Genomic DNA, 1,058,937 nt, shown 5'->3' with positions numbered 1-1,058,937 from the left:
TTAAATTAATAATATAAGCGCCTAAGGCGACTAAGTTACTATAAGTGCTTATAAGCTTAATTAGGACTAGTATATAAAATAAAAGTAAGTCTGGTTTTTTTATATTATATAAGGTATATTAGAGAGCTTACTAAAAGCTTTAATAATACTAAGGATACTAAGGATACTAAGGATACTAAGGATACTAAGGATACTAAGGATACTAATAAGAGTATACCTTATAAGGGGTATTATTAGGCTTATATCGCCTGATTAGGCAAGGTGGCGGCTTACTCTTATATAGAATTTACCTGAATTAAATTATAAGCTTATTAGCGATTTTTTAGCGTAGATATTTATAGTATTAAAGGCTTAGCGAGACTAGTTTTAAAGATATATATAGAAAGTATAGATCTTTTTAAATTCTTAGTTAAAATATATACTAGTCTAACTATTTTTAATTAGTTTAAAATCTAAAAATAAACTTGACTTTTAATTTGTAATTCTAATTAAAAATATTATATCTTTCCTAATTAAGTCTAGCTTATATATAAAAATAGGTCTTATAAAAGACGCCTAGGGTATATAAGGCGGCTTTTTATTATTTAAGGCTGATATATAATAACTTCTTATATTTTAAGGCGCTGTAAGTGTAAAAAGTAAATATTTAATAAAAACAGCGAAAATAGCAGGTAGTATATATACCTAGCGCTAGAATTTTTTACTAATATAAGTATTATACTTTATAAACTTAAAGGTTTTTATTTTATTAATTATAGATTCTATTAATAATTACTTTATTTAAAATACTAGTTATAAATAAATATATACTTAGTCTCTTCGCACTTACTAAATATAAATTAATAAATAGACTAGTAAAAGCTATATAATAAAAACTACTCTACTATTAGTACTACTTTACTTTCTTAGTACTATATTATAGCTTATATATATAAAGATAAATCATACTTATATATATTACTATATATTAAAGGAGTTACTATAGTACTTAAGACTTAAAATTCTTATTTAATACGATCTAAGTATTAGATAATATATCTTAACTTAAACTTTTATAAAGTATCTCTTATTTAGATATCTAGAACCTTACTAGTATCTAGTTTAAAAAATATAATTAAACTTATTAAGTTAATAGTATAAGATAAGTAAATAGTAGATCCTATCTTATATAACTATATAAAGACTAAGCTCTAAGAGTTAGAACTTATATAAAGTAAGAACCTTAAGTTTAGATATTATAATAAGAGAGTTTTTACTAAAGTACTTTAAGCTCTCTTTTCTTTAGTTAAATAATTATTTATATAATTTATACTTAAGAGTCGTTTCTTTACTTAACTTATTATAATAATCTCGCTTAATATTTTAAAAACTTATATATATAAATACCTTAGTAACTAATAGCGCGTAGCTTCTAAAGCTACTTAGTTAGATTATAAATTATAAGTTTATACTAACTTTATAGCTAAAGTAAAGTATAAATTAAAATATTAAACTACTAATAGATATATTAATCTCTTACTTAGTAATTCTTATTATAGATCTTATATATATATAATATTTCTTTTCTTATTAAAGATAATTAATTTAAATACTAACTATCTTTTTAAACTTACTAATAATAAGTTTCTTAGATTAATAACTAATTATATAAATCTAAATACTAATAGTATTATCTTCTTACTATTTTTCTATGCTAGTAAGCTAAGTAATCTATTCTTTAATAATATATAAGTAATTTATATATCATCTAATAAGATAAATATTTAATAGAATAACCTCTAGAAGTATTAATTACTTTTTTATAATAGTAAGAATACGCTATCTAGATATATTATTATAAGTTATTTTCTTATTATTATTTATATTTAGTTAATAATATATTATTAAACTAACTTCTTATTAGCTTTATACTTATAAGACTATAAACTAATATTAATTCTTAGTAGCTATAATATATAAAGGTAAAAAATACTAAAGATATTATTATTATTATATCTTATATAAGTAAGAAGTAGTACTAAAGCGCTATTACGCTTTTATATTATCCTTAAAAGAATAAAAGCTAAGATCCCTATTAAGAAGTAATTTCTTACTTAATTTATTATTATAATAAGCTTAGTAATCGCGATTAGTCTTACTTTAGTTAAAGTAATTATTATAATATTTATAGAAGTAGATTATAATACTTATATAATAGACTAAGGATTTTATATTACTATTATTAAAGTAATAAGAACTAGAAAGTCGAATTATAGCTACTTATTAATAAAAAGAATATAATAAAGTAATAAATTCTAAAGATTAATAGTTTATAAAAGAGAATCTAGTAAGTATAGGATTATAAGAAAGTTAAAGTAAAGCTAATATTAATTCTTCTTAATATAACTCCTAACTTAGCTAAATAGTATTTAATATAATAAGTAAAAAGTAGTAGAAGTTAAAAGTATATCTATTAGATACTTAGCTAAAATTAACTTATAAACTTATTATATAAAATATTCTACTAAAATAATCTATTCTACTAGAAATAATCTAAGAAGTTATTATATAAAGTAGTTAATTAAAGCTGCTTACTAATCTATCTAGCTAGAAATAGCTTATAAAGATATTATATAAAGTAGCTAGCTAAAGCAGCTTATTATAAAGTAAGTAGTTAAAGTAGCTTAGTATAAAGTAGGTAGCTAAAGTAGCCTCTGAAGTTATTATATAAAGTAGTTAGCTAAAGTAATCTAGTATAAAGTAAGTAGCTAAAGTAGTTTAGTATAAAGTAAATAGCTAGAGTAGCTTCTAAGGTTATTATATAAAGTAGTTAGCTAAAGTAGTTTACTATAAAATAGTTAGTTAAAGTAGCTTATTAGTAATTAGTATATTAGCTAAATAATATATATACTTAATACTAAATCTAGTACTCTATAGATTTAATAAATATATCAATTATAAGTATTATTATCTAAGTATATTTATACTCTTAAGATATTTTATTACTTTCTAATTACTTATATAAGTTATTATCTCTTTAAGTTTACTAGTTATATACTTAATCTGCTTTATAATACTTATATAATTAAAAGTTATTTTATATATAATTAAAACTCTTTTATATTATTTCTAAGTTTTATTTATCTATTTATCATTATAAAAGAATTATCTTAAAGTCCTAGTCTCGCTTATTTATACTAATATATATATATATATATAATAATCTATACGCTTATTAGAAATTATTCTTATTTTTAATTTCTATTACTAGCTTTTTACTTCCTTAACCTAAGAGTTTATAAATAAGTTTATATTACTTATTTAAATTATTATATAAATCTTCCTTAATATAATATAATAAGTTTATATTACTAAGTACTTAATACAACTTATACTAGCTTAAATACTTAAGCTATATATTAATACTCGTTTTTTTCTTATATCTATCTTCTACTATTATATACATCTTTATAATAAGAGTATCTCTCGGACTATAACTTTCTCTCTTAATCTCTATTATAATATTATATTATATAAAAGTAGTCTTTAATATTATTTTATATATAAACTTAGCTATTAGCTTATTTATCTCTATTATATAACTTCTATCTAACTTATTATCTTTACTCTTATATTTTTTAGCTATTTTTTTCTTTTCTACTTTAGTATTACTTATATAAAAGAAGCTAAGCTTTATAACTTTAGTTAAAGACTTAGGAGATATATTTATTTATACTAAACGCTTATAGTAACTAGATTATATTAGTATATATCTTCTACTTTAAGGTAATAATATTATATTCTTACTTATAATTACTAAAGCTAATAATAATATTTACTTTAACTTAGCCTTAGTTTAGCTATTATTATCTCTAAGATCCTTAGTATTAATCTTTCAAAGCTTTTATTTAAAGATATATACTACTTTTTAAGTATATATAATTAAGTATAGAATAGCTTAATTAGTTTTAACTTATAATTAAGAAGCATTATCTTACTCTTAGATTAAGTTTATTATTATTTATCTAATCTTACTTTAATTTACCTTATTAATCTATTCCTTAGTATTAATTATCTTCTTAGCTTAGTATTATTTATAAGAATTAATCTATAAGTTAATTAATATAAAAAGCTTTAAGTCAAATATAGTTTATATTAGAATATCTATATTTAAGTAATTACTCTTATATTATATTATAATAGCTTTCTATACTTTAAATTAAGTACTATTAATATCTTAAAACTAATTATCTTATTTAGCTTTATTATTTATAAGAAAATATATAAACTTAAGAAGCTAGTCCTTAGGGTTTAAGTTTATTAGATATAGAACCTATTAATAAAGTATAGCTATATAAAAGAGAGTAGTTACTTTACTTTTTATACTAATACTTACTATTATATATAAATAGCTAAGCTAAGTATCTTAGTAACTATAGATAATCTATTAAATTCTAAAGTAGAAGTATAAATATAATTAATTATTATACTTTTAGTAAAGCTTCCTTTAACTATATAAGTATTTAGATATCTTAAGCTTCAGCTTAAAGAATATTTACTAAATATTAAGCTTATTAGAAAGTTTTACTAAGTATAGTTAGATTATAATATTTATAATTAAAAATATAAATCTATAGTAATATAAGTTTAGTAGTTTATATATTATTAAGATAAATATATTTATATTCTTAAAAAAAGATACTATATTAACTTAGATTAACCAAGAATTATTTATTATCTTACCTTATTTAGATTAGAAATTCTTACTTAAAGTACTTTTACTAATAGAACTTAACTAAGCTATCTTTTAAAATATTCTTTAGATCTTAACTATCTTACTAAGTTATATACTATAATATTCTTCTTAATTTTACTTTTTTAATTAACTACTTTATTATATTTACCTCTGACTAAACTACTTTAATAAACTACTCTTCTATATCCTATTTTAACTAAACTACTTTAATAAACTACTTTAATAAACTACTTTAATAAACTACTTTAATAAACTACTTTAATAAACTACTTTTTTATATCTTTCCTTAACTAAATTACTTTAATAGATTACTCTCTTATATCTTTCTCTTTCTAAACTACTTTAATAAACTATTTTCTTATATTTTTCTTCTTTTAAATTACTTTAATAAACTACTTTCTTATATCCTTTTTTTTACTAAACTACTTTACTAAGTATAATCTTTATATTCTTCTCTTATTAAACTACTTTACTAAGCGTGCTCTTAGTATTTTTCTTTAACTAAACTACTTTATTAAATATACTTTTTATATATTATTTTAACTAAACTACTTTACTAAGTATGTTTTTTATATATTATTTTAACTAGATTACCTTACTAAATTACTTTCTTATATACTCTTATAACTAGATTACTTTATTAGATTATCTTTAAGTATAAAGTTTAAATTAAAATTACTTCTTAAGATTATTTTTTTAGTAGGTTATTTACTTTAGGATTATATTAGTAAGCTACTTTATTTATAAGTTATCTACCTTAAGGCTAATTTAAGAGACTACTTATATATAAGAGTTACTTATATAAAGCTACTTTAGTAGAAATTCAAGTATAAGCTTATAGTTTAAAAGGAGTATTGCTAAAAGAAAGACTTTTTAAATTTTATATTATATAAAAGAAGTTAGCTCTAAGGATTTAATATACTAATAGTAATTTCTAAGAAGTATAATTATTTAAAGTAATCTTATTTAAAGATAAAGCTTTAAACTTAGACTATTTAGTAGAGTTATCTTTAGTAGTAAGCTATAACTTCATTATCTTAATAAGGAAAGTAGAGTTAAATACGCTAGTAGATATAGCTTAAAAGCCTAAGTATTACACTAGATAGCCCTACTTAATAATTATATATATAACTTAGTTTAGAGATTATTTCTTATAAAATTACTATAACTAATATTAAAGCTACTATTAGTTCTCTACTAAATAATAATACTATTATAAATAATATAAGCTACCTTATATCTATAGATTTTAACTAATATACTTTAGATATTAATTCCTTTACTTAAGTTATTTAATCTTAGTTAGAAGACTTATTTCTTCTAAACTATATATATATAGTTAAATATCTTAAATATTTAATATACTAACTTATTATAATATATCTATAAGAAGACCTAGATATAGCTATTATAGACTATTATATAAAGTATAAGTAATTAATTCTTAGTACTTTAGTAAAGAAAAGTTACTAGGATCTCGAAATAAATAAAATCTACACTTACTATCTTAATTATAATCTATTTAAGTATTTTATAATAAAGAGCTTTTATATAAATATAAACTCTTATAAAGTTAAACTAAGTTAAGTATATAAAGTATCTAAGGATATTTTAGTAGCTTATTTTATTATTAATAGTAAGCTTACTTTCTATTCTACTACTAGTATCTTATTTAATAATATATGACTATATAACTATATCTTCTTCTTAGACTTTTACTTATAATACTCTTTTTCTTATAATATCTTACTTAAGGAGATTAAAAGGTCTATTATACTTACTATTAGAAAGTGTAAAATTATTATTTTTATAAATTATAATTATATACTATAAGATTAAAGTATTATAACTAGCTCTTAGTAACTTATAGAGCTTTCTCTAGTTATAAACTTAGCTTAACTTACTCTAATAAAACTTAATATACTAGAATTACTTAGAAAAGAAGATTCTAAGAATAATTCTAATAAAAGAGCTTCTACTAATACTAAAATAAAAGACTTTTATAACTCTAATAACTTAGAGGATTTTAAAAAAGAGCTTTTAATATTTAAACTAAAGAAAAATAGATATATTAAAAAGCTAGAAATAGATAAAAAATAATAATATTAATATTAATAATATAAATCTAATAAATACAAAGAAAGAAAAGCTATTATAAGAGGATTTCCCTAATAAAGAGTTATATACTACTACTTATTAAGATTTTAAAAAGCGCTAGCTAATATAGTATATATAGTAATATATTTAATTCTATATTATTAAGTATTTATTATCTAACTTTTTTATATAAGTAACTACTAGATATATTAATAGTTATATTATACTTATAAAATTCTAAGGTCTTTATTCTATTTATAAGCGATTTAATTAAAACGCGCTTCTTAGAATCTGAAGAGAATATCTATTTTTATTTATAGTACATTAAGCTATATAAGGGGAAAAAAAGAGATAGTACTTATAAAGTTATTAATTCTAAACCTATTAAGTATATAAGCTTACTTTTCTAATATATAATAGTAGCTAAGATCTTTAAAAATAAAAGCTACTTATATATAAGTTCTTATATAACTAAGATTAAAGTTATAATCTCTACTTAAAACTATAGATTAAAGTAATTTATATTCTAATAGTAGTTCCTTAATTAAACTTTCTATAAAGTATCTTATATTTAGATATCTAGTACTTTATTAGTATCTAGTCCTTTAGATATTATTAAGTTTATTAAATTAATAATATAAAATAAGTAAGTAGTAGACTTTATCTTATATAATTAAATAGAAGATAAGCTTAAAGTACTTAGAGATTAATAGAATAAGAATTTAAAAGCTAGTTATTATTATATAAAAGTCTTTATAATAATTATTAATTCTATTACTTCTTTTATTTAAAGACTCTTCTTACGCTTTATAATAAAAAGTAAGTTCTTTAGTTATATAATTATTAAACTACTTCTAAATAAATTCCTAACTTATAAGTATACTTACTTTAAGAAGTAGTAATAAATTACTTCTAATATAGCTTTTACTAATTATAAATTATAGTATAAACTAAATAAAAATACTAAGTAGAAGTATATTAAGAAATTTAAGATAGTAGATAAATATACTTTTATTTTAGTAAGTAATATATACTACTAGTTCTATATTTATATAATATTTCCTTTTCTTACTAAAATAATTAATCCTGAAATAAAGTAGCCTTTTAAATTAATAAATAAAGAATTTCTTAAGTTAATTATATTAAAAATAAGCTTAGATAATAAAATTATTATACTTACTTTTATAATTAGAAAGAAAAGTAACTTATTTTATAATAACTTATAAGAAATCTATATATCTTTAAATAAATTAGAAATATAGTAAATAAATTATTAGAGGTATAATATACTTTTCCTTAATAGTAATAGTAAGTTATTAAGATATGTTATAATATTATTTCTATATTATAATATATATCTAGTTAATAGTATATAAAGATAATACCTCTCTAAACCTTAGCTATACCAAAGTATATTTATTAATTATAATCTATAGTAGCTTAAGTATATTAAAAACTAGCTTAAGTAAGACATTATTAAAATTACCTCTTATATAAGTAAAAAAAAGTATTCTTATAAGCTTACTTATTTCTACGCTAATCTTAAAAGTAAGACTATAGTTAAAAATTAATACTTAGTATAGTTTATTATAGCTATTAGTTTAGTAGTTACTACAAGTTTTACTCTTATAAAAGTAGTTATAGTAATATTTATAAAGCTAGATTATAATTCTTAAATAATAGAGTAAAGTTATTATAAGTACTAGTAGTAAGGTAATAAGAATAAGTTAGTTAAGTTATAGCTACTATATAATTAAGGGAATAAGATTAAAGAATAGATTATTAAAATTAATAGATTTCAGAAAATTATCTAATAAGTATAAGGTCAGAAAAAGGTTATAGAACTAAAAGTAAAGCTTAGTCTAACTATTAAGATATCTCTAGATACTATTAGTATTATAAGCTCTTAATAATATATTATAGAGATTACTTATTCTTATATATAAATTAAAATTTTATATAATTATATTATTTCTACGCTTATCTTTAAATTAATATATAAAAAGTAGCTTACTAGATTAATAAGGAAAGTAGTCTAGTAAAGCTATAAAAAAAGTAGTTTAGCTAAAAGTAACTTATTAAGTTACTAATAAAAGTAGTTTAGTAAAGCTATAAGAAAAGTAATCTAGCTATAAGTAGTTTACTAAGTTATATATTCTAAATGACTTTATCTTTAGTTATTTTATAAAATTTAGCTATTAATTTATTAAGATAAATAGCTTTTAATTTTATAAGAGCTATACTTATATTAGGAGTTAAACTTACTAGTAGATTTTCTCTTTTAAGATAGCTTTTAATATTATCTTATAAGATTCTAAACTTTATAGCTTATTCTACTAAGCTATAGAACTTAATATAAGCTATATATACCTTAGTAGAATTATAAGATTAATTATAACTAAGTTTAACTACAGTTAATATACTAGCTCTTATTCTATTTATTAGTAAAAGAGCTTCCTTATTAATAAGAGTATTAATTAGGCTAGACTTCCTAGACTTAGTATAGCTAAGAAGACTAATAGAAATACGCGGAAGCTAACTTAAAATATTAATATCATTTATAATAAATATTAGTTATTATTCTAAGGAAGCTAAAGAAGTATATTTAATAAGATTATAGTAGTAACTTACTTATATACTTTAACTATAACTTATATTCTAAGTATATATCTTTATCTCTTTAAATTAGTACTTTAAGCTATTAAAGTATAGCTTTCTCTAGCTCTATAATCTATTTCTTATACTTAACTTAAAGTTTAGTATAACTATTATTAGCTTAAGATATTAATTAGATTATTTACTTTTATTTAATATTAAATATAAATATACTTAGTAATACAGATCTTATAGAAGTAATAATACTTTAATATAATCTTTAGCTTCTACTTTAACCTTAGATTAACTAGCTTTAGCTTTTATATAATAAGATTTAGATAAAGAATTACGAGCTATCTTATACTTAATAATAGTATTAGTATTATACTAGTAAATAAATAATAAGTATATATTAATATATATTAAAATCTAAGGTTTAGTTTAAAAGTATTTAAAAGTATATATTATAAAGAATATCTAAGGGTTAGAATATATACTATTTTCTAAATAACTCTTAGTTTATATCTGAAAAAGGTCTACTCTTTAACTAAGATTACTTATACCTCTTAATTACTTCTTATATTTCTATAGTATAAGTCTATAGATTAATACTAGTAAAACTTCTTTTAGAAATAAAAGGTTTTTAATAACTATAAAAGAAATAAAATAAAGAATATAGATATAATAAAAAGAACTAAAGATATAATAAAATAATAAATATCTAACTCTTATATATTAGTAGCTAGAATATCTCTAGTTATTATCTAAAAGCACTTCTTCTATTAAGCGAGGATATAAATAAATTATAATCTACTACTAAATAATATCTTAGAATATAAAGAATATATATAAACTTATAAAGAATTAAATAATAATATTATTAAGTTAATATAAAGTTCTAGAGAGTCAGAGAATTAATATTCTATCTAGTAGTAGTTAATAATATAAAAGTAGAAGATAATAGTAATAGCTAAGTAATAATAGTAAATAATATTATATTATATCCGAATTAAGCCCGAATTAAGTAAGTATATCTATTTATATAAAAATAACCTCTCCTTAGAAACTTTCTCTTTTCTCTATTAAATAATAATAATAATAATAACTATAAGTTTAGAATTAGTAGTATTTATCTTAGAGATTCTTATTAATTATAAGATTTCTTTAAAAGATATTAAATAAATTAAGTAATTTAAGAGTAAATATATCTTATTCTAAGAGCTAGCGTAGTAGTAGAGCTCTTTACTAATACTAATTAGTACTAATTCCCTGCTCTTCTAGTACTTTCTTAGCTATATTTCATATATAATACTGTAGATATATTAATTATTAAAAGAAAAGCGACTTAATATTATATGAATACCTTAGTCTTATAAGATTAAAATACTAGTATTATACTAAGAATAAAGACGAATATAAACTTATAAGTATCTCTTATCTGAATTACTATTATAACTCCTTTAATAATAACTCTCTATAACTAACGGAAATAGATCTTAGTATATATAACTACTAAATATTATACTTTTACTAATACCTTTACTAGTAAAGATAAAGATATCCTTAAAAAAGCTAGTACTACTTTTTAGAATATTCTTACTATTACTAACGCTCTTATACTAAAAGATATACTATTAGCTATAGAAATTATATTAGTAGAGATATATATTATATATAAGGAGATAGCTAGAATTATAGAATAAAATACTATAAGTATTTCCTTTTCCTTAACTAAATCTCCTTACTTTTCTCTATTAGATATAATCTAATAGCTTATATTATAAGAGATACTTATAGTACTATAATAGTTAAAGACTATAAATAAGAAGTAGAAAGCTTTATTAAAGAATCCGGATTTATTAAAATATTATAAGAGGATAAGTACTTATAATACTTCTAGAGATAGTTTAAAAAAGAGTTTAACTAGTAGTCCTAGTAGTTCTAGTTCTAACTCTAGTTTTAATAATAGTTCTAACTTAAGTAATAGCTCTTCTAACTTTATAGTAATTAATTAGCCTCTTAAGATAAAAAAAGATAATAATAATATTATAGTACTTAATCTAACTCTTTTACTTTCTTCTTCTTAGAGGGAAGAAGAAACTACTAATAGTAGTTTTAAAGAGAATAGTATATAGAAGTAGAGAGTTCTAACTCTATTTTAGATTAGTTTTATAGTTAGTTCTTTATAATAGTACTTTCTTTATACTTTTATATAAGAGTAGCTCTCTATAGTAAAACTAGTAATTAGTTCTTATTAAGGTATTATTATAAAGCTACTTATTAGCGCTTTAAATCAGAAAGTAATTATTTTAAAATAAAAGTTATTCTTATTATTATATTTTACTTAATTATAAAGAAATAAATAAGTAATAAAAAAGAGTTATAAGGAAATTAATATAAGAAAAATAAGTAAATATATTAAAATATCTCTGCTATAAGTCCGAATTAACCTTAGTTAACTTCTCTACTTATCTCTTTACTTTTACTATTAACTAGTTAGTATTAATAAACTCTTAGAGAGCTTTATTTAAATTAGCTTTTATTATAGTATTAGTAGAGTTACTTACTTTATTAATCTATTATATCTCTATTAATTCTTTATACTTATATAATTAACGAATTATTATAATATTAATTATTAAACACTTCTTCTTTGTAATACTAAGTTTAATAATACATTTATAAAAAGATAGAGAATTAGTATAAATTATAGTAAGAAGCTTTAAGAGATCTAGCTTATTAGTTATTATATTAACTATAGTTACTAGAGATATTAATATATTAATCCTTATTACTATAGTATATAATTCCGAAGTAAGTACTACTTAAGTAACTCTCTTATACTTTATAGAACTTATATATATTAAGTTATTAGATAAAGAGAACTTTTAAAACTTCTTTAATTTAGTTTTAATTATTAGTATAAAACTAATCTAAGAGCTAAGGTTTTTATTATTTATAAAAGATCTATTAATAAAAGTATAGATTTTTATAAAACTTAAGTTTATAAGAATATATTATAAATCTCTTCTTTAGTTCTTTATTTACTACTTAAGATATAAATTTAGAGTCTTAATATTATTAAGTATTAGATTTTAGTACTATACTACTACTAATAAGTTAAACGTAGCTTCTAGCTAATAGATTATTATAAGATAAGCTCTATAAGCTTATTACTTTATATAAGCTTTCTTATAATCTCTCTTAGTAATATTAACTTATTTAAGCCTTATACCTTAACTCTTCTAAAATATATAGAAGCTATTCTCTTCTATATAAATAGTATACTTATTAAATATTAGTAATTTAAATTAGTTTAAGACTTATATTAGCTTAATTATAAAGCTAACTTAATTAATCACTTTTTATTCCTTTACTAAGAATATCTTATCTCTTAGAATAAGAGTATTATCTATTTATATTCTTATAATTCCGAACTTATTAATTCCCTTAGTACTTACTAAGAAGTACGAGTTATAAGTTAATATTTCTATTTAAAAGCTCTTTATATAATACTTATAATATATATTAAAGTAGTAGTTTCTAGACTTAAGTATATTATATAATAGAAGTACTATTATAAATATTATTTTAAGTAGAAACTTATTAGTAATCTCTTCTAGTAGCTATATAAATATCTTATAAAGAAGCTTTATTATTACCTAAGTATAAGCTTAAGTAATATCTTATATTCCTAGCTTCGATTTAGAGTTATTCTAAATATATTCCGAATAGCTAAGTCCTATAGTTAAGTATATAATAAGTCTTTAACTAATTCGTTAGATTATTAGTAATTAAGTTAAGATCTCTTATTTACTTTTATTATTAAAGTATTAAATAATAAGCCTAGATTTCTTATATAAGCTTATTATCTCTTTATTTTTAACTTTATCTACTATTCTAGACTTAAAGATACACTAGTCTTTTACTCTAAGGTTATTTTTATAAATAAGGATAAAAATACCTCTTTTAATAAGAGCTTTATATTTCACTTAATAAGATCTTTAGAATAGTAGTCCTAGAGTTATAATCTTACTCTTTAATTATAGCTTAATAGAAAGCTCTCGATCTCTTATCTCTTTCTTTATTAAGAATACCTTAGTATTATATACTATATATATCTTAGTATTATAATTATTATTAATTATTAATAGTTTATCGATTTATTTTATAAATAAGATCTTAATATAAATAAGTTTTAGTACTAATTCAGATATCTTCTAAGTTAACTATTCTTAATATTAAGTATTCTCTAGTAACTTTTCTTTTTATAGCTTAATATTAGAGTTATCTATAGTAAATAGTTAAATAGAGGTAGAATAGAATATATATATTCTATTATTCTTTATATTAATCTTATAATTCTTATTATTTATTCTTAAGAAATTATAGAGTCTCTTCTACTTCTTAAATTTCTCTCTTTAGATAAGTGTAATAGCACGGTTTAGCGTTAGCTAGTATATAAGCGAAATAACCACGGATCAGGTAATAACTTCTCTATTAGCGCGAATATTAAGCTAAGGAGCCCTTAATTCCGTAGAAGGTGCTTAAGCTTATATAGATAAATTCACCGGGCTATTCCTGATTAAGCTTAATTATATTTAATATAAAGCTTAATATAAACTTCTATAGTAGTGTAGAGCTATTTCCTCTTATATATAACTAAGTAAGTAACTATTAATAAACCCTTTCTAAGTTAACTAAGCTCTATTAAGTCTTATTAAGCTCTAAACTTTTTCTAATCAGATATAGTAAAGAAGTAATTATTACTATCTTTATATTACCTCTTCTCTTAAAGAAATCAAGTTATAAGCTTTAAAGTATAATAAAATAATTAAAAAAACAAAGTAGAAGTAATTATTAAATATTATAATAAAAATCAAGTAAAATATAATAAATAAATAAATAAAAGTAAGTACTTTTTTTTAATACTAGTAGTATTATAACTGTAAATAATATATATTCACTAGGTATTCCTAGACCGCTTATTTCTTATTAGGATTAGCTCTTCGCTAAGTCTTTTCTATTTGTATAATAATATAAGTAATTTTAATAAGCTTTCGGTTCCAGGCTTATAAGTAAGTTATAATACGCTCTCTATTAGGCTTTAAGCCTTATAGCTTATAATTAGACTTATAAGCGTCTAGCGTTAAGAGCTTTTCGTTAAATACTTAATAAAAGAGGTTCGCTATATTATCTAGCTTAGTAAAGAATCGAGCTATAGGCTTAGTAAGATAAAGTAAATACGCTAGTAATAAAAAAGCTAATTCGCTAGCTTCTAAAGCCTATTATAGTGTAAGTTTTAAAGCAGGGAATCTAGGCTCTAGTTTATTAATATTAATCGAGTCGTTAACTAGGGTTATAGCTATAATAAGCTATTCTAGCTAATCCTTAGCCTCTGATTCGCTTATAAGATCGTTACTTATAAAAGTAAAATCGTTGTTTTATAATAAAGCGTTAAAGGTAAGCTTTAATTAGCTAAGAAGTCTTCCGCTATTTATTTTATAATAGTTATATATAGCTTTAGCTAAATTACCGAAGCTATTTATATTATACTACATGTTATCAGGAAAGTAGTCTCTTTACTTCACTTAATATTATAACATATTATTATAATAATAATAAGCTAGTATACGAACTAGCTCATATTTATCTTTATTATATTCTACGTTATCTATAGCATTAGTAATATTTAATTCGCTATTATCTTACTTATATACTTTCTATAATTAAAAGGAGTTAATAATAAAGTGAATTTTTATTAAAAGAGGTAATTCCAACTTATAAGCGTAGCTTACTTATCGTATAACCTTATAAAGACCTCGCTTAATAAAGTCTAGCTTCTTTAAGGGCTGTATTAACTTAAGGTTTTTTATATATAACTACACGTGATCTCTTATAGTAAAATCGATATCTTATCTCGAATAATTTATATACTCTTTTTAAGAGGCCTACGCTTTACTTATATATACCTTCGCACGCTCTATTATATTATATATATACTATAAGGTATTTATTATATTACTTCTTTAAGTACGTTTGTATTATATAACTATATTATTATCTTTAGTATATTATATATTAGCGTTAAATAGTAGTAGAGCTAAGCGAGGTTTATTATTAGATCCGGATCCTAGAATTAATATATGAATTACTATATTTTAGTATAGAATTAATATCTAAGTAGAATCTGATAACCTAATATCACTCTTATTATATAATATAGAGCTATTTTCTCTTATACTTCAGTTACTCTTTCACACGGTAGAGCTACCCTTTAGCTCTTACACTAGTGTATAACTAATCCTACTTAGTATAGAATCTAGTCTAGATATTTATTTACCTTAAGGTTCCTTACTTAAGTATTAAGTAGTTAACTTTAATACTTAACGATTATTTAAGCTAGCGTTATTACTAGTGTCTAAATTTAAGGACTTTAATAAGGTTTTAGATCTAGTTATAGTAGTTATATTATTTTTCCGATATTATTAGTAGCTTCACTAGATAATCGCTTCTAATTAAAGGATATCTTAAGCTTATAGCTATTAAGTACCTTAAAAGGACTTAGTTACCTTAGGCTAGCGTATAGTAATATTAACTACATGTAGTCTAATAAAAGTAGTATTTCAGACTAGTTATCTTAATAGTAGTTTAAGAATACTTATAATCGCTATTTTAAGTAGCGATTATAGTTCTCTATTTAACTATCAGTTTACAAGTAATATATTGTAGAAAGCTTTAATTTAGTTCTTAATAAGTAATATAGTTCTTACTAATATTTAGAAATAAATTAAGAGCCTCTATCGCTTATAATCGTATTAGAAGCGCTATAGTATTAGTAGACGTATTTTATAAATAATATAGCTATTTACTTAGCGTTTATTCGTCTATTATAAGTAATAGAAATCGATTACTTTGTAAAATAGTCTATAATAACTATTATATAATTGTAGCTATATCGATCCTTTAGTAGCTCCGTAAAATCTATACTAATATCACGCTAAGGCTTCTTAGGAATTAGTAAAAGTTATAATAACTCTAGCGTTTTATCTGTCGATTTCTTAGTTCTTTAATAATCTTAGTACCTATTAACGTAGTTAGTGATATTAACTAGTATATTAGACTAATAATATTAAGCCTTTATAAGCTGATAAGTCTTATCTCTACCGAGGTACGCTATAGAGATCTGATTATAAGCCTTCTTAATTAGCTAATATCGTAAATTAGTAATATTAGAGACTAATAGTCTTCCTTTATATAATAATAACTTGTTTTTAAGCGAGAAGTTATTATTAAGCTTCTCTTTAGCTTTTATCTTTAAAAGCTTATAGGACTTTTCTCATCTATTAGCTCTTAAAAGCTTATCGACGAAGTAGAAGTTATCTATAATAGTGCTTATAAGAGCTAGCTATAAATCCTCTTTTATAGCCTCTTCTACTTAATCGGGTTATAATAATGATTTTAGATGATACTTTACTTTTATAGTATCTTAATTTTTAGTATTTTTTTATCCCTTATAAGAATATTAGCTTTAGCGTTTTCAGAACCTTTATAATAGCTAATAATAAAGTAATAATTAGCTAGCGCCTTAACTTAACGCGCTTATCTACTAGTTAGAGCTTTAGTTATTATAAAATACTTTAGCGCTTTATAATTAGTATAGATCTTTATATATTAGTAAGTACGCTCTAAGTTAGATCTCTAGTTTTTAGGCGATTTTATAATTACTAATAACTCCTTATTATATATCTCGTAATTATACTTAGTAAGGGCTATAGTCTTAGAGTAGAAAGCTATAAGGTAAAATTCGCTATTTAGGTGTTTTTAAGATAATATCCCTGCTATTACGCTATCGCTAGCGTCGGTTTCGATTATAGTTTCTAATTCCGAGTTGTAGTAATATAGTATAAGTACTGTAATTAAGCTCTTTTTAAGCTTCTTAAACACGTCTTTATAGCTATTATCGAACTTAAATTATACTTCCTTTGTTATAAGATTAATAAGCGGCTTAGCGATTTTACTATAATCCGCTATAAATCATTAATAGAAGTTACAGAAGCTTAAAAAGCTTTATATTCCGTGTACTAAGCTAAGGTCTTTCTAGTCTCTTATTATAGAGATTTTATCTTAATTAACTTCTATTCCTTTAGTCATAATTATATTAGTCCGCAGACCTTTACTATAGAATTATAAGAGGAATCAGAGGGTATAAGTAATCCTAGTTAGAGGGTAGACCCTTTTCATATATAAACTAGGGGTTATTCGGGAGGTAGTATATATTCTAACCCTTAGATACTCTTTATAATATATACTTTTAAACCCCTTTAAACTAAACCTTTAATTTTAATATATATTAATATATACTTATTATTTATTTACTAGTATAATACTAATACTAATTAGTAATTACCTTATACTATAGAATAGATAAGTTAAATATAATAGAGTTAACTCTTAGGATATAATACTAAATTAATATTAGTAAGCTCTTATTAAAACTAAGTAAAGTAAGTCTTATAGAGTAACTAAAGAACTCTTATTAAAATTAAGTAAAGTAAGTTTTATATTACTAAAGAATAATAGCTACTCTCTAATAGTTATTAAGATATTTCTAAAGCTATTTAGTTAGATATTTCCGAGATATAAAAGATATATCTGAAATACTTATAAATCGCCTTTAGTATAATAGTAACTTTAATAGACTAAGTTATTAAATAACCTAAAGTAGAAGTTAGAAGTAGCGGAACCTTAATATAAGATAGAACACTAGTTCCTAGAGTACTTTTAGCTAATCTTATAAGAGCTAATATTAATAGTCTAATTCGAGGATTTATAGATTATTTTATAAGAAAAGGTATTAGAAAAGAGATATTATTCTAGGACTTTTAAGAATACTTTCTGGATTAAATAGTAGATAATTTTAAGAAGATAATAGGTAAGTAATAATAAAAGCTTTAAGACTATCTCTTAAAGAATTAAGTCTATATTTAGTATTAAAAGGGATTATAAATTTCCTAGGCTCTTATAGTAGTAGTTTAAGTATAAGAGAATACTTAGCTAGATAAATAAGAAACTAAACTATTACTAGACTTACTATTTAGCTTTTTTTTAGATAAGATTTAGATTTATAATTAAAGAAAGAACTAAGTATAATAAATACTTTATTAGAACTTACTTAATATATTATCTTTATCTATAGAGATTATAGCTCTTAATAATATAGAAATAAGATATTAGAATAACTAAGGGAGGATATAGATAAGTGATCCCCTAAGAAGATAAGTTTTATTTTAGTATCCGGACTCCTAAGGACTTTTATATATTAAACTTTCTATAGAAAGTGAAGATCTTTATAAAGCTTCTCCCTTTATTAATATTAAGAGAAAGGAATTATTTCTAATAAAACTAGAGAGATAGCACGCTAATTAGCTTTTAGTATAAAGACTAAGGGATAATAGTTTACTAGATCCTACTCTAACTCTTATAATATATCTAAAGAATAGAATATTACCTCTTTTTTAAGTACTTAGCTAAAATAGATTATATTTAGAGCTTATTTATCTAAGTTAGTATATTATAGAACTAATCTCTTTAGAATAAGTAAAATTACTAGTAAGCCTTAGTAAAATATATACTAAAGAGCTTTAATATAGTAGAGCTAGAGATTATCTTAATAAAAAGCTCTATATTTTTACTAATCTTTATTAATAAGTATTAGTAGAGTTTATACTATAGTATAAGGTATTTCTATTTATACTCTGGGATAAAGCTTTATTATACTACTACTAGTACCTCTAGAATAAGAGGTACTTATTTAATAAGCTAGTATAAGCTACTTGTAATAACTATAAGATAAAGGAAAAAGCTAATTAATACTTAAGTTAGTAGTTTAGTATAACTTTTTCTATATTTTAGAATAAGCTACTTTAGAAAAGTAAATTAGCTCTAATATAATTAGAAAGCTTTATAAGAGAACTATAAAGTATCTAATTAAGTCTTAAGGATAATAGTATATAGAATAATGAAATATTATATAATAAGCTAGTATAGGGAGGTTTAAGGAATCTCTTATTTAAGATAGCTCTATTTAAGCTACTTCTAATGTTTCTTATATTAATAGATAGCTTTTACGTAGCTATAAGTATAGAAATAATATAGGATTCCGGATTTAGATCTAGGAGATACTTCGGGAATAATCCGAATTAGTACTAAGTATATATTATAGATAATAATACTTATTACTTAGACTAAAAGATAAAGTTCTCCCTAGGAAATAAACGTAGGGATAGATTTAAGGTACTCCTTAGCTATATAAGTTATATCGTTTATAAGAAGATAGATTACTATAGTAGCTATTACTCCGACTAAGAATAAGTAGCTTTAAAGATAAAATATTTTATAGAATAGAAAGCTAAAGGTATAAAGCTTATAGAAAAGTCCTATAAGGTATATATAATATACCTTAAAGGGGAGGAGTTAGATTTAGAGCTTAATTAAGACTAGTTTAAGGGACCTGGTAAAGACTATAAAAAAGACGATTCTAACGCTTCTATAGAAGATAATAATAATTATTCTAATAATATTAAAGCAGATATAGAGGATAGAGATAAAGTAATATACTTTATTACTACGTTCTATATATTAGAAATAGAGTATAATATAAAGTAAGTTCTTTAGTACTTTAAGGAATATAGAGCTATTTATATCCTCTAAAGTATAATCGAATAACTTAAGCTTAAGATAATAATAGAAGCTTTTATTACTTAGTAGTCTAAGATAGTTTTTTAAAGCCTTTTAATTAATATAAGAGTATTAAAGAGAAATATAAGTAGTCTTAACTAGTTATAAGCTTTATAACGAATTCAGAAAGTTATATTTAATAAAAGAGAGGTAGGATATTATTAGATCTAATTCAGAGCTAGTATAAGAGTTATATTAGGAACTATTATAATCGATATACTTATTAGATAGATAGAATTTATAATTATAGATACTAATATACTATTCTTAATATACTTTTAATAGCTCGACTAGCTAAGGATCTACTATAATAATCTTACTAATACCTTAGTTTAAGGGGATATTAAGTACTTAATTATTCGGAAAAGCAGGTATATATAGCTTCTTTTAGATTAATATTACTAATTATTAAAGTATTTAGATAGAGATATATTAGCCTATTACTTTATAGAAACAGAGATTCATAGGCTCTATAGGCGATTTAGTTACCTATTAGTATAACGTTTATAATATCTTTTAGACTAAGTAGGTTATATACTAGATTCTGATATTATATAATAGATAAAAGAGATATATAAGTACTACTAGAAGTATATAGACACTCTATATCAGTTCCGATTCAGACTCTATAATAATATTAACTTTAACTATATAATCTATATTAATATTATAATATTTAGTAATTAATATACCTTTTATATAATTAATAAGATAATAGGATTTAAGGTAATAAGATAGCTCTGAAAAAAGTCCGGTTTAGTATCTGCTTAATCTATATTTAATATATTTAAAGCTATATAGATTAATATATATTTAGAACTACTTAACTTCATAGTTTATAACTATAGAATAAACTTTAACTCTAAGGAGTTTCAGAGCTTACTTAAGTTAGTTAGAACTATCTCTAAACTTATTCCGGTAGAAGTATATTATTCTATTAGTAAAGTAAAGAGATATTATTATCTACTCTACTATACTTATAAAATTATTACAGAAGAATATAAAGATCTTAATACTAAAGAACACTTATAAATAGCTATTAAAGCTATAAATAATATAGCTAGACCTAATAGCTTGGTTCTTATATTATTAATCTTTAAAGTATACTCTAAGATAATAGAATTAGATCCCCTTAATTTATTAGTTAAATAATAGGTAGTTACTATTAAGAAAGCTATAGAAGCTATATATAAGCTTTATATTATATATAAAGTTAATAATATATTAGCTACTTAAAATAGCTCTGGAACTACTTATATTTATAATCTTCGGATTAATAATAAAGTACTTATCTAAAGAAAGAAATCTAAGAAGTAAGAGAGACTTTATAATTTCTTAAGAATAAATAATAAGGATTATAAGATTAATATAAAGAATAGTAGAATACGTATATTCCGTTCTACCTTTATATAATTATTTATTATAGATAACTCTAGTGTTAAGCTATAAAAAGAAAAGTTATTAAAGGATACCTAATATTAGAAATAGCTAACTTAAAAGATATCTAAATTAATACTAAAACTTATCTATAATAAGATCCTATTTATAAAGCAGATTAATAAACTACTAATAATTAATAATAATTATAATACTAAGATATATATAATATATAATACTAAAGCGTTCTTAATAAAGAAAAAGATAAGAGATTAAGAGCTTTCTATTTAGCTATAATTAGAAAGTAAGATTATAACCCTAGGACTATTATTCTAAAGATCCTATTAAGTAGAATATAAAGCCCTTATTAAAAGAAGTGTTTTTATCCTTATTTATAAGGATAATCCTAGAGTAAAAAGCTAATATATCTTTAAGTCTAGAATAATAGATAAAGTTAAAAGTAAAGAAATAGTAAGCTTATATAAGAAATCTAAGCTTATTATTTAATACTTTAATAATAAGAGTAAACAAGAGATCTTAACTTAATTACTAATAATCTAATAAGTAAGTTAAAGACTTATTATATACTTAGCTATAATATTTAGTTATCCGGAATATATCCGGAACAACTCTGAATTAAAGCTAGTAATATAGGATATTACTTAGGCTTATACCTAAGTAGTAATAAAGCTTCTTTATAAGATATTTATATAGCTACTAGAAGAAATTACTAATAAGTTTCTACTCGGAATAATATTTATAGTAGTACTTCTATTATATAATATACTTAAGTCTAGAAACTACTAGTTTAATATATATTATAAGTATTATATAAGAAGCCTTTAAATAGAAATATTAACTTATAACTTATATCTCTTAATAAGTACTATAAGAACTAATAAGTTCAGAATTATAAGAATATAAATAAATAATACTCTTATTCTAAAAGATAAGATATTCCTAGTAAGGGAATAAGAAGCGATTAATTAAGCCGGCTTTATAATTAAACTAATATAAGTTCTAAACTAATCTGAATCGCTAATATTTAATAAATATATTATTTATATAGAAGAAAGTAGCTTCTATATATCTTAGAAGAGTTAAGGTATAAGGCTTAAATAAGTTAATATTACTAAGGGAGATTATAAGAAAGCTTATATAGAGTAATAAGCTCGTAAAGCTTACCTTATGATAATCTATTAGCCGGAAGCTATATTTAACTTATTAGTAATAGTATAGTACTAAAATCTAATACTTAATAATATTAAGGCCCTGAATTTATATCTTAAGTAGCAGATAAAGAACCTAAGGAGAGGTCTATAGTATATTCCTATAGACCTAAGTTCTACGAAGATTTATACCTTTATTAATAGATCTTTTATAAATAATAAAGACCTTAGCTCTTAGATCAGTTTTATACTAGTAATCGAAACTAAATCAGAGGGGTTTCAAGGGTTCTCTCTTTTTAGTAACTTAATATATATAAGTTCTATAAAGTATAAAAAAGTTACTTAAGTAGTACTCGCTTTAGAATTATATACTATAGTAGTAGGGATTAATATATTAATATCTCTAGTAATTATAGTTAATATAGTAACTAATAAGCTAAGCTTCCTAAGGCTTCTTACTATAATTTATACTAATTCTCTGTTTCTTTATAAATATATTATTAAACTTAGTACTATAAAGAAGAAGTGTTTAATAATTAATATTATAGTAATTTATTAATTATACGAGCGTAAAGAACTAATAGAGATATAATAGATCGATAGAGTAAGTAACCCTGCTAACGCTATAATAAAGGCTAGTCTAAATAAGGCTCTCTAAGAGTTTATTAATACTAACTAGTTAATAGTAAAGGTTGAGAGATAAGTAGAAAAGTTAGATAAAGTTAATTCGGACTTGTAGTAGAGATATTCTAATATATTTACTTATTTTTCCTATATTAATTTCCTTACGACTCTCTTTTATTACTTATTTATTTCTTTATAATTAAGTAAGATATTATAATAATAATAACTTTTATTTTAAGATAATTACCCTTTAATTTAAAGCGCTAATAAGTAGCCTTATAATAATACCTTAATAAGGACTAATTACCGGTTTTACTATAGAGAGCTACTTTTATATAAAAGTATAAAGAAGATACTACTATAAAGAACTAGTTATAAAACTAATCTAAAATAGAGCCGGAAAACTCTTACTATTACGCGCTATTCTCTCTAAGACTACTATTAATAATTTCTCTCTCTCCCTAGGGAGAAGAAAGTAAAGAGGTTAAGTTAAGTGCTAAAGTACTATTACTACCTTCCCTTACCCTAGAGAGCTAATTAATTATAGTAAAGCTAGAAAAGTAAGTACTTAAGCTACTTCTATTACTAGAACTACTACTAGAACTAGAACTATTAAGACTACTATTTAAACTCTCCTTTAAATTACCTCCGGGAGTATTATAAGTACTTATCCTTATATAGTATTTTAACGGACTTAAGCTATTTAGTAGAGCTTTCCGCTTCCCTAATATAATTCCTAACTTCTATAGTACTATAAGTATCTCTTATAATATAAGCTATTAGACTATATCTAATAAAAGGAGGTAAGGGAGTTAGTTAAGAAAGAGGAAATACTTATAGTATTCTATTCTGTAATTCTAGCTATTTTACTATATATAATATAGATCTCCGCTAATACGATTCCTATAGCTAATACTATATCTTTTAGTATATTAGTATTAGTAATAAAGATAACGTTCTAGAGAGTAGTACTAGCTTTAAGAAAAAGGTCTTTATCTCTACTAGTAAGGATATTAGTAAAGGTATAATATTTAGTAGCTATATATACTAGGATCTACTTCCGTTAATTATAAAGGGTTATTATCAGAGGAGTTATAGAAGAGATTCAGGTAAAAGATACTTATAAGTTCATATTTATCCTTATTCTTAGTATAATACTAGTATTTCAAGCTTATAGAACTCTGGAATTTATATAGTTTTAAATTACTTTTCTTCTAATAATTAACGTATCTATAGTATTATATATAAAACGTAGCTAGAAGGGTACTAGAAGAGCAGGGAATTAGTATTAATTAGTGTTAGTAAAGAGCTCTACTACTATACTAGCTCTTAGAATAAAATATATTTACTCTTAAATTACTTAATTTATTTAATATCTTTTAAAGAAATCTCTTAGTTAGCGAGAATCTCTAAGGTAAATACTATCGATTCTAAACTTATAGTTATTATTATTATTATTATTTAATAGAGAAAAGAGAAGGTTTTAAAAGAGAAGGCTATCTTTATATAAATAGATATATATGATTCAGGCCTAATTCAGATATAATACGATATTATTTACTATTATCGCTTAGCTTTTACTATTGTTTTCTACCTCTGTATTATTAACTACTACTAGATAGAATATTAACCCTTTAACTCCCTAGAATATTATATTAACTTAATAATAATATTATTTAATTCTCTACGAGTTTATATATATTCTCTATATTCTAAGATATATTTTAGTTATAGATTACGATTTATTTATATCCTTATATAATAGGAGAAGTACTTTCAGATAGTAACCGGAGATATTCTAGCTACTAATATATATAAGTCAGATATTTATTACTTTATTATATCTTTAGTTCCTCTTATTATATCTATATTCTCTCTTTTATTTCCTTTATAGTTATTAGAAACCTTTTATTTCCAAAAGAAGTTTTACTAGTATTAGTCTATAAACTTTTACTATAGAATTATAAGAGGAATCAGGAGGTATAAGTAATCCCGGTTAAAGGGTAGACTCCTTTTATATATGAACCAGGGGTTATTCAGGAGGTAGTATATATTCTAACCCTTAAATACTTTTTATAATATATACTTTTAAACCCCTTTAAACTAAACCTTTAATTTTAATATATATCGATATACACTTGTTATTTATTTACCGGTACGATACCAACAAATTATAAAGCTCAAGTATTTAGTTCACTTAACTAAAAACTTACTCTTTTTAATATCGATTTATAAGCCGGTGTCTTTTAGCCTTTTAATAACTTTACGTATATAATCTTTATACTTATTAATATTTTCAGAATATATAAGAATATTATTAAGGTAAGTAGTATAAAAATCGTCTAAATAGTCTAATAAGATATTATTTATATACCTTTAGAAAGTAGTAAGTCCGTTCGTAAAACTAAAAAGTAGTACTTTACACTTATACGCTTTGTAATATGTTCTAAATATAGTTAGCTCCTCGCTATTAGAGTCTATTTTAATTTAATAAAAAGCTTATTGAATATCTAGCTTCGTAAATATCTTAGCTTTACTAATATAAGCTAGTATCTTATTAATTAGAGGAATCAGGTAGCGATCTCTTTATATAATCTTATTTAGCTTCCTAAAATTAATATCAAAGTATAAGCTACCCCTTAGTTTTTTAATAAATAAGACTAGTAAAGTGAAGAGAGCGTTTAAAGGCTCTATAAAGCTTTTATATAAATTATCCTTTAAGTACTCTTTAGTTAGGACTAGTTCCTCTTATAATATATTATACAAAGGATTATATTTTAAGTTATAAAGTTTATTAAGAACTATCTTATAATCGTAGTCTTTATACGAAAGTAACTTATTAAACTCTTATTTACTAAAAGTATTATATAAGTCTTTTAAAAACTTAAATACTTTTACTATTATTTTATTTTAATCCTTAAAAGAAAGCTTAGCTATTAGCTAATTAATTTTATATAAGCTAGTTATAAATAGCTTAGTTCCTTTCCCTTTATCTCTATTTATTATTCGACTAAAAGTAGTAGTACTAATAGTAAAAATACCTAGAGAAGAGCTAGTAGGATTTCTTAATTTTAATAAAGTAAGTAAGTTATAATATAAAGTAACTAGTTTATAAGAGCTAGAATTAGAAAATCCTAATAACTCTTATTCTATAGTTTTAAGCTATTTATATAGCTTACTTTTAAATGAATTTTTAGCTACTAATTTAAAGCGATTTACTTTTCGCTTCCTTTTCTTACTTATAATAATAAGTACTAGCTTAAGCTTTTAGCCTTCTAAGCCCTTAGATATTAATTAATATTATCTTAATAATTTTTATTAATTAGCTTCTTTTTAAGTTACTCTTATCTAATTAATATTTCCTTATAAAAAGATCTAACGCTCTTAAGAAGCTTACTAAGCTAAATCAAGGCTTTTCCTATTATATCTAGTAATACTTTAAAATACTTTAACTAAATATAATCTAAAATAAAGTTATAATTATCTAATTCTAGTAAAAAGAAAGGTATATTAATTATTCTATACTTATTAATTATAAAAAAGAGATAGAGATAAGATATAATTTAATTATTAGCGATTCTATTATAGCTTTTTATTATAATAAGCTATAATAACTATTAAGGTATAATACTAAAGAGATATTATAATTTCTTAGTAAAAGGCTTATTTAGAAAAGCGAAGCTATTAGCGCCTATATTAATTAAAAAGTATAATTAGATAGAATATCTATTTTTACTAAGGTAATAAGAGTAAGTAAAGTATAGACTACTTATTAGCTTTAATAGGTCTAAGTTAGTGAGATCTATTATATTACTATATTTACTTAAAAGAAAGTCTTATTTTAAGCTTCTTCTTTTAAATTAGCTTTACTCTCTAATTAGCTGATTTTATTAATTTCCTTTTAATCTAGCTTTTTAAGATTACTTGATTTAAGCTTAAGATATTAAAGTAATAAATACCTTACTTTATTATACTTATAATAGTATACTTCCTAATTAGGCTTTATAGCTATAATAGCTATAGTTTTTTTAGTAGTCTTTTTTATATAATTATTATTATAACGATTTTATATTCTTTACTCTCTATAAGCTAATCCAGAGGTTCTAAAGCCGCTAGTTATAATAACAGACTCTCTTCTTCTTTAATTAGCTATTAGCCTCTCTTATTTATACGATTTTAGTGTAGCTTAGTAAAATTTATTAAATCTATTAATAAAGTTTACTACGAGTTTTATAGTAGCTTTAAGATCAGGGTATAACTTTAAGTAAAAGTAGTTTTTTAAGTGATCCTTAGGCTTTCTAGCTTTATTAGTAAGACATAGGAATTTAGCTTTAAAATTACTAAATTATTAGTAGATAATATATATAAGCTATTATATTTAGCTTTATATATTAGTATTTACTTTATAATAAAGATCTTATATAAATCAGCTATTAGCTCTATATAGTATATATAAGGATCCCTGCTATATATATTATACCTTATAAATAAGGCTTCTTATATTTTACTCTTTATTATATTATATATATAAGTTATATAAGTAAACTTATTATTAAAGTAGTTCTAATTTACTTTTAGCTTAGAAATAATCGATAATTCCTATCGCTTAAATATAAGGTTTATACTATCTATAAGTAGCTTCGGATTATATTTTTTTCCAGTTTTATACCGCTTATTATTATATCTAGGAAACTTATTAAAAGCTCTTATAATAGTAGCTCTAATTATATCTCTAATAAAAGAGGAATTTATAGAGGAAATCAGAGGTAGAGATACTCTAAGAAGCTCTCTTTAAATTTAAGTTATAAAGTAAGTTATAGTATTCACTTCTCTAATTAGTTAATTAAGCGATAGAATAGTAATACATATTATAAGTGTTTTTTCCTTATCTCTTTACTTACTCTTAGTATATTTTATAATATTTATTCTAAGTATATTTTTATAAATATACCTTAAGAGGCTTTTATCTCTTACTTAATTAAAGTTAGAGTTAGAGCTTTTTAGCTCTTATAGTTCTTATTATAATAAGTGATTCTCTTTAGCTTACTCTTATATTATATTATATAGTTCAGCGATTTAGTTTACTAAACTCTTATTAGCTAAATCCCTTTATTATAAGTAAGACTTAGATCTAGCTATAGAAGCTTCTTCTACTTTTAATTAATCTATATTATTAGCGCTAAGTATTTATACTTTAGTAAGAGTACTTTAAACTAAGAAGAATAACTTAGTTTTATTATTAACTCTTAATTAATTCGATTTATTTTAATTTTTTATAGAAGTTATATTTCTATATAAAGAGCTATTATTATAACTACCCTAAGTATTATATTAAGAACTTATAGTTTATACTATTAATTAGCTACTAAAATCGCGGAAATTAGTTAATATTTAACTAAGATATTATTAAGTAATAATATAAGGTTTTTAAAGAGTAAGTTAATTATATAAGCGACCCCTTTAGTATATAAGTCTAATAAAAGCTTTTTTTACTATTATAATATAGAATAGTAATTATTATATTATATACTAGTATATCTTATCTTATTATAAAATAATAACTATTATAATAAGTACTAAAATAACTCTTTATAGCGTTTTATATATATAAGTTAAATATATATTTAAACTTAAGGATTTAATTAGTTCTTTTAGAGAGCTATATGTATTAAAGAATAGAAGCTATAAAAATAGTCTTTTCTACTATTACTAAGAGTACGCTAGTAGACTTACTTAGCTCTCTGAAGTAGCTCTTATTCGCTATTATAATATAATAATATTTCTAAGAGAGATATTAGCTCTTATAATAGCTAATAGCAAATAAGATATTAGTCCGAGTTAGAAGTATTCTTAATAACTAGTATAACACTTAGTAGTTAGATTATATAGCTAAGTCCTGTAACTTAGTTAGATATTTAAGGTTAATATAAGAGTATTAAGTAATAATAAGTACTTATCTGCTTTTAGCTAGCCTTGTAATTATAACTAATAGTAAAGCTAAGTGATTCTAGCTTTTAAATAATACTAAGCTAAGTATAGTCTTATAACTTCGTATAAGTAATCTATTATTATATAACTAAGTAAGTAGTACTAGTAAGATAGTAATAATAAGAGTTGAAAAACAAAGGCTCGCTTAAGTAATAAGTATAAGTTATCGAGATATTATTACGCTATCACCGGTAGTATAATTTAAGCTTAATATAATATAATAGTATAGTTTAGTGTTAGCTAGTATGTAAGCGAAATAACTACGGATTAGGTGATACCTCTTTATTAGCGCGAATATTAAGCTAAGAAGCTCTCGATTCCATGGAAGGCGTCCGAGCCTATATAGATAAATTCACTAGACTATTCCTGATTAGGCCTAATTATATTTAATATAAAGCTTAACGTAAACTCCTATAGTAGCGTAGAGCTATTTTCTCTTATATATAATTAAGTAAGTAACTATTAGTAAACCTCTTTTAAGTTAACTAAGCTTTACTAAGTCTTATTAAGCTCTAGACTTTTCCTAATCAGATATAGTAAAGAAGTAGTTACTACTACCTTTATAATAAGAACCTTATTATTAATCTGAAGATTATAAATATAAGTAGTTCTAAGGCTATTTTAAGTAACTAATATATTATTAACTTTATATATAATATAGAGCTTATATATAGCTTTTATAGCTTTCTTAATAGTAACTACCTATTATTTAATTAATAGATTAAAAGGATCTAATTCTGTTATCTTAAGTTATATACTAAAGACTAGTAATATAAGAACTAAGCTATTAGGTTTAGTTATATTATTTATAGCTTTAGTAGCTATTTATAAGTGTTTCTTAGTATTAAGATCTTTATAATTTTTTATAATAATTTTATAAGTATAGTAAAGTAAATAGTAATATCTCTTTACTTTACTAATAAAATAATATACTTTTATTAGAATAAGTTTAAAGATAGTTCTAACTAACTTAAGTAAGCTCTAAAACTCTTTAGAGTTAAAGTTTATTCTATAGTTATAAACTATAAAGTTAAGTAGTCTTAAGTATATATTAATCTATATAGCTTTAAATATATTAAATATAGATTAAGTAGATACTAAACCGGACTCTTTTTAAAACTATCTTACTACCTTAAATCCTATTATCTTATTAACTATATAAAAAGTATACTAATTACTAAATATTATAATATTAATATAAACTATATAATTAAAGTTAATATTATCTTAGAGTTTAAATTAGAACTAATATAAAGTATTTATATACTTCTAGTAATACTTATAATCTTCTTTACTTATTATATAATATTAGAATCTAGTATATAACTTACTTAGTCTAAAAGATATTATAAATATCGTACTAATAAGTATCTAAATTACTTATAGAGTCTATAAATCTCTGTTTTTATAAGATAATAAGCTAATATATCTCTATCTAAATACTTTAATAATCAATAATATTAATTTAAAAGAAGCTATATATACTTACTTTTCCGAATAATTAAGTACTTAATATTCCTTTAAACTAAGGTATTAGTAAGATTATTATAGTAGATTCTTAGTTAATCGAGCTATTAAAAGTATATTAAGAATAGTATATTAGTATCTATAATTATAAATTCTATTTATCTAATAAGTATATTAATTATAATAGTTTCTAATATAATTCTTATACTAGCTCTGAATTAGATCTAATAATATCTCACTTCTCTTTTATTAAATGTAACTTTCCGGATTTATTATAAAGCTCGTAATTAATTAAAACCGCTTATATTTCTCTTTAATACTTTAGTATTAATTAAAAGACTTTAAAAAACTATCTTAAACTATTAAGTAATAAAAGCTTTTATTATTATCTTAAGCTTAAGTTACTTAATTATACTCTAAAGGATATAAATAGTTCTACGCTTCTTAAGATACTAGAGAATTTACTTTATATTATACTTTATTTCTAATATATAAAATATAATAATAAAATATATTACTTTATCTTTATCCTTTATATCTACTTTTGTATTATTAGTATAGTTATTATTATCTTCTATTAAAGTATTAGAATTATTCTTTTTATAATCTTTACTAAGTCTTTTAAACTAGTTCTAATTAAGCTCTAAGTTTAACTCTTTTCTCTTAAGATATATTATATATACTTTATAAGACTTTTCTATAAGCTTAATACTTTCAGCTTTCTATTCTATAAAATACTTTATTTTTAAAGTTACTTATTCTTAGTCGGAGTAATAGTTATTATAATAGTTTATCTTCTTATAGATAATATATCCTATATAACTTAAGAAAGCTTTAAATTTATTCTTTTATTTATTTCTTAAAGAGAACTTTATTCTTTAGTCTAAATAATAAGTATTATTATTTATAATATATACTTAAGACTAATTTAGATTATTCCTAGAATATCTTATAAACTTAGATCCGGAATCTTATATAGTTTCTACGCTTATAGCTATATAAAGGCTATCTATTAATATAGAGAATATTAAAAGCGGCTTAAATAAAGTTATTTTAAATAGGAGATTCCCTGAAACTCTTTATACTAGCTTATTATATAATATTTTATTATTCTGTATATTATTATCCTTAAGACTTAATTAGATACTTTATAGCTCTCTTATAAAGCTTTCTAATTATATTAGAGCTAATTTACTTTTCTGAAGTAGCTTATTTTAAAATATAGAAAAAGTTATACTAAACTATTAACTTAAGTATTAATTAGCTCTCTCCTTTATCTTATAGTTATTATAAGTAGCTTATACTAGCTTATTAAATAAGTACTCTTTATTCTAGAAGTACTAGTAGTAATATAATAAAGCTTTATCTCGAAGTATAGATAGAAATACCTTATATTATAATATAAGCTCTATTAATACCTATTAATAAAGATTAGTAAAGACATAGAGCTTCTTATTAATATAATCTCTAGCTTTATTATATTAAAGCTTCTTAGTATATATCTTATTAAAGCTTATAAGTAATTTTACTTATTCTAGAGAGATTAGTTCTATAATATATTAACTTAGCTAAATAAGCTCTAAATATAAACTATTTTAGCTAAGTATCTAAAAAAGAAGTAATATCTTATTCCTTAGGTATATTATAAGAGCTAAAGTAAGATCTAGTAAACTATTATCCTTTAGTCTTTATATTAGAAGCTAATTAGTATACTATCTCTCTAGTCTTATTAGAAATAATTCCTCTCTCTTAATATTAATAAAAGAAGAAGCTCTATAGAGATCTTTATCTTCTATAGAGAGTTTAATATATAAAGGTCCTTAAGAGCTTAGATACTAAAATAAAACTTAGCTCCTTAGAGGATCGCTTATTTATATCTTTCCTTAGCTATCTTAATACTTTATTTCTATATTATTAGGGGTTATAATCTTTATAGATAGAGATAATATATTAGGTAAGTTCTAATAAAGTATTTATTATATCTAATTCTGTTTTTAATTATAATTTTAAATCTTATTTAAAAAAGAATTAAATTATATATCTAGTAGTAGCTTAGTTTCCTATTTATCTAGCTAAGTATTCTCTTATACCTGAACTATTATTGCTAAAGCGCTAGTAATATATAGTTCCTTTTAATATTAAATATAAACTTAGTTCTTTAAAAGGTAGTTTTATAGCTCTTATTATTAATTATTTATTAACTTCTTAAAGTCTTCTGCTATTTAATCTAGAAAGTACTCTTAAAAGTCCTAGAATAATATCTCTCTTTAGATACTTTTCTTTATAGAATAATCTATAAATCCTTAAATTAGACTATTAATATCAGCTTCTATAAGACTTACTAAAAGTACTTTAAGAGCTAGTGTTTTATCTTATATTAAAGTTCCGCTACTTCTAACTTCTACTCTAAGTTATTTTATAACTTAGTTTATTAGAGTTACTATTATATTAAAGGCGATTTATAAGTATTCCGAAGGTATTCTTTATATTTTAGAAATATCTAACTAAATAGCTCTAGAGATATCTTAATAACTATTATAAAGTAATTATTATTCTTTAGTAGTATAAAACTTACTCTACTTATTAATAAGAGTTCGCTAGTTGCTTTATAAGACTTACTCTACTTATTAATAAGAGCTTATTAATATAGATTTAGTATTTTATCTTAAGAGTTAACTTTATTATATTTAACTTATATGTTTTATAATATAAAGTAACTACTAATTAGTATTAATATTATATTAGTAAATAAATAATAAGTATATATTAATATATATTAAAATCTAAGGTTCAGTTTAAAGGTATTTAAAAGTATATATTATAAAGAATATCTAAGAGTTAAAATATATACTACTTTCCGAATAACTCTTAGTTTATATCCGAAAAGGGTCTATCTCTTAACTAAGATTACCTATACTCTTTAATTACCTCTTATATTTCTATAGTATAAGTCTGCAGACTAATAAATAGCTAATTATTTAGCTATTTATAAAATATCTATTCTGAATATTTACTCTTAAATTATAAAGAAAATACTAATTAGATAGATTAAATATAATAATATATAGAGTTACTATTAGAGCTTTAGTAGTAGATTAAGAAATATATATTCTCTTTTAATTAAGTATATAAAGATTTATAAATATTATAATATATAAGAGAGATATAAAGAATATATATATATAAAGCTAATATATATAGCTTTTAGAGTAAGTAATTATTATAAAGTTAAATTAGAAAGTGAATTCTAATAAAAGTAGTTTAGTAAAGCTATAAGAAAAGTAGTCTAGCTAAAAGTAACTTATTAGGCTACTAATAAAAGTAGTCTAGTAAAGCTATAATAAAAGTAGTTTAACTAAAAGCAGCTTACTAAGCTATTAATAAAAGTAATCTAGCTGAAAGTAGCTTACTAGGCTACTAATAAAAGCAGTCTAATAAAGCTATAAGAAAAGTAGTCTAGCTAAAAGTAACTTACTAAGTTACTAATAAAAGTAATCCCTACGAATAGTAGTAATACTTACTATTATATCTATAGTCTATAGTCCTATAAGATTACTTAACTTAATAAAATTATTTTATAAGATTAGTTTAATACTCTTCTAAGCTATCTAATTCTATTATATATATTACTACTAGTATTATACTATTTAAGTAATTAATTTTTAAGTTAATACGAACTTAAAAGATAATATATATTAGCTATATAGAAAAGTAGCTACTTAAAAAGTAGCTTACTAAAAAGCTATTAAGAAGAGATAGTCTAGTAGAAGAGGCTATTAGAAATATAAGGATTATAAGTATAGACTTAGTACTATAAGCTATACTATTAAGTATACTACCTCTTTATATAAGAGATTCTCTCTCTTTATAATAGTTATATATATTACTAAAATTCTAATAAAGATAGAAGAGTAGAAAGTAGCTAATTAAAAAGTAGCTAAGTAAGAAGTAGTTAAATAAAAAGTAGTTAGTTAAAAAGTCATACTTATATAATAGCTCTATTAAGTAGAATATCTTAAAGCTAATATAAGCTATATAGCTAGTAGTAAAGAAAGAGATATATAAAAAAGATATAATAAGAAGAACTAGAATAAGAACTAAGTAATTATTAATAGTAGCTTACTTTACTATTAGATTAATAGAATACTTATAGTATATTAAATAACTTATATTATTATTACTATTTATATCTATTAACTAGCTTAAGTAGCTTCTTAAGGTATAAATATAAAGTAGTAGAAATCCGGAATATATAATAGTAATAATTAATAAGATATATATTAATACTATTACTAGATCTACTAGAATAAGTAAAAATAGCAGATTAAGATAAAAGTTATATACTAATAGATATTAAAGATAATACTAAAGCGCTTACTTATAAGATAAAACCCTAGGTTTTTAGTTATAAGCTAAGTATCCTATAGCTCTAAGTTATAAAGTTAATTATAAAGAGGTTAATAGTCTTAATACTTATACTCTTATTATAAACTAAGCTACTAAATAGTTTATTAACTAAGCTATTAAATAGTATCCGGATATATAAATAAAAGTTAGAAATAATAAACTTATAAGTATTTAAAAAGATCTAGATCTGGAATTAAGTAATATACTAATAGAAGTAATATACTTAGAGTATTTTCTTTATAAAAATAAGAGAATTAAGGCTAATAAACTATTAACTAATAAAGACTTAGCTAAGTTAAAGCTAGAAAATTAATTACTATATATTTATTCTATTTTAAATAAAGGTATATATAATTTATTAGATTCCGTATAGTATCTTAAGAGATAATTAATAGTATTATAAAACTATATATATAAATTCTTAAGTAATAAGTTTAAAAAAAGCACTAGCTTATCTACTATCTAATTAAAAACTATCTAGAGTTCTTACTAAGATACTACTTATTTATACTTAATATATTATAAGCTCTTATAAAGAAATTATATAAGCTATAAGAATAGTGAGTTTATAATAAGATAAATATAGGAATATAATAATAAGAGATATAAAATAAGCTTATTTTAAAAATAATATTAGTTTTAGTAATCTTAGCTACTAATAAGATACTATTAACTTAACTAAGTAAAGATAAAGTAATCTAGCTAATATATCTTTAAATAAGTAATTATAAGAGAAAGCTTAAGCGGATATAATAAGTACTAGTAATTTTACTATTAGAACTACTCCTAATATCTAAAAGTATATCTTATATAATAGATAATACCTTAGCTACTAAGATTAAATTAGAGCTCTACTATTAAAGTATAAATATTATATTAGAAAGTATATACTAAGTTTTAAATCTACTTTAGTTTTAGCTAATTAGTTTAGATATAAAAGAGTTAATAGAAGAAAAGTAATATATTCGCTATACTAATAATAAGATATAATACTATTTTCTTATTCTAAGCTTAATATATATTAACTATAAAGAAGTATACTTTATTTATAGTATTAAGTATAATTAATAATATACTAAATATAAGGTTAAATATGATTATCTATAAGATATTATAAATTAATAGCTAAGTAAGTTAGAGTCTAATATAAAGTAATAAGTAGTAACTTAAGAGCGAGATTAAATTCCTTAGACTTATTTATAATAAGTTTACTTTATTAAACCTTTCTTTTAGAGCTATAAGTTCTTAGATATATATTAAAATATTATTATTAATATACTTTATAAGCATTAGAAAAGCGTTTTTTAAAACTTAGTTAACTTAACTTAGTTACTTATTAAGAAGATATATCCTAAGATATAATAGATACTAGTATAAGTACTTTCTATAGGAAAGTGTAAGTATTATTAATTACTAAGATTAGTATAACTAGATTTTTATTTTAATTATATATTATATTACTTAAGTCTAAAGTATTTTATTAAATTTATATAAATAATATAATAAACTAGTAATAAAGAATAGGATCTAATATATATTTAGATAGCTATACTAGTACTACTACTTATATAAAGCGCTTCTATTAAACTTATATTTATACTAGTAGTTATTAATTGTATTATAATAATATAATCTTATACTTATAATAAAGATATATTATATTATCTAAAGTTAGCTTTATACTATATTAATAAACTTAAAGATATCTTCTTAGTTTATTAGCTATTACTTAAGGAAGATACTAATTAGAATACTCTGAAATTTCATATACTTAGTTATTATATTAACTTTATTCAGCTATTTAAAGTACTAAACAGATTTAATACTAAATACCTCGAAGCTTCGTATAAGTTCCTACTTAAATAGTTTTATAATAGGATAAATAAGAATAATAGATACTTAGATTAGATTATAAACTATAATACTAGAGATACTAATCTAAGAGCTATAAGCTATTAGATCTAGTATTATATATTTATAACTTTATTTACTAATATAAAGGTTCCTATATAAGTTACTATAGCTACTACTACTCTATTAGCGCCTGATTTATTTAACTATCTAAGTCTAGATATTAATACTCTACTATTATATCGGAGTTTATATTATATATACTTTATAGTAAAAAGTATAATATTAGTCGTATAAGCTGCTAAAGGTATAAGATTAAGTAAGTTTATAGAAGTATTAGTATTATTTATACTCGAAGAGCGATAATAAGCTACCGGATAACTTATTATTTATAATTATATATATACTTCTTCTAAAGATATATTATAGTTATTATAATATTTATTAGTATTTCTTTTTATAATTAAGTATTAGAAGTATTCTAATTCTAATAAAAGTAATTCTAAAGTAATAAAAGAAAAGATTCTATAATATAATCTTAATTAGTAAAATAAGAGAGAAAGAGGTAATTTTTACTAAGTCTAAGTATATTTATATTCTAATCTAGTAACTAACTCTAGATCTTAAAGAATAAATCTATAGAATAGAACTTATATTAAGTAGTTATATTTAATTATTATTATATTAGATATTAGAAGTATAATTATAGAACTATTTAAGAAAACCTAGTATACTATAGCGCTTTAATTAATATCTATTTATTTAAAAGAGAAACTATAAATTCGAAAGATTAGTACTCTTCTCTTAATTAGCTTTATATACTTTATAAGATAATTAAAGTTACTCGCGCTTTTATACTTATAGTATAAAAACTAGAGAAGCTATAAAGTTAGTATTTTTTCTATATAATTAATATTTATTAAAGTATATATATAATTAATATTATATATATAGAAAGACTAGAGCTAAATAATATTTTTTAATAAATAATTATATAAATTAGAACTAATTTTAGACTCATAATTAAGTTAACTAAGAGAAAAATAATAGAAAGTAAGTAGATAAATTTTAAAAGTAACTTAAGTAAGAAAGTAAGTAGATTATTTATTTATAATATAATACTATAATTATATTATATATTATATTTAATTAAAGTTAATAAATAAAGAAATAGAAAGTAGCTTAATTATAAACTAAAGTTTAATAGATTAGATACGCGCTAAAGTAACTTAAAATATCTAACTAAACCAGAGAAGTAGCTTATATATAAAAGGAAAGTAATTATACTAGAATAAAAAAGTAGCTTATATATAAAAGAAAAGTAGTTATAATAAGCTAAAAAGTAGCTTATATATAGAAGGAAAGTAGTTATACTAAGCTAAAAAGTAACTTATATTTAAAGTAAGAAGTAGTTTAACTAAACTAAAAAGTAGCTTATATATAAAGCGAGAAATAATTTAATCTTAAACTAAAGAAAGAAAGTAGTCTACTAGTAAGATAGTTAGCTATACTCAAATACTAAAGATCTATATAAGGCTTAGAGAGCTAATAAAAGGCAGTTAAAGATATAATAATTAATAGATTATTATAAATATAAGATATCTAGAGATATAATAATATTAAAAAGAGTTTAATAGTAGTATAAGTCCTAAGGGGATTATACTAATAATTATACAGAAATCTAAAGTAATACTAAGAACTATATATCCTTATAAGCTAAGGGTATTAAAAGAGATACGTTAAGTTTATATAAGCTAAATATAGTTAGTATTTATAAACGTATATTAGTAGTTATAATGATATACTAAAGTAGTTAATACTTTTAATATTTTCTATCTAATATATCCTAATAGAATCTACTATTTAATAAAGTATTTAACTAACTCTACTTACTTTTCTATATATTCAAATATATGATATTTTAAAAAAATAATAAAAGAAAGAGATCTAAATTAACTTTAATTATAAAAACTACTCTCTTTTCTACTATTTAAGTAACTAAACTTCTAGATATTTATATAATTAAATAACTTAAGTTTAAATATAGATATAAAAAGCGTTACTAAGTTTATAAATAGTAGTATACTCTTCCCTTAAAGTATTATAAAATACTATTAAGAAAGATATAATCTAGTTATCTAAGGACTTATAATATATAGTAAATAAGAGATCTAAGTAATATTAGTATTAATATCCTTAGTATAAATTATAGAGATATATAGGATTAAATATATATTCTAGCTTAAAGAAAATAAGTAGAAACTAAGTTAAGTAATTATAGTGTACTAGGAATTAACTTATTAATAAGAGTATACTAATAATTTTAAATTATATAAGTTAGAAAATTTTATAATATAAAAAATAAGTCTACTATTTACTAAATATAAGAAATAAAACTAATAAGAGGTAGATAGAAGACTATATTAGTAAGTATAGATCAGATTTACTTAAGTCTATTAAGTAGATAGTTTAATAAGTATTTAGTAATTATACTAATATAAAAGATCTTAATACTTAAGTAAAATTCTAGAAGAGATTAATATAAAACTATATTATATTATTACTAGATCTTAAAAATATATTTTCTAAATTATTAAGTAAAAGCTATAACTAATATCTAAGTAAGCTAGATTAAATAAAATAAATAAGTAAAGTTATAATAAAGTATTTAGTTTTACTCTACTAATAGAAGAAATACTTTACTTATATAATATATAATATAATTAAATCTTAGTTTACCTTTATTAATAGTTCTACTATAGTAGTAGTTAGTACTATAATTATATTAGCTTATTATAAATAGAGTTATAGTACTAAAGTAGTACTATATACTCTTATAAATAATAGTTATAAGTTTAGATATAAGTAATAGTTACTAGTTAATACTAAGGTATAATAACTTTATTTTATTTTATTTATATAAGTTAGTAAAAGATAAATAATAAAAAGTAAAGAGTGATTTTTACTAAGCTTTATAAGAAAGTTACTAGAGTAGTTAAAGCTACTTATACTAAAGTAATAAAGAAACTTATTAAGACTCCTTTTAATACTAATCTAAATAATTTATTAGATAACTTAGATTTTATAAAGATATATTTTTATAGAAATAAGTAGTATATATTTTTTAATATAAAGTAAATAAATTAAAAGTTTAAATATTAATAATCTTACTAATAATATAAGAGAGTAAAATATATAAGTATATATTATATTAAAAGTAGATATCGATTTATACTAAGTTATAAGTAAGATAATAACTTATATTCTTTTCTACTATTTTTACTACTATTTAAAATAATCTAAGATAAGAGAATAATAAAGAAAGTAAAGGACTTAAAGCTTTCTAATAAAGATTATTAAGAAAATATAATTAATCTAGACTTAGAGAGTTTACTAGAGTTTATAAATATTCTCTCTTAGAATATATTAAGAAGATAGCTTAAAGCTATAGTAATAGTAAAAGATACTATTAAGAGTTAAGCTTAGTTTTTAAAGTATATATTAGATATAGTAAGTATATTTTAAAAGAGATAATATAAAAGCTAATTAAAAATAGCCTCCTAAGGATCTTTTAACTTATTCTAATAAACGAATTAGTAAGTTATATACTTAATATTTATACTGTTTTAATTAATATTAAACTATTAGTAAAAAGAAAGAAAGTAATAAAGAAAAGTAAATATTAAGCTATTTATAAGTAAATAAGATAAATTAATTAATATATATAAGATATGGTTCTAAACTCTTCTACTATTAAAGCTATAATTATTAAAGCTAAGTAAGTTAGCTCTAGTTTAGTTCTTCTAGATAAAGATTAATTTAAGATTATAAAAAATACTAATTAAGAAACTCTTATAAGTTATATTAGTTTAGATAGAAATAGTAGTATCTTTATCTAAAGAGTAAAAGATTAAACTAAGTCTTTATATAACTTAAGAGATAAATATATATTAAATACTTTTAATCTAGCTAAATAGAAAGCTAATATTAAATAAGATCTAATATAGCGGAATTATTACTTTTATAATAATTCTAATTAGTTCATAGATAATTAAGAATAATAAGAAAGCTATAATTAATTTAGTTAAAGTATAGTAAGTAGTTATCTTATAATATATTATATTACTAATAGACTAATAAGAATATAGCTCTAGAGTTAATTATATTCTAGAGAATAACTATAAAACGCAAATTAGTTAATAAGTAGTTTATTTTTTAAGGATTACTTTTATATAGGAAAAATAGTTACTTAGTTAATTAACTACTTCTTATAAAGCTTAGACTACTTTAGATACTTAGCTATAAACTACTTTATAAGTTAATTACTTTAAAGAAAGCTTTAACTACTTTTTATAAATCTTAGATTACTTTAAATACTTATTTATAAACTACTTTACTAGTATAAGTTAGCTACTTTAAGAAGAACTTTAACTACTTTTTATAAATCTTAGATTACTTTAGATACTTAGCTATAAGCTATCTTATAAGTTAGCTACTTTAAGGAAAACTTTAACTACTCTAAGTACTTAGCTATAAGCTATATTATAAGTTAACTACTTTTTAGTATTCATTAACTACCTTATAACTTATAATTTTATTACTTAAAAGTATTACTAAGCTTATATTAAGTTTTTAAGGCTTTCTGCTTCGTCGGAAGTAAGATAGCTTATAAGGTAATATAAAATATTTACTATATTATAAGTATATAAGATTAAAAGAGAAAGCAGCTTAGTAATACTTAAGGAGATTATAAGCTAGGCGAAAGGCTAGTAGGAATTATATAATTTAGAGCTTATTAGGGCTTATAAGTAAGGTATCTTTAAGTAATAGCCAGACTATTACTATAAGTTAATAGTATTAAGTATAAAGTAAAGAACTAAAAAAAGAGAAATATAAGAAAGAGATCTAGAATAAAGCTAAATAATTATATAACTATACTAGTAATATTAACTTATAAGTAATAATTAGTATATATATAGTTGATAGTATAAATAGCGCTAGAGTACTAGATAGTACTAGAAGAGCTTATAGCACTTTAAGCTATCTTTTTAGTATAAGTATAATAAATATTATATATTATAAAAGCGATTATAATAATAATAGTATCTAGAATAATATATATATTAATAGCTCTAAAGGAGAGAAGTATATATCTAGTATAGAATAGAAAGGTAGTATATTAATAAAGAAAGTAGTTAATAGTAGTAAGTAAAGCTATAAAGTATAGAAAAGCTAAGGATAGTAGAAGTAAGTTAAAAGTTAGAACTATTCTAGTTATTTAAGAAGATAATATAGTTAGAAGTATTAAAGTCGCTAATATAGCTTTTAGTATATATTTAATTTAATATAATATAAAACTATCCTTAAATTTTTTAATATATAACTTTAGCTAAAATAGTAGAAATAGCGCTAAGAGCAGATTACTAGCTACTACCCGGAGCTAGAACTTTTTACTAATAGACTTAAAAAGGCAAGTATTATCCTTCTTAAGTATATAAGTAATTCCTCTAATATAAACGTAATTAAAGAGGTTTAAATACTTATCTAAATAATAATTACTCGAGATTAGAATGCTCTTTATATAATTAAGTGAACTAAAAGAGTATAAAGAGCTAAATAAGATAGTTTCCCTTAAGAGAGAATTCGAGCTTTAGTTACTAGGTAAGCTATAATTAATACTCTTATTATAAAGTATAAAGGTGGAAATGAATTTCATAATTAGTACTCTTAATTTAATATAAATTATATAGCGAGGTAAATATTTCTAATACTTAAGATTTTAGTGTTCCTCGGCTCGCGTAGCGGACTAATCGGCGAAATGAACGGATTTCATTTCGGCTCGCCTTCGTAAACTATTAATTACATTGTCGACGGGGCTAGTAACGAACTCGCCGCTGATAATCAAATCTCGCCGAATAAATATATTCACTACAGATAGGCATTAATCGTCTCATCTATTGGATTGCAACTTTTAAGCCTCTAGGTGTGTTTTAGTGCACTCACTTATAAGCACATGATCTAGGCAATGTCACGATGCCATGTGATGGAGTCAAAGTATGATCTGTTTATACTCTTCTGACACTCTATAAAGAATAACAGCATATAAATTACAGGTCAGATGGCTTTAATATACTATCTTGCAGCGGCTGAGCTTCAAGCTCTCTATACTGCATATCGATCATGTAACACCCAATCAGAATCGAAATCTGAATCTCCTTGGCCTTAATCAGGGAACCGAAGAAATTCGCTCACCCCCTAAAAATACGCCTGAATCATCCGGGAAACAGGATCTGATTATCGATACCTGATTACGGGGGAAACCCGGCGATGCTTTCTCTCCTTAGATACAAAGGTCCTAAAGTAAATTTTACGAAAATCATCAAGTCGGCTAAATACTGGGGCTGTACTTAGACTGGGATACTCTCTTAAACGCCTAGAAATCTAAATTGAGCGATTTCACCTTCTTACTAAACTGGCCTCAAAGATAAGAAGAAATGAGTGCAACGTGGAAGGGCGAAAGGGAGAAAATCAGCTAAAATAGAGGCAGCACCAGCATCAACACAACTAAGTTAGTCACAGCCACTTATGCTTCCTGCACTCGTACTTGGGTAGAATCGGTAGAGTTGTTTAGGCTTCTTGACCCCGCCAAAAACGTGCCACTCCATTGACACCAACACCTTACCAACACCAACACGACACAAACAATCGCACTTCCCAAGACTCACAATGGCCAAGACGCCACCAAATGAAGATACGAGCATGTCAGGAGCGTCAGAAACCTGTAATGCGTGTCGTCGGCGTGAGCAAATAGCCAAGAAGAATAAGAAGAATAAGAAGAAGAAGAATAAGAAGAAGAAGAAGAAGAAGAAGAAGACGAAGAAGGCTCTCCCTCACCACCGTGTCAACCACACCAACCCCGCCCCTCAGGCTTCAGCTCCTACACCAGCTCCTAGACCTCAAATCAGCAAACCACAAATCGCCAAACCAGTAATAACTTTCGGTCTTAAAGTCTTGGATCTCATCATTCGCGATACGATGCAACTTCAAGCTCCTAAATATCCAGATGGTGACCGCAATGGCCTTGCAAAGCACGAGAAAATGTCCAAGCTGGTGCTCTTCCAGGCTGGCATCCCCCAACGACAACTTCACGCTCTCAACGAAACCCCAGCCGTGAAGAAGCCTAGAATGCAGATCAAAACTAAAGGCCCTATGATTCCAACAGAGTACAACGTCAGCAGTACATTCAAATTCACCAAGCTGCCCGCAGAATTGCGAATCATGATTGAGCAATCGGTGTTCATAGAGAGCAGTGGCAAGAAACCGAAGTTGTTCTGGCGCTGAAGGGAAACAAGGAGTTATATGCCGAGGCGAATGTGGTGTGGTGCAAAGTCAATGAGTTCGGCTTCACGTATCACGAGAGTACGCTGAACAATGCCAGGCAAAAGATGGAGAGCGCTGAGAAGAGTTTGGTAAAGAGAGCAGTACTTACTGTGCCGTAAGCCTTTCCTTCGCAATCGTCTCCATATCTAGTTCTACTTCAGCAAGTGTAATGTTTAGAGACATTGCTAATGGATGGAAAAACAGGAAAGAAATCCAAGCCTGCACAATCTTCTCCCCCACCATTCTGCTCTTCCCCAGCCTCACCCACCTCACCTTCCACGTCCACACAACCAGTGGCTTCTCTCTCGCCATCCACCACGTCATCCCCAAATTGACGAAACTCCAACATATCACCGTGCAAATCCAAGGCCCCAAACGCATTGTCCAAGCACACACCTCACTCGATAGTGCTGAGTTCTTCAGATCATTCCTCAAGACGCGGATTATGTTGGACAACATGCTGAATCGGGATTGTAAGTGTGTGCATGTGGGACACAGGATGCAGGAGTGGGTTTGGAACATTGAGGAGAAGGATGAAGTTTTTAAGCCAAGGATTAAAAAGTTGCATATAAAATTCCACGATCATGCTCAGGAAGCTGCGTCGAAGATGGTGCAGGATTGAAGTTGGCAAGGATCATGAGGAGACGCCGACTGCATAGACTAGATCGGGGCGGGCGGTGACGATTGCCTGCGATGCCAGCATACTTGTTGCTAGCTCCCGTAATAAAATTGCCATCCAAAGTCCTTTGAAGCAGTCATTGGAACCTTGCACGTGCAGAGACATACATGTAACTCTTGGGACTTCAAAAGCGCTCTATAGGTGGTGGGACGTAGAAGTTACAATGGGGACTGCCGAGAAGAGAGATGCAAGCGTGACAAACTCGACAGAGGAGCTCTCTTACGTAACGTGCTCTCAGCTTACTACATATGTATCCTTGAGGTAATTCGACCATTGTGGCCCAGTCTTGCCGAGACGGTGTAAGGTGTTAGCTCGTCAATGGTCTTTCGATGGTTTTGAGACCCGGGTCGTTGGAGGGAGGGTTTGCGACACAATATCATGCAACTCAAACAAATGAGGCTAACCATGACAAGTCGCAGAGCAAGAACTAGGTTTGTGATGGAAAATGTTTATGCTTATAATGCCATTTTCACCATTGTACTTGCGAGCCAGTACACCTAACCGACATATAACATATTTCACGCACGCAAACCATGCATGAGGCACTATTAACAAAAGGAATAGCAGGCAACCTAATAACAACCTAGAATGACTCATCGTGAGCAAGGAAATAACCGCATAATGACAAGACCAAGGCACCAAGCAATAAGGAAAGCCTTTACCCAACGCAGCATAGTACAATAAATTGCTCATAAGGTCATGCGAAACCAGCTCATATTCATAAGAATCCCAAGACTCCATTCCCGGTTAGTATGAGACCTCATACTACTCGAGAGCGTCGTATCGTACCTCGTACCAATTTAGTTGTTCGTTTCCCTGCATTCCTTTCTAGAAACATCACCCTCGCATTTAGAATCCTCCAATAGTATCATAGGACTTTACTTGGTTGGGGATTTTTATGTAGCGACCAAGGGCTCGTCCACAACAGCAGGTGCTGAGGACTTGAACTCCTCCTTTGGTGCAATCGGAAAATCCTCGCTCTTGTAAGCTGGGATGTTCTCCTTGACGTCGAGAGGCTCAGTCTTAGGGGGCTTCACGGAAGCAATTGGTGAGGTCGAACGTCCCCGGGCGCCACCAATCAAATCTTGTGCCTTGGCGGAGTAGTCACCAACAAGCGATTTGGTTGTCTCAGTGGCGCGCGCGGCTTGCTGGCTGGCAAGTTGCTTCACTTGCTCAGTTTGCTGGTTGATGACGGATGAGGCTTTGGAAAGGTTCGCATCGATCAACTCTTTATTGGTTTTGTAGATCAATGGGCTGAGAAAGAGAACGGAAGTTCCAATGAGAGAAAGACCCCAGAAAGGAACGACCTTGATGAGGTAGTAGGAGAGGAAAGCTCCGATAAATGCCTGTCATATGTTAGGTGGGCTTGCCCAGTGAAATGCGCAGTCACTTACAGCACCAGACACGAAGAGATTCTCGGCAAAGACAATCTGCTGAGCCTCAATGACGAAGAAGTTGATAAGCTCGTGAACGTCTCCGATAACTGAGTTCAAGGTCTCCTTGGAAACAGTGTAGTACTTCTTAGGGCGGACCTGGGAGGTGAAACCAGTAGAGAAGAGACTTTTACCAACAGCCTCGGCCAAAACAGTGATACCCAAAACCATATATGTAACCTTGAAGCTGTATCGGATGATATCAAGGTATCGAGCGGCGAAGATGAAGAGGACGGTTGCGAGGTATGCGATCCCGGACGCGCGGGGATGCTCCCAGGACAGGAGGCTCGAGAAGAACGAGTGGTAGTGTGTGAGAGGTTGGCCAGTGGCAGCTGGAGTAGCTGGAGTTGTGCGAGAGGCAGCAAGGTTGGAGAACTCGGCTGAAGTCTTTGCAGTCTGGTCCTTGACATTCTCTGCAACTGGACCTACTGACAATCAGCACTGACCCCCATCAGAAAATTTCGAACAAAATCATACCGTTGGTGATATTCTGAGTTATGGGGTGGTTCTTGACAGCATCGGCGGCAGCAGAAGCATCTGTTGGTAGGTTAGTTGGAAATGGGAGAGCTGCGAAGCTTCGGCGCACTGTGTCAAAGTCAGCTTTGAACTAAGATGCCGCGTACAAGGCAGAAGTTACGCACCTCACTGTTGACGACTGAAGCCTTTGCGTTCTGCAGACCGGAGCCAGGCTCAGTCTCGGTGGATGGGACCACGTGGTCGTTGTGGTTAGTGAAGTCGGACATCTTGAACAAGCTCTTGATGGAGGGGATGCTGATGGAGAAAGTTGGCAGGTCTGTGAGTGCTACAGCTAGCAATCCTTTGTTGAGACTGCGAGGTGGATATGTAAAAGGCGGAAGAAGGGATCGAAATAGGATCAGGATAGGAGAGGAACACGATGGTGATGGTGATGGTGAGGTGAGATTGAGCTTGGGCTTGAGGCTGAGCTTTCCTGTTCGAGAGACAGAGAGACGACGACGACCAGTTGTGGATGTGAATTTGTTGGAGAAGGGCAAGGAGGGAGGGGAGGAGGAGCAGGAACAGGGACAGGAGCAGCAGTGACGAATTCTGGCTAGTGTGGTGTCGCGTGCGAGCTCAGACAGGGATTTTCTTGGTTGCAGGTGCAGGTGCAGGTACAGGTGCAGCTCTACAAGAGGTACGTAGGTAGGTAGGTACCTTAGGTACCTTGGGTGTTTAACGCTGACGCTGACGCTAACACTGACACTGACGCTGACACCCTCTTTTGCTGGGACTGGTCTGTGGCTGGAACTTGGATCGGATCTTCTAAGGTACCTTAGGTACCTACGGCTACTTGTACAGTAATTTACTTGCGCTGCAGGTTACAACAGGTGTAAATTTTAGCTTAGTAAGAGTGAGTACAAGTGTACCCAAGTATACCTAGGTAGGTACCTTAGGTACCTTATGGGCATACCTTATGGCCACGCTACGGCTATGACGTGTGGCGGCGGGAGGCAAGAGCCAGGCCAGTACAGTACAGCACAGCACAATAACGCAGCATGCTACAGTACCACCTGTTTGCCTGCTTTCTCTGCTTCTTGAACTGAACATACCTTACCTTGTGTAGGTACCTTACCTATCCACTTCGGCCACTTCGGCCGCTTCTATGACGCTTTCTTCTGTCGTCCGTCTGGAACGGTTTGAATTGTACTCCTCCCCTCCCCTCCCCTTAGAAACCAGCTAAGTCTGTATATTCTTAATTTAGCGTAGGCTTAGTGTAAAATTCGTATATATAGACTCTAAATCAATAGTATAAGCGCGACTCGATTACTACTTAACGCTAGTCTAAGTTAGTACTTTTTACTATAGTAATATTAAACTTTCCTTAAAACTATTATTAGATAGTATAGTTACTATAGTATTATCACGATATAAATATTAAGATTTTAATTATAGTAAATTAGTAATAATACTAAACTAATCTACTTACGTGGCCTTACTTAATCGATTACTTATTACTATTATATAGTTAAGTTTACTATTCTATCTAGAACTTTCTTTCTTCTATACCTTACTTTTTTCTACTTACACTAGAGGTTTATATATACTATACTATAGTTAACTCCTAATCGATTAAGACCTAATAAATCTTCTATTAATATAAATTAAAGTTAACGCCTAATTAATTATAAGTTATTCTTTATATAGTAAGGATAATATCTAACTATTATATAGTTAAATAGATCTAAATATTCAGACTCCTACTAAGGCTTAAAAATCTAATCTAATTATAATTATAAGTATTATATATATATATTTAAAGATTGATTTTTAATTAATTATAATCTAATAATAAAGCAGATAATCTAGCTCTAGGTTCTAATAAGAAAGAACCTAAGAGTTCTACTCGTAAGCGTTATTACAAGGCTAAGGTTAATTATTATTTTCACTATTAATATATATTTAATTTCTAATTGATTATAGACTATATCTTAAGAAATACTAACTAAATCTAGCTAAAAGTAAGTATATATATATCTTCTAGATAAAATCTAATTAATTACTAATCGATTATAGTCTCGATCTATAACTACCTCTTATAAGAGAAGTAAAGTACCTACTACTATAGCTACGAAAGCTATAAGAGTTTTAAAGGTTACGAAAGCTAAAGCTATAAAAGCTATACTAGTTCCTAAGGAGTACCCTAAGCTTAATATAAGTATAACTAGAAAGAATTCCTAATCGATTACTAATTAATTATAAGTCTAATAGGATAAAGAACTAAGTGGATTTATTAGAAAAACTCTTAAAGAAGAACTTAATACTTTCTATAATAAAGTAAATACTCTTAAAGTATCCTAATAAAAGTTAATTACTAATTGATTAGCTTAACTAAACTAAGATATATCTTAAAGCTTATATCCTAAAGACTTTTAAGTATCACTTATATATTAATACTAGTAAGTAGAAATATATTATAATACTTATTAAATTAACTACTAATCGATTATAGATTAATCTTATCCTGATCTAGTATATATTAGTAAAGACTATTAGGAAACTAACTAAGCCTAAGCTGATTATTAATTAGTAAAGCTCTTTACCTCTCTCGAGCTAGATATAAGTAGCTCTAAAAGTAATAGTAATAATAAGAAGGAAGAGGAACTCAACCTTAACTCAGATAGTTCTAAAAAGAAACCTAACTTAAACTCAGATAGTCCTAAAAAGGAACCTAGCTTAAACCCGAGTAGTCTTAAAGTCGAATCTAACCTTAACCTCTATAAGATTAAAGATCTTATATAACTTCTAGAATATACTAATCCCTAATCGACTTCTAATTAATTCTATATTAATATATATATTACTTCTTTTAAAGTTTTTATAGCCGGATCTTTTTCGATTTCTAATTAATTAAGAGCTAGTTTAGTTATAATAATTTAAAATAGGTCTTTTCCTTTATTTTGTACAAGTTAGAGATTTTATAGTTTTTAAATCTAGTTAGTTTTCTATTCGACTTATAATCGATTAAAACTAAATTTATCACTATAGGCTATATATTAAGCTATATTAAGCGCAGATACTCAAATTAAATTAATTTCTTAATACCTTATACCCTTATATAAGTGTATTCCTTATATTATAGTTATATTAAAAGTCTTAAAGCTAATTAATATTAACTAAATAGTATAAAGTTAATTATTATTACAATATAATCGACTTCTAATTAATTAAGATATAATAGATAAGTATATAAAAGGGAACTATCTAGTTTATAGATACCGGACTCTAACTTTACTTATATTACCTTCTCTACCTCTCTTTAAACTCTTATATATCTGTTACGAATGTACTTAGAAAGAGTATTATATATATCTTAGCCCTGAGGCTTAGTAGCTTTATTATATAAAGAAGCTAAGAACTAGGAATAGAATCATAAGACTATATATTATATAATAGTATAAAGCTTTTAGAACTATAGGATCTAAGGTTCTTAGAGCCTTAGGATTATAGGATCTATAGGGATTCTTAGAGAATAAAGGTTCTATATAAGACTAATATATCTACTATTAGATAAGAGCTTTATACTTAACTTAAAATAATATTTTAATACTTAGTAACTATCTTCCTATCTATATAATATACTTACTTCTCGATTATTAGAGATTAAACTATAGCCTTCTGTATTTATAGCGAGTAAATACCGGACTATTATAATATCTTACTATTAACTTTTTATTACCTAATTAAATCTATTAGAAGAACTATCTATATCTTATAGTAGAATTAACTTAGAGCTAATTAAGGATCTATTAACTCTTAAGATAAGCTAGTTACTCTCTCTTAGTTTTCTAAGCTCTAAGGTACTTTAAGTAAGCTTAAACTCTCTTATCTCTGATTTGAAAAAGTTAAGCTTATAACCTAAATAGTAAAAGTCTTTTATAATTAATTCTAAAGAGTTTTTCTTTTAAATATATAAAGTACTCTTAAATAAACCTTTATTAACTCTTTTAGATAATATCTAACTAAAGCTATTTAAGTTTATAATCGAATTACTTTAACTATTATAAAAGTATAATATTATATATTAAAATAATATCTATTATAAGGTACTCTATAATAAAAAGCTAAGATAAAGATCTAATCGATTATAAAGCGACTTTTACTTTATTATTATTAATATATAGTAAAGAAGAAGAAAAACCTTACTAACTAGTAGTCGATTAGGAGCTAGTTAAAGTAGTAGTAACTAAACTAATAGCTAAAATACTTTATCTAACTTCTTCCTATTAAAGAAACTAACTGTTAATTAATATTAGATTTAAGTAGATAAACTTTAATAGTTAAAAACTTTTATACGAAATAAGTATATCTTAAGATAATTTGAAAAAAATATAAGGTATAGTTAAGTTACTAAATATTTAAAATTATAACTATAAAGTAACTAAATGAGCTAATTAATTCAATAGAAGTAATATATTATCCTAAGATAGCTGTAATTCTTATTTAGTCCTATCTCTAAGTTATATAGTATTATTAGGATATTATAACTCGTTCTATAAGTTAATACTAGAAACGCTTCTAGTAGAGATTAAATAACTTAATTAAATTAAACTAGAGTTAAAAGTTATAACTTAACTCGTAATTAATTATAAGTCGGTCTTAATATACTTAGTTATACCTGAAGATATTAGTATTAATATAATTCACTAAATTAGAAGTAAAGAGGTTATAATTACCTTAAGATAGCGCTTCTTATATTAAATCCGCTTTTTCCTAGTAGTAGTAAACTTATCTTTATTAATACTACTAATATCGATATTCTAAGCCTTAAGTTCAGTAAGTATAGAATCTCTTTATTAAGAAAGATAGTAATCCTTTACTTTACTTAATTAAATATTAGTTAAATAAAACTCTAGATATATAAGTAAAACTTACTTTTAATAGTAATTACACGCTTTATTCTTCCTATGCTACTTATATTACTATATAACACCTTAACACTAAAAATTAACCGGTTATCACGTTATCTCTATTATTATATATTAATACTCTTAGCACTAAAGGGTAGTTTTAGTTTATAATTAACTAAGAATTTAATATAAACTAACTTTTTAATAGCTCTATAGATATCTAAATTTATCCTATATATATTACTAAATTAATAACTTACTTCTACTATATAAGATAGTTTTTAAGTCTAATCCTAAGCTTCTTAATTACCTTTCTAATATATTTAATTAAGTCTAGGAAAGATCTATTCTTAGGTTTTATATTCTACTTAAGCTTTTATATTTAAATCTAAACAGCCTGAGATAATCTTATTATAAAGAGTATAAATTACTTATTAATCGATTAGTATCTAAATAATCTATAGTCTAAAGCTATATATAAACTTATAGATAATAAATCCGCTTCTAGTAGTAATAATATAGTATCTTAAGTAGGGCTATCACGAAATCGCCTTATAAGAATACCTCTTTTAAAGTATACCTTATAATAAATATAAAAGCTAGCTAATTACTAATCTTATAGGCGACGTTAAGGATCTATTATAGTTATTATATAACCTTACCTTAAATAGTTAGTATATAATCGATTATAATCTAATTCAAATAATTACTAGCTACTTATTTTAAATATATATTTAATACTATTACTTTAATACTAATATTCTCTGTATTATATCATACGAATTATACTTAATAACTAGTTAATTTAAAAGTAATCTAAAAAAGCTGTAAGAATATATTAAAATACTCCTTAATATATTCTAATACCTTATTATAAATAATACAAGTAAAAATCTTAACTATAAATCATATTAGAATCAATTACAAGCTTAAGTCCTTTAACTTACTTTACTCTAAGTTATTAGTATAAGAATAAATTAATAGTTTATTTAAGTTACCTAATAGTCGCTTATATAATATATTAACTTCAATAGAAGTTACGTTTAATAAGTCTTTAGCTATTTATTTAGTTATTAAGATAACTATCTCTTTCCCTAGGGTACTATTTATATATTAAATATATATCGATTTCTCTAAGTCAGATTAAGTTTTCTCTTATTCTATAATCTATAAGAAGATAAGGCTTATATAATATTAGTATAAAATTCTAGTTAATTAGAAATCGATTCAACTTATATTCCTAAGTATTTTAAGAACTATAGGTAGTAAGTTTATAAATATTAATTATCACTTAAACCTTACTTATATTTCCTAAAGTAATATCAAGTTTAACTAAAGTTATAACTCTAAACTATAATATAAATTTAAGAAAGATCTAGTTTATATTTATTTTATTTATATTTAATTAGTAATTAGTTTTATATAGAAAAGAAATATATATACGAGAAGTTAACTCGCTAAGTCTTATCCGAAGAATTAACTAAAGTAAGAGGTATATTAGTAAAAAGATCTAGCTCTAGGCAGCCGCCGGCTAGCCGCTAAAGGCGCTATTTTCGCGATTTTTAGCCTAAGTTATATATCGATTAATTTAATAGCTAGCGACCCTTAAAGCGGTATATACTAATTTAAATTAATAATATAGGCGCCTAGAGCGACTAAGGCGCTATAGGTGCTTATAAGCCTAATTAGGACTAGCGTATAAAATAAAAGTAAGTCCGATTTTTTTATATTATATAAGGTATATTAGTAAGCTTACTAAAAGCTTTAATACTAATACTAAGAATACTAAGAATACTAAGGATACTAATAAGAGTATATCTTATAAGAAGGTATTATTAGGCTTATATCGCTCGATTAGGCAAGGCGGCAGCTTACTCTTATATAGAATTTACCCGAATCGAATTATAAGTACGCTAGCGATTTTTTAGCGTGGATATTCATAGCGTTAAAGGCTTAGCGAGATTAGTTTTAAGGACGTGCGTAGAAAGTGCAGGTCTTTTTAAATTCTCAGTTAAAATCTACGCTAATCTAACTGTTTTTAGTTAGTTTAAAATCTAAAAATAAACTTAACTTTTAATTTTTAATTCTAATTAAAAATATTATATCTTTTCTAATTAGGTCTAGCTTATATATAAAAGTAGGTCTTATAAAAGGCGCCTAGGGCGTATAAGGCGGCCTTTTATTATTTAAGGCTGATATACGACAGCCTCTTATATTTTAAGGCGCCTTAAGTGTAAAAAGCGACTATTCAGCGAAAATAGCGAAAATAGCGGGTGGCATATGCACCCAGCGCCAGAATTTTTTACTAATATAGTAGATATATTATACTATTAAAAATAGTATATATAGTTAATAGTTATATATACTATATATATATATTAGCAAGTACAGACATTCTTCTTAATTAACTGGTTATATAATTAATATATATACACTATAGTTAATAGTTTTTAGCTAGCTATAGCCTTACGAATAATTAATTACTATTATAATTAGAATTAACTATAAATTAACTATAAAGGAATACGTATTATATCTTCTACTCTTTTTCTTATTATAATATAACTTATAGTACTTAGATATAAGACCTTAATAACTATTTACTAATAGACTAGTAAAGAACTTAGGATTAAATAAGTAATCTATAAGAATAGAGAAGAAAAGGTATTCTTCTTATTCTTTATAAGAACTTAATAAGTAAGAAATATAGTATCTTATTTAACTATCCGGATACTAATCGATTAGTAGTTAGTTAACTATATAATATAATAGTAGAAGTATACCTATTACTTTAATACTCTTAACATTAGCTAACTTAGATAATACACTTAATAAAGATATTATATTCTTATACTATTAAATAACTCCTTAATTATATTAAAGTACCTAATTCGATTAAGTATTAATTTAGTTTTAATTAGAAAGTACTTATAATAATATTATCTTTAATTAAGTATTTTATCTTTTAGTAATTTAAAAGGAAGCTTTTTTAGCTTTAACTCTCTTCTGCTTTTACTTCTAATCCTTAGTAGACTACTCGTAATAATACTTATATACTATTAGATAAGAGTATTTATAATATTAACCTCTTATATAATTATAAGTCGATATATAAACAATTCTACCTCCTAAGAGTTTATATTATTTAACTCTTAGATCTTATTAAAAGTTCTTATTTTATCCTAATATATCTCCCTTTAGCTTTTTTATAGAATAAGAGTATTAAATCTAGTAAGACTTAGTATTTAATCGATTAAAACCTAAATACTACTTATATTAAAATAAAATAGCTTTACCTTATCTTCACTTATACTAGTTAAGTTTACTAAATACGTATAACTAAGAGAATAAGATACTAAGTAAGATAGAATAATAAAGTAACTCCGAACCTCCTTAACCTTTATACTATTAACTCTACTATTAAAAATATTAATTAATCTAGTCGACTATAAGTCTAATAGAAGCTCGGATACTATTAGTATTTATAATCGATTAAATACTATATACTCTATAACTTATAAGTAGTTATAACTCGCTCTTAATATCTTCTTATTCTTTTCTAAACATATTTAACGTGTTAATTCTAGTTATAAAAGTTATATCTATCTAGTCTAGCTTTAATTACTTTTAATTATCTCTAATCGACTTTAAATTATTATATAAATAAATCGTCTAGTTATTATAAAACCTAGTAGCTAAATTAGTCTTAGTATAAGATAAAAATATATTATGTTCTTTAGATATTAATAGCTTAATATTATCTTTTTTAATCTCATAAGTTAATAAAGAAGAGATAAGTAATTAATTACTAGTTAAATTATTAAACTAATTATAAGTAATACTACTAGCTTAATAAGATATTATAAAAAGCTCTTCTAATTGATTTATAGTTAATTCTAGTAAAATATCGAAATATAGAAAGAAAGAGAATATTATCTTATAGTAAAAGACTCACTTATACTTTAAATATATATTTATTTACTTATTTACTTAATTATTTATTTACTTACTTCTAATTAAATATAAAACAAATAATAGTCTTATAATAAATTATATAAATAAGTCTAATTAGATTTAGTTAAAATCCAGCCCTTTAATAGTATATAATAGTATAAGCTAGTGTATTTTAATATCTATATATAGAAGGTTCACACTAGAGGCTCGGCATTCTATCTAGACTAAAATAACTCCTATAAGCGCGAAGGAAATAATATAATTCCACTAGTTTCCTTTAGTAACATGCAGACTCAGCTATGTTCTCCCTCCCCTCTCCTCTCCTCACTTCCAAGCTCCAGCCACACACCACCAACCTGGCGGTGCCCCTTTGCGCCCCTTTGTTTACTTCCCATTTTAGCATGTGATCGGGTCACTCCTGTCTGATGACACCTGACAGCACGGTGCAGGCGCCTGCACCCCGAGTTACCTTGCCCCCACCGTTTGCTAAGGTACACTCCAAATAAGAGGTTACGGTATCTTACCTAAGCTTGAACACACTCTCTCATTATTAAGATCAGGTTGCACGCAAGATGCCTGATTGTTCGCTTTCGGTCAAGATTAAATTCGGCTGTAAAAGGAATGCAAACGCATGTGGTGGTGGGGCAGAGCAGAGGCGTGCCCAGATATACACGACGCCGGGCCGGGCGGGACAGCTAGGAAACACCCGCAAGCCCGTTGCTGATCACTCCAAATGTGTCGAGTCGTTCCAGCCTCCAGCTAGGCAAGTAGCTGCTAAACCCGTCCTCGCTTGTTATTGATCTTGTATTTTCAGCCCCCTTGGAAGCCCTTGGGAAAATTCACGAAGCTCTTCTATTTAGTGTTATTATGTAACTCCGCAAGAAAAAAGCGTCAATAGCAGGCTGTCGAGCCTTGTATAGCAACCTTGGCTTCTGATGAGGAAGAGAAGTCCCAGAAAGCTGTTCGTCGCCTCCAGAAAGAGAAGCAGCGACAGCGCAGTTTCAGAGTTACTAGGTACCGAGACTCTTTACTCTAAGTCGGTGTACATGGAGAGTGTCTCACTACTATACGTTCTATAAAAGAGCTGTTTTTCCTGTTTTCTTTTATGTTGCGACTGTTTTCTGGTTGTGAGATACATATATGTATATTTAAATAAGTAAAAGTATGTACATGCGCTATTACTAAACTCGCGTATCTCTGTTTATGAAGGTTATCTGCAAACGTGGCCACATACAAGAGACACTCTCTCTCGCTATCGATTGCTTACGGAAACATCGTCCAGGTAAATCACTACTTTCTGCAGCTGGTTACCACACACCACGCTCCACACAATTGTCATGTCTGGGCCGCCCGCCACGAAATCCAGCTTTGACTCAGTCCACACATCGTACGCGTTCACGATGTCCTGATTGTTCTCGCCCGTGAAGTAGGCGTATGTGTTGAAGGTGCACTGGATTCCCTTGTAGGCCTTGGGGATGAAGTACCACACGCGGAAGGTGTACTTTGTGCCAACGCAGGCGGAAAAATTGTTCATAAAGCTCACGCCGTTGTTGATCTTGGGCAGGGTCAGGACGGCGCTTTTGTTGCCCGTACGTGGCTTGGCGGATGTGATGGCGAAGGATTCGTCGCCCTGGAAGAAGCCCGCATTCCAGATAGCGGTATTGCCGCTTTCGAACCCACCCTCCGGGATGGAGGGCGTGACGCCGCAGACTGGGGCGGGACCGTATTGAAAATTATCGATTAGCACGATCATCTCGCTGGGGTTATCGCAGAAGGCGCTGATGTGGATGTCTAGGAAAGGATTGGTGGTGTCGGACTCGTCGACCAGGAAGATGAGCTCCATCTTCTCCCAGTTACCGGCGCGAGAGACGCTGAAGAGATCGCTGGCGCCAGTGATCCCGAGGCGGAACTGGCATAGGGTATGGTCGTAACCTTCTGGAATATAGAGCCACACGCTAGCCGTGTAGGCTTGGTCGGCGCAGAACCCCGAGGTATACTGACTCAAGGAGACGCTCTGGTAAGGTGGTAACTGGACTACTGCCACCGCGTCACCATCATGCGGAGGACCGTATGTAGATTCGGTATCGGGATATATCATAACATCACCATTGCTCTGGACCCAGTTGTTCATGTTGTCATTGAGTTCCATCGAAGGATCTGGGACGGATGGAAAGCCGGTGCATGGCCCAGAAGTTGGAGTCGCGGTTGGCTCGGTCACGACGGTAGTTGTTGCCGGGGGGGAAGATCGGTCGACTCCGAAGTATATGTCATCTATGTAGATAATCGGGTAGGTATCTGCTCTGCACCCGGCAATTTCAATTCTAAAATCGTCAAGGGAATCGGGCTCAATGTCTTTGACCTCAAACTTTGTCCACTTGGTGGTCAAGCCGCTAAGATCAACAGCGTAAAGATAATAGCCAGTTCTGGTAGCCATAAACAACTCGCAACCGATGACGTTCTTGGCGGTGGCATCGACAGACAACCAGAATGATGCCTTCATGAAGCGTCTGGTCATGTCTCCTGGAATATCGATTTGGACCATGTGCATTCCAGTGAATGCAGCGGGCTGACTACTGTCGAAAATGAAAGCACCCATGCTGTATGGACCATTTAGTAGTGTAATTTATTGAAAGTAGATATTAGTACTTACCCCTTTCCAGAATGAGGTTGATTTTTCTTCTGTGGCCCGTATTGCACCAGGGCATCCGTCCCCCCTGAGAAGGACTGCGTTAGCCATGCTGTTATGCCGTCCGGACACTCGAATCCCGGATTGACAATGAGATTGTCAGATCGCTGGAGGACTTGACACTCGGGGTCAGGGTTTTTTGGAACACAGGCTTTGGCACTGACGTCGTCCATATAAATTGAGACTGGCGTCTCCAAAAAGTCGCACTGTAAGACAAAGTGAAGTACCTGTGCCCGGCCAAACCCCGGAACCTCAAAACTGTACTTTGTCCACTTGGGCTTCAAGGTCACCTCAAGGCCACCATCGAATCCTCGAACAGACCAAAAACCGTAGCAGCTGCCAACATCCGCCGGCTCTTCGTAGCGCATCCACATCGAGATGGTGATGGCATTGCCGTACTCTACTGCGGGGAGTCTGGTGTCAAAATCAATGATAGCTGGTCCGCGATTCATGAAGATATAAGCCTGCCCAGCACCAGAATGTGCAGGTCGCCTCTTGGAGTGCGCAACCCAGAACAGTGTCGCCAGGCCCGAAGCACCAGAATACGACGTCCAGCCCCTGGCGTTCTTATCGAAATCACCATTTCTGAGGAGTTCGGTGGTGGTGCAGCCCTTGGCATGTTTAGTGGGCCATTTCACCTTCCTCGAAGGCTTTCTCGTGTACTTTCGACGTTTGGGCACGTCTCGGGATTGCACCTGGAGATCAGAGGAGGATTTCGGAGCTGCGGTGATGGTCGGCGGCAAGGGCTCGGCAGTCACGTCGGCACGTGTTGATTTAACGACAAAGGCAAGAGAGCTGGAAGTGAAGGATAGCAGGGCGACTCCAGCAGTAAACGCGCTTGCGAAATGCATGCTGTGCAACGCACAAAAAAGCCGATATATCACGACGTTACGAGGGAGTGTACCAAGTGAGCAAGAAGAAAATCTCGCATCTAGGGAGGCGAACCACATCTTTAAATGCGATTTCTCTTTTCACAAGGGCGGGAGGTGGCATTAACGATCCTTGATGGGAGGCGTATATGGCGTTGAGCCAGAACGAGGTCTGGATTACCCATATCTCCGCTGGCGTGCATTACCAAGAAATGCGGCTGATTCGTCTAAAGTAGGAAACATTTTTGGAATATCTTTTAATCAAACAGAATTTTTAAAAATAACTTAATAATTACATATCATAGCGTGTTATCAAATAGTATATATAATTCTTAACGGTCTATTACTTCCCTAGTATTATAATAAATAGTAGTTTAGCTATTAGTAGAAAGAAGAGGTAATAATATAATATAATAAGAGAAAATTCTTTTTAATAAAGTATTTTTATAACGCTTGCCCTATAGAAGGCCGGTATCACGTAGTAATAGCGGTCTTATATATTAATAATATTAAGTGAAGGTAATTAAGATTCTCTTAGAATCTATAACTGAGGTAGAAAGAAGGTAAAGGAGATAAAGAAGTAATATATAAGAGGTTAGAGAAGGTAATCTCGCTTAGCTCGGGTTATACTTTCCCTATTAGGAATAGCTAAGCGAGCTATCTGAACTATAGAAATACCTCTGAATTGTTATATTACTCCTCTCTTCTGAAAAAGCTCGTCTTTAAGCGTCTATCTATTTTCTTATCTCTATCTAAGTAATTATAATTATGAATACCCTTGTTAAAGGCTTTCAGCTAAACTAGAAGGTTTTTTAATAATAGACTAGCTTATGTTAGGTCATTAAGGTAGAAACGTGATAGCTTATATAAGCTATGTTTAACGTTAAAAGCGTTATACTATATTAAATCGATATCTTAGTTTAGCTAAGACACTTAATAAGAGAGGTTTCCTTATAGTTTATAATAAGCGAGTATATCTTTGATTTCCTACTTATCGTTTCTAGTAATATTAATAAAGGGAGGTAGTTCGATTACTTAACCTAGCAGGGGGTTATAATAGCACAGTTTAGCGTTAGCTAGCACGTAAGCGAAATAACCACGGATAAGGTGATAACCTCTCTATTAGCGTGAATATCAAGCTAAGGAGCTCTCGATTCTGTAGAAGGCACTTTAGCTTAATATTCGCGCTAATAAAGAGGTTATCACTTAATCTGTAGTTATTTCACTTACGTGCTAGCTAACGTTAAACTGTGCTATTATATTATATTAAGCTTAAATCATACTGCTAGTAATAGCGTAATAATATCCTAATGACTTATACGTGTTATTTAAGCGAGCCTTTGTTTTTCGACTCTTATTATTATTACTTTACTAGCGCTACTTACTTAGTTATATGATAATAGACTACTTATATGAAGTTATAAGACTACGCTTAGCTTAGTATTATTTAAAAGCTAGAATCGCCTAGCTTTACTATTAGTTAGAATTATGCAGCTAGTTAAAAGTAGATAAGTGCTTATTATTACTTAATACTCTTATATTAACTTTAAACGTCTAACTAGGTTACGAGACTTAGCTATATAATCCGACTACTAAGTGTTATACTAGTTATTAAGAATACTCCTAACTCGGACTAGTGTCTTATTCGCTATTAGCTATTATAAGAGCTAATATCTCTCTTAGAAACGTTATTATATTATAATAGCGAATAAGAGCTACTTTAGAGAGCTAAGCGAGCTTACTAGCGTGCTCCTAGTAGTAGTAGAAAAGACTGTTTTTATAGCTCTTATTCTTTAATACGTGTAGCTCTCTAAAAGAACTAATTAAATCCTTAAGTTTAAATATATATTTAACTTATATATATAAAACGCTATAAAGAGTTATTTTAGTACTTATTATAATAGTTATTATTCTATAATAGGATAAGATACGCTAGTACGTAATATAATAGTTACTATTTTATATTATAATAGTAAAAAGAGCTTTTATTAGGCTTATATACTAAAGGGGTCACTTATATAATCGACTTACTCTTTAAAAACCTTATATTATTACTTAATAATATCTTAGTTAAATATTAACTAATTTCCGCGATTTTAGTAGCTAATTAATAGTATGAACTATAAGTTCTTAATATAATACTCGGAGTAATTATAATAATAGCTCTTTAAGTAAAAATATAACTTCTATAGAAAATTAAAACGAATTAAACTAATTAAGAGTTAATAATAAAGCTAAGTTATTCTCCTCGGTTTAAAGTACCCCTACTAAAGTATAAATACCCGGCGCTAGTAATATAGACTAATTAGAGGTAGAAGAAGCTTTTATAACTAGACCTAGGTCTTACTTATAATAGAGAGATTTAGCTAATAAGAGTCTAATAAACTAAATCGCTGAATTACGTAGTATAATATAAGAGTAAGCTAAAGAGAATCGCTTATTATAGTAAGAATTATAAGAGCTAAAAAGCTCTAACTCTAACCTTAATCAGGTAAGAGATAAAAGCCTCTTAAAGTATATTTATGAAAATACGCTTAGAACGAATATTATAGAATATATTAGAAGTAAGTAAAGAGATAAAGAAAAAACGCCTATAACACGTATTACTACTCTATCGCCTAATCGACTAATTAGAGAAGTAAACGCTATAACTCGCTTTATAACTTAAATTTAAAGAGAGCTTCTTAGAGTATCTCTACCTCTGATTTCCTCTATAAATTCCTCTTTTATTAGAGATATAATTAGAGCTACTATTATAAGAGCTTTTAATAAGTTTCCTAGATATAATAATAAGCGGTATAAAACTGGAAAAAAATATAATCCGAAGCTACTTATAGATAGTATAGACCTTATATTTAAGCGATAGGAATTATCGATTATTTCTAAGCTAAAAGTAAATTAGAACTACTTTAATAATAAGTTTACTTATATAACTTATATATATAATATAATAAAGAGTAAAATATAAGAAGCCTTATTTATAAGGTATAATATATATAGCAGGGATCCTTATATATACTATATAGAGCTAATAGCTGATTTATATAAGATCTTTATTATAAAGTAAATACTAATATATAAAGCTAAATATAATAGCTTATATATATTATCTACTAATAATTTTAGTAATTTTAAAGCTAAATTCCTATGTCTTACTAATAAAGCTAGAAAACCTAAGGATCACTTAAAAAACTACTTTTACTTAAAGTTATACCCTGATCTTAAAGCTACTATAAAACTCGTAGTAAACTTTATTAATAGATTTAATAAATTTTACTAAGCTACACTAAAATCGTATAAATAAGAGAGGCTAATAGCTAATTAAAGAAGAAGAGAGTCTGTTATTATAACTAGCGGCTTTAGAACCTCTGGATTAGCTTATAGAGAGTAAAGAATATAAAATCGTTATAATAATAATTATATAAAAAAGACTACTAAAAAAACTATAGCTATTATAGCTATAAAGCCTAATTAGGAAGTATACTATTATAAGTATAATAAAGTAAGGTATTTATTACTTTAATATCTTAAGCTTAAATCAAGTAATCTTAAAAAGCTAGATTAAAAGGAAATTAATAAAATCAGCTAATTAGAGAGTAAAGCTAATTTAAAAGAAGAAGCTTAAAATAAGACTTTCTTTTAAGTAAATATAGTAATATAATAGATCTCACTAACTTAGACCTATTAAAGCTAATAAGTAGTCTATACTTTACTTACTCTTATTACCTTAGTAAAAATAGATATTCTATCTAATTATACTTTTTAATTAATATAGGCGCTAATAGCTTCGCTTTTCTAAATAAGCCTTTTACTAAGAAATTATAATATCTCTTTAGTATTATACCTTAATAGTTATTATAGCTTATTATAATAAAAAGCTATAATAGAATCGCTAATAATTAAATTATATCTTATCTCTATCTCTTTTTTATAATTAATAAGTATAGAATAATTAATATACCTTTCTTTTTACTAGAATTAGATAATTATAACTTTATTTTAGATTATATTTAGTTAAAGTATTTTAAAGTATTACTAGATATAATAGGAAAAGCCTTGATTTAGCTTAGTAAGCTTCTTAAGAGCGTTAGATCTTTTTATAAGGAAATATTAATTAGATAAGAGTAACTTAAAAAGAAGCTAATTAATAAAAATTATTAAGATAATATTAATTAATATCTAAGGGCTTAGAAGGCTAAAAGCTTAAGCTAGTACTTATTATTATAAGTAAGAAAAGGAAGCGAAAAGTAAATCGCTTTAAATTAGTAGCTAAAAATTCATTTAAAAGTAAGCTATATAAATAGCTTAAAACTATAGAATAAGAGTTATTAGGATTTTCTAATTCTAGCTCTTATAAACTAGTTACTTTATATTATAACTTACTTACTTTATTAAAATTAAGAAATCCTACTAGCTCTTCTCTAGGTATTTTTACTATTAGTACTACTACTTTTAGTCGAATAATAAATAGAGATAAAGGGAAAGGAACTAAGCTATTTATAACTAGCTTATATAAAATTAATTAGCTAATAGCTAAGCTTTCTTTTAAGGATTAAAATAAAATAATAGTAAAAGTATTTAAGTTTTTAAAAGACTTATATAATACTTTTAGTAAATAAGAGTTTAATAAGTTACTTTCGTATAAAGACTACGATTATAAGATAGTTCTTAATAAACTTTATAACTTAAAATATAATCCTTTATATAATATATTATAAGAGGAACTAGTCCTAACTAAAGAGTACTTAAAGGATAATTTATATAAAAGCTTTATAGAGCCTTTAAACACTCTCTTCACTTTACTAGTCTTATTTATTAAAAAACTAAGGGGTAGCTTATACTTTGATATTAATTTTAGGAAGCTAAATAAGATTATATAAAGAGATCGCTACCTAATTCCTTTAATTAATAAGATATTAACTCGTATTAGTAAAGCTAAAATATTTATAAAGCTAGATATTCGATAAGCTTTCTATTAAATTAGAATAAACTCTAATAGCGAGGAGCTAACTATATTTAGAATATATTACAGAGTATATAAGTATAAAGTGTTACCTTTTAATCTTATAAATAGACCTACTACTTTCTAAAGGTATATAAATAATATCTTATTAGATTATTTAAACGATTTTTATACTACCTACCTTAATAATATTCTTATATATTCTGAAAATATTAATAAGTATAAAGATTATATATATAAGGTTATTAAAAGGCTAAAAGATACTAATTTATAAATCGATATTAAAAAAAGTAAGTTTTTAGTTAAGCGAACTAAATACTTAGGCTTTATAATTATAACTAAAGGAATAGAAGTCGATTAAGATAAAATCTTTATAATAAAAGACTAGAAAGACCTTAGCTTAGTATATAGAATATAAAGCTTTTTAAGCTTCTATAACTTCTATTAATAATTTATAGCAGACTATAGTAAAATCGCTAAGCTACTTATTAATCTTATAAAAAAGGAAGTATAATTTAAGTTTAATAATAGCTATAAAAATATATTTAAGAAGCTTAAAAAGAGCTTAATTATAGTACTTATACTATATTACTATAACTCGGAATTAGAAACTATAATTGAAACCGACGCTAGTGATAGTGTAATAGTAGAGATATTATCTTAAAAACACTTAGATAGTGAAATTTATCTTATAACTTTCTACTTTAAGACTATAGCCCTTACTAAGTATAATTATAAGATATATAATAAGGAGTTACTAGCGATTATAAAATCGCTTAAAAACTAGAAATCCGACTTAGAGTATACTTACTAATATATAAAGATCTATACTAATTATAAGGCGCTAAAGTATTTTATAATAACTAAAGCTCTAACTAGTAGATAAGTGTGTTAAGCTGAGGCGCTAGCTGATTATTACTTTATTATTAGCTATTATAAAAGTTCTGAAAATACTAAAGTTAATATTCTTATAAAAGATAAAAATAATACTAAAAATTAAGATATTATAAAAGTAAAGTATTATCTAAAATTATTATTATAACCTGATTAAGTAGAAGAGGCTATAAAAGAGGATTTATAACTAGCTCTTATAAGTACTATTATAAATAACTCCTACTTTATTAATAGGCTTTTAAGAGCTAATAGATAAGAAAAGTCCTATAAGCCTCTAAAGATAGAAGCTAAAGAAAAGCCTAATAATAACTTCTTACTTAAAAACGAGTTATTATTATATAAAGGAAGATTATTAGTCTCTAACGTTACTAATTTATAATATTAACTAATTAAAGAGGCTTATAATCAGATCTCTATAATGTACCCCGGTAAAGATAAGACTTATCAGCTTATAAAGGCTTAATATTATTAGTCTAATATACTAGTTAATATCACTAACTACGTTAATAGGTACTAAGATTATTAAAGAACTAAGAAATCGACAGATAAAACGCTAGAGTTATTATAACTTTTACTAATTCCTAAGAAGCCTTAGCGCGATATTAGTATAGATTTTATAAAGCTACTAAAGAATTAATATAGCTATAACTACGTAATAGTTATTATAAACTATTTTATAAAGTAATCGATTTCTATTACTTATAATAAATAAATAAACACTAAGTAAATAGCTATATTATTTATAAAATATATCTATTAATACTATAGCGCCCTTAATACGATTATAAGCGATAGAGGCTTTTAATTCGTTTCTAAATATTAGTAAGAACTATATTACTTATTAGGAACTAAATTAAAGCTTTCTATAATATATTACTTATAAACTGATAGTTAAATAAAGAATTATAATCGCTACTTAAAATAGTAACTATAAGTGTTCTTAAACTACTACTGAGATAACTAGTCTGAAATATTACTCTTATTAGACTATATATAATTAATATTACTACACGCTAGCCTAAGGTAGCTAAGTCCTTTTAAAGTACTTAATAGCTATAAGCTTAAGATATTCTTTAATTAGAAGCGATTATCTAGTGAAGTTACTAATAATATTAGAAAAAATAATATAGCTGTTATAACTAGATTTAAAACCCTATTAAAGTCCTTAAATTTAGATACTAGTAATAACACTAGCTCGAATAATCGTTAAGTATTAAAGTCGATTACTTAACGCTTAAGTAAGGAACCTTAAAGTAAATAAATATCTAAACTAGATTTTACACTAAGTAGAACTAGTTATACGCTAGTATAAGAGCTAAAGGGTAGCTCTACTATATAAAAGAGTAACTAAAGTATAAGGGAAAATAGCTTTATACTATATAATAAGAGTGATATTAGGTTATCAGATTCTACTTAGATATTAATTTTATATTAAAATATAGTAATTCCCGCGCTAATTCTAGGATCCGGATCTAATAATAAACCTTACTTAGCTTTACTACTATTTAACGCTAATACGTAGTATACTAAAGATAATAACGTAGTTACGTAATATAAGCGCACTTAAAGAAGTGATATAATAAATACCTTATAGTATATATATAATATAATAGAGCGTGTAAAGGTATATATAAGTAAAGCATAGGCTTTTTAAAGAGAGTATATAAATCGTTTAAGATAAAATATCGATTTTACTATAAGAGATTATATATAGTTATATACGGAAAATCTTAAGTCGATATAGCTCTTAAAGAAGCTAGACTTTATTAAGCGAGGTCCTTATAAGATTATATAATAAGTAAGCTATACCTACGAGTTAGAATTACCTCCTTTAATAAAAATTCACTTTATTATTAACTTCTCTCGATTATAGAAAGCGTATAAGCGAGCTAATAACGAATTAAATATTACTAATACTATAACTAATATAGAATATAATAAAGATAAATACAAGCTAGTTTATATACTAGCTTATTATTATTATAATGATATAATATAATATTAAGTGAAGTAGAGAGATTACTTTTCTAATAACACGTAGTATAATATAAATAGCTTTAGTAATTTAGCTAAAGCTATATATAACTATTATAAAATTAATAGCAGAAGATCTCTTAGCTAATTAAAGCTTACTTTTAATACTCTATTATAAAACGATAATTTTACTTTTATAAGTAATAATCTTATAAGTGAATTAGAGGCTAAGGATTAGCTAGAACAGCTTATTATAGCTATAACCCTAGTTAATAATTCAACTAATATTAATAAACTAGAGCCTAGATTCCCTGCTCTAGAGCTTACGCTATAATAAGCTTTAGAAGCTAGCGAATTAGCTTCTTTATTACTAGCGTATTTACTTTACCTTACTAAGCTTATAGCTCGATTCTTTACTAAGCTAGATAGTATAATAAACCTCTTTTATTAGATATTTAATAAAAAGCTCTTAACGTTAGACGCTTATAAGTCTAATTATAAGTTATAAAGCTTAAAGCTTAATATAAAGCGTATTATAACCTACTTATAAGCTTAGAACTAAAAGCTTATTAAAATTACTTATATTATTATATAGATAGAAAAGACTTAGTAAAGAGCTAATTCTAATAAGGAATAAGTAGTCTAGGAATACCTAGTAAATATATACTATTTATAGTTATAATACTACTAGTATTAAAAAAGTACTTACTTTTATTCGCTTATTTATTATATTTTACTTAATTTTTATTATAATATTTAATAATTATTTCTACTTTATTTTTTTAATTATTTTATTATACTTTAAAGCTTATAACTTAATTTTTTTAAGAAAGGAGGTAATATAAAAGTAGTAGTAACTACTTCTTTATTATACTTAAATAGAAAGAGTCTAGAGCTTAGTAAGACTTAGTAAAGCTTAGTTAACTTAGAAGAGGTTTACTAATAGTTACCTACTTAGTTATATATAAGAGGAAATAACTTTATACTACTATAAGAGTTTATATTAAGCTTTATATTAAATATAATTAAGCTTAATCAGAAATAGCCTAGTGAATTTATTTATATAAGCTTAAGTACTCTCTATAGAATTAAAGGCTCCTTAGCTTAATATTCGCGCTAATAGAGAAGTTATCACCTGATCTGTAGTTATTTCACTTACGTGCTAGCTAACGCTAAACCGTGCTATTACAGGGGTTGTTTAAGTTCTTATATAGCTTTACCGCGAGGAATATATTATATACTTTTATACTAGTAAGTAACTTAAGTATATAAGAGCTTCTAATCTTCTTAATAATATAGAAAGGACCGTTAGTAGGGAAGTTAAGCTTTTTAGAAGGTCTAGAGGTAGTAAAGTAATATATATTAAGCTATACTTAATTATCTAGCTTAAAATCTATAGGGTAGCGAGAGCGGTTATAAGAGCGAGTTATTTTCTATTAGGCCTTAATAAAGCTAGATCTCGTTATATCTTATATATCGCGCTATCGCGTAGCGTAGTTAATAGCTTATTAAGCGTTAAGCTTATTAGTTAGCGTAGAACTATCTAGTAAGTTAATCTTCTAGTCTTAATCTATACGCAGAGCGTAGTTATAAACTACCTTAAAGAGTAAGAGGCCTCTAAAGGAGTTATAAAGAAGCGTTATTTAAGTATAGTCTATTATAAAAAGGAAGTTAGATTAATTATCTTAGTAGTAAGAGATAAAGAGTCTAAGCCTTTATTAGAGATACTAGTTATATATCTTTATCTAGCTATCTATCTAAGAGTAGTTAGCTATAAAAAGTTACCTTTTAGTACTTATAATTTACGTAAAGGTATTTTAAAAGTATAATATAAACTATAATCTTCTATTAGAAGTAATTATAAGAGGTACTCTAAAATATTAGTAGATATAATACAAGTAAAGCTTTACTAGGTCTTAAGTGTCTAAAGTCTTCTAGTAAGAGATACTAATTACCTATTTACTAAAGCGGTTAATAAAAATAAGCACGTTATTATAGCTATATTTATCTTTATTAAAGCTATAGTAATCTATAGTAATTTATTCCTAAGGTTAAGACGAAATAGAAAGAGGCTAAAAGAAGCCGAGTTTCTTATCCTAAGAGACTTAAATATATTAATAAGTATAATAGTTATAATAATATTACTAGACTATTAACACTATTCTATACTACTAGTACTAAGAAGAGAGAAGTTAATAAGTCTTCTTAGTACTAAGGTAAGTAGTCTAAATAAAGTTATATACTTCTCGAATAAGAAGAGTATAAAAGTAAAAGATATTAAGTACTATAAGGTATCTATTATAAAGCAGTAAGTCGCCTTATAACGCGAACTTCCCTAAAGTATTAAAGATAGCTTACTTTTATAAGGCTTAAAGGAAGAGAGCTATTCAGCTAGCTTCTAGTACTTAGTATACTATAGAGAATATAAGAGAGAGGTCTACGATCTTAATATAAGAAACTAGAACTAGAGAGTTACTAAAGATACGAAAGCTATTTATAATAAGCTTAAGGTCGATTTAATTATCTTATAAAAGTTATTAGAAGCGTTAGATCTTTTTAGTAGTAATCCTCTTATTAAGCTTATCTAGTCTCCTTAATAAGGTATTAGTAAGAGAGTTATCTTTACTAAGCTAGTAGGTAATTATAAAGTTATAATCAGCTAATAGCTCTACCTATTTAGCTTACTAGGCGTTTAACTACTTAAAGGTTATAAAGTATTCTAAGGCCTTATAGTCTATAATAACTCGCACTTAGTAGGAAGTACCTATAAGTTTAGCTCTCTAGTAGCTAAAGAAGTATATAATAGTAAGTATCTCTTTATTATAAATAGTATAATTAAGCTTTATAAGAAGTATACTTTTAAAAAAGAAAGCGATAGAGAACTAGTTCTTATTATATTTTTAAGAAAGAATACTCGTAATAATACTATTACTTATATTTATCTTTAGTATATAAGATAAGTCTTACTAGTAGTACTAGAAGAGAAAGGCAGATATAAGGATATACTTTAAGTAGTTAAAAGCGTCTTTATATTTATAAGTAAAGCTGAATTATATATTATTTTTATAAGATAAATAAGAGGTTTAGTTATTATCTTATAATATTTAATAAAGTGTTAGTAGAAGTTATAAAAACCTAAGAAGAACTAAATTCCTTTTATAGAACTAAGATAAGTCTATAAACTAATAACTACTATCTTCTTAGAGTTAACCTTTAACTCTGAGGTTAATATAATAAAACTGAGGTATTTAGTACAAGTAACTTTAAACTTATACTTCTTAAGGTCTACTTAGAGGCCTATATCTTAAAGGCGCCTTAGCACTTTCTTAATATAGATTTAATACTCTAGGAGGTTCTCTAAGTAAATAAGAATATTATTAAGGTAAGCTATACAGAAATTATTAAGATAGTCGAATAGGATATTATTTATATACTATTAGTATATAGTAAGGCTATTTATTAATCTAAAGGGTAATACCTTATACTTATAAGCTTTATATCTTATATAGAATATTATATATTCTTCAGAAGCTAGATCTATTCAGATATAATAAAAGGCTTAACAAATATCTAACTTAATAAAGATATAAGCGTTTATAATACGAGCTAAAGTCTTATCAATTAATAGAAGAGGATATCGATCTTTATAAGTAAGGGAGTTTAATACGCGGAAATCGATATAAAATCTCAAGCTTTTATTAGGCTTCTTAATAAATAGGATAAGTGTAGTAAAAAGTACTTACAAAGGTTTAATAAATCTCTTTACTAGATTCTTAATAATATATTTCTTAACTACCTTAAGCTCTTTAGTTAATATCTTATAAAAAGATAAGTACTTAAGGCTCTTCTCTTTATCCTTAGTTAAGTTAATCTTATAATTATATAAAGTAGAATCGAGCTCGTTTAGTCGGATAGTAAACTATTAGGCTATTTAATAACACTTAGCGAGTTTAATAATTAGACTAGAAATAGTAATAGTCTATTAATATTATTCTTTTTAATTACTAATTAAAGCTTCGACTTTATAGAGAGTAGTAGAAAATATCTTATCTTTAGACTTATGTTTATATAATAAGTAGAAGGCTATACTACTAATTAAGTAGATTTCTATAATAAGTCTCTTTTCTATTACTTTAAGTTAATAAGAGAGTCTTTAATCTAAGGAGCGCTAGACCTTACGAGTATATATAGTAAGAAGAAATAAGAGAGGTAGCTCCGTCTTTTTATATTAGTCTAAAGAGAGTAAAGCTTCTATTTTACAAAGTAAAGTTATATAATCTTTGATATACGTCTTTCTTACTTAATTCACTAAAAAAATAATAATTAATAGTTTTAGCTTTATATTACGAGAGTATAAGAAAGTTATTTTTCAGTTCTTAAACTCTCTTAATATTATAGTCTCTAGTTATCCTTAAGAATAATATACTAAACTTAACGTAAGTAAGTTTATATCTATTAAATCCGGGATTTAAGTAGAACTATATATTCTTAAAGATAATTCTTATACTTTTCTAGGCTTTAAGAAAGGTTTATTCCGCGTGTTTTATATTAATTTTAAGGTACTTTAGGTAAGATTTAAATTAATAGTAGAAATACTAGTAATAGCAGAAGTTATAAATAGTAGAGATAGATATATAGAAGCGTTAGAACTATTAATAAGATTTATAGATAAGTCTAATAGGTTTAGAGTTAACTTTATATTTCCTATAAGAGAAGATAAATTAATATCTAATATTCTATCTCTTATCTTATCCTTTATATGTTATAATATAGATAAATAATTATCTAGTAGTTATTAAGGTATAAAAGAGAGAGTTAGAGACTAGTTTATATAAATAGAAGAGATAAGGCTATATAGTAAAAGAACAGAAAGCTTACTAGCTCGATTAGAAGGTGAATTTAAAAGATTTAAATATAAAAGAGGACCTTTTAATACTTTAAGATACTTCTCTTTAATACTAGTAATAAAAGAAGATAATATAGAGTATATATATTATAAGAGAGTCTTCGCGTTAGTTTATAGTTCTACTTATTTAACTTATTCTTAATAAGCTCCCTTAACTTTCTCTTATCCTTATCTTATTATCTCTAGGCTTTTATTACTATTTTTACTAGGTTTAGTATAGAGGTTAATAGTAGTAATAGAATTAATAGTAGTAAGTCTTTCTATAAGGTATAAAATAGAATCCTTCTTATATTAGAGATAAGAGTATAAGAGTATTTATCTAAGGAGAGAAGTAGAATCTACTTTAGTATTATCTTTACGATAAGGCTTATTATTTAATAACTATTTCTTAGGAGAGTATATAATATCTTCTAATAGTTACTATTATAGAGTCCCTTTATAAGCGTTAAAAAAGGAAGAAGAAAGAAGAATTAAATCAATCGTCGCCTTACGTATCAGTTAGTCTTATTTACTTTAGAATTAATTTAGCTAGTAATCTCTTTAGTTAAAATCATACTAATAGCGTTAGTTAACCTTATTTTATTAAAGGTCTTTAATTTTAATCAGCTAGCTAAATAAAGCAGCCAGTAGAGTGTTCTTAGGCTATATAATATACTATTAAGCTATATTAATTAATACTTTATACTTTATATACTATATTCTTCTAAGTATAATTCTACAGTTTATAAGCTTAGTAATAAAGAAAGAGATAAATAATTATATTGTCTTATTAATAGTTATATTTAAGGTAGTATAATAAGTGATTCGTCTAGTAGATATACTATTAAAGCCTTTAACTAGAATTAAATTTAGAAGAGAGTAAAGTAAAGGTTTTAAAACTAAAGAAAAAGACTTTAAAAGAGTATAATTAATAAAATAATAACTATTAGCTCTAGAATCGAAAAATACAAGTATATTATATAAGAGTCTATTCTTAGTAAGTATTATAACTATAGTAAGAGCTGGACTACTAAGAAGCTTTATAAGGTTAAAGTATTATATATCTTAGACTAAGTCTAGGAAAGAGCCTTTACTTAAGTTAGATCTTTTATTTAAAGAGTTTTAAACTCTTTAGAAGTATCTTTATATATATTAGTACTATTATCTTCCTTTTTACTATTAGATATAATACCTTTATTAATCTTATTAATATAATAAGATATTATTTATTTTTAAGAGAGCTAAGATAAATAGTATTAGAGTATATTAGATAGAGTTTAAGCGCGAGAGAAGTTAGAATATATAGTAGAGTTTATAGGAGAAGTACTATAATAGTTCCTTAGTGATATTATACCTCTAGTAGTAATATTTAACTTAGTTATTAAAAGAGAGTTATAATTCACGTATAAAGGTTATGAAACTTTTATAATATATTAGGAAGTAGCTTTAGGAGCTATTAAATCACTTACTTTAAAGAAAGTTTATTCTACTAATTATCTTTAGTCTTTCACTTAAATTACTTCTATATATTCTTTTAAAATACGCGATTTATAGTACTCTTAGTAGAGCTTCTTACGAAGCTAGCTAAGGAGTTTCTTAGATAAGTCTATTTTAAGTACAGATTTATTAGTAATTCCGGCTTTATAAGTAAGAGTTCTAAATTTATAGTAGAAGGTTTAGAAAGTATACTTAGGGTCTATTATAAGCGTGGAGTAATTAGTTCTAGCGGTTTACTTCTTATAAAGGTTAATAAGGAACTTAATAAGTTATTACACTAGGTCTAAAGCGTTTACTTCTTATCTTTCTTTATTATATTTAGTCTCTAAAAAAGTAAGCTTAAGGAATATTCTAGTTATTCCCTTACTTTAATTTAGTAGCTAGTCTTTTTAGTAATCCTTATTAATAAAGTAGTTATTATAGTAGTATAATACGTTCTAGACTTAAGCTTCTTAAAGTTTCGAGAAGTACTTTATACTATTAGAGAGTTAAGTAAGTAAGTTCAGAATCTTCTTAATATAAATAGCGATTAATATATTTAATATACTACTAAGAGAGGCTTTATAATTATTCTAGTAGAAATATAGAATATATAAGAAGTAGGAATTATTATAGTAATTACTATATAAGCTTAAATCGTTACTATTATTATTATCTCTAAGGTTAGAACCTAGGGCTACTACTTAGCTTTACTCTTTAAGTAAGTAACTAGAATAGTCTTAATTAAAGGGATTAGTTCTATAGTAGAAGTATTAGATCTAAAGGATATAAACTTAGATATCTAAAGGCAGTTAATAAAATACTTTATCTGCTCTAATTTATCTATTAAGCTTTAGTTCTCTTATCTTATAGCCTCTACTTCCTTACTAAGCTCTTTTACTTAATTATCTTATATTTATATTATTTCTAAAGTAGAGAGGCTAGTATTAGTAGCTAGAGTAGAAGTTAAGAGCGTTAAGCTACTAGCAATATTTAAGGAAGCTAAAGATATATTAGTATTATTAGTTAAAGATTACTTAATATTTTAAGAGGTTATAAGCTTAGTTTCTTTTAAAAGAGATAAGCTAGAGAGAAAGAGTTATTAGTTATAGCGAGTTAATCGAGTTATTATAATAGAAAGAAGAGAAGAAGTAATTAGTACTTTTCTCTTTAAGTTATTAGTTTTAAGAGGTACTATTTATTAATAGAAGTTAATATAAGCTATTCTTATATAGATTTCTCTCTATAGTAAGAGGTCTTAAGGGAATTTAAGATATTTAGATATTTATTATTTTCCTAGATAATATATAATAAGTTATAGATAATATAACACTTACCTTATAAAAGGCTAGTATTATATAGTAATAATAGTTTTATATATTAATAATATTAAGTAAAGATAATTAAGATTCTCTTAGAATCTATAACTAAGGTAGAAAGAAAGTAAAGAAGATAAAGAAGTAATATATAAGAGATTAAAGAAAGTAATCTTACTTAGCTTAGGTTATACTTTCTCTATTAGGAATAGCTAACCGAGCTATCTGAATCATGGAAATACCTCTGAATCATTATAATTTTAACTTAAAGTATTAGTATTATACTAATAAATAAATAATAAGTATATATTAATATATATTATAATTAAAGGTTTAGTTTAAAGGTATTTAAAAGTATATATTATAAAAATTATTTAAAAGTTAAAATATATATTACCTTTTAAATAACTTTTAGTTAGTATTTAAAAGAAGTCTATTTTTGAACTAAAATTACTTATACCTTTTAATTACTTCTTATATTTCTATAATATAAGTTTATAAACTAATACTAGTAAAACTTCTTTTAGAAATAAAAGGCTTCTAATAACTATAAAAGAAATAAAATAAAGAATATAAATATAATAAAAGAAACTAAAAATATAATAAAGTAATAAATATTTAACTTATAAGAGTTAATAACTAGAATAGCTCTAGTTATTATTTAAAAAATACTTCTACTAATAAGTAAAGATATAAATAAATTATTATCTATTATTAAATAATATTTTAAAATATAAAAAATATATATAAACTTATAAAAATTAAACGATATTATTATTAAGTTATTATAAGGCTTTAAAAAGTCAGAGAGTTATTATTATATTTAGTAGTAAAAGATAATAATAATAACTAAATAATAATAGTAAATACTATTATGTTATATCTAAATTAAACTTAAATCTAGTATATCTATTTATATAAAGATAACCTTCTTTTAAAAACTTTCTCTTTTTCTTATTAAATAATAATAATAATAACTCTTATAAATTTAAAATTAATACTATTTATTTTAAAGATTCTTATTAACTAGGAGATTTCTTTAAAAAAAAATATTAAATATATTAAGTAATTTAAAAGTAAATATATCTTATTTTAAGAGATTATATAATAGTAGAGTTTTTTTATTAATATAAATTAGTATTAATTCTCTACTCTTTTAGTGCTTTCTTAGCTATATTTTATATATAGTAATATAAATATATTAACTATTAAAAGAAAATTAATAAGAGATTATATAAATTTAAAAGTTCTAATAGCTTAAAGTACTAGTATTATACTAAGAATAAAAATAAAAATAAACTTATAAGTATCTCTTTTTTAAATCTCTTTTATAATTCTTTTAATTAGAATTCTTAGTTATTAATAAAAGTAAATATTATATAATAGTAAAGTAGACTTTTATTTAGTAGAAAGCTTACTCGATTAAGTAGAAGTTATAGTATTAAAAGATATATTTAAAAGAATATTACTTCTTAGAATTAGAGGCTAAGAGTATACTATATATATATAGTATACTTACTAAGTATATACTAAACCTAAGATAAGCTTATATAGTATTAGTATTTAATATACTCTTATAATATATTTAAATCTATAAGAGCTTACTATTAAATATACTAAATATAAAGTTAAGTCTAATATAGTAAGTATTTTATATACTAATTATATCTCTTAGATAAGTATAGTAGTAACTATTCTATATTTAGCTACTTATATACTTAGTAATAAAAGAAATATATTATAGTTATATATAATAGTAGACACGCTTAGAAGTAAAGTATTACTTAATTAAGTAAGTTTATAAATAAATAAAATCTAAATATTAAGACGCGCTTAAAAGCTATATATAGTCTAATTAAACTAAATAAATATATAGAGATCTAAGTATAAGATTCTTAAAAGAAATTATTCTAGTATCTAAATTTAAGTAATATATATATATTCTATATATAAAGTATTATTAAATTAGAGTAAGACTCTATAGCTATTATATAGTATCTACTACGCTATAAGTATACTAATTAGCTAGATTAAGTAATTATATATAAGTTTAGAAAGTATATAGTAAGTAATTATTATTATATTTAAAGGAGTCTCTTAATTAGCTAGTTTAAGTAATCTAGTTAGTAATTTACTTATAAGTTAAGTAATTACAATTATATATATATAAATAAATATAGTCTTCCTTTTATAACCCTATAACTTTAAGCTTATTATATATTATATACTTATACCTATATTCTACTTTTACTTTCTTTCTCTTTTTTATTATTATTTATTTCTAATACCTTTTTAAATAATCGATCCTTTTATTATATTATTATATTTTATTAACTTACTTCTAAATTTACTAAGAAGAAGTTTATATTTAAAAACCCTCTTACTAAGTATTCTTTTATTATTTCTATTTTAACTAAAAGACTTAGAGAGTATTTAGCTACTTAAGTAAGTAATTTATATTTTATCTTTATTCTTTAATATTTACTTCTTCATATAATTATTACTAGTAGAGATATATGTTTCTTATATATATATAAAGTTTACTTTAGTTAACTTATATATAGAAAGCTAATAAAGAATATAAAAATCCTACTTCTAATAAAGAAGTTATTATATAATCTAATAAAAAAGATAATAATAAGCTCTTTACTTAGTTCTCTTTTACTCTTACTTTACTTTTATATTCTAGTTCTTCTTAGGATAAGCTTAGTAAAGCTAATAATAATACTAATAATAATAATAAAGATAATAATAAGCTTTCCTTTTCTTCTAAGATTATATCTTATACTTATACTTATTTATCTACTTTCTTATTAAGTCGTTTATACTATTTTTCTCTTATTAATAATCTCTTATTAATTATTATATCTAAATATAATAAGCTAAAGAGAACTACTATTACTTTAGAGTTCTTTTATAAGTCTATAATTACTTTTACTACTATTAAACTTCTAATAGAGTTTAAGTTATATAAGAAGATTAGTTTTATAAAAAGAGCTAAAAAGTAAGTGATTATTCTATTTACTTCTTAAATAATTATTTCTTAGAATCTCTATTATTAATATATATTAATAATACTTATAGGAAATAAGTTTACTCGCTTATACTTTAAATATATCTAATTTATACTCTCTAGTAAAAGTAATAAAAGTTATTACTATATTAATACTACTTTAAGTAGCGATCGCTATTATAATTATATATCTAGCTATATATATACTCTTATATTTAATATAATTACTTCTATTATCATATATCTAATTACTACTATTAATAAGAATAATAAGATTATAAGTTCACCTTTTCTTAGTATTTAAGATCTTATAATTAATATATAATAGAACTAAAAAGAATACTATTAAACTCTATAAGTTACTTTTAAGACTAAGTATCTTAAGAAAAATAAGAAAAATAATAATCTATCTTATAAAATCTTAATATATCTTAGATATTCTTTTTATAAGTATAAAAAAGATAATAATAATAATAATAATAATAATAATAATAATAATAATAATAATAATAATAATAATAATAATAATAATAATAATAATAATAATAATAATAATAATAATAATAATAATAATAATAATAATAATAATAATAATAATAATAATAATAATAATAATAATAATAATAATAGACTTAGTAGATTTAGTAGGATATTTATATTAGATTAGAAGTAAGTATAATATAGATACTCTTAGTACTCTTATATCTTTATTAACTAGTAGATAGTTAAGCTTATATAAGCTAAAGTATAGATTTCTTTAAGTTTTTCTTATATCTTTTCTTTACTTTATAAGATTTATATTAGATTTTTATTTTAGTTTATATAGTTTATAATAGATCTTTATACTAGATTAATAGATTTTTATTAGAGTTCTACTAAGTTTTAAGTAGATTTACTTAAGCTTATAATAAGATTAAGTAAATCTTTTAGTATTTTAAAGGAAATATACTTATTTTATTTAAAGTATAAATAAAAAGTTTATATAACTTTTTTAAACTATGGCTTAAAATAGTTATAATTAAAGCTTTTCTATTATTAATATATAATCTTTAAAGTTAAGAAGAGCTTTAAAGTACTTAAACTTTTAGTAAGATAGATTCTTTATAAGCTTATTAGTAAATATATTAGTAGTTAGAACATAAGTTATTTTAAATAATCTATAAGTATACTCTTATTTTAATTATATATTTTAAATATCTATATAATAAAGCTTTATTATAATTCTTTTATTCTTATTTATAACTAGCTTAATTATCTATTAATTATTATAAAAGATCTCTTATATCTTACTAATTTTAAGTACTAGATCTCTAAAGAATTATTATAAAGCTATTACTTCTTTACTTATATATTTTAATAAAAGTAATTTAGCTTCTATTATTAAAGTAGTTATTATAGCTTATAGACTTACTTTTTAGATTATTAAACTACTAAATATTATAATTATATATCTTTATAATAAGTATTATATTTCTATATTATTAGTAAAAGATATATTAGATATATATATAAGAGAGCTTTTATATTTTCTATTATATATAATACTTAAGAAACGTATTTTAAAGAGATAATATATAAGTTAATAAATAATAGTAAAGTACTTAAGTCTTAGGTTTATTATAAACCTTAAGAGTATAATAATAGTGAAAGCTATATTTAATCTTATAATAATTATTATATATAAGACTAAGCTTATATATTCTTAAAATACTTTAATCTACTTCTTCGTAGCTTATTTTAAATATTTTTAAAGATTAATAAGTAAAATTAGTATACTTAAGTACTTTTTATCTATTAACTTAAACTTATAAGTAATCTTTTTAATATATTAGTTATAAATAAAAGTAATTATCTTATACTTTCTATCTTATATTACTTTAATTCTAAGGAATTACTAAATATCTTTAAGATTATATATATTATATATTTTCTTTAGCTTACTAATAATCTACTTATTAAGTAAATAATTATTATAATAATAAAGTACTTAGATATTATTTATATAAAATAAGATAAGTACTTTATACTTTTTATTTATAAATATATAAGGTTTCTTTAAGTATAAAAAAAGCTTTAGATTTATTAAAGTATTACTAATATATTTATACTAAAAGTATAATAAGTCTTTTATTCTATAGAGAGCTTAATTAACTTATAGTATAAAGCTAAGCTTTTAAAACTTAGAAAAGAACTAATAGTATATAGTTTTACTATTAATATTTTTAAAATTATTAATAAAAGTATTAATTATATTAAAGTACTTAATTTATAAGTTAAATTTTATTATAAACGCTGTAGTTATATAAAATAACTTTATTAAGAGTATACTTATATATATTAATATAATTATATTCTTATTCTAGAGATTTTTATAAATAATAATATAAGATTAATATCTACTTATATATTTATTATTACTTACTTTATACTTAAATACTTATATTAAAGGAATAAGTAAGCTTATTAGCTTAGAGTTATATACTTCTAGCTTTTAATACTTATATTTATTTATATTTCTTATTTCGAAATAAGTATCTTAAATAAACTATTTCTTTATTAGATAATTCTTAAGATCTATTTATTATTTTAACTTTAATAATAAGTCTTAAACCTTAACTTTAAGAAATAAGATCTTCTTATTTAATACTAGATAGCTTACTTAAATTATTATTATAATTATTAAATATACTATTTATATTATATATTTAAGCTTTTTTTACTTTTTAATTATCTTATACTAATTAAGTATAAAAGTAATAAGAAGCTAATCTAGCTTATATAATAGATCTATATATATACTTTTAGAAGGATTACTTTTAATATTTAAGTTACTCTTATATATTTTTTAAAAGATAATATTAAGTATTATAAATACTTCTTCTTCTTTTTTATATCTTTATTTAGCTCTTATATTACTTCTAGTATTTAAGCTTAGCGGACTATTATTTAATAAGCTCTTAGCGCGCTTTTATATATATATATATATTAACTTTTAATATTCCTATTATTTTAGTTTATAATTATTCTCTTAATACTTTTATTATAGCTAGTACTAATAATATAAGTTCTTTTATTATTATTAAAAGTAGTTTAATTAAGATTTATATTTTAATTCTTATTAAATAAGATAAACTTCTTACTTAATCTTATAATATACTTATTTCTAAATCTATAAGTTACTTATACTTACTTTAGCTTAATTCTTTAAGATTCTACTTTATACTTAAAGTAAGTCTTAGATTACATATACTTATTAATAACTACTTATTATCTTTCTAATTACTAAATATATATTCTAGTTCAAGGATATTTTCTAGAGTTAGAAGTCTAATTATAATATTTAAATTTCTAATATAATCTTTTACTCTTAAGTTCTAACTCTTATTATTAATAATTATAGATTAAGCTTACTTTAAGAGCTTATAAAGATTAAATAGAATCCTTTTATCTAATACAATTATATACTTAGTTTATATATTACTAAGAATACTTTTTATATTACTTAAGATATATTTTATCTATTTATTTTCTTATAAAAGCTTAGTAAGTAATTAAGTTTCTTAAATAGAGATCTTTACTTTTTCTTCTTTAGAGATATAAAAGCTTCTTTTATTAAAGTAAATATTCTATATAATAATAATATAATTAAGCTATAATACTTAGATCTTATAGATATTAAAAGTATAAAAACTTATAAAGTAACTTATATATATATATATATATATATATATATTAACTTTAAACGCTTTTTTTTCTTTTCTAAGTACTTATTTTATTATTAGTAAGTATACTTTATATTTATATATATAGATTCTATTTTAGTTAAGTTTAAAATCTATAGTTATATAAGTTATAATCGTAAGATTATATTACTAAAAGTAGTTATAAAATTATTAGTTATTACCTTTAAGTAATAATCTTTAATTTTATACTTTACTAAGGTACTTATTATAAAAGTAGATACTTATTAAAGTATATTCTAATCTAAGTTCTTTAGAGAGATTTATAGATAATTATATTTTTCCTACTTATATAATTACTTCTTAGTTAGCTTATTCTATTATATTATTTAGTTTATATATAATAGTAAAAAAGAGCTTAAGCTTAATACTAAGCTTATTTACTTATATCTTATATCTTATAAATCCTTAAATTATAATAACTACTTTCTTTTAATTATATTTAAATTTATAAATTAAAAGCTTAAATTAAGTATATATTTAGTACTTAAAGCTTTTAATACTTTTAAATACTTTATTATAAGAATTTAATTAAAGTATATAGCTAATAAGTAATCTATTATACTTATATTTAAATACTAAAAGCTAAGAGTAGTTTCTAAGGTATTCTAAGAAATTAAATAAATCTTAACTAATCCTCTAGAATAGCTTTATTAATCTTTACTTTAGTAAGTAATAAAATATAACTTAAGTAGTATATATAAGTATATAGTACTTATACTTTAAGTATCTTATAGTATTAGTTATTTTTACTTCTCTTAAAGCTTCTACTAGCTTTTAAAGAGTATCTAGATCTAAGTATTTTAATTATAAATATTATACTATTTCTAAATCTAAGTAGGATTTATTATAATTATAAATTAAGTAGAATACTTAACTCCTTAGATAATTTATACTTATAAATATTATAATACTAGTTTTATTAAATAAGATCTTATAAAAGTTAAAGAAGTAATTTAAATACTTATTATATTTAAAGAATATAAGATTAAGTTTATAAATAAGCTATTAGATTACTAGATAATCTCTTATAAGTTAACTATTATTATATTATTTAAGTATATAATTTATTTTATAATACTATAAGCTTATATTCTAAAGATAAGCTTCTAAAATAATATTTATATAAAATCCCTTAACTATAATTATATCTGTAAGTATAAAGTTAAAAGTATTCTTATTTATTCTAATAAGTATATTTCTAAGTATATAAGTACTATATCTAATAATTAGTAACTAAGAGCTTTTATACTCTATAGTATTATATAAGTTTACTTTTATAACTAAGCTTAGTTCTAATAAGAAATTATTATTAATAAGATTAATAGTTTTATAATTATTTAGAAAAGTACTTACTAATAGAGAGTAATACTTATAAGCTTCTTAACTAAAGTAAACTCTAAGCTAGAATACTTAGTTTAAGTTTAAAAGTATAATAATATAATTATTACTAAGCTATTTTTCTCTTTTATTTATTAGATTTCTAAGAAAAGAGCTCTTTAGCTTATTTAAGGATTTACTTAATCTTTACTTCTATAGAATACTTTTAATTTTTAATAGAAGTAATAAATTAATACTTCTTTTAAACTTTACTTTAAGTAGCTTTTAGTATTTACTTATAAAGTACTTATAGATCTCTTTTAGCTTTTTATTACTTAAGTTTAGTTTATACTTATTAGTATTAGTAAAGAGCTTTTAATATACTACTAGCTAAGGCTTATTATAATTTTTAAAAGCTTACTTATATATTCTATCTTAAGAGTATAAGTATCTTTTTCTAAATATTTAATCTACTTTATTATTAGATTCTAGAGTAAGAGAACTTTATTTTTATTACTCTTTCCTTTAAAGGTAATAAAATAACTATATCTCTTACTTTTACTACTTATAAGCTTATAATATTATATATTAACTTCTTTTATATAAAATAATTATATAAGTTATAAAAAAGTATATAGCTACTTTTTTCTAAGATTATTAGCTTTCTTAAATTAAAAGTAATACTTATAAGATTATATATAATTAAAGTTACTTATAGTAATTAAAAAGTCTATAATTCTAAGCGCTTTATTTATATCTGAAATATAATATAAGATACTCTTATATATAAGCTTCTAATAAGATATAATCTAAGTCCTAAGGTTAAGCTTAGTTTTTTTTACTAACTTAAGTAATAATTAGTATTTACTTCTAATTAAGGTTTAAATAGTACTATTTATTTAATTTGAAATATATTTAAGTAATTAAAAAAGTACTTAGATATTAAAGCTCTTATTAGTTATAATTTCTATACTTATAATCTTAAAGTGTTACTTAGCTATTATTTTCTTAATCTATTTATAAAGCTTTTAGTACTAAGTTATTTAAAGTTATTAAATCTTAGTATTTATTTTATATAGCTTTTACTTAGCTTTTATTATTACTTTATAATCTAAAGCTCTTATTAGTATAACTTATATTAAAGCTTTTAAAGTAACTTAAAGAGAACTAGAGCTTTTACTTAAAGAGCTCTATAGAGTTCTTAAATCTTATATTATTACCTAGCTTATAAGTTCTATTTTATACTTAGTATAAGAGATTTTATATAATTCTATCTTATAAGTTATTATATTAGTTATAATTTACTTTATAATCTAAGGGAGCTTATTAAGGATTTAAGTAAAAGAAAGAGTATCTAAAGCTTCTAAATTAATATAAAGCTAAAGTCTTAAAATATTTATACTTAGTATTAAGTACTTTATTTAAGTAAGAAAATCTTTTAGTTTTAAGTATATAATATTAGTATTAAGTAATTATCTAGATTCTAGATCTATTAGGAAAGTAGATATAATTATAAAAAATTATAAAAATTTAAGAATTAAAGATTAATTAAAAGGTTCTAGTTAAAAGCTTAATTAAAATAATAGAATTATATACATACTAAGTACTTAAGAGATAAATATAATTCTTAACTATTATATAATAGTAGAGTAAGCTTCTATTTAGTAGAAAGCTTACTTAATTAAGTAGAAGTTATAATATTAAAAAATATATTTAAAAGAATATTACTTCTTAGAATTAGAGGCTAAGAGTATACTATATATATATATATTATACTTACTAAGTATACACTAAACCTAGGATAAGCTTATACGGCGTTAGTATTTAATAACATACTTATAGTATTTTATTTTATAATTTTAGTTATCTTCATATATATAGTATATATCTTAACTAATATAACTTCTATAGCTAATAGTATATCTTTTAGTATAAGAGCTTTAGTAATAGTAATAATATTTTAGAAAGTAGTACTAACTTTTTTAAAAATAGTCTTATCTTTATTAATAAAAGTATTAGTAAGAATATAATATTTAGTAGCTATATATATTAAGATCTACTTTTATTAATAATAGAAAATTATAATTAAAAGAGATATAAAGGGGATTTAAATAAAAAATACTTATAACTTTATATTTATCTTTATTTTTAGTATAATACTAGTACTTTAAGCTTTTAGAACTCTAGAATTTATATAATTAATTATTACTCTTTTTATATTAGTTAATATATTTATAATATTACATATAAAATATAATTAGAAAAGTACTTAAAAGGCAGGGAATTAGTACTAATTAGTATTAATAAAAAGCTTTACTATTATATTATCTTTTAAGATAAAATATATTTACTTTTAAATTACTTAATTTATTTAATATCTTTTAAAGAAATCTCTTACTTAGTAAGAATCTCTAAAGTAAATAGTATTAATTCTAAACTTATAATTATTTTCTTATTATTATTTAATAGGAAAAAAGAAGGTTTTTTAAAAAAGATTATTTTTATATAGATAAATATACTTAAATTTAAGCTTAATTTAAATATAATATAATATTATTTACTATTATTACTTAACTATTATTATTATCTTCTACGTTTATATTATTAACTACTACTAGATAAAATATGAACTTTTTAACTCTTTAGAACCTTATATTATCTTAATAATAATAATATTTAATTTTTTATAAGTTTATATATATTCTTTATATTTTAAGATATTATTTAATAGTAGATTATAATTTATTTATATCTTTACTTAATAAAAAAAGTACTTTTAGATAGTAAATAGAGATATTTTAGTTATTAATATATATAAGTTAGATATTTATTACTTTATTATATCTTTAGTTTCTTTTATTATATTTATATTCTTTATTTTATTTCCTTTATAATTATTAAAAACTTTTTATTTCTAAAAGAAGTTTTACTAGTACTAGTTTATAAACTTATATAATAGAGATTTAAGAGATAATTAAAGAGAGTAAGTTATCTTAGTTAAAAGTAGAACCTTCTTTAAATATAAACTAAAGGTTATTTAAAGGGTAGTATATAATCTTACTTTTAGATACTTTTTATAATATATACTTTTAAATACCTTTAAACTAAACCTTAGATTTTAATATAGTTTAATATATACTTATTATTTATTTATTAATATAATATTAATACTAAATAATAATTACCTTATATTATAAAATAAATATATTAAATATAATAAAGTTAACTCTTAAAATATAATACTAAATTTATTAGTATTATACTAGTAAATAAATAATAAGTATATATTAATATATATTAAAATCTAAGGTTTAGTTTAAAGGTATTTAAAAGTATATATTATAAAAAGTATTTAAAAGTTATAATATATATACTAGCTCTTAAATAACCCTTAGCTCGCATTTAAAAAGAGTCTACCTCTTAACTAGAATTACTTATACCTCTTAATTACCTCTTATATTTCTATAATATAAGTCTACGAACTAATAAATAATAATAGCTTCTTTATTTTTTTCTTTACTTAATTTTAGTAGAGAGCTTAAATCTTAGTATTACTTTTATATCTTACTTAAAAATCCGATATAGCTAGACTATATATTATTACTTTAGAAAGTAATATAAAGTATTAGTTCTAATCTAAACAGGCCCTTAAGAAATATTACTTAAAGATCACTAGAAGATTAAGGTACTACCTAGTAAATTTAAAAGTGTTTCTAGAGATAGAATTCAAGTTTTATTACTATATATTCTGAAAGTGATATTTTTCTCCTTTGAATCGGCGAAACTCTGTAGCCGATAGCCTACCTACGTAGTAGGTACCTAGTTACTAACATGCCCTGGCTCGCCTGGCTGTAGTAGAAATAAAGTGGATCGGCTTGGGTAGCAGTTCCAATTTAGTGCTTAGGTGGTATCCTAACGCGCTTCTATAGTCCCCTCCCCCGGTTTAATTGTCTAGCGCTTTACTTTAACCTCTAGTAGCTCTACTAGCTGCTTTTACAGTTAAAATCAGCTCTTAAGGCTTTAAGGCTTCAAATATCGTTACTTTGGTAATAAATCAATAGAGCCGCTATTAATTATACGCTAAGTAAGGCTCGAAATCTAATAATATTATATTATTATTATTTTATATCTACTACCTTTGTAAATATCTTATAAATACTTTATAAATAAGATATTAAGACGCCTACGATCTTAAAGTAAGTGTAATTACTTTTATTTTTTAATAAAAGATCGTTTTAAATCGACTTAATAATATAAAGCTATCTAAAGAAGGTTTTAGAACTAAGGATAATAATAATACCGTATTATTTTAATAAGGAACTAGAGTATTTCAATACTATAAATATAAGGGTTTTATATAAGAAATACTACTAGAAACTAGAAATCAAATAGCTTAATAATAATATTATAAATACTATAGATATTAAAGTAAAGTTAAGCTCTTAAGAGTAGTTAAAATTAAGTATAAAGCTAACTGAATCTCTAGTTAAAAGAATACTTAGATTAGTATTAAATAGTACTCTTTTATAAGTAAAAGCTAGTATTTAAATACTTACTTTTTTTATATCTTTCTTCTTATATTAAGATATTTCGGATTTATCTAAATAAATAATTTCTAGCTTAAAAATAAGATAATCATAGTACCTCGGCTTTTTAATAAGACTAATAGCTCGTACTACTAGTATATTATATTAATCTGTAAAAAGAGAACTCCCTTTAATACTTAGTTAATAACTTACCTTAGTTAGCTATTACTAAGTTAGCTAACTATATAAGAGTTACTTAACTTAAACCTATTAAAAGACGTTCAAGTTAGCTAGCTATTATTATATAATTATTTGACTTAGGAACTCTTAAATTAGCGCTAAAAACTACTATCTAAGACTCTAGCGTATCTACTAACCCTAAGATTAAGTCTATAGCCTTACTAAAAGTATTAGAGCGTTAATTTAAGTACTTAGTTATTAAACAGGACGCGCTAAGAGACTCATATTAGAAGAAGTATTAATTAAAAACTTAAAAAGTAGTAAGGCTTTTAGTAAAAGAAAGTCGAATACTTAAGTTAGATAAAAAGACCTTTATAAGTAAGCGGAAAGAGCTTTAATAGAGGTTTTATTAATAAGAGCTTTAGAAACGTGATTTTAGTGAAAATAAGCTATTAAGTAACTATTAAAAATAAGCGTTTTTTTTATAAGAGATCTTACTTAAGTTATATTAACTTTCAATGGATATCGAAGAGAGCGAAGATAATAGTAATAACCTTAACTTACTCTCTTCTTTATAATAATATAACCTTCGATTAAGTACTTAATAAGCTTACGCTAAGTCTTTAAAAGAGACTACACCTCTTACAGCTTCACTTTTAGACTAAGAAACAGATAATAATAATAATAATTTAGCTGAAAGTTTAGTATTAATATAGCTAAAATACTAGCTATAAGAGTATATACTATTAATAAGAGATAAACACGTAGAGATTCAATTATTATAGGAGCTAGGGTAGAGATATTATACTATTATAAAAAAGGTAAAGTGCTTTATTTAATAAGTCTTATATTCTATATAAAAATAGCGTCTTAACTTAAATATCTCTTCTACTTAGAATAAAGAGTCTTATATAGTTTAACCTTATTATAGCGTTAGACCTTATTCCTATAACTCTCGAGGCTATAGATCTCTTTTTAATATACTAAAATATTATTAGCTTATTTCCTAGCTTTAAGAATTAAAGGCGAATTATTATATACGCTAGGAGCTTATATTATATATTCTTAACCTTCGTATTAAATATAGAATTTATATATTAACTACAGTTATAAATAAAGAGGGTTTTTACTATTATTAAGCTTAAATCAGTCTTAAACATACTATATATATTAAAGCCTTATAACTAAGGTTTACTCTTAAATATTAACACTAGGAGTATAAAGACTAGTTGAAAATCTTATAGTCTAATAAGACGTAGTTTATAAGAGGTTAATATAATATAGTATAAGTTACGAGATAAGAGAGTAAAGATAAAAAGTAAGAAGAGACTAATATACGAGAGATAGCTCTTTATAAGCTTAGATAGATATTTTAGGCTTGTTTTATAAGAAGAACTAAAGGTCTAGCTATTATATAAGAGAAGGATTAAGGTAAGATTAACTTAGAGACTTATTACTAGTATATCGTACCTCTTATTAACAGCTAGCTAAGACTTTATAGCGATAATAACTTGATTTTTATATATAATAACGCCTTTAGCTATAAAGTAGAAGTTACTTAATAAGAGCTTTAAGAGCGTGAAATAAGATACTTTAAATAGCCTCTATTTTCTCTTAATCTTAATTTAATCGAGTATATTTAAAAAGTGTTAAAGGACTAGATTAAGCTAAATATATCTAAGCGCCTCTTATATAACTATTTAAAAGTAAAAATACTTAAGGGATAGAAGTTAATTAATCCTAACTATTTAAGGCTTTTAATAGAGAGTATACTAATACAAATTCAAGCTATAATTAATACTAAAGGAGGCTATATAAAGTATTAATATTTAAAGGTTTAAAGGTTTCTTTTTTATTTATATAATTCTTATCTTTCTTATTAATTATCTTTTAATAGTTTTTAAGTAGTAAAATAGTTATAATAAGCTACTTATAGTTATATATAGAGTTCTTATATATTTAACTCTCTTTTACTATATTAAAGTTATATTATAAAAAGTCTTATAAGTATTAATATAAGACTTTTTAGTTCTAGCTTTTAAGTAGCTAAAAGTCTGTATTTACGCTTATATTTACCTTAATTAGCTGCCTTTAGGCGGTATAATAATAATCCTATTATAGTAATTCAGCCGAGGTTACAGGGGAGCGTCTTAGTATAGAGCTAGACAATTAAACCGGGGGGAGAGGGACTATACAGTCCCCCCCCCGGCTCCAATGTAAAAAGTGGGGCAGGCGTGAGCTAGCCGCTTTTGTGTTACTATCTGTTCCCCTTACAGTTGCTATATAAATATAGTACTAAATTTAGTGAAGAGTGACATGATTAACACCAGATTTCAGGGCTACAACTTAACCTGATTCTCTAGAGCAGCGCTGGATTCTTACTATACACAGCTAGAGGAAATGTGCCGCCCGACCCACTTTTTACATTGGAGCCGGGGGGGGGGGACAGTATTAATTTCTCATGTCTTATTCTTTCCCTTTCCTCCCTCACTCTTCTTTGCCGTCGCTTTCACCTTGACCTCCTCCACCCTCTCATCCTTGAAGCCACCCTTCATCAGTGGCGCGATACACTGCGCCGGCCTGGCATCGGAACTTCCAAGGCTGCACGCAGCACGAACTGCACTGCTCTGGCCGTTTTGGAGTATTCCATTCACTCGTTGCCAAACCGACTGCAGCACCGCAGACCAGCCCCCCACCAACGGAGGAACCTTCATTCAACAACACGGCTTTTGATAGAAGCAGCAAAGAGGCAGCTATGGCGATCATAGAGAATGTTACTTTTGCCTCCACTCTAGCAGATGCTAAATTTGCGCACATGGCCAGCAGTCCTCGCATCAATGGTCTCTTGGCAACTCTTTCAGAACTCAGCGGCTGGACAATTGCCCTGACCCTACTTGCCGTGATGGTTGCATATGATCAATGTCAGCACCCGAATTTTCTCTATACTCTGCCCAACAGCTTACCATCTCACAGGCAGCTATCTTTGGCAGAAGGGCTCAATTCCTGGTCCGGCATGGAAGATACCGTTCATTGGCCCTTTTCTGGAGTCCGTGAATCCAAAATTCGACGAGTACAAGGCGAAGTGGGCTAGTGGTGAGCTCAGCTGTGTGTCTGTATTCCACAAGTAGGTTTCAACAGCACATATAGGCAAAACAGGATTGATATGTTTTAGATTCGTCGTCATTGCCTCAACCCGCGACATGTCTAGAAAGGTCTTCAATTCTCCAGGATTCGTCAAACCATGCGTGGTAGATGTGGCCCACAAGCTACTTGGCAAGACAAACTGGGTTTTTCTTGACGGAAAGGCTCACGTTGATTTCCGAAAAGGCCTGAATGGCCTTTTTACACGGAAGGCTCTCGAAACATACCTGCCCGGACAGGACGCTGTTTACAATGCCTATTTTGAGAGGTTTCTAAAGGTCACGGAAGATGCAAAGGGAAAACCAGTGCCATACATGGCCGAGTTTCGTGAAGTCATGTGTGCTGTCTCGTGCCGAACTTTCGTTGGCTACTACATATCGGATGAAGCTATCAAGAAGATCGCCGATGATTACTATAACATCACAGCAGCCCTGGAGCTAGTCAACTTCCCTATAATGATACCATTCACGAAGACCTGGTACGGCAAAAAGGCAGCTGATATGGTGCTCGAAGAATTTGCCAAATGTGCTGCAAAGAGCAAGGTTCGCATGGCTGCTGGAGGTGACATAACCTGCATTATGGATGGCTGGGTCAAGGCTCAACTCGACTCGGCCAAATATCGCGAACGCCAAGAGAAAGGCTTGTCAATGGAAGGAATCGAGAAGCCGTCGCCCATGCTTCGCGACTTCACGGACTATGAGATCTCCCAGACTGTCTTCACGTTTTTATTTGCGTCCCAAGATGCTACGAGTAGCGCAGCCACATGGTTATTCCAAACTATGGCCCAGAGACCTGACGTACTCGATAAAGTTCGCGAGGAGAACCTTCGCGTTCGCGGTGGCGATCGCAACAAGCCTGTAACGATGGATATTCTGGACGAGATGGTCTACACTCGTGCTGCTGTCAAGGAACTGCTCAGATATCGACCCCCAGTCTTAATGGTACCATATCTTGCAAAGAAAGCCTTTCCAATTAGCGACACCTACACTGTTCCTAAAGGTATGTCTGGGTCTTATGTACTGTGTTGATGCTGCTAACTTCCTGTAGGTGCCATGATCATCCCAACGGTTTACCCAGCGCTTCGCGACCCCGAAATCTACACAAACCCTGATATCTATGACCCAGATAGATACGTCACGGGAGATGCAGAAATCAAAGGCGCAAAGAATTTCTTGGTCTTCGGAACTGGACCTCATTACTGTCTAGGTCAAGTGTATGCACAGCTCAACCTGGCTCTCATGATTGGGAAAGCAGCAATGCATCTTGACTGGGTTCACCACCCAACACCACTTTCCGAAGAGATCAAGGTCTTTGCCACAATATTTCCCATGGTACGTCGTTTTAAGCTCTCCTTCATCATCTAGCCCACTGCTAATATATATAGGATGATTGTCCTTTGACTTTCTCGAAACGATCTTGAAAGACTGATTTCAAATCGCCCCTTTACCGCACCTGAGTTTTCAGGTCAATCCTGCACGGCCATGCGATCCTTTACAGCATTTGCAAATGAGGATGAGTTCTCAAGGCGTTTTGGAGCATTGGAAATTAATAGTCGCCAGGAGAGTAATAATCCTTTGTAACATCATATCTAATACAAATGCCTCAAGTCGACTTCCTTAAACAATACGTTCGTATACCTGTGCTTGTCTCACCTTAGCACTATTGACACAGGATGAGGCACGACCTCTGTATGTACATACTTAGACTGGTGCTTCAAATTCTGGACTTACATCGAGAAATAAACGCATGCCTGCATAGTTGAGAGGGAAGCCACTCGTGCATCACTTCCGCGAAACCGGTGAACCGCATTGCCAGAATGCTTGGGAGTCTTTGCATTTGGATTTTTGCTTGACTGTTTGTTATTCCGAGACGGAGATATACATGAAGCCCGCAAAGCGAACAGCTGGGCTTTGACCAGACTGGCTCAAATCGTAAGTATCTCTGCCTGCTTCCTCGGTGGAGAATCAACATCTGCAATTGCCAGCTCTTGACGCGGGGAACACCAGTTGAAGACTCCACTTCTCAAAAGATGATTTGTTGCCCAAATTCGGACTATACCAGAGGCTAGAGGCGGAGTTGTGCACGGAGTCGTTGGTACTGTCGGCATCTTTATTTACGCCGTTATTTTGTCATTACTTTGGACACTTGCAATGACGTGATTTCTGTTGTCACCGTAGTTGTGACTTAGAAGCATAACGACGTTCAGATCAACACGAGGTAGTACCTGCACTATCACTTTGACAGGAAACCCATGCAGCTTAACAATAATGTGGACTTAGGATCTGAGAGCTATGTACAAAAGAGCCCGGAGTTTAACTCGTTACGCAAGCTTTCCAACAGTAACCCGCATGCGGAGTAAAACCGCGTGGTAGAGACTCATTACCTACGGTCGATGCTTCCAGTGTCACAACGATATTCGTCGTTTGATGGCGAGTTTGAGGATTCGGGATTGAGTCGAGTGTCGGATGAATACAGTCGATATGGGCTTGGTTAAACCTGACAGAGCCACAAGGACAACAGCAAGCAATGCTCCATAGATCTGGAGGCTGTACCTAGACGACGCAAACCAGAAACAAACCAGTGGACAACTCGACATGTCTCAACTTCCAGCTCTCCCAGAACCAAGCCACATTTAACTCACCAGACCTACTACAGTAGCTTGATTATAGGTGAAAGTCAAGACAAACAGGGCGTTTCTTACAACAGCTTGAGTCACACCGGTGGAATTCCTCTTGGTGCTTACTTGGGTATTATGTGGTTGATGCGGAATTGGCGGAGCTCGCTTACTGACCCATTCGGCGTTCCCCTTATACCTACCCACCTACCCTTTCAACAGAAAGGGGTCCTGAACGGATGCAGAGTGCGATTCCGGACAACACATTTCAAGAGGCCGGCGAGGACATGTCGGAGTAATGATGCAAGAAGGTAAGAGTAGATCGATGACTCGAAATGAGGATCTATATAAGTGCTGCTTCCACCCAGAGAAGCGTTTTCCTCATGACCAAAGCACCGCAACTTCTAGACAAACTACGTCTCCTTCCAAACCACATCTCACCGGTCAGGTAGTCATAGCAAGGCCAGGTAGATAGGCCTACTAAAACCCCAAAGCCTATGCAAAATGTCGAGCGGTTTCTCTGTTTCTCCAAAGAGCAGTATGTTACAGTCTGCTCAGAAAACATCAATTTACCTAGACCTGATATGAAATTAGCATTTCCCGACGAGGAGCCTCCGACCCTATTCCACCCTGCGTCACCAAGAATGAAGCCCGTCAAGCAGCCCCTTGACGACGGGGACAGAGCGTCCATCTCTACTTCTTCGACGTTCTCATCAAAGATCGGCTTGCTCAAAGATACCGTAAAGAGCAAGATCCCTAGTCCGTACAAGGATTACCGAAGTCGTAAAGAAGCAGCAGCCCGATCTACTGTCACGTCGAGGGAAGTTAAGAGGCTACCGTCTGAAATGAAAACTCGTAAGTCCTTACCAGACTATGGTGGTGAATGTGAATTAGGAGTGTGTAGCTGAAAGACTGGGAAGATAGCATTTGCTAACCGGAGCGCAGCTAGGCAGGCTACCGCCGAAGCTTACATGATCTGGGCTGCGATACGATGAGCTTGGCGGTCGGAGATTTGTTTATTCCATATTTCTCACTATATGAAAATTAGCAATTGAAATCTGGGCACAGATTTGGGAGACATGGGAGTTCGTGTTTGGGACCGACAACCCCGGTACAATCGATGCTTGCTCACCGACGGACCGATGTTGACTTCTGGGACCAAATCTTAGCACAATCTTGTATTTGATAATTTAAGAACATGCAATAGTTTTATCAAAAGCTATCATCAAGCCCATCCTTTACTGCCACCATGCTGGGGCTGTCCTCCAGATCGTCTGTTCCGTCGAATCCGGCCCCGGCAGTAGTGAGCAAATCTTCCACAATACGTTTACTGGCCTCCCTTGCTACGAAAAGTTAGCATTGGAAACTGAGTTTGAAAGGGAATTTACCTGGTGTTTGAAGAAGTCTCGACTGTGGTAAGGAGAACTGTATAGTCTTGGGCGGACTCATGCCTAACTCCCTGTAGACGCCTTCCGCATCTTCATCGCTGTCGCTCTCCCAGCTGATCTCATCCTTCTTCGCCGGCCCAGAAACCAGCTGTTTCTTGGCAGGAGTTTGGACACTAACACCAGGAGTTCTTGGCACATTTGGCCGGCTGTACTGCTGGCGGAAGGGAGAACTAAAGATCTCCGCATGAAGCTGCGGCACGGCTGCAGGCGGCGATGACATGGGCGAAGTCGTGTCTTGCCATGATGGCTTATTTGCAGGCGTCTTCTGTTCCTTGCGACTGGTATGAGGCGTAGCCTGGATGCGGTAATTCTTGTCCAGAACTCTGTGCAATAATGGATCTGCCGCCTTGCGATTGGCAGTAGACTGAAGATACGACGTTGGGTCGAATGGGGAAGACATCGGCGTCATTGACATGTCTGGAATTCTGGACTTGGCTCCTGGGGTTGAAGGCAACTCAGTCTCGTCTCCTCTACCCTGCCACTGAGACCCTCCCTTCAACTCCTGCTTTAGTTCTTCGTATGGAGAAGGGTACTCTGCGAATCTTGACTTATTAGAAGAAGAGCTCTTGGGACGTGTAGCCCGAGGTGTGCTGCCACTAATGTCGGCATCATCGAGCAGAGAGTCATCAGTTTGATCATAGACATCGTGTTGACGGCTTGGGTATCTAGCGCTATCGTCTCCTTGCTGCAAGGTTGCATAGGTACTGATGTCTCCATGGGATTGAGTATAAGAAGCGTCCTCCTCCTCTTCTCGCTCCTCGACCCCTGATAGGGACACGTTGGCGCTGGCTTCGAAGAATTGCTTCCAAAACTACCCCGATATCAGGGGGTATCTATCTCTGTGATGGTGGCCATTTACTAACCTTTGAACCTTCCCAAACTGCACTTGAGCGTTCTACATACTGTTCAACGACTGGCAAGATGCTCGATGTTACAATTCGATGGGCTCGGCTGAAGTTGTGGTCGATTTCTAGGACCGTTAGACTGCTCCGTTACTAGATTTGAAGGAGGTGGTGGCTGTTTTGACCTTGTAATGTTAGCGTAATAGATTGCTCGAGTTTCTCGAGCTCTTCAGTCAGGGACAAAGGTCGAACGGTAGAGGTCGGACGAGACATTTTGCTCGGTGGGGTAGAAGAGTTGGGCTAGGAAGGGGGCAGATGTGGAAATCAAGTCGACTTTTCTCCCGATTGAGGCGACGCGGAAGCTCAAGCGCGTTTTTTGGGTTGCATGCTCTGGACCGCTTCAAGCCCCAGTGCCACAGCTGCCTGCAGAGAATAGAAGTCTGTCCAGGCTATATCTTCTGGATATATGAAACCCCATTTGGCTGTAGCTTGGATGAGCAATAGCTACTAGGACAGTTTACAGTACAAGAGCCTACTATAATTTCAGTAAGGTAAGATTATTGGCTGCGGAGCTCGTGCGAGTCTAAAGGCATGATGTTGTTTGTACTTCTATGCGATTTCGCCTTGCCGGCCTCCCGTGTGAAGGGGAGCGGAGGCGCCAGCGAGAGGGGTTGTCGATCGCTGGTGATGTGGAGCTGTTCCTCTATGCTTCATGTCAACACCCGCTCGCCTCAAGGTATTGTACCAGCAACATGAGTACGCTTCAAGCTGCGACCTCTATTGTTCTTCGGACATCACGATGCTCAAATTTACAAGCAGCTCGACAAATTAGAGTGCAACCACACCTCTTTTCCAGAGTTTTTCCTGACGTTAGTCAGCCTTCATACTCAAGATTCTCCTCGCAGACATCACCTAGTAGCAAAATTTACTCCTTCGAAGATGTAAGGTATCGGCCTCCCTTCTGGGTTTCCGTGTTGACAGACATTAGGTCAAATCTTTCATCGAGAAACCGAATACAAATCGCATCTTAATCGACAGTCGGGAACCAGGAGAACTGCAGGCTACCGGTACAATTCCTGGATCTATTAACATACCTATCACTTCGAAGCCAGATTCGTTTTTCATTACCGCAGAAGAGTTCGAGGACAGATTCGGATTTGAGAGACCAAGCAAGGAGCAGGAGGTCATCTTCTACTGCAAGTCAGGGGTAAGAAGTCGTGCTGCGGCAGCATTGGCGCGGCAAGCTGGCTGGGATAATGTTGCAGAGTATCAGGGAAGCTGGCTGGATTGGGATAAGAAAGGAGGTGTAAAGGAGGGTGCAAGGTAGTAGCATAGATGTGGGTTTGGCCTGATAGCCGCTGGTCAAATATCTTAATGAAGGCATCTGGTCAAGGACAGTGGGTGGCATACTACGAGAAATTTGGGCTCATAGGTGTCAGCGAGATGCAGATCCTAGTAGCTTTTGGCTGTCTTGAGCCTTCCCAAAATTATGTGGACTTGGGAGACCTACAAAGGCTGCTTGATTGAACGTAAAAGAATTTCCATAGGAATCGCGAATCTCCTGTCACTATATTCTATCATACACTTCAGGTACACTATTGTAATGCCCTATCAATACATGAATAGGCGTGTTGCTCCTTCTCTTGCCTCTGGCGCATCTTTTGGGGTCTTCGCAACGGGACTGCCATGAGCGAAGAACAAGACTTTGATGGCAATAGCTAATCCAGCATGGAGGCAAACCACAAGGATTAATAGAGCTTTGCTTGTCTGCTTGTCCGTTGCGCTCAAGATTGGATACAGGTTCCTGAGGAGAAAGGCCACACTGAGACCGAATCCAACAGCAACAAAGACCCAGTTCAGTGTTGTAATAGGGGACCAGGAGATCAATGCAACGGGGATCCAGATGAGATTTGAGTATCCATATAGAGCCCAGCATTCGAGTAGATTGGCGGATTCGCTCCCAAAGTACTTCAGAGCGAGGAAGAGTGCGATGGGGATGATGAGGGTGTAGCCGTAGATGAGGCCGGCGGCACCTTTTGAACAATCAGTGCATTCTCTAGGGACAATTTCGGAACTATACCTACCGCTCAAAAGTCTGAAGTCGTAGACGAAATGTTCACTCCCAGTCTCTGCCAAGTATTTGCTGATTGTGCCCCCCAAGAAGAGTATAAACACCACAGTGGTCGCGATCCAGATCGGCCCGTAGAGATCAGCGTTGCCCTCGAGGACATCGAGGAAGTTTGCTCGTGGATATAAGGCCGCCCAGCACCTTGAAAGGACAGAGCTGGTATCAACATCGAAGAACTGCGCGTAGAAGGATAGTGTCCAGAGGTAGCGTTTGGAGGAACCACTTCCAGATGTCACAGGCGCAGGGAGACCGCTTGATGAGCCTGGCAGCTTTCTTGAGTTGGTAGGATTATCCGTATTAAAATTGGAAGAATGAAACTCAAGATCTTCTTGAAGATCGGTGTGACCAAGCTGATGTAGTTAGCAGTGCACGTAATGCCATTCGTGTTAAAAGCAGGAGAGCATACATCCCCCTCCTCGTCGACATCGACCACCACATCGTAACCGGTACCTGGACCTGGACCAGACATCGTCTTACGGTTTGAAGCTTGGAGTGGTATCGGATAGGTGAATTGTCTTATGTTGCGCTTTGCGGGTTCAAGCTGTATGCCCTTACGTGTGAGAGCCTCGGAGTGTCTGGTTGTGGCAGTTCAGTTTGACAGCTACAAGTATTTACACTAGCTGACAACCCCTGAACACGAATATATACCCACCCTGCGGTCCTCACGCAACATATCCATGCCATAAGAAGCCACCCCACCATTGGACATTTGGTATCAGCAAAGCCGCATATTTCTTTGCCAATTTCACTTCGAACCTTGAGAGGTATAGGTTCACATGACTACAAGCGTGTAAAGACAAGTATGGACACCGGATCCCCAATAATGGCTGAGAAGGCATTCCCACTGGGCAAAAAGCACACGTTGTAGTATGCCACAGGAGGAACATGGTAGAGAGCAGCTAGATTTCGAGTGGACAAGAACCCCATCCGACGACATGTCATGGAGCGGATGATCTGTGTCGTTACAGAGGATGTGGTTCCCGGCTTCTCTCGATGCGAAGTGCGAGCAGAGGCTGCTCCTAAAGCACTACAGAAGCTCTAAAGCACATCATTCCTCTAGCAAAACCCAAAATGCATCGAGATACCCCTCTGCAATTCCTAGGATGTCACATTGTTTCATTGCAGGCCATTTTTGGTCATTGTCCTTCGTATTGCGTGCTCATGCTATTGTGAGACTAATACAGCTTGCAAGCTCACGAAGCCCCAATTTCCTGACCATCTGACCGTCTTCCAGAGCCTCCAAACGCCAAATGAGCGAACCGTTTACTTCAGCTTCTTCTTTGGTCGGAGTTGGTTGGTGTGACCGCACTTCTTCTTTCTGCAGTTGGTGGCACGGGGAGGGAGACGGGCCTGTAGAAAGTTAGTTTGACGGACAACCTGTTGTCGAAGGAATGCGTACATAGCACTTTCGGCAGATCATCTTATCGCAGTTGAACTTTGAAGCGAGGGCTTTGAGCGATGGCTCAATGATACCACCACGGAGACGGAGGACTAGGTGAAGAGTGGACTCCTATTGAATCGTTCTTGTCAGCTACCACTGACGCACTTAGAAACCTTTGCTGCAGCCCAGTAACTCCCCAATCCATCATATTTACGCTGAATCAGAACCATGGGTGCATACCTTCTGGATGTTGTAATCGGAAAGGGTTCGGCCATCCTCAAGTTGCTTTCCCGCGAAGATCAAACGCTGCTGGTCGGGTGGAATTCCTTCCTTGTCTTGGATCTTGCTCTTGACATTGTCGATGGTATCAGAGGACTCTACTTCAAGAGTAATAGTCTTTCCAGTGAGGGTTTTTACGAAGCTTGAAGGTAGATGTCAGTCTTTCTTCGATTCCAGAGTCGTTTTTGCATTTGCGGTACTTGGTGGACGTGTGGGAGGTTTTTCGAGGACTTACATCTGCACTAGAAAGAGGGAAAAGTTAGCGATCATGTCATTATGGGCAACAGCCAAACATTGGCAAGTAGGAGGAACTTATACATACTCTTGGCGGTTTCGTAAGGCCGTCGTCGTTGTTGTCGCGATATTAAGATCTCGAACAGACGAAAGTGACGAATATTCGTCTGCCGCCATTGTGGGCACAAGCGAGTTGCCCCACTTTACCTATGTAAGGTAGGTAGTACGAGTAGGTAGGCTCTTGATTGTTTTCACGTGATTCAACCCGGCAGGGGCGTTTCATACCTAAATGGGACTGATGAATCTAATGGGGACTGCGCTTCTATGATTTCACCTTTTGATTACTTTTTGACATTTCCGAAGTCTCGCTTGCTTCTTGATTTTGATTCTGTGTGGCTTGCGTCATGAGCCAGTACCCATTGCAGTGCATGCACTGGGTAGCGCGAATCTTCCTTAAATAATAGTAAAGACGCTGGCGTTGCTGATGTCTTCCCATATCGAGTATCAACGTTTCCACCGAGGTGAAAGCTGCACCGAAGAGGGATGTCGAGCCCGTAAGTTCTATATCGAGGACGGGAAGAAATTCTGTCAAACGGGCCATGAGCAGGCGGTTCGTTCTTCACCTACCTACGCCAGTTTGACTGGACTTGCGATCACATGCCTGACACAATTGCAGGGATTTACTCAAACTCAGCAAGATGAGGATGATTGGAATGCACAGGGCAAAAGGTCTCGGAAGAGGAAAGAAGAGAGAGAACGCGTCGAAACAATCCTTAATGGCAGAGAGGCAAGGGAATTGTATCTGCAATGTTACCAGTTGATTTTGTGGAAACAATGCCATTGGCTGGTAACTGACTTGGGTTTACCAGAGGACCTTCGGATCATCATCCGAGACCTTTGGGAGCTGAGACTAATGGTCCTCGAATTGCCTAGAGATGAGAAGAGTGGTTACGGCTCTGGGACAGGAACGATGCTCTTCAGCTCTGCAAGTGAAGGAAACAATACTGATACTGACGGCATGACACACCAAAGTATAGGGTCAAGAAGGAGCAGAACGAGTGTGATGATGGGAGAGAAGCTTCCCAGGCTAATTGGAACGCTGGCTCTATGCTACTTAGGAACGCTGATGCTCAACGTTCCTATTAGCATAGGGGACTTCCACAAATGGGCACTTCATGGTAGAATAATCTATAACCGTGCAGTAAGTACAGCTCAGGCTTGTAGACTCTTACGCTGACTATCACTTAGATCAAGGAAGTTCCCAGCGAGATGAGATCTAAGCTTCCAGCACACTTCCATGCTGCACTCGAAATCAGGGCGCCTTTGGATGGCATGAAGCTTCACAATAGTATAGCGCAATTGGCCGAGTTCTTTAATATTGAGTACGAGATGCAGTTCCCAAAATTAAACGTACCCTTACTCTTATTCCGATACATGAAAGAGTTGTGTCTTCCTGGTGAGTCAAGAATTCTTGAGCCTACGAATTCCTGCTAAATCAACAGTCGAGTTGTATCCTGCGATTCGTCGATTGGAAACCTTGCTCCAAGTGGACTTTACATACCCTACGGTCCACAATACGGCGCGGCGTGGCACTGCTCATCCAGAGATACAGCTGATGAGCCTGATCGTGATAGCAACAAAGCTAGCACACCCATTCGACAATGTTGATCGGACTCCCGAGAGCTATTCCGATCCCTCAGTAGTCAAGATAGACTGGTCCCAATGGACCAAAGCAACTGCTCAAGAATCCCTGCGATGTGTGGAGAAGGGTGAGGTATTCAAAGTCACCGATGCGAATGTCTGGAACATGAGTGCCCGGAAGCTGGATGATTATCTCGACTGGTATGAAAACACCTGGATCGACAACAGAGACGCGAAAAGTGAGTTCTCGCTGTTTAGAGCATTCCAGTCCACTAACATGCTTTGTAGTATCAGAACAAATTCTTCAGATATTTCCTATGTATAAATCGTCTCCCCATCCACGCAAGGATAATTCACACCACGAGGATGCCACAGCTAGGCTTCGGTCTATGCAGCAAACTCTTATACTGCAAGAACCAAGGCCAATCGAAGGGGATAGTGGCTGTGGGGAAGTTCTGCGAGCTGGTGAGCTCTACAAGCGATACCGAATGGACGAGGAACTTCCAGACGAAGCTAGTGCCTTCTTTGAGTTAGCTGGTACGTTGTATGACTCGCAAATACTTCCGCGGTGCTAATCTAGTACAGCATCAATTGTGTGCATCTCCTCGGAACAGCTTCTCAGAAATGTCTTTCGTCTTGAAGTCCATTTAGAGACATGGCGACTTGCAGACATTAGGAGACGGTCCTTACTGGAATCAGAGAATGGATAACAGAATTATAGCAGGTATACCTGTTGCGAGTCTTGAATGGACTCTCTCTGAGGCAATGCTCTCGTGGGAACATTTATCAAAGGCGTTAACTTGAAAGTGTCCCTGAAACGTCAGCAAATTCTGGCGCTATTCTGTGCTTGTTAATGGTTGAACATCCAGGTGAGTAACTGAATCAGTTCGTACTTGCCTAGCTTATGTTGAAGCTCTTGTCGTTGTCCAAGGCCTGGCATAACACAAGTGCAACTTCTGGCATATGTAATTTTACGTATTTATTCTCGAAGACATAGCTGCACTCCTATGAATATACATATATATGTGTTCATTCACGTTATCCCACACTAGTGATCTGAGGCTGGCTCAAGACCTGCTTACTGCTGGAACATGTAGATTGGGAGCAAACATCGAGAGGGACTAGCACCTGGAACTCAGGAATACTCAACGGCGTTGGAAGCCTGATTCGCAATGCCCGAGGAGGCAGGGCTTTGTTGCAGAAGATGTAGTGTTAGGTAACAAAACAAGTGGCGAAGACAGAGATACTAGAGATTCGACCATGTGCCTTACTCCAATGAGTCAATAAACTTCACATTGGAGCAGCATCAGGCAAGCTCCTTTCACAAAACCATCGATTTCTACGGATATGCTATCTACACATCCCGAACGTCCATTTTTTGACTACGCCGGCCAAATAGTGGTCATGTAGCACCGATCAAAGACAAAAGGAAGAAGATGATTTGCAAAGCCCAGGAAGTATAACCAGTGTAGTGCCAATGTGTCCAGATAGCCTCCCACGCAACGACTACTAGACTGCAGGTACCATAGCCTCGAGATATTTCTTGATTCAGCATTTCAAAGCCACGAGTCCGCAGACAGAAGGTACGTCACTGCTGGCAACAAGGTCGAAGTCAAAGTAGTGGCTAGAAGTCATTTAACCGCGAGGAGCTTCCTTGGCTTCAATGGCAGCTTGTTCACCCATGGCAGTAAGAACGATAACGTCTAAATGGAATCAGTTATTTTCCTTTTTCCAATTGGAGTGGCAAAACTCACTGGTGTCCTTCTCCTCGGTAGTGAAAAGCTTCTCAATCTTCTCGCCAACTTCTCCATCGGGAACCTTGACATCATCCTTGGTCTCGCCATCATCGGCCATCAGGGAGAGGAAACCATCGTCAGAGACGTCGAGCTACAAGGGCAGTTTTAGCAACGCAAATGAGAGAGTGTGTATGCCCACGACCTACCAACTGGTATTCCTTGCGGGTGACGTTAGGGACATCCATGTTGTGGGTGGACGGGCAAAGTTCTTCGAGCTTCTTGCCAGTGAAGATGTCGATGGCGACGAGATGGACCTTGGCGTGACCATGCTTGCCAGTCTTGGAGGTAGACATGTCGACGATCTTGCAAGGGCGGTTCTTGATCACGACGAAACCGTTCTTTCTCAAGGCAGAGCACTGCATTGGGAAAGTGGCAGATGCGCCAGCGTCCGCGACGGCATCGAAAGTATGATCATGCTGCAAAGACATACAGTTAGCATTACCCCCCTGATAGACTCCTTGTGGTGTCGTGCTTGTGACGGGCGATTCGAGGTCGCTGCGCCGATATTGTGGTTTTGGTCTGAATGGTGGGGCGTGTGTGGTGCGGGGTGTATGCTGGATAAATTCTTGCTCTGTGTGTCTCTCTCTCTCTCCTCCACGCCACGTCTCTTTAAAAGGGCATGAACGTACCTGGGCATCGTTGTCCGCCATCTTGAATGAGGGTGAGGCGAAGTGAGTGAGGTTGCGAAGTAAGGATGGAGTGGGCGCAGGAGGTGTGGGATCGCAGGTGAAAAACTTGGAGGAGTAAAGTGAAGTGAAGTGGTTGAGAACGAGGCGAGGAGCACAGAGGATTCGGCGTGCGGTGCAGAGCAGACCTGAACAGAGCAGAAGTCTAGTCTTTTCCGAGTGGGTGTGGGTGTGGGTGTGGCACTGTGGGCACAGGTGAGGAAACAGAGTGGAAGTGGAACCCAGCCGAGAGAGGAAGCGAGCCAGTCAGAAAGAGCATTGCTTGAGGTTGTGCGAAAGAGCGGGTCTTACTTGCAAGCCTAGCCAATCAGGCAGGTCGCGGTGCAAGCCCTCGAGCGGACGGCAGCGACCATTCCTTTCAGGCTCCCTTCCATCCAGCTCCACTCCCGCCATGGACACGGACGGGGCAAGGCCAAAGACCGCGGGCGCAGGCGCAATCGAGCCTCTCTACAGTACAGCGTAGCTACCTACACTCGCTACAGTGAGGAACTCATTACCGCCCATGGTACCCTGCCTGCCTGCCCTGCACGGCACTACACCGTACTAAGGTATTATAGTATTTGTGCAGCACTGTGCTGTGCCTGCTGCGCAGGCGTACTGGACTGCACCTACTGTACCTACTGTACCTAGCTGCCAGCTGCACTGTACAGTAGCTCCGGGCAGACATATCTCCATCTTCTCTCTCGTCCTCCCATGTCCTCCGTTCACTCCTCACTGCAATTCTACTTCCACGCCTAATACCGACCCCCCAAGCCAACCCACCCCAACCCCTAAATCAGCAACATTGGACTCGATTGAACTCATCGGCGCCTCGCCCTGACACCAATTACCTACCTATCAGGTCTCCCGGCCCTTCGACCTGTACTAGTCGGCAGTTGAGTCATTCTCCGGTGCGCTCTGTCAAGTGCTACAGCGATAGCGATTACCAGAGCTTGACGCCACGCCCTACAGTCCTGGGCAGCACGAACACGATCATGTCCCAGGTAATCATACTCCTATGGGCATAAGAGCTCTCAGAGCTTGTCTCATCTTATCTTCCCACTAAGTCGCCAATCTAGAAAGCCTCCAGTTTGAAAGGGGATTGGCACCACAAAGTTGGAGGACAACACACGTCGTTCAGGGAATACAGCGACGTTGTGGTCGATTTTCACTTAGCTCGTCACCCGCATCTCTTCTCCAAAGGCAAACATGTCATATTCTCCAGTACCAAGGAGGCCGAGTCACCTTGGTCCAGTATCTGCTGTACAAAGACCCGGATTCAGTCCACGCTCGTCTTCGCTGTCCATAAATTCCAATGACTCCACAACGTCGTTATTAGCATCCTCTCGCAGAACCAATGGGTCAGGACTGAAGAAGTCATCGACAGTGCCTGATTTGCCTGGCCCCTTGGATGCGCTGGAGAGTTTACTGAGCTCTGAGGGTAGTGGTTTGGCAGTCTATGCGGGGAATACAGGTCTGGATGGGTATGAGAGCGAACTAGATTTTGAAGGCCTCAACCTGCGACAATTGATTTCTCCACCTGCAATGGATGCCGAAGAGCATCTATACACTACGCAGACAACGGAGCAGTGTATGTTGCATCTGCCGCTTTGTTTTCGTATACTCAGCTGATCATATTGGTAGTCGAGCAGGACAAGGCCAAATTCGAAAATCTTCACCATTCAATTCGTGCTTGTGACGACATACTCAACTCAGTCGAGATCAACTTGACGAGTTTTCAGAACGACCTTGCTGCAGTGTCAGCAGAGATAGACACATTGCAGGCTAGGTCGTCCGCGCTGAGCGTCAGGTTGGGGAATCGAAAGGTCGTGGAGAATGGATTGGGTCCGATAGTAGAAGAGATCAGTGTTTCCCCTGCAGTTGTAACGAAGATCGTTGAAGGCGCAATTGATGAGGCTTGGGTTCAGGGTCTCGCCGAGGTTGAGAAAAGATCCAGATCCATAGAGCTTAAGTCCAAAGAGAATCGCAACATCAAAGGCATCAACGATCTGAGGCCTTTACTTGCAAATCTGGTTGACAAGGTAAAGGAAGTCGATATCCTTGGCAGCTTTTATTAACACCCCACTCAGGCGCTCGAACGAATCCGGGACTTCATGGTAGCCCAAATCAAAGCATTGCGATCGCCGAACATTAATGCCCAGATTATACAGCAACAGCACTTCATCCGATACAAAGACCTGTTTGCTTTCTTACATAAACACCATCCTCAGCTGGCCGAACAGATTGGCCAGGCTTACATGAACACCATGCGGTGGTACTTTTTGAACCAGTTCACGCGCTACCACAAAGCTCTTGAAAAGATCAAGCTCCATAGCATTGATAAGCACGACGTGCTCGGCCAAGATGACACAAGTCGGAAGTCGAATATCCTGTCAGGTGCCAAATCAGCCGCACCTCATGATGCTTTCAATTTGGGGCGTCGAATCGATATGCTGAAGACGTGGAGTCAAACCGCCCTCTCTTCATTTAACGCAGAGGAAGACAAATCGACTCATTATATGGAAGTCCCCTTTAGGAACTTTAACCTTGCGCTGGTTGACAACGCGTCTGCCGAGTACTCCTTTCTCACGACCTTTTTTGCACCCTCGTTGTCCTATTCTACCATCTCGCGGCATTTCAACTATATATTCGAGCCCACATTTTCCCTGGGCCAAAGTTTCACGAAATTTTTGACGCACGACACGTTCGACTGTCTCGGCCTTCTACTCTGTGTAAGATTGAACCAGCATTTCGCATTTGAGCTTCAACGTCGGAAAATACCCGCTGTCGATGGATACATCAATGGTACCAGCATGTCCCTGTGGCCTCGCTTCCAAGTAGTGATGGATCATCATTGTGAGTCTGTTCGGGCAGTCATCAATGGTGTGTCAACCAGAAAACCGTCTACGTCTGAGCAAGCCAAACAATCTGCTGCCCCTCACTTCATGACTCAGCGATTTGGCCAGTTCATGGCAGGGATCTTGGCCTTGAGCACGGAAGCAGGAGACGATGAACCGGTCTCGGCAAGTTTAATGAGACTTCGAAGTGAGACCGAGGCATTTTTGACTAAAACTAGTAAAGTCATTGGGGACTCAAGGAAGAGGGAAAGGTTTCTGTATAATAACTACTCCTTGATTCTGACAATCATTGGTGACGTTGAGGGTAAGCTGGCGTTGGAACAGCAGGAGCATTTCGAAGGACTCAAAACGGCGTTTGGAGAGGATGGGTAGTGATGCTAATTTTATAAGCTTTGATGCACAGGATAATATCTACCATATTTAGGCTATCTGTAATTCGTCCAGATTGATTTGAAACAATTCAGTGACCGTGATGACCCGAGAATTGTCTCCATACCATTCCGAGGATCCCATACGGGCGCCCAGATTTCTTCAACCAGAAGGAAACGACCTCGATAAGAACAGCTAGCGCGACGGCAGAGGCGGGTCCTCGATATTTCCACAAAGTTTTCAGCATCTGCTTACGCCGCTCAGCCCACTCAAGTTCTTTGGACTGCTTCATAAAATAACGCTGTCCTTCCTCCATACTTTGACTGGACAGTTGGTCATGCCAACGAGCGGTCTTCAGTACGCTTGAGCTTGAGATCGACCACCACATCCTCAAAGATTCAGGTGGATGATCTTGGAACAATTGGATCGTGTTCGCTATTAGTGCCTCGATATCCAAAGGCGCTGGTAGTTTTGAGAGAATAGAATGAAGCATTTCCGGTTCGTCCGCTGGAGTCTCAAATAGCTCACGAGATCGTTGCAGAATGATTTGAGTGAACATGTAGACCGAGAAGACTGCCTCCCGTGCAAGGAGGACATCAAACATACGTGCTATCTCACCATATTCTTGGATATCATGTGCGTACATGGTAAGCGTACCAGAAAGTGCGAAGAAGGGCTGGGTCAGCGACAGATGGTCCCGAAGCTTGGGACTGGCGGTGCTGAGAATAGCTGGAATCATGTGCAGTTGGGTCAGTGCATGTGCGAATGTAGGTAACATGAAGTCCCTTATTCGTAACGCAGAAAGTCGTGCTACAGCCTGTGCACGGATTTCTGGTTGGAGGACTAAGAGGAAGACCTGGCAGATGTCATGGTATCCTTGAAAGTAGGAGAGATACGGTTGCCGGCGAAGAACCTCGGTGATGAGGTCCAACAACTCTGCTTTGCGGAGTTCGAGATCTCGAGGGGTTTGGTCTGTGCAATAGTATCAGTAGATAACACACTACGATGCCGAAAAATCGTAAAAGTGCGCACTACGTACCTTTGGGGTAAAATATGAAAGACCTGTCCACGTCCAGCTGGACTTGATCTTCGTCCCGGTGTTTGGGCAGTAACTTCCAATGCCTACATTCAGATTTCTTCGCAGTAATGTTGTCTTGGTCCTTGCAACCAAGGAGCAGAGGCCCTGTTGTGATAGTCAGCCATTGCCCAGGCGCCTCCCTAAATGATACTAACATGCCTGCTGGCGAAGCTCGTCCGAGACTAGTCCTCCTTCAGAAGCTGCCAGTAGCCTCAGCGTCTCTACGTCCATCCGTTTGCAGGAGTTTAGAATCTGTCCAGCCTTCGCACTGTATTTGGTCTGCGCTGTATGCTTTAGAGACGAGGGCATGGCCAAGCTGGCTGCTCTACTCTCGATATCTGTAGACACGGTTCCGCTTGGCTCCATTTCAAACGACACTTATGGAAACGCTGCGCCCTTCATGGCCACACAAGCTGCGGCGTGGAAGACAAAGGCTCGGCACGATTTGTTGGGTGTAAGAAGAGGGATGAAGTCTGCTGAAGGATGAGAGCAAGCGCTGGTACTTGCAAATAACGTGACACGAGTGGAGAGTATGTTAGGTAAGGTAACTAGATATAGTAAGGTATGTTTTCTCAATCTAAAGTAGGTAGGTATGATGTCTTCGTCAGCCGTGCGGTAAGGTACAGGTACTTATGCCGCAATAATGGGAAGCTGCCCTGCCCTGCGTAGGTATCGTACAGTAACTTTAAACCACCCACGCGCCCTCCCTGTTTGTTCTCTTAGCCGCAACCGCAACCGCAACCGCAACCGCAGCGGCAACTGCAGGCTATTCTCGCCTTGTGTCAGCGCGCTGATGTGATGGAACATGGCCCACGGCCCACGGCTTGACAGCCTCGCGCGTCAAGGCTGCAGCACCCTTCAACCCACCCGACCACAACCTCCACACGAGGCTGGCAGGCTGGCTTCCATTCCATTCAAATCCCACTCCACCCCACCCCACCACACTCCACTCCACTCCACTCCACATCCTCTTCTCGGTCTCCTCTCGCTGCGTGAGCATCCAGGGTGGCAATCAGATATGGCGCGATAGACCATTTGAGATCTGCATAGCTCCTTCCCCCCCTTTTCTTTTCATACAGTACGTCTCGCCACTAGTTCGAAGTTTGACTCGGGGCTGGCTCAGAGGCATTTGGTACCTTACCTTAGCCATCATCGTTTGCCGACTCAACCCAAACTCGCCTCTGACTCATGGCATCAGCCTGAATCCTCTTTCAGGTGTGCCAGAATGGCTCTCGCAACCAACACACTGATCGATGGACAGTGGGTGACCAGGACTCTTGATGTCAACACTGTCCTTCGACACTACGACCAACAAGACAAGGATGCGGCGACAACACTTAGGGAAGTTGAAAAGGCACCGAAGCTTGGCCTTCTGACCCAAACGGTTATTCGCAGCCCTCTAGTGCACTGGATACTACCAGCACGACTCAGAGACAATCGCAAGAATGACGTGGCTTTCATTGGGGTAAGACTAGTTCGTTTCAATTCAAAAGTCATCTTTTTCCAACCTCGCAATGCTTTGGGGGTTCGAGGGATCTCCTTGGTTTGTTTATGGTTTCACATTTCCAATAAATTATCGTGACAGCCGACAGCTCTCACTATCTGCCGGATCGCTGACTGCAACAGGATGACTTCGTGCAGATAAAGGAGCTTCGATGCGACGGGCTCCTGTGGGATGTTATTCGGAAAGAAGATTTTGGAGCTCGTATCCGAAACGCTCGTGTCATTGGATCTGTCAAAGCATATGAGGCCGATGCGGACGATTGTGCTCATTCTAGTAGGGTGACGAGTGAGCGTTGTGATGACGACACTCCCATGAGCGACGACAATACTGGCCCCAACACATCTCCGCCGTCTGACCAGCACTTACTTCCGCCCCAGTGCCTCTTGTTGCAACTCGATACAGGTGATTCGGTGTTCCTGACCTTGCGCCGGTTAGAGAATGGCAGAGTCGAGTTTGTTTCGAGCAGATATCGCGTATCGAAGCCGATGTTGAAGTTGCAGCCAGGTATGCAACTTGCGGTGGATCCAAGTTCTCGCTACATGGTTGTTGGTTGCTCTGAGGGTGTCTTTGCAATTTATTCATTGCATCCAAGGAGCAGTCTCGCCAAACACTACACGCAGACGTCAAGCTTGAACCATGTTGAGTCAGAAACGCAAATATACCCTAGAGGAGTCATTCTTAAGTTGGAGTTCTTGTACCCTGCAACCGATGATGAACAACATATCATTTTGTTGGTCCTGGTAATTCTCAAGGGCAAGATCCGAATGCTTCTTTATGAATGGGAGGCTGGTAGTGACCTTAAAAAAGTCACAGCGAGAAGCTCCAGGGGTTACCTGCTGGAGAAGTCGCGCCAGGTACCTCTCTTACTCATCCCATTGACGATCAAATCATCTTTTATCTTAGTGTACGAAAGTTTCATGGCTGTCTGCCAAGGGATCCTTCATGGCACTCCCAAGTTGATATACTTCAACGAAAGCGTTGACAGCCCAACAGCTTTTCACCATGGCCTGGGTAATCCGCTGTGGACCTCGTGGACTCGCCCGTCCCGGCTCGAGAGCCACAAGGTGACTCGAGATGACCTGTTCATAGCCAGAGAGGACGGACTTGTTAAGTTTCTCGAAATTGACTCGGAGGATGACGATGTTGTGACTGCTGATAACAATATTGGCGAGCTCGGAGCAAACTGCGGCATGGCATTGGCAAGTCTTGACTATCCAAGGAAGAATGCAAAGAGTGGTGATTTGTTCATCATGGGCGGAGATGCATCCTCAGGTGGAACTTATTTGGTGAGATCCTTGGGGTGATTATTTTATCGATGTTCTTTATTTCGCGTAGCAAATTCTGCACCTGGCTTGGAGTTTCAATACTGACATATTTGCCTAGCTCCAAGCGAGACAACATCCAGTTTTGACCGAGCCACTCCCAAATTGGTCTCCAGCGCACGACTTTGTAACTACACACAGGCCCCGTTCTTCGGAACTCGTCACAAATGGAGCTACTGGGAAACAAGACGTCGAGTTGATCCCACAACCTGACCGAGTCTTTGTTTGTGTGGGGAAAGGTTCAGGAGGGGGAATCGCTGAGCTCAGACATGGGTATGAGGCAAGCATTGGCCTGGAGGTTGACTATGACAACACTATCATGAGTGCTTGGGCACTGTGGCCTACTTTAAACGTCTTCACTGAAGCTGACCCATACCTTTTCCTACTTTCTACGGGAGATCGCTCCGCAGTTCTCCAGCTCTCGGGAGATGCTGCTGAGATTGTGGAGCTGGAAGAAGAGGCGACAAGACTAGACTTGGTCCATCGAACGATTACGGCAGTCACCCACGGGCAATACATCATTCAGGTGACCGAGAAGACCATCGTGGTGACAGATATTTACACGAAGTAAGTGCCAAAATCATTGAGATAATACTAGATGTAATTCACTAAATAGCTCTTAGTGGCCGCGTGTACACAGTGGAGGACCTCCTCCAACTCAAACAGGGAGAAGCTTCGGTTGAGCATGCAGCTGTTGAGGATGGTCATATCTTTTTAACGACCCGCTTGAAAAGTTCAAAAACGCCGACGCTTCTTCAGGTTTCGAACCTTGTCTTGCCACTCATGAGTATGGACGTCAGCACGGGCACAGGCTCAGGCCTTACCGCCTACACCCTGTGCCAAATTGATCATGATATCAGTACTATCACTGCCGAGCGAATTTCAGGCAGTCTTTACGCAATCATGGCTGGATGGAGCAAGGAAGGGTTAGTTATTTTCACATTCCAGCCCCTTGGCGGAGGTCCAAAGTCAGACGTAGTTGTGCCGCCCCCGTCCGATGATAAGCCCAGCCGCTTCGACACAATAGCTAGCATCGCAGTTATACCATCCTCTAACGGCATCTTTCAACTTCTCTGTGGAACTCGCAATGGTATGGTAGCACTTTTCGGTATCTCAGAAGCTAGCTTCCGCATCCTTTCAGCAAAGTACACACGCATCGGTGCTACTCCCGCTATGGTTGTCAGAGATGAGTTTTCCATTTCTGGCAATACGTTCTTCGTGAACTGCGATCTGAAATGCTATCGCCTGTCCTTAGAGGCCCGAGAACCTTCTCTCACGCCTGGCGATTCCCTCACCATCAATCAGATATGGCTGTCTGATGCGTTGAAGCCTGGTATGTGTCAGCCGAAGATAAATTCGATCGTAAAGATGCGCCCACCCTGCTCTGGGTCCACAAGTGGGAGTCTTCTCGTTATATCTGGCTCCCAGCTGTTGATTACTAGCTTGAGCAAACAAGCAAAGCCGGTCACTCGGCACATGGCCATTGGCGGAACCCCAACTCGCTTGTTGTATTCTCATACTTTGGATCTCATTGTCGTGGCGGCCTCCGTAAATGGGAGATCTACCCTCATGTTCATCGATCCTACGAGCGGGGAGGATATCTCTCACCCTCTTGACGAAAAAACAAAGGACATTGTCAATTTCGCGTCAGGTCTTGGAAATTTCAACGAGAGGATTTTCAGGCTATTCGAGTGGTCCTTTATGAAAGATAGTAAGACCTGGAATTTTATCATTGCAGCTACAAGTACAGGGCGTCTCTTGATCATCTCTTTTGAAGAACGTCGAGTGTCAACGATTGACACCCAATCCAATCAGAACCTTCAACGGGATGAGGCTGGCAACCAACGACAGATAGCTTACTATACACGTCACAAATTTAAGTCTACCGACCCCGTCTATTCCGCAACTGGTCTCTCGGATGGTCTCCTGTGGTGTGCTGGAACCACATTGGCATATGATACTCTTGACTTGACCGAGAAGAAATTCAAACGTATGACTGATTACGAGCTTCCATCCCCAGCTACGGACATTATCTACGAGGATGGAACCATATACGCACTGACCACTTGTCATTCCTTGGAAATTCTAAAATTAGTTCACAGTGGCTCTGGGGGATGTCGAATTGTTCGCACTCATGGCGACCAACTTGCCCGTGATAGCCTACATCAGTTGCTATTGGAAAGAATCTCACAACGTCCAATACATCTGGTTTCCGATAAACTCTCTTCGGTTGTTGGTCTCTGGCCAACCCATAATACCAGAGCCGATACCCTGGAGCCAGTGTTCGAAGCAGCACTTCACTCCTCAATCCTCCGGTTTCGGTTTGGGCAGTGTCGCCCAATGTGGGATCCTGTGTGGCCACAACGCAATAATAGATCAATATCAACTTCGCTGACCAAACGTGAGGCATTAGGCTTGTCTATAACTGGATCACTCAGCCACTTTACAGTCCTTGACTTCAAGACCTGGAGACTGCTGAGACTTATCATGGACTTGGCGAATCGCTCACCAAAGATCTGTGAGTTTACCTACAGGGATGATCCAATGCCATTGGACACCATGACCGAGCCAAAGACCATGATGCATATTGATGGCGATGTACTGAAGACGATCTTACATGGACGCGGTTTGAAGCAGTTACTGGGAACCGATTTAGAGACGGACGAGTCTCGACGCACTCTCCAGAGGTTCATAGGGCTCCTCCAAGACGTCCATGAGGGGACACTGGATCAGGATGGCACGATCGCATATTACATTGGCCAGACATACACCGACCTTGAGTTCTATCTACGACCTGTGATGTAAGGATGGAGAGAGATCTTCCGAGCTAGGTTTTATAGGCACCGCGGGCCAGGGAGGGTCGTACCCACCAATCTGCCGCTGAAGTGACGAGGATGTATCAAGTGTGTACGGTACAGGTATATTTGGTCATAATTCCCTTGCACGGGATGTGGGAAGGCAGTAATACTATCCGAGGAGAACTTTGTAGTGTTGAACACCACCTGACTGAGCATCCAACATGGGCAAGCGGCTGCGAGCTGTCTTTTCGGTATTGTCCTACCATGACACAGACCGATGTAGATGGAGAGCTACGACCAAGAACAAATATGAATAAAACAACTCGCGCGTAGGTACTGTCAATGATACAAACCAAAAGGTTATGGAAATGCACCTATCTGGATACCCATTATGCTACTCTTCCGTACAAATCTTGCTTCTTAAGTACTGGCTCAGTCGGAACAAGACACTGGAACTGGAAGATGAGAGGACGGAGAGGGGGCGGGGCTGAGGGGCTGGTGCACGTGCCCCTCGCTTAGTTGGCTGACATTAAACTCATTGCCCCGCAGCTCAGAGGTCAACACTTGGGAATAATCTCAAAATCAATCCACGTACCTTTCTTCGTGTGACCAATCCACCGCGACTGCAGCAACAGTACAGGTAGATTTCAACCACAACAGTACGGAGAATTTCGAAGATTCAAGTCATCTTGGGCCCATTTGAGTCGCATCATAGGCGCTACGCAACGCCTAGATTTAAAACTCAACTACCCAGCCCATCCCAGGCAGTCAGCTTCTGCCTTCACACCCCACTTGCCACCAAGGTATCCTGCTGGCAGGTCGATATATTCTCTTCACACATACGCAACAAGCCACGGCACATCTCAAGGCCTTCTAATCTACACTATTTATAATGCCGCCAAAGAAGAAGTCGAATAAGAAGGGTGACGACTGGGAGTCGGAGTTGGGAGAACCAGCTGCCACAGCGCCGCCACAAGATAACGCCGACACACCTGCAGAAGCAGATGCTGAGGAGGAGTTCCCAGCAGGAGGCCTCATGGCCATGATGAGGAAAAGACAAAAAAAGAAGAAGGGGGCCCAGCAAGAGGACTCTTTCCAGGGAGAGGATGCGCCAATGGAGGAACCAGACCTGGCCGAGAAAGCGCCCGTTGAAGCTTCATTAGAAGACGAGTTCGCTCTTCCTGATAAGAAAGGGAAGGGGAAATCTGCATTGGATAAAGCAGCAAAAGCAGCAAGAGCAGATGACGACGACGACGAGAGGGGGGCTGATGGCAAGGTCCTAACCAAAGCTCAGAAGGAAAAGCTTAAAAAAGAGCGCGAAAAACAAAGAAAGAAGGAAAACGTACGTTTTTGTCCCGGTATACATATTTCTTGCAAGCTCTAACGATCTGACAACAGGCCGCTAAAAAGAAGACTCCTGCAACCAGTGCAAAAGCTCCTGAAAGTGTCAAGCCAATCCCAGATGTAAATGTCGATGAGCAAGGTCCTATAAAGACCCCTGGTGGTGGGGTAAAAGGGAAGAAACTTCCTGCTGCGTTAGCCAAGCTTCAGCAACAGCAAGAAGAATTGAAACGTCGTGAGGAGGAGAAAGCTAGAGCTCTGGCAGAGGAGAAAGCCCGGATCGAGGAGGAAGAGAGACGAGAAGCAGAAGAGGAGAAACGAAAAGAGGAGGCTAAGGCGCTGAAGAAACAAAAGGAGAAAGAGAGAATTGAGCAACAGAAGAAAGATGGCACTTATCTCACCAAGGCGCAGCGGGAGGAGAAGCTCAGAAACGAAATGAAGCTGAAGCAGATGATTGCTGCTGGTGTTAAAGTTGGCGGCCCCGAAGGTGGAGAAAAAAAGAAGGCTGTTTATGACAAAAAGAAGAAGGGTGGGCGGAAAAACCCTGAAGAAGCTAAGGTATGTTGTCTTTTCTGAGCTGACATGAACTGCCTCTAACGCCACAAAGCTAGAAGAAGAGAAGGCTCTTGCGGAAGCTGCTGAACGGGCACGCAAAGAAGCTGAACAAAAAATTGCAGAAGCTGCTGCAAAGGCTGAAAAGGAGGCTGCTGAAGCAGCTGCGGTCGCCGCAAAGAAGGGCGACCAAAGTGACCTGGATGATGATTGGGAGGTAGCGGCTGCAGAGAGTGAGGACGATATCAAAGACAGCTGGGATGCCGAATCCGATGTCGAGCGAGAGAAGGCTGTTGCTAAGAAAGCTGCTTCGGCAGGTTCTGGGTCAAAAGAACTGCCAGTCCGTGAGGCCAAGGCCGAGGAATCAGAGACTGAGTCGGACTCGGAATCAGATGAATCTTCTGAGGACGAGGAAGCTACAGCTGCTCAGCTTGCTGCTGCTCAGAAGAAGAAAGAGGCCGCCGAACGACGTGAGAAGGCGCACGAAGCAGCAATGGCTGCTAGGTCAAAGGACAATCTTCGCTCTCCCATATGCTGTATCCTCGGACACGTCGATACAGGCAAGACTAAGCTACTGGACAAGATTCGACAGACCAACGTTCAGGAGGGAGAGGCAGGAGGTATTACACAACAAATTGGTGCTACGTACTTCCCTGTTGAGGCCATACGACAAAAAACACAAGTTGTGAATCGAGACAACAGCTTTGATTTCAAGGTGCCTGGTCTTTTGGTCATCGACACACCAGGTCACGAGTCTTTCTCCAACCTGAGATCCCGAGGGTCGTCACTCTGTAACATCGCAATTTTGGTAGTCGACATCATGCATGGACTGGAGCCACAAACGCTGGAATCTATGAAGCTGTTGCGCGATCGAAAGACTCCTTTCATTGTTGCCCTCAACAAGATCGATCGTCTTTACGGTTGGAAAAAGGTCGACAATAACGGATTTCAGGAGAGTCTGGCTTTACAGAATAAAGGTGTTCAGAACGAATTCAACAAGCGGTTGACTGACACCAAGGTCGCTTTTGCCGAGCAAGGATTCAACTCCGAGTTATTTTACGAGAATAAATCCATGGCGAAGTTTGTTTCCCTGGTACCCACATCTGCACACACTGGTGAAGGCATCCCTGATATGCTCAAATTAATCCTCCAACTCACCCAAGAGAGAATGGTTGGCTCTTTGATGTATCTTTCCGAGGTACAGGCAACTGTCCTCGAAGTCAAGGCCATTGAAGGGTTTGGCATGACAATCGACGTCATTCTCTCCAACGGTATATTGCGAGAGGGTGATCGTATAGTTCTCTGCGGTGTAGAAGGAGCTATCACAACAAATATTCGCGCTCTCTTAACCCCGGCGCCCCTGAAGGAGTTGCGTCTCAAATCACAGTACGTCCACAACAAGGAAGTGAAAGCCGCTCTGGGAGTTAAGATCAGTGCACCTGGACTGGAGGGCGCAATTGCAGGATCGAGATTGATGGTCGTTGGTCCGGATGATGATGAATCTGATATCGAAGAAGAGGTGTTATCAGATCTGGGTGCGCTCTTCAAGCGTGTGGAAAAATCAGGTCGCGGTGTCACCGTCCAAGCATCCACTCTTGGCTCTCTCGAAGCACTGCTCGATTTCTTGAAGGTATCCAAAATACCTGTCGCCAACGTCGGTATTGGTCCGGTCTTTAAACGAGATGTCATGAATTGTGGAACCATGCTCGAGAAGAACAAGGAATACGCCGTTATGCTGTGCTTCGATGTGAAGATCGATAAGGAAGCACAGCTTTACGCGGATGAGCAAGGAATTAAGATTTTCACCGCCGATATTATTTACCACCTTTTCGATGCTTTTACGGCACACATGGCGCTTATCGCGGAGAAGAAAAAGGAAGAGTCCAAGCACGACGCCGTATTTCCGTGCGTTCTCAACACAGTAGCTGTGTTTAACAAGACTGGCCCTATCGTGGTGGGTGTGGATGTCGTCGACGGTAATCTTAGGATGCACACTCCAATCGCTGCGGTCAAGCAGAATGCTATCACCGGAATAAAGGAGATCGTTGGCATTGGTAGAGTGTAAGTTGTTGACGCATTCCAAGAAAAAGTAGACAGCTGTTAACATGCAGTAGTACCGGCATTGAGCGCGACCATAAGCAGATCCAGATATGCAAGAAAGGACAGCCATCTGTTGCCGTGAAGATCGAAATGTCTGGCCACCAGCCAACATATGGCCGACATTTAGAGGAGAAAGATACCTTGTACTCTCTCATTTCCAGAAAGAGTATCGACGTACTGAAGGAGTTCTACAGGACGGATGTATCAAATGAGGAGTGGCTGCTGATCAAGAAGCTGAAGCCATTATTTGATATTCCTTAAGTGCGATTCGGCCTGGCGGAGATGATTCTACGACGGGGACATTGTACACATAGCGAGATTTGATCAATTATCTGTTTATTGTTTCCTTTCTGCATCGCATGGCACAATAAAAGCTGTAGATAGACATCGTTTCGGTGGTCAGAAAGACAATTTCATACTCGTAGCCAGTCAAGCCTGCCCGAGCCTTTCATCACAGCAAGGCTGCCGGCGTATCTTGATCTTGACTGCAGAGCTTGAGCAGACAGTTCCTCGGGGCTGTATCGCATGTGCCTGGACCTATGAGCGGTCCTACCATGTTGAGCCTCTGTGCTCTTTCCTATACGGGCATGGCAAGTAGAGGTACCTTAAGTATGTGTATGAGTTGGCTGGGCAGATCTTGCCAATGGTCCAACTTTGCGAGCCCAGTGTGTTACGCTCGACTGGTGATATTTTTCATTCGATACCCATCACACAGGTTGCCTGAAATATCCTTATCACGCAATCCCTATACCCTATGAAAATACTCTCTTGCGCCTGGGTATTCCGACCCATATTTTGGATATCGTACTGGAGCGCCCATCGCGTTCAAAACACCAAACGTCATGAGAAACAACGACCTCGTTCCACCTCCAAGGACAACCCCCGTGGAAGCTAAGAATCGAGAGCTCGACCTCTCAGCATATTTCCTCGTAAGGCGAGCATCCACCGAGTCTGATGCAGTATCGCCCAAATTTGGGGGTTCTAGAGCTCCATCGTATCGAAAATCGCCAAAATCGCCAAAATCAAAGTCGCAGAAGTCAGGCTGCTCAAGTCATGGGCCTCGTACGAAGAGAAACTCCATCAGTTCGGCACAATCCATTATCGCAAAGAACCAAGCCATTCGAGACTGGAACGACAAGAGCATAGGGGTGACCAGCCCATCGTCTGCAGGCTGCTTATCGAGCCATTCCGTAGATCCACCTCGTCCACCAAGAGCAGGCTGTGAGTGGGTATGGTTCCCGGAAGGTTATTGGGCGGAGCGTGAGGTCACTCTTCCAAGGAAGGCCGGATCGCGACAGAAATGGTGGAGTCGGTCTCCTGAACGGAAGAGCAAGAGTTCGACGACGACACAGCCCAGCGAAAGAGCCCACCCTTCAACCGAGCTGCCAACAATCAAAATTGGGAGTCTAATGTCGAGAAAGTCGTCAACGACAAAGAGCCCAAAGGTCGAGCATTCGTCTTCGACGTCCCGGAAAAGTAGCGGTATTCGTATACAAAGCATCAGACACCAATTTAATGTTCAGTCGAAGAAACCCGTGCCGGCATATTATGGCATTCCTCCAGATGAGCACTTGGGCCTGTATTGCAGAGCGAAAAAAACAGTTCGGTCAAGGTTTATGCAAAAGGCAACTACTGTAAGTCACAAGATTGCTATACGACTTGCTCCAAGCTTAAGGAAATACAGGTTGATGACTCGGGTATCGTCGACGTGAACAGGATAACCTCGCGGACAACAATGCTACTGCAAGGGACTTCTCAATACCTGGACCGAGCAGAGCAAGAAAGCTGCCAAGCTTCAAAACCATGCCTGCCTCCAGAGGCTCCGCAAACGCCAGGTTCGTCCAGTCTCAGATCATTTCGGCGATTTGGTCTGGCACCATGGCACCGTAAAACCTCCCACGAGTCCATTCTGTCTGCTTCAAGTTCTGTCTTCAAGTTGCTACTTGGCAAAGCTCCTGCAGTAACACCGAATCCTGACTATCAATACGAAGGAACAGATGGGAAAACGTACCTAAAAGGTCAGTCGGATTCTGGAATCGGGTCAGACTTGCAGTGCTACTGACACATAGTACACAGTGGACATAGCAAGCCCCGATCCAATAGAGCCCACATTCCTCCCATCTGTGAGTATAACGGGTACATTCGTGTTGGTCAAGTAGATGATCCAGAGTGTATGATGAAGATGAAGTGTATCTCAACGAAATCCCATGCTGCAGCTCTTGCATGTAGATTACAGGCGTAAACTAACTACGACTCTGTATAATAGGAAGCAAAACGTGTCAACACACCACCAATGTTTCCTGGTACCCCAGACCTCCAGCCCCGTGGCTTTTTCTTTGATTTGAAACCGCGGGGAGAAGGCAGTATAAGTACAAGCCCAGTATCGAGCAGCAGCAACGCTGCAGCGAAGAACCGATCGAACGGTACCTCGCCAAGCATTGAGTGGTGGGAAGCCGACACTCAACATGCAAGCACGGGCAATAAATCGGCGCGCCTTCTCAACATAGAAATAGATGCACCTATGAACCAATCACCCCGGGCCTCTTTCGAGCTGAATCTACCAGAACACCTCCCAAATAGCCCTCTCTGCCCAAAAAACCCTATGAATGAGAGTGGAGGAACCGTTATATGTCCGTACCATGGGCGCAAGAGGAGAAACCACTTGATGAATATCAACCAGTCAGAGTTGGAGTCGCAGGACAGCAGCACCACTCCAAGTGGAAAAACCTCGACAAGGAACATCATTGGCTAGGTTTATGGAGCCAGGGACGATGGAACAGAGAGGAAGGAGGCGTCTAGCACAGAAGCGCGAAGCTCGAAGGGTGAAGGTTGAACGTCGAGGCATGAAGAATGGATAGAAGACATAGCAGGGCTGGGGTTGTTGACGCGAAAATCAGATAGTGCAGAGAAAGTGGCGGGAGTCGTTGACATCCATTGCAAACCGACAACCGGAATCAAAATCATCAGCTGATTGCGTCTTCAAACATGAAAGGGTTATGTTGTAGTGTGAGAGGAGTGATATGCTTTGTATGGAGAGAAGCGGGAACCCGGAATATCGATGTTGACGGGATGTTGTGAGTTCATTGCAGTGTCGCAAGCAGTTGTAGGTACGCAGCTGCCTGCCTAACTTACCTGTAGGTTAGATAGGTACCTACCTTAAAGGAAAAGGCAGTTGTAAATGAACCGTCCTGTTACAATTCTAGGACGTTTCTCTGAAAGAACAGCCCTTAACTGAGAAAACGTTCCTCGGATCGCCTCGGGACGGTTTCTTCGCTTAGGGGCAGCCGCCTAGATAATCCCTTACAGTAATCTGATTACTGCCCTGTAGCAACCCTTTCATACCTAGCTCACATGTTCCAACATGAACTTTTCCTGATACATCGATTGATGTTAGTATCGTACCGGTAGGGGAATTAGGTAATTTACAGAACAGACCAGTACAGTGCAGTACCTCCCACCTTACCTAGGTAGTAGGTCAAGAGGGCGGCCACAGATTTCCGAACCCTACCTAAGGTACCTTAGCATTTGTAGAAAGTTAAATATTTAGTTCTGTAAATAAACAGAATCGCCAGGTTTTGCAGTAGACTTCTTGATTGTGGCTTTATTCTATTTATATGATTAGAAGATCGTACCTAAATCATTTAACCAATTAGAAGTGAAATAAAGCTTAATGGAGCGGAGTTAGCTGAAATCAGCGAATCGTATCTGACGATATAGACCAAGTTATGAAGTCTCTAACTTACCTTAAGCAACAGAATAGCAACGGGCGTCCAACGGGCATCAAACCCCTCGACGGCTCGGAAATCTGTGGCCACTCTCTTTCCATTACTTAGGTAGTCGTAGGTACATTGAAATAATAGGTACCTACCAAGATACCTACTACCTTACCTTCGGTACACGAGGCACAGTCCCAAGTACCCTGGCACCCTACCAACTCGCCCACAGCCTCCAGCCTGGCTACCCTGGACTACTGTACAATTTCAGCCGCTTAACACATCGCAGCCTCACCTCACCACCTCACCTCACCTGCTGCCTCCAACAACCTTGCGCGTTTCGACAACAACTTTGTCGCACACAGTCGGCAACATGGCGACAACTGGTGGCGGAGGTCTGCATGACCCATTGCTGCTCTTGAAACAATCGATAGCGGCCGGCAGTCCTATCATACCGACAACCGCTGCGGATGCATCTTCTGCTTCTGCAGTTGATCTCAGCCTGGCCAAAGCTACATTCCTTCACTTCTCGTCGCCAGCCCAGGTCTCAATCGAACTCACGACACCCACACGTTTCTTCTCCTCCGAGAGACCCGTGGACCTCCGAAGCATCTTTTTTGCCTGGGAGAAACGGGAGACTGCGATCCCGGAGTACAATGGGGCGGCCCAGGAATTGAATGAGCAGCTCCGGGCTGGCGACGGTGCAGGAGGGGAGGTGCAGAATTTGGCTTTCGTTGAACGATTGGATTTGATTACTTGGCTGGAAGGCGCTTCCGAGGAATCTGAGTATATCAAGCCTCTGGCATCAGATACGTCAAGCGCAACATCATCAGCGCAAGTCGCTTCTGGGGTCAAAGGTGGTATTGTGCCAGTTACCAGTGGTAACCAGATCCGTCCAGGCAAGACCATTGATCCTCGACTGGCGGAAATCTACAATGGTGAAAGACGTACGGGAGACAGGAACAGTGTCCTTAGGGGCATCAAACCTACGGTACGTGTCTACCGTCACATGAAGTCATCTTTACCCAGAATCTGAATTTCAGTAGGATTTCTCGCACGTCCGCAAGCTGGCAGCACCCTTCAATGCAGGCAAGGCTGCACAGGCGGCAGCAGCAGCAGCGGCGGCAGCATCAGTGAATAATTCCATATTGGTACATAATCCAAAAGCCTCTGTCCGACGCCCGGATCCCATCATCCTGCTTTCACCATCTGCCTCCTCTCTCCTCCGGCTTTCAAACATCAAGGCTTTCCTCGAGAACGGAATATATGTCCCACCCGAGTCTGTCAGCGCATCGTCTAGCTCTTCTTCCACACTTCTGCATACCCAACGCTTGATCACCTCCATCGACGCGACTCGCCCGATTCGCTTTATTCTCGTGGATACACCGGAGCAATTCAAGCCGGAGTACTGGAGTCGGGTTGTGGCTGTCTTCACAACAGGCCAGGCCTGGCAGTTCAAGACCTATAAGTGGCAGCAGCCTACCGAGCTGTTCAAGCATACATTGGGTATTTATGTTGGGTGGAGAGGAGATAGCCCGCCAGATACAGTCAGAGGATGGGGAAGGGGCGTATTTTCTACTCAAGTTGACAAGTACAGCGCAGGTGCACCACCATCGAGTCGATGGCGAGACAGAGAAGTTGTGGAGAGTATTTGGAAGGGGATCGAGGATAACATGCGGCAGAAGGGGTGGAGGAGAGATTCCGGGCCCATGAATATCTAAGCAGACAGGGCTCGAGGAAAATCGTGCTAAGCGAAAGGCAATGGCGTATGGTGTTTTCAGACTTAGGTGCGAATTTGACGGATATTTGGAGATAAACATGGCCTGGCCACACAAAGGTCCAAATTTGATATCCAGGAACTCGGGCTTTCCGAAATGCCTGCAAAAACTTATGCCCGCTGACTTGTCTTGGAAGTAGTCAACGGTTCGGCTCCTAGGGCATTTACACCCGTTGTATACATGCATCGTTTCTGCGTGTTTGCGGCCAAGCGAACATGATCATACCTGAATCTCATGGAGCACAATGGAAGCACCTCTTGCTCAGGATTGCTGCTCTTAGATAATGACATGTTACCTCTACCTCCTTCGCCCTTCTCTCCATGTCACCTGGTCGGGCTAAGAAGGTGGCGATACCAGTACATGGATGGGGTGGTAACTGACCCCTAATTTCACATCACACTAGTTACGATCATGGAAACGTTCCTCCTGAGAACCTGAGATTTTGTGAGATTCTAGATACTCTTAACAGCCTACACATTTACTCCTCGTTGTTTAAAGGAACATCTGTTGGTGATAAAGGTTGTTCCATGTTTGTATTTGCCGAAGCTCTTTGGAATTCCCAGAATGATGATCAGGTGGGCATTATGATTCAGCCAAGTCTGTGACGCGGGGGTAGGAGTGCTGAGATGCTCCCCGACGCCAGATTATTCCAGAAGGCTAACGACTAACTGTTAAGGTTTCCCGTCCGTACCTCTCCTTTTCTTCCGAGTTTCGAATCGCAGTGAGACTTCTCGCGCCGTGACACTGAGGTCATCTTCAGTCTGTCAACTCTGTACAGACACATATCGGCGCAGTCAAGTCTAGACTATGTAAATCTGATCAACTCTACTGTATGTCTGCTTGCTTCACTAGATCTCCAGGCTCTCGGACAATGCCGGACATTCATCAGCACACCCGTAGCTTCTAGTTTTGTTTGGAGGCATGGGCCCAAAATTTGCTCTGAATAACGCCTGAAAATAAAGGAAGAGCCCCCAGTATTGCAAATGTTTCCTAGAACTTGAAGCCACAATCACAAAAGGTTTCGGCGAGACGATACACAACACAGCGTGACTGGAAGGTACCGGCGCACATTGGTAGCCACGCCCACCACCTCTTGGACTTAGTCTCGTGGGAGGGACGCCTGCGGATGGCGGTAGCTAAAGGGTGGAAGCGGGCTGAAATGCATGCTGAAGCCGATAACGATGTTTTGACTGTGACACTTGGCGCTGACTGCGGTGGCAAATTTTTACGCTGCCGGACGCACAACATCTTGATCCGAGGAAGACGTCAAATTTAGTGACAAAAAAGTAGCAGAGAAATGCTCGCAGTCAGTGAACTTGGTCATCTACAACGAGAAAACCAATAACTAGGCAAGTCTTGAGACATTGTACCGCTATTTTGTGTCCAATGCTGCTGACCTTGACGTCTAGACCTGGATGATGGTTGAGACTACCTTCAAACTCCAAGCGCGATGTCCGGGCCGGCGGTCAGAGGAAACCAACTAATGTACTGTAATAGCAACAGCAACGTGGCACTGGAACAATCGCATCTCGGGAGCGAGATTGAGTTTGTCTGATTTGCCCGAGTTGCCCTCAGCGGTGGACGAGTAGGGTAGGGTGGAGTTCGGCAAAGCAGAGAAAAGGAGGCTAAGGAGCTAAGGATGTCTCGATGAAAACTTCTGGAAACGCCTCGGAATGGCTGTGGAAGGAGCGAAGAAGAAAAGAAGGAAATGAAAAGGCTTGAGAGGTGGAGATGTGTGGATAAGCGGCGAATTTCTGGCGATCATACCGGGATGGTTCCTTGCCATTACTGTATTACTCGCAGCCAAGGACTGTCGTGGAGGGTTCAATGGGAAGAAAGGGGCAAATGACAGCCACGGTCGTTCGTAATCTACGAGAAGTGCAGCGCAGCGTCAACCTCAAGGGCCGCGACTAGATTCTGTCATCACCAGTCGGAGATGGTGGGTACTGTACAGTAATTTACGTGGAGGTGCGAGGCTAAGGGTGCAATTTGGTACCCTGTGTGGAACTACAGTAATGTGGACATCTACTCCGCCAGGATAACACACAACTTCCGGCCTTCTAGAAGGTTGATAGAACAATTCCAATATTCTTGGACGATGGAGACTCGTTAGCCCTTATCATTACCTGGTCTGGGCAGCCAAGAGTGACTTCTCAGCAAGGTGGACCAGTAAATTAGTCCGTGTTTGCTAATGTAGTCAGGACATTTGATAGCTGGGAGTTGAGGGTGGAATGTTGAAATGTTTCAGGACCCGTGAATCTTTCATTGGATGGAGATACTTGCACTCCACATCAAGATTCGCCCTGCTGCGTTCTGCTCCTGCTTCGTTTTGCAATGTAATTTACTAATCTAAATGATTTGACATGTACTATCATAGCTAGATACCTAGGAGGGAAAGGATTGCTGGTTATGAAATGAGGCCGAATTGAGGCAAAGTAAATTATTCTGGGATGCACCAGGGATGATACCCGTACATATTTTTTAGACACAGAGGTAAGTTATCTGAGGTTATGTACAGGGCGACAGTACTGTACTGTAGTAATTTAGTTTGCGTCGCTTCGTTTCAGCCCTAGGACGGGGACAAGCAATGCAAATAGAGCCATAGGTTCGCTGGCATGGGCCTCCTGGTTGCGGCACCACGGTCTGTCCGCCATGCGAGAATGCAATTGGAGTTAATCAGCGTTCCATTTCGACTGGATGTTCGGGACGCACCAGGTTTCGGAGATATGTGGTGGGAGGTGAAGATGCAGGTGAGATGAGGAGAGCAGAAGGAGAAGGAAGAGGTATGGCGAGGAAAAGGCATGCCCTCAATCCCACGCAATAAAAGGGTGGCTAGTAGGTAAGTTACCTACAGTGTACAGTGTACAGAGGTAGCTGGGTAGTCGAGGGAGCAGAGGAGGTAAGGTAAGGTAGGTATAGCTCGGGTAGGTAAATTTACTTCAGGTAGGTAATTTATCTCGATCCCTGGCTGCATCGTGACAAAGAAAATGACTAGAGGCTTCGCTGGCCAATGATAATCCTGACCTTCCATGTGGTCTGACAGAGAGAGCGCACCTCATGGCATTGCATGGGTCCTGGGTCCTGGGTCGTGGTTCCTGGCTGATGGCTGATGGCTGGTGGCCGATGGCTGATGGCTCCCCACTTCGAATCGCCCACAACGTGGCAAGTGGTCACATCGGAAACAAGGCTTCGCCGCCGCCTCAGCTGCCCTCTAAGTTACCCACTGGCCACTTCCCACGTCGGCTAAAGCTAAAGCTAAAGCTAAAGCTAAAGCTCTTTTAGTTCCCAGTTGTCGTGCGTGCTCAGTGCTGTGCTGTGCTTTGCAGTAGTGTTCTGTTCTGCTCTGCTCTGTTCTGTTCTGTATCGTGGGATGCCGGTGCTTTGTGCCGCCGCCCTTGCACACGTGGGATCGTTCTCCAACGATGCTTTATTTCCAACTCCAACTCTAATCCTCTCTTCTCTTCGCTTCCCTTCTCTTCTCTTCTCTTCTCACACCACAGGGTCTTTACTCGGTTGAGGCGTGTATTGTTGCAGTGAACGGTCTATTTTAGCAGTAGCAGCAGTCTCGCTAGCCCTTTCACACCGCAATTTCAACACCAGGCTTCTCGGCATTATTCTATGACGCGACGTGGCGGCATCGCCTGTCGCGACTCGCGAGTACCCTACTGCTTGCAAGCGGAGTACCAAAGTACGGATTATTAAGGCAGGTCAGCGAGGAGTCGAGGACAGGTGGCTGAGAGTTCGTTTGGTGGTGGAGTTAGCTACCTGACGGCAACGGTAACGGCAACGTATGGAAGCTGGCCGCCTCAACTGCGGAGCGGAAACATCCTCGGGCGCGCGCGAGTAATGCAAAAGTTAACATCTCGTTTAATGATTCGTGACGTGTGCTCACCGTGTTGTCCGTCCATGCCAGCGTCGCATGTGCTCACTTGCTACCTTAGTATAAGGTAAACTCACTTCTGGCATTGTCAGGATGAGTTCTCTTTAAAAGATCGAGCTTTTTCTTGCGCTTGACATCCTCCCCATCTTGGTACACTGGAGCTGCGTAAGACACGAATGACCTCAGATGAACGAGCCATATCATCTGAAGAAGAAAAGTGGTGTTTCAATCTGACCCTTCGGATATCGTAGAGGGGGGATTCTTTTAGAAGCGAGCGAGTATTTTCGCCCTCGTCCAAGTCCAAGGCCTCCAAGGGTACGCTTCGAGCACGGTAGCTTCCTGCACAGTATGACGTAAATCACAAATATGGCCCGCATTTCAATGTGTACGCGTTTGCGTGGCTCTCAGAGCTGCCAAGCAAAGACTGTCTTACAGATGAAAGCATCTGCAGCATACCACAGTTCCGCTGGATAGAGCTGTTCTCGCTGTTGTGAATTGACAGTTTTTCTGGAGCCCCTGTCAAGGGACAAGGATCACTAAGTATGCACCTACGGGTTTTTTCACACCAGAAACACAAACACAATCGATCCCTTGCCCGGTTGTGAGACATTTATGCCATTTCTCCTCAGCCCTGTCATCCAACGCTTCTAGAAGAAAAAGGATCGACATGTAGTTGAGCTTGATACTTTCCGAAGCTCAATACGGATGTGGATTTCAAGCTTCATCATTATCTTTACGAGTGTTCTGTGAATAGAGATGAGAGTCGGGAGTATTTCATGTTCTTTCCACCAAATTCGTCTGCTGGCTTGTGGCCATTCTTATTCTCTCTGTAATTTACAACAATGAGGCTTCTCGTTCCGCGCTAATGTCAGTTGACATGGCATGGATGCGGAGATTTGAAGAAAGGTATGGAACAGGGAGGATGAAAGGCTTTTTGTTTGTCTAGTCAAAGGACCAAGTGGTCTCACATATCTTTTGCGGTGGTCTCCAGTAGGTCGTTTGCACGAGACCATTCATCGAACAGGATGGTAATATACCTGTCACGGAGACGAAAGGTCCTCACTTCGGCGTGCCTCAACCGAGCTGTCGGAGTATACCTACAGTAGGTATGTTGTACGGCAGGAGAATGCGACTCAAGCTATGAGTGCAAATGCCTTGGGCGATGTAGGCAAAAAGTCCCCAGAAGTACCTGCACCACAGACCAACCTGTCACATACATATACGAGTTTGAGCTTGGGGCTGGTCGATCCAAAGCAATTCCCTTGGCTCCATGTTCTTTCGAACCGCACTTATACACCAAGACTGGAGTGCAAGAAAACCGCCCTCAGTTTGTCGCAGGGCTCGGAGCCAGCCACGAAGGCCAATAGTGAGAATCAATAGATAAGACCTGTGTTGAAGTGAGCTTCAAGGGAGCTTCGTGGGGACTTCACGACAAGAGGCGATGCGCACCCTACCACACTAGGAGATGTCGGTAGTTCCTGAGATGTCAAGAAACCTGTTGCGTAGAAGGTTCGAGGGCAGTGCTACAGTATGTCAATTTTATCCTCCCGAAGCTTGAGGCCGTCCCGTCCTTTCTCTCCGACGTAAATTCACCAGCCCCTGCATAAATACATGCATGCATGGCCCCCTTCCTTTCATTCATTTATTCATCACGTCCACGTCGACCCATATCCAGGTCCTTGTCCAAATCCAAGTTCATGCCCATGCCATGCCACGCACACGCGCACGCGCACGCTCACGCTCTCGCACAACCTCACGCACTGGGTAGTGGGCTGTTGTCCGGTAGGCTAAATCGTGGGTGGCAGCGTGGCATTTCTGACTTGGCATGCAGATAGAAGGTCCTCCGAACAATTCCATTCGAGAAATCCAAACGTCAGGGGCCTGGGCGTATTGAAGCGGACGAAGAGACCGCAGGGGTGTAGCAAATAGCAAGACATGAGTGGATCGGTTAGAGATAGGGTCCACGGTGGCGCGACCTGCAAGTTACGGGGGTATTCCCTGCTGCCACGAGCACGCTCGATCTGCATAATCGCCCTGCCCCCCTGCCTTGTCCATGTCCAGGTCCGTCCTGCGTTGGAGGACGGAGAGGAGAGGAGAGGAGAGGAGAGGAGAGGAGAGGAGAGGAGAGGAGAGGAGAGGAGAGGAGAGGAGAGGAGAGGAGAGGACGGGAGAGGAGAGGAGTGGAGAGGAGTGGAGAGGGGACCAGAGGAGAGGAGCGCACGACAAGTTTATTATTTCTTGTACCTAAAGTACAGCACTGTAGGGCGGCGAGCCAGCAGCCAAAGGCAGGCAGGGACGTGATGTACTCCGGACAGTACTGTAGGTAGGGGCCATCCGAGCCAGAGCAGGGCATGTCCATTAAGGGGAGGGGAAGGGAGGGGAAGGGAGGGGAAGGGAGGGGGCGCCTGGCAGGGACGAGAGAGAGAAGACACTCGCTCATTCACTGGTGCAGGAGCTGGTTCTGGTGCCGGTGCCGGTGCTTGTGCTTGCTTGTGCTTGTGCTCGTGCTCGTGCTGTTGCTCACACTACCTTATGCGGGCTCTGCGCGGCGGCCGGCCGAAAGCAGCTCCCCGTCGCTCTGGACGACATCGCAGGACACTTGATGATATCTTTCTATCCTGTCCTGTGCCTGCGAGTGGTAAAGTCGAGCTGAATGCCTGCCGACCATCCCCTCCAGTTCCAATCCCCCTTTTCCCCTCTGCTTCTCCTTCTCGCATCCAGTTTGCCTCCAGACTGCACTGGTGGTGGACCTACCTCCTTTACCCTAAACTTCCATAAATCTCCTTCCACGCCAGACTAGCACGCCGCTCGCTCGCTCGCACTCCGGCCTGAACCTATGAGCCTCCTCTCCCTTCTCCTCTCCTCTCGTCTGCCTTCTATTCCCTGCCGATTGCACCTGTATTAGTCACCTCTATCCACCCACCCACTCCAGGACATCAAGACAAGCATTGCCTCTTTCTCAGCTGCAATAATAATTGCTCCATTCCATTCCCGCGCCTGCAGGGAGGAGACAGTAGCAGGAGACAGGATTCGCACCAGACACAACAGAATACTTCGACCACAGGAGAGCAAAGTAAAATTTGCCTACAGTGCATGCCCTGCCTGCCCTGCCCTGCCCTGCCCTGCCCTACCCGGCCTTGCCCGGCCCTGCCATGCTCCATACCTACTCTACTTTACTACTGTACCTAAATCACGTCTGGCCCGACCTGGTGGATACTTCTACTTCAACTTCAACTTCAACCCCCCCCGTCTCCATCCTCGTCCTCGTCCCCGTCCCCGTCTCGTCTCGTCTCGTCTCGACGTCGTCCTTGTCCTTCGATCCTACGCTTACCCTCCTTCCCCCTACAGTACGGTCCTCCTCAGAGTCTCAGACAGACTCTTCCCGTTAGGCCCACCATCCATGTGCATCATTCTCCACGCTAAACGCTAGGTAGGATCTTCACTTGCTTGCTTTACTTTGCTCTGCTTTTGGTGCTCTGCTACTGCTTGGCGTCCTTCCTCGTAAAACATCCTTTCACCCCAACCAACCTACGCTTCCACCTCCTTGTCCCAGGACCTTAGATGGCCGCCATCTCTCAGTCCACACAACCTACCACTACTCCTCACTCGCTTCCTCAAGCATCCGCCGACCACCTAACATCTCTCAAGCGCCCCTCCTCGTCTTCATCTAAGGACTCTGCAGCCGTCCAATCCACTCATTCGATCGCAGATCCAGCTACATCCCCTCCTGCTACAGCAGTACTCCTCAACACCCCCAATCGCCTGAGCACCTTCAGCAAGAATCGCCAGTCGACGCTCTCCCCCGTGTCGTCCAAACAGAATCGCGGTGGGCTGTTCTCGTTGGCAGCATTGGCTCTAGACAAGACCTCGAGTGCCATTGCAAGCTTCTCCGAACCGTCGATCCGAAATCGAGCTTCGACCGGAAGTCTATATCGTACCGCACAGAATTCTCCTACACGCGAACCGAACAATAGCAGCACATCTGCGCACACAGCTACGCGGCACAATAGCACCAGGGACAATAGCAACCCGTCAACGAGCCACCACGATATTTCTACCCCGACCGCATTTCACAACAGATCAGAAACGTTGAATACAGTCACAACTCGAAAGTCTTTGCTTGAGACTAATCCCCCTTCTCAGGCGTATTCAAATACAGCCTCTGATACCCCTGCTCCCATCGTTCTACCACAATCAAACTTCAACAAGATGCACCAAACTTCCTCGCGCTTGTTGCGCATGACGTCTGATGACAGACCGTTTACAAGAGTAAGGGAGATCAGATACAGGCTGTTTATGGGGCGCAGGTGCTAATTTGCGTGTAGGATTTCAAGGACCTTTTTGCAACTCTAGTTGTCAGCCTTCCACTTGCTCCTCATCGCGTACGTCTAACGCGAGTTGAACACTCGTTCTTGTCAGAAGAAGCAATAAACAACCTGGGATCCCTCAAGTTCTCCCAGTCAAACCGCATGCCAGATCCTAAAGATCCCTCCCGAATCGTCACGACCACGACTACGACTACATTTTCTATGGCCCGTGAGATGGCACGTTCTGTATGCCAAAGATTTTTGGATGCAAGATTCATCGAGTCTGCGGATGGCAAGCAAGCAAAGGAATTTACAATGAAAAGTTCGGTCTGGCAGTTAACCCCCAAAGGCATTCATGTCTTGGAGAGATTCTGTGCGAAGAATGGAATTCAGCAGAAGCATGTCACCGAACTCGTGAACTCTTCTAGGAACACAATGCAACTAGTTATTCTTGAGCGAGACTCGACGACAGATAAACTCTCTTCCGACCGTAGTACGATCGAAGTCATTTTTCGAAGATTTGTCGGTCAAAATGGTCCAAACATTAAGAGCAGCACTAGCTCTGCTGATTCAGACTCGCTCAGTGAGTACAAGGATGGAATTGCAGGCGTGAGAATGGCCAACGAGCGCAAAATTGGGTCGCCTCCACGGACCATGTATCAAACATTCACTGGAAAGGCTGCTACAGACTGGCTGATGGATTGTTGCACAACTGTGGACCGTAGAGAAACAGCCGAAATTGCGACTCTCTTTCTGGAACAGGAGTTGATTTGGTGTGTTCAGCAGGATAGAGCTTATCTGGCTCAATTCTCGCCACAGGAAAGAGACAAGTCGGCAATTTTTCAGCCAACGAAGCATGGAATTTACCAGATGACACAAAAGGGGAAGGACGTCGTCAATATGACATCTCGGGAGCGCACTTCTGAGGGCGGAGAAGGCTTGAACACAGCCGCGAGAGCTGGTGTATCTCGGGACTCTAATACTCAGAAGCTTGATAAGATATTGAACGACCCCTCGCTCCGCTTACTCTTCCGAGAGAACCTGCGGGACACCCATTGTGAGGAGAATCTCTCATTCTACCTTGACGTTGACGAATTCCTTAAGTCGTGCAAAATCGCGATCAAGTCCAATTCTCCATCGAGAGGCAGTTCGGGAGGCAACCTAGACTCTGTCAAGGAGACCATGGCCTCTGCATATGGCATCTACAATGCATTTCTGGCCCCTGGTTCCCCTTGCGAGCTCAACATCGACCACCTCTTGCGAAACCAGTTGGCAACCAGAATGACCAAGGCAGTAGGACAGGACTCTGCGATGATCGAAAGTCTGAAGGAAGTCACCAAACTTTTCGAAGAAGCACAGTTATCTGTTTTCAAGCTGATGGCTAGCGTGCGTGCTCCTTGATTTCCCGTCCTCTACCTGCCTGCTAACCGATACATAGGACTCCGTTCCCAAGTTCATGAAGAGCTCGAAGTACGAGCAGACGCTCAAGACTTACGACTTCGATTCCATCGCCCCCCGCAACAATGCCTCCGGGGCACCCGAACGTAGCATGAGCAGATCAAATCGGTAAAGCCCAGAACGGCCATAATCCTCACTTTTACAAAAGTTTTTCTTGTCTATTCACGGGCAGCCAAGATTGTCAATTCCCTCTATTGGAAGACTCCTCGATCGGTATCATATCATGGCCATAACGACTTTGTTTAGCGATTGCATAGATTCCCCATGCCTTTATTACCACACCGCCAAGGAGCGACTTCTTTAATGACTTCCAAGGCGGAACACTCTGGATACACTTGCATCTGGAGGTCTCACTGGATACTCTATCCTGGCTTTGTACATGCATTTTCGGCGTTCTGGATTTCGAAAGGGTTCGGCATTAGACAGAGACCCCCATTCATTTACACGATTGTTTTGACCTCTCGTGATAAAGATGCCGGATTGTCAATGGAGGAGCATAGAGAGGGTCAATGACCCGTTGGAGGCTGGGAGCATGCAATTGGTGCCTCAAGTACCTACTCTTGTTTGTACTTAAATTCATCGGCGCAAGATCGCATTATCGAATGAAACCACGCATGCAACCAAAGCCGCGTCGTCGGCGCGTCATATGGACATCGTCATCAAGTCTGAGAAGTCTGAGAAGTCTAGACTGCTGCTTCATTCCTTTTAGCGGGTTGTAATTTCGATATGTGCGTGTTTCGGCCCTGTGACGGCTTTGCTGGCGTTCACATTCCGTAGACTAACAACAACAACCATAAAGACAAGCTTAAAGTAAGATTAGATCGCTGAGGAACGCGCCACAGATCATTCCTTTCCGAGATTGGCTGGTGTCTGTGATTGGCTGCTGGCTGGTAGGACAAGTCACAAAAGCCGGCTACTGGCATTGGTGTTTGTGGCTAGCACACTTAGATGAACTTGACCAAACGCCTATCGAGCAGTGATCCGGATCCGAGATGAGAGCAGCAAAGGAATGAGGACTCCTAATCCATTCTTTAAAATCAGTACTTCCCCCACCCTCCTCTTTTTCTTTCGTGTTCGTCTCATACTCTTGTCTACTGCCACCGGTCACTCTTTTTTCCCAGGTCAATTTTGACTACCACGCTCTCTTTATCCTTACATTTCCTCATCCACCATCATGAAGTACGCAGCAGCTATTTTGGCTCTTGCCACTGGTTCTATCGCCGCCTCCTACGGCGAGTACTATCCGAGAAACGGCACTGTCTATGAGACAATCACCACCACAGCAATCACTACCTACTGTCCATACCCGACCGAGATTGTGCACAACTCCAAGACGTACACCGTCACCAAAGCTACCACTTTGACCATTACCGACTGCCCTTGCACAGTCACCAAAGTCAGTCTCCTTTGTCCTTCTCTTCCACCCCAACATACTCACATTACTCTAGGCCGTCTTATATCCAACAGCCTCGACTGTCCTGTACACATCTTGCCCACCTGGAGCTTCGTCTAGATCACAAGCTCCTTACCCAGAGCCACCCAAGCCAGCTCCACCGACCTACAGCAACCCATTGACCGTGGTCTATCCAACTCCCACCGAGAAGAAGTCGGAGGGCGTTCCCGTCCCCACTGCTTCCTACACACCAACTATGCCCACATACCCAGCAGAATTTACCGGCGCTGCTTCCGCCAATAAGATAAGCTTTATTGTCGGTGCAGCAGCCCTCGCTGCTTTGGCTCTGTGAAGGACTTTCATCCTCCGTGAGGACTTGGGCTGGAAGCAATGGATAAAGAGATGATTTCCATGCCTAGTTCCATTCGCAGTGTAGATGGAGACTTTGCGTATCCAATCTGGCGAACCTTTTTGGTACATTGAATCCGAATGATGTGTTTAGTTTGTGCCATCGATGGTATTATTATGAGCGGGGCACGTTTCTTGTCGTTGTATATAGCCACTCGGATCTAGTTATAGGCCGGCTTGTTTCTTTCTGTATATGGATGCCGAGGATTGCTAATAAAGCCTGGATGCCAAAGACCAATTGAAGAGCTTCTCCCCGCCGCCACTTACGGCTCAATCACTGTTGGATTCCATGCTGGTGATTCTTATTCAAAGCTTAATAATCGTTTTGCATTGGCAATGGCGTTACCAGATTGCATTATTGTCCGAGATGCCTTGAGATGTTTGGTGAGTCTAACACAAAGCTCCTTTGGGCAACAGCACCAATATATCTATGGCTGGCACCCCCGTGGCACAAGATTGAGGATATATTGAGGGCGTACGTGAATCAATAATGGTTCCTTCGCCCATGGGATGATCAAAGGTAAAGACAATCCATTCAACTCAATGATTCGTCAGTCGACAACTCATGAGCGTGGGCAACAAATAAAAAGTACTCCACACTCTCATCCAGAGTTTCAGGTTCGCAATAAACCTGTCTCGGCCTTAGTTCTGGACACGAAGATCGCCCTGATGATAAAGCAGATGGACCGACATCATGGGATCCAGTTCTGCAGCTTCTCATCATTCACCTTACAGCTGGTAAGTATAAGCTGCGGCTTTGAGACAGGGTGAGCTTCCCGAGACTTAATGATTCCCTTGGTTGTAGTAGTGAGGCTGAGACTTGTTCGTATTGGCACTGATTGGAATAAAGTGCAATTGTGCTGGAGCTGATACTATTCTTGGCTTCGTGCTACCAAATCGAAGGCTTCTTGAGGTTGTCACTTTCTTTAAGAGCATCGTAGATAAGTAATGAGAACATCTTGTCTATAGCTCTGATCCGATAATTGGTTTTCGTATCATTATAGACATCAGCCCCGGATTATAATTAAGATTGCTCGCCTTATCGGTCAGCTGGCACTTAGCCCTGCATAATTCACAATTACTGTTAACAATGTTGGCGGTGTGAGCACTTCGCCCGAATCGGGTTTTCCTTGATGCGAGAGAAGAACGTGGCATTTGTCTAGTCGAAGCATGGTTTGATTGCGAGTGTCTCCTTGGGTCCAATCTAGATTGAAGACCGAGGGACTCCCAGTGGAAACACACCCTATCTCAAACTCAACGATCAAGCGATCAAAAGTGACTCGAGAAATTCCGGGTATGCCGCTTTCCTTTCGCAATATCACCGATCGTGGTCACTTTCTTGAAGGTCATGGCAATTTGCGGAGGTAGTAGTAGCAGCAACTTGGGGGCAGGCCGATAAGAATAACAGCTTTTGGTATAGGGGCGAGCATCTTCCAGGTACCTATAAACATCCAATCACACTGACATTACTGAGAACAGGTAGCACATGTCTTCATGTTATCGCAACAACCATTACTGTACAGATGGCCCAGCTCCACAACCAGATTGTACACCACATGAGACCATCAGTAAGAGTTACAGATTTTGCGAATCCGGGGTGAATGGGCCCAGAATGGTGTCTAAAACGTTGGTGTATTAGTATAGCAAAGTTGTCTATAGAAACGACTCTGCCTGGTTTGACTTACGTAGTAATTGCTGGAAGTCTCCTAGCTCATTTTCTAGCAGCAGAACCAAACGGCTTCTAGAGTTTTAAAGTTCAAGAAAGGTTTCTGTGATCTTCTAGCACATGTGTTTGAACACATTCGCCATATGGTAGATAATGATGGTATGATGCAACGCGAGAGGGAGATGGTTACTACGCGAGTGAGGCACAGTGGGATCGGACTTGGCAAACAATGTTGACGTTCGACAAGCGAACCCTTTTTCTTAGTCCAGAAGCGAAAGTGCATGGGCACAATACACCACACCATCTTGAGCGATCTTTAAACTTTCTCACATGAAATGCCTATCTTCCTTCACTTGACGCACATGCTTCTACTTTCTCGTACTTGAAAGTGCCAATAGCCATAGCCATATAACTCGTTCCCCGAAACAAACCAATGATGATGTCTTGACTGCGAAGAACTTCAAAACATCGATAACCGCGAGACTTGACCTGAGTAATTTCAAAGTCGAAAAGCAACGTCTCCGGAAGAAGATCGCGAGGATGGTTCTAGAGATTAAGCGTCGTCAGCGGCAGCGCCCAAAGCCATAATCTGCCCTGAAAAGAGAAAGCACCACACCGTTCCCGTAACGTACCTACGAAGTCTTTGAAGCATCCTTGATCTTCTTGGCTCCGAACTAACAGCACTCTCGCTTGAGACATGAATATAGCACGTATTGTATTGCTTGCCCCCGGGAAATGATACTTTCAGATTCGGCCTCCTCAGAACAATGAGCCAGATGTTGTAAAGCCAGATATTGAACATGGACAGACGGCGAACTCGGAATGAAGACTAGCTTCATGAATAAGATGTAACAGCTCACTTACGATGGTGCGTGGGGAACAGAGTACAGTTTCTTTCCAACGTCTTTCCTGGTTACTGAGGCCCATCATCAGTCGAATGGACTTCGCAGCTTCCTTAATACCATCATCCAGTATAAGAGAAACCGCTATGCAGCTGAGAGACCTATGGGCTGGTATCGATAGGACCTAGAAGCCGGACTGCTAGATTATGGACTCGGGCTGTCGCACTTGAACTTTGACAGCATTGCTAATGCTTCCTCCACTTCCTTTGCGGCAACTTTGATTACAAGCTTCCCTAGCCATTCAGACGCCGAGAAAATCTTCACGAGCACCTCTGTCTCTATCACTGCTGGATCGGTGGTCAGTGCGAGTAGTGCGGCGACTTCAGCAAAAGTTCCTAGTTTCTTCATTCATCACGGGAGGGTCGGCAAGATCAGCAGCACCTGTGACCGCCAGTTTGAGCAGCTACGGGGAAACCATGCAGTACGAGCATCGGTTCCATGGACGTCGCTTCTCACGCAGGCTCGATGGATGTTTGGTGCAGGCCGATAAGGCCATCCCCTCAAATGCCGAAAACACACTTTTCCATGGGCAACCCTGAAGCGGGGCAACACATTTGTTTACCTATCCTACCAGACATGGGCGTACTTTAGGCGTGCCATACTTACTTAGTTAGTTATAGGGCGTTCATTCAGGCCATCCATCCCATTGCGCCTATGTGGAACGCGTGTTTCGTTTGGCAGTTGAGGGGATAGGGAACACCTCTGCGAAGCTTGCCTCATATCAATAAAAGTTACGCCCAGAAGTATATCTATACTCAAAATTGGGTTGCTGCAGAATACCTGAAACAACCAGAGTGAGGAGAACTGGAAATCGTGGATCACTACCAACCAAGCGTCTTTATAGTATCTTTCAACAGCTCAAGTCGTGAGCTAGCTTCTATTCAACGAGCTTACTGGTGAAACTTGGAGTTGCGAAGGAAATTCGGTTCTGGAAGCCAACGAAAAGTAAATGTATGCCTGGCTCGCTGGCTGTCTTCCCTCTCCGCCTCTTCTCTTGAACGTGGGATGCGATGATTTTCCGTCGCTTGGGGATCGCTCAGTTGTCACGCGACAGTCCAGAAACACCAACAGCCGTGCCGGACATCGATGATCTCAGCTCGGCTCTGCACCGAAACCAGGTTGCAAAGGGGTGTGGTGGAGGTAGAGGTGGAGGTGGAGGTGGAGGTGGGATAAGTTACCTGGGAAGGAGAGTGAGTGTTACGGGAGTTTAGGTATGGACGAACACAGGTAGGTGGTACCTTAGTGATATAATATACGATAGTAAATACCTTACCTTACCTTACTTCGTTAGCCTGTCTCGCCTGTCCACCGTTACTGTACTATTGTATTGTTCTCCACTCCTTGGCAATGCAACGCCCGGTCATCACTTCTCGTAAACTAAGGAAACCGTGCATTTGATCCTTTGTCGCTGTGGACGCAGTGTAGTTATACGTATTTCTTTTACAAGCCACATACAACAGCCTCTTCTCCCTTCGAACTTGCTTCCTTGTCTATATTTGCAATTTTATTTGTCTCTTATTACCTGCCACTTACGATAGGTACATCCTGACGTCCAATCTCCAAATCACCCCACACCTTTCCGCGATACCAAAATGTCGAGAAGAACGGTCTTCACAACACTTACTCCTTTGCCTTCAGGAATCGGTCGTGACGTGGTCATGGAAACACTGAGAAGCCACACGGAGATGATAGATCTGAATCCCCTCGTCATAGAGAGACATCCGATCAAGCCACCGCCAAATGCGACCCCCGAGGAGTACCATTGCGACTGGTACTCATTGACGGACCGCGTCCAGTATCTTCCTGGGGGATTAGCATCGGGCCAAGTTACCTATACATGTTGCTTTCACGACCTGAAAGATGGGTTGCAGACGCACTGCTATGCGCCGATGGGACTGGACATAAAAGGGAAATGGACTCTTGGAGGATCACTTCCTGGTGAACCTATCGCACCGGTGGAACTTGGGTTAGGAGCGCCTTTGCAGGGACTGTGGTTACGAGAGGACGTGGATGTAAATGCTCTTCACACGTCTACACTTTGGCTAGTGCTGATAATCTTCTTCAGATGCGTTGCAATATCATGATGGGTGGGTTTGTGAAGAAGACGCTTAAGAAGGCCCATTCGTCGCTCGTTGGACGTCTGTTAGTGAAGTCGCAAATCCAGGAAGAAGCTGCCAAAACCGGTGCCCTGAAGGAGCACACCCTCAGTGACTCTTATACCGACTCCCACGCATCCACCGAATACACCTCGAGCGATAATGGCTCACAAAGCATGGCGGGCGGCTGGAAGCCCCAAGACAATGCACTTTCCGGGTCGCAAAAGTCTCCAATATTTCCCCTCCAGAGCATCTCCAGCTACCGCCCCGATCAGTCAGGCTCGCGGACTAGCTATGAAAGCAAATTACATCCCACAGCGCTTAATATACGGAAGTCGGGCAGTTCAGGCGCATCGCAGAAAAGCTCATATTCAGGCCCAGAAGTCGCAAGTCAACAGCCAGGAAACAGAGGATCAGAGCAGATTTTGAGTTCTAGCCAAAGTCCTCGCACGGAAACCGTCGAAGCGGCCTACCTACCATCTAGTACAAGTCGACAATCACAATCACAGCGTCATACTGAGCTGCTGACACAACACGCACAGGATGAAAGGCAAATTTCGCCGATGTATGGACAAGGACAAGGACAAGGGCAGGGTTGGAACCAGGCTCAGAAATCCCCGCATGGGCTTGCGGAGCTGGAGTAACAGACATTAGAAATAGAGGTAGGTACCCCGTTTCGCACTATGATACCCAGGAAATACGGAAGAACTTGGGGATGTTCGAGAATTTCGGTTTGTAGCGATGTGCTTTGGCGTCCATCATACATCTGCTCCTACGAGCAATGTTCTTTCAATCCAAATACAGAACGATCTACGCAGTACTATCTATGCAGTATCGGTCGCCAGTAATTTTATTTGCTGTAGGACTGACTTCGAGGGACTGTTACTTGAGAAAGTTAGTGTATAATTCGAGGGCCGTATGATTCCGAGATTGAAAGATTCATTGTTTGGGTATCTACGTACAGTGTTTAGATTACAGGTTCTATGCAACATCACATCATGACCCTTCTATTTCCTGTCCATCGTCCACCTTCTCAGAACCTGCCTTCCCAACCTGACCCTCTTCCGTCACCAGCCCCTCCTCCAGCCCCTGCTCGTCCCCAAGCTTCTCAAGTACGGTCTCCTCAACACCCTTTTCTGGAACCTGGCGGTCATCCTGCTCAGCAACCAACGAAATCAGGGCGTCTTCATGAAACTCATCCAAAGTTTCTGCATCTCGGTCTTGCTCTTCTCTGTCTTCCAGGGTTTGCTGCCTCGGCTCTGACTTCTCTTCTAATTCGGAAGACATGCTGTCCCATGACGAAGTTGATTCGGCAGGGCACTCAGGCTTTCGCTCCACGTCTTCGGCTGGTGCCGGAACTGGCTCCTCTTCTCGTGCCTGTTGAGGTTCAGCCTCCTCAAAAGACTCTACTATGACTGGAATTTCAGTCGCCTCCTCATCTTCGTCCTCCTCCGTGATCTGCAAAGCTCCGAGCGTTTGAGTGACGTCACCCTCTTCCTCGTCGGATTCCAGTACAGTTGTTACTGCCGATCCAACGGAAGGAGATTGTCTGATATGACGCCTGGTATTTTTCCGACTAGAGTCATCGTCGGCCATAAATATGGTGCTTGGAGTAGGCGCAGCTTTCATTATCGATGGAACGGGAGCTCGAAGATCCTCTGCAGGCTCCAATCCTTCCGCTTCAGGGGGCAATTTGTAGTTCTCCGCTGGGAGTAGGTCATACGTATCGCACACAGTCTTGAACAGAACATACAAGCCAGTCTGACCTTCCACTTGCCAGAACACCCCCCGATGCTGGAACCATCCATGTGCAAAAATTCGATGCAGGCGTCGAAATATGTTCGTCAAATGTTTTACGCCAGCTCCTCGTTCATCCACGGCATCTCCTGCACCCAAGCTCAATCGACTTGGAAATATCTTCTGGCTTGTGACAATATTGGTAGCCCAGTCAAGTGTATGGCAGCAATAATCAATAGCACAACAGCTTTTTGGAGATTCGTGTACAGCGCAAAGGAATTGCCACTCACTGGCTCGCATCTCGGGGCATGTTGTAGCGGAACACGGGGGATTGTCAAACAAGAAACCGATAATAAGATCATTACACTTGTTTATGAGAAAGCGACAGAGTTCGTAAAGCCATAGAGCACGGTCGACGCCTTCAGGCTGTGTAGCAATGAGGATTGCTGTCTGACGGGAGATGGGAATCGTATTTTCGCTGTCTAAAGGCTTAGAATAGTGGTAGTGTAAAGCCTTCAGGTGTTCTTGAAGTTGGAAGGCGGAATCGAGCTTTGGAAAGGAAGTGGTTAGTGTTATGCCAAACACTGGAGAGTCGCAAAGACTGACCTCGTTGAGGGGGATAAGTGGAGGACCAGCTGCCATATCGGCAGACTTGGTACCTGGGTGTATTCTTCGTTTCGCATTTGCATCTATGATACTCTGCTCAATGGTGGGTTCTGACATCAAGCCACCCGCAGATGGTGATTTGGGACCAATCTGAATCTCCGTTGGCGGAGGAGGGGAAGGGAGTCGAGGTGAGCTCGGTGGTAGCGCCATAGCAACAACCCGTCCTTCAGCATATGCTACCCACAGTGAGCATTGAGTGTTCGCAGACCTGCTCTTTCGAGCTCCGTTAGAGTCAAGGGCGTTGTTGGAATTGTGCAGCGTTGAGGTTGGGCAGAGTTGACGTTCGCACCCCCCTACATTGCTAGCTTGCTTGTGACTTCGCGTCAGGCTTTCGGGGCCACTGAAAGGCGCTAGGTAAGCTGTGCCTGGCGCCTTGCCCCAAGGCTGGCGAGGTGTTTGCACGCCGCCTGACCCAACTCAACCAAACAACATCCGACAATCAAGTCGCAAATCTCAAAATGGACTTTGACGACGAAGAACCTCCTATGTTGGTAGACATCAAAGAGCATGAAGCCAAACATGCTCTCGAAGACTCCAAACCCATTAAAGTCCCTATAACTATCGTGACAGGCATGTCAAACCCAAAGCCATCAAGAATGCTTCATTGACAACAGGTCAGGGTATCTAGGCGCGGGAAAGACAACTCTGATGAACTATATTCTGAACGAACAACATGGAAAAAAGATAGCCGTGATCTTGAATGGTAGATATGTGCTTGTCATGGCGTCGAAAACAATAGCTAACTTTTCGTTTCAGAATTTGGTGACAGTGAGTGATACGTTGTGGTCTAGTGAAGAAACTCAACTGATTGTGCAGCGATTGATATCGAGAAATCTCTGACAGTCAACAAAGGTGGTGAGAAAGTCGAAGAGTGGCTTGAAGTTGGCAATGGCTGCATATGCTGTTCAGTGAAGTATATTTCCTCACATGTGTGCCGGTACACTGCTTACTTCTGGTTAGAGACTCCGGAGTTAATGCAATTGAATCCTTGATGGAGAAGAGGGGTGCTTTTGACTATATCCTTCTTGAAACCACGGGCCTGGCTGATCCAGGGAACATTGCTCCCCTTTTCTGGGTTGACGAAGGCCTCGGCAGTACCATCTATCTTGATGGGATTGTCACTCTTGTTGACGCCAAGAACATCCTGACAAGTCTCGATGAACCTATTCAAGACACTATTCAGCATGAAGAGCATGAGGGCCATCATGGGCCTGCTTTGACAACAGCACATCTGCAAATCTCACATGCAGACGTTCTTGTCATCAACAAATCAGACCTCGTTAGCGAGGAGGAGTTGAAGGCCGCCAAAGAACGAGTACAGGCTATCAACGGCCTCGCAAATCTCTACATAACCTCCCAGGGAAAGGTACCGCGACTGGAAGGCTTCTTGTTAGATCTCCATGCATATGACGATGTGGGAGCTTTGGACGTGGCGGTTAAAGGTCACAGCCACCTGGACCAAGTAAGTTACAGCTTACCCGTTGGGGAAAATGACCAGTCTTTAACAATGATCAAGACGATTGCAACCATTACCATCTCCGTTCCAGTACTTAAGCCTGAACAACTACCTCGTATTGATGAGTGGCTTAGATCAATCCTGTGGGATTCTAAATTGCCATTTCCTGGCGCAGGCGAAGAAGATTTCGACATCCACCGGCTGAAAGCACGATTGCCACTCACAAACGGAGATGTCAAGATTGTTCAAGGTGTTCGGGATGTCTTCGAAATTGTGGATGCGCCCAATGCTAGCGAGTCAAAAGGAGCAGGCCCAAATCTGGGTGGAAAGATTGTATTGATTGGACGGAATCTTGTTGATAAACCATTCGAGGAGTGCTTGATCAGTATAATTGGTTTATGATACTTTCTTCGTTCCGGTTGTGACGGAGCTATTCGGCGGACACGCAGCGGATCCCTCTTTGACTGGAGGTGAGTAGAAGCTTTGGCTCTCTAACTCGTTTTCAGATGTGTAGATTGTGCAGGAAGGGATTGGCAAGAATTCAACGTGTGAAGTCCTAGTATGCCGCAGTATTTGCTTCTAGGTATGTTCTGGCCAATTCTTCGGCGCCATAATAACAGAATAGCGCATTTCAACCTGGGGATCGATGCTTCAAGCAGCCAAGGACACTGCTACCCGACAGTCTCACTTTACAGGAAGGTGTTCAAGTAGAGAACAAATATTGCCTGGCCGTACATAACCACATATATACCTACCTACCTAGACATGAAGTATTTCGAAATGTTGAAATTTTGATAGGATTGCATTTTCACTTATCTGCATTTGTACAATTGGCCCGACCCACCTGTATCGTCATCCTGCCCACCTCACCTCCGAGAATACCTTAGCAGCGGCCTTCGCCAACGCCGCCCCAGCTCAGCGAGGGGCAAAGTAACCCCACGCCACGTGACTCGCGAGTTGTTGCAACTGCCCAGGTGAGGCGAGGGGAGGGAAGGGGAGGGAAAAGAAGAGAAGAAGAGAAGAAGAGAAGAAGAGAAGAAGAGAAGAAGAGAAGAAGAGAAGAAGGGAAGAAGGGAAGAGAGGAAGAGGGCAGAGGGCAGAAGGTAGAGGAGAGGAGAGGAGAGGAGAGGAGAGGAGAGGAGAGGAGAGGAGAGGAGAGGAGAGTTAGATTCTTTGCTCGTTCCAGAAGTGTTCAGCTACTTAGAAAGGAGGCCGAAAGCCAAACAGGCACAGGCATAATCCATAGGTAAAATCTTTCCTGCCTTGCCTTTGTTCTGCCCTGACTGTGCCCTGCCTTGCACTGCGTTGCGTTGCCTTGCGTTGCTCTGTCCAGCCAGACGCTGTGCCGTGCTGTGCTGCACTGCACTGCACTGCTGAAGTGACGAGCGCTTTCTAGAAACTAATAGTCGTTAAACGAAAAAAATCGTGTTGCCGCATTCAGCGCAAAACACCAAAACACGCAAAACACAAAACTCCCTCCGAAAGCACTTCAGCATTACATCCCTCTTAAACACCTGTATCGCAACCGCAGATATCCCCCCTCTACCAAGAAAGTTTCCCAAGACCTCTATTCTGCCCTGCAAGCCGCAAGCTACCGCAAAAATGAGTGGTAAGTCAATGTCCATCCCACCACAGCCTGTCTTTGAGTCCTGCTAACAGCTATCTTCTCTGCAGTCGTCGGTGTAGACTTCGGAACGGTTAATACTGTCATTGCCGTCGCTCGGAATCGCGGAGTGGACGTCGTATGTGCTCCTCCTCCCCTCTTCCAACCTGTGAAAATACTAATGGTGGGCAGATCACAAATGAAGTTTCCAATCGAGCCACACCGTAAGTTGCACACTCTCTACTCACTCGATTGCCCCACTAACACAATCGGCAGGTCCCTGGTTGGTTTTGGTCCTAAATCTAGATATCTCGGCGAGCCTGCAAAGACACAGGAAATCTCCAACCTCAAGAACACCGTTGGCTCCCTCAAGCGATTAGCAGGCCGGTCATTCAGCGATCCAGATGTTTTAATCGAGCAAGATTTTGTCTCTGCCCCTCTCGTCGACATCAGTGGCCAAGTTGGCGCGGAGGTTACATATTTGGGAAAGAAGGAGAAGTTCACCGCTACGCAGCTGATATCTATGTTCCTTAGCAAGGTCAAGCAAACCGCCTCTGCAGAGTTGAAGCTCCCAGTCTCCGACCTGGTTATGAGTGTTCCAGCCTGGTTCACCGATGCCCAAAGAAGAGCTCTAATGGATGCTGCTGAGATCTCTGGCCTCAAGCTTCTTCGCCTCATGAACGATACCACTGCGGCCGCTCTTGGTTACGGAATCACAAAAACCGACCTCCCTACTGGTGACGAGAAGTCCAGACGCGTGGCATTCGTCGATATCGGTCACAGCAATTACACAGTCTCTATCGTTGAGTTCAGAAAGGGCGAGTTGACCGTGAAGTCTACTGCCTATGATCGCCATTTTGGTGGACGGGATTTTGATAAGGCTATCGTGGATCACCTTGCCGCAGAATTCAAGGAGAAATATAAGATCGATATTAAGAGTCACCCCAAGGCCCTGGTTCGTGTTCATGCTGCGGCTGAGAAGATGAAGAAGATCTTGTCTGCCAATCAACAAGCCCCGGTCAACATCGAATCTCTCATGAATGATGTCGATGTTTCAACCATGATGACCCGGGAAGAGCTTGAGAATCTTGTTGAGCCCCTCCTCAAGCGTGTTCAAATCCCTTTGGAGCAGGCTTTGGCTGAGGCTAAGTTGAAGGTTGAGGATATTGATATCATTGAGTTAGTTGGTGGATGCACCCGCGTTCCTGCTCTCAAAGAGCGAATTCAGAAGTTCTTCGGTAAAACGCTCTCCTTCACCCTCAACCAAGACGAGGCTATTGCGCGAGGTTGTGCTTTCAGCTGCGCCATTCTGTCACCCGTCTTCCGTGTCCGTGATTTCGCCATCCATGACATTGTCAACTACCCAATCGAGTTCACTTGGGAGAAATCGCCGGACATTCCAGATGAGGATACCAGTTTGACCGTCTTCAATAAGGGCAATGTTATGCCATCCACCAAGATTCTCACCTTCTACCGGAAGGAGACTTTCAACTTGGAGGCCAGATATGCGAAGCCCGACCTCCTCCCTGGAAAAGTCAATCCCTGGATTGGTCGATTTACCGTCAAGGGGGTCAAGGCCGACTCAAAGGATGACTTCATGATCTGCAAACTGAAGGCACGTCTGAATTTGCATGGTATCTTAAACGTGGAGCAGGGTTACTACGTGGAAGACGTTGAAGTAGAGGAGCCTATTCCTGAGGATAAAGACACAGAGAAGAAAGACCCGGATGCGATGGATACTGAGGAAAAGCCAAAGACGCGAAAGGTCAAGAAGCAGGTCCGAAAGGGCGATCTTCCTATTGTTTCCGGCACATCATCCCTCGATGAAACGATCAAGGTAGCGGCGGCTGAGCAGGAATCCAGCATGATCATGGAGGACAAACTTGTCGCTGATACTGAGGACAAGAAGAACGAGCTTGAGACCTACATTTACGATATGAGAAACAAGATCGATGACGCCTACGCCGGCTTCGCTAGCGACGATGAGAAGAACAAGTTGAAGGCAAAGCTTGAGTCCAGTGAGGTAATTATCCTACAGTTCATCAAGAATGACAGCAGTAAGCTAATATTCTGACAGGACTGGCTCTACGATGAGGGTGATGATGCTACCAAGGCCGTCTACCAAGCCAAGTACGACGAGATCCGTGCGTTGGCTGGCCCAATTGCCCAACGCTACTTCGACAAGGTCGAGGAGGAGCGTGCTGCTGCTCAGGCTATTGCGGATGCCGAAGCAGCCAAGAAGCGAGAGATGGCTGAGGCTGCAAAGAAGGCTGCGATGGCTCAAGAGGCTGCCACCAAGGATGAGGAAATGACTGACGCCGAGACGATCAAGCCGGATGACGTTGTTGAGCCTGAGGAGAAGAAGTAAATTGTTTGCATCAACGAAATTAATGATATGATGATGGTGGGTGGTACATTTTGGGTGAGCTCGGCCGAATTATTATGCTCGGGTATGCTCTGGCTTGGCGATTCCCACTGTGGCCGCTTCATCTCTTGCGAGAATAGCTTCTCTTGGTTTGGTGCGCGTTATAGAAGGCGATGCAACAAGGATAGAAATCAAAGTCGTAAAATTGTCTAGCCTACATCTTTGGCATGGCATTGCCTTTCACACAGGCTTTGTCCGCTTTATCACGAGTGTCTTGTTTTCGGTCGACCCCCTTCTGAATTTCTCCTTTTACTTCTTGCGGCTCATTGATCTCCAGCAGATGAACACAGGTGTGATCAACATTGGAACTGAGAAATATTTGGCTAGCCTCCTGTTTCAATAGGAACTTTCACATCAGTTGCTTGACCCAGCGTTCTGGCAAATGGGCACATAGTTCCATCGCTCATGCAGGCGGAACCACAGGTAAAGCCAAGCACCGGGCAATGCCCCAGGCGATTGTAACACCCAAAACCCCAAGTCTCGCTCTAGATGTTTATGTTTACTAGACGAAATGGGGTCATTCAATGCCTAATTACTTAGATTCAACGTATGGAATTGCCATCGGTAACCTCTTTGCCAGGAAAGCGATCCAGCACCTGTTCACTCTTCATCGCAGCTGCAGTCCCGGTAGGCACGAACAGCTTCCGACTTCACAGTCCGATCTGAAGCCAGCTTAGCTGCATTCGTTGGCGATCCAACATCACCCGTGGACCAACTCTACGAAGGTAGATGGTCCAGCAAATCACACTCAGTAAATCTGGACCGAAAGCCTTCGCCACAGGAACCAATCCCGCATCCGAAATTGCCATAGAACCTCTTCACTCGGGTTGAGACTGGGAGATTTCTTTCTCTATTGCCGAGCATCGGTTGAGAGGACATGCATTCCCAGAATGGTTTGACTGGATGTGGTTGAGCCATATGTCCTTGCAAATAAAGACCTTGTGACACTTCTCACATTTTAGGATATTGGCAGCGGAGGTGGGCTTGTTCACCAAAATGGGTTCGTAAGTGACGTTTCAAATCAAAGTTGCTCCTGGATGGTGTCCTATGAGGACAACGTGAAAAGCTGCAAAGTAGAGGGCATACATGGCTATTTTCAAGACGGGTCTGGAGTATCCGCTGTGACTTGAAGAGAGCCTTGGAGGGGCATGTTGGCCACGAACAACGGCAAGGCTGGCTACTCGTGCAATTGCCAAGAACTTGGACTGCGTGGTTTTTGAGATGACTTTCGGAGTCACACATCTTGCAAAATGGGTCGGAAGTGAAACCAGAGTAGGCGCAAGGGAGGAGCTGTGGAATTGGCTTTTAAGTGGAGAGAATCACTAAGTTGTTAGGAAGCCTTCTCCCGAAGCCGAGAGCGTCCGTAAACTGATCATCCTCTGTAGTTAGGCAAGCCATGCCTTGTTGGTAGTCCACGGGCTCATTAAATATACATGCATCTCTAATGATGGAGTCTGCTGGCCATGTGGCGTCAAAGGAGGAGGGCAGTGACCTGAATAGCGGAATGCCCTCCCCTTCGCCTTGTCTAGGGATAGCGCGGAGATGGCTCACCTGTTACCAACAGCCTCGTCCAAGCCAGCCTCGTCGAAGTCAGCCTCGCAGATGGTATTGGAAAGCTGTGTATACGCGTAGAGCCCAAATATGGAAGGCTCCAGAATGGTACAGTCCAAGCTGTCGGATCTAAACATCCAGGAGTTGGCCGGCCTGGTCCATCTCTTTCGAAGGACACAGATTGACTTCTTCTCGAGAGTAAGGACAGACTGATTGCAAGGCAGAGCATAAAGAGGCGAATGTGAACTGGTCAGTGAGACTGTTTTGTGATGGTGGAAGGGGGAGAGGGTAATATACCCAAAGTGCGCCACCTCTTCCTGGGTAGACCCCTCCCTTGACCCGGCCAATATGATCCTGTCGTCATGTCTACGCCCAGCTGTCTCTACGCCCGAGACACCGAGCGGAAACTTTGCGATGTTGTGTCATGAGAACTTCTTTGAGGTTAACCGCTGGTTGCGTTGAGGTGATTAGACTTCCGGACAGAGGCAACCCGGAAGTTCGGGGTTGGTTAACAAATTGTTGACCAAGCTCGAATGGAGATTTACTTGAAGCCTTGGTGACTTGCTGGGATTTTGAATAACAACAAGAACTCATTTAATGAATGTCGTGCATAACCATCTGAATGAAGAGCCAAACATTATGTTCTTTCATCGTGTTATCATCATACACATATTAATGACATAATTCATCGAAGCACTCGTCTCAGCTTAGCCACTGGGTTTCCGCAACCCATAGGAGAAACACAAGCAAACACGATACATCTGCAGAGTGTATAAAGGTAATCAACTGAGCTCATGACATCCATCCAAGAAAGCAATCGCAGGTATCAAGTCATCGTCAATCTAACCATTGCTGGAAAACCGAGCATCTACTCTACCACGGTACTTGGTGTTACAACTCATCGGGTACTGAACAAAGAATATAAAGAGGCGGGCGGAAATGCTTTACAACGTAGACTCGTCAGTCGGACAAGATAAGTACGAAAAGTAGCCATTACGAAAAGGGAAATAGCCCCAGAACTATCATCATTACGCTCAACTATCGGCGGTAACCTGTTTTGTGTTCGTATACTGGGCAACTTCTCTGAAAGATTCGAATAAAAGAGGGCAATAGAAGCAGTTGTATGGAGCATGATACTTTCCTTCGTGCTCCTTCAGCTTATCCTTTCTTCTGAACGCCGTAATTCGAGCAGCGCAACCTTCCTTTGAGCATATGAGCGGCTTGTCAGATTTGTTACCATGCCTGGTCATGATGGAACGCTTCCAATCGGGTATGTTGCCAAAGGTTCGAAAATGCGGGCACGACGGAAAGTTGAAGAATATATTTTTTGACTGTCGAGAGATGCGCTCGAAAGGACAGAAAGGTACTGAGTATGTAGCCCTTACTGCACCCATCTATATAGCACGCACCAGGCTGATGCATGCGTCGAAATCGATAATCGTCCTTGACGGCGGATGTTCTTCAATAACAGTTGCTGTGCTGATGTCATCGTAATCTATGCCGCCACTAGTAACGTTCATGTCATGAAAATATTGTGTTTCCATGGAAATGGATTCACCGAATAGCGCGGTGGAATCTGGGGTGAGGTCAGTGACAGTTTCTCTGGCAGTCCAAAAATCCATTCACTCTGGGAAGGAGACTCCTTACTGTGTACAATTATTGGTTTATCTCTCCTACACTGCTACGTCAGCGATGTGTTCAACTGAATCTAGCTCTTTGCATCCTCGAAACCAAGTATCTCGATGCTTGAAGCAAAACAAAGGACGAAGAACTCAATCTCATAAACTGAGGCATCGTTCATATCTTGTCTGCAAACTTTTACCCTCCCTGTGTCATCGTGGTACCCAGCCCGTTCAGAGTATTCTGTGGATTGCCTTGAAAACTTTTTTTTCAGGTATAAAGCCTGATCTGAACAAGTATTCGCCCCTTGGAAATTTGCTGGGCTGTTGGTTCCACGAGCTGGTATGCGTCCCTGTGACCAATAGTTGAATGCCTCGGACCCAGTGCAGATAATCTTGGGCTTAGAGGGAAGGTAAGGCCTTGGATCGGAAGCTGAAGATGCAACAGGCTGTTGTGCAGAATCAAAGAATCGTTGATTCATACTGCGGATTGAAAGCCAGTATCGAGCTCTTCGGGCAAGGGCAGACAATATTTGAGCGATGTGGATCTATGGCGGGCTTTTGACGATGCCATCTCATTAGCAGTGGCCACGATTGGAAAGCAAAGTACTTATTTAGCAATACGCTTGCTGAAACCAGCTGGGGTTCTAGGGGAGGCAGCTGTTGATTCGATACACTTACGCTACAAAACAAAAATGCAATCCTCTGCTTGATACTGTTATGCGCCAGGGAATCTAACGGAAGATCTAGCTTTGACAGGTGTTATAAATATTGAGTTGGTTACGAGAGGCACTGCTAATCGGTGAATCTGGAAAATCGCCATCATAAAGCTTTCCTGGCCTCAGGAACGTAGCAGCAGTACTAATAACAAGCTTGTAACTGCCTAATTATCTGGAGAGAAGCTTGCAGGACACCCGGATGACAGAAAGTAGAATCAATGAAGAAAATGCACCGCCATAAAGCCAGGCCGAGCGGGAATGACCCGTGTCCTTGTAAGCCCGTAGCAGGCTGACGCCTACCCAGAACCCGAAGAATGTTTGCTGTTGACACTGACTGAAGCAATGGAGAGACGGTGGACATCCAAGGCGGTCAAATCAGAGGAGTCCAAAGCCAGTCACCAGGGACGCCACGCCGAGAACAGCACAAAATAAGTCTACTGCTTCTTAACATCAGTACCGCCGACACTGCTGGGTGATGTAGGGCGGCGGATGAGTATTGGCTAGATTGGCTAGCTCAACCCCAAAGGACCACATGTATATTGACAGAATATGCTAAGACTTTTGTAAGACGAAGATCATCTATATCACATGATAGCCTGTTAAGTATGGCACCCATGATGTGATTTTTGTCTGCTTGATCGCCGAAACGAATCGATCTACTGCTTCTAATGTTCGGCCTATGTGTTCACTGCTCAATTTGTTTTGGCCCCCTCTTGAAGGGAGCGTAAGAAGCGAAGCATGGTATGTGGAGGTAATGCTTCCTCGTGGGAGAGCTTATCAGCAGTGTCCCTAAAGGGTTCCAACTTTGGTAGACCTACAGTGTCAACGCGACGTCGACAGGTTCTCCCGAGACATGCATACCAAAGCAGGGCAGACAGCAAGCCAAGCTGATGAGAAGGCACTCTGGCAAGGCTCTAAATGCCCCGCTGAGGGTGGCGCGTAGTGGTTACCGAGAGCTCAGGCTATTAGTGAATAGCCAGAGCCCCCGAACGAGCTTCAGAAAGAAGGAGAAGTTTCGGTATTTCTGCGAGGCAAAGCACCTTCCTTATCGCACAAGAACGGGGCGCTTTCACAGCCAGCTCATAAGGCCTCTATCAGCTACGGATGAAGTGTGGTTGGCAAAAGCGGTATGATTGGCTGACTTTGAAATCAATAAAACACACCTCGCCTCAGAGTTATGCTGTGATTGGTTGAGAAGCGAGGTGAGAGGATGTTGGTGCAAGGTGAAGTCAGCTGGAACAGAGGCCCAAATCAACTGAATACAAAACTGATGGGGATGGGGAGGATGAGCATCCTTAAATATGACTAAAACTCCGGAACGCTAGGCTGTCTGTCGGTCCACCGCGGTTGAAGCTTCTCAACCGCAGTAATCTTCTCATGCCTAACAATCAGTATGGCGTTGTCACTACGGTGGTAACAGCTCTCCATTCCAATGGAAATATTCTCTATAAATAGGGAGGTATTTTATAGAAAATCTTTTTATAGGAATGGAGAGTCGTCACCTATAACTATAGAGAATATTTCTATGATTATAGATTTCATGCCATACAAAATGAAACATGGAAATATCTATAAATCTATAAATCCATAATTACGGATTTTCCTCTATTTTTATATATTCAGTTCTATGGATAATATTTATAGTTTCCTACTCCCCCCTTACCCCGCCCCCTCCACCTTCTTACCTTAGCCTCCCACCTTCTTACCATAGAGAGACCTACCGTGGCGAGACCTACCGTGGAGAGACCTACTGTGAGACCTACTGTGAGAGACCTACCGTGAGACCTACCGTGGAGAGATTGGAGAGACCTACCGTGGAGAGAGACCTACCGTAAAGAGACCTACTGTAAAGAGAGATAAAGAGAGAGAAAGAAAAGGAGGGGGGGGGAGGGGATGATATGGAAGGATTAAAATTTAAGTATAAAACACGCTTTGACAGAGAAAGTAGGTTCTATAGGTATGGAAAGAATCTCCATGGGTATGGAAAGAAACTCTATAAGGATAGAAATTATCCTTAGGTATAAAGGGAATCTCTATAATTATGGAATAATCTCCATAGGGATGGAGATTCTTTCCATGCCAATGGAGATTCTTTCCATGCCAATGGAGATTCTTTCCATGCCAATGGAGATTCTTTCCATGCCAATGGAGATTCTTTCCATGCCAATGGAGCTGTTGCCACCGCAGTGTGTGGCAACTGAATAACCGACCGACTTTAAGTGAGCTTGATGGTGAGCCAATTGATGCGTAGTGCCAAGAGGAAAGTTGGAATCAACGGGAATGTTACCGTCGCAGCACCGAAAAGATTGCCAGGAATGACTGACTGGGTCTTGGATGTCACATAGCGGTATAGCTCAGAGACGATTGAGCCATAACCCTGGCACGCTGACGCTTTGGAGGCTCCAGTGGTGTCAATGTTGCATTCTCTGCCATTACTCGGATATCCAACGGCTACAGACCACAGAGAAAGTCCAGGAGGCAAATTGAGTAAGAACTGCACGTTACCTGGCTGACGTCCACGTACGGTTTCGCATATTATCCTACGCTACAAGTCAGCACCTGGACGGCCTGCTGGCCAGTCTTTGCGAATCCATATTACTTCGAAACTGTCCCAAAGGATGTTCCAACAGTTCCAACAAAGATTGACCCTCGAAGTGAGTTGGGAGATGCCACAGAAAACAGAAAACAGCGAGGAGGAGTGTCGTGGAGCCTCTATGCCATTGGTGATCACACAGATATAGAAAGGAGGGATCATGCTTACTAACGTATACTCGAAGCATGGTATGCAAGGACAATTGCTGGAAAGAATCTGCCGTGTGGCATCTCAATCTACGGTTGATACAGCAGCCCGTTTCATGATAGACAAAGCTACTTGGGGACTACACACTGCAAGCTCCTGAATGCTTTTCATAGACCATGTTGAATTCAATGGGTTATTCTGCCTGCGCTCCATTTGCAGTTTCAGCCGCTAGTTTTGCTTCCATCTTCTTTCTCGCTGCCATGATCATTTCTTCTCTCCTCCTCTGTAACAATGCCTGTCTCTCTCCCTTATTCGCACTCCAAGCCTGGCCTTGCTTTTGCTTCGCTGTGGGCGCAGACATTCCTTCTTCCGCTGATGTCTCCGACTTACTAGCCTCTTCTGCAAGTTTCGCTTTAAGGTTGTATCGTGTGATGAGATCTGGCTGAAGTGGCTTTGCTTGTGCTGGAGTTGCAGTAGATGCCGCTGAAGAAGCGGCAACTGGTAGAGGAGGTTGAAACGATTGCGGAGGCTAGCAGTTCAGACGTAAGCATAGGTTCTTCAACATGTATACATACACCTGGTGCCGGTCCAAGGCTGTGCAATGTTTCCGCTGCCAGTTTGCCCACACAGAACAGACCTACCACTTCCAAGCCCCTTCCACTTAGTATCCTCTCCGTCGTAGCTACGACATTCCCTCCGTTCCGCTGCAGATCCCACATAATACTTCGCCGTGATACCTGTGGGAACATCTGCTGTATTCTCTCTACATCTGCCTCTCTTGCGCGGACATTACTCGCAGAGTTCGAATTGCGACTTTGCGACGCGGAATTTGTTGAAGAAAAGAAGAAGAAGCGGATGGCCAGACCACCGAGCAGCAGTATGAGGACCAGTTGCGGGATATTGATCGTCTGGTCGGTCATTTTGTCTTATTGATAAAATGGTGCAAGTCAGTGATGTATGTTGAGGCGTTCTTGGATGTCTGAGGGCAGACTGATGACAATGGAAGTTGATTTGGCAGGCGCGTCGGCGACCTCCACCTCCAGTTCAAGGCGCGGACTTTAGAAGTGGACGAGATAAGGTGGGAAGCCGCGCACAGATCGGTGTTATGCGGATAAGATTTGACGATTATATGGATACACTATGGGGTCGTGAACGTCGATAGATCTTGAAGAGAAGGATTGGCGCGCGCCTGTGCATGAATTCAAGATTGTCACGTGTCATTGTCTATCAGGTATCAAACGAAGTAGGTAGACCAGCAAGAGGAGTTCACAACACTTCATTAAGCTGCGCTGGCCATTTACTTCCAATCATTATGATCTCGAATACACTCATAATCGATCTCGTTAGCAACTAGGATGCAAACCTCGCCGGGTTACAAAGACGCCCCCAAAAAGACACGATTTTGCTCAACCATCCTTGGGCTGTCGACTCCATTGCCAGCCTGTGAATGAACGCCGCCTGTCAGGACTATGCATCATCGTTGAACTTCGACCCAGGACAGCTTCCGATAGCTCTGCAAAGTAGGCCCCCGAAAGTTCTGCGAGAGTTTTGCGATCAACAGCGCTAGCTGAGACGCAAAGAATGTTTATACAAGAGCACGAGGAAGTGCGTTAGGTAGGGAAGGGTTCTCAAGATCGTCATAGATGAGGGTGAACTCCCGCTATCGCAGCGTTAGTTTCAATGAAACAGATGGGTTCGGTGAGAATAGGATGTACTCACTCGCTCGCGGTGCCACTGCTTGATGTCGAAGAAGATATAATAGCCACGCTCGGTACCGTTGCCCATGGATTGTGGAACCATCATCTCATCCTTTGTCAGCCAGAGCTGTAACTTCTTGTGGTAGCGCCAATTGCGATTGTGACTGCGAACCGTTAGCCTTGGAAATGGCCAGCTTGGGCTTGTTATTTCCTTACAGCTCTGACGCCGCCATTAGCTGCTGAACATCTCCTGGATTGCTGTAGAACATGAAGATCAACGCCTCATCATTGAAATTAGACATCTTAGTCTCCAGAGCGGCGACATTTCCAACGGTGTAGCATTCTGGCAATGTGAATCTTGGCACAGTTGGTCGAGGAGGTTCGTTCTCCCACAAAGAGTAGAGTTGCGATGAGATATTCCTACAGACTGTCAGCACGTGATTCACGTCAAGGTCGTACTTGCTTAACGCACTCGTTGGAGTTCAGATCGAATCCGAAGTTAGCCATGTCCGCTCCAGTGACAAGTGCAGCATAGTCGGGAAAGTTATTCATCATGACAGAAAAGCCTTTTAGACCCCATCTATCCATCTCGTTCATGCCAGGCAGGGGATCTTGAACCTCGAGGCTCGACTCGTCAGCATTGCTCTGTGTAGAGACAGTAGATTCCATGGTTTGCGAGCGTGCCGGATCCTGTTGTGGTGGTCCGTCTGTTCTCGACATGACGGAATGCGTTATCGCGTCTTCACGTTGGGGATGTTGTGTTGAGGAGACGAATTGTGCACCAGAGAATGACTGGAAGTTTTAGCCTCGCGATGACCGGTAGACGCACATGCACTCACATTCGTGTCGCTCTCAGGCACACCACCGGAAGCTTGGCGGTTCCCTTCAGCTGAAGATCTCGACGCTGAAAGACCTTGATAGATTGTTAGTGCCAAGTGACCTTGAATAGAGCCGATTCACTTCTCACCTGATACGCTTCCCGGTGACGCGACGCGAGTTCCTGTTCCTACTCGATTGCTCCCTGACAATGCATTGAGCAAGCCGTTGTTTCGATTCGGCTGAGGTGGATTTGCCGTACCAAAGCCTAATCCATTCGACTGAGCTCCAAAGCCAACGTTAGGTATTATGTTGGCGCTTCGGTCCTGACCGATTTCCCCATTCGCGTTCCTGTTGAGAGGTGGGAAGTCGTCCACAGGGTTAGTCTGTGAGGATTGGCCAACAGCATTTTGGCTACCAAATCTGAATCTACCCTGACTACTTGGTAACTGGGAGGATGAACTGAACAGGTCCTCCTGCTGTTGCTGGGTTTGCTGCTGGTTATTCAGTTGTTGCTGTGATGACAGTCCTGACTGTTGTTGCAGCCGCACATTGGTTGACGGGCCCAGATTTCGAGTTCCAGATGCAGCCCACGCTGACTGGCTTGGCTGAGGTTGATTATTGGATAACGATGGAAACTCGCTGGTGAGGTAAAGTAAGCAGCTTGTCAAAGTTGCGATTGCAAGAGAGCTTGAAATTCTGGCTGCAATTGCACTTTTTCTGGACAGCAGAAGTCCAGCGTATGGACTCAATCACTTACGAGAGGTCTAGGGCTGTTGTAGGCTGAGATGAACCACCAATTGTCTGTGCAAAGCTCGTCATGGGAGGATTACCAGGACGTGAGTTTCCTAGACCTGCACTTCCCATGGGCACTCCACCGCCAAATCCCCAAGTTGCCCCATTACCAGCTATGTCACCACGCAGTCAGCACACCTCGGCTTCGATGTCTAGGATCTTTATAAGGGGTTCGCACCCATCTTTCCGCTGGGCGGTAGCCTGCTCGATACGCTCCGATTTTGCGGTATCTGCTGCTGCGCTTGGAAGCCATTTGGCATACCTCGCAGAGACTGGGGTCCGACGGCTTGAATAAAGAGTCAGCGTGAGATTCTCATGGGACCACGATTCTTGACAGAACAACAGCCAGCATATCCAGGAGAGGAAAAGAAAGAAGTCGGCAGTGCGATGGCCACCAAATACTCCAGCCCGGGTACAGTCTCGTAGGTACTCTCTTCCAACTTCACGTATGAAGTGAATTAAGCTACCAGCAGTTCAAGTAGAGCAGGAGATATGCCATGGATTCGCAGAGTAATGGCATGCCAGCCTGCAGAGGGTCTGCTGGCGGTGCGCCTCTCCCTCCCTCCATACATTTTTGGACAGGACAGCATTCGCATGTTCCCAGCACGGCAGATGTACCACAGAGATTCCAGGTTTTCTGTGTATGATGCGACCCTTTCCTCCTCCAAATAGGCCCAGCAGACAGGTTGGCAGCCAGTAGTTCGCATGCGGCGGGGCTGTTTGTGGAGAAGAAGGAGCATTCAAATCCATACCTGGTCGATTCATTGTGGGTTGAAGTGTCTGCCCGGCTATCAGATCCAGAACGGCGGGCTTTGCGAGCAGGATGGTCAACCGAAGGTGTCTTATTCTGATGCTTGTTGTTGGTTCTGTAGAGGCGAGTTGCCCAGGGCTGCTGGGCCAAGTACGAGGCAGGTAGGTAATTCTAGGTCAACCTTTCCTAGTTCGCTTACTAAGCCGCTTGCAACGACCACCAGGACCAGCACCTTACCTTCCCAGGATGCTTGGACACGCATGAATGTGTATGTATTTGTAGTTGTATTTCAACGCAGCGAAAGCTAGCCTCGACAAGCAAGACAGTGCAGTGTGACTCTTCTACAAAGACTGAAGTGCGCATACCGTAGTGTGCTCTTAATTTCTTGTCCATGAATGAGCAACTCCCACGGGATGTCAGCTCTCGCACCTTGGTAACAAAGAGAAAAAAAGCTGGCCCAGTACCAGCCTCTTCATCTAATCATTGCCGTCAATATTTGAGTATATCTCTGGTAGTGTTTTAAATTCATCTTCATAATATCGTCATATTCTCAAAGGATCCACAAACGCAGGCCAGATCCGGTGATCCTCCGATTATGATGTTGCCTTGCGGACGGTGCCACCTTCATTCCCTGCTTGAGTGTGCACATTCCGGTCGCTACCACTGTCGTTCTTCCAATACCTGCAGAGCAATCATGGCACAGAAACAACTCATCAACTTCTGTCATATTTCTTGCAATCGTCTCATATCCTACGTTCTATTTCATAGACTCGTGCTCTTTAGGTAGTACAATCTGACTCGCCCTTGGACAGTCACCACATTCCCTCCATGGTAAGTTAAGGTTCAAACCAAGACATTCTCAGGCATGAGAAGCCAAAGCGACCAACATTGTGCTAGTATGACTAACCAAAGTAGCCTGAAAGTTGTATCGAAAAGCTTGTCGATATCATGGAGTCGATCCGGTAAGGTCACTTTTGGTAGAATTTGGCGGGTGGTGTACTTTCACTGCATGTTTACCTCATCATCGTTAGGGTTCGCTGAAATCTATTGATACTCCGGTTGCCTAGGGAGCCCATAATTTTGTCGATCCTGACCTTCAGCCCAATATCCCTGACTGTCATCAAAGCCCAGAGAGTACGGGCCGTCTTGTCTTGTGTTAGGGCTGATGCTACTCAAGCGCTCCTGACGGACGGACGAGTCCTGATGAGAGACAAGGGCTGAATCGGTTGACAAACACTTCTCTTCATCAGTTATTGGAGGGAAGCTGGAGTCATCGTCGTTAAGCTTCAGCGATGCAAATATCGCCTTCATGTCTCGCAGGTCCTCGGCTGGCTCGTTCTTTGCTTGCGATGTGCGTTCTTCCACGAATTTTCGAATTGAGCGTACGATTGGTGGGTAGTTCTCATCGTTAGGAAGCCACCAGTGCATACATGATCGGTCTTGAAACAGGTCGGCCATCTTGGTCCGAAAAGTGTAAGGATATATGTATCTGGTCGCCCGTGTTAGCAAAAGAATGACCATAAACATGGCAGAAAATACCCGTTCGATTCAATCGCCGCCAGCTTCCTGCGAGCCCACATTGAATGTGTTTTATCTCTCGGCAGAAATAAACAGGCTATTCCGAGACTTGCCTGACAAGCTATTACCGTACCAGGAGGGCTCTGAGGCCAGAATTCAACAGCTTCAAATAATTGGCAGCTTGCATACGCTATCAAGCCGAGGTCAGGGCTTGGTTGGGTCTTCATCGTAAGAGCTGTCTGATATTTGTGCATCATGTCAATGGCATACCAGTCAATGATGGCTACATTCATCACCCATAAAGGACCACTATATATGATACCGGGTACGTATGGGTTGACGATGTCTTCAGGGTCGAGTGGCCGTGCTCCCGAGAAATCTGTAACGAGGTAACGGGGATCCTGCAGAGCCGGATCCATTTTGTTCTTCCATTCTTCGATTCTTCTCGCAATTATATCATTCTCAGCAACAAATTGTTCATCTGACAGATCACCCTTCCCTCTCCTCGCGAAAAGCAGGGACATGTCTGTTGCAACAAGACGGTGTTGTGCGATTGCCGACTCAATTTTCCAGTCCAGTCTATCAGGCTCGATCGAAACTCGCTGTTGAAAAAAGTCCTGGGCATAGGAAAACCATTCCCTGGACAATACGGTCTCAAACCCACCCATCAGGCCAGCAAAGACGTCAAATCGCATATACCACCCCAGAATTACACGTGTCATCGGGTCTTCCATGGCCGTTTCTGGTGTATGTAACTCGGTTAGAATCTCATACGCTGCTTTTTGATGCCCCAGCAAGTTTATCCAATCTCCCAGGAATTCCTGCGCAATCAGTTCGAGTCATTTGTTCATCGCGGCAAACAAACTCACTTCTATTGTTGCGAGCTGGAGAATAGCCAGTATAGTACCATTCGTATGTCGCTCGCCTCGCTTCAACGAGTTTAACAGCAAAGACACGGATTTGTTGTAATACCTAAGGGGCCAAGGGATCAGCTAGCCGGCAAGAGCTGTGTAACATTTGAGGAAGATGCGCACTATTCTCTGTGTGCGCAGAGAGATGGTGGGACTGGAATGGCAACTTACTGAAGGAAGTCTTGCATCCTACCTCGAGACGTCTGCAATGTTCTCTGAAATGCTGAAAACCCAACAACTGCAAATAGCAGGGACTCGTTTCTCAGCGCAGCGTCTAGGAAAGTCGTTCGAAGAAAATTGCCTGAGTCGAACTTCAATGAATAGTGGAGGTGCGTTATATTTTCGTAAAAATAAGTCAGATAAAATTGCAGATCGAGAGGCAGATGCGACCAGTCGGTTCTGAGGGCACCTGGGTTGGAGGAAGTTAAAGGAGCTCTCATTCTTTTCTGTCTCGACATTGCCATTGCGTCGTGTGCAGAGTAGCCGATGGACCCTTCAGTCGATGGTGTTGGAGAGGCGCCTTTATCCTGGATTAATGAAGGAGTCTCGGAATCGTGTCTAGTACCACCTTTCTGGCCGCTCATGAATTGACTATTGCTGCCATGTCGCATCCCATACTTCGACAAACTGTTGGAGCGAGCATAGTCACTTGAGGTTCCGTCCTCATCTGGTATCGCCTCCAAATGCTCTTCGGCAGCCTCTTCATCACCAAACTCGTCAGATGAAGAACCGGGGCTTTCTTGCGAAGAGGGATTCACTGTTCCGGAGGCTGTGCTCCTCGAGGCTTTCGCGGTCGTTGACGTCTCTGGATAAACGCATTCTCGGCCTCCTTTCTTGCATCCTAATGGAAGAATCAGTACCCAGGAAAGGACTTCAGCGCTTTTTACATACTCTCGCAAAGAGGGCGGTGCTCATCACACTATAAGATATAAGCATTCAACACATCAAGCCAACGCAGGTGATGCTATGTTCTACGCACCTTGACACGACGAGACCGACAAGTGTAGCAACCACTCCTGGTCCGGCGGTGTTTGGTTTGGTCAGGATTCGCGTTGGATTTGCGTCTATTCCTGTTTGTTTTGGGAGTGTTCATCGTTGTGTCTTGAACGCCGAAGAGATATTGGAGATCTGCGTACGAACTTGCAGAGCTCAGGTGCAGTGATGGAGGAGAATCCCGTAACAATGGGATTTCAGATGATGACACCTTCGGGCGCGAACTGGCTCTTTCTGCTGGATACTCACTGTTGTAGTAGGTCATGACGGCCTAGCGGAGAAAAGGAGCGCCTTAGAGATGATTCAATCAACAAGTCAAAGGTCCTTGAGCTTCGATTCTCTTGTGAGGAGGGATACTGGTAGTCCTTAGACGCACGTTCCACATGGGACATGGGACCCCACTCACACAAGGTACAGATATGTCGGGCAGCAGCCGGGCCGTTTGGCTCCTTGATCGTACAAGCAAGTCTAGACGGGACCAGAGGACAAGTAAGGGATAGTTGCTTAAGAATGATCGACTAGTAACGGACAGCCCAGAAGAAGAAGGGCCCTGCTTGAGGGCGTGAAAAATCTCTGCCGGGACTATAGTTGAGGACAACCTTCTTGGCTTTGGCCAGAAAAGGCAGTATAGCCTTCAGTGGCTTTCACTTATCCAGCGCCTTCCTGTAAGAGTTTCAAGAGCTTACCGATATTCGTTGTTTTGGGAACAAATAGCCGGCTTGCCTCGGGGTTCTGAAAGGTGGCCCAACACCTGTCTCGAAGGTGGACGTTCCTAATGAATGTATCTGGTGCTTTTAGGAACAGGGGACGTATGGAATTTCTGAACTCGCCGGATGTCTCTTTGATTGGAACGACGAAGATTGTTACCAGAAAGGGATTCTTCTAGGAATTATGATCTCATACCATGATCCTGGACAGCACGGAAGTTGGCAAGTGGGACGGACAGTGGCGTCGTTGAACCCCAGTGCCTTCGAGGAAGGTAGTGGTGCTCAGCCAGTCGTTGAAGGCGTCAATTTCCCGGCAAGATTCTTCGCAGCAAGGTGGTATCCGGCTTCTGGAAATTTGATACGTACGACGGAAGGCTTGCGAGTCTTGTATGGCAAGTTGGGTACAAGCTGCTCAACGCGCTGTTCTGATCCCTGATGGTCAGATGGCAAGGATCTCGTCGGATCTCTCAGGGCATGGATCGCGGTGTGTGCGCAGGATGCAGATCAGCCAGGAGTACGGAGGGAGGGTTTCTGGTCCTGGTGGGTGAAGATGCATTTATCTTCTGTTCACTAAAGATGGCCTGGATTAACAGTGGAGCCTATCAGAGAATTTTCAGATGACACCTCAACATTAAGAGCACTACAGTACAGACTTGGTGCTACGTAGTGCAGCTGGGAGCACCAAGAAGGGCGATGATGCTCTCAGGGATGCCGAACAGGCCTGGAAGTGGAAGTGGAAGCAATAACAACAATGGGAGAAGACAGAAGAAGTGTTGACAAGGTCGTATGCAGAACCACTTGGAGGGTGGAGATGCTCCAGGGTTTTTGACGGAGAAGGGCTGTCTGTGCAGACAGCGGCAAGGTCAGGGGCGCTAGCCCATGATCAGCAAGACATCTGGTCTCAAACCGAAATAATCTCCTAACTTATGATGAGAGACTACTACTGTACTACTACTGTGAGGCGTTTTCATTCAATTCAGAAACCAGACGAGGCTGCATGTCTCAGTCGGGGCCTTTTTTGAGACAGCGAAAGGACCTCACCTCTTCAGACTTCAGTCTTCGAGCTTCACCCACCAATCCACCCCAACCCACCCCACCCCACCCCACGGGGTCCTATCAAGCTGTCAAGGGCAAACCCACCGCCAAAGGCTGCTTCGAACTCTCCGCTTCACTTCTTGGTCCTGCAGTCACCCAAGTAGTAGTTGTAGTAGTAGTCATCGTCTTTTCCTGCGGAAGAGTCACCGAGCTGATCCTCGAACAGGATAGTCCATGGCAGGCAAGCAGGGACGGCACCGTCCAGGGTCCCTGATCCAAGCAAGCTGGAAGGGCGAGGGCGAGTAGTAGAGTAGTACGACGACTCGGCGAGAAGGGGGAGAAGGGGAAGGCTCCCAGCTTGCAGCAAACCGATCATGATGATGCCTGTCGATAGGCGGCGGAATATAACCTTCTCCCGGCAAGTCTGTGATGGGGCCTGGATGGGCACTGATGGCGAATGGATGGTTCCACCAGATCGGTGGAGCAGGGGAGCTACAGAGGCAATCGGAGCTTGGTTTGTTGGGGTTGTCTGGTTCTGGTTCTGGTTCTGGTTCTGGGACTGGTTCTGGGGCTGGGGCTGGGCTGGGGCTGGGATGGAGTACGGAGATACTGAAGTAGTCTCGAGCGTGCGGTGTGTGCGGTGCGGTGCGGTGCGGTGTGTGCTGGGAAGCCTGGTCCTGGTCCTGGTTCTGGTCCTGGTCCTGCGGCGCAAGGAGGGAAGGGATGGAAGAAGGGAAGGGAAGGGAAGGGAAGGGAAGGGAAGGGAAGGGAAGTGATAGGGATAGGGACGGGGAGGGGGACGGGGACGGGGACGGGGACGGGGACGGGGAAGCCGTCCAGATTCGGCACGGCTGATGATTGCCAAAGCCAAAGGCGGCCCAAAAGGACTGACTGACACTGACTCTCAGTCTGCCAGTCTCCTTTCCTTTTCTTTTCTTTCCTTTCCTTTCCACTGCTTCCAGTCTCGATTCCGCCAGACTAGGTATTGTATTGTATTGTAATTTAAAGTAAATCATCTCGCTTCGTCCGCCATAGCGTTTGTTGTCTCCTTTGCAGCTTTGCAGGCTTTCCTTCAAATGCAAACCATGCTGTGGTGAGCTGCGCGGCGGAGCAGATAAATTACTGTACAGTACAGTACTGAACTGTCCTGTACTGTCCTGTACTGTCTTGTATGGTTATGCATGCCATGCTCCGACGGTGCTGAGTTATTGGGAACTAGGTACCTACAGGCGAAGCAATGTCAGTTGTACCTACAGTACAGCCCTATTCGGGAACCGGGCATGGTAATTCAATACTGCTGCACGGTAACTCTCCCACCCCCTGAGCATTGCATTGCATAGGCAGGCAGGCAGGTAGGTAAATCAATGACCTTACCCAGGAAAGAGAAGAAACTTGTATTAGCCGCGGTCCTGGGGGCCGAGAATTCGGCTTTGTTGAGCTTCACCGCCAGCCTCATTACAGCAAATAATCCAGTCGTGAATTTTGCAATTTCCATTTTGCATTTCGCATTTCGCATTTTGCCTCCGGGCGGACAGCCGTGTTGTTCTGGCATACCATACCTAAGGGCCCGTTTGGATCGGAAGTGATACTTAGGAAGTGATACTAAAACTCGAAATAATAAAATCGTTACTTTTATCACTTTAAGAAATAATAAATAAGTAATAATTATGTTTAGCTCGATTTTATTACTTCTAGAAATATCTGTTATTTCTATTAACTTTAGTTATTTATTATAGTTCTTACTAAAAGTAGAAATCCTATAAAAAGTATTACTTTACTACTTTATATAGCTCTACAGTTCTATAGCTCTATAGCTCTACCCCCTTTTACTACTACTACTACTATAATATACGCTATATTACTATTAATTGCTCTATTAATACAGCACTAGTATAGGAACTAAAGAATCGCTTATTTTACTAATATTCTAGTTATATTTATAATATTTATTTACTACTAGAATAACTTTAAATAGTAATAATAATACGATTCTAAGCTCTCTAGGAAGAAATAAATAGAGAAGCTTTTAGAGGGCTATAATATACGTATTCGAGATAATTTAGGCGTTTCTAAAGATAGCTTTTACTATATTAAAGACTTCCTGATTTAAAAAGGTAGCTAATAGCGTATATATTATATAAGAACTATAGAATAACTAGAAATCTTCTTATACGTAGTAGTTACGGATTTATTAATAAGGAAGCTTATAGAACAATTCTAATATAATATAGAGATAATTAATCGGACTTATTATAAGATTATATATTGTTTTTATTATAAAGACGTGTTTAAATTAATAGTTTTATTAGTAACTAATATAACGCTTATTCTATCTTAGATACTCTATAACTATTAATATAAAAACTATTTTAAGTATTATATAGGAGTAATTAATAGTATATATATTCTAATATCTCCTCTATCTAGTAAAAGAGCCTCTTTTAGAGATAAGTCTAGAAACCTTACTTAAAACGTACTTATTATATATAACTTTAATATAAGGTTTACTAATCTTTTAACTACCTAAAAAAGTAATATAGTAGATTTAGTACTATAGATTAAGGCTTAACATAGTAATATTATAAAGATTCTAATAAGGAGATATACTCTTAAAGATACTAGTTTTATAAATTACGACTTAATATTAATACTATATTAAGCGGTTTAATATTACTTAAAGGAATTGTTAGTATCGTACCGGTAAATAAATAATAAGTGTATATTAATATATATTAAAACCTAAGGTTCAGTTTAAAAGTATTTAAAAGTGTGTATTATAAAGAGTGTCTATAGGTTAAAATATATATACTACTATCTGAATAACTCTTAGTTCGTATCTGAAAGGGGTTTATCCCTTAACTGGGATTACTTATACTCCCTGATTTCCCCTTATATTTCTATAGTAAAAGTCTGCGGACTAATAGGAATAAGAAAAAGCGAATCGTTATCCCTAAAATAAAGAAGAGCTCTTTAACTTATATTATTTAGCTTTAAGGAATGTTATTAAGTGTACCTTTAGAGTACTTAAAGCTCGGTTTAAAATCCTTATAAGACTAAGAGCTTTTAAAGTTATAGTATAAGTTCGAGTTATTATTATATTATATATATTATATAATATCCTTTTAGATATTAAAGAGATTAAAGAGGTAGTTAAAGAAGAAACTTATAAGTTAGAATTATAAGTTAAGAGTTATAATTTAGGATTAGGTTATTATATTTCTAGAAGAGAAACTATAAGAGCTAACTAATATAAAGATAATATTACTACTTAAATATAAGAGGATTATATATTATATATAACTAAGGACTAGAGATCTACTTTATCTTAGATAATTCCTAATTAATCTAATACTATTTAATTATATCTTTTAAACTATTAAAACTTAACTAAATCTTACGCTTTAGCTACTGAATATAAAGCTTATTTACTTTTAAAGTAAGATATATTCAAGTAGTATTTTTAATAGTTTTAAAAATAGTAATAAAATAAAATATTCCCTCTTATATAAGGTATATTTTCTCTTATATTTTTATAATTACCTACTACATCAGCAAAAAGATCTGGCTCCAGGTAGCCGCCGGCTAACCGCTGTAGGCGCTATTTTCGCTATTCTAGCCTAAGTTGCATGTCGATTAATTTAACAGCTAGCGACCCCTAAGGCCGTATATAGTAATTTTAGCCGGCGCCCCTAGCGCCCTAGGCGCCTTCGACGCTAGTAGTGCTTATAACGCTAGATTAGGACTAGCGTATAAAATAAAAGTGAGTCCGATTTTTTATTTATTATATAAGATATATTAGTAAGCTTAGAAAGCTTAGTAATACTAAGAATACTAAAGATATTAAAGATACTTATAAAGGTATACCTTATAAGGGGGTATTATTAGGCTTATATCGCCCGATTAGGCAAGGCGGCAGCTCACTCTTACATAGAATTTACCCGAATCGAATTATAAGTACGCTAGCGATTTTTTAGTATAGATATTCATAGTATTAAAGGCTTAGCGAGACTAGTTTTAAGGATATACGTAGAAAGTATAAGTCTTTTTAAATTCTCAGTTAAAATCCACGCTAGTCTAACTGTTTTTAGTTAGTTTAAAATCTAAAAATAAACTTAACTTTTAATTTTTAATTCTAATTAAAAATATTATATCTTTCCTAATTAGGTCTAGCTTATATATAAAAGTGAGTCTTATAAAAAGCGCTTAGAGCGTATAACGCGGCCTCTTATTTTTTAAGCTGACGTATAGCGGCCCCTTATATTTTAAGGCCGCTTTAGGCGTAAGAGGCTGTCGAATAGCGAAAATAGCGAGTAGCACGTGCACCCGGCGCCAGAATTTTTTATTGATATATATTACTCTTATTTTGTATATCTAACTCTCTATTAATATTATCTATAAAGTCTTTATAGCCTCTGTAAAAGCTATATTTACTAACTAATAAGCTATCTCTTATAATTTTTAAGAAGTTATTAAACTAAGGGAAAGGTTCTATCTACTAATATAACTTCTTAGGATAAACTTATTATAGTTAGATATTATAATAACTTATAAAAGCTTCCTAATACTATAGAAATTTACTCTTAGACCTCTAGCCTTATAGTCGGAATATATAAGTTATTATCTTATCTAAAGCTAGAGAGCTCTTAGAGTGTTTTTACCTCCTTATAAGCCTTCTTTAAATAGCTCTATTTTAACCGGCAGATTTAAAGCTTTAATAGAGGCTTAAATAACTTCCTAATAGCTATAAATACTAAGTCTTTAAAGCCTTCTTCTAAGGAGGCTTTATTAATTATTACTTAGATAAGTTATAATACTATTAAATTAATATCTTACTTTTTTTATTTTATATTAGATATATATATTTGTATTATAATACTAACTTCTCTTAAAGGATTAGTAAGTAGAACTCTCTTTAGTAGTATAAGAAGTAGTTAAGGTATTTAAATTAAAGTAGTTTATTAATAATTATACTTAGATATAGCTATTAATAATAATAATAGCTTCTTTATTTTTTTCTCTACTTAATTTTAGTAGGGAGTTTAAATCTTAGCGTTACTTCTGTATCTCGCTTAAAAATCTGATATAACTAGACTATGCGTTATTACTTCAGGAAGTAACACGAAGTATCACTTCCGATCTAAACGGGCCCTAAGGTACCTAAGCAGCAGCAAACTTCCCGCTGCAGTACTATCACCGCCCACCACCGCCGGCACTGTCGGGGCAATGCCCGCCCGCACGCCGTTGAAGGCAAAAAGGGGGGAGATTCGCCAAGTTGGGGTAAATAAATGAAGTGAGGTGAAGTTCTTTTCAGCTCAAAAAAGACGCCTCAGCCATCCATGCCTATGTCTGCTGCAAGGGGCGGGCTGATAGCTAGCTGTGGCTTTGTTGTTAAGTTACATACCAGAATCTACCATGTTCTGCATGTCCTGGCTGTGCGAATGTTCTGCTACGTCTCGGGCCACACGTAGGAGTTGGCGAAAGGCTTGTTGACACAACAATCAGAATCAAATCAGAATCAAAATCAGAGTCGGAGAGGAGATGCAGTCAGAGTCAGAGACAGACACAGGGCAGAGAGCTTCACAAGTTTCGAAGAAGCAGTACTGTACATCCCCCCTTGGAAGGCTGACGAGTTGCGCGGACGTTGGTCTTTGGCGACAGAAGCAAAAGAAACCGCCAAGTCAACCATAGTATCACCAGCCGGCCAGTGGTACTGTATTGTAAGCAGGTAGATCTACGTTATGTGCGTCGTCTCATTGAGCTTGCAAACTGTGACCCCAAATGCAGCCAGGTGCTTTGCTCGCAGTAGGATGCAGCATTGGTAGGTAAATGATATTACATAGGTAGGTCCCTACCTAGGTACGCGTTTGAGATGCGGTCTCTCTTTTGGGCTATTCAGACCCATGCCATGTCATGTCATCACTGGCCTGCTCCTTTCTTGTCTTCCGTCGTTCTCCTCTGCCTCTGCCTCCTCCTTCTTGTCTTATTGTTTTCTCGTCTTGTCTTGGTGGGCTTACTCCTGCAGTCGTCCCCTACTGGTGCCGTTATGAACAATATCAACCCCCATAGATTTACCTACCTCACCCGAGCACAGGAAGGCATGAAGGGCCTGCGGTGGGTGGATGTGGAGTGCTATCCTCTCGGGACCAAACCAAACCTTCCAGAAAGACGGATGTATTCCACCACAAAAGTAGTGGATGCGTTGCAATACAATGCATGCCCGTAGCCCAAACCAAGCTGCGGGACGATGTAAACAAATAAAGTCAAATCTTGCTATTAAACCCCGCTTGACTTTGGCTGATTATTGCAGCGGTGTTGCTTGCCGCTTTGGTGTCTGCCAAAGCCAAAGCCAAAGCCAAAGCCAAAACTCATCCTCTCATATCCTATCCCATCCTCAAACAGGCAGCTCCAGCTCCAGCTCCGAGCTGACTGATTCATCTGATCGAGTCGGGTCTACTGTAGGAGCGCACGGCACTCGAAGCCCAAGTCCCACGACCTAAGTCTACCGTTCCGTCCCTATTCGCACGAATCGCATCTCAGGGACTGCGACAGCCATGCAGCTAGCCGTTCCGTCTGCTCATGACAATCGCTTCAAGCTTTGACATGCCGCAACTCAACTCCACTCCACACCCGCCACTTGACCCCCGACAAGCAATGACACATGATGAGTATTCTTTGGGCCGTTTCTTTGTCTGGATGAGATAACCTACACAATATTGTACTGCGCTCAGCCTGCAAGCCAGGTGTCCCTGGATGACCGCCGTCCTTGATGTATCTCGAATTCAGAGAACGAACAGTACGAAGCTATAACATATTTGGCTTCGTTGACAAGTAAGTTTGCAGCATCTAGCAGGCCAGGGAGAGCTTTAGTCGACGAATCTCGAGTTTGCTTTAACTCTTCGTCCGAACTCCGAACCGTTAGAGCGTGGTCTGTTTGAAGCTAGGTCGACGGGGCATCTTCGTCTGACACTCGTTCGGTATACGCCACAAAACTCTATTGGAACCAGTCAATGAGTAGCCCCTCGCCGATGTAATGCTACCTAGCGGGGTAGTCTTAGCCTATTCGACTACAGTACAGCATTTTGGATAGAAATGGCAACCTCAAGCGACAGTCTTTGGCAAATGGAGCAAATTATTGAATAAATAGTCTGATCCATTCTGCCTGAATGTCGATCACTGCACGCCTCCCAGTTCAGTATGATGATTTCAACTACTAGTTCTAGCTGAAGCATGAGATGGCACAATTTGGATGCCAAAACTCAAAGCTCAGTGATCTCTCCTCCCTGGCATACGTCGTCACAAACTCTATTCGCGATCGTAGCATGAGTCTAGGTCTTCATTGTACTTCTCGTTTCGCAAACAATCCCCTTTTGCGAACAAAGTATAGTTATTGATGGAAGCTAAAGCTTATGAGTTTCTGAATAGCTGACACGAGTATCAGATCAAAAACTAGTGCCGATGCACGAATATGGCGTAGGTTTATGAACGTGGGTGAGATGGATGCATGAGGCAATCGGACAATTGCTGATGGTACTACAAGGATTTGCCTTTGACGAGATCCTTGGGTGCTTTTCGACCAGGGCCCAAATAGAAGCAAGACTGGTCTGATCAGTGGGTTCGAGATGGCTCAGATAGGGGCTTGAAAGCAAAAACACCAATAGGCTGCTTTTCCGTACTTTCATCGAGACATTTCGGTGTTACTTAATTGATTTGCAGCGCCAGATATCCTCAGAACTGAAGTTGGCGCTCAAATGGTGCAGGATGACTGATCGATACTCAAGATAATGCCCCAGCGAGCTGAAATGACATGATAAGTGCTATCGTTTCTCTCCGAGAAGAGTATTATCCAACGCCGTACGTGCATGTCACGATCGAACAAAGACCGTCTTTGCCGCAACGTCGGCAAGCATAGCAGCAGTATTGGTCATACAGTGCCTTACTAGCTGTCAGCTCGGTCCTATCAGGACATCTACTGTACATATATCTACCTAGCCACAATTGGATGTACTCGCCCCAAGATCATGAGCTGATCGAAAGATCGATCTAACAATTATGGTTCCGGGAAGCTTCGCCTGTTGACTCCTTCTGTAGTGGATCGTCTGTCCAGCTCATCTATCCTTGCTGGTTCTTCCTGAAATCTCCAACTGCTGGGACATAACGTGGCCAAACCCGATACAGGTGGTTGTTTAAAAGTATGTCCCTTGAGACTGGGAGACTCGCAATCATTAGTGTCTGCGATCTGGGGAACATGAGCCTGAATACTTTTACCCTAGCTTCTCGATGATGTCGGGATATGTGCATTTCTGTCTCCCATGCGACCGAGCGTGTTTAGATTGGGGTTTTCGAGGTGTTTTCGGATTTGGAACGATTCGGGGCCTTCTGCGGACCGTGCTCGCTCTGGTCACGGGTAGCCCAAGGGCTGAATTGTAAAAATTTCATAGCCGTGTATTGAAATCGGCCCCCATGATGCCTTTCTAACTTTCAAGCTAGTCCTTCCCTCGTTCTTTCTTGATAGCAACTTCAGAACATGTAGCAAATCCACACACCTATGGTCGTCGGCAGAACAAAGCAGGCTGTAGCACGCGGCTGCTACTACACAGCAGCCGTAACATGGAGGAGCTCTACGTCTAGTGACTAACGGCAAGGAGATTAGCATTTGTGATAGACATCCTGTAAACGTCTTCGTAGGCTTTCTTCAGAGGGGCCCGAAACACGCCACGTGCCCGATTTGACTTGCTGAGCATTACAGCAATGTGTGGCTGATTTTGGCGCTTTGCCTGAAGGTGAATGTGTCGTGTTTCCCTTAACTGCATATAAATAATGGGTAGAATAAATTTTAGTTGATATAAATATGGTGTTTTCGAAAATCCCAAAGACGAAAAATCGTCTGTATTCTTATGTGTGGTAGAAATTATTTTCAATGCTTTGACTTTAGTGTTCCGCATATGCCGCAATCGGTCATACACTTCTGTCTTACCTAGTCACATTGATTGGCACCTTAATTTCAAGCCAGCGTTAAACGCCACAGGATTTCAGCTTTTCTTTGAAAACTTATTGAGTGGCCCGAATATAGAATGATTTCCGGCCATATTTGATCAGTAAGTAGTATGCAGTTTGCGCGAAGAAATCTACTCAGAGTAGATTACGATAACCGTGGAAATAAGTGAAGGCAGAGGCACTCGAAACCACTCAAGTGTGGTAGCAACAGACTAACCAGAATCCTATTCACCCAGGCTATACAGATACCTCGAGCTCCTGGGCGAGCAGAATTTGTTCGCTACTGAAACTGAGCAGTTCAGAAACACCGTCAATCTCTTCCCGCAGTGGAGACCTTCACCTTGACGACGCTGCTTCTCTACCTATACAAGATACTCTGATGTATCACTGTAAACATAAGTCAGCATATCCTACAAACGTATTATGATACCTTGTCGTGCACATTCAAGTGTTCTGGGACATTGTTTTCAAACACGGTCTAAGGAAAGGGACACTAAGCGAATCTCGCTTACATCTCGTTTTCGAGGCCTTTTCACAACTTCATACTTGTCACTGAAGTGGCCCTCGAGCGACAACGATTTACTGTGCAAACAGCATCTAAGACATATGACCTTCAACTCTGGTGTATCGAGCAAAATCTATCGGTAAACCTGGTAATGTATCTTCGTGGAAGAATAGTTGTTGTGGAATGGGCAGAAGCCGTACCACAAAGTTGCGACTTATCATCGAGTCCAATAACTACTCTGAACAGCTTCGCTCCTCTGTATAAGACGGCACAGGGGCGTATTATGTGCCTCTCCCCGAAATGGTCTTCATCTCGACCCAATGGCGCAAGAGGACGGCGCAACTACACAGCCACGAATCAACCGAGCTTCAACTCCACGCCTTACCGAGATTTGTTTCTCTAATCTTGATCAGCACCAATATCCCTATTGACCGCAAGTGATTTTAAGATATGGTGCACGGCTGGTCGACCATGTACAATATGTTCCTTGATGATTCACTTCGGTTGCACAGAGACAGGAACCAAAAAAAATAACCCGGTGGAATTTACAAAGGAGCTCTCGTGCCAGGAGAAATTTCTGATTCTCTTCACAAGAGAAAGCATTGGCGAAAATCTCCAAGGAAAATCCACTTCGCCCTATAAAAATTCGGACATCGTATCCGCTGTCGGAGACACCAATAAGTAACAAACGAAAGGCAAATAGGCAAGGAACAAGAGCTTAATGCCTCGTTTCCCCCCCATCAGAAGCACGACAAAACCAAATTGCACCCGTGCGGCAGACTTCCACTCCACCCAACAGCTCAAAAGGGCGCCGGAGCACGCCGGGTCTATCGTGACTCGTGACAAGACACTGGGACCAAAGCAGACTCGACAAAGCGCAGAAACATCACTAAAGGACCAAAAGACGCTGGGAGTGGCCGCCGCGGGCGATGATAAGAGCGCAATCGATGATAGGGCAGAGGCATCCAAAAGACAGCGGAAGGCGAGCCGCGGGGTTGTTTTCTCACAATGCTATTTGATCTCGCACACCTATCGCATGCGCTCCCCGCTCATCGGTACCAGCCGCCTCGGTGGGCTCCCACCCAAGCGACGTTCATTCGCGATGTCTGTCTACGTGAAGTGCTTTTTTTCTTTGTTTCGCCGCATCTGTGTGGACGGAGGCTGGTGGAGCCTAAGCTTTGGCTGCGACTAGAATGGCCGGCTGGGGCTTGGGAATGTTTGGTTTGCGGCGATCGAGATAAGGAAGGCAGAGATTGGGATAACGGAGAAGAACTATATATGATCTCGTCGTGCTGGCAATTCGATGCTGGTCTTGGGCGATATCACCACATCATCACATTGGCAACCATCATCCTCAGCCGGTTGGATATCAGCCGATTGGATTTCTGCGTCTCATTCCTTTCCAGCAAAGGTCCACCTTTCGAGCCAAGTCTTAATCAGGTTCCACTCAACCCTAAAAAGTTCAACACCACGATTTGTTTCCTTTCTCCGGTACCAGACACCACCAGAAAGTAGTGTAAACGTCACTGCAATGGCTTACACAGCGAACGACGGGCCTCAGGACCTCCCTGACAGAATTGGTGAGGAGTCTTCTCCCCAGCGATCTATCGGGCAGCATGTCTCGCACATTACCAAGGCATTTACGACAAAACAGGGTTTGATTGGAACATATGATTATGGTGAGAATTGACCACTCCCTGGAAATTCGAAACAACAGCTAACAAATGCCTAGCCTTCCTTTTCAAGCCCAATTTGCCATTCATGAAGAAACCCACCCGTCGAGCTCCTTTCTTCGGACTTCAGGATAGCATGCCAGTTGTTCTGGCGCTCTTGCTTGGGTTCCAGCACGCTTTGGCGATGCTGGCTGGTGTTAGTAAGTCTCCCAGAACTGGATGTTGATGTTGGCGGTTGTGGTCTGACAGGTACTCTAGTAACTCCTCCGATCATTATTTCCAGCTCTGCAAACTTCACTGCAGCTACGACTCAGTATTTGATTTCCACATCTTTGATTGTATGCGGTATCCTGTCTTCGATCCAGATTACCAGAGTATGTATATATTCCTCCTTCTAGATCTGCATTCAGTGGCCTCCTTGAGTGCCATGGATATTTAAGCGAGACTGGAAAGGAACGGTTTTTTAATTTGAATGACAAGTCAAAATCACCGCTAACCGCTCTTACTCGCAGTTCCACATCTACAAAACTCCTTACTATATCGGCACTGGTTTGATCTCTGTTGTCGGTACCAGTTTTGCCATCATTCCTATCGCAACCAATGGCCTCGCGCAGATGTATACGAATGGTATGTGCCCAACTGCAGCTGATGGCACAAAACTCCCATGCCCGGAAGGTTACGGTGCAATCCTCGGGACGGCATCTCTGTGCGCCTTGCTCGAGATTGGACTTTCTTTCATGAGTCCAAACTTGCTCAAAAAGCTCTTCCCACCAATAGTCACAGGTCCAACTGTCATGCTTATTGGTGTAAACTTGATTGAGAGCGGCTTCAAGGGATGGGCTGGCGGCTCTGGAGCCTGCTATGGTCGTCCTGAAACTGGACCTTTCATGCTCTGCCCTTCTAACTCTGCCCCCAACGCGCTGCCTTGGGGCTCTGCTGAGTTCATTGGACTTGGTTTCTCCGTTTTCGTTACCATCATCCTTTGCGAACGCTTCGGGTCGCCAATCATGAAGTCCTGTAAGCTTCTCGGTTCATTGAAAATAGAAAGACTCAAACTGACATGTATCCAGTGAGTGTTGTCGTTGGTCTTTTGGTTGGTTGCATCATCGCAGCTTCCACTGGTTACTTCTCCAAGTCTGGCATCAACGCAGCACCAGTTGCATCGTTCATCTGGGTGAAAACATTCCCTCTTTCTGTGTATGGGCCCATGATACTGCCTCTAATGGCTGTGTATCTCATCCTCATGATGGAAGCCATTGGTGACATTACCGCCACCTGCGATGTATCCCGTCTCCAAGTCGAAGGAAAGCTTTTTGATTCCCGTATCCAGGGTGGCGTCCTTGCCGATGGCCTTAACGGAATGTTGGCTGGTCTCTGCACTATCACTCCCATGTCAACCTTCGCCCAGAACAACGGTGTCATTGCCTTGACGCGATGCGCTAACCGAAAAGCCGGATACGCCTGCTGCTTCTTCCTCATCGTTATGGGTGTTTTCTCTAAGTTCGCCGCGGCTCTTACTTCGATTCCAGCATCAGTCCTTGGTGGAATGACTACCTTCCTTTTCTCCAGCGTGGCAGTGTCAGGTATGCGCATCGTGTCCACCGTTCCTTTCACGCGACGCACACGTTTCATCCTCACTGCCGCTCTGTCCCTCGGATTCGGTGCCATTCTGGTACCAAACTGGTTCTCGTATGTGTTCACTTATGAGGGGAATAACAAGGCCAAGAAGGGATTCTTCGATGCCATTGCCTTGGTCATGGAGACTGGTTTCGCGCTCACGGCTTTCGTTGCCCTAGCTTTGAATCTTTCCTTGCCGGATGAGGATGCAGGAGAGGAGACAGAAAGCCTCGCTGGTGATGAGCAACGGAGTGATGATGAGGTCAACAGTGCCGAAAGTCAGACATACACTGGCAAGCAGGCTGAGGGAAGCGCAGGGCCCGGTAGAGCTAGTGGAAGTGCTGCTGACGAGGCAAAGCTATGATTGACGAATCGAAGCCACAAGTATATATTTGACTTATGAATTTGGAATTGTGAAGTGAGTCGAAGAAACGTTATACCACTATCACTAGAAATCAATGTGAATGTTTTGTCGTGCTTAGAAGACAATCCCCTACGGCACTCGAGTAACCAGTGAACTTCCCTCACCCAGGCCACGTACACCTCAAGAGCATTCTCTGGCACTCCTTCGCAAACCCACTTGAAGTTATGGCTGTGCCGTCGGAATTGGAAAATCAAATTTTCAAACCATCAGGTAGGATTAGACAATCTAAAGCTCCAAACTTATATGAGGGAACATGAGCTTTGGAAATTGACAGCCCATGGCGGTGCCTCACAGCGTACCTAGACAGCAAACAAACACTCTCAGGAAGAGTTGCTGTCCTTGAAGAGTGACAAACAAAAGGCTCGATCGGAATGGGTATGGCGAGGGGCAAGGGGGAGACATGAGTTTTTGAGAACTTCTATGCTCTTTTTGTCAGAGAAGTCGTAACTTTATGGGTGCCCTGGGCGCCCTGGTTCGGGGAGAGTGGGAAGCGCAAGATCAAGAGCAAGAGCCAAAAGTACGGTACTACACGTGCTTCTGCATGGGTACCTACCTACTCACGAAGTACCTCCCTCGCCTGGCGATCTGAGGCGGAAAGCTTGAAGATGGGAGCTGATGCAGGTACAAACCTCTGTCCCACCAAGGCGACGCTGTTGACTTCGGGACGTCTCGTCTATTCCGCTCCGTCCCGTGCCGTCCTCCCAAGGTACCTGAGGTAGGTAGGTATCTTCGGTAGGTACCACCTACCTTAAGGTAAGTACTCTCGCTGAGGGCCTCTTCGCACAACATGGGGGGTGGGGGACGGAAAGGTGCGAAAGGTGCGAAAGTTGCGAAAAGTGGCAAACTCTCCTGTTAGATACAGTATGTTACAAGTACAGGAAGGAATTCAGCCACGGCGCAAAGTATGGGGGTGGCGTACGGGCGAGGGCGCAGGGAACTGGAGCGAGAGGCGGACACTGAGACACTCCCACCACCAACATACATTTGACCATGTATCTTTTCCTTTACCTTTCAATCTATATTGAATTGTAAGTTGGCTAAACTTTAATTGAGAAGTACTTTCCTACTTTTCCTTCTGCTCATGCTTCTCATTACTATAATATTTTAATTCAGGAAAGTAGTGACGCTCCGCTGGCCCTCCGGGGGCTGCTCCCGCAGGGGGCGGACGTAGAACAACATGTCTGTCTTACTCCTTACCCATACCTTAAGCAGGTTTGCAGAGGAATTAATAATTCGCTTGGAATGTTCTCTGCAGTTTTAAGTGAACATTATTACTTAGCTACCTAGCCAGGTAAGGTAAGGTATCAAAATTAGGTACTGACCTTATGTCATGTGCGCCACTCCAGCTCCAACTCCTCCAGAGTTGTTGGGGCAAGCCAAGCCCAGAGTAGTTAGATTTTCAAGGCCAGAGTTCGCTGCGGGGCATGCTGTCCGATGGGGGTCGAGGGGGTGAGGTGAGGGGTGAGGTGGGCCGAGACTTCCATTCCATTCCATCAGGTGCAGGTGTGCAACATGTTGGTACCTTAGGTATCAATCAATAATGTCCAATTGGCAGCGGCCAGAAACGATAAAATACCTTAAGGTACCTCCGTACCTTAGCTATCAACATGTGCATCTCCCGCCTGCCTATAGTAGGTAGGCGAGGTAGGTACGAGTTGATGCGAGATCTAGGGAGGTAAGGTAGTTTACTCTCGTACAGTAAATTACCTAGGTAAGCCGAGAGCAGGCAGGCGATGCCACACAGCTACCTAAGATACCCGGGTCATACGTGGTGAGCCTGTGGCAATCTCATCTGTCTCTATCACATGGATGGAAGGACGAGGACGACACTCCTCTCCGTCGCGCACGCTCGCTCGCACGCACTCAGGGACGTGAGGGTGGCTAAGCGGATGCCTTAGGCAAATTTCCCTTACGGTACAGGACAGAGGACCCCTAAATGCACGAGTGAGCCTATCTTGGAATAGATTACCTACCTAGATCCCGGCGGTTCCTTCATCTAGTGGCGAGCTTACCGTTCGGTTGGGCGCACCCACGCACCCACCAGATCAGACGAGCAGACGAGACGAGACGAGACGAGGCGAGACGACAATATCTGTGCGAATAAATCCACGAACGTCATTATTGTGAAGTGAAGTTGCAGTCGCAGGTCTGCTTTGATCCGGAAATCCAGTAGATTGTGTCATGGTCATGATCATGATCGTAGTCGTGTCGACCAGGATAGATTTACCTTACCTGTTTTCGCGACGTTCCGAATAGGGGAACGAGCGATCAGAGCTTTGGCCAATGAGATCGCTTTGATATTCTGTTGGGAATTTTGAGAGTCGAACCCCTTCCCATTCCCTTGCCTTTCTCATCCCATCCCCCCATCCCCATCATTCATTGTTCCTCGGCACAAAATTTACTGACACGTTTGCTTGTGAGAGAGCACCATCCGTTGTTTACAATAATTTGTCGTCTTTCAATTGGCGGAACTCGAGGTCGCGACGGAAACTAGACCTCGAATTGCACTCTGATTTTCCGATCCGCAAAGCAAAGCATAGCAAAGCAATATCGCGAGCTAGCCCAAACCTATCCCATCCCACCCGGATTCTCAAGACGCAAGACGTCCTCGACCGAGCCCCTCCAAAACTCCACCGGACCCAGTGCCAGCCCTGCAAAAGTCTTCTTTTCCCCACGCCATTTTGCCGACGGGTCCTGCTGGTCCCGCTAGTGCACCTGCGAAACACATACAGGTATATATTGCCGCCATCCTGCTCTTCCTTCTTCTTCCTCCTTCACGACACAACTTGCACACCGCCATCACTCACCATGGCCTCTCAAACACAGCAACCACCGTCTGGCATGGCGAAGCCACCGACCAAGAAGTTCGATCCGAAGAAACCTCACATCACCGAGGAGCCCATCACTAGGGCAAACTGGTACAAGCATGTTAACTGGCTCAATGTCACATTGATTGTGGGAGTACCAATCTATGGTCTCATTGCCGCATACTGGACACCGCTCCAGCTCAAGACTGCCATCTGGGCCATCTCATATTACTTCATGACTGGTCTGGGTATCACAGCTGGTAAGTAAATCGCAAATTCGTCCTGGCTGCAAACACGTCACTGACCCCAACTCGCTCTAGGCTACCACAGACTCTGGGCACACACATCCTACTCGGCCCGTCTTCCTCTCAAGATTTTCCTTGCAGCAGTTGGAGGTGGAGCTGTCGAAGGTTCAATCAGATGGTGGTCGAGAGACCACCGTGCTCATCACAGATACACCGATACCGACAAGGACCCATATTCTGTTCGAAAGGGTCTGCTCTACTCGCATATTGGATGGATGATCATGAAGCAGAACCCAAAGCGTATCGGCCGTACCGATATCTCCGATTTGAACGATGATCCGGTTGTCGTCTGGCAGCACCGGAATTACATCAAGACCGTTATATTCATGGGGATGGTCTTCCCCTGCCTTGTCAGCGGACTCGGCTGGGGAGACTGGAAGGGAGGATTCATTTACGCTGGAATTCTCCGAATTTTCTTTGTCCAACAAGCTACATTCTGCGTCAATTCATTGGCGCACTGGCTCGGTGATCAGCCATTCGACGATCGGAACTCTCCAAGAGATCACGTCATTACCGCTCTCGTCACTCTTGGTGAGGGTTACCACAACTTTCATCACGAGTTCCCTTCCGACTACCGCAATGCCATCGAATGGCATCAATATGATCCTACCAAGTGGTCAATTTGGTTGTGGAAGCAAATGGGACTCGCATACGACCTGAAGCAGTTCAAGCAAAACGAGATCGAGAAGGGCCGACTCCAACAGCTTCAGAAGAAGCTCGACCAGAAGAGACAGACTCTTGACTGGGGTATTCCTCTTGAGCAATTGCCAATTATCGACTGGGACTCTTATCAAGCTGAGGCTAAGAACGGTCGCGCCCTCGTCGCTGTTGCCGGCGTTGTCCATGATGTCAGCGACTTCATCAAGGACCATCCAGGTGGGAAGGCTCTGATTACCTCCGGTATTGGAAAAGACGCTACCGCCATCTTCAACGGTGGTATTTACAACCACTCTAACGCTGCACACAACTTGTTGTCGACGATGCGTGTTGGTGTTATCCGAGGTGGATGTGAAGTCGAGATTTGGAAGCGAGCCCAACGGGAAAATAAGGACATCTCCTTTGTCTCCGACTCTGCAGGGAAAAAGATAATTCGTGCTGGCAGTCAAGTCACTCGGATAGCCGAGCCTGTAGCATCAGCCGATGCTGCATAAGCTATCTCTCCAGTGCTGTGCTACCATGCACATTCATTAGTCGATGACAAGTGCTGTCTGTCTGGCTTAGAAAAAAAATTGCATTTTGCTGTCTCTGAGCGTGGGCTTGTTTATTAGATCGGAAGGCGTTATTGGCGGGGGCTGAGAATTGGTCTTCCGTAATTGAAGAGAGTGAATTACATTCGGGCACTCATTGTAAGGTTGGCTCTCCATCAGTACAAGATGCGAGTTTTACGCCTGCGGGCAAAGAAATATGAAAATATACATACATCATCCAAACGAATCTCATACCTCAACGGTATTGTGTAGGAATAATTGAGTGAAGTGTCGAAGGTCAACCGCTCTTTGCCACCATGTAATACATCAAAACCACCCAATATACAACTGATCAGGAACAACCTTCACATTCGTACACCACTGATGCCCCAGACTAACATCCAGCAAAGCCGCGGCGAACTATCAGAAGCAGACCCGTATTCACATGTCGATTCTCCTACGCTTGCCCTTCAGGACTGATCGAATGCCACGTACCACAATCTCGTCTTCCTCCCAATCGGTCCCCCCCTCAACGGAAACCATATCATATACGTCATGATGATATGACCAAAGACCCCTGAATATTTGTCTATTGAAACCGAGAACAACGATTATGGCTACCGCTTGTGGCAAATTGCTTTTTCAACGTTTCAGGGTTGCATGATTGAGACATGTGGAGATGGAATTCTTACTCAACAGTTTTATTTCCTGGGATTTAGATTTGAAGCTGGAACAAGCATTTAGGAATTGGCATGTGATTTCCAGTGAGGTTTAGTAGGCATTGCTGGTAGGTAGGTTGTACAAGCTATTGCAGTGAGGTATATGTTCTTTGTCATGAGTTGTGATATGATTTAAAGAGTGATACAAAATAACATATGGACGCTAAGAATACTTGAGCGTTTGCCAGGATAAAAGACTTTGGCGTACAAATCAGTCCAGAATTTGACATCGTATACGGCTTCAGCGTATACTCTGATAGCGAAACCATGCAAGCAGCTGATTACCAGGAAGAATGATTCGAAATACTAGAGCGTGGTAGGGACTAACTATCGCTCCAATAATAGGGGCCAGTCTATCGTCACATCTCTAGCATTTCTATATGCACAGTGTATCTCCATTCTTCACACCCATGGTCGTCTTCCCATGCTCCGAAGCAACTCTCTGTACTTGCGCACCAGAAACGCCAAGCAGCTGCCGACCCAGAATCTCATATTTTTGCCACTGGTGGATCAATACTGACCTTTCCATGCTCACAGGTGGCCAAAACGGCACCATCACTGGCCCTCTTGATCGTCCCCATCAAGCTACACAACCGCTTTCCCGCATGTACCACCTCACTCTCGATCAACACCTTCTCGCCTAATGGCACCGGCCTGATATACGTGACATTCAACGTCCTCGACACGCCTGCATAGGCCCAGAATCCTGGCTTGGCAATGGGTGCCAGTGTTGCGGTAGTGCAGAAGTCGAAGATCGTGGATGTGCACCCACCGTGTAGGTTACCGAGGCGGTTGCAGTGGGAGGGTTGGACTGTGTAGGAGAATACTGTACGGCCAGGGTTCGAGGAAGCGGATTCGAGTACGAGGTTATCGCGGAGGAGGGACGCAGCCCATCCCTAGCAGAAAATTAGATGAATATGTACAATCGAGGAGTTGAGAAAACAATTTGGGATTAGAGGACGCAAATGGGAAAGTGAGACGTGGATGATCGTCTGGGTGGAACGAAAGGAAGGCTTGACTCCCGGTATGGGAACATTACTCGGACCTGCACCAAAATGGAACATTGAATCGAGATAGAGACGGAATTGACAGCAAACGTAAACACAGCAGTTAGAAATCAGATATTATAGCGATGCAATGCAAGACTCACTTGGTAAATGTCAGCAGCCATTGACCCAGTAAACAATGCTTTAACTCTATCCTCTGCTGACACATCGTCGCCTGTCGGTACTCCAACCAATTCGTGATCGTCCGCTACTCCTGGCATAGAAATTTTCGTTCTTGTAGGAGCCATTGTATCTCTGTTGAGTTGACAGAAGAGAAACACTGAGGTGAGGGAGGTCATCACTCCCAAATCTGGGGTATCTCGTTACCGAGTGATGACAGATGCCGAGGTCCCAATCACGCTGATTATGCATGAATGCCTTAGATAATGTTGATGCCTTATCAACTACCCAGCGCGTTACCAATGTTTACTTCGCGTTGCGCAAACCAAAATAATCGACAATATCGACCAACAACGACAACGGCCACCCCATACCGCCAAAATGAGGATCGTAGAGGTTATTATAGACGTATGTTTCCCTTACGCTAGCTCTCTTATATCTCCTCACATTAGCAGGGTTTCAAATCGTATGCTGTACGGACGGTCATTTCAGGATGGTAAATAAACAATGGCAACCACCACTTCCCCGTTGCAGAACTGACCCTGCAAATTAGGGACGAGTCTTTCAACTCCATTACAGGTCTAAACGGAAGTGGAAAATCCAATATTCTGGATTCAATATGTTTTGTCTTGGGTATTACGAACATGACGACGGTCCGCGCACAGAATTTGCAGGTATGTTTGTTTTTATAACCACAGAGCTGCATAGTACTGACTCTGTCCGAAGGATCTCATTTACAAGCGCGGGCAAGCCGGGGTAACGAAAGCCAGTGTCACAATCGTCTTCGATAACCGCGACAAGAAGAAGTCTCCCATTGGCTTCGAAGAATATGCGCAAATCAGTGTCACCCGACAGATTGTACTGGGAGGAACGAGTAAATATCTGATCAATGGCCACCGGGCCCAGCAACAAACAGTGCAGAACCTCTTCCAGTCTGTCCAACTAAATATCAACAACCCCAACTTCTTGATCATGCAGGGTCGCATCACGAAGGTTTTGAACATGAAGGCGGTCGAGATTCTGGCCATGATCGAGGAGGCTGCCGGTACGCGCATGTTTGAGGATCGGAGAGACAAAGCTTTCAAGACTATGGCGAAGAAGGAAATGAAGGTTACAGAGATTACGGAGCTGTTAAAGGATGAGATTGAGCCAAAATTGGAGAAGCTCCGTACAGAGAAGAGAGCTTTCCTCGATTTCCAACAGACACAGAACGACCTTGAGCGGTTGACGAGAGTAGTGGTAGCACACGACTACGTCAAACATCAAGAAAAGCTCAAGCAATCGGCTGGTGACCTCGAGCTCAAGAAACAACGACAAAAGGATCTGGAAGAGAATGCGGCGAAGTTGAAGAACGAAATCGAGTTTCTCGCCGAGGATGTCAAGAAAGTTAAGGCACAACGTGAGAAGGAGCTCAAGAAGGGGGGCAAAGCACAAGCTCTCGAGGCAGAGGTGAAGCAGCACTCCAATGAGATGGTACGATTGGCTACTGTAACGGATCTCAAGAAGTCCAGTTTGGCCGAGGAAAAAGAACGAAAGTCAACCATCCAGAAAAACGTCAAGGAACTCGAGGCTCTACTAAAGCAAAAGACTAAAGTCTATGAGAAGCTGCAAGCTCAATACGATACAGCGAAAGAGGAGTTGGAAAAGCAAAGTCAGGAAGCCGAGATCAAGGAGGAGCTTCTCCAAACTCTCCAGACTGGTGTTGCATCGAAAGAAGGACAAGAGAGCGGTTACCAGGGACAGCTCCAGGATGCGAGGAATCGTGCTAGTGTAGCATCGACTGAGCAAGAGCAGGCCAAGCTGAAGACGGCGCATCTCGAGAAACGTATCAAAGAAGAGGAGCCTCGGGCCAAGAAAGCCAAGGAACAAAATGCTGGTCTGCTTAACGATCTCGAGGGACTCAGGTCACAGGCCCAGAAACTCGAAAAGGAATTGGGTAGATTGGGCTTCGAGCCCGGAAAGGAGGATGATATGTACAAGCAAGAGTCAATATTGCAGCAAACTATTCGGAAGCTGCGTGAACAGTCCGATGGACTGAAGCGGAAGGTCGCCAACATCGATTTCAATTATGCAGATCCTACGCCTAATTTCGACCGCTCGAAGGTCAAGGGCCTGGTTGCTTCTCTTTTCACACTTGACGAAGAACGAACCGATGCTGGAACTGCTCTTGAGATCTGTGCTGGAGGTCGGTTGTACAATGTTGTGGTCGATACTGAAGTCACTGGTACTCAGCTACTGCAGAAAGGTAAACTACGAAAGCGAGTCACCATAATCCCTTTGAACAAGATCGCGGCATTCAGAGCCTCTTCTGAGAAGATTGGCGCCGCGCAAAGGATTGCTCCAGGGAGGGTCGACCTTGCACTGTCACTTATCGGTTACGATGATGAGGTGTCTACAGCTATGGACTATGTCTTTGGCAACACGTTGATCTGCGCCGATGCAGCCACGGCCAAGAGAGTTACTTTCGATCCAGCGGTTCGAATGAAGAGTATCACGCTAGAAGGAGACTCATATGATCCATCTGGAACTCTCTCTGGTGGTAGCTCTCCTAATTCAAGCGGCGTCCTAGTTACTCTTCAGAAGCTCAACGAGCTGACCAAGGAATTGGGTATCCAAGAACGGACACTGGCAGAGCTACACGCTACGATGGCACGTGAGAAGAAGAAGCTTGATCAGGTAAAGAAGATCAAACAGGAACTTGACCTCAAGTCTCACGAAATCAAGCTTACCGAGGAGCAAATCGGAGGCAATTCCTCGTCATCCATTATCCAGGAGGTTGAGAACATGAAAGCGTCCATTATTCAGCTGAAAATGGATCTCGTAGAGGCTAAGAAGCGTCAAGACGAGGCAAACAAGGATATCAAGCGCATCGAGAAGGACATGAAGGACTTCGACAGTAACAAGGATGGCAAGCTTGTTGAGCTACAAAGTTCTCTCGATTCTCTCAGGAAGGCTCTCACCAAGAGCTCGGCATCTGTTAAGGTCTTGCAAAAGGAGCTTCAAGGCGCGAGATTGGATTCTGAGCAGGTTGGCGGTGACCTCGCTGCCGCCCAAGAACAACTTCAGGAGGTTGAGGTGACGTTGAATGGCTATTCGGAAGAGATTTCCGCTCTCGTGGCAGAACAAGCTCAAGCCAAGGTGAGTAGTCTCACTACCATGTCGAGTACCATTGCTGACAACTCAGGATACACACGACAATGCCCAAGCACATCTCGATGACGAACGTGCGAAGCTGACTGGCTTTGATGATGAACTTCGCTCCCTTGAGGAAGCTTCTAGATCCAAATCGTCTCGGATCACTGAAGAGGGCCTTGAGATGCAGAAACTTGGCCACCAAGTTGAAAAGTTCCACAAAGAACAGCAAGCAGCAGTTCAGACAGTCGCTCACATGGAGAAGGAACATGAATGGATTGCTGATGAAAAGGACAATTTTGGCCGAACAGGAACGCCGTATGACTTTAAAGGTCAGAACATCGCCGAGTGCAAAGCGACCCTTCGAAACCTCACAGAGCGATTCCAGGGTATGAAGAAGAAGATCAACCCCAAGGTTATGAACATGATTGATAGTGTGGAGAAAAAAGAAGTCGCCCTCAAGAACATGATGAAAACTGTCATCAGGGACAAGAAGAAGATTGAGGAGACTATTGTCACTTTGGACGAGTACAAGAAGAAGGCCCTGCACGAGACTTGGTCCAAAGTCAATGGTGATTTCGGACAGATCTTCGCAGAGCTCCTTCCAGGAAGTTTCGCTAAGCTCGATCCTCCAGAAGGCAAAACAATAAATGAAGGTCTAGAGGTCAAAGTTTCACTAGGTTCGTAAATCCCCAAGATATCCGGCTGGCCGCAGCCTGCACTGGAAACAGAAAGGCACTCCCACTAACTCTGAATGAATGAATGAATAGGCAAAGTCTGGAAACAGAGTTTGACAGAATTGTCCGGAGGTCAGCGGTCACTGATTGCCATCTCGCTCATCATGGCGCTGCTGCAATTCAAGCCGGCGCCGATGTACATTTTGGACGAGGTGGATGCGGCTCTAGATCTCTCTCATACACAGAATATCGGACGGCTCATCAAGAATCGCTTTAAAGGTAGCCAGTTCATCGTTGTCAGTCTGAAGGATGGTATGTTTCAGAATGCGAATCGGATCTTCCGGACTAGGTTCTCGGAAGGCACTTCGGTGGTTCAAGCACTTACCGCGGCGGATTTCGACAAGTAATCGTTGTCATGGACGGCTAGGGATCGTGGTGGATGATGTATGCGCTGCATTTTATCTGATTACGGAGATGGAGTCTGGTCTGGTTTGGCATGGGGTGGGGTGGTCGTTTTCGAATTTTGGGTATTGGGGAATGACATACCTGGGCAGGCTTAATGACTGTATGAACATGGAGCAATGAACACTTTGACGACTGTTACGTCGAAGCAGTTACTCGCGAGAATGAATGGTCACACGTGATCCTGGACGTTCAAAGTACCTAGGTACCTTACCTATCACGAATCAGTTGACCTCTCAACTGACAGTAACTTCAGAGCAGATTTCAAGTCGAGAGGTCGCAAGGGCAGATCGTCCACACCAAGGAGAGAAGCATGGCATTTAGAAAATCCCCTCTCCCAAAGCGCTGAAATGCAATATCTCAATACCCAGCAAGCCCAAAGCAAGCAGACTCTCCAGATCATTGGCCAAGGATCCTGTCACGAGCCAAAATTCGAAGTCAAACCGGCGCTCAAGCTGCTTTGGGTGTGCCACCACCGATGCGTGAAGGGGGACGGGCTCCATCTCCGGAGATTTGGGCGCGATGGACCGCATTCTAGAAGAAGTAGCAATTGGAAGGCAGGTCGGATTGCATGCAGATAGGGGCGGGCGGGCGCAACATGGAATTGTGGGATGTTAAGGTAGTTCTCTCGACGGGTGGCGGGGGGGGGGGGAATGATAAGGTCATTTAAGATGCACGGAAAACGCAATTCAAGCGGTAGATTGGGTGATGTTTGCTTGGCTTTGGCTTTGGCTTTGGCATTGGCGTTGTATGGGTGCTTCTTACCTAGGTACTTGCGCGCTCAACTGTCCTGCCCTCGGCTTTGCTTTTGCTGTGCCGGTCGTAGGTAGCGCTTGTCGCATTGCCGTATCGCTTGTCGTATAGATAAATTACTTAAGTATACTCATACCGTAGGAATATTTGAAAGTCGGGTGCATCGTATTTCATAAACCTGGGGTTTGGACGCAATCAAGGTATTGTTAGTGATCTGGGTGAGTTCGAGCTGTGACAAGTAAAATGATGAATTCGGAAGTGCCTGAGAGGCCGTAAGCTTAGCTAGCTTAAGTGCTTGATAAAGGTATCGTATCGTATCGTATCGTATCCATGGATGGCTGTAGCAAGCCAGTTGGTGGCAATGGGGCCTTTCACCACGAGGAAAGAGGTATGAAGTATGAAGTATGAAGCATGGAGCATGGAGCATGGAGCATGGTGACCGAGGGTGAGTGGTGAGTGGTGAGTGGTGAGTGGTGACTTAAGTTGACTTGCATCTGCATCCTGTCTGCAGCCAGGGACCCCGAGAAACTCCAGGGTCCACACCACGCCACACCAGTGACACCAGTGCACCACACTGCACCGTCTCAACCCCCCTGGATCACTGGCACTGGCACCGAACATGGATCAATGATCGATGTGAGACCCCTAAATTCCAGAACGCGCGTGTGCGTGTGCACAGCACAGCACAACACAGTACCTTCGTACAGCACGATGGACAAGTCGCTACCACTGTGGTTGGGATCGAGGAAGGGAAGGAGGCTGCCGTCATATTGCTGCATCGAGGCCTGGATGGCTCGGGCAGGGCAGGGCAGGGCAGGGCAGGCAAAATTTCTGTATTCCATCCGGGGCATTTGCCTCGAGGATACCTTACCGTACCTTGGTAAATCTACCTACATATCCTCTTCCCTCTTTCCTCTTTCTTCCCACCTCATTGGTACTTGAGGCCACCACACCACAGCGCAGCGCGCCTCCTTCCTTGCTCTGGCTCTGGCTCTTGCGTTGCTTTGCTTTGCTTTGCTCTGCTGCGCTGAGTTGTCTCCCACCCGGTGCCATCTTAGCAAGTGGCTGGCTGGCTGGCAATCTGGCTTTCGTCATATGTGAAGGTATGCTGTGTGTGGCATCATGGCATGCCTTATGTAGACTCACCTGGGTGGACAACGCAGAGCGGGACTGAGCAGGACAGCCCCGGGCGTCTTTCCACGCGCCGTTCTGCGTTCTGCTCAAGCTGCCCACGCTGCCCTCGCCGGCCAAATGTCATTGTCTTCCTCACTTACCTAAGGTAATTTACAATTGTTGTCATGGGCTATCCGGATGCATCGACGCTGTGGCCACGCTGTAGGAAATCTGATTGCCTTGGTCTGGGTTCTCTTCTTGATCTGATCTGATTTGACCCGGGCTCGGGCTCGGGAACTAAACTTTTGGCTGCAGTCACTAACAGCTTCCCCTGTTGCCCCAATCCCAAAGGGGTATCGAGAATCGACGTCCCCTGCTGCGCTTGCCCCCTTAGGCCCTGGCTCGCCTAGCTAGTTAGGCCCGGCCCAAATATTCCTCGAACTGCGACAGCACTGCACTGCACTGCACTGCATTGCACTACACTACACTGTACAACCATCTCCACAGACGCATTTCCTCACCTCACCTCACCTCATCTCACCTCACTTGACTGTCAGGAAACCAGTTCATCACGTGTGTTCTTGACTCCTCTTTTCTTGTTCTCTGTCTTATTTCCTACCCGCCCTCTGCTCTTCTTAGGCTCGTTCGGATCTACTTCATGTACATTGTTAGGTACGTCTGGCCCCCATCCCGTGTCTTGATACACAAGAAAGGAGGCTAACATTTCTTGCGACGTCAGCAGATAAATAGCACTTCTGGTGCTCTTCTTTCCTCTCCCACGTCACCCAACATGTCAGCCTACATAGAGAAATATCGAGAGCTCCTCGAAGAATACTACGACCTATACTACGAGCAATTGCTCGACCAGATCCCTGTCATCTCCACCCAAACCTACGTTCTGACAGTCTTTGCCATCTGCATACCTCCAATAATCGCTCTGATATTTTACGAGCGAGAACAAGCAAGGCTCCGCGCTGAGGAGCCCAAGGGGTGCAGAAAACTTGGCTTGAAGATCGAGTCGAATTTGCTCAATGAATTCGACAAGAAGTTCTCCGAGGGACGACCGCCGTCTACCGAAGAGACATCAGCAGAATGGTGGCGGCTGAAGAGCTTATGGATCTACCCAGTGAAGAGCTGCAGAGGTGTAGAGTTGAATCGAGGCTCAGTGATTGCGACTGGTATGGAATACGATCGCCAATTCACATTTGCTCAACTGAAAAGCCCCTTTCCCGTCAATGCTGCCACCCCTGAGAAGGAAAAGGCGGCACACAAATGGGAGTTCATCACCCAAAGACAGTTCCCTCTGCTGGCCAAAATACGGACCGAGATGTGGGTTCCGGATCAGTCTGTGGATACATACACACCCCATGCTGAGGATGTTGAGTCTGGGGGTGTCATAATTTTGAGCTTCCCATACCAAGAGGCTGGCTGGAGAGGTATCATGGCAAAATGGGGAGCTTCGGTGAAGGGCACGTATCCCGAAAAGCAGTTTCGCATTCCATTCGACCCATCTCCAGTACAGATCGAGAAAGCTGGCTACTCCTACGAGAAGATGACGATCTGGAAGGACACAGTGACGGCGCTGAATTTAGAAATCGAAATCCCAGACGAATTGAGATACTACCTCGGCATCAGCAACAAACTTGGACTCTTCAGGATCGACAACTCGAAGTTACGGGAGGTACACAGGAATGCGCCAACGAAGGCAGAGTTGGGATATCAACCAGTGACCGGTTTTCAAGATGCTGTGAGTTGAACGGAACTTGGCTATAATCCAGTGCTAATAATAACAGTATCCCCTCCACCTAATCAACCTTGCCAGTGTCCGCGACGTTGAAAGCCAAATGCCTAAAGTCAAGGGTGCCCCACGCCTCTCCGCTGCCCGGTTCCGCGCCAATCTAATCATTACCGGTCCAGATGCCTACCACGAAGATACTTGGCGGCGTATCAAGATTGGGTACTACGAATATGACGTATCATGCCGGACTGCTCGCTGTAAGATGCCAAATGTAGACCAGATTACTGGCGAAAGACATCCCAGCGAGCCTGATAATACCCTACGAAGTTTCCGAGCCGTAGACGCAGGTACTGGACCAAATATCGGCTGCTTAGGCATGCAAATGGTACCAGTCGCCAAGGAGAGCAGTCTGCGCGTTGGAGATGAGATAACAGTTCTGGAAGTCGGAGACCATGAGTATATCAAGCAATAACGGAACTTGCTTTAGATACACATTACGTCTCCGATTTGCCAGAGAGAATAAACAAGTTCAATTAGGTTTTCTTTGTTTGTGAATGAGGATACCCCATAGCTCTTGTCTGTTTGTCTGTTTATCTATCTGTCTGATGAAGATGAAGCGAGTTTGAGCGGCCAAAAGAAACACACATGAGGGAATGACTGGGACAATTAACAACTTTGTAATAGAGAAACAACGGGCCGGAATGATCAAGGTCTCTTTGTTGGGAACGGGTATAAGTCCTGCTTGTTGTTTATAGTATTTCGTTTCTTACTTCCTAGATTTTGCATTTTCGCGGATCATACATACATACAGGGAAGGGAGGCAGAGGGTGTTCCTATTTCGTTCTGTTATATCATTGTTCGTGTATTATTGTCCTGCAATGTTGGGAGCAATGGGTTGGAGTTGGTAGATTGTGGCTGCATAAATGGAATGGCATCGTCTGTATCTTTGAACATATAGCTGGCTCTTACTCTGGGTGATTTGATACGATGTTGTTTTATGTCATGGTTCTTGGCCTTGGCTTTATGTCATCAGCGGGTACGACAATCAGCACATGCTCAGGTTCACTAAGGATTCCGTCCTCAACAGACATAATAACCAGAAAGACACAGTAAAAGTGCACTCCTTCGATCAACAAGCTCAACAACCAAAGAAGATCAAAAAGAATGACGTGAGGAGAATGCAAAGAAATCGGGGTCGGATGGTCATCTCTAGCGCTCAACCTCGACTTCCTTGGAATAGGGAAAATCAAAAGCTGCGGGAGTTTACTGGTCCCTATTCAAATAACACACTCGTCTACCATCTCACACCGCTCTAGACCAATTCCAAAGAAATGGTGCTGGGTTGGTTGAGAATGGATTTGTTATTTCGTCATGTGAAGATGATGGTGCTTGATGCGACTGGGCTTGATGTCAACATGAAGAAGATGTACTTGTGAAGGAGTGGAGGTCTATTTGCAGATTATGCTCCCCTAAGTCTAGCCCCGGCCCTAGATTCCGATCTTCTCCAAGTCTCTATGGCAGTACCGTACCAATTGATACCCGGCTCACTCACACGACAAACGTCGCGAACGCCTCAAAAGGCCTCAACGACAGTACCCCATCCATTTCCATCACGCCCCCGTAACCACTAACCAGAACACCCTCTTTTACCAACTCCACTCCCCCAGGGAGTTTCCATTGCACGTTCTCCGCCCTGAAATTAGCCACCACCAACACAGTCTCCTTCCCAAAAGAGCGTGTATAAGCAAACACATTATCGTTCTCCATGTCAAGCATGTGGAAGTTGCCGTAGATGAAAACTTCTTTATGCTTCTTTCGCAGACGTAGTATTGCGGCCCAATGTTCGAAGACACTGTTAGAGACACCGACTTGAGATGCGGCGTTGATGCTGGTGTAGGATTCATTTTCGCGCTGCCATGGGGTCGCGGTTGAGAATCCTGCGTGAGGTTCGTCGCTCCACTGTTTGAATGTAAGTAATGTACCATTTTATGGCGAACCATTTAATCTGTGAATTGCGTACCTGCATGGGTGTTCGTGCATTATCTCGAGACTTGAGATTGATCTCTCTCTTTGTGATGCGGTGAAGTTCTTCGTCATCGGGGAATTCAGCCATCATGCTTGACAATTGTCAGTACAATACTGTGACGGTGTGAATTGAACGTACTCTCTCCAAGCGTTAAGCGTCTCCAGATCTCTATACTCCGATATGTCTCGCTCAAGAGGCACGTTGATCATTCCCAGCTCCTGGCCCTGATATACAAATACAGTCCCACTCTGCAAAGCCAGGAAAGTCGCGAACATCTTCGCAGCAACAGCTCTATACTCGGGCAAATCCGATCCCCAGCGCGAGACTGTTCGGCTCTGATCGTGATTCTCGAGATACAGGGCGTTCCATCCATCGTTCTCGATCATGAAGTGTTGCCATTTGTTGACAATACTCTTCAATGTCGACATCTCCCACTTTCGAGGAGAAAACTTGCCTTTGTCGCCAATATCCATGTTCACACTCCATAATTATCAGTTGGAAGTTCTGTACGATTTGGCAGAAGGGCTCACATCTCAAAATGGAAGATCATGTTCAACTCTCCACGATCGAATCCAACTGCATCCAGAATATCCTTCGGATCATCCACTCCAGGCATCTCACCAACAGAAAAGGCATTGTACTCTTTCAAGATCTTGCCCATGTCGAGCAGGTACTCATGGAGTCTGGGACCGCATGCAAAGTACTTGTGGCCAGACTGGAATTCCGTATCTGGTCTGGTGATTTCGGCATCGGGAAGTCCTGGGACCTTGCTGATGAAGTTGATGACATCCATCCTAGTAATATGTAAGATGATGCTAACTTGCAGCATTTACAAGGAACTCACCTGAACCCATCAACACCTTTGTCCAGCCAGAACCGCATTATGTCATGGACGGCAGTTCGAACTTTAGGGTTCTCCCAGTTTAGATCTGGTTGCTCCGGGGCAAAAACATGTAGATAATACTCATCTGAAGCTTCGTCGTATTCCCAAGCACTTCCTGAAGACTTTCTTAATACATTGCTTATCATGTCCAGAACTCATGGACACTCACCTCCCCAAGCCGCGGCCCAATTGTTGGGTGGCTGTCTCCTCCCTTGTGCATCATACTTGGGTTTCTTCCACATGTAGTAGTCACGATATGGATTGTCCTTGGAAGACTTCGCCTCCAGGAACCACTTATGCTACTCACATACATCAATGAGTATAAATTCCATCGATCACATGACAATTTGCTTTCCCTGCAGATGAGACTTACCTGATCACTGGAATGGTTGACCACCAGATCCATCACAAACTTCATGCCTCTCTTATGACACCCATCAATCAACTCATCCACATCCTTTAGCGTGCCATACGGAGCATGGATGTCTCTGTAATCGGAAATATCATATCCCATATCAACCTGAGGAGATTTGTAGATAGGGCATACCCAGACTATGTCGATACCTAGAGCTTTGATGTAGTCCAGTTTGGAGGTGATGCCTGGGATGTCGCCAAGTCCATCGCCATTGGAGTCTTTGAAGGATGAAGGGTAGATTTGGTAGACCGAGGACTCTTTCCACCAGGCTCTTTTCGGGGCGGAGAGCGCTGTCATGCTGCTGAGAAATCCGGTTATGTCCTGGGGAATTGAAGAATGATCGAAGTGAAGGACCCTTCGAAAATATTGGCGGGCGAAGGGCTTATATCTGTATTGGTAGCACGAGTGTCGATCTTCCACTAGTCAGCTGCCAGTTGGGTGCATCATAAATAAAAGAAATGCGGACAAGGTGCTGCCTCAAGTGGTCTAAATTATCATTTATGAACCCCCACCTTGCTTGCGAGGTAGGTCAAACTGGGCAAACCAGTATTGATTTGGAGCTCATGCAGTAGACAGACGATCGTGAGATTAGACGAAGGGAGGTTTATGGTACAATGTTGATTCGCTCGTTTGCGACGCAAGTGGATTGAGGGGTAAAGCACATGTGGTACAGCATGATGGCCGGGACAATGTTCGCTCAATTAACCATGTTGGTCTGGTTCCATCTTATTCCACATAAGGTATGACTTTTTACAACCAATCTTTGAACGAGTCAGTAAAATATCGACTTCCATTAGTCAGCGGCAGTTAAAGGATTCGCAAATTCGAAAGGAGTGTCTGCATTTCACAAACACTCGTGGACGTCTTGGAGCTTCCTGAGGAGCTTATATCGACAGCGAGACCTGTGGGAATTGATATCTCCTGACGACCGATGTTTACACATGAAGACAGCACATAAGAGAGCTGGATGTTGAAAGAGAGATTTCATTTTCTACCACCGGTCAACGTTTGTCGAGCTTATAACTCAGGAGTTATTGCAGTGCTCGAGAGAGGTGATACATAGACTATGCAATGTTGATCTCAAACTAAAGTTGGATTGGTAACAACATCTACTACTAATGACTGGCAAGACAGAGTAAGAAAGTATCAAGAGTATACATCAGTGTCCTTCGAAGACTGGGAAATGAGAAACAATGACCAGTAACAGAGACATAAAGATACTGTGGTAAGTGATGCCCAGACTCATCAATTGTTGTACCCTTACTTAATATCCACGACCAGCCAGCCAATTGTGAGCAACCTCAAACCCTCCTTGTGCTGAGTATTGATGCTGCCAGCAATGTCCGGAATTGGGGACGGCGTACCAGGAGTAGTTGCTGGCACGAGGGTATAGAGTCTGGGTTTGTGCAAGAATGCTGTATGCACCTGAGCCACAATTTCCAGGTCCGCCTCCTTCGAACCCAAATGAACCACAGAAAACGACATCTTGTTGTCCAGTCATTACGAATACCGCGCCGGTGTATCGATTTGCTGTCGGGATCAGAGCACTTGAAGCAGCCTCACCGACAGTGAGAGTACCTCTTCTCTGGTAGTCTTGTTGTATGAAAGCAGGATCATAATTGATCCCAGGAGGACCATAGAAAAGCAAATACTCAATGCCCGATTCTGAAGTCGCTTGAAGATATCCAGGCGGCAGCGAAATACTGGGCTGGACGAGTTGTGCAGGTAACAGACCAGCAGTAAGTGTAAATCCTGGAATGACAGTTACCCACTACGCACCGAATTAGTATCGTATTTCCCAGTAGAGCAGATGAAGGAGTATTCTCCGAGTGACGGTGACAAGAGATTGGATCCGGCATACCTGCTTGCTGAACCCTGTAAGAATCGTCGCATCTACATCTGTCGGATACTCAACATTAAGAACGTTGGCCATCAGTGATCCCATACTGCAGCCGACATGGATAATCTTGTTGAATGTATGCGGGAAAGGTGACATGCTTGCTGGGCCACCACGAGCAAGCTTGATAATCTCATGCACAGTTGCAGCTTGAGCTGGCATCTGGACGACCGCAACTCCATCAGGCTTGGTGGAGTTGCCATTACCCAAGCGGTCAAAAGCAAATGTCGGATAGCCCTGCTTGGAAGCATACGAGACCCAGCTGTATCGCTCTCCATCGAATCCCAGTCCTGGGTAGTCGCCGCCGGACCACTTCAAAGGTTAGCAGATATCTAACCAACTTGTGCCAAGCAATCGATATCCCTCGAAGTTGTGCTGAGCCTGAATGGGATTACCTACGTAGTTACGATCATATGTCGCTGGGTGTGCCAGGAGTTGGAGAGTGTTTCTCCGAGACGGGATGTTGACTTCAGGTTCGCAATATCGACCAGCAATATTGTAGGTACCACGAACAGGTACAGAGAATATTAGGGTAATGACACTTGAGAGAAGGCCAAACAAGGAGCTAAGGTCTATGGTTGGATGAACGACCTGTAATCCTAGTTAGCAGAGGCATGCATATCTATGGAGGAGCTTACGGCATTTTGAGTATCTATTGTAACAGGAATAACGATTTCCTGGCAAGTCGGTCCTCGTTTCTCCAATGGCGACGATTCAATGGGCAAGGCCATACCAAAGACCACGAGAGCTAGAGTCTGGACGAGATGAGCGGGGAGGACCATGGCGATGAGAGGTTTGGTGTTATGATAGCAATTGCTACTTGAAAAAGAAGTGGTGTATGCAAATCCAAAACTGTGCAGTGATGATAAGAAGGGAAGAATCGTTTGGGCGGGAGAGGGAATATATATTCACGACTACCTCTTCGCTCCTGCCATTCCTGGTACCGTTGTTGCTACCGCCTCCTTGACGATGAATTCATTGCCCGCAACCCGCCTGGCACCATTAAGTGGTGGTGTCGAAGGAGTCACAGGAAAAGCTGCACATCGAACCCATTCATGAAGTGTTATTGACCGACGATACAGCGGATAGTGCTAGCACTCCTTCATCACATGCCCTTCTTTCAGCCAGTAAACACAGTAAACACAGTTTTACATCCCTTGATTGTCTCAGCTCTGACAAAAATGAGGCTGGAGGATTTCTTCCCTTGGACCAAGCATGGAGTCGATCGTGATGTTTAGCGCCATGGTTCAAGATCTTGTCTGACCCAGCATCATCCAAGGCCCTTACTGAAGACCCGATCCTTGGACCGGGCTGATACCAGATCATCTGGTCATCTGGGGCTTGAAAAATAAGAAAATGATTGCATAGATATTTGGGGGGCTTGAAGGACATCGAGAAAGTTTTTACCTGTATTACCCGAAGAACGAGTGGTTGGTACGGTACACGCACTCCATCCCATGTACATCTGAGGAACAGACTACTGGATCTGATGCATCATATTGTAAGAATGAACTTTCAAAACCCATGCCACTATCATTTCCTGTGCTTGCAAGTCCTCATGGCTCCTTTGCAGAGGCAGTGGCATCTCCTGCCTGTTCTCTCTAATCCTGTACCTTTGAAGAAGCTGAGGAGAGTGATGCTTTCTTGGTAACCCTCAAAGCAAATGTACCAGTTCCCTCTATCATCTTGCAATATGGGGAGCATTCCCGAAGGTGAAGTGGATCGTATACCGACAACTTCACTCCACTTGATCTGAGTATGGCTCCAGATCATCGCGAGCTCACTCTGATTACGAATCTTGGTAGCTGGCTATTCCACATGCTCAACAGTAGAATGTCTACAACCGCAATTCACCAAGGCTGACATCACTTTTCTATTAGAACACATGCTTGGATTCGGGTAGGTTCCAGGACCTACAGAATAAGACAACATATCAAGTGAAGCAAAGCCACTGAGTGCTACGACTTGGACCAACACGCGTACGGCGTTGCTCGCAGCTAGATTTCTGAGGATACAGAAACCCCCATCGCCACCGGAAATAACCAATGATAAACTCCGTCAAAATGGCTCGTCATGAGGACAAAATTTACAGATGGAAAGCAAACGCTGAAATATTATTGGAAGCTTGGCACAATCCACAGCTGCGCTTATAGTCTCGAGGTGTTTGAATACCTCAACGTGAAGTTGAAAGCCCGAGGGTGAAACAGCGAGCTTAATTTGTTCATGAACTTACAAGAGTGGTTTCAAAACATGCCACTTGGAATTCGTGTCCGAGAATCCCAGCACGAGAATGTTCCTGGAGATGTTCCCTCCATGCTCTGCTAAGGTTCCTTAAGCCACTTCCTCTTCTCTCTCGCCCCGAAGGACACTCAAGCTCTCTCTGCATCTAGTTTCTAAACTGCATTGCCAAACAAGCAAATACGTAAACATATCAACAAACGACAGCAATCGAAGCTGAAACTTGATCCGGTGACCAAGTTTCACCACTTTTGAACTCCTCTATAGCAAGAAATCGAGTATAGGCTCGACTATCTCACATCGTTTCAATACATATGACTTATATTCTCCTTTACGGTGGCTTATTTAACACCGAACACTCCAGTACACTCGGTATGGCGCTTCAAGACCAGAACACCAGCCTCGCAGCCCTGTTTGCTCAATACGGATCTATCAGATTTCAGCTTTAACTCTCAGAATACCTGCAAAATTCACCATACACCAATGATCATCTTGCAAGGACAATTCCAAATTTCTCCTTGGCCACAATTTTCTCGGGTTTCTGTAGTGTTACCACACCATTTTGATCCTTTCCCCCGAACACGGCTCGACGACATGCCTGAATCCAGACCTTCTTAACCAGGACCTATGCTCTCAAAGTCCCCACACCATCTTTTCTGTTACTGGCGTTTTCGTGCAGCACTGCTTCTTGTCTTGGCGCATGCTCTGCTTGGAGAGAGCTTCGTTTTCCAGCTCGTGAAACAAAACAAGGCGATCAAAAACCTGGCACGCAGTAATACGTACAGCACCATTCATGTACACCCATGTTCTTAGTAACATGTTTCTCTAAGATGCGAAGACGGAGTGGCGGCTCGCGCTCTTCCCACTGCATTTGTCAGGCTCGAGTGGCTCACTCAGTCACGTAGTAGGAATAGCAACATCAATAATTCCATTTGCTACCGTGGCTGGCCCGGTCAGAAATTATGAATAGATATTGGCGAGGAACTTCGCCAGGTAAATGTACCGCCCACAGACTAAGAGAGTCTTACCTAGAACCTTGTAAGGGCGTCGAGATTAGATTGTACGACGTAGAGTATCAAACGAAAGTTCGTCCGTGCCGATAATTGGCCCAAATTCTATACAAAGCAATTCCGATACTCTCACAGCTTCGGCACTATGGCCCCGGAAGAGCCAAAGACGGAATGATAGTTCGTTGGCGCATGTAAAGTCACGAAATGTGCGTACAGAAAACCGTGACAATTTCACATGGAGAAGAACACCCCTTCAAGCCCGCAGCAAGGAAAGTTGATGAAATTGTGGACGAGATATAGCTGTGGACTTGAAGCCTGTCAAACATTACACCTCAAGGCTATTCGGAGATTTTGCATACCTCATTTCCTTATACCCCGTCACTTTATCTGTGGGAATTCCCTTCTATTTGCGGCTTTTTGCTTGAATCGACGGAATTCACAAGATCATCAAGGACAAGAGGCGATGGACTCGTGTCACGCCTCATCCTCTTCGCATATTTACATATGGTGACACACGTTTGGGCGTACCTCAGTGGAGATCTAGGGTCCTTTGAAGCTATAGTTTCTTGAAGCTCTCCATTGGCCGTTGATAGCAATAGAAAGGTATCCGCATCCGAGAAAACGAGACGAGCTGGGCAGGAAACGTAAGCTCTCTCAAGTACTTCTGGCATGTGAGGCATTGAAGTGCTCTCTCATACCAGTAGTCCGTCCCACATGTGTACTTAGTGCCTTCTCGAGCTCCCCTGGCCCCTGGTCACCTATACACCAATCTGCATATTTACCTTCGGAGGGAGATCGAAGTGCTCATTTACTTAGGATAAATCCATCATTCGAAGGACTTATAATAACGACGCCCGATTCCCGCCACCTCGAACTATGCAGTATTTGTTCCTCCTGAAATGAAGTGAGCACCTTGTTCCACTTTTGAGACTCAAAGCACTTTACAAATATTGAACGAGGCTTGATTGAGTTGTATGGCGCTATGCTTGAAGCAAACATGTCGTTGCTAGCTGCTCCATGTGACCTGCAAGCTACAGTGGCACCACATCCCGACGTCCATCTCATCTAGACTCGGATATGACTGGTGGACCCGCTAGAAAAAGCTGGCCAAAGCAAGCTTACTTCACCAAGAATGTTTTTCAGTTGGAACGAATGGGCTCGATAGAGTTCGGAATATGGCATAGACAACCAGCAGAAGATGAGCCCAGGGATGGCAGCAATCTCACGATCCTCGCCGAAGGGGACGAGAGACCGGGGCTGCCAGTGGGGCTCTGGGGCCGCCACTGTTTGAAGTAAACAGAAGCTGGAGATTGGATATGTCCTCACCGCAGTGAGAAAAAGCTTGTTTCTATATAATTACTGTCCTTGTTCTGTGAACCTGCTTTCTTTTTATTCTTCTCTTTATCTAACTTCTTTGGCTATTTCACTCGTTTCCACACGCTCCTCCTACCTCACCACTGCTCTTTCAGCACCCTGCTCCTAGTTGAGCTCGACACTCTTTTCAACTGCACGTATCAGTCTTTGCGGTCGTGCGTAGCGCCTTTTCGGTTCTACTTCGAAGTCCAAAGTCCAAAACAAGCCCTACCGGTTTTTCAAGATGCAACTCCCAACCAGAACCCTCCTCGCTCTTTTGCCATTCTTCGTCCAAATCCAAGCACTTGCTTCCGGGACAGGAACCACGACTAGATACTGGGATTGCTGCAAGCCATCTTGCGCCTGGCCTGGAAAAGCCGAGCTTGCTTCGGGATCAAATCCTGTCACAACTTGTGATATCAAGGACAGCCCACTTACAGACTACAACACTGGTATGTAGTTATAACTCGTTTCTGTTGAATGCGCAACAGAACGCTGAAACGCATTATAGCAAGTGGATGTAATGGGGGAGGAGCATATCAGTGTTCGAACGAGTCGCCATGGGCAATAAGCGATGACCTCGCCTATGGCTATGCGGCTATGCAGCAGTCAACATTGCTGGCGGCTCGGAGTCAAGCTGGTGCTGCGCTTGTTACGAGTTGACTTTCACCAGCGGCCCAGTCGCTGGGAAGAAGATGGTCGTCCAAGCTACCAACACGGGTGGTGACTTGTCCGGAAATCAGTTCGACATCAGCATGCCTGGTGGAGGAGTCGGAATCTTCAATGGATGTACGCAGGAGTGGAGCGCTCCATCTTCAGGATGGGGTGCACAATATGGTGGTATCTCTGCAGCATCGTCGTGTGCAGGCTTTCCTGCCGCCCTCCAAGCTGGTTGCAACTGGCGCTTTGAGTGGTTCAAGGTTCGCATTCCTGCCTCGTCTTTTCGAGGCCTGTGGAGTTCGAATCAAGTCAGTACTGATTCCTTACTAGGGCGCTGACAACCCAACCGTCTCCTTCAAGCAGGTTGCCTGTCCTGCTGCCATTACAGCAAAGAGTGGCTGCACCCGAGCAGACGACTCGTCTGCTCCCAAGGCTGCCACCGGAAGTGGCAACGCTGTTGAGGCTTCATCTTCCCCTGTCGCTCAAGCAACTCCAGTTGCTACTTCAACTGCTACCCCAGAAGCTGCTGAGAGCTCTTCCCCAGCTCTTTCAAGCGTTGCTCCCATTATTAATAGCCCTGCTCCTACAACCGCAACTGAGTCCACCACTTCATCAGCTCTAGAAGTCGAGACACCATCCGCTGAATCCACAAGTGTACCAATTATTGTTAGCCCGATGACCTCAATTGCTGCCTCTGCAAGCCCCGACATTACATACTCGAGAACAAGCAGCGTTGCGAGCGTGAGCCCGACCGCAGCCCCGGTGGATGATGAAGATGATGCTTGTGAATTATAGATGAGTGCTCATGGATGAGATTTTGAAATGGGCTGGAGAAAATATTGACTGTGTATTCTTATGTATATATATTATTATTGAATGGATGTGGACATCAGTGTCATGTTGATGCATTCTCAGATGAAGGATTGCCCTACTTGCAGTACTTTAGGTTCTCAAATAGATGATTGATGACGCGAAGCTACTTAACATAGTTCACCAAGCTAGTGGAGCGTTTCCTATATATGAAGTGAACGCAGCGCAAATGACTTGTCATGAAATCCAATTAACCAACATATAATATTCATTGCATATAGACCGAGAATGATGCCTGGGTATTGTGAGCAAAAAGCCAGAAGAAGTAGAACCTGCGCCTTGTGTAAATTTTGACAAGCCCCAACAGTGCCAGTATCGATATAGATATACAACAAGCAAGAATATATCAGATATAACACTAATCATGTACACATTATCGTATCATCTTTCAAGACTGTCCCCCAATGAGGGAGATGCAGTTGTTAAGGAGGAGTGCTGCTTCGTGAAGAAGCTCCCATCTCGTCTTCTCGAATACCGTGCGGAGGACCATCAACATGCCACTGCAGCCGTTGAAACCTCGCAGAGATTTGAGCTCCTCTGGTGATGGGACACTACTGAGTTTCCGGAGGTATGCTCGCATGTCACTGACCTGACCCTCGAAGTCGTATGCGGCTGGAATAGGCGCTGTCGAGGGGCCTTCTAATGCAAAGCCGTAGGACCAAACAATCAGAGCGGCGAAATACATGACCCACGGTCTATTGAGCAGCACATCATCGCGAGCGGAATAGTCAAATGGCGGATCCTTGTAGCCACCGCGGACGGTGGATGAAGCAGATTCTTCTGGTAGGAGAACCGTGCACAGAAATCGTAGAGCGTACCAGGTGGCATCTCGCGCTTTGGCTGTAGGAGCCCACGTATCTTTCATGCGACGCTGAGCGCTGTTCAGATCCTGAGAGCCGATGGTACGGCCCAGTAAGCGCTTGGCTCTGGCAAAAATCTGGCAATCGACAATATCAACGTGCATAGCCATATGGGCTAAGTGGTGGAGTACGGTTCTTCCCTGGAATACCACATTGTCCTCCTTCTTATCAGTATATATGTACGGGCCAGGAATCGTATCGGAATTTCGGCCCAAAGACCTGTCGAAATCTGCCATCCATAAGTCAAAAGCTCTGGTAAGCGAGCCTCTCCATTTGTCTCTCCCACCAAGGGCTTGTGAAACGCCGAGGGAATTTACTTGGAGATCACGCTGGTTCATGTGCCAGCTAACGCTGAGGAGACCAGCCATAAGAATGGTCCTGCCAAACGAGTTTGTACGAACTTCCTGGGCATTGAGAGTTCTTTTGAGACCTTCCAAAAACGAGATTGGCTTGACACCATTGGCCTGGAGACTAGCTTCGATTCTGCCGACTTCTGCACTGTTTGTAGCAGACCATAATGCTTCGTCGCATGGGAGCGGAAGCCGCATTTCATGAGCAACCATGACTGTTGAGTGACCAAACATGGTAGCGTGAGTCGAGTCAATGACGAACGCGGCAAATGCAGCTCGTCGCGTTGCCTCGTTCGTGATCCAATGGTTCCACCATTCATCAGGTGTATTCGCCCCGGAAGTGGAGGACTGCCGAGACCCGTTCTGTCCCTGCTTGTCATCCCGAATGCTAGGAGGCGAGTCCAAAGCCGACCTTCCAATGAGAGAGCTGCCACGGCGCATCAGCGTTATGGTGGTAGCATGATGAATATGGGCTCTTTCGTGCAACGCTCTGGTCGAATACATCTTCTCATACAGCTCCAAAAGTAGAAGGGCTTGGAAAACCCACAGCTTCGCCGGAGGTCGGAAGTGATAATCGCTAAAAATTTCCCACCTCAAATGCCAGGCTAAGAAGTTGGAAAGCTCAGCGCCTGCTTGGGTCACGTCGTAGCCATGAACCTTATCGAGACAGGATGCTCCGATGGCCATCATAGCTATCAAGAGAAGATTTGGAGTCTTGTCCGGAGAGAAGGTAGGCTTGTGCACTAGTTTGTCCATTAGTAGCCATTGTTGAAGTTCCAAGAAGAATAAGCTTACAAATAGGTACTTGCTCACTGAAGTGATACCAATAGCTACCGATGTAGGTTTGCATCATTTTACGGCTTAGGAGATGATTGTCATCGCTGCGGTCACCTTCCAACAGTGCTTCCTTCTGCCTTGCAACTGGCGCGTGATCGGTTTCGTTGAAGCGTTCCTTGATCAGGTCCACTATTTGCTGGCTCTTCTCTTCCGATAGGATAGTCTCTGGCAGAGTAGTGTCGAGCAAGCTAGTCACGGCCATAGGATGATGAGATTGCTGATTAGTCGGGAAAAAGCCACCAAGATTGATGTCATTAGGATAGAATTGTGCGAAGTACTGATTTTGAGAGTCGGGATAGCTAGACAAATTAGTACTAGATAAAAGAGGAGGGGATTCACCTACTTCGCGTAACCCTGCTGTCCCATCTGACCCATTGGTGAAGAGTTCTCCATTTGCTGACCGCTGAACAGGTATGCAACAAAATCTTCGGGAATCGCAAACGGTGATCGATTGTAGCCCTCACCACCGAATACAGGCATTGTATTAGGCACTGCCATTTGATCTAGCAGCATCATATCCGGACCAGACTGGGAGTGATGAGTAGTTTCGCTTGGATAATCTGTTGACATTGAAGTCGGGTAGGATGGGTCTGACTCGCGTGTTGACGAAATAGCGGTTGGCGCAGTAGAGAACCCTGGAGGAGGTAATGTAAAGGGCGTGAAATTTTGTTGGCTCACGTACGGCTGTGGACTTGATTGACTATGCCGAAAATTTGAGTTGCCTGGAGCAGAAGACAACAGTCCATACGGGCCTACACTGCTTTGCAGATGTGGTCTCGAGAAATCAACAGACTTTGAATCAGAAATTCCAAAGCTTGCATGGCGTTGAGTTCTCCCTCCTGGAGTCATGTTTGGAGTCTCGTTCCGAGGGAGGCTGTCGCTATTTGATCTCTTAACCCCCCCCCCTTGAAAGTTGTCGGCTCCGTTAGAGGAAGCAGCGCCAGAGTAAGTCCCAGAAGAGGGGTTGGTAGCTGGTGAATAAGAGCTAGGATTTTGTTCCTGTGGTGACTGGTACTGGATCTGGGTGGCCCGTGACTTGATTCCTGAGAGGTTTGGTCTCATGATCTCAGGAGAATTAGAACCGTGATTAGACACCGGTCTGCCCGATTCTGTCCCTGGTGAAGAAGCATGGGCGTGCCCAAGCATAGAGTCTTTTCGATGCAATTGGGATCCCTTAGCAGTGTGTCTGTCTTTGTGGCGGTTGCATAAGTCCTGGCGAACAAATGTACGGAGGCAATCAGGGAAATCACAATTATATATCTGTTTGGGCGTATGATTCAGTTGATGGCGATACCTGGGCTACGTTAGGCGCCATGTTGCGCTTGAAGAAGATCTGAGGCTCTTACAGATGCTCGGCTCTTGAATAACTCTTCCCACAGCCTTCTTGGGGACATTCGAATTTCTTATCAAGGCCTTTACGGCTCCTCCGGCGTTTCCGTGAGGGGCCATCGGTTCCAGACGAGTGCCCATCTGCAACTTCCCCTGGTGACCCGTCTGCGCTACCTTCTTTGTCCTTGTCCTGACGACTTCTTCCCCGACCACGGACTTTGTCTTCACCTGCAGTCTTGGCCTTCTCGTGCTGGGAAGGATTACGCGCCTGAGCCCTTCCGGGGTCGTCCATTTGAGTCATGACGTTGTTCGTCGGAAACGAGAGAGGTTGAGCTGCCAATACTGAAGTCATATTCCCAAGCCAGTCGGAGGTTGCCTGTGGAAGTGTATCTAATTCTGGCTTGAAGTTCACATCGACCTTTCTGCGGCGCACTGGCGGACGCGCAGATCACATCTGCAGCAGAGGGAATATTAGAGGTTGCTTCTGAGAAATGCCAAAGCAAGACAACATGCGCCGACTTACACTATTCTGCTCACAAGAAGTGATATCTACTTAGGTTGGACGGACACTTGCGTAGAAATACGAAGCGGAACAACGAGCGACTTCTAATCGGCAGTACGAATGAATCGGTAATCAGTCATGCCGAACAACCTGCTCAGCGCAATAAAAGATGAATGGGCAGACGGTGGTTCTCGCGTTGGCAGCACGGTGATGCCGTATCGAGGGGCGGCGCACGTTGCACGCGGAAGCTAATTGCGAATCGTGGAGAATCCAGGAGGGGAGGGTTATGGTTGTGGAGAAAGATGAGGTGGAGCGTCAGGTAAGGTTTGACGTCCTGGAAGTTTACTGCTGCGGTGGAAGGCCGAGTGACATGAAGTGAAGTGAAGTGAGGTAAGGTGAGGTGAGGTGAGGTGAGGTGAGGTGAGGTGAGTAAATGGCAGCCAGGTGCAGTGATGCAGTGAGGTTGACACTGACAGTGGGGGTTTGTTCTATCAATGCCAGTAGTTCCGCGACGGACGCGGGATCTCGAGATACTTATGGGGCCCCAAGCACGCCAGCCAGGCCAGCCGGCCAGCTAGAGCAGAGGCGTAGGGATAAGTGATGTGGTGTGCATGCCTGTCAGGGATGTGCATTGTGCAGTGCTCCTCTCCTCTCCTGTAGGTAAGGTATGCTCGGTATGGTAACGAAAGGTAGGTAAGGTATGGATGGACTCTGCAATATATGGGGCTACGGGGTGAGCTAGTCGTGGAGTAGAGTAGAGTAGAGTGGAGTGGAGAAGGACAGGGCAGATGGTAGGCTCGGTAGGTAAGGCACGCATGCTGTGTGGCTACCCTAACATCCAAACCCGACTACGGGGAGATGGGAGGGATAGCTCGGATAGGCACAATACAGTAGCGCGAAGCGGGAGGTGGAAGCAGAACAGAAGATGGGGAGAAGCCGTGGAAGAGTATGAGTATGACCTCTTGATGGCGCAGGCGCAGACGACATGCACTGCTACTGTACTGTACAGTACAGTAAATTTACCTCAGGTAGGCCGTAGAGCTGAGAGCCCAGAGCCCAGAGCCAGCAGTCAGCAACGAATCAGTGTCTGTACTCTGTTGCTGGCCGTCGTTCAAGGCCGAGATCTTTGTCGAGTCCAGCCAGCCAGCCAGCCAACCCGACCCCCCAACTGCATCATCGTCCCGGATTCTCTGTCTGTGTGATTATTATTATTTTATTTGACCATGCGCCGCTGCAGCGCGCGCGGTTGGCTCCGAGAGACGAGTGAGTAGTGCTTTGGTAGGTACTCTTGCCTTCTGCAACATGAAAGCCCAGGTTAGCACCGAAAAGAGGGGGTAAAAAGCAAGCCACTTTCGCCTGGTTAAAACCCGCAAGCATCAGCAGATTCTCCCATGCCGCGTGTCTCAAAATACTGGCTACTTTCTGTTCGCAGAATTGTCCACCCTTAGCCAGATGTAGCCCCTCTGAATCTCGAGCGGACCTATCCTAGCCAGTGACCCCCATGTGGAGATAGATCCATCCCACTCCGCATCGTGGCATTACCTCCAGACACTTAGTCCATCGGCCCCCTCAAGTAATGTCTGATACACATGGCAAACGCAAAGGGTTTGACTCTCCCTTTCTTGTAGCACCGTTGGGGTCTTCCCCATGCCCTCGTCTTCGAGTGACAACCGGTGGTAACACTGGCCTTAGCACCTGAACAGTGGGTTGCATCCCCGGCTTGTGTGGAGAAGATCTTCCCATGTCATGTGCTTCTCAGTCTTGTCGACCCAGTCTGTTCTTTCCAGAGCAGTCTGAAGACAAGCCCAATATTTTCCACGCCGATGATCGATGAGACTAGCACATTTCTTCTTCGTCCATGAACCTTTGCACTTTGAATCAGCACCTCATTGCGGATGGTTCCAGTTCTCAGTGTAGAAGGTTGAGAAAGATGTCATCAAGCTACTCCATGGTGAGTCTAGTATGATGACAGGGTCCAGGTGGGTATCATTAGCTGAACATCACGGAGAATAATGGGAAAGCATAGCTTGTCGATCCAGCCATGGGAAGTGCATTAATATTTCCCAGCTTGAAGACAACAACAGAGGCTTGACCTTGGGGAGAAAACTGACAGGGAAGAAATTGCTGTTGAAGATTTGATTCTCCGGATCGGTCCACACCGCGCCCACAAATGGGGCATGCCGCCCCAAGACAGCTCCCGTGCAGGACTTGCTTTTGGGGAAAATCCTTTCTTGATGGCCCCCTTGCTCTTCGTCAGCAACCCGCACCTTGACCGTTCTAAGGCTTACCCCCGTAGGTGAACAGGCGGCGGCGGCAGCATCGGCTCTCTTCCCTCGCCTGGACCTGCACCAGAGGTCCTGCGCTAAAGCCTCTGGGGAGAGGCGGCATGGGGAAAAGTCTTCACAAGCTTCTTCATCTGACCACAATGTGCTAGCGGTGATAGGCCAGGTGTTGACAGCATCTCGTCAGGGCCACTTGGCATATGCATGAGCGACAGGATCCGGAAGGCTGAGACAGCGCGGGACGCCTCAAAAACCGCATTCCCCAAAAGTCGGGGTGCTAGGCAGGGTTAATGATCATTCTCATTGCCTCATGAATGAGAAATTATTACAACAAATGGCAACGAAGATCTGTTTTGAGGATGGGACAGTAAGCTGAATGGGCGATTTGAAAAGATGCTCTGAAGTGCCTTTGGGGCTTCTCAGCGGGAGGGGAGTTCGGCTTCGGGTGGCGATCGGAAGGAAAAACTACCCGGATAAGCGAACGACTCCAGTCCTTCCCTTTGGAGCTCACTCGGAATTACCTATCTCCTAGCGTGTCATGGACGCGTGAGGTCACCACACGTTTCCAGCCGCCTCCATTATCTCTCAATTGCAATGGTTTAAACCCGACCACGAATCTGAAGTTCACACTCTCACGCAGATACGCGGCTATTGAATTCAAGTATCAATCTATATTACGATTCTGCATGGCCCCTCCAAGATCAAAACCTCAGCCAGACGATTCGAGGTCTGAAGCGTCAAGTACGAAGGAGAAGGCCACCACAAGCACTGCGAATGCCACGAATGGCAAAGGTCGACGCGTTGCTGGCAATGCAGCTGGCGGAAGCTCTTTGAGAGATGTTGTGACTGCAGGGCCTAGTAGCACAGCTGCAGGAGCTTCCATGACAGCCGTTGCAGAAAACGCTCCCGGTGTAGGTTGCCGAATTGGCGATGGATATATGCCACTCTGCTAACATAGCTCTTCAGCTTCAATGGTCTACCTTTGATGCTGCAGTTCTACACGGTTACCGATTTGATTATCATTTGAATACGCCCGCCGCATTCAACAACCCCTACAATCAACTTGTTCTCTCCCGATCTCCTATTGGTCATATGTCACCTTCAATGTCACGTCGGAAAGAGCAGCGCAGGCAGAGCAAGGAACAGTTAGCGAATACCGTAAGAAAGCACTTCAACAGTATGGGTATCGCCGAGAATGAAGTCGTTGTGGACTTTCTGTACAAGGTTCGATGGCAGGGTAAGTCTTTAACGGCCAAGCGTCTAGCACAAAATTCCAGAATTATGGGACTAATAGAAGGTAGACAAGAATTTTCGTATGAGATTCTATCCCCAGCGACCTCGATGAAGCAGAACTGTATATTCGTCACGTTCGGTCATTGTCATGGCGTAAGTTTTCTGGATGGCGGCGTTGGAACCGGGGCGATGAAATAGATTATGATACCCTACTGTGGAATCCAAAGAATTGTATGGAATTCCTTCAGATAGCACACAACCACCTTACACACAGAAAAGTTTGTTTGCGACCAATCCTTAAGGTATTCTTGGTAGACCGACGCTGTGTGTATTAGCCCTGTACTCATATGCAGGATTAGAAACCTCTTCACTACAATATGACTTACGCATTTGGCGGGGGGGGGGAGTCAACTAAAAAATTGCCATACCACACCTTTTGCTACCACAATTTGGTGAGGTTGTGAAGCAAGCCCATCTCGTGTTAACAGAAGCTTCGTGCTTCATCTCGGCATTTCGGTGGACTAGCCCCCAGCCAATCAGAGCCGTTGCGAAATGGTGACTGTCAAAAAAAGTTCAGAACACAACCACAGCCGAGCTCAACACAGCAGTATTCTCAACCAAAAATCAGTGACCCGAAACATCAGACTTCCTGCACGAACTGAAGCCCGACCTAGACTCTTGTTTCAATGATCTATTATAACATACCATCATGAACGCTGGGACAACAACTATACTCAGCAGGGCCGCCACAACAAGTCGAGTACTGTGCCCTGCCAACGCCTCCAGACAAAATCGATTTCAGAACGAGGTCTCGAAGAGACAACCATCACGGGCACTATGTTCAACGGTGTCGCAGCAGTCAAGGAGGCCCGGTGCTGCTGCAAGACGGTCGAAATCTCTAAATGCGGTCTCGCAGAGAAGAGTAGGCTGTGTTTGAATCAAGAAGACTTGGAATTCTACTAACTTCCACAGGCTTTCCATCCAACTTCGAGCCTACACGCCACCAAGAACCCATATACTGTCCTAGGCGTCGACAAAAATGCTTCAGCGGCCGACATTAAGAAGGCTTACTACGGATTGGCGAAGAAATACCATCCGGATACAAATAAGGATCCGACGGCAAAGGATAGATTTGCAGAGGCACAATCCGCGTATGAGCTTTTGACGGATGCTCAGAAGAAAGCTGCATGGGATCAATTTGGAGCGGCAGCTTTTGACCAAGGCGGGAACCCAGCGGGACCTGGAGCTGGTGGTGGAAGTCCGTTTGGAGGTGGTTTTGGCGGTGGATTTGGTGGGGGTGCAGGGGCTGGTGGATTTCCTGGTGGGTTTGGAGGAGGATTTGGAGCCGATTTCAATTTCGAGGACCTGTTCAAAGGATTTACTGGAGGAAGAAGAGGCCGCTCGTCGCCAGGTCGAAATCCATTTCAGGAGGAGATTCTCGTCGGAGAGAACATCGAAACGCAAGTCAATATATCTTTTATGGAGGCCGCGAAAGGTACAAGTAAGGCCATAAACTTGACGCCATTGTCGACTTGCAAGACATGCTCTGGAAATGGACTGAAAGCTGGAGCGAAGCGATCCGAATGCAGATCTTGTGGTGGTACCGGAACTCGGGTTCATTTTGTACAGGGTGGATTTCAAATGGCGTCGACGTGTAGTGCCTGTGGTGGGCAAGGAGTCACAATCCCCAAGGGAGGAGAGTGTAGGACATGTTCTGGGAATGGTGTAGTGAGAGAACGGAAGACTGTCACTATTGATATTCCAGGTGGCATTGAAGACGGGATGCGACTTCGACTCGACCGTGAAGGAGATGCAGCGGCAACTGGAAATGCTGCCAACCCAGACCAAAGATCCATGCGAGGAGATCTGTACGTACTTGTGAGAGTCGCAACGGATCCAAAATATCGCCGTTCCGGATCCGATATTCTCTACACAGCCACGATTCCTCTGACTACTGGCTTGCTTGGTGGGGAAGTCAAAATTCCTACTCTGGATGGTGATGTCAACGTCAAAGTAGCTACTGGAACTGGAACTGGAGACAAGATCACTTTGGGGGGTAAGGGCATGAAGAGGCTGGACGGGAGAAGAGGTGCTGGCGATCTAAAGGTTGAGTTTAAAGTGAACGTGCCGAAGTATCTCAGTGCCAATCAGCGCACAATTGTTGAGATGCTTGCTGACGAGTTGGGCGACAAAACCGCCAAGCGAATCATGAACGTCGGTCGAGCCAGGTGAGCATCATGACTGAGCTTCGGAACAGAATGACGCTAACTGTTTCAGCTCTTCCGACTCTGGATCATCTCTAAAGCATGACGGATTTCTCAAGTCGGTTTGGAACAAGTTGACTGACAATGTTTCTCATCCTAAGGATGGAAACGAAGAAATGTCAACAGATGTCTCCAAAAAAGGGACGATCAAAGATGAGAAGGACCCCAAGAAAGCATCCGGCACTGGTGCTTAGTCCACTGTACAACATTATTGATTCTGTGTTTGAGTATGTACTGCATCAGCGTGGTTGGAGATCGTGGTCGTGGGAGGGAACGGAGCAATGGCGTCTGTATGATAGAAAAGCTAAGGGTTGTCCACATATCCAGCATGTACAACTAGAATTAGGCCAATGAGAGGAGACTCTGCTCAACTAATCAAGCAAAAGGAGGAATCTCCTCACGCAATCTATCAAAATACTTGTCTGGAAGTACTGGTTATGTTTATGTCGATGAACTATTGATTGATGCATTGTTTTCTTACAGAAGCCATGAAATGGTTGGTGGAATCATGATTTCAATAAACTTTGCTCCTCGTCCTCCATTCATTAGTGAAAGTCTCTTTCTCATCGAAGCCTCTCCAGCCACCCGTTCATTGGTGAAGCCACGCACTGTTTCTCGTTCGTTGAGCTTGATCCAAGAGCTCTCTCTACTATCGGCATCTTTGCCCGAGGCTGGTTCAAGTACTTACTTGACCGCGTGCTCGTCAGCCTTGCACAAAGATCATGTTGACCCTCCTTCTGGATCAACCTCTGACTGGTATTTGGGGGCTGAGATCGGCATATTTGTCCTCGGATATCCCCCGACAAGAACAGCAGATGCCGTGCGTATGGTTGAAATCGATCACTGCACAGACAGCGGCCTGCTGCCGGCCCTCTCAACCCAGCCTGTTTCCCGCCCATCAACTCTCGCCCAATAACATGGTGAAAAAGGCCTGAGGCTATACTACTGGCTCGCAGTGAAGTTCCAGCACCCGCATATGCCTTTGTACTGGGTACCGGGTACAGACAGACGGACGTACAGTCGCTATTGAGACGCCTTTCACAGCACAGGAGACAGCCACCAGTGGACGAAGCTCCAGCAGCTGATTGCTGAAAGCGGAAAATCACACAATTTCTGTGTCGGGCGGCTACAGGAGAATGCTCCTGCTCTGTCCAGCAACCATAAAATTGAAGTGAATACACCTATGCACTGCGACTTTGTGACTGAATGAGTCCGCGTATCTACCAGCGCTTATCTCTCTGGCCCTCCCTCGTGCTGGTCGGAGTCGGCACTGCACTCGAGCTGGAGCCTGGATCCCAGGCCGTTCAAGGGGCCGCCCTGCTGCAGGCCTGCCGCAACCAGAGGGCTTCAGATTTAATCATTGGCTTCCGGTATGGGCTTGAGAGGCAACTCTACGTAGGAGCTAACACTACCACTACCTTACCTACCTACATCCTACGTCCGCCTTGCCTCACGTTTCGACAGTATTCTTCAACCGACCCCAACTTCCAACCGCCCCCGGGCATCCTGCTGGCAACCTACCCGATCATGAATGATGCATCGCATGCGTGAACCTGGCCCATCGCTAACACCAGTTGAACACTGACCGTGTTGCACAAACAAGACCACCCCTCCTCCGCATTTCGCAACAACACGCCAGAACGCTCAGGGATCCCCCACCACCAGCTCACAGGAACACGACAGGACCACGACACCCTGAGAACCATTTGAGAACTGCGCTTGGAGAGAGATATCTCCTTAGGAAGATAGACATACGAAGTGGTAGGACAGTGGAAGGCACCGTGAAGGAGGACAGGATGCAGGCACCCATGATATCAGCGCCTCTGAAGGCGACAAACGAAATAGACTGGATCCAGCCCCTGAAGCAGTATATCCGGCAGACATATGGAGATGATCCAGAGCGCTATGCAGAAGAGTGCGCAACTTTGAACAGGTTACGGCAGGACATGAGGGGGGCGGGGAAGGATAGTGCTGCTGGACGAGACTTGTTATACAGATACTATGGGCAGTTGGAACTACTCGACCTTCGATTCCCGGTTGATGAGAACCACATAAAGATATCCTTCACATGGTATGGATACCCGGCCAAGGTGGACATTGTAATCAGCTAATAAGCCCCCAAAGGTTTGATGCGTTTACACACAAACCAACTTCGCAATATTCCCTGGCATACGAAAAGGCTTCTATAATCTTCAACATTTCTGCTGTACTGTCATGCCATGCAGCGCATCAGACTCGTTCCGAAGACTCTGGCCTGAAGACGGCATATCATTCATTCCAAGCATCGGCGGGCATGTTCACATATATCAACGAGAATTTCTTACATGCCCCATCTACGGATCTTAGCCGGGATACTGTCAAGACTCTCATACAGATTATGCTTGCACAGGGCCAGGAGGTCTTCTTAGAAAAGCAGATTGCTGATGGTAAGAAGGTTGGGCTATTGGCGAAGCTCGCAAGTCAAGCGGCATATCTCTACGCACAAGCTGTCGAAGGAACTCAGGAAAACGTTAATAAGGCTATTTTTGAGAAAGTTTGGCTTTTGGTTGTTCAGGTAAGGATCATTCGGCCCTTTCTGGCCCAAGAAGTAGGGGCGTGATGTCCAGCAATGCTGGCCCAGCTCTCCTTATGTGTTTTGGATGCGTCTGATACCCCACTGACACAATTCGTAGATCAAATCCAACTACATGGCTTCATTAGCCCAGTTCTACCAGGCGATGGCTGATGATGATGCAAATTCCCATGGAACGGCCATTGCGCGACTACAAGCTGCCGAGACTGGTGCGAAAGAAGCTCATAAGCTGGCTAATAGCTTTCCTGGAAATGTGCCTGCAAACTCAAACTTGACATCAGAAACGGGTACCGCCTTGGTTGAGATCACCAAACGTCAGCTTACAAATGTCCAAGAAAAGCTCACAGAGGTCATCAAGGACAACGACTACATTTACCACCAGACTGTTCCCGCAGAAGCTGCTCTTGCTGTCATTCCAAAACTTCCGGCTGCAAAAGCAATACCAGTTAGTGAGTTGTATGCTGGTCAGGATATTCAAAGAATCACAGGACCCGACATTTTCCAAAAGATTGTGCCCATGTCTGTAACTGAATCAGCAAGTTTATACGATGAAGAGAAAGCAAAGCTGGTACGGGCCGAGGCGGAGCGGGTGGAGACAGCTAATAGCGAGATGGCTGCCAGCCTCGACTATTTAAGGTTGCCTAATGCTTTACAGGTACTCAAGGGCGGGTTTGATCAAGAGTTGACAGCGGATGACGAATTCCGAGGCTGGTGTGACGATGTGGCAAATCATGATGGACCGGCTTCGACGTTTGATTTCTTGAAGTCAAGTAAAGAAGGTATTGTGACTGTCCTAGACAGAAGTACGAGGCAGTTGGACATGGAGGAGAGCGTGTGTGAGAAAATGCGGTCCAAGTACGAGGGAGACTGGACCCAGCAACCGAGTTCTCGTTTGACTTCGACCCTGAAGAGCGACATTCGGAACTATCGAGATGCTTTGGATGAAGCTGCCCGAAGCGACAATCAACTATACTCCAAAATGCGGCAGCATGAAGTTGACTTTGACGAGATGCGGTCAGCTGGTGAGATTGGTGAAGCGGATGTGCTGTTCCAGAAAGCCTTGATACAGGTGGGTGGCAAATCGAAGAACGTTGGAAGTCCAATAGGGGGAGAGGGCAATCTGCTAGATGATGATTTCGAAGATCGAGGTCTGAGTGTGATGGACCAGATAGCAAAAGTGGAGGAGATTCTGAAAAAGTTGAACTTGATCAAGCGTGAACGGGCTCAAGTGTTGAAGGATTTGAAAGAGAAGGTTCGTCTATTTAAGGTTACTCGGATACAAGAAATCACTAACGAAGATCAGATTCATAACGACGATATTTCACAGGTGCTGATATTGAACAAAAAGTCAATTTCAAATTATGAGAATCAACTATTTCAGGCAGAGCTGGAAAAATTCAGACCACACCAAAGCCGCCTCTTATCAGCGAACCACAAGCAGTCATCTCTCATGAAGGAGCTCACTTCAACCTTCAACACATTACTGCAGGACAAGCGTGTCCGATCAGAACAGAGCAAATACGAAAGCATAACCAGGCAAAGATCTTCCGTAATGTCCAAGTACAAGCGAGTGTATCAGGAATTTCTCGATCTTGAGGCCGGACTTCAGGCGGCCAAGCAATGGTACAGCGAGATGAAAGATACGGTGGATAGCCTAGATAAAAATGTTGAGACGTTCGTCAATAATCGACGATCCGAAGGAGCTCAGCTTCTTAGCCAAATCGAGCAGGACCGAAATCGGAATGCTAGTGGCGAGGCAGAAAGGGAACGCGAACGTCTGAGGGGACTCATGGAACGCATGTCAATGGATCCATCCACATCACCGTCAACAAACAAACCTCCTCGAGCACAGTCAGTCTCCTACAACTCTTCCTCTCCATCTGCCAGATATCCCCAAACCAATCTCGCTGGGCAGTACCAAGTTCCAACCTCACCGCCACCACAATCGGCACACCCTCAGTCGGCCCACCCATCATTTGGTGGTCCGCAAAATGGTTCTTTCTATCCCACGCAACAACAAGCAAGGCCAGATCCATATGCTCAGAAGCCAACACCACAGCCTCAAGATGGCTATAACCCTGGCATGTACCCACCGGTATCGCCACCTCCAACTCAAACATCCTTTTCGCAGAGCCAAACAAACTTTCGACCGATGCATCAGCCACAAGGTCAGCAGCAATATCTTCCCCAAGGATACATTCCGCCACCACCCCCTCGCGGCCCTCCACCCCTTGGCCCACAGCAAACTTTCCAGCAACCTGGAGCGCCTCAAGGCGATTATGGGTATGGTAACCAGCAACGACCTAATCAGCCACAGCAGCAACAGAGCTCTAGTGATCCATGGGCAGGACTGAATGCGTGGAAATAAATGGGGTGACAAGGTCAGAAACGCATACAAGCATCACAAGGAGCAAAGGTTGTTTTGGGGACCACATCGTTCATTCTCTAGCGGTGATTGAAATCAGGGTATTTAGACAATAGCTTAGGTTAATGGAACTCTGGGGTGAAAGAATGGATGCGAGTATACCAAATGTGACTCGCTGAGTCTACGAATAAATCTGGAGTGATCGAGCACTTTGCGGGCGTTGGAATAGTATTCATTATCTAGTAAATGAGGGGAGCCGCTCTTTCCGAAACTTCATTAATCAGCTGACAAAAGAATGAGTTGTCGCGAGTGTAAAGCCTGGTTTCTACATAAATGCTCGTCACTTCGGTTGTTGACAAAGAGGGGGCAGGGCGAATCTTAACCGACGCGCTAAAGGTTCCATCGGCCTTTAAAGCGCCGGCGTTTGAAAGCGATGATGACAATTCGACTCGGGAGCTTGCGAAGTGTTGATGCCTCGACTTTTCGACATTTTTAACCCTCGGCTTCAACAATCTTTTACGCGGCCATTCACCCTTCACATCAGACTACCTCAGTCAAGACCCGATCAAACATTGCTTCTCTGAAGCGAGATTCCGTTCAGAGTACGATTTCCCTCTCGAAAAGGTCCCGAAGTTATGCTGTACAGCCAGAATCTACCATGGCGGCTTGCGTTCCGCAACACGACAAGAGGAGCTTCTAGGCGCAGTTCGAATGTTTCTAGCAGATTATATACTACATCGCAAAGGAGTCGCATTCCTGCCGCTACTTCTCCTTCCTTACGACCGTTACTTCCAATCCAACCATTATGGGCAAACTCAAGATTCTCGACGTCTCCTGCGCGGAGGAAAGACGCAAGCAAGCCGGCAAAGGATGCGGTAGAGGAGGTCACAGAAGAGCATGCAAAGGATAAAATCGAGGAGCCCAAGGAAGTCAGTGGAGACAATGTTGCAGAGACCAAGACCAAGAGCCCGGAATCGATACCTTCAGGTGGTAATGCCTCATCCGGTAGTGCGGCAGATGGCAAAGGGAGTGCCGCAGCGTCAGGAGCAGCCGGGGACTCTGGGAGCGGAGATGGGGGAAAGAAGGGGCGGAAGCCATCTGCTGAGAAAGCATTGCAGAAACCCACAGTTCCAGATGTCTATCCACAGGTCATGGCACTCCCAATATCAAAACGGCCCCTCTTCCCTGGGTTTTACAAAGCGATCACGGTTCGAGATCCCAATGTTGTCGCCGCAATACAAGATATGATCAAAAGGGGCCAACCATATATTGGGGCATTCTTGTTCAAGGACGAGAATGCGGATGGGGACATAATCGAGAATGTGGACCAAGTGCATGATGTTGGAGTTTTCGCGCAGATCACAAGTGCATTCCCAGTTCATGGAGATGAAACTGCCCTGACTGCTGTTTTCTACCCTCACCGCAGGATAAAGATGTCTGCCCTGATAAGCAACGTCGATGGAACCACATCCGTTGAGGTTAAAAAGGGGGATGGGTCAACCCCAGATCCCCCGGTGGTGCCAGATATCATTCCACCAAAGCCAACCAAAGAGGAGGGATCACAGGAAAAGAAAGGTGATGTTGTGGCTAGTTTCGAGGAGGGAGCAGTTGTGCCAAAGCCCGCCGAGGTACCAACTCCCTATGACCCTACGTCTTTCCTCCGAAAATATCCAGTCAGTCTAGCCAAGGTAGAGAACCTGACGGAAGAGCCTCACGATCCTAAAAGCGCTATGATTCGGGCTCTCACGAATGAAATTATCAATGTGTTTAAAGAAGTTGCGGCCATGAATACTCTTTTCCGCGATCAGATTTCGAGTTTCTCTATGAGCCAATCTGCCGGAAATGTTATGCAAGAACCAGCCAAACTTGCAGATTTCGCTGCCGCGGTGTCAGCTGGCGAAGTTGCTGAGCTACAAGAAGTCCTTGAGACCTTGAATGTCGAAGACAGGCTACAAAAGGCCCTCGTTGTGTTGAAAAAAGAGCTCATGAATGCTCAACTACAGTCCAAGATTACTAAGGATGTCGAGAAGTCGATCCAGAAGAGACAACGAGAGTACTGGCTCATGGAGCAGATGAAGGGTATCCGAAGGGAACTTGGCATCGAATCTGATGGTAAAGACAAGCTCGTAGAGAAGTTCAGAGAGAGGGGCCAGAAACTGGCAATGCCAGAGCCTGTTAAGAAGGTCTTTGACGAAGAGCTGAACAAGCTAGCCCATTTGGAACCAGCTGCTTCCGAATTTAACGTAACAAGGAACTACCTAGACTGGTTGACACAAATTCCCTGGGGCCAGCGCAGTGCTGAGAACTTTGGAATAAGCAATGCCATGACGGTCCTAGACGAAGATCATCACGGATTGAAAGATGTGAAAGATCGCATTCTGGAATTCATCGCCGTTGGAAAGCTACGAGGCACGGTCGAGGGCAAGATCTTATGTTTTGTGGGTCCTCCGGGGGTTGGAAAGACAAGTATTGGAAAGAGTATTGCAAGGGCGCTCAACAGACAATATTACAGATTCAGTGTTGGAGGTCTCACAGATGTTGCAGAGATCAAGGGTCACCGAAGGACGTACGTCGGTGCTCTCCCTGGGCGAATTATCCAGGCTCTGAAGAAATGCCAGACCGAAAACCCTTTGATCTTGATCGACGAGATTGATAAGATCGGACGAGGCCATCAAGGCGATCCAGCATCTGCCTTGTTGGAATTGCTTGATCCCGAGCAAAACAATTCATTCTTGGATCATTATTTGGATGTGCCTGTTGACCTTTCCAAGGTCCTCTTTGTTTGTACCGCCAACATGACTGACACCATTCCCCGACCACTTCTTGACCGAATGGAGATGATCGAATTATCTGGATACGTCGCTGACGAGAAGATGGCAATCGCAGAACGGTACCTAGGACCGGCAGCGAAGGACTTGGCAGGCCTGAAGGACGTCGATGTCAACCTCAGCAAGGGTGCCATAGAAGAATTGATCAACAAGTATTGCCGGGAGTCGGGAGTTCGAAATCTGAAGAAGCAGATTGAGAAAGTGTATCGCAAGTCTGCTTTGAAGATTGTGCAAGAACTTGGCGAGTCCGTCCTGCCTGAAGCAGAGGCTTTGACCGAGGAAGGCAAAGCGGCACAGGAAGAGTCGAAGAAGGACGAGACTGATGTCAAGGTGACATCGGAGAATATCGAGAAGGAAACCACAGAAGTGCCACGAGTCAGTCTTAAAGTTCCTGAGACCGTTCACGTAACTATCGACAAGGAGAACCTTAAGGATTATGTTGGTCCTCCAGTGTTTACCTCTGATCGATTATATGATATAACACCCCCAGGAGTTGCCATGGGTCTCGCGTGGACACAGATGGGAGGAGCTGCGCTATACGTCGAATCCATTTTGGAGAGCGCACTCAGTCGAGATTCTCGTCCTGGACTTGCAACGACAGGAAATTTGAAAGCTGTCATGAAAGAGTCGACCTCCATCGCATACTCTTTTGCAAAGTCAGTAATGGCGAAGCAATTCCCTGACAACCGTTTCTTCGATAAAGCTAAGGTACATCTCCATTGCCCAGAGGGTGCTGTCCAAAAGGACGGACCTTCGGCGGGTATCACTATGGCAACTTCGTTATTATCTCTGGCTTTAAATCAGCCGCTTGACCCTACGATTGCGATGACTGGCGAGCTCACTGTCACCGGCAAAGTTCTGAGAATTGGTGGTCTTCGAGAGAAGACTGTGGCAGCTCGCCGAGCTGGGTCAAAGACAATCATTTTCCCAGCAGACAACATGTCAGACTGGCTAGAGCTCCCAGATGTAAGTATCGCTTCCCCTTGTGTCTCAGACAGAGGTTGACATTGAACAGAACATCAAAGATGGAATCGAAGGTCATCCAGCGAAATGGTACTCGGACGTCTTCGATTTGGTCTTTCCACACATCGACAACAAGAAAGCCAACAAGCTATGGAAAGACCAGCTTTCGAAAAAGAAGGACAAAGATGAAGAAGAAGACGATGATTGATTGAATAGCCCGTGTTATAGATACCTTATTCACCACTGTCTTTCAAACTGGATCGGAGCATTAGAACAGGTGGGGCGTTCTGGCGTTGAGCTTATGGGACGCGATGATGACCCTCAGGATTCTCTCCTCTCCACATGCATCAAGACAGACAGATAGCCATCATGAGACGTCACGGAATTGCATCATGTAAATTAGCCAGCCAATGTACAATTCATTTGAGGGGCCTGAACGCGAAGCCAGACAGGTGAGCTCGCCTAGCCCTCGCCCCCTTCATACCAAGCGAGATGTCTTCCCTTCCCAGTCTTGCTTCGGGTCAGATCCTCCTCCTGGAATCCCAACTCCTCCATCCTGCAGCAACTGAGAAGTGAAGCTTGAACGTGCACTAGCGACTGTAACGGAGCCTAACTGAGGATTAGGGCCGCATGGCATAGAATAGCATGCGCAGACGTTTAGCGGGCCCTGACATCCAACGACAACCACTGGGTTTCTAGGGCTTGACCTTCTGATGCACGTCTCGACGCGGCGGGCTGGAGAGTGAGCGGCCAAACGGGAATACCCTCTAGCTTGTCCATCCAGTCCTCCAATCGTCCAGTCTCGTAGCGGCCTGGCAGTAAGCCCAACCAACCCAGGTAGCTGCTGACCTAGCCGTGCATGCGTTCAACTGCACATGCAGCAAGGAAGACGCAGAGCCCGCCTGCACACAAATCCCCAACTCATCAAGTTCGTAAGTCTGTGTCCCCGGCTGCGGAACCAGCTGCGAAATAAGCCGAAGAGAACACCGTTGGGCGGGCGGGGGAAGGCGGAGGAGCACGAGCTTATAGATGATGGATACGTGTAACACGCAGCGTGGACTTTCGGTCACCAGCCTCACTGTACCCAAAAGAAGGGATGGGATGGGCATGAGGATGAGGTTGTGGTTGATGCCCGATGGAAGAGTGAGTTGTTCCATTCTCAGTTTTGCTCTGGTCGCTATGCCAGTTTGTTGCTTGGAAGCGAAGTGAACTTTACCTACCAAGCAGGACAGGTCATATCTGTTGCGAGCGTGGGCACCTATTATTGTTGCGGGTAGGTAGGCGAGGGCTAGGGCGAGGGCGAGGCGAGGATTTGAGGAAGCGAGGACTGATGAGTTGGCATTGGGAGATATGTTGCCGGTGAGGAAAAAGCAACGAGCAATGCGGTCGATTCATGTGAGTGCTAAAGAGATTCGAGAGAAGTGCAAGCGATATATAAGTCCAAGGTTTGTAGGAGACTGTGCAGTGCAGAGTGCGATTGTGTGCGAACTGTATGAAGAATGAGCCGAGCGGCAGGGTGAGGTCGCATGTTGACATTCATGCCCCGGAGCATGGGTACAATCCATATACCATCTGCGCTGAGCTGCTGACAGAGATCTCTACGGCGAGTGGTAAAGTAAAGCAGTACAGTAAGTGCTACGGAGATGCTTCCTTTTTACAGTACTTAAGCCCCCTCCTTTCCACCTCGCGACCCGAACAAGACCGATTATCTACAGTCCGATGACTTGGGGTGCAAACATGACTGTCCGGCTCAAAAAAGGGGCCGGTGGAGGGCACTGCGCTCATCACTTTTACTCTCGTCGACCGTGTGTCTCTCACAATGCACTGAGATCCAAATGTGGTAGCTGGGAGGGAGACGGATGCAAATCTGAACAATAAGAAATATGATGGTGCAATTGTGCCCGTCACGCGGGGGTACCTTAAGGGCCCGTTTGGCTCGGAAGTGACACTTGGGAGTGACACTAAAGCTCGAAATAACAAAATCGTCACTTCCGTCACTTTGAGAAATAACAAATAAGTGACAATTCTGTTTAGCTCGATTTTGTTACTTTTAGAAATAACTGTCACTTCTGTCAACTTTAGTTATTCGCTGTAGTTAATACCAAAAGTCGAAATCACGTTAAAAGTGTCACTTTATCATGTCCTTTGAAGCTCAACTAAAGGACGTTCTTTTGAATTAAATATAACTTTTTAAGTACAATATTTAAAAATAATCTGTTTAATACAAATGATTTAAAACGTTTTAATAACTAAGTGCATCTAAGAAAGTTTTTTTTAAAACACGTAAATTACAAGATTTGCGATTATATTAAAACGAAGTAAGAAAGTACCCTAAAACTTAAGTAGTTACCTCCCTGAAAGTGAGTTTGTACTACCCTAATAAGGTACTCACTACAGGGCCTTTAGGAGCCCTTCTAGCGCACCCTCTAGCGTATAATCCACTGGAACTAGTACCTATCAAAATCGGCATCAATGCCTTGATGACACGACTTAATTTCTATTCTTAATCCCTACTAAATTTCAGTGGGACAAAGGAATCTTAGCGTTACTTTTGCATCTCGGTTAAGAATCCGACATAGCTGGACCGTGCCTTGTCACTTCAGGAAGTAACACGAAGTGTCACTTCCGAGCCAAACGGGCCCTAATAAGGTAATGTAATGCGGAGAAGTGGTGTGTGGCCCAGTCCCAGTGCCCGACAGTAAATTTACCTTACAATCTCGTAAGATGGCATCGCCGCGTTTTCACGTTGCCCTGCCCGACATGCACTCACTGCCAATGATGAGATGGAAGTGAAGAAGGGTTAGGTTAGGTTAGGTTAGGTATTCATGCTTCTGCCAATGGGACAATTTGTCCATTGTTCAGTTCTTATAATTTACCAGACCCAGCCCAAATCAGATATGACTCCAATTGAGACAGGACAGGTGAAAGCAAAAGTACAACTATGGATGGATGGATACCTTGGTAGGGTAGGGTAGGGTAGGTACTCTAGGGAGCCAAGTAGCCAACGAAGGTACGGAGTAAACAATAAAACCTCCAGGCTGCCCGACCCCCCCCCGACCCTCCCGCTGCCGGCACCATCCTGGCCAATATTATATTGTATGTATGTCTCTCCTTCTGCCGTCATAAAGTAGATTGTTTAGCTCCAATATTAGGGGAGCAGCTCGAGCCCGTCTTCATTACATTACATTACATTACATTACACTACACTACACCACATTACATGACATTACAGTGCATTACATTGCATTGCATTGCATTGCAGCCTCTCCCATCTTCAACCCAATCTTCAACCCAATCTTCCACCCTCCCCTCCATTCGCTGCTCACTCCCATCTGCGCCTCCGCACACTCGCGCCCACCCCCCCTTGCCAGTTTGCCTTACCTTGCCTTATCTTGCCTTGCCTTGCCTTCCTTCCCTCCCCTTTGTCCTCCCTGCGACCTGCACTGCCTGCCCGTGTCACCTCCAACCCCACGAAAAGACAGCTGAGGCGACCAACGAAAGGATGCCTTGGCCTTGGCCCAGCCTGCATTTGCGTTGCGTTGTTCGTCCGCCTGAAAGAGAATAGCGTGGATCTCTGACCGACCACCCTCCAACCTCACCAGTCACTCAGTCAGTCAATCAACCAGTCAATCCTCGACGCCAAATAGCCTCGAGGCGTTCATATACCCTTGCCGGCCCTGGACACGTCCGCCTTGTTATCGATTTTGCAATCCTTCGTAGTCACCGTCCCAATGCAATGGTCCGGCCATACAAGAGCATGAGAGTGCCGTTGCCCTCGACTGTATATGAACGAGAAGGGTAGCTGCATGAGCCTTACTCGTACCGCGACTCGCTGATCATCTCGCTGAACTTCAACATCGTGCAAGCGATCCCAGACTGGTGGCAAAAGCACGCTCAATGTTAGTGCTCCCTGCAATTCAGAGCAGTGCTGCTGGCAGGTACTGAAGCTGACGATCCACCAGGTCACCTAGGATCTCCCTGCCACCACAATGACACAAACGGAAAAGACCCATGCGAGGACCCCATCTACAGATCAGCGAACCTCATGGTCCTGGAGAAAGCTTTTTGGGAAAGAGGACACCACTCCAGTGGCTCCATTGACCCCGCCTCCAGAAGAGGTACAAAGACCTGGCATCGCTCGAAGGCTATCGCGAAAGGTTGTGCCAGGCCTGCCTCGACCAGGAACCTTCAAGAGACAACAGTCGGAACTTCGAGATAGACTCGAACCCTCCAAACCCAACGCAGACGAACGACGAACTGTATCAGTAGATCGCCGCCGTAATGCTCCCATACGAAACTCCTCGATCGCAGTCTCACCGCCTCCCAGGCTCAGTGCGCCAGAGCTTCTGGACAATGCAGCTACAATTGATGCGGTGTTGGAATCCTCGAACACAGCGGCTGCAAGTGATTTGGAAGTGAAGGATGAATATGTTCAGGTCTCGAAAGAGCCATCTTGTGTGGATGCACAGTCAATATCCACGGAAGCATTCGATGAGATGATACTGGAAGAGCTAGAAAAGCGGTGGATTCTGAACCTGAGTATGCACTTTAGGGATAAGTCTAAGAGAGAGAAGTTCTTTGTCACATATGCACAAACTCCTACTCATTGGAGACGAGTCACGATTTCTCTAGACTATAGGCAAGCTCCCGAAGGATCCTTGGAAGAAGAACTGCAGCGTACCCGGTTTCAGAGAGACAAGAGTGCTCGTATTTATGAAGCTATTCGCGATTCGTTGGCCGACATTCAGTTTTACGACACAGTCACGAACCTCAAACTCCAAACAGAAAACGAGAGACTTCACGTCCACGTGGTTGAGGATGTTTCAGAGATTATCCAATATCCGCCGATCAAGGCTATCAATCATCTGAGTTGCAGGAGAGTCCGTGAAGATGCACTTGTGTTTGATTCCCATCTATCAGGTTTCGTCTACAAAGTGAGGGTTGATGGTCAGGTGTTTATCAAGAAGGAGATCCCTGGTCCGGATACAGTGGATGAATTCCTATACGAGATAAATGCGTTGCACCAATTATCTGGCTCTAATAGCGTGATCCAATTCGGTGGAGTGGTTCTCGACAACCGAGGCGAGTTCGTGAAAGGGCTTCTCATCAGCTTTGCAGAGCAGGGAGCCTTGATCGACGTAATCTATGATGGCGAGGGTAGAATTCCCTGGAGACTCCGCGAGCGATGGGCGAAGCAAATCGTGCAAGGTCTCTCTGAAATTCACGAGGCCGGCTTCGTTCAAGGCGATTTTACTCTGTCCAACATCGTCATAGACGGAGACGACAACGCGAAGATCATAGATATCAACAGGCGCGGATGCCCCGTTGGTTGGGAACCTCCTGAAGTTGCTGCACTAATCGAGAGCAATCAGCGGATTTCGATGTACATCGGAGTCAAGTCAGATTTGTATCAGTTGGGCATGGTCTTATATGCATTGGCAACTCAGCAAGACGAGCCAGAGAATCATCGCCCGCTGGAAATTTCATGCTTTCCCAGAGAAGTTCCGGACTATTTCTTGGACTTGTGCAGTCGATGCTTGGATGACGATCCAAGGCGAAGATCCCAAGCGTCAACACTTCTTACATTGTTTCCAGCTGTAGGAGAAAGCCACCAGCAGAACGGTCAACCGATTCCAATCGTGGTGGATGCTTGCTACAATGAGATAAGGGCCCTACCAAATGGACACCAATTCGCGGGTCACTTGACATTGCATCCAAAATACGCCCATGGGGGCCAACTGGAGCAGCCCAAATATTTGTATGATTATGCAATAACAGATACTTCGGAAGAGCCTGATTATCCAAGTCGGGGTAGATCCCCACCAGCGCATTTTCGACCGGATAGGGCTCCTTCAACAATCCCACTGCCGGAATCCAGCCTGACATCCGACCACTACAACAACAGTAATGATGGTGAAACACCTACTGCAGATAAAATGGTTGAGCCATCAGTCCTAAATCTTAATCCAGCGTCAATATCGAACAGAGGTGTCGACCCGTCAACGGTACCTTTACCACAATCCAGCGCTGGGTCCGAAAATCTAAGCACGGAAAATCCAAAAACTCCCACCAATGAAGTGATCGAACCCGAACCATCAGTCCTCGCTACGAAGGGCTCAACCGTCGATCCGAAATCCACATCTGATATGGAAAAGCAGACCATAACAGACACCCCAGAGCCGCGAACAACAGCAGCGGCAAGCAATATACCACCGACAGGATACCCAGATCTCGCAGGCATTGGTACTGCTCACGCAGGATCTCCTTTTGAAATTCCATCAGCGAATTTAGATGACGATTTGACGACTGATACGCATAATGACAGATATGTTCTTGAGAGTTCAGCAACAGCGGTGGAGGTTTGAAGGCGTTTGATCATTACCTTTCGTTCTTTGCATGGCGTGGAAGTGTAGGTCTCGTTGAGCTTGAGGAGGGAGTAATATAGCGATGATCGGGGTTGGTCCTGGTAACAGGATGGGTGGAGGGCTGGAGTAAGTGCACTTTGTTGGAATATGATGGAGATGGTCGTGTCTCTAATGTAAAATAAACTTCTCAACAATGCCCATCAGAAATTGCCGAACACTTTGGATCTGCACGGTGCGTGCTTGATGTTCTGCTTGCAAAGGGGCAGTGTTGCCGGCTTTGTTTGGACTTTTCAGCAATTCCAAGGTGTGAAACACACAAGTGACGCGAAGTGATATGGTCATCATTCTTACAAAGAGTTCACCTGTTTGAATGGGTAGAAGACATCGGGTCTTTCAAAAAGGACAAATAACATATTCCGAGGCTCTCAATGGTGTATTCTCAAGCACGCACCCAATATCATGACAATGTCTTTAATCACGACAACACTAGTTCGATACGAGTATCGAGAAGATGTATTATTACATCAACAGTCATATGTCCCTGAAGGATTACAATCCCTGACCCTGAACCCGCCCGCCCAGCCAAATTTACCTTCCCGAACCGACCTGGGTGGTAGGTACCCCACCTACAGCCTCACTCCTTCGGCCTCGTGCACGTCCCACCCCGCCTTAACCTCACTTCACTTCACTTCATTATCTCTTGGGTCTCCCTGGGTCCCCGAATCAAAATACTCGCCCCCTTCATCACTAACTAACCACAATAATGCCGCCGCTCTCAGACGCTGACCCGATAGATAGCTCATATGATGGCTTCTCCCTCCTGCAGCACGGCCACAAAGATATGGTGCAAGCGACAGCCTTCAATGCGTATGGAGATCGATTCGCTTCGAGCTCGGTCGATGGGAAGATAAAGGTGTATAATAGACATAAAGACGGGACGTGGAATCTGTGCGATACTTGGGGAGCGCATACCGCTGAGATATTACAGGTCGGTTCTTTCCTAGCTTCTGTACCTTTTTCCTGCAGGTGAAGTTCAATAGAGTTACCTTCAAATTGGTTTCGTCAATTTGTTTCGATCTACCTCCATTCTGTATCCCAGAGACCAAGTGAAGTTTCGTATAACGACTTAATTACTGACATCCCCACAGATCCAATGGCTCCCTCCCACAATCCACCCCCACCTCATTGCCTCCATCGGAACTGATGGACGCTTCAAGCTCTGGGTGGAAGACCCTACACTTCCCCCCTCCAAAGGCCGCCGCTTCAACTCTCACAGCAACAAACCAGTCTACGAACTACGCTCCCAGTCCCGCGCCCCCTACCTCTCCTTTGCCATAACACACAACCCCGAGACCAGGCACACTTATCTCGCACTCATCGATCGTAACGCCGTACTGACAGTCTACGAGAACGACGAGCCCGAGAACCTAGAAAGCTGGAACGATTTAGATCGTGTAAATGTGTGTGAGAAGCCAGCTAGGGGCGAAGAGGTCAGTTTCAAAGTGGCATTCGATCCGAATCTGGAACCATGTTATATGGGGATTCGGCAGGGTGTGGCGAGGGATGCGTTGGGCGTAATAGTGGCTAGTATGAACCGCGCCAGTATCTGGCGGACGAAGGAGATCAGCCACAACGTCAGTCTTGGCTCTTCGACAACGAAAGAGTTCTATCTCGCTGCGGAACTGAAGGGCCATAAAGGACTCGTGAGGGACGTGGCGTGGGCACCGGGCAATATCCGCGGCTTCGACATAGTCGCTACAGCTTGCAAAGATGGGTTCATCCGTGTGTTCCAGGTCACGACTCCGGGTAAGGGCGGCCGATCGTCAACATCTTCCTTGCTGCGCAGTAGAGATTTCTCGAAAACCCCAGAGAAGGTCGTCGTACAGCAGCGGTCAGCAGAGAACGGTAGCGGGTCTCGGGTAACGCCCAGCGGGATTGGCGCTGGACTACAGTATACGCGACCGAGGAATCCGGATGGCGCGCAGGTCAGGGAGGGTGAGGTGCTCCACGTTGCTAAAGAGGTCTCGAGGTTGGAGGCAAATCGGAATCCCGTTTGGAGGGTTGAGTTCGATGCTGATGGGCAGCTGTTGGGGAGTACGGGTGATGATGGGAAGCTGATGTTATGGAGGAGGGAACCGAGTGGGGTTTGGAGTAAGAGTTCAGAGTTGGCGATGACAAGGACTGCTGTTTCTTGAGAGAGGGATAATAGCCGGTTCCCCTCCTCAACCTTCGAGGACTCAGGTAGAGTCGGTGAAAGCAAGTGTCACGGGAAAGTAAGTGTCACGCTACGATTAAAAACCTTAATAACTTTACAAGTACTTCTGTTATAATAATAAAAATTAGTTTTATGAAAAGCCCTACTTTTAAACTTTAATATTATAATAATTTTATTAGTATATCTAAAAAAGCGCAAAAGTTATAAGTAAAATAGTAAAAATTAAGAAAAGTTCCTAATTCTCGCTTAATTTTACTAGTACAACTATAGGAAAATTAAAATCTTAGAATTAAATTTTAAATATAATATATTCTATTTTTAATTAATATAATAAATCTAAAAATATAATAGTAAATAATAAATAGTATAAATAATATATATTACTAACTTAAAATTTAAAAAACTAATAAGTAGTTATATAATTAGAAGTTTTCTATTTAATTTCTAGCGTGACACTTGCTTTCCCGTGACACTTGCTTTCACCGACTGTAAGCGAGAGCTCGCAGCCTCACAAAGGGGAACCGACTATTAGAGATGGAAGAAAAGGTGGAACTGGATTAAGCGAGGTTCGGATCACCTAGAGAAGGACGGCGCTATGGAGTTCTCTGTTGGCATATGTCACATATCAGATAGATACCCCTGTAATTTAATGTACGAGACCAATCTGATTCTCGTTCTGGTCAGAAAAACAAGCTACCAAGGCTTTCCATGCCTTCCTTGTACTCCAAAAAGCCCACGAGTAGACTTCAAAACCAGCCGTCCGATGCAAACCAGTCCTTCCCGAGTCCGATCCAAATGCAATCCCCCTAACCAAGCCCAAGAAAAAAACACAAGTGATTACCCAATCATTCAACAAGTCCCTCAACCAGTGCATCAAAAATCTGCCCACAGTCCGGCATCCTCCACTGCCACCCCCGCCCATCCCACCAGCCCTTCTCCCCTCCACTGATCCACTTCTCCTCCAATACCTTCCTAATCTTCTCATCGCCACCCAAATTGCCTCCTTCTTTCTCCATCCATCTCCTCTCGGCCTCCTCCTTCGCCTTCCTAACCACCACCTCGTCATCTTCACAACGGTAAAGATCGCACTTCGAACACTCTGTGCATCCTCTCCCTCCATTGGGGCGGAAATGCTCACAGAAGTGCCGGTATCCTTCACCGTTGCCAATGTCCTTCCGGCACACATAGCACATCTGGTAGCCACAGACACAGGTAAGTTTGTTGCAGCCAGACGACTTGACGAAGGAGGTATTGCAGCGCGGACATGTCCGTTTGATGGCTAGGGACATAGCGAGCTCGACTTGTGTTCTTAAAGCTTGGAGCGAGGACTCATGGCAGATATGGATATCCGTCCAAGCTTTAGAGCATGAAATGCAGGATGCTCGTGCGCATTCTTCATTCTGGCATGTGAATTTTAGGCCGAGTCTTTTACGCCGAAGGCGAATGACAGAGGCGTTGAAGTGCCCAAAGGCGAAATCGCCGAATGTCTGCCGTGAGGACACAAGCAGAAAGAGAAAGGAAAAGAACAAGAAAATTGGTAAAAGAAAGGGTATCATGCCAACGCCTAAAGTCAAAATTACAAGTGTGTATAGGTCAGAAGCTCCAACTCGTTTCAGTCTCCAAGAATGGTGAGCTTCGGGTAGGTACAGCTCGTCAACTTCCGCGTAGGGGCAGAAGGGGCAGCGAATCAGTGGGAGTTGGGTCTTAAGAAGGTTGTCCTCCGCGAGACGTTCGTCTAGTTTACGTAGGACGTCTTTGCCGGATTTTTCTTCGAGAAAGGCTCGTCGGACGAGCGCTTGAGGGATGCAGCCTTGACAGTCATCGGCCATGGCAGCTACACAGCGTAATGTGCCGATTTTGAGGTCGATGTTTCGTTGCCATCCTTGTCCGAAGACTGCCTCATTAACTGCATGACGTACGCACTGGAAACAAATGAAATGTCCTCCATCACAAGCCGAGAGCTCCTCGAATGCTGTAGACGTATAGCAACATTCGCAATCACTTAAAGCCTCATTTGCTTCTGCCTCAGTATTATTCAGCTCCAAAGCCAGCACATGATCCCTCTCCTCTCTCTCTGCAAGCATCCGTTCTTTGAGCGGCCGTATGAGAGATTCAAAAAGCTCCTTGTCCAGCTCTGGAGACCCAGTGGTTTTTAGTGTAGGGACTATAGATCCTTGACCCGAAGACTGCCAAATAACCAAAGGATGATGTTCTGCTTCCGAAGAAGACATCGGTTTCCGCCGCAAAAAGAGCGATGATAGAGAGAAGCGCCATGATTTCGAGGATAGAGCAATAAGCGTTGGTCGTGACAGGGTATAAGAATGGTTGAACTCGGCAAGGACAGCATTAATCGTAGATCTCGACAGACCCTTGAACTCATGATAAGCCACCACCTTAACAGCCTTCTTGTAGTCTACGCTCCTGAACTTCTCTTCCTGAGAAACAAGTGCCTCCCCATCAGTCTGTATAGACATATCCGCAAACGGTTTCGTCGTCTGCTGGGCTTTCTCCTTGCATGTAACTCTGTATCTGCCTCGCACCCACTTCATCTTATGCTTGAGCAGTGTCTCCGTCACAACTGCAAGTCTAGATTCCTCATCGAAACTCGCCAGCATCTCCCGGAAGACCTCAACCTGCACATCGGGGAAGATAGCAGCCAGAGCGGCGAGGCTGTTGTTCAGCTCTCGCAAGTCCGGATCCTCGGGCTTGGGTATAGAGATATAAGTTTCCTCGCGGATGAAGCGCTCTACAGGAGGTTCTTTCGAGGGGCTTGCTTCGGAGCTCTGGTCGGACGAGGTTGCTGGCGTGGAGACCAGTGCGGAGGCGCGGCTGTTGCGTCGAGGTTGTTTGGGGCTGGATGGTTTGAGGAGCCCTGAAAATGCCATCATGGTGGGCTGCTGGTGATGAGAATCATTGTTCTCCTTTCTCCCAATTCTTATTTACTCCCCAGGGACGAACGATATCGATCCGACGCGTGGTTGTTGTGTTTGTAAGGATGACTGGAAGAAGCGTTAAGATGACGCCCGAAGTTGGTGCATCGGCGAAGGATTCCAGTAAAGGGTCCGTGCATTTAGAACCACCCCACCTGCACTTGACTCAAAATCTGCCCCCCTTTACTGGTCCACCTTCGCTTCTGACTCGAGGGATACATTGGAGAAGACAAGGTTCACCTATGTATTCAAAGGAAAGTATAGACATATCTCAAACAATCCTCTGTGCACAAGTCGTTTCCCATTCATAAGACTCTCAATCACCATGAACATAAGTTTGAAAGGAATGGCAGGAAAAATTTATTATTCTACCGATTTTGCGGTCCACTATGTCCCTACAGTCACCGACGTGTTATCTAGCTCATGCAAGACTATGATCTAAGCCCTAACGTCCAAAGGTAAAATTTCTCCCAGCTTTCAGTACGCCAGGCTATGCAGTTTGTATACATAAGCAAAGGAAATAAAATGCCTGAAAGGCGGGTATAGTAAACACCGAATTCTTTAGCTCCATGTTCATATCGGCAAATCCATTGTAAGAAAGGGAAAGACCGTGTGAGCAAAGTCAACGACTCACGAAGCACGAGATCTCCGCGGCTCCTGGGGCGATCGACTCGGTGATTGTGATGTTGTTTGAGGTTGTTGATCGTCGAGCTCGATGGCAGATCCTGCACTAGAAGGAGTTCTGATCAGGCTGACCCTAGCCAAAGGACTTCTCCCACTTCGTCTATTCTGACCGGTGGTTGGTGGAATCATCAATGATCCTGAAAGGGGTGCAGTCTCTGAAGTCGATGCCAGTTCTGGAGGGGATTTTGCGCCATCATGATATGAGCTCAAGGACTCAATAGAGGATTTCCACTCCCCCTTTTTGAGCTCCGCTTCTGTGAGCTCGTACACCTGGCCCGACGGCCCAGCGGCTCCTGTCATATATGCACCGCCAGCAAGCTTTTGACTTGCTTGTGCCATGGCATACTTTTTCTTGTCTTCTTCTCCCATAATACTCTCAACACGGCGTGGCATGTACACAGAATTCGTGTACGTTCCAATGGAGACAGTACTGTCAAAAGAGTCTCTAGGGTGGAGGTAAGGTCTGCCTCCTAAGCCACCAATGCCACCTGGTGCCATGCTGACCAAAGAATCATTCAATTGCTGATACCATCCGCCTGGTAGCCTTTCAGGTGCAGTGAAGCGACCTTCGACCCGATCAGGTGGCTGTAAAGGTAGGGTGATCCGGGTAGGCTGGTTATGTTGAGCTTCAGCAGCCGGCTTGAAGGTCTCTGGAACGATATTGAGATCATCGCCTTGTGCTGCCGCTTTTTCAATGACCTCTTGAGGGCTTGTGGAAGCATCTGCCGCACCAGCATCTGCTCGTGGGCCTCCCCATGTTCGTTGACCTGCGGTGAAAATTCCGTACACCATGTAGTACCAGTTGAAGAACGGATTGACAATGAACATTAGTGGATAGAGCCAGATTTTGTACCGTTTCAATTTGATGCCAAAGTAAATCATCATGAGCCAATTCAGACCCAAAGAGATGGCAATGAAGCCGACCGGGAGATTTTGAATCTTCTTCGAGGTACTAATAATGGAGATAAACATGATGAAAAAGAGTAAAGCTGTCGTCCGAATGGTGTTCTGCATGAATCGGACCAGCGCCAAGATCGGGTAACGCTTCCAAATTCTCATGTCTGTCAGCATGCATACTTCGTTCGTGATAAACCCTAAGAACCATCGACGACGTTGTTTGACAAGTGATGTGTAGGTTTGAACTGCCTCAGTTTTGCAGAATGCAGAAGTACACATCTGAATCTGGTACCTCTTCTTCGCACCTATCATGAAGAGATGAGTGAGCCACCTGTCTTCTCCGAGGTGGCACTTTCCATAGTCGAATAGATCCTCACATTGTTCTGCCTTGTCCGCAAAGTAATATTTGGCCATTCTTCGGAAAGCCGAGAATCGCAACATCGTCAAGGCTCCAGGCAAACAAGTGACAGCTCCACATCCAGACTCGACTGTTCGTTCAAACAGCTGCCCGTGAATGTATTCCATATCTTGCAGAAGAGTAATCAGACTATGCTTTTTGGTGGTAGCTGTGATCACTCCCGTCATTGCAAGCATATCCCGAGCATTGCCTGGGCTCAACTCCATGTCATAGACGAAGTTTTGTAAACAAACGCGATCCAGGATGCAGTCCGAGTCGATGAACAGGATAAAGAGGTTATCGTTTCGCTTCAGATACTCGGTGTATACTCTGTCAATGAGCTTGAATGTTGCCTTTTGGCAGTGTCTCTTTCCACCGTGAGGGAACCGGGAAACCGTGACGCGAGCAGTTCGGTAGGTTACATCGATACTCTTCGGGTAGGAGTCGAGTGATAGCGGAACTCCGAGCTTCTCGATGGTGTTGAGATACAGCTCATCTTCCTGGTCGCCGTCGAAAGAGAGAAAAACATGGATACATGAAGGGGGATAGTCACAATCAACAACTGAGTCAACAGCTGTCACCAAGACATCGGGGTCCTCCTTGTAGCATGGCATGACAATGACCACCTTGGGTGCTGAGTGTTCATCCAAGACCTGTTTTATACGCTTCGTTCGTCCAAGGGAGTGCGTGACCAGCTGATACACACAGAACAGCCATGGGACTGTCAAGAGCCCTGCGAACGACCAGAAACCGAACCATTGGAAGAAGGACACCATCGACTTTGGGAAATATTGAGTGATCTTATCGGGTAAGGGAAGGGTCACTACCATGATAGGGAGGAATATGAGCCTGAAAATCTAGTATCAGTACGGCCCGAAGTCTTTAGGAGCCAAAGACGTACCTCAGTGAAGTGAATGCAACGGCAATCAGGACGGCTAGAACCTTGACCGACCAATGCTCAGCCTTCTGGTAGACTTTCACTAGGCAGTACATGAACGCTGCCAGCCAGAGAAACCATTCTAGAAAAGCAGCTATCATGACCGAGCCCACAATCGAAGTGTATGCAATCTATACCAGTGTTAGTAATTCCCAGACATAGTGAGGCTGGGTGCCACACGTCTTTGGCCGGCCATGGTGAAGTGTCATATTGCATGTTGGGCGATACTGTGCCGAACGAGTGTGGTGTTGGAAAAGTAATACGAAAGCACTCCCAGAGCGTCTCTCAAGATTTCGACTTCCTCAAAGTGCGTGCTTTGAGTGACTTGAAACCTGCAGCTTCCCGCAAAAGAAGATCTGGAGTAGTGGGTAGCTGCATTTACACGCGTCAGTACCCTGATCCAGGATTGGTTCTAAAAGCATCTCAGGGTCGTAATAAGCTGGGACCCGCTTACAGATTATTCGCAGACGAAGCTCCCATTCGTCCAACAGAATCTGGTTGGTGGTTGGTGCCAGGGTGAATCAGCCAAAAGAAAACAAGCTGTGAAGCAGAGTATGTTGTCAAGCCTTTGTTGCTTCCAATACTTGATTCCTTTAGGTTGCAAAGATAAACCAGTGGACGGCGTCGTTGTAAAGAATCCACAGCGGCTGTTGGTGAAGTTGTGTGATGAGGCGAGTGTTGAAACCTGAAGGTGAAATTCCGGCCTGCAGGTGGTAGAAGGTTCAGGTATATCAGCCGGATCAGAATGATTGCTACAAATGGAAAGTACGATTCTTGGTCTGAGCAAAGTCGGCCTGAACGAAATAGCGCGAGGTCAAGTGACTGAAGCGGATGTCGATGGATGCAACAAAGCTATATGAGGAGGGGAAAAGACGTTTATGACACAGATGACATGTTGTTTGGTAGATACACGGGACGAAGACGGAAATGCAAGTCGATGTGGGAGAAGTAGAGGCAGAGAAGTAGGTAAGGGAAGAGAGAAAGAGAAGAGAAGAGAAGAGAAGAGAAGAGAAGAGAAGAAGTGAGATGTAGAGGAAGGAGGAAAGCAGGTGAAGGTAAGTGCGAGCACCAGCACCAGCGCGCGGGGGATATTGGGTGTGCACTAATCGAATTCACACCTGCTTGAAGGGAGAGAAGAGAAGAAACTTGCCTGCATCCGTGCTACTTCCTGACAATCGTACTTTACTACTACAGTAATTTACATTACAGCGACGCAGGATGCCACGAACGACTGGAGCCAGATCGACTTCGAGGCTACAGAAGTTTGAGAAACGCCTGGATGCTTGGCACCCTTGTGGCCATGCCCCTATAGGAATGGGGTCGGATGGGATGGGATGGGCGACGGAATTAGAAAGTTGCAGTTCCTCTCTGGGTAACGGTACCGGTACCTTGGGTAGATTTCGATTTAGTTTAGGTGGAGGTGGTGGTGATGGTGGGAAAGAGAAGAAACAGACCAGACGGGAAGAGAGAGGTCCATGCCATGCCATGCCATGCCATGCCCTGCCCTGCCCTGCCACGCCCATACAGCACAGTTACTGTAAATTACTACGGAGGTAGTACACCCACACCCACCCACCCCCTCTGCCCCTGTCTTTCTCGGAAGCACCCAGGCACCCGAGGCACCTCACCTCACCTACAGCCTCCTAACTTAAGCGAAGCGCGTTCCCGTTCCCTCCCCGTTCCCTCTCCCTCTCCCTCTCCCTCTCCCTCTCCCTCTCCCTCTCCCTCTCCCTCCCTTCCCTCTCCCTCCCTTCCCTCCACAGTGTAGTGCCCAACCCGAGCCAACCCAACTCACTACTACTGGCACTACTGCTGGACCCTGGCAGCACATCGAAGTCCACATCTGCCCGCAACCCAGGCCAGTTCCAGTTCCAGTTCCAGTTCCAGTTCCAGTTCCACTTATACATACGGCCAATGCATATTGCGGCCATTAAGACCTGATACTGCATTACATTATGGCCATCACGACATCAGTCCCAGTCGACGACCAAATTTCAGCTGCATGTCGCCGTCCGCCATCTCAACTCTCCACCCCACCTGTGCAGATGGCCAGTCTGTGCAGTACTGTGCCCAGATGCACCGGCGATGCTTCGCTCTTTTGCATCCTTGATACTCGGGTCGATACAACGTAATCGTCTCCCCGTCTCTTCGACAGGGACACAATCCAGCCATAATCTGGCATGGTTGCCACGATCTTTCATTTCTCCTAGTTCAGCCTCAACACACCGTCACTGCCGTAGTGTGCAGACGGGCTCTATCATGGCCGCCGTCGCGAACTAATTCAGGGGCATCAAACTTAAAACAAATGATCGCAAGTCAACCTCGGAGTATTTTTTCCACTCGTGAAGAATCGGAAACATTATTCTTCAGGAAGATACCAGGCCAAGCCGGGATGACTCCCCTAGGGTTCTGGAGAACATCTTCTCGAGAGTCGAGACCGAACCGGAAGTCAGACATTTTGCGACGAGGAAGAGAGCGGTAATTCCTGCATAACTCTCCACTGGTCCAACTATGCAACGGACAACAAGATGCAGAATTTAGTTCCTCAACCCTTCACTGATTCACAGACCACGCAAAAGTCAATAACAGAATCTATTTTCACATTCAATCAAAAGGCAACATACGTCACGAGACTACATGCACTGCCATTGTTGACTGATACTCGCCACGTCCACTCAAAACCTCCTAGGTCCAGTATTGCAACATGAAGCTGCAGCCAACAAGCACACCCGCCCCAAAGGCTTCCCTAGATAAAAATGCAGTATAACAGATCCCGACCCCAAAAAAGAACAGAAAAAACCCTCAAGTACAACCTTCTTAAATGTACAAAGACCAAAACTGCGCCTCGCCCTACAACCTTGACGGTATTCACCCCTCGCTAAAATTCCCAAGCATAGCCCCAACCTCCACCACATCCTCCGCACCAAAGCCAATGACGATCTCCTTTCCCGTTACCTGTCCAAATTCAATAATGGCCCATCAAATCAGCAAAAACCCCAGGAACCAACATCACATCATCCGGCCCAGGTCCGAAACGAAACACGGGGCTCGGTTGGGTTGGTTATGTCTGTGCTTTCCCATAATTAGACACCACCACTTGAGACATGAGAAGCAAGCAAGACAAACGGCAGCCACGGCACATGTGGGTTGAAACAACACGACAGCGAGCCTGAGGGGGCTTTCACCCTGATACTGGCAGTTGTGGCTTTTCTTTTCTGGTTGCAACACCAGCTGTGGTGAGATCAATCAGTTAGGAAGTGGCAAATTTTGAATGTTCTGATGCGTTTGCATTGCATTGCGTTTTCAGGTCATGACTTGTGTTTTCAGCTTTGAATTGCACCTCGATCTTCTACCTTAGCAGAGACTGAGATGCAATTACGACGCAGTGAGTGAGTGAGTGGGTGACTGGGTGAGTGGGTGAGTGAGTGAGTGAGTGAGTGTTTTTGCTAGCAACTCCCAGGACGTCCCTCTACATGTGATCCTTCAAGAAATTCCTATTATTTGATGCAGCTCAGCGAGAGTAAGCTAATCCCACCGTCTCTCATCTTTCCCATCAACAATTTTGTAGACCAGATTCGTTTTCTCCATTTCAGTCACGCCATCTACCACGCATCATCTATTGGCATGACCGACACATGGACAGGCTCACTATTCCTCCTGCGTCCTCCCAAAATAAATCAACAGCTGCCAGCTTTCGACTTCTACATTCCCTTCCTCGTTCGCAGATAGCAAGATAGTGGGGCGTGATCGATGTGCGTTTCACGAGTGGACTCTCCTCTGCGATGAAGTAGGCTGTGTCCACAGATCTCATCGTCATCCGGATCCGTCTATGAGGTGAGTGGGCGGGCTCGTACTCTAGACAGTCCTCGTGTCCATGAGAATAAAATCTCAGACGATGGTTGTCATTGAATCGAGCTTAGAAGCATTGCTGGTGATGAAACCAGATCCCAAGAGACGAGAAAGCTCTCCGGACCTGCATAACAAGATTTGTCTAATCATGACCTAGGGAACCCCCCGAAGGAGGTCGTTATCAGCACTGATACTTCATCTACAAAAGAATTACAAGACAATAGTAAACAAAGAGAATCGGACTGGTCTAGGAGGCGCCTCGGAGCAAGAAGGCTACTTCTTGTTATCAAGATTCCTGCCAGCGGCTCGTGAAGCGTGTTCAGCCAGCATGGCCTTTCGAGTGAGTCTGCCAGCTGGGCCTGTGACTCGTGCTGCTGGAACCACAAGCGAATGACTGCCCAGAGGAGCAGAGCTCTGCCCAGGTCTGTTCCCAGGCCCTGGAGTCAAGCAGCTGCCCTTCTTTGCGGAAGATTTGTTGTCAACATGGGAAAAGGTTGGTTTGTCATACCAGTCGACATCACTGAGTTGTAATTTCCTGGTGCGTTGCGCGGCGCGAGTGTTGCCAGACCTATCGGCCCTAGCAAAATTCATCCCGGCTGTGTTGTCGAGACCTATGTTGATTCCGTGAATATTGTAATTTGGGTTGAGGGGAGCCAGTGTAGAATCACCATCTTGTTCCTCTCCTTCACGAATCTCATAATTGAGAACGAGATCTTTGATTCGCTTCTGTTCTTCGCGATCAGCAGCCTGTTTGGATTTCATGGCTATGGCAAAGTTAGAGTCCGAGGGTAAAGCCACTGTGCGAGTCTGTGAGAGGCCGTCAGCAGATTTCCGTCCAAATTGGTTCGACCATGTTTACCTGTTGGCGATTTCCACGCTTGGTGAGTAGAGAGAATGCCATAGTGTTTGACGTAGCGTTGCTACTAGTCGAGTCATCTGTCCACGACTCATTTCCAGGTAATCCGGGATTTGGAGCGTTTTCTTTGCGTCTCATGGGCAGAGGTACGTCAAAGGTTGGCTTGCGCTCGTGCTTTCTGGAATCTAGACTTTCAGCCATCAGCTTCGCCAACTCACGGTCAAAGTCTGCTTCATCTTCGGGGTCAACTTCCTCCTCCTCGCGCGTGACCACAATGGATTCTTCTTCTGAGTCCGTGCCAGGGGCAGACAGGGCATTGTCCCCATTCTCGCCGTTCACGGTGGCCTTCAGCTTGAAGTTAATTCTTGTCCTATTGAGAGCAAGGGGACTCTTACGTCAACTTCATCATCCGATTCCGAATCTCCGTCAACTTCGGCAGGGGGAAGACCAATATCACCCATCTCATCATCTGAGGACTCGCTATCGTCCGCCTCAGCTTCAGCCTCGAGAACCTTGTCCATACCAGAAGTCTTTTGGTCTTGCGCCATAGCAAGTTGGAAAGCTTTGCTGGCTTCTTCTATGTTTGATGCAAGCTTCCACTGAGGTCGCGTTAAGGCGAAAACATCTTGGACAATAAATTCGATATCCATCGGTAGGGGGTCTTTCGTGTAGATGTAGTACTGATAAGACAGGTTAGAAGCGAGTAGAGCCAAGCAGTTTTCTCAGTCTTACTTGGAGGAAAGAGAGGAAGTAATCCAACTTCTTGCCAGACGCGCCACGGTTGAAGTATACACCGCATGATTCTAGAATAGTTGCTACAAGACGAATCCGGAAAAAATCGTCTGGCATGTCAAATGAATTTAGCCGACCTGGAATAGGAGGTCCACCTGCACAGTGATTAACAAGGATCAGCTTCAAGAATTTGGCTCCTACTCACCATGACCAAATGTCAAGATTCTATAAAGAGTGTCGAAAATCACAGGATGATCAACCATGCGATAGTTGTAAAGCTCGCCGAGGTACTTGACTTCGGCAATTCGCCGCTGGTTGAACTTAAAGTCATTCTGCTCCAAGCCGAGCACGATAGATTCCATAACATTGTCGATGACAGTAATGACGAAATCTTGGTAGTAGCGGTACAGAGCACTGGCCAGGATAGCAAGCAGATGAATGTTGCCATATTTTACTTTGCCAGGCTTCGAAAATACTTTTTCAAGGATTGCAACAACCTTTAACGTTAGCAGTGTGTCCAGCGAAATTGGTAAATGATTTTACCTCTGTCTCCTCCCAGTGAAGCTTTTTGATCTGTTTGAGTATTTTGGTATAGTTCCGGGTGTTCATATCAAGATACACGAGCTTACGAATGAACAAATCGATCGGTGTTCGCTCTTTCTGCTGAATGGCGGCTCTGATTGGAGGATCAACATAATATACAGCATTTTCGATGAGCATACGCTCTTGTTGACCAATGTGCTGAACAGACTTCTTACGCTTCAGGGTCTCAAGGAAGGAAGCCATTCGGGGAGAAGTCTCGGGATTTCGGAGCAGATACCGTCCACAGTTTTCCAAGAGGTTGCAGATGATCTCGATATTCATTCTTGAAAAGTCGTCAAGACTGACTTTGAGGCAGTGGAATATGACATGCTCAGGGACAACTCCAAATTTCGTAAGTTCGGCAAGATAGCGAATGTTCCCAAGCCGAGCTTGGCCAAGAAACTCCTTTTCCTTTCGGCGCTGAAGGCTGCGAAATTCTTGATCCAAATGGTCAACAAGTCCCTTGGTAACATCAGGCATGTACTTTCCAAGAGTTGCTACGAGTCGAGAATATGCAGGTAGTAAGTCGCTGCGGCCTTTAGGTATTTCCTGGACCGCCTTCACAAGACGGTTTCGGGATGCCTTTGAGTTGAGAAAGCAGAAGTCAATAGCAGCTTGATCGATCAAATCTTTACTGGTGAGATCGGGCAGACGCGCTAGAAGTGCGTCAACCTGTGCACCGATCGTCTTGTTGGCAATTGCTGTAGACATGTCGTCTTCTTTGGTACTCTGAGAGTTGGCATCGGCAGTAGCAGCATCAGCTGGATCAATCTTCTTGCCAACCTGCTCATCTGTATCTACTTTCTTCTTCTTGCCATCTTCAAGGAGCATTCCCGGAACTTTGCCCTTCAGATCTACAAGATTTTCGTAGAATCTGCGTTCCTCTTCGTCTTCCCAGATCCCGGCACCGTCACCTTCGCCCCGCAGGTACTCACCAGTCTTGACCAGACCGATACCTCCATTCGTAGTGCCTGAATTGTCCTCGGAATCTTTCAAATCTGGCATCTCTCCACCAATAGCTTCGGCAAGGACCTGTGCATTTGCGACCAATCGTTCTTGTGCCTTGACAACTTTTTCGTAGTTTGCTTGTCGATCCTCGAAAACCTGGCCAGATTTGACGTAGGCTTCAGCATCCTTACGTGCTTGTTTACTGAGTGCCTTTTGGTCGCGAAGTAGATGGGCTTTAACGTCCTCGAAGTAGCGCTTTAAGATATTCCGGAATCGTTCCTGGAGTTCTGCCGAAGCAAGAGGTGGATCGTCACTTGCTACCTCAACGGGACCATCTTCGCCAGAGTCATCATCTCCGTCACCATCACTGTTTGCTTCCTTCGTAGCTCCGTCTGCCGCTACGGTCTTTCGGCCTTCGGATCCAGCTTCCTTCACACCTAGTATGTCCCAGCCAAAAGCTTTTACGAAAATGACAAGTAGAGGTAAGTTTGCATGCTCTCGGTCATGACCTAGCAGGTCTTTCAGAACCTCCAGAGGGAAGGGTTCCGCGCCGCCACCCTTGGCTGTCGTACTAGTTTTCGCCTTCACATCAGCTGCCTTTCCCGAAGCTCCCGACAGAGACTCCTTGCCCCGAGAAGTATCATCGGGACGGCTGACATCATCCAGTGTTCTAAGAACTCCAACCAGCCATAGCTCCGTGACAACTCTCAAAAGCACTCTTTGGCGTGTGATCCGCTCCTTCTCTTCCTTCTCTCTTGCCTCAGCCGCAAGACTTTTCAGTATCGATTTCTCCGGTGTAGCCAGTCCCTTGCCCACTAGCCAACCCAAGAACTCCGTGAACTCTGCAGGTCCAAACCGCTGGTGCAGCGCGCTGACGATTTCTACTCCAGCTTCGATCTCTCCCGGCGACTTCAACTTGCATAGTCCTTCATAGCATGCAGATATGATCTCCGATAGGTACTTGTGGAGACTGAGTGTGCGAATCTCTTGCAGGAAGGTGCTCAAAGTAGCTGCGGAAACTGCAGTTCGAAGTCGTTTGATGAACGCGGTATTCTTCTTCAGAGATGAGTCGAGGGATTTGTTCACTTCGTAGACTCCTGCCATAACCAATCAGTATATTGCCCTTCCACATGATCCATCATCTGGCCACTAACCCTTCTCTCCATTCCAAGCACGGCTGTTCAATTCGCGCAACTCGCCTGCGAGCCACAATTTTAGTAACTTTTCATGCGCGAAGGGCCATCTGCCTGAACTTACGCTTCCTCTTGCGATCCATGAAGAGCAGCCTGAGCCTGCCCGGACCGGACCGTGGTAATGTAGTGAGATATGTGTACCTTGTGCCCCCACATTCGCGACTTCTAAGGGAACATGAAGGTGCAGTGGAAGTAAGATTTTGTCGAGGCAGTGAGATGCATCGGTATCGGGGAGCGTCTTCAACGGAGAACTCTGCTGACTGACGTGCAATATGTCCAAGTAGGTTGTGAAGTCTTTGTCGCTGTATCCTGCAAAAGTTTGGGCAAGATGATAATGAGCTACCTATCTCCCAAGGTAAGTATCGACGTAGGGGCAGGCTTTAGCGCGGTGCCTTTCCGCTAAGGTTAGCGTTTGATCCATAGCTTTCCCTCGCTCTTTCATCAACCACAGCCCTGTCAATGCATGGGAGTCACGGACAAAATCAAGATCAAAATTTCCTCGTCAATTTATCAGGTGTCGAGGCTATTTTGGAAATCTCTCCTCTTATCAATAATGTTCCCCAACACAGCCGCAGCCTTGCCAAGGTCTGTTAGCCCCTCCTCTTGGCTGCCGCAGACGACCAGCCAGGCCAGGCCATCGGGGCCCTGCATAAACATTTGCTGAAATCAGCTTTCCTAACCCAGTTTGCTTCTGGTGTCTTTGTCTTGATGTCCGAGTGAATTACCAACCAGTTCAATTTATGGCTGGCAAAAGTTGCTGCTGGTATGGCTCGTTTGCTAGCCACTCTTCCAGACATGTAGTGCTTTGAATCAGTGTCGCTGTTCCACGACAGTAGATTTCTAGAACTATGGAAGCATGTCTACCGCACTCTCAAAGAATTTTGAATTGCCATGGCAAACTGTTGTCCACAATCACTGACCATCAAGAAACTCTCATCTTTCGTGGAAGCTTTTGATGCCTTTCCTGGCACGTCTCTTCAACCTCCATCCTGGTGTAACTAGCTTTTGCCCAGTAGAAACGTACTTATTATGCTCTTTGTCCCAGTGACGGAGCTATATCTGATCAAATTTTACGAGTGTGTATATCTCTGGACACGGTTGAAAACTACGAGGTTAGGAATCCGTAGCCTATCCGAGCTACACATTGAGAATTATTCTCCACCATTTTGAAAACAGTCATGTCTCCCTGGCTATTCTTTTTCCTTGTGAAGTTTTGTCTCTGGTGCAAGAAAGAGATATGCCGCGCAATCATCTTCTATAACATGGGGACCGAAATTTCAGGGGTTTATACCTCATCACCAGGATGAACTGCTGGCAACTTCCATTCTGATTTTTGGGTATGAAATCATCAAGAGATTCTCCATGGTATCTGAAAGTGAAGAATCTCACGGTATACAGAGGCATCTGGATAGTTCCAGACCGTAGCCTGTAGCTCGCTGGATCACTGCTCCAAAAAAACGTACTTTCCTCATTCAAACCCCCTATGCAGATAGGGATTCAATCAGGCAAGTACTTCAAGCTCACAGCCTCTCCAGGATGCATAAGCATAGCTGAAATCTGGCACTGTGGTATGACCGTATGGTTTCTCCAAAATCCTGCATTCTACTGCTTTAAATATGACAAGAAAGCTCTTAATCGAACCCGTGGCCCAGGAAATTTTGAGGTAAGGGTCGGCTATGGGAAATGTAAATTGTCTCATGTGCTCAGCCTCCGATGGCATCTTCATATGTTGCCAAGTTCCGAAGAAGTATCGCATATTTTGACTTTGCCACTCATTTCCAAGGTAGACTTACTGAATATACCCTGGAGATCAGGGAATCGTCCTTGACAGCGATACTTGTTTGACTAGAGCCCCCTTCCAAAAAAAAAGACCAATTCCGAGTCCTCAAACATTTCCGGGGTATCGAGTGACACATTTTGCAAGTCAACAAAGCAGGGGATCAACACTAGGTACACGAAAAGTACCAATCGGCAGCGGGTCGACCAGGATGTTTTCTCGGATATCAAGAGCACAGCACATATTGTTTTTGCCATCACTTACAACCCAAAGACAACTTTGCAATAGCACGAATACCGGAGATCTCTAGACATCTTGACGACACCAGTTTGAATGCTTCTTCAGTCCATGGATTACATTAGTTTACCGAGTAGCCAAAGATAAGACTGCGTGATGCTGGCTTTAGCGAGTGCCGCCCGGAGAAGTCTGTACCTCACCACGGGATCGTAGTGGGCCCCTAGACCAGCAGACCAATGAAAAGCCTCTGCCCACAACTTTCTTGCTGATAAGAAACCTCGTCGACTCCAGCTTGCCCGTTCCACTGCCAGATATCAAAGCCAGCCGAATCCCCATCTGATGGAGATCCGCGGAAGTGGCTGTTACGATGCAGCACTGCATAGCCCAACCAGCATCCTATCTGCATTCTGAGAGTCCCAGGCCCACCGGTCACAGTCCTCCCACGAGACCCCAGTTCCGCGCAGATAATCGTCACTACCTGGGTAGGTCATGTTGTAAACCGACTCCCATTATTGGTAGGATCCCATCTTGGCTCAGATGGGAGTTTTCCTTTCTCTATCTATTTCTCCACACATGTCTGAACTCCTCAATCCTTCTCCAGCTTGTTTTTGGTCCCGAACGTGTTGAACTTGTTTTCGAGGTTCAATAACACTCTCCTTTCGCCCCTGGTCATATTGCATTCACTGTTTATCTCGAACATTTGGTCTCCAAAGTGCTCACGCCATAGTCGGACTTCCCTCACCACAACGTGACAGCAACAACATCAACAGGCCATTTCTCGATACTCTCGCGTTATGTCTATCAACATGGTCCCAATAGACGTTTTGACACCTCTCTCGACGGCTCCCCCATCTCCAACTCTACAGACCAGAAAGCCAGTTCGAAACTTATCGTCCATATCCTTCCAAATCCCACCGACACCACCCAAATCAGAACATAGTGGAAGTGAAGTCTCTGACGAATCATCACCCAATTCAAGAAGGCCTAGTTCGGCAGTACAACCCCGATACCCACTTCCTCCACCGTCCACTGCACCAACCGAGATCCTCAAGGACGATCTCAAGACTCCAGATAACCATGTCCCGAGAGATCCTCGACTTATACGCCTCACTGGCATACATCCATTTAATGTCGAAGCACCACTTAGTGCTCTGTATGATGAAGGATTTCTAACCTCTCCGGAGCTCTTCTATGTTCGGAATCATGGAGCAGTACCACAAGTCGACGATGCCTCCATTCCAGACTGGGAGTTCTCGATAGAGGGATTAGTGAAGCATCCAATCACTATGTCTCTCAAGCAACTCATCACAGAATACGAGCAGATCACAGTACCAATCACCCTTGTCTGTGCTGGCAATCGACGGAAAGAACAGAACCAAGTTCGAAAGTCCAAAGGATTCTCATGGGGAGCTGCTGGTGTTTCTACCGCGCTGTGGACAGGTGTAGCTATGGGAGAGCTTCTTAAACGAGCAGCACCACTACGAGGAGCGAAATATGTCTGCATGGAGGGGGCCGACAAGCTTCCAAATGGATATTACGGAACGTCAGTAAAGCTCAACTGGGCTATGGATCCAAACCGAGGGATCATGGTAGCTCACAAAATGAATGGAGAGATGCTGCGACCAGATCATGGAAAGCCATTACGGGTAGTCGTTCCGGGCCAGATCGGCGGCCGAAGTGTGAAGTGGTTGAAGAGACTGATTGTTACTGCTGCGCCAAGTGACAACTGGTACCATATCTACGATAACCGAGTTCTCCCTACGATGATCAGCCCTGAGCAAAGTGCAAATGAGCCGAAATGGTGGATGGATGAGCGATATGCCATCTATGATCTGAGCACCAACAGTGCCACAGCATATCCAGCTCACGATGAAAAACTGTCTCTCATAAACCCACCAGAGACGTACAAAGCCCGCGGTTACGCATATGGCGGAGGTGGCCGACGGGTCACGAGAGTTGAAGTGACTCTGGACAAGGGAAAATCCTGGGCTCTCGCAGACATCAGATACCATGAAGACGATTACAGGGATCAGGCAGACGAAGACGAGATGCTATTCGGTGGGAGACTAGATATGGGCTGGCGAGAAACATGCTTCACTTGGTGTTTCTGGGAGATCGATCTGAAGGTTGCTGACCTTGCGCTCGCTGCAGATGTCATGGTGAGAGGCATGGACGAGAGCATGAATGTGCAACCACGGGATATGTACTGGAGTGTTCTTGGCATGATGAACAACCCATGGTATCGGGTGACGATCACTAAAGAAGCCGATTCGCTTCATTTTGAGCATCCCACCCAGCCAGCTCTGACTCCTGGAGGGTGGATGGAGAAAGTAAAAGCCAGAGGTGGGAATCTCGCCAATGGTTTCTGGGGAGAGAGTACGGGCGGCGAGGAAGAAAGTGGTGTTGCTGAGCCGAAGAAGGAGATCAAGATGATCAAAGATGGGCTCCGTAGGAACATCACCATCAACGAGCTGCGCAAGCATGACGAAGATACAAGCCCCTGGTTCGTAGTCAATGGTGAAGTGTACGACGGTACAGCATTTCTCGAAGGTCATCCTGGTGGAGCCACAAGTATCATCGGTGCAGCAGGTCAAGATGCTACCGATGAATTCATGGCGATCCGTATGTCCCCACCCAGTTCAAAATCTAGCCTTTATCCCATCTAACAGAATCATAGACTCCGAAACCGCCAAAGAAATGATGCAACACTACCACGTTGGCTACCTCGACGAAGCATCTCGCGCTATCCTCCTAGACGGCATTGAAGAAGCTCCTACAGAGTCCTCCGCACCTCGTGAAGTCTTCCTCCAATCCAAAGTCTGGACCAAAGCTCTTCTCTCAGCCAAAAAATCGGTCTCATCCGACACGCGAATCTTTACCTTTACTCTCGAGCACGAGAACCAAACCATTGGTCTTCCCATCGGCCAACATCTCATGATGCGTCTCCGAGATCCTGTTACACGGGAAGCCATCATACGCTCTTACACGCCCATCTCAGAAGGTGCTGACAAAGGAACGTTGCAAGTCCTGGTCAAAGTCTACTTTGATACCGTTGAGCGCGCTGGAGGTAAGATGACGAAGGCACTAGATGCCATCCCCGTCGGACACTTTGTGGATTTCAAAGGCCCGATTGGGAAATTCGAATACCTCAAGAATGGCCACTGCACTATTGGCGGCAAGCCAAGATTCGTAAAGAGATTTATTATGATCTGTGCTGGCAGTGGCATCACGCCTATTTTCCAGGTCCTCCGAGCTGTACTGAGCGACCCTGATGACACGACGAAGTGTCTGGTGTTGGATGGCAATAGGCTTGAGGCCGATATTCTATGCCGAGAAGAGATGGACAGTCTCGTCAAGGATCAAGAAGAGAGATGCAGGTTGCTCTATGCATTGACGAAACCAGATGAGAGCTGGACGGGTTTGAGTGGTCGTGTGGGCAAGGAGTTACTGGAGAAAGAGGTTGGAAAATGTAAGTCGAACGATGGGGAAGAGTTGGTACTGATCTGTGGGCCCGAGGCGTTAGAGAAGAGCGTGCACGGGTACTTGAATGAGATGGGTTGGAAAGATCAGGATATGTTGTTCTTCTAGTTTATTCTTTAGAGCTTGAGCAGTTTGTACATAATGTTGCCACAAAATCGTAGGCGATGGAGTTAAATGCGATGAATTAGCTGCAATTCATGACTTATGCCAATTGTCCTGCTCTATAGCAATTTACTATAGTATTTTGCTGCCATGGATGATTTTCAGTACATGTCACGGCTCCTAAGATGCAAAAAGCCAGTTGATATCAGCAACATGTAGTATGATTCCGAGACTATCTGCCGAAACCAAACCATCCTTTCTTCTGCTGCGGAGCCTGTTCAGTCGTTTGACCCTTGATGAACGGCTCCGGTACAGAGTTGCTCTCGACCTTATCCTGAATCTCTCTTCCTGGATACTCGATATAATTCCACGCCGCATCAAAGAACAGCGGCTTTACAGGGATAGGCTCGAGTTTTGGCGGGTACGTCACGAGATTCTCAAAGTCCACGTCCTTTACTGGAAATTCGTGGAGCTTCTCAACCAGAGGTCGGCGACTGGCTTGCTCCTCAGACTTGATCGTGCTTTCATTGAGATTGGATAGTTCGACGAGGGCACGGTAGTGTTGCAGCTCGCCGTCTAGAAGGCTGTTCAAGCATTGAACTTCGCTTGGAGAGATAGTAATGTTTGGCGGTGAGGAGTCCGTTGTGTCCATGGTGAATTCGAGCTGTGAGTACGCAGCATTGCACTTTTCCGAGGCGCGGGCGAGAAGAGCCAAGGCGTTCTTGGGATTCGAGAGTAAAGCGTGTGAGCGGGCTATCGTGAGGCATCTGAGCGTGTCAGTAAAGATTTCACTGGTAATTAGATATTGTGGAAACCGTACTTCAAAGCTGAGAAGTAGCTATACTTTCCATCGAGCTCTCTCAGAAATTCTGTATCTGCAGCTACTCCAGGCAGTTCCTTGATCGAATCCAGACTCTGCAAGATGGAATCATAGAGGACCGCTTTCTCGCGCAGGTGTGCAAGCTTGCGGCCTGTTCCTTCTTCCTGAACTGGTTTCTTAGTCTTTTTCTTTCCTTGCTGTACTGGTGTACTTTCGACCACTGCTCCGTCTTGCTGTCCAACCAATACTCTATTTCGTCCTATTCGCCAGCTGACCATGTCGTAGCTAACCGCTGTCCGAGTAATTTGTAGGCTCTGCATCCGTCTATCACCTTGGCCAACCCCTTCTCCTGCTAGTTCGTCAATAGCATGCTTCGTGGCATCTACAGTGTCTTGACTTGCGATGAGAATCTCGTCATATGCAGACGCTCTTTCTCTCGCCTGTGCAGCTGTAACAGATGCCAGTGTCTCTTCCAACTTCTGAGCTGCACTATTCACGGAAGCCAAGGCAGTTGCAATGGCAGCATCCTCCAAATCCACTGTTCGCGACCTCCAAGTTATGGTCTTGGGAATGGTACCGGTTTCTGCAGTCGTTGCCTTCGCTCTTGTTGGTCTTTCACTCAGGACATCGGGATCTAACTTCTCGACTTGGGAGACTAGTTTGTCATCAGAGGTTGGGAAGTATTTCCGTGCTATAGCTTCAATGGCAACGGTTCGTGGTAGTCGCATCTGGTATGCTCCATAGCGTATACTTGGATCAATGGGGTCCGTCAGTAGATCCCTGAAGACATCGTTCGTCGTAGATGTAGCTAGCGCGCTGTATATGATCCTAGCTTCCGAGTAGCTCTTCACACAAGGCTCCCAGTTCTGCTTCTCGAATGCAGTTGCTCCGGAGAGGGAAGCTGCATATGCACGTGCTTCCAAAACATCCTCGTCGACTGCTCCGGATGTCGCTTGGTCGGCAAGAAGTTGGAACAGATGATTCGCGTATATGGTAGCTTTGTGTAGACGGGAAATGATATGTGTGCGAGTCGAGCCCGTGATGCCTTTCTTCTCTGTGGAATGGATCTCCCTCATGGACATCGCATGTGCCCATGCTCGCTCAGAGGTAAGTAACAAGAGACGGACGAACCTGGCAGCATATCAGTACAGAGAAGTCGTATAGCGGACTCGTGGAACATGTTAGCATACTCCTTGTTGCGCGCAATGTCCTCAACTGACACTGTCGCCTTGCTGGAATCGTACTTCCCGCGGGGTTTCTGTGCGGTCCCAAGCTTCGTTCGTAGATTATGGATCCGGTTTGACAAGCCTTTTCGATACGATGCATAGTCACCCTCAAGCTTCGCCTTCTCGCGCCCGGATGCGACGAATTTGGTGACCTCCATCTGTGGTTGTGGAGGTGAGGTGTTGTTCAAATCGCCAGCACCCTTCAGATCAATTGCAATAGCGGGTGGGTGTTCAAGTTGTTGGTGGGGTTGAGAGTTTGTGGTTGGCTAAGTTTGCCGAAGGAGCCCCAGCCTGCCAGCCTGATCCGAGCCCAAGCCCAGGCGGAAAGCTCCAACTCGTACAGGGGGTTAAAGTGCGCTAAAAATGTTGTGGTCCAGGACCTCTCATGGACCTTTTGCCTCCTATCCATCAACAAACCTTTCTCGCCGCTCTCGAGAATTCTCGCACATCTGGAAAGCCGACTGTGCAAGGGTAGCTGCCAGGGCGCATATCAAATATCCTATCAGTTTCAAAGCATGTTCTGCAGTATGTTTGAATGGTGCTTGTCGTCTTCTCCGTGGCGTCTCTTGCTGACCTATTTGCAGAACCATTTTACTCGTTCGATTCCTTAAGGTGACACTACTTGCGACGAAATCTTTGACCTGGAAGCTTCGTTGGCGCAAATAGGGCATGCTGGAGCGTACGGCAGGATGTCTAGAATCAGGCAGTCTCCGGCGCCTGCTACCAGCATCCAAGAAGGCGATGAAGAGTCGCCGAACACTCCACTCCTCTTTTTGGACTCACGGTGCTAGCGATCTGGAGACGTCTTCATTGTGGACTGCTTTAGTCCAGATAGCAGCTCCTGCCGAGCAGCTTGGAGGACGAGATGTGCAACAACAACAACGACCAGCTGCATTGGGAAATGCAGGCTTGCTTCTGGACTTTCTATACCCGGCTGGAACATTGAATTTATTGCGGCAGTACTCGGGATGGGGGCTCGACAGAACAGGTGGTAGACTTGCCAGGAATGGGCTGGAGAAGTTCGGCCACCGCCGATTTACGTCCTCCGCACAGGATACGACCACGACTTCGAATTCGCATTCTTCATCTCGGAAAGCGGTGGCAGTAGAGGATGAGACAGGTGCCGAAAATAGAAGCATGGCTCTGCTCTATGAGAAGCTTGGGCTGACCAGAAACTACGATTTCGAAGAAGCTTGGCGGCAGTACTCTTTGCTAGAAGACGAAGAGCAGCAAAACCTCCTTCGAATGCCTCTCATGCGCTATCTTTCAATCTCAGAACGACTTGTTGATGCTGAAAGAACAATACAGCTATTTGGAGTCTTGGAAGAGGAGCAAAAGACACCTGTAATATATCGGCATACTATCAGAGCGTACCTCAAGATGCGCAACCTTGCAGATGCGATGAGATTGTATGCCATGGCTCTCAATGAGGAATCGCCGGCAGGAGCCGAAGAATTGTTGGCATATTTGATCAAGAACTCATCATGGGGCCGGGCATTCTCTGTATGGAACGAGTTCAACAATTTCAGAGCTCAGACACCGGGTCTGAGTTACAACATATTTGAAGTCCTCGACACGGATCCCACTATCGGAAGTCAGGCCATTGAGTTGGCAGGATATGTGAACAGAAAACTTGATAACCAATCCCCTGATTCTGCGTCGGACGTACCCCCAGAGCTTTTGAACTTTGCCTCACGGATTGTCCGACGAGCTTTACTGAGCACTCAAGCTTTCAATTCTGCAAGGTTCACTAGTCTTTTGACGATTCTGGAGGACTGGAAGTTGATTAGTCCCGCGCTTTATGAGCAAGTAAACTTCATGCTCTTACGTCTGAATGAGACAAAACTGGCAATCAAGTGCTATCGTAGGATACGACACTCTAAGGAATTCCGATTCACACGTCCAACACTTCACTCGCTCTTGAAGATTTGCTGTGACTATCACAGCGTTCTTGGCATGCAACAAATCCTGGACGACTTCTTTCGAATCTACTCGAGGCCAACGCGGACAGCTTATAGGATGTGTATGAGCGAATTTGCTGCTCAAGGCGATGCTGAAACGGTCCACGCTCTTTTTGATCAATTACTCGAACGAGACGACCAACAGAGATTGACCAGCGTTAGCGAGATCACACCAGTACTACACGTACATGCAAAAAGAGGCGAGGTTCGAGAGGTCGTCACATATTTCGACCAAATCCAAGACATTTACCGCTTGCAGCCAAACCTACTTTGCTGGAACATTCTTATAAACGCATATGGCAAAGTTCATGACGTAGATCGTGCTTATGATTGTTTCGAGCAGCTCATTAGCGACGGAAATCTTCAGCCCGATCACTACACCTTCGGCACTATGATGGGTATTTGTACCACTCGTGGTGATATTGATCGTGTCATTGGCCTTTACATGTTCGCTCAGGAGCAGAAGATTGAGATCAGCGCTGCCATGCTTGATTGTTTGGTCTTGGCCCATGTGCAGGCGAGGAACCTTCAGAAAGCTGAAGCCATTTGCGAAGACGCTCTTAAAATGGATATCAAAGGTTCTCGGACTCGAATGTGGAATTACCTTCTCACGGGACATGCGTTGAATCGTAATCTCGTTGATGTCAATCGCCTACTTCAACGTATGTCAGAGGCAGATATAGAATACGATACATACACATATTCGGCATTAATGCAGTCATTAGTAATGGTCAAGCAACCAGACAGAGCGTTTGCGGTCATGACTGATGTAATGCCGCCGGCAGGAGTCCAGGCAACAGATTTTCACTACGCCATCATCATGGGAGGCTACCTTGCCAATGGAGAGATTGACAAGGTCTTCAAGCTTCAAAGACGAATGGAAAAGCGTAATGTCAGAACCTCAGCCAGCACGAAACTCTTGACTTTGAAAGCCACCGTCGCTGATGACGAAAAATTGCTAGAGGACGGCAGTAGTGAAGAAAAATTGAACCGCGCTTTGGAGATGTTTCAAGAGATTGTGACTTCTATGGACCCGCAGGATATCGCCAGCCCAGCCAGGAAAGGTATCAACCGACTGCCTGCAGACATCGCGTACTCGACCATGTTCAACCGATATATGATTTTCATCCTCGGCCGTTACGCGGAGTTTTCAACGGCGGACAGCATCTATGAAGCCTATCTGAGATTTCTCCCTGCATCGCGAAAGAATCAGGTCCCTCTTGATATGTTGCGGACTATCATGGAGATCAAGTCGCGAGAAGGGGACCACGAGACAGTCCGCCAGTGCTGGGAAGCTTCCCTTGCGCAAGCCAAGCGACTTGGTAAGCCAATCGAGGCTGAGTTTGGAAAACTGCCCGAAGATCATCTCATTCAGAACGAAAGGCATGCTATTGACCCAGCTCGGCAAATGGATCTAGCAAGACATCTGGGCCTATATATGCAATCACTCCATACCCAGCGAATGACCGATAAGATGATTGCAACCGTAAATGGCCTTCTGAACGACGGATTCGCGCTCGACAATCACAACTGGAACTCTTACATTGAGTTCTTGACCAAAAGAAACAAATACCAGCTCGCTTTCCGACTTTGTGAAACCTATCTCATGGACCAGTGGACCGGCTGGGCTCGCATTCGATGGACACTTCCAGAGCGCAACCGACTCCCGACAGACCTTCGGGCAAAGAGGAAAGACCCTCTGCACTTACGACCTAAGTATCTCACTATTTTGCATCTGGCAAGGGGATACCTGGAACTTCAGTCGATGGCAGCAGAGTCAGTACACAGCGGAACTCTTCTCACCGAGCTGGAGCGGGATTGTCCTAGGGTCGTGAGAGCCATTACGACGATGCAGCGCGTTGATGATTATCTCGAACGAACTGTACTTAGAGGATATTGAGTGTACTTTTGGATGATGAAATGTTTAGACTGTACTATATTGTATCTCATATCCTTAGATGTTCTCTAGAGTGGGAACTGAATTACCTTTCTCTTCGGATCTCCACCTGTAATGTCCTTTTCCCTTTTCACAATCCTGGTTCCATCTTAAAACCAAATATTATTTACAATAATACACATATCTCGCCCTTTTCACTCCAAAAGCAGAAGTGGGCAGTTTGCGTTGCACATCCCCGCAACAAAACCTCGCTTGATCGCTGACATTTCTTTCCTTCCTTCGTTCCAAAATTAACACTGCACCACTCCACCACTCATCCCTCAATCCCGCTCTCATCCATCCTCATACTCGAGATCCCCAACTGCGCCACACTCCCCATCGCCCACATCGCCGCGCTCCTCGCATCCTTCGCATACGTCAAATGATCTTTTAGTACCGCCTCTCCACCCTTACATATGATATCGGCAGCATGGCAAAACGTCCTTATCCTCGCGCTCTCCACGCCTTGAATTGTAGTCCCGTTCTTCGGGTCGCCAAAGAGAATTATGGATGCTATCTTTGAGGCAGTATCAGAAGGGAGCATCGACGTTGCGAGGTGGACGAGTTGTGCGCCTTGGGAGTATCCTGAGAGGAGCAGAGGGGTGCTGGGACAGGTGACAAGGGTGCTGTTTATCAAACTTGCCCTAGACAATTAGGGTAATGTCAGGTATGCTTTATGGGAAGTAAATTACGTGAAGGAAGGAGAGAAACACCAACATCATTGTAGCCCCTTTGACTGATCCACCGGCAAGGAAACCAGCTGCTTGTGCTTCGTAGTTCACACCCTGGATAGCCAGTTGATTTGTGCCGTTCATATACTCTGCGATAGCTGCAAAGAAGGGTGGACCAGCTAGGATACCAACATTGCCTGTTTATTGTTCATTAGCAAAGTGATTTCTTCAACCGAACCAGCAAAGTAGCAAGTGTTCCCAAAAGCGCCAGGATCAAATGCCAACTCTACAAGGACAAGATTCCCGTCACTCCATCCCCGATCTCTCGAAGAGGCTTTTCCAAAGCTTTTGCATGCAATGGTTGAGAAAGCAATGAAGACAATACCAACCAGGCTCACTAGCCCCCTTCGCAAAAATAACAGCCATCCTAGGACAATGCCTCGTCGTTCGGTTTGTCTTCTCATCCATCAAGCCATTCTGAAATATAACTGATCCATGATCGCCCAACAAAGCCGTCAGTCCAGCAGCCAGGCTGGAGTTAGTCGTACCTAGTAGACCTTCGATCGTATCTAAAATTCCTGAGCCGATGAATGGAGCAGCTCCTGTTAGGGTTGGGAGGAGAAGAAATAGTAGTGCTTGCAATAGGAAATGTGGAAGTCTTCGATTATGCATTTTCGGGAGTCCGAGACTTTGCATCTGTGTCTTTGACTCTGCCAGATACTAGAGAGTCTGCAAATGTGACAACATGGACGGCATGGCAGAGCGTTCATGACACGGACTGTACTCCTCAATATGTGCATAGCCGCATCGTGATTGAGGCGCTTGAAACAGAACATCCAAACATTTCAAGCTTCAGGCGACGTCATGCATCTGGCGGTCCAGACCGAAACTCGACCATTGCACATCGAAACATTTCGTCTGATCTCGAGAACCAGACGACTATCATGCGAACAGTTTAGAGATAGACGACAATCTGTAATTGGCTAGGTAGAGTTCGGAATGCAGGGGTATGGCAACTTCACCATGTAGCAAGGGAGAGCGACGTCCATGATTTGTGAAAGGAAACCGCAGAAGAGTGTAGAGGTTGAATGATGGAAGATTTTGACATTGTATGTAGAGGTTATGTGCAAGTAAACAAGAAAACTCCAGATCAGCCAATGCGACTGCACTTAACCAGACCAATAGTACCCCAATCCTTGCCGTATATCCAGGCCCCATGCTCCAAACTAATTCCGGGTATTCCTATAAACAATTTACTCCGGCAATAACTCATATACCATCCAAATCATCCTGGGGAGCTTTCAACCCCACGCCGAGGTCCCTCAACTTCTTTGCCAGCAGCCCTTCAGCTACCACTCTGCCGTCAGGCGATCCAGTGAGGAAATTGCCACCATATCCAGCATCGCCTTTGCTGAGCTTGTCATAGCCACCAATTCCAGTATTGTTACTGTCGCTGTTCCAAGACATGGCGGTCCCTGAACCTCGCGACCTCGGCGGCTGACTACTCTTACTCGACGACGGGGATTGGACATCAGAAGGTCCTTCAAGTACAGTATCCCCATTTCCTCGAGTAGCTTTGCTGCGCAGACTGAATGGAATGGGCTGAACAGGCGTAGTGCTTGCACCACGGCCAAATTCAAATGCGGATCCGCCCCCAAACCCCTTCTCTAAAGCCAACGCAATTCCATCCATTGAGTCAAGTGCTCGATTGGACTGGCCGAGAGGGAAACCTGACGACCTCCTTCTATATGCTTTGTCGGCTGCCAGACTTGCGCCTGCGCCGCCATTAAGAGCAAGGCCAAGACTAGAGTCTCGACCAGGCTTGTATATACTGAATCGTGGTTCGGGTAATGAGACCTCGTTCCTTAACTTTTCCTTTCCGTCTGGTACGCGATTCGCAAAAACAACTCTAATACTTTTGTAAAGATAAAATCTTCCGCGACATGGTGAACATATGTGCAGATGTATTAGGTAGCGGAGTGTTGGTCTGTCTAATGGGTTCGACTGTACGGCTGAAATTGGCATGTCAATGATTGGGCCAGCAGAGTAGCTTCGCTGGCGGATGAATGTTTTCGTTCCCGGTTCCATCCCAGTGAGATCGTAGGGTACAAGAAACAATTTGACAGCGGTCTTGTTCGGGTTCTTAATAATGATTTGAAGCTGGCCTGTCTCAGGGATTCTGTAACTGCCTCCTGGTGGCGCTCTGGGTGATGTCGATCTTCTTTTCTGCTTCTCAGCCCTCCGTATTTCACGTTCCGTAGACTGAATTGTACTTGGACCGTCGATCATATCAATATCCTCAGCACGGGTGCGAGATGAATTGCTGTGTCGTTTCCGTTTTACGTCTCGCGCCTCGTCCGGATTTGGTAGGCTGTTCTCGAGATCTATTTGGCCAACATATGGACTTGGCCCATCTTCGGATTTTGGTGTGCGGCCATGGCTCGTAGTTTCATAGCTGTAGAATACTGCGGGGAATGGTATCGTCACATGAGCCGGGCAGCGAAGATTCGACTTACACTTGCCGAGACCCAGAACACCGATCTGAGCCACGAAGTCCAAAGGTCTCGATGGAGTTGTTGACATTCGACCACGAAGAATACTCTCCTCATAGGATCCTACCATTGATGCATGATGAAGTGGCGAGCTGTCCGACGTATATGATGGTCGTCTGGACCGCAGGAATTGTGGTGTTTGGGGAGAGGATGTGGGATGGGGCATTTGACTGGAAGTGAGTGATCTTCTGGGTTGGTGAGCTTGATAGGGGTATGTGTTGTCCCTCTTAAAATGTGGCGGGGGTCGGCTAAAAGAAGCTGACGTTGGGACAGAAGGTATGGAGTGGATCGAGTGTGAGGCTTGCAAAGTATGTCGTCGATGATATCTCTGTGAAGGTGGTGTGATATCGATCGGATTCATACCGGAAGAAAAGTCCAAATCGTCGTTACTTTCTGATTGGACTAAAGGGCTCGTCGGCGGCTTCAGTACGAAGCTAGAGGAGTACGATGAGGACAGTGAAGGGGCTCGAGACCGTGGCCTGTCAAGTAGATCTGGAGGAGGAAATCTTGGATCGAGTTGGAAAGGTGAGAAGTGTCGAGGAGGCGAGGTTGCAATCCAGGATGTTTGTTCCAGCCTATTCAAAGCAGACTGTGGTTGCAGCAAGCTTGTGTCATTTGATTGTCGTATGCCTTCTGTAAAGTCACCACTATGTAATGCCGAGCGCGGCCGCTCAATCTGCAATCCTGCCTGGTTCCTTTCTCTCTCGGTTGTAGAAGGACGCTTCGAATCAGAAATGTCTGGCGAGGGTAATAATGGCGAACAGTTCGAAGCAGTGGGGGACGGCTTTCGAGGAGTTTGGTCATAGTCTTGAATAAGAGACTCCAACTAAAATTACTTGTTAGTAACGGCACCTAGAGTAGTCGGGGTACCAAACTCTTCATACATTGCGATTTGGTAACCAAGTCGGGCTTTCTCCTCGCTTCAATCTCTCGATAAGCTCGACTCTGTCCGACGTTCCAGTTTTGGGGAATTTGAAGTTGGATGCCAGGCCAGCTGTTGCAAACTGTCTCTCGTCTTCTGGACTATCCGCGACCGGTCCTTCGCATAATTCCGTGCGTATGCTCTCTTCCGAGACCTTCCTCTCCATCAAACTTCCACCCTCGGGCGACTTCGATGGTCGAGGTACTGTCATTTTGGGGGGCGGCGGGGTGCCTCGGCGGCTGCCGAAATCATCTTGGAAGATGGGCATTCTGAAATTGGTTCAAAATGCTCCTTTTACTGTCATACATACATCGCGTTGAAATAGAAGGTTGGGAGCAGGAGGTCGGTGAAGCAGTAAGTACAGCAGACGCTGGTCGTGTTGTTATAAAGCGGGGGGGACGGCTGGGGCGGTCCTTTGTGATTGCTCGTGCAGCTGCAAGCCCTTCCCAAAATGACTCAACCAATCGTCTCAGTTCCTGGAGGAATAGTAAGATATATATACATATGTATATAGAGACGAGATATGTGCAAATGAATTAGATCGCGCTCATAGACTGGTAGCAAAGAACGATAGCGAGTGAGTGTCAGGACGTTGCGGAAAGGAATGATGTCCTGGTCAGGTCAGGTCAGGTCCGTAGATGTGAGCGAGTGACTTATCTTTATCGGAGAAAGTCGTCACTCGGTACAGTACTAGAGAGAGACAGCGCTTGCAGGGATACTATCGATTTCTTCCCGGCATCGGTGTGTGTCTAGCGGCCGCATCAGATCAGATCTGATCCTGATACTGTACCCCAGCAGCCAGCAGCCAGCCTGCCAGCCCAGCAAACCTTGAACAATTTGCTCCGCTCCCAGTCGCCTCTACATTCAGCCTTGAAGCTAACGACGACGAAGCGCTACCACGCTTGCTCGCAGCTGCAGTACATCTACTCTCACACGAATCTGACAATGGCTCCTAAAAGACCTGCAGAAGATGGGGCATCAGAACCTAGGCCCAAGAAGCACCGTCCAGGCTTCAAAGTTGGACCAGACAATCTTCCTGATGGAGTACACAGGCGCAAAGGTAGACTTTTTTTCTTCAGCAATCTATTCAGCTTCTATAGAACAATTAAGCATACTGATCCATCTCCCCAGTCATCAAAATCAAAAAAGACCTTATCCAAAAAGCCAAAATCAAGAAGTCCTACGCCAAAATAAAAGCCCAAACCGCTCTCCCTCCCGACCCAATTCCATATACGCCCCTCGAGCCAGCCTCCCAAGAACTGCACCCTGACCGTCAAGCCATGCTCGATGCCCCCGAAAAGCCCTCCCTCCTCCCCAGCCAAGAACAATCATATTCGCAGCGGCCACAGCAGCAGCAGAGAAGAGGGAAGAAACCCGCATATTTTGAGAAAGAACAGGCGTTTGCGGAGCAGAAGAAGGCCGAGGCTGAGGCGAAGAGGGCGGAGTTTGAGAGAAGAGAGAAGGAGAAGAAGGAGAAGATAGAGGAGAGGGAGAGGTTTAGGAGGACGATGGCAAAGGCGAGGACGGGTGGGAAGAATGGTCAGAGGAAGTTAGGGAAGGAGAGTCAGGTTTTGTTGGAGAAGGTGAAGAGGATGATTGGGAGTTGATGAATATGTGTTCCCTGATATGAAAATCATAATAAGCTCTTCCTTTTAGCTGGGAGATGGACATCAAACCTTCCAAGGAAAGTCATACTGTGGGAGAGGGAAATATTGGGATTGTTTGCTGCAGCCCTAGCAACGAGATGCCGCAGGATACTGGGGGAGCACAGAGGCAGGAAACCGATGGTAACTTGACTCGTTGGGCTTCAATGTCATGACATTACTATCAACCGCTTACTACAAGCATAATATGACACAAATTCAAGTGCCGGACCGTTCTGATAAGTGCCGTGCAAATACCTGCACTGAGTCATTTTATCTCGGCTACTATCTTGTACATACAGAAAGCAAAGTTGGTTTTCAACGAAAATTACCGCAACTAGGTGTACCAGATTTCCGCCTCCATCTATCTTACAATCAGCCCCATAGCGGGACTGCAAATATGCTTCTGCAGACCAGAAGTACCATATTTGGTAGTGCCTCTGATATCTCTCAATGTCATATCATGAAGCCACCATCCTAGAGTTCACAAATCTCCTAGACCTCATCCGAAATTGCTGCCTTCAGATCTGTCAAAGCCTTCGCAATTTGGGCCTTTCTGTTTCCGAGGATCTGAATACGGCCCGCGTGCCGAGACAGATTTGCCTGTTTCTGCTCCCTAGTAGTAACTGCTACATCCTTCTGGTCTTGAATTTCTCTGATTCGACGATCGAATTCATTGATTTCTGCCTCGACGTTCTGTATCGCAGCCGATTCTTCTTCACTCTTCCTCATCAGGCTTGCCATCTCCTCGTCGATGCTGCTGACTTTCGTTGCCAAGATGCTCTCCATCAATTGATCGTCAGCGGGAACGTTACCAGCGTTTGGCAGTGAAGTGTTCGCTGAAGTAGACGATGTAGGAGCTGTGCTTGGAACATTAGAGGCTTCACGTAGCGACGAGTTTGTTGGATCCAAAGACAGCCGGGAACTCGACGATCTGGGTGGCTCTGATTGACGAGGGCGTGACAGGTGAGGTGGAGGAGGATTAAGCGGAGAACCGTATGGATTTGGAGATGCCTTCAGCATCGAGTCCTCGTAGCTGGGTGGTGGCAATAGTGGTAATGAAGGGTCTCTCATGGGTGCTTTTCGTTTGAGCATGCCTGGACGGCTCTGTTGCTTGTTAGCAATAGTCAAGAGGGGCGGTGAGCAGACACATACGCCGTAAATCTTGTCGTCTGGGCTTACATCGACATCTGCAGCTGGTTCATAAGACTGCTTCACAGAAGGTTCCACTACTAGGGGTTCATCGTCAGATCCGAGTGATACCATGGATGAACGCTTGCGCTTCCTGGATCGTCTCGTCTTCACACCAATGTCTGGGGTGATATCTGCCATGACTAAAGACGGCTCCTCGGAATCGAATGCCTCTTCCCCACCGACATCCTTGGTACCATTCAACTTCAATTCTGCTTTCCTGGCCTTGAATCGAGCATTGCCAAAGTAACCCTGGCAGAATTAGTCACAGTATTCTACATGCATGAGCGTGTCACAACTTACCGAGACCTGCTGTCCAGTCAAGCCAAGCTCCTGTACAAGGCGTGCTCGAGTCTCAGCATCTGGGTTGAGGCCATTCTCCGCCTCCCTTGCAAGACCTGCCTTTTGGGCCGGGGTAAACTTGCGACCAAGCTTAGGTGACTGAGCTCTAGGGGGTGCCTTTGGGGAAGGAGGTTCGGCTTGAGGTTGTGGTTGTGAGTGAAGGCTGTTCTGTAAACGTTTCGACTTCGTAGGAGTTTCTCGCAGCGTCATAGTTGGTGTATCATCGAAGGGTTTCGCAATAGAGTTCCTACCGCCGGTAGTTGCGACAAGCTTTGTAGACTCATTTCCAGAGCCAAATCCGCACGTGCCAGCGATATTCCTTCTCCAGAAGATCATACAGGAACTTTTCGTTCTATCGATTCCGTAACGGCGCTGCAACTCGGATGAAGCCCATTCGAAAAGCTGGCCAGAATTAAACTCTGGTTGAGAGTTGTCACTCCTTTCTAGCTCCCTCCGCTCCTTGACAACCTCCACGAGCGCGTCGCGCTCTCTATCTTCCCAGCGAACTAGATTTCTGTGACTAGTAGAAGTGGCCCCTTCGCCATCGATGTTGTCATCGCCATTAGTAAAGCCTTCATCCCCTACGAAGCTTGAGTCCAAGCCTTCGTCGAGGTCCTCGGGCTCCTCAACCTCGAGCTTATCCTCTCCAAAAGTGCCATGCTTTGACCTTCCCCTGGTAAAGTTGAAAAGCGACTCATTTTCAGCCCGGTCACTCATGCGGTACCACTTATCTTTACATTGTGTAGAAGATTTCGTGATACCTAAATCAGCGAGCCGTTGGGACGCCAAGTCAAAGAGTTGCGCATAGCTGGTCGGAGCACCAGCCTCGCCGGCTGTACTACCAATCGAAGAGATGATCTCCTGATACTTCTCCTTATCGTCATCGGTCCACGATGGGCCCTTGGTTCTTGGACTCTCAGTCTTAGGAGACAATAGCTCAGATGCGACGTCCATAGTAGCTGCCACCGGCGACCGAGAGGTTTGAGGATCACGCGGCGCCGACGTTGTTCTGTTAATAGGAACGAACATGAGTTTGCAAGAGCCACGAGTGCGGTACAGTGGACCCCGTACTAATTGTGTGGCGTATGGCGTATGGCGTATGACGGGTGTTGAGGTGGGATGGGAGTGCAGATGCGCGAGCAATCTGATGCGCGAGGGTGTCAGTCAGCCTTTATGTCGAATTGATAGTCGTAGCGGCGGGTTCCCGAATTAGCACCAAAGCGCAATGCGAACGTGACAGGTTATAGCATTGTAGTATGGGAATGAGAACAACCCATGACACAAGTTTCAATGACACTTCGCGATGCAATCTCCTTAATGTGCGCCTGAATCAATATTTTCAATATCATTATCAACTAAATTGCTTTTTCTATGACTTCTATATGACACGTGACCAAAATATAATCAGGTACGGAAATGATGAGCCGAATATTTTCCCTCCCATTTCTCGTAGTGAAACCCAGCGCATGACAAATACGACATCCTCGCACGATATCTCACTACTAGTGCCATAATAACTTTTTCTTCCGCTCAGCTTTGGCCAGTGCCTCTCCAAGCTCTACTAACTCCCTACGATTCCCCAACTTCTGCTCAGGGGTCAAGGCATCTCGGATGTTGTTGGTTCCCTTGCCTCCAACATCCGGGAAATAATCGTGTAGCGTTGTACCCCAATGCCCTGTAGTCTTTGTAGCAGGGCGTTTGTAAGTTTTTCCAATCCGCAATCTTTCCTCGCCGTCCAGATCGTTGTCAGTGTGCTGTCGATTGCGCTTCAGGGTACTTCTCTGGCGAAACTATAAATGGTTAGACAACGGACGAGCGCAATGGGAAAATTCAACTTACTTCAGGCCCTGCAACTGCCTTGGATATTTTCTCTGCCTTGATCTTCAGCTTTCTCGCATCTTCGTGTCCGAGAGCCCACAAGTTCTTTAAAGTTTCGTCCATAGTCACTACACATTATTGTCAGAGCAGAACGACTTGACATGTCAAGGAGGGTCCCTACATTTTAGTCGCTTCACTTTTCTATTTTTCTCCTCAGCTTCAAGAGCCGATATTCTTCGAACGAGAGCTCTCTTTTGGTTTCGCATGGCCAATTTCTCATCCGCGGTAGCCTCGTCCTCTCGTCTCACGAGTTCCTCCAGCTCCTTCCTCGTCTCCTCCAAGGCGGGGATCTCTGCATGTTCGGTATTTTGTGCCACATTCTTGCGTTGAACACCTTGCGAGAGCAATCGTCGCAATTTTTCTTGGCGCTCCTCCTCCACGGTCTTCTCCTCGACTATTGGCTCTCCAAATAGGGTGTCTGTCTCAGAGTTGGGACATTCATTTTCGTTTTCAGTGGTAATTTCCTCCATGAGAGGGTCAAACTTATGAGGTTCTTCGAGTGGTGCTTTTGTAGTCGCACTTGAAGTTATCTTTGAGTAAGATCGGGTACTTCTTTCAAGTGGAGCAGTTGAAAATCTGCTGCGAAGGATATCTTTGCGAAGGAAATTTCTGAGGCTGATCTTTGGAGGCATCTTTCCTTTCCCCAATCACGAAAAACGTGGGACTGGAATGAAGTCCATGAACTCTAAGAATAATTATTCATGCCGAGAGGCAGCCTTATCTGGTGGAAGGGTGTCAAAGATCAAAGTGTCTTGAATGGAACAAGTGAATACATCAGTTTTCCTCACCTAGCACCGAAGGAACGTCACTCAATAGAGGCGTATTTTTTCTATGTATGAGAAGTGTAGTTCAGATGAGATTATACTTGAATCTGTCAGCCGAGACAAGATAGTGAAGCCACCATCACCGTACCAGTCTATGGCCACAACGATGCCGTATTCATACCACATATAAAATGATTTCAATAGTTCTAGTCGCACCCCCAAGTCAGTGTAATTCATGTCAACGAAGATTGAGTTTGAAAGTTGTTTCTGATCATGCCGGGCCCCTGTAGTATCAGCTGGATCCTTCCGGGATAAGTAAATTACATTCCCATTCTCCTCAACCTACCAATATACGACCACATATTCCAAACTGCTCAAAGGGTTTTCGATTCTCGCATCCGTCCAGTCATAGAATCAGCCTACCCCACCATTGCAGTTCTCTGAAGGTATTACGTCAATATTCTCTTTCAACATAAAGTAAAAGTACCAAGACAGCGCTCTAGCTTTCGCCTTACCTTCAGTCAATTCTCGACTGCATGTATTGCGTGTTCATTATTATCTGACTCTACTTGTGATAAGGGCTTGCTATGTAAAAACATACGAGTGCAGTTGTTGACAAAAGTGAATCTATGGCGGCACTATGTCTCTGACATTTGACTGTGGAGACTTAGTCTGGACAATGTTTTACTCACCACCAAACGGAAAACAGTGAATCTCCAGGGCTACAACCTCGTATCATGATAAGAAGAGCAATTTCCATCATCCGATGCACCAAAATTTGACTGCAAACGCCACAGCGCAAAGAACAAAAGCTTATCATGCAGGAACCAAGAGTTCCGGTCATATCATTCATCATCAACCGCTAAAGAATACCAAAAATATCTACTACAATGATGCTAAGGGGTCAAAGGTCCGCTGGCCTCTGTTCCTGCCTGTCTTTCATCCCACATGTCCCAAGCAGGAGCAAGGCCACTTTCACCACCGTCACGAACGTAAGTCGAATCGAATGATCGAAGCGAAGCGAGGTGGACTATGACCTTCAGCATCATGATAAATACATATCCCTTTCCCACCTCAAGGAATGATAGAAGACCCGGCGATTTCGTCCTCAACGCCTTCCCGCGCCTCCAAGTCGGGCCTCTATCATCTCCCGCCACTGTCTCTATATGACCACCTGCAGCAAATATCTCCCTCAATCGCGGAACTGAAAATGGATATCAATTTAGGAAACAACTCGCAAGCCCTTCCGGGCCCCACCAAGGTTTAGGAAGGAAGAGGAATGAAGACCCATGCACAAAAACAGCAGAGCAAGAAGGGCCATGAACGCCAAAGTATATGAGGGTTTGGAAACAAAAAGCCGCCATTTGCAAAGCCCGCTGAAGTTAATCCAAACGTAACGCCTGCCTGCCCCCGTGGTCAATCGAATGGCATTGGCGAACAGAGAGCGTAAAATGTACAAGTCGGAGGCAAAATAGTTGCTCCGATTTAAAGTGGAGTGAGGTCGCTTATTGTGAGAAAATTTCTTGGCTGTGCTCGATAATGAATTGCATGGCAGTGTTCTTGGAGTGCATATCAGTCATCTCGCGCTCGAGGCTGTGGTCGCGCATGATTGTTGGCGCAAAAACCACCGCCAGATTCTTGGTAGTCATCTGAAGGTTGTTAGAAAGTAACCTCTGGGTATTGTAAGTCGGGCTTACCAGATTCTCGCCCTCTCGAGTTGCAACTCGAGACAGATGGAACATTAGAAATTCGAGACAGTCGCGATGCTTGTCAGGAAGCATGGAGAATGTCTTCTTCAAATGAGCACATCTCTCCGAGTCATTTTCAATAGCTATAATTGTGTTAGCGTTTTTGCAGAATCGAAATGAGATGGGTTCCTTACTGATAGACTCCAAGATCCGATCATAGACGTCAAAGGTCAAAAGTGGTGTGGGAAGTTTCCTGAAGTATTGCTTGAGAACACTGGTGACAGCCGTGATATCCAATTCGGGGTCAGAAATATCGAAATCTTCAATTCTCTCAAATCCTTCCTGCACGATCTTCTGCTGACCACTTCCACCAGTCTTCCTGTAAATGCCCTCGGTATCCATTCCTCGTAGCTCGACTTCCTCAATGCAACGAGTGACTACGCTTGGGATTTGTCGGCGCTCGTAATCGGCTCTCTCTACTAACTCGGATCCAAAGAGTGTCGACGGAGGCTCTGCCAAGGCAATGCTGCCATTCGACACGGATTTCGGCAAGGCATTTGATTTCTTGAACAGCCCAAATCCTCCTTGCTTGGGATCGTTGGAACCATTTCGAGGAAGACTGCCAGATTGGGGAGCGCCGGCTGGCGCTTCAACTGCCTGGACTGTCATGTTGTACGGTAAGCCAATGCTGTCGCCAGTCTGCCCTTGCCATTGTTGACCTCTCTCCTGCTGTACTGAAGCAAACGCACCCTTGAAGCCCTTGGATACGCCCTTAGCCACAGTCTGACCACCCTTCTTCCAGTTGAATTTTTTGGCCTGGCCCTTACGGATATTTACCACATGTGGTGCTGAAAGAACAGTCGCGGGTTCCATGCTTGGGTCCTGGTCCATAGCTTGCGGGTAGTTGCTGACTGAGCCGAATAATGTAGTACTCGTCGACGGTCGAAGGCTAGCATCATCCAAGTGGACTGATACATTTGACTTGTCTTTGCTGTGGTGTGTGTAAATGCCCAGACCATTCATGGGAGGTCTTGGACTCTCCATCCCAGGGCCACTCTGTGCCTTGAAACGTTCTTGGATTTGGTGGGTCAAATCGTTGTTCATATCGGCAAGCTGAGCATTCTTGGAAGAAAGTTGCTCGAATTCCACCAGTGCTCTGTCGCGGTCCGCAATGATTTGGTTCTTCTCCTCCAGAAGTTCGTTACGCTCCTCATACAACGACTCCACTGCACCAGACATGGTCTGCTTGAGGCGTTCTAATTTTTGTACGAATTCTTTGATGGCCGAGTCCTCCAATTCCGCAATATTGATCGGCTCTTTCGAACCTTTCGCTCTCTCAACGTACCCAGCCAGAACCTCCAGCTGCTGAATCATGATTTCTGTCTGCGAATCCAACACCGACACAGTCTTGCGCTTCTCGATCAGTTTCTTGTTGAGATTTTTGAGATCCTTCTCGCTAATGAATTGACGCTCAAGTTCCGCGACTCGCTGTTCTGAATTTCGTAGTTGCCGACGAAGCAGTGCCGGGTCATCCCCGGATTGAGGAGAGGCAATTGAGATTGGGCTGCTGATATCCTTGGGGGCTGCATCTTCTGCGATGGGTGTTTTGGGCCATCGCGGCGATGCTGTCGTCCGGGTAGTCTCACTCACACTCCGGCCATGGCCTGGCTGGCGTCCGTTGCTCTGTTCGCTGGCGGTTCGGCCATGGCGTACAGCATTCGAAACGCGTCGAAGAATTGACTGCGAGCTTTCATCCGTTCCACCTAAAATCCGTGCCATATCTTCATCCATGGTAAAATCCCCACCAGCACTCCATCTCGGTAGCTTGGGCGATGATGGCTGACCAGACGAGGAACCATTTGAGTCTTTCGGCGTAAGCCCTGAGGCCGTTGGGGGAGCTGGGGGAGCTCGAGGGGTCATGTATGAATCGCTCAGCTTCTGTTGAGGAGCAGGAGGTCGATTCGGTGCACGGGATGGAAGGGCCAGTTCATCTTTCATAGGTGATTGTAGTGACAAAGGTGCTGAGATCGACTTGCCATTCAGTGTTGGTGTAACCCCAGGGGTATCCGAAGAAGAGGCGGAAGATGGAGACGTATCTGCTCCTGAGGATGAGCTCATCGAGCTCATAGTACTCTTCAAAGCTCCTGAAGCTATCTCCTTACGGGGAATTGACCTTGCAGTGCCACCAGAATCCATCCGGCCGATTTGTGGTGGAGAATTGCTTGACTCTAACGATTTCCTCGAGTCCAATTCTTCTCTTATCCTCGAATCTATGGAAGATCGAGGTGTTGACTTGTCTGCATTAAGCATTTGCTTAGGCGAGTCGCTTCGCGGAATGCTAGATGGACCTTCTTTCCGTGGTGGGGCAGACAACCCTCCAGACCCAGATCGAGCATTGTTATTGTCACTTATTTCAGATTGTGAGTTCGTGCTCGAAGTGCCAGACTTCTTTCCCTTGGGTACATCACCTAAGCGAAATTTCTCGCTTCCACTTTGGCCTTTGTTGTTTCCACTCGATGTTTTGGGGGATTGGGCAGCATGCTGAACTCGAATATCATCGCTGCCAATAGCTGGTGACGCCTTAGCAGAGGAAGACTTGCCTCCTGCGGCAGCCTTGCGCAAGCTGTCCCTAATCTGTGCGGATTCTTCCGCAGAAGGCTGGCGACCTTTCTCTTGGAAGGCGATATGTGGAGTCGATGACTCTCTCTGTTTCTGCGTTTCAGTCTGTTGTCTACCAATGCTCTTGGCCCCAAAGTAATCCTTCTCAGGAGGCTTATTCTCCTTTGTTTTCTTTCCTGAATCCGTCCATGTTTCTGAAGTTGAACGTGGAGTCATGGTCGGAGCAGGAGTCGGATCCAAGGCAAGAGGGATAAAGAAGCTCTCGCCATCACCACCGTTGATGTCGGAGGCCTGAGATATAGCAGAATGCCTGTTGTTCCGGTACGTCGTAGTTGGCAGAGTTAAGCCATCTCTGGTCTGTGTGTCACTGGAATTACGCTCTGGTGATTGCTCACGAGGACGTCTTGAGCTACTCCGGGACGAGGAGTCATTTTGTGCGTAGCCCTGGCGCGGTCTTGGTGACAGCTCAGTTGGAGTATCTGTATCTAACGAATCTGGTGTTTCTCGATCAGGAGAAAAAGCACTCTGTAGAATGGCGTTTGGTGGGAGAGCAGGTAAAGATTTGTCCACAAGCATCGGAGACTGGTCGTCTTTTTTCATTTTGGCTGCAGCTCTTGATTTTTTCCGCCGCCGTGCCATTAATGATTCATGACAACTCATGCAAAATATCCCTTGTGATGTTCGTGCATATCTGAGGTTTTCGATTTTGCGCTTACAGTTGCGGCATCGAAAGCAGGTAGCGCAGAACGCTTGATCGCCGGTGAGAATAGCTAGGTCTTCGATTTTGTTGCCACAGGCACTGCAGCTATATGTACAGTTATTGCAGATGAGGGAGCCATCGCCGAGTAGAAGGAGGTTGGCATCTGAATCGAGGAGGGTGCCACAGGTATTGCATCGGAAGCAGTTCAAATGCCATCGATTGCCAGCTACAGACTCATTAGATTTGTTTAATTTCGATATTGGGGACTCCATCATGAAAGGTGGAAAGGGACCATGTTTCGAAATCCCAAAGGATAGCAGCTATTAAAGGATCACCAGAGTTCACTTACCAAGTTCGAATGCTTTGCCTTCCTCGAGAATCTGTGAATCAGGGTCAGTATCACCATGAACCGCAATGACCTCAGCTCAGTCCGAGTGAACGTACGTCTCCGCATCCTTTGCACGGATATGCCACATCATCACCATCCATCGGAGAATCGAGATAATCGGCCGGCGACTCCATGATTGTCAGGTCGTCCTCGAGGACCTTATGTTCTCCCTGGCCTCTCCAGTATCTTTCTCAATGTGTCCAACAGCTCTGCCTCCTCAGTCCTTGGCGTGGCAGACGTTCAGAACATGGAAGTGGAAGATGCGATCCCTCGAAGTCTCCGTGTGTGGGAAGAGGACGCACGGTCGCAGGAGGATCGAGTAGGCAGGTCGCAGGGGAGGAAGCTAGTCGAGGGATCTCCAATCGAGTGGAGTGGAGATGCGCGGGCCGAAAAATGAGCGATGTTGATTAAAAAAGAAACGTTCGGAGAGGAATAAGTATGTTACAGGAGGATATCCAGGGCATAGGGCTGTCGGCCGTGAAAGAGGTTGAGGAGGGTGCGCGCGGAGGAGGATGGGTGACAGCGAGTGGAGTGGGGAGTTGTTCGAAGGATGGAGGTTGACGAGACAAGAGCAGTTCGGTCCGTGGTCGATCGAGCGAGCGAGTGAGTGAGTGAGTGCGTGAGTGCGTGAGTGAGTGAGTGAGAGAGAGTGGGCGAGATGTGCAGAGGCTGATGGATCCTGGTCACAACATTCCAGACGGGCCAAGCCTCAAGGGGTGGAGGAGAGGTGAGAGGAGAGCAGCGCAGCGAAGTGCAGTGCAGTGCAGTCTCACTCGCAAACTAATGGGTAAAATGTCTTTCAAAAGTCGCCAGTGAGGGACGCAGACGCAGCAGCCAGTAGCAGAGTCCGCGAGTGGTGCCTGCTGCTGCACCTACGGGACGCCTACACTCTGGAGTGAGGTTGGATCGCTGCGCGAGTGGGAGTGGGAGTGGGAGTGGGAGTGGGAGTGGGCCCAGGGGGCTGGATAAGGTAAGGTAAGGTAAGGTACCTAAGGTAGGGTAGCTACTAGCTACTACCTACCTTAGCTAGCTGTACCCGTACCCGCAGCGGTGACTGCCCTGGGCAATGGGCATCTATGGTCTATGGAGGTGGTCTGCGAATACTGTAGCCTCTTCTGCTTCTTCTAGATGTCCGGCATCGAAGTGAGAGTAATAAATCGCAGTCAGTGTCGCCATGCTAGGGCAAGGCCTCGACGTCGACACCTTGAGTTTGCACCACTACTGCGCCGGTCCAACAAAGATAGACTCGGTAGGGTGCTGGAAGGAGCAAAGTGATCTGTAACTTCGTAAACTGTAAACTAACTCAGACGTCTACCTACTCATCTCGGCATGAAGCATGCGAAAACCTAGGTAAGAATAAACACCTACAGTAGAACGCCAACACAAGTCTACTGTAAATTTACTTGACCCCTGAAGCAAGTCCAGTCAAGTCCACGTCCACCTCTTCCTTCCGCCAGGATGTTGACGTCCAAACACAGTTAAGAGGTTGGTGGCGTACACACCTGGTTTCAGGTTGAGTACCGAAGAGCATGCGCCAGAGGACGATACAGTCCGCTCTACCTCCGTACCTACCTCCGCACACCACATAACGTGAATCATCCAGCTGCAACGACTTTGCTTCAATTTTGTTTATAGTCAGTCATTGATAATCCTCAATCTTCATGAAGTATCAGTTCCAGGGAGTATCTTATCTTTGGGAATGCCACCCTGTCAACCTGCCGCTGCGACGGTGCGATGCCGATGCCTTTATCCCGATTCTCCCTCACTAATGCGGGATCTAAGAAAATTGGATACACCTAAACTCCATTCAACATTTGTAAATTTGGACCGATCCCTGGCACCATGAGTTCGACAGACATAAAGGCTCGTGTTCTTCGTATCACAAGATGAATTTTACCCCTTGACCGCCTACCAACTCAAGGAACACCGTGACTTACAAGGTTCGGAGGATACAATGTCTTTGTACTCTGAGGTCGCATCGGAGACTTGTCAGGAGGCAGGATGAGATGCCAACAGTACCTGTGGTTGCACCTGTCTGTACGTTCCCCTCAAGCAGGAGTTCGTGGAAGCCACACTCGATAATGTATGGCTCGACACATGGCAAATTGCTGTGCGCAACGGTTCCAGAGGTGCATGCGTCTTAGGCTACGATTCTCAGAATCCTCAAGTCCAACGTCTGTCCATTCTTCAGCGGCTTGTTCAATATTTATTTGGGCGTATATAGACCTGAGACCTCCTGAGTCTGATCTGATCACGCCAGACTCTTACAGCCCAGTCACCGCAAGATTGGAAGAAGCGAAAAGAGAACCAAACGACCCGATGATCATGCTGGTCGCACCTGTTTCCACTGATTAAGAGAAGGGCAGTTGAAGCCTGCGCCCCGGCTCCGCTTTCCTTCTCAACACGAAGATGTTCGCTCCAGCGTCTGAGCATTTCTTGACAGCTGGCTCCTGTGTGACCTGATACCAAACATGCCGCCTATCAAAAACCGGAACTTCGCTCCGTTTTCAAATGGTGCAAGTGCTGAAGAAACACAGGATCTCGGATTAGAGTTGAGACACGCCCTATTTCCATTCATTCATCTGAATCCTCCGCGCCACTGCAACTCGAACACAACCTCAAACTCAAACTCAAACTCAAATCCAATTCACTCAATTCGTCTCCAAACACCTTGGCTTGGCCAGCCATACCACACCCAATGAGTGCGCCCAAATCCGAAACACCATGACTCGAGACATCCACGAACAGGTTCAACTAAAACCCATCCATACACACAACTCAAAGGTTCACAAGCGCCCCTTGCGCGCATTATTAAGTTTCAGGATCTCCAATTCCCAGAATCGTCTAATCCGACCAACCACAGCATCGGCTTGTACCATCTCCAACTAGCCTAGCCTAGCCTAGCCTAGCCTAGCCTAGCCCATCACCTCGAGCGCCCCGTTTGTCGATCACTGCCTCCCTTCCCGCACCCCCTCGTCGTCAAATCTTACTGTAAAACTCCAGCCGTCACGTGGGGTCTAGTTCAATTTCTTCGTGTTGCTCCACGGGCATCACCACCTGCAGTGAGCCAGTGCAGCGGTCCACTCAGCGAGGCAGGTTTGATCAGTCCAAGGCAAGGCAAAGAGCACAGATGATTCCATCCGTGCAGAGAACCAATATCTCCTCAGCATCTTATCTCATCTCATCTCATCTGCACAGAATACAGGACGATCGATCTCAGGTCAGAGCGTCATCCGTTCTTCCCATCCATCTATCAAAACCCTTCTCAAGATCTCCCGAGGCCGGCCAGCTCGGAGGTCGCAGCACAGGTCTCCCATCTGGACCACCTCATATCGGGACTTAAATATCGCGGGGTTGGCGAACATGCCAAGGGCTTGTCCCTTTCTGTTCAATATCCCCTGGTCGACATCTCATCTTGTGCCGCCCCCATAAGTTAACCAAGATGAGATGAGAAGGTAAAGTTAGTTAGTTAATTTACTTGTGATGCATACCGAAAGGCAGACTTAGAGCACAGCCATTCAAAAGGCATTAATAATGAACATTGCCAGTGTCCTGGTTCATGCCTACCAAGAAAGGTACGCTGATTGTACCGGTCCAGTAGTCGGTTCTGCGTACCTGAGATGACCAGGGCGTGATCATAGCCCCTGAACCTAGGTACTTTAGATCTCCACTAGGATATGAAGCTCGCATAAAAGCTATCCAAAAGTTCACGAAAAATGTTACCGCCACGATACGCAAGCCTGCCGCTGAATTTCGATGTAAATGCTCATCGTCATTCATTCTCCTGGCCTCTCAAAGGTTATAGCTTAGAACTAAAATAAATTGACATGCCTCTTCATTATCCGTTACATCGTCATGCCACACTATCCTCGCTTGTCTGAGAATAGAGAGAGCACCGCTAATTCAGGGGTTCGGCTCGGTACTAGCACAGAACGCGTTGGCCAACAACACCGCACCACATCAGCATTTCATCGATTGAAGATAGCCAGCCACCAGCGCGTTCGACCAGCTTACATGTTATATCCTCCCAGTAGCGAATACACATGTCTCGAATTCCCTTTGGATCTATATTTAAAAATGATGACTGGTTGAGTGGTCGACCCTCTTATCAAATCCATTTTGCTTGTCAAAAGGTGAGATGGTTGCTCAGCCCGCCTCAAGCAAGATGTTCAGCTAAAAGGAGTGCAGACCTAAACGAACGCCCATCCAGTCACTCACTCACTGTCTTCGCTTCCGCTTGCTATAGCGATTGATAGGTGTGCATGTCAAGTGAGGTGGGCCTCTGCCAAATATTTGAGGAGGGTTGTTTGGGTAGATAAAGTATTTAGCATTACAGTTACTATGAAGCTCATCTAGTAAAGGCAGAAGCTCTCCCTACCTCATAAACAAGCAGCCACGAACGAAAGGACTACCGAACAAGGGCCAGAGTCGATGGCCAAAAAGAACCTCAGTCTCCTCATTCAAACCCCAACTCCAACTGCCGAACACCACTCAGCACATCTGACAAAAATAACCCGATAGCCAAGAATCTATACTCGTTCAACCAAGAAGAGAAACTCCGGCCTTGCCATCCGACCAATATGCTCACTCATACACTCTATGATAATCACGAAGTCGCAGCCAACTCTCTTTGTCGTTTCACGATGTAATAAGTAATCAAGCTCTTCGGATCATCCTTCACGCCACCCAATGCGCTCCAAAACCGTGACTCTCCAACGCGCGCATGCACACTGACGCACAACTGCACAGCATCCATGCGCACGCCGCTCTCCGAGCTTTCAAGACATCGCGCAGCCAGCTTGCACATCTCTTCAACTTCCAAGTCGTTTGGCGCGAAATCCTTCTTGACTTCTAGAAGCTCCTTCAGAACGTGTAGACCCATGCTGAGAGTTCTGCACCCTTCAAGAGTCATCTCTTCGTTCTGGAGATGCGTTGTGATGGTTTCGCTTGTATGCTGGGGGTTGGAGAGAGTGACAAGTTCGTCGGCGAGCAGCTCGAGTCCGCTGACGATGTGCGTGCGAGCATCATAGCAGCTTCGCGTTGCTAGAATAGCTTCCAGTCCTTTGGTCACGTAGGGTCGAAAAGCCTCGCGGTCCTTTTTGTACATAAGTTTGACTGTGGCTAGAATTTGCGCTTTGACGTCTTGGTCCTTTTCAGGGGTGAGATTGGTCAAGCGAGCCTCAAGGTAGTCAAACAAACCAACAAGGAGGGCGTCAAACTTGTCGTCAGACCAAGCTGCTTTGTTATCTCTGATTAAGCCTTGAAGTTTTCGGAAGCCATGAACATCAAGAGATTTAGCTTTGATCTTTGCAATACCGCTATCCAGTAGTCTCGAGCTCTGCTTCAATCGTTCTGGTGACAGTGCTGGAGCCTTCGGAGAATCTGTCATCTCGATTCCATTACGTGCTAAGTTAGCAGCATCTTCGTTGACAGGAACCTCTTCCAGGACAGGCGCAATCATGACTGGCCGAGGCGTCGTATTGTCATTGATGCTCGAAAAGGGATCCTCATAAACTTTCAGGGACTTCAATGGTGTGACAATCTCATCTTCATCTGACGACTCAGGCTCAAGAGGCACACTTTGAGGGTGTGACTCAGAAAGCCCAGAGAGCGTAGGGACGACCATGGTGAAATCCTCATCTGCTTTTGATGGACTCGATGAATTAAAATGCTTGCTCGTAGGCTTCGGTCTTGCTGGACTTGAGCGAGGCGATGGCGCAACTCTACTAATGGTACTCTTAGCAGGACTTGTATGACTAGAGCTTGCGTGGCTAGAGTGGCTAGTATTTGGCCTGGCGATCGGCTTCTTGGGAGGACTCGTACTACTAACGCTTGGTGTTCTTGTCTTTACTGGTCTCATGGATGGACTTGTGTGGGAATCACTGTTGGAAGGGCCATGTCCCGGTCGTCGAACGGAATAAGGGCCAGCAGTTGCGGGTCTTGCGACAAGCTCTGGTCGTGGAGCAGGTCGAAATTTTGTGGGCCGCATTGGAGCTACGGACAATCCACCGTGAGCCACAGTAGTTGACTCTGATCGTTCTTTATTAGATGTGGTGCTGGATTTGTTAGACGATGTGGATGATGATGAGACTGTGCGCGTAGGAGAAAAGGAAGACATGGCTGATCCAGGCCGAGCCGGAAGATTCCTATTTGCCATGGCAGCTTTCTTTTGAGCTAACATCGTCTCCCGAAGTGACGGTTTTGGAGGGCCAGTCGTGCTCTTGCTGAATCCCAAACCTGGCCGGGCAGCCACAGGGTCGGGCTTTTTCGGAGAATTCGGGTTATCAGGGGCGTTTTCTAAAAGTCTTTGCTGCGTAGCGTCCAATGTGGCCAGGATGCTGTCTCTATATCAGTCTTGCCAACCCAAAAATGCTGAATTTGGACTTACGATTCCGCTCTAGCTGGCCAGATCAGAGCGAAGGCCCAATAAGTCGATCTCATGTTCTCTCGGACAGTTGGGTTTGCATCTGCCAATCCTTTCTTCAGACACTTCTCAATCAGGTCCAGCCCGCCTGTATGCTCAACATGACTTTTGTGGTGGGCTTCCTTCTTCAGTAGAGTCTTGAGCCAGCCCGTCGCATACATTCTTGGCTGCACATTCTTGTCCTGACACGCTAGCCATATGTGCTGCATGATCCGTATATTGTATGTAACTCTTCCAATGATGATATCGACGGTCAAGTTTCCGTTCTGCGAGCTGATTTTTTTGGTTCCGCCACACAGCTTGATCAAATTTTGAAGAAGAATCTCAACCATGGGATCCAAACCTGGGCCAGCGGTTCTGGCGACTTCTTGGATAACACTGCAGCCCTCTTTGGAAAGACTCGTTCTCAGGGAGTTCACCGCTTTTAAAATGCCATCTAGGAGACCCTTAATTCCAGCGAGAAAAGTGTCATGGAAGTCGCTTGGTGCGTTTCCAGCATTAAGTCTCCGTAATTTTGTGCAGCTTTGCTCTCTCTTCAACCAATTCGCTTCAGACTCCTTGCCTTCAAAATGTGGGTGCATTTCTCTGAAGGTGTCCTCCAATTCCCTATTCGTGTTGACGTATGAAGGCTCCACGTGCTCGATTTTTGCCTCCTGGACTGGTGTAGATGGTCTAATGCTGGACATGGACGATACGCTATTGGAGAAAGTTGGCCGCGGTGGTATGTCTACTACTTCCGATTCGGCTGGTTCTGGGGGTCCTCCTGGACCAAGGTGGGGTACGATAGCTGCAACAATTGCCGGACGGACATTGAAATTCTTCAATTGCTTTTTCAAGTCGGACTTCGCAGCATTTGGGGCGTTTCTATTGACCGATTAGCTCGTGCTCTCACTTCTTCTTTAGCCCAAACATACTGGAAGAGTGCAATGACCGAATTCCGAGCAGTATCTCGGACCATCCCGTCTGCATCTTCAAGAAGCTCCATCAATGTGGAAACAAAGCTTTTGAAAGGCATGCCATTTTCTTGGTGCATCTGTAGGCTGTTAGTACAGCACCAGAGTGTAGTCTGAGCAGATTAGGCCAGCTTACCTGTACGACCCAGGTCATACATGCTTCCTTCATCCTCGAATTCTTGCCCGCGAGACCAGAATTCTTGACTATTCTTTCCACATCCAGCGGAGTAATTCTCCAGAACGTCGTTAAGCATTGCGCCGCAAGCTGTCTATATTTCTCCTTCAGATCGCCCATTTTCTCGATCACCAAGGGTAAGGTTCGCCCAGCCTCCTTGACAACATATTTTGGCTCCTGTCGTGACAACCGTGTGAGGAGATGGTTCAAAGTAGAGAAGCCAGCATTGACAATTGCAGCGTGCGACGAAGTCATTGATATTCGTGTAGCTTCGAAGAGGGGGAGTATACACGGCTCGGGGACATTGTTCTGCTTGATGCCGGATTTGACATTGTTGATTTGACTAACTTTCGCATCGATCGAGGTATCGGTTCGCAGGACAGCGAGCAGGTTTGCGACCTGCTCTTCATTGATCTTTTCGCCCATCTTGTCGGGGGAGGGGAAAGGCTGCTACGATGTTGAGAGTGTCTGTCGGGCTGTGAGGAACAGCTAGGAGAAAGGCTTCGAAAGCCGAGATCATCCGGCGTGCGAATTAACAACACGAAGAGGCACTTACCAAAAGACAGAAATTGAGGGGGAGAAAAGAGTGTCGGTGTTTGGAGTAAACAAAAGTGTCGTTGCTATTGCGGGCTGTCGTCTGCGCGAACGCGACTAGCGGCACTAGTGGCCGGGGTGCCCACAAGACCCGCATCCCTGACCAGGACCTGCCAGAGATGGTCCCAGCGCCCGAGGGGCCAGAAGACGTGCCGGGCTCGCCGGGCAAACATTATATTCGCTTTGAGACATCTCCGGTTGCACAGTTAAACCCAACTCAATACAACACAGTTCCGCCCTCGTTTTGTATTTGGCAGCACAATATATTCTTTCCGTCGGGACTCTCATTAACAGGTCAGCACGTTTCTTCAACTCATAAGCTGGTTTTATAATGGTCGACATTTCACCGATCCCTCCTCTGGTCTTCATGCCTCCACAGTCATCCCGGACCTCAGAGCCTCCCCCCACCTCAACTTCGATTGCCTCGCCTTCACAGAAACCTCTGTACTCGAAGCCGGAGAAGAAAGTTGACGAATCTGCTTCGAAAAGTGCCAAATTCCCTCTGCCAAAGCTTCGCCTCGAGATTCGCGACCTAAACCATGAAGGATCCCTGACGTTCTTGAAGGCTGTCATCGCCAGCGAAGCGCTCGAGGAATCCGTCCAGAGTGTTCTCTCCCTCCTATACCATTCGCCAGACTCGCAGACAACGACTGTGCCAACGACGCGGTCCGTAACGCTGATCCTAAGGTCTATGCCTGGCGTTGCATACACGACTGGGAGCGACCTTGACGACGACCACAAGGAAATCCATTTTTCCTTGGACTACATACATGGGATATCAAAGTCGCGGAAGAAAGATGAGATCATGGGAGTTCTAACACACGAGATGGTCCATTGCTACCAATATAACGCTTTTGGCACATGTCCAGGTGGTCTTATTGAAGGAATCGCTGACTGGGTACGGCTGAATTCTGGCCTTAGCCCTCCTCATTGGCGACAAGAGGCAGGTGGGAAATGGGACGCTGGATATCAACACACTGGCTATTTCTTGGAGTATCTCGAGCACAGATTTGGTAAGGGGACCATACGGAGACTAAACGAGAAGCTGCGGATTGAGAACTACCATGAGAAACGATTCTGGACCGAACTAGTCGGGCGTCCAGTCGAGCAGCTATGGGGTGATTATTCTGATGTTTTGGAGAAGGAGAAGAGAAAGGCGGAAGACGATGAGTGTGTGTTAGTTGAGAAGGAGGATGCAAGCACTCCAAAAGCAGCCGACGGTTCTTTGACCCCGACTTCGACCTAAGATGACGCAATCACGCTTCTGGATTTCCATCTCATCTTGTTTGGGAGTCGGCGTTTTGGATTGCATATTCTATTGAGCGATATCAGCGCATTTCTCAGGCACGATACCCGGCGCTGTGGTGCCATTCAAAGTCTAGTGCATCTCAATCATTGTTGATCGTCCCCATTTGACTTCACAATTGTCACGAGCAACTCATTTCCTCGTTCAGATGTCCATAGCCTCATCACTGTTTATGCGCAAAAGCTTCACTCGCCTGTTTAACAGCAATAGCCTCCTTTTCCTACTTTTCCCGGCACTGCTACTACTTTCTCGGACATAGGAATCAAGCAGTTTTCGGCAGCCATCATGGTTCAACTGAGAATCCCGCCTACAAGCCTTGGTACTCAGTGCACCGTACACTCGAGCACTCACAGAACTTTATCGTATTGCAACGTAGCTTGATACTTGGTAACAACAGCGATAGTTCGAGAAAGCACTATTGGATAGTCCATGTGAGCTCTCGTATCTGGTCCTCGAGACGTGCGTGGGAGGGGGAGGGGTTAACTACAAATCTGAATATATCTGAAGATAAGCTTATGAGGATGCAATGTTGGACCCAGACAGTAGAAGGCATTTTCTATGGCAAACGTGGTGTTGTCTCGGTACTGAAGGCCGCTCGGTTGAATTCGCATAGAGTTGAAGAAGAGGTCGGTTGGCAAAGTCACTGACAGATCAATGATTTGGCTTATCAGCTGTCTCTATACCTCCTTTTGTTGGAGTTCCCAACACTTTGAATCCATTCGATGAGAACGTTTGGGGCTGATTCTATTGCTTTGCGAGTCTTGGGACATTCTGTTCTCACACCTTCCAAAATATGCTCGACATCCAGACTTTTGCACTACTTGCTCAAAGGCTTATGCCGGTCGGGAACGATCAGTTGCAGCATTTGAGAAGTTTCAATCCACGACCTGAGCGCAAAAAGCATGCGACTTCCAGCACAGATCAACCATCCAGACAGGCAAGCACAACCTCTGCTGTGGTGACATAGCACGGCGATGTCATCAATGTCAACGCGATCCATTCAAACATGCACGCCTAGAACATTTTGGAGGATATGCCTCATCTTCTCTGATCCAGCTGTCTTGGAAGAGGCGCGAGCAGTTGTACTTCCTCTTGTCAATTCGAAGAAAGGTGTGCAAGGCTTGATACAGGAATTTGACATCCGCAAGGTGACAGTGGTCTCCTCTCCTCAGTGCCTCACAAAAGCTTGCGATCCTACGGATCCAGCGCAGAAACTCGGATTGTAGAGGAGGTCACTTTACTGCACAACAAAGTCCTACTCAAGAAGCCGTCTTCGTCTTCATGCCCAACATATCCTAATACTTTAGCCCGTCCGCATGGGGGATTCACGGTCGACGACTTCGGCCCCACCATTTCATGTCATCCAAGAGACGACCAGGATTGATTTGAGGATTCTGAGGAGGCGAGAATCTCTGTTCGGGACGATATTCGGCGATGTATGAGACTCTGGCGATGTGTGCAATGTCTGCGATTCAGTCTGGGATTGAAGCCAGGAGGGCGAGATTAAAACATATACGGCTGTATGTGTCAACTTGTTGTTGCTCGTTAGATTCGCTGACGGAGAAGGTATTTGTCGATCTGGTCTCGAGGCAAGAATGGGAAAGTGGTCGCTGTGCGACGTCAAGATATAGATAGGACCTAAACAGATCTGTATGCTCGACGCAGGCGTAGTGTCCTAACAAAGAGATTCTATAGCCATTCTACAAGATGAACCTCATATCTCAAGTGGCTAACTGTTTGACTGCATGTCCGAAATAGCAGACACATAAGCAAATGAGTTCGGTGGAGATGACTTGGGTCAGGACCCGTTTCGATTCCGATCGGTCTCCGAACCGGGAAATCGCAGTATTATAGCCACATCGATCAGAGGTCAAGATGAATACTCTTTCATTCCATCGCCCTGGTCTTTGAGTTTGCACAGGAAATACGTCCTCGTAGACGCGGGACATGGCCAATCAGCTTCGTCTGTCTGTCAGCCGGCTCAGCAGCGTTCCAATTGATACCCTGTCTGTGAACCTGGTCCTAGTGTAAGCACTACAACAAACTTTCGGCGGCACAGTTTCATAACAACTTCAACGACGAACTCTGCATCTGATGGCTCCTTCACCTTGAAATTATTTCCGCACACTCTTTTGCAAAAGTGCCTGGACAGTCCTCTCTTCCAACCCACCACCTCGTGAGCCTCGGTTCTGCAGGTCCGAGTTTCCTCGCACCCGCTGCAGACCTCTTTTCAACAACCCCAAACTCTACATCTCGGTCCTGAATGCTACGGAAGTAACTATGTCTACCTCCGGTGTTTCCGATGTTTTACTTCAAGGTTACACGCCTTCAATCATCCTTGGTGTTGCGGCTGTTCTGCTCATCTGTTGGCAACGACTATCTGTACAGTGTGATCCTCGCGAGCCCCCTCTGTTGAAACCAAGTATACCATATATCGGCCACATTATCGGACTGTTCCGATACAATGGCGAGTATTTCGAGAAGCTGAAGTATGTAATGTACACTTCGTCGATTTTGTCATTGTTCTAAAGTACCATAGTGCCAAAAAGCCCTTACCGATTGCCACTCTGCCAATGATCAATGGCAAATTGTACATCATCACACAGCCGACATTGATCCAAAGTGCTTATCGGAACAAAAACTTATCGTTCGATCCATTCATGGTTGATTTTGCGCAGCGTATGCTTGAGCTATCTGAGGTACGTCAATTTCCAGATCATTTGTTCTCTCTCCATTCGTTTCTGGTCCCGTCGGTGCATTGGGAGGTCATTTGGTAGAGTTCATTTTCCTTTTTTGCAACCTCATAAAATGGAGAATGAATACTAAGACGCATTCAGGAGGTGATGGTACCGATTCGAGATAAGCCAGAATTTATCCCAGACCTGGTCAAAGAGATCCACGGCTCTATGCTGGGTGAACATCTGTACAAGATGAACGCCGATGCTTTGAACGATGTAGCCGTCACTATCAACGGTCTCTCAGACACATTCAGGCCAGACAGCCTGTATCTTTGGATTCGGGAAACCTTGACTATGGCCACGTGCAACGCTCTTCTCGGGTCACATAACCCATTAAAGGACGACTTGAGCTTGGTTGATGCTCTGTGGGACTTTGAGGCAGGAATGCTTCCGCTTGTCCTGGGTATCATGCCATCATTCGTTGCTCCAAAAGCCTACAAAGCCAGAGCAACCGTCCAAGCGGCACTGCAGAAATATTACGCGAAGAAATATGATCTCGAGCCTGATGTTGCTAAGATGACAAAGGTAAAAAGACCCCAATGCCTGATCATAGCTCTATAGCTGCCGAAGTACTTGATTATGGACACTGACTCTTCGAACGCAGGCCCGTGCAGGAGTCTACAGACGATACAACATCTCATCAGATGACATTGGGAAATTGGAGCTTGCATTATTGCACGTGTCGACCGCCAATGCAATCCCGACTCTATTTTGGCTCGTCGCCTTCATTGCCTCAGACCCTGCTCTTACGGCCAGTCTTAGAGAAGAACTGCCCTGCGTCATCACAATCTCAAAATCCAAAGATGGCAAACGTGAGGCCCGAGTCGATATTACAAAATTTGATCCAGATTGCCCCCTCCTAGTATCCTGCTATCGCGAGGTCATCCGTCTTGTGAACTCACAGCTTGGCAGTCGACGTGTCATGGCAGATACGACCATCTCTGATGGCAAGTCAACATATTTGCTTCGCAAAGGCTGGGATGTAAACATGCCATCCGGTGTAACACATCTTTTGCCTGGATCTTGGGGTCCAAATGCTTCCTCCTTCGACGCAAGACGATTCATGAAGCTGGACACCAAGGGTGCGGCGAGTGAGAAGGAGAAGGAGGAGAAGCGAGCGTATATTCCTTTCGGGGGTGGGAAACATCTCTGTCCTGGTCGGAACTTTGCATTTGCAGAGATCCTGGGCTTTGCCGCTGTGCTTCTGATGGGGTTCGATGTGAAGAAGGATGATGGTAAGTTGATTGAGGTGCCGAAGATTAGGAGGGCCAAGCTTGGAGAGGCAGTTTCGAAGCCTTTTGGGAAGGGGCTTACGATGGGAGCTAACATCACGAGAAGAGAGGGCTGGGAGGACGTTTCATGGCACTTCACTACTTGATTGTGTTCTTGGTTGCGGGTCTATTATGGCCGACTCACAGTTTCCGTCTGTTATATTGACATGATGGTATGTGTTTCAGAGATAAGAATATACAGTCCGGTAGAACCCCAAGAACAACACCCCATGAATGGGTCGGGTTGAGAATAGGATGCATCTGTCACCATCCCTACTTTCGATGGCCAACGAGTGATCACAATACCCACGTCTAGCTGCATATCTGATGGCTGGTAAAAACACAGACTACCGTGAGATATCTAAAGGCGTTGGTCTGGAAATGAGATCCCTTATGTGAGGGTAGTTATTGGCTTCCAAATCAATTGGCAAACATGGGGCTCAAGCGAGGATCCGTAGATAAACAATCAACAATACTTCGAGGGAAATGGAAACTTCGCCGAGCTAGTGCGTGCTTCTAATGAATTGTCAGCCTTTAATGTATCTATATTGCTATATAATCAACAAGTTTTCCCTTACCTTCCACTGCATTCGGATATAGTAATATACTGTGGACAACGAGTAGCCGAACACTCTGCTTCTTTCATTTCGTATGTGTTTGGAGCTGTCAACTTTAGGCTTGTGACGAAAGCTCTTCTCGTTATAACACTCGTTCGATATCTCTAGTGACTGCTGATCATCGTATTCGAAGGCAACACAAGTTTCTTTATTTCCAAGAGATGCAATCTTCTAGTGAATCATGAGGGCAAAGTTTTCAGTGAAATTGAGGATCTGACTCACGATCCTCCTAGCTTCCCCTCTATTACGTTTCATTCAACCTCCTCAGCTAACAGGTTCTTCCCCTCTTCCACATCATAGACAGTCATCCTTTCATGCTTTGACTCGCCAATTTTCTGCCATTGCAGCAATCAGTACCCCCAAGGCCACACTCAACAGCTCCATTTCAATCAACCAACACCTAACCTCTTCTCCAACGACCTCACGGTTTCACGTCTCACTATTAATTGCAATGGCGGCGCGTCACAATTTCAACTTCATTACACCTCTACTCGCCATTCTCAATCTGATTCTGTCGGTCACCAGCGTTCCTGTCACATCATTGCCTTCCGATCTGTTTCCCGAGGATGATAATAAGGCTAGTGCTGAGAGTTTTCAGCTGCTCAGTGGAGAGAATTTTCCATGGGCTCGATTTGTCAACGAGAGGCCAACTGGGGTTCATGACTTTGAGTTGTTGAATGGAGGTGATGTTTCATGGACAAGATTAGCTAAGAACACTCATACTGAAGATTCTGAGTTGCGCCATGGAGGGGATGACCCATGGGCTCGCGCTATCAGGGATGACAAGGCTGCTCGTTCCGGGAATTTCGATTTGAGTACGGCAACGGACGGCCCATGGTCTCGCTCAATCGACAACAGTGCCCTCGTCCCAGCGTCCTCGTCCCCTTCCCTCAGCACCCGCGGCGAACCAGACTGGCTCGTCCAACTCCGTGGTAGATCCTATCATCCACCACCATACTGCATGCAACAAATCCTAGGCTGGTGCTCCCTCACATCCGTGGTCCGTAACGATGGCAAGACTGCCGATTACCTCGTCTTCGATGACCGCTGCACCGCCAAAGGACACAACAAGGCTGAGTTGCCCGTCAAAGCTTTTAAGTTTGGGTCTCTCAACGGGGGGGAGATCATGCTTCAGCAGTTCAGCAATGCAGAACCTCATTCGTATACGTTCCATAACCGTGGATATGGGTGGGGTTTCACGAATTCTTGGTGCTGGAATGCAGGCGTCTCGAATAATTATCCTGGCTTTAGAATGGCGTGTACCAGTGGTTTTGATTGCAGTACACCAGAGGCTTCTGCTGGGAAGGTAGCCCGTGCAGAGGACTTCGAGACGAGTACAGGTGGCGATGTTCCTTGAGCTGTAGGTCTTTGATGACTGGGGGGCATATGATGCTTGAGATGGATCTCCAAGTTCAGAGGAAGACTAACGACTAGACTTAATATTGTCACAGCTTCTATGGAGCTTTATAGAAGTTGAGACACCGGTTTGGGATAGTTGACTATGGGGAGCAATTGCCTGGCTTTTAAGCAAATCTTTCTCGTTTCCTTAAGCATGAGAACTTAAGCATGAGATATTCGGATCGGATCGTACACATTGCTTCGTATAAACAATAAAGTAGCAATTCATTCACACAACCAGACTTTAAAGCCATGTACGACATTCCCAATTTGTAGTCTGAAATATGTCCAGTCCTGTCATAATCGTGCCTTTCGTAAGTCTGTCCTGGACACGTCCAGGGATCGCGACTACTATGCTAATAGGGTACCACTCACGCTTAGAGCAAGCAAGTGTATCTTCGAAATCGTCAAAAATTGCTTTTACAGCTAGGGATTAGAAGTCTAAACAGTGTGGTGATAACACTGGTAGCTCAGGACAGTCCTTGTTATTAGCTAATGATTAGCGAAGCGAGCGACGAGTCAACAATAATATCCCCACACGCGGGTCCATACTATGTACAAACAGCATGATAAACTGTTCAGATCAGAATGCTATTTACAGGTAATGTAAATTTAAAGTGCACAAAGAATGTATAAGTAGAATTTAAGGAAGACCTCCAGAGAAATCAGACTTTCTCAAGATAGACGCCACCTGATATCGAGAAACATCTGTTTCATCAGCTAGTTGACGCCGATATTGAAGTGCAATATCTTATAGATAAATCGAGGGATTTTGCAACTCTAACCCGAATCTCTTGATAGTCTCCCGCTATCGGCAATCGCATGTGAGGCGATGGAAGGAAACTCGCTTAATCAAAACAAACATCAATACTGGGGGCCGGACAGAACTCATCATGTCAAAGAACGGTGACTTCCGCTTCTTCCCCCTGAGTGAATACTTCATCGCTTATAGAGACCGAATCACTCTTGCTACGCTACTCTAACCAGTCAAGCAGGAATAGTAAAGTCACGCAGTGACTGGTACACTCGTCAGATGTAGAAACAGGAGCAATCGAGTTCATCCCTGTAACAGAACCACATTGAAAAAGTATCTCGCTTGCCACACTATGCTATTTTCCGAACTCGGCGACGTGCATGGGAGAACCGCATCGTGGATTGATCTAGCACTGCAGATCTAACCGTCTGCATCAGCTCACATCTGGACGCACTTGCATCGTCAAGAATCCGGATCGCATTCTCAGCTCCCTGCATTCTCCAACACCCGACGGAGATGTCTCCTCTTGACATTTGTCACATATTCTTGATGCCTACCTTCGAATACCTCGGAGCCTAACCAGCTCCCAAGTTCCTCATCTTATGTTCCTGTGTTCTCTTTCTGTCAATTCCCCAAACCTTCATCGCGTACGGAGGATTCCCCCAGATCCGAATAGCCAATTTCGTACCTTGGTTATCACATCTCATATTATCGTAATGAATACCGGATCTGTTCCCGAATAGCATCAATAACCTCGGCACACGTGACCCTCCTCAGTATTGTTTCCATCTCATCCGATCCGGCTGTATCAACCTCGGATGCCACATCCTCACGAAGCGCAACCGGCAGCGACCCACCACGGCATCACCCCGGCATAAACACCCATTGCTTCAACCCCAAGCAACACCCAAGCGAGCCTTCCAAGCGGGCCCCATCAACAATCGTCATTCACGCCTCAAGTCCCATCATACATCCCTCCATTCTTCCCTACCCCATCAAAATCCGCTCCCCCGTAAATAACAGATGAAGGGACTAGACTAAAGCGGACGAAGGAAAAAACTCTCTCCCACCAAAAATACGGGGCCGAAAAGATGGAGTCCTTAAAATTTCCCCGTAAGAAGCACCGTCGCCCCATCGCATCATATCCCACGGTATCGAAAATTCCACCTTACCTCGTCTCCGTCCTTGCCTCTGTTGTGCCATGCCATGTGAATCAAGTCAAGCGAATTTCGCCCTGGCATTAGTGCCGCGGCCTTCCAGACCATGATCCCTCCCCTCTTTCCCCTCTCTCCAAGATTCTATCATCTTGGCAGCTACTTGTAAAGATAAGGCCGCATTGGAATTCCGCCACGGCGTCACCTGGCGCTGCTCGTCCGCATTGTCTTGCCGCTTGCCTCCTTCCTAATAATGTTCTCTTTCCCCTGATGCAGCTGCTGTGCCATGGGGAGCAAAGAGAGGGGCAAGTCTGACACCAAAATCTCAGACAATTCTCTCCCTACCTAAGTCGAAAAGCGGAGACGAAGCCGGGTTGGTCGGCCCTTCAGCCCCGCCAAAAAAAACACCACGTCCGCATGGAATCTTCCTTTTCGGTATCCCTTGCCATGAACAGCACAAGAAGGGAGAAAGAAAGAGACAGGGAAAAGTGGCCTGATGATGCGCTAGAGGACGCTTATGCGGCTATTCATTCTCAATTCTATGTGATACTTAGCGCCGATAACGAGATGTTGCGCTGACTTTGACGACTTTTCCCACCTTGACGATGAGGTGGTTGCTCTCGCTCGCCCTCACCAGGGAAGAAGCCTGCCTTAGCTGGTTAGCCAAGGAGAAGCTAGAATTCTGAAAGAAGGGCCAAGGAAAATGGCATGGAAGGAAGCGGGCCAATTGGATGTTTTATTCGTCTGGTGCGATCTGGGGAAATGGACGATGGCGTCGGGCTTCGTCGGTTCGGTTTGTTGGACTCGGTAGAACGGATACAGGCTCAACTAAATTTTTCTTATCGCCGATGCATACGTGGAGCTTTCGCCATCAAGTGTGAGTTTCGAAAGTACGAATCCTAGTTATTTTGCATATGACGATGATGTTGGATGAGGCGATTTTCATGATATGCAATTGTGAACGAGTCAGTTTAAGTAGAAGAGTTGGCTCCGTTGTCTGCTTCTGGCGCTGTGCAGGGCAGAATGGGTCCAGTCATGATGTCAGGGACGAAATCTGCAAACCTAATTGCAACGCAGCTCGATGAATGTGTAACAGAACAGACAAGTCGGGAGTCATTATTTCGAGTCGCCTTTCGAGACTTTCTGGAACTGTTGAGGACAGTCATCGTCATCATCATATCATACCATGGGGATTGTTCGGCGGCCGCCGAGGCAGCGCCGGCTCTTGATGTGTTTTCTGGGGTCGAAGAATTTGTTTTCAAATGGGAATTGTCCGAACAGCCGACGCATTTCTTTGGAAATTGGAATCAATATCTCGGCCTATTTCCAGAAGCACCGCGAGCTAGAATGAAGTAGTGAAATATCCTTCACTTTCACATGTGCATCCATTTCATTTTGGGATTATGTCGGGGAAGCCGATCGAGAGGTTCGAGAACAAGTGGGGAAGATAAGCTTTGTGGTTGAAAGATGGGGTTGGAAGGAAATTGAGGCTGATTGGAATTTCACATGTCAAACATGATCCATCCCACGGTAGGTAGGGTACGGTGCTCGCGGGTGATGCCCACTCCCCCAAAGCCCGCCCCCTTCGTTTCTCGCTTCGGGTCCTCTTCTGGAAGAGGACATCGAAGTTCGTCAAGTTCGGGACGGCCGACCGAGAGATACCCAAGGGGAAGGTAAGGTGTACCAGTTCCTGCATGGTTTCATAGGCGCGCATGCAGGTCTTGGTACTTGGAACCTTGGTTCCCCTCGCGTTGTACGGAGCTTTGTACCAGCTGGGTCAAGCTGATGAGGAAGGGAGAGTCGCAGGAGCTGGACTTGATGCCTCGGGTGAATTCGGAGCTTGTGGAGTCACTGCTCTCGGTCAAATAGACTGCGAAATGTGGAGGGTGGATGGGAGGATGGATATGTTTACTGAGACACGTGAGAAAGTATCTCCGCACCCGAGCCCCCTTTTCTTGGTACTCAAGCATGCGGATAAACTCAGCCCACGTGTTTCTCCTTTCTCAACCGACCCCCCGTGTTGTGAAAATGCATCAGTGAGGGAACGGACGCCATCTACTGTATTTGCATGGATAGCGATAACATGCTGCAATTTGCAAATGAGCGAATGGCCGTGGCGCCACTGTTGCTTTTCCTACCACAATCTTACTCAGGGTTCGAGGGTCCCATGGTACGATGGTAGGCGTGCCTGTTCAGGTGCATATAATTCGTGATATGATAGGGAGCTTTCGCCCCCCACGCCCGCCAATCCAGCACACGTAACACTCACGCAGAATGTGGTCGGATTCCTATCGCATCACACTCATCCCATGTTGTGCGTTACTCTGCTGGATTGCGACTGTGCCATGTCCCATGCACGGAAGGCTAGGCTCCGAAACCGAATAGGCTTTTGTCTTGGTTTCAAGGCAATTCCAAGCCAGTAGTTTTAGACCTACAAACCGAGAGAACCAAGCTGAGGTGAGCAAGCAAGGAGACTTTGGCGTTTGACAACCAATTGACCATCCTCGAGCCATCTCGCATTACCGCTTTCAAATTCTTCCGGCCGGACGTTGGTTTCCATGGCCGCGTTACCGAATGGAACATGCAGTTTGAATTCCCGTGAACCCCTGTCAAGAAAGGAGGTCTTCTCCACATTCCAGAGTCTGATCGTCCGTCGTCTCCGCATTCGAGATGATCAATTCGTGGAGTCGCGAGTTGAAGAGTTCTCATCCAGACGCCGCGCCAACCAGATCAAACTACTCGTACGGGGTGCTTTTGGGCAGGTTGGGTAGCGTGTAAGAGCATTCCAAATGTGCATACAGCATCGGACAAGTCGACCGTTTAGGCATGTGTCAAATCCAGCGTATTGCTTCTGCACTATTCTGTGCTTGGCATGATAAAGGAACCTGGTCGTCGGACTCGGATGGGTCTCGCCTGCGAACATGTTTGGAGATTTGTACTTTGCATTGATCTCCGGTGCATCGCGAAGCGCCTGTTTCCCCTTCCACTTAGGCTGCTTGTCCTGGGACAAATTAATTGCATTTCCGTACGGTAAGAAGTAAATTTACATGAGTACGGGAAGCCAAGGGAGATGTCCTTGCGTAATGTGATGAACATGCTTTGCGGCTGATGATTCGTTGGCTCGTGGCTTTGACGGCTTCAGTCCTGTCCTGACGATCAAGCCATCTCGATGCTTTGCTTTGCTTTTCCTGCTGTGCTTTGCTGGCCATCCGGTGCATGAGATGATCTCGATAAAAAGCAAAAAACGGCGTTGCGCTGGACGAGACGGGCCGTCGTTGGCTGACCCCACAGGTGCCACATTTCCCCAGCTCACCACTGCGCAACCCCCACGCACCAGACCCCTTTAGTCCATTATTATCGCGGAGAGCCGTCGTGAGACAGGGCTTTGTTCATCAGGAAAGCAACAAAAACCCTGGTCCTGTTCCAAGCTGGCGGATCGTCCAGGCCTGTGAATGGAAATGGTTCAGTGATAGGTTCACGACGGGGCGCATAGCAAAACACACGACAGATTTCGGGGGTTCGATATGTGATGAGGCGTCGTGCTCAGCCTCAGCCCCGGATTCCTGTCAGAAACGCAACCATTGCTGACACAACTGGCCACGACATCAATATCTGGGGCAGGAATGCCAGGGCGGACAACCTCCGAGACAAAGGCTGGAAGGATGATACATTCGGAAGCTATCCGCATCGAGCGAGTCAGCTTCGTGATCTTCATTATTCAAGACTCTCATAAACATTTTGAACGAGGGGAACCCCCTATTTCTCCACACCTTGCGCCATGGTCAGGGGATCAGATAAGAGACGAGACATCTTGAGTAGGGATTTCGACGATCAAGAATCAGACAGCGGCTGTTGGCTAGACGCCTGGAAGTGCGGATGTCGAACTCCATTCCGTCCGTACCGTACCGTTCCGTCCTGTTAAGCTCCACCTGATACAATCGCCTCGAAGTAGATGTTGTCCAGGACTATTGAAGTTGAGTCGTACTTCGTAGCCGCGCTCAGATCCTGAAGGGGAAGCTGTAAAGCCTGAGAAAACAAAACTCCGCTCCAGCATTTCGGCGAAACTAAAGCCTCCAATCCCGCGCCCTAGCAAGAAATCCACCGATGTATGAAATCCAGGGGCTTTAGCGAGGGCCAAGCTGCGGAGCGGAGCGCTGCTCAGGTGCCTATGAAATGCTTCTGGAAGATCCATCGAAGGAATTGGCAATAGGCAAAGTCACGATGTTCCTTTTTGATATCGATTCCAGTTCTGGAATTTCCAAGCGTATGCTGCACTTCCCATGCAGTGTGCAGTGCGATCATGCGAAATCTCGATTTGATCCGCCGGATACCATCGATGGATAGAGACACCTAGCGCAAAGGGCAGCGCAGGGTGCAAATCCTCCCTGGGCAACAGTATCAAGAATTCTTTCTTCGTGGCCCCCACTGTCGGCCCATACTGAAGCGTACCAAAGCGCTTCTGAGCGCAGATTGGGTGCTCAACAAAGGATGTCCAAGGCCTCATTTCATTAATTTTCCTATCTCTGCTCTTCTTCGAGTGCGCATAAGGAGGTCTTACTCAGCGCTGTACCGCTTTACCACTGCAACGTGCCAACAGAAGTTGAGTACATCCCGACCAGAGTGCTGCTTACTGGGCTACCTTGTCTGACATCTCCAGATACACATGTGGAGTTACGCTTCATCCTAGGTATGGTTTTCACCTTCCTACGTCCGTAAGTACCGTAACGGCGTAAACACTACACTCAAAGTCGTATTCGCTTCGCTGGCTCTTAATGAAACGACGTTCTCATCCTCATCCTCATCTCCTTCAAAGGCCGACCTGGAGAAGGAGAGTAGTATTGGATCCAAAAATAGTCGGGAGTTCTCGACGGCAAGCTCTCATGAGACGGCGCGACTGTCACGAATATGTTACGGAATGGGCAAGTAAGGCGAGCCTCAGACCTCCAAGACAGTCCCGATTCTTTTTCTCGCGCTTGGCTTTTGAGGGGTTCTTTCTCCAGAGTGGAGCGACCCCATCGCATCGCATTATTGTTGCATTCAGAAAAGAACCGAGAAACAGGGCCTTCTTCGGGCCGGATGTCCCTTCTGAAATTCATGAAGGGCCCAGAAAAGTGAGGGACTGCGAAATTTGTGATAACGAAATTTTTCTTTCTTTGCTGTCTGTTTGTCCTCTACTGTCTAGATCATATAGTTTGTCACGGTCATGGCGGTCAGGCGGGAGTGATGTCAGTCGAGCGAGGAGCGACGAGAAAAAAAATTGCCAGCTAGCAGGCGCTTGAGGCGGTCAGGAAGATTCCGAGATTTCTCCAGAGTCTGTCTCTCTGGCATCACTCACCCAGCTGAAAGCTTGTCTTGCCATCATGGGCGGGCGTGGAGTCTCCAGAAAGATGACGTTTTGTCCTCTCCTCGAATTCTTCACCTCCGTAAATCGAAAGTCATCTATCCGGTTTCGAAGCACGTGGGTTGGTTACAGCTTCTCTCTTTAGGCGCACGAGTCAGCGGTATCTAGGGGTTTCTTGATGGACCCGCCGTAACCACAAGATCGCACTCTGGGATCCGCAAGATTAAATGGATTCCAGCGCTGCGGCCTCCAGATCTGACAACGGTAAGTAAGAAACTCATTTGTGGGCCTGGTGGATTGACGACATGGTCATGGTTGGTTATGCGTCCAGGGAATCTCTACTCTGGAGATGTGGCGGTGGTGGATTGGATATTGATTCCATCCACCACCTGTGTCTTTTTGGAGGTGAAGATGGAGTCAATAGAACTTGTATTGTATCAATGGTCATTGAAAATTCTTGCGAGCTCAAGGAGAAATTCTATCTGATCTTCTGTTTTTTGACAACGACGGCTTATCCGAGAGGTTACACGATATATCTGGGCAGTCATCAGCCTCACTTCAGGCCTGTCGGAAGTGACCCGCTTGTTCTTCATCTCTGACGCGAAACACGGCAGTCAAAACCTTACCATGATCAACCCAGGAACGCTTGACCGTATCAATTTTGTATCACGGCTTTCTCTCCGCGATGGCCATGCGGAGATAAAGTTAACAAGACACATCCTCAAGGAGAGATGTGATGCACTCCCCAGATTCCGACTAAGTCATGCACACATCTCCCGATATGCGCATCGGCATTGAGAGGTGTGTGCTTGCATAATCTGATCTCCAGGTTGAAGGCGAGGGAGGCGGTCAACTCCCGAGCCTATTCGAGATTGATGCACTCACTCCCCTTCCACAATGCCAGATTCTAGATTTTCGAAGAAGAAGTTGGAAGAAAAGAAAAGAACAACATGATGTGTTGTCATCGTTACCCACAGAGGAAGACCCTTGTTTACAACCTCATGCGCGCGTATCAACTTGTTCTGCTTGCGTGCCCTTCGTAGTTATCTACGTAGATGATTGTCCCCATGATGTGTCTAGAACCAGCTCCCTTTGCTCTTGAAATCGTGATCTGTCACCTCATTTCCAAGCTGAATATCCGCCTTGCTCTGAAGAAAATAATGGCAAGGTGACATTCTTCGCGCACCAATCATAACTCCTCCTTCCAGCTTTCCAAGCGGTGGAGGTGAAGGAGCTGGCACTAACGTAACTATCAGTTGCTGCTAACCCCACATTCCGCCATCTGCTTTACCTAGTGTACCCGGTATGATTTCCTTTGCTTCCGATTTATGGCTCTGCTACATGATTCATATCGTATTTCAGAAAATAAACAATTTGACATACGCGATTGTCTGTCGGATGTGGGATGATTGAACAAAGCAAAGCAGACGGCCGCGGTTAGGATTTCATGCGATTGTGGGGTATTGTTACTTTCCAACCAAGAGCTGACTCGAATTTCTCCGCACAGTGGAGAAAGAGATAGCAAAAGAGAGCTAAACCCCATTCTTTTTCTCTTGGAGAGGAGCGACATGAGATGAAATGAGATGGTATCCATGGCGAGATAGGAACAGGGCTTACTCCGGACTGCATAGAGATAAACAGTACTGTGGGGTAGGAGGTTGACGCTATCACGTTGTCAGTGAATGACTTGCCTTTTTGGGATTTTGATGTACCCCACGGCTCGGCGGACCCCAGATAACGAAAATGAGAGAGGATCTGGTCTGGCCAGATGAGGTAGACGGGGAGGTTAGGATCGGATAGCATGATTAGCTTCCTTCTGGATGGTTCATTGGTTGGTTGGCTCGCTTTAATCGATTTAGCATTTTATTCTATTATGCGTGATGGAGAGATCGAGGAGGTGTGTGTCACATCGAGGAATAAGAAAGGTGTGATGTGGTGATGTGTTCGATGCTGGATTGGTTTTGTGAAGCGCTGGCTGTACTTCTGGCTGGTCGACCGGAGTGGACATCGGAGTGAGGGGCGAATTTTGGGAAATCGAGCATGGTCTATCATGCCGATTCCGGGGTGCATGTTGACGGCATGATATGATACGTAGTACTGTACATACCTAGACGTGAGATGTTGGGGTACAGATGCTAGAGGGGGCGTTGTCATGTCAAGTTGATTGGCTTGCTTACAGTACATCTTACATACTTCATTTACCATGGACTAGGAGATATGGATAGAGGTGTTGAAGGGAGGGAAAGCCGAACCAAAAAAAAAGACGGAATATTGGAGGAGAATGGAAGACACGACTCGTCTGTCGTCCAGATACCGTTTGATAGACATCCACAAACGGTAAGACAGGGGCGAGATAAGAATGGCTTGATATGGCATGGACGACGTCTGTTCTGGGAAGCATGTAGATTAAACTCGGCGGGCATTATCATTTGGGAGACCTTGTTGGTACTGTAAATTTACCAGCAGATTCGTCGCCATGGCATCAGATCACGCCTTCCTGGCGCTTGAAATTAACGTTCCTGTTCCCCGCGTTACTCTCTCAGTCTGGTAGCCCCCACACGGAGCGATGTTGACCGAGTTAACCCGACCAGCATACTGTAGCATCTTGTCTCCAATCCCCAAAATCTCCACGACCCCAGTTGTTGGCTGAGCCATGCCATCATCACCCCAGACGCCGCCCGATTACAGGCTTATGGCCCTAACTTGCTGTATCGTGCTAGAAATTACTGGACAGCTGGACTCGGGGTATTATTTGTCGGTGCCTACCGCCGTCAGCGTACAGTCAGGTTTACGAGGGTCTGATAGGTGTAACAGAGGCAAATGGGGTGCTAAGTACGCTTGTTTGGATGGCTGCAAGACGAAATATATACAAGCTGAGCAGGACGTTTATGCATTATTCAGCTGAAGAGGGAGGCCGAGTCATCAAAGCCTGACGAGGAAGTACCCGAAGACTTGGGTGGGATATCGATGAATGAGGATGGATGAGGAGACTGGAGAGAGACGAATGTCGGGACGGATCAACAGTTGGGACAGCCGGCTTAGGGAAATGTGACGCGATGAAAATGGCTCTTCTAGGACGTTAGCGAGATACATGTACGAACAGAGGGAATTGGAGACGCAATTTTGAATCGAAAATGAAGTTGTGTTGATCTGCTTTTGACGCATGTATCAGGACACTTTTACCAGTCCCGTACTGTGGATGTTGTCTGCGACGGCTTTCATTCCGTGAGGATAAAAAAGGAATATCAAACACCAGCTTGTTGTTGTCCTTGTCCTTCTAACATCTCATCTCCATTCAGCTCATCTTGCCTGCTCTCTCAGCCCAGCCCATCTCACGAAATCCAATCTCGACCTTGCATCTGCATCTCAGCGTGCAGCGAACCTGCCGGCTTTGTGAAATAGTGCCACGTTAGGCTTAGATCATGCAAACTTGAGCTGCGGATTTTCCGTTAGTGTTTCCCCACTATCAGCTCTCCCCACCAGAAAAAGGACGACGGGTGAAAAAAAAGAAAATAAATGGCTTGAAAAGGCAAGGAAAGTATCCACTGGTGATGATGCGATCTTGATAGAGATTGGGGAAAGGGGCCAGGTATGCGATAGAATTATGCCGCCAGGCCTATGATATGCCAAATGCAAATGCGAAGAAGCATTGAAAGGATATTGTGATCGAGGCAAGTAACTGGCAAGATCCCTCAATATTCTGCTCGCCACAGGTTCTATATTGTACGAGCATCGTTTGGTGCAACGCGTCAGTCAAGAGAAGACGCAAAAAACAAGCCCGGTTGATTCAAATTGAGACTTGGAGTCAGGCCGAGTCATCATCATCAGCATCATCATCAAACGTTAATATCCCTTGTTTTCTTCCAATAATAGTGACATCGACCTCACCTCCAACCATACCGCCTGGTTGCGAACAGCAAAGCAAGCAAGCAATCAAGCAGATCTTCCATCCAGACGCCGAGATTCTTCCCCAGGCGGCCCCCATTCGTTGCCCACAATCCAAGCCAACTTAGACATCAGGGTGCAGTTCCATATCGTGAGCGAGCGGCAGCCCAAGGAAGCATTCCATTCGATTCGATCGAGTATCTCGCAACGCAGAGCTCGCACGCGGTAACACTTCCAAGAGCGCTGGATGTGAGGCTCTTACACCACAAGAGCGAAGTCATACACGGACAAGACTGATCAGCCAGCGACGAGCAAAGATAAGCTCTCAAAACAATGTGCATCAAACACCCAAGAAGTGGAAGCAGGCTTCAAATATACACGGAATCCACCCAGGACAAACACAAGGTGCAAGATAACGAACCGGGCTGCACAGTCGGCCCACAGTTCCAGCACTGCTGTGAGAATATCATTGGAGCTGAAGCACGCAGGCAGTTGAAGCAGAGGCTGAAGCACCAACGAGAGGTAAGAATAGGAGAAACAGAAACAATTTTGTTTCTATTTCGACAATCTCGCAGTCGGATCCGTTCAGACCTCTCGTCTTGGGTGCTCTTGGAGTTGGTCTTGTCCGTCTTGTATGCTGAAAGGCTCAGATCATGGGCACGTTTCCCTCCCCCACTTGGACCAGGGCCTGACTCTCTCTCACACTGCAGTGCAGTAGTGCAGGGCAGTAGTGCAGGGCAGGGCAGGGCAGCAGAACTCTGTCCCCAGCAAGCAGCGTTCTCCACAGTTGCTAGTTCGAAGTGGATTTTTATTTAATCCCTTCACACCCCGTCTTGTGCCCTCTTCCGACCCCCGATTCCCCGAGCCTCCAGCACTACTCCAACTCCAGCGCAGGCAGCCCAGACAGAGCAGAGCCACAGCCACAGCCAGATCCAGCATCCCTCCAGTATCGCCTAGGGCACGCTAAGCGGCGCTAGAAGCCAACCCACCAAAATATTCGCATCCCAGCACTCCAGCAAGCCCCCCCTCCACCCTCCCCCCCCGCCAGCGTATTGCGCCTAAGCCTACGCCTCGTTTCCCACTTCCGCCCTCCCCTCGTCCCTCCACTGTTTTTCCTCCCACGCCCGCACCCGCACCCACACCCACACCCACACCCACACCCACACCCACACCCACACTCACACTCACGCCCACGCCCACGCCCACGCCCACCCACGCTCAAACCCGCCCTGCGCTGCCTGTCTGTCCTGCCCTGGCTTGTCCACCCACACCAAGCCCACCCACGCCCACACTTTTTTGTTCCCTTCTTCTCCCTTCTCCCTTCTCCCTTCTCCCCTCCACTTTCTGCTGGGCTGCCCTGCCTGCCCTGCCTGCCCTGCCTGCCCTGCCCTTGCCTTCCCTTCCCTTCCCTGACTCCGACTCTTCCCCCCCTAAACCTACACACCCAAGCAGCCCTGACTGTTCGTATAAGACCCCGACCCCCCTCGGTACTCTCCTCCTCCGCTGCCGTCAGAAGATTTGGACACTCAATACCACCCACCCACGCTGCATCCCACCACATCATTACCACAACCACAACCACTCCCACAACCACTCTATCAACTCTCGACTTCCGTCATCCGACGTCCTCGTTGCGGATTACTCGACTACCACACATACCCTGACAATCCACCACTCATTGCCACCAACCGCCATCTCCATATTGCAACTGCTATTGAGGAGAAAATAATTCCTCCCCGCCACACTCCGCATTCCACCGAAAAGACTTAAAGTGCGGGATCCCCAACGCTGCGGCGGCAATCACATGCAACGCGCGCAGACTTCAGTAGATCTTCTACTGAATCCACAAACGCCCCTCGAGAAGGAACAGGAAGCTGCCCGCAGGAAATTGGCAGAGATTCAGGCGCAACAGCAGCGACAACACGAAGAAGAAATGGCAGCCGTTATGATGCAACCGAATATGATGAGCGGCCATGGCGAGGACCGACAAGATCTCCCTCGCCCATACAAGTGCCCCCTATGCGATAAGGCTTTCCACCGTCTCGAACATCAGACCAGACATATCAGAACCCATACTGGCGAGAAGCCCCACGCCTGCCAGTTCCCCGGCTGCACAAAGCGATTCTCAAGATCAGACGAGTTGACTCGACACTCGAGGATACACAACAACCCCAACTCCCGCAGGAGTAACAAGATGCATCAAGGTGGAATTGAGCACACCGGAGCTATGGCTACCATGATGCCACCACCAAACAAGAGCATGTCGAGATCTGCACCAACTTCAGCCGTTGGCTCTCCCAACGTGTCCCCTCCTCACTCCTACGCTTCATACTCGACTCCCCACTCAGTTCTCAACCCGACATTCCGCAGTCTCGGAGGAAGCCCAAACAACGGCTCGAGTCTCGACATCAATCTCCTGGCTACAGCTGCAACCCAAGTTGAGCGAGAGAGCACCTCTGCTATACACCACCCTCACCATAGCAGCTCAAGACACCACCCATACTACAGCCACAGCAGTCACAGCAGCAGAAACCACTTGCCTTCGTTGTCAGCCTACGCCATGTCGAGATCACATTCCCATGACGACGACGACCACTACGCCCATCGACATGCCAAGCGTTCCCGTCCCAATTCTCCAAACAGCACTGCTCCCTCTTCCCCTACTTTCTCCCACGACTCCTTGTCGCCTACACCCGACCACACTCCTCTCGCTACTCCAGCCCACTCTCCACGTCTTCGTCCTTACGGTGGTGGCTACGATCTGCCCACGATCCGGAACTTGACTCTTCAGCATACCCCAGCGCTCGCACCTATGGAGCCACAAAACGTTGAGGGCCAATACCACCCAAATAACACCGCAACTTCAGCTCCAAGAACTGGTCTGTCAATCAGCGACATCATGTCAAAAACCGACGGCACACAGAGAAAGCTTCCAGTTCCGCAAGTTCCGAAAGTAGCAGTGCAAGACTTGATCAGCTCCGGTGAGAACGGCTTCAGCACAAGTGGACACAGCAGCACAACGGGTAGTGTTGCAGGAGATCCGATGGACAGATAGACAATTTTCCCTGTTAGGGGAAAGGGCAGGAGAATGGGATTGTCTGGACTTTCTGGCGCGATATAGAGGATTTGCTTGACGGCAGAGGAGGGAGTACTGGTACTTGCACGAACACACCCAACTTCGATAATTCACTCGACGACTCGACTCGGAGCAATAAACGCAACGTTTTGGACTCGAGATCTCCACTTTTACGGCTGTTACGGGCGATGACCCATTTGATTTATCTTCTTTCCACGGTGTATGTATAGAACAGCGCGCGCGCAGTATAGAATTGGCTTTTAACCTTTCCCTTTCTAATCTGTTCTTCTCCACTCAAGAAGACAGAAGTCATTTTAGGGGAAGAAGGGCGGTTCAAGAGGAATTTGGTTTCATGACCTGGTGTACTTGAAAGTCGCCAAGGATCTGCTTATGTCTTTGTCCTTTGCTTTGATAGACGGGTTTGCTGTGCGCAGCGAGGCTGGGATTATGATATGATGACGACGGGGTCTTCTCATCATGGAAATTGGAGTACAGCGTTTCTCCTCTTTATTTTTACTTGCTTTAGCTACAATATCCATGAGGTAGTTTCACTGGCTCTGCCGAATGAGAAAATTATACAAAGTCTGGCTCCCTTACTACATCTATCACATGCTATGTACATCGTGATACCTTTCTCACTTCAAACTCAGCCAGCAAATGAGACATGTGAACAGCACCTACCCATCGCATGTGACAACCACCTCGATCATCCACCAATCCATGGATCGCAATGTTTAACTTTTCCCTCAAGATAAAGCAAGTAGCAGCACAAAGCCAGAGTCAAACAGCCCCTCGCCCTGCCTTGCACCCTCCCGCCCCCATCCCCCACATTCTCTCCACACACCGCTGAGTCGCTGACGCCGCAGAAACGCTGATCCCTTGACAACACAAACTCACGGCTGGACGGCGCGGTGAAACCTTATCCCACTATCATGTGAAGCTGGGACAGGAGGGGGGAGACTGGAGAAATTCCTTTCCCTTCACATGTTTTAGATATTGGAGACACCGACTTCCTATGTTGGGTAGGTACATTTCACCTCCGTACCTGGACCTGGCTGGGGCTCGGGAGATCGTGCGGAGTACGGGGTCGGTTGCAAGTGAGGGGGAAAGGAGTATTTACTCAGTAAAGCTAGAGTCTATCGAAGCCCCTGCAACCAGGTAGGTTCGTTTCAGTACAGTACTCGTTCTGGCTTATGAGTTTGCAACCCAAGTCGTGTAGATGCATACAACTACGTAGAGATCTAGGTATCTTCCTGCAATTCACCACACAAGCTCTCACCACGCGTGTCAACGTCGCAGCACATGTACATATCGGCTCCGGGCTTCATCCAAACTCGGAAAGAAGCGAAGCACGCACACACACGCACGCACGCATGCAGAGGAGGAAAAGAAAAAGAAGGGGGGGGAAAGTTCGCGAGGATGCACGACTCCTGCTTCCGGGGCAGGGGAAGCGAGTTTTGCCGCTGCAGGCGGATCTGGTTTCGGCTTTCGGATCGAGAGGTAGCGCTGGCGAGGGTTAGGGAGATAGTATTCTCTTTTCTCATTCTGATCGCTTGCAAGGAGATGAAGGAGTTGGGTGCTGAGGGGTAGAAATGGGTTGTGGAGGTTTGGTTGTGGTTGGCTGCTGGTAGAGGATGTTTGTTCCGGTGTTGTTTACTTCACTTCCTGCTGTGACCTTTCAAGTTTTGACTAGGAAAAGGAATTCATTTCATCCACTCTTCATTTCCATTTCCATATCGCTACACAGAATCTTTTTCCATATCACAAATCATGCATCAACGTACCAATGGGTCAAAGGAAGCATTATCAAGTATTCCCATGTCATTCTCCTTCCTCGTCTCCCGACTTCATTCAATCGCAAGAGTCCCTGCCTTAAGGGGTTCAGGATCAGGGGTCAGCACTCCATTTCAGCCTCTAATTTCATCATAGTCTTCCTCCCTTCTATCCGCGGCTAGATATCCCATTCCATCTCATCCCATGCCTTGATCGTCTCCTCCCTGTCTTCATCCAGCCGAGCCGAGCGGCTGTACAGCAAATGGCCAGGCGATTCCGGCCCAACATCCATCTCCTATATCCCTCATCCGTAATCCTTAACGGTTTGGAGGCTGGTGCCTGACTTTGGGCTGTGAAATAGCCGCCATGTGCCGTGCCGTGCAAACGGTTTTAATATATTTTATATTAGCGAGGGCGGGAGGCGAGGGGGGAGATAGATGAATTGGCGTGGCATGTGCAATCCATACAGATGACACAGTTATATTACAGTGCAGTACCTGAGAAAAATAGGTACGGTATGCAATTATATTGAAGTGCAGGTGAATTGAAGTAAAGTACCGCCGGTACGTACTACCGACGGATAGAATACTACACCACCACGCGAGCGACCGATCGAGCGTCCTGCGCTATGTGTACGTAAGTACTATCTATCTGCATACCATGCTACGTTGGCTGTCGATTACATTTCTCCCGTAGATGCAACTTCACGTCACGGTACCTTGCCACATGTCATTTTAGGTATGTTGTTTGTTTTGTTGGTTCTATCTTGGGTGCACGGAAATCCTCCTTCCTTTCCCAACTTCCATGCTCATTAAACAGAGTTCGGATGAAAAGATCACGTATACGATTTCGTACAGCAAGTACAATGATCCTGAAGTGTACACTGCATTGCATAGCATAACACCGCAAATCCTCCGAGTAACTAACCGACCGAGCAACCGACGGAGAAATTCAAAGCGATAGTCCATAGGAAATAAAGCCTGGTACGGCATGGTACAGCGGTGTAAGGAACGTACGGGACGGGCAGGTATACATGCGTACGTGCATGTACTTTATTCTCGGTCCTTGTTCTGCAGGCGATATAGTGGGTTGATATATTGGGTTTGTATTCAGGCAGTGTTGTGCCGAATTAAGCGAAGGGAGGGGATCCGGAGCCGGGAGTGGTTGAAATAATCGTGAACTTGCTACTGACTATGGGACGGGTATAAGGTGTCCTTGTGATTGCTAGCGTAGATAAACTCAACAGTTCTTTAGTAAATCTCAGGGGCTGAGATAGAAGGAGACGCAATACACGGTGCAAGCATCTCTATTGGGAGTTACCCCTCATTGTTGGTTTGATTTGATGGCGGGGGTGGGGTACAACTATGAGGTGCGCGCAGATCAGTATCAATTCGGCCAGTACCGACGCCACAACTATCATCTAGAGTAAGGAGAACCAAAAGATAGACTGATTTCTCTTGCATTCATGTCGATGTGTGGCGCAGTGTGTCGGCCATAGTACGGAGGACGGTGTTGCGGGGTAAATAGATGTTGAAACTTGAAAATCAGGTTGTTACAAGCAGCTGTGAGGATCCCGGATGAGACAATGGACTGAAGTTATGTCGGTTTAATAATGAGAACAGGATTTTTTCCTTGATATTATTGTGATACAGCAGTCGAAAATTTTAAGTGGTGATATTTCCCGCAACTGGCTCGTGAGATGGCACGATGTCATTTCTCAGATGAAGAGTTTGGCAAGAAGTAAAGTTACGTCGCCGAATTCAGATGGCAGTCTCCTAACAACTTAAGATAACATAAGATAGAAGTAAGCTGAGCCCCATGCACTTTGGTTTAGTCAATAGTCTCCCATCCTCGCAATCCCTAAGAACAACAACAACCTACAAGACAAGGACGTGCAGCAAGTAACACACCACGGCCACTCCCGAATCGCGAGATGCACCCCATCACTTGAAATCAGGGGAACGTACCTGCCGCACCTGTAATGTACAGACAGGTCATGCCGTCGCTGCGAGGTACCTGAGGGTGTGCACTCCTTCGGTAACGAAGGGACTTGGAGCTTCCGTCTCCCCTGAACAGCAATCTGGGGCATCTTCCGGACTCCGTTCCATGCACAACTATTAGCATTCCTGTTTTTGAGATGAAGAAGAAAACTTGCGCTTGCGTGTCCAGGTTTCTGGGATCGAAAAGACCAGGAGGAGAGAGGTGGTTGTTGGTTCTGGTAATATCTCGAAATAAGGGTTCGCGTGGGGGTGAGTGACAAGTTATGTTGCACCTGTCATCCGATGTTTACTCCCACACGGAAGGCATTTTCTGTGCATTCAGAATCTCAGATATGCTGTAATTTCCACAATTTTCGACATTGAAACAAGAGCGGCGAGAAACCAGAGAAGGAGATTTTGCTCCGAAAGTGCACCATTTCAAAGGGGTAGGTAGACGGGACGCGGAAAAAGAGAGGGTTGACGTGCAGGTGCGGCGGAAGGATATGCACCCCACGCGCTCCCGCTGTCAGTTGCGAATATGTGCTGCATAACATGTGCGCATTCATATTCATATCTGCCATATCGCAAATAAACAGTTAGCCTGGCAAATAATGAGAGTTAAAGATATGTATTTACTGTGGATTATACCTCCCTTTTCGCCTCGCCAATAACCGAGCCCCACTTCCAGGTATCAAAACAATGGAGGGGAGAGGCTTGGGATAAACAATCCTTTCCGAAAGTAATGTTCTTAACACCGCAGATGATGAATCATCATGCAGAAACAGGACCAATTGATCGACACTCATCTTGCCTGCTTTCAAAGTCTTCAACTTCAACTTCATCTGCACTGGACTGAACTGCCTTTAGAGAAGCGGCGAAGGTGGTTCCATTCTCTCCGGTCAACGGTACCGAGCCGTGTGCGAAGCACGCCATGCATGTGGCTCCCCATCCCCTCTTCCATTGTGCATCTATCATTGATAAAGATTCCCTGGTCCAATCCCGCATTTTCCACCCCTTCTCCGCATACAGAATACACGGAAAAGTAGTGTCGCGCGAAAGTTTCTCCGCACTTTAGAGTGCAGCAAGCACTAATGCTACCTCCAGAATCCAAGACCCCTCATTAATCATGCCAACTTAAAACGTTCAAGGTGATCGACCAACGCCTCTTCCTTATCAGACATGCTCAACTGGGCTCGAGTCGAGTCAAGGATCGAATCGAATCGAACTCAAAAGATAACCAAGCGTCGAAATTTACTTTCCGAGTACGGTAGTACTGCATAGCCCGATATCGAGTATTTTTACGAGCAGGAACGAGCCCATTTTCCGCTCGTGAAACACTGCTCCTCCTGCATGGTTTACATATTGTAGTCAAAGGACATTGTTGTCAGCTTACCCCACCAACCGGCATGGTGCATCTTTCTTCCTTCCCGTCAGGCGTACAGGAGGATGTCAAGCCCTCAGTTCCTCGGCGCCCCTAGCGGTCTATCTCAGAGCTTCTTGTTTACTTGAACGGGCTATGCAATTTAGACAAGTAACAGAGGAGACCAGGGTTCCCCACATCCCCACTGTGCGAATGTCGGGGAATTTGAGTTTGTATTGGAGAACAGGGAACGTGGTGATGTCGTCAGCTTATTTCTTACACGAGGCAGTGATGCCATGAGTCAATATACCAAATTGCTTGTGCTGAAACCGCAGTGTCACCGACATGTGAAGAGATTCAGTACAAAGGGAAGATGATTAAGCTGACTCAAGAAAAAAAACCTCGGGACGGGGGGCATTACTATTCCAAAGGATGACTTTCCGGGGAAGAGAAAGCGTCCTTGTGCTAGCGCAAGCCCTCCTTATCGCTGAGCACAATACAGTGTATGGAATTGAGTGGTAGGGGAGTTCTGGCATTTGATTACCTTGCACCTGTCTATTGGATTAACAGCTGCGAGGAGTCACAGGTGGGTAGCCTATGATAACGAGAAGCTCGCACAGTCAGTTCCCAGCGGCAGCCTCCCCCCCGAGAATTTCATCTGAATCCTGGAAACGAAGACTAAATATACCTTCCAATCGTCATCATCACGAACTTGGTCTTCTTCTAGTTAGGGAATTATTGGAGGCAAATAACCTTGGTGTCAGCCCCGGATTTCCTTATCTTTGATCGACGGAGCCACCACAGGCTTGTCTATCTTTCGAATAATGATTCATGGGCGCGCGTCAGATACGGAGGCAGGAGTAGGTAAGACAGTCAAAACGATTAGGCTCTGATTATCTACCTACTGCGCTGAGTGGAGAAGTAATAATAATAACAATACGATCTGATGGGAGCAAGCTCAATCAACATTCTCAATATGGCAAGAATTCCAGAATAAGAATGAGCTAGACCAAACCAATTTCTGCTTGGTCGTGATCCTCAAGTCCGCGCTACCGTAATGCCGTCAAGCATCCCGAACCCCGTGGGGTCAGAAGATGTGGGGAAAGATCCCACCTTGATGAATAAGGCAATTTTCATCATAAACTTTTCTGATAGCTTTTGTTGTCTGATGTGGACTCGACACCGCTGTTTCAATCCCTCTCGTTGCTTCCCAGCAAATGATGGACTTATCGTCATCCCTCAAACCCACCATCTCCAGCTTGGTAGCACTCAGAGTAGCTCTCCTGAAGAGTAGCCTCTGATGTCAACAGATAAGGAGAAATATTCGCACAGTAGTTCGGGTACAAGAATAATGCACCCGACAGGCAGTACTAAGTCAAGCTAAAGGAATGCATCTGGAGAAGGGAAACTGGGGAGACACTAAAGAAGAAGGGCCAGCCGGACTCTCCCCGCAACTCCACACATCGCCAAGTCGGCATATCTGATAGTGAAAGCCTAGCACGACTGTTGACACTTGCTAACGGGATGATACGGAACTCAGGGAACGCTTCATTTTCACTAAGTAAATTATTTGTGTTATCACCTAATTCCTTCTTCATATCACGAATCGAGAGCGCCGTATGGGACACGTGCCATAATACTGGAAAAAGAAACCTGGATGGGAAGGCAAGGAGGGTAGGTGGCCGGAGTTGGAGATGGATCAGGAAGGTTACTTGGAACTTTGTTGTTCCTTTTCCTTGGAATCCTCTTGAGCTCTCGGGTGGGGATTTTGGAAGGGAAGGGCTGAGTGTGGGGGTACTCACGTAAGGTTGGGACGACAAGGCGGTACCACAGCAGCGGGATATGACAATACTTGCTCCAAGGATGATCCGTGAGTGGACGGAATGGAGGTCAAATACCAAGCCAGGAACAAATTAGATAGCGGGGTTGGAGCCTTGGAGAGCTGAGCTGAATGTGGGGTGCCAGAAGATGCATCACCATCGACCTCACAGATGTGACTATGCAGAATACTTGCTCAAGTGTAAAAGTTAGACAAACCTTATTAGGTAAATCTGAAACAGAAAATCATGACAAGTAGTGACACTACACATGTAGATATCACGTTATCCTGTGCATATTCCCCCTTCCTCGAACCTAGTCTCTATCGGTTTCAATGTTTTCCCATTTCCAATCCCACGGAAGTCTGCATACCATCAGCGTTTTCCACCCATTCCTTGCTTCACTTGAGCAAGCTGAACTGAAAGCTGCAGCCGTCTGTGCAACACACTAATGACGCCTCTTAATATGGGGGAACTCGGCTTCCTGCAGCCTGAATGCAGAAGGTGAAGAACGAAAAAATTCCTTCAGTGTCGGAGATGGGACCGGTTCAGGGCATATTTTGGTAAAGTTGCTCGGTTCAGCCGGTCATGTATGTACGCAAGTACCATGATCCTCCCTGCACAGCTGCCAAGTCTGTTGATTCCGGGCAGTCATTGATTGACTGCAGGCCAGACGAGGGGAGGAACGGGACGACATACATGATGCAAGGTTGCTCGAAGTTTATATTGTGTTGCGGTTACGATGCGATGATCCACTCGGACCGTCGGTGGAAATGACTTGCTGAGAAAAGAAGAAGAGATTTTCATCTTTTCTACTCAAGAGTCCAAGGGTTCTGAGTGTGCCAGGCCTCGAGTCGTTCGGTTGAGACCCGACATGTACTGCGCCGCAGGGAAATCTGCATCTGGAACACACGACTGTTGCCATTTGAGATCGGACCGCAGAGCCGGGCTTGGTTTGCCCCAAAAGCGGAGTTGAGAACGGGAGGCGTATCTGGGGTCCCCAGCGAAGTGCAGCGGGACGGAAAATCTGGAGAACGACATGGGATGATAGGGCTTTCTTGTTCGCTTTGTGCCGTGTTAGACTCTTACCCTTGATCATCTCGACCCCATTTGTGTGACCCTCGGAGGCATGGAGTGGACCAAAGGATGGAGAGAAGTCATATGTCTGTTGTTAAGATGCCGGATTGGGATGCAAATATGGTGGTCGCGGCAAAGTTGCTGCTGGTAACCGGTCTATTGGGGATATGGGAGATTTCTCTGATGCAAGCTGAGTCACCATGAGCCATTGATGTTTGGGATTTCTTTACCTCATCGTTCAAAATCCAAAGTCTTAAAACTTCTTTTGGGGAAGAATACAGACACACCCTTCAGTTTATTGCAGTTAATTATGCTGGTTGAATTCTGGAAATGGTCTCGGCTTCCATGTGAGCTCGTAACTATTCTTGACTCTCGAGGCAAGCCACTGTGCCGTGATGATACTTCATTGGCAAATACTTGTCCTTCCTGAAGAAGGAAATGGAAGAAGACCTCCGCTCAAAGTGCAACACGGAGCAGCTGATAGTGGAGAAACACGATCGTCCTGGCTCAATTGCAATTGATTGCTTCAGTTTGCAAAGACGAAGGACATATGCTGTGCAATGAGGCGAAATTGTGTATTTCTGACAAACATCTAAGGCTTCGACTCGACGTTTCACAGGCCAGACGCACACTCGTGGTCATGTACCTCAGGTAGATTGACAGCCACAAGGTCCATGCCCCTCTAAGCAACAACCGCTGCATGTTACTGGAAATAGACATTATAGAGGGTGAATATACGAGCTTCTAATATATACCATAGTTTTGGGGGACTGCGCGCTGAGTTGCGATGGTGGCACGATATGACAGCTCATGCGCCTGTGCTTGGACTCTCCAGATTTTGGGATAAACGATGTCACCCTATCGGTGGGACATGGGATCAAAATGTAGGTGAAGATAAGGTTGAGATGGGAGTATAAGATAAGGGCATCATTGGTGGAAACGAGACTCTGAGCGGTGAGGGGACATATTCAGGCTGAATGGTGATGCTGGGGGCCGCAGCGCGGATGAGGTTTCATGTAATCAGAATGCAGGTGATTGTCATTACTATTACTGACAGTGGAGCTTGTCTGGTGCTTCCTGATAGACGGTGACGCCAGAAGATGGTCAGAGGATGTTTTATCTTGAGACGGCAAGGATGTGAGAAACTGTTGTTGGGATTTGATATCTGCAAAGCCTAATGTGGGGATGCAAACTTCAGAGACCGAAGATATTTAACGCCTCATGTACTCAGACCGTGTAACTTGAGATAGGTAAACATCGGCAGTTAAAAAGCTGGCCGCGTTCAATGAGAACATTCAGATGTTTGGAGAAGTAGGATGATTGACAGCTGACAGGTGGAGGCAACCTCTCGCGCTGTTGCTGATGGCATTTTCTCGCATTTGCCCATCATAACATGATGCTTCTACAGTGTGTCGCTCTGAAGCTTCTCATTCATCCCCACTTCTGCATTACCATCCATCTGTAAAGGTAAAATGACTTGTATCTGATGCACTCACTTCGCTGGATGGTGCGTGGCACTGATCAAGAAGCGCGGTCGTCACTGTCAAGCAGGTGCCAGCAAATACTATGACACCAGAACGAAGCACGGTTGCCTAGCGCGAGGAAACAGATAACAAGTCAAAGATAAACCAATTTCTTCAAAGTGACCATACATTACACGTTGGCTGCTTCTCGGAGTGGACTACACTTGTAAGACCAACAACACAAGCGAAGCGAGCCTTTATTGTTGTTCAAAGCGCGTTGAGATCATGCAGGTCAACTTCATGCAGTACATAGGAAATACGTGGCTGGGACCGGCTGATATATGTCACCTTTTTGCTTGCATACGAAGTATGAAAAGCGGGCAGCGAGCGTGATAGTTCGCCCTCGATCAAAAGGAAACCAATGCCCTAGACAACACTTTACACAAAACTTGTTCGTTAGCTCAGATGACCGATAACTTGTTAGTATCACCAACTGAAATCAACTGAAACGTACACTAGACTTCTTAAAGAGATGCGAGATAGACTGAGATGTAGAACCAATCGCATAAAATTATTCCTCGTTGTTTTCAAGGATCGTGTGAAGCCGGAAGGTCAACGTCTTGACTGAGCTGATCCCATACACATCCTTCGAAACACATATTGGACTTGCATGTTAACATGATTTGAGCAGAGATAAGAAGAATGCTGGCATAAGAAGATGCAAGTATAGAAGGCTTATTGTTCCGGGCAGTCATGAGGCACATCTGAATTATGCTCTAAGACTAACGCTGTTTTGAATGTGTTCTCTCTGCTGAAGAACACCTTCAGTCATCGTGTCACCGGATTCAACCAGATCTTCTCCTCCAATGCGTACAGTACCCCCTTGAAATCGATTGTCAACATGCCACACCTCCTCTTCGGCAATGACACGGAGAATTAAAACAGACATTTTAACCACTCATCGCAGCGACAAGACTGTTCAGACAATGCAGCACCATTTGCTGTCTGCTGGGAAATTGACGTTCATAAAGTCGATCATATCGTCTATCCCTTCACGCGACATGACCGAAGACAGGTTGTGGTCGTACTCCCTACGGTTTCCACTTGCACCCTTCTTTATCAGAGCTGTGTACAAAGTCTGCCCGGATAGCCTCGAAACATTCTTGTCACCTCTTGATTGGCCGATGAGAATTGTAAGTCCTCTGAGAGGGAGTTGTTCGCCGTTGTCACCAAATTGTGGGTTGCTACCGGTCGTGGAACTGTCTTTGTGGCTTTGTGGGCTCTTGGGGGTTTTCAGGCTCGAGGTGTTGACTAGTGCTCCAGGTCTAGCAGGTTTCTCATTCAACAGACCATTGGAAAGATTACTTCCTAGATCATCTAGATAGCCTAGCCAACCACCAAAGCCGATAAAGCCACGAATTGTAAATGCTCCATTCAAGAGTGCACGGCTCGCAGCTGCGCAACCACGCCCGACTCCACAGAGAATTACATTTTCGGTGGTCAAATAGGCTAGCTCGCCCGTGATGGCCGTTTTTATGGTATCGATGCTTTCACGCAAGCCTCCGTAGGTCGAGTCCGCCCTTTCGAATCTTATACTATGGTCATGCAGAGTCAGCATTGAAGCTTCATATACAGATCCAGTATATCAGAAATGATACGGAGATTGGAAGAGCGTTCATTCTGAAGCTCGCCGTCCACAGCCACGTTGCATATAGATAGCCTGGGGATAACTCACTACCACGGCTTCATATTCTCTTTGCCCTCCTCGTTGTTCTCGATTGAAACAAACGATGAGAGAAACACCCATTTGTGGCTTGGAAAGGCTTCAGGAAGAGTCTTGCCGTTCGAGCTCCGATTACCCAGCACCTTATTTGGGAATGTGTCGATACCATCATGTAGAAAGATCACTGTATGCGTGTGTTTTGTGCTGACTGGATCCACGGCTCTGGAGACGGGGGTAACGGTAACGCTCATTTCGACTTTAGAATGCAGATGAAAAAGATACGTTGAATCGAGTAACTGATTGGGAATGTTGTTTGAAGAACAGCTGGCCACTAGAGACAATGACTTGAACTGAAATCAAGTGCTAGGTGGTGGAGTCAATGGAAGGTGCGACCCTACTGACGGCGGGAATGATATGGAAGCTTCGACTTATCAACTACCTGGCAAGAGCAGAGGAGGGGCGACTATGTCTCGCGAGGTGTTTGAGCCTCTAGCAACTGTTGATGCTCAGAATGTGATCTCTCTTCGTTTCGTAATTTGTGGTTTGGTTTGTATCTCAACCATTCTCTCCTTCAGAAACGCTGCCAAGTCGTCCACACCTTCGGGCTTGTTGACCCGGCCAATGACCTCCTTCGTCTTATTCCTTCCACTCAACTTCCCAAAATCCAATCCCCTCCTGCAAAACTTTCGATGATGCCCTGCCGTTACCGATGGGAACGACATCGTCATCTGTCGAATGTGACAAGAAGATAGGGGTCTGTTGCACAGATTCCGAGGACAAGTCTGTAAGATCTCAAGGAGGATTTGGCTTGTCCGGGTAGAGAATGGCGCGAAGTTGCGTGATGAGTCTGGGAACTTCCAAGTATCTCGCAAGGGGCTCATTTCTCACCTGAAATGGCATCCAGCAACAAAATCCAATGAGACCCCCCAGCTTAACCCCACCATAGATTAAAGCTTGGATAGCCGTAGCACCTCCTTGGTTGATTCCTCCAAGGAAGATTCGGTGCACTGACACTGCTGTTGCCTCATCACGAACGATATTGAGAATCTCTGAAACGCTCTCCCGCATTCCCTCCATCTGAAGGGGCATGACCTGTTATGTTCTCTCGATGGACTAGATATCGAACCCTGAGATATCTCAACTCTGAAACGAGTTGACCATCGTAGCTTTGACGTAGGGAAGACCCATTTGGCAGTGGGAAATATTTCTCGGAGTGTGCGGCCGTCGGATGCTTGACTCTCGAAGAACTCTTTGGCGAATTCTGAGGTGATGCTGCCTCGGCCATGGAGTAGGATTATGGTATGTGTGTGGATCTGTCATGAAGGAGAAATCACGTATGTGTTGCTTTCCATCATTGATGCCGCCGTCCTAATACTCTGGCATCAAACGGACGTACTGAAGTGTATCTTCAATATTGGCGTTGCTCGAGGAAGCTAAATAATTTCAGGTGAGAAATGTAGACAGAGTCTTTGTGACCAGTCGCTCCTACTTCATAAAAAGGGAGCTGTCTTTGATGTTGAATATTAACGACCGTGATGAATCATAAGAGCTCATGTTCCATTCTTATAGGCTGTGAATCTCTATTATCAGTCATTTTGACTTGCTTGACATGTCAGCAATCAATAGAGAGCGGTGACCGAATTTGAACATCAATTTTGGTTCCACAATGGAAATAGGTACACATGCCCCATCTTCATCGAAGATTGAAATCCCGATCTGATACAAATCGACATAAGCAATCTGAGAATCTTGAGTGCTCGACCAGTATCGACAAAACTTTCTCAGCTGAAGGTCGCAATGCTTGATCTTCAGCTAACATCTTCGAGATTAAAGAATATGACCAAGGATCTGCATCTGATTCGAACCAATCCTTCAATTTGTGCGCTGTGGCATAATAGCAAAGGGTTAATCGATCAGGTTCGTCCGGAATAGGTTCACTCCGAAAGTCATGAAAGTCCTCGATTGCTCTCCGGCCGACAACCGTTGCCATCTCCGCAAATACGCAGCCAAGTGAGTAGACATCTGCTGGCCTGCCGCGTCGATCTAAGGATATGACTTCTGGTGCACTATACATCTTGGTGATACCAGCAGCATAGCCCTCGGTAGAACTGGTCAGGCCAGCACTGAATTGATGAGCTGAGCCAAAGTCCGTAAGGAAGATTTCACCACCTTTGCAGATTGCATTACTGGGTTTGATGTCCTTGTGTCGAACATTGCGGGAATGAATGTACGCCACAGCCGATGCTAGACAATACTGCCATTTTACCAGACGCTGCAAGTCCTCTTCTGGGAAGTCATCTTCACATACGCGCTCAAGGTAGTGGCTTAAGTCCTCATCTCCGGCAGGTGAGAGAAGGATTCCGAACTGTCGAGGTGCTGAGGTAGTCTCGTATGTGCTGATGACTTGGATGATATGTTTGTGTCTCAGCTCTCGTAAGACGGCCACTTCTTGTTGTATAAGAGGGAGCAGCCGTTTCCGGGCCATATTTGGCAGTCGGATAACTTTCCGAGCCAGAATCATACCATCTGCATCACCACTATGACGGACTGCGTCCACACTTCCGAGTGACCCATGGCCGAGTTGCTTGACCGTTGTGAACGGAACCACTTTATGGCTTGCGTATTCGGAATGGCTGAAGCCAGGCTTGTTCGGTGATTCTGGAACGGCCTTGTGATGCTCTGATTGTCCGGGATCACTTTGAGTCGTCTGGCTTGGCGAAGATTCGTGACGCTCTGCTTTCTTTACGTCAATTTTGTGCTTCACTGTAGAAGACAAGGAAATAGCGTCCTCAGAGCGTGCTGCAGCCGAGGCAGCCCCTTTGGTACTTCCATCAGCGTACTGGCGAGGCGAGACTATTCCAAATTTCTCAAGGAGACCGCCTCCCTTTGGAACAGTGTTGGTGGATATCGACTTTCGAATGTGAACACGTTCCGGTTCACACTCTTGATTGCAAGTTTTACACGTCCAGCCGTCTCTCTGGACAATGATGCTGGGACCTAAGCATCGAACGCATCTCCACCACACAGGCGAAACGATCCGGCTAGCCCACCATTCCTGCTCTCGGTTCTTCTTCTTATGCCTCTTGAGCATGTCTTCTAGATGGTATTCCCGAAGATGATCCCTATACGCGTCTTTCCTCGTGAAGGGATCGTCTGATCTCTTGCACGAGTCGTAGCTGCAGGGGATCGTCTCATCTTCTATGTGAGCCGGGTGAGAGTGTTTATAATGGTGTGCAAGATCTGTAAAGATATTGAAGCGGAATTTGTCTCTGATGTCCCAACAGCTAGGGTGTTCACAGCGGAAAACGCCCCAAGAACCCTCTCCGGAGCCAACATCCAGAATTTCTTTCTCCTCAAGGGAAAGACTTCCTAATTGCTCCGGGAAGTCGTAGTCATTGGCTAGAACATGTTCGATTGGAATGGGCCTGTTGGGCACCTGGAAGGTGCTTTCCAGGACCACAGCCCCAGTTCTGCTTGATTTATCTAGTGCTGACCCCGACTGAGTTACATTCCGCTCAGTGGATACTAGAGGGTGCTCACGGAACCCGTCTACTTCATCCAAAGGGATGATGTGATTTACCTCGACAGCATACAGATCTGGTGCAACAACGGGCAATGATACACCAGTCCTGAGCCCATCATCCTCAGATTGCACAATCTCCTCTGCACTTCGCCCCTTAAGCAGGGCGAGGTTATCCCCGCTTCGGAGTGAGCTGGCCATCTTCAGATGCCAGGTATCTTCTTCCTATGGTCATCGTCGTCGTCGTCGTCTCACCCCGTTGCTGACCAAAACCCAAGGAGGTAGATGAAAGGCAGAGCTCCGAGTGGATGAGATTGAGATGTTGTTCAGCTCCGTCCAGCTAGGCCCAATCGAGAACCCCTCCCATGTCAACAACGTGACTCGATACACGTGCGGTCGATATCTACAATTCTGATCTTCCTTCGATAGATCCTTCGTGTAAGATGCAGTCTGTGGAATTTAAGGAGATCAGGCTTTTGTTACCCTTGCCAATTCCTCATACACTACAGTACCCACCGGATAAACCCCTAGCTGCCCTCTCGCTTCGGCATCCAACTACAGTACCGAGCACTCAATCAATATCCACGATCAATCAAAACACGCATATATTACCATCTGCCAAATACGGCCCCACAAGATTGATCACAAGAGAGACCTACTCTACGCACCGGATAAGGTTATACCAAATCTTTTCCTTGGATGAGAGCTTAGCCATACCATTCATCCAGCTTTTTCTGGATATAGACATGACTGGACACACTTCCCTGCGTTCCATAAATACCTTTCTCTTTCTCTTCGTCTATCATAGGAACAGTTTTTCAACCTCTAAGGTTCTTTTCTCTTCTTCTCTTCTGAAACTAAGACATGAGGTTGCTTCCTCCTCTATTCGCGATTGCAATTCTTCTGTGTACAACCATTTCCATCCCAGTTGTCCATAATGATGTTGAGAAGAGAACAGAAGTCGGTGAGGGGTGCTCATATTGCAAACCAGGGCCATGGGTAACTTCTGCTGGTAAGTTTCACTCAGTCGTCTGAATATACTCAAAGCTAAAATATCATAGCATGTAACTCCTACGAATACTTCGCTGTGGCAAGCAGTATGAGAAATCCGTATGCTCCTACCACCCCGTAGCCTTCCTATCATACTCAATGTTGCAGACCCGATGACATCAAGTTCGACGCAACATCATTCTGCTCCGAATTCCTCCGCCCTTTAATAACCGACCTTTCCATCGTAGAAGTGACAAGTGCAACCACGACATCGACATCCGTGGTTATAAGCCTTGTCTACGCATCACCTGAAACGACCAAACCATCGTAAGCGCTTCCTATCATGACCTAGCTAAGATGGATTCCCGCCCTAACCATCTCACTTCACAGAACCCCCACCAAAACCAGCCCTCCCTCATCCACCGCAACACAAACTTCCTCTCGACCCATCACAACCACCTCTCTCACCTCCATTGTATCTCCCGCAAACTATCTTAAGAAACGCAATTTCACCGTTCCAGAGTATCTCGAGCCATGGTATTTCTACGGCCGTCTCGACCCCGGCTGCTCATGTATTATAACGAGTGCTGATCCATCGATACTGATCTCTGCAACAGAGACAAGTACAATTTATCAATACACTGTGGTGAGTGTTTTCGCCTCTCTCCTAGGGCGTTTGTTTCGGTATCGGACTGATTTCCCTTGACACTTAAGATGGGGAGTGTCGCATTTGAGGGGTTGGTAAAGGGGTGTATGAAGCTGACGGGTACGTGATGTAGTCTACGACTGTAACAGAAGTCTATACCATTTATCCTGGTATGGATTAGGATTTCGGAAAAGAATCTGTGAGCAAACGCAATATGTGGCATAGAGCCCCATGTCAAATCACCTTTCAAACAATATTCTCTCATTCCAATATCTGAACCGAGACATCGAGAGTTGCGGTTCTATATCATGGAAGGGTGGTTTATCAGCAAAGAAACTGCTCTCCATGAAGAAGGCCAGTACCTGGACTGTAGGAAAGAGAGTGGAGTTATGAAATGAGTCCTAGTATATCGTCGAGTTCTGAGTTCGCTCTAAATTTTGCACAACGAGAAAAAGGCACCAGCCTAACTAAGCGAGTCTGTTTTTTGTCAGACTTTCGTAGTCATATCAAGCAGCGAAACCGAGATTCCAGATGGGATTGCAGCAAAAGTTGGGTTCTGTTTGGAAGTCATCCATTCTATTTTACCCGTTGGACAATCCTATTCTAGAGTACAATTCCCTCTTCGGTCGTCACTCCATCACTGGCCCCTCTTTACATTCTCTCTTTTTACAATTTCGTCTTCCCATCACCCACCAGCTCAGCCGCTGCCCCACTAATAGCCAACTTTCCTGTTTCCTTGACCTTACTCTGGAACACGACCTTCCCACCCTCCTTCCACATCTCTGTCACAATCGTCTGCCCGGGTAAAACCGTCCCCGCGAATCTCACCTTAATATTCTTAAATGCACCATACTTCTCATACACAGCCTTCGCCGAAATACCAAAGAAGCAGAGCCCGTGAAGAATGGGAACGCTGAAGCCTCCCATCTTCGCGAACGCAGGGTCGACGTGCAGAGGATTGTAGTCACCGCTTAAACGATACAGAACAGCCTGTTCCTCAGTAGTCTTCTCCTCAGCCGTGAAGTCTGGTGCGCGAGAAGGAGGCTTGTTGGCTGCTGTTGAGGCGCCCCTGTCTTGAGGTTTCTTGACGCCACCGAAGCCGCCAGAGCCACGGATGAATACAGTGCTTTCGTTGTAGAAGAGTGGCTTGCCGGTTTCTTTGTTGATGGTTGTTACGCCAGATTTTACAATAGCGGCGTTGCCCTTATCGACTACTTCGAGAAGGCGTGGTTTGGAGACGAGAGTTGCGGATGTGGGGATGGGATATGAGAGGATCTCAAGGTATTGCTCGCCGTGGAGAAGCATCATGGGGCTGAAGTTGGGGACGATGTCCGCGATTTGGTATGGTGTTTCGGCGCTGAAGAAGGGGATGACGCCGAATGTTGGGAGGGCTTGGAAGTTCTCATCTCCTTCACTATAATCAAAGCATCGTCAGCCAAGGTCAGCAGCAAACAAATTGGGGGACGCCTTACAAAACGTAGGACAAGTCAGTCTTCTTTGCTCCAATACCTAAGTTGTAGAGCATGACATCTCTTTCTTCGTACTTGAATTCAGTACCCGAGCCCTCTGCCTTCTTAGCTTTCTCAATATTGGCAAGGATCTCCTCGTTCACTTCTGCGCCTTCACTCTTCTAATACCAAAATAAACGTCAACATCATTTCATTATACATAAAGTACCATTACAGATATAGGAGCAGCGCCAATTTTTCGTTCCGGGATAGAAAAGGATGGTAGAGAATCTTGCTCATACCTTACTCGCGCCTCCCTTCTTATTTTGCATGTTCGCCATGATGCTCTTCAGCCCGTCTTGGCTGGACTCTGGATTGTCTGCTCGCCCATCTTCGAAGTCGGTGATGCGTTTCCACTGCTTGAGCACAGCCTCCGGTGTCAACTTCTGGTCAACTGGGAAACCATGTCCACCAGTTCGCTGCCAGCGGGTTTGTCCGACCCATCCGCTACCGACTTCGTAGAGAGCACCGGTTCCTGGTTTGGGAACCTTGTCAGAGCAAAGTGCTACAACGAGTGGCGCTATATAGTCTGGCTTGAAGGCTTGAACCATCTCCTCTGGAAGGATGGTTCTGGTCATGGCAGTGCCAGCATTTGGTGCAATGGTGTTGACCAAGATATTGTACTTCGCTCCCTCACGAGCAAGGGCGCGCGAGAAGCCGAGAATACCGCATTTCTGGTTCCGTTAGCACTACAAAGACACATCAGAAAACGAAACTTACGGCTGCAGCATAGTTGGCTTGTCCAAAGTTGCCGTAGATACCACTTGTGGAAGTGGTGTTTACGATACGGCCGTACTTCTGCTTAAGCATGTATGGCCAAGCAGCCTTGGTAACCTTATATGTACCTCTGAGATGAACTGAAATGACTTGATCCCACATCTTATCATCCATGTTCGTAAAGGCTTTGTCGCGAAGAATACCAGCATTGTTGATAATGATATCAATGCGGCCGAATGCATCAATTGCTGCCTTTACAACGGTCTCGCCATCTTCAGCTGAGGCCTTTACACCAACTGCCTTGCCACCGAGCTTTTGAATCTCCTGGACAACATCGTCTGGGTTCATCAAATCGTTGACAACGACAGAGGCGCCATATTTGGCGAATGCCAAAGCGTAGCAGCGGCCAATACTAGCAAAAGTTAGTAGGAACACCTCAAGGCATCATTACTTTTACGTACCCAGCACCACCACCGGTGACCAAGGCAACCTTGCCCTTGAAGTCAAGAGTCTCGCCCTTGTCATTGGGTTTCATTTTCATGGACTTCTCGAGCAGACCCATGAAGTCCGCAACACCAGTAGGGTATTCAGCACCTTTGCTGAAGTCACCGACCTGATCCCATTTCTTCAAAATAGCACCAGGCGTATAGGAATCATCAGCCTTCAAAAGAAGACCGCTGGAACGCTCCCATCGAAGCTTGGCAACATGGCCACCGCCAACCTCGAAAATGGCACCGTTCTCATCAGAATCCTTGTGCACCAAGACAGCCACGAGAGGAACAACCCAGTCTGGCTTGAGGTTTTCGAGAACATCGGGTGGCATAACGGTTTGTGTCATTCGGCTCGCAGCTGCGTTTCCAGAATTAGCATGTGAAAATCCACCCTTCTGCGGGAAACTCACCAATTGGGGCAATAACATTGGCGTGAATGTTATATTTCGCACCCTCCTTTGCAAGAGTCTCTGTGAAGCCCACCATAGCCAATTTAGCAGCTGAGTAGTTGGTCTGTCCGAAGCTTCCAAAGAGACCAGCCGCAGATGCCGTGTTGATCACTCTGCCGTACTTCTGTTTACGGAAATATGGCCACGCTGCGCGGGCGCACTTGTATGAACCCTTCACATGGACAGCGATAATCAAATCCCAGTCCTTGTCTGTGATATTCTTGAAGCTGATATCACGGAGGATACCAGCATTGTTGAGGAGGATGTCGATTCGGCCGTAGTTCTGGATGGCGGTCTCGATAATCTTCTCGCCATTTTCTACACTGTCGTAGTTGGCCACTGCTTTGCCGCCTGCGGCCTTGATCTCATCGACGACGACATCTGCTGCCTGTGTTGATATCTGTCAGTGTTGTGCTGGTTAGCTTGCATGTGTGCGGGGGCCGTACCTTTGTCGAGTTGCCCTCGCCCTTGAACGATCCTCCGAGATCGTTTACAACGACTGAAGCGCCTCTTGAGCCGAAGAATAAAGCATAAGCCTTTCCTGGACACGAAGTATCAGTAGAAAATCCTCTCTATAGCTCTCAGCGACTTACCAAGTCCTCCTCCAGCGCCAGTAACCACCACAACCTGGCCATCATACCGTAATTCCGACATGTTCAATCAATTGTGTTTCACTGCTCTATGTCCAAAGCAATCGGTCTGTCTCTCGTAGCGGATCTCAAGGAATGTTTACTGAAGATAATTAGGAGGAGAGGAGAGAGGAAGTAGAGATTCGGGATGATGTAGTGTTGAGGAAGTGAAAGACTTTAAAGTGGTGGACAGGCCTGTTGACAGTACCATCACTCGGCTCTTGCATGCCTCGGCAAGTTGGCACCGACGACATGACGACCCTCCAAAGCCGGGGCAAAAGAATCGGCGGGCGGGCATTTGACACTCAGCGACGGGACCCCACAGTTCTAAGCCCCACACGAGTTGGCTGCTCTCCAGGAGTCCAGGGCGGATGGGCTCCAGCTGGGCTGGGCTAGCTTTTGGGTGCGGGAAATTCACATGCAAAGCAGGGGTAAAGGAATAACAGACCCCGTGCCTCTGTACAGCTTCAAACGGGACATTTGGCAAGTCAGCTGTTGAGACTTGAGTAATCAGACGAAACCAGGAGACAATCCCCCTTTTTTTCTCATGTGAAAGTGCTGAGGAAGCCAAAAAAATGGAGCCGAGTCATTTGATGGAGTCTTGTAAATAAAGCCTCGCCAAACCCACCCGCAAAGGTGATCGGTTTCTCGCGGGGGAAGAGCTGAGCTTCATCCCACTTCCAACGACGAACGGAAAGTCCTGGACCAAGACCAAGACCAAGACTCCACCAAGTCAAGGCTGGCAAGCCTCAACAATCACGACAATGTGAACCTGTTTTTATACAGTGCATTGCACAATCCAAACTACATACAATCCGAAACTCGAATGCCCAAGTACTATCAGCACCAGAACCACTACAAAATGTCAACCTCCAAACCCACGATAATCGACGACAAATCGCACCATTGCATCCCCTTCATCCTCTCCCTCCTCGAAGCACAAGATGCAAAGACACAGACCGATTCTACTTCCACCACGAAACCTTTCATAATCGGCCTCAACGGCGTCCAAGGCGCCGGCAAAACGACCCTGGTAACCACCCTCTCCTCAACCCTCAACGCTCGCGGCCTCCGCACCCTCGTCTGCAGCATCGACGACCTCTACCTGACACACGCCGACCAAATCTCCCTTGCACAAGCCCACCCTTCAAACCCGCTCGTCCAACACCGCGGTGAGCCGGGCACACATGATATGGTTCTGGCGCGAGAGTTATTCTCTGCATTGATGGAAGGAAGGGAAGTTCGTGTCCCGGAATACGATAAGAGTTTATTCTCTGGACAAGGCGACCGTGTGGATCCCAAGGAGTGGAAAGTTGTCAATGCACCTGGAGAGGAGAAGATCCAAGTTGTGATTTTCGAGGGGTGGTGTGTTGGATTCCGAGCGTTGAGTGATGATGAAGTGCGGGCGAAGCAGAAGGGGGAGAGTAGGACGTTAGGGGAGCATAGGATTGAGGATTTACTGTTTGTGAACGAAAGGTTGAGGGGCTATGAGGTTGTGAATGAGTGCTTTGATGCGTTCGTTCATGTGGATGCCGAGGAAACAGAGTATGTGTATAAGTGGAGACAGGAGCAGGAAGAGGCGCTGAGGAGGGAGAAGGGGAGTGGCATGAGTGAGGAGCAGGTGGTGAGGTTTGTGGATGGGTACTATCCGGCCTACGAGCTGTACACGGATACGTTGAGGGAGGGGTTTTTTGAGGGAAGACATGGGTCGGATGGTAGGCAGTTGAGGCTGGTTGTAGGGAGGGATAGGAAGGTTAGAGAGGTTGTGAAGATATAAGCGAGGCTAGTTGAAGCAGGATCCTCTGAAGGCCTTTAATCTGAAAAGGCTCGTTGAAATTGCTATAATGCTAAAGCAAATGGGTATTGTATAACTCCTGAACTATGCACTCATTCCCATTTCATACCGTAGCCATGAATCCATGCAAATGCTAATATCTTAACGATTCCATGCGCGTAACTTTTCTTTATCATCCGTGCCAATCAAACCCCAAAACACGATGTAAAGCGAGCCCCAATGCAATGTTCCCATATTTCAGCCATTCATATCAGTACCTTCTCTGTTCCAGGGCCAGCATGCTATCAGCAAAGGATGCAAACACAGCGTAGAGTCCTGTAATTTATCCCCTACTCCTCTTCTTCTTGGTTCCTAGGAGGGACTGTCCAGCAACCTCCATTCCTTCAAGCTGCGTGTCGAGCTTAGTGGCATGGTCTCGTACAGCCTTCTCTCTTTCCTTGATCTCATTCTCAAACTGCGATGCAGTCTCACGCTTTATTCGCTTCTTTTCTTTGAGCTTTTTCATCAGTTCCGCAAACTTTCCAATGAAGATATCTCCAGCTAGCTCCCACTCCTCTGTCGACAAACTTTCGTAGAATGGAAGCTGTCCATGCTCTGGATCTTGCTTCAGGTAGTGCTGGATCTTCGTCTCCATTGTGACTTTGCGGCCCTGAAGCTCAGTTGGCAGCTTGTATGCCTTTGCCTTGGGTACCATGTCCCAATCCTCTCCATCAAGATCGGAGTACTTCATGAGCTGGAGCTCCGGATCCGAATAGTCTGGAATAAGGCGATCGTCAATCCCAGTGTTCTCAGGTGCTTGATGCGTCTCGGGATCTTGGAGGTGCTGGGAACTCGGAACTTGTGGAAGTGTCCGAGACTTCCGTTGACGAATTGGACTTTGGACTGGAGTGGTCTGTTCGGTACCATCGCTGTTGAATTGGACGTCGCCCAGGCGAACAGTGGCGTCTGCCTGCCCACCTTGAGACTCCATGTCATCTTCTTCACTACCATCAATAGAAATTTCTCGTCCGTGGCCACGAGTATTATGAGCACGAGGTACAGCACCGCCGGAGCGAGATCGCTTCTTGGAGCCTTGTTCATGGTACGAGTCAGAATCTCCGCGGCCATTTCGAAGTTGGAGATCCTGATGCTGTTTGTTCGTTTCGAAGCGTCCAGCGATAGCCAAAGGTTGTTGTCTTTGCGTTTGGGGAGCGGTTTTAGTAGTTCTCAATGGTGATCGGCTTTGCTTATACTGGATGGTATGAACCTCTTTGGCACCGGGAAGCTCCACATGAGGACGGCGGCCGTGAATGTAGTCATTGCCATCATCTGCGGAGTACCCAACATCATTGTATTCATCGTACGGTTCGGGTTCGAAACCAATGTCACTCTTGGTGCGGTCAAAATCCGATCCCACGGTAGTTTCCTCCAATGTGTCTTTCTGAAATCGAGCCGCCTTGTATTCATCCAAGCCTTGGCCGTATTCTCCTTGCTGGTATTGGTTGTGGGAGTATAAATTGGCATCGTTGACCTGATTCGAAGCGTGGACTGGAGTAGGTTCACCATTTGTGACCGCTGTGTTGCCTGCCTTTTTTGCAAACTTCAAATTTTGAGCAGATAAACGATCCACTCGAACACTATCCCCGTTAACACCATGAGGCAGTGGTGGTGTCGGTACACGGCCATTCTGGCCGTTCTGGGCGCGGGTTTGGACGAAGCGATTCATTATTAGCCGGCTCAAAATAGAGATCCTAGACTCAAGCAATGGCTTGGAGGTTCTGTAATCGTGTGTGGATTGAACAAAACTTCGTGGGGAGGATAGGGGACTTGATGGCAGCTGTTCAGCGTTGAGTGGCAACCTCGCAGCAGCTGTGACCCAAGTGATCCACCAGTCGATGCACTGTTGATAGCCTGGAGGTTGACAGTCCAACCAACCAGAATCAAGTGCCTCTCGGAGTAGGATGTTGATTGATGTTGGAGTTGAAAGGCAACGACGCGCTGCCATGATCTACCAGATCGCGCCACTGGCTACGCCACGTGACGACGCGAGTTCCTTATCTGGTCATTTTACGAGGTTATGAGGTACGTCCCTAGCAGGTAGCTACGGTACCTTGGTAGGTAAAGGTTCACCAGCTGAAGTACCTGTGACTTTGACTATGATGATGGCACCCGAGATTACTTTCACGTTATGAGTACTTATTGGAGTGGATCAACTTCCCACTCCAGTAAATATTGGCCAGCTCTACCAGCTATCTCTGTGATCTAACGCAAGATGCCAATGTGTACGACGAACCCCGAATCTGACTTCAGACCATCAATGAGCTCTTCATCTGGGACTCGCCAGACTCGAAACAATATGTGGAACTCTTTAAGCCAGCCTTCAAACACTTCCGATGAACGAAGCTGCTGTGCTACAATGCAGACAGATGGACTTTTCTCCAGATCGTCCGCCACTCGTAGCTTGCAAGCATCGACACAAGTCTGTACCAAGGGTCTGATCAGGGTATCGTTGTAGATACAATCACAAGCTATCACAGCATCAAAGCTCTTGTTTGAGTCACTACCTGTAAGCGAAGCTGTCACCTCGTCCGTTTCCCAGTCCAATGGCCGAGCAGTGATGTTGCTGGTGGCCTGCAATGGGTTTGTTGGTACGGAACCTCTCTTGGGCTTCGATAAGCTCTTCCGTCCTTTGTTGACAGTAGACGTCTCTTGTCGATTTTGTGTCAGATTTTGGTTCAGGAGTTTCATGACATAGTCCTGATCTGTCAAAACGTAGGACTTGATAAGTGGCCCTAGAGACAGCCCAATGATCCCCGATATGCCACAGCCGAGCTCTAGTACCGTGGACTCGCAGTCAAGAATGCCAAGTCTGAAGAGGATGTTGGTGGAGGTTATCCATCTCGCGAGAAGAGGGGTAATTTTCCAAATGACTACAGAAATCTGTCAGTTTGATGCACCCCGGAAATGAGTTTCCCACAAACCTGCACCAGTTGTACCACCACCTCTATTTGAAGACAATATCGTCGGTGATTGGTTGATCGACAGGTCTCGGTCACCAATTGTTAGCTCCAGTAATGTGGCCTTAGAGTCGACAAATCCAAGATTCTGTGACGGAATGGATTGTGAGAAGAGAAGGAAAGACTCTGTTTCAGGGTCGTCTATTTCTTCGCCAAGAGCGTCCATAAACATTGAGCTAATCATCAAGAGATTTGGGACGCGTGAGCCAGGCCTCAGAATCCTCAACCGATACTCCTGGCCATTCACGGACTGAGATTTGAGCCTTTGTCTTGTACAAACACTGTGCAGTTCTCCAAGGAGCAAGGCTGAGCTCGGTTGACCATTTGCCCAGGGCTTGGCTACACTCAGTCAGAAATGGTTGATATGGCGAGACAAAGGATATTGCCGTGGCGGTCCAGAACTGGACACGTCGGCGTCCTTGGTAGGCGAAGGCTGAGACTACGACTCCGACTCCGACCGCGCTTCCCCAGCTCTTTTTAGGTTACCAGAGAAGGACAGGGCAGAGGTAATTTGCGATGTTGCATGTTCCGCCCAGAGCTTTGAAGTATATGGAATAGATGGTTGTCTTTAACGAGGACTAAGTACGGTATTTATCTCCAGGCCCCATCTCCACCCCTCAAGGTGGCCCTGATAGGTAGCTACGCCATGCCATGGGCAGCGGAGGCAGAAAAGGGCAGCATCCCCGACATCGTGCAGAAGAAAGACCGGGGAGAGATCAATGCTGAGTGAATCTTGGCTAGTTAGCTTAGCCCAGTCTGGGAAGTGGCCGGCCTGCCGCTGTGTTGACAAGGCCATGACGACTGGTCCTGGTCCTGGTCCTGTTCCCCAAGCTCCCCCAACTCAACTCTTTCTCAAAATCCATCCGCTTTCCCCCCCCACAACGCTTCCTCGAAGTTACTCTTCACTGTGTGTGCGAACGTGCATCGAGTCGCATTGCTCTTCTTGTGCCTTGTTTACAACCATAACACCCCAACCACCGAACTCGAGCTTCCCAACAACTTTCCATCCAAAATGTCTCTCAAGAACATGCACCCGCAGCCTAAAATCTACCACAAGCCGCCCTTCAGCGTCGAGGTTCCTGGATATGAGGCAGTTGAGGGTGAGACGATTCCCCGCAGACATCCTCTGTCAGAGAAGAAGCTCCTGGACCGCCCAGCCGAAGGCATCGCAACCCTCTTCGATATCGTGAAGCTCAGCTCGGAGAAGTATGGCAATGCCAAGGCCTTGGGCACTCGGAAGCTCATCAAGACGCATCAAGAGACCAAGAAGATCAAGAAGATAGTAGATGGGCAAGAAACAGAGGTTGATAAAAAATGGACATACTTCGAGCTTAGTGGATACGAGTACCTGAGCTTCCACGACTATGAGAAGTTGACTCTCCAGATTGGTGCAGGTTACAGAAAGCTCGGACTGACGAAGGACGATCGGGTACATATCTTCGCAGCAACCAGTGCTCACTGGTTGGCGACTGCACATGGCGCTTTATCGCAATCAATGCCCATTGTCACTGCTTACGACACCTTGGGAGAGGAAGGTTTGAAGCACTCCCTGGTCGCAACGCAAGCCAAAGCTATCTTCCTTGATCCCCATCTCCTACCAACCCTCATCAAACCACTCCATGAAGCTACCGAAATCAAATATGTCATCTGGAACAGCCAAAATGAGGTCAAGCAAGAAAACATCGACGCTCTTAAGAAGGCACACGATCGTTTAACAATATTGAGTTTCGAGGAGCTGCGAAAGCTTGGAGAGAGCAACCCAGCCGAGCCTGTACCGCCCTCTGCTGATGACCTCTGCTGCATTATGTACACCTCCGGATCTACGGGTCCACCAAAGGGTGTGCCTCTCAAACACAAGGCTGTCGTTGGCGCAAGTACGTATAATCCCGATTCCTGTGAGAAAAGTGCTAACTGAAGCAGTCGCCGGTGTCAGTGTTATTGTCCAGCCATACCTTGGTCCCGGAGATGGCCTATTGACCTACCTACCACTTGCTCATATCCTCGAATTCGTCTTCGAAAATGCATGTTTATACTGGGGTGGAACTATGGGTTACGGAAATCCAAAGACGCTATCAGATACATCCGTCAAGAACTGCAAGGGCGATATTCGCGAGTTCAAGCCTACAGTTCTAGTTGGTGTCCCAGCTGTTTGGGAGTCCGTTAAAAAGGGAATTGTCGCAAAGGTCAACTCTGGAAGCCCGATCCTGAAGAACCTTTTCTGGGGGGCACTCTGGGCCAAACAAAATCTTCTCCACTACGGACTGCCAGGAGTTGGTGTTCTTGATAATGTGGTGTTCAAAAAGGTCAAGGATGCGACTGGTGGACGATTGAGAATTTGCATGAACGGAGGTGGCCCAATTGCCAAGGACACGCAAAGATTCATTTCGATGGCTATCACTCCTATGATCAGTGGGTACGGACTGACTGAAACCACCGCTATGGGTGCCTTGATGGACCCTATGGAGTGGACTGACGAGACCCTTGGCGACATTCCTGGATCCGTTGAAATTAAGCTGGTTGACTTCCCTGATGCGGGCTATTATGCGAAGAACAAGCCAAACCCGCAAGGAGAGATCTGGATTAGAGGTGTTACCGTCATGGAGGGCTACTACAATGACGTGGAACAGACCAAGGAAGCTCTCAGCCCAGATGGATGGTTCAAGACAGGTGATATCGGAGAGTGGGACAAGAATGGCCACTTGAAAATCATCGACCGAAAGAAGAACCTGGTCAAGACTCTCAATGGCGAGTACATTGCTCTCGAGAAGCTGGAGTCTGTCTACAGAGCCGCAACCGTGGTGGCCAACATCTGCGTTTATGCTGATCAACAACGCACTAAGCCAGTAGCGATCATCGTTCCTGCTGAGCCGGCTTTGAAGAAGCTTGCAGAGAGAATCGGTGTTCAGGGTAATGGTATCGAGGATTTGGTTCATAACAAAAAGATCCAAGATGCAGTTCTGAAAGAGCTGCAGCAAGCAGGCCGAGCCGGTGGTCTGAGCGGCATTGAAATCATTGAGGGATCAGTATTGGCGGACGAGGAGTGGACACCTCAAAATGTAATAACTCCCTAAGCCTTGCTTCAGACTACAATGCTAACAAACATGATAGAACATGGTCACCTCGGCCCAGAAGCTCAACCGAAAGTTGATCTTGCAAACATACAAGAAGGAAGTCGATGCTGCTTACTCCCGGAATAATTAGGTAATGGTCTGTTCTTTGCTACGGCAGGATTCTGTATGGTTGGGAATCGGTTGGGAATGGGTGAAGTGGAATAGTGAAAAACAGTGCTTCGGTTTGAGCGTCTTTTTGATTGGTTTGGGGTCGGTGCTGCTTGTATGATATCTGTCGTGCCAGAAATCCAAGTTTCGTTGAGCTAGTACCCGATGTTGACATATGTACCTGGCCGTAATAAAGTTACTTGATTCGCTTGGAAATTATTTATTATCGTTACGAGTGCCGGTTGTGTAGGCATAGCTCAACTGCCATGGTCGTTGCCATTCCTCATGTACTCATCATCAATCGTATCATAAAGCAAGCTCATCCTCACTATCATCAATAACATCCTTCTCAATCATCCTTCCCCTACCCTCCGCGTCCTCACCAATATCATCGCCATCCTCGCCATCCCCCATCCCCATCCCCAGTTCCAGCAACTCCTCGTCTCCTTCATTTTCCTCTATCGGCGGCGCCAACGCATCCTCGCTCCCCTGCCACTGCGGTGGTGGCGGCGGGAGCTCCTCTTCATCTTCTTCCGCCCAGCCGTAATCCTCGTCATCTTCGGCATCGCTGTCGGGGATCTCGAGGTCTGTAGCTGAGAGCTTGCGTTTCTGGGGGAGGGTATTTTGAATTGGTGCTGTATGAGGGGTATTTGTGTTTGTGGTGAAGGACTGTTGATGTTTCTGGGGCAAGGATTGGGTGGGGAGGACGATGAGGGGTAGGGAGAGAGAGTGGAGGCCAGTCTGAATGCAGGTCTGTATCAGTGATCCATAGAACTTTCATAGAGTTACAGGAAGCGATGGAGATAAACTTACATCACGAATTGCGAATCCAACCAGTTTCGTCCCACCAACAGCCACTCCCTCAGCCTTTAGAACCCTTACCAACCTCACGCCATCAACCATACCTCCCTCCTCATCCTCCCAGCCCCAATCCCGCATCAGCTCAACTCGACACCCGAGACCCTGTTCCCAGGCTGTGGCATTGACAGCTGGGACTAGCACGGCGCCTGCTCCTGGTCGCATCTTGGTGACGCACTGTGAAGTCACGACAATGGCGATGTTGCGGGTGGTGGCTAGCTTGGAAAGTGAAGAGATTAAGTGTTGGAGAATAGGGAATTTACGTGCCGAGGGATTGGGTGCTGTGGGTAACTACTTAGTATTGAATGAAACAAGATGAAAGAGATGCGTGTGCTGTAGGGCTCGGCTCTTACCACCTGGTTTCCTAGATGTGCCAGTGGAGTCTACAGACCGAGGAAAGGCGTTGGCAATTAATGTTGAGAAGGAGTCGATTACTATCAGGCTTGTGTTCGGAGGCGGATGTAAGGTTGTAGGTTGTGTTAGGAACGCAAGCAAATGTGCAAGACTTGGTGTGGAGAAGTGGGTGAAGTTCGAGAGTAGGGATGTGAGTGTTGCTGGGTTGGAGTGTGGTGAAGTTGCAGGGGCTGGCTGATGTGAATCATGTGAGGTTAGAATTTGACTGAATCGGGATCCGGAGATTAGATGTGAGGCATCTAGTCTGAAATTAGACAGCTGACATTGTTGGGTTAATGAGAGGGCAGAAGTCTGGGAGGGATAGAAAGGCGGATAAGATGAAGGCCGCGATCATGCCTAATATTGAAGCAGAGCTGTAGTCCCATTGGGTAAAAGTCTCAGTGTAGAAGAGAATGTATCGTGGTGGGAGCGAAGTAAACAGAGCCCAAGCAACAACAGGATAGCCGAGCCAATGTCTGCTCGGAAAAGGATGAAGATGATGTGATATAGGACTGGGGATACTCACCAATCCAGACAACTCCTTCACCAGCATGCAATACACTAGCAGCCAGTTGCATCCTAGACCTTGGTCAGAATTAACTCTTTCCAGTATTTAGTAACCACTCACCCAAGCGCTGTCTTCCCAACACCAGGTGGGCCATAAATCTCAGTCACTTTCCCTCTGGATATACCACCTGGGAGAGCTTCCAAATCCGAGAAAACTAGTTCTCTGTTCTGCAACATACAGTCTAAAAGCTCCAATCCTGTGGAGATACATCGCGTCGGTGATGTCTTCAAGTCTTGCAATGCCTGTGCTGCTGAGACTGTGGGCATGCGATCTGGGATGGTCAGCAGTGCTCATATTTCTGTTTATGCACGCTTACGAGCTATAGGAGACGAGAAGTTTGATTGTCCAGGGCCATGGATAGAGTCGTAGTCCATGATTGCCTTGATATGTTTGTTCAAGTTCTAGGATGGTCTCCTCTTCGTACTAAATTGGACGCGTAGGGACCAGGTACAGGGGGAGAGCGAGATCACATGACCGTTTCCGAAAACCAAAAGCCTCATTTCGTTTACGTTCGATTCAAAACTTCAACGTCAAACTGTGGACACGAGCTGTCGTGGCTGCAAGTACACCAGACCTCTCCGGAATCATGCCGTGTCGCGTTGCCTCGTCATGCTTCTCCTATTCTGGATCCGTCACACTGCAACAAACATTCTGCAACAAACATTCCACGGTCTAGGCATCGTATGGAGCAGATGACTACTCTTCACAAGGACCGTGAGTATCACTAAGGTGATAATGCAGCTATCGAAGTCAGCGGCTTTGGGAGGGTGTGAAGAGTACTGATGACTGTAGCACGAAGTTCATATGGAATACGAGCAATCATGGAGACCCACTGGATCATTATCGCATCTGCATTTTTCTTGGTCTCGGAGTTCCGGATCCACCAAAACAGCATTGGCATTGTCTCCTTTCAAATCAAATATCAAAAGCCACGGTCGGTCAAATATACCGTATTTATCGGGGCAATTGTTACAATTCTTTCGTGTCGAACCTTCCAAAGGTTCGCCAGGTAAGCAATGTTCTCTATAATTCCGCCACAGCTCTTCTGGTCAGAAAAGTCTCAGCGGACAAGCGGCGCCAACCTCTCGTTTTCAATACGACACAACTTGATACGAGCTTCGCGCAGACCCAAATTCTGCATCCTTGGTGTTGATCGAAAGAGAGGCGGCTGATTGGCAAAGCCTGAGGGCCTTTTGTGGGTTTGGTATGCTCTAAAATAGACCCCTGTCTGGGAGATCGCTCTTTGATGCGGGTCCTGCAGTCTTTCAGACGAACTTGCTGATTCACGAGCTTGGTAGAATACCTCCCTACATTCCTTCCCTTTTCTTTTCACCATAACCTGGCAGTTCTTCCTCTCATCAGCATGCAACGATAGCACAAATTCAACATGAGGGTACTTCTTGCAGCATCTGCTGTGCTTTTATCAGTACTTACCCCGCCGTCTGCAGGTATCTTCTTGAATGTCACTGATGATGGTATGCCCCGCCACTGCGCACTGCTACGAATCCTTTCACTGACATGATCCAGCGTCAATTCGTGAAGCAGCCAGTACCATCGCCTATGGGATGGTGAAATACTACGACGGCAACGTTACGAACAATCCATGGACGATAGCAGTTCTGCCAAAGCCATACTATTGGTGGCAAGCGGGTGCTATGTGGGGATTACTCCTCGATTACTTCCATTACACGGGCGACGATTCCTATAATAATATTACGACCCAGGCTCTGCTGTCACAAGTTGGTCCGGAATTTGATTACATGAATCCTATATACAATCTGAGCGAGGGGAACGACGATCAAGCTTTCTGGGGTTTCGCAACAATGTCTGCTGCGGAGAAAGACTATCCCCAACCAACGATCGGCAATTACTCCTGGGTAGAGCTCACGGAAAATCTATGGAATACACAAGTGCGACGCTGGAATATGGAGTCCTGCGGGGGCGGCTTGAAGTGGCAGATTTTCGACTTTAACAAAGGGTATGACTACAAGAACTCGATATCAAACGGCGCATTTTTCCAGCTTTCTGCTCGACTTGCAAGGTTCACTGGAAATCAGACATATGTCGACTGGGCACACAAGGTTTACGACTGGACTAGGGATATTGGTCTCATCACTGACGACTATCGGGTGTTTGACGGTACCGACGACCTGAAGAATTGTTCAGACACAAACAAAATAATCTGGACCTACAACACGGCTGTTTTCATGTACGGAAGCGCTGTGCTGTATAACTATACAAATGGATCATCTCTCTGGGCGGAGCGTACGCAGGGATATCTGAATGCTTCAGCGGGATTTTTCAGTCCTTACGCCAATTCGACGAATATCATGTACGAGCCAGCTTGCGAGACAGTCAACACATGCAACACCGATCAGTTCTCTTTTAAAGGCTACCTTTCGCGATTTATGTGGGCGACCGCACTTGTTGCTCCCTTTACAGCCGAAGCCATAACGACATACTTGACAGCATCATCCCTAGCCGCGGCCAACAGCTGCACTGGCGGGACTGATGGGGTCACCTGTGGAGCAAGATGGTACGTACCTGGTTGGGATGGGAAGCTTGGTGTTGGGCAGCAAATGAGTGCTCTGGAGACAATTCAAGGTCTCCTAAGCAGCAAGAGTGTCCCCCCCATGCATGGTAACAGTGTCCACTTGAAGACATTACCCTCAGAGACGCCAGCCGCAGCTCCTTTACCAACAAAGACGGAGACTGCAAGTCCGACGACTTCCAAGAAGAGCGATGCAGTCAGCTTTAGACTATTGGAGAGGCGTGTGTGGGTCATGGCCGCTATTTCCCTTGGTGTTGGTTTATTGGGAGTCTTTTAGATGGTTGCTAGATGGATGACTACACTCGACGATCGCATTAGAGAGGCGTTTTGGGCACTGCCGGATACACAATACCACTTGAAGCGTTTATATAGTAGATTAGACATAGAATGATGATCGTCCCAGCGCACCCTTCGGGGCATTCAGCACTAAAAGTCAAAAACTCGAGTGATAGCTGATCACCTCCTTGGGCATTCTAATAGATATGTGTACGTCTCAAACGATCAGTGTTGAAACAAGCACGGGAGAAAGTCATCAACAAGGTTTGACGGCTTGAAGCTTCGCCTTTTTGTTATTCTCACAGCCAATGCAATCGCTGGGATGTTGAACCCTGTAGCTGCATGGCTGCGGCGCATTTGTTACCATAGCCATGCAAGATCCACAATCCATTGAAAACGGCGAAGCCCCCATATTCCTTCCACAGAGCAAAACTTGACTTTTTGCATCAAGTGGATTCTATCTTTTTGAAGCTGGAGATTCTGTCCTTGGCTATCCTAAGTTTACGTCGAATTCCATCGCCGGGCCCACGGTACCTTTGCCTGCCTGGCCTGGGTTGATCCATCGGGCAACAGTCAATAAACTTCAGACTTCCGCAAGTTCTCATACAGATAATTTATAGCCGAAATACGACCGTCTTCTATTGAGTCGTTGATCTCTTCAACTCTTTCAATATGACATCTGATGGGTCACGTTCTCAACCAAACAACCACCCAAATCATGGAGCATTGCAACCGGCTATTCGCCAAGACACCTTTCGAAGATCAGATGGCTTCCATCAAGCCAGTGAAATACAGTAATTGACAGAGACCGAAAGATTTCTTCATCTTAGAACACCCCGAGACGATGGTACCCAAGAACCTCTTTTGCAATCCTCTGTTCAACCCCAACTCACCCCAGCCCCATGCGACGAAAGCCTCTTCCTTTTCGAAACAGTGAAGTGCAATACTCAAGATTGCCGAACAAGGAGTCCTTGGTACAAGTCTCGTCAGTATCATTAGGGTCCAAAATCCTCGAGTTCAGACCAATCATCCTGGATACCCCTCATTCCGTAAGTTCAAATTGGCGATGGTATCGACCACCCCTACTCACGTCATTATGCAGTTACGATATCCATGTCAGCTCTGTGGACGAGACAATTGTTCCAATCTGAAATTCCTGTCGAGGTATCGCAGCTGTTCCAGGTTCGGGATATCCCTTGTGTATACTCTGGAGGCGCATATTACAAGACGGCCAAGTACAAACAGCCTATCTTGGGGAACAACACTTTACTCCCAAGAGAATTGCTGAACATCGTGATCATTTCAGGGATGTACAGCGCTGCTCTAACAATTGACCATGAATGCCTCGCGACCGACGTAGAGTAGTGATGGCTGGGGCTTTGTTCCAGTTTCACTTTCAAGCTCACTAGGAAACACCAAAAACCGCACAAGTTCAGGCAGTAATGATTCTGGAGGTAGACTTGCTCTTGCCACTGTCAACATACCAGCTGTTTACGCTCGGCTACAGTGCTCACCTCTGGCTCCGGACATCGAGGATAGGTGCCGGCTTACAGAACTCGACCTGACCGGAAAAGGCATCTGAAATCAAACGCTCAAACCTCGGCCGTTGGAATCAGGTTATGTGCTAGGGCGTAGTGGCAATTACCGGTCTGCATTCAACTTCAACCCGAACATGACTGATTTGGACGATCCCTCTAGCAATTGTAGCTTCATCAGCGATATGTTGAAATGAGCGTCCCTTTTCAATGCACTTTCCTAGACTTGTTGCAGCTGTCATTACTGTGGCTCGGCACACCTCTGGCAGTACAGTTTGAGGCAATTAATGCTGACTTGCGTCTAGAATATACAACCGTATTGTCTGATATATTCGTGACTTGCTGTGCCCAAGAGTCTGAACACTTTCCGGAAAATGCGTCTATCGGATGTTGAAGCCCCGTGAACGTGATAGTATAGGATGAGGGATCGCAAATAATGCACCAAATAGACAAATTCACTGTTAAATGGATATATGGCTCAGCACCTGTCGACTATCTTAGTATATCCGGTCTCAGTCCTCAATTTGTCTTGCCAGAAGCTCCACGCCTAGCCATGCTGAACTGTGCTCCTATTGTGAAACGGCCAATGCGAGTGTAATTGTGGATCTGGCGACCAATCAAGAAATATGCCCTACTGGACAAACCACGCTCACATCCCGAAGCATTCTCGGATAAATTCGTCGCGCTTGTGGGTGAAGATCGAACGGCCCTCTTCAACGTTACCGCAAGTTTTGGCACCCTGTTTACAGGCGCTCTTCTCGGTGCCGCTCAGATACATTATATTGGAGGCTGTGTGCAAACAGGAAGGAACGACTGCCAGGAAGATGCCACTGATCGGACATTCAGCTATCGAGCTCTTGGCATGAATCTTAATACATGTCCTACTCCATGCTTCAGCTCGCAGGAAATAGCCAAGAAGCGTCGCTCAATCGTACGAAATTCCAAGAGTTGGCTGAGTTCACTTCCACGGCATTCTTCCAGCACTTCGCCAGCAACAATGTTCTGCTCGACGGTTCCGGTGGCTGGGTCTACCAGAGGCCTGACGAGACTCTGCCCGCCAACCTTGCTCCTCCAGATGCCCAGTTTGATGCTATGGAACTCGGTCCAGTATAAGCTGCTGTATCAGCGAGCCCGAGTATCACTGCGGCCGTTTCCCAACCGGCAGAGGTATTGGGAAGGTCTGCGGTAGCTGTATGGCTCTGCATCGTATTCCTCGCCTGGCTGATCATTACCACAATTGCGATCCTCATCTTGAAGAAGTGATACTTCTCGCCACTTCTTCGTGGTATTGATACGATTTCAGATATGGCGATGATGGTAGCTGGGAGCGATAGGTTCTTGGGGCTTGCTAGACAAAAAGGCGCGTCGGGGCTGGGTGCCGGTAAGACCTTCAGAACAAGACTTGGGTGGTTTGAAACCGCAGGGGGAGAAATTAGATGGGGTATAGAGCTTGCGAATGATGATTCCGTGCAGTTTTTGAGTGACGCGGAAGTAAAACTGTTATATGCGACCCACTACTTTGACGAAGAATCAATGAGTGAGATGGTGGGAAGTGACGAAAGATCACCGTCGCCAGAGCAGCGTCAAGAATTCATCTGAAATGTGAAATGACAGTGAGCAAGAATAAAAGAATGCGAATAATGGAAGAGAAGGAAAGATACCCCTGCGCTAGAAATATGCGGCTCGTGATGAGAATTTTGCATCACAGGCATGTTAAATCAGCAAAATAGGAGTCAAGTTGCAGGTACCCCATTGATGGAGTGAAAATTCTGTATTCTAAGCTATATTACACGATTCTGGCATGTGAAGTCGTAAGGTGGTCCTGATCAGGCTTCTTGGATTACATACAGCAAGTTGAACTCGCTCCTGCCCAAAATTCTCCCTCTTCTTCAACAGCACTGGCACGCCAGTTTCTGCGATGAAAAGGTGGGCGCTGCGCTTGAGGCAGTGTAATACAAGGCAGCACCCGATGACAAAATTGATCTAATTATTTAAGTCCTTAATCCTCCTCAGCGTTTTTTTAGTTTTAGTTTTTTATTTTCGTTAGGTACTAACCACTGGAAGGCTGCCCTCCCAGCAGCTTTTAGCATCTCACACGTACCGCTTGCGAGAGCGAAGTTACAAAGATTGAAGACAGGTAGGTCCTACTTCTGTGATTGTGCCCCTAGGCAGGTGTAGTGTGAGAATGCAACTTAAAAAGACGTTGCAATTCAGCACGATATGGACCTCCCACATGTATGTCTGTGAGGAGGTAAGTAGGTATGATGTTGCTACAAGGCGGAAGTGTGATACCATGTAGCAGCTGAAGCGATCTTTAGAAGAAAGCTGCTTGATACAAAAGATTGTTAAACATGCTTCACCTCGATGAGTGTAAAGATGTGCAGGATGGAAGGAGAGAAAGAGGATGTCAGGGGATGCGAGTGCGTTTTTGTACTTGAAATTTGGTTAGTGTGTGACCCATTTCTGCTAGTCGGATTGATTTTGTGATGAGTAGGTACCTTAACCTTGGAAGGTATAGGTTAGGTATAGGTAAGGTACTGGGTGGGTGGGGAATCGAGTGCTGTGATGTAATGGAATGGAAAGAACCTGACGGAAGCAAAGATCGTGGGAACACTAGCGCAGGGAGCAATATTGGAGCGCTTACAGCTGTTGCTACAGAAGATGTATGAAAGAAATATTTTTTCCATGGATGCAGCCAGATTTCAATCAGATTTAACTTGTTAAGATATCGCTGTCATGCCAAAGTCCAACCATGCACAGGAGTGGCATGTGGAGCTAGCTCCGACGTACGAAGAACCACAACTGGAGGACTCTGCTTGCTGCAGCGCATGCTCTCCTATTCAAGTTCTCGAGCATGAAAATCGAGCTTTCCTTGCAAAATAAATCTTGCTTATGTCCAGAGCTCATGGAGTAGCCGTTTGTTTACATGCCCCACATAGAACTTCAATCCCGCACCCTTCTCCTCATGCTTAGCGAGACGAAGTTGCCCCACATATTGTGACAAGGTACATCTGGTGTCCAAATTTACTGCACGTCTTCATTGACTGTGTTAAGATCCAACCAAAGCGATTAGGCATTATCTTAACAAGTATTAATGTGGGAGATATGGGGAAGTAAAGTCATGAACTCGTAATTCTCGTTATCGTACGTGGAACAGAGGAGAGAATCGGACAGCTGACTCCATCAGAAAACAACAACCGGACCTGCCACGTTAAGCAACCCGCAGTTTGTCACCCCACATAATTCAAGATCCTCGGCTACAGGTGTGTCGCTATTGCACTTGGACCTAAATGTTCTCCGATATTCAAACATCATTGACCACAAAAGAAATTGATGGATGCTCACGCAGTGAGCTGTCCCTTTCCTTGTCCCTCCCTTGGGGGGTCCAGAGATCCAACAACGTCTTCACGACGTCGTCACCCTTCTTCAAGTTCAATTTTACCTGAATGACATCCTCCTCAATTTCACTACCGCTAGCTTCGGTATCACTATCGCGGTTCACAGCCCTCTCCTTCTTGTTCATTCTTCGCTTCATCTTCCGGGCCCGGTCTTTCCTCAACATCAGTCTGAATCCTCGCTCGCTGCCAGAATTGGGAGAACATAGTCGCTATCAGAGCCGCTACTATCACTGATATATGGGCTCCGATGATTTTTAATCTTCTTCCGTTGTGGGCTTGGGGGTCTCATGACGAGGACTGGAGGAGGTGGCTGGGGTCTTGGAAGTGGAGGAAGAGGCTCCATGAGAGAGTTATAGACATCCAACGGCTTGCAAGATAATTTTGGCATTCGCTTAGCAATGAGATGAATTGTTGTCGCTGTAGCGGAGTTGGCTTGAGACATGAGCAGGATTTCGCCAGCATCATTGTACAAGCTGATCTCAGCCCAGCACCATTCAAAGCGCGCCGAGTCTCGCTCCAAAGCTTGAAGCTCGTCCATGAGGCGAGTTAATTGCCTGTTCTGATCGTCGTTCATCCGGAGTTTCTTTTCGATGATGTTGCCGCCTTTTTGTTGAAAAGCTTTGATGCGCTGGTGCAGGACGTCGTGCTCAGCGCTCTCTGGAGTGATAGCTACTCGTGCCCATGTGCGTGGTGAGCTTGGATTTAAAGGATCCGCTGGACGAAGAATGAACTCGGAGTAATTTATCAATGCCATCGTGGCAGCATGATCGGTCAGCGGTCTCTTATCACTGGTACTTCTTGGGCCGAAACCCGGAGGACCTGGTGGTCCCCTTCTGCATTGGGGACCTGGCATGCTGGGAGGCATTGCTAGTGGTGGTGGTATTGGCATTGACAGATCAGATATTTTAGATACCAAGTGGTGATTTGGCGGATTAGGAGGTGGTCGTATCATTGGAGCGCCAGGTGGGCTACCAAAGCCGGGTGGAGGAGGTGGTGGTGCCGGCGGATAGCCTCGAGGACTGAACGTTATTGGCGGCAAAGGTTTGCCATCTATTAACTGTTCACGCATAATCGCTAAGATCACACGGTCATAAGCGCCTTGTGATGCTGGGCGGAACGTAGAGACATCCCTTAGCAACCACATCCAAGCATTTGGCTTATTCTCTTGAAGAACCTTGAGGGCAATAATGTCACGCTCGTACATTTTACCCATGAAAAATGGATGCACGAGACGCTCCACGGTCTGATGGTCCACCTGATTCAGCGTCGTAAACGTTTTGTACCAGGTGTTGTCGTTTAGTTGTGTCAGGATGGTGCACATGTGAGTGGATTCCAGACTATGAAATGTTGAGTGGGGAACGAGCCTCATTTCGTGGCCTCTGATGATGAACGCCCTCAAGTGGGAGTCAGAATCGCCCAGCGACTTTTGAATCTCCGTAGCTAGTGATTGCCTACTTCGAAAGATGCTTTTGATCTTGAAAACGAGACCATTCGAGTTTGTTTTGAATAGCCGGGGGTCAAGAGTAGTAGGCCTAGTGGTATTAAAAATCAAAATCGAGGTTTTGAAAGACACTTACGTAGTACCATCTTTCACTTCTGGGCTCACCGCTTTCTCGGGGTGTAAATCAGTAGCCTTGGAAGCATACACAGTCTGAGTCGGCATGGTCATGGATTTCGCACTGCCATGTACAACTCGCACAGCCGAAGACCCCGAGCAGGGGCTACCTCCTGAGTGTCCCGTCTCGTGGTCTTCAGAGTAGGCCGGAGGTTTGACCTGTCGATATTAACTTATGAGCCGCGTTAACAGGGGGATACTAACAGTGTCGGAACTTGGACTATGCATGGATATTGGAGATGGTCTAGGTGCTGCCGGCTTTGGATTTCCTAGAACAACCCAGCCAGGAGGTGGCGGTGGCGGTGGCGGTGGAGCAGCTATGTTTCGAGCAATGGGACGTTGAAGGGGTGGAGGAGCTGGTGGTCCACGGCGTCCTGGGATGGTCCGGGATGAAGGAGACTTCAGTGAGGATTTCTTGTAATTCTTTGGCTTATAATCGAATTCGTTGCTGTCGGTGTCACTATCACAATCACTAAAAGTAGATGTGCTGTGGCTGTCACTGGAGGAGTCTCTACTAGAGCAGTTGCTTCTCTTTGTGTGGTCTGGTGACCTGATACCGATGAGACTTGCTGTGCGTGTAACACGCACATGAAAGTCGACTATACTTTTGACGTTGACTTGGCTGGAAGAGCTATATGCTGTAGGTCAGGATCCCAAACAAATAGGTACTTCTTACTCTATCCACGATAGTTGGCCCAGTGAGACCACTTGATGAACAAGAAGGAGATATAGTTGAATTTCGTGGAGTCTTTCTATGACATCTTCTAGAGGATCTCCTGCCAAGCGCCAATCTGAGTTCTCGATGGACCATTTTAGCAATTAGCACTGGTCGAGCTTGAGATTATGAAGTAACATAGCCCTGGCCATCGTACGGGTGAAAATAGGACTGCTACATTGAAACAAAACTTTAGGGAATCACTACTGACCTCTGTGAAGGCAGCCTTGTTCAGCTGTAAAGCATCATTGTCTGGTTTGGGACCATCTCCATTGGCAATCAATTTCTTCTCCAACTTGCGCTTTACTTTAAGCTCCTTAGAATCCAGACACGCATCAGCCATGATTGAGGGAATCTTGACAAAAGTAGTAGCGCATTCTGTGGCAATGAGCTGAACGTATTCGAGACCTTGGCGACTCAAACACTGCTTTTCGTGACTTGGGGAAGCAGCGACTTCGGTCGAAAGATGACTTGACACTTGCTGGAGAGTCGAGACGGTTGCACTCAGAATATTGATAGCACCTTCGAATCCCCTCGGGATTTTTCTTGCGCTAATGGCATGATTGGTAAGTACGCTGGCAATTGCTCCTCCGTAGCCAGCGATTTTGGTCGTCAACGCGAGCACATCATCCATAGCAAGTACGTCCATTGCTCTGAGCTTGGATCAGTGAGACCAGAATTGTGTATTCTACGCAGAAAGGTCTGCAGGTATATATGCTCTTGTGATTTCGAGCAAGGGAAAAAGAGATGGCAGGAAAATAAGGCAAACAGCAGTGATACTGTAAGAGTGTTTTGCTCTACCCCGCTCCGAAAGAGTGAGGCTGGCACACGGTTGGGATATTTCAAAGCTTCGCATCGGAGCCCCAATGGTATCTGTTGAGGCCAGCAACATACGATACCTCATAGCTGTTGTAACTTAGCTTTGACCAATCATCAGATTTCAGAAACTGCAATTGGCCAACACAGCTCGTTATACAATGCCTGCGAGAGACGCAATGAGGGCGAATGGGTTAGGCGAGACAAGCCTGCTGCAGTCCGCACTGGTCGGCATGCAAGCAATTCTCGATGGAAACCCCCGAGCCGCATACGCGGTTTCTTGTGTACATTTATCAAAAAGGTAAATGAATGACTGCATGTACAACCTCAACGCCAAGAAGTGGCTTGCTGCAATGCAGAAGAGGTGTCCAGCAATGATTGGATTGAGGCCAGAGGATGAGGATAAGCCAGTGTAAGTCGGCCGATGCTTTCGGCTTCAAGGTAGCAATAGCCAACCAGGAAGATAACATACCGAGGAGTTGCAATCAGAGATACGACGGAGATATAAAAGGAGTGTGATATAGACGTCGATGTCTCCAGCACGAGTTTTGTTGAGAGCCACAAATGAATATTCGGAAGGGCAGCCTCTGATACGAAGCTGACCATCCTCGGTGGCGAGCACAACGGTCTCGGTAGCAGCTCACCTACCTAAATAGGAACTCGAATCGATAATTCGTAACATTTATGGAGGATGGATGATTCAGATCTCACGACACCATTTAGCCATCACCCCACTTAGGCTATCAACACTTCCCGTAATCTCCTCAAGTCCAACATCGATCTTCCACATCCGGCCTCCTGTTCCAAAGTCCCTGCCGCCCCCACCGATTCCAGCAGGGACAAGCAGTCCATATTCCGCGAGTTTCTCCCAAGCTCCCAATGCAACGTCGCGGCCCCACACCTTTGCACTTGCCCCAAGAGCCGTGACCCCAGTGCTTGAAGTCTGAATCTTATATCGAGAAGTCAAATTGCTGTATTCGTCGTAAGCCATGGCAAAATTGCAAGTATCCGTGTCTAGGATAATGTCGAGGCGCGCAGCGGCAATGAGAAGTGCAAGCTCTAGCTCAGAGAGACCTTGCAAAGTGTGAAGCTTGGAATCAGGGGCGGCCAATGTATTCGTGAAGAGCTTGCCTGTAAGCGGCAGCTTCCCGGGTGCCAGGTTCGCGATTGGGAGAATGCATGATGTGAAGAATGCTAGAACGGACTTTGATCGATAGAACTCTGATTGGACGTGATGCTTGAAAATTGCATCTTTATTGTATAGATCCTGAATAACTCTATTAGCATAGGAATGATGGATCGTTAATAGAGCTTCTCACCTCGATCATTGACTGCCAGAACAAGGCAAACTCTTTCTGGCCAGGGCCCTCGTGCTCTAGCGCATCTTCTTCAACGATGAGACCACCCTTGCAAACATCCCAAAATGCTGGAATACTACGCGGTAACGATAGATGCACATAGCGATGACTAAAACGACTCTTGACCCTCTTTTCAAGACTCTCAACCACATCTACTCGTGTCGTCAACCCAAGGACCACGATCGGAGCTTTCCGCGCTTGTGCTATATCAAACAGATTATAGAGTAAGGTCTGCCGTGGGTGTGTTGTGAAGAGATCAAACTCATCTAGGATGAATATCACAGATTTGGCAGTCTGCTCAGGCTCTGAGATGGATATTTCCGATGGATGAGATAAGAGAGCCAGAAGAGAAGCCAGTGTGTCGGAGTAGTTGCTCGTCTGTAACATAATTAGCAGTGTGCAAGTGAAAAGTAGCAGTATCTTACCTTCCCAGCAATCTCATCTTCCAATTCCATCTCACGACCCAGTTGTCTCCAGGTCTCCTTCAAGGCCAGCTTATCATCAGTGTGTATGAAGCCATTCAATCGAACAACATGGAAGTTGTCTCTGTGATCTCTGCCAAGATCTGATATAACAGACTCCACAAGCTAGAAGTACATTAGCCAGACCTGAGAAGATGAACATTAGACATACCGTTGTTTTGCCACAACCTCTAGCTCCAATCACGAGCATCGAGTTTCCCTCGCCAGCCAGCACTGTCTGTTCAACGACCTGGTGAACCTTCTGCATCTCATCCTCGTGACCTCGTAATCTAGTTCCGCGCAGACCAGTCAACCTGTCCAGAACAATGCGTTGCATACATCTCAAATGGCCATCAAGTCCTTCAATGTCAGGGACGTTGGAGTTTTCAACAACCGGGCCAACAGCTTCTAACTGCATAGATTGCACCTCTCCAGCTTCAGGCTCGCAGTATCGGCAAAACCAATCCCCTTTTGGTACTTTCACGACTGGGTAACATTCTTTATGAACTGCGAGCTCACAATCTTTACCATCACAAAATAGTATGGGGTTCTTTTTTGTTGACTCGAGGCCGGAACAAATTTCGCACATCTCTTCATCGACGTCATCCAACTCCTCTTCCGCTTCCACTTCTTCACCCTCATTCTCTGCAATTCCCTTCTCCTGACTCTCTTCTTCGGAGTCTACGGCTGGCTCAGCAGCTTTGGCCTTCGATTTCGAAGCGAGGGTTCCAGATGGGCTCTGGAGGGATTTCTTGAGTCTAATGGACTTCGATGTGGCAGATGATGGCAGGTCTTTGAACCCCAAGTCAACTCCACCACCCGCATCAAAAAGCACGCTTTTCCTTCCCCTCCCAGTCCTTTGCTTGACAGGAGTCAAAATGCTCTTTGGTGCCTGTCTCACCTCAACTTCTTCTTGAACTTGCTTTGGTCGGCCCCGTTTCCTTGTCGTAGACTCTTTTCCAGATGTGGGTATTGGCTCAACTTCAGTATCTTCCTCGGACTCCCCCTTTCTCCTTCGTCTTCTTGAAGGTGTTGCAGTGTTGTCCTCCTCCTCGTCCTCCGATCCATCAGCAGCTGCCGACATCATCTTCTCTCGTATAGCTCGATTAGAGAGCTTCTTCGCATTCTTCAATATGTCCGATTTTCTAGGTCGTCCCGGTCTTCGTCTCGGTGGCTCGGGGCTTGTTTGTCTTGCTGGAGGAGCCAAAAGAGCCTTCGCTCGCTCTGCTGTAGAAGCACTTCTGCTGGGTCTTGGCGGAGACTCTGGTACCTCCCATATATCATCTCCCTTGCCGTCAGATGCGCCCTTGTCTCTTCTAGATTTTGCGCTGCCCTTTTGGGCCGACTTTGCGCCTGTCGGAGTTGCTTCCACTTTATTGCGCCCAGAGCTACGTGTCTTCCCAATTGCCTCCTCATGCCCTGAATCTTGGACATCCCACATGTCTTCAGCGGGTTTATCAGCCACGCCATCGGTTTCCATGTCCTCCTCAGCCAGTTCATCTTGCTCGCCATCGTGTGGTAGGTTCTCCTTTTCAGTCTTCTTGAAGCCTAACAGACCACCAATCGAGCGCTTGATGGAACCGAGCCTGCCCGCCGTGGGAGGGGATAAGCCATCGGCATTCAGCTTCCTCTTCTTGGTACTCGAAAGGGGTGCAGTGTCCTGCTCTGTTGCTAGCTCGTCTTGCTCCTGCATTTGCGCTCTACTACGCTTTCGAGTCACCGCCTTGGAGGACATACTGCGAATTTTTGGTTGTAGGCAGAAAATACACCCAAATTGATGCGATCGTATGATATAGCAGCGTGCAGAGGCGTAAAGGGACTTGTTGCGCGTACATGATTTCAGTCGAGGGAAGAATAGAAGCTAGCCAAAGCGCTTGAGGTTCAACACGTGATCACGTGAGGCGATCTTACCTACTGTAAATCAATTAGCAGATAGGATAGGCCATTCTTCTGTCTACTAGATCACGAAACTTTCGTTGACTTGGGGAGTAAGAAAGATAAGCTTATTGAAGTACATTTCACTTAACTGGACGACACTTGGCATTGCGAGTCAATCATTCTATCTATCTTTTTAGGATTGGCGTCCACATACGCACAAGTAAGTAAACACTGGACACTTCTTCTTAGCTTTTACCAGGCTTCCCACATCTGCTTTCCCATAGTTATGAGACGATTAAAGAGCTCTTCCCGAAGCTCCATAGCTGTGAGTTGCTTCTTGTTTCCTTGCTTGTCAATGATGAGAATGCCATCAGCGATGTCTCTCGACGTTGCCCATCCAACGACAAGTCTAGTTTTCCATCCGAGACCTCCGACTTTTTTGATTTCCTGTGATACAAGTCAGCCAATCCTTACAGTCCAGTTCTACTGTAACCAACCTGAATGTCAGCGATTGCAATCGAGAACACAGGATTGATGTCCTCTTTTTCAGTTGTCCAACTCAAAGCCGGTGTAGTAGCTGTTGAAGTAATATATGCATGTCCTTTCTTTCCCTTAAATCGGCATGGAAAGTCTACTGGGCCTGCATGGTTAATTCCTCCCGACTTAAGAACACCAAGTCGATTCTGGGCATGTTCTGCACCCACCGCAGCCTTGAGGCGATCGGTGCCCAGCGCTGTCTCAACGCCACCCTTTGCCACACCCCTTATGGCAGCAAGAATCTTACGTCCGTGTTGCTTCTTCTTGGGTGGTGCATCTGTACCACTTATTACGGCAGCATCTGGTTGGATGGCATTGGCTATCTCCTCGTCGGGAACACCTTCTGTGGATGTGAGTTCAAGAAGAGCTAAGAATAGACAAAGTTTACATACCAAGATGTTCCAAATTCTGACCGGCAGTCTCATGAGCGGCATTTGGTGGGGTGGGTCCTGAATAAGGGGGTGGAGGGAGGGGCGCTTTGTTTGCTTCGCCTATGCGAAGAAGGGTGACTGTAAGTTGGGCATTGGTTGGAACACCTTTCAGTAGGGTGTTCCTGATCTCGAGAAGCTTTTGCCAGTGGGGGAATTTCTGGTTTAGGTATGTGGCCATCCTCCAGATTATAGGATCTGCAAAGAATCCGAAACCAACAACCAATCCATTCATCTTCATGAGAATGTAAGAGTTTGTGAATAAAGAGATAAGAAAAACTGGTGCAAGAACCTGTAAGTCATTAGCAAATGCTCGAATAAGTAGCTTCTAGTTTAAAGGTTGGTTTTGTGGACTTTTCGACACAGAAGCCTGGGTTCGAGGTCATGAGCAGTAAAGACACGTGAGGACATACTGCGGCCAGTTTAATTCGAGGCTTCTCTTTTGGAAAAGGTGCTGTTGGTGACAATGCGTTGCCGAATCTCTCCCAGCCATCACTAACATCACCAAGAGCATGCATAACAGGTCTCGTTTTCGACCACATTGCAGCTGACATTGGTTCCTTGGTCTTGTCATGCACGGCATTTGGTTCTCCTCCAGCTGCCTTATCCTTAGCATCCGCTGCTCCCAAGGCGAAATTTGTAGGATCGGGTGCACGAGATTCAAGGCTGTCCGGTGCTGCTTCATCGGTTTGATCGCCTCCCGGGTGCTTGCCTGTAGCGCTACTAATCGCGATGGATGTAAAGCCATTGACAAAGTTGCTAGCCTCTTGTTCTACAGCTTCTCCTTGGTGTTTCTCTGGAGCTCCGGTTAAGCTGTTATCACTTCCAAGAACCCCGGCTGTTGGCTTTTTGATCCCACCAGTCTTGGAGTCGATCAAGGCAATCGGAGCAGGTGGGAAGCAGTACGTTCTGGCTGATGGATACACGATCAATACAATCAGAAATGCGATGATTGTCGGGACTAGAAAGTCAAATACCCAAGTCCCAAAGTACACGGCGGAAAACGCCAATGTTCGTTTTCGTTCTCGCCATGATCGGAGCCTTGCAATATGTTTCCAGAATCCTACCATACCAACACCAACGGTCATGTACAGTCTTTCAATGTTGGCTCTCAGTTTGTCCGGAGAGAACTCCTCTTCATCTGCGATGTTGAGATCGAGTCCGCCGAGAGGAGGCTCAGCAAGAGCCTTGACATGATACATTTGCTTGAAACATTAGCACATATGTTTTCTGTTTTCAAAGTTGTGCTTATGTATATCATGAAATACCTTATTGAATCGTCTAATAAGTGTCCATAGTTCCTCATTTGGCAACCCTCCTACCAGAGGTGCTGGCACATCTGATGGATGGTCATTCCATCCCAAGTCTTTCACTTCAGTGTGCCCGTGATCAATCTGGGCAGCTCCCTTTTCATCATGGTCCGCATTTGCGAGTGCATGGCTATCTGTAGGAAGGTCTTCTGTTGCAGCCTCTGTAATTTCTGGCTCGTCGATGTTGGGCGTGTTCACAACCTCGAATTGCTGTGACGCCGTCAGCGACGGATCGCTGTTTGTTGAAAACATTCCGCCTAGTACTTGATAAACACCAGGATAGAGAGGAACAGTACAAAATATTGAGGTTAAGTTTCGGGAAGAAAGTTACTTTACTGAGATGGCTGGCTGGACTCTGGATATATTGATTTAGATGGCGTTGAACCTACGTCATCGGGGCTTGACGCAAGGGGTCCAGCTTTCGACCATGTGCAACCTTTGCTTTCGCCTCTGAGACATCAACACAAGTGTTGACAAATGCCAGGTTGATTCTTTTCTTCCTCTTATTTTGCTTCTCAACATGTTCCCGCTGTTTTGTTTGTTTACGCAAGGTATATTGACGAAGGAATTATACTTGAGATCCCTGGAAGATTTTTCCAGGTTGGCGAAGATCTCCACAGGGATCCATGACCCTTTCAACACTTAGATTAAGAATTCGTTCTTGCGCGTTCACGTAGAAGGCAGCATAGATACTTGTGTCATGTCCAGGTTCGACAAAGTGGACTTGAACAGAAGACAATAAAAGTCTGGCAATCTGCAACGTGCTCTGCTCCCAAGTTGAGGACGATTTGGTAGCCTCGGAAGGTCAGCAATCAATACTCATTGTATAGCCTTTACTCTGATTGCTTGAAGGTTGTCCCTTTATCCGAGTGCGAACCCATGTCGGCACAAATACTGTCACGTTTCTGGTTGTGGATTTGTGGCAATGACATTTTGCACGGATACAGATTGCTTCAGAGCATTATCTGACAGGTGGCTGAAATACAGGTCTGATATCTGGTGCACAGCTAGAACATAGTGCAAGGATTATCTAGTACGCCAGAGTTTTGGGAGCATCTCTGAATCTCAATTATGTGGCTCTAATTGTCCATTTCCATACTGTTACTGTTTCTATTCACAGAACCCCCGAGGACTTCGGCTGTTTAGCGATCGAAATCAACAGACGGGATGTGAGGTCGCACATCTCATACTTATGAAACGTGATGGTGGTCTCTCCGTGAGATAAGTCTCCAACAGGACGAAAGATATCACTCAGGTCATAAGGTGGCGGCGACCTTGCGGTGCCAGGTCGATGTAGAACCATGTATGGCGCAGGATCGATCAGAACATATATCCGCACATCACCCCAGGGCACTTGAGCATGGCGCTTTCGATTTCACTGTTATGGTAGGTGCCTATGGCGTTGTTACTAAGGAAAAGCAAGAGGAAAAGAGAGATGCCTCCATCGCATTGTAAGGATAATGAAAGTCAGAAACGACAAAAACAAAGAAAAAAAAAACATTTGGGTTGGGGCTCAACCGGGATTTGACTGAACGTATTCATTAATACAGCGTCTTTGGCGGTTGGCAGTGGAGAGAACTTACACCCGGGCTATGTTCAGTTAGCTTCGGGTGGACACTGAAGTGTGTTCTTCAGGAGACTTACGCCTGTCACAGTCATTCTCTAGAGAAAGAGAGGGAATTGAATTCCCGAAGCAACAATCATACCACTAGACCATTGAGCCACAAATCAGATTGATTTAACCTTTTTTTTCTTATTTAATTACACACGAGAGCTAGTAAACTCTGCGGTAAGACGCTGGGGTTTTCCCCACCTTTGTCTAACCATGATTTGTGATACGCTATCCAATTCAGCCTTGACCGGCACATGTTACGTAACCGCCTCTAGGGACCACCAGGATTCAGATTTTGGCCAAATATTGTCAAGGATATTGGTTTGATTGCATTCGACGAAGATGACGAACGAAGTGGACTTTCTATACGGCATCCTTTTTTGTTCTCATCCTCGAGCTATTTGACAGATGTGCTGTACTGAATTTGATGGTCCATAAACCGCATCTCGGAGCAATGTTTTGTTGTGCTTTGTTCTACAACAGAAAGTGAAATTACGCAGCTCATTTTCAATCGTTGTCCTACTTATCTGTGCAATGACTCATCTCCAAGGTGCATTTTGGCTTGCTCTGAAGCAAGTTCCCTCAACCGTTATGATGGTTCTGAGCTCTGGAAGAGACATGACCTTCTGGCTGTCCAGCGGCACTTGGTGCTCTTACGCGGGGCAAACAAATCAGTCGTTGTTTTCTGCGTTACAGGTGTGTCATAATAACATTCAATTTACGCCCATAAGCGATGGAAAGATGTTGATGGTCCTTTAGATGCTGTTGATGTGGAAAATAAAAGTTCTGATTCTGATAATTTTTAGGTTGGTTACCCTGCATGCGGAAAGTACTCCGTCCATTCCACAGTCCGAAATATTGCAGGCTCCATAGCTCTCATCCCAAAGAACACTTCTACAAGCAGATACATTCGGGCCAGAAAGTAAATCAAAGTTGCAAACCAGTACGGAATCGATTTTATCCATCCACGATTCGGCAGCCACCAAGTCAAACCAGAGAACGGCACCCAAAGGTAGATAACTCCCAACATGATACACGTTGAAATCTTCCAAAGCAAAGATTCTGTCGGCGTTGGGAAGTAAAACTTCCAGGCAGCGCAGTGAATTCCGTTGAACAGTGTGCCCACCAGAAAAACGCAGACATGATCCCAAGGACCCCACTCGCTGCTGTGGCTTTCATTCACTGCAGGCATGTACCACGAGGTTATACGTGCATGTGCTGTGAAATTCTCCTTCACGACAGCCCGCAGATCTGCTGGCACTTTGTCTTCTTTGCCGATCACCTTCAGACGTTTGAGGATCATCGGCTTCTCAAACCAAAACCAGTCCCAGCCTTGATCATGCGCTTCTTTGGGAGGAGGCCGATACCATTCCGAGACCTCGTGAAGGAGACATATGCTTTTTGCCAGCCGGCATAGTTGTGCGGACGTCAGACCTGGGTCCGGAATTGCTGTGAAGGTTTCGAGATCCATGGGCTTATGCCACCAGAAAAAGTACATGAGGCCTGTACAGCCGATAAATGCAACTGTTGCAAGTTCAAGTGTTGTAATGGGTAGGTGTTGATTGACACGAGCACATATTTGAAGCATGAACCATGTCGACTGTACCAATGCTATACCTTTCACTAACCAGTCTGCATTGCTTTTGTCATGAAGCTCGTCGGCGCTAATCTCAGGAATAGTCAATATTCCTTGTTCGGTCATCCTGGCGAATAACGTAAGCAGGGGAACATCTCTTCATTGCCCCGAGTTTCTCGAGCGTCTTGCTGACAATTATTCGCTTGTGTAGGGGTATACGAGACAGAATGCAATCTTTGTAACTCACCATATAAGTTCTTTCACACGAAAGATATACATCTGCTCACTGGTACTAGCCGACACAATCCTGTAGCCCCCCATTTCGGCATAAAACCCATGCGTAGTGGTCCACCACGGGTACGTCTTTTTCAGAGCTTTCACAGACCTCCTCGCATTCCTCCACTGTTCGCAGGAGCTCACTGCAAGACCGTCGGGGCAGATCATCGCGATTATCCACCACTTGACTTTGTGTAAATAATTGCGCCATGGTGTGCTGTGTGGAGGGATATTGAGGTGTAGGACTGTCCATGTGTTGAGCAGGAGGACAGTCAGACAACTGAATAGGATACTGAGAGTTCCTCTGCCATCAGGCTCTCGCACGAACCCTGATATGAGATGCTCCTGAGATGCGATTGCTTTTGGGTAGTCGATCATGCTTGACAGGGGCACGAAACAAACTTAATAGCGGCGTCTTTCTAGCCGGGAATCCTTGAGAACATTTGTTTGCAGGGAAGAATAGCTGTCATTTTCTGAAGGCATACCCGTCGAGTCGTTGGCATATAAGTGAACCAAAATGCAGTAAGGCTGGGAGCTTGACTAGGTATGCAATGAGGCTCCTTGGCTTGGCTCAGTTCCGCTGTCATTGCAGATCGAAGGGGTCTGACAACTGTTCTAGTGGCATATCCACCTATTAGAGCGCGAAGAATATCAAATACATAGTGAGGCTGAAGATTGGCATGCATTAAAATGCCCTTTCTGTGTGAGATATTGTTTGCAGGACGAATAGAAACTATCTCTCGCTTAAGTGTGAAGGGGAGAATGAGACGCTACGAGCGCTTGGCCCCCATGTTATTGGCCTGGTGACCGAAGGGTGGGTGAACTGCATATCGGCCCCCAACTTATTTACTCTTTTGTCAGAGCCTGCTTTCGAATGATGATGTGTGTGCTTCACATCGAGCCCCACGACTTCACTATCAGGCTGCCTTTGAGTGAGTCAGTCGCTCAGCCTCAGCCTCAGCCTCAGCCTCAGAGAGAATCATTTCCAAAAGCAACTCGACCTAAGAGGCTCTGAAATCGTATCGATTCCCAGCCTCGAGAATCTCGAAATCAAGAAAAGGTACTCTGATATCTTGATGACCAGTAACGAACCTGAAATTACAACACACTGTCAAGATGCTTCCAAGCTCTCCGGGCACACTCATCTTCTCCCGAATCTTCGCCTGGTACTTCCGAAGTATTGCACCTCTCAGCATCGGATATTGGTTCCTCGTAACTTTCAGTCTGCTCCCATTCAGACGGCTTCCAACTCCGCTGGAGATATGGGTCCTTGCCGAGTCCTTGTTCTACTTGGCGGTGTACCTGCCTATGTCACACACAGTACATGGAGCTGCCCTGAAAATCGAGACCAGTACCCGAAGCCAGCGCCTTGATCTGTACAACAAGTGTATCTCGACCATCACCGACCCAGTAAGATACGTCTCGCTCTGGCATCGAGGTGCGCCGATCGAGAGTATCGGACGCGAGAACATCAAAGAGTGGATTTGCTGGGCTTTCTTAGACATAGGATTTGGAGGGCCTGATGAGAATGAAGAACTCGAAGAGTATGTTGATACCATGGAAGGCATACTTCCAGACGGCATGAAGTTCCGCCCTGGCAAGAATCCGGCTGTGAGAACGCTGAGGTTCTCGTTGGATCCAGTCAACATTTCGCATAAGCCACTTCTATTCTATGTCTTGGGCGTTGGAGGAGCTGATATTTATGCTGCTCTCATCATGTGGTATCATGGATACCAACACTACGCAACCAAGAAATGGTTTGCCAGTTTTCCGTTTCGTCCACAGACACTTTTGTCCCCTCAGAAGTCTCCGGCAAAGCACATATCATACTGGTATCGTCCTCACACCTCTAAAACCAAACTTCCAATCCTCTATATCCATGGCATTGGCATCCTCCACACTTACGGAGACTTCTTCGCTGAGCTCGCCATCACCCTTGACCAGGAGTACAGTCCTGAAGATGGCCAAATCGGTATCATTGTCCTCGAGATCCTTCCAATCTCGTTTCGAATGACCCATGCAGCGCTCTCAGCAGCAGACATGCGATCCGAGATTCGCTCTATCCTTAATCAACATTCCTGGTCTCAATTCGTTCTTATGGCGAATTCATATGGCACCATCATTTCGGCACAAATGCTTCGCGAATCGTCACTGAATGCCCGAATAAGCGATGTGATATTCATCGACCCCGTATCCTTCCTTCTACACCTCCCAGACATGACTTATAATTTCACACGGCGTCCACCGCAGTCAGCTTCGGAGCATCAACTGTATTACTTTGCTTCAACGGATATGGGAGCAGCCCATACACTTGCTCGAAGATTCTGCTGGCCTGATAACATTCTCTGGAAAGAGGACCTGAAAACTCGTCGCTGGACAATCATGCTAAGCGAATTGGACATTATCGTTGCAGCGGATGCTATTGGAAAATATTTGACTCGACCCAAGGGAGTCAAGGCAATCGATGATGATCGAGACGGAAGCGAGTGGAAGACCACAAAATGGACTGGTGGATCACTGGATGTGATGTGGCTCAAGGGACTGAACCATGCTGAGGTATTTGACACAGAGCGAGACAGGAAGATGTTGATCGATATTGCATTAAACTATTCGGAAGGCAAGACTAGAAATGTTGCTGAGAGATCAGATGAGTTTGCGGACTTTGTGGAGAAGAGCTTGCTCTTCAAAGCATCTCCAGCGAGGTTTGCGAGTACTTTTGGTTTGGACCGAACCATGAGCTGGAATCCAGAGGATGATGGTTCATCAATTGCAAGGGCAAATAGGAGTTTAAAGATACATTGTAGCTAGAAGTTGTGTGTCGATTTGAGCTAGATAATTGCAGCAAGAGTCATGGTAGTTCACCAGGGGAGAGGATTGAAGTATGTGTGGAGGAAGATCTGAAGACGAGTTTTGCTCAATTGCTTGAGCAGAAAGGTTGCGGGCGATTCGTAACTTTCTGCCACTACATAGATAGTAAGGAGCTCTACTTCAATGTCAGTTCGGACGAAAGGACAATTACTGAAGAATTTATCCCTACTAACAGTCAACAGGTCGTCTGTTCATTCTCAAAGATTCCCGTGACCATTCTCTAGAGCAACAGCGGTTTGCTAAGTCGACTTCCAGGTATCTCTCACTCGCTCGCATCATATATCAGGCCGACCACAATCACCACAACAGTCAGTGGACCTCATCCGTACACGGTTTACCACAGTCGTTGACAATACTTTCACGACCCGATAGCACCTTCCACAACTCTTCTCCACATGCGTCTAAAATTCTCATCCACACACGTGAAAACCATCGATTGTATTATCCGCCCCAGTTATCCCGATTACCATCACCAGACGTCTCATTTATAGCTCAGATGCCTATGACCAACCTACATCGACCCATCTACCACGGTGGCGCTGAACTTCTGCGTGATTCCAAAACTCCCGCCGGCCCATACAGCCGAAACGTTCCGTTCATTTAACTTCACTGCTCTCCACTCATAAAACTGCCTTCGAATTCTAAGATCGCGATATTATCCACCCCTTTGCTATGCTGTGTAACGATGAAATATAGAATAGAAGAAACTATGTCCAGAATGCTTAGGAACTAAATCGGAATCTCTCCGGTTCAAGTCTGCCCAAGCCGTCTCGAGGCGCAACGTATCGTCTTCGGTAGTTGTTGGTAAAGTCCTGGAGCAAGCTGCGAACCTTTCGGACGCCCTCACGGCCTTCCACCAAGCGGGATCTGATACCAGCCATCAAGCGATCAATTTCGGCTTCGCTCACAGTTCCTACAGGTAACATGCGCACAGTCTTGTCGACCCAAGAGGCAGTTGCCTCGGGCATTAGCTCGAAGAGTCCAAGCAAGGCTCCACTACCATCGGAAAAGCAGTCATCAGGGAAAGTAATCATCATGCCTGCAAGGATTTGCTTGACAAGATCTTCGCCGTGAGATAAAATGAGCTGCTGAACCACGCTCTGAATTTCGGGGGGGTTGGCAGCATTTGTTGAACTCGGAGGGTTCTCACCACCATATCCGATGACATCGCGAATATAATGAAGGACGGCAATCAGTGGATCTCTTTGCTCGAGAGCTAAGGCTGAGACACCAGCCTGGAAAATAGGTGTGAAGAGGTGAGAGTGCACCAGCTTGTGGGGATAGTAAAGCAAGGCATCAACGAGGAGACGATAGAAATCCTCGATGACGTCCGGCGTCTCTTGGGGAAGCAAATCGTTCATGATACGGAGCATATTCGTGGACTGCGCCTCAAAGAATGTGTATATGGCCTCTGTTGTTTGATCATCCACATGCTCTCGATCTTCGGAGAATTCGCGCAGGATAGCACTCGTAGCCCAGAGGAAGCAGCCTTGCCTTGAGGTCGCAAATCCGCTAGCAAGTTTAGTTGCCATTGCAGGAAGAAGTGGCGCGATCGCTGTCCGGTATGAGATAACCATGTGGCGCCAATTCCGACAAATCCGTTCACAGATTGGCGTAAATGTCATATAGGTGTCGAGAATCGTTGATAGAATAGGGAAGATTTCTTGGCAGTATCTAACTGCTGGGTTCTCTTGATCTGGTTCGACATATGGCTTCACAATTTGTATCAAGAGTGTAATCAACTGGAGATGGTCTATGAGATGTTAACATAACACATCCCTGGGAAAGTGAAGCATGCCAAACTTACCCGCCACTGCCAATTTACCCTCATCGTCCGAAGCCTGGTTAGCAAGTGCCATTAGTCTAGCCATGAGAGGGTCGCAGTAAAGCTTTAAGAGATCGAAAATCTGTCCGGGAGGTTGGACAGCAACGACTGATGCCACACCTTCAGTCAACTCCTCTTGACTGACAAGAGGCAATTTATCAAGCGTTTGGTTATAGAAATGTTGTAGCTGTACAACCTGCCCACCTAATTGATGCTTGCAGTCTGTGCAGAAGAACTTCATTGCCATGGCGGCGGCTCTGACGATTTCTTTCGAGTCAGTTTCGAAAGAGGAAACGATGTATGTGAATTGCGATTCGAGAAGTTCGGGATGGTTAGAAGTCCACTCGGTATAACGACCAAGAACCATAATAGTGGCAAATCGTAGCTTCTCGTGGTGGGGAATTTGAACAATCAGTGGCATTATCTGCGGTAGGATAATGTCTTCATCTTTGTCGACCATTCTACCCAGAGCTCGCATGCTGAAAAGAGGCGCTTCGAGTTGTTGCCAATGAGGGACGGAATCGTGCGTTGCCATGGCAGCATACGAGCTCATCCAGGCCTTGATTCGATCCAGGACTTTGGACAGACACTCCGTCACGCCCATAATTTCGCAACAGTCCTTCAAAACGTCCCCCATGTGGTGTCGAAATTCTCGGAACTTTTCTTCGGCTTCACGGTCGCCATCAAAGAGATCCAGTGGATTTGGTCCATCTGCTGACGGAAACTCAAGCTCTTTCAGCATTACGTCCACGAGCTTGGCATAAACGTCCATATATTGCATACGAGCCTCAATATATCTCTCCAGAATGAGATATAGCTTCAGCTCATACCAGAAAATAAATGTTAGAGCAATCGAATCTCTGTCCAAATCCCTGGCAGCGCATTCCAAGACAGCCTCAACAAGAGGGCGGAAAACTCCAGGGTCACGCGCGATTAGGACCACCCATGCTTCGCCAGCTTCAGCGAAGACGCGGGTGATGCCCTTGAAGAGTTCCGTATCTTCTTGTACCTGGGCTTGTGCAATTCGAGGTTGTAAGGTGATTACTCTTGGTAAGAGTACCTGGATTGTTTGAATATTATCGTCCACATCACGAGTTTCCTTGAAGATTGCGCAAATGCAGTCTGTTGCGGCCTCGAACGATCGATCGTTGTCTAAGGCACTGAAAACGATATTCAGAAGTGGAGAGTTCACAACGTCAGCGACCGGAACCTCACGTAGCCATGATGTTATTACTTCGAGTAGTTGTGGGTTGGTTGCCGCAGTATCTTGCACAAGCCGTTAGTCAACAAGAACTCCGCACTTTGGGGCTTCCTTACCTGACGACTGGCTGTAGCTGATGAGAAGTTGTACGACGATAGCAGCATTATCCCCCAGGAGCTCCTGTGTCCTTTCTTGCAACTCAGCTTCCTAATATAACGCATTAGATTTTGATACACGTATTCTCTCGCCCACCCAACGTCGTTGTAGATTCTCGGAGGATGGTGATTCTCGGCCCACATACAGTCAAATTGATTTTTCGTCCCTCGGTGACTTCTTCGGGAAGAACTTTGAGGAAATCCAGGATGCAGGCGTGGCTATCGGGGTTGTTGCCCAAGGCGGAAACTACAGCTGGTACTACGTCTTTCCAGCTGGTCATCTGTATTGCAAGAATAGCTAAACACACGCACAGCTGAATTCGAATAGGTCGTGGCCCAGTCGCAAATATCTTCAAAAGCTCCAAAACTTGGTCTCTGAGTGATGGTAGTGCCTCACTTGGTATTTGGGAGACGTCGTACGTTATCTAGTACCATCAGCCCCGTCTGAACCCATGTGTGCCGTCTGGTTGTCCTACCTTTCCTCTCAACGTTGTAGCCGCGAACAATTTAGCCTCTGCATCTGCGGTAGACTGAAGGATGCCGATAGTGACCTGCCATGCTTCCGCCTGCAAAATCGGTGAGCCTCATGAATAAACGTCCCAGCCTCAGCCCTGTCCTCCTACTACCTACCGATTTTTGAAAGCTCTCTAGATACGCGTGCGCCGCCTTCTTCTGTTCCCTTTGACCATCGCGCATGGTGGACATAGCAGTGAGTACAGGCGCGAAAGCCCCCGCCGGGCTGTTGCCGTTCGAGACCATGACGACCATCTGGTGATGGAGGGGTAGTGTGGAAAGTGGAGTGTCGGAGCCTTCAAGTGCAAGACAGCACGAAACAGTAGCAGAAAACTTCTCGGTCACTTGTGAAAAAGCTTCGAGATACCGAGTAGTCGAGAGGTGATGTGGCGTGGGAATGGCGGGGGAGGAGTCTTGTTTGTTTTTTTGGGAGGATGGATTGTGCAGCCGAAGTTCGAGTCGGTCGTGCCTTTCCCCGCTAGCGCCGTTCATTTTTGGCAGCCTCGTTCAAAGGCTCGTGAATCGCGACTGGCACCTGTTCGCAGACTTTGAAGCAACGCGACGACCCTAAGAGACCACTCTCAACTTCCCAAATCGACAATTCCAGGCTTGGGACGCTCTCAAATCCCGAACCAATACCCACCCTTCAGCAATCATGAACAGAGGTGGAGGCGGTGGACGCAAGGTCCTTTTACCCCCAATCAACTTCATCTTCAAGCTCCTGCAGCAGCGATCGACGGTCCAGATCTGGTTGTATGAGCAGTTGGCTATCAGAATCGAGGGCAAGATCAGAGTCAGTGGTCACTTATATGCGATTTTGCTGGCTCTAGGCTGACAGACATGGCAGGGCTTCGACGAGTTCATGAACCTTGTTATCGATGACGCTGTAGAGGTCAAGCAAGCAACAAAAACAAGTGAGGAGAGCCGGAGATCATTAGGTGAGGGAACTGAGTTTTATGCTGGGCTTGCAGAGAGCTAATATGCACCAGGGCAAATACTATTGAAGGGAGATAATGTTTCGTTGATCCAGAGCTTGAATGGATAGAGGGTGTCAAAAGGCGTTATCTGAATTCAAGTTGGGCTTAGCAAGGACAAAAGAACCGAAGGGTTGCGCAGGGAGGTTGGGGGAGTATCGACTGCTATTCGGCTTCATTCGTCCTCGAATTCTATTCCCTGAGAGGGCCTTCCAAGAGTTTTCCATCGCCTACCACCAGACTGTGTAACAGGTTATCATGGTCTCCTACGGGAACTGAGGATCTGGTCTGGGTACCCAGAAATTGCTCCTGAAGAGCCAGACCACATAAAATTACATCTGTTCCTGGGCTCGTCGGTCCCGTCGCCTGTGATTCTCGACTTTGCATGTATCTGTATAAGAAGTAGTCGTAAAAGCCCTTTCCATGACCTAGCCGCCTGATATAGCCAGTCTTTGGGTCAAGGTCAAAAGCCACACCGGGCATGAGTATGAGATCAAGTGGCTTGTTCTCTTGAGTTGAGCTTTTGAGTATATGTTCTCGTTGGTCCACAGTATTCGGACCGATTGTTGGTATTCCCCAGCTGTCTCTTTCCAGAGAATCATATTCAGATAGAGTCCTTAAATCCACCATTTCCATTACGGAGCGAGGAGTGTCAGGAGGTGGATCCTGAGCCTTATGAAGATACGGCACAAAAACCTGCTTTCCAGACTGAAGAGCATGGCGTACAATGGCATCCGTTTGGACCTCGCCTATTGGCATTGACAGGTAAATACCAATGCGCTTTGCGTCTTGGTATGGCTTGAAGCCTGTGACTGTCTCAAATATTGTAGCACCTGCACCTATGATTAATTCCATCTTTGGGTAGCGTCATGTAGGCTTACTTTGGGACTCAACCGACGCTGAGGGTACACTTGAAAGCTTCTTTTTCATTAGGGTTCTCAGCTCTTTCTTCGCTATTTTCAGAGCCACTGATGTAGCCATTGCTGTGCCCACGTCGTCGGGAAGCCCGACTGCGCCCATAGAGAGTCAGTGATTGGTTTGCAGCTTTTGCGAAGGCTCAATACGTTCTGTAAATGCACCACGCCAGATGATCTCAAAAGTATATACTCCTGCTGAGCACACAAGCGAAAGAAAGTCCGCCGAACACAGCTGCACGCCAAGTCTTGCGACAGATCTTCGCAGGGGTTCGCCGTTGTGGCGCCAGTCTAAGTGGCTAGTTTCGGGAACTCATCGAAACCTCCTCCTGATAAACTTAATTGAACGAACGTCTTTGCGAACCACGATCACACTCTTTCAAACCAACAATGTCTTCACTCTCACTACACTCGCTACTCATCGCAGGCGTGTGCATCATCTCCTCGGCCTCAGCACTTGACACTAAACTCGTCGGAACATGGTCAACGAAATCCGCAAAGGTTTTGACGGGATCGGTACGTTGCTATTCTTGGAACAGGGAGAGGGGGACACAATCAGCACCGGCGACCACGTAATTTATTGTGTATATGTGCTGATTTGAAGATATAGGGCTTTTACAACCCCGTTAATGATAGTTTTATCGAGCCGAAGCATACTGGGATCTCATATTCATTCACGGCGGACGGGCACTACGAGTCGGCATACTACAGAGCAATTGCCAATCGTGAGCAAGTCCAGAGTGCAGAATTCGAGGGGCAGTACTGATGATGCTTATAGCTGCGGATCCAAAATGTCCAGGCGCAATCCTACAATTCCAGCATGGCACGGTTGTGGAGAACGCAGATGGCTCTCTTGACCTGACCCCGATCTCTGTCGATGGCAGACAATTACAATCTAGTCCATGCGATGGCCATACCTCGACCTACACACGCTATAACCAGTCGGAGAATATGGAGGTATGTTCCGACTTGCGAGACCCATCCAGTCATGAATCTACTAACAAACCCAAGAAATACCAAGTCTACACAGACCCCTACATGAAGCTTACCCGCCTCGACCTCTACCAATTTAACGGCGCCCCAATACAGCCCATGTACCTAGCCTTCACGCCCCCAAAAATGCTACCAACCATTACCATGAACCCAACAACTACTTCTGCCGGAAAGAAGGCCAAGCGGACAACTGGAGCGGAACCAGAGGTCAACCACGGGTACGATGTGCCACTGAACAAGGACGCTATCCACATGAAGCGAGACTTCGAGCAACCGTTAATTCACCGCGTGGACCTGAATATGGTCTGGTGGACAGGCGTAGGGCTGACGCTCTTCGGGGGCGTGGCGTATTTGTTATAACATGGATTTTGGTTTTGGTTTTCTCGCAGGTGTCTTGTATATTGATTGTTCTGGTATAGGGGTTAGACGGCAGGCACATGTCATTGGGGGTATACATTGATTTACTTGCCTTGGATGTGCAATAGGAGTATAGGAGCTGGAATCGATTTGGGTATCTGCACAAACAGAAAGGCATTGGGAGCATTGAAGCATTTTAGGCGTATTAAGGGGTATCATTTTCGCTAGGAGCATAATGGTACACTCTATGTAACACAAGGTATCCTAGAATAGGATTCGTTTCTCGAGCAGTCTTCCTTCCAAGGCCTCATCTAAAGAGTGCGATCTACCATAGCAACTTCCACGTGCTGTTGTCCGGCTGGAGGCGTGAAACAGCTATCCCAAAGTCCACCCGCCCTTGCAAACGAAAGACTCTTAACCCAAGCACTCAACGTACACCTTCCCAGCGCATCGCCACCACAAGTATCCAGCGGCATAACCCGATCATTAATGACCACTCTCACTAACTCCTCTGCCGAACCAGTACAAGTCATTTTCTCGAAATACGCACGAGAGCTGAAAGGCACGAGGCGGTTGACGGCGAAACCATGGGTTTCTTGTACTGTTTGGAGCGTGGTGTTTGAGAGGGGTGTGGTGGAGTTGAAAAGGCCCATGGCGCTGAAGATGGTCATCATGTCATTGTCGTGGCTGAAGTCGGCGTAGAGGACTGCATCAAGAGGGAAGGTCGTTGAGTTACCGTCTAGTGTGGAGTTTGTAGTCGTTCTATCCACTACAGCAGACTTGGTCATGCGTGCGATGAGCTCGTTGGTAAACCCCACACCTTGAGTTGGGCCGAGTGGGTTTCCAATAGAGTAGCTGTAAAACTTCCCGACGGTGGCGAGATAATCATACTGTTGCCATTCAGTAGCAGTGAAGAGGCCGCAGAATGGATGTATGGTGCCATTATCGTTGGCGACGGTGTTGAAAGGGCACATATCCATCAGGCTGACAGTGTCATCATCTGTCAAGTTGACACCTGGAAGGTTTTCATTTAGACGGGCGGTGATAGGTGGTGCGAAGACAGCTTGCCATTTCGCTACAGCGTCGTCACCAATATCACTGAGGGGACCTTCCTCAAAGTTGTTGCAGAGGTCGTGGTTGAGAGTGTTGTTTTGTCCCTGATCTTCACTAATCTGGACTATGTTAAAAGGCAAGCTTTCATTGACAGTCGAGCTAGCGTCTTGTAATCGAGCGGTGTGGAAGCCTTGAGTCCAGTTTTGAGCAGATTCCACAACTCGATCTTGTCCAGATGCACGAACAAAAGGGGTGATGCCTTGAGCAAGTGGCCTATATCTTTGGTAGAACTTGATACCGGAGTTGATAAGCTCCTGTTGCCCAAAAGTGGTGAGCTGGTCGGCTCCAAGGGTGTACTTGTAGTCCTTAATGAAAGCAAAGCTGTCGCTATACGACGTAGCGTTGGCGTGGATTCGATCAATCAAAGCTTGATACTTGATAGTCTTGCCTGCCGTCGGATCTCGAGCACCATGGCGAGAGAGGATTTGCGCAAATGTGATTTGACACTGGTCCGGGACTTCAGTAGCGATTTCTGAAGCAACTGCAAAGTAGGGAGAACTTTGTCCCCAAAAGTGGGAGATCTCAGGCGAACAAGTGAAGCCATTAAGACCATCACATTGCGCATTGACATGATGAATAGTATGGTCTCTACATCGATGTCAGTGGCGATCTCACACAACATGGAAGTTTCGCTGATTCACGTCTTGCAGATCTATGCGAATGAAGACTTACGCAATCGCCAAGTAGAAGAACAAGAAGACCCCAAGAGCACCCATAACAACGATCCAAGTTCTATTGCTGTTATTCTTTCTAAACTCTCTGAGATGCTGTTCTAGAAGAATATGATGCTCCGCGTCTAAGTCGGTACTGAATCGGATTTCTTCCTGGCCTGGTCCGGGTGTCTCTTCCCTGAGGGGCACAGGCACATAGCTATAGTTGTCTCTGTCTCTTGCCTCGTCGTCTCTAGCAGTCGAGGTCCTCCTTGAATGGTTGAGGACCGCGGCATAAGCTGCCGTCTTCATCCTTGCAGCTCCGAAGCATCTAGATTAGGTGGATAGAAGCCGATCAAAAGTGTCCTAAGTGATTGGATGCAAAGTCCGGGCTCAGGATTCGCTGGGAAGGCAAACAGCCCTACGGAGTATTCGAGAGCCTGGTGATGTTTCAACTTTGAGAAGCATCGAGGCTGATGTAGAGATGAGGATATGATAGGAGGCGGATCACCGAAAGAATGTAAATGCCGAGGCTGAGATTTGGTCGATTCTCACCAGCGTGAATTGAAACGGTCGCCACGCTTTCGCTGAAGTTGTCATCGGCAGAAGGCAGGGGCAGCCAGCACATTGTCCCTCTGAGAGCGCTGACTGGCTGGGGCCAAATTAAGCTTCAGAGTGGAAGCTGAGCAGCACATGTGGGGAACCAACCACCAGGTTAGGTATGTAGTATGTACCTACTTTTAAAGTTGACGTTGACTACAGGTTGACAGGGTGATTCTAATCATCGGTTGGGGCTATGACCGGGCAAAAATCAGAGACGTCAATTTTCGAATGGTAATAGTCATGTCCACAAAGTAGATTGTCAGACGGAGGAGCTGTGATATTCTCTCTAGCACGACGAGTCTGTCCCCCCCCCCCCCCCCAAAAAAGAGATCTATGTAGCTATTCCATCTCTTTTGCAAGAGGCATTGCTTCTCTGCTCAAGTTCTAGATCTAGCTAACAACTATAAGTGCCTATGACATCGGTTTAATCATACAGTAAATCGTACAGGACCCTTGATATGTCCCGATGGTGCGGTCTCTACGCCCGAGTATCCAATAGAGATCAGACTCTCATCCCGAGAGATCTCATCTCTTAACGAGGCTACAGTACCAATCTGAACTTTATTGGGCTGGAGCTACGCATCGACTACTACCTTATCAGCCTTCCTTATGTCATGGGTCATCCATCATGGTGAACTGTAATAGCGGGTATCTCAAGATACTGCATCACATCAATATATTCTCGTGCTTGATTGTTATGAGAAAGCTACAGCTCCCAATAGATCACAGGGAACGCTTTATCGTCTTTCTGCCATGAAGGCTACACGACCTGTCATGTGAATAAGAATTTTGACACATGTGACTTCATACACAGTGTTTCAACTTCAAGGAGAGTAGCCAATTGGGGTGAAGTTACAAAGACTCGAAAGACCTCGGAAAGACATCTGGATCTGTCTCAACACTTAATTGGCACCAAGTCACTAAAACACATTTTTTGGGATAGAATTCCATTTCCTGACTCCACTGACGCTGAAGAATACAATCAAGCGTCCATACAGCCCCCCGCAGAAACGAACTATGCATTTATCTCATGGTACAGTCTACAACCCAGGAAGTGGGTATATTTACAAACGCTTAATAATTGCACCGGCATACTCGTGTGTCTTCGACTTTCCACCCAAATCACCGGTCAGTGACTTTCCTTCCGCCAGGGTATCGAAAATAGCCTTCTCTATTCTGTCTGCGTGATCATTCAAAGCCATGTGTCTCAACATCATGATGGAGCTAAGAAGAAGCGCAGTTGGGTTGGCGAGAGCCTTGCCAGCGATATCTGGTGCGGAACCGTGGACGGCCTCAAAGATAGAGCACTCATCTCCAATGTTGCCAGATGGAGTAAGACCAAGACCACCAATAAGTCCAGCACACATATCGGAAAGAATGTCACCGTAAAGGTTGGGCATAACCAAGACCTTATCGTTGTATGGTGCGGGGTCGGTAACGATCTTCAGGCAGGTGTTGTCGAGCAGCTCGGAATCGAATTCGACCTTAGGAAAGTCCTTGGCAACTCTCATAGCGGTGCTTAAGAAGAGACCATCGCTCATCTTCATGATGGTAGCTTTGTGAACGGCACGGACCTTTGGTCTCCCAATATCCTCGGCATACTGGAACGCATATCGGAGCACGCGCTCACTGGCCTCGCGAGTGATGAGTTTGATGCTTTGCACGACACCATCTACGACGATGTGCTCGATACCTGAATACTCTCCCTCGGTATTCTCTCTGATCAGAACGGTGTCTACACCATCGTATGGCGTCTTGTATCCTTCAATGGAGCGGCATGGTCGGACATTGGCAAAGAGGTTGAAGGTTCGGCGGAGGGTCAAATTGAGAGACACATGGCCTTTTCCAATGGGAGTCTAGACGATTATGAGCTGTGGCGCAAGAATGGTTCGCGGGGCTCCTTACAGCAAGAGGTCCCTTGAGAGCGACTTTGTTCTTCTTGATGCTCTCAATGGTCTCTGGTAGGATAGAAGTCTTGCCATCAACCAATTGAGGGGTGACATCAACTGGCTCCCACTTAATTGGTGTCTTCCCATTCATTAGCAAGCTTCTTGAACCCATTGACGTCCCCAGCCTACCTTCGCAGCCGCAAAGATGTCCTTCACAGACTGAGCAATCTCCGGTCCGATACCGTCACCTTCAATCAAACTGACAGTATAGAGTCCCTATAATCTTATCAGCCAATTTATCTCCAATAACATATCTCTGCAAGCCCAATTGGGTTCATTGCTGAGCCGTAGACATTTATTCTTGGGCTGTTTGCTTTTGCACCGTAGGAGTGGGAGTCGTACATCTGACCCTTTTTGTCCAGTGAATTTGGCAACTGGGTCCTTCCCAGTCGCATATTGACGGCAAGCCTGTACAGACCATACAATTAGCAAGTCGGACTATAATGGCATTGTTTTTCTTTCCTGGATTAAGGCTTCTCACATGGACAGAAGTGGGAACCCAGGCACGGCGGGATGCTTGCAGACACTGTCGCCGCGCTGGCGCAGCAAAAGATCGGACTGCTAGCATTGTGAAGGAAGAGAAACCAAAATGTCTCTGCAATATATGTGCAGAAGTATGTTGGAGGTAGTTGTAGGAGGTTGGAGAGAAAGGAAGGATTTGCGAGATAGAGCTCGGCGCGGCAACAAATCGAGATTGGCGGGTCGGAGCTTTGTGGTCGGTAAAGACCGGGAAGAGCTCAAGTGTCAACAACGACTGCTCACGTCGAGCGAGCCAAGGAATGTAACAATCAGAGCAATATGAAGACAGGAGCTCACGACACCGTTGGCAACATTATTGATACGAGGCTAGAGTGATCAACGACCGAGAAATACGGGCAACGATTTATCGCAATGGCGGACTACGAGCGTACCGTCTTGGAGCACTACCAGCTCTCTACCGCGTATCCAGTGGAATGGCCTGCCGAGAAGGATATGAGCGATGCTTCAGATGAGGAGGAAACAAAGCCTGCGCGAGATGCCGGGATCAGAAGGTCGAAGTCGAGATACTCTGCGCTGGAGCGGGCTGCCAGTGACAGGAAAAGCATTCTGCCAGGATCCCAAAGAGGAGACAATGGCGTCGAGACCATGGTGCAAAGGGACGAGCCTGATCCCTTGGGCACGACGGACAGTGTCGTTAGGATTTTACGGCAGCTGGGTCTGCCAGTACAAGAGGATCCCAGGCTACGTCGGTGCCTCTTAATGTTCCGTAGATATCCCTGCTAACATGGTAATAGGGAATCGATTTCTCCTATCTTCGACGACTTTCTCCCCAGCGCTGTTCCTCTCTCAAGTTCATTCTACGGCTTCTACGCAATCTCTTCTAGATGGTTTAGATGTTCTTTCGAGGTCAATTGACCAGAAATCAGCTTCCTTGAAAGTTTTAGTCGAGTCTAATTTCGAGCGATTCGTCCGGGCGAAGGCTACCATCGACAATGTATACACTGAGATGAAGTATCGTGGTGTAGAGCCGCCTCAGCCACAGCCACGGCGGACACATTCACGACATGCCAGTAGAAATAGCTTCCGGACAAGCAGTGGAAACCAAGCGGCCATGGCCTTGTCAACGCCAGATATTAGGAAAAAGAATGCATTGACGAAAGAGAGTGAGTATGGAGTGCTGGGAATCAAAACACCACTTCTGGATGTCTCTGCTAAGGCAGAAGAAGTCTGGGGTCCTGCACTTGGCGGGCGCGAGAAGGAAGACAGTCTGAAAATCATGGGTGGCACGGTCGAACGATATAAGGAGTTGTACGAGGTCGGCGCAGCTATCACAGACAGTATCAAGCGGAAAGACTATGAGAGTATAGTGGAAGAATATGCAAAAGCACGGCGTTTTGTGGATGATGCAAGAAAACTGTCGGATGCTCTGGGATCCACTCCTCCAAGCGACATTCAGATATATCAGTTGTTACTTGCAGCACGTGTCTGGAATGATGTTGAAGACCAGATTGAAGATTTCAAACGCGAAATTTGGAGAAGACTTATTGCAATGCAAAGTGTTTCGACCCGAACTAATGTAACAGGTGGCCCCCAGGATCAGCATATGGAGCTGATCGGTGTCTTACTTGAGCTTGGTGTAACTGACAATCCAATTTGGGTGTGGCTGCTAAGTCGATACGATCATCTTAAGAGTAAAATCCAGACGACTTCTGAGCGCTCCAAAATTGAAATCGAAATTTCACGAAGACGGCTCGCAAATAGCGAGAGGCCAACGACACAGATCATAGCATCGCATTTGAGATCACTTGGCCGACAAACCGTTGAAGACAAACCTACTTCAGTGGACTCAACCGAGATCATCGAGCTCTGGGAGAAGATGCACATGTTCCTGAGCACGATGTTGGGTGGTGACGGTATTCTTGGGGAGGTTGTGGAATTCTGGCAAACAGTTCAGAGTTTCATTGACGGAAAAGCACAAAAGGCTCTTCCTGTTGGAATCAATGGAGAATCTCGTCAACATCACAGGCTGTCTGACCAAGGTACTCTCGATTTACAGAAGGGAACAGTCGAGCTGATTGACATGATCAGGGAGAGTATCTTTGCATTCTTCTCCGAGCCGCCAATCGAAGATATTTCCTCCCTGTTTTCGCCATTACCTCCAACTCCTCGGACTCCATCATCGTCTGCAAATGGGCAGCTTACTCCATCTGCGCTTCGAGATACCCGGTTTAACCTAGATCCAAATAACTTGCCACCACCATCTCCAAAGAGAGGCGAGGCGTGGGAGAAGCATGCTTTCTGGCCCCCTTGGTCTAATTCACTAAGTGGAGTACACTACCTGGGGAAACTTTTGGTTCTAGTGGGTACTGGTGCGAGCGAGATGGCTGCAATTGCTCCTGTCGGCAATGGCGATGGCTCTGCTCTCGAGCGGTTGAAGGGTCTCGTTGGCGAGGCTCGGGAAAGATGTGTTATTGCCATCTGTGCAGCATGGAATAAAGACGCTGAAAATATTAAAGTGCTTGAGGACTGGAGACGATCTCCAGAGAAACGAGATCTTACCAGGATGCCTGCTTATTTCGGCGCTTTCGAAAGTGCTGTGTTGACAGGTATGCAGAAGATTCTGTACATTTCCGAAGCGATGGCCAAGTCAGACTCTACGAACGTTGTCTTCCCACCGCCAGCAAAACTTCTGCAGATGGTTCGTAGTCAATTTGTGACTACACTTTACAGATCCTTAAGCGGAATGGTTGAGAATGCTGAGAAGTCAGTGAAGAAGGCTGAGGATGACTGGACAACGGACAACGATGGGCTTGCAAGCCCAGTGGCTATGGTAGTTGCTACCAGCATTGGAGCCGGAACTGTCAATGCCAGTGATCGGGTAAGTTCCATGTCCAAATTCTTATTCTACAAACTAACTAGAGTAGAACGTCCGCATGCTCTTGACTTTAAGCAATCTTCAAGCACTCCGAACAGACGTCGTCCCCAATCTGACTACCCAGTTCGAAAATGCCTTCTCCGTCAAGCTCACCGAGGAAACTAAAACCATCCGTGACGTCCTCGGGCAGATTGACGCACGTCTATTCCAATCATACACTCGACCCTCAGTTAATGCTCTTAGCGTCACCATCCGCGAGGGCATTTCATCTCCCAGCTGGCCTCCCCGGCCAAATGAGAAGCCCAAGGAGGTTCGTTCATATGTTTATGAAGCACTTCTTAGCCTTGTGCTGGTACACTCTCAAGTATCCACCACAGCATCAACGCTCACTGCACAAGTCCTGTCCTATCTCCTTGAGCAAACCTCGCGTGAGCTCCTTGAAGCATTTAAGGCCCGTCAGCGGTATAACCTTGCAGAACTCATGCAAGCAACGCTCGACCTGGAATTTGTAGCCCAAACTCTGAATCAATACACGACAGAGAGAGCAAGCGAGATACAAAGCCAGATTTACCAAGAGTTAGACAAAGGCACTGACAATGACGCAAGAAGCAAACTACAGGGCGAGCTTCCCGAGATGAGGGCTGTGCTCAAGAGGCTGAGAGAAGGCAGCAGGAGCGAGTTTGCTTGCTTCAAGAAGTCGAGGCGCCAGGAAAGGCCACCAGCCGTACCAGCACCATCTCAGCCGCAGTCACAGGAAGGCCAAATGATCTAATAGAGAAACTATCAAGATGTTCCCTTAGAAATACTCTCAGCTCTAAAGATAGTCGAGTTGTTTCCCCTAAATGCTTCCGTAGGCCCCTCGGGCAAACTCAGTCCATGTACTTGTTGTCATTCAGTGTCTTTTAGTCGCTGCCACATTATACATTTCAATCCCAGCATGAGAAGACGTGGCTAGATGGCTGACTGTCTGTCAGCGTAACCTCGTTCAAAGTGAATCATGAGGTGCTAGTTGCTCTCAAGGTTCGAACAACCGGTGATTCGTATGTGCGTGCTGCCTGTGGTTTTTATGGTACAAACTGCATGATTATGTCACATGCGAGGAAACATATTCATCAGTTTATTAATTGATTCTCTACTCTTGAAGTTCCTAATAGCCAGGTTTCATGATGCTATGCTTTCTCAGATGCTTTCCAGGGAGTGAGAAATGCGGATCTACTGGAATGTCCCTGTACAGGATATCTCCAGGAGCAGCTGTAAAATGAAGTCTGCCAAGCAAGTGCTTTAGACTGATCACAGGTATTTCGCATATCGTTCATTTTCTTATCACAGTGTCACCCGCCCATGGGGATTCTGGAGAAACTATCAGCGAATCATCCTGGCAATGGTTTCTTTCACGACGCAAAACTGTCAGTGGACGGAGAAAGTATGATCTCTCGGCCAATGACAAAGCCACGACCCACGCGACATATACGAGTCATTGTCGCAGGACATGAATATAGTCGCCCAGTTAGGCACCTTTTGAGCCACAAGCATGCCAAACCGGGTGGGTAAAGAGGCTGAAGGTCGCTCGCCACCGGGTTAGCGCCTTTCTAAAGGGAATTGAGACTTGAATCTTTCTCTATAAATATAGACAGACTCGTTGTCTCGAAGCCTTCTCTGATTTCATTCCATATCGCAGATCTTCGAAACACCAACTTGCATTCGAGTGTCATTCTTCGACTTTGCAAAGACTTTCCTACACTTCCGCTTCGTATTAAAACAACAAGGAGTACTTCACACTCTTTTTTAAACACTAAAATCTTCAGGACAAGTTCGCGTTCTTTCAAATATCAAAACTTCACATACGTCCTCTTTCCTTCAACATGTCGAATAACACTTCCGTCTCCTCTTCTGGCTTTGCCGCATGGCGCTTCTCTCATGAGACCAGTCGCTAATTCCCCTTCTGTTAGTCAATTACCTTTCCTAAATACTAATTCTCCTGCTAATTGACGCAGTCAAGCTCTGAACGGTCTGGCCCTGACTACCGCCTTGCGCCATTGGGTCGAGAGACGGTGGATCAAAGCGATCAAAATCAACCAGCCAAATCTCAGGGCCGACAAAAGAGGATTGAGAAGTGGCAGACGCTTGACTTTGCTGCGGCTGCTCCCCCTGGTCCGTCTCGATCAATTATACGAGCTGGTTCTTGCACCGACGTTACGCCTCGTGGACCTCGGATTTTACAACAGTCGTCAGAGTAATAATCCAAACTTCAACAATGCTCATCATACAGCTGCTCGAGCCCAAGGCCCAGGACGTCCAATTGGCATGAATGGATTGTCCAGAGGTGTCAGCAGTTTGGCAACTGGAGGTCTCAGAACTCTCCCAGCCCAAGAGCCAAGGTAATTGCCCTGTATATCGAGCCAGTCACGCATGGCTAACAGACAGTAGTGTTCCGTTGACATTATTTACCAATTTTGGGAAGCTTCCGGCTGAGATTCGTCTTAAGATCTGGGGTCTAGCTCTCAATACTGAGCGCGTTCTAGAAGTCATCTGGGATGGTGCTGACGAGGATCCTAAACACGCACGCCACTACCACTATCGCATATCCCCACGTTCGGGCGCTCGACCAGCACTGATGGACGTATGCCACGAATCACGAGCTGAGGCAGAGCGATTTTACCTCTTTGTAGATTTCACCACTACCATTCAAAATGCAGATCAGGACTTCAAGAAGTGTGGTCCAATCATGACCTACTACAATCCAGAGTGGGACATTATTCTATTCGGTGAATACTCATGCATATGGTCAATCGTCCGTGTCATCCAGGACCAACGCCGTGCGAATGTAGACATCCACCGCATCGCCATTATGAGCAGTGGTCAGCTTTTGAGATGCCACGATTGGAATCACGATGGTCCTATCTATGGCCCTGACCAGACGGAAATCGACTATGGCTATGCAATCGCTGGAGGATGCACTGTTATGCAGGCTCTCCACGGAATCCATAAGGATGTTGCATGGACTGAGATGGAATCGGGAGTCAAGGGACTGAAAGAAGTGTTCTTTGTTGTGCCCACTCATCTCATTCCTGGCATTGCTGGGAAGGTGGATGAGTCTATCGGCTTTCGCCCAGCTCGAGGAAGTGGCCTGACTTCTGGTCAGGTCAAAGTCAAGAGCAATCTCCAGAAGGAAGTCGACTTGATTGAGGCAGGCGGCGTCCTGCCATACTGCTCGGTCGACGACAGCATGAACAATTGGTCTGGATACAACAAACCAGAATTCAAGTTTGTTACGTTCACACCAAAGTCTCGCATTGGTGGCAAGATCTTTGACTCGATGATCGTCTCTTCTGATGGCCTTCCCAGGATCAACGGCAGAGATTGGAAATTCATCAAGGATGTTGAGCGAAAGTCAGGATGTCATATGGAGATCCCTAAACGTGACTATCCAACTCAACCATCGCGAGAGATCGGGCTCTATGGCACAAGAGCTGCCATTGACAAGGCCATCAAACTCATCCAGGGTGAATTAGTAAGCTGGAAGGTAACTCTCTTCTTTTGACTTCTGCTAACTGAAGCATAGGAGCGTTTATCAGGAACTAATTGGACTAAGCCCACATATGTTAAGATCGCACCTGGCTACTCGACAAAGCTTGGCTTGGAGTTTTACCACCCTCAAGCTGCAGCCACCAAGTATTGAGCGGGAGCCTGATGATTGATTTGATCCACAGCATATGGAGGAGCGAACACTCTACTTGAGAAGCTGTCTCGTTTCATTTCGCATTGATGGCATCGGCGGCGAGATTCATCTGGTGAGCGGTTGTCCTTTGCGACACATTACATTTCACTTCACATTCTTCTGTCGCCTGGCGCAGGCATTGGGTAACAAATTAAGAAGAGTAGGGTTGTGGGGGTCTTGTCGCGCAAACACTAGTGATTTTCCATCATTTCTTTGCGGTATCAGTTATCAGAGGGTCTTCTCCGCGTTACCTTTGCTTGGTGTGTCTGCCAGCCAGGCTATTGTTGTGATCCACCATCATTCACGTCGACCAACCGGTTGACTATCTTTTTCGCATCTAACCTACGTGAAATCACTGAGATGCCCGTGATTGTATCTTAGCCATTGGGAAGTCCTAATGCTTCGCCTCAATGATAGCAAAAGACTTCATAATATCGTGCGTAGGGGCGTGTCTATGCTCTGTTGTGATCTGGTCACATCAACAGCTCATGCTAGGGGAATATCATAGCTAACCGTCCGCCACGATAACGACACTGTATTCAACTGGTAAAACAGTCAATTTCTGTTGCGTATCTCTAGCCAGACGTATCAGATGAGCATCCGAAAGCTCTAAAAATAGCTGATCGGTGATCGGTGCCGTGACGAGTCTCAAGGAGGCTCAGAATGTCTTGTTACGCGTAAATTGTCCTCTCCTCCTCACACGTCTAGATTCCGGTCAAAAGAATTAGCACCGGCCTGGACTGGTACCATCAGGGTTGGCTCATCATAGCTCAAGAGTTGAGGCAGGGTGCAGACAACTGTACATTCATGTGTCCTTCTCGGCAAGGACGTGAACAATTCGAGGCTAGTCACAATTCTGTGGTAATCTCTACATTCATTTCAACTGATATTACTTGGTTCTATTAGTGTGATCACTTACATCTCTTCACATTCTGCATGTCAGAGCAAAATCGTGAATGTTTCCAATACCGGAGGGCCAAGTTCTTAAGAAGAAAAAAACACACTTTTCTCAGCTCACAAACCTCAATTTACAATGGCCTGGCAGACTCTGGCAGTAGTCATAATTCTGTGGCTCTTTAAGGTCTACTAATAGCAAGCAATATGGGCTATATTGAAGCTGAAATATCTCCTGCCTGTTCTGATCAGAAGAAGGTGGATGCAGCTCCTTGAAGACAGGTGACCATGTTGACATAGTGTTGCAAATGATCTTCGGGACCACTATTGCTGCTGACGATAACGGAAGTCTTGGTATTAGCATTAGGGATGATGTCGAGAAGCTTCCGGTTTGCGAGATTAGTATCAACTTCACCAGGCTACCCAACTGCCAACTGCCTAGGTTGATGCCTGTAATTCCGCTTGATTAACTGTCACAATTCAAGCGGATTAGTTTTATATTCTCAATTTGAAACCTCACAGAACTCAAACTGGAATTTTAGCTCATGAGGTTTCCTACCGGTCAACAACATCTAGAATTACATCACAAAAGCATGATTAGGATCCTTGCACAAATCAACGATTTGATAATCATATCATTAAATCATATATCAATTCCATCATGATCTCTGTAGCATACAAGGAAGTTTTGTAGGCTTCTCTGATAGGTCCCCCTATGGGTGATATGCCACAATCAATGGAACCGAAACAGCCACGCAGCAATGAAAAAAGTAGGAGGTGTTTTCGAAGTTTATCGTAGGTCTCGAAACCCCTGTGACCTGCCCAATTTCTACATTAAAAGTAACTTGTACTCCAAGGACACCTTGCTAAAGCAGAACAAAACTTCCAAAATCCAATGAACATGCACAAAGCCAAGCCTTGACCACTGAATGCAAGCGCAAGTACCGCAATACATCATATGCTCCGACGCAATGCCATGCAGATGGCTCAATGTCAGTGTAGCGCTCGCCGATCATATCACATATCTCGTGCCACATTGCCAGGCAGACAGAAGGTATACAAGAAAAGAAAAGATGGGTAGTTGCGTTGAAGGACTACTTAGTGGGAAGAAGAAGCTGCGAGCAGAAGCGTAGCTCATAGCAGTGAGTATTGGAAGTATGGAAGGTATGATTTGCTTGCTTATTCAGAACTTCGACATCTGTGGGCGGGTTAGACTCGGTGGAAAGGTCTACCAGAATGAGGAACTTACAGTTCAACTGTAACTGATTGAAGTACTCCTTTGTGATTGGATCAAGATCCGTGGCAATGATACCGTCAGGATTAACGTATGTCTTGGGTATAACTTGTCGCATGTGCAGAAGCATTTGCAACAGATTAGTGAGCTTCTCTCCCTGTGTGGCATAGAAGTTGGGAATCTTGTCCAGGGGCCAGCGGGCTTTAAAGTGGTCTTGCTCCCAAGATTTGAATAGCCAGGTCGACTTCTCGACACAGTTCAGCACGATAAGGGCAATGAGAAAAGTATCGAATTTCGAAGATGCCGATCGGGCTAGTAGACGGCGCTCCAGAACACTCAACACCTCTTTGCAGAGCGTTGATGCCTTTTTCTCGGCTGCGGCATTAAGTTGAGACACAAGTAGGTCATAGCTAGGAACATTGACGGTTGGACCCTGCCCAGCTTGTGCGTCGATATTGACCCGCTCGGAGATCGTCCATCTGGGATTGTGATCAACAAGCATCTGGACGACTGACCACAATTCCAAGGCTTGTCCCAGAAGTGGATCGTCGACGGCCAATCTCTGGGCTGTATTGAGTGTAACATTCATGAAGTGAGAAGCTTCGCGCTCGATGAAGACATTAGCAATGCGCTTCATGTACGCTTCGAGCTTCATAGGAAGGTCGTCATTCTCGTGATCGAGGATGTGAAGGTCATGGACGCTGAAATCGCTACTGAGATTGGGATCGATGCTTCCTTGCGCAGGTGTCTGATGTCCTTCCAGTGCGTTGAAGGTGGCGAACACAGTTGTTTCTGGGTAATGCGAGGCTTCGATCTGATGTGCGGAGGGTTGAAAAGTGATTTGTGTCTTGGCATTTGTGATTTGTTGATGTGCTAGTACAACGTGGAGACCAGCCGAGTACATCTCTAGCTCGTCTGCCAGGCGAGTACGGACACAAGGTTGCTTCCATAGTCGAGCACTCTCAACACTCTTGCATGTTGTGCAAGGCGTTCCGTCTGAGCATGGTTTCTTCAACATTCTGCACCGAAGACAAGCTCCGATGGATCGAACTTTGGAAACTTCCTTGCGTCGAACCCCAGAGAACTTGACTCGACCTTTCTGCTTAGGCGCCTTCTGGCCATTACCAAACTCTGCACTGAATTGTGTGGTCATTGGTACCTGCGAACCTGGGTGCATTGCCACAGATGCAGCAATAGGGGTGAATATGATAGCTCGTTGCGGCTCAGACTGTTCCATGGCATGTTCAAGATGACCGCCCTCCTGGAAGTGGTTGACACCCGATCCATCCAGCATGGGCCATTGCAATTGCTGGTCTTGACCACCATTGAACATATTCTCAGCAAATGACACATTAGCCTCACTAAGAGCTTGTTCAATTGTCTTTGCCGGTAAGCTAGACTGTACATTCGCATCATCTGCAAGGAGCTGAGGGTCAACCATTGATGGAACGAAGCGAGCTGCCGCCGCAGCCATATTTGTCGCAGTGGTAGCCATTGCTAAATTAGGAGACGCGGATCTGGATTTATTCAAGTTCGAGCTGAAGTTGGCATTATTCGCTGAGCTCTCGCTCTCCCGTCGCAGCTTTTGGCCGAATGCTATTACGAGTCAGTGGAGGTCTTCGATTCGAAGAGGAGCGAAGAGTGATAATTTACACTTCTTATCTCGCTGAACTCTTTGCTCGTAACTGACGGGAGGATTCTCTGGAGTGTAGTGTTCCTGAAGTTCAAGTCTTGTGCTGCGAGGCGGTTCTGAAGATCTGCCACCAGCAGTACTCTGATTATGGACTGAGCGATCATCGTGCTTCTCCTTCGAGTCAATTTGCCTCGAGACTTCTGCCAGGACGGATAGAGCAGACCAGTTTTCTTGGCTCTGATGACCGATAGGCAGCTCCATTGTTTGACCTTTCATGAGCATCTCGCCGCGCGCATTCTCTGGCAAGTGAGGCAAGTTGTTGAGCTCGAGAGCGGCCTTCTGCCGATCTTGCGTGGAAAGAGCAGGACATTTCTTCGTAAGATGGTTCGAGAGACTATCGATTCGTCCTTTGGGAAATTTTTCACCGCATGCTTTGCATGTATGCTCGTAACGATTGCTGCTGTCATTGAGCTTCGCGCCGCGCTCAAAGTGCTGGAGGATTAAGGCGTTTGGTTTGCGGCCCATCGTGAGTGTCGTCGCGGGGTTGAGGTTGATGGAATTCTGCCTGGTTGAAATGCAGACCGCAAGTTCACCGCTTCGAAATTGGATCTTCAAAATCTTTCAGCTTCCCTTAGCGTCGGAAGGATTTACTTTAGTCCTAGTGGTCCGAAGAACAACCAAGGGCGTACCGGAGTTTATCCGGCCGTGAGCACTTCGTGGGACGACCCCTAATATGAGTTTAGAAGTGAATAGGCCTAGCACTATGTATCGACGACTACGCCAAGTATTAAGTTCTTTAGTACAGTAATTAAGTCATTAGTATCGGGTATTAGGACTCTGCTGTTATCAATGTCTTTAAGACATTTGCTTCTCAATATCGTCACAAGTCTATGATACATCATGTACAGTTCTCCAATCCGTGTCATAATTGCACCTTTGTGCATGGATGAGCGCCTCTAGAATCATTATGCAGATCCAAATGCTCATTGAACACCCCAATCATCGTCAGCAACGTCGTAATCCAAGTTCTCCTGGTGTTCATGGTTGCCTTCAGCCGCAGCAACCCCACGTGCTGGGCTACCCGTAGCCATCGCATCGCCCTCGTCCATATTTGTGTCCTCGTCATTCTTGGACTGGATGGCCTTCGTTGCAGGTGTAGTGACGGGTGGTAGAGGGGTCTTGACCCAAGCTACCTCAACTTTGCCGGCGGAGGGTATCTCTCCGCCATCTCTAGAGACACTCGCTAGAAAGTTCTCAGCTGTCTTCCGGTCCGTGAAGGCAATCTGGGCTCGAGTCGGGGTGGCTTCTAGACTTGTGAATTCGCCGATGTGCTGGGACGTGTTAGCAATAGCCCCTGTATTCGAAGATTGTAGTAACTCACCATAAGATATTCCCGAAGGGTCTCATCTTTTGCACTCTCTGTGAAGTCTACACCAGTCAAGCTAACAGTCTTCGGGCGATTATCGAGGTTGAATGAACGACCAGCTGCTGCAAAATGCGTAGGTGCACCACGACCTCGGTATCCTCCACGGTAGCCACGCGGTACATACTCTCCTCTACCCCGGTAGCCACCTCGACCTCTCCCTCTCCCACGACCACCCCATGAATTGCCATCTGTGAGCGAAGTATCAATGCCAAGGGATTGGGCCTCAGCTTCCAACGCCGCAAGTTGTGCTTTCAAAGCTTCGGTCTGAGACGTGGGCTTGCTCTCTGTCGCAGGTGTACCATTTGGAGATCCATTCGTTGAAGCCGACTTTCCACTCTTCGCAGCGATTCTCTCCATCAGTTTGCGTTTCTCCTCTGCTTGTTTCTTCATCAGCTCTTCCTGACGCCTCTCGAGCTCCTTCTTGGCAGCTTCCATTTCCTGTTTCTTCTTCATCTTCTCCTCATGCACCTTTTGAGCTTCCTGCTGCTTACGGGTAAACTCTTCGATGTCAATCTGAGGTTCAGATGTTGCTCTAGCAGGAACAGGTGTATTGGGATCGGTGCTTTCCTTTTTGAATCCATTGGACTTGGAGGCTGGAGGCGGCTTCGGTAACGAGTCGTCACTGGAGTACCAGTAGACCTTCACAAATCTGTTGTCAAAGATGACAGCTGGAGATTTGTACGCCGTGTTGGCACTGTTCCAGTCGTCATATTTGACGATCGCCAATCTCTTGTATGGTCGCATCGATACATCCACGATGTTGCCAAACTCGGCAAAGAAACCTCTGACCTCTTCCTCAGAGAACCGTTCCTCGGGAATGTTCTCCACCACGATTGTGGTATTGCTCTTGTCGTAATTTGGCCGATCAGAAGAGAATTCTGACCGTCCATTACGCCCTCCACGACTTCCAGGTTGCTGTCTATCACCCCTGAAGCAACCCCGACCTCTTCCTCTATCACTGCCCCGAAACTGGTTGATGTTGGTCGCACCAGGACTTGTGTTCTCGATACCAGCCATAATATTTGAATTCATGGGATCGTATTCGTCGGCTCTGCTCGTAGGTGGGACCCATATTGAGTGCTCACCATGTTCGTACTGGCATGTATTGCCTCTAGCACAGAAACCCTTTTGATCGTAGTCTCGACATCGCTGCTTCTGCTGTGGGGGAGGCGAGGTTGATCCGGGGAAAGCAGGCATGCCAGGAATCGGGAACCCCATAGCTTGCATAGCCAGAATAGCTGCCATAGGATTGTTTGGGTCCATAGGAGGCATTCCTGGTGGTGGACTGGGCATACCAGGTACCGCAGGGAATCCTTGTTGGGGCGTGCCTTGAAGATTCATTGGTGATGGTCGTCCGCCCGAAAAGCCCCCTCCTCGACCACCTCCCTGGTAGAAAGGGTCAAAGCCGCCTCTACCCACTGCAGCTCCTCCGCGTCTTGGTTGCTTGAAGGCTCTGCCATTCGGGTCTCCCGTCATATTCCCTCTATCCTGCACATCTCCGTCACCTCTGTCGTTGTAGGACCGCTTTCTTGAGCCATTCTGAGGTCCTGTTGGAATACCCATTCCGAGATTTCCATATGAGGATGTAGAGGGCGCAGATGGACCGCTTGGTGGCGCGAAAGGGAGGGAAGGTCTACGTATTGGAGGAGCTCCTGGGAGATATGATTTGTACTGAATTGCATCGAAGACATCTCGTACAAAGATTGTTGAATCCTCCTTCAAAAAGTCGGGAATCTCAGCCTCGCAGAGTTGTCGAACAGCTTGTACATCGCCATCATGTCTTAAGAGTGCAAGAACATAATCAGCAAGGACATCGGCATCAGCATCGGATCTGGAAATCGAACATGGTTAGTGACCAATAAATTTATGGGAGGTGTTGGAGGTACGAACGTGTTTTCCAGACGTTTGATGATCCACTTCTTCAGAAGTGGCGCATCTTCTTCGGAAAATAACATCGTAGCAATCGCAGCGTATGCAGTGCAATGTTGCTTAGAAGTTATGGTGCTTGAACTCAAATAGGCATTGCTGGTTGCCGGTTGCGTTTGTGCATGTCGATTCGTGATCCAGCAAAAGCGCGAGAATCGAAGTTTGGGCGACAAGTACAAAAAGCGGTCCGTGCGGCGGCGCTAGTGTGACGGGGGCTTACAGTCACTGACTGCGATTTTCAAGACTGCAACCAAATGCATGGAAGCTGTAGAAGTCGCTGTGTCATAGCCATACAGATGTTCTTCAAACTTCTGCAGGCCATATTATTACTTTCATTTACTTTACTTTACTTTAGAGCTGGGTCCACAACACAATCTAAGCGATTTCCACCCCTGAAAGTAAACAATCCATGGTATTGCTTGCAGACAGCATCACGACTTGGGGGAAACGGTATGAAGTCATGTATCAATTCTTGAGGTGAAAACCCTCTTCGCAATTCCTCAGGGAGATACTGTGTACCTCGTTCATAATATATCTTGCGCTTTCAAAAGTCTGGTGTCGCATAACTAATTTTTTGATCTCCGTACGTATTTCATTTGAATATGATCACAAAGTGTCGATTCTTCTTAAGAGACCACTGCTGCGCTAGATCCATCAGATTCGCTCTCTTTCGACAGCTCAACTGCTTCAAATATCCTCCTCCTCCTCCTCAGCCACCATGTTGCGACTGTTACACCGCCCAGCAGGAAAAAAACGGCGCCCATGACTCCCAGTCCTACATTTCTCCACTTGGTAGATTTTCCATGCGGGCTATCACCTTGGACTGTTTCGGGAACTTCTTCGGGTGGCACTAATGGTCGTGTGGGAATCGAAGTCGGTACATTGTAGTTCCCGAATTCACTAGCAGGAGTAGGTGGAAGAGGTCCAGTCGCCCAGTTTTTTGGTTCAGGGCCCAGCACAAAGTTCATAGTCCCACCATTGGCAAAGACATCATCCCAGGTTACCCAGGATTTCGTCCAATTTTCGCCATTGAGTGAGAGTGACTGCACATAAAAAGACGTATCTGAGGCATTGACTGTTGTGACAGTCAAGGCTTTGCCAAATCCCAAGGAGATGGTGGTATTTGCAAACCACGGAGATCCGACGAGGAAAGTTGTTTGTCCAACCATGGGATACAGTCCCAACATGTTCCATATCAACCAAGACTCCATAGCACCTGCATCGCTATTCCCAGGAAGACCACCTGGAGTGGGAGAATAGTAACTCTTCGCGATGAAACGACTATGTTTGACACTCAAATCCTGTCGGTTAATGTAATTGAACAGGTACGGTGTGGCAAAACTCGGCTGGTTCCCAGGGTTGATTATCGTGTTGTTGAAAGCCACTGAACGGCCAGATGTATTGATCCCAGGCTTGAAGCTCGTTTCGAGACGCGACAGAAATGTTCCAGGTCCGCCGCAAAGAGTGATGAGGCTACTCATATCATGATGAGCGTTGAGGCTGTATTCCCATGGTAAAGCCTGGTAGTACGCATCGGCCCAGTAACAACCTCCACAGCTCAACGGGTCCTGCTCGATGAAACCATCGATCGTGCGTGGTACTAGAAAGCCGGTAAAGTTCAGGGCAGTGGCATTTGGGTTCCAGTGGTTCTGCCACTGCCGACTCCGCGCCAAGTACTTGTCCAGATCATCCTGTTTCCCAAGCCCAGCTGCAACTTGGGCCAAAGAGAAGTCGTTGACAGCATACTCCACTGCTCGACTTACAGATCGGCCAAACTTGGTAGTAATGAAGCCGTGCTCAAGCCAGTCAGAAAGAGCTCCTCTACCCTCCTTTGTGGAAGAAGACATGTCTCGAGGGTCGTTGTTGGGAAGTGGGACTACTTCAGCATTTTGTACCATGGCTTCGTACGCTGTCGTCCAATTGATGACTCCTCGAACGCCTTTTACATAAGCATCTGCGAGGATGTTGTCTACGCTCGTCCCACCTTGAACGGCACCGTTGTAGTTTGATGACCTTGCGCCACCGGTGTAGCCCTCAAAACGAAAGATATCGATGAAGGACCTGAGGTATTCTTCTAGAAAATCAGGTTGTAATACGTGCCAAAGTGAGGTTGTACATCTGAAGAGATCCCCTGTACATCCATTAGGTTAGTTACTAAAAGTTTGCGACTGGTCTAAGAGAAACCCAAAGATATCAGGATGTTGAGTTCAAGGACGATTCTCAAGTACTTACACATTGTGAACGTATCGTCGAAGTACGGCTCGTCAGAAGACCACAGAGGGTTCTCACCTGTCCTGTTGGAGGGAATCAAGTGCATATGATATATGGAGCTGTAGAGCAATTGTAGATTCTCCACATTCGTCTCAGTTGTTGTTATTTTTGAAAGAACTTCTTCGTTCCAGACCTTCCGTGCATTGTCTCTGACTGACTCGATTGTCGCCCCATTTGGAATTTGTGAATTGACATTTTCACAAGCCTGTGAGCTAGATATGAAAGAGATGCCGACTCTAGACATTACAGATGTGGTGTTGAAAGTGAACACCGAGCCCACGCGAGTTTTTGATACAGCTTGAGGCGCAGTGCTATAATCAGCAATGATAGTTTCGTCATCATCTTGCGCAACGAACGTTGTCGCGGCCATTGGCTGGTCGAAATATCCACAGAAATATATCTTCCAGTCTGGTGCTCTATTCCATCCATTGTCGTAGACGCCATATCCTTCATAATGATCCTCCAAAGTAGTAATGTTGCCACCGCGATAATTTTGTGAAAGACCTTGTCCTCTGAATGATGGGAGGACATGTGATACGTCCACAATAACGTTCGGCGTATTTTCAGGGGGAAACGTGTATTGGTAAATCCCTGCGCGGCTTGTAGCACTGAGCTCGACCGTGATATTGGAGCCTAATGAAGCTTTGAAATATCCTAGGGAGGTAATGTCGGGAGCCGATCTGATGGCATGTAAGTTTGCCAAAGGGTTAGGAATGTCGCCTAGCACAGGCAATTGTGAGACAACTCCATACTTTGGAGCTCCACCAGTTCCACTCTCGTGCATCATCGAGAATCCAGTGAAGTTTCCCCATGGCGAGTTTCCAGAATAATTGTCAACCCCCGAAAACACGTCCGCACCTAATTTCACCATGCCAAATGGCAAGGCAACACCATCGAAAGTGTTACCACCGTTGATGGAGCCAGTCTGGCAAGTTAACTGATGATGGCAATCGCAGGACGTGCAACATACCGATGGAAGGACATAGTCCGAAAGTTCTGCCGACTGTGCTCTTACAAAAGCCATGGCTATGAAACCATACGGCACGAGTGTATCCTTCCAGCTCAGACGCGACCACATTGAGATGTTTAAGATATATTTAAGCCTCAGATGGCTTTTATCTGAGCTGCTAGTAGCGAGAATACTCGGATGTTTTCCATATACCAGAGTGATACGTTCCTTCAGATGAGCCACAAGTGATGGAATATTTGAAGCTCATCATGGGGACGACGAGGGAATCTTTCAGACCAAATTCCTTGGCCTCTGGTCAACAAAAATAGCAGCGCGATGCGAAAGAAGGAAGACACGGCCTCAGGGAAAGACGCGTCTTGCTGAATAAAGGATTGTGGCAGGGAATCGCTCGAGACACGATTGATACTTGCCAGGAACTGAAGCAAGAAAAGGAATGGGAAAAATGCGCTTGGGAGAAGCGCAAATACCTATGATGAAGGTCCGGTTCATAAATCGTATTGCACCACAAGGCAGTGGCCCCAAGATCTAAGCCATCCCATGAGATGCCCTAGAATCTTGGGGGCGCTGGTTGGCAGTCTTGTTAGTCCTACAGCGCCTCAATTGCTCACCAGCTCATTGTTGGGTGAGGTGAGTTCTTGCATTGCTGAAAGCCACGCTCCATTGAGATGAGCCAAGAGCTGAGTATAATAGCAGGGTCAAGGCAAGAAAAGGTCCAGTCTGCGCTGTTTCTTGGCCGGCGTGGCATCTTGGTAGGCTAGCAAGTTTGCTGGGCTCAATATGACGTCTAAAATCCGAGATCTTTGAAGTGCCGTTGCGTCCCGGGTTTTTGGAACAGGGGAGATGGGGCAAAGAAGCTTACCCCATGGAGATTTAATCTTAGCGAGCTGTTGTTTAATGACCCGAGGAGTTGGACTTCCATCTCACATCCATGACCTCAATCTAGACGGTCACCCAGGGACCGCCTCGATGGGCGAATATTTTCAGTGACATTCTTCGTTATGTTCCCAAACTACTTCCAGACGAAGAAATCGATCTTCCGTTCAGGCGCATCTCTCCAAGTTTTGGTGTTGCGACACTTAGTGGCTAGTCTCTGGTTAGCATGTCTTGGAATTCTTGTTACTGCTCAGCCCAGCTCTTTGCAATAATCTAGTGGCAAGCCTTCTAATTCTGGAACATCTTGGGCCACGTATCACCGAGTGATTGTTCATCACAGGACTTGCCACGAGACTCAGCAATACTTCGCCATTTTGCCACGTATTTCTCACGAAGATCCATCTCTCAAGCTTCCTTCTTTGGGGGTCAAGACTGCCTGAAGAATTCTGTAACGAATTGAGCACAGAAATTTGTTCTACACGTGAGTCAGTTTTGTTCTTCATAAGCCTAATAAGTTTTTTTGAAAATGTGGTTGAAAACATTTGTACCTACTCCTCTGCGCGTTTTGCTTTTATTGATTTCATTGCTCACCGGCCAGTCTTGGGCAGCGTCGTAGGGAGATGACGCCGGACCACAGTATTCTCCAAAGCTCTGGAACTAAAATCTTGCCCTCCACCCCTCCCCGATAATTTGGCAGTGCGGAAGATCAAAGTCGTCAATATGTTCCCTTAAAGCTGGTGGAAGTGGTTTTCCGACATGTTGTCTCTTGAGAGGTTCGCCGCTCATTTTAGCGAGGCGAGCTCCTGAGGCCAACTCGCCTCCAGTACTGGTCTAGACCGTTACACTCCTTAAGAAACAACTGGCTCAACGAGCTCTGGAATGTGGACGTGATTCAGCTTCAAACATCCAGATCTCCGTATGCCTATGACCGGCTTTGGCCTGGAGGCTGGGAGGCTGGAAAAAGCCTCGGCAACGATCGTACGAGTCACGTGCGGTATCAGATTGGGCGGCCGCGGGCTCTGGAACACTGCACGACCATTACGAAGTTACCCCATCATGAACCACACCGCACCTCAAAGAAGCGTTCATCTCGACCCTTTCAACAGTTCAACTACGCTTCAAGTCCGGCGCTGAGACTCGATAGTATGTACCTATAGGTAATATCATTGGGCGGCAAGACGTGATATCAGGTGTGGCCAGGAACAGCATCCAGCCACTGGTTCCGCCTGTTCGGCCACACCATAAGCGCCCTCCTCTCTAGCGGCCATGGACGTCGAATCAAGTTGCACAAACGGCTTCTGATGGAGGATTAAGGACAGGCCAAGCATCGCCATCCTCACTCATGGGCCTCTCGCTGCATTGCATACCCGCTGTCAAGAGACACCAGCATCATGTCGTTCATACCGATTGGTACAATTTATTTGCACCTGGGGTGCGCGCGTCGACAGATGTGCTGCCCTCGCATGTCTTCCAGACCCCTCATGACATTGCGTGAACGAATGGCAGCTCCCATTTGTACCTCTCGTCCCCCATTCCTGCCCTCCCCTTTTCTCCAATGAAGAACTTTGTTCCTGGAGCTTCTTCATACCTTCTCCATCCCTTCTTTTGACGCTTTCTGGTGTGCATGTTCGGAATGAAGTCGTGGCCATGAAACTTTTGACAGGGTATCTAGATGATGCCTACAGTAGCTGGCTATCGGCTTCCGTCAACTGCTGTTCGCCTTTGAGGGAAGAAGCGCCTAGGCGTGGTGAGTGAAGTCCTGAAGCCTCCTGCATGTGTGTTTCTCTAACCGTGTTAGCTGTTGAAAAGCCGATGAGAATCGAACATCATCAACCACGCTTGATTCCTCCGCCAATTCCAGAACCTCAAGAAAGACCATCAACCAGAGGAAGAGAGTGGGCGACTCGGACGAGAAGCTTTGCATCCCGCGCATCTAGTCGCGGAAGCTTCTCTGTGAGAAGAAAATTAAACGCTTATAATGGACCGCGCCGGCCGCGAATAGGACACCCTTCGAACTTTCAGCATCTGGAGAATGCTACCACGAGGAGAGCTCCTGGACAGGAGAGGTTCCGACCCTTAGAGTTGAGTATTTACATGCCAGAAAATCAGCTTTCTCCAATACTGCCACACTTTGGCAACATCGATGATCTCTCATTTCCATCTCGATACTCGAAAGAGTTGCCATTTCCACCTACTGCTCTTGTCCATTCGCGGAGTGAAAGCTCAATTTCGTTCCGGATCCCCCGGAAGCCTGTTCGATCTGGTTCTGGTACGTCGTCAGAATGGTGTGCACAGTTTAAAGGTCGGCCAGGATCTTTGAGTGCACAGGAGTTACTGTCTGCATTAGAGACTCAGCTTCCGCAGTCTCCACCACCAGCACGTCTTCGGGCCAAAACAGGACCTCCTGCATATGAGCGAGTAAAATCCGCTTTACATGAGAAGTACGAGCTGGAACAACGCTTGAAAGATATTGAAGAAATCATCGAGGAGCGAAAGAGTGTCTATTTTAATAGCCGGCCCACCAGTCGACTTACAAGTCGACCAGACAGCATTTACTCCGACTCGCAAGGTAAGATATGATCCCTGATGTCTTGGAGGTCCCCATTCTGATTTAATCTTTACAGAACCGATGCCAGCTCCAAGTCTCCTAGCACCATTCAACCCATTGCCAGTCACGCCACCAGCTGCCCCGTCGTTTGCGGAACGTGTCTCTTCTCCTCTCGGACAACGCCCTATGACTGCCCCATCCAAAACAGTTCACATCCCTTCACGCCTGGTACCATTTACAGAAGCTTCAGCTACTTTTACAATTCAGTCACTCGCATCGTCGCAACAACAATCTGCTTTACCACCACCTCCGCCACTACCTCTCGTTCTTCAGGCACCTCACCCACCTCTCAGAAAGAAGAAGTCTTTCTCGCGCGTCTCAAACTGGCTATTCCCAGCTTCTGGAGAGCACTCACGAAATATCTCTCTCGACTCAGTAACCAATACGCCAAAACCAGTAACGAGCAGAGAGGGCTTCTACCAATGTGTTGACCTCAGACCCACTACACAGCACACGCGTACCAGCTCCCTTAGCACTGTTAGTACGCTTGAAAGTGAATTAGATGAGCCTAGACTTCCGACAACATGGTCACCGAATTCGACTCCCGGTAGCGAACACCGCAAACAGCAGCAAGTTACCATTAGAGAGCTTTCAATGGACTCGGACAGGAACGACAAGAGCATTGAGCTTACGAGGGTGAGAACTTTTGGAGAGAAGACTCTAGGCCATGATGATTGCTGGAGGATGGATCCTATGCCTGGTTACGTCCCGGGGCGAAACAGTGTTGGCGTTGCATTTTAATTGATACCATGTCAGATAGGGCGTTTGTAAGGACTGGTTGGCCAGTGGATTTGATACTAATGTTCAATGTGAGAGGATAATTATACCCATTAGGAAACTTGGTCTCGGAATGGCTGTATTCACGTCTTGTATTTGGTCGAAATGAGACGGGGAGATCTTCTTTCTGAAGATAAAGCTACTGTAGTCAGCTGCATCTAAGACAGCTCCGAATCCCATAATATTTCTCAGGTCTGATTTGCTCGAAGTATGAGATGCTTATTATCCTGTGTAGTATCATCTCTCCAATAAATGAAGATGATCACAGTAAAAGGTTTTTGCTATACCAGGTGGGAAGTCGTGAATGTGAAAAAGACAGGGAGCATTCAGAGGCCCACTAAAGTTGAAGAATTCAGAGCTGTAGATTCTCGAGATTCTGCGAATGTTTCTGTTTTCGATCTTCAATCTTATCGACTATTGATTTGAGACAATAATGAATAGCCCTTTCAGTTCTTAGTGCTCAGATTTGATGGTGATCGGCGAGTAAGTGTATGTGAAGCTGAAGCTTTTCATTGAACAGAGTACTGAACGTCTCTATGTTGGACTGCAGTTATTTCCCCAGCAATTCATCTATCATTTTACCGTCAGCAAATTACTCCCGGGTACAGCGAAACGCGTGTGAATTGCTTGAGTCGTGCGGCCTGATTAAGTGTTGCATTGGGCCAGTCGGGACGAATTGCATGGGTCCGCCCGACCTCTGACGCGCGATGTTGAAAGACCGTGTTATCCCTAGAACCTGCCTATAAGTCGAACAAAATAACTACAACACATTCTCCTGAACACCATGCCAATAGAAAGGTAGATGATCCAACATGCCTAGGGATCGACCCGCAACAACGGGCTACGCTCGAATAGCCCAGGCCGAAGAATCGGACTCAGAAAATGATGATCTGGCAAACAGCTATGCCTCCCTCCAACCAGCAGGCGCACCACGCTTTGCATCCATCACACAACCCCGCGCCCATGGTGGCATGTACACAGATGGAGCGAACTCTCCGACTACCTCACGCAGACCTCGAAATCGGAGACGCATGCGGAGCAATTCCTCGGGCGTAGATATCAAGGCTATCAATGCAAGGCTGGAACGATGGGCGGATGAAATAGCTTCGAAGTTTAAGATCAATAAGGTCAAGGGCAAAACGGAAGAAGAAGAGAAGCTGGAGATACACCATTCTGTTTTTCAGGCTCCAGATGGCATACGGCCTGCGACGGCCGAAACACTGGCCTCCGATGCTGATAATGGGAGGATGACGAAAGCGGAGTTCGAGGAAGTCGTGGAGAGTGTTCGAATTGCCATTGAGCAGGGAATGCATCCCAAGATGATTACACAGGGTAGTTCCGGGAGCTACTTCGCGCGGAACAGTGATGGTAAGGTTGTTGGTGTCTTCAAGCCCAAGGACGAGGAACCATATGCGGCGGGCAATCCTAAATGGAACAAATGGATTCATAGGAATCTGTTTCCATGCTTCTTCGGCAGAGCGTGCCTTATTCCCAATCTCAGCTACGTCTCCGAAGCTGCTGCATATACACTGGACTGCCGGCTGCGGACGAATCTCGTCCCTTACACAGACATTGTACATCTCTCCTCGAAATCATTCCATTACGACTTTTGGGATCGGCGGAATTTCTACAGAAAGAAGAAGGCATTTCCGCCGAAGGTTGGCAGTTTTCAGGTATTCTTGAAGGGTTTCAAGGATGCGAATATTTTCTTGCGAGAGAATCCCTGGCCGGATCATCTCAGTGCAGGCTACAGACCTTCAGATGCTCCAAGGAGAAAGAACAAAGCATGGAGAGAGACTTGTAGACCTAATGGCGCTAGGTCAGACGACGAAGATGATGAAACAGAGAACAACCCTACACCTCCTTTAGATGGACAGAATAGACGTTTCATTTGGACAGACACACTTCAACAGTCTTTTAGGGAAGAGCTCGAGAAGTTAGTCATTTTGGATTACATTATGCGGAACACGGATAGAGGATTAGACAACTGGATGATAAAGGTGGATTGGGAGACCCAGGATGTCTCTATTGTGTCCGAGCCTGTTCAGATGAATCCTCGGGAGGAGGAGCGTTCACCGCGATTGGTATCGGCGGACAATTTGGGGGCTCATCCATATCGTGTTCAGCAGCCCATGGAAGCTACTAGCAGATCTGCAACTCCTTCGAAGGTTGGCGGCCCAACAATGTCCATTGGCGCCATTGATAACAGTCTTTCCTGGCCGTGGAAACATCCAGATGCGTGGAGAAGTTTTCCATTTGGTTGGCTCTTCTTGCCAGTATCACTTATTGGCCAGCCGTTCTCTCAGAAGACTAGGGATCACTTCCTACCACTTTTGACCTCCAAACAATGGTGGAGCGAGACTCAACTAGAACTGAGGAAAGTCTTCAGTCAGGATGCCGACTTCCAAGAGAGGATGTTCGCGAGGCAAATTGCAGTCATGAAAGGGCAAGCATGGAATGTTGTCGAAACCCTCAAACTGGCTGATCATGGACCCCTTGAGTTGACCAGGAGAGCTCGTGTCTGTGTCTGGGATGACCTTGTGGATATCCCAGTTGCAGTACCCCTGCGTGTCCCGTCTGCAGAAATGCGGAGGAGACATGATCTGGGGCTGAACAAAGATCTCCACGAGACTGAAGAGATGGATATCAGCGCAGCCAACTCCTCAGCACCACCACCTGCCGACCTACTTGGCCTCGGTCTTGCAAGTCCATCGACAGAGCTGCCAAATCCCAATCGTTTCAGTCTCTCAAGTCCGAGAGCAAGCCAGGAGATCTCATCACCTCCAGCTGCAGATTCTACCATTCAAGCAGATAGCCGTAAGAACAGTCAGGTCAAATTCTCAGACCGTCCAATATACAACCATTCTCGAGCCCGGATGAGCTACGATGGACCACCGAGATCACCAGTCGCCACCCGGGAGAGACGATTTTCTTTCACCAACCGTAGCCGAAGAGGACCGGTGTTGTACGATGACGATCTGGAAGGCGATCTGGGGTATGCGGCTGCAGAAGGAATGGAAGGCAATCAGCGGAAGGTTATTGTAGAGCGGCTGGAGACCGTGAAGAGTAAAAACCCGGTGTTTACATGGTGTTAGATGAAAAGAGAGTAAATTGGTTCAGTTGTATCATAACAAAGAATAGGGTTGGGAGTACATGAGGCGAGGCGTTGGTTGATGCGTGTTGCATACGGCTCTAGATACTCAGCATGCATGTATAATTGAATTGGGTGTTTCGGTTTTCTTTCAAGGCATTTGTTGTCTGCTTGTAAGACCTCCTGCAGTTACTGGAGAGATGGTCAGTCTCTCAAGTCCAAGACCTGATCATTTTACCCAAACTGATGTCGACTCTTCCAGCCCCAAGTCGTACAACACGGATGCGAGGTCTTCAATTGACAAAGACAATTTGCCCACGTTCAAGGAAGTCAAGCTTCGAAAATACGATACGCGTGCGAGTATATGAGACAAGCCCGTACTCCTTCTTCCCTCTCTCACGACCGATCATCTAGTAGCTAGCTAGCTGATATCACAATGTCCTACGATTCAACTCACTCGTCACGAATGGTAGACATACCTTCCATGGTGTCTGCTAAATTTTTCTGTTCTGTTGCAATTCTTACAAAGCAGTATCCGAGATACATCTGCAGCGCGCCAACCTGCACTTTGCCACCTGTGAGTCGAGTGTGAATGACGGAGTTCCGCTCAGAGGTGTGGATGGGCTACTGTGAAAAGGACGAAGAGGCTTCATGGCAGGGTGGCAAGATCGAGCCTTGAGTAGGTCTGTTGGCACGGCAACTTACCTTCTTTCTGTTTGCACAGGAATTCCCAGCTTCTTGAGATTCTTGATTCGATACTTCGTGACCAGGCACAAGAAGAAAGACAACCTGCGCTTCACATCACTGCTTCTCTTTGCTGCTCCTATCACTACTTGTCAACGTTACCGAGGACTATTTACAACGTGGCAAACTCGCAAGGCTCGGTCTCGACTTGCACTTAAAGACAATTCTCGGTGTTTGAAAGCCAAGACGAACTTAAGTACCATTGTCCAGGTTTCATTTCGCCTTTCCCGTCTTCTTCGTCCTCTCTAGGTGAAATGCCCCGCCGTTCACCTCACGCAACACAACGCCTTCTGGGATTCTCCTGTAGGTAGCTCGCCAAGAGACAAGCCAAGATACCTACTAATGCATCTCCTACCTCGCCTCTCGCCTCTCGCATCTCACGCACTGGTATTCGTTCACCTAAGCGCCTGTGACTGGGATTGGCTTGTGTATCTACTTACTTCCGGCCGTAAGTATCCATGAAAATCACGCAGTCCTTGTACATTATCTAGGAAACAGACGATAAGGGGGGGGGAGCGGGGCTTGAATAGAGAATCTCTGCAGTGTCGATCTTTTGCCGCGCTCTTGTTTCATTCACACGACGACTGGAAATCCGGAAGGTTATTGGGAGAAAATACGATACCCGATATCCCGGGCGACTTCTTCTGGGACGTCAAAAGCAAATACCTTGCCCGTACGCACGAGGCGAGGACGATGGGAGTTGCGGGTCTATGCATAGGATGATATTAAAGATCTTGGAGTTTTTTCCGGTGAGTAAGGTACGTAGAAATCCATGAAGATATGAGACAAGACATCTAGAATTCTGGGCTAGATGGCTGTGCAAAATACCTGTGAAGATATTGTACCTAATTTGGCTGGTCGACGAAGTCCCATTTAAGTGATGAGATGACATGACTCAGGTCAGAATGCTGTGTCCAAATCTGGGGACTGGCGAGACCCCAGACGGGGAGGAGGAAACTGGATATGACCTTTTCGGCAGTTAGTTGTTCATTTTAAAAATCCAGTTTAACATGTTGTTTGACGTTATAGAGGTCAAGTAGGAAGATATCAAACGTTCCAGTAATTGGCGAAGCTAGACTAGTTGAAGTCTACAACTTCGTTCCTTGGCGTATGGAATGTTCATCCCATCTAGGGTTCACTACTCTGAAGTAACAATCCATTCCTTTTTATACTTTCGCGTTCGGCTTCTAGTGGGGGACTGGCATATTGTTGCCTCCTTTAAGACTGGTGTGGCACAATGCTAGATTGGAATCCTAATTTGAGGAACACTTTGAGAGGTATGTAGCTAAGTTGTCATTCAAAAAAAAAACAAAGGAAGCGCAACGCTAACCTGTCACCGTTAGCCATTTTACGAACAAGCAGTACCTAGTAGAAAGTCACCGAGATACAAGTCGCAGTTCTGCATTTCCAAAATCCCATTGGAGGCAGGGTCATGCAGCATTGCATCAGTATTCATGGACATTTACGTGAAATTCCAGTGCAAAAACTGAGCGTGCCCTGGCTATGCTGCTCCTGTAGGAGACGAGAGGAGCTCCGTATTCTCTCCCTCACTTCTTTCGCGCTCTAGACCAGACATCCATCTACCTGCATCTGTGTGTGGTTCGGAGATACGACAAGTAGCGTACCCAATCCCGCAACCAAGGACCACGAAGCACGAGTTGAATTCCATAAACTTATGTCCGGATGTACTCCGCCGAACTGCGTGTGGGTGTGGCCATGGGCCATGGTTGTAGCGGAGCGCGGGCGGATTCCATCACGACCCCGCCACACTCACGCTACCTTACATACCTTACAACTCTGTTACTGTAACTCCGTACAGACCTTGTTGTGGGCAGGGCGCGCGCGCAGCATCGAACCAGGGACGTTCGGATGCCTCGCACAGCAAGCATGCATGCGTGTGATTCCAGTCAGAAGGTCTTCAAATTCGTGTTCACTGACGTACAAGGCGCTCCCCTTGTTGCGATTGTAAATGCATGCCAAATACACTGATAGGCAGGCGACGATCACTTCTCTGGTGTCAGGAACACTCAGGATCCCAAAGCACGAGGGGAGGTAACTTTCCTCCGCCCTGGATGTGACGAGTAGACGAGAACCTTTGTGCGCGGTGCTCGGAGGATAAAGAATTGCGGATTCGCGTCGGTCGGGGTCTTGGGTGCTGGTGACGCAAGTTAACCCCCCTGAGCCAGAGAACGCGACGGAAGGCAAGGCTGCGACTTGCTTCCTACCTTAGCATGGGCGACCAGGCTGTCAACAGGGCTCCAGCTTCCCAGCGAGTGCCGGAAAGGCTGGAGATGGTTGCGGGATTTGTGGAAGTTTTAACTTTTTTAATTCTCATGTTTGGGTTTTGTGTTTCATCACGATAATGGTTGCGATAGTACGGACTCGGGGAGAGAAGATTTGGTAGTATTCAATTTTTTGGATTCGTTCCACCACCGCGATTCAGTAAAGTACCGGAAGTAACTGCTAGAAGACGAGTGTGTCCACCCCAGGCTCAATGCGGGGGTATGTACAGTTACCACAAAGAGGGAACAAAAAACACAAGAACGTAGTAGTAGCAAAAAAAAGATGTCCCAAACACCAGACGGCCATGCTTTCCAATTCCTTTTCTTCAATATCCAGTTCATATCCAATCTCAATCATCAAGTCCCATCCTCTAGAATGAGTGTCGAGCGCTTCGAACTCTGTTTGTGGTATCCTTCTGCCCCAAATAAGAAAATGTCATTATTTGTTTTTCCCTTCCGAACCCTCATATCTGGGACAGGAGTCGTGGGGACGGAGGCATCGAGAGAGGGGTTGAGGGGTAGTTGTATCCTGACTCGGAACAGGTTGTTGAATGCTCGTAGGAATGAGAAAGAGGGGGTGTCTGCAGCTGTTTTGTTAGCACTGATACATGTTCCCGATGTGCTCTGAAGCTACTTACATGAGGATTTGAGTCTTCGTAGCTGTATTGTCCTTGGATATCAATGGCTGGGAGACCTTGATAGGTCATATTGAATGGGCTCATTGTGTCGTCTTCGCGCTTGATAGCTTCGTGGAAATGCATCATGGAGGGAAGAGTGACTGGAACTGGTGCGGGGTAATCCGAGTATTCCGAAGTTGAAACTGGGCGGTATGGCTGTGATTGCGGGTATGGCGGATAGACGATCTCTTCTGGTGCTGGATATGAATGGTATGCGAAAAGAGGAGGTGTTCTGGATCCCTCGCGCTCAAAGCCATGAGAAAACATGAGGTTGTCCTCCATTGGTGGGGTGTACTGATTGTGCAAAAGTCTGGGAGATGGCTGGCGTTGCATGATTTCTGGGCTTCTCCTGTACTGTTGCTGGACGTTCTTCTCAACTCGTTGGTGCTGTTGCTGTTGTTGGAGCTCAGCGTGGATCTGAGGAGGCGAGGCTGAAGAAGATCCGGCGCGTCTCTCGAGGTCTTCGAGACGTCTCTTTAGCTTCTTGCCTGAAAGTAAGTCAGTTACAGCTCTAGCAAAGAAGTATCTTGGAAGTGCTCACGATAGTTGCGCTGAGCAATTCTGTTTTGGATTCTCCTCCGCTCGGCCAAGTCGGAGATCTTAGTCCAGTCTTCATCTGGGTTTGCTGAACTGCTGAAAGCACTGCTTGTGCCGTGGCCAGTGATATGCCTCGTCGCCGGAGCGGTCGAGTATGAGTATGCTTGTCTGGACATGGTGGAGATGTTTGTTGACTTTGGTCAACTCTGGTTGCTTTTGTATAAGATACAAAGTGTAAGAGAAGTCAAGTCTTCGAGAAGTATGGACGTATGTTGCACAGTTGAACGAAGACTTGTTTGACTGTAGGGCTGGATTCAAGGCGTCTCAATTGGGGGTTCCTCCTCAAGTATATATGTGAATGCGGCACCACACATCCTCCGCCGCAGGCATACGGACTTTACCACAGCCATGTCCTGCTAATCCCTACACGGTCCAGCTCAGCTCCAACCGGGGACAGGGACCCGGGCATGGTGATGGACAGGGAAGACCAGGGGGAGCAACAGGGCTGGCACTCTGGCAAGGAGGTGTGGCAGCCCCGGCCGCCTTCGACCGTTGCGTTGCGTTGCGTTGCATCTCTCTCTCTGATGCTCTGCTCTGCTCTGATGCATCCCTGATGCTTCCCTGCCTGCATGCAAGCCATGCTGCCGGGGCCGACTTTCTGCAAGAGCCGGGGGCACTGCAGCCACTGCGTCCCAGGCTCCTTAGGGCCTAGCTCGTAAATTCACTGCACCTTTGACCCGTTCGACGAGCGGGTTTCTATTGTTGGCTAATTAGCAGCATTTAAGAATAGACGGGCCTTTCCCCTTAGCCCGTCTGCTCGTAAGGCGGCACCAATTGCTGTCATAGGCACTGGAAGCGATTTCACCACCTATTCCCATTCCCAGCGCAGCGCTTCAAATAGAACCGCGCTACTCCAGCGAATCCAGATAGGCTATGCGGGAAGCCCTATGACAGCCAAGCTTTTTCGACAGAATGGCCGTTAATTATTAATGGCAGCAGGAGGAGGAGAGAGGAGTGGTGGAGGAGCAATGTGGCGGGAGCCTCTAGCTGTTCCAGAGAGGCATACACCACGTATTCTACGTACAATACACTCCTCTGATGACGCTGGTGCTCTGATGAGTCGACGCTGGACGTTGCAACTCAGCATAGTACAGTAGTGGGCAACCTAACCTCCCTTGATGTCTTGCGGAAATGGCTTCTCGGGATGGCGCCGCCAATCACACTAATTGAGGCATCAAAATCGTCTAATGCCGGATATACAGTTAAGTTAGAACAGATACAGGGCCCAGGGCTCATCACTCGCTCCTGGTCCCATCTCGCATCTCGCACCTCCAGCCCAGCAATACCAAATCATCACTGCAAGGACCCTCTGTAGGGGATGGAAATGGGGATGTGCTGTTCTGCTTTGGGAGTTACACCCTGATCGTCATCGGACGGTGGAGCAATCACAGGCCTCGCCGCAGTGCGAGCGCGACAGGTTTGGAGATCCTTGGGGATCCTGAAAGCTCAAAATGGGGTTGAGAAAGAGATTTGAGTTTCGCTTCCGCTTCAACAGGCTGGAATTACGACGAGCTCCACAGCTCGGAAAGTGGAGGCAGAGAGTGGATTGAAAGAGGCTCATGTCCATCGTCTGCTTTGGTGAGTGATCCTGCACGAGATCACTCACTCACTCCTTTATCGAGTACAGTAACCATCATTTAGTGATTCGGGTACTAGAGTATGGTATGGTAAATTTACCTAAGGCATTGTATGGCCCCATGGATTGCCTTCCGGATACTTAGCGGGTTGGGTGGTGAGTGAAGGTAAGGTAAGGTAAGGTAAGGTAAGGGTAGGTAGTGAAATGGAGGAGCAAGTGAAAAGGCTTGGCTGCACAGAACCTGGAAAAGGGGCCCCGCACTGGAGCTTTGAGCACGACCGTGCCAATGAGAAGACAGGATACACCAGAGGGGCCATTGTTTTCCTAATTTGACCTCAACTCGGTGTCAAATCTAGACTGACTGCAAGAATCTCCGCTGTTGCTTTAGCTGCAATATCGCAAGTCACATTCTAACGCAACAATTTACGGAGCACAAGAAAGATGGCCAATCTAATTATTAATCGGAGTCATGTCGTGCTGTGGAGGCTGCAAGAATGGGCGGGGGAGAGCCTCGCTATGCTCGCTTGGTAGTTGAGGGTGTACGGAATTTGATGCTTGATAATTACAAATTCTACAGTCGAAGGTTGAAGATTACAACTTATAGATCATTGATGGCGACAATATCAAAGCACACAGCATGCACCAGCATCCCAGATGAGTGAACGGCAAGCAGCGATTCAACCTGGCAGTCTTGCCGTCCCGAAGCCAGGGACTTTACAGGTGTTCGCTTCTCGTTATTCACAGTTGGTCTTCGCCGTCTCGTTCTTCTCCCTGGGTAATGGGTATCAATCTACAAGGTGAACCCACTGTACCCAGCCTCTCCACGATCAAGCGCACAGAGGTCACAGGCTGTGAGGTAGCATTCTTCAGGTACCTTAGGTACCGTCCCTGGTCTCTTGCCTCTTGCCTCTTGCCTCTTGCCTCTTGCCTCTTGCCTGTGCTCGCACTCTAAACCCACGTGCTTTGTAATAATTTTATTTTGGGGGATCCGCTTGCTAATCGCTAGACTCCTGGGCGGACAGGGATGGCATCAGGCATCTCCCCAAGGACCAAAGACCAAGGACCACCATCCGTCTGCAACCCATCTGCACGATTTCGCGAGCGAACCCACTCAAGAGCTTCACCGCGATCTTGACCCTGCAGGACGTACGAACAAGGTATTCTGACCACTCACAGCGAGTCTGTCGTATTTTAGATCGGGTGTGACATCTGAGCGTGCGGTGAGGACCTCGTGGAGGGTCGGGCATGGCGACGACAGGTTCCCCTCTCCTCCACGTCTCCTCGAGCTTCATTTACACCACCACGATCACGGCCCGAATAGCAACCACGCGCATGGCATGGCACCAGCCAGGCAGCATTGGCACCGCTGCATGAGCTTCGATCGAAATTGTTACCACCCACGATACTCAGCCCTACCCGGTGTCTTGTGTTCCCGCAAAGGGTGCGGAACATCATCATCTGTTCCAAGAATTCGTCTTTGGGCATGTTCAGCTTCAGGGATCACGATTTCCCTTCTCCGTCGTTTGTCAGAACTCCGCACTTCGTACCACAGAAGCTTCATGCATCACAATGGAAGTTTCATGATTCTCGTTGGTGCTTCGTGGTGCCTCGCCAAGTCATGTCGATTCTGGATGGTCAATTAAGCCCAAAGGCTCTTTGTCGATCCCGTCGTGGGCAATGCGACGTGAGACTGCGCTTAAGGCTCTTGCGGTGAGCCAACTTTTCTCTCCATTGATGTGATGGTCGGCTATTGGGAACAATTGTCATCTCCCAGTGGGTTGGTAGAGCTAAAATCCGATTGTACTCTTGGGACTTGGGCGAGTGTTTGCCCCTGAGCGTCAGCCCATCACGTTCAATTACCCGCTTAAATTTGTCATGTCCTTTGAATAGCATCACGTATCTTCTCAAAGCATGCTCTACGAGTATGTTTCTAACGCATGATCGCTACTACCGGCTCTCGCCACGCCATTCTTAGCAACAGACGAGAAGGATTGAAGTACTTCGAGGCAGCGGAGGAGACCTCATTCCTTATCGACCTCTTCATGTCAAGCAGAGCTCATCTGTGCCTGGCGTTGTTCCTTGTGGTGATTGATACTAGTCTTCATGGCCTATCAAATGCTCCAGAGGCATGTATCTCTCTTTGATCTGGAACGAACAGCTTGCCCCCGCCAGCACCAAGCTTCAGCCATGACAGCTAGAAGACCCCATCACGCAATCACAGCTTTCAGGACCAGTCCAGCTCTCCACGGAGAATAAACCGCCCATCCGCCACTACACTGCAACCTGCAGCCCAGGGCCAGATTAGGTCCAGCCCAAGAACGGATAGTAATGCAGATGTGTTGAATTCTCAACGGTTCAGAAGTTTCATTTCATGCCCAGGACGAGGAGCGGAAATTGCAGAAACTTTTCTTCAATATCACAATGGCGGATCAGACGCTGATTCATCTTACGAGCCGACAGGTGGGTATGAGGTTCTATGACATCCTACTGAAGATGGCTTGGCGCCCCTTTATCACACTTGACACGACACGACTGGCACCCAGCGCCCAGGTTCAGCGAATGCTCTTTCCGCCTACCTCCCGCCCGTACATTCTACAGGGCACCTCCCCCATGCCCTTCCTGTCGCCCACTCATCCTTGTTTTGAGGACTCCCTTTCGATGCGTTGTTTTGTGCCGCTCGGGTTCGGGTCCTCAGCTTCCTGTAATAATGAAGCAAGAGTAGAAGTGTCTATCACAGACTTTCTTTGTCTCTTTTCTGAGCACCTTGCTTAACACTTGGGCTTGTTCATGTCCAGTCTGGTCCCAGTCATGTCATGTCTTGTCAGGGGCAGATAAGGTGCTGACGACCCCCGCTCTGACGGCTGTGTTCCAAGAACATAGCTGTGGGTCTGTGAAGGGCTGAGTGCCTGGATGCTGAATGGCCTTCGCTTACGAGGTTAGTTGATGGCTCACGCAGGCGCTTGCTACGTCTGCCAGATTGTTGTTTTGCAGCTTAAGCGCCATGAAGCTGAACAAAGACTCACATGGAGTACGCAATGTACGTACATCGGACTGAGGGCTTTTTAAAGTTCTTCAAGCGATTCACACAGGTGTTGAGGACGGAAATACTCAAATGATGAAGTCATTGTCCGGCAAAACCTGTTCACTCGAAGACTTTGACGTCCAAGGGGAAGTCAAGGTCATAAAGATCTCGTTTGATAGGAGAAATTGTCCGAGGGTGATGAGATCACTGCACCTCCCACTTTTGGGTCCAGGACCCTAAAGGAACATTTTTGCCAAAAGTGTGTTTACTATTCGATCTTCCACGGGCATGTTCAACCGACGGAACAAATTTCGCGCGGATAGATTCAGTCAGTGCTGAGACATGAATCAGATCACAAAACGTTGGACTTGCAGCTCACAGAAGTCCTCATAACGACCTTCCATTCGTTCTTCGCCTTCCTATCACATTTTCCAGAGCGTTAGTGCCGGCCATATCGGTAAGGTGAAAGGAAGCATTTTCAGGCATTGCATGGGTTACTAAATGCTGGTGCCCAGAGATCTCTAAACGACAGCCTCGTTGCCATTGGACACCTCGATACCTCCTAACATGACCCCTAAGATGGACGTATCTACAACTCAACGCACTGTACGCAAGTGGTGCCAGCACGTCAATGCACTAGAGATAGCTGATAGCTGGCGAGCTGTCTCAGCCCCAGAATGCTTGAAGATCACAACAAAGATTCTGATTGGTCCAAATCACGAGAGATATTAGTACCAAATTTTCCAGGCGTCGAAGTGAGGGCCGGGGCGACACAAGGGCTCGCTATGCCTGAGGCTCAGGCAGGAAGTATATTGTTCGAAAGAATTACAGCACGATGCGTCACCGGCCACAATGGTTGTATAGCAGTGTGGCTGTGAAGACATTCATTCACATGCAGCAAGCTCTCCACCTTGAATTTAGCCTCTCATTCTGCAGCATTGCTACATGTACGCAACGTGACAGCGGATATAGTGTTTTGGAGACTCACCGCCGCAAAATCGGCAGATTTCCAGAGTTCAGGCTCAACAGCCAGTGAAAGGCTGTCATCTCTGTGGTGTTGAAGGTCGGGACCTCCGCAATGGCGGGTGAATCATAAGGCTGAGATTCCAGGGGTGGCGCATCGATGGCTGCTGCAAGAAGAAGTTCGCTTAAGGTGATTGGCCGAGAAAACGACAAACGGAGTGGAACAGCACCAGGGATCTTTAGTGTGTCCGGCCGGGTATACACAGAAGTCGGCGTCTAATATGGGACCAGGATTTCTGCTTCAAACGCGCAGCTGGCACTCACCGCCGTGGATGATCTCGATGAGGTGGAAAACAGCACAGGGTAGTCTGCCGACCGGAAAAAAATAACCGTCTTGGTGCGATGGTGGAAAGTCCTCGCTGGCCACTTACCTCCCCAGATCCATTGAGACTTTCAATTTCGCGATCCGGTATCCCCAAGCAAGCACTGGCACCGGCGGTGATGGGCAAGGTTCCGGGGTACCGGGATCCCTGCCAGACGAGCGGATGGATCTGTGCTTCGGAAGCAATCGTCCAAAGCGGGCCTGTCTTTCTCGAATGGTGCGTGCAGGCTCTTTAGGCTAGCCCTTTATGGACAATTAACAGCAATTGCCAGCCACCATGCTTGCTTCAGCCCTACCTAGTTCCTATGCTTTGTGTGTGAGTGGTGGTCGGCCGCCCCTAACTATTTGCGGCTAGGAGCTCATGGTAAGGTTCTGACTACTATCGGTCGCTGGGGTTGGCCATCCTGCCTTTTGCTGGGCCTTAGCTAAGAACCTTAGGACAAGGCCAAGTACGTACGTACCTCGAGATCTGCGCCTCTCCATTTCACAAGGCTATCACTCTACTCGTCTGTCGTATTTTGGACCAATGACTTGCTCGAGGCTGTATCTTTTGCTGGGACCTATCAGGGTCCCAGTATCGCATTTGAAGAAAAACCGCCCCCACGATGATCTCTCTGTATTTCATTCCTCTACGGACCTAGCAGAAAACTTTATTTTCATATGCTCTGGTCCTAAGATCTTGAGCTCCGTAGTATAAGCTTAACTCCGCGGGTTTTGTGTCGATGTTCAATTTAGCGGTGGACTTCGCGGCGTTAAACCCCTCAATGCCGTTGCCCATCACCAGATTTTCCAGGTGGATCTTCGTCTGTTGTTCTCCCATGAACTCACTGAGTAGTCTCCATCATTATGTTCCACAGAGGGCACAGCGCCCGCAATTACTGGGTCCAGCAAAGCTCTCACCCACCCGAACCCGACGCATGATATTTCTCCTACGCCTCAGGCTAGTCAAATTGACCTCTTTCCTATCTCGACTACCCGAACCCGATCTTGGCTCCCGGTAGCTGGTTTCTTTTTTTGATTTAAAACATATAGAATTTCTCGGTGAATACTATTTCAAGTGGGCACGATCCAGGATCGTCGAACCTTGTCCTGGAAGCCTACCCTTTGTTGTGGATCCACGATCCCAAGTCGCAATGTCTCGAAGTCGCTAAGTCGCTACTCGTACTTGGCAGCCAATGAGAGCCTGCCACTCGAATGCTTCATTGCTCCCCTGACGACGATGGCTGGTGCCAATAATCGCACGTTTCTGCGCTGCTTGTAGACACTAGTATTCCTTGGAACTTCCATGGATCTGTCTGGCGGCACATTGTGCCACTTCAAGAAATCGGTAACAAGCCTCCGAATCCTGCTGCCACTTCAGACGGTCAGTCCCACCCTACAACAAAGAAAAAACAGATATTTTGATTTGGCGAGCCGTCACGAAATTACGACAATCGTAAGTGTCAAAGCTGGCTTGAATTTTGTTTCAACAGACTGCGCCCGCACTGCACTTCGGAAATGTGCTCAATCACAATCACTGCTTGCAATTGATGCGTTGAGATTCTTCCTTCGCTTCATTCCATTCTTCCGAATGGGGGATGCCACTTACTTGAACGATCCCACGTCGTGGCTTTACGCCTCCCAAGCCATCGTCGTGTGTTCAGGAGGTTGTTTCATGTTTTCATACGAACCGTTCTGCCTTTGTCCCTTCCAATGTGCCGGTCGTGTGTTTGTGCGCACCAGGGCCCAGGTCCCAGCCTCGCATTCCACGAGCCAGCCTTGCAGAGAAACCCTGAAATGGTGTCACGGTCCCCCTGGTCCTAGCATAGCATGGCCCTTCGCCCCCAATTCGCATTGCATACTCGGTTGGGGGGATGCAAGGTCGGATTCGAAAGACACCGACCGATGATGCGCTGTCTAGGGTCTCGACTGGATCAACACTACGAATCCTGCATTGGATGTCCCGTCAAGTGATTCGGACGTTCTGCGGCACAGCATGTAGTCGACGTCCTTCCTCAAGCTCTCGTCTCTACCGTACTTTTGTATCTGGGTATTTCAAGTCTTTGCTGCGGCCAGTCACACGTTGCGTGCAGATCTGCATACGAATTTACAGTGCATTCTTGGTGCCTCCTGTCGGTGTTCTCGCAGGCTGTTCCTTTGGCCCACTTTCTGGCTATGCTGTCGTCTACAGAGTAGGAAGTTTACGAAAGGGGCCCCATTGGGCCGAATTACAGGCTCTAAATGAGTTTGCAACTCGGGCACAATATTTCTGCAGGAGGACAGCTGTTTAAGTTTCAATGGGCCATCCTCCTGTGATACATATTGTATTCAGGCAAGAATACGGACGTACTTTGGAGGCCCAGCGTTTGATACTCGCCGAATTCGCATGCTGCACATGACTTCCTTCTTTTCATAATCAGGGCTCAACATGACTCGAGGCGCTCGATGCTGTATCTATTGCTGCAACCACTCAACTATTGCGCTTGGAAGAAAATACACTGACCCGCTTTCATTTCACGAGCAGACCAGTCTGGTTGCTCATCTCTGCATCGGTCAAAGATTCACAAACTTCTTGTCTTGCGTTCTCCATCTCAAATCTGGTAAGGAGCACTTTTGTATCTTCATCGGCACTTGGCCCTAATAATGCCTGTTCGACTCCAAGCTGCAAAGCACTACAGGAGACGATTAATCTGCCTTTATCCTCGCGTTCGCATTCGCCAGGCCCCTTACAGATTTCCAGCCAGCATTGGCCATCGGTATATGGGCGCTTATATCGCTTCAATGGCGGCAGGCCGGGAGTATTGAAGCCCAAATTCGATGCCGCATGAGACCCTTGTCAAAGTGCCATTCTGCCACGACCCGCAGAAAAGGGGACTCCACCAACAATCGAGATCGCTGCAGGTGAACATACCCTTGCGAATGCTGAACGCTGATTGGGTCTGTCGTATCAAAGGTCAAATCGCAAAATGGCGCAGCGCAGCCATGCCAGCAATCAAACGCTCCCCCAGATCTAAGATCTGCGACTGCGACTGCGTGTCTTTCTCGTCCTGGGAGGAGAAGGACAGGTTGCAGGCTGGCTGGCTTGTAGCCTGTTACGAGGACGGTTCTTTTGAATAAATGTTCTGGAGCGGCCACCACCTTGTAACTTTCCGCTCGTGGAGTCAGTCGTGCGTGATTCACAATAATGGAGGAGCTTCATGTGCAAGGGTGCGGACTCCGTGTCCGCAGTTCCAGGTTTGGCAGCCACCGCGGGAGACTAGGACTAGGACTTGAACTGGGAATCTGCAACAACGTTTCATTATCCCTTCATTCGGGAAGAGGAATTGATCCCGAGCGTTGATCGGGATTAGTGTTCCACGAGGACTAAACATCATGTGTTGTTGTCCTCTACCGAGCGTTCCGTCGGGAGCCGGAGTTCATGGTTATCCCGGATGGTTCGATGACCCGATGAGGTGTGCAGTACGGATTGATCTGAAATGCGAACTTCAGCACGACGGTTTGTAGATTGTGGTGGCAAAGTATTTGACGGAGGATGGGGACTCCGCTGGCACGGCTGTGTTGTTGTTCCGGATCACATTGGGGATGTGAGAGGCACAGGATCGAGGGCTTGCCAGCTCAGAAATTAGTCTTCCTGCTGTAGCTATTCCCAGATATCGAGTGTGCTGCGGATAGCTTGGCTTGGTTTCCCCTTGTAGCCAGTAGTCCAATCTTTTCTGTTGCAAAATAGCATTTGGGGCCATTTGGGGCATAGCAAGAAATGTTTGTACTCTGCAATCCGTCGGTATCAAGTGATGATCTCGTGGATTCAGTCGTTGAGAAGCTTCGAGGGCTGAGCGTCACGATAGAGTATGGATCCAAATCTGGCTCTTCCTCTTATTTATCTTGATTTCATTCCATCGTTCTATCTTTCTCTTTTTTGTAGAAGCGACGCTAAAGGGTATCGGCGGCCAATAGGCAGTAGTTGGGCGATGTCGAAAATGTGAAGGCGAGAGCAGTCAACGAGAGAATCCGATCGTTGTGCTCTTCGTCATTAGGAGGAAGCAAGTGACGAGATACTCCTCCGTTATTCTGAGTCGGCGATCGTTCTTTGGAGACATCGTAAATGCTCTGGGAATCTGCAAAATGAGTTGCTTGTCAGTCAATGTTTCTCAACGAATTATGCTAGACTTACATCTCTCTCTGCCTCTGCCTCCCACAAACACATCCCTAGCAAGAGCTCTTTCTGCTTCAGCGTAGCTTCTTTAAGTCTACGAATGACCCTACTAGTCCTCATCTTCCGAACTCTCGACTCACTCTTGCAGAATCATACCATCAATCTATCCCGAAGCCCTGCTCTCCAGATTAGCATCTCGAAATTCATTCCAACTCTCGTCAATTTGCTCCCCGTCAGCAGAAATATCAACGAAAGTACCACGTACCTCACACTCAAGCCCACTGCTTCATCAGCAGGTGCAAGTCCACTCTCCACACCTCTCAGCAGAGGCGACATCATCAACGGAATCCCGCTGCCTTCTGTTGTCAGTAGTCCTTGTACACTCCATCCACTCTCAACCGTCGCCACGAAAGATAGATGGCCAAGGTCCACAAGGTTTCCGAGATGTCTTTGAGAAGAAGTTCTCGGCGCTGATGACTAGAGTGGATAGAGCTTCAGGCGTCAGCTTATACCCGCCGGCGGGTGTTCAGCTCATGGGTTCGTGGCTCAGCTACTGAGTAAGCTCTGTTCAGCTCGAGAGAAATTTCCTCTGTGTATGGGGGATAGAGAGCTGGTGTATTGAATATGCTTTGAGGAATGGGGTCTGGTTTGATGAATTTGTGGTTTTGGTGGATTTGAGTGTTGTAAACAGGTAGGCGATAAGAGTTGAAGAATGTTGGCAGATAGAAATTCCTTTTCCAAGAGTAAGACTTGTGCTCGACCAGCAAGTACAGGCAGATTTCAGCTGGTAATTTGCGGGTTGCAGCAGTTTTGGTTGGATACAGGCTCTCGATGGTTCACTATTCGGAGTTTTTCACTGCACTTCCACCCAAACAGCTTCGAGGCTCACCTCGCTCATGTCTCCAAAGAGTGTTTAATTCGTTCTGCGAGACCTTCAGCAGCGACAAACATCGCTACCTCAAGAGAGTCCAGTGAGCCATGATACTCGAACAGTGTGCATGTGTATGCCCGTATGATTCTAGAGTGTTGAGAAACACCGCGTTTGGAGTGCTCCAGATCAAGATCTCCAATGCTCTGTCTTCGACATTAAGCCATGCTAGGCAGCCGGAATATTTACAGAGGGCTACAAAGCCTGTATCTTGTGTCTTGTGGATACTTCATGAAACTCCAGTCAGAGCTTAGTGAGGGAGAGCATTGCAGGAGGGTGGTTCTCCTCCTCAAATATCCACTCGCTGTCTTCATCTTTACGTATTAATCTTTCTCGCTACAGGAGCAAGTCGTGATCCCTCGCCTTTCTCCGGTACTTCCTAGCACATGAAGCTGTTAGCGCAGCACATTGTAAAGTTTCTTCATGGAAGACCCAATTTCTCGACCAGAGTTAGGACAAGCTCCGCAGACATCTTGGGAGATTCAACGTCCTGTGGTCTTCCACCGTCGCTGCGACAAGTTGTCAATGTAGGATTTGGTCACTACCATGACGCATGCCACTATCAAATTCAGCGCAACATCTCCACAATCGCAAGAGAACACAACTCTCGGCGATCATCAGTAGGATGCGGAGACGAGATGAGGCATACAAGGCATGTCTGCTTTATAGATTGAGCATTAATGCTGTTTCTGAATTGGTGTTCATATCGGCTCTCAATTTTACAGGATTGGCTTGGAGAAACGATCGTTTCTTCTGTTTATTGACTTCACAAATTCGCTTCCCTCAAGACTATATCTCACAACACATGACCCGGAACAAAGTCACCGACATATCTCATAACTATTTAATGTCCAGGACTCTGTTATTCGAGAACTCTCCTCTTGAGAACGTGTTCAATAACATGAAATAGCTTCTGCATCTGGAGGGCTGGTTCCTGGGAAATATTGCTCTGCTCAACGTCGGCTAGCCCCAGTTTCAGACATTTCATAAAAAACAATGGCATACACCCAAACATTCATTCCACTTCTCTCCCACGGCCATACCAAACCCTAATCCCCAAAGTTTATATTGATAATGTTTCTTGGCCACCGGGTTCACTCCTTGAAGTCATGGCTGGAAGTTCGAACATAATCTCGGCAATGATGGTCTATGAAGTGCTGCCGGGCTTGTGGGATGCTTTGCCATGGCTGACAAGACCGAGGCGGAGCCGAACTCTAAAGTGAACAAGAAGATCGCAAGTGCGAGGGGTGAGGAGAGGCGAAGGCGCCAACCTTGGTCAAGAAAACCAAGTAGTAGATGATATGCCACCCACAAGAGGACCTTAACGACTTACATTGTGATATACAGCGCCTTGTATTTTGCAGCGCAATAACAACAGAACCACACAAACTATTCTCACGTTTTCAGCCTTCAGTTTGATCTGGCAGGCCAGGACGACCTGTGACTGGGCTCTGATGCTATCCAAAAAGACTTGTGGCGGCAGAATGACATCTGAATACCTAAATGTGTAATCGCAGGACAACACGGAACAAAAAAGCCCACTCTCACACAGCTACATAGTCCTCGTGCGATCAAATAGCACCAAACTGCCCGAATCGCGAGCATTCTGTACTTCGCTACACAGGGAGAAACAAAGTAACAACGATAGTGTTTTTGCGGAAGATACAAAATGTCAGGAAATCTGGAAAATGGATCTGCGAAGATGCGTATTGGAAGCTGCACCTGCCAGACCCAGAACATTTGCACTTTGGAAGGTGTGAAAGCAGTAGCTTCAAAACGGAATCCAGATGAAAGGCAAACGAATGCAGCTTCCTGTGGGAAGGCAAGATGGCGAGACGGTGACAAATGCGATGTTAGCTGTTGTGCTTCAGCTCTCCCATCTCATCTGTCGTGTCATCCGAAAGGACAGAAAGACGAGGATGCTTTAAAGTGAACTTGAAATGTGGCAATGTTTCGCGCAGGGGTACCAATGGAATGGTAAAAGAAAGGGGACAGGTGGATGGGTGTTTCGGCTGAACATGCTGTGCCATATGCTGTGATCGGCGTTGTGTTTGTTCCATTAGTAACTTGTCGACTTTGTGCTCCCACAACACTCTGATTGCCTTCTACACTTCTACTGTATAGGTCTGCGGACTAACAGTATTAGTAGTAGAGTTAAAAGGGAGCTTAGTCTTTAGTTAGTATAAAGCTGACATTTTAAGAGGATATGAGTTTACTAAGTTAGATAAGATAATCAGGTTTGACTTAAACGTGTATGTATGTGTAGTTTAAGAGCAAGGGATGAAGAAGAAGGAGGAGAAGCGGTTTTAAGCCACAGGTGGCGAATACATTGATATGGCGCAGCTCTGAAGATAAGTCACCTGATGCAGCTCACATGACGCTTCGATTTCTTGTCTGGGACGGGAGAGTGCAGGTTTCCGTTGACAATCTCTGAAGAAAGCACAGTAACAGTTTTCTAGATCTCTAATTTGCCATTTTAGCGCTCTTGACTCAGCGCTTAACTGCCAATAATCTGTAAATCTCGCGCTTCTTCTTCATTCTCTGGCTTGGCAACAGTTACCGAGGCAGGCGATATACTTCTACTGCCGCTTTTACATCCTCATTCCATTAGCCCTTTGTGCGTTTTGACGCAATGCGCCATGAAGAGTAATTTACTGTCTTTTTCTTCCTTCTCTCTCAGACGAATCGTACCAGCGTATATTGATTGAAAGCCTCCATAACAAAATGATACGAGGATACCCTGGAGACAGAAGGAGAGGTCGCCGATGACATACATGTTGTGGCAGCGGTGCCGAGAAAGTGCATTCTGTGGGTTGGAGAGTATGGATTGGATTGGGATCATTGGATAGGGTAGGATTGGCTGGGTGAGGGGTACGGAGGGTTCTTTCTCTCTCTCTCTCTCTCTTTGGACCCCACTATCAGTTGATTCGGAGCTTGATGGTGGCGTTTGGTAGCCTCGTTTTTTTGGCTGGCTGACTGCAGTGTGTATGATGTGTGGTGTGCTGTGGTGCTTGAGGCCGCTGTGATGCTGCCGTGGTGGTGGTGGCTGAGAGGAGGGGACGGTGAAGGGCTTTGAGGGCTTTTGATGTTGGATAATTAACTCGTTCTTTTGAGAGAGTATGATTGGAAGGGGATGCGTGGAGGTCGACGTTCTGTGGAGTGCTGGCGTTGAATACCTTAGCTGCATACAGGCTGTTGATGGCTGATGCATTTTGGTACGGAAGGCTTGGAGATGTGGTTGAGGATATCAGGCAACAGCTTTTGGTACCTACCCTTACCTCTCGAGCAGAGTAGATCAGGGTCTCTATGCACTTTCTAGAAAGGGCCGATGCAAGATGAAGCCATCCATACATGCTCACTCCATGTATATTATTCATCTCATCACATCAAAATCTTCCTGGTTCTTCTAGCACAGGGCACAGGAAAAGTACAGCACCACGGTAAAGGACTGTGCACCTGCAGCAAGGCTCCTTCACAGCCTCTGCTTGTCCTTGACCTTGACCTTGTCTATATTGTTGTTATTGACTGTTCGGCGCATAAGAAGGGTAACATGCCATCGCTATCGGCGTGTCCGTTGCCAATGCTCAGGCCTCAGGGGAACAATTCGTCAACTCGACTGATTAGGATCTTTCGGGAATAGCTCCTTTCACTTCCAATTACTGAAGCCCAGAAGTCACAGCTCGAAGGTGCATCCAAACAGATGGTTGAACAGGCGGACCGAGAAAGCATACCTCGACATGTATGGTCCATCCGAAGCTGGGACAGACGGACTGATCGAATCGAACTCGACCCCATCCCAGCACCAAGCATGCAACTCGATATCCGATTTGCTAGACGGATAGCGAGAGGGCTATCTATCCTAGCCTGGCCCGCCGTCGAGAAATACAAGGCTGCTGGATTTCTTGGACGTAACTAGAAGTCCAAGAAGCGCGTTGGCACCTGGATAGCCTTCTCATCCAAGCACGCGGAACCAGTCTCGTCCTCGGTACAATAGCACCAATCACGACATCTTCCTTGGCGCGTGACCATTATTTACACCACCTCCACAGATGTAAGCAATTTTGGAGAACTGAATGGCACGAAATCAATTCGCTTTCGCACGCCCTCTCCCTCTCCCTCTCCCTCTCCGCTTGAAAAGCAAAATGCCAAGTAGTGGCAGATGGGAATGGGAATGGGAATGGGGTCTCCTCGCTCCCAGACCCTATCCTAGGTACTCGTACTCTTCCTGTCCTCCAGGCCCTCTTCTTATCGGCCACTGGAGGTGTCTCTGCCAAGGTGGGGAACAGAAAATTGACCGGGGGAGGGGGAGGGGCAGAGGGGCAGCAGCGAACGAGGAGGGGAGAAAGAGGAAGGGATTTGCAAAGCTTGCTGGAGAAAGACGCTTCAAAATTTGCGATAGCTCCGCGACGCAAGCTCCCACAAGCAGATCTCACTGGAATGCAATGCCAACCTAGTACCAGTCTCCAGTACCAGCTTCCAAGAACTTGGCGAGCGTGCTATCGTCCTTCCAGCTTCCTTTTCTCCTCCTCTTAAAGGTCGTGCTTTCCTCTTCTGTTCATGTGGTGTTCTCTTGAGTTGTCTCTGATTTCTCTTGAGTTTTCTTGACCTTCTCTTGTCTGCTATTCTTGGGTGGCTTGACGCTGAGCTGCCGCGTGGATTGGCGAGGCTTGTTTGCATTGAAAGGACTCAGTATTCATTGCTATACAATTGATATCTGTAAAGCATTATGGCCTCATCTGGAATCGATGTTCCTGGCTCTGCTGTATGTGCCCCTCTCTCCTCCCACTTTTCCCCTCAAAAAACACCAAGAACGAGTTCGGCCAAGACACCCGAATTGCTTCGCAATTGAGCAATGAAGGACCGGGGCTAGAATTCGAGCAATCGCTAATTGAATCCTGCCTTACAGAGCGCAGACTATGTCATGCACGAACGAGACAAAGAGTACGATGGCGGATACAAAAAAGAGGTCCACGAAGAAGCCCAAATCCCATATGATTCAGACTCCCTATCGCAACATGCCGTCAGATCAGACCAAACGCACCGACAGCTAAGACCCAGACATATCCAACTTATCGGTATCGGAGGCACAATTGGAACTGCTCTCTACGTGCAGATTGGTAAGGGACTGCTCAATGGTGGTCCTGGAAGTTTGTTCTTGGCCTTCACAATCTGGTGTACCTTCATCCTCGCCGTCACGAACGTTAGTGAAATCCTCACATACCCTGCCCCAAGCAACTCCTCCCCAATGCAAACAAGCCCAAAGCAACTAACCCCTCCTCAAGTGCATGAACGAAATGGTGACTTATCTGCCAATTTCTTCGCCATTTATTCGTTTTGCTGGCCGCTATGTCGACGAGGCTTTTGGTGTCGCAGCTGGGTATAATTTCTTCATTTTCGAAGCTGCCTTGGTGCCCTTTGAAATTGTGGCTTGCAATGTCATTATCCAGTACTGGAGTGATGCTGTTCCAGTTGGTGGGATAATTGCTATCATCATCGTCCTATATGCGTATGTATTCCTCGGCTTTCCCAATCTGGTAATATCTTGAATGGAGTCTGACCTCGTCCTAGCGTGATCAATCTATTTGCTGTCCAGTGGTACGGCGAGAGTGAATTTTGGTTGGCTCTTGGCAAAGTGCTGCTCATTGTCGGACTTATCATCTTCACCTTCATCACGATGTTGGGAGGAAATCCTATAAACGATCGGTTTGGCTTCCGGTACTGGAAAAATCCGGGGGCCTTTTCTGCATTGTACAGAGAAGGGAATCTAGGTCGTTTCCTAGGCTTCTTGCAGTGTCTCATCCAAGCGTCGTTCACCATTGCTGGTCCTGATTACGTCTCGATGGCCGCAGGCGAAGCTGAGAATCCTCGCAAAGTTATGCCCAAAGCCTTCAACGGTGTCTTCTACCGTCTGACAGCTTTCTTCGTCCTCGGCAGTCTCGCAGTCGGTATCCTCGTCCCACACAACGATCAAACCCTCAAAGACGCTTTCGTCAATGGCCTTCCTGGAGCTGCTGCATCGCCATACGTCGTAGCCATGGACAGGCTGAAGATCGTAATCCTGCCAGATATCGTCAACGCTATGGTTCTGGCATCTGCTTTCTCCGCTGGAAACAGTTACGTATACTGCGCATCCCGATCACTCTTCGGTCTTGCACTCGAAGGAAAAGCACCTAAGATTCTGACCAAGTGCACCAAGAGCGGCGTCCCGATTTACTGTGTTGGCGTCACTCTGGCTATTGCTCTCTTGTCCTTCCTGCAGGTGTCTAACAACGCCGCTAAAGTCCTGAGTTGGTTCGTTTCGCTTGTAACTGCAAGCCAGCTGATCAACTTCGCTGTTATGGCATTCACGTTCATTAAGTGGAAGAATGCTTGTGATGCCCAGGGCTTCGATAGAAATCTCCTACCCCATAAGAGTTTTTGGCAACCATTCAGCGCTTGGTATGCGTTTACTGGGTGTACAATTATGGCTTTCGTTGGAGGATATACTGTTTTCATTGATGGTAAGACTCTTTCTTCTTTTCTCCACTTCCTTCCCCCGTCAAGTCCACAAAACCCGAACGTTATTAACGCCACGCAGACTTCTGGAACGTCCCTGACTTCCTCTTCTCCTACATGATGATCGGTGTCTTCCCCGTCATTTTTATATCATGGAAGATCACCAAGAAAACCAAATGGCTCAAGCCTCATGAAGTACAACTCCGTACTGCCGAGGTAGACGAAATTGAGGAGTACACGAGGAATTACGTGGAGAGGCCGCCGAAGACGAGGTGGCATGGGTACTTGGATAAGATCTTTAGTGCGTAGGTCTGTAGATTGGAAGAGCAGGGAGGCGTGGCGTGGTGTGATGAGGATGAGGTTGGTGGGGAAGGGTGAAAGTGCTCTGAGTTGAGGAAGCAAGTGCGTAAGTAGCTAGGCAACATAGATAGGTATGGATCGATACGTATATACGAAGAACGATCATAAATAAATGCTATTAAGTACTGTATTTGCCCTGTCACTTTATGAACGCGTACATGCCTCTTTTCCCTGTCTGACCCATGCATACGAGCCAACCAAACCACATTCACATCCATCTAGACGTTGCAGCCCGCTGTGAAGGGGTTGACATCTCCATGACGAGCTTAGAATCCTGTGTATTACGTCGCAATAGACAGACGTGTCAGTACTTCCACATTCAAAGACGTGTGGAAATGGCATATACTATTTTCCCCCTCGTGTTTGCATACTACATGTCCCACAATAACACAGAGCAAAGAGTGACAGCTTCGGGGGAGAGAGATGTATGTGCAGAGGCAATGGATCGATAACATTACGGTGTGTGGCTTGGTCTTTCGACGCAGTGCCATGACAATCATGATGGGGATTGATGATGGAGAATGAGACATGTTTCACATCACATGAGCCTGGAGGAGTGTACCAGAAAGTGTACCAGCATAGTGGAGAAGATGGTCATTTGATTGAGGGATAGGAAAGGAGCTTTCATTGCAGCTCCAACGGCCGCTATGGCGAGCTAATAAATGCTCAGAGGCCAAGCACAGCATAGCATAAATCAATCACTCTTCACTCCAAACATCCTATCAAGTCTCCTCCAATCACGTCATCAATCACACGATCCGGAATCGAATTCTATAAGAACCAAAGTCAGTAAACTTGTCTCCCAACTTGGTTGAATGTTGTGTTTGAAGAAGTAGCTTGGATCAGAAGGAAGGCAACGGAAAATCTCCACATGGGGTTTGCGCTCTCGGAGGTATTATGATTTAACATCCGAAATTCTTTCATCATATCGGGCTTGGGGAGGGTTTGTGCTGAGGTGGAGAAGAGTAAAAAGGGACTTGCTTACTTTTTAGTATGGTGATGAATTTCTTTGCTGATGTTGACAAGTTGGGACGCGTTGCTGGTCGTTAGTAGACGTGTTGTGGGACTGTGCAATATGCGAGAGGAAATGTATGGGTGATTTTCAAACTGTTCATTAGATCACTCAAAACCCCAAAACATACCATCACTCGAAACTCCTGATGCCCATTTTGTGTCTTTTTTGCTTTGTGATGTCGTTTCGTAATTGCAAATCTGATTACAAAGCGCCCATAGCAAATACCATTGCCCCAAGGCCAAATGCACGATGCGACTTGTCAATCCCTACCCACATCCGATGGTCTAACCCACGATTGCCTGCCTGCCCCCACGAAAAAGACGATTGCTTTACCAAGCCATCTCGTGTGGCCGGTCACCCTTTCGCAAGCTGAAGCTGCTGCTGAGGTATGCGGCGAGCATTGGCTCCTTCTTGATGGTAGACAACAAAGCCTTGTCGATGGACTTCTGGTCTGCGGCGCGGCTGGTAGATGGCTTCTTCTTCTACTCATTATTAGTTCATGTCCGGTTTGTCTCCTTCCAAAATGCTAGATATCCCATACCTCTGCCTTCTCTCCCTGTGCGAAGAAAGCGTCCTCTGAACTCTTCTTCTCACCCTTGGCGGCCACGAAGTACTTTGCGTCGGAGGCCTCCTCAATCTTCTTTGTGTCGACACCGGCGAGATCAATCTTCTGGGAAGTGGCGATAACGTAGCGGGCGTTGACTCTGCGGAGAGGGACACCGTTGATCTTGAATGGGCCAGTGACGAGGAGAACGCCTTGGTCGAGTGTGTTCAGGAGGACAACACGCTTGCCACGGAATCGGCCAGCGAGGAGGATGAGGATGGTACCAGGGGTGAGGGAAGCGCGAGGAAAAGAGGTTCGGATGGTTTTGCGGACCTGTTTCTTCATATTAGCCTTCCATTGTGCGTATTGTTCCCATTCCCAGTATCTCCTAACGACCCGGCACCAATTCCAAACGCGGAGTCCAGCAGAACTCTGAGAAGATCACAATTGCGCCCTAGCCTTCCCTTTCCAATCTCTTTTTTCTGGATGTGACGGGCACAAACCTTTCTTGCGACGGCCTCGTCGTCCGCAGGATAAAACTTGCGGGCCTTCTGAGAGTGGTGAGGAACCTCTCTGGTTGACTTTCCGAAGGTCTTGGTTTGACCCGCGGGTCTGGTGGCTTCTAAGACGGCGGACATCGTAAGAAGCTGGTCGAGTTTGTCGTTGAATCGTCGTGCTCGAAATCGGTGCTGCAAGTTGGGAAGGAGCAGTCAAAATCATTGTGCGGGAGCCAGGATAGGGTAAACGAGCCAATCATTTCTTAGTGCACTTTGCTGCCTAAGGCGTAACATAGGCAGCAATCTTGGAAACTCCAAATTTGGCCTTGAAGACTGGATGTACCTGGTCAGACGATTTCTATTAGTGACAATTGCACGGTAGCGATACCTGTTCAATGTCACTGAAGAATGTTAATGCATTGCCTCTTCTAATTGCACTACATACGGATTCCATCCATGGATTGAGTATATAATCACGTGACAGTGCTCCCGCTGGTCCAAGTGGCTCCAGGCCGCGGCTCACTCTCATGTCCCCAGAATTGACGAGGACATCGAACACAATCTCAGGGCAACAAAAGATATCATCTCCCACGAAGTTGACTTTCAGGCTCTCCCTCAAGCCCATGCCGATATTCCAAATATGCCATCAACCCTGAACCTGCTGAATCCTATGGAATTCCAAAATTATTAACAACTCTGCAACCCCAAGTTTTCCTTACCTCAAAATTCCCCCTAAATCTGCTATGCCATGAATCTTTACACATTTTTACCGCTGTCCATAGGATTTTAGAAGCCACGCGGAACACCCTTTCAGATCCCGATCAACAATCCTGGATTTATCATACCTAAAACCACAACATTCCAGACGGCAGATGGATATCTTAGAAGGTAGTAGAAAAGTTAGTATAATTATCATTATTTAAGCCCCGCAGTGGTTTTCTCAAAAACCATCCATAAAGCCAAGAATATCATAGGCTGTTGCTATTGATTCGAAAATGATCACAGGATTGCGAACCTGGAAGGCGGTATATAATCATTCAATGTGGATCACAAGTCATGGATGAATCTGAGGGCATTTGTTGATATGTAGAGCTGCCGATGCCCTATCAGTAAGGGCGGCCTGGTGCTTCCTCATACTGAATTTGGACGTGAACGGCACCTGACATATGTCAGTATTATTGTCACCAATCAACCTGCTGGCTTCAATATTCAGAAACGCAACATGATTAGCTGCTGACGGGGTCTTGCCGGATCAAGGTACCTCATCCAGAAATATTGCGGTTGCACACTGCACATAATATGGACTAAGTTGTCTTGATTTCATACTCGATCATGGCTACAAACCACTCCAAGCCCAAGGTAATCCCTCCACTGATTCATAAAAAGACGCCCTCGCTGTCAAATCGACTAGTGAAAAAAACATCCCCGTCGGACATTACCAACCTTGCCAACAGTATATTGCAACATGATCATAAAACCATGCCGACCAATTAACGTAGCAATGAAGCAATTTACTCCTCCTGCTCCAATGGAGCCTCCTCTTCGTATTCCTCCTCACCCTCGGAGATCGAGGCATCCTGGTATTGTTGATACTCGGAAACCAAATCGTTCATGTTGGACTCAGCCTCAGTGAACTCCATCTCGTCCATTCCCTCACCAGTGTACCAATGCAAGAATGCCTTTCTTCTGAACATAGCAGTGAATTGATCACCGATACGCTTGAAGAGCTCCTGGATAGAGGTGGAGTTACCAACGAATGTGGAAGACATCTTAAGACCACGTGGAGGGATAGAGCAGAGGGCGGTTTGGACGTTATTGGGGATCCACTCGACGAAGTAGGAGGAGTTCTTGTTCTGGACATTGCGCATTTGATCCTCAACCTCTTTCATGGAAACCTTACCACGGCTAGAAATAGTCAGCTTTGTTACATTATCAATAAAGGAGAGCAACCTACAAGATGGCAGAGCAAGTCAAGTAGCGACCGTTGCGGAAATCAGAAGCGGCCATCATGTTCTTGGGGTCGAACATTTGCTGGGTCAACTCTGGGACAGTCACGGCACGGAAGGAGTGGGCGCCACGGCTGGTGAGAGGAGCGAATCCAACCATGAAGAAATGGAGACGAGGGAAAGGCACCATGTTAACAGCCAACTTTCGGAGATCAGAGTTAAGCTGACCAGGGAAACGAAGACTGGTGCTGACACCGGACATCACTGCTGAGACCAAGTGGTTAAGATCTCCGTAGGATGGATTGCTGAGCTTGAGAGTTCTCATACAGATGTCGTAGAGAGCCTCGTTATCAATACAGAATGTTTCATCGGAGTTCTCGACCAACTGATGGATGGACAAGGTGGCGTTGTATGGCTCGACAACGGTATCAGAGACCTTGGGGGATGGAACAACGGAGAAGGTGGCCATCATACGATCTGGGAACTCCTCACGGATCTTGGAGATCAAGAGCGTACCCATACCGGCACCAGTTCCACCACCAAGCGAATGGGTGATCTGGAAACCTTGGAGGCAGTCGCATCCCTCAGCTTCGCGACGGACAACATCGAGAACTTGGTCGACAAGCTCAGCACCCTCAGTGTAATGACCTTTGGCCCAGTTGTTACCAGCGCCAGATTGCCCGAAAACGAAGTTGTCTGGGCGGAAAAGCTGGCCGAAAGGACCAGCACGGACAGCATCCATGGTACCTGGCTCCAAATCGACGAGAACGGCACGAGGAACATACTTGTTACCAGAGGCCTGATGAAAAAGTCAGAACTTGTCTATCGGTTGGAAATATCTATACGAACCTCGTTGAAGTAAACGTTGAGGCGCTCGAGTTGGAGGTCGGAAGTACCGTTGTAGCTGTAAACAAAGTCAGCCAGGTGTCAACAGGCAGCCGTAAAAAGCCCTGCAAATGATATGTAGAACTTACACGCCGGATCCATCAAGACCATGCTCTCCTGAGATAATTTGCCTGGATGTTTATCAGCATTGGGCTCTTATGTGTCGCGTTCGTGTGGCAGGCAAGGCAGGTCGCGATGTTTGGGGTTCTTACCAAAAGGCAGCACTAGAAGAATCGCCGAGTCAGTAAATATTCTTATAGAGAGAATTGAGGAGCAACATACCCGATTTGGTTACCACATTGGCCGGTTTGAAGATGAACCTGTAGCAGACAGTGGTCAGCAAAGAGGTCGTGGTCGTCGCCCCCTTGTGAAGTCGAAGGTGGTGGGGTAGTTCCATTCAGGGGTTGAGCCAGACGCGTCGACTGTGTGCTGGAGCTGCGAAGAAAAGAGAGAACTCACGATTTCACGCATATTGAAGGATGGTCGGTTTGTGAGTTGGTTGGAAATGTGGTTTGACGAGAGCTTGCGAGCAGTTGTGGAAGAGCAAGAGGAGGAGAGCTTGTTGTGGGTTGTGTTGAAGTGGAGTGGAAAAGCACGGCGGTGAGAAAAGACGCTAGCCTTGTTTACCTGTGCGCAGGTGCCAGGCGCGACCACTGCAGAAAGGTAGACACCCTTGCACCGTTCCGGCTAGTCGGCTAGTCCCAACTGGGAAAGGCAAATCGTGAAATCTGATATTCCATCCAACTTGAAAGTCCAAAGCATCACGGAACATCCCTCTTTATCTTTCTTACTACTTCTCAAGTCTTCTAAAACCATGGAGTCTGAAATCAAGTCTCTGCTCCCCGGAATCGATCCGATTCTCTCAGAGTATTCCGTGGGATACCTAACACACTCTGCCAACGCCTATGTGCCCGATGACTCTACAGCAGTGTCGCCTCTTGCTGAGGCTGCTACATCTATAACAGAGCTCTTGGTATCAGCATCAGGCGATCCCTCACCAGAGAGTGAGGCCAAAATCAGCCAGATCGTGCAGAAATGGGTGGACACATTCACCGCCTCTCAAGCAGCAAGTGGTAAACGGACTCAGGTATCGTCAGCTGCAAGACGGCTGGACCAGGCCATTCAAGTTGGAGCCCAAAGAGGGATGTCATCTACCCTAGGACTCTCAACTGGAGGCGTTGATCTTGAATCAGCGAACACGAGAAAATTGGAGTCAAAGGTTGACAAGAAGAAGTTAGAGAAGGCTGAAAGGAAGATTGCCGCTAAGCAGAGCAAGAAAGTATTCAAGAACGTCGAGTACGAGGCCTCGAAACTCATCAATCAAACTGATGATGCCTTGTCTTATGAAGAGTTCTTCATGGCTGTCAATCCTCTGCAGCTTGGATCAAATGCCATGGGCCAAGCCAAGAGCAAGGACATCAAGTTGGATTCCATCGATGTTTCTATTGGAGGCTTGAGAATCTTGACGGATACAAACTTGACCTTAGCCTATGGACGCAGATATGGTTTGGTTGGTCAGAACGGTATCGGTAAATCTACGCTGCTCAGAGCTCTTGCCCGAAGAGAGTTGGCAATTCCTACTCATATTTCCATTCTCCACGTGGAGCAAGAGGTACTGCACTCCTTATTCTTTCACGCCTTCGAAATGCTAATACGTGACTAAGATATCTGGAGACGATACACCAGCATTACAAGCTGTGTTAGACGCAGACGTATGGCGGAAGCATTTGCTTGCAGAGCAAGTTGTAAGTTTTCCCCATGACTTCGTCGATGCAGTCGATACTAAGCCATGAACTAGAAAATAAGCAAGCAATTAGCAGATATCGAGGCAGAGCGATCTTCGATGGCTGACACATCCGTGGATGCTGAAAGACTTGATCGTGAGCGAGAAGGCCTGGATCAGACTTTGGGAGACGTCCAGGGCAAGCTAGCCGAAATGGAGTCTGACAAAGCTGAGTCTCGAGCTGCAACCATCCTGGCTGGTCTTGGATTTTCTCCAGAGCGACAACAATTCGCTACTAAGACATTCTCTGGTGGTTGGCGTATGCGATTGGCCCTTGCAAGGGCTCTTTTCTGCGAACCGGATCTTCTACTTCTTGACGAACCGTCCAATATGTTGGACGTCCCATCCATCACTTTCCTCGCCAACTACCTTCAAGGTTACCCAAGTACTGTACTCGTAGTTTCTCACGACAGAGCCTTCTTGAACGAAGTCGCAACAGATATTGTACACCAGCACTCCGAACGTTTGGATTACTACAAGGGCGCCAATTTCGAGTCCTTTTACGCTACCAAGGAGGAAAGACGGAAGACAGCCAAAAGAGAGTACGAGACTCAAATGGCACAGCGTGCACATCTCCAAGCATTCATCGACAAATTCAGGTACAATGCTGCGAAGTCATCTGAAGCTCAATCTAGAATCAAGAAGCTTGAGAAGATGCCAGTCCTCGAAGCACCTGAGAGCGAGTACACCGTCCATTTCAAGTTCCCTGATGTTGAAAAGCTATCCCCTCCTATTGTCCAAATGACCGATGTCAGCTTCGGCTACACGAAAGACAAGCCGCTCCTAAGGAATGTGGATCTGGATGTCCAACTCGACTCTCGGATCGGTATCGTTGGACCCAACGGTGCTGGTAAAACAACTGTATTAAAGCTTCTCATTGGCAAATTGACGCCTACCCAAGGTCTTATCTCCCAAAATCCTCGACTTCGGATTGGTTTCTTTGCTCAACATCACGTTGATGCGCTCGACCTGACCACCAGCGCCGTAGGTTTCATGGCCAAGAACTACCCCGGAAAGCAAGATGAAGAATACCGTCGACACCTTGGAGCCTTTGGTATTACTGGCATGACTGGTCTCCAGAAGATGGAACTCTTGTCTGGAGGTCAAAAGTCTCGTGTCGCATTCGCATGTCTGTCTCTCACCAATCCTCATATCCTTGTACTTGACGAACCTTCCAACCATTTGGATATCGAGGCCATGGACGCACTGAGTACGGCACTGAGGCAATTCCAAGGTGGAGTTCTGATGGTTAGTCACGATGTCACTATGTTACAAACTGTCTGTACCAGTCTTTGGGTTTGTGATGGCGGAACTGTGGAGAAGTTCCCAGGAGATGTGCAGGCGTACAAAAAGAGAATCACAGCTCAGGCCGATGCAAGTGGTGTAGTTGCAGCCCACTGAAGACAGACGGAATTAAATACACATCAAATAGGCTTCCGGCATAATACGGTGAAACAACTCCTAGAGTATTGAGGTAACTATTATTGAATGCCCTCAACTGCCTTGTTTCCCTATCACTACCTACGTGGGCTACTCTTTTTACCCCGCCGTTCGTTTGTTTAGCATCAACAACAACCTAGCCAAACATCACGCCAAATCACGAAACGAGCTTAAAATACATCGGGGAGTCAAAGTCAATCCAGTAAGAGCTGGTTATCCTGTAGCTTATTCAGAAAAAGGCTGAGCCAATACGCAGCCGTTGAAGCAAACCCAATCTGCATAAATTATCAATAGCTCCGAATGCTTGCATTTCTTGGCTGATCTGGAAGCCGCCAAAAGCCACCAACCTAAAAACTTACACAGTTTGGAAACCTTGGCTTGACCTATCAACTACTCTCGTCGAATTATCGTTAGACCTTCAGTGAGGCATAATAATTGGTAAGCCAGTGCGCTTGTCGATATATCCTCAAGGTCAACCTTCCACTCTCTCTTTGCGTTCTGTCTCACGCATATCATATGTGTGAGCAGCCACATGGCGTCGACTTACCAACATGGCAGCCCAGGCTTCTCTCCGAACTATTCTCCATGCAACTCATATCAATCAACGGGACAATGGGAAGCATCTCCCAGCCCTCAGTATCAACAGCATTTCCCAGGTAGGCCACTTTCTGGCCGGCCACCCAGCAAGACTTCTCTCCAACCACTGATACACGACTATGGACCAACTCCACCATACCTCAATCCACCACCGTCAGGTTTCTCCCGCCTCATGATCTTCTGCTATGATTGGTGGCTCTGCATTCTCAGTATCCTGGTCAGCGTCGTTTCCATTGCGATCATAGCAATTCTCCTCTTCTTAATCAACAATCGCACCATTCCCACCTTGCCCCTCAATATAGCACTCAATACCTACATTTCATTCTTTGCCACAATCTCCAAGGCTTCCATGATTTTCGCCTCCGCAGAATCCATCTCGCAGCTTAAATGGCTGTGGTTCCAGAAGCCGAGGAATTTGCACGATATCGAAATCTTCGACGATGCAAGCCGGGGACCGATGGGTGCGCTGAGATTGGTGTTCAAGATGAGGGCGAGGAGGTTAGCTGCGATTGGTGGCGCGGTGACGGTTTTGAGTATCGTTATGGAGCCTTTTACGCAGCAGGTTGTGGCGTATCGGCAGAGGGAGGTGGTTTCTGGAACAGCGAGGGTGGGAAAAGCTCTGGCTTATGATGCTGGTCTTTCTCTTGATACTTGTAAGCATAATGAGCTTCTCTTTGGAAATAAAACTAAAGGATACAAGTGGGAAGTGGACTACTTATTGGTCCAGAATGGGGAATGAAAGCAGCTATTTATGACGGTATTTTCACCCCCGAGAAGGTCCAAGACCTCGTCCCCATCTGTTCATCTGGAAACTGCACCTTTCAACCCTTTGATTCTTTGGCTTTCTGCAGTAAATGCCTAGATGTTTCGCAGAATGTCCTAATCAACAATCCACCGGCATACCCCGACGACCTTACAGGAACCCAGCAGATCAGCTACACGATCCCAGGGGGTGGCATTGTGGGATTCTCTGCTCTATTCGAAGAAGGCAACCTAGTCAAGGGTCCTGCTTTCGTCTCAACTTCCGTGCTACCAGAAGACCTTCCAAAACAGGTTCTGAATATCCAGAATCCGCTTTTGGCACTTGCAATCTTGCAGTTTCCGCATGTACGGCAACGCATCGAGGATGGGAATTATTTCAGCTCGCTTCCAGTCACGCATGAATGTGCATTATACGTCTGTGTAAACACATACAATGTATCTGTCACCAATGGCAAGGCAAACACAACCGTATTGTCAAGCTGGACAAGTGATACCGGAACACCAACGGTGGGGGCAGCGTTAGTTGGTATGGACGGTACTCCTGACGCCGTGCTGGACCCGTCAGATGAATACAGTGAGAGCAATAATACATATAGGATCCCAGCTGGCAGTCTAGCCAATCTGAAAACATGGCTGAACGTCTCTATGCAAGGCTCGATGAATACCAGCTTCAGCAAAGTCGACCGAACCCAATGGGTCAACGACGACATCCAAGCCCTGAACAAGACTACTGACTGGTCATTCCTCATGAACGCTCTCGCCAAAGCTATGACAGCTCATATCCGCAACTCAGGGAACCCTGATGCCGTGAGCGAGGTGGAAGGTGTTGCGTATCAAAATGAGACATATGTCCATGTCCAGTGGGTTTGGTTGGCTTTGCCGGCTGGTTTGGTAGCGACGTCGACGTTGTTTTTGTGTGCTACTATGCTTAAGAGCAAGAAGAAGAGCGCGCTGGCATGGAAGTCTAGTAGTCTGGCTTTATTGTTTCATGGCTTGGATGGAGTGGGTGCTGGTACTGGGGAGGGCTTGAAAGAAATGAAGGCTGTTGCGAGAAAGACGCGAGTGATTTTGTCGAGAGGGGAGGATGGGGAATGGAGGTTGGTGAATACCGGATAATTCTCAGGACTTTTGGTCAACTATTGTTTTGAATTCATGAATGCTAGAAAATGCTCGAGGGAAACCTGGGAAGCAAATCAAAATTTTGGAGTTTGGAGGGCTATTGGGGAATGAAATGAGAGTGCACTTTCCATAGTCTTGAACACCCTAACCGTGATAAGGACTATAAGATAGATGTTTGGGTCAGGAAAACAATTGAAGAATGATATTTCCCCACAATCAGATCCACTGTTCCTGAGATAAAGTTTAGAAGATATATGAAGCTATCGACAGGGGTTCAGGGACACTGCTTGAAGCGTCTAAGGTTGCATCAAGGTTGAGCTTATATTGAGCTCAACGACTGAGTAAAACCGCATTTCATATGTAATTGCTTTTGTATACACTTAACTTCATCTAGACCCCTACTTTACAATTCATCTCTTGATGGCTTGTTGACGAGCTACGGAGTTATTTTAGCCGATGCACCAAGCCTGTCGTGGGACATCACCACAAGGTTGATCGTGATTCTCCAACCCATCCCCATCCTAACAACACGCAATTGAATCACCTCCTTCTGCCAAACCACCAGATCCCACGAGCTGTTGACGCATCACTCGCAATCACGTTGTCAAATACGCCAGAAGAAGCCGACGACTCCCAACCCAGGGGCGTTGAGCTAGCGGGCGGATCGAAATTGGGAGTTACGCGCCCATCATCTCCTCCACCGAATTACCCAGTCTCTGAGCCCTCTGAACCATCAGGGAGCTCACCACGACCACCGCCGTTCTCATCACTCTATACTTCCACCGAAGAAGTCGTTGAAGCGTACAAGACAGCTGTCACTGAAGCCGGCGCTTCTGCATCAGTCCCTGCTTATTCGCCCGCTGCATGCGAATCACACCAAGCTTCCGCCTCTGCACAGGACGTTGACGTCGTTGCGCAAACCAAGAGTTGTCTTCCGCAGGATACAAAAGGGGAATCTTCCAAGAAAGACGACGATAGCGAGCCTCCGCCTGCATACTCAGAGGGTTCAAGCCCGTTAGAGTCATTTACATATCTGATGGCTGCCGCGGGAGGTGCTGCGAGTATTCTTACTCAGGTGCAGCAAGGTGGTCCGCCACCGATCAATACATTAGGAGGTACGATAAGAGTGATCGAGGGTATTCAAAAGCTAAATCGAATCTGCAGATGTCGGCGCCGATGAGAATATCACGATGGACCTGCGGTATGAGCTACAATTGATTGACGTGGAGACTGCATACTGATATCATATAGGGGCCAACGGTTTACATTGTCGCGAGACGAGCTCCTTACTCTCCCCGAATTTGTCCTCCTTTCGCTATTCCCCAACGGTCTACTTCCAGATGGGCATATGAATACCTACCAAGAAGGCGACGCTTTCCAAGTTGATGTCCGTGAAGCTATAAATATCCGCAATATATTGCACAATATAGATTTATACATAGCTAACCTCACTGTGCAGTATGATCCTGCATCGTTACAATACATGCTAGAATTCTTCCGCAACGTCGCGCAAACAATACCTTCGGGCTCAAACTCCCCCTCTACGGGCCCCGATGCCGATACGGTCCCAATTGAGCCAACGACAGGCTCGGCGCGAGAGATGCTTCAAGATAGAGCTGGCATAATTGTATTGAGAGAAGATTTGGATTTTTACGTCATACCCCCGAGACCAGATATCGAGCAACCAGAAATGATAGAGGTGAAGAGATCGGCAGGCAAAGCATTGTTAAAACAGGACGGCATATTCTCTGGCTTGAGACGAAGCGAGGAAACCGGGACAACTGAGCAGCATTTGATTGAGATGCTGACAGCTGGGTATGTTCCTTAGAGATTGGCCGAATAACGCCATGCTGACGGATTCTAGTGGATTTAATCATGATGATCATTGGGGACACAGAGCAAACGAGCCCAACAAAGCAGTTATTTGCAGTCTTGCCCTTGCAAGATTACGAACTGATATCCGAGGCGGCGAGATGGGAAACAATGCAGTGGGAATGGCTCAGAAGTTACTGCTATTCTGGAGGAAACCTGCTCGAAGATGCTGGTGGGAGGGTGTGGAGTTGGAGAATGTCGATGGAGTAGATGGCAAACTCAAGGTGTGGATTCGAAGAGTATGGACACTGGAGATGAGTGTAATTGGGCTTAGATGATAGCTTCTTCTACCCGTTGTCCCTTTTGTCTATTATTCCCTTGTTTTGTCAGATATCCGAAACAATAACTGAGGTCTGCGGACTCAGCAAGCGTCATTTGTTTGTTATTGTAGCATGGCTTCACCCGGATTTTTCATTTGTAATTTTTCAGTGCGGCGAGCGATGGGAAACATTTAGTAATTTCCCTTTTTTCAATTGAATTAGTTTTTTTTTTGGCTCCGTGGAGTTCACTGTACACGAGAAAAAAGCGCTTAGTATCATAGAGAATTGCACCTCAGTCTCGTCCGGCCCAGCTGTTTATTCTAGTAGCTGGGAGCACTTGCCGCTTTCTGTCGATTCTAAGCCTACTTTAGGATTTCATGGTTGGTCGTTCTTTCTAGACTCTAGAAGCCAATTCATTTCATGGTTCGCTGTGTGATCTCTACCATGTTTCAAATAGCACCAATCCTCATGATACTCGGTAGAGCATTATTCTTTTATTATTCACTTAGTGCCAAATTTAGCCATCGCACATGAACCAACCTAGATGTCCACTTTCGGCTGTTCCTCAGGTATGTCCCTCCCATTCTTGATCCTTCTTCAGTGTACCGCAAGTGCATGCTAATATGGAGCAAGAGCCTGGAAGTAAAGAGTTCGTAGCCAGCAAGAGCAACGGCAGAGGCCAAGGTGTTCCAGGAGCTCCCACCGAACCCAAATCTATGCGTGGAGCCCAAGTTATGCGTGACCCTCAAGCACAGGATCAAAGATCCGATGTAGGACATTTCAGTGGCGGTGGAGGGCAAGAAAGAACGCCAAATACCGGTGCTCTAAAGGTTCGTACTCTACAGCTTCCTTCGTTCCCTACTTGCTCTTCATGGCGGGCATCTGACCTTCTCGCACGCAGCACAAGAGCATCATTGGTGCTCCAGTGCATGCTGTGACGAGCAAGGCTGATTCCATCATGTCTAGGCTCACCACCTTGGCCAATGGAGAGAAACTATTGCTCCCTTCATACCTGTCAATACAGAAACGAGCCATGTGGTGGATGCCGGACAAGAGGAAAACGACTTTCTCGTGCGCTTTAACGCTTCACTTCAGAAAGCGCGTTTTCGTTATGGATGTAGGAAATCAAAGGCTAATATTCAGGCTCCCTCTCCGCCTGTGTCGAACTTTACAACAGGATCCAGCCTAGGAGAGCAGTCCTCGGAAGGTGCTGTCACACCTCCCGATGATTTGAATGTTGTGGCGCTATCATCGGCAAAATATATTCGCAACTGGAGAATTCCTCCAAACCCAAAGGTCAATCAGGTCTCCTCCGATAAGGAAGATCGGAACGTGTATGCAGATCAAACGAAGTCCAGAGCACAGATTGCAGACGGCTGGAGAAGACCAGAGAAGGAGAACAAGGCAACACCGAAAGAACTCAAGGAGAAGGAGGAGCAAGTGAACCTGTAGGTCTCTTCATCAGTCTCTAAAGGCATATAGAAGCTGCATCTTGTATCTTACTGACATAAAAGTAGTCCACGGTTGCCAGAAAGTCTTGACTTGAGTTTTGCGTACAAAGATCAACCTTCTACTGGTTGGGTACTTGTACCTACCAGAACTCCGGTCGTTCCAAATGATACTCGAGGACATCCAACCCGCTGGCCAGGGGTGCCAGCCAAAGTGCCTGCATTTGGATCTCTTCGCCCAGCGGAAGTAAGAGGGTTTCGAGAAAGAGCCAACGCACGGATGAACGGAAGAGGGATGACCTTTTGAAGACCCTGAGTACACTTTCAAGTTCGAAAAGTCGTCAAATCGGCTGTATTTATTGCTTGTCGTCTTGTCACATCGAATGGAATTACGGAATGATCTTGGTGTGAAGAGCGGGCAGGGAGGTAGGCAATCTTTACTCTACGACACTTGCAAGATGACCTGACTTCGACAGGAACCTGCATGGGAAGCGATAGATACTTTGCTTGGAATATCGGGTGGGAATAACTGTAGATTGGATTGGGTTCTGGTTACCAGCGTAGCGTACTTACGGCGAAGTCAGCATTTGTATACAAATAGCTGTATCCACTGTACCAGCGAGATCAGATAGCATTTGCCCTTTCTTTCTGGTTGCTTCTGAAATTTGCTCCCATGTGATTTTGACCCAAAGGAGCATAAGGTAGGTACGAAGGGCAGTGGCAAGATAAAAGTAGTCGGTGCTGCCAGGGCAGTCGCGATGCGGTAATCACTAATTGATCACAGCATCTACGAGCTTTCCTCCCCAGTCATTACGGATCTCGAATCAAGCATCAAAACGCCTCCCTATTCGTTGTCAAGGGTCAGTCATTCGATACTTTTGGATCCAAACATACCCTACCATTTGAACTTTACAAGACACATTCTGTCAAACAATACGGAAATGGGAGAAGTCGTGCAATGGAGCTAGCCAACACGGTCGTCTCAAAGAAGAGGATGCGAGAAGTTTCCGTACAGTTTACAGTCCCATCAGACGCGGAAAAGGAGGGGTGGCAAGCTGTACAACGGCACGCTTCTCACCAAGAGACGGCTGTGAGTGCGTTCCATTCGAACGTGCCTCTTTCGAGAAAGCAACGACGGAAACATCTGAGATCGGTATCGAAACAGTCCAGTTCTCAACTACTGGAACCTCGACAAGATACCCAGGATCGAGCTCCTTCCTGTAGTTCAAGTGGTGTACCATCTGCCACAACATCTCCAGAAGATGAACTCCTTTCCGATTCAGATGTCACCACAGAGGCTTCCAAAGCTATAAAGGTTAACGAAAAAGCTGGCCCAGAAGTCCTCAAACCGAAAGGAATCAAACATCTGCGACCTGAACCTCCAAGGCGAACACAAACAGATGGGCAGCTTTTCTTGACTTCGGTGTTGACAGCTAGTTCTGTCCTCAAAGCCATACATTCATCGCCTTCTCCTCTCCCGCAGACTATCAGTTACGCCGCTGCATTGACTGGAAGTAAGACTACACAAGAGAGTAAAGTCAGCTTGGACTGGGTTGATGCCACCAAGGACAGAATCGGGAGAGCTAATGCCTACGAAGAAGCTCTTGTCCAACCTAATTTTGACAAGCAAGAAGAAAGCGACACCCACACCAGCCCTCAAGATCTCAGAAGGAAGAAGAGAATCCGGATACGAAAGCGGAAGAGCCGACAGAGTACTACTGAGTCGACCGTCACAAGTAAAGAGGACGATCAAATCACATTAGCGGATACTTCTGCAACCACGCCTACAGATCGTGGCAGTCCCATAAAGGAATATAGAACACGACAACACTCCATAACTTTCAGCATTGCAGATACATTAATCGAAGAAGGAAACTCAAATTTGGAAGAAGACGCTGGTCCGTCTAACAGAGAAAATAACAGTCCAAATAAGAGAAGTAGAAATAGGAAGCATCTCTCTCCAATCACCCCCCGACAATTCGTACAGAAAAAGGAGGAGTTTGTCCGCACTTCTGTCGTTTCAGAGAAACATAAATCTTTCATTGACACTATTAGAGAGATGCTTACCCACGATGGACAAAAAGAGCACAGAATTACTTCACCACCCCCCCCGCAGATCATTTCGCCTATTCCCAAGAAGTACATGTCGCCTCCAAAGGTTCTTGTCAACTCACTAGATGATGAGTTTTCCTCGGAACTCCAGGATTCCGTTCCCGAGCCTTGTCCGCAGACAGCTCCTCTAATGCCAAGAAGTTGGACCGAGGGTCGTGACTGGGACATGACACCACCAGTCCACGGAACCAAAAAAGTATACACGGACCCTACCCAACGTCAAGCAGAAGAAGACAGGTGCTCGAAACCATCTCAAGATCTCATAGTCCAGAAATATCCACCGTTGCCGGTCCCACCATTCCGAACGCTCTGGACGGTTTCGCGATACTTGGACCTGAAGCAGAAGATGATAAGTGAACATAGGAAAGAGGCAGGTAGGCGCTGGGCTATCATGAAGGCTGTTGAGAAGAATCTGGATTTTCAGAAGAAGCGTGAATCACCGCTGTGGCCGCATAACTGGAATGTTTCTGTGCAGAAGGATAGGGCATATATGGAGAGGATGATTACGAGGGTGAACTTCTTGATGAAGAGGCCGGAGTAGAGGTAGAGGTGTTTGCTTGTGCGAGTGGGTGGGAAGGATGATTGGTATTGTTAGGAGAGGAGGGTATTGTGAGTAGTGGGGTGTGTTTATTAAGAATTGAATACCGACTTTGAAGCTGCCTTTCTTTGACATCCTGTCATCATTGTGTCGATGGTAATAGAGGTATGAGAAACTGGCAAGACCATGTTGACATCCCAAATAAAGCAGGTGATTACCGTAAAGCGTTTTTTCGAATACTGAGTGGTCTCGACGGGGAGAGTTTCAATATTTTGCATTTTGCTTAGAGCGCCAGCGCTCAACTGGAATACTTTCTCTGCTATTCAAGAAAAAATGTGCTTGGCGCATGTACCTAGAGAAACCAGACCTTATGAATGTGGCCAAGGACCTAAGTAGAGTTCCCAAGGTTGTACCTTTCGTAAACAAGACTTGGCTATCCGCTGCGATGCTCGAGAGAGTGAAAAAAAAAAAAAAAAGGGACGCAACGAGCATTTTATTTTCAAGATTGTGTTTCTTCTCTTTGCTTTCTTCTGCTCTGCTCTGAGAAATGTAGACTGTAGTGCTGCCACGGATAAACAGAATTTGAAATTGAGTTTGGAATTGGAATTATATGACATGATATTTGTAGTAGCCGAACTCCGTCCGGTGTCAGGATGAACTAACTGACTGACTGAAGATGGGATGGGGAGAAATTGCATGGACGCCAAGTTAGGTGGAGGAACACCCAAGATTCTTGGGGTCGCGCTTTCTCCGCACTTCATGGCTCGGGTGATGTGATTGTGGTAGACTACTTGTAGTGCAGTACGCAGGGTACAGTGAGTTTATTTTGAGATGAGATGCGAGTTGATTTGGTTTGGTTTGATTTGGCGGAGAGTGGGCTGGGTTGGAGAGTGGGTTGGGTTGGTCATAGGACGGAATGGCTTCTTGGTGGGCGCTGGGCGGGAATGAAGAGATGATGAGGAGGGGAGTTTGGCTGGGCCACTTGGATGGAACGATGCAGATTGAGAATAAATCGTGAAAAAGGACAGGAAAGGTGGTGGTTGAATTGTAGATGTAATATCGCAACCTGTATGGGAATTTAAAGCAGCAGGTAGGTTACTTTTTGTTGAGCTTCGGGTGGAATAAACAACTGCTGCCACTTTTGTGGTCGCTTCAGGGATGAAATTCTGAATCCACCTGAGGAGCGAGAGCTGTTAGCGAAGTGAGGGCCCTGAATTCGAGACCTTGGTGAAACTTTCGGTTGCTACTCGGTGAACCAGCCAGTGAGCAGCACAGAGCCAGGCAGAGCAGTCGAGTTTAGGCTGTTGGTGGAAGAAAGGCACATGAGGAAAAATACCCTTTCTACAGCATGCTCCATTGCTGCATCGACTTGGAGATGCCAACCCGTGAACGGAAAAGGCAGAGGCGGATAGAGAGCATTCCAGACGATGGCAAGAAGTCAGGAGGGCAATTAACAATTACATAGAAAATGATGACTATTCTTAACATGTGATGTTCGTGTTGTTTGTTGCCACTGGTTACCACCGTAACCACCCACTGTCGCATTCTTCCATTCAGCCATTCCAGTTTTTCTGGTGGTGTCTCTGCCTCTGCGCAGCCACACTCGCTAACCCCCCAACTACCTACACACCATCGGCCTTAGCCGACGCGCCGGCCGAGGGCACTAGAGTTCTGTCAGCGGGTTGTGACGCACTGAAGAACCCTACTTAGAGACCCTGAAGACTCCTAAAAATAGCATTTGCAGTCTGGTCTCTCAAGTTCTCAACCTACCTGCCTAGCCTAGGTTGGTCCCGTCGTCTTGGGTGTGATCGGATCGGGTACGAGGAGACTATTGATACCGAGTGCTATTTGCATGTCTGCATGTTCATGTTCACGAGATAATGACGATGGCGGATATCGAAGCATCGAAAAGTTTTTTCACTGCACAGCCTCTTGTTGGTTTATGCCCCCTATTATTCCGTTTGTTTGAGGGAGTGCAAACAGAATAGCCGCAAGGGTCGTCCTCGTCCTCGTCCTCGTCCTCGTCCTCACTCCTCATCCTCATCCTCATCTCAGGGGACGGCTCGCCGAGCCCTCTCTGGCCCTCCACTTCTGGCTTCCTGAGCCAATCCCAGCCACGCGGGCACTAGAGGCTCTGAATGTCCGACGTGCTCTAGTCTGCATTGGACGTCTTGTAACGATCCACCCGTGATAAGCGACAGCGCTTTCACTTGATGCGTACGACTCTGTTTCACCCAGCCAATTCCTTCCATTCTGCACAAGCAGCGAATGCACTCGTCCGGCCAAACGGGGGATTGAAGCATGATGGGATAGGAGGCGCGAATGACAGGTCGTAGCGGGGCTGCCAGAGTCTTCTCTGCAACGTAGCGAGGGGCAATGTCAGAACTTTGCTCTTTGTGTCTATCTCTATCTCTATCTCTATCTCAGGTAAGGTAGGTACATCCGCGAGTACGAAGAGAGAGTGAGAATAGAACAATAGCCAAATGACCGAAGCCTCTCGGCGACGGCCAAGCTACTCCTCTACTCCTAGCCCAGTCCCGGTGGCCTCGTAATGATCAATCTGTACCTGCGTTAGGTCCATGCCATGACTCCGTGCCGGCCAAATCAGATGGACGAGATCGCCCCATGGTCCCCTTTGGTCGCCTCTGGTCGCCTCTGGTCGCCTCCAGTCTCCGCCAGGGCTCTCGTGTTCACTTCGCTGTTTGGCTGGAATGCGACTGTGGGCCCCGTTCTTGGTAAGTCTCAGCCAATCACACACACCCGCTCATGCCCTCCTACATGGCCCGTTTGAGCAGGCTGCCAACATCCCTGTCACGTTTAAGGCTGTGCCACCTGGGTCCTCGCTCCTCCCTCCTTTGCTTTAATACCCGCTCACCTTCCCTCCGTCAACACAGTTACGTCCCCTTCTGTTCCTGTCACCAGCTTCACAATCTTCTGCCGACTTCGACTTCGACTTCGACTTCGAGTTCACTTTTCCTCTGTCTGTCCACTTTCGTTATCAGTTCTTCTTCCATTCCACACACTCGTTTAAGTGTCATAAACAATCAACAAACTTCTTCCTCTTTCTCATCGACTTTTCACCCTTCATACTCTCAACCTCCGCAAGAACACGAATCATCCTCACAAACTCCCATTTGGACACATACTCGAACACATCCTCCGAACAAACATCTGAAAAAATGCGTTCTTCCGTCCTTTCGGCCACCGCTGTGGTTTTGGCTGGCCTTAACTTGGTCAATGCCCAAACCTTCACCGACTGTGACCCAACAAAGAAGAGTATGTGTCTCGAGCCTTCTTTGTAGATCAGTATACTAACCTCTTCTCAGCCTGCCCTCCCAACCCTGGATTGGGTACGACTCTCGTAACCGACTTCACCAAGAAGAGCTCCGACTGGAAGGAGGCCGATGGCACTACCCTCAAGTATGGATCCAACGGTGCCGAGTTTACCATCAGCAAGAAGACCGATGCCCCAACCATTGGTGTCAACAAATACATCTTCTTTGGAAAGGTCTCCGTCACCATGAAGGCTTCCCCAGGTACCGGAGTTGTCAGCAGTTTCATTCTCGAGTCCCAAGATCTGGATGAGATTGATTTCGAGTGGGTTGGTGGAGATACCGCACACGTTCAGACCAACTTCTTCGGAAAGGGTAACACCACCACCTACGACCGTGGAGCTACCCACCCAGTATCTGGCCCCATGGACCAGTTCATCACCTACTCTCTCGACTGGACTAAGGAGTCGATCAAGTTCTACATCGGTGATTCGTTGGTCCGAACCCTCGCCTACAATGACCCAAAAACTCTCAACGGCTTCAACTACCCCCAGACTCCTATGCGCGTTAAGATGGGATCTTGGGTTGGATGTGCTGATGCCGCTGCCGCTGCTGATGAGAAGACAAAGTGGACTTGCGAGTGGGCTGGTGGACCATTGGACACTAGCTCCGCCCACACCATGTATGTCAAGAGCGTCAGCATCGAGGATTACGGATGTGGTGGAGACTACAGCTACACCGATCTTACCGGAAGCTACCAAAGCATCAAGTCTACCGGAACTTGTGATGGCAAGGCCGATGATACCCCATCTAGCAGCTCCTCTGCTGTTGCGTCAAGCTCCTCTGCTGCCACCAAGCCAGGTGGAGTTTTGATCGAGACTGCTTCTGGTGCCGGCTCGAAGACTGTCGGCGCATCCGCAACCGGAACCGCAGTATCTGCCACCACATCTGCTTCCGCAAGTGGATCTGCTGCCACCACTTTGAGCACCGCAACTCCCGCATCAAGCACAGGCACCGCCGCCTCAGCTACAACAAGCGGCCCTGCCACAGTCACTGCCAACGCTGCCTCTTCGATGAAGCCAAAGCACAAGTACGGTGTCCTTGACATGGGTGTCATGGCCCTTGGTCTCGGACTTGGATACCTCGTCATGTAAACGGAATGACCTGGGAACTTGTTCTGGCAACATTAGAATCATCAATCATCATAGAGAGAAAGTCAAGGGGCAGGGAGTTCATTTGTTTCATGCTTGCATTTACAGCGAGGCGTCGCCTAAACAGGAGTTTAGTTTTTTTTACAATCCATCCTATACGCAATGTTCACTTTTGCTGAAGATACCCTGAGCGTGGGGAAGTGGAGGGCTTTGTACTTTTTGAATTCTGTGTGCTTGTGAGAATAGATGGGGAAAGGATGGTCGATTGATTGCATCAGGGAAGATAGATACCTGCATTGCAAAGACAGCATAGCATGGATGGCATGAAACGGAACCGAACTGCATCAGCAATGGGAGTTTACTATTGTGTAGTATAGTTTAATAATTCAAAAAACAAATCATAAAATTTGTCCGCTTCTCTCCCTGTCTTTGGTAGTTCGCAATATATCTCTTTCTATCAACCTTTGTTCATGCTGGTGCCTTTCTGTCATGTACGGACTGCGCCGAAGCAAGGCGGCAGATTCTCTTCACTCCCTGCCCTATTCTCAAGTATCTTTCCAACCTATCAAAGTCTCACAGCTAATAAATATCTCACAACTCAAACCCCTCCTCCCCCTCCCAATCGCACAACCACCTCGTCTCGATCCTCTCCTCCCTGCCATCCAACCCCTTCACACCAACGCGGATCTCCTCCCCTGGAACTAGATCAATGAAGTTGTCGTCCCAGACTGCATCTGCGTCTTCATCTTTATCTTTATCTTCATCGGAAGGATTGCATTCTAAGTTTGCGTTGGAGGAAGTGGATACCTTTGGCGGGATGGACAGCACGACGCCTTTAAGCGGTCGATCTGCTGACAGGAGTACAGAACTACCGTCTGTAGATGGCTTGACGGAAACAGATACATCTTTTGCGAAATGGATGAACTTCAATGGTTCTGGCCAGTCGACCCAGCGCGCTAGTTGGACTTGCTCTCCTTTTAAGGCAGACTCGGACTTGGATCCAGGGTTGGGATCAGAATCAGGATCAGAAACCAGGGAAGCATACAGCACAGTCGTGTCCGCGCGCGGTATATCCACCCCTTCCACAATCTCCGTCGTCTGATTCGGCCTCAGCACAATCTTCCTCTCGGCTACATCACCTGGTAGAAGAATCTCCCTCCCCGTCTCGATATCATACGCTGAAAGATGCAATACCGCTGCCAAAGCGGAAGTGCGTCCATTGACCGCCCAGATCGCCGCGCGGGTCCGACTCGCTGGGTAAGACGTTACCATGTAATTCGGTTCGCTGGTGACGAGTCTCTCTATCCCGACGACGACGGGCGCGAGCGCCCGCTTGGTGATGTGGAAGCTGGGTTTGAGGGACAGGGAACTGTCGACCAGGGCCCAGGATGTGCCGGGCCAGATGTCGTTTAGTTGCCAGACGAGGATGCCGGAGCAGAGTTCGGAGCCGGGAGGGCCGAAGGCGCGCCGCCAGTGGTTGTAGGCGTATTTCATGGCTTCGGCTTGCAGGAATTGGGTGCTGTAGATGAAGTCCTTGAGGGGGTTAAAGCGGAAGCGGAAGTTTTCGCCGGAGTACCTGGGGAGAGGATGGGGTTAGTGGGACGTTGGAGGATGGAGGATGGAGGAGGGGAAGGGGAGAGTGAGGTTGAGGAAGGGTCTGGACTTACATTCCGTAGCGACGTTGATGGTTTGGACCTTTGTCGTGGGCATCGAATGTTAGGGATCTATGACTCTGGTTAGCAGCTCGTTCTTGGTATTCCGGTAGAGGTTTAGTGATATGCAGCGAGGTGTGATAGGCATATGAAATGGGAAAGATTGAAAAGGATAAACAGCTAAGCGAGTCCGGCTCTAGAGCGTTCAAGGTGCTCATAATTCTTCCAACTCTTTTTTTGCAGCATGAAAGGAGAGTCTTATCAAGGCTTCAATTAATGGTGGAAAATGTACTTACTGCCAATGTCTCTCTCGTGGGTTGGTGATGGCTTTGTGTAGTGTGCGTATTGAAGGCGCAGATTCGAAACCAAATTCCGATACGAAGCGTGATGTGTAGGCTTTGTACTCTTGATAAGGCGCCATGGGGCCGTGCCATACTGTGTTTAGTCAGTTCTACCATCCAGCTTTCCATTGCCCCATTTTGACAACACGGGGGCACACGCGAATCCTTCCAGTACAAGATTTTAGATTATTGTATGGAGGAACAAGAGGAGATAGGTCTTACCATCCCAGATATGTGTATCTCCCACTGTGATATCGTTGCTTGTCTTGCCTCCATATGGACTACTTCGCCAATACGGCACGTCTCCAGCTAATCGTTCGCATACCTCTGGTAGAACTCTCTCGTATATCTTCCTAGCTGGGAAATTTGTGTTGTCCCATGGTCCCTCCTGTACTGTGTTAGAACTTTACTGATAAGCCATCATCCTTGAAGGTTCGCTCAAAAGAAATCATTTCCCAAAAGTGCCCAATGTGCGAGATAGAGTACCAGGACAAACCGATCCTATCTTGGTGACTTACTTGATCATCAATATCATACTCCCACCCCCACCTCTCCGCCAACATATAATCCTCATTGTTCCCCGCCCAAATCACCAAACTCGCATGATGACCCACCCTCTCAACTTGCTGCTCCGCCTCCTTCTTCACTAACTCCACAAACCCATCCTCAGCCGGGTAATCCCCACATGCAAACAAGAAATCCTGCCACACCAATATCCCCTCCTCATCACACAACCTATAGAACTCGTCGCTTTCCACTATCCCACCGCCCCAGACGCGAATCATGCACTGGTTTCCGGACTTGGCGAGTTTGAGCCAGGAGGAGTACCGAGAGGGTGTCATCCGTGGGAGGAGATAGTCGCCGGGAATCCAGCAGGAACCGCCGCAGAAGATAGAGACATTGTTTATGGAAAAGAGGAAAGATGTTCCCGGTGCGGAGGTGAGAGGGTGTTGGAGGAGTTGGAGCCGGCGGAGGCCAATGGTTCGGGTTTGGGTATGTGATGTGGAGTTTAGGGCGGCTGTCACTGTGTACAGTGGTTGAGCACCGTATGTGAAAGGGTACCAGAGTTCTGGTTTCTTGACCTTGAGAGAGGTGCTGAATGCTCCGGTGGAGGAGACGGGTGTCTCTTGTGTTAGAAGAGTAGATCCTTCAGGGGAGTTGACTGTGAGGATGATGGTACTAGAGGGTTTGGCGGAGGATGTGGTACCGTTGATGGTGATGGTTGCATTGGAGAGGTCCTCAGACACGGACTGGCGAACGAGGAATTGGGAGATGCGTTCTGTGAAGGTCTCGAGCCAGATCTCTTTCCATGGTCCACTGGTGTTAAGGGCTGGGCCCCACTATATGAATATTAGTTGAAGTTCATCTTCAGGTCAAATTGCAAGTAAGAGGTGTAATAGTATGTGCAGAAGTACCGAAGTTACAGAAGCATTCGACAAAGAGCAAGAAACGGGCGGAAGCAGGATAATCGAATTAAACGTAAGAGGAGAGAACACTTACATCCCACCCCCAATGATATTGCGCCTTCCTCACGAACAGCCTCTCCGGTCCTCCAAAATGTACATCTGTCCCATTTCCCTTATAACCAATCCTCTTCATCTCACTCTTCGCGTACGCAGGTGCATTGCTGAACCTCAACTCCAACTCATTCTCCTCTCCATCTTTCTTCAGAAGTCTCGTGACATCGACTCGGTACGAAAGGTGCATGTCACGACCTTCGAGCACTTTCTCGCCGTTGAAGTAGACGGCGACGATGGTGTCAAGCCCGTCAAAAACCAGCTCGGCATTTGACTGGGAGAGAGCTGAGGAATCACTGGAAGTGAGAAGAGGCGAGGGAAATGTGGTTCGATATGTGAAATCTGCGTCGTTAACCCAGAGGCAGTCAAGCTCGTTGGTGTCGAGGTAAGGATCGGGGATTAGTTTGTGATGGAGGAGGTCGATGTGAGCTACGGTGGGAAATTGGGATACAGGTAGCCATGAAGATGCGCAGGAGGAGTTGAGGTTTGTGGTTTGGCGGAATATCCAGTTTTTGGCAATGGCTGTGCGAGTGAGAGGCGACATGTTGAGAAATAAGAGGAGAGTCCGAGAAAATTATGTTTGGCGAGATATATATTTGATAAGAGGCACTTGACTTGACGAATTACGAAATAACAGGGCAAGATCATTCGGCTCAGAACCTCAGAGAAAGGGCAGGTGTAGTATATAAAAGAGAAGCAAGTACAGAGCCTAGTTCAGGGTATCACACATGAATGGCGGGGTTGTGGTTGTAGCGGGGTACGAGTACGCCCGAAACCCCCCACCCCAGTTGTTTACCTGGAACTCCCTTCCATAAACAGAAAGTGGGGGTTGTAATGCTGTGGAAAGAGCCATACATTGTACAGCGAATATGCGCACCCAGAGTTGCTCTGAGGAAGCTTGAGCTTGATTGTTCTGCGGCTTGCCGTATTTGGAGCGGAAGATTTGGGTCCGTTGCGACTGCGGTTACTGCATGTAACAAGTCAATAGCCGGCTTGCTTTTGAAGTTGAATTCGTTCGGCTATCCAAGAAGGAATGCCGTGGCTCTATCAGACTTTGTATGAGAGTTGAGAAAGTAGAGTGACTATCCCCGTAAGATCTGTTTGTAGTGAAATGGGGTGCTAGTTGACTTGACGCTTCTTCAAACCTGCGAATATTATTTCAATCATGGCTGGGCCCTCTCGATAGCGACCTTCTTTTATTGTACAATATCCATTGTACCTGTGGTATCAAAACGTCAGAAATTTCCATCACATATGTTGAATCAATTTCCAAGCCCACCGCCACTGTCTCGAAATGTCCTGGCAAGCCTGCTCCTCAACCTGATCCTAGCTCCAAAGAAATAAACAAAGTATATCAGAGCACATAAACCAAATGATATGAACCCAATCGTAGCCACAGCCCATTTCGTAGACATATTCTCAAACATGAGCACGCCCAAATGAGCGAGTCCAGCTGCCATCAGGAATGAAGGAATCAAGAAAGCAGCGATGGCAGAGCCTGCTACATTCGGATATGAATCAGTAATGTAGTTGAGCATACTGAGCCAAAGCAGGGGATCGGCGAAGCCCAGCACGCCACCAGCCACTATTGGAGACCAGTATCATGTCTTGCCATCGCTCGTGAATGCAAACCAGAGAAGTGTGACAGGGAATAGCCAGACTGTCACGAGTGACACGAGGAATTGCGCTTCTGGACGGTTGGTGCCATGCTTCTTCCTGTCGCGGGTGTAGAACCAGGTCTGGACTGGGATGAAGCAGAACATGATTAGAACACCGACGACGAAGTTCAGGTATGTGAGATCCGCGGAGATGATACTACTCATTGTCAAGAGGTATTTTCCTAGGGTACGAGGGAGAACTTACAACAGCCCGTTGTTGATGACAAAGACGTCAAAGACTCCATCCAGATACAAGAACAAGATACCATATGCGAATCCATTGTATATTCCCAGGCAGAGCACAATTGGCTCGCTCAGCATGATGCGGAAAGTCATCGTAGTGACGAACCGGAACTCTTTCCAAACATTAACTCTGCTTGTCAGAATAGCTTTCTCATCAGAATCAACATCTTGAGCTTTAGAAGCGGCCTTGGCAATGACCACTCGAGGGAGAGTTTCCGGGACAAAACACATAACGACTGCGAATCCAAAGCCGATTATAACGTTGATGAGGAATATCCATTTGAGATCAAGAGAGGTGTTATTGGTGATCCAGCCCCCGACAGGTGATCCAATGGAAGGCCCGACGTTGGCGCTAACAACAAAAAGGGCCATTGCTTGACCTGCGCGGTCGACATCGCCAAACAAATCCGCAATTGTACCAGCTACATTCGAGAGAGCAGTCGATCCGGCGATGCCACTGAGAAACATGAAGATAACCAGCATGGGTAGATTGCGGGCATAAGCAGTACCCTGTCCCGTGATTAGTCCCTTTACTGTATTGAAATCATCCGAAGCTTACTCACGAGGTTCAGAATTGCATAGCAAGCGATGCTCCCAACATAGACCCATTTGCGACCACCGATATCCCTATTTGGACATATATTAGCTCGGTAATGGATTTAAACGTGATACTATGCTGGACTTACGAGAGAGGACCCATGAAAGCTGGGCCGACCGCATTACCGACGATAAATAGACTTTGACCGAGGGTGACAACTTGTGTGCTTCCTCCCCATTTCTCCTGTATCAACCCCTCTGCGCCAAGATATGTTGTACTAGTCAAAGTAACAAAGACCTGGAGCCAACAGTAGATGATAATAATTCCCCATCGTTTCCAGGCTGGCCAATGCATAGGATGATGCACATCTTTTGCCTTCACAAGTTCGAACATCGCCAGTGTCGTATCTTCGTCTCGAGCTGGAGATATGGGATTTTCTGATTTGACAGTTCCACGTTCTAGCTCACGGCTTGGAACCGGAGCATTTTCCTTGTCCAAAGACTTCTGGTCGCTATGTGGAGCCATTTCATTTCCAATTGAATAAATAATCACGATTATCAATTATGGACACTACTAAATGCCTTCTCCAAGAATCGAGAAGAAATAAAGAAATTCCTCTGAGTAAAGGTTGCAATTGAACGAGAGATACGTAACAGGAAAGGGGAAGGAAAGAGCATTTACATAAACCTGCCCAACCCACCAAGCCCACAGATAGGCATATTTGGGAGTTTGTGAATGACGATTAGCACTCGCTGTACCAAACCATCGTCGAGGTGTGCCCTGTCAAGCATCCCAGACGAACTGCTAGACGTTCCACTTAGGGCATTGAATGGAGCGGGAGTCCACAAATCCTGTAGGTGGGCTCGGCAGAGGCTCGAAGTCCACTCGTCAATCTGCTTTTGCTGGAAGCGTCGGCTTTACTTCTGATTCGGGGTCTTGGCCTTATTAGGACTCTCTGGAAGGTCGCGGGTTGAAAGGGATGGGTGTTCAAGGAATGATTGTTTCGTCAGCGATGGAAAATCCCGAGAAAGCAAGTGTGGCTGATCAAACCTGCATTTGATGACTGTCAGGACTCTACTCTTCCTCGTCTGGGAAGCTAATGCTTGATTCCACTGGTCATGATACTGGGATTTTCGCTTCGGATTGGGGATCATCTAGGAGGGCCATGACTTGATATAAGGATCCAGCTGGGTATCAAGGATTTGCTGGAAAGGTGCTAAGCTTTTGCTGGATTTTCGGTTGCAAGCTCAGCGCCCAAGCGGGCGAGGATCTTGGAGCGTGTGCACGTGATGCGTTACTGTGGCGACGACGAAGCGAAGACGGTATTGATTCAAGTGGAGGTGAGTTGGCCAGGTCGATGCTAGTATAGTCGAGACCTACAAATTGTTCTCTGAACTGCCTTTGCCCTTCATTGCTGCTCATGCATATCTTGATCAAACAAAAGTTGAGCCGCTGAGGAGAAAGATCGCAAATTCATCGATTGCTTAGAGAAAATAGAATAACTTCCGTACAGAACACTCGATGGCTTATAATATGCCAGGCTAATTTGAATCACTATTCAAGGAAGCAGCAAAAGCAGTGAGAAGGTGATTTTGTAGAGCCGGAAAATAGTCGAGAAAGTCGTTGGCGTACTTGACCTGTGGCACGTATCAACGAAGTCCATGCTACTGAGCTTGAGCTTAGCTGCTCTGCGCATAACGAGAATACCTTTCAACCAGGAAAGAACAAATTGTCTATAACAACTGTGATTCCCATGCTTGTTGGGGTTTTCTACATTAAAGTGAAAATAGATGGTGTTGAGTTACAACTCTCGGGAGGCAGCCATTCCTTTCCCTGGGCCTCTTGAATCTTTCCCACATTCGTACGTTAAATCTAAAACAGCATATCCCACGGAGTTCAACAAGTTCGCTACTTTAAGATAGTCCTGAAAAGTGCGTGTGCGAGGTGATTGTCCGTCTGGATTCGGAAGTCGCGTCTGTTTAGGTTGGCGAAAACGTCCTCAATTCATCCTGTCCTGTTCCTTCTGTTCACTTTCACCATCATGCACTCTCCATCACTCCCAAGACCCAGCCCGCCTTCATTGGTAAAGACATTCTTAAACACCAGATATCGACAGACTTGCCAGTGTCTATTGCAGAAACATCGTTCTTACTGCTCTGGAATCCACCGATTTCGCACCTTCATCATCGTATTCACCCATCAACATCAACCCCAGCCCTTCCTGGCCTACGCGCGCTCCCACAACCACAACCCCAATTTTTCATTTTGTTTCACTGTCTCAAAGTCTCCCAAGATTCATCCATCACCATCCGCCAGAGTGTCCTGAACACAGGCAATTGTATTTTGGTAAGTCAGTCGGTCACCGGCCGGCACCTGCTGCAGACCTTGTCATTGCTATTAACGTTTCCAAGTATCAGACAAGCTTGCTCTTCATCAGTCCAATAATTGCTTTTGGCAAATCATCTTGCTCCTTACAATCATCCTTCAGCCGTCGGAGGCACTGCCGTCAAGCATCGACACCAAGTGTCCTGTTTAACAGCCACATCTATTGTAGGTCATCCACCACCTTACCGGAGACAACCACTGACCCATTGCACATTCAGAAGCACCCAGCTCCTACCATCCAATCGCACTGCTTAGGTAGAAGTACCACTCGGTCGTCATGGTCCGAACCAGATCCTCGCGCCATGCGCCTTTGAAGGAGAAACCAGAAGAGAAGTACCGCGCTACCGAATATGAATGGGACGAGGAACCAGACAAAAACCACCCCGCAAAGAAGCTAGAAGTCCGTAGAGCAATCGTCTCCCCAAATTCCAAGAGAGGTCGCGAATTCACAGGTTCACATTGTGATGATATCGAGGATGAGGATCATAAGGGAATTTGGAGAAAACGCGCCAAACGATTCAAGCGTAGTTCTTCGATCGAAGTTCAAGAACCCGCTGCTGGGAAATTATTCAAGAGCATTCCAACTGAGGTACGTACTTTCATTCTCTCAAATTCTCTATGAGCTCCCACACATCAAATGGAGGCACACTTTCACATCACTCATCACACGACCATGGCACGCAATTATCCACACATTCGCATATTAAGGTCCACATGCAAACTTGTGCACGAATCTACCATCTTCTACCCCAAGTCATTATAGCACTCTTGACAGCTTTGGGCACAGCTGATTTGCCTTCGATCCAGATTCACCAGTACATCGCTTTATTCCTCCCCGAAGACAACGATATTTTCCGCTACAGCTTAATCTGCAAGAAAGCATACTCCTCAATCACAGACAGTGTCTGGCGTAAGCGCTTCGCCACGGTCTTTGATGATGTCAATGGTCTCAGTCCGAGGGATGCTACTAAGATATACCGGTTCCGAAAGAATCTCTGTTTGAAGTGGACTTGCTTTGACCTCAACCAACATGGAATTCTGTTAAACAAGGATATCATAGCTTATCAGGCCAGCAATCAACGAGATGTCCTCAACGCTTTCCGAGGCTTACTTCTTGGTACGTCTTGACTATGAGTATGTACTGCCAGCACATGCTGACCGTATTTGACAGAATCGAATGCCTGCCAGGTCAAAAATCGATACTATGGTCACGTCTTTGTCGAGGGACGAAACTTGAAGTTCATCAAGCACCTACTCGAAGATGATGTTGATATTGTCGACGCGATCTTCAACACGAGCTTTGATAAGGACACCAATGATGCCTCCAGCTTCAAAAAGATTGTAACGGCTGATGCAACAGACTCGCTCATTTACGTCATTCAGCTCTTACTCACTCCATTCTCTCTGAATCGAGGCTGCTGCAATGGCAAGGTTGGACATTTCGATATCTCTCAATACCAAGCGTACTCCACAGCAAAAGTACAGCCAGTTTTCAAGGGTCTTTATAAGCAACAAGTCAACATTCGTTGGCTCCTGCACGTTGTCAACTTCTTCAAGTTCCACCTGAAGTCGGAAGGTGAGGGACTCCTCGCGCATGAGTATCGACTCCTTGAGAATGACGAGTTCCCCCAATTCTGGTCCGGTCATATCAAGGGTGGAACCCAACCACTAGCGCGTCACTGGAAGAGTGCACACAGTAAGTACATGTCCGACACTACATTAATTTACTGACACGATACCAGTGTACATGGAGGAAAGAACTTTGGCGAGCTTGAGAGCATGGGATGGCCACAAGAGCGTAGTCCACACAGACTCCTTGGATGGTAATGAGTCTTTCGAGGTAGGGGACACACATCTGCAACCCTGAATGTAGCTAATCCATACCCAGGACATGGATCTGTTTTTCGACAAGGACACGAGCCCGAAGTACAATTGGCCCAAGAACTTCGAGAATTTGCTGTGCAGCAATCCGTTCGAAGATCCAGCTCAACAACGCAAAGCAAAGATAGCTCATGTTTTTCTGGAGAACACACCTGGTGCGAAGCAATTCTGGGGCAGCTGCAGAGGCTCGCAGACCGGACATGTTTTTGGCCGAGTTCACGCTTTGACAACTCAGCAAGGCTTCCATGGTTTCCAACGCCTGACAATGATGAAGTACTACACTGAGAAGGATACCAACGGTCACGACATCTATGATCCATTCCAAGTTTGGTGCTACGAAGGCTGTGTTCTGCCAGGTGGTCGCATTGTTGTTGGCCGATGGTGGAGTGCGCTCGGTGATCCCAAGTCTTCCACCACCAACTCAGGCCCTTTTCTCTGGTGGAACGTTCATCGAGGCGGTGTTGACGAGATTACGGAGAATGAAGCTATCGAATTCATGGACACTTACGCTGATCTGATGTCCTCTCCCATCTAGTCAACCAATCCGCCAACGATACGAGGGGAGAGTCAAAATCCGAGAGCAACAACACAGTCCCAGTAGTCAAACTAATTACTGAATATCTAAAACATCACCGTAGACCATGCAGACTTGATTCTGTCATCTGTTGTGTCAGGTCTTTGGCCCCAAAGGTCAACGAGCTTTTGTCTAAGATTTTATCTTCGCCCTTCGACACTTCATGCAGTCGCATAGGGCTCCAAGCTTAGCCATATGATTTTCCATTTGAAAGTTGCTTATCCGCTCCTTCATGGAGCTCTGAAGACCGATAACCAGCTGCTTCACAAGCATATAGCCCAGCATGTTCTTTCCTTTGAAAAGTTGCATTTTGCAACCCACTCTTTTACATTTTCTTGTCATATTTTGACGCACACACTCTTTTGATTTATGGTTGCATGATGGATAACGAAAAAAAGAATGAATCTGGATAGCGGCAAGATCAGTGGATGAATATACGCAGAATGACTTGGCTGATAGAGAGAGGTCATTGGAGTTTGCTTGTAGCACAGCATGCTACCCGTAGATTCCGTTCTGGAGCCAATTGACTTCTTCTTCACATCTCAAAGCTTCATGATTGTGATTTTTGTGAATCTGATTGTGGTATGTTGATAGCCTGGGCCGATCGCTTCGTACACGCCTGGTTTGAGGTACTGCAAAGTAAGCTGCCATGGTGATCTCACTAGGTAGGTAGTTTGGGTCGAAGTGGGGCGAGTGGTCAAGTCTCGCTTAACGGAAAATTATAGGAGAGATCCCAAAGGCCCAAAAAAGTTCTGAGAGGCCAAAAACTTTCTAAGAGCTCTGTCAAAGTATAAAAAGTCCTTAAAAATAGCCTTATGGGGCAGATGATATTTCTGGTATGCTGGAGATGTGTTTTAACAAGTCAATACACAGTGAAGAGGGTCGAGGGTGGGTTTTGGTCACCGTCGCTGGCTTGCTGGCGACCTCAGGGACGCAACTTCCCTCGTCGACGAGTATGCTGGCATGGGCGGGTGCAGAAAAGACACAGTTGATAGTGAGTTGGTAGATGGGGCCCGAAGTCCAGGATCGGCTGTAGATTTTATGGGCTGATGAGGCAGCGACTTCATGGCATAAGTTGCTGTCAGTACACTCCAGGGTCCATTCCAAGGCAGTACAGGAAGATGGGCAAAATTATCAACATAGCTGGCAAGTACAGCAAGCGGACAGTAGAAGAAGACCAATACGGAAGAACAGCAAGGAAAAAGAAGAGCAAAAAATTGGAGGGAATTTAACCCTTGAAAACCCCCCGAAAGAGGCTTCGATCAACACCAGTTCCCCAAGCCAGCTACCACCACCTCCTCACTGCCCTCTAACAGCCATCCCCTTCCCCAATTCCTCACTACCACCACCATCTCACTTCCAATCCTCCCAACCTCCGCTCGGGGCTCAGACGGCGCCTTGCTTCGAAGTCCCTATCACTCTCCTCCCCTGAAATCCATCTCACTACCCTATAACAGCCCACCCACTGACCCCTATCCTGCCTACCACCACCGCCTCACTTCCAGTCCTCCCACCCACCGCTCGGGGCTCGAGTGCGCCTTGCATCGTCGGAGGAGGATCGTTCGTTCGTGGTCGTCTCGGGGCTCGAATGCGCCTTGCGTCGGGGGGAGGGAGTCCCTGTAACATATCAGCTCACTCACTGAAGGTTAGCCTCCAGAGCCTGATAGTGATGACCGCCCAACCTCAAGACAAGGTTGGTGTTGCGCGATCCTTACACCTGGCTGTTTTGCTTGGTTTGTTAATAGTACTGTCATATTTCGATACATATTTGCTCTGTTTGCTTGCCTGGCGGCGTTATTTGGGTACTGAACTCTGCTACGGGAATGGTTCTTGCAAGAGCCCGTGAAATGCCGGGTCTAGAGGGAGATGGGTTAGGAGAGGTTGGGTGAGGCGTAATAGGGGATGATGTAGGAGGGGAGGAGGGTGATGGACCGTGCGTGTGGTGTTGAGGCATCATGGGACGGTGTATAGGACGAGAGTGCTATGTAACATGATTAACGATCGAGAGATGTGAGGCCTTGTTTGTCTGGAAACTCCTTCCACGTATTGCTATTACAAGAGGGAGACGAGGAGTTATAAACTTAACTTTCCATCATGCTCTTGTGTGCGCACATGCTTCGGGAATGGCATATTACTGCCGATCGCGACTCATGGAAGCTACGACTGGATAACGTAGAGACAACGTGCTCTCATGTGCCTGATCTGCAACAGGGCTGACATTGCTTTGCAAAAAGTCATAAGATAGAGCATAAGCAGCTTACTTGCCAAGCTCGTAGCACTTATGGAGAGTTCGATCGTAGCTGGCAGGACGTATGATCCACGATAGTTGGCATAACACAGTGTGATAGGGACATTGTGGTCTTGAAAAGTCTTTGATTCTACAAAAGGTTTTGACAGAATGACATCTCGGACTGTAAAGAAATAGGGAGGAAGGTGCGCGCAGTCCATTTACAAATAGTATTTCAGTGTTAGTGTTAAATCTCGTCATTGGGATTTGGACTGGTAGCGTCTGCTTAATACAGATGAACAGAAACTCCATTGCGTACTGCTGGCAGAACGACGACTAATTTACGGTACAATAATACGAGAGGAGAGTATGTGACAACCTTGGATACTGGCGATAGAGCCATAGGGGCAAGACTGATGTACTTGCTTCATCACAACTATCTGGCGGGATAGGTGACGTGCTTGGACAATCGAATACAATACAAATTGCGCATTGTCTAATGCTCGCACAGGTGAGAGCAGGATGGAACTTTACTTTGCATTTATTTTGGGTTCACCTGTTGAAGGAACTCAAACGGAGCCATCTTTGATGATCATTGCTTGCGAAGTCCATCAACACAAGTGTCCCAATTCAAAGTAAGAACTCTGCTGTTCTAAGAGATTGTAGGCTAGCAAGGAGTCGCGCAGAATATGGCATGGGAACAGTCGCCCAAAGAAGCAAGCCATACTACTCCAAATGTATCCCTACGTCTGACTAAGAGCTTCGAGGACTGCTAAAGTGACTCCTTGGAAGATGGCAGGTCCAGGCCAAGACTAAATTTCTAAGATCAAAGAGAAATTGACGGCCCAATTCAAAAACACTGGCAAGAGGAATGTCTGAAAAATTAGGCATATAAAATAGCAGATAAATGGCAGTAAATAGTAGCATGATGTGTGAAAAGCAACAAATATATGGTGTTAAGTAGATATACCACGCCTCACTACGTCCAGATGCCTTGCACCGGGGCTTTCATAACCTCTTGTCATTCAAATGCTAAGCTTACAAGCTTTTCGTTCCCCGAAACGCCATGACCTATCCTCCTTGCGCGGATCTACCATGTTCTATCACTCCTCGATAGTCTTCACACATTCCCACTCTCCCCTCAGGTTCTCCTTCCACAGACTGACTTTATTATCTCCTGCACTGACTGCCAATACGTTCCCGCTCAAACTCCAGCTAACTCTCCAGAGTACCACGTCAAAATTCAAGACCTTGCTGTTCCACACACCTGGTTGGCTAGGATCACTCGTCCAGATCCGAACCGTCTTATCCTGACTGGCAGACGCGATATAGCTCTTTTGGAGGACTGTAGGGGACCAGGCTACGTCACGAACCCAATCTGTATGACCCGTCAATGGCTCTCGCTCCTGTGTGTAGTTCTGCGACGCAGCATCGAAGCTCCAAAGTCTCAGCATATTGTCGCTTCCTCCTGTAACAAATCTTCGTACGCCTCCCTGACCGCCTGCGCTCGAAACCAGCGAACCAGGACTTGTGCTTGGTGCCCAGGAAACAGAATTGACTCCAATGCCGTGCGCGTGGAAGATCTTGTGGTCCATCGAGTTATCCTTGAATTCGAGAACAGAAACCATGCCATCAGAAGAAGCGCATGCAAGCAAGCAACCAGATTCGTGTGGTGACCAGGAGATGATGTTTACGGATGCAGTGTGCAAAGCGAAATCGAAGACTCTGGTCCACGTCGTGCCTTGTTCGCGCCAAATGAAGACTTTGCCATCGTAGCTGGCAGATGCGAGGATATTGCCGTACTTTGGATGCGCCCATGAGACCGACCAAACGGCGCCTTCGTGACTTCGAGCCTGTTAGCTGTTTGTCGGACAAAGTGAGTGGAGGTAAGACTTGCCCTTTGAGGGTTTCTGTGAGACGATGCGATTCGCCCTCTACCTCAAAGATCTTTACTGTCTTATCGGAAGAGCATGTTGCAAGTCGCCGGCCGTAGTAATCTAGGACTGCATCGTGCTGGAAAGGCCGTTAGTCTTCATTCGTCTAGAAGACTTATGGATGCGACAGGGCTTGAGACGTCCAATTTATGTGGGATTCAAAACTTACAATCATATCATCATGCCCGGAGTTTGAAATAACTTGTGCCATCTTGACCGAAGGTGTGGAATGTTGTGGTCAAGGTGGTCGTGGTATCAGAGCTGTTCGAGAAACGATATCAGAGCTTCAAGCCAGGTTGTCTCCAGAAAGTCGTAACGGAGAATGCCGAACGGCAGGGCCAGGTCCAGCCTTCCGAGCCCGAGGAAATCCCGAGCTCGGCTTGTGACTTTGGCCCGTTCGACTTCATCCACTTTCGCGGAGTGTATCAACTGCACTTCACTCAAATAACATATTTCACTTGCACGCAGCTTTCAACTGTATGTTTAAAGACCATTGTATATTACACTAATAGGTCTATTCCTTCCTTAGCACCCACATACCACCGCCTCTGGATAAACCTCGGGAATCCGGACAAAGAGACAACGTGCCTCGGCTCATTTCCACCGCGAATTCGCCTTCGAATCAAACAACCACCACTTCCACACTTCGAACAAATCTTCAAGTAGCTCCTCGAACAACTTTTTGATACAGTGGAGACATCAAGCATTCACCATGGCCGACTCCATGTGTGGACCTTCAAATGCGCTCCAGAACTTCCAGAAGCATAGTACCGTAGACCGGACATTGCAACAAGACCGCCTAATCTCGCGGCATTCACCTGCGCAGGTAGAGTTCAGCTTTGATCCCTTGACGCTTCAGTGGGACTGACTCCTCTAGGGCTTTCGTTCCTCTCCTGGTCCCAATGCCGGCCTTCTAGATCCAGATTTCGAAGCGTTCCAAGCAGGGCAACTACCTCTTGACCAGAGCCACCAACCACAAGGCTTCTCACACGCTCCCCAGAACTTCCAACAGCCCGTACCCTCAGGCTGGGCATCCGACTTTCAACAACTACATATCTCATCTCCACCTCCTCAGTTCCAACGACAACCGTTCAATCCACAAGTACAACAAAGACAAAATGAAGGAGGGTGGCATGAAGAGTTCGCACGGCAGCAAGGCCAGATGTCGGGAATGGGTCAGATGCCTAGCCAAATGAATCCTCAATTTCGGCCTATGGGTGGGCTAAACATGACATCTCAGTATATGGGAGGCTTTGCGCAACCCCAAGCAAGCATTTCAGCGTCTCAGCAAACACAGCAGCCTATAGAGGCCTCCGATGAGGCATTCGCTCGGGCATTCGAGGAAGCAGAGAGAGCAGCGGCTCTCGAGGCCGGTCAGGAGACGAGTCAAGAGCAAAGTGTCGAAATGGGCCAAGACATTCTTATCAATGAATCTGCAGAGAGACTTATGGAGGATTCTTCCGATTTACTGGACCAGCAACGAATTGGCGCAGACACAATCCACGATCCTCTAGATCAAACGTCAGAAGCACGAGAGCAGCAGAATAATCCAGATGATCTGTCCAAGACTGCCGGTCAGTTGTTGAATAGTGTGCAGAAGGACCAAAGTACCAAGTTTCAAAACAGTCAATTTCTACAGTTGATGCGTTTGTTTAGAGACAAAGAGGCTACGGTTGAAGGTGATCAAGTTGTGGCGCTCGGGACGGGGATGCGTCAAGATGCTCTGAAGGTCACACCTTGACCTTATGTATTTTAGGACAATCATTCTGACTTAATGCGCAGAAACAAATATTAGAAGTTTCAAAAGCACTTGAAGACATTTATTGTCAGCGAGAGTGGCCAGACTATGGGGAGATGCGGCTTGCTCGTTCCGTGTTCTATTGCTTGTTTGAAATTGAGCGCCTAGGAGCTCTCATGGAGCTAGAAACACTCAAAGACCTTACAGCGCCATTCAATGCCGTCCAGCGCACATTTGACCAAAATTTCTTCCAAGACAGATTTCCTTTCCTCGTAAAAATGGCCCGTGTTGCCACACACAACACCTTTTACCAGCTCCGAAATGACCAAGCAAGCCTCCCCTTCAAGGGAAAAGCTGCAGATATTCGAGCAGCAAACACTGAAATCGACAACAGTCTTTCGACATGTCTTTCTGTCCAGTCAAATGAAACAGCACCCGAACACGTTACCTACCTCCTCTCTGCCAGCCTTCCAAGCGAAATATCCTCCGTCCTCAACGTTCTACCATATACTTTCAAATCAAGCCAACAGCCTGAAGAGATGAGAGACATGGCGGAGGAAAGCATTGGAAGGGTAAGAATGAGAGAAGGTTTTGTGGCTTGAAATCGCTTCATTTGGAGCAGCGAACCTTGTGTGTTTAGAAAAGATTTGGATCTGGATTTGCTTTGATGGCGCAGCCAACCTTGTAAAATATCAATGTTACGGTGCACAGATCTTATTATTGGACTACATAAGAAGGGAACGTTTCAAGTAGTTTACTACAGCTACGATCGGACGTCAGAATACGTTTGCTATCATATGGGAAGAACATTCACTCGAATGCAATGTTGAGGTAGTGCAGGCTTGCATACAGCTTTATGGTGGGACAGTCGATTGTTTACACTTCAGGTTACGAGTGAGCAGCTACAAACACACGCCCAGCGGATTCAGACTCCCCGTAAGTACGACACGCCGTGTGTCCCGAGACCGAGCATTGAAGCCGCATCGACAAATGCATATAGTCTACTCTCAAGATCTGGTCCCAAGCCACCAGGTGGCAAGTTCATCTATCCAGCCTTGGCGAGAGGGTTTTCCAGACGGAAGTGCAGGGGAATTCATCCAGAATTAAGCGAGCCCCTGTGATTTCCTCCTGGACATCGCGGGGGAACTTCTTCCTGTATGCTGCGAGGCTGTGAGGCCAGCAACTCGGAACATTATGAACGGTTTCTAAATATACATTGGAATCCGGAGGCCAAATTGAATCTTGGTCTTGTCGATGTCAAGCTTCATGCGCCAAATGCAGTCCAAAGTTTGGATGGACAACTCAATTGGATTGGGCGGCTCTGGGCTAAGGTGTCAAGATAGGCTGATATGCTCGATGGGAAGGTTACATGGCATTTTATACGATGTGCGTATATTGCAGTGTCCAGATCTTCAGTCTTCTCACCTTGCAGTCGGGCATCAGCTTCCGGTGCGGAGATGGGACAAGTATGAAATAAATACTTGAGAACGGGAGCTTTGGTGACTTCGAAAAAGCCAATTCGTAACACTGTCTCCCAGTATCTAATTTCCCAGCGGTGAGGATGAAGACTCAACAATTCTTAGTTGGAGCAGCTCTCCTGAGCTCATTGGGAGACTGCTTACCACAGATTCTGATCCCCAACAGATCAACCGCCAAAGTATCTATCATAACAGGTGGCGCAACACTTGGAGATCCTTTCACACTTCCACCGGGCTTTAGTCTCCCACCCGGTGTTACACTTCCTCCAGGTTTCACTATTGGGACTGAGATAACAAGATCCGGGACTTTGCCAGGCTTCACATTCGGGACACCACCAGGGACAGTAAATCCTCCACATCCAACATCCACGAAACGGCCGACAAGCTCAAGCATCAAGACAACGTCTAGCACGAGCACAAGCACGACGTCGCCTCCTCCGCCAACGACGAAGAGCACGACCAGCACTACGAGCACGACATCTTCAAGGTATTTACCACCAACTTCTACAAACAAAAGTGGTTCGTCGACTAAGTCAACCCGCAGTACCTCGCCCCCTCCGACGCCAACGACTTCGAAAACAACTTCCACGAGCAAGAGCACCACCCCGCCGATTACGCAGCCCCCTACGACGTCGAAAACTTCGTCGACGACCAAGACCACGTCTCCTCCAGTTACGACAAGTAAGTCTCCGCCATCCTAAATTTATGTGCCCCGATAAGAAGGAGAAACATATGCACTGACACCCTCGCAAGCCGCCAAACTCCCCGCCTCGACCAACCCCTACAGCGCCGCTTGTCCCATCCCCTCAACTTACACAATCAACAACTTCATCTCCTATGATGGACCAGGAGGCGATGTAGCTTTTACCATCAGCTATGGTGACGGCGTATTCACGTGCCCGAATAAATTCGAGCATTCGACTTCGTCTAATGGACGGTTTACTTTGGACTGTGATGATGACGGCTTGGTTAGAGTCGTGACAGATGGATTCTCGTATGTTTATGTAACGGAGAAGTTCTGGTGTGGGGAGGTACCAGGGTGAGTTTCCCATGTCTCTTTACTTTTCTTCCTCTCCATTGTTCTCATTAAGATTTCCGAGGGAGCACAGAGGGGTGAAAAGTACAAAGATAACCGAGGAAGTACTGACAAGAGTAAACAGACCGGCGGGATCATATGCCACCCTCCAATCGTCAGCAAACTACACCTTCCCAGCTGATACATTGTTCTGCGACACAGACGATATGTAAGATTCCCAAATATCCACCTTAGATATAGAATTACACTAATGTCCCCCAGCAACATTCGCACCTGTCTCCAACTCGACCCCGACATCGTCATCCCAGCCCAAACTTACAGTGCAGGTGGCACAATCTCGTTCACTCCTCTCGACACCGAAGGCAATCCACTTCCCCAATGCCCGACGGTCGTTTCGACGCAGCCGGTTGTGACTGATCCGGCGACGTGTGGGGACCCTGAGCCCACGACGACGGGGAGGGGAACGACGAGTGTGAGGTTTACGCAGACGAGTACGGTGACTATCAATGTGTGATTTGGTAGGCTGAAATGCAGGAACTGAAGCCGGGATGGAAAAATAGTTGGGTGGGGAATGGGGGAATTGTATATACGTGGAAATAAAATGCTACCATGTTATTAGACAATGCGATATGCTATGGGAACGTAGAGCTTTTTCATGGTCTACTTATGACTAGTTGCGTGCTGTGAATTCGGGTTGAACTTTATCTGCGATTGAGTTTCTCGCTAACTTCACTTGTCAACAAAGAACATCACACTCGACTGCTGCAAGCCGAGTGATTAAACAGACGATGGAGTTACGGCAAGGGAGTCTAGTCACTGTGCTTTCTTATTGTAGATTCTTCTCTGAACGTACGAGTCGTCACAAGAGGATAACGAAAGTAATCATTGTAGGAACAGACATTATCAGAAAGCATTTCATATTCGTTTCCGACTCTCCACTAACCGAAAACAATGTTCCCCGTCCCGGCCTCGACAATGTAGTACTTTACACAACCATAGCAGGGATGTTGATCTTATCAATAGACCAAGTCTTGCCGTCAGCAGAGTTCTTGAGTCCACTGTAAGTCGTTCCTTGGGATGTGCTCAAAGTCTTTCCAAAAGAAGTGTCCGAACTTGCAAGGGTAATAACGGTATTCTTGTAGGTCTGAGGTGCGATAGTCCCGCTGCATCCATCGTTACATTCGGTCCCAGTACCCCATCTGGAAGCAGTCAATAATCTGTATAGATCGAGATTGAGGACGAGGAGATCATACCCAGTCATGGGGCCAGATGCATGGCTGAAAGTAGACAGAAATGCACCAGTGACGGCATTAGTAACATTTCTAGTTTCCACGTTAGCTAGAGAACTTTGAGAGCAGGAACAGGAAGCTTTGTACTGGTTCCAGATCTTTCCATCGGCACTGCGGGAATACTCGATGCGGACTTCATCGTTGCTCTTCACAACACCAGCTACACCATCTAGCTGACCAAAGCTGCCGAATAAGGAAGCCCGGACACACCTTCCAATGAACCTCGTCAGCATTATATTCCAGATTATCATTCCCTTCACCAGTCTGCTTGCCTATGAAGAGGTATGAGGACAAAAAGAACTTACCATTGCCCCTTTGCCGCACCACACCATGAATTATCTGGCCAAGACTCAAGCGTCGTCTGTATCAAATCACCCGTTCCATTCGACATCCCAGGCCAAAGGAAGAGCACCCCGTTCTGAGGGCTGGGAGCTTTGCCTGGCACGAGAGTGGTGACTGCGTGGACGATGTTGGATTTGGTGGGTCCGAGGGACAGAGCACCTCCCCAGCTGTCACGCTGGATGAGACGGCCAGCGGAGGCCTGGGTTGCGAGGAGGACTGTGAGGAGTGGGAAGATCATTTTGAGGGGTTGGGGGATTGGGGAATTGGGATATGCTCAAGTAGAAGAGGGGTTTGGATTGACGGGGAAGATCTATGTACAATGGAAAAAGGAGGTGGTGGGCGAGGAGCTGGATCGTAACGAGTGTGATGTGTCTTCAAGACTTTGGAAACGAAAGGAATCTTGCTTATTATATACTTACTTCGTCGAGCCTCCTCGTGGTGCTCACTGCTTCCAATATCCGCCAACGAACAACAATAGGTGAGTACTGTGCCTGCGGAAACGAGATTCCACCCATCATACAACATACCGGGGAAGCCCAAAAACAGGACTCTGTCGGTCACAGCTCTTTCTGGATGATCGCTTGATCATTGTTTGCTCAACTGCTGAAGCTTATTTCACATGGTGTCCAAGTTTGGAAGGTGCAACTTTTAGCTGCAGTTGCAGGCTGAATTCGGACGGAGAATCCGATGTCCACGTTCAACTTGGGAAGTTCAAAAACATCCAAAAGAGAAATAATATGCAGAACTACTGCACCCCGCTTCACGTTTCCCGGCTTCCAACTAAATGCCGTGGTTTTCTACGTAATTTCAAACCCGGATGCGGCACATAAAGCTTAACCGCAGGGGAGCCTCAATTCCCCTTCAATCTGCCGATGCCAGCTCGAGAGTCATAAATTTTCCCCACCTATCGGGGCTGTCAAGCCTGTCATGGTGGTTGGACTTTTCAGCGAAACATGATTCAAGGATAGGTCAGGGATTGCCTTGCGAGATGAGGGTGGTTACTCCGAGGAATAATATGAGAATGGAAAATTCTGCGAAGATGATCCACCACTCAGTGGTAATTCATCTGTGAGGGCTTGGAAAGACTGGAGAGTGGAGTTTTGGAAGGAGGGTTCTTGGATGGTCGGATTGTTTGGATTAGGAAGAGCGGAGCGGGGATGTCATTGTGGAGAAATACCTGTCATCAACGAGAAGGAGAAGAGGTAGAGCCTAGAAGGCAATGTAAAACGGGGAGGAAGAAGTAAAAATAGATAATTTAACTGAGTAAAACATTTGGAAGTCGAATTTGGTAATGAAAGATGATGGACTGAGAATGGATCCTCTGCACTGTACAACCAGTAAATCAACTGTCCTTGGGAGAGGATAGCCTCATTGTCGGTGCAATGAGTAAGGGAGTAGACCTGACATCCAAAAGGAAATGTTGTATGCGATCTTCTCTAATTGCTCGATCCTAGATCTATGGAAAATAGGAGGGCAGTTTCTAGAAACCCTAATACACACTGTCTGAAGTTGGTCAAAGAACTTTGATGTTTAATAGTGAGTTTAGCAAACCAAGCGCTGCAAGACCTCTCTGGCACAATCCACCCCCGGCGTTGGTGGCTTTTCAACAGTGTATCGTGCTTTGAAACCAGATCAAGATTCAGCTGACGATCTATCGATCCTATTTCTATTTTCCTCTCACGAAAACTTAAAGCAAAATAACGCAACTGGGTAGCCGGGTGCGGTCCCTACCATGATGAGGTTCGTGTTGATCAGATATTTCATCTTGTTGGTCCACGTGTGCCGTGATAATGATATCCGATCGAAAACACCAACAAACAATGTAACACAATCACAAAAACAGCAAAGCCATTGTCGTCCAAGTCACTTGCTCCGATCGCCTAGATTAGGGGTCTCAGAGGAGATATAGTTTTGAAACATTTGGGCAGAGTGAGGCGGTCGTGCCGTATGCACCCCAGTTTTCCCGTCACCTTGGAACGCTGGTTGATATTTGCCAGTATGCTGTTGGCATAAGTACCACGATCACCTTTTGGGGAAGGTATGTTTTGTTTTGGAGGATCGCCCGGTTATTGAATCGTCGTTCTAGCGCAAGGGATGTGACACCGGAGCTGTCTCCGGTGTTCCAATTGATGGATGTCTGTCTGTGTCTCATCGCCATAGATCTCCTAGAGATCTTATGTGACTGTCATAATTACACGTGGAGATGCCACTGCCGTTCGTGGTGAGATCTGCGCGCCTCTTCCATTCCAAGTTCAGATCCGGAGAAGCAATATGTGGAAGCTATCAAGACTGAACCACCGGGCTGGGAAAAACAAAGCAAGACGCAAAACGCAATTCGATAGGTATCACAAATGACATCGATCCATCACACAAAACGAGAAACAAAACACGATAATGTAAAATTGGCAACCGCGCGCTACCAGACGTCCGGTACGACAAGAGCAGCACAAGCAAAGATAGAATTACAAGGAAGAGCCTTTTGGCTTGGCCACTGACTCAAACTCAGTGTGAGCTCGTTCGTGGGTCCGGATCATCATAATGAATTGCAAAGCGGAACGCCGACCCTGTCTGTGCCATTCGGGATGCGTTTCGGCTGAAGATCTCGGAGGAAATGAAATGAGCTTCCCAGGAGAAGTATGCAGGTACGCGTTGAGGAATGGGAGCGGATTGGATGAGAGAAGGGCAGAGTGTGGTATTATAGGAATGGAAGCGCGTGATATGTGGTACAGATGCTCCGTTGCACGTGGGAAGAGAAAGGGGCTGGCTTCCTTCGAGGAAGATCCATAGTACCACACGTGATCCGCCTCAATTCTTAATCCTTCCATGATACCGTGCCGTCTTATCACAAGGAAGCAGGAAACAATGGGGAGGCAAGTTCTGGAGGGATGTCCGATGTGACTTGGATTGGGCAGACTTTAGGGTCATGGCGAAAGATAAACCTAAACCGTCTGATTTGGCAAGACGTAAGATTGAAGAAAGAACCTCCGCAGGAACAGAACGTCAAAAGTCAAGACATCAAGGGAAGAAAAAGTCTAGTCAGAAGTCCAACTCTAAATCCCCTGACATCGGCATAACAAACGTCTTGTATTCGCAACGATGTTCTCTTCTGAGTAAGATGTGGGGGATCCGAGCACCATCAATCCTTGAGGCTAAAGGTTCAACATTGGGGCTGATCCGGGTGGCCTCCTCCCATTCGACCTGTCGGGACAGGCAAGGCAAGCTAAGCCAATTGCTGGGATTGGGATTGTCGGATCTAAAAATACTTACACAAATAGAGAAATGAAATAGCGATTTGGCTCGAAGACAGCCGATCCCTTGCTTCAGGGTATCGCGTGGTTCCTGTCGTAGAGTCAAAATTGCGCACGCGGCGGAACAACTGATTGGTGCATCTGTGTCAGCTTTCGATTACCTTAAGGATTGCGAATTGCGAAGAGAGTGAAGAGACGCGAGAAGTGGCGTCGAATGATAATGCTGGCTTAAAAAGTCCAGTGATTGCTGCTGAAATGCAGCGGGCGGGCTTTGGCGAGATGACGCCGTTATGCCCTGCCCTGCCCTGCCCTGCCCTGCCCTGCCCTTTGGCTTCCTCCTGCCAGTTTCGGTGGGAATAATAATGTGATAGGGGTTCACTCAGTTTTACATTACCTATTGAACGGCAACTCCGTGCCTGCCTGGCTGCTGCTGCTGGGCGAACAGACCAGACCAGACGGGGAGGAGAAAATACCTACGGCGGTACGAGTAGTCGCTTTCAATTCTGAGGTGCTTCTGCGGGTTTGACAGAATGGAAAACAGCAAGAATCCAAGCCAGAAGTTTCCCCTCCAAGCATGATGCTTCTTTTAGGTCTCCATATTTTGGCTTTTGGAGCTGGTGCCGGGGCTCCGTGCCTTGGTGGAAGGGTGGGGTAGAGTGCAGCTCTGGAGAACTGTGGGTTGCGCTGCCTAGGTAAATAATATTTGTAGAATAATAATTGTTGTGAATTTGTGCAGGCCGGATGACATAAGTCGTGTATGTTTCGTGTTGCTCTACAAGTTGATTGGCTGCTCTAGTACATAAAAGGGGTCGTCTATTTCACGCGCATCCTGGTCGATAGCGACATCCAGCCCAGCCCAGCCACCAGCAAGATCTGTGAGTGCTCATCGGGTTATAAAACCTGCAAGGTAAATCTCAGACCCTGTCAGATCCTGGCTCAGATCATACAGAAAGCGGTGGATGGGGATGCGTACGGTTAGGTTGTTTAGTCAAAACCTGTTCTTGGTGGCCTTAGCTTATGCCTAACGCTCGTTGCTTTTGAGCCGATGAGGAAATGTTTGCTGGTGTTTAGATTGCCAATTGGCCGTAGCGTTCACGATGTCTACATGGGCGTCTGATGGAATTTGGAAAGTGTGGTGTGTTCCGAGGTGGTGTTGTGCGTTGTCAAGCTCCATGCCCTGTCCCAGACTGACGGACCTTCGGCAATTTGGAGATATGTGGTACTCATCTGGATGCTTCGAGCAGCTGAACCTCCGAAGGGAGGAGTTTTCCTAAACTTTGCCGAGCAGCAGCGGAGGTGTTTTGGTGGACGAGCTTTGCCTTTTGAACCAATCCGTGGCGGTTGTATGAGAATGTCTCGCCATTACTTTGTCCACCTTACGTCACATCCACATAGATTGTATTTTGCCTGTGCTCAACCTGTAATAATGTCTCAACGGACATTTTCTTCCCCGTGGTTCATGTAAAGGGCGTCCCCGCCGTTGAGACTAGCTTGAGGTCAGAGCGAGGAAGAGATACTGGCGGGTCAGATCCAATTGTCCTGATCTGGTGTGTGAACGTTGCATACAGACAAACGACAATAACAATGCATTACTATGTCTGAGAACAGCTCCTCAATTTTTCGACCTTGCTTGGCAAGCTGCAGGTTGAGAAGCGCCTCGATGTATCTTGAGCGAGTACATTCCCACCGGGCTAGATAGCTTGGTCATGGTGCAGGCCATGGCAGGGAAACGAGGTATTGGGCCTCTGCAGGATGGGCGATGAGCAATTTGATTGGATTCTGGGAACACGCGACTCGGCGTGATCTTACAAAAGTGACGGGCACCTACTTCCTAATCCATATACGATAACACTGATTGTGCTGCGGGTGCGGGCATTCCACAGTCGACGGCGATCCGGTGAGTCTTCACGTCAACTTCTCAATGGAGCTGCAAACGGGTTGATATCAGGTTCCGAATACCAGTACAAGCTCTCAGGGCCGGACCTGGTTTAGATGCCAAAGCCATGATTGAGTTTCTCGAGAATCAGAGCTGGTTCGTTGCACATGCTTGAGAGGGCAAGTTGAATGCGTTTAAAACCAAAGGAGGGGTCGTCTGGGCGGATCTCTGGCACAGCATATCCGGTCTGGTGGAGTGGAGACTTTCGAAACTAGTTGGGGTCAGCGGCTGGAGGTGGAGATACTGCTAGAGCGCAGTTACATCGTCTACGGGAAGGACGCAGGTTTCTTGTTTTCAGGATGGACCAAGAGATTCAAGAGCAGCGCTTTCTTGATGGCTGATTATCAGACGATGGCTGCATCATGCAGTCAAGAGCTTCTTGGGAAGAGATACGAGATTATTGTTGTTGTTGTTGTTGTTGTCCTTCGGAGGTGGGGTACTGTTTAGACGACTTTGCATGAAATGTTGGTCTCCTTGACCTCTCGGGTGCCTTACCAAACATAGTTTCTTGTCCATATATCTCGGAACTATTATTAAAATATGTTTGCTGATGAGACCACACCTCTGGCTGATTGGAAATGGCTCTTGCCGAAGCGGGACGGGCTTCCTCGATCTGAAACAATGTCCAGCAGGCAAAGCTGCACCCTTTGTCCGCCTTCTTGCACTTCCACTGAAACATATCCAGCACATGAGAGCCGCCGGCAAGCAGTACATATGAGTACATTACAGTACAGATCCAGCCTGTCTGACCGGAGCCCCACAGGAAGCAAAAGCAAGAATCAAATATAACATGCTTCCCTGCCCTATAATTCCACTGCAATACGGTCAAGGTGTGGATTTGCTCTGCTCAGCGGGAATATTGACAGTGACACGACGTTCAATGTCTGATTTGATACCAGACACAAAGTTTTCAGTCTCTGGTGCCGCTCAAAGATTGGATGTAGTGATGTGTGGCATCTGCGAGTTGCCCACGGTCGACAGGATCTTGTCCTCCATTGTAGACAGACAGACAGACTGACAGTCCGCAAAGTGTGGCCACCCGTCTGCCCTGTAGATGCCGAACCCGAGAACAGAGCGAAGGTAGACATCCGAGTTTGGTGCAACGAATATCTGATGCGGTGACCATGGAAGTGACTCCTGCGACATGCCCGTACATTACTTTGCGGACGTCCCAAGCCGATGCAGCCCAGGTATATATTCCTTGACAGCCAGCGGAATCCTTGTTTCTTCGTTCGGTCGCGAAGGAATTGCTTGAAGTAGAGCTTCCGTCTCACCAGGTCGGCGGACAGGACAAGCATGAAGGCATGCTTGCAGAAATACCAAATGGAGCAAACTCTATGCCGCCTCCCCCTCTCTCCCCCTTCTTGGTCTCACCTCACCTCACCTAATCGCCATGAGGCGTAGCCAGGCGAGGGTCAGCAAATGAAAAGCCTGAGAGACAGCGAAGCTGCCGTAATGCAATGATAAACCTCTCACCTACGGAGGTACAGCGGTTATCTTTTACCCCCTGTTTTCCTTGGCATAGATTCTCCCCCTTGTAACCCCAACCACAACTACCACAAATATTTGAAAAAATTGTACCGTTAGAATCAGCTAGACTTCAGTAGTCTAACAGTACTTTTTTCATTCGATTTGGACCTGTTTTAAGGAAATTGTGCGGTGTTGAAGTTGAAAAGTCCTGGGGACCCTTGTAGCCTGGGGGGAAAAGATGACCGCTGTACCTCCGTAGAAACCGGCTCGCGTTGTGGGATTATTGCCCATCGGGCCAGCTCAAGTGCTCAGATCAGGGTTGTTCCTAGCCCTGGAGAACTAGACGCGGTCGTAAACATGTAGTGGCAGTTGCCGGGCTGGCATTAATAGGCTGGTTCAAGGAGGAGGTCATCGCTAACAGCCCGCTAGAAGTCCGCGCTGGGGCGACGATAGGCTAGCCGGAAATCTCGCTGCAGCGCTGTAAGCCTGTAACGCACTGAACAGCACTACTGTAAAAAGTCGCTCTCGCTCGCACCGCCGGGAACATACTTATACTGTACTGTACCTAAGGTAGGTAAGCGAGGCAAGCTTGGGCTTGGGCACGCAACCTTGCCTATCTCTGCCCAGCCCGGACACCTAGACACCTAGACACCCAGACACACGCAGGACGGGGCAGGCTCACAGGGCGGGCAAGCACGGCCACGGCTCCTCATCTCAACTGTCTCGTCTCGTCTCGTTTCGTACCCTACATTCTCCATCTCCAATCCACCTCGTTCTCGTGGAAACATTCACAACTCACCACCCCTCTTCTCCTCTCCTCTCCTCTCTTACCAGCACGCCGACTGGAGTAGGCTGCTGTCTCTTCTTCTCCCCCACCGACATTCAATCCTCCAATCGGTCGCAGGCGCTAATTACGCAAATCGAGTCGACACGCTTTGGAACGGAAGTCTGGTCTGGTGTTTACTTCGCTGTTTTGACTTTCTTGTCACCACCATTCCTTTCCCCTCCCCTCCACGTCTTCGAGAACAGCTGGAATGGACCGTCTTCTACGATGCTTCTGAGCTCCTTCACGATCACGACATTCTTCTCCGTCTTTTCCTTTCTTGTGGGCCGGTGTGCCAGAGGGGATAATTCATCATGAAGACTGTTCCGAGTGTGAGTACTTCGAGAAAAAATAACAACCTAAACCTTTCCCCGCGTTAAAACATCTCCACTCGAAGCCGCAATGTTTTCCACTCTGCAATTGATTGCCTGCACTGTCCTCGACTCCCTCCAACGGTATATGCTGACATTCGTAGCTCGTTGCTTCGAGTACTGTAGGGATTGCTGCCGCTGGGCTGGCATTGGGAAAGCCGGAACGTTCAAGTCCACCACGGCCTTCTTCAAAGAAAAGAAAAGCTGGAGATATCGCAGGCGTCGTCGTTCACAACAGCCCGGAAGCATTTTCACCCATTTCGCGGCCAGGCACAAGCTCGACTGTGATCACTCCGGAAATGAAACCCTCAGTACCCTCTCCCGAATCTACACAAAAACCGCCCCCAACCCTCCGTCAACGTCCATCGAATACAAGATCCGAACTGCAGAATAATAATAGTGGACGAAAATTGTCAGCGTTCAGGCACGAGGAGAGTTCTGGGAATCCCGAGGAGGAAACGCGAAGGGAATCAATTTCTTCGAGGGGTTCTTGGATGAGGAGGTTGTCGACGATACCCAATTCTCACAACAACAGCCCGAGATCTAGTATTGGGCCAGATTCACCATCACTGACCGTTTCATACGGTTCAGTTGTTCCCATTCTATCTAGTTCAGGAAGCAGTCCTGCACAATTACCTCCAAACAAGCTGGTGAAGCGGACCACATCAGGAAGAGCAACAAGCGGGCCAGTATCGAGGAGTGGATCCAGATCTCAAGTACCCACACTTCGACGGCCAGCGACAAGTCACCAGCGCTCTGTTACGCTGCAGCAACAATTTAGGGACGACTCCATAAAAATGAAAGAGCCGATTCAGCAAGAACCCACGACTCGAGTGCACATCACACCCATCAAAAATGGTTCACCAGCCTCTCGTCATGCATGGCGCCTCTACTTCGAGTCTCGACCAACCAAGTTATCAAAGGAAAGAGCATCTGGGCGAGTGAGTGACGGGGGCATACCAAATACCCAGGCAACATCCAGGAGGATCATCTTAGACGATTCTGCGAGACCTACCTTGGTGAAGCCAGGTATCATTATGGTATCGAAGTCCAGCAACGCGGTCTACTACGATGAAAGTTTCGAGCTTGACGATGACGAGTTTGAAGGTGCAGGAGATACGCCTCTGCCTTCTACAGAGGTGGTGGAGGAACCACAAAAACGAGCTCGCCGATCTTTATCCATGCATTTCAGCTCGCCCAGCTCTTGGATACAAAGGTCTGGCAGTCTGAGAGGGAATAAGAGAAGTGCTGATGGCAGAAGTGGGGGTAAGCGCTACTCATCAGCACCTGTAGTGTCCACTATGCCTGGGCGACGCATTTCCACAGCACATGGTTCTACAACTAGCAGGCATCGTCCTATCATGGACCCGAATGTCTTCCAAAGATCGCCCGTGTCACCAACTGAGGAAGCCTCCCCTAGCGATCCCTTCGCCTCCAGTTTTGCGAGACGGAGCCGCAACAGTTCGTCTCCATTACCGCCACTAACTAGGTTGTCGAGTTTCAACGTTGATCTCGCTCGACTCGGATTGTCCTCATCATCCTCGTCTGCTCCTCGTCGGAGTCCAAGCTCACCCGTCGTACACACGACCACGGCATCAAGCACGGTGTCATCTACGGGACATGCATCACCGGCGTCTATATCTTTTGTGGGCTCCGCGATGTCAAAACCTCCACGAACCTCAGAACTTACGGATCGTGCCTCGACGCTAATTGGATCAGACAACGACATGAGAGGGTTCACTTCCGGTGACGAGGATGATATGGACTTCCAAAGTGAGACTGTCTTTGACTCGTTGAGATCTGGAGCCACTGGCAGCTTAAGGTCCCATAACGCACCACTTGATTCCATGTTTGACGAATCTCCACCAAGTTTAAATGGACATCCAAAGAACAAGAGACTTTCTATTCATGAGATGTTAGCTAATGGAGGGTTTCAAGAGGGCCACAACAGAATCGTGGAGGAGGATGAGGGCATGTCTACTCCTGTCAAAGGAGGGCGATCGTCACAAGAGGACAATTTCCAGACGCCTATCCGAACTAGTACTTTGGATTCCGAAAGGGTGTTTCCCTCTTCTCCGCCAAGCTTCTGTCTTGCTACTAAAGACTTTAGCCGCCTGTCCTTAGATGACGAAGAAGAGGACGAAGATTGGACCCGGGATGATGAGAATATGGATGTCAGCGGCCAGCTATCGCCACCTTCAAGCTCCCTGAATTCGCGAAGGGTGAGTTCCAGTTTTCGAGCGGCACTCGCAGATTTAACCTACAGCGGATCGACCAATGGAAACAGTGCGGAACGACCAAAGAGCAATCTCTTCGACTGGTCTGAGCCTTCGTCCGGAGAGAAAGTTGATCTGATGGGTAATTCTCCTAGACCTAAGACCGCTCATGTCAAGAATATCGCCGATGGCAGAGGTGGTCGCGCTGTTGGACGACGAGGACCCAGTGCGCTGCATATTCGAAGTCAGAGCGTACCAGTTGTGCCTGATGTTGCTGGTCAGCGCGACCATTCGAAATTGGCTCCGAAATTTGGAACATGGGGTCTAGGAGCCAAAGGTGTGAGTGAGGATTGGGATGGAGATTTCGAATTCGAAAATAATGATGTAGAGGATGGAGATGATGGAGATATCAAGATGGAGAATAGTGGCATGCTGGTCCCACCAGCAATCCAGGCAAGCCAAGCGAGTGTGGTTGGGCATGTAGGACAGATTCGGGAGGTGTGTCTTCTTGTGGAAGACCTGAAGAGATTGCGACTGCTGGCCCGGGAGAAGGGTCTATTGAATGGCCCATCTGCCACCCTATGGAAGGAGGCGGAGGGAATCATCGCTCTTGCAGTACCTGATGAAGAAGATCCTGGACTATCTCCACCTCAACACTCTCCTGCTTCCATTGTTTTCGAAACGGAGGCGTCGGAGGACGATGAGTATCACGAGAGTGGGCCTGATGGTGAAGATTTGGAAACTCCCGATGCGCCTTTCGAGGTCCTGAATCGTCATGGCCAACCCACCGGTTTTGTTTACGATGGAAACACCGTTCGGAGGCGATCTGTGTTTTCCCCTGAAGACGACATCTTTGGAGCTGGGCTTATGAATAGTCCACCAGTGCGAGATCATTTGCGGCCACCTTCAACATCTCCACGGCACTCAAGTATGAAGAGTGCCTCTGATGTAGCTCGGTCCGTCATGGAGACTATGCACCAACATCGATCCACCTCAGACCCTCTCCTCCAGACCTTGGCCAGCCAGTCTCCCAACAAAATGCCCTTTGATACGACAAGTCTCCGCGATCTCGTCCATCGGGCCAGTGTCCTTAGTCGTACCTTGGCCGACTTGATCCGAAAAGCGAATGGTAACTCGCAAAGCCCCGAGGTCAGCCCTCATCGTGAATCGAGCCCAGCCTTCACACGAGTCTTCACCGATCCTAGTGTAAGCCCGCCCAAACACCTGCTTCGAAGTCACAGCAATAATTCAATTCTCAGCGGCTCGATTGACAGCTCCCCTACACGCAGTCTTGGTCAGCGGATGCATATGATGGCCGTCGTTTGAGCGACCATTTTGATACGAACACGAACGTCGAAATCCCTTGTTCTTGTACATGCAACCCCGATTCGTCATTTTTCTTTTTTGCATAGCGACGGGTTTTGTTTCGGCCCCGGCATGAAGCGTTTTTCTACTTCTAATACCTGTATGTGCTCCTCTGAATTAGACTTGGGAGGTGTAGCAATCAATCCTTGCAGCGATTATTGCATCTGCATGCACCAAAAGATGTGCAGCATCACTTTGATGTTACTTTACGAGGACTAGGGTCCTTACGGTTGAGACAAAAACGGATAGTCTTCAGCAAGAAGGCAATAAAAATGCGTTAATGTTTGCATGAAGGGTTTTTATTTTGTTGTCTTTCCTTCGGTTTTGCATTGGGCTTTATGTTTTTTTAAATGGTGCGGATACATGCAGGCGAAAAGCAACCATGCATCGACGATTGTTCTTCTAGTATAGAGAGTGAGAAGAGACGGCGGAGGCCGGCTTTTGTACGAGGAAAAGTGCTCTATGGCCCTGCGCGTGACAGAGGGATACTGTGGGTTTGAGCGTAAAGGTTTTTTCCGGAGCAGACCTCGATTCGAACACAACCAATGCTCGATGGGGGCTCGATCAGGGATGGCATGGGTATGGATGGGAATGGAAACAGAGGTGTGAAGCTCGCTATGATTGCAGGCTATCCCATTTCTCTTAACGAATGGATTAATCACGCGGGCACATGGTATATGTGGGATGGATGGGATGAATGGAAGAAATGAAGTAATGGCTTCACGTACCACAACGGTCTTATTGGAAATACTGCGTGATAATTGCAAATTGAGTGTGATATGAAACTGATGGCTAAGTGGCCCTCAAATCTTCGCAGATATTCAGTTGTCGATTACATATTGGCTTGTCTACAAACAGACGATCACTCCATGCTTGTGACGGTTTCCGTTATTCCTCTAAGTGTTTACAATAATCTGCTCCACCTTACAGCATCTGCAGTGCAGATGTGTGGCCAACGAGGCGAGGTGAAGAGTCGCAAAACCACTTCGTCACTCGAAGGCTGTGTATGAGAGGTCAAGCACGTCTCTTGTCCTCCGACCTTCGGCTCTCGAAATTTCAGTCTTGATGTTCAGGATTAGTGAGGTCATTCTTGCTCTTCTGTGATCTTGACTCATCCGTTATAACCTCTCGCTCCTGCTGCCCAAACTCCACCATAGTCAAGCTCTTGACAAAGTGTAAGGGCTACTCGTCTTCAAGGCACTCACAATGCCCTTCAGCAACTCGAAAGCTGCCGTCTACTGCACTCCGTGAGTATATACCCATTGTTGCCCTGAGTGTCGCACAAGTAGGAAGCCAAGATCTCCATGGAGCATAGTGGTCTACCCAACACATAAAGATCTGATAAGATAAAGACCGGGGCACTCCATTACAGTAGGATTGTATCGCTATTATAGCCAATCAGCAATCTTTCTAGCACCCGAAAGATTGGGCAAGGGACGTTCTGGCATGGTGGAGTTTGGCCTCAGGCCGTAGCACTTCCGAGCATTAAGCGTCCCTTTGTACTTAATCTCTCAGACATCCTCAGAATCTCGATACACTCGTAGCGACCAAAAGTCTTTCTTCTTAGTACACAACGCATGTTCATGGCGCCAGAATTGATTAGGAACGGCAAGATTCAGATCCTCTGTCAAACCATCGACAGCGTTGTGTATGCGTTTGCCGATGGCAAGTACGGATGCGCGAGAGACAACCCGTTGGTTCTAAAGGTGGCACAGTCTGGTATGAGAATCGTGAAGCTCTTGGACCTGGAAAGGGCGCGGATGAGTCAGACAAGAGGGCGAGGAAAGAAGCCACTATCTATGAGGCTCTTGGTCAACACGATCGTATCCTCCCATACTTTGGCCTCGAAACATTCTCCGTCGGTCACAAAGGAACAAAGCCCATGGCCTGGGCAATTCGCCTAGGGCGTGCTCTAAATGGTGTCCTCAGAGATCATATCGTCAAAACTGCAACAAGCCCACCCGCAGAGCAAACACGACTCAAGCTAGCAGTCCAATTTGCTCAAGGCGTTGCGCACATCCACAGCTGCAATGTTATATGGGGTGACTTGTCCACACGGAACGCGCTCCTCTTCGACGACGTGTGTTTAAAACTCTGTGATTTCGCGGATTCAGATCTAATGGACAACTATCCCGGTGACTGGTACGGATGTGAGGATAGATACTGTCCACCTGGCTCGGAGCGGCCTCAATTTCACGATATCGGGACTATGAATCGTGAGATATTCGCTCTTGGCACTGCCATTTACGAGATTATTGAATGGAAGGTGCTGTATGGTCCAGAAACTGCGGAGGATGAGGTTCTTGATGCGCTTGTAGACGGCATATGGCCTCAAATCAGTAGCGACAATTCTGTTGAAGGTATCATCCGCCGGTGCTGGGAATACAAATACGAATCGTCGCAACAAGTTGTCAATGATTTGCAGAGTCCATTAAGTCTGAGATTTAAAACCGAGATTACTTGAGATTCTGGCACTCAGACGTGCCAGCCTTGCCATTGTCGCATTTCTCATCGAGGGGGTAATCGATAATTACCTTGATATAAGAGCTGCCCAGAAGACGATCCTTACATCTGAAACCCGTTGCTATTTCCGCACGTTGTGGCAGGTTTCTGCCATAAGGTTTCGAGTTGGGTATGTTGGGACTTATGCTAGAACGGGTGGGTTGAAGAAGAAAAGCTGCAGCAAGGTAGACGAGCGAAGTCGAGCATCTTGAATCAATGAGCTGATGCCGTAGAGGCCTCCTGCTTTGGCGGCATATCGAGCAGTGACGTGTTCTCGTGCAGAGTCTTTCTGTATGTAAAATATTCCCCTGTATCCTTCCCACATCACCGACCTGCCTGTTTACAGGCCGGAATTGTATACCAAGTTACACTGCCCAGTCGATAAGGTAATGCGAAGCACAATCCGTTCGGCCTAGCTTCTGGCAGGCTTCGGGAGGAAACCCTCCGCCCCTCCTCACCGCAATAGAAATATGTTCCAGACAGCCTGCACTTCCTCAGCCAATCTGTAATTCTTTGTATCACAGAACGATGGACCAGGAACAAGACTAAGCTACTTGTCCTTGCGGGCCCTCGCGGAGAGGAAAGGGCGAGATTCACATATGACTGGTGGTGTTGCGTTCTAGTCGCAGCCTTATTTATGCTTAAATTCTTCTTCTATTTCTATTTCAAAGTTAATGTGAAAGTAAAGTGTACCCTTCCTATCATGATAGAGTTATGGTACAAGGATCTTTCATCAACGTCAGTGGCGGTTTGGTGGGGGCGGGGTCGACTCGAAACGTATGCCAAGACTGATCGTTATCGGGATTGGGTCTTGATTGCTTGCTTGCTTGGACATCTGCTTTTGATCATGCATAGTGACAAGATGTATTGGAGGGCTCTGGTAAGTGAAGGTGAGTAAAGATTACTCTCGAGTTTCTCTTGGCCCTTGTCTTAATCTCGATTCCCACTGCGCTCCTCCACTTTCTTTCTTCTTTATCCACATACCGACTTGCTAGCTGTTCTACCCCGCAATCATGAAGCCTGACACCCGCAACATCTTGGCTCTGGGGACGGTCCTTCTGGGAGTAGCAGAGGCAGCGACATGCGACTTGACGAATAACTTCGCGGAGCCAGTACTTGCGAAAGGGTGGGAACACAAGCTCATCGCAAAGGGCCTCACGAAGCCGAGAAGCATTCTGTTTGATAGTGAGGGAAACCTTTTGGTTATCCAGCAGGGAGCGGGGTTGATCCACCTTGCCTTCGATGATGGAGGCAGCACTTGCTTGGATGTAGCTATGAAAACGTTCCTGATCAATTCTACTGATGTAGGTTTTACATATCTGCCATATATGGCTTGGTTTCGCAATTTGTGCGTCTGGAGTTGACAATTAAACAGCTAAACCATGGCCTCGCGCTCTCGAACGACGGCAAAACTCTCTATGCCTCCTCATCTGAAGCAGTATTCTCGTGGACCTACGATGCTGCCGCAGGAACCGTCGGTGACACCAAAACCACATTGATAATTGGCATGGATAACGACGACCACACAACTCGCACACTTCTCATGTCACAGAAAGAACCTGGCACACTGATCGTCAGCAGAGGCAGCAGCTCGAACCTCGACTTCTCTGCCGAGAGTCTGGACAGCGGACATTCCCAACTCAAAGCCTTCGACCTCACCGCACTCAAATCTGATTCCGACCCTTACAACTTCAACACCGCTGGTCGCCTCCTTGGCTGGGGTCTGCGCAACTCAGTTGGTATCGCAGAAGAGCCTCTTACAGGTGGTATCTACTCTGTTGAGAACTCCGTCGACCAACTCGAGCGCAACGATGTTGATATCCACCAGTCCAACCCAGGCGAAGAAGTCAACTTCCACGGCTTCCTCAACGGATCGACTGAGAATCAGGGAGGGAATTACGGATACCCATTGTGCTACGCGTTGTGGAATACCAGTATCCCGAACGCGGATAACTTGACTGTTGGCTCGCAGTTCACCAGTGAGCAGAATGCGACTGTTGATAATAACTTCTGTGCGGAGGAGAGAGTGCCACCACGCTTGACATTCGAGGCGCATGTTGCGCCGCTTGATATCATCTTTTTGCCCAATGGGACGAAGGCTTATGTTTCGTTCCATGGTAGTTGGTAAGCCTATCCTTCTCTGAATTTCTCCACGCCTTTGCTAACCCTCAAACAGGGATCGCACCCTCCCAGCCGGCTACAAAGTAGTCTCCTTGGACTTCTCGAACGGCTCTCCCGTCGCTGAAAGCACAAGCATGACTGCTGCTCAAGACATATTCGCAAACCCAGACACAACCGCCTGTCCAGGCAGCTGTTTCCGGCCCGTCGGTCTTGCGCTTGATGGAAAGGGACGGCTGTTCGTATCGTCGGATTCGTCAGGGGAGTTGTATGTTCTTGCGAAGACTGGAGAGGGGAGTGATAGCCCTACAGCAACGAGTCCTGCACCTGCGGCAACGAGTTCGAAGGAAAGTAGTGCGGCGAGAAATGGTGTGGTTAGTGCGTTGGTGTTGGCTGGGGCAGGTGTCTTTGCTTTGGCGATGCTGTAGAGAGAATCCAACGGAAGGAGAGGGAGGGGAGGGGAGGCATCGTTTTTTGACGTTTTTGAGACTTTAGGAAAGGTGAAATTGATGACGAGGCACATATGAAAAACAAGACGGATAAATCTAGGGTTGAATATGTTCAAGGACAAGATGGGATATAACGACAAGGTTATGACTTGCTACGACGATACAAATCTTATAAAAATTTCATGGAATCTCTTGAACCTGAACTGGCCGTCACTGCACTCCCTTACCAGTGGCCCAAAACGTCTTTCTGTGATCAACTGGTAATGCCATAGACTCACCTGAAAGTTTATCTCCACATTTACATACAAGACCAGTGAAATATCTTTAACTCAAATCGGTACTTGAATTTTAGCTCAACTTTGGGCAGCGAAATTCTCGTATTTACTTTGCCTCGCGAAGCGAAATCGCTTGAGGTGTGATACATGTACCCAGCACATCTTTCAAGCTCAACTCTTAAAGTTCCCTTCCCCATCTTCTCTCTTCTTCCCCCTCCCAAACGTCGAAGCAAACCTCTCCTTCATATGCTGCTCCACCGTCAAATGCTTCCCATCCGCATCACTACCATCCAGCGGCCTCAACACACAATCCACATTCCCATCAAAGAAAAACGGCACCGAATACCGATCCCTCCCCGATCGATTCACAACCCGATGCAAATTACTCTTGTACTTCACCCCAGTCCACATCTGCAGCATATCCCCCACATTAACCACATACGCATCCCGATTCGGCACAACATCAACCCAGCCCTTCCCTTCCCCATCCCAAACCTGCAACCCCCCAAGCTCATTCTGTAATAACAGCGTGATAGCACCGAAATCTGTATGTGCACCCGCTCCCAATTGCCTCTCATCATTGGACTTGTCAGGCGGGTAATGCAGCAGGCGAATCGCAGCCACGGCGTCATTGTCACAGAATTCGTCGAAGACATGAGGGCCGTAGGGCATGCCTGCTGCGAGGATGGCCATGACTTGTAGGATGAGAGCGTACATCTGAGTGTAGTATTCTGTCATGGGGGTCCGGAATAGAGATTCGGAGATGTGCGAGGGATTGGGCCAGAGGTTGGGACCTATGAGGAAGGCGTTTCTTTGAACGCGGGGGTCTGTGGAGGGGATTTCTTTGCCGATGTAGAATCCCTGTAATTGTTTGCTTTACTTTCTGCTTTGTGCTTGGAATACCAGATATGGATAGGGTGTTAGGTCCTCACCTCCTTCAAATCCGGTAATGTATCCTCCTGTAAGCCTTGGCCACCAATCACCTCATATCCTCTATTACTAGCTCCAACACTCTGACTTCTATCCATCTTCATTTTCTCATCCATGGGTAATTTGAAAAGTGCTTCTGAGCCCTTGAACACGGCGTCTTGTAAGGATCGTGGAATTCCGTGTCCAGTGAGCTGGAAGAATCCTGTTGTGGTGCAGGCGGTTCGGACGGCGTTGATGACTTTGAGAGCTTTTGGGGATGAAGGTTCGAGGAGATAGGGAGCTATGTCAATAGTTGGGACGTTGAAGGTTGAGCTTGGTGGTGCTTGTGGGATGGTCATTTTCCAGACGTGTGGGTTGGTAATATGAAAAAAATCTCAGATCGAGAAGAAGAAATGAGATAAGACTAAATTCAAAGTAAACTATAGCCAACATAGTCTTAAAGTTTTCAACAGTTTATGCAACATAGAACAGCCTTGGCTCATTCTGTACAACCTCACTCCGACCCCGCCTTAGAGATATGAGATAAGACATTCGGTTGTCGGCGCCTTCCATCCCGATTTTGTGCTGATAGACTGTGAATACCTGGCTTGGATGATGGAGGGAATTGGATAAAGATATAAATTGGGGGAGAATGCCGATAAGTTTGAAGTTTGCAGTTTGCAGTTTTGTTCTCAACCTAAAGAGTGAGGTTCGTGGTAAAAGAGGGGTGGTGGGGTATTTGCCCAGCCCAAGATCTTACATTTCCAATGGAGGGGGCAATTGGATTTCTCCTCCATTTCAAACCTTCCAACGAGCTACAGGTGTCCATCAACATCCGCGAGTGATCTTCCAGGATGACTGTAACATATGAGTCCGCTTCCCACCTGCTTCTTTTGAGAGTTTAAGCATCCTAAAATTCTGCTTCTCCATCTTTCCTTAGCGCGGTGAGTCACGACCCAAGCTTCTGGAGCGAATTGCCTAATCACGGCGTCAAGCGATGTCTTGCAGATCCTTCGAGCAAGCTTTGTATCCATGGAGTCTCATATGCACGTATCTACTCATACTCCGTCATAAGACACTAGTACATATCTGTCATGTCATTCTTGATGATTTGGACTCCCCATGTAAGGTAAAGTTGGGTTCCCAGTCCCGTGTTACCACCGAATGTTAAGCGAGCGTGGAATTCTGACTGCAATATAGATACAGAATATCTTTCTTTAAAAGACACTTGATAGATCTCATAATCAAAGACTGTATTGGATTTCTTATCAATCTTTTATTTCCTGGTTTATTGACTTGATCTCACTATGTCAAGCTCATCACCATCCGCGGCTGCTTCGTCGGCCTCGTCTCAATATACATGCAGCATCTGCAAAACAACTTTTCAGAACAATACTCTTCAGCGTACACACGCCAAGTCTGATTGGCAGTAAATCCACTCTTATTTTTCTACTGTCTTCATCCCAAGCTTACCGAGATGTAGCATCTATAATCTGAAGAGACACTTGACATCGCTTCCACCAATATCCTACCAAATCTACAACGAGCGTATCGCAAATGTTGAAGAAACCCCTCCAGCGGAAGACGCAAGCGTTGATGGCTTCCACCAATCATGCGCGATTTGCAAGAAATATTTCTACAAGTCAAAGCCCTATCAAAACCACCTGAAATCAGCAGTCCACGCTCAAGCAATCGCTCACCTAGTAGAATCCGAAAATGATTCCGAGGAAGACCAAGTGGAAATCCTCACATTAAGCGACACCGAAGACCTCAGTTCACAAGACGAAGGAACAGGTACCAATTTGTGCCTCTTTTGTTTATACCCTTCCCCCTCCCTCTCATCAAACCTAACGCATCTGCACACCGCCCATAACTTCTCAATTCCCAAACAAACCTCTCTAATCGATCTTGCTACATTCCTCGTCTACCTCTCAACACTCATCACTACCTTCCACGAATGTCCGTTTTGCGGGCAAATCAGAGATACAGCTGCTTCTATCAGGCAGCACATACTTGATAAAAGGCATTGCCGTCTACCTGAGGATGTGATTGAGTCGGAAGAGTTCGGGGAATTTTGGGAACTTGACAGTGAGGAAGACTGTGAAGCGCAGGATAGTTCTGGGAAAGAGGGAATGTTTGATGCACGCTTCGATTCAGACACAAAACAGCTCCATCTCCCCTCCGGCCGAATCCTCGGTCATCGCTCTTTCACCCCCTCAACCCGAAAACCCCATCATCAACCCAACACCAAACCCTCCTCTCCGCAGAATACCATCGAAAACACCACCAATCAGCCCTCACCCTCACCCTCATCCGAAAGCAGTCTCAGCGCCACCGTCCAAACACACAGAGCAGCCAGACGCGCAGCCATGGCGCTCACACGGAGTGAGAACGCTAATAAAGGCTTGATTGGTTTGTCTGATGGGGGGAGGAGAGCTGTTAGGGTCATGGAGAAGAAGATGTTGAAGATGGAGGTTAGGGCGAGGAATTTGTATGCGGCGAGGGTAGAGAGGGGGGCGAATAAGCAGAAGTTTTTCAAGGTGAGATATTGTAGATGAGGAGTTGTTTGGTGAAATGGTGGGGTGATTTGCTGACTTGATGTTTGATGTGGTGTAGCCTGATGTTCCGGGGCCGAAGAATGGCTAGGATGACTGCTTTGAGTGCCGCTTTCGTTGATGTGGTGGAGAGTGGGTAAACCGTGGGCAGGAGTCTGGCTCTCTTGATTACGAAATGAGATCATATTAAGTAAAAGAACTTTGTGCTGCGACGTAGAAATATGCAAGCGGCAGGTGTGTTATGATAAGAGTTGCACAAGAGAAGCTTCAAGCACGACGAGTGTGGAGTTCATGAGTTTTGAGTTTACGATCCGACATGACAATGTTGAAGCCAAGGGGAGGTTTGGGGAAATTAAAAACGATCGAATCACGGACATATGTCAAATATCTTTTGTAGGATACGACTAGCTAAGGAATGTCGAAGACTTGAATAGATATCTTTGGTGTTCGCTTAACAAGTAAACAGATGAAGCCAAGGAAACTGACCAAGACAAACCCCGGTTTGAAGGACTGAAGGACGAGCAAAGACTTTGCTCTAGAGTAGCTCACTGGTTATATTGGACTCAAGACTCCGAAGATTTTGAACTCCTTTAACCTCTAGCCAGATCTCGAGCTGTCTGCTTGGAATCCAGACAACCCCCCCCCCCCCCCTAGATCGTGTCTCAACACACCCAGTCCTCTCTCTGAATCACAGTTGAGTTGGCATCTATTGACCTGCTAGCCACGCCTTCGCATAGACATCCATCCCCTGAACAAAACTATACTTCTTCGGCTGCCATCCTAAAATCTGCCTTGCTCGTCCAGAAGTAGCGTTTGCGCTACAGCCCATAGCCTGGGCAAACAGATCTTCTCCAGCACCAGCCAATTGCACTGTGCCCATGAAGCCGAATTCTCTACCCGCAGCAGCCAGTATATCGCGCATGCTCTCCTGACTCGTGACGAGATCGAAGAGAGGATATACGCCAGTGCCTGAGATCAAAGGGAGCTTGTCGATGGCAGCGTGGAAACCGCTTGCGACGTCATCGACATGCACGAGTGCTGGCCTGGAATCAAGTTCTGCAGCAACAGATACCGTCTTTGAGCCACTCTTAGCAGCGGCGTGGATGGGTTCGAGGAGAGATGTCCAGATTGCAGATGATCGACCGTAAACGAGTGCTGGGCGGACGACCATCACATCGAGGATATCCGAAGACGCGAGAACCTCTCTTTCAAGGACAGGACGCCAGGAAGTCAGTGCTACAGGAGGTGTTGGTGCGTTGAGTGCTGCGACTGGCATCAAGTCATTGACTGGGGCGTTGGACGAGCCAGGTACCCATGTTCCTCCGCAGTAAATAAATCCGAGCTTGGGAATGTGGACTCCGGCTTTGGATGCTGCTGTGAGACGCTCGCCGCCGATGTCCTTGAGGAGGGCGAGAAGATTGTGCGATTCTTTGTCTGCGCCGGCGACGTCGACTACGATGTTGATGTGGTGGATTTCAATGGCTTGCGTCAGGGCTGTGGTGGAAGAGATGCTACCTTCGATGGGGATGACTTCATCACGCTCGAGGGACTTGGCTTTCTCGGGTGTTCTGGCGAGACCAAAAACGCGATCTGTAACACATGTTAGCAAGTCGAATTTGAGGAGAGAAGAGTTCTGTCTTTTCGGGAGGAGATTTTTGGAGTTACTTACGGTCACCACTGCGAACGAGACTTTGAGTGAGAGCTTGACCAATGTAGCCAGTGGCTCCAATTACGAGAACGTTGACCATGTTGGGAACGAGAGTTGAAGAGTTGACGTGAGATGAGGCTAAATTGCTGAAATTTGTAGAGGAGGGTTTTTTCTTAGTGAAGATCGAATCAAAAAGGATTTTGAAGTTGTATTTGTCAGAGAGGGACTTTTGGTGGTGGTGTTGTTCTAGATTGGGAAGGGGCTATTTGCCGACGAGGACAGCAATGCGGTGATACCTGAAGCTCAAATCAAAAGTACCACTTTCTATCTCCCAATGTAATTGCAATCTGAGGTGAAGACTTCTAGATTCGAAGGGAGTATCTTGTGCTTTTATACGCAGTTCGGCTCCCAAGCCTAGAATAGTATAGCATTCTATACCAAACTCTTTATTGTCGTCACCACCAATCTGCAAGCATCATGATGCAGACCGCGGTACAATAAGTCCTTTTTCATTAGCGAGACCCTCTATTGGGATGGAATTAACATGCTGACATTGCATCCTTGGCGGACTTTACAAGCAGCTCTTTAAACCCGCCCCGCATCTCCCATGTCACAACAGTGGTGGGTACCTACACCTACCTACCTATGAGCGGGGCGGGTTCTCATTTGACGTAACATTATGGTTTCGGGTATGTCTTTTGAGATAATTCAGTTGGAAGGCGCGTATGTCCATGGAATTGATTATCTCCGATGGAGTTTAACGTTTGCTGGAATTGGACGTTGCGAATCTTGTCACGGTTTCCCGAGAAAGGCAAAGCCAAACATGATTACTTTCTGTTAGTTAGCTTAGACAACGCCGCCAACTGACAATAGCGTCGACTGTAGGCGTCGACTGTAGAGTTTGTTCATATTCCTTGAGCAGGATATCACTCTTGTAATGAGTAGCCTACATCGGTGTTCTCAGCTCCCAGCTTCGTCAACAACTTTCTCATCGCCACCGCTCTCTCCTTCTCAGCTCCCTCAAGCCCGCTCAGATCGATGTCTTGAACCCACTCCCCAATACCATGCTGCAACACGTTCCTCGCCCTCAACCGACTTCCACCTCTGTGTCCAATACTTCCATGAAGTGTCATGCGTTCCTTACTGCTGACATACGCTCCCCGATGTAAGATATTGTTGTTGTAAAACACAACATCTCCTGGCTTCATCTGCACTCTGATTTCTCCAGGGATGCCCTTCTCGAATGGGTCTGCATCTCTTTCTACTTGGGTTCTCGCTCGTTTATGACTTGCAGGCACGACGATGAGACTGTCATCTTCATACAAGGCAAGATTCCACTGGGCTGACCAGGCAGGCTGTCTTAGACGCTCAAGTTCCTCTTCAGCGGTCGCTGTGGCTGGTATATCGTCTCTGTGCCATCTCAGCTCAAAGTCTCTATCTGAATTGAATGTTAGCAGATGTTTCTTTACTTCCCAGAATGCCTGGAAAACAGTTGATGTGAGAAACTTACCTGGTCGAATCAGAAGATTGAACAGTTCCATAACCAGATCATCGTCCTCACACTCCAACAATTCTCTGACCACAGAGACGATCGGTTCAGAAAAGTAATTTGAGATGAACTTCTTGGAGTTGGGAAGGTCAGGATGCATAAGGAACTGAACACCCCAAATTCCGCCTGCAGCTGGATTCGCTCCAGGTTCTATGTTCCAGGGAGGAAACTGTTTAGGAAGTGTGCGGACGAAGGGCCATTGGCCGGACCGGGCAAAATCAATGACTTCGGCGCTGGCATTGCGTAGTGTGGAGAGTTGTTCCGGTGTGAGGATGGAGGGAACGAGTACGAAACCATCCCGATTGAGGGAGTCGAGATGCTTCAAAGGCATGTTGAAAGCTGAGGTGATTTCGATGTGTTGATTGTTGATGTTGAAAATGGTCTATGCTTTCCCAAGATTGAACCTGTTGAGTCACTGCTTATATCAGAGTTGGGGCTCTAGAATCAATAACACTAATTACACATCAGCAAGATAAATGTTGCGGAGGCACCAAGGGAAGGAGTGGTGTGCATGGATTGCTAGTTGCTCTGCTTTGCCTGGAGGCGCTTTGACATCACATGTGGGAGCCAAGGTTACCCCGAAGCTTCGAAAACGAGCTTGCGGAAGGATAACATGTAACGTAGCAAGTTTGTATGATTAAATGCTGGCTGGCTGGCTAAACCCGACATCTTACCTACTCTCGAAAGGTGGGGTACTGTAGTTATGATCACGTGGCAGACGAGGAGCTTCCAGGTTCTCATTTCAGGTGCTTCCATCATTTTGGCCTCGAATCGCTGGCCAAGGTCGCTAATACCTTCAGAGCCTCTCTCTCTTTGCCTAATGGTACAAAGCAATGGTCGTGGCTGCCGGAAAGGTCAATATGTATCCTGTTGAGGGGCTGTACACGTTTGACGACAGGTGTACAGCAACTCACAAAAACCCGCTGACAGGGTTGACGCCGATGCCACTCTCAGTCAACTTCGCGCTGATTGCAGCCATGAATCCTACTGCTTCCAAGCTTGAATGTAAATCTAAGGTGATCATCTTGGAAGGAAATATGTACTCCAGCTTATGAGCCTCGGCCGAGTCTTGTGTCGTGATGACGGTCAACCCCTCGTCCTGCCAGCGGAATCTGAAGTCAGCTCTACTGCTATCTCAAACCCGAATGTCCGAAATCATTGTGGATATTGAAGCCATTTAGACTCACCTCTCGGAATAGCATCTGGACAAAGAGTGATGGCGGAGGTGATTGTCCACCGGGAAGGGTGAGGAAGACAAAAGTGTCCGGTTTGAGTGCTGTTTTGAGTGTCGAGAGGAGGGCCGCGAGGCTCGTTTCTCCTGGGGCTGGACGGGCTGTAGCTGTTGACATTGCGAAGAGCTGTCTTTTTGTACTTGCTCGGAACTTGGGAGTTGGTGTCGGCCAAGTTGGGTGACACAAGTTTTATGTACGAACTCGGCAACTGCGAAGGGCGTGCAACCTCAAAATTCTAACATCGGCCCACGATTGACGACGGGCTCTTTAGATCGCCAATCGCCATCAATCGCCATCATGGGTTCAGCAATACAGACTATCGATTTGATTTGCGACCAGAATGATTTTGAGTCGTTACTAGCTACTATCAAAACAATTACGCCACCATGGAAGTATTTCGCTTTCCAAAGATTGACAGGAGGCGTGAACAACACGGTATGTCTTCCATCTGTCTCGTCGTGCTCCAGTCCTGCAATTGTGCCAGATTGAAGATATCTGACTATGAGTAGCTCTTTAAGTTGACGAAGAAAGAATCAGATATGGACGTGAATGAAACCGGCGAGGCTCTTCTGATACGCCTTTATGGTGGTAGCTCGGGCACATTGGTAGATAGGGAATGTACGGCGCCCTGCAGTCAGCCAAAGATGCTTCCTTTCTGACTGTGGCCACATAGGGGAGCTCGACTGCCACACGATTCTGTTCGAGCATGGGCTGGCACCTCGCATCATTTGCCGATTCAACAACGGGTATGCATATGGCTTTGTCCCCGGCAAAGTCTGCTCACCTAGTGACCTGGCTTTGGAACCTGTCTGGCGTGGGGTTGCTCGACGCAGTATGTACGATTTCTCTCCTTCGATGCGAGACTCGCGACCCAAGATTGTGGCTCAACAGAAAAATGCCTACCTAGAAACTGACTAGAGTCATGTTTAATACATTGCAATCTCAGGCTAACACTTGAAAAGTGGCCGAGTGGCATGCTACTTTACCCTTGGATTACCCACCCAGACAGAATATGTGGGTAGTACTGAGTAAATGGCTATCAGCGTTACCGAATTCAACAGAAGAAGAGAAGGAGTTGCTGCGCCGACTGGGTATCGAAGGAGGGCTTATGCAATCAATGTTCTGCAAGACGTATGTGGAAGGCATGCCGGAGGTGAGTTATCAAAATGCTGTGTAAGGACTATCACCTGATTGGTACTGATGTACTATAGCTTGTCTTCACACATTGTGATCTTCTAGCAGGAAATATTATCATTAGACCCAGGGATAGCCAGGGTGGTTCTTCGGAAGATGTCGAAAAGGTCGATTTCATCGATTTCGAATACGCAATGGCAGCACCCGCCGCTTTCGACATTGCTTCCCATTTCTCAGAATGGGCTGGGTATGAATGCGACTACACCCTTCTCCCATCCCAATCGTTACGAAGACGATTCCTAACGGAGTATACATCAACGTACAATAGCCTACGGAACCCCGAAAATGGCATGATAGACCTTGACGAAATGTGCGCTGAAGTGGACAAATTCAGAGGTGTACCGGGCTATGTGTGGTAAGATTGAGTGCGTACATTGAGTTGAAGGCGATGACCTGACTCCGTATTATAGGGGTGTTGCTGCTCTTGTACAAGCTCAGGTTTCGAGTACCGACTTCGATTTCAAATCCTATGCCGATCTTCGAATTCAGGAATACTTGGACTACAAAGCAGAGAAATTTGGTACAAGAGAGAAAGAAGGCAAGGAGTTACCTTTCAGAGAGCGATGTTGGGCCCGTGAAAATTGAACGCCATTGTCTTGAAAGCGAAATCCCACAGATACTCAAGTTCACCGACCGCCGCTTTTGCTCACCATGGCAATCCGAAATTCCTATTGGTGACGAAAATAGACAATACACGTGCAAGTATAGTTATAGCAGACAATTAAAAGCTTACAATGATAGAATGTGAATGGTCCTATCGAAATGCATTGCCCCCCAAAGCCCCTGGGTCACATACATCCCATCACATCCTTGGAGAAATGCTTTCAACCATCACTAATGCCTCTTGAGCATTCAATATCAAATCATGATCCACTCCTCCTTCACCAGCGAGATGAATGAGCAGATCTTTCCATGGTCTCACGGGGAATTTCTTTCTCATCAAGCTTTTATTCTGCTGCATCAATTCTGACCAACCCCCTCGCTGACTTACTGGCACAGACACCTGCTTTGAAGCTAGCATCCAGTCCACATAAGCTTCGGCCGCAGCCTTGAGGTCATGCGGACTGGATGAATCCAGTCGAATGACATTCAAGCCATCCCCGTAGACTTGATCAAGAGCGTTAAACTTCGACACCATACATGGAAGACCGGCGATGGACGCCAGAGCCGGACCCAAGCCGACGCTTTCAACATTCGTAGTATTGGGTGTGTAAATAACGCCGCCATGAGTAGCAGCAGTAAGCCGCAGCAGATCCTTCTCGTCAAGTATCAATCTTTTCCCATTGACTCCAGAAGCAAGGGGGACGCCGCCAAGAAACCGAATATCATCTGTGAGTCCCATGTGCCCAGTAAGGAGTTCTAAATCCGCTGCGTATTGCGGATCTTCTTCCGGATCTCCAAAGATCAACAGATACGGGATCTCCATTCCTCGCTTGACAGAAACCGCTTTGATAGCAGCCAAAACACGGACGGAGATCTCGATGCCTTTGACGGGGAAGATGCGATTCGGACAAAGCAAGATTGGACGTCCGCCAAGTACACCATCTAAGACACCGATACCAGAGAGAAATCTGGAAAAGATACTCGATGCTGGAATCGCAATGTCATGCTTCGGAAATACAGGTAAGACATTGGGAACAACAAGCGGCCGCAGGTCAGTTGGATATAATAGTGTTTCTGGTAGAAGCACATCCGACACAATCGCCCATAGATGCCACGGCACTGCCTGCGGAACAAGCGTAAACTCATTTGGTCTCAGTGGATACACTCGTTCGTTCTTCTCATGTACGGCATAACTACTCAGCAAGTCATGGTCCCAGAACAAGACCCCACCTGGTCGACCACCTCCCCATCGTTGCTCCGCAGCGCGATGAAGCGCCATTGTCACCGGCACAGCGTCAGATAGTGTCATATTGACCGCACACACCCAATCAATATCATTTTCCTCGAACCAGTTCTCGAAGTGAGTCTGATACGGCACCATAATAACATTGATTCTTTCAAGCAAGTCAAGTCTCTGCTCCTCAACTAGTGCGCCGGGCTGTGCCACTTCTCGTCTAATTCGCAGAAGATTCTTTCCATATCCAGGATACGATACTGGAGTTGTGTCCGTGACGGAGAGCCATGGTGGGTAGAATGTTTCTTTGGGGCCGTAGGGGAAGAAGGATTCTTTGTCGGGACGCCAGGAATAGCCTAAGTCTGCTGGGATGGGGAGATTGATGAGAGGTGGACAGGAGGGAGTTTGGGTTATGAGGTCGAGGACGTTGCGGAAGGTGGTGAGGAGGCCGCTGATGGGGAGGCCGTCGCCGCAGATGAGGGCGAGGTTGATGTGCTGCTTACCGGTAATGGGTTTGCTTGGTGCTGGCATTGTAGTTTATTTGCATTTGGGAAGTGATAATATCAAGTTTCTGGAGTAAGGTCTCATCAAAGCATGACTTCTTTGTAGAAGGAAAGACTTCAGCTACAAGTTCCATGGATTCTTGATGGAACAAGCAATCTGTATGCTACAGCAGAAAGCAGCCTCACTCATCATCAGTCTCTTGTCAATTTCCCCTCCCACTCTTTCCACTCCATCGCTTCACTCATGTCCCTCCAAATTCCCCCTCATAACCACCACAATTTCCTTCATCGTAGAAGAGACATGATAAGCTCGATCCTACTGATTGGCTATGTGGTGATTCTCGCTCACAACTTGGTGTCGCACGGCAGCTACGCTTTCGTCATGGGACGTTGTGCTACCTTGCCCTGTGCAACTTTTGACACAGAGGGATGAGTGTGCGTGGGATGCGAGAGAATGAAGATGGAAATGAATCTTGAACGGCCTTTGTGTAGTAACTTTGGTTTGGTGTTGGGAATTGTGTGGGACGTCGTGCAGGTGCCGGCACGTCCTGTGGTGGATTCTCATGTGACCTTCGCAGAGAAATGCCAACGTCCGTCCGAGGCTGAATTCGGCTTCGAAAGGTAGACGGTATCGTCTATCAGATGCCGTTGAGCTGATAGTCGAAGAGATAGACAGCGGTTCCAAGCTTATCACCTTGTTCATTTGGGTATGTGCCCGGGATTTCAAGTCGAGAGAATCCAAGACAGATTCCCTGTAATCCTCTTCCAAAACTCCTCTAAACATTTGAACTTCGCATAATAGCTGAATGAGAGACGTAGCATCATAAATAATGCTTGAGTTGGAGATTGAACCAGTGCTGGGTAGTCAACTTTGAAGTCTTTAATTGCTTTCATCTCAACTAAGCTTTGGTTCAGACTGCAAGAAGAAAGAGACTTTCGCACTCCTCAATCTCTCCTGAGCTCAACTCGGGATTGTTGGAGACAAGATGAGTGGTAAGCATTGACAGCCTCACACCATGTCAATACGGCTCACTGAAAGAAGTCATCTATCGGCGGCACCGGCTCCCCATGACCAACTCCGACTTGGGCAGCAGACCTCAGATGAAGCAATGAGCCTAGAGTATCGAGAGTGCAGAGGCTGGCAGTAAGCATACCTGTGGCACAGTTCATTATCCAGAAGGTATTCGCAGATGTGAGTCGGGAAGATAGTCCGAGCTGAAATCTTGCTCGCACCTGAGTGAGATGATATTCAGCTGCTTACAGTATCGGCCGATAGACTGCATACCAGAGAACTTCTCCGATACCAATGAGAATGCAAGATCTTCAACAACGGCCTCGACTCGAAACTGAGCAGGTGTGTACAAGAATTCCTGCTAACATCATGGGATATGAGAGAACTGTGTCTTAGTACGGGCCTGTAAGACTTACTTGAGTTCTGTTCTTCTGGGCAAGACCCACCATCCCCTCGAAATTTCCTCAACTGACCAGAATTGCTTGTAGCATGGAGGACTGAAACAAAGCAAGGGATTTGGGTGGGCATGGACAAACTTTCGGCAGGGAAAGCTCCAGATCCGGCCGGAAAGGTTAAAACCCCTCAATCATACGAGTTTCCAACATCTGTGACAGCTTCAATCTTGCAGATCGAGTGCGACGGAGACCAGCAGGTCAAATACCGTCGGAGCAACAGTGAAAGTCACCGGAAGGAGTACAGGTAACACTCTAATACGATGTAAACTGCGTAGCGAGAGCTAAACATAGATGCATTCCAAAGTTCCGTGACCTTTTCTAGAACAAATGACCCTGAGCCAACAGAAAAGTTGTTTCCTGCTATTAGGCTCAGCCGTGCCTACCTTGTCCCCCCAATGAAAATCCGGGGTATTGACAATTGTTAGATTTACTCCATTGGCTAATGTCACACTCCGCTTGCCAAGCTGCTCCTATTTGCAGCTCGAGATCAGCCTGGATAACCCGTCGGCAATATCTGCGGCAACATTCCCGAACGGTGCAACATACAAGAAACAGAATAAAGTATGGAATGGGATCAATTTAATTTGACTCTTATCTCAAGAGATCAGACACCTCATAAGGCCGTCCTTCTTCAAATTCCAAACTCTCTATCTGCTTCAACTTCAGACCTTGAAGTTCTGTACCTTATACCATGCGCTTCCAACCTTTGCTTCTCCTGACAGCATGTCTGACAGGCACGCTCGCGCTGCCTGGTCCAGGTCCTGCAACTTTATCAACCGGTAAGCAAATCCGCCCACGATCCCGTTTTTTTGATGCAAAACAGCTAATTTATCTCAGTCCCGAAACCGGTCAAAACGCCTGCAGGTGACTGCTCTCGATCTGGGCTGCTATGCATTGCCGAGATGCACGTTGTTTACAATCAGGCGACTGGCACGTGCGGCTGTGAATGGATTCCCGGATTCGAACCAGCGGTAACAGTAACTGAGAGACAAGATATTGATCCGAAGACTTGCCCAACCATTCGGTGCAAGGAGAAATACCATGCCGTCTACAATCCTGAAAAGACGCACTGCGCTTGTGAGCCAGATAAGCAATACCGGGATCCTTCAGCGTGTCCTCTGATCAAGTGCACTTCTTCAACACGGCCAGTCTACCATCCGGAGACACAGAGTTGCTCCTGCGAGCCTATTCCTCTCGAGTGTCCGAATACAATCTTCTGCGCAGCAGGATGCCACAAGATCTAAGATCCTTTGACGAAGAAATGTGCTTGTCAGGTCACCAATCCCATACCGAAAACATGTCCACAGTTCAAGTGCCTCGAAAACCACCATGTCGTGTACCATCCTGACACAGATACATGCGGTTGCGATCCTGACTGCCCTGATCTGATGTGCATCGCAGAGCAGCGAGTTACATACAACTACACCACCAACAGCTGTTTCTGCAAATACATCTCTGGTCTCGAACCAACCTTGATCCAAGATCGCGCCGCAGAAGCAAACCCCGCCACTTCCCCATTGCCAAAGCCTACAAAAGCAATACTCCCGATTGCTTGTCTAAATACCATGTGTATTTCCGAGCAACACGTTGTGTTCGATAAAGCTACTGGGAAGTGCAAATGCGAGTGGATTCCTGGCTTTGGACCGCCAGCTCCCATTAACCCCAAGCCAACATCTTCTCCCACTTCACCTGGATCCATCAAGCCAACACCAATCAAGCCCAGCTGCCCAGATACCTACTGCATCTCAGAACAACGTCCAACATACAACATTACTACAGGAAAATGTACCTGCGAATGGATACCGGGCCTCAAACCCGGCGTGCCCGCAACTCTCCTCGTAGCACGTGCCACACCATCACGATATCCATCACCCAGTTGTTCAGGTTCAGGCATCATGTGCATCTCCGAGATGCACCCCGTGTACAACGAGACAGCAGGTCGATGCGAGTGTGAATGGATTGACATCTTCCAGCCCCCAAACCTCAGTTGGCCTTCGTCTGTTCCGAGTGTACCGACAACTCCATTGGCAACTTCGTTGCCAACACCAACGACATTCACGCCGATAAGTCCTCGCCCGACACTTCCTCCCATTGGACCGAGTTGCTTGAAACCTGGGTACTTCTGCGTACCGGAGATGCAGCCTGTGTATAATGCTACGAGTGGGCAGTGCGAGTGTCAGTGGATTCCGGGGTTGGGTTCAGTTGCGGTTAAGGCTTAAGGTGGCATAAGGTTTGTTGTATGTGGCGGATGAGGATCTACTATGTTTGGCAATGTCTGACCTGGAGCCTAAAAATCAGTTGTATTGTTCTGACATGAAAAGCATTGATAGTGATTGCAGTATCATCTGTTGTTGTTGATATGGTTCCTCTGTCACCAAACGAGATGCTGAAAACTGTCCCAACCGTGCCTCGCTTGTATTCAAGGTAAATAAAGAAGCGCAACTCAGAACAGAAAGCTACAAGATGTATTTGGAGACTTGACAGGCAAAGCCATTAGGTCGCACAAATTTGAGGTCATGGTGAATTTAAGTACCTTGTTTCAAGCCATGAACAAGAGTTGCGACGGACCCGGGCTCTCACGAAGCCAGAATTTCTTGCCCCACATTTCTCTTCTATTCAGCTCGGCTAAAAGCTGTAAACATCCACCCCCTTTTGCATCAAAGCAAGTTCGTCCTAACAAGAACGGAAGCCCAAATCCAGATCAGTACCTAGAAGTTTGATAGACGTTACACAATGACGTGTAAGGATGTCCTGTGCCAGAATTTGCCTCACAATATGCAACGTGCTGACAGCCCAATCCCGGACTTAAGGTTGTTCTCTCCGGGATATGATGTCCACCGCGACCACATCACCGCTAGACCTTAGATTTTGTCAGTTGCCACAACTACTCGGGCTTTGAATGGTGTATATATATGAAAGATACACAGGGCTTTTTGGAACAAAGAGGACTTGTTCACCAGTCACTTGCTAATAACACCATCCATATTTCCACCACAATTTCCAAGACTACTTCACCGTCGCCTTTTTCCTTGCACATTCAAAATTCAATATCATTTCCTAATAATAACTCAGCATCCAAGAGATGACTCGTTGGTCCTTCTCCTCCACTGGAGACGAGGTAGTCGCAGCCTTCAAAGACCGCGTTCAAGGCAAAACAAGTAAGTCTATTCTCTCACCTCCCAACTTCCCCGCTGGTCCTTCTAACATACCCAACAGTACTCATAACCGGTCCCTCAGAAGGCGGGATTGGCGCCCAAACAGCCCTCACCCTCTCTTCTGGCCTCCCCTCCCACCTCATTCTCACCGGCCGCTCCCTCCCTAAAATCCAACCTGTTATAGCTGCCATCAACGCCTCCCACCTGTCGGTAAAAACAACATTCATAGCCTGCGACCTATCCTCTCAAGCTTCCGTCCGCGCTGCAGCTAAAGAGATCAATGCCTTAGTTGAGAAGATTGATATCCTAATCTGCAATGCGGCGATTATGGCTTGTCCGTATGTGAAGAGTGTGGATGGGATTGAGAGCCAACTTGCGACGAATCACGTGGGACATTTTCTCCTGGTGAATTTGCTCAGGGGGAAGTTGTTGGAGAGGGGCACGAGGGTGGTGGTTGTGGGGAGTAGTGCGTATGCTCATGGTGGTGTGAGGTTTGAAGATTGGAATTTTGGGGTTAGTCTGTCCGCTTTCCATTCCTGCGTGTGCAAATGATAGAGATGGAACATGGAGGAATGTTTTGGGAAGTGAGTTGATCTGTGCTGACAGTTGATGATCAGGATGGGAAGACGTATAATGAGTGGGAGGCATATGGACAATCGAAGACGGCAAATATGCTGTTTGTTAAGGGTCTTGCTAGGAAGATGGAGAAGACCGGTGGATTTGCGTTCTCGTTGAATCCTGGCTGTAAGTGTTTCCTTCCTTTTTGCGAATCAACAAGCCCAACACTCATCTTTCCCTCTTCTGACAACTATACAGCTATCCTCTCAAACCTCCAAGTTCATATGCTCAGTGATGAAGCCATCCTAGCCGACGGTCTCGCCCGAATGACAGCATCTGAAGCGAAGGAAGGGAGAAAATTTGTTCGTGCTCAAAGGAAGACTTTGGAGCAGGGATGTGCAACTACTCTGGTTGCAGCGCTGGATCCGGAACTTGAAAAGTTTAGCGGAGAGTATTTGGACGATGGAGATGTGAGTAAGGTGAAGGTGAGAGAGTATGCGACAACTTTGGAGAATCAGGAGAAGCTGTGGAAGCTTAGCGAGGAGTTGGTTGGGGAGGAGTTTGTATGGTAGAAGAGGAAGGGTTTGGGGGAGAAAAAGTGAAAATTTATTGCTGGCTTTTGCGTTCTTCTATTCTTTCTCGATGGAAACTTTGACCCGGTCTCATGTGCTCCAACATTTGTGTGCCGGTGATCGTTGAGACTTGGTCAGGTTGACACGTCGATACTCAGTCGCTCCCAATTATTTTTACTCCACCGGGTAGAGCAATGACCTGACTATTCACTTGGTCGAGACAAGTAGATAGTGTCGCAGTTCCATCATCAGCTTCAGTGAGACACATTCTTGAGATCCGACTCAGGACATTGCCAGAATAGGTGTAGTCCCATTTCTGGGCTGCTCTTCTTGAGCATCTTGCGAGCATGAGCGTCTCGCCACTAGAATCGGTCAGGCAGCTTGATGGATCAGCAATCGTCCTGATTGTCCCATCACTTCTTGCTTGCCAGACTTGCTCATCTACAGCAGTTGAATTCGCCCAACTTACTCCTTCAGATGAAGCAGTCAAAGTGTTGAGCGAGAATGTATTGAAGATCATGCCTGTTGGTATGCTACCACACCGCCCCTTTGCAGCTGAAAGTCTGAAGATGGCTGTTCCGTGCGAGGGAACGTCATGTGCAGTCACTTGTGTGAAGGCGCTTGTAGACTCCCCAGTCCATAGGTCCTTGATATGAATCGTTTTGAGATCCGGAATTCCTATTCGTACGAAGGAGACGCTATGGCTTGCCGTATTGTTTCCCCGATTTAGAACCGTGAGCAGACGGTCTCCATTTGCGAGATCTTTCGTCAAAACATCCCAAGTTCCATCTTGGCTGACAAGCGTGGCTTGTAAGGCTAGTGGATCTTGGTCAACCGCTATGATTTCCGCGTTACCCAGATATTCGATTTCGGTGGAGTTCAAGTTCGGCATCCAGGAACTGATGATGAGAGGTGCAGAAAATGACGACCACAGAGCAAAGTGCGATTTCCTCTCGTCCAAAGTGTAGTCGAAATGATCGACATTCAGGAAATCTGGGTCATTGAAGTACCCCGGGCGTTGATACCGAGCAAGTCGCACTTCCTGGCCGTAGTTGAACATGATTGAGTCCCATCCCGTGATATTTGGCCAGTACAGGGTAGAATTGAAGACCAGTGAGTCTCGCGAATGACGAGCGAGTTGTCCAAATTTAGGTACCCAGTTCATGACTTTGTACCATTCCGAGAGGCTGGTAGCTTCGGCAAAGTAGGCTGGTGCCGACTCGGAAAATATCATTGGATTGCCGGTGTCTTGTCTGATGTCCTCTAGGACATCGTGCCAACGGCCATAGACTGATTTGTACTCGGCTTCAGTTCCTGTGGGCATGTTGCAACCATCCAGCTTGACATACTCAAAGCCCCAGTCAGCGAAAGTTTGAGCGTCTTGAGCTTCGTATGCAAAGGCTCCTGGATATCCACCACAGCTCAACTTTCCAGCATCAGTGTAGATCCCGGGAATGAAGCCCAGCTCTTTGAGGTAATTTGTGAGCCAAGGGAGTCCATGGGGGAACTTTTGGGTGTCCCATTCCATGGAACCATTGGCAGCACGGGACATCGTGCTCCAACTGTAACGAGGAATAAGCATGGTTTTCTTTGAGGGTCTCGAAGCTGGCATTTGAGCGTAGATAGCTCGAAAGAACTTACCAGTCATCCAGATTAATTCTAGTATATCCTGCATCCAGGAGTCCATACTTGATCATTAATTGTGCGGTCTCAACAAAAACGGTTTCGTTCAAACCACACATGAGAGCTGCCCACTTAGAAGTGAAGAAGTCAGCTGAGGGTCTGAAAGATAAAGAGCGGAAGTGATTGAAAACATACATTGTTGTAACCCATAGGTGGTGTAGGCTGCAGTACCGGCTTGGAAGAAAAGACCAGAGGGAGAGCCCCAACCAAGACAGCCAGGTATCTGAACAGATTGGATGCCATAGTATCCAGACGACGAAGGGCAAGATTGAAACAAAGAAGTACTAGGTCTAGAAATGGACTTCTGGGCTCGTCCAAATCAAAGAATTCAAAAGAATGGAACGCCATCTCGTCCACGTTACTGGTGTACTGCTTATGAAGTGGAAGGTCCCTTGATCCGCAACTACCGGATTCTTACACTAGTAACACTACCGGCACAGCACATAATCTGTTTAATGAGAACGGATCGTCATATCCCACTATTGATACTGTGAGGCGTAGTAACCCTCTGTATTTCCTTGCAGCAATAGGTGAAGAAGAGACCAATTGTCTCTCAGTTGACCACTTGTCATGCCATACAGGCAGAACGTCCAGTGCGAATTGTTCAAAGTTGGGTTGATTGAAACGTTACTCGACACCACGTGGGATTCGGCTCGACCCTTCAGATATTACGATATAAATAGAAGCTCAGTAGACGCTGCTGTATAAGGACGGTTAGAACGGCTGTATGTTGATCGGGATAATAAAGGTTACACGACGGCAATACCCCCATCACACTTCCCCGCTTCTGAGGCTTGACCAGATCTGGGGCAGTCCTTGGCAGCAAATCCACGAGTTTCAATATCATTTCGCGTAGGAGGGGCGAGATGATGTTGAATTTTTCGCGTAGAACCTTCGCCTCTGATCCTAGCAAAATAGATTAATTAGAGTCGGGGCCATTTCCGACTGCTTAGTGTGGAGATTCTCTCCTCAAAATAACAGTCTTGGCAGTCGAGCACCAGCTTGCCCCAGATTCTGTCGATCAGACCAATGTCTATCGTAAGTCGCTGTCTCGATATCGAAACAACGCGCACTGATGCAAATAAACAGACACTGTTGTAATTATAGTATAGGAGGAAAGCTGAATCCACTAAAATGGCCTGCAAGTGCCGGTTCCAGGTCCTCTCGTCTGCTAAATCACATAATGTCGATATCGATCTATTCAGCCTGAGTCCTTCCTTTCTTCTCGTTCCCACGCGTGTGCACTTCACATTATTTCGCAATCGCGAATAGGCAAATACCATGCCAATTCCATGAAGTTGAAACTCTATTGATCTTTCCCATTGTCGCCCACTTGTTTTGATTCATGGTGTGAAGGTCCCTTTAACGAGAGTGGATATTGTGAACGTTTCGTTCATATGCACGCCCTTCGACAAGATGGTCAACCCTGCTTTCGTGCTTCTGCCTCTTTATGTGTATCCGTATAACGAGACGTCTTGGAGTAACATCACGGCATCGATCATCGCACATCCAAACCTGAACTTCCAGGTTATTGTTGCGCCGAACCTGGCAAACGTCTTTCCGGACAAGAACTACGAAGTTGCTCTCGATGGGTTGAACAGTTTCCCGAATGTCGTCACCCTGGGATATGTTCCTATAAACTGGATCCACCGAGATCTCGAGATGGTACTCGCAGATATCAGTTGCTATGCAGCTTGGCCGACACATACCAACCCGAACATTGCCGTTCAAGGCATATTCTTCGACGAGACGACTTCAGCTTTGACTGAAGAGACGTGGGCGTATATGAGCAACATAACGACTTTCGCAAAAGAAGCTCTCGGGCCTGGCAAACAACATATCTCGTTCAATCCCGGCGTAGCTGTTGATAGAGCTTTCTACGATTTGGCCGATACGGTCAATGTTTTCGAGAATGAATGGGCGGCGTTCAATATGTCGGTCTTGACCTCAACACCGATGGATCTGCATGCAAGATCCACGTACCTCATACATGACTTCCCTGGCGACAAATCACTTCAAGCTGAAGTGATACATGACCTTGCAGATGCAAACGTAGGCGGGATGCTGCTTACGACACAGCCGAGCTACACAGAGCTATCCGAGATGTGGGCTGAATTTTGCGAAGAGTTGGCTGATAATGTTGGTGGTAGTCTTCCGCCAGAGTTGTTGCCGATTGACTCAGCCAGTCCCTCCACCATAGCTGTCCAGATGTCGGAGTGAACGAGATGACTTTGCATGGAATGTCTGAATTGTACATACGAGGAGTATTTGGAAACACAGAAGTGGCGTTCGGTGACTGATGATAGTCAGTATGAATCATACGAGCGGTTCAATCATTCAGAGGCTGCAGCCAAGAGTCAATCGGGCAGGTATGCTCGACGGTCAATCTATCCCTACCCTAATAGACCAAGAGCAGTTTCGTTACAATGAACGATTGCTTGTATAGAAGAAGGGAACAGTACAATTCCAAATCATGTATCCGAAGAATACAAAGCCCAAATACCTGGGGAGGTCGGATAGACACAGGATTTTCGAGAACCTTGTTCGGCCGAAGTCCCCCGAAATGGAAACCCGTATTGTCAGCATTCCCGCACTGCAACTGCCCACAGCCCACCTCATTTGTTTCTAGCGAGATTCGAGTCAGCACAAACGGTCCACTTCTGTCAGCTTTTCTCTTCAAGTTTTGTCAGCTTTCGTCCTCAAACCACAGCGGCGTGACTTGGATCTATGCTTGGCGAAGTGGACTATCTATCTCTCCAAGTTCTCTGATGATGCGTGATCTTCGGAATGAATATCTCTCCGCGTGGAGCCTCATGTTTGGTGACTCAAACGGCGTGCCCTTGCTGCACATGCTCACAGTCCATGAGCACCAGTACAGCTGTTGCAGTAGCTTGTGAGTAGGCACGCAAAAGAAACCCGAGGCCATACCCGCAATCATTCTGTCTCTTCTTCGAAGAGGTCTGACTACTCTGATCAGCATTTGGAAGCAATAGCCTTTGCCCCTCCCCTCCCCTCCCCTTGTGCTCCCTCAGCCTCGTTGCTCGCAGGCGTCCACCCAAGAAATCATAGCCACTCATTATGACTCGGGAAATGCACAGATAGCCATTTCAACTAATCGCGTAGCGTGCCTGCTTGGCTATCAGTTACCCTTAAGTGGCTCCATCAAGCCGAATTGTCAATTCCGCAAAAGCAAATCCACCACGAGCGCCGTCCCCCACAACCCGAGGGCTAGTGACGAATAGCAAATGCAGAAAAGCACAAGGGCCATTATAAACTTACCTACTACGTACATGGTCGTCTTATGATCCACTTGGACAAGTCCGATCTTAATCCCGGATTGTGCAGGACTTGACCGAGACCTCAAAAGTCCCCTTGGAAAAAGTGTTTATTGTCAAAGCTGCCCGCCACTTGCATCGCCAACCACACAGCAGCACTCTTTCCTTTGCTCCTCTTCATTCCTTTCATACCGTGCCGAAGCTCTCTTTCCAATTCTTGAGGAGACTCTGTCACAGGCGTGTACTCTTCTTTATATAATACATCAGTTCTATTTCTTACGTAGCAAGGGAGCCTATCATACCCCAAGCTGTCAGCCAAACAGACTTCGGTCAGGGATTTAGGCGGGGAACGCCCTGTCGTGCACGACAACATGTCTGAGAAGGGAAACCACGAGCAAGCTCCCAAGGCGCTCGAGGAGTCGCCAATTGAGATTTCCAACAGCACTGCACGAACCTCAATTGATACGGCGGCAGATCCTGAGGTGCAGCGGGAGAATGTGCGTCACGCAAATCCCCATGGCTTCTCTTCCACAAGCACAGGTGTGGACGTGAAGGCCGCTGAGGAGGAGTTCGCGACACTGCAGAGGGAGTTGTCGGGCATAAGCCAAACCAGCAGGCGACTTTCGAGAACACAATCCAGGCAATCGAGACATTCAAAGAAGGGTGCAAGCGAAAAGGACGTCGAGCAGCTTGCGTCGGAGGATTCGACCACTGATGAGGAGCCGTTTGATCTAGAGAGCACGCTGCGGGGGAATCACCATGTATGCCATTCTCCAAGAATGCTCCAATTCAAAAGCTAATTTTTTTCTAGGCCGAGCAAGAATCTGGTCTTCGACCTAAGCATATCGGCGTCATTTGGGACAACCTCACAGTGTCGGGAACTGGAGGAGTAACCAACTTTGTCAGGACCTTCCCCGATGCGTTCATCAGCTTCTTCAATGTCTTCGAAACAGCAAAGAACATTTTTGGCGTGGGCAAGAAAGGCAGGGAGGTCAATATTTTAAAGGATTTCCGGGGTATCGTCCAGCCCGGAGAGATGGTTCTCGTTCTTGGCCGTCCTGGGTCCGGTTGCACGACATTCTTGAAAGTCATTGCGAACCAGCGGTTTGGCTACACTGGCGTGAACGGAGAGGTCCTGTACGGTCCATTCGATGCAGAGACATTCGCCAAACAATATCGAGGAGAAGCTGTGTATAACCAGGAAGATGATGTGCATCACCCCACTCTCACGGTTGGACAAACACTGGGTTTTGCATTGGACACTAAGACTCCAGGAAAGCGTCCTCAGGGAATGTCAAAAGCAGACTTCAAGGACAGAGTTATCACAACTCTACTGAAGATGTTCAACATTGAGCATACACGGAACACGATTGTCGGTAACCCCTTCGTTCGTGGTGTATCCGGAGGTGAGAGAAAGCGAGTTTCTATTGCCGAAATGATGGTAACAGCAGGCACCGTTTGTGCTTGGGATAACTCTACTCGCGGTCTAGACGCTTCGACTGCCTTGGACTATGCCAAATCTCTCCGCGTTATGACCAATATTTACAAGACAACCACCTTCGTTTCATTATACCAAGCTTCGGAGAACATTTACAAGCAATTCGACAAAGTCCTGGTGATTGATGCTGGACGCCAAGTTTACTTCGGACCTGTAAGTGAAGCTCGAGCTTACTTTGAAGGTCTTGGATTCAAGGAGAAGCCTCGTCAGACTTCGCCCGATTTCTTGACCGGCTGCACAGATCAATTTGAGCGAGAATATGCTGATGGGCGATCATCCGAGAATGCTCCACACAGTCCTGATACATTGGCAGAGGCGTTCAACAAGTCAAAATTTGCAACTGACCTCGGCAACGAAATGGAGCAATATCGAAAGTCAATCGCAGAGGACAAGCAAAGACAAGAAGATTTCCTCACTGCTGTGCATGACAGTAAGCGAAAGGGCGCATCGAAATCTGTCTACAGCATTCCGTTCTACTTGCAAGTCTGGGCATTGATGCAACGTCAATACCTCATCAAGTGGCAAGACAAGTTCTCGTTGGTTGTCAGCTGGATCACCTCCATTGTTATTGCTATTGTTCTTGGAACTGTATGGTTGAACTTGCCAAAGACTTCTGCAGGTGCCTTTACTCGTGGTGGTCTTCTCTTCATCAGTTTGCTCTTCAATGCCTTTCAGGCTTTCTCCGAACTCGCAAGCACCATGATAGGTCGCCCAATCGTAAACAAGCACAAAGCGTACACTTTCCACCGACCTTCGGCCCTGTGGATAGCTCAGATCTTGGTCGATCTGCTCTTCTCCGCAACTCAAATTCTGGTGTTCTCAATTATTGTCTACTTCATGTGCGGTCTGGTTCGAGATGCTGGCGCATTCTTCACTTTCTATATCGTTATCGTTAGTGGTTACTTATCCATGACCCTTTTTTTCCGCACGGTGGGTTGTCTATGCCCCGATTTCGATTACGCCATCAAGTTTGCAGCAACCATCATTACTCTTTTCGTTATTACTTCTGGATACATCATCCAATATCAGTCCGAGAAGGTTTGGATTCGATGGATCTACTGGATTAATGCTCTTGGTCTTGGGTTTTCTGCTTTGATGGAGAACGAGTTCAGCCGGCTCACACTCACTTGCACTGGAGAGTCTTTGATTCCATCGGGGCCTTCATATACCAATATCGACAATCAAGTGTGTACCCTCGCGGGAAGTGTCGCCGGAACGGATCAAGTCTCTGGCTCTGCGTACATCACTGATGGCTTCTCCTACCGACCAGAGGAGCTTTGGCGAAATTTCGGAATCATCGTCGCTTTGATCGTCTTTTTCTTGATCACCAACATGACATTGGGAGAGTGGATCACATTCGGTGCGGGTGGGAATGCTGCTAAAGTCTTTCAGAAGCCCAACAAGGAGAGAGATGAGCTTAATGCAGCTCTTATCGCTAAGCGTGACGAGCGAAGAGCAGCTAAGGGTAATGGTGTCCAAGGTTCAGAGATTAATATCACATCCAAGGCAGTTCTCACTTGGGAGGGCCTAAACTACGACGTTCCGACTCCGGCTGGACAACTCCGTCTTCTCACCAATGTTTATGGTTACGTTAAACCTGGAGAGCTTACTGCTCTCATGGGAGCAAGTGGAGCTGGAAAGACCACCCTTCTCGATGTTCTGGCTGCACGTAAGAACATTGGTGTTATCTCTGGTGATATCCTTGTCGATGGTATTGCTCCCGGCAATGCTTTCCAGCGAGGAACTTCCTATGCCGAGCAACTTGACGTCCACGAAGCTACCCAGACCGTTCGTGAAGCCTTGAGATTCTCAGCTGATCTTCGCCAACCTTTCGAGGTGCCACAATCGGAGAAATATGCTTACGTTGAGGAAATTCTCAGTCTTTTGGAAATGGAGGATATGGCTGATGCGATCATTGGAGATCCTGAATCTGGTTTGGCTGTGGAACAGCGAAAGCGTGTCACTATTGGTGTCGAGTTGGCTGCTAAGCCCGAACTCCTTCTCTTCTTGGATGAACCTACATCTGGTCTTGACTCCCAGTCCGCATTCAACATCGTCAGATTCTTGAGAAAGCTTGCAAGCGCTGGACAAGCCATCCTCTGCACCATCCATCAACCTAACGCTGCACTGTTCGAGAACTTTGATCGTCTGTTGCTTCTTCAAAGAGGTGGACAAACTGTATACTTTGGCGACATCGGAAAAGATGCCTGTGTTCTGATTGATTACTTGCACAAACACGGTGCTGACTGTCCTCCGGACGCCAACCCTGCCGAGTATATGCTTGACGCCATAGGAGCTGGACAAGCTGCCCGAGTCGGTGACAGGGACTGGGCTGAGATCTTTGCCGAATCCCCAGAACTTGCCAACATCAAAGATAAGATCTCACAAATGAAGACGGAACGACTTGCGGATGTCGCCTCACATGTCAAGAAAGATGAGCGAGAATTCGCAACGCCGCTCATGCACCAACTTAAGGTCGTCCAGAAGCGAACCAACCTAGCATTCTGGCGCTCACCCAACTATGGCTTCACGCGTCTCTTCAACCATGTTATCATTGCTCTGCTCACTGGTCTCGCCTATCTCAACCTCGATGATTCCCGCCAATCTCTACAGTACAGAGTCTTCGTCATCTTCCAAGTCACTGTCCTTCCCGCTCTGATTCTCGCACAAGTCGAGCCGAAGTACGCCTTGTCTCGAATGATTTTTTTTAGGGAGAGTTCTTCAAAGATGTATTCCCAGTTCGCTTTCGCTTCCTCCCTGGTCGTGGCAGAGATGCCTTACTCCATCCTCTGCGCCGTGGGATTTTTCTTGCCCATCTACTACATGCCAGGCTTTCAATCTGCTAGCTCGCGCGCCGGTTACCAATTCTTCATGGTCCTCGTCACCGAGCTCTTCTCCGTCACCCTCGGTCAGATGGTAGCGGCCATCACACCCAGTCCCTTCATTTCTGCGCTTCTTAACCCCTTCATCATCATCACCTTCGCCCTATTCTGTGGTGTCACAATACCCAAGCCCCAAATTCCTAAATTCTGGCGCGCCTGGCTCTACCAGCTCGACCCGTTCACACGCCTGATCGGCGGCATGGTGGTGACTGAACTGCACGGCCGAGAAGTAACTTGCACCTCTTCAGAACTCCAACGCTTCTCTGCGCCCGGCGGCCAGAACTGCGGAGAGTACATGACCGATTTCTTCCAGGCTGGCGGGCCGGGTTATATTGTCAGCAATGTGACCAGCGCTTGCGAATACTGCGCTTTCAAGGTCGGCGATCAGTTTTACTCTGGTCTTGGATTTGACTTTAGTAACCGCTGGAGAGATCTTGGGATCTTGATTGCTTTTATTGGCAGTAACTTGGTTTTCCTGTTCCTTGGTGTAAGTCATTCCTTTATCTTTTCCTCCTCTCATCATCGCAACTGTGTGAATTGCTTGCTGACCGTCTCTACAGTCAAGATACCTCAACTTCAATCGCAGATAAAAAGTCACATTAGCGCAGCGCAGCGGCACGCAACAAAATACGTCTTTCTTTATTATTTTGTCATTTACAAGCATATAATCAGTAATGCGATACCATCGGATTTATTGGTTTTCATTTTGTCACATTCGAACTATGTTTTAGAGGTGGCATGTATGTGTAGAAGGTAAATGGGGCCAGATGGTGGGTGTATATAAAAAAGGAGAGATCTACAAGAATGAAACTCAACATTAAGTAGTATTCGGGGCTTCCTCGCTTCTACGGCTTTGGATGATACCTAAGGTATTTTATGATTAACGTTCACCGCGGGAATACATCGGCTTGCAAGCATCTTCAGCTTCACAAGGGTCAACAAACCCAATTCTCTCTGCTCCACACCATTGGGCTGGTGGGAGCAGGGAACTCTTCGCCACCTTGCTTAATATGCCCAAACTCCAAGAGGAAGAGCAAGAAGTTATCGCCATTCGACTTGTCAATCTATTGTTTCGTCATGATCTAATAACGATAATAGCTTTAATTATTACATATTTAACTTCCCTTTCCTTGTGAAATCCGTTACTTACCTGGCTTAAAAGTGCCGGAGCTACCTACCTACTGTAGGTAGGCAGGGCAGGTACCTTATCGAGGGAAGATCCGACGCCACGTGCTCGTCAATAAATCCCTCCATGGGATTTTGAACTCGCATCTGTCCACGACTGCATTTATCAAAACTCGGATGGAGATTACTATGATGCTTGACTCGGTCTCAGAAGTTGCTTGAGCGATATGCCAAGAATGGGGCAACGAACCAGCCGTGTATGGCTATTCTCAAATGAGAATGAGAGTGAGGCAGAGTCTGCATGCAGCCCTTTGACCCTCTGCAAGATGTCCTCACTTCCAAACTTTCGATCAGATCAGATCAGAATGTTTCCCAACTCAAGTCCCCATAGATCTCTTTTGGCAACGAATCAACCAAAGCAAAGCGACCCCTCCAGTGAGGCGCCTCTCTGACATACAGGGTTCAATGCGCAATCGCCATCGACCGATGGTGTCCATGAATCGCTGCACAAACGATCCATAGTCACCTCACCTTGCAGGCTTGCAGCTGTCACAATTCAAGCGAAAAGTGGCCTGATTTTCCTCGCCTCGAGCAGGCTGGCTAGGCTTGCCACCAGAAACTCTCCTCTCTCAGCCACAGCTGCGATCTGAACCCTCTAGGTATCCTCTCTCGCCTCTGTGCTGCACATCACAGCTGGTACTACTACCACTACCACCCACCTCAGCAAGCTCGACCTCGTCCATCTGCTCCAGAACCATCTTCAAACCCTTTGCGCAAACTGGCCGAACGTCGACGAGGGGGTTCAGCCCTGCGAAGACTTCCGCCGTCAAAAATGCTAGAGGATGTCGAATATTCCGGGCATTTCAAAGCCTGTCGTCTTCCTTTCAAGTGAAGACTTTGCGGTTGAACGTGTATTTCCCATCAGGAATCTGGTCGGGGACGCGGACTCGACGCCCAGACCCGAGAATGTGCAGAATGCTACGGCAGATGTTGATCCGATAGACTTACCCTTCAGAATTGCAGAAGAGCTGGTCGCGATTGATGGGCAGGAAGAGACCGATGTCAAGAAATCGAAGGATCAAGAAGCTGGATCGCCATATCTTCCTCCGCCATACCCGCCAGTACCACCATCCCATACGCTTCGCAGGCTCCCCTCCGATGAAGGCGAAGCAGACTTATCGAAGTCGAACGATAGCTTGGGATTCCAAAGGAAGAGGACTGAGAGAACGCAATTAGTTCCCGCTACTACCAGGCCGCCAGGCGTTTTTCCAGGCATCATATCGGACCCCTCGCGCCAGAAGTTCCACCGATGCGAGGACGAGCCCATTCATACTCCAGGGGCAATTCAACAATATGGAGTTCTATTGGCTTTGAAGTACGATAAGGATGAGAATCTTGAGGTCCGGATCGTGAGCGAGAATTCTCGTTGGGTACTCGAGTACACTCCTGAACAACTGTTCAATCTCAAATCTTTCTTGGACATCTTAGATGCCGAGTCTCGCGAAAATATAGTTGCGCAGGTCGAGCATGCCCTCCACGAAACTCCCAAGGAGCTCAATGAGGATACACATCTCGACATATTCGATGTCTCCTTGATCGTGCCAAATGGAACCCTCAAGCGGCTCTGGTGTGCTCTCCATATTTCGAAAAGAACCAAGGATCTGGTGATCTTGGAGTTCGAGGACTTCTCAGATGTGTTCTATCATCCGGACGTTCCTGATAAGACATTACCTGACACGCCAACCCAAACCATCGATCTAGAGGTTCATCCTGAGGAGCGACTCAAGAGCATTACTCGCGAGAGCGCTCCTCTAAGAGTCCTCCAGATCTCGCGACACCAGAGACTGGTTGGTGTCTCTTCCATGAATCTTTTTAACGCCATGATACAGGCGCAGCAGCAATTGTCAGCAGCCAAGTCTGTACAGCATGTTTTAGATCTTGTCGTGGGCATCATTTCGGAACTGACGGGCTTCCATCGAGTGATGTTCTACCGCTTCGATGTCCATAAGAACGGGTGTGTGGAAGCGGAACTCGTTAATCCTCAAGCAAGTTTGGACCTGTATAGAGGTTAGTACTCCTGCTTCATGGTTTTGTATCTCGGGCGTCTCACTAACTTCGTTCTATAGGTCTCCATTTTCCAGGTACTGTTTTCCATTGACTTTTTTGGGGGGGAGGGGCACCATGTATCTAACATGTGGCATTAGCGTCTGATATTCCTCAACAGGCTCGTGAACTGTACAAGATCAATAGGATTCGTATTCTCTATGATCGTGATGCGGAGACAGCTCGTTTAGTAAGAATCTCTTGATTATCTTTTCATCAAATCGTAGTCCATTCGCTCAGTGCTGACCGTTTAGGTGTGTCGCGATGCGGAAGCTTTCTCAGTGCCCCTGGATCTTAGCCACTCGTATCTTCGCGCTATGTCACCAATCCATCTCAAGTATTTGGGCAACATGGGTGTTCGATCTTCTATGTCGGTTTCCATCGTGATTGATGATGATCTTTGGGGATTGGTAGCCTGCCATGGTTATGGAGATTTAGGTATCCAGATTCCCCTCCCGGTGCGTGAACTCTGCCGAAACATCGGCGAGTGTGCAGCAACAAATATCCAACGACTTCTCATGATGCAGCGCCTTGAGGCAAGAAGACCACCTGAGAAGGCTCCTCCTACTCAGAATCCTGCAGGTTTCATTGCAGCATCGTCAGCGGATCTGCTACGAGTATTTGATGCAGACTTTGGGCTCCTCAGCATTCACGACGAAGCCCGGGCTATCGGCAGACTTGAGCCATATCGAGAAGCGCTTGCCCTGCTTGCGTACTTGCAACATCGCCGATTCACGACCGTATTCGCTTCGCAACACATCAAACAGGATTTCCCAGATATTAAGTATCCTCACGGCATCAATTCCATATCTGGATGCTTGATTATTCCACTGAATGTCTGGGGTAATGACTTCCTGGTCTTCTTTCGCAAGGGGCAGCTTCGTGAAATCCGATGGGCTGGCAACCCGTACGAGAAAATCAAGAGGGCCGGAACCGAATACCTGGAACCAAGAATGAGTTTCAAAAGATGGACCGAGACAGTGGCTGGGCTGAGTAAGGACTGGACTGAAGATCAGCTGGAGACAGCTGGGGTGCTGAGTCTTCTTTATGGCAGGTTCATTGAGATATGGCGTCAGAAGGATGCAGCCGGCCAGAACGATCGAATGACGAGGCTCCTCATCAGGAACTCTTCACATGAAGTTCGAACGCCACTAAACGCCATTGTCAATTATCTTGAAATGGCACTTGAAAATCCTATCGACGATGCTACCAGAGATGTCCTGGGTAAAGCACACAAAGCCTCAAGATCCCTCATATACGTGATTGACGACCTCCTCAATCTTACTAAAGCCGAAGAGGGCCCCATAAATTCTCCCGATGAGACTTTCGACCTTGGAGTTACGGTATCAGACGTCATTACCCAGTTCAGGAAAGAAGCGATGAGGAAGAATTTGGATTTGACAGTCTCCACGCATCAGGGCATACCCGAGATGGTTAAGGGCGACGCTTCTCGTCTTCGACAGGTCCTATCAAATGTCGTTAGCAACGCCTTCCAGCATTGTATCGAAGGTGGGATCAAGGTGGATATTCGACCGATCAAGACTCGAGAAACTAGCTCTGTCATCGGCATTACGGTTCAGGATGCTGGAATCGGCATGAGTGAGAGTCAGCTAGATGTAAGTCAATGTACTCCGGCACAAGTCCAAATGCTTACAGGCTCTCTTACAGGAATTGTTCCAGGACTTTGAACAAGTTATCGACGAAGACAATCTCTCCGGTGAAGTGACATCGACATCGTCCCTGTCAGATGACCAGCCTCTGGGAGTTGGTCTTGCCGTTGTCGCTCGGTATGTCAAGAACATGAAGGGCCAAATCAGAGTTCAGAGCGAGCTTGGGAAAGGAACTATCTTCGGGATCGAAGTACCATTCCAGCATGCCATCGAGGAACCTGGTCAATCTGTCCCCATGGGCCCTCTTTTTGAAGCTAAAGAGCCGACCTTGCTCAAGGCCCTGTCAGACAATGGTAGCACGCCACTTGTGCCATCTCCTCGCCAGGAAATGGAGGGTATAGCGGAAGCTACGCCGAACTCTCTACCGAACGAGACGGTTGTGCCATCGCCGCACGAGGATCCAGCCTTTCCAGCTCCGCCGGACACTCACAGTGGAGAAATGTCTAGCCATGGAAATTCGTCGCGGTCAACATATCCTTTCCCAAATATGGGTGGCGACAAAGCAGAGTATATGAGGGATCCTCTTTCTGTACTCATTGCAGAGGACAACCCGATCAATGCAAGGCTCCTGATTAGGAGGCTTACGAAACTGGGGCATAGCGTAGAACACGTGAATGATGGGCAAGAATGCCATGATCAATTCGCACTGAATCCGCATTCAGTGGATGTAATTTTGATGGATATACAGGTAAGTCAGCAGCCCACTTTCTTTGTTGGTGTCGAAGACAAGTGCTTATGAACTGCAGATGCCACTGGTCGATGGAATGATGTCAACCAAAATGATCCGCATATTCGAGAGAGAACTCCAGGAGCTCAAAAAGATCCGACCGAGAGTTCCGATCATTGCTGTATCGGCCTCGCTCTCGGAGAGTAAAAGATTTGATTACATACAAACTGGGTATGTTTCGTTTCTCTTTGTTTAATTACGGAACCTTACTAACCGAACACTTTAGATTCGATGCATGGATCTTGAAGCCCATTGACTTTGGCAGACTCGATTTTATACTGAAAGGAATCAAGTATTCCGAATTGAAGAGGAACGCTCTGTATGCTCCTGGAAATTGGGAGGGCGGAGGGTGGTTCATATCCTGAATATGGGCCAGGGCAGGGTACCGAGGCGCTCATCCGTGGGAAACGTGTGAATAGGGGTATTAGAGTTATGATCCGGAAGACTAATGGGCGAGGATGGCATGACACTGATGACAGACACGAGTTGGACACGATATTATTTACAACATATACCACCTTTCAGTAAATTTACTACATCGTATACAGAGGAAACTTTATAGCATTGCCAATTCTGACCTGCAGATGTGAGTCCAGACTATCAGTGCGGTAATTACCTGGATTTTGCAGCACAGAAACAGTGCAGAACACTTCTGGGAAAACAGTTTTCCTAGCCGTACACGGCTATAAAAGGAAAGGTTGTGTGGAGACCTCCCAGGGACCGAGGTTTAATTACGTCTTTACAAGCTGTAGCTGTTCGCCGATATTCGTATTACTAGATTCGGTTTAACTTGTAATTAGTCAGCGAGCACAGACAGAAAAACTGTAACAGGTAAACAGAAAAGTGTTTTGCAAGAACACTTTTCAAACCTATATACAAAAGCTTTACGCTAAAGCTACGCGAGACTTTACTATTAACCTAGAGCTATCCACCTCCCTAAGTAATATTAGGTAAAGCGTGCACGGCTAGAAAAAGTGTTCTTTGCAAAATCCAGCTACTAAAGTACATAAGGTAGGTACTTTCCTCGCAGATTTGCAGGGCGGAAACTCACATGTTCTCCTTTTGACTGGGCTCGTGCCCGGCTTGAAAATAATTCAAGCGAGACATCGGACCACCTACAGTTTACGTAGATCGAGAAATAATACTGTAAGTTCCCCTGACTTTCTAGCTGCAAGGAGTTTTCCTCTTTCGTTTGTCTAAACATAGGAGAGCCAAGTTCTTTCCCGACAGGGCCGATCATGCGCTCCGAAAACCTAAATTCTAATTAAGCACATCTCATTTCGGTGCTGGAGAACTGTCCTGCGACGTAGTACCGGCGCCCATCACGCCTTGTAGCAAACTTTTTCACAGACTGCTTGACCACGAGGACCGGAAATTAGCGTGTTGACAACAAATCAGCGCGGGGTAGCGGGTACCTGACGACTGACCGACGATCCCCCTCTCTCTGTACGTATATATAAGATGCCGAGCCCAAGTTCGGGAGCGAAAGAAATGGCTGAAACCAAGCTCCTTCATTCGACGACGAGTATCCGGTCGAATATCTTCATCTACTTGGGAACTAGCTGAAGTTGGTAGACCGCACAATGAAGGGCTTCCAATTCACTTCGGGATTTCTGGCTACGGCCGTGGTTGTGGCTGTCGTTCAAGCACAATGTCCGGACTACGCGGATTACTCGAAGCAGCGACACGAGCCGTTCAGTACGGGCAAATATCAGCTCTCTTACATGCGACCTGCACCGGCATGTCGGACGTTCAACTCTTCGATCGTGGAGGATACGATCACGAGTATGAAGTCTGTGATCAAGGATCCCGATTTGTATCGATTGTTTGAGAATTCGTTCCCAAATTCGTTGGATACGGCCGTTAAGTGGAAGGGTTTTGCGGCGAATAATTCGAAGGAGGAGTTGACGTTTCTGATCACGGGAGATATTAATGTGAGTTGATTTACCTGAGGGCGGGGAGATTTTGAGTGTTGACTAACTGCTCCAGGCAATGTGGTTGCGAGACTCGGCCAATCAGATGCAGAGCTATTTGTCTCTGCTCAAAGCAAACTCAAGTTATGATTCCCTTGCAAGCTTGTACAGAGGAGTCATAAACTTGCAAGCTCGATACATCAACGAAGCACCACACTGCAACTCCTTCCAGCCTCCCGTCGAATCTGGCCTTGGACCTTCCCGGAATTGGGGCAGTCAGACACCAGATGTTTTTACACCTCCTGCCTCGACCCAGACCGTTTTCGAGTGTAAATACGAGTTGGATTCTCTCGCGGCGTTCCTCGAGATTTCGACCGATTACTACGAAGCTACCAACGACATTGAGTTCTTTAAGAACTTCCAATGGGTCGCTGCAGTTAATACAATCATTTCCACCACGGAAGCTCTTCTCATCGGAACTTACGCCTCGAATGGCTCAGTCAATGCGAGCCCATACACGTGGTTGCGAGACACGACGAGTGCAACGGAAACTGTTTCTAATTCTGGTCGCGGAAATCCAGTTCAAGATGGAACTGGTTTGGTCCGGTCGGCGTTCCGTCCAAGTGATGATTCGTAGGTCTCGCTTTCTCTTCGTTTGTAAAACCATAAACTGACTTTGGGATAGCACGATCTTTCAGCTCTTCATCCCCGCCAATATGATGTACTCGCGCTACCTAGATTCAGCATCCAAGATTATGGCCAACATCGGAAACCAGAGAAATCTCGCAAACCACATGCACAATTTCGCAGGCAGAATCAGAGAAGCTATTACCAAGTACGGTATCGTCAATGATCCAAAGTATGGGCAGGTTTATGCGTTTGAAGTTGATGGATACGGCTCAGGTATTTCCAGTTTTAATGATTACTGTATATCGTTTTCTAATCGGTGTAGCAAATCGCATGGATGACGCCAATATTCCCAGCTTGCTCTCAGCGCCTTTCATCGGCTACCTCAACGTCAGCGACCCTGTCTACCAAAATACCAGAAAATACGTTCTCAGCAAAGACAACCCCTATTTCATGCGTGGCCCCGTCATCAATGCGTAAGTCCCAACTTTTCCTCCCCTTCACATCCAATATCTCAGCTAATCCCCCCCAGCATCGGCGGTCCCCACGCCGGCTTCGGCCAAGCCTGGCCCATGGCAAGCATCATCCGGATCTTCACGACCGGCGACTCCCATGAGATCGAGAGTACGCTGAAGGAGATTGTCAGTAGCACGGACGGACTGGGCCTGATCCACGAGTCGATCAACTCGTTCAATCAGAGCCAGTGGACGAGACAGTGGTTCTCGTGGGCGAATGGCTTGTTTGGTCAGTGCTTGTTGGATTTGAAGGAGAGGAAGCCGAGTGCGCTGAAGGCAAGCTATCAGCCAGCGGTTGGGGGGCGTTGCTTGTCGTCGAGAGGGGGGAAGTGAGATGAGGAAATTGGTAATAGTAATGGGGAGGTGTTGAAATTGTTATTTTGCCTCGGTGAAGAGACCTTCTACAAGACTTTACTTTTTATTCAAGGGGATTTTCTGCTACCAGTGAGCGAAAATGAAAAGGGTGGAATTGGAGAGCAGGGAGGGGGGGTCCTCAAAATCTTCTCATGCTCTATACTCCATAGTGAGTAGAAGGCGCTAAATTCACATGTATCAACATGTCTCTACTTTTGATATCCGACACGAGAAAGGTACGTACTTGGGGGCCGTATTGGGGATCCGTAAGTTATCAGGAGTGACTTAGTTCATCCGCACGTCTCGCATTCAGTTCCGGCAAAGAAAGGGAATTTAAAACGGGAATGGATGGAGGAAGACCAATAGGTAAACACACTCTTGCACGATTGGGCACAGGATCCAGCTATTGTGACAGCGGGCTAGCGTTGCACCAGGTCTGTTTTTCCGACAAGGCGAAATTTATAATTACTTGAAAGCCCCTTTCAAAGCGTAACATTTCGAAGAAAGACCTGCTTCGCGGGCATAACTGGAACAGTGCAGCTTGGCGAATTAAGCGAGACGTCAACACCGCAGTCAACACCGCGGCCCAGACATTAATTCTGAACTGTTGAAAATGGTCAGAGTAGTGCGATACCTTGAAGAGTAACATACAAATATACTTCTACACATTACGTGATTAAATCAATCCTGTCCATCTTGCCATGCTTCAACGCTCACGTCGTGCCTGGTAACGTCAATCACGAGCTGGCTGAAAAACTCAGCCGTGATAGCATCATCAATTCTGTTGCTACCTGCACACAACGAACCGAGGTCTGTGATACTCAGCTGACGAGAAAAGATGTTCTTTACAGACTCACAACGCTGCCTCAAAGACCAACAAAAGTTAGCAATTGCTAGCTTACAGAAAGTGATGCAGTATGATGATGGTCGCGAAACCCATGTTCACAACTGTGTCCCAGAACGCATCGACAACAAAGCGTTGTTGCACTATAAGTCCACTGAAGTGGTGGCTGGACAGATATCTCTGTGGCTTTCAAGGCAGGTTCGAAAATCTATTTTTGATTTCAGAGCGGAAGTGGGCAAGAATGCAACAAATTGAAGAATTCCTGGTGGAAGTTCATGAAAGCAATTTGGTTCTGGATTCTGTATGGGCAAAAGAAACCATTGTAGAGAAAATACGTGCATGATCATTACGACATGGAACCATAGTGCTTTGTTTCCGATTGGATCTGCAATCAAGGACCAATTTCTCTTTATGTACTGGAAATGGATACCCTTTCGTTCCAATGAGCCAGTTGCAGACAGATGTCAACAGGGAAATCTCCAGCGCCTTCTGCGTTGGAGCCTGGGGACAAAGAGCATGGGCTACATGGTGTTGGAATGAGTACGGTTCTGCCAATAGAGCAAAATCCCGTTACTTCCTTCTTTGTTTGCTTATTTCTGGAGGTACTAGAATAGATCGCAACTTGATTTTGCAGGAAGAAAGCATGCTCGGGAACAGAACTTCCTGCCAGACTCATTGTAACACAGGTATGGGATGTGATCCACAAACGAGCTAAAATTAGAAGCTTTGATTTTTTGGAATGCTATTACTGCCCCTCAGAGCAGCTATCAATCACTTTTTGAAGGGTTTCTTTGAGGCAATTACTAGATTGACAATTATTGGTGCCCTTTGGGTGAATGCCCTTTGGATGAACTGAACGTCCTCAGGCGACGGGATGTGGAAATAAGATCAGGCTACTCCTCTTCGCAAACAGAACTTCTTCATCTCAAATCTCCAGAAGATCACTACCTATAAACATCCAGACCTAAATTAAATCGTCATGCCGTTGACTACTTTGCTGAAATTGTCGATCGCGCTCGCCGTTGTGGTCACGAGTACCATGACAATTATTCCTCTACCTCTCGTCGGAGCCTCTACGGTGCCAAAAGTTCCAGGCTCCATCAACATCAAGAACCTGTAATGCTTTCTGTCGTCTCATACTGTATCCATCACTGACGTTAAGCAGTTGCCCTTATTCTGTTTACATCTGGGACCGAATCACCGATGGCTGCCAGGACCAGGGTGTAAATACAATATGCAAATCCGACGGTGGTGAGCCCTACGTCGTAGCAAAGCCAGTTCCAGTGAGCGGCATGCCGACAAAGATGGTGATAAATGCATACACAGAGTTCCTGTCCGCCTCTGCGAATTGGGAGAATTTGCCACGCGCAATCAAGATTTCTCGGGATGGAGATATGTCTGCCGACCCGAAAGCTCACCTCGAGCTCAGCTACGGGCTCTCTTATGCTGATAAATTCCGTTGGGCTTTGACCTCTATTGGCCCAGCTTTTAGGGATGAGAACATAAAGGTTACTCCGTCAGGAGCCGGTGCCGGGCAGGGTGACTGTAAGACAGTTGCTTGCCCAAAGAATGACCCCAAGTGTAATGACGGGGATCGTTACTCGCCAAGGTTACATGTGAGTTCTGCCTCCTAAGTGTACAAGTTTCCCGAGACACGCATTACATTTACTCATGAGTTACTAGATGTGCGAGCCTCAACCGACCATAAATGTAGATCTGTGCCAGGACGAGGTCGATTTCAAAGCCAATCGGGTCACCTAACCTTTGCATCCTCAGCGGTTTGAATAATGGGCTGAATATTTCCATGGTTAAGGACTTTGCTTGACTTCAAAGTCAATTATTGTTTGTTATTTTGTGCTATTAAGTGTTTCCTGCAATGTCAATCATCGAATCGTTGTGTACGCTACCTACCATCTTTGTGGCTCCTAAAGTACTCAACTCCACTTGCCTGGTGATTTTCTTGATGATGTCTTGGGAGTAAAACTTCCCGTGGAAATCCTTCAAGAACACACCGTGAAATGTCTCTGAACCATGGGAACTTACCCAGGTTAGGTGGCAAGGACTGAACGGCTCCCACATGACACGAAACTCAAGAGCTCTCACCTCCTAGCTTCTCATGCCCTGCTTTCTATTTGTAGTCTTGGAGGGCTGCTTGTCAATAATTCGCTCACAGTGAAGGATTTTAAAGCTGATCCAAGAATTGTTGATGTGTCCCGCCTAGCCGTGTTCCAGTCTCCTTCCAATGGAGATATAGGTTGGGTAGGAGGTAGGGTACTTGGCGGATCCAACGGCATTGACGAACAAGAAACCCCACAAGGCTGTCTGCGCCGGAACTAAAGCCGCAAGACTTGAACTTCGGCTCATGAAATAGAGACTCCTAAATAGGGACTTTCCGCCAGCCCCTGTCGTCTTCGAATATTTCAGAATAGGGTATAGCTGCGACTACAATGCCACAGATCGACGAATATTCGCCACATATATAGGTCTAAATCACGATGAAATGTTCGTTTAGACGAATATTTGGATTCTTCCACGATACTCCTTTCGTTTACTATATCTAGCTTAATCGGCTTCGCTTATCCCTTTGATCTTTAAATCTTATATATCTTAGGATAGATCAGATAGGAGCTTGACGTAGTAACCTAACGATCTTTCAACTTAAAGAAACGTGACCAACTAAAATACCCTACATGTGGCATTCTTGAGTATTCGAATGTCGTTAGCGCATAGGGTGCGGAAAGTCTCTAATATCTGGGCACATATACCACAGGCTCTTAGATGATGTGACCCCAAGTTGACCATGACGCAGTGCCAATGATAATGCTATTATACGTGATCTTGTATCTGTCCACAGCTTGCAATTCTGTCATCTTCTTTGTGCAGTGAAGAAGGACCTAGACAGTGGAATGAATCCCTTACTTGCTCCGCATTCCTGGAGTCGCACCGAGAGTTCCGTGGCGCGATTAGCTCCTCAACTCCGTGCTCTGGGATATTTCCGTTGATCCATCCTGTATTCAGTCACAACATCAAATTGAGTATGTGATATGGAGTCGTAGAGAAGGTTCGCACTGTCCGGACATGCATCTTATGTTCTAAGTGTGAAGCTATTCATTGGCTTCCAACTGTACGGTCAAAACCAGAGACTCGGCTCTTTGAAAAAAGTAAATAACGCAGGTAAACGACTCGTGACCTGTTCCAACTCGGAAGCGCACCGGAAACCTTGGCTAGCTTGACATATCCATATTTCTGCGGTAGCTTCCATATGAAACTCAAAGTGCAGCAAAGAGCGGCCTGCATTCTCCATCATACGATTGTGACGAGCATCTGCAGCCTGCATTTTGCGAGCCAACACGCCAAGGCCTGGCCACTCTTGGACGGCAGGTGCCAACCGGAATCCATGTAAAGATGTAATAGACTTGCCGCCAGCAGTGTAATAAGGATGCCAAGGACACCTTAGATCTCGAAGATCCGATCTTGACAAGCTGTCCTTGTTTTTTCTGGAAGAATTATAGAAAAAATCTATTTGCCATTTGTGGCGCCAAGAAGCGTGTGGCCAACCTCCCGGGTAACGGCAACTTATGGACCCGTGGGCTCTCAGAGATGTGTCAAATCGAGTGGAAAGCAGTAGAGAGGAGATGCAGACAAGGATAACGGACGGACGAATCAAGCACTGAAATAGGCAGGTAAGGAGCTATATGATCCGCTCAACATCATCTACTCCTGCCTTTATATCCGAGCCTCCGCCCACTGGGGTCCTTCACAGTGGATGCATCGCACTGTCCGGCAATTGACATGTCAAGTTCCATTGTCAACAGCAATTAACAATCCGATCTTTTGTCTCAACCATCGTACTGTATCGACTAACACGTGGTCCTACAAGAAGAAATCATATTAAGCGGAAGAGTCGGGCCTTTGAATAATACTTTACCAATCCGAGTTTCGCTTCGCTTTTGTAAGTGACAATTCCGATGATCCGTACACATACATACACAATTTTTATTTCATGGCACAAAACTGTGCGCTGTCATGAGGGAGGGACCCCGAACCCGAAGATGGACAATTCCCGTGGCGCCACACCTTTCTACAGTAGTGGGGTTGACAGGGAAGCTCACAAAACGAAGACATGCAATGCAATTCGTTGACTCGGACAATCTTTCCGTGAAGTCTCTTGGCATCACGTCTTGGGGCTCAAAAGGCTGAAAAGCGTTGGGTAGGGGTAGGGGAAGGGGTAGGGGTAGGGGTCCATCGTCTGGGAATGACGAGATGGATGGATGGATACCTACTGCTTCTGCATGCAAGCCAGTAGTAGTGGACGCACTTTCTCCCCCTCAACAGAAAGAAGTCTTCCTTTCGAAACATGATTCTTAATCCGTCCTAATACCTTAATAGGTACACAAATACAGACAACGTGACCTTGCCAGGTTTGGAGCAGTGTTTAGATCGTGTAGAAGCAGCAACGAGCAAACATCCAATCCTGGATTTCGAAGCATCACTTGCTTCAAAACTCCGACCGCAAATTGCCCAGGAGCCGCACGCCATTGTGTCCCCTTCCCCTGTCCAGCTGGAAGTTACATGTCAGCCTTGTGAACGTGCTCGGCGCTCGCACGCAGTCTGCAGTAGTGGTGTTGGAAGCTCGCCTGCAGCCCCAGATCGTCTGTTTCCAGATGCAAAAGTGGATGTTGGTCGTCCACCATGGACACCATGGACACCATATCCAAGACTGGGCATCCCACTCGTCGTCGTCCTTGCATCACCAATTGTTATTATTGTGGCTAAAGCCCAAGCAAATTGAACCCCTTCGAAGCCCCGAGCTCGCCGTGATAGCCGATTCCCGTGTTGGCCGCCTCCTGGAAGCATGGATCCGTCTGGCAAGCGCTTGGCAGCGAGAGGGCAGTCTTGCAGTCCATACAGTAGTAGTAGAGCCGCTGCAAAGACCGCTGGGGTTCCTAGCTTTCACTGTCCTGACTCCTGGCTCCTGACTCCTGACTCCTGTGGCTGGAAGGCCGAGAAGGCCCAGTCCAGTAATGCCAAATGCCACTGTGCGCCAGCATCAGAAGGTACCCTTCGGAGCCCCCCCTTGGCCCCCCTTGCCCCCCCTTGCCCCCCCTTGCCCCCCCTTGCCCCCCCTTGCCCCCCCCCCCCCCCCCCCCGCAGAGGCACCGCGCGATATCCCCACAAGCAACAAGTCGGGACCGATGCAAGGTCCCCAAATACCTTAACCGTCCCTCCCGCAACGGCCCTTTCCCATTCTTCTCGCTCGCAATGGCATGTACGAGTACCTAGAGATGGAGGCTCAGAGCCTGTCGGCCTGCAATCAATGTGGAAAGAAGTTCCAACGTAAAGCTCATCTCTTGCGACACCAGCAACAACGTAAGTCGAGTCCTCTCTTCAGCACCTTCGGGGTTTCGGCGGGCGGATATAAGTTAACCAGGTGGGATGCGACAGATTCCGGAGATAGGCCGTACAGCTGTAAATTTTGCGCAAAGACATTCAAGCGCAGGTATGTACTTCCAAATGACTACCAGGACTGTATATTGACTGACGATACTTCAGTGATGTTCTGCGAGACCATTTCAGTAGGTGCGAACGCCGGGGAACTTCTGCCATTCCAAGTTCGCTCGAGAGGGGCAGAAAACGACATGCATGCGACGAATGCTCCCGGCTGAAGGTCAAATGCGACAACAATGTTCCATGCCGAAAATGCACAGAATTTGGGAGGAAATGTGTAAAGACACGGACTTCAAGTGTGTCTTCCCTATGCGCTGCGTTTGTGAAACCTGACAATCCTGATGTTGAGCCACAGCAAATGCCTCGATCACATCGAGCCCAGAAGAGCAACACTCGCAAACGCCTCCTCCTTCGACCCCTGAAACGACGAATGATCGTAATTCTATCGGATTTCTCCTGAATTGTCCCAGCGAGAATGATTTCATCAGAGAATTTCCGCAATCGTCAACGAGAAGTCCGAGTAGCAAGCCAGAGATATTGTCAGGCCAGTCATCTGCAAAGGAATATGGCGCGCCAAGCTCTGCCTCCAGCACAACATCGGTTTTCCAGCAGTATGGGCACATGATACGGGAGAACAATATCGACGTCTTTCTCAACCGGTTGGAGTTTCAGAACTTCGAGCAACAGACAAACAACTGGCAGATGCCAAATGAAAACATGATCCTGTGGTCTGGGTCCGACTCGCTCTTCCTGGACCGAAGGGTCTTGGAGCAAAGAGCTTTCGACATTAGAGAAAAGCTGCGATATACTGCAGCCGTACAGAATCCGCCACATCTACCTACCAAGGAGTTAATAGATGCTATTGAGCTGATTACTGCCGATAAACTTGCGGCTTACATCAAGCTCTACTTCAGGCATTGGCATAAACATGCCCCGATGGTTCACGAGGCGACTTTCAACCCATGCACTGCTGCACTCCCTCTCGTTTTGTCCTTAATGAGTCTTGGTGGAATGGTATTTAACCTAAGATTGTCCCGTGAAGATCACATGCTGACCTCTGTACCAGTATTCAAAAGAGTCGGGAGATGTTGCAAAGCTAAAGAGTCTCTTGGATACCATAGAAGGCTACATTTACTCCATTCCCGGCTTGAGTGATGAGTATGAAATGCCAGGCCGGCTATATGCTAAGCACGGAGAGACCGCGTCACCAGAATGGCAGCAGTACCAATTGGAAGAGCTGCAAGGAGCCTACCTAATGATTGTATTACAATACTGGACTGGAAACCCGACAGCTAGGACCAGAGTCCGCCAACAACGATTTCCAAAAGTCGTGCATGTATGTTTCGGTCGAAGTAAGACTATAATGTGTACTGACGATTTACAGATTTTCCATCTTCTAGAAGTGCTCACAATGCAACACTCTCCGACCTTTTTGATACACGACCAGACGTCCTTCCGAGCGTGGATACGGAAAGAATCGTTCATTCGGTTTGTTACCTTCGGCTGTCCATCGCGCAAACTTGCTAACAAAGTGACAGAACTGCTACAATGGCAACAATGCTCGACCATGCCTTCGGCATTTTCAATAATGTGTCTCCTCATTTCCAATGGGCGGAAATTGACCTCCCATTTCCAAGTGATGACACGTTCTTCCAAATATCCAATTTTGACGAAATGGTAGCGAAATCAGCCATTCCAAGACTTGGAATGAAGATTAAAGAAGCCTTTCTCATCCTCTTTTCCGTAGAGGGCGCAGAAGATGAGCTCGATGTTTTGAGGCGAGGGAAAGTGACTGCTCTTGACATGCAGTTGCTCGTCCATTTTCTTTACACTCACGTGTGGGCTTCCACTTTCTCAAGCCCCATGGCTTCCATACCCGGCACCAACATACAGAGACTCACAGCGCCATTCCACCTAGCTATGCGAAATTGGAGAGCCCTATGGGACGAGATCAAAGCTAGTGCAAGAGAGGAGGAGTGGAATATGCTCGGATTTCAGAGAACGGCAGAATCGTACTACGATGCTGTCAGGTCGATCTTGGGCGTGTTTGAGAGGAGGGAAGGTCGATTCCCGCCCATACCTAGCGATTGTGAGAAGGGCAGCCATTTGAAGAGGTTATTGAGTTTCTGAAATAATACTGGACTGGCAAACTTGCCAGATGGTGGTCATTCTGGTAGATTGTCTCCTTGAGACAATCATGTTGGACAGGGAGAGTTCATGGAGCATAGTTCAATATTTGCGAACGGTTGACGCTAATGGGGATTTTGGAAGAGAGGCGCTCTTGTTGCATTTCTGGGCGTCATGGCAAGGCGGTTATACCAACGAGATCGACTCTAGGCCTGAATGGTTGGCTACTCAATGAATAACATCTTCTACTCTCTGCTCACCCTAATCCTTCATCTTCATACAATCCTTCAAATCACATACCAAGACTCCTAGCAAATTCCTCCCGCGCCGCCTTCTTTGTAAGAGCAAAAGCATGGTAATCGTCATCCCACTCCTCACCGTCCTCCGGAATTGCAGCCAAGCGCTTATTCGCCAACTCAACGAGCTCCTTTAAGCGCACGGTCGATTCCCTGATCGCATTAACAGTCTGCTGGTGGATCTCGTGCGTTGCGGAGATGAGATGGATGTACTGCGGCACCGTCCTGTGTGCGAGAGCATGTGTGATCGGCTCGATGATGGTATCTCTGATGAGCTTTTCGCAATCGATGATATGCTGGCGGCAAGCAACTATGAGTCCTCTGATCAGCAAAATCCCATTTTTTTTTTTCAATACAATCTTCGATGGCTTGCTTCTCTGTAGCCCAACCCAGAAAGCGAAGTTTAGAGAAAATAAACTCACACTCAACACACTCCTTCACACCCTCACACCTCGCAATCTCCATCACAAAAGCCCTCGATCTATTCTCATTCCCGTCCGCGAAACAACTAAACATCTTCCCAAACTCATCAACATCCAGCTCTCCATCCTTCCAAAACCTTCTCAGTTCGCCAATGAGTCCCTTTTTGAGCGTGGCCTCATTCCTGGTCTTCTGACGGTTGAGGATCGTAGAGAAGAGCGAGGTTCTGTGCGTGATGTAGCTGGTTATCTTGGTGGCGAGCTGGAGCGAGAGGTGCAGATCCGAGAGCCGTTGGCTGATGGTGTTGAGTTCCGTTGGGGTCGGTGTGCGGTAGTCGATCTGTGAGGGGGATGGCTTGGGCGGCGCGGCATTGCTGGGTTCGGGGGTGGATGAGGGTGATGTGGAGATCGAAGAGGGACTGAGGTTGGAGTCGTCCAGGGTGGAGGAGTCTGGTGTAGTGGGAGTTGTGGGTGGTGATGAAGATGGTGTTGCCATTATGGCTGGTGGCGGTGAATGGTCTGGCTCTGGGCTTGACATGGCGATCGAGCAGAAAGCACGGCGACGATGCAAGTTCAAGGAATGGCTTCGCGAGACACGAGGCGGAGGTTGATTTGTTTGTTTGTTGATGCCACGCGCTCGCTAAAATGCCTTGAATCGGAATAGTGGTGTAAGTTTCTTCATAGACTTGAACGTCAACTTCGCCGCTGGACTCACAGTCAGGCATTTCGCTTTGCTGTCATACGAATCATTTTGAAGGTTTGAAGCTACTTTGCAGCATTCGAGTTATCGCTTCAGTCCTTGCAAAGGATCGTGATATCAGATGCTGAGGATATCAGATGCTGAGGATATCAGATGCTGAGTATAAAACGTTGTTTACGAACATCGGGATCAAGCCAAGGAAGATGAACATCCAAGGAGACTTGATTGATCAATCAACCCTATGAAATGAAAACAAAATCATGAAAAGGTCTAATTATACCAATGAAATCGAATAACCCAAGACCCACTACCGTCGAAAGCGCAACAGCCGGTCCAAAGCAAACATGGCGGCACTCGCGTTCCTACTCACCCAGCTTCTCAAGAAATCCTCCCCCTTCCCGCTTCATCTAACCAAATAAGCAGATTTCTTACAACCGTGGGCGTTTCCGGCTCGTTTTGTATACGCTCGCCCTTGACGCAAGTCTCTAGCTTCTACTCACACGCCCTTGACGCAAGTCTCTGGCTCTTTATGCATCACGCTCCGTTCCTGACGCAGACTCTTTGGGGTGGTTATGCGATAGTAGCTCATTACTTGTAGCAGAATTTCCAGTGTTTCCTTCTTTTTTTTGTTCATGTTGACATTGTCACGGTGAAGGCTGAAATTGTAAGCGAGACGGGCCACTTCGGTGGTAGGTGACGACAACAACAGTAGAGATCATGAGACAATCTCACGTCTAGTTGCTATGTTCAACACTTGAGTTATAACGACCCACATAGGATGAAGAGCCCAGGAATTGGGCACAAAATGAAACCGCGCCAACTACAGTTGACCTTCCGAAAGTAAACAGTGCAAGACAAATATGACTATCTCCAGCGTGACTGTGGATTGACAGAACCAGAGCGAAATCTATCATTAAGCACCCGGTATTCAAACATAGCAGATTGGTCATGTACGGTCCACGACTGGCTTATAAAGTGAAAAGCACGAGGTTCATTCTCATACGATGACAGCCATAGAGCGATCTCTTGAAGGTCTATTTCATTCTCTCCACCATGTACTCCGATACCGAAAGACAGGCCAGTCCAAGTATAATAGGTATCTCAAAAGGCCTGCAATACCATGCAATAGCCAACATAATATGCAACGTGATCACGTTCTTGCAAATGCGAGAGGTCATGTTCAATGAGTCATTATCCAAGAAACGCCATTCCATCCAATGCCAATACTCTACACTTACCACCCATACCCACAACCCATAGTAGCGTAACTCATGATGACGGTCCCCGTTTCATAGTCGGCGGCTTGAACCCCTGACCCTTCCTACTTGCCCATCCATCCATACTCCTCTTCAAACCCAAGGTCTTCCGCACACCACCGCCATTCTGAAGCAGAGACACTGTGGTCTCATGCTTCGACAAAGGCGGTCGGATCAGTGGTAACATAGCTGGTTTGGCAGTTAGCCCGACGGGTTTTGGTGGCACTTTGTCTGTTTGCGGGACAGGAGGAGGCTTTGACCTGGGTGGTGATGAAGAGAGAAAGACGTAGTCGTTCCTTGAGGATTGTACATCGAGATGGCCAGCCTGTCGCGGTCGTGTTCCCGGATTACCAGCGCCTAGACGGTGTTTCGATAATTCCGGGTCGATGCCAGTCGACTCTGTATGTGTCGGTACTGCCCTGGGTAGATTGAAATTCTTCGAAACTGGAGGCACAACAGATCTCGACAGGTCCACTTCTTTGCCCGTGGCAGGTATCTTTCTTGCAAGCTGAGGCTCAGACTTCCCAAGAAATCCAAAAAGAGTGCCCTGTCCCTCGGGAAGCTTAGATTTCTGCTTCCCTTGCTTCTTCGTTCCATTTTGAGAAGCATCTGCATCTTGCAGATCACCCACAGCGCAGTTCACTGACTGCTCCTTCAACACTTGCATATGCGAACCCGCGCTCACAAACCCGCTATGCATAGTTAAGCCAGCAGCAGTGAAACTGGATGCTCGGTCCATCGTGGTGACATACGTGGGCTTCCAGTTCCTCTCTGGCCCTTCTTCCAGGTTGCTGATACTTCTGCCAAGCTCAACTCGTCGACGCTTCGGAGCTTGTTGTCCCACATTGAAAGTAGGGTTACCTCCTTTCATGGAATCCCACCTGGATTCTTTCTCCTCTTTATCTTCGTCACCGCCTTCCGGAAATAAATCATCCTCTGTGCTTGTGAGTGTTGCAGAAGAAAGTTGGATCGACTTTGTTGACGGCAAATTTCGTCGCAATATTTGAGCCATGGACTGAACTGTAGAGGACCACAGTGAAGGGCCCTTCGCATCAAGCAATGGAGCAAGGCCCGGTGGTGTTAAGAATGGTGAGAGAATCGTGTCCTCGCCCTGAGAGTTCTTCAAAGGACAGCTCATATACAAAAGAGCTTTTGCTCTTGTCATAGCCACGTAGAGAAGTCGCCGCTCTTCATTGGTGTCTTCGGCACGGGAATGTGGTATCGATCCTTGGTAGGTAGCAGGAATAAAAACTACAGGCCATTCGAGACCCTTGGCAGCATGTATCGTTGAGATGGTAACTTGTGCGGTTGGAGCGCCTTCAGTATCGTCACTCTTGACTTCTGATGCAAGTGCTACATTCGCAAGAAATCTGGACAATGTTGCCGCATCCTCATCCTGTTTCAAACCATCAACCTCCGGGAGTGCTTCATCCTCGTATCCATAGGATATGATATTTTCAAAGTCGATAGCTTGTGTAATAAGCTCTTGTACATTGTCCCATCTGGCCTTGTGGACATCGCCTTGATGCTCCTCGAGCCACCTCTCATAATTCGTTTTGGTGAGCACGAAATTGATCAATCCGGATATCGACAAACGTTCGTCGCCTGACGCAGCCAGCTTACTCCTTCCCGTCAGGATGATGTTTACAAAACCTGTGAGGTTCTGCTCCACCTTGTTCTTAAGCTTCGTCTTCGCTGTTCGCTTTCCTTGTACAATCCCCAAAACCAGGGTCCACAAGGTAATTTTTGATTGATCTGCCTCTTCTAACAAGTCCTTAATAGTTGCTTCTCCAATCCTTCTGGACGGGGTGTTAATGATTCGCGCCAGCGCGTCGTTATTGTCGGGTTGGTTGATAACTCTTAGATAGTCTAATACAGTTTTGATCTCAACTCGGTCATAAAATCGAAGACCACCTGGCAAAAGTAAGAATTATACCAGGCTTAAGGTGCTGAAGATGTAGCAACTCACCAACCATTCTATATGCAATGCCGGCCTTCCCCAACGCAGTTTCAATAAGACGAGACAATGCAGAAGATCGAAGCAAGACAGCGAAGTCATATAGATCAAGTAGATCTCCGGTCATTCCTCTGACCCTCTGAATCTCTGTTACAATCCATTGTGCTTCTTTATGTGCTCCTGCCAGTCTTCGAAGCACAGGCCTCGTTCCAACAGTATGGGTCGCCAGGAGAGATTTTGCGACTCTGGAGCTGTCTTGCTCGATCACATTCAACGATGTCAATAAAATAGCCCCAGAAGACCGGTAGTTCTCCTCCAAAGCAATTGTGACCGTATCTGGATATTGACGAAGCATTCGCTTATAGTTCTTTATTTCTGCTGCCCGAAAGCCATAGATACTCTGGTCCGGGTCTCCTACAATTGTGATGCGTTTCCGGTGCGCAGCAAACAGCCGCATCAAATCGAATTGAACCAAGTTTGTGTCTTGGAACTCGTCAATCAAAACAGCCTCCACGTTCGAAACACAAGAAGGGTGATTACGCAAAAGGTCGACACATCGAAGGAGTAGGTCATCGTAGTCGAGGAGATTGGACCTCCGGAGAGCTTCTTCATACTCGGCGTAGCACTTTTCGAACTCCTGCTCCTCCACATGCTTCGCACCAGATTTGCTTCTCGATATTGGATGATCCACAGACGTCCGAGCCTTCAATCCGCTGATCCGCGACCGAGCAACCTTTGCATCTATCATGAAATCGTGCCTCTTGACGATACGCTTGATGATAGCCAGAGAATCTGCACTGTCAGCAATCCCGAAGTCCTTTTTGATGTCTATAAGATGTCCGTATCGAGCCAGATATCGCCGCGCAATACTGTGGAAGGTTCCAAGTATCAGTTTCGACTCCGTGCCATTCCCTATCAGCTTTCCAATCCGCTCCTTCATCTCACGCGCCGCCTTGACAGTGAACGTCGCAACGATGATATTCCATGGCTGCAGACCCTGCGCGAGTAGCCATGCTGTTCGCGAGGTGAGAGTATGTGTTTTTCCGCTCCCAGGCCCGGCAAGAATGGCCAATGTATCTGCGAAGGAAGATACGGCGGCCTGTTGAGACTGGTTAAGGTTGGTGAGAAGGCCGTCTGGATTCATCGTTTGCGGCACGTCCTGGGCTTGTTAATAATTTCGTTTTCCTCGCAGTTCCAGGTCCCATATCCCAACGGACTCCGTAGCCATTGATTTGTAACGGATTATCAATGCTGCTACGTTGTGGGGTGGCTTCGAAGCTGCTGGGTATTGGAAATAACAAATTACGAAAGACGCGTCTTCTCTCGCGATCAAATCTCGTGGTCACGTGGAGGACATTCTAATTCTTCCAAACATACCTTCCCTTAATCCAAGCCCGCTTGATCATTACATTCAAGTCAGAATGGTTGGCCATAAGAAGTCAAGGTTATCATACATTTGACAGTAATATTTGCTTGATAGACTTTTCAAGGTTAACAGGGACTGCTTGGTCAGAACTACTGGCATGGACATGGTTCTAACATAAATTGGCATTATCTTCAAATTTCCTCTATATCCCGCTGTGGATATTGGTCTATTTCTGTACTCGACACGTTCTGGGGTTTAGTTTCTCCGGAAAGATCTTGCTCAGCAACAGTCGGTAACACATGAAAGCTGCTTTGCAGACAACAATATGCTTCAAATCTTGTAGTCATGAAGTCGAAATACCAACAGAGTGTGAAAAGGATGTGGCACTGTTTCCAATCTTTACTGTCTTATTCGAGGGAAAAATCCGGAACGATTCCTCGAATCTTGGATTACCTTGCGTTTTACAAGCGTCAATCTATCAGCTGTCAACCTCCTTCATCATCATCACTTGTTGATTTCTTCTGTCTTGATCTGGATTCCTTTCGACGATACTCGGACAAAATCCTTACTCGCGCAACTCATTTTCGACTTGCTTGTCAGTTCCATTTCCAATTTCCTATTCTTTGACTTCTCTTCATTATATCTTGTTTCTCTATACAATAAATCCGTTCTATCTGGGCCACATTCAATGATGAGGAGGAGGACGCTTCATTTCTGAAATGGAATTATAGCTTCGTCCAACACTGTACAGAAGAAGTGACCCAGGGGAAGTGGTGGAAATGCTGGCCAAACGCCTCGGGCCACTGATATCCCTCGTGTGTACAGTTCTCCACTACTTGGAGGGTTATCCACGAAGCAGAAACAATTGACGCCGGATGATTCCAATTGTATCTGTCAAGAACTTGGTGGACTTGCATACCTGAACATCAGCAATGTACCTTGGGAATGAAATAGTAGTTGGGACGTCCGGCTTTCGATTCTCTGAAGCAACACCCAAATTCATGAGAATGACCATCACGAGTGAAATCCCGTCATCGAGTAGCTGTGACAACGTGTTGATGCTCTCTTGATGATTAATTTATAATCTGCTCTAAGCATTCTAGTGGCGTCAAGAGGCAACACTTGGCAAAGATGTGCCCAGAAGAGGGCTTTGCTTCATCGAATCATATCCAGGCACTCGTTTCATGGTCGTTCACCAGTAGTTGTCCCTATCAGGTTGCCATTATTCAGATTGAAAATTGACAGCTTGGCTCTGAAGGCTAACCAATGGACTAGATTTATGCTTAATCAGGGTCCTTATTAGCACGTTTTCAATCAATGCGCTTGGCAGAGGCTTTCGTATCGGCCTTTTCCCACCTTCCGCAAATTGGGACTTGCTGTTGACCAACGAGCCACGCTCATATCTCTAAGGCACCGCCCATGGGATCGGATTTCCGCTTCGGTCGCGGCTCAGAACTTCAGAGGTCGGATGCTGATCAAGGGCATATGACTTGTCCATTTTTTGTGTACTCGCAAGTATACCTGGGATTCCATGGTCAATAGGGGTCGTCCAAAAATACTAGAGTAATGAGGCAGTGATCACGGAGCAAGCCCCGAAGTAGGAAGATACGAGGTTTATGCCGAGCATCCGCTAGCCGCAACCAGATTCACGAAGCGACTGCCAGCACTTCAACTCGCTCGAGCCGACAAAACTCTTCGAGATGAATGTTCACTTTCCGACCGTCACCCGGACGGGGCAGATATTGACAGCGGCGCTCTGAGGCAACAGGGAGTTTCTGATTCCAGGAGTCATTAACATCCTCGTATCATGGGCGCAGTCAACCACGCGGGCTAAGCTGAACCTCGCTAGGTCTGGGCTTGGTGCGAATCTAGGGGACTCCGGCCATAAGGTAGCGTTCTAGCACCAGGTCGGTCCATGGCCCATTGATACGGGTCTCGAATTCACAGCGCGTTATTCAGCTGGTCTGAAGCTTCGGTGGCAGAACGAACATGATCTCTCTCTCTCTCTCTCTTTCTCTCCTGCCGGAACAAGCACGCCTCGAAGCAGCGTTAGGTGTCTAACCGCGCAGTTCAGTCTAGGGGTACGCCGAGACAACAACATCTAGCGACTGTACCAACTACCAATCATCAACTGGTGTCACCTCACGCGCAATCTTCACTTAGTTGTCAATCATTACAGTATTCAACGATCCACTGGGACTTTTTCTTACTCATCCCAACCTGACCCTGGCAATGTGACAGACTGATTCGCTAGGCTGAGACGGAAAGTCTCGAGGTGGACGAGGCAAGTATCGTCTCTAAGGTCTGCGAGAACCTTGCACGGCTCTTGACAGGCTACCTTCTAATGTATGTCTTATCCTTACTTCGTCGCTCCGCGAGTCCTCCCCCCTGTCTCTAGATGTCCTTGTTATTGAATTCTTCATGTATTGCAACATTTCTCGATACATGCTTTGCGTGTTCTGCAGTACCCATTCTTTTGACTTGTATTTTGTTTTTTAAGGTATTTTGGGTCATGCAAGCTAGCTGTCTAAGCTTCTTTCGTGTCGACTGTGTTTCTTCACCCTGGACAAACAGTGGGTTACTTAAAGGCCCTGCATAGTTCTTGACTACCCTGCATGATCTACTGAACGGACTCTACCCAGTATGAACTAGCTTACATCGTATCGTTCTACTTCCTCACCTTCTACGACCCACAGGCCCGCTTGTAGCATCATACGGCAATAAAACGCCTAGCGAGTCACCATGTCTCCAAATTGGAGTTCTGTATAAGTACGGTTGGTAGGTATCGTCGATACCTTCCAGCACGAAGACAATCACAGAGTATTGACATGCGTGTCTGCAAGATAATATGTTCGGTGGTGGCTTTGGCATTTACTGGTTGGTCTACAGCTTTATCACGCTTTCGACTATGTGAGCTAATTATCGCAGTCTCATCATCTCCTACAAGTTGGCTCAAGTCTCAACTGCTTGGTGAGCGGGCTACTTTTGCTTCGTCACCCGCGACAAATTCCCGGTTGGAGGGCCGAGATGGTGCCAAATTACGCATTCTTGTTGCTGGTGCTTCAATAGCTTCAGGTTACAAATCTACAGACGGCAATGGCTTCCGCGTTCAAATGAGGGATGCTCTCGTAGCGGCTGGAAACGACGTTCAAATGGTTGGGACCGTGCAGAAGGGCCCCAATAACGCTTTTGTAGGCGAACCTGGATTACGAATCGATGAAGTGATGGCTCGACTAGATGCGGCACTTCCCAAGATATCACCGCCTCCAAATATCGTTCTGGTACAAGTCGGTGCGAACGATTTAGGCCAGAAGTTCAAGGTCGACACTATGCAACAAAGGATCTCGACCCTAGTCGACCACGTCTGCACCGCAATTCCTGGTGTCAACGTCGTTCTCTCGACACTGCTTCCCAACGCGAAGTTTGAAGCTGGTGTAGTGGTGTTCAACTCCCATCTCCGTGCAGTTGCGGAAGCCCAGAGCGCGCAAGGAAGACATGTTTACATCTCAGATGTCCACTCTTCCGACTTCTCCTTGGCTGATATCCTGCCACTGCCAGATGGAACACATCCTACCGATGCAGGATACGCCAAGATGGCTCGAGTCTATGTCAGCACCATTCTCGAAATTGTGAAGACTAATTTCGCACCACCTCCTACCCCGTCGATCTCCTCTGCCGCTCCACAAGTGCAGTCTACATCGAGCATGGTAGCTCCAGAAATAATTAGCACCCCACCAAGTCCTGTTTCCGAAACCACTGCAAAAGTGACCTCAAGCTCTCAGATCCAGAGACAGCTAGCCAGCAAAAGTACCTCGACGACATTGGCAGCCACGGAAATCGCCAAAGAGCTACCCTCGAGCACGTCGTCATTTGAGAAGCTAGCAGCTAGCACAACTGGGGCAGCTTCAACACCAAGCGCTTCAACTCCAGCCAAAAGCAATTCAGGAGCACGTCTTAGCCAATCCGGCTCTCTCCTTACCACGGTCGGCATGCTGGCATGGACTGTCTTTTTGTTTACAATTTGAAGAATAGAATATACCTAATGGTAGGTTTACTTCCTATCCCATGTACATACCATACGCTGTACACACACACACACACACACACACACTCGCTCTCTCTCTCTCTCTCTCTCTCTCTGCCACATCACACCATTTGCTGTCGATGCTGATTATTTTCTTGTACCAGACTGGCGTACGCCTTTCCAATAATATATAATTCCGAAACCTTTACCGGCTCACGAGCACATGGGACACAAACCACATACTTTGGTCATACATACCACGTTCCTAGAAAGATGCGATGAATGTGGATGTGTTTCTGAAGCGTCAAAGATTGATTACGCAAAAGGGGTTGTCAATGCGCCTCTCAAACACTTTGACACATTTGACGGATATGCCCCACCAGTGGCCCGGACAATAAATGGTACGATAATTGAAGATTTGGAAACATCTTCAATACCCTTGTTCTAAAAACAGATATTCAGGCGCAGGCATTCAAGTCATACTATTGTCCTGTCTCGCGGCCTCTCCGAACTCCTCACGACAACAACTCCATCAACAACGTGCTTCGCATGTCAGCAAGCCTCTTCTCACAATCGCAAACTGCGGCTTCGCTGACGACAATCACTGTCAATTGAAGGTGCCTCGTGCTCTCTCACAAACATGAATACCAAGTGGCCAGACCCCCGTGTAGTCAGATCCGGAAGCACGTGTTTCGTGGCTTGCTGATGTTTGGCGGGAAGCGAGAATGTTTCTTTTTGGATGGCGTGAGACGGTGGCTTTTGTGGCTTGACTGGGGTTCTCGATCAGCTTTCTGGAACTTCTAGAAGAGAAACTTCTCCGATGCTGATGGCTGAGGATTGATCATGTGGTGGTGGTAGGCTGGGATGTTCTTTTACTGAGGGAGTGTTGGAAGAGATGCTGTGAGCACGTGGGACTAAGCAGCTGCAAGGCGCGGAGGAGAATGATTCAGCCTTCTAGACACCGAATAGACATAGACATGCAATAAGTATTAGCATAGACATACAGATGACAATCATAACTCGTAATGCATAATATTACCGAAGGTCCATTTCCAACCTTGCTATGTGTGTCTACTTTGTTAAATAACTCGAAGACAGAGGTGGAAAACGAATGCACCAGCGAAGCAACCTAATGATAGCAAATGGAATCATTGATGAAGCAAGCTTCACCATACATACCTGGTTTCTTCCTCTGTTCATGCACCAACCTATCTCCTCTCTCGCTGTGCGGGTTAGTCCTTTCCAATACACTCACTTTACTCATTTGATTCACTCCGAAAACCTTTCAATGAACAGGTCCACTTAAGGTATCTTCATACCGTACCATCCCACACTACATCTCCCCGGCATTACTCTCCTCCCATACATCTCGCCCACTCTACTCAACAGCCGGCCAAAACACCCTCTCCACATCCAAAACTCTCTTCCAAATCCCCTCCACCCTCTCTCTCCTTTCCTCACCACCTCTCCCCTTCCCCGTCCCTTCTTTCTCTCCCTCTTTCTCCCAAAGCTCATCCACCAACCCCGCAATCTCATCCACAAAAGCCGCAAACTCATCACTCGTCCAATTAGGAATGAATTCCTTGCGTAGCGCTCCACCATCCGCTTCTTTACCCGGTGGGTTTGCGGCAGTGGACGAGGAGCACGAACCTGTATATCGCCAGGCTGTGAGGTAGCACTGGAGAAATCGATCTCAGTCAAAAATGAGCCGATCAAGGCATGGGAACGACAAGAGCAGAAAGGAAAAGAAAAGAAAAACAAAGAGAATGAATAGGAAATACATACCACCTCCGTCCCCCAAAGCAACACCAGCCCCTCCAGCATTCCCATCTTGCCACTCTCAACCGCCTCACCAACCTCAAAGAACAACTTCCGATACATTCTCACGCCTTCACTAACTCCCTCTTTCTCTTGGACTTCATCATCTTTGACGATCGATGAGGTAGATGGAGATGAGATATCGAGATCATAGCGCGTGGCTACGTCTTCGAAGAATTTGAGTTCGCGCCGGACGTTGTTTATTGATGAGAGGAGGAGGTCGAGGAGTCTGTGTGAGGGGGGCGAGGGGGAAGAGGTTAGTGTGGGTTTGGATAATGATTGAAAGCGGTAGTGGTAAAGAAGGCATGAAGCTAGATGGGTTCTGGTTTGAGTAGACTTGTCATACAGAGGAAATGACGAGAGGAAAGGATATTAGGAGAAAGTTCGTTGGGATATGAGCTCAGGACTCAACTCAAGTGCTGAGCTCAAGTCTCAACACACAACCACTCTCGAATTCCCTTATATCACATCACACCACACCCAAACCCAAGGAGCAATTCTCAATCCCAATTCAACCACCTCGCACTCTCCCACCACTTCAAAGCAAAACAAAAAGACTCCATCCAAACTCACCTCTCCTCCAAAGCCCTCTCATCAACCCTCCCCTTCAACCCCACATTAGCAAGCAACAGCGCTGCAAACCGTATATAAGCCTGCGCGTACAACCTATCCTGCGCCAGCCATTTCTGCAATACGTTCTTTGAGAGGGTTCCGGCGCCGGCGTGAGCGAGGAAGGGTGATTGTGTTGCGAGGGTGAAGGCTTCAGGGTGCAGGGACAGGATATGGGTTGTGAGTTTGGTGGGAGGGGACATTGTGAGGTAGGGTTGATGAACGGAGATGATGAAGTTTGTAGCTAGAGGTGGAGAGAGTGATAGGAAGTTGGTGTAGGTGAGGTTTGGTGGTGATGTGCTGTGATACGAGATGGTGGGGTATGGCGGGGTTGATTTACAGTCACATCACAGGACAGTGGGGATATATATCTGTACAGCAACGATATCACGATGTTTGTCTATACCCCCAGATCTTGAGGACTACAGGCTGGAGTTTACGAGCCATCAAGCAAGCGAGCAAGCTTAGGTGTGTTGGTAGGTTATTTACTTCCAAGCGCACGTGGATTTCTTCAACACGTCAGATCTTCTTGCATTTACGAGTATTCGGACATCCTTAGTGAGGTACGGAGTTTACGGCATTGGAGGATCTAGACCAGGGACCGCGACGACGATCTCTGCAGATTGATATGGTAATCTTGAAATACGGTGGGCCGCGGTGCAAACGGATTTGAATTGCAAGAGTGGGATGGTGTGGTAAGACGGGTGAATTCCACTCAACTGTGGGACGACATGTGCCCAAGACCCCGCGTCAGCTCGGAATATGTAGGGGTTTTATTGTTTTCAATAGGGGGATGTGGTCACAAAGTCACGATTGGAAAGGTACAGAATGTTGTCAATGGACTGATTGTTATTGAAGTAGCAGAGTACATAGAGCCGGGTCACCATCCCAAAAGAGGGGAGACACCAAAGCCATCGCAAAAGCGCAAGACGCGAAGTAATAATGAAAGACAAGATCGAGTTAACCGTAATCCTCAAGCATCCGTCCCGAATGAAAAGAACCCTTTGCTGAAGAAAGTGTCGGTACCCGCGCTTTGCTTCAACGAAACAGAGAAACCATGGGAAATACATAAAAACTTTTTTATGTCCACGGCGAATAGCGTCATTGCTGTGCCCCTATGCTACAGCGTGCTACTATTGCCTCCAGAGGCAAGAGCCTTAAGCTCTTCCTCCCAATCCATGAGTTGCCGGCGGAGAATACCAAAAAGTGAGTCAACCCTGGTGGACGCCCGAAGGTCCGTTGCGACGCAAAGCAAGGCTCTTCCAGTGATCACGCTCCTCCTTCAACTTTGCAATTTCATCCTCGAGTTCCTCAAATCGTTGCATCTTGCGCTGTCGAGACTTACGTGCTGCAAGAGTGTTGCGCGCACGCTTCATCGCGACAGTGTCGTTAGGGTCTTCGACAATGATAGGAGGAAGAGGCTTATCCCGCTTTCGAACACCGCCAGCAGGTGCAGGTGGAGATGTTGCAGTACCAGAACGACGACGACGAAGATGTTCGGAAACCTCTAGTTCCTCCTCTGGGAGAAGAGGAGACTGCTCAACTTGCGACTTTGGCTGTTCGACCTGGTCATCCTGAGGGAAAAGAGGATACCATGGGTCACCAGCGAGCGCTTGATCGAGGTCTTGGTTGTCACCGATGAAAGGAGAAACATCATAATCTGCGAACTCTGGCGACTGGTGGTATTGCGAGTCGGGAGAGGTCAAGTTTGTGAAGGCAGTCGAGTTTGGAGCGGAAGCGAAAGGATCGCGGAGCAAATCTTGTGGAGAAACGGTACCCATGTTTGTAGAGCTGGTGGAGGAAGACAAGTTCATGTGTGGATCGTAGATAGTTGGCACGGCAGGCGAAGAGTATGCCGATGGGAACGAGTTCTGGCTTGTCGACGCACCGCCCTCGAAGGCGGTGAAGTCGTCGAAGAGATCCATGTCTGTTGCAGTGTGTGAGTCACGGCCGACGGGTGAAGAACGGTGGTGAATGTTACCTTGCATAACCATGTTTGGAGTTTGCGGGATGTTACCAGTGGATTGCGAAAACAATGGGACTTGAGGACGAGTCTGACGCTGTTGTTGCAAAGCAGTGGTAGATGAGGGCGCGGAAGAAGCGTAGAACTGTTGAGGACTCTGCGCAGGATTGAACCGATTGGTGAGGGCCGAAGTAGTGATAGAATGTCCAGTTGCTTGAATTATCGCGGCTACTCTCTGGTTCTGCAAAGACTGGGCAGAAGCAAGATGAGACGAGTTTCGACGATGAGCTTGATTGTTGGACAGACTAGGGGTACTGCGAACGCTGGGAGACCTCTCGAACAGAACGAAGTCCTGATGATTGGTTTGCGGATGAGACTCGGGATGTGAGGGATCCTGAGAGAGTTGTTGCGGAGATTGTGCCGGCAGGCTCGATGAAGAGGGAGGAAGCCATCTTGGGTGGGAATCCGTGGTGGAAGAGTTAGAAAACTCTGGAAATATGTTGGCGGTTTGGGAGTTGAAAGCGAAGCTGGAAGCTGGGCTGGAAGTCAATTCGTCCTGTGAAGGAAGAATGGTTGGGTGGGGAGTGGAGTTGGTGGTTATCTTTAAAGGTAGAATGGTGGCGATGGTGTCCAAAGTACTGGGGCCAATTGCTTAAAACATCGTGAGTGCAAGTCCGATGTTTGTATTGTGTCTTTGAGTATTGTGTTTGGTGAAGAAGAAGAGAGGAGCAAAGGCAAGCAAAAAATGGGGGTGGCTCGTCTATTAATGTCTGCCTGGCCTGGGTTCGTGTGCCAGAGCGCTAGTGGTTAGCGAGGGTGTGAGTCACATCAGGTCCTAATTTCTCAAGCACACAGCCCGCAGCCACGCTTACGGATTCATTCTTGCGTAGGTATGGGGATGAGGTCTCAAACCTCCAGCGCAACATGATTTCAGTATTGTTTGTTTATTTTCTTCGCTTCTACATTCTCTCGAATTTCTCTGGCTTCTCTGCTATTCTTCATTGTTGAGATGTCCTGTTCTGTTTTCGCGACTTTTGAAGGCATCCGAGACGGGTCGGCAGAAATCCGCCCTGCCTGAGAGCCCAGCCCTTTTTCTCGCCGTGCCACATACAGTTTAGCTTGCTTGCGCAGCAAGTGGGATCCTGAAGGAGCTCACCAGTAGTGAGCTTCAGCTTTTTCAAGAGTGAACATCTACAGGAATCAGGACTGCTTTTCTCGAGTGGATTAATTTACTTAAAGTTTTCGCGGAAGGCAGAATTGTCAGTCTCGACCAGACCACAAGTTGCGAATTTGTTATGCTTCTTTCGCAGCCATAGGTACATTCAGTATCAGTATCGCGATTTTGAAAAGTAACTCGCCCAACCCCGGATATACGGTTATGGATACCACCAAAGATCTGCCCTGGCCCAAACGCCACAACCCCTGGAGACACAAACGATAAGCTTTGTACTCTTCATCTCACCTCTTGCATCTGAATTCGTACTCGGCGAGGCAACATGCAACCCACTCTCCACGCCGCAATTATTTCCGCCTTCCAAATACGATACCGGTACCAAGTGGGTTCGCCGGCCGAAGCAAAGCGTTGAAGGGCGTGTATGTCAAATATGGGCGGATCAACTTGTCAATTTTCCGGCATTTTTTTTTGCCCTTTGCCCTTTGCTCTTCGCCCACAAATCCTGAAATCTTCTTGTAGCTTTGCAAAGGGTACAAATGCGAACCCGCCTCCAAGCCTCCTCTGTCCGCTTCACTCTCCAGATTTCCTTTCAAAATTTCCCCAAACCCCACGAATTGACCCAAAGCAGCGACTGTGACTCATTTTTCGAAATCTCCGCAGCATCAGTTTCGTTTGGTTTGTGCCCGTCGCATTTCTGAGTTTATGATTGGTCGCTAAGCTGCAGGAGAAAGTGCTGCGGAATGCAAGCTTGCATGAAACCGCAGCGGCCAGAGTTTGGTTGCTTACGTGAACACGAGAGGAGATACCGGAGTTCGAAATTCGAGAGCGGAATTTGGACGGCGTTCGCTTATTCTCGTTTGATGAGAAATCCATCTCAGAGGGGGTGAATCACGTGTAAAACAGGCCATGTGATTTCGTTCTCATTGAGAATGAGAGGGCTTGGAGTGGTTCTAAAATTTGCCAATGTATACTGTGGCATCTTGAAATAGTATGCGCTTAGTTACAAACGCGCAAATGTGGAGAATAACTAAGGTACCGAGTATGGGGATTTCTGCAGTTACACGGATCCCGTGATCGTCAAAGATCTTCAGATCACCTACAGGCAAGTAACCTTACTATATGGACCGTATCCTCTCAAACAAGACACGATAACACAAAAGATTTCCTACCTCATTCGAATCTAATAGCATCAACAAACCGATCACTCAGCACCTCAACTAGACCATGGTGCAGTCCAAATGCCCAACAGACAGTGTTGGATTACAGTATGTTCTCCGATCTCAGTACTTTGTCAACCGGTGCACCTTCCTTGGTATGATTAAAGTCCGGCTTCTGTGCTGAGTTGATGATGTCAATTCTGATAGCCCAAATGAACAAGATTCGATTCCGAGTATTGATGACTTTGGGGTCCGACAATGGTGTTTCGGAGATACTAACCATTCACGATTTGTGCTTGAATATTTCTGCATCTTGATGCCCTTGATGTGCAGTACAGTATGCCAGTTGATAAAAGAGATACTTGTAAGAGGGAAGGTAGTGTTAGTCAATGTTTGTTACCTGTCCTCAGCATCGTATACTCAGACGTCGATTTCGGGACAGCGGAGAATACAAGCAGATACCGTGTATGTGTTGGCGTTAAATCCTTATTCTGAAGCGGCTTGCATGTCAATTACTCACCAAGGCAGTTGATTCTACGAGATAACTTTGACAGGTATATATGAATGAATAGGAGTCAGTTCACGTCACGTAACATTACATTACATCACATCACATTAAGTCAACAAACACATGGATGGAACAACATCTAGATGCAAACGCAGTATATTCATACCACACTTCTATCTAAAAACCCGATTCTCCGCATACTAGCACGTAGCTGTGAAGAGAGCACACATGGGGTATAATGTGCTTGCTTATGATGGCCAGTCGCTGGCTCGCCCGGTCGTCCGCCCAAGCCTCGTTCCAAGAACACCAACGAGGCGCGCAGAACAAAACCAGACCCAACCGACCACCAGATCCAGCCAGAAGAAGATGTTGAAGTTCTCCCTAAACGCCAGATATAGTTTGCTAATGCTGCTCTCTATGGTGCAGAGATATTGAAAAATCAAATATCAAAACCGGGATATCAGAGTCTGACTCCTCTTCCTGCGAAGAGAGAGGAGACCCGTTTCCCGTTGATGTGTGATGCCCTGCCTGTCTTATCTACGGTCTATGTTGAAAGACTTTTATCTTCTTTGCGCTTTATTTTTGTGCACCTTGCTTGCTGCCCACAAAATAACGGTCAAAAACAGAAGAGAAAGCTTCGAAAATGTTGCGGATCAGAAAAGCATCGCGAAAGTTGGTAAATGTACCGATTATCGAATCAAGAAGGAAAAAACTCCGTTGTAACCCCGAGGTCGTTGAGACCATGCCCTTTTTTCGTCAAATCATTTCGCCGTGAGAGTCCCATAGGAAAAACAGATATTCTGCCTCGAGTAGAAGACGTTGAGTCATTCCACCATATTCATGGCAACGTGTAGGTAGTGTGTAAGATTTAGAGAGTGAGGGTCTTTGGCTTCTCCCAGCTGAAGTTCTGGTTGGTGAAGTGGCCGTTCTTGGCAGTTTGGAAGTAGATTGGGCGGGCCAAGTCGAGCTCCTTGACAATGACACCTGGGCGGAGATCGAAGTTCTTGTTGATGATCTCAACGAGCTCAGCAGAGGTCTTATCGGATGTACCGTAGGTATCGACGTAGATGGAGAGGGGCTCCGCAACACCAATGGCGTATGAGAGTTGAACGAGAGCACGGCGGGCAAGCTTGGCGTTGACCAAGGACTTAGCAACCCATCGGGCGACGTATGCAGCAGATCTATCGACCTTGGAGAAATCCTTTCCGGAGAAAGCACCACCACCGTGGGCTCCCCATCCACCGTATGTGTCAACAATGATCTTTCGGCCGGTAAGACCGGCATCACCTTGAGGTCCACCAATGATAAAGAGTCCGGAAGGTTGGATCTAAATGTTAGGTTAGTAAATGAATATTGCGGTAAGTTTCGAGTAACATACGTGGTAAATGGTCTTATCATCCAAGTACTTGGCAGGGATAACCTTCTTAATGATCTTCTCCTTGATCTCCTTTCGGAGCTGTTCAGTGGAGATATCCTCGCTGTGCTGAGCAGAGACGACAACAGTATCTACTCTGACTGGGACAACGGCACCGTTATCGTGCTTGTACTCAATGGTGACTTGAGTCTTGGTATCAGGTCTGAGCCATGGCAAGCTTCCATCTCTGCGAGCAGAAGACATAGCAGCATTGAGCTTGTGTGCCAACTGGAGGGTCAAAGGGAACAACTCTGGGGTCTCGTCGGTGGCATAGCCGAACATGATACCCTGGTCACCAGCACCCATCTGCTCGAGAGCCTTCTCGTAGTGCAGACCTTGTGCGATATCGGGAGATTGCTCCTCAATGGCAACCAAGATGTTGCAAGTCTTGTAGTCGAAACCCTTCGCCGAGTCGTCGTAACCGATGTCCTTGATGGCATTTCGGATGACCTTTTGGTAGTCGAGGTGTGCCTTGGTGGTGATCTCACCGAAGACCATGATCATACCGGTCTTGGTGGCAGTCTCGCAAGCAACCTTGGACAGAGGGTCAACGGCTAAGCAGGCATCGAGAATGGCGTCGGAGACTTGATCAGCGATCTTGTCTGGGTGCCCCTCTCCTACGGACTCGGACTAATGGATATCGTCAGTAAATGAACCTCGCAAATGTGTCACCAAGCCCCAAAGAGAACAACATACGGTGAACAGGAAGTGTCCCTGGTTGTGGTGAGCAACTCCATTAGTGGCAGCGACCATGATTGCGGTATTAGAATGTGAAGTAGGGGGAGACGGGGTGTGGAAGAAGAGTGGAAAGGATAGTTGTAGAAGAGATAAAGGGTAAATCAACAGGTGAGGGTTTTAAAGAGAAGTTCGAAAGGGTTGTTGTGCAATCGCAAAAGTTGTGAGAAAGCACGCTAGAGAATCGTCCGTGCACTTCGGGGGGGAATGGTGTGCTCGCTGGCTGAGGTGGGAGTCTCACCGCCTTTGACCCCTCCATTCACTCTGAAGACGCATAACATAACGACGGATTGGTCAACAGAGCCGGAGATAGGATATTCGCCTTTTACATTGATACCGATTTGTTGATTCTTATTATGGTAAGATTTCTGCGCCGGGCAGAAATCTACTATCAGCTCAACACGTATTCGCCGAAGCTGATTGAGGGACAGAAAGAAAGACAGGCGGGGGATAAGCGACATTTATTACTAGGTATCCAGGCTATTGGAAAGGATCACAAAAGATAAGCAGGATCAAGAATTCAAATTTGGGAAAAGCTCCGAATAAATCTCTACATATTCTATCATTTCTAGTCGATTCTAGTCGATTCTATTTAGTAGTTGTTGTGTTGAAGAGGTTCCAAAACAATACAGCATTTGCTCTTAGCTCCGCCGCGAAACATACTTCGGCGAATTTTTTCCATTCTGCCAGCTAACGTACCACTTCCTTTCTGAAATTGCAAGAGGCACAGAAACGGCACGGCAAAGCGAATACGCCACGTGCCTGAACGAATACGGAATCTCCATTGCGCCTTAGGATCAAGGCGAAGATCTCCAGCCTCGAGTAAATTTCTCAAGCTGAAGAAAAGGCTGAAGGTCAGACCGCGATTTCGAGTACCCCGCCATCTACACCAAAACAACACAACCTGATACCGACGACGCAATGAGTAAGTTCGGTGTTCTGGTTATGGGACCTGCGGGTGCGGGAAAGGTATGTCCCTAATTTTCATTCTCTGGTTAACAGCTTGTTTGTGTTGTCTTTATGTTTCGAGAATCATACAATTATATACAACAGTCAACAAGGCATAGCTAACAGCCAACCCAAATAGAGCACATTCTGCTCCTCCCTCATCACCCACCTCCGCAACAACCGCCGCTCCTGCTTCTACGTGAACCTGGACCCCGCCGCCGAAGAATTCACCCACGCCCCAGACCTCGACATCAAAGATCTCATCTCCCTGGAAGACGTAATGGAAGAGATGGGCCTCGGCCCCAACGGCGGCCTAATCTACTGCTTCGAGTTCCTCCTCGAGAACCTCGACTTCCTAACCGAAGCTTTGGACCCTTTGACAGAGGAATACCTGATTATCATCGATATGCCTGGGCAGATTGAGCTGTATACGCATATTCCTATCTTGCCCGCGCTGGTGAAACACCTGACAAGGACGGGAGCACTGGATATCAATCTGTGTGCGGCGTATTTGTTGGAGGCGACATTTGTGGTGGATCGAGCGAAGTTCTTTGCGGGGACGTTGAGTGCGATGAGTGCGATGATTATGCTGGAGGTGCCGCATGTGAATATATTGTCAAAGATGGACCTGGTGAAGGGTCAGGTGGGCAAGAGGGAGTTGAAGCGGTTCTTGGATCCGGATACAACTCTTTTAGATGATGATCCAGCGGAAGGAGCTGTCGATACTGGGGAGGGAGAGGCGGCAGATTCACAGACTGTCATGCGTGGTGCCAGTTTCAAGAGGCTGAACAAGGCGGTTGCGGGTCTGATTGATAGCTTCAGTATGGTGTCATACTTGAGGTTAGATGTGCAGGATGAGGATAGTGTCAATGGGATACTGAGCTATATCGATGATGCGATACAATTTCACGAGGCACAGGAGCCGAAAGAACCGAACGATGAAATAGACATGGAGTATGGTGATGACGAGTAAAAAAAGGATTGGTTTGCATCTGGCGTTCAGGCGGATAAGGAAGACTGGAATGCATAGCGTAGGCGTTTATTATGATATCCAAAAGCTCTGTAGAGTTGTCTGTCACTTGGGTTCACGTTCCCAGATCTTTGCAATGAGGTACTCGTGCTGGATATACATCGTACTGCCGTGCTCATCATAGTCCAAAACGTCCGTAAAGCGCGCATCATACCGCATCCAGTACAAGAAGACAACCCAAACTCTAATTATTATGCAACCATCCATCAATACCCTGAGGGAGCCGCCGTGCCCAAACGCCAAACCTGAGTACACTTCCTTATCTCTAAGCCACTCCAGTTCTCTCTCCAAGTTGACAAACCAGCCACTCTAGAATCCGACGTCTTCCAGTACCATATTACACCCTGACTTCGTAAGAAAGATCAAGTCAACTCTCCAACTTTCCACAGCACTCTTCCGACTTCCCCTCTGTCTCTCTCCCCTCATCTCCACGAACTCCCTGCATTCGTCCTCCCATACCCCCCCTTCCCACTCCCCGTACCACTATTCCCCCCACCAGCCTGATTCTGCACGCCCTCCCACCTCTTATACTCCCTCTCCCAGACCCTCGCCACCTCTCCCGCCCAGCCCACCAAATCCCCCACCGTCCTCTCCAGCCCCCTCTGCCAAACCACCGCAACCAGGACGCCAATACATCCCCAAACCACAAGCTTCATCACTACCCGGAACCAGAACATCATGACCCGGCGCACGAAATACAGGATCTGCAGGGCGATGATAAGGAGGAGAAGGAGTGCGGCGAGGGAGAGGATCGCGGGAGAGGTGTGTAAGGTGCGGAGAGCGGAGTCGAGGTAGGGCGTTAGGAGGGGGGAGTATTGCGTGTAGAGATTTGAGAGGGTGCGGAGGGGGGCGCGCGTGTAAGGTTCGAGGGTGGTGAGGGTTTGGAAAACCGGGAGTGCATATTCTGTTTGAGGAGTTAGCAGGTGGAAGACAGAAAAGAGGGAAGGGAGAAATTTACCTTGGAGTATATCCATGATGGGCAGACAGACAAGCGGAGGAGAATGCGATTCGAGCGCAAGTTTGCAATGCGCTGGCTTGGTGAAGATAGTTGTGGCTGGGCCAGACGTGGTTGGATGTACGGAGGAGTCTTCCTTTATCACTATTTGCGATGAGACGCGACAAAGAACTAGTGAAGGCGCTGCGCGTTGAATAACGAGAATTGGTGATGAGGAGGCGCGAAACTGTACGCTAGAAGGCAGCGCTGCACCCTGGTCACTCGCTTAGCGCGATTTGCACGTGCCAATTGCGACTTAATGTCAACAACAGCAACATCAGGCTGTTTTGCCAGCACTAGGTAGCGAGCCGAGGAATTCAGAAATTTATGCGTAATCCTTGTTTCTAGCATGTTAATGCAAATGCTATAATCTGTACAAAAACTCTCCGAGCGCCAACGCTATGCAGAATATTCGATCCAGTCCCAACCAACCCAACCAGCCAACCAAGCCCATCCAGAGCGATGCCCGTCGCTATGCTATGCAATACCCACCGACCCAAACTCCTTTCATAACTCATGCAAGGTCATCAATATCATCATTGTCATCCCATCCTAGTTTCTTGTAAATAGAGTCCTCTTTACTCAGTTCTAGACTTGCTCCTACACCAACACTTACTCCACCATTCTTTCGTAACTGCTCATTCTCCTTGTCGCTTCCTAAGCTTGCCATCATTGGATGGCTATGCTCAACGCTACTTGCGGGCCTTCTCTTGACAGGAGTATCTTCAATGCCATAGGACAGTGAAGTGGACAGATTCTTTACTGCCGAGTCTGGCACCGCGTTGAATAGCTGTGCACTTGAGCGGCGCACATGCAATGGTGAAGAAGGAATGCCACCAAGGTCCATTGTTGACATTGATCGTTTAGGGAAAGCCGGCACAGCTTTCCTCGTTGGCGTTGCCTGAATATCCGAAAACAGCGGATTGCTTTGGAAGCCACCAGATGACCGAGATACCGATTGAGGAATTCGAGGGATACTTGACGCGGGAATCATAGATGCCTCTTCAACCATACGTTCCAGACTCGACATCTGGGACTGCTGTGCAAACATATCTCTCTGGCGATTTGCCTTTGGTGTTGCTGAGATTTGAACTCCTTGAAATAGGGGGTTCCTGACAGGCTTCTTCGATTTTCGAGCGCTAACGGATCGTTTCTCAGCTGTCTCGGCTAATGCCTTTCCTGCCAGCTCGCGATTTGGCTTCTTTAAAGCTGAAATCGCCTCCTTTAGCTCAGCGTCGATAACCGCCTGCTTCTTTGCCTTTGCATTCATCTCTGGTAACATACTTCCGAGATCGACTTCTCGTCTGGAGAATCGTTTTGAGTTGAGTACGCCGCCTCTAGCTGCTTCGAGAGATTGTGAATCGGCACTAGGTATACTGGACAGCGATGGAGCCTCGCTCACTTCTCTCTTCAGTCCCGGAATGATAGGCATTGTGGCAGATCTCATTAGGGCAATTTTCTTGTTTGGCCCACGGGATATACTTCTTCGCTCTCGCTCATCAGTCAATACCCGTTTCAGGCTTCGACGAGGCTTCACAGGAACAGGTCGTTTCGTCGCAGCACCAGGCCTCGAAGGAGCACCGGAGAAGCTGGAAGACTTGACTTTTGGCTTTGGAGGCGAGACAACTACTGGACCTCCAAGCTTTCGATTTATGACTGCACAGCGATCAGGAAGACGCGATTGGAAACTGCAATGTTAGACATGACGGAGTATAGATTCTTTGGATTGACTTACAATGGTGCAATCACTTCAACACAAAAGTCCCGGAGAATATTGTCAGTATGCTTTGTTTGATTAGAAAGACCAAAAGGCAGGTCAGAGGTGGTTTGTGATTCCACAGGAGTAGCATTCATGGACTCAATGGCCAAAGACTGCCATATGCATAATCTGTCGATGTGCACATCTAGGAGCATGGTGAGATGGTCGGCTTTCTTTGATTTGGCGGGCTTTTCTTTGGAGCCCACCGCCTCGGTACTTGGCAAGGCGGTAGGCAACCCCTCTCCAATATCTTCTGTTGATGTTGCCAGGGGCTGAAGAGCCAGAATTTCGAGGATCACAACCATCTGGAGTTGAGTTTCTCGAATCCGTAGTTGAGAGATCCGGGTCTTAGTCAGTTCGTCACGAGAACTACCAGGCCCTCCTGTATCGGTATCATCATCGTGGGTTGCCCACCATTGCCGTATGAGGGGTTCCTCGTTGGGATAGAGTCCGTTCTTTCCAAGCTTCATCTTCTTACTAGCCCTCTTCTTTTTGGGTTTCCCGCCTGCTTGAGCTGCCTCGTCTGCGGTGTGGTCATGGACATCGATCAGAGAGACACAGGTCGGAACCCCATCTCGATACTTTTTTTCCAGGAGAGTACTCGACATAACCATGCTCTCTAGAAATGAGATAAGATCGTTTAGGTCGAGATTGGAATCATAGTCCAGGTGGAATGCAGCTCGAGCCCGAGACAAAGGTCCTTTGGCGAAGTATGCTAATGAGGCCTAGAGTAAGTTAGTAGTGAGCTAAGAAGGGCCGGGATCGAGGCATGCCTTCGAAAGATACAGAGCCTCCAGGTAATATGTCCGAACATTGTCAAACATATCCGTTGCTGTAGGTTGTGCAGCGACCTCATCCATGGAAAGAGCTGGAGGGACACATGTGGTGCTCGTTGCCGCGGTCGTTTCTTGCCCATCAGTTCTCCCTTCTATTGACAAGGGAGAGTCAACAAAGACTGGCTCTGGTCCGGATTCAACAACTGGAGTTTGCGAGTCTGACTGAGATTCCGTCAACAGACCGGTCGAAGGCCGCTTCACCATGGACTGTATAGCTTCGATTGCCAAGCGCTTCTTCTTGCTGTACTTGTTTACTTCCGGGGCTGCAGTAGGCAAGTCCACAGAGGGCTGAAGGCCTGCTCGGTCTGGCAACTCTTGCCTCGACACTATAGCTGCCGCCTTCAACTCCTGCAGATTTACCCATGAACCGAGCTGTAGTAGAACGTAGAGACCTCGGCTTTCTCGTTCCACTGCGTACAGTGTTCGAGTATCGTCGAGTCTTGCTATCAAAACCGTCGGCTGGTTTCCCATCCTCTCTTCTAATTCCAGTATCTTGACATGAGTTTCAAACAGCCGCGAACTGGCCAAACCTTTGCCAGTGGAGAGTATGTCGATATAGGAGAGCGGAAGGTTGGATCGTGGCAACAGCATTAGTGGCTGGAGGGAGTGCGACTTGAAAAAGCCAGACGAGGGATATGGCTGACTTCATATCAGCACTGCGTGCTAGTCAAGGAGAGTCCGTACTCACTCGCACAACAAATTTGTCTCCCAGCAGATCTTCCATAGTATTTCCATCCCGCTTGCGCTTCTTTCCTCCAAAGCTCACGCCATCGCTGAGGTTTAGTGAATTGTCTGATGCTGGTGTGAGAATCCCAGAACGCGTCGCCAACGCGACATTGGGCTCAATCTGGCTTGACATAGCAATGCAGTATCGATAAATGGTGTCATGAGGTCCTCATCACTTCATACAAGGACCCCAATTGTTGTAAGGCTGTTGATATGTTGCTGTTAGGTACAAGAAGAAAGGTCCAAGTTTGGACGTGCACAGGAACACGCGCTCGTCGGGAAATGTCCGGCATGCCCCGCCAAAGACAACGGGCACCCACTCGCCCAAATGAGATCACTGAGATCAGTGAGATCACTTCCAGAGCTCTATTTTTCAATTTAAGTCTTATACACACTCCAAACCTTAGTTGGGATGTCATATCTCCTCCTTGCTACTTATTAGGACGAAATGTGCATTTTTCTCTTTCCATAGCCTCTTCTGAATTGTTTTGAGCACACGCAAATAAATCAGCACACTTTGGTATATGTTTAGCTGCCTCTTCAGGGCGTGATGTGCCCAGTCAACGACTACCTATAATACCTTAAGGTAGATAGGCACAGTATCCTATGTGAACTTCACATTTTACAAAGTAGCCACCCCATTCCACTGACCGCCAGACGCCAACTTCTCTCTTTACTTCTTTTTGAATTGCTTCTTTGCCAGCAATCATAGTCACATTCGAGGAAGGCTAGTCTTCCAGTAAGGATTACTACTGTATTACTTCAAAAGGTATATGACCCGGCTTTAAAGCCCCGTTTCCGGATTGGCGGTACGACGCGTGAAGGTTATTCAAGGCAGAAAATCAGGTTCCCGGCGTGTTCCTTGGATGGATTTATGCTCTGCAGCAACTGAACCTTGGCTATAGCCTTGTCCAAGGATGAAGTTGAGCCACAAAGTCAAAAGCAGGCCACAGTCAGTGGCTCAGGACATCGCATTCGTTGTCCTTGGGTGGCGAAACCTACGCGTCTACGAGGCGTAAGGTCGGGTAACAGTCAAGAGGGTTTGGACTGTGAAGATCGCAGAAAAGGAATGTGAACGCTGAGGCTGCTTCGATATCAAAAGGGCGGGATCACTCATTCCATCTCCCCAACGTCGAACTATCTCTCATACACTCTGTTCCTAAATCTCGAGAGTTCATACCCTCGCTACTTAATGCGACATTGCGAGCAATCGAGATCTCGATATCCAGGCACGCGGAACTTTGCCTCCGCGACAAAACTAGCGCCCCTTCGGCAGCAATTGATACGTTGGAGCCTCCATTGCCCGCAAGTCCAATCGCACTGTACCGCTTCCCGTCGATATCCTACATATCGCGCGGTGTTCCCGGAACGACTCAAGGTCCAAAAGACTTCGAATCTTCTGGTTCAATCACTCTCCTTCTAGTTCGTGAGTATCAGGATCAGGATCAGGATCAGGATCGTGGATTCGCGGGCAGATCCAAAACTGGCTCTGGGCTGCCCTTGTCCGATACCCTGTCCCGGGCCTGGAATACCAATGCGGGTACGCTAAACAAATTACCTTACTTGACCGCGCTATCGTTGACAATATTGCCTGCCTCGCCTCTCTGCCCTTCTCTGCCATGAGTGTTGATCTGTCGCCGCGAGCAGTACGGTTCTCTCAAGGGGCAGAGGTTAACGACCTGGATATCCTCAAAACCCCAAGGGTGATGGAACGGCCGCATGCGCAGACGAGCGATTCGGGCGGCTCAGGCTCCTCTGCAGATCCAAATGAGGTTCTCACGGTGGATAGCAGACCCATTAACCAGCCTCCAGCTCTTGCGCTCCTCGACCCACGATCTTCCGTAACGAGTATCAACTCCAGTGTGCGGAGTCATCGAAGTAGCACAGATGGCAACGGCATGTATAGAGGGGAGGTGGCTTCCCCGTTTTCACCAAACACTCCCGTTCTCAACGGCGCAACAAGTCGACCCCAGAGACCAACTGCACCAGCGCGGACGCCTTCCAGTACATATGCTCCAGCGCGACGACCACCGCAGCCTCCGTACATTTCGATGGCAGACCGAAACCGATCCATGTCAACGTCTCGCTTCAGACAGGATCCCAACGCTTCATACAGAGCTCAAGAGAAAGCCTACGTACAACGGTTACGAGAAGATCAGCCAATGGAGTACTTCGAGCCATACACACCAAGTATTGGATACGGGACTGGGTCAGACACAGAAGACGAGTCGCCTTCGGAACCCCACTTCGATGGTGATGCATACGACCAGGAAACGCTGCTGTTCTATGGCAATGAGAGCATGCAACCAACCGCAGAAGATCTTCAGGATCCTGCCAATCGAGAACGGTTGGAATGGCATGGAATGTTAGCTTCGGTTCTGACGGGAGATGTTGTGAGACAGGAAAAGAAGCGTCTGATAGGAGCATCAGACAAACAAGGAGCGAATCTCAACACTGAAATATGGTTAGGAATTCGTTCGAAGAATTGCGGACGGACACTGGCTGCGCAACGAAGGCTGATAGAGGATACACGGACGACACTAGACACCCTGTTGGATGAGATCATCAGGTTCCAGGTCCAGGGGGAGAGTGAAGCTGGTAAACCACCGATCGACCAAGTACGGGACGTTGTCGCAAAGATCGAGAAGTGTGAAAGCCTTTACCCTTCTCGTATGGCTTTGGAGGTTGCCAACAAGCTCGCAGCTTCTCCTCAATTCCATGCAACTTGTGATGCTGTCATCTCATGGCACAACACGACTGAGCTCATCAACACGGAACTTGGAATCTTACAGAATTGGGTTGGAAATGCTGAATTGGATTTCACTCGGGCCAAAGAACGGTCTCCATCTGGAAATGGACTGTCAGACGAGTCGTCGTTCATTGATAGGCTGTTGAAGGAAGATGGCCTACGGTCGTTGCAAGGAGACAAGAGCATTATCATTGGTGTCTCTGAGGTCATCATGAAAGCCAAAAGAACGCTAATCCAAAACTCTGAAGGTTTCGCGAAAAGACATCTTCCGCCTTACATCGAAGAGCTGTTGACTCTCATCAACTTCCCATCTAGACTGATCGAGGAAATCATAAAAGTCCGCCTTCAATTTGCCCGAAAGATGAAGGATTCTGCTCAGCAAAACTCCATGATGCAAGAGCAAATGATATCGCAGTTCCAGATCCTGTTGAAGCTTGCTATACGCATCAAACAGGAATACTTGACAATATCCCAGCCGGAACCTGGATGGGATCTTCCTCCTTGCATCGATGATGAATCCTTCGATCAAATAGTACTAGATGCCCTAAAGCTTTACTTCAAGATGCTCAACTGGAAACTAGGCGGAAACAAGAACACATTTAAGGAAGCCGAAGTGTTGGAGCAAGAATGGGAATTTTCAAACGAGATCGGACGCCATCTTCAAGGTGGCGATGTGGAAGTTGCAGAGCAATTCAGCTCGCTTACTCACAAGGCTTTCTATCGACTCAGTCAAACTTTTGAGCGAGAACTTCAACGGAAGCCCAAGGAAACTGCTGCTGAGATGACAAAACGTTACAAGCAAAGTCTCGATTCTGTTCGTGTTCGACAGCGTATGCTGCAACGTTTCTCGCGGCAGCTCAGCGATCGTTTTGAAAACGCTACGGATTTCAGCATCTCTTTAAGACATGAAGCTCTACAGCAGCTTTACTCGCGACTGATAGAGACGGGTCACTTCTTAGTCTACACAGCTAGCATCGAGCATGATGGAATATTCCTAATCGCTTCTCCATCCTTATACAACCGGCCACAGGACATCCAGTCTATCCTTGGGACCTGTTACCACTCTGACCAGGTACAAGAAGACCCAACAAACCCTTATATTCTGGTTCTGCGACCTGAGAACGTGGTGCCCTGGGATGGAAGACAAGTTGATGCAAACATACGGGAGCCGGCGACTGATGTCAAAATGGGTCATCTGCGGCTCATTGCGGATGGCTCGCAAACGCGGCTGCAAAATGCACGACAGGCGTTCCTGGACTCGATTGATTTGCACCTGGATATGGTCGTGGAACAACGGTCCAACCTCAAGAAAGTCAACCTCAAACTGACAGAGATCAAAAAAGTCGTCTATAAGCTGTCAAATTTGATCATGGACAGTGTTGAAATTGTGAGAAAGCAGACTGTTGGTCTTGATTGTCAAGAACTCATCCAGACCTGCTTCATCTTCGCAACTGAATTCGGACAGCGATCTTTACTTTACATGGATCGCAACCGAAAGCAGATGAACAATCTGAAATTGACGAAGCTAGCTCTGGACTGGGTCAGCTTCGTATGTGACGATTGTATTGCAACCGACCGAAAAACGTTTCGATGGGCTGTTCAAGCTCTGGAATTCGCAATGAAGATGACACAAGGACAATACATACTTGCTCTTGGCGAGGACGAGTACACAAGACTCCGTGCCAAGGTGGCAGGCTGTATGTCACTTTTGATCTCTCACTTTGACATTATGGGTGCAAGATCAACTCTCGCTGCACAGGCTGAGAAGCAACGCATCGAAGCCATTGCAAGCCAGTTCAGAAAAATGGACATGAGCCGTATGCTGGATGATGAAGAGTCATCCAGATATGTCCGGGAGCAAAGACTTGAGGAGTTGGCGTATCTGGACGACGCGAGAAAACAAAAGGAGGCTGAAAGGCAAGCTCTGGGCAGAGTACTTGAGGAGTCGAGTGAAGCCGATCGGTCATTGACCTTCCTATCATCATCTGCGTCAAACGTAAACATGCGTTGGCAGCAAGGAAATTTCGTTGGTGGTGGAACTTTCGGTTCTGTCTACGCAGCTATCAACCTTGATTCCGGTCATCTTATGGCAGTGAAGGAGATTCGCCTACAGGATCCGTCGCTTATCCCGACGATTGCAGGACAGATCAGAGATGAGATGAATGTCCTGGAAGTCTTGGATCATCCCAACGTTGTTTCGTATCATGGGATTGAAGTTCATCGAGACAAAGTCTATATTTTCATGGAATTTTGTTCTGGAGGATCATTGGCTGGTTTGTTGGAGCATGGACGTATCGAGGATGAGCAGGTCATCATGGTTTACTCGCTACAGCTACTCGAAGGTCTTGCATATTTGCACGAGAGTGGCATTGTTCATCGCGATATCAAGCCAGAAAGTAAGTTTAACTTCTACTCCACATCATGAAATAGCTTACCAGTAACCCTAGATATCCTGCTCAACCACAATGGTGTCATCAAGTATGTGGACTTTGGTGCAGCAAAGGTCATTGCTCGTCAAGGCAAGACACTTGTTGCCGCTGAGCCTGGTAAGGCGAACAAGTCAATGACAGGAACACCTATGTACATGTCTCCTGAAGTCATTAAGGGCGAGAATCCTGGACGGGCTGGTGCCGTCGACGTGTGGTCTCTCGGCTGCGTGATCCTCGAGATGGCAACTGGCCGCCGACCATGGGCATCGCTCGATAACGAATGGGCCATCATGTACAACATCGCACAAGGCAATCCTCCACAACTGCCGACCATCGATCAGCTGAGCCCAGAAGGCATTGATTTCCTGAAGCGATGCTTCGTCCGAGATCCCAAAAAACGCGCCTCAGCCGCCGAATTACTTCAACACGAATGGATCATGGCCATCAAGTCTCAAGTTGCCATCGAGCCCAGCACACCTAGTGATTCCGGATCAAGTCATTCTCGCGGCAGTATCGGCTGAGCTTCATCCGAGGCGGTGAACACCTTCCTATATCTTCTCATTGTATTTATTAGTTCGGTGGATCCCGTATCAAACACCCGACGTTTCTTCTCTGTCACATCCATCCAAGAAACTCGGGATATCGCGCCGTTCCGCCACCGCTCTTTCTCGGCTACACTGCCGTATCTTTTGGGAGGAGCGGCACGGCACGGAATTCTTCGTTTTATCCTTCATTGTTCTCTCCTTTGTTTGGGGTCACTGTTTTTTGATACGATACCAATACGCAGCATACGAAGCGTTCTAGGGCCCGGGCATACACGGAAATGCATCAGCGATGAGTCAGGCGTTTTACTTTTCATACTTGTATTTGGCAGACAGACCAGAGGGAAGCATTCCCACTAGGAATATTTTCCTATTTTGGCATTGCAGAGGCAGGCAGCGAGGAGAGTCGAGGCGAGGCGAGTCCAGCTCGGTAATGCGCCATTGTGGTAGATATCCTGCTTTCGCTCTCACATCCGTCTGAGTGTAGGCAAATAGGAAGGACGGCAGTACATGAGGGTGTTGTGTGGTAGATAGATGATGGAGGAAGCGAAAGTGTAGTTGATAGTCGAATAGTAATCAAGTAAATATAATGGCTATCTAACTCTACTTTACCCGACTTTGCTATCAGATCATGTCTTTAAAGGTACCTGCTTCTCATGCGTAGGCATTCTATCCCTAGTCAGTATGCCACGACTGAGCATTACCTGCCTCTGAGAGTGGATACGGTAAATGAATTGCAGCGAGCAGCTTGTGTTGTCTTTCTCAAGTAGAGATATCAGCCATCGCCACGATACCATCCTTCCGATTCAGGTTACGTACCTCACTATCTTCTCAATTTCCTGGTCATAATTTACATTTCCCATCTATCAATCCATCTACTCACCCAATCCTTCTTCCCAGAAACCACCAGAGAGCAATCAATCAGTCGGTAAGTATCCCAAGTAAGCAAGCCTCGGCCTCAGAGGCGCCTCCATGAGGCTTAGGCGGAGGTTTTAAATGCACTGCACTGTAGACGCTGCATCTACATCTGCATCTGCGCCTATATCTGCAGAGCACATATCTCATGCCATGCCATGTCATGCCATGCCCTGCCGTGTCCTGATCTGTACAGTACAACTTTACCGTAATGTTTTTACTTCACCTCAGTCACTTTCACCTCAACTAATGTTTATCGATCTCCTTTTAAAACCTTAGTTCGTATCCTAGTTTTAGTGTAGCACAGCATGTCATTGTTTCTAGCCTTTCAACACACCCGCTTCCTGGCACACTAGTTCACTGCTTCGCTGCTTCACGTGGTACAGATAAATCTCGTGGAGGAGGAATGAATGCCAAGAAGCGTGAGGGTCAAAGCATGGAGGCGTAGGCCGTTGGCGTAGTGCACAGCAGGCAGGTAGGTGTCAAAGCGTTGCGGCTTGCGGTTGTGTTGTGCTGTGACGCTCGAGCTGATCAGATCAGCGATCGTCCCGTCCGTCTGTCTTGTCTAAAAGATGGCATGGCATGGCATGGCGAGCATGGCAGGTGGACGGGGACGGGAACGAGTCGTGCGTAGGTATCCATGCGCTCCCATCTACCTACCAACTAGAGATTGTAGACAATACGAGTAGTAGTGTACGAGCCGCTGTTGCCGAATGTTTGGCTTTGGGGAGAGTCGAGTGCTGGTAGTGTAGTGTTGTGTAGTAGTGTGTGGATTTTTTTTTATGTCAAGAGGCAAGAGACATGCTCATGGTGCATTACTCACGTCAAATCTATCTAGTAGCTGCCAGTGTTTCGAAATTGGTTTGGTGCAATTTAGTTTAGTTCAGTAGAGCTTCTGGGAATGGATTTGAGATTGAGAGGACAGGCAGGTCATGAGATGTACTAATTGAATGTTGGAATTGAGTTTGCGCAATGAACGAGAGGGGATGAGAGATTGCGAAATCATCTTTCCGAAAAGTAAGTGCTTTGATGTTTATTCTCCTTGCTTGAGGCTGCCTTTGGCTGGAATTGAGTTCGTCGTTGGGGTGGTCAGTGGTCAGTTGATGGTGTTTTGCGTTCTCGTTTTCCACTGGATTGGATTATATTTCCGAGGTGGAAGGGAAGGTTAAGGTTGCTGCGGAGGCAAGGAGCTTTTTGGGGACGGGATGACGAGATGGCACGGTTCAGAGGGGGAGCGAGCTCTGATGGAGCTTTGATGTTCAATTGGACGGTAAGGAGGTTCTGAGACTGTTCTGGGTAGTAAATTTGAGTTCTGTTCAGTAAAGTGGATTTCTTTCAGCAAAGTTTGGGAGCTTCTAGAGAGTGTTCCTTGGTCGTTCGTTCTAGCATCACAAGGCATACAAACGGCTTGGCTAGCTTGCTTGATTTTCTTTCCCACTTTAATTGTACGGTCGAATGTGGTCAAGAGCGAGTGTATGCGAGTCATCCATCCTGCTAGGAGGCTGGACTGGAAATTTCTCCACTCCCGCCTAAATGCACGGAAATAGGAATGGTTGAGGTTGCGAATTGTATGCATGGAGGTGGATTTAATGCCTGCCCATTTTTTTATTCCATGCCATTTCATGTCACGCACAGCACGTTTTGAATTGAATCTGCAGGTGCTCAGAGTGGGCTGGAGGGGTCTTTGAGTTGTGGCTGGTGGAGGCGAAGGGGAAGAACAGACACTGGAGCAAGACGGATGTAAGCGGAACCTTAGATTGCGAAAAAAGAGGGGGATCTGATCAGATCATCCCCATCGCCATGCTGAAAGGTCAGAAGGTTTGACTTAAGTTAGTTTGAGTTTGAGCTATCGTGGTGGACCTGGACCTGACTAGAATGCGAAGATGGGGTTGCGTATCTGGCGGTGTGTACGCACTAGGTGAGGCACGTCAGGGGAGACTTCTCGGTGGAAGCGAAGCGCGGTCGTGATTGGGTCAAGAGGAGGAAAAGTTGGATTTTAGTGTCTACAGGTTCTGCAGGTACTGAACTGTACCTTGGATTTTTAGGTTTGAAAGAAGTCTGGAGATCTGTAAACCGCCGAACTTGAGTTGTTATTGGGTGTAGTGCTTGGATACAGTCATGCAAGGAGAAAATACGAGGTGTTATTTTGGGGAGAAATTAGACGAGAAAATGCAAGATACTAGGTAGGCAAAATGCGATGCCACATGTGATCGCGCGACTGGAGCACTTTGCGAGGGTGGAAATCTTCAGCTTCAACTCTGTGTGATTCTGGGACTCTGGCAACCACATCCACTTTTTTGCCCTAAAATGGTTGTGGTGGTTCAGCTGTAGTGCGTTGTTCAGGAGGTGGGTGAGGTTTGGTGTTTCGGCTCGAGGACGAGGACGCTGGATGACTGGTCGAGGGACTGGTGGAGGGGTATGTCCCCGCCATCGATGAGGCTGCAAAATACCCAGTTTTGCAAAGCATTGAAGGATCGCGTCCTACCACAGCCATGGACAAATGATAGCTGTGAACATGGGGAAGAAGAAGAGAGGCGTTTTCAGGTACCAAGATTCGTGTGCGTTCGGCCTGCATAAGGGCTTTCTGCTAGGCCGATCGAGGGGTCCCCGTGCGATTCATGTCATGGTCATGGTTGGTAGGGAAGGATGAGGATTCCATGGAGGGGCTTGGGATGTAAGGCGAGCTTTGCGGTCGTGGCAGTGGGCTGGCCGTTCGTTGCTGGAGGCTCGATAATTGCTTTGAGTTTGATTGAATGTGCTTTGGGTTGCATGAGGTCCTGATGCGGTGTGTATCAATATCGTTAGGTGGTATTGGAAAAGGTCACTAATCCATAAGGTTGTGATGTGAGTCTCTCGAGGAATAATGGCTGATGTGGCGGGATCACACGGTATCTTCTCGGCTCGCTTCGTCCCGGAGGGCTGGCTCTTGGCTTGGAATGTTGAGATATTGTAGAGTCTCCTGAATCAGTATCTCAGGTACTCCCGCACACCGACTCATTCTCCATTCCATGTGTCTGACTTGTGTCATGAAGACGTCAATCTTCAACAGTCGGTGTTGCAGATGGTACAGTACAGTTGAGTAAAGCCGGTAGAGCGCTGTTTTCTTTTGGCAGAGAAGCTTTGTTCACTGGCCCCAGAACGACCATGTTTATTTCTTGTTCGGATGGGACGGCTGACATCTTTGACAGCGGCGTGGGGTTTCAAACTCCGTGCTTCTCCATTCCTCCTGTGTTCCCCAGACTGTCATGCGATAAAGTCATGTACATGCCGCTCAGAATGTTTGATGTCTGTGTGGACTGAACGGCCCGCGGTAGATCATAATCTTGTCTCTTATCGTGAATCTATCGCTGCTCGCGTTCACTTACTCGAGTACAGAAGGATCTGACAGTCCGGCTGATTCGATTAATCGGGAGGAACGTTTGACAAGTTGTGTCTTGCCATGTCTCGGAGGTTTTCCTCAGTTGACCTGTCTTTCAGGGGTGAGATGACGGATCTCAGGGATTGCAGTGGTCTGCTCCACTTCTTTGCAAGCCCACTCAGGTACCCGTACCCTGCGGAGCCTTGCCCTGAAAACACTACACTGCAGTGTAAGCACGATGATACGGAACGAGAAGGATGCTTTCATTCGTTGCGAGAAAGCATCGAAACTTCTCTGCGCTGGCATCACGCCTCTGTCTTCCCGTTCTTTGGAACCAACACGAGAGTAAACATCGACAGACGTATCCTTCGGACTCCTGGCTTCAGATCATTCAAGGTCCAGGGCAGGATTAAAGATTTTAGTTTAAGTTCTACAAGCGAACGAGTCTCCATGATGATCATACTCTCGCCCTCGTGGCCAATGATCGCGCGATCTTGCTTGCATTCGTTGTCGCTTAAATTTCTGATGTTTCGAATCGAGCTTCCCAAAAGAGGGGTTGGCAGTTGTGACATCCACGCCCACGCCTCAGCAGCGCGACTGGCTGCGACATCCAGAAGCTGTCAGTCATCTTCGCCAGCTAGAGAAGACGGTGCCGGGCAAACCTTGTTTGCAACGTTCTGGCCGGCAACTGTGGCTGGAGGTGAGAATGCAGATGTTGTTCACCGCTCTTACGGACAACTCCCGAGGCCGTGTCGTCGATTTCTCGCCGGTTCTTGCCCTGCCCTGCCCTATCCTACCCTATCCTACCCTATCCTATGGGTACTACTGACCGGATGAGCCTGCACAGGACATTGCGAGCGAGGTCGATACCACTCTGCATTACTGGTGATGACTGTGGTTCTCGCGGCGAAATGGCAGCCTTCATTTCCTTCACGCTGTTGGGCCTTGCCCTTATCAAGATTTGCCCTTGCTCAGTGGTCCTGGTGACCTGCCAAAGGCGCACCCTCCACCAGTTCACCCCCATCAAATGCTACCCTCTTCCCTCCGGGCCCTAGCATGTTCCTGTGCAAGGCCAGGTTTTGGTGGCCGCCGGTGGGCAGCTGTCGTGGCCACCTCCCAAGCTGTACGAGTGACAGCGGACCTCTCATCATCGTAGTCGGCAGTACTGTACTGTAGCAGACACTGCGGAACAACGCTCAAGCCCCTGACCTAGCATTTAGTCTCCGAACGAAACGCCCTCGACGCCCCCTCAGCCAGTCGATCTAGCTGGTTCTTACATGCCCAAGCTCCATGTCTCCCGTCCAGGGTTTCGCTCTTGCTCGGCCACGGCCACGACACCGCTCGCGCACAGGGATCATTTACAAGAGCTACCGCATCTCGCGAGCTTAGATGTCGAGGATGTCCACCACTGGTCCACCGCTGGTCCACCAGCAACTGCAAGCACACAGACCCTAGACCTGCTTCTGAATCCTATCTTCGGATAACGTGCTCAAAGTTGAGATAGTATCCTTTCATCCTTGCCACACGCGGGATGACAGGGTATGGCCAAGTAAGTGCCGTGCGGGCATCTTTATATTAGATGTGGTGCCAGCCATCTTCCATCGTGGATGTTGTGCGCCTTCGACGTCGTTAGGTCCTCTATGTGTACTGAGTTGGTCGATTGATCACTTAGTTCCAAGCTCTCACCTACGCTCTCTACAGATATTCTTCTTCTTCTTCGAGCCATTGTGCTATTCAATTTGAAAACTTTCTTCTCCTAGTCTGCTAGTGCTCGTCTCTACACAATAATGTGTTGACCGTTGCACTGGAGGTCTATTTTCGAACATGAGAGACATTGGATCAACCTTTCTAGCATGTATCGCCTGCTTGTCACTCGTTGTTCTAGGTGATTCATCGTCTTCCTCGCACCGGTCGATATCTACAGCATCCCCATCTGTTGCAAGCAAGAGCGTAGCTGCGAATTTGTTTGGACTTGCTGTATCTACGAATACCATTACAGCCTCGATTAAACCTCCGATTTCTTCGAGTTTATCCTCGCCGCCAGAAGCATCTACCACAGTCTTAATAGACATTTCATCCTTTCTCAAATCCGCAAATTCCTCAGAACCATCCACATCACGAGCAGTAACTACCTCCGAATCTGCTCTGCAGGTATCAAACATACCTATGTCTTCCTCCTCCACCACCGCGCCTTCTGAAGACAACTCTTCTTCGCACCAAACTCTGGTCATTGTTCTGGCTGCGGTTCTTGGTGCAGTTGGTCTAATTCTAATTGGAGCCATTGTTTTTCTTATATATCGCTATCGAAGAGGAAGGTTACCCTTTGGACATCGGGGAGTTTCGCCTATCAACGACGATGAGATTGCATCATGGCGTAGGACTGGTCAAGAGCAAAAGCTCACACTACCTTCTCCCGTCTACAGACCTGCGATCCGAGAGGTGACATCCGTCCATCTCAATTCTCCTGGCTGGACTTGGACAGCATCACCCTCTTCAATTCGAACAGTTTCTGCACATATCACAGATCATCAAGTTCAGGCTCAAGCTCCAAACGCTCGGGCCGGCCTCACAGATGAGGTTGTCCCTGGCGCCGATCCGTTTATTCCACAACCGAAACGACAAAATTCCCGGCTATCAAAACTTCCCCCTGGACATGCCAGATCGAAGAGCCGGAGGAGTAGCATGAGTGCAAAGAGTCTTTGGAGTCCAGATCGAACAAGCAATGACCTAAAGTACCAGGAGCAACCTCCTTCTACCTGGTATGCTGTCGATGATGCAGCGACCAGCCCTTTCAGGACGGAACTTAGCACCAGCTCGCCAGGAACTTCAGTCTTCGGTGAAGCATTCACAGGAGGTCTATCGCCTCGACCGGAAAGACGGACGAGGCCGTGGGAGCAAGAGGTGTCGAGGGATGACATAGGGAGAGCTATTGCATAGTTGTCTCCGGGAAGCGAGATTCTGCTGGACGAGAACAACATATCATATCATATCATTCGGTTCATCAACTACATGGGTTTAATCGATACCAGTCACGACTTTTCTTTTCTATTTTGGCGCACTGCGCAGTAGGGATGGCGTTTGGAGAGGCCAGGCTTCGACCTGAGCGGGGGCATTTTGGGCGGGTATATCACTATGCATACGGCGGCGGTCCTTCACTTCAGGGTGATTTAGATTCATCTCAGTCTTCACAATATGTATCGTAGAAACAAATACATGTAACATTGTAACTTCACTGCAAAAGTCCCGCTACATTCGCGTGACATCTGCAAAACAATCATATGCATGAAGTATGAAACTCTGCCCCGATATAGAGACTTACTTGAAAGCGTACGGCCGGTCCGATCGTTCAACATAAGCAAAGCAGCTTTCTTCATTCTACTATTCATGTGACCAAATTCTGAGAGCTCCAAGCTGTCCCCGATCCGTTCAGACGATCACGTGCCAAACACGCTCGCGTCCACCCTCGTGGTTCACCGCTTTCGATTTGTGCCCCCTCGAATTCTCCCAAGTCAAGTTCACACCTACTCTCTTCTGTATATACGGCGCTGTAATCCACCAGAGACATACAATGCCTCCACGAAAAAGTGACGCCTCTAAAGTAGCGACAGCCGACGAGGCCACGCCTGCGAAAGAACAGCCAGCCTTGAGAGATGGCATAAACATTGAGGTTGGTTCCCCCGCAAGCTTGAAATCTTACTTGGAGCAATTGCTTGCACTATGTTGGAGTTTGCGGTTCAAATATTGGTTCATATAGGGGCAAACTTGGATTTCGGGCTAATACATTTATCAGGACCTGAATCTACCAAAAAGTATAGTGACAAGGCTGGCAAAAGGTGTTCTGCCACCCAATACCCAAGTCCAAGGAAATGCTATGCTAGCAACGACCAAGAGCGCGACAGTTTTCGTCAATTACCTAGCTACGCAGTTCGTGATCTCTTCCACATTTCTTCTAGGCTATATACTAATATCAGCTCTTCTAAAGCGCAAACGAACATGCCTCTGCTAGCAACAGGAAAACGATCAACCCACAGGATGTCTTCATGGCATTAGAAGACCTCGAGTTTCCCGACTTCAGGAATAGGCTGGAAGCCGAGCTTGCGAGTGCGTCTAGAATCACCCTGCGCCGGTTCTACAGTGAGAGAGACTGATGTGGTTCACAGAATTCAACGAAGTGCAAACGGATAAGAGGAACGCATATCGCAGTAAAGTCGCGAACAAAGCCGCGGGATCAGGAGAGCAGGGCGAAGACAACACACAGGAAGATAGAGACGGAAGGCCCGCTGCGAAGAAGGCTAGGTTAGAAGGTGGGGAGGAAGCGCCGAGTGCCGAGGGCGAGGAGGAGATCGATCCGGATGAGACACAGGATGCGGATCAGACGGAGGATGATGAGGATGCACAGGATGAAGAGGACGAGGAAGACGGAGATGATGAGCAGATTGAAGCGGAAGAGCAGTTGGAGGATATGGAAACGAGGGAAGTGGAGGACGAGGCGCTCGATAATGGAGAGGATAGTGATTGATTGGAAAGCAGAGGGATTGTTTTGATATGTTAGGCTATTGGTGCATTGGGTGGGGTGGAGTTTGGGAAGGTATGGAGTCATATATGTCTGGACGACTATATGAATGATACCTGGCGTTCACGAAGCATCCAGATCCTGGATCGGCACCTCGAGCTTGAAAGGTTGTCGATTATTAGGGCTCCACTGTCACGGGTGCAAGAAAATCAGCTGGGTCAAGGAGTGGAGTAGCCATGCCACAGATATCACTCCTGAGATGGGGATCATCTATCCGGCACATTGACTTATAGCTCTCGACATCTTCACCTGGAATCTGAATCCGGGCTAAGACTTCTCTCCGAATCACAATCTAAGCAACCCTCCCTCAACCTCCAGTTCTTTCTCATCTCCTTCCCCCATCCTTATAATCTTCTCTCAACGTTTTATCCACCTCCCACTCACGCTACTCTCTAACCTGAGCTGTCTCCTTCTCGACGTTCTCAATTTCTTTCACCACTCTCCTTCCAACACTCCGGTTCCTCTTTTAGCTCGGACCGTTTTCGTGGATAATGAGAAGTTTCTGTGAAGACAGTATATCCAGCTTTTGATCTTGACACAGGTCTAGTCTTACACCAGCTCAGCTGCGGATAGAAAGAGCCTCGAAAGGACATTCTACTCTGCTCGCTTTGCTAGTACTCAAGTCGGAGTTGGTACGGGAAATGAATTGTCAGCTTCTCACGTATTGAACATTTTGGACCGAGAGAGAGAGGAGAGGCAGGAGATAAGAGATAAGAGATGTTATCAGAAAGGTATCAGTGTAGGTGTTATATTCTATTGCTGGAAGTCCTTAAGCATTGACTTGCAGCTAGATCTCGGCGAGTGATTGTGGGGTTTTCCATCATGAACGATCTCAGATTGGATTGTGCTGGGAAGTAAAGAGAAGTTGGAAACTTACATACGGACCCGAAGAGGAAATCTTTCCGCTTTTTCAAGACATACTTATACGGACAAAAAGAGAGGTAAAATTACGAGGCCATCGCTGGCGTAGTCTCCTATTCTGGCCTGTAATAAGTACAGAAAAAACGGGACACTCGGAAGGGAAGAAATGCAGTTTCCAAATTTCTTATATACTCCCGTCTTATCACTGTCACACCCAGGTGCATCCTCCAATTCCAACTCTTCGTACATCGTTTTTGTGACTCAACTCGACCATGCCATCCTTATTTTGGCAAAATCACGAACCACTCATTGCTAAGCGAGAACAACAAACCAATCATCAGTCCTAATGTTTTGTCACACAACTGCATGTCTTTGACTCATCGTATTGCAGCTCTGAAGTTTCAAACGAGCTTACTTTGAAGCTCTGTGGAGGCTTGCAATCAATTGATCTGGAATCGGTTCAGTACCACTGTGGTTGAGCAGGACTTAAGCCTCGTTCGTACTGAGCGACAGTGAGTTGGTGCATGTTTTTGGCGATATGTCGAGTAAGGAAAACACTAAATGAAGGAAGGGAAAAGGTTAGACTCATGAGGCAGAACTAGATCAAAACACTAAATTGGTGTCATCCCTCAAAAATTGATTTTTGTCGTTCTTTTCACGTTTCAGTTTGGGAAGAATGAATGTTAGCATCCCCTCGGTCACATCCATACCTTCGTAGCATCTCATAGTTTTTCAGCAGTTGTTCACACCCATAAGAAATGAACATAGCCACCTGATAACACAACTCCATAGGCATCTGTACCGCTCACCAAAACAGAAATTAAGCAACACAAAGGAAAGCAAAACAACTATTTCTCCAGGCTAAGGCAATCTACCAGAACGCCAGCAAATTAGAATTCCATTATATTTACTAGAGCTCATTGTCGCAGGCTGGATGAGCTTGAAAAAGGCCTGAAAGGTCTTTTGGGCATCTATTTGCTCTCGTCCTATGTCCAGGTGGTTGGTGGAGAGTTTGTATATTTGGATAAATGTGTAGGGTGGCTTTTAAGCGAGGTTGATGGCCAAGTGGGATGGATGGCTTGTTAGTGGGTGAAAAGTGAGGTTATGGAATTGGACTGACAGTAATTCGTGCTTTCGGGACAGTATATTCTGAACTCATGTTGTTTGTTTGCTTGGAGTGGTGGATGGGGCTGTGGGTAGAGGAGGGAAATCTTTTCAGAAGGTCGCGATCTTGTTTACACGTAGCTTTCACACAACACCGCTTGACTACAATCTTTCAACTAACTTTTCTGAGCAATAAATGTCATGCCATAAGTCTATCCCAGTAGAATGAAATCTGATTGACGTAGAAACCTATCCTTCCTCCTATCCTCACCTTCCCTAAATCCTTTCACCTCCCCCTCACCCCCCTCACACCCCTTCACCACAACCTCCTCCACTTTCAACCTTTCATTACTGCATCCTCCACGATCACCTTCTCCATTCCTACCTCCTCACACCTAAGCAATCGCACTAACACTCGTCTGCTCCACCAAAAACCCTTTGGGATACCCCCCAATCTCGACCGTCCTATTCCCACCCACAAAATACGTAACCGCCTCTTTATCAGTCCACGAATGCTGAATCACCAGCGTGAACTTCCCTGGACCGGGGAGAGAGTTTGCGGTTATTGACGGGTTTCGACACGCTTGCATGGTGCCGGCTACGTTTGTGCCGGTGCAGTGGGTGCGGAAGGCTAGAGAGATTGGGGTGTTAGTTTTTGGATATTCAAGTTGGATGGGATTGGATTTTTGGGTGAAAGAAACAGGGAAAGATGAAGAGAGGGGACTGACTTGGCTCTTTGAGAGAAGATGGTGTTGATGGAGACTCGATGTCGAAGTTGTAGATGCATCCACCTGGAGAGCAGCCTTCTGTGTAGTTGGAGACGCGCCAGCTGGGTTTGCTGGTGGGGTACGGCGAGGATGCTGGCGAGGGGAGGGCGAGAGTAGTGGCGAGGAAGGAAGTGAGTGTGAGGAGTATGGTTGAAGATGAGGTCTTCATTTTGGCCAGGTGAGATGAGGTAAGTAATTCAGAGGCGTTGGAGATGTGTCGTTCGTGGACTTGAAGACTGACGTGTTTGGGATAATTGGACGATTTTGTGAGGTTGCGATAACTTAAGTTGGCGTAAAGGACTGTGGTGTGCTGTGAAGGATTATGATCCTGCGCATCCCATTTACTTATATACCTATCCAGCAATACCTTTCTCTCACCATCAGCATACTTCCTCGTGTCTGCATGCAAGTCCATTTCGTACAGTCCACAATCGCCACCGTCCTGGTCCTCGGTACCTAGCTATGATGCAATTGATGCGGACCACCACAACGCTGAATACGAAATACTGCTTAGGCGAGATCGCCGTCATACATAGGCACAGCCGGCAGTGGTAAGATGTCCCAGAATAGCAGTCTTGGCACATCATCCTTAAGCGAACCTGGGGCTGACAAAATGCAACGACGATCGTCTTTTCCGTTTTGAGGGTGTGTATGCTGAATACTAGAATGCCCTGCATACAACGTAACCTTTGGCCATGACCCCTCACGTGGAGTACACCATAAAGATGGAACTCTGCTTTTGTCTAAGCATGGCGCTAGCTTGTATTGTCATTCGTACCGCTTCCCATGTAACTCTCTTCTGCACACTTGCTTGTAGGCGAGCAGCGGAAACCACGGGGTCAGCGGCATACGATGTCGTACAGATTGGCCATCGGTCCTGCCGATTTTTGTATCCGGAAAGTTTGATGTTACACTACTTGAACGAGGTGAGCTTTTCTTCTTCTTTTGCTTCTTCTGGAAGGAAAAATTCTCCTCCTACTTTCATTCAGGGCATTTGAGGAGCGAGAAGAAAGTACGTGTTGTGGCAACTTGAGAGAATGTTACCCAGCTGCAACGAAAGCAGGTTGTATTTGAGCTGAAGGTGAGCGGAGGGAAGTATTGAACGAAAGAGGCAAATGTCCAGGCGTCAGCTACTCGAGTATCTCCATACTTTCTCACCACAACTGCTGCTCGCTCGTCCCCTTACTTTCCTGTACGCACTTTCGCCAACTGCGGGAGATACACGGCCTCAACCACCGCCGGTCCACTCGACCCAGAACCCAAGGTGGTGATGTGAAGTCAGCAAACAAGTAGGATTGTGAGGTGAAGGGCGACGCGTGAGGTTTGTACGAATCATGCTTGGGGAATCGAGAATCGAAACTGGACTATTTGTTGTATCCTGCCTAAGACGTGGAGGACTTGTTCGTGAGGAACCTGCTCACAAGAACTGGCGAGGCTTCTCCTCATACCCCATTTCCTTCGCGACAGTTCTCCAGATGAGAATACTTGAGTGGAGAGAGGTTAGCCGGAATGAATGTATCAAGGACCAGATACCTCCATGTCTGCTCCCTCACCTCTCTCAGCAGGCAGAGGATTGGAGTCCTTACTTCTGGACGGATGGATTGAGGGGCTAAAACTGCGAGTGAGGCGGGACGTTGAGCTGGTACGCTTTGGGCTTCCTGATCCGAATCTGAAAGACTAATTGAAGTTTTTGTGAAGATAGATAGAGGTTGGTGAGTAGATGGATCGTGAATTTGGGGAATGGGACGTGCTGTGAGGATATCAGATGGAGATGAGGGACGATATGAGTGAAAGATGGTACATGTTTGTGATTCGAGTGAGAGCTTCGGCAGATGAAGGTGTAGATGGCGAGGTCTTCGGAGAGAACTCTAAATGGCTTGGTCATGGTGAGTGACCAAGGTGAAAGAGTGAAAAGGATAAGGCTTGAGACTAAGTGACCTTTTAATTCTTAATTAGAACAGCCAAGGAATATCAACGCCATAGCTTGAGAACTGGGACAACCAGATTCTGCCGACAACAACTTCGCCCATGGATTCCGGTTCACATACAACAGGTCACTTGATATCTCTGCTTCCCATGTTTTCCTCGTCTTTCACGAATTGCATAGTTGAACTGATACATGCAAACATTTACGCCGCTGAATTGTATTCACACTCCTGTTTACAGCCTCACTAGGAGTCAGGAGACTATACAAATTGGGGAGCGCCTCATAGAAATTGAAGTCGGAGCGCAAAAGAAGCAGACTGCTAATGGCAGAGGAAGAAGAAGAGGATTACGAAACATGCCTGGGATAAGATTGGCAAATTGTGCGAGGCTGAAATAATGTCGAGAGAGAAGTAGCTTCCCACGATGCGAGATGACAGGATGAAATTTATTCCTGCTTCCCTTTCCATAGTCTTGAGGTGCGCAGGGCCTCAAATTCGCCCTCGACTATCCTCCTATCTTCTTCCGCATTTAGAGATATAATGAAGGCGTGCTTCTGCCACTTCTTCTCTGCGAAGACCAGCGATATCGTCGTGAAGATAGGTCCATGCTGAACAATATTTTTTTAAGGATCTGATCTGGATCTGCTAATGGCGTGGTATGCGACTTCGTCAACCAACCTACCTCGTCTTCTTGTAAATCAGCGAGGCCTACCACTTGGTGAGACATCTTCGCAAGATGATTTAGTGTCCTCTACAGCAGGCCATGAAGGCAGGAGAGTGAAGGCACACGCAAGGAATCAGTAACTATAGATCAAGACGAACTCAATGTTCCTTTCCTTTTCGTTTTCCCTTTCCATTTTCCTTTTTCATTTTCCTTTTCCTTGGGGCGAAGAGAGCGAGAGCATAGGTTGAAGTGTGAAGTGAGTGAGGTGAGTCAATGACGCGGAGATACATCCGACTGAAACATACTACGTGGCTTGAGAATCATTCTGCATTCCTGCAACGGAGACATCTCCGTTATCTGCAAGACCGCGAATCCATTCGACTGGAATGTAAACGAGACCGGAAACAGGGAGGGAGTTGAGTTTGGCACTATTCTCTTTCTTCCAATAAATCAGAATCAAGCGAGGGGCGGCAAGCCTAACTCCCTCGCAACACAGAAAGTTCCGACTGGTAAAATAAACGAAACTTGAACACAATATTGGCCTTGGGTTGGGTTGGCTGTGTATATCCGATCCGGAGTATTGTTTTGTATATTTTCCGGAGCGAGGCATACGTAAGCTGTTAAACTGTAGGGGGAATAATGTTTTGTTTTATTTTCCGGAGCGAGGCATAAGGCGGGTAGGGAGGGAATAATTGACTAGGTAGTGTAGTTTCGCAAATGCTGCCGAGGAGGGAAACATTGAAAGAATGAAACAAAACGATAGGGGGGGAAAAAAAGGAAAAATAGGGAAAGTAAAAGGAAGGGAATTGGATATTGAGAGAAGTGGTGTTTATGAACCAATCACTTGATACAGCCTCTCCGTGGTCTCAGCGCCCCAGCAGAAGGTATTCATCCATGTGGCTAGAGCATGAATTTAAGGTATGGTTTGGAAAGGGTTCCCTAGGAAGTTGTTTCTTCGCTTAAGCTTAAGCTCGACTGAAGAATTTTGTCCCGTCGAACCAAACTGTCTGTCTGTGTGCTGTGCGAGGAGCTTAACAACCACGAATGAACGGTGGGCTTGGGTGAAACGGTATGATGGCACGCGCGGCGCGCATGAGGGGAGCGAAACTTTAATGATGTATTTTATTGTATGAAAGGAGATATAAGACGCTTTGTTTTTCCTGGTGAGGATGAGGATGAGAATGAAAGGGACTTTCAACCTATGGGGTATTCGAGGATTCGGGTACGGTTGGTGGTGTTCATGACTCGGTGGTTGCTCTTGTGGCTGGATATGGCGTGTGGTGATGAGATGAGCCGCTATGCTACACTTTCGGCTCTGGAGATCTCCAGGACCCGGGAGAGGGACGGTAATCTTATTTGGGTTTTCCTAGAATAATCAGCCTGTGTGACTGAATCCACATGATCTGTGAGTTAAGGGGTGATTTAGTCTGTATGCTTGGTATTTTTAGAAGGGAGTTCTGTTGTTCTATATTTCGAAATAGAAATCTAATACACGGATGCATTTGTTGGGGCCGCCTTCGTTATTGAAGGTGAACAGAGCATCAGCTGCATATATTATGGGTGGTATTGTGATTGTGATATCGATATCGAGTTTCCAAATCTGTTTTGTGTGGCGGAGGGGGGTTTCTTGGAAGGTAAGGTAGGTAGTATTCATGATGCAAGCGAGGGGGCGAGGGAGGGGCAAGCAATGGAACGGGGTACGGAATACAGAACACAAAAAGGGAAGGTTTGCATGTTGCATGTCGCAGGTTGCAGGAAAACGGTCAACTTTACTCAACGGTAAGCTGCAGCTTGGTGTTTCTGAATTTTCTGATATCATCAGTCTGATATGATAGAAACCGCGCATGGCATCCTCTTATCGCGAGATAAGAAGAAAGCAGACGGGATGATGCAGATGTAGAACAGAAAATGTAAGACAGGACAGGACTCAGGGGGTGACGACTGACGAAGCGAAGCGAACCCGAGCCGATGAGAAACCTTAATAGTATGCATTAAGACGTGAAATGCGGTCATCACAAATTTTGTGATTGATGGGACGATTGGCATGAATGATTCGCAAAGGTACAAGGATGCAGATGGGTACAATCTATCATCAGCTTTGAAGGTGTTGATGCGGTGGAGGTGGATGTGTTGTTCACGAGTTATGTTTGGATACAATATTTCTGTACAGCCAGGATCTCACTGTGTTGCCCGAAATTGCCGGTTGTGTTCAGTGACAGAAGTGGCATCCTCGTGGCTGGATAATTGGGCGGCTGGCTTGGATTGGGGAGGTCTCATTGGTCTGTCTTATCGATCTGGCTGAATCGTGTACAGTAGTAGTACCTCGAAATTGAGGTGAGGTTGGATCTTGGAATCCACATCCCATCCATGTTCCATTTTTGTTCCCTGCCCGCCGAAGCCCAGAACAAATACAGTACCTACAATCACTTGGAAGTTCAAGTCGACGGCCATAAGCGTATGCAATTGGATCATCGCTTTAGAGGCTGTTAATTAATACAACTCTAAATCGGCGATTTTCATAAACTTCCTGAGATTGTCATTGGTCTTTCCGAACAGAGGGCGATCTCCTGTACCGGCGGTTGATTGGCTTTTGGTGGCGCGTCCCTTCTTTCTTCAGCCCCTGCACGGCGCGTCTGTCTCCCCTCCAAAGTTAGTCCTAACCCTCCCAAGTTCCAACCCCTGGGTCTTTTTCCTGTTCTGTTCCTGCGTGGATGCCCCTGACACTAATCCTTTCCAAGCGCTGGGGCCGTCCTGGCTCCCTTCCTCCCCGGCACACCCATCGTCCTCGACTCGACGAATCCCGCCCTGGCTCGCGGGCTCTGTCTCTCCCTCTGTCTCTGTCTCCGTCTCCGTCTCCATCTCCATCTCCATCCCCAAACCCTTTGGAGGCTTCTCCCTCTCTTCCTCTTCGAATCCTCGATCCCTGGTCGCACCTCCACCTCTCACAACCCAGTCTTCACACCTCCTCGCTCTTGCTCTTATCCCTACCGTCGCCCCTCTCTTTCTGCACGCCATCCCCCTTCCGTCTGGCCTCCTGCTCACCACCCGATCTGTGCTGGGCAGTGGGCCCAAGAAGAGAGAGCCACTTCCTCGACCTTTCCTCTTACGGCGCCAGCCTCTCCTCAGCACCCGCGCCAACCAAGCCAGGGGCGTATCTTTCGAATTGCAATCTCGACCTTCCACCCAAGGACGAGCCCAAGTTCACCACAAGTCCCGTATCCAACGTCGCATCTGCTCCAAATGGAATAATTGCACTTGGAATTGCACATCTTGCCCTTATCCAATGTCGTCCGGTCCAGCACAATCTGACAAGACTGCACAATATATTCAACATGGCGTCCGCTCGCCCTCAGACCACCACCCTTACCCACCACGACCGTACCGCTGTTCTCCCTGATACATCTCACGATTCATCTGACCTTCCGAGCGTCAGCCCTCCTCCACACGACCAAGACTCTCAAAGAACGACTGTCACTCGCCCAGGGAACCTATCAGTCTCGGTCCGGTCCCGTACAGAAACCCTTTCATCCATCACCTCGACTAGCTCGACATCGTCGTCGCCGGTTCGCAGAAAACCACTACCATCAACAGCGTCCCCCTTGGCGACGAGGCTCTCTTCCGGAGAACACCTTGCTGCGACGTTGCAACCACCAGACCAAACATACATTAGACCTTTCTCTGTAGACAGTCCAACCCTCCACGACTTTCCTCCAACCTCTAAAGTGCCGTGTGCACCAGCAGAACATACGGCACAAAGTTTCTCGAGGTACATAGCCTATTCGCTCTCGTGAAACGACCTTGTTTCAACGTCCCCAAGATTTCGTTCTGACAGAGCTCGCAGATTTCCAAACGAACCGGTGGCTTTGACGTCTGGTGCAGCTTCTGACACGTCGTTGCCCAATCATCTCGCAAACTTGGAACAGCATCTACCCAGTCCTAAGAGTCCGAACCTCGCCGTCCCATCGCAGAGCTTCCCGCAATCGTCATCATCGGACTCAGAGTCGTCCAGGCATGCGAGGTTGACCAGTAGCGAATCTACACTTACGTCCGTGTCAGAATCGAATAGCCCATGGTACAGCGACTCTAGCTCGGTCTCTTATTCGCGATCTACTATGTCGCTTTTCTCCACGAAACCTGAACCACCACATACAATAAACGTTAATACCCGCAGCTTTTCGAACGATTCCACCACAACCATACAGAAGCCACAACCAAAATCACCAGGAGGATCAAAGCTTGGATCCTTGTTCGGTTGGGGCAATACCTCTCCAGCATCTTCAACAACCTTTTCTTCAGAAAAAGATTATTCTCCAATCCCGTCGCCGCGTCCGTTTGAAAACAACCTTACTCCCACTGATGTCTCCAAACCACCCGCCAGGAATATACCCAGAGCTATTGATGTGCCAAAGGCCAACGCCGATACGGGTGGTTATTTTGGCAGCTCATATCTTCAACTGCCATTGGCAACGCCAACCACACCAGTACAAGTCGAAGAGATGGAGAAGGAGCTGAAAGAGATCAGCTCCGAGCTGGCTTCTTCCATAAGGAGGGAGATGGACCTAGAAGATCTTGTCGAACGGTTACAATCAGAAGCGCTAAACCTATCCTCCAGTCCTGGGAAGCGGACCAGCGATTACTTTTCCGATTCCGGTACAAGTTCAGTCAGATATGGAGACCAAGACTCTAAGCAAGATGAGATGGACCGGCTACTCCGGAAAGCCGAACAAGAGAAAGCTCAAATGAAATTGGAATTAACAAACAAAGTTCAAGATGAGAGAACTAGAAGGAAACACCTTGAATCACAGATTCGCAATCTCGAAGAGAAGGCCTCCCAGGTTTGTTAGATCCATGCCCAGAATTGACCTTCATTAACAGATTATAGGTCGACCTCGCTTCAATGAACTCCATGGATGCTAATGGCCGACTTAGAGACCTCGAAGCTACCTGCGAAGACCTTCGAAGACGATTGGCTGAGGAAAGGCAAGTCAAGGATAATTTCGAGGATCTCCTCACAGCACTGAAGGGAGAACTACAAAGCTCCCATAATGAAAGGGATAATTTACGGGATGAGATCGTCCCAGGATTGAGAGCTCGGGTGGAAGGACTTGAAGCCCAAGCCGCCCAGCATGAAAAGCTCACCTACGAGCAAACGAAGACGCAGCAAGAGCTGCAAACTTTGAAGAACGAAAACCTTACCTTAATTAATGCCCAGAGATTGCAGATGGAGATGCAGCAACAGATGAAAAAATTCAACACCATAGCCGAGGAAGTCTCTCCTGTCCCGGCTTCCAGATCCTCAGGCTTGTTCCGTTCGAATTCAGTAGCTCAAGGGAATGGTATCACCAGGTCAAGACCGCCTTCTTTGACAAGATCGGCATCAGTTAAGACCGCCGAATCAAGGGATGCACTAGCAGAGCGAGTTAAGGATATTGAGATGCAAAGGGACGCTCTACATTCAGCACTCAAGAGTCTCCTTGAACGCCAGGAACACCAGAACCGCGAGAACCAGAAAAAGATTCGCCAACTGGAAATGGAACGTGATCGAGCATTATCAAGCTCCCCAAGGCGGGTTGGATATGACAAAGAAGTAGCCACCCTTCGAGTGGAGATCAACGTCCTTCGACGCCGTGCAGAGGAGGCAATTGAGCAGAAGTGGCAATGCGAAAAGGGACTCAGCGGACTTAAGATGGACTTGGACCGTGCTGAGCAGGAGATTGGTTCTCTACGATCCTTACTACATGAAAAGGACATCCTCATCCCAACCGGACCACGTGAACGGAGCGCTTCCGGCACTGTCTCATCAGAGTCACTCGAAAGAGCATACAGAGAATTACAGCAAGCATATGCCGAATCTCTGGATCGCGTTAAGAACCTGGAGACTTCAACTGCCAGAGATCAGGAGACAGAACAGGCTATGAAAGAGCTCGAGCAGAGCCTTGCAGATGCGCTCTCGGAACGTGACTTTGCCCAAAAGGAAGTCCAGGCACTTCGAGAGCAGTCGGATTCCCTACGTGAGGGAGAGAGGCTTCACATGGGTAACGAAGTTGCCCTTGCAGAAGAACTCCGTGGTTCGGCCAAGCGCGTGGAGGAACTCGCCGTCCAAGTTCGCCAGCAGCTAGCGACAAACTCAACGCTCCGAAAGCGCCTTTCGGAAACTATCGAGCGTGGAGAGAAGGATCAAAAGGCCAATGCCGAGAAGATCATGCTCATGCAGAGCAAGCTTAAGTCTCTTGAGGACAAGCTGGTGGCTGCTCAGCAAAATTCTGAGGATAAGGTATCCCGCCACGAGGATCAGATTCGTGATTTGAAGGAGAGTCACAACATCCAGCTCCAACGAATGAAGGAGGGTCTTCGCTCACCACGTCTATTCGGACCAAAATCTCCTATGTCGCCTATGTTCGCCAACTCATCGAAAGCCCCAAGAATCATGTCTACGTCATCAGGCAGAGCCATGACTGTATCTGAGGATTCAAAGATGGAGTTCCTGAAGCAACGAGTTGTTGAGCTCGAAGCCGCGCTTGCGGAAGCCGACAGCGAGATGGAAGAAGTCGTCGGACGCATGAACATTGCTCAGATTGAAGTAATGGAGTTGCAGAATGAGAGGGAAGAGGCCGTTCGTGAGACGAAGCGTCTACAACGCCAGATCGAGGCTGAGAAGAAGAGGGCTTTCGAAGATCGATTCGCTACTCTTTCTTCATGAACGACCAAGCATGACGATAGATGAGAGAGGTTGCATTTGAAATTGTTGTTTGCACTTTAGCGGATCCTCTGATGTCTGATACAGACAGATACATCCCACGCATTACGATATTGGGTAATGGCCCTTAATATCATTAGGTGGGAAAAATACTTGCATTCACTCTCTGGTTAGCACGCCGAGAGACGGAGTTTTTCACTTTTTGCATTTACATGGTTGGGAGGCTCGGGTTTCTTGTTTCTTGTTTCTTGATTCTTGAGCGAAGCGAATGTGTCCCGTTCTTACATATTATACCTTTTTGTTTATTCTGTATTGTATTATACTATTGTAGTACATGGATCGGCTTGGAGTGATTGGGAGTTGGAGATTGAAGATTGAGTAGAGGAGGAAGGATGAATGGATAGATGATCGATAGAGACGATGGGTTGGATACGGACTACTGTGGTGTGGGATATGTTGAATTGGTGGGCTGTGGTGTACAGTACATAGGATGAGAGGAGTGATGGACAAGAGAGATGTATGAGTGTCTGAATCGTGAGATGAGAAGACAGCGTATGATAGAGAGATGGGCGGGATAGAAAGGATACCCAGAATGAAAGAATTCAGACCCAAATTCATTTCAAAATATTCGTTTTATACCAAGTGTGAAGTCAATTCCTGGAGACCCTTTCTTTGATCCCCGGCCTACCAGATATACCAAGCATGATGAAAGTGAATCGTGTCATTCAGAAGTATACACATCACTACAATCAAATTACTTTTCATCACATCACATCAAATCTACATGACATGGCATCGAATTTTTTCCAAGTTTCGATGGCATATCCGGTACTTTGCTTCAACCTCCTCGTAACTAGCCAGCTAGATAGATAGGGCTGAGGTGGATACAAGCAAAGAATACGAAGTCAAGAGAAAGAAGGTTGGTTGGTTGGTTTATTGGTTGGTTGACTGACTGGGTTAAGCGAAACTTCGTATTTGGGTGGGGGTTGTGGGTTTTGCTTGGTTTTGTTTTGGTTTTGGTTTTGGTTTCTTTTTATAAGGGTGGGAGGAGAGGACTAGGAGGAGGAACAACGGAGGAAGGATATTGATTAGATGCTTGAGTGAGGTGGAAGGAGGATGGGGATGGGGATGGGGATGGGGATGGAGATGGGGATGGGGATGGGGATGGGGATGAGGATGAGGATGAGTGAATGGGTCGGGTACTGGATAGATATGGATATGGATGGATTTGGAGGAATTAGTGGAGGGTAGGAAAGATAGGTTGGAGGGAAAAGGAAAGGGAAAGCAAAGGAAAAGGGACAGGAAAGGGACATGAGGGAAGAGGTAGCTAGCTAGCTAGCTGGGTGGGTGGGTGAGGTAAGTGCATTGAAAGGGGTGCTAAATCATATCGGCACACCACCAGAAGGAGAAGATAGTTTTTATGATTTTCATTTCTATCCTCTTACCTTAGTCCCATTCCATTACAACACAACCTATCTCCTCCCTCCTACCCTCCTACCCTCCTATCCTCCATTCATCCACACCCACGCTCAAGCTCACACTAACTCGTTCCCCTACACCTCAAAAAGCGAGAGACTTTTGGTATCAAACCGCCTGCGCCTCCACTTCTTCCCTTCCCTTCCCTCCCTTCCCTTCTCCACCGACCATTTTAAATAGCTTTGAAAATCGGTCTCGGTCTATATACATTAAAACAGCAAAACATCAAGAAATAAAAGAAAACTAAAAAGGCGTACGTGGTATTTAGATTCGACAAATAGATGGAAATGAATGCAAGGACATTTGCAGCTGGTAAGCAAACAAGCAATTGGTCTAATATCGTACGTAAGTACTCCATCCATACTATTTAAATAAAAAACAGAATTGCGCCCTTTAGCTAGCCAGCAAAGCCAAACAGCTAGATTTCAAATCCTGATTTCGTAGCCTGAACTACTCCGAGATCGGACGATGTAGATATGTGAGATCGAGGAGGCTCAAATGCTGGAAATCGAAAATCGGAAACTGGTGTGTGTTTAGACGTGGGTGATGCTATCGCGGTTATTATCCGACGACGAATGGCCAAGCGCCTTCTCATGGTCATGCGAATGGCCAGCGGAGTACTTGCTCGCCGCATCATCCACATCATTCAGCACCTCCCTCGTCAACTCAACATAATCGTACGCAAACTCTCCAATCTCCGCATCGTCGATACCGAGGATCTCGGCCTCCTCTGACGCGCGCAGGGACAAGCCCGGGATCAGGTTCATCACGAAGAGGATGATGCAGGTCCCGAAGAAGGAGTAGGCTGCGCCGGACACGGAGTCCGCGATCTGGTAGCCGAGCTGCACCCAGTTCTTGTTGAGCCAGCCGCCGTCGATGGAGGAGAAGCCGTCGAGGTGCGCTATGTAGTCGGCGGCGAAGAAGGCGGTTAGGATGTTGCCGATGAAGCCGCCGACGGCGTGCTCGGCGAAGATGTCGAGGGCGTCGTCGATGCCGAGGACGAACTTGAGCTTGGTGGCGTACTGAAGAGAGGTTTAGTTTTGTGTTCTTTTCTTCAAAAGGAATAGAGGTGAGGAGTTGAGTCTGGGAGAGTACTTACGTTAGCACCTGCAGCACCAACAACACCGTAGACAACGGCAGCCCAAGCAGGAACGTAACCAGAACCAGGAGTAATGGCAACGAGACCAGCAATAACACCAGAGCAGAATCCAACAGTGGACCACTTGCGCTCAAGACGGTAATCCAGAACACACCATGTGATACCACCGACACAAGCAGCCAAGTTGGTAACCACTGCAGCCATGACAGCACGGAGGTTGGCGGCGAGAGCGGAACCAGCATTGAATCCGAACCAGCCAACCCACAGGAAGACGGTGCCGATGACAATGTGTGTTACGTTGTGAGGGCGGTAGTTCAGCTCGTGAGTACCGTGGCCACGACGCTTGCCCAGCATAATGGAGTATGCGAGGGCGGCGCATCCGGAAGAGATATGCACGGGGGTTCCTCCGGCGAAATCGAGACCGCCCATCTTCAATGACCAGCCTGATGCGTTCCATGTCCAGCAGGCGATTGGGTCGTAAATTATGGTAGTCCAGACGAACATGAAGACCTGGAATTTTCGTTAGATTTCCGCAGTAGTTATACATTTGGTGCCAAAATGGGGAGACGTACAATAGTAGGAAGCATGCGACCTCTTTCGGCCACAGCACCAACAGCAAGAGCAACAGTAATAGCAGCAAACATCCCCTGGTACACAGCGAACAACAGATCTGGGATCTTGGGCGAACCAACAGAGGGAGCACCGAGCACATTGCGGAAGCCAATGTTCTCCAAATTACCGATGTACTTGCCAGCGGTGTGGGAGAAGGCGAGCGAGTAACCCCAGAAGAACCATTGGAAGGAGACCACGGCCGTGGCCATTACCGAGAGCCATATCAGGGACAGAGCGGACTTTCTGCGCGCGAGTCCGGAGTAGAAGAATCTACAATCGACACAAGAAGGATCAGCTTCTGTTGCACCAAGGCCACGTTTTTCTTTCTCTTTCTACTCGGAGCTCTCGTATCTGTACCTACCCGACACCTGGAATCATGAGAAGGACGAGTGCGGTGGATGTAATTATCCAGGCAATATCACCAGACTAGAGTGGAAATACAAATGTCAGCTTTCAGTCCCGTGCTTTCCGGATTTCCCAGGCTCAAAATCGCGTGCATTGGAGATATATATCCCTGCGAGCTTCTGTTTTTTTTTCCTTTGGAAAAGCTCAGCTCACCTCATAGTAAATGTTGAGATCCTCAGTCAGGGAGTCACCTCCCGTCATGAGGGTGCTGTTGTATTCGGCCACCGCCATGTTGACGACTTTTGCGTAGAAGCTACTTGTTTGTTTCGGGTGAGATCGGCAGATATTAAGTTCCTGGAGTTTGTAGCTGAGCGAAAACGCAATTCATTAAAGAACTACGGTTTTTTTTTTCTTGGTGCAAGGAGCGTGTGATGAAGATAATGCGCGATTCGAGGTCGGCGCTCTCACTCTGTTGCAGAAGAAGTTGAAGGGAAGCAAGAGGTGTAGGTAGGAGGTGAAGGGGGAGGAGGAAGAGCAAGGTCAGGGTACGGTGGGGGTACGGATTGTATTTGAGTCGGGAGCTACTACTGTAGTAGCCCAGGCCGGCCGCGTCGCGAGAGTTGAGCGAGCCGGGAGCCCTGGAGAGTGGTGGGACCAGGCAGGGGAGTGGGAGTGAGAAGTGGATACAGTGGGAACTTTCGTGCTCGTGGGAATCAGGGGACGGGGGGACGGGGGGACGGGGGACGAGGGTCCTAATCAGGCGTTTCGTGTGAGCTCCGGACTTAGTGCTGCAGGAGGATGGTGGAGGATCTGACTGGACGACAAGGTGGAAAAAGCAATTCCAGGAGAGAGATCACTTTTGTTTGTATGAATCGGCAGTGAGGCGAGAGTGTCAAGAAGAAGAAGAAGAAGGAGAGAGAGGGTGGGTAATGTTTGGGGGGACCGCTCTGTTATCATGTACCTTTCGTACCTATGAATGTTCAGATTCCTCCTCTCTCGGCTGTTGCGGTCGTCTCACTCAACCCAAGGCCATGGCAGAACTAACCAATGAGGACTAGTTGGTTGTCTAGATCAAGGAACATTTCTAACTCCAATAAAGTATTATAGTAAGCATGATGTGATTTTGACTCTGTGAGGCCAGCCAAACATATCCCCTACCTCCCTTTTCATACTTCCTCCTACCCAGCCAGCCCTATGCTCCAATTCCACCCATCATCTGCGCCGCCCTGGTCGCAGTTTATCGCGCATCGCATCGCATCGCATCGCATACAGCCAAATCTTCCTTCCAAAATTCCAATCTCTCCAAGGCTGTCTGGCTGTCTGTCCTGTGCTGTCCTGTCCTACCCTTATCTGCATCCCATCCCATACTTCGTACTTCCCCATCCCTGCATGGCACTAGGGTCCTTTGGCTGCGGGAAGGGCCCACTGAGCCAGCTATTAGTGGGACGTCCATTCTCCACCATAGATAAGGACTCGGGGACGACCAATGATAGGGACCTCTGCCCGCGTTCAACCCACGCCTAGGCTTGGTCAATTGTTTGGAGTCGGGGCGAATGAGGATCCTGGTCTTGATACTGTCCTGGGCAGTATCTGGGCCAGATAACTTTACGAATTGCATCGGCCTCCTTTACCTTTTTGAAATGCGAGTAATCGCGATCGCGATCGCCATCCTGGCAGCCATGCCGGTACAGTATTGAAGGGAAAATAAGGGAGGGACAGTACAGCCTAGGCGACAGGGCAGAGACTCAAACAGAATATCTTGAAAGTGCATGATGTGATGCGATCCAAGACTCTGGGGAAGGCAGATCATCGTCCAATGAATATACTTCCCTTCTTGTTTGTTTCCTTTCAACGGCAGACTATCAGTGAGTGCACTTTGGACATCCAACACACCGAGCGAGGGTCAATAAGAGATTACAGAGCCTGGAGAAGCCTGTTCTGCCCGTCTAATTAGGTTTGATATCGGCAGTTCTTCCCAAGCACCCGAAAACACCGTTTTAGCCATACGGAAGAAATGGCATCGAGAGGCGTGGAGAAGCTTTGAAGAGGAAGCAGCTTCTGGAGAAACGGTCCGCACTTTACCCTTATCTGTTCTCCAGTCTCCAGAAAATCCAAAGTGCACATACGACCACTTTTGAGTTCATCGTCTGCATCTACAGATACTCCTCCGTACGTGCGTTTGAAGCCTGTATGAACTCCGTTTTATTTCTGCAGGAAATGGAAACAGTTCCGGAATATCCACTGTACTGCACGCACTACTGAACTTTGATACTTGACTACTGTCTCTTTTAGTGGCTTCGTAACCACATCATCGGGTTTCTTCTAGGGTGTTAGGTCTATCACTTGCCTGTTTTGCTCCATGCGTGCGTGCTTGCGTGCTTCCCTTCTAGAACAGTGGTCAGTGACCACTGGTCACCGATCTCAAAGCCAGAGTTTACCCAGACCAGGTTTGATGATGGAGTGTACCCGCAGTCACATGTGTCTGTTTACTTGATCTCATCTCACTTCAAGCTTAAATCTGAAGATACTCGGAGATTGGTGCTGCAAGTCATCTATTCCATACACTTTATCTTCTGATTCGCATGCTCTTATCTCACCTCAGGAGAACAATCAAGATTCTTAACCTTGAGTTTCGATTCTAAGAATCCATCTAATCATCCACTGTATCTGTCTCGCATCAACGGATCCATCGGATTTGATATCAAACCCCCAAAGTGCAGAGTCACAGACATCTCAGATCTAATCCAATCAAACCCAACAAATTCTTTATCTTGGCTCTACCTCTGGCTTCACAGACGGGCTGTCTCCTGCACGGCTACCACCTCCCTACCACACCCTTAAATAAACACCAACGGCAGAAGAAGAGTAGTAGTGCCACACCAACGGCTGGGCTGCCTACCTGCCTGCCCCCGCATGACATGGACATGAGCATGACGACTTTTCTGATGTATACCTATGCATCCAAACCGCTGTCTGCATGAAATCAAATTATTAGACCAGAATTAACGAATCAAACAAGCTTGATTAGAGTCGATAGTCTGGTTCGGTCTTTTCATCGGAAGCAACCGGCTATCTGGAAGAGTAGGGAAGGCTTAGGACTGCTCTGTTCGGGTTCATTCTGCACTTTTGAAAGAGTGAGTGAAGCCTTGCATCGAAAGTATGGTTCCGTTTCCTCTTCACCGAGAAACCACAGGTTCCCATCCACCACTCGATACAGAATTGTAGGATACGTTTTCCATCTCTCAAGGTATTTAGCTGCCGGTCCAATCGCAACTCCAGATGTCACATCCAACAAGAAATATATCATCAAAAAGAAATAAGTCAGAGTTCTTTCCCTCCAAGGCCTCCACCAGTCAAGTTCTCTAAATCGCTTATCAGAACCCCAATCTCTCCAAGAGACTTCCAAGCCAACGAGCCAACCAAACACTTCACTCACTCTCTTGTCCTCTAAACCAAAACCAAAACCAAAACCAAAACCAACAACAACAAAGACATCCATTCTTTTTCAAGCCCCAAAGCGAAAATACAAATCAAGCTTTCACCACACCCTCTTCCCTTAAACCCAACCCAACGACCGGGCGTCTGCTAGTCAAGGCTACTTGACCTGGCATGTGTGGCGCTTATCTAACAGGGGGTTTGACAGCGCCACAATACCCTAGCGTTTCTCGTCAAAGATAAGGGATTCCTCCACATCCACTCAGAAGATGGGATGGTTCGACGACTCGGATTCGATCGATCGCGGTGTTGTTCGGGATGATATGTGAGTCGGAATTTTGTTGACTGATGTGGTGATGATTTATGTCAACGATTCACTTATCTTTTTCTTTCAAATAGATACGGATGTTTATGGATATTCTCGGCGCATCGTGTGTTTTCGGGCCGGGATCGGATGATGCGGATGTGCTTCCATCCCATCTCTGTTCCCAACGTTGGCATGTCACTTATAATCGCAAAAGTAGAAGGCCAAACGAAGTCGGCAACCATACTCGAGGTAACGATCGAGTATCCTGGGTGCACATCATAGCACGATCGGCTAAGGTATGCTTAGCAGGAAAGTTACCAAACCAAAGTACCAGATCCTGTGTGAGGTGCATATATGCCAGGGTTGTACATACTACACACTAGCTCCGGTTGTACTTCAGCTGGAATGCTTTGTGTCACATTACAACACCACCTACACAGAGCACAGCCCAGGCTTGTACTACCTCAAGCTTTGCTTTCGGATCCTTCATGTGTTCGATGTCTCGGGCTAAGTCTCGGACTCACTGAACCAGGTGTTGCGCTGAACTCGAGCACTCACCCAAGGCATATTTCAACGTCAGTCACAGGATCAGTACCAGAGCCCTTTACAACCAGCATGACACGAAGCCAGCGCGGCTACAACCGCTGATCTACAGCATATCTTTCTCTACTCATTCCCCCATACCAAGAAACAGATCCTACCCAGACCAGCCTCGACCCCAACCTCGCAACCCCTTCCAACGAAGGCACCCTTCTCGGGCGTAAGGCACTCCCTGTGGTTTCCTGCATATCTGCACTTCCACCCTCTCCCTCTCCCTTACCTCCCATCTTCCCATGTCCCCACGATAAGGCGGCATGTGCTCGAGCTGAGCTGAGCGGAGCTGACCTCCACGTTCCCGAGCCAAGATATACCCCACGAATGCAATACCACCCACCCAATAATCCAACCCAACCCAAAACCAACTCAGCTCAGCCGCCTTCGAATTCAAACCCTGCAGTAAAGCAATGCGGGTGCGGCAGCTTGCAGGAAGATAGGCTCCCCAGCGTAAGAGACTGGAGACTAAGCCAGCTAGCTAGCCTTCCTAGCCTTTCTAGTTAGACACCTGGTTTTGGGGATGGGGATGGGGATGGGTACGGCAAGTTGCTGATACCCGTTGTGCGTGTACAGTTTCATTTGGTTTCCAGTATATTAGCTTCTTGCCTACGAGCCAGTGGGTATCTCATGGTTGTATGATTCTGAGGCTCGAAGGAAAGTGCAGCTCTAGACCCCTACCTTATTTTGAGACTGGAAAGTTTCGACATTGGTTGATGGGACAGAACGAAAGAAGATTTCTCAGAAATGGGAGGTAGGATACCATATCTCAAGCTCTCCTCTCTCCACAAGATATCCTCTCCTCTCCTCTCCGTATCTGTATCCTGCTCCACGAACGCTATCAGGATTAAACTATACATCCCTCTTTGCTCAATCCACATTATCACAAATACACGCCTTGTGGCCTTCCATCACGGCACTTCCCATCTACTTTCTCATCATCTTCCCGTCTCCCTTCCCACGCGTTTAGTTTCATCGATATCATTTCATGTACGTGTGTTCGGCACATTCATTCCGTTTCACTTGTTCGGGTCACTTGCGGTGCAATGGTAGGCTTGAAAAGGGGGCTTGGACTTGAATTTGAGATGTGCGACTGACTGCTTGCTTGGTAGGAACATGTATAAGTTCAAATTTTTCGGGGAGCATAGCAGGACAGCGAAGCTGGACCTGACTAAACCTCTTAAAGGAAAGGAACTCAAGTTACTAGCTGCATGTTTTCCACTCGATGAGAGACAATCTCCTGCTTTTACTACCACTCTGTTACTCTTCCATTTGCCTGTATCAGACTGGTCAGACTCGTCCTGTCAAACACGATATGGAGCTCGACGCCCTGGTTGCAGTACCAGAGTTGAGAAGCCGGTGGTGAATAAGGTACAGCGAACGTGCTTCATATTCCGTAGTTACAGTCTGAGCTCTGGTTGCGAATTTTCTGCTAGATATGATGGGATGCATAATCTCCGACTCTCCTTCTCCTTCCTAGAGCCTTTCACCAACGAGATCACACGAGATGAATGGTTTGCGCCTCCCGATCTTTGAACAACCTGTTCTCCCAAGGTAGCTCCGACGAAAACTCTCCACCTTGACCGAGGTAGAAAATCCCTGCACGATAATACTCGTTATCGTTGCCACCGGTCGGTAAGAGGATGAGGCCGGCAGCACAATTGTTACTAACAGAATCTTCAGACGGGGACCGAGGAGTGTCGCTCTCCTCTTTCCACGACCACCAGCTTGCCACCAATAACATAAACAAGTCAGAGCTAGAAGGTTTCAGTAACCTGCAGGTCCCTAACGCGAACTCGAGGATCCAATCTAGGTCCATAACCCCAAGGACATCTGAGCCGTCTACTATTCTCCTTCCCCCGTCGATGGATCTTTGAATTGCACCTGATACTGCAGAAATGGGTGCAAGTCTCCCGGATATGGATAGAATGGCGTTGCTGACCTCTCCAAAGGGATTATGACCTAGGACAATGGTTATTACATTGAGTACCTCGAGTTCCTCCACCAGTTTCGCTTCAAAAGCTGGCAGATCAAATTGACCTACACAACGGAAAGCTACGAATTCCGTTCGACTTGCCCAGCTCCATGATGGAGCGATATACGGATGCGGTGATCTAAGACTGGAGAGGAGATTGTCCCAAAAGCCTTTTGGTCTGGTATTCCACAACAAAAATCGGTGCAACTCGCTGCGCCAAATCCCAGCAATGTATTCATCTTTTGTCACTTCACAGACTCGTTGGGCCAGCCCTGATATAGCAGGCAGCTTATCCGTTGGGCAGGTAAGTCGCCGAGATGAATACCGCTGCACCATGGACCTCCAATCCTCGAGAACAGTCCCTTCAATGATCAAATTCTTCTGGAATGAGGAGCCGGACAAACGATATCGACGAGGATCGTTCTCCGATCTTGTCCATCTGACGCAGCGATAGAAGACCGATGACTGTCCGAAAAACAGACACCGAGAGCTCATAGCTTCTTCTTGACAGGTCCACCCTCGCTGGTTCCATGTCGACCTCATGATCTCCATATATTGCACACCATGAACTATGGACAAATTACCGTGATTATGAGCGCTTTGTGGAATATGTCGCAAGACAAAGGTGCCGTGGATCACTGGCTGTATCGTAGATTGGAAAGGGATCTTAACAACGTTTTCGTAAGGACGACTTAGAAATCCGTCATGACACGTGTGAGCTGCGACTGGAATGATTGTCACTAAAGCACTTTCATAAACGTCGCCCATCAGAGGCGCTTCTTGTTCCCAATCCTTCTCATCATCCTGAACAATACAGAGTGCATCTATCCACAAGAAATGAATAGAGAGCTTGTGACACACTGAAATAGCATCTTGGAAAACGCGTGGCATTTCAACCAGTGCAAATCCAGCAATTCTGTTTCGCAGCGACTTTCTCTCTGTCTTCAACATTGAAATGGCTTCCAATGGGGGACCCCAGCAATAACTCAGCGCAGCATACCGTATGTCTTCGCAAAGCAGGTCCTTTCGTGAATTGTGACGTCCCATCTCAATCAAGCAGGGAGCATCTGGAACCCTCAAGTCAACAAGTCTGGTTGGTATGAAGCCGCCATTGTTAGAATGGGAACATTTCTTGACACAATGGCTGATCTCTCTTTTCATCATTGAAATATTCTCTGGACAGAGAGCATCTGGCCAAGGAGTCGGGCGAAGATTGAGCCAGCTGGCACAGCTACCTGCATTTTGTTAAATAATACAGTTCACAAGCACGATGATACACACCGGACAGTGCTTCGGATCTAAAAATAACCGTATGGCGATGCTCGGATTGATTGGGTGCAAATATTCTTAAGCCTGCGAACAGAGCTACCAGATGCTCGGTACAATCATCTACGAGTCGTCCAGGATTTGGCTCCGTCAAATCATGCTCATCGACATCATCATGAAGCCTGAAACTCTCTGTGAACTCATATGACAGCTCTTTAATAATCAAGCTGCACCCACTCCCTGTGATGGGCTCCCATTCGGCGCGAATGCGAAGATCTTCCAGTATTGCTGCTCTCAAAAGACCGCACATTCGGCATCCGGCTTCAGCAGAAGCGGCCATTCGTGGCATGTCCGGGAGCTGGTCATGATGTTCGTAGTCCAGTTGAACGTCAAAAGAGAAGAACATCCGCTGAGACTTCCATGCATGACGCAAGACTTTGTTACCAAAAGAGTCCTCATGCTCGTAGCCTCCTTGATGGCTGTCGTTGAAGCTGAGAACTTTGCATGCCTTGCACAGGCTCGTCATCTTGGCCTCGTGGACTGCTGCTCGTGCGAGCCTCGTCCTGACAACAAGCTGGAAAGTGATGCATCACTCAAGAATGTGCGTCCAGGATGAAAGTTTCGGAGAGTTGAGAACAGCCCGTCAACTGTTCAGTTATTATCGGACGTTTGAGGATTTGCTGGGAAGTTGCGACCGGATACAAGAATGATGACGTGAAATAATGAGGAATTGATGAAGGAAGGAAGGAGCACGCCAGAAAGCCATCAGAATTTGCGTAAACAACCATGTATTTCAAAAGGATAAATGTCTACATGACTGGCAGAACATTTACAAGCAGTGATAGACATGTCTAAATGGCAATGCGGCAGAGATAGAAGGAGGATTTCTAGATAGTAGTCTTTAGCCTCGACAGCTGCCAGCTGGAAGACTCTGGTATACAGAAATAATCAGCGTCAGAGACACCTGCCAGAGGAATTGTAGATGAGACTGCTTGCCTAAGCTACCAGCTCCCCAGGCGAAAGCATATCCCAGAAGCCCGAACAGAAGCATCGTCTCTGCTGCATAACAAGCCACTGCAACGCCTGCCTCTGTGTCAACACATCCTCCATGACAGCCGCGCACCTAGCACACCTCCTCCACCTCGCGCCCTGTCTGCTCACCACGGCACTTGCGTTCCCGTCAGTCCCAGTCCCAGCAGTACCACCAGCAGCACTAGTGCCATTCTCCACCTGCCCCTTCACTGGATTCGGCAACCAAGCTTTTCTAAAGCAATCCATCGTCATTCCCTTCTCTTTCCTTCTCTCCAACATGACACCCTCTTCATCAACTTCCAGAATCTCAAAATCCGCAAAGAACAGATCTGCCGGCTTGATGTCCGCTTTCACAGCACTCAGCAGTCCTCCATCCTCCCTGAATAACTCCACAATCACACTCTTGAACGCGTCCGGGAACGAACTCCCGAAATGCATCTTTATTTCTAGGGCATTACGAGCCTTTTCGGCTTGGGGAGAACCGGATAAGGCAGGATTGTGTAATGCGTACGCATTTTTGATAGAGGACGAGAGAGAGGAGAGGAGGGTTTCGATTGTTTTGATGTCGAGGATAGGCGAGGCAGTCAGGGACGCAATCTCGACGTAAGCGGCCTTTAGGGCAGGTGACAGCGCGCTGGGAGTGTTTTGCGGGTTGGGAGTAGAGGTATGGGATATGGCTTTCCTTGCTATGTAGTCGAGGTGGGCAAGGCGACGGAGAATGGCTGTCAGGAAGCCGCGGGAGGCAGAGGAGAGGATGAGGTGTAGGGCGATGGTATTGGTGGAATGGAGGTAGGCGAGGAGGTCAGGCAGGGAAAGATTTGCGGTACTGCTGAGATCGACGTTAGGTGGAAGAGTAGCTGGAAGGTTCGTTAATGTGTCGATTATCCAAGCCATTAGGTTGAGAACCCAGTTCACGGAGCCGGCGAGGGAACGGATGACCTCTTTGATCTGGTCAGCCGACTATTAGGGTACAGCAGGAAGCAAAACAAACCTGGATCTTCAAGTGGCGAGGACTTCTCTGTTGCATTTGGGCCACTTGAAATGTGAAGGTTCGCAGCCATACTAACCAGCACTACGATGTTGCGCAGCTGCAACACAATCCAGGCGAACTTGCTAGAGAAAGTTCGCTGTTTAAACTGTCCTTTGAATCCTAGAGATTGTTGGATAGAGAGGCAAAGCTGGATCGATGTATTGCGGACCAGGACATCATGATGGGTTTCTTCGGAGTAGTCCAGGTTCACTTTGAGAATGCGGGAGAGTTCTGTGAGCCAGTCATAGGAGAATTCTAAAGCGAGTCAGAGATTGATCCTGATAAGGTGGAAGTGGGCTTACGAGGATTGACATGCTTGCTTGCGGTGGCTAAGATGTCATCGTAGTTGACGTTTCTCATAACTGATGTGGCACAAGACAGCGAAAGAGCTGTGATCACTGCAGAATAGAGAGCTGTTGAATTGTTAGAGCAACACAGTCCTTGGTGACTGGACACTTACGCTCGTCCATGCTCTTTCCGATATCTCCCAGATGGTAGTCAAGTTGTTTCCACTTGACCTTACCATCATTTCGTAACTGCACAACGGAGCAATAGCTTGGAGATAGAGCAACTTGAAGACCTGGCACAGTTTAGAAGACGGGTTTCAATCAAATTGAGCAACGTACATGGCTCATCCTCGGTGTATGAAAAGCCGATCTGCGAGAGATGCCAAACACGGTCTAGATTGTTATCGTTGAAAGTTTCCAACATATTTCTCCGATCTCGGTATTCAACTGAACTGTCGCTATAAGCAACAACGATGACCCTTCCAGTATTCATAGTCTCCATTGCAACAGCAATTTTATTGACTGTGATACTTTCCAGCTTCTTCATATAAGCAACCGGCTACAAAATGTTAGATACGCAGTGCGAGAATCAAGGTTATGTTTACCGGTGGAGCAACCCCAGTGCTGTTACGCCTGGAGCTGAGTTGCTCGAAAGAAGGATGAGCTCTTGGACTGGGCTCCTGTATTTCCCATCTATCAATAGTACTGTGGACATCCTGGTTATAGTGCGATGTCAAGCTAGGTAGAGAAGACCGGATGGCTACGATTGTTGCAGGAACTGGACTACCATTGTTATCTGCAGTTGGAGGAAGCAACTCGAGATGAGACAGTTGGACCATCGAAGAATCTGAACGAGAAACATTCATAGGATCGTTTGGACCATCGGGTACCCAACTTGTTCCTGCTAGATGCTTCGAGCGTATTGTTGGGTTGAGCGGTAATGCTTGGGGTGGTGCCTTTTCCACTTTTGGTTGACCCCAGTCTATTAATGCACGGACAGTGCGAAGCTGCATCGAGGTAGTAGCAAAGGCAATGAGCAAGGTTCCGCCTGGGTATGTTAGCAGAGGTATACTGCAAGGTAATAATCTACAAACTTTTGTCGGGACAGATTGCTGCATGGGTTATCAAATCATCCGAAGACACAATACTTTCCAATTCTGTATGAGACTCGCACCACTTGTTATTGTTCTGTTGCCACAATACCTTCAGTAGACCGTTTGTGGTCACACAGACGAGGGCAGACTTTGCCTGAACTGGATGGCATGGTCCTAGAACTGGCGCTTGAGACGCTTCGTAGCGATATACTGTACCCTCCTTGACTCCAGGACCATGCAATATTGTCTGTTGATTTCATCAGTTAGAGTCTTTAGCCTGTTATGGCGAGGCGTACCGGTCGACCTGGTGGATATGGAGCTTGGTTTAACCAGAAAGAGCCAACCACGGCATGCAAATCATCTATTGGATCTAAATGGCATGGTCTACTCAAAGCTGGTTTATTGATAGATGAATAGATAGAGAGGATTGTAATTCGACCGACTGCATCAATTACAGCTAGATCACTGCCAGTTGGGCTCCAAGCGAGATGCTTCAATGGACAACCTTCGAGTGAAGCTGAGAAGTTTGGGGTAGTGGTAGGTTCGCTGAGCGCCCAAGTCCCGTCGTCTGGATGACAGCGCAGGTTTCGAAGTTCCAGAGTAGTTCCATTTGAAGCGATGGAAGCGATACTGCCCCATTTCGACCAAGCAATGCTCCTGTGATGGTCAGCGACTGGAATGTCACATGATATTGTACTTACTGGCAACAACCGCTTGCTCTCAGCTCGTCCACTCTTTGATGAAGCTCTCTTGTGGGCGGTCTCGATGGCAATGATAGACCTCCGCCGTCACCGAACAGATCGTCCATATTCATCTCGTCGTCCATCATCAAGGGCATCTTTCAACCTCCGCCGCCAGGCACACGAGAAAGCTATAGAGCTATACAATATGATTAAATGGGAAGATGATTTGCATGAAAATATAAAAGGCTAAATATATGAAGAAAAAGTGGGCGCTTTAGAGCGACGGTTGATGTTGGTTGAAGTCTGCCTCTTCCGAGGTTGTTTGGATCTTCAGGCCTGCCCAGCCCTGCAACTTGCCAGATGCAGGGGTATGCGGGTAGACTAACCGCAAAGGCGGTAGCCTCGATCAATTCACCTTGACAACTGACTCGCTCAGAGCGAGACAACAAGAGGTAAACAAAGGGAGATGAAAATAGAAATGGAATGGATTCGAGATGGAGAGTCCGCGAATGAGTACTCGGTTATTTCGTGTAAGTATGCAGTATTTGAATGATTGATATCTTCTGGTTTGTGCTACTTAGGTACTTCCCGCCACGGTGCTGGCAGCCGATATCATGTTCGTACCCCATACAAGCAATCTTGGACAGGCGGAAGACCAACATTGTATACCGTGGATTATCGAAACTCACACGATGTGTAGAATGTAGTTGATTTAGTTCATTGTCGCAGACCATAGGACAGAAACCGGCGGACAGCAAAAATGTCCTTGTTCTACTCCGCGTTGGTGAGTCGTCGCGCATTTCTGGCCGTTCCCCGCCTCGCCGGGGCCTTTGGAATTGTGGTTCAGGGAATTAGCGGGACTAGCTCACCAGAGCCTCCTTGAATCCTCGCTCGGTCACGACATCAAGTCTCCTCACTCGATCAGCACAACTTCGACGTCTCCCAACCACCATCTCTCCCCGACGGAGATCGCGACCACCACAACCGCCAACACCAACCGCCATGGTCTGAAGACGCGCATAATCACAGCATACATCGAATCCTAGCTGCGCAATCGCGGTCACGACACGACCAACCTCGATCCCGCTCGACGCCATGACGACCTCAAGCGGTTCTTCCTCACCTCTCTCCTCCATCTCCTCCCCCCTCTCCAGCGTGGCATCGCGATCGCCATCTCCTCCAAGAGACTACCCGTCGCCACCATCCAGCCATGAGTCCGAGAAAGGATCCAAGTCAAAGTCGCGCAAGGCGCTCCACAGCTCAGATTGCGACGATTCTTCCCCACCCCCAAAACGACAGCGGATCACGAAAACCAAGGAATTGAAGACCGAGTACCTCGACCTCTTAGAATTGTACGACAGCGACGAAGATGAGGTGCATAAAAAGCATGATAAAAAGATGAGGAGATTGTTGGATGTTCTTCGTACAAAGCGCAGAATTGTGATAATTGCTGGGGCTGGTATCTCGGTATCTGCTGGTAGTACGTCACTCTCCTAATCTGCGCCTTGAACCACAACTAACAGAAGCCAGTACCTGATTTCCGCTCTTCGACTGGCCTCTTCACAACTCTGAAGTCACAGAACAAGCTCAAGACTTCAGGGAAGCAACTATTCGACGCGGCAGTCTATCGAAATGGCAGCTCCACGAGTTCATTTCATGACATGGTTCGAGAATTGGGACATTCAACGAAGAATGCAAAGCCTACCGCATTCCATCACATGCTCGCAACACTTGCAGAAGAAGGTCGCTTGATGCGTCTGTACACTCAGAACGTCGATGGCATTGATACCGCTCTACCGCCCCTCGCAACGACAGTGCCACTCAACCCCAAAGGTCCCTGGCCAAAAACTGTCCAACTACACGGTGGATTAGATAAGATGGTTTGCAGCAAGTGTGGTGATCTACAGGATTTCAAAGGCGCCCTGTTTGAAGGTCCTGAGGCTCCTTTGTGCACTGAATGTGAAACCATCGATGCTGTACGATTAGCGAGTGGTCTACGAAGTCACGGCATTGGCCGATTACGACCAAGAATGGTTCTGTACAACGAACATAACCCAGACGAAGATGCTATTGGGGCTGTCAGCTGCGCCGATCTAAAGAGAGTTCCCGATGCTGTCCTGGTTGTAGGCACAAGTCTCAAGATTCCTGGTACCCGTCGCCTGACGAAAGAATTATGTTCTGTAACTAGAGCTCGACGGGGAGGATTTACTGCTTGGATCAATCTCGACCCAGAACCTGTCGGCATCGAGTTCAAGGATTGCTGGGATATGGTTGTACGCGCTGAGTGTGACCAAGTTGCTTTGGCAGCTGGACTACCAAAATGGGATGACAAGGATTGTGGAGACTACGTCGTTGGTGGACCTTTTCTGGCAGACATCAAGTACAGTCGTCCTTCAGTTGTTCTCAGCGCAAAGCCTGCACCGATCGCTGCAGTCAAGGCTCAAGGGATTCTCACCCCTACGGACAGTCCCCGACAGCAAAGTCCGGACGCTTCGAATGGCCCACCAAAATTGAAGCAGACCTCTTTAGCATTCGCACCTCCACCTACAGGCGATCTGGATGCAAAGAAGAAAAAGACTGGCCGGCCAAGGAAGCCATTACCATCAAAGCCAACAAAGGCTATCAATGCAATCAACAATACCTTCACCGCTACCAAGGCGACAAAACGACCAACCGTCAAAGCCCTCGAGTCAGAGAATACTCGACCATCCGTCCTATTTCCTGGTCTGGCCTCCAAACCTTCCGATACAGAACCTACCACTCCTCCGAGATCGAGCCAAATCTCCGTCGAAATTCCATTCAATAGACACGAGACGATCTCGCCCAAAGGTGCAATTCCATCTGGAATGGCCAACCTACTCGACTGATCCCGTTCCTACTCCCACACATAAAAACCGCCCGTTTAGTCCTGGAACACCTCGGGACCATATATATTATGATTCATTCTCATACATGAAGTTTAGGCCAGGCGTTAGTGCTAAAAGACCTGTGTACTTCCGAAAGACATACTTCGGTTGAATAACTCTTTCTCGTTTCACATCCTGGGTTGTGGCAAAGGATTGCCCACTCTACTGCATAAATACGGCGTTTGTTCTTTCAGCATACAATTGGTGGCGGATCGAATCAAAGAGTCCACATGATTATTGCATGCATGTTTTCCGTCGATGAGTGGGATAAAAGAGCCATCGTATATTGTATTCCCGCAGCATTCGATTGTGGCATCAATTATTTCACAGAGGAGGAAGGAAGCTGTATTCATCAGCGCTTTCTGGCCCTGATGGCTAGACTGGTGTTGGCCCAGTAATCTATCCTTGGCATGGTTACTTGTACATAGAATCATAAAATCGCAATTATGATTCTCCACCTGGGTTCCGTTCATGCTTGTGATATCCGCCCCAGTGGGCTTTGTCTCTTTGTCTCCTTTACCCCAGGTTTCCGCGGATCGGCCTACATGCTTCGAGATATTTCCTTTGTACTCATCTGCAGTATTGCATTCCGCAACGGTCTCTTTCACGGGGAGCATGCGATTACACTCCCGCCTCACACGTCCTTTCTTGTCGAACCAGACGAATATGCAAGCCTCGCTGGCCCAGAGTCAATCCCGCCACTCAGTCTCCGCTATATATACTTTCGCTTTAGCGTATGCGAACACTCATCATCGCCCGCTATCATAATGCCGCCCAGAAAAATAACAACCAAATCCTCAAGAATCACCAAATCGAAAACACAAACGAGACCGAGTCTCCCACGCGCCGCGAAGTCGAAATCACCGTACCAGACTGTCGCTGTGCCAGAGAAAATCGAGGAAGAAACTGAGGATGAGGATGGAAATCTTCCGATTCCCAGAAGTGGTAATAACGAGAAGTCCATCAAACCAAAAGATATCGAACACCCTTCCATCTCCCTCCAACTCCAATTCACTCAAGAGCCCCTTAAACTTCTCATCACCAACACACCCACTCTAGACGTCAGTAGCATCCCACGCACAAAAAGCCCCGTAGCCACCCGAATCCTCCAGGAAGAAGAGAATATCACCGCAAAAGCCGACGCCGTCTGGGCTATCCACCGCAACCACACACTTACTCACAGTCCCTGCTCCAGTCCCCTACGCCAGTGTTACTCCCCATTCCCACCCTGTCGCCGCTCCTCTGGCTCATCCGTAGAGCGCATCCCTGGGCCACCACTCGCTGACCTGCGACTTAGTCCTACTTCTAATCGTCGCCTGCTAACTTCGAAAGCGAAGTTTGTGGCGAGGTGGGAGGCTGATGGTGTGGCTAAGGCTAATAATATCAAACTTGAGGAGTACACTGTTCTGAAGAATAGGCCGGGAGTCAAGGTTGGTGTGGATGGTGAGGAGGAGGATAAGGATGTAGAGAGATGGAGGCCGGAGAAGCCTGTTTTTGAGAGTTTCATAGGCGAGGAAGATATAAAGATTTGGAGAGAGGATGAGGTTGCGCAGAGGCAGGGCGTGAGTTTGTTCGATCGTAGGAGGCCAGTACAGACGGTTGGGAGCGGAAGAAAAGGGCCGAGGAATGATACGTCGAAGGATTTCGAGAAGGAGATACAGAGATCGGATTTCGGAAGAAGACCTCGTGGAAGGACTGAAAGTCGTGATTCGAGTAATAGTGGTGGGAGCCTGTTCTGTGGGCAGAGTCCTAATACGCCCGGAGCACTCAAGGAAACACAAAGAGGTCCAGAATATGCAGGACGAAGCTCAGTATCTGAAGCGGCCGAAACAGAAGTTACTGTTCAAACCCGAGAACATGATGTAGACTCACCGACCTTCGCCACATACTTATGCCTAGGGACTGAGGAAAGTGCAGTTCTAGAATTCAAGACACAGCTCACTGATTCAAAGTCTTTGTGCGACGATGGAATTCTGTGCTCAAGCTCCGCTCCATCCCCTCCAGACTTATCAGAGTGGACATCCCACCTCTTCACGCGGGAAGAACTTGCCACCATGATCGACCTCTCCGTCAACAATGTACATATCGATTGTCCGCATTGTGATCTGATCATCAGACAAGGACTTCCGCTTTCCTTGCCATTTTTGCTGAGGGAGAGATGTGTTTGTACGTTTCCGCAAATGATGGCTAAGGAGTATAGAGGCAAAGAAAAGGAAGGAGAGGGGAGAGGTGAGGTGGCATTGAAGGAGGAGGTTGAGAGGGCTGTGAGGAAGAAGATGGCGCTGATTGGGGAGGTGGCTGATAGGAGTATGGAACAAGGAAAATGTTGGTGAATGGCGATAGTGAAGGAAGAGATGGTCAGTGATATGGAACAGTGATTCCTGACCCAATTCAGAATGAGGACTCATCGCTACACATGCGAGATGTGGTGCGATCTAGTGCGAAGAGGAAGAGAGCTGCTTCAAAGCCATGCAAGCTGGAAGAAGAGATAGAATCGAAGAAGGAGGAGAGCATGGGACCCGCTGTTGTCAGGAAGACGAGGAAGGTTTCCCACGCGGCGAAGAAGTCGTCTAAACTTAGGAAGAAGATGTCGGCAAAGAGGCAAAGGGGTGTCGTGAAGTACCATTGAGTCTCCGGGTGGCAAAAGAGGTGACTGGGTGATCGTTCGTCCGCTCCGAAACTAGTGCTCGCGTACAAACGTTTTGTTGCACGTCGCAGGTGATTCGAGGAGGTCGAATACTAAGCGAAACTCCCCTTCGCGACTATCAATAGATGAAATCTTTTGGGAACAGCTAATTCAATTTTAATTGCGCACGGGCCATGTTAAAATCAGCAAAGCGAAAACATTCAATGATAAGAACAGAGTTTCGATGCACCCTAAAAAACCTGAGCTCTCAATATGTATTTTCATCTTGTTTTCTTGAGGCAGGTATGTAAGCAATGCATATGATTGCCTCACTTCCTGACTTCGTTTTATATAGTACACCTCTAGAGTACTATTCTGATTTCTTTATAGTAAACTGATCCGTTCAGGAAGTCCGCTGCCATTCACATCCTCATCATCGCATTTTATCCAAAACACAAACAAGCAGATGTAAACACCACGTGACTTCTGCAACATCAGCCTGCCCAGGTGGTACTGGACTTTTGCATAAGCTACCTAAATTGGAAGTGGCAGTTCTACCATTGGCTACCGTTTTCTATACTAGACTTGCAGATTCTTGAAGTTCTATTGGCTCTGTTTCGAACGCATATCAGGTTTCCTTTCCTTGCGCGTGGCCGTAATGGCTCAACCTCGCCAAACCTGCAATTGGAATTTGCCCTGGTCATTGCGTTGTCATTTCCATTCTTTCCTTTACTTCTGAACGTATCGAAGCTACATTGAACTGAAGTTTTGAATGATCTAAGGCTGAAATAAAGACAGAACGTCGGAAGAGGCCTTCCATTTGAACTCTTATCCTGCTTCCGACGACGAAGAAACGAAATTCTTCTATTATTCATCATGTTTAAACATCACAGTCTTTCATTACAGAAGAACCCCAAATCCACGGACGCTACCTGCATCTCACCACAGTGACCACACAGCATGGGTTGAATTTTCCAGGTCTTGGACTTCAGGGATTCAGGGGTCCACTCAATAAGCAAATTGCCTTCCAAGCTTTCTCAAGCCATGTGCGCAACACCACGGACGATTTCGATTCCCCATCCAGAAGGTCCAGAGCACTCCAATCCCCACACCTCCACGATTTACCCAATCTTGACTCTTCGCTACCATTCCGATTGGTTCTCGTAAAGAATTGAGCTGTCACGAGGGTGGCGTACAATATCAATATCGCTGGATGAAGCTAGCGTTTATATTTATGCGCCAAGCGCCGACTTCTTCATTGGAGGAACACCATTTCAACAAGGGGCGAGACCTTTTAAACGCCCTTGTTACGTTCCAGTCGCTGGATGATGGCCCGAGGAGTTTGATTCGGTGTTGCATGTGCGATACAAAAGATGGGGCACAATTTCGTCTTCAGACTTCACGATCCTCATTACGTCGCACTTTATTCGAGTCCCGTTGAACCTTTTCACAAAATACAAGCTTCTTATCAACTGCTGGCTGTCTGGTCGAGATGATGAGGATATGAAAGCCACAGAGTCAAAGTTGATGACGGCCCTTAGAGGTGCGAGATTTCTGTGCCTCAAGAAGACAGTGACGAGTGGCTGTACCAAAGTAACGTTTACTCGTTGTATATTTCACTGGAATCAGGTTTGATCAGCTCAAGAGCATTATATTCGTCCTTTAATTCGTTCACAATTAAAAGGCCCGAGTTTCTATTCCGGGTAAAGCACAAAAGTTGAAATAATCTTGGAAGTGCAGATTCTCCAAGTAATCCCCACAGGCTTGGTACCCAGCATATTTCAGTAGCGCTTGTATTTGAGCTCTATCTCCGCAATCCCACAATCGTTTGGCCTGGAGTCCCCGTTTGAATCTCTGAAGGAGCTCGAGGTAGCTACATCCAGCCTCTTCCGTCTCGACAGAACCACCCGCCCCTGTGTTTCTCCGTGCCACTCTGCTTTACTCCACTATACTTGACAGACACGGCTCTTTCTTGGTAATTTTTCAGTCACGTATGCACATGTTTGACACAACGGCGGCCAGAAACCGGTCCTCCCCAGGTTCTGAGGGGACCTGGCGGCATGAAATGTGGATTTTTCAAGTTTTATGCTCAGCCCACTTGCTCGGTCCACATGGCTCCCAAGCAAAAGAAGGACCGAGACATGTTGGACGCGTCTGGCGAGAAGACTCCTTGTTGATATAAAGAGACGAGGCGCCTCTGTTGGATTCCTTCATCGCGTCTGTTCTTCGTGTCCTGTCGATCATCTGAGCAAACATCTGGTATCCAGATAGACAACAGAACCTCCAATACAAACCTCAGATACACATTTCAAGATGGCTGGAGGGGCAGTAGTCGGGACGACCGATACGTCACGTATCGAGGCTCCTGTTACTATCAAGGTGCAATTTATACCTTAATCTAGCCGACTTCAGAGCTGACCTCCTGTTTGTAGGCCTACCTTATGTGCGCTTTTGCCGCCTTTGGAGGAATCTTCTTTGGTTACGACACTGGATGGATGGGAGGGTAGGATGACATCTGTGTCAAGATGAAGATTTATGTGCTGACAAGTATTCAAGCATCATGGGAATGCCATACTATATTCGACAGTATACTGGCCTTCCATACCCTGACCCAGATGACGCCGCAGCCGTTGCTGCGTTCGTCCTTCCTGGATGGCAACAATCTCTTTTGACCGGTATCTTGTCTTGTGGAACCTTTTTTGGAGCCATTGTTTCTGGTGACATTGCCGACAGAATTGGCAGAAGGTGGACGATTATTAGCGGATGTCTTATCTTCAGTGTTGGTTGCATCTGCCAAACTGCCTCCACTGGATTGGCCTTGATGGTAGTTGGCCGACTGATCGCTGGTCTTGGAGTTGGTTTCATCTCTGCTATCAGTAAGTTCTTCATTCCTTTCTGCTCAGTAGATTTTGTTTGTAGCGTTTCATTGCTGATACCTTGCCCTATAGTCATTCTCTACATGTCCGAGATTGCTCCTAAGAAAGTTCGTGGCGCCCTCGTTGCCGGTTACCAATTCTGCATCACTGTTGGCATCCTTATGGCCAACTGTGTCGTCTACGCTACACAAGACCGCGATGACTCTGGATCATACCGTATTCCAGTTGCAGTTCAATTCCTCTGGGCTATCATCTTGGGAGCAGGACTTTTCTTCCTGCCAGAGTCCCCACGTTACTTCGTCAAGCAAGGAAAGATCGAGGAAGCTACAAAGGCACTCGCCAATGTTCGTGGACAACCAGCAGACTCTCAATTTATTCAAGACGAACTTGCGGAAATCATCGCCAACCACGAATATGAGTTGTCCGTTGTTCCTGAGACTTCGTACCTGGGAAGCTGGGCAAACTGCTTCAAGGGTGACATTGGAAGAGCTAGCTCGAACATCAGACGAACCCTTCTCGGTATCGGACTTCAGATGATGCAACAGTTGACCGGAATTAACTTCATCTTTTACTATGGTGTGGTTTTCTTCAAGAGGTGAATTTCCAATCTTTTTAATGCTCATAACGCAAATCACTGACTCCATATCCAGTCTTGGCACGATCAGCAACCCTTTCCTCATCAGTCTGATCACCACACTCGTCAACGTTCTGTCAACACCAGCTGCATTCTGGCTCGTTGAGAGAGTCGGTCGCCGAAACCTTCTCATCTTTGGAGGAACTGGAATGGTTATCGCCCAATACATTGTTGGTATCGTTGGTGTTACAGTCGGTGAAGATAAGGGTGATGACACCAACACAGCCGCTGTTTCTGCTATGATTGCCTTCATCTGCATCAACATCACATTCTTCGCAACGACTTGGGGTCCTTGCGCATGGATCGTCATCGGAGAGGTCTTCCCGCTTCCAATCAGATCTCGTGGTGTTGGTCTATCCACCGCATCTAACTGGTTCTGGAACTGCGTAAGAATTCCCTTGTGTCTCTCTTGCAACCCTCGCTAACAACAGTCAACAGATCATCGCAATCATCACACCTTACCTAGTCGATGCTCAATACGCCAACCTCTCCTTCAAGATCTTCTTCATGTGGGGTTCGCTCTGCATGGTTTCTGTTCTTTTCGCCTACTTCCTCGTCCCAGAGACTAAGGGTCTGTCTCTCGAGCAAGTCGATAGAATGCTCGAGGAGGTCACGCCACGCAAGTCCCGTTCATGGGTACCTCACTCGACTTTTGCTGGTGAGATGGGTATGGCGAAGAACCATGGCAATATTGATGGCAAGCACGGTGATTCGACCGAGGAGACTGAGCTTGAGCAAAACACTCCGGCCGTCAAGCACACAGTTTAAAAGGCTGATGATGTCGTTGTATGTTGTTGTTAGGGTGATTAGTGAGTGGTGCGGGATGCTATGCTTATGGTAGCCAGGCATTAACATATATAATTGGCGTAGAGCAGAGTGTAAAGAGTAGACAGTTGAATATACCCAAGGCGATCCGGGTCCGTTTGCAGCTAAATTAGTTGCTTCAATATCACTCTCTGATGAATAGTGACATGATGAATAGTGATATGCAGAATGCTGAGAGATGATGAAGTTCAGGTAGCCGGCAGGTTCCAAGTTTCCATAAGGGAATAAGAGCTATTTGTAACAAGGTGGTTCAACACATGATCCCGAAATCCGCAGCTCTTGATCTTCATTTCGCCGTACAGTCATAAAAAACAAATGTCCCCATGTAGTAAATTTGCCGATGCTGTGGCTTGCAGCTTCGATTGTGGCGCCAAGCCCCAAATTCGTCAATCAAGCTGCGTACGACGGTTTCTAGGCTTCCACTTCAAAGCCAATCGAAGTCCATCAGTGACCTCCACCCTCTGTTCTACTGCGGCACAAATAACCATGACATACAATTCTTCGTTACGAACTTCTGCCAGAGGGGGCATTGCTACTCTAGATTCCTTCTGCGACATGCTGCGGTCGAGTACAAGCACTCTCGTTGACCGTAGCACCGACTCCACCGAGTGAGGACTTTCACGACTCCCAGCCACTTCGACATTATACAGAAGAGAGAAGGAAAGAACGAAGGGAAAATCTTGCTGGAACGGCAATCCGCGAATACAATGAGCACGAAATATATGACCAAAGTCGGCGAAGAGCTGGGCTTGGTTTCCCTTTGGTCCTCCACGATCGACGTGAAGCTTCTTTGCTCACAACGTTTCGTGCGACTCTTTGCCTATGGCGGCTCGACTCTCATCCTCGTATCTTACCTGCAGGAGCTGGGCATCTCGAAAGAGAAGATTGGATTGTTCATGACATTGACTTTGGTGGGAGATACGGCGATCAGCTTTGTCCTCACTCTGGTCGCAGATGCGCTAGGAAGAAAATCAATACTGGCGCTGGGGGCGATCTTGATGGCTGCGTCGGGTGTCATATTTGCTCTGTTTGGGAACTATTGGATATTGCTTCTTGCAGCTATTGTTGGAGTTATCAGTCCCAGGTATTTTCTTGCGAATCTTGCGGAGGAAGCAGTTTTGGGACAAATACTAATTCTTGACAGTGGGAATGAAATCGGTCCCTTTCGCGCAATCGAAGAAAGCACCCTCGCTCAACTCACGCCGGTCGCCAACCGTGGTGATATATATGCTTGGTATTCTTTGATCGGTACAGCCGGTACGGCGTTCGGACTCATGACAACTGGCTGGATATTGAACCACATGATAAACGATCTACAATGGGGGGCTATCGCGTCATATCGGATTGTCTTCTGGGCATATGCTGGTTTTGGGATACTAAAGCTGTTACTCACTCTTGCTCTTAGCGGAGCCGTAGAGCTGGAGAAGAAACCGACGCCCATTCAAGATCCGGAATCTGCGCCGCTGTTGGGAGATGGTGCTGAAGAGGTAGAGCCGAAGAAGGGGAATTGGCTCTTTTCGAAATTGCCGGATTTCAGTACGGAGAGTCGAGCTATTGTGATCAATCTGTGTATTCTGTTTGCATTGGATGCTTTTGCATCTGGCCTTGCTCCTCTGTAAGTGCTAGCTACCTTCAATGCCCTCTTCAACGATGCTGACAATTTCTCAGTTCCTGGGTAACGTTCTTCTTCCACGAGAAATTCCACCTCAAAGAAGGAGTCCTCGGCTCCCTCTTCTTCACAACCGCCATCATCGCCGCAATCTCTATGCTCTTCGCTTCCTCAATTGCAAAACGGATCGGCAACATTCAAACAATGGTCTTCACGCACCTCCCCTCCGCAGTGTTCCTCGCTCTCATTCCGATTCCCGATAATGTATCCGTTGCCATGATGTTTCTCATTCTACGCTCCTGTACGCAATCTATGGATGTAGCGCCCCGCTCGGCATTCCTCGCCGCTGTGGTGTTACCGCATGAAAGGACTGCCGTGATGGGTATGGTCAATGTCGCGAAATCCATGGGTCAGAGTTCTGGGCCGTTCATCACAGGTCTGTTGGCTGGAAAGGGTAGGTTCTGGATTGCATTTGTCGCGGCCGGTACGTTGAAGGCCTGTTATGATTTGGGTATGCTGGCTGTTTTTAAAGGGCATAAGACGCATGATGATCATGCTGAGGAGAGGAGAGCTGCTGAGGAAGAGAGACTGAGGGAGAGTGAAGATCCAGATGAGCGATGAAGGAGTGACCGGTGCGTGGGTAGAAGACAGTACAAAGTTCAGACAAAGGTCTGGAGAAGTATGTCACATGCAGGTATGTGCAAGAAACTCCTCATAAATCTTACTATATAATAGATATATCTAAGATCTCTGTGAGTCACAGTTCTCTCTTTCCGACCTTCACAATGGTGGCTTTACCATGTCCAGAGAATAGACTGTGTTGCTTTCTTAAATCAATTTTGTTATGGATCCCGCACCTTTCACCTGTTCTTTTTTGGTGGGTGCCAGACTGTCGCTTTGATCGTTCTTCACGATATATTCGATATTCCGATATTTCTACATCCAAAGGCGCTTTCCTCGTGATGGTTGATTTACGTGGCAACGGCCGGGTAAATTGGTTTCGGCCGACCCTGCATAATGGCGCGTGAAGAAGCGGTGGTACGTGGAATATTGTTTCGCGGATCTGGCGTTTTGGCGGTTAGAGGCTTGCTTATACCTGAAACTGGATGAAACTGGATACAGAATTGAAATAACTTAGGAAAAGCTGGTAAGTTGCAGTCACAGTCACAAGATGGAGCATATCACTGATGAAACTTATGATAGGGAAACATCTATATTAAAATGCCCCTTAAAGGACCCAGGCGAGCGAGCGTGACAAGACTCAAATCAACAATTCGAACAGAAAATTATAGCAGAAACAAAGACCACCTTTCGAGGCGATCTGCAAAGTCAGGCACGGGTATAGGGTATTCAAAACACTCCTGACAAGCATAAGATCGCCCAGTCTAAACTCTTCTAGAGATTATTTAGACGGTGGATTGATTAACGACAGTTGCGCGCTTCTCATCAATGGGATCATGCTCGTTGTGGATGTCCTTCTCAACCTCGTGGAGATCCAAGTGGGCAACCTCAGCACTCTCACCATCGAAGATCTTGGCGAGTTCCTCGAGAGTGGGACCCCGGGTCTCGACGTAGAAGAAGTAGACGAAGAGGAGCTCGAGGAAGTCCCAGAGGGTGTAGAACATGCAGAAGGTCCAGGCTTTCTTCTGCTTCTTGAGGTTGTCCCAGGCGATAGCGTTGGTGTAGTTTCCGAGCACCAAGGTAGCCTGGACAGTCAAGTTCATGATCATAATTCCCTTGGCTCTGAGCTTGTATGGGAGAATCTCGAGGGCGTAGGCGACGAGGAGACCGGACCAGGCGAGCGAATAGAAGACACCGAAGAGCCAGACGAAGACGATTTGAGGATATCCGGTGGCCTTGGGGTTAGCTCCGTTGGTCTTCTCATATTGGGATGCGACAATGGTCCAAGCGAGGAACATGGCAACCATACCAGTGGTTGAGGCCAAGAAGAGTGGGCGACGTCCAACACGGTCAACGAGGAAAGCGCAGCTGACGGAGACGATCAAAGACAACATAGTTTGTCCACCGTTGAGCTTGGAAAGGTTAGTCTCTATTTTTAATACTGGGTAGCAAATGAGCTTACTGGGATCTTCTGGTTCTGGTCCTTGATGCCGGCACCCTCGTAGATGAGGTTCATGTAGTTACTGAAGAGAGCATTGCCAGAGTATTGGGAAATGATACCGAGGGAGATGAGAAGAGCCAAACGATATCTGTTGCCCTTGGTGCGCAAGAAGTCGGCGTATGTGCTGGCCTTCTTGTACTCGAACTCAAGACGGAGAGTTTCCTTGATCTCACGGAACTCGAAAGCGACAGTGGCGTTGGTCTTGTCACCATTGGCATGGTACTTGGCAAGAATGGTCTCGGCTTCCTCGTAACGTTCCTTGGATACCAGCCAACGTGGGGATTCTGGGACCCCTTGAGTTATCATTAGCTGGATGACCAATTTGCATCAAGATGCTCCAACACTTACAGTAGATGAATGTCAATTGAATTGCGGCTGGGACGGCTTGGAGGAGAGTCAAAGATCTCCATGACCAGTTACCGTCGATCTCGATTGTTGCCCAAGCAAGCCATGCAACGCCTGGCCACAGTTAGTTCTTGTTTCGGATTACACTGTATGGTCGCCTTACAGAGGGCACCCAAGTTCCACAAGCAGTTGTAGATGGCAGTGACACGGCCACGATGTTGAGGATGGCAGATTTCGGTGAGCAAGACTGGGGAAGCCATCTGAGCCATGGAGTTTCCGAAACCGAGAACGAAACGACCGGCGGTATACACTGAAGTTCAATTAGTACTGCTGATACCAGCAACTCGCTCATTACTCACTTCCGTAACCATTAGCGAATGTGCCTAGAAGAGCCCCCAAAAGCATGATTGCGCAGCCGATGGCAATCGGGAGACGACGTCCCCACCAATCTGCCATGTATGGACTGTTTTCATGTCAGCTGTTTATATTGGTTATTTCGTATCAAGGTCAAACTTACACCAGTGGGAAACTGACGAGGGATCCGATTTGGTAAATGGCGTTCATGAGACCCAATTTACTTCCAGTGGGCTTGTTGAAGAAATCCTGCCATTGGTCCATGTTTTGGGAGGTGTTCAAAAGCATACTGTGAGCCACATTTGTCAGTCCTGGCAATATAATGGGTTGTCAGAGCCAACCTACCCATCATAACCTGTGGTGGCAGATGCAACACAAAGAACTGCGGCCCAGAAGTAGAGCTTCCTAAGACCTGGGTTCGAAAGCCAGTGAACCTTCTCGAACTGAGGGGCCTCGCCCTGCGCGACGTGCAGCGCATCCTGCTTGGTGTTTACTCCGATGGCCACCATATTGCCTGATTCAAAGAATGAATGTCAATGTCGATGAGATGACAGTAGGTGTTTGCTGCTCCGCAGTCAAGGGCCTTGAAACTTCGAGGATGAGCAAGTCTGTCGAGGATAGGATAACGACCACTCTTAAAGAAAATCCATCTGCAGTCAGATAGTTCACAGCAGGGGATTAGCCGGGGTGTGGCGTTAGGATAAACAATAAAAATTCAAGGGGTTTAGGTATGCTGCACGTCGTCTCGTGGATGCAACGCTCCTCGTATATCCTTTTCAGGACGAGATCGTGTGGGTTAGAAGCCCGAGGATCTAGAGAGAGGCCCAGGGACCAAGGGACCACCGATCTTCTGCTGGCCATGGGCGTTACTGTACAAACTGCTGTTACGGATAAAAAGTTAAACCCAACGCCACGGTCTGAAGAGTTTATCCAAACGTGTTCTTTTATTCCGAAGTGAGCATCATGTGAGAAGAGCAAGGTTCATTCTTGTGGGTCGCGCCAGATCCATTGGACTTTTTTTGATACAACCCCGCGTCTGAACAAGGTTTGCCATATCAAGGGGCCACGGCCGGGGAAGCAGTCTGGGGTACTTTGTTGGAGTACAATTCGTTCGGGAGACAGGGCTAAAGTGGGGAAGTATGTAAATAAATCAGGCTAAACGTGGGTAAATAGAAGGCGGGCTTGGGTACGGGCTGGCTAAGCTCGGCAGAGTGACCACGTTTAATCGAGCAGCCACAGGCTCTTGATACCGCAACCGCATCGTAACGAGCCGCTTGATCTGCCCATATTGCAGCTGAGCGTGAGATACTCTTGAAAAAATCCATTTGATAGGTCGACAGTCGGCGCGACGGGACGGCCTCCCCGCATTAAACGCACGGTAATCTTCCCTGCGGCCCAGAAGCTGTGCCCTTGACAGGGTCAACTGCCAGCATTGTCCATTTCCGCTCAACAGGCCACGACCGGCGTAGCATCGTGAATTTCCAGACCACAGGGAACGCTGTATCTCTTCCTGGATATGACTTTTCTCTGGATCTGGCCTCCGGCGACCAGACAGAATCTTTCTGGAATGCCAACTCGAGGCACAGCACCGGGAAATCGGTTCATACTTGCAGATTCCCCAGTTCTAGAGATCCCTTTCCCCGGTTATCATGAAGATTCTCGTTGCTTTACCCAAAAGACTCTTTATCTGCCTCAATCTAGACCAACATTTCGATTAAAGATTTCCTCTTTTGTAGGTCAAACCCGGGTACATCATTAGAATATCGACAAAAGCATCTGTGTAACTCCGGAAGAACCCATTCATCTCACGTTGGCTTCAATATCTCCCTTTCATCCGTCAAGTAAGTCTCTGGGCTCATAAAATGATGCTTGCATTTTTCCGCTCCCAGGCGAGACTCAAGCGTCAAAGAATAGTAGAACACGTGATGCAATAGTGCTGTTTGCACTTAGCAAGATAATCTGGGGTATTATGATCCACAATGAGATAAAGTCTAACGTTTCGGAAGAATGAAGCCAATCTAGGGCCCGTCCGTCTCATCTGTGGCTTCTCATTTTGGGTATTGAATAGCAGTTGATCGTATCCTGCGACTGGTCTGTCTGAATACGTTGGGCGGAGATCTCGACCAAAACATGAGAGTTGATCAACCAGAACAAATTCTGACGAGTCCCAAGACCACTTTCTGTAACAAAAGAAAGGTCTATCTTGTTGGAAAGGAACTGCCATATTAGTTCGAAGATCCAGCCAACATTCCCAGAAACAATCAACCAAATCATACTTACTTCCAACAACAAGCCCGCCTACTCGCATAGCGGCTGACCTCCTTCACAGAGAATGTGACTGCGACACTTCGTATCCAAAACATCTCATTCGCTAGACACCCTTGTCTATCCAAAGATTCGGAAGTTTGGCTCACGATCGCCCAGCAAATTGGGGCGTCCGAGCCTACGGGAAAAGTTCAAAGGCTGCTGTCAGCTGCAATCTGCCTCAAACTCTTTCCTGTCATACGATTCCAAGAGACGATCCTTCAGTTCAGAACATGGGATGATTCGACTCTTCCTCAATCTGTTGCTGGACGTACTCACGTGAAAAGTACCGTCGTAGGTACCTAACAGGTCAATGTTTAGAGACAACCTGTCAGCAAGCCATAAGCCATTGCAGGATGTAAGCCACACCTCACAGCATACTTGCCACATGGCATGCATGGCGGGAAGGGAAGGGGTAGGATGCAAGCCAAGTCAAACCGTACTTTCGATATACTGTCCCTCGGTTTCCGAATCCAGCGAGTGCATCCACACCACGGCGCTAAAAATGTCCCCCACAGACACTCGACACATCCCACAGCCTTGCTCTCGCACCCAATCCCCTCCTACGACCTTTCTAACCAATTGAGTCGGACTAGCTGAGTGGCGTGCATGATATGCGGGTCCACTTTCGGTCCTTTAGTACTGTCTCTGTGAAAGGTTTCGTCTCCGAGCGCGAACAGCTGTTATCTGTGTTTGGATGTAAGCTTAAAAGAAGCGGAGAGAAGGAGAGTTTCTCAGTACCGACAGCTGCTCTAGTTGTAGATCGTGCAACCTTAAGTACACTTGTACCTTTGTGCTATCCTGGAAAAATGGGGACATTTCATTCCAGACTCTGACGGGGCCGAAGGTTCGGACATTCCCGTATCTTGTCTGTTAGAGACTTCTCAGTTCTCATCCTGGGTGTACATGTGCCTCTCTACCTCGAATCTACGTTTAGTATCTGCTCTCAAGAGGTGAGACTACAACCTTGATCCACCATCAGACCAATTCAGAGCAGGAGTCCGCCGTCGTACAAGGGTAATCTGTCAGATATCCCAGACACTCAACCGCCTCAACTATCTCACAAAAGACTTCATTCGAATCCAAGATGCGCCAAAACAATACCCGGATGCCAACTGCAGATTCCGGCTCAAGACTGTACAACACCAGCGGCTTCATCCGTTTTAGCACCCGCCTCCTTCCACCCCTATCCTTTCGTCCTGCACTCTCGCCTCAAAATATCAGAATCCCATCTTCGTAATATTCCTGATCCTGTTTTTACGTACGAGTCATTCTATTTTGCTGCGACCAGTGTCCGATCCTACTTTGTTAACCCGTGTTATGTCAAGAGCAAGAATTGGAAGGCTGGAGGGAACTTGCCGTTACTCGGCTCGTAGGGACGGATTTCCGAGGGCTTAGTGAGCGTTGAGTGGATGAGTCTATTTGAAGAATTTGGGGTGAGTATTGGATGGTAGGGGCGGCCGATGAATTGAAGTAGGGGGCTGTAGGGCGTTATTCGAGGCTCTCGTGTTAGGCTTTCGAGGGTTTACCTTGGTGGGGGTTTGTTGACGCATCCATAGCTGTCTTCAACGACACAACATCATGACTTGTGCTTTGTTGCCCCTTTGAACATTCTTTTCGCCAGGCCCAGTTCTTCAGCGATGAATCCTTTCCACACTCGCCTTCTCTTGAACAGTTGAGTCATCTTGGGGTTTCGGTGGGTTTGCCAATTGCCTTTGGGGTGGCATTCCGCAGTCCGATGGGCAGGTACTTTCTCGTATCGCCGCTGGTCTCAGACATATCCCCCAAGCCTTCAGAATATTGTTCGGCCTTGGTCACTGAATCTAGGCACACCCTCTTCCAAGCCTCCAAGCCTACGAACAGTCGGCCGCCCAGCGAATAAGCCCAACAACTCTCAGAAACCAAGATCCTTCGGGCCCACCAAAAGCTGCGAATGCTGTAAAATTTACCCTTCTTCACACAGGGCTCTCCAGAGCGGTCCGAAGGATGGTGGGACTTTGTTGTCAATCATTAATTTGTCTTCGTAAGTACAATCATATCTCAAGTTATCCTAGGGAAGGGATCCTCCTCATACTTCTGATAAATCTAAGTCGCTCGTATATACATTCCCCCTCGATTCGAATCCACCCCCTGCAGCTTGAAGTTATTCCAATCTCTTACTCTGGCACAATCGGTCCAACACTTCTCCAAAAGTCACATCTCGTTCCTCTACCACCCTCCCATGAGAATGCATCCACCAGCGTAAAATTATTCCTCAACCCCGGATTTCGATACTGGGTAACATTGAGAGGCGTGCCATTAAAGGTAACTCCTACAGCACTATACTCCTCGCCCCCAGTCTCGTTCAAATTCAGTTGATACGGACTGGCATTCGTATATGCGGGCCAGTCTATGAGAGACTGGTTGTTGCTTGATGCCGTCGTGGATGAGTTGCCTGCTGCGATAGAGGCGGATATTGCTGGGTTGTCTTGGGTTATAAAGTTGCCGAAGATGGCTGTACGATTTAGTGAGATAAACTGGGAATATGAAGTTCAGAGAGGTACGTACTCATGAAGGCTCGTATGAAGTCCGGCCCCTGCTGTGGCATGCTCTCGGGACCGAAGTACCCTGTTTGGTCTGTGCCGTGGAGAGCTGCTGGAACTGAGTATTGGCTGAGTGAAGATCTCAGAATCAGTATTCTCTCACTGAATGATAATGGCGGGCATAGAAACTAATTCCAGAAAGGGGTCAAGGTGTCTGGGAAGGCCGATCCAGACCAAAATCCTCTTAATATACAAATGGAAAGGAGGAGAAACAGCTACGACCACTCACTATTTCCAGCCTTCACGGCCCTTGTTGGTGTACGCTTCGGCAAGCCAGTATGAAGGACATACGAATGTCGTCTCAGCATAGATATTCTGGTCAAAGTCAGTACTCGTTCAAGAGATTAAGACCAATATACCCACATTCGCCCGTTGCTGTTGACCAGTGGCAATTGAGCTCACGTTACTGGCTGTGGCACCTGTATACCCCGATGTCGCGTAATCAACAGCGTTCATGTCGTCGGTAGCATTACTGCCTGGGTAGTATCGAAGGACCTTTGAGATGTCGTCTTCAGTGAAAAGCGGGAAGACTTCTTGAATCCACGACACCAATTCATCTTCCGAGGTGATGTTCTGCGGCACAAACGACGGACCCTCGAGTGCATTGTTCTGGCAATATCAATACGCAACCACGATAACTTCATGACACTAGAGAATTTCACATACTCCAGATAGTACTCTGAGCCCATTGACCTGCTTCTTCTGTAACTGCACGCTCGGAAGTTGCTGGATAAACCTTCCATCTGTCACTGGCAAGAAGCCCCAACTGCCATACGTTCCTGATGCAGAGATGAATGCACTTGCGTTTTGAAGTATAGCTGTGTCTTTTTCAACCAAACATTTGAAAACCGACTTCGCACTAGTCGGGCTACCGTATGCAAACCCGGATAGACACCCAGCCGCCGCAGCAAATGCATAGTAGCTCTGACTTGGTACCCAGTCATTATAGCCATACTGCATCGGCAGGTATGGCGACGCTGCAATGGCCTGTTGGCAAGTTCAGTCACAAACACCCTGTACCATGTTGGACTTATGACTTACATTTGTGAAGAGCGATGTCCCCAGAGTACCTCCATAAGCCATAGCTTGGAGCATCACTGAGCCTCCACCAGCAGACAACCCAGCAATAGTGACTTGTGAAGCATTCCCGCCAAAGAGATGGATATAGCTCTGAACCCACTGCAAAGCAAAAGTTTGGTCCCTGATGCCAGCGTTTGGTACGCCAAATCGATTGACCTCATCAGATGACAAAAATCCAAAAGCTCCCAATCGGTACTGAATGCTGACTCCAATAAAGCTGTCGTTATTAGTTCGGATGATGTCTGCAAGATTTTGACTCCCATTTCCTTGGCCATAACCACCGCCATGGATCCAGACAAAAACAGGGAGATTTTGAGGGTTCTGTGTTGGTGCAAAGACATTGAGGAACAGGCAATCTTCAGAAGCTGATGGCCCATTCGCCTCCTCCAATGTGGCTGTGTCTATGCCGAAATTCGCGGACGCCTGTGGACATTGATGAGGAATTCCGTTGGCTGATATAATGCTGCTTCTATTGAAGGCTGGAGTTTGAGGTGCTTGCCAACGTAAGTTGCCTATGGGTGGAGCCGCATATCGAATGCCTTTCCATTCATTTACCCCGCTTTCTTCATTGGATAACCCTTCATAGATCGCGTATCCTAGATCAACTTGCAAAGACGAAGTATTGTCATTAGGCGATTGCCGTCTTCTGAGGGCTCCGTCGAATGGCCTGGGGTTGAAAGCAGCACAAAAGGAGGTAGCGAGTACCAATCCGGTCAGGATGGAGAGCTTCATTTTGCAGGACACGAGGAAAGTGAAATCTAAGATGTGGGAAGCAACAAGCCATTTTATACTTGCCATGTGGAAACTCCGTGCTTACGACCATCGTGGACATCCGGAGAACTACCCCGCAGAGCTTCATGGCACTAACTCGTCACACAATCCAGGAACAGCGGAAGATAAAAGAGTGTGTGCCAAAGAGAAGATCTATATCTTTGAAAGATAAGTCTTTCGAAATCCCTTTCCGGCGACTTCATGACTTCAAAGTACCATCATGACTTTGCACCTTCGCCAATTCCATATTTATTGCTCCCTCTGCCAGCAAGTTCAAACAGAAACTCAGAACAACTAGCTCTCGACGAGATAGAAACATGCTGATCCAACTCCACTTCTGGATATATCGGTATCATGGGAGTTGCAGAATGGTCGCATGCAGAGCAACGGTCAAGTGATGACGTTGATGCCACGAGCGGGGAGAGTTGCACGCCGTCACGGAACTAGGCCATTGGCAGCAAGTTAAGCGTTTCCGACAGGTACGACTGCGAAATGGTTGGTTAGAGTTCGTCCTAACTAAGATGCGTTACTGTTAAATATAGGCGGAAACTAGGGGGAGTTTTCGCATGATAGGAGAGGATCAAAGATGTCTGTATCAAGTGAGAGAAGAAAGTAGGTGGCTGCGATCTGAATGTGGTTCAGGCGTAAGCGACAGCGGAAAATCATTTACCCGCGATCGTGAAGCTTTCTCTGCCTCCAATACAACTACTCCAAGAGCTAATCCCATCTATTGGTAGAAATCTATGAAGAATCAAGACATTTCTTTACGGTCAGAACTGGCCCTGGCTGAACGTAATACCCCCCTCAATCGCACACCCTGTCACACTTACATGATCCTCTCTAGGATACTCCTTCTTCTCCAGCTTCTCAAACCTTCCACTCTTCTGCAGCCTCTCATACATCTCAATAGCATAATCCTTCTGCCTCGCAACCTCAGCGATCTTCCTTCTCGTCTCCCACTGCTCATCCGTCTGCAGCTTACCACGCACAGCAGGTTGCTCGTTCCCTCCCCAGAAGAGCGCCAACCTCCTCTTCTTCGCGCCCTCCTTCTCCGCTTCCGCCAGCCATGCCGTCTCCTCTTTGATGATATATTGCGAGTTCCATTCTACCGACGCGCTGGCCGCTATATAATAATCGAACATATCTGCGCGGGTGAACAGAGCATGGAGTGCGAATAGACCGCCATACGAGTGTCCCCAAAGAGTCTCTTCCTCAATTGTCACACCTGGCAGAGCTTCAGTCTTGACGAACGGCTTAAGCTCGTCTTGTATGAAATCGAGCAACTTGTCCGCGCCGCCATATAGTGTTTTGTGTGGCTTGCCGTCGTGTCCTGGTGGCCATTCGCCCATCTCGCATGGTGGGGTGAGGTCTACTCGTCGCTGCTCGTCCCATAGCCAAATAGTGTCTTTCATCTGGTATCCGATTCCGACGACGATTACGTCGGGTGCTTTCGGTGCGCAGCAGGCTCTTCGTCGTACGGCTTCCATGGTGCTGTAGAAGAAGGCGTTGCCGTCGGTTACGTAACTTATTGGATGAATTAGTACCTTGAATGAGGCTTTTGGGAGGGAAAAGCTCCTTCATACATTACGTTGGCTTTCTTTCCTGTGAAGTCACCCTCTTTCTCGAATTTCCATTGCATGGGATATGCGATCATGATCTGGTATTTTACGCCTTGGGACGACGATATGTTCCATTGTGCGGTGTGTTTCGGCACACACGGTGAAGCTTGTGCCATCTTGCTGAAGAATCTCTGGGGTATAGACAGTAATCGACAGTGCTGTCGTAGATGTCCTTGAAGTAATCCTGATGTTGATATATTCAAAGGTAGGCTTCGTACGCGGCACAGCATAGATAGGTACTAGAAAATTGCTCTCATAACTTGGCAAAACGAATAAAGTCTGGTTTCTACATTTTCAAAGTCCTCGTCGGCGATGTCGGGTGAGGAGGGTCGCCAAGTCTCGCATGTGTACCTGCATTACGCTATCAGATCATCTGATAGCGTTTTTGATGGACCCTCAATATCGCTCGCCACAATAATTGGTTGGCTTTGTTGACAGTGGAGTTTATCCGGTCTTTTCGAGTAAAGATCTGATAAGATTACTTCTTTAGTGCCCCTCTGTGCCCCTCTTCGCCCAATGGCTTTGGCACTGTGGGGTATGGGAAACAGATACCTGACTGTCCTAGGATTCTTTTGGTGCTGGACAGCTATGCTCCAGTGGTATAGAGAAATTTTATCTTCTATCTGTGAATATCAACATGATAGTTCTCGTTCTGTATGCAGTTGCATTCAATTTTTGAGACGAACTTCTTGCACTCAAGGCAGATTGGAAGTTGCTGTCACTGTCCTCCAAGCATAGGTATGTTAGATATGAAAGGCTGCCATCACTAGGACGAATGTCAGTAGTATGTTTCGTCGCCCATTATTATGAAGTTTCAATAGCTTCATTGCCAATACTGTCATGGTCATCACTTTGTCCAGGAGTCTGTCAAAGAACAAGGTTTGGACAGAATAATATTCTGGAATGACCACCAAGCACCCGAACAGAATAGGTTTCGAAAAGTTCCCTCACTGATGAGAACAATCTTCTTGGATCTATAGCATCTCCACTCACCTTCGCCAACCTTTGCATCAAGTCGAATGCAGAGATCTGCTCCTCTTTGCTCTCCGCCAGCAGAGAGGAGCAGGTTCTGTGTTTGAAGCTTCAATGTACCTGTCTAAAACCGAGGTCTAGGACTATTGAAAGTTACTGAAGCTATTGGTGAAACAGGTCAGGTTATCTCTAAAATATTAAGTATATGATGCCTGGATTGAAGATTTCCATTTTCTGTCCCTACTCGATGGAAGCTGTAATCTCAGATAGTTTCTGCTCGAGTCATGTTTGGACAGCTATGCATGGAAAGCAGGGCAGACTTCAATCTTGTGATACCTAAAATCTCCTTCATCAGTATGATCCATTAATGATCTTGTTGTGAGCTTTCAAGTGAAGCGATGATGAGAACATCTTTCCAATACTTACAACGTTTGAATCGCAACATGATCTTCGAGCTCTTACAGAAGAAAAGTCATACCACTGAACATTACACTCGTCCTGCCGGTACATCAACATTCATGGCTGAAAGTCAATATATTATATCTCGCGGAAGACTCCTTGAAGGGAATAGGTAAAGTTTGTCCTCCTCCCCCAAATGATACAAGGCTAGGCCGGTTGGAGGCAAGACCATCCATCCCCGCGCTTGACCCTTCTCGTCCACTTTTCGGCGGGGCCCAGGCCTCTGCCGTCGCGCTTATTGGCCTCTGCCCAACGCCTTGTCTGCTCTGAGAGCGACAACATCGTACGATTTTGCTCAACAGCATACGATGCTGCGCAGTCCTACCTAGTCGCAATACAAAACACATCCGGGCCACCATCCCCCTCACACTTTCCCGCATCGCGTGATTTATCCTTGTCTCGATCGATGCGTGCAGCCTGGATGTCCTCGGATCATTAACCATCAATCAGCTCATTTCCCTCCCTGACAGCATAGCATAGCATAGCATAGCATTTCTCACCCGCCTTACAGCCAGCAACGGACGAAAGATGGCTTCTGCTGCTCCAAGGGATCCCTTCGACCCGACTGCCTTCTCTGGCATTGCTGCAGGCTTCGACTCACTGAACGAATTCAACGACTCGGTACCTTTCACCGACACGCTGGCGCTGGACGACGACCCTCTCTTCCCAGCTGATTGGGATCAAGAGACGCCCCCTTACGACGGGAACCTCTACTCTACTCCCCTCAGCTGGGAGCCTCCCACCGAGCCTAAGATCGAGCCGATTCCATCAGCACCATACACGACCATGAACACGCTCACTCCGGCGCAGCAAGAGAAACTCCGCAATATCGCCATGCCCCAACACCTCCAGTATCGAAGCCACAACAGTCCGCACTCTACCGCAAGTACCAAGAGCCACTCTATATCCTCACCCGACAACAACGAGCGCAGCCGAAAGCGCAAGTCGTCGGCAGATGTGGAAGACGACGATGATGACGATTCGAATCAGCCTGTGAAGAAGACTGCACACAATATGATTGAGAAGAGGTATCGGACGAACTTGAACGACAAAATCGCTGCGCTGCGGGACAGCGTACCGAGTCTACGAATTATGTCAAAGAGTGCAAGAGGAGAGGACACAGCGGACGACAGGGAGGAACTCCAAGGCTTGACTCCAGCTCATAAATTAAATAAGGCGACAGTAAGTTGGGCTGGATTTTATTTTCTGTGTTACAGGGCGTTGGTTTGGCATTTAACCGCCAGAATCAGGCCATTTATCAGCAACTTTTAATTCGAGTTTTATGGTTGCACTGGCAGTGGGACGGAGGCATTGTTTGATTGTCTCTGCTGTTGCACCTCTCAAGTGAGGGATGAATCCGGGCGGTTCTCGTGGGACCAGAGATGGTCCTGGTGCCTGTGATGCTGCGGTACTCACAACCCACCCGAATTTTCCTTTCTTTTTCCATGACAGGAATTTCAATTGTCGAGATAGAATATCTGAGCGTCTACAACTGTGTTCCGGTTGATCCGAACATATAGCTGATTGCCCTCCAGGTATTAAGCAAAGCGACGGAGTACATCAACCATCTAGAGAAACGCAACAAGCGACTCCAGGATGAGAATGTGGAGCAAAAGGCAAGATTAGCAGCTTTCGAGACACTTTTCCGCTCTGGCTCGATGGGTTTCAATCCAGCACCGCCGATGAACAATCCATTCCAATTCAACCCTGATTACAGCACTCCGGGTCCATCACCTGGTGGTATGGAGCCACAGGGTATCATCCCAATTCCAGATGATATTCGAAGACTGCAAGGTTAGTTCTCTTGTTGATCCATATTGTCGTTTTCGCAGAACGACAATGAAAATGCTTGAATGTCTTGACGAGTATTGACTCAATTTAGGTCAAATGAGCCAGCAAACCTTCCCAGTTCCACAAGAGCATTACCGCCAAGCAATGGGTCCCAATGGATGGAACAACGGCTACTTTGGCAAGCTGATGGTCGGCTCTCTTGCAGGCTTGATGATCATGGAAGGATTCAGCGAAGCCGAGCAAGAGCAAGATGCTCCTGGAGCACGGGGTCTATTTGCTTTCCCTGTGCAGCTTTTGAGATCGCTCAGCTCAGCATTACACTCTTCGCTCGAGGTCAACACCATGGGCTATCATCTCTCTGCTGCCAGGATTCTAGGGTACTTGAAGCTCTTCTTCGTCGTTGGGGCAGTGATTTATGTTTTCTTACCATCTCTCTTCGCAAGCAAGCCAAAGGCCAAAGGCAAGACACAAAGTGCATCACTGGCTGCAGCACCCTCTCTAGCATCCTCAATTCAGGTGCGCCGCCAGGCTTGGCTCACTGCTATTCAGAGCGTTTGGGTACCACGACACAACTTCTTCCTAGAAGCAGCAGCTCTATTGCTGAAGATGGTAAAGCTCAGCACGAGAAATGTCATTGGAGTTCAAGGCTACACTTATATCACTGGCGTCACCCCACAACAAGAAGCAGCCAGAGTCAAGGCTTGGTCGATAGCTCTCGATGCACAGCTTGCTGGTGGAGATGTCGAGGTCAGCAAAAGTCGACTTACGTTGACCTTACTTGCCTCTGGCACTCTGCCCGATACCCCAGCTCGTCTCATGCTCAAAGCACTACACATTCGTGTCCTGCTCTGGGAGGTCGGCAATGCAGGGTTCAATGGCTTCTACATGTTCCATGAAGCGGCAGCCAAGATGGCTCGCTGGAAATGGAACGAGGCAAAGCAACTGCAGAAATTGGTATCTCATACCAAGGAAAAGCAAGAGGACGAGCTTCCAGAGTATCTTGCTGCCTTACTCGAGGAAGAGTGCGACGATGTCCTTGTTGATAGCATTGGACAGCGTGCATACAATCTAGCTTGGAATCTCCCAACTACTAGCAACGCTGAGGGTTCCAGCGACAGTATGGATGGTGTCGTCGATGACTTTGCCATTCGTAGCCCACTCGATGCTATTGCAGCTTGGTATTCCAGTCTTGTCCTCCAACGAGCTCTTGCCAAGAGTCTCCAGACCACAGAAAGCGATCTCGTTGCACAAAAGTCTGTCATCGACGATGTAGCACTTGCTATCAAGACAGCGCCTATCGGATCTCGGTCCCAAATCCGAGCACTCGTCGCCCGTGCTGTTTTAGTCAAAGAGAAGCGCGGCGCCAGTATTGCAGAATCAATAACAGCTCTGGATCCATTTGATAAAGGTCGTTCAAAGACTGCCTCGAATTTCATCAATACCAGTACTTCCGTGGTTGGATTACCAGACATCAAGATGTCTCTTCGATGCGCTATGGCAATTGCACATATCGACCGCTTCCCAGCACCAACAACTCCCAAGACAGCCATCGAGATCATTGGCACTATTTCCCCAGCCAACCTCACACTTATCGGTTTCACCGCGGCCTACAAGCTCATGGAACGAATGGACGGGCACGAAATTGTCGCGAATGCTTGTTCCCATCAGCTCGAGAAGCTAGCTGGTGGTTTGAGAATCTGGATTGGCGGCAAGAACGATGATACGGGTGCGCTAGATAAAGAAGTTAAGAAGGTCATGGTGGAGCGATGTTTGAGTATTTCGAGGAGGTTAGTGGGCATGAAGGATATGGGCTACGAGTCGATGAGTGATGAGGATGCTGGTGAGGGTTGTTGACTGACTTGATGCCTTTTCTCTTCCTCGTTTCTCAAAATACCTCCGGATCAGAGGATGGTATGTTTTATTATATACAGCGTTTACAATTTTTGGGAGCTTCAATAATGCATTCTCCATCCATCTATTTAAGCGTGTTTCGTTTGTCTATTTGTCTGTACATCGACAGGATGCTCAACAATCGTAGTCCATGAGGCATGATTTCGCATTTGGGTGAAGATGTTGGGCAAATTATGCACTGTCCTGCGTAACTGGACAACGCCAGTTTCGAAGCCAGCCAGACAATATCCGGCACTATTCCGCTGGCGTTTCACAGCATTCATACTAAATCTGTGACCAATAATAAAGACTTCAGGCCAGAACACCCACCTAGTTCATTCGAGCTGGTATCTAGCTGTGTCGCGCTAAAATTGAGGTCAACAACCAGATACCGGGCTATGTCGAGCTGGTTTATGGCTGCATCACGCTAAAATTGAGACCAGCAATGGGAGTACTTTTCCAGAATACCTCTCTGAGTCGAGCTGATATCTGTTGCATCACGCTAAATTTGAGGTCAACAACCTGTTGAGTTGAGTGGAGTTGATGTCTGGTTGCATTACGCTAAAATTGAGGCCGACTATCGCTTACCTCGCGAATCAAGGCGAGGCCCGGATTCAATACCAGCGGTGGAAGGGCTTCGTTTGTTTGCAATATTCCTCGTTCTTATATCGTTGAGTTTTTTCCCATCCTTCCTTTCAATCCCTCTCTCCATACCTTTTTGATCCTGAACTAGAAGTCTCCTGACTTTTGTCATGGCTTGGAACTCACTTGGGACATCCTTCCACTAGTCGGATGCGCAGCCTTTCCAGACAACGACATTTACCGGCGATGACTCTGGCTCGAATCACCAAGGAGATGTATCATATCGTTATGAGACAATCGATCCCGCATTGTTAGACAACAGACGTTACCCCTCGGTTACCGATCAGAACGAACTTGGCCCCGAGATCGAGCCACAATACGACTCTACGTACGACCGCATCCAAGATGTTGATAGTCAGGACCAGTCTTTACCGCCACCTTCTTTCCAAGACCCAACATTCATTCCTATCCAGAGCATTCAGATTACAGAGTCTCAGCCACAAGAAACCAGCGTACCACCACTCACCTGCGAGTTTTGTCCTTCCCTGTCTTTCTCCTGGCCCTATGAACTCAAGTTAGTTTTCCATAATTTTTGGACAGATTCTTGGCCTAAAACCGTATCTATAGCAAACATATGTTACGCCACACGAAACCTTACAAATGCCCTGATTTATCATGTGTCTATGCTACTGAGGGGTTCGGGGAAAAGAAAACACGCGACAACCACGTCAGTTCAATACACCCTGGTGGCTTTCCTGGTACTCAGCAGTTCTTCTGCACGATCAAATCTTGCCCACGGTCAGAGAATTACGGTACTGGCTTTCCGAGGAAGGATATGCGTCAGAGACACATGAAGTCTCATAAGGAATTGCGTGGACATGGATATGGGACTTGACTTGGTTCAGAGGATCACCACTCATTTTTTTGTTATGACTTAATGCATGATGATTGATGACTTCTGAAAAACATATACACGATATCACAAGTCAAGAGCTACTCTCCGCGAGGACTGAAATTGTGATATCTATTATTGTTCTGAGATGAGTGAAAGCACAGCCTCCGAAATAGCATGGTCAAGGTAAAACCCAATCATGACTCTGTCGCTTCTGATTTGAGCAATTAGAGTAGTAGCGTGGTTCACATTGCTTATTGCTTCTTGAACAGCAGCTAATGCAAAGCTGAACTGGAGTCTTAGACATGGACTGGCCAATCTCTTCTGATTGTCATGGATTCAAATTATCTAGCCCGCATTGCAGAGTGCTCCTGTATTTAAACCTCTCCTCTCCGCCTCATCCGTTACTACTTCTTCTTAACTATTTCCAGGATTGCTGCCTTCATCCTGACTTGAATCTCACTCCTCGCCACTTTTCAGCTCACAGAAGGTCAACTAAAACCATGCACAACAACGAAACTCAAGTTGGACATCCGCCAAGCAATGCTTCTAGCACTTGGACACTTGCCTCAGCCAATTCGGTCCATGACGAGGAAGGAGTTCAGCTGCTCGAACAACATTTGACTCTTCTTCGGAAGCCACCAAGTCAATATACACTTCCGGAGATAACAACCACTCCGATATTCGTCATGCCGATCTTGAGATACGCAGAAACACTGCTATCTCCTGACGATCCAAGACCATTTCCCCAATATGGTCTGTTGGGAGGCTTGTCTGAAGTCTTGGAGGCTCAAGAAGAGAGTGGAGCGTTTCACTCCCCGGATCCAAGAATTCTATTCAACGTTGCTTCTCCTTCGAGTACGTTTATTTGCGGCTCTCAGGGGTCCGGAAAGAGCCACACTCTTTCATGTCTTCTAGAGAACTGTTTGAGCAACTCTAGAGCAGGAAGGCTTCCGAGCCCACTGACTGGTCTGGTGTTTCATTATGACACATTCATTTCTGATCATGGAGGCTCGCCATGCGAGGCTGCTTTCTTGACTTCAGATCCAGAGATCAAAGTAAAAGTGCTTTGCTCTCCTACGAATCTCAGCACTATTCGAGTGAGTTCGATGCCAGAAGACCCGCTTCTATCTTACTACAGCTGCTAACCTTGAGATAAAATAGAACACATACAGACATCTCAATGTCGTAGTCGAGCCTCTGCAAATCAAGGAGTCAGACTTGAATACGAAAAGAATGCTCGAACTGATGGCCGTGAAGAGTGGAGAGCAAGTACCTCTCTACATCCACACCATCTACCGCATTTTGCGGGAGATGCGTATTATGCAGCAAGAATGCGGGACCCAGTTCAATTATCGCGAATTCAAGAGTCAAGTCACAGAGAGTGGGTTGGCTCCTGGCCAGATCATTCCATTGCAACAGCGTCTTGATGCCTTGGAGAGCTTCATGCCCAAGACACAAGTCTACTTGGGTAAAAAGGGGAAGAACAAGTCTTTGCTTACAGTGGAGCATGATTGGAGTTCGAAAGTATGTATACAATGCAGAATTTCCAAATGCTCTTACTAACTGTCCTAGCCTGGTCATCTCACTATCGTCGACCTATCCTGCCCCTGCGTGACACCTGAGACTGCATGCTCGCTGTTCAATATTTGCTTGAGCTTATTCGTCGAGCAAAGCATGGATCTGGGTCGTGTCATTGCTCTTGATGAGGCACACAAGGTACGTGCAAATCATAAACTACCTTCCAAATCACTAAAATCTACAAGTTCATGGACGCCTCTCCAGAGGCTCTGACACTCACCAATACCTTACTATCAGTGATCCGACTACAGCGTCACCTTGGTGCACGCATTGTCATCTCAACCCAGGAGCCAACAATCTCTCCACTGTTACTCGATTTATGCTCTACCACCATTGTTCATCGCTTTACCTCGCCAGGCTGGATGCATGCCATCAGGAGCCACTTGGCAGGTGGCACGGAACAGGAACCGGAGAATGAAACCGGAGGAGATTCAAGCTCGTATGAGAAAGTCCAGAAGGGTAAAACCTCAAAGATCTTCGATGAGATTGTCAAATTGCGTGTCGGACATGCGCTCCTCTTTTGCCCAGCTGCAATGATAGGTTTGACTCGGAAAAACGATGGAGAGACAGAGACGGAGAGGCTGGGGTCTGGCTACCTGAAGATCAGAATCAGGAACAGGTTGACGACAGATGGGGGCAGGAGTGTGATGGCTACTTGAGGGCGTGGGGTAAAAGATTTATCCTTCTTTGAAACTTACGATCAACAATTTTATACTTCCCCTTTCATTCCTTGATCCCCAGAATCTTGAGGCGAAACACAACTATCACAAATCATTGCCTCTGCGTTCCAGACACCCTCATTAAGTAGCCATTGTAAGCAAGCAAGAAACTGTCGCTCATTCCGAATCCGAATACTGTTGTTGACAAACAAGAAATCCGAGTCCCGAAACACAAGCCCGAAGCTGTCTTCTGAATTAAGGAGATCGAGGAGTTTTGACCATGACGGAAGTTGAGTGTCAGGATTGACTATGCTGTCAATCGTGATGATGTCCTGCTTCTTCTGGTCCCTTTGGTCCTTGAAACGAAAGACCATCGACGAGATAGACTTGCCGGACTCCGTCTCCAAAGAATTTTGCCTTGTACAAGTAGATGTCAAATCGCTGGCACTGCTGTATCGCGAGTTATTAGATGGTGACTCAATATCAGCCAGAGCTTCGTGACGCTCTGGAGCAGCGTCGCCAGAAGCAGAGGCAAAATCAATCTTGACTCCACCACGTCCAGCACAATCTGGGATCCCCGTTTTCCCCAATTCAGTCAGGCCAGAAAGCGACACACCAGCTGTCGAATCTGCAGGCATAAGTCTTTTCAGCCCAAGACGACCGATCAACTCCTCTCGTGCAATCTTCTCCATCATTACGCTCATGTCTAGCGTGATTTGTTTGTACTTCTTGTACACTTGAAGATCCGTCGATGGAGCAGGTATCCATGATGGATACAACTTCTGATGGCAAGATGAAACATAGAAGCCGCTTGGATGAGTCTGGAGGAATCGCCAGCACAGGTAACAAGACTTCTTGCTCACTCCTATGAATCTGACATGAGGTCGTAGCGTCGGATTGTGATCGTAGAAGCTGATCAGCTGTATTTCGGCGTGGGTAACTAGCATTTCCGGACATGAGTCTCGGAAGGTGGTCTCGGGATTATTGGTGCTCCAAATACTAGAAAGTCGAGGTATCGCGTCTTCTACCCTGACTTCTGGTACTCGACGCAGGACGCGATCAAGCGGTTTCTTGTCATCCTGGAGAGCGTAATACACCCTTGGAGGTGCAGATACAGCCTCAACTATCATCGAATCGAACAGAGCCGGAAAATTGATTGAGGTTTGAACGAAAGCCCTCGCAGCAATGCCGTACCGCCCGAGTTTGAAGAGTACTTTCACCCAGCGGGGTAGACAACCATTTGGACCGGCAAAAGCAAGTGAGAGATACTTGTAGTATGCTCGCTTTGCCTTCTGTGCCCAAACAATATATCCCAGCAACACCGTCGGTGTCAGCTCGTTGGGCAAATTTCTGATGGAGAAGAGTTGTTTGAACCAATCCAGAAAATTTTGAATTGATGGCGACGTCGCCTCCGACGCTATATCTACCAGTCTAGATTGTACTTCGAGGATCTGTACATCGAAGAAATTGTGTGAAGTCTTCAGACGCTTCATGTAATCTCGTATCTTGACAACGTCAAGTTGGATAATCTTCAACAGGACAGCTCTCTCCAATTCAGAGGGGTCAACATCTACACATTTACAGTGTTAGCTTCTCTACGAAATGGTTACCCGGAGAACATGCCTTTCATAGCTTTGTTCCCGAGCATATCCACAAGACCCTGTAAAGATCTGACTGTGTCCGGGGCTACACCGCCATTGCTAGCGATTCTCACTACCGTGCTTTCCGGCTGCCCTTCTTCTAGACATGCTGCCGAGACGGACTTTGGATCTTTCTTGATAGCGCAGATAAGTGCGAAAGAGTCAAGGAATTTGCGTTTCAAGAACAGCTCTTGGGGATGGTCAAGGAGATTGGAGTCTTTGTCTAGACCGTAGGCTGAGGGCTCGGCTCGGACGGGGTCTATGAGGTACAATAGGACGGCTCCCTGGATGAAGCGATCTCTTAGATTTCCGGTTATCTCGTTTGTGACCATTGTGTATTAGGACTGATTTGAACAGTACATGGGATGGGGAAGAACGGAAGAGTGAAGGAGGCAGAAGGAGACAATCCAAATTCGAAGCTCTTAAAGTCGCCTGCCTAATTTCCTCAGCCAGCATAGGCCTCATTCGTCACATCTCAGTCAATCAAAACGAGGCACGTCTTTGCGATGACTGGCATGGTGTGGGGTTGGTCGAAGAAGTGGTGTTACAGTAATTCTGCAGTTGGGACAGGACTGTCGCCAAATAACTGCTGCATTGCATTGCAGGACATTGTGCATTGTAGAGTTTAAGTGGGTTGGATCCAAAATCTGTGGGTGTGCTGATTTTCTGCCCTTTGGCGTATTTCGGCTCTGGAGGTGGTTACCCTCCAAATCGACGGAAACTTCACGTTGACGACTCCTTGCAAATCGTAAAATGGATCATTGATGTGAAGATGTCTAGCGTCCCCAGGTCTTTTCAGCATCTAATGCCCTTTCCTCCCGACTACTCGATAAACGGAAATCCAAAACCCGATTTAAATCCGAAGACAACCAAGAAACATTTTATCTCTTGTCTCATAAATTCATAGCATTTCTTCTCTGTTCAACCCATAATCTTGAATTTCCTTGGATATACCAATATCTATACCAATATCTATAACAAATGCCCTCTCTGTAACAGCCCCGTCATCCACACCAGCATTTCCTTCGCTTCTCCGAAGACTGGAACCCCTGTCAAGCCGGCTCGCCTATTGCCCAATGATTGAATGCCATACAGAAGCTACCCAATGAGGTACAAGGGATGTCTTATCGCGCCAGAACGATCCACTTCTCGCGATAAGATAAGAGCTGGTGAACTGCATTTCCTCGGTCAACTTGACTTGACGTCCAACCCACTGCAACGGAGCAGCCTTGGAAGATATTCGCCCAGACTGTCCACACGCAAACCAAACCAGACAGGCTACGCTGATAAGCAAAAACAAAGGCTCTTCCATGCGTATCTGCGTCTGCGGGTGCGGGCCAGCCCTTCCCTCTACTGGAGATTAAGAGCTTTGATGTTGCTTCTCCGGCGGCCTGGCCTGCAGACATGGTAAGAGGTGGTAGGTAATTGCCAATTGGATAAGCTGGATTGGGTAGGAGGGGTGAGAGGTGTTTCCGAGGATTTACGTTGCACAGGCTCTCCTGAATGGAGAAAGGAGGGGCGTTTGGGGATGTGCGGGAGGTAGGAGATGCTAGATACTGTGCTGTGGTGTTTTGGCTAGGTAAGTAGGTTTGATTGCGGGATGGTAACTAGGCTGGTGAGTTTATCTTGGATAGGTATCTTTCTGATCTTCTTGTATTTCTTTCTTTTCTCAGTTTTGCTACATCCCTTGTTTTCTGATTGTGTTTGTGCTTGTGCTGCCTGTCATTGTCTACCTATATGAGCCAGGAAAGGAATAAACGACAGATTAACAGGAAAGGAAGGAAGTACGCATCGTGTGATACTTGATTGGCTCATCGCCTACCTGCTTCACTGTTTAGGGGTTTATGATACAGCACTCGGAGTGAGGAAAGAAGAGTAGACGGTCCCCGGTCTGGAATATCAACATGTCGGGCAACTGGCAACCACAGCTGTCGGCGACAGAGATCAATGGTGGGCCCACTGAGGGCGGGCCTGATGGCGTGAATGGTTCCGAGAATGATAGCCATGGAGGCCCAAGGAAGAAGATTGTTATCGTGGGGTTGGGAATGGTGGGAATCAGTTTCATGTGAGTGCTTCTCACCAGGACGCGCAATTGGGCGAGAAGATTTCAGCGCTGACAAGTGTTGTATAGCGAGAAGTTAATGAAACTGGATGCGAAGAGACGAGAATACGATATCGTTGTTATTGGCGAGGAAGCACATCTGGCATATAACAGAGTTGGTCTGACAAGTTTCTTCCAACATCGGAAAGTAGAGAATCTATATCTCAATCCAAAGGAATGGGTAAGCGTCCCAAACCGTTCGTCCGCAACTCAGTAGGTGGCTGATTCTCTACCCAAATAGTACTCCGCCGTCCCAGAAGGATCCTTGAACTACCACCTCAACACCAAAGTCACCGAAATCCACCCGGAACAAAAGACCGTCTCTACCTCCTCCGGCGAAACAGTCCACTATGATATCCTCGTCCTAGCAACAGGTTCAGATGCCCTCCTCCCAAAACACACACCCGGCCACGATGCAAAAGGTGTCTTCGTCTACCGCACAATAGAAGATCTACAGAACCTCATAACATTCGCAGCAGAAAGAAAAGGTACACATGGCGCTGTGGTTGGTGGAGGTCTGCTCGGTTTGGAAGCCGCGAAGGCTATGATGGATTTAGAATGTTACGAAAAGGTGAAGCTTATTGAACGGAATCGGTGGGTGCTGAGTAGGCAGTTGGATGGCGATGCTGGTGGTATTGTGGTCGAGCAGGTCCAGGATCTTGGTCTGGAGGTTATGCTCAGCAAGAGGGTGGGCAAGATTGAAGTCACAGAGGATAACTGCGTAAAGGGAGTTGTTTTCGAAGATGGAGATCGTATGGATTGCTCGACTATCTGCTTTGCTATCGGCATCAAAGCGAGAGATGAATTGGCTCGCAAAGCCGGCATCAAATGTGCTGATCGTGGTGGTGGAATTGTTGTCAGTGAGGACCTCAGCACGAGTACCAAGCATATCTACGCCATCGGCGAATGTGCCAGTTGGGAGAACCAGACGTTCGGTCTCATCGCACCGGGTATTGAGATGGCAGATGTCCTGTCGTTCAACCTTACTCAAGCAAAAGTACACTCATACCGCAAGTTCAAGCGTCCAGATTTGAGCACCAAGCTGAAGTTGCTTGGTGTCGAGGTTGCTAGTTTTGGAGATTTCTTTGCGGATAGAGACGGGCCCAAACATCTGCCAATTCGGGCTGCGAGAAAGAAGGAAGGCACACAGAGTCCAGACGCACTGAAGAAGCTGACTGACGGTCCTGCTCCATCGCCTGTCAAGGCGCTGACTTACAAGGATCCTTTCTCGGCTGTGTACAAGAAGTACTTGTTTACATTGGACGGGAAATATCTCCTTGGAGGGATGATGATTGGAGATACTAGGGACTATGTCAAGCTGGTTCCCATGGTCAAGAATCAGAAGATGCTGGATGTTCCACCGAGCCAATTCATTCTCGGGGCTAGTAAAGAAGGGGATGAAGGCGGTGACGAACTAGACGACGATACCCAGATTTGCTCGTGCCACAACGTCACGAAAGGCGATGTAGTGACCAGCGTCAAAAATGGATCATGCAAGAGCATTGGCGACGTCAAGAGCTGCACAAAAGCTGGCACAGGTTGTGGAGGCTGCATGCCCCTCGTACAAAGCATTTTCAACTCGCAGATGAAAGCCATGGGCCAAGAAGTCAAGAACCACATCTGCCCGCACTTCAACTACTCTCGCGCCGATCTCTATAACATCATCTCCGTCAAGAAACTCAAAACACTCACCGAAGTCATGAAAGAGGCTGGCAACGACCCTAACAGTCAAGGCTGCGAAGCTTGTAAACCCAGCATTGGAAATATCTTTTCATCATTACACAATCACCACGTCATGGAGCGCCCAGTCCACGGTCTCCAAGAAACCAACGACCGCTTCCTCGCCAACATCCAACGTAATGGCACATTCTCTGTCATTCCTCGCGTCTCAGCTGGTGAGATCACACCCGAGAAACTCATCGTGCTTGGCAATGTCGCGAAGAAGTACAATCTGTACACGAAGATTACTGGAGGCCAGCGTATCGATCTCTTTGGCGCGAAGAAGCACGAGCTGATTCCAATTTGGAAGGAGCTAGTCGAGGGTGGCTTTGAGAGTGGACATGGATATGCGAAGAGTTTGAGGACGGTGAAGAGCTGTGTGGGAAGTACGTGGTGTCGATATGGTATTGGTGATAGTGTGGGCATGGCAGTCAGGCTTGAGGAGAGGTATAAGAGTATTAGGAGTCCGCATAAGATGAAGGGTGGTGTGAGTGGGTGTGTGAGGGAGTGTGCTGAGGCGCAGAATAAGGAGTGAGTGCCCCCTTAATCGTTTTATACTGGCTATCTTGAGCTCTATCCTCCTTGCTGGGGCTCAAGGAGGATTTGGCAGTGCAACTTGTGCAAGCGGGCATTGGAAAATTAGCAATCTCGACCTCTGGGACGTCATAACTGACGAATATCTAGTTTTGGTCTAATCGCCTCAGATAAAGGCTTCAATATCTTCGTGGGCGGCAATGGCGGTGCTACCCCAAAACACTCAGAACTCCTCGCCAAAGACGTGCCTCCTGATGATGTTGTTCCCGTATTGGACCGGTACCTAATGTTCTATATACGCACCGCCGACAAACTCCAACGCACAGCTCGCTGGCTTGAGAACCTGCCTGGCGGCATCAAGTATCTCCGTGAAGTAATTCTCGAAGACAAACTCGGCATCTGCGCTTCCCTAGAAGCTCAAATGGAAGAGTTAGTCGGTACTTTCTTCGACGAATGGGCTGGAGCAATCACAGATCCTGTCAAAAGCAAACAATTCACACAGTTCGACAACACGACGGAAACCCTCGAGAATATGGAACTAGAAGTCGACCGCGGACAGACAAGGCCCGTTTACTGGGCCAAAGACAGCGCAAAAGTCGACTTCAAGAATACGAAGTGGACGAGTCTTACTTGGCAACCTGTAATCGAAGCCTCTCACTTCCGCGGCGCCGACGATGCTCCCAACGGGATCAGCGCCAATATCAAGCGTGGCGATACCCAACTCGCCGTCTTCAAAGTCCGCGGCAAGTACCTCGCATCGCAACAAATGTGCCCCCACAAACGCGCCTTCGTTCTCTCCGACGGCCTGATCGGCGACTCCAACGACAAGCTCTGGGTCAGCTGTCCCTACCACAAACGAAACTTCGAACTCAACGGGGAAGATGCCGGACGGTGCCAGAACGACGAAGAGGTCAGTATTGCTGTTTTCCCTGTCGAGGAGCGTGAGGATGGATGGGTGTATTTGAAGTTACCGCCTATTCATGAACTGGATGGCGTGCTGGGTACGAAGAAGTGGATGGTGAAGAAGGGGGAGAGTGGGGAAGGGCCGTTTGAGAAGCTGGATAGGAGGATTGGGAGGAATGGCGTGGGGATGAAGGGGAGAAAGCCGTTTGAGGCGAAGAAGGAGTTGCTTGCTGCGGGAGGTGGGGAAAAGAATGGGGATATTGATTGGTAGGTGCAGTAAATTTGTAATGATGGAAGTTTGCAGGGTGTTTGTGTTATAGACGCGAAACAAAGACATTTCTATAAGAGTGTATATAGATATGAACGGAGCGATGGATCCCCTTGGTGCGCATAGTAGAACAAGCTGTTGTTTACACATTTCACTCGGTTATTCATTCTTGGTCGTGCATGCGTTATCTGCTGTATACCACTCGAGTCAGTTCACCCACCCTTAAAAGCGAAACTCCGCCGGCTTTAAACATGAAGCATCTCACGAGCCGAGCAGCTGCTCTTCAAGCAGTCACACATCGGTACGTCAAAGTGGTCCTATAGTCTTGGACACCACAAATCCAAAGTCTCCACCGACTGGTGACACCTATCGCATTCAATGACTCAAGGAGAAAAAAAATGAGTGACTTGGCTTACCATTTCAGGGCCGCCAAGTATCTGTGGCCGCGTCCCGAACGGAACATGCATGAAGTGATCTCCAGTAGCGGGGCTTGAGTAAGCGAACTTATCTTATTTCTACCTTGCTGGCATCGAGGCTCAAATATAGCATTCAGGCGATAGGAATATGATCGCCAAGCAGCGCATGGCGCGCTTCGCATGGGTTTCGATATGCATATTCTCTCTGTTGCCCTAAGCTGGAATTGAGTTCGTCTCGACATCATTGTACCTGTATTTGTACCACTTTGGTACAGACACAGGTGGGTGGTTATTTACGTTGTACGAAGGCGGAATAGCCTCATGAATAAGGTAAGCACGTCTATCTGGACATGTGACGGTTCCTGAAGCCAAGAGTAAAGTTGATACTTAGGGCCGGAGTCTGCTGTAACAACGACCTTTCCCGCCTTCTACGGCGGATTTAAGACTTCCGTGCTAGCAAGCGAGCCGCCAATGCGAATTCTTCGGCTCGGCTCTAAGGGGCGAACCTCTTTTTCTCTTCTCACTAGGTACCTTTCGTACCTACGACAGCCGACGAAGCAACGTCAGCTAAGTTATAACCTTACTTGGACCGAACAGGACGCGACAGTGTTTGTACATATGCGTATCGGCGCAGATCACACTGCCAGAAACTCTCCTCTCCCACTCTGTCCAGTGTTCTCTATCGCCCTTTAAGTTCTCACGATGTTTGCGCTGTGGATATCTTCAGCACGCACCTCCAGCATCACGCCACGAAACCCCAGATGTGTCAGTCGAAACAAGCACTCCCAGGGGTCCCAGCCCGCCCAACGGGGCATTCGCTCTCTCGCAACCAATACATTTATTTTCCCAAGCCAGAGCAAGCGAGGTCCCCTGCCAAATATGCATGCTGCGGCAATGCCGTGGCCTGTCAATGTCTGAGATCGAGTTCCAGCGTCGCTTGTCTGGCGAGACTGGGACTAGCCTGGTGCAGCACCGTTTTGATTTTGACGGCAGCTAAATCGAGATGGTGATGGTGACTGTTCGACGTTTGGGCGTTGGACGCGGCGCTGAGTGGATGGCCTTCTGGATGCCAGAGAATTTCCTCTTGGCTGCTTCCTGCGTACGTGCGTCTGTGGGTATCGTGTGGATACCAAGGTATGGAGTGGATGCGAGCCCGTGACCAGTGTCCAGAGCGAGTGGTGGGCGACTGGCGGTCCAGTCCAGTCCAGTCTCATAGTTTTTGTGTCTCTCTCTGTCTCTGCTTGCTCAACCCACTTCCTGGTATCAACAGCCTCTGATAGTGTCGCCGGCGGTCTACTATACTGTACTCTACGAGAAGTTGCTGGCTGCACTTGTACGAACGGCTCAACGATCGATCACGATGTCTAGTTCTTGAACTTTTAATTTCTTTCAATCCAGACCCCCATAGATTGGGCTTTTCTCTATAATATTACTTTCTTTACTTTGTCTACTTCGTTAATTACCCCTCGCCGCGATGGCTATTTCTGATGCCGTACAGACCCTTTCGGCGGCATTCGCTTTGTCAGTCTTCCTCCTTCCTGGACATGAGATGTATGTATCTGTATGTATGTCTAGGCTAACACGTTGTATCGTACAGTGGGATATTACTTCAGGCCGCGACGGGCGCTCTTTTCATATACTACCGAGGTCATGGCTCGACCATATTTCAGGACGGCCGGAGGCTGGTCCTCATTCTTTTCCTGTTGTTCGCCGCCCTGTGGGCGCAAATTCAATTCCTCAATCTCCTTCTTGCGGACACCATGGCGACGGCCTGCCAAGCAACCCTAATCATCTCGACGATGTTCGATCAGCTGGCGCGGGTCGGCATAGAGCAGTTTCTGATGTGGTCCATCGGGCATGGAACGAAGCTTACGGCGGAGCGTCTGATTCTTCAAGGCATATTACTGCTTAGGGTTGTGGGTGGTGGAGTGCTGGTGGGCTTTACGAGACCGCAGTTTAAGCCAGTGTGTGTGGCGCAGACAATGATTTCACCTCTTGCTGTGGTTGTCCTGGCGGTTGATGCGATTATCATTGGGGTCTTGATGGTGAGGGCGATGTCGCTGGGCATGTCCAAGGAAATGCGGGAGAAGAGCTCGAGTACGAGACAGGAGCAGAGCAAGGCGTTGATCTTCACCATCATTGGGCTTGCAATTTGGACCGCTGTAAGTGTATGGAGAGGGAGTCTGAAAACCGTCACTGACATGGCCGATAGACCAGTGTGCCCATGATCCTTGGGGTTCCAACAATCATACTCATGGTCCGAACGGTTGTTCCAGCAAACGGGTTGCTGATTCTCGTTGGTAAGTGAGAAAGATTGTTGATTATGAATGGCATCTTGACGAATTCTAGGTATCGTGACTATGTTCCCAGGGGCTTTGCTTCTGGCAAGAGAAGAGAACGGCACAACTCCCGAGGCGAGATCTCCTTTCGTGACACCGGCGCCACCACGCGAATTGTTTGGAGATAACGTCCCCAATAACGGATCTCCAGTCTCTACTAACAATACGTTCACCAAGAACGGAAGCTTGTTCGTGGTCAACCCATCGACTCCACACGACTCACCAACTGCTGTGTTTCAGAGCAGCTTTCGGAGGGATACGAGGGGATTTACGAAGCTTGGAAACGAGATTGATGTACACGAGATTGACGACAATCCTGTAGAAAGACCAGATCGTATTGGCGTTAAAGGTCCCGGATACCGTGGCTCCAGTGGAGTTTTCCCATCCATGGTTGCTGCTTCTCAGACTGGTGTTCAAGCAGCTCTTGCGCCTCAGATCAGACCGGCCGTACCAGCGAAGCCACAGCAGTCGGCAACATTCCTAGCACCCGCTGCTCAACAGAAGCGTTCCATGTTCAACTGGGGGAAATCCGCACCAGCAAAGCCAAATATCCGTGCTTTAGGAATCTCGAACCCGGTATCCCTTGATGTTGATGGAGCAGCAGCTCAGCCATTTGCTAAGATACAGACAATTGATCTAGCAACAGCGGCATCTATGGAGCGCGAACGTCGGGAGGAAGCCTCGGCCAGAGCAAAGCTTGTCGCAAACAGACCGGCTCCCCAACCACCTCAATTTCTAACGCAAGAAGCTCTGCGTCGAAGTGTCAGTGTCAAGCGGAAAGAGATGCCACCTCTTCCGAAAGAAGCAACGCCAACTGTACCAGTACCATCTATATCCGGAATTTCGGTGGTCGCTACAAACGGAACCAGTAGCTCCGCTTCGCTTTCCCCTGCTCGTGAAGAGGTTCGTCGGAGGTCACCCAGACAAGCTAACAGCTTCGACCAGACTTTCAACGAGAAGACAGTTCAACCAATCTTGCAGAGAAAGAGAACAGTTGGACTTCCTTCCAATCCTAGGTCGACAAGAATCACGATGGCGCACGAGGCTGCGATGGCTAAGCCCCAGACTGTTATGCTGATGAATGATGTCGTTTACGATAACCCAGGACTCGTCAAGACGATTATCCAGGAGGCCCCTAGTATTTACGCTGCTGCGCAGAAGAAGGATTTCGAGAAGTCCGCATTTTCTGAGACTACAGTATCCTTGAAGTCGGCGAACTCGGTCATTCATAGACCAAGGCCTTATAAGCGAGATAAACAAGATGATCGTGCTCTGTTCCCAAGCGAGCCATCGCCTGGCCACAGGAGGAGCAGATCTGGATCTTCTATTACGCCAAGGAAATCGTTTTTGACGTCTCAGCCCGGAAGCCCAACTCTACTACCTCGACTTCCGCCTTTACCACAACGTCCGATCACGAGCGCAGCTGGATTGAAGCGACTACTACCAAATGACACGAAGAGCATGACTTTTGATGAGAAGATCGAGTTACTGTTCCCAGCTCCTCCGGGATCCACTTCAAGGCATAGCCGACGATCATCAGTTCCATCGCTTCCTCGTCTGCCCTCTGTCTACATGGCGGAGACACCAATGATTCAAAGTCCAGTCGAGGAGGGATTGCAAAGCCGCCGAGCTTCCAAGCGCACAACTATAGCATCATTTGCCATTCCTGAGACTAATCTTCGCCCTAGATCACCAAAGAGGCAAACTACTCGTCCTGAAGAGTCCGAAGTATATCGTTTCAGTGCAAATACATACAGAAGTATTGCTGATGAGGTTGGAGAGATGTGGATTCCTGGTATTGCCGATGAAAACGTCGATACGCGAAACAGCCTTGTCAAGGATCCAGAAAGGCAGTCTGTTCTCGGTGACATGCGTAAATCGCATTGGACTGAAGCTAGTGATGAGAGTTCGCAAGAGGATGCCACGACTTACTGGGGATCTGTTCACTCCGAAGTACCGCAAATTGATCTTGCGAAGGCAAGGCAGAACGCCAACTCCCTCTATATCCAACGACCAGACGCTCGACAACAGAGAAACAGCTCACAGAATGTTCCTTCGTTGCCACAGCCAGACTATGATCTTAGAAGGTGTGAGGCTTTCGTGCCCTTGATGCTCGACGCCGAAGCACAAAGAGGATCTTTCCTGTTCAATGCAGATGACAACCGTAAGTCTTTCTTGCTTGATGCGGATCAATCGTTACCTGGCGACAAAACACCATCAGTCGTCAAGAATGAGAATGGATGGCACCATAGAATCGGTGACGAGCTTCCCACATTCTCAGAACGATCACACTCGCGGTCACGCTCAAACGGCCGCAAAATGCCACCTCCAACACCGCTTCTTCTCAACAAGACCGGAAAGAAGGCAACGGTGGTCGTTCATCCATCTGAGATTTCTCCTCCTACAGATTCCCCCGAGCGAGCAATCGCCGATATTCAGGCTCAACTCAAGCGATTTGAGGATGAGCCTAGCCGAGGATCAGTCGGCTCCCTCCTGAGGCGGATACCTGGTACTGAAACCGAAGCAGCTCCAGACTCTGGCCACTTCAGACTCCTCGAGAACTTGGAGAAGGAGATGGGTCAACAAGAGACACATTGGCAACGGATGCAAACCAATCTCGACCGTGACTCCATGTCTCAAGCCATGTCGCCATATACCCAAGCGCAGTCAGAAGATTCAGAAGGAACACTCACACGTGAATCTTCCCAAAGATCCATTCGTACCCCATCGAAGATCTTGGCCAGACGTGCTCGTGTCCGGAGCAGCATGACAGTATCCGAACGCACCACGTCTACGCAAAGTTCCGATAACTCTCGAGCCAGTATTTGGCAACAGAGACTCGCAGAAGCTCAAATGGAATACATGGACAACGCACCTGCCTTACTCCGCAAAAAGAGCTTGAACTTCCTTTCCGTCTCGAAAGGGCAGGCGACAATCACGAGTCCTACACCTCCCGAAAGTGTTAAGTCAGAGACCGATCTCGAGACCGAATCCGAGTCCGACTCTGATACGGAAGCCATGATGAAGTATCAAGCTCCACAGGTGCAGGCAAAGAAGGCCAAGGCGCAACTTTGGCAGCCATCGCTTCCATCGCCCAAAGCTGCCTCTGGACGTCTGTGGAACTTCCCATATGATACTCCAAGCACGGAAGCTGTTGCCCAGCCACCCGCGAGAGATGTACGACCAGCACAACGCCGTCTCGTGGCTTCCCTTTCCATCTCTACTAAAAACCTGTGGTCCAAGCCGCGATCATCGCCACACAGCATACCAGTTGTTGGCCTTTGGGGTTCCAAGCCTGTTCGTCCTCGGAGCATAACTACTCGACCTCTAACACAACGACCACAGCGCAAGTCTAGGCGTATCACATTCCTACCAGATATTGGTAAGTTCATTCTTCCAAGGTTGAAATTTATCTGACAATTTCGCAGTCGAGAGTCCTGTACCTCTACCAAATAAGAGGGACACTCTTGGTATCTTCCAGTTTCCATGGGGTGAGACTTCTGATCAGCCAACCTACCAACCAGCTTTCAACCCTGCAATGATTTCAGGTTCAGTTGGCCCAGCACTAGCACCAAATCTAGATGCTCGATCGAAGGAACTCGAGCCTGATTTCCCCGAGTACTCATCTTCATTCTTCGACGACTATGAGGAAGAAGATGAAGACTTGGATATCGAGAGCGATGACGACTTTGATGAGACTACCTTGTGGGAAATTGCAGACTTGTTGAACTCGAGAGATGTTCCTTCGAAGGACAGCCTTCTCCCTCAGCCTAGATCAATCATCGATGACTATGATATTGGCTCCGACCCAGAGAGCCCAGATGCTGCAGCTCCACCTCCAGTCAGCCGCCTGCCTATTCAACCACTTGCTGTGAAGACCCGACCTGTGCCACAATTATGGGCTGGAGATGTTTCTCCACCTGTTGAAAGTGCTGCACGAGGTCTTCCACAACCTGAATCTGCTGTCTGGAATGCTCTTGTTACAGCAAAGGATGATACTGTAAGATCGAAGCCACGCTCGACTTTATCCATGCCAGAGCTGTCATCCACGGATCTCTGGACTGTACCTGAGGCAGAGACTTCCCTGACACATGCTTCTTTCATGTGGAGTAGTGATGCAGCTGCCGACATTTCTTCTGTATCAACTTCTGCTTCTGTATCAGAAGTCAGCTCGCCAACACTGATGTGGTCCCCCCAGGCATTGGTCTCCAACGAACGAGCCTCTGGCATGTTTACTATTCCCTCAGAGGTCATCCGCTCCACAAATGCAAGCCCAGCTGCAATCGAGATGGTCAAAGCAGCCCGCCCATCTGCAGGTGGACCTCTCACTATCTCCTCAAAGAACATGTGGACTCGCCTACAAGACTTCGAGGAGGCTGATAGCTGGATCTCGAAGTCTAGCTTCCCAAGACACGTGCAACCCAAGAATGTCTCAAGTCTTATGTGGACTTCAGCCACGAAGACCTCAGATGTTGTCGTCCTAGGCCTCTTCGATGCTTCTACTCTGCGATCGGATTATCGATCAACCGAGGCCATGCCTGCTGCAATCAATATGATCTGCAAGCCACGAACATTATCGACACCCTTAACTAAACTTACCTCTACCAAGCTGTGGACTTGTGGCCAGGACAAATTTCCAGTTGAGCATCACTGGATCACAGAATCATCCATCCGTCCAGACAGCCCAACCTACTCGGTAACATCCTCTGGTGAATCATCCCCAATTTCAGACTCTTCATCAGTGAAGTCAACCAGCACTAAGGCGTCATCTATCTGGTCTGCCTCAGTCTCAGCCATACCTTCCTGGTGGGACCGAAAGGCAAAGAAGCCATCTGCTCCCTCCCCAGTAGAAGACTCGAAGCATCCTTCGAAGCTTCCGGTTCGTCAAGCACCAACACCCTTGGTTCCTGTCAGAGAATCAAGAGTCCTCGCATCACGCGATCTTTGGGAGTCAAGAGCACCAGTCCTCGAGAATACACCTGCGAAGAAGGGTCGTCGCGGAACGATGGTCCAGCAAACAGCCATCCCGGTGCTCAAGGCTGCTCCCTCTCAATACAGAAGACCTGTTGCTGTCAACGCAGATTGGGCTGATGCTCTTGCTGAAGCTGTTGCCGCTGGTAGAGTAAAGAAGACCAGCACCCGTCCAGTCACCAGTGAGGCTGATTGGGAGTCTGCTCTCTCTGAGGCTGTTGCTTTGTCCAAGCCCCGCTTCCAACGCTCAGTCTCAAGTGAATCAGATTGGGAGTCAGCACTTGCTGAAGCAGTTTCTCAATCCACACCTCGTCTTCAACGCCCTGCTTACAGCCAAGCGAAGTGGGAGGCCGCTCTCGACGAAGCAATAATTGCCAGCACTACCATGCTATCGTACGACCCTGCTGTGCTCCATCCGGTTTTCTTCACGAGCTCGCTCATCTCAAGTGTGAGTGACATCCACCCAGCTGCCATGGGTTACTTCACCCAGAAGTCGGCTCAACCAGCTATGTGGATGCCTACATCGGAACCCACCACTCGAAAGGAGACTATGCTCTGGTCCAAGAACACCATCGTCCCCCGCAATACACCAGTAGAGATGAAATTGAGCGGGGAACCTGTCCGGAAAGCTCCAGTTGCCAGACAAGTCGAGTTGCCAGTGTTGGAATCCAACTCTTTCTGGCAATCAAGCCAGATTGTACCAACTCAGCGTGACTGGTTGGCCCCTACTAGCAAGACATCGTTGCTCTGGTCAAAAAGCGACGCATCTGCGACGCCTATGATGAAGCTTAGCGGTGAGGCTCGACGCACAACACCAGTGGTCAGAAACATCGAACTGCCAATCTTGGAGTCCAGCTCTTTCTGGCAGCCAAGTCAAGTTAAACCAACACAGAAGAACTGGTTGGCTACTTCTGTTAACAATACACCTTCAGCTCAGACCTGGACCCCAAGTGTCGTGTCGCATGTTGTGGATGCTACAGAAAGTAACACCATGTGGACAGCCAAGAAGGAATCATCAGCATCAAAACCAGATATCTTTAAACACGCTAAAGGTGCTCATATCAGGCAGACCTCGCCAGCCCGACCAGCCACCCTTCCCCGTCTGAACTCCAACGAGCTCTTTGACTTCTCGATAACCGCTACACAAAAGGCACAAACAAACTGGCTACACTCGACCTCGGCTGCGGCACCTGCACCAAAGTCCCTGACCTGGACCACACCAACAGCCCAATCCACTGAGCCAGATACTCAGAAATTCGGCATGTGGCAACCCCAATCCACTGCCACGTTGACTTCACCAGCGTTGTTCACGAATCCTCACAGCCAGCCATGGGTCCGAACAAAGCGTACCGATGAGGCGCTAGGTTTGACTGGGACTGAGATTGAAAGTTCGGATTTATGGCGCCCGTCCATGGCTTTGCCGGAAAGTCCTAAGAACTGGCTCGTGAAGAAAAGGTTCTCCAGAGTGGAGTTCAGATATTGAATGAGTGTGCAAAGAGAGAGCGCGAACAGATGAGTGCATATATCGCACGTCATTACTACTTTATTTCTTTTGTCATGAATGTTTGGATATAGGAGATAGTGAAGTGCAGTGGGAAGTAAAGTCCTGCTTGCGGATACCCGACCTGTTGACATGGGGGGAATTGGGAGGAGTTTTTGAAGGGACTGGAGCGAGGGAATAACCACGAAGGAATGACATGCTTGAATGAATCTCGCTGTTGTGTGTAACATTATCAATCAATCAATATATGAATTACATTTTTGCATTGTTGCATTTCTGTTATCAGAAATAGTGAAGGGTCGCAGCTTGTGCTATGTCTCTTATCATCTTTCACTCATATGTAACGAAACCAGATCATGAGAGCAAGTCTCTGCAATTTAATAGTGAAAATCTACTCCCTACAGACCTCTCCTGATACTCACCAAGCAGCGATTGCCCAGCGGAGATCCTCCTCGCCCCTCAACATCGGTTGTGTCGGTTCTGCACGGCTACGGTTGCGGCTGCGGTACGGCTCGCGCTCCTCGCCCCTGAATACTGCATAGGTACAATACAGCACAGTGGGGGAAGCGAAGCGAGGTGCGGGGTAAGCAATGAAAACAATGAAACTGGGTTGCCGGCTTGCTGCAATGTCGATCATAGGTAGGTAGGTACAGATCTACTTTGCAGACATAATGGAGATGTGAATGTGAAAATGAAAGATGGGATTCTTGTGAATGGAACAGGATACGGCTGTCTGAACGAAGAGGGATGTCGTCGTGATTGACTTGGGTACTGTGCCTGGGAGGAAGCGGCATACTGTGAGGGAGATCTGGGGTCGACTCTGCAGGACGCAGAGGATGGAGTATCCTCTAGAGTTTGAAATCAATTTGGTGACTATGAGGGTGATAGAGTATGGAATAAAGGGTCTGGGTAATGTGACTAAATTCCGCGGTACGGTGTACGGATATTTTGAGATAGGATGAAGGGATAGCGAATCAGGAAGAGGATAACGTGGAACTTCACGTCTCGTATGCTCAAAAGAAAATTGGTAATGATTGAAAATGACAGAACCAAGTTTTTGAATTCAAAAAGTATCTTCTTCCGATGTCGTGGTGCTTATTAGAGAGTGTATGGGTTAGATGGTTTGTAAGTCCTGGCACGTTGTTACCTCCTACTTTGTTAATGAGAAGTTGGCAGAAATACGTAGGTTTGAGCAACTAATTACAGGCATGAAGTTTCAAATGAAGGTAATGAGTGACTACTTGCTCCCTAGTGGTTTGTGGAGTTCAAACTATTAATACCGTCTTTTGCTACTTGCCAGCGCTGAAGACAAGTTAATGGGGACGCGTCTTCAGGCGAACGATCCTTGGCAAAAGTGTATTTTCAAATTGCCATACTTCTTCTGGATCTACAACAGAGATCGCCATGCATCACTCAAGCCATTGAACGCCACTGACGGTTTTGAAAGTGCGGGGGCGGAAGATGGACCTGTCATGGCTTGTGGATTGGACTTGGGAGAGATCGGCAATCACCAAAGCCGACAACTCGGCGTTAAAGTGCGATTCGCACGCATACAGATCGACAACACCACGACAAAAATGCATCGTTTAAGCTTAAAAGAGGATAAACTTAATGAAATCTCAGCTAAATCTATGGGGCCGTGGACTTGGAACTGTCTTGGATGTGGGGAAGCGTGGTCGAGGAGATGGTGGCTGTTAAATATTGCTCGGTAGTCAGTCGGCATGCTGCGGTACAGAGCATACAGATCCTGGGAAAATCTCACATCTCAACGGGAATAAACAAATGTTAAGCTCCAATCTTCATGGGTAAAGTTGCCACTCTGAAGTGTATAAAATCACTTAAGCATCTTGCGAAGATCTTCATCGTTTGTTAATCCCGTACCACACACACAGAACATATTCACCCACGCCATTTAAAATTTTGTATTCCCCTCACTCTTGACAATCCCAAAAATGGTTCGTGCTTTGAGACTTCTTGTGGCTCTGCCACTTGCGGCAGCATGGCCAGGTGTCATGGAAACCAACGAACGTCTCCAGAAGCGCGTTGAGCCCGAACCGAGAGAGCCTCTCTTCAAGTCTGGAAGACCAAATACCAGTCAGCCACCCTTAGAATTTAACGCCGCAGAGCAGTTCGTCGATACCAGACCGGGAAGTGGGCATGAGTTTCAGTCTCCTGGTACTGGTGATCTCCGTGGTCAATGTCCTGGGTTGAATGCAGCTGCGAATCACGGCTATCTTCCTCGCAACGGGAAGGTCACTACAACGCAGAGTATGTTCTGTGAAATGGAAAGTGGTTGAATCGTGGCTAATAGCTCTACAGCAATTACTGGACTTGGGGAGGCATACAATATGTCCCCAGATCTTTCTCTTTTCCTAGCTATTGTCTCAATTGCTTTGTACATCATGAAACTCCTGGTAGTGTCTGGTTTCGGTATGACTGATCTGTCGTAGGGCAGGAGATCCTCTCACACAAACTTGGAGCATCGGTGGAGCCTTTCCTCCATCAGTCCCTCTCCTCTTCGGTAACCCGTCGGGTATTGCTGGAACACACAATCAATACGAGAGTGATGCTTCCATCGTCAGAGTAAGTTTTTCTCCAGAATGAGTCGCCTTAGATATACTGACTTGTCGATAGGGTGATGCTTACCTCAACAACGGAAACGTGGGAGTCTTCCAAATGAGATCGTGGGAGCACTTCTACAATATGGGCGAAGAATACACTTTAGATATGGCTGCTGCCCAGAGTGATTATGGTACGTACCATTGCTGCACGTAGGACCTGACACTAATCAGGCTTGTAGTTACTCGTTGGTCGATCTTGAACAACCCATACTACTTCTCTGCTCCGTTCGCTGGTCTCGTCGCCCCTGCAGCGCATGATTTCGTGATCAACTTCATGTCCAATCGTTCTGCCGAGAACCCAGGTGGTGTACTCACCCGCGAAGTCCTGAAGTCTTTCTTCGCTGTCACTGGAGAGCCTGGAAGCTTTGTCCACAACAGAGGTCAAGAGAGAATCCCAGAAAACTGGTAAGTAAAATTCTGGAACTCATCAATCTTTTTCATGCCATTTGCAATAGGCATGCTCTTTGATGTCTTCAGTTACTTTGAGTACTCGTACTGACCCCGGTCTTCAGGTATAAGCGACCAGCAGCCAACGCATACAACATCCCCGAAGTTGTGAACGATGTCTTGATTAACAATGCTATGTACCCAGGAATCGTGAGATTTGGAGGCAATACTGGAACAGTCAACAGCTTCGTTGGTGTTGATATTACGGATTTCACTGGAGGTGTTTTCCACCTCGCCGATCTAGCCGAGGGCAACAATGGCGCTTGTTTCTTGCTTCAGGCTTCGATGCAAGGCCTTCCGGATTCTACTGATCCTCTTCTTGGTGCTGCTGGATCTATCCTTGGTGTAAGTAGACTGTTTCTTGATGTTTTGGAAGGCAGTACTGAATTATTGGTAGTGGGCAACACAACAACTTGGTCCGCTGAGTGCAAAATTGGGATGCCCGCAACTCGTTTCATTCAATCATGCGTTCTTTGACCAATTCCCTGGTGCAAGCTACAAGACTCAAGGACAATGAAGGGGTCAAGTCTGATAGTTGAAATGATGTGGATGAAGTCATGAAGCTTTCTCGGCAACTTGGGACGGGATATAAGTACTAACGACTGATCAAGTGGTTATGCTGGCAAGATGCCATATTTGGAGATATTCTATACCACATAATGAAGGTAGGATTTTAGTTTGATAAAAAAAAAAAACGATTATTTTCCGTCATCCCTTAACAAGATAGCTTTGAGAAATTGAGTACCCATCGACTTGGCAGGTACATGCACGTGACGATCACGAAGTCAAAAGTCACTGGTTCCGTCCCGCGCCGTCCGGTGGTCTCAGAATCAATCACGTCCGTTCACAACCTACGCGCTTTGAGTAAAATATTCACATTCTCTTTCCATAGTATATGACCGGATCCAAACGCCTCGCTTTTTGTTTATGCTTTTTGAAGGGTCCCGTTTCCGACGCGCTCAAGAAAATGCCAAACATCGCGACAACAAGTCTCCAAGCTCTTTTCCGTCCTCCATCCTAGCTCTATCTCAGCGCGGGTTGCTTTTGCAACGCACTTTCCCACATCTCCTTCTCGCCGGCCTACGATTCGAGTTGGGATCTTCCTCTGCGAAACCTCTTCCATCGCGGCGACAAGCTCCAGCACCGAGTGACCACGACCACTGCCCAGGTTATACACCTTGAAACCACGATCTTCTCGATTCTTGAGCGCCGCGAGATGTCCACGAGCGAGATCTGTGACATGGATGTAATCCCTCACGGCAGTCCCGTCCGGTGTATCGTAATCATCACCGTAGATATTCAGAACGGGTAAAGCTCCGGTGATAACGCGCAGGACAACAGGCATCAAATTCGTGGCAGCATCTCGCGGATCTTCCCCAAGTTTACCAGACTCGTCGCAACCAATGGGATTGAAATACCTGAGTGCTGTGATGGTCCATTCGGGATCCGCACGTGCCAAGTCATTCAGGATAGCCTCACACATCCATTTTGTCCTTCCATATGGATTTGTCAAACCAGAACAGCCTGGTTGGATGATTCTCTTCTGTCCATTTTCGTCCACGAAATCGGTTGCATTTTGGCTGCAGTGTTCCTCTCTCAAAGGGACCCCCATATCGGCGACAGTTCCGTAGACAGTGGCCGAAGAACTGAAAACGAAGTTCTTGATACCGAAGTCACCAAGTAGAGAACAAAAGTCGACCAAACCACCAACGTTATTTGAATAGTATTTCAGAGGTTGTTTGATGCTCTCTCCGACCGCCTTGTGAGCGGCAAAATGAATGACTCCGCTGATACTCGAGGCCCTCGGGGTTTCTGGATCTATTGGACTCAGCTGAAAAGGTGCCGGAATTTCATAAGCCTCCAAGATTCTTGTCATGGCTTGCTGGTCTCTGTAGTCTGCTCTGTATAGTTTGAGCACTGGCTGGAGTTTTGGCGTGTTCTGGTAGTGATCAGTCACCATTGTCTCCAGTCTGTCAAAGACGGATCTGAATGCGTTGCTCAGATTATCGACGACAATGACCTGGAGATTGTCAACTCAGGGCTCTCGTCAAGTGATGGGTCATCGGCATACACTGTACCCTGCCTTTGCCAGCTCCCAGACTGTATGGGAACCGATAAATCCACAGCCTCCAACAACCAGAATGTACTGAACGCTTGTCGTCCTATGGACCGCATTGTCGATGTCATCGTCATTGAACAGAATTGATCTGCCTGTGAATGGTGTACTGGTATCGCCACATTCAGAGCCACAAGAAAGCTGCTCCGGGGAGGATGCTCCACTTTGCGTGCTGTAAGGCATTGTTGATTTTACCCGCACTCTCTTGACAAATGCTTGAACGCTCTTATGAATAATATCTGTACATCTCTTTATAAGACCAAGGCGCTCAGCGTGCTGTTCGGGTGGACGTTTCGTGCAGGACGATCCTGCTTGACCCAGCTACGCAAGAACGTGGTGGACTTGCGTGATAAAATGACTGGAATGATGCTTGCGAGTTTATTTGCCCACGATCCAGGCTATCTTCCTCCCTCTCAGCCGTGGAATTTCCTTCTTCACTTAAAGATGTCGATAGTATGGGAAAATGCAGAACGACGAAGACGCGTGTACTTAAATGAGAAGTTCAGCCCAGGTACCCGGATTTCAGGGGTCGTCTTGGGACCAGCGATTTTTGAGTTTCCCCAGATTTGACGACTTTTCTGCAGCGGGTCAACACTAAAATGAACTGCTTTATTGTATCGATCCGATTTGGATTAAGTCTGCGAACGGTGTTGTTTATTGGTCTCCTTTTTCCTTCAATGGTTTAGTTGCCGAGCGTTAGTTGAAAGCGGTTGAACGCTTCCTCCCTAGTTCGCAGCTGAGGCGGGAACATTTACGGCTCAAGTGGCGATCATATCCGTGCTGAAGCCCACAAGCTTCTTCTGAAAAGATGTCGCCATAACTGGTGTGTGAACCTAAATTTCGCATGGCATTCTGGACCTTCATCCGAGAAATATTCTACCTCGGCAGACATGAAGTTATGAGTTTCATTTGGCAAAGGCAAGCCATCCAGCCCTTGGGGAATTTCCATATTAATCGCAAGTCTTTATGCAGCACCCTAATTCCATGAAATCAAAAAAGCAATATTTGGGCAGTCAGTTCCGTCTTCGGCTGATCCTCAAATCCACTGCTTAAGATGCGGCAGTCTAGAGAGTCATGAAATAGCAGCTCACTAGACCAGAAATGCTCCGGCAGAGAAGTTGTCCTCTCCCCGAAGAGTTTGAGCATTAGAACCTCTGTTTTCCCTCACTGCTTGTGAAGTGTTATGCTGTTTATAAATGACCTGCCCTGACCGGATATGCAAGAGCGGTTGCAACCTTATCGCTAATCCTTCCTGGGCGAATCGCGATCTTTGGCAACTTTTTAAACATGGGTGGACGTAGCGTGCTCCACAACGAAAGATCTAGCCCTCGACAACCTCGGTCATACAACAACTCCACCTCAATTTCTCCAATGTCTCCATTCCGATTTCACCAGCTATATCTTGTGTTCTGGTCTCTCTGACGAAACTTAAAGTTATTGGGACTAATATGCCGTGGCGCGGCGCGCAAAATATTCCCGACAGCACCTTCTTCCCGGCTATGACGGACAAGAGGCTGAATCGTCCAACCGAATGTTAATCTGAGATGTAAGCGCAACTATATTCAAAAGTCTAACTATCTATCTCAAGCATTTGGATTCCACTTGGCGCTTTGTCGAATACCAATCAAACTGCCAGAAGTCGTGAAGAGGCTGGGAACCGTAACACGCTCGTTTCTGATGATCAAGATCAAATATCAAGACCGAGACGGCTACGAACCCCATTACAAAAGATGCGAAACATTCTCACGGCGAGGATAGTATTCCATTTTGGGACTGAAGTCAAGCGGAGGACAATTGGAAGCGCCAGAAACTCCCGTCGACATGAGTCATCTGACCTGCTGAGAGCAGGGCAAAAGCAGCTCACGGTCCTGCCATCCGGCGTCTGGAATTGCTTGGGCTCAGTATATACGATGGCGTCTTCTTTGGCATCTGACGGTATACTAATAACTGAATGTGTTTAACATGGCCATCTCATTTTCATAGTGGATATATTGTGATTGGGAGCTTGAAGAAGAGCATATCCCGGGGAAATGGCGAAGCATTGTCCTAGCCCGCTTTCCATACTTCAAGGATAATACCCCAGGAAAATAGCCAGATTAATCTGTACTCCCCGATGGCGTTGAGTGTTAAGCTCGCTCCCAATACTTTGGGTTACACAAAGACTTTCCTTGGCAGCTGGGTCGAGTTTAAGTCGTTGCTTAAGTACAGGCAGCTGGGAGATTAAGCTCATCAACGATAGATGAATATCACCCCACATTATGCAAGCGCATCTACGCTGTTCGATATTTCGTGCATGAAGCCATGATGAGCACGTTTTCATGGACGCTCTACCCGGCGCACGCCTGTGACGGGGGGCCGTACTTGTAATTCTCTAGGATACGCGTTCAGCATGTTGTCAAGCTCCTGGGGACAGCCAAGTGGCTGCATATCAGCACACCGCTGCACTGGATGAAATCTGCTTCTGAGAGGGTTCTGGTCATGTGTCCCGTCGTCTCAAAACAATGAGCTCTGCAGCTATGTGCAAATTCTGGAGCTTCATTCGGTGATGTTTGCGAAATTCTGAGTCATCTAGAACGTGTTACAGCATACATCTGCCAGAATAGCCTGATTCAACATTGCGCAGGAAGGCGAGGACGAGCAATCACCACCAAAGGATGCTCGGGGCCTTTCCAGCCAGTTGTGGAATGCGTACTTTTCCAGCATGTGGATGAAATCCATTGCTTGATTGTGATTCTAGATTCTCGGCTCTCGTTCTTGGATCTAAAGCAAACCAGGATATTCGATGGGAAAGTGTGGCACAGTTGCTGGTCTAATGGAGTCCATTGAAGTAGTCGAAGTATTTTGTGTCCTGAGGTTGTTGATATTCTCTTTATTTCGTCGTGGGTGCCTGTCACGATTGTATCTCATAGTTAAGCGGCAGCTCATCGCCCCCAAAACATCGCGCCGGCTTCCACTTCGAAGATGCTACTGTCACTGTCAAGCAGGCCGATTGATTTTCAAACAAACCTGGTATGATCTTTCGACCATGTCCTTGGGGGGGCAGAAAACAGAAGGGCTGACGACGCTTTCTCTGAACCATTGTCACGACTCACGAGGCTGCTTGAGTTCAAAGGCCAGCAATCACAATCGTATACACCCTCCCCGCTCCCCGATAATGGCGACATCAGTCGTATCACAGGGCTGAAAGAGATTGCGCTGTTTCTCTGCCACTTTGTGCGAGCTGTCTTAACAACTGCCGAAGATATTTGAGCTTCTAGACTAAGTCAATGAGACAATATCCATGTCATATATATCATGTCACGGGCGTCTGTCCGTGAAATCTGGGGAACCCGACCATCAGCCTGAATGCCGAGAGCTTTAGATTGCCGTAATAAAAGCTGCAGGTTGTGGCATTGGAAATGATGTTCCTCGATGAGACCCAAGGCAGGTACAAATTGGTAATCTGCAGGTACATGGATGGTGAAATTTGCTTTCGTTTTTCCGGAAGCGTGTAAGCGACCTGGGCCAAGCGAGGGCAAGAATTTGATCAAAACTCAGAGAACCATTTTCACAGACTAGAACCTGCTGGGAAACCTTGGAGACGAGAGGGCCTCGATAGTTGCATCACTTCTGATCACGTATCGGCAATTACTACAGCGCTCACCCGCGACCGGCGAGCGAGCTCTGGTGAAGACCCGCGTTGGTAAAGTTCAGGCAGTGGAAGACCACATCCCTTTCTGAAGCAGACATCCACACGCTGGGGCTGCCACAGCCGAGCCTAAGTGAAGAAAGAATAGAAACCACCGAGATAAATATCAGAGGAGACAATTGTCGTTGTTGGGAAGGGCTGGTCGATGTGGATGTCTGTGGGGTTGAAGATATGTGCATTGAGCAATTTTGTACTGAAGTAAGAGGAAGATAACATGAATAATCTACTCCAATCAATGAGATGGAGTATGTGCAGAAGCAATGAGCACCTTCCATTTCGTAAGTTCCTAGACTTCTCATAAAAAGACTGGCTTAGTGAGCTTGAAAGTCACTGGTTGACCGGTAAGCGAGACCCAGAGCGTTAACGGATCACTACCCAATTGTTCAGCTGTGGCTCCTTGTTGATTTGTAACAGTCCCTGGCAAAGTAACAGGAATAGGGACTGAGCATGTGTTGCGGTTGGCTGCCACAGTCACACCAGTGATTGCGTTGACCGTGCTGTCAACTTGCCAAGTCAGAGTTGGCTTACAGCTGTCCCTGGTCATCCTGGAGCGGAACCCTGCAGCTATCTAGACTATGTTAGGTCCCGATCCATTCATAGAATATCTCAAAGAAGATGCTCACATCATCATGCTTCTGAGAAACAAGAGGCCAGGAAACTCTGTGACTGCTGTCAGTACTACGCAAAAGGTTTTCAGAGAGTACTAACAGTCGGGTATACTCGCGAGTCACAACATCAACCCAAACTTCAAGCAGAGACATAACACGGATATCATCTCCACCGAAATCGTAGGTGTCTGCATCCTCGAACATCATATTGGCTTGATGGAACATGAAAGGGTCATGGTGAAGTCCAAGCAAGTGCCGTACATTGGTCTCCCGTTCGATGTCGAGGAGTTGATACATGTCGCCTGTGCCATTCGATACAGCCTTCCATTCAGAGAGAACGCAATCGGCATAATTACACTGAGTCATATAAATGTCAGCGGTGAGGTCAACGTTCTATGCATGGGAACACATACATTGTAGTATATGTTAGTAGCCCATCGCGGGGTGATCTGAATGCCCGAGAGCCCATTTAAAGAGCGAGTAGACATTAAAGGCCAGTGCTCGTTAGTCTGCACTTTATCAGTAATCTCATCTCTAACGAAAGAATGCATGATATTACCGGATTCAACAAAACTTGTCGAGTGTTATCTCCAACAACATGAATAATTCCATTGTCTGCCCACGCTTGGAGAGCGTCACCATTATGAAGGCCCGTAATAGCAGGCGGAATCAGGCCTGTGCTACTAAACTGTTTAGCTGCAGATATTCCAACAGCGTCAAGCCAACCCTTGTTCCAGGCTATCTCTTTGAACACGTCCGAATATGTGGCATTGTTCTGATCTTCGTGGGTGAAAGTATGAGACACGTGAGAGAAGGCGTTCAAGTTTGAGGATTTTTGCCACCAAGTGAGCAAGGCGTCTTTTCTCATACAACTAGAGCTGTAATTAGCGTAGTCTGTTGTAGTTTCTGGCCACAGAGGTGTCCCCGATCCTAAGGGCTTTTGGTATTCGAGAGGAGTGTCGACTTGGTCCGCATATTCAACTAATCATGGTTGGCAATACATTCATATCATTGCAACAATACATATGAGATCTATTCTGCTCGGATTTGAGAGACTCACTTGGTCCAGGAGCACAAACTCCAGTGGCGGCGGTAGTTCTCTCCTCATATTCGGGATCGGCTTCCTTTGGTTTAGAGTTAGACATGTTGACGCCAATAGTACTACGAACATGGATACCTCAATGTTTCCGTTTCCATTGTGCGCTACTTCAATGACCCACTTACTACCGGCTGGCAGGCGTTTGTTGACATCCTTCATGACCGTCACGTGATGCGCAAGATCATCAGTTGAGACCCTGAAGTCCTCCCCAGAATCAAACATTGGAGTCTGACTAGGAAAGAAGTCAGTGAATTTTGATGACTCAGAAAAGTTTACGCTCTTACAGGAACATGTCATCAACTAGAATCCTGTCAGCTTCTGTGCTCATACGTATCAACAGAAACAGGAGGGAAATTATGACCTTGAGTGCTCAAAGTTGCTCTACGATAGCCGACATCTGAGATTATTAGCCAAGACGAAAACCCAGGAGTAGAATGATTAACATAATCCTCTTGTTGCCCAATGCACCCAAGCATGTTGCAAAAAGCTAGACGCTAACGACCACTGCACGTTGAATGGGAGGAAGAACACCATCTTCAATTGATTAGTGCAGATTGGTAAATATGCTCCGCTAAACATACCTGCTGTCGGCCATCGATTTCGTTAATCACAGCAGCTGTTGAGATAGTACTGAATCCATCTTCCGCGGAGGCTGAAAACTGAGCAATCTCAACTGCCATGCTTGAATTAACTATTTTTGCTGGATAGTGATATAGACCTTTCGTAGTTACACCCGCACCACTGTATACAGTCAGAGGCACTATATTCTTGGAATGGAATTTCATTACTTACACCCTGAGCCCGGCTCCTGGAAAGGAGCTCGAGTTCGAGATCGACACGAGCTGAACTCCAGTCCCACAGCATGAACCCAAAGACTGTGTACCAGTAGCAGCTGACGGAGCAACATCCAATCTCACCATACGAACGCCAAAAGCTACTTGGTAGTTGTACAATTGTTGCCATTGCGCAGCAGTGAGAGCACTTCGAAACCCTTGAGTTTCTCCGAAGTTGTAGCTGACTTCCGACATGATAACAATCAGTCCGAAATTCCCATGCTTAGCTGTGTCATTGAGGCTTGGCAAAGCCACTCCAGTTTGCGGAACGGTCAAAATGGAGTACGGGATCCCTCTGTCATTTAATCCAGAATACGCCGAATACGCCGACGCTAGGTCTCTGGCAATGACCAGGGCAGTACTATCGATGGTCTCTCCGATGATGGAATCCGCTGTAGGATTAACAGGTAAGACAGCTGTTGTGTTTGTCTTGATGGACAGGTCATCACTGTTGACGTGAACAAGAGGAACCGGCGGAACGGCTATTGCCAAGGACTGCGAATTCAAAATTGGAACATTCTCGGATGTATCCGCGGAGTCACCTGGCGTGCTTCGATAATGGTGGTGATGACCATAGATCGAAGGTAGACACAACACCGCAGCCCACAGGCAAGTTTGCATGGGTGGGGTAAACATGTCGATGCCAAGATGTGACGTGCGAGGAGTTGACAACTCGGACAAGTTCTGGGTTTGAAGACGAGATCAGAATCAAGTGTATGAAAGAGAAAAGAGCAGTTGTTCTGAAAAGACTGTTGCCTGAAAATATTATGCAATCTGACATTGATCAAACATACGTGTTTGGAAGGGTCTTAGCTGTTGGTAACCCTCGTATACAACGAGGTTTAACGTTACGTCGAGTCCGGGCATCCTGAATTTTTGCCTTTAACCCTATATTTCGTTCCGGATTAACTCTTCGCCATGCTCTCAGATAGATCTAAATCCGATTAAGGAACATCGGAATGCAACAAAGAAGCATACCTCGCTTGCGTACCCCGCAATGTTCGCGGCAATTGAGGCGAGGTCGCATTTTATCTATATACACGTCATGACCTCGTGATAGTGTAGATACCTCAGCCTAGAGTACTCAATCCATCGTTCAGGTTTGAATGCCACGGTAGTGAAGAGAGGGGGCGCGTGAAGGTACTAACCTCTGTCCGGGAGATCTCTGAATGTCAGGACCCCCAAATTGCAGAACAGTTGCGTAAGATAATAACATGGATATTTCTGAGACGTAGCAGGCCGATGGGAAAAGTCAGGAGTAAAGCTAGATGATATGGATGAAGTCGGCAATAGTCGAAGGATGCTGACGGATAAATCAAATGCAACCCAAGGGCCTAAGCGATCTCATGCAGAGCAGACTTCTGCTCCAGACATGCCTCGAAATATCAGTCCAGCCAAGTACGGGTATATTTGGTAAACATGGGTGATGTTCAAACTCATGTAATAACGTTAAACAATTACGTATTCAAAACCAGGATGGTATCGCAACGTCAAACGATGAAGAAGCATAGAAATTGGGCAGAATTCTTCCATTGGCGAAACGTTGATATCAGCAGTATGAATATATGCTCTGGGTCTGAAAAGAAAGGTAAGACTAATAAATTATCAAAGGTAACAAATGAAAGCGCACTCCACACGGCCATACAATCAGTTCTGACAGGGTCCAAGCAATGTATGAGGTACAGGAACTGCCAGCAATCCATTTCGTGGACGTCTGCACAACTCAACCTAGAGCTCATACACGGTCCCCCAGAACGTGCCACCATCAATCCTCAAGACACCGGAATCAAGATTTTGTTTGATGCTAGGAGCTTTTACTTGGGCCGAAGTAAGGCATCGACATCGGGGTAACCTGCGTCTAAGTTCAGCCCACGCCTTTCCACAACGCGAAACCTGCCAGAGTCACGGCTACGACATGAGTTGCAGGATCTGAGATTGAGGTATCGTCCATCAAAGCGAGATAATCTCAAGTTTAGAGCGAAAATTCTGATCCTCTTGCAGTTTTCAGCGGAAATAGTCCCAGATTCTTACTTGATGGATCGCCAAATCCGTTCCTGGCTCAGGATCATTTCATAGCAATTGTGTCAGACTCTCAGACTGCTAGATCTAGTTCGTAGAAACTCCAAATAGACATTTAGAGCATTACCATCAACGTACATAGCTCATGCGTACTCCATGAATTCGAAGTGTTGCAAGAGCCATTCCGAAAATCTTCAAAACGAGGTGTTGTTGAGAATTAATCATCCCACACTTGTCAATTTCTGGAGCCGTCATAATGTACAGATTTGAGCTCTCCTTAAGTCTGTTTGGAATTTCGAAGTTGGCGATAGGTGGACAGGAGAAAAGAGATAGCAGTTGGGTCAGCGGGGTAGAAGTCCATAGCCAGAATGAGGGTTCGAGCTTTGATCTTTCGCTACCTCACATCCGTGAAAGGAGAATATCGATCCAAATGTGTTCATGCAACGCATGAATATTGGACGAGTGAGACTGATGTAAGTTAAGGCAGCGCAACCAGACAGTGATGGCCAAACTCCAGCTGCGCAGTTGCGGCGGATCCCGGAATGTCTGATCCGATCCAGAAGATTGTTGACAAAGCTCGGTTGAAGCGCGGAGAACCCTTCCATTGTACCATCATGTACTCCTGATAATCATATCATCTATACCATTAAGATGTATTGCCGAGTCTTCACCGCAGTGGCAGTGTTGGGTCCTTGACTGTGTTGAAGTGTTCTTATGCCTCCCTCCTCATCAGCCGAGCCATGTCTCGTTGTTGCAAAGCCTCAGGTCAACCGATCTATCTTCCCCATCCCCGCGTACAATCTTTCTGTGCTCTAGACACTCTGATATATCCCTTTGGTAGCCGTGGATACCCAGTAATACGAGTAGTCCATGTTGTTCCCCATACTCGGCAGAGGAGGTAGTGGAGTTCGGAAGCTGACCTTTCGTTGAGTGGTCCCTTGTCCACCACGCTCTAGTAAGTAGACATTCAGATGAAAGGGTGTTTTAGTTGGAGGGGCCAGTCATTGTTAAGTAGCTTGTGGTGTCGTCGGTCTCAAGCACGTCGGCCATGGCGGAACTGTAAAGTCTTCTCCCGGACAGTTCTGTGGGGTAATCCGGAGACAGAATATTCCACATTTCTCTGAAGACGACTCAGATTGCGCATTTGGAATAATCACTTCAAGGCTAGTCTCGAAGGAATGATTGTCAGATCTTGGCTCCAGTACCGACATGTTGTTTGCGTGTTGTGGTTGCCTTGGCATCGGTAACGAGGTCAGAAGGTGTCGAGAGTCTTTGGCTTCAACGCGATGCATTGGTAGAAATCCGTTTCACGTTGTAAGCTGAGTTATGTCATGGTATCCTGCCGGGTATCGAACAGGCAATTGCGTGTGGTGATCTTTGGGATTTGCTTGCTTCCAGCCAGCCACAAAACCATAAGCGAAGGATCAGAAACTCTGATCGTGTGACTTTCTGGTGAAGAACAGCAACTTCCCCACATTATTCTGAGAACGCTCATAAGTGATAATATAGGTCTATCCTCGATCGGACTGTTTCCAGGACATTTCCGATGTCGCCAAGTCGATGTTTGAGGATGATCGGATGTGGAAAATTGCTGGGCAAGACCTGAATGGTCTCCTCAAGCCAGAAAGAAGCCAGCCTCGAAAACAACGACGGACAAGAAGAACGGGAGAATTCCCAGATATCCCATCACAGGGCAACAATACATCTCCTGGCCTGCCATCGACAGATCGGATTGGCGAACGGAATCCTGTACCGGATGTTCCTCATCCTTGACCATGTACCAGTGACAGTGCCACGTATTGGAGTGGAAGCACTGCTTTTCAAATATCCGAACCCAATATGGGCATCACGAGGGCTGCTTCACAAGCTACAAATAATGGGCATGGTGCATACTTGCTGGTCCGGTCCGTTGTGACCAGTGGTGCGTTCATGCACGACACTTGACAAGTATGCAAGCCTCAACGATCGAGCCGTGCTACCGACGCATTGACAATGCAGATAAGTACAGCCCATTACCTCTTACGCTAAATAGTAGTAATCGTAGGATTTCATGCATGAGTATGGTAATATTTCCATCACCACACTGCTGGCACAAGTTCTTCCGCCAGCCCCAGCAACACTTCGTTTCTATGGACTTCCTGGCGATCTTCACAGTATCCATCGCAACACATATTTGCCACAAAAGGATGTATTATCATACGGGACCCCTTTTACAAACGAGAGATGAGGTTGTTCGGACAGAGGGATGCTAAGGGTGCATCACTCTTCGAGGCCACTACAAAGTTAAACAAACGGAAGCCAAATTTCTCAAGGAAATTCAAAATTCGGCGAGGAAAAGTCTCAGTGGAAGAGATCTCAATACATCAAGCCAATGACCTTTCCGCATCACAAATTTCTTATCAGCGAGCACATACAATACGAAGATAACGACGTTCCAATGCCTTCACTGGGGCTAGTGTCTTTTCGCTTAGGGTTGGCTCCCTCCCCACCTTCCATCTCATTAACTTCACCTTCCTGACATCGACTTCTTCACCTCATTCATCAAGAATTTCACCAGAGGCCATTGATCATCGAAGCTTTGTTCATATATCATTCATTAAGTCTATTACACAAGGCTCGCTAATACCGAGGATGTCTATGCTAAAATGCAGTGCGCCAACGCCATGAGCACCAAGGCTAGATTACAATACACGCGCCATCCTTTCAGGCCTGCACCTCCTTTTGACGAGCCAGGAAATTCATGATGTCTCTACAGCACGTTTCCAGCGACTTCTTTGTTTTCCACTTGAGTTCAACCTCCGCCCTCTGCGGCATCGCCACACACGACCCGACGTCACCCTCGCGACGTGGTACCTTGCGCATCGGGATCTTTGTTGATGAAGCTGCTTCCAGAGCGCCGACAACTTCATAGACCGATGAGCCCTTGCCGCTACCTAGATTGTAGGTTCGGAATCCCTTGGGCAGGGAGCCAGCCGCTGCCGAAGATAGCGCTGCAACGTGACCACAAGCAAGGTCAGTCACGTGGATGAAGTCTCGGACAGCTGTTCCGTCTGGAGTGGGATAGTCCGTGCCGAAGACGTTGAGTTCTGGGGAGACTCCGGTCATGACTCTCACTACCACAGGCATGAGATTCGTTGGAATACCCTTTGGGTCCTCGCCGAGGAGCCCAGATTCGTCACAGCCAACAGGGTTGAAGTAACGCAGGGCGAGGATGGTCCACTCTGGGTCTGCTTGAGCAAGGTCGGAAAGAATGGATTCGCACATCCATTTTGATCGTCCATATGGGTTGGTGAGACCGGAGCAGCCTCCCTCAGTCGTCTTGGTGGCGCCGTCGTAATCGACGAAGGACTCAGTCTGATGAGTACAATATTCTTCCCGCAGAGGCAAACCTGAATTTGCGACTGTACCGTACACTGTTGCTGAAGAGGAGAAGACAAATGTCTTGATGTTGAAGTTGCTTAGAACAGAGCAGAACTCGATCATTCCAGCGACGTTGTTGGCGTAGTACTTGAGAGGGTTTGCAATGCTCTCTGAAACCGATTTGTATGCGGCGAAATGGATCACACCCTTAATCGACGACCGCATGGGCGCGTCTTCAGTGTCATCGCCGTGCAGACTTGCCGGCTTGACATATGAACTCAAAATCTCTCTGATAGCTGCATCGTCGCGGTAGTCGGCTTCGCATAGGCGCATCAAAGGTGTTTGCTGGCATCGTTCGTCGTGGTACTTGTTGGCAAGGGTCGATATCCGATCATACACACTTCGGAAAGAGTTGCTGAGGTTGTCGACGATCAAGATATTGTGCCCTGCCTTCAACAACTCTAGGCATGTGTGACTTCCAATATATCCAAGGCCTCCAACAACTAGGATATATTCCGGATCTGTGTGCCAGACTCCACTGAAGTCCTCATCAAAAAGGATTGATCGACTGGTCTGTGGAGTATCGGTCGCTGATGTCGAGCTGCGAAAGGAGTCACTGCGACTGTCGAAGTCTGAGGTTGACATGTTGAATTGATGAATTGATGAATTGATTTGTGTATTGGTGAAGGGAGTAGCTGAGGTTGGTGAGTTATGGTTCTTTGGATTTTCTGATCTTGAAGCAGGAGAAGCAGCCTTTACATACTCGTCAGTGGATTGGGGATGGGGATCGTATGTTCTAGCTTGTGCAAGGCAGATGAGGCTCGGTCGATCATCTAACTGAGGGATCATGTAGCTCGTTTCATTCAAGCGCAAAGTCCAGAGAAGTCTGTCTGGGAACTTGCTGCAGATTTCTGTTACTGCCCCACATTTTCGAGAGGGTTGTCGTGTTTTCAAGTGCAGGTCATGTCTTCTACAGGCTTGGCCTCTCTTGCCTGTGTCCAGATCAGGTTTTCTCAGGCCTCGACTGCTGCATAACCACTGCCACACGGGACATCAATTGGGGAGTATCTTTCGAGTACGTCCCATGGGCCGAGAGGCGCGAGCTAATTGCCGCTCCATGACTCCCGTTACTTACAATTAGCAACCCCTACTTTGGACCCTCATGATGGCGACCGTAGTGCCTATTGTGGTACCACCCTAGAAGGAAGGGTTGAAACCCCCACTAGCTTGCCCCTTTGGATCCCTAGGCCAAGGTGACGGGGGGCCTTAGTCCTTTGCGACAGGTACCCGTTTGCCTGCTTCAGCTGGCTGCTCATCAGGTTCAAAACTCATGAGGGGCGGCTAGTTAGTGATGGCAGCACCGAAACGACAGAGTCTTTTTTCGGCTCGGTTCGCATGGCTGACCGCCAACGCAGAATACGATAAACTAGTGACCATGAGCCACAAACCCATGAACAGGATCTGGAATTGATCTGGTGCATGTCAGTCACTGGGAGTGTTACGAGTGGGGTCTCCCGCTCTGAGACCTGTTTAGGCAATATCAGGTTGGGATGTTTCTGGGACTAAAGCAGCAGCATTTTCCCGCCTCATAAAGCAGCAAGCAGCAAGCAGCCTCGCGTAGCTCCATGCACGCCCCTCCTCGTCATGGCTATGGTCATGGCTATGCAACCTGATGCAAGATCAGATAATCGCAAATCCCGACTTCGATTTTCGTCGCTCTCCGCATGGCGATTTTTTTTCATGTTCTGATGTCTCCGTAGTTAAGCGCCAGAGCCAGTCACCATGCGTTTGGTGTCTTGAGTGTCTCGGCTCATGGTCAGCTCATGGCCAGTGGCTCCATTACACGTGGGTTTCCCAGCTGGGCGAGAGCTGTCTTAGACACCCGCTCATTGTCTTGGAATTCTCACAGCATCTATTCGCCCCGCCGTCCCGACAGAGCTTGATGATGAACAAGACCCGTCGATTGAGTTCCAAGATTTCGGCCAGGATTCTATTTTGAGGGCAGAGCCGCACTTACTCGAGTAGATGATTTGCACTTTTCAATTACAATTCTGGTTTGACTTTTGGTCTGTGTATTAGCTGCTTGTACTTTGAAGTCTAAGTACGGCCTCGGTAGCAAACAAGTGTGTTCTATTGGTGCGACTGAGAGTCTTATGATGCGAATTAGCACTCGCAGTAGTTTCTCCGACGGCATGAGATCGGTCTTTTACAATTTTGAGCGGCACTAAACAGGCATATGCAGCAGGAAAAAAGCGTCTACCAAGACTTGGAAGAGAGCGAGATGGCTGATTGTATCATGATACTTACATTATGCCCGCTGAAGGACGGCAGCACAGTTACACAACATCTGTGTTGTAAGACAGTGAGATTTTTATTTCTTCTTCCGTCGCAAAATCAGATGGACAAGTTGCGAAGTTGCCTGTTGTGGAACGTCACGGGCAGGTGTTCTGACAGCGGAGACGAAGACCCATCGAATGATGTTGTCACACTCGAGACCCTGGACCTTACCCCTGGACTACCGGCGATCAGTCTACAATAGTGGCCCTGACCCTGCCTTGCACGATTCTCCCTTGCGCTTCAGCAAGTGTCGCCCCGCACATCCGATCCGGCGAGTGAAAGCGGCATGCTTTATTTAGTATCTCGAGCTAAAGATGTCAAGGGTCAACGGGCAGCACAACGTCTCACGACTGGACGGGATGAGAAGCCATTCGGCAAGATGGCGAATGAATTAGCTACATCGACTCTGCAGCATGACTTTGTTGGTGAGGCTCGTATTTACGCTGCGAGTCAGATGCGGGTAGGGCTTGGCGCAACGGCATATCCTGGTTGGGTCTTCTGAGTGGCGTTCGTGGGGTTGCAGGGGACGCTATGGGGATCAAGGAACCAGGAAAGAAGGTGTTTCTCGTCGATGTTTCTCCCTGTTTGCTGGGTGTTGGGTTGAGGGGACGGGACGCATGTTTTACTATTTTTATGGGGGGTCAATGCAAGAGGAGAAATCTCGTTGCTTGTTAGGTGGGGCGATCATCATGGTGTTGGAATGGGTGTTCGCTATTGGATTTCCTCTCTTGCGGATTTTTGGACGGCATAGAAATGCACTGGAGTCGAGATCGGGATGGGTATGGTGTGATGACCCGGTGACGATTGATTTTTGAAGATCTATCGCCATCGCAAAGAAAGCGAGATCTCGATTCCAAAGAACTCTATTCTTGCAGCTCGAAATGGCGAGCTGCTTTCGAAGAGGTAAGGACAGGGTACCGGTATACTTCTCGGGAGGAACTCCGGTGCTTTTGGCGTATTTGCTTTTCCCATAACGCTTATGCGGAGCCATAATAAAAGGTAGGTCTTTCTTCGTCTTCCGTACATCACTTTGGAATTTTTTCCCCCTCTTTGCGCGATATTGTAGCGTACTAAGCATGCAACATTAGCTCATCTCACTTTCGTGGCTTCTGCTCGTTCGTTCTGTCGCTCGTGCCTGTCCTGTGTGCTCTGGCTTCGCAACGGTTCCCCTGCCTGTCTGCAGGGGCAAAGTCGATTCTCAGCTCAGATTGTCAGGGCAAGAGGTTATGGCTTCAGCCCTCGACGCCACTGTGCGATGCGCTGGCACCTCTTCTCCCTACCAGTGTATCACGCCTCGCACACGTGATGGAGACGAAGGTGCCAGAAACATGCCCTGTCAGCGCACCCCGCTTCTCAGAATTTTGAGGCTTAAGCCACCCAGGAGCATTTTTCAAGTTAGGGCTAGGGTTGGCTTGGGGCTTCTACTTTGGGGATTTGAGAGATTTTGTAAGGGCTTGGGCCTACATTGGCATATGCGGTTGCGATGACACGCGGACCGAAGACTTGAATTGAGCTTCTGCGGTGTGAGTTGGGTTTCTGCGCGGACTGATTTGAGGCTGCAATGATGACGACTTGATGTGATGAGATTTCTCGACGCGGATCTATCAGAGAGACCGAGGTAAGCACATCCATACTGTATCGGGGAATGACAATATTTCTCGTCACAATCAGACTGCGCGAGAATACGACTGTCCTTAGGCATATCAGACTACGGCTAATACACTTGCCCAAATACCGACATGCTACGACGACAAATTCTCCGTTCTAGCTTCAATCTTATCATTCAAAGCTCCACTTGTGAAGAGACGATCACGCAAAGAACCAATCCTTCGCCTTTCTTTCTGTATCAGCCGGCGCGGTCCGAGGACTTCTAGAGCTATTTAAGAAAAGTCCCAAAACACTAGCATTTCCCCGGCGCTGGACCGAAAGCTGAAAGTCGGTGAGCGAGCTTTGCTGAATAGAGCTAATGTCACCACTTATGTCGGCAGATGCCAAGCCCCCTCGCTCTGTTGGCTCGCGCGCTTGTTTAGCTGGTGCTTGGATGATAGCCGAGCTGCGACTGATCGATCTAGATGGTGTGACGGGCCAGATTTTTAGGGCGGGTAGGGGTTTTCGGTTCCCGGGACCGAGACTTGGGAAATATTGAAGCAGCGAGAGCAGCACGGCTTGGTGGGCTTGCTAGCTAGCTGGTAGCTGCTCTGATGATGTCCTGATGTGCTTGCTGCCCTTGACAAGGGATGTACCGTCCTTCTACCCCTTCTTTGGGAGGAGCTAGAAGCTGGATTTGGGAATGCGACTAGGTCGCTAAATTAAGCTTAGATGCTGGACGCTTTTGCGCTGCGTCTGTGTGGCCGTTGTGTTGTGCTGAGTGCGCCGTGGTGTGCATGATTTGCGACTGCGAGGATTCGGAATCTTCCTTCCTTTCTCTATTGCTATTTGCTGGGAGGTATTACTGTGTGGTATTCGGGGAGGATTATATCGAAGGGGAGGAAGAGCAGGGGAAGGTTCTTGTGTTGAGTTGTGATTAAATGGAAGCGAGCTGAGTGCTTTCCGAGGGGCAGTATGATTTACAAGCGAGGACATCTGCAAGACCACGGACTACGAGAATTGGTGTCATTACTTTGACAATGCAGCAAGAGTGTCAATTGACCAGCATATGGCTTGCATGACAGCAGGTGAGATTGCAGGACTTTCTTCGCTACAAGGACCGAGCAATCGGGCGTTGAGCGTTGGCAGCGAGGGGCAAGTAAACCGTGCGTTGGTGGTTGTTGATGAGGCGTTTGCACTTGAACGACCTGCACGACATAGCGATGGCTTGAAGATGAGCGCAGTGGGCAGGTGCACGCGCGTACAGTACGCTTTTCGCTTGAAACAATTTGCGTCAGTTCTCAGGACCGACCTAAAACAGAAATCACTTGCCATTGTAATTTTTCTGGAATATACCGAGCGTCGAGGTAGTGGTGGTGCGGTGGTGATGGTGCTTGTGCTGGCAGCCTAGCTAAGCGCCAGTCAGTCACTGACAGCTGCACTGGGTCTGAAGGGACCCCTGGCGTCCGTACCGGGGGTTTCCGTCTTTTTCTTCAGAGACATCTTTCTTCAGAGACAGAGACACAAAAAACGTGGGTTCATGGCCTAGAGAATCGGCATCGAAAGGTCCTGATTGCCGTGCGTCTGAAACTTTGATAGGTCTGGGGTTCTGGACTATTGAGACGGGTAGGTAGTAAGTGTAAGTGCAGGCAGTCATGTGGTTGTCATGACGGCTGGCAGGATAAACATACGATATCCTCGTGTTGGATTTCAAAAATTCCTTGCCGTGTCCAAATATTTCTTTCCTTTCCTTTTTCTATTTTCCTGAATATTCTTGGGCGTTGTGCAAGGCAAGATGAAGCTGGTGGCGTTTTCGGGTGCGGGGAAAGTCAATAGTGGTCGTTGTCGTCCCAAAGCAGGTAAACAAACACGGCACGTCAAGCGAGTACCACCATCAACTGATGATTACACGAGAGCATACCATTGCGTTGAAGTGCTACGAAAGGGATGTGATGGGATGGTATGGAATGGAATCGCATGTGCACTATCGATATGCAATGTGTGCTTATGCTTATGCTTACCTCTCTGGTCTAGAGCTCTTGGATATAGCTTGGAGAGCTTGGGATTGTCAATGTTGCATCCCACCCGCGTTCTTGAAGATTTGCGAGGAGCTTGATGTTAGTGGTAGATGTTCAGTTTGAAGTGGAGACTGAAGTTGAGCTTTTTGGATTCTTGGCTAGGACCCAGGGGTGAGGGGCAGTGGTAAGGCCAAGCCAAGCCATGTTGAGGCTGAGAATGGAATGGAGCAAGTGGAGATCGGAGGGGAAGGGATGGATTCTGGTATGGTATGGTATGGTATAGTATGGATCTAAGGTACTTTTGACAGACAGGCGATTGTCATTGGCATCACATTGGCAGTCGTGCATGATATGCTGCCACTCATTGCTCATCAATCCGTTAATATGCAGCGGGTGAGTTGCTGGATTCGGATCTTACTTGCACCGTTCTGTAAGGGGGTTGACTTGGCGGGGAGTTTGTAATGTACGAATTGAGAAGAAGGTCCTTGGTTGGCGATCTTGGTGGTGGAGGAATCCTGATGAGGAAGTGTGCTTGCAGATGAGCTGGAGTATCCGAATATTCTGGATTCTCAAGAATGAAAAAATATTCGAATTAATGCTTTTGCATGATGCTATACCTCGCCGTACATATTTATTCAGTTTAATAATTATTTTTGAAGCTTGGACTGGGGTGAGCGAGAAAGAAGCTTGGACACTATCAAAAACCCAAAAGAGAAACCAAGTTCAGATAGTTGGCTGGCTGCATGCAGCCCAGCAGCAAGACCCCAGCTTTTCCAGTTACATGGAACTGTTGATATTCAGTAGATCAATGCATGATGCCAGCCATCACGACACTTCATCACTTGGAGGCCACGAGGTTGAAGGTCTGGCTGGTATCTATCTTGTCGTGTTGCGATGAGTGATTGCCTGGCTGGAAAGTTTGGATAACATCAGCTCGGATGAGGGGTGCAGGATCGGTTAGAACCTTTTACTGAGTTTGATGCTCGACAGGGCTTTAGTGAGTAAGCTGGGGAGTGCTCCGTGGGCTTGCAGACGAAGTATTGCATTGCATGGCTGGAGTTTTTTTTTTTTTTTTTTTTTCAAGAGTCAAGATTCTGATGGAGGAATTTTCAGGTGATGTCTGTATCCACAAGTGTCCACTTTCAATGCTTGCTGGATTCGGCGTTACCATGCAGTGTTGAAGTACATTCATTGTGTCGTATCAATGCTTTGGCGAGAGCTACAAGCGAGTTTCAAGAGGGATGACAAGCTACACGGCGATTCACAATGGCGGTTGTGCTTGCTGGTACAACGGTACCACGATACTGTGTCCTACAGTAGGTATCACAGCATATGGCAATGACATTGCGTGCCTCGGAAACACAACTGCGAACTGATGTCACGGTCCGCCACAGCCCGTGACGTGGAGTTCGCTGGGACGAGGCAAATGTATGTCGTGATCGTGAAAGTTGCCTGGCACCTGTCTGTCTGACATGACAGAAGCAGAAGCAGAGGAAGCACACCCGTACTTTCCGCTGTTCATGTCAACATCAGATGACAGGATAAAATTCAACACAACAACCAGACACAACATCTTCATCCGAACACCAGCATGACGGAATTCTCATTGCAGACAGCGTCATATCAGCAGTGAGTTGTACAATTATCGAGTATCCCAATCATCAACATCATCCATCCCGAAAATCTCGAAAATCTCGCTCATTCATTCTGCTTACTTCTCTGATAAGTCAGTCTCCTTCGAGTATATCGAGCGTCTCTGCATCTACAGCCTCCTAAACAGGAACAAATTTACGTAACAATTATCGATTCTTCATCTCGCTCTCTTGGCTACTTGGCAAGCAACGCAACGCAACTCAGCGGAGCAAAGGATTATTGCAGCAGCATGGCGAGAAGAACGAGAGAGAGGCCCACCACTGCACTGCACTGCAAGAGTAAGCAAGCCAGCAAGCCAGCAAACCCGACAAGACTTGACCCAGACTGATAAGCGAGCGGAAGTCTCAGAATGTATTGGATGGGGCATCAAGCCACGCCAGGCCAGGAACAGACAGGCAGGCACAACAGGAACCCGAGTGGGCGAAGAGAGGGGCTGGGACTGGACTGGAATGTGTGGGGTTCGGGTGAGGTGAGATCCGTAGGTGGGTTGGGTGGATTCGGTGGAGTTTCTCGGGACCGAGATTTCCCAGATTCCAGATTCCCAGATTCCCAGATTCCCAGATTCCCAGATGGCAAGCTAGAGCCGATCGGATCGGATTTGTTTCCTAAATCTGAAACAGTTCTAGACTTTGACTTGAAAGCTGACTGCTGGAGCCGGATACTCACTGGCCGGATTGTCCCAGAGTGTGGTCTAGGTTGCACGAATGCGAGGCGCTGTGCTGTTTCCGGCGTGGAGAGATAGTGAGGGAGTGACTTGGGGGATACAGCAGGCTGTCAGTGTCAAATGCCAATGTCAATGTCAACGCCGTCATGGTAGAAATGCTGTTCCTGTTCCTGTTGGTACGGAGGTACGGAGGTGTGTGTACAGCCCTGCCTATATGTCGGTACAGAGCACCTGCAGTACCTCCCTATATCACAGCACGCAAACACACTGTACACATACCCATACCCTGGCTGTGGGCGTAGCCTGGCAAGACATGGCGCATCGCTGTGTGTAGTGTATGTATGTGTGTGTGTGGTTGGTTGGTGATGACGAGTTTGTTGCTATCCGTAAATACATCAGATCCTTGATACCACACAATTCATCCTGCAATATCCTGCAGCTATGACAGCCTTCATGCACGAGGCTGATAAAAGATGGAACGGTGCAGTGCAGGGCACCCAACCGCCTGTCACCTACCTTGCCAGCCAGCGCCCAATCGCGGGGTATTGTCGGTACAGCGAGCGGTGGCGATCATCCATACATCAGTCCACCTTCCAACCAACCAAGTCCTCAAACCAGGTTTACAACATTTTGATGCGTTGTAGGTACTTGCGCACGAATTGGGGCTTGCATACATGCTTGCTTGCTTGCTTGCCTGCCTTGCGCCCCAGGATCGCGACATTTTTGTTCATCGCGAATCAGGTTTGTTGGTTGGAATTGGGCTGTTCTTTGCCACTTGCAGCTATGCTATGAACAAGAGGGAAGAGGTGCAAGGGAAGGGAGGATTGAGAAAGCGCTCGTAGCACAGAAGAAGGGAGGAGAGGAGAGGGAGAGGACAACAGATTCAATAGTTCCCTTTCCTGATGCTGGCCTGACTACTGTACATTGTCGGGCGGCCTTGCTTGGTCTTGGCGGGGTTGATACTGGTGCTGTTGCTGTTGCTGTTGCTGTTGCTGAGAGGAGTTTGGTATGGCATGATATGTTACCTACCTACTGTACCGTGCCTCGTGACCTGGGATGGTTTCGAGAGCTGGAGGGAAGGGGGATTCTTTCTCGTTGGTACTGAGTTACTGTTCACGTTGGAATTAGGGTTGGAATAGGAGTGAAGCAAGGCAAGGCAAAACAAAACATACGAACGAAACTTTTCGCCAACGCGGAGGTGTAAACCCGTCCTGTACCTCACGCCCGATGCGATGATGCGGCTTACAGGTTGGCAGCACAGGGCCTGGCAAAAAAAAAATATATTCTGGGGTATGTTACATTCCTTTCCAGGCTGAGCGCACAGGGCACTGAACGGGGACTGAACAGGCCCCCCTGCCTGCCTGCCTGCCTGCCTGCCTGCTTGTCCGCCCGGGCCTGTCCTTCCATTTTTGATGTCTTGCCACTTTTACTTGGTGACTTTTAATACAGCTCCTCACGAGAAAAGAAAAGGAGAAATTATCCACAGGGGGTGGGAGGCAGATTAAAAATCAAAAGTCAAAAGTTGAAAGTTGGAAGTCAAAATGAGAAAAAGTCAATTAATTGAATTATTACCCATTGTTAATGTAATGTAAATCACTTAAACCACCTGGTAACTTCGTAAGCGACCCTCCTCCCTGGCCTGAGGTGAGGTGACGAATGAGCCTCGTCAGCTCTTTCATTTCATTTCCGTTTCATGCAATGCAATGCTACGGAATTGATGGACGGGGGGTTGGACGAGGGGATGCAGATTGGAAGATGGGAGCTGGAAGATGGACGGGGGAGAATGGACGAGGGGGATGGACGAGGGGTTGTAGATTGGAAGAATGGAGGAGGGTTTGTATTTTGCCTGAGTTAGTTGGCTTGCGCGCTACGAAGGGAGGGATAGTCACGTTATTGTGCAGCGGGCTGCGATGCGCTGTGCTGGCAGAATTGATTGATTGATTGATTGATGGGGGTTCGGCAGTTGTGAAGTTGAGGTCTGATTGATTAATTGATTGATTGAGTGTTGATGTGCTGAAATTTATAGAGTATGCAGCAGGCAGGCAGGATATCGGATGGATGGAAGGTGGATAATAATGTTTGTGGAGTTTAGACGTTGAGATAAGAAGCAGAGGGTGAGTAGATGTGTTTGTTTTAATTTGATTTTTTATTTATTCAAATTTAGAAACTAAATACTAAAAATTCTCTGTTTGTCTGTCTGCCTGTCTTCACAATCACTATCACTAACTTTACTCCGTTCCCATGCACATACGCTTCTCACAGATGCTGTGTTTGTTATCCACGTGATCTGAAATGCCAATATCAACAAAATTTCCAACTCCTTCCTCCTTTTTTATCCAATTGCACTTCTGTTTTCGCGTTAAAAATGAATGTTGTGGTGTGTCATTAGAGAAACCAACCCCGAGTTTGCTTAATAGCTGACTGGAGTGGTGAGAGTGAACGAGACTGGCGACCCAGACATCGTGACCCAGATGGTGAGAGGATCGGAGCCGATCTTCTCGGTGGTGAAACCCTGAGTGCTGGTGACGGTGCCTGGGACCGTGACGGGGATATTGACAGAGCAGGTGTTGCCGTTGGTGGTGAGTGTGACGGCAGTGATGGTCTTTGCGGATGGGTTGGTGGTGTAGGACAGCTGTGGGGCGCACTTGTCGCGGGCCATGCGGTTGATGAAGTCTAGGGCGGTGTCGTCGTGCTTGAGGGAGATCAGGGGCCAGGTTACGAGGCGGGTGAACTCTTGGGTGACGGTCTCGGCCCAGGCTTGGATCAGGGACAGCTTCTTGGAGACGCCGTTGATAGTGGTGGTGCCTGCGGTCACGTAGTTCAGGTTGGCTTGGTGGAACATGTAGGGGTCGTGGTGGAGACCGAACAGGTGGCGGGTGTTGGTGGCCTTCTCGAGGGCAAGGAGGGCGTTCCAGTCTCCATTGCCGGCAGAAGTGTCGATCCACTCTTGGACTGTGCATGCGGGGAGATCACACTTTGATCTGTTAGCATAATTGCCTGTGGGGGTGAAAATGAGTACATACGTTGTAGTAGATGTTGGTAGCCCAGCGGGGAACAATGGTAGCTCCAGCGTAACCGTTGTCAGCGACGGTGCTGATGAGAGGCCAGAACTCGTTCTCCTTGTTCATCAAGACTGGACGAGTGTTGTCACCAACGACATACTTGATGCCGTTGTCGAGCCATGCCTTGATAGCATCACCATTGTGCATACCAGTAATCGCAGGAGGAATGATGCCGTTCGCGCTGAACTTGTTTCCAGCTGCGATACCGACTTGCCTGAGCCATGCCTGGTTCCATGAGATCTCACGGGAGATATCAAAGTAAGTGGCGTTGTTTTGATCCTCGTGTGTGAAGGTGTGAGATACGTGAGCAAAGACATCACGGTTTGCGGCCTTGGCGAACCAGACCTTGAGAGGGTCCAAGTTGGTGCAAGTAGTGGTGTATGGGTAAGTGGTTGGGGTGCTTGGCCAGAGGTTCTTGCCAGTTCCGAGGGGCTTCTTGAACTCGAGAGGAGTATCAATCTGCTCAGGGTACTCGGTTGGTCCGATACCGCATTGGGTTCCACCGAGATCAGCTCCGGCCTCGATGTTGCCATTGCCGTTGTGGCCAATGTCGAGGAAGTACTTGCTGCCAGCTGGCAAGCGGCTCTGGATATCAGAGGTCCAGATCCTGTGTTGATCCATGTCGGCAGTGGTGATTCTGTATGTTCTACCAGCGGGTCGGTAGATGTCAGAGATCAAGAACATGTCATCGACTATTGATACTAATTAGCCTGAATGCCTGCAATATATCTTGCTTCAAACATACCTTGATTGCTGAAGTAGGTGCGGCGGAAACCAGTGTCTGGAACATTGTTAGTCCATGCTGGGCATTTTGGCAGATATACATACATAAGCCTCGGGTGGCCCAGGTGATCCAAGCATGTTGGAGGTAGTTGGAGGTTGCCGACCATTCAGTAGCGAATCCGATGAAGAAAACCATCTATCGAGCTGTCAGTAAAATGAAGAAGTGTAACTAGTGAGTATCTTTACCTGTTGTCGACCATCAATGTTGTTGATGACACCAGCAGTGGACGCGGTTGGGAAGCCTGTAGCTGGGCCAAATGAGGCGAACTCAGTTGCAATGGTGGCATTGGTGATGGTGGCGGGGTAATGATAGAGACCAGCAGTGGAAACACCAGCTCCAGTCTTCATTCCTGAAGTTGGGAAAGCAGCAGTGCTTGAGAGACTGATGAGTTGCTCGACTCCTGTCTTGCAACATCCACCGATGGCAGTGGCACCATAGGCTGGACCAGGGAAGACATCAATACGGACCATGCGGGCACCGAAAGATACCTGGTACTGATAGATAGTTGCCAATTGAGCAGCGGTGAGAGCACTTTGGAATCCAAGAGTTCCACCATAGTCGTAGCTGACCTCGGACAGGATGACGATGGCTCCATAGTTTCCAGCAGTGGAAGAGCTGTTGAGCTGTGGTAGGGTGGTGCCTTCCTTGGGGACAGTGACGACCTGATACGGGATGGCATAGCCATTGAGACCAGACGTAGCCGAGTAAGCAGAAGGAGTGTCACGAGCAAAGATCAGAATGGTGCTCTTCGTACTGGTACCAGCAACTGCAGCAGCGTTTGGAGCTGCAACTGCCAAGCCCTGTACGGTTGTGTTGGCAGCAACGATCATTCCCTCAACTGCAGAGTGTCATCAGTGAGGCCCGTAACTTCGGACGAAGACTAGACTTACTTGTCTGTAAAATCTTTGTTGCAACTGGCGGAGGGGCCAAGGGACCTCCTCCTCCTGCTGCCTGGACCGGTTCGGATTGGCCATTGGTGGTTTGTCTTTTGTGAGGGTGCGCATATACTCCTGAAACGGAAGATGCCACAAGCAGAGCTTTGAAGAAAGTTTTGGTCAACATGAGGGGCAAGGGGCACGTAGCGAACGGAGATCTTCAAACGGAAACGAATGAGTTGAAGATAGGATTTGAGGTCAGAGTTGAAGTGTATATAAAGGAAAGATGACAGCAGATTGACGCTTGACAGCTGGGATTACACGAGGTGGACTGGAAAATCTAGACAATCAGGCCAGCCACAGCTGAGTACAAGACAAGAGCCCAGAAGGAATCGAAGCATTGACAAAGCCGTAATGGGTGGCATGGCTCGACCCTTTGGGCTGGCTGGCTCCCAAAGCGTCCATCTCCAAGGATTTACTTGGGAGTCTGGGTCCGGGAAGAAGAGACAGCGAATGACTCGGGATGGACTATCGAAAATTTGCAGCGAGCATTGAGAGTTCCGGTCAGCTTGTGGTAAGCTTTGGTAGAGTCTGTGCCGTAGCATTGGGTGCTACAGTACTACTGGTACAGACCGCCGGCGGATGGGCTGGCAGAGACATTGTGGGAGCACCATGAGTCGATCAAGGGTCGACGGTCTAGGATGGGGATGGGGATGGGGATGGGATGCCGAGTCGTGCGGGCGAGACGGTAAGGCTAGAGGGAGAGATAAGTGGGGATGGGATGTGCTCAGAGACGGGACAGGGAGATCTGTCGATGCGCGGCGGGCTGCAAGGGGTATCGGGGTCTGTGTTGTCATGTTTACCTTTTTTTAGACCTGAGCAAGAAAATCATGCGGAGGAGGCAGCGCTAGAGGAGGCGGAGGAAAGCGAAGGGAAGGGAAGGGAAGGGAAGGGAAGGGAAGGGAAGGGAAGGGTTGAGGAAAGTCGGGCTAGGCGAGAGCTCTTGCGGCGCTAGGACGATGCGATGGGCCGGAGAGGTCCTTCCAAGAGAGACAGGAACATAGACTAAGAAAGTTCGAAGATAGCCAAGGCCTCAGCGCCATAGAGAAGAGAATCGAGAGAATTAAGAGGTAGAAGTGGAGGGTGGGGGTTGAGAACGATAGGTTCTAAATCGGGAAAAGACCAAAATCAAGGTTGGGCAAACTCTGCTTGTTAGCTGTCATCGTGAAGCGAAGCGAAGCGAGACCTCGTCATGAACTCAAGCAGTGTAGTACAGTACAGTACTGTACCAGTGAGTGAGCGACCTCTGAAAATTCAGAACTGGGAAAAGCTGAAAGCAAGCCACAAGGCGGTCTGGCAACCGCTGTCAGAGCTCATGAGTGGATGAGTTGGGCTCCCGTATCTGTCGGTCGATATGCAATGCACAATGATCGATACGGATCATAATTGTGCCTGGTAATGGATAACTAGCATGGATGGTTGTGCAAGTTCAAGGCCAAGGTCGGTCTGCTACAGTACAGTACTGTAAGGTAGGCGAGAGGGGAGGGATGAGGGTTGAACTGTGGAGACGAAGCCTTTGCCGGGGGGCTTTTCCTCCGAAGAAGCTGCATAAGAGGAGGAGGGACAAGAGCCCAAGAGTCAAAAGCAGCAAGTACAAGTACATCATACAGTACAGTACAGTACAGTACAGTACAGTAGTAGTACTGCGCTGCCTCGCTGCTCTGCACGCAGAGATAAAATAATCTGATCTCCGCTAAATTAGCGCTGGTCGCTGACGCTGGTGCCATCGTGCATCGAACGACTCCCCTCACCACTGGGCAGTAGTCTTGAGCCAGTCCACGCTCTCGCCTGTCAGGCGTTCTTGAAGCGGCAAGGGGTCCAAGCCAGGCAAGCCAGGCAAGCCAGGCAAGGCCCCCCAGGCGCCCCCAAGCCCCCATGGCAAGCCAGCCGGATTCACGTGCACGCCGGCCGGCATGGGTGTTCCGAGCCAAGTCTCGTCTATTCTCAACGTCTTGTCCTCCTCTTTGCCTCTGTTCGTACTGCCACAGTCTATGAGGAGCCCACGCCCAGGAGCCAGGACCACTTCTCCGACAACAACAGCCAACCCACTTGCTTCATACACCCTCCGGTCTCTTCTCCGTTGGCACCAAACAGCGATACTACAGCAGAACCCACAGTACAGCGCAGCACAGACATGACATGGAAATCAGGACATGGGCAGGGGCGCCCGCGAGGAGTCCCCAAGAGCCCAGGACTTGCTATCCCGCAAACCCGGGACTACCAGTTACGGTACCAAATCCGGTCACCACTGCTTACCTACGGACTACGGTGCCCAGCATCGCCTTCACTTCCGATGCTCTGAGGAATGTGGCAGTCTGCACTACTGTACTACATCCAGTGCTATACTTTCCAGAGCTCGTGTCATGAAACTGAAAACAGACCACAGCAAACTTATCCAGAAATAGAGCTAGGTGAGTTCAGGCGAGCTAGTGCGAAGTGACTTCATGATCTACTGGTCCAGCAATATCCGAGCGTGTTCGTTTCTTCTCTTTGTTTCTTCGCTTGGTCTCTTTGTGCGTGCTCAGCGGGGCAGGGATCGGTTTCGAGAAGCATGGCTAGAGGGCGGCCGCTCTCAAATCGCTCAAGCAGCAAGCGATGATCTGCGACAACCGTTGTTTTATTTTTCCTTATGATCCTGTCCACCACCAACCTGTTGTTTCTGCTGGCTGCATTTGGGTAGTGCCGTGCATGCGGGGCATACAAGCGCCTCTTAAGACAGCCCTTAGCGTCGCCGCTAGGAGCCCCTCCAGTCTCGATGCACATGAGATGACCCCTGCCAATCCCAACCCGTCGTTTATGTCTCGCCTAAGGGGCCTGGTGCTATCACTGGGATATCTGCTGATGACGGTTTTCGGCTCAACTCAATTCTTTCTGTCTGCACTGCACTGCATTTCACCCGCCGGATCTGCCAGTGGACGGCATTCTTCGTTCTGGAATAGTAACAGTTCAGGCTATACGAGCGGCGGTCTGACCGATCTACTGCCAAAATGAGACGTGGCGTCCAACCAGTTCTGATACTCACCACCCCAGACGCCTGTTTGATATCAACATGCGGGCCAAGAATCTTCTTTGGCAAGCCGTCGGTCCACGTTGCTGCTTTCTTTCGTTCGTTTTCATACTCCGTCGTATTGCTGCTGATCTTCCAAGAATATTGAAGGCTTGCATGGTTCACGCTACTTGTTGATGGGGCTGAACTCAACCATGATATTCGGTGATATGATGATGTGCTTACTACTAGCGGAGCAAACTTCTTTTCGCCTCAGCCTTAATGTTTGAGATCTAGTGATCCCCGACGAGAGAGCTTGGGTTAGTAACTTGTCACTTGCTTCCGTCCACCAACCAGCGCCGAGGCTGGCCATCTCTAGGCTTCATTTTTACTCATTGTCTGAGATTTGATGCTGCTACTACTCTACACAACTACACTCGCTCGCCCACACCGTCGTTCAACAAGCCCCTCGCGCAATTTGCACCCCACTTCGCTCGCTCAAGGCAAAACATATCAGAGAAGTGTGAAGCTGTTCGACTTACTCTATGGCGACAACCCTCTGAATTTCTCCCAACCGACGACATGGCATACATCACGGGTGTTCACGCAGGTAATTGGGCTGAATTGAAGCAGCATTGGTGGCAACTGGTATGATATTCTATCGTACACACTTTCTTTTCTAACAAAGTGACAGGTACTTGTCAGCTTGGCTCTAGCTTCTATTGCAGTGGGATGTACATATTTTTCTTTCCTACTGTTGAGAAAACTTTGGCGTCACATAACAACAAAGGTATCCTGGACTCACCCAACATGAGTGATCATTTCTAACTTATGTTGTCCTGCAGAAAGGACTATCCGAGGGCCTTAGAGACCGTGTCTCCCGCCATCTGCAGAAGTATACCGTCTCGACGTCGCAGGATTCGACCATCGAGAAGCTTGACAGGAAAAAGCCGACATCTTTGGGAATATACTTGGGCACATTCGACTCTCCGATATCCGATGCGCAAAGTCAAAGGCTCTCGGAGCGGGATATGATAATCCTGAATCCCCTACAAAACTATATTCCAAGGGCACTGGCAGAGTTATCAGGGCGTCAGAATGTTCCACAGCGAATCATTGGGAGACTGGATTTGAACAATGTCTTGACGGCAACGACACCTACTCGAGCATCTTCGAAATTCATCCTGTCATGTCTTGATCGAACAATGAGCATGGTTCTTGCGGCATTCCGGACATCAGAGGGTGGCAAGAATGATTTTACTGGAATACTTCTAGCAGGCTGGGAGATATTCCCCACTCCCGTCTTCCACGAACTCTGCACTGTCATCTCTACATTCGGTCTTGAGATCTATGTAGAGACATCTGCGCCAGAGTTCCTTGCCGACGGGACTGCACTAGCTTGTAACGCTATTTCGGGTCTCATCATTCGCAATGGTCTTGTACTTCCAGATGGCGAGAGACGTGACTGCTTCGACATGGAGCCACTTCGGACGACCGTAAAGTCTTTCGTGTCCCAATCTTGCATCCGAGACTTCACTGTCTTCGTTTGGGAAACCTTGGATGACGATGTTGTCATTTCGAATGCAGTCTTGAAGAGAACATTCGCTTGGTGCAACTTTTACAGTGTGGTGTCTTGGATTGGATGTCAAGGCGCACTCACGGATGCGACAGTCGATATTGTCCAGATGGAGCCGCTGAGCGCATTCGCCTGGTTGAAGGAACCCAGAGTGATGGAACTCCATGATATGTGGAAGAGTAAGAAAGTTGTAAGTAGAATCGTTCGACTTATGGTTGCCATGTCGCTAACCTCGGCAAATCTAGATTCAACAGTCAAACCATCGACACTCTGTCATTGGACGCCTCAGCGCCATGCTTCCGACTCTAGAAACTGCAAAGAATGATTGCGCTTGTCAGCATGATGAGGAATTGATTGACCCTTCCTCGATCAATGCAGAATTTCAAGAGAACATGGAATGGTTCGTCTTGAGAGATGGAATCAGCGGCGATCCTCTATGCACATCGACAGCCGGCAACTCATATGATGGACTTGGATGTTTCCCGCTGGGGCTGGATGTTTCTCCCGATGATTTTCAAGAGGTTGTCTTTTCTCAAAGAAACTTAAGAAAGCTTGAATTATTAGATGCCGTGACGCCGGCTGAACTTCGGAGTTATGGCGCCACCTTCGCCAGATTCGTTGCTGCAGGCACTGTCCCTTCCGAACCATCAATGCCTGGTGTTCCATCTGTTCGACAGGCAATTGGGAAAATGGCTGATAAATTGCAATCTTCCCCTGAAGATGGCTCTGATGGTATCCGAGTTTTCCTCGGACTCCATTCTGGATTTCAGCGCACCATCGAGAAACAGTTTTGGGCCGTCTACCATGCGCACCCTGCCAAGGCTACTGCCGATATTTACATATCCAAAACCGTCAATGATGTGATGGGCACACTTTTGCACACATTTCTGTCGTGCCAGGGTCTTACGCGACGGGAGTGCATCGCAGCAGAAACATCTTTTGCTCGCTGGAATCAGACACTGGTTTCGTCCCACAAAATTCCACCAAGACTAATCCAAGATGTTGAACTTCTCTCTCCAGAAGAATGTCTCCAACTCTTGCAGCGAGTTTGCCTTGCGCCAAATGCCGAAGAGGACTTTCTCTTGTGCGGTATCAAATCTGCTGCTACGGAGCGATTGGTCGATATCCCGACCTGGAACCAACTGAAAGTTGTCAACACAGTCGGTTACTTGAATGGTGATGTCACGGTCGAAGAACTTCTCGATTCTCGTCTTCAATGGCACTGCCAATCAAAGCGCCAGCACCCAAGTCTCTCAGCAGCGGTTGCCCTCTTCCGCGATGTTGAAGCCAAAATTGAAGAAGCACTGCGAACTCGTAGTCATCAAAAGCTCCAAACCATCATTGATGCTCTTGGCAGGCTTCTTAACAGCACAATATATGGCGCCATTGGTGATCTCTATGCCCTTTCAGTCTTCTGTACCATGAGAAAATTTGCTTTCGATGAGGTCTATGTCGAGGTAACGGACAGAAACCCGCTTTTCAACGATCAAACAGACCAGTCTGCCGCATTTGCTGAGCTATTCGCTCTCGGATCTCGATGTGAGGCTTATTTCGACTGTTCTCCTAGCCAGTTCGGTGAGCTTCTTTCTGGAAAGTATCGCACGCACTACTCTTTGTCGGAGAACCAGCCTCCTATGTTCAAGGACACCATGGCTGCACTTCCATCGGCGTACGCCGAGGCGCAAATCGATGTGGATCCAAATTACAAGCCCACTGAGATGGCATCCTATAAGAGATTTACTTTCTTGAGCGTGTTCGCCATTCCAGCGCTGATCGATATTCTCATGCTCACAACCACAGGGCATGGATTGTATCTCAGTGGTGGAAAGGAAGGAGCAGAGTACATGACGCATGATGAGCAGCACAGTGCTACCACTGCATTGATGATTTCTCTCCTGCTCTCTGGTGCAATTGGGACCTGGATTACATGCGGTGGAACCTTCTACCTCGCATCCATGGCTTTCTCAGCTATGAACTATTTCGTTGTCACCCGCTTGCTCGGAGGTCTTGCTTTTACCCTCGTTGTAGGCATCGTTGGCTTCATCGCATTCGCTTGTACGGTCACCGTCTACCATGCTGGAATTTTCCTGCTATATCTAATGGTCTTGACGACATATCTATCGCTCCTTGCGGCACTTGCTAATTACCAATTTATCGGATCTTCGTTCCAATCAGTAAGTATCTACAAATCCGCAATCCTCTTAGTTCTAACAAAGTTTGTCAGGGTCGCGCAACTATCATAGCATGCATTCCAATCTTGTTCGTATCTCCAATCGTTACAATGTTTGTACCTCATCACGATGTCGCCATCTACCTGACAGTACTCTTTGTTTTCGTTACAATGCTCTTTCTCGGAGTCCGTCGCACAGGAGCTCAATGGACCACATGGTACCAGAAGATATCTCTTGTCGACGACCAAACTCTCAGAACCTGGTTCATTGAAAACAAAACTGCAGGTATGGATGGAATCGAGAAGATGTCCGACCCAGCTGTGCTCAGATTCGCACGAGACGCCTTACTTAAGGACGTTTTGGCGGAGCGCAAGAAATCAATCTTCTCTAAAAAGACTCGTGACCCTCTTGTTCTCAAGTTGGTTCGCTCATACGAAGCTACAAGTTTCTTGATGGTAAGTCTGTCTCCAAGATTCGACGAGTTTCATTTGCTAACTCAAGCAGAACTGGTATTGTCGCTTTACTGGAGTACCACAACCCATCATGTTCAGTTCGGCTTGGAACGTCCAAACCAAGGTTGCTCTCTTCTCCATGCAGAAGTCGCAACTTGGTATTCGATTCCACAACGGCTTTCTTCATTGGCGCCAAGCTGGTGATGAGATTGGCTGTACCATGCTGTATTTCATCGTCGCATTGCTCGACAAGTGGATCTCTCTTCTCAGTGGTGGCGACCTGATTGGTCTCACCAGCTCCAACGTCTCTTTGACAATGCCTGTTGGTTTCGGTCTCGCATACTATCTTGTCGGAGCCGTCCTTCTTGACTTTAACGCGAACAAGCTCCACGAGCTTGCTTCAAGGACAACGGAGGAGATCATTCCAACTGATGGAGACCTTGCACAGGCGCTCAAGCAAAAGTCCGATAACCGCAGAAAGGTGTACTGGAAGACGCTCGCTCGCTTCTTGATGCTCCATGTCTGGGGTCTTGCAGTCACTTCAATCCTCCTTTGGCTCTTTGCTAGCACCAAAGACAGCGAAGGGACCATCATCTTCTTGTCCTACGTCTTGGCTTATACCGGTCTACTTTGGTATCAGTATACCAAGATATTTTCGGGACCACACGCCTTGAAGCCCCTTCTTATTGCTGTTGCCATCGGTCTTCCACTTGGCTTCATCTTGGAATATGAAGCACCAGACTTCATCTACTCGAACGTTGTCGCACTTGGCGTGTCATGCTGGACAGTCGCCATCTTGTCACTCTGGGCTGGCAAGATCGTCGGACCTCCCGAGGAGAAGATGCAACCCCTGTCAGCCTCAAATGGAGCCTACAATGCGTACTCGAGCCCTGGTGCTGATCACGAATGGTCGCAGCCTGAACTCCAGAGTCTGTACGAACAGCTTTCAGATCTTTCTGAGAAGGAGCGTCTCTTGGTTGATCCCGATTCCGAGTTCGGAAGCCAAGTAAAGCTGATCCTCGAACAATGCAGCCATGCCGAGCTTCCTGAGATTGCAAAGCGAGCTTTCCCAGAAGCCGAGACTTTACTCAAGCTCAGCATCCAAATGTTCAGAGAACGATTCATCCACGTCGAGCTCATGTCTGTTGACCACTTCTCCGACCCCAGTATGAGGGCCATCAGCTCAGTTGAGAACGACCAGATCAGACTTCTCGTTGCTTGCGAGACCAAGCGCGTTTCCAAGACGGAAGACCCACTTCAGGGCTTCTACTGGGATGTCGCTGAGCTCCTTGTCCAAGCGACTGCTGAGAGATACCTTGGCTTCAATACCCACGATGCCTTGCTCGCGAGAACTCTCTGGCTCAGCAATGGCATCTGGAACAGCGTCAATGGACCTGATATTCTCGAGCGTCATCTCAAGATCCAGACAAAGAACCTGGCTGAAGTTCAGGCTTACCTGAAGACGCAGATCTTGCGAGATCTCTGCCTTGGATTCGATGCAAACTTGGACTCTGAGGACATGCCCAGCGAGCTTCGCAAATATCTCATCAACCGCTGTGTCGGTGTCGTCGGGCCTCTCAATGACAAGCAAATCGCTTCAATGAACAAGAAGCTCAATAAAACTAGAGGCTTGTCCTTTGAGACCTACGTGGCTCGCTGTAATTATGCCGTCGTCTCCGGTTCTCGTATGCTAAGCCGTGTCAATGTTTGGGCAAGTCGAGACCACTCAGTGATGTCCACGCGACCATCCAGCTTCCAGCAACGAGACAGCTATTCGCGGTCCATCTCATCTCGTTCCAACGATCTCGAGTCTGCTCAACAGTCTCACCTCCTTCTCGAGGCGGCATCTCCTGGTTCTTCAATTCGTGTCCTGGATCTGCTTGCACACGCTACACCTCCCAAGCTTTCATTGTGGGATCGTGTTCAGCACTACTCGGGTGTCGTGTACCATTTCGCCGGCAAACTCTGCAAGTTCTTCATGATCGCATTTGTTGCTGATCCCGAATACCAGAGAGAGTTGCGCTGCAGTTTCCCTGGAAACTCAAACATCGCAAATGTTGTCACCAGATTCTGTCTCATCTCCATCTGGCTATGGTCGAAGGCAATTCAGCGAATGTTCCTTCCAGTATTTTTGTTCCACAACAGAAAGAATGTCGTTACAGTTTGGCGGAACCTCCACGGTATGGAGGTTTCTATCAAGAGACGCCGTATATTGATTCGAAACCTTGATGGTACTTCTACTGGCTTCATTCATCCCGTCGATGGTGAGAGTTTTAAACTCCTCCAATACAAGGGTGACCATAAGACCGAGCCATCTACCAACCAGAGTCTGATCGCGATCAACATGTACAGTAACAACATGTCCTTAAAACGCCGCGTTCAAATGAACAACGGTAATACGGTGAACGATTATGTCTACGAGTACCGAAGCACAGACCCAGGATCCTCCAAACGCATCTCCAAGAGCGATCTTCTGAGAGCGCCGATCACCCGAAAGGGCATCGCTGGCAAGAATGTGCTTCAAGATGTCTCTTACAACGCTAAGGGACAGATTGACTCTGGTTCCTATCTCCTCGACGGCAATATGGTCCGCTTCAAGTATCATTATCAGAAGGCTAGCAAGCACGGCGGCGCACTTCTGCGAGCTGAGTTTGTCCTTCCGCATATGAGTTGTACCGTCGCATGGTGTGCGCCACCTCGACGCAAGCCCGAGAGACTCGACTCTTGGTTGCCTCATTCTCAAGTCACAGAAGCGACATTCGTCGTGGGTCCAGATGTCTGGGAGAGCAAATACATGTACGACCACAAGTTCCACCCGACCATCCTCACTACTTTGAATGGTCAGAAGGTCGACACGCCAGATCTGATCTTGTACGATCACTTGAACGTGCTGAAGAAGCCAGCCCATGTTTCTTTCTTGGATGACAATCCTCTCTATGGCTTCAGTACCATCAGAACCACAGCTGTGTCTCGCTGGCTCGGCTTCCACACTCGCCGCTTCCCAGTCTCAACCTCGCAATCTCGTTCTTGGCTCTGGAAGGCATGGAAAGAAGATCCTGCCTTCGATGGTGTCATCATCCGCTGGCTGGACGAGCGTCTCCTCCGCCGCGATGAAGTCCTCGCACCATACTGGCGAAAGCGAGATCTTGCCAAGCTGGATGCTGCGGAGCAATATCTCGACAAGAACAGAGATGCTATCATGGCGAGCACGGATCTTGATAACACTGTCTCCAGCTGGACACCTCTGGCGATGAAGATCAATGATCTTTACAGCTTCGGTCAAGGAGGTGATGCTTGTAGCCGCACTCGCTCGAATGTTACTACACAAGAGGATGACGAGGCTGCTCTGCATGTTATTGCTGTCGATACCGGAACTTGGCCAAACGAAGTAAGTTTTACCCTTTTGCATCCAATGATTCAGTTATTAACACTTTCTTCCAGGGTGGTGGTGTCTCTGCTTGCCGCAGCGATGTTATCAACAACCTCCGCACAATCAAGTGGCACATGGTTGCAGAGTCAGCAAACGACTTTGGCATTCCAAAGCGTCAAATCGAGCGTAATATCCACTCTCTCAAAGTCATCCCTCTGTGGGGTCTGGATCTCATGACACCAACTCACGGTTTGTTCAACAACCGTCTCGATTCTGAGGTTGAGCACGTTACCACTCACACCACACTCCTGGATATTGAGCGCAACTTTGTGCCTATCCTCACTGCTCTGGTTCGTGGTGCGCGATCCTTGGATTTCTCAATGGCAGATATCAAGCAAGTCACTCGAGCTCTCATCAATCTGAACGCCTACTTCGAGGATGGCCGTCACTGGAGTGCCGTCTGGCGCAGTGACGCCGTCAAATCAGCCTGGAGAAACCTCTGGCTTTCTCAGAACGCTGAGAATGCCACGCCATCCTCGCAATGGTTCACAACCGAAATTCCCACCCTCGGCCAGCTAGACCAAGGTCTTGAGCTATGGTCCAGATATCTGTTCATTTACTCGATTCCCATCCCCGAGAAGATGCCAGCCGTGTTCCAAGCCTCCCACCACAGTGTGAGCGCTTCCTATGGCATCGTCTGCAAGATCAAGCGTGGATGCCAATTGCAGATTTGGGATCACGCTATCAGTTGGAGAGAGACGAACTTGTATCTCTCTTCTGCGCTCTGTGCTCTCTCGCCTTTCACGAGGAACTCTCTTTTGGGTCTCATGAGGGTGACGAGTGTGTTAACGCTGCATCATGCGGATACCATTCTTCCATGCGCTGATTTCTTCAACCCTAACTGGGAGGTGGAGATTGGTACTTGCCAGGGGAAGATTGAGAATAGAAGCTCGTTCAAGAGAAAGATCGATCCTGTTGTCAATGGCATTACGAATATGGAGGTAAGTCTGCCTATTCTCCTGAACTTTGATGATTGATGCTAACAACCATAGCGATTTGCACCTGTTCAAGAAATCAAGACTCAGCAGCCCACTGTCACTATGCTGTCTCATCTTTGGTAAGTGATGCTCCATCAGTATAAAAGCAGATGTACTGACTACTTCAAGGTTCGCGAAGGATATTAAGACTGCCTTGCTCGCAGCCGATATTATTGTGAACAAATGGGGCTTCACGGACTACAAGCTGGAAGTCTATGGTGCTATGGATAAGACTCCATCATACACTACGGATTGCCAGGAGATCATTGCTACCAAGTCGCTTCGACACAATGTCGGCTTGAAGGGTGAAGCAGACCCTATCGCCGTGCTTGAGCGAACCTGGGTCTTCCTCAACTCCTCAATCTCAGAAGGATTACCCCTCGCCCTCGGCGAAGCCGCCCTCACAGGCGCCCCCGTAGTCTGCACCGACGTAGGAGCCTCCCTTCGCGTCCTCACCTCCCCCGAAGACGGCTCCTGCTACAGCGCCGTCGTCGCCCCCAACGACGCCCTCGACATGGCCCGCGCCCAAATCAAGATCCTCGCCCTCCTCGAAGAATGGGCCCCCTACGCGGACTCCAACAAATGCACTCGCGAAACAGCAGACGCGTCCTTCCCGCACGATCCCACCCCCGAAGACGTCGCTCGCATCACCCGCCGCATGTACGAGCAATCTGACGCTCGCCGCGCCCTCGGCATGCGCAGTCGTGAAATCGTCCAGAAGAGTTTCAGCGGCGATAGATATCTCCGCGAGCACGAACAGATGCTGTGGATTGGCAAGGCAAAGAAAGACATGTCGCTACCCAGCCATGCACGCCCTTCAGCACGCATCGTCACTCCCGCCGCGGTCCGCATGTCTACCCTGTCTGGCTTCCCTATCCCGCAGCCTTCTCTGCACCGCGAGAGTATCGGCAGCAAAGTCAGTATCCATCGCGGCACAGCCGGGTCTAGCAATCGCGACTCGTCGCTGCCGAGTCTGTCGTTCGCGCAGGAGAGTACGCTGCCGATTAGTATTGGGTCGGGACCTTCGTCGCCGGCTGCGTATGCGATTGGGCAGACGGAGTGGTTGAAGAGGCCCGTTGGGGCGGCGCATGTGGTTAATGTGAGGCCGGCGCACTCGAGACATGCGAGTGGGTTGGCTGGGAGCCCGCTGGCGACTGATGGGTTGTTGGCTGAGCGGGTGGTGTGAGTTGATGAGATTTTGTGGTGGTGAGATGGAGATGAGTGTGTATGAGAGTGGATGACCGGACATACAGACGAATGTGGTAATGACTAATGACACGGTCCGTCTTGGTCCTGGCGCTGGAGTGGTATAATATTTCTGTCTATCTTGCATGACATTGGCGTTCAGGAATTTAGGAGTTCCAAAACACTGCATTGTATGGCAGCTTGGATACGATACGATGTGATCGTTGGATGGGAAAATGTATGATTTCATGTTTGGAAGCGGGTGGTTGAACGGGACACCCTGCTATGGATAGTATGCGAGAAGCAGTGTGCTGCTTGTTCGGACGAGATCGTGCTACTAGACAGACAGACAGACAGACTATCCTTAACTTCTCTTGTAAGGAGGTAATCTAATTTTAATTTGATATCTATTTCACTCATATTATATCTATATATATATATATATATATATATATATATATACCTACTCGCTTCCTGGAATTGTGACTCTTGTGAGTGTTAACATTTATTTATTTATCCATCCATCCATCCATCTACCCACTGTCATTACCTGTCTGTCTGTTTACGATGAGACTTTGTCATCTTTATTGTCCTCATATTTATCATACTCATCCTCATTCAGACTCATCCACCTACAGCACCTTCCCCCTTCCTTCGCATATTGCACTCACTAGTAATGGTAAGTTGTCTTCGAAAATGTCTTCCTATAACTTCCAACGTATAAACGCTAAAGAAAGATGGTGACAGATAGCTCACACCACGCGCTGAAACAGAGGGGGTCAGGTCCTTCCTACTACTCGGAGCTTGATCATTTCATTTCCAATAGATACCTTCCTAATCATTAGTAGATACCCTTTATCATATCAACTGAAAATGCCCATCACAGTCACCCCACTTAAAAGAAAGAAACCTCTTCTTTTTCTTTTCCACTTCGACAACTACCCACCTGTTTCTCTGCCCTCGTAGCCATCCTATCCTGGCTACTTTTGGAAGTTCTCCGTCGTAGTACTAGTACTCCCCCTTTTCGACTTCTCTTTTGTAGTAGGTTTCCCCCTTGTCTTCTATTTCTATTCCCCCCCCCCCCCCCCCCCCCCCCCCCCCCCCTTTTTCCTTATCCCAAGGTAAACATGCCCCTAGCCCCTACCCAGCACAGAGAATCAAAAAATCAAAAACTTTCCAATCAGCTACAGCTAAAGAAAGGTCTTTCCCTTGTTTACGCTCAATCAGAATGAATTGTCAATCAATAATTGCTGAAGGGAGAAAATTGATTCGCCTTTGCGGGTAGACTGTGCACATCTCAATCAAGAAAGTGCGGCAAATGGGGGGGGGGGGGCAGGCAGAAAAGGAGAAAGAAACGAGTTGTCGATGGCTGTTTCCATCGATATCAAGGAGCGCCTGGTTGATGATATCAATACAGATGATCGATTGATTCACAGGACATGGGAGCACGAGCAACAGAAAAGTGAGAGAGAGAAACAAGGTTTATGTAGCCAAGGAGACAACCTCTTCGTCCCCACTCTGTTTAGGTGTAAATAGTGTGTAACAATATCTCCCTTTCTTCGAATAACGTTGCTAGAGAAAATCGATTTGCTAATATGACCCTCGATGCCGCCTATAATTCGTTCCTTGTTCGTGCACTGGAGAGTACTACTTTATTGTCCGGAAATGAAGTTGAAGTGGTGGATGATAGGCGACGTGTTGTTACTTCGTGGGAGAGAGAGGGAAGTAAGGCTTAGGAGTTTAAATGGTTAGCCTCCTGTCCTTCGAAATAGGTAATGTCCTGGTTTCACGACCAGTAGAATAACGTATGTGACTAGTGTGTTGGTGGTGTAAATATGTAACTGGCACTCACGCCAACGACAGACGATTTGATTGCGCGGAGTCATAAGGCATGCTGGCTGGGGACACAATGTTTTCTTGACATCTCCTTCGGCCAAATATTCAATCCAACCGCCTGTCTCTTCCAAAATATCTCACAATTCTCAGGATTTCGGCACCACACGTGATACGACATCGCAGCTTCCATTTCACTGGCTCCTACTCTCACAACAACGAAACAGCACAATCCGCATTATCAAAGCCCAAACACATCAGATAACACACTTCCAGTGAATCTCTCCGAGCCAATATCTCCTTCTCCTAACATGGACTCCCTCACCACACAAACATCCAGTGTCGCAGATCTCCGAAACAACACTAAGCTCTGGTATAAAATAAATGTTTTCATCTACGACCTCCACAACTTCCGCGACAAACCACAATCACAAGAACGCCTCAATAGCATTATCGACATATCTTACATCGGCTTACCCTACTTCACACCCCGCGAAGCGCATACAATAAAATCTACTCTGGTCGATGTCTCTACGCCTGTACATCCTGGGAAGAAGAAAGTCCAAAAGAAGGCACAGTCGCAACCGCAGTTCGAGTCACAATCAAAATCAGAAGTCCCAGAAAACAAACTGAATCTGGAGCGATTAGAGGAAGTAATCCAGCAAACCCTCAACGAGCGTCTAGAAAGGAGAATCAAGAAGCGCGAAGAGAGCGGCGATTTCCGAGTCTGCGCAGCGCATGATTTGGCGCCGATCTTGGAGAAGGCGTTGGGTATTAAGGCGAAGGATTTGCAGAGGGATCAAGAGTTCTTGGAGATTATGGGGAGGTGTGGATTGGAGTTGGGGGAGGGGGATGAGGAGAATTGGAAGAGTGTTGATGAGGGACGGAAGGATTTGAGGAGGGGAGGTGGTGGGGGTGGGGGTAAAAAGAGAGGGAAGGGGAGGAAGTGAAGATTGTGGGTTTTTTTCGTGTGATGGGTTGATGTGACAGTTGCTTTCTATATTGTAACTTACACAGAACAGCGATGCATTGAATGCTCCAGTAAGCAGTTTAGCTTCGCCCCAACGCAGGATCACAGAGATGGAGAAGAGGAGGAAGAGCACCGAGCGGTTATCAAAGAATTGATAGATCCATTGGCCATTCTTAATGCCCAGTATGAATAATGTATATCCAACACTGAGTAGACGAACCTCGTAGTGACTTTGCTCCGGTGAATCACAGACACAATGTAGAAGTCTAGCACATTACAACCCAATGTTGCAGGCTTGCAGATACTAGACATTATGCTATGAATTTGCAACCTCTCTTAAGCATCATTGCTAGTTTCGAAATCATGTGCCCGAGAAACCTTGATCCAGTGATTGCAACAATTACAATCTAACTGGGCAGTAAAAGCCAGTAGTCCCGTTCTCGGCGCCTCCCATCCCTAAGCCGGGTTGGCCTCGATTAGCGTCTTGAAGTAACATCCCCTCAACCTGTAAGGGTTTGTTGTGATGCTTCTCAACAAACCACTTCAGATCCGCCTTCAGATCATTGATACGTGAATCTTCTTCGCGCAGACAACCGCAAGCGCAAGAACAATCTTCTCTCCGCTGACTAGGCGGGCAAGCGGGATCAGCTGTACACGGTGGACACGCGCAAGCTTTATCCTTCTCAAGAGGCTGAAAACAAATCTTGGGGACCCAACCAGCTTGCATCTTGTAATTTTCCACAAAAGCAGCGGCTTTGACAACTTTCCGGACAATGTAAATGTCTCCCGCAGAGATATTTCTGAACCAGTGGCCGGGAAAGTCAGTAGAATCGTATTGCGGGTTGTGGAGGACCACTCTTGGCTCAGGAAGGTTTTCTGAGTCACTGGAGTTCTTGTAATACTGACTTTGTCCATGAAGTCCATTGGTTCTGGGACAATATGGGCGAGCGGCTGTTGGTGAGGCAGGGGCGTCTGTGGGAACTCCAAATGCAGGAGCCAAAGGACCTCGAGGGCTTGCATTGTTGGGGACTCCACATCGATTCACCATGTTAGACGTTCCGATTCTCGGTCCGAAATTTGGAGAAGCCCCAATTTGACCACCCATCTGAGGCTCTCCCATGCCAAAAGGAGGCATCGAAGGAGCCGAAAAGGTAGGATTTTGCCATACGCCGGGATGACATCCCATACCGAACTCTCCAACCCTATTTGGAGGACAATATTGATTCGCAGGATTACCACCTGACCAGCCATTGCCCATATTACATGCCATGTTCTGCCTTCCCACCATACTATTATTGTAAGTAGGGAAAGAAGTGGCTCGTGGTGAAGGATATGCGTTCTGGATTGCCTGGTGTTCCATGTTGTGGAAAGATCCATGTGGAAAACTCGGTGGTTGTGGTCCCACTCCATGATCATATCCACTCATCTGCTGGCTTCCCATTTGTGATGTATTTGTAGCCATAGTCATACCCATGCTTCTTCGCTCTGGCTTTAATCTCTTCATTTCTTCAAGTCGTTGGACAGCTCTGGGACTAAGACGAGCCACCATGGGATTCAATGTGTTTTGTGGCTCTTCTGCGAACATGATGCCCGGAATGGTACTTCTCTGCCTGGATCGAGACTTTGAATGTTCGTTCGTTTTGTCGTTGGGAGAGAATCTTTTAGCTTCAGGTTCGTTCTCTAATTGGTCTCGTCTACGTTCGTTGGAAGAATGGTTCGGCTACTCCTTTGCCATACCGGAAAGATATATCGGTTCAACTCGGTAGGCAGTCCTGCGAAAAGTGAGAGTCAGCATCTCTACCTTTCTTCTTTAATGTACTGATCTTTTTAAAATACGTGTGAATGTTCGATACATCTCTAACGATGACAGAATTTCCAATTACAATTGGGAGAGGAAAATATGTAGACATACCAAGACCTGACAATGCTACAGCTCCAAATCTAAGTGGTGTGTGCGTATCGAAATACACCTGCCTGACAACAGGTTTACCTTGATGGTTGACGAACAGACCTAATGGCGTTGTAGAATTAAATGGACAATAAAATATTGAATATCTGCTATTGTGCGTGGTTGGCTTGAATAATTAATCCTCTCAAAATATTTATTATTGAAGCCTCATGCACCATCTCCTAAAGGGATTGGCGCGGAAAGAACGACTGGTAGCGTACCACAGTTGCACAGAACTGTTACTATAAGTTTGGATAGTGTGTTCGAATAATCTAGTCTTTGATTTTCCATGTCTGCAGGTTTCTTGCTGAGTAGCATGGATGCAGATATGTCCAAAGCAAACACTTGCGCAACACTTCAAAGTTACTCCAGATTTACAAACTTGCCAGACACAACACTCACGTGAACGCCTCTAAATATATATGATCATACTAGACAAAGTCTCATCAGTCAAGCTGGATCGCTTTCCGATAAAATAGAATTGGAAAGGGCAGGTGTAATATTATCACGTGACATAGTCTTTTTGGGTCCCTGATGTTGTGGCGGAATTAGTGAAGCTAGAATGCTAGTTCGTGGTTCATTTCGAGGAACAAATCGAATCGAATCATTTTGTAGCCACTCACTGTCAATTAACAAGGAGTATTTTGTAGCACAGAACAATTAAATTCTCTACCTGCTTTAAAATGCCACAGGGTTGGTTTTTGGTAGGCTTGAGAAAAGGGCAATGAACAGACTTGTCGCAAGCATCAAGAATGCCAACCTATGGGTCCAGAGCTATGTACTTCTAATAGTCCAATGAGTTCCAGGCAGACATCATTCAAAAGGACGAGATGGGTTTTACTAGACGATTTCCTGGCTGGCAGTAAAGCGCCCACCAATCGATGTGATCCACAGCAAACGTGATTATCATAGACTGAAAATTAAGCTATAAAGCAGATGTGCCTGATGTATCTGAGGTACCTCGCGAATTCCGACCACCCCAAAAGGACTACACCCTTCTCTCATCGCTCAACAGCTTCAGTATCGCGCACCGCAGGGAGAAGCTTCAAGTAGTGTGAAGGTCTTGATTTATCAAGGCATTTTAGAGCTTCGCTGTAAAAGGGCACAAGCTCTTGGAGCTCTAGTTATATAAGCAGCCTCTGGTTGGCTAGAGCACCTGAAGTGCGCTGTCAGGTGCGCCGGGTGCACGATATTCAGTCATTGACCTCATATACTGTTATTCTCCATGACTTGCGAGATAGATGACGGGTATCTGCACAAGGCAATTGGTTATTGCTGGAGACACAGTTGATGGATGTAAATCTTTGATGGTTTGGACAATAACAAAGATAATGGTGTCCAGGGAGAAGTTCTATGATTCTAGAAGTAATTGATCTCTCATCTTGACTTTCACAAGTGTCACAAGTGTGCAAACTTAGATGTATTCATTTCACAGCTTCGATTATTAACTCCGCGAGCTCCGTTATCCGGCTGAACAAGGTTTGCTCAAAAGACAAATGAACCACGTCCGGACTTGAAAAGAAGAGTTCAAGATGTTTACAATATTAATGATGTTACAGTTCCTTGACAGGGCAACCTTGTAACTCTGTTCTCATTGCTCAGCCCCTCGCATTCGCCCCACCATCCAAACAGACGAGAGTGTTTCCGGCTAAATATAAATGCCTACCCGCCCCAACCTGTATCGGGCTAGTTACAGCATCCCTCTCCCCTCCCTTGAACCCACCTCCCCACGCCACAGTGTGCTCTTGGCTCGACCTAGCCAATGGTTGCCGTCTCTCACAACCACATCATGCCAATCAATCAATAATCTCGTGTCCTTGACAGCCGCACCTCCTAAACCTTACATTCCCATCACGACCACATTCCTAACCATCTAACCTCACGCGCGCCTCTCATCCTCGCTCGATGCTCAACCATCGACAATGGATTTCTACCACTTCAACTTCGCAGCCTTTGTCCTGATTAACTCAGCGCTCGCATACTACCAGACGAGATGTCGCCAGATACCAGCCGCGGGGTCGCTGGAGGCCAAGGGCAACACGGCGGGTGCTGTGAGGCGATTCAAGATGCGCTTCTTGCCGATATATTTGCTGGTAAATGGCGCGGATTGGCTCCAGGTATGCTTCATGATCAGATGTAACTCACGTGTCATTTGACTGATGGTTGATATCAGGGTCCATACATCTACCCCATTTACAAAGGTTCGTGATGAAACTAAACTAAGCGTGAGAGTGCTCAGGATTGACACTATCACAGAGGAGAAACAATTACCTGAAGAAGTCGTCGCCGCTCTCTTCATGATCGGATTCATCGCCGCAGCTGTCTCAGCAACTTTCACGGGCACACTAGCTGATCGCTTCGGGCGACGACGAGCCTGTCTCTCATTTTGCATCACCTACTCATTATCGTGCGCCTCCCTCCTCTCCAACAACATTGTTGTCCTATTCGTAGGTCGATGTCTAGGAGGGATGAGTGCTACTCTCATGTACACTGTATTTGAGAGCTGGATGGTCACTGAGTTTAACAAGGTGCTGCCTGATGAGCCGGCCGGAACTCTCAGTAGTATCTTTAGCACTATGACTTCTTTGAATACGCTTGTGGCTATTCTGATGGGTCTCCTGGCTGAGGGCGCTGTGAATGTGACAAACACTCAGTTGACGCCTTTTGGGCTGTCGGTGTGTTGCTTGATGCTTGCTTTTGTGGGGATTCTGAGTACCTGGGTATGTGGATGATATTTCTCGGGAATTATTGAACTAATATGATACAGGGTGAGAATTATGGTACTAGTGGACAGGAGGCAGGCGAATCTGCTCAAGGTCTTCTTGAACGACAAGAAGCTCCTCCAACGAAGAGTGTTCTCAAGCACTTGATGCATGGTCTGATACCAACCTCCTAATCAAGAACCATACACTAATTATGCACAGACAAACGTATTCTGTCACTCAGTCTGACCTCCTGCGTCTTTGAAGGATCGATGTATATCTTCATCTTCTTCAAATTCCCTGCTCTCATATTCTCACACAAACTCGGAGGTCTAACATCCGGTAAGTTTCCTTCCGATCCCATCAATTGAAGCCGTCTAACCCAACACAGAGCTTCCATTCGGCCTCATCTTCGCCAATCTAATGTGCGCCATGATGTTCGGCTCCATGATCTACAACTACGTAACGTCCATCAACGCGGTCATCACCACGACTCGCCTTCTCGTCACAACCCTCTCCCTCGCCTCCCTTTGCTTCTGCATCCCCGTCATCATCCGCGACGAGCGCACTACCTTCTGGTGTTTCTGCATCTTTGAGGTCTGTTGCGGGATTTACTTCCCGCTGATTGCGTATCAGAGGGGCAAGATCATTGATGATAGTGTGAGGGCGAGATTGTATAGCATCATGCGAATTCCATTGAACGTCTTTGTGGTGGCGGTTTTGGGGACGACACAGGAGGGTGAGTCTTTGTCCCTGCTATCCTCTTCGGGCACACACAGTGCATTCGGAAATACTTATACTGACTTCTACCACCAGGCGAAGCACATAGAGATCTAGTGTTCCTAATCTGCAGCGGGCTTTTGGTTGGAGCGAGTCTCACGAACTCGATCCTACTTTAGATTTATTTCTTGGATCTCAAGAATTCTTGGGTAGTCAATCATCTGTACAGTACTGGATACGTCACGATTTTTGGAATAGATGACCAAAATTTGGCGATAATTGCATAGAATAGAGGTTTCGGATAAAAACAGAAGACACCTACTCACCTACTCTTTGACGATACTGCGTGACATTTCAGCTCGATATCCAGACCAGAGAAGATCTACCTGCGGCCGCACCGTGCTTATTTCACATACAGTACAAGTCCAAGCAAAATCCCATTCGCTTTGCAATCAAATCAATTTCTCATCACCAAAATCATCAATGCCACAACCTCTGAATGAGTGCATCCGAAAAGTATAGGTATTCATTGTTTAATACTTCCTTCACGATTCCGAGTTGCTATTCCGTCACCATGGATGACATCTGATGTGGAGCCCCTATCCTATCCAGACCCACGCTCTAGACCAACCCGATGTCCCCTGCCCTACTACCTTGGTAGGTAGGCTAGGTATCTCCCCTCGAACCTCCAGCGGCGTCCGCACCGCTAAACTGACCACACCACACTCAGTCACTCAGTCACTCAATTCCAGGCGGCCCTCACAGGTACCTACCTAGGGATCCAGCATATAACTTCGTAAGAGCCCCATCTCGTTCTAAGAATTGCCTCTTTCTAGTATTCTACGTGTCCATTTCATTCCATCTCAATTCAATTCAATTCCTCTCATTTCCCTTTACGGAGTAAATTTACCTCAACTCTCCTTTCCCTGCCTTGCCATCGTATTATTCATCTGCGAAAGTTCCCAACACATTTAATTTATCAAAAGTCAGTCGTAACTTTCCTCTCTTGTCCGTCCGAACGTCTCGGGTTTCTATCTCGGGAACCTTTAGAGTGTCTGAGTGGAATCTTCCCAGAGGCCGAGGTGCTTACTTTAAGGTTGGAGGAGAAGGGAATGGAGCAGGGAACAGTCAGCAATACGGGCGGGTCTGGGGTGGTGTGGGTTCGTGGGGCGACGCAGTACAGGGTTGGGAATGGAGGGAGTGAAGGGGTTAGTGAGAGAGCAGGGTCGGGTAGGTGAGGTTGGTAGGGTAGGATAGGGCGCGGCACGGTGCAGTACTCCGTGAGAATGGCCTGTCATGTCAGATAGATAGGTATCCTAGTCTTTCAGCCTTAAATTCCGAGAAGACAAGTAATGAACGATGAACAACATCCAATATATCATGCCTATGCAAAGATTGTCCTGAATGCTATACGAAAAATCAAACAGCAGAAATAGGACAATCAAGTTCATCCCATCTTTGAACTGACACCACGTTCCAGGCTCCCTTCAAAGAAAAAGAAGAAGGTGCTCATCCCACATGCATCCTCCCAAGCCCTTGGCATCCCCAGACTTGCATACGCCTTCGCCGCAGCATCCAACAGCACCGCTCCAAATACGCCATACTTCCAACATAAGATAGGGGAGGCCTAACTGCTTGCAGACCTAGATTGGCATGTCAGTACTCAGTGTGACCTACAGCCTACCTACCCGTGCCCCTACCTGAACTTAGATAAACCCACGATTGGGTGGGTCGGGACCCGTGGGTGCATCTGGGGCTGGGGGGTAATCAGCTCTTTTTCAGCTTCTTGTGCTCCCCTCCCTGCCTTGCATCCAACACTTTTACCTTCTCCTTTCTTTCCTACGGGGAACTTTTGGTTTTTTGGGAAAGTACTTCTTCTTGAATACCGCAATTTTGATTGACGACCTCCTTTTCCATCATCGGACGGTCCTCCAGTCGATCAGTCAGTCAGTCCGTCCGTCGGTCATCGAATTCAACTTCTCGATTTGATAGGACAGACAGACAGACACTCGTTGCTTGAATTCAACCTTTGCTTCGTATCGTATCGCATCGCATCGCCCTCGCATCGTCATTTCAGAACACTGCATTCCAGTCCAATCCAGTCTAATCCAATTCGTACCAGTCCTGTCTCGCATCAGAACGAACCCGACCCGACCAACTTGTCAATCGCTGCTCAGTAACATCGCACAACACGTTTTGCTCATCGCACAATCCCTAACTTTTCCATCTTCGCACAACATCCGCCTTCCACAAAGCCTGCCACCAAATCCAGTATAAAATCAAGTACAAATACAACTCCAAAAACCGCCAAAATGCGTATTGGTCCCTCCCACGTCTTCACGGCTTTAACAGCCGTGGTGGTCATGGCCGTAGTATGGATGCACTACGGCACCGACGACGGACTGGCGACCATCTCGACCGGCATCTCAGAGACGCTGATAGGCGATAGTTTGAAGTCTACTATGGCGAGGAGCGAGAAGTTGTGGCAGAAGACTGTGAGGCAGAGACATGAGGTTATAGCGAAGTTTGGGGAGATGGGATTGTACGTTTTCCCCCTCTCTTTGAAAACCCCTCCCTTTTTCTCAAATCTCTTCTAAAGAGAAATTTCAATTCTGAATTGGATTGGATTGGATTCAATTGAATTGTATCCGGGGTTTCCTCACTCCTGCCTACTTACCCCACGAACTGGCAATGGATTTTGCGACTCCAATTATGTGGGGGAGCTGACCTAGGGTCATACAATTTACCCACTGTAATCTTATTCCACACAGACACTTCACTAACTCGACATCTTTCCCACCACAGTTTCCCCGCAGTCTCTGTGTCGACTTACTTCACGACTCCGTATTCCGTGTGGGACTTAGTGCCAGCATCGTACAATTGCCCTTTTGAAGTCGAGCGCATTGGACGTATGGGCGATGGTGGGAAGTGGGTGTGTGGAATGAGTAAATACGAGAAGAATACTCGTCCGTGTATTATTTATTCTTTTGGTGAGTTAGATCTTTGTTTTTGTGGAGCCATTGAGATTTGTACTTGATGGCAAACAGGAAAATAAGCTAACTCTATTGCAGGTGTACAAAATGAATCCAGTTTTGGTAAATCCCCCTTCACGACTACGAAGTTTCATCCAAAGTATCCGAATTCGAGAATTGATAACAAAAAGAAAGATTTTGAATACTGTCTAACAAATTAAAATAGAGGAAGAAATGCTCGAGCGAACAAATTGTCAAATCTGGGGTTACGACTTCACCGTCGACGCATTCGGACCCGCCATCCAAAACACATATGCGAGTCGCACACACTTCTTGAAGGCCGGTATCTCAGGTACCACCGAACCGAGCAAAGACCCACCGTTCTACACGATCCAGGATTTGATGGCTAAGAATGGCCATACTTACATGTACGTTCTTTTCGAATTCGCAGCTCCTCTGTCCAAAACCTCTCCCCCTACTTCTGGAGGATAAGAAAAGAAAAAGAGAAAGAAAAAAAAAAAAAACTAACCATTCTCTCCTCCTTACAGCGACATCCTCAAAATCGACATCGAATACGCCGAGTTCGACGCCCTCACCGCATTCGATTCTCACACCTCAGCAGACCCTGAATACCCTATCGGGCAGATGCTGATTGAGATCCATCTGTTCAACCGCGGGAAGACGATGATGGATTTCATTGGGTGGTGGGAGGCGCTCGAGGAGAGGGGATGGAGACCGGCGTGGACGGAGCCGAATCTTTTGGCTGTGACGTTGAGCTTGGAGGATAAGAATCCGAGGTTGGCGGAGGTATGTGCTGAACTCTTTTTTTTTTTCTACTCTTTTTTTTTATCAATTTCCCTTTGCCCTCTGGTTTGGTCTACTATTTGCTTGCTTGTTCCCCGTATTGGCGAGTGAGATTATATTTTATCGAGTACAGGCTAACGATGTGAATAGTATTCCCTCGTAAACGTCAAGGGGAAGTCAAACCTACTGTTCAGATAAGGCACCCAAAGAGAGAGAGCGCGCGAGAGAGAAAGTCATAATCTCGCCGGGGGCGTTGGAGAAATAATCAATCATACACGTCACATCTTGTATACTTAATTGTACACCACTGGTTCTCATTCCTGCATTTCCTCCCTCCCGTCCAACTATCTTCTTTAGTACGTACGCATTGCAGTGAAGAAAGAAAGATCTATAAACATGTTTTGAGGTTGTGGTTGTGCTTGTGATTATGGGACAAGGGGAGTGTGATACAGTCAGTGTATACGATGTATGGAATAGTACGTACTGTAAGTAAGTAGTGCTGACGTACTCTGTGTTCTCTGCTCCTCTCTTGAGATTTTTTGTCGGTTTGTGAGATGTAAGGGAAGTTTGAATTGATTTTTTTACCCAAGAGTGTGAAGTTTGGGGTCTGGAGATTGGAGATTGGGGGGGTAAGATATGGGAGGAGCTGGAAAGCGCCAGAGTTGTCTTCTCCTTTACTAATTTCTGCTTATTTTTCTCGTTATCTGAAAGATGATGCAGCATAATTACATCTTTCGGAATCGGAACTTTCAGTCTGTATCTCTAGCTCATCACTTACCTGGTGCACGTAAATCTCACACACTCGAAAACTTCGACGACATTAATGCGATGCTTGTCAGCAATACATATTCGAACTTCCAGCTCGTACCGTTTATCGCCTATCGCGAGATTGTCTCCAATGAGGGCAATCCCAATCTCAACCTCAACCTCAACCCCCCACCAGCACCAAGCAAGGCTCACGGCGGGTCCACCAGAATTCCTATTATGCAAACATTACCGTAAACACCCCTATTCCCATTGTCACCACTTATCCCAATCTCACCAGCCTCGCCTTTGTCCAAGGCCGTCTCGGACTCATCTCCGTTTACCACCAATCCTAATCCTAATTCTCACTTCCATACCAATTCCAATACCAATTTCATTTCCAATGCCAATTCCAATCGCACCCCCTTCCCGAGGTACGCTTTGAGACTACATCCAAAGGGACATGTGAAGTGTGAGGACTCGGTAAAGCTTGATTTGTTGTGTTTTGCTACAACTTCTCGCTTAACCTCTTAGTCCCTTTTCACCTCGCCTCCTCATTCCGAGTTACCACCATCGTCGAACTCTTTAATCAATTGTCCCCCAAAAATTAATCAACTAACTCCTACACCTCACTCCACCGGCACTCATTCTCTTCTCAAACCAACCCCACGCACCTATGCATGCATAATCTTCTGGAAAATCCCCACCCTACTCGTCCAACTCCTACACCTCTTCCCAAAAACATACATCGGAATCGCACACAAACAAATAAAAACATGCACACCCCCAATAATACAAAACACCTCTTTGGGACCCTGTTTGGTAATCCAGTCACTAATAAAATAGTTCATCCCAAACGAATAGATATTCCGCAAATTGATTGCCGCGAACGCCTCAGGCGCCTTATCCCGATGACAATCCGTCAAATACCCATACACAGCAATACTCATGAACCCGACGCCGAAATACTGCATGCCGTAGAATATGACCGGCGCGATCCACGGATCTCCGACGGAAATTGACCACCCGAATCCGAAGAAGGATATCCCGCCAAAGATGAGCGTGATGATTACTAGCACGAGGCGGAATTCAGGCTCGTAGATCCCGTTGTTGCGGCGGGACATGAACTTGATGATGAAATCTGCAATAGGACCAGATATGAACGCCCCGATTATCGAACCGATGAGCGGAGAAACAGCGACCAGACCAACCTGTGAGACGGTAAAGTTGTAAGGCGGCGCGGTGAAGACTTGTGCCAGGACGCCACCGACGACGATGAGCCAGGAGGTAGTGAGACCGTATGCGAAGAACGAGAAGAGCACTTGTGGGAAAATGAGCATCATCAAAGGTCGACAGAGGACTTTCCAGAACGGATCATCGCACACTCTCCCGTGGAAAATCTTAAGTTCGTAAGCATACGAATGTTTCTTCTCGATCTCACCACCAACACCCCTCTCACCACTCCCCACATTCTCCACCCTCTCCTCACCCTCCCTCTCCTCCTCCCTCACAGCAACCTTCTCCTCCAAAATCTCCGCAGTGCGGTTCTCAGTCCCTAAATCCGTATTCAGAATCGCATCTCGTCTGTACGCAGTCTCAGGACAGAAGAGTACAAGCACGGGGATCCACACGCCGAAGAATATCGCGCAGACGCCGTATGTCCAGTTCCACCCGAGGTCTTGGATGATGTACCCGGAGATTATGATGCCGCCGCCTACGCCGACGGAGAGGCAGAGGCCCCAGGCGGCGATGCGGACACCGCGTTCGTGGACGAAGTAGATGTCGGCTATGGTGGCGGTTACGAGGCTGGGCGGGAGATATTAGTTGGTTGGATGGTTGGATGGAGGGGAGGATATGATAGTGGGAGAGGGAATGAGAGGACTTACACTTCGAATGGGGACATTCCGATGCAGCCTACTAATCTGGAAGCTAGTAGAGAACTGTATGAGTGTGCGAAGTATGCCCAGAGACTGCTGATGAAGAGTAACAAGTTCCCGAGGAGGAAGATTGGTCGTCGTCCCCACTATAAACAATCAGTTCATGTTCATTTCATGAGATGATGGGAGTTTGCTTACGATGACAGCCAAACTGTTTGTAAAGAAACAGGAGACACCAATCATGAAAATCCCCCATCCCAAACCACCATTCAGATAATTATACGACACTCCAAACTGAACAGACATCTCCGCATAACCAGGACTAATCATAGGACCCTACATCACCCATTAGCCCCCTTCATTTTCCTTTCATTCTCAACCTCACGCCTCCCCATCCAGCATCCCCAAAAAGAAAGTGAACCAAGAACAAAACAAAATTACACAGTACATACCCACGCCCCCACAACCGCCGTATCAATACAAATAAAGAACAGCATCAAATCCTTCTTCCACAACGGCCAATTCAACGGATCATTAGGACTACTCGACGGCTGCGGGACGAGCACCACATCTGCATTTCGCCCTTTGCCGTGCTTGAGTATCGAGGTGTCGACGCCATCGTGGTGGTGTTGGTGGTTGGCGTCGATGATGTCGGTTAGGAGGGCGGTGCCGGGGACTTGCTCGAGGTGGTGGTCGTCGAGGACGCCGAGACCCATTTTTGATGATGGGTTGGGTTAGGGAGACGGAAGGAATTTGAGGATCTGGGAATAAGGTATGTGATGTGATGAGAGCTTGGGAAATGAGGATTTGTTTTGGGTTTTCTAGATGGTGGAATCGCACCCAGGGAAATGAGATGGTGTGAAATGGAGATTGAAAGGTTAAGTTAAAGTAATAACAAAGAAATCCAAGATCCAGATCTCAATCTCAATAAAAATAAGCTCAAAACCAAGCTCCAACCCCCAGATTATCTATCTACTCCACAGTCAATATAACCTACCTACCTACCTACCTACCACGTGGGGTAGGTAGTATTCCATCCCCATCCCCATCCCCATCCCCATTCTCAGACTTCCTCCCAGCCAGCCAGCCAGCCAGCCATCTTGACATCGGAACAATCAATCCGACCCGCCGATCTCAAACTCCCCCCTTCCCCCCTCCCTCCCCCTTCCAAAATCTCAATACGGAGTAAATCCACCAAATCAACACCCCTTACCGAACTCTTGACGTCGCGGAACGGGAACTTGGCTTCCTTCATGCAACTGCCTCACGCTCGATGGGAGAAAAAGCGGGGTAAACCCCCAGAATTGTCACCGGTAATCCCCCCCCCTTTGGCGAGCTCGCTCGCTTAGCGACATTTTTCTTGTGTTTTGGTTGTTTGGGAGGTGTGGTTGATTGGAGGGATGGATGACAGGGGAGGGCGCTAATAAAGGTTTGGGAAATGGGATGGGGAATGGGGAGATGTAGCGGGAGGAGATGAGATGAGATGATGAGAGGCTTGTGTTTTGTTTTCTGGGTATTTGGATTTGTAGAAAGGAGAATGTGGTGATGTGTTGCTAGTGGGAGGATTGTGGAAAAGGGATTGCAGTGACTTGAACGTCAAGACAGGGGTATCACTTTGGGAATTAAGTTGTCGTCACGGCAAGGTGGAATACAACTCATGAAGCAAAAAAAAGCCATTGCGATTTCAAGCACCTAAATAATCATCGATCCATGTCCCATAACGCCGAAGAGGGAATCCCCTATCGCGTACTCAATGACACCACACAAATCATAAGCACAGCCCAGAGCAAAACTAAGCAAATATACCGCGCATGAAATCCAGCCATGTAAATCTCCGAAAAATCAACACCGAGAATGGAAAATCAACACACGCAAGTAATCAGTCGCTAGTCGTGTCCCATAGTCAAAAACTTCCAAACATACTTGAGCGCCTCCCAAACCGCGGTGAGAACATAAAGAATCGCACTTAAAGTTCCGAACAACAGAATCGGCATGACAGACAAAGTCAGGTGTCCTAGAAGCCTCTCATTAGCGCCATTCAACTAGGTAGGTTCCGTCTCCGGGTGACGGTAGCCCAGATCTCAGTCTCCATGACATGCTGAGCTCCCGACCACTTCCAGGGCCCCACGAGTCTAAACTTAGTATTAACATTCGCACTCAAAGCCCAGCATAGTGCCAGCTTCCAGCCTTTCGAGGCGACGTCTGTGAAGGATGGGGCGGATCCCATGTCGAGCGCTAGCTGGTAGGCATAAGATTCGTGGTCAACGCCATATTGAATACGGCTTGATGGCAAAGGGTGGAGCTTGTAGTGGTCTTCAAACCCAAGTGGAGATGGCAGACGATTGAGGAGACTCATGATCCAGACTTGGCTTTGGAGTTCGGCAAGGGGAGGAATGGCACCTGTGGGATGTAGCATGGGCTCGAAGCGGCGCCACGACGGCATGGAGAACGTACCGAAGCTAGGTCTGACGAAGCCGATGAAAGCAATGCTCGGGTCGTTCAACTTCCAAATACTTCTCATTGTGGCGTCCTTTGGCTTGGGATAGCTGTCATCGAGAAAGCTGAAGGTTTGAGTGTAGCCTGTAGCCAGAATCAGAACATCGGGCTTGCAGAATATCTTCTTCATGGTCTCGGATTCTGGTCTGCCATTTTCAACGAATCGAACGACCCCTTTCTCGCTGATGGCTTGAGGCCAAGGTGCGAGGTTGATTGTGCGACCATTAGTGTCGACGATTGGGACTTGAGCGATACATGACCGAACTTTGTCTATCAGGCAGTTGGTGCGATACTGAGCACTGATGTACGGCATTGCTTTCGATGACTTGTTGAAGAAGACTGTTCCGCATTAGCCGAATGGCTCGATACGCTTCATTTTGGACCTTACTCTTGGAAGCGTGGAAGCGCTCTGGAGAGATTTCTCCAACCCACTGATCAAGACCAGCTTTCGTTCCAGATACCAGCCAAGTGGTGTACTTGGCGAATCTGTCATAGTACCACCATGGGAGGAATGAATCACGAAGAAGTGGGTGTACATATGCCGTGTCGAAGAGACTGGCTGCACCAACATCATACGGTACGTTGCCTTTGGGTGTCGTGGTTGACTTCATGCCGAACCATGATGGTTCTGGAGCTCTCTGGCCTTATGTCAGTTGAAAGTTTCTCAGATTAAGGAGTGAAGACATACCTTGGGAGCACACAGAAATCCGTCACGGTGACAAAGAGTGACAGACTTTGCATCGGAGTTGATGGCCATGTACGCAAGGTCCATACCGGTCTCACCACTGCCCACTATCATCACGTTCTTACCACTTCCAAATTGAGCTTTTTCTTTGAACTGAGATGAATGTATGACAGTGGGCACAGCCTTCAATCCACCGATGTCTGGGATGTTAGGGGTAACATGCAGCCCTGAGCAGATCGCAACAGCATCACACTTCCACTCAGCAGCCTCGCCATCTTCGCGGTAGTGAATGGTATGTCCGCCTTCCTTCCCTCTTTGGATGCTAGTTACTGGCGTCTTGAGATGTATGTGAGGCCAGAGACCGAATTGCTTGCAGTATCCTTCGAGGTAGGTGCAGTATGCCTCGGCGGAAAGGAAGTCTGGAGACTCTGCTGTGTAGCGGTAGTCTGAGAAGGTAGTGAGTTGACGAGAAGAGACCAGCTAGGTAACTGTTAGTGAGGGTTTGAACATTATATCGAGCATGAGAACTTACCTCAGCATCCTCATAGGCTCGATGCTTGAAGGTACCGCCGACAGAACCTTCTGCTTCGAACAACTTCGCCTCGATGGGGTCTACCCCAGGGAAGTATTCATGAGCAGTGATGAGATACTTGAGGGTAACCAGCCCCGAGGGACCTCCTCCAATAACAGCTACGCGCATGATGACTAGCTGAAAGAGAGGATCTACTGAACTAAAAGAAGTTGTTGATGTGGAACGGAATCACACAGTAGTAAATGGGAGATGAGGTATTCTGAGAAACTTTCTTGTAGATGGGAGAAGAAGAGGAAACATATACAAGACAGATGTTTGTTTTATAGCCATCGTTCCTTCCCAACCCCCAGGAGCGGCGACTTTGTCGTGAATCATCCACAAGGCTGGATCAATTCACTGCCGACCTCGCTCACAGTTCTCTTGCACCTACTTATTTGAGGTTTGCACATCTGACTTGTTCCCCTACCTAGGAAGAATCGTGAATATCGGCAAGGCTATACTTCCCATTGGTGATGATATGCGAAACCAAAGTTCTGTCACACCGGCACTGTTCCAGACTCTTGAAGACAATGAAGGTGTTGGTTTCTGACTCTTGCTGTTGGTGCTCTGATTGAAAGTAGTACGCAGCCTCTGGGTTGATTGGACGTTTATCGCGTTCGGTATCTGGTATCCTCTCCAATATGATGGTTCCAAGTTGAGCAGAGGCGCAGCCTTGCCACTCCTGTGTAACAGTTAGGTCACCTTATCAAATCAGAACCTTGGGATCGTGTTCGGCTTCCCATCACCGAGTAAACTCTTGCTATCGAAGGAGAAGTAAGCATCTGTGCTAATGTTCTCTGGTCTTTCAACTTGAGGCCGGTAAGCACAACTTTCTGGCATGTTAGCAGCTCAAACGTCTTCGTATTAGCCAATGACACCAGCTGGATATTGAGAGCAGAGAAAGAAGTCTTTCCAGATCTTTTCGTTATTTGGGAAGGAAACTTGGTCATTCAGATTGCAGCAGTTTGCCATGTGCTCAACATCTAATCCATGCAAGAAATGTATGGAACTGCGCTCTCCCGAATCGGAATACACAGCAAGTATGGCCAGACTCATCCCCGGGGAAAGAAGTCGCTTAGTTAGCTGGAACGAGTTAGACCCATTTGGTCATCCAACAATTCTGTGCGGGACAAACAACATAGGATGGAATTGGATGCGAATGCGCTCTCCCGCGCTGCTGTAGGTCGTCACTGAGTTTCCGTTCTGTAATGGAGCAGGAGCGTCCAACTTCTCCAACGCACAGTCTGGTGCAGCTAGATCGGACTTGCAACAAAAAGGAAGGTGATGACACATAATCAAACTGAACTGGAAGAGCAACAGCAGCGGTGGCAGTAAGAAAGTCAGAAAACAGAGACTCGCTTGCTGATAGTAACAAAAACACAGTCTCAAGAATAGTTACAAGCAGTATGTATAAATGACTGCGTCCGTAAATTCGTCAAGTTGAGCAAAGGTCCCGCTTCCATAGGAGGTAGTACAAAGGGCGGCCCAAGTATCTGGTACCGAATCGCAACAAACTACGATTTGTGATCTCGGCAACGGCCTGGTGGTCGATCCTAATTGATATCTGAAACAGGTTGCGAGTCGATCTAGGACTTGTTGGTTTGGGGTTTTGTTGGTAGAAAGTATTGGTCGTAAGTGTTCGACTCGTAGCTGAGAACTGGTGATTGAGGTACACTTTGAATTGGCAGGGTGCTGACAAATGAGAAATTGTTGATGCTGAAAAGACCTTTAGATAGATTTAATCAATGTGAGAGTCAAATTGTAGTTCAGCAAGATTGAAGCAGATTGAGATGCTGGCCATCTTGCTTTCTTTTGGTTCATTTGCTGCTGTACTCGTGCATGTCTCGGTGATGAAAAGGATCGGACTTTGCTTAAGCGTACTTACTCACTTCATGACCAGTACCTGCACATCGTCGGTCTTCCTCCCCACTAATGCCTCACCCTCCATGATCCCATCCACGTACGACTCGCCAATAAACTTGTATCCCCCTTCATCCAACGCCCTCAGCACAAAAGGCACAGAACCTCCTTCGAGCACCGTAACGATATCCCCAATCTCGGTTTTCAAAGGCGCGATTCCTATATATCCTTTTGAAGTGATGATGAAAGTTCGGCCGTGACTCCATGTGATACAAGCATCCGTGAAGGGCTTCACGTATAGCCTCTTTGCTTCATCCAAATCTGCGCCAGGAGGGAGGGCGTCCACCTCAGAATTAGGGAGCGGCAATCTACCCATCCACGTCTCAAAGTAAACATTCTCCTTCATATCTCCAGGAAGCGGCGCCCACTGCCCGAACTGACGATTAGCCATCAGTGTTCTCCAGAACGCCGTTCCCCTCTCTTGCATCGAATCGTAGGGACTTTCGCGCAGCTTGTTAACTTTCTCCTCCCAAATTTTAATATTAGCCAGCGTCCTAGCTGCTCTGTCTTTGACATTCTCGAGACGCTCCAGTGGATCAACACCTGTATACCGAGCCAATTTCTCATTCCGTCCAGCATACACAACAGAATCGACGATTATGCCTCGGCTGCGCAATTGTTGCAAGTCATTGCTGAATATATTGTCAACGAAAATCTTTCTTCGTCCCCAACAGTCTCGTCCACTAGCGGCGTACAGGCTTGGTGATAGACCAATATACGACTGTCTATCGGCCAAGGGGCTGCTTGAGGAATAGTCTCGAACCCAAGACGGTAAGTTGTGTTCATCGCTCTTGTGGTCAACGTCAAAATGCAACATGGTTAGGTCTTGGTAGCGAATGATACAGCGCGCAGTAACTGCTGCATACACCTCTGCTACTGAGGCGCTGTAATCTGGGATGATGTTTGCAGTCTGTGCAGGCGGAGACAGAGATAGCAATGCGTAGATCTTGTCTCGAGGATCTGTGGCGTGGAAGTTCTCTGTGGATACTATCCAGCTTTGAAGACTGCTTGGGTTGCCGGTCTTGATCTTTTCGATCTCTTCTGGGAAGTCCGTGAGGATGGACGCGAATGCATTGCCGGGAATCAGAGATCCTCGAATGTCAGAGTATTGGCAGGACGATCGGTGCCAGCCACGTCGGATGTCATCCAGACGTATGAACGCGTCAATTGGCAAAGATTTGTTACCACACTGTACGACAGGCGACTTGGATAATAAAGCTTCTGCAGTTTCGGGACAAATCAGCACTTGACACTTATCGGTAAGAGATCTATTATATACCTTGGATTACCCAAACTCTTGACCACCAGTCGCGAGCCTGGAGCTTTGTGATAGCTCTCAAGCCATCTTCATCAAGCTGATTCTTCTCACTCGCCAAATCCTCTCCGTCCATCTGAGCGATGAGATCCATTGCCAGATCACTTCCATCCTGCTCCTTGCCCAGCCAAATCCTTGTCCCAGTTCCACATCTATAGATGTCTCCCATCATCGCTACCTGTGCAGATTTCTCTACAATATCCTTCTGATTGATGCACAATGCATCTGCCCAGAAAGTCACGATTTCCGTCTCTGATCGCACGTGATCTAGAGCTGATGCAAGATTGAGCGTTACAGGGGATGAACTGCCATTGAAAGTTATCGGCGTCGTGATATCAGGCCTTCCCCAGACGTAAGATAGAGCTGTGTATGGAATGGTGTCTGGCTGTAGTAGTTTCGTATGTCGCACTGAACATGTGATTGGAGTTCCTGGTAAGCCAGGCTCGATGTCCAGGACACGGATCTCATGGTTCGCTGGGTCTAGGGGAGTATATAATGAAGCCGTAGTGATCTAGTTGGGTTAATATGGAGGGTTTCTCGGTCCAGGGATACTTTGGCATATATACCGCTGGGTGACTCGTATCGTCTTCAGTGGTGTCCGCCATTCTTGAATCTTGTATGTTGCCGAATGACACCTATCTGTCGATCAGAGACCTGCAAGTAATGTATGCCTTGTACAGCGTAGAAAAGGCAATTGAAATCATAGACTTATCAACACCCAACTTGAAGTTGCCTGTTGGCTCTGTGGTAAGAGGACATGAACTGGAAGGCTGAAATACGAAAGATATCCTTAGTCATCAATGTTCAGCTTGCTCCGGCCCTTCGCCAATAAGGATAGAGGATATCGTGAAGGGCGATCGTTCCGATCGCATAAATGAGGGAGGAGCTTTAGCATGTTTAGCAGATAATCTCTTTAATAACAAATAGAGTTCAAGATGCAAGAAGGTAGAGCAATGTTCAGATGTGATATCATGATTCATCGTAGTATACAATAACATATCCTACAAGACCTCGCAGTCATTCTTTTGATATTCAATCACGCATCCTATTTGCAGAGAATCGCTTCATCACCACCTCCCTAACCTTATATCTTCTCAAAACCCCATCAATACCCAATTCTCTCTCCTCTTGCACATCTACCGGCTTCGGTACATCCACATACGTCAAGATCAGCGTTTTCTTGACCTGAGTGATAACACGATTGATACAACTCAGCCATGCCCAAGTCCGCTGTTCCTTGCCCTTAACGTAGTTCTCCAGGAACGGGTTGCTGCGCCAGTACGGATCTGTATAGGATGGCAGGACAAGGATGGCGAATTCAGCATGTGTGAAGACTGGCCCGCGTGTGTACAACATGTAGTCGACAGAGAACTTGGTGCCGGAGCGGAGGACCCAGCCGAGAGAGCGGAAGTGGTGGTATACGACGTAGTTGATCATGAATGGGTCGTCGGGGGAGAGCGACGGGTTTGCCTGCGGTGGAAAGTAGGATGTTTTGCGGGCGAGATAGAAGAGGTCCTCGTTGGAGATTGGGGCATTGGTATTGGGATCCAGGACGGTGAGGGAGCCGAGAGCGTAGGAAAGGAAGAACGCCTCCTCAAGGGTGAGTTGGACATGTTCTTGGTTCTTGATGACTAGCCGTGCTTCTTCAATGGTCGTGGTGTTTGTGGCGGCTTTCTCGGGACTTGGTGGCTCGGTTTGGATGAAAGTGTTCTTTTCGACCGTTGGTGAGAATCGTACGCTCTTCCTGCGTTTCATCTTTGGGGTTGAAGGAATGCCATTGACTGGGGTTGATCCACCGCCAGTGTCATTAGTCTCTGTTGTTTGCTCCGAGTGAACGGAGCCGTCGACAGTCTCATCATTTGTCTCTGAGCCACCAACAAGTTCGACTTCTTCGAGGTGGAGATGTCCATTGAGTTTGAGAGCATTTGGTTGGTCTTCAGCAGGTATGTCCGACGCTGGCAAAGATACTTCCGGTCGATCCAATTGGCCAGTAGTTGCAGACTTGGTCAAGTCTGATGTGGATGGAGTCTTGAGAGAAGTGGGAATATTGGATAGAAAGGATTCGATTGAATTTGGTAGAGCTAGAAGTTCTAGAGGTCCGATGGATGGGGCATGGAATCTTTGAACAAACTTCCCGTCGAAGTCTTCTACAAAGCATTCAACGGTATTGTTCCACAGCAAAGATTCGAGATCCGCCAGCGAGTTTGGCAATGCCAGGAGTTCTAATGGGGCAACAGGGGCAACCAATTGATAGCTCGAATTGGCTGAAAAAATTTCTTCCTCAGCCAAGACTTGCTCTGGTGGAGCAAACTGGGGTTCAGCCGGAGCTTCCAGAGGTAGAGCATCCAAAGGGGCAATTGGTGTCTCCTCTGGTTGCTCTGCCGCAGCTTCTTCTTGCAAGGTCTGATCAATCGCCTCCCTCTCCTTTCTCGCTCTCTCCCATTTTGTAACCTGGCGCTCAGCTCTTCTTTGCCTTGTAACCTCTTCACTCGTTATCTTTGTCTTCGTTCCCAATCTTGTCTTCTCTCTACTGAGCCAACTGGGTTCACTTCTACTCAAGTTTCCCTTCCCATAGAATCCTTGCTCCCATAGGCCCCGGATCGACCGGATATCTGTTACATGAACAGACCGGGTTTCCGGCGAGAACCAACCTTGGTATGCAGGGCTAATATGAGATTGCTCGGGATGGACTGTTTGCGACAGCCAGACATAGAGAATATGGAAGAGGGAGAGGGGATTGTGAGGTACAAAGGTGGGAAGAGGAAAGGTTCGCAGAGGAGCTGGAAGAGCGTAAAGCTTGTTCAATTGCTCGAATCTCGACGGAACACGGGGTTTCGAAGTTGGAGGTGTGACCTTGGACTCTTTGCCTTTGTCGGCCGGTCTCATCTGTTTGGTGTCTGCCATAATGGGGAGACAGTCTCAAGGTGGTGTCATGTCGGGAATCTGCGAGTTTGAGCTGTCAGCAAGAGCTTGTACAAACGTCCCCAATCCCAGTAATTGAAGTAGTTGATTGCAATGCTCAGATACCGTTGTAGTCTTCTCCGAAGAGAATTGAGCCAACATCAGAGAACGACATAAAGTCAGAGTCATTCTCCTAGACATCGAAAGTGTCATCACCGCATGCAAGATAGTCCAAGACCATCGTTGTCGACCCACAGAGTAATGGAAGGGTAACTTACAGCTTCTAGTACTCTTCTCAGGGTGGTTGAGAAGAAGTGGTGTTGAAGAGAGAAGAATTGTCTTTGTATGGAGGAGCAGAGCTTTCTTTGACAGACTCACCTTTTTGGAAAATTTTAGTGACAGGAAACCCCGCTAGCGCTTGTCAAGTCCACGTGACGACTCCACCATTGAGCATTCGCGGATTTCATCGCAAAATCATCGGGAAACTCGCCGATGCAGACCGTCTGTCGCCGAAGGATGTGCGACTTTCTTGTCAGTAATTGCGAGTGTATTTGCGTGTATCTGCATGCATGTATCTGTCGCCCTGTGCACTGTATCGAACCAAAGCGACACTAGATGATACCATGGATTTGGATATCTCTAGTCAGTGGTCATCTGAACTGTGCAACGTTGCGCGATGCCATATCAGAGAGCATATGCCCTGTTACCTAGCTGGTTCGAGCTGAAGGCAACTCCTGGACCAGGCCACTATATATGAGGTTACAGAGGGAGAAATTGGTACACGAGTAGGTAAGTAGGAATTTATTCCCTAGCCGATGGGGATTCGAACCAGACGCTCTCCTGCTCGTGGTTCCTGAATTGTCTTAGTGACCGATCAGTTCCTGCTTTCTCCGCTCCTGGCACAATAGCTTCAATTTGACAGGACAGCGTAATCAAGTGCATATCTTATGGATCCAGCAGCCTCGATGCACAGCTCGGTGGCTTGGAAGTTAAGATAACTGCCGCAAAATAATTTGTCCTTGCTTCAACGCCGCCCGAGTTTCCGTTGCTTATGAGCATCTCCTCATCCCAAACAAAAAAATGCAGTGCAGCTTCTGGCTTTCATTTATCCTCCATTCATTTGAGCCTTCCACGTTAAGATCAAAATCGTTTGGATCTTCCCAGCCAGGTCCCGCTTGCGGCCATTGAAATGGAGATACACTTCATGATCTCCACCTCCTTTTTCTTTTGGCCAAAAGTCTTCTGGTGCAACTTTTGCTTTCGACATCAGTCGCTCGTCTGCAAGCCTAGTATACCTGATGAGGATAATCCAGGTTGTTAAACGACAAGCGACGTAAAATACATGTCGGCGTCGATTATCTCCTCCTTATACTGCAGCTCACAGTTCCTCGTGAGACAGTACTCGTGGCCTATATGATTATAGGCACAATACATATCTTCAAGTGACTCCCCCTGAGAAAGTGCTTTTCGGAGATCCTCGACACTATAGGTCCCCCTTCCGATAGCGCTCACTAAATCCTTGACATTGAAAGGCTCTATACAAGCAAACTCGCAATCCGTTCCAAAAGGGTAGTCTGCTGGAGCAGGATCGAGTACAGGATCACGGCCAAAACCGGGTTCCTGGCAAGTTCTGTCTATCCCTTTAAAGAGTACAGAGGGCAGATAGTGGTAGGCTATAGAGGCTTCTTATACGATTTATTAAGCGTAGTATATTAATATCAGTATAATCTTAAAAAGCAAGAAAGATACAGGAAGGAAAGTCGTTTTGCAGCTCCCATCACTTATAGCTCTCTAGTAAGTCATAGGAAAGTAGAAAGTTTCCTAGGAGTCAGTTAGCTTTATGTGATACACGAGTCTGGCCATATGTAAACTACGAAGTTTAACCCTTAAGCTGCCGTTAACACCCCCTTGGAGGGCGCAGTGCTGAACCGACGCGCTAAAGTTCTGGACATTATATGTATTACATTGTACGTGTGCTAGCTTTAGCCCTGGACAACAGTGCGGTCCGAACGGCGGCTTTGGGGATGCAAGGTTTTCTCAAGCCATGGAGCTCCCTTGGCCAGATTTCCCGCAGAGGCAACTTTGGTGAAGTACGCACTCGTGAACTTTACTTACTGCTAACTCAACCTATTCTGTTTTATGGTAGACTGTTGTTGGAACCACGCAAGTTACCCTTTTGTGATCCAATTGCCAAAAGTATACTATTCGGTGTCGAAGGAGACTCATTGGTCAAAGTTGCGGTGAGGTGCAAATATGCACCAGAACCACTCAACGATCTCCTTCTTGTCTGCCCTGTGCGCACAGTAGTGTCAGCCTTCCGTTAATATGCAGCTCAATCCTTATTTCCCTGTTCTCATGCAGGTGAAGCATGGATCCACGGCCAAATTTGGGTTGAAGTGCATTAGCCAGTCATGTGATCAATATAGTTTGAGCTGCTGCAGTGTTACGTGGCGATATTTCTGCGGGAGGTCGTGCAGGAGGATGAAAGTTGTGGGATGGTACTTTTCGAGTTTTAGATTGGGTACCACCGGGAAGATGATGGAAGTGGCGGCTTGGGCTTAGAAATGGAGGTGCTGATGTAAACGTAGTCTGGACCGTCGAAACAACAGAAGTCGAGGCTTGCATATCTGTATGCGGGAGATCGGTGCAATGGGGGGACCTGTCGAAGATGCATGAGCCGGTTGAGGGTAGTATAAGTATCACCTCGCCCGGGCGACGTATGTCAGACATGCCTGGGATAAACGCTCGAGCCGGGCGGGACACCCATTGACGATGTCCAACAAGAACAAGTCAAAAAAGCCGAATGCAAGCAGTCCAGACGTCGATAATGGCAGAAGAAAGGTTGTCAAGGGTAGTCCGGCGAAAGAGGAAATTATCGGTAAGAGGGAGGAGGAGCCAAGAGGCACATCGAAGCCTGTAACGGCAACCATTTCGACACCTGTACAAAAGCCTAGAGATACCCCAGTAGCGAAGCCGAAAGTTGAAGAGACACCCTGGTCAGAATGGAATTGGGACGAAGTGTCTGGGCAGTGGTACAGAGCCAGACTTGGCCCAGATAGTAGGCCTCATTGTCCCCTGAGTAACTTTGACTGACCAAGATAGAAACCTGGCAATATGACTTCCCAGAGCCTTTACCGCCAGTACTTCCACCCAGTCCAGTTCCTCAATTTGCCCCGGCGAAGAAATTTCAGTATTCTGAGCCGGAAGCTAGGGTCATATTCGCGAATGAGGTTGTATACCAAATACCAGACTCGAAAGGAGGGTATCTGTTGGCGGTAAGGCAGGATAAGACCATCTGGAATGTTGAGGAGACATCGAGTTCGACAAAATCTAAGGAAGCCCCAAAGAAAGCCGACAACGATACGGAGAAGAAAGATGGTAGCGTAGTGAAAGCTACACCTTCAAGTGCTGACAGCCAGAAACCATTTGCGGGAGAAAAGGCCCCAGTTAAGGCAGGCGCCGAAGCTATGGATATAAAACCGGCGGGTGTAGACTCAAGTCCCAAGAAGACTGTAGGTTTAGAGCGAGTGCATGAGTGGAGGGTGCAGGTTAATGATGCTGCGCAGAAGGAAGTAAATGGCTCCGCTCCAGAACCGACCAAGAAGCAGTGTAAGTCAGCCTCATGATCCACTCCCCGTAATGACAAAGACTGAAGGAATTAGTGCCCGAAATAAATAAGGAGTCGAAGCAATCTGTAAAGCCAAAGAAGGCGATATACATTGAAAGCGACGAGGATGAGCCGCCTAGACATCGAGGAAGACAGAGAGAGCGGAGAAGGTGAAGTCTGCCCTCAGAAGCTATCACCTAGATTTTTGTACCTTTGGATCATCTTTATGATGTCTCATAATGTGATCAAAAGGAATGTTTGAGAAGTCCAAATGCCAGTTTTCTTTCAACTTGGGAAGACTGGCCACCAAGTTACGTCCTCGTCATGTCTCTATTCACCATCCCGATCTCAAAGTATCGGTGTCATAGAAGCAGTGAATTCACTGCGCGCACAATGGAGAAGTTGCGGGTGAAGTCGAGTGCTCCTTTCATTCCACGCAGAAGCTGGTTTGAGGCACTAGCGCGATTGACACCTTCAACCCCTCCCCTCTTCTCTCTCCTCCTCTTCTCTCTCCTCCTCTTTCTCTCCTCCTCTTTCTCTCCTCCTCTTTCTCCCCTCCTCTTTCTCCACTCCCCTTCTCCCCCTCCCCTCCATCTTCTCAACAACAACAACGAGACAACCGCACTTTGTGGTGTCAACCTCAAATCTCTCAGCCAAGGATGTCTCCTCCTCCTTGCGACAAGGCGCCTAGCAGGCATCGTCCACTACCTGTTGTGCCATTCCCCGCTACTAGACCCACCTCTGCAAGCATCTCTGCCTCTGCTGGATCGCCTCTTGCCGATGATGAAGATGATGGAGATAATGAGGTTCAATTCTTGGGTTCCAGACCTGTACCTTGTACACCAACGATACCAGCCGCGTTAGTACATACTATCACATCTAACCTTACAGAATGCTAACTTCACACGACAGAAGTGGCTTGGAAATTAACATGACGGCTCGATTGACGGCGCTTAGGAGCATAAATGCTTCCTCAAGTACCCATATTTTGACGCCCAAGAACAACGGTAGTTCTTTTGACTCCAGAATCACGACTCTTGAGAATGTCAACGCTGCTTTGGAAGCAGAGTTTGTCATCATTAAGGACAGAATTCGAAGCCTGGAAAGCCAGTCCTCGCTCAATCCTCAGTCATCACAATCACTTCCAGCATCGACCTATTTGAAAGCAGCCAGCGTCGGTCGTCCGACCCAGAGGACAATCACGAACAACAGTGAGCATAGAAAAGCTACGATGCTCGAGCCTCAAACATCTTTAAAACTTGTTGCGTATAACAGCTTTCCTGTGATGTGTGAGATATATACTGATTTTCAAAGGGGAATGCAAGCTGTGGATCCAATGCCAAAATGTACAGACAGATCGAATTACTCTTCAAAGTCCTTTATCACCACCGAAACCGATGACCTGGACCGAGTCTCAGCTGTGACAGCAGAGCAGTACAGTCCCTCAAAGATGATTAGTGCGCATTCAGCTAATTCTGGATCAGGGGAGTTTCGCAGGTTGTCACAAGAAGCAATGTCTCACATGAATTTACGATTTTTGGACAGCTTCCAGCAGAACTTCGGACAATCATCTGGAAGCTCGCCACACCTGAATCTCGTGTCTACTCAATTCGCAGACCGAATAATGACCATGAATATCCTTATGCTGCTGCTGATGTCCACTCTATATTGCTCACGTGTCGCGAGTCTCGGGAGATCGGCAAGGCAATGTATGAAAAGAATTCCTGCGGTTTCCGAAGTTATAACTACTGCGAAGCTTACGACATTATCTATTTAGACAGCGTCGAGTACAGCCATTCAGGAACTTGATATATATCATATGATTGTTCCCGCAGCCTCGGAGCGATCCACTGTCTGGACACCATCAAACGATTCATGTTTGAAGTCGAGCAAGACGTTCAGCCATTCCATGACCTCACACGTATATTCAGCGGCAGTCATGACTTCTATACTGTGGAGGAAGTTTTACTGGTTGATTCGAGATCTAGCAAACCTACAAGGGAAGCTGTGCTGTCTGACTTTCGAGTAATTTGCACTCCATTCGACTGGCAGCGTGGACGAACCTTATTGAAATGCTGGGAAGACGAAGTAGCAAATTCTCATTGGCTGTCCATACCAAAGACGCTGAAAACCGTTGCTAGAGTTGAACATGTCAAGGCCTGAAAGTCCCGGGTTTGGCTTTTGAGTACAAACCTACAAGTGATACATTGTTAAAGCGAGGCAATAACGCCGGAATGAAGATAGCTCAGATGATATTTGCTGCAATATTGATATCACATCATGCAAGTCAGCTCAGTGCCGTCCTAGTGTTTCCATATCTGACTTAGCCAGTTTCTCGATTCACCAGAATATCAATAATAGTTCAAAGAGAAAGAAGACTTGGAGCGATAGCGCTAGTGTTTTTCTTTTATCTCGCTTGTAAACAAAACCGATCGGTTCTTGGCCACTTCAGCGCGTCTCTATGTAAGTAAACCCGGAACACCACCAACCGGCGCTCACCAACAATTTTTTCAAAGCATTTCTGGACTCTACCAATATGTCCTCTATATCTTGACACCCCATTGCCGACACGCACTGAGACTTGGTTCTGCAGTAAGTTTTGGGTTGCAATGGTGCCTTCCATTTTAAATGGTGTTGCAGCCTTGCTGACATAGAATAGCACGCGATCCCCAAAAATGAGAAATCGACACCTGACGAAACAACGGCAGAAGCCCTCCATGATATATTTCACGATGTTGGGAGCTGTTGATGCAGCAGTGGGCCATGTAAAGTGATTTCCATGTGCGGAATTGCTCGTGGACAGCTACTGACGCGGCAGCAGGGGATCTGTCACTTGGGAAGAATGGGAGGAGCTTGTCTGGCTCTTTGAGCAGCTATCTATTGGATCAATACCACAGGATGCCGACCATGTCAAGGAGAGACCTACTAATACCATGGATATCGATTTCGCTTTCGACAAAATATCCACGGCACCTCTCCGAACTCGCGCGTTGTCTAGGAAACCACCTTCTGTGCTCCACAACTTCAACCCAAAGCACTAAGTAATTCCAAGCTCGATCAAAATTTGCGACTAACATAATGTAGAAAGTCTGATAAAAGAAAGCCACGAGCTAGTGCAGCAGCCCACATCGACATACCTTTTTCGTTCTCGAAGTCCTTCGACCTACAAATCAGCCTCGTTGAACCAAGCCCTCAAACACCTGTACCTCGATCACCCATCAATGCAAGCCGCATGAGTACGATTCTTCCTCAAGCCAAAGCCGATAGGTCTTCCCCAAGATCGAAACAGAATTCCTTGAAGTCTGTACACTCGGACACAAATAGGTCTGTTCGTCATGACCCAGGGCATAAGTATCTTCTGAGGCGGCCAAGTAATCCTGACATGCGCTTTCAACGTCTGGTTGAGTATGCCGGTATTATGGTTTGTCAATCAAGGTAACTTCATGACGTTGTATTGTAGGCTTTCGCTGACTTCTTACAGAACAGCTCCAAAACCAGCAGTCGACATCAAGACCAACCAAGACAAACTCACCACTTGCTTCTCCGACCTTCCGATAGAGCTACGTTTGATATGCTATGAAGTTGCTCGACCTGAGGCCAGGGTTTTCAAACTCTCCCTCTCGAAGCATCACAAGCCCAATGATTGGTCAGCATGCTGGTACAGCGGAGCTATGGTGCCAAACTTGCTGCACGTCTGTAAAGAGTCTAGGGACCTTGCTTTGAAGTGGTATAAAGCTTCTTTTGGTCCCAAACACCAGCGATATACAAGCACCCGTGGCGGTCTACCTATCCCAAGCTTTTACTTTGACTGCTCTCGAGATTACCTCTATGCACAATGCAGCAAGTGTAATGGAAGTGGATGCGATTCCAGCGAGTTGAGCATGTGCGATATCTCTCTGCTTGATCGTGATCACAGAGACCTCACGAAAAGGCTCTTTGTTGAGTTTTCAGGATTTTCTATGACATTATGGCTTCCACTAATCTGGTTTCGAAATCTCGAGCATGTGAAATGCGTCCACTGGGAGAATGGGCTGCTCTTCCGTCATGAGGCCAAACTATCAGATTTCATTGAGACAGAGGGAAAGTATCACTGGCAAGAAGGAAAGACTATGAGGGAGTGTTTCGAAGCTCAGGGACATAAGATGAGAGAAGACGATCTTGGGGATTCCATTCGCGGCGTTAAGTCTTTCGCGGAGGTGGCTCTGCGTCAGCCAAATAAGCCCTCAGATGTTTTCCAGCATACCAAAATCCAGTGGTTTAAAGACAGAGCAACACGGAGCCTATGAAGTGTCTCGTAGAGAGATAAAGCTGATCGGTTCGCCTCCCGACAACTGGGAGGTCTGACTTGCAAATGGCTTCGTTCTTCTACGCCACTCTACTCTCTTACCTACTGGTAAGATCAACAATGAAGTTTGTTCACAGCATGTATATAGTGCAGAAGACTGGCAATTGTGGATTCTTCCGTTATCTATGACTTCTCTTCGATCACGGCGCTGTCTCTGAATAACATTGGGAAAGGGGATGTAAACAGCATCTTCTCAGTTTGACATACGCCTACATCTGAAACCTAAATCGTTGTGACTCTTCCTAGACCGGCCAGCACAATGGTGATGGAGCCATCAAGTTAAATTGTGTAAATATTCTGCTGTACGGCACATATCCTGCGCCCAGAAAGTCAAGACATGTTAGTAACCGATCAACAACGCTGGAGTTCAGCCATACATGCGCTAGGAACCAGTAATAAAGACAGAATCTTGGTGTACCAGTATTGCATCGAGACCAGCGCCTTCTAGCCTGACGGCTACAACTCACTTGCTTTGCCCCAAATAGATAATGGACGCCAAGGTACAAACCTGCCTGACCTTCCATCTTCTACCCAGTTAAAATTGATTGATAAACTGTGATGCCTCGACACAAGATCTTGGCAACCCGATTGTTTGGGTCATCAAGCTGGATTCGGATGAACTGCGCCTCGAAACCAACAAGACCAACAGAGCGAATCCTTAGGAACGGCTGCCCCAAAAGTCAGCTTTATGCTTACATATACGCTTCTGTGCATCTTTTCCCCACTTTCGCGCGAGCGTTAGAACGCGGTGTCCATTCATGATCGCAATCAGTGGTACAACATACGAGTCACTATTGATTCTTCATCATACTCTCTGCATGGCGACCCTTACACGTGGCTACTAGATGATCTCAACCAAGATGCATTGAAAAAATTGAGTCTCACCAACCGGTGGGAACCAGAAACGATGTGGTGAATCCTTGAGTACAATTCATTCTTCTACACTTTATGAAGTCAGAAATCTCTTCGGGGAATCTTCGTTACTGGTGGGGAAATACAGACAAAGCGAAAAAACGAGACCTAACCTTCTCAACATGCGAAAGTTTACACTGAGATTAGCTCCATTTGTTTCCTCTATCACCGACATTTATAACAGTAATCTCTCAATTTCATCGCGGTTTGAACTCAATCGAGGGTGCTTATATCGCTATCGACCGAATGCTTCGCTGACTGCGGGGTAAATTACCCCGCACCAATCATTCTCGCTTAATGGCTTGCATTGTAAACAAAGTTGTAAGCCAAGTGTACATCTCTCCGTGGATTTTGGCAGTATACAGTCGACCTTCCTGTCGCAGTGAAAGGATCTCGAACGATCGAGGCAGCACGATTGACAAGTTTCAGGGAAAGAGAATGTGATGATGACCCTTTCCACAAATCTTGGCTGCCCAGTGTCGCCGCCGCGCCAATCTCAGCTGAAACCCCTGCACCCTAGTCACCAACAGCACCAACAATTCTCAGAACCACTCTCTTAAGCTTGATTCCGCCCACCAATATCTTATCTCTCCCGCAGCGAACATCTGAATCAAAATATTTCACACTTGGTGAATTTGATTAGCGATCGCTGCCACGCATTGCCGACAATCCCCCATATGGATCCCTGATTGCTGGCAGGCTTCTATTTTGGTAAGAGTACCGGTGGCCTGGTTATGTTCAAGAGTCGACTGTTGGTTCTCCCCTGTCCGGGCTGTACCCCGCCGCCTTGATACGCAACAATCTTAAAATCAGGTCCTCATCTGTACTCCCTCCTGCATTCGTCTTTTCCAATCGAGTTGAGCCTCTCATTCCATCTTCCTTTTCGGACGACACAAATGGCCAATTTCGACCGCAACAGCTGGCACAAAATCATTGTTGCAGGGAGCCTAGATGCCGACTTTTGTTTCGTAGGAGGCCTGCTCGGCGACCAGAATGAGACCGCTGGTTCGGTGTTCTCGTGGAACAGCGTTCCTCTACGCGATGATCAACAGTGGCAGATATTCCCCTACAATAATACCTTCTACGTTCTCCGAACGAGAGGGTCCACCGCTTTAGGCTACCTAGGCGTGTTTTTCAAAGACATGGAACAAACGCCTGGCAAGACTGCTCCCCGTACAAGAACCGCGTCCCTGTCGGATGATAGCATGTTCTGGACGATTGGACCCTGGGGGGATGGGACTTTCTGGCTGAGTAATGCTGCGAATGGGTCGGATTGGAGGATGACTGTGAAGCTGGGATTAGTTATGAGGCGGTGATGAGTTCGAATATTACGGCGCCGCAAGATGGGCAGAGGTGACTCCGGCAACAACCATAACCACAACTATATCCACACCAACAGCAACATCACCGCCGCAAAGAGACAAAGGAATTTCTACAGGCACATCTGCAGCGATTGGAGCTAGTGTTGGAGGGGTCGTAATAGCTGCAATCCTGGTATTTGCATTCATTTTCCTAAGGAGGAGGAGACGAATAGAGACCAACAAGCAGCCAGCAGAAATTCCGACTGCACAGCAGTCACAGTTGCAGCCAAAAGAGCTCCCCGCAGGTCAAATGAGCCCACATCACATATCAGCAGAGTTGCCTGTATATACGACCACATAGATTAGGATTTTCGGTTTTACTGCTTTGGAGGATGGATCGCCAACTGCGGAAGAGTATTGGAACATGCAAGAGGCAGGATGATTGTGTATAATGGGCCATATAGAGCATCATAGCGTCGACTCTAGAGGAATAACCGACAATTATTGGTCTTCTTGCATTATCTCAATCCACTGGGAAACATGACTGAATATTCAATAGCAATCCTAAGATCGACAGCAAAACTCTAGAAAATGGCTCAATAGCTTTTTGATCGCACCTTCAAGTAACTTTATAGACCAGCTGACTCATCTCACCAGTGCTGAGTCCAAAATGCTTGCTCCTTTCGACATCTCGAATTAACAAGCGTGTCGGTTAACCTAAGACTCCCTCTAATAATTTACTGTGTATCAAACGGGTGGAGCATTAAATTAGACAGTGTTATTATTCGTTTCCAAGAGTACATGTACAGAAAGAGAACGTGCAGCTAAGACCCAGCCCCGCTGCCCCCTGCTCCCGCGCTCAGCAGAGAACGGGTATACCAAAAAACAACAAGAATAGCAACGCCTTGTACACTCATTTCTCATTTCCATAGTCGTAACTCATAGAACCATCTCAATCCACCTCTTCCCATATATTTCCCATCACCGGAATCGTCATGTCCACTTCCGAGTCCCTCCCATGTCGCAAACTCTGAAGCTGGTTGGGGCTTGCTCAACCACCCCACCCCGTCCACCTCCTCTCCACACCAATCGCGCCACCACCCTTCTTCTGCACCCCCATACCGGGTCTAATACGTCCCTTATACGCCTTCATCTTCGCTTGTTCCAACTCCTTCCTCCTTCTTTGCATCTCTCGTTCGTCCCATGCCTCTAATCCACCACCTCTACCGGCATTATCACTTTCATCCTCCAATCCGACCTCCCTCTCACCAACAATCATAACAACGTCTTTCTTGAAATTACTACCACCAGCGTTGGATTTTCTATTAGAATCTGCAGTCTTGTACTGAGAAGTAAAATCTCCGCTGTCACGACCCCCAAGGTCCCGAAGACGATACCCATACTCCTGCTCAACATCCAAACTCAACCTCACATCTTTATCTAGATCCCTAACCGTAACGAGTGCACGCTGGACTTTCGTGATGGTCGAGGTGGCGAAGCTTGATATACGGCTGAACTGTGAAGCAGAAGGGGATTTGGAGCGTGAGGGGCTGAGTGCGGGTGTTGATGCTCGGGAGTAAGAGCTTGTGACGGATCTGGATCTTGATCTGGACCGAGATTGAGAATTGGAAGAGTGCGTTAGCGGGGACGGTGTTAGAGGATGCATGTCCTCGAATTTGGAAAGACCTGAAATGGCGCTATCTCTCTGCCGACCTTTGAAATCATCGTGAGCGATGTCGAAGACAGAGTAAGGTCGCGAGATGTAGATATCTGAGCGATGTGGCGATCTCTTGGCTTTGGTACTCCTTTGATTTTGTTGAAGCATCTCAGAAGAAGTCAGGAATGGATTGAGGATGATAGCATTGCCGTCTTGGAACCCGGATCTCGTAGGAGGGAGGTGTGCTGACATTGCTCTGGCTCTCCGGGGGGATGTCTGTGGGAGGAGCTCAATTCCTTCTAGCAAACTCCCTGAGTACAGGCTTGATGAGCGATTCGCTCGTAATGGCGCAAATACTTGCTCGGGCATCGTCAATGGCCTTGAACTTGCAGATGCGGCCCCTTTCCCTTCATATGCGAACGCTGAAGCTGATGTAGGAAATTGCACTGTGCGATCTCTCATCGGCTTTGCATGTAAGCTCTCTCCGTCCCTTCCATTACCCCGATCTCTATCAACATCAAGCAGTCCCTCTAGATTTGCCATCGTGTTCCTCCTCTCCACTTCCTTCTTCTTCCAAGGCTTGTACATTGGAGCGGTGGACATATAGCCCAGCGATCGACGATGTTGTTTTCGTTTCATGCGGCGGCAGAAATAGAGCGTGAAAAGGACGGCGAGAATAATCACACCACCGATTACGCCGCCTATTATGAGCCCTGCGCGAGAAGAGACTTCATTCTTGGTGCTTGATGTTGAAGGAGTGGAGGAGCCCAGGCCTTGACTGGAGCCACCTGAAGAGTCTTCGAAGATTTCAGGGAACGCAGAGGGCGGAGTTGGTAGTGGTGTTTGTTTCGGAGGTTGCGATATATGGAGAGAGGAAAATGGAACTGAGGCGCTGAGTGCGATGTTGGAAGCTTTAGGCGAGGTCGGAGACGAGGTTTGAGACGAGGTCGGAGCCAGGGAAAATACTTCTGGTGAAGTAGAAGTTGTAAATGTCACAGGTGTCGTCCTTAGACTTGTTGTAGACACGTATGAAAGGTGCAGGATGGTAACATCCGCCACTGTTGTCTGGGCTGCAGGTGAAGGAGTGACGTTTGCTGGACTTGAATTTGTCGAACTTTGAGACGGTGAAGATTCTGGGGTTGCTAAGGGCTGATTTGATGGCTGTCCAGTACTTTTTGATGGTTCTGCAGAGACACCAGTAGATGAAGTTGGAAGTGTCGATTCTATGGACGCAGGAATAAGTGATTGTGTTTTTGTTTGTGGTCCTTGATCGCTGCAAGCGAGAACTGGAGACGCTGCACCTTGCAGACCCTCGAGAATTCCCCTGATAGTATCTGCGACCTGGGTACCAGCTGTCCATCGACAGCTCATGTCCCGGTTACCATTACGGCGTATTCCTGCCATGTTGCCATATTATCACCTGACGAATCCTTAAATCGTGCTGAGTTGAGAACTAAGAAGGAGCGTGGCGAGCTGATCTCGGCTGATCAACAGAACTAACAGCACCGAGTCACAGATGGACGTGCCTGCGTCCTTCGACAGACGAGTAGTCATGAGTAACAACCCGTGAAGAGATGAACCCCAGAATGGGAAGTCTATGTAGATATGGACGGAGGCTTAGCAGGTTCTCGGACACACCCAAGGAAACACATGACGCAGAGATATGTGGGGGACAGTTGTGCATAAAGACGTCTGCATATAACGCTTGGTGTGGCATAAAATAGTGTCTGAGTGCAAAAAGCATATGTGGAAGCACGCGGATCTGCATTTGAATTCGCGGCCTTTATGTTTTGCGGTGCGTTGTGTAGGTTTGGGCGGACTAGTAAGCGACGAACGATATCTGTTTCATCTATTGCAAAAGAAAGCAAACCGCGAAACCCCACGAAGAAATACCAGACCCGGCCGAATAGAGCACAATGATGAGAGAGATAGTAATAGCAAATAATCAATTTCCTCTACAAGGAAAGGAAGAGGCTTTGGACGTTTGACCAAGCTCAGCGACATTGGCAAATCACCCTCGTACCGTTGGGACTGACGTGTTTCCCCGTTGGGAAAGACCAGGAACTCTATGTCCCTCAAGCATAATGGTAGATCGTTTTGTGAAAAGTATATCTCGTCGCTGTGCAGGATATTCAACCAGCTTTCCGAAAGGACTACGCCTAGCAAGTCCAGATTTCTTCATGTTCGGAACCTTGATGATGCCAACTGTGGAATCGATCTCTCAACAGCTCCAATAGGCCTGGATGTTTTCCGCTCGGTTATACTCCAGTGCAGGTCTCGGACCGTTCGCGTGTGAGGCTAGTGGCCCAGCTAATGCGCGTAAATAACCCGGTGCCGGTAAGCTAGACCCTGCAATTTACAGCGATAGAGTTTGCGTTGTCTGGAGTAGAAGCTTGAACAGCAGACTAGGTTTGTGATTTGGTAGGAATGTTTGGTTTGTGTCGGTGAGAGTAGAGTGATGGTCAGGCCCCGGTAGGCTAGGCCCTCCTCTGTGGACGCTTCGTCTGAACTCTAAATGTACACAATTCTGCCCACTCAAAAAAATACACTGAGCGTGCATTCGTGCGACATGGTTGATGCAAGATAAGAAGGTGCTTGTGAGTTCTTATGATTCATTGAACAGCAATCGGGACTGATTGTCTGCACTCAAGGCCTGACGGCGGAGAGGTTGAATGGTACTTCGAAAACCCAAATGATAGTCGATGGTTATGAGCGCCATGAGCATGGGAATTTCACATAGCAGTCTAGTCTCCCTTGGAATCTAAGTTGATTGGAGGCTCAGTGAACAGATGAATCACTCGGTTGCATTGAACCCATGAACTGATAGTAGATGTGTATAATCAGCCTCTGGCGAACTGCGACAAAGTTCATTGACTAGGAGAAACTCTTCTCAGGCAAGTTTTGGGAGCTGGTCTCCGGAAATCTAATATTGATGATGGTACTCGCTGCTCTTTCGACGCTCCAATCGAATCTATGTTAGGAGCATCTGCTCCTGTCGAATCTGTCCATCAATCCAGCAATGCATATTTCGCCCTTGGATATGATATAATAAGCTCGACAACTTATCGGCGAGAATTAGCAATGGCAGCTAATTTTTAGTTCTAGAATATGAGGTCAAACGCTGCGTCCTGAGTGTATTCTGGGTTGAGATGTTCAAACAGCCATGATAGATACTTGAACAATACATGGCATCGTACAGGTGAGTGAGCAACGGAGCTACCCGATTTTCGTCTCTCCAGTCTATGGTCTTTGAGTTTTTCATCCTCACCCGTTCGCGAAACCGTCCGCATAGCAAACTGGGCGTATCGCAAGTAGCCAAACACAGAATCAGCGACAACAAAGACGCTCGACTCGACAATAGCCATACTAACAACAAACTGTAAACGATAAGTGCAGAGTTAAAACCGGGTTCCAACTTGGAAGACTTCTTCCCTTGGTGTTGTCTTTCTGCGGTCTAGATGCATCAGAGTTTGCGACCTAGTCTCGCAGTGGCTAGGAGCACCAGAACATGCAGGCCATGTGACCAGCGAGAAAAGGTGTTACTGCAAAATCAACTTGATACTTAAGAAAAGGAATGCTGGTTTGGACACTAGATACTTTTCTGCTTATGCTCTTAATATTATTCAATTGCATGTCGTGGGTGGAAAGGAGAGAGCAGAGCCCTGGAGGATTCAAAGATATGGGGCATCGGGACGGAAAGAACAAAGATCCGATGTGGCTCCAAATTTTTGCACACTAAGCCTCTCTTGGGTTGCTCTGGTACCTGCGCCACCGCTAGACAGGGCCATCGCCTGGCAGAATGACGAAAGAGGAACAGGGGCACGCGAGGAAGAACAAATCCTGTCCCGTCCCGCAGCTGAAACCCAATACTCTGGAAAAGGCCGAGGCTCTCTGCGCCCTTATCTTTTCTTCTCCGTCATGACGGTCTCTTCGTCTTCCTTTTGTACCCTTTCACGAACATCCAAACCTCACCCTAGCAACAGCTGATTCTCTCCACATACTCACAATCATCACGAACCTCTGCTCTGGGCTGCTGATAGCCACAACACCGCCGCAATGACCTCCTATCTCTCGCGTTTGAGTCCTGTCCCCGGATTCCCCGAATATACCGGTCCCTACAAAGTAGGCACAATCGATGTCGAACTACCTATCTCGGAGCTAGAATCACCAAGTCCTGCGCCAGAAGATCACATCTCTACTGTCCAGTACAGAATATTTTACCCCTGTGAGCCGGAGTCAAAGGGCAAGAGCGTCAATTGGATCCCAAACCCTCAACAAGGCTATGTCTCTGCGTACACAAGATTCCTGGGGGCTGGATCCTCGCTGGCAGAGGTCATTTCGTGAGTCTCTTTCAGACATTATCATAGTTGAACATTTTCTAACCTCAGCAGATATTTCCCTCGTCTGCTCTATTACATTTCCATTCCTGTACGAAAGAATGCACCGCTCCTCCAGCCGAATACCACAGACAAACGATGGCCGGTCATGATTTTCTCCCATGGACTTGGAGGATCTAGAAATGCATACTCGCATCTCGCAGGCTCCATTGCAAGTCATGGCATGGTCGTAATTGCCCCAGAACACCGAGATGGATCAACACCCATATCCTACATCCGCGACGTGCCCTCCAATAACTCTGTTACCGAAAAGTCCGCCGCGAGGAAGGCAAAGCGTACGATAGACTATATTAAGATGTCCCATACACCCAGTCCAGAGGTAGAAGCAGGCAGGAATGCTCAATTGCGAGTACGATTATGGGAGTTGGGGATCATCCACGACAGTCTTTTGAAACTGGACCAAGGCACCGAGCTGTCGAACCTCAACAGTTCATCCTCACCCCTCGCACCATTCAAAGACACAATGGATGTACACACGCCTGGCAAAATAGCTTTTGCAGGTCATTCATTCGGCGCCGCAACGGTTGCACAATTCGTCAAATCAACCTTCTACTCCCCGCGCAACGCCGAAGCACCAAAAGACTACGAGCCCCTCTTCACGCCCACCTCCCGCTCACCACTCATATCCCAAATAACCCCCGAAACACCCCTCATTCTCCTTGACGTATGGTGTCTTCCCCTCCGCGCAGCCTCAACCCGCTGGCTATGGAACCTGCCATTCCCATGCTACACTCCCAACGGCCCAGGCGGCTCCGCCCTCCTCGCAGTCGAATCCCAAGCTTTCTTCAAATGGCGCGTCCACCTAAAAGCCACCAAACGCCTCCTCTCCCCAGACCCCAGCTCCGACGAGTACACCTACAGCAACCCCTCCCCACCAGGTGAGAACCAGACCTCCTGGCCCCAACCCAACTTCTTCTACGCCGACGCCTCCGCGCACCTCTCCCAATCCGACTTCGGCGTCCTCTTCCCCTGGGTAACCAAACGCATCTTTGGCTCCGAAGAGCCCGAACGCGTCATGAAGCTCAACGTCCGCGCTATCCTGCAAGTCCTCCGCAATCAAGGTATTGAGGTCTCGAGGACCTCCGCGGAGGATATGGAGTTGGAGGAGGAAAAGGGCGTGGAGACTGGACGGGACGAGAAGATTCTTGGACGGGATGGGCAGGTCAGGAGGTGGCACTGGATTAGTACGGATGTTAATGAGGTGGATAGGGAGGAGGCGGTGGTGGGTGAGGAGGGGAAGGTGAAGAATGGGCCGAAAGGGGAGGTGGAGAGGAGTGAGGTTACGGAGCCGAGCAAGGCGGTTTTGGGGAATGAGGTGCTGAGTGGAAGAGAAGGGAAGGAGAGGTTGTGATGGGGGTAGTGAAGAGGGTTGGGCTGGTGGGTTATGATTTATGATTTTTGTATGTATGAGCATTGTTTTGCGTTGCATTGGTTTGGGGTGAGGTCAGCATGGCGTAATTCTCATAGACGGGTACCAGACTCGTGGGCTTGAAGAGACTCTAGACTATTTGGCTAGACGATAGATATCGAGTTCAATCGGTTGATTAAACTACAGGGCCAGAGATTGCCAGCCCCTCTTATTAAGCGAGTATACAATATATATACAGGCCCGCAACTATCCCCCCACACCAAATAAGTATAAAAAGCACCCCCTCAACCACAGACTTCCTCCTCAACTGTTCCGAATTGCCTAAAGTGGAGTCATAGTCCCCGGCGCCTACCCCATCTGGTCGAATTAACCCAGCCTTCACATAACAATGGATTGTACATAAACTCCAGCGGAAAATTAGCTCATGGGGGATCATTGCACTGTTTTCGTACTCCAGATCTCCCATTCAAAATTTTGTAAAAGTTGACTGATTGATAGTGATCTATTGTCGTTGGGGAAGTTGCTGGCCATACGTCTGTCACTGTCACTGTCATAATTTTGCTTTAAGGAATCACTGTCAATCACACCTCTTGCCTAACTGGTGAGGGGAAGGAAATACCGAGGGGAGGGGGTTGATTACAGATATGTGTAAGGAATGTGTCTTGGATAGATAAATATGGAAAACAAACATGAGGACACGAGCGTCGCAACTGGGTGGGACAAGTGTAAACTCGGTGAGTATCTCTTTTCTCTCACCTACCATGTTTTCCCTCCTCGCAATGGATTAGGGGTTATATACTCATCCTCCTCCCCTGTATTCACTCCTTGAAGCGTGAGGAAGATTGAGGCGTGAATACATCACTACATCGAGCATTGACACTTAAAACATATTCCGGAGCTATGCGTTCTTTGAAAGTGTCTGAGGCACAGGGGAGTAGGGGTGAGGCAGAGATATATAAGCCGCCAGTCTGTCAATAAGACAAAAATCTGTATGCAAGGCAATGAAACAACTTTCGGACATATGGTGGAAGTGTCCCTTGTCGAAGGAGAAGGCACGGTCTCTTGAAGTAAGTTCTTTTGAGCTACTCCTAGAGCGATTCGTCTTCTTGGGATCTGTACTGTTGTAATGGGAAGTGACTCATTGAACCGACGGTATTGAATTTCAAAGCTTGGTGCTATGATGTTTTGTTGTCCGGGTGTATGTTGCTGTCATGTTCTAGGCGGGTTACTTCTTGCTTTTTGACAGTGAGAATGGTGTTGACAACAAGAATTACGGTCGTGAGAGTTGCCTTGACATTTCTTCAAGCCATAATCGGCTTTTTCGACACATTGGGAAGCTAAAACTTCAAGGATGTATTCAGAGCCAATGATCTGTCCTTGATCAAAGTGACGAAGAAGTGCGACATGTATCTGACATTCCTACTCAATATATTGCACCAACGATCCATGTGCAGTCTTGAAGTTCGAAAAATTCAAGGGATTGAGGGAGGGTTTTATAGTTATCAAGTCCCCCGTTCGTAGCTTGATGACTTGTGGAGTCAGCGAATCATGCCAAGAGGTTGCAGCTGAAGGCTTTAAGTGGTCATGGAGAGAGTGATAGAGTATGACGAAAAATAGATCAAGGAGTGAATTAAATGAATCCAGCGACTTTGCTGACTGCTGACACTTTTGGGGATGAGGTGGGTATGCAAGGCCACAGTTTGAGGTGAGGAACCTCCAAGCTCGAACAACCCAGTAATAGCTGAGATGAGAGATTTGGAGACGTGCCGTCTCAGGGTCGTGCGTTCGTATATCAATTCTATTATTGAGCGTGAAGAATAAGATAGAAATATATCTGCACTGATTGCCGTAATTTGAGCAGAAGATAAGAACTTAAGAGGCGTGTAGCCGATGTCTGAACCCCTTGTAGATATAACCAGTATGACCACATTCTGAAAACTGACAGCAGGCTGAATATTGACAATAGACACAGCCTTTCAACACCCCCACACCTCTGGACTCTCTGCGAAAACCGCCACTTTTCGTCTCATGGCACATGGACTTGATATCACCAAAGATTATTCTCGCTCAGATAGAGTTTCTAGGTTAAAGATAACCAGAAATACCTGAAGAGGGGTCGTATCGGACTAATTTTCATCTGACTGCTCTCTTGGCTAGGAGCGTGGACCGTATTGAAATTGGTATTTAAAGAGAATGTGGAAGAAGTTCTTGGGAGACAGAAGTAGTTACGTAATTGTTCAGCACTCTCTCTGAGACGAAAATATTGACTCGTAGTTAGTTGTGACTGCAGTGGAGTGGTTTTCTGCACTGAATTATTCACCTGGTAACTTTTTTAGAAACAGAGCAGAGCGTTTTTGGGAAAAAGGACTGGTTTGTAAGAGTTGGAAGCAGATATATAACGGTAGACTCTGATAGCAGGATCTTAGCGGTGATGAGGACAGAGGATACAAAGCAAAAGAGAGTAATGTGTGTGAATGTAAGGTTTTAACGGCGACTTGGGGCTTTGGAGATGAAGAGGAAGAGGAAGCGAAACCACGTAACAAAGCTTGTGCAAGATATAAAATCATCTGAATTATACTTAGCAACAGAAAGCCAAAGAGACTAAAAGAGATGATACTCAGTCACAAGATACCTCAGGTCGATGACAGCAGCTAACTTAATGACAACAATGGAACTCGACTTGGCGCCTCAGCAGCACAACTCTTTCATTACTCAGAATTTACCCTCCAAGTGAGAATACAGTCTACTCCTGTCAGACGTACTCCAATCTAAATAAACAATATATACCAATTGTTCTTCAATGCATGACCAGTTCAGACTCAATACATCGACACAGGAGTACTTACCGTGTTGATTAGCAAGTTTGCGTTGAAGAGTTTACCCGATAAAAATCCGAATATTTATATGTTATATGTTGTGAGTTTGAGACATGAACGGTGATTGTACAGTCTCCACTATGTCTGGCATTATATCTAGATTGATTGTCGTGGTTTCTGAGACCAGGCTGGGTACTGATTACTGATGACCTGTGTGTTTGGCGCAGAAAAGTGGGGATTGTTAAGCGAGAATAAACAGACCGGGAGCGATCAGCGAACATGTCACTTGTTACTTGTTACTTGTTGCTAGCTGAGAAGGATATATAACTCCACTTTTGGACCAAACAGAGCACTAGGTGTATCAATCAACATGTCGACACCATCCAAGGAAGGGAACGTGGCCACATCTCTTTGGAAGTTTTTGAGTCAGAAGGAAATTGTAGGGACGTACTAGCCAATTCTGAGCGCCGAAAAGCGGTGCAAGATATGTAAAGTTTCGCAATTCAGTACCGTACAATTTAATGGAAGGAATTAATGCTGCTGTCATTGTGATACAAGTTGTCAATTTGAGATATCTGTCTGACAGCCGGATATTCACCTCTTCCATATGCAATCGCTAATTCGTACTGGGAGGTTCTTTACCTTGCCGCTCCATCCCAATGTTCTTTAAGTGATAACCGGTTCTGAGTCATGAAAGTGGGGACTTTATGTCCTTCGATGAATCATCTTTTCTTGCCCTGAGTAATGGTGGCACTGTAGCTTTATTGGATCTCTCCAAATCAGGATTCTCAAGTCAAAATAATACGAGATTGTTGCCAGAAGCACTGTTGGATGCATGATAACATTGTCATGGAAGTATCCTGCATGATCCCAATGAGTTGAGATAGTTCTGGGCCAAACGTTCATTCATCGACCTGGGCATGAACTCTAGATACGCAGGCCTCTCAAAACAGGATTGAAGGGGCAGAGGCTTTATATACAGTTCTTACTGGAACTATTTTATTTCACTATTCAGAAATCCAGAGTCTCGTCGCAAGGTACAGCTCATAAAAACTTCATGTCAGCACAAGGCGGCAGGGTAATGCGGGACAACTTAACATAATTTCACCATACAAACGTAAGTAGATATGGGTGAAGTCTCAATATATACTAAGCTTATCATTAAGACTATTTGTTTTTATAAGAATACTTAGGAGACCGGAACCTTCTCAGCGTCTGTTGACATTATGTGGGGTACTCGCTTCACACTAGTGGGGGCGCGAATTAGTCATCCAATTGATAGCTAACGCCTCTAGCTCGTTGTATCAACCAAGACTTCATTCCTTTGACTTGCCCAAATGTAATGAGAAACTGTTACGATGCCGTCCTTCATCTGCGGCTTCGAATATGGGAGCTTGCCTTTGGCCTCCACCGGCCCTTTCCGGCGGTTTATTGTATCCAAGAATGTGGAGGAGAATTCAAATCGAACCGGCCCGTCTCGCCGCTCCTCCACAGCTGCCGCGAAGCACGAAAAGTCTACCTATCTCACCCCCCTCGCAGAAAACTCACGTTCGACTTCGGAACTTACATCGACTTTAGCAATGATCACGTCTACCTCATCGACTACAAGGACGACCCGGACAAATTCTCCCGATTCCTGAACACCCCTTCTGTAAGCAAGATCCAGAAGCTCGCAATGCAAAAAAGTCTGGCATGCGAAATACCAATAAAGGGCCACATAGACGAGCAGAAGCTGGCTCTGAAAAGGGCTCTAAAATCGTGGATGGAGCTGGCAATTGTGTTTCACGATCATAGACCCCTCTAGGGCGCCTGATATCTTGTCGATACGCACTTCCGGGACTTATCCGCGAGGGAGAAGAGACAACGTGCGGAGATTGCCCACGCACGACTCTACTCAAGGACATTGAATAGAATGATGCGGGAATCTGATAATTCGAAAACGGTATACCTGTTAATTACTATCGCAGATGATCAGCCGTGCGGGGAACTCTTCGAAAAGTTTCGAGCCGTACCTGGGATACAGTTGAATTGCAAGGATCGGTTGCCCTCCATATTGAGAGGGAATACTCGGAAGCGGCGCTGCGATGGGCAAAGCAGCTTGGCATTTCCAAAGTTCAAGTTCCCTTCGGTTGGACACAGTTGTTGCTGTCTTCGACTATCAAAGCATGGCTGGCACAGAAGAAACCAATTATGACTTTCATATTGCCTTCTCTTACCTCAGCGACAAGGGTGTCCTTCAAGATATGCGAAAGGGAACCAAGAGTCTTTCGGCCACAAAATGACAAAGCGCGATCGGCTAATAAAGCATAGACCGTCTAAGAGGTCCAATATGCCATGCTTAGTCTTTTCCCATTGTTCCCCCACAACAGCTCGAGATAACAGTTCGCGGAGAAAGAAACTATCCGTTCGCTAGACTCATGTTTATCCTAGCGTTCAGATGTTCCGTCAATAAATAAAGTGCAGTTCTGTGTGAACTTCTTAACTTGCTAAGTGTTGACGATAACTTCGACCAGGCAGTGGATCTGATCATCAGTGTGATTGCGACTTCACGTACGACCTTGATTCTATTTTCGATCTTAATGTCACGAACCAGGCTCAGTCTTGGTACAAGTCACGGGTTGGCACCATAATACTGATGGTACTACCAAGTGGATGGCACCAGTCGGTGTTTGGTACCAAAGGGTTGATGGTACCATTGAGAGAATGGCACCAACAAGAGAATGGTACGAATTAGCGAGTAGTACCATACTCCACGCTCGTTGTCATAATAATAGTTATGTTGATCACGGTGGACATGGGTCACGTGATGTGCTAGCTTGCTAGACGGGCTTGCGGGCTTGCGCGCCCTGCAAGACGTCTTGCACGGCTTGCACAGGAAGTCGGAAGTTCTATATAACGAGTAGGTAGTTTCCTAGATAGTAGAGCTTCGTGCTCAAATCAAATAGCAAGTTTACACCTAGTTTACCACTGCTTGTAACGTCTCAATTCCTATTGAGAATCGAGCGTCTTGTTACCTTACTTCATAGCTGATACCAACCGACGAGTCTGTACTCACGACACCGACCGAGTTAGAAACGTTACACTTTGAGCACCTCACTTGAAGTATCGTCAGCAAGACACAATGGCCCCTAAGGAAGGATCCGTCGTGGGAGAAAGCTCCCAGACCAGTAAGAAGGAAGACAAGGTTACTCCACCCCGAGTCAACCTACCGGATACCTTCCATGGTCAACGATCCAAGCTAGGACAGTTCGTACTCCAGTACCAGATGTACCTAGCCTTCAACGGAGACAAGTTCGAGGCCGAATCCCTCAAGGTCTTGTGGATCGCCTCGTTCCTCCGCGACACTGCAGCACACTGGATCGAACCAGCCCTCAGCGACTACCTTCTCAACCGACATGTGACCGGAGCTTGCTCCACCACCATGACCGAGAAGAGTCGCGTCATCTTCCGCACCGTCGCAGGATTTACCACGGCTATCAAGGGAGTCTTCGGAGACCCCAACGAGAAAGAACAGTCCGAGAAACACCTGCTTGGCATCCGCCAACGAGGATCCGTTCACGAATACACTGCCGAGTTCCACCGTCACTCCATGCGACTGGACTGGACGGATAGTGGTTTGAAAGCCCAGTACTACAAGGGCCTAAAGGACCATATCAAAGACGAACTCTCCAGGGCCGACAAACCCGACAGCCTGGAGGAAATGATCAAAACGGCTACAACCATCGACGAACGGATCCAGGAACGACAGAAGGAAAAAAGAGGGTATTTTGCCCCTACTCAATACAGGAAGCCTCAGTTCCCGGAACGACATGGGAAGAGAGGAGGAAACTTCCAACCCCACCCCAACAATAAACGGAGTCATCATGACCCGATGGAAATGGATGGGGCCGAGAGAGGAGGCAAGGGCCAGGCTGAGAAGCAGAAACGACGAGAGAAGGGCTTGTGCTACACCTGTGGCAAGGCCGGCCACCTCGCCAGGGACTGCTCTCAGAACAAGAACGGAGGGAAAGCCCCTCCTAAAGACAAACGACAATTCGCTTTGGCCGAACGAAAGACCGAGCGCCGCGAAGCGGCAGTGCTCGAACGAGTCAGCGAGGACGACGGTTGGGAGGAAGTCCTGACCGAATCCCTCGAAAACCAGCGAATCAGTGATATAGAATCCCTGGACACCCAACAAGAAAGCCAGGTGACTAATGATCACTGGGCAGACCGGCTGCCCATCATCAACGAAAATTGGGCCCTCCGCTCTCACAACGGAGAACGACGAGTCTGGATGCACGTGGGAGATAAGCCAGACCTAGCGGAAAAGCGAAGGACTCACGATGCCCCAGAGCGAGGCCTTAGTTGCGTCGTTGTCTACCGAGACGCCGAGATCATCGTATTCCAAGAGAACACCGAGTATACAGACCAACGATCTAAAAGATACACGGCTAGCCTTGTGGAAGAACCCGAGCCTCGGGAATATGGCCAGCTAGACGACTATCTGGAAGTCAAAGATACGTGGGTCGTGACCGCAACGACTAGCGGAAAACGGTATTGGAAGCGAAGACAGCAAGTATGGGAACCCCTCCGATTCCAGAGGACGAGAGAGGAACCCATACAGAGCCAGGTCAACCTTGAGGAGGATGTCCCGTACACCCTCATCAGTTACAACCAAGGCTTAAGGAAGTGGATGGACGAGACAACGGGAGAAATCGTCGAGGAACAAAGGGATTTACCCGTAAAACCGCAGGAGTACCCCGATCACCTCGATTACCCCGAACTCGCCGCCACCGGAGAGATGGACCAACTAGTGGTCCAAGTAGAGCTGAATGGGAATACAGCTAAGGCCCTGATCGACTCAGGAGCCATGGGAAGGTTCATTCACCCACGACTGGTGGAACAACTGAACATACCCATTATACGCAACCCACGCCCTTACAGACTCACCCTATTGGATGGGAAAAACGCAGGGGTTGACGGGTGGGTGCGAGACAAAACGGCGAGCATCGAAATGAAGATGCCTGATGGTCACACGGAGTACTTATCGTTCGACGTTGTCCCAGTTGGACGACACGATATCGTCCTCGGAACCATGTGGATGAACAGCCACAACCCCAGCATCGACTGGAAAGCAAGAACGCTTACTTTTGATAGATGCAACTGTCGCCGCAGTTGACTATCCGGCGAAAGGGAGGCTAGCGCCGCCTCCTTAAGGATGACGCCGATTGACTCTACACGAGAGAGTCCGATTCCCAGCCAGAAGGAATCTGAAGGTCATCCCAGACAGAAGGATGACGTACGGGAACAGCTGCCCGTACCCTATAGGAAGTACGCAAAGATGTTCGAGGATCCACAGGACATGAGGGCATTGCCTGAACATCAACCCTGGGACCACGAGATCAACTTCAAAGAAGGGTTCATACCCATTGCAGAGAAGCTTCGCTACCATAATTACGCCACCACGAGGACGCTTGAGGAATGGCGGGAACAAGGAGTGAAGAAAGGATGGATTCGGAAGTCCAAATCACCATGCGCGGTCAACATGTTAGTCGCCAAGAAAGCAGGGGATCCTAAGGGAAGACCTTGTGGCGACTATCGCATGATCAACAATGGGACGATAAGGGACGTGTATCCTTTGCCCAATGCTCAGTACCTGCGGGACAGGCTGGCCAGAGCAACGGTATACACCAAATTGGACCAACGTAACGCGTTTAATTTGATCCGAATCAAAAGAGGGCACGAATGGAAGACGGCTTTCATCCTACCCTCAGGCTTGTGGGAACACACGGTGATGCCATTCGGACTTACGAATGCACCGGCCACATGCCAAAGGCAGAATAACGAGATTCTGAAGGACTTCATCGGAAAATTCGCAATATGCTACCTGGACGATATCCTGGTCTACTCGAGAACCATCGAGGAACACCAAGGACACGTCCTACAAGTCATGGAAGCCCTACACAAGGTAGATTCTAGACTGAAACTATCAAAGTGTGAATTCTCGGTCAAGCAGGTCACCTTCCTGGGATATGTCATAAACCCAGGACGGATGAGCATTGACCCAGAAAAGGTCAGAGCGGTGAAAGAGTGGGAGTCACCCAAGAACGTCAAGGATGTGCAATCCCAACTGGGATTTGCCAATTTTTGTCGACAGTTCATCCGAAACTACTCCAAAATCGCCGAACCGCTCACCAACCTGACCAGGAAGGGTGTCTCTTTCACCTGGACTAGCCAGTGCGAGGAAGCCTTCCAACGAATCAAGAAGGAATTCACCAAGGAACCAATCCTTTACAGTTTCGACGAGGAAAGGGAAAGCATAATCGAAACCGACGCTTCGGATACCTGTACTGGTGCAGCCCACCTACAGCGAGACGAGGAAGGCCGACTACACCCAGTCGCCTACTATTCCGAAAAAATGTCCCCAGCCGAACAAAATTACAACATATACGAGAAGGAGCTCATGGCTATCGTCAAAGCATGCAAACATTGGAAGATCTATCTGCAAGGAGCCAAGTATCCAATCATCGTCCACACCGACCATATGAATCTTCGAACCTTCACAACCACTAAGGTCTTAGACAATCGACGGTTGGCCAGGTGGGCCGAGGAACTTGCCTCTTTTGATCTTGTAATCAAGTACGTGCAAGGAAAAGACAACGCCAGAGCCGACGCCCTGAGCAGGCTGCCAGGGTACGAAGGAGACAAGATCTACAATGAAACCGCCTTGCTCAAGGAATTGGACAATGGGGACTTAGTCCCCCACATCCGAGAAGCAGCGGCCTTAGAACTCAAGGGACCCTGGGCAGAAACACTGAAGAAAGCTCAGGAGCTCGAAAGGTCTCTCCTGAAGACCAACAACCACACCACGGTTGAGAAAGGATACGTGCGAGTAAATGGGAAGCTGTGGCTCCCGCCCAGCCTGACCAAGGAATATGTTCAGGAACAACATGGACTACCCGCACACGGACATCAAGGGGTACGAAGAACGTACCTAAGGATTTCGCGATGCTACTGGGGCGAGGGACTTCGCGCAGTAGTCAAGGAGGTAGTTGGAAATTGTGATGCCTGCATCAGGAACAAGCCAACCAGGCACGCACCTTATGGGCAGATGATCACAGTACCCATACCACCACAACCTTGGAAATCGATATCATGGGATTTTATTGGACCATTACCCATGTCCAAAGACCCGGCCACAGGAGTTAGCTATGATATGATACTGGTCATCATGGAGAGACTTACCAAATACATGAACCTAGTACCAGTCAAATCAACGCTCACGGCCGAGGACCTAGCGCAGGTATACCTTAAAGAAGTGGTCTCCAAGCGTGGAGTACCGGAAGAAATAGTGTCCGACCGGGACAAGCTGTTTACGTCCAAATTCTGGAAGGCATTGACGAGTTTCCTCGGAACCAAACGAAAACTCTCAACAGCATTTCACCCTCAGACAAATGGAGGAAATGAACGGATGAACCAAGTCGTTGAAGCATACTTGCGATGCTACATCAACTACCAACAAGATAACTGGGTAGGACTGCTGCCACTTGCAGAGTTCGCCTACAACAGCTCGACCACGGAAACAACCAACGTAACACCATTCTTCGCCAACTACGGTTACGAACCTGTCGCATACAGAGAACCCAACCTGACGGTTGAGGATAATGATGCGGCTCGCATCCAGGTCCAGAAGATTCAGGACCTACACAAGGAATTATCCCAGGAACTCCAGTTCGTAGCAGAAAGAAACGCACACTACTACAACAAAACGCGTAGCCAGGAGCCAACGCTACAGGAGGGGGATAGGGTTTATCTTTTACGGAAAAACATCAACACGCAGCGGCCAAGCGACAAATTGGACCACAAGAAATTAGGACCGTTCAAGATCAAGCAAGTCAAAGGACCTTTGAATTACGAACTCCAACTGCCGAACACGATGAAGAAGGTATTCCCAGTATTCCATATATCCTTATTGGAAAAAGCACCACCGGGCGCACCACCAGCCCCAAAAACAATCGCAGAACCCATCAATCCGCTTGAAGAATACGAAGTAGAGGAACTGCTGGATTGTCAGTACAAGTACGGTATCATCAAATACCTAGTGAAATGGAAGGATTACCCACAATCCGAGAACACTTGGGAACCTAGGTCAAACCTTCGCTGCCCGAAGCTGCTTGCCAGTTTCCATCAACGAAACCCAGGTCTGCCCAGAGCGGGTCCTCAGGGTCGAAGGGAAGGCCGACCGTCGGGTCGTAGGGGGGGTCGACGTCGCCGGAACTAGGACGTTCCGCGCCTGCCAACTCAGCACTTTTCTGTGCCTCCTCCGCCTTCCGCTTCTCCTCAGCTTCCTTTTCCAACGCTTCGAGAGCGTCGAGCTCTTCCATTGAGTTCAGCCCGGCAGCAATCATCTTCTGCCGCCTTTCGTAGAGGAAACGTTTCTGTTTCTTCAAACGAAGGATTTTCGCCATCGCCTCCTCTTCCTCGGCATCCAACTTCTCGATCTGGGAGTCAAGGGACTCCCAATCCAACGCTGTCGGCATGCGGTTCACGGTACGCACATCGCATGTCTTGTTTAGACGGGCACATCGACCACACCGAGTCAGTTTGGGATCGCGGGGCGACACACAGTCTTTGCAATTCGCATTTTCACATCTGGTACAGGGTGCCATGATTTTTCCACTCAATTCAATCTGTCGCCCAAGCGCAATATGATCGACTCTTTTGGTTGAGCGTTCGGGTGGCATGATGAAAGAAGAAGACGGCCGTGGGCAGTCGTCGATATTTCCTTAGGCATACTTAAGCGTGAGGACACGCTAGGCTGGAAGGGGGATAGTGTCACGAACCAGGCTCAGTCTTGGTACAAGTCACGGGTTGGCACCATAATACTGATGGTACTACCAAGTGGATGGCACCAGTCGGTGTTTGGTACCAAAGGGTTGATGGTACCATTGAGAGAATGGCACCAACAAGAGAATGGTACGAATTAGCGAGTAGTACCATACTCCACGCTCGTTGTCATAATAATAGTTATGTTGATCACGGTGGACATGGGTCACGTGATGTGCTAGCTTGCTAGACGGGCTTGCGGGCTTGCGCGCCCTGCAAGACGTCTTGCACGGCTTGCACAGGAAGTCGGAAGTTCTATATAACGAGTAGGTAGTTTCCTAGATAGTAGAGCTTCGTGCTCAAATCAAATAGCAAGTTTACACCTAGTTTACCACTGCTTGTAACGTCTCAATTCCTATTGAGAATCGAGCGTCTTGTTACCTTACTTCATAGCTGATACCAACCGACGAGTCTGTACTCACGACACCGACCGAGTTAGAAACGTTACACTTAACAGATCTCGACATTGTCCTAGAACTTACGATCACGCTTAACCAGCAATCCTTCACGTTCCGGACCGAGAACACTAACCCCGTTTGATTACACAAACCTCCTCCGTGGAGTCCTCCTGGCAGCCTACCCAACTAATCCGAGCTGCTCCGGTCTTAAATGAACGCCGATATAACAACAAGTACCTCGTTTTCTCTGGTCAAAATGAAGATCGTCAATGCAAATCACGACCCCGACCCCGCCAAGGCTGAACGCGAGACGTCTCTGATGGAATATCTCCAACACCCGCAGATCGAGACGGACGAACACCACGCTCCGCTTTCTCAACTCGTGACGTGGTCGTTGGAGCGGAAAGAAGAGTACCGTGATCTTCTCGAAGAATCACAAAAAGCAAAAATTCTAGAGAAGGCCAAGCTCGAGGAGATTCATTCTCTTGCACTCCTTGAAGATGCTGGAGCTCAAGCTTCTCGTTTGGACCTTCGCGGCGTTCGAATACGACTACTCCCGAGTTCATTACTTCAATTTGGAACATCCGGGTCTCAAGTCGAACTAACCTATTCCGCCTCTTCTCCACGTCTGCCACCACTCTCGTGCCCAATTCATAGCTACTCTCGGAGGTGAGATCACTTTCAAAACGTATATCAACTTCGACACTGACATAGTCTACATTCCCGATGTTCCAAATCACGATCACGATGACACCGAGGACATCGAGAGCGGGTTCTTCCTTCGAACACTTCAAGCCCCTGATCTCTCGAAGATACAGGGTCTAGCTTTTCGAGAGACTGTTTTCTGCAACATTCAGTTGGAAGACTTGGAACATATTGCTCAGACTATGGGTTCGCGTGGAGAACTATGTGTCGTTTTTCGTGAAACGCGATCAGTGCAACAAATGGGCCTTGATGTCCATAGTTCGATGATATACCATTCGGCGAAACAGCAGCGAGAAAGGGCTCGGCTTTTTTCCACTAAAGTATATTGGGGCGTTGTGAAAGACTTGCTCCCTATCAAGAAGGATATGCCGCCCAGACTTCGATATGTCTGTATGGATGACGTGTATTGGTGGTGGAGTTAGGATGATGGTTCGTGCTCAATGTGTCCTGAGGGAAGATGAGATTGGGACGAACCAATGATTGATTTCAGATGGAAGTTGAGTGCTGCTTCATACTCTCACAGTCTCACTCCCCTCATTGCTTCAATGCGCTAACGAGTGTTCAGCACATCCTTGATTATTGGACCCCATTGCAACATTTGTGTAAGACCTGTCGAAGGCTGCGCTGATATGGTATTAGCCATCATCGAGAGCAAGGGGTTTGACTGGTCATAAATCATTTTAAAAATGTTAAAATGTGATGCAAACTAAGTTCATTTTCTGTGTTATCCATCCTGACTGTGTGATCTCGATATAGATAAAATTTTCAGAGTAGCTCAAGTTGGGGCGAGTCCATGGCTCAAATTGTCAATCCTGAGTCACAAAAAGGACTTGCCAGCAACATATTGTTCTTTGCACCGTGGTGGGTTGATGCTTCCCAAACTGGTCGCAATATGTAAAGAAATTGAAGAAAGTTTTGTCTCCTTTCATCAAAAAGTTGTTATGTATAGTATAATCATTGGTTGAAAATGAATTAACTGCGACAGATGAAAACCTGTAACAAAGACTCTCTTCACCATTGTCATTCTTCTTTCAATCTCCATAACCTTTGTTCAGGTACTGAAGAGCCATTGAACAATGCTATTGTTCCCAGTATTTCCACGCACTGGCTTCAGCCAGCCTCTGAAGACACACCCTCCCATTATCACTATCCTGAAAAACAACTCAAACAAAATTCGACCCTGACATGTGACCAGGAACTCAAATCTATATGACTGAACAAATTGGGTCATTCGTTACGATGGCTTCTCAATCCTGGGACGAGGAGTCTACTCCGCTCAGCTTTCTGGAGTTTACGAGGGCTTACTACAAGCAAGATCAGAATTGTCCTATTATTGAAACGGTAGATACCATGCTCATAAGAGACATCCGCAACTACGAGCGGTATCTCAATGACCGCAGAGCTTTCGACGAGCTCAGCATCTTTCTTGAACTTCGTGGCCACATCCAAACAACGAACTACGACTTCGTACCGCAATCCAAATTCCAAGGAAACACACCACCACCGTCTTTCTCCGACTTTAATTCTCAGTATACAGGTATTGGTCCAGATTATGTATACCCACAGATCTGCAATACTTATAGCAAGTTCATCACGGGACTGGTTAGTCCAGAGACTTTGAAGGCTTACGCTGTGAGTCGGGAAGTAGTCGCAGAAGGTGACCGAAGATGGCTCTATGGGCTGAAAAGGAACGAAGAAAGTTGCAGATCAATTGAAATACACATGTTAAGGAGAGAATTTAGAGAAGCATGGGAGGACGCAGCCTCAATACTCAATCCAGAAGTTCTAAGTCACGTCGAGGCATGTTGTGTGCCTCGCATAATCCAATTGACAATACTGATCGCCACCGATATGGAAATTCCCAGAGAGGAAGAGGAATCAATTACTAACGACCTACTATATGCTGAGAATTGGATCTTGCAGGCGAGAGAACAGACTTCCAGATCATCAAGACCAGCTCCATCCTGCGAGCGCGGGGAGGAGTCGCAGCCAGCAGTGGAATTAGAAGAGCGCGATCGGCCGCTGGACTTGTATGAATGGCGACAGCTGGTGATGCAGGCACAAGATAATTACTACGAGAATATGACTTTGGGGGAGTTTCTTGTTGAACTGAAAGAGGAAGCGGCAGGCGTTGAGGCTGAAGATGAGATGTCCGAAGATGAGGACGAGAACATTCATATTCCACGGTGCTTCAGTCGTCAGGCTGATACTTACTATAGTGCTGCTTATGTGGGTTGCTTCTAATTATACCCGATCTTCACGTACAGAAGTCCTGCTGAAGACAAACATATGTACTATTTGGATACTGGCGTTGGCCGCCTCCAGCCAAAAAGAATTCAATGTTCAATCACTTCGATGGCTATTTCTAGATTGTGCATGCATTCGATTCGCAAGTTGTATGATCTGTAGTTAGATCAAATGAGGTATCAGATGTTAAAATTGTGTATAATATGGTCGTTTCAGGCTCGTTCGATTGAGTGTCTAGACTCGTGAGGACTAGTCCAATTGCAAGTTTTTGCCAAGCCCTGAACCCTGACGCGGCACTCACCGTATGATGGGATGAAAGTAGTATATCAGTGACCAAAGGATTAAGATCAAAGAGTTTCGCAGAAAGGAATCCCCTGCAGTATACTGCTTGATGCTTTCTAATCTCTTCTGCGGCGCAGTCTTGTGGAGCAAAACTCATTGTTCGCTTAACAAAGCAGCCGAAAGTAAACAAAGCAATCTTATCTTATTATCATAACAAAGTACCTTGTTGTAAGAACTCTGTTCTATATGGTAATGCAATTGATTCTTTATGTGTGAATGAAAAGGTTCCACTTCTTCAAAAGGTCTTTGATCAAAACAGGGCGATTGTCCAGGATATTTAAATACGACCTTGACACACTAAGAGGCTTGAAACTGCAATTAGAAACATCCAAAATAACACAATCTATAGAAGTCTAGTCATGTCTTCTCAGACCCAGGACACCGCGCCCAAGATCCTCTCATTCCATGCGTGGACTGTGGCTAATTACCATACTGGCCGAGAAGGCCCAAGCGACTGCAGCATAGACGACGACAACATCGATGAAAAGCTGGAAAGAGATATCTTGGGATACAAGTCATACCTCTCTGAGAATGGGACCCAAGCAAAAATGAATCAATTCCATGAACTCTACACCAATATCAGAGGCAGACCTTACCAGCTCGCACCTCCAACACAAGAGTTACAAGACAGGGTAGCAAACCTGTCAACTGAACAGCCTAGCCTGTGCGGACCTATCTCTTTCAGCAGGTATGAAGAGATCAAGACCTTGGCGTACTCTCAGACTTGGACAGCATCTATGGCACATCGAGAGGCACATGCCGAGGCCGACAGGAGAGAACTATACGGGTTACCACGAAACTGGGACACTATCAATGGAGCCGATGAACGTGATCCACGGACGATTAGAATAATCCTCGAGTCTGTGATAGCCAAAGCTGAGAGAGAATGTTCAGAAGTGGTACGAGTTGAAGTCCTTGACATGTGTAGGCCGCACAGACGGGTCCTGAGAGCCGCCGTTGCAACAGAATCGCAACTTACGGAAGCCCAGATAAATTTCATTGACCCGGTCGTGTGTGGCGCTAGTCGTATCATGGATCAATATCAATTGGACCTTAGGCCTGCCGAGCCTGATCAGCCTCTAAAAGAATGGGAGTGGATGGTGCTAGCTAGTGAGGCTGAGCGTGATTGGCAAGAGGAGCATGACAGAAATGTTACCCAACAGGAATGGCTGGAGGAGCTAAGAGTGAGATTGGCGCAACGAATTGAGGAAGATGACAAGTTGGATGAGGAGCTTGAAGATGAAAATGGTCGCATTCGAACTTTCGGCCATAAGGTATGGGGGAACCTCATTGACCACTACTATGTAAGTCACTCTTCCAGGAGTGGTATTGAGCTCGATCAATTCGGCGATCCTATCGTCGCCAATGAGGTGGAGGACAATGACGATCACCACCGGCTCGACGCGGACGATTCAGACGATGACTCCTCTTTAGGCGACTTTTGTGATGAAGTTACAAGTGATTGCGGGTGCGATCTTTATTAAGGCATTGGTTATAGAGCATATATTATTAACTTTTGTCCCCATTCTTACAAATGCAGATTGTGAATCCAAATTCCAAACAGAAAATCCCAATGGTCTTAAGTATTCTAATTAATCGCATGAAAAAGTTAATTCACTATATCTGACTAAGACAAAATTCATATAAATTATCGACCTCTATTTTCATTTAACTAATCCAAGCTTTACTAACATCAGCCAATCCATCCTTCATCCACGGAGTGTCAAGCGTAGCAGTCCCATCAAAACCATGATCACCACTCTCAAACTTGCCAACCACACTCCCGTGACCAAACTTCTCCTCCCATAGTTTCACAAAATCTACCGAGTGCTCACAGGGCACAGCTGTATCTTCCTTTCCATGCATCACAAAAAGAAAAGGAGCCTTCTCACCCTTCTTTCTCTTTTCCACAACCTTCGCAGGATACAATGACTCATCTGTACCCATGATCTGTGGAAACAATCCATTCTGCAACATGGGAATCGCAAGTTGTACTCTGTCTGGTGGGAAAGCTCCTGTAACAATTTTGCCGGGTTCTATCGTGGCAACATGTTGATCGAGAAGAGCCTTGGGAAGCTGAGGCGCGCCAAAGGGAGATTTGTCAGTAGACGCAACGGAATACCACGGACGATCGAGGTAAGTCATTGGATATGCAGCAATCACAGCCTTGACAAGATCTGTTCTCATCAGTCCGGAATGGATGGCCAAGAGCCCGCCAGCGCTCTCGCCATACACTGCGATCCTATCGTAGTCTGGCGTGATGTCGCTACCGATACGCTTCAGATATGCAGGTAGATCATTCTCAATCCAGGTGAAGAGATCGCGGACGTCAGACAGGATTTCGAGACCGTCGCTCTCGGGTAGGAGACGATAATTAGCTGAGATTCGTATTGCGGAATTGAGAGTCCCATAGTCCAATGACCATTGGGATGCCCAGTCTGGGTATATCGCATGTCCGGTAACGAGGAAGCCGCCATGGAAGTGAACAAGAATTGGACGCTTGCCGGTGTGGATGCCCTTGGGGATGAGGACATAGAGAGGAATTTCTTGATTGTTGACGATTTTGTAGTGGGTTGTGGTGACATTGAAGTTGGCAAACTTGGGGTCTTCCATACTTGTTATTTTTGAATTGAGCTGATTGTGGTAAAGATGGATGTAGGAATGACTAAGAAATATGCAAACGATAAGAAGATTATGATTGAAATAAAGTCTGGTGCTCTTTGTCTTTGTAGAATAGCCGTGGTGTTTACGTACCTTACTTATATGTATGTCTCTGACCCACATTAGATGGAGATAATGTCTTCACCCCACTTGAATCTTACCTCAGCCTTGTCACAGCATTCCGGTAGATTTACAGTCCTGGAAGCAATGGAACTATTTACCAGCATGTCGTATACAATCAGTTAAGAATTATTTTCGGTATTTACTTCGTCACATAAAATTTAAATCCGACAAAATATATCGTAATTCCGCAAGGATTTGTGACGCAGGCAGGCAGGTACCGCTCTGTGGTGGAAGGGGCTCGCTTAGAAATCTCGGTCTTTCGGCATTTCGAGCGCATCCGATACTTCTGAATGTAGCGCGATATCACCGAAAGAACTGTGAAAGCGAAATACCTGAGAACAAGACAAGAAACTGGCACTGTTATCTTTGAATTATTCATAAGCAAAGAGATATCGATAGGTTGTGTGTGTTGGCGACGAAACATTCTTCTGTTTTTGATGTATGAGGTTGAACAAGGGATTCCCAAGTTTGTCTGAATGCTGTTGCGCCATCTGCACACTTTGACACGAATCACCTAAAGCATTCAGATATTTGGCTGTTTATCCATTGTGATTATTCCGCATTTGTTCTTAAGCAATGCGGCGAGACCCTACACGGGGTTTTTTTTTTTAGACACTAACTGCACTTCTTACAGACACTGTCTGTAAACAGGCCTTTTAGACGTATTTTCTATCTGTATTTTAGTTAATTGTCTGCATTTTTCTCCGTTGCATTCTCTGATTCTGATTGATTTTTAAAGATTTAGGTTAAAAATACAGATATGACCTATAATCTGAGGGAGATAGGTACACTTACTGTCTGTATTTTTTCAGAGTTTTCTGACTAATAAAGTTAATTTTTCTCCCTATTTCCTTCCCTTCCCATCCCTTTTCCTACTTTCTCCCTCCAAGGTTTCCCTCCAAGGTAAAGTCTCCCTCCAAAGTCTCCCTCCCAGGTCTCTTTCCCAGGTAAGTCTCCCTCCTTCTCCCTCTAGGTAAGTCTCCCTCCAAGGTCTCCCTCCAAGGTAAGTCTCCCTTCTTTTCCCTCCTTCTTCCTCCAGGTAAGTCTCCCTCTTTCCTCCTCCGAGTGTTCCGAAAGTGAGTAATAGGTCTATGTTTAACTTTGTGTCAAAACATAGAAGGTCTAAGTTACCTAAACTCTTCTACTTACCCCTAACACACGCTAATTTGTCTACATTTTGATAACCTATTTGTAGTAGATATTGTCTGAATTTTGTCTGCATTCTACTACTACTACAAATATAGACAAAATGTAGACAATTTACAGTTTCTGTTTGCATGAAACCGCCGTGGGGAGAGTCCTGTTGCCCAGATTTCCGTGTTGACGCCGTGTAGATAAGGTTAACTTTGCCGAAGATTAGTGTCCAAAGTGGAGAAGGGTCCATGACGCGCTGATACTTCTGATATTAACATCCCCAACCCGCAACATGTTGTTGTCACTTCTTCGAGCAAGAAAGCTGCGGCATGTCCATACTACGATCTCGAGTAAATCGTGGCCTACAATCAACTGCTCACCAGATATCGACCCAAGTCGCGTCCTTTTCCTCCGCCATGGCATCTGACCCCATACCCAACCAAATCAAACCCCTCCTACGATCCCTCTACCCAGCCACTATCACATACACACCTCAAGATCTTCGCAGACAAGATGAAGGGTCAGATGTTGAATGGTACCAACAGCCTCGCTTTGTGCAGCATATCGACGACGGGGCGATTGTGTCCCTGAAGTCGTATTACGACACGATCATAAAGCCGAGCCATAGCATATTGGACCTTTGCTCCAGCTGGACATCGCATCTTTCGAGAGACCTCAAACCGCAGAGCATGATTGGATACGGGATGAATAAAGTGGAATTGGAACGGAATTCACACCTTACGAAATACTTCGTTAAAGACCTAAACAAGAACCCAAGTCTGGAAGAAGTCCCCAGCGAGAGTGTCGACACTGTTATATGCAACGTCTCTGTGGACTACCTGACACAGCCGGTATCTATATTCAAGGAAATGTATAGGGTATTGAAGGTTGGGGGAACTGCACACATGGCATTCAGCAACAGGTGCTTCGCTACGAAAGTCATAGGGAAGTGGATGAGGATGGATGACGAAGGTCGCAGACAATGGGTGGGAGGATATTTCTGGGCAAGTAGTGGCTGGCAAGACGTCGAAGAAGTCATTTTGAAGGAAGGCAAGGCTGGAAAATGGGGATCTACAGAAGATCCTTTGTTCGTGGTCAGAGCCAGAAAGGCGGCTGCGAGTTGAATTCACAACGAAAATCAAATATTGAATGAACCAGCCTGGGTTGAGGATCCTCTTCACCTTGAAGGATGGTCCAAGATGGTCATTCTAGTAGTGACAATAGCTGCTTATGCCTTGAGGCCTAACCTACACGCCAACGGACAGCGCATCGGTGTGAGCTCTTACCACCATGATCTGGATCCAGCCTCTGGGAAAGGAGGGCACCCACCGAGCTACTCGAGTCGTAAAGCTGGAAGTTTATGCATGCCGAGTCTGATATGCAGGTCCAAGGGATACGTCAAAGCTCAATATCGGATGAAGCGGGGTAAATGTCCGAGTTATCCCACCTCAATTGCTTGCGAGCATACCTTGTTTTCGCTACCATGCGATGATGAGTTCAGGGGCCGAGAGCCTTTGTTCCTGCATGCAGGAACTCATTGATTCTCATAGGACAGCCTGTGCTAGATTGGCCCACTATGGATGAATATCTCCCGCGACGGCTAAAGTATGGTACGCTTAGACAACGATGATCATAGTGTAGTAGAGCTGCAGTGATCCTGGAGTTATTTCATGTCGCGTGGTGGCTTGATCTAAACTCTAATATATGCCGTGGAATACTCTATTTTGCTGTCATGGCTCCAATAGTCACCATCTCGTCGAATCCCATCTCTGTTCTCTTCAGGGTCATAGCTCAGATCTTGCATTCTCTTTTTTATGGCATGGATGTCACCTTTTATGATGTTGCAGCAAGCTGTTGTTGTATTTTAATACGCCAGTTGATAATCTCGTCAGGGTATATTCAAATTTTGCCTATCGTGTGGCTTCCCTTGAGTGGATATAGTCAGCACTATCCCCCGTGTTATGCTTTCATAATGTTGACCAGTTCATCACATACATTCGTTTATGTTTGATCATCCGATCTCTAAGCCATCATGACTCGCTCGTCATTGAAGCTCACTACTTTCATTATTTCAAGTATTCTTTTTTCACTCGTTTCCGCATCACCACGACTCCTGTCGTCCGATTGCGGCTGGACTTATGTTGGCTGCGTCTTATATCAGAGCAGTGGCCGACCACTCACGACGAGGTTCGCACCTTCAACCACCGTAGATACTACTATTGAGAACTGTCAAGCAGTCTGCTCTGAAAATGACTTCGCTTACGCTGGCATGGAGGATGGATGGGGATGTTACTGTGGGGATGATTTCGACACTCCTCTATCTCACGACGGATACTGCAATGAGCCATGCTTTGGAGACCGGTCTGAACTATGTGGAGGCCACTTATCGCAGAGCATTTACGTGGATACCTGTGCCGTCGAAGACTCCATCTTGAGCTCTTCCTCTTCAAGTAAGTGCCGGCCTGCGTTGATTCCAACTTCGTTCGGTTCGGAGAAATTCGTCGCCGTTTTGTTTATCAAAAATCATCTCCCACAATATGTACACTACATATCTTTGGCCTCGTCCGATCCCTTTGAACCACCTTTTGCTCCGTGAACCAAAGCATGAGGCTTCGCAAATTTCTGCTGCTGTTGGCTTTCGAGCGATTGCCTTCGGCCCAAATCTTGCTTCCCCGCAGGGAGACACCTTATGGGGTCCAGCTGTGATATGTTGAGTAGGTACAGAGTAAAAAAACTGACAATCGGCAGCGCTTATTTTTGAACCACCTCCAACATCAGCTGTACCATCGAGCACCGTGCCATCACTTAGTTTCACTCTTGGTCCACCAGTACCAACACCTCCCGTCCCAACACTACCTGGTTATCCAACCTCACCTCCAAGTTCACCAACGCCCTCTCTTTCATCACCGATCGACACTCCGTCCTTATCACTCTCACTAGGTCCGCCTTCAGCCATTATTTCACCATCACCAGAAACCACACCATCACTTTCGCTATCTCCGGGTCCTCCTTCGACCTCCTCACCTGCAAGCTCAGTCACAGAACCGATTGTCTCTCTATCCATCGGTACACCCACAGAATCTGGGCCTCTCTCGCCTCCTCTACCAACTCTATCTCTGCCGATCGCCATCCCTTCAACTTCTGAAATCCCACGACTGGTAACAACATCGCCGTTTCTTCCAGGGACAAGTTATTCGAAGCCTAACCACCCAAACCCATCAGATTCGACTCAGTACACAACATCGACAATGACAACGACCAAGACATACACCATCTCATCCTGCCCCTCATCCGTAAAATCCTGTCCCTACGGCTCCACAACAACTACCGTTTCCCATATCACAACAAAATGTCCTATCCCTCCCACTCCTGCAGCCCCAACTCTTCCAACCATAAGCACAACCCCCCAAACAACAACCAAAACCAGCACAACCACCATAACCAGCAACCTCACAACAACACTCCTCATCCAAGAAACACACACCTATCCCATAACATCCTGCGCCCCAACCGTCACTCAATCTACCGTCGGCTACACGACCGTAGTAACGTCCTCCTCGCTGCTCATCTCCACTTACCCTGTCCCGATCCCAGTTCCAGGTGCGTCTCTCAGTACAGATTCCGGAATCACAACCACGACCACAATCACTACTCTCTCAACTTCGACAGAAACGGTGCATCTCTCGCTTGGTTCGTCATCCTCGTCGTCGTTGCCGCTGTTTACTCTAAAGCCTGAATTACCCGAGACAGCTTCCGAGACTCCAAAGGACCAGACAGTGTCGGCGCCAACAATTCTACCACCGAAGAGTGAGCTTGTAGGGGACGTTACTGCTACTTCCAAGGGTGGTCAGGCTCCAGCTCCGGCTCCGACTCTGACGAGTGGACCAGCTGGACAGGTTGAGACGACGCTGGCGCCGGGGAGTTCGATTGTTGTGGTTAGTGTTTCGTCTGTGCCAACGCCTACAACGACACCGTCGCCTATTGAGGTGCCAAACGGAGCTAGAAAGTTAGGAGTTGAGTTATTTGTTTGGGGTGCTGTGGTTGCTGTTGGATTGTTTGTTGTTATGTGATTTGGTAATTCTTTGACTTTTCCATGTCACGCCCGGTTTTGGTTTGCCCCTTGAAGTATTCTTTCCTCTTAGTAGATGCCATGCCGTTCCCTTTCGAGCAGATGCACAAGCTTGAACAGGCTATGGAGGGGATATTAAGGGGGATCGGATGATAAATTATGATTCACATTCAGCTCTTTGTAAATACATTACATTCTACAAATCAAGAAATTGTTGAATTTGCTTCACATCGCTACACTTCGCTTCTACGAGTGCTTAGTGGATGGACTACAGGACTTGTATTCAACATCAAAGCCAACGATTCTGTTTGTCATACTACCACGAAGGATTTCACAACACCAACAACAGAACCAAGTGAGCCAGTCCATTCTTCACCCCACTTCCAATCAAGCCTCTACCAGAAACAGTAAGCTAAACGATTCTCCAAGTAAATTAGCACATCCTTTTCCTTCCAGATTCTCATTCTTGGTTTTTTCCCCTTCTTCTAGAACATCCGCATCCCGAAAACTTTGGGACCGGTGCTGTTGACTAGGGACTCTCGCTTATCGACACCAGGTCCACCAGACCAAACCAGACTCATGGGACGACAGATCACACCTCGCCGATGCGGCATGGTTGCTTTCTCTAAGTTACCCCGCAACTTCTGCTGTATATTACCTACTCGTACATGAGAAGAGATGGGATACAGTGAGTAAGTAAGTAAGTGAGACAGATATCATCACAACAAAGTCATTTCTTTTTACCACCGGGAACGCTCAGCAATTTGGGTTGTGTCATGGCCGGTCAAGTCAGGCCAGCAGGGTGGGCTGAAGAAGTGGTTGGTGATTGATTGAGGGGAAGAGTTAAGATGCCATGCCAGGCCAGGCTGTCAGACATGTCTTACTATCAACGGGAGCTACGCAGTACTCGAGCCGGTCATTTGAATTTCTACCCGTCAACAACTTTGGGTGTGGGTGTGGGTATGAGGAGTCCACGTTTCCACGCCACAGACCAGACAAGTGCTTTGCGATGGGGTTCGGTATGGCTCACTTCTTCCCGGTAACTGGGTTGGGAGTGTGTGTACTGTACATCTGAAATTGTTGTTGTTATTGTTATTGTTTTGGCTAGGGGTTGGTCCGGTTTGTGTTTTTGTGTTTTTGAATGGAGGGGAGGCTTGATGAGAGGAGCCGGACTTCCCCACACAAGTCACGCCTTGTGTTTCTCGGTACCTACTGTAAGGTTAATTCAGAATCAACATTATTGGATACCAAATCTCAGTCAGATACTTGTTTACCTACCCTGCTGTTCACCCATGCTTGCGATCTATTCCCAGGCTATCCCGATTCTTCGATCGAGATTGTATTTTCTTTTCTTATTTTTGTGATGCGAAATCGCATTCGCCTTCTGTTGCGATTTGCGTGGGTCGAAGAGTTGGTGAGCATTGTTGTCATGCGCTTGTGTGCGAAGGATGCGACGAAATGTGATGCCGTGACTTAAGCTGCATGTATGCATAAGTGAGTATGTCTGCATGTGCATGTACATCCCATGGTATGTATAGATAGATAGATAGAAGGATAGGTAGATGGACAAAACGCATGCTGAAAGGAAAGTGAACAAGAACAGTATTAACGGTATGTTCCAGAGGCATTATGTTATGCGGGGAGATGATGAATCCAGATCGACATTGATGGATTTGATACTGACGATCAGGCCATTTTTTTTTTCCAGGTGCAGCAGCTTTCCTATTGGTGAGTTACATGATCCCTTTACGGAAATCCATACATTTTTCCAAGGAAGGGAGGGATATGAGATGGTTTTTCTGGTCGGATCGCGGGCCAGATGGAGGAGGAGGCTTGATTATGTATTCAAGCACTGTACACTGTACATTGTACACTGTACTTACTCATCCCGCACTCGCGCTTCACGGCGGAGGTACAGTACATTCCTGATGGCATTCTAAGCATTAGAAGCCCTGGCGAGGTGCACTTACTTAATCAGATGAGTTTGGAATGATGAGAAATTCCCCGAAAGAAAAAAAAAAAAAAAAAAAGAACTGTTGCTTGATGAGCCTCTAGAGGAGAAATTTTTGGGGGATGCCGGAGTAACCTATCGAAGTTGCTAAGTTATCCAAGCCAAAGTGTACCGTACATCTGCATGTCAAGAGATAAGATAAGATAAGAATGCCCCGTGATTTGTGTAGAACATTGTCAGATGAGAATCTACCTACCTTACCTAGCCAAGCATGGGAGAGTGCCCATGCCGTGTTCTTCAAAGATCGGGACTCACAACCTGACCTGAATACAATACAGTACAGCGACAGACGCCGTACCCTATGAGGAAAGCACGATGCAGACCTAACCCAACCCAACCAATCCCCACGATGTGAACCTAGCCTGACGGTCCTTGGAGTAGACGCAAGCAGGAAATAATGAGAAGTACTGTACTTGTCGCCTTTCTTTGGGACTACCACTTCCTTCCTTACTCGGCATCGGCATCGGCTCACTCCTCTCTCCTCTCTCCTCTCTCCTCTCTTTCGGGCCGTTTCCCTACCTTCCCTACCTATCTTACAGTCCAGAGAACGTGCCCAGCTAGCGACAGACAACTCGCTCGCAGCGGCTCACTACCATCTCTCTTTTCAACTTCAAACTTCTCCGCTGTTCTCCGCCCGCCCCGCCTCAGTGCAATGTAGTGCAAAACCTTCCATTAGTGTATTGTTCAAACTCCAAAATTTTTAACCTTATGCCTTAAATCCAGTTCAGAGGGGGAGGGGGGCGATGGAGAGCACGGGGCACGGGTATCCGTTGTAAATATTATGATCGCCCCGTTTGGAGTATAGGACTGGGACTGGGAATGGGATTGGGATTGGGATTGGGAAGGGGAGGTTATGACGTCCTTTTTTTTTTTTTTTTTCGTTTTCATGATATTTATCTGTCGTTTGTAGGGAGGGGATTAGATTGTGTGGTATATTTTGATTGTTGATATTGCTACTGAATTTTGAGATTCGGATTGGATTGCATTGGAATAGGGGCTTTTTTGTTGAGGCGGCAAACCCTTGCACATGAAAAGGAACGATGGACGAGAATGATGTGAAGCATGGGTGGGGTGGGGGAATGCGATTTTGGCAAATCGCATCACTTTCTTTCTCTTTCTCTTTCTCTTTCTCTCACCCCCTCCGACCTTCGAGCCCTAGACTTACTCACTTACTTAGTGTACTGTACTACCTAGTACTTACAAAGGTATAAGTTTGGTAGCGAGGTGAGGAGGATTACAACCTCTGCACAGAACAGTACAGTACTGCATGAGGCGAGGATAGAGAAACTTGGAAATGGCTTCTTAGCTTATTTGCATGAAGTGCTGACACTGATCGATCACCTTTCAAAGTCTGGTAAAGAACGAACCGGTGAATTTTCAAGGCTATTGGAGCTCTCACCTCACCTCAGCCCACCTCGCTACATTGCCCTGCGTGCGTCGTTTGGAAGTAAAGGCGGAGATGGGAGAGATGTTGTGGAAAGAGAATTGGACAGTGGGATTTGAATGACAAGGAACATGATGGGAGAGGAGGGGAAGGCTGGAAAGGCTGAGGGGGAGGGGAAGATGGCGCTTAAGAGTTTAACCTTGATAGATAGAGTACAGTAGTTTGAATCCGTGCTGTACGAGTACTGGACTAGAATCGACTAGACTTGTGGCGGAGAGGGGTAACAGGACAGGTGGAATTGACTTTCCCGCGAGTCTTGACTTGAGTTTATCCAGACTAAAAAGCTGCGGCTTTGGGAAGGTTTTTGCAGATATAACTTTTTTTTTTGGCTCTTGCTTTTGCGCCGCAGTGGCGTGGTTGTAGGCGGGCGCGGGTGCGGGGTTGCTGGTGTTGAGGATGTCTGCATTTCCCTTTCTCGGCTCGAGTGCGCTGGATGCGTCTAGCTATCATTGACATGTCCTGACCTTTCCCACCAACTAAGGTAGGTTTCCTATGCGAAAAGTAGAGAGAGGTATGAGTGGTTAATATAAACGCTCGCACGCACGCACGCACGCACGCAGGCTGCTTATCCAGCTATTTTACCTTACTCTTCCGTTAAGCTTATTATTTATCGTTCGGGCTGTGGAGCTGGAGTCTCAACTCTTCTGCACTGATCATATCATTTACTTCTCGGCCTCGCCGAATGCGGGTGGTGGCGCGAGGGGCTTGAGCGAGAATGTGGCCGCCGGATAGGGCGACTGCGCCGAGCTTTTTGGAACGTGGGTGGTGAGGGAGAGTGATAGGATGGGGATCGCTACGTCAGTGTGTCCATTGAAAGGAGCATGAGACGCGCGAAGGAGGAGACGGATTGGACCCTGAATCAATGACATGACCCTGATATTCTGAACTCCCTCCTGGTGATCATGAAGAATGTGGATGTGGATGTGAGTGGTGAGTGTAGGGAAGGGAAGTTGGTTCTAGCGAAAATCTGGATTTGGGAGGAAAACGTGGGATGGTACGGAGGTAGCTAGGCGAGAAACGAAAGCTTGGAAAGCTTGGAAGCTTGAATGGGAAGGGGCCGAATCTTGGAAGTTTCCCTGAACCGGATGTATATGAGATGGCCTTGTCTATAAAGATCTATACGTGGCCGGTTTTGCTGGTTGATGAGGATTGAAATGCTGGCTTGTAGTTGAGGATGAATGATCGGTAGATCTACGGCTGATTCTCAGGGTTACATTCGCTGTTTGTTTGTGACGTGATGAGCCGATGCCCTGGAAATAAGCGAGGAATAGCACCGGAGGAACTGGATGATGCTATTCGTAAAACCTGACTTGAGGGATGGACTGAAACGAGATTATTGGCAGCCTTACGTCAATCGAACTGAGCTGAGGATGGCCAGCAACCGATCATGATCGTGATCGTAATCTGTTCCAGTACAGCGCTGTAGATAGTCAATATATCCACGGAGTTCACTCCTGACAGCGCTCATTCTGCAACCCATCGGTCTTCGAACAAAGGTTATTTGTTGGCAGTTCACCTTTATGAGACATTGTCAAGCCTTGTCGCTAGTATTGCAATCCTACGGCGGCGCCTGAATTGGAGGCTTGCGGCTTGATCCAGCACACCATCTCGGTGCGCCAACGAGATACGCGATTTGACTGCTCAGCTGAGGGGACCACACCGAGCTGACTTGACCGCCGCTGTTTCGACGCCTACAGTAGCATCTGCATCCGCATCTGCATCTTATCTGCAGTCACTTCACAGGGTTGCCGAGGCCGAGAGGACGAACGAGCGAACGAAGAAACGAACGAACGTACGAACCAGGCAAGTGGGGTTGATCTGGATACCCTCGTAGGGTAGATGCATGCATGCATAAGGCGAGCGCCATCGAACTCCACCAACAGCTGATGAAGTATTGAGTTTGGAGTGAAGTTTGGGTGTTGATTTGCCGTAAGTGAGACCGTGCTGTGTGTATGTCCTTTCTGGTAATGTCATTATCGTCTATCCGAAGCCTCCGTGTTGATTTATTCGTTAACTTATCGTGCACGTTGCTTTTTGACAGTCTGATTTGATTACTTATCTTGTACGTACCTAGCGAGGGCCTGATATATTGATTGATGGATGGCGCTGGAATGCCGGAACATTTGATTTATGATTTCTGCTTTGTCATTGTTGTTGCGCAGCATGCTTTTCAATCTTCACTCAGCTTCTTTGTCAAAGCTAACATCAGAGCATCAGAGTTCCGGCCCATCAGCTGTTGCTTGAGTGCTTGGGAAATATATACTTTCCGAAACTCTCCTCTGCTCTCGTCCACCACAGACCCATTCCCAGCGAACATTCGTCCAAGGATCATACACGTTGCCCCACGGTCCATCTAGCCTCTAGGACCAATTGCTTACACTACTGCCGGCTTTGTCCTTCACGTTTCTGGTGGGACGGACCTTTGTTCTCTACCTTATCGCTGTCATCTCGCTGTGGCCCTCTCTCTCGCCATTCGCCTGTGCTGATTCCGACGCTGCAGCCACGCCCCCTAGCCGAACGAAGGACCCCAGTCGGCCTGAACCTGCCCTGCCCTGCCCTGCCTGCACCTGAATTCGACGAACCTTGCCTTGCCTGGCCGGAACCAAGACCAGAGCCCTGCACCTGCACCTGCACCTGCACCTCAGCGCTGCACGAACCTCACCCATCACATCCTCCCTCCTCCCTCTCCTCCTCTTTATTGACGCCCACCCGCTCCCTACTCTCCTCTGTCCTTTACAACCTCACTCTCCCTTCACCTCTCCTCCAGCCCACACCAGGGCTCCAATCGACCAAACATCAATACCTTCCTCTTCCGTCTTCCTCTCCGCCGGCGCTCTTGACCTGAACGACGTCAATTGACTGCCCAGTTCTGCGCCGTCGTCCTGCCCTTCCCCACCTTCACCGGCCAAATCAACAAATCGCTCACGTCGCCGACTGCTAGTTCATTCCCAGTTATCGCGAAGCTACTGTATCTAGCTTCAATCCGTCTCTCGTAGCATCCACCTTCCCAGATCCAAGTGTGCAGAAAACGACTTCTAGCGCAATTGCTCCTACGGCTGCAAGTCACAATTCACGCCTACGCTTGCTTCTTGGCCAATAATTGCCTCACGCTGCTGCAACAAGCACATTCATACTCCACTCTTGCCTCGACTCACATTCACCTCATCTCAATCACCCGCAGTCACAATGGCATCCCAAGTCCACAGGAAACCCATGCCGGCAGGATATCAAGGTCCTCAATCCCCCGAGCTCTACTCCCACAGCCGCAGTCGAACGACCTCCTCGAATATCTTCCCGACAGCCCAGTATCCGCCCCAGCCACAACAACTATACCCAAACAACATGCAAGTACATAACTACTCATCGCGGAGAACGCCGTCGAATGCGACCTTCTCGACGACAGCCAGCAGTGGGAATGGCCCTGTGCCATTTCGTGCCACCTCTCAAGATCTCCGCCGCTCAACATCCTCGCGGTCCGGTGGTCTGCAGCCGTCCAGCTATGTTGCATTGATGAGGAAACAAAAGGCGACAGTCTGGTGCGACAGGGCTCAGCATGAAGACCCACGACTCCTCGCCGCGCAGAAAGCCGCCAAAATGCGAGCCACGATGGAAGTCATCGGCGGGCCAGCAGCAGGTCGGGTATCAACAAGTGGGTCAAACAGCCTCGCAGGCAGCAACAGAGTCACAGCGAAGATACGACATCACGGCAAGGCCGGGCTGGTAGGATACAGCCCTGGAGATCTAGTGGGAGGCGTGGGAGGTGTGCCCATGAGATTGAGTGCCAGTGAGGTCGAAGGAGGAGATAGCGACGACGACGCCGACAGTGGGAACATGGCATACGGCGGAGGAACATACCATCGACGAACTGGCAGCGGGAGAAGCAGTGTCGGGAGCGGTAGACGTGGCCTCACATACTCGAGACAATCTGGCGCGAGCTCAACGGGCGGGAGATGGAGTTCGGGAAATACACCGCCGAATGAACGACAAAATTCAATGGACGATGTGCAGGAAGCGGGCGAGACGCCAGTACCTGGCACGCATCAGCGTGCTAAAGATTACTTCTCTGCTGATGGAAACGGAGATGGTACGCGCAGTGCTGGGAGTGGAAGTAGTGGGGAGCGAGCAGATGCAGTGGGCGAATTGAACACTGTGGACGCTGCCAGACTCGCCAGTAACAGCCTGCTGAAATCTACCGTCACCCGCGAGAAGAGCGTCAAGAATCCGGATGAGTTGAGGAGGAGAGGAAGTGTGGATGATCGGACCATGACGTTGAGTGCTGGGCGGCTGTATATTGCGAACCCGGACGCGGACAGCGATTAAGAGGTGCGGCAGAGGAGGATATACCACGTTTCTTTTGCCCTTGTCTTATGGGCGGAGCAGAGGTTGAGATGAGAGACAACGTTGTCACTCTAACTGCTCTTCCCTCTTTCTGGCTAGGGCTGGACTGAGCTACGGCTCTTTGACATGCATTTGTGGCGTTTGGGCGATTGGGTTGATCGAATTTATGAATTTGGATGTGGGAGTTTCTGGATTTCAAACATACGGGTGATCGGGCTAGGTTGGGTTTCAGTGTACTCTTGTCTATCAATTCTCCGGGATGGGGTCCAGGGCGGCGGATTGGGTTGGTTTATAATCAATCGCTCGTTATAGCGGCATTGCGTCTTTTTGTATACATGGATGGATGATGGGCTTTGGAGATTGGCTGGTGGGCTTGGATTGAGGAATGGAGGTGGAGGGAAGAGAAGCACATTACCTATATTCCTTTGGATGCGATAGCGGAAGACGGGAAGAAATACGAGAGGAGAACAGAAACAAAGTAATAGAGAAAAGCAATGGCTTTTTTCCAGTGTCGTTTTATTCCATGCCTTGTTCAGTAAAGACCTAGAGCGGAATCCACGCCTGGGTCAGTGAGTGATTATCTAAGAAGTATATCCCTTTTAGTTCACGCCCTTTTTAGTATTTTGTCGGCATTGCGAAGTAACAATTAATAAATTTGTGGCCTCTCTTCATCAATATAAGGGTAGATGGCCTCTTCTCTCGTTTACACGTGAGGGATACTGTACACAACCTTGAAAGAAAGAATTACATACAAGGACATTATTGTTGTAGAAATTGTCCTATTGGTGAGGGATTAGCCTGCCAGGGGGGCGGTTTACGAAGAACAATTCTACCTGCAGTTAGTTACTTTTTGATATATCTGTTATTTTTCAGCAAGTGTTATGTTTACACGAGTGAGCTTTTTGTAACGTTTATTATTGGAAGTATCCAAGATCCAAATACGCTTGAACAATCCAACAGGGGTGGGTGGTGGCGCTTGCCGGGTGGAACGCGAAACCACTTTCCAAGAAGACGCGATTTGTCGCGTCCTTCCTCAGACCAACCCGACCACACCCACTTCAAATCAACTCCACACTACCCTCGAGAGCCTCAACGACAGCACTGCGAATGACAATTACTTATGAGATTTGAGTCTTTCAATCAATTCATGTCAAAGCTACCGAGCCAATTCACTTGAACCACACGCAGCCTAGTCGTCAACGACAACGCGTTCACGATGTCTGAACAAGGCTCCCCACGCTCTCTCAAGAGAGACCACGCCAGCTTCGAAGAACCCGAAACACAAGAACTCGAAGCCCCATTCACTGTCCCAGCAGACTTTCTCGAAAAGCTCGCTGCTGAAGAAGCCAAAACTTCAGAATCACTCCCCACCCCTCGTATCAGCGTAGGCACCAAAAGAGCAGGCAGTCCAACTCGAAGCACCACAGGCTCCTTGACCGACGCTGGCACGAACACACCTTCGAGAGACCAGTCCCCCAGTGTAGATACAACCACGCACCCATTGCTACCTCCCTCCAACGCAGCTCCCGCTTCTGCGTTCGCTGCCCTGACCGGTTCTGCTGCTCCACCACCAAAGAAGGCGAAGCTCACCTTTCAGGAGAAGGAAATGAAGCGCATCAATAAGGAGATTAAAGATAAGGAGAAGGCGGAGGAGAAAGCAAAGAAGGACGCGGAGAAGGCCCGCAAGGACGCCGAGAAGCAGGCTCATGCTGATGAGAAAGCGAAGAAGGATGCCGAGAAGGAAGCTGAGCGGAAGAAGAAAGAGGCTGAGAAAGAGGAGAAGCGTCTCGCACAAGAAGCTGACAAGGCTGCTAGAGAGGAGAAGCGGAGAAAGAAGGAAGAGGAGAAGTTGAAGGCTGAGGAGGAAAAGAAGAAAAAGGAGAAGGGCCAGATGAAGCTGGGTAATTTCTTCAATATCCCTACCGTGGCTCGTCCGAGAGCTTCGAGTGTCGACTCTAGGGGTAGGACGTCTATGAGTCCGGCGCCACAATCTTCGATCATTAGTGCTGCGGTTGCGAGTCCGATGAAGACACCAAGCAAGCCAGAGAAGACTGCCTACGAGAAGCTATTCCCCGATTTCTACATCCAACAAGGTGTTACGGTAGCACCCATCAATCGGTTCGAGCGAGATGAGGAGGCTGTTGAAGCTATTGAGTCCATTCTCGATAGCTACTTACAAGGAAACAGGAGTCCTGGTCGTCAACGAACATTTAATGCTCCTGATCTTTTCCATACTTCAACACTGTACGATAGACCCCGTGGCAAGAACACGGTACCTGTACGAGATATTATGTCTGATTTCTTTTCTGGCAACTCTTCCAAGCCAATCGACCTGACCACCGACTCGCAAAACTCACAAATCAAGCGAACTGGCGATTTGTTGAAGGGAATTCCTATGAAGATTTTGCACTTCCAGGAGGACGTTCGACCACCTTATCGCGGTACTTATACCAGTCGACCTGTCAGAGGCATGCCCAAATTGGCCCGAAATCCATTGAGGAGAGACCTTCCAAATACAGATTATGATTATGACAGTGAGGCGGAATGGGTTCAGGATGATGAGGATGCGGAGGACTTGAAGAGTGAAGGTGATGAGGAAGAGGAGCTTGGTGATGATGAGGACATGGATGACTTCTTGGATGACGAGAATGATGAAACTGCCAATTCAAGGAGAATGGTAATACAGGGTGATCTGGAGCCGATTTCGACAGGACTTTGTTGGGAGGATAGGAAGAGACGAAATTCGAATGTGAAGATGATTGCCTATCGGATGGAAGTCATTCTAGGTATGTCAAATTTTATGTCTTTTGCAAACTTGGCTAACTGTCCAGATCCAACTATCAAATCCATCGATCCCTTCTCAACAGCATACTGGGACCCTCCAGAACCAGTCAAATCCACCATGGAACCACCTCGCATCCCTCTCAACACCATGAAATCCACATCCGCCAATATCAACAGCCTCTTCGCGCCAAAATCATCCCCAACCACCGATTTCGTCAAATCCTCATCCATGCTCACCCCTTCAACCCTCTCCTCGGCCGCCCAATTCCAACAACCCACAAAATCTACAACCAAAGACGCTAAACCGAAGAAATCTCTCTCAGCAGACGACCTCCCTGCTTTCAAAGCCGCTATCCAAGGCTCGGATCTGAGTAAAGTTGGCTTGATCGAGGTGCTGAAGAAGAAATTCCCTGGTAGACCGGCGGCTGCTATTAAGGGTACGCTGGAGACTGTTGCGAAGAGAGTGGGTGCTAAGGAGGTTGATAAGCGGTGGGTTATCTTGGACTGACTTGGGCATCTGGAAGAGTTGTAGATGTCGAGCCAGTGCTGAGTAAACAGATTTTGTTTCTGAACTGTACAGTTGATGGGTGGATGGATGAGTCCATAGATATATAGCGTTCTTTGCCTGTTCGTGGAATTCCCTTTTGTTTTGGGCAGGCGGGCGTTTTTTGGGATGAGGGAGAAACAAAATGATTTCTTTTCTGGTCTGGGGTGTTATTTGCGCTGCTTTCCTCCATCGCAAGTCTCACGGAAGGGAACTGATAGAGGAGCAAGAACCGAGGTCAAAATGTATAATATTGCAGTGAAATGTTGTCTGGGCATGAATCACAGACGGCATTGCTTGCTTGCTTGCTTGCTGGCATGTAGATATCTAGAATTGACCATGGAGAATGAAAGATGAGGATGAGGATGAGAAATGAAAGTTCACATACCTACCTTTACCTGACTTTGTTCTGTCGTGTTCTGTGGGCAGGCATATGTATTCGTCTAACTATCTATCTACTTGGCGGATGTCTGGCACTATTACCTTGGGGGTGGGTGAGTATTTATTTAGTTACTTCCTTGCTTACTTGCTTGTAAGTCGGAGTAAGAATGAGAACGATGTGGGCTTGGTAGATAGACTTATTTTCATCATACTACCTGAAGTTTGAGACAAGACATTATTGATAGCTCTTCTGAGTCTGAGGCCAGGACGAGTTTTAAGATATCTACTCACAGCCCTTTGTCTGGAATCTTTTCCTCCAGTTTCGTCATCACTCTCCTACACTTTTCACGTTCTCAATGCCATCGCTAACCCGTCTATCACTCTCCTGGTCCTGCTAGAATTGCGGATATGAACGTATCTTGGGATTTAATTAGGATAAGTTTTCTGGTATCTATCAAGCGCAACTAATTTCACAAATTCAATTTCTCTTATCATCATCTTCCTCATTATCCCTTTCTGGTTCCATCCCTATTTGAATTCCAGACCCTCCCATCCCCAACCCTCCCGTCCCTTCAAACCCTACGGATACCCCAAATCCACCCTCGGCCTCGGCATCTCCAACGCCCTCACATCCTCCATCCTCTCCCTCCTCGTCCCCTCATCCACATCCCACTCCACCACCCTCGTCATCCCCTCCTCATACACCCCCCCAAAACTCTCCACCCAATCCGCATAAACCCCCACCATCCCCCCATCCACCCACTCCCCCGTCCCCAGCCTCACAATCCTCACATCCCCCCCCTCCTCCTTCGAACACCCCTCTCCAAAATACGCATCTTCGATATACCCCGGACAATAGAACCTTAATTCTCTGGGAACAAGTAAATCCACTGTTTTCAGAGCCGGGAATGAACTCGGAATCAAGGGAAGGTGATGATGCCACCAATCCTCCACGACCTCCTCCCCCCTCTCATCCAACAGCTCAATCCTCAAATGCACAATCTCATCAAGAGGTAGACTCTCGAGGTTCCAGAACACCGTGCTCAGCACGTGGATCGTGTCGGTGGTGAAGTTCGTCCAGATGTACCGCTCGCTGGAAGGATGGGTGAAGGATCTCTTGTAGGAGCTACGGGTGCGGGATTCCCGGTTTGCGCGTGTGATGGCGGGTGCGGGTGTGCGTGTGTAGTAGCCGGGATCCGGATTATTATTGGAGGAGGTGGTGCTGGAGTGGATGCGGATTGTGCGCGGGGCGCGGGAGGCGAAGGTCCAGATGAGGGTGCGGAGTTCGGGGAGGAGGTGGGGGAAGAGGTGGAATGTTTGGAGGGGGGTTGGTGTCTGAGTGGGAGTTGAGGGTGAGGGTGAGGGTGAGGTTGAGATCGAGGTTGAGGTTGTTGACATTTTGAGTGCGTGCGCTTCTGAAAGAGTATCTTTGAGCTACAGTAGCGGAAGGAGACCCGGAGACAAGAGAGTTTGAGAATGTCGATTATTGAATCTGGTTTGTTTCGAACAGTGGTCGTTGGTGAGCAAATTTTATCGTGATGTTCTAAGTTCGAGAGATTATCCTCGAAAGGTATTTGGAGGTGATTTGTTGTTCAGGTAGCAAGCGACCGAGGTGAAAAGATGCGGGAATCAACATGAGGCATGAGGGAGGCGAGCCTTTTCATTGATTTAGGGGTCGGAGTTACGTCAGCATGGGAAAAATTAGCGTTGCACGCCCCGAGATTGCAGGCGGCGAGCAATTTACAGGCTGTTAGCACCCCTATTATGCAGGGTAGTGCTCGCTAAAGGGGTATCCTAGCCGGAAACACAGAGGTTGAGTGACAGTGAGAAGGTTGAGTGAATTCAGCTCTTCCTTCGGGAAATGAAGATTCTTGCTGTGCGCAAACCCTTGGGAGCGGTTTTGGGTTGAATTCCTTTACAATATGATGAGACTGTTAATCGGTTTAATGCGAGAATCTTTCTGGCTTACAAGGCCTCCATCTCTAGAAGTGACCGACGTTGGCGAGTGAATGATTTGCCGAATGTCAACAAGCAGATCATGTAGATCAGTCGCTGGATACGGGATCTTGAGGTAATACTCCATGAGTTTCTTTTTGAACCGCGGTTCGTATTTAATCCCTTATTCTATCCAAACATTCAAGCTGATACAAGCTCAAAACGTAGTGCTTTTACAAATGAGATATAGACTCGTCGTGATGACATCTCCCTGTACATAATCTCACCATACCTCGGTCAATTACACCTACTTACACGTCGACCCCTTCCCTTTCCCCTTCAACACATCAATTCTATCCATGTCCTTCTTAATCGGACCCAACTTCTCCCAATCCTCATTCTTCATGCCCCTCTTCGCCGCCGCAATCTCCTTAAACGGCTTCAAACTCACACCACCAAGCAGCATCCCAAAGATGGTAATAAGTGCATTCTTCGGATCATCAACCAACTCGTAGATCCCTACAGCGACATTGCCTAGCTCTCCTGCGACATTGATAAGTGTGCGGAGTAAGGTCCCGCCTGCTGCGCCAGCTACTTCACCAGCGATGGGGATGAACATCAGGAAGGCGGTGACGAAAGACAGGATCATTTCTTTACGCTCGGCCTCGATTATGTCGTTGGCGGTCTCGACGATCTTGTTCATATTCGTGATGGCGTATTGGAGCATGAGGGCTGGTAGGGAGCCAGAATCGACGATGTCGAGTTGCGCGACGCCGGTGCTATCAGCGTTTTTGTTCTCGGACTCCATACGCGTTTTGAGACTGCGGAGCTCGTCGTACTTTTTACCAATTACGTCTTTGGGGTTGGGGACCTCGATCTTGCTGGCTGGGAGGGGATAGTTGCTGTTGAGAAATGAGCGGTTAGCCTTGGCCTTGATGTGGTTGGAGAGGTGGGTCTGTAGGCAGGAATACTTACTACCAGAAATGGCTGGTCTTCTTGATACAGTCATTGACATCTTTGCCTTGAAACTGGCATCCATTCTGGATCGAAACCGTACGATCACCCCATGTAATCCAACTCTTGTCAATACCAAACTTGTCATTGATATCCTTGTAAAAGCCATCTAGATTGGTACATTTGTACGTGATGACTGGTTGGACGTCGAAGGTTGGGATGTAGTCATAGTCGAGGGTGGTTGGGCAATCAACTTTGACTTGGACCTGACCGGACTTGCAATTTGCTCCGCTGACGCAAGAACCGCAGCCGAATGCTGATGAGCAATCTTTCATGCAGCATTGATTCTTTGTCTCAGTGCACTCGAAGAACCCAGATTTTTGAGCGCCGCCCACTGAAAAAGCAGATATATTAGTATTGCGCCGTGTTGCACAGAGAATATTCCAAGGGGTCGTCAAGTGGAAGGGAGTGCACCCTCCTTGGAATGGAAAGTTCATACTTACTGTATTTATAGATCTGTAACGGAATCTGGGCCTTTGTCACCCGTTCGTAGACAGCAAATTTCTTGTCGTAACCACCCTTGATAAGAGAGTCATAAGAGTTCAAAGAGCTATCGAGCATGGCGACTTCAGCAGCGACCAAGTAAGAAGCCATGCAATCAGCAGGGATCTTATCGGCATCCTTCTCGATTTGGTCCAACGACGTATACTTCGACGAGCACTGAGTCTTGTCGTGGATCCGGACAATTTCCGTGTACTTGCCATAATTCGGATCGTCCTCTTCCACAGAACTATCCTCATCGGCCGTGTACGCCTGAAGATCGACAGCCCAATCAGTGGTACCAGCAAAGTTGTATCTGGAGTACAGTGCTTCTCTTCCAGATTTAGTGGCATCTTTCATGTATGCAACCCATTCTGTACCACCACCGTAGACAAGAATATCGGAGTCTTCGACTCGGTATTCTTGAACTCCGCCGGCCGCAATGATGTCTGCGATTTCTGCGTTGGAGATGTAACCAGCAGTGTCGGTACATTCACCCTTGGCCGCATTGGAGACAAGGGGACTGCCGGTAAAGAGACATGATGGACCTGTGCATCCAGCTCTGAAGTAACAACAGATTTAGCAGTTGCATAGGGGAGGAGCCTTGCAATAACAGAATGGAGCCGGAGGATACTCACTGTGCCATCTTGAACGAACGGCCATAGCTTGAAACACCAACAACGACTTTATTCGAAGGCACACCCGCCTTGGTGATCATAGCCAGCGAGTTGATAGTCTCCGTGAGATTGACGTGGGAACGCAAACAATTGCCATTCGGACAACCTGGAGAAGTCCATTTGTTCCCATAATCCCATTGTCCATGGAGATCATAAGTCATGTAGACAATGTAGTCCAGGGCCTTGCCCATGAGCTCGACTGGAAAGGCTTTCAGATACCAGTAAGATGCTGGAGCTGCAAAGGATACCGACTTTCCTGATCCAAGCCTTGACTTCAGGGCGACGAGCGTATCGTAGTAATCCATTCCCTCCTTAGGGTCGCCAGAGGGAGGAACACCAGGGATATCAGGTGCGCCAGGGTACTCCCAATCAATATCGACACCATCAAGACCGTTGCTGGAAACAAAGTTCTGGATGTTCGTTATGAAAGTGCCTCTGTTGCCAGATTTGGTCGCTTCTCTCAAGATTCTGAATGTTCCAGGTTCGGTGCTGAAAGCCCAACCTCCAAAGGATATGATTCTCTTGACACCACTCATCGCTTTGAACCTGTCGAATTCATCCTGAGCGCCGCTGACATCGATCTGGAAATCTGTCGTAATGTTGGCAAATGCAAAGTGGATGTGGTTGTAGACCTTCGTGTCGATACTGTCCACATGCATATGCAGACACTCTCTGTTCCAGTTCCAGCTTTCAAAGTAGGCGACCTTGATCTTCTCAGCTGGTGCACTACTGGAGATGATATCCATGCCACAATTGGCAATGCATCCATTGGAGCCATTCTTGGCCGTTCCAGGAGCACCGCTCTCCGAAGGCGAAATGACACAGAAATCGGCTGTGGTTCCACATTGGCCCCAGATGTTACAGCAGACCTTGAGCGGGCACGGATTCAACGAAGTTAAGTTAGTACCGGATGGTGGCTTCTGCGTCCCAGGGACAGTAGGACCACAGACTGCGTTCGAGACTGGCGCTGGCATAGGCGGAGTACCGGCACTCAAGCACATATTGACACCAACAAAAAGAATCCCGCAACCATTCCAGCCCCAGGTGTTCTTGTTGAACTCTTCTAATTTGGCGGGCTTGAGACCATTGGAAGCTGCGATCAACGAGCAATCGTCATCTTTTTTGGTTTGGTACACAAAGCATGAGCCGTCCGAGTTCTGTTTTGGGGTGATGTCTGGCAGTTTGCCTTTGCCGCAACACACAATACCACCGGGTGCTAGAGTCGAGCAGAGCGTTGAGTCGGGGTTGAAGATTGTAAATTGTGCAGGAGTAATGCCACATTTTGATGCCAGAGACGTGCAAGTATCACCGCTCACGATTTTGCGTGTTTGGCATGTCCCGTCCGAGTTTGCTGGAGGGGTCGTATCGGGCAGCGTGCCGGAAGAACAGCACGCGATTTCGTCGACTGCTAATGTGCCGCAGAAGTTGGTCCGAGTGTTATACTTTGTGAGATCGGCTTGAGAGATTCCACATCGCTGTGCGACTGCAAAACAACCATCGCCAGATTGCACTTTAGTCGTTCTGCAATCGGCGCGGTAAGCGAGTCGGTTGCGGGGGGTGTTGAGTTCCACTGAACGTTTGGTGATTTCGGTACTATTGCGTGTTCCATTGACTGATCCAGACGCGACCCCTGGGACATTGAACTTTAGCTGTGCCAAAGTCGCCACTTCATTGACGCCAGAGACGCATTCGCCGTCATTCCAGGCCTTGACAGCACTTTGCACAAACGACATGTCTCCGGACGGACTCGCCACAAGCCCAATGGCGTAGTCAGATCCACGGCCGCCGGATTTGCAGAGCTGAACGACCAGGGACTCCGATGCACCATTCTTTTGAATGTACTGCTGGAAGCTGTTGAGCAGTTGAGCCGTAACACCTTGTTGGTGGACTTCCTTGCCGGAGTAAAGACCAACCACAGCTTTGCCAGACTGGGCAAAAGAAATGGTGTTGTTGTCGCAAGAAATAGGTTGAGACGCGATGTAGCTGTTTATTTGTGTTGTCGCTGCGAGAATATCTGGAGCGCCCCCAGTGGCTCCTCTTCCTGAGACCTTAACAGGCAGGTCTATCTGAACATGATTCGGAGTTTTGCAACGAGATGCAATGCTGAGGTCTTGCTTGGCAGGGGCAGTGACGCCAAAATCGGCAGTACATGCCCTAATTGCAGTTTTGTCGTTCTTGCTCTCGAGATCGTGTGACACGGCGAACTCAAACAGCATCGTCTTGTTGCATAGCCCTAGACGAGCAGCATCGGAATAGACGAACCATTCCGCCGTTGACGAGAAATTTGAGCATATCGAAGGACAGGCATCGAGAAGATAGTCTGGCGTCCTCTCGTTTGCATCTTCGAATTCCTTCAGAGCTACGGCCACGGTGGGCTCGTCTCTGGAATCCAGCAGATCTCGGTGAACTGGAAGAGATTCGTGGTTGACATTGGAAACGCCATTCGCGGCAACATGAGTAAAGATGAAAAGAAGACAACCCGCAAGGGATTTTTGCGTGCCAAAGAAATGCATGATGGCTGAACCAGAAAAGAGAGGATGGGGAGCAAAGCTTCCAGGAGGACGGTGCAGCACACCTAAAAACAACGGTCGAGGAAAAACAGCGCAGTACTGAACTTACATTCAGTCCAAAGCTACCGTCTTAATCCGTGATATCGCATAGTAACATGCTAGATTAACCCCTTGTCTATCAGTCTCGGGGAGTACCTATCCCGTTTCGTAGCAAAAGTTCTGCATCCTGCTCCCTTCTCCCATAACCCATTTCAGGGGACTTTCTTGGCAACATCGATCCAGTCCTATATGCCTGCTCGTAAGATTCATTGCCGGGGTAAAATCTAAGCAGGGACCGGTACTTCGAGTGTCTAGAACAATTAGTGTTGCTTCGATCTAATGTATCAATGTGGCACAGCTGGAGTGCAACAGATGGATGTGGCAGTTTGTCCACTGCTTAAATTATTCCATGTCAGTTGGTTGGAAAAACTTTCGCGTCCAGGGTCCTAGGGATGGTAATACGCTAGCCAGATCAAGCTGCTCCGAATCTGACAAGTTATATGCAGCGCGTCGATGGGAAACTAAAATTACCCCGCGGTCAGTAGGCGCGATTAGCTGGGATAATATACGAGGCCATGTCACGGACCGAAGCGGTTTTCGAGGTTGAAGCTTAATTTGATGAAAGCCAACTGCCGTTTGCGGCGGTGCAAAATGCTTGCGCTATTCTACCTGGTTCCCTTACTCATTCTTTGCCTCAGTCTAACAGAACAAATACGAGTGGATTTGCTGATTTCCAGCAACAAGAAAAGGAAGATCAGGGCCTAGACTATTGTAGCCCCGGACCCAAATCTCAATCGGATATGAACCATCACCAGTCTTCAAATTTGGCCGAACCGTAATCACTATGCCTCGGTGAACAATTCTTGACATGGCATGGCATGGCCCCCTTGCAATTGAAAACCGCGCCGCATGCCAAGAATTAAGCTTATATTTGACGTTGGAGATCAGCGTTTCGTTCCGTCCGATATACTAGCATCGGGCCAAGCCTCCGCCCATAATGCGACTTAAGCGAGCAGTTGTTGATACCGGGGATGCCCGTACGCCAATGACCTTCCTTATTAAGTCAATTTCCGAATCCAAAGGTTCTAGTCCTGCTTACATTCTCAGCTTGTACAACTAGGAGATCACATTTTCACTCAATCTTACTATGCAATGTTCAGGAGACGGACGACTGACACTAGGCGAGCCCATGTTGACTGCTACCTCCAGGGAAGAGTTTTGCTGAAGGTTTCTGCCCGAACTTCGGTTTTCGTTCGGAATAGGAACACTATTCTCAGTGGGCGATTCAGAGTTAGCTCTGCAGTGGAACGTTACTTTGAGCCGGAGAATGATCCCACCGAGCCGATTGACGGGTCTAGATCAACGACTGAGACTTGAACACTCGTTACCTTGACTTGTAATTTGTAAATAGCAAATTCTGAAAGCACCTCCACACTAATATCCAAAATCACAATCGTAGTAATACCTGTTCTGCGCGACCGACGAACTTGCTGCGTGGAGATGTAGCGACAATATATACATCGGTCTTGTGGTTGTGCTTTGAAATTTAATCACTTTGACAATGAAATTTATTGATACCAAATGAAGACCATTACACATGTTTCCGTACCCGTATTCGATTTCCCAGACCCCTCTCCATTCCTCAGATGCCACAAGCAAGCGCCCCACTTTCTACAAATCTGAAATCATCCATCACCTGCAGATGTTCTCTGGCTGCCTTGGAAGCCTTGTACGCATCGTCGTTTGGTGGTGGTCCAGCGTTATACGCAAGGTGGTAATAGTCATTGTAGAACTTGTTGAAGTCAGCCTCGGAATGAAGCTTCCTAGTCTCGTCCCAATCCACGATATCCCCAGTATATCCAGCTTCTGTGCGCTTGGCAAGTGCGAAGCCTTTATCGGTACCTGCATCGAAGATGTGTTTCGAGTGATCGATCTCTCGCTCGACGATGGTGCTTCTCAAAGACAACTTTACCGCATCAAGCTCGTCTTTGAGTGCGGCTTTTTGATCTGCGGAGAGCTTTGAGATTGTGTCTGCTGAGTGTGCCCCCACAGCTCTCAACATGTCGTTGTAGATCTCTCCAACTCCCTGGTACACTTTTCTAAATGTTAGCATCGCGTGAACTCAGAAAGACGGTATGTCAGGACTTGATACAAGTCCGCCTACTCGGAGGGATGACTACTGACCTCTCCAAGGAGCATATATTGTCGCCCTAGGAATATTGTTGGACAACTCGAGAGGTTTTGAAGGGTCCCCATGTTGTTCCGATAACCACTTTGCCGTAGTCGCAACGTCCGGCTTCAGATTCTTCTGCTGCTCAATGTCTGTAGGGTCGGTCGTCGGTAAGAGCCACATATTTCTTGGTTGGTATCTCTTTCCATCGATGTGGCCCATGAATTCCCAGAAATAGCATGCTCCACCTGGGCGCGTCCCGCTACAAAGAGCTGTATTTGGCTGCGGGCCACCAACGGGTTTTCCTGTGACTGGGTGTCAGCTGTCGAAATTAACTGATGTCTAAATCATCAATGTACCTTTCTTCCCAGTTGGCTGATATGTAGGAGGGCAATTCTTGTTTGTGAAGTCCCATTTGATGCATTTCTTGCCAATTTGTCGGTCTGCTTCAGGGAGCGTCAGATCAATCTGGTAAGCATACCAGAGCCAAACACGCTCATAGCCGTTTCGAAGACCGTCTGCTGCAACCCAAGTTACCAAGCAGGCGAATACTGCAAGAATTGGAAGCTGCATCTTGATTCGAAATCTTGGAGGTGATGCACGCCGTCAACTTGTGTTGATGTTGAGAAACTTTGGGGAGGAATACACCAGAGACACAAGGTCGAGAAACACCACCACAACGAACGGTACCAACTTGATATTGTGAGAGCGACAACGAAAAATTACCTCACCAGCCCTGGCTATAGGCCATGGGCACCATCCATAGTTCCATGTTCCTGGTTCGGTCGAGACCACGGGAATCTCATGGTAGAAGCACAGGGATGTTGATACCGTATTTTCATCGTTCAAAAGATCTCGGCAAATCTCTCGTAACAACATTTCTTAGAGTTTGCTGTGCCTCCGGACAATCTTTACGGTAATTTTCAGTATGCAGGAGGGTTGCCATAATGCTTGCATGTCTTGGCGGACAGGTGAGAGAGGGCCTCGCTTCATCTGAGCGGCAAAATAAAAGGGGCTGCGATAAGCGAATGCTTGGTTTCGCGCGCAAGTCATAGCTTTGCCTCGGTGTTTGGGTACAAGTACTACACTCATAATCTTCTTTCAGATTGCTGTACTACCGTGTAGAAGGAGAATCCCTGAAATTTTTAATTGCGGATACCGTCAGATCGTGAAGAAAATATCGGCAACGCCGATTGCAACCTCCGAGCGGGAATAGAAGGGATGAACCCATATTACTCTAAATGGACGACACTCATAACACTGGAGAAGCAACCTACCCCTTGACATAAAAACCCGACGAGAAAAGAGTTTCACGACAGAACCAATTGAAGCTTCCGGAGTAAATACTGAAATGGTTACTGCATTACTACAAGCGATAGTCAGAATCTTGGCGATGCACCCCTGGCAGAAAATCTCCGGGGACCGTGTGGCGATGCTGGGGAGGGTCGGAGACAGGGATACAGCTTGGCAAACAGGGCTGAGAAAGTCCAGATCTACTTTGAAAACCAATATCAAAAGCTATCAATACTAGAGTAGGATCGAGGAGAAAAATTTATCATGTACTTCGGACATCCAATTTCGGAAGGAGAAAGACTTCTATGCCGTGGTGAAAGTGTCGCACTTTTCGAGCGAGACGCTCATTCCCATCGCTTCATATCGTACTCGAATACTGCAGCGGTCCCCTCAGTCACTTCCACACTTTCAGTCGCCAGGTCTTTCATTTTCTCTGTTTACTCTTCTCAAAATGTATTTTCGATTGCCTTTGCTCGGGGCGGTGGTTTTTCTCTCCTCGAATGCTCTCGCACAATCATATCGGTACCACCTAAATACCATCAGTACTTGTACAGGTTGGTACGACAACTCTGGTGATTATGGCTGTGCGGAAATCAGAGATGTTCTGGGTATATCGCCTGCAAACTTCACTCGATGGAACCCTTCCATTAGTCTCGATGTATGTACAATTATCCATTCTTGTCCATAACGACTTTCTTCAATTGGCATTTTGAGATCTTGGATGTCTTTTTCAAGCAAAGCTGACTTTCTCAAAGTGTGAAGGCTGGGAAATCTACACATCGTATTGCACTTGGGTATCCTCAGAATTCCCAACGCCCACAACAACCACCACAAAATCTACCTCGACTGCTCCGACACCCACGGTAAAGCCCAGTCCCAGCTCATGGACCCCAATAGGATGTTGGCCCGTAGGAGCCACTGACTTCCCAACTCTGGACTACAGCGCCTCAGCTATTTCCAACATCTCTGTGTCCAAGTGCGGCGATGCCTGCTACAGCGTGAAGAACACCAACTACATATTTGCAGGTATATCGGGTGGCACCCAGTGTTTGTGCGGCGATTTCGTACGGAATGACATGACGGACGAAATCAACAAGAAATGTAACATTCCTTGTGCTGGAAGTGCGAACCAGACTTGCGGTGGCACGGGATTCATCAGTGTCTATCAAGCTGTATTTGCTCCATTTAATGAGACGACGACAAGCATCAGCAGCAGTACAAGCCGCGCAATTTCGAGTTCGACGAAAATTTCTTCAACTAGCTCGTCGTCAGTACTTTCATCCAAGACATCTACAACTTCGTCGAAAGCTAGTTCTACAACATCTTTAACTATTTCTTCCACTTCGTCCAAGACGTCTTCTACCTCATCCAAACCTTCGTCAACGTCCTCAAAGACTTCTTCCACGTCTTCCAAAACATCTTCTACTTCTTCTAAGACTTCCTCAACTTCGTCAAAGACTTCTTCCACAAGTTCTCGTCCAACCTCAACAGCCGCACCAATCAGCAGCGACGGAGCCTGCGGCTCCTTATCAAAGGTCGGCGCAACCTGCACAGGGAGCACATTCGGCACATGCTGTAGTTCTTCAGGATATTGTGGAAACACCTCCGCTTGTAAGTAGTCTCAATAACTCCATATATTCGCTCTTAGCACTACTAATTTCCACCAGACTGCGATGCCGGCTGCCAGACCGCTTTCGGTATATGCAAACCCTCTGGCAGCAACACATCCCCTGACGGAACTTGCGGTGGCACTGCAAAGTATAACTGTCTAAACTCCGCATTCGGAAACTGTTGCAGTCAATATGGATATTGTGGTAACACCGTTGATCACTGCTCTACGGGCTGCCAATCTGCTTTCGGGACATGCACGACTACTGCCACGAGCCAAACCTCTGCTAAAATCTCGACCGATGGGACATGTTCTGGTACCAACGGTTATACTTGTGCGGGTTCCTCGTTCGGGGGTTGTTGTAGTGAGTACGGATGGTGTGGAAATACGGATGATCATTGTCTTAAGAGTAAGAATTGTAACGCGGCTTTTGGGAAGTGTACGTAGATGTGTAGTTTCAGTACTATCTTTTTCGTAGGGCAAGGACTAGGTGTAATAAAGATAAAATCATTGGAAAAGTGTACGCGTAATCAAACACGCTTCATATTTTGTTTACCACTTTCTCGCTAATCCATCCAAGTCCTCAATGCCATATCCTAGGTAAATTGCAATTCGTCTTACTCATGCGCCACCACTCAATATATAGTTCATGACCGCAAGAACATATCAGAGCTGCTATGTTTCATGACAAATAGAAACGGCCGAGGGATGTCGCCAACCACGCAGTACCCCGTCTTTCAATTAAATGCGGGGTATGACTGCCCGACTCGAGTTGCTGCAGAAGATCCGAGGTGAAAGTCACAAATTTGAACACTTCATAGGTGAATAACAAATTTCGCTTTATATACCGAACATTAAAGTTGATCAGGTGAATGTTATCAGATGGGTCATTATCTAAGGCACAAACACGCAGTCCTGACCCAAGTGATCCCAGCCAACCTTCATTCCTCAAGAATGCCCCTTTCATTCCCAATCGCCTATGTGAAGCAACCTCTGCTATCTAATAAAGTTATCTTAATTCCACACTCTGCTTATGTTTCGGTGAATTTAGTGAAAGCGTGGATAAACGCAAATATGTAAGAATATGAGACCTCTTGGAATGACAACCAAAACAAACACGGTAGCAAACTTCTTCTGCATAGGCTCGATCAGTAAATGAAAAAACGCTGAGCACCAGTGCAGAATGCTGTCACTATATCACGTTCATGTCTACACCCAACGCTTGTCTAATACTCGAGTATTTCAAGAACATCGGAAGTCTTGCAAAGTATGCCACCCGCCAACGTTTTGCACCGAAGTTCTAAACATGCAAAGATAAGGTCTGACAGGTGTTTATATACACACATCTAAGTCCCTGCAAAGTTCATCCTCCTAGCACGTGGTCGATCTTGCAATCGTCTTGGTGGAAAGTATCCATATGAGATTTCATTCACATATTCACCTCCATATACACAGCACTCGGCGTGTACTGACTGTGAAACTCAAATCTCTGCATAATTGTCAAGAAGCCCGAAATCATATAAAAGTTCTCAACTTGACGAAGTGGCCGCAACAACTGAGCAGAGATGGAACTCAAAGAAGAGTACATGAACACCCGATGGACCGTAGCTCTTTCAACAGATATATTGAGACATGTCAACTGCACTATCAAAAGCGTAGGCCCCCTCTCGTAACCTGCACCGAAATCACAGCATTAAATGCAACTCCCATACTTTGCCAAACAGACAGAATGGGCACGACCCACCGCTACCAACTCTTTTTCACCCACTGCCATTTCTAGTGGTACTGTCATTCTCCCCCACTTTAGGTATCCTCCACCAAGCAACACCAAACCACGGCCCAGAACTACATGTAAGTCTTTTGCTCAGCACCAGTTTTCTCAGCCAGACGAAACATCCAACGCTTACACTACTCTCTCGACCAAACCAGAATCCTCTCCTTTCCCATCGAGGGTCTTTGAGTGTCTTTTGCAACCTCACTGCCTCCTTTAGACTTACTTACACAGACAGGTGCTTATATATTCCCCTCCCATTGCCACCATCGTCAAAACATTCGCCTCTGACAGATCTCTGTACCTACCAATTAGCGGAACAAAAGAAGCAAATTAATACCACAAGCCAACAATCTCACTCTATCCACTTCACCTCAAACCGAACCCACAGGGAAACCTAGGGCGGGATAACACAGACGACAAACAGAAATTCACCTACCCGGCGCGAGACATCTTCCAGGGATCTGGTGAGCAGTCATAATCATAGTAATGGTAATGATCGTGCCAGATTTTACATTTCGCCAAAACTTCTGTACTAGATACTGTACATACATATATACAGCCTCTCCCCACCGCCAGCGCGGCTGGCCTGTGACAACCATTTCCATCTCCTCTGCTAGCATCCGCTGGCCGACAACTCAACAGATCTCGGATTCCCAGTCAGTGAGGCATTAAAATTAGCAAATACCGTACTCCTTCCATCCATGCCTCCATCCATAGCTATGCACATCCCAAAAAGTAACATTTGCGCCATTTTGTCGTCACCATTCCATGCCCTATGTTTACATCCATTGTATCTAAGTCCCATAATGTACAACTCCTTGTACATGTTGCAACCGCTTAATCCTCGAGCAGTTGCCCCAGAATCAAGCTCTGGATCATCGTCTCATCAGAGATGATCCTAATCTTCTTCGGTGCAGGTGAGTCATCCACAGCCGTCGGCCCCCTCTTTCGCTTTCGAGACGCACTGCTCGATACGGTCGGAGTACCGAAAACTGCTTCTTCTGCAGCTTTCTCGTGGGCATCGACATAGAGAAGATCCCATTCCCCGTCCAGATTAAGTTTCTTTCGTGCATCCTGGTAATCGGCAACTTGGCTAATTCGTGCCGGTCCTAACGCGTGTGCTAGGAACGTATACGCCTTCCGCTTCTCAGAGCCTTTGCCCTTACCTGTAACAAGCAGCACAGACTTTCCTTCAAGCAGCTTCCCTCTATTCGCGAAAGTGTCCTCGAGCTTAGCTTCTCGTGCTGAATATGGCGCAAGGACTCGACTTTTGTGTGCGTTACCGAGAATAGAAGACTGCCCAGCACAGAGCAGGTACGGTGACCAATCAACGATTGTGCTTTTGGCAACGCAGGCAGTGATCCAATGCCCTGAGATACAGGGAAGTCCCAAGGCAAGGGCTTGCATGTATTTTGCTTTTCGAGAATGTTCATCTGCAATCAAAGCCACAAAGCCCACAGACTTGGCTGAAGGCGAAAGTAAGAGCTCCTCGTTTTCGCCACCCTTCGCTGAGTCGAACAAGCTATCGAAACCATCTGGAAGAATCCGGCCACCTTGCTCAAATATCGCCTTCGTGATCTCGTCTTTTTCGCGCTCGTGAGCAACGTAGCTGACGGCAAAGGTCATTTCTTTGAAAAGACCACTCGTTATTTTCGGAGTTCGTGCAGCAGTTGATGGAGAAGAGAGAGCTAAGGGATCTGGACTCGAATCTTTCGCCAGTGACTGCCGCTTTGATGCTCTTGTTGGCTGTATATTGTCTTCCTGCACAACTGTAACTCCCGACTTTCTCTTGTTTGTACGCTTAGTCCCGGTAGGAATTGAGGCTGAGGGCGCCTCAGGTGCCACGACTGGAGTTGGCTGTTTCGACTTTGCGACGGCCTTGCGAACCGGGGTCGATTGGGGACTTGTAATTGTCTTGGGTACTGGCATCATTTTGGCAACGCGGGAAGATGGCTGTGGACTTCTAGTGGCTGATGTATCGAGAGAACGCCTCAAGTTGCGTGATGGGCCTCTGAGCTTACTGTATGTTCTCAATATACGCTTCGGAGTTTGCTTGGTCGGCTCGTTTGGAAGCGACGAAATCGAGTGGGCCGTAACTTCATTCTGCTGGAGCTGATCTTGTGTTATATCAGCAGGCGTCGGAGTGGCTGGTGTGGTGGGGGTGGCGTTCAGGGCCGCGTAAGGGTCAGATCCGGTATTGACGCTGCTACCAGTTTGTGGGTCTGCTTGTAAGTCACTGTCATGAATAGGCACTTCGTCCTGTCTGACTATCCCCTTATCTTTTGGATCTTCTGATGGTTCGTCATGGAGGTTGACTTCAGCAGCGGTTTCTTCTAAGACGGCAGAATTCGGTGGACTGGAAAGGGCAGACGAAGTTGCGCTTGATACTGGGTTGACCATAGAGCTACCAGTACCAGAAGTCATGGATGATTTAGGTGCTCTCCCTAGACTCCGTTTTCTCGTTGGGGGTCTGGGTGAAGATCTTATTTGCATTGCATTTTCAAACTCTAGGTCTTGTGTGAAGCCTGGAAAGTTGTCTGGCAAATCTTCACTCGCTCCAAACGAGAGGGAAGCAATTTCTCCCATTGGGCGCAGGCGTGCTTCTGGTGGAGATGTTTCAGGAACAGTATCAACGGCATCTGATTGGATTTTACTCCCTGGAGTGCGCACTCCTAGATTTGAGGACATCTCTTGTAAAGGAAGACTTGGTTCCAGATCCAGAGCTGGCTCTGGATTTGATGAATTGGTATTCTGAGTGGCTTCTCCGTCCAGCTCTTGTTCCACCTCTTCTCCACCTTGCCTTGGATGATCCACCGACGATTCTGTAGTTTCCACTGGTCGCTTCGAAGAGTCAAGTTGTTCGGGCTCTTCAATCTCAGTTTCCGCAGCCTGAGAGTCAACAATAACATCGTCTTGCTGTGTATCTCGAGCATCATGACCAGAACACTGAGCTATGTAGTCTTCCTGAACACTCCGGCGTCGACCAGTCGAAGGTACTTCTACAGCAACAGTGCTCGATGGAGGTGCCGAGGACCGTGGATTCGTTGATGGCGTCCTCTTGCGTAACTCAACTTTAGCGAGCTCTTTTTGGATTTGTAGTTCTCGCTCCGTCTTTCGATTATGGTTCCGTGGTGTTTCCATATCTGACTCATCATCTGACGAGTCGAAGTCAGGCTCAACTGTTCGTCTCCTCTTCTCTTGGCTTTGCTGCATTGAAACGTACGGGCGTGGTTCGGGATTGGCCCAAGCATTCTTCGGTCCAGCATCGAAAGATTGTGCCGTTCTTGATAATTGGGATCGCCCGAGCATGTTACGTACCGATGACTGTAACGGTGTAGCATCGTTCATGTCCGAATCAGGCTCAGGCAGCCCTCTACGTAATGGAGACGACAGTTCTGGCGCTGGATGCTTAGGAGGTGAGCTGAAATCATTATAGACATCGGGTGACGGCCTAGAAGACGTAGGAGTCGCTGCCATATGACGACCGATCGAAGATGGTTGTGTAGCACCGAATAATTCGAAGCCTTCCATGACACTCCCTTTCTGCCGGAATGGATTGACCGGAGGTGCTGGAGTCTTTGGCTCAAATGAGCTATAATTTGGATGTACTACTGGCATTGGCATAGTATACGATCCATCTTGTGATTCTTCAAGGGGCTCCTCTTCTATGGGTTCGGTATCGAAGCCCAGATGAATATGGCCAGTGTCGTTCTCCTGATAGGTGTATGCGGTAGAAGCGGATGCATGTCTAGGATCGTGGACCGGTGGTTCTGGTCCTTGATCTTCGCTTTCACTGTCGTCATTGGGTATTGAAGTAGAAGGGCAGTCTTCGCGGTTCATTCGTTGCATCTGGAACTGTTCGTAGAGGTATTGAGGATTTTCTTGGGTTGCAGACATCGAAGATCTTTGGGTGAAATCGTCCATGGCTGCTTGTGCTTGAGCCATTTGGTATTTCTTGATGAACTGTGCAGGCGAAACTTCTTCTCCTGCTGCGGTATATGCCCTCAATCTTCCCAGGCTATCACGTCTGATTTGCAGCGGTCCTTGAATCTCGTCAGGTCGAGGTTTCAAATCATCATTAGCAGTGGCAGGTTGGTCCAGTTGGCGGAGTTCATCTGGGTTGCCATCTCCATTCGCAGGTGAATCCGCAACCGCATTGGGCTCCTCGTAAGCATCTAGTGCAACAACAACCTGTGAGTCTTCCTGCTCGTGGTTCTCGACTGGCTGCTGGGGGGATGATGGGATCGCGACTCTGGCGATGGCAGACGCGACTTGATTCCCTGAGGAGCGGGTCGGGCTGCTGGTCTAGAAAGAGGTTAGCCTGCAGGATCCTGGACCTGGTCGATGGGCGCCTGCATATCACTCACTAACAGCGCCTCCAGTTCAACGTTCAGAGCCCTGCACTGCTGGGTATCCCACTGCTCTGTCTCGCCTTCGATGGCTGCTTTTTCCGCTGCCTGGATGCTTTTGTGTGGCATATTAACATCGTCGCTGTTGCGACCACATGTGGACTGGGGCAGAGGCGGACAGGTGAGTTCGCGACAAGGAAAAAGCAAATATAGAGGGGCAGAAGTGGCAAGTCGCGCTGGAACGCGAAAATAGGGAAAGCCGGCTAAATGCCCCGGCTAGCCCGGTTAGCACCATCACATGAGCACGTGATAGACTTCACAAGGGGGTCTTTGCCGACACAGTCACTTCATCCTCCTCGCTTCATCATGTTATGGTACCTAATGTTGGCAGCGTCGAACCGTGACCTCACTTCATTTGATCTAGTCACAACTCAAGTAACCTTACGCAGTGGTTGCGCCACCTAAAGCAGTACCTAGTAAGGGGCCTCTCCGTCTATGCCTTTTAATTGTGGAGATCCCCGAGGCAGAAATCGGTATTTGGAAGTACCGACATCGAAGGATTCGGCAGCCTGGCACATCTCGACATGATACTTATTCCTCATAGCAGATCTCCACATGTGTCGAGCCTCTTGATTCGCGTGAAAAGAATGGCAGCCTTCATGATTCAAGTGAACGTGAGGCACAGAATATCAGAGCTCGCTGATTTGCCTATATCAATTCGGTGAGTCAATCGGCGGCCATGGCTAGCCTTGTTGACTGCCTAATCCCCAGATGAATTTAGAGCTTTGATCCGAAATGCCCATCATCTTTTACTTAAGACTTTTACTTTCTCCCAACTTATCGTCCCAAATCCTTCTCACTCATTCTCAAACCTGATCAAGCGACCACAATGGCACCAACACTTGAGCAAAGCAATATCGAGGGAGATATCTCCCAGACAGTCGCAGTGAAAGCCGTTTCCAACGGTGTCAATGGAGAGACAGATTCAGTAGAGGAGACAGTTCCTAAGCTCGGAATGAAGTGTGACCTCAAGAATCTTTACCAAAAGGAAGACGAGCGAGGTCGAACATCATGGACCGACAAGTATCCGGAAGACTTGGATGAGGCAGCGGAGAATGAAGTTACAGCTCGCTATGCAATCCTTGTCCGCAACAAGAAGAGTTTCGATTCTCGCAAGAAGCTGGAGATTGATAGTATTGTCATTCAATCCCCTCTTCTGAAGCAAATACTCACAAAGGTTCTGAAGGATTACCCTGGTATGTATTCTTCAGTACAAAAATATAAATGCATATTACTAATGTAACAGGCGTCACACCGACCCTCAACCGCCTCATCTTCCAAGCACCATTCAATCCCTTCGTCCATCGCTGGACTCAACTCTCCACCGCACTCGAGGAACAAGAAGAAGGCGAAACAAAGGAGCATGTCCAACTCCTACACACTGTCCTTGAAGCCGAGCTGAAGGACACCATTGCTGCAAAGGCAGACTATATTAAGAATAAGGTCATCACGTTCGAGCACCTGTGGACTATCTTCCAACCCGGCACCACCCTCTACTCTGAAGAATGGGGTCGTCATTGCGGGAGTAAATTCTCGAATGGTAGTTACTATGAACACCCAAAATATGGACCTTGCTATGGAGTCAACGCACAAAAGGTTGATTGGGACGGTGATAAATTTGGATACGCTTCCAATCAACACATAATCTTGGCATTTGCCGGCACCCGACCAATTGCCTCCCTCGACGCTTTCCCTTTGAGCTTCCACCCAGATGAGAAAAAGATAAAAGCACAGCTCCTCAAGCGTGGAAAGTTGTTTGAACACTATCATGGTTACCACTACAAGGCCTATAAGGCCTTTGCACTTGGCAAAGATATGTGTGGTAATGATATCAAAGTGACCGTCGACAGTCGAGTCATCATGTAAGTCTGCCCTCACCACTCTTGAGGAACCAAGCTAACACAGGCAGTGATACATTCGCCTACGGCAAATTCAATCCCAATAGCCTCAAGCATCTCTCGCCTCTCAAGATCAAAAGCAAGGCAATCGTCGAGAACGATTCTGATGCCGAGGAAGATGAGGAGTCAGAGTATGAGTACTCCGGCTCGGACGATGACGAATCCACACCAACCGCGATCGCCAACACCAACCCTATCGATGTCAAACGCACACCTCTCACCGACGAGCAGCTAATGCACTGCTCTTCCCTGCTCAAAGGCTACACCCTCAAAACCAAACGCTGGCTCTCCTTCTTCGTCGACTCCATTCTCCCCATCCAATTCAACGACCAAGCCTTCTCCTCCCTCGTCCTTCCCCCCTCCCAAAAAGAACTCATCCTCGCCTTCGCGTCCTCCCAAGTCCTCCACTCCAAAAAATTCGACGACGTAATCTCCGGCAAAGGCCGCGGTATCATCATGCTCCTCTCCGGCGGCCCCGGCATAGGCAAGACACTCACCGCCGAGTCCGTCGCAGAGAATATGAAAGTCCCCTTATACATGATGTCGGCCGGCGATCTCGGCATCAAGAGTTCAGAAGTCGAAGCCAGCCTGACTACCATCCTCGAAATGGTCGCCAAATGGAACGCCGTCCTCCTCCTCGACGAATGCGACGTCTTCCTTGAAGCGCGCTCAGCGCACGATTTGGAACGCAACAAAATAGTCTCCATCTTCCTCCGCACACTAGAATACTACGAAGGCATCCTCTTCCTCACCACCAACAGAGTCAAGAACATGGATCCAGCGTTCCAGTCGCGCATCCATATCAGTATGGAGTATCCTGGGCTGGATAAAACCAGTCGGATGCAGGTGTGGGAGAACTTCCTTGCGAGGGGAGTGGAGCATGAGATTGTTGATGGGGAGGTGGAGAGTCTTGCGCAGGTGGAGATTAATGGGCGGCAGATCAAGAACGTGCTGAAGACAGGGCAGCTGTTGGCTTGTCATCAGGGGGTGAAGCTGAAGTACGAGCATTTGAAGACGGTGCTAGACGTGGAGAAGCACTCGGGTGTGCAGATGGGCTAAGTGATGGCGCTTGAGCTGCTCCATTCCAATGGCGCTCTTTCACGTTGCTGACGAGTTTCCTTGCTTTATTTTGCTTTTGCTCGATCGTGTTATATTATAGATTCAGGCATATGATTCCGCCGTTCTACGTGATGTTGCAGGGTTCACAGGTTCCACATACATAACATTCGTATGCTTAAAGAAATATAACACACATCTTTTTACTCCCTGGTCGTCACACAACAATACTGAGCAAAATCATATATCATGCAATCTCATCGTTTCCTGTGGAACTCCGTGTATAAACGAATGAGATCTTATTCGAGTTGTCAGAGTTACATGGAAAAAAAAGTTTCGACACTTGATAATCTTGCAATGTGCACTTGCATGAGAAGGAATAAGCCAGTACTCATCATAACAAAACTTACTTAGCAAACAAGTATACTTCGCTGCCTTCGACTGCCACCAGCATCTAGTCAACGGGCAAGATGATAGCCAGCGTATTCTTAATTATTCAGCCTCGGCAATATTGGTAAGGACCAACATAGATGAGATGCCAATGAAACTTATACCATCACTGTTAGGCGGTTCCAATTAATCACCAGGTCTCATTATTGTACGTAGAGAGCCTCTGTTATTGAATCCAATTCCAAGTGTTCGGCAACGATGTCGGCTGCTTTGGTCTATAAAATTTCTACCGAATTAGTCAATTCGCTTCATCGCAACGGAGCGGACAACCCGTTCCCGCTTTACATTACAACCCTGTCTTCACTTACGTCAACACCATCAACATTTGCACACTGCCTAAATACAAATGCTCTGAATTTATTTCCTAACAAATATTAACAACTCATCCCAACATCTTCTCCTACTCTACCTTAGTTACCGAAACTCCACACCATGTCCTTTTCCCCATTCCCACCCCACCACATCCTCCTAACCGGCAGCTCAGGCTACCTCGGCGGCGACCTCCTCGCGCGCCTCACCCTCCCCTCATCCAACCTCCTCCCACCCTCAGCTAAACTCTTCGCCCTCGTCCGAAGCGAATCACAGGCCACAGCCGTGCGTAAATACGGTGCAGAACCTCTCACATTCGCAGTCAATAACAAAGCTGAAGTGCATGACGCTATCATGAAAAATGAAATCACAGTTGTGTTTTATTTGATTGATGCGTTGAGGTGTGAGGGCCAGGTGGCTTTTATTGATGCGCTGGGGGAGGTGAGGAGGAGGACGGGGAGGGAGGTTCATTTTTTACATGTGAGTTAGTGTGTGGTGGGCATACTTGCTTACCACTTTGCTGTTTTGGGATGGGAGAATGGAGAACGAAATGGTATTGTATGGTGCTGACAGGACCTTTGACAGGTATCTGGCGCCAAGATCTTCTCAAGTCATGCGGGTGCACCTACAGATGTGGCATTACTAGATACAAATCCAGATCTCTATGATATCCAGAAGAACCAGAAAGCTCCATTTGGGTTTATGCAACAGGTAATTCATATCACTCCCCTTAACTGACAAGCATAAGGGTACTGGTTTATATTTTGGATGACAGGCTACAGAAACAAATAACACTATCATCGAACTCTGTGAAGCAAAAGGGATCAAATCATATATCTTCGCACCCTGTATCGTCTGTCAGTATTCCATAAACTGCAAGTAACGCGCCATTCAGCTGATGTGAGCCGAAACCCAAATGGCAAAAGCGAAGGCTTCGGAAACCCGATTTCCATCCAGACTGTCGCAATTGTAAAAGCCGCCAAAGCAGCCGGAGCAGTCTACCCACCCAACAAAGAACGATATGTACGTATCTCTCAGTTCTCCTTCCCTTTCCTTTCCCTTCCCTTTCCCTTTCCCTTTCCCTATCCTTTCCCTTCCCTTCCCTTTCCTTTCCCTTTCCTTTCCCTTCCCTCCAGTATCCCCTGCATCCACTCCCACAACGACTGACTAACTCTTCTGCCCTCCTCTTCCCAGACCTGGCCCGTCTGCCACATCAGCGATAACTCCACCCTCCTCATCCACATCCTGCAACAAATCTTTCTCGACACCTCCATCGGCTCCGGCAAATCCGGATATTACCTCGCTTCACCAGGTAGTATCGCATGGGACGATCTCTATTCTGCAATGGCTTGCGCTCTGGCCAAGCGTGGCGTGATTCAAAGTTCAGCGGTTGAGAAAGCGACGGATGCGGATCTTGAGAAAATGGGTTTGGGGATCGGGTGTAAGAAAGAGCATGTTGTTGTGCAATTGGGAGGATTGTGAGTTTGCAATTTTAACTTTTCTTGCGATTCTGAGTCGGGGCTGATGTGAGGTTCTAGGTGTACCTTCACGCCTGAACATGGTGCTCAGATTGGGTGGCAACCCAAGTATCGACCTGAGCATATCCTCCAGGCTGCGGACGAAGAAGTTGAGATGATTTTAGCGAACTTGTAGAGAAACGACAATGGGACGGGTAAATGACAGCAACGAAACCAAACGTGACTGATCTTCCGAGGGTTCAAATTTTGGGCTCCTCAAAGCCAGTTACTTGCACAATAATCATTCCCGTCCGTATCTTACAAGCTAGCAGATGTATGTATGTGTGTTTGCCCTTCCACTGTTCAAGACACATTCAATGAAGACGCGCCCGCCCGTTGACTCTCCACATGCGTTGTTGCTCCGATATCAACCTGTGTTGTTTACGGAGTGAGTAGAGGAGGAAGTGGAGGAGTCTTTTATACTCAACACTCATCCCTGTAACGCAGTATCTTCCCCCTACTAGATTCACCTAGCGCTATTCTTTACCGGACTGGAATAGCCATTTCACCACAGTACTCACCATTTCCATCATCTACGAATATTAGGTGCGCAGAACAGAGGTTTTAAATGGTGAATGGTACTTCTGAAGTACAAGTTACCGGTGCTTTCACTTTTTGTCACAGACACCAAGGCAATGCAATTGGAGCCGGATCCGACGAAGTTGGTTTATGGGGAGCGCTGGAGGGTACTGGTTGTTGGTTTTGTTTGAAATTCTTAGATCGGCAGGGTGGTGTGTAGTTTTGTTATTTTTAAGCGGGAACCAAAATTGTGGAGTCGCGAATTCTCACTGAGACTGACACTCCCAAACACACAGCAGTTGACACGCAAGCCTCTCCCATTCAAAATTGCTCACCTGAGACTTCCTTCTTGAACAATCTGACTACGTGATGACGTCGAGCGCTAACCCCTCTCCCGAAGCAACATCATCGGCTGGGGCCAACGCAATTCAATGCACGGAAGCACAACTACGTGGCTTAACAGGCGCTCGAACTGATTGGAGGAGTCAAGTTCGTCATCCCAGGCTTGTATATCGTCGAAGCCCCTCCTGTAGTTACGAGCTACCTACTCAACTGAAGACAATGAACAGAGTGTTGTTGGGGTATCTCGGAGATGCCAAGCAACATCAGCCAACGAAGCACGACGTGACGCCCTCTGGATTACATTAAACCTCGGCTTGCGGTACTCTCATGTCTTGTCAAACCTCGATGTTATCGGGCAATGACTGCCAAGCGGACAAGTCACATTCGATCTTGCCTTCAAATCCTCTCGCCACTCCAGCTTTGTCATTGCTGGTTTTCGATGACTTTGGTGTCACTCTCTGATGGTCCAAAAATCCTTCCCGATCAGTTGCTTTGCATCGGGATCTTGTCATACACTCCACAACGGCAACTTTCAGGCAGGATTCTCGATTAGATGGATGTTGAGCGTAAATTCCTCTCCCAATTCTTAGAGGTATCGGAACAATGCGCGGAACTATTGCAAGTGTTGAAACTCGGTACCCTCAAAGCCGGCTCCGTTGTCATATTACCCTACATTCAACGGGCCCAATAGGCCATTTGGTGGTAAATGAACAACTTCTCTCACTGCAGACAATTATTTTAACCGGAAGAACCGCTGCCATGTAAGTCGAATCGTGTATCACCACAGTTCCAGCTGAAAAAGAGAGAAAGGTGTACACATTATCGACGGAAGTAACATCACCCAGAGTTACCCAGCGCCTAGTACGGGCAGTACCTTTGCATGACAGTGTTGATGAAATCGCTTCTGTAACACCTAGATTCTTCTTCATGCCCAATAAGAATGTTTTTCGTACTATACGACTTGGTGTCAAGATCGGTACCCCTGCCAAGGTTTCTGGCGGGTTGGTGTCTGTGAGCACCTGCATATGGAAGTCGCACGGCAGTAGTGCAGCTTAAATACGAGTGCGGGTAACGCAGACAAAACGTTGCGGGGTATCTTCAGGAAACAAGATATTGAAGTTTGAAGAATGTCCATGTGTTCAAAGAGTCCGAAATGATACTTATCATGTCTTAGATCAAACAGGAATCTTTGGGATTTCTTTGAGCGAACGAAAAGAACATCTAGAAGAGAAAAAACCAATTTATGAGTAGGAAACTTAAGCTATTTATCCCCGCCGGGTAAATTTAACCACATTCTGCTTTTGCCTCCATCATGTCGTACCCCGCGGCGCTCTTGGCAGTAGTACCAATACTTTAAACTGTTGTTCGGAGGTCTCCTCAATAGCTCCCCAAGAGCAGCCACACGAAAAACTTCCTCAAAACTTTCGGAAATTCACTGATGAGTCTGAACATATAACGAGTTGATCGAACGCACCATTGATCACCCGCCATCACCACCGCCTGCTTACAAGCGAAGAGTCATTTGAGAATCGACATCAAAAAGAAAGCTTCAACATGGTTGTGAAGCGCTTCCAACCTTTCTTTGCCGCACTCACCTTGCTGTCTCCTGTAATCGCCCCATGTGAATACCTTTGAAGTGCGGACTGTCTAACAAAAAATAGTTCATCCCCATTCTTGCGCTCGAGATTCCAACACTTCCCGGATCTTGGACATATCGAGGATGCTACACGTGAAAAAAAAATCCCCCTCAAACCTGTAGAACAATTCCTGTGGTGGCCCGAGCTAACAGTTGATTGGATTTTACAGCGAGGTAGGAAGAACCCTCAATGGAGCGAGCTACACGAATACCACTGCCATGACAGATGAATCGTGCATCAAATACTGTAGCGACAGAGGCTTCATTTATGCTGGAACTCAGTACAGTTCTCAATGCTGTTAGCACTACCTCCAAAATCCACATCATATTGTGAAGTAAACATGCTGACCACCACAGTTTGCGCAAGTAGCATCGCACCCGGTGCCACCGTTTCCAACACACCATCAGATTGCAACATGCCCTGCACCGGAAACCAGACCCAGCCTTGCGGGGGCGTGAATAGACTCAGTATATTCTGGAGTGGTGTCAGTGGACCTCAGACCAACCCTGGTGCTGGAAACTGGAAGATCGTAGGCTGCTACACTGAAGGTGTCACTGGTCGTGTTCTGCCAAATGGTGTTCCTACAGCTGGTGGTCCAGGTGCCTTGACAGTTGATCTTTGTACGGCAGCTTGTCAAAATGGAAACTATTTGCTTGCTGGCGTGGAATATTCTCAACAATGCTGTGAGTATATTCGACTGAAACATTATCATGAGACAAAGTAACTTCGCTGATCATGTGTAGGGTGTGGTAACTCCTTCGCAAATGGCGGCATGGTTGCACCCACGACCCCAGATGGGCTCTCTGGCTGTAATATGCTTTGTGCTGGAAATCTCTCAGAATATTGTGGTGTGAGTACTTTCATCCCCCCCCTCCCCCGCCCCCCCTCAAACTTTGACCTAGACGAAGTTTTCCTTTTGGAGTCCAATGTTCTCCGCAGATTGCTAAATTCCATCCCAATTAGGGTGGCAATCGTCTCAATATTTATAACTTCAACAACGCCATCGCAACCATCACAGCATCTGCACCAGCTGCTACCGGTACAGGACCAGCAATCAAACCCACCATTGGACCGTATACGTATTACGGCTGCCAAACAGAAGGAACAACTGCGCGAGCATTAGCTGGAGCAGCTACCGCAAGCGATAGCATGACACTAGAGATGTGTGAGAATTTCTGTGCAGCTGGAAGCTTTGCACTCTTCGGTGTCGAATATGGACGTGAATGTTAGTTCTTTCAATGTGCTTTCGAAGCTGGAACTGACAGATTCTCTAGGCTACTGCGCGAACTACTTCTCGGCTGGATCCGTGGCCGCTAACAACACTGAGTGCTCATTCACTTGCCCAGGTAACATTTACGAATACTGCGGAGCTGGAAACCGCCTCAGTGTGTATCAGCTCACTTGAGCACTTCTCGGTGTGGGCGACGTTGCAGCCGGCGGAGAAGTGGGATGGGGTTGTTCATGTTTTCTCGCTGTATTGATGTGGTTCAAATTCTTCGATAATTCAGTTACATCTGTTTCTGTAATCAATTCATGGTATTTCTAGGTCGCATCCCATTGATCTATCTTGAAGGAGTCCATATTCAATTCTGTGGTACAGCCCAACCGTCATTTAGTAGACTGAAGAGAGTAATTGCAGGGGGAGCGAAGCGAGTCACGAAATAAGCAGCTCACTAACCCCTCCAGCTCCAATCAACAGCGCCAAATGTGCTAAGTTCTGGAACAGCCAATTGATTAAATGGACTTGATCGTCACAGATGACATGTCGGAAACGGATGAGATTTGGAAGTTAGGCTGCGATTTCAACATCCAATTGGACTTCGAAAGAAAACTATCTCCACAAGTCGTTACTTTAGATTCGCCTAGTGCCAGGCAGGTTCTCCACGAAATTGACGTTGCTCGTAAATAGTCTCCACTCCCCAACTGTGGCCGTTCCGATTATCAGCTTTATCATGCAGCTTTACACGTTTCAGATTCAGCTATTGTCCAACAAAGTTGGGGAGGTTGATGTCTGGCCAGGCTCTCACGGTTCAGCTCAGGCCGTTGTCCGTTTGTGTACGGGTCCGAAGATATATGAACTAGAGAAAGCTTTAGTTGAGACTCGAATTCTTTAAGTTTACTTGCTTCGCTGGATCGAACAGCTACTCACAGCCAGAAATATCCCCAGTTACATGCCACGTCAGCCATGGCAACAGATTCATCTTCGATGAGATTGATTCTCTATACTTTGGGCTTTCTAGGCTTCTATGGAACATGGATCAGGTGCGCTATCAACAGCATTCTTTCGATCTTTTTCAACTCCCTACGTGTCACCGCGACCTTGGCTGACGGGAAGATTCACTAAAAAACAAATATCATTGGCATCTACTTGTTTATGGACTATATTCTGGACATGTTGATTGTTTTCTTCTGGCAAGCTGTGGATAGAATTCACCCTCGACAAGTCTATTTGGGCTGTATTTTGCGTGGCAAGATATCTCCCTCATCGTCTCTCCTTATGTCGACTCCTCCAAATCGAAGCAAGCTCAAAGTTCGAAGCTGAGGTTAGTTTCCATCTTGTACTCAGATTGAAGCTTGGGTGATTGCAACAATCCGACTCTGTGTCTATACGTATTCCAAGCCACTCCTGTGGCAACTACTGGTCCATGGTTGATGCTTTTACCCATTGCGGCAAGTGAAGCTTCGAATACGTTCACGACCAGCATAGCAGATGTGGAATGTCTGTCTGCCAAAGTGAGTGGGGAAGGAGTTACTGGATGATCCATGAGAAGTTTTGATTTCCACAATCGAACCTCTGTTAATCGGAGATATAATGACTGTGGCGCAAACTAGCAACCACGGTAATATCGGGTGTCAATTGGGTGTCAATAAACAGTTTCTGGTTGAGGTTCAGGCTGTTAGCGAGCTATGAGAATGCCTAGATGAAGAAGATGACATTGAGACGGGAGATGATCTAGGTGGCGCGATACCTATATTGTAATCTTCAAAGTTGGCTCGTTTAACGGTTGCTTGCAACTAGAATTGAATTTCCTCCCACTACCCCGCGTTTCGCTTATCTGTCGGAAAGTAAACAAAGGATCCGATCCCTGTCACCCAGGCGCCCGCCCCGCAAGCACCAGAAACACGTAAAGAGTGCGGTCATGATACCATATCACTTGGTAGTCGATCAAGGGATGGATTGACACGTGAAATGAATTCTCCCGGGCAACGTGAATACGGATCTTTGGCTAGGTGTGGGAAGAAAGGTATCTCACAAGAACAAAAATCGCTTCTTCTCAAGCTTATGAAAGTGTTCTTAGATCACTCATGAGTCCAAAATGCTGCCGTTCATGTATGAATGAGTTTTTATATGTGCCTTCGTATGCTGGTGTATATCCCGTGACGCTGTTGTAACCCAGCAAATGAACGTATGTGAATTGATGTTGCCACATCATTCAACAATAGATGAAGATCAAATTTCCCATATCCTAGAAAAGAACACTATCAAAGAAACCGGACGTTTGCTGGGAGAATAAAGTGCTCGCATCGCCGAGTCACCTTGGTAATCTCGTCTCCCATATTCAAGCGGACCAGTTCGTGATCTTGGTATACTGCTTGAAAGCTTCATTGACCGCACGCTTCGGCCCGATGGACCGCTTGACAACGGCTTTGTTTTCATCTTCGACATTAACGCAGCCATCAATATCTTTGGTCGAACATAGCGGGAGAGCTGTGTGAGTGCCCATGTCGCAGAAGTAGCCATCTGATCCGACGAAGTCTGTGCAATAATTAGTATACATAGTCCTTCTAGATGCTTTGTTTTCTGTATATGACTCTTTATTCCTCAAGAAATGGACAAACAGTGTATTCATACCTGGACCCCAGGAGTTTTCAGTATTGCAGAGCTCCATAGCCTGGTGTGAGTCAATGGTGGAGACAATAAGCTGGTTCTCCATCCATGCCTTACGCGGCTTGTTGTAAGATCTTTTAGCAGGCTGTCCTATAATCAAATACAACTCCAATTAGCATTGTTCATCCAATCTCTCCGATCTGACTAAGTGGCTTACCAGGTATCGGGCCACTATCCGGACCCCACAGAGTGGACGCGCATGCCTTATCATTAGTAAGGGTGTCGGTTACATGTTCACCATAGGCAAAGACATTGAACTTCAACGCTGCAGTGGTTACGTCTTCGGAGTGATCTTTATCTATCCAAGTACACCAGGGGTCTATGGCGAGAAATGAAATTAGCAACGCATGTGCCTAAATAAATACGACTGGTGTATAGGTAAAACTTCTGGGCAAACAGAAATACAAATGTGACGGTGTGAAATGACAAAACTTACAGTAGTCTCCGCCATCAGGTAGACGTCCCGCATGCTCTGCTTGGTAGTAAACCACTTGCCCACACTGTTTTCCAATGTCGCCGGTCCATGCACCACCAGCTGTATCGTCAAGCTGTTTATCTGTAATCCAAGCGATACACACGCCATCGTCGTCCGAAGCAACACCAACATACGCAGCAACAGTTCCTGGTTCGTAAGAGTCGACTATGAAATCCGAAAAGCCCGCGTTCCCCATAGAGCCGCTGTCCGATTGGCCTATACGTTCTTCGTTAGACTTACTTATAACAGGAGCAAATATATGCGAAACTCACCGAGATAATCGTTCTGGCTACTCCAGCCATACGTAGCTGCAATTTTGCCCCCCTTCTCATATTAGGCACATACTTTGTCCAGAATTAGGGAAATACTCTCACCAGGCTGACATCATCGTCGTTTCGTGGCCCTCCAGCTTTAACTCTGATCACAGGGCCTTGCGGTGCCGCACCACCTGCGATGTTGGATTGAAAGAAGGAGACAATACCAAGTGCAGTGCCCAGTAACCCGATGGCGGAAACAACATCAGTCATGATCAAAGACTGATGGTAGACCTCTTGCAGAGTGATAACGTGAAAGAAGATTATGCTAAAGCAATATACTGCTGTTGCAAATGGTGGCGATATGTGATCCAGGCGGGAGACCCAGGGGAGGCGAATACTCTTATGCCTTTTTAAAGTCAATTACGAAGTTATTCTTGAATTCTATGGAAGGAATAACATCCATATGACTTCAACTGCAAGCGATTAGGTTACTACCTGGTGTGCCAAGTACCCAATGCGGCCATGACGTGTTTTCCCTCAGGCGGTTAAGCAATTCTTTTCAGTCCCAACATCTTGGCTTGCTTGATAATTTATGGCAGAATAAGCAGAAATACGCCAGTCTGCCGCAGGTTTGACCACATCTTGAGTGGAACAGGCTAGGCATCAACTCTTTCCTCCACAGGTCGAATCACTTCTCGGTTGATTCACCAGGAGAGGTGACGCGCCGATGCAGATCTACCACAGGTCGAGGCTCGGCATTTGGTCTCAGTTGATCTTACGAGTACGATTCGACGACTCGCAGAGGTTTCATTGAGGTTTAACATAGCATTTTAACAAAATCCTCATCACCCACCGACAGATTTGTGACCGTAAACAAACCAACGAGCGGGGTCCTATACAAACGAGCTCTTGGCAAATAGAAGCGTGATGTGGATGTGAATCTCAGGTCAGCACCTGCGGTGTCCTGCGGTTGATCAGGGAGATAATCCGAAACTATGACTGGCCAAACTTAGACGAGAAGAAGACGAGCACGAAGCGAGCAGCTCACCGAACGGCGATACGTTTTCCTACGCCTCCTTGGCTGTCGCGCACTGCAACAGTGCAAATTGAGAGACTTTCAAGTGGCCAATGCCTTGCTGTGGACGCAACGAAGGTAAAGTGGCGGTATGCCCAAGGCCAAATTCACTGCTTGGCGCAGGACAATTTAAATAGACAGCGTTTCTAGATCCAACAGGTTCTTGTGAGGGACATCAAACTGCACTCTTAGACCAGAACCAACACTTAAATATCCATAACAGCCATGTGTGAGGGAGATCATCTCTTGGCTTTGATGTCATTTTCCTCGAGTGCAATTTAGGGGTAAAATACAATCTTTTCCGTTGGGCGGAACGCGGTTTTCACATGGTCGTAACTCGGGTGTACATGCATACTAAGTGTAGCGTAACGACCTGCAAGATTCCCACAAAGTACCAACAACGGTATAGCCAGAATTCACGAGGTGCGTACAACATTGCCTCACGTAGAAATCCTCAAGTGGCAAATGATGCGCTTCAATTGTTAAGATCAAAGTACATGTGCAATGAAATAAATCGAATTCCTGAATTAGGATATCGGGGAACTCCCCCGGTGAGTTGTCCAAAAGCAATTGAAGGCAGATAGATATGGGCGGAAACTTGTCACTGTGGGGATGGGACAAAGATCAGAACAGCTTGAGAGCAAATATGAGGCGACGCGCCAATGTAAGATTTTCAGAATGTACACCAGCAGTCTCACAAAGATTCTTGTCATAGCCGTAAAACATTACGTGGATGGCAGGGAATTCTGGACACGCATCTTAGGAGAGTATTTACGTACAATACTTCACAGAGGTCTCACGTCAGGTCAACATCACCGAAGAAGACACCAATTAGATGTTCGAAAAAATTGTATCTGTTCATACCATAGAATTCAATATCCAATGAGTGAAAACATTGCTTGACTATAACGACCCTCTTTTCGTCAGTTCCAAGTGTCTAGCAAGCCTTGTTAGCCCCTCACACAATACCTTGCCCCCCCAATGAGATCAAATACTAACTGGTACATCTGTAGTACGAGGTAGGAACATTGCCTGGTCCTGTAGCAGGGGGAGCATAGAATTCGCAAGACCCGGCACATAGGTTACCAAGGGAGCTGGCATCTGGAGAATTCTCTCTAAACACACAATCCCCAGCACACTCAGCTATTCATAAGAGATTCGTATCAGCTAATAGTTTGGAAAGAAATCCTCTAAAAAGACCGGAGAGGATCCAGAAAAGAACAAAAGTCTATTTACCATTTTCATACTGAATAGCGGGGTCTGGACCTTGGACACCATCGATACAGTGGACCGCCCCATTTTGTCGAGAAGGAAGGATCCCTGCCATGACTGTCACAGTAGTCATAAAAGCCATTGCTCCGAAAGATGTGAACTTCATATTGCTCAGGAGTGGTATGAATGGTTGTGATGTGAGGAGTGGGAAATAATGAATATTGGGAGAAGTGTCGATGGATTAATAGGAGATCACAGTGGTAACTTGTCGCGGGGTTCACCCTTCGTATTTATATTTTTACCAGGAGAGGAGAGTGAGCGTTCACTCAGAGTTAATCCCAACAAGGCACCAAGCCCCACAGTGATTGCTATAACGCACTACTCAACAAAAAGTTATTTTCCCCTTGTCTCTGGATAGTAGCTTTTGGACACCGTGCATGTATGCGCTTCAAGAAACATGATAGAGAGGCCTTGCACTTGTTCCGCCTCACACATGGACTCTCCGACTTCTGCTCTCATGCACTCCAAAAGTTCTGAAAAGTTCGGCTGATCTCAAGGTAGACGCTGCAACTTCTGCCTATTCTGTAACTGCACATCGCTGAGAATGGGGCCTGGTAACTACGGTTGAGGTCTCTCGGTTGCATGGCAGACTGCGTGGCTGCGGCTACGGCTGCGGCTGCGGCTGAGGCACGAATAGGCATTTACCCAGGAAATGGCTTTGGCTTGCTCCCTGTTAATCCCGCCATTGTGGTACGCTAACATGTAACTTATCCAATTGTTGGCTTCGCGGCCTTCAACAGCCGACCACTCACATGCTGCAATATCAACAAAGTTGGCTCTGCCCCAGTCCCAAGCCCAAAAGTATCCGTTGCCAGTGCTCGGATGTAACGCAACTTTTGTTGGTCAGTGGTTTAGGCTAAGTTTATTGAGACGGGATAGGAAAGCCACCTAATACGTTTAAATCACGCACTCTATTTCCAATTGAACCATCATTGCAGCATTAAAGGTTCAGAGGCTACGGAATGATCTTGGCAAGTCGCACTTGCCTTTATAAAGTTATATTACACGGTGGTTATTCATGCGCAATGCGGTCATCGGCAGCTGTTGTTCAGCTCGAAGGTAATGTGATCTACGAAACATTACCCGCCATGGCAAAATGATGGCCTTCTTCGAATTCCCATTTCATCGCCGAAACGCTTCCTGCCCTTCTCTAACATCGCTCACTGCAATCACTCCTCTCATCATCATCATCATCATCATCACTGCAATCACTTTCATCTGATTCCCAATACGCTCCCTCCCAGACCTAAGTCCTAACGTCCTTATTTTCTTCAACGCACCATGCTGATTGAACGTTTCTTGTTGCCAGGCTTTTTCTTTCTCCTCTGTGCCTATGCCCAAGTACTGTAAGTGTCCCTTTACCTTTATTACTGTCAATTGCTGGACTCATGCAGTCTACCTCGAAGTCAAGCTAACTAAATATCGCACTCAAAAGGCCTGACAAGTACGGGTACAACATCACCGTTGCCTTTTTCCCCGAGTCCGAAGAGAGCACTTGCCAAGAACACAACATTGCCAATGCCATCGCCTTCACTACGGGGAACATACCTGCATACCACACATGCTTCAACCTCCAAGAGCTGTTCATTCAGCGCTCAAACTACACTTATCAAGACACCTGGTCATTCCCTCCTTCACAATCCATCAACTACACCGTAGGCAATGTTCCCTTCTACAGCCCGAACACAAATTACAACCGCATCTGGTATCACCTAGGCGGCCCAAACCAAGTCCCAAAAGGTGTCCCAAAGGATGCTGGTGGATGGAGTGAATGGACATTGATGACCTACAATTTTCCCAACTGCACTTCTGCCAACAGTACCCAGGGCGCCACAGATCAACCCAAAGATAACGTGCCCTTTCGGGCAAGCTGTCGAACGACAGATGCTGGTATATGTAGTGTGGCTCCGTAAGTATATTTTCCTACTCCAGTGATTATTTCGCACAGATTGGTAGGACTTTAATTGGGCAAGACACCCATTCCTTAAGATACAGATTTGATCATTATCTAACATTGACTTCCTCCTTGTAGTAAGCCAATCAAGAGCTTCGCTATCTACCACTCCCCGATAGGACAGAAGGGCTTGGAGTGTACCAAATGGGCCAAGTTTACCAGCGGCGCTACGACACTGAACCGTCAGCCATCAATTGTCCCTTTGTTTGCCGTCGCAGCTTTCCTCGCGATGTGAACAGCAGAACACAGGAAGCCTTGTTGGTACAGCCCTCTCTCCAACTATTTACATAGTTTTAGATAAACATGCTTACTTCAGAAGGATGATTTGATGATGGGCCCAGAGATGCTCATATGGTTGTTTTTGTTAATTTTGTTGCGCAAGAGTTTATTGTGGAGGATGTCCGTATCTCAACTTCATATAATATACGTCTCTTCAAACCGGGGTTTCTCCATTCACCAGGCAATGTGAGGTCTCTCAAATACCCATAAAATTGCGCAATTGACGGGCGTTCCTTTGATTATCTAAAGACACAGCCAGCCACCGATGTGGTCAGGCAGCGGAGCCTTGTGGAAGCGGCAACTGCGTAGATCCGTTTTTGCAGGGCTTCCGAATCATTTCCTTTGAAGATCACGGGGTATTTTACGATGTGATATGGGCGTGTTCATTTCATCTTCGTTCTACCCCCATGTAATCCTCTTCACCGTTTGTGCATATCGCATGTCCGCCAGAATGTGGTCTTGAACAGATATGATTTGATTACACGGAAGAGCAACACTCGTCTGGAACAATCAAATTACCATAGAGGTATTGCTTATGAAATGAACCCGCTCGCTTAAGGTCTGATACCTAGGCATCGCTGGTGTGGGAGAGGGGGAAGGTCCCACTGCGGGTTCAAGCAGATCCACAGCCGATGTAAACATCACGTGCATGACCCCCCACATCTAAGCGACTCACCATCCGCCACCGACTCCCTCGCAGTGGGGCCTGCTATTCGTGAAACATACAACTACCGCACCTATTCCGATCCCTACCCTCCCACACTCAAGCCTTTATACATGAGCTGTCCAGCACAACTAATAGAATGCAAGAAGATATTTCCTCTACCTCTCTCTGGAATCCTCGAGCTTCACCTGAATTTCAGTTGTAAATTCGATTGTGCGAAATGTTGAATGGAAGAGTAAAGACGATAATTGCATTCAATTGTATCTGGTGTATGATCCACAAGAGAACTGATTGCTACTCATGCGCAAGAGAATGCTCCTTGCCAGTTCCTTCCACACCATTTGAAATGCTTTGTCCGGACTGGACTGTCACAGTGCCACCAAGTAGAAACAGCAACAGAAGTAATCATTCTACCTCACCACTTCCTCTTCACATTCTTCTTCTGTGGATGTGGACCTTTGACTTTCGGCAAACTTGAGTCCGAGGTCTCTTGGGCTTCTGGTTCACTAGCTGTTCCACCTCCTGCTGCTTCACGAGCTTCATTCGACTTATCCAGAGAATCATCGCCTTTTTGGTCTTTCAACAATCCGCCATCCTCGTCGCCATCTCTCTTCCCCTCAACGTCTGTCCTGGGGGTATTTATGCCTGTATAAAGATCGGTATCGGTGTCCTCCGCTTTCTCGTCCAGTCCACCGGCGAACTCTATGTCCTTTCCTTCGAGTACATTCCTAGCATATCTCGGGGCAAGAGGTTCAGCGCGATGATCTCCGAATATGATAAAGACATCACTGTGCCTCAACAAGCAGCCTCTCGCACATCGCTTAGAATGTTCGTGAGGGTAAGACAACAGGCTCTGGAGTTCCATCTCCTTGCACACTTCTATTGCTTGACCGATATTGTAATGATTATCTTCATCCTGCCCAGCTGCCCAATACTGATGTTCTCGGAGTCGTTTGAAGTGTTGGATGAGCCATTGGCTGTATTGGTCCTGGCTGCAACTTACGATGCCATTCAGGCCGATCAAGCTGATTAGAAATCCAACGAAGATGGAGATGTAGAGATTCGCCCATGAGGGCCCAAAGACAGTATAGATATGGAATCCGATGGCCATCAGGGTTGCTTGTATCCATATCTTGCGTTGAGGCACTGTGCAAGTGACTGCAACATAGCTTGGCATGTTAGGGGACAAGCTGGATGATGTCGAAAGGAATGGTGGCCAAATCAAGAATTGCTGAAACGTTTCGGACTAAAATATAGGCAGGTAGGTTCAAGTGACGTTGTTGGGTGCATATCACAGCGAGGAACGTGCATGAGAGACAGCACAGCGACATATCGATCGGAGGAAGTGAGGTCTAGTATGGAAGGCACGTTCGGGAAATTTGGACTCCCAACAGGGCTCGGCATATCACATGAGCAGAAGAGATCCATTTAAGGTAGGTATGGACTATCTACATCTGAAGAGAGCTGCACCAGCCCAAGTTGACCTGGATATCGGAATGTAAACAAAGATTGATGGATCCTAGTCACGTGATCTGACAGCCGAAGCAAGTTGAGCCCATCTTGAATATTCGGGCAAGTAGCGCAACATGATGTGCATTCTGTAACGACTCGGGCCACCATTCTCCTTGTTGCACTCATGTCAACTTCAGCAGCGATCTATATACGCTGAAGAGTCTACAAGTTTACTCGGCGACATGTGCCGAGACGCTTGAGACGGGTGGAAGCGAGAATCGGTGAAACCAGATTTTCACCGGCCTCCTCTCTCCAGGACCGAAGAACATTACACGTCTCTTTTTAGCGATCAATGCGTCTTTTTGACCAGTTTTGGGGTTTGTGTCTTCGGCTTGTGCGCCTTACTAACCGTCATCAATACGATGGCCGATAAAAGGCCCTTTCCTCCTGAGGAATTCTCACTGTCGCCGCCGACGAAGAGGCCGAAGAAGAAGGTGGCGTAAGTGTAACTCCTGGCCGTAGATATCGAGATCAACGCTGATGGTAAATAATCTAGCTGTCAAAGATGCCATTCCCAGAAGATCAAATGTACTGGAGAACAGCCTTGCGCAAAATGTGTTCAAAGCGGCGTCGGCAATGATTGTCAGTATCAAGCACGTGATCGTAAAATAACTGTTAGTCAAAGGTAATCTACAGGCATAATCGAGCCGGCGGAAATGCTCTATAGATGGACTAATAGCTCTGGTACCAGTTATATCGATCAGCTACTCGCCGAAAATGAGCGCCTGAGGGATCGGCCTGGAACGCCGACACGTGATGCTCCTTCAGATATCGAGCCCAGGAGAGTTGAGGACCACGCAGACCCAGACCAGTCTCGAAGAAATCCCATAATCGGCGACCAAGCTTGGTTTCAAAGTTACGATCCTGTCGCTCCTCCAATTTATGTTGGAGAGGCTGCATGTACCGCATTTGCTACTCGGCTCCGCCGATTTCTCACTGGCAATACCACAGCTGCCCATATCCCCCGTACGCAGTATATGTCGGAGGCTACTCTATCTGCACTAAGTAATTTAGATGTGCCATGGCCAAGCTTCACGCATGCATCGTTGCTGTTGAAAGTTGCCTTCCATCAAGCTGGCAGAGTTTACCACATGATGTGTCGAAAGTCCACCTTCGACACTCTAAAAGAGACATACGAGACTCAAAACTTCGACTCTCCGGTAAATAAGTGCAAGTTTTTCACATTATTTGCCTTAGGGGAAGTGTATTCCATAAGATCAAACTCATCTACTGGCCAGGTTCCGGGAGTAAATTATTACTCCAAGTCGCTTGCTCTCATTCAGATTCTTCCAGAGCGGCCTACTATCACGCATATCGAGAATCTGCTACTCCTGGTAGGACTCTTGACCTAATTATCTATGAACTGGGCTGATATGTATCCCAGTCATTGTTCTCTTATTCATTGAATAGACGTCACCATGCCTTCCTATTGATCGGAAACGCCATGCGACATGCGCTAGTCATTGGAATGAATCACAATCTCGGGCCATCACAAGTTTTGGATCCAGTTGAGCGTGAGCACCGCGTACGGATCTGGTGGACGATCTACATATTTGACCGTATGTGGGGCTCGAAGATGGGTATCCCAAACTCGATTCTGGACGAGGATATCCATGTGGACATGCCAACTACAATCTCCCCCAAGGAATCACACGACGACCAGTTTTCAGACACGGACTACGCAACTGCAAGTGTCAAGCTTGCTAGAATTGCTGGGGAGGCGATAGTGAAGATATATAGCCGGAAAACTTACAAAGAGACTTTTCTTCAGCGAGTCCAGCAATTGCTCAAGTCGCTCAAATCATGGGTAGAGACACTTCCCGAACACCTGAGGTTGAAGTCCGAAGATTCTGGGCGTATCAACCCGAAGTACATCGTTTCTTTGCACCTTTCTTTCAACCAAGTAAGCTGACAATCGTTGCGAAACCTTGTGAAAAACTACTGATAGAGCAGATAATTATCCTTACTACTCGACCTATGCTGCTTCGCGTTGTGACTCAAATGAGCAAGCAAGCCACCGAGAGAAGTGGGAGCCGGGACGGTGTTTCGCAAGCAGCATTGACTCTAGCGGAAGCTTGCATACACGCCGCAAAGCATTCACACTCATTGATCATTCATCAATGGACGAGTGGATCATTACCCATCTTCGGATATTTCAGCGTCCAATATCTCTTCTCGGCAGCGATGGTCATGCTTATGTCGAGTCTGATCTCGACTGAAAATGCGATGAGTGACATGGAAGCTTTCGAGACAGCTGCACAAGTACTTCAATGTATGAGCGGAGATGGAAATTTGGCAGCATCAGAGTTCTCCAGAAACTTGGATGAAATCAAGTTGAGTCTTGAAATTTACAAAGGGAGACGAGATGACACGAACACCGATGAAACAAGAGTTGGCCTCCCGGATTCCACATTTTCGATAGCTGCCGAAAATGGGGACATTTCAACGAACTTTGCAAGTGGAACGAGTGCATCTATGAGGAATGCCCCTGGAGCATTCACAACTGAGATGGCTTTCTTGGAGCCCACGATGCAGAGCTTTCTGGCGCAATCCGATTTTGATCTTGGCCTATTGAACCCAGCTGAATTGTCGGGTGATGCAAGCAGCTCCCTCTACTTTTGGAACACGCCCCAATGGACAGAATAGGTGAAATTTAAAATTACGGTCTTGAAAGCAACAAGTCGAGCTGCAGGAGGGAGATCCAAGTCTGCCGAGGAACACTTTCGGATCTTGGCGACAACCTCGACCCCACCAAAAGCATTCTTTGGGGTGCACAGGACATAATATAGAACCTCAATCCTCAGTAAAAGTACGAACAGGATTTAATTGCTCTCTGCACTTCGGGGCAGATCTTTGATGCCCGGATGCGGTACCAGCAACTGGTGGGTCACAACAAGAGTGGGCTCGGCCAAAAATCCTCGTCGCCGAAATCGAAAATGCAGCACCCCATCAACGAAAATTTATGACTCTTCTGTTTTCATAGATCTTCATTAAATATGTTCCGTCGCGCCACAATATCTTGTTTGTATTCCACACACGCTCACGTTCTCACTCCCACCATCACATCTCACATGATGCTTGCCCAAAAGTCTAACCCTTCGGCTCCGATGACCGTATCGGCAACATCAACTCCTGGCACGTCCATATTTGACCTCGAACAAACAACGAATATTGAACCAGCTATACAAGCACCTCACTGTTCACTTCCAACATGGCGAAAATACCTGGTCCTCGCAACAGTATCTTGGATGGCCCTAGTTGCCAGCTATTCCACCACTTCCCTCCTTCCAGCAACACCCGAAATCGGTGCCGAGTTTCACACGACTGTTCCCATTCTCAATATCACCAATTCGGGGTTTCTTCTCTGCATGGGATTCTCATCCTTCATTACTGGCCCTTTGGTTGAAGTACTTGGCAGGAGGAAAGCGTACAATGCGGCGCTCGCGATATTTCTGGGCTGCTCAGTTGGTACTGCTTTGGCTCCGAACTTGGGAGTCTTTGTGGGCATGAGGACCCTATCAGCATTTGAAGGTACTCTGTTCATGGTCGTTGGCCAGACTATCCTGGCTGATATCTTTGAGCCGGTTAGTTCTTCCAGCCCCTCTTCAAGATCTCGATCCACCGACGTCAAGACTTGCCGATCATTTTATCATCACTAACAAATACAGACCCTTAGAGGTCGTGCAGTTGGTTGCTTTCTAGCTGCTACAGTCAGTGGGCCAGCAATTGGTAAGTCAGGCTCCAACTCTCAGTATACCTAGCCCAGGTAGACGGGACACCGCGTTTACAGATCCTAGGTCCCATCATCGGCGGCATCATTGTGACATATACCACTTGGCGAACGATCTACTGGGTTCAAGTCGGCATGATTGCTGCTGGACTGATCGCATCACTGCTCTTTGTTCCCGACATCCGTCCAACATCGAAACACCTTTCCGCTACCGACAACGAAAAGTCGCATCCATCATCCATCCAAGATATCCGATCTTTATTCAATCCATTGAAGCTCCTCCAGCCATTGGTGTACCCTAACGTGCTTCTTGCAGTAAGTAACGAACTAAATCCCCTCGCAAATATACTGAAAGTAGACTGATGAATGGCAAAGGACATTGCATGCGGCCTCCTCTCCACACTACAATATGGCCTTCTATCTTCCATTCGCGAGATCATCAATCCAAGATTCGACCTCACGACACCTCTCATCAGCGGCCTATTCTACATCGCTCCAGGAGCAGGTTTCCTCCTCGGCAGCATCATCGGCGGTCAATTCTCCGACCACACTGTACAGAAATACATGCTCAAACGCAAAGGAGTCCGCCTACCGCAAGACAGACTGAACAGTGGGCTTCTGGCTATGATACTCGTTGTCCCTGGAGCTGCATTGACATTTGGATGGACGTTGCAGAAGGAAGTCGGAGGAATGGCTGTTCCGGTCATCATGAGCTTTGTGGCTGGTGCGGGGTTGATGGGAAGTTTCAACGGGTTGAATACTTATACCGCCGGTAAGTACAACTCTCACCATTTCGGATTGGATAAAGAAGTCGCTAATATGTCTCAGAGGTCCTGCCATACAAGAGGTCAGAAGCCATTAGCGGAAAATACGTCATTCAATACATGTTTGGCGCAGCAAGCACGGCTAGCATTGTCCCCTTGATTACCACAATTGGTGTGGGTGTGGCGTTCACTATATGTAAGTGGCCTCTTTTATATGAGAGAGTTACGTTCTGATCATGTACAGTGGCTTGCCTGGTCGTAATGGCTGGTTTGATTGTCCTTCTGATCGCCAAGAGGGGCCTGGACATGCAGGTATGGGTCGAAAGCTATCTCGGAAAGGAGGAAGACAGGTGAAAACGTGACAAATGGCGTTGCATAATTACAGGTCTCAAACAGCTATACCTGCAAGTGGGTATCTTGTGGACGAAGCGAGGGTGTTGGGGATGTGAACAAGCTTCCATAGAAGCAAATATATGTTGAGACGAGGACATGGTCACATGGTCCGCAACAACGTATTAGAACATAGGAAGATATAGAGCCCACCGCTTGACTAGCCCAGAATAACATCTTGAACCCTCGCCCTGAGATTGGGCAAACGAAACAGCTCCCCATTCATCATTCCGTGAATATAGCATTCCCCAATGAGCTGATAGCAACCGTTCGACTTCTTCCGTATCACATACGGCGTCTTTGCCCGTAAAATCCCACAAATCTCATCCCCGGGTCTGGACCCAACAGGAAGCATTCCCAGATATCCATTCTTCGTTCTACAAAACACTCGACCATGGATCCATCTATCCAGCACTATTTGAAACTCGTTTGCCTCGCGATATCTCACTTCGCGCTGATCAGCAGGAATTATTGCCATCAAAGCAGGATATTGGGCAGCGCGCATGAAGAACTTGAAGGTGTTGAACTTCTGTGCATACGAGCTGGGGACCGTCTCGCTATCTATTGTGGTATTGCAGATCATCGTCCTCCAAATGGCTTCTTCGAGCGTTTGAGGAGGATCGTATGATGCTGTAGATCCTGCGGCAACTCTCCCACAGGTGTCAACGAAAGCCATCATTTCGTGTGAGAAATGCAACTGAGTGCCATCCTTGTCCAAGTAAGAAGCACAGCATGTGGTTCCAATGGTGTGGGCCTCATCGAAAATAACACCAAGAGTTTTCAGCTTGGAGCCGTCCCTTGAAAAGCTGGGCCGCTGCGTGTCAAGAGTCATTGCGGCGAATCTGTTGGGAAATTCGGAGAATCCGGCCCGCTCATTGTCTCTGGCTTGCCAATTCGGTGCCCAAGGTGTAGCCAATATCGGATTTTCCAACGAAGGTGCATCGAAGAAAGACAGCAAGCTGAATTCATTATCACTATCAACCATTTCTCTGTTGATGTGCGCGAAAAGGTCTTGAACCGGAATTGTGTAATCGACCGGTATTGCGAGAGATTCTGGCGCCATGGACAGTAATCCATATACAATATCTCGAGGGTCAGTACATTCTAAGTTAGTGGTATAGAGGAGCAAATGCAGAAGCGATAGTCTCTCGCCAGATCTGATGCCCTCTTTGAAAGAGCGTATTCTGGTGACTGTCGTCCCTCCAATAGCTGTCGCTTCTCCACGAGAATTCAAAAAGTAGAGTCCTTGCATACTGTTCCTGTTGAAGTGATGAAGAACAGTTTCCAAGACTTCCCAATGCACAATCTGAGGTCCGCAGATCACAACAGCTGCTTTGGCCATCGCCGCTTCTTGGATAACCCAAATACGTCGGAACCAACGTCGAGATAGCACGGAACCAACCGCAGGCCACGCAGGGGAATCAAGTTCTGCTCTTTCGTTCCTCCAGATATGAGCAGACAGATCTGCTGCAATCTCAGGAGACTTGAGACGTTCGTTCCATTTTCGCAAATTGTCAAATGCAAGCCTGTCGGTAGGTTCTTCTTCTCCGAGCCAGATTAACACTCTGCTTGCTGAGGAGTAAATCTTGCTCATGATTCGAACTTGTTGAGCTCGCTCTAAAAGATCGTCCTGGCTGATACATATCGCATCAATCCAAAGCATTCGAGGCTTCTCTTCTCGTAGTCGTTTGAGTGCAAAGTAGAGGTTGGCGGCGACGGAGAACTTCCTGTCAGATAAAGTAATAGAGAAGGACTGCTTGTCAAGTATTGGGTCATCGAGGCCCCATGTGTAGGATAGTGCTTCATAACTCGTGCTGTCCGATAGAGAAATGATTCTGAGATCGCAAACAAGACTGGCCGTGTCACCAGGATGGAGGCAGATGAGTCGTATGTCGTCAGGTCCTACGAGAGACGTGTAGAACGGGGGTGGAAGCATTGTCGGCAGGGAATTCATATCGAAATTGTGCTTTACAAAGATCAAATATGTGCTCTTGCTGGAGGATCCTTGATGATTGCGTTCAGAACTGGAGGACGAGATGTCTGCGGCTTGCTGCAAGCCTTCGGCAGCAGAACCAATCATGTCCTGGCTACCCTGATGCTCGCGATTGGGGGATATGTTGTTAAGCAAGGATTGTGTATAACAAATTTTTTTGCTGCTTACCGTCCTCGGAACTTTCTCCAATCTCCGTCAATATTTACTTTCTCGCCTCCACCACTTGTTTTAGGGTCATTAGCTTTCTATTTAGCGAGAGTCGGAGGAGGCTAGATGGTCACTAATACCCCGCATTCCTCATACAGGTCACCGGCACAACGGAATCGTCTCCTCTATATATCACCAGCAATTTAATTGTCAAGGTTTGATCTCAGTCTCAAGCTCTAATAATACGGCCGTCACAATGTCAGATCCAGAACGAGAGTTCACTGCCCTTTATCTTGGCTATTCGTCCAACCTTTCTCCCGTGACGATGCGGCAGAGATGTCCTGGAAGTCTCTACGTTGGTCTCGCGATTCTGAAAGACTACAAATGGATCATCAACTCCACCTCATACGCATCCATCATCCCGTCTCCAGGCGACATCGTATACGGATCTCTGTACTTTCTGACTGGGAAAGACGAAAAAGCACTTGACACATCCGAGGGTGTTCCTTGGCTCTACGAGAAACACTACCTTGATGTGCATCGGATCGTCAATGGAAAGGAAGAGGAGAAAACAGTGAAAGCACTGGCTTACGTTGATGTTCAGAGACTTGAAGTGGGTACTATTGAACCGGATTATATTGTTTGGGTTCACAAAGCTATCCAGCATGGGTTGCAGAGCGGGGTACCAAGTGATTATATTGAGAAGTATTTGAGACCGTGGGTCGGTGACTTGATGAGTCAACAGGAGATCAATATGGTGAGAACCATACCTGCAACTCAATGGAGTGGTGGGCTTGCCGCTGGTGTCCGAGGAAGGGTTATGGGTGGATTGGATCGCGGTTGAAAAATTGGAGATTTGAGTTTAGGAGTTCCTTGTTCACTGATTTGCATCGAGAGATAATCACAAAACCCCAGATACGGGTACCAGTGATGGCTGTGCTGTGATGTTGAATGTTCAGATGTCGAAGTGGTCCAATTCCTGGCCACCCACCTTCTCACTTCAACAGCCCCGCATCAATCAGCGCAGGCACAGCTTTTTCTTCAATCCACTCCGAACATTTCCACATACGATCCTTCTCTTCTCCCTCCTCATACCAGCTTCCGTCTGGCTTGCACTGCTCGATTCTCATGGTTTCGACTCTGAACTTTCTTTGCTTCGGTGGTGGATCCAGCTTGCTCAAGACGTCCTCGAACATTGCTGGGTAGTTGTCTTGCTTGACGTGGCCGATAAGCTCTTTCGAATAAAACGTCTGGATGGACTCGGGATCTTCCTCGGAGCGAGTTGCATAACTCATGCCAGAGACCAAATCACCGACAACATGGTGGATGGTGCCACTGCCAGAAGAATGTTTCGGGAACGGGAGGAACAGGACCGTGTGGTGACGAGGTTGGCTCATGAATGGATCTCTTATGGATAGTTCATATTTGACTTTGAACACTGGTATTGTCATTATGTTGTTGGCTTTTTTGATCTGAATGTGGAAATCTGCCCTTCTTGAAAATGGCGAACCCAATTGCGCTGGCGCTGTTGGAAGCGAACTTGGTTGGTGTGTGCTGCCAAGGTCACATGTTCTCCAAATACCAACAACTGTTGGTGCCTGGAATCTTGTTTCTACTCATGATAGCCCTCTCCAATATTTGATCTGAATAAAAAGTTCTAGTCCGAGTCGTTCCACTTTGATGATTCGTTGGGCTCAAGCAAGATGCGAGTAGGACATCTTTCTTGTCTTCTGGCATTTGGTTTGCTGGCTAGAGGAGCAATCGTGGAATATTATGAACCAATAGTTACTTGTCCTCTTCCTAAATGCAAATGTCCTTCGAAATACAGGGCCGCTGCACCTGCAGTTGGATTCGCCCTTGAGCTCAGCTACGGGTACTTAGGATCATACCTCGAGAATATCACAATGCTCACTGACGCTTGCTACATAGAACAGTATCAGTCAAATATAATAATGGTACCATCGTTCCTGTAGCCCAAGTTCCAGGTTCATCAGAATACATCAGCCTGATGGCCCATTTTGCAACAACACCGATCCAAAGAATGTTTGACGGTAGCAGGCCACCACCAGGCGTCGACGCAGACGACATCTCAACCAGAAATGTGTGGATTCGATTTCATATCGTCAGATTCCTCAAGAAACTCTTATGGCAACCCGCGACTCCAGAAGTCAAGATCCTGGCAGGCATGGTAGCGGCATTACGACGAGAAGCTCAAGCTTTTTTTGCGACAGCGTGTAAGAGGCGCTGCGATATCATCGCCAGATCGCGTTCGTCTAACGAAGCAAGAGATAGGAGATATTTTTGATTATCTGAGGATGGAGGATCTAGTTGCAGAAAAGAACAACGTTCTGTTTAGTGGCTTGACCGCCATGGCAGCTGCCTCAGCTGGATATGGAGATGGGCTGTGCAGGATCTACACGAATGCCTACGAATGCACTTTGGAAGACTTTCGTGGGCCTTATTTGGAGATACTTCAGCTAGACTATAGCCATACTGCTTTGACTGCTGCGCTCGGAGGAGCGAGCACCGCCCGACGAAGCTATTGTGGGAACACGTTCGTTGACCTTGATCTGGGAAACGCACAAGCATTGGCCGCAAACTCAAGCGAGGAGTACCGGTATCGGGTGGAAAAGCGGATTCGTGACTTCGCTGGATCGAGTCGAGTCGATAGACTCATGTTGACTGGTGAGTCAGCGTCTGATCCTCGCTTCATCGAAGTTGTCAAGAGCGCTCTTGCAATTACCTACCTACCGTTGGGTTTCAATATCAACGATACTCCAAGTGCGAATCAGACGGGGCACTTTCTATTCGCCACGTCTATGGGAGCAGCTGAGCTTGCAAAGCGTAGACAGGAAGGCATGGCTCACTGCTGGCTACCAGTGGAATGTAGAGGGGAGAAGAATCAGGAAGATGGCGAAGCTATTAAAAAGGAGCTCTAAGAGTGTCTTCAAGCCTGGATTATGGTTACTTATATCTTCTGTTCTAAAAGTCTCGCACTTTGATGAAACCGATTGCGGAATGACGGTAGATAAATCTGGCACATGATTGACATTTTGCCAGAATTAGATTGCCAAATACCTCAACAATACCAAACACTTGAAAGTTTGGAGGTTTCCAAATAACTACATCGACAGTCTACCAAGTCGAGCGACTGTCTCCATCTTCTAGCAGTGTTTCCATTTCTCACAGCCCCAATTTCTCAAGACATGTCCCACATTGGCACAACTCAGATACGCAACGCTCGACGCATGCCTATCCTCCATAGCCAAGCTATCTGACTTGCACAAGTGTCCGGTACCCGAAGCGGATAGTGACCATCGAGCTATATTAATGTGTTTTAATCTTTCTGATAGAATGTAACGAGAAGAGTGTCAGGAGCCCTTGAAGATTCTATGTCGGTCGCGAACTTCTCGAATGTGAAAGTCCGTCTGCCAAACAGCTATGATTAAAGAAGGGCAGACGGCTGCAAACATTCTCGGAAACGAGTAAATCTCTAGAGTTTTCAGAGATTGTATTTTGAACGTTTAGCAGCCTTCAAATGTCTCTAACGGTCTTTTCTTGGATCTTAGAGGGAAATGGAAAACTTAAGTGGCGTTGGAAATTCGATTCAATGATAGGCTATCCGTGTCTCATAGAAGCAGCATCTCATTCCCCCAATGTCTTCTGGTTTTCTTCCCCAAAAGATCTTCCATTAGTTGAAGTATAGCGTTTTACAGATCAACCCGAAAGATAATCTAGACAAAATATGCATCTGTTCCAAAGTACAAATAAGCGAGGCAATGTGGGGTAATGTAAACATATCACAGCATTCCTCCAGATACCATCCCGAGACCCCAGAAATCGCCAGGAACGCCAATAAACACAAAAATGACCAATCTCATAATCATAGTGACACCACACAGCACCTCATCTTCCCCATCTCCAGACCCAGTTCACATACTCCTCAATCGGCAAATAGGTCGGCGGTCTCTCCAGCTGTGCACCCCACCACTGCGTTCTCCCCCATTTAGGATGAGCTCTGGCATCCTCCATCCGTAAAGCACATTTCTGCGTATTGGGATTATCCTCGCCCTCACAAATGCATCTCACCGCATACGCCCATTTCATGAAAGCAATGACCCGTCCCGCATCGCTGTGCCGAGCTGCAATTCCCGCCGCAAATTCATACACCTCGGCCACTGCCGGTGTGGGAGCATTATCGTACTCCTCTCGCAAACGACACTCGAGATTATAGCACAGTCTGAGAAACTCTTCAGGATTTCGTCTTGGCCTTCCCCACTGCCAGATCTCATCCTCCAGTTCTAGCATCTCCTTTCGACGGGTATCGCTCATGGCGAGTTCAGCTCCGTCACTCTTTGTGCAGAGGGGGCAGAGGCAGGAAAATTGACCCTCAGATCCTCGTCCGTGGTCGCCATACGCAATAGTGATTTCGTCACCTGCCAAGATCTTGCGAATAGCGTGTAGAGTTCCTTTCATGATATTGCCGTTCCAGCTGTACGACGCATTCGGTAGACAGGAGTGATTGATTATCGAGAACGTGGGAAAGACTGCATCAGTCTCGTGGTCCACTCGAAGAGCATTCGTCTTGATGATTCCAATCGAAGCGGGGACACCGTAGTATCTGAAATTGTTGTAGAGACCTTCGAACAAGCCTCGCTGTTCGGTATCCAGGGCCTGGACTTTCGGGCCGAAAACTTGTATTGTGGGTGTCGTCTCTTCGATGTTTGGAAATATGAAGAAGGGGCTCTCGGAGAAGATTCGTTCGCCTCGAGTGATATTGCGGCTTGCAATAAGGCCTCTTCCTTTGCTGGGGATCTGTTGGATTCGATACATCGGCGCAGGAGTTGAAGGTGCCATGTTCTGAAGGACCAGGGACTAGATCACTACTTTGAATGGTCTCGAAGTAGAGAGAACTACGAGGAGGTGGGTAGATCTTATATATCTTGGTCCTGCACATCCTGCCAGAGAAAGAATTGGAGTTTTCACAAGCACCAAATTTCCTTTTACTTCAATCTCATTCACTTGGAAAGGAATCGCAAGAAGATCTGCGGTCTCATCCCGGATGACACACTTCATTCACTCTTTATGTTCTAGGCAAAAGAAATCTGCATGTCTCGATCTTCTGGTCTACCCGTGCTTTCTTCTCGTTTAGCATGCCCTAAACATCCAATATATACCACTACCTTGTCAGATTCACATCATTCATCATTATTTATAGAGACTAAGCAAGTAAGATTACAGGTCAATGATTCTGTATAATTTCTCCTGGGCCTCTGGTAGGTGAATATGTGTGCAAGGCATCTTGTACCAAGAACGCTGAGCAAGCAAGTACACGAACGTGGTCTTGTCGCAATGAGGAGAGTAGTGACCTCTGACAGCGCTTTGGTTATGGAACTGCATAGAACTTGACTGGAGGGAGCGTCAGCCAATTACGGATGGAAGCATTCTCCCACTGCGTATATCCAAGCTGGAGAATGTATGCGAAATGTCCAAGATATTGTGTTGTCAAATGTCTCACACTGCTCTCATCCCTAATTTTGCTGTCAATAGTTATAAACAGACGTAGTCTGACAGCCCGAACCCTCTAATAAGCATTTATCGCTCCATAGAATAAGCAACATTTCCTCCGTTGATATTTCGGCTTTCCTCCACATCATCCTAAATGGCGAAGTTATTTGCTACAATGCCAAGGTCCACACACAGTAGCTTTTGCTTGAATGACTGACAAATGTGTGCGTGAAAACCTTGAAAGAGAGAGAAGTATTTATATTAGGGTTGAAGAAACTCTATGTCAGAACTCTAGTCATTAACTTCCCAAAGAAAACCACGATAATAAAGAAGAACTAGTGTGGAATATTAGGAGCCTGACGTGTACTATGTTCTCAAAGCCTATGCAGAATTCACCTGTTTTCAGCTAGGTTATAATGTACAGCCCCCTCGCGCGCGTAGCTTTGTCTCCCCAATCGCACTGTTGAAGAACTTTCGAGAAAAGTGTCATGGATGGCCGAGATAAATATGAATATCTCAAAGTCAGATACGCATTACAATATCCCAGTCGTTGTACCTGAAACCTTGTAACTTGAATATCTACGCAATGAAGCTTTTCCGGCTTTTAGAAATTGTGTAGGCTCGTGCATTTGCTGTCATAATCTTTCTCATTGCCATTTCATCTACTCCACCGTCGTTTTCGAACATGCATCCATCTTCCCAGCTCAATTCTTGCCCATTCTTGGGGAGATACAACATACCTCAGCTTCCCTAATTCTAATCTCAACGCCGCTCCACCAACTCCCACTTCCCTTTCAGAAATTACAGACCTCTGACCCAAACCGAAAGGGGAGACACACCTCTAAAACTACAACTCACCACTCAACTTGGAATCCGAATCATTGACCTTTTCTTTCGTTGATGAAGATCAAGCAAAGACGACAAGGGAGGGTTTCATATATCTGCAGTAGAGGTTTACCTTGGTTTAGAGCATGAGCAGGATGGCTGATAGATCCTGAACGATCAAAAGTGAATAGGCAGGTGAGTTGGCTTGTGAATGCCTTGCTTGGAAGTAGTCCACATCGTGGAATCATCTTACCGCTGAAAGTGTGCTGCGAACAGGTTAGTGAATGGAAACCCCGCTGAACTGGGAATTGTAAAGTAAGAATTGAGAAGCCTAGATCGTGGAGGGAGAAGTATATAAGCACCTTCGGGAATCTGTCTCTAATTGGCTGACAAGCGTTGGAGCCTACCTACAGGAAGAAATTACAGACGTCTGTTTCCACACCATCAGTCAAGCTCAATTACCGAAACTGCACATCTTATTTCGGAACCGATCAACGACTCTGCAAGAGTAATGAAAAGTTTTGCTTAGTTATTGAGTTCTTGATCAAAAGGGAGGGGGGAACCTGCAGAATGGCTTTATTGTGATTGTAGAGATATTTATTGTCAATGTGCAAGCCCTGCTCTCACAAAAACTTTTTGTTTTCGGGAGGATAAGAAGTAAGCTTTATCTTTTTACCTTCGAGTGATGGGAAGAAGGTATTTTGAACCATCGACGTTGACCAATACACGATGAGGAGATGCAGACTGACAACATACGGTCCGGTAGAGCGACATAAGATGGCATAAGTATGGTAAGCACCATCCATTCATTCATGTCGACTTTTGCTGCTGGTCTTCGTTAGGCACGGAGATGTCTACTTTCTATGCCGCAACTATTCAGTCCACTGAGCCGAATCACGGAAAATCAAAGTATGATCAAGAGCCTAAGAGCTCTAAAAGTAATACGACATCCCGCTATTTGACGAGAAGGGATGTATAATCGAGAATTCTGACTTTTATTCCGTTTAGCTTTGCTTCTCTATCTATGGACCATCTAAAAGTAAACCAGACCATCACCACATCCATGAAAGATACCCAGGCGGGCCAGCCATCGGCCCATCTATCTGTCAAAGTCATCCCAAACGCCATCATGGCAGCTCTCAGTAGCACCCATGTAAGTTAAATGGAATGGATGCAGTATCGTCATCATCTGTCATCCATTGTTCATATCCCCGTAAACATCATATTGATATCAATTTGTAGGTGCTCTAAACCCACTTCTGTACCGCTGTTCCACCACGCTTGAATTCGGCCATCTCACCAAGGACAAGAGACTTGTCAGTGTGATCTTTGTTGGGGAAGGTGGTGGCCAGAACCCAAGGTCTCTCGCTACTACCTGGCGCGGCGTCATTGACGAAGTTGTAGACGTCGCCAATGGTGCTGGTAATATTGAATCGAGCGGGGAGTCTGGTACCATCGGCAAGTTGGAGACGGAGAGCAACAGTTGGCTGAGAAGGATCGATGATAGGCTCAATAGCAGCGACACCAGCACTTGGCTGGGAGGAAGCAACAGGAGCAGCAGTCGAGGATGATGCACCGGGTGTAGGGCTACCTAGTCTGTTACCGCTGCCACTGAATGGCTTGTATTTTTTTGGAAGGGCCTTGTAGTTCTCATCATGCTTGACGAGTTGGACATCAACTGGCTGGTCGACATTAACACCCATGAGATGGAGAGGAGCACGGCCTGAACGGATCATTGAGAGGTCGGTAGCATTTGCGGGATCGTCGAAACGGCGAAGAGGCCCATCCTCAACACTGAAACCATCCTCCCAGAGATGTAGAACCCGGACTTGGACTGGACCTTCTGGCGCAGCGGTATTGGCATGGGGATCGGGGATAACTTGGGATGGAGTGTCGTCGCCACCAAGGGTTTGACCATTACCACGGAATCGACTTGGTGGGGCAGATGATGATGGTTCTCCTGGTCCTGGTCCACCTGGTCTGGCAGCATTTCTTGATAAAGTCAGCAAGGTCATCATCCAAAACAAGAGAATATACATACGCCCTAGCCTTCTTGAGAATATCATTCACAACCTTCCGAGGATCATTGCGATTCGAGGCAGGATCCTGCACAGCCAAACCCGACTTCTCTCCTCCAGCAAACAGATCTCTCGGCTCCTCCTCTGGGTAGTCATCATCTTCGTCGTCATCGTCGTCGTCATGGCTGTGACCATGGCCAGCGTGAGAACCAGTTTGACCCTGATTTAATGACCCCAATGTAGCGATCCCCCCCTTCTTCTTTGGTGGCGCCGACCTCGAGCTTGAACCGACGGTTGGTATTGATTGTGGTGCGGGTCTGCCATCCAGAGTTCGAGGTCCGGTGTATGGTGGTTCTGGTGCCTCATTCTCGTCTGCTGGAGCTCTAGCCGCCTCTTCTCCTGCAGTGAAATACTCCGTGGCAGCTCCAGACAAGTCCCATCCGTTCGTAGCAAGGTATTGTTGAGCCTAGATATAGCTTGGTTAGCTTTGTAAAGGTAAATATGAGGTATTTGAGCTTGAACGTACAGCTTCTGGCGAGGCGCCAGTGACGCTACAGAACTGAGTAATGAGGTCGTCGTGGTTCTGGTTGTCTGCCATGGTTGTGGTATTCTTGTAGTATTAAACGGGGAGTTATTTCGAGATTAGGATGACGGTTTGACGAACAGAATTTCCGGTGCAGTTAGTGAGTCTCTTTATTGCCTCTGATGTTGACAAACCGCGTTCAAATAATCGAGAGGCGAGCCAAACCAGGCGAGGCAGCCTTTGGCTCGTCACCCCGCCGGACCTGAAATGGAGGTGGGAGCTTGTCCAGCCTTCCCGGGGCCGGAACATGCCGTCAACACCAAGCTTCACCTTCAACTTCAATTTATCTCCAGACCCCAACAAGAACAACCATACATTCACATTCTACTCTTTACGGTTCCAAATTTGTCTGCATCTCGCAAGGCAACCTATAGCCCGCCATGTCTTCCGAAAATAACCCTCTGACCGAGTCAGCAATGACTATACCCTCCGATTCCGAACAGTATTCCGGCAACGATGACCTCTCGCCGTCTCCCCCATCATCCTCGAGCTCTCCGCAAATGATTCTATACAGCCCTCCTACATTATGGGGATTATTTCGGGGTGCTGCGATCAATTTGCTTCTGCCATTCATCAATGGGCTTATGTTGGGATTCGGAGAGCTCTTTGCTCATGAGGCTGCATTTAGGTTAGGATGGGGAGGCACAAAGGTATGCAATATCTCATTTGCATGTACTGCTGTGGAGTTTTTGCACTCTGTCGCGGGTCCATGAACTTTGCTTCGCGACCCTGGCGGATGTTGCACTGCCATTGTTCAGGAGGCATTCCATCTTGGCATCAGCATAACTGACAATACCTGCAGGTATTCCCTGGTGGGAGAGCAAGGCACTCGATCGGACCAGGAATTGAGGTTAGGGAGGATCCTTTGGAGAGGAAGCGGAGGGAAGGAAACTTGGATGATTTGACAAGCTTGGAGTGAGGGGCGCGAGGGCAGATTTGCATGTACATTCGAAAGGCGTTGGGGAGTTCCATGGTATTGGCATATAAACTCAAAATAGGACAAAGACGGATCTGATCTATAGTGGACAAGTGGTTCCAGCGAATATTTGTTCAGGCGCCGTTTGTTCAGCTGGTGGTTTGAAGGGAGATTGGTAAAGTCGAGAAGTGTAAATACACCACTACATCAAGCGAGTCAACCACAATGCAGCGCTATAACGCAACTGATACCCCTATGAGCTGACCCTAAATATGTGAAATACAAGAGTGCTATGTAAATTTCCTTTAATTGTCCACGGTGGTGTCCCGTCTCACCCAGAACCTTCCCATGTCAATACGCGCTAGTACACCCCAATGCAGGGATGCACGACATCATCCCCAGATCCAGCTCTAAAATATTTTGCGCCTCGCCCGATCAACACAACCACACAACATGATTCCCAGCAGAGGCCTCCGCTGGTCCAGCCAGGCAATTGGGATTGGCAGACGACGTATACAACCTGTAACAACCAGACAAGTATGTGCTCCGTCCTTTGGAGCCAGGCAATCGCTCACCATGCCCTGCAGTTCTCTTCAACACCAGCACAACACCGAGCCCATGGACTCCTTTCCCAGAACCGCGCAACCCTCCCAGGGACAACATATAGCAATCTTAGATTATCGCAGACGAACAAATTAATACGAAATGCCGCCAGCGTACGGTTTGCATCCACAACTCCTCTTCCAGCTCCAACACTCGTAACAAATGCCTCCTCCACTACCACTACCGATGGTGCAAATTCCGCAGCAACAGGAATTCCCACGGCATCTGCATCAGAAGTCTCGTCAAACATTACTTCATCCCTCGACAGCGCCACAGATTTCACATCCGAATCGCTTTACGACATCCCCGAACACATTGGATACCTCCACGAACTCGGCCTCCAATTCGGGATAGGTCCAACATCTTTAATGCAATGGATCATCGAGCATATCCACATCTATGCCGGGACTCCCTGGTGGGTATCTATCTCCCTCGCAGCTATCGCCATGCGAGCCGTCCTTTTCAAAGCCTATATCGGTGCCGCAGACAACGCGGCCAGGATGCAGACAATCATGCCAATTACGCAACCTCTGACAACCAAAATGCAGGAGGCCAACCGGGCGGGGAATACCGATTTGGTGATGCAGCTGAGAGCTGAGATGCAGATGATTAGTAGCCGGGCAGGTGTCAAGCTGTGGAAGGGCTTCGTGCCTATGTTGCAGGTGTTCGCTGGATTTGGAACATTCAGGCTCTTGAAAGCCATGTCGGCTATTCCCGTGCCAGGCTTGGAGACAGGTGGATTCCTGTGGATTTACAACCTGTCTGTTCCAGATCCATTCTTAGTCTTGCCGATTGCTACGGCTGCGGTGTTGCATACATTGCTACGCGTAAGTCTCTCCTCCCACCGCTGCCGACTTGTCTCCTGACATGCATCGCCATATCTCGAACTATATCAAGCTACAGATACTAACAAACACATAGAAAGGAGGCGAAATGGGCTCTATGAACCTCTCCCCCGAAATGACCAAAGCCCTGATGTGGGGATTCCCCGCCCTCTCATTGCTCTGCACCTGGTGGCTCCCCGCCTCCGTGCAAATCTCCTTCTTCGTCTCCGGCCTCCTCTCCATGGGTCAAGCCACGCTCTTCCGCAAAGACTGGTTCCGCAACTACTTCAACATGATACCTCTCCCCGCGAAGAAAACCCCCAACGCACCAGGCGCCCCGAAATTCCGCGGCGATCTCAAAATTGCAGCACCATTCAACCCCGTCCTGTCCCAATCGCAACTGAACTCCAGGTTTCAGGATGCGGGCGCTGCGGCGGAGAAGAAGGCGGGTGTTATTGGGGAGATTACGGGGGCGTTTAGTGGGGTTGTTGAGAAGGGGAGGGAGAAGTTGAGGGATAATAGCGAGACGAGTCAGGCGAAGAGGCAGATTCAGGATAAGAAGGCGTATGAGTTGAAGAGGAGGGAGGAGATCAGGCTAGCGAGGAAGGAAGAGATTAGGTTGGAGAATCTAGCGACGAAGGCGAGGAGGGCGAAGAGGGCGAAGCTGGCGTCCAAGGAGAAGTGAAGTCGCTCTTGACTTGACTTGGACTGGTCACGGTCTAGGCCCCTTAGTGGAGGAGAGAGAAGACGCTTGTATAAAGACATTTTCTTGATTCTTCCTCCTTCTATCATATGTTATTATAGCTAGAAAGACAGAGGAGAACTGTAGAAATGTGTATCATCGCATCGCATCGTATCACATTGCATTTGCATTTGGAAGAGCTCAGCTCAGCTCAACATTCATGTATGTATAGCAATCTCCAAAGCAAAAGAAAACACCTCCACCTCCATCTCCATTCCATACTCACCAAAGCTACCTACCACCATTCGCACATTCGTTTCAATATCTCAAGTCATAAATTACTCATTCCCCCCATGGTAATTAATCATCTATCCGACATAAATACTTGATGATCTTTCTTACCTTGACTTCCCTTCTTACCTACCAACTAGCATTCCTCACGCCAGTTTTTGGAGAATATTTTTTCTGCCTACATATATCCTCTGTATGTATGTAGATTTATATCTATCTATCTCTTTCCAGTAGGTAGCCAGCAAGCTAACTTATTTATGTACGTAGTGTGTGTGCACTTGATGAAAGTAATGATATGAAATCAACGCACACAGCACTTACTAAATCACATTCGCAGTACTCGTACCTACCTACACCTCGGCCTGAATCCATACACCCACTCACTCACCCACCCACTCACAACATAACCTCACAAACTATTTTTTCAGTTTCGAGAATATCAATATTTCATTCCGTGCATTTTTCTACGCCTTACGATGCGATGCGATGCATATGCTGTATACCTGCCACCCATCCATCCTACCCACCCATCCATCCTACCCCTCCTCCCTTATGTACCTAGGTTCGAGGCAACCAAACCCACTTCCAGAAGCGGCAGGCGCAATCTCATCCATGCATATCCACCTGCGTCCATCCATCCATCTCTCAATCAGAAAACTAGAAAGCAGAAAAAAAAAGGTGCCCATACCCGGCCGCATGCCAACCACTCACTCACTCACTCCATCGTCGCGTCTCAAAGCCAGCGAGAACCCTCAAATGCAAAAATGCAAGAATGCAAAAAGTCAACAACTCAAAACAATTCAACTCAAATCAAAAATGCCAGGGTATCATCATCCACCATCTCTCTCTCTCTCTCTCTCTCCCTCTCATCCACTTTAGACTCAAGGCCCAAGCCCAGTTCAGCACAAAGCAGAGCAGAGCAGGAAATCAGAATAGAATCTTAGAATAAGAATCTTCCACCCCGACGATGCTTATGCAAATGTCTCTTCTTCTCCGCACCTGCACCAGCACCAGGAGTAGCCTCCGGCCCAACGGTAACAACATCCAACACCCAAATCAACTCCTCGACAACAACGCCATTCGGCCCACTACTAGTCTTATACTCAGTCGTAAACACCGCGCCATCAGCCGTAAACGACGGATCGACAGCAGGCGTAACGAGCGGAGCGGGAGCAGGGGTGGTGATCAGTGTAGTTGGCTGAACGGGACTTGGAGATGGAGAAGGAGTTGGAGCGACAACAGGCTCCGCAACGGCCGCAGCTGAGAAACCGGAATCGAGTTTAGCCTCCACAGCAGGTGCAGGAGCAGGTGAAGGCGTAGCTTTCTGCGCAAAGATCGCACCAGGGACGTACGTCTCACTAGAAGCGAGACTCACGCCGGGGGCATAGCTCAGTGTAGGTTGGACGACGGTGCCACTCGTGCCGCCGTTGTTGGTGGGCATTGCGCCGCCGGCTGTGGCGCCTACGGCGTAGCCTGGGCCGTTGGCGATCATGGGGTTTCCGGGGATGTTGGGCAGGCCCGAGGCGACGTTTTCCTTGGCTATTGAGGGGGGAAGGGACAGCGAGCAGGAGGAGAACTCGGATTCGGATTGGATGTGGAAGAGGGGGCAGTCTTCGATTTTGCCGCTGAGGTTGGTGCATTGGTTGACGGCCGATTGGAGGAAGTCGTGGTCCCAGCCCATCATGAAGTCGCCGTGGTAGCCGTAGCCTGGAGGATGTTAGTCTTGGTCTGGTCAGGTGTTCAAGGGGAGTTGAGATTGTATTTAGAGAAGAGCGTGGGAGAGGTGGAGAGTGAGATGACTTACCAGTTGGGTCACCGTTCGAGATGATGAACTTTCCATTCTTGCCCTTGAACGAGTTGGTAGCCCAAATAGTCTCATAGAACAGCGAAGGAAGACGCTCCGGGAAACCCTTAGGACACTCCCCAGTCATGACCTGACTCGGGTACGCAACATGGCTCTTCTTATCCTCGCTGGTACGATCCTTTCCATTCCAGCAACTTGGGAACATCAGCTCGAATCGGACACCATCTACGCAGTTGGCGTCGAGGTAAGCCTTGTCTGGGAGGAAATGGCGGTAGAGGGAACCTTCGGGGGTCTTGCCGTAGTTGAGACAGTTGAATCCCAGAGCGGCTTGGCGGAGGAAGGGCTGCTCAGCGAATTCGCCGAACCAGAGGGATTTCTCGACGTCGGGGACGGGGTAGGTGAAGTTGCGCTGGTTGGTGTCGCCTGCGATCATTTCGAAGCCAGCGGGGAAGGCGGAGAGGGAGGTGTTTCCTGCGTTGGGGTAGAGGAGGTAGTATCTGTGATTGTTAGACATTGTTTGATGAAGGGGGGAAACAGATCTGAAATGTGAAGATGAGATGTGAAGATGAGATGTGAAGATGAGATGTGAAGATGAGATGTGAAGTTGTGACATCGGTAAGAGGAAGTAAACAGTGACATCAAAGCCGCCAGACGAAGCCACAATTCGAAAATTCAAGGTGTCGCAAGCAGACGGGAGAGTGTATGTTACATCGAGTGCCATTCGAGGTTACAAAGGAACGCGAGAGCGTGTTGAAGCGAAGGCGGAGGCAAAAGATAAAGTAAACAAAGGAGAAGATCAAACTTACGCAAGCATACCGCCAACCTGTGGAACCAAAGTGTACTTTCCATCATCACCTTGGAAGTAGAGAGCTGGATGCCAGTAGACAGACTTGTCCTGAGAGACCTCACAACTAGTACAGTCCGCACCAATGAGCGCATCGTAACCCGCAGAGATACCAAAGCCTAGATCGACAAACGTCAGCTTCCAGATCCAAATTTCGAGGGCGTCAAGACAGCTAGACAGCATTCGATGTGCCAATTGTCCTTAAAACACTCTCGAAATATTCAGGCATGTATGGGAGGGCGACGCGAGTGTATCGAGTGACATGGGGAGGAACTTACCACCAGAGCCATGAATAGCATGGACGTGCTCAGCAATCGAACCATTCGTAACCAAAGGATCAATTCTCGCAACACCGGTCGTCGAGCGACATGGCATGCGCCAGAAAGCACTGACCTGACCAACAGCAAGGAATGAAACCAAGGCGGCCTTCAAGACCGGAGAGTTGCTAGAACCGCGCATTTTGACTGACCGAAGCGAGCAATCGAACGGATAAAAGCGTATGCTTGAATGAAGAATAGATGATTTGATGATTGATGACTGATCGATCTACCGTGGAGATCGAGAGAGTGCGTGAGTGAAAAGACTGAATAATCAAACTTTTCGAGGATTTTTTTTTGTTGTGGTGAGAAAAAGTTCGAAAGAGGTCGTCAGCGCGAGATTATTTATCGCTTTATCGGTTTGTATGTTGTGGCTCGCTAGCGGGGTCGGCGACGAGGCTGCCTGATTTTGAATTTTCAAATGAAAGACCGATTCGGTAATCTTATCAAGATTGAATTAAATGACGTCGTCGTGTCGTCGATATCCACAAGGTTGCCGACAGTCTTTCCTTCCAATATGGATGTCGTCAAAATTCACCCTGATCCGTCAATCCTTGCCAACAGCGATAATCCAAATTTCCGACTTTCCAGTGTCGCAGTAGTCCAGTACGCTTTGAAAATTTCCTTCAATCTTCTCTCCTAAGTCGCTTCAAAGTCTTTCTGTAGATGTTTCTTCGTCGTCCAAAATCTGATTCTCTTCCCTTCCAAATGCAGTCGATGCGTCGCAACCCAGTCTAAAGAACGTACGAGATCTGTTTGTTTTATCGTGTGCCAGGCCACGAACGAATAGATGTTATCAGTAGTCAAGGAGTCGTTGGTATTTCTGTCTGTCTTCCTGTCGGGTCCAAAGTCTAAAAGAGCGAAAGGTTATGTATGTATCGAGTGAAAAGAACGTGGATGCGTGCGTGCGTGCGTGTGCACTGGGTCACAAGACAGCACAAGACAGGACAAGACTCAAAGGAATGAAATCAATGAATGTGTGGGGTTGGGGGTGAGAGTTGGGAGCGACGAGCGACGGTGAGGTGGAGGAGAAGGGTAGGTAGGAAAGAGGAGGAAAGAGGAGAAGAAGAGAAAGAGGAGGAAAGAGGAGAAGAAGAGAAAGAGGAGAGGAGAGGATCAAGGGACTAGAAAGGCAATGAATGGATTTCCGCCCTGGCCACGATCTGCCCAACCGGTACTGTACCTCCGTAGACATGAGATGGGGGGGGGCAGCACGGAACCTTGCTTGGCAGGGACAGACAGGAACAACTGGAATTGACTCCACAGGGCAGGACTTCCAGGGCCGTGTCATGCTTGCCAGCATGAATCATGACTACTTGTTCTGCGCTGGCCTGAGATATACTGCGAATGCCCTGTATCTAGGGGGGCGTTAAATGGCATGATCCTGATCCAAATCCTGATCATTTTGTCCCTAGGAATAGGAACTGCGAGGTCATGCCTGTCCAATGGGAGGGATGAGACAGCCGATCATGGTCACTTTTCATATCCATAGGGGGCGCCTCGGCTTGGGGGGCCCGGGGGCTGGGGGCTGGGGACTGAGATGCATGGCCTTTCTGCGAGACAGCAGCCGTCCGTTCGTTCGGACGTTCTGTATCCAGGGGTAATATGGTGCTGGTGCAGGTGCAGGTGCATGCAGGTATTGTTCCTGAATCACGGTAGAAGAGCGATGTTGCGTTGTTTGACTGGGTAAATTCCTATTTATGATTTTTCTTGCCAGAAATAGTAATCTGATAAGACATTTTCTTACAGTCGGAATAGAAGCTGGTAGGACAGTTGTCAGCTGTAAGTAAGCGCTTCTCTTTTTTGCCTCCAAAGTATTTTATTTTAATTTTCGTCCTATCTTTCTTCATCTCCAGATCCTCGCTCCATACCTACTCAGCATTCCTCACAACCGCCATTCGATGCTATGGCATTTGCTCTCCCTTCCATCCTTTCATCCATCCTCCTTGCACCCATCCATCCTTCATCCCAACCCCCGTCCGTCATCCTACAGTAAATACATCCAGCGCACATCACGCGCAAGCGTCAACCTGAAACGCGCCCAGCGCCAAGGCAAGACGTCAAGCCAGCGAATCAGCACACCAAGACTTGTGCCTGCCGACACTGACAACCCCACTTACTGCTTAGGTACCGACTGGTGCGGACGGCGTGGCGTGCTTTTGCAGCTGCGGGGCCAGGGGTTCCGGGTCAGGGTCTGGGTGAGGGTCAAGGGGGTGATGAATGGCAGGGGATGGCAATGCACACCACAGCACAACTTTTTTATCTCGTATGAACACCGAAGGAGGGAGAGATAACCTAAAACTGTAAACAGCCTCAGGGTTTCATGCCGGGAGTTGGCTGGTACTCTACGGAGGTAGGGGCGGATAAGGCGATTGGGAATTTACCTTTCTTGTGTTTGTTCCTTCGGCCTTGGATCTTGCATCTTGGAGTCTTGGGAGAGGAAGAGATGGGATGAACGTTTAATTGGTATCGTCTTAGTCTTATTTCTGGCTTGGGAAGTATAACTCAAGACTTCATACTACTGTCCATTCTATATTCAGATTTCTTGTCTATGAAATTACCATCTTGGCTTCATCCTTCACAACCCTCTGTTTGCCACCTATTAATACCTATGCTTACCAAACTCCCACAGAACAGGTACTTGCCGCCGCACAAGGTTGCTTTGCTTCTTCCCCCAGTTCGTTCGTTCGTTTGTTCGCTCGCTTACTTACATGCATATGTCCTGTCCTCGCTTTCAGGCTGTTTGTACCAAGTTGCGTTCTGTAACATGAGTGGCTGAGTACACAATCAAGCTCCCCATCTTCAAACCCCAACCGTCTGATCTCCAAATCAAAACCATCCAGGCCTTTCCTTACTCAAACTCAACTTAACCTTTCAAACCCAACATCTATCCTATCCGCCTGTGCCATTTTTCGCTACGCTACCAGACCTTCAATTGTACTGTACCTCCCTCGCCTCCGTAATTCAACCATGATTTCCTAGGTACCGCAAGCATAACCGCTGCTCAGAACCCAAACTCTCACAGTCGAAGCTGTTGGAATCTTTCGTCGCTGTATGGGAAGCAAGCAAACAATCTGTGGATCACTGTAAATCATTCAATCAATTTTAATTGATTAATTTAATATAAACCCTCAAAGCTTGGCCGAAGATCTCGCAAATCTCCTCGACTGACAGGCAGGTGGCAAGCAGGCCCACCCGAATCTCCGGACGCGGGTTACGGATGGAGATTTGATGACGACGCTGATGGAATATGAGTTTAAATTGTTTGAATTGGCAGAGTCATGGATGTGAATAATGACATTAGTGAGTGACACTGATGATGATGCTGATGATGATGGCGATGGTGGTGGTGAAGAGGTTGGGACAGGTAGGGAAGATATCTAAGTCACGTGATAGTAAATCAATGTAAGGAGAACCTTTAGGGAGGAAGGGAGAGACATCAGCCTCAGTCAATGATGGAGGTGCGAGAATGCCGCCGCAGAATTCAAGACCCATTACGCGGTTCGCGATATAGCATTCCATTGTTTTGCAGCTGACCTTGCATGACATCGAGACTACATTCACCAACCCAGCCTCCTTTCTTTTTTTTGGTATTCAGATTCAGATTGAAAGCCAACTTCATTTTCAACATACTGTCAACATGGACGAGCTATATATAACATTACTAGATCGTCGATCTACCGCTTCTTCCTCTCATGAGCTCATTGACAGCCGGGATTGTGAATTTCTACTGAGGCTAATTATGTGTTCCTCCTTGGGACTTTGTAACTCACGATTTACATCCTCGCTGTTCTTCGATGGTGTTTCTACCGTGCATTACGATCTCATTGTTTTCTCACAATTCAGCGCAACTACTGTATCTATCTATTGTCATCGGTTCTTTTGCTGTCAATATCCCGAATTTAATCCTCCTTTCTGGTTTGTTTACATCTCGTGATTTATGGTCAGTGACTTCGCTTCCTTTACCCCAGATCGACACTCTACTAAGCTCAGAAAGCCTATCAAAGCAACCCATCTTCCCATAGGTTCTTTTCCCGATATCCTTTTGTCCTTGGGTCCTACTTCACGCTCTATCATGGTGATATAAATACATGAGCTTAGCCCTTCGTCAAAAATTGCTCAAAAATTCACTGTCATATCGCATTTCATCTCCTCGGTCCCAAGGCTGAATATACTAAATTACTGCTTCATTCCATGCAGCATATTCACCACCTCTTAACACAGATTTTTGCGCGGGATTGTTTGTCCAACAAAGCCGACTCATGGTAATCAAAGTCAATGCTCAAAGTCAATGGTCATAGTCATATCTATATTTATATATATACCTTACCATCGCTCCTCATTTCTCAGCGAAGAATCTCAAAGCATCGGAAAATACTTCTGAATGAGTACTGCAGTATGCTGTCTCAATTCCAAGGATATATTGCAATCTAGAGCTCTGTGTCTCTATTATTTGTTGGCAAGATTTTGTTATTTGGGGAAATAGCTGTGATGTTTCTGGCGTTCGGAGTCATTTGTGCGAGAATTTGCGTTGTCAAAGATTATTTTTCTGTCGTTTGCTTGTTCAAGTTCGAATGGAGCTGTTGTCAAGTGTCTATGTATTGTTGAAATCTAGCTCTCGTTGAATTGCCATTCTCAAACTCTCTTCCCCATCCGCCATTTCCCTCTCGCTCCGGCCCTCAAGTCCCTATTCCGTTCTGTATCACCACCACAACTCACAACTCCCACAACTCACAAAAGAATTGACCAAATTCAAAAACCTAAGGTAAAAAAAACAAAAAAAACATACAACAGCAGGTATTCGCTGGTGGTCACCCACCCAACTACTAATCTGCCGATCTGAAGCTTGCGTATGGCAGAGCGGACGGGATGCCCGATTCTCTTCAGTCTATGGTCGTATGTGGCAGAATACTGAGAAAAAAAGGTAGATATACCCCCGCCAAAAAAAACTGTCAAATAGAGTTGTGGAGTAAGATGGGGTGAAAGAAAAGGAAGTTTTTGTGAGGATAGGATGGAAATAGGAAATAGGAGAGTTATTTGTTTATGTTGATATCAGATCACGGGCAAGTTACTGCTTAGACATAGTACTGCCAGGAAGTGAACGTTTTGAACTGAAGCGCCAGTGGTGTTTGTGCATCAAATTAAGCTTTGTCGTGTCTGCTGGATGCATGCGGGGTCATAACTTAGCCCTCCTTGGTAGGGCACTATTCAATAGCATCCCACTCTCGTGATTAATGATCAAAGGCCTCCACCTTTATCAACATCTGTAGGTTCTAGTAACATCCAGTCGTTTGTCGTGCTCGTTGATACTCACTTCAAAGGTAATCGCGGGCAAATGGACGAGCCGAGACCGGAGATCGCCGGCATAAGAAGCAGCAGACTTCTGAAGCTCTCATTCTCACCTCAAACATACAAAAAAAACACAGTTTCTCTCGATAGTAATATTACGATTAAGCCCCAATCTTGGCGGGCAGTTGATATTCTCATGAAACTTTGCTATAGTGGCAGTATCTCTACCAAATAACCTCCCCATGGCGAGCAACGACTCGCTACCAGACCGATCCCACTTCTCAACTGCAGATGCAATCGCGCACATCTGGAATCATCTAGGACTCCCAGCTGAGGCTCTCTCTTCAATCTCCCTTCCAGATGCAGATAGCCATTCACGATGCGGTCTTCCATCATCATTCAAAACCGGCCATCTAGCACAAAGCAGCATTGCACTCTCAGCACTCACAGCTGCACTTTTCCAATCAACCCGGGACAACTCTCCGGTGCCTAGAGTAACAGTGCCATTGGTACACGCCTGTCTTGAATTCCACTCCGAGAAGTGGTATACACTTGATGGCAAGAAAGCGGATTTCGGAGGAGGGCTGAAATCGCTTGGTGGGCCTGTTCAAAAGACTGCGGACGGTTATGTGAGGATTCATGATGGTTTTCCGCATCATGTTGAAGGAGCGCTCAAGATCCTGGGACTACCGCGTACAGCCACAAAAGATGAACTTCGTTCTGCTCTTCTAAAATGGAATTCTATCGACCTGGAAACAGCAGCGATGAACTCGAATTGCGTCATAGCGGCTCTCCGATCATACGAACAATGGGATGCTCTTCCACAGGCTTCATATATCCCTAACATACCAATACAGATAGAAAAAATAGGCTCGGGAGCTCCGGTACTTCCAAGGCAGCTAGCTGGCGGTAATGATCGCTGTCTCCGTGGAACTCGAGTCCTGGAATTGAGTCGAGTGATTGCCGCACCGGTAGCAGGACGAACCCTGGCTGCTCACGGCGCGGATGTACTCTGGATAACCTCTCCCAACCTGCCTGATCTACCAGATATCGATCGGGACGTAGCCAGAGGGAAACGCACCGCACAGCTCGATCTGACAACCAAGGAAGGAAAGTCCAAACTGCTTGAGCTCGTCAAGGATACAGATGTCTTCATCCAGGGATACAGACCCGGAAGTCTTTCTGCGAAAGGCCTTTCTCCCTCAGAACTTGCTACGTTGAATCCCAACATCATATATGCGAATATGTCTGCGTATGGCAACCAGGGACCCTGGGGCGGAAATAGAGGATTCGACTCAATTGTCCAGACGGGATCGGGTATGAATGTTTCGGAAGCTGAGCATTTCGGCGAAGGAGAATCAGGCCTAGGTCGCCCAATGCCCTGCCAAGCTCTTGACCATGCATCGGGGTATTTCCTCGCAACAGGGATTTCTGCTGCGTTGTACAAGAGAGCCAAAGAAGGAGGGAGCTATGAGGTGAACGTTTCTTTGGCTGGGACGATGAATTATCTCAGATCTCTTGGGCAGTTTCCTGGTAAGACCGGATTCGATTGTACCGCGAAAGGTGACCAGGAGATAGAAGCGTACTTGGAGACGAGAGAAAGTGGTTTTGGCGAGTTGAGGGCTTTGAAGCATTCTGCTGCTGTCGAAGGGTTCATGCCAGGATGGGACATCATGCCCAAACCGCTGGGTAGTGATAAGCCGGAGTGGGTACAGATTAACAGCGTGAGCCAGATGTCTGGAGCTGCATAGCAACTGCCGTAATAACCAACAATTCCCCTCTCACTTACCTGGTCCGTCAATGCTGTACAAATTGAACAAGATCCATACCAGCATTGCTATATAGACCATCTGTCTTAATCTGCCCATTCCCATTAGTCGTCCCGACCTCTACTTCCGAAATCGCCAGTACACGCCTTTCCTTCTCAATCACATTCGATCTCTTTTTCCGCTTCATAAACTCTTCCAGTCCTCGCCCATACTGTATCACCATAATCCACCGCCAGTAATCTCTAGCCCAAGTAAACATCGTCGCCCCACCAAGGAGTATCCCCGCATAAATCATCTCCTGTATCGAGTATTGTCCGATTCCTGACCATATATTCTTCTTTTTCTCCTCTCCATTGCGGTCCGTCGTGGTATTGACTCTCTTCTCCATGCCATTATCTTGTTTTTGTTCTCTTCTGGGGGCGCTAGTGGAGAAAGGTGTTGTAGTTCGAGAGGATATTGCATGGTATATTATGGTTGTCCTTGGAACGGATTGGAGACACAGCGGACGCGTTGAATTGACGCGTTGAAGGCGACTGAACATAGTGATTGTATTACAGGAAATTGGTTGAGCGGAATGCGATGACCTGACGAGAAAGTCATGTACGACACGATCTGAAATGGACTAAGATTACAGGCACTGCTGTGGAGAAGTGGTGTTGTCGGCGCAAAAAGTTGATGTGACGTCCAGAAAAGGTTTCGCTTCAACTTCGGCAGCTCCCAGCTATCTTATCTTTCCTTCACTCAATCTCGTCTCCAAACTTTCTCTCTTTCCCACTTGTCGGACTTTAAATATCTTATGAAAGTTCGGCTTGTCGCCCCCAGCATACGTGCGTACATTATACTGGTTGCCATAACATAGACTCGTCGGTTCAGTGCTGGTCCATCATGGAGAGTGATGCTAATACCCGCCTGGCGCGAAGCAGCTCCGGGAGTACATCAGGAGACTCTTCAAGTGAACCCGTTAAGCTTTCGATCAAGATGGTATACATGAAATATCGAAGCTCTTGTTATGATTAATCCACCTACACAATTTAAAGGTTGTTGTTACGTCGAGCATGGAGGATTCGTAACTCTTGGCCATGCCAATTCTGTACTGCGACCATCCTCCACACTTCAGAGAAACCTGTTTGAAGTCAGTCAATCTCCACCTGTGTTTGAGTACATGCTGTGTTGGAGTACATGCGGTGGTTCTTCCGACTAAAAAGAGAGCTTAAATCCTTTGAGAGCTGCTGGAGAACCCGATTGTGGCGAGTGCCATGTTTAGATGACTGGGTGTGCAACTGGTCGACACAACTTCAACCCTCAATTTTGACCCTCGATTTTGATGGTGCTTGAGTTTGGTCATGGGAATTCAAATGGAATTTTGAGATTTCCGATCAGCTCAGAAAGTCTAGTAACACAGCCTTTGCCGCTGCCCTCCGAAGGCTACGCCACTTATTAAACCCGAAATCAAAAGCCCAACTCTGACTTCTGTCAAGCTTAAATCGATGCCAGCAGTCTGAAAGGCCGGGGATTCGATTTGATTGATCTGTGAATTGTGGGCAATCGTTCAAGGCTCACTTATGCCACAGCTCGAGCTTGACCTCTTGCGGCAGCCTCTTGCGAGACGGCGTATTTCTCCACGTTGCTAGAGGATAGATTGCTCAGCCTTCTTCTCCAAAACCGGGTTTCACGTCAAACTGCAAATCTGCTGGAAATACTGCAACATGAGATCAGTGGATCGTATTGCAATATGTAAGCAGTCAACCTTGGGTTTTACAAAATGTTAAGCCTTTTTTTTGCTGCGGTTACGAGCCAACAGCGGAAGACTTGATCCAACTCTTTAATGATTCATCAGGCATTGCTATCGATGTACTTCGAAGAAATATCCTGGCGATTCATGAGCGCAACTACGATTCCTGCACCGTCCAAGCTGACTGAATATTACGCAATGATGGAATTGCACCGCTACATAAACCGGCACCAAAGTGAAGAAGCCTCCCGCTAGCTACCTGCCATATCCTTCAACCTCCAGAACTGTTGACACCAGAAGTAGGCTCGGTGTGAACTTTCTCTGATTAATGTTGAGAACGACAGAAATGTCGAATGCTTCTCTCGTAACAGACAATTTGGCTATTCAAAATATCAGACCTCAACGACCAAAGGAATGCTCTCGGGCAGTAATACCAGATCTAATCTGGTTCTAAGCCTCAGTCCTAGCCTCTCGCTATTTAGGTATGCCCTTGCAGTAGCCTAGTCTGATGGGCTTGGGTCGGATTGCCAGAAAAGGCATTCCTTCGAGGGAGATCATCCGCGTGGTCGAGATTGGAGCTCAAGTCTCGAAGTACTTATTTTCTTATCACGCTGCCTGGTTATTGTCCTGTTACAATTTTCTTTCCGTTTCTTCTTTTTCAAGCCAGAATGCAAATCTAACTTCGTCTCCTCCTGGCCATTACCGCTGGTAGCGCTTTTGCAGCTCCTGTCAACAGTACCACCGATACCAACGCCCCGTGTGGAATTATTACGCAATCACTCAAGGAGTATTACAGCAATGATGACAGTGTGTACACTCTAGAAGAGCTTTCAGCTCGTCGTCTAATACTCTCCAGATAAAGGCAAGGACTTTCCCTTGAAACCATCACTTGCATACGCATGCCTTCAGTCCTCCGCTATCGACAACAAACTTGCTGCGAGCTATACAGAGGAGCTGAAGGAATACTATCAATTCCAGTCTTCGATCGTGTATCTGAAGAGTATAGCCTTCCTTCAGATCTGACACTGGAGAAATGCTGACATTCTTGCTAAGATCCACCGGCCGATTATTACTATTCTCCAGTGGACCTCCTCGGTGGCTTGGATGACATCGCTAGCAAAGCTGTAGCCGGAGGCTTTGCAAGTCAGTCTGATTTTGATCTTGCATTTGCCAATTTAATATACGCTGTTAAAGATGGCCACACCTTCAGCCAGCCTTGCACTTTTGGAACGGTTTTCATATTTGAGAGGACGAGATAGTATCTGTCACCCCAGATGGCACATCGGCTCCTACAGTCTACCTACGTGGCATGTCCTTCCAAAGCATCCCTTCTACTCTTGCGCTAACCATGATTAGACGATGTATATGCCGTATGGAACAACTTCTCTGTGTCCAGCATTCAGTCAATCAACGGCGAGGATATCGACAGTGTCCTTACTACTGCTGGGGAAGCAATTCCTTCGGATCCCGATGTGACTTACAACAGGCTCATGTGGAATTATGGCGGGGCTCCATCTGCAGGGTAATCCTTGGGCCACTCTTCAGCTATCGTGTTCTCGTGTGAAGGCTCACGACTACATAGATCCTTTCTCGGAGCGTACTCAATCCCTAACACCTATCAATATCCTGGTGACTTCACGAATCTCACATTCTCCAACGACACAACACTCTCCATCGCCAATCTGGCCATCATTCCGAACGGAGGCTGGTCCACCGATATTGTTGACGGGAAGACATTCACAGAATTCTTCTGTATTGCTCCGGCAAATCCCAGTCCGACTTCATCCTCCTCATCGCCATCTTCAACGTCCACTCCAACATACGGCACAACAGCGCCTACACTCCTCGGTTACAACTCTCCGCCAGTTGTGAAAGATCCACATAATCAAGTAGCGGGGTACTATATGAATACCACTGGATATGAAGACACGGCGATTCTCCGCATTGGCACGTTCGCAAATGAGACTGCTGCTCAAGCTGATTTCGATACCGAGGGATCTTTCGTCAATACCACCAGAGAGTTCTTTTCTGCCGTACGAGCAGACAACAAGACGAAGCTGATCATCGATGTGAGCGGCAATGGTGGCGGAAACACCATTCTGCCCAATGACATCGTAAGTTGATGAATTTCTTTTGCTTTTGCCACTAACCGAAAGTAGTTCAGACGTATTTTCCCCGACATCGAGCCCTATGGACTTGCACGCCTGCGAGGTAACCCCGCGGCCGACATATATGCCAAGTTTATCAGGCAATTCCAGACGAAGCACTTGCAATCAGTGCCAGCGACAACGATACCGTGCAGAATGTCAAATCGAGAATCTTCACCTCGCCATGGAGCTACCAAAGCTGGGTGACCGAAGATCTCCAACACTTCACAGGATGGTCAGCTGGAGATAATCCTTACTACCCACCCGTGGAGAACAACGGAGACAACTTCACCATCTCCGGCCGGATCCCCACCAACAGCACTTTCTACACAGAAACTACCGGCGGCCTCATCCTGTATGGCACACCCGTAGAGCCAGCAACAGAGCCCGGAGTATTCACCCCTGAGAACGTCGTCGATCTTACAGACGGCGTATGCACCTCCGCCTGCGCCATCCTCGTGGAGTTCCTCACTCGCCAAGCAAACGTCAAGACCATCGTAGTCGGCGGCCGTGGAAAGGAGGGGCCTATGCAAGCAATCGGTGGCACCAAAGGCGCTCAGGCATACACTTTTGACAACCTCGTCTCGCAGACAGCATACCTCGGGACTTCTATTGTCGGCCCTTATATCTCGGACGAACTCCTCGCTCTAGCCAACGATACCCTCCCCGGCCTGAATCCTCTCCCTTTCGGTTCGCAAAGCGCTCTTGCTGAATATGGTATCAACTTGCGGGATAGCATCCCTCCAGGAGACGATGCCGGGATCCCACTACAATTCGTGTTCGAGCCTGTGAATTGTAGGATTTACTACACGCCAGTGACGGTCGATAATCCTCGAGTTCTGTGGGAACAAGTCTATGACATTGCTTGGAATGGAGGGAAGTGTAACTACGGGAGCATCAATAGTGATTTCTCGAATAAGGGGTCTGGTGTGGATATTCTAACTGGCAATAATGGCACTGCTCCGCCTGTGAGCAATAGCGTTGCTGGAATGGGTGCTAGCATGGGTCTCATGCTTGGGGCTCTTTCGGTTGCTTTTTTGGCTATGTAAAGTAGGTGAACTTGTACATTATCAGGAGGTATGTGGCGAACACTGAGTGAGTGAAGTAGTTATACTACCTTTATATATCCTTCAGTCAAGTATTTTGATAACCATAATATACACCGTAGACTACTATGTATCACGAGAGAAACGATCGTCTTGTCGAATCCCAACAATCGAAAGAATCCCACCAGAAAGCGAGCTGCATCCAAGTTTCGGACTACCGATTGCGCTGATCACGAGTTAGCACGTCAGATGTCGTATCTCCGCTTAGGATTATGGTCTTCGTTCGAGCTCCAATCATTCTTCTCACTTCACGATTTAGGGTCTCGTCTTACCCTAAAGTTGCTAGAAATTCTCCTCATGCATGTGAGCTCAAGCTTAACTCGGCTCCTCGGCTCCTGAGTTGCTTTTCTGGATCTGCGCGAGTGAAAGTATTTAGGACAATAATGCGCGCTAAGATGGCAAAAACTGGTCTCTTTATCAATACTACACAGCTCTTTATCAACGTGAGATCTCCTAATGTTTAATTTGTACGTAAAGCTATACATGTAATGTGTGATTATGGATAAGTGAAAAAGTAACAAGTGAGATGTTGGCTTACCGCGTGTTGTTCTTGGGCATATCCGAGCACAACGGCCAGCGGCTCGAGACGAGCCATCAGCGCCATCAACGTCTAGAAATTTGTTGGACCGCACAGACAATACGGTAGGGCTACAGAAAGATCATGACTCGAAATCAAGACGCCAGACTGAACCAAGCCCTGGGCATTCAGAGGCTAATGAAGTTTTGAGGTTGGCGAGCGCTTGAAAATATCTAGTATAACGTCTTTCAGATTCCGAAACAATTCAACAACGAAACCAAAATCATCTACGGTTGTGGGGTTCAAAGAAGCTTTACACAACCTGATTTCGTTTCTTAGAGCTGCTTCTTGGGCTGTTAATAAGACATATCTACCGAGCCCTTGAGATGGATTCTCCGATTTTCCGGGATTGTTAGCCGATGCTATGATCGCTTCTAGGGTAGAGCATGACTTGTTGTTTATGGTCGTCCAATTGCACACTGGAGATCGCCCTCGAATGTGGGTCGGAGAAACGTCCCCGCGAGCGCCCAGCGGAGCACAGATCCGAGGTGATAAAGGCGACGGACGGCCTTCAACTCAGTAGCTCGAACTCTATATTGTAACTTCTATCATCACCGTGCGTTCCGTCCTTTAATTTGACTTCCGGATGCGTCAATTCTGCATTCTCCCACAAATTCAACACCATTCACCGCATACCCGCCGCCAATAATGTCTCATCTATCTCTACAGAAGCACTGCCGACCATGAAAAGCCAAATCTTCTTGTACACAATATCGAGAGGGAATCCCCTAGTCTAAAGCCCCACTGAGGGGTACATGGAGGATCAACAGCAACAATCCCCGGACGATGGGGTTGCAGCGGGCGCAAAGACCAAAGGTAGGGATGCGCCTTATCCTTGGAATGTTATAGACATATGCAAAGCTGTCAGGGATTGCGATGCTGACACGGATGACTTGCGCAGTAAGCCGGAGTGTCGACAACTTGAACGCAGAACAACTTGCCAAAAAGCGAGCAGCGGATCGAAAGTCCCAGCAAATACTTAGGGAAAAGACGAGAAGACATATCGAGGGCTTGGAAGCACGAGTACGTGAATTGCAGGACCAAGAATTAGAACTTGAAAGGGCGAGGAGACGAACTGCGGAGTTGGAAGAGGAATTGAGAAGGCTGAGATCAATTATTGCAAATTTTCAACAACAAACTCGTACGTATCTATCAATGTACCCAAGCAAAATAGATTTTTGTGTTCAAAACTTGCCCAATTTTCGTTCAGTCTTGCTCGCATCTGTAGCTGACGAGATGTAGCATCCGGAATACCATTGATATCTTCAGCGTCACCACCGCAGTCAAACATTGACCCGGATTTACAGTCTTCGAGTTTACCTGCCAGTACGCTGGGAAGTCCTTCTGTTTCCGAAATCCGAGACTATTCTCCGCCTTTTCATCATGCTATAAAGTCAGATGGTTTATCGTCACCTGAACTCAACAGCATCCCCATTCCAGCAGCCCAAGACGCCGGAAATGTATCAATTCCTTCCACCCCTCCGATCATCAATACAATAGTACAACGAAGAACACCCAAACGTCCAAGAACCGTCTCATATCCCTCGCCTCCGAGATCCATCCCACGAAACCTCTCACCCGAACAACCCTTCATCATACCAACGTCATTCGTCAAGCAGCCGACCGTAAATGTCTGGGAGCTACCACTGCGAGTTAAAGATCCTGCCACTCCAGTGGATAAACTTCTTTGTGGAGTCATCGAAACTCAAAAGTCTTTGGCAACTGAGGGTGCCAGTAGAGCCGTAGCCATTGGACCGAGATATCCGAATGTCAATGTCTTGGTCGCACCACAGCTGTCGCATCTCTCGCATCCGGTCTCGCGAGTGTTGTGCGACCTACTCAAGCGTTTAACTTATCGAACATTTGTTGATAAACTGGCTGCGCTTTTAGTGTAAGTCTCTCCAATTTTCAGCAAAGCACCTCGCTTTCTAGAAGGACAGTACCTTCTTCAGAATTGTCGTCTCACTTACTTCAAAACCCCATATTCCAATCTCTAACTTCTCTACCTTCTAGGATGTATCCATTGTATCAATGGCAAATAATGACCGACTACGAATCCTTCCGCGGACTCCCACCTCACTCAATCCCCTGTCTCGTACAACGCACCACCCCGCACCACGTCTGGATATGCGCTCTTGGGACCCCCAAACTAAGAGAAGCAGTAATCGCCAATCAGGAGAAGTACTGTTCAGAAGACTTCATGTACTCGTTCATCCTAAGCCTCAACTGCAACTGGACTAGAAGCATCAACGATGCGATATGCTGGGGGCGGGATGGTGTCAGTGTCACGAAGGACTTTTGGGATCATTGTAATACGATTGATAATTTTTCTATGGATAGGCCGTTTCAGGATATGTATCCGGAGTTGAGGGATGCGATTAGGTTTACGGAGTATTCTGGTGATGGAGTTGTGGAACTTGAACAGGTAAAAGAGTAATAGGTTGGTGAATGGGAGTTCGAATTATGGACCTGCAGGGCAGAGCCACATTGTCGGTAATATAATCGATTCGAATGAAAATGGACATCGGTATTGTCGCGCATATTTCGTTTGTGAGCGACTTCTACAGATATAACATATCCTTCGTCAATTCCTTAGGATAAGCTCTTGTCACCGCGAGCCTGGAGTGTAGATGATGAATTACAGGCTGCAGAGTGAAGGTAAAGTAGCTGAGTATGTAAAGCGCTCGCTGATTATTTTTCTCTTCGATATATACGGCTTTCAACTGCCGATAAGCGGTTACACCTTGACCCACCGCCTCTATCCCACTCAATGTCAATCCCGAAGTGGCTTCTTGACGCGTATGTGTTCTGTAACCCTCTAAAGATTTCTCATCTATGTCTAAACTTCTCAGCAGATTTCTCATATTTCATAAGCTCCTCGGCCACTTCCCCTTCACCCACCATGCCCCAACACTGACTGCACTTCCAAGCATACAGCTACCTGTAAATACAATAACTGACTTATACCTCATAATCCCATAACTCCCCACCACAACCCCTTTCCTAATCAATGCCGCACTCAAAGGCCCCGCAGCTACATTGCCCACCCCCTTCCCGAAACAAAACAAGCTGAACGTCGCCAGCGCCGCAGTCGGCTCTTCGCTGACCGCACTCCCCATCCTAGCCCACATCGCAACATACCCAGCACCAAAGAAGCCATACACCAAAGCAAACATAATCAATGCTGCCAGTGACTGCGCTAACCCCCACAAAGCAAGCGTTGCAAGTCCAGAGACCAGAGTCGAAATCAAGATCAGCAGATTGAGAGGCACCCTCTTATCAGAAAGATATCCAAAACTCGACTGCCCAATAACCTGCGACACACTCAACAAAGCCAACACAAGCGCACCCTGCGTACCACTGAGTCCAATCGCCGCAGCATACGAAGGCAAATACAACGAAGGGAAGAAATACCCCAGCCCCTGCACAACATTACTAGTGCAACAAACCCAAAACACCGGCGACATCAACGCCTTCCAGTTTGTCCTCCCCGCCACCGCATGCGCACTCGGCGGCAATCTCCCCTTCAGCAGCGGAATCAACGGCCCAGTAATCACAACCAGACCAACAGCGATGATGCGTAGAGTAGTTTGGTATCCGTATTTTGCGAGGAGGGCTTCGACTGCGAAGGGCATGACGATGCCGGATACGCCGGACGAGGCGCACAGGATGCCGTAGGCCATGCCGCGGCGGGTGATCCAGAATTCGTTGACGAAGGAGATGATGGGGTAGTAGAAGATGAGGAAGCCGATGCCGTACATGACGCCTTGGGTGAAGATGAGGGTGGGTAGGGTTTTGGCGAAGGAGCCGGCAACGAGGCCGAGGATGCAGAGGGGCCCTGGAACAGTGGTTAGCTATGGCTTTCATTCAGGTTGACTTGTATAGATTCATTATCTGGGAACTATGTAAGGGACACGTACAGCCAATCCAGATCATATGTCTCTGATACTTCGAATACCTCTTGATAACAGGAATAATGAGCGGCGCCCCCAAATACGAAATACCCGACGCCACCGTCCCAACAATAGAAATAAACGGATTATTAGCAAACTGTGGTTGCTGAGAGTAATAATTCTGGAACACGCCAAAAGACAATGGAAACCCTATTTACTCATTGCTTCAGCTTTGTTTTATTTTTGGGGAACTTGAACTTGCAAGGGAAGGTAAGTTGGAAGGACGTATACTGACCCCATAAAAGAGCCTCAAAGACAAACGCAACGGCTATCAATCTCCATGCCGCAGCTCCTCCATCCGCTGGAGCCAAGTTTTGCTCAACTATGGCGATATCATGGGCATTCTCACGACCGTGTGAATGCTGCTGATCGAGTTCGAAAAGTGGGGGTGGGTTTCGATCTTGGAGCTCTAGAGATGTCATATTGCCAGTTCTTGTGTATTGGCAATAGAGAGATGATTTAGGGACTTTTGCTGGATACCTTATGCATGGACATTGGAGATGTCAAGTGATGTTTCTTGTTTTGTCATGGATCGGAGCCAAGCGAAGGGTCGGGTAACCTTCCCCCTTTCGCACTTGCCGAGGCACCGAGAAGCGATGGATGTCACGTGCCGTACAAATTGCTTGGAGTTGGGATACATGATTGCCTTTCTCATCGCTGGGAACGATTCGCCGATAAAAAGGGAGAAATATCTTCGTTATTCCTCCGAAGAACGTCTTCTTTGTTTCAGACTATCTTCTGTCAGCAGAGTAATCTAAGTGTAATCCTCCTGACCTCCAACCACAAGACGAAATCCCCTTTCCTGCGCCCGCTGGTAACAACCAACTCCCCAGCACTGAATACGAAAAGATACACAAAAGTTACATAGAAGAGATAGTAACAAGTAGAATTTTCATGAAAAGACAGGTCTGACTGCGTTGACATCGATCTCACTCCGTCCAACTCGCTAAGCTTGACCCATTTGTTTACCTACCTCCTAACCGAATTCATCATTGCAAACTTTTGTTTCTGTAACACTTGACTTACCTAACAAACCACCGCTACCACCATAAACTTACCCATAAATCCACGTCTAAGCATTATCTACGTCCGAGCAATATTCCTTACCTATCGTGGCAGACCAACACTTAACAGAGCTCGCGCTTTGTTCCATTCATGCATGCACTGTTTACCCATCGCTCCGTGTCAAATCTTTGATTAGCGAGTAAGTTATTCGGTCCACGTTCCCTCGCGTCAAACTTCCCAAATAAGACAGAAGTGCGATGTGCAACAAAACCTCCGTGCAGAGAGATAGCGCTGGGAAATTGGTTGAGCTTGAATATAACAGTTCACATCTATCATAGCGCTAAAAATCGAGAACGTAGAAGTCACACGCAAAAGCAGATGCAAAACAGAATAACTCTTAGGAAATTCGCAACATGTATATTCCAACAAGATCTACTCAATCTAATCGCACACCACCTTGAGTCTCAGTCTCAATATCTCTAGAACTCAATCTTCCAATCCTCACCAATCGCCACCTTCGGCGCCTTAACCACAGCCCAAGCCGCCTTCCCAGCCTCCGCACCATGGTACTCAAGGACACTCTCCGTCTTCCCAACCTTGACACTACGCTTACCAGCCCACTCTGCCGGCGCACCAACAACGACCACCTTCTCTACACCAACGGCCTTCATGCTCTTGACATACTTGTCTGTCAACTTGCCCTTGGTGCTAATATCCTTACTCTCAAGGACACCATTGGCGAACGAGAACTCACGGTGGATGTAAGCACCTTGTTGGTAATCAAAGGTCTCGCCGTCATCAACGTAAAGACTACCCTTGGCTTGTCCGGCTTTGTCCAGAACGATGACAAGGGTGTAAGGGTCCCATTTCATGAGGCCGCTGGAGCGACGGGGACGGTCTTTGCGGGGAATGATGTGGCCGCCTTGCATGAGTAGAGGGATCTTCTCAAGTGGTGCTGCGATGGAATGCTTGCCTTTGCCGGAATAGGTTTCGTAGGTGAAGTAATCGTAATAGATCTCCTCGTCAGCCAGGTAGATCTCAACGCTGGTGGCATCCTTGGTGACAACCGGCTTGGCGAGAAGACCTGTTTCTCCAACGAAAAATTGGTCATCAATAGCAAAGCCGGACTCGTCAGATGGGTACTCGAAGTAATTTGGTCGCAGGATGGGAGTGCCGTCAACGCTGGCCTCGTGGAAGGCTGTGTACCAGGCGGGAAGAAGTGCGTATCGTAGACGAAGAGCTTGGGTAATGATACCAGTGTATGGCTCACCTGCGAGATATGGCTCCCGACGTCTAGTGTCGATGTGGGCGTGGCCACGGAAGAATGGGTAGAAAGCACCAGATTGGTACCAACGAGTCAAGAGATCCTTGTCTGGGTTGCCGAAGAATCCTCCTACATCAGCACCGGCGAATGGATAACCAGCAATGCCGTTGTTGATGATCATAGGGAAAGCTGCAGCAAGATGTTCCCAACTTGCTTGGTTGTCACCAGTCCACATGGCACCAAGACGTTGGGATCCGGCATAGAAGGATCTGGTAAGAACGAATGGTCGTCGGATCTCGCCCTTCTTACGCTCAAGCAATGCTTGGTATGTGGCGTTGTGAAAGGTCATACCATTGATGTTGTGAACATCACGATGTTCCCAGTTATTGTGGTGAAGGTTGTCCTTTGGCATAGTTGTCTCGGGGCCGTTGAATACGGATGGCTCATTCATATCGTTCCAGATGAAAAGGTTAGATGCGGAACCCTTGAAAGCATCGTATTTGAAGAGACTGATCCACCACTTGATCGCAGCTGGGTTGAAACAATCAATCCAGTGGGAAGATCCGGGCCAGCACCATCCATCGTAGATGTTACCATCCTTGTTGTGAACAGCCAGGTCCTTCTTTTTCAGCTCCTCGACAACGTGATATCCATCCTTGTTCTTGATATGCGGATCAATAATAGCCACGAGCTTTCTCTTCGATTCATCCAATTGCTTGAGCATGCCAAGAGGATTAGTGAAGGTAAGAGGATCCCAAGTGAAATATTGCTTGTCATCAGTGTACTCGATATCCAGCCAGATGATGTCGTAAGGGATTTGATACTTCGACATCTTGCGATCCACCTCCTTGACATCTTCATCACTGTTATAGTTCCAGCGGCACTGATGATAGGCAATGGAAAACTCTTGTGGGAGCTGGGTGAAACCAGTGAGTTGCCCATAGGCCTTGGTGACGTCCTTAGCAGTAGGTCCAAGGAAGACGAAAACATCAATCAAGCCACTCTCAGAGAACCAGTGAGTTTTAGTGTCCGTTTTTGATCCAATACCGAGACTCAATGGGTTGTGGGCCTCCTTCTCCTTGATGATATCGACCCAGGTCTCAGCAGCATTCAACCAGAACACACCAACCGTCGAGTCTTTCTTATGGGCATGCATGAATGGAATGGCTCCATACAAAGTCATTGGACTATCCATGATGTACTCGAAAACATCGGCATTGTACAGACGGTAAGGGTCCTCGTGGTTGCCGCTACCTCCTCGGGTCTCCTTCAGAGAAAGTTGTCCAGCATGCTCAGGAATACCATAAACATGCTCGTATCCAGGGAAAGTAATGTCAAGAGCCACACTCTCGGGTCCTTTTGGCTTGGAGTCAGTGTTTCCACCAAAAGACTCATCCCACCAAGTACTTTCATCTTCACCAACTGGAGCCACTGGAGCTTCCTCTCCTTCTTTGACTTCTGGTGCCGGGTTGTCGACCTTTGGTCTCCAATGCTCAAGATTGAAAAGACCTCGATCGTTGAACTTGACTTGAACAGCATCGTCTCGTTTGAAGTCGATTCCAAATGGCTTGTATGTGATGACAGCCTCGAACTGGTTTTCAGGACCGTACTTGATCACAGTCTTGTCCCGGAACATCGAGATCCCTGCAGTCGTACTCAAGTCCAGCCCTCCCACAATTGCCCAAGATTCAGCCTCATTATATCTCTCCTTTCGGGCCTTGCTATCGTGTCGTAGTGTGATCTCGCCTTTCTGGCGCTTCTCCTCGTCGACAGTAACCCGCGCGGATCCAGACTCGAGGAAGGAGATGGTGAGTGGTAACCGGACCGTCTCGCCATTTGCATTGATCGTTTTCAGGATCGTAGCTTGCAATTGACCTGCATCCCATGCTATAGATTGGGGGTGTATCTGGTAGGGAGTTTCCCATTGTGTGCCCAGCCTCGCTGCATTGTCCGCCAACTGTCGATTTCGCTTGCAGAAGCCTGATTGATCGCAGGTCTTGAAATTCTCGTGTTTAACAGAGACTGGTATTTTGATGAGTATAGTGGTACAATGGAGAATGGCTGTGCTTACCTGCTGGTGTAAATAGAGAAAGGGCTGAAGAAAGAACAAGTAAAGCTGTCCAGTTCTGGGACAACCCCGTAGAACTGCGCATGATGGAATATCAAATAAATGGCAGTTTCAATGTTTCCAGAACACCATACAGAAATATCCAGCTGTTGCCGTTGAGTTCCCTGGACTTGTGTTGTGAAGTGAGGGAGGACGAAGATGGTCTGGTCTGGATACCGAAGCTGGCCTTTGGTATGTACCAAGGGAGCAGCAACAGAAGCTGTGCCCGAGCCAATGACCTCAATCCCTGTAAGCAGTGCGAAACAAAGCAGGGGCGCTTGGCGGCAACAGATAGCGGAAGTGCCTGGATTCAAGCTGTTTCTGCCTCCAATACCAGGCTCTTTTACCTAGCCAAGCGCCAAGTCTCCGCCCCACAACGACCCCTCCATCGAAAAACCTACACTCAACTCACCACTATGAGCGACGAACAACATCACACCCGCAAAGACCCTGACATTTTTAAACACTTGAGCCCCAAGACTCAAGGATATCTACGAGCATCAGCAAATAAACGAGAAGAACAATCCAAACTCAACGACGACAACATGTCTACCGAACAGACGTAAGTTTGGCCCTGTTGACGTGGTGAGGGGAAGCTTGTTTGGCGGTGAAAGGTGGATGTGGGATTGAACTGGACTTTTCTGACATGTGTATAGCTTCATTGCTATCAAGCCTGATGGCGTCCAGGTATGTATTGGCAGATCACGAGATGACAGGGGAAATGATACTGACTGTGTACAGCGTGGACTCATTGGCCCTATCATCTCCCGATTCGAGGCTCGTGGGTATGTTGATTCTTCGAAAGTCTGGCTGCATTGACACTCACACCTCACAGATACAAGCTTGCCGCTATCAAGTTGATGACTGCCAGCCAAGAGCACCTCGAGAAGCACTGTACGGTTCCACCAATTTATAGAAGTGATACAATTGCTAATCCCGACTAGACGAGGATCTCTCCTCCAAGCCATTCTTCCCAGGACTCATCAAGTGTACGTTACACATCCACACCCACATCTCCAATTCGAATACATATAATCTAACATCATCCAGACATGGGCAGCGGACCAATCTGCGCCATGGTTTGGGAAGGTCGTGATGCCGTCAAGACCGGCCGTGGTATGTTTCGTCTCCTTCTTTACCCCTCCATTCCCTATCCACCCACCCCTCCATCATCTTCTCTCCCAATCAACAAACACAACACTAACCCACCACCCTACCCACACAGTCCTCCTCGGAGCCACCAACCCTCTCGCCTCCGCCCCAGGCACCATCCGCGGCGACTACGCCATCGACGTTGGACGCAACGTCTGCCACGGCTCCGACAGCGTCGAGAACGCCAAGAAGGAGATCGCTCTCTGGTTCAAGGAGGGTGAGGTTCAGTCATGGAAGTCCGCTCAACACGACTGGGTCTACGAGAAGTAGATTTTGTTCTACCAATCTAAGATCTAGTTCATGCTAGGTATTTGAGATGATGGAAGCTAGGTCGAATACATAGAAACCAAAAGTTGTTGCTGAATGAAATGAAATGATTACCGAAACATGGAATTTTAATGTGAATGTGCTTTCCTTGTAGCAGGCGCCATTTGATGCCTTCCATTTTTCGGTTTTCAATGAAATAGACTCATTGGTCTCTCATCTAGTATGTCCAAAGGTTTACTTGGGACTGCTATTTCTCGACCTTTATTTACTTCTCTAAGTTTTCTTAGTCCCTTACAACACGATGCTTTTCTTGTCTACAGGGTTTCTTCCCAGGCACAGCTCCTGACAGCTGCCATGCCAACCAGCTAGATATCTTCTCCCGTGCCATAAACGAGAAGGAATGAGTAGCTTGATACCGGGATCCTGCATTTTCAAGGATTCCAACTTGTCGAGGAAATGCCATGGCCTTACTCTTCTTGCCCGCTTTTGACAGACTCTCTTCCATGCCGGACTTCCCTCTTCGCAGTTTTATGCGGGATGGCAAATATAAGATTTCCCAAATACATAGGTAACCGTCGTGCTTTCAAGATCCAGTTCCCTTCCCAGCACCAACTCCAACACCACCACCCGTCGCCCCCGTCCCAGCAGCACCACTCATCCCGTTCCCTCCGCCATTGGGTCCAACTCTCCTACTCACTCCCCCAACCCCATTCCCACTCCCTCCCCTCCCCCTCACCCTCCCAACCAACCTCCCAAACCTCCCCAACACAACCCTCGCAAACCACGGCGCCGCCCAGACACTTCCCAATATCCTAACCGGCAGCAAAACCTTCGTAACCGCATACGCCGTCGCGACTTCAACAAGGATCCTCGTCCCGGCCTGCCCAGCATGCCACTTCCCCTGCACATATTCCTCGACTTGTACTTCCGTCTCCGCAGCCGAACTCGCAGTTGCAACTGTAGAATCCATACCAACCCCTGTCCCTGGATTCCCACCGACGGTCGACAATGAGTTTCCAGATTCAGGCCCTGGAGTAGAAGAAGCAGAAGCAGCAGTAGCACTCGTAAACCCAAACCAGCCCTTCCGTCCAAAATACCGCCCAAACCTCTCCACTCCCTCATTGACCCATTTCCCCTGTACCCACCGCTCGGGCAGCCAGTTGGTATAGTGGAACGATGTAGCTAGACCGAGGAGAGGTACGATGGCGGTTATTTCGTGGAGGATGAGGAAGGATGTTAGGTGTGAGATGGGGGCGGTGCGGAGCGCGGTGGTGTAGGGGTGGAGGAAGCGGGGGAGGCGGGTGAGGATGCGGGTGAGGCGTGGGTGGGTGGTGGTGTTGCTGGTGGTGGAGGAGGAGGACGAGGAGGAGTGGCGGATGGGTTGGAGGGGTGAGCGCAGGCGGAGGTTGAAGAGGTGGGAGTGGGAATGGGTGTGGGAGGGCTGCGTGCTGGGGAGGTGGAGGGGTCGGTGGGGGGAGAAGAGGCGGAGAGACATATTGGTGAGGATGTCGATGTTTGGTCGGATTGAACCAGATGATCGATTACTTGAGTATTACCTGCCCATGGCTGAAGTGATCCTGGGAGGAGAAAGTCTGGTGAGAGAAGAGTGGTGAGAGAAGAGTGGTGAGAGAAGAGTGGTGAGAGAAGAGTGGTGAGAGAAGAGTGGTGAGAGAAGGCAGTTGTATGAAGAGAATGATGCTTTCAGAGTGACGCGATTTGGGAAAGCAGTTCGCGACGAGCAGGGATGAAGGGTGGACCTCGGCTGGAGTTGCTTTTGTTTGGGAGCTCTAATATCTTCAAGTATTTCTCGGTTCATAATAGATGCTTCTGTTTACTTTTGCTGAGAAATTGAGACAACGATTGTTTGAATGTTTGGATTGCACGAAATTGGGGAGATGTGGCAGAAGGAGGTCTTGGAGTTTGGTAGCTTGATCATTGACCACCAATTCAATGAGTTATTCTGATCAGCTTCTATAACACTTCTTGGTAGCCATTTGCCCAGCTTTTGCAATATTCTTCAGTCCCGCAAATATTATGAGTGTATCCCAGCTTCAAATATTCGAGGAAAAGGAGACTCCGTCTCTCAAAGTACCGGCCGTCGTCCAACCATTAAGTTCCTGTCAAGCCACTCTCCTAACTTCTCACCGTTTCCTAGGATCTGTATCTCTGCTTTAACATTCAACATCAACATAACTTGCAATTCTCTCTTCCACTCTTCATTCATATTCTCATCTCTCTCCAACATCTTCGATGCAATCCTTCTGTCCCTAGCTGAAAGCGTCAACAAGCCTCTCGCAGCACCTCTGCCAACGCAACCCAGAAAGTCACAACTCCGCACACCAAGCCATCGGATGGATGGTACAGCGAGGTTCAGTTCATGTGAAAGGGACTGGGAACCATGCTTGTATGTTGACATGATACCTAGACCGTCGGGATCGAAGTCTACCAGTGCGTTGACCAGGATATTAGGATGATGAATTGAGATGAGGTGCAGGAACTGCCGGGTTTGGATGTCTGGGTACCCCTTTGCCTGGGGATTTCGTAAGGATAGAGTTTATGCGACGTTTCAAAAGTCGGACTTACGGTGATGAGAATCCCTTTGCCAGCTTGGGAATCAGCCCAGTATTGATTTGTTGCTAGCGTGCGGAACGTTGCCTGTGATGTCAGAGGAGTTTGGAAAATTGCCACAGACAGTATACTTCTTTCTCAATAACAAGTATCCATCTGACATCAAGAAATTGGATGGTCTCGATGTCATTTGGATTTGGAACTAGGATACCCTTTCGAGTTGTTAGTACAGGATTGCATTCGTTAGATTACCACTTACCTCTGGTTCGAGAGCGAAGTCGATGACAGACTTGTCTTTTCTGGTCAGGCGAAACGATCCAGCGACCAAGCCCTTCGCGGCAGCTACCTACTATATGATTAATACCGGCAGGGTTGGATTCGTTCGTTGACCCTACGATGTTCAATGCGTCTCTCCCGACACCAAAAGCGTAGGCAATATCATCGACATAACGATCTACAACTGCTTGTTTCATGAACAGTTCTGGGTCTCGGTAATAAATGTCTCTGGCAGCATGTTAGCGAGCGTCATAGACCAAATTTTTTTCTTTCACGATTGTATAAAAGAGAGATTGTCGCGAGACTGTGGGTCATGGATGGACATCAACCTTTTAGTGGTAATGACTCCAGTGACCAGCGCCTCGTGTGATAGTTCCAGGATGCGAAGTAATGCAGCTGATCATATTAGTAGATGCTTTCAAGAATACAGTAATACTCACTGAACTTCCATGCTTCCTTCTGATTCCTGCTGGGGAAAGTTATTCTCCTCATTCTACCCTTAGGACCTTCCATTGCATCTGCTTCAACTTGAGTCTTGGACTTGGACCTGCTCTTGAGCTCGATCACAAGCTCCTTTCCTTCTGCTAAGATGCAATCCGCGATTGCTTCGAAGATATCCTCAATTTTGGAGATAACTGCGCCAGCGGAGTTTGGATTAACAGTTCTCGTCACAAGGACCTCGTTGTTGGAAATATTCTGGTCGTAGTCATCTGCTTGGGTAAGTGCACTGTGAGGTAAGTTTGAGAGCAAAGTTTCTTTCCCCTGCGATGGGAGGCCGTTTTGAAGGCATTCCGATAGGAAGTCAACATCCATGGTCAATATGATCGTTAAATAATATATGTATGTGAAACTCAATGCCCTCAGTCCTTTCTAATAGTGAGGTCGCGAAATCATGGAAATGATGGAGAAGTAAATCGGATGAGGATTAGCCCGACTTGGAGCTGGGGAACATTGTGGTTCCTGCCAAGGCCGATCACAGATGGCCAATCACGGCAATTGGTTCCTGGATCCTGTTGATCATCGGCGGCCGCAAGCTCCGACCCCTCCAAAATACCATTTTCCATCCTCCCCCATCGCAACATCCAGGGCCAATGCCAATGGTTGACCTCGCCGCCTTCAAGTCTGGCCTGTCTGTCATTTCAGCCTATAAGTTTTCAGCTTCTTCTCCATGAATTGGCACTTCCGTGTAGTTTGAACCAAACAGGCTTTCCAACCATTGGGCGAACATAACATGCCTTCTGCAAAAGGGGCAGTAACTGCTGTCAATGGTGTCGCCAACGGCCATGCAAAGCCAGCAGTTGTTGTAACAACCCGGGAGAAGAGATCGATTGACTCCACAGATGATGAGGTCATACCAGCAAAGAGGCCAAAACTTTCAGAGAGGACAGATTATACAAAATGGCGAATGTTGGACGAGGGCGGAAGACAGACATGGCACTATTTGAACGATGATGAAGCAAAGGAGTGGCCTCAATCAGACGCCGACAAGTGGTACCTAGGTCTGCCATTGGTATATTCGCCTTTCTACGACCACCTCGATATATGCTAACAATACCAGAACCTGCCAGACTTACCTACGGCAAAGACTCCTCTCGATTCTGTCAAGAATGGCCTTGAATACTACAAACATCTGCAGCTTGAACCTGGAAACTGGGGTTGTGAGTATGGCGGACCTATGTTCCTTCTGCCAGGGATTGTCATCGCATGGCATGTTACCGAAACAGAGATTCCAGATCACGTCGCCACCGAAATGAAGAACTACCTCTTTGCAAGAGCAAATCCCGAAGACGGAGGTTGGGGACTACACATCGAAGGAGAGAGCACAGTCTTCGGGACTGCCATGAACTATACATCGTTACGTATCTTGGGTGTCAGCGAGGAGCATCCAGTTATGATCAAAGCCAGGGGTACGTTGCACAAAATGGGCGGTGCCAAGGCGGGTCCTCACTGGGCGAAGTTCTGGCTTAGTGTTCTTGGAGTTTGCAAATGGGAGATTGTCAATCCTGTCCCGCCTGAGTTCTGGCTTCTACCTGACTGGGTTCCTTTTGCCCCATGGCGATGGTGGATTCATATGCGGATGGTCTTCCTTGCCATGTCTTTCGTTTGGTCTAGTCGTTGGACCTACCCAGAGACAGAACTCATCCGATCACTTCGACAGGAACTGTTCGTGGAACCATACGAATCTATTAATTGGTCAGAACATCGAAACACTATTTACGAAAAAGATAATTATCATCCAAAGTCTTGGCTTTTGAAGACTGCCTTTTGGCTCATCCAAAAAGTACATGTTCCGTACACGAGGACGACCAACCTGGCCAAAAAGGCAGAAGACTGGGTTTGGAAACTCATTCAGATGGAAGACAAAAACACTGATTATGCTGCTCTTGCACCAGTCAGTGCAGCGATGAACCTTCTTGTCTGCTTCATAAAGGAAGGACCAAATTCATATTCTGTCAAGCGACATCGTGACCGGATGGCCGATAATCTTTGGGTCAATGCAGAGGGAATGTTAGCCAATGGCACCAACGGAGTTCAGTGTTGGGATACTTCATTCTCAATTCAAGCGGTAATGGATGCTGGTCTGGCGGAAGACCCGAAATGGAAACCTATGCTCACGCGTGCTCTGGAGTTCCTGGATGATCAACAAATTCGAGAGAATGTTGATGACCAGGCTATGTGTTATAGGCAACAGCGAAAAGGTGGTTGGGCTTTCAGCAACAAGGATCAGGGATATGCTGTTAGTGACTGTATTTCGGAGGCACTCAAAGCGGTTCTTCTGCTACAGCGCACCCCTGGATACCCGACACTGGTCGATGATCAACGCATCTACGATGCAATTGACACACTTCTCACCTACCAAAATGCATCTGGAGGGTGTGCATCATATGAGCCGACTCGAGGCTCTGAACATTTGGAGATGCTCAATGCAGCTGAAGTGTTCGGCCGAATCATGATCGAGTATGATTATCCCGAATGTACAACTGCTGTCGTGACAGCCCTCTCTCTCTTCACAAAACACTACCCTGATTATCGAACCGAGGATATCAGAGCATTCAAAGCAAGGGCAGTTCAATATATCAAGAACGCACAGTACCCGGATGGCAGCTGGTATGGCAGTTGGGGAATCTGCTTTACGTACGCTGGCATGTTTGCCCTGGAAAGTTTGGCAAGTATTGGAGAATACTATGAGAATAGTACTTTCTCAAAAGCTGGGTGTGATTTCCTCTTGTCAAAGCAGAGAGAAGATGGCGGCTGGTCTGAAAGCTATAGGGTGAGTTAATGCCTTCATATCAAAACCTTCTCAACTTGTCTCACTTCCCAAAAAATTGAACTGACATCCCCAGTCCTGCGAATTAGCCACCTACGTCGAGCATCCAACCGGCTCCCAAGTCGTCATGACAGCATGGGCCATCATTGGCCTGCTTGAAGCCAAATACCCCCACCGAGCACCCATCGAGAAGGGACTCAAGCTCATCATGAGCAGACAGCAAACTAACGGTGAATGGTTGCAGGAAGCAATTGAGGGTGTCTTCAACAAGAGCTGTATGATCTCGTACCCGAACTATAAGTTTATCTTCCCGATCAAGGCGTTGGGCATGTTTGCAAAGAGATATGGTGATACGGCGTTGCCGTAGAAGGGAATGCGAATTCTGGACTTGGAGAGATTATTGGCTCTTACGATAATAATTAATCTAATGTAATATTTCTATGATTATTTTTGAACGAGTCTCTATAGTGCAGCACAACCCTATGACTTCTTGGTAACGGAGAGCACGCTTGCAAAAAAGGGCTTCGCTTCATTAATGTCAACAGACACATCGGCTAACAAGACATGGATTCCAAACTTTGAATTGCCACTGATCTATTATTATTTTAGTGCGCAAAGTATATAAATTGCTACATATCAGTCTAAATTATCACTTTATCTGAGGAATGACATCAAGAACTAAAGCCGTGAAAGAATCTGAAGCCTTTCAAAGCTGTGTACCTTATATAGCCATGCAGCCATGCTGGTTATGTGGCGGGCAGACCCGCTTGGTCCAAGCTCTTTCACTAGGGCGAGGCTGAACTTGACCCTGCCTGAAATACATTAAACCCGTTGTCTTCTCGAAGTTTCCCTCCATAAATAAAGCCGCACTCTTTCGCACCCTCGAATTCGTAAACTCGAAAACATCGTACTTACGTACTTTCTGCTACCACCTCCCTTGACCCAAACAACCTTTCGCAGAACAAACTAACAAACCAATAAGAGAACAACCCCGCATCATGTCCACCGAAGCGGGCAAAGGCCAAGAGGCCATGAAGGTCTCAGACTACCAAACAGCAATCAAGCACCTCACAGCAGCTCTGAAAACCTCACAATCTCCCCTGTGGCTGATCCAGCGCTCTACCTGCTACCAACGAACCGGCCAGCACGATCTCTCCCTCATCGACGCTGACAACGCCCTTCTTGCCAGCATTGGTCGTGGAAAGCGAGACCTGATCGCAACCTCACACTTCCGCCGGGCAGTCGCCCTCCATGGCTTGGGTAGATTTGGCGACTCTAGACTCTGTCTTACGTGGTGCCACAAGCGCAATGACAAAGAGAAAGGCTTGACGATCTGGATGGCGAAGGTGAAGACGGACTATGAGAAGGCTGGTGGTGATGACGCGGAGTGCAATAAGACTACAGTCAAGGAGGTTCCAGACAAGCCAGAGGAGATTACGAGTGAACCTGCGCCAAAGGAAGAGAAGAAGGCACCAGTAGCGACGAAGGCTCCAGCTGTTCCCATTACGCCAGCTGCGCCAACACCAACACCAAAGGAGAAGATCAGAACGGAGTGGTACCAATCTACGAGTACGGTCACAATCGAGGTGTTTGCGAAGGGCGTACCAAAGGACAATACGCAAGTCAAGATCGAAGAAGGCAATGTACGTATATTAGTCTCATTTCTACGAGGACATGCTAACAAGCCTCAGCTTGAGGTTAGCTTCCCAATTGCCGATTCTGGCAGTACCTACGATTATACACTCTCTCCCCTCTTTGCCAAGATCGATGCGACAAAGAGCAGCTTCCGAATTACACCTCATAAGATCGAGATCATTCTCCACAAATCCCTCCCAGGCCTGAAATGGTCATCCCTCGAAGGCACCGAGCCCATCACATCCACCAACACTGAAGAGCCAGCCGCCAAGATCCCCGAAGCAGTCCTCAAAGCCGACAAAGCCCCCTCCTACCCCACTTCCTCCAAGAATGGCCCAAAGAACTGGGATGCTGTTCTCCAGGACGAGAAAGAGGAGGAGGGCGAGGAGGTTGATGATTTCTTCAAGAAGCTGTACAAAGATGCCGACCCAGACACAAGGCGTGCGATGATGAAGAGCTACCAGGAGAGCAATGGGACGTCATTATCAACGGATTGGAGTGATGTTGGTAGCAAGACCTTTGAAACGTCGCCACCTGAAGGAATGGAGGCTAAGAAATGGAACTCTTGAGTTTGCTGCTGCACAAATTGCGCTACGTGAATTGGCAGTTGGGTTTCCTTAGCGGCGGTCATAGTTGCTTTCAACTATGGCCTGGTCTTGGCGGCATTGGGTTGGAGTTTGGTGGAGCGTCTGATTATCACTTGGTAATCTCAATCTTGAGATTCGGCGTACCAAAATCGAATAATTCTTCCTACAGGATGTGTACTACATCGTTACTGTGTTTGTCTGTTTCAACGCACCCAATTTACCACCATACACTTTTCTCCACCTCCAGTTGAGTGAAAGCAACAAGGCTCATGTTGTTCAACTACTTCAGATCTCCATCCTCTCTCTTTTCTTCTTTCCGCTCCCCCTCGTTTCTCCCCCTCTCCTCATACTCCCTCCACACCCTCCACACCTCCTCCGGGACGTCAATCAAAGCCTTCCCCTCTTTAATCACTACTCTCACCTCTCCCTCTACAGTCTTAGGCGGCACTATCCATAAACATCAGAACCAGTCGTCCACACTTACGCTTCAAGCACGTCAAACAAACACTTCCAAATTCAATACAGCCCAGAAGAAGCATTGAGGATTTATTTGATTTCCAGCTTGTTATTTAATATGAGAAACCCGAACCAGAACATAGACGAAGAAAAAAGAAAGATAATACAGATGTCAGATCCAACCTCTCACGTCCTATATCACTAAAGAAATCCTTAAAGTTTCATCAGACGGCCGGAAGCGTAAAAAGCAAAATAACACGAACAAACGATCGATCCGGCGAAATGAAAAAGACTCACCCCTAATAATATGCTCCAACGCCTCACTGACTAGAAATCTTCGCTCGTCTGTTTTGATCACTTCGTCGTAGTAGGCTTGCACCCATTTCGGTAGGTTTGATGGTGCATCGAGTGTTGATTGTGGGGGGAGGCCGGCGACGCCGTCGAATGAGAGGGGGATAAGGGTGTTGCTGGTTGAGGAGGGAGAGACGGCGAGGGTGAATGGGGGGTGGATCTGTTTGATGGGTGAGTAGGTGTGGGGAAGTGGGTGTAAGTGAGCAAGTGAGGGTTGGGGTATGTGGATGGGGATGCTGAGGTGTGAGGATTGATTAGGAGGAGATGGAAGGAGGGCGGAAGAGAAATAAGGAGAGACCCAAGACGAGGGGAAGGTTACTTGTTGATAATGCTGAACTCCTAAATGCAAAAACATCGGGATCACGAGAGGTGCGTGCTTGTGATACCAGTGGTGTGAGAATTCCTCGCGTGTCAGAGACGGGTTGCGGATTAGGAGGCCTTGGTCCATGGTGTTGATATCCATGGTTAAAGAGAATGAGAGGATTATGGGGGCTGCTCTTTCAGGATAAGCGAGGAATGGGATATGCTGTGAGGATTAAAGATCTGGATCTCGGGGATGACGAGGAATTTCGGGTGGGGATAATTGGACAGACTATAGGTTTATGTATGAATGTTTTGGGCTTCTGTGATGGGCAAATGTTATCCAAGTACTGCGCATGATGTTGAATATTCGCGACTTCCGTTCCTGAAATCTGGCTTCAGCTCACCTACATGCAGCGTGCTGACAACTGCAGAAACTAACCGATGTAGCAGAATCTTGGACTCACCGAGCCACGGAGTCTCCGAAAACTTCTTATATCGAGATGTCTTGTGGCTTGATAGATAAATTGGTAGAATCTCGTGGCACCTCATTCGTTTTCAAAGGTTTCGCAGTTCCTGAGTCGCCTGGGGCGGCCGGAGAAGTGTTTAGTTCGCTTATGTAACGGCAGAAGAGTCATGTTGGTGATAGTTGGTCTACAGACATCGAATCTTTCGCAGGGGTGGACTTGAGTATCCAGCAGCTATTCTCACTGTACATGTTTTCCCATCTAACAGCCCTTGATATATTATACATCTCTAAGCCATGGATCCTGCAAGAGCTCCTTTGCCGTCGGTCTATCCCCTCGGACCCAGCTTCACAATCTTACAAATGAACGTCCTATCCTCCTCATCGAGCTCCTTATCTTCCGCCATGGCAGAAGGCTTCCATTTCTGATGGTTTATGATATACTGCGTAGCATCACCAATAAACTCCCATCTCTCGTCTCCGTCTGGAATAAATTCAAAGTAGCTCAATGGAATTGGTCCGAAATATGCAATCTGCTTCACCAAGACGTGGTTCGGGTAAGACTCATCGTCTGGCCCAGCATCCTTGGGATCGGGCTTGAAGATATGCCAGCCTAGTCCCCATATCAGCCTTATCAGCTATAACCAGGTTAGTGGGAGGACCCATGACTGAAAATTGTAGTGGCGAGGATCAAGGTCATTTACAGTTGTACCAAAGGACCAGATATCAGTTGCAGTGCCCCATCTCAGATTTAGCATAGCTTCTGGACTCCTGAACATATGAGCTCCAATCATGTGCCCGTCTTCTCCGACCTTCACGTGATCCTTCGGGTCTACACGATATACGTCGCCACAATCGCCTAGCTCAGCCTCCTCAAATCGACGTAGCTTGCTGCCGCTGTAATTAACCAGAATGTTATCTGGTTTGATATCTATAGTTTGGTTAGAACCATACATGTCCAAAACTGGACATAGCGAAGCAAAAAGAGAGATGCGAAGCAATACCGGTATGAACCTAGCCATCTTCATGGGATGCTTGTAGCGCTTCGAGGACCCTTTTTGCGATAAACTTAATTTCGGTTTTCTTAAGACTTTGGAAATTTGATGCACTCAAGAGATTTTCATCAAGGTGTTTTAGCACAAGAGATGGCGGGTCTTGTGTCTCGTCCAAGAGCTGGCGAATTCCTCGCCGGGCATGAAAATGCCTGAGGACATCGCGTTCGTTGTCCAAGCGATACTTAGGTGCACTCTTTAAGATTACCCTGCCCAGATTTGGATTCCTGAAGATTGTCAGAACCGATGTGTAGTGTATGTGGACGAGGCTGGATACGTAGCAGTCCAGATATCTTTGTGGAGTTGTTGCGAGACGATGTAGGTACCAATCTTTCCTTCAATACGTTGGCCGATTTTGAAAGTAGTTGCCATATCTCAAAATTGTTTTTCAATGTTGTATGCCGACTTCATATCTATGTCAAAGACTAAGTCGGTCTTGAGGAATATTCGGTTCCGAGCAAACGCGTAGATGATCATTGTTGATGCTCCGTTTGGAGATGTTGGCTCGCAGGGGTTTTAACCGCGATCCGAAAAGCGTTTGGCGCATAAATAAGGAACCTCGAGTTGCCCAATTTGATGGCAAAGTAAGAGCCTGTACTTATCGCCAGAATTTTTAAGAATTTTATACAGGTGAACATTGATAATGGGTTAATGTATTTCATTGGTCTATCGGACCTGACCTTCGACTATCTAGCACGATAATTCTGCGTCTCTCGTTCTCCCCTAACGTGTTCAAATCTCAACATATTAAGCGAAAATGTAGTCCCCTGCCTCCAGCATTTCCCTAATCAGCATCGAACTCATTTTGTAACCCATCGTCGAGTCTTTATCTATTTCTACGCAAGATGTCTATATCAGCCAGAATCTCCATTCAGAACCACCATTTCCGGATTATACCAACGCCGTTTATCCAAAATGTCAGACACCTGAGACATAAAATCTGCATTGGGCATATGGCGTGGTCATAAATCGCAAACCGGAGATTTGAAAGCAAGTGGTAAAAGTTCGAGATGATAAGTGCTGCATTCCCATTATAATTGCTCGCTGCTTTCTTTACCTATGGCTTAGTAGGAGAGGGGAAAATAAACTATGTTGAAGGAGCGAATGAACTACTCCATTCAAGCCTTTTTCTCTGGTGTACACGTGAGGCTGAGCTTTTCAATCATATTCATTTGAAGATTAGATTACAATATCTTGGCTTAGACTTTAGCGATCATAGACATTGATCTGACTTTCTGAAGGTTTGTACTTTACTTGATATACCCCATAAAGGGAAACGGTTGCAGTGAGATCTCTACCTAAAGCGGGGTCCAGTTTGCAAGAGTCAACAATTAGTTTTAGCGAGATTTCCATGCTGCTCACAAGCAACACTTCTATGAAATATGGCCCTTTCATGCCAAGAACTTTCCATACCCTCAAGCTTGTCTCCTATCCTTTGACATCTGAAAGCAAGTCGCAGGCTAGACTTAATCCAGTAAACACCACGCAGCGCAAGCCCAAACGGGACGACAGTCTCCCCGCAAATCCGCTTGTCCGCTATGACCCGCCTCTCCACAACACTTTTAGTGACGCCGCAGTACGCTAAAGCGCACCACTTGGACCGTTTCGCGATAGAATCAAAACATCAGGTTTGAAACAACGACAAATGAGAGATAAGATTGCTGCCTCAAGCTGATTCGCTTGAAAATTTGACCGCGGCATCGGTGGGAGTCGGTGCGACGCCCCGTGGTGTCTTTGCTAGATGGCTGTTAGCTCATAGACTATTTTAGTAGAAAGACATCCCTTTGAACCTCTTGATATGTTGTGCGTTTCTCAGACGATTTATGAAGTGCCAGATAAAGGTGGATAGCTTTGGCTGGATTTGAAAGCAATTAAGATGGCGACAAAAACTATAATCTTGGTCTTTGGGCTGCCACTGGCCATTATTTACCTTCTCATTCGCACCGCTGGAACTTCTCTCACAGAATCTTCACCCTCAAAATCTTCACTTGCTCTAGCAGTAGGAACCTTCTACCTATCCTTCCTGTTCCTTTTCGCTCTCTTCAAAATTTACATATATCCCTTCTACATCAGTCCTCTCCGCCACCTCCCAGAACCAAAAGTACTATCCTTGTCCCCGTTGCCCTCCCCCCTCCCTCTCCATTAAACCCTTAAACTCACTCACCATATTCCAGGGCACAAGCTTCCTCTGGGCACACGCCTCCCAAATCCGCACCAACCACAACGGCGAGCCCTACCGACGCTGGATATCCTCCGTCCCCAACAACGGTATAATCCGCTTCCGTACACTATTCAACCAAGAACGAATTTTCTTGACGTCTACAGACGCACTAAGAGAAGTTCTCGTGACGAATAGTTATGATTTCGTCAAGCCTGAGCAGGCGAGTTTTACGTTTCGGAAGATTCTGGGGGATGGGGTGTTGGTTGCTGAGGGGGAGAGTCATAAGGTATGTTTCTGTGGAATAATGGACGTTGTCAGAAAATTGTTTGGGAGTATGCTGAATCTGAGAAATGTAGCGTCAGAGGAAGATTTTGATGCCCGCTTTTGCGTTCCGCCATATCAAAGATTTGTATCCTGTTTTCTGGACACAAGCTTTGAAATCTGTACAGGCTATCTCGACAGCTATTCAGTCTCCATCACTTCCAGGTCGAAGGCCCTCCAATGTTCAAAGTACCTACGACTGGGCTAGTCGCACTACCCTTGAAAGTATGTACTTTCCCTCACTTTTTTTTCATATTCAACCAAGATCTCGGATCTTAATTTTAGAAGATCACATTCATCCAGTGTCTCAGAATCCGTATCATGATCTCAAATCTCTGTACTTCACAACGCTAACCTCCACCTCCCAGTAATCGGCCTAGCAGGAATAGGCTTCCCCTTCTCCTCCCTCACCAACCCCTCGGGCCCAATCTACAAATCCTACCACTCCCTCTTCACACAAGAACCGCCCCTCTTCCGCTGGATCAACATCGGCATCTCCATCCCCTTCCGCCCCATCTTCCCACTCATCAAACGCATCTTCCCCACCCTCAAACACAGCGTGCAAACCATCCGCGCCGTCACCTACGACCTAATCTCTCAGAAACGCCAAGCTGCAGAAAGAGGCGAGAAGCTAGGCGTCGATATCCTATCTGTTGCCATGGAGTCGGGCGGGTTGAATGATGACGAGCTGGCGAATCAGGTTATGACTTTCTTGGCGGCTGGGCATGAGACGACGGCGAGTGCGTTGACGTGGACGATGTACTTGCTTTGTACGCATCCTGAGGTACAGAGGCGGTTGAGGGAGGAGGTAAGAGGCAAGCTGGTTGATCCCATTACGGGGAAGTTGAAGAGTGAAGTCGATGCTCTGGAAATCGATCACCTCCCTTACCTGAACGCAATATGCAATGAAGTCCTCCGCATCATGCCATCCGTCCCTCTTGCCATCCGCGTCCCTAAGCGGGATACCACGATTCTAGGACAACATATCCCAAAAGGAACGCATATCATCATCGCAGCATGGGCGATCAATGCTAGTAAAGAGTACTGGGGGGACGACGCGCTGGAATTCAATCCTGAGAGGTGGATGGGAGAGGGGAATGCGAAGAGTGGTGGCGTGAAGAACAATTTTGCGATTTTGACGTTTTTGCATGGCCCGAGGAGTTGTATTGGGAGGGATTTCGCGAGGTCGGAGTTGTTGTGTTTGGCTGCGGCGTGGTTTGGGAGTTTTGAGTGTGAGTTGGAGAGGGAGGGGTTGGAGACGGATATGATTGGATGGGTGACGTTGAGGCCGGGGCATGGGTTGCCGGTGAGGCTTAAGGAGGTTGTGGGATAGATGGCGGCTGTTTTTGCCTTTGTATGTATTTGTAATTTTTTATTTATGTTCATGATTTTATTGACAATTTGTTCCATATCCGAACGCCAGCCATGAAACACCATTTACGCAATCTGGCCTCCCACCATTTCACTACTGCCTCTCCCGAAACTGTACATACGGGCCATCCTTCAGACTCGTAAATGAATCCTTCAACTGGTATTCTTCCTTCCTCTGTCTCCCCCACTCCAATTCTGGCCTTCCCTCACCAACGCTTGTGCCATCAGCCAATTTCATATCATACATAAACACCGTTCTCGCTAAGCTCGTCATGAGCTCCGCATACGCAAGCCCCTTTCCAATACAACCTCTCGGTCCCACACTGAAAGGGCAGAACGCCGATTGTGCCACTGCAACAGTGTCCTTGGTGACCTCCAGAGACGATTCTGCGATCCAACGAGACGGGTTAAATGTAAAAGGTGCTGGGTAGTAATCTGGGTTGTGGTGCAATGCGTAATGTGGGGTTCCAACAACAACGCCAGCTGGGATGTGCATGCCGTCGATATCGAGTCCGCCGGGCATAACCTCGCGGGGAAGAATGCCTCCCACAGGTGGAGAAAGGCGCATTGCTTCATCGATCACGGCACGGAGGTATGCGCATGAATTTAAGGTAGGGCCCGAATGAATCTCCTCAAGATCTGAGAATGTCGAACGGACTTCCTCGCAGAGCTTCTCGAGCGTGGATGGATTGTGGACCAGGTAGAAGAATGCTGAAGCAAGTGCAGTTGATGTCGTGTCGGAGCCAGCAATGATCAGGAGATTGCTCTCGCCCCAGAGCTCAGGACCAGTGAATCCCTTTCCAGTTTCGGGATCGCGAGCATTGAGGAGGTAGTAGAAGAAATCCTTGCGATCAGTGTCGAGTCCGACCTTGGTGCGTTCTCCGGCTTGTGCCTTGCTGTACGCCATATATTGCATTCTCATGTTGTAAATCTTGCTGAAGAGGACTTTGTTCAGGCCGAGGGTTTTGATGCTAGGGTTTGTTCCAAGCTAAAATTGTTAGCCATATATCCTCAGATACTGGGAATGGCACGTACGATCAAATGCATGTGCGCCGCATTTCCAATCAGGTCGATCACGTGGCGATTCTCCTCGTGCTCCAACATCTCAAACGCCTTCCCGAAACACAAGTCTCCCATGACATCAAAGGTCAAATAATTAGCCCAGTCTGCCATATTCTGTGCAACGCTCCACTGGCCCTTGACTCCATTCTTCTCGACCAATGCGGGCTTGGCACCGAGCTTAGAGCAGAATGTTCGAACGTTTGCTAGGATGTACTTCTCCATGTTCTTGATCGCACTGTCCGAGAATGCATGGGACAAGACTCTACGCTTGCGAGCATGGCTGGCCTTGTCGATGGAGCTGTGGGTGTTGAATGTGTCTTTCGTGGGCGGGAAGACGGAATAGAATTGGGACTTCTTGACGTTTGATTTGTGGCCGTAGATGGTCTTCAAAGCGGAGTTGGTGTTAATCGACAAACTGTTCGGTCCGAATCTCACGACTGGTCCATACGTCTCGTGACATCTCCAAAATTCCAGGTGTCTATCGCCCTTCCACGCGTGGTAGACGGAGTACCAGTCTGTAATCTTGGCGAGGAACGGTCCTGGATATCTTGCCAGTGGATGTAAAGTTAGGCGGTAAATTGTGAGGAGAATGAGCTGCTCTGTATCAGTATTGAGCTCAAGATGAAGGATTTGTCACTTACATATGCAGATAATGAAAGTACAGTCCATATCGACAGCTTCGCGAGAAGTCCGAAAAGACCGCTTTCGTTAGTCAATAACAACATCGTGATCGTTTGTCTCGGTATCGTCAGGTAGACTCAACAACCACAAAACACGTAGAATAAGAATTTCACGCGAAATAGAGAAAAATAACAGAAAAAATTAACAACTTCTCACGTCGGACAGAAATCTTTATACCTGCATGACCTGTAAGCATTGACTTACGAGATTTCGGGAAGGTGCCAAGTGAGATTTGGTTGTATGCCGATGAAAGCCGGGTGTAAACCCCACTAGTAACAAAGAGGAAAGAGAATGGTCATAGACACCCAATCAAAGGCATCGGATTGATACTCAGCGGATTAATAACGGGATTTTTGTGCTTGGAGACTTGGTGACCCTTGGATGTTTGATGGAGTGTGATGTTTGACCCCTCTGCGGGGTTGTGGAGGCGGCGGCATTTTCGGAGAGGTGCGGATTTTCAGGAGGTTTTGTGAGTGAATAATTGATGAAATCAATGGTAATAGCACATTCAGGCGGTGTAGGCTCTTCCTTGCGCGGAAAACAGAGGCGCCTCAACTCTTTGTTGGGACAATTGATGTGAGTCGATTGTGAGTTGGGGACGATGCGATCGGGAGTCAGATCTTCGGCTCGGATAGATCAGGTACCTAACCGTTCTTCAGCCGAAACGCACGTGATCTTCACAGTATCGAGCACTCCTTAAATCTGCCCCTAGCTTTGCCCATGTCCCGAATGAAGGCTTTGGAAAGAATTGTGTAACTATGATGGACTTGGCTCTTTGATATGTCGTATTTCATAGTGACGTAGATGTCAAAGACCCCAAATGGAAAGCGAATCACCAAAAGAAAATACGACCTTGAAGCTGTAAGATTGTTGACTGGCGCTCCATCCTTGCCTACGAAGCCAGCTGAGACGCAATAGTAGCTTTTATAGCTTCCTCAAACGTCTCCGTATCATCCGCATCAATCAAAGCATTATCCCTCTTCTCATACAACGTCCCACCCTCAGCCCAGATTCTCTTCAGCGTATATACCGTAGCCGACGGATTCTTGCTGGCATGAGCTTCCTTCTCGAGTTCTCTGAGCTTTTCATGGCTCGTATATGACACGCTCCAGTTATCTCCGGTTTGTCTCTCGAACTCGGCGACAATGTCGGCTGGTGTGGTGGTGAAAGAGTTGACTTTTAGAGCACGGTTCCGGGATGCTTCTGGGTGGAGAAGAGCTTTGACGACGAACTTTCCCACGCTGTGGAGTGTTAGCACCAAACTCAGACACTATTTGAAGGCGATACTTACTCGTTTGGTGTCGTCAGACTGATCGGCCCTTTCCCATCTCCAATGAGAACAGCTTTCTTCTCCTTGACATTGTATGATCCAATCTCAGGATGATTCGTCGCTGCACCAAGGTATCCTCCGACATCTGCATAAGGCCCAGTAACGACATATGTGTAGTCCAATCCAGATGTCTCCTTCAACGCTGCACGAACCTTAAGCTTGAACTGATGTGGTGGCTCATTCGCAGACTCGGGTCCGAATTCGATATCAGTTCCATATTCGGAGGGAAAGAATCGCTTGACTGTAGGTGCTTTCTCCATGAGTTTGATCCATCCGACTTGATCGCCAATTGCAACTCGACCGACTGCGCTGATCACAGTATCGACGCCTGCGGAGAAGCTGATCAGCAATAGATCTTGAATTTAATTGGGTAGCAGACTTACCTTGAAACGCCTTCAATAAGTCTTCTGGTTTGTTGACATCTCCAACAATAACTCCCACCCCTTTGGCACGCAAGCTATCCAGTAGTCCCGACTTAGCCTCTGCAGTCCGTGGCGATGTGAAGATAGCGATGTTTCCAAAGGAGTCTTTTGCTTTGACGATTTGATCAAGGATGTACGAGCCAATGTAGCCAGTTCCGCCTAGGATCAGGAGGTTCTCTTTCGCCATGTTGACCTTGTTCGATGGGCAATCGATTTGATATATTCTCGCGATTGAGGCCTGTTTGGTACGTGTTTATGTCTGCCGACCAATTCCAATTCTCAGGTGAGGTCACGGAATTTCCAGTCTTTATAGTTGTCGTCGATGTGTGGTTCCATGTTGTTTGTCACAATAGCGGGGTTGTATTTAGAAAGACGGGTGTTCAGCCTGGTCTGGCTTCGTAATGATGTGCCAAGACGCCTAGCTTCATGTAGAAGGTGGGGGTTACTGAAAGGCGTAGCGGGGTTGGTATTTTTGTATCGGCTCAACCCTCGATTGTAAATCACAGAAATCAAAGTTTCACTTTCGCCTCAAGTGGTATAATCAAAGGCGTCCTTGGATTTGAAGGTTGGCAGTGTACGAAGCTAACACAGTGGATGGTTAAATACAGCCGAGCTAAATTTATCCTACCATCCATTACGGCACGTCTAAAGTCGAAAGATATTTCGTGCAGGCACAGAATCTTGGATGGAGATACTGCGTACATTCCTCATATTTCATTGCTTTCAAGTTTACTGATGTTGCCAAGTACTAGTTTTTTTCGATTCATGTATCAGAGAATTCGGCAGTGTCGAGCTTATCGCAGCTATCAACTCCATGTTCGAATGCATTGCCACGCAGAAGTATGTGACGCATCTTATCCGGTGTTGATTCCACGAAGCAAAATGGCTCTCGCATAGAGCAAGACTTCGAGCCTACAATCAATACCGCGTTTTTTTTTTTTTTTTTTTTTACTTTCAGACCTGTTTCTATCACAACGCTAGATAAGTGTCTGGCCTGGATGCTGTAGAATGGCGTGGCACGCCACAGAGATCTGTAGTTCAAAGGCATGGATTTATTCAAGTTACCTTTCTGGTTGTTTCTCATTCCTCTTTTTTTTGCCTTTTTTCTTGATCAATTTCAGTAATTCTGTTAGGTTCGAAAGAATTTCTAAGTCCCGACAGTCTTCAAACTCTGCTTTGTAAAGTTTCGCACTGCGAGACGACAGCTACTAGAATATTCCTGTCAGCTCCAGTGAACTGGTAAGGGGCCCAGCTCATTCACGAACTGCACCAAGCTGTTTCTCTTTTGTATCTTTTCAGTCTTTCGAGATCTCATTCCAGGATACTTAAGTCCCGTCTCTGCCTCCTTGCCACATTATCTCGACCCCCTCGTCCATCCAAAATGGCAGCCTTCCGCCTCCAAAAAGCCACTATCTGGGATCTGAAACATATCATAAGCCTCCACTTCTCCGTCTTCTCAGAAGTCGACCCCTTCGAAAGACGGCTCTAGCCAGAGGGCCTGATCAGAGAACTATTCGATAAAACGCTCGAGGAATACTGTAAAAGCAATACATGAAGATGGAGGAGTCTCAGATATGGATGAAAATGGTCACCCCAAACAACATGATCGCTGCTTACGCGAGGTGGTGGATTGACGGCCAGGAGGATCTTGCTATTAGGGAACCGGTGCCTCACTCAGACGGAGAGTGTGAGGATCAGATCACGGCAGAGAAACTTCAAGATGAACTGGCGGGGCTTTCTAATGTACTGATGGCGAAGCATGTTAAGGAGGATAAGTATCTTTGTACGGCCACTTCAAATCTGTTTCAAGCTATTACTCACAAAAGTTCAAGGTTACTAATAACTCGTTTCGAACAGTTCTGGCACCATTGATCGTAGACAAAGAATATCGGAGACAGGGTTGTGAGAAAGCGTTGCTGAATTGGGGATGTGATTATGCGGAAAAAAAACGGTCTTCATTGTCACCTGCTGGCTATTCCAGATGCGAAGGAATTCTATCTCAGCCACGGCTTTGAGGAACTTGGCTCTTGTGTCTTGGAGGCTAGAAGTGGAGATGCTGGAAGCCAGGGCCGCGCAATGCCTTGTGAGAACACCTTGATGAGAATGAAATGAGGGGTTATGTTGTGCTGGACCTGGCTGTGTCTGTGGAGGTCTCTCTGATATCTGGGACAGAGAACGACCTCCAGACAACCGCGGGAGGACGTCCTACATCCTACTGGAAATGAAATAGAAATGATAGCTGATAAAGAAGTTGCAATGGTAAAATTTGTAAGAAACTTGGAAGTTGCAAAAGTAATTCATTCTTCAGATCTCCTCCAATGTCATGTGATTAGTTAAAATGTTCTGGTACGCCAATGGCAGGTACTCCACATACACGAGTTCCACGCCGCGTTGTGCCTCATTTTGACTCTCCCGCCAATCCCTCCATAAGCGCTGTTGTAGCAGTTTTTGATAGACTCGAGTCTCTGGTATCATCTAAGTCCAAAACCGCTCATATCTTTGTCTTGGAGTTCTCCATCTGGACCAGAACACGGGCCGGTATGGTTGAGGCCCAGCGGCTTGCAGCCGTTCGAGCATAGCTATGACTTCATCCTCCCATCCAAATCCTCCATTGTATGGCGATGGAACATCATTAATCCCCAATTCCAGCAAACAATAGTCTCTGTATCTTATTTTCACTTCCTGGTCCATCAAACTTCCTGCCTCGCTATGGACAGCTCGATTCAGGAAGAGGTCCTTAATATAGTCAATAGTTTTGCCGTTCTTGGCAAAACGGGAACTAACTGCCGTTCGTTGCCGCCTACCTTAAACAGACTAGCGTTCGTTCTAGCGACTAAAAACGGCTGTTAGTTAGTTAGATTTTTCACTAAACAGGTACGTTTTACTTGTTTTAGCTAAGTCCTTTATTACAGGCTGCAGCTAGCGTAGGTACTTAAAACTTAAAAGAAATCAAGTTTAAGTAAAGACTTTAAAACATATAACTTAAGTAATTCTTACTATAATCATATTAAATTAAGTTTAATTAAAAGCTATAGTAGAGGGTTTTTATTTACTGTCTTATTTGTAATTTTTAGCCGCGTAGTTATATTATAATTCTTACTTAAAGTTGTCTTGATTTTTACTAGTATTTTGTAATAATATCTTAATTTTACCTTATTAAAAATAACTCCCTTAACAGCTTGTTATCATATAAACAACACCTTTAACACCTTTAATACGTTAAATAACACTTTAATACTATAAAGACAACGTAACTGTTAAGTTTAGCTACTATTTAACTATCTACTAGCTAAAAACAATACTATACATTTAGTTCCTGTTAATTTAGACTTTATAACGTGTCGTATTATATTAAAAGCTTTTATAGCTTTAAAACCACTTTTAAAGCTTAAAAAACAATAAGCGTGAATATTTTAGTATATACTAAGTGAAGATATCAAAGAGAAGTATTATAAAGAGATTACAAGTAAAAAGTAATAACGTTATACTTACTATAGTTAATCTTACTTAACAAACAGTAAAACTAAGTCTGTAAAGCTTTATTTAACTACTTACAGCTTAAAGAAAGGTAATCTTTAAAACATAACTGTTACTTTTAACGACTCTACACGTTAAATACCTCTTAGCTCTAACTTTAAACGACAGCTAAAAATAAGAGAAAAACTTTAATTTAAGTAAAAGAATATAAAGACTATAAATAAACAAAGTATTAACCTTAACTAGCTAAAGCTACTCTACATAAGGTTTAATAGTTATTCTTACCTGTTTTAAATGTTAACTTTTTACAGATTTATCTTTATTTACTCTTAACTTTTACAACTTATTTTAAAAGTAAAATTCCGTAAACTCCTTAAATATCTCAACTTTAATATCTTATATTAACTACCTTAGTCTTATACTATAGTTGTAAAATAAGTAAAACGACAATTTAAAGTATATAAGATAAAGGTTAAAAACAATATTAAAACCGCGCAGTTAAAGATACACGTCTCTTATAACTTGTAAACCTTTATAAATAGTCTTTATATACTTGTAGTTATCTTTTATTACGTTAACACTAACAGTAAAATAAAAAGAACTGTTATAAGAATAAAACAAGTTAACAATAGTAAGATAAGTGAGAATCTAGCTTTAATTATAATAAAGGTTATTAAAGACTGGGAGATTTAACACAATTTAGGCTATTTTATAATAGATAATACTATAAATAACGACGTTATAATAAGAGTTTTATCTTTAAGTAAAGTATATACTTTCCTTATAGCTCTTTATTAATAAATTAGTAGAGATCTCTACTAGTCTTTTAGTATTCAATATAACCTGATTACTTATCAACTATACTACGCTAGCTATATTCTTAACATTTCTATAAAAGCTTTCCTTTTTATTACTAACGACAAGACTCTTAAATCTGCCAACTATAAACAAATAACAAACTAGTGGCTTTAATAAACACTAAAGGAGATAAAAGAATAATATAAAAAGAGACTACTTAAAAAGCTTTATAATTTTGTCGTTTTTATTTAATGTAATACCTTACGCTTCTAACGATTCCTTACTTTATCAGCTAATCGTCACCTTTATTAAGATAACGATATATACTAGAATTCATAATATACTATACTAAAAGTCGCCTTACTATTATAAGATGCGATTAAAAAATACTTTATAATATATAAAGATTTAGAAATTATAAAAGACTTGTTAAATACTAAAGATTAACGTATTTTAAGTAAGATTAAAAGGTTTTTAAAGACTTTTAAGTTATCTACTAAGTCACTTAAAGGCTTTAATACTTTCCTTAACAGCGTCTTACCTTTAATAGATTTTATACTTGCTTACTTTAAAAAAGCAAAAATAACTTATAAAGATAACATTAAGTTCTTTACTATAGTTAATTCAAGCTAGCAAAAGATAGATAAATACTACAGTAAAAGTAACAAATCTCTAGCCTATACTACAGCTTTTATTCTTAACTTTACGTAAAAGTAGTCGTATATTAAGAGGTTTTAAAGACTCTTATAGTAAAAAAAGGCAAAAAAGACAGTCAAGAAGCTTTAAAAGGACAAATATAAGCTAAAATTAACTATTTCGACTACTTTAACGTCTGCCACTCTTTTTACAAACAAATTCAAGCTTTAATTATAATAAGTTAATACACTAACGATAGTTTAAAACAAATATAAGCAATACTATCAAACAGACTATGTTTACAGCTACTATAGCGTTCTTAATTAGTAGCTTAAACTTGCGTAACAAAAAGCCTACTTAAATCTTTCAAAAATAGCTTTTAATATTTTATCTATTTCAACGATATCTTTTAATCTAAAACAAGTGTTTTTCACAGTAAAAATAACCCTTTTAAATCGCTAGAACAAGATAAGTATATAAATACTTAAATATTTAAAGTGTTTAAAGTCATAGACTAGTCTTATAGAGTAAAAGATAAAAGTTAAAGATATAGAGGTTATATAAAATCAGGTTTTAACAAGGCTAAGTGTTATAAAAGCAACTAAAGACACTATAAAGCTAGAATTATAAGTTAGTTTATCTCTTAGTTCTTAAAAACAACCTCGTTCCGTTTGTTTTAGCTTTACAAGAACTAACTATAGTTAGTTCTAAGGTAATAAAACGTCAGTTAGTTTAAAAGCCTTAAAACAACGTCGTTTGAACGGCCGTAAACTATTGACTACATTAGAGGTCCTTGAAATCTCCAAATTTAAAGTACCTAGCGGTGGTAACTGTGATCATTCGATATCGGTCGCTCAGGAAATTTCCAGCGATATCAGTGATGTTGTGGCGGGAGTGGGTAAATGTGGACTCCAGGGGTAGGCCCGGAACATCAAAACAGCTGGGGAGGCGAGAAAATTGATGTGAATAGTAATTTTTGACGATGTTCCAGGACTTAGAGCATGTCAAGCCAAGACCTGTAACACAGCAGCCGGTTTCGATCATTGCCTCGAAGATGAGGAGGATAATCTCGAACGGAAGCGCCATAAAACCATGACTTTGATATGTCAACGGCTCTGAGAATCAATTAGTCTTTGCTGGAAAGAATAGGACATCAATTCCCTACTTAAGAATACATTGATTTGGGGTCCCTAGTACAAGATCAAGGCCGTTGAAGTGCACTTGGGCGATGTAGGGGCTGCCGTAGGTATGACTTGATCCTCCAGTTGGCTGAGAGTCTCATTTCCTGCGGCTGAGATCTTGAATACGCTTTGGACAGACAGGTTTCTAAAAATCAAATAGTATTCCTAACGCGAATCTCTGTCGTAATACAAGATATGAGGATATTGGGAGCGAGTTGGTTTGTTGTCGGGATTGGCGCCGAGATTAGATCTGGTCTCAAGTGCTACTCTTAAAATAGATTGAGACAGAATGTTGCTGAGGCGAACTGTGTGTTGAAGTTTGAGATTGATTTCAAGGCTCTGCCTAGTCTGGATGGTGTTTATGGTTTATATCTGGCAAGGGAGGGTAAGAAGTGGTATTGATTGCTTGTTTGAGCTTCTTCCTCAAAGAAATCAGCTCCTTTAGTTGTCTACAAATTTTGATGAAGTACCTACTAATCTGTTCTTCTTACATATAGCTCACCATGCTCTTTCATAAAGAGTGTACAAAAGGCATTGTTTCCACCAGAAATATCGTGTTCAATGTTCTGAGGCGTGTGGAGTTCTTGATCCAACATCCGCGACATTTAACCAAAATGTCGCCATGTATTGGTAAAGCTAAAGAGCTAATTATGGAGTTGAGCTGAGGAAAAGGTGAAAGTGATATACAGTACACTCAAAAATTTCTCGTGCAGGAGAGTCAATATACTGAGAAAAAAAGGCACGTTCGACCTGCCAACGTGATCACAAGCTTAATTGAACATAGTCCCAAAGTAGCAAGCCCCGTCGGCCAATCCTTCGAACTCAGTCAGGGCTCTCTAGAGATCCCTAGGTGATGAGGAATGAAGCTTTTGGGCTTAGAAATTCTGTCTTCGTCCTGGAGAGGGCGGCGGAGAACAAAGGGTCCCATCATCTGACAATGAAAGAGCTATGTTGGCATCAACTGTGAGTCTGAAACTGATTATCTCAAAGAATAAACCTACATTCTATCTTGTCAGGCAAAGGCCCAACTCTCGCCCAACAATAATATGTATCAAGATTATGACTGCTTCAAGCTCCACCCACCACCATACGGGAGAAGATACGAGACGTGAACACGACGTCCTCGACCGCCAGCAGCCCATTTAGACCATTCGTCCCACCTCGGCCCAGATTAGTTACTCCCGCACAGCTTGCGGGAGATATGTATAATGCCATCGAGAAGCGAAGTGCGTTGAAAGTATGTTCTCCGGGAGGCGACCTGAAGATTTCCTACATTGATCCTCGATTCCGCCGATATCACCCGCTACTCCAGCCAACTTCTGAATATGAGCAACAACTTCGCCATTTCAAAGAGGACATCTGCCAAATGGTGTTGGAAGAGGTGAAACAAATTGATGGCCCGTAATCTCCATTGGCATGTTGAACATAGCCATGCTTTTGTAGTCTGCGTGTCTCTGATTCAACTCTCTTTCATTGACACCTGGCTTCTCCCCAAATATATCACGGTCTAGGAACTTGTGTGTGGTCAGAAAAATTTAATATCGATGTCGAAAGAAGCTGGCTACTCGTCCCATATAGCAAGGCGGCGTTTTGAATCCGTTGAGTGATTGCTGGACCATCGGGTGCATATTATGCAGAGGGATTGGCTTGGGATGTACTGATTTCAAAATAGTGTATAGATCCGGACATTTCAAGCCAAGACAAATCGTGCTGCAGTGTCTTTCATCGGTATTGTCGAAGAAGATAGAGAATATCAGTAGAAAGATGTCCAGTCGCAGGTCGGTAAGGAATAGCTCTCCGAGTTTGACTTGTCTCTGTCAAGTATCAGTCACAGCAGAATCCAGAACAGCTGTTTGATTGGTGGCCACGGCCGGCTGGAAGGAAATGACATACCCTCAGTGTGGACTGGTTGCTGATAAAGAACCAGTGCTGTTGAGAGGCTGGAAGGTCCCATAGGCTCGGTACCCTGGCGCTGAGTCTGTAATGGGCCTTTGTTGTTTAGGCCTTTGTTGTTTGACGTATTGCTTGGCGTTATATTGAGGTCTTCTATTAGGAGCCTATTTCGTGTTTCATATTGAAGAATTCAAAATGCATTTCGATTTTTTGTGCAAGTAGACAAGGTGTTAGTTGCATTGAGATTGAAAGATAGCAGTCGCCAAGTATACTAGGCAATTGACAATAGGAACCGTTTTCTAAGAACAAAATGAGTGAATCATATTTGAATCTCTACTTCACAGTCTATCAAACATATTTGCTTAGTAATGTGTTCTGAGCAGGAGATGCAGCCTTAAAGTATGTATATAACCGCAGAAGAATTACTGGCGCTCTCAATGTTGTCATTTGTTAGCAGGACAAGTCATGGGTTAATTTCGCCTCTTTGACCAAACTAATGCCTAACAAACCAAAATTCTACCTCCGATAGACGTAATCTAATCTCTTTTGACTTGTGAGAACTGTAGCTTAGAAAATTAATTGTTATGAGATTTAGCGCTAGCTTCCCAAGAAACCCGGGGTATCTAGCGTGCGTCGAGAGCTACGAGGTTGAGCCTTCTGACTCGAAGCTCAAATTTTAAAGTCTGAGAAGCTCTGCAACAGCAACTTCGAAGCTCAAAGGGTAACAACATGGCAGTCACGACGCTGTCGGCAATTCGTAGCAGCCTCAAGGTGGCTTACCATCGCCTGACGCGCAAGAGCTCCACATCGCTGTCAATACAATCGCGACGTCTCTCTATCCTCCAAAGCAAGACTGAACTCGAAGTTGAAGTCCAGCCTAATGTTGTGATCAAGGCCAAGCACAAATTCAAACATGAGATTGAGATCGTTGCTCTAGGTAGGCCATCACTAGGCTCTTCGAAGCTGTCACTAGACTCTTCGAAGCTTTCTGCGCAAGACAACTAACAGTCTGCAGATCCAGTCAAGATCGCAGCCTCACTCGAAGCTCCAGCCACATTCTCAGTTGAAACTCCGGCTACTCTCTCACTTGAAGCTCTAATCCCAATCTCACTCGAAGCTCCAGCTACAATCCCACTCGATGTTCCAATCACTGCTGTCACGGTTACTGGCAAGGCGAACTTCAACCGGAGATCACTCAAGATCATAGATCTGCCAAATGATGTCCTCCTCATGATCTTCGATCTGCTCGTCAAACACTCGTATTGCAAGACCTCCGCAACGTGCTTCGGACTTTCTCACCCCACCTTTTACCCAATCCTGAAGTCTTACGTCCCATCACCAATTGGCCTCAAAGACAACTACGAGATTATTCGAGGTTTACCTGGCAGTGAGACCATCTTTTCCTTGAGTTCCGCTATTGTCAACTTTATGGGTCTCGAATATCGAGTTGGAAACTACACTAGAAAGTTCCTCGCTCGCAGTGTCTATGGTGATGTCATTGGTCAACTCGAGATCGAACTGGATCGACGATATCACGCCTATACTGATACGGTTGAGATCGTGAGCAAGGAAACCGTCAAGGGCTTGACGCACTATGCCCTGCGAAGACTTGTGCTGCCAAACCCGTACGGTATGGGTAGCGAGTGGTACCCAGAGGCAATAAAGGTCAAGACAATTGCTGATCAAGGTGGAATTCGGCTGGGAAGCTTCGTAGAACTCATTGTCAATAAGCGTGGTGTCTCGTGGACTTTCGTCTGATAGGCTACAGGAACATGGTGGGGGCCAACACGGAGCACACAAGGCTGGAATGAGGTTTTAGCGGGAGTGATTTTAACGAATACAGCCATGGTGTTACGCGTTACATTATACATGGTTGGGCAGCGCGGCCTTAAAGATTGAGGTTCATCAATTACACAGAGCGAATTTGAGGATCTTCGCAGAAGGCCTGGTTGTGGTCAGTTGTTCTCCAATACTGGATTCAAAGGGAAGTTTTAGGCTTGAATTTCGTGCTGGTACTAGGTTACCTAGCTAATATGAGAGACATTGTCCACTCACAGCTTGAAAAAACATATCTCACCATGGTGACTTGGTATAGGCCAGGAGATCTTGACGGCCTTGGTCCCCCTTCTTGTGCTCCGCTCTGCTTATCATATTCCGGTAGATGCTGGGATGGATGTACTGTTACAATGGACTTGAACCATTCAGTGGAGAATAGCTCATTCAGAGCACGAACGAGGTTTGCAAAGAGTTTGGCTGCAACCAGAATGGTTTCCTGGACTAGAAACGAATCTTTGCTTGCTCTAAGCTAGTCCAGCAGATAGAAGCCTTGGGCAGTAGATATTGGTCGTATACTCCACATACATTTACCCAGAACAAAAATTCTTACAGGCGAAACATTGCCTCAGCACCGGCTGATATCGTTATTCTGGCGTCACCGAGGGCTCGTGAAAGCAAGGTCACGGGAGTAAATGGAGGAAGCACCCGTCTATAATGATACCGCCATCTGGCTAAAACAAAGTCTTCCACCTCCTGGGCCGCACACACCATCAACTGTTCCCAGTGATACTTTTTTCTGATAGGTTATCGTTGACAATGCTTGGAGTTGTTGACATAACGTTGGCTTAGCGAGTAATCCCTGCAGCTCAATGTCATTGAAAAGGCGTGGGCGTGCGGCCGCGCCAAGTCACTAAATCGATATCTTGTACTGAGCCCTGTTCGTCCCGAAAACAGCAAGAAGCTTTCAAAAGTCTATTTATTCTAATCACTCCACTTTATGAATTCAACATGGGATCAAAAACTCCTGAAAACCACCAGCAGACTCCCAATGGTAGATATCCTGCCTCAGTACCTGTGTACATCAGCTGACCCCCTACGGGGGTTTTCATGCAGACAACAACTATAATATGTCTGTATTTTGTCTGTATTCCTAGTAGTAGTAAAATATAGATATTCTTAGCAGTAGTAAAATAGAGACAAAATTCAGATAATGCCTGCTACAAATAGGTCATAAAGATGCAGACAGATCAGCGTAGCAAGGGTAGATAGCTTAGGCTTTATTTCAATCTTTGAGTGAAACACGTCCACAGACCTTTTTAACTTCACCCTCAGACTACTTAGAAAGGAGAGAAAGAGAGGGAGGCTTGAGTGTCTGAGGAAAACAGAGGAGGGGGACCTACCTTAGAGGGAGGCCTTACCTTGAAAGGAGACCTGGAGAGAGACCTTGGAGGGAGGGAGAGGAGGGAATGGGAAAAGGGAAGGAAATAAGAAAGAAAAAAAAAAAAACTTTACTAGTCAAAAAACTTTAAGAAATACAGAAAGTAGTAGTATTTCCAGTAAATTACAGGTAATGTCTGTAATCGTAAGACTAGAGACCCTGCCTACCCACTGATAAAGCTGTGCCTCTGGGTAGGGCGCACTAAAAAGTAAACGCTTACTTTTTAGGACGCGTTTGCTTTTTAGTACGCCCTTCCTGGAGGCGCAGCTTTACCGGAGGGTGGTGGTCTCTGATCCTACGATTAATGTTTGCATTTCCACTCTAAATCTTGAAATATTAATCAGAATCAGAGAATCTAGCCGAGAAAAATGCAGACAATTAACCAAAATACAGACAGAAAGTACGTCCAAAAGGGTCCTTTACAGACAGTATCTATAGGAAGTGCAGTCAGTGTCTGTCAAAAAACCCCTGTACGGACCCACCTCCAAGCTTCGAACTCCAGCGACCTCAAGCCCGCCAGTCTTGACTCCAAAGCCTCCAAGAATGGCTCCGGATCAGCGGACTTGGACCAAGGAGTTGTCAGTGATGATGATGACGACGACGACCATGCGAAAGGGGAAGCTAAAATGAATACCGCTTCCACCGCTGGTACATTCGCCTTCTCGGACAGATGAACACTCAGCCCGCTGACATACTCTCTAGAAAAGAAAAGGAATCGCAAGGGATGGAGGAAGAAGAAGGCCAAGAACGGTGCTTTGCCAGCTGCCGAGCTGAAACAGACCAGTCCCCCTCGTGTCCTTCTGTCGACTCTCTTCCCAGTTGGGTATCCCACGGGAGAGCTCATCCCGTATGAGAATCCGGCTCGTAAAACCGACGAAGAAACTCGCTACAACTCACGCCTCTGGGATCCAGACTTCCTGTCCGATTATCGCCAAGCTGCTGAAATCCATCGTCAAGTCCGCTACTATGCGCAGAAAGAGTTGATCAAGCCGGGAGCAAGCCTTCTCTCCATTGCAGAGGGTATCGAGGATAGTGTTCGTGCACTCTCTGGCCATCAAGGTCTTGTACCAGGAGATGGACTGAAAGCAAGCATGGGATTTCCAACGGGACTTTGTCGCAACCATCAGACTGCCCATTACACTCCAAATCCTGGCGACAAGGAAGTTCTGCTGGAGAAAGACGATGTCTTGAAAGTTGATTTCGGTGTGCAAATCAATGGCCGTATTGTCGATTCAGCATTCACGGTTGCATTTGACCACAAATATGACAATCTTCTTGCTGCTGTGAAAGCCGCTACAAACACTGGCATTCAGGTACGTCTCTTACGCACTTGAACTGCCATCCAACCCCGCACTAACTCTTGAGCCAGCTTGCAGGAGTTGATGCTAGAATGAAAGAGATTGGAGCCGCTATCCAAGAAGTTATGGAGAGTTATGAAGTCGAGCTCGACGGAAAGTTGTATCCAGTCAAAGCAATCAGAAGTCTTACTGGTCACGACATCCTCCGCTACCATATCCATGGCAACAAGCAAGTCCCATTCGTCAAGAACAACAGCAAGCAGAAGATGGAAGAGGGAGATATCTTCGCTATTGAAACTTTTGGGAGTACTGGAAAAGGGTATACTTATGATGATGGAGTAAGTTAAAGAGCTACAAATCCGAATGGGCTCGACATGCTGATACCAATAGCCTACCGTATACGGTTATGGACGGAATGAATACGTGTCTGGCGCCAATTTACGTCTTGCATCCGCAAAGTCTCTACTCAAGACCATCGACTCCCATTTCGGTACCATTGTGTTCAGCCGTCGTTATCTCGAACGCCTTGGCGTCACAAGCTACCATCTTGGGGTATGTATTTAGGTCTAGTAGGGCACAGTGCAATGAATAATTGTTATTTTGCAGATGAAACACTTGATTGACGAAGGAATCATCGAGAAGTATGGACAGCTTGCAGATGTGGAGGGCTCGTACACCGCTCAATTTGAACATGTGAGAACTCCTCCTTTGCAGGATTTGTCTGCTGAGCTACGCTCTGATACTGATGATTCGTTCTAGACAATCTTGCTACACAGTGGGGGGAAGGAAGTGATCAGTCGTGGTGATGACTACTAGAAGCTTGCCCCAGTGGGGTCCAAATTCTCAGTCCTCGTTTTGCTATGCTTTTCATGTACCCGCAGTGTCGCTCCTTGAAATCACTGGTTCAGTATTCAACATCCTGATAGCTCCATCTTTAGTTTGCTAGTTTGCTACTTCTTATCACAATCAACGCCACATTCTTTCCCTCTGCTAGTTTTCAATCAGGCGATAAGCCCAGATGACTGTAAATAAGTGATCTCATGTTTAGACCGGCTTGTCCATCGCTGAATTTAGATATTTAATGTACAGATAAACCCGTGGCTGGCTCCTCGGTTCCTCGTCACTTTCTTTCCGCAAAGTGAATCATAATAAACCGTTCAAGAATAAACAGGAACGTACGACTGAGTCATCTCGAACTGACAGAACCGACTCACCTTTCCACGAAACTGCTTGATTGACATCTTTTCTTTCAAAAGCGACAATTATCTTGGCTGCTCTATGCAGCTGTTCCTATTACGTATTCGCTATTTGCGAGACGCTCAGGCATGAAGTCTTCTGCTAATCACTTAGACAAGTTTGGTCGACTTTAATGCAAAGTCATGCTTATATGGATATTTACAGCTCTGGCATTTCTGCTCCTCTTCACTACCAAATCGCTTCGACATCAAGCGCGAGACAACGCCTGACTCCAGCACTCTTTCTGCTTGTCTTGACTAACAATCTCTCATCGATTTCGAACATCGAGACAACCCCTAACCTTCAACCTTACTCCCACCGGCAGTCATCTTAACATGACAGCTAATGCGATGGAGCCCATCTCGGTTCCCACAATTGAAACAGCCTCCCATAATTCACCGAGTCAAAGTAAGTCGAAGCCAAGCTGTTGTCCTGCAGATGAATCTGACTGTGAGCTCGCAGACAAGAGACTTGCCCCTCCGAAGTGGCCAACCTTGCGCACCTTGATGATCAAAAGCATCCTCAGAGGTCTTCTGTCTGTGTGCTACTTCATCATCAGCACGTCCACGAACATCGCAGAGACTCTGACTGGGTTGTTCACTCAAGCTGGTGATGAGATAACTGGTATTTTTTCCTCAATTGGAGCGTGTCAAGGCGAATGAGTTGACATTTACATCTTAGCATATGGCAATCGTGTAAACACTGTTCAACGAATCGAATTCATGACCTTGGGCAATATCCCTCACGATACACTGGTTCACCTCTTCCGCGTCATGCACGATGCTAGATCGTACGATGTGTCTGTTATATGTATTGGACTGTCATGCTCGTCCTTCTATCGAGTCTTCAAGTCATTCTATCTTAAACCCATTCCGCTGGCCGCCAGCTCAGGCGTTGCAATATTGGATGTTCCACTCTTTCCTCGGCGTAGAGACTGTGGATGGGTTAGCAGGCCGTGGCACGGTTGGGCTGCAATTCGACTTGCCCATCTCATCAGTTCTTTCATAGGAACCTCGGTATTGCCTAGTCCTCATAGAGAATTGGAAAGATGTCTTCGTGTCCATTGAGGTTTATGACGAGGAACCAGGTATCTCCGAAGAGCGACTGATACAACGACACGAAGATCACTATAGAATGCGGAACCAAAGTTTAAATTCCATTGGAGGGTTTCCCAGCCCTTGGAAGTACCCCGATCAAGAATGGTACATCAAAGCTGAAGAGTACGCGGAAAGCCTGGAAAGAGAATTGCAAAATGGATCAGATGCCGACTTGAGTGGTGTTCAGGATTATTTTGTTACCATATATTTTTTACAGTCAGCGGCTGGAGGACCAAGCATGGCAAGGATTCAGAGACTGTACAGAAATGGTAGAGACCTGAGATTTCGGATGGGTGGGAAAGGAGAGGGGTTTCGAAGGAGGCACTGAAGGAGCATAGAATTAATATTAGTTGGGATGACCCAAAATTGACCTCTGAGGAATGAACATCTGAGGAATGGACATTCAACAACGGACAGAATCTCAGAGCATTTTCAGTGATATGCGAACATCTGTATCAAGCGCAGAGAGAAATGCGACGGCGAATTGGTAGACGCCGGCTCACTACAGTAGGGAGGTAGTCCGAAATGTTTACCTTCATTTGAGATCATGTCGGCTAAATTTCGTCGCCGCCTGGAACGACTTCGGGACAAAAAGAAATCCAAAAATGGGAGAGAATCATTCTGCGGCAAAAGGAAACCATGGACATTTCCAAAAGGACAAAAATGAAAGTGTGATAGCAATTCCAAGTTTCGATCTTGGGACCTCAGGGTTATGAGCCCCGCGCGCTTCCTCTGCGCCAAATTGCTTTCGATTTACCTCAGTCGTGTAACTGGCTGGATGAGAGGAAAAGCTGTTATTCAATTACATATTCTCAACAAAATTTGCTAGACTTGCTGGGGTGCTACCCGGATTGTCATTGGCTCGCTTGTAATTAGGATGGACGATAAGCTGAGAGTGACCTTGACGCCAACCCTGACAAACGCAGCTCAGGACACTCTCAACTTAACAAATTCTTTGAACTGAGCCCCTGTTATCCCTCTCGTTAATATTACCTCGGCTCAAGGAGATCTGTTGTATTGTCAAGCACTCCTTTGCTCCAGCTCATTTACCCCAATTTGAGGTGTTCTTGATAATTCATTGCTGCCTGGAACCACTCGTTACCAAACGAAGTCTTCGCGGCCAGAAGAGCGTAAAATAGAGGCAAACTGTCACAATAATTCTGCGACTTATACTCTCAAGACGATGCAGCTCATTCAATCTGCCAGTACAGCCCTCTCTCGCCTATTCTCCTCATCCAGCACTCGTCATGACACCCATGCACTACACAACAGTCCTTCATCATTCCCTCAATTCTCCAAGCTCCCCGTAGAGCTGCGGCTAAAAATATGGAGCTACGCAGCGCCATCCAGAATTCTTCGAGTCCATCTTCACGAATACACTCCCCATTGGATAAATGATGAAAACAGATGGGAAGGCTATGCTCCCGAGCCAAACTCAAACCAGGACTCGGATACAGACGCGCCTGCCAATGCAAACCTCCCACGCTTCATTCCAACGCCAGTCGATCTACTCCCCGCCTTACCAATGTACGCAAATGAAGCTCTCAGGCCACAACACATGGAGATTACAGCCTGTACGTCGTCTCATCCTTGCGGCTGTAAAACCTACCCGCCAAAATCTCACAGCCTGCTGCCGATGCCGGGAGTCCTCTTAGCGTGTCAAGAGAGTTACGCGGTCCTATCGAAGCAGTATCGACGATGCCTTGAGAATGAATACAATGCCTGGGGATACGAAGTAGTCCTTCCATTTCGTGTCAAAGAATACCCGCCGTCAAGGCCTCCCGTTACAGGCCTCATCATGAACCCCTTGGCAGATACACTTCACGTGCGTGTCAACGTAGCAAGCTTTAGTGGTGTTATGGTCTTGAGAAGGTTCGCTGCCATAGTAGCTCAGCAGGTCCCTAATATCCAAAGAGTCATCTTCAGTCTTCACATTACCATGCCTCCGTACAAGTTCTGGGCCTCGGCACGCTTTCAATATTGGAAAAACTGGGGTGCCACTGGATGGTGGGTGCCTGCGAAGCATTTGATCAAGATGCCGGATTTGAGGGAAGTCGTTCTTGTGGTGCGCAAGAAAGAGAAGATGTTGCCTGTTGAGTGGAGGAATAGAACGGAGGGGCAGTGGGCGGAGGAGCTGCTGAAGGTTGAGGACCAGTGGCCTGCTGGTTGGAAAGGGAAAATACCATCACTGACTTTTGTGGATAATGTGGAAGATGCATGATACTCATTTGGGGGTCTCAAGTCCACTTGGAGGAATCTGCATCAATGACGGTGTTTCCGAGAATCTGCTATCCATTGCTTGCTTTCATCTATCCGCCGCCATGATGATTTGATCAAAGCAAACTGAATTGAAATATACAGAGTGAGCATTACATACTGGCGTGATACGAAACTTGACGACCAGCAAATTAGCAAGTGCAGTATTCTGCTTCGAGATAGATGCGCCGTCTGGCTTGAAAGTAAGCTTGAAAGTAACCTCGTATATGGTAATTCCCGTATATGGTAAAAGAATTTCCACAGCAGTTTCCTTTGTCGCATCCAGACCAATCCAGGCGGACAAGCAAACTCTCCGCTTACTCCCTCCAACTCAAGAAACGATCAATACCATTGAAGCTTATTCGGATTTACCTTTTCCCATTCGCAGACTATCGATGCACCATGGACATTAACCAACATCTGCATATCCCAATCAAAGTCCATCCTCTTATCTTCAGCACGCTATCCTTAGACTACTTCACTTGATGCAAAACAAGGAATCAGGTCGCAGCCCTATGATTTGTTTTCTTCGGTAAAAATAGCTAGAGCCTCAACATCACCCCGTCTTACGATGCACCACCTCCACGGCTTCAGCGAGCCTAAACCCCTTTCAGCATCCATTCTACACACCACTACCAGAATAGATCTAGAACCCTTCCACACCACGTTCAACGATCATTTTCATCCGTCATGACTCGCCCGCCCAAGCTGTCAATAATGTCACACAAACCCCTCCTCCTCAGCCCCACCTTGGCACAAGCTCCCACTACGCGGGGTCGCCCACCACTACACCAATAAAAGCACAACAGCACCACCGATTAGCGTTCGTGGCGTACCTGCTTGCCCATTCAAGATCTCGAGAAATCATGCGTTTCCAATAAATCTAAGCGGGCGGCAGACAGGACATGCATGACGACGTTAAACTCCTTCCATTCAGACCCTGCGTTTGGCTTGCTTGGGAGAGGAGAGGCGTGTCTGATTATTTGATGGATGGTGGTTTGGGCGTGGGAGGAAGCTATTGGCGTGTTGAAGATTGGGATGTGGCTGATAGGCCGTTGTTTGAGGGAAAACGTGGCTTGAAGACGGAGAGGTTTGACTGAAGTATATAGAGGAGGGGTCTGGAGCTTAGTGCTGGGTTTTGGTGAGAGGGATCTAGCTAGGTAGAACTCGTGCTGCTGCGTGTATTTTGTGTTCCTGAGTTTGGGCTTGCGATAAATATTCTCTGAGTATTTGAACATACATTTGGTCTTGATTTCGGAAGGAGTTTGCTCTGCTACAAAATTACTTGGACTCAAATTTCAACAAGAGGAGAATATCCGAGGAAAAGTTGTCACGATGAAAGCCATCCTTCTTGCTGAAGCGGGCGGGCAATATGCCCCAGTCGACAATCTTGACGTTCCAAAGCCTTCACACAAACAGGTTCTCGTCAAGTCTCTTGTGACGGGCATCAATCCAGTGTTCGTACCTACCCACCTACTTCAACCTTCTCGTTTCAACTTATCTCGTCCATAAATCAAGTCATATGAGATGAGCGCACATTCACATATCAATGAAACTGACAAACCCCAGCGAAGAGTTCATGCGCGCCGGTTTTCTGGTCCTCTCCTGGCCAATAGTCCTTGGCTGTGATGCATCCGGTGTTATCACAGAGGTCGGAAACGAAGTGACGAAGTTCAAGGTTGGGGATTCGGTGTTTGGATGTACGAGGTTGGGTGCGCCGGGGTATGGGACGTTCCAGGAATATGTATGTCCCTGCCGTCGATGGATTGGATTTAAGTCTTGTGCTGATGATTGCATTTTGGGAAATAGTTCCTGATGGATGAGAATATCACGTTCAAGAAGCCGGACAATATCAATCGAGAACAAGCTGCCACACTTGGGGTTGGGTTGTTGGTACGTGTGAGCGACAGTGGGCTTGATGTGGGTACTAATGTTCATAGACTTCATCCTTAGGATTGATCAGTGGTGCAGACATCGAACTTAAGTCAGCTGGAGGGAAGGTGGGCGATGAGTGGATTCTGGTTCTGGGTGCGGCTGGAAGCGTAGGACAATATGCCGTCCAGGTTTGGAAATCTCCAAATTATTGGACGATAGATTGGCTAACAGTCACAAGATTGCAAAACTCTGTGGATTCAAAGTCCTTGGATCTTGCTCACCGGCCAATGACAAGGTACGTGATCAAGAAAATAGGAGGAAGCCAGGATACTGATATGCAAAAGTTCCTGAAAACTGTCGGAGCGGATGCGACATTCAACTACAAGATTTCACTGGAAGAGCAACTGAAAGAAATAGCGAGCATCACAGGTGGAAAGTTCAGCCGAGTATTCGATGCAAGTGCAATGGCAACAGAGACAGGAATGGAAGCACTTGCTCAACACGGCGATTCCAAAGCCAGCACGAAATATTTCGTTACTACTAACGACTGGTAAGGTAGCAACTTGCTTGAAGTAACCGACTGACGTATTCCAGGGTGCCGATTGAACCAAAGAAAGGCATTACAGTCAATATGGTGTCCTTGGGGAAGATCGGGAAGAATGGAGATGAAAGCACTCGGCAGGTGAACCAGGATATTGAGGACTTCATCCCCGTATTGGAGAAGTATCTGGCCGATGGTTCATTGAAGCCGATGGATTATGAAGTGGTGGGAGATACTGGAGTGGAGGAAGTCTTGAAAGCACTGGAGGCGTTCAATTCCAAGAAGAGTGCCACGAAGAAGGTTGTGGTAAGACTAGCTGCAGAGTAGCTTACCTGACAGAATATACCAAGTTCGGGAATATCATGGCGTTTTGAGTGCTCGGGCAACCTGAACTGATGCTTATTCAGCTGTACTGCCATCTGAATAATACTCGAACCCTTTCGGCACAGGTGCATCGTCCTTGACTTTTAGGTCATCATCAACTATCATGAACGGGTTCTGCTTTGCCGCAACCGGTGCAACAACTGGTGTTGGAGTAGACGAAGCAGCCGCAGGAAGTCCGTTCCTTACAGTCTTCGTCATAAAGGCTGCCCATTCCCATGGCCTTGCCCTATCTCCTGGTAAGGAGTTGAAGTACTCCCATCCCATCACCCCTCCAAATCCAGGATATCTCATCTTCAGTGTAATCAGCACTTCCTGCAGCAGTTCAAATGGCACCCAGCCACTTCCATTTCCAGGATTAGTGACCATTCCAATCACGATCTTGTCTGCAGGAAAGCCTCTTCTAACTATGAAGTCGTACCCATTGGTGTTGCTCAGATCTCCCCATCCACAGTAGAACTGTGTGTTGTACCACCCTATCTGCTTTCCGCGCATGACTTCCAAAGCTTCGTAACTGAATCCACTGAGGTTGTGTTCTGGTCTTTCGGACATTAAAGCTGCTGCGACGGGCGCGAGTGTGATGATGAAGTCGTTTCCAAAATCGCTCTTCAATCGATCGATCAATCGTATTACGCCCGCCAATGTCATGCTTTCCTCAACGTCGAGATCCAGCCCATCCAGATTCCGCTCTCGTATCAGGTCCCGTAGAGGTATATAGTACGCTTCGAAGGTGACATCGTCGAGGTCAAGTCGTGTGAAGGAACCTTTCGCTGCGCCTCCAAGCATGCCCAGCACTTTGATGCCCGAAGCTTGGAGTATCCGCAGCTCAGCCCATAGTGTCACGTATCGAAGGTCTCCAGGTACGTGATCGTTCTGCGGATAGGTTAATTCAAGGTTTCTTGGAGTTGGGAGGAGGATGTACCAGATGTATGTTTCCAGGAGGATCATTGAGGTGTATGGCGGCAAGGTTGACGTGTGTCACCGATATGTTCGGCTGTGTGATTATGGGGAGAATCGAGCAGGGCGTACCATCTGGATTATGCTGTGTCTGGTAGTATATGATTATTCGTGGTGTTGGAGGAGGAGGTAGAGGAGGCATTTTAGGTTGAGGTTTGAAGAGAGACGGGAAGTACAGCCATCGCGGGGCTGGGGATTTGGTGGGGTTCAGGCTCGGCTTCAGCGTATTCGCTTGCGGATAATTAGAGCCTCGCCTGTTGTGTTTACAGTCCGAAATACAGTAAGGATCTCGAACAACGTGAATGCTTTATAGTTTTGGAATTGTAAACAGTGGCCCAAAATATTTCAGGTTCATGTGTCACGATTATCAGGTGCTATGCGTAATTCGAAAAGTTTTTGTAAGCATCTTTAGTCCTCCTTCCAGCGCTGCAGTGCGCCAACACTGCGGGCCCATTTCTGAAGACCATGAAATAAACGCTGCATGATCATTTGACAGATACGCTTGGGGCATCATTTCATAAGATACTTTGAAATTGAGCGATTCTGTACCCAGGCTTTCGGTGGCGTTCGAGACAGGGTGGAAATACAGTCTCGCGTAGATTCCTAATATACTCACATTCCTCAACACCATTCCTGCTAACATTCTTTGGTGCCCCTTGTTCTCTTATATTATTCGAGCATCGAAATTTGGTAGCGGACGGTTGGCGATGTCGAGGTTGTTCAATGTGATACTCTACATGTTGTAAGGTAATTGAAGAGTCCCAAGGTTTTACACGGTGGAATATTCTGTGAAGTGACTTGATTGAGCTTGAGAGATTTACCTGTTGGTGAGCGAGGCAGACTATATAAGTAGTCTTTGCATTCCAATGAGCATTCCTCATGCCGTAACCTCAATCTAAAGATCAAACAAAAACAAAATTTTCAATACTTCTGCATCGTCATTTACTTCTGTTGCAGTCAAAGATGATCCAGGTATTGGCATAATTGTGTCTAACCCGCGACCAACAAGAAGTCTTAATCTCTAGAGCTTTAACGCCACACGGGAGTTCCCTTAGGTTGGCCCCGAGTCAGAGGGTGTCCCAATCTATATTACATTCTGCCAGTCGCCTTTGAAGGAATTCGGGTTGATCTTGTTTGCACTGAAGGAGAGAGTTTCACGTTCGCCAGGTAGCGATGGCACACAGTGTCCTTCCTAAAATCCACTTCCCATCCGTGGCAGGCAACTGAGCCTTTTTGGCTCATCTGGAAAACTTTATTACCAGAGCTGATAGCTAATGTCGTGTGCAAACCTCCGATTTCTATCATGTCGGTTTCCGCAGAGAGGGTCTCGTCACCGAAAAAAGTGCGTGATCTTACCAAACGATCGAATTCTCTTGTGATCAATTTGAAGTCGTCGCCCAAAAAGTTGTTTGATGTCGATAAGAGCAAAGAGCCCAAGGAGATCCTTCGCTGGTTTGGACCAGTGGACCCGGCATTGAAGCACAAGGGATTCCGTGAGGCCCACCAAGACGGAACTGGGTACTGGATATTCGAAACGCCAGAGTACCTGAGATGGACGAATGCAAGGAATTCCGCACTGTGGATCCATGGAGTTGCGGGGGCGGGAAAGACGATTCTTGCGTAGGTCATCCGACTTTCTTCAGAGCTGTCGTTGACTCTTCCTAGGTCTCTTGTGATCGAAACTCTTTCATTGTCCAAGCCGTCGGGGCTTGCCTACTTCTACAATCTATATAATGACCCCGACAGCCAGAATCCAGTATATATTCTGGGATCTCTTGTGACACAGCTCTGTCAACAGAACGCCCACGCTTTTCGGGATGCAATTGAGTTTTACAAATCCTACAATACACCGGGCGAAGTGCTGAAGAAACCTACCGTAATACAACTTGGAATACTGGTGCAACGACTGTCGCTTCATTTTGATGTTGTATCAGTTGTGGTCGATGGTCTGGATGAAGTGGGGGCATTACCAGACCGGTCAGAGTTGATGCATGTAATATCCACGTTGCACCAAGGCACAAGCAACATCAGAACTATCGTCTTCAGCCGTGACAAGACGGATATAGCATACCATCTATCTAATTTCAACCAAACTTTTGTTGAAGCGAGGCCATCTGATCTTCGGCTTTATGTCGCCGCCAACATTCATAAGCTTCACCTCAATGACGACGGATTGAAGACGGAGGTCTTGGAAGCAGTAGTTGATCATTCAGATGGAATGTAAGTCGGTATGAGCTCGAAATGTCTTTCGAGCAATCTCAATGTCAAACGGAGACTGATTCAGGGTAGATTCTTTTGGACCATTTGCCAGATCCAGCTGCTACAGAACCTACCCAGCACTGGCAGCATCAGCAGCATTGAAAACGAGCTCAAATCATTACCTGGTGGCTTGCCAGCAACATATTGTCGATTATTTGAAAAAATCAACGCCGAGTATTCCGTCCAAACCCAATACTTTGTACAGAGAGCCCTGAATTGGCTGGTCTGGGGACCACCAGGCATACAGATGGATGAATTTGTGCATATGGTATGCATGCACGATGATATTCAAGATCTATATCCAGAAGACGTTCCAAACCCAGACTCCATTTTAAAATGGCTTGGATGTCTTGTTCGTATGACCAGGGGTAGTTTTGAACTCGCACACGTCAGCATCAGAGAATTTCTCGTAAGTTCTCAGACCTGTCCGGCCGTCCAAAAGTACTTGATGCCAGAGACTGAAAGATTTGGGCCAGCACTGGCATGTTTCTCGTATCTTGCACTGCGATCGGTGACACAAACGCCATTTGACCTTTTTGACGTTGCAGCCAGAGAAGCTTTCAGCAAGAGGTTTCCATTCTACCATCATGCAGCAACTCGCGTTATCGAGCATGCCGCTTCATACGATCCCCAGACTGAACGACCACATTTTCAACGTCTCTTCAACGACTCTGCTCCCCAATCTCTATATTTTTGGATACAATATGTGGCTCACTTCCGTCTTGGGGGGATAAACCATGCCGATAGTAAAGGCTGGACAATAAGTGAACGGTTTGGAAATGCCAGTCACAGAACGTCACCCCTTCACGTCGCTTGTGAGCTTCGACTCTTCAGAACTGTCTCAAGACTTCTTTTTGAAGGTGCAAATCCGGATCTCCAGTTTGCTCGATATCCAAGTCCTCTTCATCTTGTGGTGGACCCCACTTCGAATGACTCTCTCTGCTACAACGAGAACGCTCATTTATACCCCACATTCAAGCACCCTGTGGATTCGCGGACACTCAAAATCATCACATGTTTACTTGACGCCAAGGCTGATGTGAATCTAACGAGTCGCTATGCCGATAGCAGAATGATTGGGCGGAGATCTAAGCATCACAGCTGTTGTTCCCCGTTATATGTTGCCATCTGGTATCGACTTCCAGAGGTCTGTCAAATTCTGCTAGACTACGGAGCATTGTTGATTGGCGACCTACCCGCCCTGCGAAAGTTAGCTGCCAATTTCGAACTTGATCACACAGAAGATGATGGCGAAACGTGGGTCGCTATATTTGACAGATCCCTGAGGCAAGCCACATATGAGCCTGGCGTTCAGGCAATCCTGAAGGCACTAAAGGTCAAAGCTACACCAAACCGGCTTGATAATCCATCATGGCAAGAATATTGTGGTCCAGGGAAAGTCACAGACACATCAAATCCAGCAGAAGCACTCCAAGAAACTGACAAAGGTCTCTTGCAAGCCATCAAGAGACGTGATCTAGACCTAGCGGCATACTACATGGCGAAAGGTCCCGCACTATCAACCAAGGATGCTAAATATCTGAACGCACTTCTCGTTGCAGTGCAAAATGAAGACAAGTTAGATCGACTTCGATACCTACGTGCGTCACGGGGAGAAAGTCCGGAAGGCTCAATGGTGGAGAGAGCCAGCCAGTATGAATTGATGGGGAACTTGGGATACGCCAATTTTTTCCAATCTATGTGGAATCAAGGACGAATGACCAAGACTATTGAGAAGGCAGACACCGATCGCCCTGCTACTAACAGGGGCGGTAACGCTGCTCATCAGGCTATGGCAAATGGTGATTTAGCCACTCTAGAAGAACTGGAATCTCAAGGCGTTGATATCGATGCCGAAGACTGTGTGGGAGAGCGTCCGATTCACATCGCTATTCATCAGCAGTTTGACACTGGGGTGGACTTCATCCTTCAGAGGAAGTCACTGGTCGACACGATCAACCGAGCGTCAGACCACTGCGGCACTCCATTATATTGTGCTGCCAAAGAGGGCAACATCGACATTGCTGAAAAGCTCATATGCGCAGGTGCTTTCGTCAATGCAGTTGTACTTCCTGGAAATGTACTTGGACCTGCTTTGTATGTTGCGTGTGCGGAAGGACATGCAAGGCTTGTCAGGGTATTGCTTTCTCATGGTGCTGATGCAGGAGTGAGGACCTCGAGGTATGGAAGTGCGATGGAGGTTGCAAAGGCATTTGAGCATAGAGAGGTGATTGAAGTGTTGGAGAGTTTTGGGAGGTGCGATGTGATATATCGGGAGCTGGGGATTACCTCTCAAGTCTCTGACAAGGAAGATCGGGATATCTAGAAAATTTGACCTGGGCTCCCTTCTGGATGTAGAATCGAACGGCTTGTATACAATTATAATTTAATCTAATATCAACTAATACCACACCAGCGTCTCCACTCACTCCCTTCCATAATATCGCCAGAGTTGATCTCTCGGTTGTTGATATTTGAAGCTTCTCGCTTACTAAAAATAGAAAGTCGCCACTGAATATCACCACTTCACAAACCGCATAACAACCACGAATCCATCTCAACCTCAAGATCGACACGATTGCTCGCATGAAAGAGGCTCTTCAAGATCCAAATTACTCGCATTCGCCATATATTAATATCTACAAAGCTTATCTCAACAAGTACCGACCCTCCGCTGCCTGCCACCACGGTGTCACCGAGGTTGACATCGGTGGCGCAAAGCAAATTTTGTCGTCAGCACTACTCAGCCACATTCGGAACTTTTCTTTTCGCAACAACAACCAGCACCGATTGGATATCGGCATTTCAAGATGATTAGTTTGAATTTCATCTAAGCTGAAGGAAAAGAATCTTCTACAAGCGATTCCGGACTGTATAGCACAGAGACGTCGTCATGAGGCTGACTGCGCTGCGCAAGGCACCGGTGAGTTTAGGTGCGATGCGTAAGCAGATGGCGGAATGGACGGGAATCTGAGGCGAAGTTGAGAAGTCTTCATATATACCTTCTTCCTTTCCACCAGCATTTGGATTTGAATTACCTTATTCCAATACTGTTTCTTACCCTCGTCAAACCACAGTCGCTCCAAGAACTACTTAGATTTCCTTTGTCAGTCATCACAGCAAGCAATTTTTCAACATGCTCTCCTCAACCCGCACAACCACACTCTTCCTCACAACCCTCCTCCTATCCAGCGTCTCAAACCTCGTCATCGCATCTCCAGTATGTCCCAATAATGGCAATATCACTACTACAGCCTCATACACACCTTCTCTCACAATCTACGCTCCAGTGCCTACATCCACAATCTCGGGGTATCCTTCAAACTCAAACACAACTGCGAGCACAAGCACAAGCACGACGTTCATAACATCACCCACTGGGACGAACATATCAAACGGAACTACTGCGTCAAACTCAACTTCTCCATCAGCGACTGGGAGACCAGTTTCGCCTAGCACGACGCCAATTTCGACTTCCGCTGCGAACTCGTTGAGAGAGTATGGATTGAGCTCGGTTGCCCTTGCTGCTGTTGTTGCGGTCGCGGTTGCAAGTTTGTAAGACGGGTGTTTATAGAAGAGGAGACGTGTAAAATATGGGATGGAGGTTGGGTTTCTAGAATTTATAGAATAATTGGGAGGAGTTGGCCAAAAAATAGAATAGATGGTGGGGTATCTTGGAGGGGTAGATTGTATGATATTGAAATGGCGGGATGATACCCAGGATAGAGAATAACAAGGAACATAGAATATAGATTTTCTCAAGATCTTCACATCTGCCTAGGTATCACTTTGTTTTACTATATTTAACATTTAATAACTCCAGACCCTTACCCATCTTGGAAAGTCACACCGAAATCACGTTACATCTCTTGCCAAGCACCAGCCAATCATCTTCAGTGTTCTCGGCACGCATCTCAACCTCATCTCATCGACCTTCTTCATCAAGCAACGTCTTCATCTTCCACCCCACTTTCATTTACTAGCCCAATACTCCCAACCATGAGAGTAATACATAAATATGGCGCTTCCACTCTCAATCCTGATGTTCGCGATCATCGCGGTCCTCCACACAATGTTCCTCCCTAATATCTTCTCCCGTTGGCTCGCAGCTACATCTGTCATATCATCCTCCTCAAAACATTCTCACCAGCCTCTACTGCGTGTTAATGAAAAGAATGAGTTTCAAATTACGATTTTCTCGGATCTGCATTATGGCGAGGAAGAGAGTGGATGGGGGATTGATCAGGATGTGTCTTCTACCAAGGTGATGAATGCAGTTCTGAATTATGAGGAATCGGATTTTGTAGTGCTGAGTATGTAGTCGAACATTAACATTTCACTTCTGATTTCACTCATCGTTCTTTCATTCGAACATCGAACCCAAAATATGCTCCAGTTCAACACATTCTAATCATCTCCAGACGGTGACCTCATAACCGGCGAAAACACCTTCCTCACAAACTCCACCTCCTACCTTGACATCATCGTCGAGCCTCTTGTCCAACGGAAAATTACCTGGGCAAGCACCTACGGCAACCACGACTCGCAATTCAACCTCTCACGAACTGCTCTCTTCGCCCAAGAAAACAAGTATGATCTTTCATACACGCGGTCGTCACCTAAGGGTGTGGCCGGTGTGACGAATTACTACTTACCTGTTTATCCACGAGAAGAAAATTGCCATGGAACTGCATCTACATCTTGCGCACCGCTCGCTATACTGTGGTTTCTCGACAGTCAAGGCGGTGCACCGTTCCAGAATCCCCCTGGTTCGGAGCAGATCCCAGACTGGGTCGACCCCTCAATCGTCGAGTGGTTCACGGCTGAATCTAACTCCGTGACTAAAAAGTACAAGAAAGTCATCCCGAGTATAGTATTCGTGCATATCCCGCCCTCGGCATTCCTCACTGTGCAGGAAACGCTGCTGCCGAATGTGGGTGATGAGTCGGTGCATTTTCCCGGATTGAATGATGATGTGCCACTTGCGAGACAGGGGGATGGGTGGCAGGATGAGGGGTTTATGAAGGCGTTGAGGGAGGTGAGGGGGGTGCATAGTGTGTTTTCGGGGCATGATCATGGGGAGGGGTGGTGTGCGAATTGGCCGGGTGGGGAGGACAATGGGAAGGTTGAAAGAGAGAGTGGGAGTGGAAAGGGAAAGGGTAGGGGCCCGCATTTGTGTTTTTGTAAACATTCTGGGTATGGAGGGTATGGGAATTGGAAGAGGGGTGTGAGGGTGGTCAAGTTGGGATTTGAGGGGGTTAGTGGATATGGGGGTGGGAAAGGAGAGACAGGAGAGATGGATGTGGAGACTTGGGTGAGGATGGAGAGTGGGAAGGTGGTGCAGAGGGTGGGGCTGAATGAGACGTATGGAATCGACGTCTATCCGTTGGAGGATGGAGAGGAAGATTGAGCAGCTGTATTGTAATACTCGATTGACCTATAGAAAACTTGCATGGCATATACATAATAGGTGACTTCATTGCGATTTATCGGGGGGCTCGGTTGTAATCGAGAATGGTGGAGATTGGTGGACAGCAGGAAGTAACGAATTTTCAACTCAATGTCCAAGCTTAAAAACTCTGATCTGTAAAACGCTGACACGATATAGATTTGGAGACTCTGGTTCATATATATCAGCTTGAGATTGCTACCACAGTCCTAAAGAATCGCCACTTGCTCTTTGGAATTTCCTCGATATTTATGGAAATTCTTGGAATATCCACACAAGTTCCCAAAGTCAGGTAACGTTACTGCCAAAAACCTATCAAGACTCTAACAACCCAGGATTCGTATCTTAGATCGCGTTTCTTCCGTTTGAACAGCGTCTCAATGGGTTCGATTGTCCTTGTCTTTGGTCTGTTGGTCTTCAGTGTCGTGGTTCATGTGGCCGCAGTAAGCGAGAACTCAAACACCTGCTGCACAAGTGTGTGGCAGCGTGTGCAGAATATATATATGTATACTGATATACATTTATACATATTAGCTAGAACTGTGTTTGGCTCAGTCTACTTTGTGCATTTATGTACGCATTGAGCGATGAGCAGGTGTGCTTCTGCTTGCTTGTTGTGCCGTGCTTTTAAGTCCTGCATCCATGGAGACTGCTAGGCAGAGAAGTTAAAATGTTCCAAATGCTCTGGATTAAAGAGTGATTTTCAACACAAGATCGCACCATTTATGTAATTTTCGTATTGGGACATAGTCCTGGAGAATTGCGACGGTTTGGTGTCGTCCCTAGTGAGGTTCAAAATGCACGGAAAGATCATGGATCGCCAATCCTTTCTGGGCTCCATTGCGAACAGGATGCATTTGCGTTTCAAAAGCTTCTTAAGATTTGGTGTAGTGATCTCCTTTGATAGTGTTTTTCTGATGTTCTTGCTTCCTCGGATTGTTAGGCAGTCGATGCAACTCGGTTAGCCGGCGGAGGTCATCTTGTCCACTCAAGCTACCAAATGAGTCGCGATTGCTGACGCTATCCCTTTGTAGATTTTGGCCATTCTGATATTAATATTCGAAAGCTTGGTCGCCGTGGATCGTGAGCTTTGTTTCTACACGTTCGCCATATGTTAGCTGCCAGACCTCGTTCCTTCCACTCCAGTTGGCGTCCCCGTGCTTCGCATATGTAAATAGAGAAGGCTTGGCGCTGGTCCAGACCACGCACCTCATTTTGACGTCCTTCTTGTCTGTCTCCTTCCAACCCCACCTCTCCTCATCCCACTATTGTCCATCGTGATGATCAACAGCTTCACCACCGTAGTAGTACATCTTTCAGGGTGTCGAGCAGTGGTATCCCGCCTCCAGAAAAAAACAGCTTCCTATCATCACCACTCCACCACGCAGTTCCTCTTCATTCCCTTCTACTAATACCTCTCTCCGCGAAATCTCTCCTACGAGTAAGCTGCGATGCTTCCACAGCAGCAGACACCCTTAGATCTCGAACGAGCCCGTGTTCGGGATCTCATGAAGTTTGTAGTCCTTACTCCGGAACAAATCGCTTTTACTGAGAATATATTCTAATCACGGTCCATTCAACAGATATTACACGCCCCAGCTTAACTCGCAAAGATCCTCTATCTCTACCCATTGGGCTCCAGATGTGAGCAGCAAAGAAAACTGCGATGAAACAGGTCCCAGTATGCCAGCTGTCAAAGGCTCAGAGGCTCCAGATGATTCCAAACGTCTCACACACGACTCCACCCTGACAGCATTCGCTCAGCTCGGTGCTTTTCGACTGGAATGTGAGAGAAGCTTTATATCCCTCATGGATCATGATAATCAATACATACTTGCGGAGGCGACAAGGAGTGTCTCGTTGCACAACCTGGAGCAAACTGATCCTGGAGATGAAGTATATCTCGGCCCAAGGATGCTTGACCTTATGTGGGGGGTCTGTCCAAGCAGTCAGTATTCCCTGACCACATTAAACCCCTAACAGATAACCATCCTTCTCTCAACAAACACTCCGACGAAATTTGCTAAATCCTGCACAGCTATTGAAGTCTTCACCGCCAAAGACGGAAGTCTCAATATCAACACGCCACAAATCAAAGCTGACCCAGCCAGTTATGTCATGAATGATCTATCTCAAATGGACAGCTTCAGAAATCGACCCTACGTCTCTGAGTGGCCTTTCATGAAGTTCTACGCCGAGGTTCCAATCACCAGCCCGACAGGGTATGTTATTGGTACATTCTGCGTCGTGGATAATAAACCCCGTGATGGGCTCGATAGCAAGGGATTGCAATCCATGACAGAAATATCTTCCGCCATCATGAAGCACCTGGAACTGGTTCAAATGCAAAATCACTTTCACCGAGCGGACAAAATGCTGCATGGACTTGGTATGTTCGTCGAGAAGAGGTCAATTCCAGAAGATTGGACATCTCCTCATGGATATGATTCGATCGATCTGTCACGATTGTCTTCATTGCAACCTGGAATGGCTCATACTATTTCTACATACTCGGACAATGATGCCAGCGATCATGGCGTATCATTTCCGACAACTGTGACTGCACATCAGACACCAATGCTTGGATCTCCTCCAAAGGCGAATATGAGCTACAGGCACTCAGATATACATCCTGATCTAGAAGCAACAACAGCAATTAGTAGTGGTTTAGGAAATTCACCCAGCCAGAGGTCCAGAGTTTCAACCAATACATTCTCTCCGATTGGCAATTTTCGCGAAAGGGGTCTTACGATGCGACGAGAAGGAGCTTTCTTGGAGCCTCTGGCTTCGGAAGAGATGCAGAAATTGTTCTCTCGGGCTTGTTATCGCATTCGCGAAGGGCTAGAGCTTGATGGAGTAATGTTGATTGATGCTTGCTTCCAAGACATTGACCTGGAATCCGGGGTTTCCACAGGGCGCTCGAATACTCTATCCATACCCAGCACAGCAGCACACGAAGACAATGAATGGACTGCCATTCATGACTCCTCTCAAGCAAATCGGCCTTCAGTCCAACCATCATCCTCAAAGACTTCGAACTCTGGTCGCGCATTAACAACAGAAGTCTTCGGACATTCGATCCAGGGATCCGCACTTAAACAAGAATTGCCTTTCGCAACCGGTCAAATACCATTACGACGTTCAACTCTTCGTTCACTGCTCCGAACGTTTCGCGAGGGAACGGTTTTTGGATTTGAAAGGGATGGCGAATTTATACAAAACTCTGACCCTATTGGTAATGACTTGTCCGTTACCGTCAATCCTGAGCGACTCAAAAAGTGGGCAAATGAGCTATTGAGTGCTTGTCCAGGTGCAAGATCTATCATGTTCTTCCCGCTATGGGACAACCATTTTGACCAGTGGTTTGCAGGTGTTTTGGCACTGGCGTCTTTATTGAAGGATCATAATTCATGCCCTGCTTTTGGGGATGCGCTGATAAGTATGATATTTCCCAAGCTCCATCTGGGGCCCCAAGGCGATCTTCTAGCATTACGATACGACAATAGCCGTAAGGAATATTTTGAATCGAAGAACGGTTCTCTTCCCAAAGCTCATCTATTGTGTCGCACGCATGAAAAATATCACTGCTCCGGGGAGCCGAGCAAGCCGTGACCTGGTTGTACTTTGTGCAATTTCGGTTCATGTTTATACCAAGGTGCAGGTAGAAAGAATTGGGTAGACCAAAGAGAGGAGAATAACCAGCATGATGCGAGGGAAATAACGTGGGATCAAGATATGGACAGGGCCATCCCTGATTTGGGAGTGCCAGAGTCTTCAGGCAAAGACATCATGAAGTCATCTTGACCTTTGTCACAGCTTGCTAACTCGAATTGACGGAGTATTGTTAGGCTGTATTATTTGGATTCGTTCACCAAGTCTGTATAATTCTGCTCTGAGGAGTATGGCTAACTAATTAATTTGGACCGACTCGCAAAAGTCTCTATCGTTTGGACTACTTCTAATGATACGAAACATCTGATGAGAATTGTGATCAGTCCACGTTGATCAAAATGAAGCCATTCATTCAAGAGATCGCCTCCCTCCGACATAGACACGCAGCATAATCTCAAGAAAATTCTGAAGATAGAAGCATGACGATCTCTCACCACTTGGTAGTACTTGTCGGAACATAGACTTGTTTAAATTGATAACTCAAACTCAGATCTGAGGAGTATTGCACGACGGCACAACGGCTCTTTATTAACGGCTCACTAGTTTGACATCCTTAATACACACTGCCAAACTGCCATCACCTGCATTCCCATCACTCGCTACAGTAATTAAAGTCGGGCCACGTCCTCCGCACAATATGTCGCTGCCGTATTCCTCGTTCCAGGTTGGCAACCACAAGTCAATTACAAGGAGCCATCGAAACACCTATTGCAGTTTTCCAGACATGTGTGATACGCGTCAAGTCCGAAAAGGCTTCCTTTCCTTTCCTTCTCCTAAGAGTTCTCACTTGCTTTTGGAGACGCTGGAAGCTAGCAGCTACACGTCAACAGTCTCGACCAACCGCTGGTAGGTAGAAGGCGAACGTGTGCGATGGAGGGTCTGGGGGATGCTATTCTTCTTCCAGCATACTTCTTGATATCTGTATGTTGTCCTTCTCCTAGTTGCATATTCGAGGTGCAGTCATGTGCTGTTCCAACCTAATATCTGGATATGCATGTTGATTCCTCATCGGAATTCCGGCAAAGCAGCGTTTGGGTTTTGGTAAGTCTCCAATGGCGTTCGTTCCAGCTGCTCAATCTCAAAGTACCAACTCAGAGGGTCTACCGCCTAGGTTGTTCTGACCGAATATCGTCGTATCCGTCTGAAGGTCTCAAAGCCAGTCCTCCTTCCCCGCATTATTATTTTCCACTGTGGGAATCTGCGAACACTCAACCACGTCCGATGCAAAGAAAGAGTTGCAGTCCAGCGTGTGGTGTTTCCAGTTCTGCCTCGCAGGTATCATATGTCGTAGATGTACGCCTGTGAACAGCATGATCGTGACGGACAGGGCAGCGAGGACGCAGAGGTGCACGCGCTTCTCTTGCCAGTTGGCGGAGAATGGCATCTTAATGTTGGGTTCGTGTTATTGCTGTTTGTTGTCTACGATTCTATATCGAGAATCGGAAATTGACTGTCGAGTGCTGGATGTCGATTCGACGGATGGTATTGCGGGAGAGTTTGTTTACTGCTTGGATGTGGAGAGAAGCTTGGTTTTATGGTTTGAGACCTGGGGGCCGTCAGGCGGGCAAGGGTCGAGGCTCGAGGCTCACGGCTCACGAGACAACACAACACAACACAACACAACACAACACAACACAACACAACACAACCTCCACCTCCCCGCCATGCATGCTGCGCTGGCCAGCCACACAGCACAACCACCGCCCGGGCCGAGGCGCTAGCAAGCTTCAGGGGCCTGATGCTTGTCGGTGTGGAAAGTCTAAAACTGGGTGATCCCCGGAGTGAGGCGGATTTGAAGCTATTCAAGCTTGATTTGGGATGAGAGCGGCAGATCAATATTTGTGAAGAAGCCCGAATTAAGGGATGGAATGCATAATGACGTTCCGGCTGAGGCGGTGGGTGGATGATAGGTATGCAAAGATGCGATTCATTGATATGTCCAAGGAGATGCAGTTCAATGATTCAGGGTATCGACAAGCGGCACGATCAACATAAATGCGACGAGTCAAGCCTCAGTCGAGATATTCGTTTTTGTGTTTTTCCTGGTGTTACAGTGCAGGCCGTTCCAAGCCTGCTGGTAGTACCAAGTTACTCCTTGCCCAGCTATGCTCCTTTTTATTGCCCTAACACTGGCTTGTAGAATATGACGATAAAGAGCCCCTGCTTTGACTCCTAAATAATCCTCCCAATGCCAGATAATTAGAAATGCCTTCGAAACTATCTTTACGCCCATAGAGGTGCCGTGACCTCGACTGCTCTCTCGACGACGGTCCTTACTCTCTCGACTAATACCCGACTTGCACCTTCCACCTCTAGATCCTCCAGCCACACCTTGGCTACTGTATTGTTGACCTTGATCTCTACTCCGGGGACTGGAATACCAATCTTGTGCAATCTTTCGATTTCCTTTCTCTGAAGGGCCTCGAGCTCTCTGTCCTCTTCCTCAGATCCCTCGGATGCTCCATCCTCGTCAGCCTTGATGGCAGATGGAGAATCAATAGCTCCCTTGAGAATCATCTTTGGGACTGCGATTGGCGTGACATTTTCTGCGCCAAATTGTGCTTCCAAGAACATAAACAAACGTTCCAGTCTTTCGGTAGGAGAGAGATCTGCGTGTAAATTCCGAGTTGGGAGCTCATGAGAATGAGAATGCTTGCTTGACGATTCTGTTAAAGATTAGCTAAGTTGGTAAAAAAGCTGGGGAAGTGTACTTACGTTTTACTGCAGCTGGACTGCTTTCCACTGAAAATAGCACGGCCATGACTGCATCAGCTATACCATCATTCAGCATATTACCCTCCCACTCCAATTCCACCTCGCCATTATTTCGATGTCGAACAGTAACACATCCCATAACTAGGTATGCAGTGGTTTGGCTCGAGATTTCTTCATCAGCATCCTCCGAGGATCCGTTCATGTGCGTGTCACCATTCGTCTTGTCTTTAGATCTGCTCTCTGGCAAGACATCGATGCTGCCGAAAGTACCCTCCAACGCCCATTTGATCAGCTCAATACCTGCAGCGCTAAGAGTCATACGTTGCTTGCATGTAATGATTGTGGTCGTCAAGCCTGCATATTCTCTCAAATCTTCAGCAGCCATAAGTGACATCTTGAAGTCGTTCTGCACTAGGACGCCAGTCATGAGCTGTGATTGATTTCCGTCAGCTGTAGGAGGAGGATTGGCTGCTAGTTTTCCAACCACCTTCGCGGTCTTGTCTGCTTTGAACGGGATCCGAAGCTCCTCACAGTTTCGAGGACTGAATACCTTGACCTTGTCTGTCTTATCGGCGTTGAGCGAAAGTAGTTTGGACTTCAGTCGCATCATGTTATGTACCTCACCATGAACAAGAATCTGCTTTATATTAGTATAGAAGTTCCATACTGAAGCGATCAACTTACAACAACAGGTGCGGCGACTTCTTCAATGAATTCCCGATTCTCAACCCCATCGACATGTGCGGCGAAAGAGTATTCCTGAACGCTGCATCGTCGAGGTATCATGACTTTCTCGGCGTCTGGCAGCCCGGGACCTCGTCTGGCTCCGCCGGTATTGCGAGACATAATAGCCTGAATCTGCTCTGGTTCCTTCATAATCTCCTTTGCCATAGTTCCCTCAACACTGTAACCAGTAATAACGACACCATTCTTATCGCTCGGAGCCCATCTCTCTAGAAGTTCTCTACTCACACCATTTTGCAGCATGCCAGGACTGGCAAGCATGACACAACCGCCAACATCATCGAACCGATCCAGATTCTTCAGCGATCGAATGTACTTGAAATCCCAGGGTCCACCTTTCGACGCAGTATCTGAGTTAGCCTCGGCTTCAGCCATTCTTTCTCGGAAAAGTCGCTTGATATTGTCGTTCATTGCTCCGACATATGTTTGATAGACCAGCATACATTTTCTGGCCAAGTTACTAGCATAGTAGATTGGTATCTTCTGGAATTCTGGGTGGAGAGTCCAGTACTCGTCTAGAATCAAGAGAAGTTCTTGGGCTCTTCCAAGTGCGAAAACGGGCATCAGAACTCGTCCGCCTCGATTCAAGATGCCAGTAATAGAGCCCATAAGCTGCTGTTCCCGCTCTACACGCGGAACATGCGATGCGATGCCATAGGTTGATTCAGTAATGAGAACATCGATTTTGACACCTTTCGGAACCTCAGCGGATACTAAATGGCGATCATCCTCCCGAGAGTAGTCTCCGGTGAAGAATATCTTTAGTCCTGCGATTTCGATTAGGAACATCGCAGCTCCAAGAACATGGCCGGCAGGGTATGGTGTAATTCTGATTGATGAGATGGTGTGGGTCGTATGGTAGTCAATGGCTTCAATCATTGGAAACGTGGAAAGATGGTCAGCTTCCGTGTAGACAGGTTGGCCTTTGGTGTCTGACGATGCACCGCCAACTCGAATACTATCTTGGATGAGCCACTTGTAGATAGCTTTTGTAGGATGTGTCATGAAGACTCGTCCTTTGAAATTGGTCTTTGCCAGTACATAGGGTAAAGAAGCTGCATGGTCCACATGGAAACTAGGAAATGTCAGCCAGTGCACTTCTTCAGGAAACAGGCACAAGTCAGACGAGTTGATCAAAATGGGGGTGAACTATGTACAAACATATGGTTCAAATGTGGGTCATCTTCACAGAATCAAGACCATGCATTTGCAGTGTGATAAATGTTTTGTATTGGTTCTCGTATACATGTTGACTTGCAAAATAGGAAAAGTTGTGGCCGATAAGCCCGCGCAGACAATGGCAGAACGATTGTTCTATGTCTATGTCTAGACAACAAAGTACCTCCACCGCGAATAGAATATAGGAAAGTATGCGCTTACTGGCTGATCAGAAGAACGTCCACGGTGCTCAAGTCGAAGTCATCATAGAATGGAAGAGAGGCAAGACCTTCGTAGCCTGCGTGTTGGCCAGCATCCAGCTATGGTCTTCTTAGCAAAAATATCTTTCGAGGCATGGATTCTGAGCCTACCATTACAGTCTTCCCCTTGTACTGGATGATGTGACAGGATCTGCCGACTTCATTACCACCACCCAAGCAAAGAAACATAAGCTCATCAGCTGGGTCTACAGGCTCCTCGACAGCTGGAGGCGCCATTGCTGCTGCTTTGCGCTTGGAAGCCATATTGAAAGCTTGTCCTTATCCCTTCCTTCCTGGGTCAGAAGACAGCCTTATCCAATTATTCGCCTTATCGCAGTTGATTGCGATCAACTGATATACATAGCTATATTTGCGGGGTATGCTGAACTTCGAGGGCCATGAGGAATCTGCTGTCATCGTCGAGAAACCCTGGAGGTGAATCGACGAGCTGTGCCCTTTTGCGGCCGGCTTAATTAGCTTAGCGCGACTTTTCACGTGACTAACGACGCGAATTCGAGGGAACGAACAGCGTTCTCTCCTCCATCCTCACCTTTATCACAACAACTCGAGCCAGCTCACGACAACGAGCCAGACAGAACAGGACCTGATTTCGTGGTGGATCAAGCAGAGACTGCATATTCGATACCGGAGAACCTTCGCTCGCGCATGGAACGAGCCTTCAGGAGGATAGCGGGCTTTGCGCCTGCCTTGTGAAGGAGATTTGAAGAGACCGTATCCCAGCTGCGAACTACTCTGGCACCATGGCGCAACCTCAGCAGCAGTTTCCAATGCCTCCGAGGCCATACTCCCCCCCACAGAATGCGGCTTCCCCTGGCGCCCAACAGCAGTTTGGCATGCCGCCGAACAAAAGGCAACGATTGTCTCCAAACCCATCATCACAACCAGGCTCTCCATACGTTCAGTCACCGTACACTATGAGTCCGGGAGCTTCCGCGCCGTCATCAGCAGGAGCTTCGCCTCATTTTGCGACTGTAGGGATTCCACAAGGGGTCTACAATACACCATACTCGAATGGACACACTACCCCTTCTCTTACCCTTCCACAATCACAACCAAACCACCAATCTAATCACCAGTCCAATCATCAAACCAATCATCAACCTCACTTTCAGAGCTCTGTTAACTTCTCTAATCCTCCCCATACAAGTCCAAGACCAGATTTTGGCAACTATGGCCAGGCTCCACCATCTGCAGCGCAACCTCACCAAGGCCAAATATCGCATCCGAACCAAGGTCAAGGCACAATGGGCCCCCCATCGAAACCTGCAGAGAGGCCAAAGGAGGATGGAGTCGACGTGATGGATGTTCTAGGAGGCACGGGTATCGATCTACGAGAAGAAGAGGGGCTACAATATACATTCCAGCTGTACGACAACTCTTTCAACTCTCAGTTATCAGGTTCCCAGTCTGGCAACATCTCCTCTGGGCATAGCTTTACTCAGTTTCCACCGGGAGACGAAGCTTCATTCTATGGCGCTGGACCTGCGAACGCTGCTGCCGATAAAGTTCATGCAAAATCGCAAGATGAATATAACAAGAAGTTGGCTGATCGCGTGTGGAACGATGCCGCTGCGAATCTTGCGGCATCGCGGCAACGTGAGCTTCGCAATCCATTTCTCATAGTCCAGGTCATTCAAGCCAAGATGGGAAAGGTTGCTAGAGAGAATGGACTTTCACTGAACGTGGACAAGGGTGGAATGATGGGGACGATGAAGCTACCAGAGCATTTTAGTCAGCGTGGTGTTCAAGTGCAGACTCAAGTTGGCCCAGAAAATACATTCCTCGCTACCAACGGTACTTTCCTCCCTATTGACACCATGCTCGTCGATCAAGTCGCACTTATGTCAATTGCGACGAAGCATCGCCTGCGAGGCTTGGTGGAGGATGCTGTCAAACTTGCAAAAGGTCGCCAGACGGGTTCCCACGGCATAATTCCCGAGGATTGGGTTGACGCCGCGGCTCCCAGCAATGCTGATACCACTGTTGCTGATGGTGGTCCTCGAAGCGGATGGGAGAGTGCAGTCAGCCCGCACTCCAACCCACTTAACCGTATGACCAAGGCGTAATTTTGCTTGAATTATATGCTAACACTCTCCAGGCTCTGCTGCTAAGCTCCCAACCCCGGTTTCAGAAACTTCCAAGACCCCTGCTGCTCCTGTGAAGATCACAAACGAAGTTGTCAGCGCTTTACGTGCCTCAGCAGTAAAAGAACGCGACCAGGAAGAAGCACGGTTGCGTAAACGGTTAGCTCGCGCAGCTGGGGATGGTGCATCTAGACAAGGCTCGATCATCCCAGGCACACCAGGCTCTGTTGCCCCTGACTCAGTGGAAAAGGCCCCTACGAAGAAAGAGCAAAAGAAGAATGCCGCGGCAAAGGTCAACGAAGCTGCCAACCATGCGGCTGCGAACACTACAACGGCGCAGTTCTTAGGTGGTGGAGGAGGTTTGTTCGGCAAGAAGAAGAAGTACAGCTGGATGACGGGCGGCGCACCAGGAGGTGGTGGTAGTGGGGCAAGCACTCCCGGACGTATCAACACTCAAGGTCTCCCTGGAACGCCTGGTAGTGGTCCAATTAATGCCCCTCCTGAAAAGTTGACGGTCGAAGGTGCAAGACGACTGGGACAATGGAGAGAGGATAAAGAACGAGGTGTGGGTATCCAGATCCGTGATTGGATTACTGTCCTCGAGTCCGACGGCCGTGAGAAGAAGGCCCTTCAAAAGCTTTACATGAATTTGGACCAATCAGACCCCAAATAGAATAGTTGTGGTCGGGGGCTATTTGAGATTTCAGGCATATCAAGGGGATAAATCCTGTGTACATTGATAGTCGTATTTGCGAGGCGTTGCATGGGCAGGCGTCTGTCTTCAAAGGGGAAGACTTCATTCATACTTTGGTGGCCTGATATTATGCGACTGCATGTCAATAGGTTAAATGAATGGAAACCACAAAATCCTTTTGCATACATTAGAGCTAATGGGTCATTGGCTGGCCGAACATGTGCCAAGTCCTTATGTACACCTGGGTTTTCTCCGCGAGGTCTTGGGGTGCCTGTGGCTCACCGACAATATGCAGTCCAGTCGGCAGCGATGTGGTATAGTCATTGTTCCTGCAGCTTTAGATGGGGCCATTGTTGAATGGCTGCAGCTTCTGGAATACGGATGGCCGAGGCTTTTGACACTTGTCCCATCAAGCTCCTTCAGAGCCAATAGACGTCTTTTACTTCTTGCAAGACTATAAAATTCTCGACTTCCCTTTCTCAGTGTGATTCATTATTACTCGCAGGGTATCTGTAATTGCTTCGTGAAGATGCCGCTGTCTCCTTTACAGAGTGGCTATACTCGTGTCTGCAATGAGTTCCGAGCCTCGCTTGGTTACCAAAGGGATGGAGGTACAAGACATGGGAGGAAAGTTACAGTGTGACTAGTTTCTCAGGAGAACTTTTTACTTCTAGACGATAAACGGATAAGCGGCTTCCTGTCACGCCCGCCAGCTGCTAAGATGGGAAGCTTGTTGAACATACCTAGCGAGTAGTATGAAGGGCAATCATCGCATTCAGTCTGAACAGGACCTCGAATCCGAGAGAAGTAATCGAGATGATCCCCCAAAATCGAAAACAAGCTGACAGACAGCACCTGTGATGACATGACATGACATGACTCCATCTCGTATTCACAGTCAGCCAGCTGTCTCTGAGTAACAATTGTAATCGAGTTAAGGGAGGTCCAAAATGAATATAAGAATATGAGCATCAAAGCGTGGACGACGATGTCATGGAGCATGGCTGCATGGCATGGCTCGGCAGTCTTTGATCATCAACCGGGAAGCCTCTGACACCTGATTTGTCGCGGCCCCTTCCCACCGGGCAAAACCGCACCCGAGAGTCTTCTAGACCGCCAATCCCGACCCTAGCCCCTTCCCCGGATTTGGGTTTTAGCAGAAGAGCAAAATAGCTTGGAACACTTAAAAGCTTCCCTCCCCCGCTTCCCCTCCTAACAATAATTTGGGTCTGAGGTTGAAATTTCCGAAAATTTAGCACTTCGACTTTGACTTCGACTTCGAGTCGCCACAATGAATTGCCCGTCCCGAACAGAGGAGCCAGAGGGAGATGGCTTCAACCAGAACCCAAGCTCTTTATCGGCGGATTTGACAACTAGGGAGGATCTCAATGGAATCGCAAATGCTCGAGAGCTGAGGAGGATAGCGAGTAACGAATTCATGAGTGGCGTTGATCATCTTCCGGACGATGATGGGATCCGGGGCAAGGGACGGGAGACGGTGGCCACGAAGGGGGTGGGCCAGCAGAGCAACCCCATGGGAAACGGTCCTGGAATGGTCGCTCCTAGTGTTGCTGATGGAGATCCTGCTGGTGCTGGGAGAGGGGATGTGAATGGGACTGGGGCCGATGCTTCTCTCCCAATCAAAATTTTCATGAAAATCCGAAAAGGGGTCACGACTTATGGAAAGTTCGTTGGTCCTGGTTTCATGGTACGTCTCATTTTTTCACAGCTTTAAACTACACACACTGACGTGGAATTCATAGATTTCAGTGGCTTACATCGATCCTGGAAATTACTCTACGGATGTGGCTGCTGGTGCTACCTACCGGTTCAGGTTGCTCTTCATCGTTCTGATGTCAAACATCTTTGCCATCTTTCTCCAAAGCTTGTGCATCAAGCTTGGAAGTGTCAGTGGACTAAATTTGGCTGAGGCTTGCAGAGCATTTCTTCCTCGATGGATGAATTATTACCTCTATGTCATGGCCGAAGGAGCAGTAAGTCGGCCCAAGAAGTACAGGAACTCATTACTGACAATTGACAGATTATTGCTACAGATATTGCCGAAGTTATTGGTACAGCTATTGCAATCAACCTTCTGGTTCCCCAAATTCCTCTGGTCGCTGGATGTGCGCTCTCGATTGTCGATGTACTTCTCATTCTGCTTTTCTACAAGCCAAATGGATCCATGAAGGGGCTTCGAGCATTTGAGATGTTTGTTGTAGCCCTAGTTCTAGGTGTTGTGATTTGTTTCTGCATTCAACTTAGCCTCATTAAAGATACCCCTGTAGGCGACGTTTTCCGTGGATATCTTCCAAATTCTGCGATAATTGAGTCCAAGGGGTGAGTACGTTCTCAAGTTACCAAGTCTGATAATTAACATTTTGTAGTCTCTACCAAGCCTGCGGTATTCTAGGCGCAACCGTAATGCCTCATAGTCTGTATCTTGGCAGTGGTATTGTACAGGCACGTCTACAGGAGTACGATATCGACAACGGCATTGTTCCAGTATCTATTCGCTCAGACAGTGTTGAGAAAGTGCAATATTACCCTTCACTTCCTGCCATCAACTTCTGTCTCAAGTACTCCGTTATCGAATTGGCTGTCTCTCTGTTCACGTTCGCTCTGTTTGTCAACAGTGCCATCTTGATCACCGCAGGAGCCTCACTTTACGGTTCCAAGGCCGAGGATGCTGATCTCTTCGGTATTTACCATTTACTTTCCGACAGTATTGCCCCTGCAGCTGGAACAGTCTTCGCTCTAGCCCTACTTTTGTCCGGTATCAGCGCTGGAATTGTCTGTACAATTGCCGGACAGATGGTATCTGAGGGAGCTCTGAAATGGACGATTGCGCCCTGGATGCGGCGTCTCATTACCAGAAGTATCTCTATCACACCAAGCATCATCATTGCTGGGGCTGTGGGGAGAGAGGGTCTTTCTGCGGCTCTGAACGGCTCTCAGGTAGCACTGAGTGTCGTTCTTCCCTTTGTGTCCGCTCCGTTGATCTACTTTACTTGCAGGAATAAGTATATGACTGTACGGACCAATAGCACTTCGGAGCACTTTGATGACGAGGAAGTGGATATTCCGAGCACCAGACCGACATCACCATCACCTGGAACGAAGATGCGGAACAATTGGATCACTGCTACGCTTGCAGTCATCATTTGGGGAATAATTACGGTGATGAACGTTGCCAATCTAGTGTTGTTGGGCAAAGGAGATGGCGCGTAAATGGCGCCATTGTTGGGTTGAACTCTCCAGGCATTTCGTTGACGGATGTAAGAAGGGACTGACATGTTCTGTAATATATCCCTCTTACATGTCATCATAAATGTGGCGGTATCAGAGGTGCGAAATAGTTTTTCGTATCGACAGTCATGGGACTGTTATGGTGGATTTATTGGCCGGGAGGAGATTTATCGCCGAGATGCCTGACTAGCACCATTTTTGTGTCGATACTCATCGCGAAAATGGGAGTTTTCTCATCACGGTATAGAATTAAATGGACTCAAGTTGAGTCTCTAAATCGTCATGTCGAGGACCTAAAATAGCTTTCACTTTCCCGCTCCAGCGCGTGCTTTTGTTCTCCCCCACAACCCGAGATGCCACTGCCATTACGAACCTCAGCAAAAACAAAGAAACACAGCACAGCCGAGCCGAGCTTTCTCACACGAAATTTGAATCACATCGTCAAAAGAAATCTCTCATTTGCCCCTTATTTTCCAGGTCTAAGTATTCTCACAATACCAGTTTTGATTCCGAGATGCGAAACCCAGCAACCGACCCATCGGAAATTACCCACCCACTCCTCTGCACAAAACAACCCTCTCCTCACCGACTGCCGGAAACCCAATTGTCCGGTAATGGATGCGACGAGCAACAAAACCTTCGAAAATGTCTAATTTCAGACGCGTTTATTGGCTGGACAAGAACAGTTGGACGGTGAGTGGAGGATAGTGATCTGAGCGCGGTTAGAGTTTGTTGTTGCATTGTGGCCGCATGCGTTTGCTGGGTTGGGCTGCATTGGACGTGGGACAGGACAAGGGGTATTTGAGTTTCGCTTAGGGACAGCCGTGGGGCTTGTTTATTCGGAGGGACAGAGGGAAGGAAAGGGGCTAAAAGGAAAGTAGAAGTGGATTGCTTGAATAATCGGATGGGTTAGATAGGTGGATTAGTGGTGGAGAGGAGCTGAAGCGGTGAGAGATTCCCTACCGTTAGGTGGTGATGTGTCTATGGTTTGGGTTGGGCTTTTTATAGAGTCTCAAAACGGTTGGAGGGCTTGGAAGATGGATCTTGTTCCAGGAACGATTTCGTTTCATGGGCTGGGAAAACTCCATCTGCAATTCTAAGTGAATATGGAGCTACAGAAGTCATGACAAGCGCTCATGTCGTCAGTTGTCAACAGCAACACAACCGAGATCGACCTCCTCGTCTGGAAGGGTCGAGGCAGAGCGCACTTGGCTTGAACCGTGTAAGAGAGCGAATAAGCAAACTGACTACCACCATAAAAGTGTAATTGGCTCGTTCCAGTCACAAAGACTTATGAAGACATCGTCTCTAAACACTGTCCTTGAGTTGGTAACCTTTACTAGCACTATTGCAAACAACCTGGCGATCATTAACCAAGTCTGTGACCGAAAGTTCTCCCTGCTTGAAGATATAGTAATTAGAAGATGCTCACGTTCTCTCAAGATGCTTTGTCCAATCCGAGGAACATGCCTGCCTTTATTGAGCGAGGCAGGGAGTAACATCCGAAACCATAGGAATAGACCAGCATCAGGCGTCAAAGACCAATTCTGGCAATTACCAACTATTACCTAGAACCAATCAACCATTCCCAGATGGCCCTGATAAACACTGGCTCTGAAGTTCCCCCTTTCCCTCACTCACAAGGGTAAAGCCATCTTATGGAAAAGCAACCTAGATTCTTTCCTCCCGCCACCTCCACCAAACTTGAACTCGTCGCGACGACCCACACAAGAAACCCGCCCAGCCTATAGGGGCCAAATATGGGGAAAAGCAAGCCCTCGCATCGAACAAGCAAGAAGTTCCATCAGGTAAATAAAGACATCATTATTAATTTGGTGGAGATTGACATGGCAATCAGGTATGGGGAAGTCCAGAATGCGGTTTGGGAAGCGAACAATACCATGAAGCTGCGATGTGCAACAACAGATTGCTGACGCCGCCCAATGTTACACAAGCATTATACGCGGCTGTCGTTGTTCTTAAATCCCTTGATCGTGACCTCGTGGCTATGGTTGCGCGTAATGGAAAATCCTAGGTATGCAGCGGCGAGGCGATTTCGCGATGCTCACAGTCATGCTATCGTCAGAAGCGGACCAGAAAAGTTAAAGCGGTTATGTTGTAAGTTGCGTGAATAGTCTTTTTGATTCTTCATCGCACGATACGGTTCCAGCAGAGCGGACTCCACCTGCACATATCATCGTCCATTCACGGTTGCTGGGGCTGCATTCGTTAAGGTGAATCTCGACCTCGTCCGCGCACCCCTTTAACAATAGGATCGCGAGCAGAAAATCTTCCTATTGTAGAAGCTATGTGAGGACAGCCACAGCGACATAGAAATTCTTGCGCTTCTTCTTCTTCCAGACACTACAATCAAGTTCTCTCCACATCGTTGAACCAAAAAGCAAGCAACTCAAGAATCTCTTTGCGCATACTTCTTCTCAAGTATCCAAGAACTCCTCCGTCTACAACGATTTCGAACCTTACCTCTTCACAGCTATCCCACCTCAATACCACAATACACCAACTAGCTATATGTACTACGAAACTCACTTGAATTCCGTTCTCTGACCATCACAGATCTCAAGATGTCTTCTGCAAATGTCTTCTCAGCAGAGACCACCAAGGCTCCATCCACACTTCCCTGTGAGTAATTCGATCCACCTGAATTTGGAGCACATCACTGACGCCGTTAAGTTGCGATTCATTGCTCCTCTTCCAGTCCGAGTCAAGAGAGACCGGGCTTGGGTCAAGGTCGACGGAACTTTGAAGTACGCCATCTTTGGGCGGAAACGGAAGGCGTCCTTCGATGCGTACGATGCATTTGAGGTCTCTTACAAGCGGCGATATCTCGAGAACTGTGTCTACGATCGAGTCGAGGCACTTATGTCCATCAGGCCCATCATCAAACCAACCTCAGTTCTGATCAAGTCCGAGGCAACTGAAGAGGTCAAGCCCATTAGTGCCAACGTCCAAAAAATCCCAGCGCTCATCAAGTCTGAGGTTCTTGAGACCAAGTTTGTGAACAACCTCGTTTCAACTATCCACCCTACCACGTCTATCTCTCAAACATTTACGCAAGGTCACAGATTCATCCAATGCCGTGTCACTGGATACAAGAGACTGCGCCAGAAGATGGATGACTTCGAGAGTATGTGGGATGCGAAGGATGAGCAGCGCTGGAACGCATGGTGTGAGAAGGACGCAGATGAGAGAGGCCCCATGAAGGACTATGAGGACGGCGATAGTGATTGTGAGTGGGAGGAATTCAAGGCGAAGAGGCGTTGAAACTCCAACATCCCGCCAGAGTCGTCAGAACTCTCAACCATACACAGCACCAAAAGTGAAAAGGGAATACGTGGGAGTACTCAGGTAAGGACTGAGCAAGCCTTTATATGAACTATGACAATTGAAATTGTAATAGCCGAGCGACCTAGGCATGGGATAGGCGATGTGTTGCATGTATTCGGCTTCTGCATGTTCAGGATTTGTTTGCGGGAGTTCTCGGAAAAGCAGGCAGCATCTGGGGATTTGCGAGCATTCTGTGCTATGGTCGTCGGGGCTTGGCTGGGGCTGCATCCGATTGATATTATGGTCCTGGTCATGGTGTTGAAGTGTTTCCTCGAGGGGTTGAAGTTGAGATTGAGGGCCAGACTTGGTTTCTACCCCACCTTGACACTTCTTGGCTCAGTACTTATAAGACTGTGAGAGCCTCGCCATGGAATATCTAAGGTTCCACCAATGGAAGAGTTTCTGGATGCCAGGGCAGCTTTTCTGGCGCCCTGGGTCCCGCACTGGAAAGGAGCTGCTGCAGCAGCGCGGCCCCCACTGCTGCCCAGGCCCTGTCGGCCAGTGTCCAGTGTCCAGTGTCCACTCACGCCCACTCTGCCCTTGCCTCCGGTTTTCAGCGCATCACATGCAGCAGCAGATCAGTGTCCCAGCGGCTTCGTCTCATCACTAACCCGCAGCCCGAGTCCCGACTCGGCACACCTGCCCAGCCCAGACAGCTGCAGAAACAACCAGCGGGGTTCATTCCAACGCGCCAGTGACAGGCTGACCGCGAGAAAGCGAAGCGTGGGATGGGATGGGACATCGAGAGGTTTAAATAGGACCTGGCGATCCATCCCCTCTGATGTTAGCACTATGTCATCGGCTTCCTTCCCTCTTCAGGCCGCGCCACGCTGTCGCTCTTGCCTTCTCCCCCTCCTCGATCTCGATCATCCCCGCGCGGACACTCTCTTGTTTCTCCATATCAAGACCGCAACTTCCTCCCTACTCCAAGGCAACTGCGACGTCCACAGGTAGCACGAGTCCCGCAAGGCTATTCCACGACATAAGACCCTCGACCCCTTCCAACTTGCTGCAACAACAAACGCCCATCATGGATTCCATGCCAATCCGAACCCTTTCCGTACACGAGCATGACTATATGAAGGTCGTGGAGCCCAGCACGGATGCTCAGCATGTTGAGAATGTGGCAGAGACCAAGGACGCTGCGAGGCCACGTCTTCCAAAGGGAGTCTCAGAAACGGCCGCGGAAAAGCAGAAACATTGGTTCATTGGAAGTATAGACTGTGGGACAACAAGTTCCAGGTTTTTGATCTTCAATGGCGATGGAAACCCAATCGCTAGTCACCAAATCGAATTTGAGAACATTTACCCGGATTCTGGGTAAGGGACTTGTGGCCCTAAGAATTGTTCGCAAGCTAATGTCCTGCAGATGGCATGAACACGATCCACAAGAGCTAGTTGACTCTGTTGAAGAATGTATAGAAAAGGCAACCGAGAAGTTTGTGGAAGAAGGTTATGAGAAGAGCCAGATCAAGGCTATTGGAATTACGAACCAGAGGGAAACGACTATCTGCTGGGACACAAATACTGGGGAACCACTCTATAATGCCATCGTTTGGCCCGACACTCGCACGACCTCAATTGTGCGAGAGCTCAGGAAGCGAGAAGGCGCAGACAAGCTTCAAGAAATCTGCGGACTGCCCATCTCAACATATCCTTCCAGTGTTAAGCTTCTTTGGCTATACCGGAATGTTGAGGCCGTCAAAAAAGCCTACGAGGAAGGACGACTTTCCTTTGGTACTGTTGACACCTGGCTTATTTACAAACTCAATGGAGGCAAAGAGGGGGGTATCCATGTCACAGATTCCACCAATGCTTCCCGAACAATGTTCATGAACCTGCACACACTCGAATACGATGACAAGCTTCTGGAATTTTTCCAACTCGACCGGAAAAATATTACGCTTCCGAAGATCGTACCATCTTCAGACAAAGATGCATTTGGTGCTTTAGCATCCACTGCGTTGAAGGGGATCAAGATTACAGGATGTCTCGGAGATCAGTCGGCAGCATTAGTTGGCCAATGTGGATTTTCTCCAGGAGAAGCCAAAAATACATATGGAACCGGCTGCTTTCTTCTTTACAACGTTGGCGACAAACCTGTCATCTCAAAATATGGTCTTCTGGCGACGGTTGCATATGACTTCGGTGGTGGACGAAAGCCAATATACGCTCTCGAGGGTAGTATTGCAGTTGCCGGATCCGGTGTCAAATTTTTGATGAACAACTTGGGATTCATCAAGCATTCACATAAGATTACCGAATTGGCGGAGACCGTGGAGGACAATGGCGGGGTTGTTTTTGTTACCGCGTTCAGTGGTCTCTTTGCGCCTTACTGGATTGATGATGCAAAAGGAACTCTTTGTAAGTCATATCGGGATCTTCCAGTAGAGCACTACTAATAACGCTTAGTTGGTATCACTGCACACACTCAACGAGGTCATATTGCCCGAGCAACTTTAGAAGCGACCTGCTACCAGACCAAAGCCATTCTGAATGCCATGGAGAAAGACTCGGGTCACAAGCTTGAGAAGCTTGCAGTTGATGGAGGAATGTCAAACTCAAATCTTTGCATGCAGACGCAAGCAGACATTATTGGCATACCAGTGGATCGTCCGGTTATGCGCGAGACAACCGCTCTTGGAGCTGCTATAGCAGCTGGCTTTGCTGGTAAGTAAAAATCCTCCACTATTTCCCTCGCCGGATTCTCCACCAATTTACCGAAGGATTAGAGCTGACTTCCATGTAGTGGATATCTGGCAAGAGTTTGACGAGCTGAAGGAGATTAATAAGGAGGACAGAACAATCTTCACATCAAAGGTGGAAAAGACTAAAAGTGATGCCATGTTCAAGAAATGGGAACAAGCTGTGGAAATGAGTAAAGGTTGGGTCTTGGACAACACGACAGAAGAAGAATAGCGGGGGTAATTAATGCGGTCAATGATTTGGAGGCGTATATCAGGATAGAGGTTAATGTTTCTAGATTAATTGTACAATACCCTTTTTGAAGCCTTTCAAGTTAATCACTACATGCGCATCTGCAGTAATTCATCAGGAAGCTGCCATTCGCGGTCAAGCGTGTCTCGTGAAGCGGTAACCTCTGATCGTCACTTTCGCATCCCGTACTTATTGACACATGCAAATCCTACACGTCTCACCTGCTCTGCTCTGCTTAGAATTTCTTCACGCGCGTGACAACTGTTTTTCAAGCTTCCCCGGAATCGTTGACCGTGGATTTCCATGTGACAATGGGGTTTCCAAGCTAGGTTGCTCAGCCAATCAAATCGTTTGTCATCATGCCTCGGCAGCTTCGAGACGGGCTGGGGAAGAATCCACTCACCGGCCATGACTTCCCTCTGTTTCTCACAAACTTCTTTCTTCCTTCCAGATCACTCTTGATACCATCTCTCATACCTCTATATTCGCTTCTACAAATTAATCACCATGTCTGCAGGTAAACGGCTTCAGAGAAGAGATTGACAGACATAGGCGAGGCTGACAATGAATCGTAGCAAGTCAACGCCTTACTCAGGTCTCTGGCCACCTTGCTGGCTCGCAAAGCAAGATCTCACCTAGTGGAGGAAACGGAGGTCGAGCCCAACTTCTGCAAAAGAACCCGGATGATGTAAGTTTGGGAACTTTGGAAAGCCTAACAAATACTGACAAGCTGCCAGATTGTTGTTACAGCATGCCTCCGAACAGCGTTTACCAAGGGCGGCAAGGGCGGTTTCAAGGACACAGCTGCGGCAGATATGCTAGTCGGCGCATTCAAATCTCTCATCGAGCGCTCGAAGATTGACCCTGCGCTGGTGGAAGATATCGCTGTCGGCTCTGTTCTGCCACCAGGTGGTGGTGCGACGGAATTCAGAGCTGCTGCTCTAGCAGCGGGATTCCCAGTCTCTGCTGCAGTTAGGAGTTTGAACAGACAGTGCTCGTCTGGTCTACAAGCTTGCGTAGATATTGCGAATTCGATCAGCTCCGGCATGATTGAGGTCGGCGTTGGAGCTGGCGTTGAGAGCATGAGCTTGCAATATGGGTATTTTTCTCAAGGCATTCATATGCTTACTCGCACTAACTAGTCACTTCGCAGGCCCGGTGCCGTTACTGAATTCTCCGAACTTCTCGAATCACACCCCGAATCTGCGAACTGTAAAGTCCCTATGGGTGTCCTCTCCGAGCAGATGGCCAAGGACCGTGGCGTGAGCCGGAAGGTCCAAGATGCATTTGCTGCCAACTCATACCAGAAGGCTCTCAAGGCACAAGAAGCTGGCCTCTTTGACGAGGAAATTGCACCTCTGAAAGTCAAATGGGAAGATCCAAAGACTGGCGAGACCAAGGAGATCACTGTCGCTAAAGACGATGGTGTTCGCCCTGGTATCACAGCCGAGAGCTTGGGCAAGATCAAGCCTGCTTTCGCTAAAGATGGCTCCATCCATGCCGGAAATGCCAGTCAGATCTCTGATGGCGCTGCTGCTGTCCTACTCATGAAGCGTTCCACTGCTGAGCGTCTTGGACAGACTATCATCGGTAAATACGTCGCTGCTTCAGTAGCTGGTGTTGCTCCTCTGCTAATGGGTATCGGCCCATGGGCTGCTATTCCTAAGGTCTTTGAGAAGACTGGCATCAACAAGGATGATGTTGATATTTTCGAGATCAACGAGGCTTTTGCTTCTCAATGTGTTTGGTGCGCAAACGAGTTGGGTATTGATGAGAACAAGATCAACCCGAAGGGTGGAGCTATTGCCTTTGGACATCCACTTGGATGCACTGGCGCCAGACAGGTCAGTACGCTACTTTATGAGTTGAGGAGGACGGGCCAAAAGGTTGGCGTCACGAGCATGTGTGTCGGCACCGGCATGGGAATGGCGGCTGTTTGGGTTGCGGAATAGGAGAATTCAGCAATGATTGTATGATTATGATAGATCAGTAGAATACCTTGGATAGCAGAATGGATTCGCTGAAGTCAGAACCGTTTGTAGTGGAGTTGCACTCCGCGTCTCGAAAAGTCTCTCCAGCTCATGTCTAAGCCTGATTAGTAAAACCGAGGATGTGAAGTCGTGTTCTCGAGCTACGTGCACAGCGAAAGTGAGCTTGAAACATTCCGCCTTGTATTTTCACCGATTCGAGATACTAGTATCCTGTTTACGCCCAGTCTATTTGCATGTACTTGTTCCCATTTTCATCCACGGCTTTCACAGGAAGTGCATCTGGGGGTGGATCTGTACCAGGGTCTTTCTCTTATCGATTAGAGGGGTAAAAGGCTGGGCGCCGGGGATTGCAATCTACAAGACATGACGGGAAGCGGGAGCCGTAAAAGCCAACGACGCTTTCAGACAATGACTTGCTTCTGATATCGAGAGCGAACAGTGCGAACAGTTCAATACCTAATCATTGTATCACGTCGTTACCGATTCACTATCTGTACTAAACATCTCATCTGACTTGGAGCTTCATAGGTAGATAGATATCTTAAGGTAATGAATGGAATCCATCTCTGACCCACTAAGAGTACGTGCAACAGGGCTGCTTCTTATCCTCTTATCGGGCGCCAGCTCTGACGCTATTCCTCATCGGATCAAGAAACAGCCCCTCGTCGTGATCTTAACTTCCGAACCTCCTCTTGCACAACACATCTACAATAGTTCTGGTTCTTTGTTTATGCCATCCTCTGTCTGTTCGAGCTCCAGATATTCGTGGGGTCACGTCAAGCCTGCCGGATTGAAGATATCCCCGCCTGTAACAAGGACGCCCGGACTTGACTCTCTTGACGAGTAGGCAGCCAGCGCTTCAGGCAAGACCTGGTACACTAATTACCTGTTAAGTTGCCTTACCAGAACCAACTCCACACGCCATCGGCAACCTAGGAAGTATTGTGACCATAACCACGTAGGCCCATTCCTTTCCTCATCGTCTTCTTTCACTTCGTCTTCGCTGCCTTCACCAGCCTCATCGACCACATCGTCGTCGAGGCATGACATGACCCGGCAAGGCTAACGACATGCCATCCTTTCAGAGCGAGTTCACCTCTTCTCAAGAACTACCTACACCGACCGGATCTTCTTCAGCTCAGTTGCGGTTTCCTGCACCAGTTGCAGACGAGAGAATTACATACTGGGTTGAACGCATAGCCACAGCCAACATGTCCGCCCGCAGTGACATTCCTTCCGATGAAGGCATCCTCGGTGAATCTGCCTACGAGTTCGTCGACACTGACGAAGAGAGCCGTGACGATAATGCCACAGAGTCAGTCGCTTCAACTGACTATGGACGTCCAGACGATGTTGCGAGTCTCGCAGACACTGAAGGAGAGGAGAGCGGAGATGAGGACAACCATGGCGCGTCGTCGACCCCAGCTCTCCAAGGCCATGATCACACTGTCGAACAAGCCTTCAATACTCCCACAATAGGCCGCAGCTCTGCTATGCTGCTCGACGATCTTGACAAGCCTCTTACCCAGTCTATCGAGTTTGAAGAACCATATAGCCTCGGTGCGGAGACAGTCTCGGTCAAACACACAGTTACAGACCTCAGCGAGGAGCAGACGGCAAATGCTCTTAAGGGCATGTCGCTTCAAGACCAGCCCAAACGAGTCGTTGTCACCATCCGGCAAACAATGACCAAGCAAGGTCTCTCGACTCGAGATCCCCTTCGAATCTTATATGTTGGTAGTCACTCGGCCAAGCAAGATATCATTCATAAGATTGCTAGCTCTGTCACTGCTTCCGTGGAAGGCGGGAAGCGCTCACAACGCCTTCGTCAGTCTACCTCTCAGCTCTATAATGTTGTTCCGGTCTCTGCGTTTGGCTCCGAGCGAACCCCCGAGATCGAGCTCATGCACTCTTCTGGATATCAGATCAAGGTCGAAGACTGCACTTTCGCCCAGAACTTGAAGTTCGAAGATGTCCCAGAGAAGCCGGACGTGATCAAACTGACTCTTGATGACAATTTTGCATACCATTCCGTCCCAGATGGACAAGGTTTCATTGTCGAGCCTCACTGGGAGTTACCACATGTAGCCATCTTTTACTGCTCCGATGGAGATAATATTGAGTCACGCAGGACAAGAACCATTGCCAGAAAGTTCATGAGTCGTCATGCTATCCCTTCGATCGTCATCTCGCATAAGCAACTATTCGAGCGAGGGCAATGCATGTCACTGGATCAGCACTCTATCCACATGTGCCTCGAGTCCAGAGATCCCAATGGCAGAGGCAATATCATCCACCAGAGACTCCCTATTGATTTGGCATCGTTCTTGAACATCGACGCACGCCAGATGAACAGAAATCTTGCATATCTCACTGGCCTTCACGAGCCTCTTGAAAACACCACTGTTCAGAATGTGATCAAGAAGGCAGATTCTAGTCTCGCAAACCCGCAAGACGTGGAGAAGACTTCCTACAGCCTTGCTGACAGCTTTAACTTCATCCGAAATCGAAACGGAGCTGCATTATGGAGAGCGATCATGCCGGTCGGGGTCTTGATTTTGAGCGTCTTCATCGCCGTCCTCACTGGAATTCCAAGCTATCGCTTCGCTCGAGTTGCTTCACCACCAGCCATATCGATTAACAGCAAGATCATCCCCGCTGTTTCCATATCACCTACTGCCTCAATGACTTCATCCTCCCCTCCACCAAGCATTACATTCGTCGCACCTAGTCTGGCGGCCAAGACATCGGTCAAGACTGTCACTGTCACACAATCGATTGCCTTGGCACCTGGACCAAATAGCCTCGCCGTGGTGCCTTCGATGGATATTGGAAAAGTTCCCACACCTGCTCCTTCTATGAAGTCTACCAACAAGTCTTACGTCTGCACTGCCGAATTGCTGGGAGATAGAGAGATCTTGATCCGTATCCCTTCAGCTACCAAACTCAGCTGGCTCGCTAAGGAAGCCATGTCTGTCAATATCACAAGAAACAATGTCACCGTCGATACGGAAAGAGCTTACAGCTCTGACGAAGGTATTGTACTACTTCTACCAAAGAAGGATGCCTATGGCGTGCTCAACATCTCGATTATTACTACGAGGAAACCGAGAGTCAATGAGACTTTCCAAGTTGATTTTGGGTCCACGGCATCCTGGCAATCGTTCTTGAGCAAGCTCTCGACATTCTTGCCTCAAGATACCAGTCTTGATTCTCAGTTATTCTCACGTCTTTTTGAACCCGCCGAGCATATAGCTGAAGATACTCTCCATCAATTCAACTCAGCTGTTCATCAACTCGATGCAGCCAGAAAGGCCGCAAAGGACCAAGCAGCCACAGCCGGCGAGGGTCTCACTGAAATAGCAAAGACATTGTCCTTCGAAGCAGCTAAGCATGCAGCCATCTTGACCAAGGAGGTCGGCATCCAGCTTAGTGGGATAAGAGAGAAGGTGTCCAAGAAGTTCGGATCCGCTCAGAACATCCGAGAGCCGTTGGACGAGGGCTTAATCAAGGCACAGATCCAATCCAAGCTTCTGTGGTTGAAGCTCCAGGGCAAGGACGCTGAATATCAAGAATATCAACGACGGGCTTCAGAGATGACGCGTGGCAGGTCAGAGAAGTCTCGAAAGGCTCAAAAGGCCGCCGTTGGAGAGAAGAAAAAATCTGACCGGATGGCACACAAAGCTGCTAAGAAGGCTGCTCGGAAAGCAGCGAAGAAGGCTCGCACATGAGTCACGAGCATTTGAGTTTTTGTCTTCGGGTTTTTGAGGCGTATTGGCAAGCATCTTTCCTCTTTTGACTGGTAAGGTGGGAGCATGTCGTATTTCTGACGAAGGAGTTGCCATGATTCAGCGAGGTATGGGATAAGGATATGGAGAACTCCAGCGCATGGCTTTGAGGGAATTGGACGGGTATGGAATCTCGGGAATTGATACACATTCCGAGTTTGGCCTGGCTTCCAAATTTGAGCCAGGGCAATGAGTATGGATCGCACTAGTGTACTGGTCTTATATAGTTTTCTTTACTTACTGCAACATACCCTTGGGACAGATGACATTGCCAGTCAGATGTGATTAGTACGTGATCAATAGTGAACATGGATCAAGACACTCAAGCGACATCCTAAGCAACGCTGTGTCTTCAACCTCCATCCCGGTGGAAAGCCTAAATACTGGAACGAAATTACAAAAGCTCTGCATAAAACCAAACGACATATTGCGTACCCATCATTTACTAGCTCGTCACAGTGACTAAACAACAAACAAAACAAGCTCCCTATTAAGGAGGTATACAATAGGAAGACAGGGCGTGGAATATGGCTATTTCTAGGACGATGCAGGTGCTAAAGTTCTGCAGCGGGAGGCATGGCGTTTCTTGCCAGGCTCGGTTCAAGTCCTACCACCCCAGACCGCATTCATATTTCATATTTTCGAGCCTTTATTTGATTTCTTTGGAGCATTGCTTATTGTACCGAGCATGAATTGATTCAATTCTGCGGCACCAGTTGTTTACATCGTTAGCGAATGAGAGGCACCAAGACTTTGGAAGAGAAGCTTCCGCTCATTAGTGATTTGAACTCGAAGCATGAAAGCGATAGCGGATTTGTTTGATACTCCATCAAGCAATATTATTTTCTCGCGCTATTTGTAGCCAATTTGACAAGGTTTGGTCAAAGAATTTCTGCGCAAGGATGGCATGCATTGGAAGACGCGAACCCAATGTTCTCTATGTACAAATGCAGTAGTGCTGGTTCTACCAGGTCTTACTTTGGGCTCTCAAACCTGAAAGAATGGAACTTTCTGTTCCACGATATTAAGTCTTAGTCAAGGAGCCTCGGCCTTGACCAACCTTCACGAACCAGACTTCGTCTTCCAGTAGCGTGCCAGCGTTTCTAGCCGTCGTCTCATCAAAAGATTATCCATGGGGTTCTCCGCAGCTAGTTGGGCTTCATGATCCCCTTCATTTGCTGGTAGCCATTTTTTCGCTCTCTCCTCCACCTCTTCCATACGCACATCCCGTATTTCAATCCGATTTTTAGCGCGTTTATATATTGCCCGTTCCTGCAACTTCTCTCTTCCATAATATTCTTCCAAGGGAACACAATCCATACCAGCTCTCTCTAACGATGAAAAAAATCTTGCTCATGAACTGAAATCGAATGTGCCTCTTTTTCTATATCAACCGCAGCGAGAAGGACGAGTGTATAGAATAATATTTGCGATCTTAGACGCCTTCAGAAGCACACCAGGTTCGAAAGGTCATTATAAAAGCTCCAACATCCTTTCGATCGACCATGTAGATTCTAAACGGAACACACTTTCAGCACATGTCTGAGTATCGACGACAGGGGCAGAGTGTGGAATAGTAGTAATCTTAATTCCAAGCTGTCGAGTATCGTGTATGGATATTCAGACTTGGCAGCATTTGTTCCTTCTCCCTGGTTGTCTGGGATCCCCCTGGACGCCGGGACTGATGATTAGCGAGTCTTTGATCATAAAATCTGGGAGATGTTGTCCTTGATGGCCATAACCAAATTGGGGCTGCAATGTCAGAATTGGTGGCATTGGCTCTGGTATTAAATAGCTTGAAATGTAGTGGACACACAACAGAAGTTCATCTTGTTGCAATGTATGTAACCTGATGCTAGGGGTCTGATTCTACCTTGGTTGTGGGATAATTCATAATTAAAGAAGTCCTACTTGGAGAATGACGGCTGGGAGCCCAGCTTATTTACTGTAGCTGACGCAAGCGAGATCCTTCAGAAAAGTACAAGTCCATTTCCTAGAAAAGTGAATTAAGCACAAAATGGCACTTCTAATTCTATTAGAGTTCGATCATTTCTACATGAGATTCTGGTAAATGTTATTATATCTTTAAAGAAATCCAACTAGTGGCTCTTTTGATATTCCATAGGAAAATGGAGCTTCATTCAGGAGTCCATGGTCATGCTTACCTAAGATCCGGCTAATTGTTCTGGACTACGCCACCTTTTCTTCTCACTTTTGCACTTCGTATTTTCTAAACAAATTTCCGACGTCTGTTTATCACTGTGGCTTTTCCTCTCCTCTCCTCTCCTTAATATCTCGTCCGGAAAGTCCTTCGCTGTGCTTTAGTCGCACGATAGCAATGTGGTAGTGAGTCAGGCCGAAGGAATTAGGCAAGCAGGGAGCCCGAGCCTCTGGCGCTCAGCCAATCGGCTAATGAGTACATCAAAACATCCCAGGACGACTACCTTAATATCCACTTACTCAGATCGTCATTCCATCCTGAGCGCATAGGGAGTATATATGCTACCTCCCCCTTCCTACCATTGTCTTTTGCGTTTTCTCAGTACCTTAAAAGAGCAACCTTCACCAGAATCCTGCCCTGGCACATTTACATTCAAGCCAAAATATTGAGTCACTGGAAGTTCTTCAATACTAGATAATCACTGCATACTCTTGGCCGCGGAAAGCTTTGAAAGAGAACAGAGAAATTAAAATGTCGCCGTCCGACGAGCTATCCTCGCCCAGCGCTGTCTCACTCTCAAGCGTACCTTTGCCCGTTGAAGCAGGACGAGGACCACGGGCGATATACATCCTTCAGAATCTCCTTTCAGCAAAAGAATGTAAAGACATTATTAAATCGCACACCAATCTTATTCCTGCAAACGTTACCCCCGAGACAATCAGAGATAGACAGGTTTTCCAAGATGAGGAGCTTGCCAAGAGGGTCTGGAGGAGGATACAACCTTTCTTCTTGGCTTCTGAGGAAGAAGAAAAGAGAAGGATTGAAGATAAGGGACGAAAAAGGAGTAATGTTGAGGGCATTGAAGGAAATGTTGAAGATAAAGACCGTGATGTCTGGAAGGTCTCGGGACTTAATGAGCATTGGAGACTCGCGAGATATGGAATAGGTAGCATTTATATCTCATAATCCTGACTCCATATCCACTCATTTCACATACTATTCCCATATTAATTCAGCTTCAAGTCACGTTTTCTTCCCGGGAAAGATAGAAATTGGCTAAAGATTTATCATGCAGGTGGCAAATTCTCTCCACATACAGACGGTCGCCGACTCGCCTCGATCAACTCGCAAGCATTCTACACAATAAACGTGTACCTAAACACTGTCGCTGACGGCTGTGGCGGCGCAACTCGCTTCTTCTCGAGCAACAAAGAGGTAGTAGCACAAGTCAAACCCACTCTTGGCACAGCCGTCCTTTTCCGTGACGATATTTGGCATGATGGAGAGGTCCTCATGTGGCCTTCAGGCTATCCTCATTCCTCCCAGCCAGTGAAGTACCTCCTTCGCACCGACATCATGTTCGACCGCGTCGATCCCATCCCGCTCTCTTCCTTCCTATCACCCACGAACGGCTCGGGAGTAGAAAGCTTTGAGGAGTGGTGTGTGAGAAAGGGATGGGGTGAGGATAGAGAGAAGATGGGTAGGAAAGCATTGGCTGTTGCGGAGGGATTAGAAGATGCGGGTGTAGATGGGATGGAAGTTGTGAGGTGGTATAAAAAGGCTTGGAGGCTTTGGCCTGGGTTGGAATTTGAGGGACGTGGGGAGGGTGTTTAGATGGGGTGAGGGGGAAACAAATTTGGAGAGCTATGGAATGAAGTTATCAAAGGCAATGTACGATGAAAAACTATAAAATTCAAATAAAATTAGATACAAGTAGCACAAGTAGCCGCTCATTGATACGGCTGCGATCTCGCTAAGAAAATGTTTCTGGGCTTTACTGAGCTCAGTAAGCCATGTCAATATTGATCCCTATCTGGGGAAGATCATATTGTTAAGAGGATGTGATGACGTATTGAATGATCTTGAAGCCCCTGGATAATACGTATATTGGAAAATACCTCCTGATTTACAAGGAGAAAACCGGTCGCGTCGGCTTTGTCATCGGTCTCTTCGCATTCGTATCGGTTCGGTTACTCGAACTTTCTTTCTTTTTTGTCAACAAATGTCTATTTCCTTGAACGAAATCCAGATATCCATTCAACTTTACCATTCTAAATAGACGTACTTGAGGTATGAGCTAATGGGAAGACTACCGATGGGCTTCACATGGTTGCGTTTCCAGCGCTGTGGTGGCTTTAGAAACACCATATGCATGTAAATGAAAATATCAATTTCTGAACTTGATCTTGTAAGTAGCTGGTGATGCAAAGTGGGAAAATCTTTCCAAACAGCCTTGGACCTTTCTATATACATTGAAGATTGCCGAACGACATACTGGACCACTGGATTGCGGCGAGGAAGAACACCCAAGATCGGGGGCAGACCCTATGTGTAAATCCCAGCCTACCTTGTTACTATTTACAACATCAACGTATTCACTCTCACTGCGCCATGTAATCTAATCACGTCTTTTGACCCTGGCCAAGTGTCTGGGGGAAAAAAGTTCACCTTAGTGTGAGAGCTTACACGATGCACTTACTCACGAGATGTATTTCGGCTGCTCCAGTCAGGGTCAAACAACGTCATGGGCTGCACAAGTCCTTCTATCTCACATTGTAGCAATAAAATGACCCCTGTACAAGCTGTACATATTGGTGCTACCCACATACACATGAACAGTTATGGAGCCCTAAGCTAACGGATGATCACCGGCACTTGTTGGAATCAAGCAGGTGCCCCAACACTGCCAAGCGTAAACGGAAATTTCGAAACCCACCAACATAATTGCGAGGAAGAGATGGTCTATCCGTAATCAGCTTCGTCCGAACAATCGTAATGCCCATGGTGAGCATGAGATTTCTACATTTTCCTCATTCGAACCATGTATCCGAGACCGGCTCCAGGCTGGCGTGGGGACTCGCCAAGATGGTCCAGAGAGATGTAAACACATTGCTGCAGTGTGGTTTTTCCGGTCCTGGGCAGGTAGCACAAGAAGTTGTGGGCTCTGTATAAGGTGGTGTTATCCGTCGCTTTTCCGGGTTTTGTGAGTTCTTCTTCTTCTTCGCAACATATTTTGAACTGTAGTTTTTTTGTTCTGCAGCGCTATTGGCTTCTTTGCTGTCGTAAGTCCGACTTGACACATTATGAAGCGATTCACATTTACTCTCGGCCTGGCAGCTACCGTCAGTGCTGCAGAACTTTGTTCAACTCCAAGACTATCTGTTCAAGGAGCGGATACCATTCTGTTGAGAAACTATGCTTCGGGGTTGAGAAATGGTGCACCATATGTCAACTATGAACATGGGGTTGGATGGAGAGCCTTGGAACTCCTCTACAATAGCACTGGTCAGGCGAAGTACCTTGATCATATCAAGACTGGAGCCAATCATGTTGTTACTGAGGAAGGCGGTCTGAACGATTACGATTTGAAATACTACACTCTGGATGATGTCAGGATTGGAGAGAGTCTGATTTTCTTGTGAGTCTACTCTACATCTACAAAATGGAGACACCACTTACAGAGAAAGGCACAAAGAGACTGGAGAAAAAAGGTTCAAAGGTGCTGCCGATCTCCTGAGAAGCCAGCTCCAAACCAACCCTCGCAACCCAGAAGGTGGCTTCTGGCATCGCTCTACATACCCTAATCAGATGTGGCTGGATGGGCTGTACATGGTGTCTCCATTCTACACTCATCATACCGCATACTACGCGCCAGATAACATCACAGCCTTTGATGATATCGTCAAACAGTTTACTCTCTCGCACACGAACTGCGTCAATTCTAATCCTAACCAAACAGGTCTTTTGAAACACGGCTACGACTCTAGCCGCACCGCAGTATGGGCCGACAAAGCCACAGGTGCCAGTCCAGAAGTTTGGAACAGAGCTTTAGGCTGGTATGTCATGGCCATTGTTGACGTTCTCGACTACCTCCCAGCATCGCATCCGGGCTTTGTAACCCTGAAGGCCATTCTCGAGGAGAACGTTGCCGCTATCAAGAAAACTGTTGACGTCGACTCCAAGATGTGGTGGTTGGTTATGGGGTGGCCAAATCGCGAGAAGAATTATATCGAGAGTAGTGGCAGTGCAATGTTCATCTATGCTATTTTTAAGGGGATCCGGATGGGTTATTTAGATAGTGCGACATACTTGGAGACAGCCACGGTGGGATATGAGAAATTGGTTGAAAGATTTGTTACGTCTAATGATGATGGTGGGTTGGACTGGGCTGGTACGGTCAGTGTGGGTAGTCTGAGTGGGAAGGGAGATTATGACGTGAGTTCTGAGTTCCATTTCTCTTTTGCAGCTGTTCCATGGAAGGTACTTACTGATTGCTGTTGCAGTATTATGTTTCTGTTGCGCTGTCAACAAATGATTTGAAGGGCCTTGGTCCTTTTATCTTTGCCAGCGTTGAGTATGAAAAGGCTGTGTGCTAACTGGTGGCTCAAGAAGAAGTTATGCTTGGCGGAGGAAGTTGTGAGATATTGGATCTATGTATTGTTGGACAGACGGCTTGGAGAAGGAGAGGTCTCTATCCTAGAAGTGTATTTAGCTTATTATAAGCTGTAAGCTCGCGTCAATGAACTTCATGCTATATGTTTATTATCTGCGAGTAGAGTGCTGGTGTCAATACTGAACAGGCAGTTGTTATTGTTCGCTTACGGCTTGTAAACTTTATCGGAGGGGTAGCCACTCCTTGCCGAGTGACGAGACTGAAGGTCAATCTCTATGTCAAGGTTTTGGCATTCCAGATTGTTCTACGACCTGTCCGATTCGTCGGAGATATCTCACGAGACGAATCTCCTTGTCATTAGGTAGCGTAAGAATTGTCGCGCTGCCTAACTAAAAGCATCGAGGTCTAGAGTGGACTTTATGTCGGATATTAACGGTTAGAGTGATCAGAGTAGAGGGTAAATAGAGTAGAGGGTAAATAGAAACTTCGACACATTTATCAGTCTGTGAATTATTGTCTTCATGTTATTTACCTTTGTTGACAGCGCAGGGAAAACATCGCTAAATTCAGCGGACCGCGCCGAAGTCTTAGGGGAATCGCCGACCAATTTGGGACTCTAGTAGGCTAGTCTTCAGGCTCTGAATGTGACTTCCCCTCTAGCTTTGCATGAGAATGCGGACAGAAAATAGAAAAATATCGGGAGCTTGCTGAGGCACGAGTGAAGCAGCCTCATATTGTCAGATATCCTTTTGTAAGATTTGTCAATATTGACTTGAGATTCAGGGGTGCGCACCCCTCTGCAGATGCCGATAAGCTCCAGAAAAGCGCTAAGAAAATTCGGTTAGGAGCAACATCCACACGAGCATGGAGGGGCTCTCGACAACTCATATTCTTGAACACCATCTCACCATACAACTACAACATCCTTCCGTCAAGTTCGCACTCCTTCCAAACCTACAAAACAGCACATATTCCATTTCGCTACTACCATAATCAACATGGCCGACGCCACCACTGAACCCAAGGTTGCTCCAGCGGAGACTGAGAAGCCCCTCCAAGTTGAGGCAAAGGATGAGGCTCCCAAGGAGACTCCACCTGTATGCGCCATCTTTTCTTGAATGCATCTTCGCTTCTGATAGAGCTTCGAGCTGACTATGATAGACCTTGACGGAGCAGGCCACCAGCGCGGTTTCTGCTGCTGCCACCACCGCCACGACCGCTGCCTCAAATGTCACTGATAATGTCTTCTCTATGTTCGGAGGAGGAGCGAAGAAGGAGAAGGTTGAGGACGAGGACCGTGGAGATAACTCTGGTTCTGCAAAGGCGCAGAAGGCTGCCGCTGCTGAGGAGAACCCAGAGGTATTTGGATTCCGAATCGAAATGGTAAACAAATAAATAAACACAAGGGCTAATATCTGGCGCGTAGGAGGAAGCCCCGGAGTCTGAGGACGTTCACTTCGAACCCGTTATTCGTCTCACCGAGAAAGTCGACGTCAAGACCAACGAGGAGCTTGAGGAGCAGACCTTCAAGATGCGCGCCAAGCTGTTCAAGTTTGTCCGTGATTCCAATGAGTGGAAGGAGCGTGGAACTGGGGATGTTAGATTGTTGAAGCACAAGGAGAACGGCAAGACAAGATTGGTTATGCGAAGAGACAAGACTTTGAAGGTCTGCGCCAACCACTACGGTATGTTATGGACTCTGATGGGGCTTGGTTGATGTGTGCTGACGGTATAAAATAGTCGTCCCGGAGATGAAGCTCTCTCCCAACGTTGGAAGTGATCGCAGTTGGGTGTGGAACGCTGCTGCTGATGTCAGTGAGGGTGAGCCAGAGGCGCAAACACTTGCTATTCGATTCGCCAATTCTGAGAGTAAGGACTCTGCACTCCCGTTTCTAGCTTATTTCTAACGTATCGTGCAGACGCCAATCTTTTCAAGGAAGCATTCATCAAGGCTCAACAGGAGAACGAGGCTCTGTTTAACAAGGCATCTTAATCGTTGTCCGTGTCATTGGAACATCTGAGCACCTCTGGATTTGATTGCACAAAAAACACAGCACAGCACAGCACAGCACAGCATAGACCCCCCAAAATTCACGACAGTTACGAGAACACCCCCTTTACAGCTTCATTTCCCGCGATCGAGACTTCCATAGGCGCGACGCTTTTTCGAGCAATCTTTGGTATCACCGAGGGTCGATCTGCACATTTATGGCGGTCTTGGTCACATCCGGGCAGCATGGTTCAAGGATTGAGGATGGTGGAGGAACTGAAATTCGGAGAATTGCCTTCAGCCTCATGTCAAAGGCTGCGGCATGATATTGTAGTTAGACTAAATAGCATTCCCTCTTTGTCCCCCCGATTCTAAGTATCCTCAACCGAGAATGTTTCATAATGGGTTAGGTCGTGATTACTTTCCTTTTGCCTACTGTTGCTTTACTGGACAATTCCCAGGCTCAAGACATACAAAAGTTCTTGGCTATTTGATCGTGAACGATTGAGAATCGTCTAATGCAGCAGCAAAGAAACGATGCAGCTTGTGAGAGATTATTATCTTTCGATTCACCGTAAATTCAGTAATTAACTCTATTCTCTACTTGCACTGTCTTGCAACAGCTCAAACGTCACTAGCGTTGCTGTTTGCATTTAATAAAGCTCTCCGGTCCACCACCACTTGCAATCCGATCTGAACTACCTACCAGCTACTTCCACTCTGGACCCCACTAACTCCGCGCAAAGACGTACCAGGCGCGTCGCAACTCCACCCGCTTCTTCTCGACCACATCCTTTCTATCTTTCCACAACCTCACTCTCGCGAACCCCAAAATTGTTCTCAAGATGGTCGCAGATGTCAGTATTCTCTTCCAATGGCTCTTGAAAGCTCCCCCGAATCCGAGGCAATCATGAGAATATTAGCTAACTGTTCACAGATCAAGCGGACCGTGAAGCTCATCACGGAGCAGCGCAACATGTATGTGGAGTCTACCCACCGCCGCGGGTTGGCAGAAAGATCTATTGCTAATTGCCGGATTCAGTGACAAGCCTTCTGATGTGGAAGGTTTCCCAATGAAGAGCTGGAACATTGAAGTCTACCTTCTTGACGAAGCTGGAAATGAGAAGCCTGCAAACTGCTTCACCAAAGTGGTTTACAACCTCCACCCTTCTTTCGCAAACCCAGTCCAAAGTAAGCCCATATCCTACTGCCGGTCTGCATATGCTAATTACCTGCGTTGGCAGCCTTCCACGAAGCTCCATTCCGATGCGAAAACGAGGGATGGGGAGAGTTTGATATGACCATTGACCTCTACACCACCGAGAAGGGCGGGAAGAACACTGTCGCACACGACCTGAACTTCGCCAAACCCCGTTATGAGGCCAAGCATACCATCGTCTTCAAGAACCCAAACACGACCTTGGTCAATGCCTTAAAGGAGACCGGTCCTGTCCCTGGAGATGAGAATGGGCGTAAGAAGGAGAAGAAGCCATCGTCGAAGAAGTCCGGTGCTGTCGATATGGAGAAGTTGGCCGAGGCTCTTGTGAAGCTGAATGAGGATGATCTACTTAATGTAGTCCAAATGATCCATGACAACAAGTCGGACGATACATACACAAAGAATGATATTGAGCGTAGGTCTACCTGCCCTGTTTTGGGGATGGAAACTGACATACATACAGAGGGGGAGTTTCACGTAGATCTCTACACGTTACCAGAGACTTTGGTCAAGATGCTTTGGGACTTCGTGTCTGCAGCAGGTCGAACCTAGAGCACAACAGTATCGTCAATCGAGTTTCGTCGGATCTTCTACATGGCAATTCTCATTTGAGTTCGCATGCATAGCAGGCAGGGTTCATGGGGCTTTCCTCTGCTTTCTTTAGGTTAGGAAATGGCGTTCTTTGCGATATGGGTTGGGCCTGGCATGATTACTACAATCTTCTAATCATTCACAAGCTTTCTGGCTGGCGTACAAAGGCGGTGCGCAACAATCATGGACTGTATCTATGGTGGCGAGGATTCGACAAACTTCATAACACATGAGTAAAGGATCTGGTTGGGAGCATGGGCACACCAAATAGCACTGGCATTTAGGTATTGACAGCGAACATGCCGTAGCTCGTGTCATATTTCGGAAGGGGGTATCTAAAAGCAAAATTCTACCAACTGTGCCTGTGCTACTCCTTTGCGCCTTGACATCCGATCCATTGTGATACCTTCCAAACGCCTGAAAACAGAGGATTGTCATTCGTCATCTCCGAAGCTCAGCTTGATCTTCTTTCCTTTTTTCGCAGACTTGCCCTTCTCTACTTTCTTCTCCGGTTGGCTTGGTGCTTTCTTGTCTGCCAGTGTTTTGGTAATCGGTATTTCATCTTCGTCCTCTCCGCCCACAACTTTGCCTGCCTTTCTTTTCTTGCTTGCACCGATAGCAGCGACTTTCTCCTTGCTCTCCTTTCCAGCATCTCCCTTCGCCGCACTCTCTTCCGCACCTTCAGCCCTTTCGCCGTCTTTGGCCTCCTCGTCCTTCTCTAGCCCAGCCTCTCTTTCCTCCCATTCGCTTTTGCTTAATGTCTCTCCACTGACTTCATCAAAGTAAACCGGCTCATCCTCCGCTTCGTCCTCGGCAGTCCGCGCTTTCTTGGGTCTCGCAACACTGTACTCGTGCCTGCCATCACCGGCATTATTGTTTGCTCTCAGACGTGCGAGGAAAGGCGGTAGACTGTCATCGTAATGCAGATTCTTGGACGTTATTTTGGACATGATGTGGAGAGTAATGATTCGGCTCGAGGTCCTTTGGGATGGCTTCTTCTTGACTGTAGTTGGCTGGGATTCTCTTATGAGCGATACTTCTGTTATGGCATCCTTGCTCCAGGAACTCAAGGCCAGCGCTATTCTAGCTTAATTGGTCTGTGGCAGCTGCTAGCTGGATGATGAAAATGGCGACGTGGGATCGAGGATGTTAAATCATGGAGAAGGCGAGCAATGCTACAGCGTGAGTGAGCGGCGGTGGCCAATTCTATCTTGGGATACGAAGCCCAAGATATGAGCCTTGAAGATTTGAAGAAGCAAAATTCAGCCTCGTCTGATATCAAGAAGCTACGGGCAATTTCCAATCTTGTCCAATTCCAGCTTAGCGGTACAAAATTAGCATCAGGATTACGATTTAACCATCAGAACAATTGAATGTTCGGTGCTTGAGAACATCTTTTCTAGATCTATATTCCTATAATAAACAGTTACTTGACTAGCGTTTTGTCAACCTTTGGTTTTGTTTGGCACTCACATAACAAGCCGCTATCAAGCAATTTGTGCTGTATCCGCGTCCAAGACTCATTCTATTTTGCTCCAGGGGCGGCGCTGCCAAGCACATTTAGCCGATTTTGTAGGGGAGCGAGAACAACTCCTATCGCAGAGGAAGCAGAAACGACCTGTCCCAAACTACCACCAGACCTCGCTGCCCAGGCATCGCCCAACGACCAGACCGTGCCATCTCCCCATCGAATGCCCTATTATTCTCCTCTGTCTCCTCCAGCTGTGCGCTGAAGGCGGGCTCCACGACCCGACGCGTCATCGCAGATAAAAGTACTACTTTCTCGAGGGCTTCTCCTCCATCCACTCGTTACAAGCTTGGTCAGAAACCAACCGATAGGGCCATTCAACGCCCTCTGTACCTCCTTCGATTCAGTCTTGCGCTTTCCAGTACTTAGTTTAATACAACGGCTCTCTGCGGAGTCCATTGACGATCTGGGGCAAGCACCCCCTATAAGGAACATTTCCCTCAACGATTCGCGAACACATCCGCACCAATGGATTTCGTACAGAGGGTTCTGAAGAGAATTCCAACTACTTCGCAGCCTGGTCCTCTTGACGAGGTTAAGACGAGGCCAAAGACCAGCTCTAGACTGGCATTCTTCCGTCGGCCGTTGCGATTGAAGGGCAACTCGAGCATTTCGATACCGCTGGGCGTTGTTCTGCTGTTCCCATGCATTGTTGTAGTATTGATATTGGTTCTTTTTGTACGACATCCCAAATCTGGAGTTGGGATCTTAATGCCCGCTGGAGCACCACCAGCTATCAGGTATGCGAACATGCTTCCACTTGCGGCCTTGAGAGACTAACAATATTGCTTCTCGTAGAAAAATTAGCGAAGAGCACGATAAGGTCTTTGTGACAGGATGCTTAGAGCCGGACACCTCGAAACCGAGAGCGAATGCGGCGTTCGTAGTGTTGGCAAGAAATAAGGAGCTGGATGGTGTCATACAGTCTGTTAAGTCTATCGAGCGACATTTCAACCGATGGTATCATTATCCATACGTCTTTCTTAACGATGCGGAGTTCAACTCAACATTCAAGGAAACGATTCAGAACTACACAAGTGGCACCGTGGAATTTGGATCCATCGACCCCAAGATGTGGGGATTCCCAGACTGGATCGACCCTAAGGTTGCAAAGGAGGGTATTGCCAAGCAGGGAGACGCCGCTATCATGTATGGTGGAATGGAGAGTTACCACGCCATGTGCAGATTCTATTCTGGGTAGGTACCGCTGGTCAAGTTGGGCGGAGTACGTGCTGACAAACGGGGCAGATTTTTCTATAAGCATGAGCTTTTACAAAAGTACGAGTGGTACTGGCGTCTTGAGCCAGAGATCAAGTATTTCTGCGACATTACCTAGTAGGTCACTCCCGCGCTGCATAATTCTCCAACTTCTCTGACAGGACATAGTGATCCGTTCTTGAAGATGATCGAAACGAACAAGACCTATGGATTTACTATTGCGGTGAAGGAATTGAAGGAGACCGTGCCAAATATCTTCCGATACGCATCTGCATACAAGCGAATCAATAACCTGACCTCACAAGGTCTGTGGGAGATGTTCGTCGAGCCGCAACCTGAAGAGAAGAAGGAACCTGAAGATCCCAAGCATGCTCTCCCAGAGGAAATTCTCCGTGGTGACCCATCCCGTGCCTCGCTGCCAGATATTGACCCGGAAACCATGGAGGGAGAAAAATACAACATGTGTCATTTCTGGTCGAATTTTGAGATTGCGAAACTCAGTTGGTTCAGGAGTAAAGAATATGAGGACTTCTTCCAAATGATGGACCGCAGTGGAGGATTCTGGATGGAACGGGTAAGTCCGAATTGATAACAGTAGGACATTATCGTGCTAATGACTGCACAGTGGGGAGATGCTCCAATTCATTCACTTGCTGCTGGAGCACTGCTTGCAACTCGTGATATTCATTACTTCAGAGACTTTGGCTACAGACATACTACCATCCAGCATTGTCCTGCAAATGCTCCTGCACGCCAGTTGCCTCGTATTCCGTTCCTGGAAACCACTACCACAGATGAGAAGAAGAGAAGGGAGGAAGACGAGTACTGGGACTCCTGGGACGCCGTCAAGGAGAACGGCGTTGGATGCAGATGCAGATGCGACACGGATATTGTGGATGTTGAGGGCAAGCAAGGCTCCTGCTTAGCCGAGTGGGTGGACGTCGCCGGCGGATGGGCCAGTCCTTGATTATATTGCGAATGGAAGAACATAGACGGTGAGAGTGGAAAGAGCGTCCTGGCTTGCCTTGCCGGCCAGCACCCAGTTCGGCGAATGTGCTAGACGGTTTTGGTTGCACGGCTACGCAGCATTCAGAACGGGACACCCGATCCCCAACTTGTATTCAAAGGGCATGCATTATGGCGTTTTATGGGTGGGGACTTCGATATGCCAATGTGAAAATATGTTTGATCACTTTAGTGTCTTAACACTTCCCCATTACATTCTCAAAATCTTGAAGCGTTGAAGTCTGTGACTCGATCTTACTTTGCAACAAAGACAAGGGTCATCCACTTCCTTGTCTTCTGCACCATCCCCAACCAGCTCGTATTCTGAAGCGCTTAAGCCCTTTTGTCAAGTACACCAAGCACTGTACGTAACTGGAATTATTTTCAAATTTTATCAACTCAGTAACTGTGGATTCTCGGCCCCAACAAGTAAGGTACGCATGGGCGGATTAGCTGGAACTTGGCACTGTTACACAAGAATATTTGTGTTGTAGTGTAATAGTCGATTCCGTACTCTGTAAGTCTCCGGGCACTTGTAAGCGAAAGCGCCAACAGGAAGGGAACAGACTGCTAGGTCACAACACCTTTTGTGAATTCATCGATACTAAAACTCTCACCAGGACTTCACTGTTGAAATTGTCGCCTATCCATAATGTTGTCCAAGTCAATTCATGTTCATGGACATATTATCTCGTGTCTTTGCTATTCTCCTTCAAGCAGAGTTTTGGACCAGAAAGACGAAGAAGGACAGCCAGCGAGGAACAGGAGCACCGCTCTGCTCAAATTTCATAGTATGCCATGCCTTCCAGATTTCCCTCAATGATATGCAGCGATAATGTAAAAACCCAGAAACTCCTTCATTAATGACTGTAAAAAAAAAATCACCTAATCCCCCACCCCCAAACCGCCTACATGGCATATCTCATCGACTTATTGTCTGGCGTGGAACTTTTGGAAAGGAATGTCATCCAAACCCCAAGTCTCTCCATGCTCCGACTCCTGCGCATCTCTCATAGCCTTCACAATATAGGTATTGACTCGTCGAATATCAGTGTGCTTGAGAGCGACCTTGTTGAGCTCCAGTTGGGCGCTGGCATATCTGAATGCGTTCTCGGCGTACTTGCGGTACTTGGTTTGGATGTTTTTCGCAACTTTTCGAGCCTGCTGGTATATCAGTTATGAGTTCACTGTAATTGACAATGTTGAAGTACCTCATCAGGATTGGCAACCTCCTCTTGATCAACGATATACCCATCATCATCAAGGACGTTCTCCGTCTCAGCCCCAACCTTCATCTTTGGCCGACCACCTGCACCAGCTGGAAGCTGGGGCTCACCAGCGGCGAAACAACGGTTGGTATATGTTTTAGGGGCCTCATGGTACAACGCCATCTCGCCAACATACTTTGCGAAGCCCTTGTAGACAGACTTCTTCAACTCCTTGAGCAGTTCGGATCGACGAGCATCGGACACTTGGATAGCGCGATAGCGCGTTTCGTTGCGGTAGTCTGTAAGGCCTTTGATGACACCCATATTGAGACTGGGAATATCTATTAGCAAGTCCCCGACGCCTATCAAGATGAATGGAATAAGTAGGAGAGCTCACCTTTGATGATTGGAGTGATGGATGGTTATGCTTTTTGGGGAGATGATGGATTTGATGGAAAGCTTTTCGCAATCAGCTTGTAATCAGTCTGAGTGAAAAGCGTTGTGCTTACCTGTGAGCTTCAATTGTTGATGTTGTTGTTGGAAGAAGAGTTTGGGGTAGAAGGTGGTATATTTGTATAGAAGAATATCTCGCTTAGCCACCACCCTCCGAGCAGGAGTCGTGACTTCCCTTTCTGCTCGTGTATTTACTCACTTACCTAGCTACCCACCCCCGAGCAGGAGTGGTGACTTCCATTTCTGCTCATGTATTCAACCACCCTCTTCTCCACTCCGTCACTTTCATTCTTACCTTCATTCTCCGACCATCAACCTTCAACCATTAACATCTCAGTCCTCTACCTTCATTTCAAGATCACTGAACGGCAAAGTATCATCAGATGAGGAATAACAGCACCTAAGTCCGCCCAAAGATTTCCTTTCTGTCTGATTATACCACGGCACAACAGCACCAGAGTCCGCCGGAGGTTTCCTTTCTGTCTGATTATACCATGGGGGACCCACAACGCCACCGGAAACCAAAGGCTCCTTATACCCTCAAGAAAACCCCTACAGTCACGCCGATTCCGAATCGAATGTATGATGCGAACAATCATTACGAATGCGCTCACGGTTGTGGAAAGATGATCGTTGCGGGCAAGGTAGCTAAGAATTATCTGACCGACCATGAAGCCAAGTGCGACATGAAAGATACACCACAGCCACAATGGGGCCCATATACTCTCGATGCGCGAGGAGAACTGTTATGCCGAAGGGGGTGTGGCTACGCGTCGAACGAAGTGAAGGTCATTTACCGTCATGAAACGAAGACATGCTCCATTGTGACTGGAAAACCACGACCAGCGAAGACTGCCACGTTTCTGGAGAGGAAGAAAGAGGTTGAGGCTGACAATATGCCGATTAAAGGACAACACAAGAGGGATTTGAACGGCAGGTATATCTGCAGACTGGGCTGCGGAGTCTCATTCAAGAGGAGTTTCCAGACAGTCAAGCATGAACGGAGATGTGGCAAGCCTGAGAAACGAAAGAGCTTCAAGAAGCTCTTACAGGACGGGCGTGACGCGTCAGAACTGGCATATCCTTTCCTTGGAGAAATGAAAAGTCCCCTCACACTGGGCATATCTTATCAAAATTGGAGAGTACAAACGCTGGGCGCCGAGTGTACGTACAATCATTCCAATATTGAGTTATACTGACAACAGCCAGACTTCGATATTCCAGCGGAACAGCCATACTTCTACCGCAAAAGGCGCGTCCAGACAGACGGGCCTGAGCAGGCTTCTACCGAGGCTTTGGATGATGATGGAGCAGGAAACTTTCAAGATGATCTCGAGAGCGATGACTACCAGGAGTCAGAGGATACTGATAGCCGCGATGGAAGCGAAGATGAAGATGCAGAAGGAGGTTGCCGACATTTCTCGTTCAAAGGCCAGAAGTACAAGTCCGTCTTGCTTCGGAATAAGGCTGTGCTCAAGGATCCGAATACACGACTACCACCAACTGGACCCTGCCCTGGAATTGAATGGACACATGGATATGTCAAATGTCAGGAAAAGGTCGAGCTTGGAATAAGCAACTATGCGTTCATAGAGTAACGCAAAGGCAACTGGACTGGGTGGTGCGATCAATGTAATACCTTGAAGGATCAGATTCGCGACTGGGAGGCTCGGGAGCGGTATAAGGATGGGCGGCTCCTGTGCAGCAACACTAGAGCTTGCAGAGAATTCGCGGCTGATTTATCCTCACTATGCGACGCACATATGAGTATGTATTTGAGACATTCTCCGTAGTGTGGTATAACTGACCACGAAGCAGGAGTAAGATTAGCAGGCGATGCTCAATCCCAGGCAAACAAAAAAAAGGAAAAGAACCTCATTCGGTATAACAACCAGAAGAGCGCGATAAACACACCATCCGAACTCAAGGACTTTCTTAACCGTCTTGTGGAAAAAGGATCGAAGAAGACGGTGCCAAACGTCCACTGGAATAAGGTACTCGACTCTATCAAACACGACGATGTACATCACGATGTTTGGTATGTGGATACGGAATTTTACAACCTTGCGGGTCTCCCTCCCGTCTTGTTTGAGATTTCCATCCTGAGGTATAACGGCGAGGCAGTCTTCAGCACGCTTGTCGACCCTGGAATATCTCCAAAGGAAGCCTGGGAAAATGTCGACCGTACAGGTAAAAACCCCGGGCGTAGACATGCCATGTTGAAGAAGTGGACAAAGGCGAGAAGCTTCCAAGATCTACCCGAAAAATTTGCGGGCATGACGTTAGCCGAGGTTGAGGAGCAGATGACGCTGATAGGAATAACCGAAAATTCTATCATACTTGGCTGGTCTACAGCTATGACAGAGTTCCATGTCCTAACGAAGAATATGCCAGGTTCGACTATACTACCTCAAAAGTCACAATGGCTGGAAGTTCTACCTCTCTGGAAGGCGCTTGTACCAGGAATGTTTACTTGGGCACTGGATCTTGCTTTTCCGACTCTGTTTCCAGATGAAGTGGAATTGGGACGCAATGCGCACAGGGCGGAGGTTGATGCTACAAAGATGTTTATGATGATGGTAGAACTTGCAAAGTATATGGAGGAAGTCTGAAAATTTGGGATGAAGGTATAACTGGAGGAATATCTTATTGGCGGTTTGCTGGAGCATTTTGCTATGGACTTAGCTATTTTATTGATGGAACTGCACCTTAGCCACAATCAGGAGATCTGGAGATCTGACCTCAAGATGTATACACATAGCTAGATTAAAACATTTCCAAATCTTGCTCAAGCCGCAATTCGCAGAGGGCATAGAGGTTACAAAGGCTCTCGCAGCACTCCAGGCTTCGAACCAAGACGCAACCAAAATCGAAGCGGACAAGTTGCCACGGGTGAAGATTGTCGACGAGGATGGTGCTACAAAAACGTTTGGGCGGGAGTCGATCTTCAAAGATATGCTCAATATTGTACATGGCAGTGTAAGTACTCTGCCTACAAGATGTCTGAGAAGTTCCCCTGACTTTACTCCCAGGATCCTGTGACGTCCCCATTCAATACCCAATGCATCACTACGCTCATCGTGCTGGCAGACCGATACGGTTTCATGAGCCCAGTTTCCCGCCATATGCAGAAGACTTTGAACGTACACAAATACCCAGTGACACTTGACAGAAGTGGCGAAGAAGCTTTGAGGCAGAAGATTCTCATTCAGTTCCATACCGATCAGGGCATGAGGTTCACCAATGCTACAAAAGACTTGATCATTCGTGGCTCTCTTCGCTGGAGCGATACAGCCGAAAATGGAGCTGAGTATCAAACCATCTGGTGGGATTTGCCATATGGACTTGAAGGTAGGCATCTCTTACAAACTTTCGGGAAATCATGTTGACATATTATAGCCGAGCTGGCATTTCGCCGTGCTTGTGTACTCCGAACAATTGCTTCCATCCAGGATCAGTTTCTGCAAATCTACTCATCCAAAGACAGACAATGCAAGCTGGGATACGACACAAGCTCGAGCTGTGATTCTTTCCAGTGAGTGATCAAGGAAGATATATGCCTTGTGGCTGCAATCAACATCTCTTGTTTCAATTCATATTAAATCTGCTCGGATATTGACTAACTCTCATGTGCAGGCTAGGAGAGATGATAAAATTCTTGACGAAGAAAGGCCTATTGTCACTGGTATCTTTCCAAGCTGCATCACCCTACGACCCGGACTACACTTGGCCGGAAGCCTACCAGGGCGATATTGAACTTCTAATTGGTATCCTCCGACAATGTCCAACATACCAGATCGACAGTAATCATGGCCATTGCGGGCTCCGGACGAAGCTGCTACCGGCGCTGGACTTCATCCGTACGTGTATTGACACCGGTCTGGGAATTCGATTATCACGTTCCAAAACCGGTGGACCAGTCTTTGAGTCCTGGATGCCTGCGGAATCCACTAACCGTTCGAACACGAAGAAGGCAGTCTGGGTCGGGAATGGAGGGGATGATGTCAATATTGCGGCCGGCAAGCTGAAGCAATTTGATTTTGGACAAGTAATGCCAAAGATGACGTGGTCCAGTAATGCGAATACTGCTGTAGAGAAGACGCCGAGAGGCCTCTTTACGGCTGAGAAGTGGAATTGGGTTACAGAGCCGGAGACGAGCAGTGTGAGGCTTGGTGGTTCTTTTATGACGAGCGTGTCGCGGTAGATGGGTCTGTCTCGAGCATCATGATAGGACTAGTAAATTATCTTAATCCCAGTACCTATTGTACAAAATAAAGGGACAGGTGGATATGTGAAACACGACGGAGTGTCCACAGAGGAGTCCTTTCGCCGGTGAAGCATGGTAGCGAGCACTGGTAGATAGATTTACGAGGATCACAACACAAATCAGGGAGGTGACGAAGCATTTTTCTCAAACTCAACGTTTTATTCAAGTACGAGCACGTATCGTATTATCCCATCCCTTGTTCTTCCCGGAACCTTATAGAAGCCTGCGTGGCAGAAATCTGTTCTCCAATTACCATTGTCAAAAATAACTTAACAAGCAGAAAGACTATCGGAAAAGCAATAGGCTGTGGCTCGGCCAAGATCTAATATCCACCACTGTATCCTGATCCAGGGTATCCTCCACCTCCGCCGTATGGAGGCTGCTGAGGTGGCTGAGGCGGGTATTGGTTACCATACGGGGGCTGTTGAGGTGGGTATTGATTGCCGTATGGTGGATGTTGCGGTGGACCACCTTGCGGCCAATATCCTCCACCTGGAGGGCCTTGAGGTGGACCCTGATCATACCCGCTAGGGCCGCCATATGAAGGCTGTTGGTGATCAGGCGGATATGGTGCGTTCGAAGGCGGGTATGGGGGACCTCCTCCGCCTCCTGATGGGAAAGGTGGGTTAGCGGGGTAGGGAGCGTTCTGTCCATACCCACTTGGTGGGCCTTGCTGGTAAGGAGGATTATTGTAATCCTGCTGGTAATTTCCAGGCGGCGGGCCTCCCTGATAAGTTCCTTGCGGAGGATTAGGAGCCAGATACCCACCTTGAGAGGAAGTCGGACGATTGTAACCTGAACTTCCAGGTCGAGGTAGGTTCTGGTATCCAAAGTTTGGGGATTGGTGAGGCATGCCGGGTGTGCTTGATTGAGGCGATGGGCCACCCATGTAAGAAAACGCTGCGTTCACATCTTGGCCTTCCATAGCTCCTAGGTCACGGCTGCGAATCTCGGTCCATATCGACCCAGATGTCTTGCCGTGGCCGCCAAGGGCACCATGGTCGTGTAAGTCTCTTGAACCTGTTGCTCCACCAGATTCTTTGTGGTTACGGCCAGCCTTGACAGAAGCGGAGCTGAGGACGTGGTTGAGCTGTCCGCGGTCAGGTTGCTCGTCAACCCACTTTCGGACCGTATTGAACATGTTGCGGTGGAGTTCGCAGTGTTCATCCCGAATGGCTGGGTGGTGGAATGTCCGGAGAATGTCGTTCATAACTTCGTCGACGGAAATTCCAGGGTTCTCCCAGGCGTACAGAACGCGGCTGCTTTGATATTAGTTGCTGAGTGACGGCGATCTTGGAGAATAAAAGGCGAACTTACGGAGTAACGTATTGCAGGATTGTCGTTGCTACACGACCAGCGACTCCGTTCAACTTGTTGGAGAAATGGTCTTTGGAGAGCATGGAGTGTGTGGGATTGGTGCTGTGGGCATCATTCCAGGGTTCAAATTGAGAGTTGGCACTGTTGCAAATTAGAGATAGGAAGAGTTGGAAAAGAGACCTGAGACTTGCCTCGCTTCAACCACAGTTGAGGAACCTTCTTTCAGAGACTTTGAAACAGCATCGATGATAGGTCTTATAAATGGCGAAAGCAGTGATAGAATGAACACCGTCAGTGTCTCGCTAATCTTCTCAACCAGAGACTCCAACCCAGGGATTTTGGCAATGGTAGCACTGATTGCTTTCACGACTCTATCTCTGAACTCCAAGATTGGGTAGATCTGCTTTGCAGTCTTGAGTGGATCAAAGCTTTCACTCATTCCAGGAACCTGATTGCCAGAATGTCCCAAATGTGACCCTGGGGGACCCGCGAATGAAGTCTCGACGCTGCTTCGCTTCAAAGTATTCTGATACTCCTGCTCAGCAGACTGCTCTTGTAGACCTCGTGCCGTTGAAGCAAGTCCACTTCCCATGCCTGGGACTTGAGACAAGAGACTGGTGAAGTCAGTTCCACCTCCGGAGCCAAACAGTCCGCGTTGTCCAGTTCCACCACCGGCTTGAGCTTGCTCGGCACTCTTAAGAGCTATGTCCATTTCCTCGACCTCAGTCTGGGTGAAATGATCTGTTGCCTCTCCAAGAACCGAGTGCAGGAAATCCACAGCACCGAAAGTACCAGTTACGAGAGGGTATACATGGTGTCCTCGAATATTGATTTCCGTTGCAACGCCACAGTGGGGGAAGACATCGCGATAGCCTAACTCACGGAGGGTAAGCTCACAATAGTTCGTATGAGCACCAAAGTCCCTGATCTATTAGCATATACATAAGAATTGGAATCGACCTTCTTACTCGAGACAATGAAGGGCTTGCCCAAGACAGCTGCAAGATGTTCAGTAGCCAAACATGCGAGATTCTGATGAGCACATACCGAAGAGCTTCACACAAATCCTCTTCCTTGCCCTTGGAGTTTCCAGAGCCATTTGTATAGAGTCGTCCAAAGTGAATACTTCTTTGGAGACTGAAGCGAACATAACCACTAGAAGTGGCCCAGCCGCCACTTTCATTGGCGATGTAACTGGATGGAAGACAGAGTCAGCGATAACATCTTAATAAATGGAATACCGCGAATTATGTTCGAGAACCTGAAGTCTTTCTAAGAAAGTATAATGTGAATTGTGTAGAACTTCTAGGTGAGATGGTCCGAAATGCTTTCATGACATTGAGGCAAAGAAGCTCGTCCGTGGCACATACTTTTTCATTCCTGTGCTTGGGTCAACTTCAAGCTCCCTGGGTTGAACTGGACCTCGGAGACGCTGGTCATATTCTCTCGCGTCCTTGTTGTCGGCGTAGTCCTTTGGATTATCGATGTGCTCTTCAGGTCGATAGACGCCAAGTCGCTCTTCCGTTACTTCAAATTCCTCAGTCGCATAGCCGAAAGACAAGAAGCTTAGAACCCAGACCTAGATGTGTTAGTATGGCCTGACAAAGTGTCATTCACGTTATGCGCTTACAAGAATTCTGATAGTAGGGGCTGAGACACCTTTCAAGCTGCCTACGTCAACGGCCTGTGAATAGTCACGTAGCCAATTGCCAAAGTAAACACGCTTGACCATCATTGACGTCCATTTGTGCCCTTTGATGAAAGCAATAGTCTTGAGCATATCCTCAATATCTGGACAGATTGTCAGTCTCAAAGCTACATAATAAGCTAAGCATATGCAAAAGTATACCTCCATGACGAAAATTGTTGCCCTCTATCTGGGCGATACTGGGGATATTGCCGGCCCCAAAAGCCGCAGCTGGGGCAGGCAGTAATAATAGCACCAAACATGATACGAACACCAGCGATCCGAAACTCAAAGAGCCGACTGCCATCTTGCGATACGATAGTTTGTTGGTTGCTATGTGGTCAGAATGAAAGGTCGGATGACGCTCGCTCTGTTAAGCTGGTGGGGTAGTTGTGGTGGGGTTCTGGAGGGCCAAAAGATGCATGCGAAGCTGGAAGCTGGACGCCCACAACCAGAACTCGAATGCCTTTAGGTGTATCGATAGTATAGAGGGTTGTTGTAGAGAGGAGAGGAAGTTCCTTTTGAACACAACAAAGTATTCGGTTTCGTGGGATAAGCAGTGCCATAGACCGGTCACCCAAGCCACAATCGACTGGCTGAAATGAGGTAGGTACCTAGGTAGTCAGCCACAATCAAATCAACACGTGAAGATGCGAGCCTGAAAAGGGGCCTTGGCACCTGAGGCAGGACGCAGGTTCTTCCCTTGCAGGATCCTCTTGGGCGTGCACTGCTGCCACTGCGTGACTGCAGTGACTGCGCCCGGGCGGCATTCGATATCCTTGTCGATTTTATGTGGCGTTACCCACCTCAGTCCAGTCCAGGACCCAGTCCCCACAGGCCAAAGGACTTCTAATGGAATATTTGCTCCGCCGTTCCGACTTTTGATTGATCTCTCCTGATTGCGGGTGCGCCGTTCATCTCCTGATTCTTCATAACATAACATCAATTCCGCTTCCTCTCCTCTCCTTCTCTTGGATTTATCCAGCGGTGTCCGTTCTTGCTGCTCCGGCTTCGTTCTACTGGCAACCTCACGTAGTCGTAGACACCCGCTGACCCTCCCGGATCAGCCTCCGTTGCGCACCTGGATTCGAGTATCTCATTCTCTCTATTCGACTTCCCCGACGCTCCTTATCAAATTGCAATCGAAAAACGCCATCATGTCTCCTTCACGCACGCTCCCAACCTTTCTGCAGGTTGAGGTTGCGGCTCACAATACCGAGAAAAGCTGCTATGTTACCATGGGTACCCGTGTCTTCGACATCACAGACTTCCTGGACAGCCATCCCGGCGGGGGCGAACTTATTGTCGAATACGGTGGAAGAGATATCACCGATATTATCAAGGATGAGGACTCGCACGCCCATTCTGATGCTGCCTACGAGGTTCTCGAAGACTCATTGGTTGGGTTCGTCGCTACTGAGAAAGTGATGAATGCTGCAATCAAAAGCTATCACCCAGACCAGATCGTGCCTCTCCCACCCACGACAGATGGCATGGTGGAGGTGGAAGAGGATAACACTCCCAACAAAGTTCCGGTCTTCAAAGCTACCGGGATGTCTTCTGCCGCAGATCTTGAAAAGGAAACGGATCTCACCGATGATTACAAGACGCACAAGTTTCTCGATCTCAATAGACCTCTGTTGATGCAAGTATGGTATGGTGGCTTCAGCAAAGATTTTTACCTCGAGCAGATCCACCGACCTCGCCATTACAAAGGAGGGGAGTCTGCACCCTTGTTCGGTAACTTTCTTGAACCACTATCCAAAACAGCTTGGTGGGTTGTCCCCATGGTTTGGCTTCCACCTGTTGTCTATGGAACGTATGTTGCATCAAAAGGCTTTTCAAGCATTGGCGGGGAAGCTGCGTACTGGTTTTTGGGACTGTTTTTGTGGACTCTGGTGGAATATGTACTGCACAGATTCCTGTTTCATCTGGATAAGTAAGTGCACACGTACCTTCTAGGCTAGTTCCCAGATCTAACCTGCATTAGATGGCTCCCTGACAATCGAGTTGCCCTCACTGCCCACTTTTTACTCCATGGCATTCATCACTACCTACCCATGGACAAGCTCAGACTGGTCATGCCGCCGACTCTTTTCCTCGCTCTAGCAACTCCATTCTGGAAGCTTGCACATGCTGTCTTCTATTGGGACTGGTGCGTGGCCACTGCTGTCTTCTGTGGTGGTATATTTGGCTACATCTGCTATGACCTGACGCATTACTTCCTTCACCACCGGACACTCCCCTCATACTGGAGAGAATTGAAGAAGTATCATCTTCAGCACCACTTTATGGACTATGAAAATGGGTTTGGAGTCACCAGTCGTTTCTGGGATGTAATCTTTGGAACTCAGCTGGCTCCACCGCCAATGAAAACATTGTAAGAAGTGTCTACTTTTACGCAGGAGAATTCTTTCGGCGACGATGTCATAAAGGGAACAAAGTCTATAAGGGCATTTGGGGCGTTGGCTGGCTTTGGTCTTGAGGAATGGGAACTAGGCCACTCAATTCGCCATTGAGCAGTAAAGTAAATACCTATAATAAATAATGATATTCAATTCACGATCTACGCTCCAAAGTTTGTTCACATCCAAGAGTGTTTCTGGTTAGGTAACTAGACCGCTTCGAGAATGGTCATATCATGTGACTAATGCATACGACACCAGCAAATCTTCTGCAGCCCGCCGCCTCCAGGCTTTCCCCATCTGTCGCACCCGATTTGACTTCAACTCACTTCCAAGAAAGCAATAAGACCAACGCTTCCACGTTATCTTAGTCCCATATTCCCAACGATTAATACGTCTCACAGGAATAATCAAGCCCTTCGGCATCCCTCACCATGTCAGCGCTTGATGTCGAGGCTCTCCTCGATTCAACGGCAAATGCCACGCCTGTCGACCAAAACGGGTCTGCGAAGTCTAAGGACAACGATGACCGTCATAAAAATGAGCGTAATGACCGACGCGATAGAGAACGAACCCGTGATGGTAGCAGAGACCGTGATCGAGACCGAAAGCGTAGAGACCGCAGCAGAACCAGAAGAGACACGAATGGAGATAAAGAGTTGATTGGAACACCTACAAGCGATCATGGCAGCGCTCAGGGAAGTGTCAAGAGTAGGCGCAGAAGCAGAAGCCGCGAAGATGAGCGCCGACACTCACGCCGCCATAGAGATAGTCCCGACGAAGGAGGTCGCAGAGACGGTGATTTCTATAGAGGAAATGGCCGTACTCGCTCCCGATCCAGAAGCCCGAACCGGTACTACCGTCCTCGTGGAGATCGTCGAGATCGAGATGAACTAGACGGTGGTAAATCAAGAGATGACCGGCGAAGCAGAAATGAAGGGCGACGTGCAAGTAGAAGCCCGAAGAGAGAGAGCACACCCCCATTGACTGAAGACGAGCGTGATCGACGCACAGTCTTTGTTCAGCAACTTGCTGCTCGTCTGAGGACTAAAGAACTGATAGCATTTTTTGAGAAAGTTGGGCCGGTCAAGGAGGCACAGATTGTGAAGGACCGCGTTAGTGGTAGATCCAAAGGGTACGTCGTACCACATCATTTTGCAGAAATCAAATGCTAACCACTGTATTAGTGTTGGCTACGTTGAGTTCAAGAATGAAGAATCGGTCCCTGCTGCTATACAACTCACTGGTCAGAAGCTCCTAGGAATCCCCATAATCGCCCAACTCACCGAAGCCGAAAAGAATCGTCAAGTCCGCAACCCAGAAGCTACAGGCAGTAACCCAAACCAGATTCCCTTCCACCGACTCTATGTGGGTAATATCCATTTCAGCATCACTGAAAGCGATTTGCAGAATGTATTCGAGCCTTTTGGTGAGCTTGAATTCGTCCAGCTACAAAAGGAAGAACAAGGTCGTAGCCGCGGTTATGGATTTGTGCAGTAGGTATCCACTTTGATTTGAAATTCTATCATGCTAACATCCGGTAGGTTTCGAGATCCTAATCAGGCTCGTGAGGCTTTAGAAAAGATGAATGGTTTTGATCTCGCTGGTCGACCAATTCGTGTTGGTCTTGGAAACGATAAGTTTACTCCTGAGTCTACCGCCAGTCTTCTGCAGAGATTCCAAGGACAGAGCCACCAACAACAATTCCAGGGTTCTGCCTTCTCCGGCGCTGGTGGCCGTGGTCCACAAGCAACCAGTGGAGGTAATTTTGATCGTGCCGGCGGCCGTGACAACGACAAAGGCTCGGGAGGTGCTAGTGCCTTGGACGATACCGATGTCGGCGGAGTAAATTTCAACAATTACAGTCGAGATGCATTGATGAGGAAACTTGCCAGAACAGATGAGCCTGCTCCTGCCACCAAGGGCCGCGACGAGAAGCGCGAGATCGCCAAACCAAAGGTCGAAACCAAGCAGTTGCCAGTAAATGTCAACATGGCAAGCCGATGTGTTGTTCTTAAGAATATGTTTGACCCTGCAGAGTATGTTGATTCCCCTCCATCAATGCACAGTTCTAACTCGTTGCCTATAGAGAAGAAGGTGATTCCTGGGAGAAGGAGCTAGAGGATGACGTTCGCGCAGAGGCAGAAGAGAAATATGGCCACGTTGTTCACATTGCTCTAGATCCAAACTCGCAGGGCGACATCTACCTAAAATTCGATCGGGTTCAGGGAGGAGAGAACGCTATCAAGGGTCTTAATGGCCGATACTTTGGTGGTCGTATGATCAGTGCTACACCTGTTGTGGATGCAGTCTACAGCAGTTTGTTCTCACGCTCAAGGGCCATTTAAGATGCTAATCTCGACCTAATCAATGGACTCTAGGGTCGTACAGTATCAGGTCTGTGATTCCCTTCCTCTTATATGGCATCTTCTGAACTCTGCCACAGAACTCGTCATCTCCGGTTTCCGATCTTCATTGCCCTTTTGGCACTTTCCAAGACCTTTCGAATTCATGCTCGACGCCTCTTTTCAACACTTCGGATTCGATTCGTATTTTGCATCCCACCAAGCAACTGACGATGCGGCATGCCGATATACGAGAACCTCGCTGATTATTTTGACCTAGGAGCCTTTGTCAAATGACCTTTTTGTCCTACTCCTAGGGAAATAGGGAGCAAGATGATTGACTTCAGCTGATTGCACATAGGCATTTCTCATGTATACAATTTACTCCACAACGGCGCACTTTTGGCGTTCTGCGTTGTCCCTTCTATAGCAAATAAAAGCTACCTCTACAAGTCTTTCTAACATTATGATGAAACGCTGGCACTGTGGGCTAGGTACTAGGTCTCCCTGGAGTATTCACTACTCTGTCCTGACCAGCAGGCATTATGTATCACATCCATGGTGCTTGTGTTCCCAATTGTGTTGTTAGGCTTTAGTAGTATGATATCCAGAGGCTTTCTTGTATGAAGGCAGAAACAGATCAATGATAGACACAGCGTTCAGTCCACAGATCCACGGTCGGATTATTTAGTCCTACTCAAAATCCTGTACAACTCCTGTTCCGACACTAGAAGCTTAAGAATGGCGAATGCATTATTAAACAGTAAATCTGACATCTGGGTATGTTTGTTCACATACAAGATACGTCTGCATTCAAGTCTCTTATTCAAAATACTCATTGGATAAAGGGTGTCTGCTAACTGCAATGCCTCGGCCTTAGACCCTGTGTAGCGAGGGCCCACGCTCATCACACGCCGCTTTGAAATAACCAAGATTGACCTCTCAAGAAATGAGAGAGGCCTTTCGACCCTTGATTATTTTGTGGAGATCAATGTTTCATAAGCCTCAAAAGGAGGGTTCCTTATTCTGCATGTTTACAAGGCTCTGGGTTTCGGTCTAGAAATGCGTGCGGATGTTGTACCACATGCAATCCACAAGAAGCCCTACGACGCACGTAGCACGTGCCTAATCCAGTGTATTGTCACTGATGTAATCTTTATTGTATTGCTTGTATGTCCTTTAGTGGCTTTGTTCTGGCGGTGGCCTCACAGACTAGTCGTCATGCTCGTGCAGAATCTGTATAGCTCAAAATGGTTCACGGTAGTGCCGTATCCTAATTCTGACTAATTACCTTTTTTCAATACTATAAGAACGTTCTTGGTAGTATAGACCTTGATATTTTACTTCGCTTTTATGAGGTGTAATGAGTATATATTACTGTTGATTCTCGCTTAATTTCATCTGCTCTTGTAGGCTGAAGTACTAGTACGAGCCTTGAGATAAAACCAGCTTATTAAGACGGCAATAGCAATAACATCACTTTCAGAAGACAGTGATAATAATATCACAAGTGTTGTCATTTTAGACCTTTGTCTTTTTGAAGTTTAAGTTGTCACTGATGCATGCACAAAATGTCGCTTCCCAACATTGAGGTGGCCTCGGTTGGCATTCACCACTTGACACTGGCTTACATGTGCTGTAATCATCTTTGTATCAATAATAATCCATTACTCTAAGATCGACCCTTGAGCTTTCCATGCAACCAATAGTACGGTACATCGGACTAAACGGAGCTGGAAGGGTTGAAAGAGACTACGAGAAAGATGCAGCTGCAACGAGTTTTACTGATGCATCTAAGTCCTAGGCTTGAGGTCTTGTGATTTCGATCCTCACAGGTGTCAAGTTAGAGATATAATCCAAAAACATGACTCTTCTTAAGTGAGATTCCCTCAAAAACATCATTTCCTAGGCACACGGACGTTTTAGGCGCGAATTAACTAGGGTGCTTTGTATTCCTCAAGCTTCGAATTAAATATCTATTGGAGACCTTTCTTGAATATATATCCATAGCGGCTTCCGATCCCAAAGTGGATTGCAGCAAGTCATTACTTGAGTCGCCTAGAGTTGGAACAGTTTGTATTGAGGGGTAGAGTCATCACTCTGTGAATGGACTCGACAAAACAAAACACAGTCCAATTCGAAGCCCCACTGGAGCAAAGAACCAATATCTCGTCCTGAACACAAGATAATCTACAGCATCTTTCTCAATAGCACCAACACCCGTGGCAGATACTTTTCCAACACTCATACCACGTTGCCGGACATACAAGTCATTGCCTTACATGTGCTGGCCCTTCTTCCACCGCACCAGAAGCATTTAGCCAACCCAGCATCACCATCCACTTCAACAACGATTTGTATCAAAACAACTGCGACAGTTTCTGATCTGTATCAGAATTAGTTGAAAGGAATGTCAGCAGCGGTAGGCTGGACTTCCACCGACCTGACAGTGCTGTTTTGTACTGTTTACTGGAAACGAGGTATGCTTCAAAGTCAGAGCTCGCATTGAAAGACTTTGTTTGCTCTGATTGGCAGTTTTTTTCTTGCTCTCGTTTGCTAACGCCACGTTGCAGCTTCCATTTCCCTACTGACTGTATGCGATTCTCCTCCTCCATCGGCTATACGGCCTCGACTCCCCTTCGATACACCATTTGGTCCCGATCTGTGACAGACTATCACAGAGGATAAAAAGTCAATATCAAAAAGGTGGCCTGTGATCTCCACACTCGCGATTTCCTCAAAATCTTCCATCATCGACATCACATCCTTCTAGGTCCCAACACCCACCCTGCGGGTCACTATAACACATTCCTATTCTGTCAATTTTCTGTGGCAGATACCACTAACAAAATTAGTGCCACTTAAACAAGGAGGTGTACACAACACTAAGCGTCAGGTGGACTTTCTCTTTCACATTCGCGAGTACAGATGGATTCTCTCGTTAACGCCAACTCTTTCTCCTCCAACCATATCTCAAATCCCTTACCTGCACAACCGTACTAGCTCTTTCAGGCAATCTTACTGCCATCAATATCTTCTACACAGCAAATACCAGCTGTCGAACTCTGTGCGCACATTCTGTAGCGCTGGGGAATTATTACTTCCAGCGCTTCAGTGCGATCTACCACTCGTCAACTACGAAGTCGGTGCATCATGTCTCGTCGTCCTATATCTAATCCTCCAGTTCTAACACAATCAGATCCACATCCAGGTGGTTTGATCAGGGCCGTCATTGAAACCGGTCGCACGAGAGGCAGCTCAGCTACTCCTCCACCTCCTCTAGAGGTAGTATCCCCATCGCCACAGAGACAGATCCAGTTACTGCCCATCAAAATGAACAGTCGCAGCTTCAATGGCAGTACAGGAGCAAGCAGTGACCATAAAAGTCAACAGGTCAGCCCTGCTCATAGTGCTCGCTCTGCTCGATCAGGTGTTTCCGTTCGTTCTCAACCCCAATCTCACAAGTCTATGAACACACAAGGCTCTGGCCCGTACCAAAGTCATGGACAACCTCAAAACTCTCCTCGCATGTCAGTCAGCCCAAATAAATATACTGGTCAGGCTCAAATAAACCCTACGCAAGGTCCATTCTCTGGTCAAAGGCAGACTTCACCTCAAGGCAATAATGCTGGTCCACATCAAGGTCAATCTCAAGGTCATAGCTTTGGTCAAACGCAGATTTTACGACAATTCCAGATATCTGCAATGCCTACACAGCATATCGCCGTGACTTTAGGAGATCAATCGCAAGAGCACAATCAATCCGAGCGACCTTACCAGTCACCCGACCAGACTTCTCATCAAGCAGAGAATACTATTCACTCACAAGAACAGCGCAAGGGCCCAGGCCATCAACGTCAAATTTCTTCCTCGCGGATGAACCCAAATGTTCCTGAATTCCAATCGAGCTACCAGAGCGTCCAGCCACCCCAACAAGTACAGCCCATGCAACTTCTGCAGCCAATCCAGCCAATCCAGCCAGTTATCATCGGTCCCCAGGTGCCACAGGTACGAGTCCTGTTGTATTTCTCCACTTTATCACATCCACTAACTCATCTGTAGCCGGTCATGGAAATGGCGGCGAAGTCTGAAGAGAAGAACAAAATGGTGCAGGAGCTCACCGCGAAGATCAGAGGAAACGGGTACCTGAGCTCGACTACGCAACAAGAATGGATCCAAGATATCAACAACATTGGTCGAAAATATGATGAAGATGTTGAGATCTTAAAGCAAGAGGCCAGTAAGAATTGGTATGAACTACACAGCACACGAGCATATCTTTCCAATACAACTGAGAACCTCCGTCAAGCATACGGAGAGCGTGACCGTCTCGGAGTTGAGAGAGATTCTCTTGAGCAGAAGAATAGGGTCCTACTCAAGGCCAAAGAAAAGAAAAGTTCCGAAAATCTGAATGAAATCCAGAAGAACTGGAAAGAGCTGAATGAGGCTTTGTTGAAGCAGCTCAGAGAGAGGGAGGCAGAGATTGAGCGAGTTCGTACACAGCTGGATAGAGCACAGTTGGAGATTGAAAGCTACCAGGAGAAAGATGCGAAATTCGTTGACGCGGCGCAAGTACAGTGGATGGCCGCTCATCCTACATCGACGGTTCGCAGCCGCAAAAGCAGCAGAGCAATTCCCGATCCATTCACATCTCCCTCAGTTTCCTCTTCTTCCACATACCCCGTCTCTGGTCCGGGTAGTTATGGATCTCCTACTGCTACTCCTGGTCATTTTGGAAGCGGATTTGGTACGTCGCCGTCGTTCGGTCAGTTTCAGCCAAACAATACTTCAACGAATTCATCTGGCGACGACTTGTCCCGAAGCATCCGCCGTCGACCAAATCTGACTCTGCCAACACAAAAACCTACTAGAGGTAGAACCGACGTCCCAAACTCACCATGGGAGACCGAGTCTTCCCGAGCGTTCAATACCGAACCCGGCGACACACCAATTGCTGCTTCGAAATCCACTGCTCTTATCTTGTCTAGCACCAATCCCGAGGATCCATCGCTCTTTTTTCAGGAGCAGTTCGCCGATCTATACAAGTTAGTAGAGGGCTGGGCAATGGCCTACAGCAACATCCCTCATCTTGCCAATGATCAAGCAATCGCTAGAAGCAACCAAACTCTTTGGTCTTTCATGATGAATTGCACATACCCAGGACAACGACAGGATTCTCACTCCCATGTAATGACCTTGCTCAACGATCCTGGCTCACGTCCATGGTTTGTTATGAGAATGGGAGTTGGATACATTGTCGACGAAATGTTGTCGATTGAGTCGTACAAGAACTTCAGTACACAAGTTAGTACCGAACTGTCAGCTGTCAAGGCGCAACTTCAACAGCGAGGTAAGTATCTTTTATATTGCGTGCTCGCTTTACCATCCAATCACGTCTGACACTCTATTGTCGTAGGTCTTTCTAATGATGCTCGTCAAGCTCTCATTAATCGACGTGCTAAAGCTGTTCAATTCGCAGTTGACCACCCCAAGTGGGAGGAATACCGCAACGACCAGCTTAACCGCCACAGTCAGCAGCTGCGAGATATCCTCGGTCCAATGCTTAATGATGGTGCCAATCGCTCCAAGGCAGGCGGTGATCTTGGTGCTATAGCTTTCAAGGCATGGACCCTGTCTCAAGAAATGAACACAGCTCAAGTCACCTTCCAGGTCTACTTCCCTGAGACTGCTAGCAAGTTCACTGCCTCCACTATGATTGCCAAGGACAAGATGGACAAGAATCCCATGAGCTTACAGATCGGCCACACTCGTCTCAAGCTCGTTATTACACCTGTTATAACCATGCGTGATGATCGTGGTACTACGATCAAGGCAAAAAATCTGCACTATGCTACGGTCCTCACGATGGGTTAGCCTACTCCTCACTATCTTCGACGGTTTCGTATTTATCTCCATGGTTCGATGGCCATCGCACCCATGCATTTCCCCATCGTCCTTCTTACCGTACCACTTCCCCGCCAAGTCAGGATCATGTTCTATGCGTTCTTGACGTACATTCTCGACCAAGATTCATTTCGCATGCGGATATCACTGAGAGGCTAATCATCCATGCAGCTCACTTGGACTGATATCAACTGATTTGCTATTATCGTCTTCACCTCAATAAACTCATTTGGAGGATCGCCGGAGCGTAGCACCCACTTGACATCTCCCTACTCAAATAATGCCTGTGTGGCCAAAGACAGCGGATTACCAGATGATGCATCTCTATTTGCGTTTCAGTTTTTTTTTTTTTTTTTTTTTTTTTTTTCGGAGTTGCTTTGCTTTTATCTACTCTCTCAGAGGCCCACTTCCTCAGCTCATCCACATTCGGCACTCCGGCAATACCATGACTTGTTGTTGACTGGGGCTCGTCAGGTTTCCTCAGTGGTGGTCTTGCATGATCTTCCTTCGAGGCTCGAGCTGGTTATTGCATGACAGAGCATATGGATGGAAGTAGAGTTGGCTTTGAGTGGTGGCTTACTGGGTGTCTCTCGGTTTCCTGGATTCACTACTCGAGATGGGCTGGCTTGCTGTTCACTAGGCTGCCGCTGGACTTTTCTTACCAGCTCACTCAAGAGGATGGACTGCAATATTGAGTGGCTCATACATGGCTGATCATGCGATAGTCGAGAACTCATCTTGCTCATAAAAAGTTATTGCGCATAAACCAAAATGAAGTTTTGCAAACCATCCCCATTATGTCTGCTTGTGAAGTGACTGGTCAGCGCTTGTCTCATCGAAACCTTTCCCCACTGTTGACAAGTGGAAGCATTCCAATGTTGCTGGACGACTTCGCGACACTGATAGTAGCTACTGGGGGCCTCGAGACTGACACAGCGTATCCCCACAGTTTGATGATGCGCAACCTTTCAATGACATGACCTGTAGCAGAACTTGTGGAGAGTGAGCCAAAGCTGCCACTTATCCTACTCTCCAACGACTGGCCTGGATAGCTCAAATTCAACTTCAAATGGTCGGGAGTATAGAACTTGATAATCTCCGTCTCAGAGATGTGCGGCAACCCATTTGAGCGTATTTTGACGAAAGCTACAATGGTAATGGGTTGTATAATATCTAACCTCACAAACATGCAGTGGGCAGACAAACCAAGGCTGGAAAGAAGATTTTTGCAGGGACCATCCAGAGTTCAGACTATCAACATGGTTGATGTCCAGGACCTCTGTCTGCCGTCCGGCAAAGGGATTACAGAAATCCTGTGGAGGATGGCAGGCTAGGAAGATGAAGAGCGTGCCATGTTCCAGACAGAAATACAAATAGAAAATGCGACTGATGTCCAAAATACCAAAGCAGTGGGCTTGTACTCCATAAAGCTAATTGTATTGATGTCGGTCGAAAGCAGTTAACGTCAAGATGGAATATTCCATTACCTGCTGCCAGTAATCTGTTCTGTCAAGCCTCGCTTCGAGCTACTGTACTGGCGCCCACTTCTTTGACACTCGATCTCCAGCCTTGGCAATAAACCCCTGCAGCCTCAACCGCCTCAACCGCCTCACTCCACATCATCCCCCTCGTTCACCTAGCATCAAGTGTAGATCACTGAAGCGCGTACAATATCATTTTGATACTTGTTCTCGCCTTTGCTGTGGCTCCTGGGTGGCCATTCTCTTTCTCGGATCCAAGGGCTGCATTCGAGAATACGTACGTCACCAAGATTTCATGCTCAGCCGCGCGATCAAGCTAAAACCACCGCAGATGGACAACACCCATCTAGGGTTCCGATAATCGAGGAGAGCAGTTACCGCGCTTCAAGGAGCTCGAGTAGGAAGAAAGATGGCGCCCTCTACGACTGCGACCCAGTCGCAACCCTCCAAGGTCAAGCGGCCAGTACCCCCAGGCATCCAAACGAATGGCATCAATTCATCTACCTCATCCCCCTCACCTTCAATGTCCAACAGCAGACTCCCATCTACCGCCAAGTACCCTCCGAACTCTGCGACAAGTAATGGAGCTGGAAGTAATGCTTCCGGGGCAAGATCTGCGAGCCGGACTAGACGCGATGCGCCCCCCCAGCTTCTCGGTCGAGGACAAAGAAATAGCAGTGTTGGATTGCGGTCTGCCAGTCTAGTCGGAGATTCATCCATTGCTCATGTCGTGGAGCCTCAACCATACGGTATGCTATCAGTTGGCCTTGGGGTGTAACACTTGCTAATATAGGTACCAGTCAAATCCGACGCATATATCTTGAAGAAGTATCGCGGACATCCACCTTCTCTCATTATCCACCTCCATCCTACACATTTCCGATTCGACCAGCAAGAAGGCAGTTTCACATACAAGTCACCCATGAAAATTGTCATCGAACACCTCCGCAAACGTACAATTCCCCATGACCTAGTTGAGTTCTTCAATGATGTTCCTTACTACGAGGGCTGCATGATTGTACAGATATATGACCATAAGTCTATCGCTCCATCTCAGAACACAGATAGACCTAAGTCTGGCACTGGCAAAACCATTCCATTCTCTGTGCACAACTACAATGCCTACCTTACGCCATCGCCATACGTCCCATACCCGACGGAATTTGCAATACCTGGGAAGGGAAACAGCGCAGGCGACGAGGACAAGAAGCCTTCTACGCAGAAAGATAAGGAGAATATGCCAGCACCGGACCTACCGAACGATGCTCGGAATAAAGCTCCGGCATCGCCGAAGCAACCAAAGGTCTCCACGATAGTTCTACGCCCGACTGCCCTGAGCAGCTATGCTGATCTTGCCTTGAAGGCTGCGGAGGTCCAACAGCCAATGGCTGATGGTCGAAGAGACTCCCGGCAGGATGTAAATGGTGTGCCACTGTCTGCTACTGTTCCACCGACGCCAACTACAGCTGTCCCTTCTACTCCAATGACCAGTATGGCTCCGCCTGCCAAAAGAGTGAAGAAGACAAACGCGGAACTTACTAGCAATAACATCTACGTGGCCGAGTCACAAATTACATTCGCAACTACTGCTCCGCTTATACTTGAGCCTGTGAGCAGTGTTGGGCAAGCAGCCGCTTTGTTAGAGTCTCTAGCACATCCAATGCATTCCGAAGCTCCTCCGGCACCTAAAACTCGCAAGAGAACTGTTGCAGAAATGGCTGCAGATGAAGCTCAGGCAGCAGATCAAGAACGCCATATGCTTATATTCGACGAGCGACTGGGACAGAACATCGCCAGAGCTCAAGGAGGCGGCAATCCAGTAGATGGAGCTGGTCAAGCTGGCGGCGTTTCTTTTGAGCCTAGATTTGAGAGATTCAAGACCATCGAGAATCTGAAGGCTCAACATGAAGAAACCAAGAGAGCGGACAAGCTCAGACGAGAAGAGGCAGAACGGAAGAGCCGACAAGAACAAGAGCGCAACAAGCTTCGAGACGATGCCGAAAAGCGAGAACAAGAAAAGGCTCGACTTGCAGCACAACAGCAGCAGATGGCCAATCGACAACAGCTGCAACAAGAGAGCCAACGGCGCCAAATGGCCCAGCAGGCAGCACAGGCTCAGGCTGGGTTACAAGGGCCTCCTCATATGCAGCAGGGCAACCAGATCCAGCCACCACATGCTCATCCTCAAGCAAATGGGCTCCCACCAAATGTCATGGCAGCTCAGCCACAGCGCTTTCATCAACAACAGGTGTCGCAGGCCCAAGCTTCGTCTCCCATTGTTCGAAACGGAACCCCTCAGAGCCATTCCTCACCCATTGTTAATCCGATGGCAAATGTTCCTATGCAACAAACTACTTCCAGCATGGGTGGCAGTCCTGCGCGACCAGGATCTGTGGTTCACCAAAACCATGTTCAAATGGGTGCTCCCACTGGGCATCCTATGAGTGCGCAGCGAAGTCAGCAAAGTCATGCCGGTACTCCTCGCATGCCAAATTCAACGCCGAATATCCAATCTACACCCCTTAATCGTCAAATAAGCCAGACCCCACGAATGAGCCAAGGAAGCCCAATGCAAGCATCGATGGCCGCAATGCAGGGAGTTCCAATGATGAATGGTCAGCAGATGCCAGTAATGAACAGTCAACAGGCGCAGGCGTTGCAGCAGCAGCAGCAGCGAATGCAGCAAATGATGAGAAACAACAATGCCCAGCAACAGCAACAACAGCAAGCTGCGATGGCAGGAATGGTTCCGCAACAAATGACTCCACAGCAACAGCAGCAATTCATGCAGGCTCAGCACATGATGCGAAATCAGCATCAAGCAGGACAACAGCAAGGAATGCCAAACCAACTGGCTCAGACATATGCTGCACAGATGGCTGCCATGGCACAGCGTTCAGGTGGCTTGCCGCCAAATATGAACCAAAACATGATGAACAACAATCCCGGCATGGTTGGTATGCAGCAGATGACAATGCAGCAAATGCAACAGCAAATGCAGATGCAGCAGATGCGTCAACAGGCTCAAGCCCAAGCTCACGCACAAGCTCAGCAAAATCCTCAGGCTGTGGCACAACAACAGATGTTCCAGCAACAGGTGATGATTTTGGCGCAACAATTGTATGGTCAACAACGACCGAAAGTTGCCGCAAGCTATGCTAATGGTATCCTTCCCGACGAGATCGAACGACAATTACGAGCTCAGTGTCAATCCAATGCTCAGCAATCGGTACAGCGTCGTATGCAAGCTCAAAGAGCTCAGCAACAGCAGCAGATGATGGCACAAGCCCAAGCTCAAGGCATGCAACAGAACATGAATGCAATGCAGGGTGGCATGGGAATGTAAATTGGGGACAAGAAAAAGGCTGGCGTTTTTTTGGACATATGGATGGTACATTTTCTGGTGGACGGTTGGATTCGGATTTATGATCGGGACAGGACATGGGATATCCCTTTAGCGTTGATGACTTTGCATGAAAGTGGCGTTTCGACGGACAATATCGAGGCAAGGCACGTGTGGAATAATATGGAGCATTCACAAGAGAATGTGTAAGATAGTATGAATCAGACCGCCCTCGGTGGTGGATGTATAAGAGAAGCCCATGAACAGTACAGAGTACATAGAGCCTCGTCAATTAGAGATTTTCTCAGCCCCCAGTCCTATACTCCTATGCTACCTTGCCACAAATATAACGCCTAATCAAATACAAATACAATGCAGTATATCAGCCCATGCTTCCATCAACTTTGCCCCTTCTCCTGTCTAACTCTCTCTGCCTCCACTCCTCATCAGTTCCAGAAAAACCAGGGAACGGCGCAATGAACGCCTCGCCCCATTCAACTTTCTTATCCCGACTCTTCCAAACATCCTCACTACTCTCCTTCCCAAGCTCCTTGGAGTATTTAGAGCTCTCCCTCTGCCTATAATGTTCCCTGACCGCAGCCTCCTTCTGCTTATCTCCATACGTCCTCGTCCGCATACAGAACCAAAAATTGTTCCATTGGTCCGAACATGACTTTAGTGTTCCATATCGGTATAGATCATTCCATCTGCCTCCAAAAGAATTGCAGTAAAAGGCTTCGTCGAATGCTGTACGGCAGCTCATTGTTGTAGGCAGCAATTGCTCTGCCAGTGGCTTGTTGGCTGCATCTGTATTCTGGGAGGAGGAGGATTGGGTTTGCGATTGATGGGTGGAGGAAGGTGCGTTTCGGGGTACTCGATTGTACTTTGTGCTGCTGGGGCGGATATCGGCGTCTAGTTCTTGAAGAAATTTGGCGAGTTCTTGCTCTGCGAGATCATCGCGAGAGGCTAGCTTTTCAGAGGGTGGAGCATTTGAGGTTGATGGCGGTGATTGTGTCGAAGACTCAGATGTAATTGGAGAGTCATTCTGCTGAGGAGAAGATGTGGCAGGAGCCGAAGATGACCATAACCAGCCCATCTTGAAGACTGTTGTGAGAGCAAGTGAGATCCAATGGATGAGGCTGAGTCTTCAACCTGGATGCTCGCGACGACCTCGAGGTTGTACAGTAAATGGAATAAAAGTGGAGTTGAACGGCTTAATTCCGGTAAAAGCGGGCTAGTTCTCAGCCTTACTGTATGACCTCATTTGTCCTATGGCTGGCCAGGGCAACGACGCGTGATTCTTGAATCATCCATTTCCAGGTATTTTCTGCTTCGCTCATCCCTCGGTCAATAGTGCTGGCTCAAAATGCTGTGCATATTGACATCTTGAGAACCCGATCTGTTGACAATGCAGTCTTCTCGGCGCATATTCTTCAGCCCAACCAGTCGCCCTGGTCTGAGGCCGCGTCGAGCGATTAAACGCGACTTCTACAATGCCGGATATTCGCCTCGTTTGTGCTTGAGAAAAGATGTTGGAGCTTGGCAAGGGATCCGGAGAGAGAGCACAGAAACCGGAGAAGATCAGACTGGTCATATTACGGCTAGGTCGAACGAGGGAATTTTATGGTTCGACAGTATATAATTCTGTCTCATATTGATCTCATGAGCTCTGTTTGGCTAACATTCTTTTGATAGACCTCTTTCCTCTGAAGCTCAACTGGATGCTACGCGTACCATGGCATACAGAAAAAGACCTGCCAGAGCTTCTCGCTCGCTTCAACAATTCAAACCTGGGAGCATTCGAGCCAGTTGCTCTAGTCAAGCGAGCCATACCAAACTCCGTTCCCATGACCGTGACTGAGATTCTCCCAAGACTAAAGGATGGAGGTGCGTTTGTCAAATTCTCTCATCCTAATGGTATCACGGCAAAAGAAGTCGAAGGCCTTCTTAGGCAGTACCTACGAGAGAACCCCATCAAGCCATGGTTCAACCCATTTCGAAGAATTAGGACGAATCTGGTAGTAGGGAAGCCTTGGTTGGAGGATCTGTACCGATTTCCAAGCTCGAGGATAAAGGTCGAATTTGCGCCAACGAGCCCTGGCAAGGAATCAGCCGAGTTAAGTCAGGAAACACTGTATAGCCTGTTTCGAAAATATGGGAAGATTGCCGAGATCAGTCCTCAGCCGTCCGACTCGAAAATTCTGCCCAAGTACGCCCACTTAGACTTTGCCAGATTGAGTCATGCAATTATGGCAGTAAGTACTATAGGGATCTTCTGTTCTCGTTGATAGAAGCCACCAAACTTTCCTGCGACATGTTTATCTACCTATTTTTCACTTTCCACAATTCGCAGTTACTGACTGTTTTCAGAGAAACTGTATGCATGGCTTAAAAGTCAGTGAAGCAGAAGGTGGTGGGACTGCTGGCACACTACTTCGATTATCATTCCAGCAAAAAGAGAAAGCCCATTGGATTTGGGACTGGCTTACAAGCCACCCTAGAGTTGTGATTCCCGCCCTTGCAGCACTGATAGCAACCGCCACTGTTGCAGTCTTCGACCCTATCCGAACATTCTTCATTAAGGCCCACATTGAGCACTCATTCCATCTGAAGGACAACAAGATTTACCAATGGTTCAAGAGCCAGGCAACAGATATCTTTACATTTCGTCGTAAAAGATCCGAAGAAGCTAGTCTCATCTGGGAGGACAGAAAACAAATTGTAAGTTAAGATACCATCACTTTTTTGCTTGCATAGGCTCCGAACCCATCTGGAATAACCTCCACATGTAGAACTAACCTCCATTTCTGTAGATTGATTCCATCCAGACTGCTCTAATGGAAACCAGCTCTACGTTCATTGTCGTCCGTAAGCTCGCGCCAGTTTCCTTCTCCCCAAAGGTGTGCTAACTGAGCTATCCAGAAGGACCTAGGGGTAGTGGCAAGAAAGATCTCCTCACCGAGGCGCTCAAGGGTCGTCGCAATACTTTATTAATTGACTGCAAGCCAATTCAAGGTCAGTATATTCTTTGTTGTTGTTTGGAGTTTCAAATGTAGCGCGGCACAGGAATTTTCAAGGTCAAGTAGAAGGCTGCTGATACCCTTGTAGATGCCCGCGGGGACTCGGCTACTATTTGCGCAGCAGCAGCAGCAGTAGGCTACAGGCCTGTTTTTTCTTGGGCAAACAGCTTGAGTAGTCTTGTGGATCTAGCTGCTCAAGGTACAATTGGCGTCAAGTCTGGCTTTAGTGAAACTCTTGATGCGCAGCTGGGCAAAGTATGGGGCAATACTGCTTCCGCCCTGAAGTCCGCTGCACTCGCAAATAGGCCTAGAAACAAGGAGGACAAAGATGCCGCTTTGTCCGATGACGATTGGCTTGAAGCACATCCAGGTAAGTGTAGGGTTCACATAATCTCCTTTTCGAATGTCTACAGGTTGTTTGAGGACATTCCTTATCCTCTTTCCAGCGTATCCTTGACAAGGCACTGGCTAATTTGGCCCTTCCAAAGAGCATCGCCCAGTCGTTCTTTTAGACAACTTCTTGCATAAGAACGAAGAAAGTAGCATAGTCTATGACAAGCTCTCGGAATGGGCCGCTGGTCTTACCACCGCCAACATTGCTCATGTTGTATTTCTCACTAATGATATCTCGTAAGCCCCCTGGCCGCTACCAAAACCAGAATTTGAGGCCTACTTACTGACAAGTTGTAGTTATTCGAAATCATTGTCCAAAGCTTTGCCCGACAGGGTCTTCAGACAGATCAGCCTTGGAGACATCAAACCGGAAGTCGCTAAGAAATTTGTTATTTCACACCTCGATGTTGAGAAGGGCGATCCCGTAGAAACAGACACTTTAACTCCATCCCAAAAACAAAACGATCTAGAAGAGTTGGACGATGCCATCGTTGGTAAGTCCATCCAGAATTCATTCATGGATCGTTCAAACCCATTTTTAGTCATTGATGCCCTACACATTCAAAGTCATCACGTCCTTCCACGATTTCGCAAATATGAAACGATAGTACTGACTTTGTGTCCCTGATAGCTGTCGGCGGCCGTCTCACGGATTTGGAATTCCTCGCACGACGATTGAAAACCGGGCAGACACCAAGACGAGCAATAGCCGAGATGATCGAGCAAAGTGCCAATGAGATTATGAAGATGTACCTCTTGACTGTTGATAAGGGTCAGTGGATGATTACCCTTTCCAGCAAGAACAAGTCTGACTATTTAGGCGAACGAAAATGGTCTCCCGAACAAGCTTGGTACCTCATCAAGAGTCTTTCTGAGAACGGGAGTCTTCGATACAACGAGATCCTTCTCACCAACACTTTCGCATCTTCTCTCACGGCTTCGGCGTCCAGCGGAGAGAGTGCTTTAGAGGCTCTCACTGCTGCTGAACTGTAGGTCCTGAGTCCATGAGTACTGGCGTCCAGGTGTCCAAGATCTTCAGGAGCTATATCTTATCTCCCTCTGGAGAAATCCTTGATATGCAAATAGCTAACTCTGCTGTCATCTAGCATCACTATAACAAGCTACAAAGGACGGCCACAAACTGTGAAAGCCGGGAAACCAATTTACGAGGCGGCATTCAAGGTTTTAGCTGGTCAGTTTCACAATCGAATCCACATTATACCCTGGGGTTGCTCTCGAATTAAGCGGCGCATATATTGACAAGATTATATACTAATTCATGACTGCAGAAGATAAAGTGTTGAAGAGCCGACTTGATCTTGCCATTCTCACCGAGCTTACGAAGATTGAGACCAAAAGCATAGACAAGTAAGATCTTACGTCCTCAATCGCGCTCGCAACATTCGAACATCGTTGATGCTTTGGCACTCCTATTTAGCGCTCTACTGACCGTTTCCAGATACGAGACAGAGTTAACGATGCTTGGGACACTACCAAAGCAGCCTAGCGAGTTGGCACCGAGAGTCCAATTCTTGTTGATGAAGCTGGCAGCTAGTCAGCAGAAAGTTGAAGCATGGGAAAAGGAGATGGCAACAATGAAGAAGCTACTTCTGGACGAGTATTGAAATGTATACCCCACTCAATGTACTAAAGCATCAGCAAAAATCAAAACCCCTCAAAGGACATCAGAGTCCATTTCCGATCGCTCGATCTGTGATAGGCCGATGCAAATCCCTTTGTGGCGTATGCAAGCACCTCTGACGTTCATTTCCCCGATGGTATAGGGAGGTTTAACCCTTCCCAGACGGTGATGTTTTCTTGGCGCGCCATCATGCTCCGGAAGTCGTGAGTAGCTGTAAGTACATTGCCATTTAGTGTTTGGCATATGAGAAAAGTACTATCTGAAAAGAAAGAAAGCCTAGGAATGCCGACTATTTTTAGAGCGGACTTGCCCTTCAAAACTCGCTTCTCCCACGTCACAAAGTATCATCCGAACATCGAATTGGGATATTTACATTTCATCCACTCTCGGCTAATAAATTGCATAACTTTAAAACACAACCTTCCAATCGGCTCTTCTCCCACGTTTTGCATCTCGCATACGGCAATCAAAACAGAAGATCGAATGAACAGAAAAGAAGCTTCTGGAAAAGATCTTAACAGGAATGAAGGTCTTATTTCGGCAAGAATCTACCTCGACGCCGAATCTAAGACGTAGTCCGCGAGGCTAGTTTATGTTTCTAGAGCGGTACAAACCCTTCCGTCAGCCATGGTCTTGGTACTTCCCGTACCAGCACGGAGGAAACGGCCTGAGATCATCCGGGACATTAATCCCTTCGATAGTGACAGGGGGAATACGTGAGTACAAGCTACATTCGGATTTTAGTCTTGGCCAGAAGGCGCACATGAACAGCTCCACTGCAGGGAAAGCCGTCTAGCGTCGCAGCAGAAGGCCAAACGCTATCATGGTGCCAAACTTGTGCAGAGTTTTCGTACTTCGGTACCTTTCTAGCTGATTATGTTTCTATTTCGAGTTCTGCCTAGGTCTTCGCACTAGGCCTATATACTTCATATACCGCATGTTGCGTGCATGGCGTCGATATCAGATTGGCAACTGTAGTGCGCTTTAGAATGGGATTCTTCTCTTTTCTTTTTCGTTTCACGGCAGGAATCTGCTTCTGTGGCCAATTTGCATACGCAGATGTCGCTTTCTGGTTTCAACCAAATGTTGCAGTTACGAGGGTAGGTCACTGTCACTCTATTTCGACGATATTAGCTCTACATTGTGGTAATATATACACATACAGTGAGAATGCTTACCTTTCAATCCAGTTTCAAGCTACAATGGTTGTTCCAGCCCTTTCGAAAGGGTCTGGAGCCCATGGAGTGTGGCCAGGAATCCAAAACGACAACTCGGGATTCGTCTTTCAAAGCGTGATCAGGTCAGTACACTGCGCCTCTCGTGAAGTGTTGCATTGGAACCGTGCTCAGGGCAATGAGTCTCAGCACTGGTACTAATATTGCAAAGCGATTCGAAAGTCCCTGGTACCTGTGAGTAGATTTGGAGTCTTCTTGCCTTTTCTTGGACAGGTCTTAGCCCTTCCAGGAATATCTATGGGTCCATAGCTGATCTGTCTTTCCTTTACCATAGGGCAGTTCTTTGTAGAGTATTGTTGCAAGTAAGGCAATCACCCCTCGCATATGAATCTACCCTGACGTCAGTGGAAGTCCAGATTATCAAGCTACGGCAATTAGAGGTACAGTAAACAGAACCTCAGCAGTTTTGGGAATTATGCTGACCATTGCAGTTTGGCCTGGGGATTCCATCACCAGTACTTTCACCATGGGTGCCAATAGTGTTGTATGTACTTGTGTGGCCCATGCCTCCCAAGCTCTTGAATTTTAGACTGAAGAAATGACCTCGATCACGTCTCAGAAACCCAAATTCTCGAGCTTCAGACTCTTGCAACGCTAACACGGTTGAAGTGGACGGATAGCTGGTCTTTGACTCCTGGTTCTGCAGGTCAAGCAGCTGGCCAGAAAGCACAAGCAGGCTCGTCGTCCGAGTCATTCGGTACGTCTCCTTACTTAAAAGCGATACGTGCGTTGTATAAATGCTAATTTTGATTACGTTTTAAGCAAGCAAAGGCCTGATCAACAAAGTAAGTTATGCTGAAGCCTTGACATGTACATGTGAACGATTCTAAAAGACACAGGGACTTCTTGCCATTGAGTTACAAAGTGGAGGTGAGCCATTCCCTCTGAGAGTTGCAACATTAGCTCTTTAAAACCTGTGACCTCGCTCTTCGCTTGGACGTACCTTGCTGATGCATAGTGTTGTAGCAACCTGGGACTTCGGTCAAGTCCAATGGTCATCGATCTCTATCACGGCAACTACGACCAAGTCATTTTGTTCCTCTGGGTGAGCGGGCTCATTCTACACCTCCATATCTCTCTCTGATGCGTTGTTTAGATATTCCGTTAGTGGCGAACTCAAATACTCAATCTCAGGGAGTTCATCAGCGACACAGGACTCTTCGACGACGTGCACGTACAGTCGTATAAATTTTGGATGAGCCGAGGGAAATAAAGAAGAGGGGTTTGGCAGAAATAGACTCGTATCTCAGAGTAGATATTTCCTTGAACACCACCTTCAGCACATCTGCGTTCGAAAAATGGCAAGCTGAGATCGAGACATTGCTGCGGAGAATGAGACCTCCTCGGTAGGTCTCGCTTGCGATGAGTGGTACGGCTGGTTACTTGAGAGAGTGCCTTGTGGATAAATTAGGTCTACCTACAACAAATAACAACTTCAAACGAGAAGAAGAGGAATGTTTCAAGATGGATTTCTCACCCTACTCAAGTAGTCATCCTTTTTCCCGTCCCTCCTCGATTTCCCGGCATGCCTTTTACATGGCAGCGGCAGCGGCAGCCCCCAAGTCTGCAACGGACAAGCTCGCAGCTCTACGTCTTGCACCACTGTCCCGTAATGTGGCGTTCAGAATATCATTTTAAATGTCACTTGTGACGAACACGTAAATGAGTGACAAGTCCTGGGTTTCAGACACATTCATTTGTAAATCTGCCGGAAATGCTCATCCCAAGATGTGATAGAGCAAGAAATAAAGGGGTGTATCTCGGCATTATATCTCGAGTATCAAAAGTACTGTACCGCATGAAGTCGTATCCCTGGTGTCATGATGTGGTTCATCTGAACTTTGGGAGCGAATGAAACCGGCGCGAAGCCGAAGGGTGTCAGGTATTCAATCTCGGACCCGAAATCTTGCGATGTCGATGGAAGTTTTTGGTCCTTACAATGGATTTGGTGTGGATACTTTGTGAAGCTCAGTTTAATTTGGCGGTTCTCAAATATGCGCATTGGCGATAACATTCAGCATCAACGACGATCTGCACTAACTCGGTCAACCAATATTTTCCGAATCCCAGCGTCATCGTCAGCAACTGTTCTCTTACGATCCTCAAAACTCTGTCTTACGGCCCTGGTTGCATGCTTTCAGCTTCTTGCGTCTATATCTATACGTTTCCATGACTAATTCAATTTTGCTTCTTCAATTACTGTATTCGGGAATGAGCTCATGTCTTTCCAGCTAGTGTCTCTTGAAAATGGACTGACAATGAGGTTGTGCATCGAGTCCTTTATGAGTCTCACTAGCGAGTGCAAATCCTACTTCATCGTTACTAGATGGATGGGCATGGCTAGCCAGATGTCAACTCGGTACCTAGTTGCACCGAGTCAAAACTTAACTGTCATGTTAGCCTATGGAATCTTGTTCCCGGATTGGGCTCTTCATGAACGAAATAAGGAAAAACGAGTGTACGCAGCTGTCGGACTTAGAATCTCGTGTCATAATATACTACGGAGACAAGAGATATCTCCATTTTCAATCTTCCCTATCTATAGAAGATGGGAACTCTTTATGAGAAGGATACCACAGAGCCACATGGATATATTAGTCAAGCCACGTCTTTGTTTTCTTTCGCTTCCCAACCCTCCCTATCCAAAGTTCTCGTCTCATATTTCTACTCCCCAAAATCAATATGTCATCTACCCAAATACTCCCTGAAATACACCGTGCTCTCGTCTTGAGCTCAACTAGCTCCCCTCCAGAAGTCAAGATAATTCCCACACCACAACCATGCCCTGGCAGCGTGGTAGTCCACATCGAAGTCGTCAATTGTCATCAGCTACGCCATCGAAGTCTACAACGGCACCCGCAAGTATCCCTTTCCCACACCTTTGGTTACCGGCTTCAGCGCCATAGCAAGAGTGGTCGCTCCAGGCCCAGATGCCACGAAACTCAAGCTTGGACAGTTGGTTCTCTTCGATACATATTTGAAAGGGAGGGATGACCCAACGGCGGCGTGCTTAATGGGTATTCATGAGGGTTTCAGTGAGGGGAGTAGGACTCTGATGAGAGGTGAGTGGAGGGACTCTACTTTTGCGGAATACGCGAAGCTGCCATTGGAGAATTGTCATGTTTTGAACGAGAAGTTGTTGCTTGGGAAATTGGGGTATAGGATGGTGGAGTTACAGGAGATGAATAGGTTGGTTTAGACATCATATATTTACTTGAAGATAGTATAATGAGTACTTGCTGATTCCAGGCTGTTAATCCCCTATGGTGGACTCCGAGACATCGACCTCAAGCCCGGCGACACAATCATCATCTCTCCAGCGACCGGTCCCTTTGGTTCAGCAGCTGTAAAAGTAGCACTCGCAATGGGAGCCAAAAAATTGCCATGGGGCGAAACATTGACAGACTCAAAAGACTCCAGTCTTCCAACGATCGAGTTGAAATCGTGCAAATCACTAACAACGTGGAAACTGACACCCAAGCCCTGCAGCAGTTTGGTACCATAGACGCCATGCTGGACAGCTCTCCTCCTGAAGCCTCGAATTCCACGCATATCAAGAGCGGTATTTTGGCTCTAAGACATTCGGGGAGCATTAGCCTAATGGGAGGGATTCAAGGTGATCTTACTAGTCCGCATGGCGTTGTTATGCATAGGGATTTGAAGATCAGGGGGAAGGCGATGTATGACAGAGAGGATGTGGGCGGTATGATCAAGTTGGTGGAGGCTGGCTTGTTGAAATTGGGAGAGAAGGGTGGGCAGGAGGCTGTTACTGTTTTCGGCTTGGATGATTGGGAGGAGGCTTTCAAAGCTGCGAAGGAATACTCTGGGACGAGGAAGACAGCTGTGATTGTGCCATGATATTATCATTATACTCTGTAAAAGATGAGATCAACTGGAAAATTGAGGGAACGTGTTCGCAGAAACTTAATGTTTTATCTAATCCCTGGTGAAAACGACACTCATTTGAAAACTTAAGCCCCGTAGCGCTCGCAGTGAAGGGCACCCATTTTAGCCCTTCCAGGGTATCGACGCCTCGCCCAACTATGCTCCCTTCCACGCCCAACAACTCCAAAGCTCCCATTCCCAAAGCAAATTCAAGCACCAATCCTCTCTTGATACGCCTCCCAAGCCCTTTTCCTATAGCGAATAGCCTCCTTCACCGGATCACCAGCCTTGATGATCCCTCTCCCGACAATGACAATATCGTTGCCCATCAGCCCAATGATTTTCTGTGGTGTGTTGTACTGCTGCCCCTTTCCGTCCCCATTGACCTCCGCATCCTCGTCCTCGCCCTCGGGTGGTAATTGGCAACCCGGTGTCATACTGAGGAACTGGTCTTCCGCTTGTGTATTCAAAGACTCCTGGGAGATGAAACCCATCACGAAGTCCTTATGCTCCCTCGCACTCTCCACACAAGCATCCGTATATTCCTTGGTCATGAAATTTCCCTTAGAAGACATCTGTGCCAAGATCAGAAGACCCCTCTCCATAGGCGCCTCATCAATGCCCGGAAAGTTCTCGTACTCCTCCCCAAAGCCCTCGTACGATCGTGGGGAGTTGGCAGGCTCGAAATGCTGTGAAACAGTCGTTATCGAGACAATGCTAGCCTTCCGCCCCGCATTGGCTGCTGAAAGACTCCTGTCTTCCGGGACAGGCGTCATAGTTGTGTCCTCGTCGTCCGAATCCAAGCTCTCTGGCCGTGGGGTGCCCACAGTAATGTCTGTCTTGACCTCGTAGCGCTTGCGTTCCCTCCAGCGCACAGCTGCGTCTGCCAGAGCGTCCACCGCTGCTTTGCCGGGTATCATGTTCACATTGGTGATGTGCGACCACTCGATTATCTTCGCTGTGCCTTCGGTGTACTGCAACTGCACTGTGTTGCCTATGTCCCCGAACTTGCGGTCTTCGAAGATGAGGAATCCACGGCGGCGCGCTATGCGCGCAAGTCGAGCTCCTGTGCCTGTGGTGGGGTTGTAGTCCCAGTTGCTGATGAGATCGTAGTGAGTCTTCAGGACAACAATGTGAGGCCCTATGGCGTCCGCCAGGTTGAGGAGCTGGTTCGTAGTTGATACGTCGGCGCTGAGACAGAGGTTTGACTGCTTGAGAGTCATGAGTCGGAGGAGGTACGAAGAGAGCGGGTGAATAGCTGATTCAGCTCTTTCCGAATAAGAGGCTTTGGTGATCGGGTGGGTAGTCACAGGAGCCATGGTGAGAAGTTGTGAGTGAGAGCTGCTTCCTCTCGTTCTTGGATCTGTCGAGTCTGTCTGGTCTGGATATTTTTCAACAAAGTGGGCAGGGGTTTTACTTAAAAGCAGGCGAGAGTGACGGAGATCATACGGTCTGGGCGGGACCAGTAGTCAGGTCCCTAGTAATGCCAGCCACCAACAGAGTTTTGACACGCAATTTAGATTTCAGGGGAAAGAAAAGCACTAGAAGGTGCAGCGTCTGTGATGCATCGTCGATTTTAAATGAAGCCTGTATCAGATCCGTCACCTCCTCACATTACACAGCGGGTGACATGCTGGGCGAGGCTCGACCCCTCCTTGACGTACCTGAATGTTGCAAGGGTATCTCAGCTCATTGACCTCCCCAGACCCTGAATAGGATCCTAGATCAAGGGCGGATCACGGATCACTTTCTGAAGGAGACTTTCATGTCACTGTGTATTTTGGAAATAGATTTCACCCTGCATGTCATAATCATATATATTTGAAAAGAAGAAAATAAAATGACAGTTTCACATGCCATACCAAGAGAGAGTTATTAGAATTTTACGACTTTCATTTTGTGCTACCTAAATGAGGTGCTTTTCTGCATTACAATGCAGCGTCCACCGGTTTTCCCAGTGAATTTGTCGCCAAAGGAAACGCAAACCCGCAACAAAGTCTACCCATAAGTAAAAAAGAGGCCCGCTAGACACCTGGCCATGTGCAATTATGCCATGACATGATGCCGAAATGCAAAACAACTAAAGAGATTCGTGAGAAACAATCTAGTCAACCTCCTCGACAGTTGGTCCATCATCGTGCGAAGCACCACCTGGTCCACCAGCACCTGGGAATCCACCTGGTCCACCTGGCATACCACCTGGCATACCTCCAGCTCCGCCATCAGCACCTTGGTAGAACTTCATCATGATTGGGTTGGCGACAGCCTCAAGCTCCTTCTGGTGCTCCTCATACTCCTCCTTGGTGGCTTGTTGAGACTCATCCAACCAAGCGACGGTCTTGTCAATCTCAGCCTTGAGCTGCTCCTTCTCGGAAGCATCGAGCTTCTCATCAACCTTAGCATCTGAGAGGGTGTTGCGCAGAGAGTATGCGTAGGACTCAAGACCATTCTTGGCGCTAATCCGTCCAGCCTCGGCCTCGTCCTCAGCCTTGTACTTCTCGGCCTCGGACAACATGCGCTCGATATCCTCCTTGGACAGACGGCCCTTGTCGTTGGTGATGACGATCTTGTTGGTCTTTCCGGTTCCCTTCTCGAGGGCAGAGACGTTCATGATTCCGTTGGCATCAAGATCGAAGGTAACCTCGATTTGTGGGACACCACGAGGCGCAGGTGGGATACCAGTGAGCTCGAACTTGCCCAAAAGGTTGTTGTCTTTAGTGCGTTGACGCTCGCCTTCAAAGACTTGAATAAGGACACCAGGTTGGTTGTCAGAGAATGTGGAGAAAACCTCGGACTTCTTGGTTGGGATGGTGGTGTTTCTTGGGATAAGCTTGGTCATCTGTCCACCGGCAGTCTCAATACCAAGGGAAAGTGGCGCAACATCGAGGAGCAGAATCTCGTTGGTGCTCTTGGACGAGGTATCACCGGAAAGAATAGCAGCCTGGACAGCAGCTCCGTAGGCAACAGCCTCATCGGGGTTGATGGACTTGTTGGGCTCCTTGCCGTTGAAGTAGTCGGTGATCAACTTCTGGATGCGAGGGATACGGGTAGATCCTCCGACCAACACGATCTCGTGGACCTTGGACTTGTCAATCTTGGCATCAGCGAGGACACGGTCGACTGGGGTGGTGGTAGAGCGGAAGAGATCCTGGCAGAGCTCCTCAAATCTGGCACGAGTAATGGATGTGTAGAAATCAATACCCTCGAAGAGAGAGTCGATCTCAATAGAGGTTTGTGCGGAGGAAGAGAGGGTGCGCTTAGCACGCTCGCAAGCAGTGCGAAGACGACGAAGGGCACGGGCGTTTGTGCTGAGATCTACATTAAAAGTTAGTTACATGTTCCAAAATATTGAGAGGACTTTGGGAAGTGGGGCAGTCTGGTTCCAAGCATCCTGAAGATGGCATGGATGTGCATGTTCCACAATGTTTCTGGAATGGGAAGGGGACAGGGTGGTTTTGTAGGGGGAAAATCCAGGAAATTGGGGAGTACGAACCCTTCTGCGAAGAAGTTAGCAATGTCCTGTAGAGCTGTAGGAAAGGGAGCAGTAAATACCTTGTGCTTTCTCTTGAATTCTTGGACAAAGTGGTTAACAAGACGGTTGTCGAAGTCCTCACCACCCAAGTGAGTGTCTCCGGCAGTGGACTTAACCTCGAAGATACCCTCCTCAATAGTCAGGAGAGAAACATCGAAAGTTCCTCCACCAAGATCGAAGATGAGAACGTTACGCTCGCCCTCGACCTTCTTGTCAAGACCGTAGGCAATAGCAGCGGCAGTGGGCTCGTTGATGATTCGGAGAACGTTGAGACCAGCAATTAAACCGGCATCCTTGGTGGCTTGACGCTGGGAGTCTGTGAAGTATGCTGGAACAGTAACGACGGCGTTGTTGACGGTTCCTCCGAGGTATGCCTCGGCAGTCTCTCTCATCTTAACCAAGATCATGGAAGAGATCTCCTCAGGTGTGAATTGCTTCTTCTCTCCCTTGAACTCGACCTCAACGACTGGCTTTCCAGCACGGTCGAGAACGGTGAAAGGGAAGTGCTTCATATCAGCCTGTACCTCTGGATCTGCGAACTTGCGGCCGATAAGACGCTTCGCATCGAAGACAGTGTTGACTGGGTTCATGGCAACTTGGTTCTTTGCGGCATCTCCGATCAAACGCTCAGTATCTGTGAAGGCGACGAAGGAAGGTGTGGTTCGGTTTCCTTGGTCGTTGGCAATAATTTCGATACGGTCATCTCTGAAGATACCGACACAAGAGTAGGTGGTACCCAGATCGATTCCTATTGAAGGGCCAATGTTAGCTACAGCCTCGTCGTCGTGGCGGCGTGGAGAATACTTACCGATAGCTGGACCCATGATTGCGGATTAAGTGGAATTGATTGAAGTGTGTGTGAGTAATTGAAATATGGAGAAACGCTTCAGGAGATGTTGAAGACTTGAGAGGTTCGTGGAGGTTTTTGTTGTGGTATGAAGAGGAAAAGATTCGTTGAGTGGAAGCCCAGGCAGTTTTTATGTTTGGCTGCGGGCGGAACTCGCTAAGGTTTACCAGAAGCTTCCATCCAGAGAGAACGCTCCAGCACCTTCTCCATTCACCAGGAAACCACTGCACCTGCACACTCCTGGCAATCACTAGAAAGCACCAGTAAGTACGCCTTAAATGTTTTCGATCAACAGAAAAGTACCTAATGATATTCCTGGTTGTCTATTTTTTTCAGGTACTTTTTTCTTTCCCAACCAAACATACAATATCATGAGTTCTAGCCATACCTATACCCATACCTAACAGCTGTCGCACTCAACCGCCTCACCGCCCACTGCTGAGGTGAGTGTCGCCCTGCCGACCTGCCCCGCTATTTGCAGACACCGAAAGAATGAAAACGAACCCCTCAGCCCCTCTCCCCTCCACTCCCATCGCCCCCCCTCCTAAAACGTCATTCGAGCCAAGCAAAATCACATTTTCTTCTCCCAAATGCAGATCGTGCCGCTCCTTTGGGATCTGATATTTTTGTGTGGAACAGTGAAGTTAACAACAGCTTTCTAGCTCCACAGGAGCTGGATGGATCTGGCACCGAGCAGTCTCTATCTCTGCAATGTCCCGAATGTCCATAATCAAAGGCGAGCTGATCTGCTTGCAGCCTGGTGCTGAAGTGGCAAAGAACCTTCCTTGTAGGTGCCTGAACAAGTCACAGGGATGTCAACCTTCCATTTGGAACGGCAGAGAGCAAGCCATGGGCGAGCTGGTCACATGACTCTTCGACCATGATTTCTTTATCAAATTTCCATTCCGTTCCAATTCCGTTACGATGTCTTTATTCTGCCCAAAATGAATGTCTGAATTCATCACTCTGCTTTACTTGGCTTTCCATTGCAGCTTTCATTTGCTGCATTCATTCTGGTTTGACCGCTGCTCACATGGAAGGAAGTCAAATCTGCCAACATGAGTGGCAAGGTACCAAACGCACTCTATGAGTCTGGTGCTCGTGAGCTGAAGTTGTGTCGCGGTTTCTGTGAATGTGATTTCTCACGTTAAACCATTTCTGCCGTTTGCTTCGTCTTCAACTGCTCTTCTTTCCTCCGACATCTGAGTATCTGATGATGCCGAAATTACAGCGCTTCTGATATTTACTTTGGACACAAGTGTCATTGCTGAGCTTCCGTGGAGTGAATTATCAGGTCATGCCTATCTTTCTTCTGTCAGTGTTTCTGGTAAAACTGCAGATTCAAAATTGGAGATCGCCTACAAAATTAACTCTGCCTGTTTTCAGGGTCCTCAATCTCTGCTTGTACTTCTCCAGCTCAATCGAGTTCATGCTCTTAAGGGGTGTCGTGTCATAATTTTTCTTATCTAAGTATGCAGGTCATGTCACGAAAGTCAAGATAACGTCGGAAGGTTTGACAGGCGAAATATTCTGCCTTCAAGAAATGGTTACCAGACGATCGAGCAAGCATGAGATTTGACCAAGCAATAGCAGGGCCAGATGTCCGTGGCCTGAGAGACCCATTTCTGACTCACGTCAAAATGTCTGGATCCGTCTGGAAAGATCCCATTGAGTGGCCTGAGGTGTCATGACTCCTCCCTGAAACAACGACCAGACTTCAGCTCCTTCAGCTGTCTATTCTACTTCTTCACGGAACCCTCTCTTACAAGATATCTTTTTGATTCCGTGTGTGTGCCAATACGTCGGCATCATATGAGTGCATTACCATCATTCTATAACAGGGCTGGATTCTCTGCGAGTGTACATGGAGCTAGCTTTCGCATATTTGGTGTAAAAGCTGCTTTATGGCTCGTAACACTCAGTCCAGTTGCAATCACTCTTCCACATCAGACAGAGGATTCTGTTTGGTAACAAGCATGTTTTGGTTCCAGATATAGTAGGTGGTGTTTCCAGTCTCCTGCTCAAGATTTCAAGATTTCCATTAGCATTTTTATCATAACTGATACTGATCTGCAGTGCTCACAACACGAAAACGGAGTTGGGAATAAAAGTTTGCAAAATAATGTGCCAACATGTTTCTTCTATGAATGGATGTCCAGAATAGTTGAAGTACCAGAAGAACTAAAGTTGTTCTCCAAGAGCAATGTAGAAAATAGCCAGCAACTCCGAACATTATATCCCCATTCACACTCACCTATCCAAATTGGTGCTACGCATCGAATGGGATCTGCCCTTCATCTTTCATGCAATCAAGTATCGAACAAGAACTGCTTGAACCACCACACAGCAGCATTCTTCCCTCGAACCATCGCCTCGCGCTCCCCAAGATGCTTCTCATCACCACGAGTAAAACAAGCATGCTCAACACCTGGAAAGTGCTGATAATTAAACGGAATCCCTGAAACCAAAATAGTCTCAAAGCTATGCAACTTCAGCTTCGCGGTGAACTGCGTATCAATCTCAGGCGCCAGAATCTGCACCGGTACTGCCAGCTCATCAATATCCCTCTTCGTCAGCCATGAGGGATGACCAGCTGAAATACAGTCGACAAGAGGAGGCTGATGTTCCTTCGCACCTAATCGAAACACCGCCCAACCTCCAAAACAGAACCCGACAGCACCGACCTTCTTGTACTTCTCCCGCAAAGCTCTAGCACAGTCAAAGATCTCCGGCTCGCGGATCTCTCGAGAGTTCTTCGCCACGAAGCTTGGAATATCGAGCTCGTGGAAGTTGTTGCTTAGGATTGGACCAGAGGCCAAAGATTCGCCACCGAAGAAGTCAGGGAGGTACACAGTTGCGTTGGTCTCACGAGCGTAGTGATCAGCTAGTAGACGGAGATTGGGGAAGTTCCAGCCGAGGAGATCGTGGATGAGTAGGACTGCTACATCGTGGTTATTGCCTGCTATGTATGTATCGTTATTGGCAAGCTTTCCAATGCGTCCAGTAGGTGTTCCATCCCAATCAAAGCCTTGGAGACAGCATGGTGGGACGGACATGGTGAGATCTTTTGAACTTGTCTAGGAGATATGCATTAGAGAGACATGTCTGCTAAATTTCAGAAGATACCTTTATAGCTGGTTGAACGGGGTCATTATTATGCCGGCAACAGGCACAATCGGAGATAGGTATTTGGCTACATCCATGCTAACCAACCCATCATGTGGAAGGCATGCTGCTATTTGCAAGCAGCTTGTATCGTAATTTTCAGGCAGCCGTGAACATTGCGGAATTATGGAGCAATGTTTGTAAGTAGCGCAAAGCAGCACCAATGATAAAAGTCTCATTGCATCTACGGCATTTCTACATCTCAGATGCCGATGGCCAGCACAGGTAAGACGTGTTGGATTGAAGTAGCGAATGGATGCTAAGGTTCATGGATATCACTTGAAGGAATGCAAACCATTTCCGTCGATCTGGATCGGATCGTGGAATAGACCATGTCCAAATTGAAAAGGAAAGTAGCAAATGTATCAAGACCAACTGGTCCTAACAAAGGTTGTCACCGGAGCGATTTCCGCACTTCAGTACGAAAGGAGGAAGCAAGCACTGTCAAACATCGAAACATTATGGATTTTTTGGAGCTAAATGGTCTTACACACTTAGAAAAAGGCACAGTAGCTTCATGGAATCAAGGTCCATGGGGAAACGGACTTACCTTATGGTTGATGACTGAAGCCCAGAGGTCCTCGTCAGGTTGAAATGATAATCGCTAGCTAAGCTGCTGCTCAACAGCCAACTTTCCCAGACTTCGATAGAAACTTAAACTTACAGAGTCAGCATCAAATGTTTCATACATTTCCCTGACCACAGCCTACTCAAGGCCAAGGAGAAACATTGAAGATCCAATCGAGAGAAACGAGGTATTCGTCACGTGAGAATAAACATAGTGGGCCCAGAGAGCACGCGGCCGCATCTTAGTGCTCGCTTCCACACACGAAAGAATATCGCGAAATCTGACCTCCAACTTTTTCTCCGACGACCACAACGACAAATCCTCGAACATCACACCAACCGCAACCATGGCCGGAGGTATTTCAGTTCGCGATGTTGATGTAAGTATATTTGAATCTGCAGGCTGAAGGAGGGAAAAGGTCAAATCGCAAATCAACAACAAAATGCGCATCTACCTCGATACTCTCGAATCTGAAAGACAATTGAGCAGGAGCGAGGGGGTCGCAAAGACCTCTGCTGACGGAATAATGCTGATTCGATGGGTGTTTTCAGGCGCAAAAGTTCATTGAGGCATACTCTGCTTTCTTGAAGAGACAGGGAAAGCTTCCAATTCCAGGTAAGGATGCGCCATCTTTCTCTCACAGACTCTCTTTTGCTAATTTTCTCTCTCCTTAGGTTGGGTTGATACCGTCAAGACCGGCCCAGCAAAGGAGCTCCCTCCCCAATCTATCGATTGGTTCTACGTTCGTGCTGCCTCGATCGCTCGTCACGTCTACCTCAGAAAAACCGTCGGTGTTGGACGTCTCCGCAAAGTTCACGGCTCCACCCGCAACCGTGGATCCCGCCCATCTCACCACGTCGATGCCAGCGGAAGCGTAGACCGTAAGGTTATGCAAGCTCTTGAGAAGATTGGTGTCTTGGAGCAGGATGAGGACAAGGGAGGTCGTCGTATCACACAGAGCGGACAGCGTGATTTGGACCGTATTGCACAGACCACCGTCGAGGTAAGAAGCACATTCAACGCTATATTGAATTGAGATTAACATACACAGGCTGAGGAGAGCGAGGATGAGGATGAGTAAATCATTTGCATTTCGGTCGTTTGGGATGGGCGCGGCATGGTGCTAGCACGGTGTACTTTCAAGGAATAAAAAAAATCCTAAAGCCACAGTGCACATTCGACTTCACATATCTGACCCAATATCACGAAATTCTTCGCTACACCGCTGTGACTTTGATACCTTTTCTCTAGTTTCACTGTAGACAAAATTCGGCAGTGCCGAATCGAGTCTCCTTTTTTATATTCACTCGTCAACCTCAAGACCAACCTTAACCTATTCGTAGTGCAAGTGTTTCGCTTTTGCTTCTCCTTCCTTCAACATCGAGAAGACGCATCACTTTTGCCCCTCTTTTCCCCTTGAAGTGTTGCTGAGCAAACAATCACATACATATCTATCACACGTGGCTTACCACTACAAGTTGACAGAAATGGGAATAAAACACCTAATTCTCAGCAAGATCTCTTTCCTAGACGAACGCTACTTTGCTAATTGAGGCTGCTGCCTATCGCAGCGGAAGTATTGCCACGAGGTATTTAAACGAGTATATTTCGTCAACTCCCGCCTCGCCGGTCACCACCAACCTTCCTTCAACTCACACCCCGACGCATACTTTTCTACTTTCAACTTCTCCACAATCAGCTCACCTCATTGTTCTTCCGCGCTCACAGAAGGCCTCTCACCTTCTCAGGAAATTTGGGAATCCGAGCAGACGAGAGGACGCGGGTCGGCAAGGCACATGCGCAGGAGCGAGAAGTGACCTGTCCTACGCTTAATAGGTCACTGAAGCTTGAAACTTGACAGCAAGACTCATATGAGGTGAGTTTTACCGGCCAAGAGTTCACTTTCAACTTGCACTAATACAATTGCCAAGAATACCTCTCTTCCGTTCTCACTTGGGATTCAACTCCACCTCAATAACTCACTCCAAGCTTCAACGTTAACCGAATAAGTCACAACTACGAACTCTAGTGGTATAGAACTGAACTCCTTTTCTCACCTCGTTTCTTTTCACTTTTCCGTCCATCTTGCTGTGGCACCAGTTCGAAGCTACTTTCACACCTTCAAGTAAGCAACGGGCGGCTTCATTTGTGGCGCACGTTTCCAAGGTAAGGTATCTAGTTCTTCTTCGAACACATCTATCTATACTCCCAAGCTTTATGTCATTTTACCTTTTTCTACGCGTCGTCACCTCTCTTGCTCTCACTTTTCCTCCCTTATTGTAACCATATCACTTAGCTAATAGACGAAGTAACAGCTGTGAAAATGACTCGACGCTCAGCTAAGAAGAACAGCCGTCTTGAGCATAGTCAATTCTTGGGACCCCGCGAGAGCCTTAGAGTCATGATCGATATCTCTGATTCCGATGATGAGCCTGCTCCACCTCTTCAACAATCTCAAGCTCCACCAAACTACAACAAGCCAAGAAAGCAAAAGTCGAAGACAAAGAAGTCTAAGCAGGTGAAGCAGTCTAAAACTGCAAAGACAGCAATAGTAGAAACCCCAGAGGACTCCGAGGATGAGCTTGGAAATGCCCAGCAACTTGTCCCAAAGCATCGCCAGAAGCAACCGCCTAATGCTAGTAGAGAGAAAGAGGTTCTCAGAGGACTCGAGAAAGCTGCCAAAATACTCACTTCGCTTGGTGCCCAAGCAGACGTGAAGGGCATCCTTCAACATGTAGCATCGCGCAACGATAATAGTTCGATTCAACTTCAAGATCATTGTGCAACAATTTCAGCTTTGCTCTCTCCATCAAGCTCGACTTCTACCCTCGCATATAGTAGGGAGCTACCCGATACTATCCAATTCTATAACCAATACTTCGCTCATCTGGGACCTGGTAGACGACTTTACGTCCTTCGCCCAGTTGAAGTCTTGCAAGGAAACACTAACCTCACTCGGCGCAAGGTTACTGGATTCATTCAGCATAAAGGCTCTAACTTCCCTCTCAAGTATGCTTTGCCAGGATGGACACAATGTGTAGACAATCATCCAAATGTTCTCGATTCAGACTTTTGGACCAAGGAGGTTCAACGTTGGGGTAGTTTCCATAATCACCACTTTCCAAATCACCCATTCGACGAATATCACGGGAAGGACAAGGGCCACGCATGTGCGTCACACGTTGAACCTAGATTGATGCTATGGTATGCGTGTGACAGACTATGCGTTTTACGTGGAATCGATAAGCCTGTTCGAGTTCTTCTTGGTGAACTCTTTCGACTTCGGGATTATGATGAGAAGATTGAGGCCGAGATATTCCTCACCCGAGCCCCATGTAAGAAGTGCTTAGAGATCAAGAAACTCATTGAGGACTATACTAGAATCATCTTCCACATTCGTGTTATCCCGACACTCGGCGAGCTTCAACTGGAACGAAGCAAGCATGGATGGGTCACATTCTCTCGCTATGCCCAAGTCAATGACGACGACAGATCCGAACCTGATATGGAAGATGCAGAGTTCGAGGAGGATGGAGAGGAGGAGGTGGAGGTTTTAGAGAGACAAAAGACCGTTGAAAAGACTAAAAGCACATTTGCGGTTGTTATTCGAGGAAATCCAAACACGCCCGAGAAACAAGCGAAGTCCAAACAACAACAATTAACTCCTCCATCCACCGGATCCTCTACGGTCACTAAAACATCGACTTTGACACAAAAACGTCGTATACACAGCTTCTCTTATCAGCCAGCTAATGCTCTACTCGTGGGTAGTCGTAGCCAGGACTCGGACTCTGACATTTCTGATTACCAACCGCCAAGCAGCAGTCAAAGAAAGACTGAGTCGATTAACGCTAAGACCCCCAATCAAGATCGATATTCCTCTGGCAGCACATCACACAATAGCAGTCCCTTTGGAGCAGAAGCATCTCGTCAGGCTAAGTTACTAAAGAAAGAACGAGAGAGAAAACGACGAGCACAAGGAGAAGTGTCCCCGAGTCTCGGCAAAAAGGCTCGCTACTCTAAGTTTTAGAACTCTACCCTCGATGAGTCTATAGCTGGGCTTGCCATGGATTACTTCAGCTGTCTCTTTTGAATGACCAATGCTGAGAATTTGGAGACCCGGTCCCAGTTTCTCACATCTGGCTTGGCTGAAATAGACGAGAATTGATGGATGGATTGTTAGACTATATTTTCTAGGGGTTGCGCTTTCTTCTATTTACTTCAACGTATTGCAGGGTTCACGGATATAGTGATATGCAACAGTGCGGAGCAAGACCGTACTAGCGGATTGGCCTCCTGAGTGATTGTTGGTGCGGATCTCGATTATGTTTGTGGGACTATGGGGTTCTCTCTGCGAGGAGTTAATTGCTTTCGATGTTTTCATTGTTCATTTGGGCAAGGATCAAGCCAGCTGGAAAGGGAAAGGGAGAGGGGAAAAGGACACGGTTAAAGGATTTCGGATTGACTGAAATGGAATTGGCGATGACGTATGACTTGATAGTCCCTCTCTCCTAATGTCAAGGGGAAAGAGTAAAATTCATGATGTACATGTAGAGAGGTGCATAAAATCTCCGAGCAAGGTTCTTATATATTGCTCCGTTGCACAAGTGATACTTGTCGACGCAAAGTCACAGGAAGTATATGAACAGTGAGAACTCTGCGCCCCACGTATCATAGAGGACAATACTTGGGGTTCAAGGAGCTAACTCAACGAAGGACTTGAAAACAATAGAGCAATACAGTAGAAGATCTAGCTCCTGCTTTTAGTTTTAAAGGTTCGGTATATTGGAAGCCCAGGTCTTTGAATTAATCTTCTGGTAGTCAACAACATATTTGGGTCGGTTTGGACTTACATACCTCCACCACCTACCGAATTAGGGCAGATTTTGTCTGCAAAGAGTAACCTAGAGAGGTGAAAAGACGCGTTAAAATTCAAAACGAACATAAAATGGTCGCTTGAAATTGTCTTAGGTGTTGCCGTTCTCTTGTTTACAGCGATAATTCAAAGTTCTCAACTATTTTCGATTCTGTGAGCACGTCCGTCACAGCCCTCCAAGAAGGGACTGTCCCAAGTCCACTTGATATACGAATTGTCTTCGTCGTGGTATAATCATGGAGAGCTTCATTACAGTGCTCTCTTCCATATCCACTTCTCACTGTCAGCACTGGTCGCTGCCTAGTCAATGGATGCGAATTCTTACCTTGCCTTCTAGCCTCCAAATGGTAGGTCTACTGTGGTTCTCAAGTAATAATTGATCCATACCATGCCTACATCCATTCTCCTTGCAACACTCACACAGCCCTTTCCGAGTCTTTGGTGTGGAATAAAAACTTCAATGAGTAAATTGGACCATTGACCAATCAGAACTCAATTAGAGATGGGAGCGAGATTTACCACACCGGGGTCCATTGTCTCTACACTGGTAGAGAAAACGAGCTGACTGTATTGACTGGGTCGACTGAACACTAACATTGCTGATATTAATAGGCCACTTGACTTTACGATTGACCCAATGGAGTATATAAATCGCTGGTATCTGCTTAAATGCCTCGTTATACAATCCTGTGCTGCAACACATTCCCCCACAAAGAGGCATCTAAGTAGCACTTATTGCATGCCAAGATTTGCAGCATAACTCTAATTCATAGAATAGTGTTGTCCGTCAGAGTTGCTTTGCGATTACTGATAATTGGAAGCTTCTCGGTATACTCAATTATCTCCACTAATAATACCCACGCCTTCCCGGAATCCCATTGGTATAAGTGCTGCCGCAATCGTTGAAATACCTCGCTCTGTGGCTAGTAAATTGAACTGTGCAGCCGCATTTCTCGTATCCGATATATCGACACGGATCCCCAAGCTATTAATGAACTGCCTCGTCCGTGGAGATATTGGCCTCATGTCTTTGCCCAACCCGAGAATTAATAAATCTGCACCACAAGTTAATAATATGCCCCTAGTAATGCTGATTTTGTATAGTAAACAGATTGAACGCACCAGGCTTTGGCCAAACCAGTCCCAACAGCCCCCAAGCCTCATCACCGACCTCCCATTGCCCTTTCTCGTTCACCAGACTCAAAGTCTTCCCACTGGGAACAGGCGACTCCCATGGCCTCCACGCAAATGCCTCACCCGCCACGAGTAGCACACCTGTCCCACCACCAATTTTTACCCCACTGTCCAAGTGGAAACCATCCCACAAACAAGCGTCTATACTCGTGCTCGGAGCAGGCGTGTTGCCCAGTACGTTCAGAGCTGCGAAGTCCGTCTGCGTATCTTCGGTGGATGCGGGACCACGATCGCGGCTTTTGGATTTGGGAGAGGCGAGATTAGAGGACGAGAGAGATATGGAGCGGTATATTTGGCGGCTTGGAAGTGAAAGAGCATTCTTGCGAAGTGCTTTCGAGGAACGGGCAAGGTGCGAGATGCAGTGTGTAGATTGCTGTCGAGCCGGTGGTGAGAGGAGGAATGCTGACAATTCGCGGATCGTTGGTCGACTGGAGGCGCGGAGTTTAGACATTATGATATGACCAGAAAACCAACGTTTGGCGTGTTAGGCAATGACGGACAGGAGAAGGTTGATTGTTGCTGTTGTTTGAGAAACGATTGAAGCTTGGAGCTCGGAGCTCGAAGCTCGAAATAAGCTAAACTTCATTAGGTAATCAAGGAGCCAACAAATCCTCTCAAGGTTCTTTTTATCCTACGTCTTGCAGCAGCATACAATTGAAGAGTAAATAATCCAGCTAGGGAAGTACCTCCATTACATTGTAAGTTTCTTTCAGTACATGGAGTCTTTACGTCCTGTTCTGTTCGTTTCATCTCCAGATGCTTGAGAGAAGTCGTAATCTTCGCTTATCTTCTAGGCCCCAAACAACAATTGTAGGTACCTTAGAAGTTGACTTCACGAAACACAGCGCCCTTTTACCAATTAATTATTTGTCGGATGAGTGTCAAAAGCTCCATTGTTCGGCTACGAATCTAGCTACTTCAGACTTGCGTCCGCTCTCTGTTTCTAGAATTGGTCTGTCATCGCTCCGTAAGAAGCAGAACCAACAAGCTTTGCATACTTTGCCAGAGCTCCACGGTTCACAGGGGTTCTAGGGGGTTTCCAAGCCTTCAAACGAATCGCGATTTCTTCATCACTCACGTCCATACTCAAAGTGTTTGTTTCGGCAGAGATAGTCACGACATCTCCGTCTTGAACCAGAGCGATTGGACCGCCGACTAGTGAAGATTAGTTCAGAAAACTGTATGAGCCTTTAAGAAACTTACCAGCAGCTTCAGGTACGACATGGCCAACGATAAAGCCGTGACTTGCCCTATGAAAGTTTAGCTTCGTCTGTTTACGTGACAAACAATTGGTGGTTCTGAGATGGATTGTGAGGAGGGATGTTATCTGAAGAGGAACCATGGCCACGAGCTTTGTGAAGCAGCCTGAAAGAGGCAGAGATGCGTGTGGAAGCACTCACCCGGAGTATCTGCCATCAGTCACCAGCGCAATGTTGTCGAGTCCAGCACCCATGATCGCCGCAGATGCCTTGAGCTGCTCCGGCATTCCAGGACCACCTTTCGGGCCTTCATAACGGACAATGAGTACTAGATTCTCACCATGTGGAATCTGTCCTTTGTTGAGCGCAGTGTTGAGCTCGTGCTCCTTGTTAAAGACCTAAGAAAACTTTAGTAACCATAAAAACTCAAAGACCAGTTCCGACACACCTTGGCCTTGCCAGTAAACGATAGTCCTTCCTTTCCGGTAATCTTAGCGACCGCTCCTCCTGGAGCAAGATTTCCTCGAAGAATCTGCAAATGCCCTGTGGCTTTGATGGGGTTGGACAATGGACGAATTATGACTTGATCTTGTGGCAATGAGGGGAAAGGTTCAATGTTCTCTCGCAAAGTCTTTCCGGTAACGGTAGGGATATCACCATTCATGAGCCCAGCTGCTACAAGCAGCTTCAAAACTGCCGGGGTGCCTCCAATATTGTATAGATCCTCCATGAAATATTTGCCACTTGGGGCAAGATCTGCGATAAATGGAATTCGATCGCTCACTCGCTGAACATCATCAAGGGAGAGCGGAACTTCAGCAGTCCCAGCCATAGCTAGAAAATGCAAAACGCCATTTGTCGAACCTCTGACCAAAGTTTAGCCACTACCATCCATAGTAGATTTTCACTCACCCAAGTGCCATTGTTATCACAAGAGCATTCTCAAAAGACTCTTTGGTCATCAAGTCTCTGGCTCGGATGTTCTTTTCCATACAGATCTTGATAGTCTCAGCCGCTTTTACGCATTCTCGCATCTTCGCTGGGGACTCGGCAGGATTAGAAGAAGATCCTGGGAGGCAGAGACCCATAGCCTCGATTGCTGTAGACATGGTGTTGGCAGTATACATTCCACCACAAGCACCAGAACCTGGACAACTGTGCTCCTCGAGATCTTGCATCACATCGCTAGGAGTTCGCCCAGGCTCTCCAGCACCCTCTGCGGCCTGGAGTCTCCCATACGCAAATGCACCCGAAGCTTCGTAACAAGTGCTGATGTTGACGTCCTTGTTAAGGAGCTTTGAAAATCCCTTCTTGATAGTTCCACCGTATATCATTATGAAAGGTCTAAATTAAAGTTAGGGGAGGGTCAGGTTGTCTTGACGTCGTTTTCCTGGTGAGTAACGGTCACTATTTACATACCTGTTGAATCTTGCAGCGGCCATGATAACACCGGGCACTGGGATCCCTTAGTCTAAAGTTCACCGTAACTCTTCCATTGCGACGATGTGCAAAAGAAGTGTTGGATTTAAGTAGGGAAATGAAAAGGTTCAAGAAAATTGGTACTCACTGTTCTTATCGCAGCCTGGAATGGAAATATTCTATCATAAGCGGATAGTCAGTATTTTTCCTTGCGAAGCTAGCGTGAGCACAAGAAAGGACATGAAATATATGGAAGAATACTCCCACGTTTGACTTAACTGGTCAACAACCTCTTATAGATAGTATACTTACAGCATCATGGTGCTGGGCACACGTGACTGTTTCTATGCTGTCGGCGATGATCTCTCGGCTCTGAAGGGAGAATCTCATGCCTTGCCAATTTGTCAATATCACATCAAAGGTTTTGTTTGACCGATTATCCTACCATCCGATCCCATGGTAATCGCATCACTGACTCCAATCGTGTTGAACTGCCAGCCGAGCATGCCCTGCTTCTGGACAGCGTCCTTGACAATCTTCCCGAGGTCGTGTAGATGAGTACTGTAGTACAGATTAGAACTACACTACACTCTTATCTACTCTTTACTTACTTGCAAGGATTTCCTTCCCACCAGACAGTCGCGATGCTTGGCCGATTAACAACCAACCATCTATCATCTTTGATGTTTCCAAACTCACCCAACTTGAGGTGCTGTCTTCATCATGTCTCGATTTGGAACACCGGCTGCATAAAGCATCGCTTGAGCTCCAGGGAAATCATGTTCTAGAAAGCTCAGTACAAAAATGAAAAGCTGGGAAGAAGCTTCCACCTCTGGTTATTTCATATGACCACCGATTCAGAGCCTGCTTTCCATCGATGATTGTACCAGGTTCCAAAGACGGGAAATTGATGTATCGTGGCTTCTCAGGTACATGTACATTGTTTTCGGCCATGATGAAGCGTTCTTTTGTGGTAGTTAGGGAACAAATCCGGGGTATGGGGAGGGGGTGAGGGGAGGAACTCAGAATTCGAACGACCCTTCAACAAAAAGAAGAGTTTTTTATTGTCAAGAGGATAGATTGAAGATTTATAGGAGAAGAGAATATTGAAAGTTTAAGTAGAACGGACAACTGAAACTTGCGGTGACATGCTTGAGCGGTACCAAATCCAAAGCTTCGAAGTGGTGGAATGCCCCACTAAAGGATCGTTCCCGATAATTGAGGGGTCTCGGGGAACCAGCGCCAGCAGTGCCTCGTCAAGTTCTCATCAGTTGCCAATGGGGCAGTCGAAAATCATGATAATGGCTCCGCCATCGGCGATATCAAAACATAGGAAAACTATGCCAATGGAATGTCATGTGCATCCGGGGCAGCGATATCTTCATGCAAGGAAACACAGATAGAGAATCGAAAAGGATATCTGCAGGAACAGGGATCTCGAGGTAACTCAACCTCGGTCCTTTCGGGGGAATTGATGAGATTCGTTCGATTGATCCAGAGCCTTTGAATCTTTTTGCTGCACTTTGCAAACAGCTCCTTATGCCACTTGAGGCACCCAAAGCCATCCAGAACTTGTGAATCTCTCCCATCGTTATCACAAATAGGAGTGGCTCTATTGGCTGATTACAAGGCCCACCGCTCCAGTCCAAAGCCTCCTCTTTCTGTCGGTAAGTTACTTGAAGGTGCTTTTCAAGAGCGAAGCGGAGCGGAGTACTACTGTCTCTGGTCACAAACGTACTCTTTTAAGGACACGCCGAGAATCCGATACTCTTGTTGACTTTCGCTTGCAGCTCTAATCTGTTTGGATGCGGATGTTAGCGGGGTGGGATTATCAAAGATAGCAGCACTGTTATCGACTGTGCGCTTTTGCCCCAAAATACCTACGCCAGCACGGTTGCATCCGACTGTCAAGCATCCCGCCAACTTGCGCCGAGGTTTGGACGGGAAATGGCAAGTGAGGCTGACTTTTCTTTAGGTGGTTGCAATGGCAGCTCATTTCATTGCGAGCAAGTACGAGGAGGTACCGGCCTGGCATTTCAAGATCGTTGAGCCCTCTACCTTTCTCCCTTGGAAATCAGCCTGTCCATGTTGCTGCCCGAGGACCAGTACCAGTACCTGAATCGCCAATAGCGCAGCCAGAATGACGCACGCTGCTTCCCAGGTTGTTCAAGAGCCGGTCACCACGAACCATCCTTTCCCACGAAGCTTGATATAGACGGCCAGGCATATTCTCCGGCAAGGCCACGTTTGTTTCAATGCTACACAGAAAGTCAAGGTCCAACGAGGTTAAGAAATTAACGGGAGCGTAGGAGCCCTCCGTGGAGCGCACCGTCGCAAGATCCTGTTGTTGACCAAAAGCAAAAACGCGCCTGGGCTTGTTGCTTCTTGGTCTGGCTTAGATATGCCTTCGCTGGCCCAGCTGTCAACATGTCTTTTGTACTTCGTTGAGGTGACAGTGCAGCCCTTGGAGTCGATCGCAAGTGGGCTGCGACTGCAGACAATAGTCTCCAGCTTCCAGAAGCTGTATCCGAAGATATCTCAGGGGGCATTCAGCTTGTGGGAAATGGCTCAGATCCTCACATTGTGCTCTGTATTACCTGGAGTTTGGTGGGCTCGAAGGATCCGGAAGGAAAGCACATCTGCATCGTCGAGCTCTGCTCTATCCTCGCAGAACGAAGATACGACAGGCCCGATTTTAGATGACAATGGCAAGTTTTCATATACTGACCGACCATGGAGACGTTATTGACTATAACAGATGCTAGCTCTACCGATCCAGGGCTTTTGAAGAAGCATTCGGAATTTAAATCATACACGACAAATCGCTATACCTATCCCAAGCTACGAATCTTCTTCCGCCGTCATCCTCAAGCCGATAAGCTTCCAACAGACCCGTCGCCTCTTCCTCTTCTCGTGTTTATACATGGGCTGGGTGGATCGGTCGCTCAATTTCATCCCTTGCTCACAAGTTTGGTCAACCTAGCATCATGCCTTGCTATAGACCTCCCTGGGTGCGGCATTTCTGGATTTCAACCCAAATCCTGGGATGCATACACAACTGAGACTTTGGCCGAATTGCTCGAGATCATAATCGAGGATCATCGAGAGAAGAATAATACTCAAGGAGTTGTCTTAATTGGACATAGCATGGGTTGCTCCCTGGCCGCACTGATAGCAACCAGAGCCTCGAATCATGCCACAAGACTCTCGGATCATGTCGTAGGCTTGGTAGCAATCTGCCCGAAAGCAGAACCGCCCTCGGCGGACCAAGTCACGCTCGTCAGAAAACTCCTCTGGGTTCCTGGTCCAATCTTGAATCTGTGGAGGCAATGGGACCGACGAGGCGGAACTGAAAGTGCAAGTGTTCATAGATTTGTGGGTGCAGATGCGGACGAAGAAACGAAGAAACTACAATACCGATTCAATGAACAAAGTAAAACAGCCGTCTGGAGACGGATGGCGAGTGGCTCTTTGCCCTCATACGAACGTGGAGATGCCAAGGGAGGTCTACCTGGACAAACTGCCTGGGCTGGACTAGAAGTGCCAGTCTTCCTTGTGGCTGGCGAAGCGGATAATGTTACGAAACCCGGTGAAATTGAAAAGATTGCCTCGTTCATGGGAAAATCCCATCCTGTGCAGATCGAGGTTGATAGAGAGAGCAAGCCTGTTGCTGATTCGGCAGCTCCTATCGATACATCGATTGGGCTGAATGAAGTACCACCAAGGCGTATCGACACTCTCCAAGATGATGATTTTGTGACAGTCAATACAGAACCACTCGAAGATGCTCACGAAGACCCATCTACGCCAACGGAAGGACTTTCAATAGTTCCTCCTCAATCCACCAGACCAAAAAAGGTGCTCAAGACTACTATTCTCCCCGCACCTGCATCTCACGCCCTGCTCTACCAGCCAGCGACAGTCAGGATCTTGGCAGGTCTCATATCAGATTTTCTCTGCTCGCAAGTTTCACCGCGTCTCTCTCTAGGCTGGCAACTACAATTCCTCTCCACTTCTGGAAAATGGGACGTGAAGAATTTAGAGAAGTGGCAAAAGGTGGCCCCTGTTTCGGAACCCATCGCTGGTGTTTTCCGCGCAATGAAGACTCTACGAGAAGTTGACGAGACTCATTGCCCCGAAGTATTTGTAAAAGACTGGGGCTCGCAAATCAAGGATATTGTTGATATATCCCACGAAAGTCCCGTCTACGATCCTCGGGGTCTTGAACTGGGCGGTATCCACTATCACAAATTCCCTACTGTCTCCAAAATTCCGCCAAGTGACGAGGAGGTTTCAGAATTTATTGCTGTGATCGACCGTCTGGTTGAGGAACAAAAGATCAGAGCAGAGAAAGAGAGCTGGACAGAGGACTGGTATATCGGAGTACACTGTCATTACGGTTTCAACCGCACCGGTTATTTTATCGTGTGCTACCTTGTTGAAAGACTTGGCTACGACGTCCAAGTGGCCATCGACGAATTTGCTCGCCGGCGACCTAAGGGCATCAAGCATGTTCATTTCAGAGATCGTCTCTTCCTAAAGTTTTGCAAAGGTCTCAAACGAGCTCCAACACTATGAACAAGGTCTGTAAGATAGGGGTTTTGGTAGGGGCGCAACTTGGGTATAGACTTGGAGGATTTTTCTACTTCTTCGCCAGCCCAATGCTTTGGCTTAGATAGATTACTTGGGTACTTATGTGGGAGTTCACTTTCCTGGAGACCGGGTCATGGTCTGTGCCTTTCACTGGAGTTGGATATCGACTGGACAGTCGGCAGGGGTTTCTGAATTGAGAAGAGTTTATATTGTTAGATATCCTATATTATTATGAACTGTGCTCAGCAGAAAATTTCCTTCGTGGATCTTCTAGTGGCATTCTTTATCCATGTCGTATAATCCCTATCAAGCCTGCCTGACGCCTTGCAAAGAACATCCTCGCTGGTAAAAGAACTTTCTCAATCCCAGCTGGTAATAAGATCAAAACTCGATATCTTCTTCTCGCCAACTCATTTGTGTCCTACAACTCCGCCATCGATCCACGCTTGATAAATATAATGTTGCACAAAGTTAAGTTCTTCTTTTTGGATCGATGCGCTAGCTCACTCGCTGGCGCTACCGTAATCCCCAGCGTAATCAGCGTGCATTGTGTGGCACATCTAGCCCTCGACCTAAAATCCCAGAGCAAGCGGCAGCTCAGCGGCACTGACGTTACGTGAAACTCTATTGACGCCCTCACCCCCTTCATTATCTCGCAAACGTTGCCAACATTTCTGATATCTTACGCTGCTGTGACGGGGATGTCTGTCGCTAGATTCCTACACGGGGTGTGAAGTCTGACAATCTTATTTTGGCTCTAATCGCCGTTGTATCCGAGCCTCGGCGTCAACATGGCTGAACGTGATATCTCTCCCAATGCGGCTGAAACCCGGATTCCACAGGTAGAATCACATGGTGGTCAAGATAAGCAGAGCATGGATGGAAATATGAACGGCTTACTGAATGCTCAAGATGCGAAAGCTCCAGAGGTCCGAAGCCCAGCGGGCTCAAAAACAGAGAAAGTCTCATCTGGAGATAAAATTGTTGAGGAGAAGAAGAAGCAGCCGTCGAAAGTCAAGGAACTATGGGGGAAATTGGGATTGGATATGGGAACTGTAATGATGATGTTTAAGTGAGTGTTGGGAGCTGGATTCTCGATATGATACAAAGAATATACTGACATTCATAGAGGGTCAATTCCGCCGACGATTGGTGAGCCTACAAAGGTGACTTCTGCTCGTAATTTGGTTGATTTACTGATCAATGTTCGCTGCTACAGGCATTGCTTTCTACCAAGCTGATTCTGTGGCCAGGATATTCTCAACACTTGGTTATCTTGTTCCTATCATTACGGTACTTTCTGTAGCTATCATGCCGAGAGCCAAGTTCATTCAGACGATGGTTTTGGACACTTTTGCAATCTGTATCGGCTCAGCAGTTGCTCTATTGGGTATTTGGTCTGGTGTAAAAGCAAGAGAGCATACCACGTCTGCTGGTTCGACCGCGTCTTACAGCTCTTCCCAATCTGCGTCAGTATTCCCCAAACCTTGCATCTGAGGTCTTTTGGACTTACTTGTCGCAGAGTTTGTGCGATCTGGCTATTCTCTAATATCTGCTTTGTCAACGTCTTGCGAGCCAAGATGCCAGTCCTTCAGTTCCCAGTCATCATGTACAGTATCTTTACCAATGTTGCATTCACTTTCGGGGCTCTATTCCCCACCATCGATGCTGGAGAAGCCCTAATTGTCGAGCTTTTGGAAGGCTTTCTTACGGCCTTTGCAATTGCACTCGGGGTCAATCTCTTCATTATTCCTGTGAGCTCGAGAACGGTTGTGTTCAGTCAGTACTTAAACAATCCCACGACACTTTATCGGAGACTAATTGAGAACAGAGGAGCAAAGCGGGTACATACAACTCGTCAGAGGTATTCTGAAAGCACAAACAGCCTACTTGCAAAGCCTGGAAACTAGCGACATGTTCTCAACACCACAAGCAGCCACGGAAGAAAATGAAAATCAAAATGGTAGCAAGAAGAAGAAAACAAAAGAGAAGTCGCACCCAGCACAGAATACCCAAGCCAAAGCACTAAAGGCCAGCCTGGCAGCATTGACTGGGCTTCATGGCAAGCTTTACGGTGATATGCCGTTTGCTAAGCGAGAGTTCGCTTGGGGGAAGCTCGATGGGAAGGATGTTGACAAGATTTTTATTTTATTTCGTGGCATACTCATTCCAATGATTGGCATGAGCACGATTACTGATATTTTCGAGAGAATTGCTGAACGACGGGGATGGGTGGATGTTCCTGGTTCGAAGTTCAATGATATTGAAGCGTGGGAGAAATGCCACGAGAGGGATAAGGAGGAAGAGAAGAAGACTTGGAATGAGATTATGAAGACTCTACATGAGCCTTTTGCTGTGGTAAGTATTGATTTGATGCTATTTAGGGCTGGGAGCTCATTCAACATTTGTCGAAATCTTACTTACTGGCTATAGGTCACAGCAGCTATGGACGAAGGCCTCCAGCATGCTGCTCTGTCGCTCGAACTCGTCTCGAAACCCAAAGCCAAGAAAGGTGCAGATGTCGAAGCGAAAGGGGGCGATCCCATCCCTGGAGATCCTAAATTCGGAGAGTATCTAGATAAGAAGATGCTAGACTTCTACAGCGGCCGAGGCGCGACTCTGAAGGCCTGGGCTAGACAGAAAGGTCTCAATGAAGCTCAATTCGACTCTGTCAGCTCACCCAGCGCAAATGAGACATGGACCGAGGACGAGTCCAAGCATAGACGGGACCAGCAACAACTCTATCTCATTCTCTACCTTGAGCATCTACTCTATTCAACTGGTTTGGCAATCTCGGATCTGATCAAGTTCGCAGACCGGAAGGTTGCGGATGGCACTATGGCGAAGAAGCGGCTGATTAGTCCTGGCCAAAAGAGACTGAAGAAGTGGATTATGGGGATTGGGAAGGAAGATGTGTCGCTCGATACCCATACTCCGGACTCTCTAGAGGCTGGCAACAACATGATATACATGGGCTCGGGATTCAATCCGAAGAAAGACCCGAGCATCTCCCTCCCCAGAATGCTTGGCAGAAGTTTGGGAATGGAATACGCACCATCTCCCATTTTCTGGGCTCCACAGAATCCTCATTTGGATTCAGAGTTGCGTGAGTGTTCGCTGAAGTCCTATATTCCAGAAAGCTTTACTGACTTTGCTACCTTAAGTTGTGCGACATTGACCGTGTTAGTCTCCATTTTCCCAGCATCCTTCACATTGGCAAATACTAATTTGGTTCCAGAGGCATTATTGCATTCTTGAAAGAGACACAGAGATTCTTCATTGAGCAACGACTTGTATGGGCCATGATCATCATTGTAAGTAGATTCTCCCGAAGATGTTTAAATTTATTCCTCACTTACAGGTTACAGGCCATTGGAATGACCATGACAAGCGGACAATCCATATTCGGTTTCCTAGCTCGCGTTGGTGGCACTCTTCTCGCCATGATATTCTCCCTGATCATGTGGTACATTGTCGATGAGAAGACTCCCGGAATCATAGTCTTCCTCTGGCTATTCATCTTCCTCGAGATGTACTTCTTCATCAAGTTTCCTCGCTTCATATCCGTTTTCTTGGTTTGTATTGTTACTCAGGTCTTGATTGTTGGATATGAACTGCAAGTTAGGAAGATAGGGATTGCCGCTGGTATGTTTCCCGTTAGCTATAATTTGCAAGGGGTAGTGAAGTAGGCTGACTATTGAACAGCTTCTGCATCTGGACAACCATACTACCCGTGAGTTCTACTTGCCTTATCTCTGCCAGATTACTAACAGATATAGCATCTACGAGCTCGCCCCTTACCGTCTAGCCTGCGTTGCAGGCGGCTCACTCGTAGCCTTCATCTGGACCATCTTCCCCTACCCACTCTCCGACCGCAGCTGGCTCCGCAAAGACCTAGGCTCAACCCTCTATCTTCTCGCAAACTACTATAGCGTGGTACACTCAACCATTGGGGCACGAATGCATAATACCGAGGGCGACATGTCTTTGAAGTCCTCGCCTGGGAAGAGACTTGAGAAAGCACGGCATAAGATTTTCGGGAAGCTGATGATGTTGATTCCGTCGTTGAAACAACATGCCGATTGGCAGAAATGGGAACTTTCAATCGGAGGAAAATTTCCACGCGTATGCCTCGCTTCAGTCGATCTTCTTCAAAGCCACTTTCCGCACTTCACTTGTTATCACGTCAATTCAGTTCTGGCTCGTAGCAAGCTGACAATCTCTCGCCTCATAGAAAACATACGACAACATCACCCTCCGCTGCACAAACATCATGAACTACCTCTCCCTCATGTCCTACGCCACGCAATCCTGGACCGCCTCCGACGGCACCCTCTACCCCAATACCCGGGCCGAGACTCGCCGCCAATGGCTCTCTGACCTCACCGTCCTCGTTGACAGCATCGGACCCACCTCACACTCCATCACCTCCATTCTGTCCCTGCTCTCCGCCTCTGTGTCTCAAGGTTCCGCCCTGCCGCCGTACATTCCGCTCCCCGAACCGTACAATCTGAGCAGAAGGCTAGAGAAGTTGGATAGGGGAATCCTGGATGTGAGACATGTGGAGGAGCCTGGTTACTCGGCGTATGCGGTATTGCAGGTATGTAGTAGTCTGGTGACGGATGATTTGAGGAGGTTGGTGGAGGATGTTAAGGATTTGGTGGGGGAGACGGACTTTTCGTTTACGCTGGGTGGGAGTGAGAGTACTCTGGAAAGCAATGCGAGTGGGACTGAGGGTGGGAAGGGGAAGAGGGAGTAGATTGGATCGAGATCGCTTGGGTGGTGTTTGTTAATAATGTGAGGAAGAAGCTGATATACAGCAAACGGGGCGTTCTCGGTCAAAGGGTAGAGGGTAAATACTCGGACTTGGAAAGGATGTGTGAGTTCCTGGCTCGATTTGTCAATCGACTGACGGTACATGTAATATTTGCAGTACATATTCACTTCACATGCTAGAGTTGTTTACATTAATCTAGTCGTGTATTATGAATCATTTGTAGAGCCAATTCGCTGATTGTAGCAATGCGGAAGATATATGAATCTCAGAACTCCTACATCTTACATCCCACGAAACCCTATTGACAATTTTGGTCCTCTAGCATTCAAATTTTATGTACTAATTACAAAGATCCGATAAACAGGTCATCCCTCTACAAAAGACACGCTAAGAAAGTAGCCGATCCAATTACTCCTACCCAAATGAGCGATCCAAGGCCCGAGTATGAGGAACCCAACAGCGCATTCGCATTCGCAGCCGAGCTGGAAGTCGCAGCAGATGTTCCAGAAGTTGAGGAAGGCTCTGTAGACGTGGTGTTATCGGTTGTTGTACTTGTAGTCAATAGGGCTGCAAGGACAGGATCGCTGGTATAAGAACCGGTCACGCCTGACGAGTTGCTGCACGTGGATGGAACCCCAGTAGCTGCGCCTGCTACAAAGGAGACTGCTGCACACTGTAGGGATACAGATGTCAGCAACTAGACTCAGACAGGTGACACAATAGACTGGCCACGGAAGGGATATCTGCATGGACACTAGCATACCTGGTATAAGACACCATCTGGGCCATTCGCCGCAACGCCAATCGTTCCATTCTGGCCAACAAACGATTCGGGAACTGTAATATCCTTTCTACAGAAGCTGCCGAGACTGCTCTGCTGAATCACTGGTGAGAGCGCAGTCCAGTTTCCAGAGTCTGCTGTTCCGACTGTGGCGCGGAATAGCCATTTCGTGTCGGGGTGGGTGCTGCGGAGAGCAATAGTGTCGCCGGCGACGTGGAACTCGGTGATGTTGTCTGTGGAGAAGTCGACTGTGAAGCTGCCGCAAGGGGCTGTCGATTCCGCTGGATTCAATTTGTTAGCTTTGTTTGAGATTTGTTCTTTTCCTGATGAATCTCATGTTTATATTTGGCTTGCCCTTGTTTCTTTGTTGCCTGGTGAAAAAGGTATGTAGCCACATGGGAAATCCGGAATATGGAAGACCGCACTGTCTATGCAATTATTGGGTAAAGAAAGTAAACACTTACAGTCATCGTCGAATCCAATGGTTTCTGGGTAGTTGAGGAGGAAATGCGCAGAGGTCTGGCTCACGAGGAGAGCGGCTACAAGGCCAGCGCTGAGAATGGAGAAGGAAGGCATTGCTGCGGAGGATTGTGAGAGTCCGAGTGGTTCTAAATGAGAAAGTGAGGCGTTGATTCAAATCAAGAGCGAGGTAGGTGGATGCAACTATTCGATGCTGGGGAAAGAGGACTTGGGTGTTAGGTTAAACGTGAGAAATAAAACGAGAAAGAAGTAGCTGGTAGCTAAATAAACAATCGCACTTTCACTTTCCCGAGCTAACAAGGTACCCCTCCAGAAGTGATACTTCTCAGGTCCGTCCTAACCCAAGCTAGCGGTGCAGTGCTATCCTACTGTACCTTTTAACATAGACATGGACATGGCGCGAAGACCTCCCAGAACAAGCTTTCAATGCTGCGATGCGGGTGAGGAGATGAGGGCGGTGAAAAGCATCGCCGTCCATGAAGTCGGTTCGAGTCGAAGTGAGAGAGTTCGAGGTCTCGCTTAGTCGAACGCGAGACTGCTGATTGGCTGAGCAGTTTTGAGCACATTGTGGCTGCCGGGCTAGGGGGTAAGGGAGGAGGATGTGAGGGGCCAGGGAGGGGTCTTGGGGTCGGGGTCAGGGTCAGGGTCAGGGTCAGGGTCCACCCCACCGCTTGTCCATCGATTGTGATTGTGATTGCCATTACCACTGCCATTGCCATTGCCCGCGTTCTATCTGTCTGTCTGTCTGTCTGTCAGTTTGGTAAGGGGAGGAGGACCTGACCATACCTCCGTACAGTACATGTAAATACATGTTTCCTTTGTGTCTCTCACCCCAGTTAAGTTAAGTTAAGTTACCTAGGTACGGATCTGTCCATCCAGTCCTTGCCCTTGCCCTTGCCCTTGCCCTTGCCCTTCTCTGTTGGCGCCGCCATGTTGGACGGACAGCATGAGGTGAGTTAGTTTCATTGGATTGATATCTTGCGCTTTCTCCCTCACTAAGTATCGTTTAGCCCGGGCATCCATGATCCACGCTTTTTCTTGCGGATGGATGATCTCGTTGTCTCGATGTCTCTTTCTCCTTCTCCATCTGCGTCCTGATCCAACTTCAAAGCCATACCTAAAACCAGCAGGGCTAGTCTAACCCAGCAGCACGCGGCAGCCCGGATCCCAAAGAGCGCCTACAGCCGCTCTTCTCTCTTTCTGACATCTTCCGCTTTTCTCATGAATATGCTCCCGTTGCTCTCACTTGCAAAACTCGATTCTCTTGTACTTCGAATTTGAGCAGACGTGATTTTGGAGAACATGCGCTGTGGAGGTTGCTGGTCAACTCAACTTTCTGTAACTTTCCAAAATGGCTGAAGGTACTCCCGCCGCCATGAATTATCTTCAGAGGAGGATGGACCATATGAGCATGTCCTCAAGTCCCATGTTCAGAACCTTTGATTCAAAACTTGCCCGCACATATTGGTATATCATTGCCGGTATCCTGGGCTTCATCCTATTGTTGAGAGCGGTGGATTACTACCAGACTTGGAGCAGGTCAGTCAACTCGTTATCTCTACATCAGAGCGCAAAGTGAGAAGGGAACGGTGCTGTCGAGCCAGATCTAATCAAAACATTCGCACAGATTAAGAATATGTCGAACGAGGAAATCGACAAAATACCCAACGAAGGTCAACAACCTTCCAATGCAAGCTTACGCAACAGCAACAGCCATTTTACGCGAGTCGAGCTATCCCCAACTACACATCAGCAACAAGTGGTTTTCATGGCTGAGCCCACCTCCTCTTGGACGGGTGCTTGTCTTATGTTTCTACTGGGCCGTCGTGGCGTACATGATGACCTACAAAGCGATATTCAACGACGCGAACTACTACGAAAGGATAGGGTTCAGGAATGGGTGGATTGCCGTGACGCAGGTTCCTTTAGTCTACCTCCTAGCAACAAAATCGAGCGTCATCGGTCACATCATTGGCAGCTCACATGAACGCTTGAACTGGCTCCACCGATGGGTTTCGAGGACTCTTCTACTCACCGTCACGATTCATGGCGGCTTCTTTGTGCGTCAATATGTTAGAGCCGATTTCTTGGCTTTGGAGTTGGAGCTGATGCCTATGGTGAAATACGGGATTGGGGCCTGGTTTGTCCTTGTTTGGACGTTCCTGTCCTCGCTCTCTCCGTTACGTCGATTGGCGTATGAATTCTTCGTACTGCAACATATCGCTGCAGCAGGAGTATTCCTCTGGCTTCTTCATGTCCACGTTCCAGCATACGCTCAATACAATGTATGGCTCGCCGTTGCCGCCATATCTTCCGATTGGATATTGCGAGGAATCTTGATGATCTGGAAGAACCTCCGATATCAATTTAGAAAGGCGAGTGACAGAACTCGACGTATTGGACATGAGATTGAGGTTGAAGCGATCTCTAACGACCTGACCGTCGTCACCATTAAGGACGTCCACATGACCTGGATGCCAGGTCAGCATCTATATCTCTGGTTACCGTACCTTGGACCACTTGAATCCCACCCATTCACAATTGCCAGTCCGTACACGACGAAGGCAGAATGTCATTGCAATGACGTTCAACTTGCGATCCGAGCACACTCCGGATTCTCCAAACGAATACATAGTTATGCGAAGAAGACCCAAGGAGCCTCGAACAGTTCCTTGACAGGATTCATTGCTGGTCCATACGGAGCACCGCCCAGATGGGAAGCTTTTGAGACTTTGATCTTGATCTCCGCATCAACAGGAGCTTCCTTCACGCTACCGATTCTCGAAAGCCTTCTCGCCTCTCCATCTACCATTTGCACGCAACGAATATTCTTCCTGCTGGTCGTCAGGGAGCGAACTCATTGCCAGTATTATGAGAATCGTCTGTCCAAAGCACTAGCTCAGGCAGAAGCCCGAGGAATCCACTTAGATGTCGAAATCGCCATCACAGGTAGAGCTTCATCTCTGGCTGAAAGCAAGAGTGACAAGCTTGAACCCGCTGACGAGACTCAAGTGAACGAGCAGCGACAGACAACGAGCGAGGACATTGAAGCGGTCAACGAAAAAAAGGATGAGCCGTACATTTTAGTCAAGAGCGACTCCACATCGGCGTCGAGTTTGTCAAAACCGTCATCATCACAGGCTGGAGAAGCTGAGAAAATCTGTTGCGGTTGCAGTGACGACGCTGGACCATGCTGCTGCGCTGGACCAAGTGCACCACCCATCAAACAGATCGTCTACTCATACGCCCGGCCAAGCATTGCGGATTTCATCCGAGGACCTGTGGAAATAACTGGAGGAGAGACCTCAGTTGCTGTTTGTGGTGGGAAGTCGCTTGTAGCTTCTGTGAGAAATTCTGTCGCCAAGTTGTCCGACGAGAGAGCTGTACATAAAGGCACTGGAGCGCAGGGGATACATCTCCATGTGGAGGAATATTGTTTCTAATGTAATATAATTCCATGATGATGACACGCGCCAGCGTAATCGTAATATTAAACCATAGATGGTGTGATATAGTGCTGCAGGCTAGATAAAATCCATTGTGTATTGCAGTGTATGTGCTGGGTATTCACAAATCATGACCCAAACGCCGTCAACCCAAACCTCCCTATCTAGTCTATAACTCTTGATGCTGTGGCTCGATCCCGGACATATCAGCATCTCCAGTGCTGGATTCGTACCAGTCGTTCGTCGACCAGTCTATTATGAGCTTCTTGGCGTCTTCGGAGAGTGCATAGTAGCCTGGGTTGTCTTTGGGGAAGAACATGCCTGTGGGGTGTAAGGATAGCGATTTCGCAGACATTAGAGCGAAGGGCAATATACAGGCTTTGTAAAGATGGAGTTTTAACGAGAAGGAAAACTCACTCATGTGCGCCCCTGTCTCATCACCCGCAGCATCATTGATCGCCTCAGACCAATACTCCCTCCCACCAGTACTCTTGTCCTTCCCACTCGGCAAGTTACAAAACGTTCTCTGATTCCCTACCACACTCCCCACAAACTTCACCCCATCACTCTTACTCAACGCCTTCTTCCCCAACCTCGTATAAAGATTCGCCCATCCCACGCCGAGTTCTCGATTCAACGTCACCAGTCCCGAAACCCGCTTCCGCAACTCCTCGCCTTTCATCAGACATCCCACAAACTCAAGATGTGAGCCTACCCAAGACCAGCCTGCTGTGATCTGCTCGCGCTTCATGTATGCTGCTGCTGCACCACCCGCAACTGCTGCGCCTGCGCCGGCGAGGGCAGCGAGTTTACCCCATTTCTGCCAGGCCGGGACAGATGCTGTAGAAGAAGATTCGGGCGCGGGGAGAGCAGCTACGGGGTCTTTCTTGACTTTCCCGTCTTTGTCGACTTCGCTTGCGGCTTTACCTCCCCATATTGCTCCTGTCAGCCCGGAGAGCTGCGTTATCGCTGAGGAGGCGGTGTTGTAATGGCCTTCTGCGCCATGGGCTACTACTCCTGGAGATATGCCTAGGTAAGGTGTGTCGAAGGCGAGGACTCCAGAGATGTAGGGGAACATAAGAGAGTTGATCGGTGGGTTTGGGTTTGGGGTTGTGGGGTTTTGGGAGGAGGAGGATGGTCGGGACGCGATTGTAAGATCGGATGTTATGGCGAGCAGGGTGTCTGCTGCGACGATGCCGCCCATAGAATGCCCTATGAGGATCGTGTGGACAGAGGGGTCGATGGTAGGGGAAGGTGTTGAGGAGGAGACTTCGATGTCTATTACTTTCTCGAGAAGCCTGGGACGTGCTGTTAGCACCATTTGCAGAGATGTAAAGAAAGCAGATAACTCAAAAATCCATCAAAATATGGCATGTATCTCCATTGTCCTCTATTTTCAACGTCTCGCGGCCAACAGTGACACCCAAGTCAAATTCCTCAGTTCGGTTTCAAGTCACGGTTTTCAACCATGTAGCCCATATCTCTTCTTCAGATAAGTAAAGCCGCATCACCTACCAGTCTCTAAATCTGCTCACACATTCTGCCAGATCACCCCTGGTCTCGAACTTCGGGTATACGATGGCGCGGACATCGACTTTCGGGAGCGCATGGCTGACCAGAGCTCGAAGATGCTCTGGGAATCCTCCGAAGGTATCATCGCCACCCTGTGTTCCGAGTCAATGTTGTACTTGGGAGACTATGCGTTACACATCATAATCAGAAGGAATTACCTTGAAGCCATGAATAAAGCACAGCAAAAGAGTCTTCTTCATCGTGGAAATATCATGGTTGATGATGTCGTACAGTATGGAGCTGTCCTCAATGGGACGGGAGCCAAGTGCAGGCCAGGGGATGTGGGGTCAGGCTGAGGCTGAGGTGGGTCGGGCCAGGATTTTATTGGCCTCCAGGGGAGCAGGGCACTCTCACACTCCACTTTCGGTGGCTCTAGAGTCTAGCGCATGCTGTCAGGCGGCGCACCCTCCCCTTCTGGGCATCCATCCAGCGCAACTTCTCCCCCAAGCTTCTCTTCTTGTAACGCTCCGTCCCTGTGGCAGCTTGTACGAAAGTACTGTACGACCTGACCAGTCATGTAGTCGTTCGGCTCAATGTCATCCCTTAGTCATTCGACTCATTCTGAGTCTTCAATGCTTCATTCACTTCACTTCACTGCACTTCGTTTCCTTTGAACAGATATTGCTTTCTTTCATTCACTCAGTCACATCCTCAACCCGTCTCTCTCATCTGGACCTTGAATGTCTTCATCTTCATCCATGCTCTAAACATAGATGCATTAAATCATCCAGTCTTTACAACCCCTTGCGCCATACAAACCTTAAAACAAGCGTCCACCTCAACCATGTCCGTTCGGATCATACAGAAAGAACCGCACCCCACAGGCATAACAGGCCGTACTGTTTTTGGAACTCTCAACTTTCTGACTGGTCGTAGTCGGCCTCTACCAGACAGTCCAAAACCATCCAGTCGTCGAAGATGGGAGTCTTTAGGCTTGCCGGCCAATCACAGATCGAAAAGCAACTACCAGCCACCACCCATAACCCCATCTCTACCAAAACGAGAGCGCGCTATCAGTCCGTCTCCTCACAACAAGAAAGATCTACTTTTCCATGACCAAGATCAGTCGCCGTTACTCAGTCTCCCAAAAGAGGTATTGGATCTGATATGCGAGCATGCTATTGGAAATCGACTCGTCCATATCATGAGAAGGCCGAATGACGGCCTTGGCCATGAGGTCTGCAAGCTGGGGAATGAAAGCAGCCCCACAGCATGCAAGGAACAGCAATGTCGTGGTGTCAAGCTGGCTACTGGGCGATATACAAAGTCAAGTCAGCCTGGAGAAAACTTCGTTGCTCTGCTGCAGACTTGTCGGAAACTGTGAGACGGACCCTCATCTCAACAATTAGAAAATCAACATCTAACTCATGAGCAGCTACGTCGCCGCAACTCGTATACTCTACGAAACTACCATCTTCGATTTTGATAGCTTGGAAAGTCTCATCACGCTCTCCACTTCTACCCTTCCCCACCGCTTCGACAGCATCCAACATCTCTCTTTCGATTTCCGCTTCGCCACTTCTCACCACTTCAAAGAGGGTTCGCCTTCCAGTGACTGGGCACGATGGGAACGTACTTGGAGGGTCATTGGTAGTATGAAAGGTCTGAAGACTTTGCGAGCCAGGATCGAATGGCATAAGGAAGATGCAGGCGTGGTGACAGAAAGAAGATGGTTGGATGAGCTGATTCAGGTTACGGGTTTGCAGGTGTTTGAGTTGGAGCTACCGGGGCTTAGAAAGGCGGAAAAAATCGTTGATGAAGGTTTTAGAAGAGCGCATGGCGAGTGGGAATTTCATGTTAGTAGGAGAGAGGGTATGGCTTGAAAATCAAACAGTATGTGTGCGTTCTTGCGTCTTCATGTTGAATCGATTCCGTCCGCACGAACAATGTATCAATATTTTCCTTTGAGATTTCAAGGAGATATCGAGCGGTGTGAGTTCTGTCAGAGTCAAGACGCCATTCCTCACTTAAAAGCCACTATTTCTTTTTCAAGCTTCTGTTTTATTTGGTGCGTTTCCTTACCGAAGTGTAGATTGGGCAATCGAAACAGGTCAGTATTTTCACGTCAGTGGTTATTTATGTTTCATATCGAAGAAACCCATATTGGTTGGGCATATAATCAGAAGCAGATCTACCCAGAAGAGCCCCACCAAAAACAACGCCATGCTTCCGTATTCACACACCATCTACCATGAACCTTGTCTAATCCCAAGCAAGATCCAAAGAAAAGAACGCCAACCATCCAAGAATGATCAGCTAGTCCAGGATCGAATCTGTAGAAGTATGGGATAACTTGAGCCGAAGTCATTAGAGAAGGAAGAAACATATCGAAGAACATCCAAAGGATTGTCCATCCTAGAGAGGAGATCTGTGGCCGGCAAATACCTCTCAAAACACTACAGCCAGTGAATTCCGCTATCAAGAAGGACGAGGACCAGCAGCAAGAGCAGCAGCTTGCTACCACTCATTAGCTAGAACCCAGCACACCGGAATACGAAGGTGAACCTACCCGAGCAGCACAATTCATTCTCGCATAATCCTCATCCGTCGCGTCTACCACACGACAACCACATATCTCCACCACGTTCTCAGCTGTAACGAGCCCTTTCAGCTCGGCATGAGCCGCCATGTGCGTGAAATGCATGACCGCTCTACCGACTCCATCAAAAGCTGCAAAACACTTCAAGCACTCCAGAGTATAGTACTTCTTACTGCCGAGTGGATACTCGACCAGGCAAGCGCTCGGTTGGACATTCTTCAGGTGGAGCGGGACTGGGCGAGGAGGAGGTCGATCAACCGGCGCAGTTCGGGCGTGGTCGGTGAAGGCGTGTATTGCTGGGAGTTGGTAGCCTCCGATTGATGGTTCAGGGTATGCGCTAGACTTGTGGGTACCGTGTCTAAGTTCTTCGTCGCGAGCGGTAACATCCTCGGGGGAGAATACCTGCTCGTTTGCGTATCGAGCTGGGCCTCTGTGGACATCGTTGGTGAGGCGTACCGTGCCTGGCGGAAGACGAGCCTCGGCTAGTTGGGAAGAGTCATAAGCAGAGGTGAAAGAGGGGCAATCAAAGGTTGAAGATTCACAGGAGGGTGTGGTAGGTGCTGGAGAAGCTGGGGCAGCTGGTACTTGCTGGCCGTTATCCTGGCCGGAGACTGGTGTGTAAGGAGACTGGTAGGACATGCTAAATGAGGAGGGAGTATATCGAGAAGGGTTTGTTGTTGTGTGGTGACGTTCTTTCATCTAAGGGAAGTTTAAATAAAGAAGCTCTCGAAGAAGTCGAAATTACTCGAAGAAGATCTTGGTGGAAGAAAGGAGGACGTCCTGAGTCATTCGAACGAGTTTATATCCTCGAGAAATCTTGTGTACAGTCTATCAAGCGATGTGTGGTCGCAATCGCCTGCCCATCTAGCGCTTTCCATCAGGTGATTAACTCGGTGAATTCGTTTTAATTTTTAATTGTCCATTGATGGGTTGTTGGTAACGAATGTCGTTAGTATTGATTTTGTTAACTTTGAAGAAAAAGGTTTCGCTTAGCGAAAGGGAAACTAGAGTGGGCTTTGGAGTCCTGGCTTGGTGTATATAGACTGGCAAACAAGCGTTGAACATGATACTATGTATTTATTTGATATATGTGTCTCACTGGTGTCTGTTCAGTATATCGGTGTTGCGCTTGTTGGAGTGGCTATGGTGGATGAAAAGTCAATGGATGAGATTAACGATTTCACAAATGACGAGGTGGGGCTAGCAGCCCGGAAACGAGTTTTCTTTTGTATTGGTGGTAAATGTTAATTCAGTGGCAATTTTTCTTTCCTCTAAACTTGAATTCTTTGAGATATTCGTGGCATGACATGGTGTGCTCCTCATGATGGCGTCGGGTCCCAGTTGATCTGATCTGATCTGATCATAATGAAGCAAAAGATAATTGACTGAAATGACTAAGGGATCTTCCACTTGGCCTCCATTACTTTGTTCTGCATTCACCAAATCCAAATCCTTGAAGTATTTTCGGACCCCACCAGCATCCGGCAACAACATGTGCTTTGGGCACATTCTTCGGGCACATTGTAAGAAATGAGAACTTTCATAAGCTTAGCGAGCAGCAGGGTATGGATTGTGGCTTTTAAGAAAATCCGAAATCATTCCTCATTTACACACGACTTTGACAATATAACCTTCCCAGAGCTAATCAGACATCTCGTAACTATAGAGCTGCAATTCAAGCAAATTGGGCAGCGAACCTGTGTTCTCCGGCGGATCTTCTTCCCGCTACAGTTCCTGGGTTCCACGGTCTTTGGAACTGATAATTCAGATTTGATTTTCCAGAGGCTTAAACAGTATAATAGTTGATAGTACCTGCTAACCCTGAATTTTCTCGGGACCAACGCACCTTTGACTCAATGAGAGTGGTCTCGCTGCACATCCATGGGTCTGGTTTGAAGGAGTCTCAAGAGCAAAGAACGCAGCTTCAATTAAATCTAACTTAATTACAAGAGTCTGTCATATTGGCAGAGTTTTACGTTATCTCCAGAAACACGGAGAGCAGAAAGATTTTGTTGCTATATTGTCTGGGGCGGTAGCGTTCCGAAGGGCAGCTGCAACTAGCTTCTGAATTGGCTTCAAATTGCTTCAAAGTGTCTCTCAATTACCTCTTCCTACTTTAATCAGCCAAAGTCTTGCTGGCTATAAAGGACAACAAACAGGAAGAGAAAAGGCATATCAATGGTTCTCAAATGGTCCGTACAGTCCGCTTTCAATTGCAGCACAACAGCTTCTAGAAACAGCATTATGGGAACTGCCTAATCGCCACAGTCTTAAACATAGAAAAAATACTTATATGCCCCCGAGTACGTGTGAAGAGGAGGCATCTGAATGTCCTTGAGGTTTGACGTGGTTGTTGACAGTCGTGTGACGGCTAATCTTCGAAGCGAAAAATGCGCCAACAACATTGGTTAATGAACCGAATCAAAACAAATATCAACAACACTCAACGAGCAATACACCTTCAGGACAGAATACGCTCACTTCAAGGGCAAAGAACTAAATCGCCTTCATCTAATTCGAGAGAACAGTAGTAAACTAGTGGCTGACGCTAGTTTCTCTGCCTGACTCGGCCTCGCAAAGTCAATAAGCGCAACTCCAGCTTCGACTATTTTCTGACACTTCTTTGAGAATCAACATACCAGTACCATTTCGAGGATGGCTTTCCACAACGGCAACTGCGGCTACCTCAGTGATATGGCTAATGGTAGAAGCGATCTTCGCGCAGCCTCGAACGGTTTCTTCTCCGACACCTCTCTCACCTCAAACCAAGACTTCAAATCGGTCCAGCAAACTCCAATTCCTGGTCAGCCGCTCGTTACATTCCCCACACATCAGCCTTCAGACATCAAATACGACTCAGGTAGAAGTCTGATGAGTCCTCAGTTAAATAGGGCTCAACGAGGCCAACCACACGCCCACGGTACATTGCCGTCTTACCACGAGTCCAGCATGAGATCAGTCTCATGTCCTAGCACGTCGACTCCCTACACTCGAGGATACCAACAGACTTTCGCCAATAGCAGAGATATAGAAGGTCAAGAAAGATATGGTGGAGTACCTGAAGGCGTGGGATATGAAGCTTCGAACATGACTATAATGGGAAATCAACACAACGCTGGCGCTGCTGGCTATGGCCGATCAGGAGACACAACTGCCGGCACCATTGGCAATGGCGGAAAAACCATGAGCCACGGTGGAACCAACCTTATCTCTGACTTTGGTTCGACTGTTCTCCATGATAATTTTCCGAACCCTGAGCCTTACAACCTGCAGCCACGTATGTTTTCAGGAGGCAATTTGAACGATAACTACCAACTTAGTTCGAGCCTTTGCGCAGTCGATAGTGGCCGTATATCACTTCAGTGTCTGGTTCCTCGATCATATCGCGGTCGTCTCAACTCCTATGGTGGTCACCGTGATGTTGGCCGTACCAATAGCGTCAGCGCGCCTTCCTGTAAGGGAATCCAATCTGAGGACTATCCAATGAGTTTTGTCAGTGCTCAACAGCCTAAGGCCTACGTGTCTCCATACCCTGAGATCCAACAGACTCATGAAGTGTCTCGTGGTGTCTCACAACGGTACAACACGGACTGCTATTCAACAGGCAGTTACGACCCGAATGTTGACTCGGTCAGCAACTGGAGCCATGATACTGCCCAACAGCCACCAGAAAACTTTCAAAATTCGCCTTTCTCACGTCCTATCATGTACATCAAGCAGGCAAGCGACCGTTTCGCAAACATGTTTTCCAACACCGAAAAAACTGGCTTTGATGGCCTTCCTTCACCTCAAACTCAGTCCGCTACATTTTACAACCCACCAGCATCAACATACCCCACACTGGCCCGAATCCTTACCACTGAAGAACAGGCTCAAGCAGAATTGGATGCGTACGAGTCGAGTGATGATGATCATTCGCCATCGAACGTACCGACATCCCGCACCATTCTACTCGCTGACTTGTCCCGACACCAAATCATCTCAGAATGGCCAAAGAAAAGTGGGAAATACTATGTCTTCCAATGCCCCAAGTGTAATCGTGTGAAGGGCTTCCAAACTGCCGTGAGCGCATGGCAGCATTTCGATAATCACCACCATACTTATACCAGCTCAAAGGAAGATCCTGGTGACAAAGCTGTGGAAGTCTGTGGTTTCCTAGTCACTGATGTTACTACCAAGGCTGCTGCTGATACATTCAACAGTGGCTCATGGAAGAAATTAAAGTACGATAGGAAGGGGCATAGGGTATGGCTCACAATTGACGCAATTCTCCATGTACGACGACAAGCTAACTTTAATAATTTCCAGAAATTTTGGCGTAGTAAGTCTCTCCTTAACAAAACGGCAATATTTTCCCAGCAAGTTGGAGGCACAAGCTAATTTCAATACTTCTAGGTGGTCGTGATAATGAGGGATACGATCTTGATGGATACGATGTGGCGGGATTCGATAGAGCTGGGTTTGACAAGAGCTGGATTTAGCAAGGGCGGACTTGACAGACAAGGGAATCCACGACCATGAGTCCGAGTATTCCACGCAGACTGACGGAGCTTTTAAGACTGAGCCTCTGTAATCTGCATACATATTGGTTTTGTGCAGTGATGGAAACTCAATTATGGCGATTACTCTTTCCGACGAGTACCATATGGTGTAGCCGAAGGTTGGACTTTCGATCCTTCTTCATATTTCTGTATTTTCCAGTCTATGGAAAAAGGAACGATATCAAATCTGGTACGATTTCTTGGAGGGCATTTTTTTTCTACGAAACCCGTGGAAACAGCGTGGAAAGAAGCGTGGAAATAATATTTTTGGCCTTCCTTTTGAACATTTGGCGTAATTGGAGACCGATCCGGCCTCACTCCTTTCCACTATCGTTTTCTACCATAAATCTGCATTCCATGACGAGGGACGATTCTCTGGGCGTGTTCTCTTAGCATCTGGCTTCTGGGCATAATTCTCGATTGATGGGCACGAAAAGCAGTGTTCTGTTTCTGCATTGGATTTCTCTCTTGGCGTTTGGCAAGATACCCTTTACACGGGAAGAATCAGAGCATGATTCATTGCAAAGGTCTTGATACGTAGACTAGATGACAAAAGTACTTCTTGACATGATTCTGAAGATTTTGAGTTGGTAAAGATGTTGTGTAAAGGACGATAGTGGGGAATGTGGAATTTAGGTGGAATCAGCATGGTTGGGGGTGTGATGGTGGATCATGTGTACTTGATTCCGGAATGTTGTGACGGATCTAGGGGATTTGGGTGATGATTTGGTATTGTGAAGCTAATAAAATATATCATTTCCCTGGAAAAGTCTGTCAGTACCTATGTAATTCCTTTCCATCTCTCGCCCTGGAGGCAACTTAATCGCCGCACGCTTTGCCAGAATACTACTCTCGTAGTGAAGGTGGCGCGTTCAACGTTTGAAGAGAGATATCTGGAAATAAACACCTTTGGGTAATATCAAAGTCATCTTCTTTCGATCTATTCTAATCTAGTTGATCCAATATGTATCCAACTGGTTTGTCACAAATCTACAACTTCTCCCTCTCCCTTCTCGGAAGTCCTTCCTCGTCATAGATATCATCACCCAGCAGCCCCATGCTCCTCATTCCCTCGAACCAAAGCAACCTCTGTTTCTGCTCACTCCTCTCCTCCGAATACCTCACCAGCCCTTCTTGCCACGAACTGGCAATATGCACATCCCTCCTATTTCCCTCCTCACCATCCTCCAACTTCCATATCCAACTCTCATGCACACCTCTCCCACTCCCGCTTCTCGGCGTCCATGCTTCTTGAACACACCACTCTCCCTCTTTGACAAGCAGATCTTGGATTGGGACGTGGAACACCACTGAATGTGATAAACTGCCCATTTGGCGGACAATTTCACCGGTCTTTAACGCGTTGGTGATGAGGTAGAGGGAGTTGCGATCGCTAGCGTAGAGGTGTGCGCAGGCATGGAGATTGGGTGAAGAGGAAGGGATTCGTCCCAGAGGTGTGTAGTAAGTTAGTTGGCGATAGGACATTGGGGAAAGGGAAGAATTGAAGGAGGACATATCGACGCGGTGCATGGTCAGTCCTGGGAAGGTATTCGCCAATGGGTAGCGGCTTGTTGCTCGTTTAACCCTAGGTCGGTAGTTTAGTATATGTGCAAGGTGATGATATAGGAGCCCAGTTATGGGAGGCAGCCCTCAGAAAATCAAACAGCCGTATTGAAAGTTCATGTATTGACATGATCAACGCTGGTAGAAACAACCAAAATAGATCCCCGTTCTGGCGGACACCGCCTGTTATGGAAGGAAGGAGCGAACAGAAATGTCGCAGAACTGAATCTTGACATATCATTTGCCAGTAACTGAGATATCTAAGAGAGTTTTACATGACCACGGAGGCATGCACCTTTGCTTCAGAGACACAAATTAAAAGAGAGAAATACGGGAAACTCACCAGGACGAATCAACCCTCGGCACGAACGCCCAACTGTCCGGTCTCCTAACCCCAATGACCCTCCTGTACCTCTCCCTAATGCCCACTTCCATCTGGTGACCTTTACCGTATTCTTCATCTCGCTTAAAACTGATCATTGCCGAGAAACACACCTTCCCCAATTCCGCCTCCGAATCTTCGATCTCAAACCTCGGGATCTGATCTGGAGATGAGGTGGCAAAATACGGGAGAGGAGGTGATTTGAAAGAGGGCGAGACCGGTTGTCGTACACTTACTTGTCTTGTGCAGTATGAACGGCCTTCGGAGAGATGTGAGATGGTGTAGATGTATGGCCTGTCGACTTGTCCAGGTAGGGGGAAGAAGCCATGGACGTTCTAGGGGTGGTGTCAACAGTAAGCTCCTCTTTTACCGTTGAAAAGGGGTAAAAGTCCAATAGGAAAAGGCTGGAGATCAGATATCTGATAATATCGCAAATGTTGACTTCCCTTGCCTTGATATGAATTCACGGCCAGCTCAAACACAGCGAAAGCAACGTTGAACTGCAGAACAAGCCAGATCCATCCACATATCTGATAAATGCCTTTCAAAACAACAACACATTTGAAAGACATACATGTACAACCATCTCCTCACCAACAGTAAAACTCGCCGCCCACACACTCTGCGCGAAGACATGTCCTCCATAAGCAGAACCTTGTCCGGGATTAAAAGCCGGCCGAGTAGACATGAACCTTTCCTGTCCTCTCTCTTCCTTTCCATTTGGTCGAAAATGTGGTAAGGGAACAAGGTTCATGAGCTCCGTGAATGGCAGCCGTCCAAGATCCTCTTTGGGCTTTGGCATGTCTGTTGACTGTACATCAAGACCGCTAGGCTAAGATTCAGGTGAGACCTATTTTGAAGAATTGAACGAGCTAGGGTATAGGATTCAGGATATTGAATGATTTCTGTGCATTTGCGAAGAGACTGGTTGCCTTACAATGAATGTTGTGATTGTTGTGTTTGGGTGAGCTCGAGGTTTAGTACGACAAGCTAGGTCCTCATTTATATTGGCATCGTCTCAGTCGAGGCTAGAAAGCCAGCCAAGATCACGTGACGCATGCTACACAAAATACCTACCTTACAGGAGAAAGCAGGTTCCGACCCACTGTGGGAGGTGCACTTTCCTGAAATAACGACCTCTCGACTGCCAAGAATTTCTTATCACTATCAATTGACTGTCAATTGACAGTTACTAGAATTTTATAACAGTGATATGATTATTATTCTAGGAAAGTGCCCCTCTCACGGTGGGTCGGAACCTGCCTTTTCCTTCAAGGTACCTCAATTAGGGGTGTTGATTTGGGCTTTGCAAGCGCGAATCGAAGTCCTCAACAGTCACATTCCACAGAGAATCATTGTTGAGGAGATGGAGATTTCATTTGTCTGACTGTCTATCTATGCAAGACCAGTTCTCTGCTCCACCTAGACTCATCAATCCTCCGCTCCAGCCTTTGCTCAACCCATCGCAATCGCACGTTGCAAGTTAAAATGCCATGCGAACTCGTATGTCCCGCCCACTCGTTGATGGATAGAAGTAAAATGCAGAAATACAAAGGGCAGTCGAGCGTTCCTAGCATCGAAGTAATGCCTCCCAAACACCGGCCATGCAATGGTATATCAGCGCTGCTCATGTCTTGAGAACGCTGTGAAAAAACAAATGATGAAGAACGCCAAGTTATGCATGCAGTACACGCGAGCCTCTGTCTGGGGCCCGACTTTCTTTAATGCTTGAAACAGATGTTCTATGCCTTTTCTTTTGATGACGCCAGACAAACGGTGCCACTGCTCCAAAAAGACTTAAGAAAATTCATGGCCAGCCGATTAAGCGTGGAAGTTTGGTTGACGCAGGGCCGGCCATTGATGGTTTGGGTGGGAATAGTCGGGAACAATGCCTGCTCGATAGTCGTTTCTCTTTCCTAAAGGTTGATAATGCATCTGATCTGTGTTGATAGAGTAATCGTGCATCGATGCAGATGGAGGGGGGTAGAGAAGAGTGTTGACATGTCGGATAGGTTTGTATGGTGATGAACGTTGTTGAAGGAAGATCGAAGGGGAAGAGTGTCCAGGAATGTGACTGGGGAAATTCGCAGAAATTGGGGAGGATCCATACGATAGAAGCTCTTGTACGGAATGTGGGCTGTGGTGACGAGAGGGAGTTGAGTATCCACTGGTAGTGTGACCGCTTGGAGTGAGTATAGGAATCGGTGTCCAAGACGACGGTGTAGACGGAGCATAGACTGTTGACATGGCCCGTCCACTTAGAGGAGGCAGGACAGGAGCGTTCTGCGACATGGTCGTTGAAGCACTGTATCCATTGCTCATAGGCTGGCTGGTTGAGATTGTCAAGTCAGGAACTGGTAGCCGACGAGCATCTTGCCTCAATGAAGGAATGGTTGAGCCATGCTGAAGCGGTCCTGTTTGAGGTCTCGTGACCCGTTTTGCCACAGGCTCGTCAGCTTCTCCATCGTAGCTTCGCTTCCGAGTGTATCCTCTGTACTCCGATTCCGGCAGATTTGTGAGTGGCGAAGAAATAGGAGGAAGAGAATTGTTGACAGGCCATTGATGACCATTCATGAAGGACGAAGACGGTGGTAGGTGTGGGTGCGTAGGAGGGGATGTTTGTGTTGAAGGTGGAGAGGGTAGATTGGGGTGCAGAGTCATGTAGGTCTGTGGAGAAACTTGGGTAGGAGCCTCCGCTGCTCTGTTGCAGTAGTTCCGAATATTCCTCAGCTTCTCGTGCCAGTCTGCCCACTGCTCTTTCGACGCCAAGAGACTGTATCGCATGTTGCTTAAGAACTCGACTTCCATGACATGGATTTCGCCAACCGCGATACCCGAAACCTCTGCCCAAGTCTTATTCGTGTAGGTATTATCATCAAGGACTAGAAGTAAGTTAGTAGGGGTAAAAATATTATGCGATGGAAATCATACATTTGTTCCCCAACATCAAGGCTACTGTCAAGAGCCTATACTCGCTACCGCTTCGGCCCTTGACTGCTGGATTGCTGGTCTTCAGTCGGTATATGAATAGAAGTGCGAGTATGATGACATTTTCGGTGACCTGGGTCGTCGACAGAATTGTAACAACCCATTTACGAAACCCACTAGACGGAAGAGCCTCTTTCTCCAGTTTCTTCACAGTGGCAGTGGGTGGTAATTCTCTCTCCGCTTTTTGCAGAGTGTCGGTCGATTCGAACCAAAATAAGCATGTAATCTGGGGTCATTAGCAAATAGCAACCAAGATCGAAAATTCTGTAATGTACCTGAGCTGCGAACTCGGCCAAACTACCACCAGTTGGACTGATAGATTTTGGTATCTGCATATTCGGTCGAATCGTATCGGTCGTACTTTTTCTGCGAGATGGCTCATCGTGAGATAAGTAACTCGTTCTCTGGGCGGGTTCGGGGCTTGGGGGTTGAGAGATGACTGCTAAAGGAGCCTGGACCTCCTTCCGCAATGTCGAAGCTGAAGCAGGAGGCGGTTGTATCATTGACATGTATTGTCTTGTTTGTTGCTGTGGGGGATTGTGATTATATGTTCCACCATAGCTGCTTGGAGTGCTCTCCACCGACAGGTATTCAGAACTCCTGCCGCTGGCAGGGTAGCCGTGGGTGAAATTGGAATTTTGGTATGCAGTTGCCATTTCGTCGGTCGGAGGTGTTCGAAGTCCCTCTCTGATCGGTGCCTCGAGGTAGACTGGAGGTAGGTGAGGGAGGGAATGAAATTGGGCTATATCTTTCCTCCTGTCGATGTTGTAGCTTGGGTGTGGTGACGGTAGAAGGAAATCGAGAGGAGCCGGTCTTTCTGCTGTTCGATACATGAGGATTGCTATTGGGGAGGTCAAGGGCGTGGTGACAATCGGCGTTGATGGAGCAAGGTGAATAAGGCAAATGGCTTGGTGAAGGCAGACTTAGTCTAGGACAATTGCCTTTGCAGAGCTGCCAGAACTCCAAGCTGCCGTGCCTTGTTGTTTTTGCGAGATTCGTCGCCTGAGACCAGCTATTGTCACCGGAAAGCCATAGAGGAATGGACCGATACTCGTGAGTGTATCAGTTCGAGATGGGGAGGTGGAACCGAGAAAGAGCTGGACAATGATCCCAAAGATTAAAAACTCCAGTGGACATATGTTGGGAATGGGTGAATGGTAGACTTTGGGCAGTCAGGAAATGTCCAGTTAATGAAGCTGAATTTAGGGCCAACTGAATTGGAGGTTGAGTTGCTAGAGGTACGGAACCTCAGAATGAGGGAATCTCGAAAGGTGGACTAGTCCTAAAGCAGAGGCGGTAACGCAAACAACGCTAAAGTGGTTGGGCAGATGCAGCGTGTGGAAATAACACAGGGGGGGGAGGAATGACGCCTGTAGAAGTACGAGGGGCAATTTAGTTTGGATTGAGCTGGTCCGGTGTGGACTGAACTGGCCTGAATTCGGTTGGGCTGGGTAGGGTAGGGTCCAGTGGGAGTAGTCTCCTGGACAAAGACAAAGGAGGAGAGGTTGATCAAATGAAAAGTAATAATAATGCTTGCTGCAAAGCAGAGTGGAGGCTGATCTCGAAGAACTCAGCTAGTGTATTTTTGTACTGTAGTGTCGTGGAGTCAGTAGTCAGTAGTCAGTAGTCCGCAGTCAGTAGTAGTAAAAGTCAGTCAGTGTCCAGGTCCCGGTTGATGTCACAGGCCGCAATGGCCAGTCGACGAAAGGCTTGCTGGCTGGCAGGGGGGTCTGGACAGTCTGGCTGCTGGTATGGCATAGCATGGCATGGCATGGCATGGCATGGCAAGGTGCTGGCTGGTCTTGATGAAGCGCGGTCCAGTGCAGTGGCAGTTCCAGTTGCTGACCCTTGCCAGCTTGGACCTGTGTTTTCGGCCTGGCCTATCTGTCTGTCTGCCTTCTGCTCTGGTGGAGTGAGCTACCTGGTAGTAGTGGAGCGGAGCTGGAAACACGGTGCAGGCAGATGTGGGTGGAGTGGAGTGGAGTGGAGCGAGTAAGCCAGGAAGGAAGCCAGCAGCAACCCGGGCAGAGCCAGAGCGTGCGCCGCGACAGAGACACCGCGCGTGTGAGCGACAAGCCCGATTTGATTATTTGATTCGATGGAGTCCACGGCTGCGAATCAGAAGGATCACTCAAATTGTGGGGGCCAGGCGGGGGAGGACTTTACGACTTTACGTATTGCTAGGATACGTACTGTATGGCATGCGCCGGAGGAGTCGGTGCCAGCCGGCATGACACAGTACCTACTGTACAGAGAACTGGACAAGTGAGCCTGGAATAACCAAAGAAAGGAACGATTAGAAACGGTATCTCTATTTTCGTCTTTCCTGTCTCTTTGTCCTCCTCCTTCAGTTCAGAGCAACAATAGTCGGTGATCGCCAGGCAGGAGGAGAGGCGAGCCGAGGCGAGACACACCAAATATTGCCTGTTGCGGCTGGTGTGTGTGTGAGGTAGCAAAGAACCATCAGTTTTCTTTATCCGCACGCGGCCAGGATGCCCAAAGCAGCATTTCACACTAGACGGCCCGGCGAAGGATAGCATATTTGGTACACCCTTGATACCGAAGCACCAGTAGTGTTTCTAGGGGCGCCCCTGTGCCCTCCCCTCCACTGCCAGTAGTCTGGACATCGCTTTTAAGTTGTTTCTAGACAGGACGGAATATTCGATGGCTTGCCCAAGTTGCCCTGCTCCGCTCCTGAGTATCCATGCCAGGCGAGCAGGCCTCACACAACAGCGTCTCGATTCTGGTCTGCATAGCCAATCAGACCCAGCCTCATGCCGAGGGCAATCCGAAGCCTTGTGCCGTGCAAAACTCATATCGACGTGATGCTAAGAAGTCAGCACTGCAAGTTGCAAGCGCAACCCGCAGACTTGAGCTGGCAAGCATGGTTGGTGGGTGGCAGGCAAACAGGGCATGACTACAGAATAGAAGCACCTCGCAGGCATGCTTTGTTTTGGTTTGGCTCCGTGACAAGGACGAGGAGGTATGCGGGATGAGGAGCATGAGCGCGTTGAAGTGAGTGAGTGATGTGAGGTGAGGTGAGGTGAGCTGGGTGAGGAAATCTGGACACGACGGGGCCTTCGTTGGCGTTCCAGTCGTGGAGGGCGAGCTAGTGCAATCAAGGTGGAGCTTGGAGCTTGGAGCTGTACTGTAGAAGGGAAGGGAGGGGATGGGATGAAATCGGCTACTGAGAAATGGATGCGCGTTCCGCCTCCCAGCGTACAGTAGAATTTGGCCTGGGAATCCGAGCCTTCCTTGCCTGTTCTTGGACCACTCACTGGATCAGTGGCTGCCGCTGGGAGTACGGTCACCACTAATTACCGTTCTGACGGTGACTACTGGCTCGAGGCGCTGCAACTTGGTCTGTACCGTGAGGTGAGGTGGCTGGGCGAGCTGGATTCCTAACAGATCAGGGGGTGCGCTGGGATTGGGCGTGGTGGAGTGAAGTCTTTCATGGAGCCAGAATGCAGGTGCTGGGACATGGACTCGCAGGCCTCCTACGACATTCCAGCGAATCGCAACGGTGCCAGCTCCCCTCTGTCTTCCTGTCTTCCGCTGGCCTTGCCCTTGACTTCAGGAGTGTTGGCGTGACAAGCCGGTTTGGAGAGACAAGGCTCAATGTCCACTCCAGGCTCATGTTCAGGCAGTGTCTTGTCTGTGTCCAGCAGCTTAATGGGCGCCGAAGCAGTTCCGGTTTGCACCACCAAGCCAGCGTTCTTACTGGCTGCGTGCAGTAAGTGATTGAAAAACCACTGGGATCAGCATGGCGAGGTGGTATTATTGATACGAACGTCGCGATATTTCACCCTCGTAGTCAAGTCAACATGGTGGCTGTCTGTTCGTTTGACTTCCGTTCTGCTGCTTACTAGGTTTGTGTTTGTGTCTGGATCCGGAGCATCGTCAAGTTGACCGGGTCCACACCGTCTCGCAATAATCAGAAACAATACAATTACGGAGAAACAGGCCATAGAAACAAGACCTCTTTCGGCAGCTGGACGGAATGGGAGTTAGTAGTGGAGGATGTGGGTGGATGGACTGATGCACATCGTGAAAGTCCCTCGTACGTAGGCTCGGGCTCGGGTTGTGCTGCTCCCTTTAATCCCGGCTTACTTCGATGGCCCTCAGCAGTTTACGGGCCAGTTAGTCAGGCTGCAGCGGATATTCGCCTCTTGCTCACCACCAAACAACACAACGGAGGCTTTTGGATAGCACCAAGCCAAGACCCGCAACCAGAAACTTACCCAGCATCTGGCTGGGGATGAGGCAAAGCACTCTGTCTCGCTTCGGCAAGGTATGGCAAAGCAAAGGTAAGCTTCTTCCTTACGACGAATTGAATCATACTCCAACAGCCTGTTCTGGGCCCATAGGTAAGAAGTGGGAGAGTCGCTGACATCTAACGACAGAGAAAGGCCTGAGAGAAACTGTAGTTGCCTCATGAACAAAGGCAACCGCTTTCTGTCTGACTTAGGGAACTTGCCCTCCGCCAATTACGGGCACGGAACCATGCTAAATTTACAAGGAAGAGAATTTCAAATCGACGACGATCCTTTTGACGCCTTTTCTTCCATCGCGCCAAAGACAGAGCCAGGGATAAAATTATTATTGGAATGGGATCGGATACAATTATGCAACCCGTAATAAAGAACAATAAGCGGCCAGCCGAGGAGGGAAAGTCAGTCTAGGCAGTTCCAAGGATGCGTCAAAGTGCAGTGCAGCTGGTGACAACCTAACCTGACCTGGTCAACGTAACGGAATGAGGATTGGCGATACCTCAGAGATCGCGAGACTTTAACGTCCGAGGAATAGATAGACACTACTGGGAGTGGTTGCATCGTTGCACTTGGGTGTTTCTGATGTAGTGGATACGCTTCTGCTGCTTTTGTTCGGCGTCCAGCTGTCGGTTTCTCGAACTTAGCCGTCGGACAGTTGGCGAAAGTGCAAGCAACAAATCATGGTCCAAGCGAGAATTGCTCCTCGATCATCGGACTTGAGGGCATTCACGGAGGTGGGTTGAGCGTTGCGGCCAATCATATCCAAGGGGACGAATCGCTTGATGTTTCGACCTGATCTGAGGACCTCCCCGCTGTCTCGTCCATAAAGTCGTAATCGCAAGCTGGATAAGCGGGTGACGGGAATCAAATCCTATCCTAGCCACACCCATGTTGTATTTGCAGGTTTTGCATGAGGAAGGATGGGCTGGATGGAGGAGGGTTGAGTAGGAAAGCTATCCCTCTCTTGGTCTCGTGAAGTCTAGAAGCCCCGGAACCATCTGGTGGGGTGTAGTGAACTAAGAGCGGGTTCTCAATTGCCCCTCATCACCGCTTGACTCCCGAAGAAAGTAACCTCTCTGAATTGCCGGGGTTTCCTTCTTCAATTTTTCTTGTGCGTTCTTCTGAGTATCAAACCACCTTTCGCCCAGTTCTCCGCCTTGTGTAAGTGCGACAGGTGCTGCCAGGCTGACAGTCGAAATGAATGCAAGGTAAAAGAATGCATACACAAATGAAAGTGTGACTTACCGAATCCTCTCGTTTTCGGACGTCAGGAACGACCAGGCTGTCAACTTCCAGAAGCTGTTCAGTACAGTAGCACAGGCCTGTTTATGTGGTGCGTTACTTGTATCTTGGGCCGGTTTGTCCAATAATGTTGTACCGTAATTGATAAGGTGAGGAGGATGATGCATTAAACAGACTGACGATCCAGACGCCACGGGATGTTGGTCGGAACTTGGCTAGGAGAGGCAGGCAAGACGCATAAACCCGACTGTCATAAGTTTTAGGAATGTCTTGTACCATTTTCCTGGCTTCGTTGCGTGGGTCTGGCAAAGGAAGCGGGATGGCTGGACTCAGAAGCCGGCTATTGGTACTCTTGAAGTGAGATAAATTTTCTTAGGATATGTAGGCTCGGTAGGTAAGGAGTGGGCTGTCCAGCTGTGTGGAGATCGCCGACACCTTCTCAGAGAGACACAAGAGTGATGAGCCTTTTTACGCCCTTCAACAAACCGGCGCTGCCCTCCTGATCGTCCTGGAGAACGGAACGGGAGGCACTGGGCTTTTTGCATGGCAGCGCTGGTTCTTGAGAATAAGCTCAGCTTCGTGCGGAGCATATCAGGATATAGAGTGTTTCCGACCAAGTAAATTTAGTTGAAATGGGGATCGAGTCATTAACTGCAGGCTGTCCTAGCTGGTGGCTGTTTGAATTGATCTGATATGACCAGGCAGAAATGCCAAATGGAGCATGGAGCATGGAGCTGGCTGGGCGGGCGGGCGGTGAGGCGGGCGAAAGATACTTCAGCTCAGACAATGAAATGTGAGGCTTGTACAGTCGCATGTGAGTTGTCTGAGAATGGTGCACAGCTGGACCGCGGTTGATGATCAATTGAGAGACGTGTGCTGACCAACGGCACGGTCGGAGTTGGGCTTCCACCTTCGATTGTACTGTACTGCACAGCGTAATATCAGCGTCGCGGACCGGATGCACTGCACCCACACAGTCAATCACGACTCACGACACGATGCTCTCTAGATGAGGCGGCACGGATGTCGCAAGCAACAGATGCCCAGCCAGGCAATGCCTCCGTCTCTCGCCGTCACAGCATCTGCAGAGGGTCTGCCAAACCAGCAGGAGTAAACCAATATGACGAAGTCAAATGATTGGAACATTTCTGAGTCAGACGACGGGCGTCACGGTTGTACGAAGCAGGAAGAGAAGAGTTAGAGCAGCACCAAGAAAGTAACGAGAAATTGCTACTGAGCTTTGCCGAGTGATACCACCACTCCCTTTCTTTCCTAAGTTTCCTCCCACCGCTGGAAGAGCTTCAGCTGGTTGCTTGTGGCTGTTCTGACCCTGACTTCACTTTCACCTTCAGACTTACCCCCTAAGTAGGACAGGGATGGCCAGGAGGCTCATCGGCAGAGAGCCACACCAGGACGCGTGCACCCAGGTATCGCTTCATTCCTTTCCTTCTCCGAAGGTTTCAGTAGTGGAGAGGCTACGGTAACCATCATCAACCTTGGAGCCAATATCTCAAATGCCCCATGCCAAGTCATCCAAGGATCATAATAATGGCTCGGTGACCTGGGTCTTATGGTTTCAACTTCGCTTGCATTCTGATATGATACCGACATGATCTCCAAATCATCCTCGAATAAACTATCAAGGGGTTTGGGTCAAACGCTTAATGAAATGTTAAGCCTGGACAGAAATAGCGAAAGGACAGAATTGTAAAGGGTCGGAATCCTTCCTTCCAAATACGAGGCCATTCTCCGTACTTGGGTATCTCCTGTATCCGAGCAGGTCGGTTCGAGATCTGGATCTGCTATGCTGCCAATTTTTCGCTGTCGAAGTCTAGACACGATGTGAAGCCATGACAAAGCAAACAGCGTTTCTCAATATTGCCCGATAACCTCGCCGAGCCACAAATGCCGTTCGCGTGTGGGACTTCTGCTTGGGGTACAGCTAGCTACCTAGGTACTCGTAAGCTTGGATTTTTCTTTGATGGTGGAAACAGATGGTGGTTCAAAGAGCCACAAAAACAGGATGCGGGCAATGCTCCAAGGAACGTGTGCCGCGGATGCAATGAAACCCATGCCTCCTTGTCAATCTGTTCTAGTCATTTGAAGACCTGCAAGATTTGGGGCAAACGAAGCGACGAGTGTCAGTAGAAAGCCATGCGCTCTGGAGATCACTACTAGGGACCTAAAGGGGGCGTTTTGACTGGACTGTAATTTGCAATCCTTCTTTTTCCCATCGGGAGGTTGTCCGGCCATCTCGCTAAAACCCCCTGTCCTCGTCGTCCTGGGTCGTTGACGATGTGCTTTCCTGGCGACCACTAGAAAACCAGTCCCAAACCCTGGAACCTTCGAAATCAAAACAATGCGTGCTGCACCTAACAGAATCCTTGAATTGCAACCTCTATCATATCTAGAAAGAAGAAAGCTGACGACCTCGGACATCATCTGCTCCTTGAGGCTATCCGGCAAAACTCAATCTCCATGTTAAGCCAACACTACATGAAGATATCACCGGAAATCATCCTCTGGAGCTGACGATAAGTGGTGTCCACACCATTGTCATGCGAGCGCTCCATACAGTTGGTGGTACTTAGACAACAGTCGCAAAGTTCTGAATTCAAGGACGCTCGACTGACTTGCAGCAGTGTCAACCATGTTTACTCAACGTCGCATGCAGCTCGCACTTTCCTAGTGCCTCTATCCAAGGCATTCCCCTTCGTCAAGTCAGATATCAACTGCCCCTTTTTATTCGTTGAACTGCCCTGGAGACTTGGGGGTTCGTACTTTTTGTTCCATCGAGTTTCCGACCTCCGTCGCGTAACACGACCCCAATCAATTTAAATCTCTTGTTTCCGCTTTCCACCGAGCTGCCATCACATAAACTCTTTCTCTGAATCTACCAAGCAGGGCTACAAGTCATGTGCAGGTAGCGCTGATTATTTTCTGACCTCTAAGACTGATTTCTGTTGGCCGTTCATCAACTTTTGCTTCTACGGGCCCCAGCAATACCCGGTCCCTTGTCCGCATTGCATCTGATCAATGCATCTGGCACATGCTGCAGCAGATTCATATTCGATGAGCTTTGAGATGCGACCATGTCAAGTGCGACTAAGGGGGTTCTTCGCTTTTAAGTGATAGGAAGACTTTCCGGCGCATCTAATGGGACAATTCTCGATATACGTTTCCATCAGGGGCGATCGAGCATCTTCAGCCCATCTTGTCTCGCTTTTGACTATTGTACAATAGATTTGATTACTTTACAAAAGAATGTTACCTTTGGTCACCGGTTTCATTGGATTCCAAGTCAGATACTGGTGGTTGGGTTGCTCCACAAGGCTCACCGCATTTTCTTTTCCTTCCTCCATTCACTTTCAGTTGTCTTGTTCCTACTAACTCTTACTTACAGTTGATGGCAAAATCCACAAGTTGTGTCAGGCTGGCCTTTTCCATGAGATGTCCAGTCCAGTGCTCAAGAAGTGGAGCAGGAAACTTTTGCCTGACACCTTCGACAGTAAGTTTATACTTATTGCCATTCCTCGATTTCTCCTGCTCCCAGGGATTGCAACAGGCAGGCCGAGTATTGTGCTCCAATAGGCGGTGAGTGCTAGACGGTTCTTGATACTCGATTTTTTCGGGGATGTCTGACTCTCGCATTTGACTTGAGCATCAACTTCCCTGCTGCGAATCTTTCTAATTTAATAATAAACTCGGCCATATGCTCGAGCAAGATCGAATGCAAGGCGCCGGGAGGATTGTAAGCTGTCCAGATGGCTACTTTTCACTATTTGCTCTGGAGAGTCGACTTTGTCTGCACTTTCGGTGAGCAAAAGAGAGTATATACACATATGCCAATAATGAAGCCCTCGACCGCCAGCCACAACCAAATTACGAGTACCCTACTCGAAATGATAAGCTAGCATATCTGTAAAAGGCGGATCATCATAAAATTTCAATATCTCACACCCTAGACATGAAGACGGAGAAGCTGACGTTGAAATTTGCCCTTGTATGCACGTGACTGCAGATACTATCGACACGTGACATACTAGGTCTGTGGTCAAAAATAGTTTACCTACCTTACTATTTTCGACGCTAACCTTGGTTTCGGGGGTAACGACGATCCGCCAAGGCACAGTACGAGACCCGTTTGTTTAGAGGCATCCCTTTTCACATCAACCTCACCTCACTCACCCTCTCCACTTCAGAGCGCTCGCTCCTTCCACACTCCCTGGAATCCTTCACCTACGGTCTCGAGAGCAAGAGCATTTCAATCGCTGCTTTCTCCATTACCTAGGTACATCATTCGCTAACGTACAGCATTCGCCTTCTTACAGTCGCAACCAACATTCATTCGTCCGCCGCCGCACAAGAACTCTCCGCCGCAACCTGCTTTCCTCCTCAGAACATCGTTACAGATCTCTCTACAAAATTTGGAGAGCACAAGATGGGGTTCGGAGACTTCCAGACGTTATGCGAACAGGCGCCCATCCCGCTGTGTGCTGTAGTGGGCAAGATCACTCACATCTCCGGGTCATATGGGATTGAGGCCGACTGCTATGCGCGCAACATCGAGCTGGCCAACACAATTATATTCCAGGGCGCCGCATCTTTCATGCACATTGTAGCGCTGATCATGACGGTTATCATGATCTTGCATGTCCGCAGTAAATTTACTGCCGTTGGTACGTCACGCGAAGGAATGGAGATGATCATTTGAGGAATGGTGCTGATCGAATTTGGACAGGCCGCAAAGAAATCACCTTCTTCTTCTATATCTACATGATGCTTACCTTCGCATCCCTGATTCTTGATTCAGGCGTCGTGCCACCCGGAAACAATACATATCCATATTTTGCCGCAGTACAGAACGGCCTCACATCAGCGCTCTGTGTCTGTCTACTCATCAACGGATTCGTAGGATTTCAACTGTATGAAGACGGAACCACGTTATCAGTCTGGCTCCTCCGATCCGTCAGCTTTGCATTCTTCATAATCACCGGCTTAGTCTCACTGGCAACCTTCAAATCCTGGGCGGGCTTGGGTCCCACGAGAACGATTGGATTATTCGTCGTGCTATACTTGGTATCGGGGATCTCGTTACTGGTTTATGCTGTCATGCAGGTTATTTTGGTCGTCAACACGCTACAGGATCGTTGGCCCCTGGGAGATCTTATTTTCGCTGCGTTCTTCCTGATCATCGGCCAAGTCATCCTCTATGTGTTCAGCACGCAGATCTGTAATGCTGTCCAGCATTACCTCGACGGACTTTTCTTTGCTACTATTTGCAATTTGTTGGCTGTCATGATGGTGTACAAGGTTTGTTGTTCAGAATTCACATGCGGTATATCCTCTAACATAACTTGCAGTACTGGGATTCCATTACCCGCGAGGATCTCGAATTTTCTGTTGGCACAAAGCAAAATAATTGGGAAGTCAAGGAACTCCTCCCGGAAGAAGATCGAAGAGCAACAATCTACCAGGACGACTACTCCAGCACCTACAACCACCCAACCCAGGCGCGAAACTCGAACTACGGTGGATTCGCATACTAGGAATATCTGAATAGCAGGATATTCGGGCTAGAAAGAGCTTGTATGGGAACAAGGAAATGGGAAATCAATCTTTTGCATAGCGTTGGGCTCGGCTATTGACTTCGTTTGGCGTACTATTGGATGGCCTGTTACTCACTTCTGAATCGTAATGTATATAGGGAACAGGGGGGTTCTGGCATTCATTCCATGGATAGGGACTGATGGATGGATTGACGATTGGTTTTTCGGAATCCGGCGTTTGCATTGCCGCTACGAGCTGGCATGTATGTAGATAGGTCGCTGAAAAACGAGACCCTTAATTTCTATTCATTTTCGACATCTCAATATTCCATACCGGTTCAGATTTGAGTCTCTCTTGTCCTGCCCAGAACAATACGAACGATTCTGTCCTCAAGCGCAAACTTAGCTTTCTCCAATCGAACTTTGTTGATGTTTTGGGTTGGCCGGGTCGAAGGAGCAACGGAACTCAAGCGAGAAAACAGGTGGGTTGATAAACAGTGATATTGGATGGACAAAACACTTCAGTGTTGATTGGTATACGACGACAACGACAGCAAACAGCCTTCCTGCCCTTCTCCAACTCCTCCACAATCTAACCACCAACGTGTGCTGATCCAAGGAAACAGCAAAAACGAAGCAAACAAGAATTGTACGCCAAGGGGAATATCTACAAACGGCTTGGATATCCAACTGCTGATGCCCTCCAATGCTTCGAGGTTTGGGCGAGCCAAGATAGGCCTTAGAGGACACCACTCTTACCCGCGGCTCAAACAAACCTGGAAATGAAGAACAAGAAAGAGAGAACAAACTCTACAATCTCGCCTTTCCATCGCCTCTCCATCCCGCCTCATGCGCAATCATCTCTGCAGCCCTCTCCCCAATAGCCAACACTGTCAACATAGGATTGATACTGGGCATCGTAGGGAATACACCTGCATCCGCAATCCTCACGCCCTTTAAGCCTCTAATTCTCAATTCCGGTGTCACGACAGCCATCTTGTCACTCTCGGCTCCCATCTTTGTCGTGCCAGCAGGGTGGTACACTGTATGCGCGACTCTTCGGCCGTACTCGGAAAGCTCCTCGTCGGTCTGGATTTTAGGACCGGGTGCGACTTCTTTGGTGAGCCATTTGGAGAAAGGCTCTTGTTTGGCAACTTCGCGAGCGGCTTTCAGGCCGGCGACAATGGTGGCAGCGTCGTAGCCTTCGGGGTCGGTGAAGTACTGGAAATCGAGGGCGGGCTTGACAGTTGGGTCCGAGGATGTAAGATAGATGCGTCCGCGGGAGCGAGGGCGGGGAATATTGGGTGTCATGCAGAAGGCGTTGAGAGGTGCTTCGTAGCCTAGACGGGCGGTGTTCAGGCAGAAGGGGATTTGGTAGCAGTGCATCATGATATCTGCAATTGTGCCATCTGGGATACGCTTGGGGTTCAGCGCTGGGTCTGTGTTGTTTGTTGCAGCGTCTTTGATCTCGCGGCGGAGGAAGATACCTGCGTCGGAGTCCATTGTGGTTTGTGGTGGTATGGGGGCGTTCAGCTCCCACATGATGATTGATTCGGGGTGGTCGATCAAGTTCTCGCCTACACCTGGGAGTTCGTGAATGACGGGGATGGACAGGTCTTCCAATTGCTTGGAGGGGCCAATTCCTGAGAGCAGGAGAAGCCGGCAGGTGTCGACTGCTCCTGCACAGATGATGGTTTCCGTGCGAGGAATGATGGTGTACTGGGTGCCTGACTTAAGCGCGATATTTACACCAGTGACAGTCTTGCCAGAGACATTGACTTTGCTGACCCAGGCATTGGTGAGGACCGTTAGGTTTGGTCTTTTCTCCTCGCCTCGGAGGATAGGATGGATGTATGCGACTGAAGCAGAGCTTCTGCGTCCATCATCTGGATTGTACGCAATAGAGAAAAATCCAACACCTTGTTGCAAACTTCCAGTCTCGCGGATCTCCTTGTTGAAATCCCTTATGACAGGGATATCGAGGGCAGTAGAGCAGGACTCAATCCAGTCCTTGCAAACCTGGTTGCGGTGGCGGGGGTGAACGGGTTGGATCTGGTTTCGGAGGTTGTCCAAAAGACGCATCATGGTCTTGAAGTCCCAGCCCTTACATCCCAAGCTCTCCCATATTTTCAAATCGTATTCGAATGGTCTGAATGAGATCAGAGTGTTGTGCGAGGAGCAGCCACCGAGTACTTTAGCTCTGGAGTGTCGGATATGCGAGTTCCCTGGAGCTCAATTAGCAAAGGGCAACCAGAATTGGAGCTCGAAAACTCACCATTGGGTTGCTCTACAGTCCCGTAGTCGTAATCGAGGTCACCTCCTAGAAGTGTAAGCCATTCCTTCAGCTGTAGCACCTTCTCGTTGTTAAAGTCGCTTGGGCCAGCCTCGATAAGGAGGATTTTCTTGCTAGGGAGGTATTCGGACAATCTGCTCGCAATTACACAGCCTGCTGTGCCACCACCGACAATGACATAGTCAAAGTCCTTAGCTTGAGACGCAGAGATGAAGTCGGTAGTCATGTTGTTGCTTTGGAGGTCGCTTTTGGACTGAAGACAGGCAAGACAAGGCGAACAGGTATCCAACGAGTTGAAGAAGAAGAAGAAGTGTCTAATTCCTTCACAGAAAGAATATACTTTTCAGCAGCAGACAAGCTCTTGCTTGAATCTAACAAATCTTCTGCTCTGCTCTGGTTTGTAGCTTATCGGCTGATAAGAATATGCAGATGTGAAGCCGTTCTCTATTGGAGGTGGCTGTAGGATCCAGGGTAGAGGTGTTCGGAAAAGTGTCGTGTGCTTGAGATGATGAGATAGAGGTAGAGATACAGACTCAGAGAGAGTTGCGAGATAAAAGAGAAAATGATGAAGAGGAAGAAAAAAGATAGGAACTAAATGGACATGGAAGCTTGTCCTGGCTAGACAGACAGTCGAATCATAAGTTACCAGACTTTTTTGCCTTAGGTCCCTTTCCTGTCAGATCCTGGACCAATGAATGCCCGCTAGACGGTCCTCTCTCTTGGCTGGGGAACGCACTAGAGACAGGCGCGAGATATACCGTTGGTTCGCTGCGGTGCTGAATGCAGACGGAAGCTGTCGGCTCGATGATGGCAGGATGCTGGATCCCAAACTCGAAAGGCGTGTACAGTACAGTACAGTAGTGGAATTGAGTAGTGGCCTGTAAAAACGTGTCTCACTCTTGGCCCCAATAATAATTCGTCTAGCGGCACATTCCTGCATAAAATAAGGTAATTATTCTGCGTGCAGGCGGGGTCGAGAGGATGCGCTGGGACTCGGACGCACTAGGGCTGCGTTGCCCCTCTATCGTGGCACTCATGACTCGACGAATTGCCCAATCATTACGAGTATTCCGTCATGATTCTGCTTAGCTAGGCGGACTCGCGGACTCGCGGACCCGACGTAGCGGGCATTGCTCCAGCCTTACACGGCCCCGCCGATATCCATCACGGCCACGGCCACGGCCACGGCCACGGCCTCTATTCGGTCTAAAAGTTTCTTTTGGGAGAAGTTTTCCAGAAGAATGGAATAGATTAGATTATTGGCGTGAATTACAGTACAGTACAGTACAGTAATGCCGAAGACAGCCAAAAAAATACCTGGCGGGACCAATGTCCAGCGACCAGTTCGTCGATTTCTTGATTGCCTAGGTACCTACCTAGACAATGGCGAGTCACGGTGTGTCCGAACAATCCATACCGGCCATGCAATGCAATGCAATGCAATGCAATGCAATGCAATGCAATGCAAATGATGCAAATGATGCAAATGATGCCAATGAACCATGCCATGCCATATCTGCAGACAACAAACAAACTCTATTTCCCCCAAGATTCGATACAGAACTCGTAAATAAATGTTGCGTGATGTTTGAAGCACTTTTTTGATATTTCTTACTTGTTGGGCTCCACAATCCGTCAAACCCGACCCCGATCGGATCCACTGGTGACGCTGCCCAGCTTTCAGAGCTCCGCGTCCCTTTCTTTTACCTTAACCTTACCGTAGTTTCCCCTTCTCGGATCAGCTCCACTCAGTTGCCGTACATGCTCCACTGTACCTAGGCATACAGTAGTAGGTACCTAGTACAGTAAGGTAGCAAGCATAAGGTATCTGCGAATTGCTTCAAAGATTCAGCCCTGCATACTGTGTTGTCGCCAGCGAAAATACGACCATATACTCATCCAAATCAGCCTATCTCATCATGGCTTCCTACCCCCTCCAACAGATCTACTACGATGGCAAACCTCGAAGTGCCAAGTCAGGAAAATCTTTCAAGACAATCGACCCCTCTACCGCAAAACCGCTGGCAGACGTCCAAACAGCTTCCCCAGCAGATATTGACTCGGCCATAGCGTCCGCACAGGCAGCCTTCCCTTCGTGGTCCCAGACACCTCCAATCGTCCGCTCACGGATGCTTCTCAAAGCCGTCTCCCTCCTGCGCTCACGGAACGACGAGATAGCAAAAGTCGAAACACACGACACAGGCAAAGCATTCTCAGAAACCAGCACAGTGGATGTAGTCACCGGTGCAGATGTACTTGAATACTTTGCAAATCTGGTGGCAAGCGGGGGACTCAATGGCGAGACGACACAGCTACGGCCAGATGCGTGGATATATACCAAGAAAGAAGCTTTAGGAGTCTGTGCTGGCATAGGCGCTTGGAATTATCCCATTCAAATAGCACTGTGGAAATCAGCGCCATGTCTAGCAGCAGGAAACTGCATGGTCTACAAGCCTTCAGAAGTTACGCCTCTCCATGGCCAGATACTGGCCCAGATATACTCTGAAGCCGGCGTCCCACCAGGAGTTTTCAATATCGTACATGGCGATGGAGCAGTTGGCGGATACCTGACATCGCATCCTGGGATCTCCAAAGTCAGCTTCACAGGACAAGTATCGACGGGTCAGAAAGTCGCCGCCTCCGCAGCAGGCGGCATGAAATACGTGACAATGGAACTCGGCGGCAAGAGTCCCTGCATCATCCTCCCAGATGCCGACATCGATAGTGCCGTCGACGGAGCCATGATGGCAAACTTCTACTCCACGGGCCAAGTCTGCACAAACGGCACCCGAGTCTTCGTCCCCCGCGCTCTCAAATCCGCTTTCGAGAGGAGACTCCTCGAAAGAATACAACATATACGCTCTTTAGAGCCCATGGACCCCAATAGTAATTTCGGACCCCTGGTATCCGAAATCCACTACAAGAAAGTCCTAAGTTATATCCAACACGGTATTGACGCCGACAAAGCGAAACTCCTCTGCGGTGGCTCCGCAAAACCAAACAACATCCCCAAAGGCTACGAAAACGGTTTCTGGGTCCAACCTACCGTTTTCACTGACTGCACAGACAGCATGAAGATCGTTCGCGAAGAGATCTTCGGGCCAGTCCTCTGCATCCTCCCCTACGACACTATCCCCGAACTCATCGCTCGCGCCAACAACACGAAGATGGGCCTCGCGGCCGGTGTATTTGGTAAGGATCTGAATCAGTGTCATGAGGTTATCAGTAAGGTCGAAGCGGGCATCACGTGGATCAATACGTGGGGTGAGAGTCCTGCGGAGATGAGCGTGGGAGGCTGGAAGCTGAGTGGTGTGGGTGTGGAGAATGGGAGGAGGGGGCTGGAGGCTTGGGTTAGGGAGAAGAGTACGTTGGTGGAGGGGAGTGGGATTGTGGGGACGGTGTTTGCGAAGTTATAGTGATATGATACCAATTTATGAACAATTGAGAGGCTGTCTGATATTCTGGAGAAGAGTGGAGTATTGTGTGTCACTCATTTGAAAGTAGCAGGTTTGTGGCAAGTGCCAACTTTCATTGTTCTGAAGTACATATTTCCGCCCTGCATTATGGACGAATCTCTCTCCAAATAGCCTTGGGTATGATATCTCACCGTACCAATGCTCAGGATATTTCTCCAAGCTCCTTTGACGAGTTGGAGCGTGTTCAGCTCAGAGACCAGAGTGGAGTTTGCAGGGATGATAGACAAGAAAACAAGCAAAAGAGGTGAAAGCTCAATAGCATGAGTTTTCATCGGCCGACCCTGTCCGCCATTACTTCTCGGTGTAATTGTTCATCCTTCTCAGAAGTCATTCCACCGCATCTCAATCAAGAGATGAGATGTAGCCAGGCAGTGAGACATTATGCAACATCAAATAGGAAAGGAAGAAAACAGTAGCAGCAAAGCAAGAGACAGAAACATAAAAGTAATCAAATCAGATTGTACCTCCATGCGAACCGAACCAAGCGAATTCCAAACAAACACAAACTCGCCTTAACTGTCGTTATCATCTATCATCAGAAATTCGCCAGTCATCAGTCATAAGTCGTAAAATCGTATCATCGTATCGTCATGGGTACAACCAGTCCATTGCGTCGTGCAACACAGAGTGGAGATTCGTGTGCCTGTAGAAGATGTCAGTTACGACTCTCTCAGAGGAGAATGGGCTCAATAGGACTAGTTGAGCCCATAAGATGCAGAGAGAAAGGAGGATGAGATTAGACGGGAACTTACCAGGCTATCAAAGCATTTGGAGTGGGTCAGTGGTGCCCACCCGATCTAAACATGACCAGCATGTATCGAACGGGTTTCGAGAGCTGGAAAGACATCTGCGGACTCTCGCACTAGTACGACTTAATGAGTGGGAAATGAAGCGCTGAGTGGGTGATACTTACAAGTTCAAAGGTCATGCGGGAAAAGGGTCTGAAGCTGAACATCATACAAGTTGGGAGGAGCCATTATCGAAGAAAGAGAAATCGGATCGATTTTCTAAGCAATCCATGTTCTGGGAAGCTTGAGATTGATGCTGTAGAATTTGTCAGTATACCATTTCTCAACATAACCCACCCTTCTAGCGAACTATTCAAAACAAAGGGGTGCGCCACTTACTTCTGATAGATGATCACCTCCATCTCCATAGAAGCAACTGCCAAGAAGTTCCACATATCTTCTCGTGTAGAGAATTTCACCAAGATATCTCGGTTCAGGCCAACAGTCTTGGTAAAGCACACAAGAGCATGCTCATGGTTGTACTGTGCGTGTGAGATTTCATCTTCCTCCAAAACCCACTCTGGAAAGACATCCTCCTTGTGATTATGACCAATGACCGGCACAAATGTATGAGCCTTTCTCAGGAAGTAAAAGCCAACAGGGCTGGTCTCATCATTAAACTTCAAAATTTCACCGTTATCCTTGATCGCTCGAATGAAGTTAACGCTGAACTTCATCAACTTGCGGGGTAGATATAGACGACGAGCCCAAACTTTGAAAGTGGTTCCCTTTGCGAAGGGTAGCTCTGAAGAGGGGTGCTCGATCAACTCGCTCATTGTCAAAGCTCCCGCGCGATTGCGATGTGAACTTTGGGGGGCTGTGACGGAGGTAGCACGACGTCTCTTGCGGGACTCAGTCTCAGAGTAATCGGAATCTGAGTCAAATAATCCTGGCGTGCATTCTCTGACCGATGCAGGTTTTGCGATCTCGCAGGATTTCTTTCTGACCTCCCCGACCACGGCAGCCAATGATTTGGGTGAGATTCGGATTTCATCTTTGGCAATTGTGGGAACGTTGGGACCGCGAACAGCTGCGCCAACAATTGGCTTCTTCGCCTTGAGCTTTCGCTTGGATTTTGGTGTCTTGACAGCGACATCGATGGCGGTAAGACAATCTTGATTGCTGTCAGCGTTGGTCAGAACTCTGTTGACTTTGTGACTCTCGTGAGCTGGGAACTCATTATCGCTGTCCAATGTGAGGTCTATGAAAACATTCTCCTGCGCCTTTTTTGTCGGGGTATGAGGAACTCCACCTGTGCGGAACTCAAACGTGGGAGGCAATTTCTCAGCGGAATCATTGGGAGTCAAGATTGGTCCTAAACCGGTGGTAGCTGGCAAAGCTACATGAGAGCCGAAAGCTACAGATTGGATTCTTTTGCGAGGAGGGTTAGTTGGTGTCTCTGGCGGTCCAAGAGCACGGAATCTAGGCCGATGTGGTGAGGGTGGACTGTTCTCCGGGGTTACCAGACCAAATTTTGTGACGCCCTCGCCTGGATCGATACCGTACAAGTCCAGAGTGGGTGCGTCGAAACCAATGCCGTGTCTAAAGTCATCCTCCGTTAAAGCCAAATCGGGGTACATGGATGAACTAGCCTTGGCGAGGCTATTTTGAGAAGTGATTAACTTGTCAACAACAAGAACCTGGCCTAGCAAATTCTTCGGATAATGAACACCGCCACTCAATTTGAAAATGAGGTCGGCCGTCTTCTTGTCTTCAGTCTCTCTTCTCTTCTCAAGAGCGCTGATATGTTCGTGCATTCGATATTCCGCTGCTCTGGTAAGACGTACATGCTCAACATCAAGATCGACCTTCTCCTTGTCTTCAACTTCTTTCAATTCAGCTAGAGCTTTCTCTCTTTTCTCCCGAGCTTCGCTTTTCGTGCGCAAGGACGGAGGGGAACATTTTTGCCACAGCTGGACAGTCTTCTCACCACGTCTGATCGCATGATCGACTCTCATTTCCGAACATTGAGTGCGATACTGATCGAGAATCATCTGGCGTTCAGCAGCAATCTGCGTCGAATATTTCAAATCTTGTTGCAGGCGTGATGTCTGCAATTGCTGCAGGGTCTTTGCTACGTTATAAAGCTCTTGTAAGGCTCCACCACCCAGGGAGTCTCCTAGAGACTCCATATTGGTCACCAAGAAGGTGAAATAAACGACGGAAGTGGTGTTGAAATTCAGCGGGATGTGGGCAACAACTGATCGTACAGCGAGAAGATCATGCAAAGTAGGAGATGGTTCAGCAATGGTGATGCAAAAAAAAATTAAAGAAATTGGTGGAGTTCAAGACTTTACCGGCTTGACAGAGTTCTCCTGTGCAAGACTTGGTGATGGAGTTGAGTAAGATTGAGGTCGGAGACACTCGAGCTGGTTATTGTTTACGTTAAGCGAGGTGTGTAGGTAGAAAGAAATGAGGCAGAAAGGCAACCTTAATTAGAGCCACGAGGGAATTGAATCAGGCAACCACGATTGAAGAGTGAACTAAAAGATATCCGAAAGGTGAGAAGATCTAGAAAGCAAGGAGATGTGACAGATACACATAGCGGATGGCAAGACTGGTTCTACCTTACAGATCATGTAAACAAACCACGTTTTGCAATTGGAGTATATTTTACTCTCTACAATTTATGCTGGCTTGCAATACAGGTATAATTCTTCGGGCATCATACAACTGTAAACCGTTATCATCTCCACCATGCATATCCTTGATCACAAACTAGGCTACATTAAGCCATCTTGAGACAACTCCGTGGCCTTTCTCCAATCTCACATAAATCCGAACTCAACAGAATCATACAGTACTTCCGATCTAATATCCACTCACTCAGCAGGATAGATCGGCGGATGACAGAAAGGAGGAATTTAGCGACAGCTCTTAGCCATCGACAAGGGGACCTCATCATCGTCCCTGCAAAGTCAAGTCAGCAGCAACCTTCAACCAAGATGCACACCTCAGATAAGGGACAAACAAAGCAAAAAATACTGACAGGTCCAGCTTATCTATCTTAATATGCTCCCAATTCTCCTTATAACTCTTCAGGAATCCCTCCAAATGTATTTCATCCTTGAATTTGACCCACATCTCCTTACCAGCATTCCCAGTCTTTGCATCACCCTTCTTTCGATTGATGTAAAGCAGTGCGGCTTCCAGGTTATACTTCAAAAACCATACTCTGCTGGGATCGATAATCCACTCTGGGGTGCCACAACTTCTACCCTGCTTCAGAACGGGGCGGTAGGTGTTGTCACTCAGTCGATAATATTTAGGTCCTTCCTCAGCCTCTCGAGTCCAAACAAAGTTTTCGCCTAGACGTATTAAGTTAGTTATCACAGTCTGATGCAGTATGCCTGAAGTATATGAAAGAAACTTGATAGTCTGTGACGTACCATCAGAGGTCTTGTAGCGAACTGCTATGATCTCAAAATTGAGACAAAGTGGTCGGTTTTGATTGGTAGGTCCTGGTAAAGAGTCTTGCTGGGAGGAAAATTCGGCTGATTGTCTCGGTACGCCGGGCGAGATTTCACGATGTTGGCTACTTGACTTGAACGGACTTCGGAGCATAGCTCTTGGTGGCGTAGGGGTCATCAACAGGCTCGTATCCGCAGGAGGCGGCAGAGAACTTCCGTTGAGTCGACTATTAGCACTGATGGTTTGACGGCTAATCCGTAGCGGAGTTGAAGGTGCTGCAGCTTGGGAAGTTGCTCGAATTGCCGCTTGTGAGAAACTGGAGGATGGAGGGACTAGATAAGATGGACTGGCGGGTCGACGGCATGGAGTTACTGGCAATGAAGTCTTCGATGAACCAAATAGCTTAGAAGGAGCTGGTGGGCTGGACAGATTGAGTACATTCTCAGCTGTTGCTGGCCTGATGTTCTCTGAGACAGCACGACGCAAGCTGGGCGGTTGTATATTCTCATACGGAGATTCGGCCATTGAGCGCTTTGTGGGAGTGACCTGACTGCTGGCTCCACGGCTCCGGGAAGTGTGCAAATCAGCAGTGGAAACGCTCCCTTTCTCAACTGCTCTTGTGGGCTTCTCTTCGGTAGATGTTGCAGGTATTCTTGTCTTGAAGTTGAGAATACGTTGGGGCGGTAATTCTGCGCATGAGGAGGCTGCACCAGATGATGCGACCTCAATTGTCTGGTTGCTCTGTTCAACCATGGCCTTGAATAGATTCTTTTGGATCTCATCATCTTCGAAAAGCCTATCAGCTTTCAATGTAGCCTTGCAGGAGTCGAGTCCACTTTGAACGTTATCTTTCTTGTTAGAAAAGAAAATTCTGAGCTGTTCCCAAGCTGTTGATCGCTCGTCTCTCAGCCTGCTCATCACCGCCTGCTGGTCTCTCTCCCTATCTGTAGTCTGCGCCTTGTGTCGGGCATCAAGCGCTTCTCGTTCTCTTAGATGTGCTGCTTCCAACTCCTTAGATTTCTCCTGCTCTTCCGCCGCCAATTCCGTTTCTTTGGTTTTGGTGTCAGCTTCGTGTTGAGCTAGCTTGATTTCCTTTTCATTATCGATGCTCGACAGCACATCTCGTACGTACTTGTCGAATTCGGCGTCCTCGTGACTCCTCTTCCTTTCGATTTCTCTCCATGTCTTCTCTATATGTTGGTATGGTGATGAGTCGGCCATGGCTGCTATTCTTTTCGTCTCACAGACCTTTGCTTAGTTTGGTCGAGACTTGCTATAGCAAAGTCGTTTCGCGAGTGTCTTCTGAAGAGGTTTGAAAGCCTCGTGATGGCTTTGAGCCTTGGAATTCGTTCTATTTCTGTAGATTACCCGCCCAATGGCCGTCGAAAGCTGTTGGTGTGGGTATATCTTGCAGCCGCAAAATTGAAGAAAGTGTTTGCTTAAGTTGAGGTTTCGGGCTTGGAGTTCACTCCTCAACTGACCGTGTTATCAGTGAACTATTAAGCTTGAGTAGGGGTAGGATCACAGATATGTAAACGCGACACATTGAGGAGCGCGTTGTTTTTGTTTGTTCAGAACAGTGCCTCCTGAAGTGGAAGCGAAGTAAATAAACACTCCGCCCCACGATTCAAAGAGGCTAGCACCTTCGGTTGACACAAAACATTTCACAAGAATACGACTATGAGGTAGCTAACAGATTTTCTACTTGTTATATTGTTATAAATGGAAAGCGACCTGGGTTACGGAGTTCCTGGATATGCAGAACTGTCTGCAACTCTATCGATATGAGATGCCTGAAGCATGTGACTGACTCTTATAAAGGCACTACTTCTATGTTCTCTACTAGATGATTGATATTAACTATTTCAAGCCAGATATGGCCAGGGCGTTTTAATGGAGGTGCGTTTGCTGAGCAGCATTGAAAATGTTCCAGAAGCAGCAAAGATAGCAGATCGCATTACCATCGATTTACGAAAGGTTTCTCATTCACAGTAGGAAGAACTTCAGATTGCCGACTGTTCTCACATAATTCTATCAACTTTTCACAAGCGTCCATATGCTTTAATATTGGTATATCCTCAGTGAACACACTTACCGAGCGCACCGCGAATTGCATTGCACTGACTGAAAAGCAATAGAGACTCCAAATTGGTAGAGAATGATCCACCAAAAGTCAACACCTTATAGACCATGGTCTAGTAAAATGTTCTCACTAACGCTTGCTTGTAGAACACCACAGCTCTCTGAGAGCTGCACATACATTGATATGCCCTTGACCGAACTTCTCCAAATGTTCTCCGTCAATATATAAATACAGTGGACCAATTGTCTTCCGAGGTCTATGATCCAATGGACATTTAAATATCTTGAATTACAAACGATCTTCCAACAAGGCAGTTGGGAATCCATGGTATTGACTGATTTCCACGTTAGCTTTGTATTCGGTGCCTCTCTTCAGGTAAGCACTTACGCAGAGAAAGGAGTGGCATGGACAGATACCCTGGCTCCCCACTGTTGAAGAGCTTCTAAAAACTCGTTCAATATATCCCTGTTTTTGAATCGGATCCATACAGAGAAAGATTTCATTTGAAAGCGTGTTAAGCAGTGCGGACCATAATATTGGACTTGGTTGACGTCGAACATTTCGAGGTACCAAGAGGCAGCCCTGACTGTATCACTATTACCATCTTGAATTACGACTGGCCTGAGAAACTCTACTCCCATATGTAGGTAGAGCTTCTTCTCAAGAGACTCCCACAGGTCGCGTGGTCCTGCTAGATGATGGTTAGTAAGAGTACTGCTGAGAATCTGCAATACCTACAAGATTTATGCTCGCCATGCTTGTAGTGACGGAAGCAAACTACTTGAAAGAATTTCTTTTGATCTGGATTAGTTGCTGAAGAGGAAAGTTTCACACGCTTGATCGTTGTGCCTTCAGCTAGACTGTTCCGAGGCGGCAGGATGTGGGCATTGTTGAGGCCTGTCGGGATGCCATTATTTCCACGCTTTCTCTTCTCCGCCATGCCTCGAATGCTCAGTGCTGTTGTCGCGACAGTGTCCTTGGGGCATTTTACGGCTGGAATTTCGTTCTTGTGAACAGGTTGCGGATGCTGTAGGTGAGATGTGTGAGGAGATCTTGCCATGTGGCCTGCCTTCTCTGGCTCTGTTGCCTGAACCCTTCTGCATAGAAACTCAAACATGTCATTCTTAACCACTTCGATCTTAGCTTGATAGGCAGCTTCTAGCTCCAGGGTTTCTTGTTTCATCTGTGTATCACTCGCAGATGCCTCATCTTGAAAAGCTTTCTCAAGCTTCTTCTTCTCCGCAGCAATCTTCTCAACTAGCGCCTTCTTTACCAGTTCTTCTTCCCTTTCTCTTCCTTGTAACTCACTGGCGTGACGCAGGCGCAATTCTTGGACCTCATCAGCCTGTCTAGCTCTGAGACTTTCGGTTTTGATCTTCTGTTCTTCTGCGAGCTCTTTCTCTTGGGCTGCAACCTCAATCGCGGCCGTGGAGAACTTGTTGGTCTTCTGGGCTTGTAGTGCGTTGCGTTTAGCCTCGAACTTCTCTTCCAAGCGCTCATGACTATCGATCTTTTCCTTTTGTAGCTGCCTCATTCGTTGCTCCAGAGCTTGATATGACGTGGGTGGAAACATGGTTTCTGTCCTAGTAGCTGTATGGATGTTAGCTGGAAGGTTGATTTGATTAGACCAGATTTGTCAGTGAACTTACCTCGAGCGGCACATTGGAGGTTCTTTGGACGGATGGGTCTCAGCTTGCGAAGGTTGAAACAGCTCTTCACGAATTTCGAGACTTTGCGGCGCGTGGTCCTGGATGTCGCGATTACGGCAGAAAAATAAATAGACGAGGCATCAACAAATATCCCGATTGGGAAGGCGTGACCCATTGCCGGCATTGCAAAGACATAACATGATCCGCTTGTAACTTCATAATGCCAGTAGAGAGAACAACATTGAAGATGCAACTACAGACTACCGCAAGGAAAACAATGGCTCAACTGATGAGTCTACAAATATTTCCTGCCAGAACGTGAAGATACAGCAAAGGTAAGATTCGATCGAGGCTTCAATAGAGGAGCAAGCTTTCAACATGCACTTATTAAAGACGGAGAACATTGCATCAAGAGACAAAGGCTCTGCCGAAGAGCAATAATACAAATTTCAGATGCCAATCTACTGTCAAAACATGAAGTACTGCTATTCCATATCGACCAAAAATGAATATCTGGCAGTGATGAGCAAAGCATGAAGACTGCTGCGAGTCGATCTCAAAAGCTTTATACCACTCGTAACAGTTCCAGGAACTTTGCTATATACTTCAGTCATTAGAATACAATGAAGTGAACCCCGAGGCCCAAAAGTGACTTGCACATCGGCAAGGGACAGCGTCAATACCACTGCAACACAATAATATCTTCCATCACTGGGTGACAGCCCAAAATATCTCGCGGGGTCTAAAGTCGTAGAATGATTTAGCTCGCTGATAATGATTGAGATTTATGTAGCTTTGCCAAAAACTCGACCGAGGTCACTGTGGCGTTCGTGGTGTTCGCGGGACTCTTGTTTTCACGATATGGGAACAAGGTAGCGTTCTCATCCAGAATATCCACGGCTCTGGTTCTCCTTGAGGACCCCTCCATCTTGACTCTTTTACTCTGGCGGTCCTCCCGGGTCCCATCCTCGAAGTAAAGAAGTGTTGTTGTGCCGTCACTATTGACCGATATACCCCGAGGCTTCTTTAAAATGCTTTTTAAGGGTCGTTCAGCAGAATTTAATTGGGCGACAGTCACTTGACGATGCTGATTCTGGCGTGAAGCTTCATGCCGGAATGTTGTAAGGACTTGGCTATTCAAATCTCGGTCAATCAAGGCTCTTGCCTGCTCTCGGAGTCGGTCTTCTCTGTCCCTGGCTTCCAGAAGATGCTTTCTCTCGACTGACAGCGTGTTCTCCAACACAGCTTGTTCAACTTCCAGCATCAAGTCCAATTCCCACTGTATATCTGCCCTCAGATTGTTCTCGATGTCCTCTGCTTTTCGTATGTACTTTTCCGGGAATGCTGCGATCTCGTCTTCTTGCTTCTTCTGGAGAGCCTTCAGTTGAGCTGTGTGCTTGATCTGCAATTGGGTAAATTCATTTGCTTGCTCTCTCTTCAGCATCCTCAATGCTCCAGCAGAACGAGACTCGTAGCTCGGGATTCGTGTAGTAAGCTCAGCCACGAGAGCACTAAGCTTTGATTGCTTTGTGGCCTCGAACTTCTCGTCTTCTGCGATCCGAGCTCGATCTCTTGCTCGGTCCTCTTCCGCTCGCCGGTCCGACATGACCTGCCATTGCTCCATCAGCTCTTGGAGAGACATCTTGATCTATTTGTCGATATTTTCTGTACAATGCTCCACAGGTCAGCAGTTAAACATCTGGTGGGTTCTAGGACGGATAAATACAGCTTCGAGACGCCCCTCAGTAGCCCGGGATGATACGGTTCCTAGAATAGCTAAAAAAAGTAGGCCAATATGTTGACGGATTCTCGCTTTGATCAAAAGTAGAAAGTTGAAGCCCTAGTCCATCTGAAGGTGGTTTGTAGAATGTGAAGCAGGAGAGAGGAGTTTGAAGGTCCAAGAGACAGAAGGAAGGAAAGAAAGAAAGAAGGAAGGAAGGAAAGAAGGCACCAGACCTTCAACAAGACCGAATCTGGCAGGAACGAATCTTCTACGCAACAGGAAAGAGAATAGACACAAGACGAGCTACCTACAGACTTACCATGATCTGTGACGCCAGACCGAGTAACAAATTTCAGGAAGCACAGTCCCCAATGATCTTGTGGTGTGAACTGCGTATCGGAATTGGAATCTAGATCCAAATATCCCGCAGTCATTTCAAGAATCATCTTCGACTTCATTAGCAGGCAACGGAGATCTGCCAACAGCAAGATCACAAGCACCATCAATAGGATACAGGAACCCAGACATAAAGCTTCGTTGCGTATAATACGTAGAGTCGCATACTCACAAAGACCGTAAAAAACCCGCACTGGTATCGTTTCCCGGGGTACCTCCTTGAACACCTGAGAATGAGCAAGAAATTGTCCCGAGCGCCGAATGGAAATGTACCCTCATGATCCATCCCCTAATTGCCTCCCAGAACTCCATGCTCCCACCGTGCAAATGCGATGCAAAGACATAGGAAAGACCTCAACCCGCTATGCCCTATTAGAAACTACGAAATTGATGGCGTGAGGTCGTGAACGAAGAGAACTACCACCATCAAAGGAACACTCCCACCCACTTCTCTTTAGTTTTGATATCCGAGTCGCAATCTTCCACTGCACAAGTAAAAGTCTTGGCCTTTTTGCCGACTTTTGTGGATTCTTTAAAGCCAGTCTTTCCACTTGAGGCACGAACTTGGAAGCAAGCGTTACAGTAGACCTACAATTTTGTCAGTGACTGAGAATTATTAACTGAAACGTCAACTTACGTGACCGCAATCCTTGACAACCCAGAATGGATGCTCCTCCCGTTCCTTCTTCGTGGGGGCTTTACCAGACTTCTTGAAGACAGGCTCCTCAACTTCGTTGTTCTGAACAAGTTCCTCCTCGCAGCTGGGGCACACCAGAATATGGTCTTCTTTTGTGGATCGTGTGAAGCCCGGCCTGGCTGCTGGAGGGGGAATGTGTTCTGGTTTTTGTTCTGCAAATGCGGCGTGTTGATAGTCTAGAGCATGTGGCATTGCCTGTACTTGACCGTTCCGAGCCATTTGTGCCATATCAAGTTGATCCATAAAGTCTCGCGGAAAACGGCCAAATCCCATCCCCGCACCCAAAGCGGCTCTATGGTCATCAAAACCCCCAAGCAGGTCCCCAAACGCCATACCTTGAGGTATAAGGCCATTGAATCTCCCCTGATTTACTGCTGGTGGGTTTCGTGCTGGTAAGAAGAGGGACGGCGAATCTGCACGAGCAGCAGCAGCGGCGGGCCTGGCAACCACACGAGAACGGGGGCGAGCCGCTTGGGCTGGTAGCTGTCTCTCACCAGTGAAAATGACCTCTTGCTCCACACTATCGTCCGTGAGATCGATCAGATCCCCCAAATTTACAGCATCACTTCGTCCAAGTTGAGGAGGTCGTGAGTATCGATTTCGGGCTTGTGCATTGCGAGGAGGAGCGGGCGAATCCTCGGGTTCGTCAGTGAGATCGATGATTGTTTGTGACGCCCTGTGCTCGAGCCGAGGCCGTTGTTGTTGTTGTTGAGATTGAAGTCTGTCCGACATTTCTTCGGAGGCTCGAGGTTGGAGGTACGAGTTGTGTGGGTGTGAGGTGCGTCTACGCTCCAGATTCTCGTTGGCGGATGAGGGAGGGAATCGAGGAGCCGAAAAGAAGCTCGCAGGTCCCATGAATCCGATGGGTGAAGGTGAGAGTGTTGCTGAATGAGACATTTCAGTGAAGGATCTCTGCGGTTGTGTCATCACGTTAGCATTGCTCGAGAGGCCTGGTGGATTTAAGGTGAACTGGTGGTGGGTCTTCACCTTGTGGCGCTGAGGTTCTGGCTGCCATCCGTCCATCACAATGAGTGTCTCGACCTTTGTTAAGTAGTAGATGTATAGAGTATCGAAAGACTTGCTGGTGGTTCAGCTCGTGAAGACCTAGACAGGATTTTGAGGGACGAATGTCGAGGGGCGAGTCGGTCGATTTGTTGTTGTATGATCTGTGATCTCACAGCGGCATGGAGTTGCTAGCGGGCTCTTCGGCGTTAAGGGTCCGTCTTTGCCTGGCTAGGCCCAATCACTCACAGCATGCGTTGCTACCCAGGTGTCTAAGGTACCTGGTAGGTGGTGGATACTGTAGAACGTGATTGTCAGTCCCCTCCAAGGTAAAGCATATTCTCTCATTTTGTTCACTTTTCAGTCTGGCTGGTTTTGAAGAATCGCAAAATATCAAGCCCAACCAAGGTAAAGAGTTCTTCAGTACCTATGGTTGTTTATGAGACTTTCATCAGCGAGGCGGCCCTTCCTAAGATACGAACGAGACAATTATGAAGGGAGATGATTGACATCTTGTTCTTTGATTTTCAGTTGTCAGGATAAAACTGTAAGCTGTCTCCGTTGTTACAATGTTTTTGCTTCTTCGACTTTCCGTTTCAAGGCAGCCCATGTGCTGCATAAGTCCAGTGTCTGAATCGCCTATTTGTACCGTGCTTGAGCCTCTTGGCCCCTGACCTGCCATGAAGCATGGCGAGGTATTGATAATGACGAGGCGCCGACCAAAACAACGATATTATCCAGTACTGTGGTAGTCGATCTGCCATTAGTAAGAATGTGTGACCAGATGTTTGAAAGAAACGATCTAAGAGGTATTTCTTATTGCCACTCAAGTTGTACAGCTTGGCATCCTTTCCAACCCTGAAGGTACAGGTGGACGACTGCGAGCGAAGAAAAGCATTAAAGGATGCCTCAGCCTGTAACTACTTGTGCTACTAGAGACAGAGAGAACTTCCTGAGTTGTGACTCACGTTTCAACTTCGACAGTCCAGGCAGTTGTATCCAACGCGTCAACAGTTAGGTATCATTCCATTGTTTTGCCATCGTGCTTCCGTACCCGGTATGTAGGCTCTCTAGAATTACATGCAAGAAAGACTGTCCAGAGATTGCTTTTGCCGCAAGCTATAAGTCAAAGCCCGAACTCCGTTACCCAAACTCTCATCCAAGCACTGTTACAACTCCATCACCATTCACGGTAGCCAATGTCCTCGCCTCCGGTCCCCACTCGAGAGCGGTTGCTGGAACAGCGGTACTGATGACGTCCGACCATGACTTCGACGATTTCGTATATTGCGAAATAGTGAGTCCTCCAGGTCCGGCAGCAGCCAGAAATTGGCCAGTGTAGTCCCATCTGATAGTGTCGACCTGTCCCCCAATTTCCAGCACCTTTGCTTTAGCTGCTTCACCCTCTTTCCGTAGATCGAATATGACAACACTATTGGATCCCTCTACAACAGCAGCAAACCAAATACCGTTCTCGGAGAAGACCAAATCTTGCACTGGGCCTCCCAGTTCGAAGTTGGCGGCGCTTTCACCGGTCTTGACGTGGAATAGTTTGATTTGGCCATCAGTACCACCAGCAGCGAACAAATGACCATCTGGGTGGAAGGCAGCAACAGTGAGTCCTACTCTGAAGTTAGCTCACGAAGAGAGGAGAGAGGGAGCAATCTGTACCTGAATCAGTATAGACCTGCGTGACAGCTTTTGCAGCAGGTAGATCGTAAAACACGAAGCTCTTATCAACACCCACGGATGCCAGAATATCACCACTTGGGTGCAATGCCAGGCCATTTGCACTTCCAGCGTGGGATGTGAAAGTCATCTCGTTCTCCCCAAACACTTTCACGGCACCAGACGTCGTGGAGACAACAGGCTGGTTTCCATACCAAACAGCATCTGTGACCGCACTTCCAGCCTTGAACGATTGTTGCACCTTCTCCTCCGGGATCGAGTAAATCCCTACAACACCTTCGGTTCCACCAATAATTACCAGCTTTCCAGCTTCGTCCAAGGCGAGAGATGTAGCACCAGAGTAAAGGGCACTCGATGCACTGGCAACACCAAACTTCTCAACAGTATCCGCATCAACCCAATTGTCTGGCACAGGTCGCTTCCGACGGCTCTTGGAAAGTCTGCAGAATTCTTAGCATGGTTAAGCCAGCACATCACAACTGTAGCATACCTTTCTTGTGCGGCATCAACCTTAGCTGCCAACTCCTCTGGAAGACCTTGACTATCAATCTGCATCGCATCTCCATTACTAGCACTTCCTGTGCCAATTGTGACCTTCGATAATGCATCTCGGGCCTCGTCGCGTTCTCTAGTGAGGCGGGCGATCACACGAACTGCAGCATCATGTTGGTAAAGCGCAGTAGTCAGTTCTTGTCGCGTTTGCTGAAGCGATAGCCGTAAGGTGAATGTTTCGAGTGCCAACGCATCCCATTCATTTTGGAATGTTGAGAGAAGGGAAGGAATCGAGGTGAGAGTAGGAGGTCGAGGAGTGACGATTTTGGCGGACTTGAGGTCGATGAGGTCCTCTACCTCCAAATCGTCGCCAGTAACAGGATCTTTGTGGTTTTCCGAGATATATGCCTCAATCAAGCGCTTTTCGAAAACATTGCCTAATAGTGATCAGTCGCGTTATTGACTCAATGGTCGACTGCTGGCATACCTGATTTCGATGCTACGGGATGCTGAGGAGCTTCTCCAGATACTAAACATGGTCAGTCGCGTTCAACAGTAATTGACATACTGCGCGAAATAACATACTTGAGCACAACATCTTGAATCACGTCGAATATCGAGTTCTGGACCTTGGCGCAGCATCAACTTGACGATGCTGTCTTCTGGCGGTGCAGTTCTTCAAAATATATGAAGCTAATCTACATTCGGACTTAGCGCGGTCATTGGCCCGATGCGAGGATTCGAGCTCCCTTGAAGGCGAAGGCTGGTTGCTGGGAAGCGCGAGAGATGCATTTCAAGTACTGATCAACCAATAGCCATTCAGCGAACGGCCAGTTGATAGTGATTAGAATATTTTGACCACTGCGAAGTTAATTCCAGGGAAGTGCACGATGGAAGCAAACCTGCTTTCTGGTTTGAGGTACAAACCCTTCAAAGTCTCACTTACCAAACCCACTTTCTGAGAATGCTTTATGTTTGTACAAGAAGGAAAGGTTTATTATTTGATGAATATGTTTGAACTCGCGCTTTTGCATTCTTGCTTTGCTCATGCTGTGCCTCGAAGTAGGAACATCGGACCATCTGGCTAGTTGTTGACGCAACCCAGTCCTTGTGGGATACTGCACTGCTCTATTTCATATAAGGTAGCTTCTACTGAATAATTCTGCAGGCCCTCAATATCACGTATTACGGATGTGTTACGAGCTTTTCGTTGACTCCTGCTTGGGAGAAGCCTCTACATCTTCGAGTATCACCATCAAAGTCGGGCCTAGAAATCGGACATATTTCGAATGCCGGACATTGAGTCATAGGCTAGGACTTTGTCCAAGCTAAAGTATCCCATTGAATTCCTCAACCAAAGTCCATCCTTACATGCAACCACTCTTCTTCCTTGGCTATGGTCGATTTTTGTGGACGCCAGACCGTTTAAAGCTGCCCCCAATGCAAACCCCGAGAACCTTTTCCGATATTCATGTTATCCTTGAAGGGACAACAGCTGCAAAACCGCCCTTGCTGTCCTAGGTCATTCTTTTGATGCCTCAGTCTCTGATTTGGACGAAGAACCCTTCGCCTTGGCAATCCTCTCTCAACATCTCAACGATACACTCTTCCTCCGGTGGCGCCGGTGGAGTGTCCGGCAAATCTTGCGGCGAGATACCGTCCAAAGCGTCTAGATAATCATCGAGAGCATCATCGTCTCTGTCCGATATGGGATTCATGATATTGAAGTCGCTATATATCATCTTGTCGAGGCTATCGAGACCGTCCGTTTGCCAGTCCCCCGACTCTTCGTCCTCTAAGTCCAACGCATCGTAGTTGGACAAGCCTAACGGAGATGGTGGAAGTGGTGCTTCAAGACATCGAGGCTTCTGGAAAACGATCTCTCGCAACGATATTCTCTCTCTAGTCTTCTCCTGCTCCATACGGATAAAGTCTCTCGCAGCATCCATTCGTTTTCGTACTCGATTCATGATTGCGGCCTTCCTCAAAAGGTTCTTGCTCAGCGCTCTGCTCTTGGCTCCCCAAACTGGTATCTTGTTGAGACCACGGTTGACAATATTGGATGCCGGCTGTGAGAACGGACGGCTTAGACGGGAGGTGATGAGATGCAACCTCAAACGTCTCTTCTTCCGCCCTTCATTTCCCTCTCCATCGACATCAGAGAGAGCTCGACGACGTTTGAAGGGTCGGTTTGATGGGATCGGGACTGATATTGGCTGGTCGAAGGAGAACTTGAGTGATGGACTCGTGGAGAATTTGAAGGCAAAGGTTTCTCTAGAAGACTCTTTGTCCAGGAAGATGTGTACCATGCTCACGCTCACGTGTGGTCGAGGATTGCAGTCGGGGTAGTATTCCAGTTCTCCCTGTTAGATAGGCGATTTCATCTCCTCCACAAAGACTAATACTTGGTTGCACTCGCTCATTTGGTGAGGCCTTTGAAGGGTAGCTGCAGCGCTGGCGGTAGTTGATGCTGACCTTCTGTATGACCAGAAGAGAGGAGAGCGAGGAGAAGAACGACAGGAGAGCTGACAAGGAGGGAGTGCTTATGGAATAGTGATGTGGAGGTGGAACAACGAGACAGAATAGGATTGGGCTCCTTGGGCTCATGCTCCATCTCCCCAGCCATCCATCTGGTATCCCGCATTTTCTGAGTTCCACAGCCATGGAAATTTGCGGGGAAACAGCTTTTTCCGCAGGGGGGCCTGCAGACTGCCTGTAGCCAATCCTTCCCCTACATCGTGAAGATGATTTCCGTCACGAGCGCCAACCACGCAGCGTGTTGCAAGGCGCTCTATTGGTGCATCAGTGCTGCATTGGTGACTGGTGTCACATCCACGAACAAAGTCCAGACCATTTCCAGGCATTCTGCACCATATTGCTTTTGCGAGGAAACTTTCTACGTTTACTTGAGGCTGACATGCGCCGCCCCTGCCTGCAAAAATGCAAAAAGGAACTGGGTTCAGCCACCAAAGAGAGCAAAGATCGGCTTTCTACCGACTCCCGAGAGTGCTTCAGGGGAAAACCCCTAGGGTCCAGAGCTGATCCGCGCCATTCATGTGCGTTTATTACTTCAAAAACCGGGGAAAGTCGTCGATCCTTATGAGGGGACTGGTTCCGGATTTGCTTGCCGGTTTGTTTTTCTGTTCTGTGACTTTGCCACCACCGTATTTTGCAGCCTTCATCTTGTAGCGGAGATGATCTCCAGCCTCAAAAAAATTGTGCAATACCGTGTGGAAGTCTCCTGACTTGCACTTTCTTTTGCCTACAAGTTTCACCGCTGATAATTTTCTCTTGTCATGAGGCATTTTGGCGTGCCTCTTCCCAGCGGTTGGGTTGGTTTTTGAAGGCGTTTAAAGATTTCCGGCGGCTTCCGTTACACTTCACTTTGTACATGAGGGGGCGTTCGCGTTGCGACCTTCCAATTGAGAATGATGTGATCCCCATAGCCTATTGCGCTGAGCAATCGACTGATTCAACACACGTCAACCACTCTTTATCGAAAGCTGACTAGTCGATGTGACCTACCCAATGTAGTAGGAGGTCAACAGAGCATCTGCTTTCAGGGCTTCGTAAGAAACAGACGAGACGAAAAGGGCAGAAAAAAAGACAAGATTACCAGAGCTTGGCATTACAATTTTTAGGCCATTCTTGTACCCATGTCTATACGCTAATGGTTTTGAAAACGTTGAAAGCCTCGCCGGTACCTACTAAGCAGCCGGGTATTTGTGGATGAAAGTGCAACTCCTTGACCTTCTCCATATAGTGGACGAAAAGTAACTGGGGAGGGACTTCTGTCACACCACCAGTATCCTTGCTTTCCTCGTCGTCGAGCTCTACTGCTAGATCCCACAGGGTCAACGTGTCATCGCCAGCAGCGACTGCTACGATACTGTCGTCCGTTGGATGCCACTCCACACTTGTAATTTGCTCCTTGTGGAAGTTGAAACTTGCTACTGGCGTGGGTCTCGGAGAGGCAGAGGAGGTGCTGGGCTTCCATTGACGGAGATCCCAGACTGCCCAAACTCCATCATCTGCTCCGGAGGCGAGTAAATGTGACGTCTGATGAGACCATGACATGACATTGACGTCCGTGTCACTGACTTGAACACTCAACGCCGCAGTCTTACTCTTACTTCGCACGTCCCAAACCTTGATGGTACCGTCACTTGATGCGGAAGCAAATACATTTCTCTCGGACGGACTCCATTGCAGCTCCTCGACACTTCCAGTGTGGCCGGTAAACGGACGCGAATCGGTTTCCCAGCGCTCTCCATCTGTTCTCGTTGTAATGTAAATTTTGCCGTCGTTGTCGCCGGTAACGAGCTTCCCGGTCGACACAAGAGGGGACCAATCGATACCGTATCCTTCCGACTTGTGCATCTTGAGTGTTGATAGTGGTTTATTTTGCTGCGGGGTAATGACGGTTCCAGGGGTATCGAAAGATGCGAGGTGAGGGGTAACATCATGGATTAGAACTTGACCAGCTTCAGTCATAGATGCAGTCAAAGTGGTTGGGGGTTTGGAGGAGTTTGATGCAGGTATTTGGTGAGCGCGGATGCGATTCGTGGCGGATGTAAACGGAATCGACGCAGATTCCAGAATTGGGTCCGCATCCTCGTCCTCGTCATCTGAAGAATCCTCATCATCCTGATTTCGCTCCATTCTACTGAGACCACTAAACTTCAGAACCATCAATTGATTTTCCTTTGCTCGCCTGCCTTCTGCCTGTGTTCCAGCAACTGCGTACATCGTGGCGGGGTATGTTTTCCGGTTGTCTCCTAAGCTATCTTTGACAATATCAAAGGATAGACATGGCCATGGTGTACTTAACGCGTGCAGCATTTCGTATGTCGATAGATCGGGGGACAAAGTCTGGCCTGGTTCCAGCTTATTTCTGCCAACAATAAATGTCTGCTGGTCAACGTCCATGGCTTCTAGGATTGTATAAGTATATGCTTCTACTGTGCGCCCAAGGCACAATATTTTCCGGAATCTACATACCAGCTTTTTCTTCGGCTTCCCTCTCCTCATCAGGTCTGCCATCAACTCCTGCCTCTAGAATCTCGTCCTCACTCTCATATTCATCCTCGAACTCATCTTCAAACTCTCCCACCTCGTCATCCAACGTTGACTTTTCGGGACGTTCACCACCCTTGAGTGACACCCCTCCAGTCTCGAACTCTTCCGCCGGGCGTTTGGACATGTTCACTCGTAGTAGCCTTCACGACTTGTTGTTGAAGTGGTGTGAGGGAAACGTTGGATAAATTTCTTATCGAGAATCGTAATCGTGCGCTCCACCCAACTTTTTTTCGGGATCGGATAAACTGTTCCCCGTGGGCTTAAATTTGGGCCAGCCGATATCAACTTCAGGAGAATCGTCGTAGCACCATCACGAATGTCGCCGTCAAGATGTTGTATGAGCTCATAGCAATTGTAAGTAACACAAATATATATAACTTACTTCCTAGAGTCAGAGTCTAACAGCTGCAGGTCCGGCCCCATAATCTTATGGAGGTCAAAGAGTGCGCCCTCACAATCTCACTTCAACTCGACGACTAACAGAACATCAGAATTGCACGCACAACCGGCTCCCTCATCCTGAAGAACGGAGGCACGATACGAGGCATTAAGAACTGGGGAGTCTGGAGTTTGCCCAAGCGCACGCGAAAGCATCAAGCGCAGTACAGTGATGGTCACTACTTTATTATGAGATACGACGCTTCAAGCAAGATACAAGACGATGTGAGGAAGACGCTGGGTTTGGATCCGCGAATGATCAAATTCAGTACGGTAAAGCTTGGTGATGGAACATTGGAAAAATCGAGTAGGATTGGAGGCTCGATTCCCTGGGACACGAGAGAGGAGTTCTGAGCGGAACTGGATGTACAACAGAGCATTGCATGGCGAAATAGGGGCGCAGTGTATGATTAAATGTGCATCTGGAATGGATATCACAAGCCATCAACGGATACAGGAAGGGTTCATAAATGCCATCAATCATAATGCTTATGTGGAATCTAACCCCAGTGTTCCCGCAAAGACGCCATCGTGCAGCCCGCTGAGCAAACAAAAGGAAAGGCCATCCGAGACCTTGACGACATCTAAATATCTCTAATCAGTTTCCATGGTGTCGGGGACGTCTCCTCGCTTCTTCTTGACGTATTCTACGAACGAGTCAATAACCCCAGGCCACGCTCCATCCTCGCTCCAAAAACTCATGGTTTCATCTTGCAGCGTCTTCTCGAAGAAGTGTGCTGTTTGATTCCACATGTCCTTGTTGACACTCTTCGTCCACGACGTGTTTAGGAACTCAACCCACAATTGGATCCAGTTAGTGGAGGGTGTGGCCCAGGTCATGCCAGGTGGAGTAAAAAGCATTTCCCAGTAGACGATTGCATTTTCGAGTGGGAGTGCCTTTTGGCCTTTCTCTTTTGCACAAACGAAGACATGCTTGTAGACTCGTTTGAATACCGTCATATCGGTTGAGAATAGCTGGATTTGGCCGGCAACATGTGACTTTTGTTTCGTGATTGTGTCGGCATTTCTAGAAAATCAGCTTAAAAACGATGCATGAGTCTGAGGAAGGTCGCACCCAATCTTCTTCCATCCTTCCACAAAAGCCTCCTTTGACATCTCTCCCAAAGCTGGGGCTTGTATGATTTCGAGTGCGACCAAGATCTCTGCATTTTCCAAATTGACGCCCAATTCGTTTAGATATCTCATCGTGCCATTGACCGTAGCGACACCCTCTTCGTCCGATGGCTCTATAGTGAAGTGTTAGCTGGCTCAATGTCTCATAACTTTAGCTGTCTCCTTACCCCGAAACTTCTCGAACAACTTTCCAAGACTATCTTCAGTCTTAAGAGGTGCTGAGCCGATTGAAGTAAAGTAACTATGTCGGTTGCAGTTAGTAACAGGATTCAACTGAGAATTTAACGCTCCCCCAAGAATTGGTAATGTAGATTCGCTGTGGAAGCAAAGGCTCTCCTTGTCTACTTGGAGTGTCGGTGTGAAATAAATCGCAACAGTTGTAATGAGAAATCTAAAAAGAAGACGCGGAGGAGCCCCACGAGTGGACTCTAACGCATGAGTTGACGTAGGCTCATCCGTGGTTGTTTGACAGGAGCCAAATAGCAGAAGTCATTGGATTTTGTATCCAGATAATGTGGAACCTGGAGAGAATTATCTCATCACCCGGCTATTTTTTCGGGTACTCTTCCTTCAGCTTGTATTCTCATGCTATCAACTTCGCGGAAGACTGCCCCATAGAGTTGCAACCATTCGAATTGTTAGGTTACGTCTTCGAGAAATGTTATGCTGTCACAGTGTGCATCGATAGCATAGATCTGGCTGTCTAGTGAGGGGCGTGCGAACTTTGGACCCAGTCCAGCCCAATCTCCCATGGAAGTGAACAGAAGACAATCCTATTTCCCAAACGGTATGACATGCGACCTCCATACATTCCAGGAGAAGCTTAAGTAGGATCGCGGGGTCACCATCCATGTCTAGCCGAACCACTGTCCATCCGCTTCCGTGAGACTATGTGCAGAATAAATTCGCTGAATTGTCTTCAGAGTCGCCTAGTATTTCGAAGGATGAATGGATCGGGGCGTGGAAGTAGGAAATCGGGTCGCGGAACAATGTATTGACGGGCAGACTGCGTTGAGGCGTTCCAAAAATGTGCGGTGCCTTCCATTCCAATGCCCCTTTCTGCAACATACTTCTCGCCTTCGAAATACATATGAGATACTGGCTTACCTATCACAAGCCTGGTCAAGTTTCCAGTTGGTGGCCTTGAGGGCCTATAAAAATTGCTAGTCAGCTTCATCGTTCTCCACTGGTTCGCCCACCAACAAACTTACCCTCGAAGCTACCTTCTCATTTGCGCCAGTAAACTGAATGAACTGGGCAATCAGAGACTTTTGGGTTGTTTTGGACGTCATGTTGTTGATTTCCTGCTGCCACGCAGGCGTGTAGGTCGAAGTTGTAGAGGAAAGAGAACTTAATGACATGGCGGACGCGTTTGAGGAAGGGTGGGTTGTCGATAGCCGTCTTATCAATTCGCCGAGTATTATCCGTGAGGCTGCCTACTAAGAAATGGTGAATAGGAGGCGGGGTAATTCGTGACGACCCGAGTTCAGCTTTTCAATAATTACCGCCTCCACCGACTCGAGGTCAGCCAAGCAAATACATTTAGGTAGCGCCTCAACGACTGTATACTGGAATATCTATCTGGGTCCGTGACAGAATAATTAGAACGGCTTCAAATTATTCTGGGAGAAGATATTAGTATTCTCCAGTCTCCCCCATGTTGATATGAACCTTAACTACCTATACAAGCGCTGATCAATCTACCAAAGGCCAAAGTCCATGCCGCTGTCAATCATGCATGCGCAGCAACAACTATATGCACTAATCCTCCCATTGCACAATCTTCCAAGCAATAAAAATACCTAATCGCCCAACGGCATACTTTCCAGTTCCTCGTGCAGTTGCTTCCAGTTATCTGCTTGCAGCTCAGAGTATTTGACGCGCTCTTGCGCCCAGTCCTGGTTCCAACGGCTGACATGATATTGCGACTGCTGGAAGAAGATGAGCTCATCGCGGATACACTCCTTGATAAATACACCTCGGGCATGTTGAGCTACAATTGATTCCTTGTCCTAGCAAAATTTTTAGCAATGTTCCCAAGATCTGGGCCGTAGACTTACTTTGATGATAGCCTCAGTCACCTTTTCAATCTCTCCCGGCTTTACCAGACCTTCTGGCTTTGCACGAATGGTGACGAGCTTGGTCTCATTGTTCTGGATCCGACGTTCGAGGTATGGAATATTGTCTTTGTCATATCGATCGCGTCGGTCGAACATGTCTCTCACGCTGACCAAAGCATCACGCTGCCTCTTCAAGTCTTCTAGTACACCTTGATCCCAAGCTCTTGCCTCGTCCTCTAAAAGTGTCTGACTATTTGAGAGATGCTTCGCTGTAGCGTTAAGTCCTTCGTTCAGAAGGGGCACGTCGTTGGTGTCTGTTGCGTATGTGTCTGCTGACGAGTCGATCAACGACTGCAAAGATAGTGACAGCCTTAATTGGTCTGCGGCAAGTCCCTCATTCCGTTTCGAGAGGCGATCCATGAGATTACACAGGTTAATGTACACCTCGGCTGATCGACGTACGCCGGTTCTTGTCCGGTCGAAGAGCTCATTCAAAGTCGGTGGAAGGGAGTCTTCCAGTCCTGGGGGCAGTGGTCTACCAGTGAACTCCTCCTGAACTGATATAGTAGCTTGCTTGCGCCATACGGCAAGCTCCTGGTGCTAATTAGCTTAAACTTAGCCAGATAACACCTAACCTGAGTATTCAGGGCTTACAGTTGGAACTGTCAAAAACATGATCACTAATTGTTCTTGGCTTAAAACTGGATGTCTGACAAGAGCGTTCGAAAAGCGGACCAATCCCCTGCGTCTCTTTTCAATGAATGTGTTGTCGGCGGCAAGGTGGTTTCCGTTGACTGCTACTTATTAGCAAGTATTCAATGACTCGCGCCAAATGCGCGTAAGAAAATAAAGATGGTCGGACGCAAATCATAGATGTACATGGCTGGCACGCGCATCTTATGGAAGAATCCTCATCTTGACCCAGACTGGCGCATGCCATATTGAATATTGACAGTGTCTTTTACGTACCTCCAACTCTCTTCGGAGGAAGCAAAGGTAATTGCCGGAAGGAAAATCGCTTTTGCAAACAGTCCAAGAGCCATACAAAGTCGCTGTACCTTCTAACGACCTTGCTTCCCCGCCGAGCACTCACTACCTGGTAGTTGTGATGCTGAAACATGAAAATCCCCTCCTTCTCTGGTAAAAGGGTAATAACAATGTTCTCTTCAACGCCTGCACCTGATACTCGCCCGCCACCAAAAGATCGGTTGGGAGCACTTGCACCAGGGCGGTCACCACCGCCTCCAGAAGGCCCGAATCCGTCACCACCCAGTGTAGAGTCGTTGGACACGCGATAAGATTCGCCTGGACTTCCATCATAAGACCCCCATATACCAGTCACGGGAGCTGAAGCGTTGTCCTCCACAGGCTGATCTGAAGTCCCGTTGGTTCCTGCAGTTGATGTAGTTGTGAAGGTACTTGTCGTCCTGACCGGAGGACGACTTCCATTACTTCCTGCCCCCGATGCTCCGTTAGTTTGTGGTGTTTCTTCGTGGTTATGACCTCGGTGCATTGCTGGACTGCCCCATGGGTCCGCCTCTGGGAAGTCAATCGAATCTTTCCTCATTGTACGAGGCTTCTGAGGGGAGACGGATACCGGAGCTGGAGGAGGCGTTGCAGGTCGCTGGGGAGGCTTTGCAGCGAGGTCTTCGACTCCAGGGATTGCGGTGGAGAAGCTAGGTAGATTGGGTTCTGGAAGATCTGCAGGAAGATAAGCAAACGCCAATAAGTCCCAGACAAGAAAATCACGAACTCCTTCGTCTTTCGTCAACACCATCTAGCGTAATGTCCTCATGTTCTTGTGCCAACCCAATCAAAGCAAGTAAAACATTGAACTCATTCCTGGAGATATCCGACAGCTGCGATCCAGATGTGATGATGCTCACGATACGGCTTTGCTCATCAGCACCGACTCTACTAGCGCTCAAGACTTTTGTTATTCCTGAGGAAGTGAGCTTTCCTCCATTGCCATCTCCACCATTAATTAGGCTGTCAAATATATCGATGTAACTGTCAGGCACTGCGCCGGCTGGCAGCAGATTCTTCACTACCTCCCCCCGGCCAGCCTTTTTTGGAGTTGGCATACCCCATCCTGGAGCACTGTCATCGTCTGCGAATAAGGAAGATTTCGATCCAGGAGCTGGACTAGGCTCGTCATCGAAGAGGGAGTTCCGGGACTTGGAAGCTTGCGCTGGACTTGGTTGGTCAGGAGACGATCCGAATAAAGACATTGTAATGCGGTCGCAGACTCGACAGCTAGCTGTCCAATAATGTGCAGATAAAATACAAGCAGTGCGACAATTATATAGATGTTATCATGCCCATCAACAAACGAACGAGGTAGATGATGGAGCTTGCGAGGCCAAGCTCCATCTTTAGCGCAACAGGGGTTGGTGTCTGCCCAAGCTTCTCGAGGCTGAAACTCCGACACCTGGATTAGCCAATCAGCACTTCCTTGATACTGGGGAAGCTCGCGTCTGTTGCTGGAACTCGTCGACAGATACGTATGCGTAAGCCTGTCTGAGTTGGGGCGCTTTTAGAATTCACTATTCAGCATCTTTTCTAGATCCTTTCTGGATAATTTGATCCCCGCCAACTTCTTCCCATGTTGATATTACTACAAGGCTCATTCATAAATATCACCATTTCATATGGACCTAGACCTAACAAAAGATAGTTAATTAAGTTAGATATCATATCCTTTCCAATATCATCGATAATGTATCCAGTCAGACCACGGCAAGATTTCACTACGAATTTCATTTATGAGTGGTTGACTGGTGTACCTAGAGCATTGATCGCTCGGATGAAATGTTGCTGTATGTGACCCGAAGCAAATCGAAATGCAGCTTGCCTCTCTTACCATCCTCTATCTGCCAACGCTTCGCGAATCTTGTTCGCGTAATTGAGGATATCATGGAGTGCTTTGCGGCCTGGAAAAAAACATTGTTGGCAATACTATTCATGCTGTGCCTCATGGCCGACGGATGCAACGATTCTTGACCGAATGGTTCTTCAACGCTGAAGAGTCGACAGGTCACGTTTAGGACGCAGTGATACCTAGGCACCTAATTCTGGTGGAACGAGAGAATAACTGTATCGCTATAATCATACCAGAGTCGTAGAAACGAGCTAATTTACTCTTAAACTCAGAACCTTCAAAATTCGAACCTGGATATAATATTTTGTGAATGGCGCTCGAGGGATGAGGAGACATGAGGGCCTGTGGGCGTCGGACAAGACCAAACTCCTTAGCGTCGGCCTGTAATAACGTTTCACCGAGAGCATTCGTTAATTCAGCCAATCAACTGGTGCTTTTCGCTCTTCCTCAACTGATCGCCGCACACTCCTGATCGTATCTCGAAATTTCCCAACGACGGTCATTAACAACTTCAAACGCCCCAGTCAAGACACTTCGCATTCCGCGTAGTATGTATCTCCCGTCCTTCGTCTGCGAATTTTCCAGAAGCGCGCATTTACTTTGGATCTCTTCCTAACCACACTGCCACTCCAGATCTTCTAAAAGTCGCCAAAATGTCCCACGAATCCGTTTGGAACTCACGTCCCCGAACCTACGGCAAGGGAGCCCGCGCTTGGTACGTCTACAATCTGGTTCCTTGGAGTATAGTTTTGGAAGGAGGGGAGTGGGAATGGAGGAATTAGGGAAGGGCAATAATGCGTGCAGAAGAGAGCTAACGATGTGGCAGCCGTGTCTGCACCCACAAGGCCGGTCTTATCAGAAAATATGGCCTGAACATCTGCCGTCAATGCTTCCGTGAGAAGGCAGCTGACATTGGATTCGTCAAGGTGCGTGATTTGAAATGGAGCTTCGATGAGGGATCTGACCAGAGCGACCTTCTAACTCACCCGGCAGCACCGTTAAAGTACCACGTTGGCAAGAAACCCTGCGATCGATTTGTGCGTAAGGGCAGTGGAACCGGATTGGGGCTTTACTCATGGCATGGAGTTTGGGACGGTCGATCAGATTTGAGCTTGGAGGGCATTTCGGAAGGATGGAAAGACTCGAACAATTATTCGATGGATTGCCGGACGATGGATTGTTCTTCGACGCAAAAGTCTCTTTCTAGAATTGATCTGGGTTTATCTTGCTATTGCTCTGGAGATGATTCCTGGGCCATTTCAGCATTGCCTCAATACAGCACTGTCCAAAAGACCAGCAAAAGAGAATGGCGTGAATCATGGTGACGAGGAACGGAAACAATATCATACGAGAAACTGGCAGCTGGGGCAGCACATTTGGGCGAGTTTCACGGATACCAACAGGAGGCCAGGACCATTACGATCATCTTTTCTTATTGTTTATCGCACCTTTCCACTTGCAGGGTTCTGTCTCTTGAGATGCAAGGCACTTAGAGCAGTAGCGATTACCACCTCTCAATTTCTTTTCAACGCCATGTTGATGTGGGCGGAGGCGTCTACAGACTCAAGAACAATACGTAATAGAGCCAAAGCAGCATTCTTCAACATATCAAGCGAGGGCCAGCAAGCGCTTCCTACGTCCATCTCGTCCTGGCTTTGTCTTGTCACGGCAGATTCAACAATGATATATTAGTGGATTCCGCAGGGTTCAGCTTGAACGAACCTCAGCAAGGAACCACAAGGACCAAGCATATTACTATTCTCGTTCCTTACTACTCTATGACATCTACATACCCACATTCCTGCCACATAGGAGCATGCAACTGGTCCTTTATTTCTCAGTCATCGTGCAGTACCACATCTCGCTCCTTTTGGTCAATACTTTCATCGATCATCGATTCTCATTCCTCTAGACCCAGTCCGAAGTCAATAGTTTTACATTTGCAAAGAATCGTCGCTGTGTACTATACAAGTACAATGTTGAATACACGCAGAGTAGTATGCCGAAGTAGAACAGTAGCTCGACAATGTAACCCTTCCTCTCATTCCATACCTTGCTTGGCATACTTTCCTATCTTGTAGCCCACTAATCATCGCCTTTGCTACGAGTAATGTACAATAGTCTTTCCGCACAAACCGCATGTTTTCCTTACGTATGGAGCTTCTACCCCTCGCAGTCAAAGTCGTCTCGAGATCCTGGAGCACGAATAATATTGAGACGCCTGGATCTCGCAACATCGCCCCATCTTACAAGAAGGCTGCCGCTCCGACTACGTTGGCTGGTATCAGGTGAGGAGACTATTGGATTGGAGGATACAATGGACGATGGACTCTGGGCATGGTGGGTAGGAGGAGAGCCTGGCTCGGAATGTCCTCGCAATATTTGGGGGCTTTCGCCACGACTCAACATGAGACCCATCTCTTCGGGTCTTATTGAGACTCCATCAGGTCGATCGTAGCTAATTGGGTCTTCGAGCTGCTCAAACAACTTCATCCAGAAACGATCAGTGAATCTGCCGCGGCAAAAGGGGCAGTCATGTTCTTTCTTTCCCTTTGCCTCGCACCACTTCTTTATGCAGTCCTCGCCGATGACTTTGTCGCAGCAGATGGTCAAGCGAATCGCTTGCTCCTTCACTCCATCCTCATCCTCGACGCCCATCTGATTTTTGCAGACAAAACACTCCTTCAAGTCATCATCCAGAGTCTCAACATCCACTCTCAGAAAGCAAGTTTGAAGGCGTTGCTGCTTTCTCTTCCGGTCAACCATATGGATGCGGTCGGCCATCATAAGCCCAAGTAGGACTTTGCAACCATAGCCAGTAGTGGTGATAAAGATCTCCGAACTCTTTGAAGCTTGTAAGCCATTGTGGGCTTCTGGAATCTCCATCATGCCGAATTCCTTCTCCCAAGACTCGTGGAAGATATCGAGGTGCTTCATGACCAAATTGACATGGTCACGTTTGTTGATGTCCTGGAGAGAAGTACCATCGTCGAGAAGTGTCTTCATCTCACGAGACCAGTGTCTCAAGGTTTTCTTGACGATACATTCGACCGTGCTGCCGAATCTAGCGATTATTGGCTCTTCTGTGGGAGTCAGTGCTCCGTAGGCTTTCCAAGACCCTAGTATGAGATAGCCTTTGCTTTTTTCACGAGCGGCAGGTGTATAGCCTTCGCAGAGTTCGATGGGTGGCAATTCCTTCATAAACTATTAGCTCACATCATATCACAATATATTGATTATGGGAGTGTACAAAGGGGGACCATCTCTCGGCAAAAGGTACAGTGACCTATGTTGTGTCAGACCAAATTTTATAAGAAGAAGACCAAGGTGTGAAGAGCTTACTGGCTCAACGGTCTTGTGCAAAGGTCTTGCTGGCCCTTTCCCAACCTCCATATCAATCATAGCTTCCTTGATGGCAGCTTTCATGAGCTCGCGATCATCCTCAGAAACGAAGTCCTGGTCGTTGCTACGCCCCAGAAGAATCCATCGCCAACAGTAATGCCAGATATCTTCTGCCGAAACTTCCTGAGAAATTCTGTTCTTGATGGTCACCGCGATTCTTTCTGCAGACCAGCCGCTCAGATGGGCGAGCGAAATCACAAGGGCACTCTGGGCTTTGGTAAGATCGTGAAGGCATTCTCCTCGGCACAGGTGCTCGATGGATCGTGGCGAACGACGAAATGCAGAGATGCGTGAGCGGGTAACCATCGTTGGCTCCTTCAAGTTGTAAGGATCGTCGTATGTCGAGAGTCAGGAGCCGACGAGACTGTCGTTCGAAATCTCAGCTCCTATTTAAATGTTACACTGTGGTTGTAGATGGAAATTGATATTGAGAGTGCTTGAGTCAAAAGCAGTAGTAGAGTGTGTGATGCACTGCTGTATTCAATTTTGTGCACGCGAAGGTTTAATTTGGAAAGAGTCAAAGCTCTAGAAGACTGACTAATTATTGGAAAATAGCCTTTTGTAGTCTGTATTTCTGGTGCTGTGGTCGAGAAGGAGGAGTGTGTTATGATATGAAAGAGATGATCGTAGTTGGCTGCGAGTGTAGAATCGAAACGGTAGTCTCCTTAACCCAGTCTTTTGTTCGTTACGAGTATGGTGAGGTGGTGTAAGGGTGTGATCAATAGGACTTGTAAAAAGGAAAATTTAAAGAAGGGAGCCAAATATACTGGCCTGGCGGCGGTGAATAAGAGAACTTACAAGGCTGGCTGTAACAATGGCGGTAAAGACTTTGTGATTCAGAGCTCCTGCTGCTGTTGAAAGTTGAGAAACCCAGGTGAAGCTTGGACAATGAATCCACCTGGCTGACGTACGGAAAATTGGTTATTATAGAGACGAGAAGCTCTTTGCTCGATGGCAAAGCACTTGCCATATTTTTCACAATACTTTAGGGTAAATTCAGTACAGAATTGGATTATGGCATGTGTGGAAAGGGAGTGGAGCGAAAACAGCGTCGAAGTTAGCATGATACAAGAAGGAGAATGACTGTCATATCAGCGCAAGGTATTGGGAGTGACCACCCAAAAGCATAAGAAATGATTAATACTGGATGTTTAATATGTGCAGCACAAAGAGAGATAGTATGCTTTTAAGCTGGCACATTGGTTCCGGTTCATGGCATGTTCAAGTGACCCAGATCTTCGCTTCGAGTGTAAACAAAGCAGCTAGGTATAGAACTTCACAACACAAGTCAGCAATCGTGGCTTTGTTGTTGTTCTCGGTGTCAGATCTGAGTTCATAAGAAGAATATGGCAAAGAGCATCTAATTCGCCTTGTTGTATCCCCCCGCGCTGGGCTATAGTTTTGATGATGAGTTTGTCTAAAACTCGGCTAACAAGACCAGCCTCAACATGAAGCCCTTAAAAGAAGCGATAACGTTGCCGATGCCAAAAGCAGATACAGTTAAACTTTACGTATGAAGTTTCCCACTTCGTGTGAGCCAATTACTCATGTTCGTACCTGGATATGAGTCGACTGGATGATACCAAGATCATGTTGAAGGTGGCGAATGCGATCAGACCTGGATGGTTCGAGAATTTCTTTGATTTGTTCGATAAGGTATGTATTGACTGACTTGGCTTGGTAGCCACGATTCCAAGTTCCATGGGGCTTTTGCGAAGGACAATTTGAGTTGCTTGTCGGAGATGAAGGGAGATCTGACGAGCGCAAGATCATGGAGAGAAAAAAAACTTGCGCCAAATAGTATGAGCTGCTCGCATTTCCAGGTCCGTTCTCAAAGCTTTCAACTTTTTGCCTTCAAGGAACAAGATTTCACATAGTACTTGAACTTGCTTCAACAATTTCTGATCATTACCATAACAGTAGTGCTCCAATTCATCGCATGAGACATTTTTCAAGCAATCGAAGCTCAGAAAGTGTGCGAATGTCGAAGTATATTCTGCTACGGAATGGAATGCCAGAGAATAGTCTGAACAGGCACAAGCGCAGTTGCAAAGAAGTTAATGCTGAGGATGTCACAAATGATAGTATCTCTCCCGATCCCGATGCTTGATGGAGCGGAGCATTACTTGATCTGGTCTGTAGAGCTGTAAGTATTGGGAACAGTATTAGTCGGACAATATCGCTTCGCATTGGACCTGATACTAAAGTGGGAGAAGTTTGGGAAACTTGATGAAGGTAATGAGGGAAGGAAACCGACGTGGGTAAGTGAGTGGCGCTACCACATTTGTCTATGGATAAAAATGATGTTTCACATGGAGAAACAAGAGTCAACTTGCGCTCTAATTATGTAAATCTCTAAGTCTACCAGAAGACTTACTTCGACCACTCCTTATAACTCTTCTGCCTCTGTCTTGTATTCCATCCAAGCTTTCCACTGATGCTATTTACCCAATCTTCAGATCTCCTTCCCTGAGGCATAACATTTGCAAACGGATACCGACTAGCACTGATAGTGACATAATCGCCTGGTCTTAATTCAACTCTTTCTCTACCATCAAAACTAGCCCAGCTACTGGTCCTTGCATCGTACGGAACGCCTACACGCAGAACGATGGTATCGGGGAGGATGATGGGCCGGAAGGAGAGCGTATGAGCACAAATTGCGGTAACGAGAATTACTGGATTTTCTGGATGACAAAGGGATCCTCCCGCAGCGAGATTGTATGCCGTGGATCCGGTGGGTGTGGCTACACACACTCCGTCTGCTTGTACGGATGTGAAATGCTCGTCGTCACCGAAGATCTCAGTCGAGGACATTGCTGCACAAGAAAATTAGTATCATATCGACTAGGTCTTGATAAGAAGCTTCTCACTCGGATTTGGCCCTCGATCAACAACAATGTCATTCAAGATCTCGTAGGTGCTATCAGGTCGGTGGGTCCGTTCGTCTCCCTTCTCCTCGCCTACCAATTCTTCTACCAAATCCCGTGTTTGATTTGATTCCTCGTCCTCTTCTTCCTCAGTGGTGCTAGATGAGGATGATCCTTCCTGGGCCACCTCACCATTCTCGATTCTAGGCCTTTTTCGCTTCTGGCTTCTCATAACAGTTCCTTCGAATCTCAATCGTAGACTGATCGTCACTCCGTCTCTGAATGCTTTCGTCAAATGCTCAGGAAACTCCTCGTAATCGAATTTTGTCAGAAATCCTAAACTGCCCAAGGCAAAACTTAGGACTGGAGGCACAATCCGTTGGAATAGCCAACTGGCGTAAAGGACTGTACCATCGCCTCCAAGAGTTACCACGAAGTCGAAAGTATGTGGCCTGGTCCTACATATCTCATCCGTCCAATACCTTAGCCTTCGCTCTAATATTGCGTTATCCTCATTCTTGGCGGCATATTGTTCTTCCATCTCCTTCATGAGACCTCTGGAGTTGAATTTGTTGTTGCCTCGCAGATTTTCCTCTACCCATACGGTGTATCGGACTTCTCGCTCGGGACTTAGCAACCACTTGACCACTTCTCTTGTGTTTACAATAAGAGTTTCGTCGTGAACCTTTGTGAGGAGGAAAACGGTGCGGACTTTGAGCTTCAGTCTGATGCTTCCTAGGCGCTTGCTTAGTTCTCTCACTCCCCATGCCATGTCAGATAGCTGCTTCTTTGTGAGGAGTCGGCTATGCAGCGCGTTCGAGTCATCGTCCGTTGATACAACCATGTTATCGCCATGTATTTGTCTTGCTTCAATTCTTTTCTTCCAGGCCTTTTCGTCCTCTTGCCCAATATCACTTTCATCCTCGAAATTGTGTCCGTGCTTTGGGTCGACAAGACTATTGTCGTCAGCAGTGCCAGAACCACTATCTATCCGTTTAGTCTCCAGTGTCTCCGCGATTCCATCCAGAGCTCCACTGTAGCCACCATGCTTCCTCTGGCTCTCGAGCAGCGTGTGCACAAAGCATTCTGTATTCTGCCGCCTCAGAATTATGCTTGCGGGGTTCTCCGTCGTAACAATTGAGCTCTTGCGCCGGTGCGAATTCTGAGGGTCGAATATTACCTTTGGATTGAGGTTAGCAATCGCAGGCTTATAAGCAAGCAGGAAGTTTAGGACAAAACATACTTCCAAAGCATGTTGGTATTCGGTATCACTCTGTCCGTTTTGAGGTCAGTCAGTCATTGTCCAGCTATTTTCGTGGTTGAGGTGTGTGTTCTAAAGTTTCAAGGAAACTTACGGCGCTCGACACAACATCCTCAGGCGGACTGAAGGGGCCTGGGCCATCGTAGTGTTGGCGCTCTGGTAGATTGATATGGGGAGGGGAGGAAGACGGCTTCATTGATGCGTTGGTGTCACTTTCGTTGGTCTACTGAGAAATGCTGTCAAGCTCAAAGCTCCTCAAGGCCGTTGCTGTCCTCTCGCAACAATGGTCAACGGTCGTCGGCTGTCCTGACGTCTGCGGCCGCACCATCCATCACTCGGGAGGAACATCACATCACATCTGCACTGTCATCATAGCCCACAGAAACATCTGGTCTGGGGCCAATTGTCGAAGCCAAGAAGCAATCGTATCGCTTCTTTACAATGAGATGAATTCGGTATTTGTTACTGCAAGTAGCTGAATCATCCCGCAGAATTTTCAGAGTTCGAGCACATTTCATTGACCCTCATACCGGTTTCTTTCGAGGCACGAAGCCGCACTTCAACACCCACCCCGCGGCTTATCGATAACGGATGCTGCCACTGCCACTGCCACTCCACTGTCCATGCCCTGCCCCTGGCCCTGCCCCTATTTTCGCATCCCACTTTCCGGATTCGAATAGCAGTCAGGGGAACAGGCAGGCATGTGAGATCTTGGGCAGGGGAAGGGGAAGGGGAAGGGGAATAATAATGGAAAGGGAACGAGCGAGTGGAAGACAGGCAGGAAGTATAGGAGGGGACGACAAGGGAGAACAAGCTCGAAACTTTCGGAGGGACGGATGGAGATGGATCTCGACTCGTTCCCGTTCCAGTCCCAACTAAATCTCAGCTCGCCATGTGAGATGTAAATTTACATAGGTAAGGTAGGCATGACTTGACATGGCAAGACAAAACATTGGCATTTCACTCAGCCATACTGTAGTGCTCCGAAGGAAGCGGGTCCGTCCAGCCAGGGGAAGCATGGATACTAGGTAGAGGTGGATTGCTGGCAGGGTGGATGAGCGGATGGAAGAGGGATGAGAGGCCCTGAACGACCTCGACTTTACAGTTTTGCAGTCTTGTCTTGTCTCGTCTCTTTTTGCCTTGCCTTGCCTTGCCTTGCGTTGCCTCCTCTGCTCTGCTCTGCTCGGCGGACATTTTTGCTGGGGCTTGCTCGGTAAAAGAACTCTCTCTCTGTGTCTCTCTCTACGTAATGGCACCACGCCAGAGCTGTCTCCCAGTCGCAGCGCAGCAGCAGGGAGAGGCGCAGAACGAACTCGTCATAAGGAGGCCCTGTCGAGCCGCCTTGTCCTGTTCACTACTTCGTATAATTAATGCGTGCAGCAGAGCGTCGCCTGGCTGCGTCTCCGGAAAGCCAACCTCAACCCGACCGACACCACGAATGGATTGGGCTACTGTACGAAGGTTGTGTGCTCCTCGGCAGTGCAGTGCAGTGCAGTGCTGTTCCAGACCGCCTTGAGCGCTGACCGACTGACCCCCAGCGCCCAAACCGGTGCCTTCACACTACTACTGTATCGTATCAGATGCACCGTCGGACATCTTGGACTTAAGTTAATAGATGGATGGATGGAGGAGCCATTGTCCCATTCACCCGCATGGTCCTCCCCAACATGGATGCTATTGTGATCACCTCACCTCCCTGGCTTCTGGCCACTTCTGCCTTCCGTTCCACTTATCCATCCATATCTCGCAGGTGTCAGACAGGTGCGCGGTCCGTCCACCACAATAATGCAGCAATTACAGCGGCATCGTCCATCTGATCTTGGCCCCATGAAGCCGCCAGCGTTCTGGCGGGCTCATAGCTTGCAAATGAAGTCACAGCTCCTACAGTAGAGTAGATCCCCCTACTCTACAAGGAAAGGAAACGGCAACCTTGGCTTCTCGGCAAATGATATTAAGTTTTGCTTTTGGCGAGCCATTATTCGATGGTTTCTCTGCTAACTCGGCTGACTCGCCCCTCGTGAATACGACTCCAACCAACTACCTAGGTAAGTAGTGAGCCTAGAGGTTGCGCATTCCAGTGGCTGAGTTCCAGAACAGAAGGGAGTGTGGAAACTTTGGCCAATATCAGCTGCAAGGGGAGAAAACGGACTACGTCCGCAACGATATTTCTTGAGTTTGTCGTACGTCAAGCAAGTAAAGTGGCTCCAAAAATCCCGGCCCATCTTGCAAGTCCTCGCCGATTTCTCCGAATAATGCAGGATCGTGAAGATCCACCGCGGTAGATTTTACTTTTGGACCATCACATTTGTCGCCCTTGACCATGAGTAGGTAAGGTAGTGAAAGCCTCACTTGGATGTGACAACCTCCTGTGCCGCAGACATCAAGTCGACTGGACCAATGGTGCACTATTCGATGCTACAGCATGAGTATGTGGACGTTGCTCGGCTTCAAATTTGAGGCAATCGAAACGTCGTACTGAAGCAGTTTCGACTCGAAATAACCCAACTGCTCGGCCGAGGTAGTCTGGCGGATGATTGCATCATAATCCAGGTACAAAAATGCATTTCTACAAGGGATTCGCGTTACAGGTGAAGTGCCATATTCGACTGTGGATTTAGCTTTAGATCCACAACACTAGCTGAGAAGCCAAAGAAACTTCCATCTGCTTTCCCTCGTTTACTACATCTGATCAGCGGGGTCTGGCCGAGCCAAAATTTCAGTTCCAAGGCCCGCCCGGCCTATCTGTGGGAGACTCTAGGATCTTACAAATTAAACAAAAGGTGGGATCTGCCGGGTATCAAATTTGTGTCGCTGTACGAGGGATCACTCAAGTCTCTCTAAAATTTTGCCACCCCCAGGTTACTGCTGCTCAATGAAGGCACTACTCACATGCGGGCTGCCGAAGACTTGACGCAGGATTCTTCTCGTGACCGCGGGAATTTTCTTCACTTTTGTCGGATGGTCCTGCATGGTATGGCATAAACCCCTCCAAGTCCGAGGACCCACGCAGCATAGTCGAGTTTGGATGCGATGGCTTCTATTACGGAGTACCTTACGATACACGGCGTATGATTCAAGCCCTGCTGGATCATGGTCTTGTTACCGAGATCAACCATCGACCTGTCATGTTGCCTTTTAAACACAGAGCATAGGCAACAAGATGCTACCTCTGGAGCAGGTCCGCATTCCGCTGTCCCGTAACTCAACCTCAACTCCAAGTTTGAAAGGATTAATCAGGTCGTCTCACTTATGTTGGTGGCTATTGGATGTACTCGATATGCACTACTGACGATTCTCGGGCCCAGGGGATGAGAACTAGTTGATAACTTGTTGATAACTTCATGTAGGGCTTTCCCATCGTGCCGGCACGGTTGATGCGAAGCCTAAAGGCAGTTCAAGCATTGAACCAGTTGTTCCACAGGCACTACCTAAAGCATACTACATATCCGCCCGCACGGTTCTATTCAACAGGCCAGTCGCGATTTCAGCCAGGAAGTTTGAGTAGAGAGCAGCGGTTACAGTCTTTGTACTGATGTTAGATCGGCGGTGATAACCAGTAATTCAAGTTACTTCCGGGCTTAAGTTGGGTTGGCTGTCATTGCATCACGTCCTGCAGAAAGGAATGGCCCGCAATTTGGATCCTAACACCATGTCTGTCTGACCCTGCAAAGCAGCAACGGCGTCGGACGTGGCTGATAACCAGCTGCAACGATTCCTTTATGAAGGTTTCAACACACACGACAAGTTGGTGTGCTTTGAAGGTGCGCCACCAGGTCCAACTTGCTCAGCAGGAACAAGCAAGAGGTCAAGGTTGGACCTTGCGTGCCGCCCTGATGCACATCATTTCCGCTCCAATATTGAGAAGGCACCCCAGCCCATATTTACTTATTTGGAACCATGCTAGCACTGACCGCCAGAGCAGAGCTGTCCTGGTCTCCAGGCTGCTGTTTCCACCACCATCAACTTCGTGATATGACACACTACTGGCTGGTGTGGTCGCGAAAGGCAGGCTGGAAGTAGGCTTGCGCTGTCAGGTCCGATTCCGTGTGTGAGATGGATTTGCCGTCTCGTCTTCCCGCAGAACTCCGCGTCACCTGCAACCAACCACATTATTACTCATGTACAGAAGAGGCAGGCTGACAATCTTCTCTTTGGATCCCGGGCTTGCCCAGATCAGGCTGAGGGTCAGCAACATACTGTATTACTGTAGGTATCCAAGTTCCAACCGCGGGTTTCCAGAAAAAGGGTCGAGTCCGTGCTTCCGCCTCAGACGTCTTGGCATTGACCCGTTGGCTGGGGTAGAAAGGTCAAGCAAGTCACAGAGACAGGGATAAACATGATAATTTATTTTTCTTGATGAAGCAGCTATAAGGTACCGAGCCTGCTTAGCGCCCTACGCTGTCTTCTTTTCTCTCCACATCGGCAACGTGGGCCAGCCGTCTTTTCTCCTTCTCTCTCCCAGCCTTGCGCAGGGATACGCCGGCGGATAGACTTCGAGACTCCTTCGACGCCGAAGAAACCACGAGGCGTCGTCCTCGGGCCCTTTTTGGTGACAATCAGATTGTTTTCGTTTCGTTACGGAGCCTTGCTACCCGAAAGGGCAGTATTTACAGGCCTCCCTGACAGAGTGCAACTCTGCGATGCACAACAAATGGCTGCTCCCTTGCGCTTTGCTTTGTCTTTTGTGGTATTGACCGTCTAGGGACCCAGAGTATTCGGACATTATTCTGGAACAGTCGACCAGCTCATTGGCTTGAAACAATCGGCCCACGCAAAAAGTCTACGATTCCCGATTTCGTGTTGCGAGCAGGCACGGCCCAGAGATCTCAACTCGGTTCCGTGGCTGGCTTTCATAATCTTCCTCGTCACAGAGTCGCCATGCAAGGATTCGGTCGCTCCCATGCCACTCATGCCGCCGCCAGGCATGGAAGCTGCGGAGCGAGAATCGAATCTATCGATCCCTGAGATCGTCACGTATGGAGGTGCTGGGGATAGACTGTGTCACCGCTTTTGGGCAGAACACAGGCTGCGCTGTGACCGTCACCAAAGACCAGCAAATTTCCCCTTGTTGAAGGTCCCAAAGAGTGGTGGCACAACTTTTGCCCAACTTTATTTTCATATCCATAGGCTTCTCAGTTGTTAGCTGATCCTGATGGCCATCGACCAGTCACTAAACCTTAAACGCTTCTGGCCTTCGGCTCTCTAAGACATTATTCCACAACCAATTATCGAGTAGGACAAAAGAGATTCGTTGCACCGGTAATCTGGGTCACTACTAGGTGACGAGGCAAAGGCGACAAATAGTCCTTAGTGACCGAGCAACTTCATTCGTCTCTGCAGCCATGGATCTGCGGCAACGAACCACAAGTGATGTCCTGAAGATGGCGCGTCATCACATCCCGAGATGACTGCTTCCGCCCGCATCAAATTCTAAACTCACAGATCTAGACCCGGATAGGCAGTAATATGTGACCCAAATTTTGGCGAGTTCCCTGTCGTACCAAGGCCCCATGCAGACCCAAGCTCAGATGTTTCCAGGGAGGAGATGTGGGGTTAAAGGTTTGGACCAGCCCTAACATGACCTTGTACTGTGAACCCGACGAGAAAACTTCAAATCATCAGATGGAGTGCTCTGGTCGTATGCATGCTTGGAAACACGCTGGTCGTCAATCTCTTGATATCAAATCCTTGCCTTTGTAGCAGCAATATCTTGGTGACGGAGAGCCTAGAAGCAGCTAGGCACAGCGCTACAAAGATCAGCAATAATATGGTGGAAAAGTAAGACCAGTCTCCGATACGATACAGGTGTTTCCTCGGGAAACTATCAAAAAGAATACTTGCATTGTGCCTTTTGCCTTTATCAAGATCTCTGCAACGTATGACTCGACGGTTTGTGGTAAAGTACTCGTGGCATCCTGGCTACAGTATAGAATTGACAAGATTCGATACGATGCACTATGCATACTCTCCCCCCCGGCTTGAACGTTAAATGTGAACTTTTGCGGGTCGGAGGCCTAGATTTCAAGTGCTGAGTGGTCAGAGGCCCTGAATACAGCCAGAAGCACGAGCCAGAATTAGGCCTGTTATAATAGCAAGGGTGCCTTTAGAAGGTTCGAGAGACACCTGAGCCCTATTTAAGGCTGATTCTCTACTGAATTATTGGATAGACACTCCCTAGTAGCTACCTACACGAGGTCCAGTTTTCTACATATTTAACATTCAAGCCGGGGGGGGGGGGAGTAGCAGGGATCCCTGTACACCTGCTCCTTTGCAGTATCATGGGCAATGGATCATCTGCAACCCCGTGGCCCGCCCACGTCTTTCGGCTTCAAGGCCAAACAAAGCCTCAGGGTCGTTCTGTGCAGGGGTTTAAAACGTTTGCATCTGCCACCCACACTCCACCCAGATCCGCAGCCTTTCCGCCATTTCATAGGCTTGGGTCACGCTTACCCTACAGGGGCCTCGGCGGTTGGAGTGGGTGGAGCACAAACGAGACCGTGATGCGATCTCCTTTGCTTGCCGTGGCCCGGCCTTGATTATTGCAGCCTTTTTGTGCCTCACGCGTTCATGCTGGTGTATTATAAACCGTAACGGGGTTGCCGCTGATTGCGTTTGGACGCAGAGATGCACCCCCAAACTCACCTCACATTTTGCCGGCATTAACTGGACAGTGCCAGGCGGCTTCAATGGCTAGGGTGATCACTTAATACAAAGGAGCGATATCAGAAACAAGATTTGTGTTACTATTCCTGGAGACAAGATCTCCAAGTGTTCGTCAAACCGCGCACGCTCGTACAGTACGGGGTGGAGTTTATCGATGGATTGCAAGCTTGTCTCGTCTGACAAGGCTCAACGTCCTCACAGGCAGATTCCAGCTGGTCTCTTCACGGGAGTTGAAGAAGTGCCCTTACTTGCTTGCTCTTACTCGAAAGAGAGACACTCTTTGATTTTAGTTCGAGTAGTGCCTTCTCGTCAACTGTCTTGATGTTCAGTTACTAAACCGGGCTGGGCCTAGGCAGAAGCAAATTGCACCAAAAATCACAGGTAGTGTCGGGCCCAGTTCTACTGTTAGCCCTGCTAACCCACCGCTGTCAGGAGCCAAGCCTTGACGAGCCGACATCTCATCCCACTTGAGAGCTGGACCGGAGGCGTCCAATCTCGACGGAGTGGGATATGTGAGATATGCGACCCGAGTCGTGCTCGTCGTGCTTGGTCTTGGTGGAGGTTGACCGGCATGTAGCTAGGCATCGCCCCTAGCAACATTCCCATCCCGCAAGCGAGCCCTGAAATTCTTCCTTCACGATCCATGGACTTGCCAAACCGGGACGTGATTTGCTCCCTCAAATCCTGGATGTGGATATTTGGCGCCGTTGGGAATCGGGATGGGCAAAATGTGGCCGGATTCTCAGTAAATTAGTCCCTGTACGCTGGGTTAACTCTGGGTTATGCATGCATTTCACCTTGTTTTGTTCAGCTCTGCTTGTTTACCACTTGTACGAAGCCCCTGGCCCTCCAAGCGCTCTTACTGTACCGGACAAAGGAAGCGTAGGAGGAGTTGCCATGCAAACGGTACTGGTGGTACCTAGAAGCGCAATCGGCTCGCCCTGGCCAAGACAAAGCTCATATGCAAGTGGGAATTGACCATTGTCCTGTCCGGACCAGTCGCTTTTCGCTCTATTCTATTAGCATTATTCGAGCACAGCTCCAGCCTTGAGCTTTGGAACAGAGAAGGGCTAGTGCGTGGGAGGGTGATAGTGAAGGTGAAGGTGAAGGTACAGTGGGTGTGGGCTGAGAATCCTAGAGCACACGTGTGATACGGCCACGTTATACGCCAGTCTGCTGGTGTCTGGCGCTAGGCCTGACCGCCCCTCGAAGTCAGCAATGTTACAGCTGGCCAGTCCATTCCGCTCGAGCTGTCCAATCCTATCCAAATTATTTGCGAAACAAGCTCCGAGCACCGAACAGAGGACTTGCGCTATCGTGTTCCACTTCAGGCTCTACTACTGACACTTTCCAGCTGATCGTTGCACACCCAGGGTTTTCTCATACGTCGCGCCCGCCTTCGCGCATCCTTCCCCTTCCCCTTCCCCCCTACAACGGAGCGACGAGCCAACCATACCCAAATTGCTTACCCTCCAGTGCCATCGACCCTTACCCTGTCCACCTTACCCTGCCTGGCCTTACCCCTTCCACCCTCCAAAACCCTATCGTCGCTCCCTCTCAAGTTCTCAACGCATCCAGCCGCGGGATATGGCGCTTGGCCTGAGAACTTGCATGCTGTTGCAAGCAGCCGGTGGCCCTTTCCCTTCCTTTCCTTGTGCAGCCAGGGGCTCGGCCACGGCCACTACTTACTGCTGTTACCTTGACCGCCAACAAAGACCTAAAGCCACGCCATGCCTCCCCATCCATGATCCATCCCCCCCCCCAGAACAAAGCTCAGACCCGACGGCGGATTCTCCAGAGCAACCCCTGCTGGTTCGTGGGATCCATGATCCATCATCAGCCAGATGACACAGACGACATACCGGAACTTTAAGTCACTTGCAAGGGGTGGCGTCCATATTTGTGCTTCCCGCTGTCTAGCTTTCTTTGATATGGAGAAGGCCCTTTCTATGTCCCAGTTGAACACGCACCACTTCAGCCCCTTCCCTTAGACTATGATTTACTTATTTTGATTGATGTCCAGTGGACAGTAATTTCCCTCTTCTTATTTCTTCCCTCCGCACCACACTTCACAGTTTGCAACCTCGCTTCAACATCTAACTCCAATATGATGAACACAGGAACATGGGAAGGGCATCCCTCGGGATATACAACCGTCGAGATGTTGCTAGACGACGTCTCAAAGCAGATTGCAACATCAAATCTTACTCGATACTCTCGAGGAACAAACGGACAAAAAGCCGGCGGATCGATGCGTATAGCAAAGCCCAGCAGCGCAAGCAATAGCCCAAGAGGATCAGTAGGCCTAGGAAGACGAAGGACTGTGATGAGTGATGGGCCTTACCGACGGAGGCTTGCCATGCTCGAACAACAGAATGCAATGGCCAACGGAGGATTCGTATCCAACGACGGCCTACAAATACCCTCAAGATCGACTCGGCCAGTCAGCTGGCATCCAGCTTCTCATCTCACTGCTCAACAACAATACCAACCAATGTATTCAGCTACTCAACACGATGCCAACCAGTTCCAGATGTTCGACGTTCCAACCAACCAAACTGCATACTCGGGATATGCATCGCCCAGCTCGACATTCTCTCCATTATCGATGCCATTCAATGGCTACGAGCAACCACAATATCTCTACCAAGGCCAGACGCCATCAAGTCATTCGACTTCCGAATACGCCGGGCAACAGCAGCATCATCAATTCCAGGAGCAATCGTCGCATAACTTCGTGCAACAAACATCGTCAAACACCGATCCAACCATGTACTCTCACTTCGACTGGAACAACTTTGCAACCAATGGATTTGAGAATTCATCAACAGCACCACCAACGCCAGAGAACTTCCTACCTATTCAACACCCTGAGCCTAACTTTCCAGCCGAGGACGCTATTCCATATCACCCACTATCAGAGCCTGAATCTGATGGAGAGGAGCTTATTGGTATGGGTCTGTACGATGCCCCAGAAGTCACCAAGACACCCTCTTCTCATCCCGAGCTAGACAACTACCGGGCATTGATGATGACCGGCTTTCTTGGAACTGGTTATGGCAAGGTCGAGTCTACTGGAAAGGGCTTGAAGCTCGAGGAGACATGGAACCCACCGCCTAGCGATGACGAAGATGAAGATGATGATGAAGAAGATGGAGAAGCAGAAGACGACGATGAGCCTCCTGCGAAGTCGCAGCCTGTTACTACCTCAGTACCTCAGCAACAAGTCGTCCAGACCCAAATGAACTTTGCAGCTCAAGGATACGGTGGCCCAGGGTGGCTGTGAATTTGGATGACTTAGACACACTTTGATTTACTTGATTTAGCGCGGAGTATGGGAAGACATGGAGTACCCAAGGACTGGGAAACGGGTTTCGCCGGCGTGCGTAGAAAAGGCCCTCGCATTAGAAGCGACTAGTGTACAAATATGTGTACACCATTAGAATCAAAGACATTCTACCAGAAGATGATTTCGAGAATCCCTTGATCAGAGCGATCTGCACCCCCTTGCTTCAAATGAGACCATGATCACCTGCACGAGACCGAGGAACTCTTGACTTGCCAACCTCATTTAGAGTTTCTCGCTTAATTTAGTGTCCGCAGAGCCCCAATAAGCTTGGCATTAACCGCAACCTCAAACGAGCATCTCGATCACCTGCTCCTGAAAAGCGTCATCATCACCTATAACAACCTGCCTTTCGTTTCCAATTATATCGTATCTGAAACCAAATAATAATGGTACAATACGTCATAACGCCCTGGCGCAACGCGCGCGAGCTTCTTTCCGTCCGCGAAAATCTCTACCCCGACCTCACGAATCCAAACAGGAAAGTCGGAGACGCCGAGCGAAAACATGCTGTGGCAAGGGTGTCGGTGTGGATGCAGAGGGGTAATTGTCCGCACTTGGTGGAGAGTACGGCGATCTTGACAGCGGCGGTATTGAATGATGTTAGGGGAAATGCGGCTTATTGTGTGAGAGCTGCGTATGCGGCAGCGTTTTGTAGGTGAGTTACGACACGAATGTCTAGTTCCTTTCCACTCCGTATTTCACGGTAATGGATGGGTGAAATGGATGCAATGGAAAATAAACTGCCACACGTGACTTCGCCAGCATTTCTTCTCGTCCTTGTTGAAATTGTTCGAATACCCAGACCCTTGAAGCGCATGAGAACTTCACTGGGACATTATCGGATGGGTTCACGTTTACATGATCTCTCAAAACTTCTTTGCTGTACTTAACAGCAGCAACTAACCTGGACCCCAGATTCGTGACTGGGCTCCTCGACAGCCACCAAACCAAAAACCGAAAACTCAGCATGTACTCTATAGCAAAGACCATCGGACTCCCGGCAACATACGTCGAACTGCGTCACCAAGCAACACACGAAGAACTTCCATCACTCTCCAAACTTCGCACTGCGACGCAGAAAGCGCTGCATTGGATCTGGGACTACTATTGGGTCAAACTACCACCTGCTCCGCCTACCAAGCAGGAAGAGTGTGATGTTTTTGCGAGAAAGTTATTTGAGAGTAGAGGGACTGCAGGATATGACGAGCTGGAAGAGGATGCTCGGAGGTGGGATGAACATAATTTGGTAGAGGCTCTGTGGAAAGTTGATGAAGCGGGTCTGAACAGAGAAACCACTGCGTGGGTCGCTGGGGTTCTGAGGAAGATATTGAGAAGAGGAAGTGCTGACTCAAGGGATAGCACCAGGAATGTAGAGCTGGTTGGTAGTATTGAGGATGTCAGGGCCGAAATGGAGGACATGGAAAGTGCTCTCGACGACCAGGATGATGTGGTGACTGCGGATAGCAATTGGAAAGACAGTACTCCTGAGAGTAAAGGATGGGCTGTGTGGGAGGGCACTTGGGTCCCGAAGCCTATTGGGGTAGTCTGAGATGCGCAATGACGATAGAGGACCTAGAAAACAGAAGTTCTGGATGAACACGACACATGAGTCTTCAAGCTTGTTATGCCATCTTCGCCAACGACAGTAGCATATCAGACTCATGTCTTTTACAAAGAGATTCTGGACTTTGATCTTCTTCAAGTGTTTTCCTTAGACAGCTCGTGGGCGTAGTCTAACACCAAGTCGCATGTCGGATCCGCTGAGCACTTGACTCTATTCATTTCGCTCTGAGGAGATAATAGATTCAAGTAACGTCTGACGAGCAAAATTGCAAAAGCTGATGGATCATGTCAAGAAGTCGACTTTCCAGTTTGGACTTTCCAAGTACTCCTCATCCGTCATTCTATCCAATCTTCTTTGAAATGCAAATTCTAACAGATGAATATGAGCAATTTCGAGACATCCGTGCGCAACATAGCTCTTACATTACATTTTTACCCCACAAGAATCAATGGTAGCCTTAGTTTCATGCCATATTGAACTAGGATTCCATCTCCATCGGGCAATACACTGCATCATCGTTTCAAGTTCCATGAGAGGATCGTCCACGAATGGTTATTTTGTTGCATCTCGCATCAGATGCATGTGAAAATGATGAGAGTGTTCAAGCTCGAAGCATGAAGGAGACAGAAAGGATTCTACGCCTCGCACATTTCCTCAGGCAGAGTGGCTGAAGTTGCACAAGTGACAGGTCGCACATCTCGCCAAATAATTTTCACCTTTGTTCTGCTCCAACTCGCTCAAACATTAAATTGTAAAGCACTCTCAGACATGGATATTTCAGATTCTTATTTTCTTTTCGACTA

General features: G+C 46.4%; 306 protein-coding genes and 1 non-coding gene across 322 annotated transcripts; 169 read left to right on the top strand and 138 right to left on the bottom strand.

Moving 5' to 3' along the window:
* Positions 1-43,776: 43,776 nt before the first annotated feature.
* ONS95_000929 (uncharacterized protein) lies at positions 43,777-44,391 on the top strand (the record flags this gene model as incomplete). The annotated part of the gene is made up of 1 exon (XM_058494107.1): positions 43,777-44,391. The coding sequence occupies one exon, from the start codon at positions 43,777-43,779 to the stop codon at positions 44,389-44,391; it is 615 nt and encodes a 204-aa protein (XP_058364310.1).
* A 104-nt stretch (positions 44,392-44,495) lies between these two features.
* On the top strand, positions 44,496-45,052 carry ONS95_000928 (uncharacterized protein; the record flags this gene model as incomplete). The annotated part of the gene is made up of 2 exons (XM_058494106.1): positions 44,496-44,545; positions 44,635-45,052. The coding sequence occupies 2 exons, from the start codon at positions 44,496-44,498 to the stop codon at positions 45,050-45,052; spliced, it is 468 nt and encodes a 155-aa protein (XP_058364309.1).
* A 953-nt stretch (positions 45,053-46,005) lies between these two features.
* Positions 46,006-47,285, bottom strand: ONS95_000927 (uncharacterized protein; the record flags this gene model as incomplete). Its single annotated transcript, XM_058494105.1, has 4 exons — positions 46,006-46,455; positions 46,504-46,967; positions 47,020-47,079; positions 47,189-47,285. The coding sequence occupies 4 exons, from the start codon at positions 47,283-47,285 to the stop codon at positions 46,006-46,008; spliced, it is 1,071 nt and encodes a 356-aa protein (XP_058364308.1).
* Positions 47,286-56,170: 8,885 nt separating this feature from the next.
* On the bottom strand, positions 56,171-59,658 carry ONS95_000926 (uncharacterized protein). The gene is made up of 3 exons (XM_058494104.1): positions 58,513-59,658; positions 56,387-58,459; positions 56,171-56,331 (listed from the first exon to the last, which is right to left on the bottom strand). Exons 1-2 carry the CDS (start codon positions 59,496-59,498, stop codon positions 57,115-57,117), a joined length of 2,331 nt encoding a protein of 776 aa, XP_058364307.1. The 5' UTR covers positions 59,499-59,658; the 3' UTR covers positions 56,171-56,331; positions 56,387-57,114.
* A 30,608-nt stretch (positions 59,659-90,266) lies between these two features.
* On the top strand, positions 90,267-93,095 carry ERG5 (RNA polymerase C-22 sterol desaturase). 2 transcript variants are annotated; one of them, XM_058494103.1, is made up of 4 exons: positions 90,267-90,625; positions 90,678-90,828; positions 90,877-91,844; positions 91,893-93,095. In XM_058494103.1, the coding sequence occupies exons 1-4, from the start codon at positions 90,460-90,462 to the stop codon at positions 92,207-92,209; spliced, it is 1,602 nt and encodes a 533-aa protein (XP_058364306.1). In that variant the 5' UTR covers positions 90,267-90,459; the 3' UTR covers positions 92,210-93,095. The 2 variants fall into 2 exon arrangements, with proteins under 2 accessions (XP_058364306.1, XP_058364305.1); XM_058494102.1 differs by having other exon boundaries at positions 90,877-92,176; positions 92,230-93,095.
* Positions 93,096-93,963: 868 nt separating this feature from the next.
* Positions 93,964-94,454, top strand: ONS95_000924 (uncharacterized protein; the record flags this gene model as incomplete). Its single annotated transcript, XM_058494101.1, has 3 exons — positions 93,964-93,997; positions 94,054-94,314; positions 94,405-94,454. The coding sequence occupies 3 exons, from the start codon at positions 93,964-93,966 to the stop codon at positions 94,452-94,454; spliced, it is 345 nt and encodes a 114-aa protein (XP_058364304.1).
* A 217-nt stretch (positions 94,455-94,671) lies between these two features.
* Positions 94,672-96,022, bottom strand: ASK1 (DASH complex subunit ask1; the record flags this gene model as incomplete). Its single annotated transcript, XM_058494100.1, has 4 exons — positions 94,672-94,802; positions 94,848-95,718; positions 95,771-95,877; positions 95,935-96,022. 4 exons carry the CDS (start codon positions 96,020-96,022, stop codon positions 94,672-94,674), a joined length of 1,197 nt encoding a protein of 398 aa, XP_058364303.1.
* Positions 96,023-96,285: 263 nt separating this feature from the next.
* ONS95_000921 (uncharacterized protein) lies at positions 96,286-99,010 on the bottom strand. The gene is made up of 6 exons (XM_058494098.1): positions 98,530-99,010; positions 98,284-98,452; positions 97,834-98,227; positions 96,662-97,782; positions 96,595-96,613; positions 96,286-96,452 (listed from the first exon to the last, which is right to left on the bottom strand). Exons 1-4 carry the CDS (start codon positions 98,577-98,579, stop codon positions 97,361-97,363), a joined length of 1,035 nt encoding a protein of 344 aa, XP_058364301.1. The 5' UTR covers positions 98,580-99,010; the 3' UTR covers positions 96,286-96,452; positions 96,595-96,613; positions 96,662-97,360.
* On the top strand, positions 96,502-97,076 carry ONS95_000922 (uncharacterized protein; the record flags this gene model as incomplete). Its single annotated transcript, XM_058494099.1, has 2 exons — positions 96,502-96,690; positions 96,738-97,076. The coding sequence occupies 2 exons, from the start codon at positions 96,502-96,504 to the stop codon at positions 97,074-97,076; spliced, it is 528 nt and encodes a 175-aa protein (XP_058364302.1).
* Positions 99,011-100,255: 1,245 nt separating the features above from the next.
* Positions 100,256-102,122, top strand: ONS95_000920 (uncharacterized protein; the record flags this gene model as incomplete). The annotated part of the gene is made up of 6 exons (XM_058494097.1): positions 100,256-100,381; positions 100,448-100,972; positions 101,020-101,227; positions 101,274-101,651; positions 101,701-101,949; positions 101,998-102,122. The coding sequence occupies 6 exons, from the start codon at positions 100,256-100,258 to the stop codon at positions 102,120-102,122; spliced, it is 1,611 nt and encodes a 536-aa protein (XP_058364300.1).
* A 925-nt stretch (positions 102,123-103,047) lies between these two features.
* Positions 103,048-103,858, bottom strand: TIF51 (Eukaryotic translation initiation factor 5A; the record flags this gene model as incomplete). The annotated part of the gene is made up of 4 exons (XM_058494096.1): positions 103,048-103,115; positions 103,167-103,299; positions 103,355-103,624; positions 103,838-103,858. The coding sequence occupies 4 exons, from the start codon at positions 103,856-103,858 to the stop codon at positions 103,048-103,050; spliced, it is 492 nt and encodes a 163-aa protein (XP_058364299.1).
* Positions 103,859-105,082: 1,224 nt separating this feature from the next.
* Positions 105,083-107,103, top strand: ONS95_000918 (uncharacterized protein; the record flags this gene model as incomplete). Its single annotated transcript, XM_058494095.1, has 3 exons — positions 105,083-105,464; positions 105,518-105,915; positions 105,964-107,103. 3 exons carry the CDS (start codon positions 105,083-105,085, stop codon positions 107,101-107,103), a joined length of 1,920 nt encoding a protein of 639 aa, XP_058364298.1.
* A 65-nt stretch (positions 107,104-107,168) lies between these two features.
* On the bottom strand, positions 107,169-108,828 carry ONS95_000917 (uncharacterized protein). Its single transcript, XM_058494094.1, has 3 exons — positions 108,334-108,828; positions 108,140-108,283; positions 107,169-108,072 (listed from the first exon to the last, which is right to left on the bottom strand). The coding sequence occupies exons 1-3, from the start codon at positions 108,542-108,544 to the stop codon at positions 107,192-107,194; spliced, it is 1,236 nt and encodes a 411-aa protein (XP_058364297.1). The 5' UTR covers positions 108,545-108,828; the 3' UTR covers positions 107,169-107,191.
* Positions 108,829-109,403: 575 nt separating this feature from the next.
* ONS95_000916 (uncharacterized protein) lies at positions 109,404-113,809 on the top strand (the record flags this gene model as incomplete). Its single annotated transcript, XM_058494093.1, has 4 exons — positions 109,404-109,643; positions 109,805-110,968; positions 111,066-111,571; positions 111,628-113,809. 4 exons carry the CDS (start codon positions 109,404-109,406, stop codon positions 113,807-113,809), a joined length of 4,092 nt encoding a protein of 1,363 aa, XP_058364296.1.
* An 885-nt stretch (positions 113,810-114,694) lies between these two features.
* On the top strand, positions 114,695-118,056 carry ONS95_000915 (uncharacterized protein; the record flags this gene model as incomplete). The annotated part of the gene is made up of 4 exons (XM_058494092.1): positions 114,695-115,144; positions 115,201-115,701; positions 115,751-117,756; positions 117,810-118,056. The coding sequence occupies 4 exons, from the start codon at positions 114,695-114,697 to the stop codon at positions 118,054-118,056; spliced, it is 3,204 nt and encodes a 1,067-aa protein (XP_058364295.1).
* Positions 118,057-118,637: 581 nt separating this feature from the next.
* CDC73_2 (accessory factor associated with RNA polymerase II) lies at positions 118,638-120,547 on the top strand (the record flags this gene model as incomplete). The annotated part of the gene is made up of 4 exons (XM_058494091.1): positions 118,638-119,429; positions 119,480-119,813; positions 119,872-119,918; positions 120,062-120,547. The coding sequence occupies 4 exons, from the start codon at positions 118,638-118,640 to the stop codon at positions 120,545-120,547; spliced, it is 1,659 nt and encodes a 552-aa protein (XP_058364294.1).
* A 1,334-nt stretch (positions 120,548-121,881) lies between these two features.
* On the top strand, positions 121,882-123,229 carry CDC73_1 (accessory factor associated with RNA polymerase II; the record flags this gene model as incomplete). Its single annotated transcript, XM_058494090.1, has 2 exons — positions 121,882-122,499; positions 122,555-123,229. The coding sequence occupies 2 exons, from the start codon at positions 121,882-121,884 to the stop codon at positions 123,227-123,229; spliced, it is 1,293 nt and encodes a 430-aa protein (XP_058364293.1).
* A 7,498-nt stretch (positions 123,230-130,727) lies between these two features.
* ONS95_000912 (uncharacterized protein) lies at positions 130,728-133,043 on the top strand (the record flags this gene model as incomplete). Its single annotated transcript, XM_058494089.1, has 3 exons — positions 130,728-131,435; positions 131,492-132,859; positions 132,912-133,043. The coding sequence occupies 3 exons, from the start codon at positions 130,728-130,730 to the stop codon at positions 133,041-133,043; spliced, it is 2,208 nt and encodes a 735-aa protein (XP_058364292.1).
* Positions 133,044-134,105: 1,062 nt separating this feature from the next.
* Positions 134,106-134,676, top strand: ONS95_000911 (uncharacterized protein; the record flags this gene model as incomplete). Its single annotated transcript, XM_058494088.1, has 2 exons — positions 134,106-134,327; positions 134,380-134,676. 2 exons carry the CDS (start codon positions 134,106-134,108, stop codon positions 134,674-134,676), a joined length of 519 nt encoding a protein of 172 aa, XP_058364291.1.
* Positions 134,677-138,582: 3,906 nt separating this feature from the next.
* Positions 138,583-142,070, bottom strand: ONS95_000909 (uncharacterized protein). The gene is made up of 2 exons (XM_058494086.1): positions 141,740-142,070; positions 138,583-141,682 (listed from the first exon to the last, which is right to left on the bottom strand). The coding sequence occupies exons 1-2, from the start codon at positions 141,947-141,949 to the stop codon at positions 140,393-140,395; spliced, it is 1,500 nt and encodes a 499-aa protein (XP_058364289.1). The 5' UTR covers positions 141,950-142,070; the 3' UTR covers positions 138,583-140,392.
* On the top strand, positions 138,893-140,040 carry ONS95_000910 (uncharacterized protein; the record flags this gene model as incomplete). Its single annotated transcript, XM_058494087.1, has 2 exons — positions 138,893-139,312; positions 139,366-140,040. 2 exons carry the CDS (start codon positions 138,893-138,895, stop codon positions 140,038-140,040), a joined length of 1,095 nt encoding a protein of 364 aa, XP_058364290.1.
* Positions 142,071-142,257: 187 nt separating the features above from the next.
* Positions 142,258-143,657, top strand: ONS95_000908 (uncharacterized protein; the record flags this gene model as incomplete). Its single annotated transcript, XM_058494085.1, has 6 exons — positions 142,258-142,369; positions 142,419-142,502; positions 142,556-142,567; positions 142,616-142,712; positions 142,760-143,261; positions 143,316-143,657. The coding sequence occupies 6 exons, from the start codon at positions 142,258-142,260 to the stop codon at positions 143,655-143,657; spliced, it is 1,149 nt and encodes a 382-aa protein (XP_058364288.1).
* A 1,200-nt stretch (positions 143,658-144,857) lies between these two features.
* SSE1 (adenyl-nucleotide exchange factor sse1) lies at positions 144,858-147,226 on the top strand (the record flags this gene model as incomplete). The annotated part of the gene is made up of 5 exons (XM_058494084.1): positions 144,858-144,864; positions 144,930-144,997; positions 145,051-145,082; positions 145,135-146,881; positions 146,936-147,226. The coding sequence occupies 5 exons, from the start codon at positions 144,858-144,860 to the stop codon at positions 147,224-147,226; spliced, it is 2,145 nt and encodes a 714-aa protein (XP_058364287.1).
* Positions 147,227-149,625: 2,399 nt separating this feature from the next.
* On the bottom strand, positions 149,626-150,261 carry ONS95_000906 (uncharacterized protein). The gene has a single exon (XM_058494083.1). It carries the CDS (start codon positions 150,226-150,228, stop codon positions 149,869-149,871), a length of 360 nt encoding a protein of 119 aa, XP_058364286.1. The 5' UTR covers positions 150,229-150,261; the 3' UTR covers positions 149,626-149,868.
* On the bottom strand, positions 150,262-151,090 carry ONS95_000905 (uncharacterized protein). Its single transcript, XM_058494082.1, has one exon. It carries the CDS (start codon positions 150,933-150,935, stop codon positions 150,543-150,545), a length of 393 nt encoding a protein of 130 aa, XP_058364285.1. The 5' UTR covers positions 150,936-151,090; the 3' UTR covers positions 150,262-150,542.
* Positions 151,091-154,105: 3,015 nt separating this feature from the next.
* ONS95_000904 (uncharacterized protein) lies at positions 154,106-154,832 on the bottom strand (the record flags this gene model as incomplete). Its single annotated transcript, XM_058494081.1, has 2 exons — positions 154,106-154,441; positions 154,554-154,832. The coding sequence occupies 2 exons, from the start codon at positions 154,830-154,832 to the stop codon at positions 154,106-154,108; spliced, it is 615 nt and encodes a 204-aa protein (XP_058364284.1).
* A 665-nt stretch (positions 154,833-155,497) lies between these two features.
* Positions 155,498-157,985, bottom strand: ONS95_000903 (uncharacterized protein; the record flags this gene model as incomplete). The annotated part of the gene is made up of 9 exons (XM_058494080.1): positions 155,498-155,572; positions 155,632-155,773; positions 155,826-156,029; positions 156,082-156,401; positions 156,449-156,522; positions 156,577-157,067; positions 157,186-157,333; positions 157,399-157,506; positions 157,973-157,985. 9 exons carry the CDS (start codon positions 157,983-157,985, stop codon positions 155,498-155,500), a joined length of 1,575 nt encoding a protein of 524 aa, XP_058364283.1.
* A 1,030-nt stretch (positions 157,986-159,015) lies between these two features.
* ONS95_000902 (uncharacterized protein) lies at positions 159,016-161,493 on the bottom strand (the record flags this gene model as incomplete). Its single annotated transcript, XM_058494079.1, has 6 exons — positions 159,016-159,460; positions 159,511-160,310; positions 160,359-160,461; positions 160,572-161,241; positions 161,292-161,319; positions 161,380-161,493. 6 exons carry the CDS (start codon positions 161,491-161,493, stop codon positions 159,016-159,018), a joined length of 2,160 nt encoding a protein of 719 aa, XP_058364282.1.
* A 7,511-nt stretch (positions 161,494-169,004) lies between these two features.
* ONS95_000901 (uncharacterized protein) lies at positions 169,005-169,358 on the top strand (the record flags this gene model as incomplete). The annotated part of the gene is made up of 1 exon (XM_058494078.1): positions 169,005-169,358. The coding sequence occupies one exon, from the start codon at positions 169,005-169,007 to the stop codon at positions 169,356-169,358; it is 354 nt and encodes a 117-aa protein (XP_058364281.1).
* Positions 169,359-172,087: 2,729 nt separating this feature from the next.
* ONS95_000900 (uncharacterized protein) lies at positions 172,088-176,769 on the top strand. The gene is made up of 6 exons (XM_058494077.1): positions 172,088-172,230; positions 172,366-174,313; positions 174,367-174,507; positions 174,566-174,681; positions 174,820-175,324; positions 175,378-176,769. Exons 2-6 carry the CDS (start codon positions 173,938-173,940, stop codon positions 176,286-176,288), a joined length of 2,049 nt encoding a protein of 682 aa, XP_058364280.1. The 5' UTR covers positions 172,088-172,230; positions 172,366-173,937; the 3' UTR covers positions 176,289-176,769.
* A 1,948-nt stretch (positions 176,770-178,717) lies between these two features.
* On the top strand, positions 178,718-180,893 carry OLE1_1 (stearoyl-CoA 9-desaturase). The gene is made up of 2 exons (XM_058494076.1): positions 178,718-179,415; positions 179,476-180,893. Exons 1-2 carry the CDS (start codon positions 179,157-179,159, stop codon positions 180,609-180,611), a joined length of 1,395 nt encoding a protein of 464 aa, XP_058364279.1. The 5' UTR covers positions 178,718-179,156; the 3' UTR covers positions 180,612-180,893.
* Positions 180,894-181,854: 961 nt separating this feature from the next.
* On the bottom strand, positions 181,855-182,711 carry ONS95_000898 (uncharacterized protein; the record flags this gene model as incomplete). The annotated part of the gene is made up of 2 exons (XM_058494075.1): positions 181,855-182,262; positions 182,517-182,711. 2 exons carry the CDS (start codon positions 182,709-182,711, stop codon positions 181,855-181,857), a joined length of 603 nt encoding a protein of 200 aa, XP_058364278.1.
* A 149-nt stretch (positions 182,712-182,860) lies between these two features.
* Positions 182,861-188,039, top strand: SMC2 (Structural maintenance of chromosomes protein 2). Its single transcript, XM_058494074.1, has 7 exons — positions 182,861-182,940; positions 182,988-183,028; positions 183,086-183,206; positions 183,259-185,670; positions 185,717-186,344; positions 186,435-187,008; positions 187,060-188,039. The coding sequence occupies exons 1-6, from the start codon at positions 182,914-182,916 to the stop codon at positions 186,746-186,748; spliced, it is 3,543 nt and encodes a 1,180-aa protein (XP_058364277.1). The 5' UTR covers positions 182,861-182,913; the 3' UTR covers positions 186,749-187,008; positions 187,060-188,039.
* Positions 188,040-188,251: 212 nt separating this feature from the next.
* On the top strand, positions 188,252-191,714 carry ONS95_015015 (uncharacterized protein). The gene is made up of 3 exons (XM_058508694.1): positions 188,252-189,341; positions 189,409-190,416; positions 190,463-191,714. The coding sequence occupies exons 2-3, from the start codon at positions 189,460-189,462 to the stop codon at positions 190,877-190,879; spliced, it is 1,374 nt and encodes a 457-aa protein (XP_058364276.1). The 5' UTR covers positions 188,252-189,341; positions 189,409-189,459; the 3' UTR covers positions 190,880-191,714.
* A 241-nt stretch (positions 191,715-191,955) lies between these two features.
* Positions 191,956-194,028, bottom strand: ONS95_000896 (uncharacterized protein; the record flags this gene model as incomplete). The annotated part of the gene is made up of 7 exons (XM_058494073.1): positions 191,956-192,366; positions 192,428-192,524; positions 192,572-192,913; positions 192,964-193,227; positions 193,278-193,431; positions 193,486-193,615; positions 193,690-194,028. 7 exons carry the CDS (start codon positions 194,026-194,028, stop codon positions 191,956-191,958), a joined length of 1,737 nt encoding a protein of 578 aa, XP_058364275.1.
* A 967-nt stretch (positions 194,029-194,995) lies between these two features.
* On the bottom strand, positions 194,996-196,410 carry ONS95_000895 (uncharacterized protein; the record flags this gene model as incomplete). The annotated part of the gene is made up of 4 exons (XM_058494072.1): positions 194,996-195,502; positions 195,593-195,940; positions 196,028-196,219; positions 196,267-196,410. The coding sequence occupies 4 exons, from the start codon at positions 196,408-196,410 to the stop codon at positions 194,996-194,998; spliced, it is 1,191 nt and encodes a 396-aa protein (XP_058364274.1).
* A 4,063-nt stretch (positions 196,411-200,473) lies between these two features.
* Positions 200,474-200,892, top strand: ONS95_000894 (uncharacterized protein; the record flags this gene model as incomplete). The annotated part of the gene is made up of 2 exons (XM_058494071.1): positions 200,474-200,681; positions 200,741-200,892. 2 exons carry the CDS (start codon positions 200,474-200,476, stop codon positions 200,890-200,892), a joined length of 360 nt encoding a protein of 119 aa, XP_058364273.1.
* A 32-nt stretch (positions 200,893-200,924) lies between these two features.
* Positions 200,925-201,684, top strand: ONS95_000893 (uncharacterized protein; the record flags this gene model as incomplete). The annotated part of the gene is made up of 2 exons (XM_058494070.1): positions 200,925-201,149; positions 201,220-201,684. The coding sequence occupies 2 exons, from the start codon at positions 200,925-200,927 to the stop codon at positions 201,682-201,684; spliced, it is 690 nt and encodes a 229-aa protein (XP_058364272.1).
* Positions 201,685-202,147: 463 nt separating this feature from the next.
* ONS95_000892 (uncharacterized protein) lies at positions 202,148-206,346 on the bottom strand (the record flags this gene model as incomplete). Its single annotated transcript, XM_058494069.1, has 5 exons — positions 205,659-206,346; positions 205,153-205,589; positions 204,150-205,100; positions 203,765-204,105; positions 202,148-203,712 (listed from the first exon to the last, which is right to left on the bottom strand). The coding sequence occupies exons 2-5, from the start codon at positions 205,485-205,487 to the stop codon at positions 202,148-202,150; spliced, it is 3,192 nt and encodes a 1,063-aa protein (XP_058364271.1). The 5' UTR covers positions 205,488-205,589; positions 205,659-206,346.
* Positions 206,347-208,605: 2,259 nt separating this feature from the next.
* On the top strand, positions 208,606-209,264 carry ONS95_000891 (uncharacterized protein; the record flags this gene model as incomplete). Its single annotated transcript, XM_058494068.1, has 3 exons — positions 208,606-208,830; positions 208,886-209,156; positions 209,221-209,264. The coding sequence occupies 3 exons, from the start codon at positions 208,606-208,608 to the stop codon at positions 209,262-209,264; spliced, it is 540 nt and encodes a 179-aa protein (XP_058364270.1).
* A 597-nt stretch (positions 209,265-209,861) lies between these two features.
* ONS95_000890 (uncharacterized protein) lies at positions 209,862-211,610 on the top strand (the record flags this gene model as incomplete). The annotated part of the gene is made up of 3 exons (XM_058494067.1): positions 209,862-210,074; positions 210,125-211,380; positions 211,430-211,610. The coding sequence occupies 3 exons, from the start codon at positions 209,862-209,864 to the stop codon at positions 211,608-211,610; spliced, it is 1,650 nt and encodes a 549-aa protein (XP_058364269.1).
* A 1,602-nt stretch (positions 211,611-213,212) lies between these two features.
* Positions 213,213-216,356, top strand: BRO1 (bck1-like resistance to osmotic shock; the record flags this gene model as incomplete). The annotated part of the gene is made up of 4 exons (XM_058494066.1): positions 213,213-213,487; positions 213,541-213,970; positions 214,089-215,240; positions 215,292-216,356. The coding sequence occupies 4 exons, from the start codon at positions 213,213-213,215 to the stop codon at positions 216,354-216,356; spliced, it is 2,922 nt and encodes a 973-aa protein (XP_058364268.1).
* A 632-nt stretch (positions 216,357-216,988) lies between these two features.
* PIM1 (ATP-dependent Lon protease pim1) lies at positions 216,989-220,352 on the top strand (the record flags this gene model as incomplete). Its single annotated transcript, XM_058494065.1, has 2 exons — positions 216,989-220,147; positions 220,197-220,352. The coding sequence occupies 2 exons, from the start codon at positions 216,989-216,991 to the stop codon at positions 220,350-220,352; spliced, it is 3,315 nt and encodes a 1,104-aa protein (XP_058364267.1).
* A 2,899-nt stretch (positions 220,353-223,251) lies between these two features.
* ONS95_000887 (uncharacterized protein) lies at positions 223,252-226,953 on the top strand. The gene is made up of 2 exons (XM_058494064.1): positions 223,252-224,043; positions 224,107-226,953. The coding sequence occupies exon 2, from the start codon at positions 224,134-224,136 to the stop codon at positions 226,507-226,509; it is 2,376 nt and encodes a 791-aa protein (XP_058364266.1). The 5' UTR covers positions 223,252-224,043; positions 224,107-224,133; the 3' UTR covers positions 226,510-226,953.
* A 140-nt stretch (positions 226,954-227,093) lies between these two features.
* On the top strand, positions 227,094-228,883 carry SEH1 (epoxide hydrolase, soluble (sEH)). The gene is made up of 2 exons (XM_058494063.1): positions 227,094-227,497; positions 227,658-228,883. Exons 1-2 carry the CDS (start codon positions 227,273-227,275, stop codon positions 228,702-228,704), a joined length of 1,272 nt encoding a protein of 423 aa, XP_058364265.1. The 5' UTR covers positions 227,094-227,272; the 3' UTR covers positions 228,705-228,883.
* Positions 228,884-229,177: 294 nt separating this feature from the next.
* Positions 229,178-231,750, bottom strand: ONS95_000885 (uncharacterized protein). The gene has a single exon (XM_058494062.1). It carries the CDS (start codon positions 231,610-231,612, stop codon positions 229,570-229,572), a length of 2,043 nt encoding a protein of 680 aa, XP_058364264.1. The 5' UTR covers positions 231,613-231,750; the 3' UTR covers positions 229,178-229,569.
* Positions 231,751-232,002: 252 nt separating this feature from the next.
* Positions 232,003-235,977, bottom strand: ONS95_000884 (uncharacterized protein). Its single transcript, XM_058494061.1, has 4 exons — positions 235,024-235,977; positions 234,750-234,941; positions 234,534-234,700; positions 232,003-234,481 (listed from the first exon to the last, which is right to left on the bottom strand). Exons 2-4 carry the CDS (start codon positions 234,783-234,785, stop codon positions 232,285-232,287), a joined length of 2,400 nt encoding a protein of 799 aa, XP_058364263.1. The 5' UTR covers positions 234,786-234,941; positions 235,024-235,977; the 3' UTR covers positions 232,003-232,284.
* A 3,107-nt stretch (positions 235,978-239,084) lies between these two features.
* ONS95_000883 (uncharacterized protein) lies at positions 239,085-243,236 on the bottom strand. The gene is made up of 7 exons (XM_058494060.1): positions 242,794-243,236; positions 242,691-242,735; positions 240,550-242,633; positions 240,212-240,503; positions 240,007-240,161; positions 239,670-239,954; positions 239,085-239,619 (listed from the first exon to the last, which is right to left on the bottom strand). Exons 1-7 carry the CDS (start codon positions 242,810-242,812, stop codon positions 239,239-239,241), a joined length of 3,261 nt encoding a protein of 1,086 aa, XP_058364262.1. The 5' UTR covers positions 242,813-243,236; the 3' UTR covers positions 239,085-239,238.
* Positions 243,237-244,558: 1,322 nt separating this feature from the next.
* On the top strand, positions 244,559-248,331 carry ONS95_000882 (uncharacterized protein; the record flags this gene model as incomplete). Its single annotated transcript, XM_058494059.1, has 2 exons — positions 244,559-247,365; positions 247,421-248,331. The coding sequence occupies exons 1-2, from the start codon at positions 245,538-245,540 to the stop codon at positions 248,329-248,331; spliced, it is 2,739 nt and encodes a 912-aa protein (XP_058364261.1). The 5' UTR covers positions 244,559-245,537.
* On the bottom strand, positions 248,316-250,583 carry ONS95_000881 (uncharacterized protein). Its single transcript, XM_058494058.1, has 3 exons — positions 250,336-250,583; positions 249,146-250,276; positions 248,316-249,092 (listed from the first exon to the last, which is right to left on the bottom strand). The coding sequence occupies exons 1-3, from the start codon at positions 250,527-250,529 to the stop codon at positions 248,558-248,560; spliced, it is 1,860 nt and encodes a 619-aa protein (XP_058364260.1). The 5' UTR covers positions 250,530-250,583; the 3' UTR covers positions 248,316-248,557.
* Positions 250,584-250,787: 204 nt separating this feature from the next.
* ONS95_000880 (uncharacterized protein) lies at positions 250,788-255,137 on the top strand. Its single transcript, XM_058494057.1, has 2 exons — positions 250,788-250,896; positions 250,956-255,137. Exon 2 carries the CDS (start codon positions 251,041-251,043, stop codon positions 254,230-254,232), a length of 3,192 nt encoding a protein of 1,063 aa, XP_058364259.1. The 5' UTR covers positions 250,788-250,896; positions 250,956-251,040; the 3' UTR covers positions 254,233-255,137.
* On the bottom strand, positions 254,543-255,611 carry ONS95_000879 (uncharacterized protein; the record flags this gene model as incomplete). The annotated part of the gene is made up of 3 exons (XM_058494056.1): positions 254,543-254,912; positions 254,986-255,136; positions 255,329-255,611. 3 exons carry the CDS (start codon positions 255,609-255,611, stop codon positions 254,543-254,545), a joined length of 804 nt encoding a protein of 267 aa, XP_058364258.1.
* Positions 255,612-256,208: 597 nt separating this feature from the next.
* Positions 256,209-258,681, bottom strand: ONS95_000878 (uncharacterized protein; the record flags this gene model as incomplete). Its single annotated transcript, XM_058494055.1, has 2 exons — positions 256,209-258,317; positions 258,376-258,681. The coding sequence occupies 2 exons, from the start codon at positions 258,679-258,681 to the stop codon at positions 256,209-256,211; spliced, it is 2,415 nt and encodes an 804-aa protein (XP_058364257.1).
* A 677-nt stretch (positions 258,682-259,358) lies between these two features.
* ONS95_000877 (uncharacterized protein) lies at positions 259,359-260,020 on the top strand (the record flags this gene model as incomplete). Its single annotated transcript, XM_058494054.1, has 2 exons — positions 259,359-259,473; positions 259,545-260,020. The coding sequence occupies 2 exons, from the start codon at positions 259,359-259,361 to the stop codon at positions 260,018-260,020; spliced, it is 591 nt and encodes a 196-aa protein (XP_058364256.1).
* A 531-nt stretch (positions 260,021-260,551) lies between these two features.
* ONS95_000876 (uncharacterized protein) lies at positions 260,552-262,618 on the bottom strand (the record flags this gene model as incomplete). Its single annotated transcript, XM_058494053.1, has 3 exons — positions 260,552-261,163; positions 261,212-261,499; positions 261,551-262,618. 3 exons carry the CDS (start codon positions 262,616-262,618, stop codon positions 260,552-260,554), a joined length of 1,968 nt encoding a protein of 655 aa, XP_058364255.1.
* A 473-nt stretch (positions 262,619-263,091) lies between these two features.
* Positions 263,092-264,099, bottom strand: ONS95_000875 (uncharacterized protein; the record flags this gene model as incomplete). Its single annotated transcript, XM_058494052.1, has 3 exons — positions 263,092-263,379; positions 263,429-263,535; positions 263,589-264,099. The coding sequence occupies 3 exons, from the start codon at positions 264,097-264,099 to the stop codon at positions 263,092-263,094; spliced, it is 906 nt and encodes a 301-aa protein (XP_058364254.1).
* A 1,637-nt stretch (positions 264,100-265,736) lies between these two features.
* On the bottom strand, positions 265,737-269,760 carry RGA2 (Rho-type gtpase-activating protein; the record flags this gene model as incomplete). The annotated part of the gene is made up of 5 exons (XM_058494051.1): positions 265,737-265,880; positions 265,929-266,062; positions 266,114-269,464; positions 269,588-269,618; positions 269,683-269,760. 5 exons carry the CDS (start codon positions 269,758-269,760, stop codon positions 265,737-265,739), a joined length of 3,738 nt encoding a protein of 1,245 aa, XP_058364253.1.
* A 4,472-nt stretch (positions 269,761-274,232) lies between these two features.
* Positions 274,233-277,604, bottom strand: STU1 (suppressor of tub2 mutation; the record flags this gene model as incomplete). Its single annotated transcript, XM_058494050.1, has 4 exons — positions 274,233-275,964; positions 276,015-276,914; positions 276,965-277,083; positions 277,140-277,604. The coding sequence occupies 4 exons, from the start codon at positions 277,602-277,604 to the stop codon at positions 274,233-274,235; spliced, it is 3,216 nt and encodes a 1,071-aa protein (XP_058364252.1).
* Positions 277,605-278,103: 499 nt separating this feature from the next.
* Positions 278,104-279,018, top strand: ONS95_000872 (uncharacterized protein; the record flags this gene model as incomplete). Its single annotated transcript, XM_058494049.1, has 1 exon — positions 278,104-279,018. The coding sequence occupies one exon, from the start codon at positions 278,104-278,106 to the stop codon at positions 279,016-279,018; it is 915 nt and encodes a 304-aa protein (XP_058364251.1).
* Positions 279,019-281,153: 2,135 nt separating this feature from the next.
* ONS95_000871 (uncharacterized protein) lies at positions 281,154-283,661 on the top strand. The gene is made up of 4 exons (XM_058494048.1): positions 281,154-281,567; positions 281,618-281,777; positions 281,916-282,341; positions 282,421-283,661. The coding sequence occupies exons 1-4, from the start codon at positions 281,359-281,361 to the stop codon at positions 283,192-283,194; spliced, it is 1,569 nt and encodes a 522-aa protein (XP_058364250.1). The 5' UTR covers positions 281,154-281,358; the 3' UTR covers positions 283,195-283,661.
* A 269-nt stretch (positions 283,662-283,930) lies between these two features.
* Positions 283,931-285,352, top strand: ONS95_000870 (uncharacterized protein). Its single transcript, XM_058494047.1, has one exon. It carries the CDS (start codon positions 284,156-284,158, stop codon positions 285,059-285,061), a length of 906 nt encoding a protein of 301 aa, XP_058364249.1. The 5' UTR covers positions 283,931-284,155; the 3' UTR covers positions 285,062-285,352.
* A 2,681-nt stretch (positions 285,353-288,033) lies between these two features.
* ONS95_000869 (uncharacterized protein) lies at positions 288,034-288,366 on the top strand (the record flags this gene model as incomplete). The annotated part of the gene is made up of 1 exon (XM_058494046.1): positions 288,034-288,366. One exon carries the CDS (start codon positions 288,034-288,036, stop codon positions 288,364-288,366), a length of 333 nt encoding a protein of 110 aa, XP_058364248.1.
* Positions 288,367-293,427: 5,061 nt separating this feature from the next.
* ONS95_000868 (uncharacterized protein) lies at positions 293,428-294,154 on the bottom strand (the record flags this gene model as incomplete). The annotated part of the gene is made up of 4 exons (XM_058494045.1): positions 293,428-293,591; positions 293,643-293,688; positions 293,969-294,015; positions 294,064-294,154. 4 exons carry the CDS (start codon positions 294,152-294,154, stop codon positions 293,428-293,430), a joined length of 348 nt encoding a protein of 115 aa, XP_058364247.1.
* A 2,415-nt stretch (positions 294,155-296,569) lies between these two features.
* Positions 296,570-297,052, top strand: ONS95_000867 (uncharacterized protein; the record flags this gene model as incomplete). Its single annotated transcript, XM_058494044.1, has 1 exon — positions 296,570-297,052. The coding sequence occupies one exon, from the start codon at positions 296,570-296,572 to the stop codon at positions 297,050-297,052; it is 483 nt and encodes a 160-aa protein (XP_058364246.1).
* Positions 297,053-298,040: 988 nt separating this feature from the next.
* ONS95_000866 (uncharacterized protein) lies at positions 298,041-299,291 on the top strand (the record flags this gene model as incomplete). The annotated part of the gene is made up of 1 exon (XM_058494043.1): positions 298,041-299,291. One exon carries the CDS (start codon positions 298,041-298,043, stop codon positions 299,289-299,291), a length of 1,251 nt encoding a protein of 416 aa, XP_058364245.1.
* Positions 299,292-300,946: 1,655 nt separating this feature from the next.
* ONS95_000865 (uncharacterized protein) lies at positions 300,947-303,723 on the top strand (the record flags this gene model as incomplete). The annotated part of the gene is made up of 2 exons (XM_058494042.1): positions 300,947-301,823; positions 301,905-303,723. The coding sequence occupies one exon, from the start codon at positions 300,947-300,949 to the stop codon at positions 301,265-301,267; it is 321 nt and encodes a 106-aa protein (XP_058364244.1). The 3' UTR covers positions 301,268-301,823; positions 301,905-303,723.
* A 6,037-nt stretch (positions 303,724-309,760) lies between these two features.
* On the bottom strand, positions 309,761-310,755 carry ONS95_000864 (uncharacterized protein; the record flags this gene model as incomplete). Its single annotated transcript, XM_058494041.1, has 2 exons — positions 309,761-310,376; positions 310,517-310,755. 2 exons carry the CDS (start codon positions 310,753-310,755, stop codon positions 309,761-309,763), a joined length of 855 nt encoding a protein of 284 aa, XP_058364243.1.
* Positions 310,756-312,197: 1,442 nt separating this feature from the next.
* On the bottom strand, positions 312,198-314,225 carry ONS95_000863 (uncharacterized protein; the record flags this gene model as incomplete). Its single annotated transcript, XM_058494040.1, has 1 exon — positions 312,198-314,225. The coding sequence occupies one exon, from the start codon at positions 314,223-314,225 to the stop codon at positions 312,198-312,200; it is 2,028 nt and encodes a 675-aa protein (XP_058364242.1).
* Positions 314,226-314,888: 663 nt separating this feature from the next.
* ONS95_000862 (uncharacterized protein) lies at positions 314,889-315,841 on the top strand (the record flags this gene model as incomplete). Its single annotated transcript, XM_058494039.1, has 5 exons — positions 314,889-315,036; positions 315,086-315,134; positions 315,183-315,341; positions 315,405-315,660; positions 315,794-315,841. The coding sequence occupies 5 exons, from the start codon at positions 314,889-314,891 to the stop codon at positions 315,839-315,841; spliced, it is 660 nt and encodes a 219-aa protein (XP_058364241.1).
* Positions 315,842-316,210: 369 nt separating this feature from the next.
* Positions 316,211-319,848, bottom strand: FOX2 (bifunctional hydroxyacyl-CoA dehydrogenase/enoyl-CoA hydratase fox2). 2 transcript variants are annotated; one of them, XM_058494037.1, is made up of 7 exons: positions 319,419-319,848; positions 319,272-319,366; positions 318,787-319,213; positions 318,347-318,734; positions 317,889-318,297; positions 317,133-317,842; positions 316,211-317,074 (listed from the first exon to the last, which is right to left on the bottom strand). In XM_058494037.1, exons 1-6 carry the CDS (start codon positions 319,477-319,479, stop codon positions 317,405-317,407), a joined length of 1,818 nt encoding a protein of 605 aa, XP_058364239.1. In that variant the 5' UTR covers positions 319,480-319,848; the 3' UTR covers positions 316,211-317,074; positions 317,133-317,404. The 2 variants fall into 2 exon arrangements, with proteins under 2 accessions (XP_058364239.1, XP_058364240.1); XM_058494038.1 differs by having other exon boundaries at positions 316,211-317,290; positions 317,411-317,842.
* Positions 319,849-320,316: 468 nt separating this feature from the next.
* Positions 320,317-321,231, top strand: ONS95_000860 (uncharacterized protein; the record flags this gene model as incomplete). The annotated part of the gene is made up of 1 exon (XM_058494036.1): positions 320,317-321,231. One exon carries the CDS (start codon positions 320,317-320,319, stop codon positions 321,229-321,231), a length of 915 nt encoding a protein of 304 aa, XP_058364238.1.
* A 340-nt stretch (positions 321,232-321,571) lies between these two features.
* On the bottom strand, positions 321,572-322,954 carry ONS95_000859 (uncharacterized protein; the record flags this gene model as incomplete). Its single annotated transcript, XM_058494035.1, has 1 exon — positions 321,572-322,954. One exon carries the CDS (start codon positions 322,952-322,954, stop codon positions 321,572-321,574), a length of 1,383 nt encoding a protein of 460 aa, XP_058364237.1.
* A 536-nt stretch (positions 322,955-323,490) lies between these two features.
* On the bottom strand, positions 323,491-324,417 carry ONS95_000858 (uncharacterized protein; the record flags this gene model as incomplete). The annotated part of the gene is made up of 2 exons (XM_058494034.1): positions 323,491-324,158; positions 324,210-324,417. The coding sequence occupies 2 exons, from the start codon at positions 324,415-324,417 to the stop codon at positions 323,491-323,493; spliced, it is 876 nt and encodes a 291-aa protein (XP_058364236.1).
* FAA4_1 (long-chain fatty acid-CoA ligase) lies at positions 324,213-328,203 on the top strand. The gene is made up of 3 exons (XM_058494033.1): positions 324,213-326,119; positions 326,166-327,301; positions 327,354-328,203. The coding sequence occupies exons 1-3, from the start codon at positions 325,258-325,260 to the stop codon at positions 327,444-327,446; spliced, it is 2,091 nt and encodes a 696-aa protein (XP_058364235.1). The 5' UTR covers positions 324,213-325,257; the 3' UTR covers positions 327,447-328,203.
* Positions 327,770-329,656, bottom strand: ONS95_000856 (uncharacterized protein; the record flags this gene model as incomplete). The annotated part of the gene is made up of 6 exons (XM_058494032.1): positions 327,770-328,204; positions 328,277-328,602; positions 328,675-328,974; positions 329,241-329,293; positions 329,343-329,553; positions 329,599-329,656. 6 exons carry the CDS (start codon positions 329,654-329,656, stop codon positions 327,770-327,772), a joined length of 1,383 nt encoding a protein of 460 aa, XP_058364234.1.
* A 160-nt stretch (positions 329,657-329,816) lies between these two features.
* On the top strand, positions 329,817-332,235 carry ONS95_000855 (uncharacterized protein). 2 transcript variants are annotated; one of them, XM_058494030.1, is made up of 3 exons: positions 329,817-330,291; positions 330,581-330,757; positions 330,810-332,235. In XM_058494030.1, exons 2-3 carry the CDS (start codon positions 330,670-330,672, stop codon positions 332,108-332,110), a joined length of 1,389 nt encoding a protein of 462 aa, XP_058364232.1. In that variant the 5' UTR covers positions 329,817-330,291; positions 330,581-330,669; the 3' UTR covers positions 332,111-332,235. The 2 variants fall into 2 exon arrangements, with proteins under 2 accessions (XP_058364232.1, XP_058364233.1); XM_058494031.1 differs by having other exon boundaries at positions 329,817-330,486; positions 330,581-332,235.
* Positions 332,236-334,532: 2,297 nt separating this feature from the next.
* ONS95_000854 (uncharacterized protein) lies at positions 334,533-334,757 on the top strand (the record flags this gene model as incomplete). The annotated part of the gene is made up of 1 exon (XM_058494029.1): positions 334,533-334,757. The coding sequence occupies one exon, from the start codon at positions 334,533-334,535 to the stop codon at positions 334,755-334,757; it is 225 nt and encodes a 74-aa protein (XP_058364231.1).
* A 2,448-nt stretch (positions 334,758-337,205) lies between these two features.
* ONS95_000853 (uncharacterized protein) lies at positions 337,206-340,021 on the bottom strand (the record flags this gene model as incomplete). The annotated part of the gene is made up of 5 exons (XM_058494028.1): positions 337,206-338,574; positions 338,620-338,816; positions 338,862-339,288; positions 339,334-339,448; positions 339,577-340,021. 5 exons carry the CDS (start codon positions 340,019-340,021, stop codon positions 337,206-337,208), a joined length of 2,553 nt encoding a protein of 850 aa, XP_058364230.1.
* An 867-nt stretch (positions 340,022-340,888) lies between these two features.
* On the bottom strand, positions 340,889-343,742 carry ONS95_000852 (uncharacterized protein; the record flags this gene model as incomplete). The annotated part of the gene is made up of 4 exons (XM_058494027.1): positions 340,889-341,455; positions 341,508-341,924; positions 341,972-342,133; positions 342,180-343,742. 4 exons carry the CDS (start codon positions 343,740-343,742, stop codon positions 340,889-340,891), a joined length of 2,709 nt encoding a protein of 902 aa, XP_058364229.1.
* Positions 343,743-343,970: 228 nt separating this feature from the next.
* On the bottom strand, positions 343,971-347,886 carry ONS95_000851 (uncharacterized protein). The gene is made up of 7 exons (XM_058494026.1): positions 347,805-347,886; positions 347,744-347,750; positions 346,119-347,554; positions 345,264-346,055; positions 344,815-345,142; positions 344,383-344,765; positions 343,971-344,332 (listed from the first exon to the last, which is right to left on the bottom strand). The coding sequence occupies exons 3-7, from the start codon at positions 346,410-346,412 to the stop codon at positions 344,138-344,140; spliced, it is 1,992 nt and encodes a 663-aa protein (XP_058364228.1). The 5' UTR covers positions 346,413-347,554; positions 347,744-347,750; positions 347,805-347,886; the 3' UTR covers positions 343,971-344,137.
* A 697-nt stretch (positions 347,887-348,583) lies between these two features.
* ONS95_000850 (uncharacterized protein) lies at positions 348,584-350,002 on the bottom strand (the record flags this gene model as incomplete). The annotated part of the gene is made up of 2 exons (XM_058494025.1): positions 348,584-349,475; positions 349,596-350,002. 2 exons carry the CDS (start codon positions 350,000-350,002, stop codon positions 348,584-348,586), a joined length of 1,299 nt encoding a protein of 432 aa, XP_058364227.1.
* A 738-nt stretch (positions 350,003-350,740) lies between these two features.
* ONS95_000849 (uncharacterized protein) lies at positions 350,741-352,432 on the top strand (the record flags this gene model as incomplete). The annotated part of the gene is made up of 1 exon (XM_058494024.1): positions 350,741-352,432. One exon carries the CDS (start codon positions 350,741-350,743, stop codon positions 352,430-352,432), a length of 1,692 nt encoding a protein of 563 aa, XP_058364226.1.
* A 782-nt stretch (positions 352,433-353,214) lies between these two features.
* On the bottom strand, positions 353,215-356,678 carry MTR10 (Nuclear import receptor; the record flags this gene model as incomplete). The annotated part of the gene is made up of 6 exons (XM_058494023.1): positions 353,215-354,245; positions 354,300-355,583; positions 355,635-355,725; positions 355,820-356,098; positions 356,150-356,239; positions 356,304-356,678. 6 exons carry the CDS (start codon positions 356,676-356,678, stop codon positions 353,215-353,217), a joined length of 3,150 nt encoding a protein of 1,049 aa, XP_058364225.1.
* SME1 (mRNA splicing protein sme1) lies at positions 355,642-357,993 on the top strand. Its single transcript, XM_058494022.1, has 3 exons — positions 355,642-356,979; positions 357,034-357,124; positions 357,176-357,993. The coding sequence occupies exons 1-3, from the start codon at positions 356,842-356,844 to the stop codon at positions 357,229-357,231; spliced, it is 285 nt and encodes a 94-aa protein (XP_058364224.1). The 5' UTR covers positions 355,642-356,841; the 3' UTR covers positions 357,232-357,993.
* ONS95_000846 (uncharacterized protein) lies at positions 357,353-358,180 on the bottom strand (the record flags this gene model as incomplete). The annotated part of the gene is made up of 2 exons (XM_058494021.1): positions 357,353-357,993; positions 358,042-358,180. The coding sequence occupies 2 exons, from the start codon at positions 358,178-358,180 to the stop codon at positions 357,353-357,355; spliced, it is 780 nt and encodes a 259-aa protein (XP_058364223.1).
* On the top strand, positions 358,044-361,121 carry ROT1 (Reversal of tor2 lethality). Its single transcript, XM_058494020.1, has 4 exons — positions 358,044-358,590; positions 358,685-358,799; positions 358,853-359,031; positions 359,086-361,121. Exons 1-4 carry the CDS (start codon positions 358,465-358,467, stop codon positions 359,425-359,427), a joined length of 762 nt encoding a protein of 253 aa, XP_058364222.1. The 5' UTR covers positions 358,044-358,464; the 3' UTR covers positions 359,428-361,121.
* ONS95_000844 (uncharacterized protein) lies at positions 359,736-361,499 on the bottom strand (the record flags this gene model as incomplete). The annotated part of the gene is made up of 2 exons (XM_058494019.1): positions 359,736-361,125; positions 361,210-361,499. 2 exons carry the CDS (start codon positions 361,497-361,499, stop codon positions 359,736-359,738), a joined length of 1,680 nt encoding a protein of 559 aa, XP_058364221.1.
* A 367-nt stretch (positions 361,500-361,866) lies between these two features.
* IDH2 (NAD-dependent isocitrate dehydrogenase) lies at positions 361,867-364,563 on the bottom strand. The gene is made up of 5 exons (XM_058494018.1): positions 364,221-364,563; positions 364,082-364,147; positions 363,869-363,955; positions 363,696-363,818; positions 361,867-363,646 (listed from the first exon to the last, which is right to left on the bottom strand). The coding sequence occupies exons 1-5, from the start codon at positions 364,305-364,307 to the stop codon at positions 362,855-362,857; spliced, it is 1,155 nt and encodes a 384-aa protein (XP_058364220.1). The 5' UTR covers positions 364,308-364,563; the 3' UTR covers positions 361,867-362,854.
* On the top strand, positions 364,564-371,229 carry ONS95_000842 (uncharacterized protein). Its single transcript, XM_058494017.1, has 5 exons — positions 364,564-364,964; positions 365,014-367,097; positions 367,144-369,038; positions 369,089-370,605; positions 370,657-371,229. The coding sequence occupies exons 1-3, from the start codon at positions 364,631-364,633 to the stop codon at positions 367,864-367,866; spliced, it is 3,141 nt and encodes a 1,046-aa protein (XP_058364219.1). The 5' UTR covers positions 364,564-364,630; the 3' UTR covers positions 367,867-369,038; positions 369,089-370,605; positions 370,657-371,229.
* Positions 371,230-372,266: 1,037 nt separating this feature from the next.
* On the bottom strand, positions 372,267-375,229 carry ONS95_000841 (uncharacterized protein). Its single transcript, XM_058494016.1, has 3 exons — positions 374,594-375,229; positions 372,956-374,536; positions 372,267-372,904 (listed from the first exon to the last, which is right to left on the bottom strand). The coding sequence occupies exons 1-3, from the start codon at positions 375,096-375,098 to the stop codon at positions 372,801-372,803; spliced, it is 2,190 nt and encodes a 729-aa protein (XP_058364218.1). The 5' UTR covers positions 375,099-375,229; the 3' UTR covers positions 372,267-372,800.
* A 145-nt stretch (positions 375,230-375,374) lies between these two features.
* ONS95_000840 (uncharacterized protein) lies at positions 375,375-378,111 on the bottom strand. The gene is made up of 3 exons (XM_058494015.1): positions 377,890-378,111; positions 375,955-377,830; positions 375,375-375,904 (listed from the first exon to the last, which is right to left on the bottom strand). Exons 1-3 carry the CDS (start codon positions 377,952-377,954, stop codon positions 375,557-375,559), a joined length of 2,289 nt encoding a protein of 762 aa, XP_058364217.1. The 5' UTR covers positions 377,955-378,111; the 3' UTR covers positions 375,375-375,556.
* Positions 378,112-378,551: 440 nt separating this feature from the next.
* On the bottom strand, positions 378,552-381,274 carry ONS95_000839 (uncharacterized protein; the record flags this gene model as incomplete). Its single annotated transcript, XM_058494014.1, has 3 exons — positions 378,552-380,056; positions 380,158-381,121; positions 381,167-381,274. 3 exons carry the CDS (start codon positions 381,272-381,274, stop codon positions 378,552-378,554), a joined length of 2,577 nt encoding a protein of 858 aa, XP_058364216.1.
* Positions 381,275-382,593: 1,319 nt separating this feature from the next.
* Positions 382,594-385,617, top strand: ONS95_000838 (uncharacterized protein). Its single transcript, XM_058494013.1, has 3 exons — positions 382,594-383,786; positions 383,838-384,608; positions 384,664-385,617. Exons 1-3 carry the CDS (start codon positions 383,687-383,689, stop codon positions 385,386-385,388), a joined length of 1,596 nt encoding a protein of 531 aa, XP_058364215.1. The 5' UTR covers positions 382,594-383,686; the 3' UTR covers positions 385,389-385,617.
* A 552-nt stretch (positions 385,618-386,169) lies between these two features.
* Positions 386,170-391,736, top strand: LSB6 (phosphatidyl inositol kinase). The gene is made up of 3 exons (XM_058494012.1): positions 386,170-390,017; positions 390,289-390,536; positions 390,603-391,736. Exon 1 carries the CDS (start codon positions 386,237-386,239, stop codon positions 388,517-388,519), a length of 2,283 nt encoding a protein of 760 aa, XP_058364214.1. The 5' UTR covers positions 386,170-386,236; the 3' UTR covers positions 388,520-390,017; positions 390,289-390,536; positions 390,603-391,736.
* A 269-nt stretch (positions 391,737-392,005) lies between these two features.
* Positions 392,006-392,931, bottom strand: ONS95_000836 (uncharacterized protein; the record flags this gene model as incomplete). The annotated part of the gene is made up of 3 exons (XM_058494011.1): positions 392,006-392,122; positions 392,180-392,706; positions 392,760-392,931. The coding sequence occupies 3 exons, from the start codon at positions 392,929-392,931 to the stop codon at positions 392,006-392,008; spliced, it is 816 nt and encodes a 271-aa protein (XP_058364213.1).
* An 8,623-nt stretch (positions 392,932-401,554) lies between these two features.
* On the top strand, positions 401,555-401,854 carry ONS95_000835 (uncharacterized protein; the record flags this gene model as incomplete). Its single annotated transcript, XM_058494010.1, has 1 exon — positions 401,555-401,854. The coding sequence occupies one exon, from the start codon at positions 401,555-401,557 to the stop codon at positions 401,852-401,854; it is 300 nt and encodes a 99-aa protein (XP_058364212.1).
* Positions 401,855-402,667: 813 nt separating this feature from the next.
* On the bottom strand, positions 402,668-403,044 carry ONS95_000834 (uncharacterized protein; the record flags this gene model as incomplete). Its single annotated transcript, XM_058494009.1, has 3 exons — positions 402,668-402,852; positions 402,909-402,955; positions 403,031-403,044. The coding sequence occupies 3 exons, from the start codon at positions 403,042-403,044 to the stop codon at positions 402,668-402,670; spliced, it is 246 nt and encodes an 81-aa protein (XP_058364211.1).
* Positions 403,045-404,371: 1,327 nt separating this feature from the next.
* ONS95_000833 (uncharacterized protein) lies at positions 404,372-404,728 on the top strand (the record flags this gene model as incomplete). Its single annotated transcript, XM_058494008.1, has 1 exon — positions 404,372-404,728. One exon carries the CDS (start codon positions 404,372-404,374, stop codon positions 404,726-404,728), a length of 357 nt encoding a protein of 118 aa, XP_058364210.1.
* Positions 404,729-408,589: 3,861 nt separating this feature from the next.
* On the top strand, positions 408,590-411,258 carry ONS95_000832 (uncharacterized protein). The gene is made up of 3 exons (XM_058494007.1): positions 408,590-409,324; positions 409,387-410,318; positions 410,396-411,258. The coding sequence occupies exons 1-3, from the start codon at positions 409,104-409,106 to the stop codon at positions 410,620-410,622; spliced, it is 1,380 nt and encodes a 459-aa protein (XP_058364209.1). The 5' UTR covers positions 408,590-409,103; the 3' UTR covers positions 410,623-411,258.
* On the bottom strand, positions 411,253-412,919 carry ONS95_000831 (uncharacterized protein). 2 transcript variants are annotated; one of them, XM_058494005.1, is made up of 4 exons: positions 412,736-412,919; positions 412,230-412,565; positions 411,659-412,170; positions 411,253-411,444 (listed from the first exon to the last, which is right to left on the bottom strand). In XM_058494005.1, the coding sequence occupies exons 1-3, from the start codon at positions 412,868-412,870 to the stop codon at positions 412,018-412,020; spliced, it is 624 nt and encodes a 207-aa protein (XP_058364207.1). In that variant the 5' UTR covers positions 412,871-412,919; the 3' UTR covers positions 411,253-411,444; positions 411,659-412,017. The 2 variants fall into 2 exon arrangements, with proteins under 2 accessions (XP_058364207.1, XP_058364208.1); XM_058494006.1 differs by having other exon boundaries at positions 411,253-412,170.
* A 384-nt stretch (positions 412,920-413,303) lies between these two features.
* On the bottom strand, positions 413,304-416,223 carry TUB2. Of its 2 annotated transcripts, XM_058494004.1 has the most exons (8): positions 416,020-416,223; positions 415,843-415,880; positions 415,773-415,784; positions 415,650-415,691; positions 415,525-415,579; positions 414,684-415,474; positions 413,991-414,634; positions 413,304-413,888 (listed from the first exon to the last, which is right to left on the bottom strand). In XM_058494004.1, exons 1-7 carry the CDS (start codon positions 416,029-416,031, stop codon positions 414,241-414,243), a joined length of 1,344 nt encoding a protein of 447 aa, XP_058364206.1. In that variant the 5' UTR covers positions 416,032-416,223; the 3' UTR covers positions 413,304-413,888; positions 413,991-414,240. The 2 variants fall into 2 exon arrangements, with proteins under 2 accessions (XP_058364206.1, XP_058364205.1); XM_058494003.1 differs by lacking the exon at positions 413,304-413,888 and having other exon boundaries at positions 414,030-414,634; positions 415,650-416,223.
* A 151-nt stretch (positions 416,224-416,374) lies between these two features.
* Positions 416,375-418,744, top strand: ONS95_000829 (uncharacterized protein; the record flags this gene model as incomplete). Its single annotated transcript, XM_058494002.1, has 3 exons — positions 416,375-417,172; positions 417,225-417,305; positions 417,359-418,744. 3 exons carry the CDS (start codon positions 416,375-416,377, stop codon positions 418,742-418,744), a joined length of 2,265 nt encoding a protein of 754 aa, XP_058364204.1.
* A 571-nt stretch (positions 418,745-419,315) lies between these two features.
* ONS95_000828 (uncharacterized protein) lies at positions 419,316-421,258 on the top strand (the record flags this gene model as incomplete). Its single annotated transcript, XM_058494001.1, has 2 exons — positions 419,316-420,033; positions 420,081-421,258. 2 exons carry the CDS (start codon positions 419,316-419,318, stop codon positions 421,256-421,258), a joined length of 1,896 nt encoding a protein of 631 aa, XP_058364203.1.
* Positions 421,259-421,681: 423 nt separating this feature from the next.
* Positions 421,682-423,411, top strand: ONS95_000827 (uncharacterized protein; the record flags this gene model as incomplete). Its single annotated transcript, XM_058494000.1, has 7 exons — positions 421,682-421,688; positions 421,715-421,758; positions 421,827-422,376; positions 422,426-422,462; positions 422,513-422,648; positions 422,721-423,076; positions 423,126-423,411. 7 exons carry the CDS (start codon positions 421,682-421,684, stop codon positions 423,409-423,411), a joined length of 1,416 nt encoding a protein of 471 aa, XP_058364202.1.
* Positions 423,412-423,937: 526 nt separating this feature from the next.
* ONS95_000826 (uncharacterized protein) lies at positions 423,938-425,148 on the top strand (the record flags this gene model as incomplete). The annotated part of the gene is made up of 4 exons (XM_058493999.1): positions 423,938-423,962; positions 424,027-424,223; positions 424,537-424,841; positions 424,911-425,148. The coding sequence occupies 4 exons, from the start codon at positions 423,938-423,940 to the stop codon at positions 425,146-425,148; spliced, it is 765 nt and encodes a 254-aa protein (XP_058364201.1).
* A 651-nt stretch (positions 425,149-425,799) lies between these two features.
* On the top strand, positions 425,800-427,494 carry ONS95_000825 (uncharacterized protein; the record flags this gene model as incomplete). Its single annotated transcript, XM_058493998.1, has 1 exon — positions 425,800-427,494. One exon carries the CDS (start codon positions 425,800-425,802, stop codon positions 427,492-427,494), a length of 1,695 nt encoding a protein of 564 aa, XP_058364200.1.
* A 3,176-nt stretch (positions 427,495-430,670) lies between these two features.
* Positions 430,671-431,917, top strand: ONS95_000824 (uncharacterized protein; the record flags this gene model as incomplete). The annotated part of the gene is made up of 2 exons (XM_058493997.1): positions 430,671-430,767; positions 430,818-431,917. 2 exons carry the CDS (start codon positions 430,671-430,673, stop codon positions 431,915-431,917), a joined length of 1,197 nt encoding a protein of 398 aa, XP_058364199.1.
* Positions 431,918-432,274: 357 nt separating this feature from the next.
* On the bottom strand, positions 432,275-436,376 carry ONS95_000823 (uncharacterized protein). Its single transcript, XM_058493996.1, has 6 exons — positions 435,408-436,376; positions 434,426-435,247; positions 434,130-434,295; positions 433,863-434,001; positions 433,582-433,638; positions 432,275-433,490 (listed from the first exon to the last, which is right to left on the bottom strand). The coding sequence occupies exons 1-6, from the start codon at positions 435,966-435,968 to the stop codon at positions 432,506-432,508; spliced, it is 2,730 nt and encodes a 909-aa protein (XP_058364198.1). The 5' UTR covers positions 435,969-436,376; the 3' UTR covers positions 432,275-432,505.
* A 137-nt stretch (positions 436,377-436,513) lies between these two features.
* ONS95_000822 (uncharacterized protein) lies at positions 436,514-439,091 on the bottom strand. Its single transcript, XM_058493995.1, has 5 exons — positions 438,920-439,091; positions 438,012-438,863; positions 437,889-437,952; positions 437,288-437,835; positions 436,514-437,239 (listed from the first exon to the last, which is right to left on the bottom strand). The coding sequence occupies exons 2-5, from the start codon at positions 438,386-438,388 to the stop codon at positions 437,026-437,028; spliced, it is 1,203 nt and encodes a 400-aa protein (XP_058364197.1). The 5' UTR covers positions 438,389-438,863; positions 438,920-439,091; the 3' UTR covers positions 436,514-437,025.
* Positions 439,092-440,525: 1,434 nt separating this feature from the next.
* On the top strand, positions 440,526-442,664 carry ONS95_000821 (uncharacterized protein; the record flags this gene model as incomplete). The annotated part of the gene is made up of 5 exons (XM_058493994.1): positions 440,526-440,837; positions 441,056-441,365; positions 441,420-441,944; positions 441,991-442,088; positions 442,137-442,664. 5 exons carry the CDS (start codon positions 440,526-440,528, stop codon positions 442,662-442,664), a joined length of 1,773 nt encoding a protein of 590 aa, XP_058364196.1.
* Positions 442,665-446,033: 3,369 nt separating this feature from the next.
* Positions 446,034-447,075, bottom strand: SEC13 (GTPase-activating protein S13; the record flags this gene model as incomplete). Its single annotated transcript, XM_058493993.1, has 3 exons — positions 446,034-446,775; positions 446,828-446,943; positions 447,034-447,075. The coding sequence occupies 3 exons, from the start codon at positions 447,073-447,075 to the stop codon at positions 446,034-446,036; spliced, it is 900 nt and encodes a 299-aa protein (XP_058364195.1).
* Positions 447,076-447,576: 501 nt separating this feature from the next.
* Positions 447,577-448,605, top strand: ONS95_000819 (uncharacterized protein; the record flags this gene model as incomplete). The annotated part of the gene is made up of 2 exons (XM_058493992.1): positions 447,577-447,690; positions 447,742-448,605. 2 exons carry the CDS (start codon positions 447,577-447,579, stop codon positions 448,603-448,605), a joined length of 978 nt encoding a protein of 325 aa, XP_058364194.1.
* Positions 448,606-450,163: 1,558 nt separating this feature from the next.
* ONS95_000818 (uncharacterized protein) lies at positions 450,164-451,630 on the top strand (the record flags this gene model as incomplete). The annotated part of the gene is made up of 5 exons (XM_058493991.1): positions 450,164-450,567; positions 450,625-450,761; positions 450,834-451,119; positions 451,241-451,324; positions 451,378-451,630. 5 exons carry the CDS (start codon positions 450,164-450,166, stop codon positions 451,628-451,630), a joined length of 1,164 nt encoding a protein of 387 aa, XP_058364193.1.
* Positions 451,631-452,003: 373 nt separating this feature from the next.
* Positions 452,004-452,716, bottom strand: ONS95_000817 (uncharacterized protein). The gene is made up of 2 exons (XM_058493990.1): positions 452,370-452,716; positions 452,004-452,315 (listed from the first exon to the last, which is right to left on the bottom strand). The coding sequence occupies exons 1-2, from the start codon at positions 452,654-452,656 to the stop codon at positions 452,102-452,104; spliced, it is 501 nt and encodes a 166-aa protein (XP_058364192.1). The 5' UTR covers positions 452,657-452,716; the 3' UTR covers positions 452,004-452,101.
* Positions 452,717-458,328: 5,612 nt separating this feature from the next.
* Positions 458,329-458,655, bottom strand: ONS95_000816 (uncharacterized protein; the record flags this gene model as incomplete). Its single annotated transcript, XM_058493989.1, has 1 exon — positions 458,329-458,655. The coding sequence occupies one exon, from the start codon at positions 458,653-458,655 to the stop codon at positions 458,329-458,331; it is 327 nt and encodes a 108-aa protein (XP_058364191.1).
* A 1,883-nt stretch (positions 458,656-460,538) lies between these two features.
* On the top strand, positions 460,539-464,137 carry ONS95_000815 (uncharacterized protein; the record flags this gene model as incomplete). Its single annotated transcript, XM_058493988.1, has 2 exons — positions 460,539-460,556; positions 460,700-464,137. 2 exons carry the CDS (start codon positions 460,539-460,541, stop codon positions 464,135-464,137), a joined length of 3,456 nt encoding a protein of 1,151 aa, XP_058364190.1.
* Positions 464,138-465,851: 1,714 nt separating this feature from the next.
* ONS95_000814 (uncharacterized protein) lies at positions 465,852-466,640 on the top strand (the record flags this gene model as incomplete). The annotated part of the gene is made up of 1 exon (XM_058493987.1): positions 465,852-466,640. One exon carries the CDS (start codon positions 465,852-465,854, stop codon positions 466,638-466,640), a length of 789 nt encoding a protein of 262 aa, XP_058364189.1.
* Positions 466,641-467,691: 1,051 nt separating this feature from the next.
* ONS95_000813 (uncharacterized protein) lies at positions 467,692-469,224 on the top strand (the record flags this gene model as incomplete). Its single annotated transcript, XM_058493986.1, has 3 exons — positions 467,692-467,982; positions 468,054-468,802; positions 468,855-469,224. 3 exons carry the CDS (start codon positions 467,692-467,694, stop codon positions 469,222-469,224), a joined length of 1,410 nt encoding a protein of 469 aa, XP_058364188.1.
* A 288-nt stretch (positions 469,225-469,512) lies between these two features.
* Positions 469,513-471,231, bottom strand: ONS95_000812 (uncharacterized protein). Its single transcript, XM_058493985.1, has 2 exons — positions 470,453-471,231; positions 469,513-470,381 (listed from the first exon to the last, which is right to left on the bottom strand). Exons 1-2 carry the CDS (start codon positions 470,786-470,788, stop codon positions 469,692-469,694), a joined length of 1,026 nt encoding a protein of 341 aa, XP_058364187.1. The 5' UTR covers positions 470,789-471,231; the 3' UTR covers positions 469,513-469,691.
* ONS95_000811 (uncharacterized protein) lies at positions 471,232-473,360 on the top strand. Its single transcript, XM_058493984.1, has 5 exons — positions 471,232-471,373; positions 471,438-471,558; positions 471,630-471,858; positions 471,913-472,969; positions 473,046-473,360. The coding sequence occupies exons 3-5, from the start codon at positions 471,737-471,739 to the stop codon at positions 473,073-473,075; spliced, it is 1,209 nt and encodes a 402-aa protein (XP_058364186.1). The 5' UTR covers positions 471,232-471,373; positions 471,438-471,558; positions 471,630-471,736; the 3' UTR covers positions 473,076-473,360.
* A 330-nt stretch (positions 473,361-473,690) lies between these two features.
* Positions 473,691-474,732, bottom strand: ONS95_000810 (uncharacterized protein; the record flags this gene model as incomplete). Its single annotated transcript, XM_058493983.1, has 2 exons — positions 473,691-474,574; positions 474,654-474,732. The coding sequence occupies 2 exons, from the start codon at positions 474,730-474,732 to the stop codon at positions 473,691-473,693; spliced, it is 963 nt and encodes a 320-aa protein (XP_058364185.1).
* An 826-nt stretch (positions 474,733-475,558) lies between these two features.
* On the bottom strand, positions 475,559-476,512 carry ONS95_000809 (uncharacterized protein; the record flags this gene model as incomplete). Its single annotated transcript, XM_058493982.1, has 2 exons — positions 475,559-476,070; positions 476,143-476,512. The coding sequence occupies 2 exons, from the start codon at positions 476,510-476,512 to the stop codon at positions 475,559-475,561; spliced, it is 882 nt and encodes a 293-aa protein (XP_058364184.1).
* Positions 476,513-477,091: 579 nt separating this feature from the next.
* On the bottom strand, positions 477,092-477,530 carry ONS95_000808 (uncharacterized protein; the record flags this gene model as incomplete). The annotated part of the gene is made up of 2 exons (XM_058493981.1): positions 477,092-477,280; positions 477,369-477,530. The coding sequence occupies 2 exons, from the start codon at positions 477,528-477,530 to the stop codon at positions 477,092-477,094; spliced, it is 351 nt and encodes a 116-aa protein (XP_058364183.1).
* A 180-nt stretch (positions 477,531-477,710) lies between these two features.
* On the top strand, positions 477,711-479,192 carry ONS95_000807 (uncharacterized protein; the record flags this gene model as incomplete). The annotated part of the gene is made up of 6 exons (XM_058493980.1): positions 477,711-477,848; positions 477,923-478,031; positions 478,087-478,245; positions 478,376-478,566; positions 478,625-478,962; positions 479,018-479,192. The coding sequence occupies 6 exons, from the start codon at positions 477,711-477,713 to the stop codon at positions 479,190-479,192; spliced, it is 1,110 nt and encodes a 369-aa protein (XP_058364182.1).
* A 217-nt stretch (positions 479,193-479,409) lies between these two features.
* ONS95_000806 (uncharacterized protein) lies at positions 479,410-480,975 on the bottom strand (the record flags this gene model as incomplete). Its single annotated transcript, XM_058493979.1, has 1 exon — positions 479,410-480,975. One exon carries the CDS (start codon positions 480,973-480,975, stop codon positions 479,410-479,412), a length of 1,566 nt encoding a protein of 521 aa, XP_058364181.1.
* Positions 480,976-483,802: 2,827 nt separating this feature from the next.
* ONS95_000805 (uncharacterized protein) lies at positions 483,803-484,633 on the top strand (the record flags this gene model as incomplete). The annotated part of the gene is made up of 1 exon (XM_058493978.1): positions 483,803-484,633. The coding sequence occupies one exon, from the start codon at positions 483,803-483,805 to the stop codon at positions 484,631-484,633; it is 831 nt and encodes a 276-aa protein (XP_058364180.1).
* An 863-nt stretch (positions 484,634-485,496) lies between these two features.
* ONS95_000804 (uncharacterized protein) lies at positions 485,497-486,699 on the top strand (the record flags this gene model as incomplete). Its single annotated transcript, XM_058493977.1, has 4 exons — positions 485,497-485,572; positions 485,631-486,082; positions 486,187-486,313; positions 486,386-486,699. The coding sequence occupies 4 exons, from the start codon at positions 485,497-485,499 to the stop codon at positions 486,697-486,699; spliced, it is 969 nt and encodes a 322-aa protein (XP_058364179.1).
* A 154-nt stretch (positions 486,700-486,853) lies between these two features.
* Positions 486,854-488,625, bottom strand: ONS95_000803 (uncharacterized protein; the record flags this gene model as incomplete). The annotated part of the gene is made up of 3 exons (XM_058493976.1): positions 486,854-488,261; positions 488,341-488,453; positions 488,518-488,625. The coding sequence occupies 3 exons, from the start codon at positions 488,623-488,625 to the stop codon at positions 486,854-486,856; spliced, it is 1,629 nt and encodes a 542-aa protein (XP_058364178.1).
* Positions 488,626-489,798: 1,173 nt separating this feature from the next.
* Positions 489,799-490,602, top strand: ONS95_000802 (uncharacterized protein; the record flags this gene model as incomplete). Its single annotated transcript, XM_058493975.1, has 1 exon — positions 489,799-490,602. One exon carries the CDS (start codon positions 489,799-489,801, stop codon positions 490,600-490,602), a length of 804 nt encoding a protein of 267 aa, XP_058364177.1.
* Positions 490,603-492,028: 1,426 nt separating this feature from the next.
* ONS95_000801 (uncharacterized protein) lies at positions 492,029-496,627 on the top strand (the record flags this gene model as incomplete). Its single annotated transcript, XM_058493974.1, has 3 exons — positions 492,029-492,418; positions 492,469-496,524; positions 496,598-496,627. 3 exons carry the CDS (start codon positions 492,029-492,031, stop codon positions 496,625-496,627), a joined length of 4,476 nt encoding a protein of 1,491 aa, XP_058364176.1.
* Positions 496,628-498,004: 1,377 nt separating this feature from the next.
* PHY1_2 (Light-sensor Protein kinase) lies at positions 498,005-499,394 on the top strand (the record flags this gene model as incomplete). Its single annotated transcript, XM_058493973.1, has 3 exons — positions 498,005-499,229; positions 499,289-499,303; positions 499,387-499,394. The coding sequence occupies 3 exons, from the start codon at positions 498,005-498,007 to the stop codon at positions 499,392-499,394; spliced, it is 1,248 nt and encodes a 415-aa protein (XP_058364175.1).
* A 188-nt stretch (positions 499,395-499,582) lies between these two features.
* PHY1_1 (Light-sensor Protein kinase) lies at positions 499,583-502,027 on the top strand (the record flags this gene model as incomplete). The annotated part of the gene is made up of 4 exons (XM_058493972.1): positions 499,583-500,881; positions 500,934-501,623; positions 501,682-501,833; positions 501,889-502,027. 4 exons carry the CDS (start codon positions 499,583-499,585, stop codon positions 502,025-502,027), a joined length of 2,280 nt encoding a protein of 759 aa, XP_058364174.1.
* Positions 502,028-503,245: 1,218 nt separating this feature from the next.
* Positions 503,246-505,050, top strand: ONS95_000798 (uncharacterized protein; the record flags this gene model as incomplete). Its single annotated transcript, XM_058493971.1, has 5 exons — positions 503,246-503,596; positions 503,652-504,208; positions 504,261-504,478; positions 504,528-504,678; positions 504,735-505,050. The coding sequence occupies 5 exons, from the start codon at positions 503,246-503,248 to the stop codon at positions 505,048-505,050; spliced, it is 1,593 nt and encodes a 530-aa protein (XP_058364173.1).
* Positions 505,051-506,639: 1,589 nt separating this feature from the next.
* ONS95_000797 (uncharacterized protein) lies at positions 506,640-508,246 on the top strand. The gene is made up of 3 exons (XM_058493970.1): positions 506,640-507,031; positions 507,081-507,531; positions 507,599-508,246. The coding sequence occupies exons 1-3, from the start codon at positions 506,895-506,897 to the stop codon at positions 507,674-507,676; spliced, it is 666 nt and encodes a 221-aa protein (XP_058364172.1). The 5' UTR covers positions 506,640-506,894; the 3' UTR covers positions 507,677-508,246.
* A 2,929-nt stretch (positions 508,247-511,175) lies between these two features.
* On the top strand, positions 511,176-515,164 carry ONS95_000796 (uncharacterized protein). The gene is made up of 7 exons (XM_058493969.1): positions 511,176-511,285; positions 511,361-511,415; positions 511,469-511,659; positions 511,719-512,377; positions 512,430-512,699; positions 512,748-512,851; positions 512,902-515,164. Exons 1-7 carry the CDS (start codon positions 511,183-511,185, stop codon positions 513,491-513,493), a joined length of 1,974 nt encoding a protein of 657 aa, XP_058364170.1. The 5' UTR covers positions 511,176-511,182; the 3' UTR covers positions 513,494-515,164.
* Positions 513,783-514,743, bottom strand: ONS95_000795 (uncharacterized protein; the record flags this gene model as incomplete). Its single annotated transcript, XM_058493968.1, has 2 exons — positions 513,783-514,096; positions 514,209-514,743. The coding sequence occupies 2 exons, from the start codon at positions 514,741-514,743 to the stop codon at positions 513,783-513,785; spliced, it is 849 nt and encodes a 282-aa protein (XP_058364171.1).
* A 706-nt stretch (positions 515,165-515,870) lies between the features above and the next one.
* On the bottom strand, positions 515,871-519,402 carry ONS95_000794 (uncharacterized protein). The gene is made up of 2 exons (XM_058493967.1): positions 518,131-519,402; positions 515,871-518,075 (listed from the first exon to the last, which is right to left on the bottom strand). The coding sequence occupies exons 1-2, from the start codon at positions 519,260-519,262 to the stop codon at positions 516,175-516,177; spliced, it is 3,033 nt and encodes a 1,010-aa protein (XP_058364169.1). The 5' UTR covers positions 519,263-519,402; the 3' UTR covers positions 515,871-516,174.
* Positions 519,403-520,840: 1,438 nt separating this feature from the next.
* Positions 520,841-523,509, top strand: ONS95_000793 (uncharacterized protein; the record flags this gene model as incomplete). Its single annotated transcript, XM_058493966.1, has 3 exons — positions 520,841-521,830; positions 522,127-522,361; positions 522,413-523,509. The coding sequence occupies exons 2-3, from the start codon at positions 522,313-522,315 to the stop codon at positions 523,507-523,509; spliced, it is 1,146 nt and encodes a 381-aa protein (XP_058364168.1). The 5' UTR covers positions 520,841-521,830; positions 522,127-522,312.
* Positions 523,510-524,886: 1,377 nt separating this feature from the next.
* On the bottom strand, positions 524,887-526,138 carry ONS95_000792 (uncharacterized protein; the record flags this gene model as incomplete). The annotated part of the gene is made up of 3 exons (XM_058493965.1): positions 524,887-525,186; positions 525,294-525,555; positions 525,900-526,138. 3 exons carry the CDS (start codon positions 526,136-526,138, stop codon positions 524,887-524,889), a joined length of 801 nt encoding a protein of 266 aa, XP_058364167.1.
* A 1,008-nt stretch (positions 526,139-527,146) lies between these two features.
* ONS95_000791 (uncharacterized protein) lies at positions 527,147-527,929 on the bottom strand (the record flags this gene model as incomplete). Its single annotated transcript, XM_058493964.1, has 1 exon — positions 527,147-527,929. One exon carries the CDS (start codon positions 527,927-527,929, stop codon positions 527,147-527,149), a length of 783 nt encoding a protein of 260 aa, XP_058364166.1.
* A 2,973-nt stretch (positions 527,930-530,902) lies between these two features.
* On the bottom strand, positions 530,903-533,000 carry SAM2 (methionine adenosyltransferase sam2). Its single transcript, XM_058493963.1, has 2 exons — positions 532,116-533,000; positions 530,903-532,064 (listed from the first exon to the last, which is right to left on the bottom strand). Exons 1-2 carry the CDS (start codon positions 532,653-532,655, stop codon positions 531,606-531,608), a joined length of 999 nt encoding a protein of 332 aa, XP_058364165.1. The 5' UTR covers positions 532,656-533,000; the 3' UTR covers positions 530,903-531,605.
* Positions 533,001-533,589: 589 nt separating this feature from the next.
* Positions 533,590-534,910, top strand: FET5 (ATP binding protein). Its single transcript, XM_058493962.1, has 2 exons — positions 533,590-533,855; positions 533,974-534,910. Exons 1-2 carry the CDS (start codon positions 533,808-533,810, stop codon positions 534,805-534,807), a joined length of 882 nt encoding a protein of 293 aa, XP_058364164.1. The 5' UTR covers positions 533,590-533,807; the 3' UTR covers positions 534,808-534,910.
* ONS95_000788 (uncharacterized protein) lies at positions 534,911-536,123 on the bottom strand. Its single transcript, XM_058493961.1, has 2 exons — positions 535,823-536,123; positions 534,911-535,768 (listed from the first exon to the last, which is right to left on the bottom strand). Exons 1-2 carry the CDS (start codon positions 535,836-535,838, stop codon positions 535,287-535,289), a joined length of 498 nt encoding a protein of 165 aa, XP_058364163.1. The 5' UTR covers positions 535,839-536,123; the 3' UTR covers positions 534,911-535,286.
* A 59-nt stretch (positions 536,124-536,182) lies between these two features.
* On the bottom strand, positions 536,183-540,019 carry ONS95_000787 (uncharacterized protein). 2 transcript variants are annotated; one of them, XM_058493960.1, is made up of 3 exons: positions 538,391-540,019; positions 537,594-538,342; positions 536,183-537,546 (listed from the first exon to the last, which is right to left on the bottom strand). In XM_058493960.1, exons 1-3 carry the CDS (start codon positions 539,042-539,044, stop codon positions 536,373-536,375), a joined length of 2,577 nt encoding a protein of 858 aa, XP_058364162.1. In that variant the 5' UTR covers positions 539,045-540,019; the 3' UTR covers positions 536,183-536,372. The 2 variants fall into 2 exon arrangements, with proteins under 2 accessions (XP_058364162.1, XP_058364161.1); XM_058493959.1 differs by having other exon boundaries at positions 537,594-539,092; positions 539,142-540,019.
* A 2-nt stretch (positions 540,020-540,021) lies between these two features.
* Positions 540,022-545,482, top strand: SSK2 (Suppressor of Sensor Kinase (SLN1)). The gene is made up of 2 exons (XM_058493958.1): positions 540,022-544,324; positions 544,376-545,482. The coding sequence occupies exons 1-2, from the start codon at positions 540,799-540,801 to the stop codon at positions 544,876-544,878; spliced, it is 4,029 nt and encodes a 1,342-aa protein (XP_058364160.1). The 5' UTR covers positions 540,022-540,798; the 3' UTR covers positions 544,879-545,482.
* Positions 545,483-550,996: 5,514 nt separating this feature from the next.
* Positions 550,997-552,109, top strand: ONS95_000785 (uncharacterized protein; the record flags this gene model as incomplete). The annotated part of the gene is made up of 1 exon (XM_058493957.1): positions 550,997-552,109. One exon carries the CDS (start codon positions 550,997-550,999, stop codon positions 552,107-552,109), a length of 1,113 nt encoding a protein of 370 aa, XP_058364159.1.
* A 566-nt stretch (positions 552,110-552,675) lies between these two features.
* Positions 552,676-554,864, top strand: ONS95_000784 (uncharacterized protein). The gene is made up of 4 exons (XM_058493956.1): positions 552,676-552,839; positions 552,963-553,096; positions 553,155-553,273; positions 553,333-554,864. The coding sequence occupies exons 1-4, from the start codon at positions 552,741-552,743 to the stop codon at positions 553,689-553,691; spliced, it is 711 nt and encodes a 236-aa protein (XP_058364158.1). The 5' UTR covers positions 552,676-552,740; the 3' UTR covers positions 553,692-554,864.
* Positions 554,865-556,105: 1,241 nt separating this feature from the next.
* Positions 556,106-556,892, bottom strand: ONS95_000783 (uncharacterized protein; the record flags this gene model as incomplete). Its single annotated transcript, XM_058493955.1, has 2 exons — positions 556,106-556,341; positions 556,439-556,892. The coding sequence occupies 2 exons, from the start codon at positions 556,890-556,892 to the stop codon at positions 556,106-556,108; spliced, it is 690 nt and encodes a 229-aa protein (XP_058364157.1).
* Positions 556,893-559,843: 2,951 nt separating this feature from the next.
* Positions 559,844-566,376, top strand: ONS95_000782 (uncharacterized protein). Its single transcript, XM_058493954.1, has 4 exons — positions 559,844-561,715; positions 561,805-562,832; positions 562,908-563,901; positions 563,949-566,376. The coding sequence occupies exons 2-4, from the start codon at positions 562,399-562,401 to the stop codon at positions 565,764-565,766; spliced, it is 3,246 nt and encodes a 1,081-aa protein (XP_058364156.1). The 5' UTR covers positions 559,844-561,715; positions 561,805-562,398; the 3' UTR covers positions 565,767-566,376.
* Positions 566,377-566,943: 567 nt separating this feature from the next.
* On the bottom strand, positions 566,944-570,230 carry AMT1 (ammonium transporter Amt1). Its single transcript, XM_058493953.1, has 5 exons — positions 569,509-570,230; positions 569,312-569,376; positions 568,911-569,220; positions 568,339-568,848; positions 566,944-568,261 (listed from the first exon to the last, which is right to left on the bottom strand). The coding sequence occupies exons 1-5, from the start codon at positions 569,584-569,586 to the stop codon at positions 567,773-567,775; spliced, it is 1,452 nt and encodes a 483-aa protein (XP_058364155.1). The 5' UTR covers positions 569,587-570,230; the 3' UTR covers positions 566,944-567,772.
* A 2,117-nt stretch (positions 570,231-572,347) lies between these two features.
* ONS95_000780 (uncharacterized protein) lies at positions 572,348-572,794 on the bottom strand (the record flags this gene model as incomplete). Its single annotated transcript, XM_058493952.1, has 1 exon — positions 572,348-572,794. One exon carries the CDS (start codon positions 572,792-572,794, stop codon positions 572,348-572,350), a length of 447 nt encoding a protein of 148 aa, XP_058364154.1.
* Positions 572,795-575,126: 2,332 nt separating this feature from the next.
* Positions 575,127-577,395, bottom strand: ONS95_000779 (uncharacterized protein; the record flags this gene model as incomplete). Its single annotated transcript, XM_058493951.1, has 2 exons — positions 575,127-576,838; positions 576,885-577,395. The coding sequence occupies 2 exons, from the start codon at positions 577,393-577,395 to the stop codon at positions 575,127-575,129; spliced, it is 2,223 nt and encodes a 740-aa protein (XP_058364153.1).
* Positions 577,354-581,319, bottom strand: SIN4 (mediator complex subunit). Of its 2 annotated transcripts, XM_058493949.1 has the most exons (9): positions 581,014-581,319; positions 580,609-580,969; positions 580,313-580,559; positions 579,824-580,266; positions 579,558-579,777; positions 579,392-579,511; positions 579,234-579,344; positions 578,893-579,186; positions 577,354-578,842 (listed from the first exon to the last, which is right to left on the bottom strand). In XM_058493949.1, the coding sequence occupies exons 1-9, from the start codon at positions 581,148-581,150 to the stop codon at positions 577,866-577,868; spliced, it is 2,910 nt and encodes a 969-aa protein (XP_058364151.1). In that variant the 5' UTR covers positions 581,151-581,319; the 3' UTR covers positions 577,354-577,865. The 2 variants fall into 2 exon arrangements, with proteins under 2 accessions (XP_058364151.1, XP_058364152.1); XM_058493950.1 differs by having other exon boundaries at positions 579,824-580,559; positions 581,014-581,303.
* Positions 581,320-582,090: 771 nt separating this feature from the next.
* ONS95_000777 (uncharacterized protein) lies at positions 582,091-583,862 on the top strand (the record flags this gene model as incomplete). Its single annotated transcript, XM_058493948.1, has 2 exons — positions 582,091-582,475; positions 582,526-583,862. The coding sequence occupies 2 exons, from the start codon at positions 582,091-582,093 to the stop codon at positions 583,860-583,862; spliced, it is 1,722 nt and encodes a 573-aa protein (XP_058364150.1).
* Positions 583,863-584,347: 485 nt separating this feature from the next.
* On the top strand, positions 584,348-586,234 carry ONS95_000776 (uncharacterized protein; the record flags this gene model as incomplete). Its single annotated transcript, XM_058493947.1, has 1 exon — positions 584,348-586,234. One exon carries the CDS (start codon positions 584,348-584,350, stop codon positions 586,232-586,234), a length of 1,887 nt encoding a protein of 628 aa, XP_058364149.1.
* Positions 586,235-588,726: 2,492 nt separating this feature from the next.
* ONS95_000775 (uncharacterized protein) lies at positions 588,727-591,073 on the top strand. Its single transcript, XM_058493946.1, has 6 exons — positions 588,727-588,906; positions 588,960-589,030; positions 589,084-589,403; positions 589,476-589,998; positions 590,054-590,423; positions 590,476-591,073. Exons 1-6 carry the CDS (start codon positions 588,841-588,843, stop codon positions 590,803-590,805), a joined length of 1,680 nt encoding a protein of 559 aa, XP_058364148.1. The 5' UTR covers positions 588,727-588,840; the 3' UTR covers positions 590,806-591,073.
* Positions 591,074-591,206: 133 nt separating this feature from the next.
* ONS95_000774 (uncharacterized protein) lies at positions 591,207-594,029 on the top strand. The gene is made up of 4 exons (XM_058493945.1): positions 591,207-591,946; positions 592,007-592,477; positions 592,531-593,618; positions 593,675-594,029. Exons 1-3 carry the CDS (start codon positions 591,570-591,572, stop codon positions 593,090-593,092), a joined length of 1,410 nt encoding a protein of 469 aa, XP_058364147.1. The 5' UTR covers positions 591,207-591,569; the 3' UTR covers positions 593,093-593,618; positions 593,675-594,029.
* Positions 593,878-598,434, bottom strand: ONS95_000773 (uncharacterized protein; the record flags this gene model as incomplete). Its single annotated transcript, XM_058493944.1, has 8 exons — positions 598,338-598,434; positions 595,638-598,283; positions 595,456-595,581; positions 595,298-595,401; positions 595,102-595,248; positions 594,942-595,052; positions 594,555-594,886; positions 593,878-594,504 (listed from the first exon to the last, which is right to left on the bottom strand). Exons 2-8 carry the CDS (start codon positions 595,799-595,801, stop codon positions 593,878-593,880), a joined length of 1,611 nt encoding a protein of 536 aa, XP_058364146.1. The 5' UTR covers positions 595,802-598,283; positions 598,338-598,434.
* A 1,318-nt stretch (positions 598,435-599,752) lies between these two features.
* ONS95_000772 (uncharacterized protein) lies at positions 599,753-601,990 on the bottom strand (the record flags this gene model as incomplete). The annotated part of the gene is made up of 6 exons (XM_058493943.1): positions 599,753-600,090; positions 600,144-600,247; positions 600,408-600,493; positions 600,542-600,787; positions 600,845-601,165; positions 601,220-601,990. The coding sequence occupies 6 exons, from the start codon at positions 601,988-601,990 to the stop codon at positions 599,753-599,755; spliced, it is 1,866 nt and encodes a 621-aa protein (XP_058364145.1).
* An 809-nt stretch (positions 601,991-602,799) lies between these two features.
* On the bottom strand, positions 602,800-603,764 carry ONS95_000771 (uncharacterized protein; the record flags this gene model as incomplete). Its single annotated transcript, XM_058493942.1, has 2 exons — positions 602,800-603,553; positions 603,613-603,764. 2 exons carry the CDS (start codon positions 603,762-603,764, stop codon positions 602,800-602,802), a joined length of 906 nt encoding a protein of 301 aa, XP_058364144.1.
* A 1,374-nt stretch (positions 603,765-605,138) lies between these two features.
* Positions 605,139-610,404, top strand: ONS95_000770 (uncharacterized protein). Its single transcript, XM_058493941.1, has 3 exons — positions 605,139-606,261; positions 606,615-606,873; positions 606,962-610,404. The coding sequence occupies exons 1-3, from the start codon at positions 605,608-605,610 to the stop codon at positions 608,722-608,724; spliced, it is 2,676 nt and encodes an 891-aa protein (XP_058364143.1). The 5' UTR covers positions 605,139-605,607; the 3' UTR covers positions 608,725-610,404.
* A 333-nt stretch (positions 610,405-610,737) lies between these two features.
* ONS95_000769 (uncharacterized protein) lies at positions 610,738-612,474 on the top strand (the record flags this gene model as incomplete). Its single annotated transcript, XM_058493940.1, has 4 exons — positions 610,738-611,334; positions 611,399-611,761; positions 611,810-611,953; positions 612,001-612,474. The coding sequence occupies 4 exons, from the start codon at positions 610,738-610,740 to the stop codon at positions 612,472-612,474; spliced, it is 1,578 nt and encodes a 525-aa protein (XP_058364142.1).
* A 50-nt stretch (positions 612,475-612,524) lies between these two features.
* On the bottom strand, positions 612,525-614,446 carry ONS95_000768 (uncharacterized protein; the record flags this gene model as incomplete). Its single annotated transcript, XM_058493939.1, has 2 exons — positions 612,525-614,044; positions 614,098-614,446. 2 exons carry the CDS (start codon positions 614,444-614,446, stop codon positions 612,525-612,527), a joined length of 1,869 nt encoding a protein of 622 aa, XP_058364141.1.
* A 640-nt stretch (positions 614,447-615,086) lies between these two features.
* Positions 615,087-619,785, top strand: ONS95_000767 (uncharacterized protein). The gene is made up of 4 exons (XM_058493938.1): positions 615,087-616,179; positions 616,246-616,396; positions 616,457-618,465; positions 618,619-619,785. Exons 1-4 carry the CDS (start codon positions 616,019-616,021, stop codon positions 619,640-619,642), a joined length of 3,345 nt encoding a protein of 1,114 aa, XP_058364140.1. The 5' UTR covers positions 615,087-616,018; the 3' UTR covers positions 619,643-619,785.
* Positions 619,786-620,288: 503 nt separating this feature from the next.
* On the top strand, positions 620,289-629,131 carry ONS95_000766 (uncharacterized protein). The gene is made up of 6 exons (XM_058493937.1): positions 620,289-620,385; positions 620,436-621,576; positions 621,653-622,217; positions 622,268-622,355; positions 622,405-625,776; positions 625,823-629,131. Exons 2-6 carry the CDS (start codon positions 621,530-621,532, stop codon positions 628,846-628,848), a joined length of 7,098 nt encoding a protein of 2,365 aa, XP_058364139.1. The 5' UTR covers positions 620,289-620,385; positions 620,436-621,529; the 3' UTR covers positions 628,849-629,131.
* Positions 629,132-630,818: 1,687 nt separating this feature from the next.
* On the top strand, positions 630,819-632,451 carry ONS95_000765 (uncharacterized protein; the record flags this gene model as incomplete). Its single annotated transcript, XM_058493936.1, has 7 exons — positions 630,819-631,134; positions 631,186-631,261; positions 631,317-631,449; positions 631,501-631,618; positions 631,667-631,892; positions 632,000-632,279; positions 632,332-632,451. The coding sequence occupies 7 exons, from the start codon at positions 630,819-630,821 to the stop codon at positions 632,449-632,451; spliced, it is 1,269 nt and encodes a 422-aa protein (XP_058364138.1).
* A 408-nt stretch (positions 632,452-632,859) lies between these two features.
* Positions 632,860-634,233, bottom strand: ONS95_000764 (uncharacterized protein; the record flags this gene model as incomplete). The annotated part of the gene is made up of 2 exons (XM_058493935.1): positions 632,860-633,954; positions 634,006-634,233. 2 exons carry the CDS (start codon positions 634,231-634,233, stop codon positions 632,860-632,862), a joined length of 1,323 nt encoding a protein of 440 aa, XP_058364137.1.
* A 3,800-nt stretch (positions 634,234-638,033) lies between these two features.
* Positions 638,034-640,914, bottom strand: ONS95_000763 (uncharacterized protein; the record flags this gene model as incomplete). Its single annotated transcript, XM_058493934.1, has 12 exons — positions 638,034-638,306; positions 638,362-638,398; positions 638,447-638,703; positions 638,760-638,855; positions 638,906-639,327; positions 639,407-639,470; positions 639,524-639,677; positions 639,730-639,745; positions 639,807-639,842; positions 639,889-639,979; positions 640,027-640,186; positions 640,238-640,914. 12 exons carry the CDS (start codon positions 640,912-640,914, stop codon positions 638,034-638,036), a joined length of 2,283 nt encoding a protein of 760 aa, XP_058364136.1.
* A 4,086-nt stretch (positions 640,915-645,000) lies between these two features.
* On the bottom strand, positions 645,001-646,490 carry ONS95_000762 (uncharacterized protein; the record flags this gene model as incomplete). The annotated part of the gene is made up of 2 exons (XM_058493933.1): positions 645,001-646,352; positions 646,421-646,490. 2 exons carry the CDS (start codon positions 646,488-646,490, stop codon positions 645,001-645,003), a joined length of 1,422 nt encoding a protein of 473 aa, XP_058364135.1.
* A 9,836-nt stretch (positions 646,491-656,326) lies between these two features.
* Positions 656,327-658,824, bottom strand: ONS95_000761 (uncharacterized protein; the record flags this gene model as incomplete). The annotated part of the gene is made up of 6 exons (XM_058493932.1): positions 656,327-656,890; positions 656,940-657,670; positions 657,724-657,759; positions 657,807-657,897; positions 657,948-658,600; positions 658,653-658,824. The coding sequence occupies 6 exons, from the start codon at positions 658,822-658,824 to the stop codon at positions 656,327-656,329; spliced, it is 2,247 nt and encodes a 748-aa protein (XP_058364134.1).
* Positions 658,825-660,676: 1,852 nt separating this feature from the next.
* On the top strand, positions 660,677-671,922 carry ONS95_000760 (uncharacterized protein). The gene is made up of 9 exons (XM_058493931.1): positions 660,677-662,331; positions 662,378-662,473; positions 662,529-663,449; positions 663,505-665,433; positions 665,484-665,885; positions 665,935-669,270; positions 669,324-670,253; positions 670,305-670,369; positions 670,419-671,922. The coding sequence occupies exons 1-9, from the start codon at positions 662,266-662,268 to the stop codon at positions 671,473-671,475; spliced, it is 8,802 nt and encodes a 2,933-aa protein (XP_058364133.1). The 5' UTR covers positions 660,677-662,265; the 3' UTR covers positions 671,476-671,922.
* Positions 671,923-673,618: 1,696 nt separating this feature from the next.
* Positions 673,619-674,257, top strand: ONS95_000759 (uncharacterized protein; the record flags this gene model as incomplete). The annotated part of the gene is made up of 1 exon (XM_058493930.1): positions 673,619-674,257. One exon carries the CDS (start codon positions 673,619-673,621, stop codon positions 674,255-674,257), a length of 639 nt encoding a protein of 212 aa, XP_058364132.1.
* Positions 674,258-674,677: 420 nt separating this feature from the next.
* ONS95_000758 (uncharacterized protein) lies at positions 674,678-675,862 on the bottom strand (the record flags this gene model as incomplete). The annotated part of the gene is made up of 1 exon (XM_058493929.1): positions 674,678-675,862. One exon carries the CDS (start codon positions 675,860-675,862, stop codon positions 674,678-674,680), a length of 1,185 nt encoding a protein of 394 aa, XP_058364131.1.
* A 2,081-nt stretch (positions 675,863-677,943) lies between these two features.
* Positions 677,944-679,976, top strand: ONS95_000757 (uncharacterized protein). The gene is made up of 7 exons (XM_058493928.1): positions 677,944-678,342; positions 678,399-678,426; positions 678,482-678,945; positions 678,993-679,101; positions 679,150-679,269; positions 679,319-679,666; positions 679,744-679,976. Exons 1-7 carry the CDS (start codon positions 678,148-678,150, stop codon positions 679,824-679,826), a joined length of 1,347 nt encoding a protein of 448 aa, XP_058364130.1. The 5' UTR covers positions 677,944-678,147; the 3' UTR covers positions 679,827-679,976.
* A 1,983-nt stretch (positions 679,977-681,959) lies between these two features.
* Positions 681,960-683,621, top strand: ONS95_000756 (uncharacterized protein; the record flags this gene model as incomplete). The annotated part of the gene is made up of 6 exons (XM_058493927.1): positions 681,960-682,189; positions 682,453-682,637; positions 682,719-682,742; positions 682,846-683,047; positions 683,168-683,426; positions 683,574-683,621. 6 exons carry the CDS (start codon positions 681,960-681,962, stop codon positions 683,619-683,621), a joined length of 948 nt encoding a protein of 315 aa, XP_058364129.1.
* Positions 683,622-684,841: 1,220 nt separating this feature from the next.
* On the bottom strand, positions 684,842-687,092 carry ONS95_000755 (uncharacterized protein; the record flags this gene model as incomplete). Its single annotated transcript, XM_058493926.1, has 4 exons — positions 686,497-687,092; positions 686,243-686,380; positions 686,054-686,190; positions 684,842-685,973 (listed from the first exon to the last, which is right to left on the bottom strand). Exons 1-4 carry the CDS (start codon positions 686,758-686,760, stop codon positions 684,842-684,844), a joined length of 1,671 nt encoding a protein of 556 aa, XP_058364128.1. The 5' UTR covers positions 686,761-687,092.
* Positions 687,093-688,082: 990 nt separating this feature from the next.
* ONS95_000754 (uncharacterized protein) lies at positions 688,083-689,925 on the bottom strand (the record flags this gene model as incomplete). The annotated part of the gene is made up of 4 exons (XM_058493925.1): positions 688,083-688,879; positions 688,929-689,178; positions 689,229-689,705; positions 689,758-689,925. The coding sequence occupies 4 exons, from the start codon at positions 689,923-689,925 to the stop codon at positions 688,083-688,085; spliced, it is 1,692 nt and encodes a 563-aa protein (XP_058364127.1).
* Positions 689,926-691,590: 1,665 nt separating this feature from the next.
* ONS95_000753 (uncharacterized protein) lies at positions 691,591-693,986 on the bottom strand. The gene is made up of 2 exons (XM_058493924.1): positions 692,996-693,986; positions 691,591-692,937 (listed from the first exon to the last, which is right to left on the bottom strand). Exons 1-2 carry the CDS (start codon positions 693,201-693,203, stop codon positions 691,682-691,684), a joined length of 1,464 nt encoding a protein of 487 aa, XP_058364126.1. The 5' UTR covers positions 693,204-693,986; the 3' UTR covers positions 691,591-691,681.
* SEN2 (tRNA splicing endonuclease subunit sen2) lies at positions 693,987-696,309 on the bottom strand. Its single transcript, XM_058493923.1, has one exon. It carries the CDS (start codon positions 695,933-695,935, stop codon positions 694,064-694,066), a length of 1,872 nt encoding a protein of 623 aa, XP_058364125.1. The 5' UTR covers positions 695,936-696,309; the 3' UTR covers positions 693,987-694,063.
* A 2,395-nt stretch (positions 696,310-698,704) lies between these two features.
* ONS95_000751 (uncharacterized protein) lies at positions 698,705-699,713 on the top strand (the record flags this gene model as incomplete). The annotated part of the gene is made up of 3 exons (XM_058493922.1): positions 698,705-698,990; positions 699,035-699,541; positions 699,595-699,713. The coding sequence occupies 3 exons, from the start codon at positions 698,705-698,707 to the stop codon at positions 699,711-699,713; spliced, it is 912 nt and encodes a 303-aa protein (XP_058364124.1).
* Positions 699,714-700,198: 485 nt separating this feature from the next.
* Positions 700,199-701,867, top strand: ONS95_000750 (uncharacterized protein; the record flags this gene model as incomplete). The annotated part of the gene is made up of 4 exons (XM_058493921.1): positions 700,199-700,398; positions 700,452-700,805; positions 700,854-700,973; positions 701,024-701,867. The coding sequence occupies 4 exons, from the start codon at positions 700,199-700,201 to the stop codon at positions 701,346-701,348; spliced, it is 999 nt and encodes a 332-aa protein (XP_058364123.1). The 3' UTR covers positions 701,349-701,867.
* Positions 701,868-702,256: 389 nt separating this feature from the next.
* On the top strand, positions 702,257-702,580 carry ONS95_000749 (uncharacterized protein; the record flags this gene model as incomplete). The annotated part of the gene is made up of 2 exons (XM_058493920.1): positions 702,257-702,309; positions 702,361-702,580. 2 exons carry the CDS (start codon positions 702,257-702,259, stop codon positions 702,578-702,580), a joined length of 273 nt encoding a protein of 90 aa, XP_058364122.1.
* A 341-nt stretch (positions 702,581-702,921) lies between these two features.
* ONS95_000748 (uncharacterized protein) lies at positions 702,922-703,825 on the top strand (the record flags this gene model as incomplete). The annotated part of the gene is made up of 2 exons (XM_058493919.1): positions 702,922-702,974; positions 703,021-703,825. The coding sequence occupies 2 exons, from the start codon at positions 702,922-702,924 to the stop codon at positions 703,823-703,825; spliced, it is 858 nt and encodes a 285-aa protein (XP_058364121.1).
* A 1,867-nt stretch (positions 703,826-705,692) lies between these two features.
* ONS95_000747 (uncharacterized protein) lies at positions 705,693-706,112 on the top strand (the record flags this gene model as incomplete). The annotated part of the gene is made up of 1 exon (XM_058493918.1): positions 705,693-706,112. One exon carries the CDS (start codon positions 705,693-705,695, stop codon positions 706,110-706,112), a length of 420 nt encoding a protein of 139 aa, XP_058364120.1.
* Positions 706,113-706,853: 741 nt separating this feature from the next.
* ONS95_000746 (uncharacterized protein) lies at positions 706,854-711,359 on the bottom strand. Its single transcript, XM_058493917.1, has one exon. It carries the CDS (start codon positions 709,156-709,158, stop codon positions 707,149-707,151), a length of 2,010 nt encoding a protein of 669 aa, XP_058364119.1. The 5' UTR covers positions 709,159-711,359; the 3' UTR covers positions 706,854-707,148.
* A 274-nt stretch (positions 711,360-711,633) lies between these two features.
* On the top strand, positions 711,634-714,311 carry ONS95_000745 (uncharacterized protein). The gene is made up of 3 exons (XM_058493916.1): positions 711,634-712,094; positions 712,146-713,968; positions 714,019-714,311. Exons 1-2 carry the CDS (start codon positions 711,811-711,813, stop codon positions 713,500-713,502), a joined length of 1,641 nt encoding a protein of 546 aa, XP_058364118.1. The 5' UTR covers positions 711,634-711,810; the 3' UTR covers positions 713,503-713,968; positions 714,019-714,311.
* Positions 714,312-724,459: 10,148 nt separating this feature from the next.
* ONS95_000744 (uncharacterized protein) lies at positions 724,460-725,059 on the bottom strand (the record flags this gene model as incomplete). The annotated part of the gene is made up of 1 exon (XM_058493915.1): positions 724,460-725,059. The coding sequence occupies one exon, from the start codon at positions 725,057-725,059 to the stop codon at positions 724,460-724,462; it is 600 nt and encodes a 199-aa protein (XP_058364117.1).
* Positions 725,060-725,810: 751 nt separating this feature from the next.
* Positions 725,811-726,272, top strand: ONS95_000743 (uncharacterized protein; the record flags this gene model as incomplete). The annotated part of the gene is made up of 1 exon (XM_058493914.1): positions 725,811-726,272. The coding sequence occupies one exon, from the start codon at positions 725,811-725,813 to the stop codon at positions 726,270-726,272; it is 462 nt and encodes a 153-aa protein (XP_058364116.1).
* A 1,271-nt stretch (positions 726,273-727,543) lies between these two features.
* On the top strand, positions 727,544-728,548 carry ONS95_000742 (uncharacterized protein; the record flags this gene model as incomplete). Its single annotated transcript, XM_058493913.1, has 1 exon — positions 727,544-728,548. The coding sequence occupies one exon, from the start codon at positions 727,544-727,546 to the stop codon at positions 728,546-728,548; it is 1,005 nt and encodes a 334-aa protein (XP_058364115.1).
* Positions 728,549-729,252: 704 nt separating this feature from the next.
* On the top strand, positions 729,253-730,377 carry ONS95_000741 (uncharacterized protein; the record flags this gene model as incomplete). The annotated part of the gene is made up of 1 exon (XM_058493912.1): positions 729,253-730,377. One exon carries the CDS (start codon positions 729,253-729,255, stop codon positions 730,375-730,377), a length of 1,125 nt encoding a protein of 374 aa, XP_058364114.1.
* A 139-nt stretch (positions 730,378-730,516) lies between these two features.
* On the bottom strand, positions 730,517-732,532 carry ONS95_000740 (uncharacterized protein). Its single transcript, XM_058493911.1, has 2 exons — positions 731,716-732,532; positions 730,517-731,666 (listed from the first exon to the last, which is right to left on the bottom strand). Exon 2 carries the CDS (start codon positions 731,504-731,506, stop codon positions 730,562-730,564), a length of 945 nt encoding a protein of 314 aa, XP_058364113.1. The 5' UTR covers positions 731,507-731,666; positions 731,716-732,532; the 3' UTR covers positions 730,517-730,561.
* A 695-nt stretch (positions 732,533-733,227) lies between these two features.
* On the top strand, positions 733,228-733,935 carry ONS95_000739 (uncharacterized protein; the record flags this gene model as incomplete). The annotated part of the gene is made up of 1 exon (XM_058493910.1): positions 733,228-733,935. One exon carries the CDS (start codon positions 733,228-733,230, stop codon positions 733,933-733,935), a length of 708 nt encoding a protein of 235 aa, XP_058364112.1.
* A 908-nt stretch (positions 733,936-734,843) lies between these two features.
* On the top strand, positions 734,844-736,881 carry ONS95_000738 (uncharacterized protein; the record flags this gene model as incomplete). The annotated part of the gene is made up of 2 exons (XM_058493909.1): positions 734,844-735,261; positions 735,560-736,881. The coding sequence occupies 2 exons, from the start codon at positions 734,844-734,846 to the stop codon at positions 736,879-736,881; spliced, it is 1,740 nt and encodes a 579-aa protein (XP_058364111.1).
* A 6,640-nt stretch (positions 736,882-743,521) lies between these two features.
* Positions 743,522-744,655, top strand: ONS95_000737 (uncharacterized protein; the record flags this gene model as incomplete). The annotated part of the gene is made up of 1 exon (XM_058493908.1): positions 743,522-744,655. The coding sequence occupies one exon, from the start codon at positions 743,522-743,524 to the stop codon at positions 744,653-744,655; it is 1,134 nt and encodes a 377-aa protein (XP_058364110.1).
* Positions 744,656-745,715: 1,060 nt separating this feature from the next.
* ONS95_000736 (uncharacterized protein) lies at positions 745,716-748,380 on the top strand. The gene is made up of 2 exons (XM_058493907.1): positions 745,716-747,459; positions 747,505-748,380. The coding sequence occupies exons 1-2, from the start codon at positions 745,890-745,892 to the stop codon at positions 747,963-747,965; spliced, it is 2,031 nt and encodes a 676-aa protein (XP_058364109.1). The 5' UTR covers positions 745,716-745,889; the 3' UTR covers positions 747,966-748,380.
* Positions 748,381-748,728: 348 nt separating this feature from the next.
* On the bottom strand, positions 748,729-750,196 carry ONS95_000735 (uncharacterized protein). The gene has a single exon (XM_058493906.1). It carries the CDS (start codon positions 749,778-749,780, stop codon positions 748,962-748,964), a length of 819 nt encoding a protein of 272 aa, XP_058364108.1. The 5' UTR covers positions 749,781-750,196; the 3' UTR covers positions 748,729-748,961.
* Positions 750,197-750,469: 273 nt separating this feature from the next.
* Positions 750,470-755,444, bottom strand: ONS95_000734 (uncharacterized protein). The gene is made up of 5 exons (XM_058493905.1): positions 755,340-755,444; positions 752,450-755,282; positions 751,775-752,373; positions 751,293-751,665; positions 750,470-751,219 (listed from the first exon to the last, which is right to left on the bottom strand). The coding sequence occupies exons 2-5, from the start codon at positions 754,999-755,001 to the stop codon at positions 750,625-750,627; spliced, it is 4,119 nt and encodes a 1,372-aa protein (XP_058364107.1). The 5' UTR covers positions 755,002-755,282; positions 755,340-755,444; the 3' UTR covers positions 750,470-750,624.
* Positions 755,445-756,541: 1,097 nt separating this feature from the next.
* On the bottom strand, positions 756,542-757,838 carry ONS95_000733 (uncharacterized protein). The gene is made up of 3 exons (XM_058493904.1): positions 757,567-757,838; positions 757,222-757,512; positions 756,542-757,131 (listed from the first exon to the last, which is right to left on the bottom strand). The coding sequence occupies exons 1-3, from the start codon at positions 757,778-757,780 to the stop codon at positions 756,680-756,682; spliced, it is 957 nt and encodes a 318-aa protein (XP_058364106.1). The 5' UTR covers positions 757,781-757,838; the 3' UTR covers positions 756,542-756,679.
* Positions 757,839-758,746: 908 nt separating this feature from the next.
* ONS95_000732 (uncharacterized protein) lies at positions 758,747-760,633 on the top strand. The gene is made up of 3 exons (XM_058493903.1): positions 758,747-759,158; positions 759,256-760,111; positions 760,168-760,633. Exons 1-3 carry the CDS (start codon positions 758,952-758,954, stop codon positions 760,554-760,556), a joined length of 1,452 nt encoding a protein of 483 aa, XP_058364105.1. The 5' UTR covers positions 758,747-758,951; the 3' UTR covers positions 760,557-760,633.
* A 1,705-nt stretch (positions 760,634-762,338) lies between these two features.
* On the bottom strand, positions 762,339-766,429 carry ONS95_000731 (uncharacterized protein). The gene is made up of 2 exons (XM_058493902.1): positions 766,251-766,429; positions 762,339-766,188 (listed from the first exon to the last, which is right to left on the bottom strand). The coding sequence occupies exons 1-2, from the start codon at positions 766,359-766,361 to the stop codon at positions 762,721-762,723; spliced, it is 3,579 nt and encodes a 1,192-aa protein (XP_058364104.1). The 5' UTR covers positions 766,362-766,429; the 3' UTR covers positions 762,339-762,720.
* Positions 766,430-766,599: 170 nt separating this feature from the next.
* ONS95_000730 (uncharacterized protein) lies at positions 766,600-769,880 on the top strand. 2 transcript variants are annotated; one of them, XM_058493900.1, is made up of 4 exons: positions 766,600-766,708; positions 766,837-767,488; positions 767,539-768,154; positions 768,202-769,880. In XM_058493900.1, the coding sequence occupies exons 2-4, from the start codon at positions 767,122-767,124 to the stop codon at positions 769,247-769,249; spliced, it is 2,031 nt and encodes a 676-aa protein (XP_058364102.1). In that variant the 5' UTR covers positions 766,600-766,708; positions 766,837-767,121; the 3' UTR covers positions 769,250-769,880. The 2 variants fall into 2 exon arrangements, with proteins under 2 accessions (XP_058364102.1, XP_058364103.1); XM_058493901.1 differs by having other exon boundaries at positions 766,600-766,953; positions 767,014-768,154.
* Positions 769,881-769,964: 84 nt separating this feature from the next.
* Positions 769,965-772,375, top strand: ONS95_000729 (uncharacterized protein). Its single transcript, XM_058493899.1, has 6 exons — positions 769,965-770,485; positions 770,591-770,716; positions 770,781-770,862; positions 770,937-771,028; positions 771,200-771,483; positions 771,544-772,375. The coding sequence occupies exons 1-6, from the start codon at positions 770,129-770,131 to the stop codon at positions 771,656-771,658; spliced, it is 1,056 nt and encodes a 351-aa protein (XP_058364101.1). The 5' UTR covers positions 769,965-770,128; the 3' UTR covers positions 771,659-772,375.
* Positions 772,376-773,722: 1,347 nt separating this feature from the next.
* On the top strand, positions 773,723-775,571 carry ONS95_000728 (uncharacterized protein). Its single transcript, XM_058493898.1, has 6 exons — positions 773,723-773,991; positions 774,045-774,317; positions 774,377-774,703; positions 774,764-774,870; positions 774,984-775,245; positions 775,295-775,571. The coding sequence occupies exons 2-6, from the start codon at positions 774,239-774,241 to the stop codon at positions 775,423-775,425; spliced, it is 906 nt and encodes a 301-aa protein (XP_058364100.1). The 5' UTR covers positions 773,723-773,991; positions 774,045-774,238; the 3' UTR covers positions 775,426-775,571.
* A 2,009-nt stretch (positions 775,572-777,580) lies between these two features.
* ONS95_000727 (uncharacterized protein) lies at positions 777,581-778,911 on the bottom strand (the record flags this gene model as incomplete). The annotated part of the gene is made up of 6 exons (XM_058493897.1): positions 777,581-777,777; positions 777,874-777,999; positions 778,067-778,228; positions 778,346-778,600; positions 778,657-778,708; positions 778,759-778,911. The coding sequence occupies 6 exons, from the start codon at positions 778,909-778,911 to the stop codon at positions 777,581-777,583; spliced, it is 945 nt and encodes a 314-aa protein (XP_058364099.1).
* A 1,658-nt stretch (positions 778,912-780,569) lies between these two features.
* Positions 780,570-781,179, bottom strand: ONS95_000726 (uncharacterized protein). The gene is made up of 3 exons (XM_058493896.1): positions 780,953-781,179; positions 780,716-780,859; positions 780,570-780,653 (listed from the first exon to the last, which is right to left on the bottom strand). Exons 1-3 carry the CDS (start codon positions 781,092-781,094, stop codon positions 780,640-780,642), a joined length of 300 nt encoding a protein of 99 aa, XP_058364098.1. The 5' UTR covers positions 781,095-781,179; the 3' UTR covers positions 780,570-780,639.
* A 1,090-nt stretch (positions 781,180-782,269) lies between these two features.
* Positions 782,270-783,325, top strand: ONS95_000725 (uncharacterized protein; the record flags this gene model as incomplete). The annotated part of the gene is made up of 4 exons (XM_058493895.1): positions 782,270-782,334; positions 782,424-782,897; positions 783,021-783,203; positions 783,262-783,325. 3 exons carry the CDS (start codon positions 782,270-782,272, stop codon positions 783,175-783,177), a joined length of 696 nt encoding a protein of 231 aa, XP_058364097.1. The 3' UTR covers positions 783,178-783,203; positions 783,262-783,325.
* A 975-nt stretch (positions 783,326-784,300) lies between these two features.
* ONS95_000724 (uncharacterized protein) lies at positions 784,301-785,062 on the bottom strand (the record flags this gene model as incomplete). Its single annotated transcript, XM_058493894.1, has 1 exon — positions 784,301-785,062. The coding sequence occupies one exon, from the start codon at positions 785,060-785,062 to the stop codon at positions 784,301-784,303; it is 762 nt and encodes a 253-aa protein (XP_058364096.1).
* Positions 785,063-785,759: 697 nt separating this feature from the next.
* On the top strand, positions 785,760-788,043 carry ONS95_000723 (uncharacterized protein; the record flags this gene model as incomplete). Its single annotated transcript, XM_058493893.1, has 5 exons — positions 785,760-785,836; positions 785,894-786,022; positions 786,089-786,731; positions 786,782-787,300; positions 787,351-788,043. The coding sequence occupies 5 exons, from the start codon at positions 785,760-785,762 to the stop codon at positions 788,041-788,043; spliced, it is 2,061 nt and encodes a 686-aa protein (XP_058364095.1).
* A 350-nt stretch (positions 788,044-788,393) lies between these two features.
* Positions 788,394-790,245, top strand: ONS95_000722 (uncharacterized protein; the record flags this gene model as incomplete). The annotated part of the gene is made up of 6 exons (XM_058493892.1): positions 788,394-788,981; positions 789,066-789,126; positions 789,195-789,442; positions 789,503-789,899; positions 789,956-790,087; positions 790,136-790,245. 6 exons carry the CDS (start codon positions 788,394-788,396, stop codon positions 790,243-790,245), a joined length of 1,536 nt encoding a protein of 511 aa, XP_058364094.1.
* Positions 790,246-790,441: 196 nt separating this feature from the next.
* ONS95_000721 (uncharacterized protein) lies at positions 790,442-792,361 on the bottom strand (the record flags this gene model as incomplete). The annotated part of the gene is made up of 1 exon (XM_058493891.1): positions 790,442-792,361. The coding sequence occupies one exon, from the start codon at positions 792,359-792,361 to the stop codon at positions 790,442-790,444; it is 1,920 nt and encodes a 639-aa protein (XP_058364093.1).
* Positions 792,362-792,677: 316 nt separating this feature from the next.
* Positions 792,678-793,265, top strand: ONS95_000720 (uncharacterized protein; the record flags this gene model as incomplete). The annotated part of the gene is made up of 1 exon (XM_058493890.1): positions 792,678-793,265. The coding sequence occupies one exon, from the start codon at positions 792,678-792,680 to the stop codon at positions 793,263-793,265; it is 588 nt and encodes a 195-aa protein (XP_058364092.1).
* Positions 793,266-793,416: 151 nt separating this feature from the next.
* On the bottom strand, positions 793,417-793,872 carry ONS95_000719 (uncharacterized protein; the record flags this gene model as incomplete). Its single annotated transcript, XM_058493889.1, has 1 exon — positions 793,417-793,872. One exon carries the CDS (start codon positions 793,870-793,872, stop codon positions 793,417-793,419), a length of 456 nt encoding a protein of 151 aa, XP_058364091.1.
* A 252-nt stretch (positions 793,873-794,124) lies between these two features.
* ONS95_000718 (uncharacterized protein) lies at positions 794,125-794,726 on the top strand (the record flags this gene model as incomplete). Its single annotated transcript, XM_058493888.1, has 2 exons — positions 794,125-794,294; positions 794,351-794,726. The coding sequence occupies 2 exons, from the start codon at positions 794,125-794,127 to the stop codon at positions 794,724-794,726; spliced, it is 546 nt and encodes a 181-aa protein (XP_058364090.1).
* Positions 794,727-794,736: 10 nt separating this feature from the next.
* On the top strand, positions 794,737-795,360 carry ONS95_000717 (uncharacterized protein; the record flags this gene model as incomplete). The annotated part of the gene is made up of 1 exon (XM_058493887.1): positions 794,737-795,360. The coding sequence occupies one exon, from the start codon at positions 794,737-794,739 to the stop codon at positions 795,358-795,360; it is 624 nt and encodes a 207-aa protein (XP_058364089.1).
* A 967-nt stretch (positions 795,361-796,327) lies between these two features.
* On the bottom strand, positions 796,328-797,278 carry ONS95_000716 (uncharacterized protein; the record flags this gene model as incomplete). Its single annotated transcript, XM_058493886.1, has 1 exon — positions 796,328-797,278. One exon carries the CDS (start codon positions 797,276-797,278, stop codon positions 796,328-796,330), a length of 951 nt encoding a protein of 316 aa, XP_058364088.1.
* A 2,186-nt stretch (positions 797,279-799,464) lies between these two features.
* Positions 799,465-801,596, bottom strand: ONS95_000715 (uncharacterized protein). The gene is made up of 3 exons (XM_058493885.1): positions 801,299-801,596; positions 800,796-801,238; positions 799,465-800,746 (listed from the first exon to the last, which is right to left on the bottom strand). The coding sequence occupies exons 1-3, from the start codon at positions 801,368-801,370 to the stop codon at positions 800,002-800,004; spliced, it is 1,260 nt and encodes a 419-aa protein (XP_058364087.1). The 5' UTR covers positions 801,371-801,596; the 3' UTR covers positions 799,465-800,001.
* A 139-nt stretch (positions 801,597-801,735) lies between these two features.
* ONS95_000714 (uncharacterized protein) lies at positions 801,736-802,274 on the top strand (the record flags this gene model as incomplete). Its single annotated transcript, XM_058493884.1, has 2 exons — positions 801,736-802,005; positions 802,158-802,274. 2 exons carry the CDS (start codon positions 801,736-801,738, stop codon positions 802,272-802,274), a joined length of 387 nt encoding a protein of 128 aa, XP_058364086.1.
* A 450-nt stretch (positions 802,275-802,724) lies between these two features.
* On the top strand, positions 802,725-804,383 carry OXA1 (Mitochondrial inner membrane protein oxa1; the record flags this gene model as incomplete). Its single annotated transcript, XM_058493883.1, has 3 exons — positions 802,725-802,808; positions 802,859-803,701; positions 803,796-804,383. The coding sequence occupies 3 exons, from the start codon at positions 802,725-802,727 to the stop codon at positions 804,381-804,383; spliced, it is 1,515 nt and encodes a 504-aa protein (XP_058364085.1).
* Positions 804,384-805,089: 706 nt separating this feature from the next.
* ONS95_000712 (uncharacterized protein) lies at positions 805,090-808,678 on the bottom strand. The gene is made up of 4 exons (XM_058493882.1): positions 807,598-808,678; positions 807,282-807,438; positions 806,476-806,972; positions 805,090-806,378 (listed from the first exon to the last, which is right to left on the bottom strand). The coding sequence occupies exons 1-4, from the start codon at positions 807,776-807,778 to the stop codon at positions 805,612-805,614; spliced, it is 1,602 nt and encodes a 533-aa protein (XP_058364084.1). The 5' UTR covers positions 807,779-808,678; the 3' UTR covers positions 805,090-805,611.
* A 3,307-nt stretch (positions 808,679-811,985) lies between these two features.
* Positions 811,986-815,328, top strand: ONS95_000711 (uncharacterized protein). The gene is made up of 2 exons (XM_058493881.1): positions 811,986-812,902; positions 812,958-815,328. The coding sequence occupies exon 2, from the start codon at positions 813,168-813,170 to the stop codon at positions 814,674-814,676; it is 1,509 nt and encodes a 502-aa protein (XP_058364083.1). The 5' UTR covers positions 811,986-812,902; positions 812,958-813,167; the 3' UTR covers positions 814,677-815,328.
* A 1,606-nt stretch (positions 815,329-816,934) lies between these two features.
* ONS95_000710 (uncharacterized protein) lies at positions 816,935-819,622 on the top strand (the record flags this gene model as incomplete). Its single annotated transcript, XM_058493880.1, has 8 exons — positions 816,935-817,017; positions 817,163-817,233; positions 817,283-817,426; positions 817,480-817,569; positions 817,783-817,948; positions 818,009-818,540; positions 818,586-818,637; positions 818,685-819,622. 8 exons carry the CDS (start codon positions 816,935-816,937, stop codon positions 819,620-819,622), a joined length of 2,076 nt encoding a protein of 691 aa, XP_058364082.1.
* A 1,172-nt stretch (positions 819,623-820,794) lies between these two features.
* ONS95_000709 (uncharacterized protein) lies at positions 820,795-822,718 on the top strand. Its single transcript, XM_058493879.1, has 4 exons — positions 820,795-821,072; positions 821,158-821,397; positions 821,499-822,147; positions 822,270-822,718. Exons 1-4 carry the CDS (start codon positions 821,012-821,014, stop codon positions 822,691-822,693), a joined length of 1,374 nt encoding a protein of 457 aa, XP_058364081.1. The 5' UTR covers positions 820,795-821,011; the 3' UTR covers positions 822,694-822,718.
* Positions 822,719-822,945: 227 nt separating this feature from the next.
* Positions 822,946-824,800, bottom strand: ONS95_000708 (uncharacterized protein). 2 transcript variants are annotated; one of them, XM_058493877.1, is made up of 3 exons: positions 824,445-824,800; positions 824,177-824,359; positions 822,946-824,094 (listed from the first exon to the last, which is right to left on the bottom strand). In XM_058493877.1, exons 1-3 carry the CDS (start codon positions 824,629-824,631, stop codon positions 823,124-823,126), a joined length of 1,341 nt encoding a protein of 446 aa, XP_058364079.1. In that variant the 5' UTR covers positions 824,632-824,800; the 3' UTR covers positions 822,946-823,123. The 2 variants fall into 2 exon arrangements, with proteins under 2 accessions (XP_058364079.1, XP_058364080.1); XM_058493878.1 differs by having other exon boundaries at positions 824,177-824,800.
* Positions 824,801-825,329: 529 nt separating this feature from the next.
* ONS95_000707 (uncharacterized protein) lies at positions 825,330-828,809 on the bottom strand. Its single transcript, XM_058493876.1, has 2 exons — positions 828,550-828,809; positions 825,330-828,500 (listed from the first exon to the last, which is right to left on the bottom strand). Exons 1-2 carry the CDS (start codon positions 828,629-828,631, stop codon positions 825,694-825,696), a joined length of 2,889 nt encoding a protein of 962 aa, XP_058364078.1. The 5' UTR covers positions 828,632-828,809; the 3' UTR covers positions 825,330-825,693.
* A 90-nt stretch (positions 828,810-828,899) lies between these two features.
* Positions 828,900-830,636, top strand: NDK1 (nucleoside diphosphate kinase). 2 transcript variants are annotated; one of them, XM_058493874.1, is made up of 7 exons: positions 828,900-829,147; positions 829,242-829,272; positions 829,327-829,370; positions 829,421-829,479; positions 829,530-829,574; positions 829,636-829,701; positions 829,811-830,636. In XM_058493874.1, exons 1-7 carry the CDS (start codon positions 829,002-829,004, stop codon positions 830,005-830,007), a joined length of 588 nt encoding a protein of 195 aa, XP_058364076.1. In that variant the 5' UTR covers positions 828,900-829,001; the 3' UTR covers positions 830,008-830,636. The 2 variants fall into 2 exon arrangements, with proteins under 2 accessions (XP_058364076.1, XP_058364077.1); XM_058493875.1 differs by having other exon boundaries at positions 829,242-829,370.
* Positions 830,137-831,621, bottom strand: ONS95_000705 (uncharacterized protein). The gene has a single exon (XM_058493873.1). The coding sequence runs from the start codon at positions 831,497-831,499 to the stop codon at positions 830,588-830,590; it is 912 nt and encodes a 303-aa protein (XP_058364075.1). The 5' UTR covers positions 831,500-831,621; the 3' UTR covers positions 830,137-830,587.
* Positions 831,598-833,758, bottom strand: ONS95_000704 (uncharacterized protein). Of its 3 annotated transcripts, XM_058493872.1 has the most exons (7): positions 833,289-833,758; positions 833,178-833,244; positions 832,968-833,076; positions 832,832-832,918; positions 832,704-832,784; positions 832,588-832,659; positions 831,598-832,534 (listed from the first exon to the last, which is right to left on the bottom strand). In XM_058493872.1, exons 1-7 carry the CDS (start codon positions 833,659-833,661, stop codon positions 832,088-832,090), a joined length of 1,236 nt encoding a protein of 411 aa, XP_058364074.1. In that variant the 5' UTR covers positions 833,662-833,758; the 3' UTR covers positions 831,598-832,087. The 3 variants fall into 3 exon arrangements, with proteins under 3 accessions (XP_058364074.1, XP_058364072.1, XP_058364073.1); XM_058493870.1 differs by having other exon boundaries at positions 832,588-832,784; XM_058493871.1 differs by lacking the exons at positions 831,598-832,534; positions 832,588-832,659 and having other exon boundaries at positions 832,783-832,918; positions 832,968-833,244.
* A 154-nt stretch (positions 833,759-833,912) lies between these two features.
* Positions 833,913-836,616, top strand: ERG7 (Lanosterol synthase (Oxidosqualene--lanosterol cyclase)). The gene is made up of 3 exons (XM_058493869.1): positions 833,913-834,358; positions 834,407-836,119; positions 836,193-836,616. Exons 1-3 carry the CDS (start codon positions 834,080-834,082, stop codon positions 836,481-836,483), a joined length of 2,283 nt encoding a protein of 760 aa, XP_058364071.1. The 5' UTR covers positions 833,913-834,079; the 3' UTR covers positions 836,484-836,616.
* A 498-nt stretch (positions 836,617-837,114) lies between these two features.
* Positions 837,115-838,320, top strand: ONS95_000702 (uncharacterized protein; the record flags this gene model as incomplete). The annotated part of the gene is made up of 2 exons (XM_058493868.1): positions 837,115-837,759; positions 837,808-838,320. The coding sequence occupies 2 exons, from the start codon at positions 837,115-837,117 to the stop codon at positions 838,318-838,320; spliced, it is 1,158 nt and encodes a 385-aa protein (XP_058364070.1).
* A 298-nt stretch (positions 838,321-838,618) lies between these two features.
* On the bottom strand, positions 838,619-839,608 carry ONS95_000701 (uncharacterized protein; the record flags this gene model as incomplete). The annotated part of the gene is made up of 3 exons (XM_058493867.1): positions 838,619-838,785; positions 839,092-839,305; positions 839,465-839,608. 3 exons carry the CDS (start codon positions 839,606-839,608, stop codon positions 838,619-838,621), a joined length of 525 nt encoding a protein of 174 aa, XP_058364069.1.
* A 632-nt stretch (positions 839,609-840,240) lies between these two features.
* Positions 840,241-840,867, bottom strand: ONS95_000700 (uncharacterized protein; the record flags this gene model as incomplete). Its single annotated transcript, XM_058493866.1, has 2 exons — positions 840,241-840,549; positions 840,616-840,867. 2 exons carry the CDS (start codon positions 840,865-840,867, stop codon positions 840,241-840,243), a joined length of 561 nt encoding a protein of 186 aa, XP_058364068.1.
* A 58-nt stretch (positions 840,868-840,925) lies between these two features.
* ONS95_000699 (uncharacterized protein) lies at positions 840,926-841,335 on the bottom strand (the record flags this gene model as incomplete). The annotated part of the gene is made up of 2 exons (XM_058493865.1): positions 840,926-841,190; positions 841,241-841,335. 2 exons carry the CDS (start codon positions 841,333-841,335, stop codon positions 840,926-840,928), a joined length of 360 nt encoding a protein of 119 aa, XP_058364067.1.
* A 1,504-nt stretch (positions 841,336-842,839) lies between these two features.
* ONS95_000698 (uncharacterized protein) lies at positions 842,840-844,778 on the top strand (the record flags this gene model as incomplete). The annotated part of the gene is made up of 4 exons (XM_058493864.1): positions 842,840-842,962; positions 843,138-843,410; positions 843,481-843,670; positions 843,814-844,778. 4 exons carry the CDS (start codon positions 842,840-842,842, stop codon positions 844,776-844,778), a joined length of 1,551 nt encoding a protein of 516 aa, XP_058364066.1.
* ONS95_000697 (uncharacterized protein) lies at positions 844,772-846,707 on the bottom strand. The gene is made up of 2 exons (XM_058493863.1): positions 845,852-846,707; positions 844,772-845,804 (listed from the first exon to the last, which is right to left on the bottom strand). The coding sequence occupies exons 1-2, from the start codon at positions 846,098-846,100 to the stop codon at positions 844,911-844,913; spliced, it is 1,143 nt and encodes a 380-aa protein (XP_058364065.1). The 5' UTR covers positions 846,101-846,707; the 3' UTR covers positions 844,772-844,910.
* A 744-nt stretch (positions 846,708-847,451) lies between these two features.
* ONS95_000696 (uncharacterized protein) lies at positions 847,452-848,498 on the bottom strand (the record flags this gene model as incomplete). Its single annotated transcript, XM_058493862.1, has 3 exons — positions 847,452-847,800; positions 847,851-848,217; positions 848,273-848,498. The coding sequence occupies 3 exons, from the start codon at positions 848,496-848,498 to the stop codon at positions 847,452-847,454; spliced, it is 942 nt and encodes a 313-aa protein (XP_058364064.1).
* Positions 848,499-849,862: 1,364 nt separating this feature from the next.
* ONS95_000695 (uncharacterized protein) lies at positions 849,863-850,151 on the top strand (the record flags this gene model as incomplete). Its single annotated transcript, XM_058493861.1, has 2 exons — positions 849,863-850,094; positions 850,144-850,151. 2 exons carry the CDS (start codon positions 849,863-849,865, stop codon positions 850,149-850,151), a joined length of 240 nt encoding a protein of 79 aa, XP_058364063.1.
* Positions 850,152-857,025: 6,874 nt separating this feature from the next.
* Positions 857,026-858,054, top strand: ONS95_000694 (uncharacterized protein; the record flags this gene model as incomplete). The annotated part of the gene is made up of 2 exons (XM_058493860.1): positions 857,026-857,233; positions 857,312-858,054. 2 exons carry the CDS (start codon positions 857,026-857,028, stop codon positions 858,052-858,054), a joined length of 951 nt encoding a protein of 316 aa, XP_058364062.1.
* A 1,685-nt stretch (positions 858,055-859,739) lies between these two features.
* Positions 859,740-861,800, top strand: METAP2 (Methionine aminopeptidase 2). The gene is made up of 6 exons (XM_058493859.1): positions 859,740-860,158; positions 860,213-860,823; positions 860,880-861,146; positions 861,199-861,360; positions 861,415-861,501; positions 861,568-861,800. The coding sequence occupies exons 1-6, from the start codon at positions 859,879-859,881 to the stop codon at positions 861,622-861,624; spliced, it is 1,464 nt and encodes a 487-aa protein (XP_058364061.1). The 5' UTR covers positions 859,740-859,878; the 3' UTR covers positions 861,625-861,800.
* Positions 861,801-863,816: 2,016 nt separating this feature from the next.
* On the bottom strand, positions 863,817-863,888 carry ONS95_000692. The gene has a single exon. It is a non-coding gene; the product is annotated as a tRNA-Met (tRNA).
* Positions 863,889-864,324: 436 nt separating this feature from the next.
* On the top strand, positions 864,325-865,362 carry ONS95_000691 (uncharacterized protein; the record flags this gene model as incomplete). Its single annotated transcript, XM_058493858.1, has 1 exon — positions 864,325-865,362. One exon carries the CDS (start codon positions 864,325-864,327, stop codon positions 865,360-865,362), a length of 1,038 nt encoding a protein of 345 aa, XP_058364060.1.
* A 1,370-nt stretch (positions 865,363-866,732) lies between these two features.
* ONS95_000690 (uncharacterized protein) lies at positions 866,733-868,140 on the top strand (the record flags this gene model as incomplete). Its single annotated transcript, XM_058493857.1, has 7 exons — positions 866,733-866,854; positions 866,967-867,141; positions 867,207-867,290; positions 867,338-867,460; positions 867,511-867,567; positions 867,617-867,822; positions 867,867-868,140. 7 exons carry the CDS (start codon positions 866,733-866,735, stop codon positions 868,138-868,140), a joined length of 1,041 nt encoding a protein of 346 aa, XP_058364059.1.
* Positions 868,141-868,212: 72 nt separating this feature from the next.
* On the bottom strand, positions 868,213-869,293 carry ONS95_000689 (uncharacterized protein; the record flags this gene model as incomplete). The annotated part of the gene is made up of 2 exons (XM_058493856.1): positions 868,213-869,067; positions 869,117-869,293. The coding sequence occupies 2 exons, from the start codon at positions 869,291-869,293 to the stop codon at positions 868,213-868,215; spliced, it is 1,032 nt and encodes a 343-aa protein (XP_058364058.1).
* Positions 869,294-870,278: 985 nt separating this feature from the next.
* ONS95_000688 (uncharacterized protein) lies at positions 870,279-873,786 on the top strand. Its single transcript, XM_058493855.1, has 3 exons — positions 870,279-870,771; positions 870,817-871,371; positions 871,441-873,786. The coding sequence occupies exons 1-3, from the start codon at positions 870,455-870,457 to the stop codon at positions 873,734-873,736; spliced, it is 3,168 nt and encodes a 1,055-aa protein (XP_058364057.1). The 5' UTR covers positions 870,279-870,454; the 3' UTR covers positions 873,737-873,786.
* Positions 873,787-874,546: 760 nt separating this feature from the next.
* ONS95_000687 (uncharacterized protein) lies at positions 874,547-874,969 on the top strand (the record flags this gene model as incomplete). Its single annotated transcript, XM_058493854.1, has 1 exon — positions 874,547-874,969. The coding sequence occupies one exon, from the start codon at positions 874,547-874,549 to the stop codon at positions 874,967-874,969; it is 423 nt and encodes a 140-aa protein (XP_058364056.1).
* A 213-nt stretch (positions 874,970-875,182) lies between these two features.
* Positions 875,183-876,998, top strand: ONS95_000686 (uncharacterized protein). Its single transcript, XM_058493853.1, has 2 exons — positions 875,183-875,723; positions 875,832-876,998. Exons 1-2 carry the CDS (start codon positions 875,429-875,431, stop codon positions 876,818-876,820), a joined length of 1,284 nt encoding a protein of 427 aa, XP_058364055.1. The 5' UTR covers positions 875,183-875,428; the 3' UTR covers positions 876,821-876,998.
* A 1,081-nt stretch (positions 876,999-878,079) lies between these two features.
* ONS95_000685 (uncharacterized protein) lies at positions 878,080-882,154 on the top strand. The gene is made up of 3 exons (XM_058493852.1): positions 878,080-878,372; positions 878,443-878,807; positions 878,898-882,154. Exons 1-3 carry the CDS (start codon positions 878,311-878,313, stop codon positions 880,469-880,471), a joined length of 2,001 nt encoding a protein of 666 aa, XP_058364054.1. The 5' UTR covers positions 878,080-878,310; the 3' UTR covers positions 880,472-882,154.
* On the bottom strand, positions 880,669-885,832 carry YSH1 (endoribonuclease ysh1). The gene is made up of 6 exons (XM_058493851.1): positions 885,520-885,832; positions 885,371-885,468; positions 883,931-885,065; positions 883,247-883,883; positions 882,143-883,197; positions 880,669-882,122 (listed from the first exon to the last, which is right to left on the bottom strand). Exons 1-5 carry the CDS (start codon positions 885,670-885,672, stop codon positions 882,755-882,757), a joined length of 2,466 nt encoding a protein of 821 aa, XP_058364053.1. The 5' UTR covers positions 885,673-885,832; the 3' UTR covers positions 880,669-882,122; positions 882,143-882,754.
* Positions 885,833-886,169: 337 nt separating this feature from the next.
* Positions 886,170-888,186, top strand: ONS95_000683 (uncharacterized protein; the record flags this gene model as incomplete). The annotated part of the gene is made up of 2 exons (XM_058493850.1): positions 886,170-887,478; positions 887,528-888,186. 2 exons carry the CDS (start codon positions 886,170-886,172, stop codon positions 888,184-888,186), a joined length of 1,968 nt encoding a protein of 655 aa, XP_058364052.1.
* A 1,312-nt stretch (positions 888,187-889,498) lies between these two features.
* Positions 889,499-891,438, top strand: ONS95_000682 (uncharacterized protein; the record flags this gene model as incomplete). Its single annotated transcript, XM_058493849.1, has 4 exons — positions 889,499-889,915; positions 889,971-890,201; positions 890,249-890,547; positions 890,595-891,438. The coding sequence occupies 4 exons, from the start codon at positions 889,499-889,501 to the stop codon at positions 891,436-891,438; spliced, it is 1,791 nt and encodes a 596-aa protein (XP_058364051.1).
* A 2,616-nt stretch (positions 891,439-894,054) lies between these two features.
* On the top strand, positions 894,055-894,741 carry ONS95_000681 (uncharacterized protein; the record flags this gene model as incomplete). Its single annotated transcript, XM_058493848.1, has 1 exon — positions 894,055-894,741. The coding sequence occupies one exon, from the start codon at positions 894,055-894,057 to the stop codon at positions 894,739-894,741; it is 687 nt and encodes a 228-aa protein (XP_058364050.1).
* A 1,093-nt stretch (positions 894,742-895,834) lies between these two features.
* On the top strand, positions 895,835-897,723 carry GUT1_1 (Glycerol kinase; the record flags this gene model as incomplete). Its single annotated transcript, XM_058493847.1, has 4 exons — positions 895,835-896,124; positions 896,174-897,168; positions 897,217-897,474; positions 897,554-897,723. The coding sequence occupies 4 exons, from the start codon at positions 895,835-895,837 to the stop codon at positions 897,721-897,723; spliced, it is 1,713 nt and encodes a 570-aa protein (XP_058364049.1).
* Positions 897,724-898,248: 525 nt separating this feature from the next.
* On the top strand, positions 898,249-899,693 carry POT1 (3-ketoacyl-CoA thiolase with broad chain length specificity; the record flags this gene model as incomplete). The annotated part of the gene is made up of 4 exons (XM_058493846.1): positions 898,249-898,258; positions 898,317-898,429; positions 898,479-898,840; positions 898,895-899,693. 4 exons carry the CDS (start codon positions 898,249-898,251, stop codon positions 899,691-899,693), a joined length of 1,284 nt encoding a protein of 427 aa, XP_058364048.1.
* Positions 899,694-900,462: 769 nt separating this feature from the next.
* Positions 900,463-903,463, top strand: ONS95_000678 (uncharacterized protein; the record flags this gene model as incomplete). Its single annotated transcript, XM_058493845.1, has 3 exons — positions 900,463-900,575; positions 900,627-900,690; positions 900,818-903,463. 3 exons carry the CDS (start codon positions 900,463-900,465, stop codon positions 903,461-903,463), a joined length of 2,823 nt encoding a protein of 940 aa, XP_058364047.1.
* A 2,274-nt stretch (positions 903,464-905,737) lies between these two features.
* On the top strand, positions 905,738-907,359 carry ONS95_000677 (uncharacterized protein). Its single transcript, XM_058493844.1, has 2 exons — positions 905,738-906,627; positions 906,757-907,359. Exons 1-2 carry the CDS (start codon positions 906,213-906,215, stop codon positions 907,293-907,295), a joined length of 954 nt encoding a protein of 317 aa, XP_058364046.1. The 5' UTR covers positions 905,738-906,212; the 3' UTR covers positions 907,296-907,359.
* Positions 907,360-908,764: 1,405 nt separating this feature from the next.
* ONS95_000676 (uncharacterized protein) lies at positions 908,765-910,458 on the top strand (the record flags this gene model as incomplete). Its single annotated transcript, XM_058493843.1, has 3 exons — positions 908,765-909,099; positions 909,149-909,896; positions 909,965-910,458. The coding sequence occupies 3 exons, from the start codon at positions 908,765-908,767 to the stop codon at positions 910,055-910,057; spliced, it is 1,176 nt and encodes a 391-aa protein (XP_058364045.1). The 3' UTR covers positions 910,058-910,458.
* Positions 910,459-910,546: 88 nt separating this feature from the next.
* SBP1 (single stranded nucleic acid binding protein) lies at positions 910,547-912,432 on the top strand. Of its 2 annotated transcripts, XM_058493842.1 has the most exons (6): positions 910,547-910,859; positions 910,920-911,171; positions 911,236-911,433; positions 911,501-911,759; positions 911,815-911,943; positions 911,994-912,432. In XM_058493842.1, exons 2-6 carry the CDS (start codon positions 911,073-911,075, stop codon positions 912,065-912,067), a joined length of 759 nt encoding a protein of 252 aa, XP_058364044.1. In that variant the 5' UTR covers positions 910,547-910,859; positions 910,920-911,072; the 3' UTR covers positions 912,068-912,432. The 2 variants fall into 2 exon arrangements, with proteins under 2 accessions (XP_058364044.1, XP_058364043.1); XM_058493841.1 differs by having other exon boundaries at positions 910,781-911,171.
* A 477-nt stretch (positions 912,433-912,909) lies between these two features.
* On the top strand, positions 912,910-913,835 carry ONS95_000674 (uncharacterized protein; the record flags this gene model as incomplete). Its single annotated transcript, XM_058493840.1, has 5 exons — positions 912,910-912,921; positions 913,002-913,042; positions 913,107-913,255; positions 913,309-913,698; positions 913,747-913,835. 5 exons carry the CDS (start codon positions 912,910-912,912, stop codon positions 913,833-913,835), a joined length of 681 nt encoding a protein of 226 aa, XP_058364042.1.
* A 395-nt stretch (positions 913,836-914,230) lies between these two features.
* ONS95_000673 (uncharacterized protein) lies at positions 914,231-915,221 on the bottom strand. Its single transcript, XM_058493839.1, has one exon. It carries the CDS (start codon positions 914,822-914,824, stop codon positions 914,309-914,311), a length of 516 nt encoding a protein of 171 aa, XP_058364041.1. The 5' UTR covers positions 914,825-915,221; the 3' UTR covers positions 914,231-914,308.
* A 649-nt stretch (positions 915,222-915,870) lies between these two features.
* Positions 915,871-917,587, top strand: KTR5 (alpha-1,2-mannosyltransferase (Kre5); the record flags this gene model as incomplete). Its single annotated transcript, XM_058493838.1, has 5 exons — positions 915,871-916,142; positions 916,201-916,599; positions 916,651-916,737; positions 916,789-917,194; positions 917,246-917,587. 5 exons carry the CDS (start codon positions 915,871-915,873, stop codon positions 917,585-917,587), a joined length of 1,506 nt encoding a protein of 501 aa, XP_058364040.1.
* Positions 917,588-918,555: 968 nt separating this feature from the next.
* On the bottom strand, positions 918,556-919,157 carry ONS95_000671 (uncharacterized protein; the record flags this gene model as incomplete). The annotated part of the gene is made up of 2 exons (XM_058493837.1): positions 918,556-918,786; positions 918,837-919,157. 2 exons carry the CDS (start codon positions 919,155-919,157, stop codon positions 918,556-918,558), a joined length of 552 nt encoding a protein of 183 aa, XP_058364039.1.
* Positions 919,158-919,780: 623 nt separating this feature from the next.
* On the top strand, positions 919,781-920,884 carry ONS95_000670 (uncharacterized protein; the record flags this gene model as incomplete). Its single annotated transcript, XM_058493836.1, has 2 exons — positions 919,781-920,450; positions 920,496-920,884. The coding sequence occupies 2 exons, from the start codon at positions 919,781-919,783 to the stop codon at positions 920,882-920,884; spliced, it is 1,059 nt and encodes a 352-aa protein (XP_058364038.1).
* Positions 920,885-921,036: 152 nt separating this feature from the next.
* Positions 921,037-923,490, top strand: ONS95_000669 (uncharacterized protein; the record flags this gene model as incomplete). The annotated part of the gene is made up of 6 exons (XM_058493835.1): positions 921,037-921,053; positions 921,112-921,879; positions 922,052-922,265; positions 922,319-922,637; positions 922,686-922,821; positions 922,923-923,490. 6 exons carry the CDS (start codon positions 921,037-921,039, stop codon positions 923,488-923,490), a joined length of 2,022 nt encoding a protein of 673 aa, XP_058364037.1.
* A 385-nt stretch (positions 923,491-923,875) lies between these two features.
* On the bottom strand, positions 923,876-927,234 carry ONS95_000668 (uncharacterized protein; the record flags this gene model as incomplete). Its single annotated transcript, XM_058493834.1, has 8 exons — positions 926,720-927,234; positions 926,501-926,661; positions 926,241-926,449; positions 925,918-926,064; positions 925,839-925,868; positions 925,062-925,793; positions 924,871-925,011; positions 923,876-924,812 (listed from the first exon to the last, which is right to left on the bottom strand). Exons 1-8 carry the CDS (start codon positions 926,862-926,864, stop codon positions 923,876-923,878), a joined length of 2,502 nt encoding a protein of 833 aa, XP_058364036.1. The 5' UTR covers positions 926,865-927,234.
* Positions 927,235-927,285: 51 nt separating this feature from the next.
* On the top strand, positions 927,286-929,093 carry SCS7 (fatty acid alpha-hydroxylase). The gene is made up of 2 exons (XM_058493833.1): positions 927,286-928,496; positions 928,548-929,093. The coding sequence occupies exons 1-2, from the start codon at positions 927,715-927,717 to the stop codon at positions 928,939-928,941; spliced, it is 1,176 nt and encodes a 391-aa protein (XP_058364035.1). The 5' UTR covers positions 927,286-927,714; the 3' UTR covers positions 928,942-929,093.
* A 303-nt stretch (positions 929,094-929,396) lies between these two features.
* ONS95_000666 (uncharacterized protein) lies at positions 929,397-931,310 on the top strand (the record flags this gene model as incomplete). The annotated part of the gene is made up of 4 exons (XM_058493832.1): positions 929,397-930,097; positions 930,150-930,458; positions 930,507-931,001; positions 931,052-931,310. The coding sequence occupies 4 exons, from the start codon at positions 929,397-929,399 to the stop codon at positions 931,308-931,310; spliced, it is 1,764 nt and encodes a 587-aa protein (XP_058364034.1).
* A 3,150-nt stretch (positions 931,311-934,460) lies between these two features.
* Positions 934,461-937,181, top strand: ONS95_000665 (uncharacterized protein; the record flags this gene model as incomplete). Its single annotated transcript, XM_058493831.1, has 4 exons — positions 934,461-935,315; positions 935,370-936,657; positions 936,724-936,929; positions 936,978-937,181. 4 exons carry the CDS (start codon positions 934,461-934,463, stop codon positions 937,179-937,181), a joined length of 2,553 nt encoding a protein of 850 aa, XP_058364033.1.
* A 1,920-nt stretch (positions 937,182-939,101) lies between these two features.
* Positions 939,102-942,038, top strand: SPT20 (Transcription factor spt20; the record flags this gene model as incomplete). The annotated part of the gene is made up of 2 exons (XM_058493830.1): positions 939,102-939,441; positions 939,493-942,038. The coding sequence occupies 2 exons, from the start codon at positions 939,102-939,104 to the stop codon at positions 942,036-942,038; spliced, it is 2,886 nt and encodes a 961-aa protein (XP_058364032.1).
* Positions 942,039-942,417: 379 nt separating this feature from the next.
* On the bottom strand, positions 942,418-943,131 carry ONS95_000663 (uncharacterized protein; the record flags this gene model as incomplete). The annotated part of the gene is made up of 1 exon (XM_058493829.1): positions 942,418-943,131. The coding sequence occupies one exon, from the start codon at positions 943,129-943,131 to the stop codon at positions 942,418-942,420; it is 714 nt and encodes a 237-aa protein (XP_058364031.1).
* A 104-nt stretch (positions 943,132-943,235) lies between these two features.
* On the top strand, positions 943,236-947,559 carry YME2 (mitochondrial escape protein 2). Its single transcript, XM_058493828.1, has 14 exons — positions 943,236-943,669; positions 943,731-944,290; positions 944,406-944,756; positions 944,849-944,903; positions 944,958-945,050; positions 945,144-945,425; positions 945,544-945,685; positions 945,746-945,942; positions 946,080-946,220; positions 946,269-946,437; positions 946,555-946,640; positions 946,738-946,816; positions 946,908-947,303; positions 947,390-947,559. The coding sequence occupies exons 1-13, from the start codon at positions 943,444-943,446 to the stop codon at positions 947,071-947,073; spliced, it is 2,547 nt and encodes an 848-aa protein (XP_058364030.1). The 5' UTR covers positions 943,236-943,443; the 3' UTR covers positions 947,074-947,303; positions 947,390-947,559.
* A 733-nt stretch (positions 947,560-948,292) lies between these two features.
* Positions 948,293-949,524, top strand: ONS95_000661 (uncharacterized protein; the record flags this gene model as incomplete). Its single annotated transcript, XM_058493827.1, has 10 exons — positions 948,293-948,390; positions 948,477-948,499; positions 948,600-948,627; positions 948,677-948,705; positions 948,757-948,809; positions 948,935-949,022; positions 949,088-949,110; positions 949,165-949,195; positions 949,292-949,370; positions 949,422-949,524. The coding sequence occupies 10 exons, from the start codon at positions 948,293-948,295 to the stop codon at positions 949,522-949,524; spliced, it is 555 nt and encodes a 184-aa protein (XP_058364029.1).
* A 2,185-nt stretch (positions 949,525-951,709) lies between these two features.
* ONS95_000660 (uncharacterized protein) lies at positions 951,710-952,183 on the top strand (the record flags this gene model as incomplete). Its single annotated transcript, XM_058493826.1, has 1 exon — positions 951,710-952,183. One exon carries the CDS (start codon positions 951,710-951,712, stop codon positions 952,181-952,183), a length of 474 nt encoding a protein of 157 aa, XP_058364028.1.
* A 236-nt stretch (positions 952,184-952,419) lies between these two features.
* URA3 (orotidine 5'-phosphate decarboxylase) lies at positions 952,420-953,529 on the bottom strand (the record flags this gene model as incomplete). Its single annotated transcript, XM_058493825.1, has 1 exon — positions 952,420-953,529. One exon carries the CDS (start codon positions 953,527-953,529, stop codon positions 952,420-952,422), a length of 1,110 nt encoding a protein of 369 aa, XP_058364027.1.
* A 548-nt stretch (positions 953,530-954,077) lies between these two features.
* Positions 954,078-956,669, bottom strand: HSP70_1 (70-kilodalton heat shock protein). Of its 2 annotated transcripts, XM_058493823.1 has the most exons (4): positions 956,551-956,669; positions 955,763-956,490; positions 955,704-955,707; positions 954,078-955,525 (listed from the first exon to the last, which is right to left on the bottom strand). In XM_058493823.1, exons 1-4 carry the CDS (start codon positions 956,564-956,566, stop codon positions 954,315-954,317), a joined length of 1,959 nt encoding a protein of 652 aa, XP_058364025.1. In that variant the 5' UTR covers positions 956,567-956,669; the 3' UTR covers positions 954,078-954,314. The 2 variants fall into 2 exon arrangements, with proteins under 2 accessions (XP_058364025.1, XP_058364026.1); XM_058493824.1 differs by having other exon boundaries at positions 955,763-956,669.
* Positions 956,670-958,898: 2,229 nt separating this feature from the next.
* Positions 958,899-959,645, bottom strand: ONS95_000657 (uncharacterized protein; the record flags this gene model as incomplete). Its single annotated transcript, XM_058493822.1, has 1 exon — positions 958,899-959,645. The coding sequence occupies one exon, from the start codon at positions 959,643-959,645 to the stop codon at positions 958,899-958,901; it is 747 nt and encodes a 248-aa protein (XP_058364024.1).
* Positions 959,646-960,668: 1,023 nt separating this feature from the next.
* RPS19 (40S ribosomal protein S19) lies at positions 960,669-961,403 on the top strand (the record flags this gene model as incomplete). The annotated part of the gene is made up of 4 exons (XM_058493821.1): positions 960,669-960,701; positions 960,874-960,937; positions 960,997-961,325; positions 961,374-961,403. 4 exons carry the CDS (start codon positions 960,669-960,671, stop codon positions 961,401-961,403), a joined length of 456 nt encoding a protein of 151 aa, XP_058364023.1.
* A 1,242-nt stretch (positions 961,404-962,645) lies between these two features.
* Positions 962,646-964,352, top strand: ONS95_000655 (uncharacterized protein; the record flags this gene model as incomplete). Its single annotated transcript, XM_058493820.1, has 1 exon — positions 962,646-964,352. One exon carries the CDS (start codon positions 962,646-962,648, stop codon positions 964,350-964,352), a length of 1,707 nt encoding a protein of 568 aa, XP_058364022.1.
* An 894-nt stretch (positions 964,353-965,246) lies between these two features.
* On the bottom strand, positions 965,247-967,040 carry ONS95_000654 (uncharacterized protein). The gene is made up of 3 exons (XM_058493819.1): positions 966,321-967,040; positions 965,524-966,253; positions 965,247-965,471 (listed from the first exon to the last, which is right to left on the bottom strand). Exons 1-2 carry the CDS (start codon positions 966,841-966,843, stop codon positions 966,033-966,035), a joined length of 744 nt encoding a protein of 247 aa, XP_058364021.1. The 5' UTR covers positions 966,844-967,040; the 3' UTR covers positions 965,247-965,471; positions 965,524-966,032.
* A 295-nt stretch (positions 967,041-967,335) lies between these two features.
* ONS95_000653 (uncharacterized protein) lies at positions 967,336-969,964 on the bottom strand (the record flags this gene model as incomplete). The annotated part of the gene is made up of 12 exons (XM_058493818.1): positions 967,336-967,547; positions 967,596-967,642; positions 967,793-967,989; positions 968,040-968,457; positions 968,504-968,935; positions 969,011-969,047; positions 969,159-969,189; positions 969,323-969,402; positions 969,456-969,571; positions 969,622-969,657; positions 969,710-969,794; positions 969,841-969,964. The coding sequence occupies 12 exons, from the start codon at positions 969,962-969,964 to the stop codon at positions 967,336-967,338; spliced, it is 1,815 nt and encodes a 604-aa protein (XP_058364020.1).
* A 1,751-nt stretch (positions 969,965-971,715) lies between these two features.
* ONS95_000652 (uncharacterized protein) lies at positions 971,716-973,588 on the top strand (the record flags this gene model as incomplete). The annotated part of the gene is made up of 2 exons (XM_058493817.1): positions 971,716-971,722; positions 971,769-973,588. 2 exons carry the CDS (start codon positions 971,716-971,718, stop codon positions 973,586-973,588), a joined length of 1,827 nt encoding a protein of 608 aa, XP_058364019.1.
* Positions 973,589-974,394: 806 nt separating this feature from the next.
* On the top strand, positions 974,395-974,755 carry ONS95_000651 (uncharacterized protein; the record flags this gene model as incomplete). Its single annotated transcript, XM_058493816.1, has 2 exons — positions 974,395-974,675; positions 974,735-974,755. Coding segments are annotated over 2 exons (302 nt in total), but the record flags the coding sequence as incomplete, so codon positions are not given.
* A 3,820-nt stretch (positions 974,756-978,575) lies between these two features.
* On the bottom strand, positions 978,576-980,112 carry ONS95_000650 (uncharacterized protein). Its single transcript, XM_058493815.1, has 4 exons — positions 980,016-980,112; positions 979,626-979,769; positions 979,144-979,442; positions 978,576-979,053 (listed from the first exon to the last, which is right to left on the bottom strand). The coding sequence occupies exons 1-4, from the start codon at positions 980,035-980,037 to the stop codon at positions 978,754-978,756; spliced, it is 765 nt and encodes a 254-aa protein (XP_058364017.1). The 5' UTR covers positions 980,038-980,112; the 3' UTR covers positions 978,576-978,753.
* A 224-nt stretch (positions 980,113-980,336) lies between these two features.
* ONS95_000649 (uncharacterized protein) lies at positions 980,337-983,084 on the top strand (the record flags this gene model as incomplete). Of its 2 annotated transcripts, none has more annotated exons than XM_058493814.1 (2): positions 980,337-980,592; positions 980,652-983,084. In XM_058493814.1, exon 2 carries the CDS (start codon positions 981,330-981,332, stop codon positions 983,082-983,084), a length of 1,755 nt encoding a protein of 584 aa, XP_058364016.1. In that variant the 5' UTR covers positions 980,337-980,592; positions 980,652-981,329. The 2 variants fall into 2 exon arrangements, with proteins under 2 accessions (XP_058364016.1, XP_058364015.1); XM_058493813.1 differs by having other exon boundaries at positions 980,337-981,180; positions 981,269-983,084.
* On the bottom strand, positions 983,074-984,925 carry ONS95_000648 (uncharacterized protein). Its single transcript, XM_058493812.1, has 3 exons — positions 984,818-984,925; positions 984,603-984,751; positions 983,074-984,385 (listed from the first exon to the last, which is right to left on the bottom strand). Exons 1-3 carry the CDS (start codon positions 984,857-984,859, stop codon positions 983,257-983,259), a joined length of 1,320 nt encoding a protein of 439 aa, XP_058364014.1. The 5' UTR covers positions 984,860-984,925; the 3' UTR covers positions 983,074-983,256.
* Positions 984,926-985,443: 518 nt separating this feature from the next.
* Positions 985,444-986,482, top strand: ONS95_000647 (uncharacterized protein; the record flags this gene model as incomplete). The annotated part of the gene is made up of 2 exons (XM_058493811.1): positions 985,444-985,979; positions 986,035-986,482. The coding sequence occupies 2 exons, from the start codon at positions 985,444-985,446 to the stop codon at positions 986,480-986,482; spliced, it is 984 nt and encodes a 327-aa protein (XP_058364013.1).
* Positions 986,483-987,077: 595 nt separating this feature from the next.
* On the bottom strand, positions 987,078-987,837 carry ONS95_000646 (uncharacterized protein; the record flags this gene model as incomplete). The annotated part of the gene is made up of 3 exons (XM_058493810.1): positions 987,078-987,116; positions 987,169-987,680; positions 987,741-987,837. 3 exons carry the CDS (start codon positions 987,835-987,837, stop codon positions 987,078-987,080), a joined length of 648 nt encoding a protein of 215 aa, XP_058364012.1.
* A 2,016-nt stretch (positions 987,838-989,853) lies between these two features.
* ONS95_000645 (uncharacterized protein) lies at positions 989,854-991,679 on the top strand (the record flags this gene model as incomplete). The annotated part of the gene is made up of 3 exons (XM_058493809.1): positions 989,854-991,443; positions 991,507-991,519; positions 991,594-991,679. The coding sequence occupies 3 exons, from the start codon at positions 989,854-989,856 to the stop codon at positions 991,677-991,679; spliced, it is 1,689 nt and encodes a 562-aa protein (XP_058364011.1).
* A 1,050-nt stretch (positions 991,680-992,729) lies between these two features.
* ONS95_000644 (uncharacterized protein) lies at positions 992,730-994,486 on the bottom strand (the record flags this gene model as incomplete). The annotated part of the gene is made up of 3 exons (XM_058493808.1): positions 992,730-993,324; positions 993,646-994,019; positions 994,259-994,486. The coding sequence occupies 3 exons, from the start codon at positions 994,484-994,486 to the stop codon at positions 992,730-992,732; spliced, it is 1,197 nt and encodes a 398-aa protein (XP_058364010.1).
* Positions 994,487-995,505: 1,019 nt separating this feature from the next.
* On the bottom strand, positions 995,506-997,505 carry ONS95_000643 (uncharacterized protein; the record flags this gene model as incomplete). Its single annotated transcript, XM_058493807.1, has 3 exons — positions 995,506-996,566; positions 996,616-996,898; positions 996,948-997,505. The coding sequence occupies 3 exons, from the start codon at positions 997,503-997,505 to the stop codon at positions 995,506-995,508; spliced, it is 1,902 nt and encodes a 633-aa protein (XP_058364009.1).
* An 8,676-nt stretch (positions 997,506-1,006,181) lies between these two features.
* Positions 1,006,182-1,008,052, top strand: CHS7 (Chitin synthase, class 7). The gene is made up of 4 exons (XM_058493806.1): positions 1,006,182-1,006,316; positions 1,006,517-1,006,864; positions 1,006,927-1,007,498; positions 1,007,549-1,008,052. Exons 2-4 carry the CDS (start codon positions 1,006,627-1,006,629, stop codon positions 1,007,732-1,007,734), a joined length of 996 nt encoding a protein of 331 aa, XP_058364008.1. The 5' UTR covers positions 1,006,182-1,006,316; positions 1,006,517-1,006,626; the 3' UTR covers positions 1,007,735-1,008,052.
* Positions 1,008,053-1,008,544: 492 nt separating this feature from the next.
* ONS95_000641 (uncharacterized protein) lies at positions 1,008,545-1,010,253 on the bottom strand (the record flags this gene model as incomplete). The annotated part of the gene is made up of 2 exons (XM_058493805.1): positions 1,008,545-1,009,959; positions 1,010,010-1,010,253. 2 exons carry the CDS (start codon positions 1,010,251-1,010,253, stop codon positions 1,008,545-1,008,547), a joined length of 1,659 nt encoding a protein of 552 aa, XP_058364007.1.
* Positions 1,010,254-1,011,946: 1,693 nt separating this feature from the next.
* ONS95_000640 (uncharacterized protein) lies at positions 1,011,947-1,013,443 on the top strand (the record flags this gene model as incomplete). The annotated part of the gene is made up of 1 exon (XM_058493804.1): positions 1,011,947-1,013,443. The coding sequence occupies one exon, from the start codon at positions 1,011,947-1,011,949 to the stop codon at positions 1,013,441-1,013,443; it is 1,497 nt and encodes a 498-aa protein (XP_058364006.1).
* A 1,067-nt stretch (positions 1,013,444-1,014,510) lies between these two features.
* On the bottom strand, positions 1,014,511-1,016,423 carry ONS95_000639 (uncharacterized protein; the record flags this gene model as incomplete). The annotated part of the gene is made up of 2 exons (XM_058493803.1): positions 1,014,511-1,014,547; positions 1,014,631-1,016,423. 2 exons carry the CDS (start codon positions 1,016,421-1,016,423, stop codon positions 1,014,511-1,014,513), a joined length of 1,830 nt encoding a protein of 609 aa, XP_058364005.1.
* Positions 1,016,424-1,017,155: 732 nt separating this feature from the next.
* ONS95_000638 (uncharacterized protein) lies at positions 1,017,156-1,018,923 on the bottom strand (the record flags this gene model as incomplete). The annotated part of the gene is made up of 3 exons (XM_058493802.1): positions 1,017,156-1,017,201; positions 1,017,281-1,017,599; positions 1,017,681-1,018,923. The coding sequence occupies 3 exons, from the start codon at positions 1,018,921-1,018,923 to the stop codon at positions 1,017,156-1,017,158; spliced, it is 1,608 nt and encodes a 535-aa protein (XP_058364004.1).
* An 847-nt stretch (positions 1,018,924-1,019,770) lies between these two features.
* ONS95_000637 (uncharacterized protein) lies at positions 1,019,771-1,021,618 on the bottom strand (the record flags this gene model as incomplete). Its single annotated transcript, XM_058493801.1, has 4 exons — positions 1,019,771-1,020,119; positions 1,020,173-1,020,476; positions 1,020,524-1,021,375; positions 1,021,435-1,021,618. 4 exons carry the CDS (start codon positions 1,021,616-1,021,618, stop codon positions 1,020,074-1,020,076), a joined length of 1,386 nt encoding a protein of 461 aa, XP_058364003.1. The 3' UTR covers positions 1,019,771-1,020,073.
* Positions 1,021,619-1,021,889: 271 nt separating this feature from the next.
* ONS95_000636 (uncharacterized protein) lies at positions 1,021,890-1,023,430 on the bottom strand. The gene is made up of 2 exons (XM_058493800.1): positions 1,023,161-1,023,430; positions 1,021,890-1,023,109 (listed from the first exon to the last, which is right to left on the bottom strand). The coding sequence occupies exon 2, from the start codon at positions 1,023,074-1,023,076 to the stop codon at positions 1,022,195-1,022,197; it is 882 nt and encodes a 293-aa protein (XP_058364002.1). The 5' UTR covers positions 1,023,077-1,023,109; positions 1,023,161-1,023,430; the 3' UTR covers positions 1,021,890-1,022,194.
* Positions 1,023,431-1,023,979: 549 nt separating this feature from the next.
* Positions 1,023,980-1,025,393, bottom strand: ONS95_000635 (uncharacterized protein; the record flags this gene model as incomplete). Its single annotated transcript, XM_058493799.1, has 2 exons — positions 1,024,191-1,025,393; positions 1,023,980-1,024,141 (listed from the first exon to the last, which is right to left on the bottom strand). Exons 1-2 carry the CDS (start codon positions 1,025,271-1,025,273, stop codon positions 1,023,980-1,023,982), a joined length of 1,245 nt encoding a protein of 414 aa, XP_058364001.1. The 5' UTR covers positions 1,025,274-1,025,393.
* A 1,014-nt stretch (positions 1,025,394-1,026,407) lies between these two features.
* ONS95_000634 (uncharacterized protein) lies at positions 1,026,408-1,028,031 on the bottom strand (the record flags this gene model as incomplete). The annotated part of the gene is made up of 5 exons (XM_058493798.1): positions 1,026,408-1,026,874; positions 1,026,924-1,027,381; positions 1,027,432-1,027,870; positions 1,027,921-1,027,962; positions 1,028,019-1,028,031. 5 exons carry the CDS (start codon positions 1,028,029-1,028,031, stop codon positions 1,026,408-1,026,410), a joined length of 1,419 nt encoding a protein of 472 aa, XP_058364000.1.
* Positions 1,028,032-1,028,971: 940 nt separating this feature from the next.
* ONS95_000633 (uncharacterized protein) lies at positions 1,028,972-1,029,742 on the bottom strand (the record flags this gene model as incomplete). Its single annotated transcript, XM_058493797.1, has 1 exon — positions 1,028,972-1,029,742. One exon carries the CDS (start codon positions 1,029,740-1,029,742, stop codon positions 1,028,972-1,028,974), a length of 771 nt encoding a protein of 256 aa, XP_058363999.1.
* A 1,331-nt stretch (positions 1,029,743-1,031,073) lies between these two features.
* On the bottom strand, positions 1,031,074-1,032,769 carry RRB1 (ribosome biosynthesis protein rrb1). Its single transcript, XM_058493796.1, has one exon. It carries the CDS (start codon positions 1,032,474-1,032,476, stop codon positions 1,031,094-1,031,096), a length of 1,383 nt encoding a protein of 460 aa, XP_058363998.1. The 5' UTR covers positions 1,032,477-1,032,769; the 3' UTR covers positions 1,031,074-1,031,093.
* Positions 1,032,770-1,033,413, top strand: ONS95_000631 (uncharacterized protein). Its single transcript, XM_058493795.1, has 3 exons — positions 1,032,770-1,032,866; positions 1,032,924-1,032,955; positions 1,033,004-1,033,413. The coding sequence occupies exons 1-3, from the start codon at positions 1,032,843-1,032,845 to the stop codon at positions 1,033,302-1,033,304; spliced, it is 357 nt and encodes a 118-aa protein (XP_058363997.1). The 5' UTR covers positions 1,032,770-1,032,842; the 3' UTR covers positions 1,033,305-1,033,413.
* Positions 1,033,414-1,033,544: 131 nt separating this feature from the next.
* On the bottom strand, positions 1,033,545-1,035,445 carry DCN1 (Scaffold-type E3 ligase; the record flags this gene model as incomplete). The annotated part of the gene is made up of 5 exons (XM_058493794.1): positions 1,033,545-1,033,977; positions 1,034,026-1,034,197; positions 1,034,252-1,034,325; positions 1,035,192-1,035,235; positions 1,035,296-1,035,445. The coding sequence occupies 5 exons, from the start codon at positions 1,035,443-1,035,445 to the stop codon at positions 1,033,545-1,033,547; spliced, it is 873 nt and encodes a 290-aa protein (XP_058363996.1).
* Positions 1,035,446-1,035,886: 441 nt separating this feature from the next.
* On the bottom strand, positions 1,035,887-1,038,375 carry MVP1 (Sorting nexin mvp1; the record flags this gene model as incomplete). Its single annotated transcript, XM_058493793.1, has 5 exons — positions 1,035,887-1,036,096; positions 1,036,145-1,036,738; positions 1,036,799-1,036,938; positions 1,037,114-1,037,845; positions 1,037,898-1,038,375. 5 exons carry the CDS (start codon positions 1,038,373-1,038,375, stop codon positions 1,035,887-1,035,889), a joined length of 2,154 nt encoding a protein of 717 aa, XP_058363995.1.
* A 1,303-nt stretch (positions 1,038,376-1,039,678) lies between these two features.
* RPS29 (40S ribosomal protein S29) lies at positions 1,039,679-1,040,350 on the top strand (the record flags this gene model as incomplete). The annotated part of the gene is made up of 2 exons (XM_058493792.1): positions 1,039,679-1,039,740; positions 1,039,852-1,040,350. 2 exons carry the CDS (start codon positions 1,039,679-1,039,681, stop codon positions 1,040,348-1,040,350), a joined length of 561 nt encoding a protein of 186 aa, XP_058363994.1.
* An 838-nt stretch (positions 1,040,351-1,041,188) lies between these two features.
* On the bottom strand, positions 1,041,189-1,042,835 carry ONS95_000627 (uncharacterized protein; the record flags this gene model as incomplete). The annotated part of the gene is made up of 3 exons (XM_058493791.1): positions 1,042,368-1,042,835; positions 1,042,276-1,042,311; positions 1,041,189-1,042,220 (listed from the first exon to the last, which is right to left on the bottom strand). Exons 1-3 carry the CDS (start codon positions 1,042,731-1,042,733, stop codon positions 1,041,189-1,041,191), a joined length of 1,434 nt encoding a protein of 477 aa, XP_058363993.1. The 5' UTR covers positions 1,042,734-1,042,835.
* A 1,588-nt stretch (positions 1,042,836-1,044,423) lies between these two features.
* Positions 1,044,424-1,046,652, bottom strand: ONS95_000626 (uncharacterized protein). Its single transcript, XM_058493790.1, has 2 exons — positions 1,045,301-1,046,652; positions 1,044,424-1,045,246 (listed from the first exon to the last, which is right to left on the bottom strand). The coding sequence occupies exons 1-2, from the start codon at positions 1,046,139-1,046,141 to the stop codon at positions 1,044,801-1,044,803; spliced, it is 1,287 nt and encodes a 428-aa protein (XP_058363992.1). The 5' UTR covers positions 1,046,142-1,046,652; the 3' UTR covers positions 1,044,424-1,044,800.
* Positions 1,046,653-1,055,328: 8,676 nt separating this feature from the next.
* ONS95_000625 (uncharacterized protein) lies at positions 1,055,329-1,056,507 on the top strand (the record flags this gene model as incomplete). Its single annotated transcript, XM_058493789.1, has 1 exon — positions 1,055,329-1,056,507. The coding sequence occupies one exon, from the start codon at positions 1,055,329-1,055,331 to the stop codon at positions 1,056,505-1,056,507; it is 1,179 nt and encodes a 392-aa protein (XP_058363991.1).
* Positions 1,056,508-1,056,879: 372 nt separating this feature from the next.
* Positions 1,056,880-1,058,589, top strand: LAS1 (rRNA-processing protein las1). Its single transcript, XM_058493788.1, has 3 exons — positions 1,056,880-1,057,225; positions 1,057,486-1,057,869; positions 1,057,930-1,058,589. The coding sequence occupies exons 1-3, from the start codon at positions 1,056,957-1,056,959 to the stop codon at positions 1,058,117-1,058,119; spliced, it is 843 nt and encodes a 280-aa protein (XP_058363990.1). The 5' UTR covers positions 1,056,880-1,056,956; the 3' UTR covers positions 1,058,120-1,058,589.
* The last annotated feature ends 348 nt before the right edge of the window (positions 1,058,590-1,058,937 follow it).

Source organism: Cadophora gregata, assembly GCF_030347475.1.
Source record: "Cadophora gregata isolate MNR1 chromosome Unknown scaffold_1, whole genome shotgun sequence".
In the NCBI taxonomy this organism is placed as follows: Eukaryota; Fungi; Ascomycota; class Leotiomycetes; order Helotiales; family Ploettnerulaceae; genus Cadophora; species Cadophora gregata.
Note: the sequence above shows the minus strand (reverse complement) of the source record. Positions and strands in the feature narration are given on the sequence as shown.

Excerpts from the sequence above, each read along its gene's own strand:
- ONS95_000926 (XM_058494104.1), bottom strand. The coding sequence starts at position 59,498 with ATGTGGTTCGCCTCCCTAGATGCGAGATTTTCTTCTTGCTCACTTGGT. Across the intron at positions 58,460-58,512 it reads CAACCTCATTCTGGAAAGGG|CATGGGTGCTTTCATTTTCG; the intron begins GTAAGTACTAAT and ends TGGTCCATACAG.
- ERG5 (XM_058494103.1), top strand. The coding sequence starts at position 90,460 with ATGGCGATCATAGAGAATGTTACTTTTGCCTCCACTCTAGCAGATGCT. Across the intron at positions 90,829-90,876 it reads TGTGTGTCTGTATTCCACAA|ATTCGTCGTCATTGCCTCAA; the intron begins GTAGGTTTCAAC and ends GATATGTTTTAG. Across the intron at positions 91,845-91,892 it reads CACCTACACTGTTCCTAAAG|GTGCCATGATCATCCCAACG; the intron begins GTATGTCTGGGT and ends AACTTCCTGTAG.
- ONS95_000921 (XM_058494098.1), bottom strand. The coding sequence starts at position 98,579 with ATGGTGGGGTGGCTTCTTATGGCATGGATATGTTGCGTGAGGACCGCA. Across the intron at positions 98,453-98,529 it reads TGTTGCGTGAGGACCGCAGG|ACACTCCGAGGCTCTCACAC; the intron begins GTGGGTATATAT and ends TGCCACAACCAG. Across the intron at positions 98,228-98,283 it reads ATGTCGACGAGGAGGGGGAT|CTTGGTCACACCGATCTTCA; the intron begins GTATGCTCTCCT and ends TAACTACATCAG.
- ONS95_000917 (XM_058494094.1), bottom strand. The coding sequence starts at position 108,544 with ATGGAGCCAAGCGGAACCGTGTCTACAGATATCGAGAGTAGAGCAGCC. Across the intron at positions 108,284-108,333 it reads CGAGCTTCGCCAGCAGGCAT|GGCCTCTGCTCCTTGGTTGC; the intron begins GTTAGTATCATT and ends CTATCACAACAG. Across the intron at positions 108,073-108,139 it reads TTTCATATTTTACCCCAAAG|ACCAAACCCCTCGAGATCTC; the intron begins GTACGTAGTGCG and ends ACTATTGCACAG.
- ONS95_000909 (XM_058494086.1), bottom strand. The coding sequence starts at position 141,949 with ATGGCGCTACCACCGAGCTCACCTCGACTCCCTTCCCCTCCTCCGCCA. Across the intron at positions 141,683-141,739 it reads CACTTATCCCCCTCAACGAG|CTCGATTCCGCCTTCCAACT; the intron begins GTCAGTCTTTGC and ends TCCTTTCCAAAG.
- ONS95_000906 (XM_058494083.1), bottom strand. The coding sequence starts at position 150,228 with ATGGGTGCAGTAAGGGCTACATACTCAGTACCTTTCTGTCCTTTCGAG.
- ONS95_000905 (XM_058494082.1), bottom strand. The coding sequence starts at position 150,935 with ATGAATCAACGATTCTTTGATTCTGCACAACAGCCTGTTGCATCTTCA.
- ONS95_000900 (XM_058494077.1), top strand. The coding sequence starts at position 173,938 with ATGCTGGTCTTGGGCGATATCACCACATCATCACATTGGCAACCATCA. Across the intron at positions 174,508-174,565 it reads GGCGATGCTGGCTGGTGTTA|TAACTCCTCCGATCATTATT; the intron begins GTAAGTCTCCCA and ends CAGGTACTCTAG. Across the intron at positions 175,325-175,377 it reads GTCGCCAATCATGAAGTCCT|TGAGTGTTGTCGTTGGTCTT; the intron begins GTAAGCTTCTCG and ends ACATGTATCCAG.
- OLE1_1 (XM_058494076.1), top strand. The coding sequence starts at position 179,157 with ATGGCCTCTCAAACACAGCAACCACCGTCTGGCATGGCGAAGCCACCG. Across the intron at positions 179,416-179,475 it reads TGGTCTGGGTATCACAGCTG|GCTACCACAGACTCTGGGCA; the intron begins GTAAGTAAATCG and ends AACTCGCTCTAG.
- SMC2 (XM_058494074.1), top strand. The coding sequence starts at position 182,914 with ATGAGGATCGTAGAGGTTATTATAGAC. Across the intron at positions 185,671-185,716 it reads CAGAACAAGCTCAAGCCAAG|GATACACACGACAATGCCCA; the intron begins GTGAGTAGTCTC and ends CTGACAACTCAG. Across the intron at positions 186,345-186,434 it reads AGAGGTCAAAGTTTCACTAG|GCAAAGTCTGGAAACAGAGT; the intron begins GTTCGTAAATCC and ends ATGAATGAATAG.
- ONS95_015015 (XM_058508694.1), top strand. The coding sequence starts at position 189,460 with ATGTCAGCCTACATAGAGAAATATCGAGAGCTCCTCGAAGAATACTAC. Across the intron at positions 190,417-190,462 it reads TGACCGGTTTTCAAGATGCT|TATCCCCTCCACCTAATCAA; the intron begins GTGAGTTGAACG and ends TAATAATAACAG.
- ONS95_000887 (XM_058494064.1), top strand. The coding sequence starts at position 224,134 with ATGACACAAACGGAAAAGACCCATGCGAGGACCCCATCTACAGATCAG.
- SEH1 (XM_058494063.1), top strand. The coding sequence starts at position 227,273 with ATGCCGCCGCTCTCAGACGCTGACCCGATAGATAGCTCATATGATGGC. Across the intron at positions 227,498-227,657 it reads ATACCGCTGAGATATTACAG|ATCCAATGGCTCCCTCCCAC; the intron begins GTCGGTTCTTTC and ends ACATCCCCACAG.
- ONS95_000885 (XM_058494062.1), bottom strand. The coding sequence starts at position 231,612 with ATGATGGCATTTTCAGGGCTCCTCAAACCATCCAGCCCCAAACAACCT.
- ONS95_000884 (XM_058494061.1), bottom strand. The coding sequence starts at position 234,785 with ATGCAATATGACACTTCACCATGGCCGGCCAAAGAC. Across the intron at positions 234,701-234,749 it reads CACCATGGCCGGCCAAAGAC|ATTGCATACACTTCGATTGT; the intron begins GTGTGGCACCCA and ends ACACTGGTATAG. Across the intron at positions 234,482-234,533 it reads GTTGCATTCACTTCACTGAG|GCTCATATTCCTCCCTATCA; the intron begins GTACGTCTTTGG and ends CTAGATTTTCAG.
- ONS95_000883 (XM_058494060.1), bottom strand. Across the intron at positions 240,162-240,211 it reads AATCTTGACATTTGGTCATG|GTGGACCTCCTATTCCAGGT; the intron begins GTGAGTAGGAGC and ends ATCACTGTGCAG. Across the intron at positions 239,955-240,006 it reads ACTTCCTCTCTTTCCTCCAA|TACTACATCTACACGAAAGA; the intron begins GTAAGACTGAGA and ends CTGTCTTATCAG.
- ONS95_000881 (XM_058494058.1), bottom strand. The coding sequence starts at position 250,529 with ATGGAGGTCACCAAATTCGTCGCATCCGGGCGCGAGAAGGCGAAGCTT. Across the intron at positions 250,277-250,335 it reads GACATTGCGCGCAACAAGGA|GTTCGTCCGTCTCTTGTTAC; the intron begins GTATGCTAACAT and ends ATATGCTGCCAG. Across the intron at positions 249,093-249,145 it reads AGCTACTTCTCAGCTTTGAA|ATGCCTCACGATAGCCCGCT; the intron begins GTACGGTTTCCA and ends TGACACGCTCAG.
- ONS95_000880 (XM_058494057.1), top strand. The coding sequence starts at position 251,041 with ATGCTGGAGCGTACGGCAGGATGTCTAGAATCAGGCAGTCTCCGGCGC.
- ONS95_000871 (XM_058494048.1), top strand. The coding sequence starts at position 281,359 with ATGTCTACCTCCGGTGTTTCCGATGTTTTACTTCAAGGTTACACGCCT. Across the intron at positions 281,778-281,915 it reads GTATGCTTGAGCTATCTGAG|GAGGTGATGGTACCGATTCG; the intron begins GTACGTCAATTT and ends AGACGCATTCAG. Across the intron at positions 282,342-282,420 it reads ATGTTGCTAAGATGACAAAG|GCCCGTGCAGGAGTCTACAG; the intron begins GTAAAAAGACCC and ends CTTCGAACGCAG.
- ONS95_000870 (XM_058494047.1), top strand. The coding sequence starts at position 284,156 with ATGGCGGCGCGTCACAATTTCAACTTCATTACACCTCTACTCGCCATT.
- FOX2 (XM_058494038.1), bottom strand. The coding sequence starts at position 319,479 with ATGTCGGAATTACGGTATGATGGCCAGGTTGTGGTGGTTACTGGCGCT. Across the intron at positions 319,367-319,418 it reads TGGCGCTGGAGGAGGACTTG|GAAAGGCTTATGCTTTATTC; the intron begins GTAAGTCGCTGA and ends CTTCGTGTCCAG. Across the intron at positions 317,291-317,410 it reads AGAAGGGAGGCGCGAGTAAG|AAGAGTGAAGGCGCAGAAGT; the intron begins GTATGAGCAAGA and ends TTTTGGTATTAG.
- FAA4_1 (XM_058494033.1), top strand. The coding sequence starts at position 325,258 with ATGTCTCTCAAGAACATGCACCCGCAGCCTAAAATCTACCACAAGCCG. Across the intron at positions 326,120-326,165 it reads CAAGGCTGTCGTTGGCGCAA|TCGCCGGTGTCAGTGTTATT; the intron begins GTACGTATAATC and ends TAACTGAAGCAG. Across the intron at positions 327,302-327,353 it reads AGGAGTGGACACCTCAAAAT|AACATGGTCACCTCGGCCCA; the intron begins GTAATAACTCCC and ends CAAACATGATAG.
- ONS95_000855 (XM_058494030.1), top strand. The coding sequence starts at position 330,670 with ATGAGGGTACTTCTTGCAGCATCTGCTGTGCTTTTATCAGTACTTACC. Across the intron at positions 330,758-330,809 it reads CTTGAATGTCACTGATGATG|CGTCAATTCGTGAAGCAGCC; the intron begins GTATGCCCCGCC and ends GACATGATCCAG.
- ONS95_000851 (XM_058494026.1), bottom strand. The coding sequence starts at position 346,412 with ATGTTTTCAACAAACAGCGATCCGTCGCTGACGGCGTCACAGCAATTC. Across the intron at positions 344,766-344,814 it reads TCAGAATTTGGAACATCTTG|AAGGTGTTCCCGACGAGGAG; the intron begins GTATGTAAACTT and ends TCACATCCACAG. Across the intron at positions 344,333-344,382 it reads TTGCAATCGCTGACATTCAG|GAAATCAAAAAAGTCGGAGG; the intron begins GTTGGTTACAGT and ends CTTGTATCACAG.
- SME1 (XM_058494022.1), top strand. The coding sequence starts at position 356,842 with ATGAACAGAGGTGGAGGCGGTGGACGCAAGGTCCTTTTACCCCCAATC. Across the intron at positions 356,980-357,033 it reads GAATCGAGGGCAAGATCAGA|GGCTTCGACGAGTTCATGAA; the intron begins GTCAGTGGTCAC and ends CAGACATGGCAG. Across the intron at positions 357,125-357,175 it reads GGAGAGCCGGAGATCATTAG|GGCAAATACTATTGAAGGGA; the intron begins GTGAGGGAACTG and ends AATATGCACCAG.
- ROT1 (XM_058494020.1), top strand. The coding sequence starts at position 358,465 with ATGTCTTCACTCTCACTACACTCGCTACTCATCGCAGGCGTGTGCATC. Across the intron at positions 358,591-358,684 it reads CAAAGGTTTTGACGGGATCG|GGCTTTTACAACCCCGTTAA; the intron begins GTACGTTGCTAT and ends TTGAAGATATAG. Across the intron at positions 358,800-358,852 it reads CTACAGAGCAATTGCCAATC|CTGCGGATCCAAAATGTCCA; the intron begins GTGAGCAAGTCC and ends TGATGCTTATAG.
- IDH2 (XM_058494018.1), bottom strand. The coding sequence starts at position 364,307 with ATGCTAGCAGTCCGATCTTTTGCTGCGCCAGCGCGGCGACAGTGTCTG. Across the intron at positions 363,956-364,081 it reads CTGGACAAAAAGGGTCAGAT|GGACTCTATACTGTCAGTTT; the intron begins GTACGACTCCCA and ends ATAAGATTATAG. Across the intron at positions 363,819-363,868 it reads ACATCTTTGCGGCTGCGAAG|ACACCAATTAAGTGGGAGCC; the intron begins GTAGGCTGGGGA and ends ATGAATGGGAAG.
- ONS95_000842 (XM_058494017.1), top strand. The coding sequence starts at position 364,631 with ATGGCGGACTACGAGCGTACCGTCTTGGAGCACTACCAGCTCTCTACC. Across the intron at positions 364,965-365,013 it reads ACAAGAGGATCCCAGGCTAC|GGAATCGATTTCTCCTATCT; the intron begins GTCGGTGCCTCT and ends ACATGGTAATAG. Across the intron at positions 367,098-367,143 it reads CTGTCAATGCCAGTGATCGG|AACGTCCGCATGCTCTTGAC; the intron begins GTAAGTTCCATG and ends TAACTAGAGTAG.
- ONS95_000841 (XM_058494016.1), bottom strand. The coding sequence starts at position 375,098 with ATGGGCCGCAAACCAAACGCCTTAATCCTCCAGCACTTTGAGCGCGGC. Across the intron at positions 374,537-374,593 it reads AGTTCAGCGAGATAAGAAGT|CATTCGGCCAAAAGCTGCGA; the intron begins GTAAATTATCAC and ends GACTCGTAATAG. Across the intron at positions 372,905-372,955 it reads CAATCAGTTACAGTTGAACT|ATGTCGAAGTTCTGAATAAG; the intron begins GTAAGTTCCTCA and ends ACCCGCCCACAG.
- ONS95_000840 (XM_058494015.1), bottom strand. The coding sequence starts at position 377,954 with ATGTTATTTTCCGAAGAAGATGCGCCACTTCTGAAGAAGTGGATCATC. Across the intron at positions 377,831-377,889 it reads ATCAAACGTCTGGAAAACAC|ATCCGATGCTGATGCCGATG; the intron begins GTTCGTACCTCC and ends TTCGATTTCCAG. Across the intron at positions 375,905-375,954 it reads CCCTTCGGGAATATCTTATG|CACATCGGCGAATTCACAAG; the intron begins GTGAGTTACTAC and ends AACACGTCCCAG.
- ONS95_000838 (XM_058494013.1), top strand. The coding sequence starts at position 383,687 with ATGAAACTTTTGACAGGGTATCTAGATGATGCCTACAGTAGCTGGCTA. Across the intron at positions 383,787-383,837 it reads GGAAGAAGCGCCTAGGCGTG|CTGTTGAAAAGCCGATGAGA; the intron begins GTGAGTGAAGTC and ends TAACCGTGTTAG. Across the intron at positions 384,609-384,663 it reads CATTTACTCCGACTCGCAAG|AACCGATGCCAGCTCCAAGT; the intron begins GTAAGATATGAT and ends TAATCTTTACAG.
- LSB6 (XM_058494012.1), top strand. The coding sequence starts at position 386,237 with ATGCCTAGGGATCGACCCGCAACAACGGGCTACGCTCGAATAGCCCAG.
- ONS95_000832 (XM_058494007.1), top strand. The coding sequence starts at position 409,104 with ATGAACGAAATGGTGACTTATCTGCCAATTTCTTCGCCATTTATTCGT. Across the intron at positions 409,325-409,386 it reads ATCATCATCGTCCTATATGC|CGTGATCAATCTATTTGCTG; the intron begins GTATGTATTCCT and ends ACCTCGTCCTAG. Across the intron at positions 410,319-410,395 it reads ATATACTGTTTTCATTGATG|ACTTCTGGAACGTCCCTGAC; the intron begins GTAAGACTCTTT and ends AACGCCACGCAG.
- ONS95_000831 (XM_058494006.1), bottom strand. The coding sequence starts at position 412,870 with ATGTCCGCCGTCTTAGAAGCCACCAGACCCGCGGGTCAAACCAAGACC. Across the intron at positions 412,566-412,735 it reads ACGAGGCCGTCGCAAGAAAG|GTCCGCAAAACCATCCGAAC; the intron begins GTTTGTGCCCGT and ends ATGAAGAAACAG. Across the intron at positions 412,171-412,229 it reads CACAGGGAGAGAAGGCAGAG|AAGAAGAAGCCATCTACCAG; the intron begins GTATGGGATATC and ends AATAATGAGTAG.
- TUB2 (XM_058494004.1), bottom strand. Across the intron at positions 415,475-415,524 it reads TCAACGTTTACTTCAACGAG|GCCTCTGGTAACAAGTATGT; the intron begins GTTCGTATAGAT and ends CTTTTTCATCAG. Across the intron at positions 414,635-414,683 it reads TTGACTTGCTCTGCCATCTT|CCGTGGTAAGGTTTCCATGA; the intron begins GTAGGTTGCTCT and ends GACTATTTCTAG.
- ONS95_000823 (XM_058493996.1), bottom strand. The coding sequence starts at position 435,968 with ATGTCGCCTCTCACTCGCACAGCCATTGCCAAAAACTGGATATTCCGC. Across the intron at positions 434,296-434,425 it reads AGTATGATATTGATGATCAA|GAGGGACCATGGGACAACAC; the intron begins GTAAGTCACCAA and ends AACACAGTACAG. Across the intron at positions 433,639-433,862 it reads CCACGAGAGAGACATTGGCA|ATCCCTAACATTCGATGCCC; the intron begins GTAAGTACATTT and ends CCAGAGTCATAG.
- ONS95_000822 (XM_058493995.1), bottom strand. The coding sequence starts at position 438,388 with ATGGCTCCACATAGCGACCAGAAGTCTTTGGACAAGGAAAATGCTCCG. Across the intron at positions 437,953-438,011 it reads GCTTTCATGGGTCCTCTCTC|GGATATCGGTGGTCGCAAAT; the intron begins GTAAGTCCAGCA and ends ATGTCCAAATAG. Across the intron at positions 437,836-437,888 it reads GCTATGCAATTCTGAACCTC|GGTACTGCTTATGCCCGCAA; the intron begins GTGAGTAAGCTT and ends ATCACGGGACAG.
- ONS95_000817 (XM_058493990.1), bottom strand. The coding sequence starts at position 452,656 with ATGATAATCTGGAATATAATGCTGACGAGGTTCATTGGAAGGTGTGTC. Across the intron at positions 452,316-452,369 it reads GCATCTGGCCCCATGACTGG|ATGGGGTACTGGGACCGAAT; the intron begins GTATGATCTCCT and ends GACTGCTTCCAG.
- ONS95_000812 (XM_058493985.1), bottom strand. The coding sequence starts at position 470,788 with ATGACCATCCCACAAGCACCACCAAGCTCAACCTTCAACGTCCCAACT. Across the intron at positions 470,382-470,452 it reads CATTACCGGATTTGAAGGAG|GGATTCTACATCGGCAAAGA; the intron begins GTGAGGACCTAA and ends AAACAATTACAG.
- ONS95_000811 (XM_058493984.1), top strand. The coding sequence starts at position 471,737 with ATGTCAAGCTCATCACCATCCGCGGCTGCTTCGTCGGCCTCGTCTCAA. Across the intron at positions 471,859-471,912 it reads CACGCCAAGTCTGATTGGCA|CATCTATAATCTGAAGAGAC; the intron begins GTAAATCCACTC and ends ACCGAGATGTAG. Across the intron at positions 472,970-473,045 it reads ATAAGCAGAAGTTTTTCAAG|CCTGATGTTCCGGGGCCGAA; the intron begins GTGAGATATTGT and ends GATGTGGTGTAG.
- ONS95_000797 (XM_058493970.1), top strand. The coding sequence starts at position 506,895 with ATGCCGTTGACTACTTTGCTGAAATTGTCGATCGCGCTCGCCGTTGTG. Across the intron at positions 507,032-507,080 it reads TCCATCAACATCAAGAACCT|TTGCCCTTATTCTGTTTACA; the intron begins GTAATGCTTTCT and ends GACGTTAAGCAG. Across the intron at positions 507,532-507,598 it reads GTTACTCGCCAAGGTTACAT|ATGTGCGAGCCTCAACCGAC; the intron begins GTGAGTTCTGCC and ends ATGAGTTACTAG.
- ONS95_000796 (XM_058493969.1), top strand. The coding sequence starts at position 511,183 with ATGTACGAGTACCTAGAGATGGAGGCTCAGAGCCTGTCGGCCTGCAAT. Across the intron at positions 512,378-512,429 it reads TAATGAGTCTTGGTGGAATG|TATTCAAAAGAGTCGGGAGA; the intron begins GTATTTAACCTA and ends CCTCTGTACCAG. Across the intron at positions 512,852-512,901 it reads CGGAAAGAATCGTTCATTCG|AACTGCTACAATGGCAACAA; the intron begins GTTTGTTACCTT and ends ACAAAGTGACAG.
- ONS95_000794 (XM_058493967.1), bottom strand. The coding sequence starts at position 519,262 with ATGAATCCAGACGGCCTTCTCACCAACCTTAACCAGTCTCAACAGGCC. Across the intron at positions 518,076-518,130 it reads CATTGCATATAGAATGGTTG|GTGGTCTTCGATTTTATGAC; the intron begins GTGAGTTGCTAC and ends TACTTTTGCCAG.
- SAM2 (XM_058493963.1), bottom strand. The coding sequence starts at position 532,655 with ATGATCATGGTCTTCGGTGAGATCACCACCAAGGCACACCTCGACTAC. Across the intron at positions 532,065-532,115 it reads ATGATAAGACCATTTACCAC|ATCCAACCTTCCGGACTCTT; the intron begins GTATGTTACTCG and ends CCTAACATTTAG.
- FET5 (XM_058493962.1), top strand. The coding sequence starts at position 533,808 with ATGAGTAAGTTCGGTGTTCTGGTTATGGGACCTGCGGGTGCGGGAAAG. Across the intron at positions 533,856-533,973 it reads GACCTGCGGGTGCGGGAAAG|AGCACATTCTGCTCCTCCCT; the intron begins GTATGTCCCTAA and ends CAACCCAAATAG.
- ONS95_000787 (XM_058493960.1), bottom strand. The coding sequence starts at position 539,044 with ATGCTGTTGCCACGATCCAACCTTCCGCTCTCCTATATCGACATACTC. Across the intron at positions 538,343-538,390 it reads AGGCTCTGTATCTTTCGAAG|GCCTCATTAGCATACTTCGC; the intron begins GCATGCCTCGAT and ends AACTTACTCTAG. Across the intron at positions 537,547-537,593 it reads GTTGAAGTGATTGCACCATT|TTTCCAATCGCGTCTTCCTG; the intron begins GTAAGTCAATCC and ends CTAACATTGCAG.
- SSK2 (XM_058493958.1), top strand. The coding sequence starts at position 540,799 with ATGAGTGTTGATCTGTCGCCGCGAGCAGTACGGTTCTCTCAAGGGGCA. Across the intron at positions 544,325-544,375 it reads TCGCGATATCAAGCCAGAAA|ATATCCTGCTCAACCACAAT; the intron begins GTAAGTTTAACT and ends CAGTAACCCTAG.
- ONS95_000784 (XM_058493956.1), top strand. The coding sequence starts at position 552,741 with ATGCCTCCACGAAAAAGTGACGCCTCTAAAGTAGCGACAGCCGACGAG. Across the intron at positions 552,840-552,962 it reads GAGATGGCATAAACATTGAG|GACCTGAATCTACCAAAAAG; the intron begins GTTGGTTCCCCC and ends TACATTTATCAG. Across the intron at positions 553,097-553,154 it reads GTCAATTACCTAGCTACGCA|CGCAAACGAACATGCCTCTG; the intron begins GTTCGTGATCTC and ends GCTCTTCTAAAG.
- ONS95_000782 (XM_058493954.1), top strand. The coding sequence starts at position 562,399 with ATGGCGTCCGCTCGCCCTCAGACCACCACCCTTACCCACCACGACCGT. Across the intron at positions 562,833-562,907 it reads ACGGCACAAAGTTTCTCGAG|ATTTCCAAACGAACCGGTGG; the intron begins GTACATAGCCTA and ends CAGAGCTCGCAG. Across the intron at positions 563,902-563,948 it reads TCGAAGAGAAGGCCTCCCAG|GTCGACCTCGCTTCAATGAA; the intron begins GTTTGTTAGATC and ends AACAGATTATAG.
- AMT1 (XM_058493953.1), bottom strand. The coding sequence starts at position 569,586 with ATGGCGGTGGCCGAATACAACAGCACCCTCATGACGGGAGGTGACTCC. Across the intron at positions 569,377-569,508 it reads ATCTCAACATTTACTATGAG|TCTGGTGATATTGCCTGGAT; the intron begins GTGAGCTGAGCT and ends TTTCCACTCTAG. Across the intron at positions 568,262-568,338 it reads TTGGTGCTGCAGGTGCTAAC|TACGCCACCAAGCTCAAGTT; the intron begins GTAAGTACTCTC and ends ACCTCTCTTCAG.
- SIN4 (XM_058493949.1), bottom strand. The coding sequence starts at position 581,150 with ATGCCCTTGATGATGGACGACGAGATGAATATGGACGATCTGTTCGGT. Across the intron at positions 580,267-580,312 it reads AGCAATCTGTCCCGACAAAA|GCGGAACCTTGCTCATTGCC; the intron begins GTTTGTAGATTA and ends TAACATACCCAG. Across the intron at positions 579,778-579,823 it reads GCACTGGGGTTGCTCCACCG|CCGGTTGCTTATATGAAGAA; the intron begins GTAAACATAACC and ends AACATTTTGTAG.
- ONS95_000775 (XM_058493946.1), top strand. The coding sequence starts at position 588,841 with ATGGCTGGAGGGGCAGTAGTCGGGACGACCGATACGTCACGTATCGAG. Across the intron at positions 588,907-588,959 it reads AGGCTCCTGTTACTATCAAG|GCCTACCTTATGTGCGCTTT; the intron begins GTGCAATTTATA and ends TCCTGTTTGTAG. Across the intron at positions 589,404-589,475 it reads TGGTTTCATCTCTGCTATCA|TCATTCTCTACATGTCCGAG; the intron begins GTAAGTTCTTCA and ends CTTGCCCTATAG.
- ONS95_000774 (XM_058493945.1), top strand. The coding sequence starts at position 591,570 with ATGAGCACGAAATATATGACCAAAGTCGGCGAAGAGCTGGGCTTGGTT. Across the intron at positions 591,947-592,006 it reads GTTGGAGTTATCAGTCCCAG|TGGGAATGAAATCGGTCCCT; the intron begins GTATTTTCTTGC and ends AATTCTTGACAG. Across the intron at positions 592,478-592,530 it reads GCATCTGGCCTTGCTCCTCT|TTCCTGGGTAACGTTCTTCT; the intron begins GTAAGTGCTAGC and ends ACAATTTCTCAG.
- ONS95_000770 (XM_058493941.1), top strand. The coding sequence starts at position 605,608 with ATGGCTTCTGCTGCTCCAAGGGATCCCTTCGACCCGACTGCCTTCTCT. Across the intron at positions 606,262-606,614 it reads ATAAATTAAATAAGGCGACA|GTATTAAGCAAAGCGACGGA; the intron begins GTAAGTTGGGCT and ends ATTGCCCTCCAG. Across the intron at positions 606,874-606,961 it reads TGATATTCGAAGACTGCAAG|GTCAAATGAGCCAGCAAACC; the intron begins GTTAGTTCTCTT and ends GACTCAATTTAG.
- ONS95_000767 (XM_058493938.1), top strand. The coding sequence starts at position 616,019 with ATGTCGGGCAACTGGCAACCACAGCTGTCGGCGACAGAGATCAATGGT. Across the intron at positions 616,180-616,245 it reads ATGGTGGGAATCAGTTTCAT|CGAGAAGTTAATGAAACTGG; the intron begins GTGAGTGCTTCT and ends AGTGTTGTATAG. Across the intron at positions 618,466-618,618 it reads GCTGAGGCGCAGAATAAGGA|TTTTGGTCTAATCGCCTCAG; the intron begins GTGAGTGCCCCC and ends ACGAATATCTAG.
- ONS95_000766 (XM_058493937.1), top strand. The coding sequence starts at position 621,530 with ATGGCTATTTCTGATGCCGTACAGACCCTTTCGGCGGCATTCGCTTT. Across the intron at positions 621,577-621,652 it reads CTTTCGGCGGCATTCGCTTT|TGGGATATTACTTCAGGCCG; the intron begins GTCAGTCTTCCT and ends TGTATCGTACAG. Across the intron at positions 622,218-622,267 it reads GGCTTGCAATTTGGACCGCT|ACCAGTGTGCCCATGATCCT; the intron begins GTAAGTGTATGG and ends CATGGCCGATAG.
- ONS95_000760 (XM_058493931.1), top strand. The coding sequence starts at position 662,266 with ATGGCATACATCACGGGTGTTCACGCAGGTAATTGGGCTGAATTGAAG. Across the intron at positions 662,474-662,528 it reads GGCGTCACATAACAACAAAG|AAAGGACTATCCGAGGGCCT; the intron begins GTATCCTGGACT and ends GTTGTCCTGCAG. Across the intron at positions 670,370-670,418 it reads ACTATGCTGTCTCATCTTTG|GTTCGCGAAGGATATTAAGA; the intron begins GTAAGTGATGCT and ends GACTACTTCAAG.
- ONS95_000757 (XM_058493928.1), top strand. The coding sequence starts at position 678,148 with ATGGATTTCTACCACTTCAACTTCGCAGCCTTTGTCCTGATTAACTCA. Across the intron at positions 678,343-678,398 it reads ATGGCGCGGATTGGCTCCAG|GGTCCATACATCTACCCCAT; the intron begins GTATGCTTCATG and ends GGTTGATATCAG. Across the intron at positions 679,102-679,149 it reads TCTCAAGCACTTGATGCATG|ACAAACGTATTCTGTCACTC; the intron begins GTCTGATACCAA and ends AATTATGCACAG.
- ONS95_000753 (XM_058493924.1), bottom strand. The coding sequence starts at position 693,203 with ATGATGGGAGACATCTATAGATGTGGAACTGGGACAAGGATTTGGCTG. Across the intron at positions 692,938-692,995 it reads AAGAGTTTGGGTAATCCAAG|AAGCTTTATTATCCAAGTCG; the intron begins GTATATAATAGA and ends CCGAAACTGCAG.
- SEN2 (XM_058493923.1), bottom strand. The coding sequence starts at position 695,935 with ATGGCAGACACCAAACAGATGAGACCGGCCGACAAAGGCAAAGAGTCC.
- ONS95_000746 (XM_058493917.1), bottom strand. The coding sequence starts at position 709,158 with ATGGCAGGAATACGCCGTAATGGTAACCGGGACATGAGCTGTCGATGG.
- ONS95_000745 (XM_058493916.1), top strand. The coding sequence starts at position 711,811 with ATGACCTCCTATCTCTCGCGTTTGAGTCCTGTCCCCGGATTCCCCGAA. Across the intron at positions 712,095-712,145 it reads TCGCTGGCAGAGGTCATTTC|ATATTTCCCTCGTCTGCTCT; the intron begins GTGAGTCTCTTT and ends TAACCTCAGCAG.
- ONS95_000740 (XM_058493911.1), bottom strand. The coding sequence starts at position 731,506 with ATGGAAGACCCCAAGTTTGCCAACTTCAATGTCACCACAACCCACTAC.
- ONS95_000736 (XM_058493907.1), top strand. The coding sequence starts at position 745,890 with ATGTCTGAACAAGGCTCCCCACGCTCTCTCAAGAGAGACCACGCCAGC. Across the intron at positions 747,460-747,504 it reads TCGGATGGAAGTCATTCTAG|ATCCAACTATCAAATCCATC; the intron begins GTATGTCAAATT and ends CTAACTGTCCAG.
- ONS95_000735 (XM_058493906.1), bottom strand. The coding sequence starts at position 749,780 with ATGTCAACAACCTCAACCTCGATCTCAACCTCACCCTCACCCTCACCC.
- ONS95_000734 (XM_058493905.1), bottom strand. The coding sequence starts at position 755,001 with ATGCATTTCTTTGGCACGCAAAAATCCCTTGCGGGTTGTCTTCTTTTC. Across the intron at positions 752,374-752,449 it reads CGTTCGTTCAAGATGGCACA|AGCTGGATGCACAGGTCCAT; the intron begins GTGAGTATCCTC and ends TTGTTACTTCAG. Across the intron at positions 751,220-751,292 it reads AAGACCAGCCATTTCTGGTA|CAACTATCCCCTCCCAGCCA; the intron begins GTAAGTATTCCT and ends ATTTCTCAACAG.
- ONS95_000733 (XM_058493904.1), bottom strand. The coding sequence starts at position 757,780 with ATGCAGCTTCCAATTCTTGCAGTATTCGCCTGCTTGGTAACTTGGGTT. Across the intron at positions 757,513-757,566 it reads TCAGCCAACTGGGAAGAAAG|GAAAACCCGTTGGTGGCCCG; the intron begins GTACATTGATGA and ends ACCCAGTCACAG. Across the intron at positions 757,132-757,221 it reads AATATATGCTCCTTGGAGAG|TGTACCAGGGAGTTGGAGAG; the intron begins GTCAGTAGTCAT and ends CATTTAGAAAAG.
- ONS95_000732 (XM_058493903.1), top strand. The coding sequence starts at position 758,952 with ATGTATTTTCGATTGCCTTTGCTCGGGGCGGTGGTTTTTCTCTCCTCG. Across the intron at positions 759,159-759,255 it reads ACCCTTCCATTAGTCTCGAT|TGTGAAGGCTGGGAAATCTA; the intron begins GTATGTACAATT and ends ACTTTCTCAAAG. Across the intron at positions 760,112-760,167 it reads TTGTGGAAACACCTCCGCTT|ACTGCGATGCCGGCTGCCAG; the intron begins GTAAGTAGTCTC and ends AATTTCCACCAG.
- ONS95_000731 (XM_058493902.1), bottom strand. The coding sequence starts at position 766,361 with ATGCCACACAAAAGCATCCAGGCAGCGGAAAAAGCAGCCATCGAAGGC. Across the intron at positions 766,189-766,250 it reads TTGAACTGGAGGCGCTGTTA|ACCAGCAGCCCGACCCGCTC; the intron begins GTGAGTGATATG and ends ACCTCTTTCTAG.
- ONS95_000730 (XM_058493900.1), top strand. The coding sequence starts at position 767,122 with ATGGCACCAACACTTGAGCAAAGCAATATCGAGGGAGATATCTCCCAG. Across the intron at positions 767,489-767,538 it reads GGTTCTGAAGGATTACCCTG|GCGTCACACCGACCCTCAAC; the intron begins GTATGTATTCTT and ends CTAATGTAACAG. Across the intron at positions 768,155-768,201 it reads GTCGACAGTCGAGTCATCAT|TGATACATTCGCCTACGGCA; the intron begins GTAAGTCTGCCC and ends TAACACAGGCAG.
- ONS95_000729 (XM_058493899.1), top strand. The coding sequence starts at position 770,129 with ATGTCCTTTTCCCCATTCCCACCCCACCACATCCTCCTAACCGGCAGC. Across the intron at positions 770,486-770,590 it reads GGGAGGTTCATTTTTTACAT|GTATCTGGCGCCAAGATCTT; the intron begins GTGAGTTAGTGT and ends GACCTTTGACAG. Across the intron at positions 771,029-771,199 it reads CACCCAACAAAGAACGATAT|ACCTGGCCCGTCTGCCACAT; the intron begins GTACGTATCTCT and ends TCCTCTTCCCAG.
- ONS95_000728 (XM_058493898.1), top strand. The coding sequence starts at position 774,239 with ATGACAGATGAATCGTGCATCAAATACTGTAGCGACAGAGGCTTCATT. Across the intron at positions 774,704-774,763 it reads GGAATATTCTCAACAATGCT|GGTGTGGTAACTCCTTCGCA; the intron begins GTGAGTATATTC and ends GATCATGTGTAG. Across the intron at positions 774,871-774,983 it reads ATCTCTCAGAATATTGTGGT|GGTGGCAATCGTCTCAATAT; the intron begins GTGAGTACTTTC and ends CATCCCAATTAG.
- ONS95_000726 (XM_058493896.1), bottom strand. The coding sequence starts at position 781,094 with ATGAAGTTCACATCTTTCGGAGCAATGGCTTTTATGACTACTGTGACA. Across the intron at positions 780,860-780,952 it reads CGCTATTCAGTATGAAAATG|CTGAGTGTGCTGGGGATTGT; the intron begins GTAAATAGACTT and ends TCTTATGAATAG.
- ONS95_000715 (XM_058493885.1), bottom strand. The coding sequence starts at position 801,370 with ATGGCAGACAACCAGAACCACGACGACCTCATTACTCAGTTCTGTAGC. Across the intron at positions 801,239-801,298 it reads CTGGCGCCTCGCCAGAAGCT|GCTCAACAATACCTTGCTAC; the intron begins GTACGTTCAAGC and ends AGCTATATCTAG. Across the intron at positions 800,747-800,795 it reads ATTCTCAAGAAGGCTAGGGC|AAATGCTGCCAGACCAGGTG; the intron begins GTATGTATATTC and ends GACTTTATCAAG.
- ONS95_000712 (XM_058493882.1), bottom strand. The coding sequence starts at position 807,778 with ATGCGCGGTTCTAGCAACTCTCCGGTCTTGAAGGCCGCCTTGGTTTCA. Across the intron at positions 807,439-807,597 it reads TGCTATTCATGGCTCTGGTG|GCTTTGGTATCTCTGCGGGT; the intron begins GTAAGTTCCTCC and ends TTGTCGATCTAG. Across the intron at positions 806,379-806,475 it reads CTCGAACGGTGACCCAACTG|GCTACGGCTACCACGGCGAC; the intron begins GTAAGTCATCTC and ends AACATCCTCCAG.
- ONS95_000711 (XM_058493881.1), top strand. The coding sequence starts at position 813,168 with ATGGCGAGCAACGACTCGCTACCAGACCGATCCCACTTCTCAACTGCA.
- ONS95_000709 (XM_058493879.1), top strand. The coding sequence starts at position 821,012 with ATGGAGGATCAACAGCAACAATCCCCGGACGATGGGGTTGCAGCGGGC. Across the intron at positions 821,073-821,157 it reads AGCGGGCGCAAAGACCAAAG|TAAGCCGGAGTGTCGACAAC; the intron begins GTAGGGATGCGC and ends TGACTTGCGCAG. Across the intron at positions 822,148-822,269 it reads AAACTGGCTGCGCTTTTAGT|GATGTATCCATTGTATCAAT; the intron begins GTAAGTCTCTCC and ends TCTACCTTCTAG.
- ONS95_000708 (XM_058493877.1), bottom strand. The coding sequence starts at position 824,631 with ATGACATCTCTAGAGCTCCAAGATCGAAACCCACCCCCACTTTTCGAA. Across the intron at positions 824,360-824,444 it reads CTTTGAGGCTCTTTTATGGG|GGTTTCCATTGTCTTTTGGC; the intron begins GTCAGTATACGT and ends ATGAGTAAATAG. Across the intron at positions 824,095-824,176 it reads ACATATGATCTGGATTGGCT|GGCCCCTCTGCATCCTCGGC; the intron begins GTACGTGTCCCT and ends CCACTGTTCCAG.
- ONS95_000707 (XM_058493876.1), bottom strand. The coding sequence starts at position 828,631 with ATGCGCAGTTCTACGGGGTTGTCCCAGAACTGGACAGCTTTACTTGTT. Across the intron at positions 828,501-828,549 it reads TTCTCTATTTACACCAGCAG|TCTCTGTTAAACACGAGAAT; the intron begins GTAAGCACAGCC and ends TCAAAATACCAG.
- NDK1 (XM_058493875.1), top strand. The coding sequence starts at position 829,002 with ATGAGCGACGAACAACATCACACCCGCAAAGACCCTGACATTTTTAAA. Across the intron at positions 829,148-829,241 it reads AACATGTCTACCGAACAGAC|CTTCATTGCTATCAAGCCTG; the intron begins GTAAGTTTGGCC and ends ACATGTGTATAG. Across the intron at positions 829,480-829,529 it reads AGAGCACCTCGAGAAGCACT|ACGAGGATCTCTCCTCCAAG; the intron begins GTACGGTTCCAC and ends AATCCCGACTAG.
- ONS95_000705 (XM_058493873.1), bottom strand. The coding sequence starts at position 831,499 with ATGTCTCTCCGCCTCTTCTCCCCCCACCGACCCCTCCACCTCCCCAGC.
- ONS95_000704 (XM_058493872.1), bottom strand. The coding sequence starts at position 833,661 with ATGGATGTTGACTTCCTATCGGAATGCCTTCAAAACGGCCTCCCATCG. Across the intron at positions 833,077-833,177 it reads GGAGTCATTACCACTAAAAG|AGACATTTATTACCGAGACC; the intron begins GTTGATGTCCAT and ends ACATGCTGCCAG. Across the intron at positions 832,785-832,831 it reads ACTTCGCTCTCGAACCAGAG|GGTATCCTAGTTCCAAATCC; the intron begins GTAAGTGGTAAT and ends ACAACTCGAAAG.
- ERG7 (XM_058493869.1), top strand. The coding sequence starts at position 834,080 with ATGCCTTCTGCAAAAGGGGCAGTAACTGCTGTCAATGGTGTCGCCAAC. Across the intron at positions 834,359-834,406 it reads GGTACCTAGGTCTGCCATTG|AACCTGCCAGACTTACCTAC; the intron begins GTATATTCGCCT and ends TAACAATACCAG. Across the intron at positions 836,120-836,192 it reads GCTGGTCTGAAAGCTATAGG|TCCTGCGAATTAGCCACCTA; the intron begins GTGAGTTAATGC and ends TGACATCCCCAG.
- ONS95_000697 (XM_058493863.1), bottom strand. The coding sequence starts at position 846,100 with ATGGAGAAGTACATCCTAGCAAACGTTCGAACATTCTGCTCTAAGCTC. Across the intron at positions 845,805-845,851 it reads CGGCGCACATGCATTTGATC|CTTGGAACAAACCCTAGCAT; the intron begins GTACGTGCCATT and ends TAACAATTTTAG.
- METAP2 (XM_058493859.1), top strand. The coding sequence starts at position 859,879 with ATGCAGACAATTAACCAAAATACAGACAGAAAGTACGTCCAAAAGGGT. Across the intron at positions 861,361-861,414 it reads TCACAAGCTACCATCTTGGG|ATGAAACACTTGATTGACGA; the intron begins GTATGTATTTAG and ends GTTATTTTGCAG. Across the intron at positions 861,502-861,567 it reads ACACCGCTCAATTTGAACAT|ACAATCTTGCTACACAGTGG; the intron begins GTGAGAACTCCT and ends GATTCGTTCTAG.
- ONS95_000688 (XM_058493855.1), top strand. The coding sequence starts at position 870,455 with ATGTCGGTTTCCGCAGAGAGGGTCTCGTCACCGAAAAAAGTGCGTGAT. Across the intron at positions 870,772-870,816 it reads GCGGGAAAGACGATTCTTGC|GTCTCTTGTGATCGAAACTC; the intron begins GTAGGTCATCCG and ends GACTCTTCCTAG. Across the intron at positions 871,372-871,440 it reads GTTGATCATTCAGATGGAAT|ATTCTTTTGGACCATTTGCC; the intron begins GTAAGTCGGTAT and ends GATTCAGGGTAG.
- ONS95_000686 (XM_058493853.1), top strand. The coding sequence starts at position 875,429 with ATGGCGCTTCCACTCTCAATCCTGATGTTCGCGATCATCGCGGTCCTC. Across the intron at positions 875,724-875,831 it reads ATCGGATTTTGTAGTGCTGA|ACGGTGACCTCATAACCGGC; the intron begins GTATGTAGTCGA and ends AATCATCTCCAG.
- ONS95_000685 (XM_058493852.1), top strand. The coding sequence starts at position 878,311 with ATGCTTCCACAGCAGCAGACACCCTTAGATCTCGAACGAGCCCGTGTT. Across the intron at positions 878,373-878,442 it reads CGTGTTCGGGATCTCATGAA|ATATTACACGCCCCAGCTTA; the intron begins GTTTGTAGTCCT and ends TCCATTCAACAG. Across the intron at positions 878,808-878,897 it reads GTGGGGGGTCTGTCCAAGCA|CTATTGAAGTCTTCACCGCC; the intron begins GTCAGTATTCCC and ends AATCCTGCACAG.
- YSH1 (XM_058493851.1), bottom strand. The coding sequence starts at position 885,672 with ATGGCTTCCAAGCGCAAAGCAGCAGCAATGGCGCCTCCAGCTGTCGAG. Across the intron at positions 885,066-885,370 it reads GACGTTCTTCTGATCAGCCA|TTTCCATGTGGACCATGCAG; the intron begins GTAAGCGCATAC and ends GACATTTCCTAG. Across the intron at positions 883,884-883,930 it reads AAGTCGCCGCACCTGTTGTT|ATTCTTGTTCATGGTGAGGT; the intron begins GTAAGTTGATCG and ends AATATAAAGCAG.
- ONS95_000677 (XM_058493844.1), top strand. The coding sequence starts at position 906,213 with ATGTCGCCGTCCGACGAGCTATCCTCGCCCAGCGCTGTCTCACTCTCA. Across the intron at positions 906,628-906,756 it reads ACTCGCGAGATATGGAATAG|GTGGCAAATTCTCTCCACAT; the intron begins GTAGCATTTATA and ends TTTATCATGCAG.
- SBP1 (XM_058493842.1), top strand. The coding sequence starts at position 911,073 with ATGGCCGACGCCACCACTGAACCCAAGGTTGCTCCAGCGGAGACTGAG. Across the intron at positions 911,172-911,235 it reads CTCCCAAGGAGACTCCACCT|ACCTTGACGGAGCAGGCCAC; the intron begins GTATGCGCCATC and ends TGACTATGATAG. Across the intron at positions 911,944-911,993 it reads TCGATTCGCCAATTCTGAGA|ACGCCAATCTTTTCAAGGAA; the intron begins GTAAGGACTCTG and ends CGTATCGTGCAG.
- ONS95_000673 (XM_058493839.1), bottom strand. The coding sequence starts at position 914,824 with ATGTCCAAAATAACGTCCAAGAATCTGCATTACGATGACAGTCTACCG.
- SCS7 (XM_058493833.1), top strand. The coding sequence starts at position 927,715 with ATGTCTCCTTCACGCACGCTCCCAACCTTTCTGCAGGTTGAGGTTGCG. Across the intron at positions 928,497-928,547 it reads TTCCTGTTTCATCTGGATAA|ATGGCTCCCTGACAATCGAG; the intron begins GTAAGTGCACAC and ends AACCTGCATTAG.
- YME2 (XM_058493828.1), top strand. The coding sequence starts at position 943,444 with ATGCAGTCTTCTCGGCGCATATTCTTCAGCCCAACCAGTCGCCCTGGT. Across the intron at positions 945,943-946,079 it reads GTTGGACGATGCCATCGTTG|CTGTCGGCGGCCGTCTCACG; the intron begins GTAAGTCCATCC and ends TGTCCCTGATAG. Across the intron at positions 946,817-946,907 it reads GAGACCAAAAGCATAGACAA|ATACGAGACAGAGTTAACGA; the intron begins GTAAGATCTTAC and ends GACCGTTTCCAG.
- HSP70_1 (XM_058493824.1), bottom strand. The coding sequence starts at position 956,566 with ATGGGTCCAGCTATCGGTAAGTATTCTCCACGCCGCCACGACGACGAG.
- ONS95_000654 (XM_058493819.1), bottom strand. The coding sequence starts at position 966,843 with ATGTCTAAACTCCGCGCCTCCAGTCGACCAACGATCCGCGAATTGTCA. Across the intron at positions 966,254-966,320 it reads ACTGGTTTGGCCAAAGCCTG|ATTTATTAATTCTCGGGTTG; the intron begins GTGCGTTCAATC and ends CTTGTGGTGCAG.
- ONS95_000650 (XM_058493815.1), bottom strand. The coding sequence starts at position 980,037 with ATGTCCATGTCTATGTTAAAAG. Across the intron at positions 979,770-980,015 it reads GTCCATGTCTATGTTAAAAG|AACCACTCGGACTCTCACAA; the intron begins GTACAGTAGGAT and ends TTTCTCATTTAG. Across the intron at positions 979,443-979,625 it reads CATTGGATTCGACGATGACT|CGGAATCGACAGCCCCTTGC; the intron begins GTAAGTGTTTAC and ends AATTGAATCCAG.
- ONS95_000648 (XM_058493812.1), bottom strand. The coding sequence starts at position 984,859 with ATGAAGAAGACTCTTTTGCTGTGCTTTATTCATGGCTTCAAG. Across the intron at positions 984,752-984,817 it reads GCTTTATTCATGGCTTCAAG|GGTGGCGATGATACCTTCGG; the intron begins GTAATTCCTTCT and ends CTCGGAACACAG. Across the intron at positions 984,386-984,602 it reads GTGAGCAGATTTAGAGACTG|GCTTCTCGAGAAAGTAATAG; the intron begins GTAGGTGATGCG and ends AGCACGTCCCAG.
- CHS7 (XM_058493806.1), top strand. The coding sequence starts at position 1,006,627 with ATGGGGTTCGGAGACTTCCAGACGTTATGCGAACAGGCGCCCATCCCG. Across the intron at positions 1,006,865-1,006,926 it reads CAGTAAATTTACTGCCGTTG|GCCGCAAAGAAATCACCTTC; the intron begins GTACGTCACGCG and ends GAATTTGGACAG. Across the intron at positions 1,007,499-1,007,548 it reads CTGTCATGATGGTGTACAAG|TACTGGGATTCCATTACCCG; the intron begins GTTTGTTGTTCA and ends CATAACTTGCAG.
- ONS95_000636 (XM_058493800.1), bottom strand. The coding sequence starts at position 1,023,076 with ATGTCTCTCCAAGAGCTGATGGAGCAATGGCAGGTCATGTCGGACCGG.
- RRB1 (XM_058493796.1), bottom strand. The coding sequence starts at position 1,032,476 with ATGGCAGACCTGATGAGGAGAGGGAAGCCGAAGAAAAAGCTGGTATGT.
- ONS95_000631 (XM_058493795.1), top strand. The coding sequence starts at position 1,032,843 with ATGTTGTATGAGCTCATAGCAATT. Across the intron at positions 1,032,867-1,032,923 it reads TGTATGAGCTCATAGCAATT|GTCCGGCCCCATAATCTTAT; the intron begins GTAAGTAACACA and ends TAACAGCTGCAG. Across the intron at positions 1,032,956-1,033,003 it reads AATCTTATGGAGGTCAAAGA|AATTGCACGCACAACCGGCT; the intron begins GTGCGCCCTCAC and ends ACAGAACATCAG.
- ONS95_000626 (XM_058493790.1), bottom strand. The coding sequence starts at position 1,046,141 with ATGGTTGTATCAACGGACGATGACTCGAACGCGCTGCATAGCCGACTC. Across the intron at positions 1,045,247-1,045,300 it reads TGATCGAGGGCCAAATCCGA|CAATGTCCTCGACTGAGATC; the intron begins GTGAGAAGCTTC and ends TTTCTTGTGCAG.
- LAS1 (XM_058493788.1), top strand. The coding sequence starts at position 1,056,957 with ATGGTACAATACGTCATAACGCCCTGGCGCAACGCGCGCGAGCTTCTT. Across the intron at positions 1,057,226-1,057,485 it reads TATGCGGCAGCGTTTTGTAG|ATTCGTGACTGGGCTCCTCG; the intron begins GTGAGTTACGAC and ends CCTGGACCCCAG. Across the intron at positions 1,057,870-1,057,929 it reads CTGAACAGAGAAACCACTGC|CACCAGGAATGTAGAGCTGG; the intron begins GTGGGTCGCTGG and ends CTCAAGGGATAG.